Source organism: Strix uralensis, chromosome 11, assembly GCF_047716275.1.
Source record: "Strix uralensis isolate ZFMK-TIS-50842 chromosome 11, bStrUra1, whole genome shotgun sequence".
Taxonomy (NCBI): domain Eukaryota; kingdom Metazoa; phylum Chordata; class Aves; order Strigiformes; family Strigidae; genus Strix; species Strix uralensis.
In genome coordinates, this window is record NC_133982.1 from 11,839,758 (window position 1) to 12,985,439 (window position 1,145,682).

Here is a 1,145,682-nt window from a genome sequence, read left to right on the forward strand (position 1 = left end):
ATTCACCAATTCCTCCCACTCATGGGCTACCAAGACCTGACTGGTACATGCCTTTGTGGATGGCAGAAGATTTTAGACCAGATGTTGTCAACCAGCATAGGTTCATCTTCAGAGCAACAACAGTTTCACAACCCGTAGCATCTGGCTCACCAGGACTTCCTACTGACCAGAAGGTTGTAGGAGGTGTCCTTAATATATATCACACCCCCCAGAGTGTACCCACCACAACAAGGCTCACAGTTGACTTCTCCTGGAGAAGTGCAGTCATTATCAGCTAGAGGAGGGGTCTCCATGGGAGGGATTTACTCCAAAGAAGACACATCCTTCCTGATAATGTGTTCCAGTTTCCTTTTTCCTATTAACATCTGGGGTATATTTATAGGTAGCCAATTTAGCTCAGTGATTCCACATATGGTACCGCAGCATCGCCTTTTTCAAGCCTGAGCACTCGCTGTGTGCACTCAAAGAGTGCAGAGAAGTCCTTCTTCTGGAAAGCAGTGAGGAATAATCCCTAGCGCTTTATAAGGTTGAACAAGGAGTCGCTAACACGCGAAGAAACAACAGGAAAAAGGAATATAACTTTGAATAAAGTGGTGCAACAGCTCTGGAAAAAAACAAGCAAAAATTATCCAGTTTGTATAAGATATTCCGAAACCCAGTGTCAGTCCATCATGTTCTGTATTAAACCCAGATGTATATCATCTTCTCATCAAAGAGAAGTGGCTGTAGTTGTTACAGTTGGCCAGCTGGTTTTAAGCTCCCCTTTTCCCCGTAGTGTAATATATCCCGTGCTCGTTGGAGCTTACGTCCCATGGAATATCTTTGCAATTTGTAACCAGCACACAATACAGCTCAGCTGTAATTTCATAAATCACCCTGGAGCCTCTGTTTAATAATAAATCTTCTGATAGCTCTGGATTGCAAGGGACAAAGCAAAGGTCTGAAAGGGAATTTTTTTTTGCCTTTCGAAGAGAAAAAGAGATGCAAAGACATTTGCAAAATCCACAAGGGGTCAGTGTCTTGGCAGAAATCCTCCTTCAACATTCAGGAGCACAAGCGTGGTCTCAGCTCCAGGATGTTTTTAATACTCCAAGACAAGGGTAGGATTTGTGGGGGCAGGGGTTTGATATTGATGTTTCTCCCTCCCTCTCTTTTTAATGAAAAAAGCAACTCAAGCAGCAATCCTGCTTTGCTGTACTACTTTTCTGCTTGCTTCGGCACAAGCCACCTCTTGGGAGCGGGAGCACCCAGCCACAGCCCTGAAGAGGGATGCTGACCTTGGACCTGTGTTGCTCAACCAGGATGGAAGTTGGGCCAGGCAGGGAGGGGGCTCAGCACCACCAGCCTTCCCAGAAGAACTTCCCAGTGGTCAGAAACATCCTCCATGGTGGGAGAGTGATGCCATAAAGGGACAGCAGAATCACAGCCCCTTGGGTTCACCCAGTCCCTCAACACTGGTGCAACTCCATAGTGAGGCTCAGGGCTCTCAGGTGCTCTCATGATTCCCAGTTTGGTGGTGTCATCCCCACCACACCTGAGGACATCAGCCCAGCCTGGACATGAGTCAGGATGGAGCAACATGAGGCTGCACAGCAAAGTGGTAGTGGGTCAGCAACAACCCAAGTCTACCCAAACTGCAGCCTAAACCCACATCTGACCACAGGGCCTGGGGCTCAGCGAACCTGTGTACACACGATGCCTTCCAGCACCATAGAGCTTTAAGTAAATATCAGCCTCCAAGTCCTCCCCTCTCCTTGATCCACCTGAGGGGTAGGTTACCAACAACAGGTCTAGAAAAGGAGGGAACAGAACATTTCCCAGCTTATCTCAAAACAATAATCCCAGGGGTGTTTTTAAAACAAGGGAACATCTTGTTCAACATTGCTCCAGTATTTTTCATTCACAGCCATGTAAAAAAGCAGGCTGAGCTTTGAAAGTTCATCTGCTACATTTCCCTGTACCATTTTCCTGCCCACATGGAAGATTGCAGGATTGTTTTGCAGATGTTTTCTGTTGACTCAAGGACCACGGCTCCAAGAAGTGATGTCCGGAGGCTTTATGAGCCTTTACTTTGTTTCCCTTTCTCTGGTGCATTGTACTGAATCGGCTTAAACTGATTGAGGGGGGTTTCTTATGGGGGAGTGTAGTTTGGTGAGAGGGAGGATTGCCCAAGTCTTACTCAAGAAGCAGCTCTGACCTCCCACCCCTCCTCTCCACACCACCACTTGTCTTGAAGGAAACGTTTCACAACATCACATTGAAAAATTACCTCAGAGCTTTCTTTTACATTTAATAAACCAAAGTTTATGAATGTTAAGCTGATACCAAAAACTTCTGGAAATTTCATTTCGGCTTGCCTAGTTTCAGAAGTAAAAAGGTACAACCATCTTGGCCAGCTCCAAAATCATTGCGCAGCCCCTTGCTTGATGCCAGCTCATATATGTATATTTATGAGATGTTTACTGATGCAAGAATTCAAGGGCATGGCTATCAAGTTGGTTTTTTTTAAAGAAAAAATAAATACTGAGGTCAGTTCCTATCAGGGCACCACACACTTGAAGCCACCTCAGATGTTGAGAGGCTTCCTGCCCAAGTTACTGCACATGCACTGCAATTTAATAGGTTACTTATACCAACAGCATCACAAATCCTGCTTAAGTACTCCCTACTGAACCCAGCACAGGTTTGACCCAGGTGGGTGATGTGTCAGATTCCGGGGATTGATAAAACTGGGAAGCAGAGGAAGAAATAGGCCTCCCATCATTTTCCCATGGATGGAGAGCTGCACTTGTGCAGGGAAATTCTCCCTACAGAAACTGCTGGAGGTTTATGTGCAGGAGACTAGTGGGACCTTTGCACTTTGTGCCTTTAAAAGTCCTGTGGGTGAGTGCAGGGAGAGGGAGCCCATGTAAGGATGCAACACCTTGATCCCCAAACCCTGGTGCAGAGGAGGATGCTTTCAGGCCCCAAAGGGGCCAAGCACAGCTCCAACAGTGGCAGTGAGAGAAGGACCTGGGCATAAGGAGCATGCCCCAGCATAAAGTTGTGAAAAAGCTATTTCCAAAGCAAGGCTAGTAGGCACTGGCTGCCCATAACAGAAATATACTAATTTTATTAATTGGAGTCCACTAGAAGCGGAAACTCAATTTTGCTACCTGTTATCCTGCTTCTTGGGATTTGCAATAACTACATGCAAGACAAGAAACTAGAAGTGGAAACTAACTATGCACAGATCCCACAGATCTTTCTCCAAAGACACAAGGGAAGGAAACAGCAAAAGCAGAGAACACCAAAACAATCAGCTGAACTGAAAGAAAAGCCCAGGAGTTGCTTAAAATTGAGAGAATACTTTTTGACCAGAAAATTCTGATCTGATGGAACTGGAACAACTTGCAAGACTGCAGCCTTTCAGACTAAGCTGTAGGCGAAAACTGCAAAGCTGAGTATTCTTCAAACTAATCAGGTTCTGATTTAGTTTCTTGATTTTTAAAGCAGGAAGGACAGGCAAGAACTCTAGTACTACAGGAGAAAGGAGCTCTTGGTTCATAAGAGCATTCTGGGCATCCTTTCTCTGGAGAAGTAATTTAGTTGCTTCTTTGAGAATTCATCCTCCAGTTCACACGTGAAACCCTCCAGATCTAAGTTTGGTGGTGCTAACAGCTTGCTGATCCAACTAATTAGCTCATCTCCACATACATGTCAGAGCCTAGTAACAAGTTACACAGCAAGCTGAACACCAGCCAGACATCCTGCTTCTAACACCACTAACCCCAGAAGGTACAGGTGGATTTGTCTCCAGCTCTAACCCATACCTTCATCTTACATCAGCAGCTCACAGTGTTTGTCTCCAATCTAAAAAGAAGGAAAGTCTTGCCAATGAAGTAAGGCAATGTCTGAGGCAGCTGAACCCCTTCCTATTCCCCCTTGCCAAGCATCATAACCCATGGAGGCAGAGTCCAGATGTCAAAGCTGTGTTTTTCCAAGGAACTGGTTCCTTGGATTGTCCAAGAGGCTCCAACCAGGCACCCAAGCAGTCTGTCACTGGGACTACATGGACCCCCAAGGAAGCAGCAGAGTTTTCAGAAGTATTTTAGATCAGCAATGTCAAAGGTTCCTTCCACCCACTTTCTGGAGCAGAGCATAGGTCCTATAGCAGATTACTCTGCAAACACTCGACCAACTGGAGGAGTGGGAGGATTAGCCGTTATGAAATAGTAGAAGCAGTGACCAGAGGGGAATCTTGTGCAGTTCACTGCCTGCAGCAGAAGGACAACTCAGCAGGGACTTTCCTGGTGGGAGACATTTTGAGCAAAGGAGAACAGCCTTATTGACCATCTACATGGAACTGTTCCTTGAAAAGCTGCAAGTGAAGCAGCTAAAAGCCAGATGAGCACAGGGAAAGAAGCATGAGACATTTTAGAAAGAAAGGCATCATACCGCCAATATTAGAGCACTGAAGGCATTCCCACATGCTTAAATTGTTCCACTAGAACTGAGGAAAAACATCTGTAGGAGCAAAAAAGCTTTTTAAAGTCTCCCATACCAAGGGTTCAACTCCCAAAGAGTGTCACTTCACAGGGAGCCTCCTCCACTTCAGAGCAGTCAGGACTGGGAGAGCCCTGCAAGTGGCTGGGGGGAGTCTGGGCTTTATGGGGCAGCTTGAAGAGCATCAGGACATGGGTCACCAAAGGATTTCTAAACTTTTATATGCTTCAGTTTCCAGCTTTATCTATTTATGATACTTCAGAGATTTGAACTGGAGGAAAGCAAACTGAGATCAAGACAGAAAGACCACAGCAGTCCAAAGCAGGGGCTATTCCACTGAAACTGTTCAAAACAAAGCACCTTCAGAAACCAGTGTTACAGACTACTTCCCATTGACGTGACTGTTCACTTCCACCACCTTTGCTATGAGATTCGGGACTGAAATCCTGCTTGAAAGAGTGAACCCCAAACATGCGTTCATGGACCATGGTGCCTGGAGGAGTGGAGTAAGTAGAAGCTCTCGAGGCACCATGCTTTCTGTTTCTCCAAGCAGACACAGACAGGTCAAGATCTAAGAGTCTGGACACAAACCACACATGGTCTGAAGATGAGAGAAAGGAAGATTCTGTACTATTTGGATATTCAGCAGGAAACCTAGAAGTTTCTGCCAAAACCTCTAGTGTGTTTAAACTTTTTTCTTGGTCTTCCAAGGCCAAAGAACAGCTCTCCATAGGAAAGCAGACCCCTTCCCTATGAAAACTGTCCTTGTGTGAACCCAAAGAGTACACAAAGACCTCTGCAGAGGTGAGCAGAGAGAAAGGCCACTGCAAGGTCCCAGCTGCAGCAGTGCCAAACACATCATGTAAAGAGCTTCTCCTACAGATACAGCACCAAACCATCATATCCAGTAATTCACACAATTGGGAGTCTGAAGAAGTAACAATGGGTTAATTATTGACTCACCAAAGCTATTTTAAAACCACTGCTATGACATAGAAGAACTGCAGAAGCTGTTACAGCATCAGCTCCCCTAGACTGATGGACCCACTCAATCCCCACCACGCAATCTGGACCATCAGCTGGCTTACAAAGTCCTCAGAAGAAAGAAAAACATGCTGAATTCCCCAGCATTTGAATCACGTAAGCGTTTGCCAAGAATGGGCCTCCCTCGTTACAGTTTCATAATTCTTCAATCCTTTCAGACTAACTCAGACACCGTTTGGGTAATAATTAACCATTCCCAGCACTAAGCGCCTGCTCAGTTGAGCTCTGCATGTTCAAGCTTGGCATATGAGACCTTCAAAATTAACAGCATTGCAAAGTTTATTTCTGTTAATTACGCTATTTTGGAAGGAGAAGAGGAAGGAAAGCAATTTCCAGAGACTAGTGGGGGTTTCCTTCTCACCCTTCCCCCCCAGCACCCTTTGGGAGAAGGCACTTCATACTCATCATGTATCTTCCCCAGAAATGGGTTGTGGTTTCAATTCTGTGTCCCAAAAGTGAACGCAGTAGCATGTCAGATACCCCTGCTGCCACGGGAGGCAGCACAGCGCATGCTCCACACAAAGCCCTTCAGATGGTGGTGTTTAACCACAGTCAGGGTTTCACTTAGCTCCCCAGAGCAGTTTGTACCGCCTGCCTGTAAAGCCTCACATCCCAAATGTCATCCCACTGCACGGCACCATGACCCAACTCAGCCCAGTGCCGAGATAGACCTTAAAACATACAACCCAAGGTGGCAGATGATGGAAGGCATGAGTGTTGGATGAAAAACACAACCAGGAACAAGGTGCAGAATCTTCTCCACCCAAAACCCACAGCCAGGTTGCAAGTGATGCTTTGGGGACTCTTCCCTTTCTCTCCCACTTGGGTTTTCTCCCACTGCACATGGTCTTTCCTGTGATGCCAGGCTGGAGGGCATGCTCTGGGGACAGAGCCAGGCTGTGACCTCCTGCCACTGCATCTGAGTGACACAGCTACACAGCCCCCACTGACCTCCAACACTGTGGCCACATGGGCAGGGCATCAGAAGTGTTTTGTGGCCATTTGGTTCCTGCCCTACCATGGGTCCATGGTGCAGAGGCACTGGGGACTGAACAAATGCCAATGTCTCCTGCACCACTACCACATATTACACAGCAGCAGCAATGGGCAACCCCATCCTGGCCATACTGGGAAGCAGGCAACAGGTCAGAGATGCTTTCAATTTATTATTTGAAAAAAAAAAAATCAAAGACATTTCTGGGAGTCATTTATATGGACAGAATAACCCCATTTCCTCTTTCCCCTGTGTCACAAGTTGATGTCCACTCTCTACAGGAACTGTGGAGGACCCAGACAGTCCCATCACATATGCCACAGGGCCATTGACTTGTCACCCAACTCAAATTGGCAGCTGGAGGATGCTGAGGTTGCTTGCACCCCCAGGGCTGTCACACACCAGGCAGCTGGAAAGCACCAACATGCAGATGAGGAACCTCTGAGCAAACACTTGGCAGCAGTTGTAAAGCAACAGGGAAACCATTAGCTCTGAGGATCCTTTATTGGGACCACAGGCTGAGAGCAGGATGGGGAGATGCCACCAGCCCATGGGCCCTGGCAGCAGACAGTCTGGCATCCTTGACACCAATTCCCACTGCCAGTGCTAACCCCCTCCCGCAGATGCGATCATGCCAAACACAATCCCATAAACAGCATCCAGATGTGATTTGGGAGGCTAAATAATAGTTCTTGATCTTCTGACAATAGTGCCCAGAAGGATTTGGAAAACTGACAAAAAGCTTTGAAGTTTTATGTAACATGCTTAGGACTTTTACAGTGACAGCTCCATCATCCCTGTCCCACCCTGCCAAGGGGCTGAGCACCCTTCCCACACCCAGAGGTGCTGCTGTGTCAAGATACACAAGTCTAAAATTTGCAGAGGTCTTGTTCAGGAATCAGGAAGCTCGGATGCTGCTCTGCTGTTTATTTCCATCTTGGTGGTCTAGAAATCACACCAATGTTACCCAAGGACAACTGCACTTAGGACATTTCCTCTGTTTCCTGGTCCAGGCTGAAAATACTGTGGGAAAAATTATTCCCAGAAAAAAATTGGTAGCTCTATGCCTGGCCCGACAGCAAGCGGAAAGCAACAGGCAGGAAAAACAGCAGAGCAGCACTCCTCAAAACCAGAGGGTAGCTGGGGCTTATTTTTTAACAGAATTTCCACATGGAAGCAAGCCACCCTGTCTGTCCATCCCCACAATTTTTGAACCATTTATTTGAATTTAGCAGAACTTGTGTGAGGATGAGCAATTACAAAAGACATTTTGCAGGGTCTAGCATGCTGTCCCTGTGCAGGAAAATGCTGTAGCAAAAACACTTATTAAATAAGGAGCCTTCACAAACAGGATGCATTTTACACCCCTCTCCCAGAGCTCCCTCAAACACACACCAGGTTTCATCTCACTTCTCAGAGGTTCATTTTCAGCTTTGTCCCCCAAACCCCACATCCCCCCAAGCCGGGGCCGGAGGGCAGCTGTGAGAGTCACATTTCCCCAAGAAATTCCGGGAAAGGCACTCCTGCTTTTAATGAGGAGAAGTTTTTTTTTTTCTGCTGACTTCCATAGCCAAGCTAATAAAAATGGAAAGCAATAAGAAATTCCAGCAGAAGGGAGGTGTGGGGGAGGAGGAAAGGGAAGATACTGCTCATTTGAACCTATCCTAAATAGGAGAAGATAATTAGCCACACATATCCCAGAAAGAATAGCAACAGTATATGCAATTATTGGGAATGCACACTTTAAGAGCATTTGCCAAAAATGCCTGCTTTTATTAAAAAGGAATGGTTTCACAAAGGCCCAACTGTAAGAAAGGTTGTAATTTGCCCAAATAAAACTTAATTTGATCCATGAAATAGCTGTGGTTTATTGTGTAATATATGTGCTATGTATTTTAATTTAATAGAATCCAATATAATTGTAAGCCAGTCGAGTTTCAGAGCAATTTTGGGTTGTTCCCACAGTGTATATAGTACAGATGCTACTTTGTGCATCGCACCAGCACATACATAAATCAGGAATATAGAAAGGATTATCCACAAAGCAGCAAGCAATCCTTCATCATGCACCAAACGGAAAATAAGACCTTTGAGGAAAGCAAAAGAAGTTATTTACAGAAAATAACTCTGGATGCTGTATCTCAGGCTCCCGGTCCCAGTGCCGGGACAGGGACTGCCAAGACCAGCCCAGGGATGCCACCCAGCACCAAGTGATGCTGCAGACCCTGTTGCGATGCCACATCACCCCCAGGACACCTCCCTTCCTGGGCACTTTGCCAGATTCAGCAACCCAGTCCACCTCAAGTGAGAGGGAACAGAGATGAATCTTCATTTTTGCTTTCTAGGAAAGTGGTCCATGCTGGCCATCTGTCAGACTAGATCCACATTCACCCACAGGGCAGCTCCCAAACAGCTCGGACAAGGGACAGGAGGGACACAAAGGGGTGAAGGCACCAGCATCAATCTCACTCCCCAGCATAGCTCTGCAGTCACCCCACACCCAGTTTCTTGGGAAACTGAGCTTCGAAACCAACAAGCGCAAACAGGTAGCAGTAGATTCACCACCAGCCCCACTCAAATTCGACAGTTCAAACCCCCAAAACACAGCAGCAGTTTCACACAGCCCCATCCCTGCAGCTTGCTCCCTCCACAGGGCCATTTACCTGGATGAGACATTTGATTTTTGGTCATGGTGTTTGTCAGAAAAAGAACCCCACACCACTCTGGCTCCCAAGGCTCATTTCACACCCTCGGAGGCACCGGGAGAGCAGCAGCTCCAACCATGTGGCTGCTTCATCCTCTGACTCAGGACCATGCTAAAGCTCTTCCTCCACTTCAATCCCACCCGCTGGCTTGAAGACAGACACAGCTACAACACCGGAGCAGGCAGAAAGCCTGAGCCTATGGGTCCCACTGAAGTTTTGGGCAGTGCAAATACACATACAAGCACTTCAGCAACTCTGCTGCTCTTGTTAAAAACTTTAATTTGCATCCCAAAGAGCTGGAGATGTTCCATTACTTACAAAGACCACGAAGTTGAGAAGCATCACACCCCAAGACAGCCCTCCAGCTCCATCCTCTGTACCAGCAGTGATTTTTTTTTTATCTTTTTCCTCACTAGTCCACACATGCTGGGCAATATTCAGCTTTTAATTATGCTTTGAACAAGTCTCCTGCACTTTAACTACAGAGATAAAATCCTGAGAAAGAGGATTGTGGTCTAAAGACTAACAGACCCTTGTAGAACTGGGGGGAAAACCTGTGCCACAAGGGATCTTAGCTTCTCTTTAAGAAGAGCTGAATGTGGTTTCTTTTAAGATTAACTTCTTTTCCATTCTGGCTAGGAAAAGGTATTTCTCATAGTAGCAATGAGCATCAAGGACAGGGGTGACAACAGTCTTCTCAGAGGAGGAGCAGCAGCCTCTATGACCTACCAGCAGCTTATTGCACAGACAGTTTTAAAATGCAGTATTACTCAAATTAAGAGGATCTTGTCAAATAAACACACTCCACAGATCAAAGCCCATAAGGGGTCAGGTCCAATACTAGAAGAACTACTAATACAGGAGTTCCATGTGAGTAGACTTTGGGTCTATTTAGCACAGGGAAGCCAGAAACAGACTGTGCAGCCCTCAAGCTCCTGGTTGCACCTGTAACACCCTGAGAAACCAGCTGATGCCTATGTCAATGCTTTGGCACTCACAAATAAATGTGTCCAGCAAGTTTCGCTGCCTGAGTAACACCTTAGGACATCTCCATGTCCCACCACCTCCGCAGATGATCCATAAAGCAGCCAGCATGAGTCAGACTCATCTTAGGCTCTTCTGCAGGATCAAGATTTTACTCCTCCTTGACAAGGAAATTTGAGGGCTGTGGTGTGGGGAAGCTCCACCTGAGGAGTCGTCACTGCCTTGGAGAGGTGAGACTCACCAATTTAAGATCAGCTGAGGCACCAAAACCACACAACACCCCCATCCTACAACAAAGCCACAACCTCTCTCTACAAATAACTGATGAGTGGGAGCAAACTCCAAGGTCAGTACATTGCTGAAGCCCTTTAGTGTAGGTGGAAAGGAGGGGTTTGCTCCAGGATTTGCTGTCCCTAGGTCTCCTCTGACCATGCAGGGCTGGGGGTGCTACAGGGATCCTGCTATGCTACTGAGCAGTGGCACACCAGCTCCTCCAGCTCAGAGTTTGACCCCCTGGAGCAGCAGGATGGCTGTCCCAGCACTATTACAGGAAAAAAAAAACACTTCCCTGCTGCACTGCCCAGCACATCCCTCCAAAAAAAGTACTTGGTAGTAACGTAGCCACATGGCTGACCCAACCACCTTCTCAGGACAAAGCTATAGCAACTCCAGCTCTAAAGCAAGCACACAAAACCCTGCAGCACCCCAGGATCAGGACACCCACAGCAGCACCAGGAGCCCAGTCCCAGCACAGCTCAGGTGGAAACACGCCAGCACCCTCCAGCCAAGGGACTGCTTTCAGTTCTGCCCTTAAAATGGTGTAACCCCCCATAGACCTTAAAGGAACAAGAAGAGAGAACATGCCACTTACCTCAGGTGTTAGAGCACCATGCCTGTTCCAGACAGGAGAAGGAACCATGTTTAGAAGAGCCCAGAAGCTTCTGGCCATCTTGTTTTTATAAAGGTGGGGGCAGATGAGCAAACACCAGCAGCTGTGGCTGTGGGCACATGAGAGACTCATTGGGTTGTTAGCAAAACCTAACGATGCCCAGCTGCTCCTACAAGCCCTGGCAGGGAAATAATTGTTCTTTCCCCGATATGTCCCCTCCATGCACAGCCACCCCAAGGGCTGCTCCAAGTACTAACTTATAGCCACCAAACAGCCCTGAGGTTCAAACCTAGCATGGTGGATCACATGGGGAAGGTTTCAGCTGAGCTTTGTGAGGGTCCAGCATGAAGTTCGATAGCTTTGAAGTCCTAAAGCTTCTTTAAAGGGTCTTAAGTTTGAATGATTACAGTAAGGTATTTAAGGGGAGAAATGGGATAGAAAAGAGTACTTGATGTCTTATTTCATTGCCTCACCATAAAATCCTTTTTTATTCCCTTTAAAGCCTTGTTGTCAACTGAAATAAAACTCCAGATTTATTCCTGAGGAAGTGGATGAGTAATAATAAAAAAATTAAGCACAATCAGTGGATTGCACAAGAGAAAGCCCAAAGTTAACCCTCAAATTTCAACCCACAAGATTCTTGTCACTGATGCAAACCTGGAACGGAGCTGAAAGACCCCTGACCAGCCTGGCTGCACTGCAGATGCAAAGGGTTAAGTTAGGGAAAATCAACAGCACACCACAGCTTCCCTGGGCACTGGGACGAGGTCCTTGTAGTGGGTGGTATAAAAGCAAACAATAATGTCCATCCTTGGTGCTATTTTGTCCAAAATATGGAAGAAGCCAGTGGAAAATGGACAGCACTGCTGCATCTGTGTGTGCATGCAAGGAGGTGGACAGGGAGGAAGGCAGCAGCCAGCTCGGGATGTGAATGCAAAACCTTCTGGGTGGTGGTGGTGGGAAATGCCAGGAAAGAGGAGAAGAGAAAAGGGAACAGGGAGAAGCAACTCAATTTTTGGCTCGTTCTTCCCAGTTAAAACGAGAACAGTATTAACAAAAATCTCTTTAAAAAAACCCAAAACATAAAAATGGCCTCTTGACCGACTGCATGGAAGTGATACAGTGAGTGATGCAGGCGGTATGGCAGGACACACCAAATCTAAGCCAAAGGGGATTAAAAAAACCTGCAAAGCTCTTGAAAGCTGGCTTTAAACGATAGTGACATGTTTTGACACCGTTCCCTGACAACAATGGCTGTAACACAAACAAAAATTAATGATGTCAAGTATTAATACCGATGCTGCATAAACTCAACCAATGTGGTCCCAATTAAATATCAAGTATGGTTATAATTTGAAAAATGACTGCGGAAATGTCATTGCAACATTCCCTGCTCGTGTCTCTCCCCGACGTCCACCCCAGGTCTGCACATTTCCCTGGCAGGACGCAGTTCCCTTCCATAGTGGGATCTGGTCCCCACCTTCCCCATCCTCGCTTGTGGCTGCTGCAGAAACACCAAGTCCAGTTGCCAAAATGCCTGACCTTGACACGTGTCAGGAGGGTTTTTTAATAGTAAGTTTATGTCCTATTTTACTCTCTGAGTTTCGAGCCACTGAGGAGGTCTCATTGCATGTTTTTCTCTGCAAATATGAGGGCTACAAAAACATCCTCTGTAATACTGAAAGCTGAGGTGCTTCTGCAGTCACTGGACTCCAGAGGCCAGGACTTTATGAAAATCAAATGTACAGGGATTTGTAAGACAACTCTAAGTCTTGGCAACACTAGTCACTGGCAATAAATAACTCCACTAACCAAGCGAAGCCAGAAAACATCCAACCTGCCCTTATGCAAGCACATGGGTGCTACAGCGCTGACAGCAACAAAGCTCACGCCGAAGTCAGCAAAGTGCCTGATTTTATCCAGGATTTCCAGAGACTAAATCAGCCGAGACAAGCTCATTTGACCAGGACTTCTGGCCGCAACCGCTCCTCAGAGCAAACATATTCTTTCAAAAGATCTCCCAAACTTCTGTATCGGTTTATTGCCTGGATGACAGACTGGCAGATCTACAGGACAAACCTGCACACAACTCATCCGACTCACCTCTGCCTTATTTCAAGTTACTGGCGAGGTTCCCGAAATTCAGGCCATGCTACAGTGTCTCCAACTGAGGATCCACCCAACCCTAAGTTGTCCAAAACCACCATTTATTTCTCAACCATCAGATATCTCTGCGAGATACTGGACTCACAGACAACCCCTTTGCAAAGCTGATAATGCAAACTGGTCCTACTGGGCAGCTTTTAGGGCCACGATCCGTTCTGCTCTTCCCACCAGCACTGATTTGTACTGATAACCATTAATTTGCAGCAACGCGAACATGCACGCTCATCTTCACAATGTCCCCATCATGTTTTGTGTTATCAGAGAGATCCCAGAGCCCTGAGCAAGAACAGCTATGGGAGGTTTCCCCCTCACCTCCTCCGTTTGCTCCCTGGCTCTCAAAGTGTCCTCATTTACCCTCCTCTTGGAGACAACTGCAGCCTTCCAGCAACTAATTTATTGTTTTTCTAAGGGTCCTGGCTGAGATGGGAGACAGCAGTTGACCCTCTGGAAACTCCCCCCTGACTGCAGAGCACCTGAGCAGACACTGCTGTGGACTTCAATCGGGGGGGGAAAAAAAAAGACAATTAAACCCCCCCCCTATAATGCGAATACTTTATTATCAATGAGTGACTGGTATTAGCTTTTTGTCTGGGTATTAATAATATTTCAAAAAACCATACATCAAAATTAGGGTTTTCTCCTATTTTTGCTGTATAATTTTTCTTTTTAAAAAAAATCTGTATTGAAAGAATTATATAAGCCAAAGTGCATTTTCTGTTTTTTGTCCATATACACATTGCACCATACATAAATAATTACATTGTAAAAATGACTCCATAATTACAAGTATAATATATATTTTCATATAATATATAAAACTTTATATTAAATCTAGGTAGATGATATTTGGGATAGTCTGTGTCTTTTTTTTCTTTTTCCTTTCGTCAGAGGCCGACCGTTATCGATTGTTACTGAGTAAAATCTCCAGCCAACAAGGACACGACGTGATAAACTGTCTTGAATAACATGGTCCCCAGCCTTTGGCGAAGCTAATCCGCACGCTGTTCGGGTCGTAGGGCCCATCTGCGTAATCCAGATCGGCCGTGTGCTGCAAGAGGCAGGATTTCTCATAGTCAAACACCTTGATGGAATAGCCTGGCATCACCTTGCGCACTATCAAAGTCCTACAGTTGGGGATGTCCAGTGTTGGGGAGTTGACGAAAATGGGATGCTCGCTGCGGTTGTAAGCCCACACACCGTCCGGTTCTTTGCTAAGTAAAATCCCGTAACCGATTTTACTTCGAGTCCTTCTCACAGTCTCGCTCCTGTTTTCCAGGTTTAGCTGTCCGAGGCAGAAGCCGTTTCCTTGAGGTAGGTCATAAAAGATACTGACAGACTGTTCGTACACTGTGTAGAGGCGGCCGACGCGCGTCCGGTGCTCCCAATAGGCCACGTTGCACCAATGGCTCCTCTTCACGGCATCGGGCGACGTACTGGCATCTGTGGGGGAAAGCAGAGAAGAGTCAGGGTTTGCTGTGACTGCCTGGGAAAGGACAGGTATGGAGGATAAGCAAATGGCTCTTCCCATCCATTGGGTTTGCTCGCATGGAAACTGAACTTGTGTTCAACCCAAAACCTGTGTTCAACCCAAAGCCCATCTTCAATTATGTCAAATGCCACCAACAAAGAAAGCTCAAGCAAAGGCTGGTCACCCAACAGGCCACCCACCAGCTTCCATGGTGCTCAATGCCTCTTTCTCTCTCTAATTTAATGTTCAATCCTGTGTCCAGCAGCCAGAACCCTGGGTACTCAAGATATGTGCATCTCTACCACCAAGAGCCAGCACAGACAGTGTACCACTGCAACTCAGCCACCCCCGAGCTTGGAGGGTCCCAAGTTCCTCCAGCACCACTGCAGTGGTGTACCCCCATCTTCAAAGGGCAACTTGTGTTGAGCTGACACACAGGGGATGTCCATGAAGTGCTTGGATGACTGACCCGACAGTTATCTCTGCTCTGTAATATTCTTTGACAGCGATGCTGATGTTCCCATGGGGAACATGAAATCTGAGGAGGCATTTCGTGCCAAAGGGGAGTAGTTGCTACGAACTATACATGTCCTCCTACAAAGCCACTGGAACTCTCTCCAGAACAATGTCTCTTCTTTCTAGGAATTACATTCAAGGAAGATGGGAGGGACGCAGACTGCCAGAAAGCTGTTTAATTTATGATGCCTCCAGAAGGAAGATGGGAACTCTCAGCCCTAAAGGAGCCCTGAAGACAGAGAATTAACCTCTTGCTCAACATCATTCCTGCTCCTACCATACCAGTTAACAAGAAACCACCCTGGGATTTCAAGCAAGGAGCTCTGCTTCGAGTCAGCCCTACTCCATGCCTGGCATTAAGCTCCCTGACAATATATCACGCGCCTGCGGCCTGCTGACCCCTCTGCCTTCGTGCCATCATGTCCGATTAACTTGCACACGGGGTGATGCCATTATTTTGCTTCAGAGACCCTATTGACACACCGGATTTCAAGCGCAGCCCTACAGCCCTGTTTCTTTTCAGGCTCAAATTACCCCGGAGGGGAAGGGGCTCTCCTGGCTCTCCTCCCCATTAACGATCTTTGAATTAAGCGGCTTTGTTAGAGTTTAAGTTGAGTTGTAACTATACAAATTTAAGGGGAGGAAGATGGGGGAAAGGGGGGTAATTGGGCAAGTGGGGAGGCAGCGGACCAGTGGGATGCCCTTTGCTGTGGGCAATGCTCATCATCTTGCACCGACCCCTTCACCCGTCACAGGTCTAAACACCCCGAAAACGCCAGATTGGCCCCTTTTTCCCCAATCATCTGTTTAAATGATTTTTAGGACCCAGCATGGCCACCAACAGCTCCTTTTTTGGTTTGATGCACATTTTATCCAGAACTGGGAAGGAAACCCCGCAGCAATCAGACACTTCAACCCCACTGGGAAAAGCAACACCACCTCCCTGCATTTATGGCAATCCTCCATGGAGGAGCAAGCCAACAGCTTTGTGCCCCCTAATACTGGAGGTGATGAAGGCATGGGGAAAGCCCTGCTGAACACAACTGGGCGAGATGTGCCCCTTAAATTCAGAGTTAGAGGCTCTGCACAGCAGGAAAATGGGTGAAGACCCTTGGTCAGAGCAACAGCAGCATCCTGGAGCTCTGTGAGTCAAACTTGGGTTTCTTTGCCCCAATGAGCAGGTCCTGTCCCCCAGCCACAGGCCTTGTAGCAAGGTGGGACACTTCACCATGCCCCAGTGGCACCAATGGGTCTTTGTGTCTCCGTGCTTCTGAGCCATCCTCAGTGGAAACCACTCAGAGTCACTTTGTAATAAGCTCATCCTAATGTTGCACTCTGCTAATGACAAAAATCAGAAAAAACAAAGGGTTTTTCCCATTCTTACTGTATAGCCAATAACTGTATTTCCTTTGCCATCTGAAATGACCCTCCTGGATTGTCAGGAGTTAAATGAACAGCCCAACTTGCTCTGAAAGGGCAATGAATTCATCGGGAAGTGCATGACGGGTATGTTGTACCCAAGCACATCATTAAATACTGACAACTGGACTTGACTCTTCCTGAAGTATCTCATGATGCCCTGCAAAGCACCAGCCATGTGAATGTGAAGTTTTAGGGAAGGAAGAGAAGATTCAAATGTAATTCTGGGTTAGGAACACCCCCAGCTCCCTAGTGCCAATACGATGCACTAAGATCTCCACCAAGAACAGAAACTTTGATGAAATTTGTGATAAAAACTTTTGGAACCTCTCTGCAGTATTTCTGCAGTAGCTGCAAAAATGATGTTAACCAAGTTTATGGCATTAACACAGATCTGACCCAAACAATCGTATCTAATTGAACATTAGTGAAGCAAGACCATCCTTAGCTACATCTGTACAAACCCCTGAAATCAACAGCTTGGCATGGATGAAAACGTTTTGACCTTCTCTGATAACTTTCCTTGGTCTACCACCATGCAGATGGCCAGTGCACTCTGCTCTTTAAAATGCACTATGGCAAATAGTTCCAGATTTTCTTTTAAGAGGTGAAACAAGATGTAGTTCATAAATGACACAACACCTGCAGGTACATCTTCCACAGCATCCAGTTTCCACAGTGATCTTTCCTCTGGGACATCAGCAGCTCAGATGCCCCCAGTGCCTTTCCAAAACTCTTCTCAAGCACTAAATTTTGCTGTTGTCCCACTTGAGTGATGCTGGAGGGCTACAGACAAGCTCAGAGCTTTTCATCTGCCAGGCCCAGAAGCTGGTAGCAATTACTGAGCTCTGCATCTGTTTAACCTCCCAACCTCCACAAAGCCCCGCATGCCCATTAGGTAAGTTGGTTTTGTTATTACATTTTTTAGAAACTACCACTCAGCCCCCGAATTTCCCTTACAGACTAAGAATGAGACAACTTCAAAACTCAAGTTTCCTCATCAGCTGAATTAATTAGGGGAACAGTCAGCAATAAATATTTAAATAGGTGTTTCCCATGGTTTATTGCAAACTAACATACCTAGTGGGGGAAAGCAAAGCAGGGGAAAACCGGTGTCTGTTCTACAAGAACATCTCGCTGTAGGTGCCACCACCCCTGGTGCCATCTCTGCTTTCCAGGAACTGGCAAGTATTTTGGCAAAATCATAAATCTACACACATGCTGAAAACAGGGGAAGGTTTTTTTACACCTCCTGCTTTCACGCATCTGAAATGATAGCCTTACTAAAATCACTTCCACGCAATTTATGGCGTGAGCTTCAGTCCATCCGTACACGCACAGATCTCAGGGGGTGAATCTCTCCCTGTCAATGTGCTTCTCATCTCTGTCACCCCATGACAGCTCCTACCTGGCAGTGACAGCTCTGCCAGCTCAAAGCACTCCTGGAGACGTCCTGTGCTTCTTCAAATGGGCGAGGACTTGAGTTTTAGGTAATTGCACATCAAGCAGCTAAAAGCTTCCTTCCCACCCATTTTCCCTGGCTGGGGGTGAAGAAAGGCTTTAAAAAACATGCACCAGCTGCAAAAGCAACCTGCCCGTGGCCCGCAGGCAATTAAAACACCCCAAAAGGAGACAGTTAATAGGCTCATCTGAAAAGCCTCTGCCTCTGGAAAGCTTTTGGCAGGGTTCCTCTTCTCCCCCAGCCCCATCCATTGCTGCCCTTGCCGCCTGCCCCACTCTCCGTGCAGCGGTGGGTTCCTTTGCCTTCTTTTATCTCCCAGGGCACTCAACCAAATCCTGAAAAGATGAACTCATCTCGCAGCCCTGACATAAAGCAAGCACTTTAGCAAGCCCCTAATACAAGGGGGCCTGTGCTGTGTCTTATCCCCTGCCAAGTATTAGTTTCGCCTCCAGCTATTAGCCGCTACCACTCAGCAGACAGCAGGGGCGGCCGGCAGAAAGGCATGTCCTCTGCCTTTTAAATAAATATTCCATTTTTTCCTCCTCTTTTTCCACGCTGCCCTTTACGCACAGACAAGAAAATCAGCTTTTTTTTTTTTTTTTTTTTTTCCTTTCTGCTGGAACAGAGGCAGGCTTGTTAGCTTTCTTTTTGAAGAAAGAAAAATATTTTAGTCCTGCAGTGCCTCCCTCGATGGTATATGACGCATTTTTAACAACTATCATTGTAGGCAGCTACAACTTCTAACAGCTACATTTAGGCTGGCGTCAGGGCTATCTCTTCCATCAAAGCCACCTTTATCGATCAGATGGACGGGCTGAAACTCTGGCTCTTGTTTACTCGTTCCTCCGAGTCGCCGTTTCCTCCACTGCAGCAACGCCTCGCAGCAGACACATCCAAAAGGAAATTCAAACAATTTAAGATAAAAAAACAAGATAGGAAGCAAGACGGAGAATCAAAACCAGAACTTAATGGGAAAAGAGTCTTGCACGGCTCAGGCAAAAGGAATCTGGGTACAGGAATAAAAACCTCACAGCGCTAGCAGCACTGCTGCTTTCACTCCCTGCAGAGTGTGGAGGTAAAGAAAATAACTTGAAGTTTTAGATTATTTGTGATTTGACAGTGCTTTATGCCAGTAAAGTTCAAAGCAGTGCATTAAAAGAGAAAAGAAAGATGCTTTTTTCCAAAACAAAATGCTGCACAGTCCCACTGCTTGATGCTGCACTTAAAAGCAGGATGGAAAACATGGGCAGATCACAAAACACATGAAATATCTCAGATTCATGCTTTGGCTCTTCCAAAGCCACCAAACCTCTTCTCAGCAGGTCAAATGGCCCCCACAATACATGGCTGCAAGTAAGATCTTGCTGCCTAAGGAAACGGGGGTGGGAAGGGAAGTTTGCTGCAGTGCTTTGAGGAACATTCCCATTTTTGCACAGACTCCTGAGGAAACAGTCGCAAGTGGCACTGTGTTTCCAAACAGACCCCCCGTGAGCAATGAGTGATGCCAGCCCCCGCTTGCCCACCTAACCCGAAACCACGCTCACAGCTTTTCAAAACACATTTAAGAGGTGCCCACAGCGAAGATGATGCATGTTAAAAAAAAAAAAAAAAAAAATCACTGCACTCTCCAAATGTGACAGGGACTCCAATGCCCATCTGGGCACCTGAAGAAATGAAGTGGGATAGTTAAAACTGTCCCCACGACTCAGCCCACGGCCCATTTTCATGTCCCACCCTCCCATACTCCTGTGTCACAGGGCAGCCTAATGCTCCTCTGGCCACAGAGCTCAGTTACATCCCTTCTCAAAGGCCAGTGTCCTTCCATTCAGTTTTATTCCACTTTAGACTCTACGCTCAGTCTTTTTTCTCCCCTCTGCCCTAGCACAGACGCACGCTTCTACTACCCAACACACAGGAGCATGGAAGCAGGATGGTTACAGCCATACACAGGCCACTGTGAACAAGGTCCAGATAAAAAGCCCAGCACAAAGAACACGCAAATCTTTTAACAGTTCACCAGGGAGCCATTTCTTAAAATAATCCCCCATTAATACCCTTAGAAACAAACTCCAGTGTAAGGAAGGGGTTAAAACTTTCCACAGCAGAAATGGAATTTTTATGGCCCTGCAAAAAGAAAAAAATTAATTGTCAATCTTCCCCAGCAAAGCTCTCAACCATTTTCGTTAAGCCAATACACTTAAAATACCTCTGCCTTACAAGTTTCAGCTGGAATGCATCACTGCACCCCTCCAGGAGCCCCCACACTGCAACCAGCACCATGGCATCTACCTCCGGCACAAGACCCTGCCTGTTGGGGACCGGGAGAAGCTGAGCATTGTCCCCAGCATGGGGGTCCCCCATGCAGATGCCCTGGGGACACAGGGCCACAAACTGGCCACCATTTGTCTGTCCATCCTCATTGGGAGCAGTGGGGTGGGACTTTGAAGGCACCTTCCCACCCTTGGAGGAGCCGCAGGAGTTTGTGAGGCACATCTTGGCCAGCAGCTGCTCTGCCAGCCCATGGCAGTGCTCCAACGTTGGCTCAACCATATATATTTAAGGCAACATCCCAAGCCCACCAGCAAATGAATGCTGGATGCTGGGCAGGAGCTGGGCTGTCATCCTGCAGTGGCCCTGGGGGACACCAGAGGAGCGGAGGCAGCAGGAGGTTCTCCATGCTGTCCCTCGCAGTGAAAGTCAGGGGAAGTCCTGATGAGGACAAGGACAGTTTAGTCCCCTTTTCTAATCACTTCTTGGTTTCTCCAATGAAGCAAGAAGGTGCGTATTTCCAGCAGGACAACGGGCTCGTGCAAGGAGATGACAACTGGGTGCAAGCAGGAAGCTGGACAGCCCTAGGCTTCTTCCTGGACCTTTTCCTTAAGGCCCAGAATCAAGTGAGGATCCTTTAATGTCCCAGCTTTCACCACGATAAACTTGCTCCCTGATTCAGAGAGGCCCTGGAAAGCTGTCACCAGCTCCCCAGTCGATGACCAAGGTCAGCCATAGGGACAGGAGTCTAGACCTTCCCCATGCTGCAGAGCATCAAACTCTCTCCCAGACTTCTGTTTTGTTCTGCTGAGAGAGACCTAAAGATTGAGTCCAGCTCATACCTCAATTCTAAAACAAGAGTATGATTTCGTATTACGATTAATCTGGTGTCACCACTGTTGTGGCGGGGTCCCAACTCCTCCAACCCCAGCACGGCTCCTGGCACGCTCCTCACGTTGGATGTGGCTGTCGTGCAGCCATGGAGACCAGTTCAGATCCAGCAAAAACCAGCACCAAAGACAGCCCAAAAGAGCCCTTGCTCCCACCATACCCACCACGGAGGACGCATCTTCCTCCCCTTCCTCCTCCAGCCCTTACCTTGGAGCAGAGCTCTGGTGCTCTCCAGCCTCCTCTGCGAGATGATTTAATTTGTTAACCCACTAGATGATTAACTCAGAAGAACACTTGCGCTGGGTTAATTAATTAAATTAGTTCAAAAAAGGGTCTGACGAGCAACAGAGATGGTGGAAGAGGCGCGTGGAGAGGCCTGGGGGGGAAAGGGGGACATTTCCATGGCAGCCCAAGAAACAAAAGCAACACAGGGCAGGAGCCAATGCCAAGAATTAGGATGAAAACAATTTTCTCTGCATAAAAGAAAGCACTCTGCAAAATCATCAGCTCATGCTAATTTTTTCATATCCTTCAAAGAAAAACACATGCCATGTTTAGTTCTGCCCGGAAATTTGTAAGTCATCATCAGTTAGCTTATTTTCAAGCTAAATTCAAGAAGTTTGTTTCTAATGTACCTTCTCTGGCCATTAAATGCTCAGTCCAGAACATTATTTTAAGGTATTTTAGCAGGTTTTTTCTTCCAGCTCCCCTGCATGGTTTACAAAGGTCTTTTCAGCCAAGGGTGAAAAGTCCTAGAAAGTAAGAAAACTGGAAAAGCCCAACTCAGGTATTTTTCACTTGACATTTTTATGCATTACTTCTAAAGGCCAATGTTTTTAGAGATTTAGGTGATTTTTTTTTTTTTTTGAGTCAAACAGTCTCCATATAATCTCAGCTTCCCTTGCTCACAGCTTTCACAGGCACATTCATCGCTTTTAAGCTCCTGGGCTGTGCATGTAACCGCTTTATACCTAGCATGTAAAAGTTAACACAACAATGTAAATACATCTTCAAAAGGAGCCCAAAACGTAATCACCTACGTTGGCTGCCAATTATGAAAGCACCAGACCTGTCATCAACCAGAATTTGGCTGAGACTTCTCCACTGTTGGAAAACAGCCCTGGGTAAATTCAAGCCCAGCAAAATCCCAGGGTCGTGCTTGGCACCTCCGTGAGCCTCCGTAGCATCCCTACTGCCTGGCCGTGGGTGCCCCCACCAGCCAAAAAAATGGGGAGAGAAACGAACTGGAGAAAGATATGGGGGATAAGGGAGGGGGAAAGTCTCCACTAACTGATTTTCTGTCAAATTGGGAGGTTTACTGAAAATGGTCTGAGCATCATCTAGTTGGGCTTGGCTTTTTTCTCTGCCTCCCACTGCCAGCTGGGCAAGGCACCGACTACACTTGGAGGGGAGAAGGCTCATTTCCCCAAATGCCCTCTGCAGGGCATGACTGCGAGGGTGGGGGATGCTGGGACAAAAAAAATGGGGAAAAAAAATAATCCCATTTCTTCATTTTTAGGTTGAGAACTTGCACATTTTCAGCTCCTCCAACCAACTGTGTATGCAACCCCTTTTTTTTTTTTTTTCTCAGAGCCTGAAAAACGCTGAGAATCCGGGAGAAATCACCCCATAAATCACCCGATGGCAGATTTCCCTTTTAGCAGCCGCTGCAAGGTCCAACGCTCCCTTCCCTGTGCCGCTCCCGCCTGGCACCGTGCCAGCCCTCGCTATTAATTAATCCGGGGGCCGCCTCCTGCAATCCTGGCTACGCCAACCGCATCCGACTTGGGCTGGGCTGGTGGGCAGAAGTTAGGCCGGCCAAATCCCGCGGGACCTCCTGAGCTCTCCTCTGCCTTTCGAAGCCGTTTCGGCTTTGCAGAGCAATTTTTTAGGTGCTCTTAGAAATCCCGACCGATGCCCTCGGGGAGGGAAATAAATCTGCTCAGTGACCAGAGCTGAGGCAAATCGGAGCATCCCGCGGCGGAGCAGAGACTCTGGAAAATGGTATAAATAAATAATAATAGTTTTCACTCAGAGAAGTTTCGGCTGAGCGCTTCAAAGCATTTTAAAAGCAGAAACTAATTAGTAGGTCCCTCTGAAGAGAAACAGGAATAACACCACTTTCCGCCTCCATCATGCCTCTCGGGCAGAGCACGTTGGGTGCCAGACTCGGCTCCCGGCTGAGCCTGGGAATCACCGTACTGGAGGGTGATGGTCCAGAGGTGGGAGGCTCAGTGTGTAACTGAACCAAAGCCCTGCCCGGTTCACACCAGCATTAAATGAAGGGGTTTCTGCAGGAGTGGAGGGGACACTGAGGTGATGGAGCTGTTTGGGGAAGCCAGATGCTGAGCTGGTGAGGATGTCACCGAGGCAGCTGCAGAGGTGCCCCTGAAGATGCTCGAGCCTCCCCACTCACCGCTGAGAGAGTTGGAGCATCGCTGGTGGTAGCAGGACCACTAACCCAGCACAGGACACCTGACACTGACACCTCCTCTGGAGAAAAGCAGCGGATAAAAAAAAAGGCGGCCTTTTTTTTCCCTCCAGTTGTTAGATAAACCAAGGGCACCGAGCTCCTCCGAACAAAGGCAGCTGTCCTGCAAAGGGCACACAGCCAGGCAGCAAACCATCACCTACTCACACCACTCTCAGCACAGCCCCAGCCCCAAATTACAGCTCAGCTCCCTCTGGTAACAACCAAATTTGCCGTTTCCAGAAGGCAAATGCTCAGCAGTTCCCCTACACAAGGCCTCCTTCAGATGTCTTAGGCTGGTCGTGCAAAACCTGCTCCCCAAAACACCACCAAAGCTGGAAACTTTGGGCTGTAGAGCTTGCACAGGACATGGGAAACGAAGCAGGCTGTGACTGCAGCAGCTTTGCCGCGCCCTTCTATTTTTACTAACCAGAAAATGAGCGGAGATGCTTCCCTGGGAGGAAAATCAAAGCAATACCAAATAAAACGTCACCGTCGGATATATTTTGAGAGCCTGCAATTGCGCTCCAGCCGGAGCCGTTCCCTCTGGAGCGAGAGCGAAGCCAGCCTCGCCCCGCTATCACACCTCTGTCGGATTTGCGCCTGAGAACAAGCCGCGGGGTATTCAGAGCAGAGGCAGATGATGTGAGAAGCAGCGAGCAGGCTGAAAAAACCCAAGGCCACCCTGATTTCTCTGAAGCAAGGACGCCACGTAGCCACAAGCAGCATCCTCGAGAGAAGACCAAGGCACTGAAGGCAGATGTCTGTCGGCTCGATGCCAATACAACTGCAAGTATCAAGGACTGCGAAAGCTTTAGGGAACTATTGCCAACCTGGAAAACAAGCTGTGATGGAGGAGTGCTGGGCCGGGGAGGCTCCCCCGGGGGCCACAAGCAGGAGCCCATTGAATGTTTTTCTCCCCTATGGGCTGGGAATAAGCTGCTTTGCTCCTCCCTGGCCAGCTGGGTGCAGAGTCTGGCACTGGGCAGCCACGAGACCCCAGCCTGGGACCTCTGGGAGAAGAAAAATCTTGGGCTTTCATCCCAAATCCCTGCTGGTGCCCGGACTGGCCGTGAGTCCCCCATCCCAACCATCCTCTGACCCCCAAAAGGGCTCTGGCTGATGCCTCCCCTCGCCTGATAACTCTCCCCCAGCATCCTTAAAAAAGGTGCTTTTTTTTTTTTTCAGCAGGGTATCAGTGCCCTCACATATATGGGAAGCAGACAGGGGTTGAGAGTGAAATGGAAATTCAGGCTTTGTTCTCACTGGCCAAAGCCCAAGATCCTTCTCCTGATAAAGCTCTCCCCGAGACTCGCTGTCTGAGCAAGCGCCACAAGACAGGGAGCCACGGCTCCATGTCACGCCGCCTGCGGTTGCTTCAAGTCCTCACTCGTGGTGGATTTGCCAAAGTTTTACAGGGAATTAAAGGATTTTGGGTGCCAGCGTGGCCTTTGCAAGGAAACAATCCCTCTGGTGTGCAAGCCAATTTGGTCACGCTGAAACGATAAACCTGTATGGGGAAGTCTTAGGGCTTGTATCTGTTGGAGAGGAATTCAAAGCAATGGGGATGGAGTCCGTGAGCAGTCGTGGGGAGAGCCCAGAGGCAGAGGCAGGTCTCGGGTCCTGCGGTGCTGGAAAGGAGCACAGGGACGGCTCCTGCCCTCCTGCTCTCACACTCACGCACGTCTGCATGGCCGCAGCCGGGCCAGGAGGAACGTGCAGAGGGATGCGTCCATGCGTGCGCACCCACACACGCCAGATTTTCCAATAGCTAGTTCATGTATTTATGTGTAAACATTTTCTGGGTCTATTCCAGCCCTTACTCCAAGCAAGCAGCTCGCTCCACTGACAACCGCTCATGGCCAGCATCCATGGGCTCTTACTCCCACTTAAAGCAAAGACTAAACAATGACTTAAGCATCTCAGGATTTAAGCCCCATAGTTGGTCCCTCAAACTCACAGTCGAAGCAGTGAGGATGCTGCTCTGGCCGTTTCTCCTTTGCAGGAGGACCTACACCACCAGGAACACAGTGGATAATAACGCTTGCGCCATTTGGGTGCCATGGTGGATGCACCGGGAGGGGTCTTCCGGCCCTTTTTCTGTAAAAAAACACAAACTGGCAACCCAGAGGAGCGGATATGGTACAGTGCATGCATTTCTGCTAGCCTGGGAGAAGGTGAGCCCCAAGGGCCAAACATACATTTTCGTGTTTTTATATTCCCTGGAATGGCGCTGTGAACCTATTAAAGTGCGGATGAACAGCAAGAAAATTTGTGCAAGGGATAAGCAGGGGATGGGGGATGAAAACCGATGTATTTGCATGAAATCCACAGCATTCATAAACATCACTGCAACACGGCAAGGCAGCAATGTGTGGCCTCTGAAAGTCCCCGAAAGCACCTTCACAGTCATCTCCCAGATGACAAAATTCCTAACCCTGTATTTGCCCACGGAGAGTGGAGGTGACTCATGCTAATTACCCTCCTTGGCCAAGACAGACTTGTTTTCATTTTTAAAAACCACAGTTTCTTTTAAAAAAAAGGGGGGGGGGAATAGAAAAATACCAAAATACACACAGAACTCTGTGGGATACATCCTGTCCTGCCGCACTAATATGAATCCCAGACACCCCGACACTCCGGCTTCACTCGGGATGTACAAAGAGAAAGGGATTAATGAGTTATAGCAGGGACCCAGCCAGAGACACGGCAGAGACACTGCCAGCATTAGCTCTGGGTCTCCTGATTTCCAGTAACGCTCATTCTATATAACCCAGCTAAAATAATTTGTGGGTGTATGAGCAGAGCTCAAGCAGGGTCTTTGTTCAGATTAAAAACCCTCCCATCTTTCCTGGGCAAGCTCTCATCTTTCTCAGAGGGCAGCTGAAATTTAAAGCTAAAAATAACCTTTTCAGGACACCAACCTATGCCAGGTTCATGGTTGCAACTCCCCCACAAGACGATTCAGGGGGGGAATGCACAGACCGCAGTTATAAACTCTGTAAATTAAGTACACCAAAGTAAACGACCTTCCCATTGAGAGGAAAATGGGAAGGAGAGCAGGTCGGGCTCTTTGTAAATCAAGGACAGGGAGATTAACGGAGCATGTGAACGCTTAGTTATGGCTAATGAGTTCAAGACTGCACACCCATCAACACAGCCCAGCACTGAAAGAGAAATACCAAATTCTTCCCCTCCCCTCAAGAGAAATTGATTTTAAAAGATAAAGTGAGGCATACTGGGGGGAAATACGCCTGGTATTATACACGAAAAAGCAGCCTGTCAGCAACCTAAACCAGACCCATTTCTCTTCTCCATCCTCTCTCTATATATGTAATCTATATAAAGTATTCACATGGATGCAAAGAGCTACCCTGCACAAAACCTGAAGAATAACTGAGCGTAAAATCAGGGTCAGATATTTTGCAGAAATACAATCACAAAGCTCCAATGAGCAAGACAGTTCCCACTCTGGACAACTTTTGCTCATTATTGCAACATTTCTGACTATTTCCGATGGGGCTGCAGATGATGTGAAAGCCTCATCATTCAACCCCGGTATTTGCAAGGTACAAACAAACCAATGCTATCGACGTTATAAACTCTGTCAAGTTCCTGCACTAGAATCCTTAAATTGTTAAAAATAGGAAAGAAACTGCACAGTTCACATATTTTATAAAGCTGGGTTAAATCAACATCTGCAAAAAATATCCCTGTTAAACGAAATAGCAGGATTTCATTAAGTAAATTGCAAGTTGGCAAAAATTCTGAAAGAAAGGGAAAAAGCCACAGCCAGCCCTGTAATTTAAACCTTATTTTAACTGTGACAGCACGACTGCGAGAGGCTGCATTTCCAAATGAAAAAATAAAATAAATCTAAAAAAAAGTACCTGTTCTCCCGTTCTCCACCTCAGCACACCACAGTGTCTGCAGTCATTACGCTAACGAGCCTTTCCCAGGAAGATAAAGAGGGAGCAGGATCCACTCCTGGCCCCGCATCCTCTGTAATGGACCCACCAAACCTGCAAAATCCAGGATTTTGCACCACGGAAGCACCCGGATGCCCACACAGCAGTGGGCAGTGATGGGTGGCAGTGTCTGTGGAGCCCTGGGAGCCACGCGGGCTTGGGTACACCCCTGGGGGTCTGCAGCCCGTGGTTCCAAGCCAGCATCGAGCAAGCCCTTTGCCCAGAGGCCAAGCAGCCAAAAGCTGGGATGAGACGGCTGTGGGTCTGAGAAACAGCTCAGTCCAGGTGACACTTCATCACTTTATATTTTAAACACATCCTGCTCCCCTGCACAAGACCAGGAGCCAGCCCGAGGCCGGCATCTGGGGAAGGGCTGGTGGCACCTACCCCCATCCCACGTGGTCCTGCACGGGTGCTCATTGGGTCTGGGTGCTGCGGGGAAAGGGACAGGGACTGCCTGGCTGGGTGGGCTCCCGCTGCAGGAACACCCTGGAGGGCACCCATCCTCTGGAGTCACCTCCTCCACCCAGCACTGGGCACTTGGGGGCCAAGTATTAGCTCCAGAATTATAGTAATTACAATTTCCCACCCAAAAGCTCCACTGTCCCAGGGAAATCCCCTGGAAGCAGCACTCTGGGATCAGTAAAATCTCTCGTCCGGCACATACTGAATCTGTTTGCTTTGAAAATCATTGCAAAACCTCAAAACAAAACCTAAAAACAACCATTCCAATATGCAAAGTTGGAGCTGAAGAGGAGACCTTTAACAAAAAGACCAATTATTTGCTTACAACGTTTTGGCTTTGCTATTTTTCCTGGCACTTACGACACCGGAGTTATTTTGAAGGGCTGTTTGCTTCATGAGGAGCCGAGAAAACAGCGATCCTATTTCCTCTCTGATCTAAACATCCGTTTGCCGTGCGAGCGGGAGGAAAAAAAGACCAAAACAAAAAAAACCCCGTGCATCTCAGGAAGAGCAAAGAAAGGGGCAGTGGGTGCCAGGGGGAGGAGAGCAGGCAGGCACCCACCCCGCTGCTCCCCACTCAGCAAGTTTTTCCATTCCCAGTTTTTCCATTGCCATCCAAGGGGGCATCCATCCTTTGCCGGCCCTAAATGAAAGGGAATGGCTGTCCCGAGGGGTCTGGGCTGCTCTCCTCGAAGCAGACCAAGCAGAGGACCCCTGGCTGGACCCTCACATCTTCCTTAAGACATCCAGGAAGGCAAAGGCTGCCCAGCTCATCCTCACCAGCGGCTACAGGCTCCTACAGCGGGACTGAGCACCTCCCGAGGCTGCAAAACAGGCAGTTGCACAGCCTCGTGCTGGATGAAGCAAGAAATAAAAGCTGCACAGGCACCTTGCAGGCACGCTAGAGATACAGCATCGCTGGAGCCTTGCAAAATCGAATTTGGGAGCAAAAGAAAGGTGGTTGTCCTGGGGTCAGTGCAAGGCAAAGCAGTCAAAGCCCTGCCTGTTGCCAAAGCTCCCCCCAAGTCATGTCCAGCAGTGCGGCACGAGTCATCTCAGCACCCAGCAGCGAGTGGGATGCTGCAGGGGGCATGACTGGATAATCAGAGTAATTGCAAGGGGAGGGTGAAAGTGCTGGAGATGTTCATGCCGCCCCAAAACCCACCGTGCAACGACTGCCCGTGTTTTGGACACCGCACATGTCAGAAAGAGCATCCGTGTCAAACCAGCCATCTACGGACCATAACATCAGCACCACCTGAACCCCCAAACCTCGCGACAGGAGCCCCCCAAAGCTGCAAGTCAGTAATCAAACCCTGCACGGAGACGAGACCTCATGCGTGCGATTGCTGTGCCTTCAGCCAGGTGCCTCCTGCCAGGGCTCAGCAGCTGTGGCCATCGTGCCTCCCTCTTTGGGGACACAGACGTGTCACCCCCAGGACCTGTGCTGTCCTTGCCAGCATCTCCTCCCAGCCACATTTTCTACTCTTCGGTGAGCAAAGGGCCAGCTCACTGTCATGTTCCTAAATTTCCTGGCTTTTGAGGATACAAGCCAGGTCATTAACATTATTTATAGGTTCCTGTGTATGAGTTTCCATTTGTTTGTCTGCTTAAAAACAGTTAGGTGAAAAAAAGAAATTCCTGGAGGTCAGAGAGTTAAAAAAAACCCCATGTCCATGGTCTGATGGACCTAGAGGATCAGCAACTCCTTCAGAGACATAACTGTTTCCTTAAATGCTTGTTGTGTAAATATTTAAGCTACTTTATAAAATTTTTACAATGTACTTAGGAAGCATAAATCTCCCCATCAGAGCACGGCAGGCCATCGCAGCGGCGCACGCTTAGGCGGTTTTAAGAACACAAACAGGGACATTTCCAATGCTAATGCTGGACCCAAGGGGCCCTAAGGTCACAATCTTACGGAAATAATTACTAAGCTGATCCCCTTCATTCACCCCAAAACAGAGCATGGTTATGTGCAGCAACAAGATATTGCAATAAGTTTAACTCCAGTGTCACTGGTTTAAAAAAAATCTATTTTACTGCACAGTGGTCGGCATTATGAAGTCCTGAGATTTTTCTCTTTGAAATGCAGCACCAGATTTAATGTCATACAGTCAAAAATTATCCAAGTCCAAAACCATCCACTAATACACATCCATTTCAAGAATTAAATGATTTTTTTTTTTTTCAAATGCCATGTGGCAGGTTTGAAACAAAGCCTAACTTGTTACAGCTGACTTCTGCATCCCTCACTGGTACAGATGACTGCAACCAAACCAGCACCAACCATCCACCGCAGCCGCTCTCATGGGTGCTGTTCGGAGAGATGCACTTCCCAGAGGTGAATATTCCCTTGCATTAGAAAAAAAAGATGTTGTGCTGACTGACACATCTGTATTCAGGGTGGTTTCCATATGGAAAGCTGTGCAGCTTTATGAGATTTGCTTGGACATGGCGTTTCCCAGCTCAAATTCTTCAAATAAATGCAGATTTTCTTATCTAACGCAGGAAATAACATGTTTAGCAGATTTTCCCCAGAACAGCTTCTTTACTGTAATTTAGGTGTGTTTGAGGCAACAACAACAAATGGAAACAGGGAACTGGAACTTTATTCACTTTGCAAAGCTTTCTGTTGTATATGATGAAGTGCATAGAAAGTCCGGAAAAAACTTGGATGGGAGTTCAAACACCAATGTTTTGAAGATGAAAGTGTGCTCTTCGATTAAATGTTTAAATAAAGTTTTCTCATACTAAATCACTTAAATATTTTCACATTCCTCACATTTCTAGAAGCGCTGTTCACTTTTATTTATTGTCATAACCCAGTGCCCTCAGCAAGCAACCACAGCTATTTGAGGCAACCTGTTTTCTAAAGGGAAAGTTCCTGCAGGACAGTAAAAATTCATGATGAGCAGGGTAGCCTGACTCTTATTCTCCAACCCCCATTTATTCTCCAACCATCATTGTATCTTCCTCTTTTTCTTACAAATAAATTCTTCCACGCTGCACATGGGGACAGCCAGATTCTGTTCCAAATATTGACCAGAAACTTGAAGCAACTCAACTGACTTCACCGTGGTTGTATTTAGACAGCTGTAACTCAGAGCAGAAATTGGCCTGGGCGTTCAAATTGTCTTTTTCAGAAACGTTTGGGCCCTTCCAGTCTGCCGTCAGTGATGAAGTCAGCCTTACTCATCCAAACACAGAGTACGGCTCTGCCATCAGCACCATGAAACAGCTCCAACGAGCTTCAAATTCATGTGTGATTCCTTCTTTTAACGATGCAATCATCAGGTGGAGGGGTCTGGCCACAGGTATTTTGGACATTCCCTGCTTCCCAGCGATAGTCTCACCGAGGTCATTTTAATGCTTGCAGCCAACAGTGATGGCAAAGAAATCAGTGCCCTGCTGCCACCATGATGTGAGGTGCTGGGAAAGCTTTAAAGTGACTGTGGAGCCATGCTCAGACCATGCAGACCTGGGATGTCTCATTCACTGAGGTGTCCTTGAGTTTGTTGAGCAGGTACAACTCAAGCCCCATGATGCAACGAAGCTCTAACCTGCCCTCTCCCAGCCTGTGCTACAAAGCTTAAGGAAACGAGTAGCTACAGAGAGATCCAGAATAAATGGGCATAAACTTGCCATGAATCCATTTAGAGTAGAAACACTAGAAAGGTTTTTATCGCAGGACGATGCAGCAGTTGCAGAGGAATGGAAATCTGATTTTTTTTTTAAGACAGAGCTTGATAAAAACATAATGCAGTTTCCAAAGACAGAAGGCAAGTGGGCTAAGTCACCCAGGGTGTTGTTGCCAGCCCTTATGTTCTTACTTCCTTGTAAATCCATCATTAAAGAAAAAAAACAACCACGCAGACCCAAGGGGACATTAGTCTTCACGAGTCCCGCTCAACGCTCAGGGTACCCTGATGGTTTCATCCCCGCTGTACTCCATTGAACCTCTCCCCACGAGCTCGCAGGGCTGTTTAGTTAGCGCATCCCAGTATAAAACTCCGTATTTACTTTGGCACTATTCATTTAGAAGGCCCTAAAACCCAAATAAAGTCCATTCCCCTTTCTGTGTATTTCCAGCTATTGACACTGCTCATGACCAATTTGCAAAACCAAACAAACGCACGTTGTGTAATGGAGCTGGAAAAACAATCAGGAAGGGGCTGGAGATCTGCTCGCAGGTTCCTGCGGGGTATGCTGGAAGGGGCGGCAGCCCAGGAAAAGATTACAAGAAATTAAACTTTTACTTGATAACAACAGGCGCTATTTTCTGCCCATGACATCATGCTCCCAACTGCTATTAAACAATGGAGATAGTCCAGCGCTGGTTGAAGTCGCGGAGAACTTTGCTGTTCGTTTCCGTGGCCAGCGTGGTACATTTCCCTCTTTTAAAAATAGTTTATTTTCTTTCTTTCACATGCCTCGCAACCACCCAAATCCTCTCCGCTGCCTCGGCTGACTTGATAAATCACAGCATCCCGGGTCCACGTGAGCAAGACCAGACCTTCATGGCTGCACTCCCCCAGCAGCAAATGGTTAGAAATAAGCACATTTGGGGCACAACTCATCCGACTTCTAGACTTCTCCCTTACAGAGAAGATGAATTGTGCTCTAAAAGTGGCTTTTTTTCCCTGTTGACTGCAGTTAAATATCTAGAAGAACTGCTCAGACATGGACATTTGTATTACTGTAAGACTGTGAGGACTGGTACCCAGACAGCATCAAAATGACCCCAAAAACTATCAGTTCCTTAATTACATGTAAAAGCAACATCTCACTGAAGTAATTCATATCTTATGGGCAATGTGTCATCCTCATAGGTTACTCTGGATGTGAAAATAAGCTGGACATGGGACTGTGAATTTAAATGCATCAGAGGATCCTTCTACTGGCAGGCACAAAATTGATGTGTAATTGGTGGCATTTAGCTGCACCTGCTTAACTAAGGGATGCCCTCAGAATTCAGTGTCTTTCAGTATTGCTAAAAAACAAAGCACACCCCCATGCCTTGGAGAAGGTAAATGAGATATCCCAATGGTCTTTTACGGCTACAACCCGCATGCTCCAGCTTTGCAAAAATCAGAAGTGGTCAATATAAGATTAAATGAACTACTTAGAGGAACCAGGGGCTGAAAAAGCACGATGCTGTGGTGTGCAGGAGATGGTAAAGTTACAACTCATATTCATCCATCCCCTACCTCAGACTCCATTTTTAAACATAAGAGCTGCCACTAACTTCTCTTGCAGTTTGAAGGGTGATGGCCAAACCCATGCTGCTGCTGAACAGAGAGACCATCCCAGCCACGAAAGCGTCTCTGCATCAGCAGAAAAAGGGGTTCCTCTCGCGTGCAGTCTAAGAGGCAGAGCACCGATTCTTTTTTAGCCCTGTTGCTAAGAAAGACATCTACAAAAATAAGTCCTGCTTGCACTCTCCTTTAGGCACATCCTTGTTCCACTCCTCTTCACAGCACGGAGAGTGGTAGAGGATGGGGAGAGCGGTGTGCAGCCTCACGTGCCTTCCCCAGCGAGAGCCCGGCCTCGGCCAAACTCACCTGGTTTCAGGTTTCCTTACAAACCCCGAAACATAAATACGTTCCTAATTCTGCTGGTGAAGCTGAGCCAAGTTTCTGGCAGCATTGCGTTTGGGATTGAAACAAGGGGAAAAAAAAACCACAGTGGTTTTGACCCAAAACCAAGATCTCCCCCTCCAAACTTGGCAGTTCCCACTGCCTTTTATTTTGACTCAAAACTCAGGGCTCAAACACCCTCCTTCGGGAAGGGGTGGGATTTTCAGAGCCCTACGAGACACTCAGCTCCCCGCCTGATGCTGGACTTCTTGATGGAAGTGTGCTACAACAGCCAGCACTTCTCCAGTGCAAAGACAAGGCAATCGCAGCTTTTAATGCAGCAGAAACCCCAAAGGGAGTGGAGCCCGTACTGAAGCCCTCGCTGCAAATCCCATCCGTGCCCAGCGACAAGCGCTCCCAACGGCGGCAGTCGGAGGCTGCACACAAATATAGCTGCAGGCATCTTTCCGACTGCTGCAAAGGCAAGTTTAAAAGCAGGATGTTTGGCTGAGCAGCTCTTCCCTCAAATAAACACCCACAACCTTACTCAAAACAGAGAGGCACCACTCTGGGAGTACTTGAGTCGCCGTGTTTCCAAGAACCCAGTCCTGATTTTTCCCCTCCTCGCTCCAGGAATGTCACCGGGCTGGACGGTACCTCAGGAAGGGAGTGATGGCCAAAGCACTCCAAGGGGCACGCAGGCATCCCGGCACACACGGGCACGTGTTTTCTCATCACCCCTTTTGCAGAGAGCTGCTAGGTTGAGCTAGACAGAAAAATCATGTTTCTGAAGCTCTGAAACGTTGAATTGTCTGCTTCATCTTACCAGAGGAAAATAATTCAAGGTATTGGGGTGACCTGATACTTCAAGTCTGGGAGCGCATCTGTGTTTAATGCTCACTGTTGCCTCTGTAGCACCAATTCAAGTCAGTCTGGAGACCACAAACGTCTCCAGTCACGTACGACTCGGCACCACTCACAGCATCGCACCGAGGACATGCCATCCCATCCCTGTACGGTCAGTTAAGATGGGACAAAGATACAGCACTTTGGAAAACCATTTCTGCTGCCTGCATGTTACATCCTTACACAATATCTCAGCTTATTCACATGACATAAGCAATAAATGCAACTTTAAAAGGGAAATCAGTAATAAAAGCTCCAAGATAAGCCCATACTGTGTCCTTCAGGTGAATGCACCCACCGAGGCACTGGAGAAAGGCTCTTCCCCTCTGTTAGGGCAATAAACCACCACCACTCCCATCTGCGGCTCCATTTGCCATCCGCAGGGCTCGACCGAAGGGCGCTGCCTTGCGTGGCTGGCAGAGACCTCAGCCTAGGTGAGGAGCCCAAGCCAAGCTGTTAATCCCAATGTATGCTTTAGTACAACCCCCAGCTTTCTAGTTTGTGCTGCCTGCGCCATTCTGGAGCACTAAAGGATGGACCTGAGCGGAGAGGTATTAGTTGTTAATGCTTTGACCAATTTTGCCTGCAGTTAAATCCTCAATTTGTTTGCCTGCCTTGGAAGCATCCTCTGAATGCCCCAAACCTTCCTGGGTGTCTGAACAGGGTGGAAAACAGGGCTTGAAATCCCAGTAGAGGCTTCCCGTGCTCAACACGCCGCAAGTACTCAAACCAGGGATCTGCATCGAGGCAGCCTCACCCGCAGAAGAGCTTGAGAAACAAATAAGCACCATGTCTTAACAAACCTCTAATCAAAGCAAGCTTGTGCTGTGATGGCCAGAGGCGGCCGAGCCATGGCAGCGAGCCGGGAAGCCGTGCAGCACATCCTGCATCCCGGTCCTCCCTCCGCACCGCCCGCCCGGGGCACCCAGGCGATGCTCCGACGTGGGATGGCTCAGAAGCCAGCCCAAAACCCCAGGCGTAACAACACCATGTGTTTCAAAGAGGACAGGGCCAGGAGAAAAAGCATTTTGGAGACAGGGAGAAGCAGGGGCTGAGCACGCCCCGGCACCGCGCGGTGCCAGCTTCGCCCTCGCCCGGCCCCTCCGCGCAGCTTGCTCCTGCCTCCGAGGGGAAATTCGCTTTTCGAGCCAGCTGTTTCTCATTGTGTGCCTCTTGCAGCCTGCATGGGGGGAAGAGAGCCTGCAGGGAAGGGGAGAGGGAAAAGGAGGGGCAAGAGTATTGGGATTAAAATAATATTGTGTAGAAATCTCAATGAGAGGGAGAAAAGGGGGGACGAGGAGAAAAACAAACGTTTTCTGCAAGGCAGCAATAGAGACCGGTGGTGGTTCAAACCATGGCTGATCTGGGATTAGCTTCTGGCTCTCAGAAATGTTCTGGTGTTGGTTAGTTTGTCCTTATTTAAACCCTGATTGATCACCCTGCATACATCCAGCCAGGGCAGCCCCTTGCAGTCGGCGAGATAAGGCAGCCCAGAAGCATCACCAGGAACGAGGCCTCTGTGTTTAACATGGACAACACGCTTCGCTCACATAAACCTTCATCGGTTTTGTGTTGGGCTCTGAAGCAACTCCCTTCAGCAGCCAAGACTTTGGGAGGTGACAGCCATTCCATTAACAGACTTTTTTTTTTTTTTTATTGCTGCTGCTTATGTATTTTTAAACAAACAACATTTGCAGCACACATACGTCAGGCTGGATGGGAGAGGGCTTCCTGCCCCACCGTGAGCAAAACCTGTTTGGTGACAGATCTGATCTAAACAATATTAGACAGTTTCTCACATTTTTGCTTTCGAGATTAAATAACTTTTGGAAAAAATAGATTTCAAGCCAAGAAACGGGAAACTCTGCAATATCATTTTTACTGTTTACCTTTTTGTAAGTAATAGCTACGGTCCAAGCATCTCTTGCAGTTGGCTTCTGACTGCAAAGACCTCAGTTGAATTTTCTGGGACCAACCACCCCTAAATCTCCGAGCCATGCAGGTCACCCATGGGCTCCTTCTGTCTGCAGCCAAAGCAAGCAGGAATCAGGCAGGGAGGGAACCACGTTTAGGACTGTATCAATCACACAGACCAAACCCAAGGTGACTGCAACCACCCAAAGCCCTGGGAGGAGGCTTTGCAAATGCTGCAGCAAACTGGTGACCCCCTCCAAACTGCCCAGCACCCATCTCCTCAGCTCCAAACACCTTGCAGGCCGGGTGGCCAACTTGCCCCAGCTCTGCATGCCTGGTTTTGCATGCAAGCTTCATTTAGGATAATTAAAAAGACAGCTATACCCCCCCCCACATCTACATATATATACATATATGTAGATACCTGCTTGCCTCCATGCAACTAGTGCACAGGAATGCTCAAGTGCATCCTCACGTGTGCGTTACAGGATGGGGGGTGGACTGGACACCAGCACATGCGAGTCCCTGACGGAGCTCCGGTACTAGTTTCCTATCAGGAATGAGCCCCAGGCATCCAGTTTCCTCGATGGCTTCGAAAAGCTATGCTCAGCTTTTCCTTCCTGCAGGTTTTAACGAAGTCATTAGCTGACGCTTCCCTGTGAAGCAGCGGAGCTTCACGGACAGCAGAGCTCAACATATAAAATACCAAGTGCAAGCAGCCTTTGAAGCGAAGCCCTTCAAAGACAGACACATACCAAATCCACTGAGGTTTTTTACACAAACAAATTCAGCATGGCAAGAGCAAAACTAATTTGCAAAAATCTTTAATGTTAAAAGTCTCAAATGACCGACCCTTTCAAGCACAGCTGAACTCAATTCAGCCCTAAAGGTCCATACTGATGATTCAACATGGAAAAGACCATGGATATTTTAAAATATGTGGCTGTAATTACCTGGAAATAAAAAACTCCTCTAATTTTCCTGTTTCAGAGGCGAAGAAGCTGCCCAGGGCACTCCTATTCTAAAACCAGTGATGTGCGAGTGAGTTACTTTTTTTTAAAAAATATACTTTTGCTGACATTTCCCTTTCATTAAAATAGCTCAACAATGGGGGGAAGAGCAACTCACCACGCACATAGGATCTTTACCTTACTTTGTACTCACAAAGGAATTTCCTTGCCCTCCCCTGGGGTGGAAGTTTCCACAGTCACACGCGAGTGGCTTTAGCAGAGCATCCCATGGCATCCCAGAAACCGGTTTGCTCCCTTTTTCCAGGAGATGGCTGTAAATCTTTTGAGGGGTATAAATCAGCTGGGCTAAGAGAAGACAGATGTGCCGCGCTGCCAAGCGGGTGCGAACGGCCGCCCCCCTCCGCACTCACCCCGACGTCCTGTGCTGCGGCTGCCTGCAGACCCAGAGCCGTCCCCAACGCTTGGCACGGCTTCAGCCGGGACGTCTGCGCCGTGCCAGGGACGGACAGAGGCTCTCGCTGGGCAGCACAGACGCCAGCTTCCAGCACAGACCATCCCTCTGTGCAAGAGTTGAAATAAAGCCCAGCACCAACGGAAAAGTCGGATGGATTCCCACGCTGGGAACCTCCTGTGATACTTTAAAGACAGGTCAAGTCAGACAAGGGTTTGTTCTGGGGTCTGGTCTTCCAAATAAGCCATCACCTGGCTCACTGGGAAACAACTTTGGGCTTCAGTGGGGCCGGGATGTCCCCACCAAAGACACCGGCTTGGGAAGCAAAGCACACAGCATATCACCAGCTCACTGAGGGACATGAAGTGGCCTGACGGACTCCTCTTGCCCACCCCTCATCCCAGGATCATCTCATCCCCTGCAGACAAGAGCTCACACCACAGGAACGCTGATGGCTCTGACTGAACTAGGAGGATGGGGACCAAGGGACGGAGTAAGAGCCAGAGCAGTCGCACCCTGGGATGGGGACCCAGAATGGGAGCAGCCCTGTGGCTTGGTCCCCTCAGGGGCTGCCCAAACCTCTTCGTGTTGGGAGGCCACGGCTCCACGCTGGCAGGTACCAATGCACGATGGCCATCCCACCACAGGGATCTGATGGGCTCATTCACATCACGTTAATCAGTTGCCACTGATGGTTACAGCAGGTCAACGAGTTAGTTATTGCTGTAATTCAGACTGACCGACCTATCCACTTCTTTGCATGCAGCGTTTCCCTAAACTCCCCACAGGAAAACTGGACAAAAAGGGCAGAAAACATGACGCGAGCGGACATGTTTGAGGCATCAATGTCAAAGCCCCACGTAAGGCTTTTGCCAAGTGCTGTTGAGCTACTCAACACGAGGCACCCAACAGCATCCAACGCTCCCTGCAACACTCCTGCGTTGGCACGGCCACCCCAACCAGCTCTTCCCCATCCACTGGATCCAGCGAGCAGAGACTGGACGTGCCTGGAAGCAACACGCATCCAGTGTCCTCACCTGCACTCTGGAAACCCAGCAGAAGCCCACCTGAGATGAAGGAGAAAGCCCCCAACCAGGTTTTGCAAGCTCTGGAGCTAACTAGAGCTGTCACCCTTGCCCAGCTCAGGCCCCAACCATAAAACAAGCTCCACAATGGTGTTATTTATTTTTTTTAAGTCACAAATTATTTCCAGCAGCAGGAGGGTGGAAGGATGCAGCGTGCTGGACCCTGCTCGCCGGCACCCAGCCAGTCTCATAAATGGTTGGCAGTCAGCAGAGCAGCAAACCCATTTCTATTGAAATGAGCTTGTTACTACTAATTTTTACTGCCTTCCCGGTTGATTCATAAAGTTTTGTTGGGTTTTTTTGTTCGGTTGGGTTTTTTTGCAGATCTCAGAACGCAAGTCCTGAGACACTTGGGGAAAAATAAGCCCTGGCCTCCCCACGAAGGGCTGCTCCTGCACCCTGGCACAGACGTTTACGTCCCCCTCAAAACTACAGCATTTTGTTTTCAGAGCTTCATAAAATCTTATTAGAAAGAGTTCTCTAGTTTTGAAATGGGGAAAATCAAAACCTCATGGGTTCAGTTTTACCATTATCAGCCCCGTGGCAGAAACAGCTCAAGACTTCAATGGCAGCTGCAGACACACATTTTACAGGGACGGTTTGGGTCTGAGACATAAACTCCCCGTTTTCACATCTGCTCCCGCTCTCCACAGCTGGATGCACCAAGTTGTTGCACTGGACAAAACCAACCAGATCTAATCTTGGAGCCTGAGCTTTTTATAAGTACCAGCAAGTATTAGCTGTGAGACTCGGCACAGCTCTGCTCACTGATCTTAACATCTGCATGGATGTTGAGAAGAGCTCCTCTCTTCAGATGGGCAAGGACAGCCAAAGCGATACACCCTGCAAACACCAGAAGGGCCACAACAGTTTTAATCCATCAAAAACCCCAACACAGAGACTGTACAAGGCAACACACACGCATTAGGACACGAGCTGAGAGCACCACCAGCCAAGTCAAGCCCAGGAGGTGGGTGCTACCGGAACAAACCCATGCAGTGTTGCCTCCCCCAGACTCATTTATGCCTGTGTGATGTTTCAAAGTGCCTTTAACACTTTAGTATGGCACTTCCCATATGCTTTGCTTATTGCTCAGACTTAATTACTGTAAAGACCTTTCCCTACACATTTGTCTCCCTTTTCCAAGTGTTGGACCCTAAAGAAATCTCCAGCACTAAGCACAAGGCAAGGGGCTGCTCAATGTAATTCCACAGTTCCCTTTTTGCAAAAACTTGTGTTATGCCATGGCTTCTCTAGATCTTAAGATGAAAGGGAAAAAAACCCCACATATAGCTCATTTTCGCACAGAGCTCACTCAAAGAGCAACAGATATAAAAGCCACAGGAAGAGTTCAGGGCACAATGACTGTGTGTGCTCCAGAGCTCAGGGGGAAGACGGAACGGTGCTCCCAAAGGCATCGCTGGGGACCAGTGACACCAACGTCATTTATGAAGTGAGGGAAAGCAGAGTCAGGGGAGTCCCCTGCCACCACTGTCCGTGTGCAGGACAGGGCAGGCAGGGATGCTCCGAGATCCCACAACCTTTCCACGGGGGGAGACGAATCAACTGCCTCATTCTTCCAAGTGGACAAACTTGCATTTTGCCGGCACAGGATCTCACAAACGGACCGTTGTCTGAGCACAGCGCCAAGCGCTCGCCCCCAGAATAGGCCACGCTTTGTAACAGCCAGAAGGAAAAAAAAAAAAAAAAAGGAAATAAAGGAAAGAAAAGCGATGTTCTCTGAACAGCACATCCATCCCTGCGGGACCCTCCGGAGGCAGGTGGAATAAATCTAAAGACAACGCAGTGTTATCGTCACCCACCAACCACACACCCACGTGCTACACCTCCGTGCAGGCATCTACAGGGCTTTTTTGCACACCCTTCAGTCAATGCTTTTTTCTTCTTTACTAAATAGACAACAGCGGTTTGCATCACTATGTGTGAAAGCATAAAGCAGCTGGCATTTTTTTTAAAAGTCTTTAACATTCTTTGGCTACTCAAATGGAAAAATCTTAGCAAATGAGACCTTAATAAATGGAAAGAGCTGAAAAATAGCCTTTATGCTGGCACGTTTTGCTCCTGCTAATGGAATACGTAGATAAAACCGACACAGTTGTGTCTCAAACTCTTCCGCAGTGCTGCTGCGAGAAATAATTTCCAGTATCGCTGGTGTGGTCCTTGCATTGAGAGATGCCCCCGCAGCAGGATGAAGCCCCCAACTCCTCCTCCGGCCTCTAAAACACAGCCAACATGAGGAAAGGTCAGCCTGATCCTCCTCAGCCGCTAAAGAGCACTGAGGAGGAGGAACATCTCCAAAGCCACAAATCCCGAATGCAGGCGGAGGAAGGGGAGGGCAGCAACCAGCTCTTCAAAGCCCAGGCGGGGAGACGGCCAAGCTGCAGTGGGTCCAGCTGAGCGTCGGCATCCAGCTGGGAGAGCAAATGTGACATGAGGGCACTCGCACGAATTGCCACTTGGGAAGGGAAGGAGGGCTTTGGTCCAGGATTTGCTCTGGGAACCGCGCTTGGAGCAGGATGGGGAGGGCTGGGGGATGCTGCAGGGCAGGACCACGCGGGCTCCGCTGCAAGGGGCCCATCTGGAAAGGCCTCCTGCTCCCCCAGGAACAGAAAACTGCTGCAAATTGAAAAATAAATTCTCCACTGATCCCTCTGTCTTGCGTTGTTGGGAATTTTGACTTTTTGGCAGGTTTCGTACATGGGCTTTTATAACCTGAAATGCAAAATGCCGAGAAGCATCACAGCCCGTCTGTTCCCAGCCAAAGTTTGTATCCCCGTGGAGAGGTAGGAACAGGTTTTATTGTATGAAGGAATTCAGGTCTGGTCAGGGTTAAAATTCTTACACATTTTAAAAAAAAACAACCAAACAAAAAAAAGCAGTATGTTTGTTTACCACCAGCTAAACAAGGAGTGCAGATCGCAGCCAGACCTCTGCATTGCATTATTTCAGGGTGGCTGGCTGGGCTGGCCCGGCTGTGACGGGGCACGGCGGAGAGCAGCTGGCTGCATCCCGACGCAGGGCCACAACGCGCTGGAGCAACACGCTGTCACGGCACCATCACGCACCCTGGGCACCGTGCTGGATCAGTGCGGCCACTGCTCAGCCTCCCCGAGTGAGACACAACCCTGAACCCCAATACAGGCTTAACCCCAGCGCCTTGCGTACCCGCAACGGGGGGGCTGGAACAACCGCGCGGCACTGCTGGGGAAGCAAAGCCCAGCACAAGCTGCTTGCCTTGAAACGGCTGAAAAAAAAAAGGCTGATTAAGGAGATGCTTGGGCAGGAAGAGGGCTTTGGTTTTAATTGCAAGTATATCCTCTGATGCTGCTGGTATTTTCCCCACAACCAACGGCGGGGATGACGAACCAAAGCGATGCTTGGTTTCTCACCAAAGGAAAAGCACCCCCGGGAAGGGGGCAGCGGGGCAGCAACATGCTCCAGAGCTTCAACACTGGAGACCATTTAATCCGTGCTCCAGTCCCAGGAGCTGCAAAGGCCATTACAAGTCAGCATTTAGCAACTCTGGAACAGGTCAGCCAAGACAGGCATTTCCATGCAAAGTGTTTTTGTCCTTACAGAAAGAAGGAAAAAAAAAAAAAAAAAAACCAAAACAGGAATTCAACAGTTCTCAGCATCCGAAGCCTGGACCCCAGCGCTGGCAGTGCATTGCACAACTCATCAACATCCCCTCTCCGAGCCCTCAGCTCCCGTAGCAATGCTTTTTTCCAGGCTAAACACCCACTTTTTGGGGGAATCAACCAAGGGAAAGGTGTAAAACAAGAGGAAGAGTGAGCGCAGCCCGCTGCTGGAACAAGCACCATCCAAAGATGATGTCCTGTGAGCAAGGTGGGACCTCGACGAGCTGACTTCCCTCCTCATCCTCGATCGCCACCCAACACCTCAGTCCCCGCACAGGCTGGGGAGCAGAACGCTCCTCTCCTCCCTCCCGGAGCCCACGGCACGGCAGGACACACAGCAGCGCTCGGCGGGGCTGGGAATCACAGCAGCCACGTGCCTAATCCCCGCCGATCCCAAGCACTTTGGAAGGACAAAGAGCCGAGTCTCCCTTGCCAGTAAATTGAACCTGCGGTTCCAGGGGCTCGAGGCACTTCAAAGCCTGCAGCAGCCTGGCCAGCAGCAGTAAAGGGATGTACTTTTCGGCTGTTGAGCAGCAAAGTAAAATCCACACAAATAAGCAGTGTTCCAAAAAACCAGGTTTAACCATCAGCAGCTCTGAACGACGGGGGATGTTTTTCCTGAAGGTTTTTTTTTTTTTTTCCTTCCTCCTCCTTTCCAGTTTGTCTTGGGGTAATTTTTTTTTTTTTTTTCTATTTCTTACTAAAACACATCTCAAGCTCCCACACCACACAGCCTTTTTGGGTCTGAGCATCCTCCAGAGGTAAAATGCTGAGTTAGGTATTGGAGTCCAGGAAAGGAGGTGCCTTTGATGAATAGCAAATCTACAGACTTCAATCGTTTCGGTGAGCGCCACAGATTTAATAAGTTATTTCCGTGGAAAACCTTAGTAACTCAGTTATGAATCAAGCCTATAAACACCTCTCACTCATCAAAGTGCCACAAAAAAAATCTATTACTGTAACTGTGAATACAAGCCTCTCTCTACAGGTCCCTATAAGAAGCCAAAATTCCTCCTTCAAAACATTCACCATTTTCAAAGGTCATAAATACACTATGTCCAGTATTCAGCAAATCCGTTTAAAAAGCAAAACACAGGCACAGAGAAAAAGTAAAGTTCAAACAAAGACGTACCATCAGATACGCACTGTTTAAAACACACAACCGGACTTACATCAAAAGAACTTTTACTACCTAGAAAGCCATATCCAACTCCTAATAGAGTGCAAGAATGTAATGTTTTGGCTACAAAGATTAAACTAATTTACTTTTAAGTAACTTGCTTACTTCCTGATGTTTCTTTTTTAAAGTGTGATGCTTAGGTGCTTGGAGAAGTAAGGGACGTGATTATTCTGTGATTCAAGGCCAAACATCATAACTACTCAATGAACCACAGACAAAAACATATTTTATCTGGGTGTTGTACTTACTCCAGGAACTTCTAGGCTGAAAACATCCCAGCTAGCTGCAAGAAGCCATCCCAGTTCCAGGTAAGAGAAGGAGAAAAAGGGCAATTCTCCCTCCTTCTCTGCAGAAATGTACAGAGAAGTTCAGTGTATTGCCTACAAGGAAATGGTGCTGCCCAAATACTGCCCATGGTACATTCATTTGCATCATCCTGCCCAGCTCCTTCACAGCAAATTCTCCTTCAGAGCTGGGGAGCTGTGTGTACACGCACAAATGCGGAGCTATCATCTGCAAAGCAGCTTTAATCCCTGCATTAGGCACAGGGCCAAATATCGGTAAGACCAACCTTCCACCCCTTGTGCACCAAGCCGTCTGTGTCACTCCAGACAGATGATCCTAAGGCTCTAGCAGCTAGTTTTGCCTTTTTTTTTCCCTCCTTCTTCTGGACAGATCTGATCATCCACATTTTTCTAACTGCTGTCTGTATTGGAGGGTTGAAGCAGTAGTATCAGCCATCATGACAAGCAAAAAGATGTTCTTGTACGTGAAACAATGCAAGCAATGGAGATGGTGACGGGGGAGATTTCAGCTCAATTCACAGCTCTGCAACAGCAGACACATCTACCCTGGGAAAACCACTGACTCCCTGGCTCCTCGCCGGAAAAAACACATGGAGAGTTTACCACCGTTTCATCAGCTCAGATGAAGAACATCACCGGGGCTGTCTCCACTAAAGATGCTCCTCAGGGCAGGCAGGTCCCTGGGACCCAGCAGCCCCAGTTGAGCACAGGATACTGTGGGAGCTCCTCCCATCCTCCCTGCTCGGCACCATCAATGCGCTGCCCTCACAAAGCATTTCTACAGCTAATAACAACGGGACATTTCTTCATCTCCCAGCCCAAAAGATTCCTTCCCTCATGGAAGACAGTATTTTGGAGGCTGGGGATGATGCTCTCTCACTGCACAGGATGCAAAGCCTCCAAGCAACCTTTATTTCCCTCCTTGGGAGACCTTCAGCACAAATCATCTCTTTTCCCATCTTCAGCAAATTCCCCAGTGGTCCATCCCCCTTCACAAAACTAATTTCCCTTCCCCACGTTACTAACCAGGCTCAGCTCAGAATTAATTTCGAGACCAAAAGGCTTGCACTGTGAGCTCGTAACCCGTAGGACATTTTTTACGAACAGGTGTTGCTTGCTTTAGAAACCCTTCTACAGCTGCACGGCCACTGCCAAAATTTCATCCTCCTTCCGGAGGCCCGTGCGTTGCATGGATGGGGTCACTGGCACCTCTCTCCTGCTTCTCCAGACAGGACATTGGGCTCAGGTGGCAACACAAAGGTGTGTCGTCACCAAAGTGTGGTCATCCCCAAGCTCTACAAGAGTAAGCTCCTGAAGACTTCAACGTTACAGCTGTTGGGTTTGGTGGCCCAACATGAATTGCCCTCCAGGGTTTTAATGAAGAAACAGCTGCGTGCAGGGAACATCTTCCCCAGCCTTGATCTAAGGTGCTCTTTCTTCAATTGGTAAATAAGAGTGTATTTGCTCAGTCTCAATGCTCTGGGCAACATTTTTATGCATATTAACAATCCAAACAGAGCACTCTGCTGGGTTATGTTGCTCGTGGATGAAGCACTGCCATCAACAGGCTTTGGACACAATAAGGAGCCCACCCGGCTGCAGGATCAATGATTGCTTCTCTTCCCCTTCTGCTCCAGAGAAAAAAAAAGTGTGTGAGCTGCAGGAGCTGCCACCTGAGCCACCCACCATGGTAAACACAAACATAATGCAAAAAACCCTGCAGCCCTCCCATAAATCTACAGGCTCCGGTGGATTTATCACCAACCCGGAAAGACATTTGTTGTAGAAAAGAACAACACACCTGCACCCCTCTGACAGGGACAAGCTGAAAGCCTGGGGATGCCGTCTCTGAGAGCTTCCCCACCTTCCCTTTCAGGGATTAATTCTGTGATTCACCCTGTAGTTTGCAAAGCTGCCTTTGATGTCAACCCCAGGCAGTGCCAGAACCTGCACATGAACGAACCCAATGCAAAGGCAGGTTGTTGTTCTGAAGTTCTCCCAACCATCGGGAAGGATGCTGCTGCGCCGTCATGCTCTCCGATGGGGATTCCCACATTCATGGCCGTCCACGGCCACATGGGGAAAACCTTCACACCGAGCAAAGAATTCCTCTCTGAAGCACACTGGAAAATAGATGCACTTTATTTCCCGTTGGCAAACTAAAACTATGGAGGAAAAATGTTTAATATAAAAACATCTGACAAAGCACCTCCAGGATGTATTTTTTTGCATCAAAGAAGCAGCTCTTGGCAACAGGCTCACTCCTCAGACAAGAAATGTTTTTAGCCAAACCCTGATTGTTATAGACTGCACGGGGTAAGACATGCCAGCAAACTTAAAGTTAAATATGAAAGAAAAAGGAAACCAAAACCATTACTGGCCCAAATAAACATCTGTCTGTGATTAAACTGGATGCACAGATATGCTCTGCCTTTTTTTTTTTTTTTTTTTTAAAAATGGATTTATGTTTCTGCAATAGGATGGGGGAAGAAAGGACAAAAAGGCTCCACAGTGCTGCTGGGTCAGACTGACCCATCCTGCAGCCCCCAGCCCACGGTGCTGCCACCCTGACCCAGCACGCACACCCGGGGCCATGGTGGGAGCCCAGCACCAAGATGTGCCGAAGCCAGAGGCAATCATCAGGAAGTTGCAAACCCAACATTTCACCCCCAGAAGAAACTGCCGCCCTATTAATGAGAAATCTTTTTTTTTTTTTCTCTCTATTAACAGGTAATTTCACAATCTCTCCCCCAATGTGGAAAGGGCAATGTTTGCCCAGTTTCCACACATATCCGCCTTACATATTTAATAGGCTTTTTTTTTTCCTACTCCTAACACACAGGATCTTCATAAATTTCCTTGTTAGCATAAATCCTCGCAGCCTGTTATTTCTGGGGGGAGAGGAAGAGAGACGTTCACTTTCTCCATTCAGTGGGTTTTAAAATATGCTTCCTTAAGTTCATCCTAAATATTGCTGGAAGCAGAAAAAACCCTCCAGCTCTCACTTTGGAGCCGTGGCATCGCTTCAGCGGGGCTGAGTCATCAGTCGAGATGGACGGGCCTGCTCCCACCTTCCTCCTCCTTTCAGGGGTATGGGGACCCTGCTCCCCAAATCCAACACCCTCAGTCCCACCATTCCCCTGCAAGCAACTTCTCCACCTTCCCAGGCCTTGAAAAAAATCCAAAATAATTTAAATAAGCTCCAGCCCATTCAGTGTCTCTGTTTCACCTCTCTCTGTTGATTCACAATTATCCTCCACCAACTTTGGAGGGGGTAATACAGAATATATCACTGAGCAAAGCTCATTTTTACGTGGAGCCCATCATCTTCTAGACTTCAGCAGAGCTGCTCGGAGCAGACTCACACGTGCTCTTCCACTTTCAGGTACAGCTCCCCACAGCTCCGCAGCACGGAGAGGAATTAATCACTCCTCCAGCAAACCACCAACTCACAATTTTTTCTTTCGGATGCACATTCCCAGCTACAAATGGGTTCACCAGAACTGAAACTCTTGAAGAGCTTTAAGCACACTGGAGGCAAATTTTCAGGGTCTAAAAAAAAAAAAAACCCCAGTATTTTTTGAAAAATCTAAAGCAGCACCTTCCCTGGGCTCCTGCAAAGCCTCTTGCTTCTGGTGCAAACCCCACTGCTGTCCCCACTTTCCTCCTGCCCTTCTCCCGTTCCCAGCTCCCCCTTCTCTCCTGGTAGCACTCATTTCTCCTCTTCTCTCTTCTCGGATGCATCACCGAGCACCAAGCCACCCTCATTGATCCATTTCTCCTATTTGAATCCATCCAGCGCTGAGCATCCTCAAACGCTGAGCAGGACGGGGTGCAGGATGCGGTCCTCTGGCACGCTGCAGAACTAAAGGGAGGCGCGTTGGACATGGACACCCGCGCTCGGCAAGGAGGGAAAGGGCAAGGAGCCCTTTCCCTCCAGAAAACCCTGCCACACACAGGGCTCGAGCCTCGCGGGCAACATCGCTTCACAAAGGCATTTCCATATGAACAATGAAACTTTCCACACAAACACTGGTATGACTCCCGATTAAGTGAGGAGTAACGAGCAGGCATGTAGGGACACATGAGACAGGCTCTAGTGATGAGTGGCTCATTTTGAGGGAAAATAGCTATCAGAAGAGTCTGGCACTGCCTGCTGCAGGCATAGTCTTCATTAAGTAACTTCAATGGAGACACCCAGCCGGTGTGGGACCTCTGCACAGTGGCTGGGGACTTTGCTGTGAGGCAGCAGTGAGCTGCACCCATCACTATCTGTCTGTTCCTACAGCTAATTACTCATCCTCATTTATTATGGCTCCAAAAAAACCTGATGCCCCAACGTTTCTGCACTCTACAGAGGATGGACAAGCTGCTCCAGACCTGCAGCAGCCACGAGCCATGGTCAAGCCAGTGTCGAGACCTACAGGAGGCTCCCAAGCAACACCACCACGCTTTGCCCTCCTACCTGTGCTCAACCCTTCCTTTCCTCCATGGTCCTTAGGACCTCCAGACTTTAATGCCACTGCTAACGAGACCTCTAGTCACTACTCATAGGAATTTATGGGGCTTTTTTAGCCAGAAAGACCGACCGAGGCAGCGTGCTGTGCAACGGGAGCGCCAAGGAGTGGGGCTATTTCATGGTCTTTAAGAGAGGGTCCTTCCCTGGGAAGGGGAGATAGCCCTGTGGGATTTAAGGGAAGGCAGGGAATCCCAAAGCCCGTGGTCCACAGCATCTGCTCCAGCACGTCCCCACTGTACTGAACCAGTTCACGCAGCAGCAGCGCAGCCCTCTACAAGCCTGGCAAGTCTAACGGGTACAGCAGCTTCTTGGCATGTGGTAGAGGAGCCAAGTCTGAGGGGAGAAAAAAAAAAAATTACTACAAATGTTCCACCAATTATGAGTCACGGCGCTGAGCTTTTGTTTCTGCCTTGCTGGGTTTTGCCCTTTCCCTGGTATTTCCCCAGCTCCGGCCGGGAGAGCTGCAGGGACGCCAACACCAGCCAAGGCTCTGCCAGCACCTGGGGACGGGCACAACCCCAGCCAGGGGAACCACCTGGGCTCAAAATACAACTCCCGAACCAGTACGTTTTCTTCACCTCTGCTCCCCAGGAGTACATGGCTGCAGAAATAAATCTAATGGTGAAAAGATGGAGATGCTCTTCATCCTCCTGCAAGCCTGAATGTGACACCATTTGAGCTCAGAAGATGGAAACTTCAGTATCAAACACCTCCAAGTGCCTTTTCCCACCAACTCGGATCTTCCCAAGCCATTGTACCTCACTGAGAAATCAGGAGCATCCCCAACCTGAGGGAAATGCTGTGGCTGGACACTGATTCTTGGACAGACAGCTTCATTTCATGACCCAAACGCTCTGAACCTCCAGATGAAGAGGACTCTGGGGTATCATCCATCGATCCAGCTCCTAACACAGAAGGTCGCATCCGCACAACTATTCACCACTTGTGCTTCCAGTTAGCATTGACTGTTAGTCCAAATTTTATAGCGAGCCTGCTAGTTCATTGAAGACTTTTTCCTATTTTTAAGAGCGGTATTATAGCCATGAAAAGGTCTACTTCAAAAAGAGGGCATGATTTTTTTTAAGTTTATACATATGACACAGATGATCTTTTGACTTCATACTAAAACTTCCTGTTTAGAAGTCCATCAAGTAACAAATAACAGTAGAATAATGGTTCTCTTTGTTATCCAAAATTGAATTTTGTGGTTTTAGTAGGAAAAGCCTTTTTGATGATCAAAGCCGAAGCAATAAATAGTAGTGGCTTGATGCTAGATCCAAAATGTACTTATTTTTGGAACGGGAGTTAAACGCACATTGAGCTCCTTTGGTACACACAAGAAAAGGCGGGGAAGACCACGTGCTTTGTGTATCATTTACACAGCCCTACATTTCAAGCAGACCTATTAAATAAGTCGAAATGGAGAATAAACAAACTGAAATATGGCAGATAGACTAGAGTCTAAGTGGTCTTTTTTCCTTCTGCTTCCCCGTGATGACAAGTATGGGTTAACTTCAGTGAAGCTCTTATCCTCTTTCAGCAATCATGAGCACTGGGGAAAAATAAATCACACAGCCCCAGACTCTTATTAAAAGTTACACCATTGGAAACTACACAGGGGGAGAGGAGGTATCCGATTTCAGTACAATCTCGGTCACATGTTATCATTATATTGTTCAAGTAAAAGTTAAATTCTCTCTTCTATTCCAGAAAATCCACCAGATGTCCCATAAAGGACTCTGCTGTGAGAGAAGCTAAACCATTACATCCTTAGGAACCCCGGTTTTTAAACTCAGCTGCTATAATTAATGGCAATTATCAAGTTACAATAAAAGCCATGGGCATGGGGAGCTTTACGGACGTGTATCCAGCCCGAGGAATGTTTGTTAGGAATTGCGAGCGCATATTATAGCACAGCCCTGAACGATCCAACTCCTGGCTATCAATTGTTCCCCTGCTATGGACACTTGGCAGCACAACAAAAGCGAGGTGGGCCGGCACGCTGGATTCGGCACGCGGCAGCACCGCTGCAAAACCCACCACGGCAGGAGAACCTTAAAGAAGAAGGAGAAGAGAAAATCCTCGGAGGGAAACGCACCGCCATGCCGTGACACTGGGGTGCTGTGCTGTTTAAATGCTCTTTAAAGCGCTGAGCAGTCGGGATCGGTTTAAACATCCCAAAGGAGCCACCGGTCTCACCAAACCGGTCACGAACTCTTGCAGGCGGAGAACGAGAAGAGAAAAGCCGTGGCTAACGGACCAGTACCCCAAGGGCCCCCTCCACCACAGCATCCCCCAGAGAAAGCAGTAAACCCTGACCACGTGCTCAGCAATCCGGCAACTCAGCACCCAGGTGCCGCAAAGCCCACCCCAACCGCTGGAGGAGGCACAAGGGGCTTCACCGGGATGAAGGTTTGTCTGTCTTGATCTTAGCTCTCAGACCATTAACCAGGCCATTTCTTACAGAGAAATTAAACCTGGTCCTACAGAAGGTCCCTCCTCCCCTCCACACAGGCAGCCCCCAGCCTGGGATGGGCCACCAGAGGGGAAGGACGTGAAACGATCACCGCAGCCAGAGCCCAACGCCAAGCAAATGAAAGCCCCAACTCTCCGCCTGCTTGCAGGTAAAACCACCCCGGGCCTTAGAGAGCGCCATTAAATGAATGAAAGGTTGCAGGGGTGGGGCAGAGCAAAAACCAGGACCTAATTAAGCAAAGCTTTGTTCAGGAGCTTCAATGGCATCGTAGCTGGGAGCCCTGCTCATGAAAGCAGGGTTTGCACTTGGGGCCAGGACCCAACAGGTAACGCAAGCTGGACAGACTCAGCAAGAACTACCACAAAGCAGCATCGTTTGAAACGGCCTCGCTGCTCCTGCCATGAAAATGGTGACGGCGCACAGCCCCACCCCGCGCCAGCCCACGACCCCGGGGCTCAGGTGAGGTCTGGGTGGCTTCCACAGGGGCCACACGTCGCCCTGCGGCCACCTCCCAGACATCCCTGCTTGTCCCAGCACGCTCATTCCACAAACAGCATCTTATCACAACATGCGGAGCGCAGACGTCTCTGAACAATCAACTCAAATAGCTGCTCTTCTTTTCCTTCTTTTCAGACCGAGACTATAAACCAACAGCAGCACCCCAACCCCGTCTCCTGCTCTCCTGTCCCAGCCACAAGCTCCCGGGTGCATGCGGGAAGGCGCAAACATCTGCCAACCTGAGAAGTCTCCGGGCGTGACGTTGGGTGAGTTTGTAGCCTCTGTTTCAGTGTAAGACAATGTGGAATCTGATAGATCTGGGAAAAAAAAAAAAAAAAAAAAGGCACTTTTAGTCCTCCTGCGTTTGCAAGCGCTACATGAGCACCCGTGGCTCTTCAGCTTCCCATCATCTCCCCGAGACAAACTCTCTGACGGACCAGAAAGCACCGATTAACTTTGTACCTCTACCATGCAAATGCAAAGTTTGAATTGCTTCGACCACAAAAATAACTGCAGTTAAGTTGATCAAACAAGTAGGAACTTGGTGCTTACTGGATAAAGTTACATTAAGCCTCTAAACAACTCAGAGTTACTATACTTAATTATCACCATTAAAATTCTTGAAGCTGTTTATTCTTGCTTCCTTCCTTCCTTCCTCTTTGCTGAAGCGAAGGAAACTTTGTTTTAACAAGTTAAGAGTCTTTGTTATTCTCTCTTGCTTACACCCCTCTAATTAAGTGCTCAACTGTTTGCTCACAGATTAACTATTATTTTTCCAATCAAACAAGCCAGTGAAGCAAATTTCAATCCCTGGCTGTTGTTTTAATAAAGTCACGTGTCACTCACTATCATCTCTCCCTGCAGCACAAGCAGTTTCTAAAGGGAATTAACTTGGAAGGGGGAGTGCAGGGAGGAACAACTCCTTTTTTTTTTTGCCTCCACACCTAAAAAGAAAAAAACCCAAACCATGACCAGCGAATTTTTCTTTTCAGGATGCTGTGGTCACTGCCCTGTGCCAGACAGGCTGCAGCGATGAAGGAGCCGGTCCCTGCGGCAGGCATGCGCGCACGGGCTGTGTTGCAGGCAGGTCGCAGGCAGCTCCCAGGCCTGGCAGGGCAGGGACTCACCTTTGGCACGGGGCAGCTCCCGCCTTCCCGTGGGGCTGGGTGGGACAGGCAGGCACGCTGTCCCGCTCCTATTGCCCTGGCAAACCCAGCCCATCTCCTCCCTGTCCCTGCCCCATGGGCAGCGAGAGCGGCTCGCCTCCGTCATCATCCCCGCGGTAAATCAAGAGCCACTGACTATGGGACGAAGGCAGAAATCCCACGCTCCAGACGCAGCCACAGCACCGACCCCAGCAAGAAACCCAAGAAGGAGGTGGGATTCCTCCCTTCCCTCCCGTGTCTTTGCTTCCCATTTACTTAAGCGAGAAGCAGGCGCTGAGAAAGGACGGTCAGGATGCAGTGATGCCAATTCGAACCACCTCCAAGCCAGCGTGCACCATGGAGGACCAGGATCCAAGGCTGCTTTGTGCCGGGCTCTCCAGTGGCCTTTGCTTCATGCCCAGCCTACCCACCCAAGCCGCTTTCACTAGCCTTTTTTTTTTTTTTTTTAAAAGGCTTTTATAATTCATCAGGAAAAGTGAAACGCCATTCAGAAATTATACAGCGCCGAGTTTCAAAGACTTTATGTCTCATTTTAATAAGCAGAGGAAGAGTAATAGCTGGTTCCTCCGTGGCACAGCGCAGCCAGGGCTTTATGGAAATGGCACCCAGGAGCTCCCACTCCCCCTTCGCTCCGTCATCCCACAGATTACACATGCAGACAAAACATGACGTCTGGTAACCTTTCATTACGCCTTCATTAAAAATAGCGCTTCATATTATTTTGGAAAATATGCATGTGTCTACACGGTAATTTGGTATGATAAACTGACATCCATTTACTTCTTAAAACCTGTCAGCTGATGCTTGCTCAGAAATAATGAGCAGCCATAAAATCCCGACTTGTTGGCTTTTGCCTGATGTGCCACGTAGAACCGACACCAGGACTGCACCATGAAAGAGCTGCTGGGAGATCAAAAGAGAGAAAACACATACCCAGTGGCTTTTGCTCATCATTAGGAGACAGCCGAGAGTAGGGAGGTGGTGGAGACTCTGGAAAAACAAAACTTTATGTTAGTGCTGTGCTCGGTTTATCAATGAAACCCTCGTGCTTTCTCTTTCCAGGTAGGAACTCTTCCAAGGTTACAAACACCCAATGGAAGAAAACCCACTTGGATGCAACTTGAGACCGAGAGTTTTCCAAATCTTTGAAGAAAGGGGGTTCCACCTTGATCTTTCAAAATGAGTTTTACTACTGAAAATGCTGCAGTTCTCCCCTCCGTCCCCACCCCGCATCCCGGCCTGGGCACCCGTGACCCAAAGCACACAAGATGGCACATTGCTCCCAAAGAACAACGCTTTCATCTTCTGTATTGAAGACAACCATGGCTCAAACACATACACAGACTTCACAAAAGCTCCCCAAATACTCGTCACAATGATGGAAAAAGGGTGTCGGGTGACGAAAAGACACTCCTTTCTTGGCAGATGAAGCCTGACACCACAAGCCAGGCTGGCTTCAGCCAACAAGCCACCAAAGTAACTCTGGTCCATTCCAACAAGCATCCCATGATCCCAAGGCAGCACTCAGCCTCTCCTGCCCCGCTCCCACTGACCTCGATCCAGCAAAGCTCCCAAGCACACGCTCAGCTTTAAGCAGCTGCGCATCTGCAGTCATGCGCTTAAAGTTAAGCAAGTCCTTAAAAGCACTTTGCTGAATCAGGTCACCTAACTGGCTCTTGCTGTGCTTGTAAGAGTCAAGACCACGCGAATGGGTGAAGAAGGTCCTTCATCATCTTCTTGCATTGGTTAGAGGGGGTTTTTCTTTTGAATGATGGGAGTGATTTTCTTCTAGAATTGTAACTTTGCAAAAATTGAGGAGTGTGTAACCGTCTGGGCTCTATCATGGCACCGGGATTGAGCAGACACTGACTCTGGTGAGAAACTGTCCTGAAAAGTCAATGGCATCACACTGACCCCAGACTACCACAACAAGGGTGTCTCCTCAGTTCCCTCTCGAATCCAAAAGCAAGGCACTCAGCCCAGCAACTGCAGCTCAGCTTGGATCAGTTCATCGAGAACAACCTCAGCATCCCCCATGTGATGGCTCAGGGATGGCCCGCGGTCATCTACTGCTTCTAAGCAAAGGTTCCTCATCTCCCCCAACCAAGCAAGCTGCCCTGTGGCAAGATGCTCTTTGCACAGGGTGCTCAAAAGTCTCAAAATAAAAAAATAATGGTGCCAGTGTCCCAGTGGTGATGTAACCTGTGCCATGCACAGCGGGCTGGTCCCAGGCTAGAGCCTGACCTGCCGCCACAGGGGACTTGGGTGAAGGACCGAGGTGACTTCACACCCCTCAGCTATGTCAGCCCACAGTAAAGTGGGTGACAAACGGGAACACGGACAGTCTCTGCGAGGAGCCATGCAAACAGTTGTAGAAAAGGGCATCAAGGCCTTTCCCCGGCTCCCGCCGCCATCCCCAGCGCCCGGACGGGGCAGGTGGGGCCCTGGCACAACCACCCACTATCAAAATGATAAGGAGCCACTCGATAAAAGCTCTGCTCTCTCCTACTCCCCGCAGAGGGCTTGGAGCCATACACCGCTGGGAAAACAACTGCCGCTGCAGGAAAGCGAGTTGGAAACTTTGCCCGGTTCTAAAAGAAACGCACAGTTCCCACAAATGCACATTTACTCCAAGTGAAGCAAAAAAAGCTGCTTGCAGCCTCTAGCATTCTTCGGGGGAAGCACACCCAGCGGAGAAGTTTCTTTCAAAGAAGTGATGCAAAGCGAGGCAGGATCCCGGATTACAAAATACATTTTTTAAAAAAAAAAAGAAATCAAAGCTCTTGCCAAGAAAGGGACCGTCAGCAGGAGGTTGGTGTCCTCCAGGATCCCTCTGCCCACGGTAAAAATTAAGAAATCCCCGAGAAACGCTTGAGCTCCGGCTCCCCCCTCGCCGCTTCCACGCGGGTTCGGCGTTCCCCCGTGGGCAGGGCATCCCCCGCAGCCCCCCCCCCCTCGGGGCGCCCGGCGGGGCCCTGCGGCTTTAAGCCGGCGGCGGTAATTGCGCGGCTCCCCGGCCGCTCCGATAAACAGCGAGCCAGGCTGGCGCCAGCAGGATGCAAACTGCATATTATCGCCCCTTCTGCACCTAAATAGCAGGGGAACCTCCGCGGGAAGAGGGGGGCGGGGGGGAAGGAGGAAAAAAAAAAAAAAAAAGAGAGAAAAGGTTTTTTAAACATAACCGGGAACCGCTCTCGGCTGGGCGGGGAGTGGGGAGCCAGCCCGGGGGACCCCGGGCCAGACGCATCCCAGCCGGGCATCCCCACGGGTGTTCAAATTAGCCGAGGAAGGGGCCAGAAGCCCCGAATCCCCAAACCGGGAGGGGGGGAAGACCCCGACCCCCCCCCCACACCTCTCTCTCCGCTCCTCACCTGGCCCACAGAGGCGGCTGAAGTGGTAGGGATTGCAGCAGACGGTGGGTCCGTCGGCGACGCCGAAGCTCTGGCACTCGCAGAGGGGTTTCAGCTCGGCGGGGTGCTGCAGGTCGGGCCAGCGGAAGAGTTTGCCCAGGAGAAGGTGGGGGGGCGCCGCTTGACCCCCCAGGCGCAGCTCGGTGCGGGCTACCAGCACGCAGCCGCTGGGCATGCCCCCGCGGGACTCCACCGCCTCCAGCAAGCTGTCCAGCGAGCGCTCCTTCAGCCGCTTCAGCAGCGAGTAGGTGACGGCCTTCAGCTCCTGCTCCAGCAGCAGCAGCCGCGACCGCGCCTCCCGGCCCCGCCGCTCCGGGGAGCCGCCGTCGGTCGCGCCGTCGGGGCTGAGGGGGGAGGCGGTGGCGGCGGGCTGGGGGCCGCCCGGTTCCCGCTCCTTGAAGAGGCAGCAGGTCACCGTCCGGCCGTCGCTCTCCTGCCCCCGCCGCGGGCTCGTCCCCTCGGCGCCCTCCCGCCGCGGCGGGGCGCGGAGCCGGGCCCCGCGCCGCTCCGCCATGGGGTCCCCGCGGGGTTCCGCCTGGCCGGGCGCCCCGCCGCGCCGCTCCTCCGCCTCCCGCAGCAGGCTGCGCGCTACCGCGCGGATCTCCGCCGAAGGGTTTTTCTCCGGGATCTTGAAGCTACCGGTAGCTCCGAGGTCGTGGCCGCTCCTGGCGCTCCCATCTCCGCCGTCCCTGTCCGGAATGACGCGGCTCCTCCAAAGCCGCCGCACCAGCCCTGAGCGTTTGGACCTGAACATACGACACGCGGGCGGCCGGGGGTCGCGTCGCTCTCCGCCGCCACCCCCCCGCCGCCCCCTCCTCCTCCTCCTCCTCCTCCGCGGGGCTCCTCGCTCCGCCGCCGGCTTTATCTCATCTCAGGCTGCCCGGAGCACCCGGCTCGGCGGTTTCCCCGACGGCCCGCGGCAGGGCCGCACCATGGGGGAAGGCGGCGGGGAGGGAGCGCGGCGGGGGCATAGACGGCGCCGACGCCCGCGGCGGTGCGGGGCCGCTCCCGTGGCGGCGCTGGGGCTCGGGCGCGCCGCGCCGTGCCCTACATCGGCTGCCAACGCGGGGCCAGGCGGGGAGCGGCGGGGGAGCGCGACGGCACCGGGGAGAGCCCGGGGCAGCGCTCGGCTGCGCCCCTCGGCGGCTCCACCGTGGGAGGAGGAGGAGGAGGTGGGAGGAAAGAGGGGGGGAATGCCCCGGCGCGGGGGTGCCGCCCGGCGGGGAACTGGCGCTCGGAGGTATCGATTCCCTTCGGTCGAAAATAGTAGTTTAAAAAAAAAAAAAAATTAAAAGAAAAAATTTAAAAAATTTTAAAAATTAAAAAAATATCGAAAAAGCGAAAAACCAACAGCAGAACCCAGAGCGAAGGCCGGTGTCAGCACGTGAGTTGTACGTATCCCAGAGGCGCGGCCGCCGGTCCCGCGGTCGGGGGCGCAGCGCGGTTCCGCTCCGCTCCGCTCCGCGCCGGCGGGTCCCCGCGCTCCCCCGCGCGCGCGGCTGCCGGGGCCGCCGCCGCCTCCGCGCTCGCTCCCTGGCTCGCGCCCGCCCGCCCTCGCTGGCTTTTGTGTGGCCGGGGCGCGCGCGCAGGGCCCCTCGCGAGCGGCGGCGCGATTGGCTGCCGCCCATCATGTGCCAGTCTAGACACTTTGGCGGCTCCGCGCGGCACCGGGCGTTGCGCAAACACCGGCTCAAGTTTCCGAACTCTTAAAGGGACACGCGCCCCGCTGACAACACCCCCCCCCCTCCAGTCCGACAACAACAAAACGGAGCGACCCCCCAACCCTCCCGCCGCTCCGGGGAGGCGACTCCCCCACACCCCCACATCCCCCCACGCTTCCAGCCGGGGTGTAACGGGGGGACCCGCCCGGGGGAAAGTAGGTCATGGCGGCGCAGGGGTTAACGCCGCTCCACCCCCCCACCCCCCCCCCCCTCCCGCGCCGGAGCCGCCGCGGCGGGACACACCCCCGCGATGTATCAACTTGTCCGCCGTGGCAAAAGTTCAGGCCCGGCGCACGCCCATTGGCCCGCCGCCGCGTGACGCGCGGCGCCGCCACCGCTCATTGGTCCGGATGCAGCGACAGCACCGCCCCTTTCTCCCCCCCCTCCCTCCCCTCCCCTTGCCCCAGCGCGGCGTGTCCGTGAATGAAAGACATTCCGCGGGCGCCGCGGGCCGCGCCGGGTCCCTGCGCCCGCCGCCGCGGGGGCCCAGGGCGACGGCGGCGGGGGGGGGGGGGCGGGGCGGCGTGTCCCGGCCGCGGCCCCGCGGGGGAGGCGGGCGCCGGCAGCGGGGCGGGAGGGGGGGGAGCGGCGGCCCCGTGGGGTGCGGGGGGGAGCGGCGGCCCCGTGGGGGCGGCGCGGCGCCGCGTCCCGCCCCACGCAGCCGGCGGCGGAGGGAGGGTGCCGCCGGGGGAGCTGTGCGTGGGGATGGGACCCCCCCCCCCAAAACCAACCCTAAAATGGTGATTCTTGTGACCCCGCAGCGGGAGTTCAGGCGGCCCCACTGCCCCCCGCGGGGATTCCACGGGCACGTCAGCCTCTGACCGTGGCAGAAGCGGCTCCTGCAGCCGGTCCCGCTGCTCGGGGAGCTGGGGGAGGGCGCGGGGGCTCGGCGGCACCGGCACGGCGGGACGGAGCGGGGCCTTTCCCCTCGTCCGTGGGCAGCGGCCTCGTGGGAATCCGTGGGAACCTGCTGCTAAGAGCGGAAAGCAAAGGGGCTTCGGTTGGAGGATCAGCCTGAGAATCGACTGGGGAACTTTAGAGCAAAAATAAATCTTGGCTATTTATTTCCCAACAGTTCACTGGCTAGGAAAAAAAAACCAAAACAACCCAAAACCAAAGTATTTCAACCAACAAATTGTGGACAACCTGAATGTTGGTAGTTCTTCTCTTGGCATCTCCGAGTAGCTCTTGCTGTAACTGAAGGCTTTTGTCCACATTTCCCCAAACCTGCACGAATACACCTAAGAACATAATAATATAAATACACTCGGTTAACTTAGTACAATTTTTTTAATGGCAAACTTAATTTGCGTGCTTCACCTTAACGTAAGGGATTCCAAAATACTCTATTTAAAATCCATACGTGTGTACCACTGAGGTTTGCACCAACATAACTATAATTTGTCTTTTGACTTTGGGGTTACTTCTGCCCCTCCTGACCTGTAGGACCAGGGGTAAAGCTCCTTTTCCCTTGCCCTTTTTGGGTGAGTTTTTGGAAATGTGTGGTTTGCCTTGTGCAAAATGCAATGTAAAAGCTCATATAAAGGGACCTGCTGCCTCTGGGTCTCCTAACTGCTACAGGCAGGGGACTGATGGTCCCGTGCAGCACCGTCCTCCTCCGAACGCCTCCCTCCCTACGTAGAAACCAAACTGGGAGTAAAAACAGATGATGTTATTTGGGTACTGACTCACTCTGCGTGGAAATAACGTCCCGTGGTGGCTATGCTAAAACCCAGCGCTCTCACCGACCTGCAGAGCAGCGACATTTTACACCTCGATCACCCTTTAGAGCTATTTACAAAAGTCAGCCAAGGTCCCACTGCAGTCGGAAAATGCTCTTAGCCTTTTTTTTTCACATTAGGGAATAAAGACAAGTGAAAAGGTGTGGAAGGCCTGCAAAAAAGATTCAGCTTCAGACGTGGAAGCAGAAATTGGGATTTCCTGGATCTCGGACCCAGGCAGGATCCCTGCCCATCCCCAGGCTGCTCCAGAGAGGTTCCAGCGCTCGTTTAAAATCCGCATCCATCGGCCTGTCCTGCATGACCCCAAGATTTACCTCCCTAAATGTGGCTGATGCTTTTCTTTCCAATATCGTATTTATGTCACCCAAATTATGTCACAAATGTGCAATTACCAACATTTAAATATATATCAATCTTAAATATAGCACTGTTTAAACTAAGGACAGGTCATTATTTCAGCAAACAACGTATTACTGCTTATCCAACACTATATAATCATGGTGTGTGCAATATGGTGCGAAGAACAATGGGGCTTTCATGGGGCGCGGGGCGGCCGACCATCTCTGCGGGCACAGGTATGTGATGCAGAACTCCTGATTTCACCCAGAGTGCCATCCATTTCAGCTCCTGCAACAAGAGTACATTGTTCTGTGCTCTAACGTGGGCAAGAAAAACAGAGCACTCAATTGTACTTGCCATAATGCATGTATAATTTATAGTAATGCTGGTTATTAAAGGATTTCTAGTAATTAACAGCAATGTGCTCTTTCACTGCCTTTTTTTCCCCCTTTCTTTCTTTTTTTTTTGCCTGTCATAACAACAAACATTCCTGGGAGATGCTCTGGAACACATCCTATAGGTCTTGGCACAATAGCTGGAGAGAAGCTTTTGAAAACCTGCCAGTCTTATCTGACATGGATCTCCCAGGTACTATATAAAGCCAAATCCTCTTGGGCCCAGGAGGATGGTGGGTGGCCGGGAGGGCATCGGCACCAACCTCTTCCCAAAACCAAACTGCGGCCGGGGGAGAGGGGCCAGCGCGGCCGTTGTGACTGCGGTCAAAGGCATCATCAGAGCCCAAATCTGCAGGCACGGACCGCTGCGCTCTGGGTTTCACTAGCGAAAAATAATCCATCATTTTCTGCTTTTCTTTATCTCTAGTAGTTTATATGTTTCCAGTCAAAGAGAAGGATGCAGAGGTTAAAACACAAAATTAATAATTTCCATTTAAATAATGTTTTAACAGCACAATTTCTAGATTATTTTAATGCCTTGAAAATGGGGTTGAGATGGGTACCCCGTTGATCGATGCCGAGAGGCGGTGAAGGCTGGGGGACACACTGCACCCCCATTTCACCGCCCAGGAACGGGGGCACAAAGCGTATGAGCCCAGCCAGAGAAACCACGACAAAACTGCTGCGCCAGAGTGAGGGGCTCTGCCAAAAACTAAAATGCCTCATAAAATCAGGCTGGTTTTGCTGGAAGCTGATTTTGAAAGGAACCAGAGAAAAAAAGTTTTGACAGCATCAGAATGTCTCGTTTCCTTTGTTTTAATGACATTGCCGTGATTTTCCAGTTCAAACCGACTTTTCATTTTACTCTTGCAAATGTTATATTCTGTGCGGTAACACACTGTGATAGGACTTTGGACCATCTTCAAAATGGAAAAAGCTAAAATCAGAACAAGGCATTTTGATAAATTCAAAGTTAAAAAAATGTTTGAAGAATTTTCCTTTATGGAGAATTTCACAACCGCTGGACTCCATGCTCCCAGACCTCGGCAGCTTGAAACCTTTCGTGCAGACGATGTGATCTCACCCCACCACCTCAGCGTGTGCCCCGTCCCGGGCAGGCTGCAGCCACGGCAAAGCCCATCCCGGCTCCTCCGGGCTAGAGTTGTGGCCATCCTGTGCCACTGCTCCTGGGACACACGTCAGGGGAACACATGGGTTGTTTCACATCACCATAACGCCAAGTTAAGACCTGGGATTTGCTACCTTCACGTGTTTTCCAGTCAGCAATAAATGCAGTTTGCAGATGGCTCTAAGATAGCCCGAGGTCAGTGGTTTGCACAGACTGCTCTGAAATTGCACGTGTGCAAAAACAGGGTTTTGCTCAAGTGCGGTGGATTCGCCTGCGGGAAGCACAGTTCACGTCCCGCCGACCTCGTGCCCTGAAAGTGGGTTTGCAGGGCTTGCACACAGAGCCTGCGTGCACCTGGCAGCATCACCCCCACCTGCTCGAAGCCACCCTGATGTGTGTGACAACATGCCATGGCCACCGCTGGTGTGGCCAGCCAGGCTGCAGGGAGCAGAGCAGCCGCACGTCGTCACCCGGTGAAGCTGGGACATGGCTCACAACCCTCCTCCCTGCCAGGAGATGCCCAAGTCGAGGCATTTACATCCCAGCAGAGTGATACAGCCGGGAGGGTTTTGCACTGACAAAGTTTGCGCTGGCACCTTTCCTCCAAGTGGGATGAAATTTTCGCCGTCCGGTGATCCCATCCAAATCCCCAGGGGAGCCGGTGGCACCGCGGCGGGTGCTGCGTTTGCTGCCTCGGTCCCGCCTGTCCCGCGAGGCTCAGGGGGTGAAGCGGGGCCACAGCAGGCAAATTTCTTAGGGATGAGTTGAAATTAAACATCCTCCAAAATTGATAAGAATCACGAAGGGGCCAGGGGAAAAAAAAAGGACAAAATCCGATAGAAATTCGTCAAATACTGTGTTTCACCAGACCTGAAATTAATGTTAATGGGTTAATGGAAACTCCACAAGGCAAGAGCTGCTGAGTTTCCAGGCTTTTCAAGGCCCTTCCCACGAGTATCTGCTGTGGGTGGGGACAAGCTGACTCACAGTTTCCAGGGCTGTAGTAACATTTCAACACCCCAGCGCTCCAGCCTTGGGGACTGATGGCAAAGAGCACATTCCCAGCAGAGTGGTTGGGAAGTTTTTTGACAACATGTTTTCTTGTGTCAGAAAATGTGAGTTTGGCAAAACCAAATTTTTTTTTTTTTTTTTTTGGTAGCAAACTACCAGTTTCCACAAAGTGCTGCTTGGAAAGGTTGCCTGAGCTCAAGCTTGGATTTCTAGTCAAACCCACAGAGGTAAAATAATCTCCCAACAGGTCCTCCCCAGAGGGTGATGGAACCCATCCGTGGGGGTGCCCACCCCAGGAGAGGCCCCTTGCTTGGAGCAGGGACGTGGACTCTCGCATCCCAGAAGAAGACCCTGCTCTATGGGTGACTGCAGCCCCATTTCTTTAAATCTCTTCTTGGTGGAGCTGGGCCAATTTGTCTAAATAATTAAGCAGTTATTCAGGGTGAAAGAGTCCGACTTTAACATTGGAGATGAGAGCACCCATCTGAGATATGGGGTATGAGGTTCAGTTCCCTGGCTTGGGTCAGGACGAACAGGGATTGAACCACAAGTCAGGTCAGTGCCATGAGTACAGGGTTATCCCCTGTGCTTTCATTTTGTAGCAAAATAAACTCAAACCATCCCAGTCAAGTCCTGCTGCAATCCAAGGAAAGCACTGGTGTCTCAGGTTTTGTAGAACAGAAAGGCTGCCTTCATCCAAACCTAATGCCAGCCTCCACAGCAGAGAAAGGTGTTTTTTTCCCCTTAATAAAAGCTGTATTTCCATCTCCTTTGAGCTGCCCCTCTCCCGAAACACAGCCAGAGGGACCTTGTTTAGCCCCACTGCCTCATTTCACATTCAGCCAGAGATGACTATTCACACACTTTCTCCATTTGAAAAATACAGAATAACTAGAAATGTATCCTTGATATGAAATTTCATTACTATCTATTCCAGGCAGCACAAAGTGAAAAGAGAAATTTTGGGGAGTATTGCAGAAGGTGCATCTCGCTCCCAGGGAGAAGGTGGCTGGGCTGACCTTCGCAGCCCAAAGTTATTCGCTGCTAGTCTCAGCGGGGGCAAAGGATGCTGAAGCAGAAAGATCTGTGGGGTGCAGCTTCCCACGGGATCCCATCCATGGAGAAGAAACAGCAGCAAATACCGCAGCAATGAACACAGACCTCTTACAATTTCCAAACCATTTGCATCTGCCGTTTCCTCTAGGCTAAATTGCAACTTTTCCAATGGGAGAACAAGCCAAAGGACACCTTGGCTCTTGTGTCAGTCGTAGGGCACACGGTGAAACACAAAGCAGAAGAAGCATCTTCTCCTGTCATTCCCAATGGTGCTGAAATCCCAGCCGAGACGACCACTTCTCTTTGAGCAGCCTCAAGCAGACACCTTCAAAAAAATCCAGCGTAACCTCAGCAAAGCAGAGCTGTCTGTACATTGAGAAGGATGAAGAGCTCCACGAAGCGTGCCGTTACGGGGACGGCGATCGGCGAGTGCTGCTGCCTTCAGCCCATCCAGCTTTCTGCTGGCCGCCTGCACGTGGCTGTGTCTCACTCAGGCGCACAGCAGGTCCGACCGGGAAGGCACAAACCAGCCAGGGAAAACGGAGAAGCCGTTGGACTTGAACTGAACCCAAGCCAAACTTCTTCTGAGGTTCAGCAAATTTCATGTCAATAACTTTTATTCCTCCTCCTGCAGCCAATACGCTTCCTGAGCGCGGGCAGCCGCCATCTCCTGCGCGAGCCCGTCCTCTGGCCAGCTGGGCAGATTCTCAAATTGGGCAAGATCTGATTTATCAGCCAGTTCCTGCTGCCTAATCAAACCCAACCCTCAAACCTCCGGGGTTCCCCTGTACCACCTCCTTACGCTCTCCCTCTTGATCCCACGCAAGCACCGTTAATTTACCTGCACCGTATTTTTTCTTACAACACTCTGGGGAGGCAGAGGAATTGCTGTTAATGTCCCCTTGTATTCATCCGGAGGGCTTGTGGTGGGAAGGACCCTCAGAGACGCGACAGTGCCCAGCTCCCACGGAGTCCGGTGGGACGCAGAGATCTAATTACCTTTGCTGGTGTAGGGGAAAGTAATTTCCCCAAGGTAACAGGGAGTGTCTGTGCTGGAGAAGAAAACAGAGCTCATGTGAAAGTCTAAGACTGGAAAACCTCCACCTGAAGAGGACTGTGGTGGGACACAGGACCCGCCCTGGGTGTCCACCTGCAAGCAGCCACGTGCACTCACCAGCCAGGGAGCCCCTGCACAAAACCAGTCCTTTCTTTTCCGTTTTCCCCAGCTGAGTGCACTGGATTCAGACTGACAACTGCTGAGGGCTGCTGCTCGCTCAGGAGGTTGGTATCATCCAGGGGAACACCGCTCCCAGGTTTCAACGGGCTTGCTGCTCCAGTGCCCAGTACCTATGAGTTGGTTTTGTTGGGTGGATGCTCACTGAAACAGAGCTGATAGTTCCAGTTTGCCCCTGGTGTCAGCATCTAGGAGAGGCCAAATGGCTCATGGGGACAGAACTGTCCTCTGAGGAGGTTCCCCAGCTTTCATTTGCAGCTCTTCTGTCCAGGATGACCGAGGGTAGAAGTTCCTAAACTGCTGTATGCACCCAATGAGTGCTGTAGAGAAGATGGAGGCGGTTAGGCCACTGGTCCTCTGGACCTGGGTTTCTGAGGACTTCTTAGGGTTGGAAAGCAAAGCTACAGTTTCTCAAAGCAACAGAATCTTGTGGCCCTACCTCTGCTTTACAGATTCACTAGACAGCTGCAGGACGCGGATCTCCTGACCACCAGTGTGGCACAGGAGGGACCGACAGGCATCATTACTGCTCTGTGCTCTGGAACGAAGCTGGTGATGCGGAGGAAGATCTACCTGCCACCAAACCTTTCAGTGTCTTTCCCGATGCCACTGACAGCAATTTTCTGAGTCCTTCTGAAATGATGATCTCATAAAATGAGGCATGTAGGTGGAGAGGATGAAGACATGGACTCCTGAGCCTTAATCTAGTAATTTATCCAGGAGGACATCCTACCTTGTGGTCAGTTATGAGCAACCACTCTCTAGTGGATCCTGCAGCAGTGTGAGCACAGTGATCGTCTCCCAGGACCCACACGAGGAGGTACCAGTGCAAGACAGAGAAGTGGATGGGGAGGAGAAGTCACACTCAGCCAGTCCAGGATGATGCAGCCTCTGAGACTCTTGCAGCAGAGAGATGGATGTGCTGAGACCGGCCATCTGTCTGCATGGCAGCAGTTTGGGGATTTCTAGGCCCCCAGAAACTCGTAGCATCTACCTCAGCCTCATTCTTTACTTCCCTGGTTGCAGGCAGAACAGCAGGGCTAGCCATTAAACTCCTCCTGTCCTGGTCTGGCTGTAGGAGTCAAGTAATATCACATAAAACAGATGCTCTGTTCAAATAGGAAGGGAACAACCGCCCGCGTCCACCAGAGGATACATCTAAAAACCACACCACCCATAACAAACACATAGGAGTTTGTCCTTTTTATCAGCATTTATTCAGCAGCCTGTGGAGACAGTCTGCCTTTCTGGAGCCTTTTCCAGGCAGATAACACCCAGTTCTGAAACTGCCCTTTACTTTTTTTTTTGGCTTGGCTTTGGTGAATTGTCATTCTTGAGCTGGAAAGGGCCTAAACAGTCCAGCGCTGCAGGCTGCCACCATGCTGCTCTAGCAACAAACTGCGTAATATGCCAAGCCCAGTGTCTTTGAAAAAAAAAAAAAAGACATCTACCCCTATCCATATTTACCCATACAATTTGCAAACACAAAACTGGAAGTTCCCTAGGAGGGCAGGAATAAAAAAAGGATTATTCTATTTGGACCTGGTCCAGAGAGCAGAGGGAGTATACGTATATGTCAAAAATGGATTTTAATTGAGGTTTGTGGTGTCCAGTGGTGCTCTCCTAGAAGCAGGAGCTAAAAACACGGTGGGGCTGGACGAGAAGGAAGCATAGGTTGATGAAGACATCAAAGCAGATCTGAGAAAGGTCAGATATAAATGGCAACCTGTCCGTTTATGCAATAGTTTGCTCTTCTATTTACAATGGTATTTTCTGGGAAGAGCTGGTCAGAGCCAACTAGGGCAGGCTTGTAAAAAGATAATTTTTCTCCCTTAGAAAACACAAAGACAGACAGACTGGGCTGCTGGCTTTTCTCCCTTCCCAAGATCTGCTGCCCTGGGCAATTTGTTCTGTTGCAGCAGCTCTTTGCTGAAGTGACTGGCGTCTGGTCCGCTTCAGAGCAGACGCCAGTCACTCCAGTAAAGAGCTGCTTACCACATCTTTGGTAAATATTTTCTGCAGTGGTGCAGTAGCGTCTTAAAGAGCAGCACTGTTATTTCGTAGGCATCTCCAATAATAACTCAGAGAGAAGCAGCCACAAGACATTAGCAAAAGCTGCTGCCACTGACCAAAACTTTAGAGCAGCAGGAACAGAAGTGGGAAGAGAATAGAAATAGTGACTGAGTCATTGGCTGGAGAGGCTGAATGCAGCAAGGGAGAAAAAAAAAGGCAGGCTTCAAAAGCTGGTCCCAGGACACATCTGTGGGACCAGCACACACTGGTCAGATGCTTCCTCAAATTTCTTGCAACCTCAGTATGGGGATATGAAAATCATTATGGGAAAAAGAGAATATTGGCTTCTCTGTTTTGAGCCTGGACCAAAGGTAGCCAGAGGCAATCATTGCTAAAGTACCAGAACTACATCTTTTTTTGTGTGGAAACTCTATTTTGAGTATCTCTGCTGGCAGCTGGCTGCAGGATCTCCAGGGCTTGTCATGCAGAAGTATGTGAAAATAGAAAGCAGGATTAGGGAGGAAAGGAGCTGACCCTAAAGTCATTGGCACTGCTGGGTGTTACTGAGAGCAAATCATCCTTAAATATACACCAGGACACAGAAGTACACAGTTTGGCGCAGCAGTAGCACAGTTGCTTCTTAGACACCCAGCCCACGGACCAGGCTTTGCTGAGAAAGGAGATGGTGGTTGGAAGCCAGTCAGGTCTGCAGGGGATCTTCCCCGTCTCATTGCCACACCATGGAGTGAGAAAACCCCTCTCCGAGCAGGCACCCCGCAGGGTCGGTCCTACTGTACCTTAAACTGCTGAGAAGCCGTCTCTGCCCAGGAAACTGCTGGCTCCAACCTCTCAGGCTGCTGTGAGATGATCAGAAACAGCAGCTTCCACCCTAAGGGTCTGGGCAACCATCCCGGCCACCAGCACGGACGCGTGTGGGCACAGACCCGTGGGTTTGTGCCTGGAGAAAACAGCTCTGGAGGTGCAGGTCTCCTCTACAGACCCCTTATCACCCTTCTGGAGCCACGACTGGGGTTTTCCATAATTCACCATATATTTATGACACTAAACCCTTTCACTCGTAGTTTGGTGCCAACCGTCTCTAGCAGCCAAGCCCTCAGAGGGTGTAAACTGGCGTAGCTCCTATCACCTTCAGCGGACGGGTCCCAGCCAAAATCTGACCATTTATTTACCTTCTTACACGGGCGATTACCTGGGACCATGCCTGATTGCACAGCCTGACCCTGCACGCTGGCTCTTACCCACCCTACCCAAAGTCCAGCCCGCGCTAAATCTGGCACAGGGATGCAAAACTGTCCTGCTGTCTGGAAATGGCAGAAGGCGTCCATGGCCCGTCAGGCTATCCCGGGATAACCTGGGATGAGAACAAGAGGATGGAGCACTGGCTGGCGCAGATACAGGCTGAAAATATCTGACAGAAAACAAATTTTGTATAAAGTGAGTGGTTTTTAGCTCTCAGCCTCTTTTTATTCAGCTAGTGAGTGAATAATGATTAATTCACAGTGATCAGATGTGGTGAACCATGACCAAAAAAGCAATGAGAGCGAGACAAGGAGCGTGTGCGAGTGCGGAAGAGCTCGGCTGAGGGCTTGGGCACCAGATCTGTGTGAACTGAGTCCCAGCAATTCTTGTCCCACTTTTCAAGGGACTGGCTCTCTCTTCATTGAGCTTCATCCAGCGCTGTGGTAGGGGACAGCAGCTGGTCAACAACAGCTAAAGACAAGAGTCATGTGGGAGGAAAGACAATAAATTGTCTTGCATTCAAAAAATATAATTCCCAAAGCCATGTTAGGACATCATTTTTGCCTCAGCTGCATGACCTGCCAACACCTCCTGAAGCCACCTCCAACGGAGGGCTGCTGCCCACCCCTGCTCCCACGCCCCCTCGCTGTGACACCGGCCAGGGTTTGTGACAATGACCCACCGGATCGCCAGTGCCTCGCAGCGAGGACCAGCACGCTGCCGAACGCGGGCCCACGGTCCCCATGCTCTCGACGCAAACGTTAAATGCGCAGGACGAAAGAATGACATCAACCATCCCAACACAAGTTATTAATATCATCATTAGCCAAACAACAAACGTTTCTCTCAGAGTCATAAAGCAAGGGTGGCATTTTTATTAGCTGAGGTTTCCTCCTTTTTTTTTTTTTTCTCCTTTTTTATGGCCTTATCCACAAATGCTGAGAGCCAGAGGGAATTATTTGTTACTTACATTAAAGCAAGAAGCCATCAGACCACAGCACTACAACCACTCCCCATATCATTATTTTCTTCTTCTGGATTTATATGAACCTCATTATTAAACCTTAGCTAATGCAGACATCCTAACAATGCACCGAGTGCTAATAACTGCTAAGCAGCATTATTAATTATTGTAATTACAGCATTTAAAATATATTTTGATTATATTAAAGAGAATACTTTCCTACTTTTCCAACCAAAAAAATCCACAAATGTAGCTTATTAACACTAATTCTATTCTTATTGGTAAAACTATTGTTAGATTTCAAAGGCAGTTAGTCTGGGCCCTAAAAAAATATATCACGCTGGGATGGTGTGGCATGTTCTCAAACTCTGGTGTCGCTTAGCTGGGGTGGGGGCTGGAGGGAGCTTGGCAAAATGTGTTATCGGGGATTCCGATGAGGAATTCAGTCCTTGAAGTCTGACAGCACCCAGCGCTGGTGGCCTTGAGGAGAGGCATAAATACATACACCCCCCTTAGAGCTTCCATCTCCCCTTCCATCCCCCCGAAAGCTGCATTCCGTGTGTGCTGGCGGGCTCCGTACAGACTCAGGGGAACCAGGATCACTTGTCCGAGGGGTGTCAGGAGTGGTGGGAAGCACCTATAGGCTCACCTATGGCGAGTTATAGAGCTACTGCTCTGGGTACAATATAGGGCCACGATCCTGCGACAGGCACTCTTGTCGTTAACCCTTGCCTGTAACGTTCAGTGGAATTATTCATGCTGAACCCAGACGCACAAATGGCCATATAAACACACAGCTGCACTTTTAATTAAAGATACACAGCTGCACTTTTAATTAAAGATGCGCCGAGATAAAAAGCTTCAGAAAACAATTTTAAACAATTAAAAATAATATTAGAGGTGTTTGTCTGCCCAATCTGCATGTGTCCTGAGCAGCTCGGGGAGGTTTGCTGGATTTTTAGCATCAAGAGGACTGTTTGCAGCGATTCCCCTCCGCTCGGCTGGCAGGCTGAACACGCATCCAGACATTTCTTTGCTCCAAAGAGTTAAGATTTCTCTTGTCAGGCTGTTTTTGTTTCTATTCACATGTCAGTGCCTGTCATTTATTTAGTCAATGGGACATGTCCAAGGGATGGAGACAGACTGGGTTAGTCATTCTGACCGTGGGTCGCCAGTCACTGCAAACTGCCTGAGGTCATTTCCAAAAGCGCCACTAACAATGAGAGGGAAGCTGGGCCCGGGAGACCTGCAGGAAACGGCGCGGAGATTAAAGACAGAGATAGTCCTTTGCAAAAGTACACTGGAGGAATGTTCCCTATGTTCTGTCAACAGAGTTTCTTCCTCGCTCAAGACTGTCTATTTTAAGTCTGAGCTCGCACCAAAAATGGAAATCCTTGCTCAATGGCTATCAGCGGATCTTGGGTTTCTGGGGCTGCAGCAGCGCTACGGCCGAGGAAATGAACCCTCCAGCTCGGTCTTTGCTGCCGGAGCTGCTTGAAACAATTCCCTCTTGTGGCAGCTCTCCTCTGGGTTTGCTCCTTTGCCTGGTTAAAGCACGGGGTGTAAAACCTGGCTGAAGCCCACAGTACCAACCTACGAGCATCCTTCCCCCAGCGTATCCCCGGCACTGCCCTTGGCACGGCTGCCGGGGAGCGCAGGACTGGGGGTGGCACCTCAGCCCACGCAGGGCAGCAGAAAGCAGAGCTGGGCTGCAAGGGCCACAGCTCAGGCTCGATGGGCACTTCCAGGATGCTCTCCTGCTGTAAGGAAGGGAATGGAAAAGGAGCGCTGAAACGCAACCGTGAATATTTGCTGCAGCATCTTGGGCTGGAATCAAGCCCCGTGACTGCAGATTTGGGGGAATGGGAAATTCCTCTGGCAGCCATCTGGGCGTCAACACAGGGCTGAGATACAAGAGCAGTTTTAGATGCAGAGATGCACATTTTGCTTTTTAAGCAAAATAGTACAGGTCACTCTTACTTAACACATAAGGTACCTCTGCGTGTTTTGGAAAACATTAATAACAACCACATGACTGGTGTAAAACACTGATTTTCCATCCAGACACACTATTGTTTTCAGATAAATACATTCCATGGAGCTTTTTTGTATCTGAACTTTCTACATGTGGCTTCTGCGTCTCAGGCAGATGGGAATGGGGATTTGGCAACAATAGTGGTGGCCCAGGAGGAGCCACCAGAGCCCGCTGGCTCAGGAATTAGTGACAGGGGCTAAACCCTGCCCTCTGGTGTGGATGCAATTGCCAGTGATGCGGGACAGGGGCTGAAGTTAAGAGAGGGATGGGAAAAGAAGCTGCACAGTGGATTTGAGCTGCTTTGCAGAGATATGGAAAGCAGAAAATGCATTTCTTAGGATACAAACATCCATCACGGACACACACGAGAGTGTCCAAATTCCTCAGTGTTATATTTATGAAGCCATTTGGAGACATGATACAGGCCAGTTCCTGTAGATTTTTCCATGTGTTGTTAAAGATTCAAATTACAGAGTAATTTTCAGTCTTTGAAGACATTGGTCTTGGTATTGCAGAGCCCGGAGGCTGCTCCAGGCAGGGTCTGTCTGCGCAGCAGACGGGAGATAACGCAGAGCCACCACCAGCACCGAGCAAGCTCAGGAGTCAGTAACGGGCCAGGAATGACGGCGCGGAGGCACTGGGGGGGAATTCACTCTGCTTGTAGATAAGGAAAGCATCCTGCTTTAAGCACGGGGTAAACAGCTTTTAATACACAAACTAGTTATCTGGCGAGTCCCACAGGAGGAAGCGTATCTAGTGCGAGGCTCCGCAGGCACATCCGTGCTCCGCAGCAGAGCACGGTGCGAGGACGTGAGCTGGCCCCGGTGCCCAGGTGGTTTTGGGGATCCTGGCTGCTCATGGGTGCTCGCCGGGGCTGGGGCCAAGGCTCCGCCAACTTGCAAAAGGGAATTCAGATAGTTGGGTTTGTCTCCAGGAGGAGGACTGGGCTTCTGGTCCGTTGGTGGCCTCATGGGCCACTCAAGTTAGAAATCACAAAACTTGGGCAAAATCAGAAAGGTTTTAAGAAGAGACTTAAAAACTCTTTTTTCAGCACAAAACCGCCAACACCAATCGTTCTTTCCACTAACTACAGAGAACACCCTACCAAACTAAATTAAGGTGTTTTTTCATTGGTAAGGCCATGAAAACACTCACAAGCTGGAGAAGACAAGTCATTTCATCTCAGCATGATAACATTTGGGAGAAGTCATGAGATCACGGCTGCTCCCTGGTGCTCCCTGTGTAGCTGCAGGGTTCTCGCTGCAGAACCAAGGTCTGAAACCTCAACGAGCACCACTCCCGGGTGGCACTCGGGGGCTGTGGGCACAAGCTCGGCCCTTTGCCTTATCGCAGAGAGGCAACGGAGTCAGGAGAGGTGACGGATGGAGCAGGAAGAGCTGATCTCAAGTTCAGAGCCTGATTTACGGGTGAGGCCTCGGGCAAATCACTTACTGGCTTTGTGGTTTCATTTCCTCATCTCTAGAATCTCTTTCACGGGGGATGTGTGAGGGGGAATTAACTTTCAAACTTTGTTTTTAATAAATATTTAAAGATTCATCTTGTATTTTATGAATATTTCTGAATGATCTCTCTGCCCTTGCATAAGGGTCTTTCCCTGCCAGCTCTTGAATCTGAGCTCCTCTCCCTGGCGTGGGTGCGATGCCTCTGCTGCAGATTTGTGCTTTCATTGAGCAACAGTTAAGCTGCCTCAGTTAAATGTAAAGGCATGTGAAGAAGGTTTTCTACTGCCAGTTCTGCACCGCGCTGCGCTGGATGCCAGCAGGACACATCAAACAAAAGAGTTCCTCCGCATAAAATAAACCAAAGCAGCGCCCAGCACATGCTGCTGAGCTGTTAGCAAGCTCTGAGTGACCCCCAGTACTCCAAAATTCTTCATTTATGTGTGAAGCACCAGTAAAAACTCTTGTTTTCACCAGCCCAGTGTGATTTGGAAGTGAAAGTGCAGGCTTGAAGCTACTCTGTGCTGAGGCCAGTGGAAATTCGGTGCGGGTTTGACCCGAGGACTATGCACACTTTAGTCTCTGCCTGTTTATTGTTAAACTCATTAAAAACATCAGGCTTTTTGCCTCTTAAAAGTCTTTTCAAACTTCATAAAATATGTGAATGCTTAAGAAAGAATCTGTGTGCAACTGTATAAATAGTGACTAACAAGTAGGAATTTTGTGGTGTTCAAAGGGAGCAAAATAAGCTGACGAGCCTGTGGTATAACGAGTTAATTTGCCTTGCAGCCTACCTGGTGCCCAGCGCCAGCTCGCCCTCCCTCAGACATCGCTGGTGATGGGTCATGCACTCCTCCGCCCAGATGAGTGATTTTAAGTTAAAGATTCAAAATTAGCTCTCTCAGACATGCCCCAGCCCAAGGTTGGTCATTTCCTTATACATGGATGCTGAATTTCTATTAGAAGAAAATTCAAAGCATTTCAAAATGAAGCATTTGGACACTTTGAGTTGAAATCATCTCCATTTCTAAAGGACACTTCATTCTATTTTTAAAATGCTGTAAAGTTTTGAAAGCAAATCCAACCATGCATTCAACCAAACCAACATTTTTGTTCAAATCCTCATTTCCCAGAAAAATTGTAAACCATTTGTTTCAGTCAGAACTAGAACAAACCTTTTCCCCAATACCTTCCAACTGCCAATAATCCATTTTTATCCCAGATTTAATGTTGTTATAAAACTTCCTTACTGGAACTGCTGGAACTTGAAGTTGTCATTAAGTGGATACCTTGCACTGTCACTAAAATTCATGCCATTTTGTAATCCTGTTATTCCCCAAACTCATCTCAGGCTTCAGCGCCCCTGTCCAAGGGATGTTTACAGCTTATTCTTCCTTTGTAGGCAAAATTAACCCAAGAGCTAAAACTGATGAAAGGCACATTGCTGTCTGTCATAAGGGGCATATGTTGAAATATGGCAGTGAGAAAAGCCAGCAATGCTCAAACCGCTGCAAAACCCCAGCGGAACGAGGCACGTGAAGAATATTTTATATTTAGTTGGAGGAAGGGAAAGGCAGGAGCTGGATAATGTTGGGCTTTTCATGATGAAGAATGCTTCTAGGGAGAACTCCCTGCCATGGGAAATGCTCCACGCTTTATTTTTCTAATGAACAACTGTCCCCAGTGTTTCACAACGCCAGGTTGCTTACTGTGGAGAGCTGGAGCAAGCCTACTTTCTCTCTCCTTGTCCTTTTCAGCCCACGTAGCTTTATTAGCCAGGGTGGGAAGAAGACTTGGAAGTCAGAATCAAAAAAACACAACATCAGTTGCAAAAAGAAACTACATCTTCTTCCCAGGCTCTCCTGAGCTGAGAGGCTGCCTTTAATCTTCCCAGTCCCTGGAAGAACAGCTGTCTGTCTGCCTGGTCCTCAACTGTTGTCTTCACCTGGGTCTTCTGTATCTCCTCTGCTGTCCTGATGCACTTTCTCCCTGCGTCTGCAAGCACCCGGCCGCCAGCTCTGTGTAAGGTGAGGAACGAGCCCTGCTGACTGCAGAATCATTACAGAATCACAGAATCATTCAGGTTGGAAAAGACCCTTGGGATCATCGAGTCCAACCATCAGCCCTACTCTACAAGTTCTCCCCTACACCACATCCCCCAACATCTCATCTAAATGAACCTTAAAGACATCCAGGAATGGTGACTCCACCCCCTCCCTGGGCAGCCTATTCCACTGTCTGACCACTCTTTTTGTGAAAAATTTTCTCCTAATGTCCAGTCTGAACTTCCCCTGTTGCAGTGTAAAGCCATTCCCTCTTGTTCTATCGCTAATTACCTGTGAGAAGAGACCAGCACCAACCTCTCTACAATGTCCTTTCAGGTAGTTGTAGAGAGTGATGAGGTCTCCCCTCAGCCTTCTCCTCCTCAAACTAAACAGTCCCAGCTCCTTCAATCACTCCTCATAGGATTTATTCTCCACATCCTTCACCAGCTTCGTTGCCCTCCTCTGCACGTGCTCCAGCATCTCAATATCTCTCTCTTAGGATGGAAACCAGTGGCAGAAGGCTGAAAAAAAGAGTCAACTGGTTCCCAAATAGAGGAGCTTTAAACCTCAGGTTTAAGAGACATTTAAAAGCTGCACTGCGCTTTTGTAGATGGAGCAAGTCTCACCGCCCAGCATACACCTTGCCAACGATGATGGGAATCGCATTCACATATCCTGCTGCCTTCCAAGGGTATGAGCACTTGGATCCCATCAAATAACAGACTGTGCTGCTGCCTGTGAAGTTCCCCCCTTTGATTCTCTTGCTGAATGCTTAAGCCAGTGACTTGGCCAGGAACAGACTCATTTTCAAAAGAGGCACTCACATTTCGTTCCTGAATGCTCTCTCTATGTCCCTCCCGCCGCAGAGCGTCTCTGTGCTGGACCACCTCACGCTCCTCCCGCAATGGCTGCTCTGTCTTAGGTCTCCTCTGCTTCACGTGAGAAGGTGGAACAATGCTGCTTTCTGAGCGCCCCTCCAGAATGGAGGTACTGGACATTGTTTTATTTTCTTGTTTTGTTTTGCACGGAATAACTCCCCTCTATGGAGTCACTTTGGCTCCAGCAACAGACTATTAATAAACTTAACTGCTTTGGATAGTCCAAGCCAAATGCTGGCCTTAGAGGGGGAAAAAATAAATCTACAATTGCATAGAGCCTTTTCAACCCCAAGAGCCTTCCGAAGCACATGTAGTGATTATCCACCGCTGAAATGTAACCACCTCTGTGGTGGCACAGAAGAGCTGTTTAACACAACAGTCCAGTCTGCCCATCCTGGCGCTTGGTTGAATGGAGGTCTGTACGCACAGCAGATGCCTTCTCTAAGTTGGATGCTGTTTGGTAGCTTTCATCAACTTGTTTTTGGTCTACAAATAAATGGTCATATCAAAGGGGACAAGGGGTGGCCCTGTAGTTAAGGCACAGAGCAGGAAGTCAGGAGTCTCAGCAGGAGGTTGAGACAGTCCTTTGGTATCAACATTTTCTCTGGTGGCCCCATCAGGTTCTGCAGATCATAAGCTTTAAGTTTTAAAAAGGAAAAAAGTTCAGTTATTTGAGACTCTAAGGTCCAATTCAAGCAGCCAATGCGGATGAAAGCACAGTTGTACCCTGTGCTGCCCATTCACCTTTAAATCTTACTCCAGGCACAGGACCAGACTCTCAGGCTGAAGCCACTTCTGATATGACGAAGGGTGTCCAGCAGCAGGCAACACACAGGAAGAGGCTAAGAGCTACTTCAGTAGTGAGTGAGATGAAATTTAGACTGTATGAAGGCAAGTACAACATCCAACCTACAGGCAGGACCAGAGCTCCCAAGGAAACAGAAAAGGAAGAAGACTGTGTGCCAGATCTTGCTCCAAGTGATACCTGAAGCCAACAGAGTTGCTCTGGATCATGCTAGAGAAGCCAAAACCAGAATCTAGCAGCAATTTTGGAATGGGATGCATACAAAAATGACACACAGTTGTAAAACAGAAAAGGTTGAACACCAAGTACACGTGCTAAACAGAGGGGTTTAGTCCTTTTCCTTTTTAAAACTTACAAAATTAATAGACATCTTGCTGAAACAAGAAATGGTGCAAGCCAAGTGTTCAATTCCAAGCACTCACAAACCATAAAACAGCACCTTGCTCCCCTTCTCCCCCTCCCAAAACAGACCTGAGCCTAAAAATCAGTAATTTTTAAAACAATGCATCTTTCACTCAAAATCCCCGACTAGCTACAGGTTTCACTTTCTTCTAGTATCTCCACCATCAGGAAAGCATAGCAGCTTCATTTTGATATAATAACTGCCTCTCCTTGGCATTAACCCCCCCCCCAACCGACACTGTGGTAGGTCACCTCTATTCTCTTCCCTATTCTTAAATGAAATCATTGTTTGCCCACGGATTGGGGCTGGAACCTTCATCATGATCATTTGTACTTGCCCTTGGCCTTCAGAACACATTGTTCATGTACTTCAGCTGACAGACTGGGAAAGCGTTCCCCTTGCTCACCGCAGAGCAAGGCTTTGCCTCTTCCACCAGCTTCATGTGACTGATCTGTAGGAACTTGCTTTGGCACCATCAGATTAGTTGCTGTTAACATCACTTATCCTGTTGAAGTTTCTTCCCAGTGAGCAATGAAACATACCTAATCCAGGCAGATTAAAGAGAAACACGTTTCATCATCTATCCCTCAGCTTCAACCACTGCATTAGAAGGTGAAAGGCATTTGGTTTTATGAATTGCTCATAGCTCCATCAGACTGAAGCAACAGTCGACGTCTGCGATAGAGACACAGACTGACATATTTCAGGTATATGGGGATGTTTAGCTGTGAAAACGATTTTCACGGTGCTTTTCCTCAAACTGCTGCAGATGCTTTGTACCCTGTAACAGCACCCAGCGGTTGCTGCTTCCAGCACATGCTCTCCATGTCCTGATCGGCCACTGGGTCAGCCAGCCCCACCGCTGCCACTCCAGCCTCCTCCCAGGCCCTTCTCCCAGCTCAGTTTGGGAGACTGGGAGATAATATATATCCAGTATACAACACATCTCATGTCTGAACCTGGTCTTCTAAGAAACAAAAGCTTAGGTAGTCGTTCTCAGGGGATGTGTGCCTACGTGCACATGTTCCCCACAACCATGGCAGGGACTTTGAAAGTCATGGGTCAGTCACCATCTAATTTAGGCAGGCTCAGCTGTACCCCATGGGACGGGCTCAGTGAACATTACAGGCAGGAGGAGGACAGCTTCTGAGCGCTGCCTCTGGGCAAAGACCAAACTACGAGCTCAGAAGATGCAACACCAAAGAAGCCACTGGCAGGATGGAAATACTATGTCAGAAAAAGCTTGAAGTGGAGGCTGCACTTTCTTCGTTAGCAGAAATCCAATCACAAGGCAAAAATACGGAGGAAACCAGAGCTTCATTATTTCTGCGGCTCACAGAGCAAATTATTTCTATTGTCATAATAAACAAAAAAAGACTCTACCTCCAGAGGTGTGGGGGAGTACCATGGCTTTCTAAAACCTCTCTCTGGAAAAAGTGGTGACCACTGACCCTATGTAAAACATAACAGTCTCCCTCAAGCCTTGATCTCTCCCCGGTGTTTCCCATATCCCTTGTTTCGTCTGAGCCCTGGACCATGTGCTCTCGGAGCAAGGGCTCTCGTGTGCCTCCTGCAGCACTGCAGGTCCAGGAGGACCCTGCTAGGACCATGGTATAAATCATAAATAGTCTCAGTGAAGTCCCTGCTTTTCTGAGACATGGCTGGCCACAACAAGACAAGAACAGCGTCAGCAAAGACTGACTGCACCCTCCGGTACAAAACAGAGCCAGTGCTGCTCTGCTCTGTGATGATACAGCGTGAACCTATTTAGATTCAAACCAAGTTTTTCACTTGCCACCAAAATAAGCGTATTATGGAATTGCTATCCTCCCCAAACCACAGGGCTGTTTTAATGACCTTCCATTTAAGCATTAAGGAGTGAAATGTCTAATCCTGTTGAGTGTGTAAGAATGTGACTCATTCCTTTAGCGCTGTGAACTACCTCCTTTTTGGCAGCTGCTCCATATGGCAACTAGTGCAGTATTCAAAATGGCAGGGTTTGAATCTGCTAAATGAAAATGATAAATAAATTCTAACTGAAGGTAATACCTAATATAACATGTGTGTGTGCAATAATATTATTCTAGTTGCCAAGCAACTAACAGGAGGTACAGTCAAAGAAAGAGATAAAACCTCCTGAATACGGGTACGCACTTCATTTGCTTCCTAAGGGACCCTGCACATGCTGGGTTTATCAGATCTTGCCCACTGGTTAGCACCAAGATCTGCTCTGTCTGAATAAAAAGAAAAAGGTGATGAATGATTTACAGTAAATCAGGGCTGGATTCAAAACCCAAAGAAAGCCCTGAGAGTCCTGCCACTGGCAGCTCTGAGCTTTCCACCAGGCTTGAAATGGACAATGTGGTGGGAAAAAATGCAATGCTGCAGTCATCTCCCATGTGGATGGGTTCTGCTGCTGCAAATGGTGATGGCCTTGAAGTCAGCTCCTTAAACTCTTCCTGTGATATAAGCAGCAAGCAAAGAAGCAGAAACAACCCATGGCTGTGCACCTATGTATGTGTTTAACTGCATCTGTTGTTCATGTAACCACTTGTTTGTGCACATCTATGCACGTTGCAAGATGCTACGTGGGCAATTAATGGGGTGAGCTAGCCCCTAATGGATTTTCATAAGCAGAACCCAAACCACTGAGCCCTCTCTTGCAATTCTCCAAGCAACAGAGCTGCCGCCTTAGTCTTCCAATTGAAAAGGGATAATTGCATTATCAGACAGAGCTCTCGAGATCTCCCAGGAGATGTTCCGGAGCTAGCAGGATCAGGTCCTAAGCATGCATGATTCACTGAAATAAACAGTGGTCTGCGTGTTTAAACTTGGCTTTCAAATTTGCTCCCAGAAATGAATGGCCCACACTCCACTGCATCAGCACCGGACAGGATGTCCATAACCTACGGGTGGTTGTGCAGGCCCATGAGGCAGCTTGCTCTGGTAGGCACACGTCGCCCTGCTTCTTTCAGGTGTAAAACTGAAAGTTGAAATTCTAAAGTCGCTTCTAAAACCTGGCCTAACACATGCAGAAATACAGGCTTCCAGCAGGCATGCAAGAAGTACACTTTTACTTCTTTTTCCTTTCCGGGCACTCATTTAGCTCTTCTCCTCTAGCTGGAGGAGGTGATGCACCAGACTCAGCCAGCCATGCATCGGATGATGGTGGTAGTGCCATCCAATGATGCTGTTTCTTTTTTATATTAAGCAATGCATTGCACCCGAGTTGTACATTTTAAGAAACTGCTCAAACTTATCTCCAGCTTCACATAGCTTGTTAAATTGGCAAGCTCAAAGAAATCAGAAACAATCTTAACGTGAAATCTCACAGTTATCTTGCTGCAAAATTACTGGTGTACAGTTACTCCATGGAAAATACAATAAAAACAAGTACAAGACAGTTTTAAAAAGAGACAGAGGAAGAAAAGCACATAGCAAAAGAAGAACAAAACAAGCACCAAACAAATGTAGTGCAATGAGCCGAGGCATGTTAATTATCAAGTGCAATGTTTGCTGCAAATGTCACCCCTACTTTTTTTCCCCGTTTGCAGATCTGTTCAGTTCAACCGAGTTTCACACCTACGACTTGTAATGTCCGACCGTGTGGCTTGTCTGAACTTCCAGCCAGGAGGTTGGGCTGCAGCAGGACCTCCCAGCAGACCGCCGGGGAACCGCTCGCAGCCCTGCCCTGGGTGCCTGCAGCAAACAGCTGCCAGTAAAGGCCTGACTCCCGGATTTAAGGCTTTAAGGTTAAGGATTTTCAGTAGGAGGCTCTTCTGTGCCGACAGTTATGAATCTTCAAGGCTCTGTAGACGTTTATATCAGTCCTGGCCATCACTCAAATACTTGCAAACAATGACTAACATGAGCCCACACATAGCTCTGATCAAGCACACCACTGTGCTCGCCATCGCTCGCCAGCGGCCCGGCTGGCTGTGTCACACCACGTTTGGCCATGGGGATGGCTGCCTTCAGATCGAGAGAGGATTTGTACCCAAGGGAGGCATGCACATGCTTGCTTTAAACCTAAGTAACTCGTGTTCTAGCCCCAGGACTGGCTGCATGCGTTACCCCACTGCTTGGCACACACGTGGCCAGGTAGACAGCACGGAATCCACTCTGCCATGAAAACAGTGTTTGGGGCACCCAAGCTGAACACAACAGAGAAAACTTGGGTCAATGTACACACGCTCCAGTCACACCTCCAATGGCAGCTCTGACAGAGCGTATGAGTCACCGGGAAAAGATTAGAGGAAAGTTCCCTTCTGTTTTAATGAATGAATAAGCTCTAAGATTTTTCTAGGGTGCGGAAAAAGATAAGGCTTAAGGGGGAAATGCGATTGTCTGTGTAGCTTTCAGGTCTACGTGGTGCTTCCAGCACATTCCTAGAAACAGCTGGCATTTGTTGGTATAACATAGAGGTGCCTCCAAGTCATCTGCTGGACTGCCTAACTGGAACCAGTGTACCTGAGATCCTAATTGCAATACATCTCATTGAGGAGGGTTAACAGGTTTTATGAAGGTCTTCATATACTGCCTCAGTCCTAAGGGCCACATGCAAAAGCCTTTAGAAGGATTATTCACTGGAGCTGTCTGCATGCAGGGAAGCTAATGGCAGAAGAAGCTTTGCTGTGTGTCCCTAGATCTCTGGAAACCTGCAGAGAGAATTGTGGTACCAGGAGCATCTACCTCCACTTGCTCCATGCTCCAGGTAAAGGGCAGAGACAGGCTGTGACCCTTATTCCAGCTCCCAAGCAGTAGCAAAAACCAGAAGTGTCCACACAAGTTGAGATAGCTGATTTTACTGGCTTATGTCTCCAAAGACTTGGATATTATGTGGGTGGGAGGCCCATAGAAGAGCATCTGTTTGGGTCCGCACAATAGGTTTGTGGACCAAACCCTACCACGGCTACACAGAGTCTCGGGTAAGCAAGAAACTGCTCCACTCTGACCATATACTGGTACACAGAGTTCAGAGAACAAACTGGAGCAACATGAAACCTGGAGAGTTCACCACGTACGTGCTGAAGCCATCTTCACTGTGTCCAAGAGTGGCCTTTCACGGCCCAAACCATTAGTGACTGGAGGCTGCCGATCGGAACCCTGTCAAAGCTTTCTCGGTGCAACCCCATGGAGCCCAAGTGGGTCCTTTACAGCAGATCATTTTTTTCTATTTTTGCCTCTACTGTGAGCACGAGGTTTGAGGCGAGTTATCGTGCAGGGTGTGCTGTGGCCAGGCAGGCTCCCGCCGGCCGAGGAATGCAGGGCAGCTCAGAGCCTGGAGCGCCGGCACTGTCCAAGGGGATATGGTATGTCTTCTTCTGCCAGCACCGTATCTAGTCTTGTTCAAGAGAAGGTTAAAGCCCGGGCAGATAACTGTGAGCTGCGTGTGGCTGCGACAGGATCTCTTACACTGAACTTTTGGACTCCTTACAGTATGAAACTATATATTACCCCCTCACTGGCTCCGCAAGATGTCTGTGAAAGATGCAGCCAGGAATACTCAAGTTCACCCACTGGGGAAACATTGTGTTACGTGAAGATTGCAGCCTTCTCCCCTTATCTGCGAGGCAGTTGATGAAGGGCCTGGCGTCAGTCTGGCAACTCTGATGGCTCCCATTTAGCACCAGCAAGAGCTGCCTATCAGCAGAAAGCTGGGGCAGATAGCAGACGGGACTATCTAATCACATACCTTTTGCATTAGTGCTGCCATATATTCCTTCCATTTACAATCAGGAGACTGGACCGCACTGAATTTTCACAGGAATGAACTGTCAACAACCCCATCCTTCCCAAGGCCTAAAAATGGGTGCTTTATCACAGAGGCCAGTAGACTTCTTTTCTTAGACTTCCAGGCAATGGCCGGAGCAGACTTGGAGCCCCCACGAGCGAGACATTAAGGAGACCTTTTTGAGATAACAACAGTTCACTTGGCTCTCTCAAGAATGCCTTATGGCTGTTCCTTTTCAAAGCCGAAGTAAGGAAACTAGCTCAATTAGAGCATATCAAGAAACTTTGTGTCTCCTGGTTTGTTTACCTTTTATCAGTGCTCTTAATATGCTTTCCTGCTTTTCCAAGAGGAGTAGGAGGGCTATGCTTTGTAAGATCACACTAGAAAAATCAAATAAGAGGCAGCTTTTTAAAGTAACAAATCAGAGTTAATAACAGGACAGCAAACAACGGCTACCAGATTTCTGCTAGCTTGATGTTTCACTGTTTCTCGGTGCATTGGTTTCTCTGTGCGATTAAATTCCATTTTAATTTTGCAGAAGTATATAGTTTTGTTTAGCACACATTGCCAACCTATAATCTCTCAGGTCGTGTTTAAATAGCCTGTGTAACTATTATTTCTTTCTTAAGCCAAATGCCCATTAGGACTTGTCCTAAATAAAGAGCCTGGTAAAACATCTTCCGTAAGAATGGCATCTTAAAACATTTTGCAAAGCCAAGCCCTGAACTGACTCTGTAGCAGACTCAAGTTCATCAGCTCTCAGAGCCTACATTATGCCATTAATTGCAGGCATAATTAACGATGGCCAAATCCTAAAAAAAGTACCAAATTAGATTTCCCTTGAGACAAGCAGATGTATTTTGGATGACTGGATGAGGCCAAATCCTGCCTGCTGCTGAAGCCTAGAAGTCTGGTCACAGACCGAGAATCAGATTTGCAGCCTTCACATGACTTACCTCTCCAAGCTGGAATCAGGTGCTCAGATACCCCCGACTGGAGATCTGGACACACAATTGCCTTAAGTGCTTCTGAAAATAAAAGTTTTCCTTTGGAGGTCAGTTGGTTCATCCTACTTATATATAAGGCTTTTGTTCCTCCCGCACCCCTCTGCTGCAGGCGAGCTAGAAACCCTGCCAGTGTCCTGCACTGCCACACTGTTTCCCAATTCCTCTTGTGCTGAGAAGGGAAAATAATAACAGTAAAAGGAGACAAATCCTCCATAAAAATCTGATTTTAATCCAGTGAAAACCCTGGGTGAATGTTCAGAGGATTTTTTTATATTACAGTGACTTAGTTCATACCTGCTGCATCCCATCACCACACTGAGCTGTTCAAACCTTGATCTGTCATCTGTGCTCACCTCAATTGTACCTGAAACTTCCTTTATTGATTCACCTTTGGGACAGTTTAGGAGAACGGGAACACAAAGCCTGGCCAGTGAAGTCCAACTTTGAGCTAGCTCGATCTGTAACTCAGGGTGTTGGGCTATCAAACATCCAGTCTCACCCTGTCCCTCCAGAAAACTAATTTTATTCATTTCCCACTAGGAGATAAAATGCAGGTCTGCTCCCATTCCAGGGCCCTTTGGCTGGGACACAGATAGCTTTGGAAACAATCTTATCTATGCTCAAACCTGCTTTCAGAAATTATATCAGCCTGCAAAGCGCTGTCTTGGTACCACTAAGCCTCTTCAGAAGAAAAATGGGAGCTCAGCCCACAACCAGAGCTTTTCAAGGAGATTTGCTTTCCTCTTAACACCAGGTCTGAGCAGGTTGCCTCTGAGGGTTGGGTCCTGCACATGGTCACGGCGAGGTGATGCTGCACCCCCAGCACAGCCCTAGCCAGGTCAGTTTATCTCATCCCTGAAGGGATCCTGTTATCTGAGACAACTTCTCTGGGATCCCCTGTTTTACACATGCTTGACATTTTTGACGGTTCCTCTTAAAACCTAGGCGTAGTCTCAGCTGAAAAAAACCCAGGCTCATATCAATTGCTGAAAGCAGAAACGGTTCGGAAACTTGGGCAAGTTGAAACCTGGTCTTGAACGGCTCAGGGCTGGCTGAGACGTCCTCAGGTTCAAGCCCCCGTGCTCTGCAGGTTTCCTGAACGTGACCTCTTTCTCACGTCGGTGACACTTGGCTCACGTGGGTTTAGATTTCACAACCAAAGCTTTGGCACCACTCCTGCTATGGTGCCAGAACGTAACAAGCGATCACTAACTACTGACACATCTGCTGCCTGAGGACATTCAAACCCTGTCTGCGTAAAGCATTATAAACATTTTTGAGGAAAAAAAAAAAAGAGTTTGGCCTTGCATATCAGTAACAGCGCACCTCTCCTTTCCTCCATGCCAGTCAAACACCCCCCCCCCCCACCTCTGCAAAGGGGCTCCAGGCTCTGGCAGTGATGACTGCCAGCGGACGGTTGTACTTGGGTGACTGTCTCGCCTGGCAATGTGTAGGGCCAGGCTTGGTGTGAGCTGCTAAGTTGGGTTTTGGGGCCTGTCTTGGACTCCTGTCTCAGCAAACATCAGGATTTCCTCTCTCAGTATCAGAGGAGATGGAGTGATGGCTTGTCCCTAGCGTGTTCCAGGCTTATCCTAATCGTAAAGGAGTAGGAAATGCCATCACAGCACCAAGGAGATGCCTACAGGGTGAATAAGTGTGCTGTAAACGGAGAAGCAGAGCTGGAAGAGACTCCTTCAAACATCTCCCTTGCCCAATCTTGCACTGAGGGCTATTCACGGCACGGATGCTGCCACTCCAAGGCAACAATTTGTTCCTGATGGTTCCCAAACCTCCTGCACTGTGGAGCATCAGGACCCTCTTGCAGACCACCACACGCCCCGGCCAGCCCTGAAAGGAGAGTAGTGGGATGGAGAGGTGACTTTTACGGTTGGCAGCAGTTTGCAGATGAGCTGCAGGCTCCTTCCCATGGCCTCCGGGGTCACCATGGCTCTGCATGTTATGAGGATGTATTTCCACCGCCCTGCACTCTGCACACTGGTGTCTTTAAAGGCTGACACGTTGCAAAATAAGAATAAAATGTTTGCAGCATGCTATCAAACCTCAGTGGCTTCATTTATCCCCACAGGACTGGTGTAAATGGTCAAACAAGATAGCAGAGAGCCAGGCCCACCGCCTCTTGGCCTGAAGCCCGGAGAGCAACAATCAGTACGTTTTTCCATCAGCTCTATTTATGAGTTGTCTCTTCCCAGTGCTGGAACTACCTTTGTCCTTTGACAAAACGCCCATCTCCAAGTACTTCTGAGGTTAATCACTCTGGTGATGGCATTTTCTGGTGAGACACATAGTTGTTGCTGTCACCTCTGATGAGCTACAGGCTTGCTCCGACCCGCAGGAACACAGCAGAGCTGCGGTGCGGTGTCTCTGCCGGCTCAGTCCCCACACACCCCCAGCGGCTGTGGGATTGCAGCCCTAAATGCCCAATAATCCCTTAAAATCTGTGGGATTTCATCTGCCCGTTAAAGAAACAGCAGGTTTTTTTTTTTTAATTCTTTCATTTAATAACATGGATGAACTTGCCCACATCACCCACTTGTGCAGGCACTGATCTGAGACATTTAGAGAAGTTTTATTTTACTTTGACAGGTACCTCTTGCACACCCTCACTGTACATCCCCATGCTAGAAAAGGTGTCTCCTCACATGCTTATGTCCCAGAAAATAAAAAGGGCTGATTCACCCCCTGCATTACATGGAAGACTGTAGTTTCATTTACTTAATGGAACACATTTTTACAGGGCCTTCACCCCATCTCTGAAACTGCAGGCTGCTTTTTCTTGGCCATATTTTTCATGCACTTTGTTTCCTTATCACACCATATAATTTTCAGACAAATGAAAATCTGGGCTTTCACTTGCACAAACACTTGGACATAAAAACCTTGCCATTGCCAACTCTTACAAACGTATCCTCATAGTTGATGGTTTTTGTAAGGCCTTGGTCCTGGGAGACCTGTGAATATACCAGAATCTCGACTTTCATTTTTTTCAGAAGTCATTTTCTAGCCTTCACGGTTACAGAGAAAAGCATAAAACCCAGGAACCCCAATAATGCAAAAGGTAGAAGGCAGAGAAAAAGAACTCCCTTGTTATGATTTAAAAGACTATGCATTTGCTGGATTTTTAAGGGAATCTCGTGGGTTGGGGTTGGCAGAGGCTTGGGAACAGAGCCCAGGACCCTGCTCCAGCACCTCCTTTGGAAATAGGGTCCAGCACAACACCCACTCCCTGCTGGGGGTTCTAACCCTGGGAAGTACTTCACCACGGTCTCCAGACATCACCGTTTCCAGGCTGGTTTTCAACTTGTTACAAAAACTAAAGATGCATTGTATGTATTGGACTGCCTTTGCCAAGATAAATAAACTCATAGATGCCTTTTTTTCCAGGCATTCACAGTCAAATGAACGCAAATATTAACAATCGCTATGTTAGACCCAAACTTGTGTGAAATAATAAAAGAAGGTGACACTCTAACCCTGCATCTTAAATCATGTGTGTAATGCACTCCTGTCTATCTGCTGCTTTCCATCCAAAAGCACTGGTAATTAATAGATAAGTGATAAGACAGAAAGTAATAATTCCAGGAAGCAGAACAATTCATTTTTATGAAAGACTGCAGTACTGTTTGCTTTCCTTTGAGTGATCTGGTAGCAAAAAGTTCATTGCTGATGCTGGGGGGGGGGAGTGGATGGTGATGGCAATTAAAGATGGGTGGTCACTCTGTTGCAGACCTGTTGCAGCCCCCAGGAAGGGTGCAGGGTCCCTGTCTCTCCATCAGTGCAACTCCATTCATGTTGGACAGACAAGCATCGCACTGTGGGGGCCTCTATAATAATGGGCATATCCCTGGGACCTTCTAATTAAACGGTGTAGGACAAAAAAAGGCGGAGAGGAGATTTCACAGGGGTGTGCTGGAAGCTCATATTGAGGATCTGTATCTGGCTTTACACAAAGTTTGCAGAGCTTTACATCAAAGGCAAGGCAAAGCCATGAAGATGAGAGCATCAGGGTCTCAGTGCATACATCTTTCAGCCTCATATTTTCACACACAAACCCCACAGGTCCCTTTCTGCTGCCACACAATTTGATGGGAGCAGAATCTGCTTGCTCAACTCCTGGAGAGTAATTGTAGGCTAATAACATGTGCTGGCATGTGGGTTGGGACGTTAAGTATGTGTGTAGGTGCCTCTGGAAATATGTCACTTAGAAAACACCCCTTTAGCCCACAGAAGCACTGTTCAACAACAGGAATTCCTTCAGATCTGTATTAATTCAAACTCTAAAGCCACTTTTTGTAGCTATGCCAGGCAATAAACCAGCGATAAATGAAGGAATTTACACATCAGACATCTCAGATTCCTCTGCCTCCTTTCCCAAGAGCAGTATGAGGGGACAGTTAACGATGCTAGTTTATGATATAAATATTTTGACAGAATATATTTTGATACCATAAATTTTAACAGTTCTGCCTGGTTTTAAATTCTGTTTTTTCCCAACCAGAAATCTGTGTAAAGTAATAATATCTGAAGTGTTTCTTAAGGAGCATAACCTGTCCCTAGGAAAACATTCTCCTTCCCTTAAAATAATATCACTTCACCTGACAAAGAAACTCTAAATGTCTGCACGTGCAAAGCGTCCATGTCTCAAAGCTCTTTTATTCCATCTTTAGGTGAGGACTTGTGATCACTTGTGTGTAGAACCACTGGCTCACACAACGTTCCCAGCAGGCTCCCATGACTGCACCACCCCTGCAGCCCTGCTGTACCTGCCGCCGCAGCACCCTTCCAGAGCGGGGAGGTGCTGCTGGTCTTGCTTACACTTGGGAAAACAAAGCAAAAATAATTGACTTGCCCAAGGTCATGATGAAAGAGAAGTTTTAAGGAAATAGAGGAAGAAACTGAGCATCAGTGTCCCAGGAGTAAGACCTAGGGATGGGTTTATCCTACGCATGAACCCAGAAAGAGGAGTTAGGATGCTAACGCTGCTACATTTCTGATTCTTTAATGCAGGGCAGCCGTTCTGAACATACATCTTGGTTACTTCAAGTGACAGCATAACCTGTCGTGTTGAACCCACGGACCAAGGTTTGTTTGTTGTGTTGTCAATGACAAACTGCCCTTGGCTTCCATGGCAACCTCAGGGTGCCTAGACGAGAGGGCTCGGAGGATGTGAGAAATTACACAGCACTCAGTCTGGGAACGTGTCCCTGCCATAAAACTGGCACCTTCACCTGTCTGCTGGCTGGCTGGGGCCGCAGGAGGAGGTTGGCTTTGCCCGGCACTCGGGGAGAAAAGCACTCCCAGTTTAGCACAGAGAGAGGAGGGCAAGCTCTTCGCAGAGAGCCCCCAGTGTGACTGGGCGTACCTACAAATGAGCAAGCTTTCACCTGGCCCGCTAAAGCAACCATCACCCTGCATGTCCATTTGCAAGGCTCTTGGTCCCTCCTTGCACACCTTCTGAGCTCAGTTTCCGATAACTGAGAGGAACAGAGACCTTGAGACGTCAGGTTTCACAGCAGCTGCCCCGCAGCGTGGGACAAGCAGCAGATCCGTTTCCCCGAAGGGTGACCGGGAGCACACGGGTGGTGACCAGCACCTTCCGCTGCCTGTTTGCACTGGAGCGTGCAGGGGAGCGCCAGGGACTGAGATGGGTAGACCCCAGGAAATCATCCAGCACAGATAGAATTATTATAGGGAAGTATGCAAGGGACAGAGACTACAAATCCCAACAAAACCAAGGTTCGTTAGTGTCACTTCTTAATGAACAACTTGTTTAATTACACAGTTGAAAAGGAACCAGTTTAGAATAACTTTCCAATATGCTGCTTCGATGTCATTACAGCTAAATAGCTCTGTTATGGGATGAATTTCAAACACCCTACAACTGAAGTTTAGCTAGATTTTGGGTTATAGTGTGCTGGAACACTTTTCTCACAGTGGAGCTTAAATTCTCTGCAAACATACAATTAAATTTCTCAGATTGTGCTAAAAACTGCTACAGCTTAACCTTTTGCAACAATTTGTGATGGCCACATTTTTCTCTTTCCTAGAAAAAAAAAAATCTACAAACAGCAGGACCTATGTCAATCTTCAGACATGCCAGCTCAGGGCCAAGAACTAGATAGGCAGAAAAATGTTGCTGGGAGAAGGATCTGGCCGTATCTGCTTCCGAACTTTCCCATGCACAGAAATGAAATGTGGACCCCGGCACCTCAGTGTCTGGCTCCAGCTCTAAAGTGGTTTCCACTAGTTATAGAACATGCTGACAGCCTCTTCAGATAAGTAGGGCAAGGCAAGGGCATTCGGGTGCTTGGCAGCTGGAGACTCAGGCATCCTGCCTGCGTGGCTTCAGGAGCAGCTTTTGAATCCCAGTTCCAGTGTCTGTGAGCAATTCCTCCCCTGAAGGCACCTGACCCATAAACCCCTTTGGTAATTTAAAGCTTATTAAAATCTCCAACCGATAGCACAGGACACTTGGAAGCCCTCAAATCCATCCCTGTAAAAGTTAACAAGAATGGGAAGGCAGTCACTGTTGAACATGAACTGACTTCCACGTCTGCTCCCAGATTTCAAGCTGTCCATCCATCTTAGGTTTTTACCCTGTTGCCCATCACTGTGGTGCCCAAATTCCTTCCCCATATCAAATAGTTCACAATGCCCAAACCTTTAATGGCATTTATGGAATTTCTTTTCTTTTTCTCAAGGATAGAATTTCAACAGGATCTGGAGCTCTCACAGAGTGATTTTTTCAAATGAGTTCAAATAATTCCAATTAATTCATTTTAAATTTATTTAAAACACATTTAACTGTGCTCTTTTGGCAAGGTGGGGGAGGCAGAGATTTTCAGATAGCTCCGATTTGGAGACAGATGTAATTTTGTCTCTCTGAGAAGCTTGCACAACTGACCATTAGCAAAATTGTTGGTGGCGTCAGGATGGTTATACCTGCATTTTCAGGTCTCTCTTACACTATTACAGTACTTCCATTTCACAACTGATGTATCAGTTTTGAAAGTGTAGAAATTGCTTTATAGTACTATAAAGCTCTGCTTGAGACAACAGGTCTTTTTTACCAAGTGAACCCTCTTCCCCTTATTAAGATATTTGAGGGAAGCAGGCAGGTGCCTGGAATTGCTGTGACATTCCTGCCCCAAGATCCCCTGATGTCTGTGATGGTGTGATGTGACCAATGTTGGAGTGGCCAAGTGACACAATGACACTTTTCAGAGAGAAATAAGCAGGAAGGGATCTGGAGCCTTCAGCAACCCAAGGCTCTGGCAGAGCAATGACCACAAAAGGGGTTTTGCGTGTGAATTTGGGGCAGGGGCTGCTTTTTCAGATGGTTTCCCCATCTGCTTAGGACACGTTTGAGCCGTGTTGCTTAGCCAGACTGTCTCCTGAACAAACACTCCAGAAACATGTCCACAGAGCGGGGGGAGATCCGGCTGTCACAGGGTATTACTTCCATCCTTGTAATGTTGCTGAAACAGAAGTAGAGGCTCTTTCACACACACAAATTATGCTGTAGGGTAAACATAGCCTAGAGGAGCCCACTCGAATTTCAAAGCTACTCTGGGCAGTCCATCAGCCTCACACAGTATTTTGCACACACACACACACGCTTTTTTAATGACAACGAAAAGAAAGCTTCTGCCTAACAATAAAGCAGAGTGGTAAGCACTGATCTGCCTCTTCTCCAAGAAATCTCACTGTAATCAGCCAGGCAGCCTGAAACAGAGGCAGAAAACAGAGCATGGGGCGACGTCTTCCCCTACAAAAAATTTCCCTGACCCAGTGCCCTTCTAAGCAGACGAAGATGTTTGCTGACTGTCAGCATCGGCCCTGGCGTGTTCAGAGGCTCCAGGCAGCCCCAGACCTCTTCACTGACGCTAACCGCAGGCGGGCACCAAGGTTAGAAGGATGGCAAGTCCTTTGCCCCGGTCTCCGGCTCTTGTGAAAGAAAGTCAGGCCATAACCACGCCGAGCTGCTCAGCAGAGACTCTTGGAGGCTGCAATGTTAATTTGCCCTGGGTTTAAAAGTTACCCAGTATTCAGCTGCCTCTTACCCAGCTTCAGAAATATTATTGAAACCAGAGGACTAATATCTTCAGAAAGCTCAAATTAGTCTGAGACAGCTTGGTTTCCGGCAGATTGGGGATAATTGCTACTGGTTGATCGCCCAAACTTTTCTGCTCTGAATTCACTTTTCAGTTGCTTATTCATTTCCTCCAAACTATCTCCTGCTTACAACATGGCGGGTTTTGGACAGGGAAGGAGCAGGTCCTGAATTGCCAGAACCTCCCTTAGCTCGCAAACTCTGCATCTCCGCGTTATCCCAGACCAGGCGATGGAGGGGCTGGCGTGACAGAGCGTTTATTGCTGGAGCAACAGAGTAAACAGAATCCCACATCAATCAATGCTGTTTAAAAAGTTTATTACGTTTCACGGCTGCCATAATTGACAGCAGGGCCCTCAGGTTTGGAAGGCTTTTCTATTTTCTTTTACGTTGGTGTGTAAGGGCTTTGCACATTGTTAAGGAGGGTCTCCTCACAGTTCAATTTGCCCTCTGTTTGAGATGAAACTTCCCAAATTTCCCCAGTGTGAGACGAAGAGGTGTTAATGAGAGAAACGTAAAGGCATGAATCACAGCCAGCCCAGCAGTACAGTCTGCTCTTCGGCTGTGTAAAGAACGTAATGTTCGTGGGGAAGTGGTTGAACTGGTTTCTTTCTCTGAAAAAGGCCCTAAGAAGAGCTGGAAATGTTTTTGTAGAGCAAATGTCAACAATGCAGGACTCTCCCCCTCGTCTCTTTCAGCAGAGACCCAAAGCAAAGCCATGGAGAGGCATGTAAGGCATAATTCAAAGCAGGCTATTTAAATCTCAATTCAGAATTATGCTCGTATCAAGGAAACTTAATTATCTCTATTTTAACATCTTATCTCCAATATGATTTCTCCAAACAAACAGCAGTCTGGAAACAGCCAGTAGATAATCCACCCAATCTCTGGTATCTCAGTCAGGAAAGTCAGTGCCTGGGGCAGCGGAAAGAGGTGGGGGGGGAGCCAGGAGCCCCTGATTCCCAGAGGGACATGCTGGATGCTTGCCTTGGCGTGGGGCATCGTCTCCTGCCCAGCCCCAGGGCTGGCAGGGCTGGAGGCGGTGCTGGGTCCAGCCAGTGTGAAGGAGGGCTGGTTGCATGAGCACGGCCCTGCGCGAGGCCCTCCGCAAGCTTAGCAAGAGCCCCCGTCCCTGGGTTGCTGTGCGAAGCAGCGATCGCTGCAAGAAAAGAGGATCTGCAGTGCTCAGCATCAGACCCACCAGCACAGGATGCTGCTGCAAGCAGCCAGCTGAGCACAGCCACGGGCTAAAGATGCTCCTTGGTGTGTTACCGATATGATAACACACCTAAATTCATAAGGGGGTAATCACACGCGAGTAAGCACTAGTGAAAATGTGGAAGATTTGGGAAAAAACACTGTTTTTTCAGCATTCCTTTGAAGGTGAGCACTTTTTCTGGGTTTCAGGTTTCCCAACCAAGAGTTGGGCATCAAATTCCCATTCTAATAGCTCAGCAAGCCTAAAGACTGGATCCTGGGTCTGACATCTCTAGTCCTTCAGTAAAGATGGGCTCTTGGACACTCCTGTAAGGTCAACAAATTCTCTGAAAGGAGCCTAAAAGAAGTTTTCGGATTGATAAATTTCCTCAGTTCAAACTGTTCCCAACACAATATTTTTCACATGCTACATCCCAAACACAACCACCTTCCTACGAACACATGAGAAGTGCTGACCTAACTCTGGCTCCAAGGTCTGGTCCTACTACATCAGTAGCAAAACTCCTTGAGATGACGACAGTACTAATGACTAATTCTGATAATAATTAAATGTCAAGGAGAACTTTTAATCCAAAATGATACCATAAGCACTAGCTAACATTTTGCAGATAGACAGAACAAAGTGCGTGGAAGTTCACCCGTGTGTAACATTTCCTAGTTTCACACTTGCCAAAGAGATCCAGAATGGGATAGGCCTGTAGCTTGGATAAAAGATACAGTCCCTGGTACTATTTGGGAGGCAGCTCTTCCTCAAGTTAAAATTCTTTTTAAAGTCCAAATGTCAAGATTAAATGTTATGTCTAACCTGTGGCAAAGCTTTTGCTAATATGAACAGGGCTGAACTGTTCCTAATCCTGTCCCCAAAACCTTGTAACTGAGAGTGAACAAGTTCCACCAGAGGTAGAAGTGGCCCCTTGCTCTGTGCTTATTCAGCAAGATCCTCATCCAGATCCTCACCCAATATCCTTGTGTACCTACAGGATGATCTTCCACAAAATCTTCAGAAGGAATTTTCATGAATATAGGTCATCTCACACATACGTTTGTATTTATTTACTTGTTTTCTAGCTGGAAAATGCAAATCAAGAAACGGGAAATGACTTATTTTGACCTCGTCCCCAATGCTACACTTGTACGGAACTGGAATTTGGACCCACAATTTTTTTTTTTTAGATGGGACAGAGAGCAAGGGAATTCCTCTGAGACTTTCCCAAACCAACACGCTTCCTAAAAATAGCTGCGCAGATTGTTTTTCTGGCCTGAGGTGTATTGCATTTTAATGGTATTATAGCAAAGGCTGCATTTTTATGCGGCAACCTCTTAATCTTATGAAAGATCATTTCTCAAGAGCCACCACTCCCTGTCCCACTTTAAAGGTTCATTTTCTCGTTTGTTTGTTTTTGCAACCTCTGTCACTGTGTTCACCAAGCATGATAATGAATGCTTTACTGGAAAGGTGTGATGGCTTTCTGTGCAAGCCATCCTGATGCAGATATGGCAGGATTTCTCCTGAAAAGAGCTCACATTAATTGAATTTTGGAGTCATGAGACAAGAAACAAACCATTGACTGGCTCTGCATCTCAGCAGGCTGCTTCATCCACCAAAAAGTGTAATACTGAAACTCTGACAATCTCTTTGTAGAGGATTACAATGGCTGTGCTACATGCGCTGCACATTTACACTGTATCAAAAATTCATAAGAGTGATAGGTCGGCACGATGCTGGTGGTGCTGTCGCCCTCCAGGCACTGAGGGTACCACTAGATCATTGCACATTGCACGCATAGCCTTTCATATGATTTGCCAGATGTTTAACTTGTCGGTGACTAGGAGCTCTGTGGTACAGCAGAGATTTTTGCAAATCACATCTTGTTCTCAAGCCTTCAAGTAAGCAAACTCTGCTAAATGGACAACACGCATCCGAGCATTACAGCTTCAGCCTTCTGCACGAACACGTGGCTTTGGTTTGGTTTCAAGCACTAGATCATTTGCAGGAGTTGTCCCCCAGAGGATTCAAACACTTGTGCTGACTCTTGGTATAAGCACTGGAGCTATCCTGGAGCTGAGGACCACCCTGACGCCTAGCAGCTCTCATCCATCCTGCCCTGTAGGCAGCCCAACTTCAGTTCCAGTTCAGGCTGAAGCTGCCACCTTGTCACCTTGCAGAAGATCCAGGAGCCTGTTCAGGAAGCCCTGGGCTGACTTCACTGCTGGTGGCAAACGCCTGTGGCATCACCGCAAGGGCATATGAGACACAGGCAAAGTGCCTCCTCAAAGTTCTCTGTTACACCTTAGCATGAAGTTTTCTTCAGTGTAGGGACAAAAAAAATGTAGAATAACAGAGAGAGCATTAAAAGGTCTTGCTCTCTAATATTTATTTGTATATTTGTTTGCTGTGATACGCTTGAAAAGGAGAAATATACAGTAACCTATAAAGTGGGAGAAATACACAAACCACAAGCTTGCATTTTCTATTTTATGATGATGCATAACTCAGAAAGGGTATGCGAGTGAGTCCCAAGCCAAGATTCAGCCCACCTTACACAGACATTTCACAAGCCTATGAGTCTGGTCACCTTAGGCTTCCTCCACAGTAAGTGGAGAGCTGTATGCATCTCCAGTGGGCACTGCCTAAGACCTTAATTACTCCCTAAGATCTTAATTAATCCCTGGAGGTGTTCACCTGCATTCCTCCACTACAGAGGGAGCCAAGAGCAACTACACTTCTACTTCAGGCATCCCATGCAATGAAATGCCTAAATAAGTGTGGGATGAATCCACAGAAGTGCAGAACTGTGCAATGAATTTTGTTTATTGCCCAAGGTTGGACTCTTTCCCTGCAGCAAATGATCTTCTCGTTGTTGAACTTTCTGTGGCAATTCTCTCAGCAGAAGAGTAGCACACGACACTCCATGGCAGAGTGAGTAAAATCGTGCTCCTTCACAGCACCTCTCAGATTCACTTGGGTTTTGTCCCTCTGAAATAGTTTTGTTGTTCCAAAATAGCAGACTGAGTCTTTCCATCAGAGACATTAGGTGTACTGAGATGATACAGAGGGGGAAATTCAGACACAATTCCCTGGCACAGGGGCTGAGCTGCCACAGAATCAGTTAGAAACAGGGGGAAGGCAAACACTGAAAGATAAGTTTATTAAGTTTTCTGCAAACTCCATGTTCCAGTGCCTGTGGGTGCCAGAGCCTTCAGTGATGGGTGCAGGACACCAAGCACCATTCCCACCTTCCCTCACACCAATTCAGCCACACTCTCCCTTGTTACCAACCATTGCTGGCTCAGTCGGTCCCCAGCCTTGGCTGAGGTCAGCTCTTCACCTAATGAAACGTCCTCTGAACTTGATCTTTTGCTAGATTTATCCTGCAAGAAGATCATTGGGCTTCCTCTTCCATTCTGCGCATTCCAGTGAGGAATGGATGAGATCCAGCTGAGCGGTGAGCTCTCCTGAACCCGGCTGGAAACCCTTCCCAGCCCGGTGGCTCCTGGGGATGGGCAGATTGGGGCTTTTCAGCAGTGAAGGGCTCGGCTCTGTCGACGGTCCCAGGCGTTCCCTGTCCACATGAACCTTTTGGTGGGACTGCTGCGCCACGTGCACTGCTGTGCTTTGCTCTACCTGTGGGATGGCAGGTTGCCATGGTCAGAAGTTCTTCCTCACTGAACTGTTCATCACATCTCCAACAAAAATACCCTTCTTATGTGCTAAACCCAGCATCTCATTCCAAATGTAACAAATTAAAGTGTATGAAAGTTTGAAAATACCTTAAATGCTAGGATAAGCAGAACTATAAAAAGCTTAACGCCACAAATCAGGGACTATACTGGAACAGGAGACTTTAAGGGAACCTGAAAAATCTCAGATCGTCTGGGTGAGGGGATCATGATTCCTTTGGGATGTTAATCCCTGGCATTAATTCATGATCTGGGAACAAGCATGAGTAGGTTCTGGATTTCTGCTGTTGTCTAGGGGGCTGGGTTTGGTTTTTGCTGGGGGGGGTTGTTTCTCCAAGTTCTGTATTCCCAGAATGTATTTTAAAATAGTCCCTGCCGTGAAAACGTTCTTCAGGACTTCCAAAAAAGTTCATTACAGTGAATTCAGGGTGTTTGCTTCTTTGCTGCTCACCCAAAGTGCTTTTTTCTGGTGTGTTTGCTCAGAGCTGTTGCCAAAATGATCTGCACAGTGTGCCACTAAAAATGCAGACTTCTGAATTGTAAGCTGCAGTTTGCACAGTAATTTATGTTTGGGTGGAAAACACATTTTCCCATGCAGAGAGGGACAAAAGAACATCTTTACAAAATACTGAGTGTATTTGTGTGCGTGTGAGAGAGAGGCACAGAACTGCTTCCTTAGCATTCCTGCTGGTATTCATAGCACAGAGATCCAAACCACGGTAACTTGTCTTTTTGATGAACCTAGATTACTTCAGTCCTCAAGAAAGCAATATTGCTTCTACTTTGCCTCATTTGCAGACAGTTGATTTTTTGATTCTTTCACACTACATTGTAATTCTGTCATACTATTCCTGACAAACTAGCCCAAATTTGTCACAGGCATCATCAAAACTACATAAAAGGTGCCCCATTAGTGCCTCTGACAGCCAGGCATTTCTACAAAATCTCTGAGTACTAGAACTTTGTATCCATGGTTGGTCCTGCAGATTCTGAGTAACCCTCTAAATTCAATCTCTCTATACTAGAAAATACATTTACTGAATATTTTCTTTTTGAAACCTTATTCTATACAAAACAAAAATGATATTTAAAATGAGTCGTAAGCTGATTATTAAAAATTTAAAATTTGTCAACTAAGAAAATACTGCAAGTGCCTGTCCTTTCCCTCTGCACAATCTGTGCAGACACCACATGCAATAACATCGTTCCTGTGTGGGGCTACACTGAGTATCCGCAGTGCTGTAATCACAGTAGCTTCTCTAAAGTCCTTCTTTGTCTTCTGTGCTGAAAAACAGGCTAGAAACTCAGGTACCGGCTCTTTTCTGCCCAGTCTCTGCAGGCTGCAGTCCCTGAGCACTGATGGAGGGAGGACTCGGTATTCTGGTACACAGCTTTTGTGAGTTACTCTGGAGACACATGTGACACCAACCCAGAAGCCTCTGTCCTGCCCGTGTCTCTCACGTGCCTTCTACACAATGTTTGCATGGTCTCAGGGTTCTGCAAAGCTTTCAGCAGTGGACATTTTTGGATGTTTGGGCCCTTTACAGAGCTTCCCCTTTTCTGTGCAACAACTGGCACAAAGATCAGCTCTGAAAAGCATCAACTGTATAATACCTGCGTAGCACCAAGTCTCAATGCTGCCTGTGTTTCACTAGCAGCACGCTTGAAAGCACCTTCAAACCATTCAGTGCACTCAGCACCAACAAGAGTCACGCAGTGAGGTACCAGGAAGAAAGTTTCCTCCTAACTTAGAGTGAGTGTGTATCAGAAGAGCCTCCTGAGCACTTTGAAGCATGTTGGTCCATCCCCACATAAATGCACGGTCTGACGCACAACCCATCCCCGGGCCAAGCCTGCGTGAAGCACCAGGCGGCACCGCACCCGCCGTGTGACAAGTGTCTGTCGCATGAGGCACCAGAGAAAGGAACTTCTGCTTCTCCCTCCAGTTCTACATCTAGTATAAGATATCATTTGTGACACCAATTTGCTCTCAGTGTGTTTGCATTATGAGCTCCCTTTGCAAAGACGGACTACCAGGTAAAATTCAGTTAATGAGACAGAGAAATATTCAGCCGGTCTTGCAAGCAAGAGAGGTGAAACAAGGATTGCACAGGGAATACATGTTAGAAGGAGACAGAGGTACCAAATGCCTATGTCCTCAAATGCTTTCATTAGATATCATTTGGTGATTGGCACTGGGAACATAAAACTAGAACAATTGGGGAAGCAAAAAAGAAAGAAAAAAAACCCACAAAAAACCCAAAGGGAAAATCAGAAGTAGGAATTTTAAACAGGAAAAGCATGGCGTCAGGACGGGCGGAAGATAACAGAGTGCTCTGCTGAACACACAAACAAACAAAAAATAACAGAGACAAACTGGCAAAACATTCCTCTGGCTGACTTAACCACTGCTCTGTTACAGTCACAGGTCTCCAACCAACGCTGTCATTTTGTCACTGCTCCAGCATCCTTCCCTGCAGATAAACTGGAGTGGAAGGGATCTCTTTGCTGTTATAGGGGCTTGGTAACAAAAGAGCAGTGAGAGAGAAATGTCAAGAGCAAAATGAGTAATAATTCCCCTCTCATTAAATGAGGATAATACCTCTGACCTCTCTGTGAAGTACTTTAAAACTTATTAGTAAAAAGTTCTAGACAAGGAGTAGGGCATCTCACTGTTACTGCTGGCTGCGGCTGCTTCCACAGAGCAAGGTTTTCCCTTTAAAATCACATCCAAAATGGGATGCAAACAAACAAGCTGCCTGATTCCTCCCAGGCTCGGTGCTACAGGAAAGCAAAATGCCGCAGCTCTGCAGAGCAGCAGTGCTCCCTCCTCTCCCAGCCCTGCTGCACGGGCCAGAAAAGCCAAATCCCATGAAGGAGAAACGGCCACAGCCATGTCCCTCTCCTCCTGTTTCTTATGCCCTCCCAGCAGCTTCTCACACATGCACAGGCTTCTACTGCCTTTGCCGAGGAGGCTGTTGCAGCTATATCGCTGGTGCGGACTCAGCAGCAAGCGTGGGGTCCGTCTCCCCTAAGGCTTTTCCTGCCTGTTAAATGCTCCTTCTCCTCCAACCCGCGTGCGATGAATTCTCCCAGCGTGTTAAAGCAAGACCTCCCAGCTCTTCTCCCAGCACAGAGCAGCAATGGCACTCACAATCTTCTGGAGAACTGGCAGAATCCAAGAAAAGATCTAATGGCAATGACTGCTCATATAATTCAAGTTTGGGTTACTTTAAAAGACTAAAATCATCTAGAGACCTCAGCAAATCGCCCTGAAGATATGAATAGCAACCTTTAGATGCACAGCCCTACTGACAGCCATCAAGAAGAGATGAGGACAAAGTCCACGATCTCCTGGGGAATGTGGAGTTTATTCCAGTTACTCTAATTGTTCGCAACGCTATTTCCCAAATAGCACTGCATTCTCAGGAGATGAAGAGAGGATGGCTGTTTATACCACATGCGATAACTAAACAGTGCTGGAAAATTATCTTATCTTCCCATCAGGATTCAAATGCGGAGGGTTCCTTTGTAAAGCCTAAACGAGCCCCCTGGAAGTTTTCCCAAACATTGTTTTACACATTATTTTATCCACGGAAGTTAAAGGTCTCTCTTCAAAGAATGGGAAACGTATCACTTTTTCCTCCTCAGATCTCTGTGAGAAATCATCCCAAGTGGAGAAATCAGTGGAAAGCTGAGGTCCCTCTCTTATATACAAGGGGCTCAGAGAGTCGCTGTTAGTCGCTCACACTGACGGCAATTATAAGCTGTCAAACACAAGAACCCCATTCCCCATGCACGAGAGTGGCTGCGTGTGCCCGGCGAGATCCCGCACCAGCAGAGGAGGCTGCCACATCATGCGCCAGGACAGGGAGTGGTGGGTAACCTACTCCTGGTGTGGCAAAAGCTTGGCTTGTGGTCTCCTCAGAAACCTCTGCTCCCCAGTCCTCTGACAGCTGGCCACATTCTCCATTTCATCGGTTTGCCTTCCCTGCAAGACTGTTCCTCATATTAATTTGAGAAAAAAATAAGAATATACAGTAAGAACCATAAGGGGGAAACGAACTGAGACTTTAAAAAGGTGCTGGTTGATTATTAGGAATAAATATACATATACAGCACTTTAAAACACCAGCTCATCAAGTACTTTCAGTACCCTGTAATTTCCTTATCTCTGTAATGTAAGTAGGGAAAGAGGCCTGGAGAGATGCCATTCCCTGCTCACCACCATACAAAAAGCTGCCTGAGAATGGGGAACCAGTGTTTTTTGGGAGAACCCAACCTCTCTCCGACTGAACCATCACCAGGGAACATTATGGGTAAAACTGGCATTTTGACCCACATATGATAGCTCCTTAGGGCGCTCCTTTTATTTTTTAAGAAAAGGAGAACAATAACAGAAAAATTGCCACTACCACCAACTTCTCAGGGGACAAATATTCCAGAGTGGCAATAATTTATCTTCATGCATCCCACTGATTTTCCACAGACTGCCATCAAGTACCTTAGAAAACTTAGTCTTTCCTTGATGTCTCTCAGAAGGGCTGAGAAACGTGGGAAAAAAAAAAGAAAAGAAAAAGAATAACTATAATGACCAAGAAACAGGAAAAGCCATTATATACAGTAATAAAAAGACTGCTTCCCCCCCTGTTCAAAACATGATCATATTATCTTAGCAACCAGCACAGCAAAGCAGATTTTACCACAGGAATTGTATAACCATTCCTAAAGAAACGGGAAGGGGAAAGCATTTATTCCTTTCTATATTTTATGACGTGAGAGCTGATATGATTTGCTGAAGTCGAGGTTGCACATATACAGCCAGAGTGGGTTTCACACTCATTGTTTTTGCATTTTGCAGCCTATATGCTGCAGGGCGAGGTAGTTTCCTACTGCTGGTGTTTGAAGGGCCTGAAACCATAATAGTCTCTCTGTAACACTCCCAAATGTTGACATGTTTGGTGCCTGTTTTGTCAAGTAAACCTTTGCAATCTCCTTCAGAGTTGTCTAGGGTGCACTAAATTAGTTAGTTGTTCTTGCACTTCTACTCAGTACTTTCTGCCTGGCTTAATAAAAAGCCCTTCAGGAGAAATATATATACATTAAAAAAAAAAAGCCCACAGAAAAGTCTTTCTTGCTATATAAAGAGTGCACTCAGATCCAATACCTTGGAAATGCTCTGCGGCGCTCACATTCCATAACCTGCAGTGAGAAGGGTTAAATGAGATTTACAACCGTTCGGAGCAATTACGCAGCGCTGCAATTTAATGGTAATTCCAGAAAGAGCATCTCTGAACAAGACAGACATGTTGGGAGAGCCACTCACAGGAAGCTCTTCAGGCAAAACATTACATACACTGTTAATTAGGGTCATTGACTCCTCTGCTGAACGATCCTTATCAAGGCCAGCGAGGCAGAGTCAGCACTCTGCCACCCTGCTCAGAGGAAGAGAGGACCAGCGCGGGACGGCTTGCAGAGGGAGATCCAGCTGGGCTGGGCGATGCTGGATGGAGAACCAGGTCCCGTTTGAGTTAGTAAAACATCTTTTTCCCACTCGTTATTGCTGAAGGACCACGGGCACTGAGAAGATCTTTGACCAAAGCAGGCTTTGCTTGAACTGAGAACGCTGTTTGTTTGCTTTCTGCTCTACCTGGGCAGTGAAAACAGCTTTGCTTTCTGCCTGTCAAACTCCAGCAGACTGCCGAAATGCTTGAGTGACAAACGTGGCAGGAGGAGGTTTCAGTCTAAACAAGAACCCGTTTTCATTGCATTTTCACCCTTTTATTTCCCTGCAAGATTTCTATTCATGTAGGGGTTCATAAAACATCACCACACAGCTTAAATTTGAGGCCCACGGTACCTGCCTGTTCTCCTCTCAAGCAAGTCTAAGCCCTAATTGCTGGGACTGGCCTGCTGAATGCTTAGCATCTGAATAATGAATTACTTATCTTTGCTGTTGAGGCAGAAACGTATTAGGCATTACTAGCTCCAGCCTCAGATTCTTTGACTGGGTTCCAGCTGTAAACATTCAACAGGAAGAGGTTAATTTTTTGATTCAGTTAATATAAATACTGAAAGGTTCCTTACTTCACTGTCCCACATCACTGCAACATACATTCTGTAATTAGAAGCATATTTTTGTGATTTCAAGGTATATTTTGCCAAACCAACAAAAAGCATCAAACTCCAACATTTATGCCAAAAATACCCACTGTATAATTTATGCCAAATCAACAAAAGTCTTCTTTTGTCCTTCCCAAACCACACTAAAGAACAGTCTGTTAAGAAGTCCAAATGTTAAAGTTCAAAAAAAGCCCTCTATTATACAGCGTACAAGATAGGGAGAAATAACAAAACTGACTGATTCCAGCGCTGCCACTTATGCAAGATGGAAGTTAGCATCTCTGTCTCTCCCAGGAATGGTATCTCTCTTTAACTCTGTTTATTCCCCCTCCACCCCACGCACACTTCTCCCTCTTTTTTTCATTTTCCTAAAGCTTACTTAGCATCTGGAATGTGTAGGCAGCAATCCATGTGTTTGCAGTAAACTTTGAAAGCCGAGCCAATGAGGACCACATGGGCAGGTATCCTGGAAAGCTAACCTGGCTTTCAGGGACTGCTTGGGCAGTAGTGCAAGATGTACCCAAAAACTATTGGACATAGCTAAATTATGAACAACAACATGGAAGAAAAAAAAGAAAAAAAGAGAAAAGAATGAACGAAAAGGAGAGCATTTTGGTGGTAATTAAGCCTTTCCTTTCCCCGACTTGAAGAAAAATTTTAATTAGAAGTTCAAGCATTTGGTTTTAATTCAGTCCAATGCACAAATGGTTTATTTCCACACAGCATATTTTCATAGTCTACGAAACAGCCTGCAACTAGGAAGCCATTACAGCCAGTGATTACAGCTTTTACATGCACTTATTATACTTTTGGAAATAGTGGCAGAATGGATTCACTTACATTTCTCCCTGCACATTAGGGTGGATCCATGTGCAATTAATTAGACAGGCTTGGTACAGACAATTAACAAACATTTTTTTTAAACAGAGAAATTCAGTAGTCTTTACATATTCAGCATAGATATTAGAAAATGGCATTTTGCCAGGGCGCACAGCTCTGAATAGAATTTACTTTAGAACATCTGCTAAGTCTTTAACTAACTGCACCATGACTGAATATTGTTTGGATGAACGTTAGACAATAATGTTCAATCTGGCACCAGCAGAGACCGAATGATTCATTGCCATAGTAACCACTAATGCAAAGGGTCCCTTTAATAATAATTTGTTATTTATAGACACATCAAGGATGCTCCAATGCTACTTTAAACCAGCCAAAAATTGAATAGCCTTTTCCTTTCTGAATGCAAACCTTGTGTTTGCATGCTTGGTTTTCTGATGCATGCTAATTGCTGAAAGTCACTCTGGAGGCGCTGAACCCAAAGGTCTGGGCTTTCAGCAGACCATCAAAGCCCCCTGGTCCTCAGCAGCTTTGCCCAATCCCACTGCCCCCACGGCAAAGGGGAGAGTGCCAGCAAGGTGTTTGCCTGGCAGCGGGTGACGAGGGCTCTGAAACAGGAGGATGAGAGGCCCCACATGGTATAGTTCTTACTGAAGAATGTAGAAATTATATTATTTGGAGAATTTCTTAGGCCAAGTCAAGCAGGCAAAGAAGGCATGAGGAAGAGCTCTGTCTGTAATTGCATGATAGGGTTTTTTGCATGTAAGTATGAATAGAGATGAAACACTCTAGCAGGAACAACAAATTCAGCGCCATCAGCTGACATTTCTGGACCAAGTGAAAAATCACAGGGATTTTGGAAACGGTGGGGGTTTTATCGCTTACAAAGGGTCTTCAACCACCTGTGCAGAACAGGTTTACTTCCACTGATAGTTGTGCACTTGCAACCTCTCAGGACGGCGCTTTGTGAGCAATAGCACTGTGAGAGCCATGGTAGCTTCCAGGGTACAAAGAGCTGGGGCTTTCACACTACCAACCCTCTGGACTCAGCTGACCTGGCAAGGTGGATGAGCTGGCTGTCTCCAGAAGCCAGCATAAAAAGGCAACACTTGCATAGGTTCAGAGCTCCATAGAAGCCAGGACTGCTGTCCCACACAGAAGCAAGGGATGGGAGCCACACTCAGACACACAGTGAAATAGTTCATGAGACGGCATTTGGGGAGAGAGGTTTATCATCTTTCCAGCCATTTTCACAAAAATTTCTGATTCATTTCCTGCTGGCTACTGTCAGAAAGAGGGTACAGGACTAGCCGGGCCACATCCCAGATCCCGTCTGTGTTCCTAAATACTTAGCTTATCTCTCTGTGTCATGGAGCTGTGATTACATAGCTTGAGGGGCTAAAAATATTGCCAAAAGCTTTAAAAAGAGAGGCACAGTTTAATTTTTTTAACTGCACTAATAAATGGAAATGACTGGACAGATGGGTGTCAAAGTAGGGCCCATGTAGTTACAGCAGATCTGGATGAAGCCCCATTCCTGCCTGACATGGGTCCTTTTTGCCAGGGTGCCTTTCACCAGCATGTTGATGACCTGGCAGAGATGGTGGTGGGAGAAGCAGCAGAGCCATCAGAGCTTTCATGTAGGGGTTCATAAAACTTCTTTTGGCCTTCATTTATCAAAACTGGATTTTTTTAGGCCTGGCATGCATTGGCTTTGCTCGCAAGCATGGCTTTGGTCAGCAAATTTGATTGGAAAGCCAGAGTAAGAATTTGGGGGCATGTTTACATGGCTGCAAGCCCTTTGTACAGCCAAGTGGGAGGCAACTCCACGGGCTGCAAGAGTGAGTGAGCAGCTACGTGCCCCAGCGTCCGTCCCCGGGACGGATGGGCTGCGGGTGAGTGCCGTGCAGCTTGCCGAAAGCACAGACCCCCCCTGCCCCCGAGACAGCCTCCATCCGCAGGATCTTACTGTCAGTGATTTCAGTAGCAAGCTGGGAGGGTCAGGCACATTGCACTTGGCAGAGGAGGTGGGGAAAGAAGCCAGTGTGAGACCTCTGAGAGAGCTCAACGGTGCAGAGAGGCGAGCCAGGGATGTGCGCGGGGGCTGGCTAAAACACGTCTGCAAATGGCACGGAGCAAGGAAACCAGATGAGATCTCCGAGCTGTTCACCAAGCTGGCAGGGCAAGGAAAAGCAGGGGACTGCTGTTGTCCCTACCACAAAAACCACCATGAACCTAGGAGCTCATTCAGAGCTGAAACATGAATTTGAGCGCTAGCAGCACAAAACTGCTGAACTACACCAGGAGTGACCTTTCACGTTACCTCTAGTACTATTTAGACTGGCTGAGCTTCCCTGGCCTAGCAGCAATCACAGAGTCTCCATCTGCCCACTCCAAATTAGAGTTATAGCGTGTGCTGCCGATGCAGTCTCTTGGGTTTGTTTTTTTTCTTGCAATCTTGACTTCATCCCAGCAAGGGCTCCTGTCTCTAACTAGCCGCTGTCAAAACAACTCCAGCGGGGAGATAAGGGAAAGAAGACTTTGAAGAGGCTCCTTCCTGCAAGCTGCTTGCTATCTCCCCAAGACATTTGTCAGCATCCCCTAGGAAGGGCAGCAGACATGGGGAAGCCAGGAACCATTCCCCCTCTTAAGCCTCCAGTCACATCACAACACAGTATTTAAAATGGCTTGTGAATCCCAGATAAAAAGCAAGCGATTAGCGTCTAGAAGAAACCTCTGTTTTCTATCACCAGATGTGGCCGTTTCCCATTAGGACAGATATTCATTCATGGAAGGACAAATATTTCTGACCATTTTTCCCAGCTTTCTTGCTTCTCCGTTCTTCACAGCCACCTTTCTCCTGATTTAAATTAGGCTGTGGCTTTGGAGCATGCCCAAATCCACCCCCAAGAGAAAATAAGATTAGAAAAGGGATGTGATTCATTTGGTAGTTTCCCCTTTCTTACATCTTGCTTTGAGTGAAGCATCATCAGACAAAAGCTGGCAATTGGCGATAGCCTTCTTCTTCACGAGAGGACACGATCCAGGGCTGTTCTGCTTTCCGGTGCCAGGGTGGTGGGTCACTCGCCTGCCTCTGGCACAGCATGGCCCAGGCTTCCCTCCCCTCCCCATCCACCAGCCCAGCTGGGCTCTGCAGGCTAGCAGCTCCCTTCATCTGATAAGTGAATCATGCCCAAACTGAACCAGTTTCTGCCATCAGGGAGAAATTCTCCCTTTGGCTGGGTGAGGTGGGTCATTTCCATGGCTCTTGGCTGTTTGCAAGAAGCTTGTTTGGAGAATTAATCAATAGCTCCGAGCTTGTGGCATGGCTGGGCAGCGCTGCCCACGGAGCTCACCCCGTGCTGCTGCGCTTCTCCAACTGGCTGAGGGTTTGGGGTTTTTTTTAAAAACAGTAAACCACGTATTTGGAGTACCAATTTTCAAGTTTAAACCTGTGAAACAAGGGGATTTGGAAATATTTCCATCCCAGTTTTCTAGGTAGCTGATGAATAGCATGAGCCCACAAACCACGCTGAACGCAGCGCTCTTATTCACTCCTCGCCGTCCAATTATTTGATGGGCTTTGGGTGAAAAGCCTCCTTTTATACTTTCTCCAAGATGGGGATAACAACAGTGCTGTCAGGTCTTGTTCCCTCAGGAAACCCAGCATCTTCTCTGAGGACTCCCTGCTGAGAAGGTCCCCTTGGACCACCAAGCCTTCCCCACGGCCAGCAGCGACCACTGCTCCCAGCCCGTTCTGCACCCCCACGGGAAACCCAACACCCAGCATCATCCTCAAGCCCCCCAGCATTGAGTAAACCCCAAACATGTTTTCTCAGGGCCTCGCCGAGCAGAACCGTGCCACAGCCTTTGAGGTTGCCTGGATGGAAACTCAGCAGCTCGCTGCCCAAAGCGACCCCGGGGTGGATCACGGTGAGACGTGGCCGTCGCCGCCAACGGCAGCAGAGGCGGCGAACGGGAGACGCCAGGCGCGGGGAACAGGATGGAGGGGTCGCAGCACCTGAGCCCCAGCCCGGCTCCGCAGCCCTGTGCCGGAGCGACAGCATTTCCTGCAACGGCGCTTCTAAGGGAGCCGCTCAGCTGAAAGCCGGCAGAGCCGTTACTGTTTTCTTATTTTTAAAAAGGGAAAACAAAACACAGGAGTAAGAGCTATTAGAAAAAAATACTGAAGTCTGCAAAGAAAAAAAGGCTCCAGCACTAAGCGTCTTTCTTTTGCTGCAGCCCATTGTTAAGCGGAGGCCTGCTGTCCCTTTCCCATGCCAGCGAGAGATTTGCCTGGTGCCGGCCAGTTCTTTATCCCACTGCGCAATTAATACAGCTTCCCTCAGATAAACATGAGCTTGTTTAACTATGTCTCTTGATAGGTCCCAGTAAGGCTTGATAACATGGATGGTCGGATGTTGTCAGGATGAAGGAGTCAGACATGCTGGCAACAACCTTTTCCCTTTCAAAGCACACATGTTTAGAAAAGAAAGGGCTGCGCCTGTGCACGGCAAAGCACGACTGAAATCTCGCAGTAGCATCAAACAAGAGGCAGAGGCATAGTCTGGGAGCTGCACCGGGCCTGCTGCCTTGTCAGGAGCCAGGCTGGTCCTGGCACGGGCAGCACTGCCAGCTCCTGGAGCTTACAGATCATTCTTCAGGCCGTTCCCAAAACGGGATGTGTTAAAAAGCAGGAGTTAAAATGCTTGTACTACGATTTGTACTATTACTAACAGCAGTAGCAGAAGAATAAAAAATAGAAGTTTTTTTAAAATTTCTCTTCTGTTTTTAAACTCCCAGCATGCCTTTATGTCAGCTTTCCAAAGGTCTCTACCGATCACAAGCCCTAGTTTCTTAATTTAGTAACTTTTTAACTTTATCTTAAAGTCCCTTTGATTTGATTGTGCAAGAATCTCAGCACTTATTAAAAATAAACTAATTATCTTTGGCGAGACTTGGGATCAGGACAGCGACAGTGCCACAGTAGTGTTAAAACTCATATAGAAATGATCCCTTTATGAGCTGGGACTGCACCCACATTCCTGGCTGTTTGGGTGCCTGGCTTTCAGAATGCACCCTACCTCCCCCAAGAGACAGATCTGGGGACAGCGAAAGTCACCCCCACACAATGCTTGTCCCACTGCAAAAGGACGTCATGGAGGGACTTGGCCAGGATTTTCAATGGAAACTTCCAGGAAGATAAACAGGGATTTGAGGGCACCTCACTGATGCTGCTTTGGGGCCTCTCCATCCACCCACTTCAGGGGTCCTGTACTCCTCCCCTCATCCCTTCATGCTCCAGGCTGGGTTATCTCCACTGCCCTAAGGGCACCCCGCTCCAAACACTCACATCTTCCAGCTCCTCCTCTCCCCCACTGAAGACATCCCTTCCTTTCCCATCTCTCTCTTGGAAACTACCCTATTCTTTCCATACTCCCTCTTTCCTTCCTTCCTGCTTAGTTGCAGACGCTGTTCCCCTTCCCCAAAGTATCAGTCCTTTATCTGTGGGGCAGGATACGGGGGGAGCACAGCCTTCACGCTGCAGTGATAAATGCTCTCTTCCTCCCCACCCCGTCCCGTCCCGGACAGCCTCCCTCCCTTGCCCACCAACCTCTCACCTCTCCCAGTCGCACTGGGACATGCTTTGAAGAGGGCAGCACCCGTGTGGCAGCTCCCCATCTGCCCCAGGGTGCTCACCTGGGAGATGGCACCCATGGGTCACAGATGGGACCCATGGGGTCACCTTCCTGGCCTGGAGGTAGGCTAACCTGACCCTGCTCAGGAGGAGCCAACAGTTCAATTGAGGTATGCAGCATAATGTGAGTGAGCTGCAGGCAACCATCGAACAACAGCATAGCACGGAAAACTCCCAAACCACCACAGACCCCAATTACAGGGGTAGGGCTTGCTTCAAAGCTAGCCTTAGGCAAAACTGAGCAAGTTTATTAAAATAATAAACCCCCAGTGTCTCAAGTAGCAAAGTACAGGGCAGTGTGATCAGATAAAAGGTGAGAAGATCTGTCCAGTTACTAGGAATGTGTGCCAAGCCAAATGAAGTCTCAGAGCCCTCTTGCAAGCTTCCCTGTGAAAAGATCAGCCCATGGCACCAGGAATTAATCCTGTGATAGGTTTCTTTCTATTGTGGTCACAAATACACTGCTGGCACCTCTCCTCTCAGCCAGCAGTTTTGTTCTGTGTTATTTCAAAATCTCCATTTAATATCCAGATTAAACAGGTTCACACTTGCAGTTTGCAATAATATGGTCAGCAGCAAAAGTAATGAAATTCAGTACTTTCTGAATGAAAGCACCAAGTGACCTTTGTGGGAGGGTACTCAGTGATGGAGAAAACAATGACGGCATGGCACTGCTTTGCAGCCAGCAACAGATGACTGCATGGATTCTGGCTCAAGGTGATCACTTTCCATTTATTTAAAAGGATATTGATCCTTCAGAAGAAGTTAGGGGCAGATTCAGAGAGAGGAAATGGCATTAGAAGGAACAAGGAGGAAGGCAAAGGTGGCTTGCACCAGCTTGTCTTCAATTTTTTCCTTAGCTTTTCTCTGTGACAGGCCTCTAAGGTGCTATTGAGACAGATCAGGGCTGCACAAGCAGCAGCATGACATCCAGGGGACAGTGGGATCTCCGAGTGTCACCCCTTGAGGCAGGTTTTGGGTCAGCAGTGCAGTTCACCTCTACGTGAGTTCCCACTGAACACAAAACACGCTGCTAGAACCAGCCCTGCTGCTGCCAAATGCACCTTGCCCTTCTGTCTACAGCAGATTGGACCATAAATGTGTTACTCTGAAACTGTATCGATGCCTTCAAAAGGTAAGAGATGAGATCTGTGACCCAGAACTCCAGGAGTAAGGTCAGTTGTTGAACTGGTAATACCGTTTTTTGGGAAGAGCACAGCTGCAAGCCTGGGAAGGGCTGTGGAGCTGGGTGGTCTGGGTGACCCATGAGAGTCCTCATGGACACTGAGGGCTCTAGTCCACTTCTGCTCACACCAGACATACAAAGTCACAGCCTTTCTAGAGCAGAAAAGCTCTCCTCTTACAGCCCATCAGCTGGAGATGCCTCAGGTGGAGGCATCTGAGATCAGCATCCATGCTGAGGGATATTCAGAATCACATCCAACTTCATTTGCAGCTGTTTGTGCCATGCACATTGGTGCAGAATTCAGCATAAATTTTTTCTAGTGAGTTCTTGCACAATCCAATCACAGCAGTATCTGAACAGAGCCTTCTGCAACACTGCGTTAATAGAGTGGAGTATTACTTAAGAAAAGAGGAAATTATAGATTGACTATCGCTGGCTTTCCAAAATTACTAGCATGCACACAGTAATATTTGGCATTCCACAGTATTAGCCAACCAATCTGCCTTTGCCTGCCAGATGGCCTTGCGTTAGCCCGATCCTCACTTGACAGCTAGAGAGCAGAGGACCAGAGCACAAAGTGAAGAACCTGGATTAGAAAACAGAGGTGCCTGACTCCCAGCTCAACGCACCTTCATCCAGATTCCGCTGACATCTGAAACAATATGGAGACGTTCCTTTGATTCCCTTAAACTGTGAAGGATGACCTGAGACTCCCTTTTGTGATACAGGAAAAGAAAAGCAGAGTTGATCCAGGGCATGCAATGTCACAGGATTCATTTAAAAGCACCTGCCAAACCTCCAGCCTGGCTTCACCAGCTGTGCAGTGCTGCCCATCTGTAGGCATCAGTGTTATAAATATGACAGAGAAATTTTAAATCTTCCCATGCACCAGGGCACATTCGCTTCTCCCTACAAGAACTGTGCTGCAGTCATGCCTTTCCTTTCTGTTCCCCCTGTTTCATCCCAAAGAGCTACATATTTTTTAATAAGGCCCTACACTACCCCTTAAGAATCTTCACTTGGAGGACTGAAGCTGGGTCAACGGGGAGACTGGTAAGAGGCATCGTGCTCCTCTAACCAAACGTATTTACGAGGAAGTCATTACGAGGGAGGGGGGAAGAGGGGCTGGGGACGCTGAGAGAGTCCTTTCATTGATCAGATTATTTTTAGAAAACAAATTTCCCTTAATGGGTTTATGGTTTCAGTGAGAAGAGCAGCTGGTGCCAATGTTTACAACTCTGAGTCACGTCACAGAATCTCAAGGCAGTGGAAAGTCTTATGAGCCTTGGACAATTGTCCCACTGAGCAAAGTTTGCCGTGTTGTCTAGGCATGCTGCGTTGTCAAGCTTAGCTCTAAGGAACCAAACCTTCCAATAAACAACATCAGTCATTCACCCCTTGGGTGGACGCTAGCGACTATCCACTGGATGAGCTGGAGCTACACGCCTCTGTAAAACACTCCCGATCCCAGGCAAAGAGGACATGTGAAAGAGTGAAAGCAACATTTCAACAGCTGATGAGAAGGAAACTCATGTTTTTCTGACAATGTAAACTCCCTTTTCACATCACAGAGTTAATTTTTCACCTTGAGCATTCCATGATGTTTTCTGCAAACGCCTTTGTGTCTTCCAGCAACACTAAGCCCAAGATCTACCTGAGGCATGTAGCTATGGGCTCTGGGGACACAGCAGTCTCCATCTCGTCCCCTCTGAGGCAGGATAAGAGAGAGAGCAGGGATCTCCTGCAATGGTGTTTTACTTACAGAGTGCATTTCTGAAGCAAATCCCCCCATTCCTTCCCGTTGCCACATTTGGTTTGCCTCTCGGGGCAGGCTGCAGAAGGTGTGCTCCTAGTATGAACAGGTGCAAGTCCCAAATGCTACATCACCTGGGTAGGAGAAGAGGCTGTGAGGATCTGTCCTGCTGTTCTCTATTTTCCCCTTCATTCTCCTCTCCTCTTCTAATCGCAAGGAAGTCCGGGATGGAAAAAAAAATACATGGTTTTGCACATCAGAACCCCAGCCGGGTCTTGTCACCCAGCTCCAACGAAGCCTGGTTCTACCTCCACTGCCTGCTGGCGCCTACCTCCTCCCCTGCAGAGCACTGATGGAGCTTGGGACAGCTCAGCCCTGCCAGAATCAGGCTGACTCCCCAGGGCTGCAAACCCTTCAGCCTTGAAAGCACCACGGTCCCCCATGTGTCACACATGTCCCTATGTGTTTGGGGCTGCTGCTCCCCTCCATGCAAGCCCTCCCCCCTGACAAAGATCTGTTCCCAGAGAAGGTCTAACCACCCTGGAGAGGGGGGTCTTCAGCCTGCCTGCAGTCCCTTGAGCTTGCCTTGTGTGAGGCTGGGGGCTGGCACATCCCTGCCCTGCACAGGAGCAAGGGGAGACAGGTAGGGACAAGCCACATGGTGATCTAGTGGCTACGTCCCAGCCCACACCTCAGCCAAGCCCACAGTGCCCTGACCTGCTCCAGGTACCATTTCCATCAAGGATCAGGCCCCAAAAGCACAGGCGAGCCTGGTCCGGAGGAAATGAAGCACACTTTTGGCCCACTCTCACATTTGTTTTTCTCCCACTGAGTGTCTTTGTCCAGCTTTCCATCCACAAAGCAGCCAGTAATCAGAGTTCAAGCAGTAAAAATGGAAGAAGCAGTTCTAAAAAGCAGTAATAAAATCAGCCTTGCAAAGCTTTTGTTGGTTTTGATTTTTTTCAGCTCGTGGATTTGGCCAAACCTGCACGCAGCTTGTAGGGTGCTTGGCTCTGCTGGCCTTTTGCTTTAGAAACAGGGGTCAGATTTCTGCACGTCTTCTGAGGGCACCATTCCACGCGCTAACGTGGGATGGTCACACCCAGACAGCTTGAAGGATTAGGTCAACAGATACTCATTTTTTAATTGTTAAGAAAGTCAGCCCTCAGGGAGAAGCATTCCTAAAAGACCATTCAAGAAGTATGCAGGATTAACAGAAAAATCAAGAGGGACAACTTGAGAGAGGCCAGTCATTCCTAAAAAAATATATAAATCTTAAAATGAAAAGGAAGACAAAAAGGATGCTGGCCACTATGGAACATCTCCCTGAAATGGCACAGGGTAAGGCACTTTGAGTGGGGTTGTGCATTTTTGGGCAAGTTGAGGATCTGAGTCACTGCTTTCCAAATCCTTCTGCTCACCCTAGCCTATCAGGGCATGCAAAATCACTGAATGGACCCAAATGTCTTTATAATCAACATCTGGCTCCAATAAGCAGCCCGATGGTCATGCTTTAACAATGTTTGTTCCAAACTAAATCTTTAACTAAACATTTTCTGAAAAGGGGTTTTGATAGTGGAGTTGCAATAGCTAAGAGGCTGTTCATGTTTGTTTTTACTAGAGATCCCAATTCTCTGGGGTTTAACTCATCCTCACACATTCTTTTGGGGCTGAAACTTGGTGAAGCAGAAGAGATTTTTGCCATTATAACCAAATTTTATGTAAACATTACTCTGGTGATTTTAACCTGCAAACTCAAAACTGGCATAGCAACAGAGTAGATGCTTGTATTTGTCATATTTGGGTACACCCTCCTCTGTGTCCAGGATAGGCAGGACAAAGAAGACTACAGCAAGGAAGATTCAGGATAGATATTAGGACAATTATAAAAAGGATTATAAGGGTTAGGTAGAATTTCCATGGTGGGATGTTTGCAAGTCAGACCCATATCTGCCAGACAATGATTCTGCCCTGTGATGGGGATGGATGAGTGGACTTCCCAAGGCACCTTTTAGCCCACTTACCCCGTGATGCTGCCCTGAGGACAGTGGCAGAGCCACATCACCTGCATGCCAGCGATCACCCCTCACAAATCAGTTCGTGCTATCATCTGCAAAGGGCAATTACCAGCCCGCTGAAGATTACAGGCCTCTGCAGAAGAGACATTCAGTCTCCTCTGCTCGTATGGCTACAAGCCACAGTCAAGACCAGACTCGCCCATCATCCAGGTTGTAAACTCTCTGCACGAGGCCAAGTTCTCACTCAGTCTAGACGAATCAGGCAGAGCGGCGCGAAGCGTGCTGCGGCTCGGGCAAAGGCAGGCAGCCCCAGCTCCAGCCCGACTCAGCCAGGAGCGTGGCTGGAAAGCACGTGGGTCACAGGCTCAGCAGGCAGAAGCCTCCTCCTGACCCCCCTATGAGCTCAGAGGGTTGATGGCTGTCGCATGGGGTGTGATTTGCTCAATTCCCATCCCTCGGGAAAAGGGAAGCGTGCAGGTACACGCACCCCGCCAGCCTGGGAGCCAGGAACAGAGGGTTCTGCATCTCACCCCAATGGTGACTCAGCCGGTTCTGCGATCCTGTCCCACTGTTGCTATCTGTATCACAGGGACACAAATGCTTCCCTTGCTTCCTAAAGCACTGCCAAATATACTTAAAACATAAAAGAAGAACTAATTCTAAAGCAGTTGCTAAAAGTCCTGACTTCACCTGCATCTGCTGTCATGAAAACATTTTGAAAAAAAATCCCCAGTGTAGAGCAGTGTGTGGCAGGTCGGAGCCTGGCTGGCCTCCCTGCCTGTCCTGCTCCCTTCTCATCCTGCTTCAGGATGCTCAGGCTGGTGGCAGGTACCTTCTCCTCCTGGCACCGCTCCGGTTTAGCCACCATAGCTGGCCCAAGAGAGGAAGGGCCAGCAAATTGTGTTTACTTCCTAAACCTAGTAAAATAAAAAGTTATAAAAAATCCTCTTAGGATGCCCTAATACTCATTCGCCTTCCCACATTCCTGCTCATACCCTGTTCTTTCCAGCTACCAAATGCAACACCAAAGCTAAAACTGGGTTTAACACCTCCTGTTTTTTACACCTCAACCTCTCTACCAGGCATTCCGGGGTGAGATCCCGGGGACCCAGCCCAGACAGTTATCCACCGCCAGGTAATACTGCATGTGCCATACAGTCCTGCAAACCTTGATTTGCAAATGATTTTTTTTTTTTTAATTGTCCCTTTGCCATTCAAAAGACGCTTCCTGGCTTTGCTTGCAGAAAGGAAGGACACTTTGAAAAACGCAGATGTGGAGTCTGATTCCCATTTAGGACAGAGGGCCCCTTTACCCTGCTCCAGCACCGCATAAAGGCTTAAATGCAAATGGGAACCAGGCCCTTGGAGGTCTCACTTTGAACAGGTTATATTCTCACCACTTTAAACAAACTTTTAGGAGAGGGGGGCAACTGAGTTTTAACCAGTACAATATGGCAGGGGCTGATGTTTTAGGCCTGATCTTTTTCTTGTCCTGGGAGGACCAGCCTTTCCAACACCCTGGGCACTGCTGGAGAAGAGCTGAAGGGGAAGGGTCAGGCAGCCAACTGCAGCAAAACAGAAACCTTTTTTTATTGAATAACTATAAAGATACTGTATACGAACAAAAATGAAGCATGTTCCACAGAGGATTTTAAAGCTTCCAAAAATATTCCCTCAGCCCTTGCCAAAGGTAATACAGCCAGACTTTCCATGGAAAGCATCATTGTGCACGGTGGGGTTCAAGGAGGTCGCTCTGCTTGAAGTGCACAAACAGCCAGCGCCCTGTCCTGTCCCTCCTCTCCACACACACACTCTGCCACCGGGAACAAGTGGCCTTTTTTTTTAAAAAAAAAGAAAACAACTTTCTTCCCTCAAAGGTAGTATAGAATTCACCCTCACTGTGCAGCACTAGCGAGCTAGAGCTTATATTTGCAAGAAGCCCCCTTAAGAGGACTTTGACGGCTGTTTATAGAAAGCCCGGACATCAACAGGTTTGCTGAGGGGGTTCTGTATTTTTGGAGGCTTTTCTAAGCCCCACTTTCTTCCCCATCCCCAAAGCAATGGCTGTAACAGATCCTGCAGTAAGGAGGTGGGAAACTCACTGATGAGAGGTTACTGCTAACATATGCATTACTACATGCTTCTTGGAGGGCTGGAAAATAACCCTCTTTTCTAAAGTTGCTGCCTTCCACCTAATTATCCCCAAAGCTTTGACTTGTAAACACCTGACCTAATTCTTTCCATGGGCAGTTTTTAATAACAGAAATTCTTCAAAAGTGTCTTTATGATGCATCACACCGTGTTACCTTGTAAATAAGCTGTGCGCCAACCCAGCATTTTACAGTGCAACAAGAGAAAGACACTTAGTCACCGAATATTCAGCATTAGGGAGAGGCAATACAGTGAAGTTGGCAGAGCTCAGTCCTCTGCAGCTGAAAATCCACGTCTGAACCGCTGCAGAGGAAGAAAGGTCCTAAGACCTTGTCCTAAGAACAATACCGTGTGCATATATGTTTCGTTTCACTTTTGGATCACAAAGCTTTCTACAAATATATATCAATGAAGCTGCAGAACTTATTCAACACTTAGGTAGGTGGGGGATATGTAAATAGAATATAAATAGTGATGCCTGGGCTTCCTTTGCTCAGCACCGGCGGTACCCCGTGCTGGACACGGGGCACATTACAGCATGAAATCAGCCGTTCCGATGCACCTGTGGAGGCACCACAAACGTACACGTGGCAAAACCCGGGAGCCTCTCCACGGGATTAGCAGGTTTCCCTGCAGCAGCACTGTGTAGCCAAGGAAAGAGTTGGGAGAGGAACCCCGATCTCCCCACTTCCCCATCTCATACTCTATCCCGTGTCTTCTCTTGGCGCTCTGGATCAGAGCTGATTTTGCAAATCCTCCCTATTTGCATTTTGGATTTGTATATATTTGTATACAGCCGTGCCTAAACCTGAAGCTGTTTCGGCAGCGCACATACACCTAAATTAGTGAATACACCATATTTAGCAGCTGGGCTGAGCCTTGGTCCAGCAAAACCCAGAGTGACCCAGCGGAGAGGCAGAGCCCCAGGAAGACCAACAGGCAGGGAAGGGACGCTGGCAGCTGCCGGCCTTCAGCAAGAGAGATTCAACCTCCTGACTGGAGGGAGGGAGTTAAGAAGCAGGCCTGGAGAAAGAGTTGCCGAAAGCGTTGCAACACGATAGAAGCTCTGCAGGCCTTTGATCTCGGAGCTGTTCTTGAACTGTCACTTTAATGATGTGTCAAAGACTAAAAAGAGTTGAGATTAAGAATATTGGAGCCTGGGGAGAAGGAGAAGGCCATTTTAAGCCCTCTGGGTCTTCACTGGGTTTCTGGAAGCTTTTAGATCCTTACTGCGTACTGTGCACCAACATATATCTGAAAAGCAGGTCAAATTTTCGAAGTCCTGCACCACAGTTTGCCTTATAAAAAGCCTGCATGCTCCCTGCACGGGCAAATCCCTACCTGTTCCAAACGTGCACGTGCATGCTCTGCTCTAGCAAGTTTTTCACACAAAAGGCTAAAGTGAGTTGTTTTCCTGAGTTTCTCCGTGGGATCGTCTCCCCCTTTTAAAGTGTCCTGAAAGCAATGCCACGGCTGAGTGGTGGTGGCTGTAAAGCAGGCAGGTCTTCCTTAAAACAGCCTGAACTGCAGAAAATGCCGGCAGTTTTATCAGTCCGCGACTGGCAGGAGGACATTTGGGCTCTCTGCAACTGCATATATTTCATTAATATCCCAGCCAGCTTTAATGGCATTACCATCAGGTTAATCTACTTTAGATTAATGAACCTCAGTTTCAGCCAGGCAAGCTAATTAAGATGATTTTCTTTGAACTTGTTCTAATGAATGTATTAATATCATTCAGGGCTTCTTTTGGAGCTGCAAGCATGGCCATGTTATTCCTGAGAAGAGGCCAAACATTTTTTATTAGAGAATCATGTGCTGTGCAGAGTCTGAGACTGCCTTGCCTTTGTTTTCTCTGCGTTGCACCTTTACACTGTCTGCAGAGAAAGCAGCCCTTTGGTTTGCAGATTTTGCCACGGCTCCACAAGTCAGTAAGAGTTCAGGAGTGCTCTCACCACACTCAGAACTAGACCCGTAAAAAAAGTTAGGATCATTTACTATTGACTAGCTCTTGTTCTTAAAAAACATTTAAATTTATTTAACTGCTCCTCCACCTTCATTCCAAGGGAGAGAGATTCAAAGAGCAAAATGGCAAAGCCGTAACTTTGTGTGAACGATGCCCATGCTGGTATTACAATCAGAATAATTTTAGGGTTCCCTGTTTCCTGAATGCCACTCACACATCTGGCAGTACAATACACTTCAATGCAGAAGCTTCCACTACAGCACCTGGTGTAAAAGAATGGCACATTCCTTGGGAAAAACTACACCTAACTCCACTCACATGAAAACAGAGCATGAGGGTACGTGTCTGTAGGAAGGCTTAACCAGGAGATTGGCTTACCTCAGCCTAAGCCACCCTGCTGCTCTCCTCAAAGACACTTCAGCTACACTTATAATGTGCAAATTGACCTCTCCAGTACTTAGTCTGTGAAATTCATCCCGTAGGACAAGTACTATGGGAGTACTACAGGTACTGTAGGCACAAGGCAGGCAAAGAAAACTGTGGGGTTGCTGGTGGCAAAGCTGGGGTCGGGTCCCAGTGTGGTGTGGGGCTGGGAAGGCAGCAGAGATGGAAGAGCCTCCAGGGCAGGAGCTGCGCAGAGCTCTGAGGGGGAGAAGACAGGAAGGAGCCACATCTGAGGGGTCTATGGTGTAGATGGCTGGGCTGGGCTGGCAGGGATCCAGTCCCTGACCATCAAGAGCACAGCCCAAGTGCAATTGGCTTTCTAGAGTGCTAATGGGCCACAGAAACATGGTATGGTTGTTACAACTTTTCTAGGTAATTCTGTAGCAGCTTCCCATGGGGGTAAGACTGCAGGGCCAGGTTCAAGGTCAGAGTTCAAAGGAGGAAGAAATAACTTATAACTTGGCTTCGCTACAAGCTGCCTTGCACTGGGGTCTCTCTCGGACACCGCTATGGGAATCTTCCTGGGCTGTTGTTTTGAACAAACATAAAAAATGCATAGGGATAAACACTGTGGGTTTGCTCAGCCTCTCGCACTCTGCCTTCCTGACAGCCACTGTCGTACCCCACGTCCCTGGGGAAGCCACTAAAGAGACAGTCTTCTAAATGACACCTTTCTCCAGCCCCCAAAGACACCCAGCTTCGCCACGTTCAGCCTCCCGCCATCTCAGCCCAAAGCTTGGGAGCGGCTTCCAAACCCAAGTCCCTGGACGTGTACAACACGGGCAGCATAACACGGGGCTGGCTTAAATAAGCTCTTTAATGAATCGTTACTCAGATGAAATGAGAAAACCACAGGTCCCATCTCTCAGAGTCACAATCCCTCAACATAAATAAAACAAACAGCCTGGAAACAGTTCTATAAAAACATATTGCTACACAGGTATCATTCAAAAATGGGGAGTATGACTTTTTTTTTCCCCCTAAGTAACCAGCCTGCAATCAATGTGCCAGGCCAAGGTGGAGTTTATTTATAAATGCACATTTATGATGAATCATTGGAGGAAATGCATGCAGACTGGAGACAAAAGTCTGCAGTTGCTAAACCAAATAGGAAATGCTCTTTACATCTGCCTCTTCAGTTGGCATCCACTTCCCCTCAGAGTTTCTCTTCTGCTGGGTAGGCCTGTTTATTTTTGGGCTACTTTTGTTTGCAAAACCAAACAGAGCTTCTGATTTTTATATTTATCTATTTTCTTTCTTTGTAAACAGCACTTCTCACTTATTCAAGCCCCAAATTATTAACAGTGGAACTCGGATCACCTTCCTGCGTAGAGTTGTTTACTCTCTTTAGAGAAAGCAAATCAACAGAGTGGAAACTGGGTGGAAAAACAGCCTCATTAAAATGATATAAAAATAAGGACAATGGTGGAGCAACCCGCCAGCTATGGAAGAATTCCCGTCTATTTTCTATTGGATTTATTTTAAATATAACTGAATCGAAATGATTACATTGGTACAAATCACTAACTGCCTGCTACTTATATCTCAGCAATAAGTTTTCAAGTGATGGGACAGTCAGTGGCACTCCCATTCATTTTATCTTGTTTTTCCCCAAACTGGCCCTAAAAAGGCACATAACACTAAAAGGAACAAGCTGCTTATGTTTCCCCAATGGATTCCATGGACCTCCAAGGGGACACAACCAGCTCCATGGAGATTCACCCACCTCTGTGCAATAAAGAATCAGCAAAGTTGGAGGGAGGACCCACATCCCACTGATGCACCCTACACACCATATGCTGAACGTAGGGACCTCACCCATGTAACCCTACAAGTTTCAGACCTCTGTTACTGCAGTGAAATATTCACTCTGTTTGAATATGAGCTGATGTGAGATAAGAAACGAGCTCTTGTTCCTGAGCCTTGCTTTTCTCTGACAGCTGGTACTCCCTCTGTGTGTGTGCGTGCACATTAGCTATTTGATCACCACTACTTATTGCAGAATTTGTATGCAGAAAGCTGGCATGGTCTTTCCTTCATGAGACTTTAAAATCCTTCCAACCCCACTGGAGAGAGAATTCACACTGCCAATTTTTTTTCCAAGGGTTTTATAGAATGTGCTATGCGTGCAAAACGCAGTCTTTAACTGTTAGAAAAATACAGTAATTTGAAATGTAAGCAACAGAAATAGACACACACAAAAACAGAAACAAAGATGGATGATCTTATCCACTTCAGACTCACTGGAGGAAGCAGCACCCTGGTAACTATTATCAATGGTAAACACTACATCTAATTTATGCAGGATATAGCAGTGCCTCTTACTTCTGCTCATTTTTTATAGTAGGTTAAAAAATAACAATATTGATGTGGAAAGATGACGCAAGCAATAACTTCATGCCATCAGAACAATACCAGCAGTCAAGGCAAACCCGAGGAACGTGTCAGCGAAGTACAAAACTTCTCACTCTCTTTGGTTGGAGGGCAGAGGACTGCTGGAGTCTGTGGTTTGTAGGCACTGGAGGGGCAGTGCTCATACTTCTGCAATCTTGGTTTTGTGGAATGCTCTGCCTCCTCCTGACCTTCGGAGCATGGATCTGGCCAGCCTGAAACAGCACTTAAGCAGCTTGACTGCTGTCGGGAGCTATTTGGTCCTTCGTCCCCATTCACTGGCCCATAGAAGGCCGCTGGAGTCTTCCTGTTTATTTTACTGGCCTCAGGAGCAAGGCTTTACTTGGGGAGGCAACCTCGAGCAGTTTTAGGGACTTTACACTCTCAAAAGTAATCCCCAAGCTTTTTCTCTGCCTGTGTTTTTATAAAAAATCACCTACTCTAAGCAATAACAGTGCAAAAGCCCTGCACATCAGCTCTGCACCCATTTGAAGGGCAGCAGCAAATTCTCCTGCCAGGTCTGGCCCCAGGAATGGACCTTTGAACAGGGTCACATCTCCTGGTTGCCAGTACAGCTCACCGCGCCAGGGCTTCCAGAGGTACTCAAAAGCTTTCAAAACTGCAGAGGCATATGTTTGAATAACAGCCTGCTCCCAAAATTAAGAAGAGCTGTATTATCGCTCCTGCCAGAAATAACGTAAACTAATGTTACTCTAGGAATGGGGTCTGGGTGACCAGTTTCAGTGCCATTTTCAGGACATTGAGGGGAACTTGCTGTTCTTTAAAAGAAAATAATAAAATAGTTCAACTAATGAGAAACTGATAAGAAAATCATTGAAATGCCAAAAATTCTCTCACACACAAAACAAATACTAATTCTTGCAATACTATATATATTTATTGGTTAAAAGCACATACCAGCCTGTCTAAATCTGTGATCGGTGCCCAGTTTATAACACCTTTGTGGCTTTTAGTTTCTCACCCAGACACATCAAAGCAGGGGACAGTTAGCCAAGGAAAACTTCATTGTTAGTATTAACTCACTCCAAGAAAAAGATTTTTGGAAGTTTGAGAATTTTTCACTTCATGGCAATTGTTGATTAATGAACCTCAATAGGCTACAGCCTAAAAGAGGACTTTGTTAATAAAAAATGCTAAACAGTTCAGGCGGAGTAAGGAGATACTTTCTTTGAACCTAACTGATATAAAGGCGTATACAAAAAAAGAACTGTGAAGATGGATTTATTCAGTGTGATCTTGTTTGCTTTCCAGTTCCACCTCGGGCTATTTCTACTTGCAAAAAACAATTACTGAGGACAGGAGGAGAAATCAAAGAATCACAATATAGCTGGAAAGATTAGAGCACTTGGGAAATATTTAGCAACAATGATATTTAGGAAAGGAATAGCATTACCGCTCCGCCACCTCTCTTCTACCACCAGCACAACTATTGTATCACAGCAGGGGCCAAGGCAGTGACACCTTCTAGCAGGGATGGGAGCACCAGGATCCTAGGGGTCTCTTCCTGACCCTCTCGTGGTTTTGTTTGGAGAAGTCATCTAACATCTCTAAAGCTAAATGTGTTAGTCTTAAAACAGAGTTAATAAAAATGACTCATTACACTGGGATGATCCAAGCTTAATTCCTGTTTACACACTGTTTTAGGCTTCCCAGAAGAGAGGTACCATGTGGAAATGGATTTTTTTTTTCTATTAGCAGATGGTGCTGATGCCTGCACGACTTGTGCTTGAGCTAATCACCAACACCAGTGGAGATACGGTGAGGGACCTGCACACAGAAACCAAGCTCATGCTTGGAGGTAACATCAGTCACCACAACGGGGAGACTTCAGATTTTCTCTTACAGTTCCCAGGGTAGGGAGGAAGGTTTCAAAGGAGGGTTTTGGTCAGCTGTGAGGAAGCAGCATGGCCTAGCAGGCAGAGCATGAGGTCAGGGTGACCTCAGCTATGTACTTCCTCCGATCTAGAGCTCGCTTTCCTCACCCATTTATAAGTTTGTCGAGGCAATTGCTAACTGTTTGGGATATGGACTCAGAATCGGTGCAACACGCGGGCAGCTCTGGTTACACATCAGTTCCTCAGCACTCTGGAAGCCCACGTGAGGATGACCCCATCTTGGTCTGCTCCAGCCAGCTGAAGAGTGCGCAAAGATCTGGAGTGCCCACTGCCAGAAAAAACCCTGATGCTTTCCTTTGGGAGTCTTGAGAGCTAAGTCTTTGTATGTTATTTTGAGGTGCCTATCGCAGACAGGGGGAGCGGGAATGTAGCATTATGGTAACAGGCTGTATATTTAGGGAGTCTGCATTACAGTCAGAGGAAAGGGCTGTATTATGGAAATTATATGGGAAGAGATATGCTCAGGCAATGCTGGCTGTGCTCTGTAGTCTCCAATCTTGGTGTGAGGTTAGATGATGGGACGAGACTGCTGTTTACTGTGGAATGTCCTTTCAGTCTGTAAGTTTGTGAGAAAGAAACAAGAATTGTGTGCTTTTATTAAATTCAGTATTTGTACTCTGCCTCTGTGATAAGGAGCAGTCTATAAATCACTGAATAAAACAGCTGTAAATCATCATCCAAGCTATTAAAGCCTCTTGGGTCTTTAACAGATTTTCTACCCCACTAGTTCATAAGCACAATCCAAAATGTCACCCAGACACTTCTCCCCAAGGCCTTATTTTTCATTTTGGGCTGGAAGTCTGAATTCACAACAGATCCAAAGCAGCATTTATCCCAGATGGGTTTTCAAGCACCACAGCACTGCTGTGCTTGTGAACTTCCTTTATCATGCAGTCTCCAGCACACTAAATAACACGACACATGGGTAGACCTATTTCTCTCAAGCATGGAGCTCTGATTTCCATAGAGCACAGCTGTAACGGTGCAACAAGGCAAAAAAAAGGTTGAAACTCAAGATGCTGGCAGCACACTCCTCATCCAGAGCCAGTCCTCCTCCCCCTGAAAGCAGGGCAGATGCTTTCACAGGGCTCCTCCATCATAGGAAGAGAATTCCATGTCTGGAGATGAGAATAAACCTCAGCAGCAAGGGTTATCAGCTTCCCGAGGGGTGGGTTGAGACACGGAGAATGAGGAGATTGCAAAATGTTTGAGGACAACACTGTTTGGGTTCCCTGTTCTCAGGAGCCTGATGACAAATCATAGCTGGAAGGAGGAGTTCAGCAGCCAAGCTCAACAACCAAGACTGAAACACAACAGGCTCCCGTTCTAGCTGGAGTCCATCTTAGCTCCAGACTTCTATGGCCAGCAAACCCAAGTAACTACTTTTGACAAGTTTTTCCTTATTTTTTGACTGCTCACTTTCATACCCATGGAAAAAGATGGTATATATTGCAAGCTCACTGTGAATGGTCCTTTTTGCTTGCAGAAAAGTTGTTCCTCCAAACTTGGCTATACCAATTGAAGGGCCAGCTTGACATTCAGCTCATCACTGATAGGAAGTGTTTCCTAAACAATGAGACAATATACAGGACCTTAAGGCCTGTATTACAAGTATAATATTTCAGCTGACTTACATAGTGTCTTTGCATGAAATAAACAGCTATAACATCTCACATAGCAGATGTACCTTAATAAAGGTACTACTAGGTTCATCACTTTGGAACCTTCTACTCAAGCCAGAGAGAAACAAGAAGGGCCATCAAGACCAAAAAAATCCCAGAACACTCCAGGGACTTTATCATAAGCCCCAAAAGACAAATTTTCAGTGGTAGCTTTAGGATACCACGGATTCACAGCCTGTTAATATTGAAAAGAAACACTTTGGCACAGCAGTTAGTAAAGGTAACATTTAGAAAACAAAGCTTAAGTAAAACTCTGCTAATTCCAGTTAAGAAGAGCAAAGATTAAGAGCAAAGCTTAACTACATGCTGGCTTACATACTACTTCAGACTTTTCTGGATCAAACTGTGGAATCCCATAGGAATCCTTGTCATAAATCAGGAGAAGGAACAAAAAGGCTACCACCAACACAAACAAGATGTCATTTGATCTTGTTAGTATTGGAGCCCTGTGGCTGAAAATGACCTTGCCAAAATTTGTCTTAGGCCAAAGGCAGAGGGGCTTTTTAAGATTGTATTAACAACATTGGGAATTTTTAACCTTATATAGAAAACAGATTTGTATCAGCCTAACTTAAAGAGTGGTTTCCAAGCCGTAGATGTGCCCGTGCTCATTATAAAGCACTTAGACAGAAGAGATCCTTCCTGCACCACCTCATGGGAAGAGGGTACGTCCCAGCCCCTCTCCCTCAATGCACCCACCAAGCAGTTGACACTACTCAAACTAACACCAGTTAAATCTCCACAATTTCCTTGCAGCAACAAGGCTAGGCTGGTGCCATCAGTATCTCAAAAAGGTTATACATAAACCACCTGCTTTATTTTCATTTCCATTTTTCAGCATTTCCCTGGTAGTTTTCTGCCTACAGTTCTCCTCGAGTGTCTCTGTGAGGATCTCACCCAGTTCTATGTCTACCTCGTGGTCAAGACAGATCAATACTGGCACCACAGCGGGGTATTTCAAAGCCCTCGCCGGGGTAAGCGGTTCTGGACCCCAGCTCACTAGTACTTTCTCTTTCCTCTACTTCCGAATGACCGCATTGGTCCTTCTGAAGTCCCATTTCAACCACTATTTTTAACAGATGTTAATTCACCCCCAGTAAACCAGTGTAGATAAGGCAATTATAGGTATATAAATATTAGCAAACAGCTCCAAACTACACGTACTTTGCAAGTTGACGTGTACAAACTATGTTATCACTGTCAGGGGATTTTTTTCAGCAGGTTGACTAAGACAGGAAATAAGATACAGGTAGTTTCTATGATGGAGCCAACACTGCCAGGGTACACTCATGGTAGATCTCACCTTGCGGTAAGAAACGCAGAACCCTGACTGTGGTGGGGACTTGTTTGTTGTGTTAAATCTGTCAGTGCAGGAGCTGGCTGCCAATATGAGTTTGCACAGAGCACACCTGGGCCTTCATCTTGAATGCAGCTTCCGTGTTGCATCAGGTAATGTAAACAGAAACAACAATACTGTCCTCCCACTATTTCTTCTGTGAAATGGAAGTTTTTCCTTCAATACCACCTTTGTGCAATGAATGTGCAGCCAACTGGCAGTACCAGACTTTGTTTTTTCTTTCCTGGCCATGTACCAGTCGTGTTGGAGAACCCAACTTCAAAGGTAAAGCAGTGGGATAAAGGGCTGCCTCTGCCATGCCAAGAATGCTTTTCTTAGACAGGTTGAGAGGAGATGATAAGTTGGAAGAAAAAGAAGTATCTTTGGCAAACCTGATTCCAATGGTTTTACTGTCAAGATGTTAAATAAATTAAATAAATAGCAGGGGGACTGCATAACATCCCCAGCTGTCCTTCCCACAGAATGCAGATATGCTTTATCCTCCATGAACATCCAGTAATATCTGTGAAGATACCTATCCAAATCCATCCATGGCTTAACTTCATGGAATGAATGCCTTGACACTGAAACTAAATTCTCTTGTGCTTTAGCAGGGAACGGGAAGATTTGAGAGACAGAACCAGACCAGAGGGTGGCAATGGGACAAGGTTCATCTGAATGACCGTTTGCAGCCCCTCCGTACCTATTTCAGCTGCATAAAGCCTAGGGGCAGCTAAGAGTGTCCAATTCCTTCTTTTTCCAGCACGCAGCCTGCCTGCTGCCAATTCCAGGTGTTCAACAATAATGCAGCACTTACTTCCAACTAACACCTATAATTTGAGTCACTGGGACATTTCCTCTGGCATTTCAAAGCATATGGAAAGGAATGTGAAAACCTTTCATTAGCCACAGGCAGGCAGCCGCTGTCAGAATCACTCAGACATGCCCTAAAAGTTTTCCAAAAAACATATTGATGCCTCCCAGTTGCTGGGCACCAGGCAATACTGGAGACCATGAACATGAACAAAGCACTGATTTCTCCATACTAAATATTCAGAAACAACTGCAACCCTTCCTGCTCTCTGGAAGGGTTTTAAGGCTAGAACATCATGTTCAAATCACTAATCCTCACAAAGTATCACCCGTGCTGTCTTAGAAAGGGAGGAGGGATCCCTAGCCCCTGAGGAATGACAGCTCCTTTTCCCAGGGAGGGCACGTGGGGTCGGAGTTGCAGGAGTTTTCTATTCTGCTGCTCTGTCCCTGTCATCTGTGGAAAGACCTGCAGCCCCTCCTGCTCGCGTGACATTGTTACTCCACAGAGAGTTACGAGTATCTGTCCATGTTCCATGAGATGGATATAATTTGCCAGATTTTGTGTTTACTATGGAATTTCTACACAGCTTCAGGAATCCCTATATTTTATAAGAAAACAAAGTGGCATATAAAAACATTCTTAGTGGTGTTTTATTTATACAATTAATGGTCAACAGAATATAATGTACTTCTATGCACTCCACCTCCCTGCCCCAAAAACCAGTTTTGTTTGACAGACAGTTTTGTTCCACAGTCTCCAGGGGTACATTAACCTCTGCAAAGTCCATGCTTGACTTCAGAATTGGCATCATCACTCCTTCTCCAGCAAAGAAAAATCAAACGAGCTCAACACTGAGCTTCTCTTTCCCACTAGAAGGGATTCTTTCAGTCGCATCCCTTGGTACAGTCCTGCAACACTGTGGTAGTTTGAAGGCTGCCACTGCATTATGCCAAGTAGGAGGGCTGCTTCTCCAAAGGCCACCAGCGACTCCTGGGACTGAGAGGTGAACTGCTGCGCTTCACTCAGGGCACACACGATCTCCCTAGGTGGACCAGTAAGATAGTGATATTCTTTGCAGAGCAGCACAGAGGACAACGGCTTCCGTATGTACATTTTATCAGTCCTGTGCTGCTCAGGATCCACAGTTCTTCACATGGTGTGAATCTGTCATGGATCCGACTCTGTTGTGGATCCCAGCCTGGAAACCCCACACCAGAACTGCTTGCCTGAACTCAGGACACTGAATGTCCAGCCTGGAGGGCAATTTCAAGTCCTATGTTTATAAAGAGAGACCAAAATCTGTACGGGTTTCACAGCATGCCACTTGCACTCCTGGTTTGCTGCTTATTGTATGTTACATTATTAGGATGGCCATGGTCCTCTTCCTCCATAGAGCACCGCACTCTGATTCGGGGCCCGTTAATGGTGTCCAAAGTCAACAAGAGTTCAGAGTTAGAGAAGAACAAACATGAGAATCGCAAGAACCTAAAGAAGCAAGATACATGAGAACAAATCTGAAATGGCAACCGAGCTCACATCTGCACATGGCAACCGCCTCAGGATTTCCTGGACATTTTTTTCCTCACACATCTTAGCTAAACTGGTTTAAGAATGGATAAAACCAATATGAAGATGTCTACACTGAGGCTGTCTAGGAGTTTAATTAGATCAATTTGAAACTGATTTAGTTAAACCAGTGAATGTTTCGTAATGTGGACCAGACTTTGAATTTCAAGCACATCAAACCTCATTACATGTATGCTTTATTATAGCAGTGCTTCCCTCCATGCTCTCATGGCAGATTCCTGCCTCCTGAGGTTTGGGCTGGAATGCCAACAATTCATTTTAATGCAGTTCAGACATTTTAAAGCTTTGCTGAGCTATCCCCAAAATAACCACTGATAGTAGGTGGCAAGCACCCTGAAATGATTAGGGTCTTTCTTGTTCAGGAAAAAAAAAGATATTTGATGGAAAAAAAAAAAGCAAAACTGATGTGAACAGGATAAGCGTTAAGGGAGAAAAGGCATGTGTTGCAGTGAAAAATGGTTGAACTCAACGCCCCAACATTAGTTACATTTAAAAACATGTCTTTGCAGAATAACAGTCACTGGGCGTCTTATGTCGGGGTTTTAGTTAATTTAGTTGCATGCTGTTTGCTCGAGTGTTGGAGTCACGTTTCCCCTTTCTTGTTTCCATGTCCCCACTGCATTTTATTCCATTCCAGTTTTACTCCCTATCATGTTGTTGGGTTCATGCTGCCGAAACACCGAGCACCAGCTGGCATGCTCCTTGACATCTGTGTGGTGGTCTGCTTTTGATCCTCCCCGGTCCTGATTCAATGAAATGGCTTTTGCTAAATTCTTACAGACTATCGCAGGCTGACAGCAAGGAACTGCAGCATATGCTTAAACCTGAGGCCTGGGTTAATCCCAGGAATGGGACGGTGTCCGTGTACCGTGTTTTGCTGACTCAGCCTTTTGAAGCTATGCATTGATATAAGCAGCCCATGGTTTGTATCTTAGTGATTAATCAGTTCTATGAAATAACATTTAATTTCGAAGAAAACAAATTACCTCTCTCTCCATACAGTGAACAGCTCTAAAATTAAACAGGCACTGCCCCAAAGAGAGAAAGCAATCCAAAGAAGACCTCTCTTTCTCCATGGCTGCTTCAAAGTGGCACCTCTTTACCTTTTTAGGCAAAATATAGTTGCACTCAGTGAAAAATGAAAAACCTGAGGAAGAAAAGGATCTCATTCAGGAACTCCAATCCCTATCCATAGCACAATTTAAAGCAGAGCATCCCCCGTACTTGAGGTCACGACCAGTACTGAAGTCAGGAAGCAAGCCCACAGACATTATTGCAATAAAAGAAAAGCTTTTCTGCAATCAACCTCTCAAAAATGCCCTGTACATTTAAAATATTTCAAAACAGGCCATCAAACAGCATATTCCCGTAGGCTGCCACACTGCCAAGTCTTGCAGCTCCAGAGACACTCATGGACCCAGCACGCAGGGCTGGGAAACCACAAGCAGAGTTGTGCCATTTTCAACATTCGTGCTTTTGCCTTTCAAAACTCAGCGGCTTCAGAGATAGTTATGGTTACAAAAGTTCACCTGCTCTTGGTTAACATTTCAGAGGCCTTAAGTGATACGTTCCCAGGAGGTTTCTCAGACTACAGGATAATCACTCAGGATGTTCTCTCATTTCTAATACGTTAGGAGGTGTTTTTCCCTATTCTCATAAGGCACAACAAAAAAGAGAGCAATGTGGAGGGGAAATCTGCATCCCTTGCCAGCTATTCTCAACGCAGATTGAAAGAAATCGGAACAGGAAAGTTGTGTGGTAAGCACTTCTTATTTTTCTTAGATGGGCTTGAAATGAGACCTTAACCTCACTCTAGATCAACAAACACTGAAACTTTCAACCATTCAAATAACCTTTTTTCTGCTCTAGTTATCTGAGTTTCCTGTATTACAACATAAGACCTTAACTAAGTAGGAATAAATACAAATCTTGTGATCCTACAGGTTTTACCAACCTCACAGAGCTTCTATGAAATCCAATGCATTGCCATAATCCTGTTTGTATTTTTAAATAAATCCCTCTACAGCTTCCAATGATGTCACATCTGGAACTAAACCAGAAATAAAGTCAAGCAGAGGACTTCAGTCTTGCTGCCTAGCAGGGTCTTTTTGTGGGGTAGCCTGGGAATGGCAGGAACAGCAGGGACGATGTGGATATATTATCTCACTCCAGAAGGAACTAGATAGAGGGGAAAAATCCTTCTTGCTGGGGGTCTTTGCTGGGTCTGTGCCCAAACAGCACAGAAGTTAGTGGGGAAATTTCAGGAGAGGAGAAAGCAAGAACAGGAATAATTCACGTGGTGGAAAAGTAGCCGGAAAAGTCCAGCTGAAGAGCTACAGAAGATGCCACTGTGGCCTGGAAAGATGCTGGTGCTGCCCAAGGCAGCGTGGAGAAGCAGGGGGTGGAGGAGGGAGCTGGGCACCTCGGGGCGGGCTGCAGCTGGGAGCCAGTGGCTCCAGGGGAGACGGAGGAGGAAGCTGTTTGCTTTGGATTTTGTGCCTGTGTTTTTGCTGCAACGCCCCGGGAAGACATAGCAGGGAGTGAACTGACCAGTCTGGTGAACTTTTTATATTCCTTTTGGCCTTTTATTACCCTGAGAAGTGGAGGATTTTTTATTTTTAAACATAGCTGAAGGGCTAAATTAGCATTTTGGCAAGGGAAGCAAGCCTGTAAGGCAGCAAAAAGGGAAGCAACTGTTACCTGGAGCCAAAACTGAGTGGAAACTCAGGCAGAAATCCCACCAGTGTGGGAGTCCCATCGCTAGTGAAGAAAGCAAGGGGCCCAAGAGAAAAACCTGCGAAAGCCTCTGCCAGCATGCCCTGCTGATGAAGCACGGGCAGTGGGACTGCCCTTGCACACAGCGCTCTGACAACAAACCTCGCTTGGATGGGCTTCTCCTACACAGAGCAGCAGCTCTTGCCTCATGCGTCCATCACACAGCAAGCTGGTGGCCACCAAGCCCTCCCCATAGCGGGCTGAGGACTAAACCTGCAAACAGGGTGGTCCCAGGTATGTTCATGGAACAACTGGGCAGCACCTTACGTCTTTTGTGCATCCTGGTTGGAGCAACCCATGAAACACAAACCTGAGTGCCTGTTTTGGCAGGCAGGCAAGGAGAGTGGCACCACACAAAAGGAATTTGGTTGGGTAAATGGTCACAGCTCTCTCTTCCTCCATCTGCACGTGCCAGGAGGTAGCACTAAGGTCACTGCAACATTGTACAGCACCTATGTAAACAGACACACTCCCTCACACCCCTGGCATGGGTCATGCCTTGGCTTAACGTCTTCAAATCCCATCTGACACCGATTAGAGTTCATGTACACACACACTTCATAGCTCTTTTCCTGAGAGGTAGAGCTCATCCCAACCCACACCATGCCCAGCTTTCCAGGGTCCACAGTCAGGCAGGAGCATTAGCAGAGCATTTCCCTGGGTGGCAAGGTTGCTGGCAAATATCCTGCGCCCCGTTCCTGTGCTGCCACTCACCTCCCCACCGGCTGCATGGACACGTTGTGGTGCTTTGGGAGGCAGGATTATTTTGGAGGTATCTAAAAGCTGAAGGCGATTCACCGTCTGACCATCACGCTCACACACCTGTGGAGCACGTCCGGCTTCAGTCCTCAGCAACGCCTCCTTAACAGTCAAGTTGTTCAGCTCCGTAAAAATACCCTTTTTTATATATTGGTGTGAGACAATACTGATACCCAGTGGCTGATTAAGTTAATTACAGTTGAGTAAATATCCCCCTTGGACATCTCCAGGACTGCACCCCAAGGCCTGGCTCTCACTAACTCTGCAGCCTGTAAGCACGGGATATTCAGTTCCCACTCATTTTTGGCAATCTTCTAGCCAGAATTGCTGCTAGAAACTATTTTTGACTGAGAATCAAGTGCAAGTTATACCTACTTTACAGAGTCAAAACATTAGCTAAGGCAAAGGCTGAATACTTTAATCATTCCAGCATGTTATTTGCATTTGCTTTGGCTAACAAATGCCAAAGAGACATTACCAAAACCAAAGCTGAATCCTGCTGAGGTCATGTTATGCTTTTTTCACGGCAATGTGCTGCACCTGGATATCAGTTTTAAAATGCAAACAGGTATGTTTTATAAATTTGTAGCAGGAAAACCTATGATTTCAGAAGACTAGAAAAACTTGGCTTAGCGTGAATCGGGATTCAAGGCAGAATGCACTGCAGCCCTCTGTGAGAAAGTTGCGATTTATTTTTCCATCAATATTTTTCCTTCTCAAGTACATTTAATTTGAAAGAATTAATGAACAGCAGAAACAAATCCCTGTATACCACAAACATCAGGCAGCATACGGACCAAGCCTTCACAGGGTAAGCCAGCGGGTGAAGTTTGGAATTTATCAAAACATGATAGAATAAACTACTTAATTATGTTAGGGTGATTGCCAGCATGCAACAATCCTAAGAGCAAAGAACTTCTCAAATTGGCCTGAGGGTAGTGGCAGTTTAGCATTTGCAGTTTTAACCATACATTTCAGAAGTCTCCTGAACCTCATTAAGTATATGGTATTCCAACGGGCTGCCTGTTTTCCTGCCTATACTGATGAGCTTTGATGACTTGGGCCCAGAGCTGCCATTTCTGCTGCAATAGCTCTAAAGGGCCCTTGTGTCTTGACTGTCAGAGTTTAGCACAGTGTCTCTTCTGTCACAACCCGCCTTTCAGTATTAACAACAATCCCCAAAGTGCCCCAGAACACTGGCCCGAGCCCTAGGGCCACCAGTTGTCCTACTCCAACGAGATGTAGAGCCCAGACTGAAGCCAGGGCTCTGTGAAGAGCAACCTAACTGGGCAGGGAGTGCTCCAGGAGCCACCTGGTCCTGCAGGAACACCAGGAGATATTCTGGCTCCACCAAACACCACATTTCCACAGCATTCACCTCCTCAAAGGATGCAGCATGCATGCAGTTGTGCCTGGCTGTAGGTTACCAGGACTTGGTCTCTGCTGTCTTACTGTGCATTGTAGCTGGGTTCCAGATTTGTCCCTTTTCTTGCTCTTTCCTTGCTCAGCTGGTTTTGACCTGATCTGATGGTCTCTGACACAGGCAGACTCAGAAATGATGTGTTCTTGTTTTCACTGCCTGTTCGGATCGTAACCCCTTTTGTTAAGCGTTTAGAATGATCCCATGTTCTGCCCCTGAATCTGCCCATGAAACTTAACACCAAAGACTAAGGGTCTTACTTAATTACAGGAGGGGTTTTTTTTTTCCACCAGCATAAACTGGAGAAAGGTAATTTTCACAGCTGCATTATTTACCTCAGATTTACTCAGGCTACTTTTATAGCAGCGCTAGAGGTTAAATCCACTGTTATTTCCTACACAGCCTAACTTTACTACAGCCATGTAGTTTACTGACTGTAACTTTGTTACAGTGCATAGTATTCATTTAATCCAAGCAATAAAAAGATATACCAGCAGCACTGTATTCCAAAAGAGGAACTTAAATAAAACCAATAAATTTAAAAATTAAAAAAAAGAAGAAAAAGGAAAAAAAGAAAAGATTTTTTTTTTTAATCCAGTAATTCTGTTCCTAGAAGGAAAATCACATTTGCCTCGTTTCTCAAAAGCCAATCAGTAGAAAAATATTATGTAAACTACTAAAAATACCATCCTCCTGATTCGGGGCATTGGTCTAAGATTTATAACCATCCTGTTCAACTGAGATAAACTCTGACCAAGTGTTTAAAAAGAAGAGTTCAGCTGACTGCCCCATTGCCCCTAAAGCTGTGCATGCCCTTAAGGATTGTGCCAAACCCGATCGTACAACTCCACCAGACCCCAGCTGCGGAGACTGGCAAGCTTGTATCTGTACAGCCAGGTGATGCCATGGGAGACGAAGTCCCAGGGACATAGCGGCAGACCTGGCAGAGTCCTCACTTCCTCACAAGCCATCCCAGCCCATCATTAAATGGCTGGGCTGGGCAGTGCTCACAGTTTTCCCAGTGCCAAATTGGTCACAGACTTTCAAATGCTTGGAGAATGACCAAAAGGCTTTGCTCTCAGTCCAGCCAGGAGACTTGAGAAGCTATGAGCTTCACTTACAGTTGGGTGAAGCTTCTCCCACACCATGATGGGGGGCAATAAACCTCTGTCACGCACCAAGGCCAATGGTCCCCACCATGGGTACCACCTCCTGCAGCACCCTGCTCACCTTCTGCAGCCACCACCAAGGGGAAGGGAGACCTTTCTTGCCACCATCCGACCCCAGGGGTGTCTCCACTTGGGCTAACAGCACCCCATCCCTGCAGTCACAGGGGGCCAGGGGGAGGAAGACACCTCCAAAGAACCAACTGCTCCCTACTTCCACCCTCCCTCCCACTGCCAGAGCGACTCATCCACAGACATTTTCCCTTCCGATGTGGGAGAGGGTGTTCCCAGACTTGGCGGCATCCCTGCTTCGAGAATTTATCTGACATTTCGCTGGTAGAAAAGAAAGCAGATCCCTTTTGAAACTTGCATGTAGGAATGAGCTGCATGTCCCTCATGCCTCTTGGCGAACTATAGATAGTGGTTCACAGCGGGTAGGGTCAATATAAATAGATACAGAATATCTGTATAAAAAAGTACACATCGCTCTGGCCTGGCAAGGTTTCTAATAAGATCTCCCACAAACTGCGTCATAATGTCAAGAGGATTTTATTCCCTGTAATTGAACTGTGTTCTTGCCTGTGTTCTCTGTCCCGCCCTTCAGTGCTCTCTTCTCTGAAAATTCCTTTGTTCAGCCTAAAGAGACATTTCATTAAATAAGAAATAATTTCTGGGAGTGGTAATTATAGTCTTTTTCAGATGGATGATATGTGGCTGTTCTGTTTTCCTTTCTGTTAGCAAAACCAAATAGAATCCCAGTGTCTTTCATTAGGTGTCAGCTCCAGCCACCCTTGCCACTGCAAAACTCGAACAGGTCGGTTTTGATCAGGTTGAATTTGTTCTACCAAATGACTGAAGTTAAGTCGGAAGCAAAGATTTATGTGGCAATGCTCGTTGTGCACATGATGATCTACCCTGCCTCCCTGAGTTCTGCTATCCCTGGAAAGGGCTACTTTTTTGCACTGGTTCAAGTTGATCCTATTTCTATTTTCTTCACTGTGACCTCAGCACATGGGAAGAAAAAAGCACAACGCTCAGTGAGACGGGGGAGAAGAGCCAGAGCCCTGGTCCCCTACTGCACTGTCCCAGCCTGATGTCAGTGGAATGACGCCCCTATAAAGTGCAAGTAGCGCAAACCTGAATCTGCTCCAAGGTGTGCTCTGATCGTCTGTTTATTGCCCATTTGCCAAGACATTATAACCAGCTTTATATACGTGGGGGGGTGGTGGGTTGATGCCATAAGTCGCTGCCTTTTTAGTTAATGAGACACTTCATTAAGGTCTGTTTTTCATCTATGCTTCTTCTCCTGCTAGGTGCTTTACGGAGCCCCTCACTTTACAAATCAAAGCAATTAGCAGGGCTGCTAACAAAGCTTGCAAAAGTACGAAGCTCATAGACACCTCCGTACCCATGGATGCTCTCTGACACCGCATGCAAACTCCCACACCACGGGGAGCTTTCTGGCCAGCCTTTCCTAGATGTATCTGCTTCCCTGCTCTAAGGCCAAGAAATGCACTAGACACCTGCTTATTAAAGCTCGCAGATCCAAACACAGCAGCAGTATGACTTGGATCAGCTGAGCAGACGTGTCAAAGACAGAGCTGCTCCATTTCAGGCCTCTAAGGATTTTGTCCTTAGCCAAACTGTGCATTTCTTTACACAAGACGAGCCAGATGCCGGTGTGAAAATCCATGGCACGGCACAGCACTGTAACCAGAGGGTCTCTTCTCAAGTAGCATCAGGGCTTTCAAGAAGGTCCCACTGGTATCTCCCAATATCTGTGAGTGGGTGACATTCCCTCAGGAAGAGACGTGCTGCTCTCAGCCTGTGTTCCCACAGGAAGAGCTGTATCCGCTCTTTAGGACTGGCTTACCACAAACGTTGCTGGGAATCATGCCTGTCACTGATCTGACTCTTGCTCACCTCGGTGCATGCAGCAGTCAGTCACCTCGGTCACTGCGCCAGGGTTTCCTATTCAACCCGGTTGAATCCCCAGGCTCCCACTCTGTAATGACCAATCCCACTGACATTAACAGCAGCCTCAGAGATATTAAATTCCTCAAGTTCCATGAAAACAGACCGTCAGGTAAAGAAGACAGGGTTTCTTTGTTTCCCCTTGGAAGAAATGGAGGATGAGAGTGGGTTCACACCTCTTCCACCACTGGAGACTCCTGCAGGTGCTGCCCTGAGGACCCCAGAGCTCAGGGGTGCTCTGGGAATTACTTGTTATGAACCTCACCCCATCTCCACACAGCACATCCCTTAATCTGGAAGCCCTCCTAGAAGTCGGAAAGCTGAGATGTAAGTCCTTTTCCCCAGAAGATTTCCTGTGGGTGACCCGGGCAAGTCACTTATAATCATGTGAGATCTAAGAAGTGCAAAATATCTTCAACTCCCTTGAGTATAGGAGAAACCTAAGGGTTTCAGAATAAGTCTCCTTCATTTGGATTTTAGCCAAGCTTTTGGGTTTAATACCCTTACATTTGCAAAAAGCTGTTGGAGATCCTTAAAACCCTCCAGAGCTCACAAGCTCAGGTTTATGTTTCAGCTGGAAGCCGATCAACAACTAAAAAGAGTGAAATAGCCACTTTTGTGTGAATCTGAAGAACGGTATTTCCAACAAGCAACATGGAAGTGTCCTTAGGGCCACCTACAACCTACCTGCAACATGACATAAAACGACCCGAATGTGTTAGCAGTGAGGATGGGGAGACAAACTTTGCATGGCTCCTTACAGATTCACCTTCCCTAGACTTTTCCAATAAAACCCACATTCATGCTAACTGCACTGCTCTCATTACACCTAGGCAAATAAAATAGGAGTAAGCAGATATGCCCAGCTTGTTTAAACTCAACTACCAAATTCCAGCTGACAGCTTCCAAACCGTGTCTCTGAATTTGTTGGCATTTCAAAATGTTTTACAGAACCACGGTCCACTGGCAACAGAGAGCCTTGTTACAGAAACGCAGGGAGTCAGCGGAGAGTGAAGTAACCCAGCAGAAAGCTCTTTATAAAGGTGCCAGTTCATCAATATCCTTTTTGGGAAGAACACTTAGATTCAGCACAATTCAAATGTTTCCGAACAACTGTGCTTTCTGTCCAAATATATAGAAGCTGAAACAGGCTGAAAAGGAGCCTGAAGCCAAGTGAGCCCGGTCGGGTCTGAGCGCCTCGATGTGTGTTTCAGCTGCAAGTTACAAGGCACACAAGTGAGCTGCCCAGAATAGCACCGGCCCCAGCAAACCCTGACTGCTGGGCTAATGGTTTCTGGCTGCCCCATGCTGCAAGATAGCGAGGTAGGTTTGTTTTCTTTTGAATCAGGTTCTCTCGTTTCAGAACACGAAGGACTGTGAGGGCTGCACACTCACCTGGTGTAAATCACCACATGGCCTCGCAAAGGAGCTTTGCCAGCTTAAACCAAAAGAAAGGCTGGCCCACAGTAACTGAGCCCACCAGTATCTGGTCTGAACTGGTGGCGTGTTGCTGACTGATGTGTTGCCGGAGCAGCAGGGTTTCTGAAGTCAGACACAAATATATCATATATATCATCAAAAGCCTTGGAGCCTGGATGATGTATTAATGTAATAACATCTGAGAACACAGTAACTTTAATGATGGCAGACATCTGAAATGAAAAAAATACTCATGGAGTTAACTCAGGGAAAGTCCAGGAAAAACTGGAGCCACGTCTTTCACATTTCCCAACCATGCACAAGTTGGTGAAGTGACTGGAAAAAACTGGGAAGACAATTCATCTGCAGTCCTTGGAGGGAGGAGAAGAAGGAACATGCACTGAAGCAAGCAGCACTCTCCCCTTGCCCCTGGGTTGTGCCATGGGGACCTGTGACGTGTGCAGGTTTTACTAAAAGAAGAGGCATCTCTGAACCTCCTTACTTTCCTCCTCCCGCAGCCAAAGCCAGACAAACAGGTTTCCCCATCTTCAGCCCAGACAGCTATGGGCTGTGGTGTCAGGCAGTTTAATTCTTTCCTTCACACTCTTTCATCCCTGTCCCCTGTTTAAATCCTACAGCTGTTGACATGCCTCTAAAAGAAGCGGCATGACTACCCATGGAAAGGAGAGGACAGAGCTTTCTGGCTGTGGATTACCTCCTGTTACCTTCCATCTCTATTTTTTTAGAAACTGAAAATTCAGTGTCACTCTGCATCCATCTCAGCGAAGCACAGATGTAACAGGGGAGAAGGAAATGTACTGCTTAGCTGTTGAAAAGACTGACATGGAGTCAAACAGGAACACCCCTGAGCAGCACCGCACCATCCATCACACCCCCCTCCCTCCTCCTGCCCTCCTGTTTCAGTCTCCTCCAGTTGTCAGGAAACCCTGCACCAGTAACAAGCAGTACTTAAACTGTCTCAGCAAGTAAAGCCTAACTACTCAAGATTTCAGTATATTTATGCAATCCAGTCTGGCTCTGGGCCCATTCTAGCTTTATTTATCTAATGTCTGTGCTGTAGGCAATGAATTCATAGAGAAAGTATTATTAGAAGACAACACGCATAAAGGGGAGGAAAAGAGTAAATGAGAAGTCCAGCGGAGCAAGACTTTGCTGCACCCCCAGCTCTCCTCTCCTCCAGCCCTGAGCTGGAAGGGTCCTTGGGCAGGTTCCCCATCACAGCAAGGAGCACAGGGCTTTGTGCCTCCTGGGGACCCTTCCCAGCACAGCAGGAGGCACGCTGAGGATGAGGAGGAGTATGTGTAGAATGCAGCTTCAAGCTCTCAGAAGAGGGGACCCAGGCAGCTGCTTTCTTGGCCCTGGAGCACCTCCCGCCCTCTCACCTGGGGGTACAGATCTTCTCTGCCTAATAACAGCCTGCCCAGAGCCTCCTTCCCTTGCCCGCGCCGGGCAGCCGTGCAGACCAGCCGTGGTGTGGAGACACGAGCCGGGCACTCGGGATGTCCGGCAGCCCCGCAGTCCCTGCCGCTGCGGGGCTGCCCCCACCCGACCCCCACGGAGCCCCAGGGCAGGAAAGGAGCGCGGGACGTGAGGGACGGACCTGCTCACCACGCTGGGATGCAAGGCGGCTGCTGCGGGGCTGCGTGCCGAAAGCTAAGCTTTAATCGGTTGACACCGGCTCACAACACACGTTTTTCACTTTCTGTCATGTCTACTTGCAGTGAAAGCTCTTGAGGACAGGGAATCCCTCTACCATCACACCCCGGCACAGCCCTCCTGAACATACAAACATCATTTCTTTGTGCAGCCCTGCACAAAGCACAACCATGTCCAATAAAACACTGTCCTAAGCTGAAACTTCTGTTACCATACTACTACTTATAAAAGACAGCAGTATATTCCACTAATTGCCTCAACCCAATTAATTATGCAAGAAAATGAAAATTAATTCCATGAAACCAGTCTATGGAAATTATCCTGGAACCTTAAATCAGCATTTCCGCAACAATTAGAAGTTCCTCTAGGACCCTTTTAATGTGGGAAGGAGTCTTGAGTCACTGTTTTATGTCACATTGTCAGAAAAAAGCTGTTTCCTAGAAAGAAAACCACCTACAGTGACTTGATAGTTGAATGAAAGTATTTAAATTTCCAGCCAACATGCACCTACAAGGGAAATACTCACAAGTCATCACAACAATGGCTGTATTAAATCTGCCTGTACATGGGGCTATACAGACTCTTTGAAATAAGGGAGATAATAGATCAGAAAGACAGTGTGATCACAATAATTAAGGATGGAAAAGTCAAATCGTAATAACGCTGTGTATTCTGTTTTTCCCTGGTTATTCACTGTGGCTCAAAATCACATTTAAGCTCATGCTTTAATCACTAGAATCTGCCATGACTACAAATCTGAACAGATGGTATTTTCCTACCCCTAATTTTGATATCTAAATGGGGGAAGGGGCTGTTTGGTTTTGTCTATGGATAAATTTAATTCCTGAATTCTTTACCCAGTTCTTAAGCAAAGTAAGAAAAGGTCCAGCTAGAGCAAGGGGTAAAATTCTACCTAGAAGCATTCCTGACTAGACATTTTCTGATCAAAGCTATTTGCCACTGAGAACAAACTGTCGAAGAAAACTCCTTTTGTTACTCACTAACATCACCTCCAGACTACAAAACATCTAGTTCTCACATAAACCTAGATGGTTCATTTAAAAACAAGTTACCTCTAAACTTGTGCTACTTTAGGAGCAAAATATTCGCGCCTATGTATTACTGCAGAACGAGAATTTGAGTCATGCCTTTATACCTTACTACGCTTACTTTTTTCCCCCTTTTTCTTTCTGTAAGCTCTAGACAGGGGGAAAAGTGCAACGTAAGGAACTTGCATTGCTGGGGCCTTAGTAATATCCGTCAGTAAACCTGTAATTAGATAGGGAGTAGTATTAATCTTGTGCATTGCCTGAGGGACATTGCCAACATCCAGCAAAACCTCTATTGATGAGGAAGGATTCCAAGCATGCCTGTATGAAAAATGAAAGAGATGAAATATTTACTTACTTTACCCTTCCCTCAACCACTCATTCTCAATCAAGAAATACTCTAGACCCCAACGGACTACATCTACTAACATCAACCCCTTAACACAGAAGGCGACGCATGCTAAGCCTTCTAAGCCTCTTGGTTCTTCCTCAAATGCCTGTTATAACAGGTATTTCAAAGAAACCTCAGAGTGTGATATTTTCAGATGTACAACTTTTTAATTTAAAATGTGTTAATGGAATGAGAATAGTTAAAGCAAACAGAGATATTGGTCAGTTGTGATAATGGAAGTCATAGCCTTCTCATCCTAATACATGATTCATAACTCATATCTCATTCATCTGGCATCAAAGACATGATTTATAGATGCTCTTTTTCTGTACGCTCCACCCTTGTTTCCTGGATGAGAGGGAATAAACTATTTTATACAGAGGTATGAATTTTTTTCAAATGAGTCTGTATGGCTTATTACAGACAGCTGAAACACCCCCAAAAAAGAGTTTTCTTATTGAAAAGGCATTTAATAAAAATAAATGGCATTGCTTCTATTACACCTAACTTCCAACTTCATCACTTCCTATGACTATTTTTCTTTTTTTCTTGCCTTTTTTTTTGCAATCATCACCTTATTAGAATTATTTGATTGCTGAAAATAGAAAAAAAGAGGCCAATAGATGGAAATTGTCCACAATCCTTTCCATAGTTGTTCACTACTTTCAACAGAAAACATTAGTGAAATTTTTTTACAAATGTGGAGAGCAGAATAGAGACAACTTCACATTTTTTTTCTTTAAGGCTTGCTATTTTATTTCTCAGCCAGCTGCAGGTATCCTTGAGAAGAGCATACCCTGTCAACTACTATTTCCCTGGTTATCTTTTTTTTTAGAGTGAAGTAAAATTCTGGATTTTGACTTGAATGGGACAAGAACTTTACTCCACCTGTGTGAATTAACACTACCGAGGCTCAGTAATTATAAAATGTGACGAGTCTGACAGCATGAGCTACTAAAGGCAACAAGGCATCAGCTCCAGGGTCTTGCACATCACTGCTTGATCCAGGGAAGAATTGAAGACTTAACTTTAAGCTAGCAAGTAGTTTCATTGATATAAATGTGACTATACAAGATAATTAGCATTAATTATGCACCTAAGTGCTTTGCATATCAAGGCCAAACTGTTTTGCAGCTTGAAGGTTTGAGACCGCAGGCTCTGAGCCACCCATGCTTTTCAAAACTCCTTCCTTGCATGTGGCCAACAACACTGACAGTGGATTGTTCAGCCACATTAACATTATTCATTACTAATTTTCAAACACTAACAAGTGTGAATGCCATATCTGTTAGGACTCGGAGGAGAAATCCAACCTGCCTACTACATTTTCCCTGAGGGAATCCCACCCACTATGTCACAACCATCATTTTCAGTATTTAACTTCTCATTTAAAAAAAAAAAAAAAGTGGCTGCCCCAGAAATGAATGGAGCCCAATGTGTCCCCGTGTGTATCCACAGAACCACTAGGAAGTGAGCTCTACAGCTGAAGCACGTCTATGATTTCAGCACAGGACTTAGTGAAAGTTGAATCAAAATGGGCAGAATCTAAGATTCTGCAACAAATATTTTTCCTCTAAGGAAATGGCAGGTTCTGAAATCTATCCATTGTAGTAGTAAGGCAGGGAAGCTCATTAAAGCAGTTCTCAGGAGAGCAGCTGGATTAGTCAAGCCAGTAAAATGCAAACTACATTTGCCAGTCACTTTGCCAACACTATTATATTTTTAACCTAGGGCTTTACACTTTGGTGACCAAAGCCCTTTAACCGAAGCATTGCACCGCTACGCTATTGACTGAAACTGTTCTTCCCAACATGACCAAGCAGACTGGGAATGGATATATGTTATAATTATAGAATTTGATTTTATGCTGAGCCTGTGTGAAAGACCTCTGCTCTAAGAGGATGCAGAGCCAACAAGGAAATATCCAAGTACTTCCAAGAACAGGTATGGCTACAAGTGGGATTTCCTATCCATTCCTCACCATTTCAAATACACCCTCCAAGCCAGTCCGGGTGGTCTGCTGAGTGCTCAGCTGTGTGTTGCTATGGCAAAGCTGGCTTAAGCGATCCCTCGCTCTCCATAGCTCTTCCTCACACTCCCACTCTCCTCTTCTGCCACAGGAGGTAGGGGCTGCCTCAGCTGGGTGATTCAGCTATCCATGAGGCCTCACACTAACTGGGTCTGTGAAGCAACCTGGGTATATAAAACCAACCAAGCCATCCAAGCCTGCAAAACTCCAGAGTTAAAAAAATAGCCACGCGAACTGAGTCATTTTGCAGTTCCACACTAGGTAGGGTGCTTGTTTGGGTGCATGTTCAGATGTGGTTCCCCGGGTTTGCCACGCCACACCAGACACGGCCGAACAGCCCCTGTACCTGGCTCACTGCTACCGAGCTGCTGGGCTGCCCGCAGCAAGCAGCACCTGAACATCCCAACAGGCAACAGGGGGTTTTAAAGCAAAACACTCCCAGGCTCCTGAACCACACATGAAAAGGAGGAAAGTGTCCCCAGGAACAGGCTCACGCAGTCCTTTTACAGGCTCAGCATAAAATAAAGTACTTGCTGTGCCCACAAGTGCTGCTGTCGTCCTCCTGCCTTCCTTATGTTAACAGCAAGGGACATGCTTGAACCTGGTGGTGGGCTCCATCTACAAAGAAATTGCTCTCTAGACTTAGCAGAGAAGCTGGAGAGCAGGCAGTCACCCAGACAATAATAAAGAGTTTCCATGACCTTCTTCTGTTGGATGGTAAATCCCAGCAGCAAGTACACCTCAGTTTTAGTCCAGCAGGATATATTGAAGCTGAGACTAAGCAAACTTGTGAGGGTCTGTAAATGTTCTAGAGGATTTTGCCTGCAGAAGGAGGGTTAGCTTAGGTGTCCCTGCTAAATTCTGTGTATAAAGGTTTATTAGCAGTACAGCCAGACAGATCATTAGAATCAAACATTTGTGCTCAAAGGGTTCACTCTCTATAAATATCATCCAAAAAGCCTTTGGGCCCTATAAAATTCCATATGCTCTCCTACCATTAAAGTGCTGCATCTCCTTGGAGGCAGCATAACAAGGACTAAAAATTGATCTTACTACTTAAAGCCTTTGACAACCAACTGCTGTCCCAGACGGTTATTTGGGGAATCTCACATGAAAGTCATTCTTGCCCTTAGGGATGGAGGACACTGCTTTGAACAGTAACAATAATAGTATGGACCAATACAGTAGGGCATTTTTAATCATTGTTTAACCCTTGCCATCCTTCTGTGAGGCTCTACAGATGAGGGACTAGACACTACTAAATAACTGCTAAATCTCTGAGTGAGCAGCAGTTCTTTAGCAGCATACAACAATAAATACAGGCTTTCAGGTTAGGATGTGAGGCAGGATACAGCTTGGAACAGCAGAAGAAACTGTGCAACTCTGGGCATTGACATTTGGTGAGGGCACAGGGTTAGATTTAATACCTCTAATGACTGCAAGTACTTCTGGCATCATGGGGGTCCCCTCTACTTCTTCTCTGGAAAGGCAAGACAGTTCTCTGCTGTCCTTATGCACGTGCATCACCCTGTACGATTAGTCTAGGAGGGCCTGGAGCAGGAGCGTGGGTACTGGCAGGCTCCCCACAGGCAGCGCAGCCCCCTCAAAGCAGCCAACCTCTTCCCGCAGAGGTGTTGACCAAAAGGGAAGTCCTGTGGCCCAACTCCACAGAGCTCCTATCGTCCGGAAAGCACATGGTACAGCAAATATAAGTAGCCATCAACTCTGAGATTTTAGCAAGCACATTCATGATAAGCAGAACTAACAAAGGCTCATTTTCCACTTGTCTGACTCCCAATCTTTCTCCACCCCTTTTTCCCCATGTGAATCTCTGGTGTTAAATAAAAGGTGAGCTGCTTGGCCTCCTCCCTCAGCATGGTGCTAACAGGGGCTCTCCCATTCATTCTCCTGCCACCTGTTTTCCTCAGACTTGTAGGAACATATCCCTCTTTGAGATCTTCACCCTTTTGCTAAATCTGGTTGAAATTGGCCGGCGAATTCAAAAGCTATTAGACACACACATACACCCCCAGAGGCAGTGTGATCATACAAGACTCATTTCCTTAGGATATTAGGCAAAAATGCCTAGTTGAAAGCTTTTTGATGTTGGGTGCACCTTTCTCCATTTCCTGGTTCTGTGTGAAATGCCAGGGAGAACCAAAGACATCACAAGTAAAAGCCCATCCCCAGAAGACTGTTATTAGCCTTGTTTCTAGAGCAACTCTTGGATGTGTATCAAAACAGAACCTCCTCCCCCTCTGGGGTTTGCTCACCCTATGCAGATCTGTGGGTGGCATCTCTTGATGATCGTTCTCCACAGGTCCTGCAAGCAATACTGCCGACGCTGGGCTGCATATTTTTAGCTTGCTATTCCAGTCAGAATATTAATGCTATCGCTCATATCGCTCTCATTGACTCTTACTTGAGCCTAGTCATTAGGAGGAACATTCCACTGGTTTAGCAATAATGTTACTCCAGATAGACAATTCAATTTAGAAACAGCCACTCTCAGCCTTTGATATATCAGGGGCTTTAACTAATTCAGACAGTCTAAGTTATTAAAAGGAAATGATGGAAACTAAAACCATCTTTCTGAAGATTTAGTGTAATTTGTATAAACACTAGCAGGACTCTGTTGCTCTGGTCATTCTGTCACTAACTGCAGGTGAAATACAGCCACAGTGGCTTTGGCACATCAGGCAAGATGGAAAGAGAAAATCAAATGGACTAATTATCTGGATGGGCCTTATTCTGGAAATAAGCATAATGTGAATAGCAGTGCTGCTGCTGGTTCAGCACGACTCGTTTCGGAGTTATCATCCGTGCTAGAGGGGACTGGACGAGAACCGTTATTTCAGACAACTTCCACTTGTGGTCAAGCCCTCAGACAGACAGACTTTGATGAAGGCTTTGATTCCCGCTGTCAAGCATGTTTTCAGATATTTAGCTCTAAGGTAGCTAAACTCTAAATCTGTTCATAGCAGAATTATTTTAAGCCCTTAACCCCAGAGTCATGAACCAAACACCGATCCAAAAAACATATCCTCAACTCATTTCCCATTCAAACCCCTCCTTTTGGGAGATGCTGAACCATCTCAGTTCTCTTTCGTTTCAATGGGAGTTGAGGCTGCTCAGCAGAATACAGGATCAGACCTGTACAGTCGAAAACTGCTACAGTACCTGAAGAACCAGCTTTAAAATGAGGAGCAGAGAGCCTGGGTCTGAGCTGGGAGCTGAATCCATAGAGGGAGGCAGCAGATCCACGCTCCAGTTAATTACATTAAATAATACCTTCTAGTAGATACACAGATCGCTTTTTCTACCACTGCTGCCACCTCTGTGCCAATTATGCTAACTATCGGTTTCTTTTCAAAGGCGGAAGCAAAAAATAACATTCAGTTGGAACTGCAGGAAGAAACTTAAGTGGGCAGAGAGTAATTATCTGAGCTGGAATCCAACCAAGGGACTGGAGCAAAGAACCCCTACTCTGGCTGTGAAGGATCACGGGAGCATTAAAACCATGGTGGAGCGGGTCTCGAGATCTGCATGTTGTCTGATATGGCAGCACCTCTTTCAGTACAATATTTTCAGAACAGTCTTTGTTTTCCCATTCTCTGTCTTCCTGAAGAGACAGAATTGTCTTCTTCAGATAACCACACCACAAATGGAGAACTATTAAACCACAAAGATCTATTTTAAATTAACATTAGTGATCTAGCTTAAACCCACAAAACCAAGGAATGCTCCAAAGCTGCTCTCCCCACCATAACTCATTGCACATTACATGTGAGATAAGAATGCTGCACTTTTTATTTGGTAAATTTAAAAACCAGCTCTTGGGCGACCTCTCGGTATCTCTTGCAGCTGCAGCACAGACAGCAGAGGTGGGTGGATGCAACCACAAACCTGAAATTTCCCAGCTTTCATTTTTAATTCAGTTCCTTAAAGTTCTCGGAGGGAAGGGATGGGCTTTGGGGTTGGGTTTTTTTTTTCTTTTTTGGTTTCTCTGCCAATTTAAACTTCTTTTTATTATGTTCAGTGCTATGTTTAGGCCTCTCTCCAAAGACCGTCTCCCAAAAATTAAGAGACAATTTTATTACTACACAGAGGAACTTCAAAAAGGGATCTGATAGTGGGGGACTTTTCAACCTTGTTTAATGAGATCTAATGACTGGAACTTGCAACTAGACATATTCGACCTTAAATTAAGATGTAATCTTCTAGCTGTGAGGGTAATGACATACTGGAACAATTTCTCATGAAAGGTAGCCTCACTATTGCTCAGAAATGTTATACTGAAATCAGATATCATTCTAGAAAGCAGTATCTAATTTGAGTCTGGGTGAAGGTCTAGGGGCTGGAAGCAGACAGAAAGGAAAGGGGATGAGATCAAGCTGGATGTTTATCTGGGGTTTAGGGCTGGGAAAGTCTGTATCACCCTGTGTATCGCTGTCCTTCCCTGGCCCTGAGAAGACGATTGCCCACGTTGTTCTCAGTGCTCTGCAACCCCATCCCAAGCTCCTGCAGCTTCAGCAAGAAGCAGAAAGCAGCATTTCCTCCAATTTCTTCTCCCCTCAGGGAGAGGGGAGTCCTTCTGGGAACATCTGACCTGAGGGCCCCTTATTGACTTGTAGCTGAAATCTCTTTACACTCCTGAAGGCAGAAGTCCTTTTGTGCCTCTCCTTTAGCTGGCAGTGCATCTGCTTTGTGTTTGCAAGGAAAGTCACCATGGGTATTCCTGTCACTTTTCTTTCCCATCTCAGTCTTTCAGTGCATCCAAAACAAGTCATTGTTTGTGCCAAATGCCTTTCTAGAACTCCCTGTTCTCCATTGCAGGACCTCTATGGTTTGTTTTGTCCTAGACAGATGCTGCAGCTTTTGCTCTTCTGTTTTTTAAAGTAAGATTTGTCTCATACATGCTGCCCTCCTGGAAGAGATCAGGCTAAGTTTGCTTTGGATAAAACATTTCGGAGCAGAGTAAACTCCTCAGAAGCAGTGGTACTGCACGCATAGCCTGAAACCATCTCCACTGCTACAGAAATTAAGTATTTATGATTTATTTTTTAAACATTTCCCACTGGAAATTCACAAAGCATAGTTTTCTCTAGGTATTTCCATCTTTCCTCCCTTTACTCTGCTCCTTGGCTCATTTGGTTAGAAACAGCAGCAGTTTGGTTAAGGGCAAAACCACTGCCTGTGCTCTGAAAGGGAATGTCAGTGAGAGCTGGAGGTCCCTGCCAGACTATTTCATTTATCTGACCATGATTTCCCGTGGAATGAAAAGACTGAAAATCTTCTCAAGGTCACAAAGATCATAAGAAGCCTGGACTCTGCCATTCACACCCATCTAATCCTCAACGGAAGCAATTATCAGCCCTTCTCACCAGGGAGGCCACAGAGTGATCGACACATCCCACCCATACCCCATACCCAGACATGCAGTCCCGTTCACTCAAATCTGTGTATGCCCAGCAAGTCTGAGACCTTCCTGCAGCACCGTATTCGCTTCACACAGGTAGAAAAATGTGTATTTCCTGCACACGGTGTTAGGAGTATCCAACAAACATGGTAGACATCAGCTACACAGTTCATCTAGCTTGAGCCTGCTCCTAAGGGCTACAGAGAGATCAGCACCCTGGTGCTCAGGAAAGATACGGAGGTGAGTTTCCAGCACAGAATCATAGTCATTTAGGTTGGAAAAGACCTTTAAGATCATCGAGTCCAACCGTAAACCTCACACTGCCAAGTCCACCACTAAACCATGTCCCTAAGCTCCACATCTACACATCTTTCAAATACCTCCAGGGATGGTGACTCAATCACTTCCCTGGGCAGCCTGTCCCAGCGCCTGATAACCCTTTCGGTGAAGGAATTTTTCCTAATATCCAGTCTAAACCTCCCCTGGCGCTACTTAAGGCTGTCTCCTCTAGTCCTATCACTTGTCCTCACTCCAACCTCCTTTCAGGTAGTTGTAGAGAGCAATAAGGTCTCCCCTCAGCCTCCTCTTCCCCAGTTCCCTCAGTCACTCCTCGTAGGACTTGTTCTCTAGAGCCTTCACCAGCTTCATTGCTCTTCTTTGAACATGCTCCAGCACCTCAATGTCTTTCTTGTAGTGAGGGCCCAGTTCTTGAAAGACAGAGTGGCAACTTGTCATCACAGCTGATGAGATCTTAGGCTGATCTCCATTTACTTCTCTGCATGAGCCCAGAGGACAGGTCCTGGTCAATAAAACGGGAATCTTGCTCTTGAGATACCCAGGCCTGGAGTCAGGGATACCCAGAGGACTCTGAAGAGGGTGCTGACATAACAATACTAATTTTGAAGCAGGACCCAGTGTGTTGGCCAGTGAGAATGCTCAGAGAAGACAAAACTCTGCTCGCTGACTTCTCAGGGTCCAGGAGCACTGGTTGGTAAATAGTCAGCAGTTACCAGTGCAAGGTGTCTGGGAGAGAAGAGCTGTGCTCCACTCAAGCAGGGATGGAGCATCAGAAGATGTCTGCTCCTCCCCTGAGTACCTGCTGGAAGCACCAACGATGAGAGATTATGTCAGTGCAAAAGCATTCATCTTGCTCTATCTCCTCCGTATGCAAATATCAACCAGACGTGGAGAAAGGTGCTGCACAAGGTTGTCAGTAACTGCCTAATCTCAACCCCTGATAGCCAGGCAAGGGAACAGGGAGAAACAGCAAAAAACCTGCTAGAGGCAGAGGAGAACATATCGCATGCACCCGGAGGGCTCCATGTAGCCCCTGGGCAGCAGCGCTGGCCCATGTCACTGCCACCCAATGAGCACACACCACACGGCCACACAGGACCAGGAACGGTTCCAATTCACTAATCCACACACTAATGTATATATACATTAGTGCCAGGAAAGATTCAAAATAGGAGAGGGTAAAAATATCCCTGCTGATAGAAATGCGTTATTCTTTTTAAAACACACTTAGGAATCGCAGTTTTTGTATTATCTAGCAGGGAACATGCTTTCTTATGGAGGTAGTTGGTACCCCAGGGTACACACATGCCATGTGTTGGACTCATTTTAGCAGTTAGAGAAAAGAACTGCTGCATTAAACTACCTAAATGGCCTGGGCTCAGGTTACATGATCTCTCCAGGCTGCTTTCACATACACCCACCCTCCCCCAGACCCTGGCCTCTTGCTTTTCCCTCCTGAATGGAGACGCTGCTTCTCCCTCCCCACACCTCCAGCTCAATTTAGGACTCTGCACACCTTTCAAATATTTAAAATTCTAAATTAGAGTTTATTTTTTTTTTCTTTTTACCAGCTACAGCCATGCAAACTGAAGGATTTTGGGTGGGATTCCTATCAGCAGGACTTCTGTAGGGGCAGAGCTAAACCAAAGTGAGCACAAAAGGCAGGAAGGGATAAAAACCAAATGGGACAGTTTTAATCAACAGACGTAACATCTGAAAACATAGTAGCATAGGGAGAGAAACAGTACGTGCTTTTGTGCTTCAGAGGGTATCTGTAGAGAAAAGAGACCTCTATGGTTTGTTTTGTCCTAGACAGATGCTGCAGCTCTTGCTCTTCTGTTTAATAAAGTAAGATCTGTCTCATACACGCTGCTCTCCTGGAAGAGATCAGGGATGTCTGGACAACTGGCAGGAGAGCAATGCTGGTGATTCAGTACAGCTGGAAAATGGGTAATGGAGAGCAGGTGACTCCACCTGGGAAGACCTGGACCTCACCGCTCTGCCCCTTCCAAAATCCCTGCCCTTCAGAGGAGCCGCAGTACACCGGTGTGGACATCAGCCACCCTTCTGCAAATCCCCAGAATTCAGCCCAAACCGGCTGTGTCTGGGGTTTGGACCACCTCTTTCAGCCAATATGCAAAGTGAGGGAAAAAAACATAAGGTGGTGTTTTGTTTTTCCGATTTGTAACTATTAAATATATACAAAATATATAAAACACTTGGAATTCTCTGCAAAGGAAATTACCCTTACATGGATTTATGAAGTGTTTTAAATATGAAAGAATGCAAACCAGCAGCATAAAACCAACTAAGCGCATAAACAAGGAAAAAGAAGAAAAAAGTCTAGGGTGAATAATGAGAAGAGGAAACAGATTCAGGCCTGTCCATACGACAACAGCCCAGCAACATCATCTCTGCCTTGAGATCCAGCAGTTAGTCAGAACTCTTTCCATTGCCCCGTGCCACCCCCTAAACCTGGGATTTGTTTTACAAACAAGTATGAAGACAATCTCCAAAACATTTACATTTAAGTACCATTTCTACCAAAATAACAGAATCTGCTCCTATTCTGAATGGTCTGAATTTGATTTTGTCAAAATTTGTGGAGAAGAGTTAAAATAATTAGGTAAGTGTAGACAGTACCTGTCACAAAAACCTGAAAATAAATGTCTGAAACATTTAACTCAATCAGATCATTCCTGCAAAATTTTTTTATCCTGGTGCTGCTCAAACCAGTTCAGTTAGAGATGGCTTGGAGGTGCTCAGAGTGACACCTCTGTATCTGCAGGTGGAGGAGCATTGCTAGTGGCATTTTGCTGAGCCAGATCCACTGATTCCCATTATGCTGGTAGGTGACAAGCCCTTAATTATCACCACTTCTCACTTTCCTGGCTATTTTCACTGCTTTGCTGGATGTAGAAAGACTCATAAATTTTAATGAAGAAAAAAAAAAAAGAAGTAGGAAAGTGAGGAATGGTCAGGGAGGCTTCACAAATCACACAAAGCCCCCAGCATATGAGGGCATGTCATCGTTTCACAAACCGCCTGCAATCCAGTTTAGAGCTTCTGATATTGTGAGAAAGGAAAGGGCCAGTTCAGGATCCTTCCTTAAAGGAAGAAAAAAGAAGAGCTGGAAGCAGGCAGGAATGTCTTCCAGTAACACATGCTTTAGAAGGATCCGATAAATCTTGGCCTGGATTTATTTGAAAAGGAAAATTCACATAAAGACACTCCCTTGATCAACATAGCTTGAGTGGCTTATCTTTAAATCAAACCCAAAAGCTCCAAGGCACACATCTTTGAAATCTGAGCTTTAATGGCATTAAGAGACTCAGAGACCACCAGTTTCAGACTCAGATCCTGAAAAGCAGGACTTGAACCAAACTGGTTGATTGTATCCAGAACAGCATTTTTGTTTTCAGCTTGGGGGAGGCTGGAGAGCGAAGGGTCAAGTAGGACTGAGATTTATTTACTGGCACTGAAAAGTAAACATCAGGCATTATACTGATAACAACCTGGCCCTGACAAAGGCCATTGGCAAGGCACATTCTTGAGGAGGAAGAGTTTTAGTTGCTATATTTCTGCTTTGCTAAGGGGATAGACAGTAAAGCAATTACATTCTTGAGAAGTACAGACAAGGCTGGGAGAGAGCTGCCCTGTGGCAGTAGATGCCAGCAGAGCAGGGAAGGTGGGAGGGTGGACAACAGCTGCAGCCCAGCAGAGACAGGACCTGGGCTCAGGTCTTTGTCAGTCCATCTTTATTTCACTGCTTGATATAAACAGGACAACAACTCCACTCTCCAAAACCCACTAGAGAAAATTAATAACTCATTAGAGAGCTCAGTTAGCCTTGTCGCAGAGCTTCAGTGTGAAAGTTTTGTTCTCACCTGCATTTACACTGTTACACTCTTCTGTATTATCCATCCATCCCACCAGCATGGGTGGGAAAGAAGCTATTGCAGAAAGGTATTTCAAGGAAAATCCCTTCTGGGTAGGCTTTGAGCAAAGAACCAGGAAGGACTCTGCCAGGGAAAGAAAATATGATTGAAAATCCTTATGCTGGGAGGCTTGGGAAGAGCAGTACAGACCTCGGCAGTGGGTGCGTGTTTCTGGGGGCACAGCCCCATGGGAGGCAGCAGCAAGTGCTAGAAGCATACAAAAAAACTTGCCTCCATCGCATAACACAAGGCAGTCCCCAAAGCTTCATAATTTTATTAGACAGCTCCCTCTCCCTGCTCACCCGCTGTGTTTCCAGGCCTGAGCACAGAACTATCCCCACGCAGCTTTACTGCCGGGGAGCCACTGCAGCAGGCAGAGGTGTGCCCAGCCCCTGGCACTGGAGTGAGCTGCAGGAGGAAGAGGAAGGTGTCTCAGAGGTGCAGAACAGGGCTGCTTCTGACACCCTGCACTTCCCACCCTCTCCAGGAGCAGCTGGTGTTGGCGAAGTGAGGCCAGGCTCACACAGATGAGCCCTTCCTACCTCCCAGACCACAGGGCAAGCGCTCCTGACGCAGGAGGACGGCCGGGCATCACAACTTCTCTGAGGCTCTGCTGACTCACTCTTCCTCCTGCAGCTCCCCTCTGGGATCTGGGCAGGGAGGATCCCACAGAATCACAGAATCATCTAGGTTGGAAAGGACCTTGAAGATCATCTAGTCCAACCGTTAACCTAGCACTAACAGTTCCCAACTACACCATGTCCCTAAGCGCTATGTCAACCCGACTCTTAAACCCCTCCAGGGATGGGGACACCACCACTGCCCTGGGCAGCCCATTCCAATACCCAACAACCCCTTCTGGAAAGAAATACTTCCTAATATCTAGTCTAAGTAAAAAAATAATGAAATACTTCCTAATATCTATCCCCTCTGGGATCTGGGAATGCCACATCACATGGGTCCTGCTTGAGGAACATGCTGATGGGACCTTCTCTGCCTTGGAAGCAGCTGTGCTTGGGGCTTAATATTTGTGGCTGTACCTTCAAGCCACACATGTTGATAGATCTCTGCAACCTGTTAGCCAGGGTATTAAGGCATATCGGCATCCCAGGATGGGTGCAATGCACCATCATCTTCCTCATCCTACCATGGATAACCCAGAAGTGTCCCATTTGCATTTGATAGTTGGCCTTTTGTATTCTGTGAATTCATCCTCTCAGCAAAGACCTCCCGTCCTAGACTAAAATATAAGACGTGTCCTATGTTTGACACATTTCTAAATTAGCTCTGCCCACAGCAGACACCAGCCTGGAGACAATCTGGAGACAGGGAACAGCTTCACCTCTTTTAGATCACTGTAAAGCAGGATGGGAAGGAAAGCCCTAGTGTTAAAGAGGCTAAATGGGGCACTGAGCAGCTTGGAGGTACTCTCTTTATGCTGACATCGCTATTCAGGATTCAAAATGTTTTCCTAGCACAGTAACCATTTATAAGAATCAGGTATAAAGGACTCCTGTGGTCAGCAAGCTGCTTCTACAGCATCTTTACACTCCGGGTTTTATTTTTCCATTATATTTAATTTTGAATATTTATTAAATGCATTTAACACTTCTTAAAAGACATTTAATTTAAAGAATATATAATACTTATTAAAGGAGAGTCTCCTGTTACTAAGTGTACCAAAAGACAAAAGATTCAGTAGCTTTCTGAACACCCTTGCTCAGACACAAACATTCAGGACACAATGGATCTCATTTTCATCAGGAGCATTAGGAAGATACCGAAGAGCTGCACCAGAGCTGCCGGGAAGGATCCCAGCAGTAAGCAGGGTGAGCGGCCAAATGCACAGAATGGACAGCTGCAGAAAGCCCTCCTGCCTGAAAACTGAGTTTCTTGTTATAATGCACGTACTTTTCTCAGGTGCAGACGCAAATGGCCGGGGGGTAGGGGGCTGCAGCCTTAGTGCTTATGAATAAGGGCCCAGCTACAAGCAGAAGACTGAAAACTTACTATTTTCTGAAGTGTGCAGCTGTAGGGAAATTTCTTCTGTTCCCATCCCAGGCTGCTTCCCTTTACTTGTGGATTTAATTGTTTACATTAGAAGAACTTCTGAACAAAAATACTAAGATGTTTTAAATGCTTAATTCTCCTAAAACAAGGTGATGGCTCACTGAATGCTCTTTGTTGTCCCAATCTTTTTATCTGCTTCCTATTTCTTCATTTTAAGAACCTTAATGTATAGCATGGTTTGATAATTTTACGTCTCAAATTACTCTAAGAATAAGCACAATTTAATACTTTGTATATTATTTGCAGATTTTATTAACATTTGATGACAATGTGTCTTGGCTGGGAGCCCAGAACGCACAATGCACCTGTCAAAAATGAAGAGGCCTTTATACCCATCGCTTTCCATGGGACGTCTACATTAATCATCACAATTTGCTTTTTTTTTTTCACAAAGAAACCTAAATACTGGGTTTGGACTGAGTGCTATTAAAATTATTTATGGATGCCCTGATAGACCAAACTGCTGGACATCTGAGTGGACTTTATTGTAGTCTGTGAAATAGATTGGCCAGTGTCACTGGCACCTTAATGCAGTTTGACACCCTTTTAGGATGAAAATGGAGTAGAATTTAGCTTGACAGGGCAAAACGTCTGGGAAAAACAACAGAGTATTTGTGACAGTCACTTCTGCATGGAGTAGCAGCTCTCCTGGCTGCTGATCTCAGTGGTTGCGTTTTGTCTCAATTCCATCTTTATATGTTTGGAGTAGGGGGGTCTTAAGGTTCAAAAGAACCAGTTATTTGATAAAGTCCCTGACTACAAACCAGAAGTACAACCCAGTTTTCCCAGTGATAGCAATCTGGGCTACCACATAAGCAGATTCAGCTAACACTGATAGACTAGATATGGCAAAAAACATCTCAAAGAACTTTGTGCCAAAGCAGGTCTGTTCCCAAGTACTTGCCTAGCACAAGTGCTGGGGCTTCTACCGTTTTACTTGTGCAGGGCAATTCTGCAGAAGTCTAAACCTGAAGAAAAGCCATCACCAATGCGATAGTGCTACCACAAGTCCTAGACCGAGCCCGGAAAGTCAGGCAGAGGCATGGCCGGGATCTGCAGCACAGAGAGCCCATCCCGGCCAGTGTCTGCTAAGAAAAAAAAATATGTGCTGTCTCTCGTTGCCTACCATCTGAAAGACAGGTTGCTGTAGATGAAATATGGAAGTAGTGGTAACAAAAACCTATGATACTTCAACATTTTTTTGGCTATAGAGACCACACTGCAACATCCACTGATATGGAAACACCCCAAGGCACTTTTTTCCCCCCTGAGCTTCTCCAAGATAATAAAGACAGCGTTGACAGGTGACAGACCACAGTCTTCCATACTGAAAGATGAAGGAATAAAATAATGATGTCAATCCATGCTGCATCTCCTTCAGAGCAAAGAAGCTAAAGGAGCAAGAGCACTTGCACAAAAGGCCAACACAAAACAGGGAGTCTCTCTGTTTAAACACACAATTGCCCTTTATAACCGTGTGTTTTGACGTTTCTTTTTGAACATTTATGATCATTTTTTATTATTAAAAAACACAAAGCTCAGAGTTAGTCCTGTAAGCTGTCAACATAAAAGTAGCATTTCTATTTGCTTTAGTCAGCAGCATGTAGGAATTTAATGTATTATTAATGTTTTGTATTTTGATCCTAAAAAACCCAAGAAGCATCTGAGGTTATGGAAAGCTCAACCTCAGCTTCTCTCTTTAACAGATACCTGTGCTGGTAGAGTTCATGCTGCTGCCAGATCAGAATGGTGGATTTTTACCCTCACTTCACACGCCTGTACATAATACCAGAAAAGGGACAGGCTCTGGTAACAGAAAATCTCTGATCTGTCCTTCATTCACTTTCCTGTTCTGCCACAGAGGATCTGAACTTGCATGCATTCCCTGTAACACTGCTGTAGTAACAGGGAAGAGCGCTCCCTCCTTCCCCCTCCAAATCAGTAACTACCTCAAGCTTTCCCTGCTAATCTCCCCTTCTTTTAACATTTTATTTTATTTACACAAATTCCTCATGATTTTTTAAATCTTTCTGGACACTGTTGAACTACATTTTGTAAAAATGTTTAAGGAAACCTCAGCTCTGTTTATATATATACATATAACAAAATGCAGTAGGTAGCACAAAATAAACTTTCCCATAATCCTTATAAATCTGTCTAGTTTCAGAAAATTGTTCTGCGTGGGAGAATGGTGAGGTCACTCTAAAGTCCTAATTGCCAAACTCCTTTGGCAATCTCTCCCACCTTCTCCTTGTCCTCACCCCTCTGCTCCCCTTCCCCACTCCATCCTGTCATCATTCCTGTTGTTCCTTTATTCATTTTAATAGTAATTTCAGTGCACCTGGAAGGAAACACACATGATGGCAACTTGAAATAGCAATAACGAAGACCTGAAAGAAAAGCATGTGGCAAGTCTGAGCACTAAAAAAGCCCTGCTTGTAGCTCTGTGTGCATTTTGTCCTGAACTGAAGACCTTTTCTCATCTATTAGCACAACAGAGTTCAGATCATGATTTCCAGGAGCAGTGTGGTACTACAAAAAAAAAGAATATACAGCAACTCCTTCGTAGCAGGTTTCCACTCTTAAGCTTTTTCTAGAAGCTGGAAGAGCAGTGCTCAAGGCCTGCGTTCAGTAAATCCCACTGCATAAATAATACTGCTGAAAGCATAACCAAAGCTCTGTTGTGCTATCATGCTACAGAGCCAATAAACTAAAACAACACTCATGAAATCACTTAACCAAGAGGAGCTTTCCCAGTCTTGTTTCATTAAAAGAATGGCATTCAACTCTGATCCCAAAAAGCAGCAATCATGCTACAGTATTAATAAAATGAACTTCAGCAGACGCAGTTCCACAGAAAAACATGCACTGAGGTTCTCTTAAAAAAATTCCCCAGCTAGCAATGTAAGGAAAAATATGTGTAATGCCCTGATATAACTGACAAGAAAAACAGAGAAAAAGATTTATAGAGTAAATTCATTAAGCTTTCAACTCACATTCCATCGTTCTGGAGTCCAACTCAAATTACTGTATGAAAGCTCTTTCTCATGGAACTAGATGAAATTTAAGATTACTTTTAATTACAAAGGGTGTGGGAGAATGTTTTCATGGGAGACAAATACCTCTACACCTCTTACCAGTGTGGATTTAAGAGGTTCACAACAAACAGAAACTGATTTATGAGCATTGGGGCATCATTGTGTCAGGCTGCAGCATGGTCTGAGACTTAATTTCTTTACTTTTACTGCCACGTATATATCTTTTGCAAGTTCTAATTGGAAATTAAAATGGCAGAACTTTTATGGGAGGAAAGTTTATTACTACTAATGGTTTTCAAAACTAGGCTACAGAAAAATATTAAACGTGGTGATGATGTGTTCTTTTTAATTTAAATTTAGTTGTACTTTCAATAACTTTTTACATAAATCGTGGTACTGCCAAATTGTTTCTCTGGTTAATCAAATGCATCCTGTTTATTGAATAAATAGTGGTCTCAACCTTGCTTTTATTTGGGTATGAACAATTGTGTAAGAGCTATTAGCTCACACACAGGTTGCAACCCTTCTTTTTATCAAGATTGTCCAAGTTTGCCAAAAAGAAACTCTTTCTACTATTGTCTGTAACCCTGCCAAACTTTAACCATTTCTGCTGAAGCTTTCCCTGCTATGCACTGATTTTTTTTCCTAACCAAAGGGTTCAGTAACTTCAGAGGAAAAGGGTTAAAACAAAGGAATAAAAAACTCTAGAAACCTGTCATTAAAGACAGATAACACAATGCATGTGCCAAGGGGTCAGCTGTAGGTTAACTGTGACATTTCTGAACATCCAAGCACTTGACTTTGCAGAAAAATAACCATCTCCTCCTAAGGTAGCTCATGTTTGTATGGAACAAAAAATAAGTGTGTGCCTACCTGCTGAGCATTCATTTGCACACATTCACACCCAGCTGTAATTGATACAAAAATAAATGAAATCCACCAAAATGCAAACATATGACTTTTGCACACACAAGCACTGAGCGTCTTTCTTTGAGATGTGGATGCTCTGCATATGGAAGCAAGATAAAAAGAAGCCAGCTGAGGTTGATGAATTATCAGTTGATGTACAATTTAAACCTTAAACTATTTTCCTTTTTTGATGGCTTCTGCATAAAGGTGTAAAATATGATTGCACTCTACTCTGGGAGCCCTTAAATACCAAAGTGAACACAAGGAACCGAGGCCAGCACAGAAAGGGCACAGCAGTGCTGGTGAGACAGGTAGTTGGCCACCTCTGAAAGGCTGACTGCAGCTAGGGCTTGGAGGGTTATGAGAACAGGGTTTGGAGGGTTGTGAAAAGATCTCAAGATAAACATTTCATCTCAATTATTGCTTTTACAAATTCAACAGGCAGAAACAAAAGAGAACAAAATTCTTCAAGTCTGATTTGGGCTGCCCCAACCCTAACCTGGCCATAGTATACTAGTACTTATCTCTATGCCTCAAACATTATTTATCACTGGGTCTTGTAGTATCAAAACTAAACCCTGTAGACCACCTAACTTCTGTCTTCCATCCTATTTTCAACTTCTACAAAGGGGTGGAGCAGAGCTGTAGAAAACACCACAATGCAATTATAGGGTCATTAAATCAGGCATAAGTCAATGCTGGCACTGTGTCCTCCTCCATGACTGCTTGCTCTTGCTATCTGCCCTGTGCCAGCACCGTAGTTCTGTGGCTGAGTTGTGATCCAGATCAGGGAACTGATCCAACTGAAAAATAACTGAACCGATAAAATGGTAATGTCAGCACAAGAGAGAGGAACAGGGATGAATAGCAACAGCAGGCAGTGACTGGGAGGATGGAACCACCCTTTTCAGCAATACAGCAGACATATGCCAGATTAAAGTAAACATATAAATACAATTTAAGAGTTGTTAAATCACTCCAAGCTGTTGTAATGAGTTCCTTTAGAAACGTACACTCAGATTTGTTTTGCAGGTCCATCACATGAGTTCCTTAGTTTCGCTGCTGTGCCTCTAAAGGCACTCAGACAGATGAAAGACTTTGCTCGTTCAAAACATTTTGCAAAAGCTAATTATAACTTCTGTGTTGTCTTTCAAAAAAGAACTAACAAGATCACGTGCAGAGGCACAGGTTCTTCAGGTTAAGAGTAGTTTTACATCCCTACACTATCAGGGGACTGGATCGTGATTTCAAGAAAACACACTTCATGCTGTCATACTTCTAAAGGGAACATCCACTTGTTTATTGCAGGAATTTAAGGCAGGAACCCAGGTTCTGCCATTCATAGATATGGGATTCAGTAGCCACATCCTTGAATAAGATAAAGTAAGATGAATGAACATTAAGAAATTATTTATGCAAACCAAACTATTAAATTGAACTGATGTCCAGACGAACACCTGCAAGCACAGGGGACTGTCTGTTACTGTGCTTCCAAGCTAAATCTTTTCCTTGAACTGAGATGATGATGTTATTTTGTCCAGACAAGAACTAGATCTGCTTTAGTATTAACTGAAGCTTAGCTGGTGCCCCTTGTGAAGATGTGCTGTCTGTCAAGTTACAATTTTAGATTGGTTAATAGCATCTTTCAAGTGTCAGTACCTTCATTAAAATGCCAATTACACTTGCAAGGGGACCATGCAAGTTCACTAGTTACAATTCCCTTATTCTTTGATATTTCTGGAGACTGGATGAAGGCAAAGAAGAACTGGTTGCTAAAAGTTAAGCTCCTAGCTTGAAATAATTCTGCTTGAAAAATGGCTTGCTTGTGTCACTCTTCACTTGGAAGAGCTGTTGCAAAGTAATCCTTCTACTTACAAGCACCTAAATAGCAGTCAGCGTTGAGCCACCCGAACAGGAGAGAAGCAGCTGCTCCACTGATGAGTGAAGGACAGCCTCGTCCATTCAGCCTTGGGAAGATCAACGCTGTTGAATGCCCGAAGGGACTCATGGGACAGAAGGGTGCATGAGCAGTCATTTCACCACTCACCTGAGGGTATGACCCCCACACACCGTCAGCTTTCAGGTGTCGAGAGAATGGGAGAAAGTAAGAAACAACACACTGAGCCCGATGGCTGCTTCGGTCCCAGAGGGATGGGAAGGGTGGCACGTGGGTGCCGCAGGGCTGACACCTAAAGAACTGCAGGCTTGAGGAGGAAGCCCTGTTTGCACAGCCCAGCTGTGACTTCTTGCATCATGACATGGGAATTAAAAGTCTCACCTATTCAGACACCACCTAAGTTATAAATCCAGGCATTGGGCATGGAAGGAAGAAGCACTCCCGGCACGGTCACCATGTCAGAAATGATACTCTGCTTTAACCTTCCTAAGTGGGCTGGGCAGGGAAATGTTATACTGCATAATAGTCAGATCACTGTGCTAATGCTGTCACCTCTGAAGCTTCCTGGTGAAATCAAGAAGATGTGTCTTCATCACCGTCCCATCATGTTTTGACTGCGACACCCAACCTGAGCTGCAGGAGGAAGTTTGCACTTGGGGAAGGGCAGACTCCAACTAAGTTAACTCCATGAGTCAAGTCTATGGAGGTTGGTGGGGAACAGTGTTCACAGAGGAAGTTCACGGGGGATTTTTGTTGTTCTCGCACAGTATTTGTTATCTACAAATACTTACAATGTCTCCTGACACAGCACAGAGGCCACTACACTGATTGATAGATTGTAAGGTAAAAGGACTCTCGCATACACAAAAATTACAATTTCCTCAAGCAATTGGTAAATGCAGACCACAACTTCTAGCTCTGTAACTGCACAGGAGTTTCTTTCGAGTTGAACTTTAAGCAGTTTATTTGAACAGCAGAGAATTCTGTGAGAATATCTGTGTAAGACGTTTCAATGGTTACCTATCTTCAGGGATTAAGAAATGCAAAGTAAAATAAAAAGCACCGTACTGCTAGACTGCTAGTTTCTAGCCTCCAGATTGTTTCCTGTTCTTCCTAGTAAACAACGTGCCTAACATCCACCAAGTTGGGTGGGTCCCCCTCACACAATCTAAGAAATTAAATAGCCTCAACCTTCTTGATTCCTCACTCTCAGACAGGTTTTCCAGAACAAAAAATATTCTTAGACCTTATTTCTGAACTCACATCAGTTGAAACCAATATTTCAGCATGGTCTCTACGACATCAGTGGTGAAAACCTGATCTCCATATATCCACTCGTGTTCACACAAAAGTTGTATTAACTCCCCAAAATAACGGTGCAGATGGTAATTACTGACAAGGTTAGTTAATAACTTGGATTTGTTTGCTTAAATAGAGGCCCACTACATGTGACCTACATTATTTAATGAATCTGAGATTAAAATTTATCATCTTGTGGGACTGCTCAATTTTCATTATTATTTTATTAACCACTAACTTTTGCAGTTAACGCTACCAGATGCTACCAACATTTTTTCTGTATGACAAAACCAAGATCCTGAATAGAAGCAGGTAGGGAACAGCAGCAGTAAAAAAACCCTGCTTTTTTGAGACATTCTCCCAGAAATCCTTAGTACTGGATAATGTTTCTCCATTTTCCAGGACTTGTCTGAGAAATACCAGTTAACCAGATTTTACCCTATTTAGTAAATACCATCTTGATTTTATATAATTTAGATTTCATAAACAAAACTTTTCTTTATATGAAACCTTACACAGAAATCACATTTTGGTAAAATTACTTTCAACAAACTATTGAAAACCAGTATCAAATTTCTTTGACAATATCTACTTTCTTAAAAATCCTGTTGATCAATGCTAATTCTGCTTCTGTCCTATAACATTTACTGAGTATGTCACTTATAAGTTCATATGATTTTATACTGAATTAATATCCAGCTAAATAGGGCGCTGCTGCTGATCTCATCCTTTTACCCTTTGTAAATGCTGACCCAACATTTGCGTTACCTCCGGAGCGCCTGGGACCCACCCGATACTTGAAGATGATTTAATTGTCTATGTTGGCTCCAGCACCTCATCAGCTAACCTTGCAGAGCTTCCAGATATAAGTGCTGGAGCTGTAGCAGTTGCTGTTCAACATCTTGGGTGTAGGAATATACACTATTTCAGTACTCCTGCAACTTCTAAAAATACCATGTAACTTTTTTTTAAATATAGAAATGGCTAATTAGGGAATTCTTCTCTCTTTTCTGTGTTGCTATGGCCAGTTCTACTGCCTCCATCAACAAATTGTAATGATTTTCCTTATTTTCCTACATCAACAATCTTTATTTCATAAATCAGTCCCCTATTTTCCTTTTATTTTCATTCATATATATGTAAGCGTATGTTTTCATACATATATTCGTACAGTAGCTTTCATTTCCCTTTTATGCTGGGCTGGAGGAGGGGAAGGGGGTGTTGGGTTCACATTGCCAAAGTCCTCTTCCACAATTGCAGAACTGTGACTTTTACAGCATCTGCTGAAGTTTTCTTAAACCATTCCCAATTATCATTCACACTGTTTGGTTTAGGGTGTTTTTTTTCTTTTCAAACCACTTTGGTCATAATTGCTTTAATCTTTGGGAAAACAGCCCTTTTAAAGAATCAAGTATATCCATTATACAATTAATGACTCCCAGTGGCCTTCCCTAGCGTGAGATGCCTTGACAGAAGGGAAGTTGAGCAGATTTATTTGCAATGGCACTTCACAAGATCTTGTTTCAATTTCTTGGCCATACTGCTTTCTGGGACAAGTAGGTCATTGCATACAAACAGACAGCGCTGCCATCCAGCTTTCATTATCTCCCTCAATATAAAATAGGAATATGAAAAATTAAGTGAAACACTAAATTATTATTCATGTTTTTATAACGTTTTAACACTCCCATTACCGGCCTTTTTTTCTACGTCCTACAGATGTGATGAACAGGCAACAGTGAAAATAAATATTGTAACAGTGAAGGGTGGAAGAAAGGAAATAGGATTATTCCCATTTTACCAAAAGAGAATTGAGGCACTGAAAGATTAAACGACTTGCTCATAGTCACACAGGGAAATTGAAGAAGAATCTGGGATTGAACTCAGATCTCCCACAACACAGTCCAGTACTTTAACCACAAAACCATTCTTCATCCATAATTAATAGCTCCTGGCATGCACATACCATTAACTAGCCAGCGAAAGGGACACTTTTAGTCAAGACAATATTAACACTTAGTTGCAAAATGGTCACTGTACCGTCCGTTGGATCACAGAATTCAACAAATCTGTTTGATGAGATGATTAAGCAACTCAACCGTTAACTCAAGATTGATTCCTCTTATAAAAATGGCAATGATGTAAACTCGGTACAGAGGCTGATACTCTTATTTTCTGGAATAAACACATTCAATTCATATGCTGATTTACTTTAAAAAATGGAGCTCATTTAAAATGGGGTGAAGTTTTTGGCATTCTCAAGTCAATAGTTCATGTAATGTACCATACCAGAAGATCTTCGTGTTCCTGCCAAACTTGCAGCCAGCAAAGTCTTTTACTGGTGATAGTTTAACATTACAGCCTTGTGAGAAAGCAGGCATTTCCCATGATATATGGGTAATAATTTTCTTATTGGCAAGGTCATTGGAAAATTGCAAAATATTTTGCCTAAAACAGAGGGAGTTTCATCCTACTTTTTGCAGGAATGTGCAGGGGGGTGGGGAAAGACAGAAGGCAGTTCTGCTGTTTCCAGGGGATTTCTGTTAAAGGATAGGAAAAAAAGACTTTTTTGTTTGAAAGTACTAGTGTGTTGCTATCAAGCCTGCAATGTATTACAGTTCCTGATAGGTACCACAAACGTAACAGCCTGAACCACCCTTGCTTCAGCTTCTTGAGCTCATCCCTGAGGCACTGCACCCCACACCAGAACTCTGACTTTAACCTGAAACTCAGCAGGGGAAACAGGGAGACATTCCCTCTACCATCACCCCCACCTCCCAAAGCATGACCGAGGACCGATCCTGGGGGGCGGCCGCACTACCGAGAGCAATCGGTAACAGGTATACAGAGGTGGCTTAATGACAGGCTCTGTCCTGCGCCTACTGCATCTCCAGTCCCCATTTGGTGTGTTAAACCACGTAACTGAGATGCCTCTAATATAAGCCAGATGCCAAATGAGCCCCAAGAAAAAGCAGAGAGCAGCAGCGAAGTCTGACACAGAGGTATTCCAGAAAAAAACCTCTTCTTCCTAGCCAGCTCAAGGAACCACCACTTCTGCTTTCTGCCCCGGGAAGATTATCTTGGAATGAACCTGCTGAGACTTCTCACTAGCATTTGAGAAAAACTTCTTGCTGATGAAGAGCAAAAGTAGCAATGCCACACCATGGCATTTGGCCTCTGGCCAAACAGAAATTTGGACACTAGAGTGAAAATTTATTGCCAGGCTTTTGCTTTGAAGACTTCCTCTTTGCTCAGAAATAGGGGAGAGCCCTGGCATGTGCTTGGAGGAGCCCTGCACTTTGGGGACAAGGAGGCAGGAAGCCCTGTCTGAGCAACCCCTGAGAAAGTGCTGCATGAAGTGACGTGTTTCAGCAGTACTGTGGGTTTACCGTGGAGTTCACAACGCCGTATAAGTACTCAACATTTTCTCTTCTCTCAAATGAGGCTTACTTGGAGAGAGAGAGGGCTGCAAAGGAAAGCAGTAAATGTGGCCACATGTACGGGCCTGCGTGCCCTGCAAGAGATGTGTTCTCTTGCCCCCTGCCTCACATTCCCCCCCCACAGCACCTGGAGGTGAGTGCTCCTGGGGCAGAGCAGGAGCTGTTACTCACGCCTGGATTCTACACGCCCAAAGCAGCAGGTCAGTATGACTTGGATGCACCAACAATCTGCATCTTGTGCTCAGTCACTGCTCATGCTAAATTAGGTTTGGATTACTAAGTCTTCAAGAGTATCACCAAAACTGAATTAAGACTAATATCCATATTATGTCTGCCAAAGGTAATTCATCTAAGGTATAGCTATATCGCCTTTTTTGGTTTATGAACTCAGGCCGTGTAAAAAGAAACCTGATTATATTTGCAATATCATGAATTGGAGTCCCCAAAGCTCCTAGCAGCAGAGGTGGCTTCAAACTCCTCCAAAGCAGGGACCAGATCTAAATGCCAAAGTAGATGTGTAGAGATCTGGGGCCTGGTTCTGCCTGCCGTGGAAATGAATCTCAGCTCTGAACTGAGCCCCCAGATCCTTGTCTCATGGATCAGGTGTGCAGAGGCCAGGCCTGGCCCATGAGGGGAGACAGATGGTTCCCCAAAGTCTGAGTCTTTGGGGGGTGTCACTGCGTTTTCATTCTGAAGGTTCCTGAGTCCTCATCCTAGTTCAAAAAATCTGCAAAACTGGTAGATGATTGTTCAGTCCCCTTTGTGACAATGCAAAGCACCTATTAGTGGGCTGCTGGTATGACAAATTCCAGACACAGTAGCTACATCTGCATACCAGCACAGCCCTTTCATCCCCTGGGTGCTCAGAGACAGGTCTGTCGGAACCAGGGTGGGGAAAGACGTGACATGTACTGGAGTGATGCTCTGTCACAGCTATCATCTGTCATGACCCCAACTCAGTAGCAGACCTTAAAGCTGTCTGGCCGCAGTTTGAAATTGCATCTGGAATGGGGATGCTCATGGAGGGATCTTCCAGGAAAAACACATTAGACAACACTTTTTTAAAAAAACATACATGCAGGATTCATAGCTCAGTGCAAAGTTTGTAGCTATAACCCAAAATGCTCAGACGGTAAATCTTGTTGGTGCAGAACCAAGTCCTTGGCCTGGCTCAGCAGAATGTATTAGATTAGGTGGTGGCATGAGCTGCAGGTTTAGGATGAGTTTGTATAAATTTATCACTGGCTCCCAACTTGGTCAAATATTTCCCCCTTTTCCTCTCAAATCTGACTCTCCACAGAAATGCAGGTAATAAACGTCATCTGTTACAAATTACACAGCATGACTCCCACCCGAGTGCCTCAGAGCTGGCAGGACTGCAGTGCTCCGTCTCTATGGCTCGAGGCAGAAGTGTAGCTTATGTATCTCCAAATATTTGCCTGAAAACACTCTCTTTGGATCAGTTTTTCTGACATTTGCTTGAATAGTTTTCAAGAAACACCCACCCAGTGTTAGTTATTGTGCTATGCAGAGAAAGTCATGCAGGCTAACATTCCAGATTACGAACTCTCCAGCAATACATTCTCCTCTCGGAGGGCCGGATGCTGATTCTCAGTGAGGCTAGTATCAATTGTCAGCAAAACTCCACATCCTTGCAGGTTCGCAACAGCACCAATGAACTCAGAATCCAGATGCTTGCACTCATGTAATTCCCATTAACAGCAATGGGAACGGTGAGCACATGCATGCACACATATATGCTTTTCCCTTTTCAATCCTCCCCATATAGAAAGAAGAGCAAACACCTACTTTTTTTTTTTTTTTTTTATCTAAGACAGTCCAGTGACCCTTCCATTTTGAGAGCGCTTAGCACGCCCTTCAAAAACCTGCAAGGAAGGCAACAGAAAACTACCCCATTATCACTCAATGAAGAAAGATCCATCTTTCCCTTTCTTGCTGCGAGATCCAGTTCCAGTCTGGCCCTTCTCTTCCCTCAAGTTGAGTTTCTCTATGTTATACTTTCAATGCAAAGATGAAGAACTAAAGCAACTGCTTGAATCTGCTGTGCACAACCTTGGTTTACCCAGGAATGTATTTTGGGGGAAGCAAGAGGGATTACCTTGTTCTTATCTTGAAGCTGTCACTTTCTCTTGACATTAACATATCACTGCCCTGTCATCTCATACGCATGCAAGTCCACTGAACACAATTCACCTGGACAGATGCCAGTCCAATATTAATTCAGACTCCTTGTTAACTTCAGTATTTCACAAACCATGGTGTAAGAGCTAATGAGAAATCAGAATCTGGCGCCATGGCTGGAATGAAATCAAACCATGAAGCTCCTTCCCGACCTATTATAAAAATGACAGTGTGGAAAGTGAATTTAATGGTGCAGAGTGCTTAATTGTAATATCAGTAAAGGCTTTGATCTGGGTGACTCTTGACATCACAGAATGAGGAAACTCCCTTAATGAGTTGAAAAACCACACGAATGATTGGGGAAGGAAATTTGTTTTATGCGTATATATTAAAAAATGTTATTAAGTCTCAGGGAGAATTTTGGCAAGGGAGAGGATTGTTTGAAAAGGGATCTGTATCACCGAGGGAAACGGAGGTTAGCTTAAAAAAACCAAACAAGACATTGAGGACATTTTTAGTACAATGGAATTACAATGGCCTGGTACAACTTTGCTGAGGATTAAAATATGTGCATGTTCTTAGCAAGGCCTGTGTAAAGTGTGGGGTATCATTCTTTTAACCGAGAAGCAGCTGTGCCTCAGATGCACCCTGCTGCCCTCAGAGCTCCTTGTACCTCAGGGAGGGAGGATGAATATACACCTCCTTAGCCTGTTGGCTGATGCAAGGTAGATCTTTTTCCAAACCAGCTGACTCCACTTGTTGTGTATGGAAAAAAGAGACACGGCTCCACTTATTCTTCCAAGTGAAAGCATGGGAGTTCCCTCTGATAGAGGCTGGCCAAAAGACCCAGGCAGAGGCAGAGAGGAAGAAACTTTCACCCTAGGAATCAAACATCAGTCACCCTCCCATCCTCATTTCCCAGGCAGAGGTCTAAACAATTCAACTATGCACCTAGCAAGAGGCTGTACCTTCAGCTGGCAATGAGGAATAAGTGCGGTCTTACAAGTCCTGCCCCCCTTATACTGGATTGTCTGCGTGTCTACCTTAACGTCAGAGATGACATTTCACTGAGCCAGGTCTCTTGAAAGGGAGAATTTCCTGCACCTTAGGCTGCTGACAGCTGCCAGAGTTGATCTGGCAAGATTGTTTTCATACACTGATGTGAAAAACAGAACCTTCATTGACGCCAAGACGCAAGAGTGTGATATGTGGCTTAGGAGGAGAAAAGGAAAAAATACATATATTGGTACAACTACTAAAAAACAAGTCACGAGTGACTCGTGATTTGTCTACAATCTTTCAAGGAGCCAGTGAGGGAATCAGAATTCACACCTACCTGGTTTCTGCAGCAGTGCTCAGCCTGCTAGGTCTGAGCAAGCCTCCAAAGCTATCCACCTGGATGGAAAAAAAATGCAGCCTAGTTTTGAGGAATTAAAACTTACAGCTTCATCCTGTAGGGTATTGTCCTTGCTCAGCCTTGCAGGGAATCTCCTGAAAAACTCAACTTGGCCTGAGGTTAGGTGGAAATTTATGTGGCTGCAGCCCCCGCGTGCACCGGGAGAGCCCCTCTAAGGCAGGGCCCAGGAGCAGCATCACACAGAGGCACCTGGGCTGGATTTCAAAGGGGAAAAGGCCAGACTCTGGGTCACAGCCTTCAGTGGTTCCCCAGACCTACAGTCTCAAGAATTAACAATGCCATACCCACTGTGTGGGGATGCATGTCCTTCTCTTACAGACCCAATTTCTATCCTATGAATTAATTTCTAGAAGATTCTCTGAACCTAACAATCAATACAAACCATGACAATAGGAAATAGTGAAAAAATTTTCACCCAAAGCTCACACCAACTGTAAGCATTGAAGTTTTTTGGCTAGGAAAAGACTTTTTCTTGGGGACTGAATCTACCCAGAGTCAGGATGTGGTACAAGACAATTTCAAGTGCAAACTGGACTAGCTGAGATATCCTGTTTGTTCCTGGACCCAAATGCTTTGGTCCTTACAGAAAACTGTAGGAGAACAGCTATAAATCTGGATATTTTATCTGAGCTGAAAAATGGACACCTGTCAAGTAAAAAAAAAAAAAAAAAAAAAAAAATCAAAATTTAATTGTGTACCTTCAAAGTCACCTTCCAGGCATTGAATAAATTCCCATTAAATTCAATCTCTTTGGCACATAAAATTGGACTCAAACTGTAAACCTGACTAAATATTTGGCTCTCAGACTGACGGAAAATTTAGCACAAAACAGATAGAAATTTCACCCCCTCTATAAGCGCTTTCCAGCAAACACATTTAACTATACCTTGCATCGTGTCACTTCAATGGTCTGGTGATCATTTTTTTTGCCTTCCTTACAGAAGCAGTGTGGCAACCGCTGGGCTCGCTGCACGACAGGAACGGCCATCTCAGCTCTGTTTCCTGCTATCTCATGGGCAGGTCTGGTCAAGTGTCCACCTTTCTCCATGCTCCTATTTCCTTTCCCAGTCTTTTTAATTCTTTCTCTGTTTTAGACTGGAATTTCTTTGGGGACAGGCACCTACCAAGCCTGGGACCCCTTAGGTATAGCCATATGCAAACAACGTAAGATAAATGCCTCTCTTGCAAAGTACATTAAGTGCAGCGAATTTACTTTTCCCCAGCGGCTGCCCACTGATACAGGAAATCTAATCCTAAATCTCATTAGATTCTACAAACAATTCAGCCTCTTTCCCCAACAAAGTCACCATCCTGGACTGCTGAATGTTTATGTTTTATTTCTCAATTCCCTTTTTTCTCTCCATTCCCCCGCCCTTGTGATTTTCCTTTTGGTAAATATTTCTACATTGGAGAAGTCTAGCCAAAAGAGATTTAAAAAAAGAAAGTGAGCAGGAGAGAGAGTATCAATCATTTACCTTCAATTCCCCAGGGAAGAGGTGGGGAGAAAGAACAGCAAGGTAAAAAGTTAAAAACGGCAGAACCACAGCAGTGTTCTTTGAAGACCATCCAAATCTATTTCTTCCAATGTTGAGGCCCTTGCAACTAGTGCCAGGACTTGGAAGGAAAAAAAAAACCTAATTCACTTCCAAAAGTGAATTTTTCAGCATCAAGCCAAACTACTCAATGTTAATTTGGTTATTTGGCAAAAAATAACAATAATACTAGTACCTGAACTATTGCCATCTGCATCTAAAAAGATTCTGGCCAGCCCATTTCCCAGTCCAAGAATTACAGCAGATACCCCTGACTATTAAAAAAATAGTTTGTTATTTTAAATGTCTATCATATAACGAAGCATTGCATCGTGTTGGGAATGTACTGACATAGTATCTTATACACAAGCATGAGATGAGGTAAGAAAAAGCCATATATCTATTGTATAAACAATTCAGACGTCAAATATTGGCTCTCATTTCCTGTCATAAATGCACAGCTTTAATTAAACGTTCAGAAAAGTGCTGGTGAGATGCCTTATTTTCATTTGTTACCTACAACATGAAAATGTTACACCAAGTAAGAGTGTCGTGAGATGCCATGTGTGGGAATGCCTCGAATGCGCGGGAAGGGGAGACAGCTGCCTCCCAAATAAAAGCTACTGGCAGATCCCGGGGTGAGCAATGGGACAATCCCAACCAGACCATCCCAGCCTTCTCTCTAGAGAAAAGCACTGATACAAGGAGCTCGCAGAAACCATTTCAGCCAGAGCCATGGCAGGGTCGGGGAGAGGGTCGGGCAGCAGCCAGGGAAGGAGGGAGCGCAGCATGCAGTGCTAGGCTGAGCCGGCTTTCCCTGCAGCCAGGAAGGAGCCCTGGGGAGCTGCTGCTCTGAAGAAAGTGTTGGAGGGAGAAAGGAGGGGAAAATAAGGCAGAGGCCTCTACTCACTGCCCACAGACACCACAGGGATTTGCTCCAACCCCAACCCCAGTATCAGGCTAGGAGACAGTGTACAGCCAGCACTCATTCTGCACCTCGGTCATGTCCCTCGGTCACCCTTCCCATCTCGCAGAGAGCCAGATGGGCCAGACACAGGACCCAGACCCCCTGTCCAGGCTGGCCCGCCTGCTCAGCCAGGATGCTCTGCTCAGCAGCTTGTTATGCATGTGCTGTTCGGACACTCATGAGCAAGTTACACAGAGCTGACTCTTTAAGATAAAGCAGCAAGATTCTCTCCTTCCACTCCCAGAGAATGAGTGGAGTTGCCATTAATTATATTTTGGATGACTCCTGAAAATCATGCCTTCAAATAATTGGACAGGGGTTTAACTCAAAGCCTGATAAAAACCACACTGAAAGCCGAAGGAAGGGTGCTGCTGGAATGTTTATTTGTGCAGGGCTCTTTCTACAGAGAGTCAATCCTCTATTTAAAGCTTTCACTAATGGGCCAGGCAGGTTGGAAATTCTCCTCCTGATTTAAATGCTTTGGGCTGCACCATGGACCTTTACTCTTGGCACACAGCAGAGGTCACCCCTTTGAGATCTCAGAGAGGACCAGTATCTCACCAGGCTCTTTCCCTCTAGACCAGACCATTACTGTAAGATCATGATGCAGCCAGCTTGTAGCATGGGCTAGAAAATAAGGATAGGGATTGTGAAATAGATCACAAATTCTCCTAAATTCTCTTTTTTTCTCTTACAAATGCCATTCATACTCAGGAAATACTGGGGGATTAACCTATTCTCCAAAGAAGGGAAAAGCTTGCAATTAAGAGGAGCTCCCTGCGTACTTGCCCCTTATCTCAGCCCCTCCCACAGAAAGGCCAGGCAATCTCCATAAAGAATAACTTACAGAGCAGAAATCTGGCTTATATGGGCCTTGTGGACTTGCAGTGACATAGTTGTGAACCAGGAGCACCAACCAGTGCCTGGGGTCCAGACTAAAAAGCTTTGTCCAAACGACACCGAGGGTCAGGATTGGTATAAACACAATGGAATTTTTACTGATTAAGGCCTTTCCTCCCCACGCTGGATATAGGATTTCCTGTACTGAAGCATGTTTGAGTATATTATTTCTATGCCAGCAAAGGGAAAACACTCTCATTCACTGAGAAGAGAAAAACATATCTCATGGGGTGAGGAAAAGATACAAAGCAAAGAATCCTATCTAATAGCAAAGGAAGAATAAACAATCCAAACTTTGGTGACCTGCACTACTACAGACCACCCTCCTCCCCAAAGCTGCTTAAGAAGGAAAGGAAAACCCAGGCCCATAGCCATGAGAAAGGGGAAAAGGGGGGGAGAGAGTCTTAAGCATTTGCATTATTAAATCTGTACTTCAGGTTCTGAAGTACCTGGATAACCTCATGGGATTCTTCTGCCACAAAATCAGAGGAATTTGGAGGATGATCAGCAGGTTGACACAAACACACTGTGATCAGGGACGTGCCCTGAAGTGGACCTAGTAAGCATTTTGACAACTAAAGATTTGTGTGCACCAGTTCACACAGTTTAAATGCAACAGTGAAGCAGAACTTCAAACCACAAGGTACGTGGAGAAAGAGCAAAAATGGTCTTCACAAACATGCGGTCCAAGCTAACGATTAAATACAATAAATGGTTGACAAGCTCAGTCCACCACAGAACTGGGAGCATGACAGTGTTACTCGATCAGTAACACTGGGAGTACATTAAACCTCCCAAGTAAAGTTCTGCCTAGTAAAATTTCCCCTATTCAGGACACGTCCTGCCACTCGTGATATTCTGCAAGAGGATTGAAAGAATGAAAGCAGTTTATGGTGCTAAGATGATAAAACAGATCTCCAGGACATCTTTCAGCAGCGCAAGCAAAATAGTACTGCGACTGTTAGTGATCCCGGTGAAAATAAACAAACGGACCCCAGCAATCCTCAGATTGTACCAAGAGGCTCTGTGGGTGGTTTGCATAGCATTAAGGGTAACAAGGTTTCTTTTTCAAAGGAAGTTTTGCCATTTAAAAAGAAGTGAAAGAAATATGCATTACAAGAAGCAGTCATTCTAGGAGATACATGAACTCGGTACTGACTTTACAGAAAAAGTACCTCAGCTGCTCATCAATCACAATGATCACACGCTCTTGCTTGGTGCTATTACAGTTGAGGAAAATACAAACGCCTTCCAAAGGGGTTGCTCTACTCAAAGCTATTCACTCCTCAGGACATTCTCCAGCAGGCAAGTACTGAGCAGTGGTATAGTGTGGAGTGAGACAGAGCTGCGCCAAAGCGCATTTTATGAGCAATATCGCAGAAGTTGTTTGAATACAATGTTTCCAGGGAAGGCTGCAATAGGCATGGAGACCTCCAAGAACAAAGCACTACAAACAAGAAGCAAGAGGAAAAACAAACAAAGGGCTTAGACAGTTTTCAGAGGAAAGCATGAGTAACCCTTAAAAGGACTGCATCACTGCTGGCAAATCTGTAGTTGTGAAGAGACCAATAAGTCAATATTGTCTCAAGCCTAGGGGAATATGGAAAAAAATTAAACAATATAATACTGTCGTGCTAGCAGTCCATATGCAACACAAAACATTACTCCTTCACAGAAACCAGTAAGCTCTTGCTAAGGATCCTGGAGGAATGCAGCTTCCCAAGCGCAGAAATTGAACTCAAAAGGGAAAGTCACAAGAAGCTAAGTGTCACTTATTAATGTTTTTGGCCTGGCCCAGTGCAAATCAACTTCAGTAGATAGTTCAGCTGGTATATGTGGAATAGATCAATTCTGGGCATCCCTTACTTTTCATTTCCTTCTGAGGTTGGACTCAATGTCCTTTCTCAGTAAAAACTCCAGTGTAGAGACAGTTCTGCCTTTCACCATGCAGAATTACAAGTCCAGTTCCTCATCCTCTCCCACTGAAAGACAGTCTGGATGCTATCATCAGGGGAAATGATGCCTATTACCACTAAAGATAAATTTTAGTTTACACTCACCAATTTGATCTTTCAAATCCTTTCTAAATAAATGTCAGGTATAGTGACACTCTGGTAATTTGATCAAGTAGTTGGTGCCCAGAAGGAGATGTTTAAATGATCAAACCAGCAAATTTAAGAGTTCACAAAATCCCATCTGAATAAAAAAGTTAAGCAAAACACTGCCATGAAAACATTTCTGATTCCCATCCAGAAAAGCCTACCATTTATTATGAAGCCTTTAAAATTGACAATGAGGGATTTCTTCACTGTGGTCTCGCCCTTGCTTTCACCCTACAAAGTAATGCTGTATGGAGGCAGAGTAAACACTATGTGCTGTATTTTCCTAAATAAAGCAAAGGAAAAAAACAGATCAATGTCTATTCTGCTGCCAGCAGATATGGAGTCAATTAAAAAACTAAAATATACTATAACTTAACTCTTTGCACAGAGCTCCAAACATATCAATACTGTGAGCATAAAATTATTTCTATAGAAGCACTGAAACATCCTGGGTTGAAACACACTCTCAACTTTCAAATTTTGAAGGTGAGTTTGTTGTTCCAAAACCTGAAAGATCAGCAGGCAGCTCTCAGACAGACACTGTAAGTTTTCTGCCTGGTCAGTTCTGCCAAGGATATTCCCCACATTTATCTTTTCCCAGGCCATGTGCCAGGTATGGACACTCTGGAAGGCGCAAAAGAGGCTACAGCCTTTCTCATGGCTCCTCACCATGGCACCCACAACACTCTTGTCTTCAACTTTGGGAGCAGGGACACCAGACAGTGCACACCCCCCTGCCAGGCAGATGCAAGTGGCCCCTTTGTTTCTGGAAGAGGAAGGAGACTCCAGCTGTCTACCTGCCATGGAGTGGGTGTCTCTGCTTGACCACAACCCCACCTCCAGCCCGCGGCCCATGCAGATAACAGCTCTGCATCTCACAACCTGCAGTGTCCCACAAAGGGTAGCGCTAGCATGTGAGAAGGCTGCAGATTTACAGCTCCCCCACCGAGGCTAGAGCAGAGTCTAGTCTGCAAAATCCCTCCTAGTGATTTCGTACAGCACACACAGCCAGAGGAGCTCCTACCCTGCCACTGTCAACAGCCTTCAGCACCAACAATCTTCACTCACAGACACAAGACTGAAAATGAGTACACCTGAGAAGCTTTAAACAGCCATTAACCTTCATTTTTGAAGGGCAAGTTTTGTCTTCGTCTTGTTTTCTAGTTCCAGAGCTGCCTCAAAAACATTTACCTCATCTTTTCAGCCAGTACCAAACGAAAATCCTGTGACTGACTCCTAAGCATGGAAACATTCTTAAGGTGAATCCACTTCCAAAACTCAAAGCTGGAACTGAGCGGTGGCTCTCCCATGCCCCATGCACTGTGTGGTGCCTTCCATTATTGAAGTAATTCTGCAGACCTGGCTGGGAGAGCCGATGTTATGTATTTTTCTCTTAGGACAGGATTCCAGGTGCCACATCCCCACATGATGCCGTTACATGCTGCTGTAGCCAAGCAAAATTTTTGCTTGTAAATTTTGGCTCTTCCCTCCAACTTAGCCCTTACTTAGACAAACTCTCCTGACTTCACTTTTTTTAATTCCCATTAGCATCAGTGTTTTCCTGAATAATTTTTTTTTTAAATGGGCAAAGTCCGGGAGACTTTGTTAGAACAGCTGCACAACTAATGCCTTACAGCTCTATTTTCAAATTTTTTCAACAGTGTGGCACAATCTGAGAAGATCACATATATAAAAAGTAACCCTGGCATATTTTGCAGCATGAAGAAGGTAGCTAGAGTGTACAGCAAAGGTACTAGAAACTACCATTGCTGTGGAGGCCAGGCTGGTTGTAACTGTGACAGCAAGGATGGTCAGCAAAGAGGTGGACCATTCCCACAGCTGCTTTTCAGTCACTTCATCTGGGCATGTGCTTCAATAGTTTGGAGACAGATGGGATGTTATACTCTTAATTCCTCTCAGTAAATTCACCCCAGAAATGAACAGTGATGCTGCTAACAAAGGTAGTGCCCTGTTTGCATTGTAGGCACTCTTCTCCTCTGTCTTCAGGTTTACTTATTGGCTAGAAATAAAAACTCCTGCTAGTGGTATGCTGAGGTAGCCATGGTATTTCTCCAGCCCCATAAAATTTCTCCAGCTCCAACAGTGCAAAACTTGATTTTTATGGTAACTTTTGTTCACCTAGCATCTGGTAAACATTGGCCTCGAATCCCTGTGCTGCACTGGAAGCAGAGAGCAACCCCGCCACACAAGATCTAGAGCAGCCCAGTCACAAATGTACGAGGCACGGACTAAAGCAGTAAATACCTCTGAATCAGATGTGCCAACCCCCTCCAAGCCATCACATTTCTGAGCATACTGCATGAATCAGGTCCAGGTAAAAGCTATTTACTGCCTTCATTTGTTACTATGAGCAGGAAGCCAGAAGCTTCTTGAACAGCTGGATGAACTCACAGTGTTCAGGGTCTCAAGTGAAGAGTAGCTGGAGGGATGCACTTGTGCTCACTGACCCACAGTCCAAGCTGTACCCCAAGCTCCTACCTGAGCTGTACACAGAGTTTCTGTGAGCCCACTGCATCACAGATAAGCTCAGCCTGTATACTGTACTCTCCTTCCTCATTTCGTCTAAGTTTGGCAGAAAATTTCATGCACTTAAGAGGGTTTAAAATAAAAAAACAAAGAGGCTGGCCATTTCTCCCAGACATACATGTAGTGAGCACATTCCTCCCATGGGGCCTACCTACATGAGGGATGGCTGCCAGGCAAAACCAGGCCTGAAGAAAACCAGACTTTAACGTAATTTAACGGAGTAGCAGTTTTGCATTCCTTGAGAGTTAAATAATCAGTAGAAATAATCATAAATTGATCAAGCTGTAGCTTTCTTTTTTCTTTTTATGTCCATATATATCCACACATATCCACATGTGTGTATATATATATATGTATGTATGTATATAAACCTTTATGCTCCCCTTGCAGTGTTGTTTACAGAGTAACGAGCTGTGGAGCCGGGGGACAGCAGGACACCCCACAGCTGACTCAGCACCGCTGGTTGGACCACGTGCCGCGAGGGACAGGTTCAGTGAGGATCCAGCCTTTGAGACAGGCTGGGATTTCTACAAGGTGAAGGCTAGATGACCAGCCCATAAAAGAGCATTTTTAGTTCCTTCAAGTCAGAGAAATTTTAGCATTCACTTCCAAGCACTACCAGCTCTCGTTGCTGCTTTGTTTTCCTTACCTGTATTTTTGGTAAATACTGTGCTGTCATGAAACTCAGTCAACAGAGGACAAGAATCCATTTCAATTCCATTCAACATTTTCATACAACTACTAGATCAAACTTCTTCAAAGTACATCCAGGCACCCACTAAACACACTTCCGATTGTTTCAGTGAATGTTTTAATCAGCTCAGAATAGCTATAGATAGGCCTATCCCTACAGCCTACTACTAGCATTGCCTGACTTGTAAAATATTATTTCCAACTAATTATTATTTGATTATTTTCAACATTTGGGTTGTGATCTTCCAAGCAAGTGTCTGCTGCTAGCTGAATTGTTTACAGTAGTTTAAACCCAAATTGTCTCTGAAAAGGAGTACAGGAAAAAAATCCGATTTGTCCTGGTGTCAAAATGGTCACAACATTTCCTTTGAGAACACTCACACCTCCATTCTTCGTTACAGGAAACTGAAATTTGCCTGGGGATGAGATAGGCAGGTTTTTGTGGCAAGCTCACACTTTCTCCTGGTCCTCAATAAGCCTGCCCAAGTGTAGTTAGCAAAGTACATGTATCTGCATTGCAGAATGGCACTTTAATAGCTAAAATCTCCAATGACTTCTTTCTCCCAGACCATGCTCCATTTGCCAGTAGCTCTCACGAGTTGGAGCAACAAATGTGGACAGTCCTTCCAGTCCAAGGCTGGGGACCACAGACAGAAATTACCAGCCAGCCCAGGTTACAGTCAGTGCCTGGGCAGGTCACTGTACTCTCACTAACACCAGAGCCAGTGCTTGGGTAGTGTGGAAAAGGAGGAACCTGCCTGATGCAGATGCATACAGAAACTGAGAAAAGAGTATTTATTAAGGCTGCAAAGTCAAAATCAAGGAACTGAAAGAAATAAGGTTGCCTTTGCCTACTCAACCTCTGTTTGACCTCTCTGAGTGTGTACATTATGACACAGTCTAATTACAGGATAACATGCTATTTTTCCATAGGACCTGTTCATAGGATGGTCTGGCTCCAGGAGCCTAGTGAGGCAAACTGTTGTCCACAGAAGCTTTTTTGTTGAAGAAGTGGTAAAATGCACAGTGAACAAAACAATAAATTTCATGAAGACAGCGGCTGGTCTTAGCCTTGAACAGACGACTGGTCTAGAGTCTATCAAGGACCTGCCGTAGAGTTAAACACTGTATTGAAGTGTTTAATGACACAAATTCCAAAAATTCAGATTCTAGCTGTTTCAGACTAGGTACCCTGATTCATTTATTTTATTTTAAAAATATATTTATTCTACAAAACAATCATGACCTACCAACTCGCACCTTTAAATGACAGTAAGAAACCATCCCTTTCAATAGGAGACATCAGAAAAAACATTTTACTGAAGCATTCAGGTAAAAAACTGATGAAAATCACAAAAACACATGGAAAATTAATAATTTCATCTCCACATTAGAGTTTTCACAGCTTGCTGCAAGCACGACCTTGGCCATATGGAGAATAGAAAGGAAGAAACAATATACTGAATAGCTGCTAAGCAGTAACTAGTACTGCCAGTAATGGTTGGGGTGCAGAGTTTTGCTGTACCTTGTGCTGCAGTGATTGATCATGCAGCACAAAACAGTCCAGTAGCTACCACGGAACGACACCTCTGCCAGCCTCGCTGGCTTTAGGGATGTGACAGCTGAAGAGTTTGCCAGCAAATGTTGGGTGGGCATGCCTGAAAATTTTTCCCACTAAGGGTTAACGATATAAAATGAAATTGGGGGGTTTTCAGTTGTGAAGGCTAAGGCTTTCAAAGATTATCCCTTGGACCGGAACACCCAAATGTCCTCTGTAAATTTGAGCATCCTAATCGTGCAGAAAATACATGTCTCTTTAAATGGCAGTTCTTTTACATTTCATGTGGCTTACCTTAGCTGGATGCACACCCAAAGAGACAGGGCAGGAGGAGGCTACAGGGCTCCTTCAGCCCACCACCACCCTGACACACACAGCTGCTACAAGCTGCTTAGATACAGCCTTGTGGAGTTACAACCACTTAAAATGACAGCCCAAAAAGCAGCAACCTTGAGTGTGATTCATAGACCTGCTCCATGACAGCGAGCCATCTCCTGTCCCTCCCCGGTGCAGCGCAGCCCTGCTTCCAGGGACCCCTGTGCCATGTCGCCTCGCCTTGCTGCTTTCCCCCAGCTGTTAAGGCCTCCCCTCACGTGCATACCCCGAAGGGTTTCAGAAGGTGTAAATCTTGGTTTGGAGGGTTGTTTGTTTACTTGTTTTTAAATGGGAAACTGCCAAAATTCAGGAACTGTTTTCTGATTTTAACAGGTTATTTTCAACAGGGGAAAAGCAAATCCCCACAATACAAGTAATTGCCATTCAATCTATACACTGGGTTAGATTTCCCAGTCGGTTTCTCATCTTCCAGGGCTGAAAGGAAAGATTTCCTTTGGGACCTGCAAACGATCCCTCCATTATGCGAATGCAGTGCATGCACATTCATAGTATTACAACTCTGAGTTTACTTGAATGACTTTGGCATGGCTATCATGAATCTATATTAAGCTATTCCCCAATATTTATTGTCAACAGCACTGAGATTAGAAGATGCCTGCCTCCTGTTTCAAAACTTAATGGCCCATTGACCGCACTTCCTCTGAAGCACAAACTCTGTGTCCCACGACACTAAATCTGTGCCATGCTAATGAAAAGCCCTCTTTATTTCAGGCCAGTATCCAGAATGGAAATGATTTAGGTCACAGTCGCTGTGTATTTTAACTCACTAACTCACTATTTCTTTAGTAATTAGAGATGAGGTCCATGGCAATGCCAAGTAGTATGCTGACCTAAACATGCCTATCTATTCTGGATACTCTCCTGGAGATTTTTATTTAACACATTTCAAATTATAGCTGAGGTGGGAATGAAAAATTCTTCAGTACAAGTGAAGGACACAGATGAGTGCATTTTCCACTTTTTTTTGGTCCTTAACACAACAGTATTTTATTTCATGTTAAAGACACCCAGATGAGACGTGACAACAGTAACAAGCATGGATTTAAATGGGGTCCTGCTTAGCACTACAAAAGAAGAATGATTTCCCCTCACCTCTGCTGAGCAGAGCCCCTTGGGCTTGTTCTGCAGGGTGACTCGGGGAGCGTGACACACAGAGGTTGGCAATAGCTTTCCTCCAGTTTTTGTGTTTGTTATTTTTCTAACCTCTTCAATCTCACTTTGCTGAAGCAGAGGAAATGAGGTAAATTGGTCCTAACACAGGCCAGGAATTGCTGTCCTACTACCAATGCAGGGTTTAAAGGTACTGTGGGAGTGGAACAGTAAATCTCTGGAGCACAAATTTCTTGAGATAACACTAAATTTACCCAATATTTATTGCTAAGATACAAAGTGTTATGGCAACATGAAGGAAAACAAATTATAAGGTTTTCCTTTAAGGCATAAAGAACCACAAAACTCCACATACTGCTGCCTACATTTAAGCAAAGACTTGGTGATATTTCAATAACATAACTATGCACTCATGTGCTCTTTTCACTCTTCTGACAATGCTCATATGACATTAGACTTTGGTTTTCACTGCTCATCAAGCAGATATGTAAGCCTGCTATGTGGACTAGGATATTCTGTAGGTTTGCTTCAGATAGTTATTTGCTTTAGAGTTCCATCTTTATCTTAAAAAAGAACCACAGGAGCACCACACTGCACAGGCGGTATGACAGCAGGTGTAGTACAAAAGAGTTTGGAAGTGTAACTAGAACATTCTTCCACAAGTTAACCAGAAACCAGGACTAAACTCAATGTAACATGGCTACCTTCTCAAGCATCTTAAATATGAGGATGAGACTAATAACGCAAAGGCTAGCATTCCCAAAAGCATAACCTATTAGAACAGTTACTAATCACATATATGGGTATACATATACACACACAGAAACAATCCCACACTTCTTATACAATATTTTTCAACCCAAGACCAATGTTCTTCTGCTTGAATTGAAAGTATCACCCTGCTTCCACTATGGATGCATAAACCAATCCTTCCAGTCTTTGCCTCTATCCTATTTTTGATAAGGTGTTTCTACTGTGTATCTTAGGTTAAGTATTAACTTACATGAGAAACAGATGTTTCCCCTTTGCAAGGAAAAGCATCCTTTCAAAGGTCATTGGTGGGAGAGAAGGACTTCCACAATTAACAGAAGGCAGTGGCAGCTGCCACTGGCCCTTCTGCTTTTAAGATCTTTTTCACATGGCTTTAACTCTACTAACAGTTTTAAAGAAGCTGTTTCATCCCACTATCTGGTAAAAAGTATTTTCCATACTTCCACTGCATTGAGATTCATTCATTGGGCCATCCCTAAAACTGCAAAGACTATTTTGTTGAACAAATCCAATCCCTGTGTTCATTCCTAAACATAACTCAAAATATTTCAACAGTGCTTCCCCTCCTTTAGATGTTTTTAATATTGGTTAGGGAGATTTGCAGGATGTAAGCTTTATAGCCTGTGAAGTTTTCACATCTCCAGGTGGAATTGCTTAACAGTTACAAAAAAAAAACTTAAAAAAGAAAAAAAGGGAGAAGACTTGAACTTGCTGGTCCACAAAAGAGAAGTTAATAAAACACAAAGAATTGGGAAACAAGTACAATTTTCCTCACTGGTTAAACTTTGTGGAATTAATGATCTGAGTTTCAACGATACCTAAAGGCTATATTGTATTATTGAATATAAAGAATAAACAGTCTCTGTTCCCTTGCAGTGTTGCACTCTCTTCAGGAGTGTAATGAAGAACATTCATAAATAATAATGTATAACTATGCATATGTGCAAAGATAAACAGCACATACAGACTGCCAGGCAGAGCAGAGAATAGCTCAGACCAAAATTAGACATCAGCACCCACAGAATTAAGAGAATTTCATGTGGAATCCTTGATCTCAGCACATGAATAAATGAGGTACGGGGAAAAGGTAGCTCTAGACCACGATTCTCAACCTGGATCTGTTAGCTTCAGTGTGTGACTACAGGCAGGCAATAACATTCACATTCTTTACACCACCAGCTCTGGGAATACTGAAAGAGGAGACCAAGGACCTGCAAATGGAGAACTCTTACTCCTTTCTAACAGCCTGTTCCCCGTGATCTTATCTGATCTCACAGAAGGCCTCAGACCTGTTCCTGGAATACTTCATACATGCAAGGTGGCACAGTCCCTGTATCAAAAGGACTTAGATCAACCCCTGCTCTTGTTTAAAATTACCAGATTTTCTCCCAAAGCACAAGATCTTCCCAAGATTCACTGTCTCCTGCACATACCAGCTCTAATTGGCTGCGGGCCTGTGCTGAGAAGAGGGAAAAGCATCCCCAGCCTGGTGGATGTGGCCCATGCCTACCCTGCCAACACCCACTTTACCTCCCAGAGCGGAGGCAGAAGCACACCAGGGAAGGGCAGAACGATGCCAAACCACAGGGTGGGGCAAGGAGAATGTCTGCACGAATTCTGCCATGATAGATAGCATCAGTGACTAATAATTTCAGTATCACGCACATTTGGAATTATCAGCAAGTCACCCGTTGGGAGTGCACAAACAACACTGCACAGCATTGCGCTGACTTGGGCTGGTCCGGAGTCTTTTTTATGCTTTAAATAAACAGAATCAAAGTCCAAGAGTTAAAACTCTTTTTCAGCTCTTATAAACTGCCACTTTCTGAAATTACACAAGCAAACAATACTAAAATAAATAAAACCTAAAAGTGAACACTTTCTAAGAGCCCATACCATTGTTAATGTCAGTACCAGAGAGTGTTTGTCTTTTGTAAAGTTATATGAAGTCTTGGTTTGGCTGAACTCACATTGTCTGGTCATTTCTAGCTTCCCTAGTGAGAATATGAATGGTTTCTATTTAGAGGAGATTACAGGTAGCCATAAATTATCACCTAAGTGCGGGCTGCCTCGCTAGCCTGAACACCTTGCCAGCTCTTCACATCACTGGATGGCTGATGCTTTGGCAGTAAAATCTGCCAAGTCTTGGTCCACGTAAACTCAGTTTTTGACATGTGGTATGTTGATCATAGGGAACGATTAGAGAGACCTAGTTATGAAGAATGAAGCATTTTTTCCCCATCTATCATAGGTACTTTTCAGATGACTGCATTCCTGCATGACTACATCATCTTTTTTTTAAACAATCTTAGCTTCCTCACTGCCCTTCCCTAAAATATCAGCTATGACCAGGCAGCTCAGATTGTCCATATCATCAGCTGCTGGATATAGAACCATCAGCACAGGATATAGAACAAGCTTAATTATCACCTGCACATTATTGTTAATTGTGGAGCTTTGGCTTTCGGGCACAAAAAGATATTAATTACTACATTTAAGTTTCTGACTCAAACAAGTGAGTTGACATAAAATACTGCCATGAGTGGAGATGCACACAAAGGCCTTTTCCAAAGTATACATTCACTTAATGTTCTTGGTATAAAGCTACTTATATGTAATACATGTGATATACATTAATACACTAATCTGTGGCATATTAAGGAAAGTACTTTAAAGGCACAGTTTAATTAAGCTTCTTAACACTCCTTTGTGAGGATAAAATAATCATCCCTGTTTTTCAGGCAAGTGCTAAAAAGTTAATTAAATTACAAGAGCCAGACAGTGACTTAAAGGCATAGCCAGGAAGAGAGGTCAAAAGACTCAGTTCCGGTCCCAGATGATAGGAAACTCTCCTCAATGGATGTACCAGCTCAAGTCAAATTTCATCTGACTTCAGATGGTACTGCAAACCTCATATTTTGATGAAGAGATGACTTGAACTGTGAGAGATGTTGCTTTTCTACAGAAAGCATAAAATATTTTGGGTATTGCAAAATGGTAACAATGATAAAAGAATACTTTGTATTCCAAATCTCAAAAACTGAGGAAAAAAACACATTAAAATGATAAACACTACACAAAACTCCAAGACCCTGATAAAAGGCAATACCATAACTGATTTGTTTGGATTCTGAAGGGCTCTGCCCTTATTGTTTCCTTTATCAAGTCCAGAACAATCAGAAATAAATGAATGGTTATTACTGGATATGAAGATGCTGTTTGAAAGAAAAAGTGAGCTGGAGGGCAATCATTAAAATGATCCAGGTAGAAGGTCCACTGATTTACATAGAAATAATTTGTTATTATTGTATTAATGATATCATTTCTTTATCAAGTCACAATATAAACCAAGTCAAGTGTTTGGCAGGTGACTAAAGAAAAGCTGTTAACCAAGTTAATGTATACAGTTTCATTCTTCTAGAAGAAAGCTTATATATTCAGTTTATTGCACAATAGCTAGTTTGATTGGACTAATTAAGTCAATTATGTAAAAATATTCTTGCTTGCCAGGGTAGACAACCTGCTTGAGGAACAGTGGTACATACACACATACCTCTGCACCTCTATATCTCAACTCAGTCTCTCTCACTTTCACTTATCCTCAAGCAGTTTACGAGCAAGAAAATACTCTTGTTCTGAACAATCATCATTTCCCAGTTCTTGGGCCAGCATCTCCAATGTTGCTGCTCATCCAAACACTGGCCTGAGTTAATCTAATGGCAGATCCACCCAGGGACAAACAGACCTGCCACAGAGATAGGAGGAGTTCATTTCAAATGAGATTTTCAAGTTACATTGACTCAAAAATATTTTCAGGATCAGTAACTTTAAAAACTGAGGAAAAGTCCATCTGCTCTGTGTTTTCCAAAGGCAAGCACACACTGAAGCATAGCAACATATCTCAGCGTAAAGGCCCTCCACACAAAAATGATCCAGCAGCCAAATTCCTCCCTCTACCACACTATTAATAATAGTTATTATTACTTGAGCTCCCCTAGCTATCCTGGGTGGTTCTCAGAAAACAATGGTACAGTCTTTGCCTTGAAATGGTAATCTCCCGTGGAGACATGATACAACAGGCCAGAGGAGCAAAAATGAAAGAGGTGGGTGGGGACTGGGGAAGGCAGGACAACGGTCACAGTAATAGGATCACTCGTTATATCCTCTAACTATCTTGATGCTCCCATTAAGTGATTTAATTAATGACTTAGATATATTTCCAGGAAGGATTGAAAAGACTATAGAGAAGGAGGGTGTGGCAAAAATGTTTAGGAGCAATAACCGGGAAGGCAGACGGGTGAAAGTAAAACCAGTAGTTCACGAACACTGGAATTAAGGAAACTTGGATGGATTTTGCTTTATGACACAGCCTGTGGTCGAGACATTACAATGCCTCACTCACATGTGGATTCTCGGGTGTCTAGCAAGGTGTGCAACCATGTCATAGCCAAAACATTTATGGCGTCTCCCTCACCAGTGCAGCTTCTTTGTATGACAAAACTTGGAGAGAGTTAAATTCTCTTTGGTGAACAGCTTCAGCATTTAAGAGGAAGGGATACAGATACACAGACAAATAAGACCATGAAAAACAACTTTTCCCTGGGAAACCAGCTTCCAAACATGCAGACCATTACAGAACCCGTGTCATGAGTGCAAAGGGATGGTGCATCCTCCAGTCACCACCAGAGAGTAGCTGGGCAAGCTGCAAAGGTCTGGAGAAATAGGCCACCTGGATTTAGGGCCCTGAGGATACTCTCAGGGTATTTTCACAGAATCATCTAGATTGGAAAAGACCTTGAAGATCATCCAGTCCAACCATTAACCTCACACTGACCATTCTCAACTCCACCAGATCCCCCAGCGCTGGGTCAACCCGACTCATAAACCCCTCCAGGGATGGGGACTCCAGCCCTGCCCTGGGCAGCCCATTCCAATGACCAACAACCCCTTCTGGAAAGAAATACTTCCTAAGAGCCAGTCTAACCCTGCCCTGGCGCAGCTTGAGGCCATTCCCTCTTGTCCTGTCACTTGTTCCTTGGTTCAAGAGACTCATCCCCCCCTCTCTGCACCCTCCTTTCAGGGAGTTGTAGAGGGCAATGAGGTCTCCCCTCAGCCTCCTCTTCTCCAGACTAAACCCCCCCAGTTCCCTCAGCCACTCCTCATAAGACATGTGCTCCAGACCCTGCACCTTCATTTTGTCGCTTTCAGAGACAGCCTTGCAGCACTTCTACAAGAGACAGCAAATCTTGTAGCCTGACCTGATTTCCCATTGTCCCCGGTGTCGCTCAGCTCAAAATACCTTGCAAAAATGGAGCAGATAAAAATGAAAGCTTTCTGTTCCATATAAAGAGTCATCACGCCTTTGCCTTTAAGCTCTCAGGACAATTGAGGAAGACGGTAAGTTTTATTTAATGGAAAGTTAATGCGTCCTTGTTTTTCTTGAAAAGTTATTTTGATTTAGAAAGAAAATCTATCAAGCTTTCACTTGCAAAACCAAATTTTATCACAAACAAAAAATGACTGTGAAAAACCCTGTTTGGGCTGAAAAGGCACTTCTGGTAACTAATAAGGTTTGCCTGACTTGGTCTTTATTCGCTACCAGCACCTGCCGCCCATCATTGAAGAAAACCTCATGTCTCATGTGCCCCTACGACCAGGACTCCCCATGGAGACATGAGCAGGAAACAGAACTTGTGCACCACCACAGTGGTGTATAACGGAGCCATGTTAGCAAAACAGGAGGTTTCCGCTGTGGTGTGTTTGTCCTGGAGAAGCCGGGACACACACAACAGCTCTCGCCCCGTCGCTCAGACCCACGTTGCGCAGCACACTTCGGTGCCTTTCAGCAGGGAGACCTCACTGTGGTCACTGCTAGAGAGGCTGACCCACACAATAAATAAACGCAGAGCTCCAAATCCCTATGCCTGCCCCCACCCTGAACTCAGGCACTGCGCGTACACTATTTCACTGAATAAGTGATTTCAGGAACCAGGAAGCTTTTCTTCTGGCTCGGCCTGTCTGTTTGTTGGCCTTGTATACTCCCCAGGTGCAGAGGTGAGCATGAGGTAATCACACCTAGTGAATATGAGGTTTAGTCTATAGCAAAACAGCGGAATTTATGTAATTTTGGCACGCAGTGCTTTTCTTCTCTGTAAATTTAGCAGTGAGTAGCATGCTCAGCTCCAGAACAGCGTGTGCACTATATTACACGCGGATCCTCCTAACACAGCTCACTGCATTAGAGGCAGAGCCTCAGTCGGGGGAAAGGGGCTATGAACTTGGGCATCTGTCATCAAATACTCCTCCCATCCTCCTCAGCACCCTGGTACTCCCATGGGAGTTGGAATGCCTGGTTCACACTCAAAAAAGGGATTTGAACTGAAACAATGTTTGTTTGCTGCCAGAATCTAAACTCTGTGTTAGGGGTACATTTTTCAAACGATGCTAAAAGTACAGCATTTATTCTGGCTTTGAAGAGAGTTAGGAAAGGATGCTCAAGGATAGGAAGAATCATTTAAGCTATTAGCCACAGACTCAAGGGAGAAGAAGAGGGAGGGAAAGACCAATCTCTTCGTTTTTATATTTTTTAATTCTCCTGAGTGATTCAAAGCTTTTGAGGCAGCAGCTGAACGAACGCTGTATCTTCAGGCTAGGCACAGCTCATATACAAGTGACAATAGTCAAACGGCCAGAAAAATCCTCTGAGATGGAGAGAACTTCCTTTGGAATAGCATTTTTTTCAGGTCTCATTCACAGCCTACAAAAGTGAATGCTCAAGTCAGTACAGCTCTGCCTGCAAGGGGGCTGCTCTCACCCTGGTGTGTTTACTTAACTCCCACCACGGTTAAGGGACTCCCCTGCCTCACAACAAACCATAATCACCCTGAACTCTCTGCGTATGCAGGAGCTCTCTGACTGACCCGATGCATGTGACATTAACAGAGCACTTCACTCTGCAGATCAAAAGCACCCTCAAGTCCAGATCCCACAGCCCAGCTGAGACAATCTACAGCAGCCATCGAGCAGAAGCAGCACAGCTTTTACACTGGCTGTGGCAGAAGGAAACAAAACCACAGCAAGCACACAGACATTGAGAGGAAGACAATACGCAGAAAGAACTGCCATTTTTCCCTAGTCAGCACTCATGAGGCCGAAACTCCAACACCGTGGCCAGATTTGGGCCCTCCAGCATATGATATGGATATATTTGCACATCAACAAACTGGGAAGAGTCTAGTAGAGGGCCACTAAGATGGTTGGGGCTGACAAGAAGCTGAGGGCTTGTTCAGCCTGAGAAAGAGAAGGATGAGATGACACCATCTGCACTCTTCACCTGCCTGAGAGGTTGAGAGAGGTGATGAAACCAGACAGTTCTCAGAGGTGCTCAGCAAAAGGACAAGAGGCAACAGCATGACATGGGAAAGCCTGCCTGGACATATGGAAAAAGTTCCTTATGATGACAGTGACTCAGCGCTGGAACAGGGACCAGGGAGGTTATAAAATAATCTCCGACTTTGCCTTTTCAAAACTCAATTAGTAATACCCTGCACAACTTCATCTAGCTTGGAAGTTAGCTCTAAGCAGATGGTTCAACTCGAGGCCTACAGAGATCTTTTCCAAGCTCAATTTTTCTATGAGTTTATGATCACTGAGCCTTTCTGAGGTGTTACTAAGCACACGGCTGCACCTTGAGGCTGCTTTAATTTATGCTTTAATTTACTCCAGTGGAAAAAACGCCTCTGTCTCCTGACGAAACGCTTCCCTTTGCAACTTACGCTTGCATGCAGAAGACCGGATTTCTTCAAAGCTGGCCCCAAATCACAGACCTGCCAGAGAAGAAAATGACCCTGGATCTGATTTCTGTGTGAAACTCGCTCACATATGTTTCTCCATGGTCATTTCTTCACACTGCCATGCAGAAACAAGCAGAAGAGTCTAGTCTTTCTGAGGCCACAAAAAAAAAAAAAAAAAAAAAAAGGAGTAAAGCAGCTCCATCCACAACTAGCATTTTACACACTGACACAGATTTCTTTTTTTTTTTCCCCCCTACAGAATATATCCACATTGGTGGTTCCCAAGCAACAGTAACAGAAGGCTGCAGTCCTATTTAGAATTAAAATGCCATGCTAACAACTACAGCAAAAACTGCCATCTCTTCCATGCAAAGGGTTGAGGATTTGGGGGAGGGTTTTGCATGTTTGTTTGAGTTTTCAGGGTTTTTAAATTGCAAAATGCTTTTGTAGGTACAGCTCCTTTACTGAGTTTAAAGTTTGAATTCCATTTTGACTCCTAACTCCCTGCCTTAGAAATCAGCAGAGCCCTTTCAATGAATCAAAGGCTTGAACTTAAAGGAACAAAACATATTATTCTAAAGACAAACACATTTCACAGCTTATTAGTTATTCATCCTCGCACTCTCAGACAATGAGTTTTAAAAATTTTTCAAAGTCATTGAGCCAACTGTCCTGTCATTAGATTTTTAAAATGCATTAGGTTCCTCATTATGTGGCTACATGGTCCCCTGTGCTGTGGCACATGTACTGTATAAGAAGCTGTGAACTTCTGCATGCTAGTGTTTCTGGGTTCTTTATTTTGTTTTACCAATGAGAAACATTTTATATGAATACAAGGCTTTATTGTAAAAAAATTTATATTTCCCCAGTGTCTTTTTGTGTCAATAGAGGACTTTACTGGAAAGTAATGAGTTTGCACTAAGCAGGCAAAGACAAATAAATGAAATCTATGTGGATAACCAAGTGTGGTGTCTGTATATATTGTATCTCCAAGGACTTAAAAAGAAAAACAAAACAGCACAAGAAATCTGGTCCTTTTAGAAAATAAAAGCCATTTATGGAACATTTTTGCCACTTACATTTCCAGAAAAAAGTTAACCCCCAGCCCATATGCCCTAGGATTTTAATTAATCACTATATGCTCAATCATGTATATTGTGACCTAGCAAAAGCATATATGCTAAATACTTTTGCATTATAACATTTCATATTAATTTTTCTTAATACAGTATTTAGATTTTTGCCTCTCTTAGCACTTTCTAAATTTCTCCCCAACCTGTTCAGATGGGCACAAAGTCTTGCTGAAATACCTTGTGGCAGTCAGAAGAACAGTTCACAAAGACTGCAAGTACCAAAAGTATTTGAATAACCAGAGCTGTGTCACATGCCTAACCCTTTCCCAGCTGTATTTAGGACAAAAGATGTTTGGCTTGCAGTCTAGCTGATATAATTGACCTTCTCGAGAATATCCAAACAATATCCAGAATTTGCTAAATATTCAGAATATTTGCCATAGGATTGTCTCTGAGAACTGAGAATTTATGTACATTGCAAAAGCAGCAAGTCTGCACGTGTCTTCAGTTCCTTTCAGACACAGACTGCTGGACTAGACAGACCTCTGCTCCGACCCAGGACAGCTATTCACATGCTCTTTTGCTCACTTTATCTTCAAGTACTACAGTGTTACAATTTCTCCACAGCACCCTTCACTCATTCACCAGTTGTTTTGCTCCACTCCTGCTCCCTTCAAAATGTAGCCAAAAGAAGAGCTATTCTGGTGTAAGGTCAGCCAACAACTCAGAAAATTGAAGGGCACTGCCCATTTTGGAAGGCAAAGCTCCGGATTGCGAGGACAACCAGGGAACTGAGGGCAGGCTCCAGTTACTCTCTCTAGCAAAGGAAATCACAGATATCACCAAGAATGAATTTGTTCAGATAGAGAAGGAGAAACTGCTAGTCCCTGCAGCACTGGCAGCTCCTGCATGGGTGCAGGTCAGTGTGTGTCTGCCCCCTGGGGTGACCCTAACCTGGGCAGGGGGGGCAGCTCCCCACTCCACACCGGGCTGCGTGCGAGACCCCCTTCTCATCTGCCCTGTGGCAAAAGCCACGAAGGCCAATTTTTATTTTTTGCATCTCACTTTGAACTACCTCACAAACATTGGAGTAAGTTTGCTTATCACAGGCATTCCCAAAGAGATTATAAATACTCACTCTGCACCTTGCAGAGGGGAACAGGCTGGGAGCAGGTCTGGAGCTGCCACGGGCTCCTGATCTCAGTCTTTTGGTTGCTGCAGCTCTGGAATTCTCAAAGCCATTTAAGACATTCAGCTGGATATGTCCCACTGATTTCAATGGAAACAAAGGGTTAAACTTCTCCAAAAGTTTAAAAAAATCCCAGCATAGCGTAAGACTGGCTTCACCACCACTGTGCTGGAACTTGGCAACGATTTAAGAGGACACATCAACACTAAACAACAGTTTGGAACAGGAAGAGCAGATGAATATCTAATCCGATTGAAACTCCAGAGGAAATATCACGCAGGCTGACTGGAATGGGCCCAGGAGTCTCACGCTAACAGCTCTGGTCTTACGAAAAGTTCTCCTCTGCTCAGGGTCTCTCACTACCAGTCATCAATACCACACGTCAGCATCTGGAAGCAGCACTGCATTTTTAGTAGCCAGGACCTCAATCTTACAGCACAACTAAAAAGATCAGTCGTGTATCTTTTAAAATTAAAACCAGTCCATTAGTACACTTGGTCAGGGATGTTTGGGAGGAGATGGAGGTTCAAATTCATTTTTTGGTTTCTTTTATACAGAATGTATGAAAGAACAGTCTTCCAAAACATAAATGCTTCCTACTTCAGATACAAGCAGTGGGAGCATTGCCTTGTTGCTTCAAAAGGAAAAATAAATAATAAATATCTAAAGTCTTTCCTCCCAAAAGTTCCCAAAGCCTCCAAATTTCCTGGTTATCTAGGAAAAACCATGGACATGAATGCTGTTTCCTGACACACAAGCTATAAATTGCCTTGGACTTCTGTGCAAGGACATCCCAAGAACTGAAACACCAGAAAACTGGGAAGCCAGCCAAAACCTTAAAGAGCAGTTGATCACAGTTCCCACACCAAAGCTGTTACATATGAAGTCTGTGGTGTCTCGGCGTTCTTCCTGAAGGCTGTTCTCATGCAGATACAGTAGAATGTGAAGAAACCTGTCTCTCCTAGCCTGTGCCCATGGAAAAAAATGCTAATGCACTGAGCAGGGAGAAGCTCCCACATAGAAGAAACTGTGCCGGTGAATGGCTGCACACACACACTTCAGACGTTCGTCTTGGCAAAGTTACTGATGCAGGGAGTTGATACTTTTGGGGAAAGAAGTCGGCTTTTGAACTTCGCGTGATTCATTTCTTAGCATGGCTCCCTCCTAGATCTTTATGGGCAAATTTTAACAGTTCTGTCCTGACTTTTACTCCTACAAGCTGCAAGTTGCAGAGGCACTTCAGCCTGGCCTAAGCCCAAGTTGGTTGTGTTTTATTTATTTATTTTTCAATAGTCTGACTAGTTTTTAGCTGGATCAGTTTTCTGATCTAGGTCATTGTCCTGAAGACTAATGCTGGGGCAAGGGAGGCAGCAGGAACAAACATCTGGGGCTAGAAGAAAGCTGGATGGGATTTCCCTTTTGCTGACAGCAGACACTTATTTCAGGATGAAGTGACCATACAACAGCTTCCTCACTTGCTTTTGCGAACTCCTTCTCGACACACCGCCACAAACTGCTTATATTCCATTGCTTGTGGAACTATTCTAGTTTCACTGTACCAGAGAAATATCTCCCATGAAGCTTCAAAATAGCTTTTGAACACATCTGCCTGAGCAGAGGAGTTCCCCCAGCACCCAACACACAGACTGGCTATCAGACAACTCTGCAGTCTGAAGACCAGCTGGACTCTGTCCAGGTACTGATGTTCTTCTCGGTGCAATATGTGACCATTGAGTTTTCACGGAGGTACCAGTGGGAGAGAGGGAGCAGAATTATATTTTACAGCCTGGCCGTTTTACTGCTTTTCCAAAGCAATATGTCTTTTTAAGAAATAGAAGACTCCAAAAGAGAAACAGTCTAACATAGGAAATTTGGGGATTCAAAAGAAAGTAACTGTTAGTGTTCAGGTGTGCTTGGTTCTACAGCTTTTGTTTATTCACTTAAGACATAGAATATGCCTATATCCCCTTTTCCCAAATCCCCATTGGATCCCTCTGCTACATCAGCTCATGCCACACTTTCAAAAATCCCATTTAAGTCTCATAAATTGTTTTTCAGAACGAGAGAGGGAAGAAAGCCTTGGCAGCGCTCAGACACGGGTGCAGGCATGGTTGGGCGACGCTGCTGCTCGCTGATGGACGGCTCCCCCTCGTGCCTTTCCCACACAGACAATCCCTGCCCAGGAGGTGAGGCTGCCTTACACACACGCCGTGCGGGCACTGATATAGTCTTCAAAGCCTCTGATGTACACAGATGACATTTAACAAAGGACACTTAAATCCCAGCTCCTTATTAAAATGTATTTCATAGCTGAAATCATTATGAAGCATGGTTTTATCAAGGTGAGGGCTTGCATGGCAGTGTTTTTGTTTTACTGGACACACTAAATGCTTCCTCACGTGAAAGAACCAAAACAAGTGTCAAAATATTAATGGCCACTGTGTAAGGAAGCAGAAGTTTTTGTGCTGGAAGTTCTTGGGTAAGCACGGTTAGGTGATGCGATGAAGTATTAACTGTCAGTCCAGCTGGGCAGCCTTCTTCTGAGACAAATGCAATCACCTTTTGCTTATTTCTGCATCTTATTCTGTGTCTCAGCATCTAACCAATGGAAAACTTCCCTCAAGATTTCAGGGGTCCATGAATGCAGAAATAAATTAAATAAATCAAAGGGAATAGGTATATGTTTAATATAGATATCCCCTTAGTGGAGCTGTTTGTGCATAATGCTGCAACAATTGCATACTGAGATGACACATTGCAATTCTTTCCCCAGAAAATCCCTAAAAAAGTGGGTTTTTTTTAAAAACCCTGTTTTAAACCAGGGACCCATGCAGCCCTCTGAACAGAAAAAGTTGGCCCAAGGCACATTTGGATTATTCCAGAAATACCACCCACCCCAGCAGAACTTCACTAAGCTTAGCCAGGCACTTTCTGTTTAGATCCCACTCTCAAGGTTCAAAAAAAAGATCTGCACTTAATAAACCTTCTTTATAGTAAAGATTCAAACCCTGGGACTTCGCTTTCCTTCTCTACATGCATATATCCCTTTGACCCACAGAACAATTTTTATGCAGCTCAAGTGTCTTCAGCTGTAATAGAGCACACACTTTTCAATACTCTTAACAAAGCCAAAGCCATTTTTTGTGTAACTCATTTTCTTCTCAAGTCACAAATCCCACGTGGAAACACTGTGAATTGGACACATAATAATAAACAGCCACACAACAATTTGAATAAAAAACACACCTAAATATCTGCAAAACTGAAGCATCTAAAATGAAATGCAAAAAGTCCAGTCTCAGAAAGACCCTCCATCCCTAGATCCAGTTTTATTGCCAAAATCCGCTGCAGGCTTTGGAAAACAGTTGTCATAAGGGAAGAAATAAGGATATTGCAGCCTAATTCACTTTTTAAGCATTGTCATTGGTATTATTATATCAAGTTATGAAGAGGATTTAACTTCTCCCTAGGTCTCTATCAGCACTTATTCAAGTAATGACAAATCTGATTTGTTACAGGAAAGACTTGTGTGTATCTTAACCCCATAAGTATGCCTTAGGACTGAAGAACATCTACTACCAAGCTTACAGATCCCTTTATAAAAACTGAACACATTGCACATGGCTTTCTCGTTCCCACTGCATATAACCTATCTAACCTGAAATGGGCTCAGTGGGATTTGTGATGAAATCCTAACTGCTCCGAAGTGAGAGAGACTTCTGTCAGGGACTTCAGGGGAGCTGTATTTCACTTCTGGAATTTACTTTGTCTTTAGGTACACACACATGGCACTTACAATATGCTCACATACAATCTACCTAGCTAGCTCTCAACAGCAATGTTTTTAAAAGGTTTTGATGTCCTTAATTGGTATTTAATTACACATAGTTCACCCTTTATCCAGCATTTTTCATTTTACCCACTACTTTGGTAGATTTAGCAGAAGCAAACCAGTACAACTGATTTGGATATAACATTATGGCTTCCCTTATTCCAAATGATTTGGGAGTTTATTTGCCATTGCACACAGATGCCAGAAGGTACTGACTGCATCCTATATATCTTAACACAGTACTGTATCCACGGAAAATTCAAAGTTTAAGGAACACAGACTCATCCTCTGCACCAGTCACCAGCCCACAGCCTGCAAACACATGCAGCCCAGCAAAAGTGTCGTGGCTGCTGCCCACTCCTTTTCTGAGATCAGTCTGCTAGTTTGTCTTCTACATATGCTCAGACAACACAGGAGAGAGTCCCAGAGGAATCTCATACTGCCAAAATAGTCTGTACCCTTGATCACAAAAAGGTGCAACTGCAATTTAAAGAAAAGGCTTCTGCAGAGTTCTGGAGCAAACCCAGCTCATGTGATGCAAAGATCTAAAGACACGTGGGACTCCTCATGATGGTAACGACAGCAAGCGTGTTCACCCCCAGAACCTTTACAGGGACTTAAAAGTGAAACTAATAAGAAGGGCAAAATACCTTTCTCCATTGAATTTTCCAAGGGGATCTAACTTTTCTGCTTTTAACCCCACTTAAGTTGCTCAGCTGGTGCAGAAGTAAATTAGCTCCTTTGCTTTGGACATCAGCATCAAAGTGAGAATTTTACTTTCTGGACCAAGACAGATCAGTGTCACCAACCATGCTCAGTCCCAGAGTGTTCAGCGGAGTATATTTCCTCTTCCTGCACTCTTCAGTTGTACCTGTAGTTGATGTTTGTTCTCCCAGTGAGGTGGGGAATTTTCTCAGAAAAGAGACTTTTTCCATAGAAGGGAAAACACCAAGAGATAAAGCTCTGGTGGGTTTAAGCTGCCCAGCGGCATGAGCCTGCAAATATCTGAAAAAGACCTGCTACCAGTCTCCATCATTCTTTCTCTAGGCTGTTGCCACTTTCTTCCACAACACCTTGACACTTCTTCCTGTTCAGATGCAGTCTCAGCTCGTGTAGAGGGCAACCAGGTGGACACCTGGAGACACAGATGACTGCACAACCATCAACAATTCTTCTGGACAAAAACCGAATCTCACTAATTGTGTGGTACATAAAGTAGCCTAGAACTTACCCAGGGATTTTAGGCGATGCCTGAGTGTAAATGACAACACATGACAATAATGGCCATTAGCATATTTCCGAAGCGTGGAGTCTATATTCCCGTTTCCCTGAACTAGATGATGTTTTATGGACATGAGCCTGCAAAAGGGCCTTTTGCCATAACTATTCAATGTTTCTTCACTCTCGGTCAGATGGTGGGAGAATTTTTTTTTGGGTGCCTCTAATGTAAAATTGCCAAGAATAACTGTTGCCTCTCCTAAAATGGCAGCTGGAGCCCCGTGAAAACAGCCCCGGCGGGTTCCTTTCTGAAGTGACAGCAGGTCCTACTGACATCAAAGGGGATGTGAGGTTTTTAGTGAGGGCTGTTTGTTGATTTTTTCTCCAGTGAAGTGATATTACATGGCATTTCCAACCCTCAATCCTATTAAGTGACAGAACTACCTAATAGCACTCATTAAATAACATAACTTGGTGTCAGAAATTCACTGACAGGCTCGTGCAATTGAAGTGGTAGATTTATGCCCTAAAACAATATAGTTTTGGTGTTATTCTTACTGTTCTTTTAATAAATGTCATTTATTTTAACAAGTGAAAGCATAAGACACAGGACAGTTCATGAAAAGGTTATCACCAATCAGCACATAACTGAGTAGAAAAGCGGGTGCCTTAATTTTACATTTAGAGGGAAGAAAGCATTAAAAGCATTTTCATTGCTGTGCTGCTGAACCCCCTTCATTTCTTGGAGAACATTTCTTTGCTGACACCAACCTACACTGCAGTGTTGTCACAAAGCAATCATATGTTGCAACACTGTTCAGGAACGTTCCATCTTTCTGTCCAAGGAGATATCCAGAGCTATGTATAAATGAAAATACTCTTTACTTTTCCCCCCCCTTTTTTTTTTTAAGTTATCTATTGCTTATGGGCCCAAAGCAAACACAGGTAATAAAAACATTAAGGTCTTAAGTACCACCATCATCCCTTGCTCTCAGTCAGCTATTAACTGCACATGTTAAACCTTTAACCCAATGTATTTATCTTGCAGAGTGAATGACAGTTTGCCAGTGTTCACAGAAACAAGTTTATCAATGATTTCTTGCTTCTTTCTTTCTGTATCTCTCATTCTACTGGAGCCCAAAGTGCTTTTTACAAGTAATAACTGCAGCTTTCCTGAGGTGGAGATCTGGCAGTGGGTTACACAGAATGCAAAGAGAGCATGAGGTGTAAAAAAGGGAACAGCCAACTCTCTGCCTGAAATACACCTTACCTCTCAAATAGGCAAAGCTAGAATTCAGAAAATATACCATTATCAACAACATTACAGCTCAAAAATTATGCTGGGGATCTCTCAATTCATGTTTAATTTCTGAATTGTTATATACACACAAAAAGTATTAGAAACCAGAATTTCTGTGGAACATTTGTAAAAGTAAACTATTTCCTCCTTACAAGAGAAGTCTACTTCACAAGTTGCCAGTAAACTACCACATTCACAAGCAAAGCAGAAAACATGCTCTCTACATAGTGAGCAATTAAATTTTACTGGTAAGAGGCTACCTTCATGAGAGATCCCACTGGAATTAATTGAGTACTCATGTGAGCAACTGCTCACCAAAACGAAAAGTAATTCACTGGGCTAAAGATCTGTAACTTGTACACACAAATCCTCCCAAGATCTGCCCCTCCACACTGAAAATTCATGTTTTTCATTATTTCTCCACTTACCCTTTCTTACCACCCATGCAGCAAAAAATCTCTCTAGGTTATTCTATCATCTTACGTTATAAGAGTCAGTCCATCTCTGGAAATGCAGAAGGACATTATGGGGCTGTTTTCAGCCAGTACCAGCACTGATCAAATTTTCATCTTCTTGAGGCTGTGGGTAATTTTTCATTTTTAGCCACTGTAGGATGGTCAAGCCTATAGCCAATGGCTAGAAAAATCCTGTCTTGTATTCTTCCAGTCTCTTATATTCTTACAGATACAGAAAGAAGCAGTTTCATCACCAGCAAATGCAGAGGCAGACTGGATCACTTCAGTGGCAGTCCTAAAACACACTGCTTTCAGAGATTCCCACCCAGCCCTTGGCTGCCTTTTTGCTACAGTTTATCATTGATGCAATGTGTAAAAGACTTCACTGAAAACGAGATCAATTTCTCAGTTTAAAACAAGTAATCAAAAGAGAGCAGGGAGTTGTAGAGCATATAGTGATCTACTCTACACAACAGTCTCGCAAGTAATGGCAGTGAAACACCTGATGGTGCAGTTAAACTGGCCAGGCTGAACTAGCAGCCAGTTGCCACCTCAGCCTTGGTCTCATCCTCCCCTCCAGTGCTGCTGGCTCCTGCACTTGCCTGACCCTGCAGTGAATTGACTCAACTCACTACATCGGTTGAAAACTAGCCAGGAGGGAAGAAGTTAATCAGCTCATGGGGTCATACGAGCACCAGTGCTGATGACAAGGAGGGGGTAGCCTGAGGAAAGAGCAAATTACAATGTTCCCGGGGATGGAAACGAGTAGCCACAAACTTCTTAAACCAAGTTCACCGCTGAAACCGCAGAACGGCACCCTGCACGGCTGCTCGCTTCCTCGTGCCAGGTCGAGCCAATCTAGTGAAGTTCATGTTTTCTGTTGTCGTGATAACAAGGTCATATAGGGGTATATTCACATCAGGTTAAAACTGAATAATGAAATCAACAAGATGACCATGACCTCGCAAAGGACTGTCTCCATACATCCCTGCATGGGACCAGTAAGAGATATGAACTGCCATGGATATAACAAACCCATTTGGAGGTAAGTACAGTAACACACCTGAGCTGGTCTAACAGCTCAATGCTGCCAAAAGGGCTGTCCCACAACCTTCTCTCCCTTCTTCTCTTTTCCAGCACCACTCCCCATCACACAATCCTTCCCCCTCCTTTACGTTGGTTTCATCATTTACCAGACCTTCACTGAGCACACTCGACCTGCTAACTGCCCAGGAAATCCTCTTTTTTCTGCAGGTGTAGTGAGTTGAATCTGCTCAGACAGGAGTACAAGCGCCAGAACAGCACAAGGGAAGTGGTGGGGGTGTGCAGTCAGACACGAGGAGCAAAGCGAGGGGAACCTTCCAATTTCACGGGATCACAAAATAATTTAGGTGTAAAGGGACCTCTGGAGGTCATCAAGTCCAGTGACAGTGAATCACTGTCTTGGCTCTGTTAGATCACTGAAGCAAGCAGGCAAAGCAGGCTGCAGCCTTCTGGCTGTGTCATCAAAAACCCAACTCACAATTTTCCAGTGACATTTTAAATTTTTTAAACGAAACTTGAATATTATTGCAAAAATGTCTTTTTTTTGTACCCTAAAGGAATAAAATAAAATAGTCTTCCTGGAAATGACAATGAGCAGTTAAATCCCTGACTGTAACACTATAAGTAAAGGCAGAATGCTCTAAGGAATAACAAAACAATGCAGTGAATATTTGTGCAGCAGGAAGAGTTTGCAGATGTTTGTTTACCATACAGTTTGTTCCTACTTGACAGATTCCTAAAGAACCCATATAAAAAGCTCTGATTATTAATAGTGTCACATGGCATGAAATGGTATTTCTAACCTGTTTATAAATGGTTTCAAGGAAATTACAAATACATAAAAACAAAACCAAGTTTACAGTAAAAGGGCAGAGAGCTAAATTCGTTCTTCCAGTAAGCAATATGTTATATGAAACTGAGCTGAGTACATCTGCCATCATTTTACCTGGAAGAAATCAAAGTGGGGAGGGGAGGAAAGATTTTTAGTTTGCCAGTTTTTTGCAAAAGCAAAACAAAGGGAAAAAGCCCATATATTGTATTAACCTATTGTACATATGGATAAGTAGTTTCAGTAACACATACAATGATTTCACAATGTGCTTTGAAAAGATTCGTTAATGTTTTTGGAAATATGGGAAAGTAATTTATAACACCACATAAAAAAGTAATAGAGGGCCCAATCCTGTCACTACTAACTTAAACTGGGCAGAGTTGAGCTTTCAGGACTTTCTGACAGATTTAGAACATTTTTCAACAGCCTAGTTCAGATATTAGCAAACCCCAGCCTGGCTGGCTCCCACCACATCCCTACTTGCTAAATTACTCCCTCCCCCCCCCTTAGTATAATTTAAAACAAAAATATTTTTTATGTGTTGAGCATTTGCATATTTGGAGACAGTGCTTGCCTCTCCTCCATTCTGACAGCTCTGAGCACTGCTGGGCCATTAGCAGCCTGCAAGTCAAGAGATGCAGACCAGCCAGATACACCAAGTCAGAGCAGCCCACCCTCGACAGCATCCCCAAACCACCAGAGTTTTGGGAACTTCTGATTTTCTGCATAATACTGCCATGAAAACCAATGTCTCCTACACAATCAGAGGGCAATGCCTGAAATGCAAAGGGAGTTAAGTTTCCAGAGCCCTTTATGATCTGAAAGAAACATTTTCCCTTTGTTTACACAGTAAGAGGTGACAAGGAGGAACGTATGGACTGAGAGGTTGTGTTAGGGGACCGGCCGGTCTCCCCAACAGTAACATCTGAATATGGCACATTTTACAATGTGAGCCTGCATCAAAGAAAGAGCCTTCTCTTTCTCACCCCCTGTCAGCACTGGAGTTCAAAGTGGCTGCTGGAAATACAAAACCTCTGCATGTGGCACATGAGATTTCCATCATTATCCTGCAAACCTGTTGTGCTTTCACAAGATGCTGCTAATCAGACCAAAATTCTGATGCAATTTATTTTAAAAGGGAAAAAACCAGCCCCAAACAAACTAATAATAAGTTATTTATCATGCAATTCGCCCTGGCCAAGTCTGCATTACAGGACACATCCATTACTATCTTCTCTGGCTTCCACCTAGCACAAACCCAGCATGCTCAGATCCAAAAGCACCCTGTCATGCATTAGGTAGTTAAATGCAGCAAATACAAGGGCAATGATCTAGAGTTCTCATTTACCCTCTGCTTGTCTTGCAGCATTCATTTGTCCAGGAGAATTTCATCATTAAGCACCTAAAACCTTTTAGTTTCTGTCAACTGATGCTACTTGTGAAGCTGAAAACCTGAAGCTGTACAAACACAGTAGGACTCTGCCCACAACATGCCCTGAAACTCAGGAGTCCTTTAGGCTGCCTCCTTTAAAGCCAACTTTCCCTTCACCACCAATGTATTAAATTCTACAAGTCAGCCCAAATGAACCACAGACTCTAAAAGATCTGGTGGTTCCTTCCGATAACCTGAACCAGGAGGAATAGCCAGCGAGAGGCAGGGCACCGAGGTGTACCATAGCATCTCACCGTGCCCACTCCAGCCCTGACTCCCTCTTCTGTCTCTAGATACCAACACAGGACAAGGCTTCAGCCCTTCCTGGTGACGAAGCCCAGCACCTCTAGTTAAGCTTCAGTTGAGACAGTCGGAACACGTGCCCCATCCAGCTGTAGGACACAGATCGCAGCCTCTCCCACAGGGTTTTGAACCAGCTTTCTGGTTCATTACCTTTTGTTCCTCTACCATACGGCTGGGTTCAGATTTAATGCAGGGCTAGCTTCTAAGTTCAGCTCTATTGCGAATGCCTCTATCAGTGCCTGGCAGTTCTTCACATTTCCAAGACAGCTCATCAAGTTAATGCAGGCTGCTATGCCTCTTCCTCCCAGTTTGACATTACCCACAAACAGTAAAACTTTTCCTATTCAATTCTCTTGCTACTCTTGAAAGGCTGAAACAACATGGTAAAAAAGCTCCACCATAGTACAGTTGGACTTCAGTAGGAAAGTTTATTTCTTGTGCTTTTTATTACTTTGCTGCCATTTCCTAGCCATAAGATGGAAATGTTAAATTATAAAAAATACAATATTAATCAACCAATTGAGTTGCCAGTTCTAATTTTGGATAGAAAGATGGACAAAGAAATAATCAAAGACTTACCAAAAAAGCAGATGGCTGGAGAGCACTTCTGGCAGTCATGCTACTCGCACATGGGACCACTTGAGTTTAACAAATTGGACAACAGAGAGAGTACTGAAATGGAAATTGGGGCTCTACTCCATTCAAATTCTTCAAAATGTTTGTTTTGGATTTGTACCTCTGCTGCAATTTACAACTCTAGATTAGATATAGCAAGAGTAATATTCTTGACTAGAAGAAAAACAGAATGACTAAACCATTTGCCAAATCACACAGATTGTCTCCCTGTATACAAATAATACCAACATATAAACGGTTTCCCGAATAAAACCTAGTACTAAATGTGTCTTTTACTAACACAGCAATAAAGTTCTACCAGCAGTAAGAGCACAAGACACTTCCCTGACTCAAACTGCAAGACTTCTTCAAGCAAGGCCCATATCCGCATGTAAACACATGTAATCTATGTGAGCATAAAAAAGAAACTCACAGCGACTTGAGATTTCATGGTCATCTCTGTGCAGCAGAGAGACCTCCCATTGCAAGTGGGACTACATCCCAATGATCCTCGTTCTAAACACATGCCCTTCACTGCTAACGAGCTAAAAGGCAGTTGTCCCTAATCTTAGCCAGTTTTGGGAACATAAGGCATAGTGCAATACCTCCTATTTGACCATGGAGGGAGAATCTCTAAAACAACATTAGTAGTATCGATACAAAGGCACACAGGTAGTAGATGACACCAAAAAAGGAAGAAAAAAGACTCATTCCATCAGTCTTGCTGTAAGAAATCAGTTGCCTAAGCGTTTAACAGAAAAAACATGAAGGCCTTTGTCAGGGAGATGCCTGTTGCAGCTTCAGGTAAATGTGTTGCCAAATATGACGTCACCTACCACAACCAAAAATTAAGACGAAAGTTCTGCAGGTCTCAGGGACCAGTCACTCACCAGGGAACCGGTGGTTTTATATGCACGCCTTCCTGAAGAGTCCAAAAATAACATTTTTCCATAGAGCAGAAATTCCTGTAGCGTTCACGCTTTTCGTTTCAGTAATGTTGCAATCCAAAGTGCCAGCCCTCTATAATGAGGTAATCCGACAATGTAATTTGTAGTATTTTATTCTGTCAAAATTGATCTTAGTATTTCTATAGCAACTAGATCAAAACAAAAGATGGAGCAGACAGAATAAGTCTCTCCCTGCCACCACCCAGATTTTTATATAAATATATATGTATATATATATAAAGCATTACACATATATAAAGTTAATGTTCATGATTCATCATTAAACAATGCTAGAAAAACAGCACTGGAGAAATAGCAGCACAGTAGGATAACATTTTAAAAAAGAAATGCTAGCAAATGTGTAAACTGACATCAATAAAATATAAAAATTAGTAATTGTTCAGTTATCAAACACCTGGGAACAGAGTACATCTTTCCCATTGAATCCAGTCAGGACAAGGTACTGTCCATTTCTGGTTGGGATAAAGGAAGTGAATACTGGCTTGGCTGACATGAGGTGAAGAATAAAATATCTTCCCCCCCCCCCCCCCCCCCCAAGAAAAAAATCACACTTTAATCTCTACTGTTAACACGTTCATGTTTAAGAAAGCTTGACTTCCGTTCAGCTACCTAAGCTTAGTTTTGGAAGTGCTGTATGCAACAGTCTTGCAAATGTCTATCAGTTTATTTTAGTGCCCTTGTAGGAGCTGAGCTGAGCCCAGACGCAGTGATTACAACAGACCTAGGAAAACTCTGGATGTGGAACCCAATGCCATTTCCAATCAACTAACCTGATTAATAGCAACACCACCCAGCTCCTTCCTTTTGAAACAAAGATTGATCCCTTACAGTGATGGGATAAAAAGCTTGATTTTTTTTTAACATCAGAGTAGCTTCTGAATGTTTCCTAGGAGGTTTCCGTTAGATCCTGAACACAGATTGCCGAACACATGCTGTGTGCAGGTGCACACATACACCTGCAAGCTTCACATGAAAGCATGCAAATCCCAGAACAGCCACACGGTTCCTACCTTGGGCTTTACGGAGAGGATGAACCTTTCCTAAACTGTGACATGTAACTGCCTCCAGAAATCTGTGTAGTGTCCAAGAACAATTTTCTGACTACTGAGCAGTGTCACTTAGAGCCTCTAGTATAAAAACATGTGACAGTTTTAGACAGATCCCTAAAACAGTTGGGAGGGAATTTCAGAGGACAGCATGTCAGCAGGGAAGAGGATGATAAACTCACTTTTGTTGCACTGTATCACTGCAGGTCCCGTCGTGTTTTTGCTGCTGGCTGCCATCTATGGAGGTCAGCATGTACCTGCATCCCAAGCACGCTCTATCAGCCATGGTAGGGGACTGTGGCTGGAAGGCAGTTTGTCTTCTAGGCCAACTGCTACTGCTCGTTAAGAAAAAGAGAGAATGTTAAGTTAGAGAACTACTGGTCATTTAAAAGAAACACACACTCTCAAAAGCCAGGTATTTCTCTGATCCCAAGCTCTCCTGCTAGAAAACAGAATTTCCCCATCAGCCTAAGAAGGGGAGTATGATGGACAAAAAATTCGTGGTGAATACAGGAATAAAATTGTGTGCATGCATAATCTGAAGCATAGGAATGTTTGCACAGACTACTCACATTCCTAAAAATTAAACACACTCAAGTGTTTCACCCGAGTAAAGACCCTGACCCCACGAAGCACTCTTCTACTTGATGGCAACTCCCTTGAGCAATGACAGTGAAGAATTCAATACTGGCAGAGCCTGAACTATATATTCATACTGAATTCACAGATGCATCTGCAATAACATCTGTCCATACACGGTCTTGCAGTATTGGCATTTCAAAGCCTGTCTTACAACTGACACAGACCTTGGCATGTCTTCAGATGAATATACTTATAAAAATATATGCAACAAGCTGTTACCTTTTTTTAACTTCAAAAATCATTGATCTGCTGCTACAGCATGAGATGCAAAATGCTTATTTAGGCAAGACTGTTTAAGAAGTATAAAAATAAATGAAACTGCGGATTTCTTCCTAATTATCACCAGTTTCTGACTGTCAGAGAAGATGTACCTCTTCCATGTAAAACCCCTCATTACCCCTTCCTTCCAATAAAGGCAATCAACATTGAACTTAAAAGTTCCCGTCTGCATCCAGTTTATAGGCTTTACCATCCTGCCCTTTGAAATGGAGTCTTGTATAAGGCACATCAGAAAAACTGGAGGAAATTGGAGATAAAAAAGATTTAAAAATAAAAACAGTATTTATGTCTCCCAAATGGGAAGTTTGGAGCAGCAAGGGCAGGAAACGGACTGGTATTTAAGCTGATTACCCAAGCAAAGTCCTCTGCCTTTTCAGCAGTGCCATGGTCCCTCAGTAAAACCATTTAAATTAATTGGAGTTTGGGGCAGGGGGAGGAGGGGAAGATGTCAAATTTTATCTGGAGTGTTAGTGATGGCTGGCTGGAGAGGGGCTTTCAGGCCTGTTAATTGGGCCTGTTTGCTCCAACGCCACAAACACTTTGACATGAAATGTTCTAATAACCCCGCAGCGCAGGTGGCCGCCAGTGTCAGCCGGCTCCTGACAGCCCGGCCAGGCCTGTCTCTTCCACTCAGGCCCCGCTCGGCTGAGCAGGCGGCTTTGGGCCCGGCGGTCATTAACCCAAATGTTCTCGGTGTGTAGCTTAGCAACCCATTAAGTAGCCGGGATCTTTAACATTTGTACCAGAAATTCACACAAATAAAAGTCTTTTGGGCCACGCTGGCCTTATAGACATGGATCTTATTATGCTTTTTACCTAATTATCAACTTAGCTTTTTCTTTATGCATCTGAAAAAGGACAGACGGCAGTTAAAGGCAAGCTCTGCTGAGCACAACCGAAGCACGATTTCCTTGGGCAACACTTCTATAGGTGTTTGCATACATATAAAAATTACATCTTCTCATTCACACTTGCACATAACTGACTAGACAAATAATATTATCATAGTGGGAAGAGCCAGAATTAGAAAGGAAATACTGCAACATTGAGATTTAATCTGGTGAGCATTAGATCATGATTCACTTTGACATAAAAGCTCAAGAGCACATTTAGCTGGGGCGAAATGCATTACAATGTTTTAAACAAGAAGGAAATAAGTCTAATGTTTCATGGGCTGCATTATTTGCTGTTGAAATCCTAATAATTGCCTATGCTCTACACTTACATTGTAGCTAATGAATTGGTTTTAAATTTCAGAAACCTTCAAGAACAAATTGGAAGATCCTACTTGCTTCTGACTCTCCAACAGTGTAGTTTTTTAGTAGAAAAGAACAGAAAAACAACCAAAAAAAGCAGGTTTCAAACACCATACTCCATTTATCTTCACTATATTTCTCAACAATATTTTTAATTTTAAAATTTTAAAATAAGCATCTTTTTTGACAACATTTTTTAAAACATGCAAATACTCAGACACTGCAAGCAGGACTGGTACCTCTGTTTTTCAATATCCACAGTTAAATATCTACAGGCAAATACAGAGCAATGCTTCTCAAAGGTTAGCACCTGCTCAAGTCTCAGGAAGTTTTGCTTTATCAAATAAAACTGAATCAATGCTTCGTATGAAACAGTGGCTGACTCAACACAAGCTTTGCAAGTGGCTTAACCCAATCTTCTGCTTTCTTTTCACCCACACCCACAAGATCCTATTGCTTCCCTCGCACCACCTCCTGCTTTTTTGGTGGCCACAGGAAAAAATGAATCCCTGCAGACTCTTCCCTGCTCATTCTCCGTCACATCAGCTGACAAAGCTGTGGATCATTTCAGATGGTAGTGCAGTCCTGCCCTGGCTTAATACAAACCTGAAATGGCAGGCTCCAGATATACATTTTTCATGGTACATAACCAGGCCCAGTTGCGTTTTCCAACCATGCCTCTCCATCAACAGTCCCCAGTGCTCCCCCAAGACAGAATATACTCCATTTCACCTCTGCGATTCGAAGGAGGAAGTTAGAAATGTCTTTACAGCTGAGATGTGAGCCACAATGTGTGAAACCAGGTCCATCAAGCTGGACTGACTTTCTACTAATATGTCTGTGCCTTCCCCACTCCGAGGCATACCACTACAACTCCCATGTCTGGGTTTCCAGCGTCATTTGGGTTTTGACTTACAACCTGTGTTCATCTAAACACATTTTCTTCATGCAGCAACTGGAATGAACACATCTAGAAAGAAACCAGATCACATAAAACAAGCTGCTAACTCTTTCTCACATGTGCAAATACTATGCCAATTCCCAGAAGCTGCTGTGATTGTATGAGTATGGTTCTCTTATGAACCCAACCACGTGCTGCAGGGCTCTGTAAGTATCTGCAATTTCAGGGCAGATAAATGTTATGTAAACTCAAATTTTGCAACTTTATTATTGTGTATTATTTCATGCCAAGTCACTCTTTACATAGAAAGCAAACATCATTGAATTTATTTCAAAAAAAGAAAAATAAAGTTTACAGTTCTGCTTGGCCTAAAGTTTGTTTATAAACACAGGAGCAGACTGGCCTTATTACAATGGGAATGACAGAAAAAAAAAATCCTGTCTTCAAGCTGAATATGAGCCAACAGTATGCTCTCAGCAAGTAAGGCAAAGTACATAGTGGGCTTCATCTGAAGCGTGGCCCTGGCCTGTTTGGTCTGATGAAGAGATGGTGATCATGTAGCAGGCTCTCTAATAGTAGTCTACAAGGAAGTAGCCTACCCTGATTTCCCTTAGTTGAAGGGAAATTATAGTCACAACAGAGCCAAAAGTCTCATTTGAGATAGATGATAGAATAAGGTGCAATACCAAAAACTGTGTCTTGGAAGGTTCAGATAGGAAAAACTTTTTCAGAAGAAAGGTGGCACAGCCTTAGAACAGGTCACCAGAGAGGCAGAGGATCTCAGGTCTTGGTGATGCTTCATGCTAAACATACCTTTAGACACATTGGCATTTTTGGTGATAAGTATCCTGTTAAGAAATTGTTGACAAGGTACTGGAGGAGCCATGGATGTTTGGCACTTAACCAGTCTGTAAAATTCTCAAAAGCACCTGTCCATCTTTTTTAAATACCCAAATGCCTTTACAAGTGTTGTTATAAACTGCCTAATAACGACGGCTCCATGCTCCGCATCCCCAGAATACCGGACCATTTTGGGGTTTCATTCACGTGCACTCTATTCCGGTGGACTATTCCCTATGAATACAGACTTAGGAGTAAGAGTGCAGGATCTGGCCACATAACTTGCATCACAAGAGCAAACTCCACATATTTGAAAAGATTATCAGTCAGCTACAGTTCTTTCCACTGTAGAAACAGCTACTCAGTTAAGATAAACAAAGAAATTCCCATGCACTGAAAAGGAAAACCTATTAACTGATTAAACATGTGAATCAGTTGATAAACTGGTTATCAAAGTTCTGAAAACATTTTTAACAATGACCCTTCCTGCCATTTTTAACAATGACCCATAAAAGCTAGAATAATTCAGCATTTTACAGGAAACCAGCTGGATAGAAAACAGAACATATTTCTGATCTAAGAAGCTGCAGCTCTGCCATATGAGCTGACAAATTTAGACACTAATTATCAGTAAAGTAGTGATAAACACTTTAAATACCAATTAAAAGCTTTGGACAACATTTTTCAAAGGTTTCTAACTCTTTTCAGCACACAGAAAAAAATCACCAGTCTTATCCCATCTGATGTGTACTTGTAATTCATTCCTAGTCTCAGGCTTTTCAAATAACTATAAAAATATTTATTAATAAAAAGCCAAACAAACTCCTTAATTTTCAGGACAAGTTAAAGATCTGGAAGCAGAATAGGAATGCAAATACCCGTGGTTTTCTTACAACAGATCATGCAAATTCCATCTCAGAAATATTTGCAGGCATGCAAAAGCAAAATGCAGCATATACTAATAACTAGACTTCACTTCATGGAGAATCTGATTTTATTCCTTAATTCAGTTCAAAAAAAGGTAAGTTGAAAAAACTGTTAGACATGGCCCGTGTTATAGACAAAAGTTCCTTTTAGACAACTCCAGATCCATAGAAGCAATTTTTTGATCAGAAGAGTATTTCAGGGTCCTGGTTAACCAACAACATTACAGTTGCTCACATGCAAAGCATGGACAGAACCTGCTGTATTTAAAGAAAATGCCAGTCATGAACTTCAGGTGGAGATTTACATTTTCCCAGAATTCAGAGATATGCAGATCTAAGGCTCTTTTCAGACCATTCCACGCAAATGCTTGACATCTATTCCCCTTCCCCATAACCTTTGTATTAGCCATGTAAAACAGCTGTTAACCAAAATATACCCAAATCCCAAATCCTACTTCTGCATGGCTTCATGAGTTTCTTTTTCGTTTCATTATCAGAAAGTCAGTCTAGCTAAAAAGCAACATCACAAGTCAGAGAAATCCCAGAATATAAGTTATTTCCACCAGGGTCTTGTACACTGTTCTAATAGTTAGCCAAGATTTTGACATAAAACTTTTCCATCAACTAAGGACTTTTTAAGAAGTCGTAGAAAAAGATTCAACCTTTCTACCAATTACTGCAGAGCATTGGAAGTAAGTTAAAACAGTCAGTATTTAAACATTTGGCTTTACAATGATCTTAAAACAATCCAGTCTTTGTAAAAAAAACCCTCTCTCAGCCTTCTCATAAGCTGAAATAATAAGGCATACAGAATTAAAAGCCAGAGTTAAAAGCCGGTATTCTATTTTCAGTCCAGAAACACAACATTTAAAAGTAATCAAACAAGGCATTTGTTAACAGAGGAACATAAATAAAAAGAAAATGACCAGAGGTTTTTAATTTTGAAAAGTCTGCTACCATTTCTGGGAACATCATATCTCAAAAGCATGGCTTGCTCATGATACAGAAAGACCGTATTTATTTGGCTACAGCCCTGATCTCAGTAAGTATTGATGCCTGTGCTTTTGGAAGAGGAAGAAAACAAGAAGTTCAGAGAGATATTTTTGAAAGTTTTAAATGTATTCCAAGGCTGTGATGGATTTGGAATACAGCTGAGACCCATGCAGACCCTGGATTTGGAAGGAGATGATGCACTCAGCACCTCTTTGTAAAGAGCTCTTCGGTTCACCAAATCTAAAAAGAGATGAATACACAAAGGATTTGATACTTTCAGTTCTGTAATTTGCAAAAGATGTAGAAACTGCCCAGTTCATATACTTAAGGTCATGTTGCACTTTTTTGGTCTACTGAAACAAAGCACTAGTAGAACAGTATGTTCTCCCCACCATCTTCCTCCCACTGCCCCCCTCTCCACAGCGTGAAGCTCCTGGCGGGAGCCACTGCCTTACAGAGGGTTTTAACTGTGTGTGAACAGAAATTCAGAAAAAGTTTCTTTATAATTCCTGACTTAAACAGTTCCTTCTTCTCTGCCTATGAGCTGGACTCTGTATGTATTTTCCATAAAGCAGAAATGCTATTGACATTACAATAATCTAAAATATGCCTTGAAGCTAGATTAAGCATAAAAATTTACAGTCAGTTTTGCAACCTTTCATTCCTCCTGCTTATCCCATGCTTTTGAGCAGCCACTCTGAAATCAGCACATCCATTTTGTAAAACCAAGCCCTGTATTTTTGCAGAAATTGCTTGATTTCAAATGTTTCAGTTACCAGGTGCTCAGCTTGAATACCCTGAAGAATTTTAAAATTTTCACATGGTATGAAGATAGAACTTTCAAGTCACCTTTTTCCAGACAACCCAGAACCAAGTTGCCCACAGTGATCTCCAAACATTTCCAGTGCCTGTTAACAGAAACTTGGTTACCTATAAATACATTTACAGCTATAGCTTCTTTATACATCCCAGTTGTATCAGGATTCAATTAAATGGTTTTCCTATTCTACTTAGATATTTTTTCAGTTATATGTAACATACACGCTTTGTTCTTCTTCTAGGGATGAAATCTGAGTAGAGCTGTAAATGCATAAAAAAAGCGATGTCGAGATTCATGATACAGTTCAAGAGCAGAATAGTGCTGCAGGTAATTGATAACATATACATAATATCTATGCTTCGATATGGATATAGCTGCAGCCACAGAACAGGGACACGTAGTAGGTAGCAAATATACCTTACATTTTAAGAAGCCTGTGTGTATACAATGAGTTGCTACATCTAGCGTGGATTGATCCCTCTAATAGTTGCCTTGTCTTGTGAGTGAAAAAGTCGCTGGGATGGAGAAATGTCTTGGCAGGACCTGTTGATGTGACTCATTGATTGAGCCCCACTAGGGCCTGCTGAGCAGCAGCAGCAGGACCCCACGGTGAAGACACATGGCGTGGGGCTGCAGATCTGCCTGTGAGGCATCACTGTGCGCTAATCATGCGTGCTAGAGATCGAGGGGTAAAACTGAAGAGGACAAAGAGAGGGATGGGAAAAAATAAATTTAAGTGAAAAGCTAAGCACTTTGATTTTTCAAACTAAAATAAAAGGGGAAGCTTTCAAAATAATTCAGAGATAAAAATCCCCTTTGCAACATGTGATGACTTTTTGTAATGATGGCATCATTTTCAAAAACAGGTTTCAAGATTTGCAGATGAAGGCAAAAGTATTAGACAAATAACACGCAGGTCTAGTCCTTGCTATAGTTCAGGCCAGATCAAAGACAGTGGGTCTGGCGTGCCAGACTTTCCTGCAGATGCTCTTTGCTACTGGGAATTCTTGACAACTCCTGTGCACCAGGGAAGGGTGTTTTATTGCTCACACACAGAGCCTGACTCATCATTTGCAGCTTGATGCTGCATCAGGCATCCCTTTGACTGTCAACAAGGCCGCAGACAGTTTGTTCTCGAAATGGCAAGTGAAGTGCGCATTCCCGTGGAGCGCTTAGATGCGTGGTCACATTGCCATGTCCTAACGAGTGAGCTGAGCAGATGCTTAAGTTGGTGGCTATGGAGAGGACAGAGTAAAAGATGGGCATATGCTTTAAGTCCCACTGGGTTCAGTCCACTTCATGCCTTTCCTAAGTGGGTGGTTTAATGGAAGGGATGGTCTTTGGGCAGGGGTCATTCCTTTGCTACCAGACAGACAGCATCTTTCCCATCCCTGACATGGGTTCTCCCTCCTCTCACAGAACTACAAGTATGTCCCATTTATTTCCAGCTCTAGAGGAGAGTGCGATGGAAGCAGGCTGGACAGTCAGGCTGGAAGAGGATGCAAAATCAAAATGAAGTGTTTCATGATACAAAGTGTTACTGCAAATCCTCAGCTAGAACTAGCAAATTACAAAAGTAACAACAAAAAGTGACTGAGAAATCTTCAGATTAATGCAGTACTGGCCAGCTAGGAACTGTGCTTCATGGAAGGAATGACAGTCAAGTCTTCCTCAGCCCTCCCAAAGAGAGCACTGAACTCTCAATGATACCTTTAGCCTTTACCTAGTCATACGTGTTCACTGTCTTGAACACTTATGACAATTTACGTCAGCTGAGGATCTGTCAACTGTATTTAGAGCTCAGCACATGGCTGCTGCCCTCAGTGAATCTGCAGCTCAAAGGGGAATGCGCGTCCCAGCAAGTTTACATGAGCCAGGATAAAGGCCTGTAGGTGACCACAAGCCTGTGGGCCAGGCCATGATGCAGACAGATCCGCCCTGGCTGGCTCAGACCTACAGCCCAGGAGCAGTGCTGGGAGACCAACAGATTTTTCTTATTAATTGGTCATTCTGCATTAAAAAAGCGTAGTAAGCTCAGACAAAAGTAGTATTTTTAATTCATGGTAAAGTAAAACTTGAAGGAAAAAAGCAGTCTTCATTATACTGGTTTTGGTTTGAGTCTTTCTGAAGCATTTAATTTTGGTTTTGAAATGATATAAAAAATTCAAAACAAATTGCTACCACAAATTGCAGTTTCATTTTAGAAATTTCACAATAAAATATTTCGACTCTTTGCACTCTTGAGGCAATTTTTAAGATTTAATAATTCAATGAAATTGCCATAGACTGACAAAACAAAGCAACTGTGTCAAATATGCAGTTTCCCTAAAAGAGCTTAGGGGGGGAAGAAAAAAAAAAAAAAAAGAGTTAACAATGACCCCATTCTGTCTAAGAATGCCTTTATTTAAAAATAAACCATGTGTTAAAAAAAAAGAAAGAAAAAAAATCACTGTCTGTAACATTATAGTTTTCAAAGGTTGTGCAGCCAGGAATTACAGATAAGCCCTCTTAAGACCATAAAGAAAAATCTTTTGATAGTGTTCAGCATATTGAACTGGCTTCTCCTAGTATTTGCAGTAATAAAGCTGTCAAGCAACACAGAAAAGGAGAGCTAAGCATTTCAAGACTCAGACACATGAACTTCTATTAACCTACATTAACATGTAATTGTTGCTGTGAGCACACTGTTCTCAGTGTCAAGTGCTTGTAAAGGACACAAGGAAAATCTTTCCATGTGAGACAGGACAGGGTAACTGCAGTACTGTCCTACGAATTTCTGAAACATACAGTCTTCCTGGCAAGCACTAGATTGATATGTATGAGTTATTCCTGGAAACTTCCCATATGGTTAGGAAATTTCAGAATGGAAAGATATGTTATTTCACTTTAATAACTTCCATGTTTTACATCACACCAAGTAGTTTCTAGTTTGCTGAAGTCTGAGGGCTGAATGAATAATTTCAGTATGATCATCTATGACTGCTTCCAGTCACTAAACAGCCTGCAGTCTCAGAAAGGCAGCAGGGGGTTGGTGATCATTCGCTTCAAAGCTTTGAAGCGCCCTGGCCAAATCAAAGAGGTAATATGGCGGGAGGAGATTCAGGATACAACTGGAACATTTTCATCTTACATTCACTCAGTCTGGCTGTGTCTGAGGTGATGGGAACACAACTGTAATCTTTCTGGACACAAACTCAAGCTATGAAGCCCCACAGCATGGACAGTGTTTTGGACCTGGCTGCAAAGCCCACACAAAGCCCGTACCACATCACCTGGAATCAGCAGCTCAGAAGTCTCTGCACCACTCCCTCAGGCACTGCAAAGATGCACCTTCTAAGATGCAACAGAAGTGAGGTTGAGAGGAGGTACGCAAGGCTCTCTGTAAATAAATCAGAAGGGCAAACAGCAGGAAGAAGGGCCATCTCATCTGAAGGAAAACATTTGCACAACAAGCAGTGGATATAAGCCAGCCATTAATAAATTTCTGCTTGAAATTAGAAAAAGGTGGAGGAAGATTCTGGCACAGCTTTCCAACAGGATGGGAGAAACACAAACCACACAAAAATGTTACTGTGTTTTAAAATGGTTGTTTATAAATTCACGGAGAAGATGAGAGGACATAGTGACCTGTGACTGCAGGGATTGGACTTTCTCAGTTCTTACTCCAGATTTGTGCTCCATGTTCCGCCAAATACCCTTCCTTTCCATCCAGGGCGATGTTCTGGCATTTGTTTCATGCTCATAAACTGCAAGGGTATCATTAAAAAGGTGATGGTGGAGTATTCTCAGAGAGCAAGGTATGACTGCATAGAGAGTTGGGTGTGTTTACATGGGGCTGATCGTTTTTCTGTTATGGATGTTGCTGATGCAGGTGAAGAGGTTACTGTCTCTTAGGCTGCTTGTCAAGTCCTCTGCCCACCTTCCAGACCTTACCAGACAGATTTACAAGCAAAGCTCTACATGTAATGGTGCCCTAACTGCAAGTCACAGTGACAAAGGTTAAGAAGCGCTCCAAGCTTAGCAGTTTCCCCTCAACTGAGCCAGGATGAGATTACAGATGCCCCGACACCAGTGGATCAAAGGGATGGTGCAATCCCGCAAAGCATGGCAGCTCTGAGAAGGGAGGTGTGATAACCCTCACCCAGTGCAGGGGCTGCCAGAACAGGGGCAGCTTACTGGGATAACAGACTAGTGACTAACATCGCTGCGCTGCCCTACCAAAATATTTTCTGGAATTGCTTCTGTGAGTCCTGCTGTGCTTCCTTGGAGAGATTGCTCCTGGACAGGTAGCTCTGGTTAAATTTCCACTCACTGAAAGGCCAACATATCAGCATATACTGTAGAGCAAGGAATTACAAAGTTGCCTCTCAAGGTTTCATAAAAGCACAGTAAAAGTTTAAGGTGCATTTACTCCTTTGGGTTTCATTCCACCCATTGTAATCTGCCTCCCTCACCTTTCACCATCTTGCTTTAACAAATATAGCCTGAGGGGGATTTCAGAGCCTGTATCCTCACCTCAGGTTAAAGTGGTTGCTGATGACAGACAGAGCTAAGCACGAACATTCAGAACCTGAGCTCTCAGACAAGAAGCACGTAGCTAAACTGTGCCAAATTACTTTCAGAAAAGCCCTGACTGAAAGGGATCTTCATTGTAAAATGCTGAAAGACACAGACACGGAAACCCCCAAAACCACGGAATTGCACAGGCAAAAGGCAGGAAACAGCCTGGGGTTTCTGACTCTCACGGAACTGCTCATTTTCAGCTGATGACCACAGTGGTTTAATGCCTTCCAGAGCAAATACCCTTCACACAGGATCCACACACAATCCAACCCAAAGGCCAGCCTAATTTCCTCTGTAGCTAGATGGGCTGTAGAGTCCTTTAGCTGGAGGAAGCTTAGGTCTGCTGAAATTTATGCAAGCAGAGAAAATGTCCCTTTCCACGTAGTTGCATCAAATCACTTTTGCTCCCTTATTTTTTCTCCTGTTTAAACACAGCTGTCACTCAAAGATTCAGTCATCAGACTTGTAACTGTGGTTGTCTAATGATCTTCCACTTCCTGCACTGCTTCAGTACCATCCTCATCATGGGAGACTTTTGCTGGAGATGCTTAGGGGATGAGGCTAATGAAAAAAGAAATAGAACACCTACATATTCCCAATTCAGCTATTTCTGTGGCATCCCCCAACAGTGGAGATGCCTAGAGACCGTATTAGGACTGCTTGTGCACAACCTACTTAAATCCATCTGATGAAAATTCACCAGAAGGTGACATGTAAAGCTACAGGTTTAGTACACAGGAGCTTTCCTGATCAGCACAAGCTTCTTCCACTTCTCAGAATACAACAACAGAAAAAGGGAAGGATTAAACACTGTTAATGCATGCCATTCTCTTCACTTTCCTGGCACTGACGCCCTTTCATGTGGTAGTTTGTTTTCCTACAACACGATTTCAGAAATGCATCTCTCCAAACATCTGGAAAACATCCACTTGCTCTGCCCACCATAGCAGGAACCAGAGAAAATTAGATTGTCTGTGTACTCCACCAGGGCCACGTTTGTGGATTACCTCTGCTCTCGTCTAAAGGCTGGCTTCAGAGCTCATTTTGTGGTTACCTGAAATCCTGCCATTGCCTCAAGAGAGCTTTTCACAACACAACTCCTGATGTGTTGAAGGCTTTGGTGCCTCTGTCCCTGACAGCCATACCTCCTTTTAACCCTTCCCAGTTGCCATAGATCACCCTGGGATGAAAGAACTCACGATATACACTACCACATGTTTAAATCTGGAAACAAAGAACAAGCAGCAGCTCACCTCTGCTGACTGAACACTAATTCTCATGCAGAACAAGCTCTTTTCTTAGCCCTGGATCAAAGAACATTTACATACTGGGCAGAAAGGGGAGCAAGGAAGGCCTAGGGTTCTCCTAAAGGCACTGGCAAGCAAAGGGCTGTAGCATCTTCCTGCTGTTGCAGTATCCACAGCACCACCAAACATTTTGTAAGAGATTCACACTCCTACCTCTGTGTCAAGTGCAGATCTAAGTGCCTTTTCCACACTGATTCCAGCATCCCTGTTGACTGAGAGCCCCAGGAAGCTCATTGCCTACGCACACAGGATGTGGACCATCTTGAGAGATGTACATCCAAATGATTTTTATCTTCATTCCCAAGACATATTTCAGCCTGAGTGACCTACTTCTTCCAATCTTATTGAGAGAAAGGACAGGACAGCAATCCACACAGTGACAGCCAGAATTCACCATCTAACAGTTCTCTTTCGTAATGCAAGAGCTATAACAACCGACAGTAACTAAGATTTAGGATACGATGGCATTCGCTAACCATTTCATTGAATCGAATGTATATGAGCAGCAAAAGGAAACATCAACAAATTCCAGATGCAGAATGTAATTATGTTTGGATGGCAGAATGTTTCATATTGTTTTCTATAGGAAAAAAAAAAGTCATCATTAAAGCAGTGGAATTTCAGTAAACTATGTTTTGGGTTACAGCCCAGAATAGTTACACTTGGCAGTTCAGAGGCATGGGTAAAATATTCCAAGGTTCATAAATCCTTGACTTTAATTTGTAGATATAGGTTACAGCTTTAGTATCACTGCAAGGGGGTAAATCATGCTCCCACCTAAACAGTTGCCAAAGGGCTCTGTACCAAGCTTTTCAGCTCTATTGGGCAGCTTTTAGGAAAACCATACATCAATGTCTTTCAGGTTCCCATGCCACTCAGATACTATATACTCATAGCAGAAGGCTTCCTTGGCTGGAACAGGCTCTGCAGCACCTATTTTTAACTCACACACTTAGATGGTGGTGACCCATGAAGGAAAAGATACTTGGATGTGGACTGGACATGAACAAAGTGATTCCTCTCCCACATCAGGTTACATCAACTATCTCAATTCTCAGGCTCAGTATGTGGAGGCAGTTTGGAAGTGTTAGGAATTAATTTATAAAACAAAAAACCCAGCAGCAGTCAGCGGCCTATAAAGAATTTCATTTAATTTGCATTCTCTGGAACAAGTTAAAGTGTTCCAGCAGCACGTGCCTGTGAAAAAACAGCTAATAATGTCTGGGAAAAGTTACTTGACTAGATCTCATTAGATATTAGACACCTCATCTGCATGCTTCTTTCAGAGCTTGGCTTCTTTGCTGTGTTAAATTAAGGGTTCAAGACACTGGTACACAGACTTATTGGTAAGATGCTGGTTTGTACAACACAGACCTTACAATTAAGATCTGTCAACACGGGCAATGTATCATGCCACGACAGGATAGTAACACTGTAGGATGAAGCACGAGCCTATCTCGAGAGACTGTACTCTACAGATAGCACTCAATTTGTTCCATTTTGTTAAAATCCTTTACTACAACAAAGCCTTGACACAGCTAAGAGAAAATTAATTTAGAGGTTATAACTTAAACTAGTGAACAATCAAAAGCTAAGAACCATGGGCCACAGTCTGAAAGTTTAAGTACATGCTTAAGAAACACCTGAAGAAATTTCAGTGAAGTCAGTGCGACTTCTGAAGTGTTTAAAAGTAGATCCTCGATCTAAGAAATTACAGAGTCAGTACTGGGAGAGCCAGGAAGTTGCTTGTAACAGCGTGAAGTGCGAGTTTAGGAAAAAAAAATTCATTTCTCTTCCTGCGAGGCCTCAGTCACTGCTTGGTTGATTTCAGTTCACTTTTGTACTAGTGCATAATCATGCCATTCATATTCCCTCTTGGAAGTCTTTCCTGGAATCAATTCTTTGGAAATTATGTGATTTTCCCAGCATCAGACCCTATTCTGAAGTCTTGTGCTCTGCATGTGAACCCTGTTTCCCCCAAAGGTACACCAGGATTTGGTATCTACAATTCTTCCCATTTTCACAGGGTGACAAGAAGAGCAATCCTTCATCCTAAAATGCAGACTTTGGTTTTCAAACAGTTATAACAAGGTTATAAGAAAGGCTTTATTTAAAGAGAAAAAAAAAAGACAAAACCACCAAACTAAACAGCAGTCTACTTAACTTGTGTGTCCTACCACACCTTTATAGTAGACTAGGCAGTATTGGTTTCTTCAAAACATTCAAATTGACACCAGTGCTAACCTAGCTCTCTCAAACAGTTCCAAATTTCTGGAGAAAGGGAGTCCCTTATAATCTAGCCAGAGCTCCTTTGTTCTTTGAATTCCTGCTCACCCACACCAGCTCTAGCAATGCAGTCTGAGGTTGAGCCAGACTCCTCCAAGCCACCAGTCCTAACGCTGACCCATAAGAGCACCAGACATTTGGGTGGTTCACCCTGAGACATTGTTTCCTTGCTGCTTGTTTTTACTGACAGCCTCCTATTAAACTAAAGCAACAAGTCCACACAGTAAACATCCAATAACCGGGTCACCATCTAACATTCAGAAATTAGAGAGCAGCTCCACTTCCACTACTGAGCCAAACCCCAAAATGAAGTGCTGGCCCAGATTAAAAATTCTCCCAGAGAGGGAGAAAAGTGTGGCCTGTGTATTATGGTCTCCCAGTGCCTCCATCTCGTGGGGTTTGCAGGCTTGTACCGAGCTGTGCCAAACAGACAGTAAATCTTTACTGGAGACAACCATGCTTCTCTAGAGAAATCTCCTCTCTTGAAAACAGTGCTAGATAAAACACAGTTGTACTCCATCACAGCCTATCATGCCAAATGTATCTTCTCCAATAAATGTTCCAAACGAAGTTGAAAAATAAGTAAAGACATTTCCAATAAAGCCAGATTTATATATAATAGATATTAGACTGCAGATGTCAGAGGAATGTAAAACGCTTTTCTAATGGAAAAATTCAAGGAAAAAGCCAGACCTTTAACATGTAAAGAATGCAAATATCCTGCAAACTCTGCAGAAGCATGGCCTATGAGTAAGTGTACAAATCAAATGATTGGGTTTGCAGAAGGCTGTATATAAACCCAAGTGCCATTTGTACTTTCATGTTACTGACACCCTCAGTGACTATAAGGTCTCACTATTTGGGTTCTCATTAGACCCAGATCCTCAAACACATTCAAATCTGCGAGGCATGGGACTCATTATGATGATACATAGTACCTCTGGTCATAAACGCAGCCACTGCAAATGTGCTTTACAAAATGACAGTTCTGGCTACAAAGCCTGTGTTTGGAACAGGAAAGAGAGATGGATATAAACAGGCAGGACAACGCAAGGAAATGCTTCCAACTCAGAAAGATGGGCAATATTGGCGACCCAACTTTATTAACCCAAGCCAACCAAACCCACAACTCAGCAGAAGGCTGAGCTGGGTCCCTCAAAGCCATCAGTTCTAAGATTACCCTATAGCAACCATCCATTGTGTAGGTGGCTCACCTTCAGACATCATGAAGATACTCAACCACCGTGAACAGCCAAGGATAAATTGTACGCAGCACGACAAGGGAGTTCTAAGTGACTGTGCCTGCAAATCCAGGCAGTCATTGCACAAGCAAAGGTCAAAAGCAGGAGACAAAGTATTGTATTGGGAAAGGTCTATGCATCTTGGTTCACATCCGGCCTGTAACAATTTCTTTTTTGTATCTTATTTACATCTTTACCCGAATAGAAACACTGTAAATGAGGTGAAGATGGTAAACAAGAATTTCAGCTTTAAGCTTTGATTTAGATGATCTGTTTTCTGATAGTGCTTACATGAATTGTGCTGTTCGGTTATTCCTGGAATAACAGTAGGCAGAGTTTATAAACAGGTAACCTACAACAATGTTTCTTAAGCTCCCCCCCCACCCCCCAGATTAATAAAGTGAAGGATCACCTAAATTTAAAACAATATATTTAAAACATTAAGAATCATTTCCTGGAGTGTTGCCTAGTTTGTTTGAAACTTTAACAAAAAAAACCCAAACACAACAAAAAAACCCACAGAAGTTTAAACTGTGAATGTTTGTTTATTGCTTTTATGTTTCAATTGTACTTATTTCTGTGCTTGTACAAGTGGAAGCACATAACTTTATTTTTGCAACAGCCCTTTCAAAAAAGGAAGTCACTGTGCTCCTAATTGTGTATGTTTTTCAACTAAGGACCACAAGATATGAGAAAGTGGACCACAAAATGATAACAAAGATTAATTTTAAAGGTTTTTTTTTATATACACTAATGAGTAACTTGCAGCCATGTTTAGATATGACTACTTATGAGAAGCACATGATGCCCATTCCAATTTTTTTTTTTTTAGTTTTGGACTTCTCTAAATTCTTAAATTCCCTAGTCTAAATGTCTGGAGACTTTAAAGTCACCCTCCCACAGCTTCCCCAGGGATATTTCCTAATGTGCTGAGAATTAAAAGATAAGCGTTCCTTGATGGTGTTCACACTGTTGGCTGCATTGTTTTCCCCCAATTTTCAAAGAAATATATACGATAATGAAAATGCGACTCTCTTAGTGAGAACACTTGTTCCCATTGATATAGATGGCAAAACAAGGAAGGAAAAAAAACCAAACCACAGCGCTCTAAAACTTTGTTCACATTGCAGTTGTAAGTATTATGATTTTCAAAGTATGTACAGTTTACTACCTAAAATGGAACCCCTCAAAATTAAAGTGAGTTTCTGCCATACCTTCACCTAATACTGAAATTATATTTTTAAAGGTTTTTCTTTAAGATTCAAACGTAACAGATGCAAAGCTACAACTACAGAATAAGGATAAAGGTACATCGTACAGTGATGACAGGAGCAGAGCACCAGGGATTGTCTCCCTTGTGATTCCTTCAGCAGATGTTTCTTCCCTGGCATGGAGGACTTTGTGCTAAGCCCCATGAAGATACTCCTTCCTTTTAAAAGCGTGCCTTCGATACGCAGCTGTGGTTGGGCCACCTATATCATGAGATTGACCCCTGACCCTGCACTGCCTGCTATACTACAGGCTTCCTTTCTCTAGGGACAGGCAGGGGAGGGTAGTATTTCGCGGCTGCCATTCCAAAGCAAAAGCTAGAAATCCAAGAGTCTTTACTTAATAAATAAAATTCCAGCACTATTCACAGCAGTGATGTCTCAGTTTACACGGAGAGTTGACAGAGTTTTCTTCTAGCTAAGGGGCTCAAGTGAGTTACGGTGATGAAGGAAGACCCAAGAATGTTGATTAATAGATATTGTAATCTACAAAAAGGAGGACCAAAACTCCCAGCCATTCCAGCCGTCAGGAAAAGCAAGACGGCAGGGCTAAAGCGGCAACCAGAGACGCAGCAACGTGCAGTATCAGTAACGATCTGCCCAGATCAAGTAACGCTTTGTTCTTTGCAAATCCAGGAACAAGTCATGTTAGAAAAATTCTAAATATCAGCACTTCCAACTGCATGGAGACAAGGCCGCAAGGACACTGCACCTACTCTAGGGCATGTGACGGATTTGAGGTTCTGACCAGAAGCACAGTCGGAAATACCTTATTGCTCCATAAGTTTTTTTCTTGAACCCGTTTGCAGAAGCACTAGTTAGGCTTCTCATTTTTTTGGTTCTACAGTTTCAGGGCTAAACTATCAAAAAAAAAAAAAAAATCTGCCTGCTAATGATCTGGCACTCTGCAAGTCCATACAGCACATTTTACTTCCAAACCTGCATATCTCGGTTCCTACAGAAAAAGGGAACCTCTTTTCCGCAGCCAGCAAATCACCACTCTGCTGGCTGCCAAGGAGCTGCTGGAGCCCTTCAGACATGTGGGAAAAGCCTTACGTGGTTCAGCTGGGGAGGCCGGGAGCTGCGATCACAGGAGGTTTGAGAAAGCGTTGGATGAACAACCATCAAGAGTGATGTTGGTGTAGGTGATCGAGGAAACGGACTGCAAGATCTTCTGAGAAGCTTCCCAACCCTCTCTTCCAATTCAATGAGTATTTTCACATTAACAGCTATATTAATTTGATTCTTACTCCTACCTAATTTTACAGTAAAAATTACATATCCAGCATCCTCAATTTCACTGATTACCGACAGCCTTGCTATTACACCATCTATAAAACAGATATCTTTCAGTTTACACTCCCAGTGAAGAAAGAAAGTGGACGCACATCTAACCTTAACAGAAATTACCTGTCAGCCGCAGATATCCCAGCAGAGCATCTAGTTCATGGTTATTACAGATCACTCTCCAGAAACTCAAGACGATTATGAGGAGCAGTTTTTACAAATTTCAGACAAACGGCTAGTTCTGGCACGATGACAATGCAATAAACACACATTTCAAAGCCACTTTCGTCAGGTTCCTCTGTTGTTCACTGGACAGTTGCCAGAAAGAATAAAAACGTTACCCAGGGGTGAGCTCTCTGAAGGCATTAGGTGCTGGAGCTGAACTTCTGCGCTGATGGATCTTACAGAATTTCAATTACAAGGATGCCAGTAATTCTGAATTTGATATTAGATTTATGGAAAACAAGGTGATACTTTTTTTATTTTATTAGACAAAGCAAAACACAATCAGTGCTCCAGTACTGTGACTGGAAATTTCTCAAAAGGAAAAAAAAGAAACCAGAACAAAAACCAAAACCCACACTCATGGGGAAGCTAGTAACCATCAGTCATCTGTTAAATGAAACCTGTTCTTTCTTTCAGATTAGCTACTGTCTAGTGGTACATAATTAATATTGATTTGAAAGGCAGTCTGCCCAAGGGATCCAGAACAAGTGACTGTAGTACATGCTGACAAATGAAATATCATAATGGCCAGTTCACAGCATGAATATCTATCAGTAGGAGGGTTTTTTCCCCCCCTCAGACTTCCAAAAGGCTAAATTCTCATTTGACCAGATTTCAAACACTGGAAAATGGAAATGATATTTGAGGAAACTGCAAAGTACTGTTCTATTTTTTTCAAATACTTTAATCAGTTTTTCATGTCAAGCCCAGACTGCATGTCTCAGTGAAGGAATTCCTCGGTGAAAGTCAATGGACTAAACGATGGCATTAAAACCTGCATTCCTGTGTGGTTTTTGTGTGCATGTTCCGTTAGCCAGAGACCTCCCAATGTAATTAGGGGAAGGAGGGTTAGAGGTCAGTGCTGTAACCTAGGACTTTAGTAACCTGAATTTCATTTCTTGCCCTGCCCCAAATTTTCTATAAGACACAGGGCAAGCCTCCAGCTTTTTGTGGCTTACTTTCATACCTGTGAAATGGGGATAACAGGATCACCTCACTAAGACATGGAAAGGAAAAAAACTGAAGAGCTTAGGAAAATTAGGCCTCTAACAGAAGAGTGACTGACCAAAGGGTTAGAAGACCCTGACTTTCTGCAGACAGTGTTGTCTGACACACTTGCTTTCAAAATCCAGTGGAGGGACCAAACTTCAAAATACTGAGTGCTTTTAACTAGCATTTTGCTTCATAAAAACAAACAGTAACTCCCTTGGAGGAAAAAAGGTTTATCAATTCCCCCAGTCAAGCTTCCTCCCTCAGAGCCACACATACCGTCCATTCAGCACTTGGCTCGTCAGAGGGAGAGGACCCTGGTGAGAGGAAGGAGGGAGCCCTTCTTGCTGCCTTCTCTCCCTCCTTCCCTCTCCCAACTGGAGAGTTCAGGGAAAGGGTAGGAACACACTTGGGTTGAGAACAACCTAAAGTGATAATTAAAAGGATAAGCCAAAAATTGTATGCACAAGTAAACCAGCTGCTGTATAAGAGACCTATTTACACCTTGCATTGAGCTTTCTTTCATCTCTCAAATGACTGGTGGGAGAAGCATTATCGAGCTAGGCAGACTTCTTACCCTGGAAGCTTTGCCACACTGGAATATCAACTCCTGAAATGTAGTTACTCTGAGAATGCAAAAGAGACTACTAAAGCAGACAGTAACGTTATATAATTTAGTAGAAGCTGTGTTCAGGACCAGGACAGGAGCTGGAAAGATTTCCTATGTTTCCATAAAACATCCCATTTCCCTCTGTACAATCCTATCTCAGGAAACAAACAAAACAAAACCTATTAATTCTAGATTCTAAGACTAAAGAAGGAAACGACAAGTTATATTAAGAAAAACAGGGTGGCACTTTGGAAAGAAAAAAAAAAATGTCCCAAATTACTAGAAGCAGACAGATACATGCGTCCCCTTTGGCACTGAAGCAAAACTGAAACAATTCTGTAACTATTTCTTTTTCTTCAGTTTACTCTTAAACAAAAATACTGAATGATAGATTTGTCTGAATTAAAAAAAAGTTAGGATTAATCCCAGAAATTATTAACATATTTCAATAAGATTATTTAATCTCCTTAAACTGTTTGTTTTCAAGTCCAAAACAGTTTAAAGCTTACTATGTAAATACTGGGCTTTTGAGCATCCTGCTGAAATCAACAGAACAGAAAGTCTAAGGCATCATTAAAAATAACACATTGTTTGCATTTTTCATAAAGACATCAAGAGTATTTCATCTCTCTGAAACACAATCTCCCCCAGGGAATTATGGATGAGCAAAAACAGAACAAGTGGAAGTTAAATAATTTTTTTTAAATGCCAAGAAGCCAATGGGTTAAGCTCTCAATTTATCTTTGTTTCTCCAAAGATACAACACCATTTCAGAGACATTAAGAGTGAGACCACACCTGTGTTTCTTTAGCGGTGGCCTGCTGAAAATATTTGTCAGGCATTGTGTCAGAATCCAGAGCACATTCTTTCACTTTATGATTAACCTTTAAAGAGATTACGTTGGGAAAACGCTCAAAGTGACATTCATACTAAATTAACTGCATTCATACTGGAAAGGGTTTACCCTTGAAGTTGGCGGTGTTTTTCAAACAAAGCCTAAGTCAGCCCTAGAGTATGTGTCCATAGGAAACAGAATACTCAACCAAATGCTGAAAACAAGCCAGGAACGTTTTGATATTTAGACAGGAGTAAATTCAATACTCCATAGGAAAAAAAAAAAAAAAAAAAAAAAAAGACAGATGAGAGAAACTGACCCTTCTTCTAGTAAGATCTGGTCATAGGGATGAGCAAATCGGCTTCGATAAGTAAAACCTGACCAGAACCTGGACTCGCATTGCAAACAGATCCCTTCATCCCCTCATCCCACAAATACCCCAAACATCTATAAAAAGTTCTGCCACCTCTGCCGGGCTTGGCATCGCTCCAAACCGTTCCTCCTGACAGGGTTTGCTCCCTGGATCCATGTCAGCTGGTGCAACTCCAGCGTTGTTTCATTGAGAGTTTATCTCGGAGACTAAAGCAAAAGTCAGAGGCTGCCTGAATCTGGGCACTTGGCCAAATCTCCAAAGACAAAGAACTTTGTCCAGCACAACGCTAATAAATGATTACACCCTCCCTTCACAAAACATTAATTCACTTGACTTGGGGCATAGGATTCCTTTTTAAAGTATACAGTAGGGGTTTAAAGAAAAAAACATGCTCATTTGCAAAGCAACTGCAAAAAGACCTGATCAAACATATTTTCTCACTATTACGGTGAAAAGACTACCTCACCCCACATCAGAGTGATTAGTACCATAAATGAAGTGGTAGGAATGACACAAAAGTAAATGTAATCTGCGTGTTTTGGAAGAAGTGTGTCAGTGGCACAACACAAAGGCTCTGCTGCGCTGCCCGCTGCTCCGCAGGCGTATGGCCACTTATGGTGGCAACCAGGAGAAGAGTGATCCCTGAACACCCAGTTTTTCCTATTCTGTTTAAGCACTGGTTGTGGACTGCTGTCCTGTCTCCACACTCTGACTTAGACCTTTGCCCAAGCAGCATCGGTCTTTTTTTTTTTCTTAAATCCTTGATGCAAAATAATGCAGAATGCTTCTAGAATAGCCAAGTCTGCATCTGCACTCGTCTAGAGGGGAGGATGGCAAAGCTGCTGAGTGACAGTGCTGTACACTAGCAGCCATTTGGAGTGCAAAACCTCAGAAACTAAACAGCCCTAAAACCTTGGGAGAACATTTCATGTTCTTGAGCACCATCTGCTGGTACCTCGGCCACTGACACACGCAGAGCCACCTCCACCTGCACTTCAGGGCCCAGCGCCTGAGGCTCCTCCGAGAGGAGGACAAGGGCTACCTTCTCCCCCCCAACTGCTGAACCATACATATCTCTTAACAGCAATCAGGTAGCGTTTTATAACTGAGAACAGCAAACTGATGAAGCCAGATCTTTCCCTCAGGGCTAGGATCCGTAACAAGCTAACTCTAGGTGTATCCATAACAGCATTTTAGTTCAGATTAGAAGTGTGATTTTGTGAAGTGAACCTACCGGTCATCCCCACGGGCTGTGCCTCAGCGGGGCGGCCCTGAGCACAGTCCCACCTCACCCATCCCTCTGCCCCTCTCCTCTGTGCTCACAGGTTTTCCCAGAGCGCTGGGGGAAGCTGCCTGGGATGCCCACTCCAGGAGCTGCTCTCTCCCATACTGCCAGAGGAGCAGGAGGAGGAGGCAGAGCACCACTGCCTTAAGCACATTACCTTTCCCAAACAGCACAAGCACGGCCCTGCAGCCTGCAGGAGGACTTTCGAAGCCTCACCTCCCCCTCCTACCTCCTGAGCAGCCTGCTGTTTGTGCTCACACATGCCCCCAGACCAGCCCAATAACACAAGTGCCTGTAACACTGCACAGTTTTGCCTCTGCGATCACAACCTATTTCCTTTCTTCTTCTCAGTCTTCTCCACCAACCCAGGCGAAGGGAGGGAGAGAAAGCAGGAGTTAACCCATTGTTCACCTCTGGCCACATAGTGCTTTTATCCCTTGCTTCAGAGATGCCTGTTTCAGAGTCTGAGGCTGGAGAGGAAGTACCCTGTACGTCAAGTGCAGTTAAGAGTTTTAACAGGTAGCATGCTCCTGTCCAGTTCCCTGCACTCAGTTACACCAAGTTTTCTTGTATTTGATGTTGTCTTCAGTTTCAGGAGAACCTCAGCACTTACTTTACAAAAAAGAAAAGAAAAATCCGGTTCTCAAAGTTACAAAGGAAAACTTAAAAGCGTGGCTAGGATGCCACAAATTAAAACTGACAAAACCCAAGATTATTTTTCCTTTTTAAGTTTTTGTTATTCTTAAAACAGTACTACAATGTCAGGGAGTTTGACTTGGTTTTTCAGGGCTGGTGTTGTTGATAACAGTGCTTCTGCATTATTCAACACCACTCTGAATCCAGCTTCATTTTTATTTGAAATTTATTTCATCAGCTAAAAGTCCATAATTTGAGAATGAATATTTAGCAGTCCAATCTCACACAGAAGACGGATGATGCCCCTCCCAAGAACAAGGACATTCCCAAAAAGTCCTGGGAAAGGACTTTAGGTCTTTCAAGACAACCTGCTTATAGGTTGTATGATTTCACCTCCATCCCAGTGTATAATTTATGTTGCTTCTTGATGAAAGGCACGAAGAGGACAAGGAAAATTATAAAGTTTACTACAATAAATTTTAAATATTATTTTGATACAAGTTTTTTTGTTAAAGGTATTTCTTGTGTGACTCAGAATGATTCCCTGTCTTAAGTCGTTAAGATAAAGACCTGTGATCACAAATTAACAGTTGTCAACTAGTTACCATATAGGTTTCACATTTCTGTAATAAAGACAATGTTCAGTTTAAAGGTGAGAACACTGTGAAATCATATAACAGGGCTTTTCTTGAATGCTCTAGCCTCTACAGAGTCCCAGTTCCTCTTAATGTGCTTCCGTTTTCTATCCTGCTCTACAGCAGTTTACTTCTGCCCTTGGAATGCAGCGAGCTGGCAGCTACTGTTAATGCATTCGTCAGGAGTCTGTAAACTCCAGATGGGAGCACAGGATTAATCCATGTATGTGGTTCCTAAAGCATCTGATATTCACAAACATCTGGGATTTTTGCAGTGTCCCACAATGCAGACCTTTCCTACCACGCAACGATAAAACTCAGCTTTCTCAGGTAGAAGAAAAATAGCAGGGCCACTACATCTCTCTCAGTCTCGCTCTTGGGTTTTGGGGAGTTGTGGTTTTTTGTTAATTAGAAAGACTTTGTATCAAGTAAATATTTGGATCTTACAGAAATTCTTTCTTTGTTGAGTGACTTCTCAATGCATGGACTTTCTGTGGTTGTTTCTGTCAACATCAAGGATTTCTGTTTTTTCTTTTTTTAATAAATTCAAAAAATCCTTGAAAAATACTAAGACAAAGGCATGACTCACATTCAGAATTTCCTGTTGAATTTTTTTTTTAAATGACCAGGATGTCATCGGACAGCTTGTCCTAAAATAGACCAATTACAATAATTTTTAAAAGACCAGGGATGTAGAAGGTTTAAAGCAGCAATTCTGCTTTATGAGCCCCTTTTGCCAGCAGTGCTGTGAGTGGAGGCCCTGGGGCAATCACTGGGACTTTTGCAGGTACAAGATTCTCAGAAATGGGCTTTAAAGAGCCAATTCTTGCTGAAGACTGACAAAGCTGTTTGTGTAAACCAAGAGTCAACAGAAACACAAAACCAAAGCCATCTCCAAAATCAGAAATGCACTTCCAGGTTTGTCCTCGTGTGAGATTGCGAGGTATCTGGGCAGCCTGACTGGGGAGGGTGACAGGAATTCCAGGGACTGATAAGCTCTTCTCTTCCCCTGGAACAGGCATGCTGGGGATGGTGAGAAATGCCCAGTCCTGATCACATCCTGCACCAGGTCAGAGATACACTCAGAGATACAGCTCTGCCACCCAACGTCACCTCCCAGTCACTGTTAGCAGTATAAACTATTTTCTCATCTGGGCTGCCAGTGGCAGAGATGAAGATAAATGGGAAGGAAGCACACTAGCAAAATATTAAAATATAGCAGAAAGGAAGTGGTTTGGGATGGCACTTGGAAGTGCCCCAAGCTCATATGCCTGACAGCGGGTTTCTCTAAAGCTCTACAGAGATAGGAAGTTAAGGCAATTATGCTCCTTACAGGCACATTAACTGGAGAAGTGAATTTTCATTTTTCCTCAAGCTCTCACATTCATCCAGAGCACTTCTCCCTTTGAAAAACGTTCTATTTTTTCACTAGACATGGGGGATTTCTGCTGACTAGAAAGTCTGAATTTGAATGCCATACAGTCCATAAATCCACCTTGATAATGTTGATGATCTGTTAGTTATTTCATCAGCATGATGCAACTACAAAGGGGGTGAGGCCATGTTAAACTCCATAAAACTTTTAGAATCCTGTGCAGGAGGGGTGGTGAAGAGAGAAGGAGGGAACGAATCAGCTTGAGGAAAGTATTGAGGAAAATAACACAAATGACATTAGGAAACTCAGTTTTGGTCAGGCTGACAAGGTTAGCAGGTGGGCAATGCTTTCACATGCCTTTCAGATGCACACAGCTATTTTGCAACAACAGAGGAAAGCATTGATACAAAATTACAAAAGGTTGAACAGCGTGAGAGCCTGTTCCTTGATCCATTTTGAAATGCTTGTTAATCCCAGAGCATGAATCACAGAACCAGCTGAACACAGGATGCTTGCTAGTATAAAGACAGGAGCAGACTCTCACTTTGCACCGCTATAGATCTGAAAGCAACAACAAAACAGGGTGGGAAGTGGTAAAGCTGTGACTTGGGAGCACAGTCTGTATGAGTCATTCCCCGAAAAGAGATCTTTAAAAGTCTCACAGCTGAAAAACAGCCAGCCAAGAGACTCTTCAGCAATGTAGTATACAAGGAACAAAAATCTGCTATGTAGTTACATATGGCACTACATCTGCAAATATTTTACATTTTCAAATGTTTAGAGAATTATAGAAATACTAACTCCTGCAGCCTCCCTGTAAATGTTCTGAACACATTTTATAGAAGTAGAGGCAGAAAAGTAGCTTGCTCCAAAACCAGACAGGCAGTAGCAGTTTTGAAGAGATCCAGAGCTAAAAAATATTGCAGAAGATTAAAGAATGCTCATTTCATGGCACATGTAGATTTACTTCAACAGCATTCACCATGCTTTTTGACCCAGGTCAGCAGGTTTCCATTCAAGTCATTATTTTGTTCAATAGAGAGAAGCTGAAGTCTCAAATACTCGCATTTTTTGCATCTCTGCTGACAGCTTTTACCATGTAATGCACATTTCACAAAATGTGCATGCTTTTAAAACTTCAGCTTGTGGAATCGAAGCTCCACTTTCATTCTTATGGTTTGGGGACTATTATTTTTGTTTCATTCAAATTCTATCACATATTTGTGGAAAAGAGATTGGTGATACCACCACCACCTTTACACCAGCTATGATAAAGCAAATAGAAGTGGTTTTAGATACTCATTATTTCTGCGTACATCTCACGATATTAACAAATTTTGACAATGAATGTTATGTTGACAAACCAAGGACTACCTGGAAGATTGATAATGAAACATCCAAAGCAGAGTCCTTTCAAAAATCCTGATTTAACTCTTCCTACTTATAAAGTTAGCCATTCAGGAACCAGAATCACCATCATGCAGTTAAGTTGCCCAATCAAGTACTGCACATACCAAATGATGAAAGAAATAGGAAGCAAAAAGTTTAAGAACATCTTATGGGCTCTAATCTGTTCTCAGGAAATTATTCCTGCATAATATATGTGAGTGAACCAACAAAAATTAAATTATGTTAAAAAATAATCTATAAAGAGAAGAAAAATTCAGTAAATTAGTAACTGCAGGCTCTGGTCAGGAGTTCCTGGCTCCCATTCCCCAGCTCTGTCTTCTAAACCACATTGGTTTCTGCCACACAAACTCCAGATGGAAAAGGCTCGGTTTGGGTCTCCTGGTTAAACAAAAGAGCATGCAGGGCTGCAGCCTAGGGACTGTAAACATTCTGGTTTGGGTTTTTGGCATCTGTAGTATACAGCGCTCTCATACATGTGCTTATGCATGTGCACACACACCCATTAATAAATATGGACTGTTACCTTGAGGGAATAGCCAAAAAACTCTGAAGTGGTGACCTACTATTATTGCAACCATATTGTCTTGAAGCTGTAATGAACCTTTCCTCCCTCATCCCTTTCACTTTCCTCATGCACTTTGAGCACAGATGGCCAAACCCAGGCTCGGTATTAGGAACTCCGACTCTTCTGAGCTGCATATCGATGTAAACGAATGCTCGGTTTGGTCCGCAGTACTGTGTATGTTTGTAAAGAACACAGGAACTGATACAATACATCTGCTCCCACTGCTTCCACAACACTATTTCTTTCATCTGTTTGAGTTTTGGCTTCTCTGAGAGGAAGTAATTGGCTGTTAATTATGGGGGCTGAGAACTGGTCACATCACAGAACTGTGTTTGCAAGCATGATTCATGACAGCATCATTTCTCAGCAGCTGTCAGCAGTAAAGGCTCAGCACTTACAAGAAACTATTATAATATTATACCAGCAAAGGATGAAGACAAATGCTGTGCACAGCTGAGAAAGCAGCAAACAAAATATTTTTTTAAAACCTTTATTCGATAGAGAATCAACTTGAAACATGCTGTTTCTCAGGAGAGATAAACAACAATCCTGCCAGCATGGCTTCCCAGACTGTGAAACTGAAATCCAAACTCTTCAGATGTCCTCCCCAGAGCTGGATGAAAAATGAAAGACCTTTTCTCATTAATAGCTGGAAATTTTAAACTCGTTCTTAATACTCCCTAGACTGTCTCTGTTCCCGTGTCTTTCTTGTCTTATGCTTAAATTGTTTGCTCCTTCGGGAAGACATTTTGATTTGTTATCTTCATATAGGCCCTAGGAGATCTGGCCAAAATCCAGTAGTACACTATTTAAAACCAGGAAAACAGTCAACCTGCATCAGATTGGAAGTCCATATAGAACAGCATCCTGTCTCCAGTGACTCCCAGTAGCAAATGCTTTGGGGGAGAAAATGCAAACATCAGAGCATGTGTGGACTGAACTTCTTCCTGACTATATTTTCCCTACTTCCTGCAGCGCCCAGCTTAGTAAGAAACAAAGAATAAGAAATAAAAATTGACATTATGGCACAGGTACATAACAGAGAGATCTAAATACCATTTAGTGTCTCAGTCCCTAATGTTTGTGCTGCCACACTGTCGTGGTTGCTTCAGGGGTAGCTTTAGCAAGCAAGGGAAAGTTTGTCCTGTAAAGTGCTAACTCATCGTTGCAGATACCATCACCCGAGGTAGCTTAAGCTCTGTTGCCAGACACTGGCAGAGACAGCTGATGGGTTGTACCTGTCCCATTTTACAACCTTGTGTAGTAACAAACTGAAATCAGTGGCAGTTCAGGTTAAAATATTGGGCTGTAAACTGGGGCAATTAAGGAGCACCTTCCACGGCTGTCCCTGCTAGTGTCCCCATCAGCCACCTCAGCTAAATCTGCCCAGACACGTCAGGACACTTTAAACAAAGTCTGTTCTTAGAAGAATTTTCTCCCTAGGAACCAATCGTTAGTGGACTGGTCATTGGAAGAGAGGGCTGCATGCAAATAGTTTGTCATAACCTCAGTTCAAAATTGGGTTTCCATGGCATAAGTAAAAATGAGAAGCACTACACTAGTTCTAGACAGCTCTTTTCTCCTCAGTGGCAACCACTAAATCTCCTACTGTTTGCCAGTGACCACCATAAGGAAGAAGATGGTCTAATGGACAGTACCTCTGCCCCAATTTAGTCATCAGTGATTGAGAAAAACAAGGTGACCCAAAGACAACACACCCAGAAGAACGCAGTCTTTTATAAGAAATGAAAATACATTTATATGGGCTTCAAACTTTTTGGTGTGGTTTTACATACGCAGTTCCCTCCAGGATAATTGATGCTGGGGAAAAGTCTGGTTTGCAGTAGGCAGGAAAAATTAAGGCATTCAAAGCAGCTTCATGTTGTTTGTGGGCTAAACCAAAATACCAAGACTTGTATGTAAAACACAAATGAGAAGAAAGGAAAAACAGTGTTACAAAAATCCCAGCAATGGGACTTAAAGAGAGTTGATAGATAACAACATCTCTAACCTACCCCCTCAAAACTGAGCCTGAGCCTTCTTTCCAGTAACTTCCTTAGACTTCGGAGAAGGAACTGAGCAAAATATTTGTTTATCAATACCCAGGAAACTTTCAATTCAGAACTACTTATTCCAGGAAAATGGGAGCTTTAGGAGCTTGAAGATTATGATATATTGCCCTCAATAGTCTGATTTTCACATCATGGAGAAGAGCAAGACGTTTTCTTATTTTCTTGAAAACTGGCTCTCCCTGGTATTAGAAACAAAATACTACAGTTTTATTGACAAAGAAGTAACTGCCAGGGAGAATAAATCCTTTATCCAAGAACAAGAAAGGGAATCTTGATCTCTCAAGGTCAGTGCCTTAACCCCAGGACTATTCTTTCACTCAAAGTCACATATCAAAGTCCATTCTCTACTGAATCCACCATAAAGCCTCTCAGATCCTCTGCACTTTGAACATCTGAATTGAAGCTTTACTAGAGTCTGGGTTGTACTGGATGAACGATAAGAAGTTACTAACACAACTACTGTTGTAGTGCTTGACCAGTACAGCATGCCGTTCTCACAAATGACAACATTGCCTGCCGTGACTAGCAGTAAATTGCTACTTTTCAGTGGCCACTGTTATTTTTCTGAATACAAATGATAATATCTTTCAAGGCTATACAGGGGCAGACCTGTGGTGTCACAATACCATGTAATGGATGTATGGACAACACATATGAACATGTTTAGGTCTGTAGTTTAGATTTTGTCTCTTTCCTTCCTTGGTGGGCATGGGCTGGAAAACCTGGAGGTGCGGTGCTTTCAGCTCCAAGAATCACAGCTTATGATGTAACACCATCTGACTACACTTAATTGTATGGTGACCAGTTCTTGATTCATAAGTCTTTGTGCAACTTTTCAGGTTGAGTAACTATCATCTCCAAAACCAGTCCCAGTTCCTCAGCACTGAGAGTCACATCCTTGCATCTGGCCAAGACACTCTCAGCACAGACACTGAGAGCAAAAGAAAAGGCACCTCAGAAACCCCATGTCTTCATACCTGTTCAGAACTCTCAATCCCAACATAAATTAGTGCTGGCTCTGTTGCCAATGTTACTAGAAGCTATTCAAAGAAAAACAGTAGATAAGTCCTGAACCTGGAAGCTTGGAGGGCACCAGCCTCTGTTTCTGCAAATCTTGCACAGAAGACATATACTTCTGATGATAGGTAAGACCTATCAAGTTGAGAATTTAGTCTATAATAAGTGTGTCACAGACTATATTGCAGAAGCACCACAAGAGTTAAAGATGGTTTTAACTTACTGATCAAAAGTTGATCTTCTGAAGTGTTTCAAAATCCACATTCTTATTCAGGTTGTCTTCATAATTGCTGGACCTTCCAGGCATTCAGAATAGGGTGAGCTACCCAAAATTTAAGTCACCCACACAAGGGTTTCCAAGATACATCTGTCCTGCAGAAGCTCCCTGATAAAAGCTCATCAGCATTTTTAATATTTTCAGGTGGTACCTATACACTACTAACTGACAATTCTGCCCAGATTGGCATCACCTGCAAGGATGTGATTGCCAGCCTATTAGCTCATTGGTGAAACTGTGCTTAAAAATGTGCTCAGCAAAAGAGTTGAGTGAAGTTGCCCAGCCAAGAAAATAGAGCTGCATATAGCTGCTGCCTCTGGTTCATCTACTGCTGAAGATCTTCTCACAAGGTCCCTCCAAAACACTGAGCTAGGTGGTGGGGCTTTGGTTCCAAGACCATAAGCAGAGGCATTCAACTTCATGTGTCTGAAATCACATGGCCAACAATCTGCTTGAGAACAGCCCCATCTTACATAATACGTAGTACTGCACAAAATCCAAGGCCAGTCATCGGTGCCAGGACATTTATTCTTAGCCCGTGTGAAGTGTGGAAACATGCACCAGCCACTAGCACTCCCCTAACATGGCAAGAGTGTGCCGCACCAGGGGATGTGATGCAACAGACAAAAGAGCTTATTCTTCAAGTTGCTTCCTAGATTTTCTCGTTGGAAAGTGGCCCTGGTTGGAAAACCCCTAGCCCCGCCTTCGCTGGCCTTTGCCACCTCCAGGCAGAAGCACAAATGTGTAAAGCATAATGTGTCACCCACAAATGTTGGCTGTATTAACTCTTCCCTGTTTAACGTGATTTCCGTCAGGAGGGTGCCCTCGGTGTCCTAGAAAGGCTTGGAGGCACTGCCTGTCCACCCAATCTCCATTTTTAATGAACTTTTGGGGCAATGAGTAGTAATGTTGAAGAGCTAGCTAAAAACCAAACATCTCAGCTGGATAATCCTTAACCAATTCATAATAAAACGGTATCTTTTGCAGAACGCAGAGGAAATGTGGACAGTTCCTTTCTGCACAGATTTATTGGAAAGGTTTTAATAAACACAGATGTTGGGAACGGATGGCTACTGTGTAATCATGTGTAGAAAAAGCCAAAGGACAAAATATCCCTTAATGAAGGCCTACATACCATGTAATATTCCAAAACAAGTGAGGAAGAAATATGGTCAGTGTTACAAACAGACAAGTCACAAGAATCCAGATGCCAAGATTTTATTTTTTTTAAATGTTCTTTCTTCTCCCACCCCTCATTTATAAGCTAAAGAAAAGCCCTGAAGAGGCGTTTCTCTGAGTACCTATAAGACAGCTGAAGAGTCCAAGAGACCTTCACAACATTTAAGTCAGTTTTGTAGAGAATTATATCTAAACAATGACATTCAGAGATGAGAAGATTTTCACTATTTCTGATATCCTTGTTTTATATTGACTGGTCTTGCAAGGACTGCTCACACATTTTAATGTCAACAGGGCCACAGATGTTTATATGAAGAGCTTTTACTAGATTTTACTCTTTGTTCTGTTTTGGTTTTTAGAGGTATAAAAAACCATTTAAAATCTCCGTGAAAATATTTAAGAGGCAATGAACCCATTATTGGCCTGTGCAATTCCCAGTAACAACACTGTGATTCTGCACAACTGTGTTCACTTTTTCCAAAGAAGAGAAGAGAAAAAAAAATGGACACTGAAGGAAAGAAAATGTCCGAATTCCTGGCTTTTAACAGTTTTCAGTACAAAAATACAAACTTCAATTTTTTCTGAACTGACTATATAATATGCTGGCAGAATATCAGAATAGCATTTTTACTGAATTTCCCCCTCGCCCTCCCTCTTTTTTTTTTTTTCCCCCCTTCATTTGGGACTTTCATCCACTAATCACAACTAAATAATCCCCATGGAGAAAAAGTTATTTTTGCAAGTCCAATATCCTTGTTATGCCAGTGAACTTTGCCGAAGAATCCAAAACTCGGGCAACTTAAGAATATATTTATAATATTCAACAAAATAATAAATTCAGCACATGACACAGGAAATAATAATCAGATGATCTCAGCCCCAGAAGTATTTCACTGCTGTGGAAATGCCAGGTTGGAGAGTTCATGTGGAAAAGGAAAAGCCTTGTAACTTCTCCAAACATCAGTCATCACTTCCAGATACCTCTAAATACAGCCATTCATTTCACACTGCAGGATATTGTATTGAAAAGCAAGGCAGGGCCAACACAGCACCTTCTACCACTAAATATGCACTGCACAAACCTTAGCTAAGTGTGTTTTTCCTATTTGGAATAGGCCTCTTTCATTTCCAAAAAAGAGGTTCGTGCTTCTCACAGAGCAAAATATTTATAGCCACATGCAAAAAAATATAAAAGAGCTTGAAAAGGCAAACCCAGAGGTATTCCAAGATAGCTCCGTGTCAAATATAGAATGACTCATCTACCTCTTTCAATGAAAATGTTCATCCTGGATAGATCAAAGGCACTAAGCACACCAAGCCCTTTTTGCTAAACCTGGCAAGAAAGTAAAAAGGTTTTCAATCAGCAGTCACTTAGTGGGAGGTCTGTGAACAAACGAAAGCTATAAGACGCTGGCATATGAAAGGGACCATCCCCTACAATGCACAATAGGGACAATGTATATAATCTAAGCATAGTTTGCAAGGAATAGAAAGTCTAGATGACTGGTTTTGTGCAGCTATACCAGATGCCATATGGATCTGATATTAGCAGTTATGCATTATTTTTGCTAGAGACTTTCAAAGATCTTCCACACTGCCCATCACTCACATGCTTTCACAGACACAGCTTTGAAGGCTGGGACAAACACAGCCCATCGCCTTATTGCATATTTACTTTTGAGTCTCACACAAGTCTCTGCACGGCTTCCTACCAGCCTGCAATCGGTCTGAATATCTCTTGCAGTAAATGAGTCTCTGCAAACCGTTATATTCTTGTTGGGTCATATTTTACCGCTTGGGCTTCCACTTCTCCCATCACCCCTACAAAGGTTAGGCTGTAGGGGAAAGGAAAGAAGAAACCACAAAACACAGGAAAGTAAAATGCCAAAGTCTGATTTAAAATAGCCCTGACCTGCTGCAGTGGCTGCTTGCAGCAGAACACAAGGCCAAAGAGCATCTCGCACAGTGGCAGTTTGTGCTCCGCAGCAGCTGCAGCCCCTCGCCCCAGCAGCCTGCGGGTCACCCACAAGGCAGCGACTGCGCGGGATAACGTGTCTCCAACCACAGCCCCGTCTAACGCAAGGACCTTTTCTCCAAAGGAAGATCGGAGAGACTCCGCCGCTTGCCTCGTTCCTCTGAGCTGCCTGTGATCCCATTAAAACTTTTCCATTTCTGGAGATAAACCTCTGGGCCTCACCGAAACCATCTTTGCTCTAGCTGCAACGGGGTTAGCATTCATGCTGCCCATTTCTACACCTCAGGGGGTCCTTTACGGTGACTCTGTTACCTTAAAGCGACCAGTTGATGGGAGCAGGAAGGGTCAGGTCAGGAGAACCAGCTCACAAAGCTCGTTAATCACTAATTCCATCAGCCTGCGCTGACTGTTTATGCTGTTTGACTGCTATCATTCAGGCTAGGCTAGCTCAACGGGGGCACAGACAGGTTATCTCTGCAAAGAAGATGGAGCTATCGGACCTTCAGAAAGCAATGTGCAGAAGCTCTCCACAGTCGCCAGAGAAGCTGCAATTGTGTCTGGCACTTCAGAGCAACTGATAAATTAATTAACCCTACACTAGTAGTTCAGTTCAAAGGCAATAAAGCCACTGTGAAAGATGAACACAACTGCCCAGACCACATGCTTGAGTGTAGATGCTGAACCTCTCCAAGCAGCACTGCGTGGGCTTGGGCAAACCCTACTTCCTCAGGACTAATTCATAGACTGTGAGCTCTTTGAGGAAGGCAGGACGCGAGCGGGCCCTCCTGCGATGATTAAATAAGAATGAACATCTCTGGGCAGAGTATATTTCATCCCCAAAGGTTTAGCACTTCTGTGTAGTAAAGCCAACATCTCATATTCCTCTCACTGAATGCTTTACCTCACTGTTTGTGGGAAATGGAGAAAACAGCATCCTGTAAAGCTTCCTTAACTCCTTCCCAATTTTCTTTGTCCTCCCGCTTTACTAGCTGTTGTTTACCACTTTCAGCAGCAGAGACAGCAGGCCAGGAGACCTATTTACATCCTACAGTGTGGCTAATCCATGGCCAACAAACAGCCAGAGGGACCAGTAATACACAGGCTGGCCAAATCATTCCCAGTGAAGAAAGTGCTGCCAGACCACACTGCACAGCCTCCAACTCACTCCACATGGTGATGCTATGAATACAAGTAATGGGGATGACGCAGACTCATATTAACACCAGCCTGACCAAAGCATGGTTTCACTCCAACTGCCTAGTTACTTTCTGTATACACACATCATCCGGGCCGGGATGCTCAAACCCCACTAGCGCAGCACTGCAGATGAACAGAAAGTTTTTAGGAGCTTTGCACTTCATCATGAGAACATTACAGTGAGAAAAGCTGAGTTGCAAGTTTCTTGGGTTCAGGGTTTTTTTGCTAAATTCTTGTAACCCTTTTTAAATATTAACTGTGCAGAATTGACGACTACTACAGAAGAGAATATCCCAACGCTAATATACTTCTTAGTCATAAAGAATTCATGCATTTTACCCTGTTTTGAAACTCATTAACCATGCTTCTGGAAGCTATTTTTCCACAACCCTTACACTTCACCACTAACAAACAGTTTGAAAATTTCTCTGGGTAACAGTTGCCTGCAAAGCACTTAAAATTTATAAACTTCTCATACAGTTTCTGACATTTATCATTGCTAAAGTAAATGGAAGCAATGGAATCGACTATGCATCATGAGTAATATAATGCAATATTAAAGGACACCCAGTGGAGTACTTTAGAGGCTAAGGAATCTAAATCATACAGGCAGTGCTGGGAAACCATATAGGAAAATGTGTGGCACCATTTGTTGGTTGACTGTAGCTGTCACTGCTCAGTGTTATGTGAGAGCTAAGCTGCACTGCTGATGCGCAGGGTTACATAACTGACAGCAGTGATTTACTATTTATGTGAATTAGTGGAGAAAGGAAGTGTGGAAAGAATTCCTAATGAGTTATCACAAGCGTTTCCACACCGCCCGCCACAGCCTAAGCTAAACAAAAACTTACAGCAAAACAGGGAGATGGGCTGAGCAGAGGCTAAATCTTGCTACCACTGCTGGGGTTCATAGGCGGGCAGCCTGGAGCATCCCAGCTCTTTTGGGGGTGTCCATCTAAACTGCTTAACAGAGGACAGAGAACAGGTACGATGCCAAGTAGCACCAAGGAGATCTGAAGAAGATTCCCACCTTCATCTCTTCTAACTTCTTTTTTGTTAACCTCCACTGTCCTGGTACGGGTAGAAGATGCACAGGCATTGAGTAGATGCACCAAGTAGCAAAAAGAACTATTTTGAACGCACATTTATGAACACTACAACAGCCACTGTGATCTCTGCATGTCACTAGGCAGCAATCCTGGCATGACTTTGGCAGGTGTGTGGCTTCCACAGGTCCTGAAAAATATGGAGGCCTCCTTCTTTGTAGCTACAGATTTTGTTTGGACAGAATTTGAAAGCTCTAGCCAATTCAGGGACTTCCAAAAACCCAAGAGCCTGGCTACAGCAACTACTCTGCATAAATGACCACTGACATTCACAGATCAACTCTGCAGCATGTGCATAGAGGTCTGATGCAGATCAGTTTTACAGCACATGCCCAGGGGATGATGGGCTAGATACTCTGTGCCAATGGTACACACAAGGCAGATTTCCATCTGGGAAGGCCCAGACAAAGGAGAAACAAATATAGTCGATATGGAAATTTTGTACATACCTTCCTCCCCACTCACATGCACTGTATCCCAGGAAAATACATAGATTTTTTGAGTGATAATAATCAGTACTAGGACTACACTTTGGAATTATTGTCTTTTGCCCTCTTTCTGGGTTTTTATTTTATTTTTTAATCTTGTCTGCATTCCTTTTCTTTCCATCTTTTTGCTTCTTCCTTCAGTCCCACTGAAGGTACACAGGGTCATGATGTAAGAATTAAGTCACCCTTCCCATTCCTCTATTCCTCCTCCAATAATCTGCAAATTCTATTAGCTGAAGCTATGTGGGACACTGGGATGGATTGGGGCAGACAGAGAGGCGCAGACAGAAATATAGCCTGGTAGTGTCTGGTAGCCTGGCACTCACTGGCTGCTTGGTGCAGAGCTGTGCTGTTACTGTGGAAGAGTTTTATCAGAAGGATCAGTACAAACCCTAATCATATTACAGAAATTGCAAGATGAAAATGAAAGTTTAAATTACTTGAGTGTTTATCTTCATTTGTATATATTTGGCTGCTAACAAGACGGATGCATACACAATACCACCCCCAGCCGAATTATGAGTGAATTTATGAAAGATGAAGCAATATGAACTGAAGAACAGCCAGATGAGACCTCCGAGTCCTGTAAGCAGAATTAGAGGAGGCATTTTTGGGGGCCATGGCAGCACATTTAACTCCACTGCTGAAACTCAGCACCCCTTCATTTGTGCTGATGCAACAGTCTGTGGGACCACATTGTAAACCAGACTTCTGGCAAGGAGTGGGAGGATGGTCAAGAAAAAATATTTTTGGAGGACTCTCTACATGGCATCATGGGATCTTGGGTTCTAGACCTGCTGTAGAAAAGCTGTGTAACTGACCCGTGAAATATCAGTCAAGTAAAAGTCTCAAAATACTATTTAATTCATGTTTGTGTCTTTAATATCAAAATACACACTATTTTTCTGGTATGATGGTCAAACAGTTATATGGCTCTTCTGGGATAATTATATGGGATTATATTGCTCTTCTGGGATAATTATGTGCTATTATTAGCAAATGAGCAGCTTCTGAAATCATGAAATTGATTTTCAGAGTGCTCTGTTTTCAGGTTTTTTAATAAGAAGCTTCTCACCACCACAATTACAGAATAAAAGTTTGGAAGAAAATAGGTAAAAACAGTCTAATGGCTCAAAACCACGAGGCAAACAACCAATTTTGAAAGTATCCGTATCTGCTTTAAGCTTATGGTCTGTAAGAAAATCTCATGACTTTGGAGAGCATTTCTGACTTTTGAAAGCTAGCACTTGGATATGTAATGTTGCTCTTCACAGCCATTTGCTTAAAATCTTTGCAGAGAAGATCTGTGACTGACACAGAGAGCAAACAAGGAAGCAAGATTCACATACAGCATGACTGCCTCATTTTCTATGTTTTTATGGCATAAGCACATTTATATGTAAAACCAGCAATGCTGTATTAGTCAACCAATAACACGGATCTCACAGTGCAGCCAGTAAGCACACCTGCCCCAAGAAACACAGAGATTCAGCTTGGCTGGCATTATTATTTACACTCAAGACTGCATGGAATCTTGGCATCTAATTATAGCTGTGCCTAGCTGGGACGGGTGGCTCAAACATCAAGTTTCCAGGCAGGATGAATGTGCCAACAGGACATCATCCCTTTCAGACAATTTTCAGGTCAGTCTCCCACCTATCCAGTCTGATGCTACCAAGAGTAAACCTGAGATGAGTGCATGTTGCACCCTCGCCAATATCCCCAGTTCAGCCTGGCAGGAAGGAGAGACCAGAAGATCATCGGTTTCCCATTCCCAGCTCTACCTGACAAGCTATCTGGTCACTTCATCTCCACCTCCAGATTCAACAAAGCACCACTGCATCGTCCTCCCGCTAGCCAGAGGGAGGCAAAAGGAAAATCCTTATGGAGTCCTTGGACACTAAGGACTTAATTATGGAAAAGGACTTCGGATCTTTTGCTTTCTACTAAAAGTCAGAGATCTGTAATCAGCTGACATCTTCGTAGGGACTGTGACAACAATTCTTTCACCAAGCCACTCATGCTGCCACTTCCTCTCTGGCAATGATCATGTCACATGCAACACATTTGGCACATAGAATCACAGGAGAAGGCAAGGGACCACACTGGGACATCTGTTGTGAAAGGGACAACTAACCTTTACAACTGCCGAGGAACGTGTTTTCTGATCGGGCTGGTCTGAACACAGATCTCACGTCAACCAGAACTAGAGGTCATGGAGAGGGAGAGGCACTGATGTGTGGTGCTGGATGCAGCATAGTGAGAGGCAGGAATTAGATGTGCCTCACATCAATGTAAGGTTTTTCACATACACATGTATTCATACTTGCACACACAAAAACACACCCACCCACCCTGTCCTATACGGTGAGCTCATGGAATGGTAAATTAGACCCTGAGCTTCTTGAAGATGTTTTGAGAAAGCATTAAAAGGAGGCTGTGTTCTGAAAGTGTAATGTAAAGGTCCAGTCTCTATTGCTCTAATTTCCAAAACACCAAGCCCCTGCAAGACACACACACTTTAAAAAACAAAACACCATAAAAAGATCAAAGATCCCTCTGGGAATACATTCTCTGCACTCTTCAAAGCCAAATGTCCCCTCACTTGCCCCCTTGTAAACTGATTCATTTCGGTAGGAAGAATCTGCTCACAAAATCAGCAAATTCACGCAGTGAAATTAAGTATTTGTACATGTTAACTCAGGGACCGCAAGCAAAACCAAGAGAACCCTCTGTATTTTTCTCTGCTCAATAGAAACAACAGGATTTATATTAATTCTAATTTTCAAGCTGCAATTGGTATTTAATCTGTTACCAGGCAGTTTTTTCTTGAGTCATTTTGCACATGGATGAGATGCAACCCCCTTTCCCTGAATTAAAGAGTAAATGAGTGCACCATCTGGCCAGCCCCTTGTCTGATTCAGCCCCAGCGCCTGCGGTGGTATTCCAAAATGTGAGGAATGCTCACCCAGTAGACTCAGTTCACATCCTCCCTCCTATTGACTAAAGCTGCTCTGTCCCCTTCTGGGCCGCTTTATATAAGAATTTGGTGGGAAGACGAGGTCTCTGAAATCTTAACCATCTTCAAATGTGCGTGTGTGTGGTCTGAACAGGCAGCTTATGCAATGAGAAATGGGAAGCCACTAAAATGATTCTGCTTCTAAATATTTTGACCTTTATTGACATTTATAAGTAGCAGGCAGCTTAATTACCAATTAAAGGAAGTTATTAGCTACAAAAGCAGCCTGTTCTTTTTTTCCTTTATGGCTCCTTTCCCAAACCAGTGCTGTTAGATGAGATTTCTGTGGCAGGACAAGGCAAAGGAGCCCAGGAGACCCAGGCTACTTTACAGCTAACCTATACAGAAATCCTTACAGAAGTCAAAGAACTTTCATAAAGTGGATACTCCAGAGACAGCCCATTCAGAACAACAGACTCTCCATTTCTGTTGGTGTTAAAGCCTTGTATTATAGCACTGTCACATTTTTCTACATGGAATAGTTTGGTGGGCATTATTGCTGGCTGGTTTTCTTTCAAGCACACCTATAAACAAGGCCTACCCAAATTGGTTTTGTTTTGGTTTTTTCCACAATATGCATTTAGGGGCTGAGAATATACAAGACTTGGCAACTAATCTGGATACATACTGTTAAAACAACTGGAAGTTCTACCCCAGAGATGGATGAATTCCTACAGCAAACAAAGCACCTCCTTTAAAATCACCTAGACCCCAATTCTGCCCACAGGATTGCACGGGCTGGTAGCTCTACACATATTTATGGTCCCACTAGAGCGTTAGGATTGTTTTAATTAGAAAGTATTTATTAGAATGAGCAATGCTTTCCCATAATTTTAGAGTATCTTTCTTTCAATAAAAACAAACTAGGACAACAGTATACCAAAACTGCAGTATGAGCAGAGCTCTGATACCTGATAGATATATATGTACGTATGATTTTTTAAACCAAACTAGAGCTAATATGAATTAAAAATAGCCTCATGAAAGAACTACCCAACTCTGTACATCCATATTATTTTCAGTTCTGTAACACATATTAATGTTGTTTTAAGAGTCTTTATATACGAAGGGAGAAGCAATGTGGGTAAAACATGAAAACCCAAAGAAAGGTACTTAAAACATTATTTCGTCACTGGGTGCATAATCCCGAGGTATAACTTCCCCAGTAGGTAGGAGGCTGCATGATCCAGACAGCATTTCAGAGTACGTCAAACCCAAGACACCATGGAAGTTTCAGCATTCTCCCAGGCATAGTAATTTAGCTTTTCATCAACTCTCCTCCTGCTTATATCAAAAGAAGTCCCATGATACCTTCCACCAACCTCAGCTTCTGATTTTCTGACAAACTTCTGGACTCTCAAGCAAGACATTTAATGCTATTTTTTTTCTTCTCTGATTTTTTTCCCCAGATTCTCCTGGCTTTTTTTGCTCTGTATTCTTTACACCTTCTTTACTGAGTTGGTAATTCACCCTCGGTTTCAGAGGAAAAAAAAATTTACTTGCAACCTATTTGAAATTAAGAGTTTGATTCTGCAATCATAAAGTCAAAGGCAACAAGGGCGTTCTGTTCAATGGGAATAGAACAGACCCAGAGTTCCTGGACAGTGTGTTTTTAATCAGGGAGCCTTCACATTTAAACGGAAATCATTTGCATCATATTAGTATTCATTGTCCACCTACACAGGATGGGAAATTTGCTGAACAAAAAGGTTAAGTGTGCTGATGCCAAGAGGGCTTGCCCATTGCAGAGCCGGTCTCAGCAATGAAAGCGTCTCAGCTGTACCTGTTCCAGGAAATTACATCAAAAAACCCCTGCATTCATGGCTCAGGGGAGTCAGACCTGTTTCTTACAGTATATAAAAGGTCAGCTGAGATGGCTGTGTGTATTATTTCATCCCAGGAACAGTTCAAGTGTACCAAAAACAAAAATAAAGCTTAAGTGAAAGAAGGCAACAGAAGGGAAGCTGCTGCAGCCCATCTGACACGGTTTACTCAAATATGTCACTTCAGATCAACAGAGAAATGTCCTTCTGCAAAGTGTTTATCAAGGGACCCTTGACTGGAAAAATGATACAAGAGTTCTTTGTGCCTGTTGCAAAAAAGCATATGTGGTCTTTACCATGCAAGACAGTTCTTCCCAGCCTGTGGTTCACAGAATCAGCTGGAGCCTGGGGCTACTTCTGAAGAACCTGTGAAACATGACTGAGACAGAAAAGCCTGTTGTCAGAAAGCTACAATTTGCTACAGAGATGTAGTCCTCTCCACTGGAAAGTTTTAGGCACCTGCCATTCAGAAAAAGACTGCCAGTCACTTGTTTAGGTGTTTTATACAAGATGACTTTTTTCTTCCTATAACATTTGATCTGATATTAGATACTACCTCTGGTGATAAAAGACTCAGACCTCTAATTTTCCTTTCAAGAGGCTTCCCAGAGCTCCTGAGTCCTTACCCACTGTCTTCTACTAGCTTCATTTATACTCACTGAATCATTTTTCTCCTCATCTTTCAATTTAGAGCAGAACCTGAAAGCACAAAACTCATTTGTTTCCAAACCTTTTTTTATTTTGGATGGATCTCTGATGATTAACAGCACCCTCCTATCCTAGCATGTAAATCTGCTAAGCATGGCCAGTAAAACTGGGAGCTTACAGAATGGTAAAGGTTATAAGGGACCTCTGGAGATTGTCTAGTTACTGCCCTGTTGTCCTGAAGAACTTACTAAAGACAGTGAGCTCTCCCATATATGTATGCTGCCTGTGACCTCTGAAAAATGTGCTATAAAAACTAATCTGAGGCATAAAGGAGGGGTAAAAGGGGTGGGTGCATTTTAAGTGAATTTAGTCTGAGTCCTCATAATTAATTGCTGGATGGCTCAGGAAAGCTGGCAGAACACAACAGGTATGGAAATACCTTTCCTGCTTCTTGGCAGAAGCAGCTTCTGTCAGCTCAGGTACATACAGCTCAGCACATGTCAGGTAGGTAACAAAATGTTGTAAGCACTAGAAAGTAGCTTGCCATTGGGACAGAAATTAATATGGATTAAACTGAACAGGGCAGAAAAAAAAACATACGGTGCTTCAAAACAAAAAGCTACAAGGCATGTTGGTGTAGGCAGACTCGCTGTCTGCTCAGATTTAAAGTAGCTCTTTCCTGTGCTCTCCAGTGTGTAAGAGCAGCGAACTCCTCCCAGTCCTTTCAGTCCTGAATACAGAAATAATACAGATTCATCCACCTCTTTGGGGAAAGACTCAAGAAATTAGTTTTCAAGGTGGAAAACACCTTATAGTGGATCATTTCACTGACATGTTGTGGTTGTTCAGGACCACTGAATGTCACACCCTAAAAAGCCTGTGCATCTTTTAGGAAAATGCCTCAAACCTGATCCTTCTTTGCCTTTGGCAGCTATTCTGGCAGCTTCTTCCTAACCAGCTATTACCAGAGGGCTAGAATGGGATCTTACATCCTGTGTGAATGTCTAGTTATCAAATGTCGGAGGAGAAGTTTTATTCAAAGATACTTTTCTAAAGATTAATAGCAAGTAAAGCTTGTGCAAATATCAGCCAACATAGCTGCTGATGTGCAGGCTCCAAAGACTCAGAAAAGCAAACCAAATCCAAGCTTGCAACAGTGAACAGGTATCAGTAGGAATGAAATATTTGCCTGAATTTTGATGACCTTGAACAATTCAATAAATCACATCACTCCACGTACACAGCTTGATAGGAGTCGGACAGCTGCACTGCCCTTGAGAACTGGGCAGTGGGTTCTGGGAGGAAGGAAATAGCTGCCACATGCAGTAAATAAAAAGAAGTTTAAAAAAAAAAATTAAAAAAAATACACACACAGTTTGCTGCAGAATCATTCCATTCAGCCTGGCTAAAAACATAGGCAGCTACAAACCGATCATTCATCTCCAACATAAACACAGATTTGGTTAGACTAGCAGTAACATAGGTTGAGATTTTTAGTAGATGACATAAATAAATGTATTTTTATATTTCCTGACCACATTAAGCTTGAAATCAGAGTTCTAAAATGTGAGCCACACACTGTAAGACTTCTAATAGCCAATAAATTCAGATAGTCACAGTGAAGCAATGTTTTCTCCTTAAAGGTACGTTTTGCTGCAGTGTATATAAATACAAGGGGACTTGTTTTTTTATGGATTTGAAATTATATGTAGCTGAACATGATCATTCAAAAAAGGTTAAAGTTCTCTTAGGAGGACAGCAAGATGGAAACCACTTCAGAAGGCACAATCCCAGATTCCAAATATTATTTCTACATGGAAAGACATTAGTAAGGATATAGGGGAAGGTTGGAGAAAATTACTTTCTCCCCAGAAGGTACAATCCAGGAGAGGAGAGCTAAAACATACCGGCTCAAGAACATCAATGTATTCCTCTGTTCCTATCCCACCTCTGCTACACTAAGAAGGCACAAAACAAGTTCTTATCCTGCCCAGTGCATCCACTTCCCATTTGTAAAGCAGGGATTATAGTGCTAGAATTCCTTTAGGTGGTGTTAAAGGAATGAATGATCTTAGAGAATTACCAGTAATACTTAAGAGCTAAAATACTTAGATGCTAAACGTAATTTTTAATCTCTAGTCCTTACAGCACTTTAAAGTGGGGATCGGCATTATCACCATGATACCCCACTCTGGGAAACTGAATACAACAGATACAATGAATTTTTCAGCTTCTCAGAATGGGTCAGTAGCAACATCAGGGGTGATCTTCAGGTGGTAGTTGGCCATACAACACTGAAAAGGTATCTAAGATCCATAAAGGCTGATGACCAGGCTGATGCCCAGCAGTCACAGAACTTAATGAGAGAACCTGGAGGATCACAAGGCAGAATTTCAGCATGGCGTTGCTCACTAGGCAAGCTCTGGCCAAAGGACTACAGCGCACTGCGTGGACTTTGAAGGCAAGCCCTTCGATACGGAACAAAGTTTAGGTTTTGGACCTACGACTTTCTGCGGGTCTCTTACAAAGAGACATGTTCCCAGTGGGGGAGCAATAAAGAGAGTCAGTGTGTACTGGCTCTACTGCCCGTTATTGACTGGATGTTGTTGGAATAACCAAGATGAAAATATCTGAGCGCTGATGTCACTTCGATACAATTGCTTTGGAGGCTATTCAGTTTTCCTTGGGGCGCCTATTCATTTTAGGAGACTTGCTGATCTTTGTCTGATGACTGGAGTTTTATGACCAGAAAGAAATGAAGATGGCAGCTAAGAGCCTCACTTCACAATGAGTAAAACAATCCTTCTAAGGGAGAATTTTGTCATTCCTAGCTCAGTTTAAAAACCAGCAGTTGAGACTAAGTAAATGGAATGTACTAGCAGAATAAATTTTAAAACACCAAGTACTTTCAAGTGGAATTCAGCTGCATGATGACAAATAAAACAATAATAACAACCTCTCCACCCACCTATGTTAAGGTCGAAAAGTCAAGTATTCAAGAGCTGGAAACACTAGAATTAAGGTTGCCTTGTGTAGTCCTAATTCACTTCTCCTGTGCGATACAATTAAAAGCTATTTTTCCCCATTTAGCGGGCAGGATGAACAGAGCTATTCAGTATTTCTTTTTTTACCTTTTTGAGTCAATGTGTGGCCTTGATTTTATTTATAGCATGCAGTTTAAACTCTTCACTGAAAACAGGATTATTCATATCCTTGTGGGTTTTAATATAACACTTATCACAGAAATATTTGCTTCAAAAACATAACGAATGTCTCATGACAAAACCCCTGCCAATGAGGTAGGATGGTAGTGCGGTCCCTTCAGCCCAAATGCTTAATCAGAATCAGAGGTCCCACAAGATTGTTTTGATTCAGATGAGATCATCTGAATATAATATAGTGTATAATAAATTCTTGTTTTTAGCAAACCAGTGGTAACAAAACCCCATTTCACTAAGAGAGAGCTCCAAAACTTCCACTGCTGTGAGTTCTGAGCTTGAGAAACCATCTGTCTCCTTTCAGGACCATCCATAGAATTTCAAACTTTGTTTTTTGTAGTTTAAAGCACCTCCTTCTAAGACCACTGGGCAAATAACAAGCAAGGCCTAGTCCGGAGTCAAGTAGTGTAGCAGAGTAAGGCTAGAATGAAATTATTCCTAGCTTGCTTGATTTTGGAAGATTCTCACCAAAATTTGCAATTTAAAAGAAGAAAAAATTACCCCCTACCTCTGTTTGCATGCCCTTATTTAGAAGTGTACATGCATGTGATTATGTATATACACTTAAAACCAAAAAAGCAGTTATATCTGATGGGAAAAAAACTGAAACAACTTTATGTTTGTAGGATTTTTGTTGGAACACAACAGTGCTAATGTTCTTTTTCAGCAGTTAATCAACCATCAGCAGAGCTCTAAATAAACTTTAAATCAGGGACTACATAATTGTTCTTCTCACAAACAAGACAATTTATATCCACCCTTTTGATTTGGATCTAAGTTGCAAACCAAGCAACTCTTCTTTTGAGACATTGTCTCTGTAGAAAAAAATGTTACCTCAAGTTCTTCCACCAGTCTGATACCCATTTGAGAAATACAATTTTCAAGTTTATGCAAGCCTGCAATCCCACCTGCGCAACCTCTCAGAGAAATGAATTTATGATTCCCTATGTCATACTGCTTGTTTTACATTAGTCTTAGAGAAAAATGCTTATGGCAGAAATATTTTTTAAAAAATTACTTACTGTTGTGACAGCCATCAGGATCTCTTTATATTCTTCTGGTCCATATTGCTTGTCTCAAACTGTTCCTCAATGATACTCTCTTCAGAGGAGAGGATCTGACAGCTGAAAGAAAAATGCACAATTCTTACAGTTTATATCCACGAGACTGGAAATTTGGCATGTCTGGAGGCTTTAACGTTGTTATTATTATTATTACAAATGTATTTTGGAATCTGTATTTTTGGCATAACTGGTTAGAATCCTTATAAAAAATGTAGCTCTCAGTGACTGTAACTAAGATTCTTTTTTGGTCTGATGTAGTAAAAGGAAAGTTAACAAACATGATCTCAAGTATCCCTTGGCAGCATCTTTAAAAATAGTACCATTATTATCCTAGGATGCAGCTACCTGAAACACTGGCACTGCTACAACCTGTGTTGGATCAAGACAGTTAGTTAGAAAAACCAAAAAATCATCCCTAACTGGATCTACTACTGTCCAGCCTATCTTCTGCTCCAGATTTACTACAATGTGCTTAATTCACAGTGTAAGTTACCCCACTGTAACACCTCACAGTTTAAGGCAAGACCTCTAATTTATGCAGACAGAAGTTGATGCTACTGTCTGGATCTTAAGTCCATCCTCAATCCATTATTCTTTAGCAGTATTAGTATTACAGCTCAATACAAATCAGTTGTAATAGCACCAGGGATCTTCCATTGCAGACATGGACTTCACTTAATTAACTAAGTGTTGTATAAACACAGCAGGGGAAAAAAATGATCCCTCCCTCAAAGACATTGATGCAATTATTTTGTTTTTCTAGCATGGGGATCACAAAGCATTTTGCAGTTAAGTCTTTCAGGAAGGAAGACTGTATTTTCAGTCCTGTTTTACAGATGGGGAAACGTGAGGAGGAATGAGTTCAGTAGCAAGACACAATGACTTACGCTTTCTGAAAGTGGACATACTCCAAGTGCTGAACTGAAACTCACTGATTTTCCATTTTTGCAGAAATTAGCATTGAGGCTCAGAATCCACAGAAACTCACAAGCCTGATACCAGTATTTATCCTGGTTTAGAAGCACCCACTTCCTCAGCCTGAATGAGAGACTACCCACTACCCATCTGATGCTCTCAGTTGAGCTCACTGAATTGCTCTCAGTGCAGAAATGCCTGTCCAAGGAATGCATGCAGGCTCACTAATACACTGGGAAACAAAAGTCAGTGTTGCTTCTCTACATGCCTTAGGAAGCTCTGGCGATGTATATGATCAGTGGAGACTGTTACAAGATACAAATTATAATGATCTTACTGCCAACATCTGGTCAAGTTTAAGATGAGAATCTTATAAGACTTCTAGTTAAACCTCCTCATGCTTTTCTGAGCTTGGATGCCACCTCAGCTCAGGGTTGGGTTGGTTTTTTTAATAATAAACACATTCTCTGATTCATAGCAATGTTTCAATGTATTATTTCTATTATTCCCCTTTTCACTGTCTAAAATTGAAAAAAAGCTCCTGAAATGTAACCCTTCACAAAGTGACAAAGGCTCTCAGAACATCATCTAGGCCATGCTGTAATTAGATAGACTTTCCACCTACTTGGTCAGCTTTGGATCAGTCCCCAAAACAATAAGGGGTGTGTGATACAGCAGAGCATTGGGGCAGATATTTCACTTTAAGAATTCATTAAATCTCCATTGGCGTCCCTTGGTATTCTACTAGAGTAGAAGTTGCTAATGAGTACTAGTAAGGCCTCATCTCTGAAATTTATCCCTGGAAAGGCAAAAGTAAAAGCCATTGCTTTTTTTTTTTTTTTTTTGGCTGGTTTGTTTTTTTTAATAAATAAGCTACAAGAAGTACCAGGCCATGCCACCAAACAACCGTCACTGTAAGAGATCACCCCAGCTGTACAAGAATTGAGATTATCCTAGTTCATCTTCCACTTTCCCCATTAAGTTTAAAAGTTTACCTAGGAAATAAGGAGCCTGGCAGTTTAGAAACCAGTTCTCTCAGGCTGTGCTCATGTGAGGAGAATCTTCCTTTCCCTCGCAGACCTGACACCCCAGTCCCATTGACAGCTATCCCAAGGCTGCAGAGTACCTTTTGCATTCCTGTGCTGCTCTTCTCCACATGTACTGGCCAGGCAGAAAGAGGCAGATCGCCACTGAACTAGTATTAGTTCATCCATAAATAACAGATTTCCAACTCACTGGCACCCTTTTTCACTAGCTTTTTTCCAAGTGGTCTGCAGAGTGGGTGGTGATCACCACTGCAACCATTTCAGAGGTGAAAGGGCCGAGGAAGCAAGTCCGGGGTCAGCCTGGGCTGCCCTCGCTCTCCCCCAGCTCCTCCAGCGCTGTGCAATGCTGCCTCTTGGTGGAGCACAGCTAAATGCTCTGCAGGGTTCTCGACTCTCCTCTCCAGCCTAAATATCTAGACCTGAACAGAAGCAAAAATAGTCTCAGTGTCTTTCGTTATTAAGGTGCTTTATCTGTCCACTCCCTTACAATTTGTGTCTGCCTGCTGCATGACAAAAGGACTAATGTCATACCTTCCAGGGTAGTATTAAAAATAAAATGCCCAAGGGGTGTGTTTTAAAACTGGTAGTTAAATTGGACAGCCAGAAGCAGTGAATTTGAATGTTTCATAAGCTAAGTTGAATATCCACAGAAAGAACAATTGTATGATTTTAGTAATGAGCTAATTCAACTAATTCAATAATGAACTAATTCAACCCCTTCCAAAACAATTCATGAACTCTTACTCATTATCAACTTACAGTGCTTGGGGACCTTCTTTAATTATCACTATTCCTAGTTGTTATATGTACTTATGTTATGGGTGCAGTATAAAGATGGACATGGAAAAAAAATACAGCTTCTTCTTTTTGTTCATACTCACAGTGATGGGAAAACCTCCAAAAGCATTCTCGATGTTTTGTAGTTGTCAAGACACTTCATTTTCTCTCATTCCCAAGCTTCAGAAGCTTCCTCTTTGTGATTGCAAACAGATGATGGTGGAGCATGCAATTAGGCTAATACAAGTAAATTCCAATCAGTGGTAGCCTGCAGCAGCTTCTCAGTGTTCACATCAAATGGAGGCCAACTCTTAGCATGAAGCTGTCAGCAGGAAAAGATAAATTAAAATTGATTTTTAGAAGCAAACTTCTGTGACCTTCTTCATTACACCCAGGAGTATCTATAACATCTGTCATTTATTATATACCATGGTTGGGATTTTCAGCCATCCACTGAGCTTGGGCATTCAAAATCCAATATGCACCTTTGACCATATCAGTGCAAAGTCTCATGAGTTTTGACCATTCGGGAGAACAGCATTCCACAAGAGGGGGAAGTGTCTGCACCTCTCTACATGCACCAAGAAACATTATTAAGAATATACAATTTTGGAGCTTATTTGAAAACGACACCTTTAAAGTTTGAGCTTTTAGTACAACTGGAATAGATTCTGCAGATTTACCCTATCCTTGCCAATCTTTACAATCTTTCTTTGCAAAACAGAGATGGCAGATTCTCAGTTTTAGTTTTTCCAGAAATTACACAGTAAAACCAGTGGTTACTGATAACAGCTATTCAGTGCACTCAACAGGCATAAAATGTGATAGCACTAGCTTTCATAATAGTGTAGGAACTGCTAAATAAATATGGTATAAGTTTCAGAGTTACCTATCTTGATCTCATCTCAGGGATCACAGTTCAAACACAAGATCTTCCAGACTTCTGAAGGTTTTCTTAAGATGGAGACTGTCTCCAGAAGCTGCCCACAGCTACAAGAAGATTGCTATCCTCCCTATGGGCGGCCAGCAGAGGTACCTCTGTCAAACTGGACACCAAACAGTTGCATGGTAGAATTCTGCTAACGGTGCACTGCAGCCCAGCTGCCCCAGAGGGGTGTCGAGCCTCCTGGTAGTCCAAGGGAAGGCAGGCTTGTCAGCCGACCACGGTAGTTGGTGGCATAAAGAGCTGGGGAAAAGGCATATTAACCAGAGTTAATTGGGTAAAGGGCAGAGCTGTGCAAACATGACCACATCACTCTGGCTAAAAGCATTTATGTAAGAAAAAAACCCTGCTCTAAGCATGGAAAAGTTGGCAATCTTTATTCTAAAGTTACTGGGCAACCCTGGTGTATATATGCAAGTTCAAAACCAGGCTTTTTAGAGCAGAATGAGTCTTCAGTGTTCTTAATCTCTTTTTATAGGCAATAAAACACATCTCCCACATTTCCAAACACTCCTTTCTGCCTTTAGAATGCACTCAGTCATAAGAAACAGTTCTGAACATCTTCTCTATTAACAACTATATTCTCCCAACTGCTTTAAGTTAAAGTAACATGATTCATTGTAAAGCAAAGCATCCTCATCTCAATTGCTTCCAATTCTCTATTTTTCTCTGAAAAGCAAGTCCAGGCCATTAGTACAGTTGAGCGTTAGACAAAAAGTTTCCAAAAACAGCTAACATAATGCAACGAAAGTAATTTTGTAACAGAGAAAAATACAAGTGCAGTTATACAAGTGTTCCTGTTCCAAGAACAATTGTAAGTGGGTTTTGTTTTGATTTTGAAAAATCTCCAATATCTCAGGGTAGTTGCAGTAGACCACACACTGGAAAAATTACGTGTTTTTCTGGTCACCATATAATAAGAAAGGATTTTTCTCTCTGAGACAGAAAAGGCCTATTCAAGGTTGGAAAGGGAGTGCAACTCGGAAGAATGAAGAATCAGGAAGCTGGGGAGATAGGTTATAATTGTATGAGGATGATTTGGTCTAGTTGTCTGAACAGCTGCCAGAGAATTAGAAAGACAGCTTCCACTTTTTCTCAGGCCTAGGCAAAACGTAAGGGCTAAAAGCAAAAAACCAAATAAATATCAGTTTTATGGTATCTACTAGTAGGGGTGACTCCATCTCTGGTTGTCTATCTGGAGATAAGAGGTTTTGCAACACGAAGTATAGCATAGATAGAAAATAAAGTGGGAGGGTAAGTACCAGTTTGCTTAAGATAGTGGGTTTTGCTTCAAAGTTTTTGTGATATGGTCACGTAGTATTCCACAGCAAGACAATACATAAATATCTACATCATTTATGGATGAAGATCTACTCCAGGCTGTAGACAAGTGAACAGCAAATAAACCATAAATTGAGAATCAGTCATGACTTTCCCCTGACTTCACAACCCACTGTAGTAAGCCAGTTGCATAACCTACTTTCCAGGTTATTTTACTGCAGTCATTGGGCAATTTTGGATGGCCTCCACTGAGTACATTTTTTTTAACATTCTTTTTACCAATAAAACAAAATAAAAGATTTTATAGCCTTGATGTGTTTCTGGCACATTTTAAAAATTGCTGCTAATAAAACTTTTCCAAGATGAAACAAGAGGAAAAAATGACCAAGCTGTAGCAATGTAAATATCTCATGACTTTTTTTTTTTTTTTTTTTTGTAAAGTGGGCCTTTTATGCAGGAAATTGGGAAACAACATCACAGAAAAAGTTTGTGTTAACAGAAGAAAACCCATGTAAGCACAACTTACAGAGTGGAACAGTATCAGGTTTCTAGCAGCCCATGGTAAACGTAGTTTGAAAGAATCATGTTTTCATGCACACCAAGGGCTTGCTCCTTCTGACCACTGAAGTCAGTGACGATTCCCCAAATGACTTTGGTGATGCATGAGCTAGTCCCTGAAGCAGCCTGGCTTGTATGTACGGCGCTGGGCAGCGAGCCAAAAGATCCAAGTTTAGTTCCTAGCTTGATACAAACACCCTGGGTGATTTCTGTCCAATCTCCCTGGGCCTCAGCTTCTCATCCATAAAGAGGGGTGATCTGTCTTTGTCTGCTTCCACTGGCAGCTCTCTCAACAGTCATAGTCTCCCCCCTGGCATGTCAAAGCCTTTGTTTTTGGTGTATTTTTTAGGTGCAACTGTGATTTAACAAGCAATGACTAATGCACACCCTTAATCATCACAACTCATACAGCACTGCAGTCACTCTTGTACACTGCCCTACCCAGTTCTGCAGGAGACAGAGCAGGCCAAATGGATAGCGAGTACTTAATACGTGCCTTAAGCACCAAACTCATCTGCAGTAGGCCGACCTATGTATACAATACTGCCCTTTACGTGTATTATAAATCACAAAGTGTATAAGCTGGTTGATTTTGAAGGATCACCTCCTACATGCTTGAATGTGGTCCCTCCTGATGAGCACAAAGTCAAGCAAGCATACCAAGAGACTCGCATGGAGGAACAAGGAGCTCCTGACAATATTCCCTCTATAGTTTCAATGCACCTTCTCACTTCTGAGATCGCAGTCAGTATATGAACTATGGTTTTACTTATTTCAGACTACCAGGCAACATTTTTAATGTTAATGCTTTTTCATAGAAATTGACCACGAGAGGGCACCAGTACTGCTTTAAAAAAAAAAAAAAAAAAATTAAAAAATACAAAACCAAGTAGCTGAATAAATAAATGGGAATTTGCTTACAAACTGTATCACTTCAAAGGCACAGGATAGCAGGTTCCACGGTCATGAGTCACCCACCCACAGAAAGCCTAAATGTCAGGTAGCTATGTGGGTGCACTGCAGCAGGGAGAAAATCACCCAGCTACCTGGAGCCTACACAGCTGGTGCTTTTTCTGCTCCCCTAAAAGACTCTCTTTGCTTACACGCACCCTTTCCTTAGGGTGGATGGGTGAAAGGTTCACGCATCTTTTTGTAGCAGTGTTGTCCAGAGCCTCCCTCTGCAGCATCTCTGTCCTACCTCTGGCCTCCCACACAGGAGCCGTAATTATCTTCACTGCTGTTCCTGGGAGGGTCATCAGAGAAGGGCTTTTCCTTCCTGAAAGCCAGGTGAGCAGCAATGTCTGAAACCACAAGGTTTCAGCCCAGCAAGCCCTAGCAATGGGTTTGCTCGTTTCACAGTCTTTTTGATGCAGACTGTCTGTGAGGGCGGACTAAACGATAACTCACAGAACTAAAAGAATGAACAGCTATAGCTCAAACTAAACAGCTGACCTCCAAGACTGGGAGAGGTTTTTCCACAAAGACATCACCATAATGAATTCTTCTAGAAACAAGAGAAAAGAAAGAGCATATTATTTTTTAGGACTGTATCCTGAATATCCGATTCAAAATTATACCACGTAAAAACAAAACCCTTGACCTCACAAAATCTCCCAGTGAGATCTCCCTGCCAAAAACCATCTAGGATACAGACATTTGCACCAAGAGAAAAATGTCTACAAATACCCTATTCAAGAGCAAGCGCAATTATGTATGAATGTACAGATCACTCGCAAAGCTAATTTTGCTTACAAAGGAAAATACCTCATTGCTAAAAGATTCGTATGGTTAAGCTAAACCTTTTCCTGCTGCATTGATTGTGAATACAAAAGGATTGTTCTTTTTTGTTTTGGCTGTACGTGAACAAAATGCTGTTTTCCACTAGACGTTTCTCCCGAGTTTTTGTGACAGTTGGATTAATTCTGTGCAATTATTCCGTGAAAGTAAATTTATTCTGAATGCCCTGGTAAATTTCTGACAGTTCAGAGGAATCTCCCAGTTGGGACACATCTATCGCAGAGAACACCAGGTAAGCCAGAAATGGGGGAAAATTAAAATAACTCGATTTATAATTGGGTAGAAGGTAACATAGCTGCTAGAGAACAAGAGAGTCAAAAAGGTGTTTTACAGTACCAGCCTTACAGTCTAAACTTGATGAATCTTTTTGCACTATTCAAATAGCTGTGTATTCTACTGTATTTGTAAAGGTGTGTGCCAGAAAAACAGAGCAATGAAGAGTTCCAAAAAGCATGTATTCATTTGAAAATTGACTGATAGAATATTCCACAATGACCTGTGCATAAAAAAAAAGACTGTTTTCTTCAATACAGGGTGTTGTAAAATCATGTTTGTCTGACAATGTGTTTCTTGTGCTTGAGCAATAATAGAGTTATCAGGCCAAAGAGTTAAAAAATACACTGATTTTGACTCAGCTGTTTCTCCTAGCTCCAAATGAGTTACCCACAATACGAATCCAGTAGTTACAAATGTCTAAAACCATAATAAATATCCTACAATGTTATTAAAGCTACACTCTAGCTTTGGAACAGAAATCTCAGCACCCCTGCAAAAGCATACAGTCCTATTCCCATAGGGTTAATGCCTCAGCTACAGAAACCAATGATATCTCTATCTCGTAGAATACATTTTTGTTCTTCTTGCTTCTTTTCACATGACAGTCAGTCATTGCTAACAAGAATATGAAGGGTAATACTAAATTTAAACTAACTTATTGACTAGGCTGAAGAGCTAATTTGACTGTCAATGTCTAACTTAAAATCACATGTATTTGCAACCTTTTATATTCAAAATAAAAATACTTATAGACTATTTAGACCCTGTGATTTTTTAAACGGTTGTATTTTGCTCTTTTTTTTTTCCCTTGCAATCTAAATGTTCACATTAGAAATGCAGAGGTGAGGATTCTTTTAAACCAAGGCCTTTGATGTTGAAGTAGATGCATTTTCCCAAACCAGCTGTGCAGTTCCTGTGTTAATTAGGAGATATGGAATGCTCTTTAATAAGCGCAGAAGAACACGAGACGAGGTCTCTGAGGTCATACATTTATCATATGTACTGAAAAGCAGTTCCTTCACCTTTTGGTTTTAGCCAAACTTGTTTTTCCATTTTGGTCAGGAACCAATCTGCAAGCAACACAGGTATTACAAGGCTGTTTGGATCTGGCATCACAGATCAGTGCAGGCTTGACCTATACTCCAGGGAAATCAATGCAAAGATTCCCACCAGGCTTTGGCACAGGTCCTAAATTTTTACATGCGGGAGACAGATGCTACAAAATCACAGTAAAAAGGAAGTCAGAAATAAACTGTTGCTCAGTTCTGTGTGGCCAGTCTCTCCCATTACTGACATCTCCTGATAGAGAAGGTGAGGGAGCACACAGCGGGCTTCCCATGGCTCACCCCATTCTGAAGGTGGTTTTTCCACCCTCATTCTGTCACATGCCCCAGGGCTGTGCAAGAGGAGCTGCTGAGAAGAGATGCTGTGTAAAATGCAGTTCCCTTCTTGCGTGTTGCAGAAAAACTGCAGCAAGGCTGGTTTCGTACAGGCAGGCAAGGACGTGGTATTTTCATTTACCTGCTCTTGGGACCCCTGAGGCTGTTAAATGCTCTCACATAAGCAGTCCGATTGACTGGCTTATTGTTCATGTCCCATCCTGTAATCCCAGTCTGCTTTTCAAAGCTCCAGCTGTAGTTAGTTTTTATACAATGCTCCAACACAAAATATGATTATTTTAAATATTTGTTCTACTCTTCCTCACTTTCTAACCCCATCTTCAAATTCACCAACAAAGGCTCAGGAATGTAAAACAGATCCTTTGTGAATTGTATAAATTTGGGGAAAACAGTGCTGTTCTACAAAGCCCTTCTGAAACTAAAATGATTAAAATTGGTCATCTCACCAATAGCTTAACCTGATTTAGCAGTTAAAAATATAGCGCATATATGATAGCACTTGAAATTGATGCTGGAACTGGATAAAACGGACATCATCAAGATAGAAGCTGCAATTATTAAAACTGCAACAATTGCAAGTATTAATTTTCCTTTTCAACTTCCACAAGGTTTGTTTCCATTACATATTTAGGTGGCAAGATGCTAGCAGCATAACCACTTTATTTCTTGCTCCCACTCACAATCACTGTTTGCAGGGTTCCGGTCACTGACACTGGTGGGACAGTTTGAAATCCAGAACAAAATAGTGACCAACAAACAGAGTTTTAGAATACAATAGAGATAAGTAAAATCATGGAAAATATGCAGCAAGCACTTCTAATAGTTATAATTTTGCACTTCATTCTCTCATTTTCATTACCCTGCCAGAAGCTTAACTGCATCTTCCACTTAGCCCAAGCATTGCTTTTAGCCTTCAGTGAAAATCATACCCATTCAGCAGAAAAAATAAGCTTTTCCTTTTTGATCACCCTAAGCCTATTTTGTAGAGCGGCAATACTTGACAATGCTCTTCTATTTTATCAGGTGGGAACTTGCAGAGAACACTTTGCAGCGATGAAATTAACAGCAATGAAGACTTACATTTTCAGAATATGGTATATGCTTGTGCCAATAATACGGCTGAATACAGCTGAGGATTTCCAGTGGACAAAGAATAATCCAGGCTCTTTCTATTATGGCACTTTTCCAGCTGGTACTTTTGAACTACAGTTGATTGTGGGTTTTATAATGCTTTAGATCTACTTGTGTATTTGCACAAGAAAGCTACCAAAAGGTTTTACTGCCATTTTCCAGGGAAAGGGCAGAAAAAAAATTGAGGCTCTTGCAGAATGCATACTTAATATCACCTTCTGCACCTAGCCCTGGAAATATACTTAAAACAGTAAACACAGAGTAAATGTTAATAGATTCGTATTACATATCCAGATCTCCCTTTCCTGTCTGCAACTGAAGATGCACAGTATAACAAATCACACCTGAAAACTCTTCTCCTTTTCCATAAATTATCTACAGCTAATGAAGAATTATAACCTAAAAATAGCCTTAGTTATGCACCTAACTTAAGAAATGAACGTGAAGAAAATAATTGTGTTGGGTTTGTTTCAAGCTGTTTACTATTATCTAATTCACTTTCAGTACTGCTTTATGAAACCTTGTCCTTTCTTTAATGTGTATTTATACACATACATATATATAAGATGTATAAATACAATGTGTATTTATACACATACATTTCATTCAACCAGAATCAAAACAAAAAGATTTTTTTTCATGCTCAAGTTTTAAGTGACTTATGAAATGGATTAATCACATCCTTTTGTATAATACTAGGAAAATAATCCAGAATCTTTCCATATATTTTACATAATAAGCTAAACTTGTAATCGCCAAAAAAACCATAAAAACTAGCAGGCAAAAATGAGGTGGGAACCTAATTTTTTCTTACAGTAAGATATTTCTGCCATTCTATCAATGCACTACCTCATCACTGTAAAATAATAGTAACAAGGTTTAATATACGACAGAATTAGATTCCTTTTTCAGTACATCAGAACAAGATACCTTTAGTCTGTACCACATCTTCAGACAGTCCCTTTTCATGCACTGATAAAAGTTTCACGTAGAAAACATTGGCCTCTTGCTCAGTAGACATGCAATGATGCACATCTCACACCAAGCCATGCAACTGTGAAGGTCTATCAATTAGTTTCTCATATGAAAACTTAGTACAAAGACCAGTTTTGCAGGAAATGTTTAAATCTTAACTCACTTCTTTTTTACCTTCAGGTTTTTTATGGGGTGTTGGAAGTTCTGCGTACCAGACTGAAGGGGCCTGGGACAAGGATGGGAAAGGACCAAGTATCTGGGATGCTTTTACTCACAAGAAAGGGAAAGTGTTTAGAAACGAAACAGGAGATTCAGCATGTGACGGCTACTACAAAGTTAAGGTATTGTTAAAGAGGAACTATCCCTCTAGAAACATTCTGGAGCCATTTCATGATACTGATTTCCCATTTTAAAATAAAAGCAAAGACAAAATGCTTTGGTTGCTCTATAGGCTCATTTAACTTAGGAAGTCAAAGGATGATATTTCAATTAGTTCAGTAAAATTTTCTTTCCTAATAATCTCATAGAATCAATAATATTACAGTATTTCCCAAACATGTCTCAGTTTTTCAGGATTTTCTTGTCCACAGAAATATTCTAAATTTTGTGGGAAATCCAAATGCTTATTTAGAACAATGAACACAGTTGAGCTTTGAATAAAATTAGCATCTTTTTTTGTGTGTTTGAGCAGCTTTAAAGATTTTCTATGTATATTTAAGAATAATAAAACCATCGCATGCTTTAAAATTCAGTCTGAATGTTTTCCATTTTTGTGAATGGATAACAAATAAATAAACAATGCAGCTTTATTAGCAATATGTTTCCAAGCTTAAAACTATCAAAAACAATTTTCGAATTACTGTCCTGGAGGAAAGACAGATACACAAGGCAAGAGAGTCCAAATGACTGTGATAAATCAATATTACATAATTAGAATTCCAACTAATCTGATAAAAGTTATATTCTGTTAAGTTTTTTCACATACAAGAAATCCAAAGGAGAACCAGAGGTCTCAGCAAGAACTAAGAGGAATGATGCCTTACTATCCTAAAATCGGAAAATGCAGGAGAGATTTCATTTGATCTCTCAAACAAGTAAAAGCTTGAAAGAACAGCTTAATAAAAACCCCCAGTGAGGTTGGAACTCTGAGACTCACTGGGCTGTTGCATCAGAAGAGATTGACACGATGATCACTGGACCTATTTTTCAGGGAGAATTCAGGCATAAACAACAGCATTTCAACACTTATTCACTACTGTGGGCTTGTATTTTGAAATACTTTCTGAAACTTGCCTATATGTGTTATGTGGTCCTTTTTACATAAAAGCACTCTTTATTGGCTTTGATCATCAGAATTCTCTTTGCATTGGCTGATATACCATCAATTTCTAATTTCATTTAATATCAAAGATGTATGATTCCTTAGAAAAATAACATGTATTTACACTGAATTTATCTTCTGTGCTAACTCCAGTATGAGATGGTAAATGAAAGCCTGCCTAATCATGTTTTTGTGCCTAAGCTGAAATATTTGAGGTCAGGATTTACAGGTTTATATTATTTTTTAGAACATGCACATTACAAATTCTGACATAACTATAATTGTGTTGCAGAATACCTCAACTCATTTTTCTGTCCTCTATTTGAGAGTGAAAACATTCAGTTTTCGTAGCTGTTCATACAAAACATTACAGGACTTCTTTGGAGAGTCAAGAAAAAAAATGTTTAAAAAGAAAGTATACAAGTAGAAAGAGCCATCATCTCAAAGAAAATACAGAAAATAACTGATGGAATCCTCTTTTGTGCAACTCTTCTATAGATTTCTGCATTCAGTACTATTTAAGACAGATGAGTAACTGAAGAGTTATTCTGCTAGGACTTGAGATACGTTAATTGGATTTTCTTTTCACAGGATGACATTCAGTTACTGAAGGAGATGAAAGTTAATCACTACCTATTCTCTATCTCATGGCCTCGGATTATGCCCACTGGCATCAAAAGTAAGCATAACAATTTCACCATATTCTTACCAGCATTTGTAGGCAAGTAATTTTAATCGTGAGCATACCATAGTTTTTTAACAATACTGTTAAACAGATTTCTGTTTCTTTGTCTGCAGACAGAGTTTAACCATTACACATGTATTACAGTACACCCATCACTGTAACGTAAAATTCCTTAGTTAAAATTTTTAGATCGCTATTCTTCCAGGTATTTGAAAAACAATCCAGGTAATTTCTTGTTTGTGCGTTTCATCAGCAGAGCAATTGAATGAGAAGGGAATACAGTTCTACAATGATACAATTAATAGTCTTCTGGAAAACAATATTATCCCTATCGTGAGCCTCTACCACTGGGATCTCCCACAGGTTAGACAATATTTAGATTAGTGAAATGTCTAATATAAATGCTTCTGATAGAAAACATATTTCCAAGTTTAAGGACTGAGTGTACTTTAGTAACATTTTTAAAGATGTCTGCATGCTTTTAAGTGTGCTTATAATTATTTTCTATTCATTTTCATTTTAGATACATTGTAGTTATATACTTTGAAGTTTTGAAAAATTTCCTTCTGAGCTACTGAAATATAAATGGAAGTCTTTGTTAATAGGCAGCTGAACTTTAAATAACATTATTGATTCTTGAAATTCTTATTTATTAAGGTTCTCCAAGAAAAGTATGGTGGCTGGCAAAATATAAGCATGATAAATTATTTTAATGATTATGCAAATCTGTGTTTTGAGAAGTTTGGCGATCGTGTGAAACACTGGATTACTTTTAGTAATCCCTGGGTAAGTTATCAATGCTTCCCTTCCAATCATTCCCATTACACAGTTCTGTTCCCAAAATTCTGTCAAAGTGACACTACAGGAAAGTAGGTCAAAAATTGGAGAGGGAAAGGGAGGGACTTATGCCATTAATCACTGTGCCCAAAAATCTCAGTGGCCAGATTCTGTACAAGGGCAGAGTTTTAAGACATGAAATTCCAGTGGTTTGGAAAAATTATCAGCTGGAGAGGAGAGAGGCACAGAAAGGAGAGAGGCAGTTATAACTTGCTCTTCACGCGTTTCATCAGGGAAGAGCAAGCTGGGGAGTCAGTCCACTAACACTAGTCACCAACATGTGGCTTCCAACAAGCCACAGCATATTATCAACCAAGCAGTGGGGTAGTAGATGGGAGCCAAGGGGAGGGGAAGGAAAAAGGGGACTGTAGAGGACAGAGAGATTGAGAGAAAGACAGACCGTGCAGAGGAGCACAGGATCTAAGTCCATAGGATGGCAGCAAATCCATTAGCTCTGCTGTTCAGAGCGTAACTAACTCTGTATTTGTAGGCAGTTGCTGAAAAGGGTTACGAAACAGGAGAACATGCACCAGGACTGAAGCTCGGTGGATGTGGAGCATACCAAGCAGCACACCACATAATTAAAGTAAAACTAAAATCGTTCTTTAAATTACGTGTGAATTAAGAATTTTTAGCAGACTGTTTTGATTCGGCTCTTTAAACAGAAATATAGCTTTGGAATGATGTAATTTCCAACTCGCACAACAAAACTATCACCTGACTTTAAACTACCAATGCATACTCAGGTGTAGCATGAGATGGGAGGTGCCTGGTGTGACACTTTGCTACAACAACCTAAATTTTTCCTTGTAACTTAAGTGTCTCTCTGAAACATACTGTAAAACTGGCTGAATAAGAAAATATCCAGGTTACTCCAGAAACAAGGAGTAAAATCCTGACCTGTTGAAATGAACTTGAATTTTCAGTAAGCCTAGCTCTTGTAAAAATAAACTTTTGCTTGCCTGAATAAATTCGGCAAAAGACATGCAAAGCCTGGAGCTGCTAGACAGAACACTATACTGAATGCTATGTATTACCTTCATGGGGACCTCCTGGAATCTAGGGAAGGAATCTTGCATAAATGCTTTTTTGACAACTTATATGAAATGAAAGCTTCCACAATATACATAAAAGAAATTATGTGGTATTTTCACCCACCTTAGTGCAAAAACTGCTCTTGTTCTTCACTAGCTTTCTATACTGACTATGGCATAACAGATTAAAACGTGCATGATTTTTTTTTAACTTACAGACTCATGCGAAGGTATGGCACTCTTACAATAACACATGGCGCAGTGAGCAGCAAGGTAATAAGGAGTCATTCTGTAATTATGCTTCTATTTATATTAAGGGCTTAAAAGATTATGCATAAACTGCAGAATTGTCCCTTTGTGTTTTAAGGTATGGTTGGAATTTCCCTGACTAGTGGCTGGGGTGAACCTGTTGATCCACATAGCCAAACAGATAGAGACGCTGCTGAAAGATATATACAGTTTCATTTGGGATGGTTTGCAAATCCAATTTACAAAGGAGACTATCCAGAAGTTATGAAGAATTATGTAGGTAAGCTCCAGTAACCGACTATAACATGAATAAATGATGCACTCATAGCATATTACAACAGAATAGCCCCTGTCCAGCGTGTGGTTTAGTCAGGTATGAGGAAACTGGTGAGACAACGCAAAGCAACAAATGGCCCGTGGGCTAGACAGCTCCTGTGCAGTCTGAGGACATGCTAGAACTAAAAATTTGAGCTGCTGTTGAGCCCAACAGTTGCACCTCTCAGTGCTCCCAACTGGAAAGGAAGCAACTACCTCACTTTTCAGTCATAGTCCATTTTTAGTGGCCTAAGACAGGGACTTGTTAAATATTTTGCTGGATTTTCCACCTGAGGACAAAGAACCAGCAGTTTTTCATCACTAGAGCTTGCGTTTCTACACGGTTCCACTAGCTTTGTTTCACAGAATGAAGAACATATGTGACATACCCAGCAGCAAAGCACTTCTATTCTTGTCATGTTATGTTTCCAAGCGTTTGGTTGACAGGTATCATGCTCTTTGGCAAAAAAGCCAAAACACTAATTCACTGTCTTCTCCATGTATTGTATCCAGCCTACTTCTCCAAACTAAAAGCATGAAAATTTACTTCATGTTAAAAAAGCAATCAAAGTAAACTGCCCTCTGCACTAAGTTCAGGAAAACCATATTTATTGTTGGTGAGGTAAAGAAAACAAATTTCTGCGCTCCTCAGGTGTTTCCTGTAATTATTTTGATAGGTAGGAAGAGTGCCCAGCAGGGCCTGGGGAAATCAAGATTACCAACCTTCTCAGTGCAAGAGAAAACCTATATTAAAGGCACATCGGATTTCCTGGGAATAGGTCATTTTACTACTCGTTATGTTCTACAAAAGAGCTTTTCCTTTCTACGAGCATCAAGTTACCACACTGACCATGAGCTGGCTGAGCTGGTGGACCCAAAATGGCCAGCTCCAGGACCCAAATGGTTATACTCTGTGCCTTGGGGATTCAGAAGATTGCTCAACTTCATTAAGGTGATTACAGAATAAATCTTTAAAAGAAAGTGAACAAAATGCCTGGTTACATGCAGAAGCTGCACTTAAACTATTGTAGATTTTCAACAGTTTCACCTATATATTTGTCTTGTCATAATGGGAAGTTTCTTTGCCAAAAAACCACCTTAATTTCAATTCAGAAAACTATAGAATTCAGTAATTTTAAAATAAAAACCATAGTTAACTTAAATTCCTAGTTATACATTTTCCTTACTAAATGTAATTAAGTAAATCTAGAAAATTGCTTTTAATGCATTTTACTAAGAATCTCATGTTGTGTCAAAATAAGATGATTTTGTTTCTATGAACTGGTCTAAACAAATCTTTGTTTGCAGACACAGTATGGGAACCCTCTCATTTATGTGACAGAGAATGGAGTTTCTGAAAGGGTACAGTGTACTCAGCTGTGTGATGAATGGCGGATAGAATATCTGAAAGGATATATTAATGAAATACTGAAAGGTAACTTTAAAAACATCTTTTTAGTGCATGAGCTTTTTGAGCGTTTTCACCTTCTGATTATTTTTTACTCTTGTAATTTAAAGCATAGAGGAATAAATATTCACAGATCAAAATGGACAGCAAACTAGACTAATAAATTTTCACAAAAATGACAACCTAGCCAAATGTACTGATGCTAATAAATACAATAACCAACATGAGATTTAATACTGTAATAATCAGTTTCCATTTTTAGAAAGGAGAAATTGCACCTAATTACCACTCTTCTAAAGCTCTAGTACCTCTAAGCTAAAGATAACATTTTCAAAGAATCTAAGTTACTTCATACTTTGTCGTTTTTCTGCCCTTCTCCCCCTCTCCCAATATCTTTCTGGTATTAAAAAAAACAGCTACAGAACCATATTTTAAGGATGACAAACATAGGCAACAAGCTTAACAGAATAATTTACCTTCTGTTTACAGCTCTAAATGATGGTGTTAATGTCAAAGGTTATACTGCCTGGTCACTGCTGGATAAATTTGAATGGAACAAAGGCTTCTCCGAAAGATTTGGATTTTATCATGTTGATTTTAAAAACAAGAACAAACCACGATACCCAAAGGCATCCGTTGACTATTACAAAAAGATTATCACTGCAAATGGATTCCCAAATCAAAGAGAGGTGATGTCAGTTGCTAATTTTATTCTTTTCTCTTTTTCCTTTGATATATGGGCAAATATCCCATTGAATTTCATGGAAAAACTTGCATGAATACGGCACATGGAATGACATTTTGGCTCTGTAAATTAGGAATGTGTTAAATACACAGGCCTTCAGAGACAGAGAAAGTGGAAACAGCCTCAATTACTGTTTCTAAAGCATTTACCAAACTCTAATTGGACTTTCTGATGTAATCAAAAATGCTGAATCATAAGTTACCAGTGCTCAATCAGATTTCTAGGCAGAAAATTACACATACGTGCTACCTTATTGGAAAATAATATGGAATATAGTAATGTTTTTAAAAATTTTATTAAACAACTATAAGAAATATATTGCAATAAGACCACAAAGAAACTTTCAGAAAATCATGTAGTGGCAGAATAAAATAGTTTCAAGCCAACTGTAGTGGACAAACATTCAGGGACAGAGAAGAAGCTGCAGTGAGTGAGAGAGAATATTACAGTCTAACAGAACTGCTACATGTCAACTTCCTCAGGTGGAAAATTGGTATCAGAGGTCCATGGACACTTGCTCTACTGCACACCAACTCCTTGCTGCAGGTAATTATGTGTCTTCTGTTTTGTTTTATAAAAGCATATTATGTAACTTTCAGATTTTAAATTTCTCTGTGAATACTACTATTAGCAGGTCCTAAAAGGTATTTTCTCCCTGAAAGCACAATGGCTTTCAAATACAACAAGCATCTAAAGAAAAATGTCTTTCTTTACCTTCTCCAACTAAAATCACTGCAGCTAAACGGATCAGCTTTGGATGTTAATGGAATACGCAAACTGAAAGAATTACTATTTAAAATTAAGGCTAGGGATGACAGGATTCTCCTTAAAGTAATAAAAAGTGCTAAATGCTCTTTCAAACATAAAACAGACCCAGACAAATTAAGACAACCACGCAGACAGAAAATATCTAAAACGTTTGACTTCTACATACAATGAAACTATTAAAAAAATGGGCTAAGCACTAGCCTAAGGTAGTGTTAAGCCATGTTTCTGCTCTTTCATACTCCTGGTAACAAAGCTAACAACCGCACAACTTAGAGCAGCTGCTCAAGAACATGTAAATACTTTGCCTGCAATTTCCACAGTGCCAGGCTAATCCAGCTCACTTAAGACCTTCCCAATGTAATTCAGGATCTTTCATAATTCCTGAACTAGGAGAATACTCTACCGCAGCGCATTTCTGAAACTTCTAAGAAAGATGAAATAAGTATTATAAAGTCTCATAAGAAGGATGAAATTAATTCCACGTGGTAGAAAATGTCAAAGCAGTCATCCTAAGTTTATCCTACTTAGCCTCAACTGCTGAGTGATATGTCCTAGGTGAATTAACTGTGTTTACTGAACTCTTTGAGGCTTATCTGTAGAGCAAAATTCTACAAAATAAAACCCATTTCATTTCTCAAAGAGCTGCAAAACAATCATAAAAAGGCTAAAGTGCTTCCCAAGGATTTCTCTTTGACAATTTTCTACCCTTCCTTTGATGGGGGAGAATAAAAATCAAAGGAACAGCAGAGTACTGCTAATGCACTGAAGCTAATTCATAGTAAGTACAATTTTTGCAGCCCTTTGCGCACTGACATAGCTTCAAAAATTTACCTTAGAAAGAAAAAAGAGAGGGAAAACTGTCATGGATTTGCTCCAGCTTTTGCAGACTTATGAAATTTTTTTGTTTGTTTTGGTTGCCGTTTATGACAATGCCAACAGTTAATAATTTTAGCCATAAATGTTCAAAAAATTCTTAATCTACATAAACTCTAAGTTAACAATTAGTATACTCCAGAAGATGACATTTCTTACGTATTACTCATTTCTCAAATTTTTAGATTCCCTGATTACTCACATGGAAATGGTGACAGAGATTGCTCTTCCTACAGTTTTCACACTCTGCATACTCATCAGCATTGTCCTACTAATATTCTACCTTCGAAATCATAGTTAAAATTGCATGCTTACACACATCTTCACTTTGCATAATAAATAAAATGCAACTGGTTTATTATATTGGTTAAAGTTTACCACAGATGCCTCTTTTTATACCACTGTAAAGATACAGAAATATTACTTTACCTGTCCACCTAGCACTTTTACAGTTTTTTTTATTCAGTTCCCAAAACATAATTTAATTTTTTTTAACAACACCCAAAGTACATTTTCTTTCTGCATTACTTTCTACTAATTTTAAGGAGCAGATTTTATGTTTCTTATTATTTTGAAAACTACTACACATTTTGTTCACCAGAACAACAGTTAGCTAAGATTAAAGTGATTCCAATCTTGCCAGTATAAATTTCAAGTGATTGAAAGCTGTTTTCAAATTCTGATTTCAGTCTGTTCTCAGTAAGACTTTTACTTAGCATGAAACTGCTAGTTGAAGAGAGACAGACACATAATTTTAGAATAGAAAAGCATTTAAATATTCAAAGAACACTGCTTAAATTTTAACTTATTATTCATGTCTAAAAGTTAGGATAATATACACCTTACTATTTAGGTGTGGAGAAGAATTATTTGAAGTGATTAATCAAAAATGACAACTGCTGAGTCAGATTTAAACCAAGGACTCTTATCGCTCTAGTTTTTTTACAGGGAACTAGGTTTACCTCATAAGACTTTATAATATATTACACACAGAAATGTGTATTATAGGTAATGCAAGCACTTCCAGAACATAATATTCCACCTCAGATTCACTTCTAGAGCAGGTAGGTACAAGTTAAGTACATGACTATAAAACATTTGTTCCAGAATATGATGAGCTGCCTATATTGTCCTTCTATTTACTCCTCTATAGCAAAGCAACAAACAACCTTCCTATTTAGCTCGCACTGTATTTTCAACACTGCATGTGCCTACACTGAATGTGCACTATCAGTACATAAATCCAAAAATGGGCCTTGTTCTTACCTTCTCTTCAAAGGCTAACTATTAAACTGAGAGTTATTAAGATGCAATATTAGGAAAGGGATAAGAAATAAGATTCACTGAGGAGAAACCAGAAATTACAGAAATTTATAGTTTTTAAAAAGCATAAATACTGGGGTTTTCCTTATTTTTACTTGTCAAAAGCTGATAGTTTCTTTTATGCAAAATGTTTGTCTCAAGTCTTTTAATCAGCATATACTACATCATGTAATTATCTAGAATTACACTACCAAAACATTACATACACTATCTAATCAACATAAGAACGTATGCAACTGTCATCCCAACATATTTAAATTACTATCCTCAGCCAATTATACTGAACATTTTTTTCAGAAAATTATACAAAAGTACACAAGACAACACTGTTAAAATAATTCACTTTGCATTGAGGGAAAAAAATGAATTTGAAGAGGAGAGAGAAGTGTATCCAAGAATACTCCAAAATATAAATACAGGGACAAAGAAAATCAAACTGTCAGAAGTTCACAATGCTCTGGATGAACAACTTTCCAAATATATCTGGATGATGAAATGTCACTTGACACCATGAAAACATGACAATATTGCTTGTTTTGCTGGGTTAAGATAATTCACACTTTGAACAGTGTCTGATTGCATTCTTAATGAATAAAAATAAAATTTAAAACCCCAAAGTGCAGAACTTTATTGAATGTTTGTAAATATATGAACAAAAAATATCTCCTATATTTTCAAAATAATTACACTGTACATTCATAATTGCACATTTATAAACAAACTAGAGGCCTACAGATGAATTATGGCTATGTATGTCACACTTTAAGCATACTAAAGCAAATAACTCTGTAAGATGTATTGTTCTTCAAATCAGAGTGTTTCTAAATATACTGTTGGGACACAGACAATACTGAACTTTCCCTTTTACTGTACCTTTCAAGTGCCTGCCTGTAGAGTAACCTGCATTTATGTGAAATGCACCTGACTGCACTGAGCCATTGTAATAAAATACATTCTTTCTTCATTGCTTCCATTAACTGTAGAATCGGAAAAGAGACCTGCAGAGACAAAAGAAAAAGATGTGATTAGCCACTACCCTTACAAAGAGAAACTGCAGATAAATTGTTCATGTAGCACCTTCAGGAAGGGGTTTCAAAACTTCAGTTTTACTGAAAGGAGCACTTCATGACAAAAATTGAGAATGACAGGAAAGCTTTACCAAAGCATTACCCTGTATCAAACCTCACCCCAAAAAGGCAAATTATTTCTGTACCAATCTATATGCTTAATTCTTCCCCATTCTCATGCTTTTTCACTTGTTCTACATTTGATTGCAGCAAGGCATGTCTTCCCTCCTTAGCACCTGCTTGCTTCTCTGACTAGAGACCAGCATTCAGTAACAGGTAAATTTCTCTTCAAACCCATTCTCAGATACACCAGCAAAGATTTTAGAAGTTGTAAGATACTGTGGAGAATACTTAATCATGTCATATTTGGAATTATTCTGTCTTTTTAATTCTAAAAACATAACTCAAAGATGAGAAGGCAGAAAGTCACCACTTTCTGAAAATCTTTTATATTCTACCAATACTATCTCACCCTTTTATTAAAAGGCAAAACATCGTTTCACATTTGCTGAAAAGTAAGAAGTTCAGACCCACTGAACCCAGTATAAAAACTGAATTTGTTTGAAGTGTGTACTTTCATTATTTCATTTCACCATAAATATTCCTTACCTGTATTGTTTGATGTCATATGCTCAACCGGAGGATTAGTACTAACTTGCCATGTTGTTTTAGCCTCCTTCTGTCCATGCGCACTACTTATGTCCACCTTCCATATTTCTGGGTGATCGCTGAGAGAATAATCAAAAAATGTCAAAATTCAGTCAGGTATTCAGTCACATCTGAATTTTAATGCTGCAAACATTGAAGTTGCTCTTACTTTTGATAGAACTTCTTGACAAGAGCTGGTCTGATCGGCAGTTGAAACACATGCTTCTCATTTAGAGGGTTTTCCTTATAATACTTCATGCAGATTCTACAATAGATATCAACTAGTTACTAACTTTCTTTGAAGAAATGCTTGTGCAACACTGCATAAACCTTGTGCAAGATTAACTATACTCTCAGATTCATTATTTCCTTTGTTTTCAGTTTTAGTCACAAAGCAAAATTTAGCAGGAGGATTCAACTGCTACTTCTGCAGTCTCATTATCATCAACATTAAGGAGGGATGCTTTTTTTTTTTTTTAAGAGTTTCTTTACAACTGTCAAAGAATCTATTTGTTATTGTCATTGAAAGAGCAAGAAGTAAAAGTGAAATAATTACTGTGTCAAAGGGAAGAGGTTCTCATGCTTAAACTGAAGTAAGACTGTACAGCTGACCATTATTTCCAGCATATGGTGGAGCTTTTGAACACGATGGACTTGTTCTTGTAGATCTACTGATGTGGAAATGAAGTAATCCTGGAACAGCAAACAGTTTCTGCTCCTAACTGGACACTCAGTTTCTACAGACACACAACACTATACCTCACTGTACTAATTTTCCTCCTTCTTTTTGAGAAACCAAAATTTTAAGAATGGCCCAGAAGAGTCAGAACAAAGTTCCATGTTATCAAAGTATCAACATAGGTACACTGTCCTATATCAGATACCTAGGAAATAATATATAAATAAGGAAACAACATAAAGACATTTCTGCAGCATATTGTTCCATTCTCATGATTTGCAATTCAGTTCCTCAATTTATAAGAATGATACAACTTGCATCCCACCATCAGCTAAGTGTGCTCTACTTTATAGTGCTTTCAGAGTTAAAAAAAAAAAAAAAAAAAAGGGCATCTCACCAAGTAGGTTAATGTTGCAAGTTCCTGGCCTGTAAAATTAACAAGAGGAAAAAAAATAAATTACAATTTACTATACAATGTCAGATGAAATATAAGCAACATTCAGGTAATCAAACAGGGAATTCTGCTAAAAAAAAGCCCAAGGTCCCTAGGACTGAGATGTTATTTACTGACGTGATTACTCAATTCAAAACACGAAAAAACCCAGCCTGTAAAGTGGCATGTCAGAGGCAGTATTTTATTTACCACCAAGGCTGCACAACGAAGAAACCTATCACATACTTTGAGACAACCACTCATCTTGGGACATAAAGATTTACAAATAGTGAAAATAAAACAGCAAATGAAACAAAGAATGAAAACGGGATGACGAAGCAAAAAAGAAATGAAGAAATTAAGAGATGAAGTGAATGAAGTTAGTAACAACAGTAAAACACAAACCCCTCTCACAGATTTAGAAAAAAATAAAGCTATAATACTGAAAACAAAGCCACAATGTTTTCAAGAAAAATTGTACTTTACAAAAATCTTTCCACCCTATTTTTTTGTTTCCAGTATAATATATTTATAAAACAATAATCAAAAACATCTTTCTAAATACTACAGACTGTACAAACACAGCTACTGCATAAAAATACATATAAACACCCTTGCCCGATTTCCTTTTAACCCACGTAGACCATAAAGGAAAAGACAGAAAAAGCATGAGGCTCTTATTTTTTCACCTACAGCAAACAGATAAGAAAACAAAACTGCTCATAGTTATTTAAATCTGGTATTTATTTTACCTGAGGTTCACTCTAAAGGTTTCTTCAAATAGAAAAAGAAATACACGATTATGCAAGCTATAGTTATTTTGAAACAAATTAATTTTTTAACTTTTGAAACCATATACAACTGAAAAGTACAATTACTAAGGAAGGTGGAAACAGCACTTCAGCAGATGGGAGCAGAAGTGAGATCAAGGTTACCAAAAACTTAATTATTTCCTGTATGGAATACCTTTTCTCTTGAATTTCTAGTGATGTTAACAGATATCAGGCTTACCGATGAAAAAACTGACATAATCCTTCTTCATCTTATCCAGACCAATCTCTAAGAGCATTTGAATCGGAGTGATGCCACCGAGGGAAATGACCTCTATCTTGCCATGATAAGACTGTTGAATCAATTTACTTAGCAAACTGCTACTCCCTTGATGAATCTAAAAGTTAGAAAAGTTTTCTTGTGATGTAACTGCGTATAAAACATCATAAACATTGTTTAGAAGTACAACACCAAGGAAATAGAGGCAAACTGTGACATGTGAAAGTAATTTTAAAACAACACAACACGGAAATGAAGGGCAGTTAAGTGACAAGAACTATACTTCAAACAACTCAAAATTTTAACATTTATTGTGAAATACAAATACATACCCATGGCTGTATCTCACCACGTTCCAGGGATTTTATGATCAGTGTGAAACACTCTATCAACTCCTGATAGGAACTGACACCTTAAGAAACAAAGATGCAATATTTTATTTATCAATCCAGCTCTCTCTGTAGCTGTTAATAACAATAGGCCAACGGATACTTGCAAGAATCTTTTAAAGAATGACAGCTGAAGTGACAGATTATACTGGGTTTTGTTAAGTTGGTCATATCGTGACTTTAAAAAGAGTTACTCTAAAGAAACAATGATCAAAAGAGGCTACTGAACTGCATATGCCTGTTAAGAGAACAGCACATGGCAGAAGCATTTTGTCATAGAACACATTTTGGCTACATTCTCTCTATATACATTGAAGTTCAATACATTTTATAAATTTAACTGAACAGCATCTATCTAGAATATGAACTTTACCCAACTAACTGCTTCCTAAACAAGGAACAAGCCTCCAGACATTGTGCAGCAGATACAGCCCTTAAGCAGGACACACTGCAGTCATCACAGTGGACTTTAGCTACCTAGTTTCGATTCAAACACAACAGCGGTTGCACTAACAGGAATGAAAAGGATTTAGAAGTTGAGTAACTCTATCCCTCAAAGAGAAAGGAGTTGTTATAATTTCTGGAACAGCTTAACAGAAGTTAGTTAGTAATCTGAAAAATAGTACTAAATAAATAAAAATGTATTTTACTGAAGGACTGTGAGTGGTATTACAAGACTGATAAAGTTTGTGTGCAGTTTTCAGTTTTAGACCAGATGAGTACTACTGATTGTTTAGTACCTTTTATAATCAAATAAAATGAAATATAATATCTCCTGCTAGATGCTGGTCTACCTTTATATGTTGTAAGAAAGTACATCATCTCACATACCTAAAATTAGCTCTTTCAGAAAAAGCCTATTGGTAAAAATTTTCTGAAGAGCTGATCAGTCCTTAAAACTCAGAGAAATTTATATTTATTTCACTGAAAAAGCAATACAGTATAATAGATACAGAGAACAGAAGAATTAAAGGAAAACAGATGGGGCAAAAAACCACAATACACTTACTTTTCATTTTGCACCATAATTGTTCAGCAAAGTCCAGGTCTCCTCGCTCACTGAAGATTGATTTTATTGAACTGTCCACTGCAGCTGTGTCACATTTGATTTTCTGAAAGAGTTTGTTTGTCTTAAGTAAAAAAAGGATGCCTAAGATTCAAAGACCTTATGAATTCAAATTTTCTCCAGAGATCAATACTGGATTCATCACTAATTTTTCTCCTTTTTCAGGGAAACTACCACACAGAAACTACTAGTGCATAGTAGCTTGGAAGCATATTTTTATTTAAAAGTGAGACTAATTCTCTTCAGAATTATCACACTGGATAACTGCTAGCTTTGGACCAGGAACTGAAGCCTACTATCAGAAAGACTTGATCACAGCCAAGTAAAGCTCAACCAGACTGTCCAGTAAAAACCAACTGCTTAGGCTCAGGATGATCCTTTTCACCTTACAAGGGCTCAATGCATAGAGCATTAGTAAATAGCAAGAATACAGTCCAGCAAGCACTAAATTGGAACGTGACCTATGCTACACTGAACTCACAGATGATTAAATAGCTGTATGTGTACCTAGCAGTGCCCTGGGAGGGCAGAATTAATACATACATAGATTCTCAAAACAGAGAACTGTTTTCCTGTTATCCTGATCCTGAATATTTCTGGTTTGGCTGATACAGAAATCATTATATTTTTAGCTTATCAACTATACACAACTTGCTTCTCAACAGGAAAAAGACCCAAACCTTTCTTTGTAGATTGAAAGGGGAAAAAAGCATGAAGACATTTTTATAATTTCAATTTGTCCATTGTTTCAGAATATCATAAACCTCTAAATAGGCAGATATATAACTGATACCATTAAATGGGCCCAAAGCCATTAAATTAGGCAACAAAAGCAAATTAATGATAGAATGCAATGGCACAAAGGTCAGAGATTGCAGTTGATATACTACAGTTCAGTTTGCAAGCCTCTGGTAGTGAAAAAGGAAGGGAAAGAAGCAAATCAAAATAGCTCCATACCACCAAGTTATATAAAAAATATGTATAATGGACACTGGTAGACCATTTAGAATAAAAAAACAGGGAAGTTTTCTGAAGGTAAAAATTACAGTGGACTATCTATTAGAGGATAGCTATGGAATTCCTAATTCTGCCTGTAAGGCTGCCTTCCATTATTTTTACACAGCAGAAACAGAAAGCAAGAGATCTATTTTTTTTTTTTTTTTACATCTTTAGACCTGTGTATTTACAGATATACATAAATAACATATGCAGAATATGTAATAGATGTAGTCAAAGTTTGAAATAACTAGTTATAAGGGAAACAAGATGACAAGGCAATTGGTAGGAAATTACATGTACCTCCGTTTCATTGTTGTTTCCAGATATACAATATCCATCCAGCTTCCTCTTTAAATCTAGGAGAGGAAAAAAATAAATTTCACGACTATGAAAAAAAAAATATAATCAAACCAATTGTATAAATCCCTGGGCACATCATAATTAACAAATACACCGACTGGATGGCTAATAGACAAAATTTATCCATTTTTAAATTGTTTTTACTGGGTAAGGATATAGTCTCAAAAATAATTTATTCATATTTTTTAATAAAAGATATACATTTCCCCCATATACCTTTACTACATTCTATTATCTAAGTATTAACCTGTTAAGTTCCAGTGGGGAAGCAGTAAGGGGTAGTAGGTGGTCTAATAAGTGTCTCTGGTTTTCTTCCACCTGCATTTGTCAGAGAGTTTTTGTTTGTTTTTATCTTTTGTCCAAGTTTTATCTACTTACTAAAAAAAAATTTACAGTTGCATTTGCAAATCTCTTGGTGCATTCCTACATCTGATTCTCTTTTTAGACTTGTTTTCTAGTATCTTAAACTTCTGACAAGAGACTTATTGTTCACAACAGTTTTCAGAAGGAATCAGTAATTTTGGATGCTTCATTTTAAGAGGTCATCACTGTACTGTTTTTCACCACCAAAGGAACAATTAGCACGTTCAGAAGTTCCTGTGTACATCAGATAACTGGAAAGTCGCATCCAGAACTCTCTCAGTTGTTTTTTAAACATTGTGCGTCATTTTGTAAAGAAACAATTGTTACTTTTATCCAAGATATTAGGACAAAGGAAGATGACAAAGGTGTACTGACTAATTTATTTAACTACTTTGTACAGGTGGTTATAGCAGAGAAATCAACATCTCTAATACTTTTAAAATTGTATGTGGAATTTCCTTTTATTTCTGTGAAATGTGATGTTCCTCTGTCCCCATCTAACAAGCAGCAATTACCCATCAGAAACTCCCGGACCAGTTCAACAGCTGATTCAGACTCTAATGGCTCAGGCCACTCAGTCACACCTGTCTTCAAACCTTCGGCCAAAGCCTAAACACAGCATGAAAATCAAAACAACACAAGTCAGTTCTTGTTTGAGGTTCTGCACGTGTCATACTTCAAAATGCAGTAAGCTTCCCCAAGAATCATACATCTCTCTATACAGCTAACCATGAATTTGGAAACTTCTTGAATTTCCTGGTTTTGGTGTTGATGGGTTGTCATCTTTATATTCAAGATTCCTAAAACTGAGCTCAAAGTTTACTCTAAAATAAAAGCTTAAAGTTATCTTTGAAACATCTGATGAAGTTTTAAATGAAGTAAGTTATTAACACATAAAATCACCATTCCATGTAAATCTGAAATCGGAATTTCTCACTTATACTTACAAGGAGAAACTGCAGTTCTCTATATAGCTGATATACAGGACTTCTGGGGTCCCCAGACTCCAGTGCAATATTCTGAAAGTTCCAGAAGTTTACGTCAGTTTCAAACTTTAGAAATCAAGTGTCCTGAAATTTTCAGTAGTGAAATGCATATCAGCATCATTTATAATTTAGATTATGAACACATTGTGCTGCTTATTTAAAGACTAACAAACACAAAACGTCAAGAGTCAAGCTTATTTTCTACCCTTTACACTACTCATGATGTAAGCCATGGAAAGAGTTTGGGTTTGTTTGCTTTTTCCTTCCTGACTTACCAGCGTGGCAGCTGAAATTAGTGGGGGTGTCTCCAGAAACTTATCGACAGTATTCCATGTAATATCGACAGATATATTGCTTTCAGATTCTACGATTGTGTCCTCTATTGCAGCAGCTCTAATAAGTTCATACTGAGCAAATCCTTTTGTCATCACCTAGAATGAACAGATTTTAAAAAAACACAACAAAACCACCACAACAGTGATTATTTTGCATGCATACAAAACAATTTTAAAAGCATTTCACACACACACAAAAAAAGGGCTAATATCAGACAAAAGCATTATAACATAGGGAGCTCAAATGTTACTTCAAAAGTGACTATTATACTACAGAATCACACTGGGGCGAGTTTCTAAATAGAATCTATAAAGCTTCCCAAAACCAGTATCATAAATCCAAAACCAGAGTTTTTAAACTTAGATTGGAGACACAACAGACCGTAAAAACCTACAATAGATGAATGATGTTTCTTTTTATGTGCCATTTTGAGCTCTTCCAGGTTTGCAAAATGGGTTTTATCAGCTGTAGGACCTAGGAAAGGAAGAAAAGTAAGAATCAAAAAAAACATTTAACACAAATCAAATTTGGTACTTAAAATTAACTCTCAAATATTCCATTCGGTCAAGTACGACTCATGTTGTCCTTTAGAAAGCAGACATTCTTCTTGCATTTGTCCTACTGATAAGAAGAGCTGGCGCTGATAACTAATAATTAGTTAGTTGATATTGATAATTATTGATAATAAGAGTCAGTGCTTGTATAAGCAGTTGAATGGTAACGATTTAAATTTGCCAAGTTATGGTACCTGAGTGAAGGTAGGCCTGCACAGATACTCTTGAGTTAAGTATATTAAAAAGCCATTTCCCCCACATAGCATGGGTTAAAATATCTTTTCTCTCTTTTTTTTCTTTTGTTTTTTAAGAAGAGGAATATAGGGCTGTACCAAGCCAACATCACACAAAGGACAAATATAGCATTGCTACATCAATATTCCCACATTTTTAAGCCTTCCTCATTTAATTTTATGTGTAACATTAGAACCTTACCATCACATGTAACCATATAGAAATTGATCCCTGTGATTTTGTTGCCAGCTTTGAGAGGCTCAGCTCCAAGCCAACAAGTATGTTCAGGATCAGAACCGTCACACCTTATCCAGAGGGGAGGAAGCACAACCAGTTCACTTATCTTCAGGTGGGTCATGTTTGGATTTTGTACCATTGTATATAAGGAAATCAACTGCCTAGAAATGTGAACAGGAAAAAAATTAAGATGTCAGCAAGTACAGCTAAACCGATGCCTTACATAAAACTTAACTCCTATCTACCATGCTTCGTTAGCAGACATCAAATCATTTTACAAAAAGAATGCAGTATTATAATCCTCTTTTTACAGGTAGAACAATGAAGTCACAAAAGAAGAAGACATCATAACTGAGAATGTACTTAATGTAATATTTTAATTTAGACTAAAGGTTCTAAAATTGTAATTGAAACTTACATTTTAAACATGTTAAAAGGGTAAGTTAGTTTAGCAAACTAGTCACCATGCTTTGATACCATGCCTTGGTATTTTAAAAACGGCCAAAGAGCCAGATTAGATATTTTATTTTTTAACAGAAGCCTTACAAAAACAAGCACTGAAATCTTAGTAAGCTTTCTTTGCTCACCTACACCAGTCCCGTTAACCTAATGGGACAGCTCACAAGTGCTTTTCCAGTACCTCAGGTACTTTGTTAGGAACTCTTTTAGCCAGGGGAGACCATTTCGCAGGATGAAAAATGGTCATATCTCCCCACTAAACTAATGAGTAATTTAATTTGAGGGATTGAAAATAATACAGGTTCTGAATATTAAGAAGAGAGACAAAAGTTGCAAAAGAAAGCTATATCAAACGGGGAGGCCGACCTTTGACACTTACTTTGCTCTGCTTACAGAAAGAGCCACTGGTCCAGAACTCTCCTTTGGTAAAAGCTCAGAGCCATAAACAGCATCATCCATTTTTGATTCTTCCATTGGGTCACTTTCTTCATTGTGTCTCTAAGAGAAATGCACAGTTAAGTCAAAAAGTGCAAGGTATGTCAAAATACTTGATAGGAATGCAAAAGTCTAGATTATATTTTTTAAAAAAGCAACTCTCATACACACTTACTGCTTTCTGCAAAATATATACACTGCTTCCATTCCAAAATCTTTCAATGGGACTTTTGCAACCACCACCAATCAAACAGATCTCTACATCAGTCTGAAAAAAAAAAAGTTAAAATTTTTTAATACTCTATATATAAATGCTGTGTTTCAGAAGTTTTTTATACCAGAAATTGCAAAATTAACTAATTCCACAAACTGTTTTCCAACCCTATTGCAACCATTCATGAATCTAAGGCTTTCTTTCTTCAGGAGAACAGTTAACAGCATGACATAGGTGGAGTCAAATCAACTGTGAAAATGCAACAACTTTCAACTAACCAACACAGAAAATTTAATCTCCAACAGGTTGATTCTATAAGAAACTAAAGTTTAGTTCAATGAACAAAACTTCAGATAATCTGAGATATGAGGGATCATTATTGTCAAGTAGCAATTGCAGTCACCAAATATCCCTGAGATGGAGAACACTCATTTAAAGTAACATTAAATATCAATTGATCACTTCTCTGGATGTCTCATGAGAGCTGTAAACAGTTTGGAGATATTAAATAACTCAAGCCTGTTCTCAAGAATAAAGGAACGGACATCAATCTTTACTTAGGCTTTTCCACACACACAGAGAAGTACTGCTTGATTCTTCACATCTAATCTGCTCTTCACTTTACAATATATTTAAATAATCATCTGATTTTATTTTCAAACTGTTATCAAACTTATTATAAAGCCCAAGATTAATACAATAAAATAACATTAGATTTTCCAGCCAAAAGCTGTTCCAAAGCTGTTCCAAAAGCTATTAGAAGCAATTGCTATTTTAATACAGATATCCCATTCCCCATAAAAACACTTAGATAAAAAGCATGCCATCAGAAGCTGCAAGTTTGAAGCATGAAAATACGACTGAGGGCAGCTGCTGTGGCAGCTCCTTTCTCTCCTCACAGCAGCCACACACGCTATCACCCACCTTCTGCACTCTACACAACCCCCAACCCACAACACTCTCACGCCCACAACCATTACAACCATTTTAAGCAAGCTAACAGGGGCAAAAAATCAGGTGGCGCGCAGGAATGAGCAGGGAGGCGAAGGCTGGTGCTGGCCCCGGGAGGGCGGCACTCTGGTACCCGCGTCTCCCTCTCCGTCCTGAGGTAGCGGCAGATCCAAAGAGTTATTACTGAGGTAAATTTTGCCTTTTACATGATATCCGCACGCATATTTCAGCTGTCGATCAATGGCTGCGCGTTTTAAACATGCCGACTCAAGTTACATGACTATACTTTCACATCTATATTTACCTCAAAGAGATACGGACGTTCAGGGATGCTTTCCCTTCCTTCTTCGTATATTCTGAAAGAAAAGGAAACGTTAAGGTATATAAAGTTTTATTCCTCTGCATTCCTCGTTAAACAGCAAGTTTAACTGCATAAACAAAAACACCACAGGTCTACAGCCAGACCCTCAGCAGCCTCCCCACAAGCTGGAGCCCCACCCGGCACCCCCTCCCCGGCCGAGCCGCCCCTCTCAGCAGAGCGGCCCCTCAAGGCAGCCGCCGCCCCGCGCCCGCGGAGGGCCGAGCCCCACCGGAGGAGGCGGCCGTACAGCCCCGCCGCCGCCTGCCACCGCCGCTCCGCGGCCATCGCCGCCCGCCCAACCGAACCGCGCGCCTCGCCCGCCCCCCGGCACTACATCCGGGGTGCTGTGCCAAACGGAGGCCAAAAAATTATTTTTTCCCTCACAGGAGTGGGTCTTATTTATATTTATTCTCGACGCACGCCTTCTGTGGAAAAAAAAAAAAAGAAAAACTTTAAAAAATGTTATAATTTCTGTGACTGGATGAGTCGTCACACTGAATCCCTCCGCCAGAAAAGAGTCCCCCGGTTCGGGAGGCGACCGAGAGCGACAGAAGCGCCCGGAGAGAGAGGGGCTCGGCACCGCGCGTGGCGGCGCTGGCGAAGGGGCTCGGGCCGAGGCTGGGGCCAGGACCCGAGGCTGGGGCCAGGACCCGAGGGGCCGGCGCGGCAGAAGGCGGCGGGCAGGGCGCGGAAGGACATCGCTCATAGTGAAGGGGCATGAACGCGTCCTTCCTTTTCCGGTCGGGGCTGCGGCGGGGACGGGCGGGAGCACGAGAGGCTCCGCCGCCGCCACCATGGTGAGGCGCGGCCGCGGGAGCGCGGGGCACCAGGGGGCCGGGGGCTGTCGGTGATCGGGAGTGGGTAGTTGTGTTTAGGCAGGTGGGAGCCAGGCTCGGCGGACAGAGCCGTGCCGCGGACAGCCCGAGGACTGGAGGCGTGGGACGGGCGGCCGGCCGCCATTTTGCGGCCGTCAGCGCTCGGCCTGCCGCGTGGAGCCCGTGTGGGGAGGCCAGGCCGGCGGGCCGGAGAGGGGCAGGGGCGGGCCGCAGAGGGGGTCGCGGCCGAGAGCTTGGCTTGGTTCGGCAGAAATCACCCTTCGCTCGGGCGGTGTGGGAGAGGGGGCCCGCATCACCTTCTGGCAGGGCTTTTTATTTTTCTCACATATTTCTCTAAAGTAAAACAAAGCCACACGGAAGCTTTTAAGCCCAGGTAGAGTCAAAAGAACGGTTTCTGTAAAACTCTTTCTAAAAAAAAAAAAGATAATTCCGAAATGGGCTTTAAGAGGCCTTGGTCTGGAACCAGGTTGCAAATGCAAAACTTCTGTTACTAATACAATTCAGATTGTGTTCTGGATCCTTCACCCTCATCAAGGTTGTTGCTTGCTTGTGTTCGGGTCTCTGCACTGACTCCAGGGGTCAGTGCCTTGCGGTAACCAGCGTTAGATACACAGGTAGTACTTCCACTGCTATTAGCTGGTTGGTTTTGAGTTTTGCAGTATTTTTAATACTTATAAAATGAATTGTGGATGGGAAAGGGAAGGAAGATGCTTTGCTTGTGCTGTTGCCATGAGTTATTAATAATGTTAATGTTAAATTTTTTTTTTTTTGCAAAGGGTGCTGTTCAGACTGGCAAGCTATTACTGGACATCTTCTCAGCTTTTTGAAAGGAAGCTGGTGCTTGTTAGCAGTTGAATTTCTCACCTCACAAATTTTGAGGCACCAGGGCTTGTTCAGAGGGCCCAGACTTTACAAAGAATTCACTTTAACACTGTTTGATTGCTTGTAGTTATTGTGAGTCTCTTGCATTTGAGAAGTTGGTTATAGGATTTCAGCTGTTAAACATAATCTAAATAACAAGCTTTTGGTTAATTGAATAAACACAGGTGGGTTTTGTATCAGGTTTTTTAATAGTCGATGAGAAGAAATTTAGAAGGTGGTACTAAAGAGCCCAGAGATTCAATTCTTAGATTAATTTTGCCCAAATGACTTGGAAATCTAGCGAATTTCAAACCTCAGGTATAGTTTCCTGAATACGGATTGTGCTGTGGAGCATTGTTTTAGGTGAAAATTATTGCTGTGATGATGTAATTTGCGTCTTATCCAGTGTTCAGTGACAGTTGCCTGCTGTCAGTGTGCTGGCACTGATGAACTGAAGACCCCTTCATTCTGAGCAATATTTGATGAATTTGAATGCTGGCAATCTATTTTACTTGTGCTTAAGAGTTTTTCCTTTTTCAGGCTTGTGCTCGACCGTTAATATCCGTCTACTCCGAGAAGGGGGAAGCTTCAGGCAAAAATGTCACTTTGCCTGCTGTGTTCAAGGCTCCCATTCGCCCTGACGTTGTGAACTTCGTTCACACCAACCTGCGCAAGAACAACAGGCAGCCCTACGCTGTCAGCGAACTTGCAGGTACACAAAATGGACAGAAATGCTTGGATTAGGCTTTGACTTCAGTGTAGGTGGGCTAAAATCAAAATAAATTTAGAATTGGAATGAGAGAAGCGCTCTTCAGTGGGATTCTGTGTAGAAGGCAAGGCAACTGTTCTGGTTATTAATTAACAATTTGACTTTAAATTGTATGCAATACACCTTTTTTTATTATTCTGAAGAACAGCAAGGTGTGGTGTAAAAGTTTTGGAGTAGTTTGGGGTCTTATCTGAAATGCATCTTACTGAAAGTGTGGTGCCTAGGTCCTTGAGTGCAATCCATGTTTTTTGCAAGAAAAAGAGAAAATGTCTGAAAGCCTATCAGGCACAAAACTGGGATAAAAAATGCACTTTATATTCCCTGCTCCATGTTGACCACATGAGACTTACCTGAGCCATTTGCTAGGAAGAAACTTATGCAAATGGGCATTTCTTAGAGTTGCTTCGGAAGTTTGTAGGTGCAAGTAGCTTCTGCTTCCCAAGAAATCTGTGCTAGGAACATGCATTTTAAAGTATATTTCTGATGGTGTTTCACATAAATTTTTAACCTGCTAGGAAGAGCAGTGCCAAGTCAGACCTCCAAATTGAGGATCGAGCTTAGAAATGAGCATGTTCATGTACTCGATTCTCACCTAAGCAGATCTTTTAATATGGTAAGAGTTAATTAGGATTTGTTTTACTGAAATGATGAGATTCCACTTCGTTGGTCCGTGTTTCTGAAACACATGATAACAGTGGAAGTTCTGATTGGCGGTCTTGAATTCAGCATATCTACGACCATGAGGAAATTGCAGTGTTGTCACTATCTGATTTTAAATCTTTCTGTTCCAGGTCATCAGACCAGTGCTGAATCTTGGGGTACTGGGAGAGCTGTCGCTCGTATTCCTCGAGTACGAGGCGGTGGAACTCACCGCTCTGGCCAGGGTGCCTTTGGAAATGTATCCTTTCACAGCTGCCGCTTGCATCAGGTGCACTGAACTCACCGAGTAGAAAGATTACTTTTAAGTATTTAAATGTGAAATGGAAACTTCTTGAGGTAATGGCTACTACAGGGTTCTGGACCACCAGGTTTGAGAAATTTGTGATGTGATTAGAAGCTCCTGTATGCGCATTCAGCCTTGCTTTAATGAACAGCAGCTATCGTGACTCTCATGACGTGTACCGTCTTGCTGTGATGTCGTAATTTGCGTCTTACTCTGTGCTCAGTGACAGTTGCCTGCTGTCAGCGTACTGGTACAGATGGCTGACGAACAGTTAACGCTGAGCAAGGATTAAAGAGTCACAACTAGAAAAAAGAAGCTTCAGAAAGGTTGTTCTTAACTGTAGATGCGTAGATGTGTCGTGGAGGCCGCATGTTTGCCCCAACCAAGACCTGGCGCCGCTGGCACCGTAGAGTGAACACAACACAGAAGCGTTACGCCATCTGTTCTGCCCTGGCAGCGTCGGCTCTCCCGGCGCTGGTCATGTCTAAAGGTGGGAATTGTGTCTCTGGAAACATTTGCCTGCGGCTTTACATTGCCTGAGCAGTGTCAGTTACTGTGTGATTTCTCAAAATCTTTCTCATGAATAACTAAATTCTCTTTTAAAGAGTTTAAGAGGCAGTCAGTTTTTCAGTGGGGGGGGGTATTTTTGTTACATACCACTCGTGAAGGTACTTCGCAGTTACACGGTGTTGGAAGTTTGGAGATGCTGAGGTGCTTCTGTGTTCGTTGCTGACACAAATCTTCATGGAAACTGGTTGAATTTTGAATCGCATGGTGGTTCAGTTTGATTTCTGTTCTTGGAAACCAGAGATTTGCTTAACATTCCCTCAGGTACAGAAAGTACTGTCTGAGGCAGACACGTAAGACTCCACTGGAACGTCACTCCTGTAGTGACTATGTCTGTGTATTAGATCATGAATTTAATTTCCACTGTTTTTGATGTTGTATCACTTCTGAACACACGAGGCAATACACTGAGAAACGCATACAGCTAAGCTCAGTGAGTAACTTCGTCTTGTGAAATCCTCGCTAGGCCACCGCATTGAGGAGATCCCAGAACTTCCTCTGGTTGTTGAGGACAAAGTTGAGAGTTACAAGAAGACCAAGGAAGCTGTTCTCCTCCTTAAGAAGCTTAAAGCTTGGAACGACATCAAAAAGGTGAGTTGATGAGGTCTGTTCTCAAGCGCAAAACCCAGGTGATTCAACTCTACCATTGTTAACAGTGGGAATTCCAAGTAGTTCTGTTTTGATTTGATGCTGCTAGAAATCCCTCAGTGACAAAACTACAAGAAACTGTAAAAAAGAGTTTAGGCAAAGTAAACTTCTTATTACACTGCTTTACTCTGTATTTAGTTGTCTTCAATTTGGTATTGCTTAACATTTAATACATCTTTTACTCTTAAGAATGATGAACTTCTCACTGGTCCGTGTTTCAGATCAGCAGTGATGATTGTGAAGTTCTGACTAAAGCAGTTTTATTGTGTCTTACTAGTGGGATTTGGACTATTTTGAATACCCACAAGTCTCACTTTTCTATAGGTTTATGCCTCCCAGCGTATGCGGGCCGGAAAGGGTAAAATGAGGAATCGCCGTCGCATCCAGCGCAGGGGACCCTGCATCATCTACAACGAGGACAACGGTATCATTAGAGCTTTCCGGAATATTCCAGGTAACTTCAACCTGGGATGTGATTACGCTTTTGTTGGGAGACTGCCCGGAATGATGAGATTCCACTTCGTTGGTCCGTGTTTCTGAAACACATGATTTTGTGGAAGTTCTGACTTGGTGGAGTAGCTAATACATTCTTCCTAAGAATCTGTTTTGGTGATGTGGAAGATGGTTTATGACATGTTAGAGCTGTTGCCAACCCTAAACTGCATTTGGAGCAGTTAATGAGGCTGTTTATTGCTGAAAAAAAGCTGATTATTTTTAAAGATTCGATAGATTTTCATACATAGGTGTGTGGTATAGAAGCCAATAAGCCCGTGTCTGTGTACTTTCTCAGCTGTTTATTTCATAGTTGTGCATTCTTTGATTTTAATGACAAACGAAAGGGATGGCTTTGTCTGGTTTTCCACAGGAATTACTCTTCTGGATGTGAACAAGCTGAACCTGCTGCGACTTGCTCCTGGAGGCCACGTTGGGCGTTTCTGCATTTGGACAGAAAGCGCCTTCCGCAAGCTGGATGATCTGTACGGCACCTGGCGCAAAGCTGCTACACTGAAGAGCGACTACAAGTGAGCACAGCCCACACCGGAGGGGCTGGGGAAACAGCCTGTGGGCCTCAGGCTCTTCCCTTTGGAGCAGGAAAATGAATATTAGCACTTTTCCCAAAATGCCTGATTTTCATTGAACTAGCTGTGTTTTTTATCACCTGACTTACGCCGTGACCGTTTGTTTCGCAGCCTGCCGATGCACAAGATGACCAACACGGACATTGGGAGAATCATGAGAAGCCAGGAAATCCAGAAGGCGCTGCGTCCTCCCAAGTAATCACTTTTATCTAACGTCTGTGAAGTGCGGGCTAAATTACCAAGCGGGAGGGAAATGTCTGTGCTGGGGTGTCGGATGGGGCCGGGATTCCTTCACCTCTTGGGTGTAACTACAAGGAATTGGGGTTCCCTGCGTTTCAGGGAAAATTCAGCAGCACTTCAATTGTGAAATGAGGTCATGCTATTCCTGTTCTCTTCAGGAAGAAGATTCGCCGTAGAGTCCTGAAGAAGAATCCTCTGAAGAATCTGAGAATCATGATCAAGTTGAACCCATATGCCAAAACGATGCGCCGCAACACCATCCTGCGCCACGCACAAAACGTGAGCGAGCAGGGGAGCTGCTGATGGTCAAAACTACTTTTAGTACTTCAGATTATACGCTGATGATCTTTTTGTCTTTTTCTTTTTTTTTAGCATAAACTTAAGGAAGAGAAGAAAGCCAAGGCCAAGGCCAAGCTCGCGGCCAAGGTCCCGGCTGAGCCCAGGGCAGAGACTGCAGCCAAGACGGCTGCGAAGGCCAAGGCTGAGGCGTGAGCCCTGCGCTGTGCTCCATCCCTCCAACTGCAGCAAGCTGTACCGCCGCTCTACAGCCAATAAATTGGGTTGGAACACAAATGCTGTCGTCTGTTTTCTGAGGCGGTTGTGCATTTTTAAGCGGGTTTTAAAAGGGCAACTCTTAAAGTAAAAAATAAGGGAGGGTCTTCGCAGCCTTTGAAAGCCGGTTGGAGCTGGGAATTTATCCTTTTCCGCTGTAAAAGGGCCGTGACGCAACGCGGCCGCGCGGTGGCAGCCGCCGCCCGGTGTCGCGCAAATGGCGGCGGCGTGACGTCGCGCGGGGGCGGGGCTGCGGGCGGTCCGCCGGCGCTGCAGGGGGCGCTGGCGCTCCCGTCCCCTTCCTGGCGCTTCCCGCTGGCGGCGGGCGGCGCGCGCGGCGCAGGGAGGATGCTGAGCCGGCTGCAGGAGCTGCGCAAGGAGGAGGAGACGCTGCTGCGGGTGAAGGCGGCGCTGCACGACCAGCTCACCCGCCTCAGGGTCAGCCGCGGGCAGCGGGGCCGCCTCAGGGAGCGGGGCTCTCGGCGGGAGGCGGGTGCTGCCGGGACGGAGCAGCCGGAGGCAGCGGCAGGGCCGGGCCTCCCCCGCTCTTCTCTTCTATTTTCCTGGTTTTTAACGCGTGTGACGCTCGGGAGTTGCGAAGGGGCGGCGGGCCGCTGCCTGGCCGCGGCTCTGGGGGCTCTGAGGGCTCGTTGGCAGCGGCCTCCGCGCCGGTAACCCCCGCCCTGTCCTCGGCAGCCGGCTCCCAAAATAAGCGCTAAGCTAAACGCTGCCTTTCGCTGGTGAGCACGCTGGGGACCTCTGTGTCCAGCTGTCTACTCAAACGGAAGAGCGGTGAAACAGGTTTTGAAAAGCTTTGCCGTTACTGCTGCTGATTAATTTTAACACTAAATAGTCTGAGAAGGAATGACCACATGGCTCCTGTGTTCCCTCGCTTGCAGGTGGAAGAGCTGGCGCTGCAGTCTATGATCAGGGCCAGAGAGCCGAGCGCGACAGACTCGTCCTCCAGTGCGGCAGAGGAGATGCACAGAGTAAGGACGAGGGACTGGCCTCTCCCTGTGATGGGTGGGACAGGAGCTGTGTTGGTGTGAGTGGCTGGGGGTGTTCGTGGGGGTGGTTTTCATTTCCAGTTCTTGGTGTTGACCTTGTTCGTGCTGCTCGTGAACTGAAAAGCTCAGCTGTAACATCTGCCCGGCATGTTGCTGGTTTATGTTTCAAGGGTTTCACCTTTCCCCATCCCTGAAAGCAGCGTGTTGCTTCCAGGGAGGATGGGAAATAAAAACCTGCTTTGTATTAGTGGACCTTCGGTTTGCTGTTTATTCAATGTGTCTGATCCTCTTGAGGATGCCAGGCTGGTTTACCCGACTGATCGTGGGGGTTGGAGGTACAGAGACCACCTGAACTTTTTACTAAATACATGGTCAGCTGGAAGGAGGTGAAACTTCTGTGGAGAGCTGGTGCTCGGCACCGCGATGGGCTCTTGCAGCCAACAGTTCTGGCACTGAGATGTCTAAAAGAGGCTGTGACTGCACAGCGTTAGTGGTGATTTGGGCAGCATTCAGAATCGCAGCTGGTTTTAATAATAAATGTGATATAAACTCTTACTGTGACAGGCTCTTGGGCAGATGGACAATGAGGCTGCTATCAATCAAACTGAATTGCACCTAAGCCTTCAAGGTCGTGAAGAGGAGGAGGAGGAAGAAGAGGAGGAGGAAGAAGAGGAGGAATCCGATTCTTGAGAGAAAAAAGAGATGGTTTTTAATACAGACTCAGGAATTTCTTCATTCATATAAAATTCACCAACCGATTTTCATTTTGTCCTGTATATGGATATGAACTATATGACTCTTAAGGCTCTTGGAGTCTAGGGAGGTTACGCTTGAACATGAGTGTCACAAACTTGGCACATCTTGACTTAAGATGTTAAAAAAATGAAAATTTGCTGCACAAATATGTAGCATAATCCGTTCCACATTTACAACCTAGTGTAGCTTACTACATCTTTATATGTGGACGGGAGAAGTCAGTAATCAAGTCAGACTAATTTAACATGCACTCTAAAAGCAATAATTCACCTCTTCTGATCTCCTGATGCTGAAAAATAAAACCAGGCTGTGGAGGCTGGTTGCTGAACCAATGATTATATTATAACTTCATTTGCTTACACTGAGAATTTATGACAGGTGGTGGGAAAAGATGAGTCCAGGACTGTCTGCAGGCTTTCAGCTGTGGGGTGCTGGGGGCCACACAGGTGACTTGTGCTCCCTGTGAGTGTGACAGGTAGAATGCAGGTGTCTGTGCCCTGGGAGATGCAGGTGCTGCACTGTTGCCCAAATTCTGAGTGTGGTAACGAGGTGGCTGCTCCTTGTACCTCCTGATGCTCGTCCTAAGTACTGTTGGTCTGACTAATGGCAAAGGGTTTTCTACTTCTTGTGTTTTCAGAGTCGCAGCCAGTCAGCCTTTTATTTGTCCACAAATTGTACGGTAACAATTGGTCCCTGTTACTTGTCAGAAGGAACTGATTTTTTAAATTAGTGTTATTTTCTTTTTTTCTCACAGTAACTTTGTAAGTCATTGCAAGGTCACCTTCTTTCAAGCGATCTTTGAGGAGCAGTAGGAGGAGTTTAACAAGTTATAAAATGGAAAGCGATGCAAAGGCAAGTCTCCTCCACAGTTTCTGTGCTGGTACAGTAACAGGCTTGTGCTGCTCTTACCAACAGACAATATGTTCTTTCTCCTCATGGAGCGCAGACACCATGTGATGCAGCTGGTTATTTTATCAATTCTTAAAGACTTGTTTTAAAGCGCAGAAACCCAAACTCTGTTAAGCTGATGAAAAGCAAACAATAAAAGTAATATTTGAACTCAGCCACTTTGTCAACTGTCTTACTAGGAAAATAAGTCGGTTATAGCCAGGGTGGTTCAGCATCTAATGGTGCTGCTGCTGGCTCTGGTGTCACTCAGACAAAATAGAATAAACACCCTTCTGAAGTTTGCTTTTAAGAGCAGGTGGGGAACGTGACAAAGTGTCCCATGTCCTGGCTGTGGTCAGAACATATGATGCAACCTGCCACTGGTTGAGATCATTTATTTAGCTTTTAATTTGGTTTACAGCAATAGAAACAATGTTGGAATGTAAATGTAGCTTCAGCCTGTACTAAAAGCTAACTGGCTTTTGAAAATGAAGGGCCTGAGAACATGAGTGCAGAAGGTTCAGCAAAGCTTTCACCAAGACTGACTGATTATAAAACCCCAAAAAGTCAGAGCCAAAAATGTTACAGCTTGGAGCATCAAGTAATTCTTTGACAGTATGTGTGTGAGGAGCTGGTCTGTAAGAAGCACAGTAGCCAGCCTCTCCTTCCTTCACGTTTCATCTCCAAAGGGTAATTTCAACTGTTGAAAAATGTTATTTGTCCCCAGCAGGGTCCAGAGGAGTTTTTGTGGATATAAATCCTGCTGTCGTTTGTGAATGAGGCCCTTGCTTGGTTTTGGGTTAAAATAGACCAGTTCTATTGCATGTTGCAATAAAAGACTTTTCCTGGTGTCCTGCTACATACAACTGTGCTCGCAGTGGTCAATTGATTGCTGTCTGTGGAGCAAACAAAATGGGAGTTAAATTTCTAAAAACTTGCCGTTCACATGCTGTGCATTTCTTTTACCAGATACTAAAAGGTACTATTGTAGTTTTTCTGTGTTTAGTGTCTATAATTCACACATAAAGCTCAGGACAGGTTTCAAACGCTACATGGCCTTGTCCCTACTACTGCCAGTCACAGCCAGGTGAGGCCGAGCTGAAGGCCTGGACATGTCTGTGAGTCACTTCCGCCTGTTGGGGGGCTGAGGGCTGTTCTATCCCCCTCTGACACTCGATGCTGGCAGCTGAGGGGAAGTTCATGTCTAGAATTGTTTGGATTCCTTTTAGGAAAGAACTTCAGCCATTTCCTTGTCTGAAACACCCTTTCAAGGAGCTGAATGTTTACAGTGCTGCTCAGCATGGCTCTAAGAGAGCAATACTGCACTGAGGACATGTAGCTGTACCCCCCCCCTCCCTGTTCTGCTGTACAGTAACAAGCTTGCACAGTAGCTGGCAGAAGCTGAACTTCTGAAGAAAAATAACCTGAGGAAGTGAGTTAAGGACAGAGGGAGGGAAGCAGGTCTGCCCTTGGAGAGGGGAAAAGGTGATGCCCTTCCTGCACTCTGTGCCACACTGCAGGTTTGCCCAAGGAAGCGCCTGTCACCCCCCACCCAGGGGTTCCAGGACTGACCGAGCGTCAGACACAGCACAAGTTGTGTGAGCGCTACACCCACAAAAAGCCCTGCACTCTGCCTTCCCTGAGGTGGGCCACAGAAACCCCCTATACAGCCTGAACCAACTCCAGCTTGTTTCACACATTGTCATTTTACACCTGCAATCCTGTACCTCTTGGAACTCAGGATGCTGCAGGGTTGTGGAAAAATATACATAAAAAGGGTGTGTAATGCAGCAATGACTTCAGATTAGGGCTTTGGTTAAGTTTTTGAGTTTTTAAAAAAAGCTTCAGGAAGTTACTTGATAATATATTTATTAAGAGAATCCATTGCTAAACATCTGAGAATAAAACAATAGAGGATCTTCATACACTTTAGACACTAAACACAGTTGTCATGAATCTTTAGGTCAAAAGAAAGCAAATTGCTTGGATCTTTGTCTTGATTCTGTAGGACACTTTGAAGAGCTAACTTTTAAAAATCAATTAGAAAGACATACGTCACTAAATCCAAGTATGATGATATGTTTTAAAAATAAATATAGAAATATGAACAAGTCTACAATTAGAATATTGCCCTGTACATTCCAAAAATGCAGAGCTCTTGCCTTCTTTACCTGGAAAGAGAGATCTCTAATCAACAGCAAAATCGGAACCATTAGGCCTAACTTTCAGATACAGTTTGGCAGCAGCAAAAGCATGCTCAACAGATACAGTTTTGGAGCATCCCTAACCCTTTCTGCGTGGGAGATTAGGTAAGCATGATTGAAGTACCAACGATTTACAAAGAATCTTGATAAAGTTCAAACAAGCTGGGGGTAAACACCCCCAGTGATATTTTCATTAAGAAAGAATATCCATAATCACTTAAAATCAGCAAGCACTGTAACTTAAACATCTTACATTTTGGTCAGTGAACGAATGTAATCCAATACAATACCAATTAGTTTATGACAAAATTTAAAACCATTTGGCACATGCTATAAAGACATTCTTCCTTAAGAGGTGAAATACATGTTTGAACAGGTACAAGCTGAGGAAATAGGACCAAAATAGCATTGCTGTTAACAGATGTACAGTACAGGATTTGCTCTTCCACCTTCAGACTCCAGCAGCATGCGTGGGTGTACTCGGTTGGTTAAGGCCTATGGTTGAACAAAGCCACCCCGCAAAATCCACCTCCTCCGCTTCAGATCTCTTAATGAAAGCATGAATCTGAGCAGAGGAGAAGAATATTATTATTCAAGCACTCAATCTGTTAAATAGTAATTTCAAATAACATGAAATACAGTAAATCCAGTTCACTTGCAGTATTCAAGCTAGCCGTAAAATTTGGCAAACCACGGGAAGTGACCAGGAGAGCTTTTCTGCAGGATTATGGAAATAACCAGCATATGAAATGTCCACCCTGCGATGTAATCCAGAGGAATACTGCCTCCACAGTGCCTGTTGCAGAGCACTTACACCACAGTATGCGATAAGGATGTGACTCAGCCACTTGAGATGATACTCTGGAAAATGTCTGCCTGCACACAGAAAGGGGTTTTGTAATAGAAAGAGCCTGATTGCATTTTGCACCCTTATTGTCCAGCAGGATCAGGGCAGGGAAAACTTGATTTTCTGCAGCAGAACTTAAGTCCTAGCATTACACTTAAGGCCATGAAAAGATCCACTGAAACTGGTAAGATCATTTCATGCAGAAAAAAATGCAAGATTTGTTTGTGTCTGGTAGTTCTACAGATTTTGCAAGACAAAGCTGACAAAGAAAAATAGAGGCAAATGTTGTGTTTCACAACAGATGATAAAAATGTATTTAAGTGATATATGTTATTAACTGTAAGGTATGTGGAATTTTGTCCTCTCATCCTCGCAAAAGTAATGATCTATATACTCTATTATTGACTAACAAACCCAAGAAAGAGAAAATGCTTTTGACATTAATTTAATTAGGTCATATGCTCAGTGTAATTATCAAATGGCAGACTCTGACAACCACCAGTTTTGGTCTCCTTGACAGTCCCTGTTCTAGGAGTGTGTGAAGCCTGCAGCCCCTTGATCTCGGGATCAGAAAAGCAGCCCCTCCTCCAACTGTCTGAGCTGTTTTCCTCAAGGGCCACAAACTACACTCCAGGCCATATGCTCTGATCCTCATCTCGGGTCAGCTGAGGAATCCAACCTGCATGGAGGAGTGCTCCTAGTTCAAGTTAAGAACTTTCACTTACCATCAGCTGCTTCAAATCAGCTCTCTCAGCAGGATTTTTAATTAAACTAGGAAAACAGAAAGTGTTACACAAGTTACACACTATTATCTTTTAAAATGAAGATCAAGTTATATCATGTTGGTGTACTGCTTTGGTCTGAAGAAGCCACCACTCTAGACAAAAGCATTAGGGAATGTAGTGCCTCTCAAACACAGATCAAGGTCTGTAAGCAATTCCCCTCTGTAGGTGTCACAGGTACAGTTTTAGGTATGAAATCCTGAGCTGTCTGATACTGTTCAGTGGGGGCAGGAGTGAATGTCTATAACCAGGCTGGAGAGATCAAGTTCCCATTTAAACAAAAACTCAACAATATGAACTGCTTTATCCCTCAAGTTTCTTTTACCCAAGTCTTTTCAAGCTCAGTATCAAGTACAGCTATTGCATTACTGTTCTTCCTTTTGGAAACAGTAGATACATATATGTAGCTTTTAATAAGCTTTCTGAACTGTGATGAACTGCCTCCCTTAGCACTGAATATATTGGTTCAGTGCTGGTATCACTGAAGCACAACTGGAAAAGTAAATAAACAGGAGAATGACTACTGTGATAAAAGATATTAGTTCAGTGAAGCACCGGGAAAGAAAAAACATCTGGAGCCTCCAAGACTTCTGCATCATATGGAACAGTCACTGCGGAATGCTGTGAGGGCTGCCCTTAAAAGTAAAGATCCTCCTTTAGAAGTGTGCTGCGTGCTGTCCATGAGTACTGTGGTGTCTTCAGTGCTGAGAAAGTACTGATCTAAGTTGCACACAGAAGCAGAAATCGTTCCCCTTTCCCATCTCTCAGCTTTGGGGTTCTCTTTGGACACATATGCTGTCAAGCTGGTGCCCGTAAAATGAGCTTTAGGCACATTAACAGTCAGAGAAAGAGGATTCTGCTAATTGAAATTACATTTGCCATGGCCTACAAGTAGGGACTCTGATTGTCAAGTTACTGACACAGTAAGACAGCAGGGCTCATCTCAGATGTGCCCCTTTGCAGCTTAGCCATAGCAAAAATACTCACCATTTGTTAACAAAATCTTGAAATTCAGAACCAAAAACACCATTGGGCAGTTTTGGAGGTGGCTAAATAAATAAATAAATAAAAATCAGCAGTCATTCAGCGTAACTAATGCATGACAATGCACAACCCACCCAGAGATCTACCAGTTTTATGTCCTGTATCTGGGTAAAGCTGTAAAGCCCTAGCACTACCCAGGCCTTTTTTCAAAGCTCAGCTCTGAACTAAATGTCAGACAGCCTTCAGGTTCCATGCACGTGAATAAAGGATGTGCCGTCATATGATTTATAAGAGTAGACACTGAGTTTATCACCAACTCATTTTGGTTCTTACTCTCACAGCTGCTGGATTTTAGGAATTTCAGTAATAAATCAGACAAGAGACAGTTTCTATGGTGTGGGATGGTTTTTGTGGTTTTGGTTGGGTTCTTTTTTTTCCCCCCTATACACACACCTGAATGTGGTTAACACAGCCTTGAGCTGTCATTAAAGAAGGCTCAGAGCAGCTGGCAGTAATTAGCACAGTGTTATTCTCCCTCACTACTAATCTCCACTTTGGGGAAGGAAAGATGCCCTGCACATCATTAGTTCCACAATCCTTTTGATCTAAATATTCTGTCCCAGGAAATGAGTTTGTTCAGGTTCTGAATTCAAAAAGAATTCTAATAAAGAAAGATGAGGTACTATATACACCTGCATATTATTGTCTTGTTCTCCATGACATTTGCTGCAAGATCAGAGTTAAGTTTTGATTCTTACACCATGGGTCCTTCAAGCACTTACACTTGGGATACTTGGGACATAGAGAGCTGAGACATGGCCTGCATTCAGTTACTCACTGGTGCACAGACTTTGCTGGATGTAGCAGCTCATGCTGGAGACTGCTTGTGCTAGAGCAGAGGTGGCAGAAGATAATCTTCCCAAATGCTCAACCACTGCAGCTTTTCAGCTTAAACTAACCTTTTTTGTAATTCATTCACCTAGAACAATTCTGTTATCCAGCTGTTACAAATGACAGCTAACATGAGCATGCTCTTTTTTTTTTTTTTTTTGGAAGGACACAAGCAGCAGAGTCACACGAGTTTCACTATCACTTGTGAAAATACTGGAAACAGACAATCAATTCTAAAATACCAATCTCTATTAACAAGCCTTGCAGCTTAGCTATTTGAAAGATACAATAATATACTGTTCGTAAGACTAAAACAAATTGAATTTAAAAAACAGTTTTGTATATGCTTGATCATACTATTTGCTAATAATTGTCCTAACAGGTTGCATGATCCAGGCTGGAAAACGCTACTTAAATGGAGCAGAGAAATGAACTAAAATTTTCCTGAGAATAATTTAAAGTCAAGCCAACACACATAACAAGAATGTGTTTCTCATACTGCAACAATAAAAGATCAGAAGACCTGGCTTATCCTAACGCTAACCCCATCCCCCCTCAAATTCTGGAATGCTGAAAAAAATTTACAATTGTATTAGTACAAGTGCAAAGAGTTGATTACCTCATTGACGATGTAATCAAGAAGTTCAAAGATTGCCATTGGAGGTCTGCTGTCTGGTCCATAGGCTAAGAAGAAATTGTAGAAGTTTAAAAATTACAGTGCTACTCTTCCTCCGTGGTAAGGGTGTTTGAAGAAGCTAAGTCATACGTTTTATTCTTACACGGCATCCAGTAGATTTACAGGAAATAAAAGTGGAGCAGCAGGGTAATGCTTTCATGCAAGGAAACATTGTTTTCAGGTCTGATCCAAACCATTCACTTCACTGGGAACTGTCCTACTGTACTTAGTCAGCACTGCATCTTAGAGATAACAACACACTGGGATCTTAATGGTGCTCATGAACAGCTCAGTCGTTAACAAAAGGGTCTCTGGCCCTTGATTCTCAGATACCTCCTCACAGCAAGACTGAGCCAGGTGCCCAATACAATCCTGATTTTTTTCACGCCACACTATGCAGACCAATAGCAGGTAAAGAAGAGCTTTAAGCTGCCAGAGAAGGGTATTAGAAAAGAATTTAAGAGATTGTTGTAACTTACAGCTCACTGGTCGTCCAGGTGTTCTTTGCCTGGGCGAGGTCTCTGTGACTGGAGAATCTCCCTCCACCGGGCAGCCAAACATTAATTCAAGTTCCTTTGAGTCAGGAGGAGGAATCGGGTATCTGCCAATAGCCATTTCTACCAGCGACAACCCCATACTCCAGATATCTGATTGCACTGAATAATGAGTTCCCTGTAGTCTTTCCGGCTACAAAAAAAAAAAAGGAAGGAGAGACAGTATTGTAACAAGAAAGAAAAAAAATTGCATTCTGCAATAGCCTGGATAAAATGAAGGATGAAACCCCAACTTATTAGTATGACATGTTCCAGTGAGTGATTTATTGATCTTTCTCTTTGAATATCTTATCTGGAGTTCCACAAACATTGCATACCACCACTACAAATAACTTAAAATGATGCTATTATACTGCTGTTTATTTTTTTAAGCAAAATATCTAAATGTTGCAACTATTAATGATGGCGGGATAATTAAAGAGCAAGAAGGCAAAACTAGTATGGGCAACTAAAGATTCACCTGGTTTCCCCGAGAAGCTGTTCTTGGTTTTCTGCTTTGGGAAGAAGAGGGAAGGTAATTTTATTGATTCTATATGGGTCCAAAAGTGACCTGGTGCTCTAGCAATAATCTTGTGGTTTGTGACACTTCTCAGCTGATACAATTCTGACAGGTCCCTACATCAGAAATGCATTTATGCAAGGACTATTATATACATGCATACTGCAGTTTTAGATCCATACTCAAATAATTTCTAAATAAATTGTTGAGCTCTATAATCCATTGAAATGATAACAAAACATAACACACAAATTGAATGATAAAGTATTATGCAGGTTACAGACTTTTCCTGGCAGTATAATGACTGAAAAATATATACAAGGTAGGAAGACAGACACATGTTCTGCCAGTTTAACCACTCACACATATGGCCTGACAAACAAAAACACAATAGGCTTAAATTTTTCCTCAGGAAAAAACAAACTGGAAAGGTATAAACACAAAATCTGGGTAGATTATATATATATGCACATGCTAATGTAAGTATTACAAAAACGTTTGCAGGTGAGACAGACTCAGCTAAAAATATATTTTGTATTGTCTTTAGGAGACTCAAACACTGGGAAGATATTTAGGTACAGAACTTTTTGATCAGTTGAATCATGATTGAAACCGTATCTGGATAGTCCAGTCACATTGCTCCAAAGATCCCCAGTTTTGATCAGTGTATCCATCTTCTGTTTCTGCCTAAAGAACTAAAACATAAGATCAGTCCTTAACTAACTCCTTTTGCTTAGTTTTTGCACTTGCTTTATCAACTATGCTGAGTGCTGCATGTGGTTTCTACAATTTTAATACATCCATCTACATCACCCTTAGATCCATATTTACTAAGATTTCTCAAAGAAAACATTCACTCAGCTTTTCTGTTCTCTTCTTAAAGTCAAGCTCATTTTACCAGAATGGTGCAGATTCTTGCCTGACTGTATGCATATTCTGGAAAAATATGTATGTAATTTGAAACTTATAGAATGTAAGAATGCAGTACTACTGTAAGTCTCCTCCCTCTGTGATAATGGGTGATAGTTTTGTAACATTAGTGTTGTAACATTTACTGAGATTATATTTCAGTTTTCTCCAGTGTCCCACCTCAGCTAATTCCAAAGCCATCTGGATAAACTACACAATTGCTGGACAATGGATAAAGATGCCTAAAAACAAAGATACACAAAAGATTTTCATAAAATCTAAGTGCAAAGGAGTGAGTGGATGAGAAAGAGCAGGAAACAACACACACAGTACTAGTTATACAAAACTAATTAACTTGAACATGTTTTCTAGACTTTAAACATTGTTGATTGTACACACCTTCATATGGTAGCACAGGATGTTGTTTGGCATGTAACAATTCTATAGCTGTTATTTGATAAAGTATGCTAAGGGAGATACTGCAAGAAAAGGTACTTCAGACACTATTAAAGAGAATAAATAAAATCACCATCATGGCTTGGTCTGTGAAATATGAAGATAAAGAGCAAAGCTAAATCTCAGTCTGCAATAAATTGAAGAAAACTGAAGGTAGACAGTACTTTGCTCTCATTCCTTCTATTAGAAGAAAAAGGGAAAGCCAGTAGTATGTGAAGGGCCCACAAGAGATGGAGCTGTGAATTTTTTTTGCTAATTAGCAACAGCCCCTAGATGTATGTGAGAACATAAGCCACAGTTTTATTTCAAGCACGTTACCTATATTAAATGACAAAAAAGAGAATACTCTCTTTGATGTTGAAATGCAGGTCCCATGCTGAGCAGAATCAGCATTATTATGCTTTTTTCCTTCAAGTTTAAGCCCACACAGTTTCAATCCTACAGCACAATCTCGGAACACTCTGGTTGTATGAGTTAATTGGTTGTATGCTGAACAAGGTGAGTACATAAGAGACCTGTTATTTCCATTAACTGTGACTTTCACATAATGCAAAGAGTTCATCTGAAGAGCAAGTTTCAAAGTATTCCTCATATACAGGAATACAGAACACCCTGTAAATAGTCTCAGATTAGTTGCCCTGGCCTTGCCCACACTAGCCACTCCCATGCTTTCTCGTGTTGCTGCAGCCGTGTTGGGTTCCCAGAACAGTCACAACAGGATCACTAGTGAGGCAGCAGTTTTCCTACCTAAGTGACCACAGCAAAACGCTAGAGTGGAAAGAGAACCACACTTCATCAGGAAAGCAGACTATGAATACTGGGCTTTTTTGGAGACATGTATACAAAACTCAAGTGCATTAACCGATTGGATTCTGCAGCGTAGACACAACTGCATCTCTTTCATAGTGTTATAAAATATTCCAAGTTGCTTGCTTTTCTTGCAACAGTTCTTTCCCCACACACACAATCTGATACTAGAATATTCCTGGAATGCAGGAAGCACTGAACTGTGAACAGCAGTAGTAACAGCAATAGCTGGTTTCTTGTTTGATTACTGGGATTGTGATAACTCTACCATAACGTACAGTAAACTCAAAGCTATAAAATCCGTACTTACAGACATGTAGGAGCGTGTGCCAACAAACGAGTTTGCCATAGAATCTATCAGTTGTCCACTGACACCAAAATCACAAAGCTTGATTTCACCTCTAGAGTTTACCAAAATGTTAGATGGTTTAACATCTGGAAAAAAATGAATGGATGATTTATAAATATAATAGATAAAATGGGAAATTTGACAGTGAAAGTAACATGAAAGGTGAGAATTACCATGTGTCTCCCTTTACTTCCCTTCTAACTATGACACAATTCTATCCCTTCTCTGGGAGTGCTCAGAGAAGAGATTTGGTTCCCTACCCAGGCTCATTTCACAGGCTCTCTATTTAAATACAGATAACCAAAATTTTTTAAATTACAATGCAAAGAGGCTGTTAGTTTCAAGTTTTGATTTCACCTGGTTTCTTGCCCTTCAAATATTAAGTTTGGGCATCTACATCTTCCTTGCAATGATCAAACATTTGAAATAAATCTGAAAGCGTATGTCAGCATAAATCCTCTTTAATGATGTTCTTTTGCCTAGAAATAATCAGTATTTATCTTACAAAGGTCAATGAACCATGGCAGCCACACTATCATCCCTAACTTTAGTCTTCATATGTACATAAGCATAAATCACCCTACAGCAAAACAGTTCTTGGAGTGTGTGCTTGCTGTGTTGGGTTTTCATTGGATTTTTTTGGGGGGGTGGTCTTGTTTTTGTTTGGTTGTTGGTGGTTTTGTTGGGTTTTTTTAAAGCCTATTGTATTATTGAAATTCTGCTTTTCAAATACTTTGAGAGTGTTTACCTGTGGTAGCACCCCCTCATAATTTTGAATTCATCACTTTTTTCTAAATGGAAATTTAATAAGGGTCACTGGTAGCTAAGCAACTAATAACAGCTATTTATGAATGCAAAGGTACAGAGAACAATTGTTCTGTATTTCTTTTACAGCTGTAAGAAGGTTTTTTTATTATATCTTGCTGCTTAGCTGGTCATTACCAATGCCTTATCGAGATAAGTAATCAACAGCTCACATTTGTAAAGTAATGCTACAGAAAAAAGGGTACTATAAATTGCTTTTGAAGAAAGAGATCAGCTCAATGTATCAGAACTTCACTTTAGACTCTGCTGTTCAAAAGCAGATCCAGAAGTCTATAGTCTGTAGCGCATTTGCTTTTCACTTTTAAACACAAATGTATTCCAGGTAGCTTTCATTTCAGTGACTCGGGAGCTGATCTTAGTTTGTGACATCAACAGGATGTCACTAGAAAGATGATACTAATGTGACTCCTCATCACTGGAAAAACATCTCCATGCAGAAGGTTATGCCTCACTGAACAAGACCCATGGAGATTGGAAATGAAGACAAAACTTCATCTTAGCTGTTTCTCCCCCCAGTCTCCTTTTAAAGAGCAAAACGAAACTTCAATAAAGTTACATGCTTTTGGAAATTGTGGCTACATTTTCTGGGTCCTTACATCGCCTCTCTAGGTAACTGAAGCTGTCCAGGGACACTGAAAACAGTGTTTTGTGATGATCTGCGTACACACAAGTTCTCCCAGGTTCAACTACAGGACAGCGAGCCTACAGCTTGTCCACTTTGCTGGGAGCGAGCATCAGCCCGTAGAAAACCCACACAGTGACCCAACACAAACTACTCCCTGGTCTTAGCATAGAGGAAGTTGTGCCTGTGTATGTCTTTCTTCTACCACAAAGAAAATCATAGCTGCTTTTTCCAGGTACAGTCCTTCTCCTTATGGAAGAATACGGGTGTGTATTTTGTGGCTACTTTCCTAGGGATGTGGAATTAAAAGTAGTAACTGGCTTATAAACATTGCTGTCCTCAATAGATTTTCCTCCTGTAAGAGTGGCAGAGGTACTGGGCAGTTTGTGGAGCTTTTTACCAGACAGGAAACAGAATGTTACATACTAGTTAACTCTGAGCAGGGCTTCAGTAAAGAGATTTTAGAGGCCTTCTGGACCGACAGCTGAACCTTCTCAAGTTCTGTCTCCTTTGTGCAAGTTTTGACTGCTTGTAGAGACCTCACCACAAGTACACTTCACAATGAAAAGGAAGAATCCAGTCTAGGAGCTTGACCTATCAGTTTAAAATTCCAGCAGGAAGAAAAAAAGAAAACAAGCAGATGGTGCAGTGAAGCAGACAGCAGAGATTAGAGATTCCCAGCTACACAGGAATCTGCACCTAAAGTTCTGTGTAAAAAGCAAGGTAGAAAAAACAACGTTTGCAAAGTATGCTGGAAGCACTGCAGAGCCTGAACAAGTTATGGATATGGCCTCTAGATTTGTACTGCTTATCTACGCACATCTAGTTCAATTCAGAACACAGACATAAATCCTCGCTTATCTCTACAGCTCATGAATACTTCATGTTCATAATTAAATGGCAAAAAATAACACCAGCATTCCACTGTCAGTGAACCAAATGACATCTTTATAAGTATCTTACATGCTCTAGAATCCACCTGGTCTTTTAAAGATTTAACTTTCACCTTCGGTGTTTTTCTAGCTGATAATCCCACACTGTACCTTTCTTACAACAGCACAGCACATCATGAGTCCTCACTGGAGTTTATATAAAAGCTTGCCTTTTTGAGCATTTTCATTTTCCTTGCAAGGTGCCCAGTGTGATCCAAGTGTGGTGTTTGGAAGGCTGCTGTCTTTCCACCCCTCTACATGTAGCACATTATGCTATTTTAACTCCAGAGTGTCTGAGCACTTAAACAGTTTCTCTGGAAACCAGAGATTTGTATTGCCAAATGAAACAGGAATGCCAAGGCATCCTTCAAAATTATGCTGTAACTTGCAAGAAACGGACAAATCTAGAAAGGAAGACCAAGTGTGCTACATAAGTGAAGTATTTAAGTTTTAAAGAAAATGAAAGGATGTTTCACGTATCACCCCCGACAACCCAGAAACAGAGCCATGCAATTCTAGAGAAGTCCTTAGCCAGTGCAGGGGGATCGATATGTGACACTGAAAAGGCAGCTAGTTAATACAAAGAAGTTTCCAGGATTTACAGGATGTCTTGCAATCTCTGTAAGAAGTATGCCTCCTCTGCCTGAGCCCTGCTCTCAACCACAGGCACAAACTTAGTTCATTCTGAAAAAAAGGTGGCCCTGGACATTATGACAACGCCATCAGGCAAGAATTTCTTTTATACCAAAGTTACTAAGTAGCACAACACTTGAGAACATATTTGTCTTCCAGCACATTATTGGTATCTTCCAATCGATTTCAGTTTCCCAAGGCAGGATCTCCCGAGAAGACCGCAGGATCTAACACACTAGAACAGACGACTGACAGCATCCCTGCTGTGTGGTACCTCCTACCCTGGAGCTGCCAGCTGCAACTGGAGTTCAGAAATCTTACAAAGCACTTTCTATACAAAAGGAGACTTTCCAGAGAGAATTTATTCCAGACTGTGCTCAAAACCAACTAAAATTATGTTCTGATTAAACTTACAGGATTTTTATTCACCCAGAGACAAAACACAGCAAGAAAAAAGTTTGTCTCTTAAGAACCTGCAGCAACATACTTCGTAATTAGTTACATTCCTTTCCTTGTCATTTAGTGCCTTCTGGTATTAACCACAAAGGTAAACAGGACTGTAGAAGTAGCATTTTCTGTCACATCCCCTGTTAGAAATATAGTTATTTAACAGACTAGGAGATACCATGAAAACATCTACCATAGTCACACTCCTTGCTCCTTCCTTTTCTGTGCCTTCATATCCCACCAGTTTGTCTTTCAGAAGTTTTGAAGAGACATGAGAGAAATTGCAGAGAGGACCAAAACAAAGCACAGCATTCCAGATGAGCTAACAGTCTATAAAAAGACTGTATTTTCCATTCCTTCCTTAATAAGCCCTACTGACTTCTTCCTTGAGCTGTCTATAATGACAAGTGAATACTTTTCTTCAGAGGTCACACTTAGTCCAGGATACATCTGTATGTGGAAGCCGTTTAAGCTGAACCTCATGGTGAGCAGCTACCATATTCTGTTTGGCGTTTTGCAGTCCTTTATGACTGTCCTTACTTCTTGATCAATCCAAGAAAATATGTTGCTGACAAGTTTTGCTGATTATTTTTTATTCTTGTCTTTCAGAACAGCCTTATTACTTTACTAAGAGCAGTCTCTTGCATTCAGAATGCTGCTTGCTAGCTTATGCTGATCATTACAGAAAAATTGTTAACATCTTATAGAATCCTTACCCTGGAAGACACTCCTGGGAATTTTTTCCCTATAGTGATGTTTTAAGTCCTGTGTTTTACTGCCCCACAATAATGTCTTATTTTGTAGCATTACATTGCATAAAAAAATAAATCCCCAACCAAGAATACTGAAAATGGTGCATTTGTTTGCTGGGTAGGCAATACAGCTCTTTTGACGTGAATTTACACTCGCATCAGGTATAATGGAATTTATTACTTTACCATATCAAGTGTCATTTTTGTTTAATGGAACATGCAAGAGATTAATGAAAGACGTGAATTTTAAAAAGCTTCACGAAGTAGCATCCTTAACCCAGGGCCATATGACTCCAAGAGTTCTTAACAAATAAGAAATTCAAAAAGTCTAAGAAAATAAAATTATAATGTAAGAAGGTTTGTTTGGGTTTTTTTACTACAAAAAGGCCAAGTATCTAATACGTCAAACAGCAGAGAAGTCACTACATTTACAATGGTATTCCTGTGTTCTGAAGCCATGTTTAACATTCAGACATGCATTATCTAAGCATGTTCTGACAACACTAAACCCTACTGACACCATTTCAGTCCACATACTTTTCATGGATTACAGTTTTTCCACTTGCCAGTCTCTCCTTAATCACCGAGTACCACACAACAGTACAACCAGTATACAACTCAGGATTAATCCACCTCCAGAAGAGAACTTCACACTGCAGTCTCGCTCAGAAATCTGACATGCAGGAAGCTGAACCAGGGCCCTCCTCAACAAAGACGAGCTGTAACAGCTCAGTCTAGTGTACCAGCTTACACGTGAGGTCCAACTTACATACGCCATCTACAAATAATGCACAAAGGGCAACCTGTAACAGACTGGTGGACAGTATCAAAGACAGAAGTCAGGAAATTTGGCTCCATATGTCAAGAGATAAGCAGGTTTAGCTCCGTATGTCAAGAGATGGAAACACCGTTCTGACTGGTTTTCCTTTTAGCTGCTACCACTAGCCATGATCAACTTCCAAAACGCCATTTTAGCTCCCGCTTTATCAGACATCACACATTTCAGTGACAGCTTCTGCAAGAAGTGTACAAGGTCATGTATTCCTGATGATGTCAGAGCACAGCGCATGAAAACTGAGCTGAAAAAATAAAAATCACAATTTGTACATGGAATTTTACACTGCGGGGCACATTCAGTCCAATAACATCGGAAGCAATGGAGAAGAACTTTTGTTGGTTCATGCACTTAAATGTAATCTCTGATGTAGCTAGTACCGTGAGGTTAAGCTGCACTTAAACAAGATCAGGAGGGCTTTATTTTGGATTTATGATTTACAGAGTGTAAAACTAAAAAAAAAAAAAAATTAATTTCTGTCTCAGAAGCCAGCCTCAAAAAACCCCCAACAACCGACATGGTAAGAAACCACTGCTGTGGTTGAATTGAGAACTATGAGATACAACAGTAACTCTTCCAGTATGCCCTGAAATAAGATGAACCCTTTCCCAGGAGTCTCCCTTATGCTCTGAACAGAGACAAATGACTTTGCAACTACCATTAGAAATCTCTACAGAGTCTACCTCCAGCCTCCTTTCTTCAAGGGAGAGCTGTATTTGATTGTTAAAAAAAGGCAAACCAGACACGTGTAATAAACACAGTAAGACTGTGTTTATTGTGTAAGGTGATCCTACAACAGATTGTATAAACCAGGATTGCTAATTACTCTTTTTGGTCTGGCCAACAAATGTAAACTCAGACACATATTAGTGTCTGATGAAGATATTTTTATAATCTGAAGATTGATCTCATATGGTACAAAACTCACCGAACAGTTGGCATGCTTTATACATACTGCATGATCACTGCAATGAATAGTGCCATTCAAACAAAACCATGATATGCTTCATCTCCAGTCTTCAATTTACACTCATGTCAGGAATAATGGAATTTATTAATTTACCATATCAAGTGTCATGATTGTTTAATGTAAGAGGCAACAGATTAATGAAAGAGCTGGATTTTAAGAAGGGCAACTATAAGCTGAAAACATGGCAATGCATCTGTTTTACAGTAAATTAACTGAAGATCCCAGGAGTGCAGAAGCAACACACTCATTTTATATAGCTTCACCATGTTTTTAAAATCTTTTCAGTCTAAAAAAGATGCAAGTTAGCATGATAGATGTCTATAAATAGCATGTAAATGTAAGACAGCTAGTAGAAATAGTGACTTTCTTTTAAAAGTTTTAGTGGCAATAATGAGTGTTGAACTGTCAAATTAATTTTAGGTCAGAGGTTTTAATTGTGAATCTCTCCAAAGATTTTGTTGTCACACTCAGTAGATCTGTTACTATCAAAAGACTAGCACTTGCAATGAAGAAATAGATACAGTGGGACAATGATTTTTAATACAGTTCTCTTCATAGAGTTAATTATGCCATTATAAAACCCCATAGATACCTTAATTGTCTTCTGCTTCTCTCTCACTCTTAACTGAGTGCAGGAATGGAATCTACATGACGTGCTTACCTCCAGACATGTTGCCTCATTTCAAGTGCTGATGTTTCTGAGAAAGATCCTGTCCACAACTGTACTAGACAGGGTGTATCTTCTGTGCAGCTACACTAGGCAATGGCTACCTTGGCCCAAGTGCCACTGTTGCAGGTAGAAATGTTTGAGAGCTTCCTCAGTGCATAGTACTGCCCGAGACTGCACCCTCCACTTCTGTGCCTGTCTGTTTCCCTAGAAGTTTATCACTTGTGTTGAAAAAAGTGTTCTCCTGCTCCCAGAAAATGCAGGAAGATGTATGTGGTATTTAAGGGAAATAAAGATTGAATCACTCTGATCTTTCAACATATTTCTATCTTTACTGCAAAGGGAGTACTTATAGTCTCAAGTTAGATTCCCAGCTGTAGCACATACTCCCAACTGGCCAAGTCACTCCGGCAGCAAGCAATTTCAAACAGCCAGAAATCCTGCATGCACATATAATACAAGCATACCAGGTTTAAGCATGGATTATAAATCCAGATAAACTGCAGTAAAATAGAAGAATTTGAAGATACACAATAGTCAGAGATTTCAATTAAAATAAAGTTTGCCTTACACTACCCAAGAAAACCCCTCTGAGCCAAAGTCATATGGAACCATAAAGAACCAATCAGAAAAAGCACTTTATGGATATTCAAGAAAAGTTACAGTGTAAAATTTTATCTCACCTCTGTGCATTATTTTATGCTTTTCTCTCAGATATGTGAGTCCTTTTATTACCTAAAGACAAATGAAAGAAAACATTTTAATTTATGAAGCAGAAGAGATAATTGCATGCTTTGTCTGTACAAGAATTCCAACTGAATGCAACATAACAGAAATCCCAAAAGGTAATCACTGCAAATCAATATTTTGTTTAATTTGTACTTCCAGCTCAGACTAGAAAAACAGAGTCAACCAACCCCTTACTGGAAATTTTGCACACAGAGCTTATTGCACAATAGATACAAAAAGGTAACATTTGAAATTTTTTAATGAAGTGTTAATTTTGTTCTCATCCAGAAGCATCAGCTGAGACAAAAGCAGAAAATCAAAGCAAACACAATAGAACGTTACTCATTTCAGTGCCCTGAGCTACCAAATAATGACATGTACAACAAATGCTTTTTAAAAGAAGCAACCAGATTAAAAATCTGTTAATATTTCTCTCCCACATCCTTCAGTCCTGAAGTGGCAGCTTCCTGGATCTGGCATTACCACACCAAGAAACAAACATACCCACTTCCAGCCTCCAAGAGCGATGAACACACTTACCGCAATGCTAACTTTGCCCAGAATCTGCTCTGGAATTCTTCCAGCCTTTTTCAGTACTTGATCCAAGGAGCCGCCATCCTAAAAATAATAAATATTTGAATAGTCAAGACTTAATCAAATCACTCTAAAACATTTAAAACAGGACTGTAGTCTGAAGACTAAATCTGGTGAGAACAAAAGTATTCCTTTTCATGTTTGATTTAACATTGTTATGGTGCATACCTAAAAAAAAAATAAAAATTCCCCAGTAGGAATTAGTCACTTTTATGTTTATTTTAAACAAACATTTGGCCAGTAACAACATCCACTCAAATAAACACTTCACACAATGATCTTCCATACTAGCATTTCCATGGTTTGGAACTTGTTAAGGGAGTACTCTCCACAAAAACTGTCAACCAAGTATTAGGAATTTTACAGATTTCTCTAACTTTCAGTCCAATGCAATAACATCTGTTTTTTTCTTGTCACAGCCATCCCATGATACTCCCTCCCCTTCCAAAGACAGAATATGAAGGACTGAAGCAGCATAGAAGATTTTATGATCCTGATTACAGAGATGAAAATTCATCACACCGGAAAAGACAAGAGTTCTCTTCCTGAATATAATGTGTGTTAGGGGCACTCCGTGATCGTAATTAAACCCAGATCCCTCTTCCCCTCATCTCCCTAGTGAGATCCTACTCAGAGAAAGTTGGTCTCTCTTAGTTCTGCGTATCTGTGGTGACTCTGTCAGCTTTCAAGGACGGAGGGTTGATTCGGCACAGATCTCAAAGAACCAAAATAGGAAGAAGTGTTTTTAAAGTTCTGTGGTAAGTAACTGTCTTGACAATCTTATTAGCTTAAATAATTTGAATGCATGCACCCCCAAAGTCAAATATATTCCACTGTTGCTAAGAGCTTTTGAGAAGGAAAACTGTAAAAAAAGCTATTTATTTTTAGCAACTGATTCAGCAATAGGCCTGTGCATAAGTTCTAGATTCTCTAGAACAGAGAATATACAATCAAAGAAGAAATTAGAAAGTTATTTCTCAAATTAAAAACCAATATCCTGTTGTCCATATCAGCATTTGATATCTCCCAGTACTCAAGACAAAAATCCAACTAGAGAAAATAATTGCCTTCTGCCTTAACCTACCCTTTGGAAGTTTTCATCACCATTTACACATGTAAAGAGAAAAACTAGAATGCAAAGTTTTATTATTTGAGGACTAAAAATCTAAAACTCTTATGAGAAGTATGTAAGTATTTATTTTATCACATATTTTTGTAAAAAAACACACCCACATATATCACACTCAATTAAAAATACACCAACAGAAAAAAAAAGTCTATATAAATCTCTTGTATAACCAGTCTGCATTTCTGGACAGCTGTCTCTGCTGAGATACTGGTATATTAACAAAGATTTCATACAGAAAAACCACCTTTTATTTTTTTTTCTCCCTCCAAGTGGACTAGCTCCAATCCTGGAAGAGACTGAATATAATTCAATTGCCTGCTGTTGGCTGCAGCCTTCACTGTCTTTCAGGAGCAGACTCCAATCCTTTTGCCTGTTAAATACCTGCTGCTAAGCAAGGTTATGCACCAATTTTGAATTTATGTACCTAAAAATATAAACACTCAAATCTTCAAGTTCCATGCCTTTTCCACCTCCAACTTTTTGTTCGTATTCATACTTATGTTTTGTACCTCACCACTAAAAATAAGAATTTTGACTGGCAGTAATTGAAAGATATGTACAAGAAAGACAATGGAGAGTCTCATTTAATCTTTTATCCAAAAACTTCCACCTAATGATCCACATTAAGCCAACAGCTTAATAGCTTAATTAAGACTACAATTTTAATAATCTACATTCTCTTTCTATTTCATATCTCACTGATCAATTGTTCTATGTGTAAAATCTTGTATCCAGTCTGACTTAGACCAGATTCAGCACTCAAAGACCAGATTTCATACTGCCTTCTCTTAAACTGAAGAGTTGTCTACTGTCAGATATATCATTCATTCCCTGCTTAGGAACTTGCAAACCCTGATCGCTCCTGTTAATTTCTTCTTTGACAAATAAATTGTGATTCTTCAGGCCTTTTATTTCTACATGTAATTATATACCACCACCATTTGTCTTTTGGCATGCATTAACATACATGCTCTTTTAGCAATTGCAGATGTGCACATTTGTGACATCTAGTAATTTATTCTGAAACAATGTCCAGACAGTCATTTTTAACTTCTATTTTCCTATTTTTCATTATTCTTTTCAATTCTGAGAAACTAACTTCTTTATAATTTCCAATAGCCATTTGTATTTTGGGGTATGCACACCTTCTCTTTGGCTAGCACATGCTTAAAAACTGGATCATGATCACTCGTTCCTAGGCAACCATCGATTTCTTCTAAAAATTTCCGTAAGACCAGAGAAGCATTAAAACAATCACATGTACTTTCCAGAAAAAATAAGGTTTCTCTCCAAAGAGAGTTTTCTCAGGGGAAAAAATAAAAAGGTCTTCAGATTTATTGTATTTCGTATTGTTAAAAATATCCTCTACCAAGCGAGGTAAAAAATTTGACTGACCTTTAATTACAGAAAATTTACTTTTAGTGTTTAGTTCCATATGGTTAGAGAAAGGCAAACAGATGTCGAGAAGAACGTGTACTTTTCTATTAAAATGAAACACAGTTAAAAATATTTTTTGCATTAAAAAATTTGTATAAGATTCTTCTGGACTTGGTTCACTTCCTGCGCACTACTCTTTATGTTTGCATTTTCTGTAAAATTTGAGAAAAGGAGACAAAATATGGATTTGTGTAAATAAGACTAAATCAGATTCTCATTATCATAGCTACTAAGGACTAACAGCTGTAGTATCAGAGTGATCTGGACCATTCTGCATAAAAATAAAACTAAATCCAAATCAGACCAAGTGTCTCAGTAGCAGAATTGGGTAAATATTTTTAAATAAAACAAAACAAAAAGGACCACAGATGAAGAAGCAGTAACTGGGAGGCTACATTTGTACAGCTTCGACTTCTACAGAAGAGCAGATACTGCAGAAGAAAATAAAACAGATCATATCAATCCCAACCTCAGAGTTGCACAGTAAATCCAAAACACGGTATTTGGTTCTCTATTCATGCAGAAAGGTCTATTTTGTTAAGTCCTGTTGACATTCAGGTTTTGCGTTAGTGGTCTCTTAACTTCAAGCTAAGACATATTTATATGTACTTACCATATGTTCCATGCAAATGCTGATTTCTCCATCACTGTAAAAAGCTCCATAAAAGCCCACTATGTATGGAGAGTTGCACTCGTGAAGAACTTGCAGCTCACGGATGATCTGGTTTCGAATAGCCGGCTTGATCTCTAGATGAATTAACTGTAAAATAACCCACTCTTATTATTTTCTTAGTGGCAGAGGGCCATTCAGAAGGACCAGGCTGTTCACAGAGGGTTTCAATACCTAGCTGGACAAGGCCACGAACAGCCTGCTCTGATCTTGTATCTGACTGCTGTGAGCAGGAGGTTGGACTACGTGACCTCCTGAGGCCCCTTCCAACCACAATTATTCTGTGACTTAACTGGAAAATAATCCATCTTTATTTTCTTAGTGGAAAAGGGAAAGGAAAACACTACAATAGAGCACGAGAAAGTTGAAACATCAGCACCCATGAAAGATACTAGATTTAGAGAAAAAAAAAAGTGAAGCAGAAGTTATCCCTAAAATAAACTGTATTATATAAACCAACAGATGTTCTTCATGTTACCCAAGCATTCTGCCTCCATGTCATCTCTAAGCAAGACAACCTCCAAATCCCTTTAACAATTTGCTGCTAAAAATGGCCAAAAAATTCCTATTTTGGTTAGGTGTTAATGCGTGACAGCTATTAAGGCATAATCTATTAAAACCACTGACAATGTCAGCGACACATAGGACTAACTATTTTAATTTAACCATAAGTCAGTAGCAACATTTCATGGGATTACAAAAAAAATTACAAGGAAGTCCAGACAGTTATGCAGCAAGTTTACCAACGGGACATTTTTTGAAGAGGATACATTTTCATCTTTGAAAGCTACAGGAGTAATAGCAATATTCCAAATGACTTTATTTTTTCCTTCAAAATTCAACCAAAAGAAACTTTCAACCAACATCTATTACAAAACAGAAGAGATTGTATAGTTTCCCAACTCAAAAGGACAACAAAAAAATAGCATTTTATCAAGAATTCAAATTCTGATTATGACAGGAAAGTAAAATAAATTACTAAAACTCCTAAAACATTCCATTTCAATAAAACTATTTGAGATACTCATTATGGCATAAGAGATTCAAGACAAGTTACTTATGCTGCAGAAGGTGGGATTTCCATCTCCTCACAAAATACTTATCCATCAAACTTTGTTCCAGCACATTTTCTTCACTTATCTGTTTTTTATGCATAGTTCAGAAACTGAAGCTCTTTATGTTGAAGAAAAGCCATGAACAAATGTCTAAAGGAAATGTGTCAAAGACACACTGACTCAGAAGCAGCTGCTGAAAAATATCTGCACAGGTGTTTGTAAAGCATTAGTAGAAGAAATGAGCTGAGCCTTAAATTAAAAACTCCCCAAACTGAATCTAAATGTAAGGGGGAGACTACATAAAATACTTTGTTCCACTAGACTGTTCATCCCATACAAAAGAAGTGTATTTCTTTTGTGTCAGGGAAGATTAAGAGATATTATGGAAATCAGATTTTAGTCAATAAAGGAAAGAAAAATTGCAGTTCAGAAAACATCTCAGTTGCATCAAATATTAATGAATTGTGGCAAAATTTCCTGTTAAACCCACAGGAGGTGGAAAAAAAAAAATCAAGTTGATTTAGTTCAAGGAAACCTCAGTGATTTGTGTATTTTGTAATTCTCACACCTCAGAAGTGGGCATTTTCCTTTGCTGCTCTCCAAACTGTCAGTGTACTGAGCACGGTTATGCACAGGCACGTTTTCCTTTAGTTTTGCTGAAGATGACAGTGTACTCTTCTTAAAAAAAAAAAATACCTGAAGTCTTTCGACTTCTAAATTTAAAAGAATGGAAGTTTTCAGCATAGTGTAATAATGGGATCTGGGATTTGAGTGTGACCTGTGTTTTATCCTTCCCAAAGGCTACGTTATGTTTCCCACGAGCTGCAGCAGCTGCCTGCTGTCTCACCCACTGCAGTGCCACGGCACATGTCCTGACACACCGCCTCGTAACAAGTGCCACCTGCGCAAGGAACCTCGCTCCTGGAAGGAAGAGACAGGAGGTACCCAAACAGAAATAATCAGGCAGTATCACAGATGCATTTCCCTTACTGTATTTGGTTCCCAGGGATATTGAAAGTGAAAGCTCCACACATAAACAAAATGAGGATTAAAACATCAAGCTATTTCAGTTTAAAATCTCAGTTCGCTTACAAACTAGGTCACAACTGCTATCGGTTGTAAAGCATAAAGCTGAATCACTGAAAAATACTCTCACCAGAAGGACAAGTACCTTTTTGCACAGAAGCCACCTGCACCTCATGATGCAACTATAGAACAGGAGATGTCACTGTACTCCAACGCATTCCCTCAGTCTCAGTTTTTTGAGTTCTCACTTTTTCCAGTATCATCCAGAGGCCCTTTTCGGGTCTGCAGCTGTGAAGGAAGATCTTAGGACTGGTGATATCTTTTCCATTCCTCTAAACTTACGGCCCAGAATACAGGATATTGTCACTTTTACCTAATTTATACCTTTCAGTAATTTCTTTTAGGCCTTCTACTCATGAGTCTTCCACATTTTCTTTGAAAGATATATACCCAGATAAAAAGATTGTATTTATCAAAATGGGGAAGGGGAAGAAAAGAATAAAGGGGGAATGAATGCCTATCCTTTCATTACTAACACACAGGACACGATTTCTGAAAAACTGGGAAGTTTAGGATAAAAAGTAGGAAGGGTTGCACTTGCTTGAAACACATCAATTTCTCTGAAAGTTGGCATTAAATAGTCTTTATTCTCATGTGTCAACCCCACTTATTTCTCTGAATAAAGTCACTGTATTTCAGAGACAACGTCCTTAATAAAAGTCATCCCTAAGTTCCTATTTTTGAGGCACTCACCTTTCTTGCCATTATGAGACCAGAAGGCTTGTGAGATACTTTGAAGACCACACCACCATTTCCTGCTCCCAGCTCACTGATCTTCTCAAAGTCATCATCCTTCAGCTCTCCAACTTTTTGTTTCTGGGTAAGGAAAGCTTCAAGGCGCTTTCGTTGCTGTTCATCCAACTCTAGTTCTTCCAGCTTCTTCTGAAGTGCTTCCAAATTTGTTCTGTACAACAGAGAAAGAACAGCTCAATTATTAAGCTGTTTGAGCTTACCCAGCAGTGTTGCAAGAGGAAGAGCAATAGAGCTTTGAGGTCAGCAATTAAATCCACTACATTTTTGCACCTATATACATTATCTACTTATTACTGGAACTCTAAGTAAACAGTATTTGATTCCAGATAAAACAATGAGAAGCACCAACAGATGATACCCTGTTTCCCCATCTCTGAGGTTCTGTCCGAATTCATGCATGTTAAGTTTCCCTCCCTACAGGAGTGGCTTAATGACTCAGAATTTATGATCAGAGATCTCATGAATCACACCACATCACGCTAGTTTTAGTTTTGTGTTTTCAAGGATTGTGTTGCAATTTCCTACAGAGTTTGTCTAAATGTTTTATCTACTGATTTTTACATAACTATATAACTAACAATCCATTCAGAAGCTTCTCATTTAGGTATCAGTAAAAAGTTATCAAGCACAGGGAAACAAACACGGCCACTGGAAACACAGAAGTTTGTTTTTTATTTTTAACTTTAACTGGGGAAAAGAAACAGCCCAAAGGTCTTAAGATTACTTTTTCTTTTTTTTAAGGGTACATCTACTAGAAACCTAGGTTTAACATCATTAAGCAACACAAAATAGAAATAAAAAAAATTTTAAACAGTAGTTAAATTTGGGACTACACACAGAAGTTCAGTTTCCCAGGAAGATTTTTTTTTTAATAACTTTTCATTAGATCCTATGTAAACACTTCATTCCAATAATATGACAGCTTAAAAGCTCATTTAAAACTTCCCACATCCAGCTGCAACAGTAAGTTGCTGCAAGAGTAAATTTTTAACAGCAAGTATCTGTTTTGCTTAGCCAAATTTAATGCAATGTTCCAGAGAATACAGTGTTGCTAGGATGAAAAACTTGAGGAACAGAATCTGCTGCTTCAGAGCCTAAACCACTTCCCATTAAACAAAAAAATAAATTTCACCAATAATCAAGAAACCTATTTCTATTCATCACTTCATAACATGCTGTACAAAGAGACATTCTCTGAATGCTCTATAAGGTGCTGGTCAGTTGAGAAGATACAGGGTCAATTCTCCAAGAAGCAACAACAAATAAGCCCCAGACTCAACAGAAAGACAGATTGTAGGATGAAACCCTGAACTCATTCTATTAGAGAGCCTGCTTCCAGGCAGGATAACAATCTTGGTTTGACTGTATGTAAAGTTTAACTGAGGCAAATGAAAATAATATAAATATTCACAGCTCCTCCTTACTACACCGAATCACTCTGAAAGTTTAGGCAATGACGCACTCCATTTATCAGTTTAAATATGTTCGACAGGATGCCATTGCTAAACTAACTTGGGAAGTGATAATGCTTAGAAGAGCTAAACAGAGGAAATAGAATGAGACCTTTGAAGGAAAGGGGAGTTCTGTTTAGTCTGTTATTTTGACATTTTGTCCCAGCATAAGATTAACAGACAACACTATAAAAAAGATTCACAAAACACTCACCCTGGACAAAACTACTTTGGCAACACTGCTCAAAACCAGAACAGTCTTGCATAGTAAATTTTGATGTACTTATTCTATGGTGGTTATACTACCATAACTGTCTCTATCTTAATATAAAAATAATTTCATTGTGGAGCAGATACTTCATTTTCAGGCTATCCTACAAAAAGAAACATGCTCTTACTTCTGTCCTCGTACCATGATTTATACCAGTATAATCGTACTAGAATATAATCACATAACAGATACCCTAGAGTATCCACATTGAGAAATTTCCCTGTGTAGATAAGCATGGCTTATAGGAACACTCAAGTTAATCTGACTTACAGACTCTGTTTTGAAGATGAACCATTAGGAAAGAGACACATTTTTTAAATGCAAAACAGAAAACAGATTAATCACTGGATTATTTTTTCCCCCCTCAGATGTGCCCAGTAAAGCAAACAAATCCCAGCCTGAAGTCAAAGTAATGTGTGCCTTTTCCAGAACACAGCTGAACTAGCTCTTCTTATGCTAAGATTGCAAGATAAAAATTGGAGCAAAGTTAAGCACCCTTACTTCCCTACAATAAACTCTGGAACAATGAATGCTGAACACAAACTCTGTATTTTACCCTAGAAGTTTACTACTGTGAGAAGACATAACTCGTGTTTTTCAAAGATGATACACAGACAAACCCTGCCAGTACAGCACTCCAACACTCTCCCCAGGTCAGGCTGCCTGCGGTCAGTGAGGAGGTGAAGTGCTCTGGGTGGGACTCCTGAGGCCAGGAACGTGCTGCTGCCTTGCTCAGGTCCTTCGCCCTTGGAGCGGGCTTGAACAACAGCAAGCCTTCTACACACACTTGACAAGATACATAAAATCAGTATATTTTTAATTAGGCAGTATGTTAAGCGTTGCTATTTTTAGGAAGTACAGATTATTTTTTTATTCTGTAAAACCCTACACAACTAGCAGACATTGAGAACAGACATCCCTGGTATTTTTGGGGCTACTTATCAAGATAGGGTTCTTCAAATATTTCTCTATATTAGAAGCAGAGCAACGTTATAGTTCATGTTCAGTCATTAAAAATAAACTTTTTACTTGCTTTTACCCTGTGCTTGTATCAAAATCCTGACTGCCCAGAAAGTATGGCCTACAAAACATATGAAATTAATGAGGCAGTTTTACTGGATGTGACTTTTGTGGAGACAGATCTATTATTCTGCATGACTGCTTAGAAGTCAGGACCACATAGACAAGAGCTCAGCACCCACTACTTGGATCTCTCAAAAGAAACCAAGGCCATTTAGTGTATACAACAAAATGTAAAGGAACATCCAAATAAATTTACCAGCAATAGTTTTGTTGAATTAAGTTAAACATCTCTGAAATACAAATATATCAAGCTCCTAAACATAACATTTTAAATGCCCCGTTGATATATAGGGCCAGTTTTTCAGAGCACTGCAGCAAGCAAGACCTTTAGCGCTCTCTGAGGTCTGTATATAGACTTAATGCCACAAAGGAACCAAACTCTCCCCCCAAAATCTGACCTTAACAGGAAATTTCAGTTTCTTTTGAAAAATCTGGTCCAGTAAGCTGCAGCAACAAGCGATCTTTATCTTTATTTATAAGTTTTAAGAAGGAACTTGCTGTCATTTTAGGGATTACTGAAGAAGGTAGGGCTGCTCATTTGGAAAAATAAAGACACAGAAACAGGACGCAACAAGGCTTCTCTTGGCTCCATTTGAAGAAAACAACTATTCAGTTTTTCTCTCAAGCAGAAGGGGTTTTCTGGGTTTGGAGACAACACTGAGATACTTGAGCGCATGACTTGGAGCAGACAAAATGCTAGTGTGGTGAAACAAAACACTCGGTCATGCTGATGCTTTTGTAACAAAAAAATCTGCTAGGATAGCATTTATCACATCTATGTCAGTATAATATACGTCTCTATAAAGCTTTTTTACATTGCTCATTTCAATCTCAAGCTTGGCATTCACTTAAATACAGGTATTTCCTTGCTTGAAAGTACAAATTATTGTTGGGGTCCTTGTTCAAACACTTGTCAGAAGGTTCCAAAGGCTCTCACAGATGGAAAAATCATTGGTCCCATGAATCTCAGCACATCAGGTTTCTCTATCTAGAATGTGGCCATCAGCCAAATCACCAGAATGTTCTAACTTCTAATGGCAAAACCTTCATTACTTGCAGTGATGTGCAAGGCAATGAGAGCAATGAAGTTCTCTATCTCACTCAAATTTCTCAGGAGCAATCCTCTAAAGTAAATTAATCTGAAGACTTTTTGTGAAAGATATTAATCCAATAAATGCATTGTCAGAGTTACTATTCAGAATGTAACTGTAAGTAACATCTCCAGTTAGTTCTATGATAATTGAATGACAGACGTCAGGACAGAATTGATTTTTTTCATTCTGGTCCTTTGCTGGAAGCACTAAATATTAATCAAATGGAAATAGATACATTTTTTAAAGAGTATTTGTATCATCAAAATTGGTGGTGATAATCTACTCTCAGTATTTCTATGATGGCAGTACTTGGGTAGTTTCAGTTTTGAACTCAAACTACTGTAAGAATACTATCCCCTGGCCAGTAACTATGACTGTTAATCTGGACTCTCACTATATAAAAGCATCACAGCCAAGTTGCAGTGCAAAGCACATACAGAAACAGCTGGATAAGTACATCATTGCATATGAAGTTTTACAAATGAAACTAAACCAACACATAAAAAATACAGAAGAGGGAATACTTAAGTCAGTTGTTCATCACTAGAACACCATGAAAATGTTAAGGAAGTTTTGGTGGCTAAAAGTAGCAGCACGCTAGTGTGCTCACGTCTGCCTCCAGAAGGAGCACTAGTAGTTACTTAATCTTACATAAAACTTTTATTCAGAGACAAAGATTCCTATTAAAATTCATCACCATTACCTGCTGCAGTCTTGGAGTTGTTTTTTCACTGTCAAAGTGCTATGCCTTTGCCAGAGTTCCATCAAAGCAGGAAATCATCAGATCACCTCAGTGCTTCACTGTTCCAAGCACTACTCTAAAGCAACGGGTTATCATTGAATTTATTGCTATCAGTTTTAAAGCCAAGCACATACTAAACATACTGCACTAGGGAAAGAATCCAGCTTTCGTAATGTGATCATCTGAATGAAGCCACAGGGAGGTCAGTGCTGTTTCCTCCATGTGTTCAAGAAACAGTGTAATTTCACAGAACACCATCAATGAATATATTCTTAGTCAGCTAGCAGGAATGTGTAACCATTCTGTATAGCTAGCAGACAATACCACTGTAGAAAGTGTAGGGTCTTAACCGCTGGACTTCAGATACAATTATTGTAAGATCTCTCTCTTCCAGACTAAATGGAAAGTTTAAAGAAATACAGACTCAGGGCAAGCTTTTGGGGGAGTTGTTTGCTTGTTTTTCCCCCTCCAAGTGCAGCACCAGGTACCAGGTGCTCTAGAAGGGGAATTATCTCCACCCACACTTGATCAGGTAGGATCCTTCCTATTAAGTCAGCACTACTTCTTCCTTTTTGTACTCAAGGAAGCATGCTGACAGTGCAATGTCCTCCTAGTCACACGGCACTTCTGTAACCTCAAAAGTTTGAAAAGAATGCAAAACCAAACTCCTACCAAATACACACAAACACACCCCACTTCCCCACCAAACAACAACCCTCTGATGCGTGCAGAGAAACTTCACCTCTATTACTGTCAATTTACACTTTGCAAAATCCCCACTTTGGAGGCCAAAAGACAACTGCATTCTGACATCCTGGGGGAACCCCCATCCATCCCTTCTGCAGCCAGTTTGTGGAATGTCACACAGGTGAGGAAGGTTTTCTGAGGAGAATCACAGCATGGGATACTGGGAGCTTTTCAGACTCAGTGTCACCTCACCTGCATGGAAGCTCATCTCAGACCTTCAGAACTGTCTCACCTATAGCAGTATCTCGCCTCCGGACAATGGCCAAAAGCAGATGCTTAGAAGAAAGAATACTAGGTGGCAACAACAACAAAAGAAAGTGCACAGCCACGCCTCTGGTTAATGCTGGACTACACATTCTGTTCTCTGCCTCCCAGAGATGCACACGGTCTTATCCAGAAGATACATCACAATACCATCACTGCACCAGGTTATCAGCTCACTTTTTGAGCCTATCATACCGTTTCCTTAAGGTTTGTTTGTAGATTTTTTCGGACTTTCTTTTTAAACATCAAGACCCCCATAATTTATAACCACTGTGAACATGTGCATATGACACACATGTGGACACTGTAGTATACGTGAGTGAGTTAGGGGATACTGAGCAAACCTGTACTTCCTACGCGCAGGTTGAGCACGAAGGAGTAACAGATTCTGGGGTGCTCTCACCCTATACACAAAGATGGGCAGAAGGCAAGAAGAGACTTCTCAGTTCATGCTTTTGGGGCAGCCACACCAGCACTGAAGAAAGCACTCCCGGAAGAGATGCATGAACATTTTAGAGCATACTTGCTCTCTTTGAATCAGTAAAGAGAAGAGAAATGCTGCCTTTAGTCTGCTAGTATAATGTCATAACAGAAAATAAATCCTTATTCTTAATTGATATTAATAATACTCCAGATCCCTGAGAATTTTTTAAAATTCATGTTAGTGGTAAGTTAATCAATACTCAATGTAGCCTAAAGGCTACATTAAAGCTGTACTCAACACTGAAGCTTACTTTAGAGAGAGAAGAAAAAAAATATGTGGTAGAAGAAAAAAGTCTGACAGAGTCTTTAAACGGTAATTTGTCAAATAGTTGTTCAAAGTTATTACTATCAGTTTTGCAAGCTGAACAATTAGTGTGAGTGAAAGCATAAAGAAGTACATTCACTTTCAGATCTACTGTCACATGAGGATACAGGCTTGGGGGCTGTTTTCCAGAACACTGACAGTAATGCTTTCCCCAAGCCTACACAACTGTCAATTTACAGAAGAAAGTAGGCAGTTCACTACATAATTTCCATGAACAACCTCAATCAGGGAGCTGAAATAAAGCATTAGGAACATGAAGACATTCTGCGGTTTTGAAAAGACAGACTACTATTTTGTTTGACTGTGCCAAACCCGGGCAATAAGACAAATTCTTATTTAACTTCTCCTTTAACAAGGAACAGTTCACAGAACAACATGGAAGATAAAAGTAATTAGACTAGTCCCCTAGCTTACTGCACAGGTGTCTCTGTGTCTGGGCTAACTCCAGCACAGCCTCATAAAACTTGCAGTTAAAGCAACAACTCAAAAAGATCCAAACATGCTATAAGTGCAAAAGAGTCTTGCTTTGGAAAAATACACTATTTCTCAATTCCTGCTTATTTTCAGTTCTTGAAACGTGTTAGAGGTCCTTCATAAACTACCCTTACCTTTAAGTGGGATATATCCTTGCCCAATACATCTGCTCATTTCTAGCATGAATTTTAACATCTGAAAATACCATTCCACTTTCACAATGCAACAAATATGGCAGGGCATATTTTGAGGTTTAATATTGCCAGAAAAAAGTTACCCAGTAAGAATAAGAGGCAATTTCATTAAAATGTATTTCTTAGTAAAAGGTATGTAAAACAAAACTATTAGAAAAGTATTGTTCTGTCCAAACAAAGTATCCCACTAGAGTAATTCAATGTAGAAATTATCTTTTATCTAAAGCTGAAAGGAATGTATTTTAAAGGCAGGTATTTTAGAGAAAAAAATACACAATACAATTTCAAGTCTCCTGTGGAGTCTCCAACCAAATGGGACAGCTTACCTTCAAAAACTCCTTATAGGCTGAGCTGTTGGGTATGAATCTTTGCTTTAAGCTTCCTCCCTCTTTTGCTTTAGCCTAACCACTATCCCATTAAACATTCCAGACTATTTTTTCTTAAATAAGGCAAAGCATGCCAAATAACATGTTTGGATTGAAGATGGAGCGCACCAAAGAGTAAAGCCACAGATGCGAGCAGTGGCACAAATGGACAGATAGCCAATTCATGCCCTGGGTGCCTCTTCCTACCAGATTTTTTTGCAGCTGTTCCCAGCCACCACTTGGAGTTCAAGCCCTTTATCCTGGGTGGCAGCAGTCGCTGCCAGCAAGGCTTAGACACCCCTTTCACATGTTTAGCTCTGTGGCTAAACAATGCAACTGGTGGTTTGGGTTGTTTTTCTCTGTTAAAAGGCTTCCTCAGGACTTGCTGTAGCATTGAATTCAAAGTTTGCCACAAATAAACTTTGCCTTCTCAAACTAAGAAATTCAAGAGCCAAATCTCCAGAACTAGGAATCCAAGTTCTCGATCTCCCTTTCATAAATATCTGCACACCTATCACTGATTTTTTCCAGCCAGCATGTTGTGGTTTAGGCCCAGCTGGCAACAAAGCACCACACAGTCACTCACTCACTCCTCCCCCCTCAGGGGGATGGGGAGGAGAATCACAAAATAAAAATGTAAAACTTGTGAGTTGAGATAAGAACAGTTTCCTAACTAATATATAACAATAATAATATATAATAATAATAGTAGTAATGAAAAAGCATATAAGAGAAATAAAACTGAAGGAAAAAAACAAACAAAAAACTCAAGTGATGCACAACACAATTGCTCACCACCCGCTGACCGATGCCCAGCCAGGCCCTGAGCAGCAATCCCCCGCTCCCAGCCAACCCCCCCCAGTTTCTATACTGAACACTACGTTCTATGGTGTGGAAAAGCCCTTTGGCTAGTTCAGGTCAACTCTCCTGGCCACCCTCCCTCCCAGCATCTTGGGTACCTGCTCGCTGGCAGAGCATGGGAAACTGAAAAATCCTTAACTTAGGATAAGCGCTACTTAGCAACAACTAAAACATCGGTGTGTTATCAGCATTATTCTCACACTAAATCCAGAACACACTGTACCAGCTTCTAAAAGAAAATTAACTCTATCCTGGCTGAAACCATGACACAGCACTAGGCACAACCAGAACAAAACAACCGTAAGGCAATTAACACTCCCTTATGGAGAAAAAAAAAAGATTTATTTACTGGGTATTTAAAACACAACAGAGGATAAACAGAAGTCACAGAAATATGATCATCAGCTAACACATGTATTTACACAAGTCCTGCTTTTCCACTGTCTTACATCTCTGAACTATGAGTTAAATTTAATGATAAAAACAAGGGATAATTGTGTGCAACAGTAATGGTAACAGTACCTTCACGACTCCCTTATGTGGTAGATACACAGCCTTTGAGAGACACTACAATAATAAAAAAGATGAAGTTACAGTATCAATTTACAAGGCCCACAAAAAAAAACAGGATTAGAATTGAAACACCTTCTGTGCAAGAGCTGAGCAAGGAGCACAGAAGCACAAACTTCATCAAAAGCTGCAGTTAACACATCAGGGACTGGGAAAGAAAATTGCCAGAAAGTGCAGATGAAAACATACAAAAAAATCCCACAACTGGGATTCAGATAAAGTTGTGGATGGAAGGTTTAAATCCCTGCCCATATTTCAAATGGATGGATTGCATAACACAGAACATTTGCCAGTATAGCCACTTACTGTAAGAAAATAGTAATTTTTACTTAATATATGTATAGACTGTACCAATACATATAGAAATATTCATGTATAAATGCACACACATATCTATATCCAGACAGAATATTTCTTCCCAAAAAAATGCATTCTGCAATTGCTTTATTTGCTACATTAAATCTGCTGACTCATCTTCCCACCACATCCGAAAAAAGTTCTAGAAAAGTACAGAACAATACTGAGTTGTAAAAAACACTGAAAGAAAGAATTGCCAGGAAGTTTCAATGGCCTGCTTTAAGAACCTGTAAGTAGATTTTTAAGACGATACTGGTTCATCCAAAGAATCACACTGGTGGAATATCTCTGTCCTAGTTCTCAGGCTGTTAAAGTAAAATAATCTGCTTCCATTCTTACTCCTTTTGCATGTGTCACCCAGTCAGGGACACCACTTTACACCTTCTCCTGCTGGATCCTGTGTGGCAACTGAATCCAAGTGAAAGACCAATTCCCCAGCTGTCAGCAGGCAGAGGTTAGGCTGGAATTCACTCTCCTCTTGTTCAGACAAGACTCAGGATGACAACGGCTTTTCAACAGATGTTTGCAAAGAGATACTGAGCAGTGAATTAGTCTTTCCCAGTTGTTCAATTCCTGTGGGCACTAACTGGCAGAAAGCCTGGCACATTCATTCCAAAGTATAATCAAGATTTTGTCTAAGTAATACTGAACATATATCAAATCAGAAATAGTCTGATTGCTAATTTCTAGCAACACATAAGTAAGTCTTCAGAAAAAAATTCCATTGCTTCCTTTTGAAAAAAAAAAAAAATGTTAAAGTCTTTGGAAGAAAGAACCTGCTCCCCAAAAATTCAACAAGCTAGAAACTCACGTTGCCAACTAAATTGCTTCCTCAAAGAGACATTTTTGTGTTTTGGCAGTGGAATCTGTACACTTTATAAAGCCCAGTCAATTCCCAGAGCAATGATGGGAAAACAAATGCAGCTGTAAAAATGATAACACAGGCAAGAAGGGGCGGGGGGAACCTTTTTTACTGGAAAATTTAGAACTTAATAATTTAAAGGGAACATCTAGGTTTACCATACATAAAAGAAAATTCCTTCCTCAGAAGGTTTCTCCTGTATACCTTGAAATATTAGCCAGTATCCACTCAAATAACTGGCTAATGTATTTCCTGTCTCATGTAAATTCCCCACAATTTTCATGCTTTTTTTTTAGCTAGTGCTAAAGCAAAGACCCTTTGCCCAGATTAACAACAGTAGCACTGTTATGCCAGATAAATAATTCAACTACATATTGGGTTTACGTAGTCCCTTTCAATCCTTCTTTTTTAAAGCCTTCTTCGGCTACTAGATAACACTGGGAAGTCTCAGAGGTAATCTGTTCCTCTTGAGGCAGAGACCTGAAACTATTCAATTAAAAGATGTGCTACTCAGAAATTGTAATTACTGAATTTCAACATCTCTCAATAGTATCTCTCAGGCTCTGAGAATACTGTCACCTAATCCTGCAAAAGTCTGAACAAATGCAAGGTCCTGCCCATGGGTCGGGGCAATCCCCAGCACAAATCCAGGCTGGGCGAGGAGTGGATGGAGAGCAGCCTCAAGGAGAAGGACCTGGGGGTGTTGGTGGATGGAAAACTGACTGCGAGCCAGCAACATGCACTCACAGCCCAGAAAGCCAACCGTGTGCTGGGCTGCATCCAGATCGGTGTGGGCAGCAGGGTGAGGGGGGGGATTCTCCCCCTCTACTCCACTCTTGGGAGACCCCCCTGCAGTGCTGGGTCCAGCTCTGGGGGCCCCAACATCAGAAGGACACGGACGTGCTCGAGCAGGGCCAGAGGAGGCCACGAAGATGCTCAGGGGGCTGGAGCACCTCCCCTGTGAGGACAGGCTGAGAGAGTTGGGGGGGTTCAGCTGGAGAAGAGAATGCTCTGGGAAGACCTTAGAGCAGCCTCCCAGCACTTAAAGGGGCTACAGGAAAGGGGGGGAAGGACTCTTTATCTGGGGTGTAGGGATAGGACGAGGAGTAACTGTTTTAAACTGACAGAGGACAGATTTAGATTAGATGTAAGGAAGAAATTCTTCCCTGTGAGGGTGGTGAGGCCCTGGCACAGGTTGCCCAGAGAAGCTGAGGCTGCTCCCTCCCTGGAAGGGTTCAAGGCCAGGTTGGACGGGGCTTTGGGCAACCTGGGCTAGTGGAAGGTGCCCCTGCCCCCGGCAGGGGTGTGGAACTCGATGATCTTTAAGGTCCCTTCCAACTCAAACCATTCTAGGATTCCTGCCAAAGGAGGTGGCTCTGCCTCATTCTGCCCCTAGCCCTTCATTCCTAAATTACCAATTCAAACAACAGATCCATTTAAAAATTAACTAAGAAATACTGCAATTTTTCAGCTGGATTATTTCCCTGATTAAGTTCACTGTGTGGCTACATCAATGCTGCTGCGAGCACAAGAGGACAGCCCTCTGAAAATTAATCTGGGCTTCTTTGGTGGATAAATTCTCAGATCAGCATGTACATCTACCTTGCTGTAAGAGTTGCTACAAGAAAAGAAGCATCAGGAAGGCAAGGGCACAGCAAGGAGAGGAGACGACTTCTTTAGAAGGAGCAGGATCTTGCACATGCTTAATCATGAAATCACACCTTCATAACTACCTGCAGAATTGGTGTTGTAAAGGACAGAAAAGGAAAAGTGGCTGGATTCATATTTACAGCCCGCACTTTCCTTACCTTTCATCTCACTGGAAAGCAACATTTAATTTCACACCCACTTTTTATTTAACTCTCCTAAAATGATTTAGGCTTTTTGAAAAAAGACATCATAATAACTAAACTATGCCTCCATTACTGTTGTTATTCTTAAATATAAGTGCAAGTACCTAATAAGACTTGGTATTTACTGCCACCACAGTGTTAAGTGTCTTAAAATCTTTCCTACATCCATAATAGTAAACTAAAAGCTGCCTAGCAAGTAAGAACAGCACAGGTCAATTTGCCACTTGCATTTATTTCTGTACTAATTGTGTGCACTTACTTAGTTTTAAATTTTTTCAGCACATGCATCCAGAAATAACATAAGAAGTCAGCAAGGTGATGCAAGCTCTTACTTCCCACTATTTTATTATAGCAGATCATGTGGGTCTATTAGCTTCAGTATTATAAAAATGCTATTTCTAATTCCATGAAGGACTATGCTAAGCTCATGCACATTTAAATAGAATGCTACGAGTATGTTTTAATCTAAATTTGGAAGATTTTATGAATAACAAAAAGCTCAGTTTTCCTGGAATTAACTAGCATTTACGATTGCCTAAAATGCATTCTCTCATACCACATGTATTTGTAAGCTTGGTTAAACCTTCATTAGTAGGGGATTAAAAAAAAGTTGTTTTTTTTTCTTAAAAATATTTACAAGCTTGCAGTAATTCCACATACATACCCAATGCAACTGCACTCGGCTAGATCAGTCATAAAATTGCAGGACCTAACCTTCCAGAACACTTCACACAGGCACAAAGCACCCCTGAAGTCAATGGGATTCCATAGAAGGGCTGCCCCTCCTCAGAGACTTTGTGGTTTTAAAAATAAATTAAAAAATCCCCCAATACAATCTTACAATTTTCATGTTTTTCAGTATCTTTCTCAAGGGAACTTCACTTTGGGCTTTGTAGGAGTAGAAAGGCAGATTATCTCCCATCATCTGCAGTGGAGTTTGGCTTTTTTGGTCTTTAAGTTTGCACTGAAAAGCATGAAAATTGTAAGACGCATAGTAAGTAAGCAACTACTTATTTTGCAAATTGTAATATAAATTGAACTTCATACCACTTCTGCATAATTGCCAAATTGTTCTTTGACTATCAAATACAGGTAGCTGTACCCAGAGGTCATGACAGCTATTCAGAGGCTTCCTTAAATGAAGTTTAAACAGAATAAACAACAACGAAAAGCTGACAAGTTAATACAGTGGTTCTTAACCTATGACTAGAATTTGCCAGACAACCATTTCTATGAAACTACTCTTTGGCTTGAACAGTTCTAAGGCACAGACATACTACAATTAAAACTTTTTTTCCAAAAAAGAAAAAACCCAGAACTGTTCATCATGGGCATAAGGATCACCACTAACAAGAGCATTATGCCTGATGACCTGCTTCCACTCACAGTTAGCTTCAGACTTTCTTTCAGGCCATGCCCTTAAAAAAAAAATTAAATGCAGTTCCTAAGGTGGTAAAGGCCTACAGACAGTATCTTAAGTTCCTCCGAGACCTAGTTCTTTACAGCCTATTAAAGGAAGACGCAAATTCCATTGTCTGCTTTTTTGTTTACAGTTTTATCTAATTAAGCACAAAACAGAAGCATTCTTTCATACTGTCCTTAGTCCTCCTCGCCAAGAAAATAATATTACTCTGCTCATTCTAGCTCATATTATACCTTGCTATGTCATGTCTGAGATTTGTTTGGCCCCATCTTTCCAGAGCAGAGATCACAGTTTAGGCTTGATTTGGGAGATACCAGTTGTTGCTAAAACACATACACAGTTTTTGTATTTTGGAATTCTTTAAACAGATGGCAAAAAAGAAAGACGTTTTAATCCCAACCACCTTTTCAATGTGAATGCTTACACAACACAAAATAAAGTCAGTGGCACTGAAAAAAATTATTTTCATTTTTATGTTTAATCAAAGTCCCAGGCACTTCTGGAAGGTTAAAGATATAATACCAGAAGAAGTTAATACAGAGAAGTTGTCTTTAATTACTCAGCCAAGGTAAAAAGTAAGGCTTTAGAGCAGTTGGTTTGTAGACATATCCAAATGTAACTGATGTACAGGAAAAGCAATCAGAAAGTGTCTCTTCTCTAATTAGAAGTTTTAAGAATGTGTATTAATGTCTGTCACTGCTTAACTGAATCAGTAATGTCTTCTGTAACAGCCAAATGAACTAAAAAAAATAATTATAATGCTCAGTTGGTGGCTCATTGGATTGTTGTGATCCATGACAAAGTATGTTGTATTGACTATTTATTTCACTTTTTCAAGTAAGCACTTTTAAAACAGGCTGTGAATAGTCTACATTATATGCCATGACATTCTATCTCATTATACATAATTTAGGATCTCAAGGCACAGGTTTAGTAATTTTTTTTCTGTATGTACACTTCTAGATATAACCATTTTAACTAATAAATTTTAATGCACTTTCCTGAGATCTGTGGAACACTTCAAAACTCATTATGCAGCCTAACTTATAGACAATAGGTTCTGATGAAAAAAAAGTATGATTTTTTAAAAAAATGTATTACAAGACTGTAACTACAGAACTCCTGCATTTTGTTCTCAGTCAAAAGCACTTTAACTTAGTCATGTTTAGATATTTGTTCTGAATTTAAAAAGAATTATCAAGCATCTATTTGGATCTCATTAAATATCAATTTTAAGAAGCCAAAGCAGTTGAAAATCAGTAAGAATTTGACATGTCCATAATGTTTTCATAGCACCAGCTGCGCAGGTATTCAGTGATGAGCCATTAAAAGACTTAACGTGTCAAAGAAAGCAGAAACCGAAGTTGGGGAACAATAAGGTACCCTAATTCTGTTCTGCTGTGTGAGAGAACAGTTAGGTAGTAGTTTCATGTTGTGTTTTCACCAAGGGGGGAAAAAAAAAACCCACACAAAACACACACCTCAATATAAAACCCTATTTGAGACGAGACAGTGAAACTTCTGTTTCAGCATGGTTTGTACATACCATCATCATACACGCCCTTATCTGGCAGCAAGCTAAAAACCTAGCTGTACCTGGCATTTTAAATCAAATTTAACTCTCTCATTATAAATGATCCTTCCTTCTGCTTACTTTTTTTGTAAAGATACAATTAAAGAATGACATGAATTAACTTTCTTTTCCTGTGAACAAAAAACTTATTGTAATACAGAAGGTGGCATTATCTTGAAACCTACCCTCCTGCTTCTTTGCAGAGCATCTACATCACGTTCTGGGTCTAGTTTGGATTTAGAGAAACAAAGAAATTGGGTAACAACTGTCACATATTCAAAGAGAGTCAGAAGTTTGAAAGGAACTGAAAGTGGAGATTCTGTTCTTGTTTCTTTTGGCCATTAAGACAGTAAACTGTCCTAGCACGTTCATCCAAAAGAGAAGCACTCCTTTTATTAATCTTCTTTTAGGTTTATTCAGTTTATTTCCCCGTTTTCTCTGCAAAATCTCTGCAGAGGTATAACTGTGGAGCTCCAAAAGTACCAGAATCAAATTAAACCTGCAGCTGGCCAATGTCATCTCCGTATTATTCTCATGATCTGAAGCAATGCATAGCTCAGGAACAGCAGCACAGGTTCAGTTCTCTCTGTGCAACTGCTTCTCAGCAGGAAGTGTCAAAAACAGAAGTGATGCTCACAGCATAGGAAAATCTCTTATTAAGTTGTCTCTATCGTCCAGCAGGATAGCTAGGGATTTGGAAGGCCCTAGAAGAACCATAACATCCTGTACAAATAATTAATTGCTACAAATAACAAAAACTGTTGTCAGAGAAAAACAATGTCAAATTTTCATTAAAATATTCAGTATACATGTATTTAAACTGCAAGTACCCTAACTCTCCTTTATATAACCTTGCCAGGGAAAAGAAAAAAAAAAAAAAAGAAAGGTGTCATGCAAGCGAGAACCCGGCCTCGTGTGCATACTTCTTAAAGCCCTACACCTCATGCTACAGATTTTTCTTACTCTAGTCAATGAGTTCCCATCACCAAATAAGGATGAAGATAGAGGACAAGACAGGAATGGAAAGCAGGACATCCTGAATCATCCAGCCCCTTCTTTCACTTCCTCCCTTTCCCCTTCCTTTCTGCCAGGAAGCCAAAGTATCATATGTACTCATTCCTAAAAGTATTAAGCTTCAATATTTTAAAACTAGCAAGAGATTCTGGGGGTCAAATACCCATCAGAATATGTTACAGAACCTTCCACCTCTGACAGATAGAAAGTTTCTGAATTCCAATGTACAACCACAGATGGCCAATACATATCCATTTGATTTTGTGCCACCATTGCCTTTGGGCCTAAATAACTTCCTTCCTTCTGGATATTCAGGTCCTTCATGCATTTACAGACATCAGTCATATCACCTCGCTCTGCATCTTCATTTTACTTAGCTAAGTAATTTGAGCTTTTTTCATTCTTTGTCTGGAGAGGTTCTCTTCTCCGAAAAAGAACAGGGAAGCATCCAAGATCATTTGCAAAATGACAGGTTTGTATATGGTGGAAGCAAATGAGTAACTGGAGACTCACATAGCCAAAATTCCATTATACCAGGAACACAGCTTTAGAAAGTGTTAATATGGTAATCCACAGATGCACAGCATACTTGAAACGCTTGACAATGTACACAGGCCAACAAACACCTCTACTGTTGATTTCAAGCAGTAACCAAAGGGGAAAAAAGCGCAGAGCAGGAGAGGAAAAAATAGAAACAATCTTACAGATGAAGAAAAAAAAACCAAAACCATTTTCAATTTAATTCCAAAAACATTTCCAAAATCTGATGCAACTATTATTTGCTGTTTAAAATCTTTCACAATGAGGATTTAATATTAGCAGGATGAGGGGTATTTCCACAATTAATTAATTCTGGCTGTTTACAGAACAACAGGTTGCTGGATCTACTTTCACTAAGCTACTTCTTTTAAAAACACTTGATACATCTCCAAGCCTGGCAAAATCTGGGTATAAGGTCTTATGTACGACAAAGAGCAGAAGTTTAGGAAACAAATCAACATACAAAACAGAAAATAAAGCAAGATAGTTCATCAGCGTAAACAAGACTGAACATTCCCATGAGTCTCCAAAGGTTCCAAACAAGTAAATGAGTATCAGATATGTAAAAACAATTTAAAATTAATGACATTTCTCGAGTGAAGAAATACAATAGTTAATATATTGCGTGTTTGGTGATTAACTTCAGGTATTAAGTAAGTAATAGGCATATCAGATTTATTCTATAAAACAAGACTAATATGCAACGGGGATCCCTGAAGACTAAATCACTGTATCCCCAACTACCTTGAAGAAAAATCAACTGGAAAGTGCTATGCAGACAAATACAATATTTTCCCCCTATCAATCCAGAACAAAAACTGCATAATATCCAGATCATAATGCTTAGATACAATCAGTAACTCCTGCCAAAGAATAGTTTTTAAACAGCTCATCTCTCAGTTAATCATCAAAAGAGTTTGCTAGAAATGTCACTGCTAGAGCTACTAGATGCTGATTTTTTTTTCTTTTGAGATGTGGTTAAATGAGATCTGAGCCTGTCTGAAAACGTGGCAACAATGATACATGTGGAGCCCAAGACTTGTACCTCTCACTGCAATTCTGTCTCAGATGCCCTCTGTCACAGCTGTACATAAGCATATCAGAGCTCAGTTTACATATCCAAGAGGGGACTGAGCTGACCATACAGGGACAGGAATCTGTTCTTCCAAGATGTGTCTTTGTTTCGAGGCTCAGTTAAGAGTTAGCCCATCACCTTAATCTAAAAATTAATTGATGAACACAGACCTGTTAACCTCAAAGAAAAACCTTTTATAACACTTCATTACTTTAGAGTGCTGGCACTTTATCTGCGTAACTGAAGCCACCATGCTCACCCAGACCCATAAACCTCAACAGAGGCTTTGTAAACAACATGTACCAATCTACTGTTCAGTCTTTTTCCCCCCCTGCAAGTGTACCTACCCCATGATTTGCTTAGACCTACCTTCCACACATTTATAGTGTAATATTTGTATTACACACAGGAAAGCTCAGAAGCATTTTCTTCAAACATGCTCACTGACACATCAAGCATAACATGCTAATTAGTGAAAAACAGATTTACTGAAACTAGTGTTAGTTTGGTTTAAAGCCAAGGACAAGGGGAGAAACAGAACACCTTTTTACACATCCGTGATTTTCAGTATCATTTCTCCCACACACATTTATGAAATACACTAACAGAAATGTAGGATTTGGCACTTAGTAGATAATTATATAAGCTAAGAATTCAGTGGATACCATTATGGACTACGAGAAGAGAGTTATGCAAGTTTTCCTCTATTTTTTTCCCCAGCTTATTTACCTTGCATATCTGACAGAAGTTTGCTTATTGCCAAAGACACCACCCACTTATTCCGTTGAGGAGACTCTCGGCAGCTACCAGGAAGGGGGCACGCACCCCCAGGAATCAATAATTTTGATTTTTCTGGAAACCAGGCCGTGCCGGTTTAAAGCAAGACGGCTTAAGGAGAAACTAACCCAGCAGCGCTGGTGCCACTTCACCGCCTCGGACCCGCGCTCTTCCCGGGGGCGCAGCGGCGGGGGCCGGTCCCAGGCGGCCACCCCAGCGCTCCGGGCAGGCTCCAGCCGGGGAGGCCGCGCCCCTCACCTCAGGGACGCGGGACGGCGGCCGCCGCAGAGCGCGGGCAGCCCCGCCAGAGCCCCGGCCCCCCCCGCAACCGCCTTCACTCACTCTGCAGAGCTGGTCCCGTTGACGGCGGAGCCATCCGGAGCGGGGTTGAGCTGAATTGGCCCGGGCTTCTTCTTCGGCATTTTCGCCCCCAGACGGCGCAGAGCGTATCGGACGGAGAAGCCCCCGCCCCACTTCGGCCAGGTTCGAGGGACTTCCTGCGGCGGAGCAAAGTTGAGGGCTCCCCTCACCGCCGGTACCCCCGCGGGCTGCAGGCAGCCTCCTCAGCAGGCAAGTGCCTGTGCTAGTGCCGCCTCCAGACCCCGGCCGCGCCTCCGCCGCCCCTCCCGCCCGCCCAGCGCCGACCTCCCCCGCCGGAGCAGCACCGAGCTCCCTCCCGGCAGCTCCCGACGGGGAAAAACTGCCCGGGCTCAAAATGTGCCCTTCGTCGGGACTGCGCCTGCGCGTACCGTCCCGGCCTGCCCGGTGCGCAGACACGCTGGGTAGGCGCATGCGCACTAGAGGGGAGCGAAGCCCCGCTGAAGCCCTGCCCTGACCGCGCTCTGCCCGCAGCTCTCGGGCTCGCACGTCGCGGGGGACTCGCTCCCCTCCGGTTACCGGTACCGTACCACTCTGCCCCACTTCATACGGTTTATGACTTTAGCGTAAAACTTTTTGGGCTGGGGCTTTTGTTTAGGTTTCGTTGATTTTTTGAGAATTCTCATAGCGACTAATTAAAAATAGCTGCTTCCAACGAGCGACGTCGTTTTCTCCGCAGAGAAACCCCGTTGTTAAAACGATGTTTTATGGAGCAGTTTATTTATCTCCCTCGTATGCAAACATTAATGTACCCCGATGTGGTAGCTACTGTATTTATAATTAAAACATAAGCCTCAGCTGGGGTACTAACGGCTGCTAAATTTTTCCCAAAGTAAATGCCTGAATTAAAAATGGAAACTGAGGATTGCAGTTACAAAACTGTGAATTATAAATAGTAAAATGAGTATGAAAATGAAAAGCACTGCTGTAGCTACTAGGAATGGCCAGATTTGGTCACATATATTCCACCCATTAATGTGATGATGGTTTTACGTGTGTACATTTTTGTGAAGTTCTATGATTTTCTGTCTCTATAGATTTTTGCAATTACATTTAGTGAACCTAAAAACCAAGAAAACTTTATTTGCCAGGAGCTCTCTATCATGTTATGGCATACAAAAGCAAGACTGTATAGCTGACGAAGTATGATTTACAAAATAAATTAAAACATCAGTGTTGTATGTGGGGATTGTACTTTATGAACCCACTGCTTCTCTGACAGTTTAAGGTTAGATATAGAAGTCCTGAACATGCAAGTGCTGAACTATTAGAGAGCAAGGCCGTGATCTCACGCCACGGAAAGAACAGTGTCTGTTTTAGATGGGTAATTCTGGAGAGAAGAACACCATCACAAATACGTGGTTAACGTTTTGGAGAACAAAAGCCACATTACTGCTGAAAAAAGCTTCCGCATGGGATTTAAACTGAGCACTGCTTTAACATCCACTTTCTTCCACACATCTATAAACTGATTTTTTAGAAAACAAGTCTGCCACATAATACTGTGGCATGAACCACACCATTAAGAGCAGTGGAAGCAGTGGGAGCCCACTGGGGAAGCGGTGGCGAACAGGTGAGATGCCAATGTCCTGCAACAGCTCCGCTGGACGCGGGCGGGTGTGCCCTGGGCAGCTGAAACAGTGCTGATCCGTCAGCCTGAAACGTGTACAGCCTGTGACAAACCCTTTGTAAGCACGCCCAAACAGCCTTGCTCCAGTCCAACGGTGGTCTCTTCCAGGGTAGGCAAAATTGCTTTAAGAGTAATAGATATCCTTTTTCTTCAGTCAGTAGCAGCTGTTCCTCCATAGAAATTCTCTTTCCAAGAAGGGGAATTTAAATTTAAAGATTCCTGTTATTTAGTTGTAGATCTTGGGAGGGAAATGGAATATTAGAGTACCACCAATGGTCCTGTTTGGATCAACAAAGCCAGGTGGGATATTACACATTGCAGTGTAACAATGACATTTATAGGCTAATCATACAATAAGATTCAGGAGATAAAAGGAGTTACATGTATCTGTCTTTTGTGAACAGAGTGACATTACAATCCTGCCTCTGCTGCTGAGATGTGTAAACAAGTTTGGTAAGTTTGTGCTTCTTCGGAAGATTAATTTCTCATGGTCTGAATCCAGCTGAAGTAAGATGAAAACTCTTTAAAGGCCTGTAACCTGAGAAGTTACGCATTAAGCAGATTTCTTCTGCTTTCTGATACAGATGAGAATTTCTTACCACTACTATAGTAAGGTTTTGTACTGTACAGTGCTCTAATCTGTCGACAAATGTGACACATCTAGACGAAAAGACTCTACAGTTACTCGTAAATTTGCTTGAGTGGTAAATGAAATCTCTCACAGACATGTGTGAGCCAAGAACAGAAGCAGCACCCAATGACTTTGTTGCTAAGGTGGTGGTTAATGGCTTGGTACTGGGTAGAAGAGTGAAAAATCAGTTTCTTTGGCAGTTCCAGTGCTGACCACTATAACATATTATATTTCTGTGCTTTATTTCTTTTGCCTGAGAGCAGAAAAAGATCAATGCCTAGAAATGCCTTTCTTCCTTGCCAGGCAGCTGCTCCAGTGGTTGCTTCAGAACTGCGTTTGTGTCTCTGGGTGAGGAGTGGGAACTGTTCACACGCTCCTGCTGCTTTCAGAGCCCGTAACAAACGCTACGCGTGTGGTTTCAGCGCAAAGGCGGTGACCTCCATCTTATGCAGGAGTTGTCAGTCACATGCTCTTTAGCACTCACTCCATAAAACATTTTTTCTGCTGAGATTCCCTAACTTTTGAAGTGATAGGGTCTTTTTCATATACAATGCAGACATAAGAATCCTCACTCAAATTAGTAACTTCTTGACAACTGTGGACAGGTTTTAGACTCCAATGAGGTGGTTCAGCCACAAATTAAAATAGAAGAAATCTGTATTTATATGGTTGAGAATTTTTAATTATGTGTTATTTTGGTTTTTTCCACAGGATTAAGATGCTATAGCAAAATTGAATGACTAGCATTTACAGTAAGTCATGAAGTATCAATCTATGCTAAAACCAGATTTTTTTTTCTGAAGACGACATTGAGTTGTGGCTGAGGTTGTTTTTCTCTTTATACAACTCTGTGTGGGGAAACTTAAGGACTCCTTTGTCTGAAACACTGAACTCCTTTGCAGAGAAGATGTGAATGTTAGACAGGTATTGAAGGCACAATTACTATATATGCCTCGTATAATTGCAGTTGCACTATGCCATAATTGCCCACGAGTTATGCAACTATGGTTATTCTACTATGTTGCAAAGTATGGCCTCTTTTTCTCTGAAAAGATTATTGCAAAGAAGTTTTTATTTTAAATATTTGGACTGAACAAAGAAGAATTTTAATTGTGAATTGTGAATTTTCATATAGAGTTTGAATTATTTTTGTCCTTGTAACATTCTTTAGTCTTCTCCATCAGAAAAAAAGCCTACACAAACAGATGAACAACTGGACACATCTACGGAAAGCAGAGGTTTTGCTACAAAGAATGTTTGAAACACAGCAATAAAGAAGTGTGGATCACATTGACTGACTCAGCTGACAGTAACAGTGCAGAGTAAATTCCATAACAAAACTTGTCTTGTAAATACTTTGTATAAAGAACTGCTCTGAATTTAATGTTTTAATTTTTTGTGGTTTGCAAAAGTAAAATAATAATTTTACTCAAAGTAGTCATTAATACTTTTATAGAAACTGACATTATGAATGAACTTCCCTATACATTATCTGAAAATGCCATATCGTTCCTAACATCTGATTAATTTCTAAAGTAGAAAAGATTAAATTATTCTTTTCACAGCTTTGCAGTTCAAAGACATACTCCCTTCATCCAATCCCAGCTATTAAGAGACAGCTCCCTCCTCTGGAGCACTTCATTCTTGCACTGCAAACATAGTACTGTGGAATTTTTGAAAAATTACTGAATTCACTCAGCTCTTTTAAAGTCCTTTTGGCCTATAGTACAAACCCAAAGATATTCTGAATTGACTGAATATAGACATAAAGTCACGGGCATATGGACTGATGCCACCGCAGGAATCATTTTCATTTCTGCCCCCGCTGAGTTCCTCAGGCACTATCGTACCCCTGGAACCTCAGAGGTACCTGAAAGCTCAGTGGCCTCTGGGATTTGCTGGAAGCCTCATAAGACACCTTATTTGTTTTGTTGTTGTTGTTTTTTTAAAATGGTGGTCACACTGATGGGTGTACTGAACGACCAGTTTTATGTGATGAGCACATTTAAAATGTTTCAAGATTGTTGTAGGTTGGTTTAAACTTCTGTAAAACAAAGAGGTTTAACTTCAGTGCATTTGCAACTAAAAATAAGCATCTTTCCCCAGCCAAAACAAAACATGTGGTTTGGGAATTTGAATATTCTCTGTGGAAGGAGCTGCATTTTGCTTTACAAACAGGTGTTTCTGAAGGTGGATCACAGAGGAAAAGATGAAGAAAAAATAGAAGACAGTGTAATTTCTATGAAAGACTGAGCAGGGAGACTTTTTGATTTATTGATTCCACCACTGCTTGGAATAATAGTTCTAAAATATGTCTCTCTAAATAGAAATGGAACAAAGAAGCTCGTCTTCGTTATCACTTTTTTTCCATCATGGAAACCTGAATTTTGTCTAGTTTCTTGCATGAAAAGGAAAAAGTGATTATTATATAGATTAATTGCATCACTAAATTAATCTAACTTCTAAAACTCGATTGCCACATAAAGCTGCATATTTTACTGCCAAAACATATGCATGAAAACTTTTATTTGTAAGATTTAATACTTCTTAATCTATTTAGTGGTTAACAAAGCAATTTAAGGAAATACTTAAGTCTCAGAAGCAATGGAATTTAAGAAGCTGGATTCAAATTTGATTTAAATTGTCCAACAGGATCAAAAATTATTAGAAAGGGGCTGACAGAGAGACTGACTTTCAAACAGCCAGAGATCACAAGCTGTCTTGCACATCTTGTTTTCCTCAGGAAGCAGAAATTGGAAAGATCACTATGGATCAGAACACAATCTTAAATGTTTAGTAATATACTAAAAGCTTAGAAATTAATGTTTAAGATGACTGTATAATATGAAGTTTAGATTAGATTAGCAAGGTGTAAATCACAAATAGCTGAAGTTTGCTGAAGATGTGATCTTCCACTAACACAGCTACAATGGTACCAGTTTTGCCCAGGGTTTATTGCAGGAACAGGTTTGCCAACATAATACTTAGAGGGTTTCTGCAGGACATGTACTACTACCATAGGAGTAAAACCCTTCAAATGTAGAAGTAGCCAATTATCCATTTTACAGATTTTATTTGCCATATATTATGTGTAACATAAAACAGGAAATGAGACTGAAATATAAAATAAGGTGCTAATTTTCTGCAGTTTTTCTAACAAAATTACACTATTCAGTACAGAAACAAGTAATATTTCCATTTCACCTAAACTAGAAACCAGAAGTGTTTTCTAGCATAGAGGCAAGCTATGGGGTTTTTTTCCTGACTTATTATTTTATCAGCATGTGGCTGGTTATTCATTTCCTGAGGAAAAAACAATAATCAATGCCTGCCAGCTTATGCTTTTCATTTAATTAGGAACATAGGACTGCAAAGAACCACCTAGGTCATCAAGTCCAGTCTCTAATTAAACACTCTTCAAAAAATATTGATTAATCCAAGTTGCATAAATACGGTTGCTTTTGTAACACTGTACTCCTCTGCAGAGACTGTAAGTGATCTTTTGCTTTAACCTTTGTATAGTATTTTTTATACCTTTCCAGAACTTTTTTTCATATCTGTTAAGACAAAACACCACAGGACAGAGGTCTGCTTCTGCAGACTGACCTGGGTATATGGAGACCATCCAGCCACGTACATTAATACTACCTTCTCCCTGCCTTTGCTCCTGGAGAACCCTACTATGCTATTTCTTTTCACTTAACAGTTGGTATTGCAGAAAATATGCAGGGACTTAAGGGAATTTTAAAATCTTGAGCCTCTAATAATGTCGACTGACATTAGCTAAGTATTTAAAACCCAATTACTTCACATATAAAAAACACCCACATTAAATATTAAAACATTCACATGAAAAGATGTCTCACACTGTTATGAATCAGATATGTAGGCTACACCTGAAAGAGAATTTATTTCTTCATAAAGATTTTTGAATATAAAGAGTGACTATTATTTTCAATGTAAAGAGCTCATCATATAGAAATCTGATTTTCAGTAACTTTATATGACAAATCTTTACAGTGTTTTGAGCTGGAAATTAGCAGCACTTGATCTATAATTATTAGTACATCTTTGTGTTTATTTTCGTACTTCATGTGCCTTGGTCAGTTGAAGAAATCGGCCATATCTACGAAGATAAATGGATTCAATGCTAACAAATCCATTAATGTGTTTTCCCTCTACTTAATGTATTCTTGACTATAAAAGATGCTGCTGCATTTGGAAATACACATTTTAAACATTGTTAAAATAATTTTGACTAAAGGATAATACAGTTAACTGGAAAGTAACTGCAATTGATTTTGTCATATTAGAAGGAATGCATTAAAGAAATAAAGGAAAATCAGTGCCTTTAATGTATTAATATTTGTCATGAATTTCTCACATTTTGCTTAAATGAAGAGCCTATAATTTAAGTCAGATACACTTCTATAGACCGATCTGAAAAATATGGAAACAGAATTTTTCAGATGCAACAGCACTGGAGATGATAGCCTGGAGCCTCTCTTCTGTTTCTGCAGCCTGCAGTACAAGTCCTTAAATGGCATTTTAAACACACAGCTGCCAAATGTCAGAGAGCTTGGTGTATTTATTACAGCCTGGCCAATTGCAAACTGTTTAGTTTTAAATTACCAGAAGGCTCTAGCTGGCACTTGTATGGAGAAAAAGCTTGGGATCACTACCTGTCCTGGAAGTCCTTTCCTCAGAGGTAGGGAAGTGAGAAAGGGCTCCATGTACACTATTTTCAATACTGTTCCTGGAACTGATTCACCGTGGGGCCTAGCAACCTTAAATGCTTCGAATAAAACTCATCCGCAGTAACTTCTGCCGGAAGAGGTGACACTAAAGCTCACCCGAAGACCAACGCAGGAAACCACCGCCCCAGCTCTGGAAACGCCTCAGCGCTACAGCCCCGCCCCTCGCCCATGGGGTTTTGGCGCCAAAACCGCCGCCACGGAGCTGTCGCGCATGCGCACTGGCCCGCTGCCGGCTGACCGCTCTCCTTAGCTGGCCCTCTCGGGAGCTCGCGAGATTTGCGGTTCTCGCGATATTTCCGCGGCGCGCTGCCAACCCGCCGCCGCAGCCGCTGCCCGGGACAGGAACCGGAGGTAGCCCGGGGAGGTGTGGGGCGGCTCGGGGTGCGCGGGAGGCGGCGCGGAGCTGTCTCCCCTCGGAACGTGGGTGAGGAGCCCTCTTTGTCCCGCTTCTCGCCGGTGGGAGGGGGAGAGCCCCCGCCCCAGTGTCCGCGCGCCTCGGGGCTGCTGTGGCGGTGCGAGGGGAGTGGGGCCTGTGTGGCGCCCGGCGGGTTGGAGCTCTGAGGTCTGGCCCTGGAGACTCTGGCGAGCTCCTCCGCTGCCCTCTTTCGACTCCCTCAGTCTCCGTGGGAGTCTCGCAGCCCGGAGGGAGCTCGCTCACCTCCGAAGGTCAGTGTAGACGGAGCTGCTTCGGGTGTCCTCTCGTTACTAAAGCCGTATGAGACACAGCTTGTTCCTTAAAAAAGAGCTGTTCCTTGAAGCCTCGGGAATGCGGCCGTGGTGAGGCCGGGTCATCCTGAACTCGGTTGGGCGGGTGTGCTAAAGTCTCTGGAATTAGCTTCCCTTAAGGAGCCGGAAAAGGGGAATCCTCCTCCAGACTGCGTTTCTAAGTGGGTAAGCTGTAAATCAGGGAAATTATCAACCTGTTCCCCGTAGTCTTTGGTTATCAAGGATGTGAGTGGCAAACGGCTGTCTTCGTAAACGGCTTTGGTTAGAAATCCCATTTCTTTTGTTCTATTCCTGTGACCCGTAGCTGCTAGTCCCAGGTAACTTGGATGAGTTGAAACATGACACGCCCTTATTTTATTCGGCCTAGTGAGGCTGGATTGTGTCGTCTGCATGTATGGTATATGCTACTTAATTTGTATTTTCTCTGGTTGGCAAATATTTTCGAAAAAAAGCTGTAGACATACTGTATATTAATTGATGTTTATGTGGTTCTGTGGCAGCCTTGTCTTCTCTCTGCTTCTCTTTATGTGCTTTTGGTATTTCCTGCAGGAAGGGAAGAAAGCTGATCTGTGGCAATGACAGATCCTTCAGAGAACAACTTGTTTGACCTTCCTGATTATGAGAATACAGAAGATGAAACGTTCCCACCTCTTCCACCTCCTGCCTCTCCAGGAAGAGATGATGTTGAATGGGCTCAAGCTAATGGAGGTGAACACCTATGTCTCCTAAAGATCCTGATTTGCAGGCTAGACAATGAAATGCTGTAAAATCAATATTATTGCTGTTGTACTTTACTACCTTGAGTTTACTCCATAAAAATAGTGTGAATCTTGTGAAGATAAGAAAGCACTTCATAAATTTAAATTGTTATTGATTCTGTGCTTCTAAGCTTGTGGGAAAAGTTTATTTTTGTAGATTCTATGAAAATATGTACACAAATGAATCTTTATAAATAAATTCAAGCTCTCTGACAAAGTGTTAGTGAAGATAATTATACAGTGCTGATCTATAGTTACCCTTTATGACTTGGATTTCAGAAGAGATAAGAGTGGTGAGTGTAGTATTCCAGAGAGATGTTGGTAGATTTTGTACAGCATATGACCTAGGAAAAATCCAAGACACTTCAGGACAGTAAAACTTAATTATTTGTATCTGAAAAGATCTTACTATATACTAAAAGAAAGTATAAAGATTTTTTATTTTGACTATTGTTTGTTTCTACTCATATTTGCTTGCAGTGTTAAACATATGTTTTCCTTGATCCCTGCTTTGTATTTTCACTAGAAAATAGGATTTTGGATAGATTTAATTCCTTGATATGTGAAGAGAAGGAACTTCTGAATTCCTGTTGTTCAAAGTAACAAAAAGTAAATCAAGAAATCAGTATGATAATTTATTACTAGCTCTGAGATGAGATGGACAGTGCTGCCTTGTCTGTTGCAGTCAAATAATATATACTGGCCCGAATCAAAAAGTGTATGGACTTTGGTTCTTAAAAGCCACATTGTTTGTGGTCACACATCGCCTCCTTGTTTTTTGATCGTGGTGATGGTGGTCTTTCAGATCTATTAGTGGAAATATTGGGACACACCTATCAAATTATGTTTATTGACAATTTCAGTTTCTTAACTTTTAGAAGCAGCATACATTTCTCAGCAGAAATACAATATAAAAGTCCTAAATTAAGAATTTTCTCTTCCAAGGAACCTACTTTGCTAGAAGAGTTGATTCCTCAGTATATTTGAAGAGATGGATTTATTTCCAATCTGTCTTGTGGGAGAAGCAAGGTGAAATATGCAGGCATTTGTTTGGAGTGCTATACCTGCAATGGAATACTTGTGACGCTGCCTTTTTAATAGGGTAGAAAGTTTAATAAATTTGCATGATGCAATTCTAGGTGATGTCAGTTGCAGTATATGCTTAAAGTATGTTATTTTCTTTATTAGAACCAGATGGAAACCAGCAGTCACAAACAAAGGATTCTGCTGTAGCTACAAGGAAGTCAGTTAAAAGACCAATGCCTAAACTAGATGCCCAGAGGTAATTTTTTACAGATTATTTCATTCTGTGGTGAATTTGGTATATTACTGTGGGAGAATGATGACAGTGATCCCTGCTTGGTCATAGTCAAGCCAAAGATCAAGAGTTCTGGAGATGAAAGTGCCTGTTGCATGCTGAATTCCTTTTTATTCCTTGCCTACCTATATATTGCTATTACTTGTCTAACTTTCTTGAAGTGTCCTTGGGACTTAGTACATGACTAATATTTTGTTAAAAGATATTTATACACAGGACTTTTCCAGCTGGATCTTCTTTATTTTGCTTCAGACATAGTACTATAGATTTCTTTATTTAATTAAAGTCTACTTCAAAATAAAACCTCAGTATAATGGTGACTGTAAGGTAATATCTGAAGTACACTTAAGTACAAACTGGATAAACTCTGTATAAAGGTAAAGGATTTTAATATTTTCTTTGCTGTTACCACTAAAACTGGTGTAAGTTCTTTATAAGTGATGAAAAGAATCTGAGCTTTCAGTTTCTTCCATTTTAAATACCTTGATGAAGTTAGTCGGTGATGCCACAGGTGAATGCTCTGGTCACACATCTAACTAGTTTTACTTGGCCAGTATAGACACTAGAACTGACCATATGATTTTCTTTCAGTGTAATCAAAAGCAAAAAGCTACTTGAACTTGGAATACATGTATGGTAAATTAGAAAAAAAAAAAAGTCTTGGGTCTTGCAGCAGTCTACCTATTTTGTGCTTTTTCTTAATGACTTCTAATTCTGTACATGTCTCAAATTCTGTAGCTTTGGGCTATTTACAGGAAAGTGAGGGGTTTTTGTTCGTGTGCTGGGAGTTTTTGGGGGGTTTTCTGTTTGTGGGTTTTTTTGTTGTTTTTGTCAATTAGAAGAAGAAAGCATGGGTTTCAAGTAAGTTCTCCCATTTCCTGTTACCAGGTTAATTTCAGAAAGAGGACTTCCGGCCCTAAGACACATGTTTGACAATGTAAAGTTCAAGGGTAAAGGGCATGAGGTATGACATGGTGAGCTTTTGTTTTGTTTCCTGGGAGGTCAATCTAGATTTGATAGACTGCCACCCATCTGATATGGGGAGAATTGATATTACACTCTGGTTAGCTAGCTTTCTAGCAGTATTTGAATGTACCATGATGGAGTTTGTAGTTGCAAATTTAAAAAAAACAAAAACCAAAAAACCATGAATATTTTGGCAAAATCCATGTTTTGATCTTAAAACTTTTTCTCTGCTCCAGAACTAGAATATCACATCTGTGTCTCTTTTTGTGTTGTCTGTAGAAAGAGGTTTATTGAAATTGGAGCAGACGAATATGACTGCCCACTATGTCTGGAATGCCTTTACCATCTCATTTCATGTTCGGTTTCCTCCGTTAAAGTATTCTGGCTGTTGTGACACTTCTATCCCAAAGTTTTTAATATTGAAAAAAGTGTGACATACCACTTAAGCAAAGAGAAAGCAGTATTTTCTCTACAAACTGGCTGATTGTCTTGGATATGCTTAAACATACAAAGCTTATTTTTCCTTAAATGTCGTTAGACTATTGGCACACTTGCAGGGACCCCTGTGCGTCTCTGGTTTACAGAGAACATTCATGGTATAAATTTTTTCTTTACAACTGGAGGCACAAAGAAACTAGGTAATACTGCCAATCTGAGCAAAAATCTTTACTAGATAAAGTTATTTAGATGTACATTTTTCTCTGTGTTCTAAACATCAAAATAAATGCCAGCTGTGCCTCTATGGATTTTTTTTCAGTCTGGGTTCAAACCTAGGTTTGTTTAAGGGCAACTTCTCAGAAGCCTATTGGGTGTTCACAGTATATGCAGGCTCTCTTCCTGAACTCAGATTGCTATTCTCATAGCTTGAAATTGCACTTACAGACCTGGTTGTGGGAGGAAAGGTTACCCATGCATTCATATTACTTAAATTTTCAAAAGACTTCCAAGCTGCAGATGCTTAACGTTTCCAGAAATGTTACTGTCCCGTTTCTCTCTGCACTCTACTGACTTAGTCAACTTTTACTAGCTGGCTGTCATCTTTTATGCTCTAGGCAGAGGACCTGAAGACACTCATACAACATATGGAACACTGGGCTCATAGACTATTTCCAAAATTGCAGTTTGAGGATTTTATTGACCGAGTCGAGTCTTTGGGAAGCAAAAAGGAAGTTCAGGTACGTATTGCTCTTGTCAGTTTCTCTTCATGCGGTACTGAATAGTGTAAGATAGGTTTAGGAGAGCAATTATGTAACAAAAGAAGACTTAAGTTGTGCATACTGCTAAGGAGTATATTGTTTAAATTAATTTCTCTCTTTTTAAAAATAGATTTTTCCAGTATTTAAGTTTACATTTGAATTAGTACTTCAGAGAATTGGCTTTGACTTTTACAGGACAACTTTAACCAAAGTAATTTGCTCGAGTGCTGGAACTGGTTGGGTTTTGGGGTTTTGTTTGTTTTTTAATATTTGAACCTGCAAAAGAAGACTTATGAAGAATGCTGCTTCATCTGACTAGGTGGTAGATGAAGAACTAGGAAAACAAACCACAGCATTAAAAGTTGTGGGTCAGACATGTAGTGAAAGAAGTATTATTTCACACTAATGAAGTGTAAAGAGAAATAGGGAGTAGTATTAAAAACATAGCAATGTTGCAGAAAAGATTTTGTTACAGATGAAATATCAGTATGTTAATCTCTCATTTGCAGACCTGCCTAAAGCGGATTAGACTTGATCTTCCTATTTTACATGAAGACTTCGCAAGTAATGAAGGTATGCTCGTTATGCTGTTTGTTCAGTAGTTCAGTCCTCAAAACTACTTTATTTCACATCGTACTGACCAGAAATTAATGATCATGATAGGTTTTTCTAATGTAGAAGAAATTGTTGAGTGGTTCTCTAGTTTAAAACCAAGCTTCAGTGAGACTTATGATTACAAAACTGAATTGGTACTCAGACTAAAATGTTACATACAGATACATATATATATATATAAAAAAATAAAAAGGGCATGGTATACTGAAGGTATATGGAAAATGGGTATTATTACCAGCAGTTAGAAATATTCTTCAAAAAAAACCCCAAAACTACAATTATTAAGTGAAAAATACTGGCTTGTATTGTACTCTTAGGAGTGTGCGGTCTGAAGAGCTCTTGGATCTTATTAATGCAGAAATCAAAGACTCATTATAGTGTTTATACTCCAGGCTGTTACAGTGCAGTCAGTGTGTCCCCGACAAGGAAAGCACTTACTGATCCTTGTGGGCACTGTTATGTCTGTCTGTCAGTCTTGTCGTATAGCTACTGTTGAGTATTTCTTCTTCCAATATTAAAATCCAGCTACTTAAGAAGTGGATAATTCAAGGGTCTCTTCCAATCAGATGATGTTTTTAGACTAGAAATAAACAACTTTTTCATAAAAAGAGGAGCAGAGTTTAACTGGTAGTTTGAAAGAAACTTTATTAGCAGAAGAATTTCATAGTCGTTCTTAAGGTCCTTTGCAGGTGTTCACATTTTCACTGTAAGTCTCTCTTGAAACAATTATCTACTCATTGTCCAGTTTGTCTTCAGGTGAACCTTAGCCTGTGCTTGGGAAAGGTGTTCTGATGGCTGAGTTAACCCACAGTAAAACCTTGCCTCACCTGTGGGGATGACCTTTGGGCAGTTAATGACATGTGGCTGTCTTCACTCTTGGCTGCATTTGCTAGAAACGGAATGCAACCGTAAGCAGCCACAAAGAGTAAAGCAAATGGTTCCTGCCGACAGTGTCTGTAGAGTTATCAGATTTTTCTGTGCGATGGTTCCATACATTTGAATTTAAATGCGCTGCTGATCTGTTCGCGAACTGCGTTAGGGAGTGTACTGCTACAGCTGGTCAGTCTTCAGTTGAAAAACTTGAGTAGGTATCTTAGTTGATAAATAAAAACTCCAGCTCTAGAGTATTGTATTAAAACCCAAAACCTTGTTGTCAGCTAACTTTTCTATTCACAGGCTTAAGGTGGTGCAGAGGCACAAGGGTACTTGGCCTTAGGCACTCTTGAAAGAGTGCTCTGCTGCTCTGTTGGTGGGTGAACTTTGTCTAACGGAGTTGGACTGCCTCTATTTTGCATGTTTTAATGTTGGCAAATGAGTAAATATTCTGTAATAGCACACTGAATTCAAAACTGATTATCCAGTGTCTGAACCTCTGTTTGATTCCTGTAACTAGTCCTGCCACTTCCCAAAGGCCAGTGTCCTGTTAGTAGGAGTGGGAAGACAATTACCTGGCTTTCAGTAAGGATTGCCTGACTTTCCGGTCTCTTTAACCTTCAAGCACAGCTCATGATTGCTAACTTAGTACACAGAGCTCTGCCTCTCTAAGTCAGGCATTTATTATTGTTGTGTGTTTGGGATCTCTGACAAGCATTTGTTGTATACTGTGAGTATCAGGTATGTGGGCCTAGGCAGAAAATTACCCATTAAAATTAAATTACAGAATGATCTTCAGCTGTCAATACAACTTTAAAATGTAGAATATGGAAATGCTTTTAAAATGTTCTTGACAGGTATTCAGCAGTAGATCTCTGGGCTGAACATGTTGACTTCTGCCCTTCCTCCCCCTCCCACCCCCTCATTTTTAAGTAGATGGAGGGGAAAGTAACGGACTGGATACAGCCACTGAAGATGTACGTTCCTGCTCTGGAAAGGCAGAAGAACTCAATTCTCTGTCTGCTACAACTGCTACAACTCTCACAGAAGAGCAACAACAGCGAATCAAGAAGAACAGGCAGTTGGCCTTGGAACGCAGGCAAGCAAAGATGCAGTGGAACAGCCAGTCACAACACAACGGTAATTAACCCTCTAACTTAAGCATTAATGTCAGTAACTTAAGGTCAGTAGCCTGAGAGGCTTATACAGCTGAGGCACTTTAAAGGAAATAGTAGTGATTGCTTTTCTGGTAGGTAGCAAAAGGTGTAACTCTCAAATTTAAACTGTGTTCCTGTAGTTAGACTCCTCCAAAGCTAAGTCAGAACTCCTCTCCCTGGTTGTCATGCCAAGTTGTGATAGCTTTGTCTTTGAAAAGAAACTCAACTTGCTGGTCATTTCTGGAGTTGGTTTTCCTGCAGGCTGTGACTCTGGTGATAGAAACTGCAGTTAAACAAGCAACAACAGTGTGTTCTCATGGCAGAAAATTGTTTTTGGTTTGTTTTCATCAGAACTCTCTGCTAGTTACTCGGAAGAGGAGTTTAATACTGCAGTTGCTCAGGATCCCGCTGACATTATCAAAGACACTCAAGTTACCGCAACAAGGGTTGGTGTTCCAGAAGCTGAAGATGGAGATACAGAATTGGAACGTGCCAGTGAAAACCTGTAACCGTTGCCCATACTTGGAAAGACTTTCTTTACTGAAAGAACCCACTACTTTAAGTACTATCTTGCTATATTGCAGTGTTGCTGGCTCTGCACTCTGACTCCAGAAGCTTCATGGAAGTCTTCCCAGTGACCTGCGTAGAGTTGGACAGAACTCTTCTCTTGAAACTGCAGATGAGCAACTCCCTCCACTGGAAAACAGAACTAAGTTCTCCATCTGCATTTGAGACATCTTTTCCATCTTCCCCAACATTCTTTAGGAAATGTTAATGAGTTTCTCAACCTACTTTGAATTTTGTTTACAATTGATGTCAAACTCAGTTAACTGGGATATTGACAGGTGAAGTTTCTATTAAAGTTGTGTTGTTTGGGTTTTTTAAATAGAGGGTATATATAACAGTGGGTAATGCTATGTCTGAACAGGCATCCTGGATTTTTTTTTTAACTTATCAAGTACCTCTTTTTCTTATAAAATTGAAGCTATTAAAATTTCAGAAGTCTGCTTTTCAGTTTTTTCTGTTAGAACTACAGGCCCTCTAACCCCCCCATCCCTTGTGCTAGTCAGACATCTCTTTGCAGACAAGTACATCCCCTTAGAGGAACATGCTTTGGCTTTGACCAAATTAGTTCCCTTCCTTTAGCTGATTCTGTTCTGGCTTGAGGTTCTGCTTCATCCTCTTCTCACACTCTTGCTTCTCCTTGCACAATTGCTTTTCCCTTCTATGGAATGAAGAAGAATCACTTAAATGGTGAAGCCCTGAGCCCGCCCTCTCCAGTAGCACAGGGTAGACTGTTGTGCATCACAAACTGGATTTCTAGAAGCAGAATGAAGAGCAGCACTTACAGCAGATGAAATAAGTTGATGTCAGCAGGTGTTATTTTATGCCAGATGTAGCATTAGGGACATGGTGTAGTTGGGAACTGTCAGTGCTAGGTTAATGGTTGGACTAGATGATCTTCAAGGTCCTTTCCAACCCAGATGATTCTGTGATTCTATGTGCAGCTGGGAGATTTCAGCAAAATTCTGTACTCTGGATTAGTGTGAAGGAGGTTACTTTTTTTATATCCTTGTAACTCTGAGTTAAACTCTCTAAACTATAGCAGAAGATAGCCAGCAGCTGTAGGAAGTACTTAACTTCTAAGAATTTAATTTATGGACAACATGGGAAAGTGGCATTTTTAATGCTGGTTGAAAGAATTCACCACACTGTTTAGTCTGGAAGATGAGATTTATCATGTATAAAATCTTTTTAAAACTCATACATGTTCATAATCAGATAAAAATTCTTATTTAAAATAGACATTTGGTTTCATATTAAAAGTACTCTTGAATATTTAAATAGGCTGCTTTTTTAAAAAAACCCCAACTTAATCATATCATGTGGATAGGAGCAGAACATCAACAAGCAGATGTTACTAGGTTATAGTTCAAGTTCTAATGTCAGCTGAAACATCTAACAGGGCCAAATCCCTGATCTCCTCCAGCAGCTGGTACAAGCTGGCTCCCTTAGTCTGGCAGTACTCCTGGTAGTCTTCAGCAACAGCTTCAACTCTTGCTTTTTCTTGGGCATGCTGGGCTGCTTCTGCAGACTGACTGACTTCTTTTACTAAGTCAGATTTTACTATGTGAAGATTCTTCTGGGAAACCTCTGTGTCTGAAGTCTGGTACGGTGCATTCCTGATTATTTCAAGCTTGATGGTGTCCGCGTGGCAGCGGGAAGTCTGCACAAGTATTTTCACCTTAAAAGCAATACAAAAACTACTTTATTTCTCATGGTGCTATTTCATCTTACTTCCTTCAGATTAAATACTCACTGTAATATGATCGAAAAGGCTTAATGTAACTGATTCTCCAGTTGTTGTAGTGGAAGTAATTTTATTCTGAAAGCGATGAAGCGATCCAGGCTTCCACTCACAGCTCCTGCCATCTTGACAAGAGAGAATTAAGCCTTCTTTGTTCTTCATATATGCAGCACCTTTGATTCCGTATCTACAAAAAAAAAGCAGATGAGCAGACAGAAGGTGTTCTAACACTTTTCACCCTTATCAGTTTTCTTAATTTTGAAAATAACAGAAGGCTAGCTAGGATTATATAAAAGCACCATAAAGGGGAAAACACTAGCTTGATAATCCTCCTTCAGGGACAGGGATGTGCATTGTCAAAGAGACCCCCAGAGTACACAAACAGTGTGAAGACAGTGACACAAATGTTCTGAAAGCAGGGAAGTGAAAGCAAAATAGAGTCAGTGATCCATTATTTTACATGTTGTGTGGAGCCTGGAATGGCTGGATGATAGAAGACAAGCAAGTTATTACAGGTTACTCCAGACAGCACAGTGAGGAAATCGTTCTCCATTAAAAAAAGTTACGTAAAGACCAGCAGTGTACTGGGTTCTCTGGGAGGAAGCCTGGCGTGGCTGGGTAGGTTCTGGCTCTCCAGCCATGCAACCAAGCCAAGCCATCTGGAATGCTGGAGACAGCCGGCCTACATTGAGCTGGTTTAGATCCAAGCTCGGTCTGGGGCCAGGATGAAGCAGCCTCAGGCTGTATTCATGTAATGGTTTGCTTTACCTAACAGCCCTGTAGAACATCTTTTAGGTTTTGTTTCTTTCTTTTTTTTAAAGGAGAGTTCTTATGCCTACATTTCTCATACCTGTTAGCTTGGCAGGTAGAGTGTTGCTACCAGCAATGCACAAACACAGAGATCGTTAACTAATCCAGAACAGCCAGAGCCAGTAATGGGAGGGAAGGCAGCTCTCTTCCCCCACCTCAAAGCACTGGCCAGGTCTTATGGAAGGCATTGCTCTCCAGTTCTATGCTGACTACTACCTTAAGTCACTCAAAAGTGAATTTATACCATAAGCAGAACACATCTAGTATACTTTAAAATACAGAATCAAAAGCTCAGAAATCAAAATGTAATGTTAGCTTCACAGAAAGAGTTGCTTTCTACTAGCATAAATCAGGTTGAGCTTAGATACAGGCACTCACAAGAGCCAAACTACCATAAACACCATGTAAACATTTCTTCTACACTTCCCTGCTGCCTGTGAGGAGCAGCTATTCAAAAGGTGCTCCCTGCCTGCATAAACTAGTCTGTAGTGAAGGAAAAGAGCACCAAGGAACACAGGGCTTTGTGATTTGGAAAATCGCTTTCTATTTTTTTTAAAAAAAGTGTGGGGGGAATATTCCAGTTATTGTTCTGCCCTAGCAACTACTTGGCCAAAAAATGTCCTTTTAATGTTCTGAAATACATATTGTGCAGCGTAGCCTTACCATTTACTCACAGGAACTCCTTTGCAGAGGCAATGCACAGAAAAGCACTGCTCATGATTTACAATAAAAATCTAAAATGCAGTCATCAGTCAACACCAGGCCACACTAGACACTTCCTTTCTCAAGCAGTCTATGACACTTAAGTCATATTTTTAAGCTCAGTCCAAGCTTTAATCAACTCACCTTGGTACAAAAACAAGCACGCCGTTGGTTCGAATTGAGTAAATAACACCATCTGCTATGCAGCGCTCATCAGTTTCTGGGGTTTTGTCTTTGAAGTACATGCACTGGAAGAGTTCAGTGGACTGTTTCTGAGCACGCTGGGCTGCCTGCAAGCATCCCCCACAAAAACAGAAGACAAAACCACCTAAATAAATATTTCAATGAGCTTGTTTGTCTTTTATTTCCATAGTTTCTTTTTCCCATTACTTACTCCGATACTCATCCCCTAGAAAAATTACATCTAAAAGGAAATTCTACATATAGTACAGGTGAAGGGTGAAGTGACTTTTACTGATATTTAAGTAAAAAAAACCTCAAAGCATTATAAATAAAAATGAGTGATACTATGTTGACGAAGTACCCAAAAGCCACAGTCAGGACTGGCATCCCATGCCGCCAGGCAGCGTACAAACACATGGAGACGCACACAACGACCACCTTACCCGGTTTCTGTTATTGATGTGCCTGCACAATTCCTGAAGATCCTTATTACTGAATACATTATCCTTAACATCTCCTTTAGTTTCATTCAGAGTTGCTGCCGTCAAAAGTCTGTGGACAACAATATCAGCATATCTTCTAATTGGAGAAGTGAAATGGGTGTACTTCTCTAAGGCAAGTCCTACAAATAAAAAAGGAAGTGGTGTTAAGCAAACAAAGCAGTCAACCGCCTCCCACCCAACAGTTCAGAAATAGTAATAGGAATAGCATAAAAAAAAATAAAGTGACCAGATACCGTAATGATGAAACTCTTCCTCAGGACAAGAGCCAGTTGAGAAGTACAGTGCGTTAGACATGGCGTGAGTGGCCATAGATCGCAACAGTTTATTTACAACTGGATCCAGTGGGTCATTTGCTTTATCCAGAGACTCAGCCAGTGCTTTGTTAGACCTGTCAAATGAGTGTTAATTCTGAAGAAAATTATGCTATCCCTGATCATAATAGCTTATAGTTAAAAGTAGCATAGAAAAGCACATGAAAATTAATAGTTATTGATAGAAAAATATGAATGATGAGCAGGATAATATTAAAACTTTCACCACAGTTTAGTAACAGCTCTGGTCTAGAAAAATGTTTAGAAAAAAGACAATTTTCACCAACAGGCCTGTCTGTTGCAACCTGGAGAATCAAGGAGGACTGGGCAAAACCCCATTCTATGCTGTGCAAAACAGACAGTGAGCTGGTCCAAATTCTGTTCTGTAAGGAGAGCACAGAAGGGACAAGGTGACATCCAAGTAAAAGGAGGCACTACTGATGCCCTTCACACTCTGTGCTATCCAGGAATGAGGCCTCCCCATGTGATGAAGCTCACAGCCTTCTCATATTATCTTGACAAAATAATTCTGAATTTGAGTCATTTAAAATGACTGTATCACATAGAATTAACTTGATTTAAACGAGTACTTTCTTTCACTACTCTTACAGGAAATATGGTGCAAACAAGATTATTACAGAGCTTAACCACTGACTGAACAAATCCTTCTTGGATATGTCTAAAATTATTCAGATACCAGCATTTTCAGTGCAGCCAGCAGAACGCAGGCAGCATCTCCTGCTTAGAACATCATCTCCTGCTCACAGAAAGGTTATGGTAAAATCTTTTTTAAGAATTGCTATGCAGTGTCTATTAACATTGATATTCAGAACCGTAATGGTTTTTAATGTAACATAGCCAAATAGTTAATTGCTTAACTTTAAAGATAGTAAGGTAAGTAATAAAAGATACCGTGTGTCTATTGAGAAACCTTTGGCACTGGCACATTCTCGAAGTTCAGTAAAAAATTCCTGTCGTGGTGGAGGGTGTTGACGCAACAAAGCTTGATGAGGAAAATTTTCTGAAATTTTTTTTGCCACCCAGTGGTTGGCAAGAATCATGCATTCCGCTACAGTCTCGTGCACCTCCAGTGGCTGCTTGGGGATGAGGTCATGGATATTACGTTGATCGTCCAGTTGCACTCGGATTTCTACCCCTTCTAGTTCCAGAGCACCACAGCTGTCCCGCTTAGCTCTAACGTGTCGTGCTATATCGGTGAGTTTTGATATTGCCCAAACCAGTTCAGCCAACTTCTTCTGTCTAGTTTTTTCATCCAAGTCTTTCAGTTCCAGGATATCACCAACACCGCTTGTGTCTCCATCTAACAAGCCCTGTGCTGCTTCGTAAACTAGCTTGTATGCAGAGCGAATGATGGTTTTGTTGTAGCAGACTCTCAGCATTTCATACGATTCTTTTTCTAGTTCCCACAAGACACTTACAGCATACCTTAAAGATAAGATCACAATTCTATAAATATGTCTCGTTGACTTAAGCTATCATTTCAAGCACATCCAACTGTTACAAATTTACAAGTTTTATTCTGTTTTTTTTCACTGGAAGCATCTTTTTCTTCATGAAACAAACCAGTACTCAACAATGCCACTAATTAACACACTTGCCTTTCAGTCTCATGTAACAAAACTTAATACATGAGGACCACCACTGTCAGCAGTATTTTCAATCACCTGTTGAGGCAGAGCACCCCCAAGATATAAGGACACATCTATTTTAAAGCACAACTACACTGCAATAGTTATTTCTTTTTATTTTATTAGCCAGATGTATCCACAATGAACACATCTGCACCCTGCATATCCTCATGCCAGCCAGCCAGCTAACCCTGTAAATTGTAATAAAATGGGGTAACAGCATGTTTGAGGAATAGGACAATGGTAAAACACATGACCATTCACGTGGGCACACACAGTCCAGACCAAAACCCATGGGAAAAAACAAGTGAAGAGCAAAGAAGCCTTCATCTTTAGGTTGCTGTTTAAATACAGAGCAAATTGCTAAGGGTATGGGTGAACATTATTGGAGGATAATACTGTATTTCAGCTTTTGTGACTCCCTAGTACTTGGCTTACAAATAGTAACAAATAATTCAAAGAGCAAGTGCATAAGCAGTTACTATGGAATAGGTAACGTAAGGTAACATTTCCAAGCACCAAGTGTTCACAATCGGGGAGGGGTGGGGGGTGGGGGGGAAATCACAATTTATTTTCCCAGTCAACTCAGTTTATCATATGGTGACGTGACTGCTAAGGCCAGCCTAAAAGCAGCACTGGGCATCTGTAACTGGGGCAGAGCGGGGTAAGAATCGCCCTCAGTCTCCCTTTCTTAGCAGCAGTACTGAGTTATGCCCCATAAAACTGATCAGGGAATTAAGAGTTCAACATTTAACATTCAGTGTTAACTCCCACTGAAAAAAAAAGTCTACATGAGAAATCATTCATGGTACTCTCTGGAAACCTCAACAGGGCTAAACCTTGCTTCTGCATCAGAATTATTCTGTTAGTACTTTATTTCATCCAGGAAAAGATTCAACAATGACAAAACATAAATATTACAAGAGCTGTTCTAATGGGGTAATGTGCCAACAACCAATGTTTTCAGGAATGCAGTCTTGTTTAAAGAAAAAGTCCAACCTCAGTCTTCTCAGAGATTTCATATTACGGTTTGAATCTTGCATGGATTACATCTGTGTTCAGCTGGACTGTCCTGCTCAAACAAAATGCTTCAGCACACGTGCAATTTTGGCAGGGTAAAGTATTACAAAGCATTCACCCTACCTAACTATGGTAGCACCAAAAGGTATTTTTTAATGTACACTATTCTTTCTGTTGAGGATTTAGTAAACAATGCAAAAACATCCAACCAACTGATAAACACAGAGACCGGCAGCAATGATTAAATTACTTGTAAAAATCTCTTTTCTCAGAAACACTACAAAATCTTACCTATCAACTCCACTGAGAAGAGAGCATATGTCAGCACTCAAGACAGAGGGCAGCATGTCATAACGACGATCTGCTAAATAGTAAGTTGTTGCCCTGAGGAATAAAATACATTTACTGTTCTCACAAGGACTCATTGGTGTAGTTCTCCCAAGCCATTTGTGGTATTAGCATAGCTTCAGCAAAACAAGACACAGAGTATGATTTTAAAAGGTTATTTGTACAGAGCCCACACATGTGCAATACTAAAGTCAAACTATTTAAATAACTATTTGTATAGTACAAGCCTAATTTTGCCTTCCTCGGTATCCTCATCTGCCATTAAGGCCAGAACTAGGGCTGTACAAAATAGGCTCAACTATGAAGAGGTCATTTAATGGCTATACCAAACATCTCTGCTGGCTATACAGTTTACATATCTTTGCACCTACAGAGATTGCATTTGATAAAGTGATTCAGCAGTTTAAGTTCAAAACAGTGGCAACAAAAGAATAGAATATTTGGCATATTAAAACACAAGACTGAGTATTAAAACATAAGCCTGCCAAATACCTCTGGAATTAAACTCATAGAAGACTTAGTTCCATTTTGTGGGTGTTCTGTGTGAAGATTCATCCTCCTTAGAGTGCAAACAAGTGGTTCGTAAATACTTCAAATCACAAACATTATAAAGCAAACAGTAGTGATTAGGAAAAGATAAACCATAACTTTGTGGAAAAGAGCAAATTTGTAGTGAAAGGGTGAAGCAGTAGGTCAGAAAGCAGTTTCTTCCCCAGCAGGCATATTTTATCCACATAAAAGCAGAATACCATTAGTTATACATTAGTTTTAATAAGCTGTTTCCATGACATGAAAGAAGAAAGAATGTTTCCTTCCTCCCAATGTTTCTTTAAGGTAGCATCACAAACTGCTAAGCTCTATAAATTTTTTAATTTTTAGAAAATAATTTACCTTGCTCTAGCCTCAACATCAGTGTAAGAATTTGCTGCCACAAAATGGGTTACATCTGCAATGTGGACACCTAACTCTAGATTCCCATTAGGCAGAGTTCTAACAGAGAGCGCGTCATCCACATCCTCACAGCCTTTTGGGTCAATGCTGAATATCAAGTGTGTATCTCTCAAGTCGAGGCGGTTTTTTTCCTCCTCTGGATTCACTTTCCATGGATTCTTTGAAGAACTTACAGGCATTTCACTCATCTGTACAAAAACATTATTGACGAACATACGTTTTTATCTTTTCTACAAAAAGAAGCTAACAAATTAGATTTAATTAGCTTTTCCTTTTCTACACCATTATTTGTTTTGTGTACTTTTTCATCCTAGACAAATTCTTCTTTCCTTGCATTTTCCAAGTCAGTCTATTACATTTACTTTATGGAAAGTATGAAACAGAATTGAAAAGAATGCTACGCATATTATTAACAACTGATATTATTGTGATATTGCAGGTCTGGCGAAAATAACCACTGCATATTGGGTTTTTTACATTCTTTTTCTTTCAATTAATTGTGGGTATAACCAAAATAGTTATCTATGAGAGCAGGTTCCTCTCCTGGTTGAAGATAAAAGGATTTAAGACAACGATTTCAGTAGGACCAAGCCTTTAGGATCAGTACCACAAACACACATTAAAGACAGCAGTATCTCAAAACTCTACCTCAAATTAGAATTAAGAGTTTGTAATCTTCTCCTCATAACGAACAGATTATCGTAAAATCACTCTTGACTTGAAAATTTGTAGTATCTATAGAACCACTGATCCAAAAGTAATTCCAGAAAAATAATCTATAAATAGTTTTCAGCTTTCAAAAACCTGTTGGCAACTAAGACATTCAGCAGTAACAGGGTCCCCCTCTGAGAAACAAGGCCCTGGCAATCAACAGAAAAGAAGGTATCTAATCACAAAGACTAACCTGGATTTCTGAGAAAGGGGCAACACAAATGCTGTTCTCCACCAGAATAGCTGCAATTTCCCCCTCAAGGTCTCCAATTCTTCCTAGAACTCTCACAAAGTGCCCATTTGGATATACAGAAGTTGACTCCCAAGAATCAATACGCACAACAACTCTGTAATCCTGCAAGACAATTCTGTTAGAACAGCAATCTGCTCCTGACAAGCAATCAATATAAATACTCCTTCAGGAGCCAACAACGCTATCTGAAGAGACTGGCAACTCTAAAAACTTTATAGAAAGGAAAAAGAAACCCACAGTGAGAAGCATACAAACAAATACTGAAAATTACATTTCTTTCCTGATCAAAGACCCACTTGGGGTCATTATATGGAGAATCTCTATCTTGAAGTACAAAAAATAAAAGCAAAACCAAGATGTACACAAATATTCTTATACCAGAAAAGACACAATTGGAATTTACTTCTTGCCTGTGAAGTAACACAGGCAAGGACCTAACAGGCAATGTACCTAACATTAAAAGGTAAAAGCAGCTAGGAATGAACTGTGTTTCTTCTTTCTACAGCAATGGCACACTAATCATCATAATTCATTATCAATTTGTTGAAAAGCTCTCCTTACTGCTTTCATCAAAGTTATATATAGTCATAGATCCAATAAAGCCACAAGGGCTATTGTATGCCTAATTTCTCAGAAAAACACAAAGCACGTAGTATATAAATGCTCAGGGTACCTGGACTGTGGCCCAAATTCAGAACTCAAATAAGCTTTATTACCTGAAGCTGACACGGTTTTGACAGCAATTGAACACATTCCTTCAAGGCAGAAACTGAACTATTCTCACAGACTTAACTCTATTAATAGTTTTACCCAGTTTTTGCCAATGAAAACATCATTAGATCATATAACACCTGCACAATTTTGTAGAAACACAGAACAGAGAAACACTTCTGCCAAATTACCTGTAATGCTTCAGCTTGCTGGGTACTGATCCGGATTTTGGGAATTCGGTAGTCCCAAGGTGTAACAAGGATTTTCTGAGCATTTCTGCCCTGGGACTGGCTCTCTTCTTTAGAGGGGAAAGTGACCACATAATCCCTCCAGTTCTTTTGCATGATTCCAACAACTTTACCTTTTAATAAGGAACATTGTTGGCGGTACATTAAAGAGTTAAACAGGAACATGAAAGCAGTATGTGGGAGGTATAGAAGATTCATTGCTTTGTAATATGAACTAATGTGTCCACAAATCTGTATTACAATTGCTAACAACATATGGTACGCAGACAACAATACAAGTTTGTTACAAATTATCGTTGGCGCAGCCAGATTTTAATGAGCTTTTATTTATGTGGAGACTAACTTACTGTATAGATTCCAACTGATACAGTACATAAATTATTCAGAGAGATTCCCACTACTACTGAAATGTGGCCAATGCTAGTAAAAAATACAAAAAATTTTTAATAGCAAAGATGAAAATCAAACAGCATTTTCCTGCAGGAGGAGAATTAACTTCCTGTAACTTTTAACTCTGACCTCAGCAAATTTTTAAGATGTAGCTATACCTGCAGAGTAATATTTTCAAATAAGTCTGTAAGTTTCCATAGTACACAGGCATGTCACATTGTAATGGGAGCTGGATCCTTCTTCACCTAACAAAAATTTTTTCATCTTGAACATTATTTGTCATCAAGGAATGAGAAAGATGCAGTTATCTTTCTGTATAACCAACAGTGATAGTGGAGGACTTGAGTGGGCACTCTAGTAAATTGGTCTGTATTAGAATGGCAGTTTTGTCTCTTGTAGAGCTGTGAAGAGTGACAGCATGTGTTTGGGTAGCAAACTCAAAATTTTAGGAAGATAACTATGATAATTCAGCTATTTTTGAGAATTAAAGAAAAAAAAAGGGGGGGTTTCACATATAAAATCTAGTGGCCTCCTTGTTGGGATATGTTGGAACGCTTTAATTTGGGATAATCACTTCAAACTTACTGTAGTACAAAACCTGACAATTGCAGAAACGGAGGGAAGGGACTATATGACGAGGAGTACAACGCAGCTTGGACCAAGAAGGTGAGGTAATCTTAACAAAACTTTGTATCACACTATTTTACCTGTGAGCATCGGGTCACCAGTGGTGTCTGCAGGTGCTTTATCCTCAGCCTCGTTTTCACAAAGGGCCACTGTCCTTCCTTTCCATTCATGCAAAGGTAGTAACTCAACAGCTACCACATCACCATGGATTGCACGATTTCGAGCTCTGGCTCCATAAATAAGGATGTCACTTTGAAGTTCTAAATTTAAAATAAAAAGAAATAGAACTATAAACTGCTAAAAAATTCAAATCCCTCCACTCTTGGCAGCATTTTCTGCTGAAATAACAGAAAATGACATTTGCGATAGGATTTCTTCCAAAAAGGACTACTGGCAAGTAATTAATATTACAAGAAAAGTAAAAGCTTTTCCTCTTTTTTAAAGGAGATATTAAGTAATTCTGTAAGTGAACGCTTGGATAAAAAGCAGCATAGACTAGGATGAGTTCATTGTTCTTAGGCAGCAGCTTTAAAACACACAACACAGTTAAGTTGTGGAAACAGCTGCCACAGGATTCTGGGCAGGGTCCAGAAAAAAACAGCTTTTTAAAAAACGATGAGTATATTGAACAGTGGTTTGACTACAAGGTCTGTCACAGGAACATTTGAAAGTACTTACTAGTGAAAGCTGGGACCACATATCTGCACAAGGATAGTGGGCTCTTCCTTCAAATGTATTTATGACTAACTCATACCAGAAAGTCAATACTGGTGTACCAATCTGATCCAAAAGGCATTTTTCCTATTGTGTTCACAATGATCAGCTTCCTAATCCTGCCAACATCTAGGCAAACACTTATTTCAGTCAAATAAGTGGTCATCTGAAGTTAGAGCAAAGCACAGGGATAACAATTTCCATCAGTATTCAACTTCAGAAAAGGTCTAGGGAAACCTAGTAGGACAAGAGTCCAAAATGTGGCCAAAGGTGCTAAGGACGAGGAAAGAGGATGCGAAGGGTATTGCTTTCTCATGGAGCCCACCCTCTGGCTTAATCTTCCACCTCCCTTCTAGCCTGGGAAAATAACCCAAGCATCGGAGTATCTTAGCTCTCAGCTTGTTTAATAACTGAACAGCTACATGGCTTCATGTAAAAAGTGCAGACAGTGTCAAAAAGGCATGGAGTAAGTCCTCTCGTCTTTTCACCTGTTTCTTTGCTGCCAAATCCCTGAAGTCGAACAAAAGCTTCCAGTTGTGCTCTGTGCTTATTGACATTCAGTGTACCCTAAAAGAAAATAACAAACCGATAAACAGAGTGAAACAGTCACACCTCTAAATAGCCAACTTTAAAGTATAAAATTTTTGGGTTTACAATTATTTTTAGATAAACTGGAAGTTTTTATTGATATGTAGGTTATATTGAACACAACAGTTCTCTCTGTAGGGGGAGAACATACAATGCAGAACTTGTAAGTACTCACTTCTGGAAAAGAATGGTAAGTTCTTTTAAATGCTTAATTTAATTGTAAGATGGTAAAGGTCCTTTTATTCAAAGCACAGGCAGTGTAAGGTTACTTTTGCTGCCTGCCTTAGTATGGAATCTGGGGTTATTCCTACAAGAAAGAAAAACCTGTCTTTCTGTTCATATTCTGTGCTCCCCTCGCTGCTGAAATTGTCAAGAAAGGAACAAATTACTACCTCTAATTCTTTAAATTATTTATAAGAGAAGGACACTTGTCCACCAACAATCCATATTAAGGCCCTGAACAGCCATAAAACTGTAAATTAATTTCACTGACTGAGGGATCTCTGTGCAAATGAAGTAAGAAATGCTGCCCTTGTGCAGCATTATTTATATTTAAGAATGAGATCCAGCTGCTTCATATCACACCTAGTTTCTCAACTTAGAGATATATCACGTATCAACCTGAAGAAAAATCCATAGCAAATTTAAGATCCTGAATAAGAAATTCTCATTTTAAGTTCTCCAAGAGAAAAAAAAAAACCCACGTGTTCACAAGATGAAGTAGGGGAAATATTTTGAGACTCCTGATCCCTTCCATCCTCTTACTCTTGCTTTTCTGTCTTCTTTCCCTCTTCCCACTATACCAATATTTCTTTATCTGATCAGTCTAATTCAGGCAACTAAAGGGACAAAGCACAAGACTGCATTGTTCTGTGTATGCTCTCCATATAGCGGATTACCTGTACATATCTTCCAGATTTGATCCCAGCCTCCAATATTTCCACAGGTAAGTGCTCAGGATATTCTTTTCCATTGTTTTCTTGGCTTTCGCTCTCCCGTTCACGCCGAGCTTGAAGTATAGAGTCAAAGAGTTCATGGGCAGCCTTTAAGTCAGGCCAAAAGTTATCCAAGTAATTCTGTATGTACATATATAAACAAACATGAAAGTGTTTAGAGGTCTTTGTTCTTTTAATAATGCATTTGGAAAGCCCATAATGGACAAGAGCTGTCTCGTCTGCTATAGTCAAATAGCAGTTCCAAGCAGTAATGATGTGTCTGCTCTAAACACCACAGATTTGTTCTGGATTCAACCCAACTCATCTGCTAAATACAACAAAGGACACATGACTGTTAAGATAGGATCCTAGACTAGAGATTCATAAATGTTTCCTACCAATATACCCCATCCAGGATACGTACTTCTTGTAAAGTGCCATAGCAGAAAAAACAAACTGGCAACCCACTATTATTTTTACATTTTTTATATGATTTTTTTATGCTCCATTTGGGCCACTTTCCATTTCCAGCAATTAAAAAACCAAAGCATCATCATTTTTATGTAACTTTAAGGTAAATCTGGACCTGTTTTTACTCATCATCCTTTCACAGCTAAACATAAACACCCCATCCACATATCCAGCTGAATACAAGCAGTATCAGAGACCAACAACTAAATGAAGAATGCATTATCTTCTCATGCCTTGCTGTATCCTAAGTAGTCAAGGCTAAAGGAAACTGGCAGAATAAAGCTGATGGATATTTAGGCTACAGCTGTTTACAGACTGCTTGCACTACAGATTCAGCTGGCTGAGCTAACCGATCATTGTTCATCAATGCCAAATTCTTTAAAAACAAGGAAAACAATGAAAAGCGCTCCCTAAGAAAGATGACCTCTATCTTTAGAGCTGTTTTTCTTTTCAGTTCTCTGGTTTGCTCACTGCCACCACTTTTTTATGACATTCCCATGACTGACATCTTTGCTTTCTTTGATAAATGAAGACATGAGTTAGCATCATAGTTTTCTTAAACTCTGAAATGATTTGCACTATACACTGGGCTTTAATGTACTTGCTTCATCATTTTGATGCAGCATAAAGGAAACCTTCTATTTTTCTGGCATGTTACCTTGAAGGAAATCACAAACACTCCTTCTGTTTCATTTCCGTACTGCCTGATAGCATCTTCATCTTCTGTTACCATAACAACTGGCATCTGACCCAAGCAGTGATTATAATACCAGACTGCTGCATTGTAAATACTCCTGGAAAAGCAAAGTTTGAAATAAGATTTCTGGCATATCTTATTTGCTACTTGCAAGACATTTACAGGCTTTGTATAAACGAGATTTCAGTTTAACACACATACTTTTGAGATATATACACCCAGCTACATAAAAATTGTTACAGAGATAAGGTTTATGTGCCATATATAAGCACCAAGAGAACAGACGAAAATAAAACGTTTCCTTGCCAGTACATCCACTTGTGCCCTAGCTGCAACATAACATATTGTTCCTCTGAGTGAAAGTTTGTAAAAAGCGAGTTGGAACTGCCAAGACTCCAGTGCTATGGTGTTTGCAGGCTATCAGACGCTAAATCTAACAGTCCAATAAGGTGTGCTCATCTATTTATTATGCTAAAGCATCCTTTAAAATGGCTGTGTAACTTTAAAATGATCCAGGGTTTTTTTAGTATTAGTGCATTTAATTAAGTACATTTTTGTTTATTTTCCTAAGAAAACAACATTGACACTTTCTTAATCACAAAAGGACAACCTAGACTTTCAGTTATTGCGAACTGTTCTGGAGCTCAGCAGAGCAAGAGTATGAACTCTTAAGTATCCAATGCATGCTAATATGCCTAAATACAATGTCACGATGTTGTCCGGTGTAGTACTATGTAAGTTAAAACAAACCTGGTCTGCCATTTCTCCATGGATTCTCCCTTCTCTCTTGGCAAATAAGAATGCTGGTGGAATTCATTAGCAAACACAATACAGTCATGACGGGCATCCTTCACTAGATTTCGTAACTTCTTGTACTGTCTGGAATAAGAAAAAGATAAATATAGTCTTGTGCTTTCTTTTGATAATGCTATTTTAACTCCAGATGAAAATATTGATAAAAAAAATCAAGGAAAAGTACTGTCACGCACAAAGAAACGCATTCATTAAATTACACCTTTGATGATAAAACCTAAAACATCTGTAAACAAGCTTTTCTAGTTTCCATTATGAATGCTTCTGATTTTTAAACATATTTGTTTTCCAGTGAACCCCACAAAACATCATGAGTGTTCAGGAACCTACTTTGTCACTTCTGGGACAAGAGCTATTTCCTCAAAGCTGTTTGTGCTTTAGAAATATAGGAAGACCTTAACAGCAAATTGCATTCTTATATGTTATGGCAATACACAGGTTAATGTCTGGTAAGGTAAATACCATATAATAGTATTAATTGCTCCCCAAAGACAAGTGCTCAGTCTTTAATACAGCAAACCAAAACCATGTCCATAATCTAGTTGTGGCTCATGATACATCGTTACTGCAAAGTCTCCTTAATTCTTTTCATAAACCATCTGATTAGTTAATAATGCTACAGTTTAATATCACTCCTAGTGAAAACTATGACAGGCACTGATGTCCATGGATCACAAAGGTTCACAGTTCTTTCCCTTCTGTAAAATTACATTAAGACACCTGAAAGACCTAAAACCAAATTAAGCACAGTATATTTGCTGACTTTAGGTTACTGTGCTTAAATATACATTCTACAAAGTTATATTTTTACTTCAATCTAAATGAAAAAAAGTTATTATAGGGTAAGTACCTGCGTCCTTTTTGATGTTGCACAGCTTGACATGCTGTTTGCATGAATATAATACCTTTTAGCTCCGGAAACTCGAGAATCTCAAGGTAATCTTGAACAACCTTGCAGTCAGGAACAACATAATGCGTAACATCATCCGGTAACAATTTGCCATCTAAAATATAATTCAGAGTTTAAAGGTTTAAACTTTCAGTTGCAATACTGGTTACTAAAAAACACTTTCAGATGTCAGGAAATTAGAATTGTGTATCCTCAAAGGTGTACGCATCTCTTTTACCGATGAACAAAATTATGACTACTATGGTACAATTCTGTGGTACAATATCTAAAATCTGTGACAGAAACCTTTCACATCCACTGATGCCAAAGTTTAGCGCAAATTCTATCCAAATGAGTGAAAAAGATCCACTTTCATTACGAAAAGGATGTAACTTAAAGAATGCAGGTAACAGTCCTTTCTTCTCTACTTCCATATGAAAAAAGAGACTATACATCTGCCACAGAAAATCTTTCATGGAATCAAAATACCATAAAATACTACAACCAAACCATCACAGATGACATCTTAAAATGTACCTCAAAATTAATGAGTTTAATTGCTTTAGATATTTCAAAGATTACCCAATATACTTTTGGGTGGGGGGATCTCCATTTATTTTCTGTCAATGCCTATATATCCCTTATGATATTATAAACACTGAACTGCTGAACTTACCATAGTGCAGGCAAATTATATATAATAAAAGTATATAGATCTTAACAAGTCATTTTCATGCATTTCTTAGAAGCTGACACAGGACAATGTATTAACTGTGATCACTAGAAGTGTGAATGCAGTAAGCACAATTTTGCATACAGTTAACATGGCTACATCTCACACTGAAGTCATATAATGGATGATGGCAGAATGCATACAAGAAAGCTAATATTTATTAATAATTCAGAAGAGCATTAAAAGTGAAATGTCACTTGAAGATTTATGTAATCTGCCCATATTAAGCTATCCTTGCCTAACCTATACATCTAGATCAGAATAACTTCTGAGTAGGCACAGCACACCGTTACAAGTATCTGCAGATGTGATTTATGCAGGCAGTCTCTCACCGTGCATGAAATAAGTTTGCTCAGCACACTGTGTACAGTCAGGAATGAAAACAAATGTTCACCTCACCTCTCAGTTACCTAGAGTAATTACAGAGGGACATATTCTGATGCTCATCTACACAACTTACATTTAAGTCTAGAAGAGGGGAAGTTTAGCATGGCAGGAGAGGTAAGACTTTTTTCTGGTGTGTGCCTGTAGCTTAAAGAATTCATAACCAAATGCAGTATGTTAGGGAGCAGTAACTCACTAGTCCTGACGTCCTAGATATCAATAATACACTACACTATTTTCCGCCTTCAATTGCAACAGGCACCTAAACCAAAAGTGACAGCATCTATGTCAATCACAGTTAAAAAGAAAAAAAGTTAAAATTCCCAACCTTTTCTCTTAGGCAAGCAAATAATTTGGTCGATTTAAATAGGTTGGATATTATGTTAGTTATTTGCCAGTCAGTTTCCTGCACCAAATTAATTGTGCCATTTAACAACATCAAAAAAAGCCTTAAATATCAACCAAAGGTCACATGATGATCTATGATGCAGATCATAGCACCACAGTATGTAAAAACAACAACAAATCTAGATATCACAGAGGCTGGCACTCTTCCCGCGTCTGAAGTGGCCAGATATAACACTGGCAGTAACATTTAATTACTTAACAGAAATAACTGCTGATGCAGAATTACAATCGCTTCAAGATAACGGCTTGGCCCCATTGTAAGCATACTTAACAGGTACGTATAGAATTTAATTCACGCTATAAATCACCACCTACAGAAATTAACGCATTTTTAAAAGCTCTTTTAAAAAAACGGGAAGCGTGAAACTTGGATTATCCTTTAGCCTTTTATCACTGACTGTAAACTGTTCACAGTTAAACCCTGTAACAATCAACTTCTCTTTTTCTCTTAACACCTCGTGTATTTCTGAAGGATTTTCTCTGAAGGAGTGCTTTTGCTATATCCTTGATTTGGTACCGTTTGTTTTTTCAAAGACTTTATATGCTGTTGTTCTGCGCCGTCCGTACCCGGCTCGGACGGCAGAGGACAGGGGCCGGGTCGAGCCCCCGGGGCGGCCCACACCGGCCCCCTCCTCCTCCCCGGCTCTCTCCCGGCCTCACTTCGCTTCTATTCACCGCTCGCTGCCCTCCGCACCCGCACCCGGTCCCGCCGGTTCCGTTCAGGCCTCCCCGCCCCGGCGCCGCCGCCTGTCCAAGGCCGCAGGGATCACCCTTTCCACGCAGCTTCGGCCTACGTGAGCTGAAGCCCAACGGCCCCCCGGGGACAGGCTGCCCCCCGCTCTGGCCGGGCCCCCGGGGCTGGCGGGCCGGATCCCCCCCTGGCTCTTCCCTCAGGAGCTCCGACCCTCAGCCTCCCGCCGTCAGCCCCCTCACCGCGAGGACAGGCGGCCCGGCACAGGGCGCTGCGGCACGGCACGTCGGGGCGGAGGTAGTGCTCCCGCACGACGCGCACCGAGCGGCCCTGCTGCCCCCGCAGCTGCAGCACTTTCTCCGTGCGGAGCATTGGGACGGCGGGAGCCGGCGGCCCCCTCAACCGGGCCCGCGGCTCCCAGGGCGCCTGCGCCTGGCGCGGGGGGCGGTGCAACCGTACGAGGCAGGGCCTGGGTGAAGGGGCGGGAAGGGAGCGGGGGGGCAGCTGAGGGACAGGCGGGAGCGAGCTGAGGAAACGGGTCACAGCTGAGGGGCAGGCGGGAGCGAGCTGAGGGAACTGGGGCGGCAGCTGAGGGACAGGCGGGAGCGAGCTGAGGGAACTGGGGCGGGAACGAGCTGGGGGAAGCAGGGCCACAGCTGAGGTGCAGGTGGGAGCGAGCTGAGGGAACCGGGGCGGCAGCTGAGGGGCAGGCGGGAACGAGTTGAGGGAACTGGGTTGGGAACGAGCTGAGGGGACAGGCGGGAGCGAGGTGAGGGAACCGGGGCCACAGCTGAGGGGGCAGGCGGGAGCGAGGTGAGGGAACCGGGGCCACAGCTGAGGGGGCAGGCGGGAGCGAGCTGAGGGGCAGGCGGGAACGAGCTGAGGGAAGCGGGGCCACAGCTGAGGGGACAGGCGGGAACGAGCTGAGGGAACTGGGGCGGGAACGAGCTGGGGGAAGCAGGGCCACAGCTGAGGTGCAGGTGGGAACGAGCTGAGGGAACCGGGGTCACAGCTGAGGGGGCAGGCGGGAACGAGCTGAGGGAAGCGGGGCCACAGCTGAGGGGATAGGCGGGAGCGAGCTGAGAGAACTGGGGCCACAGCTGAGGAGCAGGTGGAAGCGAGCTGAGGGAACCGGGGTGGCAGCTGAGGGGATAGGCGGGAGCGAGCTGAGGTGCAGGCGGGAACGAGCTGAGGGAAGCGGAGCCACAGCTGAGGGGGCAGGCGGGAGCGAGCTGAGGGAAGCGGAGCCACAGCTGAGGGGGCAGGCGGGAGCGAGCTGAGGGAAGCGGAGCCACAGCTGAGGGGCAGGCGGGAACGAGCTGAGGGAACCGGGGTCACAGCTGAGGGGCAGGCGGGAGCGAGCTGAGGGAAGCGGGGCCACAGCTGAGGGGGCAGGCGGGAGCGAGCTGAGGGGCAGGCGGGAACGAGCTGAGGGAAGCGGGGCCACAGCTGAGGGGACAGGCGGGAGCGAGCTGAGAGAACTGGGGCCACAGCTGAGGAGCAGGTGGAAGCGAGCTGAGGGAACCGGTGCGGCAGCTGAGGGGACAGACAGGAGCGAGCTGAGGGAAGCAGGACGGCAGCTGAGGGGCAGGCGGGAGCGAGCTGAGGGGACCGGTGCAGCAGCTGAGGGACGGGTGGGAACGAGCTGAGGTGAGAGTCTGAGGGAACCAGGGCGGCAGCTGAGAGGAGACACTGAGGAGCCGGGGCCAGGTGAGGGATGAGGGGGAAGTGAGCCATTGGCAGGTGCTGAGCCCTGGGAGAGCCCTCGTTTGTGTGGCTGGGTGAGCAGAGTGAACAGATTCTCTTTCAGTGAGGAAAAAAACCCAAGAGATTTGGGGCCCAGTGAAGAGAATGCTGGAAAAGTGGGTGGGATGTCCATGGAAGGCAAACGAGAAGAACCTGTTAAACTCTATTAGGCTGCAGTGGCGTGAGGATGGGGTGGCTGTGGTGAAGATACATGCGGGGTTTTTATGTTTGTTTTTAGGTTTCTTACTACAAGGGCAGTGATGTGGTTTTTTGGTGTTGGAGGCACTTGGAGGATTGAAAAGGGTCCAAGGAAGAACAAGGACAGAACAAGACTGTCTTGCTGTACCTAAGCTGTAGTCTCACATAAATGCATATGTGTGACCCTCCATGGTCTTTCACAGCATCTTCCACAAGAAATTCCAGGTCTGTTCCTCAGATGGTTTGGTTTTGTGTAATCACTTGCCAACACTCAGGGAGCTGAGGTGGGGAACGGGGCTAGGGTGTGTGAGGAGTGCAGGCAATCCCTAATGTCAACTAATTTTACAGTAGGCACCAATACTGTTCTTCACATTTATGGAGAGGAAGGTAAAAGCACTAAGAGATTAAGTCTAGATCAAGATCAAACAGAAAAGCAGTGGAAGGTCATGGGTGCAATGCACTCTTTCTGGATCTGAGTCAGTGCTCTGTAAATAAGGCTGTAATGCTGTAAGTATGGCATTCTGGAGATGATTATTTTGACTATTAGAAAAGCATTCATACTTTCTCAATTTTAATTAATTGCCTACATCATAACCTCACTTAAAGGTAAATACATGGTACAAGCTATCTAGTATTTGTCCTTATGAGGAAAAAGGACTGGGAAGGAGCCAAGGCAGTATGTCACTGTATGTTCCTGTTTATTCTACTTCTTATTTTTCACATGTTTGATAAAACGTGTATCTCCAATGACTAATACTTCTAAGTAACCAATGGGTGCCAGTAAATGGAAGTACCATCTGTAAGAAACTGATTTGCAGAAGCCAAGTTCTCAAACATATTGAGGAGGAGGAGGTGTTATAACTTAGTGAGAGACAACCAAAGTGTAGACTTGGTTTTGGTAGTCGGGATGATTTTAGACATATTATGTAAGCAGGATGTGAGAGGAAAGGGGAAATGGAGACCGAAATGATGGAGCTCTTGTTCAGTAGGAACAAAGATGAAATAACCATTTGTGATAGAAGGGGGAAGAAAAACAGAACATTTGGGAGAAAAGATATTTAATTTAGTTTGTAATGTGGTGAATGCTGATTGCTGACACAGTGAAGAACACAGACCAGTGTGCTTACTCAGTGTCATTTAGTGACTGCAATAAAATGAAGGTTAATTAAATAAAAGTGACTGAGATCACTGCTCTCATTTGTTCACTGTTTCGCAGAGAAAAATGTAAGACCTTTGAGCCAAGTTCATGCATTGCTGATACTGTTGAGTAACTGCATGCTTGTTTCTAATATCCTAGTCAGAAAATTTTAAAATTCTGTTTCCCTTCCTGCTTGCCTTCCTCTTTTGGAGAGCAGCCTCATGTGTAAAAGTCAAAGGCTGAGTCACTAAAGCCAAAGAGAACTGGTTACACTTTATCTAACAATTGAGTTTGTCCCAGTGAGATAAGAGACAAACTTCCGTGCTCATCTGGTAATTGTCTTTATACGTGGCAAGAAGGTTGTGCAGGGAGAGCCAAAACTAATAGGATAACAAGAGCATCTTTAATTGTTCTAAAAGCTGCAAAAATGTGTCTAAGTGTCAGCATGAGAAGATCTCATTAAATGTTGAAGAATGAAGGTGGAGTGCAGCACAGCTGCAGAGTGATGGGACATACATTTCTTCATGCAGTTTTCCTTCATTAAGTGCTTGAGAAACAAACCATGGTAGAACAGAAAGAAAGCAGAACAAATACTCTTTTCATAGAGTATTCCTTACTTCATACAGTGCTCCCTTGGATAACACCAGTGAGTGCTAGGGAAGCTTTTATTTTAAATGAGGGAGAGAAGTCTCTTTAAAGTTCAATTACATGTTTGCTCTTGCCTATGTTGGGAAGTGTGAGCCTCTCAGGAGGTCTCCCTGCTTGGAAAAACACGTCAGGAGATTAGTACAGAATTTCAATATAGTGCCTTGTGATAGGAATTTCTCAATATTTTGGCAAAGAAATGTTTCAGGTCATTGGAGAATACCAGCTTTTGGCTCCAGTTACCCAAGCTTGAAGCCTGAGTCATCTGACAAATGCCTGAAAACAGTATGACCTAAGAGACTCATTTTGATTGCAGAAGTAAAAGTTTATTATATAGGCTATTAGGGATCTATATTTGGAAATGGAATGTGCACAAGGCAAAAGCAGGTATACAAATATAGGTGTGATATATTGTTGACCACTTAATGTTCACCTGCTTACCAGTATTTGTCAGTGGCACCAACATCTTTCGATACACCTCACTCCTGCCCTGGCAAAGCAGCTACTGGGTTTCCTTCTTGCAAAGGGATTCTTGGGTTTGTAAAGCCTGCTGTTCTACCCTCCTCCCTGCCTCCTGCTGTGAGGTGGGCTGCATAGCTAAATTGGGCTTCATTAGCCAAGTTTAAGATGGTGACAGAAAAATAAATAGGAATGTATAGAGCAAATTATATTCTAGTTGGCTACTGTGCTTATAAACAGCTCTGCAGCAGACAGCCCAAAGATGGGGTTATGTGAGCTATGAGGTGTAATACAGGCTGTTTGAAGAAAAAAAGGTGGAGTAACACAAACAAGGGACAGAGTATTAGAGTCTGGGATCTGCACAGTCATGGAATAAATAGAAATCATATCTCTCCATTTGAAAAAGGCCCTTTTTTTTTTTCTTCAAGAACTCCATCACTGAGGTAAAGGATGCAAGATTTGATTATCTTATAGCATATCTTTGAAGTTGGTTCTTCCATTCTTAAAGCAATTTTGAGGAAACTGGCAATTCAGCATCTGCTTCTAACTCATACAAAACTGAGTAAGTGCTGCCTTTTCTCTTGGAGATTCCTTCTCCTGGATTGCTGGCTCAGTAAATGTCAAATATTACAAAAATAGTACCCACATCCAGAACGGTCTCAGGATTACTATGCCATTCCTTGCACTCATGAACAAGTACAATGCACAGTTCTTGCCCAGTTGTGCACTGGGTGCCAATTCTTAGTGTCTTTTAGAGATTTAATCTCCTCCTTACTATGCAGCAGAGATAAGCAGTGGATAAGGGAAGCTGCCTGTATTTTCTGAGCAAAAGAACATAAGATCAGTGGCAATGGCTCCATTACATGTAGCTGCATTTCTGAAGCAGTATTCTTTGCCTTTATTTGTGAGGCAACATATAAAAACTCCCTCCATTTGTTAACAGGAGTGATGAAATATGTGGTGATGTCATAGCTGAAGGTCTGGGAATTTTATTCCATTAGGTCAGAACAGTTAGCTTCTCCATGAAGCTCAGTTTAACTGATGTAGCACATGCTTTTATATTATTCAGTTTATCAGCAATATTCCCTGTTGGAAATCTCTTTCTACTTAAAGGAGCTACACCAAGATTAATTATGTTTATTGCTGGAAAAAATTGACTTCGTTTCTAGCCTGAATTTGCTAACTTGTTTTTTGCCTCATGATATATTTGTAAAACTAGAAAGCTCTCTCCCATCAAATTTCTTTTTATCTTCTGCTTTTATGCTGTCATCTAATGACCTCTTTTGCTCTTTCTTTGATAACTTAAACAGCTAGAACTCTTCATTTTTCATATTTTGCAACTCTTTAATATTTTTGTTTATTATTTCTGAAGAAAATGCCATTGCTTAAAATCTTCATTGCATTGTCTGTATGAGAATTGAAAACTGCACTGTGGCCTGAAACAGATACTATGTAAAAATCTTCCTATTTGTGATTCTCCCGTATATACATCTTAGAATTAGACTTTTTTTTTTTTTCTTTTTCAAATTAGCATTGTGCTGAGAGCTCAGGTTCTGTTATTCATCTATCACTATTTTCAAATATTCTTGAGTCAGTACTTCCTAGACAGGATCCCTGCTATGTAAGCATGGCTTACATCCTTTGTTGCTTGGAGTTTAAACTTTAACATAATTTATGTCTATATACATTGTTTGCAGGGACTCAGTTTATGAAGTGATCTAGATCAGTGTTCTGTTCTCTGCCTGGGGTGCCAGTCACAAAAATATGCAAAAGAAATCTCTGCAATGACCCTAGTAGGGAATTGAAAAGAACATTTAATTGTAAGACTTACTAATTAAATATTCCTTAGTCAATTTAATACATGCCATGCTGATTTGCAGCTTTCAAGAAAGCTGTGTATATGCTGACAAACAGCTAGTTTTCAGAAAGCTTTACGTTCCTAGCAGAATTCTGATTATAGTGGCAATATTGGTTTTACTCAACAAAACTATAGTCTTATCAAAGAAAGATATCAAGTTATTTTAACAAGGTCTATTTTCTGTAATCCTGTGTGAGCTGGCATTAATTATATCACCCTCCTTTAATTATTTTTGTCGAATCCCATAGTAATTAAACTTTCTGTTATTTTCCTTGGTATTGCACTTTGACTGACAGGCCTATAATTACCTCGATCACCCCATTTATGCTTTTAAATTGTTTTAAAAACATATCCTTTAAAAAGCCACGCTAATGTCCTTTTCGCGAAAATAAAATGATTTTGTATTCGGGCATTGTTAGGCTTTCGATTTTTCTGTCTGGCTTTCAGTCAATCATAAACCATCTTACTACTTTTAAGTTTGCGATACCGGTTATCACCACTGGGAGGCACTATTTAATTGAGTTTAGCTTGAAATGGTAACTTTTGCTTCCGTTACTGTGTCTAATAGGCTAAAATTCAACCTTTCAGCTTCTGTGAACAAACTGCTCTGAGTTGCTTAAAACATAACTAGACAAATTTATTCTCAAAATGAACTAGAAACTGATGCTGTTCTGTAATACAAGAAAAAAAAGTCTTGCAGATCTCTTCAAGCATGTCAGGAATGTGAAACTACATGATGTTTACAATTATTGGAAGCATAAAAGCAATTTATTTATCACAATACCTGATTTTTACTATAGTATGTATTTGATTTTCTTCCCACCACACTTTTCCTCCTTGGATGCAGTTCAAAAGTTTACTACATCACTGAATTGCAAAGTCATATACTATTTTGTTTCACTTATTTTCTGTACCTTTATTTATTCCAGGGTTTTTACTATATTTATTGGTGAGAGATCGCAAATATTATTTAAAGGAAAAGAGCGTTTATACTAACATCATTAGAATGTTAAGCTTTAGTTGATTAAGGAGCTTTAGGTTATTTATAGATGATAATAATTTGGTGGATTCCAGTATTTCTGCTTTCATAAAACATGTTTATATTCATTACGCTACAAATTACGGAAACAGTTTAGATAGATCAAAGGAGGAGTTCACCATATCGATCTTTTTGTCATCCCAATGTGTTTGATTTGGTTGGAGCCTTTACATTGAAATGACGCTGTGGTGCCTCAGCCTCTGGAGCAGCTCCTGTATGGTTCAAAGGATAATCACCATGAGAGATGAAAAGACCAAACAGGTCACATTTTCCACCCACTACCAAATTGGGATTGCTCCCTATAGTGTATCTAGCTGAAATCTGGGGTCAGTGCACACAATATAATGCTCTAAGGTTATTTATTTATATGCCACAGTAAATAGAAAACAGAATTACAAGGGTGACTTTTTTTACCCCTGCCTTCAAAATCACGAGGAGAAGTTTCTGGGTGAAACTGATCAATTTCCTCTTAGGCTCCTATCATAAGAAATTAAATGGGGTTGACCTGTGGGGAACTCTGCTGTTATGATTTGCTCTACAGATGAGATACATCTTTGAGCTCTCAAGGAAAACCTCTTGTATATTGAAACTAAAGGAAAATATATTATACTGTATTTCTGGTCTGCAGCTGTGCATCTTAGGTGCTTTATATTTTTCTCACTAAAAGGCTATGAGTAAAGATTTTATACCCACAACTGCTCTATCCTCTGGCAAATAATCTGGCAAATCATATTGCCTATCAGGGCTGGTTAAATAACGGTTTACTCTTTTAAAAAAAAATTGTTTACAAAGTAAAAAATACAAAATTTCAAAATACATACTTTTGTCATAACTACAGTCAAGAACTAAGTTTTATCCAGCAAATAATTTGGTATACCTAATTGTATATAGTAATACTTTAACTTATGCTGCCCAGTTCTGTATATAATGATATTATTTGTGTTTCCTTCCTGTAAGTGTGAGAAAACTGACCAACACTGAATATTTTCAATTTAGTGTAAAAGTCATAAAATGACATATGTGCTGGTAACCATTGATTGTGCAATTTGAGGTTTTCATTTGGCAAATGCTCAAGCTTAAAATGTGTTTTTCATTATTATTCCCCTTATTAAAGCTCATTTGCTATTCATGGAAAGTGAGCACAAAAGGGATGCAAACAGTCAAAAGAAATCCATTTAAAAATTCAAATGAATATCCAAGGGAAATGGATTGCAGTATTTGCCCAACTCTGCTGGGTATACTCTGCTGCTGAATGTCTTATTAATGGGTGCCTTTGTCATTGTCCTTAAGGCTTTCATCATAAATGTTTTGTTATGACTTCATATTGCAGTCATTATGCAAAATTTGTTCTTGATATTGCTAAAATGATTCTGTTAGAGTGACGCTAGGTGAGAGTGTGTTCACCATGGCTGCTGCTTTTTCAAATCAGTTAAAAACTATTTTGTTGTGATGCTAACTACTGAGTTTAAATGTGGTGGAGTTGAAGAAACTCAGGACATGTCTCTCGCTGAAAGCTGAGACATTACTTCCAATGGCCTTGCTCATACTAGCCTCAGGGCCTCCAGTTACGCCTCTGTAACCACCTATCTAGAAAAAATACATAGTGGTGGGAAGAATCTGGATCATCAACTGTGAGAACAAAAAGCAGTCACTGCTGCTTATTTTCTACTTACACTGCTGAGCTCCTGATGCTGAGTTGCACCTTTTTTCTTTACTTGCTTTCATGGGAGCAGGATAAGTATTTAAGGTACTTTTCTCTCCACTGCTTTCATCCACAAGGTCTAATTCAAGTAAAAGTGAGACGATCAGTAACTGTCCTCTAAGTCCCAAGCATTTGACACAACTGCCAAAGTGTTACTTGTTAACACATCACAAAATGGTATGACATCTCCTCTGACCACATTTGAATCATGGTTAGCAATGGGATGGGGTAGTAACTGTGGCTAAGGTGTCAGATTCTGCAGCTTAATGCACACCAGTGTTGTCTTCGCCTCGTCGCCTGCCCCTCTGTGTGTTGAACCATGGGAGAGTTGAGGGTAGGAGGGACCTCAGGAGGTCTCTAGACCCTCCTCATGGAGCAGGTTGACTAGGACCATGTCCACTTGGGTTTTGAATATTTCCAAGGGTGGAGACTCCACAACCTCTCTTAGAAACCTCTTCATGCCCGACCACCGTCACAATAAACCAGGGGTTTTTCTTTAAGCGGAATTTCCTGGTTTTCAGTTTCACTGCTTTTCATCCTGTCATTGTGCACCACTGAGAAGAGTCTGGGTCTGTCTTCTTTACTCCCTCTGATGGGACATACACACACTGATAAAATCCCCCTTGAGCTTTCTCTGCTCAAGACTAAACAGTCCTAGCTACTCTATTATACCTTAAGCTACCTCCTAGAACTTTCTTGAGGAATGGACTTAAAATGAAATTGAGAAAACACGTTTTTTGGGTTTTGTTCTCCTGGATGGCAGTTAGGAATTATTTTAATTACAGAGAGATATAAACATAGAAAGAAAAATTATCTCAAGCCCAATGGTAAAGAACAATATAAATAGTTGATCTTTTTTCTTTTTTTTAAATAAAGCAAGTTGCAATAGCCTTCACATGTGAGCCTACAGTAGTACTCTGCTTACTGTAATTTCTGAATGAAGAAAAAGTGTTAAAAATATGGGCTATAAGCTTTGTACTGTAGTTAAATAGTGCAACATTTATGTGTTATAATTCCCTATTATGTTGGAGAGTTAAAGTTATGTGAGCAACTGCGTGGTTTCTAGGGGTAGATAAGTGAAAAAGAATTTGCTGCATCATTCAGCCTGAGGTTTTGGAGATGCATTTACTCATGCAAGCAGAGATCAAAGGCTAGTGCTTTTCAGAAAGGTCATGCTTCTTACCCAAATTTATAACTACTTGAACTAAAGCAAAGAAGATCAAATTATTTGCCTGGGGTCACATGCCAACTGAGTGGCTCAGCCAGGATTTGAGCCAAAGATCCATTCTCTCGGTTCGTCACCCTTGACTGTAAATAGTAGATTTCATTCTGGTTTATGAAGATATTAGGCAGGTAGCATAATGTTTTTATAAATTTCTGAAAGAGAGTGAGCTGCCGTTATAATGAGGAAACAGTCTAATGGGCTAATAAAAAAGTAAAAAAACCAAACACACCAAGGTACAAAAAATATTGTCAGGGGAAGAAATTAAACCTTGTATGGGTAGTTAAATAGTCTGGACCAGGATCCAGGGTTTCTCTGGGGAGCCCAGTGTGAGTTGCACAATCAGTCAGTCTGTCACCTCTTGCTGTCTCCATGGTCTCCAAAGGGAAAGTCCACCGTGGACATTGTAAGATACATCACTTAACTTTGACACTTCAGGTAGATAGCTGAAGTTAAGGTGGTAGGGTGACCTAGCTGCTTTCTAGAGAACAAGGAGAAAGACTGTTGTGCTTAGAAATGGGTGACATGAGCACTCTTTCAGGGACAGCACTGCCCACTGTAGTGATCTTCCTGCTCAGAGTTCAGTCCAGACATGACAATGTAAAGAGAGTGGCAAAGACATTGCATGTCCTCCCTTTGCGGGTCACAGAAAGTGGCTGCTATGCATGGTCCAGACAGAATTATTTGAGCTTGTGCTCTCCTGGCATAAAGAGTCTGCTATAGGTTGCCTAAGATATTATAAATGTAGCTCAGTAATAAGACAGCATTTCAACACATCCTCTTCAGAAAACGTTGTGTTTAGCTCTAGAAATGGAGTGACTTTATGTGGCAGCTGATATGATGTGGAACTTTCTGGGGACATGAAGGACATGAGAATGCCCATCAAATGCCAAAATGCTCATCTAATCTAGTAAAAGACTGCCTTATTTTTTTAATGTTTTTCATATTGATGCTTATTTTAGATATTTTTCGCACTCTTTCTCTAGTCCTGATTCCACATTCCAGTATGTAGTGTGTGCTATTGAGGAAGTGCAAAGCACCAGTGTGAGGAGGTGTCCCACATGTTGGACTAGTGAGTGCAGCTGCAGGTAAGAGAAAGTTTTTCTGCTGGTGCAAACTGGGGGCAAAAGAGCAGACCCAATTCTGTGGCAGAACAGCTCTGTATTTAGAGTCAGGTGACATGAATACTCTTTCAGATATGACAGCCTCTACCTTTAGAAGCATATAAGATGGAGGCACAATTTTGGATTATTTCAACCTAATATTTTTGCTTAAAATTGAGTTCAGCATGTTATCTTTTAGCTTATCTCACCACCCCTCCTTTTTTTTTTTTTTTTTTTTTTTTTTTCTTCTGGTATGTCCCGTCCCTTCAGTTTCATTTTTGGAATTTAATATCTCCTGTTGATGATTTCTGTTCCTTATCTTCCCTTGATCCATTTCTGCTTCTCTGTTAGATTCTGTCCCCTTGAGCCTCCAACTAATGTCTCCCCATATGTCAGATTAAAAAAAAAAAAATTACAAGATGCTAGGCTGTGAAAAGAACTAGAGAATGTTTATGTGGTTGCAGCAGGCTGACCATTAAAATGACTTTATTTCTACAGCATTTCAGATGTTGGGCTTGACAGTTTCATTTCCGAAACTATTTATACTCACAAAAGTCCATAACAGCATTTCCATTATTTTCTTATATGGGGTTTTTTGGCCTATATTTTATCAAGTTAGCTTCTTCTATTCAAGCCTGATTTCAGACAATAGGAATACAAAGTGGAAAAATCCTATCTAAGAAGGACTGTAGCTTTTTATCTATTAAAGCATCTTCCTGTGTCCCAACACATTTTTACCTCAGTCTACTTTTCAGTTTCTCCTGTTTATTTGATCCAGTGGTATGACATGCAGGGGAGACTTAGATGTAAGTTCCACCTGAAGAGTTTGCGTGCTCATAGCTAAGGAACCTTACTAAAGCTGCCTCACTTGTTATTCACCAAAGTCCTCTTGCTGTTCCAGACAGTCCTCTCGGAACATGCCATATTAAAGCAAAGGCTAACTATAATGGTTGCTTCACACTGAAAACATAATCAGAGTAGTTATTGTACTAAACTAGTACCAGTGGACATCACAATAAGCTAGGTTGAAGAAGAATGATCGATTTTAATATCTTGCTTTTCTAAATATAATGTTGTCCAAGCATTTATATATGCAATGTTCCAGTTTTCTTCTACTTCATTAAAAGGAAAAAAAAACCAAACAACACCAGAATTTGTGATTTTGAAAAGGAAACTACAACTAGCATGAAATATTCTTGAACAACATCATTGTATTAAATTCTGGCACGGTTTGCATAAAGAGATTGTGGAATATCATTCATTGGAAATTTGTAAGAACAAGTTAAATAAATGTCTGTTAGGAGCAGTCTAGGTGTAACTTGCTCCTTGCCACAGTAATCAAACCTGTGATTCCCAGGCTTTCTAGTCTAGCAAACCATTGTTAGTTCTGAGGACTTCTCTACAGACCACCAGACCCCCTTAGTGTCAGTGGCTGTTGTAAAACACAATAAAGACAACGCTCGCTATGATTTCATAAATTACAGTTTGGAAACCACTAGACATAATGATGGCTTTGGTTCCCTCCAGCTTTATACTTCTGTGGCTCTGTACTGTTGCCATAATTCCAGGGCAATGGTAGAATAAGTTTGTGATGATATATGATAATAACAACTGTCTGAGCTACAGCCTTTACTACAATCTCATTTGCTTGCCTCAGAGAGACTGCTTGCCCAGGAAGGTCAGCAGGTTGTTTGCTTCCTGTTGAGCTAATTGGCAGGGTGACAACCACTGCCTGCCAAGCAAATGCATTTGTTTAATCTCTGCTGGTTGTGGATAAAAACTGCCAACAGACAAAAGAGGCCTTTTTTAAAGAGCTAATTTAGAGCTGACTGAAGATGGGTTCTCCCCTTAAACCCCAAAGTATCAGTATTAGCTGCTGTAGATGTGTACAAATAAAAAACATCCAAACTCAGTTCGGATCCCTTTTACCTGACAGTGCAGCAGTGCGAGAGGGGAACTATCGATCACAGTATAACATGAAAAGTTTACCAGAACCAGGTAGATTTGATGTCCATTGTTATGTACTTAAAGCTGATGCCAATTGTAAGTGCAAGATTGAATGAAATACAGGAGAGGTGAGGAGCTTCCTGAATTGATTTAAGATGCGTGAAGCCAGTGGACAGTACCTTTCCACTTCTGTTTGAAGGACATAGGTGAGGCCTGAGGGAGTCAGCACAAAGATTCTTGTTAATGTTCATGGGCTTTTGATCAAGTCCTAAAGACGGAGTCAAGACTTAAGATGTTTTGACTTTGAAACAAAGGCTCTGGTGCAATTACATAATTTCTATTATTCTCATTTAAACTGATGTGTGTTATTCATCATGCTGATCAGAACATGCTTTACATCACTGTACTATTTCTGGTTTGATGATTGTGATAAACTTAGTAACCTTTTTCAGCCTGTGAAGTTGTACACTTCCTTCAGATCCTTCATTTAGCTTGCAAAAGTGCTTTTTAAGCTTTAAAGGACAAAATTTATGTTTGTTTTCACCAATTAGAGATTACTGGGGGCTAATGATATTCCAAAAATATAGGGATACATTTTGTATTGTTTCATCTTTGCCTCTTTCAGAGATTTCCATACTCTCCATTTGTATGTGATGTGCCTGTTGTTGCCACCTCCCTATAACAGAGGGCTATCTGTTTGGTATCCTTAGGATTTGCAGGTTTTAATTAGAATGGATTTATGTTGATTAGAGTTGATGGGATTGAAATGCCATGTAGTTATTAATTTCCTAGTTTTAATTTTGCTATTTAGTCATACGCTACCAAAAATATCTTAGAAATACATTTTTTTTCCTTGTAAAGTGGCAAAACAGAGAAATAAATGCATTGCGGCATGCTGTCATTTTGCAAATAAACTTCTGGCAGATCCTGACTTTTTAAATTCTGTGAATGCCTATTGAGCTGGATGAAAATGAAAAGAAATATTTGCAGCCATGTTTTCTTATATTTTCTTTGAAAACTGAGATAAAACTTGTGGGAATTTCTGTTAGGATTTACTTGTTTTCTTTTTACAATTAAAATGTCAGTGAATATAATTCCTTGAAATTCCCAAATTTGAAAATATCCATTATAATTTTATCTGTAGCATATGCAGTACAGATCTAGAGTCTGTATAGAACTTATTACTAATCAGCACGTGAAATGCTATTTCCATTTCTGCAGGCAGGAAAGTGAGGCATAAAATAATCTGTGGTCCAGTCCAATAGTCATTGCAATCAATCTAAAGGTGTATCGTTAGATCTCACTGTAACAGGATAAGGTCTTTTGCAGAATGGACTGGCTTTGTAGGCTGCTCATCTCTGCAATGATGAATTCAAGCAGTAACAAAAAATCCCAAAGCAGAGAAAAATTCAGATAATCTTCTTTCCTGAAGTCCCATGCTGAGCCCATTGAAGATGAAGATGGTAGACCACGGCACTGAGATACACAAGTCCAAGTGACAGAGTTTTGGACTAGGAATCGGGATTCCCAGCTTTTATTCCCTGCTTTGTTATTGCCACTGTAGGCAGTTGGTTTTCTTCTACTTTGCCTTCACTCTTGCTTGCTTTTTTTTTTTTTTGAGATTGTGTATTGCTGTGAATATATGGGAATCAAATGAAGTCCTGGTTTTGATTACGAACTCTGGGTGCTACCTTTATGCAAATAAATTATGATGGCTAAAGATAAATATGGCGGCCATAGAAAAGGGGTACAGTTAAGAGAATGTTTATATTCAGTATTCATATTCAACTAGTTCCTAAAACTTCAGGGTAAAAAATCAGGCAGAAGTCTATCAGAAAGATAAATTCACAGCGTCTTTCAGCTTATCTCTTCTTTCTGTAATAAAACCCATTCCTCACCGAATACAAGACCAGTGAACTCAAAATTTCTTTTGATAGAAACATAGCAGAGCAATGGATGTTCCACAGTGTGTCCAAATAATGCCAATTGCTGTAACAGTACATTTCATACAGATTTAAGTTCTGTCCTTAATATTATGTCTATCTGGAGACAGCTATTTGAAGAAAACCAGCTAAGCTTGATGATAAATTTGCCCCAGAATATTTAGAAGTACTTGTAAATAAGGTATAAATGAAGATATCATATGGACCTGTTTCAGAATGCCGTGAATTTCTATCTCATTCATTCTTCATTTTAACTTTATTATCTAGCTTGCTATCACTTGGAATTCTGGTCATCTGTCTCCAGGGGGGAATTTCCTAAGGAAGAGCAGTCTCTTAGGTTCCTGTATGAAGGAGCAGAACTTTGGGGGACCTCACCACATGGTGTAGGCAGATGAAGTGAACCAGCATTCTTCTTTAGTTGCTGATTCTATGCCCCTTCTTTGGTCTGTTCTTGCTCATGGCTGTTCCAGCCTTGGAGTTTCAGTGAAGGAGAAATTCTAGTGCTTAATACCACTACATTTCTTCACATAAGACCTTTTGCAGTATTATTGCTTTACATCAGTGCTAATTTGGTCCAACCAGGTTTCCAATTTGGGCCAACCTCAGTTTAAGGAAATGTAGAGTCTTTAAATAATGGCTCTCTGAATGATTGGACAAACTCAAGAGATTGGTAGTAGTCTATGCAGCTTTTAACTCAATTACAAATACAGCTGATAATGTTCAACCTGTAGCTGCCTGTTTGGTGGTGTAAAGTTGGGAATTGGTTAAATTCCTCCCATACCCTTGATTCTGCCTCAGCCAGTACTAAGAGGAATTCCCTGGAGACGTGCAGCAACCTGACAGATAAATTGTTTTTTAACTCTCAAAAACAGAAGGTGAAGGTGTGGTTGGAAGCAATTGGTTTCTTGCTTCAGTTGCAGTATGTGTTTTCTTGATAGAAAAAAATGTAGTCTTTGAGGCTACCCACGTAGGAATTTTCACTACAAAGATAACAGTTGCTGTTGACCTATATGACATTGCTATTAATTATGCATTATATATGCTGCTTTTCATATTTCTTTTTCATTGTGAGGGGCCTCTTCACTTCTCAATTCATATGCATAACTCTCATTAACTTTAATAAGAATTTAGGTGTTGTAGAGTGATTGGTCAGTCTATTTTGATACCCTTCTCCAATACTTACCAGTATCATGTGCTTCAGATAAGGGCAGAATGTCATTCTTGTCACCAGCATGTACTTGGGGATTCTGATATGTTTCATGTAGAATTACACACTGAAACTGCTTTTCAGTGCTCCAGATTGCAAACCATTTATGCTATGAAGCTTGGAGACTGTAATATACCCAAGCTATTTTAACTGCTTAGGCTATTCTGATTCATCAAAGTAGTTGATCTTTTTATACAACAAAGCTGTCACAGCTATCCTGCAGCAGGGAATTCCACTCGTAAATTTTGTGAAAGACTGGTCTTTTATCCATTTTCCTTTATAATAAAAGGAGTGATAGCTGTGTACAACTGACTTTCTTTTGCTATTTTTGTTAGTAGATCAAATTTCTCCCTGAAGTAATCGTCTACAGTTCAGTAGAATTAATGCTATTTCTTCCATTTGCAACACTGCATAATTATTTTCTTCAGCCTTACCCAATCCTTTTTTTTATTTTTAAATTTATGTCATATTAAGCAAAAAATAATTTCATGCCCCGGTCCAGTGCAGATGCCTTGATTAAGAAAAATAGCAGTTACTAAGAATGATGGTCATACACACATGATTAAGAGCAGAATTTGAGCTCATACAGGAGAAGATTTGCACAAAAGCCCTAGTCACTGGCCAGTGCTTAAGTAATTTTCAGTGCCCTTTAGATTGTGTATAGGGAACAGACTTAAAAGCTGTGTTAATGAAAAAAACAATTGACACGATTGAATCGGGCCCTATATGCTTAGTGTCTATTTGCATTAGATGAACAGCTTCTGTATACTCTTGTTAGTGTTATGCAGGATTAATGTTTTCTGATTATTTTTTTCATTACCTGTTCATTAAGAGTACTGGGACAATTTGAGTAAACCTTTGTATTTGGGAAAATAGGTTCATAATATGGAAAAAGGTTGTCTCTGGAGTGGCTCAAATTCTGAAGGATATCTAAGCTTTTTTGCTCTTTGGATTGAGGTATTGTACTTCTCCAAGCTCGGTAGTTTAGTCAACAATTCTGACATAAAGTGAAATGCAAGTCCTATGAATGCAGGAGTTGGCTTTCTAAATGAGAGTAGATTCTTGCAGTCATTATTTGGATAGATCAGGGAAGTCAAACAAAACATATGCCGAACTGGCTCTAGTTAAGACTGTATTTTCTACACTGCCTACAACTAATATGTTTGTATTTGATTTGGACGCTGTATTGGTAGAAGGGAGTCATGCATAAATGAGGCCAACGCTGTTATTCAGTATTATTAATGATGTTGTCTACTCCTAGTTTCTCAAAAACTAGAAAACTAATAAATTTTACATATTGGAAAAAAAATCACAGATAAATCAAACAAATACATAAATTCTTTAAAGTATTTAATATGTGTTAAGAGGACAGAATGATGAATTCAATATTGAAAACCAATATCAAGTTTACAATTATGTACCATTTATCATCACTGATTGCACAGACAGCATATTATTGCAGGGAACCGAATGATGCATAAACTAAAGCCCTGATTGGTTTTATAAAAAACAAGTTAAAATTCATGTTATGTCTGAAAAGCTTTGTTTTTCTTTTTCAAGCATTATTTTAAATAACAATTTGTTTGTTCAGACACAAATTATGCATATTTAATTTCTTGAGCTTTAATATTAAATGTGTAATAATTTTAGAGTGTTGAAAACTGATGCTTTTACAAACAGTAACACGATTAGTATGCTGTTATTTTCTGAGGCCCAATTCCCCCTTTAAGAAGTAAGAACATACGGAAAATGAAAAAGTAGATAGGAACTAGTTTTGAATTGGACATGTAGAAGCAAGCAAATAAAAGCAGTAAAAATGCTCTTGAAAGGTGATTTGACTCTGAAGGGAAAGGATGTACAAGTGTCCGTTTCTTACTCAGCAGAACTTCTCCCAGGGTAAAATTCTGCCTCCCCCAAAAGCCAGTGGCAAAGCTCCCAGTGCCTTCAGTGTTTTCAGATTTCTATTGTCTGTACTGAAGGACATACCTGCTTACTTTTATGAAAGAGCTGCACTTCTTTAAACTCCTGTCACCCCAGCTGAGCTCTGGGAGAGGGAAATGAATTCTCTGGCTCACACTATATCAGCAGAATTATTAAGCAGTTTTCTGTTGCAGAGTCACTCTTGTAATGCACTGTTGCTTTTTTTTTTTTTTTTTCCCAAATTCTTTTCTCATTTTCATGTTGGTGCTCAGGTTGCATGGGGATAACCAAAGATATCATTTCACCAAACTGAGGCTGAGCACCCATAACTGAGAGTTATTTTGTCCTTCAGAATTTCAACAACTCATTCTGATTTATGAAAGAATCTAGCTAAGCTTGAAGATTCAGCTTGAGTTTACAGAGTTATAACTCTAGGCTAGACTCACTGAGTCAACAATAATAAGAAAAAAGCCAAACCATCTTTTTACATCTTTATTTGTAAATTGCGCATTTTAAAAACAGAACCACTGAACTAGAATCAATGTGATCCAATCTAATGCTGTTTATACTGAAAGTCTTTTTAGAGAGGGGTTGCACTTCAATAGACACCAATAATAAATGAATATTATAGTAGTCACCCTCAAATGTAAAACACATCCATAGACAGATTCATTGACATTTGCTAACGTTTACTGCCCTTCAAGGAGACAACCATGTCGCAGAGCATACCAGAACTATACTTTCCAAATGAAATTACTGAGCTGGATGGGATTTTTACATGAGAAAGAAGAGCACGTCTGAATGCTTTGTCTCAAACATCTGTAAACAGTCATACAAGAGTGTAATATCTTGGGGGTTTTTTTGATGTCCAGGGCAGCCATAGTTTGACAGGACACTTCTTTGGAAAGTTTTAAAGAGAATGCCAAAAGACAAAAAAAAAGGTAAAAAAAAATTGTAGCAACAAGCTGGCCTAATTTATTTTAAGCAGACTTGTTTTTTCTCCATACATTTCAGACCTTTTAAAAAGAAAAATCAGGTAGGCTAAATAGTTCCCCAACTGGAAACTGGTGATAAAACTAAGTCCGACACACTGCCATCAGTATAGAGCAACTGGTGTTTTTAATATTCTTATACAAACAACCAAACCTAATTATCTTTATTTATTCAATAAATCTAGTTCAAATTTTATCTATTAAATTTTATTAAATATTGAAAATAATTTAATAAATAAACATGATTGCTAATTTATTATTGATATTCATTATTAGGATGTTTGTAAAAATAATTAAAAACAGGTCGGGAAAGATGGGGATGAATTCACCTCAGGCACCAGTAGTGGTTGCCTTAACCATAGCTAATGAAGAAAAATAGTCCTGTGGAGCTAGCGAGAGAGCAGAGAGCTGGGTTTGCAAAAAAGAGGTGGGGAAGCCAGCAGTCACTCCCGCACACATGTATTCTCCACTGCCCCGTTCTCCTGGTTTAGGTGGCTGGTGCAACATCTTGGGAAGGCTGCAAACCAGGACAACACTCAGAGGGAAGGTTGGGAACCTGGAGGCACGAAAGCTGTGGCGGGAGTGAAGATTTTTGGGAGGCTGGGAGATTGCAGGGAGTCCCTTACGGAAACGGTGTACCAATTCTGGCCCAAACTATCTTTATCCATTTTGAAACTCTGCCATCACCTGCGGTCATGTACTGGCACGTTACCAAGAAACACACAGTGCAGGACAAAGGATTTTGGCAGCCTCATATGTACATAAAATATTGTACAATGTGGGGATTCATCATGTGGCTACAATGACAAAAAAGTTCTATTGGTCATTTTGGTACATTGTCAAAAAGGGACTTGGTCTTATGTTTCTTACATACTGAAATGATGAAAAGGCAGGAACTCAGCCAACATTATTATTCTAATTACAAAATAATAAGTAATAGTATATAACACAAATAGAGCATTTCATCTTGGAAAGACTGTGCAAGTGTAAGATTGCTGCTTAAGAGCTAAGTTAGTGCAGCTGTTCAAATCACCTGTCATAAGCATTTTGGTCTAATTATTTTTATCATTATACATTTGTAACTTCTGGTACATCTTTTAGGAAGAAAATTACAACCATGGGGTGCAATTCGTTCCCTGTCTGATACCTCTGCGCACCCAGTGGCACTGAGCCACCCTAAAAAGCAGCAGTGGTGCAGTCGATCTGACAGTACAAGGGCAGATGCTCTGGACGGTAGAGGATGCTAGAGAAGAGGTAAATTTTCCATTTTCCATCGTGCTTTTCTCTATTAACATCCCCTCGGTCTTGCCTGGTATCAGCTCTAGCCAGCTCCTCTCCATCCAGGGGCTGCTTTAAGCAGCGCTCCGTGTGTTTCCCTGTCTGCATGCCCCTACAACTGCGTGCGTCCCTGTCGTTGCAAACCGAGGCACCTTGAAATGGGTCCAGAAGTTTGCATGATCTCCCGCTAAGCAAATCCGTGGAGTTTGGTATGTCTCTGCTCTGGAGATCCCCTTCTTTCAGCTGCAGGAGGCAGGCAGCCTTGGTTTTCTCCTATCTCCTACCCTCAGCTGAGCCGCCAAGTGTTTCTGGCTCAGCTATAGAGTTTGCTTCCTCATTCCCACATGCACTGTTCGGGCGGCAACCTTGGGATGCCGGGGTGTCGGTCAGATTCTTTGTCCTTTTAGTCTATTTAAGGTATCTTAATTGGATCGGGTGGAGAAAAAAACAACCCAAAACACATACACAAACCCCAAGGCTTCAGGACTAGATCCCCCTTCCCCCCAACAACAAATGGTTAAATAAATAACGACATGCCAAACCAACCATCACTAAACGAATAAGCCAAAAATCAGCCTCAGCGCCGCAGGAAATGTGAAAGTTTCTGCGCTCTGAAGCTGGCCCCGTGGTACCGCGCGTAAAGGTAAGAATCCCGGGGGAGGGGAGCGGACAGCGGCCCCAGCCCGGTGCCTGCGGGAGCCGGGGCCGCACCAGAGCGCCCAGCCCTGCATCCCGGAGCGCCAGTCTGAGAGATGCTGCTGTGACTTGGTTCTGCGCTGGGAAATGAACGGCTCCGAGCCCCCACCCCCGTCTCCTCCCTCCCTCCTCCTCCTCCTCTTCCTCCTCCTTCTTCCCCCTCCCCCGGGTCCTGCGGGGAGGCGGGTTTAAGGTGGGTCGTGTGGCCGCGGTAACTTTCCTAACAGAGCCAAAGAGGCGCCCGGAGTCCCCCGCAGCAGCAGCATCGCCTCCCCGTTCTGGGCAGCGGCACCACCGCGGTGCACCCGTGCGAGCGGCCCCGGCTCGGCCGTTGCAGCCCGGGCTGCCGCTCGCCGCCTCCCGCCGCCGCCTCTCCCAGCGTCGTCTCCCGCCGCCGCAGCCCCACGGATCCGGCCCCGACGGCGGGGCTCCGGCCCCGGGTCCCGCCGAGGTAGGTGCCAGTCGGGACAGGGGCTGGGCGCCGCGGGGGACGCGGTGCCGGAGCCCCTGTGTCTGCAGCGGCGCCTCCCCCCCCCCACCCCCCACCCCCGGCCCCGTTTGTTCCTGGCACTGCTGCTGCTGCGGGGCAAGGAGCTTCCTCTGCACCCTCCGGCTGCAAGGGAGGAAGCCCCCTTCCCTGCTCCTCCTGGAACTGCCCGGGCACCCAGGGCGAGCCGGGAGGAGGCAGTCTCTCTCCAGCCTCCCGTTTCTGTCCCTTCCCTCGATCTTTTCGTGGGTTCTCGTCGGTGATTTTGGAAGTGCTGATGTAGGAGATACGTGCGTGGGTGAGATCTTACGGCTTTATTAGGACTCTCCCCTACCAGCGCTTCTCTCAGAAGCCGCCCCCCCACCGCGTGGTTTACTGGGGTGTTGTGTCGGCACGAACTTTCTTCTGGTTGCAGGAGGCAGGTTTGGTCCCCGCGTGTCCCCATCCTCGGGCTGCTGCTGTGCGCGGGCGAGGGGACTCGCGGCTCGGGTCATAGCTGCTTCCCTTGCCTGCACTGAACAGGGTCCTCGGGGTAGGGAGACGCGTGAGGGAGAAGTTGTAGGATGCGGTGTGTAAGTGACGCCTGTTCCTTGAGGTTGGGAAGCTGGTAGAATCTCACTCGCGCTGACGCTACTCGCTGCTGCCAAACATTCCCTCCTTTTGCCTAGGAAGGACTCTGGTCACCCTGCCAGATGGCTTGTAAGAGAGGGAAGTTTGGGTAGCGTCAGGACATCAGCTCCCAAACGCAATGCTCAGCTGAGATCCTCAGGTGACAGCACAGAGTTCTGATGCTTGTGTTGATTAATATTCATCTGCAAGCACTGGGCATCTGGTTGGCCCAGAGAGGTGGGCAGAGGATCGGTGTTTTGTGAAACCAAGGCAGCCATCTCTCAAAGTATCACAGGGGTTGGAGGTTTAAATAACCCCCGTGATCACTAGATACTGTGAAAGCTGGGGTTATCCCCTGCCCTCCCCCCCCCCCCCCCCCCCCCCAGCAGGAGGAAAGTCCAGAGTTAACTAAAAAGAAGTCTACAGTTCACATCTTTATGATCTCTGGTTCAGAACATATATATGTAACATATGAATTATGAATTAACTAGAATGTAGCAGCCTGTCTACCTTCCTCATCCTGTCAAAGGGGGGAGACCCCCACCCCCCAGTCATGCTCAGTCCTGTATTTTGGTAATGGAAATCTCAAGTCAGGTGATTGGATGTTGCATCTCTTGATTTCACATTATGGGGTTAATTAATTCTGTGAAGATTTCTTCTGGGATATCCAAGCCTCAGTCCAAATCCTTCCTGTTCTGTTAGACTCCTCTTAGAGTACAGCCAGAGCTTTTCTGTCTCCCTCTCCGTTTGGACCTTCCTTACGTGTCCACTTTGTTGTTAAATCCCACAAGTTTTCCTTAATGTCTGATGGATGGATTCTTTTAGGTGTATTGCCTTGCTTCTAGTAGTGCTAGGTAAAGCTGAGTAAACCAACTGAACAGTCTCATCATAGGATTTGATTTTATGTCATCTTTTACAGACTGAGGATCTGGTCTTGCAAAAGCTTGTGAGCAAGTTTACGTGCATGGGACCTGGTCTGGAGTCTGTTAAAGTTGGTGTGGGGCACCTGAATTGGCTTTGCATGAGGACAATACTAAGAAGCACGTGTGTTTAAGGATAATGATATATGTTTGCAAAATTAGTTTCAATGCAAGTGCACAAATTCTTATTTGTCAGTAACAACCTCTGGAGGCTTCTTCAATGTTCAAACTGTTGAACTTAGTTTTCCTTCTGTTTCTTGTTAATATCTGAGTAAATTTGTTACAGAATTAGAGAAGTTTTATGGTGAAAATGTTTAACGTATGAAAGGTTGAAAATGGTCACGTGGTCACTATATGTTTTTCAAAATAAAATGTCAATGTTGTCTTTCTTTCCAGTCACCCAGTCATCTACTTTATAAAATTTCATAATTTTAGTTAAAAAAAAATTAAAAATCGACTGAGGTAAAATACACAATATTAGGAATGCATTATGTTGCTCCTGTTTTTGCTTCTTGAAAAAGGACTAATTTGATCTCTTGTTTTTACAATTAGAAATACATTAATAGTCAGAAGTATCAAATAGAAGCCCGTGTTCTTTTAATAAGTTGCATGTCTGTAAGCATTTTTACTATGAATGGGGCATTCAGCCATTTTTATTTGAATAATCCATCGTGTTTTAAATGCTAGGCAGCAGAATTAATATTTAAGCAAATGCATACAGCAAAACTATAAATCTCTGAAAACAGTTAATTATATCGGAACTGTGAGCGTACCTTCAAGTACAGCCTGTATAAACTATTTCTCTGTAGCTTGATCACAATTCTTGCAAACCTTTTATCCTTGTCTGTGAAATAATTTCTAATTCTGTGCTCCTGCAAAGCATGTGCTTGGTTATTGTTTTCAAAACCATGTGGTTTGAGCTACTATTTAAATACAACATTTATGATACTACTTTGGTTGTTCAGCTTAAAAAGAGAAGTGCTGCATACCATTGCATACTAAAAAGCTTCTATATAATTACTACTTTTCACAGTACTGCTGTGCAAATCTCTGGGGCGGGAATTTAAGTGGAGACTTTATACAGTTCACAATTACTTTATATAAAAGCTATAAGCTCTTTTTCTTGAAACATGGGGGCTGCAGGCATTGGAGAGGGTGGAAGTATGGTGCCTGAAGTGGTTTCTACGTTTTAATTCTTGCAACATGTATGCTCGCCCTTGGCCTTCATGGACTTTCAGGTGCATAGAGAGTGTGTGGTGCATTCCCACAAACTATCCATCTGTACCACTGTGGGTTTGAATTACCTATTTACACACTTTGTTCTTATTGTCATTTTATGCAAATAAGTCCATTCTGGTTGTGTCTTGCAGAGGAGGGCTGACAGGCATGGGGTTACTTACACGGCCCCTCTCTCCCTTGCATATCTGTGTGGAAAGGAAACTGTGATGATGCACAGTTCAAATTCAAAGCCAAAGTCACTGGGAATTTCTCCACTGATGGTGATGGACCATGCTGTAGTGAAGGTAGGGTGCAGGTCTCGCAGTCATCTTAAGTTCTCCAGGGTATCCTACCAGGTCTCTAGTTGCTGTTCCACCAGCATTCTGTGTTCCCATGAGACACACATCATATCTGGTGCCCGATGCAGATATCTTGGTTTTCCTCGTCTGTCTCAAATAGCGCTTGGCATCCCTGTTAAGGTAACTGCGTCCTGCCCTGGCTGTCTCACATATTACCAGAAGTGACTAATATGTAAGACCTGGGATCAAGGAAATAGTTACAATTGTGAATAGTTACATTGTGAATAAACGAGTTACCCCTAGAAAGGGTTGTTCAGATGTTAATGGAAAAGATGAAAAAAATTCACCCTCATTGTTCTGTACTGTGCAGGCTGACCATGCTGCAGTAGCGATTGGTACTTTGCTTTGCACAAACCTGATTGAAACCTCAGTGAGGAAGTTCTGTATGTTAAGGAGAGTGAGATGAAAAAGCTTGTAGAAAATTAAAAGAGCCTACTCTTAAAGGTGGTAAATCCCAGATAGAATCAGTTTTAAAGATTGGCGGATGAATTTAGCCGTATGATACTTGTATGTGATTCCTGGGAGTGATGTACAATTGGTGTATGCATATAGAGAGGAGGAATTTTGTTTAGAGTTTAAAATTGCGAGCCTTACCTTAGGAATTAATGACTACGTACCAAATTCATGAAGAGACAATATTCCATGCCCTTGTGAAGATCAGACTCAGTAGCTGTAAAACAGTGAGCTGCAGCCCAGAGCATCTAAGGTATTCATTCAGTCAGGATGTCCAAAGACAAGTCCAGAATTCTCTCAGATAAAGTGTGTTTACAAACACTTACATATGAACAGTAGTGCTAAGCCCTCCGTGCAGTTTCTCCTGTCTGGCTGCTGCTCTAAAGGGAAAGTATTGAAATTTGTATGACAGCTTCTTTTTGAGAGAGGGAGAGAGACACAAGATGAAGGTCACCACTTCGCCTGCTCACAGAAATGCAGCAGGAAAGAAGAGCACATCCAACTTGGACCAGATTGCAAACAAGATCAGAACTGGTAGGCCTAACTTCTTCCTTTGCAGTAAGAACTGGCACTGAGAATTTCTCCTAGTAACAGCCTGACTATAAAGGCTAATGAATGAATAGCATGAGGCTGAAATCAGATTCACTGCTAGAGATATGCTCTGCCTGGAAGAGGAGTAAGACACTGCAGCTGAGTGAAAATAGTTCTGTGCTCTAACTTCATATACTTCATTTTCTAGGTTTTTCAACCTGAAAAGTTGAAAAGTCATTCTGCAAAGTATTATAAATGGTTAAAAAGGCACCAGAGAACTATCAGAGTATGACAGCTTAAAGGTTAGACAGGTGTGAAATTTGTAAACAAATATTTTTTTTTTTTTTTTTTTTTTTCTGATTTAACTAGTAGATATGAGTGGAAACGGGTCCAGGTTCTTTTAAGTTGAGATATGCAGCTGAAGTTTTATTTAACCTTTTTTCTTTGGTTCCTTGTTAAGATCTAGACTTCTGCTAACCTCCTGTTTTTATCACAAGTCTTATGGTCCATAATTTTTTGCAAGGTTTATGGAGTGTTGTGAACACATGAGAATCTGCTTTCTCTGGAACAAGGAAGGTAGGAAAAAGCTACAGAGAAACTATGAGGTGGAGTATTGGAATTCACAGTTGCCTCCTTAAGGGGCCAAAACAGGAAGGTTACCGAAAAGCTTCAAAGCTCTTTAGTTAAAGGCTGTAACCTGTTTCTGTAGAGTGCATGGCTAGATAAGGTGTTTTGGGAGCATATTCTACTTTTCCCATAAGATTTGAATCTTTAATACTCACACCTGGTTTTGAGACAAATACTTGAATAGTAAAAACTGCCATTTGATGCAGCCATTTTAAGAGCCTTTAAAAGTTTTTAGAGGGTTTGGTACAAATATTTCTCCTTTTTTTTTGCCAGCGTAAAACATGAAAGTACACTGATATAAAGCCAGTGTAAGCATGAGGAGAATCAAGTTCTTTATCATGCTTTTAAAATCTACCAAGTGAGGGAAGCATGGATGATTTGTAAGTAGTCGACTGGCATATGGTACCATTATGATAACATCATGTTCACAGCACTTTCCAGATTGATATACAACCTTTCTAAAATAAGCTCGGTAGAAAAAGAAAAAAAAAGTAAAGTCATTTAGCAGCCAACATGCTTTTGGTAGCAGCATAGGACACTGGTAGGTGACTTCACTTTGTCAAATGAGTTGTGCATCATAGTCTAGTACCTACTTGACAGGCAGTCACTCCAGAAAACTGCCGTTGCACTTTGTACACTGGGGTCTGATTCGTGCTTTCTTAATTCACAATGAAATGCTGCATTCATTTTCATTCCATGCAGTCTTGGCGAAGTCATGGGGGTTAGCACAAGGTATAGAATTTGTTTCTCAGGAGGAAGTCCAGTATTAAGCCCTTTGTTAGCAGTATAAGGAGAAAGGCTGGGGTTATCTGGGGATGGAGACTGAATTATACTCTAGTTCTGGATGGAAATATCCAGACTGAGATTGAAACTGTCTCATTGACATGCTGTGTCATTTATGGTTCTCAAGGAACAGTAAAATCATAAATATTCTTAGAAGCAGGAGCCTTGACAAGACAAACTATGGCAATGTTTCACTATTTAAAGGGGTTTTATCTACTTGCCACAGCTAGCTTAATTCTATTAAAGTATTAAAACAATGATACTTTATATGTCATTATTATAGCATAAATTATACTTTTGTTTGCCTTCATTTAAATGTGAAAGCTGTAAATATCACTTTAAAGAAGTGCTGGCTGATTAATTTGAAATCGTATTAACTTCTCTGTGTTAAAATGGATAAGGCAAATCAAAACCATTAAAGTTAAACACCTACCATTTCTCAAACTTAGTAAAAATGTCCAATGTAGCAATGTCCTTCATCCCTTCTCCTCTTCCAATTTCCTTTTTTCTGCATATTTCAGGTAGGCATTTTATCAACCAAACAGGGCCAATCAGTTATTTTATAGATACAATTCAAGCATCAGAAAATTTACTTCTCAGTGTTATTATGCATTGCCTTCTACAAAACAGTGTGACTAGTCATGCACTGAAACGCTAGGGAAGAAGCGTTTTATACCAGTGTTTATTTGCGAAGGGATTAGGCATTTGGAGGCTTGTTTTTGCAGATGGTATCACCTTTAGGATGATTTGCCTTCTGGATATGATGCCTACCCCTCTCCTCCAAGGTACTCCTTGGTAGTCTGCTAGTCTTCAAGATGGACTAGCAGACCAGACCAGACCAGCCATCTAACTTCTGGATTACTCAGATCTGGTGAGATGAATCCCACCCTTTCATAATAATGACTAGTTTCCATTTTACTTGTAAAGAAAGGTAAAAAGACTAAAAACTTTATTGTAAATGAATGAATGAACAAATTTGAAAATTATCATTTGTAACTCTGAGCTTTAGTTTAGAGATGATGGATTTTGATAGCTGTAGTGTTAAAGCAGGACAGAGCTATGTGTGTATCTTTTATAGAGTGATGCTTTTGCTGGTTTACTGTAAGCTTTCCCAGAATTAGGATTTTTGGATGCAGCCCTAACCGTCACCAGATAATATTACAACAGGAAATACCACTGTACGTAGTTATGTAGAATTTTGTTTTGAGGAGCAACGTACGGTAACTACAGTCACTGAGTAGAACTACTAACAATCACTTCTGGTGCCATTATAGCTGTCATTAATTATGTATTACATGTTGGAAAGGAAAGACATCAGTAGCCTATAGGATGTATTTGCATAGTAATTGAGGATTGATTAGATACAGTCTCTGCAGTGAGTGCTACTGGGAATAAATCACAGAAATTACAACAGTGGTAAATTATATTTACAATATATTAATTTATAGTAAATAATGATGGTCAAATATACAGAAAGATTTTTATGTTGCAAATTGAAGGAGACTCATTTGCATGGTGCTGCCTGTTGCAGGAGAGGATCCATCCATTTGTTACCTAACACTGGATTAGAAACTCTTCAGGGCAGAAGTTGTGATTTATGTAAACTGAGGTCTGTCGAATGACAAAATACCATCTGCTGTTTGTGGTCAGAAGATAGCGAAGTATCAGTTAACAAACAAATGAATAGAGTGGGTGCTCTTAACAGTTGAAGCAGCTGCTACATCCATTCCAACCCACAGGAACTTTGAAAAGTTTAATTTTTCTTAATCTTTCTTTTTGATTTATATTGTACCCCTTTAGTTGATACAGATGTAAGTGAAATTTATTTCTCAAAATAATGTGCCATGGGATTGTTTATGGAGAATTCGAGTGCAGCCTGGAAACTGAGCTTGCTCTGATCTGTAAAATGCAAAAAACGTGGGAACTAAATTAAGGGGCAAACAATGTTGAACAAGGAAGGCAATGGAAAATAGCTTGGCAGGCATAGGTGTGTGGGTAGGAATGATACAGAAAATCACTTCTATACCGAAAAGAGCAAGAAAAAGAAACACAGTTAGGAGAATAAACAAGAGGGGACAAAGAGATGACTAAATAAAATTCAGCAACAGATAAAAGGCTCACCCAGAAATCAGTGTGTTAAATGAGAATGGTAAAGTGAAGAGTCAGGTCTGAGTATGGTGTGCAAAATCCTTTTGCTTGACAGAAAGAGAGAGACAAAGAGAAATAGTTAGCAGGATGCTGTTGCGCTGATTACTGTCCAGCATTTAAAGTTGATGGTTTCCAGATAATCTAGGCATCCTCCTATATCTTTTTTAGCAGATTTTTTTTTCTCTGCTCTCTTTTTTTCCTGCAGGTCTTTCTTTCATCTTATCCTCCCTAGCATTCTTTTAGGCTTTGTTTAAGGATTAAGTTTTCCACTTGAAGGGCAACTTGATAGAACATTAATCAGAGGACAATTTTAGGGTCTGTGTTCTCTGAGTAGTAGAGAGCTAAGTTTAGGTTGTTTCTTCTGTATGCAGGCATTCAAAAACACAGGAGACCTGCTTAAAATAATGTGCACTGGAAGCAGAACATAGACTCATAGTTGCGCAAGTATTCTAGAATGAAATAGCCTCTGACTTTCATACACAACATATCAGCGTGCAAACTACTGAAGATAAAGGTAAATATGTATTTTGAGCTTGCAAAAGTGCTGCTGTGGTGTACATTTTAGTAATATAGCACACTGTATTTACCTGAAGGATACATAAATGTTGTTGGCATCTGATTGTTCTGTCCTGCTGAACTGTGCTTGAAGCAGCACCCAGAAAGGGGAAGGACTGGTGTCTCAGTGCTACTCTGCCAATTCATGATGGAACATGGCCTCGGTTTGGCCATTGTTGTGAACTTAGCAGACCCTGCTGCCTGTGTGCTCCCACTCCCCTGTGGACCCTCACCACCTGCCTGCTGTTCTCCAAGTTTGTCCGTGTCTGGCTTCAGCAGTGCAATCCCCAGCTGCCTTTCAGTTGTGGCTTTCCAGGGTTTTTAGTCTGGTTTTTTTTGGTTGTTTTTTTTTGTTGGTTTTTTTTTTTTTTTAGGATCTGATAGTCAGCAGACACCTCATTGGTATTTGGAATAATGAGAATTTGGGAGTTTACTGGTGACAACACCAAAGAGAATAAAGTAGAGGGAGTGAAAGGAATTCAGTTTAATTCTGGAAGAGGAAATAGTACAAAAGGACATAAAAACTCTGAAAGGACAATGTTTGGTATGTAGATGTATCTTTAGGCACTTACACATTTCAAAAAGCTAGGAATGTAATCATACAGTACAAGGATGTAATCTTAAAAAACTCCAAGGATGTGGAGTCTCCATCCTTGGAGCCTGGACACTGTCCTGGGCATGTGGCTCAAGGTGGCCTTGCTTGAGTAGGGGGCTTGAACTGGGAGACCTCCAGAGGTCCCTTCCAGCCTCACCCATTCTGTGATTCTGTGAAATTGGGATGAATTAGATGCTTAACAGTTGTCACTGAAAAGTAAGCAAACCTGCCCAGTATTCACTCATGGATGCTGAATTCACTAGAAGACATTACTAGAGTTCTTGTTAATGCTTCTGGGTTGTTTTGGGGCTTTTTTTTTGCCATTGCCAACAGAGAGCATTGTACATTTGTTAGCACTGGATTTACTTCAGTGAACCCATTTAGTAACATTGACTCTCTTTCCGCAAAGGTTACTTATTTCATTTAAAAGTGGCTCTTTTCCATATTTTGGGGTGCTTGCATGCCACTTGTTTATTACATTGCATGGGAAAAATAAAAGGTAACATAAAGTCTTAACTCTTTCATTAGAGTTCTGGAGAAGAAATTGTGTAAGTCAGTATGCGTAAAAATATCACTGCTAGGAGGCTATGTTGTAAATTACAAGCTCGACTCCGTGTGTGTGAGGGTTAGTACATCTGCTCTCATGAATCATTCTGGTTAGCAGTGTGGAGAATGCAGTCTTAAAACGTGATGTCACTTCAGGTAAATTCTTAAGCCACAGGGAGAAAGATCTTCTTATAAGCAGATATGATCCCCATTTAGACCATCTGATCCACTCAATGAGCAAGCAGTGCTTGAGTGTTTGCGTTTCATACTGAAACCCCAGCTGCTAGTCAGACTCTTTCTTTCTTTCCAGCTAACATCTTGGACATCTGTGTATGAATTAAAAGAAGGCTTGTGTTGCATGTTGCCTGTCATACAAAAAAAGCCCCCAACTTTGACACAAATAAGTATTTTCTTGCATTAGCGTAATAGCTTGTTATTCATTATGTAGAAATTCATAATGGACAAAGAATTCTTCTCATCTAGCTAAAACTAATTATTCAAAGGCATCAGATACCAGGCTGTTTGGAAATAGGATAAGGTGGTCTTCATGCCATTTTCCTTCGTACTGTAATATTCCTTTTTTTTTGGTTGTACACAGGAGTTAAATCTGTACAGTGTATGCCAAAAATGTCATGTAGCCTCTGTGTTGCTCACTGGTGTATTGTAACATACATTCATAACTTTGCTTTGTGAAGGGCATCACTTTTTACTGTTTTCAGCTTCTGTCAGAGCTGAGTTTCAAACCTGAACTCAAACTAAGTCCACAATGATGGAAAGTGCTAGCAGTCGGGATACTCAGCTGCACTGAAGTCTTGCTGTTCTCTTGAAGATAAGACTTTCATCAGAGATATGTAGGACAGTAAGTTTTTTAGGACAAACAGTTTCTTTGGATGTCTTTACATAATATATAGGTCTTCATTCTGCTTGAGACCTTTGAGCACTTTAGTGAATTTGATATTAAGTAATAAATGTTATGGTTACTGTTGTTTATTGGATAAATCTACTGCCAGAAAAAGAGATGTGTTATAGAATCAGTAAAGGTGAAGCCTGTTCTTGGCTTTGTCAAAGACTGCCTTTAATATCAGTGCCTTATATTTTCTGGGAATACTAATGCTCCTGATATTTTTTAAATCTTAACATATTTGTAGAGTGCTCCAAGATCCTGTGCAAAGTTCTTGTGAGTACTGTATGCCTCCCTAGGTGAATTAGTCTTACATTAGCTATAGACCAGTCTACCCTGCTCGTTTCTCTTAATTTTATGGAGGTGGCTGCTGACAGTTGCTACTAAGTCTAAAGCCAATTAGTTCTGTTCCAGTTTGTTGCTATATTTTGTGCAATTGGATGATAATAGTTTCATTCCAGAAGATCAGAATATATATCAGTTTTCTCATCTACCTGAACTCTGCTTGAAAATAGAGCTGGATATTTAAGCAAACCTTTATTGTCTGATAAAATCGTATTGGACTTTCCTTCTTCTAATTTCTAATCAAGCAGAAGCCTTTTTACAAAGAAAAAAAAATGTTGGGAGGAGGAGAAACACTGCTTCAAGGAACTATTTAATGTTAGGTCATCTGCGGCAGCATTGATTCTACTCAAAGTTCTGCAAAAGATGGACACAAACACAAAATAATTTTAATTACTTAAAATATTGCTTGCTCTGATAGAATTGTTTTCTTCAGATGGGACAGGATCTAGTTTTGAACAAGTGTTTGAAGTCAGCTATCCAGGTGTCTGCTTCTTCAACTTTTGTAACACTCGTGTGGGTAATTAACAGCCTAACCCAAACCCAACTGAAGTCGGTGGGTGTGTTTTAAAGGACTCAGTTTAGTCCTAAAAAAGAGGCACTACATTTGTAAATGGTACTCATAGTGTTATTCAGATATATTAAGTAAGATTCTGTGGCCTGATTTAAAAAAAAACCCCAAAACAGAGCAAAACCAAACAACCTGTTTTAAAAAGCAGCATATAATGAATCCCCTAGATGCATTTCTAAATATGTAAATTCTGTTAAAATCACATTTAGATCTATGTTCCCTTAGTCAACCACTTCCTCACGATATGTGCTCTGCTAATCAATATCCAAACAGAAAGAAATTGAACTTGCAAATGATGAGGCACTCCTTGGGTTTCTCCACTTACTCCCTAAAGCTTCCTGTCAGATACAGTAGACAAATCTTCACATCTAAATAATTCATCTGCAAATGGTGGGAACAAGAGGAGGAAAAAAAAAAGCAAAAGTTGTTCCATGCTAAAATACAATAATGCATTAAAATTAATCAATTTCCTCCTGCTGGGGAACAATCATTTAGAAAACATTTTAATTACCAAAACTGAATAATGGGATCAGTATTTTTGAGAAGGTTGGATTCGCCCTACTGAGCACTGGAGAATCCTCTTCACAGGAGCCCATAAAAACATTGCTGTTTTCACGTTGCTACTTTCAATCATAATACTTCTGGGGAGAAAACTGATTTTTTCACAGCAGCTTTTAAGGAAAATGTCGAGTGGACAGCAGGCCTGTGTTAACTCTTCTGTGCCCAGAGCACAGTTTTGCATGCACTCTAGTATTTCTTTTTCTTTTTTTCTTTCAGATGAGAATTTATTGTGCATTACTTAACACCTATCTGAAGTCAAATTTTCAAGCCAAAGTGTTTGGCTGCAACAACAGACAATGTTGTAATGCAATGTTGTAAAAATAGCATTCTTGTGTCCATATTCAGCCTAGCAATGAATAGAAACTTGCAGAAATAAGACAGCCCGATCCATTGTATTGGCTAGAAGTGGAGAATGTCCATGGCTATTGCATTAGGCATAATGATTTTGACTTTCAGAATTTGCCATGGAAAGGCCTCTCTTTCCCTTTTTGATGCATAAGGGTCTTGGTCTCCAGCTCTGGTTTCATGGGCATTTGTCAGAGATCTGAATGTTAATCAGAGACATGACTCACTAATTGTAGAACATATGGTGACCCCCAAGGAATAGCCACTACCTGTCCATCTGGGAAAGTTGTAGGAGACTGTAATAAAAAAATGTGTTCGTAACAGAAGTTTCTTTGCATGTATGGGATATATTTTAGTACAAAACAGTTTATGTCACTTATATTTTTTTTCTCCTATTAAACTGTGGAAGCTTTGCTTTTTCATAAACATGGCACGGCAGGCACATAGTCATGTTTACTAATTAAGTTTCTGGTGGGTGATGGATAACCCTCATGCAAAGATGTGGCTGATACTGTTTAATATCTGAATCCTAACTGCAAACACCTCTCATAAGTCCTGCAACCGAACTGATGTAAAGGATCCCTTTAAGAATACATTTCACAGTGCTGACAGAAAATTTTGTATAGCATATGTTTTTACTGAGGCCAAGTGAGAAATGGTATTAGAGTATGTATTAGTCATGGGAGGGAAGCCATTGTTTTGCAAGGATGTATTGTATCTTCTTTCGCAACACTGGACATTGGTCAGCAAAATACTGAAATGGCTACCTGGGTGCCTGCAGAAGATTTAGTCACATTAAACTTTAAAGATAAGCATACACTTAACTTTGCCGACGCTGTCCTGCATGAATTTCAGGAAAATTTACATTGACTGGGGTCTTCAGTGTGTGCTTAGAGTAAGCTTGTATCTCAATACTTTGCTGAATCAGGATATTAAGTTTGCAAAGAAAATTAAAATAGATTCACTGAGAATGATGTAAATCTTTATGTTCACAGTAGGGCACACAAGCAAAACTGAATATCCTAGTAATAAAAGTACCTTGTAACTTGTGGAATGAAGAAAGTTCCCAAAATGGTTATTACATGCCCTATTTTCTGTTTTGGATTATTGAAATAGAATTACTGAGAATTAAGTTGTATAAAAGGCATTTTCTTTTTTATTTTCATAATTATTCTGTCACCCACATAAAACTTTTTTCTGTCTTGAAATAGTCTTGGTTGGTACTGAAAATTGCTGTAAGATAAGTAAAACCAGTCTAATTGAGATTCATAAATCCACTTTTTAACAAGTACAATTAGGAATAGTTATTAGAGACCAGCTGGAAAGCATTAGGGATAAAAATTTACCATAGGAGGTTTTTTATGTGTTTGAAACATTGTTTGATACCAAAACCTAAATTAGATCACCAGAGAAATGAACCTGCTATTTAAAATCTAATTTGTACACAGAAAGTTAATTCTGAATATTCCTATTGATAAAAATTTTATTATTAGGTCTTGTTATACTGCCTGTTTTTAATGGAAGTCTGACTTTTACAATGCTTTTCCTATAATTAAAATATGAGAAGTAGCAACTTGATTATATCAAATGCATTTGTGTCCAGTGGCTGTGTAATAAACTTTGGTGCTAGTCAATTCTATTCTCTATTATGATTTTTGAAAGTAGAGAAGTTTATTGGGCCTAATTCCAACCCAATTAAATTCAAAGGAATTGTTCAGTTAGTGCATTTTGGATTAACATTTTAGGAACCTAAGCACAGATTTTCAAACATATTAGCACACAACTGGACACCTGGGGAGATAGGAAAGAAGTAATTCACTGAGACTATCTCCCACTAAGGAACTCTATACCAGAATGTAACAACGTAGCAATGGCTGTGTTGGGTCAGACGGAAAATTCTTCTAGTCCAGTGTTGTCGCCAGCTGTAGCACCTAGCGGTGGCAAGCCTGAGCAATGTGTCCCTGAATATTCTCCTAGTTTAGTTTTCCTGGGCTCTTTCTACAGTTGGTGGCAGAGAACGAGAGGCTGCTTCGGGGACTGAATTGGGATGGAAGTCTGGCTTTGATACTGTGTGTAATCCTGCAGACCAGCCTTTTTGAACTGGAGTTTGCCTTTGTATTGCCTTGTTACTAGCATGACTTTCACAACCACTTCAGTGTCTAAAACACAAGGTTTTCAATTTCTGTTTTTTTTTTTAAAAAAAAGCTTTTGAGAAAATGTATTTATTAATATTTTATTTATATTTTTTATTATTGTACCAAGGAAGCCATTCTAACAAATAATTTGTAGTTGAGCTTTCACGTTATTCCTGTTGCCATTCAGGTTTGGTTTTTTTTGGAAGTCTGTTGCAACAAAGAGAGAATGCTTTTAACATAATTGAACTGAGTGTCTTAAAACAGCATCTCATCAGTCAACTTTGAATTTTTTTCTTCTTATTTGTGGTTAATTGTATTTCCCTCCTGGAAAATTGGACAAATCAATGTAAATGAAAGAAGTTTATTATTATTTTTTTGGGATAAATTGGTAAACACTGTTAGCCATAATAAGCCATCTGTGAACAATACAAATCAAGGATGTAAAGTCACTGCAGTCAAATGTTTTACACCATTGATAAATCTGACACATTTATTACTCATCTAATTAAATTGTGCACACAGAGCAGGCAGGAACCTAAGAATGTATGCAGATGTCAAATGGGTATTTAGTACACTTCTGATTAAGATCAGCTAGTTTACATCACACTGTGTTGATTTATGATCAAACAAAACATGTTCAATAGAAAAGAAAATGATTGAGCCAAATATTGTTCTGTGTAAGGCTGAGTAAAGTCAGTGGTTTTACTGGGATTGTATGGGTGAAAATAGCAGGAAAAGAGGTCAGGAGTGGTCAGGTGTTGTTCTGCAGCACTTGTTTGGCTAGCAGACAGCACTTGTTTGGCTAGCAGATGCTTGCACTCGAGCGAACTGGCCCACAGGCAAGTGAGGCCGTATCCGTGGGATACCCTAGAGCAATTCCCCAGGGAGTCAGTAGACTGGGTCAGCCCTTGCTTGACAGAATGGAATGGCGTGTGGTATTGGTATGGTCAGGTTAGAGTGCCCCAGTACTTGGGAGACTAGAGATCAGTAAGACCCCAGGGAAGCTGGTGAGGAAGGCCAAACTGTACATGAATCATGTGACGCTTTATGTTTAAATAATCTTTGTAACAACATGCCTATGGAGGTAGACAGTAGAACTTTTTCAGTTTCCATCTTATTTGCACAAAACCCGATCCCCACTGCCTCTTTTGTTCATCTGCTTTTCACGTACCTGCAACAACAATCAGTTACTTAGCGGGTAGGAATTAGGCTTTCTTGTTTTTGTCAGTTCACTTCTACAGCCTTTTTCATTGTGAATTATAAGCAAAGGGAAAGAGCATCTCTGTCTCCTCTTTGAAGAGCACAAGGCAATTGGTTCCAGTGTCGCTCCCCTCTGGATTGCAGCAAAGGGAGGGAAAGTTGGGTATTCTTTAGCTGGCTTTTGTCTATCTGCAGGTGTAGATCAGGTAAAGCCTTAGGCTGAGTGACATACAATTCATGAGGAAGAAGAGTGCAGGACAGCAAAGAACTTGTTTATCAATTTTTTTTCCGCTCAACTTTATGAATTGGGTTACCACCTAGGAAAGTGGTTTTATTTGTTATATAATCAAACTGGTTTCTACTCAGACCAGAGCCATTTATTTGAGGCAATTAATTACCATTTGTTACTCCTTCCAAATTTACTTTTTAAAGAATTGCATTGCCAGGGGCATTCTATTTTTGGCAAGACTAACATCGTGCCAAGGTTGGGGTACACACATCCATATATGTCAAATCCTTGCAGTAGCCTACATGATTCCTGGTGGAATCCTGTGAAGGCGATTAGCGCAAGGATAAATACCACGGAAAACCTGTGCTTGCCAATGATGGAAAACATAGATGCAAGACTTTGCTCATCCAGCTTATAGCTGGCTGGAACTCCAGAAACTGGAATTGTGAATGTAGAGATTTTCCAATTCCCAGGCCTTAATTTTCTGTGATTTATGGCACTGACTGAGTCAGAAGAGAGTTTTAGAGACCTGCAGCTGAGACTGTTGAGGGCTTGTAACACGATAACTGGCATTTGGAATTCTACCCCAAACCAACCAACAGTCAGTGGCATACAAAGGCATTTGCTGCTCTCGGTCCACTCCGTGTATAAACGGGCAGATACAAGATGCTTTAGAAGGATCTTTTAGCTCTGCATCAGTCAGAGCAATAGGCCAGAAAATAGAATGTGTACGATTTAGATGACTGTGATCAGTGTTTAAGAAGAATAATGACAGATTTCAGAACATTTGGAGAGAAAAGCAATTGTTTCTGGTGACTGTGTTTTGTTTACTACATCCAGGACTATTAGGGAATCTAGTAGGATTTCAGGCCTTTTGGTTACTTTGAGCTGTGACTTCTTGAGAGTGTACGGGTCTGTGTGGTTTACTGGACTCTATCTATAATAATAGTCTTCCTTTCTGGCCTTGTGGCCACTGAAAAACAGATTGTTGATAAGAAGTTGATAATACTTTAGTTTATACTAGTATGTTCTTTAAGAGCTAAAAAGCTGATGTAATTCAACAGAGACACCATTAACTTTAGCAAATTTAAACCACTACTGTAAGAGAGCATGAAACTCATCCTGTGATTTGATTTTGCTGCTGTATTCTCAGTCTGGTTAGGAGATAACTCGATAACATTTTCCAGTCAGCTTGAAATTAAATGTAAAATCTTTGGTCAACTGAATAACTTCTAACTTTCAAAAAGCAAGAAATATTCTCCCCTGAATGTCCTGTGCCTGGAGGAAATTTTGTGCATCATACAAGGGCCATGTTTTGGGCCACTGGTAAAAGAACGTATATGATTTTGTGTCAGAAATACACTATTTTTAATCTGAAACTCTGAGAGTATCTGTCTTAATTCACTTCCTCACAGAAGCTTGCAAAGCGTTTTAAGTGTTTGTAATTTTTTGCTTGGATTTTAGTCTCCTTTTTATATGAATTCCTAGTCTATTACTGGAAGTTTGTCAAAAGAAGTTGTACATATTCCTATATCGTGTCTCCAGGTCCTCCTCGTCCCAGTGCTATGGCACCCTGTGTCTCACACACCCTGTGCCCCGCCCCAGACATTACAGTGTTTTTCACATGATGTAAATCATATGTGCTCATCTAGATTTTATCCTGGTCTACTTACTTTGAGAATTTTTATTGCTTCACTGACTTGCAGTGATGCACAGGAAGTTAACATTTTGGGCAAAAAGTAAGGAAGGCTTCACTGAAATGAAGACGTGTTAAATGTGTTTTACCATTTTTGAGAAGACAGAAGCTTACCTTCCTGTTGTTTTCTAGTAATATGACTCCGGCTTTAAGGAAGTCCTGCTCTGTATATCTGACAGCAGGTTTTGTAACTAAGTAGTGGCACACATAATTGTATGTACCTTGTTTCCCCACTTTTTACCTGTCAGGCTTTGTCAGTCTCTTTCTTGACTTGGGAATGACTTTCTTCTCAAATTTCTCCTTGCTGTTTGAACCCACTTTCAGCAACATTTCAATAATGTTGTGAGACCAGTATTTTAATTTGGTTTGCATTATGTGAATGTCAGGCACTTTTACTATGTAGCCATTTAAATGATGAGATTAGAGCCCCCCCTCAATGCTAGTACCCTTGTTCTTTCGCTTGAACGATTGAAATGCCTGTAAACCAGTACTAGGGTGAAGGAAACAAAGGCAGGCATTAATACATCTGCTGTATTTATGAACTGGTTAGAACTGTGGTTTATTGACCATTCAAATTGCTTTTGGTGTAAGATTTCAGGTGGAAACATTTCATTACTGAAGATCTTGCTCTTCTTTGGAGTTAATTTTTTTTTTTTTTTCCTGACACTGCTTTCATTTTATTATAAACTTTATCTGAATAATCAAATTCAGCCCAGTATAAGACATAAGGTCTCTTCTTGCTGTGGCTAAGTTTACATGCATAATTCCTTTTAATGCATCAGTACATCAAGAAGAAAATATATCACTTGATGCTCTCAAAACCTCAACTTGAATATTAAAAAATACATTCCTGGAGCAGGTGTACATGTATGTAACCCTTGTCAGAACATGGAAAAGCATATTTTTGAGCAATTTAAAATATATTAGTCAAACCATATTTAACTTGTGTACTTGCTGGCTTCATTAACCCTTGTGTTTTTAGGAAACAACTGACAAGATGAGCACATAAGATTTACATCATTTATATCTTCTTTTGAAAACGAGGACATACTTTGTAGGCATAATTCACAGTGACCAATCATCTTTGACCAATTGTCTGAAACCTTGGAATACTTTAAATGATGCTGTCCTGGTCATCAGTAAGAACAATTTCATACTGAAATCCTCCGTTATGTGAGAGAGATCTTTAGGAAGATTACACTCATGTATAGTTCTTCATGTAATTAGAAGGACTGTTCTCAGGTCTGTGAGCATGGGAGTTTAGGGAGTAAATAGGAGATAAGTACACACACATATATAAAAGCTCTGTGTGTGCATGTGTGTGTGTATATATATTTATACATATAAATGTGAATATTCAATAAATTTTATTTCCTGGGATTTTGATTCCATAGGCATTTCTTTCATGTGGTTAAAGAAAGGCCATTTTTTTTCTATATTGCTGACAAAAGTGTTCATAGTAGGGATATATTTAGATAGGTATATCAGGTGGTACAGCATACATGACAGCAATTGGAATATCATCAGCTTCTTTTATGTCTTAGGGTCAGTATTCAGTTTATTAAAAAGTTAATGGGAGTTGTAGGATTAATGTAAATTCATGTCTTTCTCTAAGCACACAGCAGAATTAAAAAAACCCAAACTACACCAATACCTAAAAGTACCTATCTAAATAAAGTTATAACCACTACATGAGACCTTACAATAAAATTTGTAAATACCAAACCATTTTCAGAAGATGTAGAAAAAGGACACTGAAATTGGAGATAGGAAAAGGGAATGAAAATAGTATAGAACATATATATTATTAATTAGTATGGGAAGCTTTATGGAGGGCATAATAATCTAGAAAACAAAAATGACATTGGTTTTAGATGTGGTTAAGCTGCCTGATACAGAATATTTGTAGATTTTCTACTTCATACTGCTTACTAATTATGGAAATAGGATGTATATTCTATGTCAACTCCTTGTGTGTATTACAGGTAAGGATCACGCCATTTATTTGAGGAGAACATGTCTTGAGTACGGGCAGAAAAAAATTAATGAAGACTATCACAGGGAAGCTAATCATAGTTGCAGAGAAAGCTATAAATTAATTACTTGAGCTGGTTCTGATCATACAATAAAAGGAATCACTAGAGGGGATAATTGCAGCAGCTCATTCCAGTCAAAACTGCGTTCATATATATTCCTCATACTGACCTCTAAGTTTGTGACTTAGACATGAGATTGTGAATGGCAATAATACCTTCCAGATAGAAGATGTTTGTGATGTTTGCTCTTTAAAGATACTAGCTGAGTGTAATACTTTTTTTTTTTTAACACCAAAGAAAATAATTAACATCACTCATAGATACAAATCAGTTTATGCAAGTACATTTGCACCTTATTTTGTATTTCACTTGTAAACCACATGCTCGTTTGCTCTGAGCTCTAAATGGATTGAATAAGACAAAGTTTGGGCAAGTGGTTTATTTATTTATTTATTTTAAACTTTTGTGTCTAGCATTTGGAAATCATAACATGTTCTACATACACAAAGTTATACCGGAATATGCATATCAAATACAGACATGGGTTGTGAAACTTGCGAAATCAGGTGCAAACCCAGTAATTGAAATGGTTAGTGCTGGGATATGGTAGGAATATACTAGGTTTTGAAGACCTTTTTAACATCTGTGTCAGGAATTGGTGACCTTTGCAGTGTGCTTTTCTCAAGCATCAGAGTCTTGTTACAAAGGTAAATTTGCCCATGACAGCTTTGATAAAAAATTTTGTATCAAAGTGAGAATATTTCTGAAATTTATATCAGAGCTGTGCAGTGATCTTGAAAATGTTTATTTTGTTACCAACAGCTACTTCTTTGAAGTTGCTACTTGCATTATGTTAATATCTAAAACATTCTTGAACACCACACCTAGTAAGGTTTTGCGGAGAGAGCCCTCAAGCATTTATATGAAGAATGTCGTACCCAGTGTTGTACAGCCATAGGTCAGAATAACACTTTATGGAGCATTTTATATTCAGCTGATGGGCTTACATTATTCTGAATGAGGGAAAGGTGCCTCCTCTGATGGTAATCACTGTAAAATGTTTGGTACTTACTAAGAAGGCCGAGTGGGCACTGCCTGGTTAAGTCAGATCTTTGCTTCTCCTGCTCTTGATGGAATGTCATTCAATATCAGATCTTTATTCAGTTCACTGCACAACAAAGACTGCACTATGTTGTTTCAAAGCATCTTTTTTTCCTGGGGCAAACGTACCACATTCTGTAGAATTGGCAAAAGTTCCTGTTTTGTCCACCTCTCTAGCTAGCAGGCGTTACTCATCCTACCCTCTGCTGGTTTCCAGTCTGTCAAAGATATACCATTGTTCTATTTATTTTTACACTAGAAGCCACCTCAAAATGCCTTTGAGAACAAAAGAATAGCCAAAGCAGTGTGGATATGGTGTAGCAGGCTGGACGTGATATGAATCTCTGAGACTGGGATGAGGCTTCAGATAGGATGTCCCATGAGGGTTTTTTATCTTGAAACAAGTATAGAAGAAATGGGTTTACGGAATCTTCATTTACATTGAGGCAAAACTTGCATTGAGGTAGCAGCTCAGAGAAAGGAGTGTAACTGAGAGAAATCAGAGAGGAAAGTGAGTTGGTGATTTTTTTGTTTTATCTCCTTCAGCAGATGTTCTCAGTCTTATTCTCCACTCCAAAATGGGAAATACTGAGTCACTCCCAGATTAGTCCATACAGATTCTAAGGAGGGTCCAGGCTGGGTGACTAAAACAGGAGTATGAACCCTGAACGAGGGGACTCTCCTGGGGTGGATTTTTGGCAATAGTTTGCAATTTGTAGGTCTATAGGAAATCACTTGAATATCTGTTTATTTAGACCCAGAAATCCCATTGATTTCAATGGGAAAAGAGTGTTGTAAGTTAAGTGAACTCCTGAACTGAACTCTGATGGATACAGCATCTAACTTTAGAGAGACCTTTGCAAGCTGAGCCATCTGAAATGCATGTAGAAATCCCAAGGCCACAGAGAACATTTGCAAAAGATGTAGCTTTAAAATCACAATATCTCAATCTTAACCGAATGATGGCAACTGCATCATCAAGCTGCTACCTGAAGTTTGTTTATCCTTTGTTTCACACACGATATCCAAAAAACAGGTACTCAGGATCTGATCTACCCTTGGTTTGACTGAGTACGATATGATAAAAAGCAGCTTTCTGCAAAATCTCTCTATCTCTTTATGTTGAAAGGACATTAATTTATGACTTCGCATTCCTCTTATTTCAACATTTCCCTGCTTTGTGTCTTGTACGCTGGAAGGAACTGGAGAGCTCCACTACATTGCTCCATACTCCCAGCCTTGAGGTATAAACTCTCCAGACCTCTCTAGCAGTGAACACTGGAGCCCCTGCTGAGAAAGGGAACAGGTTCTGACTGAGAGAGTTCTTGGACATTAAAGAAATTAATACTGAAATTATGCACCAAATACTGAGCTAAGTGATAAATAGACCAAAACCTTCCTATTCCATGCCTGATAACAGTTTTAACGATCAGAATATAATGGAAACTCTGCGATATGTTTATTAATATCTTTCCCATAATTAATTCTCTTTAAAATATTACTTCTTCCTTTTTTCAGGACTGCTCTTTGTGGATGACCTTGTCTTTCTCCTTTTCAACTTTGCCCATACACGTCACTTCTAACTTTCCGCTGTATAGCTATAAATCCTCAGCACTACTTGCAGACAAGAACAGATGATTCAGTACTATCTAGTGCATTAATGTACAACCAAGCAGAACTTAAAAGACAAAGGAAGCCTTGTTGATTGTGTCATCCAAAGGCATGAGGCAGGAAGTTGAGAGACAATACTGGGCATTTACTTCACAAATGAACAACTTTTGATCTTGAAAATCTTTATATGTTTGCTTTCATGGAATTCTTACTGGACTTTTCTGGCCGTCACGCTCAGTATCCAGTACATCTTTTTTATATATTCCCTGTTTAGAAAGCTTAGAAAGCCTTCATGGAAGATTTGGAAGAACTTTGGTGAATCCTGTACACCATGAATTTGCTACTTTTTCAGCTAGTGTTTTAAGCTGAAGTTAGGGAGAATGTATGTTCTTCTTTTATGTGGTTTATGGTGTCACCTTCAAACCATCTCTAACTAGGCAGTGGAAAAAGATCAAAAAGTTTGCCAGGTACAGAACTTTTTTCTCACCCAATTTATTTTTGCATTTATTGATGATGATTTATGCTGTAAAATGTCCTCATTTGCACCTTGGAATACTGCTCTCCCTTCTCAAGCTCTTCATTAAAAGAAAAATCTCTAAGAGAAGTTTTCAAATTTATAAGTGGAGGAAAGCCTGAGACTTGTGTGGGGAATATCATTGGCTCAAGTTCATGCAGTAAAATCAGCATCAAGTGACAAATAGGACCACTTGGATTCCCTAGAATCAGTTCAGGTCACTAGTTTATTAAAATATTGCTTTAAAAAATAAGCATGATATTTTTTTCCTTCAGTTCTTTGCACAATGATAGTTTATGTTTTATTGGGAACATCCAGCTGCAATGAAAGCATCTGCTTTTATTGTATGTTCCTGGCATAAAAATATGTTGTCAAAGCTATATTGATCTAACTGCACAAGCTAGTTTAACAATACAGTGTAATTTAATTCCTTTTGATAGTTTGGTCTTTCTTGACTTGCTATACTATCTTCAGAGAATCAGTCTTTGTGCCTGAGCCTGATTAGTGTTGTAATTCTTATATTCGCATATGCATTTTATAATTTAAAGTTCAGATACCTGTTAGAGAAACTGTACAAAATCTTTACATTCCCACTCCTTCCTACAGATTGGACAGAACCTTAACATCTTTTACATCCTTACTTAAAATCGTTACTTACTTTCCACGTCCTTCCAACCAACTGCCGCCTGTCACTAGCCAGGCTGGTAGCCAGCCGTGCGTGCGTGAGTAGTTTCACAGTATTATCAGGGGTCAAACATTTGTCTTTATTGCAGCACAGGACAATGACCATGGTGGTGGTGCTTATTACTGTTGTATCTCACAGTGAGGCACTGAGTCCTACCCAGAATGACTTGCAATGTCAATAGTTAGCAATGACAGCTTCAGGAAACATGGGGATTTCGGGCTGCGTATTTGAAGTGATAGAGTTCATGCCAGAGCGGTGTATCTGCAAAGCAACTTTGCAGTCCATTCGTTAAACTTTGTTTGGCTTTTTTCTCGTACTCATGTCCATGTAACAGATGGTTGCTGTTTCCTTTTTAAGAGAGCAGACTTAGTTAAAAAAAAGCAAGCTAAGATCAATGCATAGTTTTAGGTGTAACAACATCCTGGCCTAAATGGTATTTTTGTCCCCTGACACAGCACTCGCTTCCTTTATTTCATTTCCTCTGAATATTATATCATAACAAATGTGATGCTTCTTGCAGCGTGCTTTAATGTGGAAATCCCAGTGTTAAGGATCAATGAAGTTAATTAGTAGTGATTAATGAGAGAACGTTAATTGCTAGACTAGCCATTAGAATTGCAAGCAGTCACAAAGCTGTCAGAGGCATAACTGTTCAGCCTGCAAAGTCAATTTGGATTGTTTGTTGCAGTGTATGCAGTTTGGTTAGTTTTATCATAATACTAATTAAATACCTTGAATAGAAACTATTAATGAAGGATGTAAGTTATACATCACCATATCTGCAAAAATATCTCAATGTATCTTTTCAGTTTGCTGCGTTAACACTATGATTGTCCCACTCTGTTAATGGCGGGTCAGTCTGGATGCAGCACAGTTGACTTCATTAGAATTATTTGAATTTACCACAGTGTGACTGAAATAAAAAACCTGCCAGTTGTGATTTATTTGCTGACTTGCTATGCCTCAGATTCTTCCTACTGTTCACTGAGTAACTCTACGTAGTAAACATTCTATGTGTGAAAGTGATTTATTTTTTCCCAAGTACCATGAAGTAATGAGGCAGATCTGTGCACTTATTTGTATACGTGGGTAGATGAGCAACTGCTATTTATTTTTTCATTATCATTTTGTGTATCTACATAACTTTGGTGATGTACTGGGCTTCTTTCAAACAGTGTGACTGTAGCAAAGTTTGATAATGTTGCAGAGCTTTAAAATGCAACCCTTCCCTTTCATTATGTCATGAAAGAAGAAAAATGCACAATTCCAAAGAAAACCCTTTTCTTTTTGCATGACATAACCCCTTTCGTATTTGAAAGTGTAGTGCCAGAAGTTGAATTGCTTGCTATTTAATCTTTACTAGAAGCAGCACAATTTAGCCTTTGGCTCTCTTTAGGAGGGTAGGAATTGGAGAACAGAAACAAACAAAAATACATGAATGTCTTTCTAGTACAGATAGCTATTAATGGACTCCAACTCAGGCCAAGCTTTTACTCAATAGCACAGCAGTTTTTTATATACCAACAGAGGGCTTTTGGTCTTTGTGGCATTACTCTTTCCTGCTTTTAAACAAAAAAGAAATAAAGCTTGTGTTCAGTTGATGAAATGTAAACTGACTTTCTTTAAAAGGAAAACTCTTGCCCTCACAGTGGGTTGCGCAGTTAAGCTTTCCAAACTGAGTAGAGGTTACCAAATTTTATTTTAAGAATCTGAAAAATTATCAAATATTCTGAAGATTCTGTTTAATACTTTTTTTTCCCTTGTATCTATAGTTAAAACTCTTGCCTGATATTTTTCAGCCAATATATTTTGAGTAGAAGGACATATTTATACTCTGTAAATGAAACCTTACGATGTCAGCAATTGGGATGGGTGGCCTGATGACTCAGATCTAGAATTAAGTATTTGTTTGTGAAGAGCCTAGCTCAATGCCATCGAGTCACAGCTGGAGCATGTAAATACTAATGCAAAAATTATAACTTACTCTTGTGGCCTAAATTATTTGGCAAAGTATCTGAAAATTAAGAAATCAACATGCTTCAATAATTTGCTGTTTTTAAAAATCTTTCTAGCTAATGCATGTGTCAAAACTCCCACCTCACAGGAGAAGAGCTGTCCTTCCCACAGTCTGGATAAGCAGTAAAATCCCTTGCCAGGTTTTCCCGTCAGGCTGAAAAAATAAGAGAAGATTATGAGCTGAGATTTCAGAGATCTCTCATCAGCTTCCCTTTCCTTTTTTAAAAAAGATAATAAAGGAGAAAGTTAAATATAAAATACATTCACGTAGTACTAAGACCAAAGAAAATAAGGATCGGGAAATAAAAAAGTTAAAATACTTTGTGTACTTGCACAATGAAGTGTCATGCTATCAGACTGATCGTTTGAAATATGTATTTCCTTGAAACAGAAAATTTGCAAATAAGAATATTTCTCTTGCAAGAGGACATATTGAAAGTGTCGTAAAAAATCTTTTCTTCGTCATGGCTTGTTGCAAAGATAAACACTTCCTATTTTTCAGGCTTCTAAGTTTTGAAGTAGAGGCTTTGAAAATGCCAGTATTAACACTTCCCTAAATACCTGTGATACTTTCTAATACAGGTAGTACTCTCCTAAATCACTTGGAGACTTCTGAAAGTAATACAAAAGATATTAAAAAAAGGGCATTATTTTTAGAAACATTGCTTTGCTTTGTTTAAAAAGAAATAAAATAGAGGCTTATCTGAAAATCTTAAATTAAAAACTTAGCAAATAGGACATTGTATTTACAGAAGTTCCATCTACCTGGAAAATTGAAACATGAGAATGATCTTTCTGTTCCAGTTTTTAGATCAGACCAGCCATTCTGATATTTGGATCAACCAGCTTCTACTGCCAAATAGCTTTTAAACATCTAGTTTTTCCCTTAAATTTCACATAATCTCTAAATGTGTTGATTTTTAAGTTCTGATTTTTTTCGGTTGCCAAGTAAAATATTCCTGAAATGTTTGTTAGCTCAAAGCTGCTGCTTTTCTTTTCTTTTTTTTTCCTTTTTTTTTTTTTTTTAAATTCCTACCCCTACATTAATCTCAAAGATTTTTCTCTGTTCTGGAAATTACATAAACTCTTAGGCTGGTTTCATGTCAGTGGTTCATTCAAAGGTTGCAGTGGGACTAGCATGCTCATATGAGCATAGAGGTGTAAGCCAAGCGTTGCTGTGTCTACATGCCAAGGTCAGCTGCGCTTGGTTCGTGGGCAGAAGGTGAGTACAGGCTTAGTTTTTGCGTATGGAGTTTTCTCCTTTCAGCTGTGAGCTGTGACATCTCTCTGGCTGGTGAAGGATGGCAGTTTTGCTTTTGTGAACCTCCTGTTTCTATCTGGCCTGAGTAGCAAGAGTTTTAAGGATTTCCTCAACTGGGATCTTTTTCTTAGCACTTTACTCTTTAACATGGCTTGTACAGGAAAAATTGCAATAATTTATAAGTGTTTAGCGCTTTCTGACTGTTAAAAATCTAAGTAAGTTAATTCTCACTTCAAGTATCCTCAGCCAGAAAATTGTGCTTAAAATTGCGGTTCAGAGTGATTTGGAAAATACAAACATCAGCAGTGTTCAGGTGAAGGCCATGATTCCCTATAATAGCCAGGTAGTTCTAATTCCTGCTCAGAGAATTGGAAAGAACTTCACACACAACTGGAAGTAAAGTAACTGAGCTAAGCCTGGAAAATGCACTAGACACATTGGTCCACAAATCAGTCCTGCTAGCTAAGGGTAATGGAAAGAGATACTGAAGGACATCTCTGAAGGGATCAGAAAGTGATTTAGTTGGGGGACAAACTTAACAGTACATCTAGAGTAGCAGCCTTAATTACTAATATTGTTTCTCTTAACTATTTAATGCCTAGAACACATCATAGATCCTCATCTAGGCAAAAAGGAAGGAATGGAAAAAAGATTAATGATATTCTTTGTGGATGCTGCTTTGTATACAGATATTGATATAGCCAGTAGAGATGGAAAGATCACCAAAAGGTCATCTCATCCATCCTTCTGACTGGATGTAAATAAGCCATTTATGATGGATGTTACAGAGTCACAGAATAGTTGAGGTTGAAAGGGTCCTCATGAGATCATCTAGTTCAACCCCCTCCCAGGGTTGCTCATCTGGAGCAGGTTGCTCGGGAGCTTGTCTAGTTGGGTTTTGATGGAGACTTCATGCTGGGATGCCGAGAGAGTGTCAAAAGCCTTACTAAAGTTGGGATAAACACCAGCCATTGTTCTCCTCTCATCCAGTAAGCCAGTCATCTATCTCATCATGGAATGCTATCAGGTTGATTAAGCATGATTTCCCCTTCATAAATCCATGCTGACTACTCCAAATCACCTTCTTGTTCTTCATATGTTTGGAAGTAGTTTCCAGGATTATTTGTTCCATCACCTTTCCAGGGAGATGTTGTGTACTTTGTTCATGGTTGCCTGTGACTTCCCTGTGTGCAGATGCCCTGGATATTCATGAAGAATGGGACAAAGTACCTCTCCCTTACACGCCAAATAGGCCAGTCAGCATGACTGAGATTGCAAATCCCCTTCCAATCTCTTGTAATTTTCTAGTATGGATTGTGACAAACTATTGCCTGGTTAAGGCAAGGTGGCAAAAAAGGAAGTACTACTCTCTGATGGGTGATCTGGTCTTTGCATTACTCCTATCAAAGTGTACTTGTATTTTCCTTTTAAACTTGGCTGGAGACAAAAAACTGTAACTATTTGCTGGTTCCTCCCACATTATGAGTCTAAAAGACTGTAAAAAAAATTGGTCTGGAGGAATTGTTTTTAATACGTGTGTATTTTAATAAGAGAATTTAATGTCAAGTTGCAGTGCTGAGCACACATGGCACATGAAGCAACATCAGTGCCGGAAGGGAAGAATCCTTCACAAACATATTCTGCATTGAATGACATGGGGAATGTTCTTTGCCGATGGGTGTGTCCATCCTCCAGGCATTGCAAGTGAGTGACTTTTGATCCTTGGTGCATTAGACCTTGTCTGAACCTGTTCTATAAGTATTATAACAAATTAATTTAAGTAGACATTTTTAAACCAATCAATTTTGATGTAATTATCATGTTGGTGTTCATTACTCAGCAGACAGAACAATGAATCCCAAACAGCTTTTGTTTTATTTAAATCAAATGCCAATATCTTAAAATAGATTCTCTGGGCAGCAAAAAGATTATCTCTGTGGTTTATTTCTGCATGAGAATTATCTTGGGGCAAGCTTGCTTCAGTTCTTTCCAGGTTGTAAATGCACCCTACTCAATAGTGGCTGTGACAGCAAGGAGGGAGCCAGGGGGACCCTGCTAGAGCACTGGCCAGATATAAGAAGTGACATGAACTTCTCCCTCTTCCTCCTGAAGACAAAATCTATCTTCTTTGGTTCTTGAGACCCAGGTCTCTTGCTAATACTACCATAAGCTTGTTTTGAGGAGGATGATCACTATAGTAGCCACACATGCACTGCATTAAAGGACCAAGAAAAATGTATGGATTCAATTAAAACACCTCTATGTCTTGTGTCTAGGAACACAGTATGAAAAGTTAAATTGCCAACTTTAGGGTTTGGAGCAAATCTTTGTTTTGGACGTACTTTGGGTTTAGGCTTGTAGTAAAATTAGCATGTGAACTGCCACACAGATCTCACGGAACAGAGACTGCAAATTTGTGACCTAACTTTGGACTCTGGCTCATGAAGAATTACTTGGAGCACATCTCTGCAGTGGCTGAAATGCAGATTTACTGCAGCTCCTGTCTGCATCTTGTCCTGCAAAATGAATCCATCAGTGGGGCCTTATTTCCTCTGCAATTCTTTGACCTTTTCCTATACATGGAGGGAATGTGAAATTTCTGTTATAGCATCGACCACTGGAGAGAACAGCATCCTTATTTTTGTCTGGAATGTCTTAGGCAGAAAGACATGCATGTGTGCTCCATGTCTTAAGAGGAACAGCCTTAATGTACAGGTAGTGTGTTGCCTTTTGCATATTGCTTTCCCTTATGTATAAAAACTGCCTTGAAGACTTGACTAGTAGCCAGTTGGAATCAATGGGCAAATTTTCATTGATTTCAATGGGTTTTGGATAAAATCCCTAATATCTAGTGTTTTTCACCTCTAAGCATTGGAAACATGGGATGGTGCTGTGGAGAGGGCTTTCCAGTCCAATACCACAGTAAAAAAAAAAGTTACCCTTTGATTAAATCTTGAAATGGGCATTATTAGTCTAATGTCTCCTCAATCGTTAATCCTCAACTGTCTTCTCAGCAATTTACTGTTAGTTCTGCTGTGTGTGTGACCGTTCTGTCTAATGGCAGTTAGCCAAACTTGTTAAGAAAAAGTTTCAGATTGTAAGTTACTCGGCAGTGAATTCTGCTGACACAAGTAGACAGTGTGAAAACATGTGAAAGACTAGGCTTTAGGTTGTTTTTTTCTCCTAAGACTGCAGAAGAAAACTACAATAGGATTTCCTAGTGCTCTGAGCTAAACTGGGTACTGTGGGTCCTGTGCTGATTGAGCTGCTGGCTAGAGTTCTTCCATCTGTCCCACTGGAAGCCTACCTAAAAGGAATGAAAGAAGCTATGAAGGAAAAAGGAAAGAAAATCAACCAAAGAGTAATAAAAAGAAATTAGTGAAATCTGACATGAAATTTTTTTTCAAATCCCATGTAAAAGTCTATTCAATGATTTTTTATTAGGCATCTAATTAATAGTTTTATTTAGAAGATTAGCAAGTTGCAGTAGAGCTAGATTTTGAATAATTTAGGTTTAAAATATGATAGTTTATTTTGCTGGTCAGTAAAGGCAATGAAAAGAAAGCAGGCAACATGATTAGAATGGTAATTTTCCTGAGCCAAGTTACATGTTCCCCACACTCAGGATGGTTGAGTAGGGTACAGTCAGAGACCTAATTCCACTAATAAACTGTCAGCGGAGCTCGTGCTGTGCAGGCTATTCAGGCATGCTGATGCCTTGATAAAGACCTCAGATAAGAGAACAGAATGAAGTAAGGAAGGATTAATTTCAGATTGTGACATTTTATTGGGGAAATAAAATTTATATTTTTACAGAAGAAAGTTATGTTCTTTTTGGTTTGTGTTTTTTTTCCCCAGATTTATGCTGAGCAAAGAGCATACGGTTGCATGGGTTAATGATGACCACAGCTTTATTCTTTCACTGGGTTGCACCTGAGACATGTGCTGTGTGATATCCCAGGACATTAAATTTTTTTCATGTGGTACCCTTACTATCCCTTCTTCATAGCAAACAGTTGTAAACAAGTCTCACTTTTCACAGTGGGCCATGTCCTATGAACTTTCCAGAACAGTGGTCTTGAATCTGGCATTTGTTGAGGTTCAGTTTGGACAAACAGCTTAAGAACAAAGTTGTCAGTACAGCTTCCATCAGCTGATTAATGTTTTCCACTTATTTCAGGCCTTGGAGAGACTTTCTTTCTAAATGTAGTTAAAGTAGTTGAGCACATTACTTCTCTTATCTCAAAGACACTGTCTTCATTGGGCAGAACTGGATGAAATAATACTCTTTAGCGTTAACTTAGTATTAACTCTACAGAAAGTTGGACAGCTTAGCTGGTGCTTTTAGGCAGCTTTAGTTTTGCAGTCAAGCAAGTAAAGACACTTACTGGTTCCATATGTCTACCTGTATTTCAGCAATTAGACAGCGATTGGCAGTTAAGGAAGTCACAAAAACAACCCGTGCTGAGTGAAATTCTGCCTCTTTTTTTCACAGTGTGAAATCATTTTTCTAGAATGTGTCATTCCCACTGTGGAGACTCTGGTGAGGAGTCTTTCCACACCATGCTATATTAAGTGTTTGAATGTTCTTATACAGTTAGCTTAAAGCATATGCTAGACTGTCTTCAGCGATGGATAATACAAAATGGCTAAAAAGAGTCTTTTTCTTTAAGGCAGCTCCGAATTAGTAAGATTTTGTTTTGCCAACTGACTTAATGTTCAACTAGCATTTTTACAAAAATCACGCCACTTGCTTTAAGTGCCTGTTACCTGTCATGTCAAGTACCTCCTGGCCATTTATTTTCGACCTTTTCTTAGTAAAATGCACTTCCTTCACAGTTTGCTTAGTATTCTGCTTTTTCCTGTACAGTACTTCTCTGAATTACATGACATATTCCTTGAGGTAAAAAAGATGTCTGTCCATATAGATTTGAAAGGAGACAAGGTTGCACCCTAAACCTATAGAAGCTAAACAACATTATTATTAAATTACAGTGTCTCTGCCATGGAAATATAGATTTATGATAACACAACATTAAGTCTTCTGTAAAGTAACCCATTTAAATAGCTCACTTGTCTTGAACAATACTTATTGAAAGATTAGGCCCTTGGTTCATACATCATCTTTAATGTATTCTTATCTAAACTCTGCCATACTCTGAGAGATCAGGACATGGAGAATTTGAATTCAAGGTGCTCCCTAAACAAGGTTTGTAGGTATACCTGGGAATCATCACCGGCCTGTGTACCTGATTACACATGTGTTGTGTCAAGAGCTTTATAATAGTAGCAGAAGAGCAGAACTGGTATGCACGTGCATTTGTGCCAAAGAAAGAAAAGGACTATGCTCATCTTGACAAGAGTATGTGAGCATTATTTTGGATAGACAGTATAATCTTGGGCAGAACTGAAGTAGAAGGGTGCTGCTGTACTTTATATGGATGGCCAAAAAAGTAACTGAGAAGTTCCCAAAAAAATAGAAAAAATATTCTTAATATTCAGGAGTCTGAAGAAACAAAGAAATATTTTGAGCAGATTTCAGAGGACAGGAGCTCTCCTAAAAAATATTAAAAATGTATGATTGAAAACTAGAATGTCAGATAACTAATCTGTTTACAGCAGGGTAGGAGCAAAGTCTTACAATGAAAACTAATGAGTCTGCGCTTACTGACAGTCCACGTAGTGTTTTGGAAAGCAAGTTCTACAGGACTGAGGGACCAGTGCTGTAATGCTTGATGGAGCAGAACAGTCCTGACACTCTGAAGGTACATAGCGGAGATATGCATATACAAGAAAGGCTGATTCAGGTTCCTGGTTCATCCTTTGAAGGGCTACTGCCCTTTTTTCAGGACTATTTTAAAACACAGATTTTGCAAAGAGTGGTGAACAGAGTGACAAAATCGCACCACCAGGTAATCATTTATGGATCAGATAATGATTTTTCTCTTGTGCCATAATGACATTTCTCTACTCAAGGGAGCCCAGACACTTTTGTCAAATATTGCTGATACACCCAGTATGTCTGCCAATGTTGCCTTATTTATACGCAAGTGAAGGAGCTGGGTAAGAATTGTCTTCATTCAAAATAACTTGCGTGAAAGTTCCTTGGCACCTTTGCTGTCAGCAAAAATTATTTGAGCAGCAATGTACATTATGAAAGGAAGCAAATTAATATCTGCATTTTACTATTGTCAGGAGTTTCATGTTACAGACAGACAGTATTAAAAATCTATTTTTACATAATGATATTTTTAAGTACCAATTTTTCTATTTGTTTCTTTGGAAAGTGTTGTACAGCATTTGAAGCTGCTGCATGACTTAAGTGCTCAGATCCCAGAGGTTTTACAATTAAGGGAATCCTAACAGCTAAAATTTCATTTTGTAACGTTACAGTTTTGATAATGATTTACAATGAAGTTTTAATCTTATCAACCACTAAAAAAGAATGCACCTTTTTATCCCAGAATGTTCTATATCTATATGCTACAGTTACAAAGTATGGCAAAGTTTGCTTATTTAGCTGTGAGCGTATATTTCCTTGCTGTATCTTAGAGTGCAATAATAAATGTAATTAAATTTTCGTCACTCAGTCAGACAAGCTTAACTAGAGCTTCATGCAACATGCTCTAGAATTTAGTTTTCCCGATAAACTCAGTGTGTCACTGATGTCCAGAGAAGATCAATAGAATGGAAATTGCTTGCAGTTTCCCCTAAAGTGCTGCAATGTTTTATTGCTCTCACATTTTCACTCTATAGCCTTTTCTCTGCCAGAGAGGGCACATGTCCATGCCAAGCACACAGAGTACAAGGAAACCGGAAGATAATATATACACATCACGCACAGTCCATGTTCCTTTTCCTTTCTGTGTTTTCCATCCCACTCTGGTAAAGTACTGAGCTTCTTTATCTCCCCAGGGAGCAAGAATTTCTCTAAGGGTGTTCAGTGTCTGGAAGGTTTGGACCTTAAGTTTACAGGTATTGTTTAACCAATATTATTGAACCAGCAAAGTGGGTTTGAGTGTGTACATTCACATGTGCACATCTTCAAGAGGCTGTAATACCATCCCGATCCCTGCAATATATGACTGTAGCCTCGTGACTGCATACTGACACCTGCAGGGAACAAAGGGGTGTCCAGACATCTCCTTGTGCTGGTTGCTGGGAGAAGGTAGGTATAGAATTCAAGCATGTGAGAAATGGCCTTACACTGTTGGACTGGGGATATGATTTGTTGACTTGTCTGCTGGATTCAGAGTTTCTTTAAGCTGGAACTTAGGGCCAAGAAGCCCAAGAAGGAAGCATGAAATGTGTCAGAATATTTGTGTGTATTTCTCACCTAGTAAGGATGCCAAGCTCACCCTGAAGCCAGTCTTTGGCACAAGCTTAACTAGTTGAATTCAGCAGAAGCAGCTAGCAGAAGGTTGTGCTACTGCAGAACGTACAGCAGACACTGCAGAGGAGTGGGTTGTAGTGGGCAGCAGCTAGCCACTTTTGGAGTGTAGTCTCTTTTTGGTGTGATATTACTTGATTTCACATTAATGGGAGTTACTTGTATGCATCAAACACAGCCTAGACTTTACAAATTAGTTTGCTGTATCTCCAGCTTTCCCTCCCCCAGGTTATATTCCATATGCTGTGCAGTATTTTGTTTGATTTGTACCCACACAAACTCAGTGAAGCAGTCTCTGCAACGCTTAGGCCAACAGTGGTATGTTCATTTGCGGCTTGGTTTCTAGTCTAAAGCAAGTGGATCATATTTTCAATGTTGAGTCTCTCAGTATGTACACAGGATGCTAATGATTTAACATGAGGCAAGCTAAATGCAGTTTGAGTTGAGACAGGACTTACTATTTGACAGTTTTTCTCCACTGAAAGCTGCCCAGATGTGTACCTATTACTGTAGCAGTTACTGTTATTTTAACAGGGAAGCCTTCCACTACTGCTATCTAGTATTTAGGCTAAATTAATTTGAAGTTAGTCTAAGTCATTGCCAAGATTTGAGTTCACTGGAGTTTTTCCTAAACAGAGTGAAAATTAAGAAAAACATACAGAAGTTCTTTTTTTCCTGAGGCCTGTATTTACCATTCATTTTGCCTTTGCTGTAGTTGAGAACCAAGCTCTTTCACCTACCAGCTGCAGTGACTTACTCAATGAGCAGATTCCTGAGCCTTCATCTATTCTTTATTTTCAATCTGACATTTAGATATTTCTCATTTGATACTGATAGACTTTGACTTCTCCTTCTAGGTAATGGAAATTGAATTGGGGGCATTATATAGGTATACACCCTTCTGTTCCTTCCAAATTGGGACCATCTCTCCTGTAGTATAGAGAATAGACTCAGGGCAGTGTAAGGAATGAGAGTGCCCCCTGGAACCTCTCCCTAGCGTGGGTCTTCACTGTGGTGATTTCCAGTCCTTATCTTGATTCATTGTGGAATAGCAGCACAGAGGAAAACTGCAATTCCTATGGCATATTGTGGGTCAAATTTATTTGGTACTTTCCAGAGACCAGGCTACATTTTTATGTTCTGTATTTCTCCCACTTCTTGTGATACTTATTCTTCAGCTTTTAAAAACTACGTTGGGAAATAAATTTGGTGTGCCCTATGTCCTGGTTGTAACAAGTTACATGGCCAGCTGCTAGGCCGGAATTTGAGAACCACCTGACAGAACATCCTTCCAGTGATGTGGAGTTAGCCTTACCAAAAAAACATTTTAAATATTAGAAAGAGATGGAAGTAGAGGATAAGAGACTGCCAACCAGCACTGTTTGCATTCTTTATGCTGACCAGTTTAAGAAAGCAGTGTTTACATTTTTTGTTCAAGAAGGAGGAAAAAATTTAATGAAATACTATGCGCACACCGTCTCTCACTTTTTCTCAGTGTCTTGGAAAGAGTATGAAAAATGCATAAGTTGGACAATGATGTTTGACAGATTATCTCTTGTATCCCTTTGGAATGAAAAGATTTTGCAGTAGGGCTTTCTGACGTGTTATTTAGCTGAGTAGACAGACCTTGAGTCCTTTGGTTTCACACTTTGCAGGCTCTTTGAGTACAATTGAAGTACATGCTGTAGCAATGTCGTTCTCATATACATGGGAAAAAGCATTATCAGATAATTAGACTGTGTCATGGAGATGTAATAAAAATCCTTAGGAAATTAATTAATGCACATGTACAATAGCTACTTTAAACCACAACACTTTAGCCATTTAAAATTAGGTTCTTTTTAAATAGCAAAAGCAATTAGTCTGCTCTGACTGATTGCTTGCCAATTTTTTTAATGTAAGACTTTTTTGATTTATGGGAGTAAAAAAATTAAGAAGGGGAAGGGTAAAATTCCATCGTGGCTGTTCTTAGCAAGAAAAGTGTCAAGCTCAATAGCTGTTATTTTTATGCTGCAGTTATCTCTTGCTTCCTACAGTCCTGAGGTAAAGCTTTGAAACTTTTTATGCATTATCTTCACAAGTATTAGCTTACTGGCGCAATAATGTTTACTAATATCTGCTATGTTCAGATAGAAGAGTTGGATGGTATTTTTTATGTTAAATCTCTTCCTCCTAAAGGAAAGATTATTCAAACTGAAAAATCCATGTTCTTTTTGGTGGCGTCTTAGCTTTTGAAATAAAAACTCTCCTCTTAAGTCCCCAGTACCATAACTTTTATTTTAACAAAAATAAGCCAGAATATCAGCTGTGAAAGCAAAGCGGGAAATGCAGCGTATCACTGAAACAGTCATGACCTTCAGAACTGAAATAGAATTTCTGCTTTTGGGCTGGATTCAGTGTAGCTGTCATGCCACATGCCTGACTCAAAATGGGTTCATTGGTTCTACTAAAGAGCTTGTACTTTGGCATGTATTTTAGTATCTAATTGAATCACAGCTCATGTTTGCAGTCAGGCAGTCTTTACAATGTTTTTTGTAGCTACAAATAAATATGAAAATTTCCTGGATCAGTTCCTGTCTCTCCAAAGGTAGGTGTTGTATTGAGATGTTGAGGAGCTGAAGAACACTGTGGTCACGTATCATGCAGAATTTTAGGCAAGTAAAGAGTAATGAATGCATCATAACTTTGATGATGGTGACGACCAGCTTAGATGTGGCTCATCCCCTTGCAAATGTACTCCTGTCCTGTGACAGCTAGTGCAGACCATGATGATCTGTGTGCCTCTCTCTCTGTGGGCGTTCTGCTTGCCTGGGTTTCTTCAGTAGAGGACACATTTACATGGCTTCCCACCTTTCTGCCTGCACTACCCAGAGCAAGATTAGGACTCCACATCCCTTTTCTTTGGTAGAAAGGGTCAAATTATTGAGTAAGTGACACGGAAGAGGAATTGTTGTGCATATTAAACAGAGAATGATTGCTGACAGCATGCGTTATGTAAAAGAGGAACGCTCACAAAATGAAATACAAACCTTGTCAGGATTTGGCTGTTACCTGTAACATACATTACAGGATTTACAGGTATTACGTTGTCTTCTAGGGACTACCCAACTTAAATTTTCTTACGGTTCTCTTAACTTACTAGTGGTCTTTCTGTTTCAGCTACATGTTGAACTTTTTCTTGTCATATCAAGCTTGTCTCCTATCACTGGTGTGGGTTAAGAGAGGATTATTCCAGAAAAAATATTTATCTTTCTTCAAGAAGAACATGGTCAACCTTGTGAAGTTTGTGGTTTTCTTTCAGACTCAAGGTTTTCTCACTGCTTGTAAAAAAACCCCCTGAGCTCCTCTGTCATGGTATATGACAGGCTGAACTGCTAAGATGAATGATAGTTGTGTTCTGCTCAGTTTTACTGGATTTACCACGTACATGTATTAAGCAAAAAAAATGTATTTTTCAAGTTTATTATCTTGGAGTGTTAATAGAACTTCTTTCACATTAGTCTGTATTCAAGAGGCAGACAGAGGTGCATGTCTCGCTGTAGGCAGTGCAGCTGGTATGTTTATAGCTATGGGTAGAGTTTGACCACAAATTATTTGGAAAACCAGGAATTATTTTATTAAGACAAGGAAGTATCTAATCTTTCGTTCAGTTCTCTGTAATTTATACACTCTTTGAGAACTGTGTTTTAAGTTAGTTATTAATACTTTCTGTGTCAACACTGTGCTCAGCAGTGAACAAGCTAAAAGCGCAAGGCTTGCCTCACTCTGCTGTGATTTCCACTGCTTTCATGTGGAGGTGAACGTGAAGTCCTTGTGCGTTGCAGGATGGGTGTACAGGAGCCTTTGCAGACAGGTAGATGATACAGGTGACAGAGCACTGAGAAAATACTATATTCCAGGAAAACAAAAAATGTGTCTAGTTTTCTGGGAGGTTAATGAACTAAAGAGGCTGACTGTGTAAGGTAGGGAGCAGAACAGCAGAGCCAGGGCTAGGGAAAGCAAAATGGGAAATGACAGAAAACAAGAGGAGAGATGTAGGTAGAAGCTGTTATGTTAGGAGAAGGTGGGAAGAAACAGGTTATCTGAGTAGCCTCATCTATGTTCTGTCAGAGAAACTTGAGATTTGCATCACTGTATAGCATTATTACTGTGACCTTATAGATCTTAGTGTTACCCATCTGTTATTGGTGAAGTCTCCTGTGTGTCACTTTGGTAATAGAGGGGCTTATTCAGCAGGAGTACTTGTCTTGAAATCAATGGCTCAGACTTGAGATTGTAAATTAAGCAGCTTTTGACTAGAGCTTAAGATTTTGTACTGCATAAGTGAGAATTCAGATAATAGCCATTCTATGAATAATATAAAAGCCAGGCACCAACAGACAAGCTGGGATAGAGATAAATGGCAGTGGTCATTTTACTTATCACTCAATGACATTCAAAAGATATTTGATTACAGTGCCAGTCAGATGGTATGTTACTTGAAGACTTTTACTTGGACATTAACATTAGTAGTTCAGTATGAAAAAAGAATATAAATAATTGTGCATTCAATATGTGTGGTTGAGGTAAAACTTAAGGAAGCTGCTGACATATGCCATGGATTTTGACAGAAAATTTGCAGGTTCAAAGTCTTGGAAAGTGTTAAGTACTCAGATTGTCTCAGTTCCATGAATCTTCCCAGGAACTCAGTATGTTGCAAAACAACTGTAAACAGCTTTTGGAAACCTTCAAGCCATCAGTTGGGGTATGTTTGAATTGTATTTTTTAAAATAGTATTTAGTGATGACAAAAATTAAAAGACTGTACACTAATCAGTAATTTAAATGAAATATTTCACCTGCTGTAGTTCTGATATGGCCCGGTGGGGAACATCTCACATAATCAAGGTATCTGTTGCTTTTATATGGTCTCAAAGAACATCTCTTTTGTGTACTGGGCTTTTCACAATTATCCTTAGTCTTTGGTTTTGCCATTAAATTCAAGTAGTGATCACCACAGGATGCTGGAAATGTGCATAGCTCTTTGGAAGCAGCAGAAAATAGCTGTCTGTTTACTAAGCTGTGCTACACCTGTAATCCACCTTGGAACATGGCGTGATACTCTGCAGTAACTGTCAATACATGCCAAAATGTTCCTGAAACTCTTGGGCTTAAACTGTAAGGCTCTGTGATACGCAGAGGGTAAACAGCTCCAGTGCTCTGTCTACCAGAATATTCTTTCCTAAGTCTCCTCTTCCAAGAGACAACTTCACATCATAACAAAATGAGGGTGGATTGTCTGGCTGATGCCACTGTCCTACTGTTTTTACTGGGCAAAGGAGATCTCTTCCTTCCCAGTCTTCCTCTTACCTGTTCTCAAAAGGCAGCTTTGCTTTTATACTGGGTAGCTTTTAGTCCCATGATATCAGCTATCATTTTTCAATGCATATGAACAGGCCCCTTTCATTCAGGGTGTCTGAGACAGACAGAAGTAGCTTGGAACAAATACATCCATTTGCCCAAAAGTACATTACAGCTGGAGGATGTAAAGGGAAGAGAAGAGGGAAGGTTTAACATCATGTTGCTAAGTCTTCAGCTTGTTACAGCGGATTGAGAATTGAATGGCGAAAGAGGAAAATGCTGTTTCCTGGAACACAAGGTTAAAACATGAGCAAAAATGTTGCAGACTAACCCAGTGACTAAAGCACTCAGCTTGAATGGAAGGGATCAAGAGTCAAAACCCTGATTCAGATCTGTGGCTTGTACCTGTTTTTCTCCCATCCTAAATAAGAGCCTAGATCTTTGGCCTATAAAAGCAGTCTTCCTCTTGATCTCAGATGATGGGTAATTATGGATATACAAAGTGTAGCAGCTTCATATTTTTATTTTTTCCTCTCTATAGTGTCCAGATATTATTTAAACCTTCAAAAATGATTTTGGAAAGAAGAAAACCTGCCTGTTTTCCCCTCATACAATAGAAACAGATAAGTTAGAGGCTTCATTTAGGTGGAAAAGGTCCCTTGTTTTAGGAATTGTCAGGTTCTGAGCTTTCAAGGCATACTGCCAAAACTACCTTTTCTGCAGGCATCTGGTAGGTCAATGAACTGGTTTATAAGGAGTTATCATATAGTGATTACTTAGATGGCTTGTGGTAATGTTATAACAGCAGTTCAATTAATATGATAAGATCTTAATTGGTTGCGTAGAATATTGTCTTTTAATCTATGCAAAGTGCCAAGGGTATAACAGAGGTGCATATAAATCTGACTAAAACCAGAGTGCCTGTGCCTCTAACTTGCTTAGCCCCAGCATTTAGACCACTGGAGATTGAATAGTCTTGTTAGGACACTCATTTTTCCCTGGTGACTGATACTATCGTTGGTGAAAATTCTGTCTATAAAAGGGGTATAGAAAGGTCCTGTCTTCAAAACAGAGGCTCTAGCTCCTACTCAGAGAAATTAGATGCTTAATCAGCAAAGGAGTATGTTTGGCAGTTATCAAAGGCCAAAACAGTGACCTTTGGGCCTGAAAACATACATTTCATGAATTTCAGCTAAAAAGTTGGGCTTTGCAGGTAGAAGCTATAACAATTCTGCATTACTGAGCTTGATTTGTGACTTCTGGATGTTTTCAAGTTTAGGTATGGACCTCTGTATAGCAAATATAAGTCAAATGATGGGGGCTTGTTTTATCTTAATTACCTTTCACCAGCCTATTAGAAGTGTCTTCAGCCTCCAGGAACTCCTAGACCAGTTTCAAATGTGAGAACTGAGCGCAGAGAAAGGCATGCTATAGAAACTGAAAAGGGAACTTCCTAGCCCAGTTGTATACAGATCTACCCGAGTGGTACGCACAGGTGAGGTGCAGATTAATTAGGTTTTAACTAACCATGCACGTACCCAATTTGCATGGGTAATTACAGCATTGCTGGAAGCCATCCATGCTCTGTTTTTGCACACAGTCCCTAAATCTACATTTGAAAATGAGCCCTTTGGGTTAGTTTAGAGGGCAGGGAGACCTTTGGGGAGAGTTGTTGTATTTTGGTGGGAAATGTTGTGCTTAAATGGAGATCTCGCTTTCATGGGAAATAATTAAACATACTAAAGTGCAGAATATAGGCCTAAAGAAAAATATGGTACATGTTAATCCAGGAAGCCTCTTCTTCCACTTATTTTGTGAGAAATTGTATAAATGCAGAAGAAAGCTGAGTGGTAGAAAACAAAACAGTAAACCAGAGAGGCAAAATACCTGTATAGCTCAAGTGGTGATCAGCCACATCTGGAATATTTTACTTACCTAAAGTTTTAAGGTACATTCATGTGAATTTTGTGGAGTGGCCAATTTTGGTTGTTAAAGTACACAATCAGTTCCCAAGCACTGCACTACATCACACAAATGTTTAGGCCTTGGAACACACAACAAACAGATCAATTGGTGGCAAGTCAAGCTGGTGCTGTTTTAAAAATCCCCAAATAGCTGACACAAACTCTTAGCGATGCTGTAGCTCTGCCCTACATTGACAAATAAACCTATGGCTGAAATGCCTGTGTCTCCATGCACATGCTGCTCGTTTCTCCCTTTTCAAATATTAGTTGTGTCATTTATGTGTAATTGCCATGGTACTTCTTGCTCCAGGTTTATGCCTGGAGCTTTTCTTTGCTACTACATGTTGTCTTGGTCTTAAAATTGTAAAGGAGCTGTGGTAGAAGACTTTCTGAAGAATCTGAAAGGTACTAACTTTTTTGGATCAGTTTTGACAGTTTTACACAGGGGAAGTGTATGGAGAAAATACAAAGAGGTGGCAATGGTTAAGGTGAACAACTGGGGCACAGATGATGTGGAGGAGATAGTAACCCACAGGGGAAAAAAAAAAGGCAATAACTGCTTGATTAGAGCCCTCGAGGCAAGAACAACCTTACTTTGATGAGAGAAGGGTACCGGTGCAAAGATTCAAAGGTTTTGACATGGTTTAATAATTCAGAGTTTCTTGACTATGAAAGTAAAACGGTTCTTCCGTGAGAGCCAGAATCCAGCCTGTCATTAATGAAATTAGTTCCATAGTTCCAGTGCAGTCTGGAGGGGACATGATATATCCAGCAGCCAGCTGGGCTATCACAGCCCTTCTCAGTAATTCTCCTTTGCAAAAAACTAATGCTCAGTGGATGCAGATGTTCTACTACTCTTCCTCTTCAGTGTGTTCAGGTTGTTCATTTCCCACGTTGCATGTGGCCTAAGAATAAACAGGAGACTGCAGTTTTCAGAGAGCAAGCGAGCGTTTACTTAATCGTCTTGAGCACATGTTCCCTCAGCTAGAGAAACATTCTGTCTTTATTCTGCTTTTCCACCTCTGCCTTTTTATTAGGAAAGAGGACCACTGCATCTTTAATGCACTACTTTACAACCTTTTATGTAGAAAGATTAACAAAAAAGAACCACACTTAATTTAAGATGACAACTTAGGTTTGCCTCTGGATTCTTTTTTGGCAGACGTTCTCTTAGTAAATTACATTTGACAACCTGAAATAAATTCAAACCAGGATTTATGCCTGCATTTGCTCACAGGGCTGTGGTTCATCAGACTGTGTGGTTAAAATGCTATGAAAAGTAACAACTAATTTAAAAATTTATTTTTAGACAACCTACACAGGCTACTGATGCTAAAACTTTGTTTAAGAAGAATCAGTTTTCTGGACATGTGGAGGTAATTTTTCAGTTGATAATAGAATTAGTTATAGATGTTTGTGCAAGAAAAAAGAAAACAGCATTACAAAATAAGAAATGAGTCATAATGATACATTTTCGGTTGCAACTTAACACAAAAAAGGTTTTAAAAACATAACCAAGGACATGGCATCTTTGAAAATTTTCCCAAAGGAGAAGTCAATGTTAGTCGAGATTGCCAGAATTTACTTTAGCTATTACTATGGATGAATAATTATGCTCAATTCAGCCAGTGATATGGGTTCACAGCAGGTTAATTGGTAATAATGGGTTTCATTCCAAACAGTGAGGAATGATATTTCAACAAAAAAAAGTGCTCTCACTGAGAGCTGAAGATGTCCTTGCCTTCAGTGCTTCCTATTCACAGTAACACATATAGGAGACCAGTGTTCTTGTTTCTGTGGCATTGAGTTGCCCTCAGTTGTTCATGGCTATTGAAAGAGCTGAAGAAGCATCTAAACTGTGCAGCCTGGTTCTGCTTTTTTTTGTTTCTTTTCCTCTCCCCTGACTAAAATTCCTTGGGACTGGACAAAGGAGAACAGAGTGATCTTGTTAAAATCACTGATGCAGATAGACCTTTATCTCTGTTACGTAGGTGTAAACACAGAGTTAGCTATTTGAGGTAAGACATGCTGATATTAACTGGACAAAGAAGAATTTTCTGTGCTTGTACCTACTGCATAGCACAAGAGTTCTCCATCCCTCCCTCAGACTTGTGCACTACACCATATAAATACTAACAAAGCAGGAGTAAGTCTCTTGATTGTGATCTGGCTGAAAACAGGATCTGAGCCTCTCAATTCAGAATCTTCTCTCACTTCAGCATCTTCCCCTAAGGTATAGGTATCATTTGTCATGTACAGCATCCTGGAATGAGGAGTATTGGTGTGTAAGACTAGAGAAGATATGAGTGCAATTCATCCTGGGTAAGCCTACTCACCTGGGTTATACCCTAAGTCATCTCTCTAAGTGTTGTATCAAATTCTTTCATCCTTCAGCTTCTGTGAACCTGTATGATTTCCTGTCTCAGCATTCAAGTCCTTGTTTTCCTCTTGCTACCTAGATTGTAATTTCTGCATTTGAGGATCCTAGTGACTCTTGTCAGAAGCTCTCCAGGTGGCAGTGAGTACTTCTCTATTTAAAAAAGAAAAAGAAAACAACTACAAAAATTTAGTCCATTCATTAGTTTTGTTCAAAAAGAGGAAGAAACCAAACCTCTGTATGCATGTTCAGAAGCAGCTAAATCTAGTTCCTTTGGATTTGTATGCAAGTCATTCCATACAAAGAGAAGTTGGAAATACTTTAATAGGACACTTCCAGGCTTGAAATATTTGGGTTCTTATTTTATCTTCTGCCCTAACTGGATTTTTATGAAGTTCCCCAAAGAGGAACACGCTTTTACAGTGTTTGGATTTTTCCTCTTTACTTTTGATGAGTCAAATGCACCACACCATGCCTTGGTGTGTGTTATAGCAGTAGCACATGGTGAGTGTATGTACATGAGCACTGAATTGTGCCTGTGAATGTTTTCCCTCTTAGCCTCCTGAAGCTTGGAATCAACAGGACTGTTTGCCAGTGCTCTGACACAGGTGCCATAAATCCTGTGCTCCTGACTGAGTAGCCCAGCTGTAACGAGTCAGGCTTCCCTCTTCATTCAACTCTATTCCTCAGACTTTTCTTCCAAAATATTCAGCGTATTTCCTAGAACCAATATCTGCTGCAAAGTATGAGAAGACAGATGTAGATGTCAAAATTCATTATGTTTAGACATAATAAGAGAATGTAGCAATATTTTAATGGATTTTTTTTTTTACTGGAAAAGTAATAGCTATTAGCCTCTGTTCGTGCATACCTATGGAGTACCTGATGCTGTGGATAATCAGCTCAGCTGGGATTCTGCGTGTCCTTCCAGATATGCTTTAGATGGTAGGGAAACATTATCCCATTGGACTTTCAATGGACAGTGTGGGCTGCTTCTCTGCTGAGTTTTCTCATGTTTTGTCTTGATGACTGTGCTTTTATATAAACTTCCCATACATTTTGTAGATCTTCTTGTCGAAGTTTCCACTAGTATTCCGTTTCAGTATTCTCTTTCTTAATCTTTTTTTATTTCTTCTTAATCTAATCCTGTGTGATCCTTCTCCTTCCTTGCTGTTTATATCTTCAAGCAGAAAGAGGTTTTTGTTAGCTGTTTTGAGGAAGGCTGGAGCCTGTACTAAAAGACAGTCATCCCATCTTATGTTGACACAGACAACCCTGGAATACTGACCGGCACTTGTCTGTTCCACTCCCCAAAGATCTGGGCTACCAACTGCTTCACCTACTGTTAATTGCTACCACCTGGAATCTCACCTTGGACTTCTAAAACCTTATGTGGTGTTTTGTCTAAAAGATTGTCTCAGATACAAATTGCGGGTAATTATCTACATCCATCATTCTTCACTGTGCTTCACTAAACCAGCAATGGTTCTGCACTGGTGTCTTGACTTCTCTGTTTCACTTCCCTTTCTGCCCATTGGTGTCATTAAGGATGTTTTGTTTCCAAGGTCTGCAAAGGGCAGGTAGGATGAAGTCTCAGGTATTGGAATACCAGCATATTAGAACAACACCACTGCGTCCCCCCAAGAATAATAAAACATACAGCATATGTCTTGGGTAAAATAACCTTTTGCTTCAGGCTTTATGACTCCTGGGAGCTATATTTTACCCTGAGGAAATATTTTACTGCTTTTGTTCCCAGAGTCTGCCACTAGAGTGATATATATATAATATGCTCTCCATGCAAAAAATGAGGTGACCTATACATCATACATTCAGATTCAAGAAGCCGATTCTGATTTCACTAACCAGGAAGGAAGTCTCCTCCAGTCAGTGAGGTTATTCCAGTCTGAAGCTGGTGAAAGTAATGTATTAAACTATGAGATTTTTCTGTGACTACAGCCGTAGAGCTTTTCCAAGTGCAGTTCTTGCAATGTAAGTCACTTGGATTCAGATCCTTAGCTTAACTGAATCAGTGTCATTCTACTGAAGTTCTGAAACAACCCAAGAAATCTGCTCACACCCTTAGGCAAGTAGAAAGGATATCATGTGATGCTCTGGTCTAACACCTTTAAAAGTCAAATTAAAATCACAGAGTACTTTGCATTTGAATGAATTTTGAATAACACAATTTATTTAAAAAATGATTTAAATTTATTTCTCAAAGTTTTGAAATGCTGCTATAGCAGCTGAGTTTTACAGATGTGACAAATGCTTTAAAGTAGCAGAATTCTCTTTTAAACTATGCTGAAGAGCTAGAAATTGTTCACCTTAGAAATGGATAGTAAATTTATATAATAAATGATGAGCAGTCTGGAGTATGTGGATCCAAACACTCAGATTAGTTTGTCTCATAACTCTAATGAAATTTAAGCTACACAGGAATGAAAAGGAAAGATGTAAACCAGCACTTTCACAAAGGTGGAAGGTTCAGCACCTGAGTTGGGGCAACCTCCAGTATCAATCCAGGCTGGGTGAGGAGTGGATTGAGAGCAGCCTCAAAGAGAAGGACCTGGGGGTGTTGGTGGATGGAAAACTGACTGTGAGCCAGCAACATGTGCTCACAGCCCAGAAAGCCAACCGTGTGCTGGACTGCAGCAAGACAGAAGTGGCCAGCAGGTCAAGGGGGGGGATTCTCTCCCTCTGCTCCGCTCTCGTGAGACCCCCCTGCAGTGCTGGGTCCAGCTCTGGGGTCATCAACATCAGAAGGACACGGACCTGCTCGAGCAGGGCCAGAGGAGGCCACGAAGATGCTCGGGGGGCTGGAGCACCTCCCCTGTGAGGCTGAGAGAGTTGGGGGGGGTTCAGCTGGAGAAGAGAAGGCTCCAGGGAGACCTTAGAGCAGCCTCCCAGCACTTAAAGGGGCTACAGGAAAGGTGGGGAGGGACTCATCATCAGGGGTGTAGGGATAGGACAAGGGATAACAGTTTTAAACTGACAGAGGGGAGATTTAGATTAGATGTAAGAAGAAATTCTCCACTGTGAGGGTGGCGAGACACTGGCACAGGTTGCCCAGAGAAGCTGTGGCAGCCCCCTCCCTGGAAGGGTTCAAGGCCAGGTGGAACAGGGGTTTGAGCAACCTGTTGAAGATGTCCCCAGTCCTTGCAGGGGCACTGAACTAGATGATCTTTAAAGGTCCCTTCCAACCCAAACCATTCTATAATTCTATGAATATCTCAGAGGTCAAGCATTTGGCATAATTCAAATGAAAAATCAGGCATTCATCTAAATGATAAGAAACATCCACTTTTTGGTGGTCAAGGATCTCTTGCTTGCTTCTTTTACATGTTAAATAGTAAGGAAGCTGAACTACTTGGACTGCTGTTTTGACTAAATGTAACATTTTTAAATCTCCTTGTATTCCTATAATTTCAGCTTCACAGGTACTCTGAAACAGCAATGATAGTGACAATATAGTGAGTTTTATCAGCTTAAGAAAAGCTCTGATTCTCCTGAATTTCTGTATCGGGATATGGATTCTTGCAACCATAAGCAGAATCTTAATTATTTATATATTGATTATATATATTATATGTATGCTTTATATATATGTAAATATTTCTGACTCACACTCTAGGAGATTTATTGGTGTAAAATCAACTTGTTGATTTTTATTACGCTTTAGGTGGTGGGAATGGTTTTGATTGATATCCTACAATGATAGTAATAATATTGTTTGTATATTTTTGAGTGTAACTCAGCTAAATGAGGATACAGGTCTGCAATGGCAACATACTAATTTTGTAGTGCAAACATCTATTTTTTGTTCATGCAACTTCTATGTTCCTCTTTAATTTATTGAGCTGATCGTTGTACTAGTGTGCAGGAGTGGACAGAAGCAGCTACAGAATTATCATCCATCACAATTTATAAAAACTTTTTAGTAGTGTGTGGGTTGTCTCATGGTTACAATAAGGGTATAATTCACTTGCTGTTTTCTGCTGCTGAGGAAATGGAGCCTTTCTCTGAAACCAGCAGGAAGTGTGCTTTAGTTACATGTGCTGTTACCTCCTGATCCTCATATCCCCTCACTGTAAGAACACAGCACAGCCTGATCTCAGAAGGGAAGCATAAACAGTCTTTCCTTACCATTAAAGCATATGTCTCTGAAACATTTCTTAACCAAATAGGTCAGAATAGAAAAGACGCAATTCAAGTCAGTGCCTTTCCATTATGATGATCATGGAAACACTCCTCCGTCAGTGAGGTTCTTTGTCATCTTCCAAGTAAATAAATGGTCCAGTTGAACAATTCCACTGATGTCAATCAGAAGGAACTGGTTATATGTTTATGTGTATATATTATACATGTATACATGTATATAATGTTCATATAGTGCCATATGAACAATGAGTGTAAGTTGGAAGACCCAGACCTATAACTGAATTTCAGTGTCTGCCACTGATTCCAAGTAGAAGTTGTTGAAGTAGAACTGTAAGGAAAGTAAAAAACAAACTAGAACATGGAACTACTTTACTGGTGCAAGTGTTTTTGATGGACAATCAGGTGTATCCTATACTATTCTGGCAAAAATCAATACTTAAGTTCTTTCGGTGTTGTTTGAAAAATTGTACAGTGACTTATATAGCAACTAGTTCAGCAAACAACTTTGAAGGTGTGTGAGTATACGTGTGGTGGTGATTTAAAGCTGTGAGTTCATTTTTTTTAAAAGTTAGTGGACAGAAAGTGATCTGTAAATTAGATTATAAAAACGCACAGGATTTGTAGTTTGTTTACTGCAGAACTCTCATTGGTGTTGATTTACAAGTCACCAACCTTCCTAAATTCTTGTGGTCTCTGTATCAGCCATTCATATGGAGTAGACACTTGAGCTAGCAACATGAACAGATACTTTTGTGATATGATACTGTTAATCAGAAAACAGTTTTGGCTTTTTAGAAAAACAAAGTCCCCTGTGGTGTCAGTTTGGGTAGCAGCTGCAGGGGGGTATAAACCATAAGGTGAAGCATTTGGAAAAGTGCTGCTGGATCTCTCAATCCTCAGACATGATTCCAAGGAGCTTAATTTTAAGAGAGTAGATGTTCAATAGTGTTTAAAACCAATGCCAGAGTTTTTATACATATTGTAAAATAATAAATACTAACTTATGTTGAAATATCTGATCAAATCATTAGTAATTACTTTCATTTGTCTTCTTGGTACTGGTTAAGCAAATGCACATGAAAAATCACATTGTTTCCATATGAAACAAGTAGGAGCTGAATACTTGTTGGAAATAAAAAAATGGTGGTTTTAAGAACCACTGACCTGTAAAAATTAAATTTAAACTATATTATACTGCATTTTTCACATTCAAGACATGAAAATCATATGTAGTACACTTTCAGCATCTGGCAGTGATTTGTGGCATAAAACCTTATAGACATTTTCATCTATGTAGCGTTAGGCCATATCCCTTTATTTGAAAAAATCAGTTTTAGGTAAACCAATAATCACTTTGTTAAACATGGTGTACAATGCTCTTGCACAGGAATCTTCCTTTTATCTGAAGGTCTTAGAACTTGATACCTCTTCCCATTAAAAAAGTAAACAAAACTTTAACCTTCCTTCAGAAATTCATCAGAAAGGTCAGCACTCTGTTCCCTCCAATTTCCCAGGCTCAGCCAGGAGCTGATTAAAGCTGCCAGCCACAACTTGTCAGTTTTGTCAGAGACAACTATATAAACTCTTTGTTATTCACTTTGCTGTATATTATAAATATGTTTATCTTCTTCTGTCAGGCACTGGCTGGACAGGTACTAGAGGAGCAGTGAAGCTGTAACATTAAACGGTCTAACAATGTCATTACTTAGTAACTCACACCAAAACCATGGGCAGAATATTCAGGAACTTTCTCTAGTTCTTCCTCTTACAGGTGACTGGAGTGCTTGGAGGAAAAATGTTTGTTATTCTAGGAGGTTTCCAGCAAGTGTATGTCTGTGTAAAATCAGAATATATGACTGTGGCTGTTCATTTTTTTGTATCTTTCAGGCAATGTTTTAGGGCTGGTTTTGATATCCAATGTGTTTGATAAGAAAATACAACAAACTTGGATGCTAAAGAGCATTTTAGGACTATGTAGATTACATTTGGATTTGAAGAAAGAGTAGAATATCATGATCAGAAGCTCAGCATAGCTTTGGACAGAACCAGTGTTGCTGGGCATAACAGGAGCAAGCGGAAGTGTAAATCCCATGGAGTAGAATAATGCACTGGGGAGGAAATGTAAAAGCAAATTGAGCAGGTTGATGGCAGTAGTGTTTATGGCCCAGAAGACAAGAAAAAGATACAAAGACTTCTTAGATTTATGAACTGTGTCATAAAATTTATGCTATCCAGACCACCATGTAGGAGCATTATTTTGCAAAGATGCCCAGTGATCTTCAGTCTAAAGAGATAGAGAAATATGCAAAGGTAGTTGGAGAGAGTCTAGTCCAGCTTCTATGACAATAAGCCCAAGGTAGGAGATGCTTCCGGGCTGTGTTTGCACAGTCTGCTTATAGTAGAGTGGTCAAAATTGTGCATCACGAAAGAACTGAAATCAGCAGAGAGGGAGCCTGCAGCTGCAGTCTCTGGGTTCGTGCACTGTTCTGTCTGTCTGTATTTGGGATCCAGGCGTTAGCTGAAGCTGACTCTCTTCCCACCTTTTTGTTGCCGATGTGGCTTGGCAGGCATCTCTTACTGAATGCAGAGATCCCATTTTGCAACTAGAGGTTTAGGCATAATGCTGTTAATCCCCACTTTTTCCCACTCAAGTAGAACCTGTGTATAAAACCAGACTGTTAGATTTAATCTAACTAGAACTGTTAAACTGTTGAATGTCTTCACTGAAGCAAGGAATGTCACATGCTGGCATTCAGTTCAACAGAACAAAGTTCTGGAAACATGGTCGGTTTTTCTTTGAGTTTGGTGTAAGAGTCTCGTGACTTGCAGATATATAGGGATACAGATAAAGCAAAAACCTGTCATATGATATGACCTGCAAAATGCAACAGCATCATGAAAATGAAAATGTTTCTATATTTGAAAATAATGGTTGTAAACAGAATGGTTTTACAAGAGAGAGCCTATAGTTGTATAAGGTTTATAGCCTGGAAGGACACTGATCAGTGAGAAGCAGGTAGGCAGAAAGCAATGAATTAACTATTTTGTCAGAGAGGTGTCAGGCAGCTCGTGCAGAAATGAGTGAGTCCTGCTCTGTGGGTTCTATGGGGGTACACACATCTGGGTGTGCCACGCTGAAACCAGAAGTCGGAGTAGGGATGCAATCAAAGATGAAAGATGGCTGATTGTATTAAGGAATGAGTACAGGTAATTGATAACATTTTCTTAATCAGAAGATGTCAATACATGAAGCTATTTTTTTGTCAGAGCAGGCCTACTGTTTTTGACAAGGGTGAATTTCTGGTCAAAAGGAGAAAGGCTGTTCATCTCAATTGCCAACATTTGGAAAGGAACTGACTCAGTTTCAAATGCCTGTTCTTGATTCAGGTCAAGGGTTTGAACTTCTGCCTCTCTAAATGAGTTTAGGGGATATTATATATACTATTATAACATATGTGTGGCAAAGGCATTCACTCTTACTTCTGCTCTAAAAGGTCTGAATTCTTTTCAAAGTAGAATGGGAAATTTTTGAAATCTTGAGAACTTTCTCAGGGAAGTGAAATTACGTATTGCCTTTCTCTAATACTGACGAGTTTCAAAATGTGTCATTGATGTGACCTGGAACAGATAAAAGACTAAAGGGCAGAGAGTATGACCTGGGGTGAGCAGGTACGGAGGAAGTGTCAGGGGGTCATTTTTAGAAATCTTCCGTCCATTAATTTTCTGTTCCTGCTTTGAAATCTAATGCATTGTAGATGTGTGTCACTTGTTTTTCTTTTATTTTTCAAGGGTCATGAACAAACAGCACCATTTTAGGATTTTCATGAGTGTTTCTGCCAAATTCTCCTACTTTTAGACTTGAATATTATTTCAATCTGCAATAAGTTGAAATCAGTGTTGATATACGGTACTTCCTCAGAGGCTTTATTGTATTCTGCTTTCATAGTTGGAAGAGTGTCTTTTAGTTATGCTTAGCATCACAAGCAACATAAATTTAATGGTTTTAACAAATTCCCTCCTGGACTTTTTCATCACCGAAACTGATGTTTACAAGTTTGAAAATGATGTTCTGTGTAAGACAATCTGTTAGGAGAAGTGGGAATCAGGATGAAGAAAGGCAAACAGAGGATTTCTTCCAGGTCATGTCTGAGTGATAGTGTTAATGTGTACATGCTTGTAGAAGACTTTAGTTGCTAGTTGTGATCAATACTTGACATATTTTTCCCATGATTAAATTAAAGCTGGGAAAGTGAGATTTCCCTTAGGAGAAAACAAGTGGCAAAAGAGTTCATTGATGATCTGCATCTAATCCAAATAAGTGCTACAATTACCTCTGCTCTCATTCATGTATTTGTCTGTTTCTTCCTGCTGGCCTGGTGACTTTTGGCTCACCACCCACATCAGAAAGAGAAATAGTTCATATATGTGGACTTGCTATCTTCAGTACTCTACAGGATTCCTTATTGGTAAGGTAAAAGAAAGCAAGTTAATGTTACCAGTCTTATGGCTATATTTCTTCTGCATAATATTTTTCAAACAAATCTATAGACACTAAGCGTCCTTAAGATTCTGTGCCAGAATCCACATGCTGCAAGGTCATGGAGTAAGCATGTTTTCCATATCAGTAATGAGGATGACAAGGCACTGTGTTCCAACCAGCACAGCTGTGGGAAGCTTTAGGCTTCTGTAAAAAGAAATACTTTTTTTTCTTAGAGATTGGCTTGGCAGTTGGTGCTTCCTTTGCCTTGTGTCCCCTGGTATTTTGCTAGGGGCTGGGGTTTCACCCTTTTGTCCGTGCTCCTTGTGGGATGTGGATCTTCACTACACGCCTGGGCTTTGTAGTTAGGTGTCAGCTGCTCGCTGCCTGCTTTTCCTCCTGCGTGTCCATCCGTAACTGGGCACTGAGGAGTTGGTGGTGCAAATGACATATTCACTTGGCTCTTTAAGGACAGTTTCATGAAAATGAAAACAGTTATGAATCAAAATAGCTTGAAGAAAGCTGCTAGGTAGAAAAGTGTGACTGGAACCATTTAAAGAGTATTTTCCAGAAAATTATAGCTGAGCTTTATCTTCCCCACAACAGTAGTTTGATTAGATTCTGAAAGAGCCTTTTCAGAGTTGCAGTGCGAGCATCAGTCCTCACGGTAGGTCAGCCAGAACTTACCTGCTTCTGTGAGCCAGCTGTAGCTTTATTTCTTTGTTTCTAGGAATAGAACTCAGCAATCACTCTTCCATTAATGATTTCTACATCCTGAGTCTCTTTCCCTGTGGCTTTTTGAAGGATTAACCATTGGAAATAAATTATTCTTTTACACCTCACAATTTGTTTTTAATTTCTTTTAGACCATGGAAATAATTAAAATGTTTTGAATCTAGAAAAATAGTATATGAAGTTGTCTGGTTTTTTTAATTTAAAAATAAAACTTTCTTTGTATACTGCTATTAAAATATGAAAAACCTTTAAAAATGCCTGACAAGTAAAGATGCTTAACCAGTTGTTCCTGTGAAAAGTAGAAGACATAAGAATGTCGTAATTTCTTCTACATTCCTGAGATAGCTGGTAAGAGACTATAAGATTATATTCATATGCAAAGCTGAAAATTATGGTACCATTAAATTAAAATTAATAACGCAATCTTTATGACATTAAGTCAGAGTCAGTCTAATGTTATACTGTCTGTGAAGCCTGCAGTTATTTACAACCCAGATGTTTACAGAAAATGAACCAACCTTTTATTTTTTTTTTTTTTTTTTCTTTTTTAAGGAGCTACTGTTTCCTCATTAAGTCTCCACCTCGGTGGTGTTATGTTTGGCTCTTTCAGGCAAACATTGTTTATGACACATCTCAGAAGGATGTTGATTCAGAGTAGAACAGATAGAAACTGGGAATAGTTTAGTTGCAAAAATAAACAATAGTTCAGGTGTTAAACTACCGATGTGGAAAATTGCTCTGACAGTTATGATGTTGTTCTATCTTTTACTAAGACTTAAGCTATCATTTACTCCAAATGCATCAACTGATGCCTTGTTTCCTAGCACATGCTAGCCTGTACTGCACTGCTTGTGTTTGCGTCGCGGATGTTCCATGCAGTGCATGTATGCATGTACCGAAAGAACATGTTACAAACTGGACCGAAGAACTTTTTCTGTAAAAAAATTTACACAGACTGTTTATCATGCAGGAGTTGTTCTCTGTTGTTTATACTAGTACCACTTATGCTGAAGCAAACCACAAATAATAAAATAGAGGAGGAGATTTATCAAGCTTCCTTTCACTTCTATATATTCAATTAAGAGCATCTAGCTAATTCTTCATGAAGAAATGCATACTCTTTAGCTTATAATGAATATGAATGCAGAACCAGAGATTCTATTTCTGTGTTCTAGATGTAAAGTTTTGGTGATAAAAGGCAACTTGATGTGATTAAGAAGAATTTGGTAACTTGAATGTTTGAATCTAGAATCCTTCTTTCAGATTTGGTCTATTGTAATTTAAATTATACGCTAAATGACTGTATGCGACCTTGTAGACTGTACTAAGGTTTTGCTCATTTATTATATTATGGGATTTTCATCTGGGAAAGCTACGAGGTATCAGAGTCCTTGACTGTTCCTTGCTTGCTAGAATGGTACTCCATATTTAATCAAGGAGACTAATGAGCTTCTCAGTACTAAGGTGAACTGAATCGTAATACGGGAAGAATGGGATGATGTTGTGGACTGGAGTAACAGCAAGAAATTTAATAAAACAAATGCAAAGATGTACAGTCAGGGACTAACAATGTGAATTTTTGCTATAAGGTAGAGGTTCATCATTTGGATGTGACAGGAGAAGAGAGATCTGGTTATAGTCATGGGTTATAGGATGTCTGTGAGCTGCCAATATGAAGTGCAATGCAGTTCAAGGACTAATCAGTACGGTATTTTTGTGCAGTTAGAAGCATGCCAGAACCATTGTACAAGGTAGTGGTGAGACTCCATTTAAAACATTATGTATTGCTGCTGTCCACCTTATTAGAAAAAAATAAAAATAAAATTAAACTTGAACAAACGTAGGGAAGTCCACTATGGTAATTAAGTCAGGGAGAAATCTATCACATGCTAACACAGATTAAGGAAGCTGCCCTTTATTCCTCAGTTTCTGTTGGCACTCTTTTTTTTTTTAATTTTTCTTTTTTTTTATTTTTCTTTTTTTTTTAATGTACAGCATCCTAAAGTGCATTTCGAAGTGGATATTGGGGGTCATTTAAAAACATTAATTGCTTTAGAACAGTCACTTTGGAAAAACTTGCTGTTGATAGTGCCAAAAATAGTGATAAAATAATCGTCTGCTCATGCAACAATGGTACAGCTGAAATTGAGAAAGAGTTTTACATGGCTCACAGCACTTGTGGTTCTACTAGCAGTAGCACCTTCTTTCCTTTTCTCATTTATATGATTTTCCTATAATCTATCATGGTTATTAATTGAAATAAAGGACCAAACTTAAACACATAACTTCTCCTGTGCACTGCTCATATAGTTGAATTTGACATGCTGAAGAGTGGTGATGGGAGGGGTCATGAGTGAACAGAAAAATAAAGTTTGGCAGAAAGAAATGGAAACCGCTCTCATGTGAAAACTTGTTTATTCATGAACATCATAAAGCCCATAATATTTTGAGCCCACTCACAGTGCCAAAAATGGCAGCATGAGGAGAAGTGTGCCCAAGAACAAGCATCAGATGTGAGGCTATATGATGTCATAGAATCATTATGTCACTCAATGCCAATTGATTTCTAGGACTGATTGCAAGCAATCATTAATCACTTTGTATTGAACAGCATGCCAGCTCCATCACATCTGGGGCAAGCATAAGTGGCACCTATTTAGCCAACATCCTGCTCTCAGCAATTTCACATTTTGTCTTTCAAACTAGACCAAACTGCTAGAGATGCAGCAAGATTAATATTTTACCCTCTATATGTCTCTTATTTTTCCTAGGAATTTAGATAGATGAAAACCTTAGCTTACTTGCAAGCTCAATGTTCCCTGCTTGTACTGACAATAGTGTGCTACTGAACAATGAGGCATGTCCTAGGTGGAATTCATAGAGCTGCTGTAAGAATATTTATGATTTCTGAATATTATTATGCTACTCTGTACATTTATTAGAGATAAAAATGAGATAATATAAGGAGTGTTCCTTTTTTACACATCTGTATGGGAAAAAAGTTGTTGCAGATGAGGTGTATACTCAGATTCTGGTATTAGAATAGTCTCACCAAACCCAGGGGTTCATTTACTATATGGAGCTAATCTTAGCAAGAGCATTAGGAGATATATTATCAAAGCCAAAATGTCTCGGGAAATTGGAGCTAATTGACATGACATATTAACTACAGAAGCTGCCCTATGGTGTTAATACAATGCATTTATTCTACCCTTCCTTTCTAGTTTAGAAACAGACATATTAAACCTGATACAATGTTTCTGGTGAATCCCATGGTATTTTCTAATAATGAAAAATTGCCTTTCGCCTTTCTCCATGTGCCTGACAATCATGAAAGTTACTTAGACATGTTACATCAAATTGGAATATTTTTAAATAGAAATGTTCCTCGATAGCTGGAGTCTTGGACAGTCAAAGTGATTGGTAGCAAAATGTTGCATTCCTATGAGGTTATGAAATGCTTTTGCCTTCTGTAATCGTTCTTCACTAAGGATTGTAGTCATTCTTTTGAAATCCCTGCTTAATCTCCGCAGGTTCCATTATTTATTTTGTCAGTAACTTCAGTCGTGATGGTTTGCTGTCAATCATCCATTGTCAAAGGATAAGTGAATTTCATAAAATATTCTGTTGGTGCTGTCCCACAGCTGAGGAAGAATTTACCTGCAGACTTTGGTATTATAAATGAGATAGAACTCATTAATGAACTGGGTCATCTGTTGTACACACACCAGCTGAAGAAAGTGTTTCTGGAAGGCAGAAGAAAGTGTAGCTAAAGGTGACTTGTAATCCTAATGTCTTCTTAGAGTATGCTAAACAATAGTCATTGATATAGATTACAGTTATTACATACTTCATTTTTTATGGTACATAATTAGATAATTCTCCAAAGAACTTTTTATCACATGTCTTTTCATTAATTAACATTAAATGTCATTAGCAGTCAGCTTAGCGTGATCAAAGACAGATACGCTGTAGCAAGATTCTGAGAAATAACATACCATTTACTAATTATATTATTGATTTTATGGTCTGAAGAATCCTAATTATATGTGATACAAAGTGGACCTAGCTGAGCCTGCTGGGGGTACTTTGAACATGAATAGTTTCTGGCAGTTCTGAGCATCTCACTTGCATAAATCACTTCTGGGCCTGATTGTGCATCTGTTTTCAAAGGTGATGTTTTAATGGACTTTGAAATCTGGAAAAGTGCATTCTGTGTGGCTCCACATGAAAGAGGAAAGAGATTTGGGATTTTAACTCCTGATTTTAATCATTCTGAAAAGATTTTAGATCTGTAGGCGGATACTTTTGAACAGTGGAAGTAATATGGCATAGTTGATTTTAATTAGTAGGCCAGCCTAATACTGAATTTCCCATAGCTCCCTATGACTTTTTTTTTTTAAGATGAGTTTTTAGTACTTTCTTCAAAGTTAATGGTAGATTCAGACTTTCAAAATTTTAATTTCATGTGAAGGTAAAAACTAAAAAAACCCCAAACAAGTCACGAGGTGAATATTTGATTAGAACAAATGCAGATCTGAGAAACAGGAACAACCTCAGATGTGTCTTATTTAAGTATAGCGCTTTCATAGAAAAATGAAAAGGAATTTAGATCAATGACATAATTATGAAATGTTACTCTTACCCTTAATTGCTTATACTTAAGAACATGAAAAGCCTAGTTTTTAAAGTACGTGTCTGTGTATGTAATTAACCTATTCAGTTGCATGAAATTTCAATTTACTCTCAATTCATGATAATAAGGTGATACCTTACTAGTAAATATTTGTTTAAATTGCGAAGTGTGAACATCTTTTAGAGCTAAACAGGTACCTGTACTTTCAGATGGCCTTATTGTGCCTGTTTTCATTGAGATGTTATAAGGTTTGAAGGGGATATTTTGACCAAATCCTTCTGAGGAGGAACTTAAAGACAGATAAAATACGCGGTCAGAGTCAGTACTTTTTTTAAAAAAAAGTGTGTGAAAATAACAGAATTGTTTACTATAATTTTTTAAAATCAACTTCCAATTTTCAGATTTCAGTGCCTTCTGACTGTTTTGGTTCCCACCTACTCATTCCCACTCCCACCTGATGGTTGACTTGCTAGTTAGCAAATCAAAGAATTGAAATAGTCTGAAAAATAAATTACTAGGCTGGTGGGTGGGCTCCAAGTTTAAACAAATAAACCAAGCAAAACACATCATATCCCCAAACTTCGTTTGTACCTGTTGTCTACTTTGGCATATAGGATGAGGGGTTTTTATTCCTCGGTAGATGAGACTGGACAGCATAAGTTATGAAAAATAACTAACATCCAGTTCACCATTACACTGTGCATTTACACATACTTTTCTTCTATGCATGACAGTCAGAAGGGGGATGTTGGGATGAAGGACTTGTTCCATTTTACCAGGGGTAAGACTGAGGCGAGGACAGCTCAGAGTGTACATGTGGCCCTTGGTTGACAAGGTTGGTACACAATACTGCTTTATTCTATTCTACTCTGTTTCTTTAGCGCTCTCATCACTGTAATACCTCAGAGCTGAACTCTTGGTTCCTGCTCTTGTGCTTGGGTTGCAAGACTAGCATTCTTTCCCTCATTTGTGAGAGAGACTCTTTTTGAAACAAGTAGTGAAGTAAGAATACCTTAAGATAGAACAAGCTAAATAATTTCCAAGGTGCAGAGCATAAGGCCAAAAGTCTAGACACACGTTCTGTTTTGACTTGCAACCCACTCTCCTAGAGGGGTTCAGAACAGGGCAGCAATCACAAGCCTGGAAGCATGAGTGTTGCAGGGAAATTCAAGCTCTGTGTTCCATCTTTATGTGGAAGAAAGCCAGTACACACTATAACTTCTTGTCTGCTTGGTAGAAAATCCAAAGGATATTGCAAGGTACATTATCAACACAGTCCTCAAGAATCAGTGACAGGAGCAATTCTGGAGTTATTCAAATAGTCCAGGATATAAAACAGTAATTGATGATTTATTCAAATATTTTTGTGCTGTATTTATCTATTTATCCTTGTGGCTGTCTGTTATTTAATTGGACAGTGATTACTCTGTCTCAGGGAGCTGGCTCATACATATCTGTTAAACATCTTCAAACTTTGTATGTCACAGGTATAACAGTAGTAAATCATGTAAAATGTTGGTTTCAGAAGAGATAAGCTATAGTTTTGACTTCTCCATATCTGAAGAAAAGAATGGCGTGAAAGGATACAATGATGTGTGTGATGAAAGACAGGAGGAAGATGGAAAGGTGGTTAAGAAAGAAGAGTAATGTGCAGGCTAGTAAGATTCTAATGAGTGACAAGCAGAGAGTTTACAATCACCAGTCTTGCTTCCACTGTTCCTAAACTTAAACATTTTCATGCACAGAGAAAACTTGTTTCTTCTGTGGTAAAGGATGGATCACCAAATTACAAGATCTTGACCCTTTACCCTGCAACACATGGCATACCTGGAGTGCCAGCAGATACTAAAACGTGTAGCTAAGAGCCTAGAGACTGCACAGGTTCCCTTGGAGACAGACTTAGTTAAGTTGCAGCTTAAACAAATAGAGATGCAGTTGCCTGAAGTGAGTTTTGTGAAGGGGAAGTGGAAAGTGGCTGTTGATCTTGGGAAGAAGTCCCCATACAATTTTAGATGGGGTTATTCAGAGGGGGTTTCAACAGCAGTGTGTAAGATAACAAGACCTACAAGATGGTGAAGTCAGAAAAATGGCTGAAGAGGGAAATAGGACTTGCAGCATGTACCTAAAGAACGGGGGCAGATGGAAGGAGGTGAACAGTCTGTGGGGAGCTTCATTAGTACTGTGCTCTGGAAGGAAGACCAAGATTAGCTCATGCTTACAAATACAAGTTTGTTGCTAACCAATACAAGTCTCAATGTTTACGCTTTCTTTACTGTGCTGAAGATTGTCTCTGATAGGAGAGGAGAGGAAAGCGGGGAACCCACTTGTTTCCTGCCAGCCATTACCTTGTGTGCCTATTTTGTGGAGAGGAGGACTTTTGTGATGTTTGGTTTTGTTTAGCAGGATAGAGGTAAGTGATATTTGCTCAGATAATCTCAACACAGAGTAAGATGCGTTAAACTTACATTACACTAATTTAAAAAATGTATAAGCAACTTTTCAGTTCCAGTTTTTTATGCCTCTGCAGAAGGCTTAACAAAGTACTCGTAGGGAACTGTTCTCCTTGACCCTCTGAGTGCTGCGGATCTGAGAGCAAGCTATGGAGAGGGGGCTCAGTAAGAGGATTTAGCAGATGGTACATACATGATGTTGATGAGGGAAGAATACAGAGAGAAAACTGTACTTGTCTTAACTTGTGGGAAAAAAACTTAATTAGTACATCTGTAAAATGATGCAAGTTAAGCCCTAAAATTACCCCATAAATTCTCTCTTTTATAATTTTTGTTAACCTTTTTTCTCGAAGTAGTTAAATAAGATTTCAGTGCCAAATTTAGGAGGAGGGGGAAGAAGAAGCCAAGGTAGCTGCATGCACCAGTTATTCAAATCTGGTTTTGTCCATAGTGATTTTTCTAGCTACTGTTTTTCTGCCAGAAAGAAAATACTAGCTCTAACCTGAGTAGCTCCAATACCATCTGTATCTGATGACTGAGCTGATAGATCCAGATTCTCTCAGGATACAAACTGGCACAGTGAGCTCAGTGGAGTTCAGCCATTTACACCAGTAGAGGCTTTGGCCCTTGCATCTTCTTTGCCTTCGTTCTACCTAAGATACTTGCCTGCAGCCCCTCAGTTCTTTGTGGGTTTGCTCTTTGTGATGTATTTTTGAATGTTCCTCTCTGAGCTTTATGACAGATAATTTGCACAGTGCCCTGTTACTGTAAGCCAGGTGCTTTCATCCTTAATGAACAATTTCCTGGAAAAAAAAAAAAAAACCAAAACAATAGATAAAGTAGGTCATGGAGACAGCAGAGTCAAGAGCTTTGCATAGTGATGTAAAATTAAATAAGGCTGGGGTCATGTTCTCATTTATCTCTCCAGTTATTGCTCTAACAATGTCTGTGATGGTTCCTGGAAAGGTGAGGATATTTGGATATTTTGGGAGACTGTTTGGATCTGCTGGGAATTTTGGCCACACTCTTCTCTTCTCTCTGCTCTGCACAGAGGAGAAAACAGGCACAGAAGTGTAAGACTTCGATGTTGTGAAAGAACATTTGCAGATGCTGCTATTGCCCATCTCAACCTGCTGAGACCCAGCTTAGTGAAGGTGCAGTTGGGTAGCTGAATGAAGGCTATTCATGGTGCCTGTCTTCGGGTCTTGAAGGTCTACAGTCGATGGGTGGTCAAGAGATGCAAGTTTAAGTCTAGATTGCAAAGACATTTTGCTTCTTGAAGTGACCTATATTCCTGAGCCCCGCAGCCAGCCCTGTTGGCACAGCACTCTTGTCTGGTTCACAGCTGGGTTCACAGGGACATCAAGTCATGGAAGGGGTTTTGGTATCTGTCTCAGTCTTGCTTGACATGAGGTCAGGCCTTTGCTAGGGCATAATCCTGACCTCACAGTTTAATATGCATCTTGAGCTCCCTTTAGAAGGATTTTGGGAGACTAGCTTTAGGCACTTCAAGTAGGTGCCTTCTTACCAGCACCACATGTGACCAGCTGGTGGAGGTTATAAAGCAATAATTCTGCAGCACGTCCCCTCATAGCAGTGACCACCAGCGATCATCTTCACACACCGTAACCTTCTCTGTGGCATCAGATTTCTGTCCTAGAGAAGGGCAGATCTGTTCAGCCTGTTTTCCATGTTGGATGCCTAAACCTAAGAGCTTATAGCCATTTCTAGGCACCTCAGTAACCAGCCTGATTCTCAGATAGACAGACATTTGTGCGTGCTCTGAAAATCAGATAAATTACGTGGAATTCTAACTTCAGGCTTTTAGCTTTGACATGATTGAACCAAATACCATTCCTCCAGTATTGATAGTGTTCCAGATATGCCCTGTAAGAAGCACAGGAAAGTACAAAGGATTATTGCAGCTTCTGAGGAAACCTCTCATATTTCAAGTAAAATTGGCAGTTTTTAAGTGGCTACTCTAATTCCTAAGCCATTAGAAATCTAAAAATTGATTTAACATTTATCTTCTATTTAGCAGACAGTCATAGAAAAAGTTATATTCTGTATGGGTCAGTCAATGTTTTTAATAGCTATGAAGTTAAAAAATTTTTGATTAAGACTTCAAGAGGCTGAAAGGGAAATTGAATGCAGGAAGAGAACATCTGAGCGCTGTTGTAGCAGAGAATGCCAGGGAGGATAAAGCACTGGAAAACCCAGAGGAGAACAGATGAAGATATATGCTATTGGACCAGTGGGGTTAGTAAAGGTACAGATGCAGAGGAAGCAAACATTATTTCCTTACTGTCTTATGAAGAAACTGAAGATAAAATGCTTTGCCCTTCCTGCAGCATTTTTTGTAAATACATGTTTAGTTTCAGTGTTCATTTTATTCCAATGTTTGGTTTCATTTTATTTGGATTACTACCTTGAAAGTTCAAGGCATTCACCAAGTTAAAAGCCAAATTGGAAAAACTGAATCTGGATTCTCAGTGCAGCTCCAAGGCTTGCAAATCAGCCTTCTCCCATAAATACTGCACTGTTTCTGGAAAAGAAGAGATGGGTCTTTAAATGAAATATGAGATGTAGCATTGGGATGTGATAGTATTGCTGTAGATCAACAGCCATCAATCTGTGTTACTTAATTTGTCCCTGGCTCAGCTGTTCACTGTACTTGGGACTTTTTTGCTGTTTGTTTCATTTTATTTTCCTCTGAGATAAATGAAGGCAACAAAGAAGGGGCCAATTGTTCTTGACAAGCAGAAGTAATTTTTAAAAATATAACTGTAAAGGATATTCTACATTTTCAAACAGTGCTTTTGTTTCTGACTTTCACAGCACTTTCATAGAATCATACTTAATTTATTTCACTGCATGTATATTGAACGTCCTTATACTTCATTGCTTGTTACTCCCATTTTCAGATCAACTTCATGTGCACTCTTTAAATGCTGTAAAATAATTCTGTTGGAATAAATGGTTGGGGAGGTTTAGCTAAATACTTAGAAACATATTATTCGTCATCTGGGCATGCCTGTAACACTTAGGTTGCTTTATTTATCCTGGGTGTTCTGGGGATATAAGGTCTTTGTTGCTCTAAGTGTCTAAGGAAGCATATGTTGTAATTGTTTGACATCTTGAACATGGATTAGGTGGGTGGCTATATGTAAGCAAGCTAACTTGAGTTCTCAGGAGATCAGCTTTTGATGTGTGTCAGCTTACTTTCTCTTCTGAAGTAATATATGTGAAGGAATATCTGAAATATGCATGGGACAGTGAATATAAATATACTGTTAAATCAGTAGAGAATGCAACTCCCACACAGTTTCAACAGCTTTAAAATTCCACTATGGAAGAAGACTGGGATCAGCAGGGGGGACACTATGGCACTGGCTGGCTTCCTCTGCCATCCCCGTACGGCAGCGGTCAGACGGTGGGACATGGGTGGGACGGTTAAGCAGGCAAATACATAAAGTAGCTCTTTCTGACTTTCCTTGTTTATCATGTTTTAATTGAGAGGGTTCAGAGATGACTGCCCCGGGAAGATTTCTTAGCTTGCAGGAGGTTGTCTTCTATTGAAATACTGCAAGGTACCTGGAGTTTGCCTTCGAAGCCTGCCAATGCCGACTTGCTCTTGGCAGAAAGTGCTGGTGGAATGTCAGCCATCTCCCTGTCCGAACTGGCAGGGCTTGGAAGATCAGTTCAGGGCGTAGGCACTACAAGGAACGTTAACGTTTCAGTGGACTTGTGTTTGGATTAATAACTTAGAGGGCCAAATGTTCAAAGGGCTGGCTTCCAATTTTACACTGGTAGTTGAGTACAAGTACAAAATTATGGGCAGAAAATCACAGATAATTTTTTTCCAAGCTGACCTTTCTGAAAAGGAGCCAGCAATTATCTGTATTTGGGCACTGTTTCAGCAATGTTTTTAGGTGTTGTTAATGTAATATTTTCATTATATTTCTGCTGGACTATTGATTAACTATTCGATAATTTAAGAAAAAGAAATGTAGTGTTGTAATGTTGGATTAGTACTTGCACTTTGCACAAGCGTGCATGGATATTGAATTTGTGCAAGTACTGATAAAATAAGTGTCTGTATTTATTTGTGTGTTGATGTTGATCTCATAGAGTGGATGGATAATGACAAATGTGTTTATACATTGTTGCTGCAATATCTAAAATCACTTTTCAGTTTGTAATATGCTCGTTCTTAAAGCACCTGGCAGCTTGGTCAGTCCTCTTCCCTTGTTTCCTATGGAAGATAGTGAGACTTTAAGAACTTGTATGTCCTAAATTTCACCCAAAGTTTCAAAGCCTGGTGTTGTATGGTGGTTAGGTGCCTTTGAAGGCTCAGAGCTAGCCTACAGAAAATACTAAATGCAGAACTTGGGTGGAATTTCAGCCACCTCAGTCTAGCCCTGACACGTTGCTAACCCAGTGTCACACCTTAAGTCTTTGACAGTGTGATTCAAACTCAGGTCCTCTGAAACCTAGATTCATATATCAGCCTTTGTCTTGATAAACATATCTCATTAGCCATAACTAAACTAATTGCCTAGATTGCTTGCCTAGTGGCCTGTCTCTGTGGTATTTTGACCTAGTTTTCCTCTGAGAGCACTGAAAGAACAATCGTGAGCTTCCAAAAATAGCATTTGATAGATTGAGAAGAGCTTACTTCATTATTTATTCCTGCTTTGCTCTAGCCAAGCTCCCAATGACTCCAGTGGAAGTCAGCTTATAAGAGTGCTTAGTGCTGAATCAGATCTTCAGACTTCATATGATATCCATGAAACTGTAACAATGTTCACTGTAGCAATTGCAACTCACACTGATATATATTAATCTAGAAATTTAAAGCAACTTAAGAGATTTGGGCATTTGGTTCCCATTAAAGTCAGCCCCCACCCAGTTTTGGAAAACTGAGCAACTCTGGTTCAAAGAATATAAGGGAGAGTCATGAGGGCACTCTAGCAGTTAGGACCCCAGTGCATTTATCCAGTCTTTTAAAGAAAGCCTCTAAAACAACATTTTGGGAAATGGAATTAGTTCCTTTATTTGTACTGAACAGCACCTATTTCACTGAATGATGTAGCAGAGGTGGCTGCTGCTGAGACTTAGCAAACAGGACTCAGGATGCAGCTCTTCATACTGTTCCTTAATGACATCCCCATAAACTATGAAAATCTCTAAATTTCGCTTTTATTCTTTTACCATAGAATTGTTAAATTTGTTTCATTCCCAACATTCACTGTAACTTCAGCAATGAACTTTGGTTGAGGATCAGAGGAGCATGGTTAACTTTCATAGAGAGCACAGAATACTTTTATACTGAAAAGTTAATGTTCCTGCTTATGTTTATTGGCATTACCCTTATGGCTAGAAGGACAAAGTTGGAGCAGGCTTGTCCCCTTTGTATGAACTCAAGTGTAAGGTAAGAAAGATCCTAGTTTTGTACATCTTGTTGCTCTGTTACTAGCTTGTGCCACTGCTGGGATTGGCCTCTTTGAGGAACAGAGCTGTACAAACTGGTCCTGTGCCGTGAGCCCGTGGGCCTTCACAAGATACTGCAAAGGAAACCTGCTGAAAGTCAAATGCAGTTGTACTGGCCTGGCCAGCTCTGTTTCTCCCCTTGTCTGTGTCACCTCCAGGTGACAGGAGACATGTCTGGAAATGGTATCAGGGACATTTGTGAATAGTAGTGACTTCTGCTCCAGGTACTTCCAGCTATTGAACTGCTCTGACATCACAGGCAGAGATGCACACAAACCTGAGAGAGAGCAGTGCTTAAGGAGAATGTGGAAAAGCTGAATATACTGACAGCATGGGGTTTGTAGCACAGATTATAGACCAGTTGTTTTGCCCTGCATGTAAGGGATAATAATTTGCTCTCAGTACAATGACTTCTAGGAGCTTAAATAGACTCTGTTAACTGAAATACCATGTTTTGTTAACAGAGGCAGCTTCTTGTCTACTATCTTCCTGCATTAATCGTGCAAGATGTCAGTAGAGGGAACCCAGCAACTCACTGCATAGTCTGGTGTTTCTGCTAGTTCTTCTATCACTTGAATTTCTCTGTGGTCAGATGATAGGAATCATGTTGTCATTGCTTTTGTATTCTGTACCTGATCCTTTGTGGAAGTGTTTATTTGTTTAAAACAGCTTTAAATTTTCATTAAAAACAAACAAACCCACAACCTGTCATTGACAATATTTGTGTTGGTCATGGCAACAATTTTGAGAGGTGACTATGAGTTTGAGTGGCTTAGTTCACTGCCCAGATTAAAACAACCTGTTTCTTAGCATGCATTCTGAGCTCTGCATATTATTCAGCCCTTTCATGGTATCTCAAGTTATTAATCATAAATGGAGGCATCCAAAAAATCCTGATCAGTTTTGAAACTCATGGCCTCATTTAGCTTTCATAACAGCTTGTTTCTAACAAAATCTGATGTAGAGCCAAATGAAGTGTGTGTTTAAATGATCCCTTGCCTAAACTATCATGAAAATTTCAGATGGGATGAGAAGGAGGAATGCCACAGAGGGCAGCTTGTTGGAAGCTTGCTACTACTTAGAGACTAAAATAGTGTAATCAGCAAACACTCAGTCACTTTAATGCTTCTTCAGTGAAATCCAACTTTTTGTTTTTTGGCTTAACTATTCTCTTGCATTTTCCTCAATTGCTTACACACAAATACTAGAATACATTTTAATTTTCATGTACCTAGATTTTCCTATTTGGTAGAAACTATAATTAAGAACAGAATTAGGGAACCTCTTGATAAATATAATACATTTATGAATAATCACCATGGCATTGTAAAGCCTTCATAAATTGCTAAAGCTCTTTGAAGTAAACATGTGGATCAAAAAAATCCATTTGGATTTCTAGAAGACTTTTGGAACGTCTTTCATCAAACTTCCTGAAAGTAACTGAACTTTTTTGTTGGGATATTACAGAAGAAAAAGTCTACATGTAAACAAAATGTTGTCTATGTGATAGGAAACAAAGTCTGAGAATCAATGATTGATTTCCAACAGAGGAGCAAGGAGGTGTCAAATGAAATTGAGGAGGCAGACAGAAAAACAAACAAGTATTTCATACAGTAAATGGCTAAGATGTGAGGCCATCGCAGGATGTTGTTGACACTAAATTTAGGGGCTTGACATTTGCATTTTAACAGATCAAAAATGATTAGACAAATTATTGAAATAGAATCCATCAAATGCTGTTAAACACAAAGATACCACTCATGGCTGAGGAAGTCCCAAAGTTGCAAATTGCTGGAAGCCAGAAGGGTTTAAAAGGGCTGTGTTACTACCAGCTATCTTCTCGCACTCTTCCCTAGACACTTGCTATTGGCTGAAAGCAGGATAGTGGTCTGTGGTCTGATAGAGCACAATTATCTTATGATAAGTAATTTTTTAGAATGGTTTATCTCATTTCTGTCTTAATTTGTTTCCACTCCCCCAAACACACTTTCTCTGACCCAATGTTTTCTGTTTTTCTAATGGGTTGCTCACAGGGCCAAGCAACTTCTGAAGAGGTTTCTTCTGCTATCCTGTTAATGTGCTGTGTGTCTTCATGTGCTGATGGTCTGTAAAAACAGGATCCATTAGGAATTTTTAGCACTTTGAGGTAAGACTTTTTAACATGGCTTTTTGTTAAATGCATTGCACAGAAATTTGGGGGAAAAATTCAGGTGAGGTTAATAGACTGCATATACATTTAGACATCTAAAGGAATGGTCTTCAAAAGTATATACGGATTTAAGAATATTGCATGCTAGCGAAAAACACTTCTGTAAATGTTTTCCTAATTACAGCTGGACACCAAATCAGTGTTTGGCTTTTTTTTTTTTTTTTTTTTTTTTGCCTGGTTTAGAACTCATTTCATCGCAAATTGAGAGAAAGGAAGTCAGTTTAGAACTTTGTTACATACTGGAAATTCTGTTTGAATTTCTTGTCAAAGTTGCATTATGAAAAATTTTGTGACAGAAATGTCAAAATGAAATGTTTCACTACTTCTGCCCCTGAACAGGAAATTCTTTAATGGTCATTTTTAGTTAAATTTTCTAGTCTGTCAGCCAAGGAAGCAAAGGAGAAGTTTAATCTGTGGTTTTGGTTTTGTTTTTCTTTTTTTCTCCCAGCCACCTAAACTATGCACTAGTCCTCTTTCACAGGAATATTGCCAAAACCAGGTCCTCAACACTCAGAAAAATCTTTAGAGGACACTTGCTTCACCCAGCAAGGATTCTTTGGGTCTTATTTTCTTTACATGTAGGTCCTAACCTTATGGGGTGCTGTTGTCCTCAGCTTGTGTTGTACAAACTGCAAGAGAGTAACAAACCTCCTTTTGTCCACGCTCCCAGGTACTTAATCCGATATAAAATACCAGCTGCCTCTTCTGGTCTCTTTGCAAACCCCAGCACAGTTTCCCCACAGTTTTTGTAAAGTGAATCCACAGATAAATAAATCAGTGACTTGCCACGTACTAGTTTTTCTATAGCTAAGATTTGGAGCTTAACAGTGAAAGTGTGTTTCCTTTCTTTTGTGATGGAGCCAATGACCAGTAGGTGAAAAGGTGAAATACTGAGATTTGTTCAAAAAGGAGCAAGGTACATGAAAATGGCTTAAAGGAGTAACACATACCTAACTTAATCAGTTATAATTAACAGAGAGTGAGACACTTGTGAAAAATTACAAGATTGTATTTGGTACTGAAAGACCTTCTTTCTTGCCAAATTGTCCCTAAATTGGTTTCTTTCACTCCTGAAAAGAAAAATCAGGCCTGGAGAGACAAAAAGTTAGAGTCCATTTAGGGACTGCACAGAGGACCTATGTGTCATTTATTTTCTTGTTAAGCTCAAAAGGCTGCCTATCCTCGGGAGAGTGGCAGTGGCAGACACTGGAAATGTTTCTGTAATTTGGCTATATCTTTAATGAAGTTTCAGGCATTGTCCCCCTGAAAGGCTGATGCTGCCTCCTTGGAGAATATGTTCCAAACATTAAACGGAATGCAGGAATGTAGTGTGTATTATGGGGAGTGATAAAAGCTGAAAAAAAAAAATCTGTATTGGATGTCATTACTGGATTCTTTTTTGATGTTGGTTTTTAATATATGTGCTCCTATTTTTAGAGTTTTATTCTGAATCTTGTAATAGCAACCATTCCGTTTTGGTATGAGGTCTTTTCTATTAACAGTGATCAAAGTGAAATATTTCATTTCAGTTAGAAAAAGAGACACTTGAGACGAATGAGGTTCTGCTGTGTTTGGAGAGTTGGATGTTTCCGATATACGATCTGACTTACAAAGTTAGAAAATTAATTGCACAAAGCGGTTCATTTATAAACATAATAAAATTGCATTAGCATTAAAAGTTTAGAAAACAACTTTAAACCTCTTTCAAATACATTGTAAACAAATACTATGTGTGCTATTAAGGCTTATAAATAATTCTTTGGTGTTTGGTTTAAAAACTAAACTGATACATTGTTTTCTTAAGAATAAATTGAGAACTCTGCGAACTACAGAATTCAAATATGGTGTGAAAAGGCTTGCTCTCTTTAGGTAGAAGTCAGGCTGTCTTTCTGCCTCTAATTAATTTAGGGATAAACCCAGGCTGCTGATGTTCTCAAGAAGTTAGCAAACTGAGCACAGAACTATGTGTTGATTTTAAAAACCCCTCTCTTAAGGATTGTATTTCCTTAAGCAGTTTTGCCTTGCTCTTGCTTTGACCGTTTCCGTTAGAAACGGTCAAAGCAAGAGAAGCAGGCTTTCCTCTAGTCTTGTTTGTTCAGTCTTGCCATGCATCAAAGGTGTAGAGAATGAAGAAAAGGGGGTAAATTGCACCCTATAAATACAGTGCTCAGAAAAACTTGTCCTCTGTACTTTGGTATTATTCAAATGGTAGCTAGTATAATACATTAAAGGCATCTTTTGAAGATATTTTTGTTAGAGGGGTTAAAGGGTTGTCTGTCATTTTGTTGAGCCTCATACTTGGATAGTTCACATCTATTGGTACCTGTGGTGTTAAAACAAAGTTCAATTCTACTCTCAAACAAGCTCTGAGGTTTTGAACATTACGTTTGTTGAATTTGCATCCCATGAGCACTTGCAGGTCAGCCGTTCAAGACACTTTTCCTCCATGGAGAAGTAGTGTCTAGGACAAGTGTAGCAAATGTCTTTTCAATAAACAGAACTCTCTCTCACGTCCTTGTCTTGTCAGCCCTCTTAATTTCCAGAGTAAGCTTTTGCATTGTTGCCATGGGACTTTGAAACAGCCTGCAGGTAGAGAATGGTCACTGGTAGACTTAAATCCATTTCATGAGGAACATTAACATTAAATCATGTTAATTAACATTAATATGACTTACATGGCTTAAGACCTATCTTTGGGTTTAGCAGAGCTCTAGGAATAATTTAAAAGATGAGCTATTACTCCCACTGGGATCTTCACTTCGAATCCACTAAAGGCAATGGGTGTCCTTGAACTAGCTAAGGCAGCTTTGAATCAGGAGGTAATTTCAGATCAGCTTTCCTGGCTATCTCTCTTCTCTTCATTCTGCTTTGTGATGACTTCTTTATGCTGGGCTATATATCAGTGCCATGCAGAGCAAACCCCTTAACATCCCTTTTGCTGTTCTGGACCATGAGGCAATGAGCCATGTGTTTTTTAGATGATCATATGAAGATTCAATCTATTTTTAGGGCAATCTTGTTGCCAGGAATAATTTATGGGACTTTTGATTTGAATGGTGGATTATGTGATGATATAAATGCCTAAAATGGATATTTAAAAATATGTTTTACTGACAATGTTTAACAGATTAACACCTCTGATGCAGTTACATTTAAAAGCAGCCTCAGATTTCCTATCTATTTTGTATTTTTGACTGATCTCACTGGGGGCCTCTAGGCAAACACCACAACTTTGATTTCAAAGCCACAAATGAGCAATAAGTAGGTATAAGTCAGTACATATTTAATAGATGAACTGTAAGATGGTGAAGAGACCACACCTAATGAATTTTATGTAATCTATTTCCAATTTCAGTGCAAATATTTTTATTTCATGTTTAGTGTTCTGCATAATGTGACCCAGTACGTTGACCTCTGTCATTCTAAATGGTGATTCCCCATCTAGGAGTTGAAAAGTGAATTGATTTTCTTTCAGTCATATAATAAGCATATGTCTCAGATCTAGCCTACTATATTGACAGATGTAAAACCCATTTAAGTAAATCAAAGGGGGTATTTGGGTTTTCTTCCGTTTACCTATAGGTTGATGGAAGAATAGATTATTTTAGTACCTCAGTTATGTATTCTGTCGGTACAGACAGACAGCTGTAAAAATAATCAGTATCAGAAATGTTCTTTGGAAGAATCACTGGGGCTGTCAATATCTTGGGTAGCTTAATCATCAATCATCTTGGGTAGCTTAATCATCAAGCTCAATCATTTAGTAGGTTTAAACATATAGATTCCTTTTAGAATGCACTTGCACTTTTAAAAAATTTAGTGTTTAGTTGATTGCTTTTTCAAGTATTTCAGTTTGTAAATAACTCCACAGTATTTGGATTTGCACAAAAGCAAGGATTAAAAGGCCTAGAAGGATGTTTTCTTCAAAATTGTCTTTAATGGCTGTACTTTCTTTTCTTTATCTAGATACAACAATGGTGGCGCATATGCTGTTCAGGTGGATTCTAAAAGGGCTTATTCTGTCTTTTCTGCTCAAAAATACTCTGTCCCTAAACCCAGATGATCCAAATGTTTGTAGTCATTGGGAAAGGTAACGTATAACATTCTGATTTTTTTTTTTTACTCGATGTTTCAGATTTTTACATTTAAAAGGCAAAATAAGAACTGTAATTTGCTAAATACCACCCTGCCTCACAAAAGGACATGGATTTGCATGACAGAAATAGTGCTTCTGAGTGCCTTTGAGGATTTGGATCATCCCAAAGAATTGGTTCCAAAGCTAGAGCTGTAGACCCTGTACCCCTGTGTTACCTGTCTGCTCAGCTCCTCCATAGTTTCAGCTAGAGGACTGCACAGACACATTTTCGTTTATCATGGAGAGATTTAGAGAAACGGTGGCCTTGTTCTGTCTTGCTTTTTTCTGGTTGTATTGAGCAAGGCTATTAGAAATTTCAACTAATTTTAAGCCCTTTCTGCTGCAACATGCAGGCTTCTTCTGTATGTCCTGAACTTTGTGGCTGTATCTGCCAAATTTGTGTCAGCATCAAAGAATATCTGCACTGAGAATTAAAGGCCCTGATAATTCTTGTTCTCTCTGTTGTTACAGTGTCCTGGTCTTAAAAGTGGATCTGCGCAAGGCAGTTCTTAGGAGTACAGAGAAATCCTTCCGCTTTGATAGGGTTCGCACTCATGCAGGGTCTGTTTGCAGAGGCTAAAGTTCCTGTACTCATAAGTTTAACTTGCTAAATTTCCAGTTCCGATCTGTGGTTTAGTTCCACACAAATATGAATTACTGTACACTTTAACAAAATAAACCCCTTAACAAGAACAAAAATGGAATCATACTTTAGTTGTACTGTGTTTTGATTTTAGAAGCCTTAATTAGAGAATTAACTGTTTGTAGGTAATGCAACTGCAAAGCAAAGACTATACAGGAATAAAATTTTGCAGTCTGCGTTGTGAGGTGAAGTGCATTCAGAGCACAGGAATAAAATATTGATTTTGTCTGAAGAAAGTCAGCAACCTAGAGACCCAATCAAGGAGAAACAAAAATTAAATACCAAAATTGATTGGTTGTGCTGACCAAGATGACTTTGTTACTTAGATGTTAATAAATCAAAGGGAAAAGATTGTTAGGGCAATTGCTGGGTAACAAACAGGATCATAAAATAATAATCAAGATCTGTGAGTGTTACTGTTTTACTTGAATAATGAGCAATGTAAATATTTTACATTTTGGCATTAGTAGGAGTAAAAACATTATTGTCAAACCCAGCAAACTGTGGTAGAGGGCAAAAGCAACATCTAGTAGAATCTTGGCTTGTCTGGAAAGGGCATGACAAGCAGGGCAGTAATAGTCCAATCTTCGATTTCAAGCCAATCAGACCCTCCAAGCAAACATTTTGGTATTACCTTACGGGTGCAATCTCACAGGGCTTAATCACATCAGCAGCCCCACTGATGAGAAGGAAATCAACAATCAATATAATGAATGACTTGAAGGATCTAATTCCTGGGTCTTGACCCTGCCTAGAATGATTTCAGTATCATTCTCCAAAGATATTGTAGATCTGATAAAGTAGGGCTTGTTTCCAGATCAGAACCTGAGATTACGAGTTTCTTAGGCAGTGCACACACTTACTCTAGGGCCATACAGTGTTCAAAAATGGCTGACACTAACAAATCAATGAGATTAGTGTTCCTATATCATGTGAGAGGTCCGGACACTTTCAGTATAACCATAGTAATTCATACAGTACCTGTTGCATGAGTAAGTAGTGTTTTGGGAAGGAGATTGCTGAATTCTTAGTATTGTTGGAGCTCTGTGATTTCTAATCAATTTGCCCCATTTTTGTTTATATCCCTTCATTTGTACAAAGGGAGGTCCTATTCTAACTGTATGTCAGTGATCCAAATCTACATACCAGTTAATGCATGTTACAATTTTCAGATAGTTCAGAGGTTATTTCTGCTACAACTTAAAAGGATTAAATTTGTGCAGCAGAAAAATAAACACTCTTCAGCCTTTTACAAATGATCTATTTGATTGGTGCACCCAATATTTGAAGTAATGATGCTACTTCATCATAAAATGATAAAATGTGAGCATCCCATCATGCTGGCAAAATGCAGCAGTGCTAAGTTAATATGAGCTCTTATTAGCATTGTGGAGTACAAGCAAGAATGAACAGTCCTAGGCAGGAAGGCAACTGAGATATTTTAAAAACATAGTGCTTTCCTCTCCTTTAAAATTTGCATTATCAAATTAACTAAATGCCCTTTTCACCTTCTAAACTACCATGAATTTTAGTAACATTTGTTTCTTTTCCAGAAGGAAATGGTTTATTACTTAGACTGAAATCTCTATGGCTATTTCAGTTATGGAGCCCAAGTTAGATGCGTTTCCAAAAATTTCAGGAAGAGCTGTGCTTGAAGGAAGCCTTTTTCTGGTTTTTTTGATAATGCCCAAAGTTTCTAAGATTATTGATTTAATTATTTTTCATGCTGGAGTTAGATGACTAGCCTATACAGGGAACTGAAGCTTTTCATGTTACAACAAACAGCTTTTCACTTTCTTTCTCTGTCTACTCCTAGCTATGCTGTGACAGTACAGGAATCTTACGCTCATCCTTTTGATCAGATCTATTATACAAGATGTACTGACATACTGAACTGGTTCAAGTGCACTAGACATAGGTAAGAGCTAATCCCGAGAAATTTTAGTTTTATTTTGTCTTTTTATCTCCTCGTGTACCTTCTATTTGTCCAAATTTCTGTGATACTCCAGATATGTACAGAAAGATGTGTTCTAGTACAATAGCCAGAGTGTTTAGCATTCTAGGGCACTGATTAAATAAAGTAGAGAGGTTTTTGTATGAAGTTTGAGTGAGATCAATGGTAGTCAGTGTCTTATGGGGCCATTCAGGAGTATGTATCCTTGGCATTCACCCTGCCATGTGAGGGGAAGTGTTTATTACATGACCAAACATGACCAACTTTCTTTAACAAGTGATCAGTGCATGTCCGGGTCTACAGTATGAAATCCCTGCAGCTCCTAAATCTTGAAGAATCAGGCACTTGAGGGTTAGTGATAATTATAAATGGATCCATATTTGGACTACTGCACCCAAATCTGTATTGAAAGTCAGGTAAAATGAGGATGGGTCCATTTCTAGCACTGAATGAAAGCTGATACCAAAGAGTTAATTTTTCCCAGGGTGCAAGATATCATTGTTATAGTCATTCTGATTCCAAGTAGAAAAGTATCCTAACAGACATCCACTAATATTTGCAATCTTTCAAGGGAGTTTTAGCAACCTGATTGGTACCTTAACTTTCCTGCATTCAGTAGCACAGAGGTTGTTCAGCACCGCCCCAGCCTGACTGGGGGTTTTGCTTTTTAGCTTCTGTGTTACAATGTATGGAATTGAACAGAGATGCAGAGCTTCCCGCACTATTGTATAGATTGGAATGCAGCAGAACAAATTCACTCAATTTATCTAACATGAGGGACAATAGATTTTGTTCAATTTGGGTAATTTCAAATAAACTAACATGAACAAAGCTGTTTTGAAGTGTTCACTGTTAAATATTCCTTTTCTAATGTGCTATCATTGCTAATGCTATGAATAAGGCTAGAAAAGCTACAGAATGCTTAACACCTTTTAATTTCTGTGGACTACATATTGTGGTGGGGAAAACATGCTTTAAATCTGAACTGGGCCTATAAAGTCATTTTGCAAGGCATTAGTGCCTCGGAAGGGTTAACAAGTAGGAAGAAATCACTTGGGGTTAACTTCATATTTTGTGTATTGAGAGTAGTTTCCATTGGGGTAATTTCTTGTGTAGCGTGCTGACACAGTGGTCTCCGTAGAAGATTCTGTTCATTCCATTGATGATAGCTGACCATGCTGATATGCACAAATGAATCATTTATTCTTGAAGAAGCTCCTTGCCCTTGCTTTGGGACTGGGGAAATGTTTTAATTCCGAGGAAGGGCTACGGTGATTGACTGTCATGAGTACTGTGTTTATAATATAAGTTATATTTCAAGTTTCAAAACAAGTATTGATTTTTTTTTTTATTGTGGCTTTTAATATCAAAAGCTTTCATGCATTTTAAAATAATTATTGAATGCTATCCTTACTATAATTTAACACAAATATAATTCCAACAGTAGGCATTGATTTTCAATATTGTCAAATGGCTTTCTGTCTTGCAATTTAGAATAAGTTATAAAACAGCATATCGAAGAGGACTAAGAACTATGTATCGGCGAAGATCTCAGTGCTGCCCTGGATATTATGAAAGTGGAGACTACTGTATACGTATGTACAGAGCTTTGATTCGGATGTGACAATTAAAAGTAATTTTTGGAGGAGCTGTAGACAAATTAAAGATGTGTTGCAGTAGTAATATAAAGGGCTGATTTTCAGAGCTGCTCAGAACCTTCAGGTCCCACTGATTTCAGAATTGCAGATACAGCATATTTCAGGTCACTTCAGGTATATGCATTTCAAGCACCGAAGTAAAATTTTGCTGAAATCATTGGGGAGGGAGTTAATCAAGTTCCTGAGTGCTTTCTTGAATCAGACCTTACTTTGGGGAGTTATTTATCCAAGTATTCACTAATGTTAAAAAATTTGGGGAGCTGAGAACACTCTTAGGAACAAACTATTATGTAGTTTAAGAAGCAGTGTAAAGTTTCTGCCTCTTAACTTTGAAAGTTCTTACTTCAGGTAAGAACAGTTAAAATCTCTTTGTGTTTTACATGATTCCTGTCAATAATTTTGCTCTTTTTCAAGCTCCACAAATGTCAGAAGAACTTTATCCTAATTGCACTGTATAAGAAAATAAAAAGCTCTGGAGTGTGTTAGGTCAGTCTGAGGGGGACAAAGAGTGAAATGGATCTTTCAGCAACACCTAAGAGCTTTGTTAATTAAGAAGGTCCTGTGCATTAATGTCACGCATTTTCAGTATTGCAGCTTTCTAAGTATTCTGAGACAGAACGCTTTTGCTACACTTTGCTCAAAAGGAGAGTGGAGCTGGGGATCTGTTGTCTATGTCTTGTTAGGATACGATTACGACACAAGAAAAACATGAGGAGATTTTGATCAGCATCAGAATCCAAATTTTATTGACAGGTTTAGAATGCCATAGAATAATTTAAATGTGAAAATGATACAATTATCCAGCTAACTTTAAATATCTTGACATAGTGCTTTAAAGCTATTACTATCTAGTTCTGTTGGTGTTTTTATCTGAGTACCTATATTGTACTTACATTGTAATATATGAGCACCTCAAAACCATGAACGGACCCTAATCTCATTTTAAATGACCTTTATGCCAAACAATTACTTTAAAGGGGCTTTGGACTGTGAACATTTACCAGCCCTTTGAGATAAGGCATTAGAATTAGCCTTATTTTACAGAGAGAGTAATGATTTGATCTTCTGAAGTGTGAAATGCTGTTACTCAAGTCCTAAAAAACATCTAATGTTACTTACTGTCTTTGCTAAAATACTTCCTATGTTAAGTATGTGCTTACCTTTTAAATTTCTCCAGTGTCAGTATAATTTCAGCAGTTGTTCCACATACTTTTATTACCAACTTGAATTTTGTGACTCAAGTTCCTGTCTGGCACAGCACATATTTATTTTCACTTTTCTCTCTGCAATCTATTGATTTTTTTATTTTTTAGTTGTCATACTGGTTGCAACAACAGGAGATCTCTGCAACTTTCTGATTCTTTGAGGATATTAACAATTTATTTTAAAGTGGGTTTTTTTTAGTATTAATACTCAAGAATTCTGCTTCTGCCAGGCAAATTTTGTCTTTATATTATGGAAAAAGAACAGCATACACCAGAGTTTTGCTAATGCAGAACAGACAGCAGGTATCTGGTCAGACCAGGAGTTTAATGTTTGACACAGTGCAGATAGTACTTACATTCTCTCTGTTGATTACATGTGCAGGAGTCAGATTCTTATATTTCATTATCTGCATGGTCATAATCGCAAAGTGTGTGCCTCAGGGACATTTTCTATCTATCCTCCATCCTGGGAGATCTGAGCAGCAAGTGCAACTGAGAGGGAAATGATGTAAAGAAAGAGCTTCTCTATCATGATTGATTCTAGAGACTTGGTCTTATTGTTTTGATACCACAGGTAGCCACATAGAACAAAAAACCCCAGCCCACAACCCAAACAAAAAACCTCATCGAAACTCTCTGACCCTGCAACCAATAGTTTGAAGGCACAACAATATTTAGCTAATGTGATGCTTTTCATGTCCTCTCTTTCGTTTCTAACACATCACGCCCTGGTCCCATTAGTTTTGTTCAGTTTTTCCACAATGCGTTCTGTGCCAACAAGCAAATTCTCCCATTCATTGTTCTTCATAGTTAGCAGTGAATCCCATTTTAATTCCTGGTGGCACCTCCCTGATTTTGCCTCTTTCCTTACCTTCCCTTGCCCATTTCTTTTTTTTCTTTAAACTGGTATTTTCTGCTGTTTCCTAACAAGATAGTCTCGTACTCATCACACATTCCTCCAGACACGTTCGGTGCCTGCTCCTTTAATGGCAGCTGCTACAAGAGAGAGGTCAAGAGACACCATCCAAATCATTCCACTTGCTTGTGCTGTGGGTGGCATGGTTTGGGGATGAGTGTGCCTCCGCTAAGCCCCACTGACATGAAGGGAAGGAAGCTCCAGCCCTGCAGAGCTTCTCCCCACTCAGCCAGCCCTTTAAAATCTATTCCATTAGCAATCATGGAAGCCACTACAACATGGGGAGGAGAGAATATGTCCCGCAGTGAGTCTGATGATCAAAAGAAAGTTTGATTAAAAAACAGTGTGTAGATTAAAGGCTAATTGGTTCTCCTTTCATTAATAGCAGTCTTTATTTCTTGCAAAAGTTAAATAGCTTTGTAATTAACAGTGACATGTTTAGACTAGAGAAAGCTGAGTTTAAATCTCTATTAATGACTGTTTCTTAGCTTTTAAAGCAGGACTGAAGGCTTTCAGCTACTGTTTTGATCTTTTCCCTTCTCATTTACTAATTTTTAAAGGAATGTCAGATATATTTTTTTATCTTTGTCCTCCTGTTGGGACTTACTAAATGGATTAGGTCTAATAAAATCTACCCTCAGTTCTAAATAATCAGGTTGACCCAGAGCTTTTTGCTCTGCCAGTCTTTTCTCTGGTGTCTTCACCTTTTTGAGATCTGTATATGCTACTGCTCCATAAAATGTGGAATTCAGGCACAAGGTCAAATAATTTAAATTGTTATACATCTGACCAGCCCATTAGTACTTCAGTTAAACAGTTTTGGGGTATGAAATTGTCCTTGTGCCTAAAAGGACTTGAATATTTTTGGGTTGTAATTGTATTCAAAAAATACCACCTGAAAAATGCTGCAAATGCACAACTGCATTTTTTTTTTTTTCCCACTGATGTCTTAGAAATGGTTGCTACCATTCTGGTAGTTTTGCAAAACTATTCCCCTTCTCTGAATGTTCTTATACATGACATAGCTTTTCACTGAGCTGTCCCTGAGAACAAACAGCATAGGCTGGGTAGTAAATCAGAGCAACTATGATTTACTATACTTTGTATGCTAAGGTAAGCTTTTGGCAAAGCAAATGCATGAACTGCAGAAAATATCTTTTTAAACAACCACAGGGTTCAACTGCCCTTCAAGGTTTTTGTAAGGATGTTTTAAAATTATATTGCTTAGATTAGTATCTGTGGTAGATAAAGCATCTCTCAATACTTTGCTGCTCAAAAAAGGAGAAAGAAAAGGAATATTACATGGCGCTCTCATGATTTTTTTTACCCTTTGAGTAGATGGTAATTGAATACTTCCCTTTAAGAATATGTCAGGTGGAAAGATCCCCAGTATACTAAGTGGATACATATTTTTGTCTGAGAGACCAATGCTTTGTTCAGCCTGTCCATTTTAATCTTATTCTTGCACAACAGATTTATATAAAAAAGACATTTCTTCTAGGTAACAAAGGGTCAGAGACCCAAGCATGAGAGAAAAGGAAGATGGGACTGCAAGCAGCATCTTATATCTGACACTTTGGCAGAAAAGAACAACCATGAAACACAAAGTTGGGAATTCACCTTTTCTTCATAGATTGACATATTTTAGTTTTTAACAGTTTTGTTTTTCACTCCTATACCTTACACTCTTTTTCTAATGTATAAATCTATGCAGTGTGACAGGATGTAATAATGACAGGATTAGTGATTTAACAATCTTATTTGCTGCCATTTATTTGTCATTCAAACCTGCCAAAATTCAGTAGAGTTATAGATTGACCATTTCATGGTTATTTCATTTCTTGGCCAAGATATTACTGATCTCAGATTGTTTCTCTATATTCAGCTTTCCACATTATAATTGCCAGAACCATCATCAGGGCTCCTTGACTTTGACAAATCTTTTTATAGAGAAATTCTTGCTCATGTTGGTTGAATCTCAATTTGTTACCTAGAGTGGTAGATCATTCAGGTGAGAGGTTAGGGACATTATTATATTTGCATGTAGTTATTTACCCATTTTTTCAGTTAGCCTGTGTCTGACACCTTTAATGAATTTCAAAAACAAATGAGGAATGTTCTTTTAATAGCTGACTTGGTGAAATTATGCAAATTCAGGACCTGATTCTTTTCAGGATTTTAAATAATGTTTCATAAAGTCTGTAATTCCAGTAGACATGCCAACTTCATAGCATGATGTATGCTTTTATATTGTAGCAATATGAACATTCATACCTCAGGATTGCACTCAAATTTACAAGGCTGCATGTTTAGTGTAGTTTTTCTAATCTTTGAAAAGGCTGCCTTATTGGAGCCATATGGCTGGATTGTTAAACATCTGTACCATAGGAATAACAATTCCAAAGCTTCCTGCCATCTGGATGAATTACAATACTTGCAATTCAATGCATATGTTACGACAACACATTGACACCACAGTAGAGTGTACTTATGATGAAAAGAAAAATAATAGCTTATGTGATCAGTGCAAAAGTTGTACACTCTTAGAAAATGTTGAATCAGCAGCTTAAACTTCCTGAATATTCATAATGTTTGTTCATATGTCAGATTTGTTGATTATTTTCACTTTATAAAGCAGTAGCTCATTAACATTTTAGAAGAAATGTTGTCCCCCCCTCCTCACCTCAATTTTAAATTCCTCATGGTGAGCATTCCTGTAACTTGAAAATATATTGTTTGAAAACTGCTGGACTTAGGAAATATATTTTTCTTATCTTTATAGACACACATTAAAGCTGGTGCTAGTGCTTTCTGTAAGAGCCTTACTGTTACATTATTCAAGTACGGCATTCTGTGCATCAATAATGCAACATAAATTAAGGGAAATGATATAGCAGTACATAGATACTTTGTATCAGGGGACATTCTTTTTCTCTCTCTGATTTGGGATGTATGAGTGTGAGGAAATGGTGTGGAAGGCCATTCTGCATATAGCATTATTAATTATAGAGTTGAAATGACGGTAGGAGACGCTTTGAAATTTCCCCTTTTATATGCATTTGAGATGACTTCATACATCTTTTTCCAGTGAAGAATATGGGGAAAATAATTTGGGTCCTGTGTTCTCATCTAAGGGGAAACTTGCCCAGGAATTAAGAAAATCTGCTTCTAATAGTAGTAGTTATAGTCATAGTAGCAGCAACATTCTTACCACTGTGTGGTGACTGGGAGGAATCCCTGCTTTCTATTGAATGAGCAGGTGGATTGATAAGAAAGCAACAGAAGGAGCTTGCAACAGAATTGGTTATCTGCATTCAACTTCTGCTAGCATACTGCAGAATGTAACCGAGGAGCCATATACCATGTCTGATACACCATTTTACAGAACACAGTGGGGCAGGCCACGGCTCTGCAAGCAGTAGAGACCTTTGCTTGTTCATTCTGAGCATCCTGAGAGGCAGGTGTGTGTGGACAGGAAGAGGGACACCAGCCTTATAAGTAGGTCAGTTCACTTTGTGGCATAGATGAAGACACTGGGTTACTATTTAGCCTAAAGGTAATGGAGAGACCTCTTTGAGGGGAAGGTGAAAAAATCAATTCTTATCTCCCATCCATCATTTTATATTTGCAGTCAGCTTCAGGATGCTGATGGGTTTGCAAAGATACTGATGAGGAGTAGTAATGAAATAAGGGAAGGACTTCTGGAAGAAATGCAGTAGAAGGAGGAGAAACAAAATGTTCATACAAAGGAATGGAAATAGCATGAAGTCGTAAAGGAGGGAATGCTGAAGCTATATAATGTCTCAAGGGGCTTAATAAATATCAGAGGAAAAATTATGCAGGCATTATAGATAGAAAAAGATTTAGACTGTTGGTAGTGTAGCAGTAAAAAAGCTTTTCTGGCTGCTTTAGGTGATCTTAGTTGGATCAGTATATGCTTCTTTCCCACAAAAGAATACTGGGAATGTCAACACAGAAGGAGGCACTGGATCCAGAGCTACTCATAGTATTCATGCTAGTGGCCTGGAAGTTTCAGCAGGATCAGAAAAAAGACACAAGAATCATAAATGTGAGTTCATTGCTGAATTTGAAGAACAAGCCACGCAAAGGTTAGTCCATTAATTTGCTCACTTTTAGCAAAGACAGGTTGGTCCCCAGCTGCTGTAAATCAGCACAGATCCACCATGTGTGAATGGACATCTTCAGCTACTTCATCCTCACTTCCACATCTTCTTTATGTCTCGATTCCCTTTCAAAATCCCCTTCCTCATTCTCCTGCTTAATACACTTGTTAACTCTACTTTATACTGATCTTTTGTGTGGAGGGCACTAGTGCTAAACCACAGTAGCTTTATGGCTCAGTCCTTCCTATCTTGCTGGTATCTATTCACTTGCATAGACTTACAAAACCAAGATCCTGTCCATCCCGTATATGAGTGAACGGCTCTTGAGGACGTATACATACAGGACATTTGCCATTTATCGAATGAGAAGGGCACAGATCTCCAGAAGATTTTTCTCTCCAAAAGAGTTTGAAGTTCATTAGTAGACCAGATGTGTGGTGAGCTGGGTTAACTTATTGAAATCAATAGGGTCAGAAAGAAGATGGATGTGTGTAATTAAACACATTTAAAACTGAAGTTATTTTCTTGACCACTCCTTTACATCCTTCTCCCATTTAATAGATTTATTTGCCTTGTGCTCTGAAGAATTTTAAAGCCTAGTAGAAAAGGGGGGAAAGATAGAGAGGAAAAGAAGTTACCTAAATCTAGATGGCCTTTAAAAAGAGCTTCTGATATACATTCAAAATCTGAGATAGCATCATTTTCCACTTCTTTTCTATTGTAGCTTCCTCTGGCTGTGACCTTCCCCTGACCAGTTCCAGAGTCTTTGTCACACATTAACCTTAGATGTCTGGGAAGCCATCAGTCAGATGTGGGGCATTGTTCTAAAGCAGATTCCTTGTTGACTGAAAAAAATGCTAGTGCAACCTATGCCAGGTGTAAGCATCAGTCACCCCTCTTCCTCATTTCTAGGCATCTTATAAGATTGAAACTGTAAAATAAAAATGAATCGCTACCACTACACGAATGTCTGAAGTGCATGCGCTAGAATGATAGCATAGCACAGCGTTGGGGGTTAACCCCAGTACCGGCTCGCTCACTGACCCACACAGCCACTCTCACCCACTTCCCCCAGTGGGACAGGGGAAGAGGAAAGGTAGAGTAAAATAAATAAAACTTGTGGATCAAGATTAAAAATAGTGTTTAATAAGCAAAAGAGAAGTGGAAGAGAAGAGAAACAAAACAAGTGATGTAATCAGTCACTCACCACCTCCCATGGGTAGATTGATACCAGCCAGTTACTGAGCAAAAGATGGCTAATCTCCTGGAAGTCCTTCCTCTCCTTTTTTTTTTTGCTGAGCATGATGTTATAATCCATGAAATATCTCTTTGGTTAGTTTGGGTTACCTGCCTGGTTGTGTCCCCTCCCAACTTCTTGCACACCCCCAATCTATTCACTGGGAGTGGGGGTGCAGCAGTGTGAGAGGCAGAGAAAGCTTTGATGCCATGCAGCCACTGTTCAGCAATAGCTAAAGTGTGAGCATTATCAGCCTTGTTTTGGTCACAAATCTAAACCACAGCACCATCCAAGATGCTATGCAGAAAACTAACTCCATCCCAGCCAGACCCAGTACATACAGCTGTACTGTAGTTAATAAAACATACTCATCACTATGATCCTCATGAAATCTCCTTATAGTTTTTTTTCGGTCTTTCCACCTCTCAGTTTCAGTAGTGACAGGGGACTACTTTGAAAACTGGTGTGAACCACTCTTTATAAATATTTTTCACTCACTTCAGAACCTTGGGAAGGATGAGCCAGTGTGGCAGTTGTCCGGGCTGGCTGAGGTTTGTGGGCCTTGCTCCTGCCACCCTCTGGTCTCTCAGCCATTTATAGCAGCAGCCGTGGATGCTCTAAATATGTCAACCTGTGCAAACGCCTCCTCCTGCCTGGCTACCTGGGTGCATTTACTTACAGTTCAGCTATTCCCCATCTCCTCTATCACAGGACTGAGACTGGGTGGAAGCACTTGGCAGATTGAATTTGGCCCAAAAGCTGCATGTTAGGCTTAAGTATACTGCTTTCAGGATCCTCCTGTGCATAAGGTACATTTCTTTTATATGAACTTTTGGATTGTGTGTCTGTAATCATTAGTGCCTCTTAAAAATACCGATGACGTTCACACTATGAGCCTGCCGTATGGAATACCATTCCCAACTAGTTGTGTTTATTGATGATGTTTTCTCAAATGCTGGGTAGTGCCTGGGAGTGGGTTTACTGGGTGGGAATTTAAAGAGGTTTTAGTTCCCTTTGTTCCCAGTTAGCTTTGTCTTGTGTGGCACATATTCCATGTCTCATGGTAGGATAAAGATATATTATTCCGTGGGTTTCCAATTGCTTTTCCAACTACATCCATTTCTGATGAATATGTGATAGCCTATAAAAATAGGCCAGCTACTCTGCAGCTTAATGCAAACAGATAGTACTCTGTTATGAAACAAGTCCTAAAAATTTGTAGAAAGTGATCACATACATTGAAATAAAAAGTACTTACAACTCTGAAGAATAAATCATTTAGACCAAAGTGTAAAAATGTTAAGATGCCAAATTGTGCAGAAGGTCACTGTGGGACTTTGGAAAAGAAGTAACTTCTTCCTAGTGAAACCATACTTTTGCATCAGGAGCCTGGCTTTCTAAGGTGTTGAATGCTACAGTTTCCATCAGCTTGGCTGAGAACTGTGGATATACACCATTTCTAAGTAGTGTTAACACCTCAACAATAATAAACATTAGCTGTTGCTGCTGAAGTAACCACAGATCTGCAGGCTGGGTCCTGCTTTCATATGGATGTAGTAATTCTTTCTGTAGCTTTATATAGCAAAGCACCTTCCTGAGACATTTGCATGAGTTTCAGTGAAATGAGTGATAGTGAAGCAAAACTGCATGAATTCTTCTTGGGGAAAAAGAAAAAAAGAGTGTGATAGGGCAAAAGGAGTGAACTAAAGGTGCCCAAAGTGCACATAGATGGCAATTTTAGGTTTGCAATAGAGTCAATCGGCAAATCAGTGTTCATTTTTGGTTCCCTAATTGTTCTCAGTGAAAGAAGATGATGTCAGCTGATAGCTTGAAAAGCATCTGTTAACACTTCATACTCTTGTACAGTGTAAGAGTATTAATCAGATATCAAAAAGGCTAATTAGAGACAGAGCTCTTCTAACCAGCCATGGATACTTCCTCTAGAACCAGGTACTCTTCGACTGTTTACACAGACATTCTCTTTTTTTCTGTTACAGGATTATGGCATTCCACTTCATATTTGTGTATTTTTGCACATGCTTTTCACTTTAATAAAGGTTTTTTTAAGGCTCCCCAGGGAAGTTTTTCATGAAACTTCAGTCCATTGTGGATGTGATCACAAAACATTTTTGAATAATTTCTCTTAAGCTAAGTATTTCTGACGTAGGTATTCACTTTTGCAAACCACACTTTCTCTGATGCAGTAAGTCAAGAGATATTTTCAATCTATTTAATTCCAAAGCTTTCCTTCTTTTTATCAAGATTTCTCTTTTCTGAATAGTAAGATTTACTTTTTATTACTGTCATGCCCAGAAATCCATGTGCAAAACCACTAAAAGATAGCCTTACTTGAAAAAGCTTACAACTTAAGCATGTAAATTAAGTCAAATAAAGAGATTTTTTTTGATTAAAAATAAGAAACCTTGTACGAAACATAATATAAGAATACTTGTAAAGAAATTAAACCTGGTATTCAGTATATCAAGAAACAAAAGGAGGCTTTGGGTTATAGCAGTGTAGTGCATACACAAGCTCTGCTGAAGCAAGTCACTGGTACGTATCTTAAGATCTGATATCTCTACATCTGCATTCACAGCTTTCATGTTTTAGGAAAATCTACAGTTTAAATAAAAGTCCTTTAGAAAGCATTATTTAAAAGCATCCAAATTTATCTTTTCTTTCACCAAATACTGTGTAGTAGTTTTGTTTATGAAAATGCTATGTAACATTTAGATTATAGTAAAGGGTAGACATCTTCAATAGCTTCTGATAATGTAGGTAAAAGCTTTTATTTCCAGCTCCCATCTTCTATTTTCAGGCAACAGTGTGAATCACAGGAATCAGAAAGTACATTTTACTGTTTCTCATCAGTAGAAAGTTTCTCTAGACACTTAGACATTACTAAGAAATTCAACTTGATCCTAAATCAGCTGACCTTCTGCAATCTAGAGTTGGTTACAGAAAGTTTAAACTAGTGGCTTGAGATGAGAATCAGCCCCATAATTATATAATAATTTGTTTCCTGGGGTCTTTTTTGCCGTTCTTTTCAGTAAGTTGCTCTGAAACACATTGCTATGGTTCCTTTTGAAATGTCAGAAAAGTATCTGCATTTAAATATTCCATCCCCAGTAACGTTAGTGTAGCTTATACATTAACATGATCTTCAAACAGACTATATTTCTATCCTTGATTTCATCAGGGTGACCTTCATTTGCAGTGTGTGGCTTGATCTGAAATGAAATCTGAAATGCGTTGGCCCTCTAGGGCCCATGCCATCTAATACTCTGGCCTCATTGACGAGTTTGCCTTTAGAAATGTGTCCATATTCATCCTATTTTGGTGAGAAACAAAGAAAAGGTTTTTGTTAGATTGGCTTGATGAAATTTGGAATAAGAATGAAGAAAGATTTTTGTTTGAAAAATCAATAGTTTACTCAGTGTGCTACAGGACTAAAATTTATCTAGGAGAGTTGGTGTAATTTAGTTTTATTAGGTGTTGCATTGCTCAGCAAAGATAGCCAGAAGTATCATGCAGTCCAGATGTCTTCATCCATCTACTTTTGATCTTTTAGGAACAACATTTTTGATGCATCCATCCTCACTCTTACACACAGCACATACTCTCTGCCTATGAAAATCAATCAGCAGTGGAGCCGTGTCATTTACTGACAGAAAATAGAATTTTCTTGGCATGAGACCCACAATTCAGGGCAAGTCAGTAATCAGAGAACTACGGACATGTAGCAATGCTACCAGATCCAAAAATAAGTATTTCACAGGAACAGTAATATGATGGAATTTGTACACAAAGAAATTAACTTAATGCCCTGAGTGGGCAGCTGTGCTGTAATTTTGAGGTGATTTCCAGAGAACAAGGCAGGATGGCTTGGCAATTTTACTAGACTCTTTAGGCCAAAGTCCTGCCCCTGTGTTTCTTGCTGTCTGCTGTAGCACCTCTGAGAATCTTGCCCTTGTTATAAATGTGTTTTGTTTTTTTTTTTTTTTTAATAATAGCTCATTTTCTTTGGCATTCTATATTCTTCCTCTATCCCTGCTTAAATCAAACAGCTACCTAGCTGGTGTTGGAACCCGTAAATTCTTGGTCTATTTGAGTGATACAGTCATAGTAAGAAAGCAGGGGTAGTTGTGATATGAGGTGAGGCAGTAGTAATATACTAGTGAAATTTTTATAGTGAGGCTCACTCAGCTAGGAATGCCATCCCCAAACTGATGAGCTTCATACAGTTCCGCCAGCTGTGATACAGGTACTTACTTGTTCATCTGTAATTTTGTTATCACCTTCCTTAGCTGTAGGGCACTGTATGTTCCTCCAGTCTTTTTATGATGGAAATGTTTATTTATTTCTGACTTACCACTTTTAGGTAATTTCTAACTTTGTATCTCACAACTGGCAGCTCGCTTTCCATTCCAACACAACTCCTAGGAGAGACCAGACTGTGGACAAAAATACCCATATCTGTGAGTGGAGGACAGTTAGAATGTTCAGCAGAATGTTGAGTGTAGTTTGCCATCACAGGTAGTTTGGTAGATCAGGTTATGCTTGCTCTTCTTCTGGTAGGTTTGGCAGCTTCTCCATGTGTTGGCAGGAAAGCTGAATGGACCAGGGATCTTAGTTAGGTACAAGCTTCTCCTCTATTCCCCAGCCTGTTGAGAATTTCATTCCCTCAGGCAACAGAAAAAATTCTCCTAAGGTTAAGAACAGAATGACTGGGGAATACTTCCACTGGTTTTCGCACAGAATTACTTCTTCCCTCTTCTGTCCTTAAAAAACCTGGAGCCTCCTGCTGGCAGATACTATCTGACTGCATTTAGTTTTGGTGGAGTGAGGTCTGCTAGATCATATCCAGAGAAAATGAAAGACTGTGTAAGAGTAGATGTTAATATTTCTACATTACATAGAAAAAGATAGTAACACTCTTTCTAAAGGTGCAATATAAAGCACAATTTGCAGACAAATTGTCATTAAGTTTGCTGGTTGGATGAATCAGATTCCAGTAGAAAATTAACCAGTGAAAATGTATTTTCTACAAATTGCTGGAAAGAGTTGGTAAATTTACCAAAATGGAAGGAGTAGACAGAGGGCACAGGAGGCGAAAAGCTTTCTTGGGTCGTAGATTCTGCTCTGCTGATTCAGGATCTCTTTTAACCTCATTAACAGTTTGAACTAGTGATAATGATTGTTTTGAACCCTGCAGTGAGGCAATGGGAAATCGTTTACCAGAAAAAGTTAAATGCTGAAATTACCCCACAGAATAATATTGTATTAGAACATTGATCAGCAGAATTGATCTCAGCCTTAGTCTTTCCTCTCAACGTGGTAGAATGCAATGATTATTTCTAGTTGAAGCGATGGCAGAAAATGCATAAAATCAGTTGCAAGCCTTAAACGATCAACAATTAACAATGTTTAGCTGATCTCCAGAGAGTTCTCTATGGGCTCAAATTCACTTTCTGTGATGGCAGTGCGAAAGACTGAGCCTTAGAAATAGTAAGTGATTTGGGAGCATGACTTACCTTAGTGTGGTCAGGGTTTCACCAGAAGGTGGAATTTCTCTCTCCACCCCCCAGAGCAAGCGCAGGTGCTTGTATCTCATGATCCCCATGGAGCACTGGGGGTGAGCAGGAGACATCCCTGTGTGGACTGTCATATCTGACCTTGGTCTGAGGTCTTCCCTTTATATGTGACATTAGTCATGAATCTGTTGAAATCAGGCTTCAGACAGATGCTTTGACTTCACTGCAGAATTTGCCTAGTTCTTAAACTTAACTCCCTCATGCCTTTGCACACATTCCTCTTGACAGAGCTTGGTTGTGACTTTATCTACAGACTAACAGATTAGTTGCTTTCACCCGAGCTTGTAACCTGTCCACTTTGCAGGGCAGATGCACTTCAGTGCTCAGAGTCCTGCAGTGCCTTCCCACCATTCCCTTTTTGTGCTCTGAAGTACTGCAAAGCTCTTCTGTTATTCGCACAGCCAAAGATAAAGAGCGGTTCAGCTTACTGACCCCAGTTCTGCTCTTCTGACATTTGCTGCTACAAGGAGGCTGCTTTTCAGCTCTTGTTCAGACATTATTAAATGGTAAGTACTATCTCCTATTCCCTCTCTACCAGAGTAGATGAAGCCAATGGGGCATCAAAATGACACAAAGAGTCTGTTAAATGTGTGACTCCCATCGACCTCTCCTTTTGCAGGGCCCTAACCTTCTCCTCTATTACTGGCACTGGCACTATTTTATGGTCACTGATGCGATGCCATTCCCATCTCAGGGATGTGCTGCTCCAGCTCAACTATTCCTCAGAACCGACCAGACCGCAAAAAAGTGCTCCACTAGTCTTGCTTTTCTCAGGGCACATAGAAAAAGTGACAGTCTCTTCTCTACCTTGACCTTCCCCCGGTAGAGTTTACTTCCGTAACCCCTCCCTAGAGTAAGGCCTACTGCACGTAGTAGACTGCAGCATGGACTAAACTAGATTCTCATCAGTGCCAGATCCTCCAGGAATCAGTAAACTGTGAGCATTCCTCCTGTGAGGGACCTGAGACTCTGAAACACTGAGGTCTGGCTGGAATTATTCCAGGACCTGTAAACTAGCCCATGTCACCTGCCTGGGACACTCAGCCATGACAAGAATGTGGGAGGCCCCATGTTCACCTTCTCATTAGTCATCAGAGCCCCAGATTGCCATTTATCTGGTAATAGAAATCTGAGCTGAAACTATTGTAGATTTTATGCTTATTAACAAATCTTTGCCTCCTAGCAGATTCATATAGGGATTTACTGATCTTTTGTCAATGATGACACTGATATCTGCCAGATTCTGCTCCTGGGAAAAGACAATATCCTCAAAACGTATCTCCTTGATTCTTTTACTTCAGACATTCACAAGTCATCTCTGGCATAGTCTACTCCCTAAGCTTTGGCAGGGTCTCAAGACAGGATAACACAACCTAGCTGCTATTTTGAACAGATCAATACCTCACTAAGGCAATGGTCAGAGACTCCCCATGTCCCAGATGACAAGAAAGACCATTGATTCTGTTCTGATTGCATAGATGTGTAGTCTTTAATTCCAAATCTGCCAAAAAATTTAATGGAATTGCACCTACAGGAAAAAGAGTTGATCTCGTGACCCATTGCTGTTATATGATCTGCATCAGTCTCATCTTTCCTTTGCTCACATTAATCTCCTTGGTTTTGTATTTTTTTATTAGTACTTTCATTGGATACCAAAAGGGAGATGAAAAAAAAAGGGCTGCCGTACACTGAAACAATAAATTGCTCAAAGCCTGAGCAGGCTTTGAGATGTCTTCATATCTTCATCTAATAAAGTTGCTAAACCCTGCGTTAAAGTGCTATCCAAGGTGATAAATTAATGGATGTATTCTGAGTGATGACCACAGAAATAGACATTAAGCAATGTGAAGAACTATTCTCCCACTTCATTGAAACAATTATCCAGGAAACCATCTAATCAGCATGATTCCTGATGGAAAGTCAGTGATTTAGAGAGGGAATCTTCCGTTCCACAAATAAGCAATAATCTAACAATGAGGAAGACCTTCCTAGATGCATTAGCTGTAGTCATCTTTCTTCTACTATCAAACCTCCCTTTTCTGAGCACTTTCTAAGAGAATCTAGCCAAAAGCTGACTACAGGCTTATCTAATGAAGCTAATATCGTAGACTCAGCACAACCTGGATTCAGGCCAGTACATTAAGATGGAAACACCAGAGTGGCCCTGAGTGAATAGATTCCTAATGGATTAGGGGCAAGCATCTTTTTCATCTTTTTTCATCTTCTTTGACCTCTCTGCATTATCTGAAACCACTGGCCATGAAATAACTGCTATATCACCTGACAAAATTATTCTTTCCCCTAAAAGTGGCACAAGGCACTGGAGGAATGTGCTAAAATGGTCTGAATTGTTCCAGGGACACATATTAAATAGTGAAGGAAAACAACACTTTTCCTATTAAATTTCTGCTTTGTGTAGTCCAACAACTATCAAGCATGGGGCAAACTTGGTTAGATGACCTGCAGTTAAAATACCAGCAACATAATAGAAAAGATACAGGTCTACATTTGGTTCATGGCAAAGAAACAAAATTGGTCAGAGTTTGGGTGAGATCAGTGTATAGTGAAGAAAAACTGGCAGAGACCGCCTAAGGTAGGGCAGAGAAAAGAAAAGTATTTTGAAAAACTTGCAGTCATGGGGCAACGTGTGCAGTCACAACAGACCAGTTCATTCTGTGCACTTCTAGGAGAGTGCCTGGATTTCTCATCATGTCTTTGCTCTCATATAGTAGCATCTGTATCTTTATTTAGCAATGTTTTCCATTATTATATTGTATCTGCATTTATTTATGCTTTCCGTCACCTCCTGGCTGTGCTACAGTCCCTGGGCAGAAAGCCCGCAGAGCCCAGGAAACTCTCTAGCTTGTACAGAACACTCCGGCACATCTCTCCAGCAGCATGCGCTGCTGTGAAGGAGTACAGTTCGTGAAGCCTGTTTTCTGCTTTCTACGCTGGGTTCCATTAGACTTTGTAATTGTACTGTTCTTTGTTTTGAAGCTATTTTGCTTGTCTGGAACAACAAAGTCCCACCAGCTGAAGTGGGAGGGAGATGGAATTTGCTGGGTCAGTGGCTGTGAACTCCTCCAGGTTCAGAGGACCACTGCAAATGTTACCACCTTTCGTCACAAACATAAGACATGTTTTTTTGACTCTGCCTGTTGTGAAATAAATACACATATTTTTGGACAAACTAACAAAACTTTCCCAAGCTAAATCACTCTGTACTTATTCCCCTAGAACGAAACTTCTCTAAATGCACTTCCACCTCTAGGAAAGAGGTAAGAGGGTAATTGTGACAGGTGTTAGTTACCTTGCTTAATGGAGTACAAGAAGTCAGTGGGTTGATAATGTAGTGATGAGCAGGGTATAACAGTGTATAAACCACACGGTGCAGCAGGGTTAAACCATAACAGAGGAATACAGCACCAAGGCAGACAGAGTAGCTCTCCATCCCTGGACAGGGGCTGCTTTTGTCTGGGATAAACTAGTGCCACTCAGTGGAAGTAACTCTGCAATGAATGTATTCTCCAGGCAGAAGAGTCTGCTCCACTTAGCAGAGTACTCCTCAGTAACAACATCCTGGCTATTTCATACCTTTGTAGATAGGAGACACAGACAACCCATTTAATATATCTAAATTCAAATTCAGGACAACAATTGAAAAATAAGTGCTAGTGTTAAAGAAATCTATGCAGTCATTTCAGGCGTGAAGAGAGTTTAATCTTTAGGTCTATTTCCCTGAGGATTGACCTTATATGTTAAAAAAAGCACTGCTTGTAATTATAAAGTAAGTGATAAGCATCAAATGAATTGTTACAGAACCCTTTTGTTGACTTTATTCTGTGATAAGGAGCAGTTGCTGTGTAACCTTGAATATGGCCAAATAACTCATGCTAAACGCATTGCTACAAAGATGGCATTTTGGCAGGGCTTTGATGTAGGTCATTTTATTACCAGGCTGAATCAAACTACAAACTGATCTCAAACTCATGCTGAGAATGCTAATAATAAACTGATCAATGAGGTGCTGGATTGTTCAGGAGAATTGGTCAAGGGAAAATGCAGACATAAAAAGTCTGGAATTCCAAAGGTTGAACTTGGGCTGTTATTCTGGGAGGAATTATATTCCTTGCATTAGTACAAGTTTTCTTTACTCCAGGGGCCTTTAGCTGAGTGTTGAACAGGACAGTGTCAGAAAGTATATACTTATCTTTATTTTTCTTGACCTTTATGTGCAAGTAATTTTTATAGTTCCATTAACCAGTAAGATCATTTGCAAACCACTGTACAAAGTATATTATGAAGAATGCCTTGGGGACCATTGTATCCTATTATGTTGAATGTTAATAGAATGAAAAATTAATTTAAACTCTAAAGATTAGAGCAAGGCAAGACTTCTCTTTTATAAGGGAAATTCAAAATTTTATTTGCCATGGTAAAATTTTAGAGTTGTACCCTAATATGACCTTTATACAGACCTTTATAGACCTGATTCGAATCAGACAGTGCAGCAGTCTGATTATTTGCCTCCTTGAATAAAATGGCTTATATCAAAGGTTCCCCTTTTAAAAAAGAGGGATTTCTGTGACCCCCACATATGTGATTACTCCTGTGTAATTTCACAGCTGTAAATGACTATATGCTAGTGAGCTCATTGTTGCTTGTTTAGCAAGTTAATAAACCAGAGATGAGAGAACCCACAGTTCCAAGGAGTGACTTTACCTTACTTGACTCTTTAAATACTTATTAAATGTTGTCATCTTCAGGTATATGGGACTTCAAAACACCTAAAACTAAAGATGCAGTTCTCTATAGTACTTGTTTGTATTTTGCATATCCCTGATTGCTTTAGAATGAGAAATACTCTCCCGAGTCTTGCTTGTAAGTCTCACATAGCACTCTTCCCAAGGGACTGGAGCACTGCTATGAAAGTCAGCACTTCTGTCCACAGACAAGTGATTAAGTAAACTTTATTATCTTAATTAGTCATTATTATTTTGTATTTATATTATCATAGTTAAGGTGTGATATGTTTGTGTGGCTAAATCAACTAAATTTAGACCAGTAATGAGCAGGAGTTTTGTTATTTGGAAGAACAAAGAAACAGCCCACCATCGGCCTTCTTGCTCACAAATTATGCCTTGACCTGAGAACCTGGCCTAACTAAAAGGATAAAAAAGTTGTGTGTTTTACATGTAAGAGTGATTTATTATTGTAAATGTCCATATAAGGAACAAAAAAGTCTCAGTTTCTATTTCCATAATTTCTATAAAACTAATGTGTAAGAGTTACGTCAATGAGAATCGTATTCTTAGATAAAGTTATACAGGGCAGAATTTTCAAAGTATCCCTATCCCACCAGATTGTATATCTTTTAGTACACTGTACTTTTAGTAACAAATTATAAGTTTGTGGCTGCTCTGTATGTGGACTTCTTGTCATAGATGCTAACCAGCCATTTTTCAATGATTGCATGAAGGCATGTATTTCTTTATTGGAAAATCCTGTTTTTCTCATACCCTGTATTGAACTTCATCTCACAGCTGTAGACTAGGATGCCTCACTGTCTTCAGAAACCCTAACTCAAGTAAAATAAATGCACAAAAGATTAGGACAATTAGTGACTAGAGAATTAGCTATCAATATTTCATGCACCCTGCAATACTGTCTAAACACAAGATATGAAATAAGAATAAATTGCACTTTTGACGTGCAGTGAACCTAGAAAGGAAATGACTAATCTAGAAAGATCTTGCAGTTGTTATAACGAGGCAACATTCTAATCACTGGTCACGTGTGATCTGATGAATAAAGATCAGGAAGATTTGTCCCATGTGATTATTCAAAGTTCACTTGTGATTTGAAGTTGGATTTAAATATATTGTGAATAGCTTAGTAGGTTTGTCCTGCAGTGACCCAAACACAGAATGGACAGCAAAATGTTTCCACCAACTTTGATGCAAGCCTGAGTGCAGATTCAAGATGTGATCCAGTCTGGGAGTCCAAACAGGAGGTCAAATACAGCAGGAATCATTCAAATGTACGAGGCTTTGGTGGAAAACGTTTGACCCATGAGCTACCTGGGAACTGAAAGGGTGTTTCATATGGAGGCCCAGTGCAACTTTAAGAAGGTTCACTGGCTGATTTAAAATGAATTGGGTAGTTCAGCCTGGTTTTCAGTACAGCAACACAAAGCTACTTCCCAAATCAGCTTTGCCAGCCTTGTTTTAGACAGAAATGAATTAATTTTTGTCTTGGAATAAGTCTTTTGTATTCCAGCTTCAGCCAGTTCTTGGTTAAGTAAGAACAATACCCACATTTCCCATCTGATATAAAACCACAGTATATACAAGCATAGATTATATATGATATATATCATATATATGATATATATGTATATATATTTCAATATAGTGATCTCATTGCCACTACACCATATTCATTAATAACTCATACATGTTAGTCTAGATAGAAATTATATGTTCCAACTTAACCATCCAATTTGAATCACTGAGACACTGAGTTTTTGGCAATGTCCTAAGTGGTAAAATGGAAATAAGGTAGTAAGCAGTAAAGTTCAGCCTTCAAAGTAGTTATTTAGTATTGTCTAAGTTTTTTTGCATGTGATGGGCATACTGGCATACGTTGGAAAGTAAGCCAGACACCAAAGCAGCACAGGGGAAGAAAAGTCTTAAAACCATGAGCGCTTCATACTCGAGGGGAAGAAAAGGAGATTCTCCCATGTATATCTCTAGTCACCTGGCAAGTGAGACAGTAAAACCAACCAGTTTTTCATAGTTTGGACTTTGAGGATGTTGAACTTTCAATAATCCAGCAGTGGACAAATAAGATATAGAACACTAGTTATGGAAAACTTGATGACCTTGAAAAGACAAGGCTGAACTTACAGCTACTGCATCATGTAGTAACATTATTTCTTTTCCTTGAGCTATTTTTTACAAATCTATTTTGTATCTTAATATACTTTCAAAACTGAGCTCCATTTTATCTTTATGAACAGTAGCAACTTGAGTGCAATAGAAGCAGCTGGTCTTCCATAATATAATAATAATAAGTGTCAGTTTGGTAAAAATTTTATTATGAAGCAAAACTGCTAACCGAAGTAATTTCTGGTGTTAGAGTTTTTCATTACAAAGAGCTGAAGTGACAAATGAGTTTATTGCTGTCAAGAGACCTACATTTTATTTTGGTCACTTCCTATTAATTAAATCTTGCAAGTAATTCTTTTTTGTGTGTTTGCTTTGTTTAATATCTTTAAACAAAATAGTGCTCTCTAAGGCATACTTTACTGTATGTTTACCAACCACTTAATATGTTTACAATGCTGTGTATTGTTTCTTCTTAACAGCACTCTGCACAGAGGAGTGTGTGCATGGAAGATGTGTTTCTCCTGACACTTGTCACTGTGAACCAGGATGGGGAGGTACTGATTGCTCTAGTGGTGAGTACAGATTACAAAAATGTGATAGAGATATATGCTGCTGTTAAAAAAAAAAAAGGCCTTAAAGCAGTGGCCTTAGAACTCGGATACTTTAAGTGGGAAAATGAAGGTTGTCTGTTGGTTGTTTTGCAACAATTACTATGTGATAATACCCTTTCCTACGATAATGACTCACCTTTTTTGCTTGTTCTTAGAAAGAAGTGTTAAATGCAGTGAAGCAAACTCTTAATGCTTTCGGTCCTGTTATTAGGATACCAATATAGATAATATAGCTCTATTGTGAATTTTTTTCTCTCTTAAATCTTTAATACAACATATTCTTCATTAAATACTTTGTGGAGTATTTGGAGTCATTTGGACTCTCTCCAGAAAGAATCCTTGTCCTGTTGAAGCCAGTGGGAGTTTTGCCATTGACTTTTCATGCAGCCCAGTTTCTACCTTCTGACTTGAAATCCACACCTTAAATTATCCATGCTGCAGAAGTTAGGGAAATGGTAGAGGTGGTAGTTCTGCACCTTTTGCTAGGAAATTAATTCACACTTGGGGCTTTCAGTTCTTTCAGCTGGGGAAGCTGTGTATGTCAGACTCTCTTAATTGGTAATGAAAAGTTGAAGTCTATGTGATTAGTTCACGCTGGAATGAAACAGCTAGTGTTCTTTCCAGTACAAACATCAGGGATATTATGTAACACAGGCCCAATACGTTACTGACAATGGAAATAAGCTTGTTAAATTATAAGTCTATTTGTGCATCAGGCAAGTAAATAAAGCTGCATCGAGAAAGATGCTGTGAGTCATTTACTGAATGAACGTTTCATTTTGCTTTTACATCCTCCCTTTCCCCCACATTGATTGGGATCCTAAGAAAGAGGCATCATTACCAGGCAAAAAGATAACAGACAAGGGATCTATAAAGGCAGGCATTAGAAGGAAACAGGAGTTAAATGTGACTGGGGATGAACACCTCCAGAGGCTGAAGTAATGGGGCAGGCTCTTCTCTGGTCAAGTTACTGGTGTTTTGTCTGCAGCTTTGCTGATGTCTCCTCGGTTACAGCAGAAAAGGCAAGAGGGAGAGAGCAGGGTGAAAGGACAGAAAGAAAGGCAATGCTTTGGGGCTTGAAGCAACCTTTTGGGATGCAGACAAGGGAAAAATTGGGCAGCGTAACATACTGAATATCTATTACAATATTTTTAAAAAGAAAAATAGTACCTTCAATTGTAAAATATTGTGTAGAATCTCAGGAATTCATTTTATCCTTTGTTATTTTTAGTAATAGAAATGTTTAACCTAACAGCCAGTGAGTATTTATACAGTGCATGTGCACTTAGAGAAGTTAAAATAATAACAAAAAAAATACTTTGACACCATGGACACGCATATATGGATGTATACATTAATACACACATGCACACACAGAGTAACGAGCACTCTGTCCTTTGTAAAACTGAAGAGGAAAGGATGTCAAAGTACAGAATGGTCTCGTGGACTGAAACTACCCAGTGACTCTTATTAAATTGCACTAATCTTGCAAGTGAAGATAAAAAGAAAAAGAAGGTTTTTCCTATATTGAATATTTAGCTTTTTAAAGTAATTAGGAATATTAAAGCACTGACAATGATTGAGATAGAAACATTATTCATAACTTTTATTTCCGCACTGGGCAGCAATCCAGTATATTTCATTTATGAGGTTTCAGCGGTAGAAAGAGAAGCGTTAGCCAATTCCTAAATTAAATATGCCCTGTTAACTTTTATAAATGATAGCCCAGGATTAGCTTCAAAATTTAAACATTCATTTTATTAATATAATTAGTGTGTTTGCTGGACTATAGTGCCCACTGTCTTTCATTCCATTTGTTATACACTGGGCAACTTGCATTCTCGTCCTAAGGTCTGATCTGACAAGCACTGTCCAATGTAATGCTTGTAAGTGTGACTGATCTCATAGAAATTGGCTTTTACTGCAGCTGAGAGAGCGGCTCACCTTTATGCTTGACACTAGAAATTTGGATGGCTGGCCTCTTTATTGTTAGGTGACTTTATTTAAATTAAAAGGTATAGAACAGATATCAGCTGAATACAGTACATTGTTGTTCTGAGTATTTCCAAGAGAGAAGCTGGGAGCCTTTGCCTAACCGAGGTTAACCAGGTTTTTCAGATACATAAATGATCCACATATTGAGTCATGTCTTACTGTTATCCAGTAATAATGTGGAAAACATTTTTCACTTCTACTGGAATAATGTATCACCTGTGCCTGCCTTCTTCCTATTACTTCATTAACATTTGGCTAGCTACCATGAAGGTTAGATGTTTGCAATGGCAAATATGGTCTGTGGATGTTCCTGAATGGCTGGCCCTGCAGGGTTGTGCTCTGGACAAACCCAAGCTGTCGGCTCTACGCGTGCCACCCCGCGCCCTGTGGGGCCATACGACTTTCCTGTACAGTCCTCAGTATCAGTGGTTTTATTAAGTTACAGGCATATTGCTTTTAATGTTGGCTGTTTGAAACTATTTTACTGGGGAAGGGATTGCTAGCCAAAACACTCCCTTTAAATTTAGAAGATCTCCTAGGAGCTGTAATTGTTTCCTGAATGATCTCTCCTGAAAACAATGTTGAGAAGTGGAGCCTACCTGACACTGGGGGTCATCTGTTGTCGGTTACTTGGAAAAGATCTAGGGGCACTCACTCTTTTTGAGATAGTATTTCAACACCCTGCAGACAAGACCATTATAACTTTCTAAAAGTAATATATAACTTTCATTTGATTTGACGGGTGAAATTCAACCATAAGCAGAGCTCCAGCACAAGGTCCAAGTGTCACTTCAAACCCCAAATTTTTCGTTTTTGGTGCGCCGCAAAGACTACCTGTGCCAGGAGAGAGTATGAATGACACTGAGCACGGATTTCCTATGGGGAGGCAAGCTTTTGGTGTTAAATGCAGTTTCCCAGTGTTACCATTCTCCCTTGGCTAGAATATACTCAGTTAAATGTTTTGAATAGTTACAGCTACAGCCTGTAGTCATCCAAACAATTTAATCATCTTTCTCAGACTTTGTTTCATGCTTTCCTAAAACTCAGCCTGTAAGACTACAATCACAAAACTTGCTATTCGGTGCAGCTATCCATTGACTGATCATGGTACATGTTAGAGTTCATCTGTTGTCAAGGTTAAAATAACTTCAGATGAATTGCTAAACAATTATAAAAAAACCCTGTGCCATATTCAGCTCTGCATGCCTCTATACCTGTGTTTTACTGCATGCTGTTGTACATCTGTCGATGCCCACAGGCTTAGCCTTGATTTCATGCTATAAAGCTGCAATATATTAAGGCTTGATTACCATAACAATAAAAAGAGAAGTAATGAGGTATTAACAAAAGAAGCTCTTGAATAAAATGTTTTCAAGGTTTTAATGATGCTAAAAATTAAAAGGAAAAGTCTTTTAAAAAAAACCCATACCTTTTCCCTTCCCTTTTAACTTGTTTTATTAAAATCATGCCCATTTTGTCCATGCAATCTGCACTGTTGTTTTTTTTTAAATACAAAGGAAAATTGCAAATGCTCTGTGTGAACTTACCTGCTCACCTGTCCAATTATTTCAAAGCAATTAACTTCAAACAGTATGATATACTGGCTTGAAATTCTGGTAGGAATATAATTGACTGTTGGTGGTTACCTGGCCTCTTCTGGGTCTTGATAATAGCCATCTGTATTTGCAGGCCGTTAGGCCCCAATCCAGCAAAGCACTTAAGCATATCCTGATCTTGACACATGAGTAAGACTTTTAATCTGCTTTAAATTAAGCAGGTGTTTAAGAATGTTGCTGAGTCAGTTTTGAAGAAACAGGTTAAAAGATGTCAGTGAAATCTAAACAAGCCTCTCATTGAATTCATGAGGCCTGTAAGGAATAAGGTGGTATTTCTTTCAAAATGCTAAAACTCATCAGGCAATATCATTAAAGACCATTTTGACTCTCATGAGCATTTTTCACTGTGGGGAAGATCACAGAAATCTTTCTGGTTAATTCTAGGGGATTCACAAAACTCTGGACAACAGGTGGGAAAAAGAACGTTCAGAGCAAGACCCCTGAATTAAAAGCAAGAACCTTCCAAAACTGAGTGTGCCAGTTTGAGAAATTTCAAAGTAAACAAACACAGAGTCTGTAATGAAAAAATAAAGTGGTTTTCAAACTGTTTATTTTGCTATTAGCTTCAGGAGAAAATATAGTACTTTCCCAAAGTGTAACTAAAGAGATGTTGGCATAATAATGCCAAACCATCTTTCTTCATGCTATGTCACCTGGGGAGAGAGATTATAATATTGCTGTCTGGCATAGGCTGATCAGTAATGTACACATATGGATAACATAGTTTTCTTTGGAAAGGATGTTTTGTACTAACGGTCATTAAGAGCAAGGACCTATTTCATCTTTATCGCTTGTCAAAAATAGCCAAGGTCATAACAACAGGCAAGTATAACATCACAGCAAGATCCCATTTAAGGGTATAGCCCTAGAGCAGCTGGAGTGCTTCAGTTCTGAGACTTATGATGAATGAGAACTGCAGATACTTTGCTGAATCTGAAGGGAGGTTGCTTGACAAGCTATGGAAAGCAACAGTAGAAGTCTCAGGAGAAAAATGGAGTATTTTAAAGTGAGTCTGTGGTGTTTTTCAGGCTTGATTTTCGTTTCCATGTCCTCAAAATGCTTTGAACTATTTCTGAAGAAGAGATAAAGTTCAAAGGAAAGATTCCTGGTTTGTGAATACAGGCTCAAACAAAATTCAGCCTAATGTCAGGGACTGATCTGCTGGAATCATTAGTTAATTTTTTGTCCTGAGGTTTTTAGGATAGGATTGACAGGGAAACCACCAAAGAGGTGCAAAGGTGCAAGACCTCAGCTGTTCTAAATTGTTAGTGGGCCACTACTGTCCCTGAGGAACATCTGTCCATGTTTCTTGTATGGGAATTTGTCTGTGCCATGGGTTTGTATCTCAGTGACTCTTATATCCAAGTGCCAAATGAGGTGACAGAGCCGGGTACAGCTTCTGTTTCCACCAAAGCCCATGTATTTCATTTGATTTCATTTGTCACTCCAGTTGTTGAGTTTAGATGCAGTTTCTAAAGATCTGTTTAAAGTTGTGAAACTTCATCTGGGATCCAGGCTTAATTATTGCTTTAGCTGAACCAGAATTTCATATTCATAGCATGTGGACTTTAAAGTTTTCATACACTTTTCATTGAAGTCAAGCTGAAATGCAGCTTAATTTTGATGTGATTTGCAGACTTGGTGACAACTACATCATGCAAGGAGATGCAAATGTAAAAAACAAGCTCCAATGAGAAGCTCATACAAGGATCTTTCCGTAGCAGTTACAGAGTAGAGTTGATTTCTGTCTCTTCCAGTTCTAACAATTTGCTCTTCCTTAAACTTAAAAAATTTGCCAACTCCCTTCAACCACTGCTGAACTGATGTAATCAGGTAAACAGCTTGTGTTTAATTTTTGCCTCTGCTGGATGTTGGGCCCACGCACTTGGGCTCGTGTACCTAGGTTGCATGTGTTAAGCAGTCTCTGTAGCAGCATATCTTCATGGGCCCAGCCTACACAGGACAGCCTGTAACCAGGGAATAAAAATGTAAACACAAGCTGCTGTTACGTGCGGTTAGTAGCACAGCAGCATGTCTTGTATATATTTTTACACAGACGATTTGGCTGCATTAAACTGGGCTAATCCATCATTTTTCATTCGGTGGGAATATTTTGTCTCTTGCTGAAGCTGTTAATATCTACTCAATTGTTTGTGGCGGTTTCTCCTCACTCTGTTAGAGATATGATAGTATCCTCTAAACTTCCATGAGTTAACTGCTTTGGAGGTGCTGCAAGCTTATGGAAAAGTGTGACAGTCCTTGGCTTTTCCCACAGTAACCAGGGCTGAGGAAAGGGCAACAGTTGATTCTGGAGAAGGAGAAGTTGATCCAAGATTTACTTTGGGAAGAAATTGCTTTCTATACTTCTTCTATGTGATTCATTGATAAGTAATAGAGCAGTTGCCAGTTGTCCTAAGTCTTGTACTAAAGTGAGCGAAAAATAGAAATTAAGCGCCCTCTGTTCTTTTACTTTTCACCTTCATATTCATCTTCCCTGTCAGAGTATGGGAAAGGACTTCTTTCCTTAAATCAGCTACTCACGTCTAAAGCCAAGGTAGTGACAGATCGTTTCCCCCCAGCAGTCCCAGCCCTCCTTTCAGACTGCCTCTTCTGAATGATTTTGAAGAGTCAATTGAGCTGGCCTGGCTCTGTCTGCTCCAGTCCCTGGAGTTCTATCTTCCAGTGTGTGCTGTTGCTCTTAAGGCTTGATCTAGCAATGTACTTCATGCATATGAATAGTCCTCTTAAAGTCAGTAATGAACAACCTATGTTATTTAAGTTAGATAAATGCTTAAGTCATTATCTGAATGGGAACTTGAGAGATGAGGGGGGAAAAATCAGGCTGATGAGGATCTCATTTAGGGACCAGGAGTTACTGAGTAACATCCAGGCTGAGCAACAGCAGGTGGTTCTTTCAGTGAACTAAAACCATTGTCAGCTTTACCACACTATCAAGAAAGAGGCTTGAGCCTGATGCCAGGCCTCCTGCAGAGCGGAGCACGACACACAGGTCAGTGATCTGAACATATTCCTTGGTTCTAGGCAGAGATGATGTTTTGACCTACCACACAGGTGAGTACCAGAAGATAGAGATGTGATAAGAACATAATTTGGTTATGCAGTGTAACAGGCATCCAGTTGTCTAAGAAAGATTTTTTTTAAAATGTAAAATATTATCAGAATAAGTCTGCACAATTATATATAATTACTACAATATTACCACAATCATCTCCTTTGTTGAAGCATCCAGTTCTTTCCATGCTTGGCTGCTTTGGATTGAGGTAAACCCATAATAAGTTATGTACTGGAGTGAATATTCATATAAAATTCAGGTGATCTGTTAAAGCCATGAACTTCCCATTTGTACCCAGTAGTAGGTGATGAGGCTTTTGCCACTAAGAGCTTGTCTTCTAAATTGGCCTGATGTGGCAACATCATTGTGGAGTCTTTTCTCTTTCTCTTGATGTAGCCTTTGTATGTACATAGACTTTCTCTCTACATTACTGTCAAGAAAGTGACTGTGTGGATCCAGACTGGGGCTGCTGGGATTTATGTGGTTGGCTGCAGTGGTCAGCAGACATGTCTGTATTGATCTGATCCTCAAGTGCTTAGCTGGGGATAAAAGACATACAGAAAGGGGTCTTTCCTAATCTAGATAAATAAAATATTGAAAATTTTATGTGTTATATAATTAATAACCAACAATTGTGTAATTATCATTTTTATATATTTAGACATATACATTGCTTTAAGGCACACAGCTGACAAACGGGAGATGAGAGGACAGGTATAAGACCTAATGGCTATCTGGGCATATCACCTCCCATTTACCCACTCTCCAGCCCCTGGTGAGCTATATATGAGCAGTATGGAAATTCTGTGTTCATGTAACCAAATTGTATATGCTGGGTACATCTGGAAAATCAGTCTACTGGCTCTCTGAATCCAACACTAAATTCATGCTGAAAACCAATAAGGGAAGCTGCGGGCAAACTTTGTTGTATAAAACCTCACTTATTGCCTGTCATTAGGGCAGTATGTCAGGGACTGATGCTTCAGAGAGTGTGAAAAGACATTTAGATTTCAAAGAAAAGAAATGGGTGTGAGCCTATGGGAGCAAGCAGGGTTATACATGGAGGTTCTGTACCAAAGCAAGACAGGCGTGTTGATGAGGTGTTTGTAACGGAGCGCACAGCGTAGCCTGCTCTCCCAAAGCAGAGCCCCACTGAACTTTGAGCACACCTGCCACATCCGAAAGTGAACTTTATAATGTAGCTGTTCTCTTATCTGGGGAATGGCTTGATGGTTGACTAAAACTTTACACTTTAAGGATAATTTTCAGTAAATGAAACCATGGTTACTAGTACTGAATGGGCGAAATGCACTCCCGTGCAGGTTGTGTGTGGTTATGCAAGGGGGAATTTGGCTCATGTACATCTCTTCTTGGCTGCCGAACTGGTGAGAGCAGAGGAGACTTCAGAGAAGGGCACTGGATGTGTGACGAGTTGTTAGTTTTATTAAATTGACTGAGGTTTTTCTCATGTTAGACAGGGTAATAGCTATAAAAGAAAGAACCTACTGCAATATCCTTTTTAATGAACTGAATTGCTAATGTTAAATTTCATTGCTGGAGCATCTTACAATAATGTGGCTTTAAGTGTGCACTACACAAATGAACAGACTTTAGATCAGTTTCAAAGTACTGTTGATATAATTTTATGGTCTGGTCACTAAAGACCTTGTCACTTGGAGAAAAGAGCAGAATTCCCTCTTCCAAAGTGTAGGCAAAAATCTCAGATGTGGACACCCACTCAAAAGTATTCCTGGGGTTTTTGCTTGCTAACAAACAGAAAAAAAGGTATAGTGGTCTTTGGGAAAGCTTCTAAACCATTTTTAGAAGTGGTTTAGAAGCTTTCCCTATTTCAAGGTTTTAGAATCTTCTAAACCTTGAAATACCTCACCATACCTAACCACTCTGTGTTAGGTATGGTGAGGTATTTCAAGGAATGCTTGAAGAGGGCAGAGCTCAGCTCACTGTCCAACACTAATGTATCAGAAAATCCCCTGCGAGCTATTTCAGGCACCTGAACCTGGAGAAGCCTCCAGCCTGCTTTGACTTTTGCTGGGTTATGAGTAATTGTCTCCAAAGACGTGTGCTATGACTGGGAAAGGCTCTACCGCCCCATTCAGTGCTCTTAGGATTTTTCAAAAGATGGTGTTCTTCCTAGTTACAATACTATTTTACAGGCAGTCTTTAAAGGTTGAATTCAAAAAAATGAAAGGTTTCATTCAGAAGTGAGACTTGAAATTTACCTCGGGCCCCCAGCAGGTAAAATTTGCTAGAAAGTAGCAGTCATTCATCACCTAGTGTTAGACACAAGCCATCTTGTGTACTGATTACCCGAGAGCTGAGGCAGAGTCAGTAAATTCATTCAAACAGCATCACTGAGTACGCCTAAGCATGGGAGGAAAGGTTGCAGGGAGAAAGCATGTAGATACGCAGCTTTCCCTGTTAGTGATTTTTCCTTTGTTTAGCTGTAAATTCCAGCATCCACATGCAAAGATACTAAAATACTTTATTTCAGAAAATAACAGCTGGGTGTGTCTTAACTATACTTTGGCTGCTGTACTGAACAGCTTTCTGAAAATGAAAGCCCCTATCATTTGTGTCCCCTCCCTTCCTACGCCTGCTCACTGACCTGCCTGGTGTTTAATGTAAGCAGTATCTTTGCTAAAGGAAAGTGTTACATGCTAAAATTTTTTCTCAGACTTCACCCTGATTTTGTGTGATCTTAGATAAGCCTCCACAAGGTGGGGAGTCCTTATTTCTTTTTGAATTCTGTGGGAGTTGAGTATATTCATCATGTGGATTAACTGGGACCGTATCAGAGCTGAAAAAGGATGGCAGACTGCAGTGGTGTGGGTAAGAGCTCAGCCATCAATTAATATCTTTGCTAAAGATGAGTGAGGCTATAATGTGCAGCTGACCTTGGTGTCTTGGGTGGGTTGCATGTAAAATATAGCCTGGAGGCAGCTTTACTAACTTTAGAGTTGTGATGATCAGATCTGCAGAACACTATGCAGAAGTGATGCAACATGACAGTTTAAAATGAGAGAATGATAATGCCAATTTGCTCCATTGCCTAATGGCTATATGACAGTATATCGAATCATTCTGTTATTTATTGTTTTAAAAGTTATCTCCATGTCAATAAAATATTTGTGCATGAATAAGAGCCCTCTTCTAGAGCAAAAGCTAGAGATAAATGTGCCATTGTAGAGGTAAAACTTAGGTAAAAATTTTCTTTGGTGTTTCCTTTTACCATAGCCTTACAATCATTTGCATTTCTAGTAGCTTCTCAGTGCCCAGAATAGGCCATGATAACCTTAAATCACTATGTGTAACATGGGAAAGTTTCAGGGAGATTTCTTCTTTGTTTTATCCAGTGTTTGTGCTATTGCAAGTATGATAGCATACTTTTGAAGTGAAATATTTTCAGAAGTTTCTATGAGAAATCCTGTTCTCCTAAATTACGCTCACGAAAATCCCTCCTAGACCCCTGAAATGATACCCTGATACTTATTTGTAGTCCTTATAAAACACTGAAAAGGAGTTTGCCACAGGAGCAGGTACCTTGTGTCCCCAGTGAAATGAATGTTTGTTGACAGCTTGTCTGCCTCGGTGATGTGGAGAGAAATAACGAAACAGCAGAGGACTTAACAAGTGCATATCTGACTGTAAATCCAGGGTTTGGCAGAACAGAGTCTTCACACCACTGCTCACAGGTGAGCATTTTGCTCTCACTGCTAATCTAGCTTTGGCAGAGAATGCAGAGGGCCCATAGTTATCTGTAAGGTAAAGCATATAAAATGAGGAAATGTGTTGTGACCAAAGGAAATAAATGAGCAGGTGGTGTGCTAGCATCATACCTGACACTCCAGAGGAGATTGTTGTAGCATAACCACCAATTACAAACATACAGTTATGAACAGAGGCCAGATCCAAGAAGAGCAGGCAGAAGGTGATATGCATGGAAACATGGGATAAAAAAGCAGTGCAAAATAAAGATTGAGGCATGACAGAGAAGGAATTTGGGTAAAAAAATGGAAAAATAAGCAAGGCAAGAGGACAGCCAAAAGCAGCTGGGATAGGAAAGGAGCTCAGTGGGCAGATAACTGGACTTGAGACAGTAAATAGCTGAACTCAGATATTTTGCGAAATGAACACTATGCTGCATGTGAGGCCCCAAGTATTTCAGACTTGTGAGTGGGCAGTTACTGGATAATTCTACCAGGTAGAAATTACAGATTTTCTCAAAATAAGACAGTGAAGTAGAAGGAGAGGGGATAGAAGGGTGGTGCCACAGCCAGGTCAATGAGGGTGAAGATAGTGAATTTGAGAGAACAAAAGGAACAGCAATGATAAAGGGAAGGCAAACTTCAAACCAGGAATTGCCTCAAATGGGAGAAGCCGAGATATTGAAAGAATGTCTTTTTATCATGCAAACAATTTAGTAAAGCGAGAAAGAATCTGATGCTTGCAAAGCAGTGGTGATAACCTGACAGAAGAAGGATTTAGAGATGAATTGCTCTGCTTAAAGTGGCATTTGTCTTTTTTTGGTGCCAGCAAAGAAACCTGTTTATGTGTTTATGAAGGGATGTAAACATCTATTCTATAGTAGTCATCGGCACTATAGCTTCAATAAACACTGTTTAATGTTTAAACACGATGTATTGAAGTGGGATGCTGGAAGTTATAGTGCATTCAACTGCCAAAACTGCCTTTTCTTGGCCTGGAAGGGTAGTACAAGCAAAGAAAGTGCAATTTTTAATAGTTGGGTTTTATTTTGTTACTGACAAAAATGTTAGGTGAAATACCAGAAATTTTGCACATTAAGGAAAATTTCTACAGTCAAAAGTTCACTCGTATTGCTGTACTAATGATAGTACTTTACACCTTCAGTCTTAACCCTTCCTTATACCATTTGATTGCCTTGAATGTGTGGTCTATAACAAGCACATCCTCCAGTCATTTCTTTACAGCTCAAAAAGACTTGATTCAGTGCAGAGAAACTGCAGGATTTTATTTATTAAACATGCCTGTGTTAACCCAGCAGAGTATCTGAAAGTTTGGGAGTGAAAATGAGAGTTCAAAAGACTTGAATGTTGTTCAAGAAAGCACAGAGAAGACCATTTGTCGGGGAAGCTGGGAAGAGACCCAAGTGTCACAGATACGGGTGTCGCTCTCTTTGTAATGGCAAGAACTCATGAAATATGATCAGTGACCTAAAAGATGAGTAGAATCAGATAATAATGCATGTTGAGTTTCTGGGCTTTGGAGTAAAATAAAGAGAGACCTACTGCCACACGTAGACTTATGCTTAAAGAACTATAGCGACTTCACGAAGAAAGGTGAAAAAGGGAGAGCATGTGAGAAAGGTTCCCATCCCTAACTACTTTGCAATAGTAAGTTTTAACCACTTTCATAGCTTTAGTGTGTGTTGTGCAAGAAGGATTTAGGCCCCATTAGGAACAACAGTAAATGCCAGATAGAAATGATGTGTGTATTATTACTGAGAGTATTTTATATACAAGAAGATCTTTGTGGGCATCAACCAGAAAGGAGATAAAACACTCATTCTTTGATCCTGGAGGGTGGTCATTCAACAAAAAAGTCTCTGCACTTCATCATTTTCAATAGCTTTTCTGCCTATCATACAGTGCCTATTCATGTAAGGGCCAGAGACTGCTAGGCTATATAAGCCCTGTCCAGAATGCTTAAAGGTATGTGCGTCAAATGCAGGGTAGATTAGGTGAAATTAGTCTGCAAAATTCAAATTTTAACAGAAATGGCTAAAACATGAAACAACAGACATTTGTGGTAGGAATAGAGGTAAAGGTTTCCTACCCTTCCTACTCTCTGCTTAAATCTCACCTTTATGAACCCTTTCTGTAGACTTGCAGTGTTCTAATTATGTAGCAGTGTTACTAAATCATGAAAACTGATTGCAGGAGAGTTTTTAACCAAGGACCAAAGTCTGATACCCTGTCTCACTTAGATTGCAGTGATAGTTTCCTAAACAGATACCAAAGGCTAGAAATGAACTAGAAGGAGGTGGGTTTGCAGAAAGACATGAGGATTCACAAGGAAGGTCCATTTTTCCATAGAGATTGCAAGGTTTGCTGCTGGGGTGGGAAGTAGGGAGACGTGACTGTAAGCTTGATGAATCCCTGGGAATCCAGAATAACCTTCATCATGTACTTTAGCCTGTCTGTTAGTGCTTCCCAATTACATAGTATCTAGTTCAGTTGGGATACCAGTGAGAAAATACATGCATTTCTGCAAATATTATTTCCATCTTCTAGGATAAATTCCAGACACTGGAATTTCCCAGATTCTAGTTTGGGGATACTGGTAGAATAACTGGTAACTTTTCCTTCCTGTCCTGTATCTCATTAAAGATGATATATCTTGGAATATGAGTTTCGGGACAGAGCCCGGTGAATTTGTTTTCAACATCAGGTGAAGAATTACTTTTGTTAGAGCTTATTCAGAAGTGTACTGGGAAGAGGGCCTTGTTATTTAGCCTGTTCATGGAATCTGATGGCAGCAGCCCAGTTCAGGGTTTTTTAGGGACCATCACTCTGTAAGATCAGTCTCACCATCTTTCATCCCTGGCCACTGGGCTCCTGGCCTCTTCGAAGTGCTTAGATTCACAGCTTACTGAGATCATTGAAATACAAGAAGTTACATTTAAGCATTAAAAACCTCTCTTTTACTGTAAGGGTGATTTAATACTGGAACACGTTGCTCAGAGAGATTGTGGAGTCTGACCTTGGAGATATTCAAAATTTAGCTGGACAGAGTCTTTGGCAACCTGTTCTAGCTTACCTTGCTTTGAGCAGGAGGTTTGCACTAGATCAGCTCCAGGGGCCCTTTCCACATCAACTATTCTACAATTCTATGATTCTATGAATTATTTTATTCCTGTAACTTTAGTGATCTCTGAATCAGAGCAAGGGGCTTACTGAATTGCTAGATAGGATAGAAAACAGAATATATAAGCAGCAGGTCAGAGTATTCTGAAAGCCCATGGGAATCTTCTGCATATGAGACTAGAACTTTGTTATGGTGAGCCTATCCAAAGAATTATGTGGTGATTCTCATTCTGAAATCCTGAAATGCCATGGAAATTCTCTTGACAGGATGGGGTCTGGGTAAATTCAGCAGTACTAGAATTCCTTACTCATATTCAAGAATTTAGGTTCTGTTCCCAACCCTGTTTCTGCACTGCTGCATCATTCTGGGTTTATCCCTTTCCCTCTTCATATTTCATCTACTGTTTTATCAAATGGTGAGCCTAACCTCGTTTGTGTGGGATATGAGTTTTTAGGCGAAACCTGCTACAGAAGAAATAGGTGTTCTCATTAAATTAGTAAGATCAAATGTTGTGTGTTCCGTAGTGAATGTATGTGTTCTATCTGGCAGAAAGAAATGATGTTAATTAATTACTTTGACATGCAGTCATGATGTTGCAGTCTGTATTATAGATGTCCAGATGTTGGGTTGTTCTTCCAGGATGTAACATGTTTGAATGTATTAGGAGGTGCATTTTTTCTTTGTGTATGACTATGACAAATTGAGGCACAGCCAAGCTGCTAACTTGCTTGAAGGCATCTTTCATGCTTCATCCATTATATGAGTGATAGATGGTATTAAACCACTTCTTCTTTGTGAGGAAAAACACATTGTGGATAATGGAAAGGAAATCATCAACGCTAATATTTATCCCAACTTTGTTTTGTATCTGCAAGATCAATGTTTTTTTAAATTTGCTTTTCATTCTCTTTTGCATCATTTGCTTTGTTGTTGTAAAGGACATGTTGCATCTTGGGAGAGCACTGGATCACATTTTGATCACAGTTTTATTAATGCAGAACTACACAAGTGGAATTATTTTGTATTCATATAAATGACAACAGAAACTCAGCCACTGTCAGATGGTTAAACTCAATACCATTTCTGAGTTGTTTATAGTAGGCACATCTACTCTCATCAGAAATTTCTTCTAGTCTGATTACAGAAGGAGACTTAGGTAATCTTCATGTGTGCCTATCATGTCTTCTGCACTGACCAATTCACCCAGATCTGACAGGTTGGTAGAGAGTTCAAAATTATCAACTTCCTGCAAGTTTTGTGAAAAGTATTGTCTGGACAGAGCAGGGAGACACACATTTGTTCCGTAGTGAAGGGAAAGTGTATAGATCAAGCTCAAAATTATTTCTTCTGTTTGATTTGTCAGATTACCATTCAGCATGCATATCCAGGCCAGCCAAGCAGCACACGATATTCAGAAACAAGAACAGGTTTTTTGTTGTCTTTTACCCTTTGGGGGTTAAATGGCATAGGAAGGGTCTATTAATACTGAGCAGGGGTGGCAAGGGAGAGACATGGAGAGGAGGAACTACAAATATTGCAAAGATGTATGAAATTATAGGGAATTCCATGGATTGGGCTGGTGTTGTGATAACGGGAGAGCAGGGAAACAGAACACCCACATATCTGTAGGAAAACATTATGTAAACTCAAATTTAAATCTCAATTCTGATTCTCAGGATCTTTGCAAATGCTGTTTCATTTACATTTTTGAAATCCCAGTAATGTCACTAGGTGGCCAGCGAACTGCCAAGTGAGAAAGTTGCTTCCCTTGAAGTTATATGGTTTATTTTAATCCTTTGGTTTTTAATGGCCATTTTCTTTTTCCTTTTGCTCAGTTAAGGTGAAATAAGCAGGCAGAGTCAAGATGAGGACCATCAGGTCAAATTAGAGAGATTTACACTTTTCAAATTTCCATAGTTTCCTTTACAGTGGAGACACTTTCAGGAAGATAGATGGATCCAAGTACCTTCTGTTCTTAGTTCTGAATTAGTTCTCAGCTACTTAGGACAGTTTTAATAAATATCTGGTTCATGAACATTTAAATGTGCTGACTTTTCCAATGGCATTACACATTTAACTGCTATTCTATCATTGAATCACTTTTGTCTTTGACTTGGTAATTTTTGAGGACAACTGTTAGAATTCAGTACTGACTAATTCTTTCATTTAATTCATTCTTAAGTAACATTGTAGTTCTCTCAGTGTTTTCAGTAGGAATCAAAAAATTTTCTAAATTATTCTGTACCCTGCTGGATTCCCTATGCAAGTCCTGCAGGCTTCAAAATACTGAAACAGAAATTATTTTAAGTACTTAAAAAAAATGGCCAGTAAAGAAAATATTGTCTTCTCTTGGTATCAGCTTATGGAACAGTTCTTCCTTCCTTTTAAATTTTTCACAAGAAAACTCCTCAATTGTTTTGTTACATTACTTGCCAGTGATACCAAGATCATTGACTCTCTCTTGGTACATAAACCAGCCTACTATTCAGACAGTACTACAGAAATTTCTTACACTGGATGTTTATATTTTTATCAGACTTATTCAGGAGTAAACAGGGCTCTCAGTGGAAACAGGAATTTTGGACTTTCCAAACTGTTTTTCCACTTAACATGTTTTTCTCAAGTTGAAGAGTAGAGGAGAAAAATTACTGATTTTTAATATTAATTACTTTTTCTTAGAAAAGTCATAAAAATGAATTGTTTCTAATTCAATAACAAGGCTGCCTTTTGAGAAGACACTCCCTCCAGTTGTCTTTTAACCAGACTGAAGCAGGATGACTTCACTCTTAATTTGCAGTTAAAGGCTGCCACACAGTGCTCTGTTGCAGATAAAAGTCCAAATTCTACCTTTCCTGTAAGTGTTTCACACTTAAAAAAAAATGGGGGTAGCAGTATAGCATGTTAAAGTAAAATAAAAATGACAAAGGTCTATGTCAGAGCAGGGTACCAGTCTTGATCAAGAGGGTGTTCATCTTGATCAAGGGAATGTTCTGGCTCTGTCAGTACCATTTTCCATGATGCTTCCTGAGCTTGCACAACACAGAATTTCCACATTTCTTTACTGAAATTGAATACTTTAATAAAATAAACTCTTAATAAAAAAAACTTAATAAAAAAACTTTAATAAAATAAGCAATGATCAGCACAGGTACATGAGTCATGCATCTTGTATATGAAATTGAGAGTTTCGTAATATTCAAGAAAGGCAAGTTAAAATTATAGTAAATTAGGTTAAAAATCCTATTTTTCTTTATCACTGAGAGTTTCTTCTTACACTTCCATTACAGTGGGATTCAGGAGGGACACATGTTTTGAAGTTTTCTATTTGGGATATGGCACCTTTGTGAAAAAATTACTTTGTCGATGGGAGTCTGTACAGTGAGCATTTGCAGTGACGCTCAGCCCTCTGTGAGGAGAATTGTGAGGTTCCTCTACCACTTACATTTCATCGAAGATCTCAGAATGGGGCTCAGATCCAACTCTTAACCATCCTAAATGAGATTTCAGTAGTTAATTGATCTGGTGTGAGCTCTCTGCATGGAAACTAAACTTTGCTTTCTCTGTACACTGTGCATGGGAAACATGCTCATTACCATCCAGCAACTCCATGTCCGGTTAGCTTATATTTACTTCTCTCTCAGTGTCTTCATCTAGAGCCATATATTTTCCTGGTTTCAATAAAGAAATGGAAATTATATGTCAAACTAGCTTATGATATTTCAGAAGAGACAGACTTGAAAAACAGAAATATGACCAGAAGAAATGTTTAAAATTTTATCGTGGCCCAGTCCTCAGATATCTAGTAGCTGATTCTATCTGTGCAGTGGCTGTGTGTAATTGCATTTTAAGTAAGTGAACAGACCAGCCTCAGTTGCAGGATTGTTTGTTTTACTGTAATTAGGTAAATTAATCAGTACATTAACTTCCTAATGCAGAGCACAGTTCTGAAATGAATTGCAGATATTCGCTATTTTGATAAGATTTAAAGAACAAAAACATCCACAGCAGGTCAGCGTTACAAGGCTACTAGAGCTCTGTAAATGTGTAAAAGCTTTAAAACTCCAGGAAAAAATGTATAGTACAGAGAAAGCTACACTTGCGTTATTTTTTGGTTTTAAGAGAAAAAAACAGTTATTCCACTTTCCTCTAAATATGTAAACATCGATGCATAACTAACCTTGGCCTAACCTATAGGTAATGAAATTATATTTCAAAACCGTGAAGAAAAGGGCTTCCTCCCTGTTCTTTTTCTGCTTGCAGTGTTCCCACTGACATCACCCATATGATCCCAGAAATTTATCTTCCATGCAGTTGGGATTGTTTCATGTTCTGTGTAAAAGGGGCAAGTTGTGTAGCACCTGGGTGATGGTGCTGCCAGACTTTTCAAGGTCCAAAGTCTCTCTTACCAGAACACTTTACACGCAGCCCCCTGTTGTTAACAAAGGGACATCTGACAGTTAATGGTAAATATAGAATGTCACATTAAATGTGACTTTCTGGTTTTTCCTGACTCATCCACCCTTTCATGTCTGGCTTTCAACACAGTGATTCTCTGGACACATTAAACATGAATCAGTTTCTTTGTTTTAGTAGTTGAGTGTGGTCCTGTATCTCATTAAAGAAACTAACTCACAGTGAACAATGTCACATTACTAAAACTTTTTTATCTCTCAAATAAATACAGGCCAGAAAGCAGGCTAAGTTTTTTTCTTACTGGGAAGGGAGCTGAGATTTGTATTGAGGCATGGATGGCATCACCAGTTCCTGAAATACCCTGGTCATGAGGTGCTACTCCCACAGCAGGCTGAAGTTAAGAGATGCTCCTTTTTGCTGGAGCCAGGCTCTGACTGCCTTTTGTCCCCATGGTTTCTTTCTGTCTCTTATTGTCTCCCTTCCATCTCATCTTTCTCTTGCGTTCTGCTTTTATCCATTCTTTTTCTTTACTTCTCTCCCTTATTGCCCTTAATACCACCTAACTCCTGGGTAGGAAGAGAGTCAGATACCCTTGCTCTCACCACCAGCCTGCCTTACAGGCAGTTGGAGGCCACAGGCTTGTTTGTGTAGAGAGGCCTCCTGAGCTCGCAGCTCCGCACAGTGAGCTGCCTTCCTGATTGCACTATCCACCGGGCAGGGAGTGAAGTGGGTTTCAAGGAGCTGCCCACTGTTTTACCCACAGTAAGATGTTACAACAGAACAACGAAATGGCTGTCAAGCAGAGCAGTGGCAAGATTTTAGTACCTTGATTTCTCTGTTATTCCCTGTCTTCCCTAGATTGCTCTGGTGCTCCTTAGGTAGCCTGGCTAAGAGTCTGCAACACCATTTTGTATCATGGAAAGGTTCCTTTAGTGTATTTCAAAACGACAGTCTGCCTTTTCAGGCTATGCATCCAAATAACAACTATTCAGCGTGGTTACTTTCTTAGCTGAGTCACTATTTAAGTGGAAAGTGCCAAGTGTGCCACCAGTGTCACATTGTGCTCTCCCTGTCACATAATAGTAGAAAACAGACAGGCAATCAGAAGCACTTATTTAATGTAATCTGTGTTACGTGAACACAACGTTTGCAAAGGATGCCAGGCTGACACCCCAGGGGACTTGAGCAATGTATTTCTATATTTGATCTTTAAGTGGGAGGAGGAAAGGGGGGGGGGGGGGGAAGAGACAAATGAAAAGGTTTATGAGGCATTTCCTAAAATTTAGGAAATAAGAGTCTATAAAACACAAGAGGATTTGAATTCACTTTAGGTCTAGTAATGGGCAGAGGAATGTTTCTGCAAAATCTGTCACCATCATAGACACCATCTGAGCCTACTTTCAGATAGCTTTTCTGTACAGGTGTCCCTGCTCCAAAAGCCTAATTAGAATGAACAGAGTCTCCATTTCTTTAGAAATTGAACCCAAACCAATCTCAGATGCTGGCAGGTTTTAAGAACAGGTGGGGATGATTAGTTTTCTGACTCTGACCATATACTGCACTGAGTCTCCTGGCACATGGCACCTACCTAGTGTCTTTTGTTTGCTTATGATCATTAAAAAGTAATTAGTGAAATTAAGGAGTTCTTTTGACTGTAACGTACTGTCTATTTGAAAACAAGATCGATTTTGCTGAAGAGTCTCAGTTCAGTTCCTGGTGAAGCAGTTTATATTGCATGTCAAGAGATCAAAATATGCACGGACAGGTCTCTCTGCCACATGTAGAGTAAGTTTATGCCTTGGGGAAGAAGAGCCTGTAGCTTCTGCAACCTACTTTGTATAGCACTGAAGGGTGTGGAGGGTCTGCTACCTGCTGCCGTTTCAGGACACAAACACTTGATAAATCACAACCACTCTCAAGCAGCTCTGACTGTTTCTTCAGCTGAGTGAGGGGTTCCATCACTGCAACACAGAGAGCAACCAGCGTCTTCTTTATGTAGGTGGGGAAGCATCCTGTATAATAACAGCAACATCTGTTGATATAATACCCTTCCTACCAGCCCAAAAGATCCTAAACAGACAGTGGACTCAGGCTGAAATTTCTAGAAGCTACTTAAATTGCCATTACAAAGCTGTGTGTGATGTTTTGACTATTCCCACTACCTTTACTTTAATCTTTAAGTCAAATGCTAACCGCAATGTGCATTCACTCTGGTAGAAATTACTATCAAGACCCCCAACACCTAGCCAAAGTGAGATCATTAGGTGTGGCTTGAGAGAAGGTGAATATGCAAATATTCTTTCTAGTTGCAGGGAGTTGAATTATTTGTATCCAACATAATTTTTTAATGCACTCTTTTGTTCAGCAATTAATATTTAATGGTCTCAAATAAAACTGTCAAACAATATGGTCTTTGTAATGCAGATTTAAAATATCTACCAATCCTTCATACTCTAATACAACATTGGAATGGCTAATGTGAGTGGTGATTTGATTATATTAGTACAGAGATGATCTTTAGTAATCCTCTTTATTTTATTTCACTTAGGGTTTGTGTGTGTATGCGTGCAAGAGAAATGCAAGAAAATGTGAGTGCATGGGGACATTAATGATTTTCAGGTGTCCATTCAGTGGCTTTTCTCTTACATCTATTTGTAGGCTGCCTGGAAATTTATCTCGACTTAATTCTCTAGTTATAAGCAATTTGCAACTTGAGCAATAATCTTCATAACCTTTGCTACAGTCGTGTCCTTGATGTAATAGGGAAGGTAACACATTAGTAGTCACATGGTGAGCTCTGGCTGTACCTGAGATTTAATGATATTTAACTCTGGACCTAATTTCAGTTTACAAGCGATTACATGCTGTCCCCTGGGACATTGCTGCAAAGAATTTCCAAATAAGTTGCAAAATAGTGACGAATTAACTTGTAGTCTTGTCAAAATCAATTATCTTACATGACAGCTCAACTACACTTTTCTATTTGCTGCACTGCAGCATGCTAAACATCAGCCAAAGCGTAAACATAAAGTCCTTGTATGTCAAACTCTGTAGTAGATTGATCTTGTATTTCATGTGCATGCAAATCTTCCGTAGGCTTAATGGAAATGTTTTACTTACATTCACAAAAAGAGAATATTATTTCCTGCTATGTTTATAAACTATGGCACTATGCAATCATATAAATTTGACATAATTTGATCAAAACATTCTTGTGGATGTTGTCCTCAGTTGATCAAAGTTAAAAACCTCCTTTCAGATTGATGTTGCTAAGTTAGTGCCAGGCAAGACCCTCAATAGGGTGCACACTGGCTGCGAAGGAGCGACCGTACGCTGGTTGGGTGCATGAAATGATGCCTCCCTCCCCAGGCGAGGTGGAGCTGCCTTCACAGTGATGGTGTGACTGATTTGAGTCTGGTCATATAACATGGGAAATAAGCACAGGGTCTTTAGGAACACTGTCAACAACCAGATGCAGCCAGCCCCCTCTCCGCACCTGAGGGGGATTTTAGAGAGGAAAAGGAGAACTGGAAGGACCCAGTCAGTCAAATCACTTTTCTGTATTGAGGAATTTAAAGTTAAATTTCCCAGCCTGGAAAACCCAGTCTGATTTAGCTGCACCCATGAATCTGATCGGTTCCTTCTGTTTATGAGAAACTCACTCTGCACAGAGCTGTTGTTTGAAGTCCCAAACACTTAGGAAGGCAAGACTCCTTCAGTTCTTAGTTGGTTTGTAGTTTTAAAGGTGTCATCACATGCTGTGTGCAAAGAGACATTATCTGTGAAAGCATAGGCTCCTGTACAAAATTCTGTAATTATATGATTATAAAAATGCACAGAGCCACTTTATTGTACTTTATATATAAAAGACAGTTAAGCTGACAGGGTAGCATTATGCTGTAGGGTTATGATCGGCTTAAGAGAAATAAAAGATAGTAAAGATACATCAACATCTGTTTAGGTCAAAATCACTGCGGGAAAGGCTGCTAAAAGTTTTGGGTGGTGTAGTGCTAGAAATCTGTTTTGCAGGTTTAGCACTTGACTTGGCTCTATGTAGAGGCCTGTCAAATGTTACTACAGAGAGAAATACGTCTAGGACTTGTATCGTTTCCAAGCTTTAATTTCTCTGATATATTTTGGAGAACAAGTGTTACTGAAATAGTAGATATTCCTGCCAACAGATTACTGAACCAGGAAAATACTATTTCAGATGTAGTATTGGTAGATAATGAAGATGGAATAAATGACCCAGTCATAGAAAATAACGTCAGGCTGAATAATGACTGTTTGGTTCATTTAAATCCAAGGGAAGTAAAAAGAAAAAAAATCACATATCTATAAAGCAAACATTCAAACCTAAGGAAATTCATTTGGAATGTCTTTTGGCCTGGCACACTCAGGATATTTCATATGATAGATGCCCTGAAGTCCAGGTTCTAAAAAAACTGTCAGGAATCAGCAACTTACGCTTAAGAGGCAGAAACTTGTAGCTGGAGACCCTAGAGCCAATTTCATATTAGTTATCAAAGGAAAAGATAGTAGAAATAAGTAGAGACCTGTAAGGAATAGAAAAATGAACTGCACAGCAGACAAAACTATGTCTTAGAAGTCAAATTATGTTCTGGATAAAGTCAAGCTGAGTTATGCCTAGCACGGGCTATTAAAAAAATAGCAGCTTTTTTACCTACAAAAAGAGAAAAAAAAAAAAAAAAAAGGATGGGAGAGTTCTGCTTTAGTGGAAATGGAGTAAGATGTTGGTGTCACCAAAACTAGACAGATCATTTCTCCAGTTTTCTGCAAGAATGACAAATGTGGGGTCAAAAAGAAGATGAGTAAAGGGGAAAGAAATAACCACAACTGAGGTAGGAGCAAGATTTGAAGACAGTGGTATGCTCATGTAAGAGAAGCCAGATAATCTACCAGCCATGTTCTGAAACAATGGCGTATGAAATCTGACCTGATAGCGAGGATTTGATAATAAATCTTGCCAAGGTGAAAGGGGTACTTGTCAGAGTCTGATACGTGCTGACCAGGTTCTTGCAGATACTGCCCACGTGGGAGTTTAATGCCTAATACAAAGTTTACTTATTTGAAGTTACATGGCATTTTGATTTAGCAGAGCGCTACAGCAATGCACGTAAATTACAGTACAAGTACAAATTACACTTAGCGGAGTGTAGCAATTGCAGTATACAGCTGAATCACAATACAAACATGAATTTAATTACTGGTCTCTGTAAGTGTGTTCACCACCATGACGCCCTGCATCCCCAGTTGCTGGAAAGGAGTATGTGGGTTGAAACCAGCTCGAGCCCATTGATCTCTTCAAAGTTATCTTCTCCATTGTTCATTTTCTATATTCCATGTTGAGTTGAGCCAGGTATACGCTCCCCACGCTGGTCTGGCTAACTCAGGAAGACATACATTTGCATTCTTTTGATTAACTCGGGGAAAAGCAGTTACACAGGTGGTTGAGCCATTCAGCTGATACAGCCGGTTGATGTAGAACAAAGGCTACCCTCCGATTCCCTTTCTGTTGAGAGGAGTTCAGCTTCCTTTGTAATCGCTGTGGTCAGTCACTCACTCATTCATCCCTGAGCCTCAAGGACATGTAGCCTTTGCCTCTCTCTGCAGAGTCTTCTTCCATTGTAGCAGTTCATTGATTGGTCACAGTATCATGTACTTGAAGAAAATCAAACATAGTTGCTACATTTAAGAGGGTAGAAAAATAGCGCACATAGCTAGAGGCCTGTTTTTCCAATTTCAGTAATATAAATATTATAGAATACGTTTTGAAGGAAATGAGAGACTCAGATGCTTAGAAGTAAACAAAAAATGAAAAATACGACATATATTTATCTAAGGTAGATAGTACTAAAGGAAGCTGATAGCTTTCTTCGATAAAATAACCAATTTTGCAGGCAAAAGAAACAGTGGAAAACGCTTTGTAAACATAAACAAGTGGAGGCAAATTGCTGGCTGATGCATTCAGTGTAAATGTTGCCTTGCCATGAATTCTGTAGCTCGTGGTAAGTTAAGAAAAAAAATATGTTCAGTTTATTTATATGAAAATACCAGCATGAACCACAGAACACGTACTAGGAAGCCAGCCACATCGTGTGTGCAGTATCGGAGCTGCCTCCTACTTGACAAATACAATTTGAGATATATGGTCAAGGTGGGGTTTCATCATTCCACCACATGCACTGTATGCCGGATGAGGAACCCTTGTTCCTCAGTATGTGGGACTGGCACTCAAGTGAACCTTGGCCCCCACGTCCAGGGTTCAGTCATCCATCCTGGATGCTCTTGTACTGACTGCTCTCTAGCTAATGAACTGCACGTGTCTTCTAGGAAAATACATGGGAAGGGCAAAGGTGGTGATGCTGGGGAATATGTGTATATAACTGCAGAAAGCAGAACAGAGCCTTTAGTCTTCCTAAGAGGATGTTGCAGAAATTTGAAATGTGCCACTGGCAAAGAATTTCTGAAAGAACATTTGTTTTCTGATGAAAGCCCCTATTTAGGACTTCACAGTTACTTTTAAACTATTAACTCAGCCACAGAGTTGACCTCTATGGGCAGTTTGAGAGTCTGCAGTTCACAGTGCAGGATGTCCCATTATGAAACCTCTTCCCATGAATGTAAAGATTGTTGTCGTACTGGGTGCATCCAATTCCTCATCTTGTTGACAGTTCCCCAATTCTCTTGATAAGCATCGCTGTCAGTCGACATTTCAGCTTAAAATACTCTCCTGTTGACCCCTGCATGTTAGACAAAGCAGTTAGTTTCTAGCTGGTGTAGGTAAAGAACACTCTTTTATTAGAAGTAGAAATGTATTCTTTTTAATTGAATTTGGCTTTTAACCTTATAAAACAATTCATTATCATTTATACTTTGTAGCAGTGTATCAGGACTGACTCATGACAACGATTTAGATATCTGGACTGGAGTCACCCCACAGAAGTTTCTGGGTGCTCTAATCCTGATGTGGGTGCCTGAATAGAAGAAGCAGCTCCTCTGAAAACCTTGTTCTAGGAATCTGTAAGGATCCTGGGACCCTGAAAGGTGACATGATACACCCCTAGTCACCAAACTGGAGCCTGGAATGGAAACTCTACTGGAATGGAACCTCTGCCTTCAGAGTTCATGTCTGACTTCTTCACTCCTCTGGTTTTCAGGCACTTTTCATCATTAACAGTTGGTATTTTTGCCTTGGAGAGAGTCTGAACATTTCATCCATAGAGTTCCATTATGCTAACTCCCTTTTTAACTCTTATTTAATAAGAAGGAGGAAGGGGATTAGTTAACATACTGAATTAAATAAAAAGTGAATTTCTAGTCCTGGAAGGCAATGGGAGTTTTGGAATTGACTTCAGTGGGGATAGGATTTTATGCACAATATTCATTTCCTTTTTCAGGAATACTCATGTCTGCTCTAATGTAAATAAATATTACCATGGAAAGTTATCCAACTGCAATTACTTTTTGCATTACATCCTAAATATCTACTTGTACATGACATTTACTAAAGAAAAACACTTGCAAATTACATGTTTGATTAACATTACATCTTTCACAGTTTAAAAAGGGTATGGTAATTGAAAGCTGCATTACTTAGAAACCATGAACTTTATTTGAGCTCTTCTCTATAACTGCAAATCTTCCCTTTTTTATTGAATATTTCACTCTGGATTTATGAACATTTATAATAGGTGGAAGGAAAGTCCTCTTAAAGCAAACATCCCAGAACATGAAGGTAATAAATATTTCCTGCTTTGTCACTCAACAAGCAAAGGTGCTCATGAAAGGAAAAGTGGGTAGAATGATGGTTCAGGTTTTGCACCTCTGGTACCTTGCACAACTGACCCTAGTTCTGTAGACCTCTACAGAGGGCCCACCTGCACCACTGATAAAAGTTACCAGTGGTACTCACTAGCATGTTGTGAGTGGACGTTTTTGCACCTGCCAAGTGCAAAACCAGACGCTGTCGCTGAAAATAGACACGCTTGAAAAGAGGTAATAATTAAATTCTATCTTTGCAAGACTTATTCACTAGTAGAACAATATCCTGTGATATTATTCTTGTGAAATGGCACTTGAAATATTGTTCTTTCGACTCTGGTGTCCAGATCCCACACGGGTGCAGTTCCAATGACTTCAGCAATGTCTTAGTTGATCCCCTCTCGGGATCAGTGTTGGTTTCTCTAGGTGCTGTTAGGTGAACTCCTCTATGTGGAGCTGAAAGGAGATGCCTTGTTACATGCACTACATTTTGAATTAGAAACAAGCTCCTTAGTTTTGGGAGTGAATGTACTGGGAATACAACACTGTTCCTGTGGGAATTTATTTGTGCTGTCTTCCAATTTCTGTATCAAAACTAAGCTCAACGTTCGGCTTGGTGGGAACTGCAGGTCCTCAGCCTGTTGGGAAGCGAGGCGACTGATTTTTCTGTTTGGGGGGACAGGGTTAGCATGAAAATGAATATGAAGAACACTGGCTCTAAACCTAAATAAATCTCACCTGTGGTCTTTTGTTGCCTTCTTATGATGCATGTATGACATAAATTCTCAAAATCTATTTTTATGTTATTGCCAGCAGCCTAGAAGTCGAGTAAATAAGAATTATGGCAACCATAATGACATCGCTTACGAGGAAATAAAAGAAAAGACAAACATGTCCATACAGTACTTATAAATCTATTATAAACTGCGGTCTATGCTTTGCTACAACATTCTTAATTTAATCTCCACTGCAGTGTACAGTTGATACAGTAAAGAAAATTTACTGTGCATTAAAGTTGTGAACCTATTAACTTGTTTAAATATTGAAATCAATTTTTGTATGGGTGTATATATATATAAACCTCCAAAAGCTTTTGAATATGTGATGGTCTTGTAGGGCTGAGATTTGTAAAGTCAGTTGGCTGTTAATTTGAAATTGTTATTCATCTATAATTGCAGCCGGTTGTTTAGAAATGTTCTTTCACAGCAGGCGATGCAAAGGCTGCGTTCCAACATCGGTTACATATTGCACCTTGGGACTGATGTTGAAGAAACAATTACTGCACTGATGTGCACCTGATGGCAATAACAATTGCATGCCTTGCTCAAGGCATGGTGTGGTTCTAAAATTAGAGTCATGCATTGGGTGGCTGTAGCCCAAGTTATTTGCTTATGAGTTAAATGTCCTGTCATTGTATAATTTCACTTCATGGACTAGTTTGTAATGTGAGGTGCAGCCCCTCGTCAGGGATTCAACCTATCTAATCCAGTTAGCTGCTCTGGGAAGCGTAATTCTTTGCCAGCTCTCTCAGTGGTAGAAGTGAACAGCGCTTTGATGACCCTGGTATGTCCCTTTTTAGTAGTTTACTTTGAGCTGGGCTGTGCCTCCTCCCTGCAGCTCATTTGTGAGGCTTTGGGGCTTTGCCTTCTAGTGTTCCTTCTGGCATATGGCACTGTTGTGGGATGTTACTCTAGAAAAGATCTGAGCAGAAGACAAAACAGAATGGGAACAGAGGAGTTCTGTGAGAACTCCTTTAAAACATGAACGCACAGTTAAGTCCTGTGGAAGTTTTCCCTCTCAAACAGGGGTTTATGTTTTTTTAACCCCTCAGGCCACCCAAACCACATCAATTTTACCTTCTCATCTCATTATTTAGAGGTTTGCCACACAGCTCCCAGTGGCATTCCTAGAAATGTCATGACTTTTTTCCTTTCCTTGGGGCTTGGCCTTGTGCAGCATGCTCATTTTCAGTAAGCTCTGCTGATTAATAACTGTATTTCTATCCATTTTATTTCTCAAATGGCCTTTGCACTCACTGGAGCAGCCAGGTCACCAAGCAGTAGAATGAAAACTGGAACAACACACAGTCAAAGCACTCTGTTGAAAAATAAATAAATAAATATCATACACCCTTTTTATGGAAAGCATTAAATAAACTGAATCTAAGAAAGATACTGCACTTGCACTATTCAGGCCTTTGAAGTACAGTTGTATAATGTATTATTTATTGTACATCTGCCACTACTGCAATATCAGCTAATAGGGGAAAGATGTTTTAGATGTTACTTAAGAATGTAAAAGAACATGTCTTAGTGAGTCAGAGCCTGTAGGAAGGGCTTTTTCTGCTGCTACTTCTGTGGCTGCAGGTAACAGAGCTCCTTCCTCTTCCTGCTGAATAATGATGGAATACATTGCAGTCCTGTCCACTGAAGGGAGACTATGTAGCTTAGCAGCTGATCTGATTTTCACTAGGTGAGTTAACAGCTGTAAGAAAGAGTATCCAGGAGAACACCTCCCTCATCAGCATGGCCTCACAGTGCCCCAGGCCAGTGCATCCCTGGGAAAGGCCAGCTGTGCTTCCCCTTGCAAACTGCTTTGAGGAACTGGCTAGGTGGCCAGCTCTGGGGCCCAGATTCCCAGCAGCCAGTTCCAACCATGGACATGGTGTGGGACCAGTGGCAGTTTGTTTACTACATTGTGCTTCAGCATCCTCACTCAAATGATGGAGACAAAAAAACTTCATATAAGATTTAATACTAAAGCACCCCAGGTTTCCTCAAAAGAAAGTCTCAATATGAAGGGAAAGAAATACTGTATCGTTTCAACACACTGCTCAGCTGAAACCGTTTTAAATATCTGTAAAAAATGTTTACTTAAAAGTTGCATAAGCTCTCACTTACTACTGTACATGAATTAGGGAGGGTTCTGTTTCAATGTTACTGTAATTCTCATATTTGCCACTGACAGCCTATCTACATTATATAAATCATCTCTAGAGCACCTAATTTAGTACTATTACAGTCCAGATGAAATATTTATGTAATTTCCCTTCTTTTGATATAAACTTCAGATACAGAGAGAAAATTGACTGTAAAAATGACATTGTAGGACTCTATATTTATCTTCTCTCAGTGATTTCCATAGCAAATTTACTCCATTTACCAGTTGAAGGCTTTTTTTCCTGTTGCCTGATTGTAAGCATGGCAAACTGAGCATGAAATTGTAACATCATGGTGTGTTTCTCCAAATCACACTTGTCACACTTGTAATCTCAGTAGAGGCAAAAGACAGATTTGGTGTCTGGGCTGCACTTGTAGCAGCGATCCCTCTGTAATTATAGAAAGGCCATTTTATTAAATGATACCACACCTCTGCTATTCCTAGTCTGCAGACAAAGAGGGACATGTTGATATTCATATTTACAGAAGTGTTTTGCAGCCCCAGTCAGGAACTGGCACTTTGTTGTGATAGGTATTGTATTATCAGGAGACAAAATTTAAAACCTTTGCCTCCAACTGATTAGTCCCATATGCATCCTTTGATGCTTAAAAAGAAGGTTCTTTTCCTCAGGGCAGTAATAAAATCATCCTTTTCTGTCTCATTGTCTATCTGCAGCCTGAGAACTGCAGTATTTTTGGATATTCTACCAGTCTGCCAAAGGCTGTTGAAATTGGCCAGAGGGTAAAAACAAGTTCCTAGTGAGGATGGCAGACAGGCAAGCAGGCATGCACAGACACACAGTGACAATATAAATCTTATTTCAAGAAGAAAACAAAAAAGATCTTTTACATCAGAGAGCTTGCATTAGTAGTGCTTTCAATTCAGCATCTTTTCAGCTCAGATTCTTGTCTGAATGCCCAATAACTTTGGTAAGACACGGTAGAACTTGTTAGAACTGGTTTGTATAATGTTGCAGAAGATAAATCAGGACTCTGATCTCAGGCAGAGTTAGGAAAACCTCAGCAAATCCACTGAAACCACTAGGCAAGTGGTCATGGCAAATGGACACCTAGCAAAGTGGATATATGTGTGGAGCAAGAACATGGAGCAAGAGATCTGATGGATCTGGAGTTGTGTAGTGTAGATACATTTAAATATCACATAGATTTCATGAGGTTCAGAGTATGTGCTCAAGATGAGATTAGGCAGCATATGGTCTTGATATCTGTGACTGTCAACACATCCCTTCTCCCTTCATCCATAGAAAACTGTCTTCAGGAGGTAACCTGCTGGTGGAAAAAATCACTTATTTATTGGCAGCCTACTCCAAAAGCCAAACTTATAAAGCAAGAGTAACATATTAGAAAGTATTGAAGATCCAAGATTAATTTCAGTTAAATATCCTCGTGAAACTGTTTTAATAAAGGGATATATTTAAAGGGAATAGCATACCCATTTTGGATAAAAACTAGTGCATTTCTGTGGCTTTGTTTTGTCCACAGAGTCACAGGTGACATTCAGTGAGAATCTAATGTATAACCTTTGAAATACTCCATCCACTATATTGTCTTACTGCCAAAAGAAATTCAGTGTTCAGTTTTTCCTAGCACTGGAAATGGGGGAGAGAGTTTCTGACTAACATCCATTTTTGATGTGCGACAAAAATGCCATATGGAGTCAAATTGGTGATCACTGCTACTTCAAATAGAGTGTTATTTCTTATTTGTGACATCTTAAAAAAAATCACTTAAAACTTGTCTTCTAGTGTTGGGCACTCATATGTTCTTGGCCAAGTCCTTGATGAAAACAGGGAACGATCTGTAGAAGTCAGTTTTACACAGGGATTTTTCTCCATTTTATTTCAAAGGGTCTATTATTAATAAATTGTAAAGAATATTCTTTTAATCTACTGATGTACCTTCTAATTAACATGAATTCATTTCCTGTGATGATCATGGTAATACAAAGCATGCCTCTGTAAATTCTGGGTTGTGCAGCTAGACCTAAAATTGCAGTGTTCCTGTGCCTCGCTGCTGCAAAAGGCATGGTGTGTTCATAACTCCAATTTATGGATGGCAATTAGCTTTCTAAAACTACCAACCTTTCAACCTCCTTTCTCTTCTCACTGGGGATAATATTGACATTTAGAATCTGCAGACAAATGCTGCAGTAAGAAAGTGAATGTTTTTTTAATGGAGACTTCTGCCATATCTGTGAGAGTGTAAATGTATGTACACAATTTGCATGCATTTCAATATATATATCCTGATGAATTTCATTGGACCATTTTATTCAGGGGGAAAATAGCTGATGTAGTCACCATAATTGAATGAATATTATTTTAAATATTCTAATGTGGGAGAAAATAATTCTCTGTGGAAGGCCAAAATGAGCTTGTGTACCTGTGAAATCACATTTCAGTCCTCAAAATAGACCCGAAGTAATACATAGACCTTTTGTTTGCTTCTGGCACAGAGATAAGGCCCACAAAAAGCTTGATGACAGTTATGTATCTAGTATAGTGGTAAGCCTGTCACCGACTGGGATCGTCTCCTTGTTCCCTTTTGTTCTCTTTGTTTTTAGCCATCTGTTGCCTCCTGACTTAGACACGAAGTATGTATGTCTGCACTACAGTCCGTTGGTGTGAAGTACCGGGTATACACATATACTCAGAAAATTTCTTGGTTGATGTGCAGGCATTTTAGTATAAGCTGCATGAACCCACACAGGACTCTGGCTAAATATGAGGTTCAAGAGTGCTATTGATGTCTAAAGTTTGGGAACTAACTTGCATACATTAGGGCAGGTTGTCTTCACACCTCTGCATCACAGCCTCGGCTCCTCAGATAGTCACTTCTTTGTGGCAGAGACTGCATTTCAGCTCTGTGTGTATCATGCTTAGCCCAGTGACACAGGAGAACACAACTAATGAGAAGATTAATTTCCTCTGTCAACCTGTCCCCCATCTTACTTACCGTTTCCTTTATTAGTGACTGTGGGAACAATCAGGACACTCAGCATTTCACAATCTGAGCAAAGGCTTATCTACCCCAAGCTGAATCCTTAGGGAGTTGCTTCCCTCCCATATTCTGTTACAAACCCAGCTTTACCTTTAACTGTGTCTTCTCCTTCAGTAGCTTTTTTTTTTTTTTTTTCCTTAGGGTAAAGAATACAGAGGAGTTTTAAAAAATAGCATAGAATCGTGTTCCATCCCAGTGAATCACAGTAGATACACCTTCTTGTCTGTACATGTGCTTAGTTTCTCATTATGGTCTTAGGTTGAAGACTTATAGCAAAAACTATCCAGCCTCTTCCAAAATTGACATATTATATATTGGGTTGTCAGCATTAGGCAGCTGTTGAACCAAAAGCCAGACTATCAAAAGATACCATCAGTGGACATTCCTTGTTCTCCAGCTCACTGTTTTAATAGCAAATCAACTTCAGGAACAGAAAAATGTTTTTTGCTTTAAACAACTAGTTTTGATATTTACCAGTTGGTCTTATCAGTTTTTCTAAGAGCAACAGGAAATAATTCAAACCCGAGTTTTAAATGCTTTGAAAGTGACTGGTTTGCAAACTGATGATCTTCTAACTCCACTGAAATTAAAACAGAAAACAGATTGAAGAATGTCGTTAGGCAGGGACCCACATTTTGATTTTCTCTATGATGGTTTGTTAACCCTGGCTTGTTTAATATTGTCAAGTGACTGTGAGCACTAGAATTACTCATGGTATATCCATAATATAATATTTTTATATATTCGTAGGATTAAAAGAAAATTGTTCTTTCTTTTCCTTTTCTTTGTGGATATGAGGCAGGATATTTATTATTCAGTGAAGCTTGATTTTCAGAGAACTCAAGTCATTTAAGAATGTGGCAGAACTGGTACTAGCAGAAGCAGCGAGGCAGCAGGTATTCCTAGAACGCTGTAGCTGGAATAACCCAAGAATAGCAGCTTTTGGCACTGAGACTCCCGCTATTTGTACCATGGCACGAATGACTCTTTGAGGCAAATAAGGGTGTGATGGAAGTAGGAACCAAGATAAAATGTGCATTATTATCCATCCTTTACCAAAGGCAAATTTTACAAAAGTGACAAATGCAATTTATTTCCATGAAACCTTCAAGTTGCCTAGAATGCAGGGAAACAACGTGATCCACCTGGATTTTTTTACTTGTCTCAAACCTGAAAGAAAATCTCTAGTCCACAAATGATCAAGATTAGTATTTGCTTTGCTTTCATGAAAGGTTACCTGTAGAGTGTCTCACATTCATTGTGAAATTTATTTCCTGATGAATCCAATTTACATTAATGTGGGCTCATTAAAAGATAATTATTGTGCTGAGAAGAGGACCACAGCATACATCAATAGAACATCTGTAATTGTTTTAGTCGTATGATAAAGAGATAATTCGGAGTTCAGCTTTTCATAATGCCACTCTTATAAATGTCAAAACTGGATTCTTCTTTTAACAGCCATGGCAAAACTTAATTACTGTGATAATTATTATCAAGAAGCAGATGCCTAGCCAGCTCACCTTCTCTCCATTAGCATACTATAGAAATCGTTAAAGTTTTAACAATTACGATTTTGAAAGAGACTGCTAGGGTCATAAATGTTGAAATACCTGGATCAGCTAAGTTCTGCTCAGAAGAAAATAGCACTTTTAAAGTCAGCATTTAGAAGACACTATTAAACAGTGGTCCAGTTGCAAAACTGTTCCATACATAGATAAAATTTGAATAGATGTAACAAAGATACTAATAGAAAATTTGGTTTTATCTGGTGAATTTTTCTCCATGTTTGGAAGTACATACTAGAGTTTTGGTTCTGTTAGCTGGCTCGTCCTCTGCTTGACATTATATAACAATAATTAATGGATACTTGCATTTATATAGCTATGTACCTTCATGTTCTAAGTATTTCATAGCATTAACTAATTAATCATCACAACAGCTGCATAAACTAGGAAGATACACTGTACAATAGGGTTCATGTTCTTTAGCCCTGGCATTCCAGAGTAACAGCTCAATAATTTCTTCTTGGTGTATGCAAACAGATGCTTGATAACATGGAGGAAAGAATAAAGCAAATGAAACAGTCAGGAAGAAGCAGAAGGGCAGATGAAGGATCCAGTCCAGAGCTGGAAATCAGTGGCAACTTCTGTGTGTGAGGTGGTGTGGGGTCTCCATGTGTTCTACTGGTAGAACAGTTAATGCTCTTATCTGTCATGAAGTATGTAATAGTCAGCCAACAGAAAATACACAAATAGGTAGTGCCATATGGACCACATTTTTGGAATAGTGAAGTTCATTATTTTTTGTGGGCTTTTTCTGTATCTCTCTCTATACCAGCTTACTGCAGGGTTTCTGTTGACTTCCAGGGGCACTGGTCTGGTCAGAGCTGGAGAGGGTGAACACTGGTTTGCTTATGTTGCTGCTTGTGCTGCTACACCTGTCCCAAAGCCAATCTGTAGACTTAAACATGTGCTTATGCCTGTAGATATTTAGGATGACAAGAGTCTGTACTTCCACAATCAAGGCTTCTCCTTGGGTTTTAAAGCTTGAATTCATAAACTGATAGTGCAGTCTGTAGTGATGTAAAATTGCATGGAATCACCGAGAGTGAACAAAACCTCCAACCTACTACAATTTTCATAGCTGGAAATGGAACTGAAGGGACAAATAGACCTTATATAGCATCAGTGTGCATCAGTGTCGGCAGCAACTCTGGCATGCCATGTGCATCTCCCTAGTGATCATTGAGTAAGATTCTTTTCTCTGCCTCACTGGAAAACTTTTACAGAAAAAAACCATTTACTGACCCTTTTGAGAGTCAGAAAACCAAAACAGTCAAGAGTAAATTCATAAACACACTTACTAGAGGGACTCTAAATGTCCAGCAGAAACAGAGGACTAAAAAAGAAGAGCAGAAATTCAGCACCGTTTGATGCAAAGAATATACTTTAAATTCTCATTCCTAAGAAGGCTTCCTTTCTAGTTTGTACTTATAGAAGACATTTATAATTGTAATAAACTTTTCAGTCTGAAACTTTTCTCATCTGTTTAAAGAACATCCTCACTAGGAACTGAGTCACTCATTTAGCTTTGGTAGCTGCTGCAATCTACCGCTTTGATTAAAAAGTCTAATTTAAAATTAAAAATATATTTTTTAAATCATTCTTTCAGCTATATAAATGTTGAGATTCTTTGTAAAGTGGAATACAGTTACTTTGTGAAGTAACACAGTTCCCAGTGTGTCTCAGATAACATCAGGCTCTCAGATATTCCAACTATGCAGTGAATTTCATTTAATAATGATGTTTGGTACATTAGCACCTTTCATCTCAAAATACTGACGAAATACAAAAACAATACTTAAATCTCAGAGAGGGCATTCTGATGGGCAGACCAAGGCATGAAATGTGGGACATTATTCATGTTTCACAGTAGGTCAGCCACTTCTCTTTAAATGCTAGGTTCTCAGATCATTTCCCGTACAATAGGCACGAAGCCAGTTTTAACATTGTATTTTTATGATACTGCAAAGCGAAAACCACCTCCCACTGCTTCTTACATTTCACAAAGGTGGGAATATGACTGTGATAAGGCTCCAATTCTGAAGTTCATCCATATTTAGAAAAGCATTTAGCACATCCTAGGCCAAGTTTACATATGCATATGCATGTGATTAAGGCAAAGCAAATGCTGTAAGACTGCACTGAATTAGCATGAAGGAACATCTAGTCCTACGACATGGTCTAAAAGACTACAACAGGGTGAGTTTGGCACGAAACTCAATCCTCTGGCTGCCCCAGCTGAGTGCTTTCACACTTCAATGCTGTTCTGCCCCACAGCTTTTACGTGCCACATGCTTTTCAGAAAAAGTGTGTCTCCCAAAGATATTCCAAAGACACGCAGTATCATTTTACTAGAATTACTACAGAGACCAAAGTTGTCATGAATCCACCAGTGCAGATCGCTGAGATAGTAATGAAGCCTGCCTAAAATAGTTTGCAATTGCTTTCCAATGGTTTCTACATAATATTTTATATCTTAAGCCATCCCATGATTAGGAGAAAGTTCTGTATATCACAGTGAAAAGCTGAGGTTCTTGAGTTCCCTCCTATATTTTTAAAGGATATCACTACCAGATATATGGTAAATATACCTGTATGTGGAAAGTTAGATGGAAATAGATACAGAGTATACCTGCCGCTGAAATAATGAATAAAGCTGCTTTCAGATGAAGAACACACATCTGAAATACCCCATTGCATAGCGTTTTTTTCTAAAGTTAAACCTAGACAGAGTCTCTCCTAGGAAAAGGGGAAATTGATTTGCTTACTGAATTGCTCACAAGAAAAGCTGATGTTGAAAGTTAAAGTAATTACAAAGAACGGAAAACAATTGGGTCCAAATCACAATTTTTTTAAAATCACTGTTCCTCCACTCAGTGCCTTTGACTTTTGCAGTAATGTAGGTGTCTATTCCCCTGTCAGAGTGAGGATATGGTATGCATAAAGACATGATCACTGCGTTGAGCATACATTGTAATGTCTGAAAAACAGATCTATAATTTCTTTCTTCTCTCTCTTGCTTGGTTTACCAAGCTGTCCCTGGGGTGCTCATTGTTAAACATATTCATAACATTGGTTCAACTTAAACAGAAATGAAAGATACAGAGAAAAATCCTACTTTGGGTTACAGCTGAGCAACACCAGTAAAATTAGCTGGTGGCTCAGGTCCTCACTCAGTGTAAATTAGCACTTTCAACCCCAGATGGAGTTTTGTCAATTTATACCAGCTTGTTTTGTTTGCAGCATTGCGAGTGACAGCTGAGTTTGGCTTGTCCTGCTAGAACAAATAGGAAAAGGAGAGAACAAAATATACTTTGCCAGCACTTTCCAGATGATGTTTCTTTGTGATAGAAGTGTTTGTACTTTAATAAGTGCCTTTTCCACACAGTCCAGCTACTTTTGCTTGAGCCTACAGAGAAGTGATACAAGCAGATCCTCAGTGGGTGTCAATTGATGTAGCCTCAGCAGTGACAATGGACAACTTTTTAAAGCATGAACCTATAGCTATTCGCCTGTAGCTCTTCACCTGCAGAAAATAGCATTGTTTACTGTGAGGTCAGGCTGGCAGAACAGCCATGAAAAGCACCTAAATTATGCAGTGATCTGATAGAGACTGAAATTTTCCCACTGAGGAAGACCCTTTAAAGATTACCATGCAGAGCCGGTTCAGGTTTGTTGCTGTCTTCTTTCTTTGTGTTAGAAAATAATATGCGTACTCTACAAATCTGTGACTTCTTTATAAAATCTGAGTTTTACGCTTTTGAATCTATACCATATGAAATATCAATCTGTCCACTTTTTTCTCTCTGAATACAACAATTATCAAGCTAATCACAGTGACTGATAGAAAACCAGATCCACTTGAATTGAGATGGGCTAGCCGAAAAACTCTTTTGATTGAAAAAGAGTTAAAAGCGATGTCATCTTGTCACCTTTCACTGTGACAGTGGCCCCCGCTCTCCCTTCATTTTCCTTGCATCTTAACACCAACTGCTACTCTGCCAGTACCCAGCGAGAATCTGAAGGCTGGAGCAGGGCAGCTTGGGCAGACAGTTAATCCATCTTTCCTCAGCTGCAGCACATCAGGGGGGTCAGCAAGCACCCAGTTTGCTGATTTGGAACGTGCTGCTTAGGAGTCTCCGCCTGAGAGAGACTCTGCAGACCTTTAATAAGCAAACAGCAACATCAGTGCTATTTTTCAAAAAGATCTAACCTTCTGTTGTCCTCATCATTGATTTGTGATCAGAAAAAAAAAAGAAGAGTAGAATTTGATAGGTGACCTCTGACATGAAAGAATACAGCGGTTACACAGCCAGAAAAAGAAGAGGGAAAAAAAGAAAGGCTTTAGAAAAGTTTTAAATACCTGTGATACATCATATACATATATATGACTGATAAAGTATAAGAAACCATATGTTTCTTATTCCAATTGTCCTCTGCACCCCTTCTCTCAGAAGAAAGGATAGTAATGAAGTTTTATTACACATAAAATTAGCTTTGGTAAGTGCTACCATTAACTAGATAATAAAGAGTTGCCTGAATGTTGCAAAAGAATTGTTTTTTTAAATGTCAGTTAATTGCTGAATAGCTCCAGCTCCTATCCAGCTACTTTATCTTTGCAACAATGAAGACTTCAGCAACTGAGTGAAAGATTTTATGCCTCTCTTTGTTCCCTGCAAGGAAATGCAAAAGACAGAGCCTCTTACACACTGGAGCAACTTTTGATATTAGAGCATCCAGTCTGTCCCTGGCCCCTTTAGTGTCCCTAGGACAGACTGACAGAGCAACTAACCACACTCCTTGGGATGTTCCCCAGGACTCTGCCAGGCCCTGGCTCAGCCCTGCTGTCACCTGGACTTCCCAGAAGGAATGTTGCCACAAAAATTATCACAAACATGCTTTGAAGCATAACTGAACGTCAAAAGGGGTCTTCCTCAGATTCATGGGGAAAACGCTCTAAACCCCGAGTGTTTAAACACATTTCAGTTAACATGTACTTCTCTGAAATCAGAGATGAACCATTAACGAACAAGCAGACAAGGGGTAAGTGGGACAAGGGGGCAGGTGGAGATGAGGGGAAGATTCACACCAACAGGAGCAAAGCTTGCATTTTGAATCCTCTTTATTACTCCTTCGAACCTGACCCCACGATACCGCCTGAAAAGCAGCTGGTCAGAACATTAAACCAACAGATTGTAACTTTTCATTACCATTGTGCTATTTGTGTGAAAACTGAGTCTGTGGTGGTGTTGGGGACAGTCTGCGCTGGGCTGGCATCCCATTCCTGCAGGTCCCAGAGACCTGACTCCGCTTAGCTGTGGCTGGCTCCAGCTCTGTGGTCGCTTTTTTGTCTGTTCTCCTTGCTCACAGTGTCTACTTATTTAAACCTAGTTCAACAAAGCTTTTAAACACGTGCTTAAAATTAATCGCATGCTTTGCTGAATAGAAATGGTTTTAAGCACGTTTAAATTTAAGCATATGGGTAAGTGTCTGGCTGGAATAAGTGCTGTCATTATGAGCAAATTTGAAAAGCCTATCAATTGTGTGCGTAATGCCTGAGAGTCCCCATGCAGAGCACTCTTTTATTTGGGAGCAAAGGATCCTAGGGGCCTAGACAGTAGGCTTTCTGGCTTTATTCACAGCCTAAATCATCATCAGTAATAGAGAATTGTATCACTGTGTCTTACATGTTCATTTATCCTTAAAGAGTTCTGTTTAGTTTATTGTATAGATTAGTATGAAGCAAGTTTTGCTCTGCTTTTGTACAATGGCGCTGTCTTAGCATGCGAGCTCTCCGTGTACTGTATAGAAAAACCACAACTTTCCATCAAATCCTGTCACCTTTATCCTGTTCTTGAATGAAATGCCTGTTGACTCAGATGTCAAGATTAGTTCCTGTTTTATTAAAAAGTGATAGGAACATATATCAAATAGGTTGAATTTTCTCCAGCAAAAATGCCACCTCTAGACTGTGGCTAGACTCTGCATGAAGTTTTAATAGGAAGCTCAGGGAATTAATTAGGTATGTAAAAATTGTCAACAGTAATGTGAACTCATGTCCATCACCAAAAAGGTAGCCTATGGTTGAGGAAAACATATTGCCTGGGGACACATCCAACATTGATTTTTTTATGTGAGATCCCATTGGCTTCAGTGGGAATTCATTTGTGGAATGGTAGTGGAATATGGCACCCCGGTCACTGTTGCTTAAGAGACTTTAGCTGCCCTACAAGACAAGGTGGATGGTCTGAAGGTTTTACGTGACGTGGTTCTGAGATCAATGCGTAAGTGATGTGGAAAAGCCAGGTATGAATTAAGTGGGTCATCTGAAGTGCATGCAAATAAACCGTTCACCCTATACTGCCAAATTGTCTATTTTAGATAGATTTGCAGAAAAAATGTTTTACATAAGTTTTGCAGAGTTTAAATTCATATTCTTGAGACAATTTTCCATATCCTGGCGCATGTAAATGTAAATTTTATTTAGGTATGCTGGCGGTCCCTCTGAATAGAGATCAGAGGAATCTTAAATGTCTTAAAGCAAATCAAACTCTCCAGATATTGTTGTGCTTTTGAATATGCAAAATATCATGACTGTAAGGTCTTTTAGCCAAGTCTCTGAGCTGATATGTGGTTTAGGTCATTGACAATCCAAGAGTTTCTCTTCCCACAGTGCAGAAAGTTCACAGTTCTCCTTGTCCATGTATATAGAAACCCTGCAGCTGTTCAAAGGATAATTTTCCCTCTGGGTATAGTTTTGAGGAGATGGATGCAGGACAAAGGTAGTTTTGTGAGATGACCTCAGAAATGGCAGCAGCTGTAGACTCAAAAGTTTGGTTCTGTACTGGGGAGGTGGATTAGTGGGCAGGCTGCCACTGCGGTGGATGGAGTTGGGTTTAATTTTTTTTTAATTTATGGTATGGATTTGCATTTCTTCTCTTTCTCAGAGTATGTGTGTGTGCTAGATACATAGTTAGAGGTGCTGGTCTTGATGTTGTTAAAATAAGAATTAAAAATATTTCATTGCAAATGATTATTTATTACCTATAAATAAAAATATAGACAATATACTCCTCCCTGGGAACAAGTTTGATACTGTGATGAAACAGTATTCGTGAATAAAGCAAGATTCTATTACGATACTCTAGTAGTGAAAGGAGAATTCTGTGGGTTCATTGCTTCTTTGTTAAATGCTAAACCCAATAAAGGGATTTGGAAGATGCCTGGGAGGGATAACTAGGAGAGAGTGGAAAAAAAAAAGGGAGAAGGAGAGCATGGTAGAGTGGTATAGCACACAGAGGCAATTCCCTCTGGTTTATATTCTGATCGCACATCGGTGTTACTCTGGAGTAACTCCTTGAAGCTAATGGTTTATAGACAAACCAAAATTGGTCTGGAGGGAAAAGACAGTATTACAAATCTGTGAAAGTGAAAGAGGAATTTGACCTCATCTAGAGACATTAACAAAGAATAACTGGGGGTGGAATTATCAAAATTCTTAGATTGCACTTTGAAAATTGATGTATCTATCTGTTACACATGATCACAGTACAAGTACACATAAACAAACCAGATTTAACCTAAGTTAAAATACTGTTAGTACGGCAGGTGAAATGCAAGAAACTCTCTGCACGTTGCTCCTTGAGTGGCCTGGCAGTCAATGTTGAGTTTGGTGATGCCCTGTGTGTATTGCCAGCAATGCCAGAATTACCTAATTTTAGACCAGCATAGATACATCTAATGAGTTGCAGCACAAACATTTTAGACAATTAAAGCCAGTGATCCTTCAGCTTTTAAGCTTTCTATCACTTCTGAAAATGAGATTTTTGTTCCTGATATGAAGAGCTTTCAAAGATTTTCTTCTGCAACTAGTTTTTATCACAGAAATGAAGCAATTTCAGGCAATTTCAGTTTCCCTGGGTTATAGGGATCTTCCCTTCAACTGCTGTAGCCATTTTAAAAAACCCACTGTATTGGGTTTGCATGGCAAGGTTTTGGTAGCGGGGGGGCTGCAGGAGTGGCTTCTGTGAGAAGCTGTAGAACCTTCCCCCATGTCCGATGGAACCGATGGCCACTGACTAGGAGACAGACCCGCCGCTGGCCAAGGCTGAGCCCATCAGTGACAGTGGTAGCGCCTCTGGGATAACGTATTTAAGAAGGGGGGAAAAAACTGTGCAACTGCAGCTGGAGAAGAGAGGAGTGAGAATATGTGAGAGAAACAACCCTGCAGACACCAAGGTCAGTGGAGAAGGAGGGGAGGAGGAGTTGCTCCAGGCGCTTGAGCAGATTCCCCGGCAGCCCGTGGTGCAGCCCATGGTGAGGCAGCTGTGCCCTGCACCCATGGAGGCCCACGGGGAAGCACATACCCACCTGCAGCCCATGGGAGACCTCACACCAGAGCAGGTGGGTGCCTGAAGGAGGCTGTGACCCCATGGGAAGCCTGTGCTGAAGCAGGGTCCTGGCAGGACCTGTGGCCCCGTGGAGAGAGGAGCCCACGCTGGAACGGGTTTGCTGGCAGATGTGACCCCGCGGGGGACCCACACTGGAGCAGCCTGTTCCTGAGGGGCTACACCCCATGGGAGGAACCCACGCTGGAGCAGTTTGTGAAGAGCTCCAGCCTGTGGGAAGGACTCATGTTGGAGATGTTCATGGAGGACTGTCTCCCGTGGGAGGGACCCATGCTGGAGCAGGGGAAGAGCGTGAGTAGTCCTCCCCCTGAGGAGGAAGGAGAGGTAGAGGCAAGGGGTGATGAACTGAACACAATCTCCATTTCCTGTGCCCCTGTGCCAGTGGGGGAGAGGACATAGAGAAAATCAGGAGTAAAGCTGATCCCAGGAAGAAAGGAGGGGTGAGGGGAAGGTGTTCTTTAAGATTTGGCTTTATTTCCCATTAAGCTAGTTTCCCCAAGTCGAGTCTGTTTTCCACATGATGGTAATTGGTGAGTAATGTCTCCTTGTCCTTACCTCGACCCAGAAGCCTTTCGTTATATTTTCTCTCCCCTGCCCAGCTGAAGAGGGGAGCGATAGAGTGGCTTTGGGGGGCACTTGGCCTCCAGCCTGGGTCAACTCACCACCGTCACTTTTAAGGCAGCACATTTGAATTCACTCTTTGCTGAGCTATCTTCGTAGCGTAGTCTCCAGAATGATTGGTGATTTCAGGATGTTGTTTTCTAAAGAAATTGGAAACACTTGGAAATGAACTCCTAAAATACTACCAGGAACATTTTTAACTCTTTTGAAAAGTGTTTAGAAGTATCAGCTATTTGAGGAGGTGAACACTGTGCATATTAAAATGATGTCTTTTCAAAGCTCTGAAGCTGTTGCTAAAATGTTACAATAAAGAAGTCATTCCATCCAGAACACATTATCAGTTAATGCAAACACAGGATTTTTAAAAAGCTATTACATCCTTTGGTGCTCAGAGCAAGGAAACAATAAAGTGAATACAATCTCATCAGCTCACACTTGTGACCTCGTGTGGAGCGCTGGTACTTCACAGGACTCGCTGTAAAGCTACCAATAACCTACTGTATGACTCAGTGTTTTCTGTTCAGACACAAGCCTCTGGAAACCAGCGTCAGCTCAGGACTTCAGTGGGACCGTGACTCTAATTAGGGGGCAGAAGGCAGGAAGAGCTCCAGAAGTTTTAAATGGGGTCAAGAAAACCTTTTGATCAACTAATAAAGGCATCTTAGGTGCAAGTCATGAATGTTAAAAGCCCATTTCAAAGCAGCACTGGAATAGAATAAGCAACACTTCAAGCATCTGAGATCAAATAAGCAATTGTTTTGTAGAAATTCTTGATCAAAGTGACAGTAGTTACCTGACTGGTGAATCAACAGACTGTGAGAAGGTGAAATAAGAATACAAAATTCAGATATATCTCAACTTAAAGCATGATACTGTATAGACATGGGTAGCTGCACTGTGCAGTAGCTGAGGATACGTCCCTACCTTCAGCACTATAGGAAACAACATAAGTATTTTCCTACTTGAGTTCCAGATGCAGGGAGAAAAAAGGATGTTACCAAGGGGAAAATGCAATATGCTGACCATCTGGTGAGGCACTTGCAGGCAGGGTGTGATCTCAGCTACAGGAATGGATCACCCACATCTTTCTTACCCAGGCTGCCAAGCAGCAGTTGAGATGCAGAAAAGATTTGGCTATTAAGAGGTACAATGAAATATCATCATACTTGAGGGAATTAACATAACTAAGTGCAGGCTTCAGCTTCTTGACTTTTTTTATGTTTTGCACTTGGATTATGTAACATAATGTAGAAATAAATAATGTAGTATTACATTTGACCATATGTTTAACATTAGCATGAGTGATGTCACAGACTGATTATCATGAACAAGTGACCTATGATTTAAAAAACATTATTTCAGAAATGTACAAGTTTAACCCTGGTTTAAGTAAAAAGTATTATCAACAGTTTAAATTATGGAATTATTATACTGGGAAATTATTAGGATATATGAAATACATCTCTAGTTTAGTAACAGGGTCCTTAAGAACTTCTTGGATGCTTTATTTTTTGATTTCTTAGCTTTGCTTTTCTGATTTGCCACTTACAACATGCCTAGACTTTTAAGTTTGCAGTTAATGCCTTCTCTGCCTGTCAATATACTGGCAAATCTGCAAGTAACTCTACGTCTTCCAATCCAGTGAGCGGTGTTGCCCCTACTGATGAAAGAGTTATCTGTAACAAATTCATTAGCATTAAACATTGGCACTTTTATCCATGCCACATTTGATTAGGCCTGGTTTTGTCACCTTTTTGATCTGTACTACGTACAGCATGGGGCTTTTTCTGTGGCTGACCAATGCTGATATCTCTGACTTCCGTTTCTGAGTTTACAGAAGGTGACTAATCAAAATGTTTTGAATCTCATGCAGACATATATAAAGTGGCATACTGTCATCTTGTACGTTTCCTTGCTTGCTCCTCATGAGTCACCCTTTGAAAGTCTGTTTTAGGAGACCTGCTCGAGATACTCAGGCATGGTACAGCAACTGTCAAGCAGGTCCATGATGACAACGCTGGTCCAAGGGCAGGCCAGGGCATCAGACCAGGGGTCAACAGGCAGAGGCCTGGCTGGGACAGAGCCGGAGACAAACACATCTACAGCATAGCTCAGGCAGGGACTGAGGGTCTCTGGGGCTGAAGGGCTGAGCTAAAATGGAGCCTCTGGCTCCCTGGGCAGGGACAGTGGGTGGCGGTCCCAGGTGTGGCTGGGCAGGGCCATCAAGGCCCATCAGCGCACCCAGGACCTGACAGCATAGTCCACTATAGAGAGCAGTACTGGAATGGTATGTGCCATAGGATTCTCTCCACTCATGCGCTTCCACGTAGTCCAGGAACAGCTTCTGAAGCCACTTTCAGCTGTGATAACCTCAGAGGGTTTGGTGTCTCATGTCAGGTATATATCATTGTTTCAATTTGACCAGAACTTTACTTTTGGTTACCAAATGTAACTTCTTTCCAAGCTAGCGTCTTAACCATCCCATGCCAGCATTCTTTGGTAACCTTCCTCAGAGTGATGGGTCAAATTGGGAACACATCGTGAATGCCAAATTCTCTACTTTGACTGTGCGATGCAGGGGTTACATTAGTGTTCAGCCCTTTATATTTTGAAAGTTGTGTAGCAAACTAATGTTCAGATACTATCACTCCTTGTTTCTCTTCTTAGAACCCGGCACAGCAGACACATTTGTGATACATTATTAAATATATCCACCAGGTAGTCAGGTTGAACAGTGTTCATCCTAAAGGCTCAAAAAATAGTACATTGTAAATGCAGTTTCTACTTATTATGCAAGTCTTCTTCTGCAAGCAGAAGTGAAGAGTGGGAGAGGTGGAGATACAATCCCATGTGTTGATGGAGTCATTACTTCAGGAATTCATTTATGTTTTCAAAAAAACTTTATGCAGATTTGTCCAGGTCATTTAGATGTCTGCCCCTCAACTGTACAAATGATCAGGATTATGAAACCCCACTGAGTTCTCATCTTCTGAATTCTTTTTATCTTGTTTTCACTTTGGACTGCATCGTACTGAAATTTAGTGGGAATATGTTATATCCCTAACTGCAAAGTTATCATGATGCATTTAACATGGCCTGCATATCAATTACATTCCTATAATCAAGAATACATGGGTTAATGAGTCTGGAACAGCGCATATAAAGAAATGAAGAATTTAGTTAGATTTTATAACCACAGGCTTATAGTCAGTGAGAAATAAAAATGCATGCAGACTTGGTTTTTCTTCTCTTTCCTTCCTTGGGCAGCTGCCCAAATGTTGCATCTCTGAGTTATAAGAGGGAGTTCGATTTGGCTCCTGTACAGATTCCACATTCACTGAGCTGCTTTCTTCATTTAGTTAACGGTCTTTCTGAGCAACACTGGGTTGCATTCATCTTTATTATGCAGTAATGGGAATCACTGCATGGGAAGCCTTGATCTTGAGTTTTGCATAAAACTGCAGCTTGCAGATGCTCTAATCCTACAAGATATTAGTACAATAAACTTGTAATTGATATATATGTATAAGTCTTCCACATGGCCTACCCGAAAGCCAAGAGTTATGAAATTTAATAAACTGCCTGTGTCCTTGGAGCTGTGATCTCCCTTCATTTAGGAGAACAAAATGTCCATCACTGCTCCTGACAATTATTAGAATAATTGTTAATGTACTATGAGAAGTAATTCAACATCAGGGCAATTTCTGAGACACAGTAGGCAAATTTAAAACATTTTATTATGCTAATATTACAGTTACAAGTGATATTTTAAAGCAATGTACCATGATAATGTCAATGCAGTGCTAAGACAAGTAGTTCTTTTTAATGCTGTTCACAGAAAAGCTGATATCCACATAGATGTAGAAAAGCTTCTGAAAGACTGGTTTAATAAAATTGAAAAGCAAAATCAGTTTGATACAGTATAGTTGTGAAGAAAAAATGCTGGGTGAATTTCTAGTAGTGTATGTAAATGCCTGGTATGAAGAAGTGTTGAGTAACATATTGCAGTCAATACATGCCATTGGCTACATAACGGTGTGCAGTATAATTTATGTCTTTTTCTTTCTAAGAGAAATAGAAACTCTGTAAACATATGCAAAAATATTTAACTATTACCTCCAAGGCACTATTTCACCACATTTCTAGAATAATAAGACTAGCCAATCACATATATAATAAAGGAATGTTGTTTTTCCTTAGCAGTATGCAAGGGAAGTACCAACTTTGTAGAGATGTATATTTGATGAACCACAGCAATGGTGATTTGATTGATTTAACTATCAAGGAGGTTATAATAATCATAAACCAATTCAAAATATCATTAAGTAGCAGAGCATTTGAAATAATACAAATGAGACACTGATTCATGGTCGTGTTTAGATTTACTTTTATGTGTTATGGTGGTCCTTAAATATTTAGAGCTAGTTTACACATAATTATGGACACTTATGTAGTACTGTTTTCTAAGAGAGATTCTTGATCATAACCAGTTTGAAACCAAGCAGAAAACAAAAAGAGTATCTTATCTCCATAAGGAGTTAGAAAAATGCAGAAGTTTAAAGGAGAGCTCAGCATGGGATAAGAATGGAAGCTGCCTCCCAGCCCTTATTATGGAATGGCTGTCATAACACACCATATTGGGCAATTAGTTACCTCAAATTTGGTTTGGAAGGCTTTGGAAAGGAAATCGTTCAGCAACATTTTTCTTTGTTATGCTTTTTTATGCTTCTTCACCTATGGATGTCTTTAATTATGCATATTCATGCCTTAATGCAATTATGCCGTTTGTTGTAGACAAATATTAGTCATATTTGTGAATGTTGTGTATGCCTAGGGTAAGTGCTGACTTTTGATACACTTGTGTGTGAGACTACGTGGAATTAACAATGCAATTTATAAATGCATTCATTCGATTAGTGAAACTTCTGAGTTTTCATTGCAGTGTCTCATAAAGTCCATATGTCTTTGCATAGGAACACGGATGTTTTTGAGGACCATTAGCATAAATAAAGACTTTGTAATGATAGCTTCTCCATTCTCTCCTTCCTTCTGATCCTGTGCACATCCTTTACATCCAATGGGGAAAACTGATCTCTTGCAGAGAATTTCGAAGCAACAGATGAGGGTTGGGAGGCTCCTCTTCCCCTTCGGAACACCGCCAGAGACCAGTGGCCATAATGTGGGTATTGGATGTTTCATTCAGATTTTCTACAGTTCCTCTTTTTTTGCTGCAACAAAGGATTTTGTTTAACTAGGACACACATTAATGATCAGATACTTTTATTCTTTCTTGCCAGAGCCCAAAGTCTTTTCTCCTATCCATGATATTCTTTGCCTGTTTCTGCTTGATAATCAGTGTAGGCAGTTTTATTAGTTATGGTACCTAATTTAACATCAAAAGAATCAGACCACCTCTCTGGTGTGTGAATGACTGGAAGACCTGATTCAGGGAAGACATAAGGCATGTTAAGTGTTTCATAGGAATCAGGTTTTCTGTCTGCCAGCATTGCTGACTTAAATGCAGGGAGAGCTAAGAGAGGCCATGGTGGGTACAAAAGCAGCAGTAAAGACTTTTTTGTGCCAGATCCCAAAAGTGTGCCTGTGAAAATATTTCCTAAGGCAGCTCTCCATCACTGCTGGTATTAAACCTTTTAAGTCAATGTGTAATCTGGTAAATTTTATTCATCCAGATAGATGCATTTGAATAAGAACTCACCCTGCGAGTAAAGACTGGCCAGTAGAAAGACAACATTCCTTATTTGTCTTCCTCTGTTATTGTAACCATATTACAGAGGATAATGAAGTGCAGGTTACAGCAATTAGTTGGTGGCAGCACAAATGATAAGCACAGCACTATTACTTTCATATACTGTGGTGTGCAATGCAGCCTATTGATTTAACGGCAGCTTTTCTTTTTTCTCTTTTACTCTCTACTAAAAAACAACACTGAGATTTATGTGAGCAGTACTGTTTTGGAATACAGATCAGGCTGGAGAAATGCTGGTGTGAATCTTCAGATGCTCACTATTTAAAAAAGACCAGCCTAGGTTAATTCATAAAGTGCTTTACAAAATAGGATAAATGCCGTGTGTTCCACAGTAGGGCTCCTTGGCTTTATTCCTCACACCTGACTGCCTATTAATCTGCCTTTTAACTGTGCCTGCATGTAGCCACACATGGTTGGAGCCACCAGCAATGTATCTCTCTCCAGGCCTCTCCGAACTGGGTCACCCTTCTGCTATTGGTTAGTGTTAAATTATTCCCTTTGAGATAACCAAGACACTCCATGGTGCTATCTATTGTCATGTTCTGGCACTGAGATTTTATAACAGATTATGGGCAATCTGTCATTTCAGGCTGTTCAAGGATATATGAAAAATTAGACACATGTTGCTCTCTCACACTGAGAAATTTGAACGAAGACAACAAAACCCATATTTTTCCCCATTTATTATTCCATTATTATTGCCTATTAAAATATGGTAAATAAAGCATGAAGTGCACCTTGAATAAAGAACTCTAATGATGTATGGCATTTGTCATTATCAAAATGTTCATTTGGATTTCAATGGAGAATTATTTCAGCTGTCTTGAGTCGGCTTTGATATGCAGCAGCTTCTACAGACCACTTGGAGGCTAAAGCCCCATCCTGAAAGTGGCCTTTGGTTACATGTAAGAACACGGTTGTTACTTCAGGGTTGAGGCCAAATGACTATGGGATGACAATGCATTCAGATGAGTTTGTAATTAACGTCTCCTCACACAATTTTAAACATTTGCTTCCTCTTTTGGAATTGGAAGAAGCAATTCCAACAATACAATTCAGAAGAATTGATATCATGGGGATTTTAAGTTCAGTTTAAATCATAGCCTTTGTATACAACCAGGCCACTAACATTGTAGGAGTACTTGTATAGACTTCAAGAAGTTTTGAATTTTATCCAGGTGAATATGTCATATCTGAGTGCACATTTACACCTGAATATTTTGGTTCTGACTAAACAGTATACATTCAATGTGTATTAATAAGGTGTATGTATACTTTATATTTCATCTCTGTTTTACATATTTTATACATATATATGTAATACACTTTTTTATAGCCTGTATATTTATGTGTCTTTATATATGCATGTACGTGCCTGTGTGCATATAGATTTGTGTTTGTTGTACTCATGGCTGTCCATCTTTAGTTATCTATGGTTATGAAAGTATATGTACGTGTAGATAGATGGATAGATAGATACTATCTTCCTACTTACACATTTCCCCTTTGAGGCATTTTCAAGATCAGAAGCCATTGGTGCCATTCAGGAGCTGCTTTTGCTTTTGCTTTTGCTCTTCCTTCTCTTTCTCTTTTGAAAAGACTTTTAATCTCGCTTAATGTCTGGGCCTCTTTTCACAGATATGAATGTGCAAGCTGCCCTCTGGCTCACAATCCATGGTTCCAGGCGTTGTCTGGACCTCCTTTTCTCCAGTGCAATCACAGAGTTTTCAGTCTGGCATAGTACTTCTTTCTTGGCCAAGCCCCCCCCTCCAAATGCTATCACCCTCATTCTTCTTTTCCTTTTGCCTCTTCTTGACAATGATGGCTGTCCCCTCCGTAAAATCAGTTTTGGTCTCCTTCCCTTCTCCACTTACACATAATCTCATTTGTGTATGTGTTTGCCTACACATAATCTCATTTCAAGAAACAAATTCAACTAGTCTGTCTGTCCGGACAGCTCACATCATTTGTGTTTCAGAACAGAAGTATCTGCATCCTCCTCTCCTCTCTCTCTGTGCCCTGTTTACTACCTCCACTGTGAATTCTGAGGGACACCACCATCATTCTGTTTGTCACCCAAGCACACATGGTTTTCTTTGCATTGGTCTCCTATACGTTCACATCCAGGCTATGCCAAAGGTTTTTAAGATTTTTTCTGCAGAAAATCTCCCAGATGTATATCCCTTCCCCTTTAATGCTGAATTATGTAATTTAGTGAATTGCAGGGTCAGAATTTAGCAGGGTATGGCTTTTATTGTGCTTGTCTCTGATAAATAGACATCATCTGCCAGTGAACATGTTTAATATTTTCACCTAATATTGTATGTTAAAAAGAGAATTGTGTTGGAAATTTAATTCTGAAAAACAAGCAGTAAGATGATAAATGCTGTGAAAAACAACTCCAGTCACTGCAGTGCTTAATGTTTTCTAGTCTTGATTTTATATCAATTTCCAATTACCACTACAAAGACAGAACACCAATGTTGATATAATTAAAAGACATATAAGCAAATTGAGAATTGAATACATATTTCAGACCTTAGAATAAACAATCCTAATAACCTTTTTACACCATTAAGGAAACCTATTTTTATGTTCTAAAAAAAGGCATACTGGCACTGGCTGAACAAGGACTAGCAAGTTGTTGTTTTGCATGGGGGCAGAGTTGGTGGAGAGAGTGATTATTCTGGGACAAGTAATCCCTACCAGCCCTGTATCTGGTTTAGATTATTTCTCTTGCTGTATGTTGGCCAGTACAGTCACTGGATGAAGCCTCAACTCTTGGTTAAAACCAGAAAGCAACAGCATAAATGCTGCACTCCCATGCCCTCTGGCAAGTTGTAGAAGTAATGATCCAAGCGGATTTAGGAGTTTTACTGCGGCAGGGAGGCAGCAGGGGTCAAATCTGCACCAGAAGACCTATAACTGAGTCTGTAATTCTTATATGGGCAAAACTGCAGGGATTTCTGCCTGATTAAGGATTGCATGATTGAGGCCAGTGACATTAGCAGGCACAACATCCACTCTGTATCTCAAAATGGTGACCTAACATGAAAGAAAAAGCCATGTAATAACAAAATCCCAACACTTTCTTGCTGGTAAAAGTGGCTATATGCTTTCCACACACATGCCAAGTCTGTAAATGGAATTTATTTCTCATTTTTCTTCTGCTATCAACTTTCCTGTTGTATTTAATGCATGTCTTTTGCCTGTATGGGCTCTGAACTTCACCAGTATTGTTTTGAGGCTGCATGATCAATAAATGTCAGCTTCTGAAGTGCTTTGCCAGTTTAGGTATCAGAAATGAAAACATAAGCTTCAGCTCTCTTTTACTGGTCATGACAAATTGATTCTTTTCGGTCTACCTTGCATTTCTATCACTTCATCCGTCTGAAGAGAAGTGGATTTCTCACTGTTACCTGCTGTTAGGCCAACCTGAATTCCAGAATCTTTTCAAAGGTTTGTTGTTAAATTTGTCTTGTGGTCATGTGCACAGTAAAATGGGAACTGGTGGGATTCTGAATGTGCAAGGACTGGGAAGGCGAGGTTGGGATCTGCATTAGCTTGCTTTAACTGTTCACAGCACCAAGCTGAATTGCACATTTCCTTGGGCTAGTACCTTTATTAGTGTTCAGCCTTTGAGCAGGCAGTTTGCAAATCTGAATCCAACAGTTCGCTTATATTTTGAAATCTTTTGTGTTCTGGCAATTAAAAATAGTAAAACAAAGACCGTACATGCACAATGAACATGCACTTGTAATTACAATTTGTACATGAATATTCATGGTTATGCAATTAGGTGAGGCATTATATGCTTAAATGGCCACTTGGGCACTTTATGGCCAAAGAAAAAAGTAACCATTCATATGAACAGGTGCATATATGTTTACTTTAAAAAGGAATAACAAAGAATTGTTGGATCCTCAGTGCAACGATTCGCTTCCCCAGAAAACAAGAGGGCCAACCTGTGATGAAAGAAGGATTTTTATCCTTGCTGCAAGAAAGCTTAGCAGGATTGTTTTCCCATTACTGTTCTGAGCATCAGCACAAGTTCAGGAATGGATTGATCTGAAGGTATGCTTGTAGTTCCCTAAAATATACCCACAGTTTACTCTATTTTACAGCCAGCTTTTGCTGAGACACAGAAGTGCAGCACGCACTGCAACTTGGTTTAGCTTTTTTCTCCAAAAGTCTGTTAACAAACACTTTCATTGTTCTTAAGGGCTTGTGACACATATGAAATGTAGCACTTGCATTTTTTCAGAGTTAATGAATTGAGCATGCATTGCTGTCTACTGAAATCTGTCTCTGAGATTTCCAATTAATTTTTGCTTAATTTCTGTGTTCTGGAAGTTTTAAAACTGTCAGCAAAGATGTTTTACCAGTCTTCGCAGTATGACAGTAATCTGAACCCTAGTTTCATTAAAGGGTGGAAAGGGATGCCAGTTACATTCCTTTTCCTCAGATCCCATAGGAGGAACTATGAGTGAGCAAAAGCTGCTGCTGCAAGGAAAAAAGAGCACGTAAAATACGTATCCACAGAAAAAAAATAAAAAGAGAATTAGTTATCTATACAGAACATATACAACACAATTAAATCAGGTTCCATTAAAATTAAAATAAACAGCGTGAATTAATGAATGCATTTTGTGATGAACACTTGGGTCCCATTGCGCAAGCAGACTTTACAAGAGGCATTTTAGAGAAGTCACTTTGTGGGGCAGAAGCTGTCGTCAACTGTATGTTTGTACTACATATAGGGGCAATGACAGGAGACAGATCTCTACTCTGGCATCTGGATGTATCCCAGCCCTTCTGCTTCCCTGCTGGGTGATGTTTGTCGAGTCTTGTGTCCTTTCATTGTCTCGGTCTCCCCATTTGCAGAACGGGGATTATTTTTATAATCTCTGAAAGAATTTTGTAGTCTACTCAGGAGTAGCAATATTTAGGAACAAAGCATTATGTTAACAATAATGCGTGATTTGCATGCCACTTCATTCCCCAGTATGGACTTAAACAAAATTTATGTGATATACTGGCTTGTGCTGGATCTCTGCACAGGAGTGAATCTTATCCAAGATCAATATAGTCATTCCCCAGTCCTGTGGTTTTTATGAGTTCCACAACATGAAGAAATCAGGTCCTTCCACAACAAAAGCACTATGCCTCCGCCATAATTGTCAAACTTGGGAATTGGATAAATACTATATTCTGCTTTTTCCAGTGTTTTCCACTGCTTCTGTAACTGTTAATGAAATTACAGCCTTGCTAATAACAATATGACATCCTGGCCATGTAAAAGGTATGTGTGAATTGTCAGCAAATACAAGTTTGAGTGAAAAATGTGCAGGCCTTCACCTGTTGTTATCCTTCTGACTTCAATAACGTTATACAGTGTTTTCATAAAAGCACAGGAAGTGGTATTTTTCAAGTTATCATTTTGATTTTCCATAAAATACATCAATGGCACTCATTTACAAAAATTGTCATGATGTTCTTTCTATGGGGAATTGGATTTTTTGGGGAAAAAAGCACTTTTGGCAGAAAAATATTGTTAAAAGAAGTAAATTGAGTTTTGCAGTCAGAAATTGTAATTTTTTCAATAAAAAGTAGCATTTTCAATGGAAAAGAGGAAAATAATTTCTGTAGTGCAGGTTTGTTGAAGTTTCCAGCTGCATGTGGCTGCAGGTTAAAGACAGCCTGCAAAACCACCCCGGGTGCCTGCCTGCTCTGCAGCCCTTGCGTGAACCTGCTTTTGTGTGAAACAGCTTCTTCACACCTGACCTGGAGCCAGTTAGGGCCAATGCAAGGCTGTCGCTGGCAGGCCCTAAGTGTGCCCAGTGTATATGTGTAACGAAGCTGTTGGAAGAGTTCGGTTACAAATGCTCCCTTTCCCTTCTTTTACCCTCCTGTGTCCCCTTCTTCCCTCTCTTTGTTTCGTCTCCTCCCTTTTTCTCCCCGTTCCGTGTCAGGAAGGGCCACCTCTGAAGGGCCGGGGGAGCACAGCACCGCACCGGCAGAGACTAGTGGGAACAGCAACTACAACAGTGAGTGGCTTCCAACAAATTCAATGGCTAATGTAGGGTGCCTTGGGTGGTGGGATCTGAGGGTGCTGGTTCCAGCCTTTCCCTGTGCATGGTTTCTCTCTTGAATGGCACATGATCCTTTGGACCCCAAACCTGAGGGATGCTGTGCCAGAAACTCAAGGGAATTGAATAGTTTCATACAGCGTTTCAGACTTCCCAGGATTTTGTCATTTGTTAACTGGGTTAACTTTTTTAACCCATCCCAAACCTCTGTTTTAGGCAACTGGATGGATGCAATTTATAGTGCTATATCTTTTAATGCCGCACTGTGTGCTGCAGTCCTGTCTGGTGCTCAGGCTGTGCTATCTGACACCTCCAAAACACCACACTGGACGCCTGAGATGCATTGCCTTCTGCTTTTCTCTAGCATGGTGTTCCTGAGGTAGAAGAGATGTCCTGACCTCTTCTGACCACTGAAGACCTTGTAGAACTTTATGTCAAGCCAGCACTTGGTCACTATGTCCTGGCCAAATTTCAACTTGGGTAATCACTCAGGACCCAGAGTTGAAAGTTATTCCTCATTTTCTTCTCACTCCTTATTTACGCAAAAGCCAAATAACACCATTTACATTTCCTTGGGCATATCTCAGCTTCAGTTATAAAAAGCAGTTACATTTCCTAAGGTTTGGTTTGCTGTTTTGATCTACAAGTTAGATAGCTGTGACTCACTGTTAAAAATCTCTGTGTTGTTCATGTTTTAGGTTAAATAATACTTTGGCATTGTATTTTGCCCCTTGTAATAAATAACACACACTGTATAAGTGAAAAATGTTATAGTACATTATTTTCAGCAACCATGGCCTCCCCAGCTGCTTTGTGCTGAGGTGGATTAGAAGTTGCTTTGAATCACCCTGTGGCCGGTTGAGCTGGTGATTGTTTTACATCCCTTCCCATTCCATTTTGATGACTGTCAGGAAGGAGCAGTGCACCTCTGTACTGATGGGTTATTGAAGTGTATCATTACCATTCTGAGGACCAAATCAGCTGGTATCATCTGTCTGTGGTAGAACTGCACCCACTTATACCCAAAACAAATTTGATCTCACACTAGAATTTCTTCTTAGTGCAGTCTGTGAAGATAGTACCTCTAATGTATCGGTATTTTCTCCTTTAATATATTTTGTCATATGTGTGGGTATATTTACAAAGCATGTGTAGTTAAATGTCATTGAAAAATATAATTAAAAATCAATTAAGAGACCATTCTAAAAATAAAAGGTTGTAAAAATGGAATTTACAATAATAACCAGGCTAAGCATTTGACATTTACATGTCTGTACCAAATAGTGATTCCCTTGTTAGCTGTGCTTGAGTGACAAGGTGCTCTCTTATCTCCTGGATATAAATTCCAATATTCTTGTTATTGCTGGGACAAATAAATACCTGCATAAAGACTTCTTGCACTGCCAACTAACATCAGCTGATTAAATTCAGACAATTATTTTTTTGTTCTTATCTGGGCCCAATGCCAAAAATAGCCAATCGTATGAAGGGCCAGATTTTGCACTCAGCTTATGCTCCATTAATACATAGGAAATACCGGTCTACCGAGACAAGTCTAAGCATGGAGAAACATTTTTAAATGTTTTCATTTCCTATATGAAACCCGAACATATTTAGAAACAAGCATGGAAGAGACATTCGGCCTATAACACGATATGATGGTGAATGCAATTGCTGTGACTAGACCTCTCTGAGGTCTAATGACACAGATGCATGAGGTGTGCTTGGTCCCTATGAGATACAAAAGTCCCCATGACACATTTTGGCTTCCACAGAAATACAGCCAGAGAGAGAACTGGCAATGTCTCCATGAAATCCCTTAGGATGTGCGTATGTACATGTATAACTTACACCTGTATGGTCTGGATCTATAGCCGTGCTTACAGGAACAGGCTTTTAAATGGTAGGTAATTCAAGAACTGTCTTGCTGTGGCACTGTCACCAAGCATCTCAGATTTATATCCAGACTTTAAGTCTTTTTACTTGTTAATATTCGTAGTCTGCTTCCCCTTTGTCTTTCATCTTCATCACAAACAGTTGGCAAGTGTTTGTGGGGGTCTTTCTGAGGTTCTTGGAAAAGAAGTGGGGATTAAATGTCTAAAAAGCATTTTAAAAATCATAAACCCATAGAAAATAGTAGGACCAGTGATAATGTCCATCTGTGATGATTCCATGGTTGAAGGGAACGGGGCAGGATTACTCCTTGAAAGCTCCCAGCCTGTGCCTGTGTCCGTGCCAGTTCTCTTCCTGGGCAATAGCGAGGCGAGGTGGGCCGTGCCTCCCAAGCAGGTTAGCTTGCCACCTGCTTTGGCGTCAGTCTGGGAGAGCAGGGAGATTCTGCTGGCAAGCGGTGTGCCTCTTCCTGGGGGAGATGGAAGGTTGGTGGTACTTCCTACAATGGGCCATTTCTCTCAGGTTATGCGTTAATGTGAATGTGTGAAATATCACACGTCCTTCTGTTTGATTCCTTGCTGGTTGGGTTTTCCCCTTGTATCTGGCTTTGGTCTCCACAATTTAGCTGTCAATTCCTCAATACATACAAAGACCAAAAAGAATCAAAGCCCTCTTCAAAATGTGACATTCCAGCCTTTTAGAATTTGGGCCATACCAAGAGCCTGTTTCCCCTGTTTATGAGTAACCAGAGGCTTTGCACGTGCTCCTCTGTGGTCTCATCGGTTTAAGATCCAGAAATCAGCCCCTTTCTTTTAACATTACTTGCTTCTGTGTCACTTAAGATCATCGTTAAAATCATACTATAATATTCAATCTGTGTTTTTCCTATTTTTTAATCTATAGATATGCTTGAAGTAGCATACTTACACATGTTTTCTGAGTGTGGGTTACTTCAAGTATTTTGTTCCTTTTTAAAAGTTTATTCTCTCTTTTTTTTCATCCCATGTTCAGACAAGTTACATAGGTCATTGTGACATTCTTGTGACACTGCAAGCAGGAAGCATGCTGTTGTAGTCCTCACTATACATCTCTCTCTGAACCATGTGATATGTGCTCAGACTTGGATGGAAGATGGTTTTTTTGTGTTTGCATATGAACATCTGCTTCAAAATCCCAAGCCAAAAAAGACAAGAAGCAAATTAAACTATTTGTTCTTCTTTCTCTCTTTAATATCAAAGTCAGTTCTTACATGCTATCTAAGCTTCCACTTTTGATCAGGAGATATTAAAAATGGATCTAAACAACTGACATCTTAATCATATTCCTTTGTGAAAACAGGATAAGAGTGAGTGAGCTGGAGAAAAAAGCAATAGCTACTTTGCTGCTAATGCACACATCAGTAGCCTGTGCTATTAATTCTCTGCCCTGCCCTTAGAGCAGAGAGGTCTCCCTGTCCCTCCCGACAAGCCCTGCTGCAGAGCAAGAGGCCTGTGTAACATTGTGCAGCTTAAAATCAATCTCTGCCTGCATTGAAGCAGCATGTGAACAATTCCCCATTGCTCTTTGATTTGTGCTTGAGACCTGGAAAAGGGGGAGTTTTGAGGATGACTCAGATATTCCTTCTTCCCCCTGGGCTTTCTTGATATGCCAGCCCAGCAAGTAACTCACTATTCTGGGGATGCCTCTATTGCAAGTTGTCAGTCGTTTTCCTCCAGGGTGTTCTCTAATTTTAGAAAATGTCTTTAATAAAAAACAAACAAAAACTTACATGTTTTCACAATCCTGAGCAGATTTTGGACAAGACGTTGTTAACTCCCGGAGGAAAAACTATAAATTGTGGTACTAGTTGGATTCAATCAATGAAAAATTAAAAGATAGTAATTAAAATGAGGTTTAGTTTTTCACAAGAAATTGATCATCCTATACAAACCTGATATAATTCTTGGATGAGATCACAGATTTAGTTGCTAGTTTAATTAGAGTAGCTGTGCAAATATAATAAATTTTTGTAACATATTTGGTTCAGTTCTGAAAGATATTCTGATTAAAAAATTAACTCTATACAATTGTCAATAACATGCATTAAAAATTGAATACAAGCTAAATGACAGATCTCAGAAAGCAGCTGTCAATGTGGAACAATCATCAAATGTATTTTTGGTGGGCTTCTGGTATTAGACTCACTCCTATCAATATTTATGTTAATGATCTAGAAGTAAATACAAAGTCGCTGCAGATAAAATTTGCGAATGACAGAAAAACTGGCAGAGTGGTGCGTATTGATGAGGACACAGCATTTATACAGAGTGATCTAAACCATCTGACAAATTATTTTAACATTTCTAGTGGAAGGATGAAATTTATCTCCATATTATCTGCAAGGGGTTGTGCTTCTTTTTGAGGCAACCTAGACCCTGAGAACTGGAAGATCTGCATATAAGGCAGGAGATGACAGTTAGCGTTTGCCAAACAAAGGGAGCCAAGGAAACAGTAGGTATGATGTTGGACCAGGTGATTTTCTGACCCTGAGGTTAACTGGCACAGCCTTGGTCATGTCTGTACAGCTCAAATCTAGCATCGTCTTGGATAAACTGGCTGCATCCAGCCTGCGCACTGGGATTAGTCCTTGGGCTCTGCGAACCCCTGCATGGCACCTAGGCATGGTTTGAAGAAACACTGTTTCATGCTGGCCTAACAGTGTGATATCAGTCAAGTATTCTGGGCAGTCACATGCTAATATTGGCCCCATACCCTGGTTGGTTTACCGATAGAGTTATAACTAATGAGGCAGAGTAGTCAGTGTGAGGGATGATGAGAGCAGCATTCAGCACACCTGCTGCCTCCCTGCTGCCAAGTTTCTCATCTGCTGCAGCAGAGAATTTCTAAGGAAAGAAGTGATGAAGAACAAATGTGATACCTTTTCTGCTGATGAGGTATCTCTCAGAGGCAAGAGGGCAGCATGAGAGGAGACACAAATGACCCCAGAAGTGCAGAAGGGAGTCCAGCATGGTTTCCAGAAAAAAATCAGCACCTCATTTCCATGCATCTGAATTCAGTTCAGTGTTTTGGTTTTAACAGACAGCCAGCTTAGGTCAGTGAAGAGATTTTAATTTATTTAGTGAGGTTTACATTGGGCTTTGCAGCCCTGTGCATTTGCATGCCACAAACCATTCTCTTTCCTTGCAGCTTAAGGGCGTTAAGGAATGGAGTCCGTCATCCTTAAGGGAGACACAGAACTATGAGGACTCTTTTATACTTCTTCTCCTTGTACTAGCTCAAGCTTCAAGGATAAATTAAGAGCTGCTCTTCCTCGTGCTTTCAAGTTGGCCATCTATCACTGATACTAAAAACTCTTGGAACAGAAATATTGCAATGGTTTGGGGAAGATCTCACCATGCCTTTAAAGGGGTGTGAGGTTTAGTGGGCAGCTATATAAATGGCTTTGGTTTATGGACTTTACACACTATAAAAATTCAACTTGCTACCCACAGTCTTTAATTAAAGTGCACTGTACTATTAAGGGGGATGTTGGAGTTTTGTCCATGCCAGACAGAAATCACCCGGCGTAAATCTTATTTAGGACACAGTTTTGGGGCAAAAATCTCTGTATTTGGATGTCCTATTCCAAAACCATCTGTTTGCAATAAAGTGACAAAGAGACAGCTCAAGTCTCACAACTCACGCCTTTTCAGAATAGTGCAGATCTGTGAGTCTTTGAGCTCCCACAGGAGTTAAATAATGATTTTTATAATCATTCGTAAAGCCATTCCCTTGGTTGTGTAATAGCTAGTCAGGAGTGAGCCAGCCACACATCTCTTACAGCACAAACTTCCTAAGTGAGAAATGAAGGACGTTCACATATCTTCTCATGAATCATACACCGATTTTTGATTCCAGAGTCATATCACTGCCAGAGGATCATGACAGCAGTCCAGGCCTCCTCTTTCTTAGGACTTTGTGGGCACCTATTGAATTCACTATGAATTTTCCACTCTGTTTAGGGTTTGGCTCTGTGTGCCAAGAAATCAGTAGTTCTTTGTCTCTCCTTTTACTGAGGGAGCCTAAAGCAAAATTCCCCTGTATACTGAGGATTTAAATAGCTAAACACAGTAAAGAAACCTTTATCAGTGAGACATCTGACATTCACCTCCTCTATATGTACTCTGCAGGTCATATCATAACCTCTGTGAACCCAGAAACCAACCCACCAGACAGCTTCATCCTTACATCCCTTACACCCCACCGTTGCCTTTTTGTTCTGGATTGCAGTGGCTCCAGTCAGAGTCTCTCCTTCCTCTAATTGGCAGATATTAAGCTGTCATCTAGAAAAACAGTAGTTACAGGGGAAATCAGTATCTTTGAGTCACAGAAACTCATCCAAATCTTTCCAGGCTTGTTAAACTCACTCCACTTCCAGTTTTCATGAGCTGCTGTGTAACACCTCACTAACACTGTACAAACATCCCAGCAACATGGGAAGAAGAACCTCCTTCAGACCAGGAAAGCCCCCTGAGGCTAGGTAGACAGAAGGACCTGCTTAGCTTCTGAGCTACAGCAAGGCTGCAGAGGCTGCAGTTCCACCTTGGCATGTAATATTGTAAGATTTATTTTGAGATCTTATCAGCAATTCACTGTGGGCTGCTCTCTGCTGAGTGCAATTCATCCATCAATCTACTTCTATGGTCACATTTCAACGTGCACTGAGGTGACAGTTCAGTTGTACTGATGATCAGCCTCACATATGCATTCCCCCCTTGGTCTGATTCTTCTTCTCTTATGATGATTTAATTGATTGAGCACACTGGCTTCTAGTCAAGAAGCTCTTCTCATCTTAACTCTCACTTAAAAAAAATCACTGCTCAACATCTCTGTAATTAGAGTTAGTTGCTAAACCCTGTATCCAGGTGATTACTGCTATATAAGAGGGACATATCTTGAACTGATCAGATCAGGGATTTAAGAAAAATGCCCTTGATCCATCTTTCACAATTTGCTAATGTCTTCTACTTTGGGTATTTTTCCTCTTTTTTGGTGGCTAAATAAAGCCAGATTAGGAAGGTCCATGTAGAATTAGGACAGTTAGGGGGTTTTTTATTCATGTCCCTGCTATTGTTTGGGAAAGCTCAATATGATTCATTAATATTGCATCTACAGTGAAAAGGGACTCAAAAGCCAAAGAGTTCAATTATATTCTGAAGTCTGCAATGCGATACAAAAATGTGCAGTGCAAGGAATTCCTGTCGTGGTTTAAGACCAACTACTCCCATTGCCTAGTCAACAGCACTGTTCTCTCCTTTATTCCACGGTGCAGTTGTTTCATAATACAAACTGAAACGAAATGACATGATTTAAGGGTTTCATTCTGTTTCTCATACTTGATTCAGGTGCACTGAGAGGGTCAATAAACAAAAGAAATCTTTGGGACTGATGTCCCTGATAGTCTGACCCATCCCATGCACTGTGTTGACCCTGCTTCCATGGAGGTGTATATTAAGCGTACATGTTGAAAAGCTCTCACTGCATAAATTGAACTGCAGATGGTGAAATGGGGGAAAATAAGCTAAGTTTCCTTTTCTGCTTTTGCATTTGCTTGGTCCAATAGTGACATGCAGGATGTGGTAATCTGCATCCAGAATGGCAGAGAGTTATGACCTACCCACTTCCAAACCTGCCTCTTCCCCTTCATTATCCCCTGCTTCCCTAGGAGGGAGTGAGAACTTGCGACTGATTGCAATAAAAGGGGGATCATGCTTTATATGCAGAGTAGGCTACTGAGTTTCCTGATGCAATGTGATCTGGTTGCTAGAAATTATGATACATATGAATTGAATTATTTTTTTCATTTTTCTTTGTAGGAGACACCAAAGTAAAATTTGATTTTGCTGGATTTATGGTTTGATCAATCGCCCTATTAAGACTAATGATTCCACTCTCTGACCTTGTAGGGCACCAGCTATGAAATTTGATATGATGGTCCAAATATTTTTACAATACAACTCTTAGCTAGTGTATGACAGTCTATTGACTGAAATACTGTCAATGCACAAATGAGATTATAACCACAGAAGGTCTTGATTGCTTTGGTCTTTTATTCAATACACTCCTCTGTTACAAGCAACTTCTTGGCATTTTTTTCGAGATAGCCTGGACATTTCTTTTCTGACAAATGATGCATTAGTTGATTGTATAGACAGACTCTTTTCTGCAGTTTGTTCTATCTTTAGAAGACTTATCTATAATAGGACTATTGTATTTGGTGTCTCTGCACTGTTCGAACCTTGTACACTGTAATAGCCTCTTTGAGCCTTATTGGCTGTTCAGTTTTCCGGAAAGTCTGATATAGCTGTGATGGAGAGAACCGGTGCATTTTCACATTCTGGTGGGGCATTGTTCCATAGCTGGAGAAGAAGAGAAGGAAGGCTTTAGTGCTCAACTTTCATTTCATTTAAATGAGCAGAATTGCTTTACTTCCCCCATAGGTATAACAATTATTAAGAATTTATATTGCTGTTCATTCTGTATAATAATGAACAGAAACTGATTTTGCACTCTTAACCTTTGCTGTTAGGTAGAAATAAAGAAGCAGCAGCAGTGACTACTGTGAGACCCCATATATCTACGCCATCATACTTACTGCCACTTTTTATATTGGGGAGACAATGAGTTTATGCTGTGTCATGCTTGTGCTTTCCACTGCAAAAAATAACAAGCTAATGCAATTTTTACTTTCTTTTGTATGTTTCCAAAATAGATCTATTTATCACTTAAATAAATCCACCCAGCATTCCTCATGTATTCTGATTTTTCAGTTAAATATTGTTTGTATTTAAATATAAATATTGCCCAAAATGTACCATTAATATTTTGCCTACTGAAGTGCAGTTCTGTATCTTATTAAAATTTAAACAGCCATTATGTACATGAAAGATTTTTTTGTTGTAGTTTGCAAGGTGGTATAACAATAATTACCAGAGTGCATCAATCATTTTTCATTGCCTCATTTATATCACGGGGATAAGTAGCTCCAATTAAAATCCCATTTTACATAAATAGATATGGTTTGTATCAAACCACAGTCTGTTTCCACTTCTGAAATGCTGGCCATAGGAAATCTTTCTCATTATTCAAAGTGTATGATGTGTACTGCTTATCTTTTTGTGCTTAAAAAGACATAACTCTGCAGGCAGGCATGCCTTACTGCAGGTTTGGCAGGGAACAAATAACTGTTACTGTAATTATCTATCAATTTTACTGTTCCAAATATTTTAGCCAAAAAGCTAACTAATATAATTGCATGTTTATTACTGACACATTATAGTTTGAGTAAGCAGAAACAGCAAATGTTTAATATGAATTAACAGCTATAGGAAAAACTGTGGTTTTTCCGTTGCTAGTGATTTCACCTCTACCACAGCCGCTTTTCTGCTAAATCTGCTTGCATTGTCAACTGTTGTGAAAAACCAAATACGGGGAAACTTGGTAAATTATTTTTCACTGGACTATGATTAGCTCTGCAACAAAACAAGCAAATTAAAAGTCATACTTTGCTTTCACACCTCTCTCCTCCCTACACCTCAGGTAAAAGAATACTCTGCCCTGCGTTCCCTGCAGTGAACTGGTGACATGCCTCTGCCGTCCCATTGCATTCAGGCAGTAGCAGCCACATTGTTTTTTCTTTTCCATTTTGTAATGGTGTTTGGCCCAACCTTCAGATCCCATTGCATGTTTTCATACAAGCCTGGGAGCAACTTGGCTGCAGAGGTTTAGTTCAAACCCACCTCAGTTACAGTCGGTGTCCTCACACATGCACGTTCTGTGCTGCTGGTGAGAAGTTGCTGTTTTCCTCAGGATTCCATACTTTTGGTTTCTTTGCTACAAATAGGTAGTTAAGTGAGGCAATCATAGGTGAGAACTCTTAGCTGCTCCACACCATAAACTAGGGCCACTCATTCCATTGCAGAGGCTTGATGTACCACACCTTTGGACTCTGCCACGTTTCAGTAAAGCAGAGGGCCCTGTGGAGGTGTGCCAGGCACAGCGGAGGGCCACTGGCTGCAAAAAACCTTTGTATGCCTTCAAAGTTGGAGCATTTTAATTGCAAATGGTTAAAAATTCTCTGTGCCACTACAGGTGGCTTTTTGTATCATTTCTGCAGAATTTGGAGCTTGATGAGCATAGAATTGGAAGAATTCTCAATGACTCCAGCAAAGGGGCTAAGCAGTAGCTTGGGCCACACTACGCCTTCTCTGTAAAATCCCTTTTCTTTCTCACCCCTAGTGCCCTACTTCTGGAGTCAGAAATGGGGTGCTGATGGGGACAGTCACACGGTGACATTAGAGGGAGTATTGGCTCTATGTGAGCAAGTGTCCACCCTGCTGCCCCTGTGAGCACCTTCATAGATGAGCTGTTGAAAAAAAAAATAAGGAAAAATGCTCAAAAATGTACTGAAGTGCTTATCGCAGATATTTAAGCATATGCTGAAAATTAAATAGATGTTTGGGGGCTGTCCACAGTGAGGACAAATTAGGAACTTAAAGCAAATGATTTAGCTCAGTTTTACAAAGGCTTTTCTAACAGCTCTCTTACAGCTTTTTTCTTCAAATCAGTGTCTACCAGCTTTATTTCCCTGCTGCTATGGCTATGACTAACCCCCTTATTTGTGTCATAACTTAATCACCAGATTCCTTCTCTGAAGTGCTGAAGTAGTAGATAATGTCTGTGTTTTTATTTGTAAGGTCAGGAGCACCAATTCATAGCTTAGAGATCATCAGCACAGTGAGCTGACAACACAGTCCAGCTTCTGTTTTCTTACAGTCGCGCAACAGAAAATCAATGGTGTCAGGAACATTGGGATAATTCTACTGTTACAATCAATACATGCTGATTAAACTAGTTGTGTCTGTTGGGTAAATTTGCTGCATCATAATTAGAATTATTAATTAAAAATAGGAAATCAATTGACACAAATTAAGCAAAAAAGAAATTTGCTTTATTTCTTTGACACTCTCTCCAGAGGCCTCAATAACTGTGACAACATGGATGTGACCGAGTAGCATTTGTCAGTTTTTTAATGCTGTCCTGAGTTTTAAAAATTGACTTCTAAAATCCAGCTAATGCAAGAGCTAATGCAGCTCCCAGGAAATCAGTCATTAGATGTTGTATGTGCAAGAGGCAGTTATTTGTTTTATTACAGTTAGTCATTATTCCCTGCCTATCCAAGAGTAAAAAGCAAGAGTCCTGTGTGTGTCACCAGGGCAAGGAAGCGGCTGCGGAATGAAAGCCTTGGGGTGCAAGATGTAGCCCATCCCCTTATCACATTGTTTTCTGTTTTCAGTTAACAAGGATAAACAAATTGATCATTTCTGTGGTAGTTGTAATGGTCTACTCATTGCTGGCTACTTCTTATAATATGCTGGTGACCTTCATTATTTTCAGGGACATATTATATGGGACACTAAAGCAGGGAGTCCTTGGTAATGCTATTTGCAAGGACATCAGGAATGTACGTCTTCTTTCTTTTCAGCTGTTCATTTTTCTCTGTTATTTCTGGATTTTATGCAGTTTTTTTATTTTCTTTCTTTTAACCTATTTCTCTCTTTCTTCTTTCCTTACATACATTTTCTTCTTCTTTCCTCCTGGTCTTTTATTTTCTCTGTCTAATACTTTCCATCCCATGTTTTTTGCCTCCTGTTCTGCTTGCACACATTCAGTAGAGGAGAGCAGCATCAAAGTGCAGGAATTCTTTGGGTCTGCATACTCCTGCGGTTTGCTCAACCTACAGCCAAATATTTTCTCTGAGCTTTCACGTCTATGAAAGATCTGAGGACAAAAAGGATGACTGGTTAGGGCAAATGTGTGGCTGATAACTGGTGGTGCTATATAACATAATGTACTTTTACTAATCATTGGTAGTAAACTAGTTTCCTGATTATATCAAACTCATGTGACGACTTGATTGCTAAAAAGGGTTGGTCACTTCTAAGATAAAATCTTGTCTGTGGAAAACCTTATAGGTAGACAAATGTGTAATAAAGCGATCCAAGGCAATTACCCCGTAAATCGTCCTTAGCCAGTCTGTGCATACAAATGTAAACCTTGTGTCTGCTTATTTTTGGGATATCGCAGGCATTTATTTTTGTTTTTTATAGATGCTGACTTATGAATGGCAGACTTTTAGGACCAGCTATACAAGACGAATGGCTTTGAGCTTTTCTCAAATATGTGTACACACCAGTGAGATTTAAGAACAGAGTGTGCAAGTATTCCCCTGAGTAAGGCTTTGCTACTGTTTTCTGCCATCAGGCTCTCCGGTAGTTGCTAATGTCACAGCATACTTTCCAAGTGTTGCACAATGGCTTTTCATTATCCCACTGTGAATTGTAATGGCCATTATTTCTGTAAGTTATTATATTTTTAATCTCGTTATTTTTCTCAGGAATACCTTTCCCTACGTTAGCGTTCAGTAAGTAGTTGATAACCTGGGAAATCCATCTCAGTAAAAAATAATTCCTCCAATTTTCACGAAATGTGAGATCAAAACCTAATAAAAATCTTAACTGCTCCACTATGTCTAACTTAAAATATTTAGGGGGAAAAAAGCCCTCAGCTATTTGATTATGATTGCTGTAAATTAAATTTGGCTAAGGTCCTTTGTAGAACAGGAAGTATTTTCTTCTTTAACGGGGTGGTGAAATGCTGATAGGAAAACAGTACCAAGCATTCCTTGGTTCTGAAGTTAAAATTAACCATTCTGTAGATTTAACTGCCGTATTATTTAGATCGTTGCTAGTTATCAAAGTATCACTGACAGATGTGCTAGTGAAAAAGTTTAACATGGTCGAATTCATATAGTTTTTCTAGACCTAAAACTGGTTTTTAAGGTGTTTTACAATAACAGTATTTCATTGAAGTATATTTCCAAGACCAGTCAAAAGTAACAGCAAATAAAAATGTCTTTGGTTTAAATGCCAAGACAGATTGAGTGGTTTGCACTAGAATCAGGAAAAGCAGAGTTGTTAAAAGCCCTAATTCCAAAGACTTACGGTTGTATCTCAGGCAGGCTGAGCAAGCTGCCAGTTTTGACCTCACTGACAATTGAGAACATATGGATAGCGTGGAGGATCTTTCAGATATATTTGAGCACAACTGTTGAGTGCCTTAAAATTAAGCTGTAAAACCTTGGCATCGATAAAGAATTTTACAGCACTAGTGTAAATAGTGTAAAATAAGGTGGATGTTACTCAAGCAGTCAGAACCTGTGAGGAGGAATGCTGGCAGCTACGCTCAGGGTGAGCTGTGCTCCGAATGGGACGTAATAAAGATCTCCCACAAGGAAAATGTTACAATAATTGAGACTTGAGAAAACAAGGACTTAGATCGACAGTTTCAAATCTTTTTTACTAAGATTCAACCTGGCAATATTTTGTGGGTGGCAGCTAGACAGTCTGTTGCCAAAACAAATCTGAAGATAAACTGGGTTATAAGGCTACATTTGGAAAACAAGCGGTGTCTTTTGCTTTCATTTCAGTGGGCTGTGGAGCAGGATTTTAATTAGCGTATCTGCTTTATAAGTCTTTGTTGTAATATTTGTTATGTGTATAGAACGGCTGTCAGCATCGTAGCCCTACTCCACGACTGTGTCCTGTTGCCATAAGTGAGATGTAAACAGTCATCACAGTGGATCGCCTGTAATTGGAGGGCGGGCAGAAATCAATTGCAGGGTTATCTTTCTAGGTGTAGCTATGATAAGCTACAATTACTATTTTTTCAGAGGCTTGGAAGATGGAATTAGTTAGCTTATGTATAAAATGTGCTTGTCGTTGCTTGGCAGTCAAGTGGTGTTTTGATTTTTAATGAAATTCAGAGTATTTGCATTATGAGATTATAATTGTTTTAAGAGTCTACAGGTCTAAGAGTTAGCCTGAAGTCTCTTGACTGGAGCAGGCAAAAGTAACACCTTGAAATCTGTGTTCATCTCTGACATGCTTATGAAACTTGAAAAGAATAGTGTTATCACCTGTTAATTGTTGATTGTAGAGCCCTGTATTTAAAAAATGTACAGAAACTGATACCAAACTTTCAAAAAGGGAATCCTTTTCCAGACTGCTATTAAAAAGTTGGCTTTAGCTCTTTTACACAAGTCCTCTTGCAATTTCTAGGAGCAAGAGCAAAGAACAGGACATTGGTTTCAACGACCGTGAACTTTGGTGGCCAGAGCCACCACTGCAGTGAATTAAGAGATTTTGTTACGCAGTTGCTAAAAATGTGTTCCTGTGTTGCTTTCAACTCTGCTTAGCTGCTGTATTGCCAGCTGCCAGAGTCTTTCCGTGATTGACTGACCTGTTGGGTTAAAGAATTGGAAAGTTGTGAGATACAGTCTGGAAGAAGCTGATTGAATTGCCATGTTTACTGCAGTTCCTCAACAACTTCCTTGCTTTGCTAGCAAATTTAAAATGTTAAAAATGCAGATTTTTAAAATTATGTGCACCTGCATTCTCAAGTCTCAGTGGGAAGTCACCTTCTTAATCTTTTAAGTGCACAGCCCCAGTAATTTCTACTACCTTAATACTGATCCCCCAATTTAATTTTCTGTGTGCCTTTCAAGAGTTGAGGATAATTCTTGAGCTCATAATGTTGCTTTCAAGTCTTCCTTCTTTCAGATCTGCCTAGGAATGAGTGAAATGAGTCAACAGTAGAGGTTTTTTTAAGCTTGCTTCAAGATTTACACCAGCTCCCTGACAGAAAATGTTAGAATTCTTCTGGTTTGACAGAAATTAAGGATGTGCCAAATAGAGGAGTCTGCATATATGCAAGTTACAGAACAATAAAGCATTTAAACTTTGCTAGCTACAAGGTCTCTGTAAGGACAAGCCCTTCTGGTACAATATGAACTTAATTCTTGTTACATTTAACAATTTTAATTAACAAATATTTGAAGAAGCTCCAACAGTCTCTATATGCATAGCTTTATTGCTTTTTGAATCCCTTGCCTTGCAAAAATTCCAGTTTTGTGACCCTGGCAATCAACAGGGAAGCAAAACATACCAGGTCCCAGTGCAGTCTGTGGAAAATCTTGCAGCAAATATTGTGTAACTTATCTTGGGTTTCATTTTGTTAGAGCCCAAGATCAACACAGGTCTGTAAAAACCAATGTCAGTGATAATGGTGATGGACGAAAACACAGGGAAACAAACTGTGGCTGGAGAATCCTGCGTTCCCTTAAAGAGAACGATAGAGCTGGGACCTGTAAAATGAGGAGAGAGAATCATATCAAGTGGAGCCTTTTTATGGAATTGCTATATATCATTTGTGAAAGACTTTAAGATTTTCTTCAATTTCTCTTCTGTGGTTTTCTGGTGCAAGCCGGTGGGCTTCACACAGCTGGGAACGCCTTGGATCACAAGGCCCTTTTCTCTGTGCATCCAGCCTCTGCCTGGTTTTGACTCTAGAAGCTCGAGGGATGGCAGTTAGAGAAAATGAAGAAGTGATTACTGTTTTAGCCATCTTTAATTAGATTCTCATTATGCTGAATAAGCATTTATTAAGGTTGCATCCACTTTGCAATCAGAGGGGTGATTGAAGCAGACAGCCCTGTTAGTCCTACCCAGCCTTTCCAATTACCACTAGCAGTGAAGCCGAGGGTAGCGAGGGCTTTTACCGGCGAAGCTGCCAACACAGGTGTGTAGGTGATTTGTACCTAGCCCATGTTAAAGCAGCATTGCTGGAGCTTTGCTGCTCTCCTTGCCTGACAGAGCTGGACTACAGACAGCTTGACAGGCCTGTGCGTGCCGCAGGCACGTTGCCGAATGCCGTGTAGTGTGGCCTGAGCGTCACCGAGTGCCACTCGCCGAGCTAGAAGTGGCTGAAATGATGTTGATCCGGAGGTAGTGGATGTGCAGGGCTGGGTACCTTCCACGGGATGCTCAAGTCCTGCACCAAGCCGTCGGTCTGCATATCAGTGATGGTGTTTGTACCAAGTTTACACTTTTAAAACACTATTATTGATGAGACACAGAAAAACACTTCACAAATTAATCTCTATATACATAAAAGAATAATTTTTCATATGTTTAACTCAGCGCAGAATTATAACTGTAGAAGAAATATACTATAAAGTATTTATAGCATAAATTTAGACTTTAGAACTTGGAGCTGTTCTATCTCAGTGCTACCATTTACCTTCTGGGTAGCTTTGTAGTTTAATGTAATTTGACTTTCTTAGTTTCCCTTCTATGAAAATGTGATAAAATGTATTTTCTTGCTCATAAATGGACCATGAGAATTAGTCAGCGTTTGTATGGGACTTTGGTGATGGAGGCAATTCTATTAAATGTGCAAAAAACCTGCACATTTTGATCTTATTTCACAATTTAGAACCCAAATTGTTGCATATTGTTATTTTTTTATTATACCAGCATACTTTGAATTTTATTTAGTAATGTACTCTGAATAATTAATTATTCAACTAATAATTATCCATTCCAAATAAAACAACTTGATTACTAAGCCTGATGAGGAAAATCCAGTCAGGAAGGAACCCTTTCAAAAACAACAACATTCTGCAGATATCCTTAAATATTTAAAGGGTGAGCTATATTTAGTAAATTCTTCCAAAGGGGGAGGGGGAGCCGAGCGGATGCTAATTTCCTGTGTCATCAGTTTTGTGTATGTGTGTCAGCAGCATTCCTAAATCACCATCTACTACACAATCATCATCTACACAAGCGTCAGGCGGTGTTCAACATTTCCCTGGGTGGTTCCTGTTTATCAGCAAGGAAAACGGTCTACTTTGGGGTCATGTCATTTTCTTCTCATCGATTATTTAATATTTGGTGTGTGCATGCTGTGTTTGCTCTGCTCAGCTCTTCAGTAGTAAGCAGAGAACCTTGCTTAGCAAAAGAAACATAAAAGTTGTGGCATCAATGCCGTTTTCCAGATGGCACTAACCTACCCCACCATGGCCAGCCCCTACCAAAGACCATTATAGTCAATAGAAAAAAATTCCCTGACTGTAAGGGGCTCTGGATTGAGTCCAAGATGCTTGTGATGGGCACTGTCCAGCATGGTCTGTGGACAATTTTGACGATGGTCTTATCTGAAAACCTTTCTTTTTCCCTGTGGCTTTTTAAAATACAGCTCTGCTGCCACTAGGAAAAAGTAGAGATCTGAACCTTATAGGAAATCTGGCATTTAAAATCCTTAATGCACAGATGCTGCATTCTCTTCCAGCAAAATCCCATTCGCTTCCCTGCTGCCATCCAGCCAGGAAGTCACGTATGTCTGTTTTGCTTTTTACTTTTCAGTGACAGTTGTCACTAAAAAAGAGAGAAATTAAATTAATCCAGAGAGAAAGCTGTTTCACAAAGGCAGTTTCTCGGACTGCTGAAAGTGAGACTGAACCTCCAAGAACTGACACAGCAGAGCTGGGAACTCGAGCTGCTGTGTACATTTTCCTGGTTTCGATGAAGCTGACCCACTGATAATGCTGGAGGCACTAACACGTTGTTTGTAAACAATGATGAAAAAACATGTGGAGTGATTTACTGTTTTCTGCCTGCCTGACATTTGATTGCTTAATGCAGTAATCCACAATGGGTGAAACTGTTCCGAAAGCGCTGGCTTCCATATGGTTGTGATTTTGTCAAAACATTTCAGTTCAGCAAACCCATAACTGATTGTGAGGATGAACAGTTTTGATCATCCTGTTTTTCAAAATGTAAAACAGTTTAAGAATTGTCTGTTTTTAACATCATAACAAAAAGTTTCATTTCCCAGTTTAGAGCAACTTCTGGTTTAGAAATTGGCATTAATGTATGCTTCTGCGAACAACATTTGAACATGTTCGGAAGTCAAAATAAAATATCAAGGTTTAGACATCCAATCTCAATAATTTATGAGACAAGACTTTATCTTCCTGCCTAGCTCTCCAGAATGAAACCAAAGCCCTACCAATATGCAGAGGAAGCCATAGGGAGGCAGGCAGTGGCGGTTTCTTTATTTTCTGCTCAGCACTTGGGGCTTGTGCATTTTGTTGCTGGCTGTGATGTGAGTATAAACTGCTGGATCAGGTTACGAGACCTGTGGCTGCTTTGCTCTCTCAGCATTAGCATCCTAAAGAGGTGGTGCAGAAGAGCTGCAGCAGTGTTGCAGTCTAAGGAGCCGCTTTAGGGACACTGGGATTTTACTGCATAAAACTCTTGGTGCTGGGGTGCGTGTCCTCTGCCATCCACTACCCACTCAGAGCCATCCACGCTTTGACTCCTGGTATTTAAGCTATGCAGTATTTGTCTACCTCTCTGATTATCTCTTTATTAACAGAACATCCCACATCTCAGTGCCTGAGTGCAGTGAAAAGAGGGCATAATATTCTAGTATTTCAGTGTTTTCACTTTTGTTTTCCCAATAGTTTCAGACTTGCTATTTTCTGTTGGTAAATATAAGAAGGGTTTTGCAGAGACTGTGCTGAGTCTCACAATGTGGTTTTGATGAGTGAACATTATAGTTTTTACTGGGTTACACAGGGCAAGACTTTTTAAAAAAAAATGTTTCTTTTTATGTGCCTGAAAGGGACATTACTATTAATGGTTTGTAAGAGAAAGACAGCAGTGTATTTAAGATATCTTGAAGACATTAGGTAACATTAAAGAGCCATGTGAAGATTCAAGTACGCCTAGAAGAAAAGAGAAGAGCAAGTAGCTTGTGCAGATACCTGCACATAGGTTTTTGTAAGCCTTTGAACTGTTCTAGATATAAAAGACACCCCTATTTCAAAGGCCACCAGGCTTTCTGCTGCTCTAATTCTCTCCTGAAGTCCTTAGGTAACAGAATTCACATGAGAGAGGGTAAGATTTTTCCTAGATTCAGTTACTGGGGCAGAACATCCTTTAAGCTGATATTATTTGGCTGAAAAGCAGTGCATAGGCAGTAGACATTAGGATGGGACTGTGGCAAAGGGGAAGAAGTGGTTCTTTTTACTCTACAGCTACACTGTTGGAAATAAAAGCAAGTCCCACAGTCCACAGTATTTACTTTGGATTTCAATATCAATGCAATAAAATAAATTGCTTATTGACCACCTTAAAAATGACTGATGAGTCAGTACTGTGAGTTATGTTATGCATGAGGGATGTGCTTATATGTCCCCTTGAAGGTGAATCTTTATGGTATAATTTGAAGCTGGCCAGCTAGCTGTAGCATTTCTTCCATATGTTTATCTTGATAGTACCATTTTATCCACTGATCGGCCAATCTTTCTGCTCATGTCAATTTGCATGCTGACCTACGCAGTCGAAGGTGAAGGGACACAAACATCCCTGCGTGTGAATGAGAATGAGAAGGACCATGCTCTCTAACGCTTGCTATTTTAGTGACAAGAAGCTTTTCTTCTTTAAGCACTGCTTTAACTGCAAATAAAGGTATATTGCATACCTGGCAACACATCAGCAGGGTGACCTTCCGATGCTCAGTTTATGTGCTGTGAAAAATAAAGAGCTGAGCACATCTCCCTGAGAGCTTTGCCAAACCGGGTTGATCCCACTCGATCCTCTGCAGTTAACACCACTCCGCAGTCACAGGAGGAGGGAAGGTGACTTCAGTGCTTGGATGGGATTACTTTCAGCATGGGAGATTCCTCAGGTGATGAACAATGCTCACTGCAGGGAGCTTGATGCGGGTGCAACCGAAGGGCATCCAGCACAGCTAGCCTACTGCAGTTGCTGGACCGGCCTATGGATCTGCTCTAAACTCTGTCAGTCAGCTGCCATTAACGACCCAAGGGGAAGAGGGTTTGCTTCTGCTCCCACAACTGTCTTGCTAAGCACTCAGCTGAAGACCATACACTATTTAGAATAGCAAGTAGCTGTAGGTAGATACTTGCAAGTAGCTTTTTATAAGCCTTTGAACTGTTTCACACCAGGCACAGATGTTGTGTTAATAGATCTTAATCTCCAGTAACAAAGGCCCCTCTCTATTTCTGTAGTTTTCTTTGAATCTCCTTAGAGTGATGCTGCTGCTGCCACTCCTGGGCCTCTCTGGTGGCCCCTCCAACACTTGAAGGTTGATGGTGCTTGATCTCTTCGTCCATACCTGTCCTGCAGTGTTTTAGGCATTTCCAAATGTGTTTCTACCCCTTCTTGCAGGCAAAACTGATAGTACTTCTGTGCAGAGGTATTACAGGAAAATTTTATTATATAGTCAATGAAAACATCTAAAGTCCATTAGAGATGTTGAGAGAGGGAGAGAATGTTTTACCCAGTTGGAAGACAGAATTTGGAAGTAAGTTACTTGCAGATCTTATTATTACAATCCTGTCCTAGACAATAATAATGAAGTATTGATGGAAGTTTTGCCAGAGCAAAGACTGCTGGGTTTCTTACAGAGGAAAGATAGTATCTTCATTTAGTTTTATTAGACTCTTGATACTCTGCCCATGTATTTTTTAATTCACCACAGTAAAATTCTAATTAAAGAACAGACTTTGCCTCCCATTAATATGACACTAAAAAAACATTTTAAAGAATGCAGCATCTTCTCTAAAAAAATTATAATGAGAAGACAAGCCACCAGTGTTGTATAGAATGTTGTCGCTCCCTTATGAAGCGTTTCATGATTTTAAAATCCTTGCAACATCTAGAGTGTCAGTAGAGTTAAAGGCTCATTAAACTGAGCAGTAATTTCTACAAAAAGAAATAGGAAATATTCTCAGATTTTTTTTGTGTTCTAATTTTCACTTCTTTTGAAGCCTCTGTCAAAATAGCTCATGATGGAAATTCGGAAAACACAACACTTTGATATCTGTCAGGAGTAGAAGTTGTTTCTCCCATTTTGCTGCTTCCAAAATATATTGAGTTCATTATGGGATTTGACAAGGCTGACATCCAAACACTCAACTTTTCTTTGACTTAGAGTGATTTTGTTTTCATTTATCCAAAATAAAAATGTACAACTAGGTAACTGTTCTAAGCATTCTACAGAATGCTGTAGGAATGTTCTTTAAACAAGGATTACTTTGGAAAGAAAATGTTTCCTCAGAGGATACTAAATAAACTGCAGGGTCTCTAAAGTGCTGTGACTGAATTAGGTACCACATGTTGGAGAGTCAGTGACTAATGAGATCATCATCTGAGATTAAATCATGACCTAAATCAGCCACATGTTTCTTATCTGATTCAGACAATGAACTTCAGAGAGAATCAGTACAAACTTTCCTGAAGCATGAAAAGCTGTTCTCCTGTCTCTAAGGAAAAAAAAAACCCAAACTCAGAATTAGATTAATTTCCTCCTGTGAGCAATAATCTATCAATTTGGGGAAAAATCAGCTGATGTTCCCTTCCCATCTTTTCCTTTCTATCTGATGAAGACTGATCTATAAACCTGGAAAATGAGATTGACTGCAAGTTCTGTCAGCCTCAGATTAACCTCAGGTTTTTGCCACTTGGGTGGATAGTTTCACAAATGCATATTTACATATGCAAAATAGATTCTGCGGGCAGTCTTAGAGACATAAACATTGAGACTGGCATTTTCTTCATTATAGTTGCATATGCTGTGACTGAAAGTCTGGCACTGGAGATAAAAATGCTAGTGCATACACCATTGCACAGAAACCCATGTTTAGGAACCTTAAGGCTGCAAAGCTACAAGCTCAGAAGACAGAAGATGCCAGGGCATGTAAAAGGTAGCCTGTGCTCACATAATTAAAGAAAATATCATAATTCATAGGCTCAAGTACTGAATTACTGCTGCACTTCCAACCTTTAATCTGACTTTTTCTTATTTTTGTGACAGCAACTTCATAAGTCAAATGCCTTATTTATGTGTGATAAGGTTTGTTTGTTTTTCCTTAAAAAGCAAATGGAGAATATGAAAAATCCCTTCAAGAACGTCATCAAGCTGATATACAGACGGTTCATCAGCATGGACCGGAACAAACCTCTGGCATGTGGGTAATGGACTAAGAATAGAAGGCTGTCACCCTCTCCGTGGGCCACATACTGCATGGAGATTAAACAGGCAGTGGCCCATGGCTGCTACTAGGAACAATTGTAAGAGAAGTCCTGCTAAGCCCCTGAAGCTTTTAATTGCAGATTGCTTTTAATACAGATGAAATCTTTGAGGAATGTAGGTAATGAATTATCCAGAGGTGGCACTGAGTGTCTGCAAATTGCATTTTTTATAGTTTGATCAGGTACAGGTGGATTTTCACTGGGGACACATGAGCACGCCCCTGGGTGTGGGACAGTGCTCTGCCAGATTTCAGGCTATTGCTCTGTATGTGGAAGGTGTCCCAGCTGTCAGTGACAAGGATATAAAAATGTACTTTAACAAGCAAAAACTACTGCTTTAGCGTACTGATTTAAGCCAAAATCCCCTTTCCTCTATTCCTCAAACCAATAGACTGAGTGAGCCTGAAGCTGAAACTGCAGATGGTAAATTCTACATAACAGAGAAGTTGTCAGGGACTGGACAAAGCATCTTGCAGTGGAAAATGAACAATGCTACCAACTACCTGCCTGTGACAGAGTTCAGATAATCTAAATTATATTTGGAGCAGGATTATTTATTAAAATCTATTGTTAACTTCATTGTCCCCCAGGAAAATATTTATTTACAGAAATCCAACCTATTTGTTGCTTTGACAGACAGGACCTCTCTCATTTGTAAGACCTGAGCAAGACATGTTGTTGCATGGTAGATTATCAGTATCTTGATACGGTTATGAAGAAGCAAATCAGCTGCAGTTTGAGCAGTGTGGCCTAATCTGTCTGTACCCACCAGTGTGTCTGCTGTACAGATGAGGTTTCCTCATTCTGAAATCACAGAATTAGAATGTTGGCCTCTAAGCATTGATAAGAATATTTTTGAAGGGAATTTCTGAAGAACTGGGTTATTTTGAGGACAGCCATCATCCATAAACATGTGTTAGAAATTCTGAGGGTAATCAGTCTAATAAGATAAACAAGTTTTTTGGTTTAGAATGGAGCAGATCAGTGAGTGATTTTTCAATATATGGGCTCATGCCTTTAGAAGTGTATTGGTATACCTGCAGCGCCAGCACGTGAGGGACTCGGCGCTGCACAAAGCCAAACACAGAGTGGTGTCAACTGTCATTGTAAGGGGATTCCCTCTTCACAGACCTTGTTTCAGACTTATTGCAGCCTTGGCTTATGTTTCCAAAGGTGTTGAACTGTGCCAAAATGAATCATGTTTGTACAGTGAGTAGACATCAGCTCAATACAGGGACTATAATTTTCCTATTGGGCTAAATGCAGGGAATAAAAAGTTAATTGATTATTTTAATTTTTTATTCACTACATCCAGGCAGTTTTAGCTTTTGCTGTTTCGTTACCTGCTTTGCATTAGCTGGGCCAACCATTTAAAACCCAGTCAGATTCCAAAACCGAATTAGACCAAAAAAACCCCACCCAGAGTTCGGGCTGCATTTCACCTTAATTAGTATTCATATAGTCCTTCTACAGCAGTACAGTTATATTGTGGGGACAATATAGCCCTAATTTCAAAATAAATTATAAAATAATCTAGCTCAAACTACGTCCTCCTAGATTTAGTAAGCCAATTTTATTTTGTTTGCATTTTTTAAAGGCTAGTAACTCATTTAAACATTTCAAACTGAATTTGGAAATATTCCAGAATATTGATTACTGACCATGAGCTACATTCTTGCTTTAACAAATTCGCAGAAAGTTCCTTTAAAGTGTGGATTAATCGAAGATCACCTCAGCCAAATATGGTCCTGAGTCCTTAGGCTGAGAAAAGCAACCACTTGATTTTCTTCAGCTGTGCCTCTGCAGAATGTTGATGAGCGTCCTACTGACTTTGCACACCTAGAAGACAGGGCTGGTCACCAGCTGTGAAAAAAGACACATGCAGGCTTATGCTAACGAGAACAAAATAAACATAGACCTTAAGACCACAGATTTTGGTGCTGCTGTGATAGAAGATGCTGTTTTCATATTAACAGTGTATCCTTGCAGTGATGGAAAAGCACTGGAAGAGCACTTTTGACTCTCTCGTGTCAGGATAAGTCACTTGATGAATGTCATCCCTTCCTTGGGAGTCCTTTTATTTATCTGCTAAATTTTCAAACTTCTGTATTTGCTCCATTGGTGTCTGACTTGTGCTGCTGCACTAAGTACTGGGTAGCTCTGTTGACCCAGAACACAGCAATTCACTAATCATTCCTAGAGGGGAAAACAGCCATTTGGGAGTGAAGCAGCACTTCCAGTGTGTCCTTGTTGTGTATTTAACAGGACAGAATTGGTAACAGGATGTCATGCACGACTATAGTGGCGTATATGCAGAGCCTGCTGTAATTAGCCCTCACTTCAACAAGCTACTGAGGCTTTGAGGTGGGGCTAGAGATGCAGAGAGGAAGAAAACACTTTTGCTGTGTTGAACAAGCTTTCCACGAAGGGATTTATCTTTCACCTGTCGTACTACCGTATGCAGACAACTGTAATTATGCTTAGGCACCCAGCATCATCCTTTACAGAGTTATATTCATTTTTATTGGTGGCAATTAATCTCTAGTCATATTTTTGAAGGAGAAAAAGTAAGTAAGTTAGCACGTTTGCCAGGGAATGTTAGCACGTGACCTGAAATATGGCAGCTCCCTTTAATGTAGCATCTCCCAAGAGAGCGCTGGCTATTTCAGACTCATCTCTCATGGTATCGACATCCACACATGCAGTCTAAAGGGAGCATTTGTACCTCCCTGGCATCACCACTCTCAGGTTGCTTTTCTTATTGATGGTATAGTTAAAGTCTCTGTATCATTTTGACGTTTTTAATGGCATATGCATTTACAGTGTAGCTCTTGTGTAAGCTTTAATCAGCTTTCTGTTCACATGTTGTTGCTGTTATTATTTATCTCTATTATGGTAACACATAGAGGCGATCAACAAGAGTAGGATTAGACTGTGCTAGGCTTGGGTTGTATTTTAAAATGGCCTCTCTGTGCCCACATAAGTGGTGCTAACAATCCTGAAGTGCAACGGGCTTCCATGGCTCTGAGGCTGCTTTGCCTGTATCTCAGAAACTGGAATTGCTATCACACACCAGCTAGGATTTGCCACACTGATGTTTATAGAAAAAATATGTCTTGGTTGCTTAAGTCTTTGGTTTCTTCTGCTTTTTTAATTTTCTAGCAGGAACTACCAGACCCCCATCCCATAGCTAGTTATCCACTGGAGTAGTCTCACACATGAGTGGTCCCTATTGAGCTCAGTGGAATTACTTGTATGAGTAAGTACTTGGATTTAGCTTATCAACTCTGTATCTGCCTACCTTTGTAAAGGTACAGAAGTTACCCAGTGCAGATCCGAGTTATCACAATCTATCACAGAATATCCCAGTGAAATCATATAGGTAAAGAATTTACTTGCCACTCGACAGACTGTCTCTGCAATATGGGACTTAAAAGGGAGAAGAAGCCAACAGGAATTGATAAACTTTGAGCAACAAAGATCTTATTTTCATGTGAGATTACTGCAGTGTAAAATCAGGTGAGGATGATACTTCATTATCACAAATTTTACACTAACACGTTGCCAATGAATTTCACTCAATTCCCTTTGCCATTAATCAACAGTGGATGAATTGATACTGCATGAAATGGCTCTGCTAGTTGTGACATATATAGGACTTGAACTGATAGCTAGAAGTAGAAAATCTTTGCCATCTGAGGTAAAGACTTAAACCTAGGAGAGGCCAACATGTCATCGTGTGTCTATGCTCCCATCTTTAGAGAAACAACAGGATGTTCACCTCAGTTATACACACATACTATGACTCCAGTTTCAAACCATTTGGAGAACAGTAGTCAAAACCTGCTGGTAGTTTTAGGAACATAAAAAGAAGCCTAACAAGTGCAGAGGCTGTATCAGGTGCTGTAGATGAGAGATGGTACAAGCCCCATCTTTTTGTAATTCTGTTTTTCCTGTGTCTTCCATGAGCATTCAGATGTACTTTAATCCTCATTTTTATGTCTTCTCCATAATAAATCCCCATGAAATTCACATTCTTAGTAGCTATCTGGTATGCCAAGCTGTTTTATTTCTTAGATAATTAAAACATTTTGGCTAGCTAATTTGGGCTAAACATACTGAATCTTGCAATGTGTGCTCACTGATGCCTTGTACTTAGAAGCCTTTGGAAAAATCTGTGTAGCTGCCAGCTGGTTTTCTGGTCACTGCAGGCTTCTTTTATTATCCAGATTTGGTTTTTTATGATTTTACAACCAATTAGAGGAATTTCTGCTCTTTACTTCAGCATTTTGCTCTTCCCTTTGGCTAGATTGTGAAGTGAAATTTGATACAGGGAAAAAGCAAGCATGTGACCAAATATCAATAGTAAGTGTTCAAATAAGATTGACGTACGTAAAGGAGTTGTGTTTGGGGCAGACACTGTAAATGTGAAACAAGATGCTTGAACTGATGATGGGAAATGGTTTTCCCATTCTATAAAATGTTTGCTTTCTCCTTCACTTTCTTGCAAAGTGGAAAACACAAACTGAGCAGACAAATCTGATGATTGGGGCGCTCGCCTGAGACAGGGAAGACCAACGATACAAACCACATCTTCTAATGAATATTATTTATTCATATTAAGCAAATTAATTGCAGCTGGAATTATATGAGCCCAGAGCAACCCATAGTCCGGCAGTGGGGTGTGGTAAGGTAGGAATCAAGTCTCCGAAGCAGGCAGGGTTAAGTTTGATTCCTGCATTCTACTTTCCCATGCAAAGGGCTATTGGCTATGCTTGCGTCGTTCAGATTTGTACCCGTTGTGGAGGTGCAGAACGGCATCCCTTGATGTTCAAGTTCTGTGGAAAACAAATCAGTGTTTCTGGAATGGAAATTGCTGGGAAACTCCATCAGCTCCATCAGTTTTGCTCCCTGTCCCAGAAGGCTTACAGAGTCTTTGTGAGTGTCTATGGGAAATAAAGATGGATCATCTCTTTCCACAGATTCTCAGTAATAATTTAAGACTTATAAAGAGTAAGATTTTGTTTGCTCGGCTCCCAGCGGTGTTAGTGAGGAACTATCATCCCTGTTTACAGCTGTGGGAAAAATGAGGCAAAGCAATAAAGTATCTTATGTGAGGCACAAGCAGGAGTATGCACAGGGGTACATTGCATGCACTGCTTTCTGCAGGACATTAAACCATCTCTCTGCACATGCGCCCTGTAAGACCCTGCAGAGCCTTTTGGAGAGCCTGGAATTGTCTTCTCATGGGTTTATTTTGGCCTTTAACACTGTTGCTCAAGAAACACAAGTTTGTAAACTGGTAATCAGCAGTGCAAACTGAGTAAAGTCTCTCTTCTTTTACTGCTGAATATCCTCAGACTGACCAATGAGTATCCTGCTTCTCAAGAAGAAGGACAAAAATACTGCCAAAATTCACTGATAGGTATAGTCATCCAGTGTGGGTTTATAGCCATGTACCATAGAAGGAGAGAGCTATGAAATTTCTAGGACAAGAGCATCAGGCTTAAGTGGGCTTTACATTTACCTTGCTAAGTCTGAAAACAGAGGTCCAGGCCTGAGAAGCAGCGAGTGTCACCTGGGGATTAGTTTACATGTTTGCAAATAAAAGAGTTTGTGAAGACAGCTCTGTTGCTGGGATTACACACTCATTTCCTGCATGGCAGTGGATTTCACACTAGCAGAAGAGTTGTTGATATAATTGAAACCAGTTCTCTGAGCACAGGCAACTGTACTTGGAAAATGATCTGTAACTGCGTCTTTACCAGGGATTTTGCCAGCAACTCTATTCTGAATAGAATGATGAATTTCTTCACCCTTGACATAGCTATATTGAAAGGCTGCAAAGCGGAGGGTAGGACTACTGAAGAAATCCTTGCTTTTCTGCAGGCCGTTTACTAGGGAAACCTTAACCTCTGGGTGTTTGCTTTGAGCTGTCTGTTTAATATGCATACATCTTAAACGGCTGTTTTGCAGGTGCTGATTGCTGTTTCTATAGCAAATCAGGATCAAGCTGTTTCTGTAATGCTGACTTCCCTCTCTCATCCTGCATATGGTCTGCAAACAGGGAGAAGGGATCAGGCAGGATTGCCATGTGAAGGGTTCTCACTGTGCTTTAATGTGTTCTGTAGGGAACCTCCCCTCCCTGTCAATGGCCATAGGGTTTGGGGCCCTTCTGTATTGCTAGGACATGCTGTTACCAGCACAGAAGTTACCTGACATACACACTCCATACCTTCATCCTTAAACTTGGTCAAGCCTCATGAAATCCCATCTCCAGTGATATTTTCTTCCCTGCCATCTCTTTACTCCAGAAAAAAACAAATAAACAAACAAAGCAGCCCCCAGCACCAAAGAAGAAAACCTTCTTTAGATTATCGTATTTGTTATCTTACGGGAACAGTTCAGAGAAACAATATTTGATGACATTATTAAATCTACAGGATTTGCTTGGCAATACTACCTGCCATTAGCTACACTGCAGTCAGGATGTGATCCTCTGCATCTAATTCCACTATAAATTCATTCCTTCCAGCTATCTAAGAGCACTAAGAAACAGGATATTAAAAGATTTAGGTCCTGATCCAATAAGGGTGTTAAACAAGTCCTCAAATTTAGGTATAATGCTAGTGCTGTTGTCTCCTTGCATGCTAAAGTACATTGCTTGATCAGGGGGGTAGTTTCAGAAAGTCTGAGGGCCCTTTAGAAAGTTGGTGCTATTAACAGTGCCTCTGCCTGCTTGCCAACTGAAACATAAGAGGCTGGGATGAGCTGCTTGCGAGGCACTTTCCTAATCATCTCGGTAAATGACTGTATGTTTTCCAGGTTGCGATAGCGATCACTGGGGACCCCACTGCAGCAACCGCTGCCAGTGTCAGAATGAGGCGCTCTGCAACCCCATCACGGGTGCCTGTGTCTGTGCAGATGGCTTCCGAGGATGGCGCTGCGAAGAGCTCTGTGACCCTGGGAGCTACGGCAAGGGCTGCCAGTTTAAATGCCAATGTCACAACGGAGCTACCTGCGACCATAAAACGGGAGAATGTCACTGTGCTCCCGGATACACGGGGGTATTGTAAGTTCAATGATAGGTGTAATTTACTCCGCATCATATAATAGCCTTGCTTTGACCGCTTTTAATGCAATGAGTAATTGGCAAACTTTACACAATCCATGCGTTATACACTTTCCTTTGTAGAAGTAGGTAACAGAATTTCAGAGAGACTAAATAAAGGAAATCTCTTTTTTTTGCTGCTAATTATACCTGTCTGCATAATAAAATAAAATTTAGTGCTAAAGTGAACTTAAAAATCCATTACAGTTTCCAGCTTGTACAACAACTGTACCTGTTCCTAATTTCAGTGTGTGAATACAATCCAAATTACAGCTGAGTTTTTATAAGCAATTGGACATTCTACTCATTAGCAGTCCAGTGCAATATCAAATGGGACTTACCATCCCCAATTTATTTGACTTTCAATCTAACTGAGGAAGCATTACTGTTAACTATATCAGCTTACTATCTAGGGGGTAAATTTTAAGCATAGTGAGCAGGGATTTAGCGGTGTGACTCCTATTAACTTTAACGAGAATCATGTAGCTAAATCCCCATCCACCACACTGAAAGTTTACCAGTAGGATTCACAAAATCTGCATATTAATTTTAGGACAGCAAGCAATAGTTTCTTGTTTAAAATAGCCCACAGTGTAACATCAGTTCTCATTAGAGGTCTTTCAGTAGTTTCAGAAGTAATTATGTTTTTCAAAATTATTTAAGGGGAAAAGAGAATTTAGTCACTGAATTTGGTTAGAGATCTATTACAGGTGACTTAATACTTTTGCAGTCTAATATTATTTGTTGAACTGCATGAAGGGGAAGGTAAAAAATAAAGACAATATTAACCCTCATAAATAAGTGATATGCCTTTTGAATATTTTATTTAGTACCTAATTGCCTTATAGACTTGTGACCTCAGTCCTGGAAGCACTCGCTGCTAAAGACTCTGCTTACTATTCAGAGTGGTCCCATTGACATTAGTATGTCAGGTCTCAGCAGTAAGTACTTGCAGGGCCATCCCCTGAAATGTTGTATGAACATCCTCATCAGAGGATAGTCAGTTAGGGGAAGAACCTACTGTAGTTTCAGAACCTGGGATTAGAGAAGGAAGCGATGCTGAAAAGCATCGATGTGCAAATGTGGGAGACGCTGGTTTTTGCAGGGACTAGCCTTACTTCAGCCCCCCATGAATACTGAGAGAGATCCTACGAGCTTAAATAGCCTTTAAATGATGCTTACTTCTTGCCAGTTCATTATACACTGCAAATGTTAACATTTAGTAGTGACTGGAGACATTTCAAGCATTTTAATCCCATCCTTTCATTGTATTTGCAGTTTCTTTTATTGACATGTCACATAATTCCCACTGAGGGCTTCATCCTGCAACTCTAACTTTCCTGGGCTGTTTTAAAGGATATGAGTTGTCCTGCTGAGATGGGTGGAATTTGGTACATGCATAAAGGTTACACACATGCATTAGCCTTACAGAACTGGATCCATGGCACATAAATAACCCCAGCAGAAATAAAAGAAATCTTCGCTAATTGGTAATGCCAGCTGAGGCTTACTGAGGTTTTATAATTTGCATACGGAATCCCATGATGACCTGTGTTGTGAATTTTCCTCATTTGCTGTTTCCTGTAAGTTCTTTTAAATGATCTCTTTCTTTTCTTGTTTCTTTTCTCTCCACGAAGTTGTGAAGAGCGCTGTCCCCCAGGCAGTCACGGAGCTCAGTGTGAATTGCGCTGTCCTTGCCAGAATGGGGGAGTCTGCCACCACATCACTGGAGAGTGCTCCTGTCCTCCTGGATGGACGGTGTGTAGTTTGTTCATACTCATCCCACATTTAGGGGTTGAAATAGAAAGTTAATTGTTCACTGTCTCAGCAGATGCCTTCCCTTTGTGTTTGTGATGCGTATCTGCTATTTCTTGTCATGAGTCTCTAACAATTCTGAAACTGGGCCTGCCTTTGTTATGTGTGCACAGCACTTACACAGACAAGCCACCAGGCTATGACTGGTAGCTACAATCATAGAGTTAAACAAACAACAGTAAACCAAGCAGTAACTACTCATTACACTTCTGTGTGGGAGAAGAGACAAAAAATTGTCTCTGAATTACAGTTCCTTGGAATATTCCCTGCACCCATAGACGGGACAGAAAGCTCAAAGCTCAGCTCAACATTGTCAAAAGCACTGTCCTGTTTTCCCCTTCAGGAGACAGAGAGATGGAGAATCCAGGGGGAATTCAATGGCTCAGGCAGTTGTTAAAGCAGGACTATACATAGGACACAGACCAGTTCAGTGTCCTGTCCTTACCCAGGCATAATTCCCATTGATTGCAATAGATTTGTTTGCATCAGGGGTTGTACTTTCATCCTTTGTGTCAAGGATGCAAGGCCAAACATTTTAAAAGTCCCCAACTTTATCAATAATGTAATAATTAACTCTCCTGGGGTTTGCCAAGTCTCACAGCCCTACATACTATTTAGCTGTACTAAATATCCTGGCATTTTTCCTGTATCTGACAATTAGTCTCTTGGCAGTCTTACTGGATTTTAATGCATACAAGTACTGTGACTGTTTATTTTAATACATGGAAGACCCTGAAGATCATCGTACAACTCCGGCTTCTGAAGTGGACCTTATACTTGTTGAAACATTTAAGGGCTGAGAGAGATGTTTGTGTTCCTTTAGATTAATATAGCAAATGCTGCCTCCATTTGATCACACAGCTGCTGTTAGTTAGGAAGAACCAACCATGAGATTCTGGTGGCTGTCAGGCAGCAACATGGGAGAACATTGCTGCCCCTAATTTTTGGTGGAAGCTGTGTATGGAAAATCTCTCTCTAACTGGTGAGTTAGAATCTCTCTAACTTGGCCAGTTATGGCAAAGGTGGTGATGATGTTATTCATTTTCAAATGACAAAACAGGCAAAACTTTTCAGAAACTTAAGTAAGAATATGGCACCTTACCCTCAACTGACATTCAGTGGAGACAAAGAAAAGTTTATTTCTTAAAGAGTACTGGAGCTAAAGCATAAAGAAAGCAATTCAAATATTTTTGAGGGCCTATCAGTCCATTCTGACACTACCCCTAAGAAGTAATCAATAAAGTGATTAACATAAAAATACTATTTTTAGGGTGTTTTTTTCACCTCCCCTTATCTTCTGCATGCCAGTTTTTCTGAGGATCTGACTTGGTTTGCCATAGACTTCCTTCCCTGTATTTTGTCAGGAGTTTTCTTTCGCAAAGTTAAGAAATTACTGAAGAGATATAAGAATATCAGAACAGAGCAGGAAGTTTTTAGAGGTCATTTAGGATGCAGCATAGACCTTAAAGAAGAACCACAGCACTGGGGCAGCACAGCAGCTGTGGTCGTGTATTCTGGCCCACTTCTGCCCTGTTCCTTACAGCTTGGAGTTTCTTCTCTGCATTTTTAGTGGCCCAGAGAGACTTTCCTGAAAACTGTGTTGTTGGCTGCTCAGTCCCCAGAGAAACACTAGAGTTAACAATTGATGTTTGAAACAAGTATAACTGAAAATTGAAGAGAGAGATCAAGTATTCTGGGGAAAGAAACTGAAATTATAAGTAAAAGCACTCAGCTTGTAAATGTTGAGAATTTAAGTATAAAGGGTCTCTCCAGGGTTTGAATGAAAAGCTGGTAATTCAGTACACAGAGAGAGAAAAAAAATTTTTTTCATGCTATATTTTTAACTCTTGGTGGTTGGAATGGTTTGGGAAGTGAGACATGAGTGGGCTGTAAACGAGCAAGTGAGATGGGATTGCTAGACAGTATTCATTTTATTTCACACCATGGATAGTCTTTCTTTGACATCAGGAATTTTACTTGCTGATTTTGAGGCTTGAGACTGCACATAATCTATTGAATATACCATCATGTTGGAAGGAGAGAATTCTCTCTGGATTTATACAAGTGCAAATCCACTTGGATTTTATTTCTGCTGGATGAGCTGAGACTTTTATCCTTTCCTAGGGTAGGCTTATTAACAGCAGCTCAGCTCCCTTAGGAGCTTGGTTGCCTGTGGGATATGCAAGGGGAGGCATTAAGTTGAATGGGAGGAAATTCTAGGGTTCTTACGTTCTTCCTTGGATCTGCCATCTTCAAAGCCTGGTTCTTTTACTACTTATAATATTTCTTTCCTCCTGCTTCCTCCCACCCAGTGCAGACTCTCCCAGCAGCACAACAAATTATACAAACTGTGTCCTGTGAGATTTTACTGTCCCATGGGTTTTTCACCAAGATGTTGGCTAACAGCATATATTGTTGAACTAGTCAACAAAATGTGTCTTCCGGCATACTACAATGTTGGGCTTTTTCCACTTCTGTGTCTTTGTCTTTGTGGCTGTGGGAGTTAGTGGGTGGCTGCTTTAGGGCCTCATTAACAATTTACTGGTTTAATTCTATACATCTTTCTCATTTGCAACATTAAATTCTCCAAGCACTCTCAGTAAGTAGGGAAAGAAGTTGAATTTAGCATTCACAATGCTTCTCAGAAGCACTTTTGAAGGACTAGATCTCTGTGCTCAGAAAAGCAGCAATCTTCCCTTACGTGACAGAACATTTGTCACTGGCAACACACCCTGTCTGCTCCCAGATCCCATTCTCCAGGCTCTGCATCATGGTGCCATGTTAATACAACGCATTCTGCTAATCACTTTTTTCTTCATTGCCTCTGGGTTTTAGGAAGCAACTATAATTATTATTTTTGTCTTTTTCTTTCTGTTGTGGATTTTAAACACGGGAGTGTGTAAGAAAATGGAGAAGAAAAAAATCTTTTCTCTACTACAAAATGGTAATAATATATCAAACAATGTCAAAAGCAAAAGCTGATGAGATCAGGGCCTTAAAAAAGGTGCTGATGGGGTGAACTTTACTCATTAGATGTATAAGCAGCAGGAAATGTTGGTCTGACATTTGATCCTCCAGAGAGGGATGTTTTGGAGTCCCTTAGTACATATTAATGCAAAAAGTATGCCTAAAGATTCTCTTGGCTCCGGGGGGATGCATCACAGAGTATTGCTTTCTCATCATTTGTTGATAGAAATCCTGTTCCTTTTGAGACGTGAAGAGAGAAAGTATTTATTATCAAGATAAATGGATACTTACATTTTCAGATATATAGTGTTGTGTATTACTCAAGTCCAGAGACACCAGTTTTTTAACACTGTAATCTGAAAGTTCTTGAACTGAGGCCAACCTGTCTATTTTACAGCCAAGAAGCCACCTATCACTGGTTGGGAAAGGCTTGAAGTATCTCTTTTATGATTACATTGAAGAGCAGCCTCTCCACTTTGGGGTTGTTGATATTGCTGAACTTCCCAAACTGTTGAGCAAAAACCCCGAGGAGTGAAAGCAGCCATTATGTTCCTGTTTTATGTTTCGTATAAGTTGTGTCTTAATATGTGCCTTGTTTAAAACTCAGAACCCCTGGGGCTTGGTTAGGGAAATAAGACTTCTGGGAGATTAAAACAAAATAATAATAGGGACAGAAAAACACTGTTTCTATCAAACACTGTGCACTGTGCATGGCACTGGCAGCAGAACCACTTGCTACAGTTGCCAAACATTTTCCATTATGGGACCCCATCTTCAGATCACAGCACTGCCAGACTTGTTTTGGCTGAAGTTAGTCAGCTGGATGCCAGCCTCAGATTTTATGTTTGCTCACATAAAAAAACATTCATACAACTTCTAAGAAAGTCTATGGAAATCCTTGTAAGGCCTTGATACTTGGCAGGGGACATTATGTGATACTTGGGGGAAAACTACCTGAGTTTGGCAGGTAAATTCTCCAAAGACACAACCCATGGTAAACATTCTCTGCCTTGGGGCTGAGGAGCTGGAACAAGTCTTGCCCAGCAATTGCTCTTCCTTATGAGCAGTGTCAGAGTGCACAACCAAGAATGACAGTCTGTCTTTTCTTCACTTTCGTTCGGAGATGGTTAAGCAGGGAGGGGAAGGAGGAAACAACTCAGAAATGGGGATTTGGGTCTGGATGAAGGAGAGGACTAAAAGGGAGTCTGCAATAAGGATTTGGGGTAGTCTGGAATAAGTAGGCAGGAAAGCAGGGGGCTGGGAGCATAAAATGGGAGAAGGAGGTAGCCACCAAAACGCGGAATTGAGACAGGTCAGGGACTGATATATGGCTCCAAGGTTGGCGATAAGGGGCTGGGAGGATGTTGGATGATGCATCCAGCCAGTGTTCAGGGATTAGGCAGATATTCCACTGCAAACTCATGTCTTCTGGCCAAAAAGCTGCTGCGCTGCTGATGTGGAGAGTCAGATTGCTTCTGTTGTCACTGGTGGCTTTCGACAAATATCCCAACCTCTTGTTCCCATCCTGCCTCCTGCACGGCCTGGACAAAGCACTGGCAGATGCCATTCTGTACTGCTTGAAGAGATGAGTGTGGGGGCTTGATGAGAGTAGGGGCAATGGAGTAGGTAGGATCTGAAGAGTGGTAAAGGACTTCTCCAGAAGTTGTATTTTGGTTGTCTTCATGGTTGGATGAAGGGGGGCTGTCTGAACCGGGGAGATCATCATAGACTGTCACAACTAGCAGAACTTCATCTTCCCAGTGCAGCCTTTCCAACAATCCCCTTCTTCCCAAATGTTCACTTTGTGACACCCAGGGTAGGTCCAACAACTTTTCTGACTCTCTATTTCACAAAAAAACCCACCAGCACATAGGCAGCTTTGTAGCCTTCTCTGGTTGCCTTTAACCGCTCCCAAGCCTTCCTGCGTCTATTCAAGGAGCAGTGAATATGCTGCCACCCCAGCTGCAATTTATGGGGGAGATCCAAAGAAGAGAATTATCAGTGACTGTACAGTGGCGAGAAAAATCCTTTCTGAAGATAGGGTAGACAGGCATTTACTCTGTTAGCAGAATTTTGAGACTGTCTTTAGTCCATCTTAAACAGAAAAAATACTGCCACTACACTTAGATCTAGTTTTAGCAAGAAGGACAATAAAAATCCAAGCTGCATATAGAAATTTATTGCATTATGAATGTTGACTGAAATACTGCTCTTTCTGCAACCTTGCCAGGGGCTGGTGTGTGCACAGCCATGTCCTCCTGGAACGTTTGGAATTAACTGCAGCCAGGACTGTCCATGCCACAACGGAGGACACTGTGATCCCGTGACAGGAAAATGCATCTGTTCAGCTGGCTATATAGGAGACAGGTAAAAATCGAAACCCCAAAGCCTTTAGTTTTAACCATGGATTGGCAATATTTATAGCCTTTCTAGGACAATCTTACTCTCTGAAAAATGGTGTTATGTTTCTATTGCTCCAGTTACGTTCATCCTTCTGAAACAGTTCAAGCATTATAAATGTGGCAATGTTATTACTTTTTATTGGCAATGCTCTCCATTTACAGGTTTTTTTTAATACAACTTTTAAAATTTAATGGATTAAATTTAATTTAGATATTTACAGTGATAAATTTAATAGGGAGCATTACATGTTTACAAGATATGTAAATGAACTATATTTATACAAATTAATATCCTCAAGAGTAAGCAATGCAGCAACGTTTCCTTCAGCCCCTCTGTGCTGCTGCAGCACTTATCCATCTCAGACACCAACAAAAAGCGATAAATCCTCAAAATTTATAAACAAGAGCCTTCACCCATAAATCGATCAGAGAAGATGATAATATTGTTTTACAAAGGTGTCATGGATTCAGCAAAATGACTACACAGCAAAGTCAAGGTGGGATTGTAACGCACTCTGGCTTAGCCCTCCAGCTAATCCTGCCAGCAGGGCTAACAAAGGTGGGGAAGCTGCAGCTAAACAAGCTTTCATACGCAGTTTTCACTAGGGCTTGGACTGTGTCACTAGGTCCAGAGACCGTGGGCACAGCTCCCTAGTGTATGCCATACTAAAGCCCTTTCTCCTACATCTTACCTTTTTTTATTAGCTAGAACAAGCCAGAATCAGTATACAGACATATGCTACAATAATACTTTTATGCAGCAAAGCTCTCTGGAATTTCTCATTTCTTGCTTCATTGTCTAATCAGCAGGTCTTTATAGCACACAAACAGACCAACCTTCAGCACTGTGCTGGGGTTCAGAAAGCTGTGCTCATTCCCATTAAATATGGAAGTTTCCATTTTATCAACAGTGGTAATTGGAGGGGTCTCTGGAGATTATATCAGGATTTGCATGTGGTTGAATATGGTGGAAATACTAATTATTTCAAATGAATTTAGTGGAGAAGACATCAGCATGTCTCATTTCCCCCATCCTCCATCTGGAGACAGTGATTTCAGCCATAGGGTACCATATAATTATTGTTGCTAACCAAAGCTTTCTCTTTCTCTCCTTTTGGAGACAATTTCACTAAAGAAAGCAACTGTGCAGCCTGGACACTTATACTGGTGACCACACTTCAATCCCAACCTGTCCGCGGAGTGGCCGTGCTCCGGAAGGCTGACAGAGTCCCTCTGTCTCTAGGTCTCCTCGTTTGGTTGTTGCAGACTTAGATTGATTTCTGGCTGTAGGTGAATCAACAGTGTCAGAGCTGTCGGGAGCTCCCCACCAGCAGCCTGAAGCTGAGCCAGCTCCTTTGCTCAGCTGCCAACACAGCCCCCAGCCGCGAGGGAGACATGCAGCAGAAGAGCTGGCTCTGCCACAGGCATGTGACACACGGAAAGAACAGTAATGGAGTTGCCGAACAGCAGCACTTACACACTCCAGCAGTAACAGTAGAGAAAGGACCGTTGGGGTTGAGGAAAGGAGATGGCGAGTAGAAAGCAGAAGACCTAGTTCTGCCTGCTGTCAAAATCAGAGGGTTTTGCTGCTGATTGTCCTCAGAGAGGGGCTGGAGAGGGCAGATCGGGGAGAGACTGAGCAGAGGAGGCACTATGGGACAGACCTCACAGGAGTTCCCAAGGATTGTCCTTGAGCAAAGGGAGTGGGGGCTCTTCAGATCTGTACTTGGAAAAAAAGTGGGAGAGATTTGGACTCCAAAGAGAGCTGTTGCTTGAGAAGACAGAAGCAGGGAGGAGAAAATAAGGCATGATCGGTTGGAAGAGATGGAAAAGAAGCCAAGGGAAGTCACACTGTGGACCTGCACCCGAGCAAACCTCCTAGGAATGGCTCACCTGGCCCATCCTGGGGCAGGGAAGTGAAAGACAGACACTGAAGGGAGGGGCAGAAGAGCAGAAATGCAGGTGTGTGGAAGGATGAATGAAAACAGGAGAAAGTTAGGTAAAGTGGCAGTTCGGAAAGATTTTCTAGCAGCAGGGAAAAACTGTATTAGCCTGGAAATTCCCACCTTTCAAACAGGTACTCAGAAGGTTAAAACATGTTTATCTATCAGCCTTTAATCAGCCTTCAATAAGGGAAGTGAAACCTTAGGCCCATTATATTTGATTGGAGTTCTGCCTCTCACTTGGGCTAGGACAGCACATGGCTGGTAATGGTTTGCTCTGGACAGGCACATGTACCTTTGCCTTGCTGTTAACTGCAGGTAGCTAATGGTAGATTGCCCATTGATTTCAGTGAGGGCAGGAGCAGGCACAAGGTCTTTAAAAAGTCTAAATTGCTTTCCTTAGTTATGTGTTCATACAGCGTGGACAATGGAACAGATCAGTCAGCACCATTTTAGCTTGTTTTACTTTCTGGATCACATGTAACTGTTGCAGTGTTGCAGTATAGTTGCAAGTGTGGCAGGAGAATGCTGCTGCACAACAGTGTTTTCTTTAAAATTTTATAAGGCACTAAAAAAATTTCTTAATAATAACAGATATTGTGAATAACAATAAAAATATAAACACACTTTATCTGCTATCATCTTTTTTAATTGTCAGTAAGTATTATGTAATACTACAGTTCATCGTCTTGTGCAGAAGATAATAACAGATAAATATCTGTGGAGGTGAAATGGTTGTAAAGGTCTATGTAAATGTAATTGCCACACTTTGTTCCCTACCTGTTTTCCATGAAGTAACACTACACTAAGTATCTAGAAAATTGGCAAGCACTATTAATAACTTCAGGAAGCTTTGTGCTCTGCTAAAATGACTGGATATGTCATGTAAATGTATGTTTTGCAAGCTGGAAAGGAATAATAGCAGAAGCACAGTTAGAAGCTGAGGATAGGGTGTCTAAGAATTCAGTGGCTGACAGGAAAAGCGAACATACTGGTTTAGCTTTGTTTTCCATATTGCCATTAAATCTAAAGATTGAATCTTAAAAGAATAAATACCACATTTGTTATAACAATATGAGCAGACTTACTCTCTTGTTGCTGTATTTGTACCTGTGTCTTTTATCAACAGAATGGCAATCTCCAGGTTAGTGTATTTCGGGTGCCTTTCAATATTTGTCTGTGCTACATAAATGTGATCACTGTTTCAAAACAAACAAACAGAAAAGCCTAAAAAACTTTACAGCATTATTCCATGAAAAAAATTTATCTGGAAAAAATGTGTATGTTCTAAGTTCATCTGTTAAGCAGGCTGTCTTATGTTTAATATTTTGTGAAATTGCTTCCATTAATTCTACAGGTGACAGCCGTATTATCCTATCCCAACCCAAATAATTATAGTACATATTAAAGTTCAGTGGATATTATAATACGAATCTCCCCAGATAGGCAGAAAGCAATGTAAATTAAACAAGAAACATAACTAGGGCTTAGCAGCTCATTTTGTAATTTAATTGAACAATGTATCTGGTTGTTAATGGTGCTATGGACACATTAGATTGATATGTTGCGAAGGAAAGATGTTTAAGTAGAAAGCTAATTCCTGCTGTGATTATTCCTATGTTCCAGAGGAGTCATTATTAGTATTCTTTGTATAAAATTCATTAGCGGTAGCTGCTTGATCTCCAAATAAATAAGTTGGTTAAATTGTTAGTAGAAAAAGGCTAATTATGTAAATGGATTAGGTCGTCAATATTTCATTTCCAGATGCTTTTCTCCCTGCTAGGTAATGCTTCATCTTCTATAAATATAGAATGATATAGTGCACTATTGACTAAGTATTCATCTCGTTGAGTACAGTGCTCTCCTGCTAACTAGTAGAGCTGTACACAGCAATGGAGACATAAGACATCTTAATATGTTCTTCATTGCATTTCATTTGCTTTAAGTGTTTCAGTCCTAATGTTAACCATTCTTTGCTTGTTATTTCCCTGAGAGTAGCAGGGCTAACAGCCAGTACAGCTGGCGATTCTCTGGGCTCTTTCCCTTCCTGTTTGTCACAGGCTACTCTCTCTTTGGGTCTTGTATGAACTCCTGAACTTGGATTGTGTAACTAGCAACGGTGTTGATGCTTGCTGCAATTAAATCACCAGCTAGGCCTTTTGCTTTGTTCATTTATTTTTACTAAAACGTGATAATCTGAAGTGGCAAAAGTAATGCTCTTCTTATATACTGACTGGGTTCACTGCAGTTTTGCCTGGCTTGCATCACACATTAATCTTTTATTACTGATCATTATATTAACTCTCACCTGCCAGCTGTGAAATGACCTGCCGAAAGACATTTAACAATTGCCTCTACCCACTGAGTTTACAGTATACACTTTAATCAATGCTCAGGATTAAATTAATGCTGATAGGCAATTTCCAATATCTGGCATCCATGTGATAAGGGAATTGGGCTTTTCTGGGCTTCTTTTTCTTTTTTTATTAACTGAAAAGGCATATCTGTATTTCACGGTGGATCATGTAAACTGTAGTACTGACTCACTGCAGAATTTTGAAACCACTGAATTATGTCAAGCACAGAATCAGTTGCTTTCTTTAGGATCTTAGTTGAGCTTTTCAAAGTAAGAAATATTATGAACACTTAAACTGGTTGTGTAGGACAATGAAACAGAATTTTTGGCAGATTTCATAATGTATCCAGTAGGGAAATATTTTAAACAGTGCATGGAAGGTGCAATTTAAAACAATCTGTGTATAGTGTTTGCAGGTTCCATTTTTATGTGTATCAAATATTAAAAATGTTGGCAATTTTGGAGAAGATACTACACTAAGGAGCATGAAAGTGATTTGTCTTGAGATTTTATACTATTGAGCATCCCTGGAGTAAGAGATGAAAAGCAAATTTGAGCTTTAGTTACTCAGAAGTACACACAAAAGACAAAGGGCTGTATTTTCTCCTAGTTGGTATAAAGCTGGTGCAATGACAGCGTAAAGGGAAAGTAAAACTCTGTGTTTCTGGAGAACACTTTACTCAATATTGCTTAATAGACCACGTTCCCTTTCAATCCTCATTATCACTAAGAGGACCATATGCTTTTAAAGAAGGTGCACAATCCTTCTGTAATAAAGGGAAAGCAAACAGATGAGGGTTTTTTTATAAAGTATCTTATTCTGTATCAGTTTCTTATGGTTGATGGGTGGAATTGTCAAGGTTCAGGAAACAAGAATGCACTTTGTTAACTACAGTAATATGAACTAATGCGAATTTTGCAGGATATAATTGGACAGAGATTAATGCACTTTCAATTAACAGCAATTTACATGCCCTAAATATCACATCTGACTCAATGATACCATCAGTTCACAGTATATTACTTAAATAAATGATCAATGATTTTATACTTAATCCATTAACAAAAACATTCCCATGTAAAACTCATAAGCAGACTAGACTATAGGATGGTCACACTCGAAGAGTTGAGGTCAACAGCTCGATGTCCAAGTGGAGAGCAGTGATGAGTGATATTTGTCAGGGGTCGGGGTTGGGACCAGCACTGTTTAACATCTTTGTTGGCAACACGGACAGTGGGATCAAGTGTACCGTCAGCAAGTTCCCCATCAACACTGAGGTGTGCGGTGCAGCTGAGATGCTGGAGGGAAGGGATCCATCCAGAGGGACCTGGACAGGCTGGAGAGGGGGGACGTGCAAACCTCACGAAGGTCGACAAGGCCAAGTACAAGGTCCCGCCCATGGGTCAGGGCAATCCCCAGCACAAATCCAGGCTGGGCGAGGAGTGGCTGGAGAGCAGCCCTGCAAAGAAGGACTTGGGGGTGTTGGTGGATGGAAAACTGACTGTGAGCCAGCAACATGCACTCACAGCCCAGAAAGCCAACTGTGTGCTGGGCTACAGCAAGAGCAGTGTGGCTAGCAGGGCGAGGGAGGGGATTCTCCCCCTCTGCTCTGCTCTCATGAGACCCCCCTGCAGTGCTGGGTCCAGCTCTGGGGGCACCAACATCAGAAGGACATGGACCTGCTCGAGTAGAGCCAGAGGAGGCCACGAAGATGCTCGGGGGGCTGGAGCACCTCCCCTGTGAGGACAGGCTGAGAGAGTTGGGGGGGTTCAGCTGGAGAAGAGAAGGCTCCAGGGAGACCTTAGAGCATCCTCCCAGGACTTAAAGGGGCTACAGGAAAGGTGGGGAGGGACTCTTGATCAGGGGTGTCGGGATAGGATGAGGGGTAATGGTTTTAAATTGACAGAGTTCAGATCTAGATGAGATCTAAGGAAGAAATTCTTCCCTGTGAAGGTGGTGAGACACTGGCACAGGTTGCCCAGAGAAGCTGTGGCTGCCCCCTCCCTGGAAGGGTTCAAGGCCAGGTTGGAAGGGGCTTTGAGCAACCTGGGCTAGTGGAAGGTGCCATGAAACTGTGATGATCTTTGAGGTCCCTTCCAGCCCAAACCATTCTATGATTCTATGATTCTAGTATTTGATTGGATCCTGTCTCACGTATTTCATTGCAGGTGTCAGGAAGAGTGTCCTATTGGGACTTACGGCTTTCAGTGCACGCAAAGGTGTGACTGCCAAAATGGTGCAACGTGTTACCATGTAAATGGAGCGTGTATGTGTGACCCTGGATTTAAAGGGATTTATTGCCAAGAAAGAATGTGTCCAGAAGGGTTTTATGGCCTCAAATGCAACAAGAGATGTCCTTGCAATATTACCAACACTCTCAGGTAGGTACATCATATTACATACATGTGCAGGGGCTGGTCAAATAAAAACATTGGGAAAAAAGTCAATTAACTACACCTACTCCCTTTTTCTCTGTAGCTTTAATTGAGAACACAGACAGTTCCTCTGGATTGCAACCTTTGATTTAAATGAACCTCAGGTTTGGAACCAGAAGCCTCAGTCCAGCCAGCTACTAAGCATGTATCTGTTAACTATTTAAACAGTTCTGCTAAAATCCGCAACAATCTGACATATGGCCTTATCCTGTAACTGCAGTCTTTCAGGCATAAGAACTATCAAATGATGACCATATGTATGTATAATAACCCACTGAAGCTTAAAAAATATAGATATATTTACTCAAATCCATCATTTTGGCTCTTTTTATGATGGGTTTTCTTGTTAAATCTATAGACAGCAAGGGGACTTTCAAAATGAAACCTAATTTGCTTCAGTTTATGTCTCGTGGCAAATTACCTTGTTGAAAACACTTGAGGCAGATGTATAAATAGACTGAAATCAATATCCCCAAGTCAGTCTATGGAACTCTAATGGAGCTGACATTGTCAAAATAGACATCTTTTCTCTTCTCTTCTCATGTGTGCCTATTTTTACTCTTCATTCAGTATGTGCATGTGTGAAATATTCAAGAAAATAAATATTAGGGAAGGATACCTAAAATGGAATAAGCCTCACATAAAAGGTCAGGTTTCAATGTTTTATTTCCTTTTGCATTTTTTAGGATCTGATTCTTGAGGTTCTTGTTACTAAGAATCAGATCCACAAACAGACTTGAGCACCTAACATGGGATAGGTTGAATTTATTCTCTTTGCAGGCTTGAACAAGTTTTCCAAACCCTAAAAAAAGGAAGAATTGAAGAATCTTCCCTGTTATCCTATTTGTTACCTTTTGTAACTCCTTGCTTTATTTGCTGACTGCCAGAATTGCTATTTAGAAGTTCCTCACTCCCTCACACACAGTAAAGGGAGCCTGGAGAGCAAAAACACCCTGTCCTGTTCTGATGGACTAGAGTGCCCACATTTCCTTACCATGCCTGCAAGATGCTGAGCCCTTCAGTTCCCACTTGATTTCCTCCTTTTTCTGCCCATTACTATTAAGCATTCCTAGCCAATTCAGGATTGTGTAGGCTTCAGAGGGAGGTGGGGATAATTGATGCCCAAGCAAATATGCCCTTGATACGGACATTCTTCAATTTTAAACCAGACAGGTAGGGACCTGACTGTCTTGCTGATGATGACAATCCTACCTTGCAATCTTGCAGCCTGCTAAAATATAAACACTCTCCTCAATTATGTATGCAAGCAATACCACCTAATTTGTGTGCGTGTGCACACACACACACACACACACACACAAACACTTCAGGCAAATCTGTTTGTGTGCTTGAGATAGACTCTATTTGTCTCAGTCTTGGAAATAAACAGGTGATCTTTCTTGTGAATTCAAGTTCAACTGTGAGTGGTGAGGCTTTGCTTAACTGAAAGTCAGAGCTCACAATGGATTATTTAAAAGCCTTGTAGGTCTGATGATACGAGTCCTCTACAGAAAGATAGCTCTAGCTCTGTCGGGTTTGGCAGCAAGGATCCGAAGAGTTCAACACCTCAAAGGTAGTTCTGTACAACAGGGTTCTATCACTTCTGATTATTTTGTATATCATAAAATCATTGCAAAAAATAATATATCTAAGACACAAGCTGAGCATTATACACAAAAGGTTAATGTTGTGTTGTACTGAGGGTAGGGGATGTCTCAAGAACGATTGCAGAGTGAGCTAAGGTATAAATTCCTGCACGTCACACTACTCTGCAGTACCTGCCAGTGTGCACAACTTCAACTGCAGTAAATACAAGGTAAACTGCTCCTCAGTGAAAGCTGTTCTTCATGTGTACTGGAGGGTGAGAACATGCTCTTGGACAGCAGCTGACACAGTGTGTCTTCACCCCCTCTCCTCGCCTGTGGAAACCCATTTGTGTGCACATTTCCCCATAAAGGTGTAAATAGAGTGGAAGGACTGCAGGCCACGGGCAAGGCTGAGCCTGGCTGCTGTTTCTCAGCTAAGTGCTCAATTCATTAAGAGTCTTTTAAGTGGGGAAAGATGGTGGGTTTGAGGGTGCAGGAGTTCTCCCTGGGTTACTCAAAGAACTACCTGGGAGGTGCTCTGGAGTTTTGCCAGAAGATCCTTCCTGAAAGAACAGACTAGCACCATCCAGCTGTGAAGAAAGATGAGGTCTCAAGTTTGAGAGAGCTCAGAAAGGTGGAGGATTGAATCCTCCCACAGTTCTTTTCTGGACATGTGGTCATTCTTACACACCGTGTACCTGACCTGTGCCTGGTTGCTGTCTGACAGATACATTTTATACCTTCCCTCCCATCACTGCTCCGTCAGCTTCGCTTGCAGCATCCTCTGCTCAGATGGTATCTCTGTTTCTTTAATAAATGAATCTAGTCTCTCCATTGATAAAATCTCCCTTTTTCCTACATCTTATCACTGCTGTTATGGAACAAAGAGATATCAGCAAGCTGTAGATCTGTAAATGTTCTTTCATTCATCCATGGTATTTCAGCTTTCCACTTTTCAATGAGCTCCTCAGAGCACTGTCGATTTCTGAGCCCAGGAGTGTCAGAGTTGATGGAAAATGACCTTCTCCAAAGGCACTCCATATTCGGAACAAATCTTTTTACTGATTTTTTAACCAGTCCTGTACAGCATACTTCTCTTCCCACCCACCTCCTCCCATTCCTCCTCTCAATTTTTATCATTACTGGAACTGTGGTCTTCCAAAGTGATTCATTTACTGACAGCCATCTATTTTCCCCAGAAGCAGTTTAAACTGTTCGCTACTTGTTGCAATAGCTAAGTGTGTAGGATAACTATAGAAACACTTGAAAGAAGGTGAGGGACGCTTCTGTCAGTGGTTTTGACTCATTTGATCTCATTATTGGAGAGCTGGCTGGAATGGAAAGCTCTGGGAGCTTTGAGGAGCAAGTTGGGGAGGAACATTAAGAAATACATAATCAGCTTTTCTATCTTTGTAGATCTATCTATTTTAATGTCTGAATAAACCAGTGTGATCATCTAGTCTAACCTCCTAACGGCTGAAGAACATCATCCAATAATTTCTGCATCAAAGCACGCTGAAAGGCACTTTGTACAGGACTTTTGAACAACCCCAGAATTAGGTAATTTAGAATGCACTGGTGGCTTGGACTGTCCTTCCACAGGGAAGGATACACCTGTAAAAAATTCCCCTATGTGAAAAGCCCATGTTGAGACAGCCTACAATAGTCAGAAAGGCATAATCCTAGCTTGCTCTTCTGAAAAGCAGAAAGGGAAATGAATAGCTGGAATAGTCTCAGCCACCCACCCCTCTTGAACACCAGTGTGGAGCCATATGCCTTTAGTAATGTCTTGCCCGGGTCAGAGACATGAGAGGGGAAGGAAAACACAGTGACCTCTTAAGCCTTGACAGTTTCCTGCTGTGACAAAGTCAAATGAAATGGATAGATCTCCAGACACTCTAATTATTGCCTCAATGCTGAAAAGTTTGGAAGGACCAAACCCCATGGACCTTTCATAAAGTTTTGCCTCGACCAAAGTCAATAATGTGCTTGAATGAGGCTGGATTTGAAGACGTACTGGACTGAAGTAGTGGCCCTACAGTCTCATTGTGGCAACTTCTTTAAAAGCAGGAGGGCATTTTACTAAGGGAGGCTGAATGTAGTATGGACACCAAAAGACAGAAAATACTGTTAAATAAAGATTAGGGCTGTTGTTAATTAAGATGAGATGACTGGTGCTAGTGTATAAACATAAAGTCAGGAAATTCACTGGGAATAAGTTGTTTCGACTGAAAGATGTGTAGAGAACAAATTCAGAATTTGGAACAGACTGTGCTGTCTAAAGTATTTATTTTCCCAATTTGCCTTGTTACCTGGTTTCCTCAGATTTCCTCAAAATTAGATGCTTAAAAAATTTAAAGGTCAAAAATCACTTTCTGTTTTTTCAGTTCAGCTAGTAAATTTAAAAAAAATAAATCTTTTATTGCTGTAAATGTGACTTGAAAGCCAGGGACTGTACAATAGCTTCCAAACTGCAGCAAGAGCCATGGAACAATTTCCTTCGGATGCCGTGTTGTGCGCTGTGGACAGCTTCCAGTTTCCACCTCTACTTGGCCTAGAGCCAGAGGAACACTTGGCTGCTTGCATTCACTCTAGGTTTTCTACACTATTCTTTCCTGTTATGCAAGAGATTTGAAGAAATAAAAGTTGTTAAGATTCAATGCAAAATACTAATGAATAACACTGCCAAACACTTTCAATAGTGTAAGGTTCCCTTCCTGCTCACAGCAAGTGATTGGAAAGCAGATGTTAGTGGGTTTGCCTTCTGGGATCCTTTTGGAGGCCTCACATTCTTTTACCCATCCATTCAGTGATCCTTCTCTAGAGGAATTGTGTTTCTTAATTTCAGTTTATCGATGGCATAGAGAAGTACCTTACATATGCTGTAACCTGTGCTGGCAAAATGTTACATGGACTCATGATCTTGGAAGGTACATTCAGAACAAGAAGGCAGGAATTATACAAGTAATTCACATTGCTAGATGTATTTCCTGTTCTTTGCCTTAACACCTTTGCCATTAAGTGCCTCAAACTTTTCACTACCATGCATTTAGTTCACTGGACAGTCCGGATGCAGAGATGGTTGGATGGATGATAGGCGAATTTCCTAGCTATTATTATATGTCTAGGTACATAGTTTGAACAGAATGAGATTTTACAGAATGCCAGTATGAGAGAAGCATTCTTAACTCACACATACATGCATACATATGCTATTTCTACATCATGAGCTGCAATATATTTAGTACATAACTCTGATGATTTTAATTACTGGAATAGTTCATACATACCAGAATAGAAAAAACAATTAATAATGAAATCTTAGTACTATTTAGTGATAACAGCTGCAGATCTTAAAAGGGTTTCCAAAGGAAGAAAGGCATCATTTTACAAATGGGAAAAATGAAGGCAGAAAGAGTAAGTTACATCGCCAAGATTCACTGGCAGGATTGGGAAGAGAACAGCTGTCTTCTGGATTTTGGTTAAGCATCTAAATCTCAGCCATCTTCAAATTAACACTGCATCAGGGCACCTTAATTATCAAACAAGTGGTTTTGGTTCAGGACATTGTGTTCTCTGTATCTGAGACGAGTCTGTGTCCCCTGGCCAGACACAGCCTGCAACCTCATTTCAGACCTAGCTACATAGGTTTGGGGTCCTTTTGCTTGTTACACTACCGTAACACTATGGTGTGTGTTAATGTCTGGCTTGACAAAAGCTTTGGAAAGATTTATTTTGCTACTGTCAAGGAGAAGTTTCCCTTCCCCTGCTGTACAGTTTATTCACCAACTATTGCTACCTACCCAGAACTATGGGTACCATAACTCTGGAATTTAATGCAGAGGATTTTTCCTAATCTCACAATGCCAGCACTTGGTACGGCAGCAAAAGATAACTATTTCAAAGCACTGGAAGACTGCAAGCACTTGACCTAGGAGAAAAACAAAACTCTGATATGCTCAGGCTGATAACAAAACTGTTCTTGCTTCAACAAGAAGATTATATGGATGCAGGGACCCAAACATCTGCATTGGACTTTTCCTAGCTCAGACCCTCACGAAAGAGTGGACAAGGCTTTAGTGGGGCAGAGTATGGTCTCAACCTTCTACTGGACCTCATTTTGGAGTCCAAGGCCCCTGTCTCCTGCAAACTCTTCTGCAAAGCCTGTTTGGGTTTTTGCTTCTTTTTTAGGATTATTTTGAGTCCCTAATACCTAGCTTGCATCCCATGCAAAAAAGCTGTCCATTTTGATGAAGGAGGCAATCCTGGAGTTGAAATTCTTACTGAGTATAGTATTTTCAATTGAATTGTCATAGACTGATTCAAACTGCCATGATCATATATTACCTTTGAAAGATTTAATTTAGCCAACAGATGCAGTTCTCATGGAACCGTATGATACGTGCAGTAGTAGTAAAAACAGAGAAACAAAAAATCCACTTTAAAATATTTCTTTAATGTTTAGCTTTCTGCTCCTATTAGGTAATGATTAATAGACACAGAGGGGGAAAAAAATGAGCTTTTATTATTTTCATCTGAATGTTAAGAGGTGCTTTGTGAACAACTATAATTTCAGGCACTGCTTTGTCAGAAGAATTTCATGGATGGTAGTTTGTTAAGCTGATGAATTGTTTTAATTAGTCAGTAAAACACTATTTATGATGAAACATATGACACTCACAAAATTTGATCATTCTTAGTCACAACAGTATATGACTAACCTCTCCTACCAGTAATTTCCAGAAACATACTAGGAAATTACATTTTATGAGGTTACCTTGAAAATTAACATATACGATATTAATTTTATAGGTGTAAAGAAACCCATTCAGTCATATCTGCAATATTAAACTATAGCAATAAATAATGGTAAAGGAAAATAAACCGTTTCTATGAGGCAAAAAAACAGGAGACAGGTCCATAGAGAGATGCCACCTTGCAGAACTCTATTCTTTCTTGTTCTGAGAATAATAAAGAAAATCAGATTTGTAGCAATATTATTTCTCATCTTCCTCAGTGAGAGCTAGACAGTGCTATTTTGGTATAGTCTTGTGGTGCAGAGGCCCCCAGAGCACACTGAGCTCTCAGGTGAAGCCTTACACTCGCAGCTGGCCTCACAACAGGGGATCTTTTTCCAAAGATCAGATTCCCTCTCCATGGCCTACTCTCTCTTTCGACCACTTCACCTCCCAAAACCAGACATTCCCCTGTGCTCTCCCTTCCCATCCCCCAGAAACCTCCATGGCTTCAAACCAGGACTTAACACATCTCCAGCCTTCCCCTCCTTTCCTAGCCCCCAGCCACAGCCTCAGTGTGGCTTTCCTGCTGTGGGAAGTTAGTACCCTAAGAAAACCTGGAGATGCTCTTTCTGTTCCTCGAAGAGAAAACGGTGGATAAAGACAAACTGTTTCATAGCAGGAGGAACAAAGGAGTAAGTCTTCTCACTACTACATGTAGAAGGACCAGGCATTGTCCGATCTTTGGGCTTGATTCTCCTTTCTACTTTTCTCTCTGTGTGCTCTCACAACAGTGTGGAATTGCCTGAATAGAAATGAAAGCCAGAGGATTAATGTTGGGCAGCAGTGCTGATTACTCAGCATAAAGGAACTTGACTCATTTTGCTGCACAGCTGAGATTTAGTCCCAGGGCTCCTTTTGACTCCTGCCCCAAATAAATCCCAAGGTTTCAGGTAGTGATCAGTTCTGCTTGCTATGGCTGAATATTCCCTGCAAAACTCTTTTTCCAAGGAGGTTTTTCCCTTCCAAAGCTCTTTCCTTTCTACCTTTCCCTGCTGAAAGGTTCTGCTGAGGTGGCACTCACTTTTAGAATACTAATTAGAATAGAATAGAATAGAATAGAATAGAATAGAATAGAATAGAATAGAATAGAATAGAATAGAATAGAATAGAATAGAATAGAATAGAATAGAATAGAATAGAATAGAATAGAATAGAATAGAATAGAATATTGGGCCACAGGACTCAGGTTTATCTTCACAGCTCTCTTGACTGCATTCCTTCATCCACTGGAATTTCTCCTAACCCTGAACATCTTTATGTGACTGTATTACAGCCAACTAGTATGGCACATATATGTCATTAAATGGTATGGATTAATCGCGTTGTGGTTAATGTCAGTAATCCAAGTCCCATTGATTTGAGAATGGAAAAGTATAAACTTCAAAGGTGCAATATTAGCAGTGCTGTGGCACTTCCCAGATGTTTGGAAGTGGTGTGCCAGGCTGGTGCTTAGCACCATATTCCCTATTCACTCCCTAAGTTTTATGGCTGCTTATGTTCACCATCCTTAACAGTTTTCAGGTTTGTGCTGTTCTTAGTGAGACTCTTGCTGGCACTGCATGTAAAACGTCCTACTGCTGGTTACAGACTGTATTTTTCTTTCATGTCCACATCTCATTAATGTCTGTCTGTCTTCATTAGTTGCCATCCGTTGTCTGGAGAATGTAGCTGCAAAGCTGGCTGGGCTGGACTCTACTGCAATGAAACCTGTCCCCCTGGATACTACGGCGAAGGCTGCCAGCTGATGTGCCCTTGCCAGAACGGGGCAGATTGCGACAGCATCACAGGGAAGTGTACATGTGCGCCGGGATATATGGTAAGTGAGAGCTGGGAGTAAGGGGACATTTCATAAGGTGCCTGCAAAAAATTAAAGAGGATTTTAATCTGATTTCAAGTAACATTTGTGTAAAAAGTGGCCAAATGCAGGTAATTTTTCCCCATTCTATTATAAGTCCACATAATTCTCCTTTGAGCAGTGTTAACTTACTACTTCTGGTTATTTACTTAATATCAGTATTGTAAGTTTATTACTGTTATAAGGATAAAGAAATGGTTTCCCATCATATATTCTAAGTCAAGACATAACAAAAAAGATGTCAGTTTATTGTCTGCCTGGAAGAGCAGAAAAAGAAATCTCATGGCCTTTCAGCATTTTCCTTGTCAGTCACACTGTGATTTTAATAGATGAAGATCTTTTAAGATGTTACAAATGATAGAGCAATTTATGTCTTTTCTGAGCATATACAGCAGGTGCCTTTTACCTGAGCATCAGAAAGAGCTTCAGACGTTCTGAGGTAAACAAGCATTACGTTTTATAGATGAGATATAAAATGGCTGAAGAAATCAGCCAAGATGAAACAACACAAATTCAGAATTAACGATTGCCAGGTTGCAGTAGAAAGTACTAGGACATGGATCCAGGTGTCCAGTCCTGCTACAGCTGGGCATAATGGAACTCTTGCTAGTAAGTTCCCTGATTATCCATATATGAAGCACCTCTTTACTTCAGGAACACACCATGGAAGAGGCTATGTTTAAGAAACAATACTTCCTAAAAAAAAAATATTATTTTTAAGAGAGAATTCCACAACTTCATTAGCAATTTTCTGTCTGTAATTTGTATCCTTAATTTTACATGATCTGTCCCCACAGGCCTATCTATATGTTTTCTGTATTATTATAGTAATTATTAGTTATAATTACTAAGTTTACTAGAAATTGAGCTTCAGATCAAAGACATTCCCAATGTTTCTAGAACTTCCACTGACATTTAGCAGCCAACTAAAATGTGCAGCCTTCTGAATGAGTAACCCTCTATTGTGTTAAGTTACAACTTCAAAATGAAGTGAATAAATATCTTCAGATACTAAGGAACATGAGGTGTGATCTTTGACCATGTTGTAGCTCTTCTGATTTGCATTTATGAGACATGGTAGACATCATACCAGGTAGCTTTAGAAACAGTGGGAGTGGAATGGCATGTTGGATCTGGACAGCAGAGGAGCCATGTCCTACCATCAGCACCTACTGCAGTGTTTAGGATTTTCTAGAAAAAAACATGTGGTATTCTGCAGGGTCATATGCTGCTGTCATCTGCAGGGAAAGGCTGCACAGCTGTGTGACAAGGTCCGTAGTGTGGGAGTCCTGGATGAGATGAGTGGGATGCTAAAGCCTTTTTAACCTCCCTCCCTTTTAAATCCACACCTGAGCTTGTAATCACCAACTGCCATCTCCAGAACTGTAAAATTGGAGTTATGGCTTAAAGACACTTTTGTTCTCTGCTTTATGTCAACAGCTGAACCTGAAAGTTGGAGCTTCCATGTAATTTCCAGGGGTTCTCTCAATGCTAAGTATAAACAGAATTATTTAGGTGAGGGGTAGGACTGTCAAAAGCATTTGCACAAGACACTAGTACTTAGAAATGTAAAAAAAAAGAAGAGGGCTTTGAGGTTCATTTCCCCACTCACACTAACAGAAAACAAGAATTTGTCTTCTCTATACAGTGGTGAAACACAGGTATTTATATAAAGTGGAGGAAAGAATGAAGGCAGCAGCATGTCAGTAACAAATGCAAAATAAAAAGATAGCAAGATCCTCTTTCCTATCAGGAATGCTGTTCAAGTTTGCAGCACAAAAATATTTTGGGACCCTTTACTGTACACATTTTTTTAAAAAGCATAGTTTGTCCAATATATATTGCTCCAAGACAGTATTATTGCAGGCATGAAGCCTGGGAAGTTCCTATTGCATTGCTTCAAAATAATATTTAATCTCATAATAAAGAGCTTTCTTGCATTGACATTTAAACAGCTTGGTTATTGAGGATAGCTCTATAATCACTGAAGCATATTTAGGCATTAGTATCATTGCTCTCTCATAATATACTATAATCTCTGACAATTAGTCCATGAGGGGAAGTAAAGCCTTGAAATTGCTAATTTATTGCCTCTGAAGCATATTTGTCATTCGTATGCATGCCAGATGACTTGAGATGCAACGGTTCTTTCAAATGCTAGAGAACACAGGCCGTAAAGAAAACTTGACAGGAACCTTTACTTCCTACCCCGGGCCGGCGGCGTCCTGCCGAGCTGCTCCGGCTGTACGCTCCATCGGCTGGGCAGGGAGAAGGGGTCAGCACTGCTTCACCACGCAACCTGCAGGTCCTGTGAAAGATGCTGTGGGGCCAGAATCCTCTCAAGGCTTGAAGTGGCTTATCTCAATGACACACTCAAGACCAGACTTTGCCTTCAAATATGCCTGCCTGCCTCTTGCTGAGGCAGCAGGGAGCTTTGCCTGCAGGTAGGATTTTGCCCTTGAATTAGCCTAGCCTGCAAGTGAGTGGCTCGACTGTTCGTGAACGCAGGATGCCACTTTTGGCAGCGGTGACAATAGTGATGCTAATACAGAACTGGGCAGAGCTAATTATTCAGAAAAGCCATAAATGAATCCCTCTTGCTTTTTCTAGCATGAGGCTTGGCTGATGCAGCTACAGGGTCAGGAATTTTGCCATATGATTGGAAAGAATGGAAGTGGGAGCAACATCTTACATTTTACAGAAGCGTTTCATCTACACACGATCTTATATAGCTGAGCAGGCTGAGGGGTTTTTAAGTAAGCGGGGAAGGAAGAGAATAAGATGGGACATGGGATAACAGCAAAATTGAACAGCAAAGGCAGAGAGGTTGAACCCATAGACTTTTGGGTTACTGGATGCCTAGAAAACATAGTGACCAAGAAATGACAGTCTTTGCCTGACAAAGCACTCCTCCAACCCACTTCTCTTGCACAGATGGCTTGTTTTTTAACTGTGCCCTGCCTCGGCTTTGTCAGGGCAGCTGGGCTGGGTTTCAGAATGAATCATCTGCAATCGCAGCCAAAACAGGGACATTTTGTTGGGATGCAGAACAAGCCATTAAAAACACAAAGCATCTGGTCACCTTTATTAAATGTATTAAGTGGAAAGGCAGCCATCCCATAGGTTGACATGTACGTGAGCAGAACACTTAATTTTTTGAAGTTAAGCAGACTCAAGTTTTAAAATAAAAATGTACCTTGTAGCTTAGAAAATAATACAATGTTTATTAGCTGTGACATTTCCAAGAATTCAAATACCAAAGCTAAATATTGGTGAGCTTGCAGTTTTGGATAGAATTTCAAAACGTTTTATATCTTCTTTTTTTGATTACTATTTTGCCTTAGACTCAATGACCAGATTCACGCATACCCAGCTCTAAAAACGAATTACACTGTCTGAAAGATGTTACTGGTACTGGTACAGGTTATTTGTGTGAGGCCCTGATATGGCTGTGTTCACACTAGGGGATTGCACTGTTTTAACTGTATGGGTGTCTAAACCACAGTGCAGACACTATGTGTAGATTTGACTCAAGAGGTAGCTGAGAAATCTGAATGATCCACAATTACACCCAAAACAGCCCAGTTCTTGGAGGCAGCATCCAGGACAATAAAAATAGGATAATAGGAGTAGAGGAGACACCACAAAATCTTCTTCCCCAAGATCACAGAGCATTTCTAGAGCTACTCCCGATGTGCTCCAGTAGTTGAGTCCACACTGCAGGGCTGTTGGAAACCCTGTGCTTACTGCATCTCGCTTGTGAAGGGAGGATAAAGTTTGTATCAGTTTAACTCAGATGATTGCAGGGAATCAGCATGCCAGCAGGGCACTTCCCTAAAACTGGTATTTTTAACATATTTGAGGATTGCCTCTTAGTACTCGTGTGATGAATTGCCAGTGATGCTTTTCTGAAGAATGTTTTGAAAAGCCATTTTACTGCCATCTCATTTGTGGCAAGAAGGAATCTGATAAACACACACGGGGAGTACACAAAGATTAGCGTTAAAAAGTATACGGGGAGATTCTTGACTGGTAGAAATTGGATCCTTACTCCCACATGCAAATAGTCGCTCCTTGCAATAAATTACTTGGATGCAATTATGGGGGTGGTGAGAGGGGTTATACTGACTTGTACCTCCCCCTCCTTCCAAAATCTGCTTTAAGATGCTCTCTTGCAAGCCCACTGAAGTCAGTTGTGCAGAAGGGATGTAAAAGAAATCAGGATTTGCCCTGTCCTCTCTTCTTTTGTTTTTGGTTCATTGAATTTTATTCCTGTAATTCAATAAATGTGGTGAAGAAGGCCAGAGGATATGAATTAAATATGACAGGAGACCACAGGAATCCTGACCTTCTGTCTCACAAGGAAATCTTGAAACCAACCCCCTGCACGTACCTATCAGCGTTCTAGCTACTGAAATCATTATAAATGCTATTGAAATACAACTAAGTTCACCTTCTGCATTGCACAGCTAATTGCAACTTTCCTGAAAACAGTGGCTATCTAGAGACCTCATCCTGTGATATGCCTTTGTTTCTTTATGGATGCTTTGTTTTCTTCCTTTGAAAAATGGGTTTAACTTCAAATGCTTTCATTCTGTCCATTGTGGCAAGGAGATATGTAGTTAAAGCATTTCGCAGCCCAAGACACTGTGAGAAAACTTTAACACTTATCTATGAAATGTGCGGTCAGCTTTTACTTCGGTGGGCACTTAGGTCTATATTTCACATCTGGATGACAGAACTTATATTACTTTAAAGAGTTCATCTATTTATGCTCCAATTTTTTGAAGAACTGTCTGCTTTTATTGAACCCTGCATGCTGGCAAGCAAAGCTAGCACTTCATCACCAAAATGAAAGAATCCATTTTGACATTTTTCTATTCCTTGGCTATATTGGTAGATCCCATACACGCCAATCATAATACAGGAAAGTATGGAAACTATAGCAGTGGTGACCTCTTACTAGATTTTTCAGCTTTAGGAATGTCACTTGGATTCCCTAAGACTTTCCAAGATATATCCCAGTACTGTGCATCTCTAGCCTTTTACATCATCTGTTGACGTTGCATCAAAATTGCATTTTAAAAGCATAATAAAATAGTGCCTTTCAAATATATCCTTATGTAAGTGCTTATGTATATATATCTCCAGCTGAGCTCAGTGGGAACCTGTGCACTTAAGGACTGAAACACAGGCTTAATCTGGATCTATAAATCCATAATTTTGTCTAGTATGCCAGAGTTTCTCAACATAATGCTTTCTCTACCACAGGGGTACGAATTGCTTCCATGGTTTACATGTACATGCTTGCACATCAGAGTAAAAGTCAGCCCCTGTAACACACAATAAACAATAGCTTGAGCACTTAGTAAAAATAGATGTATATTATAGTGCTATAAACCTATTCAAATGCATAGCAAATGTATAGCAAACTTTGTAATGGATAATCTCTCAGTCAGTACCAACACCCCCACACACAGTCTCAGGCCAGTCTCAGTCTGCCCCATGGCTACTTAATGAGTAAAATGACCAATTTACCCTTCCATAGAAATGAGAGGTACCGTAATTTTGTGTTACCTATAGAGGTTATAAGGAACTTACAGGTCCAGTCCGTTGAGTATTCCAGCCATGACTGGCTTCCTTCTGGTGCAGACAGTATCTCTTGTTCCCTGAAGAAAACACACAGGACAGAAGAAACAATCTTTCCCTCTATATTAAAAAAAAAGTTAAAGCCTGCTCTCCTGTCCTACACCTTTAAAATTCTCTCTGTTGTCTAAAAGAAAAAAAAAAAATAAACAGAAAGGAGCACCTTATCTTATCTTCAATTGAATTTTCCTGAAGGACCAAAATCCCAGGTAGATCTGGAGGAATTTGAAGAATCATTGCCTGTAGGTGTTTTCTAAACTCTCAAGGTTGATAATCACAAATTTGTCAGAATATTCCCTCTCCTCTACATATTTGCTTTCATCTTTATTCTAAATGTACCATTCACCACTTCAGAAGGGAGCAGGAAAAAATGAATGAGACTTCTTTGTCTTATAAGCCCCTGGTTCAGTAGTAAAGTTATTTTATAAATTCCACAAAATTCTTAATATAAAAAATGAACCTAAGGTTGGAGATAGTGGATCTGTTTTGGGGGCTTTAACTCATTTAAATGATCCATTTCTCTTTGAGATAATTCCAAAAGTACTTCAGTGGAAGCTCATCTCAGAGCAACAGGGCACCTCATCAAAAGGTTTAAAAAGAAAAGACGAGGGGAAAAAATCTTCAATAGAGCCTGTGTCCTTTTATCCTTGATTTACCGAGCATATCGGTTACCCCCCTTTGTTAAGAGCTCTTTTCATTTATAGGTATAAAATAAATTCAACCATTTTATCAAGATGTTCTTGTTACCAACCACCAGTATAAATTTTACTTGCTGTAGGTGGGGAAAAGGTTTTCTGGCACAGCAGTTGTCCAATTAACTGGAGTATTACAGGCAGCAGAAATAGTTTGCCCATTCTCATTTCATGAATTACCTAGATGCACAAGGAAGATGCATTTTCTTCTCATTGGTTTCCTATTTGTATTCATAATCCAATGTCTCAAACCATTGTGAACATCTAGCAGTAGTGGCAATGGGTATGCAAAAAGGCATCCGTACTGTGCAGGTGGGTTTGAGCGTAGGCTGCAGCTGGCAGTGAGTGAATTATTAATTAATAGTAAAAGTAAGCCTAAAAGAGCCTTGTTTTCTACAGATTTCTATCCTTAGTCCCCTGGCCTTTCCTACCCCACTGCAGTAACACTGTCTCTCTGTCAAGTCTCCTATGACACCTTAGCTAGCAAAGGACACTCAGATGGGCTCATAGGTCTCAAATTCACTTAATCCCCTCCCTGCACAACCAGGTTTAAAGTACCATGCAACACACTCCCTAAAAAGGAAAGGATTTTGCCTGAACAGAGACTGAATATTAAGTGTGGAAGAAATTGATTCCCATGCTCCCAGCCTTTGAACTCTTTCCTATTTATTAGTTTTCCCTTTGTTTCTCCTCAATTATTCAGAATTTCTTAGTAGTCTTCATTTTAAGATATTTTGGGATGTCCCTCTGTAGCCATGACTAATTCCTCAGCTACCCTTGAAGTATAGAGGCATAGAAAACGGAAAGGCAAAACCAACCCAGGAGGACTATTGCTGGTGATCCAAGAAGCAGCACAAGAAGGAAAGTCCCTCCTTGGATACAAAGAGAATAGTGGGATGCAGTTGAAGAGACAGCAAAAAGACCTGGCGGTTTCAAAGTATTCTGAGCAGTTTTGAGAAGTTCATTTTGTCAAAGTCAGCAAGAAGGAAATGCAGTCTCTTTGATAACAGATATCGATGTGAGGTCTGGGGGTAAAGTGAAAGACAGGGATATGGGAAATTCAACTAAAATAACTTTAAAAAGATGGAAGAGATAACTGTGCCCTGGGAAACCATGATGAGAAAAGTTAAAAATGATATTCACTTGGTTCTTGAAAAGTGAATAAAGATGAAAATGTTAGTAATCGGGTCCTCTATACTAACTATGGCTGCATCCTAGATCCCCCTTCCTGGTTCTGGTCTCTGAGGAATGGACTGTCCTTTCAACTTGCATTTTCTTGGTGTCTTCTAGATGGAGATAAGTCTGAAAACTCCTCTGATAATTTTTTTTAAGCTTACAAATTGCTTCACAAGTGGATGTGGAACAAGAAGCGGATCTCAAGCAGGCAACAAAAAACACTCTGTTCCGTACAGCCTAATTAAGAGTGAGCTGGAAAATTGTTCTTGAAATGAAAGAACTGACACTTTCTAGTTGTACAGAAGTTTTTACAGAAGTTTTTTACAGAAGGTCTTAGTTTATTAACATAAATCAAAACATCTCATGCCCAATGTTTTGGTACATTCCTTACATAAATAGAGTTGGTCAGGGATCATTTGTACCTATCAGCATTTTTTGCATATTCATAGACCCAAAGAAAACTACCTCTGAATTGCATCTTTTCATTGATGACCTCTGAATTTTCTTACCCACTTCTCTATGCGTACAAAAGTACATATTTATGTGCGTAAAATAGCTGTACTTTTATTTTTTTGTAGGCCATTGGGACTAATAACAGACTATAAAGTTTTGCATCCCAAGGCTACTAGGTCTGATCCAGGCCAGGTCAGTACAGATTGAAAATTATCTTCTCTTGGCTGTGCAGTGGCCTGCATGAAATTACTTTGGTCTCAGTCCAGCTCCCTGTGGATCAGTATGTACATCACAAAACCCGTTTCTATCAGCAACGACTGGCAAATTTGCTGGCATTTTACCATTTTACCTTCACAAACCATTGCTTCAGGTCAAGCTTGGTGGTGTGGCTGTGTGATCCATTTCAAAGTCCCCGTAGGACTCTTTCTGGGGACAAACAGCACAGGCACTCAGAGCTTTTGGAACAGCACCCTTCACAAGCATTGCAAGCCACCCAGATTGTACAGCAGCTTTCTTAAATGGCGGGTGCCTTTCTGAAAAGTCAATCCATTTCTGAGGTAGCCCTGCCACAGGTAGACTAGGAAACAATGAACATCACCTCAGTGCAAAGAAAATGGATACAGGCTAAAACCAGTATTTCAATAACAACTCACAAATGGATTCTTTTGGCTCTGCTGTATTACAGGAGAAGATATCCTACATTCAGATCCCACTGGGGAGGATCATTATGGGGAGGCCACCTATGTATTCCCAGGCTTTCAGACTAAGCCGGTTCTCTACTGGTTTTTGTATCAATGAACAAGGTGCCTGCTGCCTATTAGGCTTGTTGGTGTCCTCCCCCGGGTGCTCCTCTTGACCAATTAGACGTTTCTGTTGGAGCACCGGCAGCCACAGTGTTTAGGAGCCTGTGTTTTCCTAAACCCTGACAGTGTTCATGGCAGTGCCTGGCGGCATGAGCCATAATGAAGGGTCTTCTCTCACTTCAGGGCAATTGTTGTATGCTTTTGAGCAGGTGAACTATTGTACCAGAGTATTTAACAAGGTCACTAGGTGCACAAGACACAGTGGGTCTCCCTCAGTTGTGGAAACTATCCCTTTCTTTGAATTCAATGAAATTTTTCAGATCCTTTTTCAAACAACTTCTATTTCATTTTGTTCGTTCGCTCTCTTATCAATGTACAAGCTCCAGAAATTGTCTGTGACAGCTCAAATTCTACTTTGTCAGCCCAAGTTTACCTGAACACAACTGCTAACTTCGGTAGGATTGTCCCAGATATATAAGAGTGGAGTTTGTCTCAGGCACTGCCTCTACTAATGAGAACTTACTCAGTTACACACAGTGTCTGTAATTTGATAAGAACTGTGAGCAAATCCCAGGCCTCCTCCTCTTTCTTCTTATATTTACTTTTACTTCTGGGCTCTGCTGCAGTTTTATTTACCTGAATAACTCCAAAGTTTTCCTAAGTGGGTCCAAAGGAACCAACTTCTTATAGAAAGCCTGAATGCCTCTGCCTTTGTTGCTATTTGACATATTTCCTGTATTTTATCCTTAATTGGCGATGTGGCTATGTCAAATTGCATTTCCATTCCTGTAGCCTCATTCAGAATCAGTGGAACTCAATATTCTGTTCGGACTGAGTTATTTGATCTGAATTTTGCAGAGGAATAAACTGCTTACCAATAGCAGTGTCTCTTTTCATCTATTAAGCTTCTAAATGTATATATCTTTATCCACACTATCTGTGGGTCTATGCATAAAAGTGTTGGTAGCTGACTCTCCCGGTAGTTCAAATTGCAGACTGACTTCATTAAAACCACCTAAGTATAGGATTTAAGTCACAGGTTAGTTTTACATTTTATTTTCTGTCTAACTGTACTGTCAAAGGAAAAGACTTTATCCTTTACAATCAGACATGTATAAATGGAAAATCCTGGTGTGTTTTCTTATGCCAAAGAGCAACTGAAATTTTAACAGATCTTGGACTTTCTTGCTTTAGGTTTTTGGTTTTAGCAAAATCTGTGAAAGTTTGAAGGGGGTGTCTGTTTATCTGCCTGTGTATGATTGCGAGGTTATTTACCAGCTTTTCAGAAAGTACATCACAAACCCCCTTAGCTTAAAGTTGACATTGAATGATATTAATTTCATCCTGTAAAATATCTTTTCTTTTTTAGATGCTTTCTTTTTTTCCCTTTGATCCTTTCACATGTGCTCATGCAGCTCAGAACCAAGGTCAACCACAGGTGTTAGCATCATCAGCCCCATACCTGCATATTTTCCATCCACATTGCTGCTTCTGTGGCTTCAGTGCTCTTAGCAAGAGACCAGCTGAGGATACCTGCTGTGTACAGCTCATTTAACTCCTCCTGGACTCAGTCCATCTAGGCTGCGTGAACAAGAGGTCAGGCGTGCACCGAGGTACTGGACTTGTTTGGCAGCTTCTGCTACAGAAAGATGCAGGTCTCAGCTAGTGACCACACTGGTGAGTGCAGACAGTGTGCATGGTAGGGAAGTTTAGATTTAAATCTGTGCTTGGACATTATCCTTAACTGTATAGCTGTAGAATAATTCTAAAAGAAAGTTTGCAAATAATGCAAAACTATTTGGATTGTCAAATATAAAGCCAGTAACAAATTTGAGGAAAAGTTTTATGTTACTGAATGACTGGGTAGGTTGAAATTCAGTGTTTAAAAATGCAGAGTAATAGACAACGGGAAAATAACATTAAGTAAATGCACAAAAGGAGTTCTAATTTAATTCCTACCATTCAGGGAAAGAGATCAGGCAATCACAGGGGATAGTTTTCTGAAAAACTTAAATGAGTGCTCAGCACCAGTCAAAAAACAAATGATAGAAAAGATAGAATAGTTAGAATGATCAGGAAAAGAACAAAACAGGATGGAGAAACCATTTTTGTGGTATTGTGTAAATCCATAATATATCTAAATCTGAAATTGCTGCGTACAGTTTGGCTGATTCTTGCTTACAAAGGATATAATGGAAGTAGCGAATGGTGACAAAGATCATCTTTTATATGGAATAGCTTCTATACAAAGAGTGACTTGATAAGCTAGAACTCAGCTCAGAAAACAGATGGCTGAGGAGGAATACGATAGAGATCCATGGAACTGTGGATGGTGCATAGAACATGAACAAGGAATGGTTATTTACTATTTCTAATAACACAGGAACAAGGGGCAACCAATTAAATGATTGCACAGCAGGTTTAAAGGCAAAGATAGTGCTTTTCAGAGAATGCGTAATTAAATTGTGAAATGGCTCCATAAAATGAGAATAAGAGAGTGGGATGATTTTGCTTAGAAAAGGGGTCACCGAGGGTAGATATGTGAGAGGTCTCTTACACCATGGGGGAAGGGGAAGAAGGAATGCATGCTTGCTGTTTTTCACAGTATAAGAAGTTTCCCAATTAAAAATCAGGCAGTGGATTTGAAGCAAACAAATAAAGATAATTTTTCTCCTTTGTATTTATAATTAAACTGTGGATCTTCTTGCCAGAGGACGTCATAGAGGCTGAAAGTATAAATGATACCTTTTATTTCCTGGTTTTGCTAATGTCCTTTTTGCAGAACTGTTCAGACTTGTCAGCCAGAGCCCAAATTTATTATTGCAAAAAAGTCAGGAGGCCATAACTGGTCTACAAGTTAGATCTTGGACTGGGCCACTCAGGCTATGTGGACAGAGCAGAAACCACCTCTAATTTTCAGTCAAAGATACTCCCATAAAATAGCTGGTGCAGAATTGTCATAGCCAGCTCTGAATTCTCACTCTGAAGTACACTGCACTGCACTGAAATGCTTCTCCATATTTCCAAATGGCTTCAGTTTCTGTTAGCCACTGATCTATTCTGCCCAAATCTGGGAAAGAAAATGATGGAACTGCAGATAGTGTGTTAAAATCTTTCCTTTACCATAGTGATAACTCCAATTCAGATGCCTCCGTATTAAAAAACAGAAGAAAACAGCTTTTTTTGTCTTTACGAGTAGTATTCAAGGACTGCTATTTAGTATTTTGCCATACTTGGCTAGCTTCCGTCCCACAGTTTGGACACAAGTGCCAAAAAGAGCACATGTACCAAGTATATACTTCTCAGACATGTAAGTACTTTTTATTAAGTTGAAATAATGCACATTATGCCTGAGCCATTTTACATTTTGGTACATTTAATTGTGATATGGCCATGTTTTTTGGAGCATTTTAGAATAGCAGCTGATCAAAGTTGGTTATAGTAACAGCAATGAGCCCCACAGATGTTTGACTCTTTATAGCTTCCCCAGAGTTAAATTTAAAATATTCTGAGAGCCTACTCCCTGCCTCACCTGAATAAATCTGAAGTGGCTCTGTTCCAGATTTAAATTGCTTTAACTAAACAGAAGACTTGGTTACCCAGCTGGCTCCATAATGTGTATTAGTAATCCTCCTGGTACAGACATGATTGACCTGCCTTGATAATATATCTTCCCATTAACTAAATCTAAACCCATGTATTATAGATGTTTTCATTTCCACCTGAAATATCTGCTCCATAAACAATCTCCCCAGCTCCACTGTGAACAGAATTAAGAGTTTGTTTTCATATCTTGCCCTTATGTAGCCAACTGCTGGAGCTGGCTGGGCTCTGCACACCCATCCAAGTTAGCTGAACACTGACCTCCATCATGTTTTTTGAACTGTGCATGGCGATGTTGCTTGTACTCCATTACAGGCTGCCTGTGGGAGGCTGTCCTCTCAGGTATGATGCACCATCTCACCAGATGAAATGTCCTGAGGAAATGATGTAGGAGTTGTTTTACCCAGTCTAAATCCAATCTCCTATTTTTGGAGAGGTCTCTCCTGGATAAATGTGTTTTGTGATATTTTATTAGGTAAAAAGTGCTGACTGTATAAAAAAATCTTGTTCAGAGGTTGATGATCATCTTTTTTACTCTCCACACTACTTTCCTTGTGAATACATTTAATTATATGATGCTGTATTCATTGCCTCGCTGACACTAAAGTGCTCTGCAGTTAAGGCCTAAATACTAAACCAGGCTGATATTCAAGCGTTGTAAAGTTAGTCTAGATTTAGATTTTTTTGCCAGCAACAGTACTACACTGATTTATGGGAAGCAGGGGGGAGGGTGCTATCTCTTGCCTTCTCTCTTTATTGAATTCTCTTTCTTTTTTTTAATGCCCATATTTAGGTGGCTTGAACAGTAGGAATGGATTTTTTAATTGCAGATAACTGACTGATATTGGACATATATTTGGTGCAAACTAGAAAAATATTCCCTGGTGGTGAGGGGGATTATAATGCTCATTGACAGAAATCCAACTCAGGTTTGCTGAGTTTTAATATGCAAAATTCATTTTTTTAAATGAAAGTTTTACTGGTATTTGTTTTCACTTGATTTCATGGAGGCAAAAAACCCTCACAAAGCTAGAATTTGCTGCCTTTATTCGTATAGAGTATTGCTGCACTTCATCATCATTTTTATTGTGCCAAAGCATTGTTCTTTTTGGATGTAAGAAGCATGTTGGAGCTAAGATGCTGAAGGACAGGAGAGTGGTGAGATTCTGTGCACCCTCTACTTCAGAAGATGAGACCTGTCTTGCAGACACAGTGTCTCTTAGTTTGCCGGTGTGGGTTTACTGTACGTGGATGATGTGGTGCACACACATGGAAAAAACCTTTTCTGTGCCTGGAATGAGGGCACCACCAGCGCAGTCAGCACAGCTCGCCGCCGTTACCCCTTTCCCATGAGTTAGTGGAACATATTCAGAGATGAGACCTTAGGGCCCAAGCCCTGGATTCCCAGTCTGAAGGAATCCTGAGCCAGTGTGCAATGCCTGACTCCTTAGATGCACAGATCCTTGCATCCTGCATGGTAAATGCCTTGGAGTTTGGATTTACTGTGATGAAAACCATGAGCTCTGTGCAGTTAATTCCAGCTCTACATATGCATACATGGCGTCCAGGCTGAAAGGCTGCACAAGTTCTTCAATCTTGATATGTATGAATTATTCTCCAGGAAGCCAAATCCTAATCAAAGGCTTTTCTAAGCTGTGGCCAAAGGCTTCCCGGATGCGTGGTCAACGTGATGGGGAAGGTCCCTTCTGGGAAGATGGATGGATAATTGTTGCTCTGAAGTCCCTACTGCCCTGGGACCATAGAATGAGTCCTCCTGGTTTTGCAATAAAAATGACCCAAATATCCTGTTAATGTATCTCAGATCAATTGTGAGGCTGTGTGATGGGAAACAGAAAAACCCAGATGGGGGAGTGAGAGGCTCTAGGGGCCCAACAGGCCAGAAACAAGAATTGGGCCCAGGTTCTCCTGTGGCCTGAGGGTGTAACAGGTGTTACACCAGTAATAGCCTGTAGGAGGCCACAGCAAATACATTTGGGTTTATAAAACAGGAATCCACAAAGTTCAGCCAGGTTTTGTAAAAACAATTTGGAAAATAACAAACCACAGTTACTTTGTGGTAACTTCTACTCCCCCCACAGTCAGTGGTCCCAGCTTTGTTTTTGCTTAACAAAGGCTTTGGCTATAACCAGCCAAATGAAATTAAATAGTATTTAATAAAGTACTGTAAGTACTTAAAAGTACATTATTTATAATAATTTTACTTAATACTCTCTTTATATATTTTATTTATAATCATTTTACTTACTACTCTCTTTATAACAAAGTTTCCATTTTGTTTGTATGCATCTTTTGCTGAATACTTTTGATCAAACACCAAATTTAAAAATTATTATCAGGCTGACTAATTTTGAACTTGGCATTTACTGTGAAATTTACTGCATGAATTAGCATATTAGCACAAATTTAGAGGTGAAATAAAATGCTGACATCCATTTGTAAATGTTTGTAAATCGTTGTTGGTTTATAGGAAGCAAAGCGGTAAGTTCTTCCCACTCCCAAAAGTAGCTGTGCTTGGTCCTTATGGCATGTCCAAGTTTTACAGTATGCTCAGAGGACTGTGATGCCACTGAGGTGCAGATGGCTGTTGGAAGTGCTTTATGATTTAATGAAAGACTTCAGCATTCAGGACTGCCAATGGTTGTTCTTTGGATGAGTCATGAGCTGTAAAGTCACTTTTTAAATATAAGAAAGCTCTTTCCCATCCTTTCCACCTTACCCCATCTTCTCCCATGAAAAGGGCAAAGGGAAAAGGAGACTGAATAAGGTCATCAGTGGTTTCATTGTGCCATTTTAGATGTATATCAAACTCTAGCACAGCTACATCATACAATGTTACAAAGTGGGTAAAGGAGCATTTGTCAGTTCTTAGTGACTACCTGCAAACTGAACACTTGGCTTGTACGGGGCACAAGATCCTTCCCCAACCTTTTTTCTGCATCTTATCATTAGCACCAATAATAGCATCTGCAGGGAGTAATTAGTAGCACCCAGAGGGGAAAGGAATTCTGCCAGAGGACATCATTATGGCTGGAAAAGTAAAGATGCTGTATAGTAAGGTCATGAATAAATTGTTTGAGTCTAGGGTGGAGGAGAAGACCAGAAAAAGTACAAAGTTTCCTACTGCTGCTAATAATGCTTATGAAGAGCATATTAATATTTCCACTGGAACACCATTAGGGAAATTAGTTTGTTCTGACAGTTTGTGTTGCTGGATACCATATGTTTACCTTGAGGGAATGTTTGTGGAGAACCACTTCGGGTTAATTGTAAATGTCACAATCAAATAAGTAAATATACAGAACTGTATCTGTGATCTGCATCAGTGCACAGACACTGTGTACCAGCACACTGATGTGCCATGTAATATGTGTACATATAAATATATACTTTTATGTACTAAATCCATACCAGTCAGCTTATCTGGACACACAGACATCAGGTATAAACAGCACCTGCGTTTTGTCTTTCTGATCTGTTTATCATGACGTACAAGTGGCACTGCACCATGCCCTTCTCTCTATTTAATGCCTGCACTGTGAGCTCCGAGAACCGCACACTGAGCTTCCCTGGTGCTGCTGACAGGTGTTGCACCTCTAATTCATCTGGCACAAAACAGGCGAGGAGGGCGAGAGGGAGGAAATCAGATACCGTGTTCAAAATCTTGGATTAGTTGGAGTCATTACAGATTACCAAAGGTTCAAATATGTTACGTTTCAGTGTTGTCAGTCCCCACTAATAATCTGCAGAGCAGTTGAGGATTTTCAGGACCTTGACAGATTAAGCCTTAAGGACACTCAAACAAACCTGTCACATAGGTCTTTATCATGCAAACTTGAGGCCAAGCTCAATAACAGCCCTGTTAGTCTTCTGCATTGCAGAGGCCTTGAAAAATTGATTTTCTGTTTTGCCACTGACTTCAGTGGAACCAGGCTTTAGCCCTCCAAGGCAAATTTATTCCTGTAGATTGTAGCTACTTCTGAAATTCTTAATTTCACATCCTCAGATAGTCAAACCTTGAGACAGACTAGCTATGGGTGCAGACTTTGCCAGGTGGTGTTGACCATTGCTGGGTTATTAACTCCCCTTATGGTCTGGGATACCCTTTTTTTTCCTTTGAAAATGCATTTCACAGATTTAAAGGCCTGATCCAAAATGTACAGGAATAGATAGAAATCTTTGTATTGAACACTGGAAGAGGATTTTAAAGGGAGTTGGTCATTGTTTACAGCAGGAATGTATTTTTAACAGAAACAAGAAGGCTAATCTGTTAGCGCAACATTAATCCGGGGAAAACACTTTCTGAAGTGTCCAGAGCTTGTTAACACAGCTAACACCTAAGGCAGCAGTGTGTCTTTAAGCTCTGCTAATATTGTACAATAATAATTTTTGTGGAAGAAAATCTTCTCCTCTCCCTGAACAGAAGCAAGACATATTATTGACTGCCATCCGGAAAGATGTATGCTCTGGACCTCATGAGTCTATTAATATTTGATGCTGATGGATGTGAGCTGGCAGCCTGAGTTATTAATGGAGTTTGGTTCCTTGGACCTAACCCTCAATACTTAGGGGAGAATCAACAATAACAAGAACTGTATGCCCAGACCTCTCATGGTACTAGGAAGGTCTGTCATTTAGTTTCAGCAACAATTAGTTAGTATTGCTGAAGTACTTAAAGGTATAGAAGGTCATACAGGTGGTGTTATTTGCATTACTGCTGCCATTCATTTTGATTTAAAGCTGGCTTTTTAGGGTCCCGGGGATCACAGATCCCCCACCTGTATCTTTGCTATGTTGGGATACTCCCATCAGATTTCGATTTCAAACAAAAAAAGGCTCACTCACGTTAGCTTCTGAGCAGCTGTGTGGGGATGTGGGACACCCTGTCCTTGGTTGTACGGAGGTGCTTCCTCTCAGATTGGGGCCGGGGAAGCTGCGATGCAAAGGAGAGGGCAGGAACGTGCTCCTTCGCACTCAGAGCGGGACATTTATGGGAGCTGGGCCTGATCCCACATCACGTAATGAGAGTTTTTGCATTAATTATGTTAGAGTCAGATTTGACCCCTGGAATTAGGAAATAATACATTGAATAGATTTCAGGGTTATATTTTGATAAACTGGCCCTTCTAAGTGAAAATGTTGAAGAAAATGAAGCACTTTTGAAAGTTTGTGATGTCCATATGAATCATTCTGACTTGGAAAACAGAGATGTAAAATACCAAGTTATTTATAGCTAGATTTCTTAATATAGCTTTAACATTTTCAGGGGTATATGTTTGATTGAATTAGCTACTCCTTCCTATCCTGTACACCACAATCTAGGCATTTCACTACTCTCATTAACCTCCTGATCTTAATAGAAGAAAGAATAATCAACATAAGGAGCACAGCTGTTGATTAATTTTACTAAATAGGATAGAAATATAAAGTACCATATTGCAAGAGTGAAGATTCAATACACAACATTTGAAATCAGTTTAATAGAATATGTAACTCATTAACAACTGGATAGACATATTCTGTGGCATTATTCATTTGGGCAGGTGGTGAGAGGGAGGTGGAATTTACATCTCTTTAACAGTACCTGAATGCATTTAATTTCATAGGTCATTCTCCAAAATCAAGTTCAAAATGTTAATAACAGAGTGTGCATTTATAATTAATAAAATCTTAGAGCCAGTGCTATAGTTCAAGTGCATTTTCCTCTTATGTAATTAAGAAGTTAAGTGTATTTGGCAGTTGTCACTCAGAGAGCTATGAAGGTCTCACTTGTCAAACCTGGGGATAGAAATCTCATTAAGCCAGTTATTTTTTCAGTTAAGTTTTGTTTGCAGAGTAAGTGCGTATGAGGTGGACAGCCAGAATGACCAACCTCTGTTAGTCCATAAAGTATAGTATATTAAAGTAAATGCCAAAACTCAAAGGCGTGTTGAATAAAGATGAAACAGCCTGATGTTTAGCTTGTATAGCTTGGGATACCCAAAGTGTCTGTGTCTGAATGCTCTCCACGCAGAGTAAGTCCACAGAAAACTGGTGAATCCGCACCAGCCTGTTGTGCCCGTGGCCAGGGAGAACTTACCGCATAACACGGGCTGATCTGCGGCCACGGGGAGGCAGCTGAGGAGCTGGAAACCCACCTTCTGCTTCCACCCGTGGCCCAGATGCTGTTTTAGTTAATCCGGTTCCCAAGGCGATATTTTAGCTCCACATCACTCTGTTCTACTTTCCTTTTCAGAGGAATTTTCTTTTACTTCTAGATCACTAGTTCAAATCCAGATAAGGTCAGTTGTCATAGAAATTATTAGCAGTACCAGCAGTTCTGTGTTGTACATGAAATGAGTTGGGAGTTTCATTCACACAAGATACGGCTTTCTAAGTGGCACTAATTGGCTGTCTAATTGTCACACGCAGGAGAAAGGCAGAGGATTGATTAGGCGTGGAGACTGAATGTCCCTCTGCCATCCCGCTCGGCTCTGGGTTCCTGTAGCTCATTCTGTAGGCATGCTGGCAGGGTAATGAGGGGCAGCGTGCTTTGGATTTTCTGGCTGTCAAGACAGCACCTTTTACTGCCAGGCCTTTTCAGAGGAACTTGTTTTACTCCACCAAGGTCAAAGATAGCATCTTTTACAAACACTGCTTTCACTCAAAAAATCAGAGACTTGGATTTACTTCTGAGCAGTACATATTTTAACCGTTTCTTTTACTTCCCCCTAAAACAAAGTTTTTAGTATAAAATAGGATGAGTCATACTGGTGCTAGGCAGAACTGCTACAGCAAGCATATGGGGGTTTATGGTGCTCAGAAATCTGTTCATATTTCCTTTTACTGTCTCAGTGTCTGATGCTGTGATATACAGGCTCCTGGAGGTACTTGCCATGGCATAGGGAAGCTGACATTTTGTGCATTTATCTCCTGATAAATGGATCCTCCTATCAAACAGTGAAGCCTCTCACCTGCAAAAATACATTTTGACCAATCTCTTTTCCCCTGAGCTATGGTATAGGTCACATTGTGCAATGTAGTTACTATTTAACTTAGAAATAGGATAGCTTTCTCTGACATAGAACTAAATTATTAAAGTTTGACTCACTGAAGTAAATTTAGGAGCTAATTTGTGATGTGAAAATCAGGACATGGAGGAAAGGGACCAAAAATACTTTGTATATGCTAACTTATGCAGACCCAACTGTGGGACTCAGTAAGTAGGTTTAAAGGAATTGTGCTCACATTTTAATTCCCTTGTTGTATCAGATGAACAATATTAGCAAGAACTGTGTCTGTCCTTTCAGCCACACAAGCTAATCAGTGCATACAGTGTACTGTAATTTACTGTTGAAATATTCTATATTTCTGTAACATAGAAGTATTTACTCTCCTTTCCCTCGCTTTCCCCACACCTAGAGCAGAAACGGGACAGACACTGTTTCTGTGTTCTGCTCTGTGTGCCTCCTCTCTCTGACATACACATCACTCCTTGTTCAGTATTCTTCCTAAAGTCACACAATCTCATGCAAACTAATTGAAAACAAATGCAGGTACCAGCTACACATCAAAAAGGTCTAATGCACCTGCCATGTAGTTTTCCTGTCTGCCAGTCTGTGGAAGATGAGCATGTATGAGATCCTTTAGCTTTTCAACAACCCTATTCTTAGAATATATTTTTCCAAGAAATGCAGAGCAATCTTTGCACAGTTTCAGACTGTATATTTTGTGATTAGTGTTTCGTAAGTGATGTTTTGCTTAATGATCTAACATCTGTTCTAGGAAGTTTGTTTTTGTAACTTCCCCACCTCCTGCTGAATGAATGCCAGAAACTTGTCCCTTTCCTCCAAGTCAATCAAAGCACTAATTGCATCATAAACATGGGAAGCAGCGGTGACTGCTCAAGTGCTGAAGACTCAGCAATCAACTCATAACACTCTGTTCACTGTTTCGAAAGAGAAAGACTCCCTGTGCAGAGATGGGAATTTCCTGAAATTCAGATTTCTTTAGCTGACTCTGACTTTTTTTGGTTTGCAGGGAGATGACTGCACCATTACCTGCATGGCAGGAACCTACGGAACCAATTGCTCATCAGTTTGTAATTGTAAAAATGATGGTGCATGTTCCCCTGTGGATGGCCTGTGTTATTGCAAAGAAGGTAAACAAAATTTAACAATTGTCTGCAATTTGGCATCAATGCTTCTCCCCTTTTGAAGTGGCACAGCTGTGCAGTCAGTAAGTCCACTATTTTCTTGTGCCTGTCAGTGATTCAACAGTCTGCCCAAGTATCAAAACTCAACAGGGGCTTGACTGTATGTGCTGTCTCTGCCCTGAACAGGGGCCAGACTTAACTGCTCTGCTGCAAGAACAGGCCACAGAATTAAGTGTGCTAGCAGAGCCACAGCTCCTCTCCAGAGGAAATGCAAAACAATCCCCAGACTGCTGGGTTTTTTCTCTATCACTTTGCTGCCCTGTTTCTCCAAGACTCCCCTCCATGCCTAGAGTGCCACAGCTGGGCAAGGGAGCAGAGGTAGCCTCCTGCCTGTCTTTTCTTTAGCCCATTGCACTGGGCTGTGCCTGGCCATGGGTATCCTCACCAGACCTGACCCTGACCTGCAGAGCGCCTGCCTGTCTTCACCCTCGACTAATTCCTGTAGATTTTCCTGGTGATGCAGGCTCCTAGCCAATCCTGGCTGCCAACCCTACGCTTGGGGACCGTGGGGTGGGTCCTGACTATCTGCCCTTCTGTCATCTCAGCTCCCTGCCCTCCCTGTACCCTGGCACTGTGACACCCCAGCCATGTGCAGGTATCCTCTGTCTCCTGAGCCGGCATGGGGGTTGCAGGATGTGGCTGTCTTTTTTCTGGGGAAACAAGAAGTCTTGCCTGCTCCAGAGTCTCTCTGCAAGACTAACTTATTTTCTTCCCACACATATGTCCATAATTCCCTTCTGTGCTTGGTAGTGAGCATAACCCATGTATCCAGTAATCACTTGGGAAATCTTGTACTGCTTCATAGCACAGTGTCTCTTATGTTCTCCGTGTAGCTGTGCCTTCCCCCAGAATACCAACATGAGCTATGCCTGTATGGCATACATAAGCCCTAAAACAGAAGTGAGGCAAATAACAATAAAATCTGGCATTTCAAACATGAATTAATGGATCACTGTAGAACCCCATTTAATGAGGGTGTATAAACCATGAGTTACTGCTCAACTCCATTACATACAGCTGCAGTGTAATGAAAGCCATTGTGTGGCTGGTAGTTAAGATTTGAGCCTTAATGGTTAGAAATGATGGCCTTGGTCTTTTTTTAGGTGTAATAGCTTCTTTATATTAAAGAGCATTCTCAAAAAAAAAAAAAAAAAAAAAAGAGCTAAGAAACAGGCAGTATTAAATGACAAGTTTCTTGCATTCTCGCTGATCAGCAGGTCTCCAGCCTGCCAGACAGTACTGTGCTTTCTCTTGATGCCCAAGCAGTTCCCAGGGAGTCATCAGACACCTAAATCTGGTAAACAGCCAACACAGTGATACCTATATCGCCCTTCCATACCTATAGATGCTGGGAGATGAAGTTGGGAGGTCGTAATTAAAGGGTCAGTCTTTGACACCAAGATAGTCTTAATTTACACCAAGATCAGAAGGAAACTGGTCCTAGAATTGAAGAGCTGCAGTTTGCAAGCTGCCATTCTTGCTGTCTCTACCTCGCTTTTTTTCATGAAAACATCCCAAATGCTATTTCTCTCATATGTTTCTTTAGGGTGGCAAGGAGTGGATTGTTCTGTTCCATGTTCAAGTGGAAGTTGGGGTCTTAACTGTAACCAGACATGTTATTGCACAAATGGAGCAGCCTGCAGACCAGCTGATGGCTTTTGTCTCTGCTCACCTGGATGGCAAGGGGACTACTGTGACCAGCCCTGTCCTGTAAGTACATCCCATCCTGGGATGGTCTTGCATCTCCTTTAAAACCGTAGTCCACATAGCTTCTAAATGTATAGTAGGTCAGTATCTCATTTTGTCTATAGATATCCAAAGGAAATCATGTGTCAATAACAGATTGGGGTTCTAGCAGTCAAGCAGATATATTATACATTGCATTATATTTTACCAGAGCTGTTGCTGTCTTATCTGCATTTTCCTGAACATCATTTTTTAAAGTGATTCCTTATTTGTTTCTATATAGAAGTGTTAGGCACTGTGTTGTTTCTATCTTCTCTGTATGTTAATTTAAAAAATGCAACTCAGCATTAAGAGGGACGACATGATAGATGATTTTGCACATTTTAGAACAAAAAACTGATTACTGAGAGACTTTTTTCTTTATATTTTTGGAAGGATGGAACATATGGTCTTAATTGCAGTGAACGCTGTGACTGTAGCCATGCAGATGGGTGTGATCCTGTCACCGGTTACTGCTGCTGTCTTGCGGGCTGGACAGGTAAAATTAGCAATTACCTTTGTAAACCTTGGGGTTTTGATGTTTTGGGAGCTTTTTGGTGTTTTGGTGGGTCGTTCTGCTTTGCTATTGCATCAGTTATAGCACTGGACTTGTGACTGCAAACTTTTAAATAATAGATTGAGACAGGATCAGCTGAACTTACCCATATTTAAATCACTTGTGATGGTGACAATAACTGACATTCATTAAATTTGTATTCAGATTAGTTGAAGATGGCTCCAATCCTGGAGCCAGATGTTAGCCTTCCCTCAGGAGGGATGCAGATCATCTGGAAATCCTGCAGAGTTTTTCTCCTTGAATAGCCCTTTCCACGGAGGTGCAGTTGAGGGTAGAGTGAATCCTGGTACCATCATACCTGGGGCTGCAGACAGGTGTTTTCTGAATGCTAAGAGTCATTACAGCTGCTCCATCATACAGAACCCAGTTTTGTCGCAAAACAGCGTCTTTGCACTTTTCCCGTTTTCCCATGCTTCTTGTCACACAGAAGGGTAGTTAGGGAGAACAGATTAATTCTGGTTTGACAAAGAGTTATCGTGATTCCACAGAAGCAGAGAGGAATATTCAAGTGAAGTCAGAGAGTCCAGGCTGGAGATCTCAGTACAATCAGACCTGCACTTGACTCCATATTGATATGTCTCCTTGCCAGCTTTTGACAGCTAACATAACAGCAGCGGGGGGCAAGTTATTGACCCAACCAGTATTTCACACTTAGCTGCCTAAAATGCTGGTTAATCTCCCTCAGACCTCTGTAGAGGCCCTGGAGGGAAATAAACTTATATTCTTGCCCATAACTGCAGAACCACCAGTGGCACTGACAATCAAAATGTCTTTATATTAACAGCAATTCATTTGGAAAATGTAATTGTTCTTTACACAAGTACAAGCTGGAAGAACGTATGGAGCAAGGCAGGCTGATCAGGCAGCCAACATATGGAATACTGTCACCTTAAGCCTTCATTTATGCCTTAAACCAATGCATGCCTTCTCTTTCTGATGGAGAGAACATCACCCCAGCAGCTCAGCTCCTAGAAGCATGAAGCAAAAGCAATGAAATTATACCTAGAACGTACAATGGAAAAAATTTTTTAAGAATTAAATAAAATGCAAAAATAGGAAGTTCTACATGCTCTACTTTTCAAAGATACTGGGCATGTATCCCTGAAAAAGGCATTCTTCCCACAAGAAAATCCACTTTATAAGCTCTTTAATAGCCAGTCCTCCAGCTTGTATTCTTCACTCAGTGGACTGCATTCATCTTTCTTTGAGCCTCTTTACCATCAATATATCTATCTATCAGGCTTTAAAACTCTACTGTGCATTATTGATGATCATCAGAGAAACACTTGAGAGGCTTTCCTGTAGTCATTGTGAGTTTCTTCAAGGGAGAAAATGGTTTTTAAAAGTACAGTAAATTAAAGAGATATATTTATGCGCACTTACTCTAAATGTTTATTACACATCTTTCTGGATGTAGCATTCCAGAGGAAACTGTAGAAAATGTATTTTGCAGACAAAGCAGGCTAAAGGTGTGGCTATTTCTCAAAGGCATTTCCAAAAAATGCCATGCTTACTCCCAAGCACATCTGTCAATGGACATCAAAGGCAGGTACAAATTACTCCAAGTAAAGGTAAGAATGATGTCTGTGATATCCTTTTTTTTTTTTTTTTTAATTTCCATATTGGGCAAGATAAATGTGTATTAACTTGCAGGGGACTAACTGCAAACTAAGCACTTTATCCTTCAGTGTGCCTCTGCAGTTCTAGAACTCCCTTCTTCAGGATCGTATTTCAGGGAGGAAAATATTACATTAGTATTTGAGACCAGGTTGGAGTTGAGATGTTGACAGGGCCATGTAAGGTGTGCACTGGAAATGTTGATAGACAGAGCCATTTGTCAGTTCTGCTTCCAATGTTTTTTCCACTTGGCTTAACACCAGACACAAGGATAAATTCTGCTCATACTAGTTTGAAAGTATGTAATTTAAGAAACTCTTCAGCTAGATAATTATATTTTCATATTAAGGAGTTGTGGCATCGGTGAAAGATTAATCTTATCTGTAGCTGTTGTGAACAGGCCCATAATGTGTATTGCAGTGCATTTTATAAATATGATGTGATAAATAATTCAGGCTTAATTTTTTGCTTTCTGAATTTGGTACTAATTAGGCATGGCCTGAAAAAGATCAGAAAAGTTCAGGATCGTGGAATATCTGAAGGTTTTCCTGCCCACTCATACCAGACAGAAAATTCACATGGCTTTCTGAACCTAATAGCCACAAAACTTCATCTGAAACAGCATATTCTGTATGTTCGTTCCACATGTGGGACTCCCTCTTGATGTCAGTGTTTTATGTAAAGATCAAGGGGAAGATTGAACCCATTTTCTTTAAAGTGGATTTCAAGATGTTACTGATATAAACCTTCAGAGACTGATAGATGGTAGGAGCATGGAGGAAGACTGGGAAGAGAAGAAAAAAGACATGTAAAGAGTAGCTTACAATGTAAGTTAATAGCAGTCTACCATCCTTTTATTATGTTATGACTGCCACCCATCAAGACTATTATTCAGGACAACGTCCTTCGTGTGTACCAGCTGAGGGAAGGTAATTTTCAGGAACTGAGGGTACCTGGCAGATGGGAAGATGATGAAGAGATTCCCACATATCAACCAGGAGATCACAAAGCTGTGCAAACCAGCTGTATGCATAAATAAGCACACTGGCAACAAGCTGCTTAGAGACGTGCATATACAGTTTCCATTAAGTTCAGTGGGGAATTGCATGTGTGCAGCCAAAGGCAGAAGTTAGATCAGATCTAAAGATGATTGCGCCCTGTTGTTATTGCTGAAAATTACCCAACCAGGTACACAGGCACATTGTATCACAAATGCCTTTGTAGATAGCATGGCAAGCATAACATCTGTACATAAAAGACCAAAACCACATTGGCAAAAAGCTCTCATGTGATACAAGCAGAGTGAAACTTGTTCAAATGTGGGCCAAAATCGAATCTGTGACCTGCTGACTCAACGCAGAGCTGAATTTTCCTCCACATGAAGGAAATGTCAGATGCAATAACAATAAGGGCTCAGCCTTGCACCGAAGGGAGTTCTCCAGCTTGTACCAGTACTGCATACGCCTAACCTCACGTATATAAATAGTACCCCTGAAATCAAAAGAAGACGTGTTCATATCTATTGCTAGGTTAAAAAGTGTAGCCCCCAGCAGGATCAAATCCTGACTGATTATACTGATTGTTTTCTAAAGATTAATAAGGGTCTCTCTTACTCCAGATCTGCCACGCGTTTTAGATACACAGCGCTTCTGTGCTTGCAGCTCTGTGTGTTTGTGCGCACACAGATACCTTAAAGCTCCCGACACACTAGTCATCTGTGGAAGAGGTGTTACTTTGTATACATTCAAGTTAAAATGAAAATGCTTGAAAATGGAGTGCTTTGGTGCTAATTACATTTGGTTAATTAGGGATCTTCCACACACTGAATCCGCAGAAAGAGTGGAAGTGCAGAAAAGCTGCGTGGTGGAGCATTTCCTGAAAGTCCTTTGCAAGCAAACAGGTCCTAGAGAAGCAGGCATCAGTCTCATCTTGCCCAGATGCAACCTCCTCTCCTGGATGCTCGGTGACAGTGATAAGGTCATAAATTTCAATTAGTGTCCTCTTAATAAATTACCCAAAACTGGACAGAGAGGAACTCGCTGCCCTGGCAGCCTTGCTGGGTGGGTCAGAAGCTAGGAAGGACGTGGGGAGGAAGCGTTCCTCGGTTAGGTGTAATGCAGCGTGGCTCTGGAAGTTATGGCTCCAGCTAAGCCAAGTGGGTTTTGCAAGCAGAACTGCAAATCCCATCAGCTTGGTCCTCTCTTCAAGGTGGCTGCTGGCAGCGTATTTCATACCAGGAATGGCTTCCTCACCCACACCAAGTGGTTATTACTGCAGAGCCTTTAGTTGGTTCACTCAGTACAACCCTCAGTAATTAAATTGGTCATAGCTGCTGGCCTGTCCTCTAATTTCTGGAGGTGCTCCCTTTGTGCTTGGCCTGAGCCAGGTTAGCAGGACTCTGGGAAGCCATTGCTCATCCTGTCTCTAAGACCCAAGTCTGTCCATTTTCACAGTCAGACATCCCGCTCGCAAACAGATTACAGAAAGGAGAGCCACAGGCCTGGCTGATCTTCACAGCAAGCTCATTTCCTCCCTGTAACGAGTCAATGTGCTTCAAGTTAATTGTGGCAGTGTGTATTTTGTTAACCTTTCAGATATTACAGTGGTATTAAATAGGAAGCAATCTGCAGGGGGATCTATTCCATTCCTGTAAATGTTAAGGTCAGTTAAAATCCTGTTTATCTGAATTCATTTAATCTGAAATGCTGTCTTATCTGAATCTTGGTTCTGTCTGTCTTTTTTTTGTATCACGCTCTGTTTTTTGTAGAACACTGCAGTTCTGATGTTATCTCAATTATCCACTGAACTAGTTTACTCAATAGCTTGTCTGAATATCCAAAGACAAAGTTTATTCAGTAGATTTTAACATACCAAAAACGTGTGGGAAGGACAGGATGGTACTATAGATGTGAGATGGAAAATATAGAAGTGTGCATCCCATAGTTAATTATAAAAGAACTCCTCATAGATTTTCCTTAATTAATCAGGTTGGCAAATAAAGGTATGAAAATGACACATGCTGGTAAGGAAGAAACATCTTGTTAGTATGTTGGTACTTTTCACCTTCAGGCTTCGCTCATGTCTCATATGAGCAGCCTCCCTCTTTGCCATTACATATGGGAAATCAAAATATATATTTCACTGTCCTTTACAACCTCAATAACTTTCATATGTTGCCAGTAACATAAACCCTAATTGTCTCTTATCACATCCAGAAATATTGTACAGTAGTTGTGGTAGTCTCGAGTTGTAGGGATTTCCACGTGTGATTGTATAAGCAAGTTAATGGGGTCAGGAAACGTCAGCTGGTCACAGATAAGGTGAGCTTTGAGGAATGAGACTTCGCGTTTGTGAGAATTTGCAGGCTGCGAGTGACATCTGCACTGTCACTCAAACACAGAAACATGTTTCTTCCCTCCTGTGGACACATTAATTCAGTAAAACTGATAAGTCTGTTACTCAAGGGAAGGCCTTTTTGAATTTTAAAGAAACAGTGACCGCTTTGACGGTGAGCTCTAAGGTATTTTTAACTTCACTTTTTCTGAGTTCTTTGCAAAAATCTTTCAAGAAAAAAGCACCTAACTCTCTATTTAGCTTCCCATCAAATGCATTTTGTTTGTATTATTATGACTTTTCCTCCATTGCAGCACTATCCAGTTTATAATCTTAGGGCCAGATCCTGTCCTCAGCTGTACTAGGTTGAAGCCAAAATAATTCTGTTCTCATTAATAGATCAACTCCAAGTGCCTACCGATGTAGTTGGTAGCTGACTTTTCCACACAGCCTTAAAACCAGAAAAAATCTAGGACTTGTTTTATGCACCTACAGGTTTTTAGCTGAAGAGATCCACAGTATTTTAGAATTCCTAATGTTGTAGGTTGGCTTTTTTTCATATCAGACTGTTTCGTACTCTCATGGTTTCTAATACAAAGCCTAAAATATCAGAATGGAGCAATAGTAAGTTCCTATTAAACATGCATTTTCTAGATGTCTAACCCCATTATCTAAACCATATTTTGCACTTATCACTTTTGGCAGTCTTATCCCAGATTTTTAAATTACTAATTTATTTCTGTGATTATTCTGTATCCTTACATTAGCTTTAAACAGACAGAAAATCTAGACATTTTTAGAGTCAGTCTAAAATGGTGCATTTTACCCTCTCTTCTGGCCTCTGCCTTTCAAATGTGAAAATCTTTTCCATATGAAAAGGTATGCTTACTCTCCGGATTCGACAAGTGCTCTTTAGTCTATGAATGTAACATAAGCTTATTAGAAATTAGCTTTAATTTTTCATTGACTTAATTTCAAGTGAGTTGATAAGATTTTAATGTCAGGCTGTGCTTAAAAATTCTCTCTTTGACAGGAACCTTTAAGTATGGTTCCTGCTGATATAGGGCTAATTTTAAAAAATATGAATTATGAAGTTATATCAAAGACTTCATTGATATCCTGACATTAATTATGTCTGTGCATTCCTTGGCAGATATCTAGGGGGCTCCAGATTCTCATCTAAGTGAGGTTTAGTTGTGTTTGTCCTGCGCCAGATTTAGTATATATTTCACCTTTCATGAAATCAATTGGATTTTTGCCACTCATTCAGTGGGTGTTGGATCAGACCCTTAGACTATAATTAGCATCTGCAGTAAGCCTACTGCTAAACTTAAGCATGCATGCACATGATTGCAGTATTAGTCTTACAAACACAGAAGAGGTACAAGTTCATTTATCTTTGTATTTATTTGGGTGTTTATTTTCACTTATTAAAGGACAGCTTTTAAATTTATGTGAAAAGATACAGCTTGGATGGCATCCTGGATTATGCTAATTTAATTGGTTCTAAAATAATGAAACTTGATGCTAGAGATATTCAACCATTTTCCATTTTAATATGGAGGCATTCTATATATAAGCTTGGCTGTGTGTACAATACGTTCACCTATAAATAAATGTGGGCGAGAAGCGGTGAAAAATTATTTGTGAACATTTCAGCAGACTAAATACTGGATGCTGGCATGCTGTGTGTGAAAGGAAAAAAAAAAAGGAAAGATCATTCAATAAACAGCCAGCAAGCTAAAATGTTGTATATATGTTATTGGTGAAAGTGTTTGCAGTGCCAAATGTTGTAAACATCTTCCTTCCCATTCTACATGAAGGAGGAAAGGTTGAATTTCAGTCAATATTAATAAACACGAAAGGCTTGCACACATTCAGTTGTACAACAGCTCTTGCTAAGCTGTGTTCTTAGCTCATGGCTTAGCTTGGGGGCTTGAACGTTTAAAAGTCAGGAAAGCAATATACATTTTTTCCCACTTACAAGTTCCTCCCTTACCTGCTGATGGTCTGCTTGGATCTTTCCCAGGTTTCTCTTTCTTCCTGGCCTGAAACCATGTCCAGAGTTTGAGAAGTAGTAGAAAGGAAGCGTCCTAAAGGTGAAGGAGGACTGCATAGGACTTGACTCCTTTTAGTACCGTTTTCTTCAAGATCTGCTCTTTCTGCTAGTGGCAACTTTTCTTCCTGCAATAATGCACCCTGGAGAATATCCTGTAGCAAAGGGAACCAGATGATCCTTAATTTTAGCAAACATTTTGACTTACTCAATTTCTTGTGAGGTAGGTCTCTTGCCTCAAAAGCTTTTATTGCATAAATTCCCAGAGTTGGCTGATTCATATCTGGAGTTTTCTCTAGATAATTAAAAATAGGGGTACGATTAGTGCTCCACAGAGGTGCATTAGGCTGTAAGTATATTACTTTCGGAAAAACACTTACATTAATGGGTGTATAAATCGCCCATGCAATGATGAGAGAAGAGACAATTTAGAATTTTTCATTTGCTGCAGGAAAAGGCTTATTCTTGATTATTTAGGACCAGATCATGGAGCTTTCATTTAGACTGATGGGCTGTTACACACAGGAGTTGCCCCTCTGAAGCCCACCAGTGAACAATGCTTAGCAAGGTGGGTAAGGGCTCCACCACATCAATTTGAAAAAAAAATCACAGTTGGAAAAGCGTTTGGAGAACACCACAAAAGTTCATAGATAATGTGAATGTGGCTGCTGTTATCTCTGTTGAATAGTTTCACTATATAAAAACAAAAATAGCTTATTTGCAGACTGGATGAGCAGCCATCAATTCTTAATGATTCCATTTAATTTTATGAGAGATCCCTTTATGTTTTTTCTTCTATCTGCTGCCCTCCCCAAGCAGATTTTCTCGTTCTTCAGCATCCTTAAATGCTGAGCTGTCATGAATTGTGCTGTGGTGTTTCTGACTGGATCTGAGTCAAATACTTTGGGGTTTGCCTCAGGTAGGAATAAATATGAAGATGCAAAAAGTGAGAGAAAAGCATCAAGTATTCTTTATGAACTCTCGTTCATACGCTGTCATAACACCTTCTGAGCAGCTGATCCAGAGCTGATCGGAGAGTTCTTTCTTAGGTTCTTATTCAATCTCTTTTACATTTTATAGACTGATGTAGCAAAATATTCACTACTTAGGAAAGCATGTTGATCTAATCTCAAATACAAAGTTGATTTAAATAGAATTTATAGGGAAAACATAAGTGTAACATCAGTAAGAGTACTGGGGAAACAGAAGAAATAGAAGAGAATAAGGTTAAAGAAAACATGAACGTATGATTATAGAAATCATTATTGGAAATAAATGTAGGAATTAGGAGGCCAAGGTAAGACCTCCAGGTGACCTCAGTGGACTCTGGCTCTGACCCTGGCATGACAGCCACTTGCCTAGGAACCCCTCCAGGGCTGACGGTTTGGCAGGAGATGTGCTACAGCTGCCGAAGGCATCACTGCAGATGGGACAGTCCTGCGTGATGGAGACCGAGGGATGGTATCGCATGAAGGACCGGTCCATTCTAGAGGTCACATTCAGTGATACATTCCCATACCTCTTTTCACTATGATTAAGCTCTTGCTGGCCCACTTTCTGCAATTACTTATCTCAAATAGCCTTGCAGCTATAACTATTAGGTTATTTTCTGCTATTAAAGCAGTATTGCTACTGTTGTGGTTTTACCACTATGTACTGTGTCAACATGTAGACAAACCACCATTAAGAGTTAGTAGTGCCAGGGACAAAAGCTACCAGGCGTTCCAGATCAAAGCCAAGCATGACTCACCAAACTTGAGGCCTCCGCTGTATTGCCTGCATAAATCCAATGCCTATTTATGCATAAAAAGCAGTTCTTTCCAGAGCTATTCAAATGCCAGAAATAAGAGATTATTATGACTTCATGTCATGTTGAAAGACAGGTGGAGGAGAGCACAATGTTTGTGTTGGATTCAAATGTCTGCTGAAATCATTCCTGTCATTGCTAATTGATGTTGCATCTGTCTTTAGATTGTGACTATTAAAAAAAAAGCTGAAGATCTTATTCAGAGAAATAATTACAGTTGTACACTGGTAGATATAAAATTAAAGTACATGGGGGGAAGGGAGCTACATCCTATAATTTATCAAATTCCTATGTCTCTGAAAAATAATTAGATGCTGGGCAGCATGCAGGCCCTGCTGCAGAAGCTACTGTCAAGGGGATAGCAGTGGTCAAAAATAGGCCTCTGGTTCTCATTTATTCCATCCAGTTTTGCTCTTCTATTGTGTTTGGAGTATTAGTTCCCAACTATCTAGGGACAAGGCAGAGAAACAATGGCAGGTTTTATGAAGAGCTAGAGTTGTAATCCCCAAGCATGAGTGCAATTGCACAAGTAAGCTGGAGAGGGGAAAAAAGGGAATTCTACTTGTGGCTGGCTTTCAGGAATTTCATCCTCCAAAGTCCTTCAGTGTGATATAGTTACAGGCAGTACTAAATCTGCATTACTTTGACAAACTTTCATTGAAGCCATTGAAGATTATTAATGGAAGCAGTATATGAGTAGCTCTTCAACAGATGCCTTACATCCCAGTTGTATAGCTTGGGTTTGGTTTTTTTCCTTTTTCTTTTTCTTGCTCCTTTTCATGTTGGTTGAGTGGCTGTTAGCTGAATCCGTCACAGCTTGATTTGTAAATTTTAATACAAAGAACTGACTTCATCTGGTAAAAATTTACGCTGTTCCATGTAAGCCAGACACAAGCATATATAATATTGAGTCACCAGACACACACTTCTTTAGCCACTATGGAGCAGAACTGGACTACAATATATGATGTATATAATAACCATAAAACATACATGACTTGATGAGTTTCTGTCAGCCAGTGCTCTTGTCAGGCACACACATCCTCCTCTACCCCTGCTGCTTTCCTTTATCAAGATACCATCTTAGCTCTGCATTGGAAGATCCCTGCACCACCCAACTGCTTCACCCTTGAGAAGTCTGTGCTTGATATACACCAGATATTCCCAATGTCCCAGACAGCAGTTGTTTTCCCACTTTGTAGTAAACTATCCTGGAAGGGCCCTTAAGGAGAAAGAGCTTGGAACAGCTCTCCCATGTAGCTGTCCATTAAAAGAGTGCAGTCAAGACTGCTCCAGTGGGGTAAGTTCATTCCAGATGGTGTTTTTCACAGCATACACAACAGCAATTCAGGCGCTGTTTTTCCTACCCACTGTGTGTGCAAAGGAAGAGGGTGTGGGGAAGGGGGAGAGAAGCCACTCCTGGGTCAGCTAAATTTCAGGTAAGAGCAGTCCAAAGGACAGCAGTGGAAATCCTACTGGAGAGCAGGCAGTGTTTGCAGAAATCCAGCACCCCGAATCCACACAGGACACGGAGGTTTCGTGGCTGCTGTTTCACAGGCTGAATTAAAAGCCACGGCAGATTCTTCTCTTACCTTGGCTCTGGCTTACTGCATGAGGGTGCAAATGTCCTTTGACCACATATAGTGGATAACTATAATTTTATGTAAGTTATGTGAATTTCATTTACAATTCACCCCCAGAACATTGTTTAAGAAGGTCTTGGAAGTGTAATTTCATAGTAGTATCTGCAATTGTGAACCACAGCCTCAGGCAGCAAGATAATTTCCTGGTATCTAGGCAATAGAGTTTATGTATAGAACTGCTTGCTGCAGCTTCAAGGACTTCTCTGATAGTTGTCTTTCTAATTTCTACATCCTGCTTGTGAAACAAGGAATTTGTTCACAAATTAGGAATCTGTAGTTGTAATATGAGATAATACAGAGATGTGCCAACTTCAGCGTTTTTTATATTTCTGGAAATTGAAAACTAATTGCTTATCAGAAATGTTCATCAGCAAGTTTCTAAGTAAATATTAAAGTTTTAACACTAAAGAAGCTTGCTGCTTCACTCCGATTGTAAAGTAGCTGGGAGGGATGGACTCTCCCTTCATATGCTGTTGAGTTAGGGAATTGTAAAATTAAGGTGCTTTTTTTAGCCCAATTCCGTAAGACATGCATGTCCAGATGCAATTTTAACTTCTCATTTACATTTGCAACTCAATATATGTAGGAGCCTCCAAAAATGAAGTCTTCCATGAGAATTAACTTAGAGTAGTATAAAGTAATAAAAATTGATTGCAGCACCTTCTCGGTTGTTTTCTGAAAATTTATAAATAAATAACTGCTGTAATGGGTATCAGTGTCTTCTAGAAGGTTTCCTCTTCCCCCCTTTACATTTCATCACAACAATTGGCTTCACAATGACTCATTGCCTTCGTTAGGAGCGGGAAGACATCCCTCATTATTCATTACTAAAGGAAGGACTTCGCTGCTGCAAAGAACAGCCATGGCATTCTAATTCAGCTACCTTTCAAGAGAAAGGAGTCAATGTCATTCTTCCCCAAACTTTGCCAAAAGAGACAAGAAATAATGCTGTTTAATTGTCTCCATTTATAAATAGTCCATTCACAATGGGAGAATTGTATTTTTAATACTGCAATCAGGAGGAAAAGATACACATTATTCTACATTTGTGTCTGAATTTAATTTCTGGGAGCTCATGCTGAGACTCTCAAAACTATCAATGATCATATATATGTGTGTATAAATACGAAATACATTTATTTATTTACAATTTATTGTATGACTTTTTAATTACAGAGTACTGCAGATGTATTACATAATTGCACACACAAAGCATTCACCGTTTAAGTAATCCAAGGATATATTTGATTTCAAAGGAAGTAGGAAAGACTGTACTAAAATAATTGTTTTTCTTGATTATTCCTTGTCTTTTTTTCCATTCCTTTTTTCCAGATTTATTTACTTAGATATTAAGGGATTGAGCTTGTATTATGTTTTTACTGTATTTTAATGTGTGTTTTATTAAGCTCTACAGCATGGACCATGCCTCTTTATAAATAAAGCTATGATCATGTATTACTAGAAACCCCATTTCAAACTGTACTTTTGCCAGACTTGGTTAAGATTTTCTAGGAAGGGACATTATAATTGTGTGATTAATCTTCAGAAAAAGGAAATTTTGGCTCTGCAGTATTTCTTACTGTATTAAATTCAGAGATTTATAAAACCAACTTGAAACTGCACTGTAAGTGTGTTTATAATGACTTTTAGCTGATTTAATAATCCTCAAAGTTTGGTGACTGTACAGATCACAGCTTCACAAATACAGTCCATTACCTGTGGCATCCAGATGAAGTTATCAGAGGTGGAGGAAATTACTTGGGATTGTATTTCTCCTTAGCAATGCACTAATCCGACCTCTGGCTGAGGCTGGGGCTCTCGGAGCCCTTGTCTGCCTTTATCCCATTATGCAGTGGGGACATGTGCATGGATGATAAAGAACATCTTCATGTTGAAAGTCTAGCTAGGGCACGTGTATACCATCAAATCTTGGTGGTGCAGTTGTAAGGCACCTGGTGTGGTAACGTTGTTAGGAAAATTTTCAAGCCAGTCTGTGATTCATTTTTGCTGTTGTTATCAGTACCTACAGTGTGCTACGGCTAATGCCACTCCCTGCAGCTGGCAGTGCTTGATGTCGCTCTTAGTTCATGATCCTGCAAACTTTTTTCAACCCAAGGAGCCCTTGATCATGCAAGTAGCTCTGCTAATTGCAGGTATTGGTACTGTCTTAGCCAAGCAGAGTAAGAGCCTCTCGGACAAGTAATGGTGTGCAGGATCAAATCCTTAAATTACATTTATATGTGGCAAGCCATGGCACAAGGTTGTTTTTAAAAGTCACCATTTAAAACAAAACCAGTTGAAACAATGCCAGAAGCCTCACATTAAGCTTTCTGGCTGTGTGCTTCTTTCTGTGTTTCCAAGCTTTGCTTTTAATAATAATAAATATCAAACGACAACCCTGAAAATCACTGGGATCTGGATTGGCAGGTCTCAGTCTCCATTTAACATGCAAAAGATCAGCCTGTGCCTGCATATGGCTTCTTGCTAGATCAGAACTCGGTTCATTAATACCGAACTCGGAGAGCTCTGGGTGGATGTGGGGTATGTGCATAATAACCCAGAGCACAGCACTTTAAGCCAGGAAGTGAACAACACACAGCATAGAACGAATTTACATATGTTCAAGAATCCAAATACTGGACAGGTTTTTGCAGAACCCTGATTTTTCTTTTTTTTGGTCTTTCAGTTCACCACAGTTAAGTAATCAGGCTTCAATCAACTGCATCTTTCCAGACCAGTTATTTGAGATATTTTGTGACTTCAAAGCAATTCCTGACCTTCATCTCTCAGATGACATGCAGAGTTTCTTTAATGGTGCTAAGGACTGAACAGGAGCCCAGTAACACCTACAGAATTCACCTCTTTGGCATTTTCCTAATTTTCACTTTATTAAGCAGATAAAAGCATAGCTATTTCCTTTCCAGGCTCTCTTGTTTGCTTTGTGATGTACTGTGAGGTATCAGTCCAGCCAAACATTTCTTTGATCAACAAGCAGAGTAAGCTGTGTGAAACCTAACGTGTGCCTTTGCATCTTTAGGAATCCACTGTGACAATATATGCACCCAGGGCCGCTGGGGACCAAACTGCTCCATCTCCTGTAACTGTGAGAATGGGGGATCCTGCTCCCCAGAGGATGGCACCTGTGACTGTGCACCAGGATACAGAGGACCCTTGTGCCAGAGAAGTAAGAGATTTTCCATAGATGTGGTGGCAGAAGCAAAGCAGGTAGAAATGCCCATTTATGACACCAGACAGACAGAGCCACAGGTTTCTGAGCTGCTCTAGCTCATGACTTCCTAAGGGCAAAGGCTAGCCTAAAAAATGCTTCTTGATCAAGAAGTCAAGACTCTACTGCATTGAGTCATGCCTTGTGTTTCTTCTTCTGGCCTTCCACAGCACCTGGAGGTCACAGGTGACCTGAGAGAAAGAGCAACACCTTTACATACCAAACGTGGCAGGATCTGGGCAAAACCAGATTTACAGTTAAGTCATGGTGAGCTATAGGTTATCTACTAAACAGAGTCAGCTACGACCCATCTCATAATGACAAGTGGATGAGCACTGGCTATCAAAATAACAAGACAGTGTTTTCTCATATGCCAGAAGAAGAAACACAGCAGCTTGAAATAGCTCCTGTCTGATGTTCTGCTGCTACATATTAAAATGTGCCGAGCAGATAAAAATCCTCACATTTACTTTATCTGGGAAGCTGCATTTGCCCCTTAGGGACCCTTACTCACTGATGCAAACTACACGCAACCATCTTACTGTGTAAACAAGACACGGATTTGTTTTTCTTTCCTTCAACAGCTCTTGTTCTTCCTGTAAGACATTCTGCATGCCCAGTTCATATATCCCCTTTGATTTCACCAGTTATACTTGACACTAGAACACACTCATCTCTAAAAATAATTTGTAGCTGACAATTTTTATTTAAAGCCATTATAACGATGACCTCTAGCACTGCGGTAGTTAATGGCCTATAAGCATTTCCATTATAAACCCCAATTTCCAGGTGCTTCAGCATATCTATATAGCTGTAAAACCTCTCTCCAAGGCTAAAACGCGGTGCTCAGAGCTTCAGGGAATTGGGGAAGAAATTGTTTTACAGATTTGAAACCCTAAGAGTGCAAAACTTCCAGAAGTTAATAGTTTCTGACCTTTCTGAGATGAAAAAAAAAACAGCTTCATTTTATCAGCTGATGGCATGTAGGCTACAAGAGGCAGACCATGTCCCCAGTTTGCAACTCCAGTAATCAGGCTGCTCCCTGAGGACGTTTGCTAAGGACTTAATGGGGAGAAATTTTCCTCCCCACTGGGGTGAAAACAGAGGGGTCCTGTGGATGCTTCTGCTATTGCCTCGTGTTGCTCAAAGGCCTCTCTGTGAATATACAGCCAGGGAATTCAGCTCGCTTCCACCTCTTCTGCGGGATTCAGGCTCAAGACTACCTTGTGTAGAGGACCCCTCTGTAGGTGAAGGTAGCTTTAGCTTGCTAAGTTTACTCTCAGAAAAATTCCCATTTTTCTCTTGGAAATTCATTGAGAAACAGAATTTAGCCTGCAAAGAGCAGTACTGAAGATGACACTTAGCCATCTTCTTCTGTCTGTGTAATCAGGATTACGAGACACTGGGATAGTTTACTGCTCTTAGGCCTGCAGAAATGTCTCCCGGAATGATCCAGGCTCTTTTATAACTAGTGCATCATCAACAAACCTGTCAGCTAAGTTCCAGCAGTAGTGTGAGAACCTGACACCCTCTGTGAACATACGGACCAAGAGAAAAATTCTCATTCGATGAAAAAATAGAACAGACATGATATAGTAACCAGTAAGCCAGAACTATATAACACAGAATCACAGGAGTAACAATAAAAACATATAAAGTAATTTTTACAGTTACTTACTGCAATTTAACATTTCTTTGTGCTTATCTATTGCAGTGAATGTTTGGACAGTGGGTGGTATTTCATTCTACATGTGCTTAGAAATGACAATGAGTGTTTGTAAGAGATACTGAACCATAATCTTGGCACTATACCTTATGTACAAATTCTATAATAATTTCAATCCAGGTTTTAAGCAAATTAAGCACACGGTTCATGACAAGTTTACTCAGCTATCTGGTGTGATTACAGATGCAAATTAGGTGATTTTGTATGCTGTTACCATAACTGCCATTTTTAGATCCTGTTCATCACTGATGGATGCTGCTCCTGCAATGGCATGTATAAACTGACTGTCTCAATTGAACACAAGTATTGCACCTAATATGTCTAGAAATCAGCTTTTGACATAGTTGTTTAGATGTAAAATGTTGAGAGTTCCCTAATACACCTTCTCTGATTTCTTAGCTTAAGTTCCAAAGGAAATGGCATTCTGAGTTTCTGTTGTTCATACATGTGTGTGAGTGTTTCTCTTCTTACCTATCTTAAAACCTTTGGAATATGTGTTATTAACCATATCTGCCAGTAGGCTATGAGGTCTTGAACATCTTAAACTCCCATGTTTTGTAAGAGTTTAGCTGGAGCAGGCTAGAGAGAGACTCCAGTTATGTCTTGAAAGAGAGAGGCTGCTGAGAAAGCTCTGCTGTATTATTGTATAGCCAAGGACTACGTGAGATAGGATGGCGTGAATGTTCGAACCACAGGAGCAGTTTTACTCAGAGCTCGCACTTTATTAGACATGGAATAATCCAACAGGCTTCATAATTTCAGCTGTTCACATAATTGTGGTTTTATAAATTAAGAAATTTGGGGTTGGGATTAAGACAAAGAATTCTCAAGCTCTCAGCAATGAGAAATCTCCTGAAAACCTTTGACAGCTTATTTTGTTTGGTCCTCAGTTTGTCCCCCTGGCTTTTACGGACACCACTGCAGCCAGCCATGCCCTCAGTGTGTGCACAGCAGCGGGCCTTGTCACCACGTGTCGGGACACTGCGATTGCTTGCCTGGATTCTCTGGCGCTCTCTGCAACCAAGGTACTGAGCCCAAGACTTCCAAATACCACCTCCTTTCCTAAGCTTCTGTGTCTGTGACTTTGCATTGAGACCTATCACAAGGTTCCTGCCTTTTTTCCTTGTTTCAGCAGTTTAGATCACAAGCAATTCTTTACTTCAGAGGGAAAATGCAAATAGGTACTTAGTCACCCTTTTGTAAATATGATGTGCTCCTGCTTTCATAAATAAAACAGGTCTGCTGCTCTGTATTGAAATGAATATGGAATGAGACACCTGCTGTAAATATATCAGCCAGCCAATGGTTTCATTTTCCTTTCTGCTAAGCCTATCAAATCCTAAATGTCGAAGGCACCTTCATGCACTCTTTTTCAGCAGGAAGGTAGATAGCAGTTAAGGTAAAGGCCAGCTCAGGTACACAAGCCCAAACACCCAGTTAATGCATGGAACCTTATTTACACTGTCTGGGACCTGACTGGGAATAGCTAAAATCATGCACACCAAACACAAGTGGAAGAAACAGAAAAATTTGCAATGAGGCAAGGTGAGTTAATTTTCACAGGTGAAGAGTAGCTTCAACTCCCCCTAACATCCATCACCTTTCTGTACCTTTGAAAGTTAGTCCACTTTTAACCACAGGTTTCATTTACAGTTTTAGGCTAAAAATGCTTGCAGAATCATTACAGTATCCTGCAGAGTCTCAGTTACTGCATACTACTGTGGGTATCTTCTACATACAGATTTAAAAGAGATTATTCACAATGGGTACTGCCCTTGTGAAGTCACCACCCCTGTAAAAATTGAACTGACGCTTTTTAATGACCTGTTTTTCAGTAAGTTAGAAATTGCAGACAGCCCTTACGCAAAATCATTAAACATAGATTAAGTATAACCATGTTTCCTTTTTCCTGTGCTGTATAGTCAACTAAACATTATACCAATTAATTTATTAAAATGAGCATATTTCAGTGAATTTGTCCATTTTATGTGAAAAGTTAGCCAGATTTCAAAGCGTAAGCAGGGCTAATTATCCTCTTAAGAAAACTATTTTATTTTTGCTCAGATGTTCAGCACTTCTGGTTTTACTTTGAAATGTTGATCTATCCAGCAAATTAATTTTAAAATATTCATGTCCTAATTAAAATCAATTTGTGTTGCAGTTTGTCATAATGAGTTAGCATGTAACTTTATTTTGTAGAAAGAAAAATGCTAATTAATGTTTTGCATTAGAAAAACGTGAAACGAAGATTTCGCTTTTGAATTTTCATCTCCTTGTGCCGTCTCTGTTCTGGCAGCGGGAACATTCTTCCATCAGCAGCATGTGCATGCAAGGAGCTGCGTAACCTCCAAAATTGCACAGGTTGACATGGTTGTGCTAAGGATTCTGAGCAGCAAGCAACTAAGAGCTGTTTTATCAATATCTTTCACAATCATGTAGCAAGATGGATTGATAATAACTTGTTATTGCTGCTAGAACACACCTGACATCCCACAGGGCCTTTTGGAGTCCCACTTCAGAGTTTTTATAGCTAATTAACATCACTATCTGCATTGTGCAATCAGATTGCTCCTGAAGAAAGCAGTATTAGTCTGTTCTTTACAGCTTTGTTTAAAAATGGAGACATTTGAAAAAGTGCTTGTATTTGGATCTCACATCTTTGCAAGAGAGTCTCTGTGTCAATCCACAACCAGGTTTACTTAAATTAATGAGAACAACCATTTTGGCAGGGTTGGTTTTATAATCCTTCTGTGTTGACATTCTGGAGGGCATCATACTATTTCACTGAGATGAGAGGTGCTCACACAGTAGGAACCCCTCTGCTAGCTCTTACTATGTGGAACTGAAGCATTTCATTTATAAAGTATGACCTGTTGCCTTTGTCAGCAGCAGTGTTTGGATCACAAATCTTTCCCTGATTCATTAGTATTCCATGTTGCAGTGCAAATCAACTCATATTTTAATAAGTCTTTTGAGAACTATTTTTCGCACATATAAAAAATCCAGCTTTCATTTAAGTGATGTTATCTATCTCCATCTTAAAGATGCAATAAAAATACTGCATTGAAATGCTCTATACAGAGCATTGGAACTGAATAATGGTGTAACAGGTATGAGAACCTAGGCTGACAGATCATTTTAGTTTTTCCTCTTTCTGTGATATGAGAGCTTTTCTTTCCTTCTCTCTCTTTGTGTCATCGTATTGTTCTTTTTATTGTGTCTGTATACTGTGTTTAGTTTTATCTCTTTTCAGTTAGAGAACTATTCTGTTTAGCACATAATTTGAAAGCCAAAACCAACTTTATCCACTCCTACAGATAAGTCCACAGTGTATAGAAATGCATGCAGAAAACAATAGTATGCACATTCTTAGGCTTCTGCTATAGTAAGAGTGGAGGATGACATATTGTATAAAAGCAAATGAATTGCAGCTCAGGATTTCAATCTGTGGCTGATTCATAGTCAGGATAGATTGAGGTCACCTGCAGAGACTACATATGAGAAAGCGAGAGTGGCTGAAGTGGTAAAACAGTTGCATAATTCAGGGAAGTGCCTTAATCACTTTTTTGACATCACTATTATTTACCAGGATACAAGTCCAGTTCCATTTGTTACATTCTTTGCGAAGATGGACCGTATGTTTTATCTTGTTTTGAAAATACATCTGTTTTTGTCAGGGAACACAGCCAATAAGAGCACAGAAATTAAACATTTCATTCATTACTGAGCAGAGCTTTCCATCAACTTTAACGTTAAAGATTTCCAATAATTTAGTGGGAGGTTGAAGATCTACGTGTCTATTAGTTTTATGTCACTGTGTTTAAGCTGTTACAAGATGACTCTGAAAAAAATTTAGAGTTTCTTTGCTTCCAACTTCAGGAGTAAGCTAGGTAGACAAACAGGAATAAACAGTGAATTTGTTAGGATGCAGCACACCTGTTTAACAGCTCTCAGTCAAACATATATATAATCCTTGGAAACCACATTCGCAACTGTCACGATTTAACCCTAGCTGGCAACTAAGCTGCTCGCTCACTTCCCCCCGGTGGGATGGGGGAGAGAATTGGAAGGGTAAAAGTGAGAAAACTCGTGGGTTGAGATAAAGACAGTTTAATAAGTAAAGCAAAAGCTGCGTATGCAAACAAACCAAAACAAGGAACTCATTCACCACTCCCCATCAACAGGCAGGTGCTCGGCCATCTTCAGGACAGCAGGGCTCCACGACACGGAACATCGACTGGGGAAGACAAACGTCATCGCTCTGAACATCCGCCCCCTTCCTCCTTCTTCCCCCAGCTCTATCTGCTGAGCATGACACCATATGGTCTGGGATATCCCTGGGGTCAGTTGGGGTCAGCTGTCCTGGCCGTGTCCCCCCCGAACTCCTTGTGCACCCCCAGCCACTCACTGGTGGGGTGGGGTGAGACGCAGAGAAAGCCTTGGCTCTGTGTAACACTGCTCAGCAGTAACAAAAACATCCCTGTGGCATCAACACTGTTCCCATCACAAATCCAAACCATAGCTGCATACTAGCTACTGTGAAGAAAATTAACTCTGTCCCAGCCAAACCAGCACAGCGACCTAATTGTACACTTACTACAGCAAGGGCTACTGGAAAGGAATAGGTGGATACATGCCAAAAGACAAACAGGATATTTCAGCAAATGGGTATGTGCTTTATTTTGTGGGAGCAGTCTTCTGCCAGACTTACATGGTAAAAATACTTACGGAAGTGGCAGTCTTGCTCCTGGTTTACTCTCCACTTGCATGATTTGAATCTGTGAGATTCTGGGAGCCTGCATGCCAGATGACCTTCAGCAAAGCCTAGTGTACTTAAGAGCAAAGGCACCTTCCTCTTGCACTGCTGTTTGATCCAGAAGGATACCCCAGCGTACCCAATATTGCAGCACCACATGGTGCATGATGCATTTTGTGGTGCTAGTGGGATAGCAGGGGAAAGAACTACAGCTCTTTCAGCCTCTTCTTGCAAGTATCTCTGCCATCAGCCATTTCATGGGCACTGGTCGCCCAGTACAATACCCATGGCTAGTACGTCAGGGCAGCCAGGTGGTAAGGTTTGTGGCTTTTGGTCCATTATCACTGTCACTATCAGTTGTACAATACAAGGGTGTTAGGTTCTAGTGACAGATCTGAAAGTAAGAGTCCCTTTTGCTCTTCATCTTCTTGAGACTTCATCACTAGGCTGGTATTTAGCGTAAAATGTTCATTTCCTACTTTTGTTGTTCTTATTGCTGAGGTTGTAATCCTCTGAGCCAGCGCAGAACCCTATTTCAGTGTTTGCACCAAGGGACCCCCTTGGCCAAGTCCCCAGATCCATCTCTTCCAGCCACTTACATGCATTTGCCACCACTCTTTGAACTCTCCTCAACTTTAATGTTCTCTTCCTCTCCCAATAAGTCCTTTCTCTATTCTGTCTCTCCTCTTTTCATCCTTTCATAATGCCCTTCAATAATTGTAATCTTCTAACTATATTAGATTCATTTTCCAGCAGAAAAATGGATTTTGAGACAACTTTTTTCCTGTTGTTTTTATGCCTGGGATGTAAGCAAAGAAACTGAACTTGAATACTTTCTGCCTTTTCCTTCTTTCCAGAAGAATTTTGCCCATTTGGCTTCAGCAAAGAAAAATGTTGTAATTACTTTTATCTCTAATTGCTAAATGTTAAGTCCTGTGACTTCCTTATATTCATTATGAAGACCCTTCAGTAAACTGCCTTATATTTTCACAGTCTGTCCCAGTGGAAAATACGGGAAGAACTGTGCCGAGGTCTGTCAGTGCACCGAGAATGGGACGTGCAATCCTATTGATGGATCGTGTCAGTGTTTTCCAGGCTGGATAGGGACAGACTGCTCTCAGAGTAAGCAAAGTGTTATTCTTCCACCTCTGCTTTAAAATAACATATTTTCCTGTTTAGTGTTTTCCGAAAGTTAAAGACAGATTCTGGGGAAGTCCCTGAAGTATCACAGCAGCCAGTGCCTTACTCTCTTTATAGCTTGTTTCTTTTAATTATTCTAAGTTAGCTTTGGCTTGAATTAGTTTCTGCATTTGGAATTTGCGGAAGCCGTTACTAGCTTCTATTACAGGAAAGGGAGGTCACAAACTCTTATCAAAAAAGAAAGCTCCATGCTCCCTTTTAATTTCTAGCTGGATTCCCTTTTATTTATTTTTTGAAATAATTTTCTTTCAGCTATTGCATTAGAAATTATTAACCAGTAAAAGTTTTCATGTAGCAAGCCCCCAGAACTGAGAAATTAGGCAGCTGAAATATTTCTATTAAATGTAATTTAATTGTAAAAGTCAATGTGGGCTTGGAGGGATGAAGGATTTCTTCTTGAAAATTGCCCAGGTAGAAGATTGGCATTTGCTGATCCCAAAGTGTCATTTCCTGAGAGCATCCCTTAATTGAAGATAGATCACAGAGGGAAGCAATATCCTATCATTCAGAAATGTTACTTCATATTCAGGATACAACTAGCATATTAGACAGCATTCCAGAGTAAAATATATTAAACTTCAAGTGATAAAGTAGGAATCGGATAAAAACAGACGGCTGTAATTTTGCTTTTATTGTGTGTCTTCCACAGGCAGAATATTGCTGTCACTCAGAAATAGTAAAAAAAAAAAAAAAAAAAAATAGACAGAAGGCTCCACAGATTCCTCATTATATTTAGCCATGTAATTGGGAAATGACTGTTAGTTTCTGTTAACCTTGAAAAAAGATGCTTTTTCTTTCAGATAGAGGCAGGCCAGTTCAGCAGCAACAGTTTCCAGTTTAGCAGGCAGAAGGACCTGGCGATAGCTACTTTGTATTTTGGATGAACAAAGTGGGAACCTGACTGTTTTCTCAGTTACCTCTTGTAAAGAAAGTGTAAATCTCCCAACGTGAACCTGGCCTCACACCAGGCTCCTGTCGGCACCTGGCCTCACATACCTGAGTCCGGTACTGAGCTATTTTGGTCAGACCTCCCTCCGCACCAGTTAACCTGGAATGACCGAGAGACTGAGCTACAAAGGAGATAATTTTAGCTCCAACTCCAGAGCCAGTTCTGGAGATGCCATCAGACCCTGCAGCTCTGGCTTACAAAGGCATTGTAAAAGTATTTCTGGTTGCTTATAGCACAAATACTTTAGGCCAAATCCCGTTCAGCTTTACATTGTGTGAGTTCAGTGACCTTTTGTTTGATTTACGTCATGGCAGGGTTTTTTTGCTATTTATTCTGGCTTTAGAGATGTCTGTCATATGCCAGAAACTTGCATTTATCATCAGAATTGGAGCCAATGGCATACATGGAAATAGGCACGATTTCTGTACTTTCAGGTTTCCTGGGAACCATGCCTTATTAATTCGTGCCTTTAATAGGAAGCAATGGAAAATGCTTTTTAAAGCAAAAATATAGTTGTTATATTGAAGGGTTATCATCATTTTGGATCTTTTAGTCTGGCACTAATAACTGTAACTTACTGCATTCATTTTTGGAGGGAGGCTTAAAATAACTTCTGAAAATGTATTAATATTGTACCTGTTGAAATATATAATAGACCTGGAGATTTTAATTTAATATTAGCCCCATCAACAAAAGAAATCTGATTTTGTGGATGGGAACTCATACTGTAAGAAGTTTTCTTTACATTTTTACGTAATTTGAGTAGCACTCTATGCTTCAAATGAGTGTGGTAATTTTAGTAGTTGATTGCATAAAAAAGTAAACCATGAATAGCTGTGCTTTATTATGCAAGAATTCCAGAATATCAAAAAGAAAATTAAATTACCTCCATATCTTAAAACCCTGTCTAAATTGTCTTCACAGATAATGCCAGTAAGGCAGGGAGAGTGGCTAGAGCACTTAGAGTAATGTAGTGTCGAGCATCGCCGTTTCAGTGGTTCTCAGTGCACATATACAGCAAAGACCTGATCCTGCCACCTGACCTACACGGGGAAGAAAGCCCTTGGGCCAGGGCTTGGCAGCGTGGAGGAGGTTGCAGGCTGGCACCCAGGTTTGCAGAGCAGTCGTTGGCTTGGAAGAACCGGTCATTGTCAGGGAGTTGCTGCAGCGATGCCAAGCTCTGCAATGCGAAGTTGTGCCTTTGCTGGTGTCTCACAGGTTTTCCCTTTATTGTTGCTCCTCCGCAGCCCTAACGCAGTATCATTGCTTTTTTTGTCAGCTGACAAATCTCTTTTATTTTCATAGCTTGTCCCACTGGTTTTTGGGGCCCTGATTGCTTTCATTCATGCAACTGCCACAACGGAGCAATGTGCAGCCCTTACGATGGAGAATGTAGATGTACTCAAGGTTGGACGGGGCTCTACTGCACTCAGCGTAAGCCTTTCAGAGACACTGTTGTGCCAGGGAATCTGTCAAAGTATGTGCTGCTACCTCGTGTCTCTTCCAAGTATTGCAGTCTTCCCTGTTAAACCACCTGCTTCTTACTTGTGATAACTTCACACCACCCTGAAGAAAAGAGTCCTGAAGCTTTTCAAGGTTTTTTATGCCTTTGGCATTTGATAAAGGATGGATCGATCATTTAGTTTATTGATTCATTGTCAGAATTTGCACAGTCTATGTCCCTGCTTGTTAAAGCTCCAGTATATGTGGTCTGATTTAGGAAAATGTTTGAGATTTCTCATCCTACTAGTACTACATTATCAGCACTGTACAAAAGAGATCAAATTCTAGTGAGCATTTTAAGAAGGCTCTTTCACTTGCAAGTAATGGATTGATCTCTGGCCGTTTAGAGAATTTCTGTTTAGCCATCTTTTTTTACTTCTTGAAAATGTAGTTTGTATAGATGGGTCAAGTTTTCGTTCTTCTGAAACACTTAAGAGGCAATTCTGATATGAGAAATGCTACCTCAAGAAAATTGGCTGTCGTAGTATCTCTGCATTTAGATGATCAAATGAATGTTATTAAATATACAGAGGCTGAAAATCCATAGATTTATAGACCTACATATTTTGTGCTGATAACACATCTGAGTTTGTGCTTCAGCCTATTTCTTAGTCTTTCCTTATTCTGATTCCTGAAAGGTTGCCCAGCTGCTTTTTATGGAAAAAACTGTGCCAATGTTTGTCAGTGTCAGAATGGAGCGGACTGTGACCACATCACAGGCCAGTGCACGTGCAGGACTGGATTTACAGGCAAACAATGTGAGCAAAGTAAGTAGCAACATGACTTCATTTTTCTATTTCTCCAGCGGGGGTGTATTTCAGAATTCTTTGCACAAACAGGCTCTTAAATAAGGTGTTGATGTCAGCAAGACAGTAACCCCAGGCACCTTATATAACCCACAGGGAGAAGAAGACGTCTCTGGAATCTGGACAGTCTGTTTAAACATAAAGAAATATAGTGAATCCTCTGCAAACTAGGCATTTCCATTCCCAGCCTGAAGTTAGATGAGATAAAAAGCAAGTCACTGTGCTCAGGGCTGACTGGATATAGCCTGCCCGAACAACTTGTACCTAATTAACAGAAAAACACAGGCTGCATCATGCCTTGCTAATGCTGTTGCAAGCAGCAACCTCAGGTTTCCCTGGGCACGAAGGAAAACAGAAGGGTTAAAAGCAAGAAGTCCTTCCTGCACTCTGCCTTCCAAGGAATATTGGGGCTTTCTTGCAGAAGTTGTTATGTTATAGATGTGGACTAAATATGATTCATCTTTACAATGAAAACAGATTAAGGAAAAAAGGTTGCTTGCCATTTTTGGAAGGATCTGTGTTTAACTTGAGTAGTGACTAAGTGTTTAACAGTGAACTTCAATTACCTTGCAAGGGTCCTGGCATATCTTACTGTAATCGTTGTCAATGTCTTGCTGGCATATTTAGCACACTGTGCCAAATGGGTTCTTTTAAGAATAAAGAATTAGGGTAGTGGGAACTGTATGTGCTGTAGTTGAATAATTACTTGTTTGTCCAGTAGAGTAAATCAAAAGAAAATTCTCACACACTTACTTGGATTCTAAATGCAGGGTGAAATCCATCTCACCTTAGCAAGACATTAATTCCACAGGGTTTTGTTCCTTTTTTTGGCAGTAAGGTAATACAGTTACATTCCTGCTAGATTTGCAAGTGAAAGCTTCTTAACTGTATCTGACTACATGGATCTTTATGAAAGTATTTGTACATATAACTAAATTAATTGACATCTTTGCTTTTTGCACATACTTGCATTCAGCAAGGCATGTATCTCAGGACCAAATTTGCATGCTAATGTGGGGAGTACATATGGCACGGCTGTAACTCTGTAAGTGGCCAACTTACTGTGGATTTGTGTACACCCTTACTGCAACCATAAATGAAATAGGAAACTAAAAAGTTGCATAGCAGAACTGCATCATAGCAGATTTTATACAAGAAGCTATGCTTAGAATTTGACCTCTGTACGAAGCCTGAAGCTTTCTTTTCTATCCAAATTACAAATGTATTTATTTATTTGTTTTTCTACTGTTTAGTATAAAAGTATTTCTTCATTAAGACTCCTTCCTTCTCAAAATCCTGTTGAATGGGCAGTCACATCTCATTGCAGATGAAATGCCTAAATGCAGACATCATTTCTGTGGTACAGTCCAAAAATTTAGGCCTTATTCATTTTAATCAGGCTACAGGTTAATAGCAGAATGAGCATTAATTGTAATAATTTTATTTTTCCCTGTTTGGGGACCTGCAGATGAAAGAAAGAGATACAACTATAATACACACTGCAAATCATTACACAGATGCTGGCTACTGTTTATGACTTAGTATTAAATTCTGACTACTAGAAGTTACTTAGAGACTGACATTGGGAAGGTATTGTCATACTATGCAAAACATTTGCAGTGACACACAAGAAGTCAGATCTTAAAACAAACTATATATATTCTAAAGAGTCATAGCAAATGTGCATGCATTCAACAATGCATCTTCTCCATAGAAATAAGTAGGATGTGACAGAAGTTGTTTCTTTCAATTTATTGTTGAATGGTGCCTCAAGAAGTATAGTAAGCTGCCTACAGATGTATTGTAATAGCCCATCATGGTAATTGTGTGAATAAATTTCTTAGCTGGACATTCAATCGTTTTGTCTTTAATAGAAACACAAAGGCAAGATAGAAATTCCTCTGTATTAGGAATCCTAATACAGAAGCAGAGCAAATCAAACCATTCAGATGCTCAATTCTGTAATTCCACCTACATCTTCTAGCACTAGTAGGGATAAGTATGAAAGCACGCGGGATTTGTTTGGTAGAAGTCTATTATGTTCATATAAAGGAACATTAAAACTTTTCTTTGTAACTACCCCCATGAAAAGAAAATATGTGGGATTGGTGGATATGTTCTTCAAGATGTTGTCTACGGCTTCTGAGCTCACACCTTCTTAAATTCTATACACTTGTAATATATATCAAGCCTTTTAAAGTCTGTATGTATTATTGTTTCAGTCTTGTGAAGTCTTGTATGACTTTTCCAAATAGTTACAGCTTAATAAGTAATACCCCAAATTGTACATGCGATACATATATCTCCTGCTTTAAAATAATAATAATCTAACACTAGGGTGTTATCCTAAAGACACTGAAACTAGGGAGACTTTTCTACTGAATTTTCCATGGCAAGTGTTTCACCCATTCCCAAAAAAAGTAGACTTCTTTCCAATCTTTTTCTTTGTCTTCCCAGAGTGCTCACCGGGAACATTTGGTTATGGTTGCAAACAACTATGTGAATGCATGAATAATGCTACATGTGACCATGTCACAGGTACTTGCTACTGCAGTCCAGGCTTCAAAGGAATCCGATGTGATCAAGGTACAGTGAAATTCTACCTGTAAAATATCTGTCTGTCTCTCTTTTTCTTTCCCTCTCTCCCCCTCTGATGAGGTACTTGTTTTAAAAAAGTAGTATTTCAGAAATGAAATGCATGATTAAATTTACAGTGTGTTATGAATTACTTTTAACAGCGGCTCTTATGATGGAAGAATTAAACCCCTATACTAAAATTAGCCCTGCTCTTGGATCAGAGAGGCACTCAGTGGGAGCAATCATTGGAATTATTATTCTCCTTCTAATTATTATGGTCTTGCTGGCACTGTTTGTGTGGTATCGACGGAAACAGAAGGAGAAGGGCCATGACATGCCAAGTGTATCTTATACTCCAGCCATGAGGATGACTAATACAGATTACTCACTTTCTGGTAAGGGTCTTTTTATGTTAATCAAATATAGACTCATATTCCTGTATGTTGGGGAAATATAAGCTTCTGTGATGTATAACGTGTTACTGAGCCTCAAAAATAATGACACTTCTGTTCTTCACCTGAATACCATGATCTTTTAATACTTAACAGGGACAGGGAAGCAAATATAACCTAAAAATGATTTAAGCTGCTTTATGTTTGAAAGTTTATTTAACACGATACAGGATATACCTAGGCAAGAAATATTCTGCATGGAATACATCAACTCCATTTTTTTTAAATCAGCTGCGTTCTATAGCAGTGCAGAGTTTTCCCTTTGTGAAACCTTCAGGAGACTTTTTTTGCTTCAGGAATGGGATTGACTGGGTCAATCGTAAGGTTTTATTTTTGTCTATGTTGCAGTTTGTGATTTGAGGCGTCCTGTTCACTGTCACTTTCTTCTGTGTGCAGACCAATCCCTGTTGTCAAGACAGCTGGTGTGAATTTTCTTCACAGGAGCTGATGAAAGCAGGCGAGAGGAAGAGGAAGGCTCTTTAAGATCCAAAAAAAAAGTCATTCTGAGATCACATTTCTTGCTTCTTTCTATTTTCTGCTACTGCTGTGGAGGACAGCTTTTGTTGACAGATTGGCTAAACTTTGGAGGATGTGATCTCCTTTTTGAAGCCGTCATATCTATGGCCAGTATCAGATAGGATGCCAGACAGGAGATGGCTTTACTTCCTTCTTGTTTCCTCCAAGCTATCTCTAGTGGGGATCGTCTTGGGGTTTGCTGCCCTCTGACTGCACTTCGCTTCTTTATTTCCCTTTACATGGCTGACACTGTAAGTCCAAGTAAATACAAGCCGCTGCAACACGCAGAGGTTGGCCTGGCACCTCTGCTTTCCCAGTTCTGCGTTGACTTTTTCTTTCTGCTTTCTAGTCTGAATGCACAAGGCCCAGCCACTTGTTGCTGGCTCTTGACCTGGCTTCTGTGCCATCTCGGGGTGGAATGGCTGGAAGCTTCTGGACTTCCCTGCCCAGGATACACCTGGAAGGAGCCTCTCCCACCAAGCCAACAATATTACTGCCTGGCTACAGCTGGGGCTTAACCAAGGAGCTTTTCTCATGGCACCATGACTCCAGCCCTCATGTCAGGGGCATGGTATCCTGCGATGGCATATCACACATCAGGGGCTGTCTGCTGAACACCACTGACTAGACTCATATTTAGACCACTCAAGCCTATACTAGAGCATTACTTCTTCTGATAGCTACAAGATGGGGGGGGGGGGGGGGGGAAATCAGCCTTGGACCTCCTCCCATTGCCTCTTATTTTTGAATTTTAGCTTTGCAGGCTCTTGCTTAAGGTGCCCATTTGGGTAAGAAATGTATGAAACTGTTGCCAGAGAGGGCTCATCTGATCCTTGGCTAGTTGCCAGCACAATTTGGCCTGAAATTTGTCATTTCAACATCATTTGAAGAGCCAGACCATGAACATGCAAAAGACAACTGTGGCACATCTCAGCAGCAGCGAGGCTCCGAGTTCCAAGAGAGCAGATCACAGTCGCTGGCATGGAAAAACATTCTGAACTTTTCAGCAATCCATTTCTTTCATATTGGCACTTTATCCATTCATTTACAAAGCTTGCTACACCTAATTTATTTGTGTGCTTTTCTACTTAATGTATGTGTAACCCAGCGTGCTTAAGAGACACAACTTACAGATTTCGAAGTAAGGGGAGGAATATTGCTGAGGTTGGGAGTTCCTGACTGGAGTGATTGAGCTTCTCCTTTCAGACAAGGAAACAAAATTCTCTCAGTTGTTTTTCCTCCATATTTTGCCATGACTGGAGACTTTCCAATCGACCTGATGGTATCCCAGTCTGAAACTCTGCAAGAATTCCAGAAAAAGGCTAATGCTGAGAAAGGATACTCTCATCCTTCAAAGTTATCATAGATAGATGACTTTCCTGCTCAGCCACAGAGAGGAAGCCATTATGCTCAAAGACGTTGGTAGCCCAGGACTGTCCTTGCAGGTTATGTCTTTGTAGGCATTGCATCTCCCTTTGCGGTGTTCTTCACATTCATTTCAGACACAGCCACCTATCCCAGAGCTCCTGATGCCACATGATACTTAAGGAGTTGAGGAAAAAAAATATTTGGGGGATGCCTGAATTCCTGGATTCATCATAAATATCTGAGGGATCACATCCTTCAGCTGCATTGAATGTGGGATCTCTTCTGGTCCTTTGGAAATGACAATGAATTTAATTCTTGCCCTTGTGGCATTGCTGCTCTGTGTCAGCTCAGTTTGTAAAAAACCTGAAGTACCAGGTCCTTGCAACCCCGAACAGCATCAGGTCAGTGGTGGTGTATGGGTTCTCTGGAAAGAAATTGGATAATGGTTCCTTCCTGTTCATCTCAGTCAGCGATGGGGATGCAGAGACTGGGCCTTTTCTTTCTTCTTTCTTTCTTTGTGCAGTCCTTGTAGCAATATAAATTTTATCATTCAGGAAGCTGCAGCTGAGTGGGGTCAGCCATCTCTTTCTGGAGGTCACAAGAACAATTTTCTTCCTGCCTCCCCCTTGAAAAACTCTACTATCTGAGCTTGCAGAGGAAGACTAAGAAGTTAGAAATCACACTGCTTCATCTTCATCTCAAAATTGTCTGCACATATCAGCATTGTTTCAAGTTTTGGTTTTTGTTTTAGAAGGGCATTTACAAATTCTAGACAAGGGCTTCTGAAAGCTCCCTGCCAAATTCTGACTGTCCTCAAGTACGTTCTCCTACTGAAACTTTCTACCCATCAGTAACCTTTTCAACTTTGGCCTTCCCAATGCTGTTTTCAGCCTTTCACTTCCATAGAGCAGAAAGACAGCAAAAGGTGGTGACGTGCATCTTTCCCAGCAGAAAGTGGGGAGCTGGATACTGAGGCAAGATCACAGATAAGAAGTAGAGACTCATGACATGGCTGGATGGCAAGAACATGTGTGTATATGAGTGCACGTGTGCCTTTGCGCTGCAGAGGCTGCTGAAGGACAGTAGCAGTGTTACATAGAGGTAACAGGGATTTCAACCTTCCCCTGGAGGTTTGTGTGTGGATTAAGGGCAACAAACAGACAAACCCACCAGACTTCAGCAGGAATTCGGCTGAACAATGACTGCGATATCCAGCCCTGTATGGGTCATAACATTATGGCTAACCTGAATCACCAGTGTTGTTATTTTGTTTGTTTCCTCCTGTTAGGGTACACTTGTTGTTATTTTCTGAATAGAGTCACATATGCAGATTCCTAGCTCCTGGAGGCAGTAATTTCTTCCAGCACATTCATTTATTTCTGGAGGATATTTTTGGTCTTTACGTCTTCAGCTGATAATCCATGCATATGTGTGAGGGAGATTATAAGGAAGGGGAACCCCCTGGGCAGCCCTTAGACTCTTCTGCATTTGTGGATGAAGGATGTGGCAGCAAAATACACACTCTGCCCAGCAGCCAGTGGGAAAGAAAACCTCCCATGCTGGGAGAGCTTAATGACAGCACATGGATTTGAGAGCAGACTTTCCCAAATAAGCCTGAAATCAAAATAGTGCTCCCCAGCATGAGAATGGTACATTGCATCCAACAAAAGATTTTAAAGTGCAGGTTAATTCAAGGAGATGGGGACAGAAGGGAAAACTATGCGGCTGGAGAGCAGCAGAGATTTCAGGACTTTTACAAAGATGTGGTTATGGGCTAGAAGTGGTGCTTGAGGTCTGAAACTTTCTGCTATGAGTGACTCCTATGCTGAGAGCCAAACCTAAGCAATGCTTGATACAAACAGAGCATCATGAATCCTGCAGCCTAGACAAGGTGTTTACAGAAGTGATCTGCAGATGATGTGTAGTAGGAGGTGGCTGAGTGAACCCTCCTGCTTGGAGTCTTCAGCCCCCCCAGTGACACTCTGTATGGGTGGAGAAGATCCACACAAAAAGAAGAAAACAGTTCCATTTTGCAGCTTGAGATATCTGGGTTTGTGTTTACTGCAGAGTGCTTACTTATTCCCTTTTTTCATGGTTGGCCTTGTGCCCAGTTTCCACACTACACTATCCTGCTGCCGCTGCAGGATGGGGCCAATGCTCTGTGCCTCAGCCCTGGCTCAGGGCAGAAGCTCAGTCTTTCAAGTGATAGAGGTTCTGGCCTTCATCCAGACCTCATGGGTCTTCCACTGGAGCACAGCCTCAGGCTTGAGGGGCGCACGGCAGGACTCTGCCGTCATGGATCCCTTCACAGCACTGATCTCCCCATATTAACATTAACATAACCTTTGGGGTTTCTTGTTTTGTTTTAATTTAAATCATTCCCTCTCTTTTAGGCATTAGTCCTTGCTTACTGTTCACAGCAGTATAAAATTCCCATCTTTGGGAAGAAAGGGTTTTTGTGGGTTTTTTTGGGTTATTTTTTGTAACTGGGATAGCATTAGATTTGAATTTGATGTATTTCCAGCCAGCAGTTATAAGAGCTTCATGAATAAATGTGTAGAAAATGGACTGTGCTATCAAGGTAAATCAGCCTGGGTAGGTACTTAACTATCGACCAAATGGAACTGTGTAGAAGGAGTAATTCTGAGTATATGGTGCTGCATGCAATGAAGGAAGAAAAGATTTTTGGTGATGCAGACTTGTGTACGAGCTCAGGATCATTAATTCAATGCTGTGCTAATAGTAGGGCAGTCTGGTAGACTTTTCCTTCAGCTCATTTCGGGTGCACAAAACAAGCTAGGGCCAGATAAGCTGGGTGTGAACTTGTAATGTGTCAGCTGGCTCACAATAACCGTCGGTATGTGCCCTCTTATCTTGCAGCAAGGCAGTGGACTGTGCCTCTTTTCCTTTGAGCTGGTCCTTCTTGCCTGCAGCTGAGCGAGGGCATGACAGATAAGGGAAGGGGGAAGGCAGAGCTGAGAGCTGGTGTGACTCAGCCATCAACACTCACCTACAAAGCAGAAAGACATGGTTTCAAGTGTCTATATTTAACTGGGACCGCAGGTTGTGAGGAGGGTGGATGAGCTCTGCTCCCCTGGTGAGCCGCCAATCCCTCATTAGCAGGTTCAAGGCTGTATGTGAGCAGCTGTGTTTGTGATGGGCATATACTGAGCACAGTGTTTGGGTTCCAGCCCCGGTTCTCATTTGCAGACCCCAAGAGGTATCTGTTTCTTGTTAATTCTATTGCAAATATCACAGAGTTATAGTTAGGGCAGATGGCAAAATCCTGGCAGCCTGGCTGCTGTGCTGGGCAGTGGCTAGCTGAAAGAAGTTAAATGCAAAGACTTTAGTTGGGGAATCACATCCTGATCTGAGATACTTTGTTAGCAACAACCTCGGAAAATAGCTAGAACTAAAAGGCTCTGCACTTACTACAAAATAGAGCTGACCTCAAAAATTGCTCTGCATGTTTCAGCAGAAAATAAATGCTCGGTCAGATATGCATGTGCGTGTGCCGTTTCTCCTCTCAGCTGCGTGCCACAGCACTTATGTAATAGACACCCTGCAGATAAAACCACTTATCTGAAACAGGATATTTTGCAGTAAATTAAGCTAAATCTTGATCTCCACAAGATGTCAGCAAAGCAAAGTGCATGTTCGCAGGAACGCAGAGGGCAAGGAGAGGCGATGGTGACTGGGTACCCCCCTCCTGCAGACAGTGCCAGCCGGTCGGAGTCCTTCCTCACCCATCTGCTGCCAACCTTCATTACAGATCTCTGGTGATGGGCGCGAACAGCCACCCCAGCACTTCATTACCCTTTCCCTGTGAAGATGTTTCCTATAACCTTTCTGCCTACAATTTAAGCCCATGGTTTATTAAAACCCATTCGTTTACTTCTTACAGGGCTTGGCTGTTTGAATGATGCTGCTTCAGTTTAAATTTTTCAGCCTTTCTTCTGATGGTACTTTGAAATATTTATCAATTTGTTATTAAGCTGGAACTAGATTGGGATTGATGTTTTCATTAGAACCGCCAGTATAAATATGATGCCTTTCTTGGTAAATTATTTTGTTTGGTAAGTGTTCCTAAGTTGAAGTGAGGAAACAGTTAAAATGTCTCTAAGCATAACAATGTAACTGCCCAAGTTTGCCTTTCAGTGCTGCAGCTTTCTTTTTTTCTAAGCCTTTGCACAAAAAGCTGTGTAGAATGTTTTAGACTCCCTCATATGGTTATAGCACTTTGGTTTCTAACATTAACTACCTTTTTCGTAACAAAAAAGTTTTCATTAATTGTTTCATAACTGCAAGGGTTATTTTCATCGGTAGCTTTTACATGTGTTTAAGGAAGAAACTGTGTTGCAGACCATGCTTTTCCTGAGTTTTGCGTTTCTTCCCTCACCTGCAAAGCAGCTGGACTGTCAGGAATTACTTTTTTAAGATCTTCAAAAAGATACACTGTATTAATTAAATATTTGCTTTTTAATCTTATATTTAATGCTAATAGTCAAGAGCTTCACACCATCATAATACAGGATAGATTTCGTCTGCAGATGTTTTATAACATTCAGTACTCTAACAAAGTTTTCTAAACTACATTGTCTCTAGCATGTTTTCAGTTTCTTAAGAATCGTTATGGCTTCCAAAGTATTTTGTGATGACTTGTTTTCTTCCCAGACGTATCTCAAGGTAGCGGCAGTGTACATTGTTTTTCCAATCCAAGCTACCACACTCTCTCATGTGGTGTGACTTCACGCTTCTTTACCAGTAATCTGGATGGAAACAGCTCCAGTAAGGTAGATATTATCCCACCCTACTGTAGCAATGTTCTTATCAGTTCAAGGAAATCAACCAAAGCAATGCCTGTTGGATCCTGCTGTCTGCCAGCATTATTTAACAATCCAGCGTAGCAGTTCCTGACATCATAGCTCTAACAGACACAAAAAGATCTGCTTTTCCCTCTGTGTATCTTCATAATCTCTGTGCATGGGGACTGGAGCTCCAGCACATGCCTGTCTGGGTCAATAAGACTTAGTGTCTTAGCAACTATAAGGTATGTTTGCTTCTCAGAAAAGAAAAATAACGAGGTAATTGTAATTACCATTAATATAACAAATCAATGAAGCATTAAGACAGTAATCTACCTTTGCTATGTCATTGTTTCCCAGATCAGTAGACACACAAATTTCCCGCTGACACAGGCAAGAGGGTAGATGCAAGAAGGTATCTAGGGTGCTGCTGAGCACTGTTCTTGTCCGGGGGCATTCTGAGAGCAGGGCTGTTACTTAGGGCTCTCCAGCAGAGCTATTCAGACTGTATTGCTCCAACATCCAGGAGTACCTTACTTATCACATGTCACTGTTGCTTGCCCAGGACCATTCATGGACAACACTATTACTCAATTCACCACTTTAGCTATAGATTTAGATACGGTACATTGTAAGACAGCTCTTCCTTTAGAGCCTTAATAAGCCAAGGTGGGGCAAAGGGTATGGAGCAGAGGAAAACAGAAATGCAATTGATATCATCAAGGTTGTCAGCTTTAAAAATGATGGTACTTGCAGGCTGCATCCCCTTAATCCAAATGTAGCTCTGCTAACTGGAAAGCCATGAGAACAAGATTAATGCAAAAAAGACACTATTGTATGAGACAGGGCATGCAAAAATATGTCTACGTGTGCTCCTGTAAGTCATTTCTTGGTTATTAAAAGAAAATCTCATTAAAATGTAATAAAAGGGCTGGCTCCAGAGATTTCTCAGAGGAAAGTTTAGACAGATGTGTAAATATGTTTTCCAGTGTAGACGGTCCCCTTGCATCATGCATTTTTGCTCCCCAAATTGAAAATGCAAACGCTCATAATGTCAAATTTAGGATGAACACCGTGAGTGTGGGTCTGGACCACTAATCCTGTTGCCGTAATTTAAATGAATTCAGAAAAGGTCAAAGCAAGCACCTATCCTGGTTTCCCAGCCTGCAGTGCCATCTTGTCACCAAGCTACTTCAAATATTAAGCTGCCAAAAAGGTTTAAAACCCAAGTGATGCATTTGGACTAGCCTGGAAGCTGCTCACTTTATTCTAGTACTATCAGTAGTCAGTCAGCAGTTGCCCTGATATTCCAAAAAGAAAAAACAATGGATCTGGTATTTTCAGGGCACTTATCAAAATATATGTCCTGATATTTCCTTTAGATCTCCCACCATCTTACTTATTCATGAGACTGCTTTGCAGTGCTGGATAGCTGAGGATGGCCAAAAATATGCTGCTTCTGTCTATGCAGTTCTCCGGCCAAGTAAGACAAAAGAGCATATAAAGCCCCTAATGGCTGCCTTAACGAGTTTCATTTCCAAATCGGTTTGTCTGGTGCCATTCCCACTTTCTGCAGGGAAATGTGCACAAGTTGTACTTGGAGGATTCATTTCTTTATAGTGCCAGCTGGGGTCACAAAGGAACCAGCACAGATGCAAAATGAAAAAAATGGCAGAGGAATCTCTGAAATGCTGAGCCAGAGCCCTGCATGTATTATCCTCCCTGTGCTCAAAGGAGATCATGCCTTGAGGCGATGGACTGGAGCCATTCCTCTGTCACTTCTTTCAGAGAGACAGCTTGGGCAAAGGTACAAAGACAGGGCAAGGGGGAGATGCAGCCCTGCTCCAGTTTGAGAAGGCTTGCTCTCTCGTGTGCTCCCCCTGCCCCTCTTGTCCTCTCTTTCTGTGTCTTATTTTACCTTTTCTCTCCTCTTCCTCTGGTGTTCTCTCCACTCTATTATCTTTTTTGGTTTTTTCTCATGTCCGTTTTCCTGTTCTTGTTTCCCACCCAACTATACACATATTATTTCTATTTTCCTTCCTGCTGTCTCTGCTTTCCTCTCCCAGGCCTGTACCGGCTCAGCAAGGGTCCGTCTGGCTGCAGCTGTCCTGCGCTGTTGGCTGCGTTTCCTGACCCTGCTGCTATCAGTGTACACGGTGGGCATTTCCCTAGGGAAGCAAGGGGGGCAAGGATGCCTGACAGCAGAAGCTAAAAGGTCCAGTATTGCATCAAGGACCGTGGTTTGAGAGACAGATCTGTCCTCACAGGAAGGGAGCAGTGCCAAGCCTTCCCGCATCTCTTCTGGGACCAGGAGGAAGGTATTTCACCTCCTCACTTCCCCTCTGCCAGACAGACATTTGGCCACTGCTCAGGACCCTACGTGTGTCCTGTAGGTAAAAACTTTGAAGTTGCTGAGCGACAAGTACCAGTGGAGGCCTTAAAATCCTCCTGGTGTGTATAGGACTGGTTAGATGTGCTAGTGGAGCACTCAGACTGGAACACATGCAGGCAAAAGCAAGTGGGAGGGTAAGGGGGAGTGTATGAGAAGAGACTAAAAAAAGGCTTGGCTTCTTTTATCTAGCAAAATGAATGCTGAGAGGGAGTATGATTGCCATCTATAAATACGATGAGGTAAACACTAGGAGGGAGAAGAGCTATTTAAGTTAGATGACAGAGATGGCACAAGAACAAATGAGGATGAACTGGCCATGAATGCATCGAAGCTGGAAATTAAATTTCTAACATCAGATCAGTGAGATTTTGGAATAGCTTCCCAGTAAGACTAATGGGACAAAGAAATCTGATTACTGTTAAAATGGAGCTTGATCAGCTATCCAAGTGTTCATGTGCCTGGGCGTTTGCAGTAAAAGGTGGCTGGACTCAGGGACTGAGTGATCAAAGCCCTTCCAGTCCTGTATCCCTAAACCCTGCTCCAGCTGCCAGCAGGAGTTTGGAGGGCTGAGCTTTGTTTCTGTGCAAGGTCCAGGAGGATGGCTCTGCATCTCGGGTGTTAAGGAGGAGGCAGAGGCTCCTGCATCTCAGTCCAAGTTTGTAACTACCAGCACCTTGCTACCAGTAAATGCCCTTCCCATGCGAGTGAGCTTGCAGAGTCGGTGTGGGTGAAATGCTGGCCCCACTGAAAGCAGTAGACATTTTACTACCAGTTTAAGTGAAGCCAAAATTTGACCTTTGCTTATTAGCTCCTACAAGTAGGTTTGGCCTTTATTCTTATGACATGTGCAGAAGCAAATAATAACGATGCTGCAAGTTATCAAGAAGTATCACACATGAACTCAAGTGAAATTGTGCCACAGAATTACTGCAATAAAATTTTCCAAAGCAGATAAGAAGAGATACATGCTTACCTCCATACCCGTGTCTTCCCATCAGAGCTCTCATTGCTTGAGTTAAAGACCACAGGGAGTTCAGTGGGCTCATTCACAGAACCACTCTCAGTGCTTCAATGCCAGCTCTGTATCTGAGTTTTTGAATTGTGCGTGAATGTTGGAATATATCTCACTTTTACAAAAGGCTGCAAAAGTTTCTGAAGAATAGTCTGTATAAAGCATGAGACAGCTGCACTGGTGTGTCACAAGCAAATGGAGGATTCTCACCTTGTGCTTTTGCAGAGCTCTGAATTCCACCCTCACTCCCTACCAAAGGAGAACAGCATCGCAGCTAGAGTCCAGGTGTTGCTGGCTTCTACAGACATCATAAAAATCAATTGCTATTAGATGTCCTGAATTTTTAAAGCCAGCAGATTCACATCTATTAAAGGAAGTTCTAAATCCTACCAAAGACTTCACATAAAATTAGAAACTGCAAAACAGAGGTCACTGGAAATGGTCTGACTGGATGTCACCCAGCTAATAAAAAGGAATTCAACCACAGAAAACATCATTAATGTACCTTTGACTAAAACTTGCCCAAGAAAAAGGAAGACTGCAAATACAGAATCGCTGCAGAGTGTTCAGGATGGCCATCTAAAACTGAGAAACACGGACTTGGACCATGGAAACCTGAAGTCAATAGTCAGGGAAGTTAATGGCAAAACTCTTTATCAACTGCTCTCCTGGAGGTAAACGTATGATGGAGTTCCTGCCAGCACTTCTTTGCCTAATCACCATGGACTTCTTTAAAAAACTGAGAGCACTGACAAATGGCATGTTGGTGATCAGCTTGCCACTGTGATCTATCCAGCTATTTCAGACAGGCAGATAATGACTTTGCCTCACTCATGCTAGTACCCCGTTGATCTTAAAGGAAAAGTTGCCAGACATGAGGTAGTTTTAACCAAATTGCTAACATTACAAGGTAGTATTTTTAGTGGATAAATTTACTATGAAGTATTTTTTCCTCCAGAAAAGCAATTTTGCTTCACACTAAAAATTGAAGTATCTTCTATCTTAAAAAAAAAAAAAAGTTAACAAATTATAGTGTTAAGAAATGATAGTAGCACAGAGACAGCTATAATCACATTTCTTCATAATTACTGCATTCTGAAAATCTTAGAAATGTCCCCAAATCATTTCATTAAAAAAAAATCAATTCTAGCCCATAGCTCTTCATGCCAAATTTTAGGTTTGTGAACTGATTTATAAATCCTGCAAAAACACGGCTTTTAATAGAAAGCCCAAGACTTTAATAAATGTGATCCAAGTGGTGCAGCTGGATTGAAAATCAGCATTCATGTTATTGCTGCAAGTTTTGAAATGAAGAAGAAAGCCATGGACTCCTCTGATGAAAACTGACAGTGCCGTTAGAGGGGCTGTGTTCATTTCCACGGGCCAAGCGTAGGGCCAGGAACGTTCTCTATGACCACATCACAAACCCATCTGCTTTTCATCACCTTGGCCTTGCTTGTTTGCTCTGACTGCCCCATCCTTCCGTACCGTGTATCCGCTGTCAGTGTTTATGTTCCCGGTTTTGGGGGAGTACAAGGAACTGCTGAATAATAAAGAAATGACTCCTGCATTGTCAACTGGGAGACGCCAGATGCACAGCCCATGCCAGGAGCAAGGATGTGCAGTCACAGCCACTTCTCTGGGGCAACGAGTGCTCTAGAAATATTGCAGGCAAGCAGCTTTATCAACTTTCTCTCTGCTCTGGGCATGTCCTTGAGAAGAGTGGCTGGTGCAAAGGTGCCTAATGAGCTGATGACACATGTTACCTTAGTGGGAATATATAGAGACAGAAAATGAGAAGGAACAGGATGAGGCACTAGATATAGCTATCACTGTGCTGCTGGTGCTGTCTGATGTGAGATTCATGGACTGTGGGGCCACAAGGGACCATTGTGATCATCTGGCTTCACTTCCCGCACAGCTCAGGGCACAGAACCGCCCTGAATTAATGCCTCTTTCAAGGTCAGTGCTGGTGGCTCAGCAGCAGGGTCCCTTTCAGCCAGAGCCTGGATTTCAGATGGATTTGAAATGGGCTTCTTTCAGTGTGCTGGCATTAATCTATATCTGTCTGTGTGTGTGCCTGTGTGTAAACTTTTATATATATATATATATATATGTGTACACATCTATGTGTGTGTGTGGTCAGTGTATTTGCACTATTGCATGTCCTAAATCTTTCTTCCAGGTTGGAGTTTGGCCCATTTGGAGCACAGTTACATGCTTTGCAAATGATGAAACCTATTTGTGTAAAAGCTTCAGCTGAATAGCTCTAAAAGTACTGTGCAGTTGCTTGTAGAGAGACCCAACATTTTGTGTGTATGTGTGTGCATGCACAGCCTTTTCTACCTGTGCTCTCTGCTGTGTCTCTGTGCAGTGCTCGCACCGTGGTTTCTCCCGTGTCAGTCTAAGCCAGGGCAGATTACATTTGGTGTAGAAACATATCAGACCACTTTCTGCATCCTGAATCAATGGAATTCAATCAGCAGGATTCAGTCAATGAGGGCAAGGTTTTGCCTCTGGTTGTTACAAACCTTCACCCAAATGAAACCCAGTTTCTGCGATCAGATAAAAGCTTCTAAATGTCAATGTGCATTTTTTAATATATAGTGTAGTTGTCCTAAATGTGGTAGTCCTGGTAGAGAGGAGTAGTTGCAGGTGCTTTCCTTAGAGATAAGGGAGAGGCTGCAGAGCTCTGCAGCTTTATCCTCAGTGACCCAGCTTGGGGGAAGCTTGCGGAAGAACGTCTGGCTGGCTGGGAGGATCCTGCTGGTCCCCATAGAGGAACTTTTGCCAGAGATTTCCTGACCCTAAGCCCCATCAGTGTGGTCCCTATTTAGACCGAGGGGCAGAGGAGCTGCATGGCTGCCCAGCCCCATGCCCTCCTCCCCTCTTTGTGGCCAGCATTTCTCCTTCCTGCTGTATTTCTTCACCTCCCATGACATGGTTACTCCTTGCAGGTCGTGGTGTGCTCCACCACTTTGCTTGGTGACTGCCCTGTCCCTGAGATTCTGTCTGTATTACATGGCACAGAGCACCGTCCCCAACTGCTACACAGGACAGCCCTTTTATCCCATCCCATCTGGCTGTTTCCTTTAAGGAAATCTCTCCAAAACAGGTTTTGGCCCATCATGTTTCTTTGTCCAGCACCCTGCCCAGTGCACCTCACCCTTTGCAGGGCTCCTGGGCTGATAGCACAACGTAAAGATATTTGTGACCACACACACAGGGGACACATGGGACTACCTGACCTAAGAGCACAGGGCCACGTCCCCCTTCCCTCAGGTGACACTTGCACTGTCAGGTATTTCCAGGAGTGTCGGGGGACTCTGGGCTTCCTGCAAAGCCATCCTCAATGTCCAGGGACAGTGGGTGCTCTGCAGGCACAGGGATAATGTGGGGCTGCTGCACCCTGAAGTGGGGTGGCTGTGGCCCTGAGGGCTGTTAAATAGGACTGTGAAGGTGGGTGACAATACCTTTGGGGTCTGGCTGTAGGTGCTGGGTACCAGCTGGGATTTTATATCCCAATGGACTTGAACACATCAGTGAGCTTTTTTGTTCCATGTCTTAAAACCCATTATGAAAGCTAAGCAAAAATTAATGACAGATCAGGAAAAAAGAAATGTTGTGGCAATTTTGAATACTTTGTTTCAATTTTAACCTCTTTTATTGTTAAGCATTTCCTTGTAAATATAGTAAAATAGCAGAGCTGAACCCTCTGAAACAGAGGCAGGAGGCTTTCCAGTTTGGGAGCAGACACAGAAGAGCAACGATGGCTTCATAACTAATTTTCCGGAAATGGGATTGGGATTTGCTCTTGAACTGACACTTCCTCAGGACCAGCTGTACTTTCAGCAGGTGTGGCTTTCAAGGGAAAAATGTCCAGGTGGAAAATTCAGCAGCTTTAGCAACTACAGTGATTCACAGCTCCTCCTTGCTGGGACTCACCTGATCACCATACGCTTTGTAGAGCCACTTTTGCTGTGGTGGAGCTGTGCACCCCCAAAGCAGCAGCCCCTCTCCTTTCACTGAGTGCCATAAGAGATGCTCCAGCGAGCTCACTCCAGGCCCCCCAAACCCCCATCCCTCAGACAGACGCTGTGCTTGCCTCTCGGTGTTGTACTTAGGCATTACCTAGCTCAAGTGAGGCTTCGACAAACGGCAGAAAAATCAAGAGCATATTGACAGATGTGCTTAATACAATATCAGCCTTCTCCAGCCGCGCTGGCACAGGTGCCCTGGGACACAGGGGGTCCCAGCTGTCATGCTGCAAGAGGTGTTTTTCCAACAGTAGCATCTGGATGGAAGCCCTGGACTCCTCTCTGCTTTTGCTGGCAGATCTGCACGGGGTTTTATGCTTCGTTATTGCCAACGTTTTTTTCCTTGAATTGAGAGAAATCTTGTAGCCATTACATCTCTCCTAACTAAATACACAGATGCATTAGCAAATCCCCTTTGTTCTGAGCAGCTCCTATCTGCATGTTATGTAGGTGGTTTTGATCCATCCATCTTCATTAGTTATTTTGAAACTGCCAGCATGCCACTCCATGTACACAGGCATTCGAGTCGTGATTACTGGTTACCGAAGGAAATCCTCTATTTTCCAGCATGCTTGTGTTCATTGCTTGCTGAAGTGACTTTCCTTTGTGATTTTCCCTAATGCTAGTGAACAACTGTCAAATTCATACAGATAAAGAACTCAAATGGTGAGACCAAGGTAATAGTCATCTCCCATTTTTATTCATGACATCATTGGGCTGAAGTCTTGGGTGGGAACTGTCTGTTTATTACAGCATTAACCCATTATCATACTTTTTGAACAGCTCAGTAACAAAATCCTTGACAGAGAAACTGCAGACTGGAGACCCTACAGCTATCTGAGTGAACTAGGTCAGTAATTTTTAAACAATTTAATCACTTTAGTAGACTTTAGAGCAATTCCAAATCCAAATCAGCCTTTCATAAAGGCATTAACAATAATGAAGGATATCAGTGCTGTCTTTATCTCACAATCAGAATTGCCAGTAGTGAAAGATGAAGAATTAAAATTGTTTCCTTTACCACAAACCACGGATTGGGAAAGCAGAGCCGATATTCATTCTGGTCTCCCTTCCTCGGTAGCTCAGTTTGAATCACTATCATCTACTCTATACATTTTTTTCAAGGACTAACTTAGAACATTAAAAATTCAAATTTGGGATTTTTTTTTTCTTTCATGCTTCATAAAGTTTAGCACTAAATACTGGCATCTTGATAAAACTGTGGAGCCTCTGGCAGGAGCTGGAGCGTGCGATACACCCTGTTATCTCCCAGTTAATCATACAGTGGCCATTTTTCAGGCAATTTCAAACAACCAGCCAGTGCAAACAAGCCAAGAGTGAAGTCTAATTGCCATTTCTGAGTTTATTCTCCCTGGCTTCAGTTTTAACAGGGTTTTTAGCAGCTCTCATCTCAAAATCTATCCAGATTTAGTGCTTTGGATGCAATTTGTTTTCCTATCTGAGCACTTGGAGTTTAGCTTGTCAGTGACAGAAAGCATTTTCCCTTTCCTTTATTGGGATTACTAATATCTTACTGAAAGTGGTATTATGGGATTTTTAAGGTCAACTATCTCACGGCTCACATGGCAAAGGAATTAACACAGGGCACTACCAGGCATCACATCTTGTCACTGCTCTTTTGGTCACACACCATGCCTTGCTCCAAAGAACAAGTCTTCCCTGCATCAGGAAAATCACAAACCTGTCAAGCTTTAATGCAAAACCTTTTCCATCATTATCAACATTAATGTTTTCTTCTGTATAATAAACTGCAGAACTGCTTTTGTGCTTATCTGTACGTAACATGGAGAGTTGGGGGTAGTGAGGATTTCCAAATGCTCCTCAAATCAAGTCAATTTTCCTTTTACCATTTTACTGCTTTGCTCACTAGCTTTATTTGTTTTTATCTTGCGGTGTCCTAAACTCCCTGTATGCCACATTTGTCCTGCATTCATGCATTTTATTTTACCAGCAGAAGCAATGCTAAATGCCTTTGCAGTAAGAATGATGTAGAAGTGATAAATACTTCAGCTAAGTGGTCTCCAGCGAAACAGTCACTATTCTTTCCATGGCATTTTACGTGCCAGATACTTTTTTCCTTGTTTCTTTCAAAATGTCTTTTTCACACTAATTGATATAAAAGAGATATATTTTTCTTCCCTTTCAGTACCAAAATTAATGCTTGCTTATGCTAACTTTCGTAATGATAAATTCTTGCTCAGTTCAAAGCCATTTTTACATGAGCCTGTAAAATGTTTTCATTTCATGGTGTGGCTTTTGTGCAATAAAAACTGCTGATTTCACTCACATGGGAAAATTTCAGAAGAAAGTGAAAAACTTCAATTTTGAATTGTAAACTTAAAATAAAAGTGAAGCCTAATAAGGTCACAGAGGGGATCTTGACCTTTAAACTGCATCATGCATGAAAGTACTGAAGAGTTAAAGAGGTGTACCACCTCATCCCACTATTAGCCTTAGTTTTTATGACACAGATGCTCCAGCTCATGTGTTGGAATAGCAGCCAAGTGTTGTGCATGGCTGGATTCAGTTAAAAATAGAGAAAATAGCAGTGGACAACTCCTCTATTGTGACCCCATGAAATATTATAGAGAGCAGATGTGTAAGTGAGCTGGAAGCAGGGAAGATTGGAAATGGAAGAGAAATTCGGAATGGATGGAAAACCCTCAATTCTTCTGATCACCTCCCTGGTTCTTCCACCAGCAACTCCTCCGACAGAGGCACTGGTCCCGAAGGACAGGCTCTTTGGACCAGCCGCATGAGAAAGAGTATCAGGCTCACAAAAATATCTGTAGGCTTGTTAGAAATTGCAAGTGTCATAAATATGAATTATAGTTGGGGGAAAGGAAGTAGTAAGAATATCCATGTGAAAATTAACTCGGGCACTCATCTTCTAAAACCTGCAATCATAAGGAGTTTTCTTAATTCTTTTTTTTTTTTTTTTTGACCTATGAAATGCACTTCTGATCAAATACTGTGCTCAAAGTTGGATGCTGTCCAGATCTGTCCCAGGCTGACACATTTTATATCTTGAACTGCAGCATACCGTCACTTTTCAGGGTCATGGCTGTGCTCAAACCGGCTGTAAGCATTCAGGGACTCTTCTGATGGGGAAACCCTTGCTTCTCGCTACCACACTGGATCAAGGCTTAGACTCCCCTTTGATCTCACAGCTCAGGGAGAGCAGGAGAAGCAGCTACTCCCAAGAAGATGCTGCCTTACTCAGGAGCAGCGGTTGGCAGCTCAGGAGAAGTCAGGAGACTGTTTCTAGCAGGAGCAGAGCACTACTGCTCAGCTGACTGGTGGTATCATGCCCTTTTCTGTGTGCTTGGCAACACAGCTCTTCACTTCCAAGCAACGTATCTCTACATCTGTGTCTAAAAGAGGATAACAGAATGCTTTCTGGAAATACCATGTACTTTCTATTTGCTCATAAAGGCAATCCCACAGGTAACAGGTTTGAGTGCTTTAATTAACCCCTCTTTGCTCTCCTCGCTCTTGTAGGCTGCACTTTTACAGCTTTGGAAAACACCTTTTGATTGCTCATGGTTTGCATCATTGATCTTTGCTCAGCTAGGAGTCATTCCTCAGACATTTTATTTGGAAAGGGAAAGAAAGACAGATGTTCTCTGAAGGAGCAGAGAAAGGGCTGTCCATACCGAGGGGGCTCAAGGCCAGAGGAACAGCCCATTTCAGAGTCCACCATGGTCATTATTTCAGATGATCGTCCTACACACTGCCACAGCAGCACAGATCAAGGAGATAGAGCAAACGTGGCAAGAAAACATGAGAGTGAATCCGCCTGACCCAACACCAGCTTCTCGTCAGAGCATGTGTCAGATGGCCAGAGGCTGTTTGCTGTACGTGATGCCAAGAAAAACTAGTCTTAACCTAGGCCACGATGTAACACTTATCTAAGTCAATGCATGTGTTCCCTCTGATATCAATAGGGCTCTCTTTGAACCTAACAGGAAGAAATTGTGTAGAAAAAGTCTTACATATGTGTATGCATGTCTATGCATATATCCTACGTATATATAAAAGTGTACATATGTATAAACCACTGTATATACACATACAGTGGATCTCACCAGACTGCAGGTATTATTTTGCCTGTTTTGTAGGACTAAAGTTGCCAGGTTTGTGTTCTTTCCAACTGGGAAATGCAAGGGGCAGAACACAGCCTGTATTTTTACTGCTGGCACATTTGCTTGTGAGCTTCAAATATCAGGCTTTGTCAGAGAGATAATCATATCTGTTAAATGGACTTGGAGTCTAATGACGACCACATTTGCACAAGTAATTCTCATGGGCGTGTGCTTTAGATCAGAGTTTGGGGACTCTGTGGTGCCAAGAAGAGATGCTTTGTCACCTTCGCTGTGTGTCACTACCTGTTCAACGCAGCCTAGTCCTACCAGTTTCAAGGAATGGCTTGTCTTTGCATTTTCTATTTGCTCTCTCTTGTTGCAGAACCGGAATTGTTTGCCCTGTGACTAATCTCTCTTGCTCTAGTCCAGTCTGCATTAAGCAAGTGCAGAGTCCAGCTTCCAGCTGCTATTCCAAGCAAGTCAAAAGCCCTAAACCACCTACTGAGTGCAGAAAAGGTTGTTATGATCATTGGCTTGAGTGCTGGACACAGTGGGCTGCAGACAAAAATGGTTTTATCTGTGATGCTTTTTTTAACAGTAGTCCTCAGTGCAGAGATTAAAGTGTGATTTGCAGCACATTTTGAATGACTCAAAGCTGCATTTATTCCGAGGACCAAAGCCACAAAGTTTTATTCAGGGCTGACTTTGCATTTTTCTCAAAGCCAAGAGGTGAGGAAAAATATTTCCAGTCGAGGCTGATTCCACCCCAGCAACTATTTAGCTTCAAACTTAAACCTAGGCTTTCCTGAAGTGCCAGATTCCTGGACTGTTTATGCTTTTCCACATTAACTACTTCTTCAGTTTAAAAAATAATGTATCCATCATTCACCTCCTGAGGAATGCAATGAATACACAAAAATGGGTCATAAAACCCACAGGATTATAACAGACATAAAAGAAGACTAAAGGTAGAAAGGCAGAATTACAGAGAATAGGTTGGGAAGGGATTTCAGGGATCGTGTAGCCCTCCCAAGGCAGCACCAGCCCTACCTGTACCTTTCCTAGCAGGTGTACCCCACCTTTTCTTAGCCATTTTCCCATGAGAAGGATTCTCAGTTTTCTACAGCCACACTGGACTAAGTGACAACTAAGCTGAAGTGTGGCAATGTGCTATTTTGCAGCTTGGTGTGGGCAAGGACTGCCTGTTACCTGGCTGAGAACCAGAAGTCAGGGTCACTCAGACAAACCCTGTGTTAATACGGCAGCCTGCCCTCGGGAAGGCTCTCACAGCAAGTTTAGGCTTATTCAGAGCAGGCACAGTGATCTGGTGCTGCTGCAGAAACCCTTCCAGACGTGCCTGACATTTCCAATAGAACTGGCAGGAGCTCACACGGAGCTGAGCTAACGAGATGTGCTCAGAAGGTGGAGTCCTTCCCCTCTGAGCCACCAAAAGAGCTGGTTGATATCACTGCATCCTCACAGCAGCCCCAAGGCTCCAGCCTTCATTCTGATCTGGTGAGGGTGCTCAGAACAGATGCAACATTCTTGTACAAAGATGGGCTGTGCAGCGAGCACAGCTGACTGTTCCCTGGGTAACCTCTGTTTCGATAAGTCACTTACTCTTCATGGTCCTTATTTTAACCAGCTCATTAATCCCCAACAGTTACGAGGATACTGTCCTACAGGATCACTCCTGTGTTTTTTGCTGCTTGCTTTGTCTCTAACTCCAGCATGGCTGGTCAATATTTTAAAGTTACTGGGGAGGACTGGAAGGATGGATCATGGTCCTGAGCAAAGTTATTCATCCCAGTCTTCCAAAGCCAGAGGTTCCTTTTCTGTTGCTGTTGCACTACATGAGCAATGCTGCTCCCCATGGCTCAGCCTGGATCTCTTTTACTTCCCTGCCACTGCTCTTTCCTCATGGCTATGGCCCCCTCCACTCCATAACCCCAGTTGGGTGCTCACCAGCTTCTTACATGCCAGGCTTGCTCTGTGTGGTGTGAGCTGCTTCTTGCTAGAGGCACGCTGTGTCTTCTGTGAAGCTGGCCGAAACACCACTGGGGCGCTCCTGGAGGCTTACTTAGCCCTGGCAGGAGGATGACCTCTGGGAGCACCGCTGCTGGGAAAGAGAGCCCAGGCTTGTGGATGTGAGCCAAGGGGTGAATTAGCTCCATCCTCTTCACTCAGGACCCTGCCCAAGCAGAATACAGGAGAGAAATAAAGCACACGGCTAATGCTGTTATGTGAAAGAGCTTCCCCACTATGCCCAAAGCACCCAGTCAGCCTTTCCCTCTGCATCTTTCAGGGGGTGAGTCTGGGAACTGGCTCAGAAGGAGTGGTGGAAAACAAAGCAGAAGGTGCTCAAATGGTTTGGGGGGGTCACTCTTGGCCAGAAGGGAAAGAGCCCCATCATAGAGAGCCAGTTGTGTACCACCAGCCCTCTTCCTGTGCTCAGGGATGGGCACTCTGAGAATCGGAGCAAAGGGGTTTGGTTTTGATGTGCCAGTAACACATTTATTGTCTAATTTAGTGATTTTTCTTATTTAGCAAAAAACCAAAGCTGTCGTGAAAAAAGGACTGATATGGCACTGCCAGTGGTGGTGACTGCTTTTTCTGTAGAGACCAGAGGACATGCAAGGACAAATAGCTGGGACCTCTGGGACACATTGTTTGCTCTTTTACCAGCATAATGTAGTTACTTGATTGGGAATCCCATAAGCCACAAAGACATTCCTATCTCAGTAACCAAATTTGTATTGATTTTCCTAGTCAATAAGAAATATCAGATTCTATAGTTAAAAAGATTTAAAGGTTTACATCAGATTTTCCTTTTGATTGATATCTAGGATAATTTGCAGTAGTGAAAATGGAAAAAGTTCCCATCCCCTTCTTTCGCTGCTTCTGTAAGGAACAGCAAGTTCTTGCAGCATTGCATAAGGCAGAAGTCTTTGCTGTCAGCTCTCTGCTCTCAGTTGCTGCATTTTCAGACCGCTGTAGTCACTTAGGGACTATTGGCACATCAGTTATTGAACTGTGCAAATTTATAAGCAAAATCATATTAGGTAATGTAGAAAGATTGTACACATTCTAGAATTTAAGATTGTGAATTAAGTAACATACTATCCACAAATGAAAGCAAGCCTAAAATTAGTCACAGAGTGATGTAAAGTAACCTGCGGACTCAGATTTGAAAGGATATGTTTTAGGCTTCCTTTACCAAGCCAACCCAGTATTTCAGTAATGAACGTATCAGCAGATGATTTTTTTTTCTGTTCTGATGAATAGCTGTTCTTGGTAACGAGCAGTACCCTGCTTCAGGAAAGCCCTCCCTGGAAAGGAAGCTCTTAAGCATATGCATAATTTTAGGCATGCACAGAATCCCCACTGAAGCTTAGCGCATGCTTACAGCTGAGGATGTGCTTAAGAGCCTCCCTAAATGAGGACCTTGATGTACAATTTAGAGGAAAGAATATATGCTGCTCAGTAGTCAAAGCAATCCAATTTACATAAATATTTATTTGTTTTCCATTATATATCATTTTTATGCAGGTGCTTGTGGGATGGATAGACGTCAGAACACATACATAATGGAAAAAAGCTTCAAAGGTATGGTATCCAGTGCCTGCAGCCACCCTGGCAAAGAGTTTGAGGAGGGTGTCGTAGAAGAGGTGAGATAGGAGACCCGAGCACCCGGGAGAGTGGCCATGCAGAGACAGAAAGGGACAGAGCAATTACCTACAAAATATGCCTGCGTGGCTCAGCTGGCAGCACTCCTGACTCCGAGCCAGATGTCTGGGGTCCATGAATTATGGATGCAAGTCTTTACAAGGCCATAGGCTCAGCAAAGCAGCATAAAGACAAAAAGGGAGGGCTTTGCTGCAGGGGCAGGAGGTGCAGGTGGAGCTGTCTGGCCAGGGGAAGCTCTTTTAGGACCTATTAGCCATCCTACAGGGGCTTTCTGGTGGCAGTTGCTGACGATAGACTGGTGCGTATGCCTGCTAAGTTGTGGCTCCCTAAGGCTCTTGGCCATCCTGAGCTTAAAAAAAGCCACTGGAAAACAAGCTGACCCTGCTATGTGGCCTTTGCTGAAAGAGATTTATAGCAGAGCTTGAGAAAAGACCTCACTCAGTACATTAACCAGTCATGCTGGCATGAAGCAATTAATGGGCATTGACTTCGGGGCAGTTCTAAAAAGGGATCATAGATGAGTCATGAGCACAAGGCCCAATGATTTTAGATTTCAGTTGTCCTCCAGGTTTACATTCAAGATATTCCAGTTAGGTACGGACTACAAGACCACTTGGCACAGTGGTCCCCACAAGCTCCTGACTGACTGGGCCGGGGTTTGGCACACTGGGCCTGTGCTCCAGAAGACGGAGCAAGGAGTCTGTCTCACTGGGAATAGGCAGGTTGCAGGGTGAGGTCCTTGAGCTGAATTCAAGGCTGTTGTGTCTGTACACACCAGCTGGGAATGTCCCTCCATCAGCCGAGGAGGTGAATACTGCACAGCCTCTTTCTGTAATGTCCTTGAGCTGGTAGTGGCTGAGTAATGGGGAAAATGGTACCTTCACACAGAGCTGGTTTCAGGACACCCACTGGTCTGCCATGGCCGAGGTGCTACAGAGCAAGACCTTTATCTGAACTAACAAGGAATATTGAAAGCTAGTCCACATAAAAAGCAATGACTAGATTATAACCAGCCCTAGAGAACACTAATCACTTTGTAGCTGCTGCTTACAAAATAAAGTGACATAATATTTGCTAAAACGTCACCTTATCAAACAGAATCACCAAAGGAAACCAATAGTCCATGACCAAGTCTTTCCTGATAAAGCTGAATTTAAAATATTAAAAGGGTTACATATGTATATTTGACTCAATCCGCTGGTTTCAGCTACTTCAATGATTCTCTTTTTCAGAAAAAGAATCTTATTGTAGTATAGCTAGTTGTTCTCTTTACATGGAACTATTAATTTCAAGATTAAACTAAATTACTGTGTTTACAAAGTTAAAAAGCTGCTTTGAACACACTAAGTAGAAACTCCCATCCATAGACACAGTCACACAGAGCGTGGGAAACCAGTGTGAACAAGAGAAAAAGAATTACAGTAACAGCAAACTGTGAAGTGTATTTTCTGCTGCTACATATTTTGTTTATTGTTTAGGATCTGAGCCATTTTCTTTACATGTTTCTCTCCTTATGAATTGAAAAATCAGGCCCAGAAGCCATGTCAGGAACGTTGATGTGTTCCCTTGTGGTGGCTCAGCTGCTGCAGACGGGCATGGCTGGCGCTGGCAAGGGCAGGGTGCTGGGGACATGGGGACACACCTGACTTCCCAGGGATTTTCGGTAGCTTCCTTGCAGGTAGTTAACAGCTGAGATGTCTCAGAAGCATCTGCCTTTGGATGGCTAAGGCTCTCTGACAGCCCGCTCTGAAGGTCAGTTGCCGGGCTCAGGCAGTGCTGGGGCTCTGGCAGCAGCGTGGGTGCTCTCATCCCAGATGAGTCTCCCAGCAGAAGGAGCCGGGTGATGTGCCCGATGCTCAGTGCGCAGCTCTCCTCGCCCTGCCAGGTCTTGCGTTGGCCCTGACTAGCCAAATTCATCTGAAAGATGGAGAGAGGGCATCTGCTAGGCTGGATCATTCAGATAAAAGAAACTCCCAGTCCCAAGCAATTGGATTCTGTCAGCAAAAAGACTTGGCAGGCGGGTGCTTTGTTTTTATATACTTTTACGCAGTTTAAAGATGATGTCTTTTCCCATCAGTGTGTGCCAGGTCTAACTGGAGAAAGCTTGCACTGCACAGGATGCACTGCAGGGAGGGGGCATGGGGGGCCCCTGAGGTTGAGTTCAGGCTGTGATGGACCTGGTCCACCCCCTGCTTCCCCCAGTTCTCCTCTGAGGAGACCAGAGCCCGCAGTTCTGCAGCCCCTGCTCCGCGCTGGCCTGGCTGGAGGCTGTCCCCAGCACACGGCAGCCGGGAGAGGGGTGTCCCTTTTGTGATCTGTCACTAGAAATGCAGTGGCCGTGCTGCTAGTGGAGGCCCAGGGGGTTAAGCACGGCCGGTTTGTGTTTGCCAGGTCACCCACAGACCAGCCCGGCTCACACCGCAGCGTTGGTGAAGCAGCAGGAGTCTGTCGGGGCAGCAAGGGGCTGGAGGCCAGGGTGCCAGCATGGAGCCCCGTGGCACGTGGTGACAGTGGTTGAACTGTCACAAGGTTTTTAGAGCAGTTTCTTTCCTGTGCGTGGTGTTCAGTGATACCAGTTCCAAGCTTTTCCTTGCAGCTGAGTCCTTTTCTATTTCTTAGGGTTTTTTTTTTTTAAATGAATGCTGATGCACGGGTGGAATAATGTGACCTCAGGCACTAACATTTTAAGGAAAAACCCCTATGCTTTGCACAATAGCCAGCAAAATCCCAGCAGTTAGAAACACTAATGCACTTACCTCAGGGAAGTGGGCCTTGGTGCAGTGTGGTTCATCTGTTTGTTGTGCAGGAATGTGTCCCCACAACTGTGTCACCCTGAAAAGCAGCAATGAGCCATCACTATGCTACTGTCCTGCAGCAGCGAAGGTTAGCCAGGTTAATAAAGCAGCCAGAAAGGCACGCTACACTGAACGTCATCCATAAATGTGATTAAATAGTAGGAGAGCGTGTTTTACCTGTGTACATCATATTTCATTAGCACTTCAATCGTGGCAGTAGGCACCAAGGCTGTCATTTGTATGCCAGAGGCTATTCAGGGCAAAAGAGAGGAACCCGGTCTGTGGGAGGGACAAGTACATTTCCAGTCCCTGGTAATAAAAATAAAACCTTCAAAGGTCTGGTGATTGGTATCCAGGCAACACACAAGACAGGGACTTCAAAATTAGAGCATATTCCCCATACTTCTCTAGTGTGTCCAGCTGATCAAGCGCTTACAGCGAGTGCCAGCGCTGCTGGTGGCAGTGCCATGGGTCGGGCTGGTCTCTGCACCTCCCCGAGAGCCCGTGGGCCTGGGGAGGATGATGAGGCAGCCTCGCCAGAGCTCACACATGGCCTGCAGGGTGAATGGTCTGAGAATTTCTAAATACATTTGTTCTGGGTGAAATTTAAGTCAGGAAATGAAATTTGACAATCGATGCCAGACTTTTTAATTATCCCCAAATTACCTCAATAATGAAGTAACTCAGATGCTTCTACATCTTTTAGAGTTAAATTCTCCACGATCTTGTGCATAATATGTCTTGTGGGCTAATGACTCCCTGGTGTATAGCACGTTACCAAACATACACTGGTGCTCCATAAATTATACTGTATCCAGAGCGAAGGGGCTAATCCCCAGCTAGACACAGAGTTCCCATTTACGTCAGCGGGAATCGGCTCTTAGGCGCGCTGTTTCTCAATTTCTTCTGGGAAAAGGCAATTCTTGGGAAAGGCCAAATGAGTCTGGGCAGCCCAAGTGGTATTTCACTGGTATTTGCTGACAGGTTCCTGGGACAGGAAGGGCTGGTGCTGCGGCTACAGCCTGAGGGACACCTGCCTGGGGGGTAGTGTCAGCCCTGGCAGCAGTACAGGTGAATTTTAGCTTAGGAAGATAAAAGTAGCTGAGCTGGATGTAATAAAACATATGATGTGCTGGGATTTTTGCCTATGCCAGCTCGCTCTGATGTGCCCACTTCCATAAACAAACCAGCACTGACCCATGCAGCTATTCACCTGCCTGCTACAGCACCGCAGGAGCGGGACTGCTCACTCTCTCCCCTTTTCACAGTACCAGCCAGCAGTCTTTTATAATCTACATTTTATGAATCTAAACCCAGCTCTGGTTTGATTTGTTCCCTCCCAGCCATGGTACTGACAGGGAGTGCTTTGTAGCGGACTCTCAGGGTGCTGGCAGCCTCACGCTCACACATGGAGCTCACTTTGCCCGCTCGGCCTCACACGGTCTGAGAGCCACAGGCACCTGCTCACGCTGACGCCTTCTGCGAGCTCCTGCCTTCCTCCCCGTGAGCAGCACGGCTTGAGGCAGAGAAGCAAGTTTGCCACTGTCTTCCTGTCCTCTCACCTCAAAATTTAGAGCTGGCTTATGGAAGGCTGCCCAGGCTCTCCTAACGAGCACTACGTACTCCTCGTAGCCAGCGGAAGCTGTAACTTGCTGGCAGGTAGAGCTGAGCCTTTTTTTGGCTAAGGAGGAAATAAAAGCCTCAGGGCCGAGTCTCTCCCCCTCATCGGGGTTATGTCCCTGAAGTGGTGAGTGCTCCTGCAGTGCCTGGAGCTTTCAGTTTCTTGCCCACATGAGACAGTTCACCCATGTACAACCTGCCCAGGGACTGGAGAAAACACCAGTCCACACAGCACAGGTATTTTAGCCTAAAGATTTTAATTTTATTATAGACTTTGTTAGTCTTTGTCTGTTGTCTCCTCACCTTTAAACAGTAACGGAACCTAGACTGCGTGGCACCTTAATTTAAGTCATATTCATAGCAAAAGCTAATAACGCTGAGCTGGCTCATGTGCGCAACCCTTTGGTCTTGCTCATTAGAGGGACAGGACGGGACAGATTTTCACCGACCTGCCTGTACCAGGATGGGGTTGGTGAAGCTCGAGGGCCAAACCCTGCTGCCAGCAGCTGGGGAATATTTGCATTCCTTTGGTTCCCATCTCCTGTGATGTACCAAAACAGCCATGTTTTACTTTGAAGCAAAGGCATTGTTAATCTCACCCAGGCTGAAGTCAGACAAATTTCTTAATTTTATCACTAAACATTGCACTGGTGCCAGGACCTCTGCTAGCCCTCACGTCCCTGATGGTCCCAGCATGGTCCAGCTGCTTTGCTTTGCAGTGGAGCTTCCTACCAAGCTGGTTTCATTCACCCTGAGAGCTGAGAACTCTCCAGATTTGCTCGTATCACTAAACTGGAGCACAGAAATGCAACAGCTTGCTGCAGGCCGCGGGGCACAACCTGATACCTTGCTCGGGCCGCCGGTGGCTCAGGGCTATCCCCAGCTGAGCCAAGATGAAGGGCACCAGGCCCGGGGGCTGACGGACACACAGACACACACAGACACACAGACACAACCCCAGAGCTGACGGAGGGAGTATCGCACCACAGAGCGAGGCGAACCTGAGGAGTGAGTTAGCAGGATGGGGCGGCTAGGCACAGAGACGAGGTTTGTAAAGGAGAAGCGATATCTTGTTGTCTGTCTATTTTTTAACCTGAATTTCTCTTTTTGTCTCCCATACTAGATAGCGGGGGCAGCTGGGATTGCAGCTATTTTGCAAGTCCCGCTATTTCACCGGGAGTATTTCATATATACCAGGATCTGCCTTTGTACTGTAACCCAGCACAAGAAAATGCCTCATCTTTCATTGCATCGCTCTAATACTAAATTAATGGCACTGCCCAGCAGGATGCACACAGCAGCAATGGCACGTTCTTGAATGTCAATGTTAAGACCTATTTATTCTCTATTGTTTTTTTTTTTATTTTTAAAGCAAGACTGGCACTGTACCTTGCAGCACGCTGGCCTATCCCAGCCAGGGTCACGGACAGGGGAGACCGGTGGTTACAACTCGCACACCAACCTTGTTCTCCCCATGTAGCGCCTCCTCCGTCACCATCTCCTGTTTTCTCCAGCCTAGGGGAGAGGAGCAGTAGATGTCTAGAGCGACAGGGGGCAAAAAAAAAAGGCCAAGCAAAAGCGAGGCTCAGATGGAGACTTGCCCCCCCCCCCCGTGGAAACCCAAGCGTTCCCTGCTAGCAGGAGCAGCCTCCTCCCAGTCTTAATGGCAGTGGGAAGATGAAGAAGTCGGTTTCTCCTGGAGCTGAATAGCCCCAGAAACCGGAGCTCTCAGGGGACACACGTGCATGTGCTGCAATGATGCAGTTCTAACCCTGCTGGAAATGTTTTGCATTCAAACATACGGCATTTGATGTTGGCCAGAGCCCCCGGGACACTTAACCCTGTAGCTGGCCCAGCAGAAGGTCCTGCTTGCAGAGCCGCCTCGCCACGGCCGCATGCGTGGGTCTGTGGGGCAGGCGAAGTGGGATTAAAACGTAGCTCCTTAGGAATCAGGGGGAGGGAGGGAAAGGATTGCCACCTCCAATTAAATATTGCAGTAAATGACAACTAGAACCTTTTACAGGAGAACCTTCGGTATCGAGCAGGTTTTTATTTCTTTCCTGCTAGTGAGTTGTGGATGCAATGGTCTGGACACACCCAGAGCACAAGTGTCGGGTGTCTGTGCTGGATGCTTCAAGGATCTTCCTTACCCCCCTGCCCCCTTGTCCCCCCCACCCTTCCTGCAGAGGTTCAGCTGTAATTAACCTAAGCAAGCTAACAACTCTAACACGCACACTCCACTCTTGTTTTGCAGATTATATGAAAGAATCTGTGTGCAGCTCCAGCACTTGTTCTCTGAACAGCAGCGAAAACCCATACGCCACCATTAAAGACCCCCCCATTTTAACATGCAAACACTCCGAGAGCAGCTACGTGGAAATGAAATCGCCTGGTCACAGGGAGTCCCCATATTCAGAAATGCCAACTTCATCGACAGCCAATAAAAACATCTACGAAGTTGGTAAGCGGGGCGGGAGGCAGAAGGTCTGTTCCAACTGTTGGTGTTTTTATTGTAGGTGCTGATTTTTTTTTTCCCTTTCCCGACACAAGTAGCACACGGGCTTGTCCTTGCTGCCAGATTTGGAAAGTGCAGCAGCGTTGCTCTTTTGAAGACATTATCTGCAGGGCTGTGGGAACTACCTGCCCTTGGATCTGTTTGGTGGTTTTCTCCCTGCTCTGCCCCACGCGCTGCCCGTAAAGCTGCGAGGGGAAGAGATGGTTTTGGAAGCTGATGTTCTGTGCTTGTGACAAAATACAACTAGTTTTGGGAGCGCTGCTAGTTACCATAACCCAGTTTTCTTTGCTTCCCCAGAGCCCACCGTCAGCGTGGTCCAAGACGCCCGCGGTCGGAGTGCCAGTTACCTCCAAAATCCATACGACCTGCCTAGGAACAGTCACATTCCTAGTCACTACGACCTCCTCCCCGTAAGGCACAGCCCGACGCACGGGCCATCTTGGGACAAGCAGTCTTAAAGGGATGAACTTCCCTGGTGCACTGTGCTGCAAACACGAACTTTGAGGAAGCAAAAGAGAAGACAATCCTTTTCTGCGCTGCAGGATGCTGACGGGACTTCAGACTGTCTTACGCAAGGACCTAACGTAACACAACATCAGCTTGGGCCAACTGCTGCTGCATGATGTTATTTATAAAGACATTTTTATATGGGTAACAGGAACTAACGAGAACCTCCTCCACGCGCGACTGGAGTACGTCACCCCAGGAAGGCATCTACATGCTCCAGGCAAAACTCTCCGTGGTGTGTATTCTAACCCTGGCTTTGCTGTAAAATAAAACACAAATGCTAAGTAGAAGGACTTATAGATGTACATTTCTACCAACTGCATCAAGAAACCTTTTACTGTTAGGAACAAGGTGACTAGGAATACGCTGGAATGTATTTTACATCTTTGTCATGGAAATGGACATTTTTCTGAACGAAAGCAGGGAAACTTGTCATTTCACTGTCTGGAAACCTCATTCACTGCCCTCACCACGTGCAACCTGTGCAGATCGTGCTTGGTAATTAGCACTGAGATGTTCATCTTTATATTCAGTACCAGGATATTTGAGTTGAGGAATATTAACACAGACACATTCTGTGCAGCTTTTAAAAGGTAAAATCTTGGCAAATGTCCACTGATCTTTGCTAAGGACTTGAGTTTCAACAATGAGTCTCACACCCAGCTTACCACACTTTTAACAAGCTATAAAGTACTTTGATTGGCACAGATAGGCTTTAATTTTCCTTATACAGCTTCTATTTTGTTAGATAAAACCACCGGATTTGTCAAGCAGTGTAAACTGATGCAGCTTCATTTACTTCCCTGGGACACTGCAGGTTTGCACACACTAACCCTGGTTTGGTTTCCTTTCCTAAAGCTGACACGTCGGCTTCTCTCGACCATCTTTACAAACCATCCCATCATGATTCACTTAACAGCATGCCATTTATGACACCCTTTAATTTGATATGCATTACCATGTAGTGCAACTTTATCCGTTGATGATTCTACCTGAAATGTCATTAAATTGAGCTGAAACTGGGTTTTCTTTTTCAGCAGCTGTTTGTGAAGTAATTATCAAGGGGTTGGCCCACGGTAAAGTTTTGGACTAAGCCACCATGATTTTTATTTTTTTTTTGTAGTCTTTATTGACCTAGAAAGTAGAATACTTGCCGTTAAGCAGTTCCTTGTAGATTTTGAGCATGAAATAGTATTGATTCTAAGTATGTAATTTTATTAGGCAAACGTGGAAGTAGCAAGTTGATTGCCTCTTAAATATAAAAAAAAAAAAAATTCTGTGGCACATTCGCCATTCTGATGGAAGTAGAAGAGAACAAAACCAGCACCAATCAGTTGCTCAAAGCATGATCGCTCACCTAACCTGCTGGTCTAGGGGACTGGGAAGAGGAGCCTTCCAGTTCGGGGGCAGCGGCTTGATCCCAGCTCTGGATCACTCAGGACACCCCTGTGGGGCCCAGCCCTCACCCCAGGGACCGAGCCCCTGGCATGGCGGTGCGGAGCTGCGGCAGCCCGGCGGCAGCAGGCCCATGTTGGGGCGTGGGGAGCCCCGGCGAGGCGCTGCTGGAGGAGCCGGGAGCCCGGCCGGCAGTTGGCTCCGAACCCCTCTGCGCAAAGCCAGACGGGCGAGGGGAGCCCTGAGGGCCCCCAGGCTTCCAGAGCAGCAGATCTTCACGTTGCAGGATAATGCATCAGTAGTTACACGAATGCTGCATGTGTGCATGGGGGCAATGACTGATCAGCAATAGGAATTTTATTTTCCAGGAAAGCCTTATTTGAGATGTAAGTAGACAATTATTTTGTAGGGCCAGTAGGAATATATTTTATGTACGTTAATAGAAAGACTTACCTCAAAAATATGAAGAGAAAGGCAGCTCCATAAGGCACACTCTTGTTAGAGACCCACCTTGACACCTAGCACAAGCAGTCTCAGCTGCCGCCCCGACCGATGTTTGTGTGTGTTGCTGTAAAGTTTGCGATGAGACTCCAGAGAGCAGAGATGTGCTCAGTGTTTTTTTTTTTTTTTTTCAAAGCTGGATTTTCAAACCAAATCCAATGGATGCATAGAGCTTAACAGGAAAAACAAACAAACAAAAAAAACCCAACAAAAAAAAAAGTACCTTCTTGTATATTAGCATTACCTTAGGAAATAGGCACCAAAATGGCAATACTTTTTTAAGGCAAGACAGATTTGTAATATATTTGTTCACTGTGCGAAGGTATTCTACCTTGTACAAAATAAATTGAATTTCTCTCAGTGTGTATTTCTCAAACGTACTCATTCACAGACTAAAACTTCCAGCCCATGTTCAGGTCCGAGTTCGCCAGGCGATGGGGCTGGCCACGAAGGAGTTGTCCCCCTTCAACGACAAAACCCCACAGGCACCAGGTTTACAAGCCAGAAGTTGCAGAATTTCTCAGAAAACACAATGCTGTAATTCAGACTGTAATTTGGAGTTCATTTCAAGTAAGGCCTCGCTTTAAACCAAAACCTAACTGGCTCTGTGTGCACCTTTCTCACAGCTCCTCAGCAGTTTAACCTCAGCGGGTCTGAGCAAGCCCCCCCGTGATGCACAACCCCCCCCAGACGAGTTCCTGCACACCTACAGAGAGCAATGGGGGGTGAGCATCGACATCAGGGTCTCTCTGATTTTCAGGGGGTGCTGTGGCAGCACTCTGTGCCAGGAGCAGGCAGCTGTGCCATGGGGCAGGCACTGGAGGAGCCAGCCTAATGCAGTTGCCCTCCTGCAGCCAGCAGTGAGAGACGGGACACGCAGCAGCTGCCTCGGTGGGTCTGACAGCACTCCCCAGGAGCCTCATCAATAAATCGCCAGCACAGATTGGCAGCAGAAACACCTTCAGAATTAATGACCCCCAGGCAACACAGCGGACTGCTACAGACTGAAGCTCCTTCAATATTTGTGCTTCGTATTTCTAAAAATCTTGTTAACTAGAGCCCAGCATGTAATCTTCTTATTTGACAAGCCACGCTCAATAAGCTATTTAAGGCTGGAAATTCATCAGGTTTGAACTGATGGAATAAGTAATTCTAGCTTAATAAAAATGTCTCTAAATCAGAACAATCCCATGTCCTTTCTGCTTAAGAGTCAGAACCTCAACTCCCATCAAACAAGAACCACCGATGCTCGCTGAACAGCTTCCTAGTTGGTAAGGTTGGGACTTTCAAATATGTAAATGACAGCAAAAGCTTTTGGCAAGCAAAGCCAATCTTGCACTATTATACAGAGTTCCCAGAAACTCAAGAGCTCATTTCAGGGCCCCAGAGCAGTCTCTGTTATAATCAGTTGTCTCCTATTAGCAGAGAAAAGACACTTCAGCACAGAAGTAATGCCAATTATGGAAAAGAATGATTAATCAGCCGCTGAACGGGAACAATACCCCATTGGGTCAGTGTTCAGATGGAACAGTGTTTTGCATTGTCTCTCCCAAAGCACTTTGTGAAGTACCTTCTTGTCCCAGGAGTGTCACCCAGCCAGATCCGCTGGCCCAGCACCACCAGGCTTAGCCAGGAAAAAGCAGCACAAAACCACAAACCCCAGACAAAGGCTTTACCAGGTCAGAAGTTACCTCTCCGTACACCCACCATTTGATTTTGCTTTAGAAGGCGATAGCTTAGGAAGGCTTTGCGAACTCTTGCATGAAAATTTTACGTTCCGCGTCACAGCAGTTCCCAAATACAAAATCAGGTTTTGCACGGCCTAAGGCCTGTTTATGATTAAAGTTCTGGTGGGGAAATAAAAAATTGGAGTTCGTTCTTTTTCTGACAGCACCCGCAGCCATTTCACAGCTGCCCAGGACCCAAACACAGCACCGCTTGCTGCAAGGCGAAAGAAGAAGCACGTGCACACATGCAAATTCTGCATGGGGTGGGGACGGCCCCGGCCTCCAACAGCGATTTATGTGCACTCCCACAGGCTTCGCTTGGGTGCGTTTGCTGCAGAAGGAAGCGTCTTGTGTAAAACCGTACGAAATCCAAACCTGACGTGACAGCTGAATGGAGCTGCCTGCTTACACGAGGCAGAAAAGGAAGTGAAGTGAAACTCATCCTGCATTTCCAGCTGACAAATTTAGAACTTGGCTGTCCCAGTAATTTGCTTAATTCCAAATATGTTCCAGTCTGGCCAGAGAAAGTGCTGTGAGAGCAGCTCCTAGAGCAAGGGCCCAGCCTTACACCTCATCCTGACTCTCCTGCAGTGCTAAAAGGCCCTAAATTGCCTTTGTCCTCAGAGCCACCAGCGCTGCCCCCTGTGCTCTGCCCTGAGCCTGCCAGGAACACAGCCCAGGACACCAAAAGGATCAAAAAGCTGAAATCATTTGCTGTAGAAGGCAGTAGTTTGATGTCTCACTGGATTTTCTTACTGGTGGCAACGTGGGGAAAAAAAAAAAAAAAAAAAAAAACACAAAATAACAAACAGGTTTGTAAAAGCTATTCAGAGGTTTGACTAGAGTGAACCCACAGACTTTTCAGAGCATAAAAGCTTCCTGAAGCTGCCAAACTGTCATTGGCCATGACCTGCAGCAGCCCCAGAAAGCTGCAGGCTGCTCTGAGTGAAGGCAGCAACTGTGTTACATGACCCTTTCAGTTCCTTTTCTGGGGGTACTTCCACTTCAGCGTCTTCTCACAGCCTGTTCCAAGAAGCTTTCTAGCTGCCAGTAAGTAAAAACACTCAGGTCAAACCCCCATTCTCCCAAAAAGTGCACCCAACACCATAGTGAGTCGTCCCCTGTAATTCTTTATTAGAATCATGAATGAATATATTTTAAATCAATCTAAAAAAATAATGAATCAAGGTACAGTACATGCATAAAATACAAAGTAATTTACAAACAGATCAAAATAGCATCTTCAGAACTAATACTAGGAGGAGAAATGGATTAAAAAAAACAAGTGACCGACTACAGCAATGCCTTCCGTGTGCCTTACACATCATGAGCACCGCAAGACAGAAAGGTTGGGTACGAAACGCAGCTGGTAGTGCCTGCCCAGATTTGGATGTTCCAAGCGGGTCATATCAGAGTTTGAGAAACGTCCCCTGCAATCAATTCCGTCCCTGTAATTGTATAAATAACTGCAGGCATTTATACAACGAATAGTTCTTTTAAATACTGTGGAAATTCAGTGCCTATAGCCCCCAAATCTCAGTATTAATGAGGTGTTTGGGAACAGCACAGACGGGGCGAGACGCAGCGAGTGCAGGGACAGAAGGCACAGTTCACGTATCCCTGAACAAGCGAGTCGAACAGATGATTTGTACGGAGCGACAGGCCACCAAAGGAAGGCATCCAGCAGGAAAACTACTCCAGATGTTTTTGTTAAAGAACATCCACCAAACCACTGGAATAATTTAAAAATACTGGATGAAATGGAACTGCAAACTAAGACCAGGTTGTGGAAGTCGTTGATTCATCAACTGAAGCATTTGAATATATTAATATACGTGGCATGTATTAATAAATGTGATATATAATACGTGACAACACCCTTCAAGTCTGTGTACCATGAAAGAAAACAGGCATCCTCAAATCCTGATACCACCAGCACTGCGGAGGCCAAGTCTAAGGCAGCACAAAACCACGCTGCAGGTTCCAGTGTCAGAGTGACCCTTCACCAGTTATGCAGCTCGTGCTTTTGCTTTCTTCGTAAGAGGCCCCTCACCCGGGGTCCCACCAGCGTCCCCCCGGCTGCTCCGTCTCACATCACAACCTCCTCTGCAGCAGGTGCCAAACCACAAAAGCACATTCACAGGTAGCAAGAACCCTGCTGCTTGCTCACAAGAAATTCTCTTTTCTCCCCCATAATATTCTATAAAAAAATCCTTAACTTGACAATCTGAAGATGTAGCCAAAAACATTTAACTTACATTAAAATTGCACTTCAGAGCAACGGGCATTTCATCAAGCTTTAGATGCAGTATACACCACCTTAAGACAAGGAAAGATTATCCTGCCCAGAGATATTTTCCTAGTTAACCTGACAGTAATTGTTTTGCGAGGAGCAGAATAACATCTTCAAGTGCTCACTGAAGGCATCTGTGCTCTGACTAGCAGGTATCCTGTTGGAAAGAGATCAGCTCAGATCCAAACAATTTACTGAACCCAAACCGACAAGTTGGTGTTGGGAAAATACTGCAGCCACATAGAAGCAATAGATTTATAAACACTGAAATCAAAGTGGTTAAGACATGGAGAAATTCAGAAGGAATAAGCAGTGACTAAACACAAGAAAGTAACCACAAGAATTACAAATATATTTAAATCTTGGACCTGGGGAATATACACAGCCTTTTAGGAAAGAGTGAACAATTCTATATATTCTGACAGCACTGCATCTTTGGTTTGTTTTCAGTGGTTGGAGGGACATGAATGGGAACCACGTTGTTGCTTGGAGACATATCGTTTTCACGTCTGTCGGACATTTGCTTCTGGGAAACAATACGATAGATCTCTGGAAGGTGAGAAAGAGCTAGTCATTATGTGTACACCAGCAAAACACCATCAGGAAGTTAAACCTGGGGAAAACCAGGCATAAAGGTATACAAAGATCTCCCATTGTTTTGGAACTATATAGGTAATCCACGGAAGCTTTCACAAGAAGTTCAGCTGTGAGGCTTTCTGTATTCAGAAAAACATTTTTGCAAAAGAAATTAGTTTAACCACTGTTTTACTTCCCTTGAGATAAGAGTTATAAATGGACAGAACTCACAAGATTTTTTTGCTAGGAATCAGAAGCTATGTGTCCCATCAATTCCTTCTGATGGTTCTTCAGGCTCTGAGGACAGTGGTCACATGTTTACTGATGTATCCACAGACAACAGCAGGATTAAAAAGAACCACCCAAAATGTCTCTCCCTGATAGGACTGTGAGGGCAGTTTCTTCTCTCTCAGCATGCCTATCACGTACAATACCTTGCCTATCGTCCAAGTAGTTTTAAATCTTCAGAAAAGGTTGACTGGGGCCCAAAAGTGGAGACTCAGCCCCTTAAGCAGCACACAAATCCCTTTACAAAAATGGCTGTTAGCGTAGCTAAACTTCAAAATTATGAAGAAGAAATGTGGACTCCACATGAAGAAACCCCAGCATAAATCAGAGAGCACGGGTTAAACTCCTGTGCCTTCCCCAGGACGCTGCCAGGAGGGGAATGCTCCACACCTGCACTGGGAGCCTTCCCAGCTTCCTGGGATTTGTTAGTGGCCGATGGCACATGCTGTACAAACTCAGAGTAGCTACAAAAGCACTTCAGCTGCACAGAAGAAAAGAGTATGGCACTTGTAGCACTTCACCCCCCCTAAAGGAAATAAAGGATACCAAAAATAGAATATGGGGAACTCACTTGCAAATTTGAGTTTTAAAAACCATTGAAGGTTTGGTGGGTTTGGTTGTTTTTTTTTTTTTGAATGAGATTGCTAAACAGTTTAACAAAAAAAGTTTGAAAGTGTTTCAGATTCAGCAAAAAGCCGACTGAAATGACAACATCACATCTTCTACTTTGCACGAAAAGCGTGCTGGCAACAAATACCCCAGCGCTGCCAAGCAGCAGAGCCCCAGAGAGAAGGGAGGGGATGCCCACAGCTGATTTGCATGCTCCAGCTCACTGCCCTGCCCTGAGGTTTCAGCTAAGCCCAGGCTGAAGGAGAGGAGGGTGTCTGCACCTCACTCCTCCCACAGAGCAGAGCGGGGAAGAGCACAGCTCACAAACTGGCCAAAGAAAGCAAAGGCCCAAGTTCTTCTGGAGGGCTGAAGTCTCTTATCAGCTGGATAATGACTGTCCAAACACACACCCCGCCTGACCCCGAACCGTCTGTTCTACCAGAAATCTGTCATTAGTGAGTAGCTTTTGTTCAGAATTTTAACAAGCTGCTGCTTAGTGCACTTCCTGACATCATTTCAGTGCTGGAAATTAAGTAACCTTGCGCAGAGAGGTTCCCCTCTGCTGCCAAGGGCTGATCATGCAGCTCCACGCCTGCTTTTATGACAATGGGAAGAGCGAACATCGAGGAGCTACAAGGGATCCCTGACAAACAAGGCTTGAAAACCTTGATGCAACAAGCCTGCACTGATTTAAGCTGCCAACACAAACAGAGTGCAAGTGTTCCCCAGGAAGAGGAAGAGCAGAGCTGCATGCATTCGTGGGACTGCTGGCAAAATAAAAATCTCTCATGTAGATACAGTGCTGTGTCTATGGACTGTGCAAGGAACGTTAACCTTTGCAAGTGGCACTTTGAAAGAATCTACCTCCAAATTGATAGCTCAGACAGGGAGAAACTGCTCAGAAAAATGGATTTTACGTACACATTCAGTTACAGATCAAGTCACTGAGGCAACCAAACAAGCTGCACACATAAAAGGATTTTCTGATTTCACCCCTTCGAGTTCGCTCTTCTTTTCAGACTTACACATAAACAACTTCACAAGTGAAGTGAATCCCATGAAATCAGATCTCTAAAGCCACCTGCAACCCCATGTGGGAATTTTCAGATAAAGATCAGCTTCACCATGTGGCAGGCACTCCACAATGCTCAAGCAATGCTCAGCGGAGTGCCTGTGTGCGCAGGTGAGGGAGCATGGCTGGAAGAGATCTGCTCTGTGTTCCTCAGGACAAGTTTTCTGCTCCACTACCCTGCCCCAGCTCAGGGTGGACAGCCAGTTTACCTCCAAGAGCAGAACACTGCCTGTTCCCATTCAACAGGAGAAGTTGCCATCTCTGAAACTCTTCAGTAGCACCTTCTGCAGCAGCAATTCTCAATTTTCCAGAGAACTTCCTGAACAAGTTCATACACGTCACCAACACAAGCTGTCACACACTTCCTCCACCCCTGTAAGCAAGGACTTGCAGCAGGGTGCCCTCTGTATAACATCTTACAGCAAAGATCCTCACTTAACAGCCCTGAAGCCTTAAAGGCAATCTTAAGAGCATTGACTTCTATGCTGAGAAAGGGTCTATCCCTTCTGACTCTGGGAACATACTTCCACAGCCTCCCCAGCAGTCCTGCAACGACATTTAGCAGCTGTGCTGCTTGAATCAACTTGCCACAGCCCCAAGTTTGTGGCTCACTGTTGCTTGTCCCTCCTCCGCAGTGCAAACCTTTGTGCAGCCACAGCGTACTGCCCCAGATGAAAGCCGAAATGGGTAAAACCTGCCTTTCGCAGGATCAGCTGCAAACTCCCTCAGCACACGCAGCTGTGCTGGCCTGAAAGGGGAGGTGGGAACAGCTTAAACCTGCTCTCGCTGGGGCAAAATGCCCAGCAGCAAAGCCTACGCTGAAACTGGTCGGCACAGAGAAATGCCAAGCTGATGAAGACACGCTTTTTAATGAAGATACTACACTCTGTGCTCTGCTCAGTAACTGAATGAGACCTTATTAAGAGCACATTCAGCAGAATGCATCCCTGCATAATCAGTAACTGTGCAAGACAGGCCTTGTGCTGTAAGAGGGCTGGGAAAAAGTGACACTGCTGGCTAGGAGGAGCTTGTCCAGTCCTCGACTGCTCAGTCTGCACTAGCATTTCATTCATTTTCAGGTGTATGGAGCTAACAAGAGAGGAAATCCCTAGATTTTTTGATGTTAATGCTCTGTGATGTTGTTTCCTTGGAGATGGGATTCCTTAAGAGATGAAACGGCAGCAGAATGCAGTACAGAAACAGAGACAGCACAGAGCCAGGCAGGGAACGGAGGCAGACTCCAGTTTACTTTAAGGATGCTTTATCCTGCTGTGAATGCTCACAGTGGCTAGGATTATAATACCAGTCTCTCCTACTTGCCAGATGATACAAAGCAGCTTTGTGTGCACAACAATCAGCCCTTGAAGTCTAGACATCTTGCAAGGGAAGAATTTGGACAGGGACCATTACTTTAAGCCACAGAAGGAAAAGGTCCCCAAAATCTCATCTGGAATCCACAGCAGGACAGGAAGCCCACTAGATATAAGATAAACCTCCCTCTAGAAGTCCTCTGTAATACAGGGAGAGGAAAGAAAAGTTTTCTCCCCCTTCTTCCACCTGTAACAACAGCAGATCACATAGTCACTTAGGCTGTACTATAATAGATTCATATTTCCCATGCCCAAAGCCATCTATTCAAAGTGGCTTAATCTGAGAATCGAGGTGTGGATGAGCCTAACACAGACCCTGCTTCACTTCAAGGGAAGTAGTCTTCAAGTTTCCAGCACAGGCCCAGCCAGAGCAGCTTCATTGGGGCTGGAGAAGAAAGGAATCTTGCTACAGACTTTAGTCATGACACCCTGTTCAGGAGAGCTCCAAGCAGCTGTCTGAAAGGCATCGGGAGCAGCTGGGATGTCTCTGCAGGGCAGCTCCCAGCACTACAGATCCCAGCAGAGCTGGAGGAGCAGCACCCTGCCCTTTCTGTCAGCCACCTCCACTCACAGCCTGTGGCAAAGCCTCTTGGCTTTACCAACTTCCTTCTTCAAAGGACAGTGAGCGTTCCACCCACAGGCACTGCGCTTGGAGGCAGCCTTGCCAAATAGAGACTATCCATGATTCTGCAGGGTCACTCTGAAAACCACATTCCTCAGATGACTGCTCCCTTCTTTCCTTCAAAGCAAATCATTAACAGAAAAAGCCAGCTGTGAAGTGTTATCGAGAAGTTTATTGGCAGAACATTCGTCCTTAGCATGCCAGTCACAGCCAAGATGGAGCCAACCTGCTGCTAATGCATTATTTACTTCATCTTTATCTCCCTGAAACAGGAGCTCCTGTCTGGAGCGAGCCACATGCCCACTAATCAGCAGAAGTGTTCCTTCCACCACAGCTGAACCAACCCCGCCTGAACGAGGATCCTGTCCGCATACCCAAGAGCTCTTTACCCAAAATACTGTCACAGCAGCGTGCAGGGAACATTGACGTTTGTGGAAAAGCAACAGCCTCAACAATCTGCCAGAGTCCACCGAGGGCAAGTTTTAATCACTTGTTCTCCCATTACAGACTGCTCTACCTTATAGAAAAATTAAAGCAAAGGAAAAAAAAAAAATCAAACCTCCACGAATTAGAATCCAAAATAACTTCTGGAATAAAAGGTACTGTTGGAAGCATGTGAGGAGAGATAAAGAAACAGCCTAGCCTGTGCCCAAGAGGTGAACTGCTTCCCCATGGCAACGGCAGCGTATCGTCTGAGCTCACAGCTCTGTGGAAGTAAGGCAGCAGCCCAGGGCACGCAAGAAACTTTCCACCCCTTCAGCCATCACTATTAGAGAACAGAACGGTCCAACAGGAGACAGGAGAAATTAGGTGACCAGTTTATATGGACTATGACAGCCCAACAGCCACCCTGGGAGGGGATAAACAACGTCTGATATATTTCCAGTTCTGTTTTATTAGTGCTGGTGCTGAACAAGTATAGAGGTTAATTAACCTTCATCTGAGAGTCCCAATTCCCTCTGAAAACTGACAGAGCAAGCAACAAGGCTTTGTTCTACGTTACACACAGCACGTTTGGCCAGAATCTGACCTCAAAGTTCAGTCTAGGTACTCCCGAGAGGGGCTACCAAGGACACATGCATAAAGGAAGAAGTGTCAGGTTTTAGCAGTTACAAGTGAACAATAAAAATGTTTTTCTCCTGAAAAAAATCCATGTTTAAGTTCATCAGTATTTTCGACAGGACTGCCTTTAGGAATAAAACAGGAAAGCCAGCAGGCATCCCAGATACCATCGCATTCAGCCACTCCTTAGCCATCCACCCTCTGATGGTATTAGTAGTTAGTCATGTAGGGAGTAAATGTATAAGCTAACGTAACTTCTCTTTTTTTAATTTGTGCAATGTTGAATTACAACCAAATGACTACACTGAAGTTAAAAGGGAACCACATGGTTCGGCTAAAGAGGAAACAAACTCAAGCTCTGGAGCCAGCACTGTATGAAGCAGCGAGATGACAAGCATCCCTATGCGCTGTTTATTCATCTAACATGGCCACACTTACTTTTTTGCTAATATATGGAGAGGAGCACTACTGCTTAGGAACCCACTGTAAAAAACACAATAGAACCAGAACCTATCAGAAGCCTCGTACAACTAAGGACAAGACAAGAAACAGATGACACAGGCAGGTAATACTCCAGCAGCCTAACAACTCTCCACTGCGAGGGTGTCCATGAAGCATTTCAAACAACTCAAGAAATGCTACAGAATTTATACTTTTATTACAATAAATAACTTCCTAGCTGCCTCCTCATCTGCATGTTTCAGTATGGCTAACAAGTCCTTTTTGGTGTCTTTTTAAAAGAATGTCTACATTAGCTGACAAAGAGGGAAAAAAAATTCAAAACTAACTAGGTGCCAATGTCACAGTGATGAGATCTGATTAACAGAGACACACAGTTTAGAAGTGGGGCTGCTGCTCATACCAAGCACATCACGTAGCCTGGCACATGCTACACTGGGAAGGAGGGAGTTTAAATTTGCAACTGGGAAACATGTTGGAGGCACTCAGAGAAAACAGAGAGACTGCCTGGCACACCTAGAACAGAGTCATACCAAACCAGAGGAGTGTCTCAGATGTTTTGAAGACCCAGACTAGACATTTAGAGAGACATTTGTCAAAGCTTGGAGTGACAAAAGCTCAAAAACCACACACACCACTGTTGTCCCACTGTGCCCCGACTACAGCTGACGGAGTACACAGCAGTAGAAGTCCCATGACAGTGATTTTCACACTAATTTGTGAATTCCTACCCTATCCTTTATAAGCCACGGTTAAGTTAAGGTCCCCCACATAGTTGTAGTTGAACGTCTCAGAGTCTTAACAAGTTTTGCCTATCTAAAAAAGGATTTAAAGAAAAAGGAAGTACTTTATAAAGCATAAAAAACCGCAGCACTCCCTGCCATCACATGTTACAGAGGCCAAAAGTCCAGCCAGACTATGAAATGCAATGACAGTGACTACCCTGCTGCTCATGAGTCACTGCGTCTCAGACTACCAGTAGCAGTATTGCTCAAAGGAAGGATCTCGACTCTTTCATCCCTTTTCCCTTGGCAACTGCTATGGTCACCATTAAGAATGGAAACAAACTAGACTGACTTCTCCCCTGATAAACAACGGCTGTTTTAACTTGATGCTTGCATGAGACAATTCTCTCCTGTGGGCACTCCCTATACCATACACAAATGGGAAACTGAAATGTAAACCAGGCTGGCTAGAAACCTGGGGCAGATCAAAGTGAACAAGGATTCATTCCCGAGTTCAAGGCTGGCCTTTCAACTATGACACTCCGAAACTGGACTCCAAATCTTATGGCTCTGAAGAATGATTAAATAACAAAATGTTAAATAATTTATAGGCAAAGAAATGCTTATTTGCCACATATCGGAGCAGCCTTCTGCCCTTCCCCCTTGAAACACAAAGCACTAGATGACTCACCTGTCAGAATAGTCTGGAAAGCTGCTTCCACATTTGTAGAATCTAAAGCAGACGTCTCAATAAATGACAAACCATTCTTCTCTGTGTGGACAGAAATACTATAATTAGAGGGGTACATCACATATCTCCTTCCCATCCAGAAGAACTTCTGTACCAGATTATATTTGTATTTTCCCTGATGAGACACACGCGTATCAAGAAAAAGTGTAAGAAGTTGTGGGGTTTTCCCCCCTTACATGATCTGAAAGCACCACCACCCAACACCAATGTTAGGATTTACACTCATCCCCAAGCACAGGGAGCAGTCCAGTGAGCATCTGAGAGAGAAGCAATGCACAGGCAAGAGAATAAACCTGGTTTAAAATCTTCAAGTGCCTCTCGCTGATTTTTGAAACCACATCAGCATGCCTGTTCTACAAGGCTTCCTTTCTGACTGAATTAAAAAACAGCAAACACCACTACGTGACACTGCAGAACATCACCAGCAGCACTCCTTTTTACCCCTACCAGCAGACTACTGTATCTAAGACCAGGTAGGGAGATCCCCAGACAGTTAGCATTAGGAAGTTATTTTGAGTTCACCTACCTGCAAAAGCTCTGGCCTCATCTGTAGGGACTGCTCTCAGGTGGCGCAAGTCACTCTTGTTTCCCACAAGCATGATTACAATATTGCTGTCAGCATGGTCTCTCAGCTCTTTCAACCATCGCTCTACATTCTCATAAGTAAGGTGCTTAGCAATGTCGTACACCAATAATGCCCCTACAGCTCCACGATAGTACCTGTGGGTGAAGAGACATGTTAGAAAACCAGCAAGAAACAGCATGATTAGAAGTGACAGGTTACTGTGCAATAATGGGAAATAGTTTTTACTAAGACAGCTATTCAAAAAAACACACAGAAGCAGGCTATGTGGGACTTGAAACAGTGAAGACCAGGGTTATGTCCCAGGCTCACCAGAGCAGCCAGGATGGCTCAGAGTCTGGGGGGTAAGCCAAACCCCACGTTTGTGGGGAGAATCCTGTATCCCAAAAATGAAGCTCTGGAATCTGTGGGGAGCTACTGTCACCTTCAACCTCTGATCCACTCCTGAAAGTTCTCCCCCACTCATCACTGTGGGTGCAGTACAGGCACAGCCCACAGTGATAGAGAGACTTTAGAATGACTCACTGGGTTGGAAAAATGTCAACCTGATCAACTCTTCACAAAAGACCACAGCTGGTCTCCTTTCAGATCAGAGAGACACACAGTAATGCATTCAAAAAGAAACAGGCTGTGTTCTCCCACCCCACAATTACCTCCAGCTTTACTTAAATCCAGCTTTTGCTATGGCTGGTTTTTTTCAATTAAATAAGCACGCAAAGTGAGCAGCCTTTCCTTGCTGCTACAGGAGGGTTTTCTGGTCTTAGGTTACCACTGATAAAACCTCCATGAACACTGATATTACTTTATCAATCGCTTGGATTGAAATGAGTCTCTCAAAGCTCTTGCATTCTACGCTTGAAATGCCTCCAGCTACATATCACGGGAGCACTGAGAAGTAAATCAGTATGTGCAGGGACACACTACATCAAGTTTCAGGGCTGAATAATATTTAAGCTTCCTTCCACCATAGGTTGTGGATATTACACAATAAAATACAGACACCCCCTGTTCACAGTTTCTGAGGAATTGGAAGGGCCCAAAATTACCCTCCTCAGCAAAAGCTTCTCTTCAGCCATAGAAGCTATCACTTACGCTGATGTTATAGCTCGGTATCGCTCCTGCCCTGCTGTGTCCCATATCTGAGCCTTTATTGTCTTCCCATCTACTTGAATGCTTCTTGTTGCAAACTCTACTCCAATGGTGCTTTTGCTTTCCAAGTTAAACTCATTGCGAGTGAATCGAGACAGGAGGTTACTCTTGCCTACTCCAGAGTCTCCAATAAGTACAACTGCAAGACAACAATGACATGAGAATCAGATTCCAGATATAGATAATACATTGACATTCAGCTGCAATAAACATTTATTTTCTGGAACGGTGCATGAAGAAAAAGAATGGCAAAACCACCACGCTCATCATGGGTCTAGCGTCCAAGCCTTGATATTTCTAGAGAACCAGAGCTGCCACATTCACCAGCAGTTCGAACAGTTGTTCGAATCAACTTTTGTTACATTTTAGTCTCCTTTGCCCAACACAGAAAAACATTTCTCCTCCAGGAAGAATATACATGACTCTCACCACAAAAGTTGGGGACCATTTGGATTTCACATCTTTGTAACAACACTAGAACTAAAAAAACAAAACAAAAACCCCACACCACGCAACTGAAATCTGTTTTGCTGAAGAAGTCCAAAACACAGGGCAAGCAGCAGACTCTGCCTTCATTTTATACTCTTTGTACCTTTGCAGAAGAGAGGTTTCCATTTGTGAATGGAAAAAAAAAGAACCAAACCCAGAAAACCACAAGACCACCAACACCCCGACGGGCAGTTTAGCTGAGCCACAGCCTCCGCAGTCCCTCACTGCTGCTGTGACTCCTGACCACTTTAAGCCAGAGCTTGAAACTGCTCTAAAATGCTGCTGGGGTATCGCTGGGCCTCAGAATTAGAACCACCATCCACCCTCCCTTCCCCAGCTCAGCTTGACTCATCACAGCACCAGTGCCAAGCAAACTAATTGGAAGGATTTGGCTATGCTTGACAAGAGATTGTTAGGAGGTTTAAAGTCCAGTTCCTACAGGAAGAAAAGCATCACGAGGATTCACTGCAATATCCTGTAATGCTGAGTTAAAAGGTGCAAGTTTAAGCGTAACTAAAAACTCACTGCCAAGATGCAGGCCACTGGATGAAACACATTCACAGCCCTGAGTCACACCAACTGGAGCCTCTCAGTATGATCTTATGCCCTTAACGAATATAAGATACCAAACTGGTAACAGAAGGAAATGAAAGAAAAAGAGGACAAGTAAGATCCTTGACAAGAAAGGCTGATCACTTTTAAGTTCAGCAGTGAATCAAGCCCAGTCCAAGCAAAAGAGCACATGCTCAGGTGACAAAAAAAAACCCCACCACTGCGGCTATACTTGTTTTTAAAAAAGAAAAAAAAACAGAAATACTTGCTCAGTAACATACATCATTTAACACTTAAGACGCTGCAACACAGTGTTGAAGATTCTCTATGGTACAAGAGAGGAATGAGTGCACCAAACACACTTCAATCACATGAGAAAACCCCCCACTGAGTCTTAGTCCAGCAGTGCAAATACTCCCATCTGCTGCTCCACCACACAGCAGACCTCTGAACACCATCTTCTATTTAAATCATGCAAAACAATTCTGGCAAATGGGATTTTCTCTGACTGCAAGGGCAGAGCAGCACCTTTTAAACACCCTACATAAAATGAAAATTGCAGCAAATGCTAGCTTCAAACATGGCCTCGTGGAGAACACTTCATCAAAATAAACATCTTTCCAGCTTCCTCTGCCAGCTGACACAGCACGCAGCCAGCCAAGCTACCCAAGTTGCATAAAGCACAGAGTGGCTCTGTTAACTACCTCTGTTTATGAAGATCACAAGTGCAGGTAGGTGGCAAGCACATATGCTAATGCAAACAGGATTCTGCTTTCCTACGTGACAGGTCAGCACTGTTCAGTGTCAGCTGCCCTGACACAGCTGAACAGCTCTGCTGGCACGGAAGATGCTGAACTGTAATAAACTTTGTGCAGGGGACAGTGCATCTAATTGCACCATCACCACCCTGCAAACTGCCATAGCTTTCCTCTTTCATTGGCAAATAAGTTCTTCAATACTATTTTGGCAGGTTGAGGCCACAGTTTTAGATGACATCATATTTGTATTCACTGGAACGTTACAAACAACAAGTTCCTAGGAGGCAAAAGCTGTCAGCTCCCTTCGCACACCTCAGTCCTGCTATCACCCAGCATTAGCTTTGGCAGCAGCTAAAGACATTTCTACACAAGAAAAGCAGTCTACAGATTTCCTTTTCCCAACAGGATGCATCATATACCTATTCAGCATTCCCCCCAAACTTATTTTTGTTGTTCAGTGTGTATTTCAAAGCACAGCTTTAAGTCATTTAACAATAGACAGATCACTTTAATTCCTCTGCCAGGTTTTTTTCCTCACCTTGTCTGAATCCCATGCTGCTTATGTTCCAAATGGTTTCCAGCACCAGATTAATATGTCCCAATTAAAAGGGGAAATATTCCTCCTTGAAGTCAACTATTTCCTCTACTTAATTGGGCCATTGCAGCTCTTCTTGAACACGAATACAAGAACAGCTTGCAAAGTCAGCAGGCACCTAAGACTCCTTACACTTTCTGCACTTCTGCCAGTCTGAGCAAGTATCACTCTCTGAATACAATCAGGAATGGAAACAGCTTTAACAGCCACTCAAGACTGTATTATTCATTTTAAGTTTGCTTTCTTTATCAAACCACTTCGTTTTGATATTTTATACTACACAGTGTTCCCATGGATTATATTCTTAGCATAGAAATACAGTAGGAATGACCATGGATGGCTGACTCCCATTCTAACTATCCCAGACAAACAGTTTCTGGGAGGGAAATGACATTATCTAGTTCCATGTTAAAGCTAATTGTTCCTGCACACACATTTTTATTAGCCTTTTCTTGCAGAAACTCACTCCTAATGGTTAGAAATTGCATTCTAATTTTCAGAAGAAATTAGCGGTCAGCTGATGGTGGTGTTCATGTGCCAGCATTGTCCATTAGCTTATTAGTTTCTCCTCCCGGTGGTGTTTACACTGGGGTATTTTGAGAAAGCAACCGCATCTGCTCTCGCTTTGTTCTACTGGCTAAATAAACCAACTTCTCAAATGTTTCCTTATAAACAGACTCTCCATTTCCCCAAACATCTTTCCTACAAGTTTCTGAATTTCTTTTCCACACAGTGAGAACTGCACACATCATTCTAAGCAGGACCTCCCTGTGATGTATACAGGGATTTTAATATTTCCACCTCTACTAGGCATACCTGGAGCTGCTATTACCTTTTCCTGACCATATCACCTTGATGGCTCAGTCTGCCTGTGATTAGACCCAATTGTTCTAGCTTTAAGTTGGCAAACTTTTACTTTGCCAAGCTCCTATGGGTGCCCAGGCATAAAACCTCACATCCTGAATCCCACCTCATTTGGAGGACTGCAGTCCTCATCAGCACGCAGCCCTTCCAGCGCTGCACTCTGACTTTGCCCTGTACCACCCAACTTGCATCATCGGCAAATTCCTTTACGACATCAGCACTCAGAGGAGGGAGGTCTAGGGGAAACATTTAAGCAAGTTCAGCCACAAGACCTATTCTTGAAAACCTCCATCAATAACCCTCTTTGGACCTGCACTCCCTTACTGGAGCAGGACCTTAGAAAGCTTCGCAATCAAGGGAGATTTGTATTGGCACGTCCTGAAAGTCATGAAAGTGATCGCCCTGCCCCAAGTGACTACTACTAGGCAGGTCAGTCTTACTGGTTCAGTGATGTGCCGGTTCAATACTTGCAACCACGTGCTTTAAATCAACGCATTTGACTGTCTACAGCATCAACCACCCCAAAGGTTTGAGACAAGCATTTGGTGGAGAGGGAAAAAAAAAAGAAAAAAAAAACAAGAAAAAAAGAGTATGAAGTTCACTACCATATAAATTTCATTCTGTAATTCCAGTTTTATTTCTGTAGAACACCAAAATAAGAATTCAATTTCCTAAGTTGCATGAAAAGCAATTTAGAGAACTACGTCAAGAAAGGATTATTAATTTTTTACCAACATTCCAGCTCACTCACCCAATTTTACTCCTGTTAAACTTCTAACTTAGTTGAAATTTTCAGAGAATACTTTAATTATCTCATGCAATATGTTATTGACAACCTAATCAGGTTGAAAATAGAAAATCCATCATCACTAGCTTGTATTGTCTATGGTAAAAGTTATTACCCAAGTCACATATTACACAATTTAAAACAAATACACCAGCACTAGGGAATTACAATGTCTAAAACCACTCAGTCTCTGCATTGAGCTCTGCTATTAAGAGGCATATCAATAAAGAGCCTGGACACGTCTTCATGACCCCCAGAAAAACCTGCTGATGAACACCTCTTCCTGCCCACTTCAGCTAGAGTTTAAAGGAAACGTGAACAAGATAACCCACCTGATTCTACACCTTGTAGGTAGCTGGTGATAAACCCAACACGATCATGTCTTACATTAATCTCCCTCCGCACTGGTGCCCCCCTGTTTTATTCACCCATTTTCTGTCACAAGGAGAACTGGTGTCTCAAAGGCACTGTGGGGTAGGGGTTGTTCGTTACCTGTACATATGATATGTAATGCAGAGCTGGGCCTCCAAACGCCTCTAGTAAAATAGCTAAGCCAGCACATTTATTATACACAAAAGTGCCTCCACATCCAAAGCAGCAAAAGCAAAGGGCTTGCTATCATTGTAAAAACCAATAGGTGCCATGCAACCACTTTTCTCTATTAATTTCTCTAAACGAAATGCACAAGAAAAAAATGTGTTTTCTAAAACCCAGACCAACAAGTTTGTTCAGTTTCAGAGCATTTCCTCAAGATCAAAGGGAAGCTGGAGAAACGAACATGATGCAAAGTAGAAAGCAGATATAATTAGGAAAAACTCCAGTTTCAGCTAAAATGAATGTCACTGCAAGCCAGGTCCACGTTCAGAAACAAGAAGTCTGACCCCAAATCCAGAGTTCCACATGGTCAAGGGGCAGACGTAATCCTCTCGAGCTTTGTCCATAGAAAACACAGAAGCCATCTTCTACAAGTGAGGGTTACTTTGATAACTACTCATCTACTGCAAATACATTAATCAAAAGAGTAAAAAGTTCCTGCATTTAAGACAGGCTTAATTTATTAAGTAATAAAGAAGTATCCTTATATCACCATTATATTTTCCTCCCATGAAAATTAGAGCAAGATTTCTACAAACTGGACTTCGTAATTCTTGCATTTCCTCAAGTGCAGTGCTAGGAACAGTAGGCACTGCTCTCAGCAAAAACCAAGGAGTGTGGAAGAATACAAAGATGTGTAGCTGGACAAGAGGAACTTAACAGAAGTTGTCTTTTTACAAGCTAGGCTTAGTCTTTAGCATATGCTCAAGTGTTGCAACAGAGTCAGGAGAGGGGTATTTTGTAACAGGTACTGTGATTTTATTGCATGGCAGCATAGGTGGGCTCAGCTTACACCCACCAGCAGTCAGGCAGATTCTGACATACAGCTGCTATCAGTGGCTGACAGGACAGAACCAGACGTCTCATGTAAACAGACGTGTGGCAGTTTAACTCAAGAGTAGTAAAAGACAGCTAGACTAAAGAATATTACCCAATTATTTTAAACCAAGTCAGCCTCTGAACTCAGTCCCACCAACCTACCATGTCCCTTCAAGTTCATAAACCCAGAACTGTCCTAATGGATTAAGTGTCCTTACAGACCAACACCCAGTCTGACTGTCAAGAACTGATGTCTGAGAAACTTTATGTGTAACAGAACAGGCTAATCTTTGCCCCAGCAAGCCCTGGCATCTTCAAACAAACAATACCTTCAGACTTGCCATTGTAACCATCACACTGAAACACCCCAACAGACATTTTCCTTCCTCTATAAATCTGTGCAGTCTTTCGAACCCATTTATAGTATTTATGGCAATGCATCACTCCAAAACTTGCATATACATCTGTGAGACTTTATGTCCTTTTGTTTTCGCCCGATGCTCAATAAAAGAAGCATTACAGATATCCCTTATCCATCAAATTATGACAAACAGCAGATACTTCCCCTACTTGCCCTTATCACTCACTGTTTTGATTTTGATAAAGTTGCACATCGCTTCAGTATAAGGATATGAATCCATTAGGTTTCTCTTCCGATTATTTTGCTGCCCTTCATCTTTTTAATTCTACAATATCCCTTTCAAAATGGGTATTCCTGTCCTGCCTACATTTCCCCTCAAGCCCCAAGATGCTTATGTCTCAGGTTCAAACATCGGCTTAATGTTCCCCGCAAAAACTCTCTTCCAAGAGTTTTTACTTATCTCTTGCCTCTGCGACCAGTGCCTGGTAATGAGACATTCATTTCAGAGATCTACTCACAATAATTTCAAGATCATTCCAGAGTGATGACAGCTTGTTCAGAACTACCATCACCCCTGGGAAGTTACAAAAGTTTCCACAATTCCTATTACTCTGCATTTGTTATGTTATTTCAGCTGCCACATTAATCCCAGTCATGTGACACTGCATAAACCTCCCATAGTCTACTTTAGCTTTGCAGAATCTGAATTGCTCATCTTCACAACACCATTTTCACAGCATTCCCTGCACTCCCAACAGTTTCTATACACAAGACTAAACAGAAAAAGCTTTAGGAGGGGCAATCAGTTAAACTAGCTTTGAACTTTTCTATAAAACCAGATCCCAACTTTATTATTTCCCAATTACATAAGGAAGCAGATCTAATAAAAGATAGGACCTCTCCCAACAAACTCTGCGTCACTGATATTCCCAGGCCTTTGCAGCTAAAACATTAATTATAAGCATACTGACAGAATTGTATGAACAAGTAAAAGTAATGCAATGGTTTTGATAACTTGTACACAGAAGTACCTACAATAAGATTGCTTGATGCGATTAAACTAGTGGTCAGCAAGGCCCTTGCCAACGCTGCAAGCTGACAAAACAGGCCCTTCTTGGCGCTTCCTGATTTGATTTTAATAGCAATATAGGTGACTAATTTATAGTTAGAAATAATGCCACTTTCTACATAGGATAAAAAGGGGCAACAAAAAAAAAAGCAATTCCTCAAAGGTATTACAGGAGCTTCAGAGTACAGAAAACACACTGATGTTTTCCTCAGTTTCTTGATGACAAGCACTGAGTCTCTCACCATTACAATGTAACAAGCAATACTCTAAATCCTAACTTCAAATTTACAATACCGTATCACAATAAACAACCCCTTTTTACAATACTTTGCTTGCTTTTGCAGTAGGATGAAAAAAATTGGCTAGTCAACTTCAAAACGTCAGCATTTCCGTACGTGTTTCACAGCATGCTGTATGAACTCTTAGAGCAGGCTGGTATTTACTCTGTGGGGAGTGAAAACTGAGTAGTTAACTACAACCTGCAGCATTTTAACCCAACTTGCTGTGTAGGGCTGACTGGAGGGGTACGTGTCCTGGAAAACAAGGTATTCCTGTCCTTCCCTGCTGGGTGCCGCATGAGGTGCCAGGACAGGAGACGAGAGCCCTGGGTGTGAAACAGCAGTTACCTTCCCCCCTCGCAAAATGCTCAGCATACAGAAGGCAGCAAATAGTACTACTTTATTAAATTAGCTGCATCATCTACCAACGCTGAGCATGTAACTCATTTACTTTATAGTCCTATTTAATAGCTAGAAAAGGAAGTAGTCTTTATCAACCTTGGTCATCCTCTCTAATGATTTTTGTTTGCCATCCCAGCAGGCTGGCCGTCACCTCAGCCTGTTCACGGAGCAGAAGGCTTGGACAAGACACAGCCACGCCAAATCACCGCTACAAAAACCTGTCCAAATCTGACATTTTGGGGCAAGGGCGCGACCAGGCCCCCGCCGCGCTCCGGGTCAGGCACACCCTCACGCCCAGCACACCCTGGGCGATCGAGCTCCAGAAACACCCGAGCAAGGGCTTGGCGATGCCCGCGGAAGCGCAGCCTCCGCCTCCCACCGGTAAGGCCGACACGGGGCTGGCCGGAGGCCTCCCCCCGCCCCCGCCCCGCAGCTCTCCATGGCGGCCTGCCCGGGCGGCCACGTTAGGGCAGCGGCAACCGGGACCCGCCTGGGGGGCTCGGGGCCTTCTCCCCGCCCGCCGGGCCGCAGGCCCTTCCCCAGGGCTGCGAGGGAAGCGGCGACGGGGCGGGAACTGGCTGAGGCGGCGGGGAACCACACACCCCCCCCACCCCGGGTCGCGCCATTAAGAGGCCGCTCCCCACCCCCCGCCAAGGCCGGGACCCCCTGCGGAAGGTGACCCCACCGGTTGCCATGGTTACCTTTGAAGAGATAGTCGTATTCGTCGTCGCGGGTGCCCATGGTGGGGTGCACCGAGGCGCGGCGTTGGCCAAGGACCGGGAGCGGGAGCCGGACCCCTCCCTGCAGCCGCCGCAGCGCTTCCGCCCCCCGCGCTCCGCCCCCCGGACAGGTGCTTCCGGGGCAGCGCCGACAACTGCTTCCGGGGCAGCACCGCCGCCCCGCCCCACCCCGGCCTTAAAGGGACGGCGCCCCGCGGAGCGGGACGGGCTGTGTGTCCGGCCCACGGAGCCCGCACGGGCACCCCCGTACCCCGCCTCTCCCCCCCGCCGGCGGTCACGGTTGTGGGGACGGGCTGCGGCGGGAGCGCGGGGAGGGAGGGGCGGGGAAGGGACTAGGGCTGGCGGGGAGGGGGTGTTGATAGAGCGGTTCCATGGTGTAATGGTTAGCACTCTGGACTCTGAATCCAGCGATCCGAGTTCAAATCTCGGTGGAACCTGATTGTTTTCTTTTCTCTCCTCTTTTTTCCCGACCTCATCTGCCCAAATTACGGCCAAACACTCTCCTCGCTCCCCGGGCTCCTTCACACACAGCGGTGTGACAGCCACACCTCACCTCTTCTCCTGGCTGGCGCCCACCAGCCCTATCCCCAGCCACGGTGTGGGTCCCCTTCTTCTGCCTCCACGAGCAGGGGGATGGCTTCCACCCCAGAGCTGCCCACAACCACCCTGGAGTTCGGGGTGGGTTGGCGGGAAGCCCCCCAGGAATCACAGATGCATCCTGTGAGCTGGGCTGAGAGGGCCGTGCAAAGCCACTGGAGCTCAGCATCAAGAGGTGCCAAGGAGCTCTTCCACCTCGTGAGGTGCAAAGAGGCCGCGAGCGCAGGTCCCTTCCCCACCACCATGCCACTGCCCGCCCCGCTTCTCCCTTCCCAAAAGGCTGTCCCCTTTGTCTGTCCCTGTGCCATGGGAGACACCGGCTCTGTCATCGGCTTCCCTTGGTGCAGGCTTGAGACCTAAATAGAAGAGGATAAAAATAGCACTTCTGTCCAGATAATTAAACCAAAGCCCTTAAAGCTGCTCTTTTTCCACCAGCTTGTCGTTAGCAGCAGCAGTACGATCACCATCTCTGCAGTCAGTGACTGTGTTATCGTTCCTGTACATGGAAAGTAACCCCCAGGCATCAGCAGCAACACTGTGCATCAGTTACTGTCTGCTAGAAAGATAACGAACCATAACGTAATCCCTTGCGTTTAAAAATAAATAGTTCGCACTGCCTCAGAGCTTCTGAGCACGGAAAACAAAGCACTAATAACAAAGACACATGACGTGTCACACTGCAGGGGTACGGCGCTGCCAGTGGAGGCTCTCCAGGAGCACACGGGTGAGGTCGGAGGGGTCTGGGCTCACCCCATGTCCTGCCGCCAGCCTCTGGTGTGCCCTGGCAGATCGTGCACCTCCAGCTTCTTGCAAACCTGCCGAGCATTTGGAGCTTCGCATCCCCAAGAGCCTGTTCCACGTGTCCCATGGGAATAATGGCACATGCCAGTTCTGGAAGGGCATTGCAACACCAGACCTCGCAGGAGCAGAAAGCACTCAGGTAGTGTAGCAGCCAGGTCTGTAGACGTCTGCATTGTCTTGGGATTCATCCTTTTTATCTCCAGGTGAACCCAGAACACCCAAAATCTTGAGTCTAAAAATGCTTGTCCTGCACCTGCCACACTTCTCAATCCTAGTGCATTGAGTAGTGCATTAAAATTGATAATGGATACTTGTATGTGTAGTGTCTGGGGCATATTTTAACTCTGTAGTTAAGGTTTCTATCTCACATCCTGTTTGCAGTTCTCCATTGAACTTTGCTGTTAAAAACCTATTAATTTTCACCTGATGTTTCTCAGGCCTGGTTTCATTCTTCAGAGCTGCTATTAGTTCTAAAAAAATAAAAATAACACAGATGAAGTATTTTTAGCTATTCTCCTGTAAAAGCTGTTCTCCTTTTTCTGTTTTGTGTTTTGTTTGTGAGCCTAGAAACACCCTTGATCTACATTTTTCATATGCATAAGCATTACTTCCTCTTGCACCAAATTGCAGATGTTCCTCATCTGGAACTGGCTCGTCCTATGTAAGACTTTGGGGCACAAAGTGAGGATAACGTCTTTCCTGGCTGAGCTAAAAAGCATTGCTGTACTACTACCACTTGTTGAAATTAAGACATTACAGAGCAGAGGCATTTTTACCAGTCATGCATTGTAACATGAAAATTTCTGCAGATTGCCATGTATATGAGCAGCAGCAGGGGTTATTTCTAGCTAAGCCTGTTTAAATGCATTTGATCGTTTATAATCAGGTTCTTCATGGTGAAAACTGAAACAGCAGAAAGAACTTTGCATCTAAACAAGAATCAACAGAGAGAAGGGCAAGAGGATGGCATTGGACTAGCAGGGAGCTCCAGAAATTAAAGTCTTATATTCTGTTCAGACCTGGGTTAATTTTGTTCCTGTTCAGGCAAGCACCAGATGAGAATACACAAACCCTCAGGAAATGTTGCTGTCAGCACGGACTGTTTTTGGCTGCTCTGCTCTTTCTCTGTGTCCCCTCCCGGAGCATGCTGCTGTAGTTACGGGATGGGCTGGGACACCTCCCATGCGTATGAAACATGGCCAAAAAGCAGAGGTCAGGCCTGAAATAACAGAGGATTGCGTGCTCTTCAACTGACAGCTTTTAATGTGAGAACAGTCATTCAGCACTGGCATTTCTGCTGCATTAATTGCCATTAGTGTCATCCTTGCGGGAACACTAAATTCATTGCAAACCTTGAATTAGCGCTCTCTTGTAATTCTTCAGTTTGTACTTAGACACAACCATTTGCGGAGGCAGCACGTTCCAAGCAATTGGAGCAGAGACAAGGAATGATACTCAGCTGGCCCTTGGATGTTCAATTTAGCGAAGAAAAGAAGCAGAGGTCACACTCATAACTGTGTATTTATGGTTCTGTTCTGGAAATTCATACAGCAGCTGCCAAAAAGGCCCCAGCTTTTGCCTCGGCAGCACCATTAATGTGCAGATGTGTGTTAGAGCTATCATCTCCGAGCTGCTCAGCCCCAGGCTCTATGCATCATGCTCTCCCTGCACCTGATTCTCACTTTATTTTCCCACTTTCTTCCTGACACTGACTTCTGAGAACCTGAGAGAAATCCTGGCCTAATAAATGGGAACATTTGCCACCATCTTTGATGGCTGTAGCATTCCCACAACAAGGTCAAGGTCTCTTTGCAGAACGCACCAGTGGTATTTGACATGGATATAGAAGAATGTGAAACAGGGATGGCCAGTATTTGCTGCTGGTCCCAGCTTTTTTGGCTCTGAAATCCCTGCTCACACTTTGCAAAGCCCATCACTTTGCAAAGCTCAGGGAAAGATTTGAAATTGGAAATCGCAATAATTCAAAATTGTCCTTGAATAGCTGTTGACCCAAATTCCTGTTTCCCAGATGAAAAGGAGCCACTGGCTTCCTCAGGGCAGAATGCAGGAAGGACAAAAGTAAAGCCCCAGAACCTACTCTGTTTTATCAGAGCAGAAATATTTCCTAAGGGGGAAACCAAATCAATACTTTGCAATTTTCTGACAATACATGAATCATTGCAATTATTCAGAGATAATTCGAGTTTTCCAATCCAGCTGCTAAATTAGAGAAAAGCATACTCTTTGCACTCACTACCCCCAGTTTGGCATGTCAGTCAGAAAAATACCCCTTCAAGTATAAAATCCATCCACTGAAATTAAAAAAAACACAAACAACTCTCTTTTTAAAAACCTTGGACCAAATTAAAGTGTTTATGATGTACAAGGAGTTCTATTTTTCAGGTAATTCCATGCCAGAGGTAGGAGTAATGAAAATGCATGGAGTTAATAGGAATTTTTCTGTTGATAACCCACTTGAATTCCAGCATCTGCTACATTGTTTTCTAATTCTAAAGCTCTAAGAAGAAAAGACTATATAAGAAGAAATGAACCCAAACAAAATTCTTTTCTGTATCAGTCTTTTCTTTCCTAACCCTAGAGTTGGAACAAAAAAGGACCTGGATCTGAACAGGGACCTATCCAAAATCAAATCTCATCCTGGTTTTGTTGTTCTCTAGGGATCTCTGCGGCACTGGAGAAAGAGTGGAAAGGGAGTGGCTGTTGAAAAATTAACCATCTTCTGGAGACATTTTTTCACTAGGACAATATAATGGTAAGCAGAAAGGAAGGAGAGTTTTCAGTATGCTTTGGGAACGGGAATTGAATGCAACAGACTCGATGACTTGGTGTTTCTTGTGATGACTGTCAAAATGAAGTCATCAGTTTCCTGCATCCATTTTGGACTCCACACACATCTCCTTGTCTGTGTCTGCTGCCTCCAGAGACATATGAGCAAGATAATACTGGCAGTTCCAGGATAATTGCTGGCCAAGATATAATTTGAGACATGGCTCAAAATCTTCTTCCTCTTACTACACCCTGCCACAGGGTTTTATTTCCTATCTAGGGTCAAAATCTGCTTGATGTTGGTGTTGCTACCAGACAACTACAATGTCAACGACAGCAGTGCAAGCATTATCACACATCCCATCATCTTCTAATTTGGATTCAAAAGATCAGCCCTGGGGAATGAAGAAGGCAGTTTGATTTCTGTGGCCAATTCATTCACTGCTGAAAAAAACCAACAGAGCTGGCTGGCTGTGCTCAGCATGGCGATGCTTGTTGTGAAGCTGTACAATTATCCGGGGAGCCAGGCTGAGTCTATAAAACTTTGCTCATTAAGATCATTAGAGACCTGTCAAATGGAACAACTGGGATGGCTTTGATCTGGCAGAATACCCTTTCTCCTGTTCCCAGACCTTGGGAACTATCCAGTTCCCCATAATTTTTTTTTTTTTTTAAGTAATTCAAACAATACTCATTGGTTTTTTTATAGGGTGCAATAACTTCTTCAGGCAAACTGGAAGCTGTAACAGCTATAACAAGATTAATTTATTAAATAGAAACCCTGATATTTCAATGATTCCTCTATAAATATGTTCATAGTTTTGCCAAGAAAGTGACAAAATGTTGCTCATAATCCCAAAGATATTCCCTATAAATCCACTAGGTGTCCTACTGTTTTCAAGCAATTAGGCTCAAGGGTTTTTTTAGGTTTTTTCCCTAGTTTTGCCAGTGAGGAATTAGTCTGAGTCTTTAGTGGAATTAGGTCTGGGTTTGCGGGTTGAAGAAACATGTACGTATGGTTTGTGCGACACAGCAGGGCATCTGGCTCACAGTGGCAGCTCTTTTGGCAAATGCCACTAATGTTTCCCACAGAGACCAACTCAAGGTTAGAGGCTGGAAGAGAAAAAGGAAAAGAATCTGCCTTTCTCTCTTGGGAATGCTAAACAAGATCCATCAGAGCCAAATCCTCTTCTCAGTCAACCTTGGGCATCTATTTATAGGACTGCTGAAGTGAGCCCAGTGCTGACCTCAAAGGTGGTGGCAACACACGTTAACCTTCATCAGAGCCGCTCTGCACAGGCTGCAGTTTTGACATTCCTGGTCACTGTTCCAGTCCCTGACGGGCGTCCTGCTGCTTGCCAGCGCTCGTGCCTGTCTGCAAAGGCCAGCACAGCACTCGCTCACGAGGTGTCCTGTCACTCCAAACACAGAGGGCATGTCAAATACATTCTAAGAAAAGCAGGCTGAAAAATAGCCAAAGGATAATTTTCTCAACCCAGAAAATAGTTGGGGCGGAGCGTGGCCATTGGAAAGGGCCAGCTGCTTGGCTGCTCCTTCATTGCACAACCCAGAGCACACACACTGTATCAAGTTGTGCTATTTGGGACATTCCTCAACCGCCTTGGGATCTGTTACTTGCACTGAGTCCCAGCATGGCAGTCTAGAATTCTCTGAAACACTCACCTCCTAAAAAGTATCTTTCATTATTCCAGTGTCTTACAGTGTTCAGAAATGACTATTTGCAATATATCAGCAAGGGACAACTACAGGGTGTTTTAATGGTCTTGTCACTGAAGCACAACTCCCATTCTGTATAAACCCTATACCCTGACCCTCCAAGGAGCAGTGATTGTTGCATTTGCAAACACCCCTCCCATTCACTCTAGTTTCACAGGGGTCCCACAACTTGAATTTAACCCAGATCTATGTGAGGCAAATGAGGAGAAAACCAGGTTTGTTTTCTATTTAAAAAATGCCAGAGGCAAAGATGCTCTCAAACAATGAGGTTATCTCATTTTTCAGTAGGTGCTTCTGGTCAGAAATACTGCCCACAGCTATTGGCTGTGAAAATAGGCACCAGGCAAGGTATCAGCACCAGTTTAATCACAAGCTGCAAGGGGAAATCAGAGGGGGAACAAGAGCCTCCTGTCCTTGGCCCACCAGGATTCCTTGCCATCAGGCACTGCGCATCACGGGAAGTGCCTAGCATCTGTCCTGTGCCATGTGTTACTGCACTGCCTCTATTTCTTGCGATTTGTGTTGAAGGTATGACAGTCGTTTTCCTGACAACCTGCAAGAAGAAAAGATACTCCAATCTTCTGACTGTATGTATATATAGATACCTGCTGTAGTACCATCCATATGCAGTATGCACCATATGCTAACTGTGAAGGAGTTTAACCTGGTCCAGCGCATGTGTTTGCTGTTATACATAACAAATACCTCAAGCCTTGCCATGATTCAGTGCATTATGCATGGGAGCCATCTGGTCCCGTAGCTGAAGAAGCAAACTGAAAATTTGATAAAAGCATAAACAGTCACAATGAGAGAGACTGAAAAGATGTGTTGATATTCCAAGCAGGAGTCTCCTTCCGTGAGGGCTAATCTCATCACCCATTGCCTCTTGCCTGCTCCTTTCTCTGGAAAGCTGTTGCCAGACAGGTTGCACTCTTAGCTCTGTGAGTACGCACACCTTTGGGATGCTAAAAACACATTTCCTGCGCTTGAGCAAACGTTCTGGGGCAAGATTTTTCTCGGTAGCCAGCTGTGCAGTGAGCAAGATGTGCAAGATGTTTGGAGCGCAGCATATTTTATGGAGCTTGGATTGATCAAGAATTCTGACTGGTTTAAAATGCACTCTCGATTATGATTAGTCATTAATATTGTCTCACTACTGTGCAGAATTACAGTTTATGGCTTAGAAGACTAAAAGGAGGTCCATCTCAGCTTCCCTAGGTGTTCTTAGCCCTGGAGTGGAGATGTATTTTGGAGAGACTGGAGCACCAGAGAAGCAACAAGGAGTTTGGTGCAGTGAATGGGGTAGAGTTTGGAATGTCTTGGATTTGGCCAAGAGTTTGTGTATAACTTGGCCAGAATACTGTGTTACTAAAACTGGCTTTTTTAGATTTTGGAGCCAGACTAGGTTTCCCCCATTCTGACCCTGTTTTTTGATATTTGGAGGTCACAGGGAGAGAAGGCAGACAGGAGATGGCTATTTTAGTACATCTCTGCAGGGAATGCACACGCTTCAGACAGGTACACATTTGTTTCCTTTGACACTGAATTAATGGGAATTGATGTATTGATTCTGCAACTCTTCTAAAGATTGCTTCAAGTTTTGGCCTGTTTCCAAACTGGTTAGATGCAATGTGCACACAGTTCAAGACAGACATTTAATTATTCTAATATGAATACAGTTTTAAAAATTCAGTTCCCTGTGAAATCCAGAAGATAATAATAGCATTATCATCATGCAAATAATGTAGCCTTTCCTGCTTTATATAGTCTGTTTTCATGCCCAGCTACTCCTTCTGGCTTAATAGAACCAAGCCCCTCCAAAATCACAGAATTATTAAGATATTTGCCCCTAGTGAAAATTCATTCAGTATTTTTCATCTTGTTCTTACCTGTTTGAGAGTACACTCTTCAGAGCAAATGCAATCTGCTGTTCTGTGTTTGTGGAGAATATTCAGGATTATGGTGGGGCTCTACCAGAATGAATATGTTACTGCCACCACTATTATTATTGTTGTTGTTGTTGTTGTTGTTATCATTATTGTTGTTGTTATTAAACAATAATAACCTGTCAGTCATTTGCCAGTCTCAAGGGTTAAATCTACTGTCTTTGTGGATATTCCCATATTTAACTAACTAAATACTGGCAAAGTATCCACCTCATATACTGTATTTGTAGACTGTCAGAACATTTCTGTGCCAGGGAAATTCCTGGTCCCAAAAAGAGAAAGCATCTTGTATTAGGGATGGAGTAAGAGTCTTGTATTTTCTCGCTTTGATCAGCGTGTCTCTGCTTTTATGATCTCACTAGGAAAGTTACTTGATGTTTCTTTATTTTGAGTGTCAGCATGGCTCCTGCAAATGTTTGAAGTCATCTTTGTATTTCATTTATTTTCTGGCAAAACAGCATCCATCTGCAGTTTAAGAATAGAACGTATAAAAAACTGCATACGACTTCAAAGCACAGAATGTAGAATTTCTGGGCAAAATTCTCTTCTCAGTTACACTTACATAACTCTGGAGTAGCGTCTTCATCTTTCTCATTGCTACTCTGAAACCCATTTTCATTTCATTGTGTCAGATCCAAAGGATCTACCATATATGGCTAAATCCGATTTCATCACAACTGTTGTAATTTCCTAGGCAAACTTACAATCTCAGAGGAAGTACCTAAAGATGCATTTACAGTACATGGGCCTCAATACTCTAAGAAATATGCTGCTGGCAGTTCTCTGTTAGTAGTTTTCCATGCAAATATGTAGGTGGAGAACTGCTGAACTATCTGGAGCAGAGATTTTCTCCACATACACAAGCAGAGAATCTGCACTGCATGGCTGAGCTCCTTTTTAAAACATCCTGTTCAACAGCTCTTTCTTTAAACAAATAAATAGTTTGCTCTAAATGGTTTGATACTTATTTTGTACAACTCTGTTCCTTGGCCCTCCATGCTATAGAAATGCTGTTATGCTACAAGAAGACAGATTGCCTGGACTGGAAGCCCCAGCCCCGATTCAGGGAAGCACATGGTTTCCTTACAAAGATTATGATGATTATAATTACTATTCAGTATATGGTGCAATTGTTTTTGGTGTTTAAAACAGAACAAAACAAAACAAAACAAAGCAGTTTTGGAAAGGAAAACAGAACATTAGAAAAAAATAATAGTAAAATGGGAAGTGGTTGACCTTCAGGAGATAACTCCCATCTGCAGTGACTGCTATCCAGCATTTCTAGTGATCAGAAAAGGGAAAGAAAAAAATCCCATTAAATATCCCAACACTTCTTTGGAAAATAATGCACCTCCTTTTCTGTAGGTATAACATTTTTACATCTCCTGTTCAACAGCTGCTAGTGTCAAAGGCCAAGCAAGCAGTCCATGGAATGCAGAGCCTGAACTTTTTCAGCGGCCGCTGAAGGCAAAACCATCTAAAGCTGTAGCAGATGTTCATTTGCTTCCTGTCTGCTTATCAGCCCTGCAAAGACACTTCGTTTTTGAACTTGTTATGCCAAGTGTAACTATGGAGATCTAATACAAGCTGCGCAATAGTGATACGGTGAATAGTTCTTTACGTATTTGGTTATGAATGATCAAGCAAAACATTATGGTTTCTAAGAACTCCCTCAAATTTTTCCATATGTGCATTAGTCATTCCCCTTGCATGACAAGAAAATGACAGTGTACAAAGTAATTTAAGAAATGCTACATTACTGTGGCTCTATAATGTTTAATTTAAATACCATTAATGAATTGTCACTCACTGGACCTTCCATAGGATCCCTTCCAGTTTGACCTGCCCTTTCGATTGGGACTGTTGTGAGAGAGGAGTCGATGCAATGCATTTATGTTACAGCAACTGAACAACAGATATATGCTGTGCTTGATGTTAGTTGCAGGCTTTAGGTTAAAAAAAATTAAATGAGCATCTGCTGGATTACATTTCTATGGTGAAATTCTTCACTGACTTCAGTTCACATCCCTTTGTATAGTGGGCAGAGCGAAGATGTTAGTTTGGCCTCAGTGTGTTCACATTTTATATGTTGTTTCTAGTACACTGTGAAACAAGGAGTGGTATATCCCAACCAACTATATTCCTCCAAAACCTTGAATACGCCACAGAAGAGGGTTCTTAACTGTCACTTTAAAAATCAGTTACACTAGATATTTTGTTGTTACACCTCAGCAGTTTTAATTCCTGTTTGTATTCATTATGAGCTCCTGTAAATTATAACTTTAATATGAATGACTATATGCAAGTGTTAAAACAGTGTTCAATCTATTTTAGGGCTTTGAGCTCGTTTAATGAGACTGATTTTTACACTGATGCATTTAAATTGATATACATTCCCAATACAGGCAAGACCCAGGGCAGTTAAGTTTATTGCTTAATAGACAGGAGTTCTTTTTCCTCCATGAAATAGAAGAAATAAAGGAATTTATGTAAATCCTGGCACAGATGGTTTTGCGTTAAACAGAAAAGGATGGGTTTGGGATGGTTTCTCTGCCTGTGTTGAAACTGGAAACCAAAAGTGACAGCTTTGGCCTGTCACTGGTAGACATGGTTATAACCATGGGAAACAGAAGGTTTCAGAGCAACAGTGGCTCTGCTGGTGTTCACATTTCATATAACTCTATCAAGGAAAAAGAGCACCAGGTAACCATTATTGCCACTTCTAAAATGTTGATTGCATTGTAAATCTGTGTTGACCTGCAAAATGCAAATAGCGGGCACAGCGCTTCCTTGAGTAATCCTTCTACAGGTGATAATCTGTTGTACTACAACATCAAGGCCCATGTCCTTGAAGGAAATGAAGCACTTTGGGATGATTGGTTCCAGGGGAAGTAGGTATGGATATGCTTTTGAGAAAATGAGCTTCCATATAGAAGCTGTAGACCTAAATTTCAGTCACTTCCTTTGCCCAAAGGCAAGCAACGACAAGGCAATGCATGAAGCAAAAGAGAAAAGTTGTTGAAAATGAAGATATGAGGGACTCTATGCAAAGGACAGATTTGCAGGCAAAAGATGCATTTGGTGAATGCAGTGATGGAAATTGCCTGAAGCATCTGGAAAAACACCACAAGTATGAAGGTGAAACAGGATGAGGGGAAAAAAGTAGACCCAGGGATTAAACTTGTGTGAGTTGGGAATGTGGAGGAGGTGAACACAATCCTTTGGGTGAGTTCCTGGAAGGGATGCAGTAAATATATTACAAAAGCAACACATTGGTACTATGACTGGGTAAGGGATTTTTCAGCTGAAGTATTTGAAAGTAAAGCTCAGTATTTAGACTTAGACTGTAAGGAGCAGCCCAGTAGGAAGCAGGATGGATGAGATGGCTTAACAGGGCTTCATTGTAGTCAAATTAATTCAGTTTAAATAATTAATTCTCTTTTAAATTGACTGTACTCTGCACACTTGACATTTTGGAAAAGCTGCCATTGCCTGGCCTTCTGGTAAATGCTTTTGCATCTGTTTTCCATTGTTTCCTTCTTGAAAAAAATCCTTGTCACTAACAGGAACCATCAGCAGCATGGAACAAATTGACTTGCCAAAGACATTTCCTCCAATCTCATTATTTATACTGGAAGTATTCTTTTTGGTATTGAGTCAGACTGTGATTTTTAAAAATCACCATATATTAAGACGGTTTTGTACTGTCATGAGTCAAATTCAAACTTGGTTACGTGAATTACTTGCATTTCATCAACATTTGGTCCTACTTTTTTCAAAGAGGTGATCAAGCAGTTTAATTAATCCACAGTTCTCTCTGCCTACCTCATTATATAGAGCTCCTTACTGTTGCAGCAGAGGGCCTCCCCCAGGTATGAATCAGATCAACTATATCAGTTAGCACATCAATTTTGAGACTTAAGTGGATGAGATTGAGCAGATCCATAGCATTATTTGGGGCAGCCTGGCTTAAACAAATAGGTTCTGTATTTTACTCTCAAGGTGCTTTGGTTTATATTCACTCTCATCACCTTTGTCAGCTCCAGGTTGTGTAGCTCCAGTTGCTAAGTGTTCATCTCCTCTAAACTGCCATGGTGAGGTGGCAGTGTTACTATGGCAAAGGAATACAAACATAAGCTTGAGTTCTAACTGCATGAGGGGTCTGTTGAGGTTAGGAGCTCCTTCAGGTAAGCTGGACCAAACCTTCAGAGAGCTCAGAAAAGGGTAGAAGCTTGATCTGACCTATATCCACGGTGACTCACCAGTGAGATTTAATGTTGTTACTTTGTTTTGCCTCTGTTTCTCAGCAGTTCCTCACATTTTAAACAAGGACACTCTTACCTAACCGAATCGATAGATGAGTATAATTAGGACCTGATATAATAAGGCCAGTATTTGTAATAATATGAGGGAACATTCCAAAGCAGTTACAGAAGAAAAGAATTTCAGATAATTAGGAGAGGAGTTGGGCAGTGATACAGATTTTAAAAGTACCCAAGATACAATAACAGATACTAAAAATATCTATAATGAGATGAAATCCCCATGACTCAGTACTTGAGACAACCTCCTTTCTCTAGGAATTAGTAAGAAAATCATCCAAACAGGGTAGGTTGTGGTGTATCATCTTACTCTGGTGGGCTTACACTTACACTTCAAAGAAGTATCTTACGCTGAAGAAGGATAGACACAGGTCTGACTTAACAGGGCAATTGCAATATTTTTTTGAGTATGTTCTGTAGCTGTTGCTTTTTTAAAATTGGTTGTTTTGTTTCTACCTAGAAAAAATTCTAATAATAAATGGTCTGGATCTTGAATAGCAAAAGCACTGACAGCAGGGCCTGAGATGCATTCTTTTAGTCAACAAGGACATATTTTTAAATACCAGTGACTCTCTAGCTAATAGTCAAGGAGTGACAAATCTAGCTTGCAAATAGAAAGGTGGAAGTGCCATTTCTTTCTTCTTTTTCTTTTCTGCATAATGTGTTTTCTGACTAGATGCAAAATTTTGAAAGTACTGGAAGTACTGGAAGTATTTTCAGAGAAAGAAGTATTATTTTGAAAAGTATTTGAAATGCTGTAGAGTTTTGGAAAAGCAGAAAAGCTGTGTTATGAGAACATCAGCTATAATCTGGGTCAGATTTTCAGTGCAGATGTGTCAGATGCAATTTCTTGGAAACCCTCCATGACAGTTAGTGAGAAGAGTGACCCAATGTTTTCTCACCGTACAAAATAACTGTTCTGTTCAGTGATGTCATGGGGATGAAGCACTGCTTGTATTTCCAAAGCGGTGTCCTGTTTAAGCTTGTTCGAGAGCAGAGATTTTTCTCTCAGAACAGTTTCAAACAGGGAGTCTAGCAAATCTCTTTGGTACATCTTGACTGATCTCAATCTGGCTTGTCAGTTTTCTGAATTTTAATGATCTGGGTTTATTTCCAGATAATGACTATTTATGAAAATTAGATGCCTTATAAATAAAGATGGAAATTATTCTATAATATTAATTACAGGCTTTATGGTTCAAATACTTAATATATTAAAGGCAAATGGTGATGTCGATTGTTTATTAGGTTTATTAGGTTCTTTGGTGGTTTGTTTTATTTTAACCTGATTTACATATGTTGGACAGCGTTTCCTGAACTTTTAAAGCAAGCTGTGTTATGTGCCTGGATAGACCAAAGGATATTGAAGGACAATAAAATTCAAAATGCAGCATACAGCGGTAGTAGTAAATGGAAAAACATATTTCAGAGTGTTTCTGTCTAAGAATCGAATAAATTAGTTTTACTTGGAGAGTCTCAGCTTGTGTTGTTAGCCATTTACTCAAAAATGACGTAGTTTTAAATTAATTATAATCCTTTGCACTTCTATAGCTGCTTCTCTTGAGAATCTCAAAAGTGTTCTACAAACATTAATTAAGCTTAATAGTACTCCTGAGAAGTGGTTAACTGATAGATATACTTCACTTAACCCATCATGATATAAGTGATCTCTACAACAAAATACAAAAACTTTAAACAGCAGGACTACACAAGAGTTTAGAGCCTAAAATAAGTATCTTAGCCAGACAAAACTGTGGGGAACATTTAGATACAGGGAATGCAATTACTTGGCCTAGGCATTGAAGATAAATAAAAGTGCAAATAATAAGGCACTGAGATCTCTAGTGAAGGAAAGTGGTTTATATCTGATGTGAGAGAAGATACCCACAGCACCACAGTATCACATGGTGTGACTCTGGATGATGAATTGGACTGATTCAGAGAAAAGACTGCTATTTGCAGAAATCACCTCCAGATGGGCCAGAGAGCCTGAGTCCAAATCGAACCTTTAAGGCTGATGCATGAACAGCAGTGATAGCAGTTAGGTCCTTACTCCCACCCCTGAGGGTACAGGAGTTGCTGAAAATAGCAACAAAACAGCAGTATCAGTGTGTACACTTACAGCCTGAGACTGCTATTTTTGCTGGTGAATCTGCATGCATAATTTCCTTCCTGATATTACTCCACAAAGAGAAGCTTTTGTTATCTTGCCTCACTGATGAGAGCAATACTTAAGACGGGTTAGCGCTGGAACAGGCAACAGGTTGTTTTTGGTAGATGCATTAGGACTTGGATCATCCTCAAGCCACTCTTCTGCTTTCCCGTTCTCAAAAAATCTGCTGCAAATATTTATTTCGGTGCTTCCAGTGTCTACAGGAAGAGCCATTCCAGAAATATGCTCCAGCTGTACACATTTATTTGCCTACTAACAACAGGAGAAGAGGTATGGCATCACTTGTTTGATACCCCTACACGCAGCAACACAGCAAAGCACAGTGTTAACTGTTTTCTCCCCGATTAATACCAATAGCCATCCACTAGGTCTCTTATCATTCAGTATTTGATAGTTGCTGCAATGCCTTGTGAATAGTTTTAGCATTTGTTGAGGGAAACTTTATGATGCACAGCCTAAATTCTCAGATGCACACTCTGAAATCCTGAGGAAGCAAATCAGCACTGAAAAGTGAAATGATAATGAGTTTGCATCAGATTTTTATTTATAGAAATGACTTGAAAACATTTGGGTCTCCTCTTTGCATACATTTTCTTTCCTTTTTGTTTCCCAGCATTTCTGTACTTTTGGGACTACAAACTCTCACATAAACATTGGCAATAAATCCTTGCTGAGAAAGACTACCTGCTGGAGAAAAATCTGCTCATTTTATCCAAGTGGAATGCCTACACTCTGCAATTAGACTTTATCCTTACTCATATACAATAACATCCTTTATTTGCATTTTGTGAATTGTAATTCATGACATACATGACACTGACACCTAATGAACCCCCCTGCAGTGCTTCTTCTGAGTTCAGTGGCCTTTGGATCAGGACCTGTGCTCATTTCATCTCCCCATATTTTTAGCTGCTTCAGTAAGTTGTTTATCTAGAGAAGGGTCTGAAACCTTTTTTTTTTTTTTTTTTTTCACACATGCATGCTATTCTATTGCCTCTTTTATAATTTATAATCAGTAGTTTCCCTGGAGTGCAAAAAGCTTTTCAGAAATACTATACTTGCAGCAGTAAGAGGAAGGGTAACTGCACTGTTGTACTGCTGCCTCATAATATTTAAATACTTTATTATTTCATAATCTGTCCTAGAAGCTTTCCAAGCAGAGACAGTCTCTTTATGTCAAAAGGGATAAGTTCCAGATTTTCAAATATGCATATATCAAAAACCCTATGAAGACGTTGCATCATTTTCAGTGTGATTCCAGCTTGCCAAAGGCTCCATTTCATCGCATAACCTTCCGGATGTAGATCCATTACTGCACCGTAAAGTGGGTTACTGGACAGGGTAAGGCAATTCATCCTCTGAAATGCAGAGTGTTGTTTTGCCAGTTACATGGTTTATAATTATCCATTATCATTATCTTTACAGTTATTTTTACCAAGGTTACAGATATGTCATGTCTCTGAAAGATGTTCTGCTGGGTTCTTTAGGAGCCTCATTCTTCCCCCCTGTAGACAGAAATGAGCAGCGCACATAGCACAGCCAACAGAGTTCAAAAGGAATAAAACTGGTAAGAAAGTGAACAGATCAAGCCCCAAACTGCATACTTCAGAAACTGAAATAGTTTTGCCTATGGAAGCCAGTCTCTGCAAGGAACTACTGTGAATAGTAATAGCTGCTTTTTTTTTTTTTTTTTTTTTTTTTGAGCACTGCTGAAGCCTTATGAATTATTAGTCAAATCTCACAATTCTAGGACAAAGTCAGTTAAAACCATGCCCTGGGACAGGCTTCTCCATTCCATTCCTGGCTCTGTCACTGACCATCTGCCACTTGTCCTCTGCCTTGCTTGAGTTTACCCATGTGTAAAATGCACTTAAAATAAGCTAAACCATACTTTGAAAATTACTTCAGTGCCACAAGCTAGAAATTTGGGGCTGCAACATGGAAAAAAATGGTTCTGTGGTTGCCAGTCCATAGAAACCCTGCACGTCTCCCTGGATGCACTCCTGAGGAGGCTAAATCTGGCTGACAGTGCTCCACCCTGTGCTTGAGAGGTAGCAGAATACCACATTAAGCATGCTTGATGCCTGCCCACCTGCAGTACATGCAGTTGCTAACTTGTTTAATTAACTTACTATGCACAACAAGAATCTGATCCAACACTAACTGGAATAGGAAGACTTCTATGGCTTAATGATCTTGGGGTCGGTCTCCACATGTGTGCAGAGACCACTGCCTAGAGATCCCTGAAGCCCCCACGAAGGGAAAGGCTTTGTTTGACTGACACATAGACACGTCTCTGCGCAATGAGCCTGCAGGAGCTGGGCACACAGCAGATCTGTCTCTGCCTGTACAGTAACACTATTCACCGATGCTGCTCTTTATTCAGAAATAAATACAGCACCATAGTCATTATTTTTCACAGACCCTTTCACACGTAGCTTTAGACAAGCCTTAATGTGGAAAATGGATGACAAGCTATGCAGGAAAGCTTTGCGGCTAGATGTAAGTTAGGAACGGTGACTTGATAAAGGTGGTGACAAGCTAATAATGAAATGGAACATTGCAATTAAATGTGCTGGTGGGGAAGAAAGTGTGCCACAGCCAAGAGAGAGAGTGAGCAGCAGGTAGGTCAGGGAGAGAAAGCAGAAGAGGCTTGATGGAATAGGGTGGGAAGGGGGGGGAGATGTAAGAACAGGAAAGACAGGACAGAGATAAGCACTGTGTTAGCTGTGATGGTAGGACTGGGCAGAAACTATTTTGTTTGGTGTTTGTATCAGGCCTTGCATGGTGAGATCCACGTCCCTGACTGCAATTTGTTGACATTGACACAATATGTAATTAAATGCAGATAAGTCCTAGAAGGACAGAAAAGGTGGAGGGAAATAAACAGGTCAGGCTATAAACTAACAGCAAATCAAAGACGTCTACACCAAGTTTTACCTATGACATGAGCTGAAAAGTATGAAAACTGCCACAGAATGTTTAAGAATTACATTTCTGTAAAATTTAAGTTTCCATTAGAAATAGTCAAGAGTATGTTAATGGTTATGAACCTAAACTCTGAGACATGAACTAGTCATACATCAATGCAGTGATTTTGCCTCAGTGTACACGCAGCTGAAACAATACTCTTAGAAGTAGGAACAGACCCATTAATCTTGAATGTTAACGCTGAAGCCTAAAAATTATGCCTACATGAAAAACGAGCAAGGGCAGAGAGCACAGTTTGAATATCAAAAATTACTAACACAAGCCAGAAGATGGACTTCATTATTACTATTTATTTGAAAAACATTTCCAGGATTAAAGTATACCAGAAATTGTCAAAGGATTTAGAAAAATTTCTACAAACACACTACATAATTTAAGGGCTCGCTGAAGAATGCAGACCAGTTTGCTGCAAAAAATAATGAGGTTCTGGGTTCTTGATCTCTCACCCCACTGTATATTGTTGAGAGAGACAACGACTTTACGGATGTGGCTAGAAATGCATTTTATGTAGAAATACAAGGAATGGGCTATGTTGTTCTCGTAGTCCCTGCCTGGGATAGGGGGTTGACACATTCTTTACTCAGTATGCTGTCTGTTGAGAAAAAAAAAAAGAGACAGACTAAGCTCACAAATATCAAACCTGGCAGCGCAAAGCTGTGTCTGCATGTGCAGGCTTGCACACGGGTGCTTCTGCCTGGGTAGAGACTGGCTTGTGTCAGGTGCTCTGTTTCCTACATGGGGGGTAGGAGCAGTATTTCTCCTATAAACAGTCATATTAATAAAAGCATGTGGGGGAAAAAAGTCTTCTTTTGTATTTTTTGCTTTTATATTCTCCTATTCGATCAGATTTTTCAGAGGGATGGGATAAACCAATACAGGAGGTTTGAACTTATTAAGCATTTACAGTCCAAATTCAGAACTTCATGCGAATTTTCTGTCTTTGTAACAAGCCACATCTAAACCCTCGAGCCAAACGTCCAGAACTGAGGGAAGCTTGAATTCAAAGCCAAAATTGTATGGTTGGAGCCTATCCCTAAACATCACTTCAAAAATAGCACACTGGTATAAAATTTTGAAACCCAGGATTGCAGTACAAAAGGTGCCAAAAAAGTAGTATTTCTGTGTGTCGGTGCAAGCAGGAGGACTCATTTTGTTGTGCTCAGCAACATCTTGACACGCCGCACTAATCTTAGCCGCACGCTCTTAAAAGATTATTTTTGTCTCGGGGTTCTTTTCTAGTCTTTGATGCAACAACCCGGTGCGGGTTACATCAAGCCTGTAGAAAATCCCCCGTTTTCTCTTCCCTGTTTGTTTTCCAGACAGCCGGCACCTCCTCCGGGTCCTGCCGACGCGCGCCGCAGGTGAGCGAAGAACTGGCGTATTTGGGCCGGAGATTAATTTCCGTTTAAATTAAAGGTGCTGCCGGCGGGCGGGAGACGCTGCAGGGGGGAGTGGGGAGAACAGAGTCGAAGCCGTGGTCTGCGCGCGGTATTTCGGGCTGTGCTGAGGGGCTTTGATTGAGGGCGTCCCGCTCCCCCCCTCACGGCCCAGAACCGCCGGCGCCTCGCTGAGGGGGGAAGGAGGGAGGCGGGGGCCGCCGGGCCGAGGCCCCTCGCCGCCGGGCCCGCCCTGTCAGCGGGAGCCCTCAGAGGCGAGGCGGCCGCGCACGGCCGTTGGGCACGGCGGTGGTGGCGGGCCCGCCTCAGGCGCGGCGGGGCACCACCACCGCCGCCGCCTCCCGCCGCGGAGCAGCAGGACCCGGGCGGGCGGGCGGGCGCCCTCCCCAGCCGCGATCACGAGTCGGCGCCCGCCTTCCCCCCTCCCCACCCCCGTGACGGCCAAGATGGCGGCGCGAAGAGGCGGTGCGGAGGGGAGGGGGGATCCCGCCTGAGACGCCCACACGGCGGGGAGGCGGCGAAGGCGAGTCGGGCTCCGCTAGGATGAGATAAGGGCGCGGGGACCCAGGGCGCTTTCCCCCCCCCTCCCCTTCCCCTACCCCCCTTCACCCTCCCGTTCCTCGGCGCCGGGGGCAGGAGGCGCCGGCGGCCGTTCCCTCTGCCCCGGGGAGCGCGGCCCCCGCCGGAGGTGAGGGCTGCGGGGCGGCGAGGGAGCACGTCGGGCTGTCACCGCGGTGCGGCGCCGGGAGGGGGGCGAAGGGGTTTCTCCGAGGAGATATCGCGGGTCGGGCGCTATCGCGAGCCTGGGCCGGCGGGGAAGGGGCGTCCGCGGGGCCGGCGGCGCTGGGCTGTCAGTGCCGGGCGGGGGGGGGCGGTGAGGGAGGCCGGGCGCCGGCGAGCGAGGGGCTGAGGGGAGCGCAGCGGCGGCGGTAACTTTCCGCTGGGCCGCGGCGGGAGGGGGAAAACTTTCTCCTTTTCCCCGTCGGGCCGACGGTTCCCGCCAGCTCCCCCCCGCCCCGCGCCGCGGCGGTGGCCGGGCCGGAGGAGCGCAGCCCCGGGGCCGCGGAGGCCGGCGCTCCTGAGGGCGGAGAGCTGCCGGGGCTGAGCTCTGCCTGCTGACCTGCCATGTTACAAAGGCAGGGCAGGGGCGTGCTGGCGGGCTCGGAGAGCTGCTCGGGGAGAAACCGGCCGAGGTGTGTGTGCCCCAAATACATGTGCGGTTTTTCCATGCAGCCTGCGCTGCGTCAGCTGGAATTGCACAGGTAGTGTTCAGCCTTGTGCGCCTGTGTTTTTATTGCGACTTCCCCCCGGGCTCCCGCAGCCTGGGTTACCGCATACCTGGATTAACGCGATGGTAAAAATTAGCCCTGACGTTTTTATCATTGTTCCGTCATGATGTCTGCGTGTGGCGTAAGTTACTGGCCAGGGGATGATAATATTTGATAACTTCCTAGCGATGGTTGTTATTCTGGAGTCATTCCAAACGGGCTGCATTCAAAAATGTGCCGCCTCTGAGAATGTTGATTTGCTAAAAATGAGGTCTTGACTTGGCGCTTAGTTCTGAAGTTTAATTTTTTTGAATTAACTGAGTGAAAGCGTGGTGTTCTGGACCGCTTTTTACTTCATTTCGCAATTTTTTCTGGAACTGTTGCTCAACTAGAGGTTTCCGCAAAGAGTGTTACATTACAGTACATAATCTTTCACTTTCTGAATGATTAAACACAAATATTTAATCTTGGCAAGTATCTGTGGTGGTTTAGGAAAACTAATTGAGTTAGTCTAGCCAAGGAAGGTCGGGGGGGAGTAAATGGATTATTTCTGGTTTGTGTGTCTAGCATAAAAGTCTTACTTTGTAAGAGTCTCCCGTTTCTCTCTTAAAAAAAAACCCCAACATATATTTAGAGTATTGATGAAACTCTATCTTTTAGAGTATTGAGGAGTCTGTAAACTCATTTAAAGTGAACATTAAAGTGGAACTGTGTCTCTGATAAATGAAGCTAAGTTTTCTAGGGGTAATTGTGACTTGGCATTGAAATTGTTTAATTATAAAAAATAGAGCATTAGAGTTTTTGTGGTTAGCTTTTGGGGAAGGGGAAAATTGCATGGAGCCTTAAAGACAGAACAGAAAAGCTTAAGCTTCTCTATAGCCTTAAGAGCTTGTGTGATGTACGTGTTTCACTTATTCTAGAAACATTAGGGTCCAGCTGGAGGAGGTACTTCCCTCAAGTTTATGAGCAGCTTTTGCTCCTTTGGAACAGGCTTTACCCAAAGGCCTCTTCTAAACAGTGAATTTGCTAGAGAGTAGCACGAAAGATAAGATCTGTTTCTGCAAGCAGTAAACCAAATGGCACTAGGACCTTTTTTTATAAAATACAGGCTTACTTAGAAATGTTTTTCCAGTATTAAGGATGCTCATACACATGAGTTTTCATACTTTTTATAGCAGTGTGGTTGCAGGTCCACATTTCTGGTGAACAGCTTGTTCTATATGCTTTAATTGGATATAACACCGATATGGTGCTTAATGGAATTTCTATATGCGTTAATGGCAATATTGGCACTTTAGTAGTTACATAGCCAGAGTTAATTATTAGTTAGTAAAAGCATAAATACTAGCATAAATATTGACATAGCCTGGTATATACTATAGGGCTCAGGTGAGTGTAGTTGATTCAGGTCAGGCATTAGGAACAATGTAAATAGCCTGGTCCTATTTAAGATAGGTGCTTGAAAGGGAAAGTAGCAAGTAGTGCCGGTGCTCTAACAAGAATGAGGTTGTCTCAGGAAGGTGCCTAACTAATACTGCTGTTCTGTGTCACTCTTACAAAGGAGTTGTGGGCACCACTGTTGAGAAGCCAGTCTGGCAATTTTTAATCTACTGGATTTTGCATTGAAGGGTTTACTAATTTCTAGGTAAATTCCTGCTGTAGCATATGATAGCTAGAGAAAACTCCGTCTTGTGACTCTTCAATAGAGGAAGACGATATCTAGATCAAGCTGAATAATGATAATGGGATTTGTTAATCTTGAGGTTTTAAAACTGGAAAAAGAAATTTGCAACATCACTTACATATTCAATATCCCTTTTTGATTTCCATCATACTTCCTAGCAACTGAATTGGAGTTAGTTTTGCAAGTCATAGTAGGTTGAAATGCTTTTTATAACAGTGACTGTAGAAACAGTTGCACTCGTGGCCAAACACCAGAAATGACTTGTAGGAAATGTTCTCTCCACTCATTGTCCTTTACTCAACTTTGACCTTAGTTTTTAAATACAGTGTCAGCATGACCAAACAATTGGAGGCTAAAATGTTGCACAACTTATATTAGATTGGGGGAAAAAAAAAGTGGATGTAACCTTGTTCAAACATAATGTTTGAGGTATTGGTGATTTCCAGGTATCTTGCTATCTGACAGAGGGTTCCAGTAGCTCAGGTTCTGATACATCTGTAGCTGTGGATTTAAGGTATTTGTTCTGAAGTTTCCTGGAAAGAACTATAATACTTCTTAAAAGGAAGGTGAAAGGACCGAAGAAAAACACCAAAATAATTTCTGTTTAAATGCCTTTAGAAAACATGAAGCAATTTATGTGGATTGGTGTATTTCCAGTATGATTCTCTTGTTTGTTAAAGTTTTTAAATTGGGCTTCTCTGTGATGTATTGAAATTTCAATTTTTTTTTATGCTGACTCTCAAAAAAACCCCCACCCAAACAAAAAAACCCCAGCCTGTTCCCCCCTTCACAATCTCCCCCCCCAACCCCTGTAAAGATTTAGCATCTTTGAAGAAAGTTTAGGTTGAACTTGCACAAAAAGCAAGGGTAGAGGTGTGGTTTAGAGGGCTGAGCTGTAATTGTCCTTCATCCTTCTGCCATAGCCTCCCTGGGTGGTCTTAGGCAAGGGCACAGAAAAGGCCTTGCATCTCTTCCCTTCTATATGAATTCTGTATATAAATAATATTTGCTACTGTGAGCAAAATCATGACAGAAATTTTATGCCATACTAAAAGTGGCAAATCCTTGCAAATCCTCTGCAAGCTGAAGCCAGTTATGCCTTGCTTTAATTGAGGATAGCTAACAGGTAGGAGATGAATATGTATAAACAGTGAATGCATCAGCACTGTTCAACTATTTAAAATAAGCTATTTGTAACAGTGGTACTGACCAAGTAATTACTTAAAGTGAACGAGGTTCTTTGCTATATTGCATAATAAGCCTTGGATATTTTTTGCTATCCTTCAGATCAGGCACAAGACTAAGCCTGAACTGGAAGCTTCGTCTATGACTGATCTGGAAATATTCTGCTGATGTATGTGTGCTTATAAGGTGCCCCCACAGACTATAGAGTCAAAATTAAAATGTACAGTGAAAGCTATGTGATGCTGAAAGATTTGATCTGTAGCAGTCATTTTAGTAGCAGTCTGTGATGCAGAACTAGTCATTGGTAGTTCCCTAAAGAGCTCAGAAACAGTACCAGGAGGAAATTGTGGAGGAGAAGTGGAAATGAAAGTGTTGGCCCTACTCTTTTAAATGGCGTATTTTTACCTTTTCAAAATGTACCTTCATGTATTAGATGCAAGGCTACTGTAGAGGCTGAAATAGAGTGAAATTGAAGTGAGCAATAAGAGGGGTATGAAAAAAGCAGGAATGATGGTATGAAAATAGGATGTGAAGAGTAAGGGGCAGTCTTGGAAGTAAATTAGACAATTATATTCTCACTATTTAATTTTTACTGTAAAATTTGATTTTTTAAAAAGAATTGTTAGTACTAATTAATCAAATTATTTCAATTTAGTCATCTGAAATAAGATTGGACAAGCAGTGTGTTGTGTAAGTTGTGTGTACATATATGCAAATGAAAAAGTCCCAAGAGGAAACCCCCACTTTTTTTGTGTGCAAGCATTACGCAAAGAAAGAAAAGGGCGTTGTGGGCTGGACTCTTGGTTTTGTCTTGAGCTTCACAAGAAACTTGTGGGCTTAAGGAATTATTCTCAACCAAGATCAGGATCTGGTCCACCTCTGGTAGCTTCCATATGTCAGCAAGTTTGTCTGTTTGATATTTTCACTATAAAATAACAGTGAAAGCAGCAATGCTGTCCAGATCCTGCAAGTGCAAAAGTAATCAGGCTCAGCACAGGGCTGTCCATTAAATCCCAGTACAGGAGCCGTGTTCCTACAAACTGTACAACTTTGTAGTCCCCTTGTATGCTGAACTCCTATTCAGGACAGCGAGATGTCATTAGGTAGAGCACCGGGGGCAAACCCTTCTGTGAGTGCTTTTGTCATAATATTTAGCGCATAAGGTGACTCTCCCTGACCCAGTACCCTCCAGCCTTTCTTTTAAGGATGTGGTTATTTAATAATTTTGGCCCAGAAGATGGGGAAGGGGTTTTAAGATATGTCTGTTCTACATTACAGAGAGGTATTTTGAGCTGGCTTTGGAATCCTGCAGCAGTAGATACCTTAGCACATCACCACACTTCAGCTAACACTGTGATTATCGGGGGGATACCCTAATGTTGCTTTATATTGCTTTGCTGGCTAACCCAGCTAGGAAACTGCCACAGCAATAGTGTTAGTTGACAGATGTATTTGCAGCTGAACTGGTAGCAGTACATCCACACTTAACTTTCTGTGGGGTAGATGATGAACATTTTGCTAACTGGATGTGGAGATTTACTAGATGAGGAAGGTATTAGTCAGTGTTATCTCTACATTAAACCTTTCCAGTGTGGTGTAGATCATCTGCAAACAGCAGTTACAGCCCTGCAGTTGCAGTCTATGCATGTCATCCCCTCAGTGTCTAATTTGCAGCACGTCTGGGTCCAGTTTTCTTACATTACAGGACATTTTTGCTGTCTAGAGAAAAAAAGAATGTCAAATGTTTTAAGTCACAATTAAAGTGTATTTTTAAATGTAGCAAAAAATGCTAGAAACAATTCCCACCTCTCTGTACCTCCACTACACCATTAATTCAAAATTTTAATTTGGGTAAAGAATAGCTTCAGAACTAAACTGAGGTTAGCGTGTGTGTCCAAACGTGGCTGGGTGAAAGCAGGCCACTTCTGTCACTCTTGGTTGATGCCCTTCGACATTTTCAGTGACAGATTTTGGGTTTGAAGCTCGATACTGGAAGATACGCTGCTTTCATTTGCCTTTATCTACTGTGCCAAGGAAAACAGAATGTTCTGTTTGGGGGACTTCTCCTTTTAAAAAGTCATCATATAATAAGTAGTTGTACAAAAAACCATGGACTAGCTGCCCTCCTGAACTGTGTTTTGGCTGAAGTAATATTTACATTTTATAGTGCTTACCTTGGCTTCCCTCCTCCTCACGTGCTATAAATTGTTTTCTGCGTCCCTCCCTACAATCACAGCTGTACTTCAGAAATTGTTTCCAATCTTTGGGTGTGCTTTTTGGCCATAAACATTGTAATCTACAAAGAAGAGTGTAAGTTTTAAAACCAGCCTTGTTAAGATTTGTCTCTGTCATGAATCTTGTTGAATCTCACGAATCTCACTTTTTTTGAATTTTTGTAGTCAGGGTTGAATGTTGTGGGATTTTGCTGTGGCACAACTGCAACAAACACTGAAGCAGCCTGTGCCTTGTTAGGCCCTCTCAGTAAATGGTTTGATTTTATTGAGACTAAAAAGAGCAATGAAGAACAAACAAATGGAAAACTTGGTGAGTGATGGTGGAAGGTATAGAAGATGTAGAAAATGCCTGATGCATTCACCCTCTGGGTGAAGGCTGTTCCTTCCTGTCTTCTCTCTGCCAGTTATTCTGCTTCCTCCTCTAAGCTTTGATACTCTAGATGGCTAGTTCCTGCTCGCTGACTGCAGCAATCTCACTGAATCTAGATTAGCCTCTGAATTTAAGCCTAATTTTTCTTTCTTCCTAGGCATTGCTGAACAAATCTGCTTGTCCCTTAGTTCTTGGCCCGCATTCCTATTTTCTGCTCCCAAGCTCATGGTCTTGTGTTCTGTCCCTGCACTCTTATCCAGCACTTTTCTGTTTCCCGGGCACCTCTTAGAGATCCTTTGTTGCCAAGTTTTCTCTCTTGACTATCTCCTCAGCTGTTTGGATCAGAGTATGTTAACCGTGAGTTGGTACAGATGATTGTGAATGGGCCTGCAAAGCAACTGGTAGCAATTCCAGTCCGGTGATGTAGGAGCAGAACAATGTTGAGGTTTTTGTTGTTTTGGTTTTTTATATGCCAATATGTTTCTTAGCACTAGTACTACTATTGATGCAACACCAGAGGGAGCTTAGTGGAGGCTAGTGGCTTCTTGTTGATTGTTGTCTAACATTGAGTGCAGATATATTCAGTAGGGTCTAAAAAGTAATGGAATTGATCACTTTAGCCCTGTTAGTACTTTCTGTTGTTGTCATTTGTTTAACTGTAGTAGTCAGAAATGTGAAGACAGGCAAGTACAGGCAATGTCCTACAAAAAATAAAAATGGTGTAAGTTCCAGTTGTATTGGGGTAATGTTGTAGGTCCTTGCACCTTGTTTCTTGAACAAGTAGATCCTTTATTTCATAGATGGAGGACAACAAACTAGTTGTAAATATGTTCTACAAGCTGCAAGTACTAAGAAACAGAGCTGCAAGTACACTGGCAGAAGTTATCGCTGTATTCCTTGTGATGCTTAAAAGTATACTTCTCTCTTTCTTTAACTCTCCTCGTTGGCTTTCCAGATAGTTGACTAGGAAAGATGTTTTTTGAAGTGTCCATGGGGAAATTATTCATGTGTTAATGCTGCTTATTTCTTAGACTTTTTGCAGCTGTGCTTGAGATCTGCAGGTGATCCCTAAAATTATAATTTCTGACACTTCTGGAAACTTTGTATTACAGATCAGGTCATTAGACAAAAATGTGTGGCGCTACTGCTGCGTGCTCTCTTACTTTGTAGTCTGGTGTCAAAATGTTTAAAGACAGTTACTGCTGACTAACTGATTTTAACTGGTAGTATTTGGTAGTGCTGTATGGATTAGAAAGACTTGCACCGGGTGCTGGGTTCGCTCTCCAGTCTGTCACCTCCCCACTCCTTGCTGTAGGAGTAACGAACTAATGGTGCTGATAACTCAGATCATGCAGAATCAGTCTTGTACTTTGGAGTTATGAACAGAGCCTTGACCTTTGTGCTCCCAAAAATGTAATTCTGATAATCTAGTGTAGGGGTTTTCCCCGTAATTTTTCCACTTTGGGAATGGAAGCAAATCTTTCATGGTTTGCATAAACCCTCCTGAGTTGTGTTTCTTCCCAGCCTTGCTTATGTTATGCTTGTGTTTATGCTTTTCTGAAGTCTTCTCACAGTAATCTCATTTAGACAAAGTTAATTTTTTTACTACAGCCTTAGTAATGCTAATGAGTCATTCGGGGAGACTGAAGTCTGAGAGTGTCTGCAGTGAGGTATTCTCCTCAGTCCCATGGTGGAAAGCTGTTGCTTCAAAGTGCTTAACTGTAGCACAGGCTGCCTGGCTTGCGCATGTCTCTGTGTAAAACACAAGCTCAAGCTGTCTGTGGTCATACCAATGTTTAAAAGTGGTCATACTACTATTTGCAAGCTAAGTATACCATGGCTGAAGAAAAACAGTGAATTGTGACAGTAAATGGCAAGGAGATTTTAACTGCAAGAATGGAGAATGGGAGTAAGGTGGTTAGGTGGAAGAGTACATACATGTGTATTGCTAATTGTGGAGTGAGAAGGACCTGTTTAAATGTCAGAATCTTGCAGAGGAACAATGTTTTAAAGCAGACTTTGAAAGGTTACTGAGCTAAAAGAGCTGGCTAACACCTTCTATGAATAGATTTGGAAGGTATTTATTATCAGAAGATAGCGAAAGAGTTGAAATAATTTGAAGTGGCTGGCTCAACTATTCTTTGATTTTGTTTCTTTAAAGCATTAAATGTATTACATTGTTTACATTCTTAAAATATAGATGCAGCATAGAACTTGATATTTTGTTTAAGTTTAAAATTTGGTTTCATATACTTTAACAGCTGGGACATGTAACCCTGTCTTAGCAAGTGAGTTCTACAACAATTCTCAAAGTTCATTTAATGTGACTGGTGCAGTGGAGTGTGAAGTAAGTTTCAACAAATATGTACATTGTTTAACTTTTGTTTTTACTGTTTCTATAGGGAATGAAACTTTAACAAGAAGTCTATGTTAAAGCCTGCCTAACAGCAACAGAGGCAAAGTGTAGAAGCAATGCCCTGATGAAAAGGTAAGGAACACATTGAAAGAGTTTTCAAAAGGCTTATGTTCTGACTTGAGAGAATTCCTGTGATATTTGAGGTGCTTGTGCTTTGTTCCCAGGACTGTTTACTTGCTATGAAGAAAATACTGGAGAGAAAAAAGGCATTTCTGTCACTTTTGCCAGGCAACTTCGGAAGTGCAGGGATGGGGTGAAGGTTTTTCCCTGGGTAACTGCAGTTATTCACATGTTCTCTAGACTGTTGAGCTGTCATGTGATTTGTGCAGTGTCATGGCTGAGAAATGGTTCTGAGTAGCCATAGCAGGACTGACTGATCCAGTTAACTTCATTTTGCTCTTGCATGACTAGCTGCCACGTTTCTGTTTGTTGGCAGCATACTTCACCAGGATAATGCTGCAGTACACATATGAGACTGAAATGCTAGGGGCTCTTAGAATTTTACTGGCAATATTAAAAAATTGGCCACTGATTTGTCTGTCTATTTGTCTACTATTTATGTGCCCTCAAAGGAAGGAAGTTCTTGGAATGTGATTATATGATGAATGCTTTAAAAAAAAAAAAGTCACCATTTTTAATAAAGCTTTGCACTGTTTTACAAAAAGTGTGTTGCAGAGCCCTGCACTGGTTTCCAGACTACACTAGGAGACATTTGTTTCTTGCTTACAAACAATGTCTCTTTGGAGTCAGGCTAACAAAGTAAAGTGCCACCTGCTTTAGACAGTTAATGGACCTAAAAAGGAGCTCAAATTAATAAGCAATTCAATATTCTCAAAGGAAAATGCAGGAAGGAATGGGAATGAAGACAAGGAAGATCAAAAGATTACAAGGCAGTTATTGTATATGTGTCTGCCAGAGGTGGGCTGCTGAAACTGTTCTAATGGAGTTGCATGGTCCTTACTGCTATCTTCTGCAGGTCAGGTATCTCTTGAATGTGCAAAAAACGTAATAAGTAAACCCTTTTTGCTATCTGGGAAAGCTGGCTCCTGGAAAGAAACTGGCATTGCTAGAGCAGTTCTTCTGGTCTGCAGCCCGCTTACAAGTTACCTCTACAAAAGTCTGTGGGTAGGAGCAGGTTGTATGGATTATATCACTATTTTTTTCCTTGGAAATTGTGTAGTGCATCTATAGTAAACTCTCTACTTCATGAAGCATTATGCCTGTTGCTGCTGCACAGGTGAAATATACAGCACGTCTGCATTAGTACTCATCATGTGGTAAGGAAAAAGCTGATGTGTACTTTCCTTTTATAGTATTTGAATAGAAAATGTGATCAATTCAAAAAGTTTGGACACCTGAAAATATGTGAGCTGGTATAAAATCAAGCCTTTCAATTTTTGTTTGTTTTCTCTATGGGAGTTATGTATAGCTTATAGCAAATAGAAGAAACTTTGTTGGAAGCAAAATAAGTTAGCGGATGTGCTGCTCTTTCTGAATCCCAGTCCCACCAGTATTTTATATATCACAAAGGAGTCGGCCACATGGAACTCCTGTAACCCTGTTGATCATCTTTCCTGTAATAGCAGACTGTTTGGCACTTTGCAGCAGACTGGTTCTCTTCTAACACTAGCAGTAGATCTATAGTGTTAGATCACAGAGCTAATTTTTCATATTAATCTCTCTTGCACAGTTGCTAAAATGCCAGCAGCTATGAATTACAACAGCGGTGACAGAGAAAATTATTAGTATTTCCTAAATGTTTATGAAGAAATATGATATTAAAAATTAAATTGAATAAACAATGAGACTGAGTTTCCCTTTGTCTTTCAGCGTAGTGATCAAGCTAATAGTCTGTGGATCTGTGGCAGGATTATCTGATTGTTTCCCCTGTTCCCATATTTTTAGAAATGGCTAAAAAGCTCTCTTTTTTTTTTTCCCCACATTCATATAGTCATGATCTGTAAAGTCTGTACGTGTTTTTCATATGTTCTTAAGTCAGTTTGCTATTTTCAAGGATATTTTTTCTTACTGATGTTTATGGTGTTTAATTTATAGTGGTATTAATTATATGCAGTCTATTAAAAATTATTGTCATGAGATGGCTCAAAGACCATGTATTGCACTTGTTTCCAGGGACTTGTATAAGAGGTTATGCTTATGATCCCATGGCATTGTCTTCAAAGCGCAGCGTTTCATCCCCAGATGACTAAGGTGTAGAGAAGCTATAGTAGCTGCTTACTGTTGTTGAATTTCATCTGGGATCTGCTGCTTCAAGCAACTCCCTTGTGCAGTGTGACTTTGTTTCTGTCGTGGTTTTGTTTTCTTTCCTGGAAGTTGACTTGCAGTACTGTGTGATGTATATAATTATGACATGCTTTTGGAATGCCTTCGTGGTAAGAGTTTCTACAGAAACTATTCAGATTTATCAGTTTATGTGAAATTGCTTTTCAGTGAATGATTACTTGTCACTGAATTAACTCACATTATATACTTTCTTTCTGAGGTCTGTTAACATAAAGTTAGCATAAATCCGCTCTCACAGTAAACAATGTTGAAAATTGAATGTCACAGTAGCTCTAGTCAAGTTTAAGTTGGCTTGAATAAAATATCACTGAATTGTTTTGATATCTTCTGCATTTTACCCATTTTTAGCTGCAAGCCTTTGTATCAGAAGGCAAAGAGCTGAAGGGATGATGCATCATCAGCTAGGCCTTTTTTTCTCCCTTCTGTAAAAGCTGCATTAAATTATAAAAGTCTTGCTGACTTGTGTATTACTTGCTATAACCTTAGGAAGCAAATTTATATGATAGCAGGTGTTTGTATGTAGGGGATTCTAATTTTAACTGGCTCTAAAAGAAGAGAGCTTGTCCCAGTTTTTCTTGAAAGTGCTTTTGGGAATAAATGAATCTTTGAATTTAAGACTTTGGTATAAACTTAATATGAAATAATTAATACTGAGGCTTAAATTGTGAGATAGGTATGATTCTTCGATATAATGCGTATCTATATCTTTCTGTTTATTTGTAATGCTGTCTTGGCTAATTAAACTGGAATAGTGTGCTGCTAATACACTGAAGTTATAAGGCTTACTTGCAATTTTAAGTCATAATTTGTATAATTTTTGATTACTAAAATACTGTTTTCTTTTCAACTTGAAAGGCATTGTGAAACACTCCAGAAATTGGTGTAGTTTTGTAAAATAATGCTGAGAAAAGGAACAAAAAAATTAATATTTTTTGTAACTCAGAATCTTTAAGGCAAAGTTCGGTTTTGTAACGTTTCTGATACTTTGTACTGAGCCTGTGGTTACTTTTCCTGTGGGTATTTTTCACACACAACCGTGCAAGACTTAGCCAGCTCTCAGTCTACCTTCTGTCTTCTCAGGTCTTTTAATGGAAGACTTTTTCACCAGAGCTCATGATAGCATAAGCATTGAGTTTAAATTGCTTGATTGGTAGCTTTTACTTAGCCAGCCTTTTCTTCCCTCAGCAGTTCTTGAGGGATATTTGGGCATTTATATTTTTATATATACATAAATAGATAGATATAACCCCCTCTATCTTCTGAGCAGTATTTGACCATAGCTCTTCTCCAATCTATGTTATGAAGTATTTCTTGATGCATTTTCAAATGATACTTTGTAAAAGCAGCTGCTTAGTCTAATTTTTATTTTTTTTTAATTTAGAAGCAAATGTTTGCCCAGTGTATTGTACCTTAAAAAACACTCTTACAGCTTATCTGTTGGTTTAGTTGTTGAGTTTGGTGTGTTCTGGTTGATAAAGACAGAAAGTTTTCATGATAGTTAACATGTAGTATACCATAGTTAAGTTTTACAGAGAATTGATAATGTTACAAAATATTTAGAACTTCAGTCACATTAGCTAAAAGATGTTAGTGTTTCATCTTATGTTAGAATTTAGAGATGCTTTATGAAACTTCTTTATCTCTCCATGCATTTGTTGCTAGCCTGTTCTGGATTTGCTGAAGCCAGATGTACAGTGAAATAATAGGCAACATATGCAGTGGTTGAATTTGTGTGTCTTGGGATATATCACTCAAGGAGAAGTTTGAGTTTGTAGTTATTACTCTCATATACTGCTAATTGAGTAACATATTCCAGATGTTTTTGAAATAACTGAATTTAGGTTAAATTAAGCTTAGTTTTGTAACTGCATTCTCTCTTCTAAGAAAACAAGCTGAGAAGTTATTTACAAACTGTTACACTGCTATATATTGATGATTGCTGCCCAGTAATCATGTGTTCTAAAGTGTTCCATATTGCTTGTTAACCATATAGAAAGAAATAAAGGTAGGATAGTTTGGGGGTTTTTCTTGACGTTATATTGAATAATGTAAATAAAACTGTTGTTCATTTCCGTGTGACTTTAGAACCTAGTCAAGTCAATAACTCCAGCAAAATACAAACCAACCTATAAAATAAGAGCAGGAAGATGGAATTACCTTTCTTGCACTGGTAGATGAGGTTGATAGTGGTGATCAGGCACAGACTGATGTTATTCTTGAGCAGGGACTGGTGCTAGAAATCTTAGTTCAGCTTGGAACAATTTGATTAAATGCACAGTATCAACTGAAGACATAATTTCCCTAATTACCAGCGAGAGATGCCAACATTTATTCTGTTTAACAAAGGTTTTTTGGTAAAATCCAAGAATCATGATGGTATGAAGTTTGATAAGGCTTAATACTTGCTACCTAGAGCAGAAAATAAAGGGAGATAAAGCAACTGGAATAAAGGTGCCATGAAAACTGAAGTCTTGTACCAACCATTCAAACAATTTTAAATTCTGTTTGTTGAGTTTCTGAATGTTAGCAAGCTTTTGAAACTCCTGTGTTGTAACAGTTCTCTTGCAATAAAAATTTTACACCCCAACAAAATTAATTCAACAAAAGGGAGTCTTAATAGCTTGTCTGGTTTAAAAAGTCTGGAACTTGATGACAGTAAACTTCCTGAAGCTACTTTAGCGAGAGTCGAGCATATATGGGTGACTTAGATGAACGTTTTTAGCCCATTTCTCAATGTTACATGAAACAGTGGAAAGTATTTCCTTTATTTGCAAAATCAAGCTATTAAATAAGACATGGGGCTTAAGTGACTTGCAGAGGTATTCAGGAGTCTCTGACAAAGGGGAAACCAAATCTCCTGATATGTAGTGCACTGCATTGTTTCCAAGGTCATCTTTTCATCCTACAGATATTACTTTGTCCTGTGCTGAAGTCAATTGACAACATTGGTAGCAAACATTGCAAAAAAACACTATACAGAAAGAATTAATCTGTAAAGAATTTCTTAACCAATATATTCCCTGAAGAAAGTAATTTCCCCAAACAGTTTGGCTGGAACAGCAGGACTGTATTCCTTTTCATTATGAAAAACTTCATGTGGTCTTGAATGTTTTTGTTTCACAATGGTCTGTAGTCCATTGAAGTTGACTTGTTTTAAATGTTTTGTATAAAAGCTGGTATATTGCTTGCTATGGATGGGTTGGCATATCAAGGATCTGAGCTCCAAAACACTATAAAAATAAAATAAACTTTTAGCCTGCAAAATTACTTCAAGAAGATCTGGCCTTGGTATCTGATGCAAAATCCCATAGGGTGAGATGGCTGCAAATATTATAGTTGTATCTTTAGAATAATCAGGACAGCCTTTGCATGTACATTTAATATTCAGGATGCAAATTAATTGTAGATCATGCCTTAGAAGATCCATTGTCATGGTGAACAGAGTGCAGTAATAGACTATATGCAAAATACTTGAGAACTAATTTTTGGCTCAGCCATGAGCTTTTAGTGAACTATTTGAGAAACTTTGCACAGTATTTTTGCTGTTACTGTTTCTGTTGGTTCAGCTGCTCTAGTGTGTAAGTTAACAAAAAGAGGCTGCCTGGATTTTCCATTCCAAGATTTAACAATTAACTTGCATGATTGTGGCTCAGAATTTCAAATTGGAAAGATTATGATTGCAAATGAAAAATGTTACATGATCTGATGATGGATTCTCTATTTCTTTTGTATTCTTCTATTATGTTTTCTTTTATATTATTGCAAATTTTCTGTTTTTAAAAATAAGCGTACTTTTATTATTTCTGATATCTTACAATTGCCTTTAAAAAAACTGATACATATTTTTTTCTTACCAGTTATAACGTCTTGTAATGGAAGATGGAAGACAAAGGGGCTCGTGTTGCTGACTACTTTGTTGTCGCAGGATTAACAGATATTTCAAAACCACTAGAGGAGGAAATCCACTTCAACGATGCTTGCCATAAAATCGCTAAACCAAAAGAACCTATTACAGATGTAACAGTACTTAATAAATCTCTGGGGGAGGAAGTTCCTCAGGGATATAAATGCATAGATGTTACTCCCTCAGGACTGTCTGCGGATCTCAATAATAACAGTCTTGTAGGACCGCAGATATACCTTTGTTATCGCCGAGGAAGGGATAAGCCCCCACTTACTGATTTGGGGTGAGTGTTTTTTCTGTCCCAGTAGGTGATTTTTGGCAGTTTATTTGACTAATGAGCAAATAAAGTAGGTTTACTGAAATACAATACTTATATAAGGCAAAACTCTAAACAGGAAGATATTTGTTGACTTGAGCATACTGTAACCTAGTATGGTAGGAAAAATGTGTTCTGAGTGGGTTTTAATGACAACTGTAATCCTTTGCATTTAGAGTTTTCAAAACCATTTATAATTTTTAATGTATATATTTGGGTTGAGATAAGATGCTTAACCTATTTAATACAGATTGAGAAGAGGTGAGTTGTATGGCATTCTTAGGATCAGGCAATGAATCTTTAATAGAGTTGAAAATAACGCTATTTTGCAGTAAACAAAATGCTTAAAAGCAATTATACATGAGGAAAACTAGTATAGCTTCATCATGAAGCTTTTCTATTAGAATGCAATTTGATAGAACGTGACCTGAACTTGTCAGTAAAAATGTTCTGATCAGAGATGAGGCAAGAGCCACTGTTGAATTAGTACTATTCAATTATCATTCTTAATATAGTATTAGTATTCAGAGTGTTTTTAAAAAAATGTGCCTTCTGACTTTTGTTCATCCCATTTCAACTAGGGTTTTATATGATGGGAAAGAAAGAGTAAAGCAAGGTTGTGAAATAATTCAAACTACTCCATATGGTCGGCCTGCTAATATTAGTGGCAGTGCCTCATCACAAAGAGTGTACATCACTTACCGAAGAGCATCCGAAAACATGACACAAAATACGTTGGCTGTTACGGATATATGTATAATCATACCAAGCAAAGGAGAAACCCCTCCACATACATTCTGCAAGGTTGACAAGAATCTTAATAATAGTATGGTAAGATTCAAAAATCTGGATTTTGAACACTTGCTATTCAGTGCTGTAATGTTTGTGGAGTATTTGTGATAGTTCTCAGAGTACCTGGTGAAAAATTTTGATAAGCGCTCTTCAAAGATAAATCGAATCTTGGAAGAGTTGGAGGATTCCTACTTGGAACAAAGTCTTTTTGGAAGTCTTGGAGCAAATAGTCTTTTTAGTGCTGACTTGAAAATGCTGACTTCAGCATGTTCAGATTAGTCCTTAAGAAGCTGTTGTGTCATCTTGTGTATAATTGGAGGTTTTACAGACGTGGCTGTTTCTGATACTGATTTTACTGTTGTGATGGGAGTTCTGTATCGCACAACCAGCTTCTGTTTTGTTTTTAAACTCTTCCATTACCTACAGTGCTATTTTATAAATGTCATTTTGTCTCAGTAGTTTCACAAACTTTTTCTCTGAAGAAATTTGCGTGTGAACGATGTTGGATGCTGTTGACTGTGTGCAGGTTTAATTGCTCAGTAGGGTTCCAGAGCTAGACCTGCTAAAATCCACAGGTGTCACAGCACTCTGTTTTGCAGAACTTCATGTTTAGGTCTCTCCTGATTGAATCTGCAGCCCTATATGCTGGCTTTTATAGGGTCCTCAATAGTCAGCATGCTGATGAGGATGCTGACCACATATGCAAGTAGTATCATGCAAAAAAGATCATGGAAGTTGATCTGTACTTGTTTTTAAATAAATGCCTGTAGACATTGGCGGATGGATTTTTCAGTTCTACCCGTCCCTGTATTGACTGGGTTATGCAAGTGCTGTCTTATGGAAATTGTTATATCTTTCTCCCATCCATAAAAGCTTTGTGTGCCCTTAAAGGGTGCTGGTCTTTTCCATTCTGTGGCTTTTCATGTTCTTTATTTACATGTCCAGAAATTGAGAATTTCAAGAATACTTAAAAAACATTAACAATGCCAGAAAGGAAATTGTTGTTTAAAAGCTGCAAAAACTATGACGTTATGCCGCAGTGTTTCAGACTATGAAATCACAGATGGAATAAGCAATCAGGCTTAAAGATTAGCATGATTTAAAATAAAAAATAAAAATGCAGGCCCAAAAGAAAATTGTTAAGTATTAAAGTAATACACAAATGTAGTTAGTAACAGAAACATTGCACTGTGTGTATAGATACATAAACACATGCCTGTATGAATGTATATCTGTCTATATACACATTTAAGCCAGAAGTTTAACAAAATGGAGAAAGGCTGAATTATTTATATGGATGACAATGGTACTTGAAATTCTGCAGTTGTGTTAACAAATGTTGTAGAGAAGAATTTATAAATGTCATGCTTCAGCCTATAAACCAGTTCTGTTTCAGAGGTCAGGCTGATTGCCTGCCATGGATTGGTTAGCTCAGAGCTAACACAGTACTTTTCTTTCAGTTAAATGTTTGTCGCCATTGTCAGAAAGGATAGTGTAGCAGGCCCCAAATTCCTGTATCTTAATGCTCTATATTTTTGTGTGTAGATATGGTTCTTTGTAAACAAGGAAGAGGAGGTTTTCCTCCACTGTTTTCTGTTACGCCGTTTTGTTATACTTCATCATCTAATCCAATAATTTTTGTTTTACAGTGGGGCTCAGCAGTATATTTATGTTACAAAAAATCTGTGGCAAAAACCAACACCATATCATATAAAGCTGGTATGTAACTACTATTTAACTTGTTTATCTTCAACTCAGGTTGTACAGGCTGGTTTGTAATGGAATACGTTTTTTATTGAAGAATTATTTGACAAAGACACTGTCTTGGCATTATCCAAAAAGGAATCTTTCCCCAAAGAATTCTTTTTAAATAATGTCCTAAAACAAGCCTTAGTTATATATCATGATAATTTTGCTTTAAAATTTGCTTCTAATTGGAAGCTTAGTTGTGTTTGGATAGGTTTCTACGAACCTGTCTCCCACCTCTGTTTTTGTTGCTGATAGGTCTCTTAAGCATGTGTATATAAATAAATGTAAATGCAGAAGAAAATACCACTAAAATTGTTTGATGCATTTTCATGATCACTTTCTTTAAGAAATGTTTTGAAGAATACTGCAGACTTCCACACTGCTCTGAACATCAGTGGCATTGATTGTGTATCATCTTTATTTATTTAAGACAGAATTAGATTTGCTATGGCTCTGATGAAATGTGTTAGGTTTTCTTTTTTTTTTTTTTAAACCCCAATTTTGTCTGAGTGCAAGTGATGAGCATGGTTCAGACTTAAGCTTTAATTCACTTACATCCCTTTGAGATGCTGCTCTCTGTAAACAACAGTAGTTAAGACTAACTAAAAGGTGGACAATAAATTTGTAAACGAATAAAAATTTTAGAAGGCCCCAAGTCTGGTAGTAGCTTGTGCAAAATTTTGCTTCTTGGTGGGGAGGAGTGCATGTGGGGGAAGCCCTCTGCCCTTCTTGATTACCAGTTTTTATTGTCTATTAATATTTCACTGTATATTAGAAAAGAATGTGTAGCGATTGTGTTCTCTAACACGGAGAAATCTTAAATCCCTTCACGCAATATTCATTCTCAGTTTGGAGTCCCCTGGGCTGGCAATAAGAAAGGATAGATTGCTAAAGCTGTATGATATAATTGAAGACCTGTGTGTTAAGAGCCTCTGCTTCAGAACTTCATGTTTTACAGCTGTGCTTAAGTCTAAACACATTAGTCTGATAGTACATTAGCTGACTCCTCAGCTGAGGTGGATCAGCATAGTTAATTGGTTCGATTCTACTGATATTAAAAAAAATAATACCTAACATATCAAATTTTTCAGGAAACTTGTTGGAAAGAGTTAATTGTTTTCATAATTGAGAACATCAGTCTTATTTCTCAATTATTCAGGTTACCTTTTTTAACTAAATTTTAAATCTTATAGTAGTGATGAAAGTGAACTATTATAATAATAGCTGAGATGCACATAACCTGCAAACAGAAAAAGATAAATTAATTATGAATAGTTCCTAGAATAGTAAGTAGGACTTTAGTCCAATGTTTTAGTCAGATGATTTCTCCTTAGGCCCTGGAAGCATGCTGCCCCTTTCCAGCTATTCACTGTTCAGAAACAGCTTTCCTTTACATTATTTACAGCTTTCCTTTACTGACCTCCTGAAGTTAGTGTACGCTCATATATGATTTTTCTGTGCATCTTTTTATGGAATGAGCTATTACAAATATGTTTCTGCTACTCCTTACATAACTACCACTTTACAAATTGCCTTTATAGGTTTAATATGCAGATATCCCGAAGAGGATTATGAGTCATTCCCCTTACCAGAATCTGTGCCTCTTTTTTGTCTGCCTATGGGTGCAACAATTGAATGTTGGCCATCTAATAGTAAATACCCTCTCCCAGTTTTTTCTACATTTGTACTAACTGGAGCTTCTGCAGAAAAGGTATTTTGAAAGCTTAAAAAAAAAAAAAATCATTGTTAATAGTTTAAGTTAAATTTGATTGTTGATCTGTTCAGGGTGATGATAATGCAAATTTTCATAGACAAACCTGAATCTATTCATTTGGGCTTAATTCAAAGACTACTTTAGAGAGTGACTTGCATTTATTTCACTACTGGACTGTTGATCATATAAACATGTACTCCTTTGCTTTCCAGTCATGTTACCCTTTGAAACTAGAGAGCTATAAAAATTCTGACTGCATATACATGCAAGTATACTATTTTTATTGCAAGCATGGAAACAACCTTGCATGTGTATACTTGTTCTAAAAAGTAAATTGGATGTCAGAGGAATACTGCTTTGAGTTGCTTATAAAGGATTCCTAAAATAGCTTTAAAGGCAATTGTAGGAGCAGTTGACTGTAGTTGTATTCTGTATAATCATTATTTTTCTCTCACTTAAATAGTTTCATGAATTACTCTCTCTCATATGACGTTAAGTGTTTTAAATAAATAATAGACAAGTCTAGATTTTCACAGCCATAAAAATATTCTGGAATAGATTGCTTCAAAAGATGATACATTAATGTAACTTTTCAAGCAGTAACATAGAGTTGATTTTTCCTTGCATGTTTAGGGTTTCTTAGATTGCTTTGAAGATTGAAGCAGATTTATTGACTTCAAATCAACTGTGTTGTTTGCAGGTATATGGTGCTGCTATTCAGTTTTATGAACTGTATCCTGAAGAGAATCTCACAGAGAAACAAAAAGCTCAACTGGGATTAGCAGCTGCTGTTGAGGGAAAGTCAGACACATGCAGAACAGTTCAAACAAATAAATGCATCTGTCTGCTCTCTCACTGGCCTTTCTTTGATGCTTTCAAGAAGTTTCTTACCTTTCTGTATCGTTACTCCATTTCTGGTCCACATGTCCTACCCATTGAGAAGTAAGTAATTTCAAAAACTCATAGCAGTAATTTAAGTTGATGAGAGCTCTTTTTTTTACTTCTAAGCTTCCTATAATATCCTTTTGACTGTAGTCATCAAACATTAAATATAATGGTTACACTAGATTAAGCATTTTTCTCCAATGATTAAATGTATCTTTACCTATTTCCTGAAAAAGCCTAGGTTTTTATTTGTGGTTTAAGTGCATGCAAAGGTATCTCTGAAAGCCTTTTTTAATTAGCTTTTCACCCTTTAGCAGAGTGATTAGGAGGAGCAAGATTATAAATCCTTTCTCAATGTTGCATACATTAAGTTTTGCATTTTTTCAAATGCCTATTTGTTGTGTAGTGAGAGATAATAAAGTAGATTGAATTTTTTGTGCTAGTAATCCTTCTCTGTTTGTGATAAATAAACTTAATTTCCTTCTTATGTAAAGGATTTCACATTTTAAAATGCAGAGGGAATCCTTACATCCCAAAAGTGGCTGATATCTGTAATTGATGCGTAATACCATTTAACATTTCTAGGCTAATGTAACTTTTTAATGCATCAGGTTTCGAATGCACTATTTGCTTTTTTTATTGTATTACCATCAGTCTTTTTTTCTGACTAAACTTCAGTATTAACTTTTGTGACACTGACTTTGTAGATTGAGCATTTTTTGTGATTGTTTATCCACTTCATTATTCCACTTTGTATCTACTATACTTGTTTTAAAATGCTAATAGTGTATACTTCCAATAATGAAAAGATTTTTATGTGGTTTTTTTTAAGCCGGGAACTATTTTTGGTTTTGGGTTTCAGGAATTAATAAAATGAGAAGTAAATACAATAAATGTTTTATTAATTTTGATTTTACAGATTTATTTGCTTATTCTGATTTCTCTGATTTGTAAACTGGTCAATTTACTGTGGATAATTTAAATATAGCCACACTGTACTTGAATGAAGTTAATATAGAATCTAGCCTAGTTTCTTCAGTTATTTTAATGATGATGAAGGTTGTCTGTGCCATACATATGTATTTGAACATTTTCAGTCAGCCCTGCTTCTGCAGGCAGCAGGTCTTTCCCTTGATGTTTGCTGTATGTTCCGTATTTCTGCCACCATCTTCATACACTGGTAATAAAGACAAAACCCCAGATCTGTCATCAGCCTGATTCCTTTCCCGTTCTCATTTGCCATGCGGCTGCACAGACACTGATGCTGACACAAGGGAGGTCAGCTGAGGAGTGGTGAAGAGGAGGCACAAGACTGCTTCTGGTTAATGCCAGTTATTGATTATAGGACTGCAACAAAAAGTTAAGCATAGCAGAAGTATACAAAATTAAAAACACAGTAAAAATGGGGCTTTTTGAATACATCTGGTAGCGTAATGTGCAGCTACATTGAAATAGATGTTCGAAAAATGTAGTTTTGAATCAAACACGTAAAATGAGTCTTCTATATAAATCAGTGTTTATTTGTGGGTTTGTCTGAATTTCTTCAAAATTTGGTTCGTTGTCTGTGTCATAATAATGGTAAGAGTTGCTGAAATCAGTCAAGTATGTGCTGTAGCATGCAGTTTATGGTGGATTACCTGTTTCTTTCTGAGTTTCTACTGATTGCATGTAGTTTCTTTTCATGTGAAGTGTGTATTATGTAGAACTCCTACACTTTTAGAATGTTTGTATGTTTAATCAATTCATAAAACTGAGAACTTATTTAAATATTAAAAACATTTTTCTGTATTTGTAGTATATGGAAAAACTTTAACACTTTTTTCATCAGAAACCGTACATAACATTTTGTATTTGGAAGTGAAGAAAATGGATGTGAAGAAAATAGATGAACTTAATGACTCTCCTTGATAATCAGATGTGAATTTTTTTTTTGCAAATCACCAGTGCTAGTCTCTGAGGTATAGTGCTATTTCCAGCCAGTCTCAGAAGCATGATTGTAAAATGGTATTGTGATACCCAAACATCAATACTTCTACTTTACAAATATTTTTTTTAAAAAAAAAAAAGCTCCATGTAATTTTTCAGTCTCACAAACCAAGCTTGTAGTCTGAAAGATAATCTAGCCTGCCATTTTGGTTGTCACTAGTAGAAAAATAGGTTTTGAAGGTCAAAATATCCCTGTAGGGTTTGGGTGCTGGGTTTTTTTTGCTCTCTATCTTCTGAATAAGTATGTGCCATTTTTATATAATTTCTCTTACTGGCAATAATTTTGTCTTCAGGTAAGGCAATTTAAGCTTATTTCTACTAAATCAGTATTTTTCTCTTCCTCTAGACACATTTCCCATTTCATGCATAAAGTTCCTTTTCCATCCCCTCAGAGGCCAAGAATTCTAGTTCAGGTAAGTGTAAATTTCTTCTTAATAGCTATGTCTTAAGTGAAGACAAAATAGCTGTTGAATAGTTTAGTAAATGGAAAATGTAATTTTTATGTTCAAATTATTTTTTGTGTAGGATTCTTTTCCTAAATTCATACACTTAATTTATACAGATTTCTCACTGTTCTGTTTCCAGTTTAGTTAAGGACTTTAATGAGATATTATAAGAAACTGTTTAGTGAGCTTAGAACTTTTTTTTTCAGAGTAAATGAAAATTAATGAAAAACTACTCAAAATCAGCATCTGGTTTGACTTTTGCAATAGCTTTTGAACTGTTTTCTTCTTGCTACTGTATGAAGGTTGAGTGTAAAGTAAATAAAATTAAAACCAGATGTGAAGCATATATTCACGATTACCCATTTTCCCGAAGGGCTTTTTGCTGTCCTCTACATAATGGATAGCTCTTACTGAAAACTGCAGGAGCCACACACGTTCAACAGAGGCACTCTCTATCAAATATGACCCTTATTCTAGCCTACCTACAAGACCTACCATATTTTACTGTGTGTGAGTGAAATGGTATAATTGCTAGAATTAGGTTACCTATTATTTGAAATTTCACCGATGTCACTGTTGGTAGGAGAGAGGAAATCCCTATCTCAAAGACTTCTTAAGTGAAGCGTTATTAAATCTTCATATTTTTTTTTTCTCCTAAGAGGCAAAACCGGCAGAGACATGTTAAAATTTTATTGCTGAGAAAAGTCAGCTCTATTCTGCTTGTAGTTGTTATACCAATCCTGTGGTTTTGAACAAATTGTTACAAAATGATGTTACTCTCTGTTACGCTTGTATGAAATAAAATATGGAAAGCCCTGTGCAGTTTTCAGTCTTAATGTAGTAGCCCTTATGCTGGTGAAGTCTTTCAGAGTAAATGCAATCTTGGGTTATGTCTTTACAGAATGTATTCAATATAGAGTACTTGGATATCTAAAGAAGTGACATTTATTACTGTTTCTGAAAAGGGGTTGAAGAACACTTATACTGAAACTGTATCTGATGCTTCTGTCACTTTTATTATGATTTTAAAGTTCAAGTCAAAACCCAGTGTTTTTACATCTTGGGACTTTTTTGTATTCACATTCAATGAAATATTTGTGCTAGGGAACACTAAACACACATTTACAGAGAACTATAAGTGAGTTTAGAGAAAAGCATTTAAGTGTTCTAGTCTGAATTTTTAGGGAACTCTGTCAAAGTACAGATGGAGAACATGCTGCTTTTGAAGTAGGCAGTGGTAGCTGAGGTCTGTGAGCAAGTACTTCCTTCCAGCTGCTTTCAGGGACTTTTGAGTTGTTTGATACTGCACTGAATAAAATCACAGGTGATTGTATCTAAGATGCTTTCCCAAAAATAGTGTGGGAAGTGTCTGTATTCTTGAAAATTACAAGCTTTTAGGATTCCATTTCATTGAAGAAATAGTAATTTCTCTCTGAAGCTTGTTAATGTAAAAAACATGGTAGTCTTTTGCTAAATAATTAGTATAGCAAATCCTTCTGAATATGTGTTGCTGTAGAATGCCTTGTAAATGCCTATATGCTTTCTGAAAATGAGACCTGATATATTTTAATAACTACATGTATGCCAGTCTGGATGTGTAACCAATTTTTAGATCCTTCTTGGTGTCTGTTACAAGTGAGAGACAACATGACATGTGTCTGACTTAAGTTTCAAAGAATTTATAGCCATTAGTGAAATACTCAGGAATGTTCCCGAGTGCTATTGTTGATAGGTTGTTTCTGATCTGAAGTTTGCTAGACTCTGTTCTCCATGTCCGACATCCCCTTATGACACAGATGTTCCTGTTCTAATGATGTTTTCACAACCTGCAGACTTCAGGAGTGTGTTGAGTAATATATTTCTCCCTCTGAAGAATGGCAGCAGTAAGTGCCCCTTCTGCTGAAAGGAGACATGCACTTTGAATAGATGCTTGATTTTGTTTATCTACTTTTGCTGAAACACAAAAGTCATGGGATATTAGACTGATGCTTCCTTTCTGAGGGTAGTTTATGAAGGTTACCTCAGGCTGAAAAATAGGGGTCTCTGAGTTCTTTCATCGAACAAGGTAATGGTGGTGGTTGTCACAGGGTGACTTACTTGAAGACAAATGTAGCATGTAGAGTGGTGTGGCCATCCTCATTTGTCACTGAAGCTAAATGTAACATCAGCCTTCAAAAGCTCTGTGATGTACAATATGCAAGGAAGCAGAATTGCAGAGACTCTTGTTGATGTCGTACATTTTGTGTGTCTGTCCAGGAGCAGTGTTAGGTGACTTAGTGCTTCAGCATTTGTATTTTTAATTCATCTGATCTTCTGACTGCAGTGGGGTCTAAGGTGAAACATACTCAGATAGGAAATTTTACTAAAAGTGGTTGGAACTCGCACCTTAGTTGTACAAGTTGCTGTGACTTACTGAATTACTACTGCAACTGGTATGTGTGGTTTTGTATGATAGATAGAAAATGTGTGAGCACTTAGCAGGGAGGATTAAGCAAACTGGTATCTTGTTACCTTGGATTACTATGGCTGAAAACATCAGCTGACCTTTGATAAATTGATTGTATATCTGTATTCTTGTACTCATTTGAGTACTATTCATGCTGAATATATGAATGATTTCTCTTGATGTCATATCACTGTAAGAAAGAAATGTGAATTAATAAGATCTTTGTCTTGCATCTTCAACTAATGCAAATTTTAAAGATTCTATCAAAGCTGAGCTGAGCCGTTTCTACCAGCTAAAAGCCTAATTCCCATATCTTCTGAAGAAAGTATTACTTTATATTATGACCTGCCATGTTTCCCTTTCATGGATTTTTGTCCATCTATTTGCCCCTAAATCCAAAAAGAATCTCCCCCCAGCCCTTGAAAGCTGTGTTTGAACTATGGATCTTCACTTCCCTTAAAATACAGAAGGTTTAATTTTTCAGCAGTTAATATATTCAATTTTTGCAGTATTAGCTAGTTTAAATTCCTCTTTATGAATATGCAATGTATTCAATTCTGACTAAGAAAGGAAGAGTGTGCTTTGCCTGGTTTTTACTAAAAGATACCAATGCACAGTGCTGCACGCCACTTCTTAACAGTGCTGCACAACTGGGATATAGATGGTTTGGCTTAGTTTAAATTTTGTTTTTAGATGTTCTTTGCTATAGTTGTGTAATTTCTAATAAATATTTCCAAAGTTCAGAATAAAAAGAATGTATTTTAAAATCTTCCAGCTATCTCCACATGATAACCTGATTCTTAGCCAACCTGTGTCATCACCCCTTCCACTGAGGCAAGTAGCAGTATTTTCTGTTTAATTGTGAAACATATTCTGACTTACATTGTGGAAAAGATTTGGTACTTTGTGTTGTAATTGTGCAAGTTAATTACCTAGTCTGGTGCCTTTTGGAGCTAGTGTATCTGAAGTTTATTTATGTGATTAGACCTGACAATGAACAATATCTGTGTTTTCAAATAATTTTAGTGGTTCTTGAAGCAGAATACAGACTGTTAGATCCCCTTTTTAGGAGTTGGTACCTGGCTTCCAAGGTAGCGCAGCTTTTGTATCGCAAGGTAACTGAAGGAGTTCTGTAACTGTCTTAAATGTCATGTCTCTGTGCAGGAGACTGATTAAAGCAATGTATGTTTTCTGCTTGTAAATTGCATCTCAAAAAGAAAAATCGTCATGCATGTGTCCTGAAAATAGTCTAGACTGATTGAAGAGTCTCAAGGAATCATGGTTACTATTGGAAAGTAACCATTCTTCACTAAACAGTGAAGTTACCAAGTAATCTGCCTTGCAATCTCTTTAAAAGAAAGATTTGCAGATTTAAGTTTGTAAAATCCTACTTTAATGCCTTGTTTTCCATTCTGTTATTGAACATTTCTTTTTTTTTTTTTATGGTCCCTTGTAACTCACCAGTGTGTTTATATTCTGTAACAGTGGAGGCAAGTTTTCTACACTACTTCAGAATTTAGGACCTGAAAATGCAGTAACTCTACTTGTATTTGCTGTGACGGAACATAAAATTCTCATCCATTCATTGCGACCTTCTGTCCTTACTAGTGTGACAGAGGCATTGGTCTCTGTAAGTAACATTCTTTTAATCATACACATGTAAGTGGAGAAAAGAATGGTTTTTAGATAAAATCTAAAATTAGCAGTAGAGCTTTTAGGCCTAAAGGTTACTTAAGAATAAAAATAAAGATCATTAGAGAGAAAAGTTTATGTTGCTAATGATATCCCACAAAGACAGAAGAGAAGAGTAACTGTTGTTGGTTCTTTGTGTGTAAATATTGTAAATAAGCATGTTGTTTGGTCATCACGATGCACTAAATATGAGTTCCTGATTTTCTCAAATAGCACTGCCTTCTCTCTTGCAGAAGAATTTTAAATGCATGTTATTTTTCTGCCTGTCTTCACTAAGCATTGAAGAGGCTTTTTCCTACAAATTAAACACATTGAATTTTAGAGAAATGAGTGCATTTTTTATTTAATAATCTGCATCTAGATTTTCAGTAGTAATTATCTGCCATGTTAAATAATTTTGAAGTGGCAGTTAGTGAAGTGTGGTTTATACTTGCATAGACTATACTATTATACATGTTTAACCTATGTTTTTGTCTCTCTAAGATGATATTTCCCTTCCACTGGCCTTGCCCATATATTCCTCTCTGTCCCTTGGCACTGGCAGATGTGTTAAGTGCACCGTGCCCATTCATAGTGGGAATTGATTCAAGATACTTTGATCTCTATGACCCTCCACCAGACGTTAGCTGTGTTGACCTAGATACCAATACAATTTCTCAGTAAGTATTTATTAACAACTTTTTTTCCCATGTTTTTTTGCTTCCTGTTTTCAAAGGCAAAAACTGGCTTTTTGGCAAAACTTTGGGGAGTTTTGTTTGTTTTAAACCTCTGAACTTCCTAATACATCTTCTTGAAATGAGCATGCCAGAAATTTTATCTCGTGTTCAGCACAGCAGAGTGGAGGTGCAATCCTCATGGAACATTATTGCCTTTTATTCTATTACATTAAAATCTTATTGCACACGCTGGCACATTTCCTGGATTAACCATATTGTGTCTCACTTCATTGTCCCTGGAGGAGAATAGTCATTTTCGTTTTTCATGATCAGCTTCCGTGGTGTTGAAGAAATTCTAGTACCTTCACAGGGGCATCTGCTTGAAAATTATAACAATTAAGTCATACTCCATATCAGTATGAAGTATAGGAACTTCATGTTGAGAATTAGAGATGTGAACTTTCATGGATGAGAGAGTCTTCATTAAGACTTAGGATCATGCCATCATTAACAAACTGAAATAACAGTATTATAGTATTTCTCCTTCCAAACTCTACAGTGTACTACACTTTTCTGTCATACTATCTAGTATCTGAAATACTAGTAAGGGACAACTGTGCACTGTTAAAATCACTGGGAAACAATCCATGTTATGATATTCAAACCAAAAAATTATTTCCTTGTGATGATGTGGTACAAAAATAGACAAGAGGGTAAGGCTTCTAATTCAAGATTCTAAAACACACAAAATTAAACAAAACTGTATTTCAGAACTAAACTTTTATTTCAGTATAGTGTTTAATATACTCAGTATATACTTCGTGTAACTTCTCAAAGTCTTTGGTCATCATCCTCCTGTTGGTATCATCCTCCTGTTGGTACCAGTTTTTCAGCATTACTGTGCCTAACAAACTTTTTTCTTCCTAAATTTTCTTATTTGTGAGTTTATTTTGCTTCAGTAGCTGTGTGTGGATTTAGAGAAGGTTTCATATAAGTATTTGTAAATAGAAGGTTTTGTTAAGCATTTTATGCTGATAGCAAGTTGTACAGCAATTCTGCTCTGAAGTTTTTAGAAGCTAGTTCAAATTAGGCTGCAATAACTTCGGGTTTGGGTTTGTTACTTTTTGGTTAACAGGGACATGTTTGTGCTTTTCTTTTGGTATTTGTCTAATTAGCTACATATTAATGGAAAATAATTTATTTCCAGTTATTTCTGTTTTCATTCTACAGTTAGCTGTTTTTCTATGCATTTTCTTAGAACAGATTAATTCAGTTTCATCGTATGGAAAAAAGTGTCAAAACAAATGTTTACAGTTTTTGCAACTTTGAACGATTGGTTCTTGAGGTTTGCTGGTGCCCTCTGTTGACAAAGAACGTTGTAACTTTTTTTCATCATGATAATATAGTTAAATCCAAATCTATATGCATTAAACACAAAGTAGTTATCAAATTGATTTCAGGTTACTATGAGCGTTCTGGTCATTATCTCCATCCTAGTTTAAGTAATTACAGCTCAGAACACAGCATGTGTGGTGGCTGCTTGTGCAATGGTAGGTGCTTAATACTATTAATCCATCTTTCCTGAGTTCTAAGTGGATTCATTTCAGTGCTAAAGACTGGCTGCATAGTCATCATCCTGAAATATGGGGCATTGGTTTGGATGTCTGTGATCAAATCTCCACATAGTAAATCAAGTTTGACTTTGGTTTGGTTTCAGTCCTTCTCAGTTCTGTTTTAATGGAGCAAATTGTTCAATACACTTCACTGTTCTCCCATTTCTCTGGTGGGATAGAAAAAATTCTTTGAATACAGTGCTATACACACACATATTCCAGCGTATACTCATACTTTTTTTTTTCCCCTTCCAGAACTGGAGATAAGAAAGCTATTGCATGGAAGATCTTACCAAAGAAACCGTGTAAAAATCTGATGAACACTTTAAGTAATTTATATCAGCAACTGGCAGAATGTGAGTGGGAAAGTTCATAGTAAGATTTACACTGGATATAGTGTGCCATATTAACAGATAAATATAGCTAATTAAATATGTTCTTGAGTCACCCGTTAACACTAAACATGATGTTTTTGTACGGAGCAGGAAAATCTGTGCTTTTAAGTCCAGAGATTAGAACCCATGTAGGGGCTTCTAGGGTGGAGGAGACTTTTATATATATATATATATGTATAAAGGAGGTGCTTGATCTTACCCTTGTACCAAAAAAAGTGCAGAGCTTTTATGAGAAGGAAATAGTAAAGCAAAGAGTAGGCCAGGACCTAATAAAGACCGTTGTTTTGTCTTCAAAGCCTGCTCAAGTCTTGACAATTGAGATAACTTTGACACTCAAGCTGACAGTACTTTATCTTAAAATTTTAAGATGGAAATAACAAATGTTTTATAAACATTGGGGTTTAAAATGTATAGCACAATTACAGGACGCTTCTAAGAAAAAGTTGGTTGTTGATAGAATCTTCAAATACTGCAGAGCAAGGTATATTGAACCTTGATGTGAGAAAGCAGGCATATGAATAGGGATGATGTTTAGTGAAATTCTTTAAAATAAAACATTTGGAAATATAAATGTAGTCCAGGCCAGCTGATGTGCTTGGGTGTCATAGCTAATAGGGTTTGTGAAGGGGGAAGGAAGTCCATCAGCACTCTGACATTACCTGTCTGCTTAGAAAATGTTTTCCATAGACATTGGAGGGAGCCTTAAGGAGCAGTAACACAATTGTAAAATCAAGTTGCTGTGGCAGAGACAGCAAGTGGTTAAGACTTAAATCAGAGTATGAAAAGGATGGGATTGATCAACACTGCATGTTTGAGAAATACATACCTGGAAAGCATATTGCATGAGATCTTTGTAATTTAGGGCGCTTTTTTAAAGGCTGTTTACACCTTCTTGGCTATTGAGGTCACTAGAATTTAATCGTGTCCCAGTTAAAATGTATAGAAGGTAAACTTGAAGTGTGTATGCTGCACAAGAAAATGTGTGTAGGTGATAAAAATTGTCTGTTGCTTCAAAATTTTGATGTGTATTACTGTGAGGATTTCTTTAGAAAAATTCTTAAACCTTATGTTCTCTATACTCTATAAAAATAGTGGTGCTGATCTTTAAACAATTTACTCTATAATAGGCATTTAACATGGTATCAATATGAGGTTGACTATAATTATATTATGTGGAAGGACAGTAATGAAACCATCCTTTCACTTGAGACATCATTAGCATATTACCATACTTTGTGTGTGTAGCAGTGAAGTCTTAGCTAGAGTTCTGATGGCTTTAAAATGTTGATACAAGTATCTACTTTAAGAATAGGGATTTTGCTAGATCTTTTTTAAAAAAATGCTTGCTTTCTCTCTGTACCAGTGTTTTGCATTGTGTTGTGTTTTGATGGCTTCACTTTGTATCTGAGTGGTATTTTTCTGAGTGTATAGATACTTAATATGTATCTTCCACTTTTTGGGAATACTTTGAAATGAAAGGCACTGTAAAAAAAAAAAAGTAACACACATCCCATCTATGTATTTGTCCCTAAAATATGCTTCTTTAATCAGCTCTTGTATAAAATTTGACATGTTTTTATAAACAGCTTGCTTTGAGGGTTTTTTTTAAGCTCTGTCCATACTGGTTCTCTCTGTTGCTGTAGTAACTAATGTGCTGAAGAAGTAAATGTGTCTTGCTTTTGGCATTATCCAGAGATACATGAGTTGTATAAGGTCAAGCTGAATCCATTGTCGCATGCCATGATTGAGTTTAATCGCATATATTTTAATCTGTTCCAAATTTAATGGAGCTCAGTAATCAGTGAATCTAGTAGGATAAAGAGAATTTTTTTATCAATATTGAAAAAAAAAAAAAGAAAAGATCTGAAACGTTATAATATTGTTTTTGTTCACAGTGCAACAGCGACCAAGAGAAGATGCATTAATGGAATTAGCAATGAATGACTATGATTTTAATTCTGGGAAGAAATTGCATCTGTTAGATTTGGAGATCCAGGAAGCATTCCTGTGTTTCATGGCCTCAATACTTAAAGGTTACAGGTCTTATCTCAGGCCAATAACAGAGGCACCCTCTGAAACAGCCACAGATGCAAGTTCTCTCTTTGAGCTACAAGGTGAAGAGTCATAAACTTGTTTTATGTATATTAATTTTTTATTTTCGATTCTCTCTTATTTAAAGAATAAAAATAGTTGCAGTGTTAGTGTTGTGAATGATGTTAGAAATGTAAGTGTAGAAGAAATTGCATAGTAGTGGGAAAGATTACAGAAGGGTTATTGCTCGGTAGTAGAATGTATGCTGACTTTTTGGTGAGGGCTTTTTGTTTTAGGCATTCTTACATGCTTCTAATTTCATTTCATAGGTTTCCTCAAAAGTCGAGATCGTTCACATCAGAAGTTCTACACACTGATGACCAAAACTCAAATGTTTATTCGCTTCATTGAAGAGTGTTCTTTTGTTAGTGATAAGGATGCAAGCCTTGCATTTTTTGATGACTGCGTAGATAAAGTAAGCATGTCTTCATAAGAATATAGGTTTTTTTAACTTCTGTTGTTATTTACATTATCTGATATAGTACAAGAAGAATATATTTGAAGTGCAAGTTTATTTCTCTTTTTTCTTCTACTTCCTTTTTTCTAGCCACTGGAGCCTTCCATTTTCCTTTTTTGTTGGGCTTTGTTTCATTTTCTGCTTCAAATTCTTCAAAGTGTAAATATAATATTGTAAGAACAAATTAGAAGTGCTAATTTTCACATGTATGCAAGCTTAGTAGGAAGTGTAATATTCTGACTGTAAAGTAGCAACTTTGAGCTTCTTCATCAGAAAATTATATTCCTTAGATAAGACTACAAGCATTTTTATATCTTGTGTAATACTTCATGCACCCATTTAGGAATGGGGTTGATGAGCAGCACACTAATAGATATAAGGCAGTCTGAGTATTTTTTTAATCATTATAAATAGAAGGTTCTTTGACCTTTTTTTAAACAATGTGCTTAAAAACAATTCTTTCTAATAGTAATTCTCTAGTTACTATTAGAGAATTTTTAGAAAGCTTGTACTGAAAGTAAATAATTAAAATGAATCTCTGTCAATTCTCCTTTCATTCATACTGCTGTCACTTGCTTTCCCCAATTCCCCAAAACCAGCTTGCTGATGTAACTATTTTAAATATAGTGCTTATGTTGATACTCTTCTCTTGGATAAGAATATTTTGCAATGACGTTGTTATCAAATATTGATGGATGTGAAATGTATAGGTTTCTTAAAGCCAGCAAGATTTATTATGTTGTGTCATGTATAAGCTGCAAAGGTAGGTTGACATTTTGTGGGGGTTCTGTTTACTGTTGTGTTTGTGTTGCAGTAAAGGAACACCTTGCTATCTGCTGCTATGCTAATTCTCCCCTTTGTAATGAGAAGGAAGGGCAATTGTTAAGGTTATGTGACAAGGAGAGTGAAAGTGCAATGTGATCACAATAGGTGTTTTTCTTGAAACAAGCTTAGAACTTCTGCTGGACTGGAGCTCACCAAGTGTTGGATTTCCCAGTTCAAAGTGGATTTCCCTTTTAGTCTTTTGTAGAAGTATCACTCAGATTTCTAAAAAATCCTAAGGTACTTATAAGAGAGGTCCACATTAGTATAGTGTTGAGCACTGTGAAGACCTAGTTTTCTAAACAGTATATTTTACGTATATTAGCTTCTGAAAACTCCCTGTATTTCCAAAGAGGATCTACAGAACTGTTTTGAGGCTGCTTGAATTTTTTTCACTTTAGTTTTTGTTTTCAGAAGAACTGAAGTGAAACCCACAATCTTATATCCCTCTTTGCTTCTATTGTAACATGAAAGAAATTTTTATTAATATTATAAGAAATTACACATGTACTTGTCATCTTCATGGCTACCTGTAATACTGTTCTGGGACGCTGTTTCAGTAATGCACAATTGTCTAGGATTGCCTGTAAAGTAGGTCACCTGCTGTTTGTTCCACAGGAATTAATACTGAAGACTATGAAAACTGCTATTTATAGTTTCTATTTATGGCTATTTCTGCTATGAAAGTGCAGAAGAGCTGAAAGGAGTTGTTTTGAAAACAAATCTGAAAGCAGTTAAGTTTGAGAGAAATATAAAAGCATGGTCTAATGGTATTTAATGCTCTATGGCTTTTGCTAGTCTCAATATTTTATTAGTAGTAGTTCTCAAAAGTGTGCTTCTCAGTTCTACAGCATGAGTTGCAGGTATGCGTGGGTTGTAAATGGATTTAATTACAAACATTTCTGTAATGTTCACTCAGTTATCCTATAGTTCAGTTAAAAAGCCTTTAACATGTAGTGCTTGCTTTGTTCTATGCCAGTTAGTGTTTAAAAATGGAATATACATACCCCAGTGTCTAAACACTGTTGAGCAGTACTTAGTTTCCATCGTGTTGCAGGTTAGTTCTCTGACTAATGTTAAATAGGATTTTTATTCAGAATGCAATGACTATGTAAGTGTCAAATTCTATCTGTTATATTTCATTTTATAGAATGGTTTATGAGGGCACTGAAGTTGATGCCCTAGCTAACGTTATCTTGTCTGGGAATTCAAACAATTCTTCTGAAAAAGTAATACTTAGGTTGCTGATGCTACTGTGAGACTGCACATAATCTGTGGAACTGTTGGAGCTTTCACCTTTTCTAAAAGGTTAAGTAACCACTTGTACAGCTGAAGCAGAGACTCATCTGTTCTAGTAGTGATAGTTATTTTGCTAGTTGAGGCTGTGGGCAGCTTCTTTCCACTATAAGAAAATGCTCGTGACTGTGCCATGAGAATAAATTTTATGGAAAACATTTATACTTCTCTGATCTATTTCTGTCAGTGAGGATTTCATTCAGTTTTGTTAATGGGACAACTACTTCTATGCCAGTGATAATTGTGGGGAAACTGAGGCATGGGAATTGCTATGCATTTAAGATTTGTCATGGCTTTAGAATTGCTTGTGAAACTAGGTTTTCACTGACATGAGGGAGTGTGTTCCCATGTAGGATTTCTTTGAATGATGATATATCTGCCTCATCTTCTCTTTCCTGCTTCTCTTTCTTGATTTCTCTTATTTCTGATAGTATGCTTAACAGTAACATACAAAGTCAAAATATTGAAGTATACCAAGGAATGCTATACGAACTAGAGCTTTAGCCAAGATGCTCTACTTTGACCAGATAGATACGAGATTTGAATGATTCCACTAAAGTGAATATTTATTTATGTATTAATGTCTTTCACTAGGTGAACCAGTACCTGAAAAGGTATGTGTGAAAGAGTGATGTCATGGGTTGAAAGATGATACAACACTTTCTTATGGTTAGTTATAAGCCACTGGGTTGAGACAATTTTTATGTACTGTGAAATTAGTTATCTATAAAATATAATCTAAGACCTGCCTCAAATAATTTATAAGAATAGTTTAAACTGAAGAGTAATCTATTCTACATGTTATTTTATCCTAGGCAGCAGCAGCAGAGATTGTAATTGATTACTCATTTTGTCTACTGAAAGATATAGTGTAATTGTCTCTCATGTTTTCATTTTTCCAGGAATTCAAAAATTATCTCAATTCAATATTTAAGCCAGTGGCTTTATTGTATTTCACTGGTGAAACTTGTAACTGTGGGGTTTTTACATCCTTAGAAGTATTTAAATTACCAAGTAAGGTTTCGTTTATTCCTACTTTTCAAGAGCCATATGTTCTTGCTACTTGGCTGGTTCGATTTGCTAATACTTTCCATCTGTCTCATGCAGTAAAATGTGTAATTAAGAACACCTCTTTGTATGTTTATCAAATTTTAAATATTCAAGAATTCTACTGAAACTATTTGATGTATTTCCACCTCACTGGAGGGAGAGAACTGTGGAATATACTTCTTTTTGTTCATTAATTCTCTGTTGCTAAACTCTTAAGGCATGAAGAACATGCATTCTTGGGTTCCACAGGTTGTTTATTCATTTCTTTGAAATAATGTACCATTTGGCTGTAATTTGTTTGCCATTTAAACCATTTCAATAACGGCTATAAATGTAAACTGTGACAGTATTTGAGCTGAACACTGGGGCTATCCATATGTGAATAAAAAGCATGGTCTGTGCACTACAAAGTAAATAGTTTTTGATAGTGTCAACTCTTTGAGATGGAGACGTGTCTCATGCCACAAGCAGAAGCAGCGCTTATGAGGTATTGGAGGATACACGATTGGTGACAGAAAATCAGAGACAAAACAATACAAATACAAGTACAAATGTCAAGTAAAGGCTCTTGGGTGGAATGTAATCCATGTTATATTTGCTCTGTTCCTAGTGGTTTCTGTAATGTGAGCAGTAGCAGTAGGAAGCTTGTAAGTTAAAGGCGTGTCTGTTCTTTTTCTCAAAGGGAAACAGTTCATAGTTTCCCAAAACCTTGTTTGGGGTGGCCAAGTTTTGCTTTGGTTCTTTAGTTTTGTCTCCAGCAATGGAATAGAATTCTTTCAGTGAAATTGTTGGACAGTTTTCTCCCACTTGATCCTGCAGTTTGATGCCTTGAAATTTGCCTGGAGCCTTGGAATATGTCTGTGCTGCTGTCTTTAAATTAGGGGCATTAATTTGGGGAGTGCAAATCTATCCTCCTCTCTGCAACAGTCAGGCTAGCAAAATAAAGATTTATGGTCAAATTGCCAGCTACAAAGCTCAAAACAAAACAGGTGCAGCTGTAATTTATGCTTAATTATAGTATTATTACAAGTTGCCTTTGTTATCCATGAACTGCATTTCTATCCTAGCTATGAGAGGACAGGACCACGCAGTATGTGCTTTGTCTTCACACATACAACTGTTGAGTTATCTGAAAGAGAAAAAAATCATGAAGCTACCCTTCACCTTTCAATTACTGTTTTCTTAGAGAAAATAAAAAGTTACTTCCGTCCCCCTTTAATTTAGTGAGGTCAGACATTTTTATTCCATTATCTCTTTCAATGCATATTTATTTCTGCAATGTCTGCAAACTGTCATGACCTTAATGACTATGTAAGTGACTGAAATTACTAGATAGCATTGCTTGTAGATTCTGTTTATCTCAGACAATTGGATTAAGTTTGTTATTGTTTTCAGTGGTTAAAATAGAGGAAAAAAATAGGTCTTATTTTCATGTTTAAAAATAAATTTCAACTTACTGCTGCAGTTGGAAACATGGTTCCAGAAATGGTTGTATCCAGAAAGATTAACCTCTTTGTATAACTACTTGTAATATTTACCTGAAAACAGTCAATTCAGAGTATATTATTAAACAATTATTGTTGTGTTGGGGTAAAGTTTACAAAAAGGATGCAACACTTATTATTCTCATAATTTTGCAAGTCATCCTTACTTTTAAGATGCAGTCCTTTGCCAATACAGACTTTGTCCTGCTTGACCTTATAGCTGTAACAACAGAAAATACAATAACACTAGTAACTACTTTTTCTTTTAACATAACTTCTCCAGGTAGACATGGACAAAACTGGGGAAACACGACTTATAGAGCTGGATGAGTCATACAAAAGCGAGCATACAGTTTTTATAACACCACCTGAGATCCCTCATCTGCCAAATGGCGAAGAGCACCCTCTACAATACAGGTAACCTGAGGACACAGCAAGATGCTAGCACAAATCCTAACAGCTGCCCTTGTAGAGTTTAGTTTCTAGGTTCTTGTGATAGCCACGAAGTACAGACTTTTCTGTAAAATCTGTACAGATTGTCCCTTTATGTTGCTCAAGTAAAAATGTGTGTGTAAAATGCCTACTGTGCCAGCTCTTTTCAAGTTTTAATGATTTTGAGTGTGTGTACACACAGAAGCAATAATACTTAATAAAGCTGGCTGCATGTTCACATTACGTTGTGCTAGCTGTTGACACTTTTTAAGGTTAAAATTGAAATTAATGGACCCAGTCTGTTGGCCTGCTGCTACTGCTGATAACGATACAAGCTGCAGATGCTCTTTGGAAAGAGAGAGTATTTCAAAGAATCACTGAAAACTGGTGTTACTAATTTAGTAATTATGTCAAATGAGTCTGTCTATTGGTTTCCTTATTACTTCTGAGAAACATCTTAAAATCTAATTTAATCTTTTAGATAGTTTGATATTGTTCATATTGATTTTTATAAACATCTGTCATGTGAAGCTCAGTAGGGACTAAGCCACACAGATTATTTTTTTTATTAACTAGAATCAATACTAATGCATTTGACACATTAATTAAAGAAAATGCTATGAAAGCAAATATATTTATCAATTTAAGTTGCTTACATAGAAATAGCAGGTTAAGAGACTGTTTGTGCAGGGTTATGAAATCATGGAGATGGATTAGTAAACCACTTTGTCAACGGTGTCTTTAAAGGTTTACTTTTGTGTTTTCTATTTCCTGTGTAACTTCTAGTGCAACCGTGCAATTGATTTCATTTGCTATTATGCGATGTGTTTGCTTTAGAACTGCCTTACAGAAGCGAAATGACGCATTTCTTTTACAGCTACAATGGATTTCCAGTACTAAGACTGGATTTGTTTGAGCGCCCTGAAGGATTTCTCACAGCACCAAATAACAAACTGTCCTCAAAAGCCAGTAGTCCCAACAGCCCATCGCCAATGTTCAGAAGAACTAAACAGGTACTTGCAGGTATTCTTGTGGCATGAGGCGCTTTGGAAAGTGAGAGCTTGCTGCCTTTGTCTTGAGTTTGGCCATAAAGACTGACTGGCAGTGGCTGCAGCCTAACTAACGGTTCTTCACTGCTACAGTGACTGCAGGGTAGCCATGCTAATTGTTCTTTGGATGTTTACCTGTGCTTCTTGCCTACACTGTATTGCACAGGGCCCCTGTACACAGACTGTCATTTGCTCTGCTGTCCCTATACCTTCCACATTCTTCACGCTGTTCTCCCTGAGCATTAACTGTTGGGCTTCCACATCCACTTTTTCATTGCTTTTCGCTGTCCAGGGCTTTAAGAGGGGCTCTGACTTTGAAACGTTTCTTACAAAAAATGCAGTCCAAAACCAATAGACATAAATTTAAAGAAATGCAAGTTTCTAGGAGGGGAATATTGCACAGAAATTGTTTTTGGCATCATTCTGCTTTCATTTTCTTTTTCCACTTTATTATGTTCATATTAATGTTGCTGTTTCTGTCGGTATAATGATACATGTTCAGTTTTTAACATACAGGCTTGTGTAATGTGTATGTAAATATACACAAATAATCTTTATGATTCTTTACAGGAAATCAAATCTGCACATAAAATTGCTAAGAAGTACTCATCCATACCGCAGATGTGGTCCAGATGTTTGTTGCGTCACTGCTATGGTCTTTGGTTTATCTGCCTTCCTGCGTATGTGAAAGTGTGCCATTCAAAAGTCAGGGCTCTGAGAACTGCATATGACGTTCTACAAAAAATGCATACCAAAAAAATAGATCCACCTGATGAGGTAAAATAAGTCAACCCCAGAATTCCAGAAATACCCCATGGGTTTTATTGAATGAAGTACGTGTTTGGCTATAGAAGCACAATACTAACTTGTGTATTTTCAGGTATGCTACCGAGTACTCATGCAGCTATGTGGACAGTATGGTCAGCCTGTGCTAGCAGTGAGAGTGCTTTTTGAAATGCAGAAAGCTGGTGTTGACCCTAATGCCATTACTTATGGCTACTACAATAAGGTAAGTATTTTTGAAAGAGGAAGGGAAAAAAAAAAAAGGCAATTCTATCCAGACAAATAGAAGCAAGCAAAATAAGGGAGCAGTTCAGATGTAATTCTGTCATTTCTAGTAACTGGAAGAAATACAAGACAGAATAATTGTGTTGTCTTTGTTTTTGTAGGTTTAGAAGTCTACTTTAGAACTGTCAGTGTAACCCAATTTATTTAAGTTAATGATTTCACACCTGACTGTTTCTTAAGATTACTTTATTTGACTTTGATATTTCCAAAATAGGCCGTTTTGGAAAGTACCTGGCCTTCAAGCAATCGAGGTGGCTACTTCCTATGGATGAAAATACGAAACGTTGTTTTAGGAATAGCACAGTTTAAAAAAGCATTGAAAAAGTTACCAGCAAGCACCTCACATACAGCCATTCCTGGTAGAGTATTCACATCCTTTTCTTTATTTTCATGCTGATAGAAAGCTTTTGAAATAATTTTCTTGTTGTGAATTTGATGATAAAACCATTTTAGAGGAAAAAAAAATAAGTTCTTGCATGATTTTTAAAAAACAGCTTTTTTTGTATTTGAATCCAAAATAGTCTGCTCTTTATTTATTGTATCAGCTCTTCATGGAGACAAAATATGAACCTGAGATCTAGGTGATAATTATCCTACATGCAATAGCCAGTCTCATAACTGGCAGAAACTTCTGTCCAGCCTTACCTTTTTTGTTCTGCCCTCTTTTTTGACCTGAGTTAAGAGGCAACTAGAACTAGTCCTTGAGTTTGTAGTACTGTTTGCAGGTTCTGCGTACCAACTGAAATTAACATACTTATTTTTATCTAGAATGTAAGTACAATATTTGAGGCTGTAAACTTTGGTTTTCTTTCCAGTAAAGATTTACATGATATTCAAATGGCCATATTATCATGCTAGAGATTACCTGTAGTTTGTAATTTTTGTAGGTACTACTTCCCACAGTATTTGTAACTTAGTAAGGTAAGATAGTACATTTTAAAGTACCAGCAATATAGTTAGTTTAGTTGTAGCTGACCTTGGAAGACCTTTACAATATACATGCATAAATGTATGAAGGTTATTTGAATCCTCTTTCAAGGTCCCTTCCAACCAGGGCTATTCTGTGATTCCAAATATGTACAAATAAGTCTTTGCCCTGACAAACAGAATAGATATGATGGCCTTATGGCTAAAGTGTTTCTTCTAGACTCGGGAGACTACAGTCCTACTTCTGGCTCTGTCACTAGTCTTCTAGATGACCTTGAACGAATTTATTTTATCTCTGCCTGTTCTTCATGAAGCTGACCTTCCTGATTAATGATTTTTTTTTTAAACCTATCTGTGCAAAGCACTGTATAAGAGCTTAGCAGTGTTGATCTCAACTCAGACCATGTAAACTAAGGAAGTGTAATTAGTTCTTTACTAAGTAACTGTCATTTATATAATTAATGGGATTTGCTTTTGACATCATCTGATTTTTTTCGATATTTCTTTGCGTGAAAGCACATAGCTAGAATGCCTGCTGACTCTTCAGGCAATCTAAAAACTTCTTCATAAATTCCAGAATATTTTCTTATCTTTATAATAGCAACAAGGTCTTTACCCTCTCTGTAGAGATTCAGTGCAGCCTCTTTAGGGAAAAGAGGGAAAGAAGCTGACTTTCAGCTGTGTTGTAGCCTCTTGATCCTGGACAGGTGCTTACTGTTATCTCCTAGACTGCAGGAGAGTAAAACCCCTAAAGATGCTGTGGGGCTGCTGGAGACTCCAGGTTGGCCTGGACAAAGGACACAGAATGAGTGTGACTTGAAGTGCTCACTTAACATTTATAATGAACAGAAACTTATTCTGCTTTGTTAATTTGCTTTATCTTGGTGCTAATGCTTTGTAACAACCTGGAGGACGAACAACCATATTAGTGTTAAGTTCTTTAAATCACTCAATGAGACTATATTAGTTACACTTGAGTCAGTGTTTTGTCTTAAGAATGACCAGATATTGGCTTGAACATTTGCAGGGGTGTTTTTGGGTGGCGTTGATTATTTTTATTTTAATCATATTTTGCAAACAAACTCATGGTTGCTGCTGCATTGTTTCAATTTTTTTTACTTTCTAGAATAAAACCATGAGAATTACATGCATTAACTCTGAGAAACATACTACGCTAAAATGAAACCATGTTTAGATGCCTCTTAGAGTTCTTGAAAAGATGAGACAATTTGATCAAATAAACCAGGCAACAGAATCAAAGACAAGCAGTGCTTTAGTACAGTATTTAAAAAGAAATGTTGCAACTTACCCCTTTAATTTCATCCTGTAGAGCATCGCTTCAATGTTTATACTGTAAAAGTAAGCCAATCATTTTTCTCACTTTTTTTGTGGTAAAATGTTCACTGTTAATTGGAATGTACTTGATAAGAGGCCTTTGAATTGCTGTGGATATTCAATTTATTCTGTCTAACAATGTCACGCTATTAAATACCATAATTGTCTGTCTTCTGTCATTGTCCTGTTATGATAGGGGGAGTTTCAGACTTTGGCAATAACACATCATTCAAAGAAGCCAGGCAAGGGAAAACTTCTCTTCAAGATATACAAGAACAAAAAGAGGACAAGAGAGAGAGTGACTCCAGTTCTTGTATGTATCTTGTGAATACAGATATCTAGTTCATTGTGGATAAATAGCTTTTGCTGAAATCCCTAAGTGGGACAGCTCAATTTTTTACAGTGAATGTATGTGATAATGGCAGTTTACACTCATGCCTTAAGTTCTTTCCTCTAAATGTAATTTTCTGGATGTCTAATGGTTTAACTTTCAAAATTACAGTTCTTTTTTCCCTCCTCTGTTTCAAATAAGTGATAATGGTAATATAAAGGCTTAATGATAATTACAGCTTAATGTTTTTGTCTTTTAAAAAAATTAAATTGCTTTATAGGTATAATCTACAAGAAAGCCTTTTCTACCAGTCTGTTTTCTTTATAAATCCCACAAGAAGGAAACAGCTGAATTTTTGCAGGTCTGTGAAAGGTCTAAATTACTCAGCTCCCTGGAATTCTCAAAATTTAGGAGATGGATCAGAAATGAGAAGGGCTTTGGATTTGCTGTGGACCTTTTTTTTTTTTCTTCAGGTTTTACATCTGCTGTTCATGATTCCCTTAACTGCAGTTGAGCAGCATAGACTTAATGCAAGCGTAGAGCAGATCAGATTGTGTAGTAAAAATGTATAAGTACTATAGATTCCCATATACATTCATTGAAAATAGTCTTCATAATAAATGTTCTCCTAATAATATGATTATTCAAATTTTTCAGTGTGTTTTCCCCCAATATTTGAGTTAACTGTCCCCTTGTCAAGTGGAAATCATGTAAAAGTGTGAGAAAATATGGAACCAGAAAAGTTACTTCAGTGTTTTCTTTTCACCACAGTCTTCCTTCTAGCATAAGTATTTTTTTCTTCAGTTTGCTTGAAAATTTGTGTAAATGTTACCCACAGTCATAAGAACATACCTGTAAGATGGCAGGCAGGCTATTTAGGTTTAATGAAACTTTTGAGAACACAGAAAATGTGAATTCTGCCTAAAGCTTCTATTATTTTTAGCCATAATTAAGGCAAGTTTGTGGCTCTCTGTAGTAATATTCTATGCTGAAAATGTTTTGCACTTTTGATTACAACTTGAGAATATTAAGTTGCTTGCATTCCTTTAGAGAAGTAATTGTCTATTTTGGGTAGCCACCTGACAACAGAATTTGTCTTTCATATCAAAGACATAAATATAAATACTACAACACTTGCTTCATTTCTCTTGTGTAGTCATGGTCGTGGGGTAATGAGATCTATACGAAGACAGACTTATTGGCCCTGAGCTCTTGCAAAGGCAGGAGAAAATACTCCTACACCTATCTTTTGCAAGTGAACAAAGGCAGTCTTAGTCTCTGCAACCACCACAAGTTTTGGTATGCAAGTACTGGTTACTTGGACTTCGTGTACAGAAGCTTATGGAACTTCTAGTTATAAAAGTAATGCTGGGAATTAAATATCCATAGTTCACTTGTTCCAGCTTGAAAGCCTCTGCCCAAGTAGATATCAGCCTATGTGTCATGAGATATGTACAACATGCTGTCACTTAATTCTACATAAAGCATCTAATATTGGTAATGGAAACTTGAGACCTAAATTAAGTTGCTTTGATTCTAAAGAACTCTGTCCTCTTCTATCTACAGTGTCCGAAGTGGAGAGTGCAAAAGGGAGTGGTGATTGCCTACCTAAACTAAATTATCAGACCTCAAGTAACGAAAAAGCCGCTTCTAGCATAGTGCGGCTCAATGGTACCATTGACAATACTGTAGCAGAAGCTAGCACGGGTGAGTGGATGAAAAAATAGATTTTGATTCTTGTGTAGTTTTATATATATATTTATATATATATATACACACACACATGCCATTTCTAACAAGAGCTTTAAGTATTGTGCCTGAGTTCTGTTGTCCGTAAAACATCCAGTATTTTATTGGTGTAATGGCAGTGGCTGATTTGTGGGAGCAAGTTTAGGTTAGAGTCTGCATATGCTGTGTCAGGGAGATGCATCTGAATATTGTGCATTTCCAGATTTTTTTTCTTGTTTGTTTTGTTTTGCTGTAGTTAACATCTGCTTACAAAATCCCAGGTCTTGTTTTTTTCTTATAACCTCCAGCAACTAATAAATTCTTTCAGGATAGACAAGAGGCTTCTATGCAGTACAATTAAAAGAAACTTTCAGGCATTTTCACAAGTCTTTAGTAATGTCAAATCTGGTTATTATATTACTGTCAGCTGTGCCTGAAATACTGTAATATCATACTTTCAAGTCTGCATCTTTAAGCTCTGGCAAATATTGCCAGAGAAATCTCTCAAACTCCTTTTGTGGGCTCCATTTCTAATTCATCAGGTTAGAAAGTGTTGCTTTTTTTTACCTTTTCCTAGATACCTTTGCTGTCCCTAGCTTTCAAACCTCTGAATAATGGAGTATGTCTCCAAAAGAGGAAACTAAATACATCTGAGACTTTTCTTGATGGTGTCTCTCAAAGTACTTGGGTTGTATGATTTGGCTCCCTTTTAAATGTTTTATTGTCTGACCCTTCTTAAAAATTATGATAATGGTCAACTCAACTTTTCAACCACTAGCATAGTGAACTCCATCTCTGTGTTGTAAACTGTTCGAAAGATGAGACAAACTTGCATTCTTTAGTAATTTTGTTTAGTTTTCTTGCATAGCAAGAAATAAAGCACCTTGTTTCATCTGTTTTTCAGAGAGTTCTGTAGGATTGCTGTTTACATCATCTTTTGAGGATGCCAGTGAAGCAGAAGTTATAAAAAGTAAATCCTTAAGAAAAAGACATAAAAGCGCAGTAGAACCTGACTTAAGGGAGATACCATGGGAAAGCAGGAACCGTAACCTGAGTGGAGATGGCTTAGTGGGACTCATGATAAATAGAATAAATCGAGAAGCAAACCCTGGAGAAATTGTTGAAAAACTAGGAGCTGATGCCAAAATCCTATCTAGTGCATTACAGAAAAGCATAAGGCCAAAAACTCTTAATATCAGAACTTCCTCTTTAGGATCTAAGAGAGAAAGCCTGGAGAAAGAATCTAGTGATGAAGACGCAGCTTTTGATTGCAGTTTTACGGATAAAACAGAGTCTCCTGTTATCTTTGATCTGGAAGACTTGGATGCAGAACCTGAAACATCTACAGCAGTGAAATCCTCCAGTGAAAAATCTAGAAAGCTGCAAAGAAAGAGCAGCTTTCCAGTAAAGCTGGTTGAAAAGACAGATGTTGAAACTGGATTTGATCCACTGTCTCTGCTGGTTGCCGAGACAGAACAACAGAAAGAGGATGAGGAGGAGGATGATGATAGAAGTGTTTCTACTCCATCTGCAAGACGAGATTTAGCTGAAGAAATAGTCATGTACATGAACAATATGAGCAGCCCTTTGTCAAGTCGTGCCCCAAGTATCGAGTTGCAAAAACCCTGTGATGACAGAAATGCTAATAAAAAGAGCCCAACAGTAATCCAACCTTGTAGGAGGTCCAGCCTTCCCCCAAACTCCCCAAGGCCATCCAATCTTACCAAATCCAAGAGTTATCATGCAAAATATGAAGAAAGGCCAAGAGACAGGCTTTGGTCCTCCCCAGCTTATTCCCCAAACAGTCCAGCAAAGGAACAGTCCCAGGATGCAGCTAGTGCATTAACACTTGTGTCTTCACCGTCATTCAACTTGGATACGCTGTTAACACCTAAGTTTGATGTTCTAAAAAGCAGCATGTTTTCTGCTGGAAAAGGGGTTGCAGAGAAAGCTAGCAAATGGTACTCAAAATTTACAATGTACGCTGCATCCTCAAAGGTAAATTTTCATAATTTTTTTCGCCCCCCAGAAAACCTAAGTTGCTATAAATTAAGGGAAAAGCTGTGTAAAGGTTTAATTGCTGACTCCTATGTGATGAATCCCCATTTGAATGACATGCGTCATGGTAGACTATGTGCATTAAGTTGTTTTACCCATACTTGAATTGCCAGGATCCTAATTTTATTGTCCTGAATAAAATAAAATTTTGGTCTAGTATGGGTTTGGAGTATATTTAATAGGAAAACATAAGTATACTATGGTGTGTTGACAGGGCAGAGAAGACTGCTCTGCCTTCCCTTATATACCTAAAGAAAAAATACTTAAATAAACAATAATGTTTTTAAGTCTTTACTGCTTTTATGAAAAAATCTCGTATTGATTACCAAAGTAATTTAAGGCTAATTTTGGGCTGAGGTCATTTGGTTAGAATGTTCTTTGCTGTTACCAACTCAAACCAAAACTCATTTTGTTCTCAGTCCTTGGGAATGAAAATAGATGCTGTTTGCTGTTGCTGTATTGCCCTAATGTGCTTAAAACCAACCTGAGACTAATTAACTAAAGTGATAATGATGCCTTGCCTACCCTAATGTATCCTATGGCTGCTGATAACTTTTATAGCAATGGTGGGAAAGAGTTATAGGATTAAAATGCTTAAGTTTTCATTTAAATATTTTTATTAGAAGAACCTTTAAAAAAGAATCCTCATGTAGCTATTTAACCCTGAGTGAAACTTGCCTTCTTTCACATCGGTTCTGAGCTGAAGGGTTTTCCAAGGAGGGGGAGTTCACACCTTGAATTTACTGAGACAAAGGCAGCTACCTTCTATTTTCAGAAATATTTTTGCTTTCCTTTCCTTTTCTCAGTGGAATTTGTTTTCTTCTCTCAGGATCAAAATTCAGACCGAGCCAGTGTTTCATCTCTTGGAGCTCTGGACTCAGAATCTACTTCTCTAACTGATGAAGATGTCTGCAATGATTTTGAAAGTGCTTCTCCTCAGGAGACTACCACATCAGAAATTAAGGGAATTGGCCTCAGCAGGACAAGCCTAGAAAGCTCAGCTTCCCACGATGGCTCATCAAAACAATTTGACCAGTGTGGTAAGAGACTGCTTTTGCCCTGCATTCATTGATCTGAACTAAAATATTCCAGTTTTAGAAGTTGTTCTTTCATAATTCTCAGTTTGGGATCATTCTAGTCATTAGACCTTTTTGTGGAGAAGGTTAATTTTTCTTTTCCTACCTCAAACCTATTACTCATATAGATATGTCCCTACCTATGGACATTTTTATTGTAGAACCTTGTTTTGGGTGTTCTTTCTTGTGGAATAACTTGCACAGTAACATCCTGACCCTGAATAAGTTTCTGGGTGCTACAGCTATGCAAATAGGAGACCCTTTGGGTCTTTCAGTATTCATGTAATTATCTTATTTAAGTTGTACAGTTCCAGAAAACATCTATAAAAACTTTCAAATGGTAACTTTATTAATCAGATTTTCTTTTTTTTTAAAGTAGTAAAAATCCTTTTTGGAAAATTATAATAATTTTCTATAAGCCTAATGTTGAGGCTGACTATCAGACTTTTTTGTTGTTTTTTTTTCTTTTCCCCTAATCTGCACTGGATACTTGGTAGTGACTGTTGTATCAATTTCTGTACTACTGTCACTACGGACTACAGTGTGTTAAGCAGAATCAGGATGAAAGGAAGATCTGTCTACTTAGGGCCCTCCACTTGGCACCTAGAAGAGCATGCCCAGATTTGGCTCCCCAGTTGGTATGATGTGGAGGCTGCCGTCACAGCCGGGGAACTGGAGCATCCTGAGGCTGAGGGGAGCCTGGCTCGTTCAGTGCGGCAAAGAGAAGGGTCAGCGATATCTGCGGTTACAAGCAGCACCTCTAATCCTTCCCTAGTTTTTGTCCAGACAGAAAGTGTGGATATGAATTACTTAATCTGTAAAATTTGTTTCCAAGCTACCAACTGTTGTACAAGGAGAAAACTGAACATATGGAAATTCTATGTTGGTAGATTTTATTTTTGCCGTTGTTGGTGCTGGGCAGATGGCAGCCTCACACTCCAGCTTCACATTTCTTTCTGTCTGATTTGTTGCATCTTCTGCAGTGTTGTTTGACCAGAAAAACAGTTTACCAAAAATGCATATTCTGAATAACTAATACTTCGGGTTTCTTCTGTTAATAGGTTCTCTTTCAAAGTTCCCTCTACCTGATAAATCAGAGTTGATATCTTCTTGCAGTACAAGTAGTACCAGTGTGTTTCAGAACTACGCTATGGAGGTACAGGATAATTTATTGATTTTAACTGATACGTGAAAAGCATATGTCTTTAAATATAAATGCTATCTGAATCTCTGTTAAAGCTCAAAGCTTAAAACTAATCCTCTGAAAGATAGATAAATATTTCTGTGACAGAGTAGGTTTAATTTCAAATCCTGCTCTAGAAATGTCTTTATTGAAGGCACATCTTTTGGTCCTTAAAGCTGCAGTTCTCAAGAGTTTGAGAACTGGATGCCACTGAATTCAGGCATCTAAATCCCTTGTGCAGCTAAATTTGTGCAGCTAAATTTGTTTAAAGTGAAAATACCAAGTCTTAAATAGCACTATATATTTAAAAATACAGAATAGATAATTAGCTATTTCTTGTTGTGGCTTGTAGTAAGATTATTTTGCTTTTCATTATTACGGCTTTGCTCCTTTTTCTTTTTTTCTTTTTATTTTTTTGATGTTTCAGTGGATTTGGATTAATGACTGGTTATTTTCATCTCTTTTTTTCCCCCCTCATTTTTATTATACTGGCAGTCACTACAGAAGAGTGTTTAAATTCTAAGAATAATTCATGTAACTACATAAATATTCCTGTACTATTGTTTGCAAACAGATTTCAAATTACATGTTATTGTTAATAAAAATATTGAATAACTAGCTGGTTTTACTCTGGGAAGCCATAAAAGGACCACCTAACCCACTTAACTGAAGTATATTTATTTCACAAGCATAGTTCCACATCCATCTACTTGCTACAGTAGAACAGAGACCTACATTTAGTAAGTTTTTCAGACAATGCTCATTCCAGTCATTTACCATATCAGCTGTCTGCTAATGCAGTTTGGATTTAAGATTTAATAGCTGTTCTGAAATACATAAATTTAACCCCAAATGTTCCAGCCTAAAGCCCTGGAACAGAAATGTGCCTGAACTTGCATGCAGGTGGTGAGTAGTATTCATCTAAGGGCAAAGATTTTGGCTGTTTTACAGCTTTGTAAAAGAAGAGTTGTTTTGAGAATGTGTTACAAGGGAGTTCTGTTATCTGCTGTCTGCAGGTCCTCATCTCAAGCTGTTCACGGTGTCGAACTTGTGACTGTTTGGTTCATGATGAAGAAATCATGGCAGGTTGGACAGCAGATGATTCAAATCTCAATACCACGTGTCCATTCTGTGGCAATTTATTTCTGCCTTTTTTAAGCATAGAAATCAGAGATCTTCGGCGACCTGGACGGTAATAATATTATTAGAATTTTCCTCTGTTTTGAATGCTCATAATTGTGAAGTGTTTATTTGGGTTTTTTAGATAATATTAAGCTTTTTGCATTCCCTGCAGCTATTTTCTGAAGTCCAGCCCTTCTACAGAAAACATGCAGTTCCCATCACTTTTTTCAAATCAGAGTGGAAAGTCCTGTAACGCTGCAGCTACTGTTGGCCTCGCTACATCTCTAATGTCTGTTCAAGAGGATATAAATTCAAATAGGTAAACCTGCATTTTCTGCAGAGACATTACTCAGGTTCTCTGGGGATATGCATGTATTCCTTATCAACAGAAATAAGTTTAATAAGATACTCTCTGAAGAGGAGAAATTGATTTGAGAGAGGATCTCCTTGCTGCCTCTCCCTTACCTCTGAGTTGGCCATGTCGTGCTTTTTCAGCATGGTGTTTACCATTTCATCCCCAGTATAAAAATTCATGTAGGCATCTGTAATTCTGCAGAGTTTATGAACTCTTTATGGGATGTTTGTGTTCATTAACAGTGCAAGGGGAAATAAAACTTGCACTGTAACATGAGTGTGGTGGCTGACAGGGTAGAACTTGAGGTGTCAGGTTGACTATTTCCAATTTATTTCTGTCTTGTATACTTGTTTGAGCACTCAGAGTAAAACAAAAAGCTGAGATTCTTAACCTTTTTTTTTTCTTCCTCCCCCCACCCTAGCAAATCTAAGCAGCATGAGAATATTTGTGCCAGAGGTATCCAGATCCCCTCAGGAAGAAGACAAAATACCTCTGGGTCAGAATGCACAAGTCACCCTGTGGCAAGGAGCATCAGTACTTTTGGTCCACTGGAAGAAGATGAGAAGGAAAACCAGAAGATCAGCCATATCATTCCTACTGGTAGCCTGCCTGCTACTTTGCAAGGACCAACAGTGTGTAGTTTTTCTACCTTAAATGTAGTTGTTTTTTTTTTTTTAAAGTGTGTGATAGATTAATGTGAATCAGCATTAATTAGAACAGAATTAACCATCTCAATTACAAGAAATATTAGGTTTTATTACTTAATATTAGTTGTAGCTTTTAGGTGTTGGTGTGTCTCATATGGACCAAAAGCATTCATAAGACTTTTTAAAGATAATTACATTCCAACTAATGGCATTTTTTCTTTTTTACCACAGGATTCTTTGGGCCTAGAATGGCGCTTACCTAGTCCTGATCCTATAACAGTTCCTTATCTCAGTCCGTTAGTGGTATGGAAGGAGCTTGAGAGCTTACTTGAAAACGAAGGGGATCATGCAATAACAGTGGCGGACTTTGTAGATCATCATCCTATTGTGTTCTGGAATTTGGTGTGGTATTTCAGACGCTTGGACCTGCCCAGCAACTTACCAGGATTAATACTTTCTTCTGAGCACTGTAATAAAAACTCCAAGGTATGGAATCAGATAGAGAATATTGATATACAAGAAATGCTTGTTTTCCCATATAGGAAATCATTAGATAATTCAGTAACTCCTAGAAATATGTTTTACAATATGCTGGGCCCAGGTCTGAATTGGTAAAGAATGTGTCAACTGAAGGAAAATATGTGTAACTCCAGAACTTGGGCTCAGCAGTACTTGTGTGGGGTAGGTGTTTAGCTCTTAACTAGTCACACTGTAATTTGTGAAAAGTTACAAAGAAAAGTTTCTAGCTGGTTTTATCGCAGTTTGACTAGTTAAGCAGTAGAAGGAGGGGGAAGTTATGATTTTTAGGACTGTAGGAAGATATGCAAAATACTCATTTGCTATGTCACTGATATCCTGTTCAGATTTAGCTTTCTCTGGTTTAACAGCAGTTTTAATATTAAAGCTTTTTACCATGAGGCCTATAGATGTGAAGATATATTTTAAATACAGAAGTCCTCTGTCATGACTTTGTAATAAAATATCTTTATGCATTCCCCTGTTCAGATTCCACGAAACTGTATGTCAGAGGACAGTAAATATGTTCTTATTCAGATGCTGTGGGACAATATGAAATTGCATCAGGATCCAAGGCAGCCTCTGTATATTTTGTGGAATGCTCAGAGTAAGCTTTGTTTCTTGGGTTTTTTGGTGTTTTTTTAAAGAACAATTTTCACTTTATGCAACTGAAGAATGTGTTTTGGAAAAAGATGTCTTTGTGAATAGTTCACACAAGATACATAACTGATTTTTGATCATACTACTTTTTGTCTTGCAGGTCAAAATCGCACTCTTTTGTTTGAGAGTGAGTGTTAAGTTTGGTGTTGCTATTCTAGTTTGTGTGACTTCTTTTGGGAGGGAGGGAGGGTGCTTGTATATTGAGCAGTAAACTGCTTGAGCAAATTTATTTTTCCAGCATATCTGTTTCAAATCATTGACCAGTATCTCCAGTGGCTTTTTCTTCATTGGGAAGGGAGGAATCAGAGGGAATGTTTCAGTGATACACTGAACTTACATTGACAGTTCATCCATTCAGCTTTTTTTCTTACTTTTAGAATTTGCTTACTAAGAATTTTGTTGCCATTGTTGGATCATATGCCTGAAAATAGCTCATGACCCATTACAGCTGTTGAGTTTTCTCTTATGTGCTTTTTGTGTTTCCTTATGTTGATATTATTTTAACTTGATGTTTATTCTTCTTTGTTCATTACATATATGTCAATGTTTTCATAGTTTGTGTAGACTCCCACCTTTTTTTAATAACTTTCTACTTGTTACACAAAGAATGTATTTATTCTCACAGCATTTCTAATGTTTTTCAGCCCAGAAGTACCCGATGGTCCATTTATTGCAAAAAGATGATGACTCTTTTAACCAGGAGCTCTTGAGAAGTATGGTGAAAAGCATTAAGATGAATGATGTGTACGGACCAATGAGTCAAATATTGGAGAGACTGAACAAATGGCCACATATTAAGAGACAGCGGTAAGAATACAAACATGCCTAACTGGAGCAAGGTTGGGCAACAATAAGGCTATTGTAATATGAGTTATAATTTCATAGTGTGTTTTTTAAAGAAAAAAGCACTGTTCTTCAGCAGTCTTCCCAAATGTATCACTCAGTCTGTTAAATATTTTTCCTTTTTGTGATAACTTTCACAAATTTAGTTTCTTCAATTTTTTTTCTAAAATATGTTCACTTTTTCCTCTCCCTCTCCTCTTTACAGCCACCTCTTTTACTTCTTAACTCTGGGACATCAAGTAGGGACTGTGTATACACATGTATGTTTGCTATTAAATGTTGTTTATATACTAGTGGCTTTTTTAAATAAAAAACCCTATACTGTTCCTAGGGTGCATGGGTGGATTTTTTTGTTTGTTTTTAAGCTTCTAGTAGAGAACAGAAGGGGAGCTAAGAAGAGAGGTTAAGTCTTGTATTTAGGAAGGTTTTTTAGCAGTGGAATTAGTGAAAACCATTTCCTATGAATTTGTATTTCTTGCCTGGATTTACTGATTTCTATTTATAACAAAATATATAGCAGGCTTTTCAACACCTAAGGCATTGACAAGGTGTTCATTTGCTTTTATGCCTGCCTTTTCAAGATAACGTAGAAATGCAGAAGAACAAGCTCCTTGCCTGTTTGTCAAATTTGGTGGAATTTGGTTGAGTTCCTTAAGTGTGTGCTTCACTCTGCATGCACTGGAGGTATGTGCTGGAAGCTGCATCAAAGACCTACCACGAGTGATGACTCTGTGTGGGAAGTCCAGGTTCTCCAGAGGTCACAAACTTCGACATTTTGGAGGTGGCAATCAGGAATTGTGTTCAAAATTCCACTTTTAAAAAATAAATTATCTTTAAATGCTTCAATCTATTTTTAATACAGATTGTTTTGTGGTGTGTTATTGCAGTATATAAATTGACATTTCTTTTTACAATTTCAGGAGCCTTTACAGAGAAATACTGTTTCTTTCACTTGTTGCCCTAGGAAGAGATAACATTGATATAGGTAAGTTTTATAAATTCTTCAAATAAGCATAGATGATGAATATGCAAACTAGTTTTTCAGCTTCCAAAAAAACCCCCATCTGTAGATTAGATGTGTGCCATTTTGTGGTAAGTGCTGAATAAAAAGGACTTTACAGTTACTTTCTGCTGATAAGAGTACTAGCTGTCACTGTATTTGGGTTGTGGTTTTGAGCACCATCTATAGAAGCTGTTTTTCTATTTCTACAGATGCTTTTGACAGAGAGTACAAAATGGCCTATGATCGTCTCACAGCTAATCAAGTGAAGAATACTCATAATTGTGATAGACCACCAAGTACTGGAGTGATGGAATGCAGAAAGATTTTTGGAGAACCATATCTTTAAATATACCTAGATAAAGAGGTGATATCTATGATGTGTACCTGTGTAAAATAACCACTTCAGTCACAAGGAACATCTCAGTCTTCAGTGTTCAAGAACGTATGTACGAATGTACTATGGCAGAAGGCCTTGGAAAAATTAGGCCTATCTACAGTTGTAGAAATGGACAGAGTGAAAAATGGGCCAAATATTTTTTCCCTGTCCCTTGTCCTTTCTGCAAATCAATGTGTGGAAAGGCAGATTCTAAACAAAATCAGTTCTTTAACTTGGGACAACATATTACGGTTCCCTTCTTAAAAAAAAATTAAATAACAGGTGGACAGAAACAATGCACTGAAACTAATGTGAGCGAAGTAAATTCTTCAAAATCTATTGTTTACATAGAATATTCATGATGTTATGAAGAGCATACAAAGTTGTATTATACATATTTTAAATTGTTTATAGTAAGTTGATATTTTTTTAATTTTTTTAAATTACTGGAGTGAATTTTAAATGGACTTGCTGCATAAGCAATACAGTGCTTATTTTTTTTGCAGTACACTGCTATTTATAGTAACTCGTCCAGTTACTTTTTGAAGAGTGATTTGTTTTTAAAGCAGAATAGAAAATGTTAACCTTCACTTAGACAGTACTCTAGATACAGGATTTCTCTCATGCACACATGGAAAACATGCTACCACAGCAATCAGAAGGGGAAGGTATGGTAAACTTCTGTAAAACTCTACTAATGAACACACTGATGTCTCTGTAAAACGCTTCTGTAGAAATCTCCTTCTCTTCCTCTCCTGCTCTCTTCACCCCCCACTCCCCAGTAAAGAGAAAGTGTATTGAAGAGTCCTACAGATTATGTCACAGAATTAGTCCATCTCAGCTGTTGGCATTTGTTAATGTGACCTCATTACAGATGTAATACAAAGCAAATGATGGCCTGCGAAGAATTCTTCATAAACATGCAGTGTTCAGAGTCTTGGTGGATGTGTTTGAAACACACTAAATATGACACGTACATAATGCTAATCCAAAGCTTTTAACTAAAGTACATACAGCAAACTTGCTACAGGGAATATATAGGGAATGTAACTTATTGGGGCATATTGTGCATAGCTAAATGTACTTGGAATGTTTGGTCTCTATTTCACAGGCAAAACAACTTTTTTTTTCTCTGTGAAGAAAAACTATGTCAGTCCTTGTGGGTGGAGTCATGGCTTTTGACTCGTGTTTTCTTGTTCTAGAGATTTAAAAAAAATGTTCTGTGCTCTCAGTCACATAGCAACTCCTCACCAGAAGGTAGGCTACAGAGAAAATAACAGAAGTCTTGTATGGAGGTGGGAAAACAGACATTGAATTGTATAAAACACCCTAAACAAATCAAACCATGCTTTAACAAATAGCTTTATTTTAAGTAATCTTACTGGTTTTCCAATTCTAATTTCTTTTAGTTGTTGCTGTTGTAATACTTCTAAATATTCAGCTGTTACATTAGACCTTATATTTCAGTCTGCCTACCAGCAGGTATTTTTAAAAATCTCTTTAGTTTGCAAGTGTAATAATACAGCAATATTTAGTTAGACAGAAAGGAGATAAACTTTAAAGCTCACATTTACTTTATTAAATGAAATAGTCAGCCTCTTAGAGGCTTAAATGAGAAGTAATGCTGCTATGAAGCTCTATGTAAGCTCCTCCCAGACCTCTGTAAAGTAGTAAGAAGATGCTGCCCTAAAGAGAAAGGATTTAAAATTTATAGAGCTGCAGGTATATGCTGGTGATAATGGCAAGATGCAGTCTTGTTGGATACAGCTTTCATTGGGTAATACCTCTTCTCTAATTTGCTGCTAATCATGTAGCTGACCTTTTTGAAAGTATCCCCCCACCCTGAGGTGGAGCTAGCAATGCTACACTTACCAACATTTGTCACATTTAATTTATTTTAACAATTTGTGATGCTCTCTTGTACTGCCAGGTTTGTAAAGTAGTCCTCATGCATGAAATACAGCTGCCTTTTTCACCCAGGTACAAGGTAAGCGGTGTATCAGCATAGGGTGGATACACACCCCCTTCATTCTTCTGAGCTATGGTGAAAACACCAGGTTATTTTTTTTCAACATGCTCATTGTAAGTACCAATTAGTGTGCATGTATGCTCTGCTCTGTGCAGTAGGTACACTGTATTTACCAGCTAAACGTTGCAAACAGTAGTTGCTGTGTGTTTAAACCCATGTCTGTGCTGTGTATACGGTAGCATTCCTAGCTCTTTGCAGTTCTGTTCCCTGTGGCATTTACCACTTGGGGCAGCCACTGTTTTATAAGACCTTCAAGCCATGAAGGAGAGCAAGTGCTTTTTCCAGAGCTGCCACGGTGTGTTAAGAGTACTGAGCTATGAAGCAAGCTTCACGCTTCCTGTTTTAGTCTGGCGGAAGCAACTGAGCCTGGTCTCTAACCACCTCTTACTAGGACGTGACACTGCAACTGCGTGTGCGGGCACAGGAATAGATGCAACACTTGTATACGTGGCCCACGTTCTCCATTCTAGTCCCAGCTCCCTTGTAAGTGCTTCCAACTGTCCTCAGACTTAGAAAGCCAACAAGTTTGCCACTTCATTCAAATATCAACAGTCCTGCCAGTATTCTCAGAAGAGTATATACTGTACCATGAGAAGGATTGTGTGCGCATCCTTCAGACAAATAATCTTACTGTGTTCTTGCATCCTCAGAGTGGCACTCCTGAAGCATTGCTGATGTTCATTTGGGTGTGCTTTTAAATTACTATATCATGTAGTAGTTCATCAGGTGAAATCATCATACTTAATAATTGGTTTATAAAGTCTGTTGCAAGTCAGTCCACTGTAGAAATATTATAATAAAATATAGTTGGAATAGTGATATACTTTAAGTGGGAAATTTTCCTCATTCAAGTCATAATGTTCAAAATGTAGGTCCTGAGGTGGATAATTTCTAAGCATCATACAATTCAGTGTTGAAACAGTTTTCAGATCTCACTGTCCTTTATTAGAAAAGCAATTTGAGTATATTTTCCAATATCGCAAAGATGGATAAATAAAGTATTTGAGACATATTTTCAATTTAAAATTTTGTATGAACTGAATTTTCTCCTTTTGTGTACTAAATAATGCTTATGTCAAAAACCTTAAACAAAGGTTTTACATTTGCAGTGCAATATATATTTTGCTTTACTTATGGTTCCACTGGAATAATTATTGGAGATGAAATACTGAAATGTGAATAGAAATTGTGCTGTTTCTATGACACTGCTAACTGTGTCCCATTTTGAGAAGGTTTGCTGTTGGTACAGTTGCAGCCTGATGAATTAGACTTCCACTGGCAAATTAAATGATTTGTACCCCAAGAAAGGGAAAATTCCTGCATGTAAAATATTTGTATAACAAATGGGAGATGCAAATAGTAATAATAGAGGTATTTCTGGATATGATCTCACTGGGATTGAAAAAATGGTACTTTGTTAGTCTGCAAGCAGCACTTTTTAAATGAATGGTTGTAGATTTGTAAATATGTAATGTTTAAATTTTATTTACCAAAAACCAGTATGTTGGATGTTTGCTTTGGTTTGTAGTTCCTTTAAAATATGCAAAGTCAGTGTTCACAATGTTAAGGTTTTTTTTTTCTGTCTCATCCAAAAAGTTTTACAGTGAGTCAATAAAAAGCTTAAAATCTTTCTGGTTATTTTCAATAACGTTTTATTAGACGGATTAGAATGACAGAAATGTCTGCAACTCTTAACTACATTGTTTGCTCACATGAGGCATTGTTAACAATAAACCTTTCAGGTTTGTTGATAGTTGATGTCAGTGGCATTTTTTTCATAGTGGCTCTGTAGAAGACAGTGCTAACAAGAATTAGTGCTGGATACAATAATCTGTAAATTTCAGACATTAGTGTCAGGATAAAAACAAAACTCAAGCTGTTCAACTTTTTGTTGTAGTGTTTCTGATTCCTGGTCTTATTTTTTATTAGTGGTGCTGTGCTATTCTAACCCCAGATCCGTTTAGCCTTGTTACAGTAACATGTCAATCCATATGACATCACACTTGTATGGTGGCACTTACCATAAATTTTAGGGATTGTATTGCAAGATCAGGTACAGATTTAAAAGGAGTCATATGGATGGCTTTCAGGGTTGCTCTGTAACTCTCAAATCCTGTGTTTTTCTGCATGCAGGAATAACTCTTACTGCTTTGCATTTTCCTCGAAAACCTTAGTATTACATTTCCCAGTCTTCTTGCTTCCCAGGGCCAGCAAAAAGCATTTTTTTGGAAGCACAGCCCATGTTTGTGTACACTTTCCTGGAGGTACATGTGGAGCACCAGTTACGGATGCTTTGTTGTGGCATTTACTGAGAGGATGAAACTACCTCTGCATAGGGAGGTCGTGGCAAACTAGCTGCAGCACAGACCTCGGGAACCGCTGTACTCATTGCTTACGTGCGATGTGAGGGAGGTCGCTTCTGAGGTACAGAGTGGGTGTCGCACAATGATTTTAAGCAGAGTAGTTCTGTAAAGGCAAGCCGTAGAGGTCTGACCCTGCTGGAGTTCATTGATTTCAGTGGGTTTGAGCAGTTTACTAAGTAATTTAGAGTGTGTTCCAGAAAATATTTCTATAAGGAGTAAATATTCTGTGCTGAAAATCAGCTCCATTAACTTGAGGGGATCAGCCAAACTGAAAACTTCACGCATCTATATCGTATCAGCCTTTCCATGAATGCCTAAACATGTGGTTTGATATTGGTCACATCGTTATCTGATCTTTTCTGATCCTAAAGGAAAATAGTAGAGACTGACATACCACATGAGGTTTGTTTTTTTAGTATGTTAAAGATATTTTATTCTCAGTAAGTTTGTTATAGTTCTGGTTGTTTTTTTCAGTAGAACAATTGCTACCTTAAACCCCTTTTGATTTTGATACATGCTTATATACCTCATGAGGTGTCCAGATGTCATACAGTTACTGGGCAGGATATTATCTTGTCTTCTAACATCACACTGATGACCAAAAACACAAAGTAAAGAGCAAACATAGTGAACCCCAGTATTTTGTTCATTTTCCATTTACATACAGCGATTGAGATAATCACAAATAGGAGCATGAGAAAAAGGAGAACAATTGCACAAAACAGACCATTGCTGCTGACTGCAACTGGGCTGAGTCCGTTGAAGACAGAAAAAAGGAACCAAGGAACTGGCAAACTGCAAGTAAATGAAAAGTAATTGAAATAAATGTTTTAAGGCAGTTCATTTTCTGCATCATAACGAAGCAATTTTTCCAAACTGTTACTGAAAAAACCACATGATTGCAATCAGTATAACTTGGCATAAATCTGAAATTGATGTTGTTCGTGTCAAATTGCATTGGATAATACTTGCACTATCACTATGCAATCTCAGAATCTAAAAGGGTTTTTAAGATAATACCTATGAATTAAGTGTCTTGACATGCTATAATGAAGAACTCCTGATGCTTTATTGATGAAAGATAGACACTGATCCTGAGCCTTGATTGCATGGGATCTGACTGTCTCTAACTAGATAAGTATCCTGTCTGTAAATCTTTGATGTTAGCCAAAGGTTTTTTTGCATTTTTGTCTTGAAAAATCAGTAATTCTCTGTTGATTCAGACTTAGGTGAAGATGATGAACTAAGTTATAAAAATCTGTCTTTCCTGGCTGGGTTAAGTTTAAAAAAAAAAAAAAGTGACTGGTTGCCCAGCTGCCCTTCATTTAATTACAGCTAAAATGAAATTAATTAAGACCATTTTTGGAATAAAACCAGCTAGCTTTGTATTCCAGAAGAAAGGCATCTATTAGCATTGAACTAATACTCACCCAACAGTGATATCAAAGATATTGCTGCCTACGGAACTGGAGACAGCCATGTCACCTAAGCCTTTCCGTGCCACGATGACACTGGTGATGAGGTCAGGGATTGATGTTCCTGCTGCCAGTATGGTTAACCCCATAATTTCCTCTGATATCCCAATTGTTTCACCGACCTAACGAACACAGAGTTGGGTAGGGCTGTTAGTTTTGGAACGTGCAATTTAATTGCTCTATGCAGTCTTTTGTGCCATTTGAGTTAAAATAATCTAAATCCCCTTAAATGTGGTACTATTTTTTTGCTTTATAGGACAAAAAGTTAAATTTCATAGTGTCTGTTGATCTTGGATTTGCTTTGTAGCGTAGAGCGTCTGATTGGAGTGTTGCCAAGACTAAGCAAGGTCAAGCCAGTTACAGTGCAACTCTTCTGTCCTACATTCACCTCTTCTGGCTGTCTCCTACCTTCCCCTCTCCAGATTTAACATCAGCTCTGTATGGTCCAAGAGCTTTGGGAAATGACAGGCTTTGGATTTATGGCATGATCAACTAGACTGTGAATGTGCAATATATCACTAAATACAAGATGCAAGTAGTATTTCCCAGAATACCAGGTGAACATTAAGGCAATGGGAGTTGAGATCATTTAGCAGCTTCCAGAATCAGAACCTGCATTTTCCTAGAATTTTAATTAGGTAAGGGATAATTATGTTCTGCACAGAAGCATTCATCAATGGAAAGGCAGTATTAAGATAAATCTTGATGGCACTTTTCCTGTCACTGATGCACAAATTCCCTTGGAAGCTCTCAAAAAAGAATGAGTCTTTGTCAAATTGAAAAGAATGAAATTGAAAATTCTCTTTCGGGTTCTAACAAAACAAAGCTTCTACTGTTTTGATGGATGACCGCAGCTGTAATTCATCAGATAAAATGCCATAGTGACCCTGTTCCCTCCCTCTCCACCTATTCTGAAATGGTCCTGTTTGCAGAGAAAATAAACGCCTCACCTGGTGAGCCCACCACACCATGAGGTAAGAGAACACAGCAATCCACATGATGGATCCAAAAAATGTGATCACGAAGAACTTTTTGGAGTTCTGTTAAAATCAAGTTTGAAAAGAAAAACAGGGAGAAGTTTCAGGAATGTTAACAATCCCTAATGAAAATTATTCACCTGTAACACTTTGCTGCAATCAATTGCTTTAACATGGACCCTAGTCTCTCTAATTGTATTTAGTTTTGTTCAGCTTGATTAGATGACCGGTGGCTGCTTGTCTTTTGTGGTTTATTAAATTAAGTCTCTGGAACTATGCTCTGCTGCAGCTGGGGCTCCTGTCCCACTCCCTGCAGCATTAACAGCACTTCAAGTATGCAAAGACTCTAGACATGGAAAAATAGAACTGGGGACTCTTGCTGAGAGGAAATCTATAGTTCAGTTAATGAATCCAGTAGCAGAAGGAAGATAGATTCTTACCGGGTTTCTAACATCAGGCATAGTGCTCCAGAGAGGGAAGACAATGGGAAAGAGGAAAAGGTAAATTGCTTGTTTTTTCCTAGATTCAGGCCATTCAAGAGATAATGGCTCATCATTTTCATCATCATCATCATCATCATCTGTGCTGTCATCATCACTGTCTTCCTCACTGTCAGAGCTGCTATCTTCTGAGGCATCGTTGTCTGAAGGGGGCTGTAGATCAGAAAAAAGAGAAAAAGCCAATCTGTTTTCACACTAACAAGGAGCTGCACAGCATTTATTCACCATGGCCTTGCCTTGGCAGAGGTCACATTTGTAACATGGCTGAGGGCAGCCACAGACTCCATCTTGCTATTGTGGGACAAAATCCAGATATACCCTATCTCAGTGCCTGTGTATTATGTTAACTAATTTGTATCGGTTAACTAGAGCCAACCTTTAGACAGTGTTTTGACACAAACGAAACAATTTACTGTCTGTTCTTGAAAACCTTTCCTCATCAGAATAACTAAATTACAGCAGTAGAAAGGAGGAATTTGGGAAACAAAACAGAAACATGTACTGATGAACACAGGACAGGCAGGTACTCATATCTTCCCTCATGTTGGAGTACCCCTCTGACCACAGAAGAGTCATTTGAGGAGAAAATACTTCACAGTATCAGTTGTTGTCATATTTTGGATCTGATTTGTGTTTGTAAGCTGAGATGTTTCAGCTAACAACTTGATATAACTCATCACTACACACAAAGTCTATTTATAGTTGCCAGTTACAGGAAATGGGTTGGGTCCTATGCCAAAAGCTCTAGAGAGGGAAGAAGGAAAGTACATGTGAAGTTTAGTCTGACCTGCGCGCTTATTGCCTGTGGTACTTATTTCAATACCTTTTCATCTTGCGGCGCATCTGCCTTCTGTTTGTCTTTGCTGGGTTCAGAGTCACTGGCAGGAGTTACCTGAACGGTGCTTGGTGTCGTCTTTTCCTCTTCTCCTAGAAGTGGTAAGAAGGAATAGTGGTTTGAGTCATTTTAGCAGCCGGTGGTCACCTTCCCCTTGATCAGCAGGGAGCTTTGAGCATCTTACAAAAGTGTGTGGCATTTCATGTTAAACCCAGTCTGACTACTTAGGTTTTGTCTTTGTCCTCGCTGTCTGCTGTGGATTGTGATTAGTATAAACTGGGCAGAATCTGGCCCACCTGGCAAAGAATGATACCTTGGCACTCCTATGACCTTCTGTCTGAAACTGCTGGAAGAGGCACCTGCGTAACAACAAGGAAATGCTAATTATCCGATCTCCAACTGATGAGTGTTTCTTGGTTTCATTCTGGATTCTTAAAGTCATTAAAAGCCAGAAAGGATGTAAAGCTTTCCTTCCCCTTTTTTTTTTCTAGTAGAGCATGGCATTCTCCAGGGAACTGATATTCTTTAAAGCTTCTGAGAAATGACTGTTATGTGCTGCCAGACTTTAATCCCTGATCACTTGGTAGGTATTCAAATGCAAATAGGAAAGTGCTGACACATACAAGGAAGTAACTGCAATGTCACAGAATCATCTGGATTGGAAAAGACCTTGAAGATCATCTAGTCCCACCATTAACCTCACACTGAAGTCCTCTGTGCTGTTCCTGTGTTAACCTGCCTAGCCCAGAGGAATGCAGAAACCTCTGTACAGAATGGTGTGTAGAAATACGGGTAACACAGAGCAGGGGGGAGAGGGAGTGCCTGGCGCTCCCCTCAGGCCCAGCAAGGGCCCTTTTCTGACTGCTGCAGTTGAGGTTAAGGGATCCCCTCCACATTGTCAAGCCTGTCAAGTCAGTAGGATCATGTTATCCCATGAATTGCACCTGGATGGGGTGTTACAGGGTATCTAATCCTGAACTGGGTCAGCCAATCCAGTACAGTGCCTCACAGATGCATGAGGGAGAAAGTCTAGAGGGGAGATTTTCAGAAATGTATATTTTCAGTGAGTGCCATTTGAGATTTCTGAAACCAGGCCTGAAGAGAGTTCACCTGGGATACTTTCAGCCCTGAGTGGGAGACAGAACAATAATGCTTTTGAAATGTCCACAGCTCTATGGACCAACATTTGTGGAACATGTCATGGCATGAAAATTCACAGTTCAGTGAAGTCAGCATGGTGTTGATAACTCACACTGAGAATTTCCTTGCTTCTTACACAGTATTTTTCTCAAGTTTGGTTTCATTCACGTAGGTGAGGCCCAGGGCTGTGAGGTACTCAGGCGACTGCTGTACTGCAGCAGGGTGCTTGTGGAGGTGGGACCTTCCACACAAAGGTTTGCTTGTTTTTCAAAATTTCCAGCCTCGCTGACAGCATAGACCCGTGTTGTAGCACAGGCCAGCTGCTGCCTCTGGATCAGCTCAGAAAGCCTGTGTATCAGCGGTGTTGTAGAAAAGACAAAAACTATTAAAAGGGAGCATGCACAGACCTTTAGAATTGATATAGACAAACTCAGCATGGCTTTTCTCTCTGGAGGAATCTTTTGTGCTCTTCTGCAAGTGTGCCAAATTTCCAAGCTAAAATGAAGGTACTTTGTTTCAACAACCATCTCCCTTGCAGGGTCTGCCAAAGATCAGCAGCATAGCAGCACCCAACTGCTGTCTGTAAAGGCCTGACTTCCCCTCTTCCACCCTTCTGGTGGCAATTTACACTGCATCCTTGTAGCATTTTCTGTGTGGTTGCTCTTGCTAACCACTCCTGTGGGGATGGCTTTTATTGCCCACTGGTAGCGTAGATTGATTAATTTCTGCTGCATTATTATAGCAGCCTTCTGTGACCAGTGATATCAGAAAAGCTGTGTTAGACCATAGTGTTTCTTTGCCAGCTCTTGGGTGTTGGGTGCTGGGAAGGTGAGGGATTGCAGTGCAAAACAAGGCAGACAGCACTGACTCTTCTTGCACTCACCTTCTGGTTTTGCTCCTTGTCCAGTCGGAGTCTCTACTTTGGCCTTGGCTATGTTGCTCAGGATGTCAACCCTGTCTTTAAATTTTGCTGTGGATGAGAAGGATGCATTCAGCAGCAGCTCTCAGCTATGCAAAGCCTCCCTTTGCCTGCCTCCCCCCAACACACGCACACTCTCTTGCCCCTTTCCTCTTGCATGGGCTGCAGATAACACTGACTTGTCAGCTGTCCTTCTGGCTGTGGCTCTGGGTTTTGGCTGCTGCTCATTGATCATAGCTGTTATATTTAAATGCTTAGTACTATGGCAATTACGCCAACAATCTGACATGTAACCAATACTTTAATATTTAGAAAATAATCAAGAGGGAAGAGAAATCCTTTCCAGGTCAGTAATTTGGAGATATCTGAACTTCATAGGAAGCAAATGCACAAAGAACCGAGGAGTTGTTTCAATGCAATATTATTTTGCTCCCAAAGGACTGTTGATATTTTTCAGGCAAGCTAAAAATGACACCTTCCTTCTGCCGTGTGACTGTTGAAGAGGCTTTACTGTGCTGCTTGCAGCCTGGTGACCCGATGGCAAGGGAAAATAAAAACCTTTTATGTTCCAGTTATCTGGAAAACGATTGATTTCTCTAAGTATACACAAGTGTCTACTCTACTGGAGTTGATCTCAATTCCTGGTTCAACAAGGCCCAGGCTACCCAAGAGATCACCTTCACCAGTGCAGTGTCCAGTACTGTATTTCTGGGGCTGCTGAGGGCTTCTTCCACTGTAAACCAGGCTCTGCTCAGCTGAGCTGCTTTATTATTGTTTTACAGTGAACTGTGAAACTGTGTGTGTGTGTCTCCATAGTTAGGTGCTGTGCTCAAATATCTTAATTCCTGCTCCCGTTGAAAGTGAGCAAGTCATCGGCTCAAAGAAAAGCCTCATTTTCCTCTAATCTATGTCCTCGGTTGAGCTGCCTACCCAACGACTAAGCTGAGGGTCACAGGGCTTGCACATGGACAGTAGCCACAAAAAACTGGCCATGCTACGTTTGGCTTGTGTGCAGGGCTGTAAATTAATTCCTTCTGAAAGTTTTATTACACTGATTTAATCTACTATACTGTTGACTATGCAACCAGAACATGCTGTTGTCATCTGCCTCAAGGACAGGGCGCTGCCATTTTATTCATCACCATGATATTGAGTTAATAGAAATTGCAGGTCCGAGGCCCTGAGCCATGCAGGCGGATCTACCGTTCTGAGCTGAACCTTGTGAAAATCAGTAGACTCTGGTATATGTCCAAAAACTGGGACATGCTCAGACGCTAAAGGCCTCCGGGGATGAGTCCTGTCCTGGTGAGATTCCTGTTATTGTCTGACAGAAACATTTTTCCCCAACTGGGATTTTCACTGAGCACTGGAATGGCTGGACAGAGATGAAAGGATGAGCTCTTCTCCTCTGAGAGGCTGGCTGGGACTAAAGAGCCTGACCCTTCCCTGCTCCTTGTCAATCCTGAAGCCTACCAGAGGGGCTGTGAAGCACTTTGCTTCCTTTCCCCCCTGCCCCAGCTGAAGCTAAGTACAAGGATACCCGTCGGTGCAGGGCAACGAAGAGGTGTCCTTTTGCTTCCAGTGTCTTCTAACCAGTGGGCAATGCATCTTTCTGTTCAGCTTTTCCCAGAAGCTGTTGCAAAAGCTTCTGTCAGCAGGGTCAGGGCGGTCAGGCTCAGCCTGAAAGAGATTATATAAATTCAAGCCCCTGGCTTCCTGCCCTCACCTAGGCTGCAGGCTGTGAGTGCTGACCCGAGGAGAGCCTGTGAGCATCTCTCTGTCAGGATAAACAGATTAGGTCCAGACTACTATCCAGTTCTCATGAGATCAGCCTCATTTAAAAAGGTGTTAATTCCTCTGACACACACTTCATGCAGGACGGACTGAGATTGGAGGAAGAGCTGGATCTAAGCTGGCCAGATCTGCAGGTCAGCATGGGGGGGAAGGATGTCTGTCCGCTCAGTCCTTGCTAGCACTGGGGATTAGCTGAGCCAGGCAGCGTGCTGGCTGTTTCAGCAGCACTGCAGGCTCCATCCTCACTCAGGACTGCAGTCCCCTGGGGCACTCAGTGCTGGTGACTCCGTGCCCTGGTTGGAGAGCCTGTCACAAAGGACGTGTCTGTGTTCAGCAGCCCCGAGATGCTCTTCAGGAAGATTCCTATCCTTTGGATTGACAGCATCCAGGCTGGACTTAAGGTGGCAGCTGAGCTTCTATCTTGAGTTTGGCTCGTATGTTTAATTAATTCTTTGGCTCTAATATTTAATCTAACAGGACTAACTTACAACATGAACAGCAGGAAGGATTTTTTTCTTTAAAATTTGGCATAAACCTGGAGGATTTGAAGATTCTGCTGTCTAAAAGTGGAAGGGAAAAAAATCTCATGATTCCTTTTGCTTCTTTGTATCATGATTCTCTTAAAACAAGTGACTGAATTCTGATGAAGCAAGGAGAAAGTGTAGCTGCCTTCAGTCGTCTTAGCTCAACTCTAGCCTGCAACACTGCCTGCTGCTCTGTTCTGGTCTAATTTCTAAAATCATTAGCTTGTCAACTGGGGCATACAACCTTGCTCCTGGAGTCTTTTTCTTCATTCAAAAGTAAAAGCAGGCTTCTGTCTTCTTCCCTGTATGACTAGAGTTTAAAGAATAATCCAATGGTAAAACTGGGGGTTCAGAAAAGAGAGGGTTCCTCAGTCTTTCCAAAATCCTTGCTTCCTTTAATTCCCCAACAGTTCCCTCTGGTGTCTAACTCGGATATCTTTAAAAGATCTCATGCTCTTCTTCTACACACTTTCAGAGAAAGTGGAGAAAAGACCAAAGTTGCTAGAAATTCCTCATTTTAAAAGAACAAAGCACTTTCAAAAATAAAAGCTTCTATCAAAAGTATAATTCAGGATGCAATGTAAATGTTAGAACTTCTGAAGTGAAACACCCAGTCTCCTGTAGACAGGGAAAAAGACTTAAGTAATGATCCCTTCCTAATACAAAAAGAAAAAACCAAACATTCCGAACTTAATTCACTGTTCAAATGAGAAATTTTGTTTCACACAAGGGGTGTTGCATTAGGAACAGTGAAACAAAGTTTGTATTTCAGACTTCTACCATATTTCTAAGACCTCCTCTCGAAGTTGGTTTTGGAGGCCTAGTACTGGCAGTTTTTCCATATTTTGGACCCTTGCTGCCCTGGAACCACTTCTGTGCTGCCCAAATAAAATGCAACTGCAGAAAAAAAAAAAGAAAAAAAAAAAAAGGAAATCTTACAGAGATCCTAATTTCAGTAGGTTAAGTTAGGAACTGCTGAGCAATAGTTGGCAACCTTTTTCTTTTGTAGTATTCTTTACCACAGCCTCTAAGTTCTGATGCTACAGGCATTGGCAAGAAGGAACAAGGACCTCTGAAGAAAGATAAATTGGATCTTCTTTTATATTGCAACCTAATTACAGAAATGTGCCTGGTACAGACGGTGCTGCACACACTGCAAAGGGAGGGGTTTTGTTGGTGCTCAGTGGGCACTAGGCACCCAGCTGTCCTGAGGGTACCACAGGGCTGCAGTGCCATTAACACAAGGCTGAGCTTGCAGTCCTGATATGCCTTGGAGGGCTCAAATCCTTTTCTGGAGTCATTCTGGGGAAGTCACTTCCATCTTTTTGGCCAAGGTCCTCAAGGCACTTAGGTTTCTCAGTCTATTCATAAATGATTCCCTTTCTCCAGACTCCCTTTCTTTAGGTATGAATTTATCAGGGTAAGGAGTGACTCCTACAAGATACACAGGACCTGGGACAGTTGTCCTTGATTTTGAGTGCTGTGCTGTTGTAATACCAGTAACTTTATCATTATCTTCTCTAAGGAGCTGTCTCCTGTTCTAGCAGTGTTGAGTGGAAGAGGCATGTACCTGGAGCAGAGGTTTTGCCCTTAACTCAGTGTCATTATTCTAGTAAAGGGTCTAAGAAATAACCTTTTGGAGAGACTGTAGCCCATCCTCGCATGGTCCCTGTTGTATTAGACTTGCTTAAGTACATATGGTCACACTCCCATCTAGTGGCTGCCGCATACAGAGACTAACTCAAAGTCTGCCTAGCTGAAATGAGAGGGGAAGTTGTCTTTCAGAGAAGATCCAACTGTCCCACTAGTCCTGTTTATTCAATATCCACAAACCGTTTTAATAACAGCCTCTCTAGCAAGACCAGTGGCTTACAACAGCAGTGTATTCTGGGCTGAACTGGCTGGGGCAGCACTGGAGCACTCTTCTTGGCCTGGGCTGGCAACCTCAGGCCCCCACAGCTCCTGCTGAGGTCCCAGGGCTTCACCAGGGCACCAGTCTGCACCAGAAAGTGAAGTGTGTGTTGGCCTGGGCTGGGAAGATGCTGCACAAAGATATTTAGAGGTGCAGGAAGGATGAGGAGGTGCTGGAGGGGCTCTGAGGGGAAGCAGTCCCTCTGGTCTGGCACTTTCCGATCCTAAAGACAATGGCAAGTCCTCTTGTAAGGTTTTGGATCTATCCTTGTGCTGTTGATAGCACCTTTTGGGGGGACAGGAGGCAAGGGCAGTAGAGCAAACCTAGATGAGTCTGGCTCTTGTTAGGTGACTGTAACATGATGGATGTCTTCACTAAAATCTGTCAAAGTGGACACTTATCTGTCTTGCTGTCCTTATCAAACCTCCTTTGTTCCCTTGGTCAGTTTGTGCAGCTGGGATTTTTATCTGGAGAGTCCTTTTTGTAACCTCTGTGATAGACACGAAAGGTGTTGATCTGCTTAGCTTCAATCTCTCTTCGAATGGACAACAGATAATCTCTTTAGAACAAGTAGGGCAGTGGAGGGGTGAAGTGTGTGCTGAGCTGGGAAAGAAAATCTAAAAAGATGTATTTTTTGAACATGCTTCACCATTTCTGTGAAAATGAACCTCCACACTCTGTATTAAAGTTGATACAAAGCAGCACATTAAAATCCTGTGTACAAAGACACTGGGTCTGGCTGGAGATGTGGTGTCCCTGAACCCTGGGCAGTTTAAAAGAAGGTGTCTCTTAGTCCTGAGCCGATCAGCCCTTGGCATGGGGAGTTGGCCCACTGCCTGCAAAGTGTTGTGGGTACAGCTGACCATGGCAGTGATGATACCGCAGTGTTGCAGGTGGACTTTTAGAGGAGCTCAGTGTTGATCTAAATCAAGTACAGATTGGCTTAACCATCACAACTGGAACACAGTGTGTGTTTTAGATCTCAGCTGGGATTTTAACCACTGTCAAAATGACAGTTCTTCAAGGGTTTTAACTTCTTTTTCTTCTTCTTTAGGTTTATGCCTTTGTGAGGGGCTGTGTGCACAGCTGGGGAGGTGTACAGGTAATGAGCTCTCCCTGTGTTCATCTTCCCATTATAAATGGGGCTGATATAGGTTGAGCAGCTCTTTCTCAAAAATGTAGTCAGCACTGAATGCTGCTGGTTCAAAGCCTGGGTGAGGTCTGAGCTAAGAGGAGGGAGGAAGGTGTGACATGCTATGAGATGGAGGAAGCCTGTAACTCACATTTGCTGCCCCTGCTGTCAGAGAGACAGCAGAAGATGGGGGACTGCAGTGACCACTACTGTTTGCAGTGGCTCTACCTGCCCTCATCCCCCCTCAAGCAGCAGCTGCCACCGCAGCAGTAACCAGCTTGGTGCAGGCAGAGTAGATATGGCAGGGCCAAAATGTGACGAGTTTGTCCTTGCCAGCCATGCAATCGGAAGGGATATGTCCCACTGCTGCGGAGCTCCCCCCACCTAACATTATCTGTGATACTCAGAGCTGCATTTCATGAGTCGCCGATCCCCAACACCCCAGATTCCCAGTTAAACTGCTCTGTGCTCAGGGCTGCAAACCCAAGTCTCTCAGGCGAGGAGCATTCACTCACCGTCTGCCAGGGGGTCCAGGGTGTGGATCATGAGTTGGAAGATGGTGCTGCGCATTTGGGAGTTGTGCAGGGAGGCTGAGCTGCTGCCTCGCTGTAAGGCAGATGCAGGCTATGGAAAGGTACAATGCAGCAGTCAATAGCAGTTTCCTCCTCAAAACATCTCCACCGCTGGTTCGCCTCTGCCCTGGGGATGCATTTATGTGGAGGCTGATCTCCCCAACCCGAGGAGCAGCCTCAGCATGGATTTTAAACAGCCTCTGCATTCAAGTTCACAGGATGGCCATGAGGACCGACCGTTCACAGCAAGAGACATGCTCTTGAGAGAGCAGGCCAGCCTGCCCTTAGATAAATGCAATGGGCTCGCACAGACTCAGCATCAATACAATGTTATTATAAATTCTAATAATCAAAGCATGCAGTGCTTTTAGTCATAAACTTGTTAATAACTGTGTAGATTTATGTGCTGCTATAAGGCAAGGTCACATCAGGTGTCCTGACTTAAAACTCGAAAGCTCTGGTGCTCTGTTCATATAGTCAACACCGGAGTCCTAATGAGCTTTTGACGGAACATTAATTACTAGAGGTCGGTTAAGTGCACAGAGGAACTAGCAGCATCCATATGAGGAAGCTAACATCTGTTACGTTACGTACGTATGCAGCCACTACATCAGCTAGGCCTCTCCGTGCAACGGGGAAGACAAAGGGTCAGCAGTTTAACCAGTAGCAGAGGCATGAGCTCTCCAGTGATTGCTGTGGGGAAGGACAGACCCTACCAACCTCTGCTTTGGGAGCCCAGGAGGAAAATTGGCCATGAAACCAGGTAAGAAAAGTCATGCTCTGAATTTCTCTATGCCTGTTTAAAGCATAGAAAGAATAGCACTCTGCTAGTCAAATCCACTTGAGAAGCCTGAGCTGTCTCTTAATTTTTATAAAAATTCCTTTGAGGACACAACTCAGCCAGGTGTCCTCTTAAGTAAGCTGTGGATATTGTGTCAAGCATGTCTGGTTCTTTGCACAGAGTAGACTTTGGTCCAGGTTTCTCGACACAGAAGTTGACGCTTTTATTCACACCCTGACACGGGGAGAGGTTCAAAATGCAATGACTTCAGATCCCCCTAAAGTTGCTTAGACCTACCTGCAGCTTCCTCACATCTGCTGGCTTCTTTGCTCCATCATCTGCAACTGTCTCACTGCTTTTCTGCAAGCAAGCAAGAACAAAAACAACTGAACACCACTACTGCTTCACCTGCTTTTTCAGGATCTAATGACAGCTCTTCAGGCTACTGTCTGTGAGAAAGTGGGACAGCTGTCATCTGTAGATGACTATGCGTGGATGATACTGAAAGAGCCGAAGACACGTGCTCTCCTGAAAACCATGTGGCCTCCAAGAGAAACAGGATTCCACCTACAGCTCCTCAGCGAGGATGCGGGTACCTGGAGGTGGACTCAAATGGCTGCTACCATCTGATTCCTGGGGATATAGGCAGCCCCAGACTTCATGCCCAAACATCTGTATCCTTACTCATTTTCCAGCGGAGGCAGACTGAAGGTGCAAAGGGGTATTTTTTTCCAGTGATCAGCATTATTTTCCAAATAGGTAATTTATTTTTCCCAAGGGTTAGGTCCAGCAGCTCCCTGTCATGCTACTGTACGCTAATGAGAGTTCTCTGTAAACTTAAAGTGCAGGTTTTTTTCCTTCAGTCTGAAGGGTTGGATTCAATTCGTAATGACTGGTGATGTCCACAGTGACGTATGTGTATAGCTGCAGTGTCCTGCACATGCATCACACTGGAATGTAACACATGAGCTTTCAGGACTCCCAGCCACAAACACTGGCTGAAAGACAGACCAGGAGGAGGAAAGAAAAGCACTTTCTCAATTCTGCACCACTTCATCTATCCTCAACCCTCTTCCTTTCTTTCCTTAAATTATGTGGAGTGCTGAGATCAGAAAGGGCAAGGCATTCTTGAGTGCCAGTGACACACATCTGACCAGTAAAGCATGCCAATGCCAGAGGACAATTTGAAATCTAGTGGTCTCTGCTCAACAGTTGGCAGTAGCACAGGTCAAGAGGACAAAGAGGCAGCAGGAGAGTTGGGGAGGGACAGAGGAGGAAGAAGTGGGCAGGCACACTCAGGAAGACAAAGCCCCAAGTGTTCTAGAGACCATGGCCAGATCTGCTAGTCTGAAAGGGTAACTGGCACTGGGGACACCTTCAGATACTGTCTTTGTGTAAGCAGTCAACTCTTCCTTCAAAAGACAATGAGTGAAGGGCCCTGGTCTCAAATCTGGCACAGGTAGTTACACAAAACTCCCCGTCTGAGCACCAGCAGCTTACAGAATCATCTCTGAGTGCACGCAGCCGTGGCCAGTGCATGGAAATGGATTTGGACATTTCAATCTTGTTGCCAAATGCTGACTGGGAGAGGTAACAATGGTTGCCAGAGGCTGCCAGATCCTCTTCTGTGATGCAGATTGGGTAACAAGCGATACCACCAGCGTGATACCACCAGCGTCCCAGCAACACACGTACCTTTAGAAAGGGAAAAGAGAATTTCCTCCAACATCTCTCATCTGCAACCAGACAGAGCCTCTTAGCAGAAGCCTTTTTCCCCCTGTTTAACAGAATTGTCCGATCTTGTTCCCAGACTAAGAATGTGTTCCTGAAAGTGTTTTGGGTTTTTTTTTTTAAACTCCTTTACAATAACTGAGTAAGCAAAATCCCACACAAGTCTTTGAAAGTAGATAAGCAACCACAACTGGTAACTTTAGTAATTGCAACAGTAGAACTCCCTTTTAGTGGTGTTCTGTAATTTCTTAGAACCTCTACTATCTAGATTGCATTTCCCTCATTTTATAACCATAATTATTGACCAGTACCTGTATTCTGAGGTTTTGTTTGAATATGCACTTTGTGAAGGAGATGCAGTTTTTCTTTGTGGTTTATGCTAGAATGAATTATTTCCAACTTGCCCTCTGAACAATAAGGACACCAACCTTCTGTATATCCTCTGCTGATGCTGCCTGCACAGCATTTAGCCTCTTGTTCATCTCCTGCTTCACCCATTGTTCTAGGTACACGTTCTGTTTCATAGTGAATACATATGTGGCATAGGCAGTCAGTAAAAGGAGGCTTTCCCACCAATCAATGACGCTGTCTAGGAAAAACAGGATGAGCATCAGTAAGTCTACAATGTAGAATGAGATGTCTCTAAATAAGGGCCACCATGTCAGGTGGAGTATCTCCCTTGAGAAGAGGGCACAGGTGCCAATGACAAAGAGGATATTAAACACTGCTGAGCCCACAATGGTACCGATGCCCACATTGCTGTGCGAGATGAAGACACCTATGAGGGAGGTGAAGAGTTCTGGTGCTGATCCACCTGCTGCCATGAAGGTGGCTCCAGCCACATCTTCAGAGATCTGCAACTTCTCTGTGATCACTCCCAAAGCAGGGACAAAATACTCATCACACACTATGGCCAAGGCCACAAATACATATATCATGCCAAAGATGTGAAGTACAACCCACCCTTGCCTGCGTTCTTCCACACTGAATAGGTCCTGGGGATATTCTCCTTTAGACTCATATGGTGGCTTTCCACCTGGGTAGCTTTCACTGACATTTTCTTGCTGTGGTGTTGTATCCACTGATGTAGTGATGGGCACAGTTGGCTCAGGATCCACATACACACAGTGCCTTATTTTGGGTGTTGCTGTGACATTGCTTGTTACAGCAGTCTGGTTGCTGGGGAGGTCCCTGGAGGTCACTTTGACAGGGTCTGTGGGTTGGGGTGCTGTGTGTGGTGCTGGAAGGGCAGAGGGGCTGAACTGGAGCTGATAAAGAGAGAGGGCCAACACTATGGCAAGCAAGAAAAGGATTCGGTTCCGTTGTAGCCGCCTTCTCCGTGGTAAATGCATTTCCTAAAGGTTCAAAAATCCAAGCCGTGTCCAGAAGCCACTGAAGACTTCTCTTGATCAGTAATTTACACTTATATCCACCATTGGAGATTCTCGTTGATCTTAAGCATCAGTAGTGAAACTGCATGACACAAAGTGTAGAATCCTGCAAAAGAAAATCTGGTGTAAAAAATAAAGTACTGCAACTTTCCAGCATTCGGGTAACATTACTTCAATGACTGCTTTTCTATTTTTCAATAAAAAGAAGTAGACTTATATGAGTACAGGCAGATCTAGATTCAGGTTTCAGTCTTTTTCTTTTATGACTGTAGGGTATGTTGATTAATATTCAAAGGTTTGGCTTAATAGAGAGGAGCTGCCAAAACAGTCCAATCTGAGCTGAATTCTGATTCCACCTTATGCCCATATCCAGGAGTTATTACGGCTTGTGTTTTCACTTGAGTCCAGCTGTTATTCTGTAATATTAATTACTGGGTCAGTGTTCTGCAGGAGGAAAGGACATGGCTCTGTCAAGAAACCTACTTTAAACTGCTGGAAAAGGTGACGCTCTGAAGACAAGATCATGCTGTTAAAACCTCCCTCCTCACAGACCAGTTATTCACCCAAGCAACCTCATCAGGAAGATGAAAACTGCTTGACAGTTCCCAGCTATGCTGCTCCATGGTTCTCCAGCCTTGCACTCCCACAGAACACACACCAAGCAATGGTGAGCTTTTTTCTTTCAGTTTGAGAAGAGCATGAGGAAGACTTGGTTCTAGTAAAACTGAGGGTGCTGAGCATTCATTTGTTTCTATGACTACATCTTTTCAAGCCTTTCTGCAGAAATCAGAACTGGCAAAGTGGAATTGTAATCATACCTTTTATTAGGGGATAATTAGCATATCTTGCATAATTATTTGAACAGCTTTTAGGAAGGGAGAGAAATTGTAAATGCCAGAGTGACAGAGCCCGCAGCTGTGACAGTATGGAGAGAGTAGAGTGATTTGAGGCTGGACAAAATTTACCCTTCAGTACTGCTTGAATGTTTTACCTTAGAATATCACTCCTTATGGATTCTTTTTTCCCCAGAGTGGGAATGTTACATTATTTTTGAGCTGGATGTGATCACAGTTTTGTAAGCCATTCTCAGATAAGCTCTTCATGCAAGTTCGCACACACTTACCCTCTTGCATAACACCCAGTGAAGTAATCAGCCTAAATTTCTTGCAAGACAGGCATTATTATCTTCTTTTAAATAGTTGGGAGGATCACTAGGGCCAACAGTAATAGAGGGTCATGGGAGTACCTAGATAAATAGATGATATAAGCTTTGCTTTTCATATGTAAGAATAACATAAACATGTATATGGCAGAACTGCATAATATGTATAACAAAATGCACATTATTAGAAAATAACCCTTCCTAACAAAGATAAGAGAGTAAAAAGAATGACACAGAGAGAACAGAAGATGTATGCACGCGCTCCTATTCAAACACTGGGTTTACTTCTGTCCAAAATGACCTACTTGAAAGATCTTTAGCAAGCAGAAACATATCCAAATCTAGGATCAATTGTAAGAGCTCGCCAGCCTTTCACAATACCTGACCATCAGCCTCTTTGTTTCTCTAGTCTTGTAAGTTTAGCAGTTCTCTTACAGGTCAAATCCTGATCAACTCCTTTCTCCCTGGTTGGACTGTCTCAGTCATAAGAGATCTGTTTCTAATCAAATGAACCTCCACAGCTTACCTTCCAAAGATGCTGTCCAAAAGAAAGAGGAGTACCGAGGGTTGAGCGGAGTGCTGGAAGCTTCTTTGATACTTAACAGCCAGATGGGAGATGCTGTTGCAGAGAGAGGCAGATGAAAATGATCCCATTTTCACGATGCCTCTGCTAGCAGAGTTCTAATACAAGAGAGGGTCAGGTGTGAAGGACATATTACTGGAGGAATAGCCAATCCAGTTTAATACCTGCAGTCCCTAAGAAGATTAAATAGCATTGTGTAGATTTGGGTCTATCTCTGAAGACAATATCTTTCTCTGCTACTCCAGGTTATTCTCAGTATGAGGACAGGCGATTATCTCCATTGCAAACTACCAGATGAAAGCACCAACTGTGAGACATGTATCATTCTCACAGCAGCTACAGAAGAGAGCAGCGGGGGTAAATCACACCGCTCCTCTGCATGGAGCAGTGGTCACTTAAACAAGGCAACTTGCACGTAGCTTCATTTTGAGGCATCTTGTACAGCTGACAGGCCCAGAGAAGCAGCTCTGCTGGCCTCTGCCATGAGTCTACTTTGCAATGCCAGAGGGAGGTTTAAAACTCACTGCCTCCTGGAAAAATCGCTCAGCTCCCACACCATGACCACCAAGGCAGAGGGACGCCGCAGGGCCCCGTGCGCAGGCAGTCCCTCGTTGGCAGAGCAACCCCAGGATGGTGTTTCAGTAACTCTTCTGTACCAAGCGGCGCTGACACGGTGCAGCTCCACAAAGGAAGAAATAACATTTCTGCCCAAAGATTTAATGGTCATAACAATCCAATCAGCAGATTTCTCACGGGGAAATTAGAAAATAATTATTTGATAATTTTAAAGCAAACGGTTGTCTGGATGGACAGTTTTGCAACAGAGTTTATTGAATCCCCCATCCTCACGCCCACATTCACAGAACGGGGAGAAGAGGTCCCTTAGCCGCTCCGGGTGCTTATTCAGAAACTCTTCTCTAAGCATAGCAGTCCTTTTTTATCGTGGCAGTACGTTACCACAATACTGGCATCTAACTCAACCGCTTTCCCTAACGCATGCAGCATTACAGACTCCTCTTGCTTTTACCGATGAAAATACCGTTTTTCTCACTGCCCGCCGCGGGGAGCCCTTGCGCGGGAAGGGCTGAGGGCTGTGGGGAGCGGCCCCTTCCCGCCTCGGCAGCGGTGTTCCGGGGGGACGGTTTCTGCGACGGACCCATGGCGGCACGGCGGGCCGGGGGTGGGCGCCACCATTTCCCTTCCCCCTCTCACCCCCCGAAACACCCCGAGCTGTCCCCGGGGGAGGGCTCCGGGGAGAAGCCCCGTTGAGGGGGAAGGTTCGGGAGGGAGGGCTGGCTCCCTGCCGGGGGCCCCCGGGCCTCTCCGCGGCCCTCGGAGTGCCACTGCTGCTCCCTTTCCCCCATCGAGGCTCAGCCCTGGCCGCGCTCGCCGTTTCCAGGCCTTTACAGCCGGTTGGATATCCTGTGTGTGGTGCGGGAGCAGACCTGTTGACTTAGTCTGTGCTAAATCCCGCGTTTTGGGGGGCAAAGGGGTAATTGTTGCTTCCCGCACCGCGCAGTGGGGCCAGAGGACGAGACGAATCACTCCATAACTGCAGCTTCAGTAATCATGTGTGCCATTTTCTTCCCCCTCCATGCAGGGGATCACTGTTCTCCGCGGCGGTAGCAGAGAGGAGCAGCTCATCATGCCGACGGTGGTGGTGATGGACGTGTCGCTCTCCATGACACGGCCGGTGTCGGTGGAGGGCTCCGAGGAGTACCAGCGGAAACACCTGGCAGTCCACGGCCTGACCATGCTGTTTGAACACATGGCGACCAACTACAAGCTGGAGTTCACGGCCTTGGTGGTGTTTTCATCGCTCTGGGAGCTGATGGTGCCCTTTACGAGAGATTACAACACGCTCCAGGTAAGGTGCATGAAGCAGCTTACAAAAGCAGTAAGCTGCCAACGTTAAAAGAAATACAAAACCCCCACGTGTGTTTCCAAATCATGTTGAAATTGTGTGATTTCTTGTCATTCTGTGCACAACGTCTTGAATTGAGTGTTTTATTCTTGTATTGGGTTTGCGTGGCAAGGTTTTGGTAGCGGGGGGGCTGCAGGAGTGGCTTCTGTGAGAAGCTGCTAGAAGCTTCCCCCGTGTCCAATGGAACCGATGCCAACTGGCTCTGAGACAGACCTCCTGCTGGCCAAGGCTGAGCCCATCAGTGGTGGTGGTAGCACCTCTGTGATAAAACATTTAACACGGGGGGAAAAAAAAAATTGTGAGGGCAATTGTAGCCAGAGAGAGGAGTGACAATATGTGAAACACCCAGGTCGGTGAAGAAGGAGGGGAGTAAGAGTTGCTCCAGGCGCTGGAGCAGATTCCCCTGCAGCCCATGGTGCAGCCCATGGTGAGGCAGCTGTGCTCTGCACCTGTGAAGGCCCACGGGGGAGCAGATACCCACCTGCAGCCCATGGGAGACCTCACACCAGAGCAGGTGGGTGCCTGAAGGAGGCTGTGACCCCGTGGGAAGCCCGTGCTGGAGCAGGCTCCTGGCAGGAGCTGTGGCCCTGTGGAGAGAGGAGCCCACGCTGGAAGGGGTTTGCTGGCAGAAGTTGTGACCCTGCAGGGGACCCATGCTGGAGCAGCCTGTTCCTGAGGGGCTGCACCCCATGGGAGGAACCCACACTGCAGCAGTTCATGAAGAACTGCAGCCCGTGGGAAGGACTCATGTTGGAGAAGTTCATGGAGCACCGTCTCCCGTGGGAGAGACCCACACTGGAGCAGGGGAAGAGTGTGAGGAGTCCTCCCCCTGAGGAGGAAGGAGAGGCAGAGACAACGGGTGATGAACTGAACACAACCCCTGTTCCCCATCCCTTTGCTCCGCTGGGTGGGAGGAGATAGAGAAAATCAGGAGTAAAGTTGATCCCAGGAAGAAGGGAGGGACAGGGTGAAGGTGTCTTTTAAGATGTGGTTTTATTTCTCATTATACTAATTTCTCCATGTTGTGTCTGTTTTGCACATGATGGTAATTGGTGAGTGATCTCTCCTTGTCCTTATCTCGACCCAGGAGCCTTTTGTTGTATTTTCTCTCCCCTGCCTGACTGAGGAGGGGAGTGGTAGAGCGGATTGGGGGGCACCTGGCCTCCAGCCCGGGTCAACCCAGCAAGTCATTTTTAAGGCAGCACACTTGAATTCACTGTTTGCCAAGCTACCTTTGTAGTGTAGTTTCCAGAATGATTAGTGATTTCAGGATATTGTTTTCGAAAGAAATGGGAAACACTTGGAAATGAACTCCTAAAACGCTACCAGGAACATTTTTAACTCTTTTGAAAAGTGTTTAGAAATATCAGCTATTTGAGGAGGTGAACCCAACCAAGATCAACCCACCACAATCCTTATTTTAAGGATAGGTGAGATCAATGCATTTGGAACACTTTGCTACCTTGCAAATCGTGCCTTTGCAGGTAACCACTGGAGTGTGACTAATTAAGTTAAAAGTGGGGCTGGAGGAAAGGGCTGTCTGATGAAGCTCTTAAAGTGGTTCTGTGATGTTCATGTTTTTGTCTGTAGTTGTTGATTTGCTCTTGATAAACAATGCAGCAGAAAGGACCATTTAGAAAGGTTTTGAGTTAAGTGATTTGGTAGAGAGAAGAGAAGATCCTTTTAAGAGTGTAGCGGTTGAAGCAGGTTGAGAATGAGAATAAGTGATTTTAGGCCTCACAGATGTGACAGGAAGTTGGAAGAAAATGGAAAGGAGAAAGTCCAAGAGGGAAATTTCACATGAATGCAGTAAGTCACTGAAAGTCTCTGAATCCAGTAAAAATTGTACATATGTATCTGGTTATCATATGTAATATTAGGACAAAATGACATGTCGCTGTCACAGGGCACCATGGTTTAGGTTTGTCCATTGTGGAACATAGAGATTTTAAAAGATATTCTGGTATGTTTGCAGTTTAGCAGATGAATGCCAGTGCATTCTCTTTGATTTATTTTCTCCTCCCTGGGAGTTCATCTGAGGAATTTCTGAAAGCCAAGAATCCAGCCAAGCTCCTCTAGCATGTTTTACAGCTACACCCTTCTTATGATGCTGTGTTAAGTGTGAAGTTTTCACTTTAAGGAGAAAAGCTGGTTTATGGTTATGGAAACAGGATGCGGATATGAGTTTTGGATTCTGTTACGCTCTCTGCCAAAGATTTTTTCTGAGACAAGCTCCTTGCGGTCTACTTTCTGAATCCCTAAGAAGTTAAAGTTGCTCTGATGCCTGAGAGGATTTTCTAAGCTAAATCTTTCATGTTAGACATTGCTTCAGATTTTGACTTTACTGTTTCTTTGAGACATGCAAAGGATTTTTTTCTCTTAAAGAGCTGTGTTTGTAATATTATAGTTCCTTCAAAGTCAGCTGTCATTGTTGTCTTGTGATATCATTCATTATTTCTTCTATATTTCTTTCTTTTTTTTTTAACTTTGCAGGTCATATATAAGAACATAGCACTTTGCATTGTGCGACAGTACGGCTGTGTTACAATGCAAAGCAAACATACTGACTTACCACAGAACCGTGAATAACTTTTCAGTGTTTCCTGGTGGTGATACTTCACCCAGCAACGACAGTGGTGTTTGTCTTTACAGGAAGCCCTAAGTAACATGGATGATTATGACAAAACCTGTTTAGAGTCAGCGCTGCTGGGGGTTTGCAATATTGTCCAGCAGGAATGGGGTGCAGCAATTCCTTGCCAGGTATGACTGATTTCGCTATTCTTAGGATCTAGCATATACTTAGTACTCCCTGTAAGTTGCTGATGGAAATGTAAATGTAATTTGAAAACTTTGAATACTCTCAGGCATGCTGGTGCTACAGGAAGACAAAGAATTAGTATTTTGGATATATCTGGAATATGAGCAGAAGGTGGTCTTTATTAAAATATTCTGCAGCAAAAAACTAGACTGCTTCCTGTCCAATGTGTTTTTGTAGTGGAGCAGGTTACAAGATCTGGCCCAAGAGTACTGTTTTGCAGGCTTGGCATTTGATCTGCATGCAATCTGCTGTCCCAGGAGCCTCGGTCAGTTTGGAAACGGTGTAGTCACACATACAGTAACCTTTCTCCTCCAGTACCTGATGGTTTCCAGGGCTTGTAACAGTTCCAGGTGTCAAGCAACAGCATGGGACTACTGCTGAGTGTGTTTTGATCAGTTGTCTTTCCCTAACAAGTCATTTGGCAGGCATCTGCTCACACACTCCATTCAGCCCTTGCAGCTCTCAGCCTTACGAGTTTGCTGCCTCTTATGGCAAAGTCTGCTTTTAGCCCCTGGTTTTCTGAGGCACTTAAGAGCCTGTTGGTCTTTGGGTTAGGATTTAAGTTCAGTAATTTTGCAGCTCAGTGAGCTAGGAAGATGTCGCAAGCAATATTCCTTAAGGAGGAAAAGGATAGATGTTTATTGGTTAGGCAATGCTTCATAATCTAACAAGGATAAGATGTAAAAACCAAGCATAATGTAGACCTCAACAATTTGGTCTCTTGTTTGTGTCATGGCTCATTTTACTGGACCTTCAGGTGACGACATGATGAAAGGCAGTCAGGAGTGTACTGTGCAGGATCTTGTAGTAGTGGAAAATGTTACTGGCGAGCAACGGTACAGATGGTAACTGAAGAGACTGTAAAAGAGAGAGTTTGAGGATGAAGAGAGAATACAAATCTGATGTAGCATTGAGTTTCGATTGGATTTGATTTTCCTTACCTCTCAGCCAAAAATAATGCCTGCTGTTGCTGTGCAGTGTGAAAAGAAGAGCTATTTTATTACTCTGGATATGACTGGGTCTCAACTGAGTGTAAATAGTTACATTATTCGACATAACCTATTAGTGCAGTTTCCACAAGGAGTGACTTTGGACATGCAACTGAATGGAAAAATGCATATTTTTGCTTTAATAGTTCTGCTGCAAAATGTGAACATACTGCAGCTGTATTTGTTTGCAAAGAGTTAGGGTAATTAATACTACCTACTGTATGGCTTCTGTGGCTTGTAGTGGATGTTGGGTTGCCCTCTAGATTCTGTAGAAGAAATGAGCTCTATCTTCCATCTGAAAATAAACCTAAAGTTCTTGAGTCCATCAGCAGCAGGGTGCTTTTTGGGCTGTACAGTCACTGTGCTTCTAGTATACACTTAAAATGGTCATGTTTATGCCCAGCATGGTGTGTTGGTGGCTATGAAATTTAAATTTCAGTGCAATTGCCTAATTACAATGACATGTATATTTGCCATGCACATAGTTTAAATCACAATGGTTAAATCTGCAGTTTCTCATTTATGTGCCTGTTTCTGGAAATTTTACTTGCAATTCCTTCCACAGCTCAGGAATGGAAATTCCCAGGTGAGCAGGGATTTTCAGTATAGACGTGCATGCCGCTAGCAAGACTACTGAAATGTTGGTGTATAGTTGCCCTCTGCAGATAGAAACATGTCTTGTCTTGAAAATGCTGATCTATCCTCTTCCATTCAAGGTTGTTCTTGTCACTGATGGCTGCTTGGGGATCGGCAGAGGCTCCCTACGGCACTCTCTAGCTACTCACAACCAGCGAAGTGAAAGCAACCGCTTTCCACTGCCTTTCCCGTTCCCATCCAAGTTGTATGTCATGTGCATGGCAAATCTCGAAGAGGTGATGTCTTTAACACGTACCTTCTTCTTTGTTGCATTGGATAATTATTGGTCTTCTCTGAACTAATGATCAGGTCAGCACAAAACATACTTTGATGTTCTTGTGCTTAGTTTTAAAGTTGAGTTGACATTCCAGTGCTTAGTGTTAGTTCTTTGGTGAAATCTAACCATAGTATCTTTTTCAAAGTTTATTATTGCACTGTTATTATCTGTTGCATTATTATCAGAATCTTTATAAATCATATCAGTTTCTCCCTGAGGAATATTATGCAATCTTTATTTCCCTGTTTATATTATTGCTTTTATTGCATTAATTACATTGAGTGCCTTTGGGGGCTTTTCTTAATCTACAGTTAAATTCTTGAATAAATTACTTCTATTGCGAAGATGCTCAGCACTTTAAACAGTAATAGCTGTATGTAGAAATGTGAGTGAGCAAAATTTTGAAGTCTCCAAGCCAGTGTTCAAACCAGCTTCCCCTAGTTTTGAAGGAAAGGTGACTGTTTTCTTTCTCTTCAGGTACCTTTGAAAAATCTCAATACCAACTTTAACAATCTTCACAGTAGTTAGAATTCTGTTGAATAAAAAATGTTTAAAAAGAAGCCTATATAGACTAAAGCTCCTTGGGTCAGGTTTTAGTCATAGCATTGCTTTTGACTTGACACCTGTGTTCTTCTGTCAATCACAGAAGGATTTTCTACTTAGGCATGCTTCAAGGTCTCTATCAAGGATGATCCTCTTGATTAAGCTGATGGATTGAAGCATTGTTTACACTTCAGAATAACTAGGAAAATATTTAAAATAATTCTTCTATTACTGACAAGTTTAGGTGCTTTCACAAGCATTCTCTAAGAACTTCTCAGGAGTAATTATATCTGCCTTCCCTCCTAAAAATTATGTTATTTTGAAGGGGCTGGAGACTGAACATTGCCAATAAAATGTTATACTAGTTAAGGCATTCCTGTGCTCTTGAAGACTAAGAGCTTCTGGGATTTTTGTTTGCCTGAATCTGCTTTAGAAGCAGAACCTAGCATGATAAAGCAATGTCTTGGGAGTTGGACTCGATGGTCCTTATGGGTCCCTTCCAACTCAAGATATTCTATGATTATTTGTTACTGTGCCAAATGCTGCATCTGATCTAATATAAATGCAACATAAGGAGTACATTTCCTGGGAGACCAAGAATGGTGATTATTCAGAAAGGAGTGAGATAACAAAAAATCATGTTAGCATCCAATTGGATGCTTTTTGCTGTGTTGTGTGTATTTTCTGAAAACATACTGGTTAATAAAAAGAGAACAAAAAGAAAACAAAAACATTTCACTTTATTTTTTTACAGCTTCAAAGCACAGATTCCTTAGACTGCCTGGAACGGCTCATAGATTTAAACAATGGGGAAGGGCAGATTTTCACCATTGATGGACCTCTTTGCCTGAAGAATGTCCAGTCAATGTTTGGGTTAGTAGATAATACGCCTTTGTGAAGGTTTCCAGTTAGTATCTGTAAAGGAAAAGAAATATAATAAGAAATCTGATGATATGAGGTGTTCTAATTTTCATTTAGTTTATGATCTTGTTAACTGTATTTTCATCTTGACCTTCACTGGTTAAGGTCGATATTTATTTTAATTATTATGTAACCAAATCATAGTATCTGTTTATGATTGACAGAGAGAAGATACTAATTTCCACAATTACTATTAGTTTGCCATCAGTGTGATAATATGCTGCTTTGTTTCATAATTTAGCAACACTAGAAATATTGAACTAACTGTAGTTATAAAAAAAGTTTGGGAGCTAAGTAGTGTTCTTTAGACAAACTGTTTTCATGTGATATGTATTATGTTTTTCTTAATAACTGATCATGTTCTAGAAAGCTAATAGACCTGGCTTATACACCATTCCATGCTGTTCTCAAGTGCGGCCACTTAACATCTGATGTGCAAGTATTTCCCAGACCAGAACCTTTCATTATAGATGAGGAAATAGACCCCATCCCTAAAGCAATTAATACAGGTAACTCTCAAATCTTTGACTGCTTTTTTACTTAAATCCATTTGATTTCTACCTTTTCACTACCACCTCTTATCCTATATGTTTCACCCACTTTCTCTCTGCAAGGATCAATCACTGACTGTGTAATTTTTTGGTATATGTGGTACCAGGGGACAAGAACATCATCCTGTTTCAGCCATGTGCACCTGGTAATAGGGTTGGAGTAGGGAAGAGGGACTTTCAAAGCTCAGGGTGACAATTTCTATGTGCAAAGACTGTGGAAGACAGCCACAGGCTGCTTTCCATGAATACCCTCATAAGCTTCATGGAGAGTGGGAGAGGTGTGTTTGAGAAGGGGCTGCATTTTGTGTTAGAGTTGCCTTTATCAGAAGGACTCTGTATTATCAGGTGAGACAAACTAGCATCTTTCTGGAAGTTTCTTCAAGAAATCCACTAGGAGTGAAGTCGAGAAGAATTGGTGAGGCAGCAGAAGTAAAGGTTGAGATTTATGAAAACCCTGTCTTTATAGTTTGTCTGTCATTCTGGCACTTCTTACCAATAGTAAGTTATTTTTAAAAACAACTGTGCGAAGTAAACCTTTCTCAGCCCTCCCGTTAGTGGGGACAGCAGGTAGGCTGTAGATAGCCCATGCCTGTGACTTATGAATGGCTAGGTACACTTCTTGGAGAGAATACACTGAACTTCACTGCTTTGCTTTAAGAATTAAGTTTGAACTATAGCATCAAAATTGCTCTCAGCTCCTCAGTAGTGCACTCAGCCACTAGAAACTCACGTCTTTTTTGTGAGTTTCTAGCTCTACTGGCAATTTAATTTCCTGAATCTGTCCTGTAGACTTCTTTTTTTTTCTCTGTTCATCAACAAAATGTGCACAGCTTGCATGTGAATAAGGACACAATAGTGGTAAAATTTTCCAAGGAAGTGAACTGCAACCCATAAATTACTGCCACCAAGATTGCCTTGATTTGTTTGGGTTTTTTTAAATCTGCAAGAGAAAAAACATTTCTCACTTGGGGTGTGATCGCTTCTTATTTAGCTGCATACTGTTTAAATAGGAATGAGTGCGTCTGTACCAAAATAGCAAAAGCAAAGAAAAAGAGCATGCAGTGTCTCTTGATGAGGGAGGCTTTGTGTTGCATTTGGTCTTAGAGTTCCTTCTGTCATTCCAAAGATGGGAATTTGGCATGAAGGAAATTTTGTTCTGTGTGCATTAAAATGCACCGTCTGGTGTGCTCAGCACCTGAATTCCTCCATGGCTTTAATCAAGTGTTTGTTGTTCAGCTATGAGAAAAATCAATCAAATTGCCTTTGGGCCAGGTCCGTGGCTTGGGCTGTCAAGGAGAAGACTGTGCTCCCCAGTTCTGGCTGCTGTGCAGGTTGAAAACGTGTTGAATTTCTAATTGTGCCATACACATATGGATGTGTGTCCACAGCTAAAGCACATCAACGTGTGTCAGCATGGAGCACATGTGTCACCATGCTTCATGTAGAGAAGAGTTTGCAAAGCAGGTACTCCCTACATCCCTGCCAGTGTAGAGCTGGTCAAAGGCTAATCCTAAACCACATCCAAAACTTTCACATGGCTGAGAGACACAAAGCCGATACGGTATTTCTTGCAGCCAAGAAGTGGGGAGGAAATCAGACAAGGCTGAGCATGAAGGACATGGCTGCCTCAGTCTTTTACCAGCAAATGCCCACAACTCTGTATGAGATGGAGCTGCATTTAAACTTCCAGTGGGCATGTAAAACTCAAGAACCACAACTTAGTCTTCCCAGTCCTGAGAACATGCCCCACTGGGGCTAACCCTGCTAGAGTTGATGGAAATCCCTGCAGGTTCTGTGATGCCAGTGTGAAGCTAGTAGATGTGGTTTAGTCCTTTGTTTTTTGCACTGTACACAATCCATTGCCATCTTATAATTTCAGAAGGAAAGCAAACAATGTGCACAATTTTGTATTTGTCTAGCAGTAGAGTTCGTGGACAGCAGTATGTGTGTGATGAAAGTTATGTTTTCATCTTAGAGTGTCGTAATATTATGTAGGAATATTTGTATCTTAACACCTAGACACCCAGTCAGGGTTGGGGCTCTGTTGTGCTACTTCTAGTCACTGCTTCAGAAAACTTAGTGGTGTAAGAAATGGTAATGTTAAATTGACTCTGAATACATTTCAGCTATTTCCAAATCTGACTTAAACCTGTTGTCTCCCCACAGATCTAGAAATTGTTGGCTTTGTAGATATAGCTGACATTTCTAGCCCTCCTGTCTTGTCCAGACACTTGGTTCTGCCCATTGCACTTAACAGAGGTGAGCAAGTTTTGTGTCTTTTAGCAAAAACTGCTTTAAGCTTCCCTTGTAACATCTGTAGTGGTTTAGACTGGAAGCACAGGTTTTATGCTTTATTAAAATGCCAGATGTCTCTAAAGACGTGTTTGTGTGGTTACATTAAAATTAAAACCTTGAACACAAGCTCCTTCTTTTTTTGAATACTGTGTTCTTTAGAAAGTTAATAGAGGGAACAGTGTCCCTATAGCATCATTATTAACAAAACAGGCTAAACTTAAAGCTAAAAATAGTTACGGGCCATGAAATATGTGATGAAAGATTAATATTTAATGCCTGCATCTAATTGGTTCTTGGAATGATTTGTTGTTGTGAAAAATCTGGTCTTAATCACAACTAGATTGCTCAGTTGTACTTCAGCATTAATTGCTGCTCATTGGGGCTGAGTATATATGTATCTATACAAATGACTGGTGTAGGCTTCACGGATGGTTAAGCATATCACTGACTCGCAGCTACCTGAGTGCTTGTGATAAGGACTTCCCCTTTTCTTTTATCATGGCCTTGGAGTGGAGCAAAAAGAAAGTGAGATTTCTTTTGGTAAAGAAGAATGAAAGCTCTAGATATGCTTTCATCTCTGTCTTAACACTCTTATCCTGCTAGGCCTTTCACCTTAGAAGATACTAACAGTTAAGTCACAGCTGTATTCCAGCTGCTAAAACATAGTAAGTTTCTCATAATGACCGCAAATTGCATAGGAGAGGAGGACTTGAAATTCAGGATGCTTTTGGTTCAGAAGCAGACATGTATTTGTTGCCAGACTCTTGCTGCCGTTTCGTTACACTTCTAGTTTCTTCAAAGCTGAGGTTTTATTTGCAGTTTTTTGGTAACTGTTTTGTGAGTAGGATGCAGTGGAATATTTATATGGCATTATAGTGCCATTTGCCCAAACAGTTCATTTAGCAGCTGTTTGTTCTACAAAAGTATTAATTAACTCTTCCATGTCAGAAGAACACAGGGTGGTGTCATGGAAATGGAACTAGTGTGATTGAATTTATTCTTATGTTCTCTTGGTTTGCTTTTATTCTTCCCCAGAAGGTGATGAGGTGGGACCTGGGATCACAGATGACACCGAAGATGAGAATTCAGCTAATCAGATTGCTGGGAAAATCCCCAACTTCTGTGTTTTATTACATGGCAGCCTGAAAGTGGAAGGCATGGTGGCTGTTGTCCAGTTGGGGTATGGAGCTGGATGTCTGCCTGAAAAATCTCTTACTTTGCTCATTTATGCTTTATTTATAAATTATGCTTATTTATATCTGTATTCTGTAGAGAACTCTGCACTGCTAGACAAAGCTGTGGATTTTTAGCTGTGGATATGTTTCTGCTAGTATAAATAGCAAATAGTGGGCCTCTACACAGTGGGAGGGAGGCAAATTCTAGGCAAAGAGGGGTGGAAGATTTTCAGCCTTTGGGATTTGCTCTTTTCGATAGGCCAGAGTGGTATGGCATGCTCTATTCACAAGCTGATAGCAAGAAGAAGTCAAATCTCATGATGTCGCTCTTTGAACCTGGTCCTGAGCCCCTTCCATGGCTCGGAAAGATGGCGCAGCTTGGACCCATTTCAGGTACTGCTCACGCTGATTTGAATAACTCTTACATATTCAGTGTTGCGTGAATGACCTTGCCAAGTCTTAGTTGTTAAGTCTGTTTATTGTCTTTTTTCTCCCAGATGCGAAAGAAAATCCTTACGGAGAGGATGACAATAAGAGCCCTTTCCCCTTGCAACCCAAGAACAAGCGCAGTTACGCACAGAATGTTACCGTATGGATTAAACCAAGTGGCCTCCAGGTAATGACACAGGTTTTAGACTTGATGCTTCGCTTTGATCAGCAGTAGCCATCTTGCCAGCAAAGAGGAGTCTGTGTGTGTCTTGTCCATTTAATGTAATTGCTTTATTGCTTTTCTTTCATTTTTATAAACGCTGCCTCTTTAAAATGTCATGATTAAAATGCAATCAGAAAGCATAGCTTGTTTAATGAAAGCTGTGTCTCCAGCGTAGCATCTGCCCTAGTTTATTGGATTTAGTATAATTACCGTTTATGTTTCAGCCTTTGTGAGCTGCAGTATCGTCAATGGTCAGCATAATTTATCAATAAATAGTTGAAGATTTTTTTCTGCAACTTCCCCAGCAGTTGCTAAGATTTTTTTTTTTTTCAAATTTTCTTTTCTGCAGACAGATGTACAGAAGATCTTGAGAAATGCAAGGAAACTCCCTGAAAAAACTCAAACCTTCTACAAAGTGAGTAACATTTTAGGCTGGCCTGAGTTTGATCCATAGTGATAGTGGTGCATTTGACAGAGGGGCACATACTGTCTGTGTCTGGTATGTTCTGTGCAGGCTTGTAGGGCTCTGCAAAAACACACATAGTGCTGGCTCTATTTTACAGCTGAGTTAAGGTGAGACGGGGGCGTCTGGTTTCGCTGCCACCGTGTTCTCTGGCAGGGTGGCATAGACATGTCATGTTTACAGGTGCCCCTCGTGATCCCTGCTACTTCCACAGTGAACTTCTTTGCAGATTTTATGCTGTTGTCCAGGCAGAAATAAACTGGAGAGGAATAGGAACACAGATGTCATTCTGAGTCTGAAAATGTCTCCTACATTTTTAATACAACTGAAGCAGAGAAATACAAAATTCCAGGCACATTTGGCCACATCATAATAATCCATAATCTAGACTGTAGCTGGAGGTAATTGTTCCTCCTGTAAGCTTACTGCTGAAGCAGTCTGTTATTGTAGCCCCAGAGACTTCAAGAATGAATACCCTGCCTAAATGCACATAAGCACTTGTCAGTTTATAGTGAAGAAAAATCAATATATATACATTTTGCTGGACACTGTGGTTAAAGGCAGCAGTCTGTGAAGCCTCAGTTGGAGGCCACCCCCAGCTGGGACACGGACAAAACAGGCAGGTACAATAGCTGAATGCACAAAAGGGAAAAGGGAGAAGTGGAGGTTTATAGGAAGGGATCAAGGGAAAACCAACTGTTTGGTTGTGCCACTATCATCTTCAGCCCTGAAGCATTTTTTATCTCATGAGCAGCCGGGCAGTTTCCAGCAGCTGTACCGATCACTCAGGTTATTTTCCTCTAAGTGAATAAGCCTGCCTTTAAAAAAAGAAGAAAACCATATGTAAAGGCTTACAGTCGCTTTAAAAAGGGTTTTCCTTCTTTGCAGGAACTTAATCGTTTGCGAAAGGCAGCTCTGGCCTTTGGCTTTTTGGACCTCTTGAAAGGCGTGGCAGACATGCTGGAGCGGGAGTGCACTCTGCTTCCTGACACGGCTCATCCTGATGCAGCGTTTCAGCTCACACATGCTGCTCAGCAGCTTAAAGTGGCAAGTACTGGAGCATCAGAATACGCTGCCTATGATCATAACATTGCTCCACTGCAGACAGACTTTTCCAGTAGCACCACTGAAAGAATGTGAGTCTCCATTTTGGGAACTTCTGTAGATTAAGACTCAAGTGGTTCAGATTTTCTTTTCCTGTTTACTTCTAGGGCCTGTTTTAATTATTGTTTGGAGAGCTCCCTATCAAAACGGGGTCCCTTACCTGCATCAGTGCTCTCTAAATAAATGTAGCTAGCTTGTGGTGGCTTTAGTCAGACCTGGAAACTGTGGAAAGTGTCCCAAAGTCAACTACTGTGTTGGATGAAGGGTGGGAGTTAGTGTGAGGAGAGAGAAAATGCCATTGTAGGCAGCAGACTGCTCATGGCTTTTGGCCTCCCCAAATGCAGTTACTACATAACTGAACTTACTGGTAAAGGTATCCTAAAAGGCAGCTACTATACTTTATACACTAATTTGATTAGTCCAAAGAAAACGTGTGAGAATCACTGTGCCAGATCAGATACACAGCTAATTTCAGGGTGTTGTCACTAATTTTATGCCCAACTTGAAAACCAGTCTGTACTGCCATAATGAGTTATCACTTGCATTGCAGTGCTTATGCTTGTGAGAGTAACTTAATCTTGTGAGACAAGTTTTTTATTTGTGTAATATTAATAAAGAGTAATTCTTCATGAAATTTTAAATTGGATCTGTTCTATTTACATAGCAACTAGTCTGTGTGGCCTAAAACATTGACCTGGCCAAGGCTCGGCTCTCAGCTGTTTATCACAAGAGTTAAATAATAAATTATACAACTTCTCACATTCAGGGAAAGAACAAACAACTGAACTAAAGCAAAATTTGGTTGTAAATCTTTATTAATATAAACACATTCTTTCTGAAGGACTAAAATTCAGTAGTGTAAGATCCATGACAGCTTTCACTAGGTACCACAGTTTCACTGAGAAATACAATGTATGAATACATATGGATTTCAAAACAGAAGTTTAAATGCCCAGTGGAGAAATTAAAGTATGAAAGTGATCCTTGCTGTTCCATTACTCAGCTAATTCAATCCTTTGACATACTTCAAACATAGATACAGTGTGGGCTAAGTGAAATATTAAGTGTGTAAATAACGCTCTCCTGAGTGAAGCTGCACTCTGCTCTGAGCAGGAGTCTCAAGTATCCCTAAAGAAAAGTTGTATTATGCCTCTTGGTGAGAGAACACAATTTGTGAAATGCAGCGTGGAGCTTATACCAGTTCTTTGTTAAAATCTCATATTTCCTTTTCTTTATGGTAACAATCACTGGGTCCATATCACAAGCAGTAAGCTGTTTGTTATCTTTAATATAGAAAATAATTTTCTGGATGATTCATATTGTCTTACAGTAGAAAAAGGTGATAATAATAACATGGCACTAAGCTGATCTCCACTTCAGTGCCAGTTCTGGATTGCTGGCGTTGCTTTGCATTGCCCTGGGGGCGATGGCAGTTGTGAAGCAACCTGTTTGTAACCACAATACGGTTTAGAGCAAACTTTTTGTACATTTTCCAAACTGGATTAAGGAGGCCAGAGGGATCTGGAATTAACTACAGGAGGCTAGGTGTGAAGAAGGGTGTGTTGAATTTAAGCCAACTGAAGCAAAGGTTTCCAGGTGAGAGAGTAGATGACCTAGAACGTGGAGAGGAGGTTCTCTTTTTCTGTTGTTGCTGCTGTTGTTTAAAGCAAGCACAGAGGACAGGGTCCCTTCAAACCTTGCATGGGATGGCCCTTACTGAGATGTGATACATGCTATCAAAATGATACACCATTTATTTGACTCACTACTACATCCCACCAGGGGCCAGCCAACAAAGCATATACACCAAATTCTCAGCTGCACCCCTAAGTTTAAGTAGAAAAGCAATCTTTACTGCCTTTCTGAAGGCTCTAAATACAGGAGCTACAGCCCTGCCAGGAATGATTGGAGGAGCCCAAGTCTCCCATGACAGTTCCACATTTTCCCTTTGCATGGGTGGGATGGAGTTCTGCTGGGGTTTATTCACAGGCTAGGACAAAGCTGGTACCTATGTTTCCTTGTTCTGTTCTGTTTCAGTGCTTGCATTAATGATCAGGAAGGTGTTTCTGACCGTGTCACAGAGTGGCAGCTTCCTTTCCCTAATGACTCGATAAGGATGTGTTGCTGCAGGAATTCTAAGATCCACATAGCGCTCCTATTCTGTTAAAGCTAAACTAGAAACAGACTAAAGTTGGTAGCATTTAAATCGACTCTAGCAACTTCCAGTTTGAATTCTGCAGCATCAGTACGCTGCAGAAGAAAAGGGGGTATGTGCTGAGCAAGTTGACCTCAACCGTTAATAAACATCCAACCACTGTTCACAGTGGTCTCAGACTGCACCCTAGGAACAGCACGGGCCAGCTAATAATATATCCCCACATCAGAAGCCCTATCTGCATGCAATATTGAAAGAGCAAATATCCAATTAAAAGATAAACACTATTTCTATTTAGTGCTGCTCCACTGTTTATAAGCATATTATATGCAGATAATAGGATTTCTTTCTAATATGGTAGTTGACAGGATACACGTTTAAATGTTACTGTTCAGTGGTAAATGCCATGCATACATGATTGAAAGGGAACAAAATACAGGATATGGGAGGGTTACCTGAATTCACTATGAAATCATGAAGTCTAGCGTGATCATTTAATTTTACAAAATTCTTTACAGTGGGTAAAACCGTAAGAATTAGAGGCTTATCTTGTCATTGAGATAAGTTAGATAAGAAAGCATTGCAGTCCTCCTTTACTTCATCTTTCTCTTCTTTGGTCCAAGGTGCTGTTTCCTTTGCTTGTACAGATGACGGAAGTTTACAAATACCCCTGAAAAAGAATGAAATGTTTAGGTAGGACATCACTGTGTCTTTTTAACCCTAGATGGCTGTACCAAATTTAAAAACACAAGAACAACAAACAAACAAACCAACGACCACAGGAAAAGGTGATGGTTTAACAGAGTGTATAGCATTGAAAGCTAATGCAAGTTTTTTCTTGCTGGGTGAGGCAGGAGTTGCTGCACAGGCTGTTTGGTACCCGGCTGCTCAGGATGTTGGTTTGTCACTTTTAAAAAGTTCCAACACCGGCTGTGCAGAACCATTTAAGGATGAAACAGGTATTTCAGAGTGAAACTTCACTAAAGGTATTCTTTAAGCAATGCCTGTGAACGGGAGAAATCTAGTGAAAGTTCAATTTAAAATTCTAGGTTAGATTCTACAGAGCTGTGGATACCCGACATACTGGCTGTGCATACTGTGAAATTAGCTTATGTTTAAAAATGTAACACCAGAAACCAAGTATGTATCAAGCACCATTCTTTCTTTAAATATGCTGCTATTTAAAGAGCTTTCTATATTGGTTCCTGGAAAAACATGACTTCATGTTGCATTAGTGATTATAATGCTGTTTAGTTAAACATTGCCTTAATTTGAAATTCCGTTCAGATTTCCACTAAATCATTGCAAAGCTCAAAAACCATGTAAAAGGTGAAACTAAGTATACTGAGGTTATAAATACATGTAAAAATTATTCTTTTAAGATAAGTGATCAGTAGATAATGCTGCTAACTTGTTACCAAGGTCTCACTCTTGGGGGGCCAACCAGTGCTTAGTGTAGGTGTGTTCCCCTCCATCTCTGACAAAGTTACATAAACAAGCAACAAGGATAATGCTTAACCTCAAGCAATTTTGTGTTGCCACTATTCCCAAGATGCAGGAATTTAATTTTCTTCGAAAAACATACTTATTCAGAGGAAACCGGCCTTTTTATATCAATAGTGAGAAACATAATTAAGTATCTTACCTAAAAACAAGGCTATAAGGTATATTTGAAGCAAAAATGAAAACTGGATTGTGACGTTCAGTGGATTTGGCAATCCCAGACTAAATTTCCCTGTTTCACTGAAGATTGGAATGGATTGAACGACACAGACGGCTGAAAGCAGAAGGCCACCATCATTATCAAACACAGATAAAATATCCAGTTGCCCAGCCCACACCAACTTTTTCAGGATATTCCCTTCTTATTTGCTAGCTCTGAATTTTAAACGTGCGGCATGACAGAAAGCAGCTAGCAGAGGCAGTAGAGCAGGTCAGCTATGAAAGTCTATGAACTTGCCTGGTGAGACACTGTTCTCAGACACAGCTGTAGCCTGCAGGGCCTATGCCAGCAGTATTTACCATGCAGAAATACCCACAGCAATGGATCAGTCATAGTCTTTCCTGTGCTTGGAGGTGGGCAATGCCCAAGCCTACTCTTGGCTCACAGAAACAGGTTCCGACAGGTACAACACATTTCTTACAGCTAGAAGCTGAGTGGTGATAAGCTTCTTAAATAAATAATAAATAAAAATAATCCAGACCTGTTAAGACAGAAGACTACACCACAAACCCCCCCACTCTAGAGGGGTACAGCAAGAAGACTAGCTGCCTCCTTCTTCCACAGAGCAATCACTCTCCAAGCAGAAATGGAGCAGAGCCCTGTCTGGCAAGTGCCGTGCCTATCTCAGAACAGGCTATGCTGCTTTCAGAGGAAGAATCAGCCCCTGCCTGTCCTGTGCAGTGATTTACAAGATAACATCAAGATCTGTGAGCTGGTGTGAACCCAGGCTAGGCTGCCCAAGTCGAGCCCAGCAGACAAAAGCAAATACTCTGCTTTGGATCAGCAGAGGGAAATGAGCGTTATTGTGGACTGCGGCCACACTTGGTCACTTTGTTTGGGTAACCTTTTGTTGCCTTTACTTTCCTCTCCAGTGCCCAAAAGGAAGACTTCTTTTCACGTCAAATTAAAAAAAAAAAAAAAAAGATTCAGTAAGAAAGACAAAAATGCTTACATTTGGTTCAGCTCAAAGCAAATGTCCATTTATCTGTTGTTCTATCATTTTTAAGTCCAGCAGCCAAAAAAATTATTTGCCCAGCCTTGAATTCATTATTTATTAAAATGTCTTTTTTGGACATACCTTCTGCCAAGCCTCCTAAGGGGTAGAGAGGGATCCAGGTAGTGTATCGGAGCCAGGTTAGTGGTTTCCATTCAATGCCGATGCATGAAAGCATGTAATATGGATACCTAAAGCCAATTCAGTGTGAGAAGAAACAGACGCTGTTTAAAATGGCAGCTGCTACTAGAATTAGTCTTGCATATATATATGCTGTATAGTCAACATAATTCCCAAATGACACAAGAATATTCAAAAACTTGTTCCTATGGATCATGATGAATGCACCCTTGTTTGACAGTTTACAGAACTAATGCTATTATTCTGACCATATAGATGAATGTAACTGTCTGGCTCGCCTAATAAACCTTTCAAAATACTTTTGAGAGAAACAGAGCATAGTGCAGCTCACTTAACAAGGGCAATTCAAAGCAACAGAACTCTCCAGGAGAAAAGCAACAGGTTCCCTAGGTTCAGGGCAGTATTATTTTCAGACTCGCCTTGTCCCAGCTTTTGGATGGAGCCACCTAGGAAGGCTGTGATAGTCCATGTCTAAAGGAGATTTTACCCTCTGGGGCCAATGCACTAGTGCCACTTTTCCAAAAGGTACAAAGATCAAAATCCTCTTTAAAGAGTTCTGGGGAACCACCACATTGTTCTGTACACAGCTGCTAGAAGAAAAATCCCACAAACCTGAACAGCTCAGTGATACTCCAGAAATAAAATATGAAGAACACCACAGGTTTGCTCTGCATTTCCTCTACGCTTCCGATGACAACAAACAAAATAAAGTTTCTTCCAAATACCTGTTTAAGGAAAAACAAATTAAGGAACAGTCACATGCTTCACCAAAAGAAAGAGCAAGTCCTTGCTGCTGAAAACACGCAGCGTATCTACTCTTCATGCCTGAAACATACGCTGAGCACATAACTAACTCAGCAGCTGAGCTGTGACCTGCTGCTTATGAGCACGCATTTTGCTCTGTATTTAGGTGCAACCCAAGGGACCTAATCTTAAATCATCAATCATCATTTTTATGCACAACCACCACCACAAGGATAAAAAGGGCACTGGCACCAAATCAAAATCATGTACTTTTCATCAGCCGCTTCTTGCTTTTGGTGTCCTGAAGTATCTTACCTAGGTGATGGGCGAAGACAGCCTGCCACAGCTAAGACTGGGAAGCAGAGATTCCTGCCTCTTGAATAATATATTCTCTAGTCCAGTACCAGTGAGGCTGTACCACTTAGTTTAGGAGAGTCTCAACGCTTGTGTAAAATAGAGGTTTACTTTAAGCACGGGAGAAGCAAGAAGAATCTTAAAATATTACCTGCACTACAGCAGGTATCAGCGGTGATCTGACTAATCCTATTAGTGAATTCATGATCTCCATTAATGCCAGGGTCTGACAGAAATACATCATGTCAGCAATAGTGTGAAATGTATCATAGAAGGAATCTGTAAGACAGGAAACCATTTTAGAGAACAAATGAATTTCCTTGTTCAGGAAGCTGGTGCAGCAGCATAGCTTTTGATAACAGGATTCTAGTTGTATTTGAAAAAAACATTATGCATAATTATGTAACTTCTTTATAGGCCTTATCTTGAAGTCACAGCAGTTAGGCCAGAAACACTGCTCAAGTGCTCTTTTCATAAACAGAAGGATCAAGAGCTATTTTGGTAATTACTTTACAAAAAAAGCAATAGCGCTGTACCTCAGCAGAATGAATCGTTCTTGCTTCAAAAACAAAATATTCTGCCCGTCTCATTTTCAAAAATACTAACATTGCAGTGAGTGAGACATTTTGCTCCAACTGATTTCGTTAGAAGTAATCTTGGCAGAATACAAGTATCATTCATCAGAATATGCAGTTGTGATTTACAAGAGGACAATGTTTTCCTATCCTTGACACTGATGGCTTTTGAGAGGCTTTTGTTGTGCACTTCAGTAATGCGTTTATGGTTTTGTTTCCTAAATAGGTCTTTCTTTAGATTTCACTATTTAGAAAGTACTAAAAAAGCAAAACAAAACCCCCAGTGTAAATAAAATAGTGCTTGTTACTTGCCTTTTCCCAGGATGAACAGTCGTACTGTCATGTTCACAAAAATCCAAGAGAATCCCAAAAACTGTACAAGATTATACATGATTAAGTATCCCTTCTTCAGGTGTTTGAAAGCTAAAATCAATAATAAACACATCAGGTGAGCAGAGTACAATGGTAACACCTCTGCAAAGAGTACAGCTGCAAACCAGGCTTTATGAGAATAAAGCTTACAAGGGAAGCTATTGATTGTGATAAAAGGGTTGCTGCATGCACTGTGGGTTCTGTCTGCTTTTACCATCATCTGCTAGAACTCAATTCTCCCTAGTCAGATTTTTAAAATTCCTTGGAAACTGCAGTCCATTTTTAGTAAAAGTCTGAATGGCTCACGATACAAAGATCCCCCCCTCCAAGATGCACCAAGCCAGTCAAAATTGCTCCGTAAGAGTTGAGATTTCGCATATAGGAGTGACAGAAGCTTTCTAAACCCCATCTTACACACTAAAGAGGTAAGGTTACTTACGGTCTTTTGGGACTCTGGATTCTATTTTCATTTTGTTAATCTTTTCTTCTTCCTTAGGATGAAGGATAAGGTTTTAAAGACTGTTACTGTAATTAGCAAGTGACTTGTTAACTATACTACTGCAAAGCTAGCGGGTTTAAAACTCAGCTAAGCAGGCAGTTGCTAGAGGGTTTAAATTTTCACCTGCATAAACCAGCACATTCATCATCCAGAAATTATGGTGCAGTGAAAGCCAGAGGGTGTTAACTAGTTATCCTGCCTTCACTATGTATTTTATTCTAGTAATTAGATGCTTTTGCCAAAAAAGCCTGCTGTTTTCTGTGTTAATTCTCAGTTATTACTGTTTCTTAGAGCTGTTCCTTAAAACATTTCATGACCCACCAGTGACCCGAAGGGAACTGAGAACATCCAGCCCAGGCTCTCTGCCTGCCCTTCACCATTGCTTTCTGGCTCCCGGCATTGCAGCGGCCCTTTCTCCTCTCAGCTAAGCTCAGTGGCTGTGGAGGGGAACAGGGCAGCATTTGTTGTAAAACAGATTTGCAGAAATGTGGTCTGTTCAAGTCTTTTCCAAGACAGCCTTGTGCTTCCCTGCTGCAGAAAGCTGCTTGAGCTTAGCAGATGGTGGGAACATGCCATCAGGGCCAGCCCAGTGGCTCAGGAAAGCCTCAGAAATCCCCACTTTCCAGACAAGTAATGTCTGGGACTGGTGTCTCTGGGCTCCATATGGCACATCAACATGATCTTCAAGTGGATTGGGACACAGGGCTGCAAAGGCACAGGGCAAAGGGTGCAAGCCTTCAGCTGCAGACCCTGGCCAGTGCTGAGGTAACTGCTGCTCTTTCAAACCATAAATGTGCCTGTTTCTGAACTCCTCTTACAATTTGAACTGTTTAACCAATTCTACGTGGGATCTGTGTGAAACAGCAGTAACAACCAGCATGCCAAACAACTCCAGGTAAATGAAGAACACAAGTTCACGTGCAAGGAAACAGCCACCCTGGCTGTATAGCTGGCGGCACAAGCCACATGTGTCCACAGGACTGACCTTCTCCTTCAGTTCCATTTCAGCATCCGATTCATCTAACCAGCGGTCGAAGTCAGGAGCTAGGAAGAGCGGGCGCTTCTCTTGCTTGGTGAGTCTCTCCCACCAGTTACTCTCTTTTTTCTGCACAGTGATGTTCAGTTGCCTTTGAGTCACCCTGCATATAGGCTGAGGGCAGGCACAGGAGCATACATCAGCAAAAGTCCTAAGAAACAAGCTCTGAGCCTGAATTGAGACCCAGGCTCTCCCTGTCAAGGAGGCAAACATGACATGGACTGCTGCAGCACAACCATCTCTCTGCCACCCAAGGCATGGAAGCAAAGGGCAGCCCAGTTGAAGATGGCAACTGTGATGGCTGTAGACCTTGACAAGCAGCTTGAAAGCCTGCCCATACCACACAGGAACATTGCATCCCACCACAAAGAGCCAGCACAGACCCTGGTGCCAGCCTTCCTAGGCAGAACCCATGATCCTGGCTTTAGACCTTGCGTTTAGTACTGTGAGCCACCCACTTCCTCTAGCCAGTGGTAAAAATAACACTGCTATCAGGTCCCTGTCCAAAATAGGGGACTTCTGCGAGGAAGAGCTAAGAGCCTTAGGAAACACCTGGAGACAACAGTGAGCTGATGGACCTGGTCATTGCCACCCCACAAGGCCTCTCCACCACAGCCACACTCTGCATACTGGCAGCCCACAATCCCTCCATCCTTACAGCCCAAAGCACTGTCACCTTGAGGGCTCACCCTTACTGCCACCATTGCGCCCACGCCAGGGTGCTCTGCGTGGGACTGCCTCTCAAACCAGCTGAAACCAATGCAGAAGAGCCATGAGCTGCGTTCTTAATTGAGCACGTCACAGCAGCACTGCTGTCACGGCTGCCTGGATGCTGGTAGGACATCTGAAGGCTGCAGCTGTAAGTTACAGCTACTCACGCCTGGTTCTTGACTGTCAGAGGCTCCACCTCTCGCTGGTGGCCAGCCTGGCACCAGCAAGAGGTACTCATGGTACACATCAAAGCTAAAGGAGAAATCCCTGGACTGCAACACTTCCTGGTCCCGACTACCTGTGGTTACACACATTTCAGAGTCTGTTCTCCTCCAGTCCCTCCAGAGTGACTCAGAGTGACTAGACTTTTGGAAGGAGGCTGCTCTGCAGAGGCAAGGGCTTGCCTTCCAGGCCTGGCACCCAGCACAGCCCGTGTCTGCCAGCACAGAGGACAAGCACGGGTGGTGGCAGGCACCTCTCCCTACACTGTGAAATAGGCAGCTGCTGCTTTACAATCCGGATGACAAACTGGTGACCAGATCCTGGAACCAAGAGATGTTCATTGTCTGCCACTCAATACCTGGTAGGAGCCACACAAGAAACTTGCCTGCTGACTGACCCAAGAAATTCACCCTCTGGCAGTCTCCTCCCTGTTGAAGCAGCAGAGGTGAACGGGGGCTCGCAGTCTGACTGCAGCTATCCCAACAGGCAGCCAGGAATAAGCAGCACAAATCCTGCTCTGGGAGCAGAGCCCAGAGTTTTCCTGTGCCTCTAACAGCTTTGAGAGGTAAAGACAGACTTTACGGCCACTGGTGTGTAACACGGAGGGGCTGCTCTTCCAGCTGAGCTCTCTCCTAGCAGACTACAACAGGAATTAAGAAAAGCTTTTTGCAACAGGAGCCACAACGTATCTATACTGGCAACCTAAGAAATCTGTACAAACCAGAAGCAGGAATTCTCATGACTTTGTTTTGTCAGGCTGCAAAAGAAGCCATGAAACATCACACTGACACTTTGCAGCACAGTGGTCCCTTGCTCTCCAGTCAAGGTTGCATCAGACAACACATTGCCAGATTCTCCCATTATTTTGCTGCTTTAAATCCTTAAAAAAATTTACAATTACTGTTTATCAACTGATACATGTAAGGTATCAAGCTGACCCATATGCAATGAGGTGATTTGCATTAAGGCAGGATGAGGGCTGAGCACTGGGACAGAAGACTGCCACAGATGGCTTTTGGTTTGTAGCAGTTACAGAGTCACCAGGAAAATCTAAACAGCATATTATGGACTTTGCATGCAGCCATTTTCCCTTCAAGTTTTTCAAAAATTACTTTTTTTTTTTTTAAAGAGTTGGAAAAGTAAAAATACCTACTTTAGGCTCAACCGGTTCTAGGAACTCGATCTGAAACTCGTAGATGTTGTCCCCTTTGGCACCATGACCCTGAGCTAAAAGACAAGAATTAATAGTCAGTGTGAAGGTCCTAGCCAGTTCCGCACACCCCACTTGCAAAGGACGCTTTATACATAGAAATCTTCAGCGGTTATTTACAGTGCTTCCCCCTGCCTTGCTGGGAGGCAAGAGGAAACCACACAGTAACAGGGAAGAACCCAAACATTGCTCAGAGGTGCAGCTGCTGGAGTCAGCAGCTAAAGCTGCTGCAACTCTGTACAGGGCTGGAAAAGGGTCCTCACTTGCAGGAAGGCAGCGTGTGAGATTCCCAAAAGAGGGGCTCAGAAGGCTGCTCATGCCTAACTGGAATCCAACTGAAAATCCCCCTTTGGGGAATCCAGGCTCTGCACCGACAAGCAAGTGCCCAGGGAGACCCGTCTCTGGTGGGTCCGCAGGAGCGTGATGTGGGGAGTCTCCTTCCAACGGCAGGAGGGTGCGTTCATCTCTCAGTTCCTGCATTCGCGGGTCTTGTCTCCGGAAGGGCTCCAAAAACCTGCACACCAAGTTTCATTTCCACCCTTCCATGCCGTAAACTGATCCTGAAGTGAACACGATGTGTGACAACACCCTATCAAATGGCCCTGGCTGTGGCTCACCGGGGAGGCAGCATTTCCTAGACAATGCATCTTAAAGAAAACCACCAAATAAATAAGAAAACCCAAATAAAACCAGCTACAGCATATCCTAAGTGCTACCTGGAGAAGCCAACCAGTACAAGCTCCACGGTGCTGCCAACGTGCAGCTGTCCGGCTGAAACAAAACCATCTTTTAGGAAGAGATCTGCTTTACCTTTCAAATCGAGCGCTAGTTCCCGATGCAGAGGTTTGATAACAGTTGCAAACAAGGTCTTTGTGAAACGAAAAATTGCTGTGAGTTATCTCGGGGGTTCAGTTGAGACAGGACAGCAGAGAGATATGGAAATTTCACTGATATTTAAATATGGGGAAAGGGTTTTTTTTATTATTATTAGATAAGATACAACCTGCTATCATTACTGGCGCTGGAATACAAGGGTTTGTAGATGGGTGCGTGTCATGGCGTATCCATACATGCCCGGCGCCCAGCACGGAGCTTGGCCCCTTCCACCAAGGGTAGCGACGGGGACCTGGCACCCCGCGGCGGGGGACACCCCGGTCTCTCCCCCCCCGGCACCCCATGGCTGGGGGACACCCTGGTCTCTCCCCCGCGGCGGGGGGCACCCAGGTCTCTCCCCGCCAGGCTCAGCGAGCAGCCGTGGCTTTGGAGGAGCCCCCCCGCGCAGGCCGGAGCCCCCACCTTTGAAGCGCAGCACGTTGTCGGTGATGGCGATGTCCGGGTTCTGCAGCGGGGGGAGAAGCAGCGTTAGGCGGCAGGTCACGCACCCGGGACACGCGGGGTCTCGCTATGTCCCCCCACCCCGTATCCGTGTCCCCCCCCCCCCCCCGGTACCTGCACGTCACTCAGCTCCACGCGCAGGTAGAGCTCACGGTGCCGCTGCGCCCAGTGCACGTGCGGCCGCAGGCTGGGGCCCGCCATGGCGCGCGCCGCCGCGCTCCCCGCCAGGCGGCACCGGAGGGGAGGGGGTGTGGGGGGGGGGTGTGGGGGGGGTGTGGGAGGGGCGTTCCCGGCGCCTGCGCACAGCGCCCACCGCGGGAGCGGGCCCTTTCTACTGCGCCTGCGCACGGCGCGGAAGGGGCGGGGGCGGTAATGGCGGCCGCCGCGGCAGGGCTGGAGGTCCTTCGCTCCCCGGGGTGCTGTGGGCTCCGCTGCCTCCCGGAGCTCTTCTTGTGGCGTCGTCCGGTGCACCCCCCCCCCCACTCTCCACTTCGGTCCCTCGGGGCTTTGTGTGTCCCCGCCGGTCCGTGTGTGGCCTCCCCCGTGCCCTCATGTCAGGGTGCCAGGTCTAGAGGTGTTGGCCGTGATGGCAGTGACCTGGGTGAGGGAGCGCGTCGGGTATTTTAACTGAACTGTGACGCCTTTCGGGCACTGTTGGCTTTCAGCCCCCTTTAGCAGCTCTTTCGTTGGCTTTCAGCCCCCTTTGGCAGCTTTATACCATGTGGGACGTCAAATCAGTCAAGTGTGTCCCACCATCACTCGAACCCACAGGGAGTGTGTCCAGGTGGCCAAGAAGGCCAATGGCATCCTGGCTTGTATCAGCAATAGCGTGGCCAGCAGGGACAGGGAAGGGATCTTGCCCCTGTACTCGGCACTGGTGAGGCCGCACCTTGATTACTGTGTCCAGTTTTGGGCTCCTCACTACAAAAAGGACATTGAATGACTCGAGTGTGTCCAGAGAAGGGCAACGAAGCTGGTGCAGGGTCTGGAGCACAGGTCTGATGGGGAGCGGCTGAGGGAACTGGGGGGGTTTAGTCTGGAGAAGAGGAGGCTGAGGGGAGACCTCATCGCCCTCTACAACTCCCTGAAAGGAGGGTGCAGAGAGGGGGGATGAGTCTCTTGAACCAAGGAACAAGCGATAGGACAAGAGGGAATGGCCTCAAGCTGCGCCAGGGCAGGGTTAGACTGGCTCTTAGGAAGTATTTCTTTCCAGAAGGGGGTGTTGGAATGGGCTGCCCAGGGCAGGGCTGGAGTCCCCATCCCTGGAGGGGTTTAAGAGTCGTGTTGACCCAGCGCTGGGGGATCTGGTGGAGTTGAGAACGGTCAGTGTGAGGTTAATGGTTGGACTGGATGATCTTCAAGGGCTTTTCCAACCCAGATGATTCTGTGATTCTGGAGTTTGCCTTGGTGTTGACCCCCATTCTCCTCCCACCGTGCCACAGGCCTTCACCGAGGGGCGGCCTCCTGCAAGGGCACAGGGAGCTTCTCAAGCCGCTTTAGCCATAGCCAAGGGAGGCTGATAAAAATCTAGAAAATGCCGTGCCTTCTGTGGCCTGCCCCGTGACCACACGCCCCAACCTTTTTAAAGTCTTACATTGTAATTATTATGTACTCCAAGACCTTGCTGCTAATAAAGCTAAAAAAGGGCAGTGTTGATTTTGGTGCTGCTTTTAAAAAGGCCACCCCTCGCTCCCTCAGCAGCTCACACAAGGACACCTCGCCCATGGCCTTCCACGTTGCGCTGGCAAGTTCATCCTTCCATCCCAGCTTGGGGCGACCTCTCCCAGCTTCAGGGCGCTTTCTTGTGCTCCCACAGTACATTTTCTGGGCAAATCTCCACGTAGGTAAGAGACACCAGCTCTGTGTCTCAGCCTGCTTCTGAGGGAAGGATTTCCAACTTCTGCCAGCCCCTGGGGCTGCAAAGCTGCTGCAGAGGTGTGTGAGCTGTAGCAATAGTTGCTGGGGTGCTTATTTTGGAAAGAAAACCCCATATACCCTTTAGGGGCCAACAAAAGCCCTGGGCCAGTGCGTGGGAGATGGAAAAACAGCCACCAGGTCTGTGTGTGACCCGGGGCTTCTCTTGCATATGTGTTTAGGAGGGGGCACCTGCCACCTGCAGCAACATTATTTTTTCAGGTTTATAGGGGATCAAAAAGGCTTTGGTCTCCAAAAAGCACCTTTGCTTTGCAAAGGGAAATTCAAATGTATAGAAACGTTTGTCTGGGGGCTCACTACACTGGAGCCTCTGGGTGCCCTGGGCTGAACACACGTTATTAGCAGCTGGGAATTTTTTTTATATTTTTGCTGTGGGAAGCGTGTCGGTGTGGAAGTGCTAGCTTTTTTTGGGGAAAAAAAGCCGATTTTTGAAGGAGGCATGGGGGTTTGCATGACCTGACCTCCGTGCAGGGGTTGGGGGGTGGGGTGTCCCGGATCCCTGTTCACGGGGCGAGTGTTGCGCGTCCCGCCCCCACGCTCCGCCCAGCCCGGTCCTCCCGGCCGGCAGGCGGCGCCCTCGGCCGCACCCCGCGATGCCCGGCGCAGCTGGCGCCACTTCCTCCCCTCCTGCAGGGGGCGCTGCCCGGCCTGGCGGGACCCCGCGGCCCCTCCCGGAAGCGGAAGCGGCCCGGCGGGGCGGCTCGGCTGCATCGCCGCCGCGGAGCGCCGTGAGTACCGGGGTGGGTGAGGACCCTCGTGGGGACCGGGGTTCCCGGGGGAGGTGGCTTCCCTCCGTCCTGGGAGGAGCTGCTGGTACTCCGTGGGGTTGGGAGGAGGAGGGGGTCTGCCCCGGGGCGACCTGGCTTTCCGCCCCCGGCCAGGCCTGCTCGCCGCCCTCGGCGGTGGAGGGGCCCCTCCCGGGATCTGCCCGCTTCCTCCGACCTCGGCGGCAGGGGCAAGGCCCGTGGCCGTTATCACGCTCGGGCCCGACCTGCCCCTCCGGCGCAACCTGCGGATACGAGGCGTCCTACGGTGTTGTAGTGCCGGAGAGTCCCCTGAGCTGGTATGAAGAACGGGGCGGTCTCTCTTTGTTGGCTGCAGGAAGGTGGAAATAAAATGCTTCACGTGGCAGAAGGTGTCTGCGGTAGAGGTCCCGCAGTGATCTCCTGGGAGGCAGATCCTCGCGTTACCCTGGACTAACATCACCTCACCGGGTGGCGGTTCTCACTCTTGTTTGCTTGTTAAAGTCTACTGCTCTTCGGTTTTTCTCTCTTTTCTTGGAGGGAAGGGTGAGAAGTAGGTCGGGTTAAGACATACCAGCATCTGGGTGTAGGTGGGGAAAGGAGATTTTTTGTTGTTGGAATTCTGCAAATTAGATGAGAGTTTTCTGATTTAGGTTTGAAGTCTCATTCTCAGTTTCTAACGCGGTCTGAGCAGAGCACTGTTCTGTGTAGGTGTTTGTCTTCCAGTTTTACAGGGCTGTTTAACTTGTGTCATGGTTTTGGTTGTAAATAACTCAGACGAAAGAAAGACCTGTGTTAGTTGTGTTTGTATTGTCAAAAGTGGAACCAAACTTTTAGTCCAGACTTGCTCTGCTTTCCTTCTTATCAGTTTGTGTTAAAATGGATTTGGTCCAAGGTGTAGGTTGTCTTGTTTTTTGCTCATCTGTGATGAGGTATCTCAGCTGCTGTGTAGAGCAGCAGGAGAGCCAGACCATCAGGGAGCTTTGCCTCGGGTAGCTCTGCTACCCAAGCCTGTGCCGTGAGTTTCTGTGGTCCCTTAGTGCCTGTTTGCTCAATGAGAATGCTTTATTTAGTCCGTGTTGGTGTTTTTGTCAGGCTCAGGCCACCAAGCTGGGCCCTAGCAGTGTGCAGAACAGTTGTGCAGTCTTTCTATTCTATGTATAGAAAAAACTCTCCTTTTGAGGATTGTCAATCCTTACACCTTGGGCCCTTTGGCAATGAACTTTGTGGCGGGAGTTTATAGCTTGGATCCTTTTGAAGCTGCCCTCAGACCTGGGATTTACAGTGGAAGGACTTGGTTTCATCTTACCAGACATCTGGACTGTTAATTCCAGCTCAGATATACTTTGTAAAGCACAACTGACTGCAGGAAGAGATTTCTGCTGAATTAACAACCTGTTCCGGAGGATAAGACTTATGCTGCAGATAAATTTATTTGGGAAATGCTTTTTTTCACTGTGTCTCCTTTCCTCTGGTATTGCCTCACACTCCTGGAAGAGTCTTATCCATACGGTATTTGTAATTATCCCTGAGATGATATAATAGTGGTGATCATTGCTAGACTCTTTCAAGCCTTGTTTGAAAGGAGATGCAAACAAACCCAAGAAATTACAGGAGAATAACAGGAATAAGGGCGTGCAGTTGCCTAGGCCCATTGTGTATGGCCTGGTGGTTCCAAATAAACTACTGATGTTGTTTGTTCTAAGCAGCTGGTTGTCCCAGATCTGGCTACGGTCCTAATCATCCCCTGTTCTGATATCAGTGTAATGAGGTGATATTTGTGCAGTTCACAGGGAGGAAGAGGCAGGTAGGAGCTTAACGGGGAAGAATTTATCCACTTCATGAACTGAAATGAGTAGTTGGCATGTGGGGGCGTGGAAAAGGCAGACAATAAATCTGTGTGGCTCTATGAAGTTCTTAGTCCCATTCTGAAAGGCTGAGTGATGGCAGTTTTCCACAGCAGAAATCTCCTTCCTAATCCTCTTCATTCTGCTGTGTTTTTTTTTTTTCCTTGCATGAAATGGTGGTTTTCTTATAGTGTTTTTGCTGTGGTGTGTTTGGGGAGCCTGAAGTGAATGTTTGCAGGGCTTCTGGAAGGCAGTGCTGAACCTCTGCTATTCTGTTTTTCCAGAAACATGCAACATGGCAGCAGCCATGGAAACTGAACAGCCGGGCCTTGAAATCTTTGAAACTGCGGGCCGTGAGGAGCAGGTCCAGAGAGAGGAGCAGCCAAAACTGGAACCTTTCTATGTAGAGAGACATTCCTGGAGCCAGCTTCGGAAACTACTCACAGATACACGGAAGTATCATGGGTACATGATGGCAAAAGCCCCTCATGACTTCACATTTGTGAAGAAAAATGACCCTGAAGGACCTCATTCCGATAGGATCTACTATCTGGGTAAGCTTGCTATAACAGCCTGTGTCTTGACTAAGCAGTCACTGCACAGGCTGTTTGGATTTGACTGTTCTTGAGAGCTGGGTGTTTGTGGCAGTTAAATCATAGTGGATTTCAGGGCAGATTGGCTGGTCAGATGTCACAATTGTGATCGTAATGTCTCGTTAAAACTTGCGATGTAATCTCCCCCAGAAATGGTGTGGTTGGAGGTGACCCCTTAGGCCTGCTGGAGCTGGAACAGAACTGTGAAGTGTCCTTTGGGGCGTGTTCCCTAGGTGGGAGGGCAGGTTAAGTCTGTTCAGTCTGTTTTCTCTCACTCCAAGTACACTGTCCCCTCTCTAAAAGCTGTGTCAGTTTGATCTCCTTTCTCTTAATTTCAACTAGTGGGTAGAACCTTTTCCTCCTTCAAAGTTTCCTTCCAAAACAGAGATTATAAATGTAATTTTGAAAGTCCTTTGTGCCTTAGCTACAGTAGTAGGTTTTCCAGGGATTCTGGAGGGAATAAGTGGCAGTGTAGAGCAGGGACAGTATTTTTGTTCTTGATAATGAAGAACTTAACGTAATTTATTGTTCTTGGCCTCAGTGACTCACTTCTGCATTATTTCACTAATCAGTGTTCACTTTATATCTGCATTTCTAAATTGCAGCTGTGCTTGAAGTGCTTTGGCACTGTAAATGATGCTGTGAGCAACCTTCTGGGTGGTTTTTTGGAGCAGACCTTGTGGTAGAGGAAGACTTTTGTCAAATGCTGAACATAAGTCCATGAAAAACTGCATTAGGGTGAGAAGCAATGGCTGGAGCAAAGGCCTAGGAGCCGGAACCATGTTCCAGCCCTACTGCTTGCTGCTTAGGCTAGTTGCTTAAGCTCCGATTTGTGATTCTCAGAGGCTTTGCATGTGCTGTGCTGTGACATAGTCAGAAAGATCTGTCTCTTTTTCCTCTTTTAAAGGATGGGGGTCATAATCCTTGAATAATGCTGAGCTGAAGCACGATGAGGGTGAATTAAGGCTGACCCCAGCTGGGATGAGCTCTGGTTTCCTATGTGCCACTTCCTGAGCTATAGGTCAGACTTGAGTTCTCCAGGGCACATCTGGCTCCCTCTGGGCTGATTCCTACATGCCTGAGCTTTCAGAAATCTGAACAGCAGTCAGGGAAAGGAGCAGGAAAGGGATGTTCAAGCCTTCATAAAGACGCATTATCTTTGAAACACAAGCTGCATCATGCTGTATTCTAGCCAGGGGAATTAGCAGAAAGGCCTTCCTTGATTTTTAAAAGCTTATAAAATAAAAGGGGCCTCAGCCTTCAAGAACACAGATATGCTTCAGGCAGCGTGGGGTAAGCCTGGGTGTAGTTCCTTGTTCTCTGCTTTCTCCGTGACTTGCATTTCTGTGAAGCAGAATTCCCAGACCGAGGCTGCAGTGCAGAGACCGTCAGTACTTTCTCTGGTAGGAAGGGCCTGTGAAACTGTTCCTGGGCATCCTTTGAGAGTGTTTGGATTATTAACAGAAAGCTAATATACTTTTTTCTTTTGTCCCCTCCTCACTTTCACAATAGCAATGTCTGGGGAGAACAGGGAGAACACGCTCTTCTACTCTGAGATTCCCAAAACCATAAACAAAGCTGCCGTCTTGTTGCTTTCCTGGAAGCCTCTTTTGGATCTTTTTCCGGTGGGTCCTGATTTTTTTCTTTCTGCTTGGCAGCGTAGCAAGTACGTGGGCTTTGGGGTTCCACCTATAAGCCATCGTTAAAATTTGGAGATTATCGTCTTAAAGATTTTAAGATTCTCCTTGTACTTGGTTACCTCTGCAGCCATCTCAAAACCAAGCACAGCTTTCTCATCAGTGTTTGGAGTTACAGCCTTTGTGCGTCATAAAAACTGTGTGTGCTGGATGATTCCTCCTTTGCCGGCAGAGATTGCAAGTACTAATTTGCATCAGATTCTCTGCTGTGAGATCCTGGGGATTGCTGAAGGAGCCTGTAGTCTCCAATAATCACTGTCTTGCAGGGGGAAGTGAGAGTGCCCCTGAGGATCAGTGAGTGGCTCTGTGACTCACGCAGGAGCAGAGGATCCCTTTCCCACTCACTGGGACCCTTCTCACCTCCGTGCATAGCAAGCCCACACCAGTGCCACCCCATGCACTGTGACAGGTTGGAGGAGGGGGGACAAATGCCATGTGGAATTAGGTGTGTGTTTTCCCGTATTATTTCCTGAGGCTGTCAGCCAGACATAAAATTCATGCTGTGCTCTCCTCCCACCAGACCAGTCACCGTGTATCTTTGTGAAAGTTAGCAAAGACTCTCCTGCTTGTTCTAGAAATAACAGACCTTCAGTCTCATCTTTCTTATATCAGTGAGTAATGGAAATAACACTGGCCTTGCTATGGGAGAAGTGGCTGTCAGGTTTACAGTTGTGTAGGATCTGATCGTGGCCTGCACTTGCAAGTGCTGATGGCAGAGGCACAAGCAGGAGCGGGCTTCTAGCCGCCAGCAGGATTCTGGGGGAGGAGGGTGTCTGCACAGCCATCTGCTCCTGGAAGCTTGGCATGCAGACGCTCTGACAGTATAGTAAGAGATGCAGAGCAGAGGTGTTGATTGTGCTTCTCTGCCCATATTCAGGCCATCCTGGACTATGGGATGTACTCTCGTGAAGAGGAGTTGCTACGGGAGAGGAAGCGAATTGGCACCATTGGGATTGCCTCTTACGATTACCACCGAGAAAGTGGCACCTTTCTGTTTCAGGCTGGGAGTGGAATTTATCACGTAAAAGATGGAGGCCCTCACGGATTCACTGTGAGTTTACTCACCTCTCTTGTTCTCTGCAGTACTGCTTTCCTCTGGCTAGAAGCTCCTTTGGCTTAGAGTGAAAGCAGAGCGTGATCATCAGTCACTGCTGCACGAGCATGGCAAGTAGCCTCGATAACCCTTGAAACATGGAGAAGGCATGCATTTCCATGGCTGTAGAAACTCAGGTGGAGAATTATGAGAAATGGTAGAAACTGCAGCAGCAAGGCAGAACACCAGATTTTGTTGATTTTTCACAAGTAGCAATGCCAGTAAAAAGCAACACAAAGGCTGTGATGCTCTGTGCTCTTTCATGTAGTGAGAAGTCACGTCAGAGGGAGCTTTTGTTCCCAAGCTGTGGTTTAGAGGTCACTGTTCAGCAGTCACTGCTGTGTGTGTTACAAGATTTGGCTGTGTAACTTGCAGAACAAGCAACCTTTACTCTGCTGGTGCTGAAGCTGGAGTTCAAAGCTAAAATAATTTCTTATTATTATAACAAATGCCTAATGTCTGTCAAACTCTGTTGTAAGGGGGAATTTACTGTACCTTGAATTGCTTTTGGAGGACAAGATTCTATGTTCTGCCAGGCCTTTTTTAGGGTGCTGTTTTTAAGTGTGCCAGGCTTCTCTAGGCAAGCTGCCGTCTGATTTGTGGCTAATCCTCAGCACTGGTGAAAGAGACCCTGGTGGGGTCTGTGCAACCATGGTAGAAGCACAACTTTCCCTGTAAAATATCTGCACAGTATTTTTCTGTGTTTAAAATTGATTCTTCTGTTGTAAACCTCTGTATTTGAAGTCAGTGTCCATGATATTGTGGTCTTAGAGACCTTCTGATGATCCAGGTTAGCTTCTGTAAGTGTCCATGTGTTATCATTGCTTACTGTGCTTTTTCTTTTCTTTCAAACAGCAACAGCCTTTAAGACCCATTCTGGTAGAGACCAGTTGTCCAAATATCCGGATGGATCCCAAGCTTTGTCCAGCTGATCCAAATTGGATTGCATTTATCCATAGCAATGACATCTGGATATCTAATATAGAAACCAGAGAAGAAAGAAGGCTAACATTTGTGCACAATGGTAATGCATCCTGAATTAAAATCTCTGCACCTCCTCTGCACTTGTTCTTGCTAGACTGAATTAAGCAATGGCACTAGGGGTTCTTCTGAAATCTGGGGGAATGGCCACTGTTTATTCCACCTTGTTTGTCACGTTCTACATGTTTCCTCTGGTGCAGATATTGTGGGATGATTCTATTCCCTGCACTGTGGAATCTGGCAGAGTGAGTTATTTGTTGAATACATACGGAAGGGCTCTTCTGAAACACAGTGCATTCCTTTTTACTGGAACAGCCTGTTTTGTGTGGAAGAGCTGTGGGTGGAATAGAGCTGGAGGAAAGTTTCTGTCAGTGAAATCAGGCTGCAGGGCCTTTTAGAAACAATATAGGCAGTTTCTGAATAGCACTGTGGCTTCTGCTGGCCCCTCATGCTCAGGAACTTAGGTCCTCACTTCTTACCCTCTCCAACTCTGTTTTAGACACGTATCCTGGAGGAAAGAAAATAGGAAACTGTGGAAAAAACACTTTTTAAAAATCTACTGCATTTTGTATTTAAAATCATACTTTGTATTTAAATTATATAATTTAAATTTTAGTTGAACTAAAATTTCTGACACTTTATAATAATTCTTTAGCTTATTTAAATGTTAAATATTAAAATATTATGTAAGTACATTAAAAATAAACTGTAGCAATGACTCCTTCTCAGATGATAATTATTTATGGAGCGCTGCTAAGTTACCTCCAGGGTAACAGGAAAAATATTGAAGCCCTATGGATATGTCATGTTGAGATGTTATGTAAGTCTGTTACTTTGGTACAGTGAATGAAATATTGATGCTTTCGTTTTTCTGAATGTTGATATTGTCAGTTTCAGTTGTTCAGGAGGGTTTGTCTTGTCCTTTTTTTTTCTTTGATTTGCTTAAAAGTTGTGGTTCCAATTCACTGAGCTCAGGTAGAGAGAACATTTTCTTTCTTCGACTAGTACATAGAAAATTGAGAGACTAATCAGGTAGGAGTAAGAAGGGAGGATTGCTTTCCTTTCCTAAAAGAAGCTGCCATGTCAGAGAGGATTAGATCCTCCCTAAATAAATCAACAGAGCAGAGTGGAAGCAGAAGAGAAATCTGCTGAGAAGTCAGATTTATTATTGTGTAATTGTTCTTGGGGGGTGAACTTGGGCCGTGTTTGGGATAATGCAGAACTGGTTTGATTCTGCAATAAATCATGAACTAATTCTTTTGTGTCTTTTTTTAGAACTGGCCAATGTTGAGGAGGATCCAAAATCTGCTGGCGTGGCTACTTTTGTGCTGCAGGAGGAGTTTGACAGATACACTGGCTACTGGTGGAGCCCAAAGGCACAGCCAAGTAGGTGTGATGGATCCGGTGTGTCTGACGGACACAAGTAGGGGCTCCACTGCTGTGCTGTCCAGTGCAGTTATTTTTTTCTGCTACTTGTCTTTATGCAAGATAGGAACTTTATATTCGTAGCTCCTTTTAAACTATCCGCAGCGGTGGGCTTGTTACAGTTGCCTTGTGAGCACATGTTACTGGGGGAAGAGACTTTCTTTCTCACAACAGTGGTAGGAGTTGTAAGAGTCTCAGAACGTTTTGCTTAATGAAATATGAATCACAGACTTTGTTGGATTTTTCTTCATCCTTTCAACCTGCTTGTGCTCCTGGGAGAATATTGATGCCTGCAATAACTGATAATGAGTATTGATGCCTGCAATAACTGATAATGAGAGCTGTTCTGACCAGCAAATGTTAATTCATTTACAGCACTGAATGGGGGTAAAGTTCTTCAAATTCTTTATGAAGAAAATGATGAGTCAGAGGTGGAGATTATTCATGTCACATCACCCATGCTGGAGACAAGAAGAACGGATTCCTTCCGGTACCCCAAAACTGGTGAGACCCTGATGCCTTACATCTCTGTTTCCGGGAGACATATTTTATTCCATGTGCCTGACAGCAGTGACTCTCCTAACCTAGAGCAGGGGGTTGTTGGAGAGGTGTTGAGTAGTTTTTGAATTGGGGCCCAGGTGCTGGAAGTGTGTTTGGGGAAACTGCTGCTGTGAAGGTTAGATTAGTCACTGGTGACTGTACTGATATCCCAGCCATGCGGTTACTAAGAGCTCTGAGTTGGGTCTCTCAGGAGTTGGCGGAAACTCTATCTGATTGTCACTATTTTGGAGCTGTTGTCTCAGATCCTGGCAGATCTGAGCTGTCGAGGAGTTGATTCTCATTACAGCCCTGTGTCTCTGAGGGAAAAGCTGCAGATTTATGGCCTTTTGCTTTTTCAGGAGGGTTTCTGTTTAGCTGCTGGCAGTGCCCTGGTAGTTCAAGTTCTGAAGGACTCTGGTTTTCATGATTGCTCTTGGACTTTGAACAACAAACTCAGCATGCTTACAGCCTGCCAGGAAAACCCCCTGTTGTCATATTTTCAAACAGTAAATGATCTGGAGGCTTCAGCAGTAGAGAGGGGTGAGGGCAGGCTTGAAGCATACTGAGTGGAGTGCCATTGGAAGCCAGGGAAGTGGGACTTATGCAGACCTGCTGGGACTGATTCACTGGCATGTGTCAGGTGTATGGGGCAAATTTGAACAGTCTGACCCTCATTCTTCTGAGATTTCCCTTCTGTTTCAGGAGAACATGTTGCTCACAGTTAACTAAGTGGCTCACTCACTTTCCTCACTCCTGAAATCTTCATTTTTTGGAGAAATGTCTTCTGTTTTGCTGACCTTTCCAAGTTGCAGAATTCATTTCAGATCTTGCAGATCTCCTGATCCACTGGGAAAAATTTTCTGCTTATGATCCTGATTTACTACTTGTTTTAAGGAGGAAGAAAGGTTCAGTGTTAGCCTGGGAAGCAAAAGATGACTCCTTGTGTTTTTTTGTCACTTGTGTACCCCAGATTTCTGAGAGTATTTTGTCATAATTCTGTTCAGTGCTAAGTTTCAGCAGCTTAGGTAAATGAGCCAACCAAAGCCCAAATCCCTTTAAAAAAAAGATCTAGGCTTTAATCTCTGGGCCTCAGTTTCCAGTCTGAGCTGCAGGGACAGTAGCCCTTTTCAGTGGGTTGTTATGAGGGCAGAGCTTGAGGTAGTGGAGAAAATTCTTCACAGGTTGAAGATAAGTACTTAAATAGGCCAGCACTGGGGCCCCAGGCAAGTCATCTCACCTCAGTGCATCGTTTTTTGTGTATAAACCGGGTTGATGAAGTGGGAGTACTTCACAGCAGCATTGAGAATATTCAGAGTACCTGGAATTTGCCACATGTGGCTTTTTGTGGTTCAGCCGCCAGCAGCTTTATTCTTTATAGTCCACCTTTGCTGTGGAGCAGGCCCCAACATTTAGCACTGCGGGGGCTGTACAGCAGGATGAGTTGCTGGCTTTGTGTGAAGAGTTAACTTTAGATTTTCAATATTCAACACAAATATGTAGCTTTATTACTTTAACTGCACTAGTTACGGCAATAAGCTTTTAAGTGTGAGTTGCTCTAATTTTCAAGGATGCTTTTTTAGCATTGGATTGCTTTCTGTGTACCACCTTGAGAATAACAGCCAGACAGTAAACCAAAGCTTGCTTTGCTATCCTGACACTCCTGAGCGTTTACCTCCAACTAGCATGTGCTGCCTTTGACGGTGGGAGAGAAGACTGGCTGTGACATAGCATGCTTCTTGATCAGATCTGTTTGCAGGATTAAATCCACTGAGTCTGCCTCATGTTTGCAGTCTCTTTTTTCCCTGCCTGGTTCTTTGCTGTCTCTTGCATGTGCAAGTAGGCTATTTGATCAAAGAGCATTCTGCTGTTTGCCTTTTCCAGTTCTGTATGAATAACACCACAATAATCCACAGTTCAAGTCTGCCCTCTGTGCCTGACTGCTAACATCTGTTTTTATAGGTACAGCAAATCCAAAGGTCACTTTCAAGATATCTGAAGTGACAATCAATGTGGAAGGCAGAGTAAGTTCTATGTTCTGCTTGTTTTTCCAAATAAACATAATTTCTGTGATTCTTTTTTGGTAAAATTCATTTTCCAGTTCAGTACAAATGAACTTCCTTGGTTTTGATAGCTTAATGGCCTCTCTGGAGGCAGTGCACTTGGCTCATTCCTACGCAGATACTTGGTGTCTGTGTGTGCAGCAGTATTTCTCAAGGCTGTGCTTTCCTTCCCTACCACTGGTTTATGAACTCAGCTGCAGAGCAGGGTATTTTAGGTGTGGATGGTTAGACCTTCTTATGTGACAGATCTCTTGATTGGCTGGATATATTGGGAAAATTTGATTGCAAAGACAATGTATCACCTTACAAAAGCGTGAACATGTGGAAAGAGATGAACTTTACTTTCGCCCGGGGATTTTTTTAACAGATGCAGAAATTTCCATAGCCCAGTCCAAGATCTTCAAACAGTTGGGAAGTTAATCTTACCAAACAGATACAGTAACAGCCATACATTATTGGGATTCTCTGTACTCTTGGGCTACTTCAGCCATCAGCAGTCACCTGCTGGGATAGCGATGCTGACGTCAGCCAGCAAAGGCAGGGAAAGCCGTCCTGACCCTTGGGGTACCGCTGTGACTTGTCCCCAGTCCTAGCAGGGACAGACTGCAGCATTGCATATCATGGATTAGAACCACGTTGATGACTGGATGTCATGCAGAATGTTCAGCATCTACCAATTAAAACACCTTACAAAATAGCTCGGTACAAATCACCTCCCCTTTATATGGGGAGACTGAGTGTTCAAGTGACTTGTCTGAGATAAACGATCCAGATTTCTCAAGCCCTGGCTGTGCTGGCAGTGCACAGCTCGCCTACTATGCTGGTTTCTGGCTACAGATGGGGTTGAATCCCCTGTGTTGCAAAGGCTGAACAATCTAAATTACATGAGCTGCGCAGAAGAAGTCTTCTGTGTCCAGACTCTCATCGTGCATGAAAACTGGTTGTGGGGGTTCATCTCAGTGTCACTGAATTGCTGCTTTGTCAACAGATTGCAGATGTTGTGGATAAAGAGCTAGTTCAGCCGTTCGAGATCCTCTTTGAAGGAGTAGAGTACATTGCTAGAGCTGGGTGGACGCCAGAAGGAAAATAGTGCGTATGTTAATCCTGTCTCTGCTTAGAGGGTTTGGGGCATTACAGTTAGAAGCAGAATGTAGTGGTCTCTGTCTTCTTCAAGCTTAAGCCTGCTTTCATTTTTACATTGCTACAAACTTGTTTGTGCAAAGGGGACAATTTTTCCAAAACCAAAACCGAGTTCTTGTCTATTTCTCTGGTACCTGGCCCTATTGCTTTGGTATTGGGCACTCGCAGCCTTTGATGTATGTGTCCTCTCAGCATCCCTGTGAGAGAGAGTGCAGTGCTATTGTCCCCATTTTACAGATGGGGAACTGAAGCCCAGAGAGGCTAAGTGACTTGCCATGGTCACACAGGAAGTCTGTGGCTGAGGAGAGAAATGAGCCCAGGTCCCCCAGGCCCTAGGCTAGCGCCCTAACCACTGGACCATCCTTGCTGACCAGACTTACTGATCAGAAAACCTGCTGTAAGTGCTACTTACATTTGCATGTCATTTTTAACCCTGTAGATGATGTAGTACGGTGTTTCTAACTCACCAGAAGCTTCTCCAGAATTGCACTTCAGTTCTTGAATCTAAAGATGGCTTTCACCTTTTTAATATTTTTTTTCACCCCCTCAAATGTGGAAGAAGTGCAGGGACACATTTGCTACATTATCTTGCTTTTTGCAGGATTATTGTTAGAGCTACATGCAAAGCCATCAGAAGTATGGCAGGGTCTACTGCCAATCCATTTAGGTGCCAGTATTATTCTCTGCCAGGTATAGGTTTAAAACATGAGTATTTTCACAAGTATCCTGAAATTCCAATTGAAGTTTTTCTGCTTCATTATTCCCTCTGATTTTTCTCTTCTTTCTCCCCTAAAGCACAATTCAAATCTGGGAGAATAGAATTAATTAAACTTTTGAACCTGCAGTGCTTATGCAATATTGAAATGAAGTGAAATAGGTTCTTGTGTTATGGAAGAGATTTGTTTATGTGGGTGAAATTTTACAGGTGGCTTTGTGCTTAATCTGAAATTGAACGTTCTTGACTCCCTCAAAATGCCTAGTGCTAATGAGCGTTGAGGTTTTCAGGCCTGTCTAATGCTCATGGTTGCATGTTATTTTCTCTAATATCTGTCTCCTCAACAGCATCTGGTCCATCTTACTGGATCGCTCCCAAACTCGGCTTCAGATAGTCTTGATCCCTCCTGCATTATTCATCCCCACAGAAGATGATGCAATGGAAAGACAGAAACTTATCGATGCTGTACCAGATTCTGTTACACCTTTCATTATTTATGAAGAAACAACAGACATCTGGATAAATGTAAGAATTTGAATTTCGACCTTCTCTGACAGTTTGTTGTTGAAGACCCTGTTTGTAGCACTTGAGTGACATTGGTGTTACTTTCCTGCCTGGGAGAATGTTCCCATTGTGCAAGTTCTGCGTGTATTCTATGCTTCTTGCTGTAAAAAACAGTATGTAGAGAACAGAGAGATTTGGGATGTGAAAGCAAAGCTGCTTTGCTTGAGGCTGCTTGTGGTCAGACAGAGCTAGGAGCAGAGCCCAGGCCTCTGGCACCCCAGGGCAGCCCCTTGCCCACAGTGTTACCCGCTGACATGCTCTGACTTCTTGGTGCCAGTTGTTCACCACTAGCAGTGCCAGCAGATGAAGTATTTGTCAGACAACAAGGGTGTATCTAGATGATGGGTGAACAAGTCCCAGGAGTCTGTTAGCAGTCACTAAAACCCCTCCTTAACTACATATGGTCTGGTGAAATAGATTTGTGTGTAACGTTCTCAGAAGTGTGCCCTAGGGCCTGTGCTGTGAGACCGGACACCGGTGTGCTAGGCTAATGCTGTAAAAATGATTGCTGTTCACACTTCTGCAGATAAAGATTGATGTCTCTACAATGACATCCCCTTGGAGGTGTGCCAGGGTGCAGGAAGGCCTGGGCACATCAATCACTGACAGGTAGTTGGGTCTCGCAGCAGACATCATTTGCACAAAGCCTTCCAGTGAATGGTCCCTATACAGCAAGTGCTCTCTCTGATACCACGTTTTCTCCTTATTAGTAGTGTGCATGGTTTCAGGATGGTGTGAGCTGTCTTTTCTTCATTATTTTTACTGGCTGGAGTGGTTTTTGACTGACAGCTCACACCATGCCGATAAATGCCCCTGCGTCCCTCAAAAGATTGTCCCTTGAAGCAAGAGTTGGCATCTTCATGAGTGGGAAGATCATGTCAGCTCATCTTTCTTGAAATAACCCTTCACTTGTGGGCTTCTAGACAGCACTGGACAGAGGAGGCCACTGAACTCTGGCTTGCTGGGTGGCTCTTGTACGCTGTCTGCAGAGCTGGACCAGCCTCTGTATCTAAGCTAGAAAGGCAGGTACAGAGAAACTTAATCAGTTTGTTGGCCAGAATTTATGACTAGCAAAAAGCCTGGAGCTGTGTAGCGCATGTGGAGCTGTCTGTAGACACCCCATGGCTCATGAGCATAACTGGCTCTCCCAGTAAGGGACAGTGCTGCACCCTGCTAGTGTGAACTGTTGTCTGTGTCGAGCAGTGAGAGGAACTTATGTGCAGCTTCAATGCCAAACTCCTGCTAATAACAATAATCCACTGCTTTGTCTCCACAGATCCATGATATCTTCTATGTTTTCCCTCAAACCCATGAAGATGAGATAGAGTTCATTTTTGCCTCTGAGTGTAAAACAGGATTCCGGCACCTATACAAAGTCATCTCAGTTTTGAAGGAGAGCAAGTATAAACGGTCGTGTGGAGGCCTCCCTGCTCCAAGTAAGTGAAATTATTCTTTTGCTTTTATTGGGCATTTGCTGCCAACTAGTGAGGAAACAAATGTCCTTCCAGGTGGCAGGAATTATTGTCTTATTGGAAACTCCTGCTGTTGTCCAGGAGAGCACTTCACTGCACAGTCATTCCTCTTGAAATTTTACAGGGGTGATTCTGTATTCAGCATGCCTTAGTTTTAACCCTGATTCTTCCTCATGGGCTAGAGGGAAAAGTTTCAAAAAATGAAGTGGAAGACAAGCTCCCGATGATACTGTGAAATGCACTTAGTTGTTTTTTCCTTGTCAATGTTGGAACTGTTTCTGCGCTGACTTTGCCAGAGGTTAATCATTATAGCAATAACACGGCTAGCTCTGATGTGCAGGGTCCAGTGTATCTAATAGGTGCACAGTGGTTCAGGATTTGATTTTGCAAGTAAAATCAACATAGTCCCTGTCAGCTTTTAAAAGCAGATTGGTAGCAGAGAGGCTGACAAAGAGCAAAACCTGTGATATGAGAACTATTCAGAGAATTCCTCTCTGCTCTTAAAAACAATCATGGTACTGCTGTATAGATGGAGATGTTAGTAGGAGAAAATTACTGGCAGCTGTTGCAAATGGAAATGCAGGAAGAGTCATTTCAAGCAAAAATATTCAAGGACCGCGTGCTTCCGAGCTGCAGTCGAAGTTTGGTCTTGCTCAGATGCATGATATAGCTGTGTGCAGAGTTCCCAGAATGTTTTTTTCCTCTGCATGTATTCTTTAATTTACAGTTTCATGCTGGGATAGTTAATTTACTTGGTGTGTATTGAAGGCACTTACCGAGCTCTGCATGCACAAAAAATACACCTAATTTTACTAGAGGTCGTAGTTTCATGCAACTGTCGGGTTTTTTTTCTCCAGATAGCATTATATCCTGGGTTGATTAGATTTCTCTGAATGCATCTGACTTCTTTTCTCGCTAAATCTCCCTCATTCTAAGGGAAATGAAACCATCTTATAAAAACAGAGTTGTTCCCCACCCTGTTGCAAAATTCCCCATGTTTTGACATCTGAGATTCCCTTTGCACACCCATTTTTCAGTATAAAACCTCTATTTCTGTGCAAGTGACAAATGCTAACAAAAAAAAAAAGCAGGCAAGGTGTCCAGGCCTCAGGTTGAATCCTGTGAATCCTTTAACATATATTTCACAGAATGTTAAATAGTACTAGCCCTAACATTTGTCTGGGAAGCTGGCAGAGGCGTGGGTCTTCTGCAAAGGCAGGTTGCTCTTGGGTTTAGTTTATTAAAAAAGCTTGGGAGGAAGAGGTATTATTGTGACCATGTGTTTTGTAAAATCTCTTTTATGTTGGTTATTTGCAGGTGACTTCAAGTGCCCCATCAAAGAGGAGATAGCGATTACCAGTGGAGAATGGGAAGTGCTTGGCAGACATGGATCCAATGTAAGTCTCTGCTCTTGCTGCGTGGATATCCTGCAAAGATACCGTGTGGGATTTTTGGTCTACAGTGTGCTTTCATTCTTCAGTACCTCTGATTACGCTGTTCTGGACCAGAGGTTGTGATTTTGGCAGTGGGAAAGCAACACAGGTGACATTAGTCTGCTTTCTTTTCCTGCACATTCCTGTGTGGATCCTTGTCAACCAGGAGTCTTCCCCACTAAGTGCAAGGCTTAAAGAGGAGGAGAAGGGAGCAAAAATACTGTGAGACAGCAGTGAGGAAACTCCACGTGTTCCATGAGCAGCAGGTTGTCATGATGGTGTCCAGCTGCTGCTGTCCTGGAATCAAGAGATAGGAAGGATCGGCATAAATTAGCCCTGTCTCTTTTTAGCCAGGGAGACTGGGAAGAGTGAAGGACCTGCATGAGAGAGCTGAGCAACAAGGTGTGAAGTGCAAATTATAACTGACAGAGTTGTGGACAGTAAGAACAGTCATTTGGCTTATTCCTTGTAGACTGTTGGGCTATAACTCAACTTTATGGAAGTGAGACAGGGGCAAACTTGGAGGTGGTAGAACTGGGTATTGTTTTAGCAAGAAACAGTATTGAGGGATGTGTTGTTTTGGTTTTGACAGATCTATGTCGATGAAGCCAAAAAACTGGTGTACTTTCAAGGCACAAAAGACTCGCCTTTAGAGCATCACTTGTACGTTGTTAACTACGAGAATCCTGGAGAAGTAAAGCGGCTGACGGAACATGGTTACTCTCACGCCTGCTGTGTCAGCCAGGTACCTGTCTGCCTGTGAGGCCCTGTGTAGGCAGGGCTGGCTGGGTGTGCTGTGGCTTATCACCAGTCTTGTCCTTCATCAGTCAGCAGACAAGGCTGTATTTGAATATAACAAGCAGATTTTTACATTGTGTTGTGTGCTCCTGCATGTTGTACAGTGAGTGCATAAACCCACCCTGGAAACCAGATTTGATCTCCCAGTTCAGTTGCTCTTCAGCTTGCTTCAGGCTAAAAGAGCCAGAATGAATTTTTTGGAACTGTTTGAGCCTGGCTCTTTTCACCTGAAGTGGGCTATGGAACAATCGCCAGAGGAGATGAACTGGTGGCAGTGTTGGGCAGGGTTCTGGGCATCTGGGGCAGTAACCTGTTCAGCTGGGAATGCTTTACCCAGAAGAGAATGTGTGACAAGGTCTGCATACCATATTTGGTTTTGCAGGTGTATTTTTGGCTTTGGAGTGTTAATATCTGAGTCTTGCTAAGGACTGTAACTTCTCAGAGTCTATCTGCTGTTATCAAAAGTGCTCAGACTTCCTGGTTTAATTTGGTCCATAAGCATCTTCTGAAAGGTCTAAATGCAGAAAGAAATGGTCACTTGTGCTTGTGCCTCTGCACTGAGGAGTTCAAGGTAATGTTCCGTTTTTCTGTAGGATTGTGACATGTTCATCAGCAAGTACAGTAATCAGAAGAACCCACACTGTGTGTCACTTTACCGGCTGACAGGACCTGAAGATGATGCAGCTCACAGGACAAAAGAATTCTGGGCTACCATTTTAGATTCAGCAGGTAAAGGACAACCAGGATCACAGAGATACCCCAGAATATGCTTGAGATTTGCTGTTGTGGGTGACTAGACTTGTCTCTGAAACTCATGCTTGTGTGAGTTCTTGGAAGTACAGGAGTGACATTTTCAGCTCAGCGACAAATGGGTATAAACTGCCTATGAAGGAATTTAGAGTGGAAATTACCAAGTTTCTACCGCCAGAGCCAGTAGAAGATGCAGACAGCCAGTTTCAGTGTTAGGGGAGGGGTTTAAGTGCGCTCATTTACTCTCTGCTATGTGCCTGCTAACGAGCATATATAATGCTTCTGGCAGGGGGCACCCACTTCTTAAATAGTTGTGTGCTTCTGCCTACTCATGTCTTTGAGACAGCTCTTGGGCTTTTAGTTTTCTGTTGTGTTTCTGTTCCCTAAGGTATGCTCCATATCCTGTGCTTTCCTTGTATTAGTGTCCTGAGTCCTAAGTGAGCTTCGGAAGGGACTGGATACCTGTAATGGCTGTGTCAGGGGAGAAGAGTTACTGTTGCTCACAGGAGAGCAGAGATGGGAACGTGATAGGAGAAAGCTCGCCTAGGGCTAGTGCATTCCCCATCTCTGCCTGGTCCCAGCCACATCCACTGGAAGGCGTGGGAGATCTCCACTGGGATTGCAGTGAGACTGGTGATGGGGCAGGATCAAAGCAGAGCTGCGTTATTCATCCATTCCCTTTTAAACCAGGCTCTCTGTTCCCTTCCGTGGCAGGCCCTCTTCCTGATTACATTCCCCCAGAAGTGTTCTCCTTCGAGAGCTCCTCAGGGTTTACACTTTATGGGATGATGTACAAACCTCACAATGTGCAACCTGGAAAGAAGTACCCCACTGTGCTCTTCATCTATGGAGGGCCTCAGGTGAGTGTGGTGTGTAGGTGAGCAGAGGGGTGGGCTGCTCTCCTGGATGAACAGTTCCTGCTTGGTGCCGAGGAGAGCATGCAGCGTTTTGCCTGTTTGACGGGTAGCTGCTTGGCTGAAGGTGCTGTAAGCGGTCATGATTTCCAGGTCATAGGTCAAGGCACTGCCACTTGTCTGAGAGCAGGTGTGGAGTAACAGAGCTGGAACTGGGAGAAAGGGGAGTGCAGATAGAACAGGGGACAGTGACTATCTCCTCCTCCGCAGGGGCTCCTGCTCTTTGTTTACATTTCCCCCATGTGTCTGTGAGGGGAGCTCTCTGTTAGCACTGACCGTGTGTGCTGAGGAGAGCTTGCTCCCCAGTTGTCCTTCTCCCAGCCCCTTAGCCCTTCTTTGGTTCCCCCAACTCTACTGTGCCCTGCTATGGGCCAAGGCAGCTGAAGTGAGACTTGAAGAGAAAGATTTTCTCCTGAGAAAGAACAGAGTGGAGAGCGGAGCTGCAGGCTCAGGTTTGCATTGTGCAGTCAGCAGCCGCCCCGCTTGCGCTGTGCCCATTGGTGCTGCAGTGGAGCTCAGTTCAGAATGGCTTGTTCCTGGGGGAAGAGAGTTTATTTGACAGCAGACCACCAGCAGGGAGAGGGAATCCTGCAGGGAGGGAGGGATCTTGAAAACTTTATATTATTAAAGTGTATAAACCATTTAAAGGAAGGTAAATACAAATAAAATCTGAAATTGGATTAAGTGGTGACATCTGGATTCCATTGCGTATGTGGTTGCGTCACTGCTGCTCTTCTATTCCAGGTACAGCTAGTGAACAATCGGTTTAAAGGAATCAAGTATTTCCGTTTGAACACTTTGGCCTCTTTAGGCTACGTCGTTGTTGTCATTGACAACAGGGGGTCCTGCCACCGAGGGCTGAAGTTTGAAGGAGCCTTTAAATACAAAATGGTAAGTGGAGCTCTGAGTCTGGCTCTTCGTTTTCAGCCAGAGACAGATTTGAGTCCCAGTATTATCTAAGCTGAAGCACTGATCTGGCACAGATGCCCAGCATTGCCTGTGTGATGCTGCCTAGGTTTGGGGAGGGGAACTGCGCATAGCAGGGAGGAAAGATGCTCCGTGTGGGAAGGACATATAATGTCAGGGTTTGAGGTTGTGAACCAACTCCAGCTTGGCAGGCATAATGCAAGGTGGTTCCTAAGGGGGTTTCTGACTCCCACCAGAAATGCTGTGCTGCTCACATGAAGCAGAATGGTTTCATTCACAGCAGGCATTGCTATTTAGGGCAGTTCCTGGGTCAGGCTGGAGAGGGTGCGTGTGTTTGGCCATGTGTACAGGCAGAGAGGGCCTGTGCCAGGTTCTGCTGGCTTTGCAGCGTAGCTCTGTGCGGTGGGAATGGCGTTTTCATGCACAGAGCTAGAATGCAGCCTTACTTTTGTAACAGCAAAAACACTGAAGAATCTTAGTCCCCAGGCAAGGAGACAAATGAAGAAAAGGATAGTTAAAAGGTGGGTTAGGATGTATTTATTGTCTTATGGGGGAAAGGTGTCATCTTTGTGTAACGTGCCTAGCACAGTGGAGTGCTGGTTGGGTGCTGCACAAACAGAAGCAGCAAGGGTCTGAAGGTGGTTACCTTTGGAAATCCTGAGAATGTAATCATTGTCTGGAACTGACAAAATTTACCTTTTTCTCTCCTCTCCCAGGGACAAATAGAAATTGATGACCAGGTGGAAGGGCTGCAGTATTTAGCATCCCAGTATGACTTCATCGATCTGGATCGTGTTGGCATTCACGGCTGGTCCTATGGAGGCTACCTCTCTCTTATGGCTTTAATGCAGAGGTCAGATATTTTCAGGGTATGTTCATATGTTGAGTACTTATTCTAGTGGTACAGACAGAATTTCTCCCTTAATTGTGTAACCTCCCATGGGTGTTCACAGCACCAAAGACTTTTTTGTTTGCTCTAGACAAGGGAGGACACAGTCCTCTGGCTGTTTCCTTCAAGACTCTTCTATTTGGGTGACTTTGGAGACAAGTTGCTTTTCTAACAAACTTTTCTTCCGTGGTATTTCTAATTAGGCTTCCAGGCTTTGGTTATATTTTTGGTACTTTGCAGACAACAGATCTGAAAATCTATTCACTCTTTAAGGCTAGTGCCTGCTAACAAGCCACATTACCTTTTAAAGCCAGCAATCAATGGGTATTCCAATAGCAGTTTTATTGTGTGATCTTGGGTTGTATCCTTGGTTCTCTCCACTTGTGTTTCTGTGTGAAGTGTGGGGATGAGATGCTCTAAGCCTGATGTCATAGGCTCCGAGAAGTGTCTGGGACTGGTGTTTGCATTGAGTCCGTACTGGTACAGGTGTGGGACTCAGCTTTTCAGAGGCAGTGATACCAGTACAGCCCCAATAATTAATACTAACAGAGATGCCTCAAATCAGAAAATTGCATTTGTGCAATTAAGTGCCGCACTTTCTTGCCTCTCCACACAGATTTGCAGCTTTTCTTTCCAGGAGTGTGTGGTGTTCTTATTTGAGTATAACCACCCCAAAGAGCGTGGTGTGACTGCACCATCACTGTGCTTGCTTCCCCTAGCTCCAAGTTATGGTTTGATTATGAGCCAAATATTATCTTAACCTGATGTGAAGGTGTGGTGTTGTCCATGAGGCTTCCTGCATTAAAGTGAGCAGGGTGCTTTTGGGCAGAACATGCTTGCCATCCAAGAAGCCTGGCATGTAAGAGGAGTGTGGGACTGTTTAGGTAGGCCAGGTTTACTGGAATATCTGAGAGTCTGTTCGTGTGAGCTGGGGTGAGGAGGAACAACTGTTCACCCCATTCAGCTGAGCACAGAAGGATATTCCCTCTCTGGAAGTGTGTGAGAGAGCTTTAAACTGTTGGACTGTGGAACTTGCAATCACTTAACTGTGCTGGTATAGCTATACCAATCTCAGGTCACCTGTGCTGAGGTACCTTATATAGTCTCAGCTGTTGCCAGCTTTGTGTCAGCTGAGCTCTTTGTGGTGTCAACCAAGGAAGGGAAATGATCCTGCTGAAAAACGACACCTCCTTCTCTTCCCCCTCCCCTCTTTCCTGCTCTGAGAGAATACTTTCTTTGCAGACTGATCTATTCCCAGATCAAATTGCCTATGCTGCTTCATAGCAGTGTGTTCTGAAGCAGCCAGGAGGGCAACCTGGGGATGGGGAGAGGTACTGAAAAGAGGCTCTTGTGATTTTGTGACTTTAGACCACTATAGTAAATGGCCAGACTGCTGTTGGGCAAGTCTCAAAGGTAGAGATGTGTGGTAAGAGCTGGATACTGCTCTTGGGGATGTGTTTTGTTCTTTGTGGCTGCTCTTGCTTTGTCTAAGCCCAACCTGAATATTCCTGGGAGGTTTAATAATTACTTGTCTTAAGTCCTTAAGGATTGTTATATTTTTACTTTTAAAAATACATGCCTTGCAAAAGGCTTTTTGGTGGTGGGCTATTTTTTTCTCACTGGTCTTTTTTTCACGAGCCTCTGCAAGCTGGTGGTAGCTATGAAAGGTAGTTTGCTGAGTCCTAGAGAGCTCTCGACCCCAGTTTCTATTAGACATTCAGATGAACAAAGGTTTTTGCAACCCAGAAGCAGAGCACTCTGCATTTTGGACAAAATCCCCTTCCGTCAGCAGGCTTTGTAGGTGGTATGTTCAGTGTTGCTTCTAGTTTGTCTGTAGGATCTTCCTAGTTTTCAGCAGCTGCCTTGTTTTCAGCACGCAAAGGTTGTAGCTGAACTGTGCTGATATGTATGAACTGTGGGAGGGAGAGTGAGGATTGATTTTCTTTTTCCACTGCAGGCTGTGGATTGTAAACCTACCAGTGTGTTTTGAGCAGTTATAGCGGCAGTGGGATAGAGCTGTGGGAGGGAGGGACATCCCCAGATCAGTGGTCAGGTGGTGCCGTTCCCCTCCTGATGCTGAGAGCCCTGTTGAACTTGCAGGTTGCCATTGCCGGAGCACCCGTCACGCTGTGGATTTTCTATGACACTGGTTACACGGAGCGTTACATGGGCCACCCGGATCACAACGAGCAGGGCTATTACCTAGGATCGGTGGCCATGCAAGCCGAGAAGTTTCCTTCTGAGTAAGTTTGGTTCTGGCTCTTGCCTTCTACTCTTCCTACCAGGAAAGTTCAAGCCCCATGGGCACATTTTTATCTCCTTCTTGGCAATTGAATCCTGGAATCACAAATGCTAGTATTAAATAATAATTTTTAAAAAAAGACAAAAATCCAACACTAATAAACTTAATAGACTTGAATGAACATTTGCATAATTACAGGCCATTCCGTGTAATCCCTTTTATCCTAGCCATAATTAAAGACTATCTTTTATGTCTAAAGAAATGACAAACATATCTCCAATTATATGATAAGCACTTTAGAGCCACATTAAGCTAGATAAAAGTTAGTTGATCGGAATGCTTTCTGCATGCTCTAAGGCTGTATCAGTACAGAGTTGACTGCAGAGCAGGCTGAGACCATGGGCTTTCTTGCCAAAGAGCTGAAAATCAGCAGTGATTCTGAGTAAGTGTTAAGCTGTTGTATTGTCCAAGCTAGGAAATACTTCTGAGAATAAAGAAGATAAACAGATGAAATGTCTGACTGTGATGTGCATATGCAGGAAGGACTTTTAGAGGAGGAAGGAATAGGTTTGGGAGACACGTCCATCCAGAGCAATTCACAATAGTGAAATTGCTGCCTTCAATGCAAATATTTTTTTTTTGTTAAGTGTTTTCAAGGGACACTTGTGGACTGTGAAATGACTGGTGGGTTTTGGGATGCTGTCTAGAAATGTTTGTCTCTTGCTTTTCTCAGACCAAACCGTTTGCTGCTGCTACATGGATTCTTGGATGAGAATGTTCACTTTGCACACACTAGTATTTTGCTCAGCTTTTTAGTGAGAGCTGGGAAACCGTATGATTTACAGGTAAGGCTGGGACCAGCATATAAAGGTAATGTGTCTGTCTTTGACTCAGGAGTCCAAAATCGGAACTTGTACCATGGATGTGCTGGGCAGCTTGGAATTCCAGGATAAAACTGTAGTATTTGAGCCTAACGCTTTTTTTAAATGAAGATTTTATGAGTTTAAAAAAAATTAAAAATAGGCAAATGAGCAGTTAAGAGTGGTTAAGGCTGCTCCTGAGGAGATCTGCAGTTTGGAGGCAGTAGAGCAGCATTTGTGCAGTGTGGAACAGGTTTATGCATTTAATCAAACCCTGTTGGTTCTGTGCAGATGTAGCCCAGGTATCCCACACTGTGCTGCAGAACTGGGAACACACTGATTTACGTGATGGCTCTGGGCAGGATCTGCCTCTCCAGCCAGGCCTATCGCCTCCAGCGCAGCGCTAGCTGGGTCAGAGGGTGCCGTGGTTGTCTGGGTTCAGGCAGTGGAGGGTGATGGGGTGTATTAGCTCAGGGGCTGAGTTAATGCAGGGAGACTACATGAATGTTTTGGGGGACCGGTTTAAATGCTGGTGCCTGCAACTCTTGTGGATACTTATGACTTTATATTTCAGATCTACCCTCAGGAGAGACACAGTATAAGGGTACCTGAGTCGGGAGAGCACTATGAACTCCATCTACTGTATTACCTGCAAGAGAACCTGGGCTCTCGGATTGCTGCCCTGAAGGCAATGTAACTGACCTCTGCAGAACTCTGCTCCACTGGCTGCTTTACCGACCGAGATGTAGGAAACTAGAGAAAACAGGATGGAACATTGCATTTTGGTGCCTGCCACATGTACACACATGTACACACACACACACACACGGAGACACTTTTTTAAAAGTAAATTTGGTGCCATACAGGAAATTAAAGTACAGTGACCTAATAACTTTAAAGCTTAATATGTAAATAAAGTCACACGTCTGTGGTATAATGCAGTACCATGGGTGTTCTCTTGGGGGAGGAGCTGAAACTGAGAATAATATACTTCTACAGCACCAGATCTTCACTTTTTAAAAGCATTATGACATAATTGATGTATTTTTACAGTGTGTTCCTTGGTATCTTATTACATAATAGTGGATGATTTACTCACTACATGGAAAGAGTTTACCTGAATGGTTACAACTTGTATTACATTTGAAATGCTATCATCTAGCCTTTTGGCTTCATGAAAGGGATGTGTCTTGCTCCTTAGAAGCTGGTCACAAGTTAGACACATCACCTATCTAGGTGTTAATTGTTTTTTAAGAAAGACAACTTTTAAGCTGCCTCCTAAAGAATTTAAATTTTGAGTTCAGTTTAGTTGATGCTAGGTTCTTTTTGATGATTTCTTCTCTCCCCAGGATAAATCATACTCTTTTTTTTCTCTTTTTTCTTTTTTTTTTTTTTTTTGTTTAGCAGCTTGAGATCCTATCCTGATTGTACTTGATTTCAGTGGGGAAGTGAAATAATACTTTACTGTGATATGGGCATAGCAGTCTTTTATTCTGAGATGCAAACAAACTTAAGTCAAAGAGCTGAAACTCTGTGAATTTTAAAACAAGCTTAAAAGTGCAGCCCACTTCTCATTGATGTTTTTCCCTGGTGTTCATTCTGGAGCTGGTTTTGCAATACTGTTTGCTTACCATCACATCAGCATGATACAGGTATATGCATCCTGTTAAGATTTTAAAATTCAATACTCTGATTCAAAGGTCTACAGAGGATTTGGTGAGGAGAGACCTTACGAACACTATGTGTGAGGCAATATGAACTGTTTCATTGAATTTCCTGCTTTATTTGAGGGACTGTTTCCCAGGCTCGTACTCTGTTCAGTTCTCCATTCCTGGGTCCTTTGTAGCACTGCTGTGTAGCATGATTATGATGCTGTATTTGAGAAACCCCCTTCTGTATAGCTTAAGGTAACCCTGCTAAGCCTAAAGGATATGCAATCCCAGTTGTGTTTTTGCTAGTGAGGTTTTAACTAAGCAGCAGGCTTGGCTAAAAAGCATCATAAGTGTGTGAAGTCACTTTTAACTTGCAGCAGGTCGTTTAGGATAGAAATCCATAGCAAAATGATTCTCTTTAATCCAGGAAATTCTCCCCTTGGGGCTTGCCTCTGAGACTGCTGTAAGTTTTAATGGTTTTCTTAGAAACCTAAGAACTTCCTTTTCTTTCTGTTTTGGTGCTAGAGAGAAGCAGAGCATGATTTTCTTTTAATCTTCTAAAAATCTGGAATCACTCTCAGTGTTTACGCTCTTAGTACTCCACATGTTGTAACCTTGTATTTTCCTTGCTTTTGTACTGTTCAGCTTGATCCTGAAACTCCGGGATTTAACACAATCTGCCTGTATTGTATCAAACCGCATCGTTTTTCACTTAGGCTGCTGGACATATGCACCAAAGCTATCGGAGCTGGTGCAGTTACACGGTTGTAAAATGTGTGTGTGAGAACGGGCTCTGTTTTTTGGGTTACACAAAGGATAGCTGAAGCCAACAGGCATGCAGTAAATGCAGATTTCCTCCGAGATGGGAATGTTTGGTTTGGACTTTTTTTTTTTGTTTTTTGCTTTTCAGATCACAGTGGTTATAAATGGATCAGTTAAAATACCATTAGCAGGTCAATAACAGGCTTACAGTTTTTATTTTGGGAAGGGCATGGCAGGGAAGGAGCCCTGCTCCTGTAATGTCTTCACTTAGTAGTTAATTGTGACTGAAGCAAACGCAGCATCCCTATGGAGTGTGCTATAGTCAGCATTGAGACGGATACGTCTGCTGATGCATTTGAACAGAAAAACACAACAGTGAGTAGAGACAAGTATAAGCTGTTACTATGGAATTCCATTGTGTTCCTTATGTGTTTATGCTGTATTATATATACATATATCTATATCTGTTCATATATACATATATGTATAAAATTACACGTGGATAGTATCACCTTTTCCAAGGTTGTTTATATTTTGTTCAATATTAAATTAACTTGCTTTTTGGGGTGGTTTTGTTCTTTTTCTAGAGGTGATGACCCTTGAATGTAAATGTATATGATTTTTAAGACTAAATTGATCCTTTTGTTTAAAAAACAGAACAAAAATGGCCTTCATCAAACAGTGCTTTTTTGGGAACTGAAAAACTAAATGTTATGCAAGTAAACCAGGCTAGGTTTTGATTTAGCACAGGGTATGATTGTAAGTGCTGACATATAACTTTTTAATAATGCATCCTTCCATTGTTTTAAATATATATATCGAAAAGCTATTAAAGTACAACGTACTGTAAGTACTCTATTTTGCAACATAATTTATGTATTTCTTTCTTCCCTACAAATATTTTTTTCTTTTTACAGTAGTTAAGCACTTTAAGACCCCATGCTCTCTTATCCTGTGGAAGTGCTGGGAGGATTTACCACCAGAGTTTTGTAGTTCTTGCAGAAAATGCCTGCTTGTAGGTGAAGGTGTGAGAGATGCCTTATATGAGGTCTGATTCAGCCCTACGTAGTCAACAACTAAATTCCCGGTGACATGGGAAGAAGGGCAAGTTGAGACTGCAGAGGTAGGAAGGTGTTAGTGCTGAGGGTGGTTGCAGCAGTGGGTGGGGGGGGAGGGGGGAGTAGTAGTCCTGCACCTCATATGGCCACATGACCAGAGCTGGCACTGAGAGCGGTGGCTTTGCCCTGCTCAGCGCCGCCGGAGTCACCTGCGCCAGGACGAGGTCGTACCTTGCAGTCCAGGAGGTGGTATTGTCACTCAAGAAGAGATTTCCAGCCTGTTTGATACTTGGGATTATACTTTGTCACTTCCTGCATGTTAAAAAATGTCTTGGTTAATGTGAGTTTCAGCAGAACTAGTGAGATCCTGGGGGAGCATGTGCAGGGGAGGTTGTCTGAGGAGCAAAAACGTGTGAGGAGGAGCCATCCCTGTGGCTCCCAAACCAGACGTGAGTGTGTCCCTGCCTTCAGCAGAGGTCTGCTCTGTGCCCAGCAGGACACCTGCTCTGAGCAGGAGCAGGATTGAGCCGTCATTGCATGGTGGAAATCAGTTGCACAGGTATCTTTGAGATGAATGTTTTAATTTTGTATGTTTTAAAAAAAAAGTATGAAATATGGGGATCTGAGCGATGAGATACTGAAGCTGTTGAGTGCTGATGCCAGCAGTTTCTTCTCATTTGCGGCAGTCGGAATTGGTTGTGTTTGTTTCTGGTGGAGGCACGTTCTTTCATCCCATTTTAACAGAGCTTCCAGTAATTCCTCTTGAGTGTGCAATGCACAAAGCTGTTGGGTTTCACCCTTTGCGTTGGAGTTGCACCCTCTACCCTGCTTTGTTTTCAATTATATATTTTTATTCAGAACAAAGTAGAATTAGTATCTACTCAGAACTGCTTAATTTTTATAAACTCAATGAAATGAGTTCAAAGCACCAAGTAAAGCTTTGAAAATCAACTAACTTCATTATATTAGAATGGAAAATGCATTCCCTACTTACTAGTGGGATTTGGGAATAAGCTATGGAAACACTGTCTGAGCAGGGTGGTGTAGTAATGCTTCAGCCCTGGAGCGCTGTACGTCTGAGCCTGTGTGGCAAATTACGGAGAATTCACGAACTCTGAGCCTGGGGGTCCCCAACCCTTATTCCCTGCCAGGAAAAGTGGGTTGTGTTTCTGCTGTGTGTGTCCGTGTGTAAGGCAGGCTGTTTTGCTGCTGGCGTGACGCTCAACTTTTGACAAGGCAATAATAGAGTATAAATAAATAATCAGCCAGATTAGGACACTGCCTTGAATTGCCTGTTTACTTGAGTACCAGAACCCTGTAAAGACTTTTTGTATCCCCCTCACGGTTCTAAGGGCCGCTCCTTTGGAAGGGGAAGAGAGATCTTCATGCAGTTTTTACTTGGATGTTCTGCACAGTAGAAGTTCAGGTGTTTAATTTTAGAACATGAAGTGCCTGCTGTTTGCGTTAACAAAATTGCATGTCTCACTCCAGTGGGTTTATTGGTCTCCCCCCCCCCCCACCTTTCTAGCTACATGGCTTTTAATCATGTAAAGTGGAGACATTAGTTTTGCTGCGTTTTATTACAAAACCTTTGTTGCAATAAAGATGCTGCTGAATAAATTGAATTAAATGGGTTTTTTTCCCCCTATTTTCAACTGTCTCTCTTCTTGATTTAGTAGAATTTGTGTGTAATTAAATCTCTTCCCTCATTGCGCTGTGGAAAGCAGCAATGATGGAAAATGTGCGTGTGCGTTTTATATCCATGTTGGGTGTTTAGCAAAAGCAGCTGTGATTTTTTTCTTGTCCCTTGTGGTTAGGTAGATTGATACAAACGGGAAGATCAAGCATTTTGGCATAACCACGTTCCCTTGGCAGCCACCAGCCGGAGCTGTCGCACCAGATACGGCACATCCGCAGCTTCGCTGGCACCCCAGATGCTTAGTGCTGCCCCAAAAGGGCTGGGGGGGCACTCGGGGCACTCACGAGTCACGTTTTTACTCGCACGTTCCTGGTTTTTCACCCCCAGTAAAGCACCCTCTGTTTTGGTGGCTTTCAGAAATCCACAGGTAACCAACCGTGTGTTGATAGGCTGCACTGTGTCTCCCTCAGGGGTTTGTGTAGGCCCTACCATAAAATGGCAAAGCTTCTTCAGGAGCCTTTGTGCAACACAAGTTGGGACATGAGTGTCCCACCAGCAACTGGCTGTGGGCTTTTGGGCTGTGGCTGGTGGTGGGACCTGCTGGTGCCTTTGAGGTGGGTGTGCAGGGGTGTCTTCATCACCAAAGAGCAGGGAGGGAGGTTTCTCCATGGAGGATTTTATTATGGAAAAGTGTTTCTGTCCTCTTCCAGGTGCCCTAAGGCCTTGCTGTGTCCTGCAGTTTGGGGTGGGATGAGCAGGGGGAGCTACACCCACTCTTCAGCCACCCCTTCCATGGTCATTGGAGACAGAGGAATCAAGGTGAGCTTTCAGCAGTATCATTTAATACAAATTCTGGCAGTTCTTCCTGCTAGTTAGAAACACCCATGGGTCTTAATCCTGGAAATGTGAATATTGTAAACTCATTTTCCATCTGTGCTATCCTGCTGGCTTATAAAATGTTCCTGCTCTGCCAGAGCGGAGAGCCTGGCCCAAGCTGGCACAGCCCTCTTGGGCTGGGCTGGAGATGGGATGAGCCTGGAGCTGGGTGGGAGGGAGCAGCTCTCCCGTGGAGGGGATGGCTCCTGCTCCAGCGCTGCAGGCAGGGACATGTACCTCAGGTTGGGCTTGACAAATTAGCAGCTCGCTGCATTTCCTCGTCGCGCTGACAAACGAGCGTTTGTGCCGTCCCTCTAATTCTAAATGACTTTGGAAAACAAGCCGTGGTCTTTTAAGTGACTGTTTATCAACCTGTGTTCACAGCACAGGAGGAAACCAATTCCATGAGTGATTAGGCTGTCCCCCTCTCTGCCCGTTTCTTAAGCTCTGGAGACTGGCACAGGCTTTGCATCAGGCCAGGCACCTGAAGCCATCTGCTACGGCCGAGTATCCTCATTTGGGCAGTAATTATTTTCTAATTATCATTCTGCCAAGCACAGGAGGCTGAGCCCCATGTTGGATGCTCTGTGTGGGCACTGCTGGATCCACACGGAGGGATCCAGCAGAGGAAGGAGCTGGGGCAAACAGAGAGGCAGAGGCCAGTGAGCTGGGGAGAGGTGACCCAGCTGGGAGGGACAAGCTGATCCTGACCACTGTGATTTTTCCTACCTCAACATGGTGGTTGTCTCCTGTTGCCATCCCTGCAAATCGCATTAATCTCGCCTGAAAACACAATTTCCTTTTTAATAGCTTCTCAGCTGTCATTCCCTGCCTGAGTATTTGGGCCACCCGCGCCAGTGGGATCTGGGTTTGGGTGCTGTGCTGCAGGGACTCACCCCTTCTCCTTGCCCTCCCCATCGCTTCTCTCCAGAGACGTGAGGGATGTGAAAGTGAGCATTCCCAGAGTCCAAAACACCCCAACTAAGAGAAGCACGAGCTGCAGCACCCAGCGCCCTTCGCAATGTGTGGTACCAAAACACACGGTGCTTGTTTTTGGGGTGAGTTTAACCACTCTCAGGGTATTTCAGCAGGTGGGTTGAAGGGCTCCTGCTGAGCTTTGTGTCTCCTGTCTCTGTAGCCACCCCTTGCACAGGAACAAACACCCCTTAAAACCCTCACGCTTTGATTTTTGAAAACACAGGAAAGGTCCCAGTTAAACCAAAAAGCAGCCATGGTCTTCGGGAAAGGTGTGTGGCTTAGTGCGCTTCAAATTAATTTTGCATCAGGGACGTGAAAGCCATGGTCATGCCCCATCCTGCACCAAGGGAGCCACCTGAGTGCCCTCCTCACAGTGTTTTCAAGCCTGCAGGAAGATGTTCGGCATTGGTGGGAGCTCTTCAGTGTTTGAAAAAGGAGGTCAGTGGGAAAAGAGCAAAAATCCATTTGGATGTATGAGCCCAGGAAGTTTTAAGTTAAATTCCAGACTTCTCTGGCTGTGAGCTCTGATTGTCCTGCCTTTGTCACCCTAAATACAGACACAAATAACATCAGTGCCCTGGTGCTTTGGTGTGGGACTTGCTGTGGGGCTGTGCGGGGCAGGGGGGTCCAGCTGGGCATGAGGGGTGCTCGTCCCCACTTCATGTGCCTGCAGCTCTAATGTCACACTGGCATCGTTGATGGGAGGTGTCCTCATGCTCTAGGTAAAAAGACCCATCCTAGTTTTCATGGGCATCATTTTCAGGGCGCTTCGTTCACCCGCAGCCCCCAAAGTGCCGCGAAGGGCCCACATGTGTGTGCAGAGGGTGTAGAAGAGCTTGTCCTGGCACATGGTCGCACTCTGGCTACAGCAGCAACAGCCCTGCTGTGAACACTGGGCTCTAGGATGCCAGCAGAGCCCTTGCTTCATTTCTTTTCCTTTGGAATTCCAGGAATCTTTTAAAATTTTTCCTGTTTCTTGGAAGAGGGAAATCTGTTTCCCATTACCCTGGCTGGGTCAGCACCTGGGGGGGCTGTCAGGGTGCAGAATCCTGCCCTTCCCTGTGCACCTCCATCCACCGACGTCGATGGTGGCTGCAGGCAGGGGAGTGGCAGGGCCCCTGCTCTGACCCGGACCCAGTCATGGCCATGGCATCGCAAGTTGCCCTTCCGCCACGAGTGCTCTGCCGACTCGTTGGGCTTTTCAGCACCAGTTTCTCCCCACCCCTGGTGAGGTGTCAGCCATGGCACCTTACGAGGCTGCTCCCTCGCCTGTTTGAGATGAACAAGCGTGTGGTTCCCATGGAGACTCGTCCCTCCCGCCGCATCGGTGCAGCCGGAGCCCAAGCGCTTCACAGCCTTTTCAGGCTGCAACAAAACATGTTTTCCACCACATTTTAAAAGAGGGTTTTCTTTGCAGTTTGGTGATCTGGTGGGCATGTGTGCTTTCTGTTGCTCACTGCTGGAAGGAGCTAGAAAATACCCCAGGAGTCAGGGAAAGCGCTCGTCTCTGCTCTGCACCATGCTGGCCTGGGGTGCAGTGGGGCTTTCCCCACGCTGCTCTTGACCTTCACGTGGCTGCGGCACAGCAGCAACCCTGAAATCCCATACCAGCAGCTGTGGTTGTGCTGCTGTCGTGGCTGGTCCACGAAGCGATGCTCAAAATTGGTCCTTGGTGCAAGAGGGCACCAAGAAGTGCAGGTTGAATCCTCCTGTGTAAGAGCACAAAAAGTCCTGGTTTGGGGTTCGTGATGTGAAGATATTTGCTCTGGAAAAACTGCTCCCCAGCCCCAGGTGACTTCTTTCAGCATTATGCCACACATGGTCCAGCCCAAGGCCTGTTCCTACAGGGGGTTCACAGTTTCCAATCCTTAGTGCTTGTACCCGTGGAGGGTTCTGAGACCCAAGAGAAAGGAGTGAAGATTTAGCAGAGTCTTCAGGGCTGAAGTCATGGTTTATTTTTAATGTTTGGGGTCATAATGCTGATCTGGGACAGGGTAAGGGGAAAATCTTTCCTGGAAGAATTTATAGCTTGGGCAAAATAAACCTTCTCTTCAACTTACGGGATTGATCTCAGCTACTGTTTGCAGTTTCGTTATTAAAGGGCTGTGTTTCCCTCCCTGCCGTCTTTTCTCAAGATGATCATCCTCCAGGCTGCCCCTGCCAACAGACCCATGAAGAACTGGTGCCATTTAACTCAGGCTCCCTGGAACAGGCATGAGCCATCACACGTTGGCCCTGTGAGCTTTCCCCACTCACTCCCTACGCAGCACCCCCAGGCTGGCCCCAGCTGGGCCGTGCATTTCCCAGGGAATTCCCAATTTCTGGATTTCTTCTCTTAAAAGCAAACCGCAACAGACTGCTCCAGCAGGAAAAATCGTGATGAGAGGAAAACTTGAGATGTTGCACTTTAAATTAAGCCTTTTACAGTGGTGTTTGACAGTGTTTTAGTTGAAAATTTAAAGCTTGTTTGAAATGGAGAGTCAAACTTGCAGGAATGGAGCAGAAACAGAGCGGTTTGAGCCTCTGGAAGCTTTCTCCAGGTGGTCTTCCAGGCAAAATATTGTCTAAATAGACATGTCATACAACTTGAGCTGGGTTACAGTTTTAACTCCCACACGCAGACTCGGTGTCTTCTGCTGTGGGGCAGCCAGCTCTCCTGGCGACTGCCTCCATGCAGCTCCATCCCCGGAGATGCCGGCTCAGGTCCCTGCACGCCACAGCAGCACCGGGTCAGCCTACCCGAGAAGGAGGGCATGGAGCTGCTGGACGAGCTCTGAGCCACAGCACCATCCTCCTGGTGCTTCCTACCAGCACGACGCCACTCCTGGCCATTGCTGATGTTTCTGGTGTTTCTCATTTTCCCAGGGTTTCTCATATTTGGAGGTGGCTTTCTCGAAGGGTCATGTTTCTCCAGGCGAAGGTATCAGGGAAGCTTTCGGAAAGGCAGGATAGCAGTGCCGCGCCTCGGCTCGGTGCTGTGTGTCTGCAGCAGGATGGGCAGCATCCACGTGCCGTGCCAGGGCTCTCGTCCCACAGGAGCCTCATGCATGTGATCCTTTCCACCCCAAGCAAACCCCACAACCCTCCAGGGACAAATCCTACTCCGTGCGAGGTGCTGCTGAAGCTGGTCTGCACGTTCGGGGTCTAGTAGGAGATGGGGGGCTCCGAGCTGCCTGATGAATCCTCAGTGAGGGAAAGAGGCCCAAAAAACCCCCTTGAACCAGCGTTTTGTGTCAGACTTGGCTCTCATCACTCTGCTCAGCAGCGTCCGTGTTTTCATCAAGGGCCGTGTCCATGAGAAGCCCTTCCAGGAGCTGCAAGGAGCCATTAATTAACTTCAAGCTGTTTTTTGCTGAAAAGGTAACTTAAAAACCAAACAAAAGCTTGCAGAAATTTGAGAGATGAGGAAGGTGCCCAGCTGGGGCAGGTTGCGAACCTCTGGCCCGAGAGGGAGACTTCATGCAGCAAAGAGCAGCTGCAGCTTGGGATTTAAAAGGCAGACTTTGCAGAGCATCATCTTAAGCCCCCTCTCCCTGTGGGGAGGGAATTTAGGTTATTTGGGGGCAGTTTGGCAGTGGCAGGGCTCAGCTGAGGGGCTGTGGCTGGCTGTGAGCGAGATGTCGGAGAGGTCACCCTGTAGCCCTTAATGCCACCGTGTTGTCGGTGGCAGGGGGTGAGGTGATTTCCAGGGCGGGTGTTGAGCCCAAGGAACTTTCTCCCACTTTGTGGCTGGGTGTGTATGTTGTGAAGTGGGTGTTTGGCAGCACCTGCTTTCAGCCTGTTTGGGTTTTTTTTTATTCACAGCTTCTTTTCCCATCAACAAAGCTCTGAGCACCACAGAGCTCGTCTAATAAGGAAAACCAACAGCGAGCAAACAATGACCAAAAAGTGTTGAGTTAGAACGTGTGGGAGGAAGGGGTGGTGGTGTGGGGCCGGAGCAGCATCCCACTTGCTTGGCACTTGGTGCCATGCTGCTTTGCATTCTGTGTCAGGTCTTTGCACCAGAAAAAAAGCCCTTTTGCTTTTCTAACAAGGACGGTTTTGACAGTTCACTTGCATCGTGTTGCCCTCTTCCCTTTTCCTTTTCTATTCTACTTTAAATTTTGTTAGAAATAGATGAGTAAATACTGTGTACATTTGTGTGGGAGAAGTGGTGGCTTGTGGTTTTATGATTTTCCCCCCAGCTGTGATTCACTGCTTTTTACATTTTTTAATCTATTCCCCCGCACCCCCCTCCTGCTTCTCCCATTCTCCTGTGCAGCCCAGCAGCTGTCGTTATCAGTGAAATGACTTGACATTATTTTGCCGTACTTTGTTTCTATTCATTGATTTGTTGAATGAAAACTATTTATCTGGGACTGACACGCGAGATTGGAGCCTTTCAAGAAGAGGCAACTCTGCAGTATAATTTTGCTCCAAAATGAGCAGAGCGAGAGCTCCGGTTAAAACAGCCCAGCTCAAATCCCTGGCCCTGTGATCATGCAGAAGCAGCAGCTGTAAAATCTGCAGAGGTGTTTTATAGGAAAAGCACCTTTCCTTTCCCCACCTGGCCCCCCCCAGGCAGCCCTGCTTGGTTCTTGCCAGAGACAAATCTGGGGTTTTTCTCCGGGTGGGGATGCCAGGAGGTGTGGAGAGGCAGGTGCTGAGCAGTGCGTATCTGGGTGCAGACAAGCTGTTCCCCTCTACCTGGTGAGCGCTGGAGCAGCGTCTGGGTGTGCTCCTTGACCTGCTGTCTTCATCCCCTGTGAGCACATCCCCACTTCAGTATAGGGCATCCAGCAAAAATGACCCTCTGGATCCCTCCTGGGACCCAAGAAGCCTGGAGAGAGGGTTGCACATCTCAAAAAATAGGTGCCTGCCTCGTCCCCTGTGAGACACGACGGGCAGCTGCAGCGTGCACGTCCCCGCCAGGCTGGTTGCTGGGGTTTGTGCATTAATATTGAGGATAACGCTGGATGTTGAAGTTGCATCATCCATGAGGTTGCAGCGTCCGCAGTCAAGGCTGCCTCAGGTCTCAGGGTGTTGATGCTCATCCCTGGGAGGACCGGTGGGGTAAGAGGTGCTTTGCATTGCCCCGCAGATAGAAGTAGGGCTGGAAAATACATCTGGGTTTTACATTGTTCATGCTCAAGTCTCCAGGTTTGGCCACTATGATTTTAGCTTAAAAAAAACCCCAAACCTGGCCACGGTCACCTAAAATGACAGAAGCTGGTTCCCTGCCAGCACTGCTCAGAAAAATCCCACATCTTTTGCTTCATCAATACCAGCCTCACAGCTTGAAGGACAGGTTTTGCCTGGGGAATACACTCTTGTGTGAGGGATTCAGGATCCCTTTTTCCCACAGAGCCCTGGGTCCTTTCTTCCTGGCACAATCAGCCCTCTTGCCGCTTTTCTTGCCTTTTCTTCCACGGCTTTCCCACATTCTGTTCACACCTTCATGAATATTCAGAGGCCATTGGCCATATGAAGCTATTGAGAGCTCTTGTTAACACTCCTCCTAATGACATGCACCTTCAATAGAAAACAAAAACACAGATAAGAGCTTGTTAGCCGAGACCCTTGTTCCCCACCTAACAAGGTTTCCATTGACTCGGACACTTGTGGTGACACATTGCTTGCTCTCACTGTTGCCTCTTTTGATTTGCGACTGGCTTTTACGGGGTTTTTTCTTTTTTTTTTTTTCCCCTCTTTTTTTTCCCTTTTTTTTTTTTTTTATTGTGCAGTTTTAAGCTAATTAAGAAAAAGGTCAGGTCTCCCCGAACAATGAGTTATGGTGCTACAATGAGCCCAGGGAGCGACGCAGCCCCAAATCGGTGGGCGCTGGGCTCTCCCGCCGCACGCCGCAGCGCGTGGGAAAGTTGTGCCACGAGTGGCATCGCTCTGCCCGCGCCAAGCAGAAAGAGCCGTAGTTGGGTCAAGAGGTGATTAAAACCAACTAGAGGCTCTGAAAAGGGGCTGAGACCACCTGCCACAGTTCCTAAGGGCTCCACGGGTCCCAGCTTGGCTGGACATCCCCAGCAGCCCAAAGCACCATCCCCAGGGCCACGCTATGGGGTCACTCTTCCAAAAGACGCCCGGCCTCCTGCGCGAGCGCTGCCACGCTCCTGAGATGCTCCCCCTGATGTTGCTCCTGATTTATGGCTGTATACAGAAAGCAGAGCCTCATAGCCATGTCCCCAACAGCACTGACTGCCATGGGGCTTTTCCCCAGGACAGAAATCCCATCTGGCCTCGGTGACTTTTTTTCCAATCCTCCAGTTGTTCTTTGCCTTCCTCCAGCCGTCACCATTATCTGCCAGGCTTTCATTAGGCTGGGCCCACCCATTCGATACCGCGAGATGCCTCGCTTGTTGTTGTTGGGTTTTTTGGCCACACCTCATTATTTCTGCTATTATTAGGCTCTCGCAGTGTTGTTTGTCATCTTGTCAAGGCCCCTGAGTTTCTATGGATACTGCTCCCCTAAGTGGCCACACTATCAATTAAGACAGCTTCGTGTCTGAACTCTTCCAGAGGACTTTGCGAAGATCTGGAGATAATTTCCCTGCAATGCTCTGTTCGTTACCGAGCTGCCTTTTCAGTAACGAGCGCTGGGTCAGAGCTCAGGGTATTCGGGTTTTCTAAGTGTTACCAGTCTCAAAGGCAGGATCACCTGCTTGGCAAATTTGATAGAGGGTGATAATAATGAACCACCAGATAATGTATTTATATATTTATGTATTTATATATTTATATATGGTGGGCTCTAATATATAAGCAATAATGAGAAAACTGTCATAGTGATGGAAGTAAAAGGCACCAGTAAAAGAACCTGCCATGGAATAAAAGGACATTTGCTTTATTGTGCTCTTTTGGGACTCTGTGGGAGGAGGAAAAGCCTCTTTTTTTCCTTCTTAATGCCCAGCTTGAGGACAGACACACATGCAAAGCCAAGAGGATGCTGAGTATTTCTTCTGAAAATGAGATTGCTTGACAGTTTCCAAATAGAGCAATTAAAACTTGTTTTCCTTATGGAAAGCAGCATAAGCGAGCAAAATGAAAGGTGTGTAGTTCTTAGTAGGAAAAGCAGGCAGAGGAAGATCACGCTGGGTTTATTGGGACTTTACTGGGAACAGCCTGAGCACAAGGAGTGGCTTCGCCCATTGCCCAGGAGTTTCGATGTTTCTTGCACACCCAATGTTTCCACAGATAAATTTTCTTCACCTACTGAATTTCTTTTGCAGCTGATTTCGTGTCTAACAGCGCTCCGAGAGCCGGCATTGTCCCCATGCCTGCACCATCTGGTTTTTGCCCTCCCTGCATGGGCAAGCGGGACGGGGACATGTTGCTGGAGGGATGTGAACTGCTGCCCAGAGAGCACCCTGTCCCGCTCCCCAGCTCTCAGACAACCACTTAATTTTTCCATGCCCTTCTACAACTGTAAAATGTAGTTATTTAATGATTTCTCAGAAATATCAGGAGGTTTACAGCCTTTGGCTGGACAGTGAGCCCAAGCACTGTTTGCATTTACTCTCCCCTGAGGATTAGTATCTGGGGGCAGGAGACAGCAGAGAAAAAGGTTTTGATTTGGATTTGAGTTTTGGTTGATGATTAAAATTCTTTATATGCTCTAAACCAGTTTATCTATCCCTAGGTGGATGTGTGCTGCCAGCAGTGCTATAATATCCATCGAGGGCCGCCCAGAGGTACAAGGAATAAACTCATACGTTATTAGCTAATACAGGAAAGTGATTCGATACGGGTCTCAGAAGCTGGAGTAGATAAATAGGATGATAAATGTTGGCATTAGCAGACGTGACTGACTCCTCTGTCTCTGTGATTTGGTAGTGCCCAGTAATTAAATAGTTGGAGTCTAATGTATTTTAAACTAGAGCCGCAGCCTGTAAATCACGGAGATTATGCTCTTCCCCGCTGTGCGCTCTCTGGGTCGGGAGGAATTTCCACTCCCGTGCCGCAGCTGTCTGCGGGCTTGGGCTGGGTATTGCATCAGTCGGCACTGGGAAAGGCAGCACCAGCCCCGCTGCTGGTCCTGGGCTAAAAACCTATTCCTGGAGCCTTTCCCTTCCAGCAGGGATCGTCTCCAGCCCCAGCAGGGTCCCAGCCCTGTGTCTTTTCCATCTTGGGTTGTCTCATCTGTTCTGTCTGGAGCAGCTTCATGCCCACACGTGTGTGCAAATGCACCCGAGATCACTGCAGACCCTGAAAACCAGGGAGCAAAACATGCCGGGGGGGCAATTTTCTCCCAAAACCCATGCTGTGTCGCTGTGAGAGCATCGGCCCCTTGGACTGTTTTTGCTTTCAGACATGATTTTCATTATTATTGTTTTCAGTGATCCCAATTTCACCCTTGTATTTACGCTGACGTTTACTTTTCTTTGCAGCCAGACTACGACCTTGTACTAAATTAAAATCTTTTGTCTTCTTTTTAATACAGATTGTCCAAGAAGGAAACCCAACTCTTTTCAATGCAGCTTGAAGCTGCACTGAAGTAAAAGTTACTTTTTATCTTTATATAAAACTAGTTTTCATTTCTCATCCTTTTATTGGCCAGACCCAATTCTTCTGCTGGAGGTTGGTTGTGTTACGCGGAGTTTCTCCATTAACATTTAGCAAAGGACAGATTTAAACATTTCCGTGCCATTTGGCCATTTTACACCTTTTAACACTGTTCCTGGATTAGCTCAGGCTTTTATTCGAAAATTTCCGATATAACTGGCCATACATTCAGCAGACATCACTTTACAAGAAACCTTCTATAATGACCCTGCCCACACGTAGAAATGCTGCCTGGAACCACAGCTGTGATAAATCCTATCCCCACTCTTCCTGGATATAATTATTTTTAATAAAATCTATTTGTACCGCAAATTCTTTCCTCTTCCAGCTCATGCATTTTTAAATAAAACAAGTAATTCTGCAGTATTGTTACAAAGTATGGTCGCTGAGGTCTGCCTGCTGTTCTGCACACAGCAGCCACGAGAAACTTTCCTCCAACGGGAAGGATAAAGATGATTTCTCCTGTTTTAGTTAAAATAAATGTTTCTTCTGCTCTTATCATCATTAGAAGCTGGTGATCCTCAACCCATGGCCTGAAGCAACAAATAATATTGCTCGCAGCAAGATTAGCAGCAGATTAACAACAGGTGAGCAGGAATTATTGGAGAGGAGTTTGTGTTTTGGAAAGTGTAAGGTATAACCCTCCCCGCTGGGCTTCGCAGGGAGTTTGCTCATCTGTAAATCATTCCCAATGCGCTGTTGCTATTTTGCCTTCCAGCTTATTTTTAGCCTGCCTGTTCCAGGTACCACTGTGATACACGACCTGCGCAGACCCGAGGGACCTCACCCTGCGACCGGTCGTGCGTCGGCTGCCCTTGGCCAGCAGGAAGTTGAAGGACGTGGGGACCTTCAGACTTGCCCAGCTCTGTGGTGGGCTGCGGTAGAGCTAAGGATCAACCCTCTTTCCCAAGTCCCATGGCAGCCCCCTGCTTTCCACGCCGTCTAGCTGCTCTGTGCCCCGTCCTTGGACTGGAGGCTGCTCCGGGGCCATGTGGGTGGGATACACCGCAGGTTGCCCACAGACCAAAGGGATAAAAGTTTTACAAGCTGTCGCTGCAGGTTTGAATGCAGGAAGATGTGAGCTTGTCGCTTCCTTCCGAAGACACGCTGTTGGGCCAGAGAGGCTGTTTTGGACTGAGCAGGGAGCCACTCAAAAAAGACATTGGTAAGTGGTGGTACAGAGCTGGCAGAGCTGTCAAACAGTAGTTGCACAAAGAAACCATGGGGAAGTTTTTCCCATGATGAAACATCTCTGGAAGGAATGAATTCCCAGCCCTGGATGACCTACAGTCCTGAGCTTTGAAGAGGAATGAAAATGCTCAAATCCTGTCCCCCTTGGATCTGGAAGTTTAGGTTTCCTCCTGTCTGGTCCCCTCCTAACCAGGGTCCCCCCTCCTCCAGCTAACGGTGCCTTTGGTTACTAAATGCTTTTCTTTTTTAGCATAAATATAAATTACTCAAATGAGAGCGGTATGTGGAAAGCAGTAGAAGCCACCTGATCTGATGCAAAAGGGATCAGGATGTTTTAGCCAAATGAGCTGGTAAATGGAAAATGCAGCTGGACATAGACAAATGCAAAATGATAATTGGGGGCAGTGAACGGAAAGAGGGTGTATAATAGCGGGGGCACATAGGATGTGTAACAGCCAGAGGGGGGGCAGGGGTTACTGCAAAAAATCTTCGGAGTGATCCAGCTAACGCTAGGTGAAATGGAATAAAGTACCCCCAGACCCTGATGTACATCAGCAAAGGTGGGGTGGAGTTTGCAGAGGGTTCCTGTGTAAGCAGCCAGCCCACGGCTTTGCAGCAGGAATTGTAAATGTGGCCGTGGGCAATAAACAGCTCCTTACAGCACCTTTGCTCTGGTACCTCTTTTAAAATAGTGAAAATGTGTCATTTCTCCAAGCGTGTTACAAACGTGCTGAGTTAATTCATTGGCTTTTGTGTGCATGGAGTGGCGAAGAGGAAAGCAAAGGGGTTCAGATTTGCCTGCAGCCATCTTTTATGGTCCAATCAGCCAATTTTCTGTGTAACTAATAAATCACAGCGACAGACACACAGGATGGCGTTCTCTTTATGTAATTATTCCATAAATTGCCCCATTTTCTCCCCCCAGAAAGTCCTCCTAGTTCCTTCCCTTTTCTTTGCTGGAGAAGGTTGTTATCCTGAACACAATAAGACAAGCGCGTTTGAAGAACTTATTTTGTAAGCAAAGGGTAAAGAGATGGAGCCTGCTCCTTTCTCCACCGTGTGTCTCTCACGCAGCTGTTTGCTCCAAGGGGGGATTTGCAAAGCAAGGGAAACAATCTTACAGCTCGGGAAATCGAGCGTGAACTCCAGGACTGAAGCGAAAGCATCTTGCTGAAAAGCCAGTCAACATAGAGCCGAGCTGCCAAGGGCAATGATGGGGAGAGCAGCCGGCGAGCTGGGGGGACGGGTAACGGCATGGGCGAGCCTGGCTCTCCACTTTCAACTCTGTATTTTGTTTCACCTGTGTCTGCTGTACTCTCTGTAATTACTTTCACTGTGGCATTTCACTTCTCTGCAGAAAAACACTCTTTTTTATTTTTTTCCCACCATAACTTTTGAAATCCCACACTGCGATGACTTTTGCATCTTTAAGTTGTCCCTGTGCAAGCGACATTTTAGGGCACTCTGGCTTTCCAGCTGCTGCAGATGGCACCGTCACAGCCCTACAAAGTCACCTTGCCAAGCTGCACAGCTTCCACAGCAGCCCAGCTCCTTCCTGCAAATGGCGTGCTCCGCCGCAGATTTGCTTCTGAGACGCTTTTAATTCTCTTCTTATTCCTTTTCCATTCCCATCCCCTGGTAACTACTGTTTCAGACTGCTTAACAGTAAGCACACAGACCAGGGCAGGGTCTGCCTGCAAGAAGCCAGATAAACTATTCTCCTGTGGGCGCTTGCTGTTATAAAACCCACACAATTTGTGTACAGCAAGGCTTTGGGGATCTCTTGGCTTGGCTAATGTTTTGATAACTGAGCTTGTGTTCTTTCTCCCTCGCCCTGCCCTGTAGAAGATACTTTTTAAAAATACAGCAAGTGGGAAGGGAAAAAAAAAAGACCTTTTCCCAACAAGGATATAAAACTTTCATCGAATTGGCCATGTCACTAGAGACCCAAAGCTAATAAGTTGATCTTACATCTGTATAATAAACTCATTTATTAGGTTTTTATTTTAAGAGTTGGTGGTATTAATTAGATTGATATGGCCCATAAATCACTTGATTTGGCTGAGCCCTCAGATACTTGTAATTTAAATTAATACAAGTGCAGCTTAATTAATCTGATTAAATCCTGGGACAAGCAATGTACTGTTTGCAGCATCCAGGAGTACATTACAGGGAAAAGGAGTATTTTAAGGTAACACAGGTTCTTCATCGGAGGGTCAGCTTGGCTCAGCTGGTGAATGAAGGTACAAGAGTGGAGCTGCGGAAGATGCAACCCAAAGACCAGTGCAACGTGCAAGGTGAGAAGCTAGATGTGCGAAGCCAGACATCTTTCAAATATCATGAAGACTGGCCACTTTCTGGGGCCCTGTGCAAAGGGCAGGCGTGGTACAGCCACTCTCTGGCTCTGCCCGGAGACCTGGCAGCCAGGCAAAGCTCATCACAGTATCAGGGCCAGGCAAGGAGCTGATCTTCACAAACTCACAGCAACCACTCTGGTTTTGGGGAGTCCTGATCTTCTTTCATCATTTGGCACCAATAAATTAATTCCCCAGAGGTTGAGTTTAAGCCATTAGAGAGCATAAGCCACGGCCTGATCTCCTTTGTGGTCGCTATCTTGATATTTTTCTCCCTTCAGTGCTGCTGAGAGGAGATAACGTTTCTTTCCAGGAGTGAATAATCATTAATCGGTTCTTCCTTGCCCAAGGGACTAAATCCCCACCAGACTCGAGCTGTCTCATTCCTCAGGGTTGGCAACGAGCAGACCAGAGCAGGCAGATGCGGAGGTGCCCCAGCCAAGACATACCTGCTCCTCAAGTCCCTTCCCATTAGGACTATTTCTCCTCTGGTGATGTTTCGGGATACTGGATGGTGGTAGTGAGGATTTTATTGTGGCTTGCCTGAACACACCCTCCTGTGGGATACAGCGTGCTCTCGCAGGGGTGCACCCATCTGCTTCCTGGCGTTACTAAACCTTTGCCTCTGATAACACCAGATACTCAATCGGTGTTTCCATGTATTTTTTTTCCAGAATGCTCTGGGCTGACAGCTCTCAAGATTGATGTTCCCTGTCTGTACAGCCCAGAGAGCTGCCGGGCAGCCTTCTCCCTACACTCCTGCTAATCTGCCCTAATCCCGAGTTTAAGTGAGCTCCCCAATGGATAGGAGTGGAATTCAGGCCCCGTGGTCTGCCCCAGCCATGCTTTCTCTGTTCCCCACAAGCGATCTATGTGGGATGGTGGCACAAGTCTGATATTTACACCAGTTCCCCAGAAGCTGGATGAAAACCCCTTCCAAGGAGGCCATGGCACATTTAGCAGCAAAGCACCAGCCCAGGGCTTGTGCAGCTGCAGGTTGTTTCCGTTAGAGTACGGACACCATAAAATATATTTGCTTTAAAAGCAGGAGATAATGCTATTATAGCAGTTGGATTAATCTAATATTCTCCTTCATCTTCAAAAGAGAATTGCCTAAATAGCCAGAGAGAGACACATTTTACGAGTCCTTCTTAAGGGCTATCAATCAAACTTTCCAAGAAAGGCACTGATGCCCTTTTTGCTCATGAGAGGGAAATCAGATTCCCCATGGTTTGCTTTCAGCCTGCCGTAGCCTTGCAGTGTAATAGCTGCATCGCAAATGGTCTGGACATCTTTTTCTTCTCCTGGTCCAGAGAAAAAACCCACACGGAGGAAACCTGTAAGAGAGGGAAAACAGCCCAATTAGAGGCAATGATCTCTTAGCTCTCTGCCCTCTCTCCCTCCTGGATGAAGCAGATGTAAAACAATAGCTTTATTTGTGAAAATTTTAATTGGGTAGTTCAAAGGAAGCAGCGGAGGCTCTTTTGATCTCTTGGTGTGTTTGAATGCCACGTTGCAACGGTGCCTGCTGGCCACGGCGGTGACCTCTTGTGTTAATTAGTGTTTATCTGAAATCGAATTAGCTCACAATTGGGAGAAAGCAGAGTGAAAATCAGAGGATAATCATAGATTTGTGTGATTCTCAATTAGAGGTAAAAGCAGGTCTTTGGCTGCAGAAGTTGACATTAAAATAACTCTGAGAACATTACATTTTTGCTTTGTTTTTCTAATACTCTTCGTCAGGATGGTACTATTTCTCTTACTAATACCCCATGCTGCCTTCATCTTTGCTGAGTCTGCTGGTCCGCGATGCTCATTGGAACTTAAACCATAAACCAACACCGAACAATGATGCATTATTTATAGCAGACCGAATGCTGTAAGGTTGACAATAGTGCAAAGCTTCTCTTTCTTGTGGTCAGTAATCCATAAATAAATACATCATCTATTTAGGTTTGCAGAACTGTCTGATGGATGGGAATAGTCTGCGTTATACAACGAGGGCACTGAGGACGCTGCGAAAGCCAGTGCCTGCTTTTGGTGCAAACTGGTCATTTCTGAGTAACAGTATTAAAACTATTTATGTAGACAGGGGGGTGTGAGAGCTGGCCAGTCACCTTCCTGGTGCTCACCTGTGGGGCTCTCCGGAAGGTAAAGGGCAATGGGAATTCTCAATGCAGGAATAAAAATGCATAAAAGCATCAGGTTCTTTGTCTCTGTGTGAAATATTAGCAAAGGACAGAATTTTACAGCTAAAACTATCTCAAAAGGCAGGTATGAGGTCCCAGTTTCTGAGTAGAGAATAGCCAGAGACATAGAAGTCAAACATCTGTCCACCATGAACATCTGCAGACCTTCAGTGTGTTGGACTGGAATGAAATCCCGTCCTCAGATCAGCTCCAGATCCCAAAGATTCCAAAGTGCAGGAATGGTTTTATTCCAACTTTGCTTTCTGCTCCTGAGCTAGCTTCAACTGACACCAAGCTAAAAGATGGACCCCGCTGCTTGCACATGCAGTGTGCTCATCAGCGTGGAGTGAGGCACTTGGAAAACAACCTGGTGGCATTTACGCCGTGTCCTTGGGAGTACACTGCTATATTTTCTGGGGTTAGCCACAAGAGGGTGGCATGATGATGTGCACCAGGCAGTCTCCCTGCTTCGGCTGTTTAGCTTCTAGCATGGCATTTTATAGCCAGCTCTGTAGATCTAATAAAACTTCGGAACAGATCCTTGTTTTTGGCACATGAACACATTTCCCACTACAAAGGAGCCTGACGGGTGTTTCTGATGGCAGCCCCAGCTGTGTAGTGTTCCTTGATGTTACACGTGTTCTTTATGCCTAAAACCAGCCTTAGTTAGTAGGTACCGTAGCAGCATATAAAATTTAGACTATTTAGGGATCAAAACTTTTATTGGTACTCGGTAACTGCTGTAGGGAGAAGTCCACAGATGTTGTTTATGAGCAAATACTATTTTTCATAGTCATGCATGTTTACAAGACAGTGATGTTCTTATGCAACTGCTTTATAACACATTGGGATGTTTCTAGTGGGTCTTTATTTGATTATAGCTGACGGTGAACAAGCTGGTTAACAAATACGCACAAAAAAGACTCATGTGACAGACTAACTGAAATGAAACAGATTCATTTCATCTAAGATCTACGCAGCCTGGATTGTCTCAGCATGTTTTTCTAAATCAGAACGTCAGTAACCCACCCCAAGTCACTCGTCTCGAATACTGAATCGGCCAATGTGTCCCTGTGTAAGGCAAGTTGGCATTTGATTTTGCAAAGCCTCACTTGGGAGACAAGTCCCAGTAAGAGCAAGGAGCAGGGTACAGGGGATGCCCAGGTAGCCATACAAATCGAAGAGACAAAAAAAAACCCCACTCCAAGTTTTATGTGCAAAGATTTATAAATACTAGAATTTTTTAATGTTACTTTAATGTGATAGCTTTCCCCGTGTAGACAGTCAGGTGATGTTGATACTCAGAATACACCTTAGCCTCACGGTTGTTTCGTAGCCTGGCACTTGTCTGAATCAAAACTCCCTCATCCTGGATCTGCGCAGGTTTCTGCAGGGTGTGAGAGTCTCCGCTCACGCATGGCTCTGGCTGTAGGGCCAGGGCCCTTGTTTGCAGAAATCCCTTTTGCCGTGAACATACTTTAAATACAAGCTTCCAAATCTCATTACTTGCTGCCTTTTCCTCTTCCATTCGTTTTTCTCCTAACAATGCACCTGCCAATATCTGCCCCTGAGCCCCATTTTAAGTAGCATTTTCCATAATTAATGTCACACTCTTGCTCCCTATCTATCTTTGGCAACTGCCGACCGCCTGCAGCAGGACCAGAGGAAGAGGGAAAGCCCTCCCTGGGTATAACAATAACACAACACCCATTCCTGGAAGAATGATGAGATAGGCTGTGTAATAAATATTTATAAGAGCAAGCGTAATGAAATGAATGTGTAGTATACTGAGGCTCCCTTAGGGTTTGGTCATCACAGGTTTTTTTCCTCTTTTCTTTCTTCTCTGTTATACAGAATTGTCCTGATGTCCCTGGGTTGTCGAGCAAATTGCTTATTGTGTTGCTCACTTACACAATGCATGTTATTATGTGCAACCAGCTGCTCCTGTTTGGCATTGCTCGCACATACAGAACAGGAGGCTACCGTCACTTTTCTCATCTGGAAGTCAACGTTCCCTCTAGCGCCAAAGTTGCTGCCAGACCAGAAGAAGTCTGGCAACGAAGCGAGTCCTGGTGGTAAAGGTCCCTGAGAGACTCCTTTTCTGGGAAGACCGAGGTTGCAGTTTTGTGAGGAGTTTGAGCTGATCCAGCTTTGTGCTGCCACTGAAAGCCTCCTCGTGCCTCTGCCTGTAGATTCCCATTGCTTTCCTTGTGCTGGCACTAACTCTTGGGTGATTGCACAAGGAGCTTAGCAGGGGACTGATTTTGTTGTTATTGTTGTTGCCAATTAAGTTTTCAGCACCATCCTTTCCTCTGTCCAGCTCCGAGCTCATTCAAGCACTAATGCTGAACCCCCACCCACAGGAGGCAGCCAGAAAACATTTTCAGCGATAGGATTCAGACTGAACCCAGACCTGCAACAATACTGTGCTGCCCATTTAATAAAAACACACAATGTGCTGTGAATCTTCTTGTTCCTCATTGCTTTCTCTCTGAAATGGCTTTTCCATGTTCTCTGGGTTTCTTTTATTTTAGGCAGTCTTTTCTGGGAGCAGGTGTTGTTCTTTACCTGCATTTGTTTAGTATCTTGCACAAATGGATCCTGGTAGTCTGAATCCTACAGCTGCCAGCGGGAAGTGGACAGGGGCTGCTTTAGCATGTGTTTGGATTGAGAGCCTGGAGAAATCCTGGTTCAGATAACTCTGTAACACGTGCTGCTGTGCTTCGAGGCCTCTTGCATCTACATCAACCTTCCAAAAGTGTGGATCCCCCCTTGGCTACAGGCTGGCGGCACGGGAAAAGCTCCTGCTGAGCTAGATAAATTTATAGCAGCTTTTGCTGGATTTCCCTAATGAGCTCTTCATTGCTGGGATCTTACACAAACCAAGAGATGTGTACAATATACTGTCCATATACCTGACCCGCCAAAGATTTTTTTTTGGAGCACAGAAATTATATCTCCGGAAGGAGGAACAAAAGCTGAACTACAAACACCTGCCACTTGCTGCTGCTACTCTTTGCCATTCACACTTTCTCAGCTCAAAGTATCAGAGGTTTGCAGCTATTGAAAGGTAGAAAGAAACTCTTTGCTGACAGGGACAGGAACATTGGGGAGTCTGCAGCACATAAATGGGGGCTTTTTCTTGCCATAAGTATTGGGGCAGAAATGCCATTATCTGGAGGAGGAATGTCCCTTCTGTTGGCACGTCTGCTGTTACTTTGTTCTTTATGGACTTACAGACAGGGAGTTACCTGACGCTTCCCGATTCTACAAAGTGGCTCCTTCTCCAGGCTCTCCTTCCTCTGTAAATGCTGCAAGAAGTCATTTCACGCAGCGCAGGGTGTCCCCGCGGCGGCTGAGCCTGCGTGGGAGGTGTGACACCAGGAACACATCCCTGCAGCCGCAGGACGGGCTCCTGCGAAGGCACGTGTCAGCCAGCGCTGGCTGCAGCTGTGAAGGAGTCGCCTCGCGGAAACCTTGTCGTGAACTCAGTCGGTCTGTGCCGATGTGGGTGAGAGGGGTGGGCGGTGGGGACTTGGTGTTACTCTCGCAGAGTACACGTGTTGTCAGTGAGAAACGAACTGGTGCTCCGGGTCACGTTACAGGCACTTTCACAGTTCAGGGGCTGTTTGCTAAGTTGTTTATTTTTCTTTTCCCCAGGGACAGATGTTCAAGAAACATATCTGTTGCAAGCTTGGGTTTGTCAAAATACTGGTTTAATTCCTGTTTCCAGTGTCATGCAGGAAGACAGAGAGGTGCTGCAGAGGAATCGAGTAACACTGTAATGTCAGGTAGGGAGCAAAGACTAGAATTAGACCTGGGTCTCTTGATTCTAGGTAGTGCCTGCTTCTAACCCTGACCTGTTAGCAGGGAGCTGGGTCAATGCCTTAACATAGGCAGGTGCCATTAACCAGAGCATGCAGTATTTTACTGACCACAGGCAGTTTTCCTTATTTATATTTTGCCTGACTTTTAGGTAAAGGTTTCCTTGCTTAAAGGGAGGAAGAAATGTCTTGGATTTGAGCAAAAAAGGGCAGGGGCGTGTCTGAAAGAAACCACTGCAGACACAATGAGGAGACATTCCTCTACAGCCTCGTTAAAGCAATTTGACAGCCCCTTTAAAACCACCCCATGCAGGAAGGAGCAGGTGGGAAAGGCTCAGAGAAAAAGGAGGGTTTGTAGAGGTTGTTAATCTTTAGCTCCACACTGGAGTAGTGCAGAAGGGAGTGTGGCTGTTGCCATCCCCTTTTCTTTCCACAGGGAGGTAAGTATACGGAGGGCGCAGGAATAGAGTTGGTGGATTTGTTGTGGCCTTATTACTCCCTCCTTTGCAGTGAGTGCCCCCCCAAACAGGAGGGGCCCAATGCTGGGCAAAGCTTCCCTGCACGTCTGAGTCCAGAGCAGGGGGCTGCTGGCTCCCAGGGCTTGTCTGTGCCGAGAGTGCCAAGTACTAACGTACAGTTGCATAACTCATACACACGGGAAACCTGCTTCCCACCACGCAGCCTTTCTGGTTTCATTTAAGTTTTTATAGTTCATTATACAAGCTAAGAAATAGGAGGGTCTGGATTAAAAAGGTTTCTTTTTTCATATTCTGCGTAGCTGGAGCCCTCTCTGCATTCCACACCGTTGTGATAAAACATCCCGGTGCGCTGGGCAGCCTCTTCTCCTTTCGGAGGCCAAAGCGGACCCCCTCCTACCCGCTCCGGATGCGGTTGCCTTCTGCTCAGTGCCGAAAGAAGGGCTTGGTGTCATTTGCCCTTAGGACTAAACCTGCACCTGCGGCTTTATGTGCAGTCGTGCAGCGTGACTTTGTGTCTGGGACCCAGCCAAGCTGGGGAGGCAGCGGCCTCGGTCTCCATCTTTCAGCGCCCTTCAGCTCCCCGCCTCATTTCCACTGCTTGGCTTGGCTGGCGGATGGGTCCTGCCCCTCTCCGCAGCGACGGGGTGCGGACAGCCTGCTTTATTTTTCAAGACAGCTGAGAAGCATAGGCTAGACTTTTGATGCCTGAAAAGCCCAATGAACGATGTACAGCTGAGGGAGTTGTGCTTCAAAATGAGCCCCCGTGGGACTGCAAACGGATGGCGAGATGGTCACCGGTGTCTGGTTGCCTCCGTAGCCCGGCGGGGCTGTGCGGGGTGGCTGTCTCACCTCCTCCCCACAGACACAGGCCTGCACGGGCCAGGAGAAGGGCCTGCGGGAGGGCAGCCATCACCCCTCGGGTGGCCACCAGCCCTGGGCTGGCTGTTGCCGTGCGAGCTGCTGGGTGCCTTGTGCCTGTCTGTCAGCGGGAAGCGGGGGGCGGCCAAGGGTGGTCGTGGCTGAGGGCTCCCGCAGCCCTGACGGGACAGAGGGGCTGGCAGAGGTGTCCGCCCCGCCGAGCATCGTGAGGGGGAAGATGGCTGGCAGCAGCGCGGGGTCCCCCATGCTCACCTGAGGTAAAAAGGAAAAAAAAAAAAGAAAAACAAAACTAAAGAGAAAGGTAAAAAAAAAAAAATTAATAAAAAAAGCACATAAAATGTTTATAACCCCCCGTCTGCCGGTCTGGGGAGCCGGCGGCTCGGCGGAGGAGCCCCGCACCTGCCGCGGCAGCCCGGCCCCGCTCCCTCCCCTCAGGAAACGGGGCCGCTCCCCCCGCCGCGGGCTGGCAGCAACCTGTTGGTCCCGGCGCTGTCGAGGAGGGCGGGAGGAGCCCCCCTCGCCTCGGCGGCGAACCCGCTGACAAAGGCGGAGCAGCGGCAGGCCAGGGCCGCCCCCGGCAGCGGGGCCCGGCGGCGCCGGCGGGCAGCGCGGGGCTGGGGCGCTCGCACAAGATGGCGGTGGGGCGGCGGGAGAGCGCGCTCCCCTCGTAGATGCGGCCGCGGCGGCCCCTGCTCCCGGCGCCCGGCGGGGCTTACATGGCGCTGGAGGACCTGCTTTGTCTCTGCTTCTCCGCCCTCGCCGTCCTGGCCGTGCAAGGTGGGTGAGGAAGGAAGGAGGGGAAGGGGGGTGTGTTGGTGCCCACGGGCGGCCGCGGTCGCGCGTGGGGCTGCGACACCACTCGCCTTCGCACCGCACCCCGCTCGGCCATGGGCAGCCGCCGGCTCCCCGTGGGGATGCGCTCCTCGGCCGGGACCCTCTCCCCCGCAGTTTCTCGCCCCTTCCGTAGTACCCTTTAGTGGCTATTCCCCCCTAGTCGCCCTCTCCCCCCTTTCAGTAGCCGCCCTTCCCCTTCCCCGTGGCCATTTTTTCACCTCCCCCCTCTCCATCTCCATCCCCTTCTCTCTCCCGGCTGCTTTTCGTTCCCCTGAGCCGGGCAATGACCACACTCGTGGCCTCAACTCACGTCTGGACGGTGCCTCCTTTGGGGTCACCCTTTGGGGGTGACACAGGGCGTCCCCCACAGCGACCGGGCTGGGGCAAGGAGCGGGCCAGCAGCAGTGACCCCCGGGCCTCTGCCTTGCTAGCGGCAAGTTTTCTCTGAAGGGACGGCTGCTGTGCCAGGCTGGCTGGTGGCTGAAGCACTTGTCCGGCGTGGGGCTGGCCTGGAGCAGGCCCAGGTGTCCGGCAGGGTCATGGTGGGGACTCACGCCTCCCCTCGCCCCGCTCCCGCCAGCGCAGGACACCCGGGTGGGCAGATGTCCCTCCCGTTGGTCAAGGAAGCAACCCAGGAATAGCCGCGTTCCTCGTGCCCATGTGTTTTGCAACGGTTACGCAAACGGCTCCGTGCGTGGGTACACGTACGCCTGTCGCACTGGCCGGCTTTCTGCCTTTGCTGTCGAAGTTTACGTCGAGGGTCGTTGGAGCTGCGGACCTTGGGGTGCGTGAGTCATTCCCTGTGTGTCCACAGACCCGCAAAAGCTTTTGTCTGCATCCCTGAGGAGGGATTGGAAAGGTGTAGGCTGGCAGAGCTGCACTGAAAAATGTGAGCCATGTGTGTGCCCTGGAGTTCTTCTCATTTAAAAGAGCCTCCTAAGCTGGGGATTGCGGTGGAGGAGCCATCCCTATGTCATTGTACATTTTTATTCCTTTTGATGATGCATTCAGGTTTGGCAGAACATAGTAACAGCACAGAGGATGTTTAGTCTTTATGGCTTTGAAAATAGCCTTTTGGGGGAGAATACAGTGTGGGGGGACAGCTGCAGTGTTTTCTTTTCTTTCTGCAGAACATTCTGAGCTCCTGTAAGGCGTAGGTTATCATTTGATATAGGTGTAGCGTTACAGTGGCCGTGTGTAGAAATGAGTAACGGTTCATGTAAATGGCCCATTGTCATCAGTGCTTGTGGGTTTTTCTAGATAGATGGCAGTCGGTGACCCCACCATCAGACGAACGGAAAAGCTGGGGTGGGTGGGAGCTGCGTCTCCTGCCTGTTTGAGCAAACAGCAAAGTGGATCCTCAAGCTTGTAACGGAGAACACTGATTTTTAAAAAAAAAAAAAAAAAAAAAAGGAAAAAAGGGGGGTGGTGGAGTGGATGTTGTTTTCAAACCCGCTTCAACACAAAACTTCAAATGCTTTGCAGGAGTTTGCAGTTGTGGCTTCTCTGCTTTTTTTGCAAGCAATTAAGCAACTAGTGAAAATTGTTCCTGTTTGTTTTCTCTCAATGGGCCACGTACTGTATAGCGAGGTAGTGAGCATGTCCATGCAGTCTGTGGACATGCCACTTGGTACATGCGGATGTGCTTTCCAACAGGTGGGTTTCATTCTGTAAAGAAAAACATGGACTTGTTTCAATCTGAAATTAATTTGGCAGAGGGTTGAAATGGTTTTGGGAAAGTTTGCATTTGATCCCAAAGCCCGCGTGTTTTGATCCAAAGTTCAAGCCTCTCTGGGTATGAAATACTTAGGAGAGAAGTAGACTGGAAAACGTCCCCCCCTCTGTGGACTTGATGGAAGCTGTGCCAGTTTACGCTAGCTGGCGATGTGATCCAGTGTTTTGAAAGCCTTCTGCCTGTCCTACTTTGAGACTTGTTTTCCCTGCAGTAGCAGGAAAGGGTTTAAGAAAAAAAAAAAACAACAAACCAGCCCCTCTTCAGTTGACTCTGGCAAGGGGGTTGTGCTGGTTGCTTTCCTTGGGGCTCTCTACAGGGGACGTGTTGGTGGGAAGTGGGCTGAGCTTTCCGTCCGAGGGATCAGCTGAAATCCATCTGGGTTTATGTCATTTGGATTTGTGGTCGAGCCCTCTTGCTATACAACAGATTTCCTTTTTCAACATCACCTAACTTTAGTTCTGATTTATTTCATCCTTCCTGTCGCATTCGTCTTGGCGGTGTAACCCGGCAGCCTGCTGCGTGCAGTTAGTGCCTTAGCCTGGGGAAGTCAGTGTTGCCATTGTTCGGGGATCGCGCAGCGCTGCTGCCGCGGTCACTGCGCTTCGCAGGACATCGTCACCTGCATGCAGATCCACTTGCCCTGTTGACTGTGGTGTGGCAGTGTCGCCTGTCCGTGGGCTGGGTTGCAAGGGGACAGGATGAGCGGTCCAGAGAAGGGGTGTTTCTTACAGTCCCCACCGACAGTGCCAAACACTCGTGCTCACCACGTTAGCGTGGTTTTGCCTGTATCGTGTTTCCAGGGGCAGGTTTCTCGTGCGGGAGCTGGCTGCTGTTGTGCTGTGGCTGTCATGACGGTCGGTCTCCAAGCCCTGACGGCAGAGGCTGCTCGAAAGTGGGGAATTTTCTGCTGGCATTTCTCTGTTTCTCTTCTGGTGTGTGAAGCTGAAGGAGAAAGCTCTCAGGCTTGGTTCTGGTTTTGTTTTCCCTACCTTTTTCCTTCTTTTTTTTTTTTGTGCCCTGTCTTTTCACTACCTTGAAGTCCAAAATGAAGCAGAACCTGTAATTTCGTGATGTCTCCCCCCTCTTCTGCAGCAGACTTTCTGCTGGCAGCTGGAGCAAGTTTGATCTGCTGCAGGGGGCCCCACGCGGGGTGGGCGTATCGCTGATGGTACGCGAGCCACTTCAGAGTGGCGCAAGTAATAATTTAAAAAGAAAATGTTTGGCAATCTGCCTTTCCCTGGGGAAGAAGGGAGATGAGTCTCCCTGTGTGCATGTTTGCAGCCTGGTTTGGAGCTGGAGGCAGCTTCTGTGGTACGGCACAGGTCTCTCTGCATCAGGGGCATCAGAACGACCTGCATTTGGGAGCTGCTGGGGTGGGCTGGGTGTTGCTGTGACATGCGGAACATCTCTCTTGAGTGTCCGCTGTGATCCTGGGCCAGTTGTTTCATCTGCTGTGGTATCCTCAGGGCCCATCTTTAGACAAAAGTAGAGATGCTGAACGTTTTTCTGTCGAAGGTGTTGAGAGGATAAAATCCATCAATAAGTATTCAGCATGCATATGATCTTCATCACTATATTATATAACTATCCCGAGGGCAGGGTGCTGCGTTTCCCATGTTGGCTCACAAATTCGTGACTCCTGATACCGTATTGCTGGGTGTTTTGAACTCTGTTTCCCTCGGAGCTGCCTTCCCAAAGGCTGGCTGTTCTCCCAGGGAATCCAGGGGCTTGTGAACCACTTTGGGCATTTACAGTGTAAGAGATGCAGCTTGCACGATTTACATGCTCCTCTCCTGTTTAAATGGCTGCCTGGCCATTAAGCCTAGTCATGGTTATATAATTAAAATGGGAATTAATATTTAATCTGATTGTAATTTGTTGCTGGAATCCATCCCAAATTGTGTCTCTGCTTGAGGTGAGTGGGTACCAGAGGGAAAACTGAGGCCAGTGGGGGTTTTCTCCTTGGACACTAAGAATTATAGGCCTGCCTTGGGTGATGGCAGAAACCCTAACCTTTACAAACCCGGAGCGATCGTAGTCATTTTGTTATCTGTAGGAAGCAAATGTTTGCTTTATAGTCAGCTGTAATACTAGAGGGGATATGGTAAATCCTTGTTATCAGTATTTGCCAAGTGCATGTTGGGCCAAAATCAACTCTGGTGCAATTTTGTTACTTTCTGGAGAAGAACTGGACCAGCTTGTCTACAGTATTTTTAGCCTGGTTTTCCAAGAGAGAGACTTACCTAGTCATGCTGTCTGGTTGTCTGTCCATCTCCCTTTCCTTTTCCAAATAATTCTTGGACTTGCTGGTCAATCATAGGTAGTGTGGATACGGAGAATTCAGGGGTTTTGAAAATAAGTGATCAGGTAGAGGAGAGAGATGCAGTTTCTGCATGGACTGAAGCAGAAGCACTGGAAGACCCAACTGCAGGAGGAACCTGAAGTGCCTCAGCTGCAGGAAGAGCTTTGAACAGAGCTTGCAACTTGTTCAGGTAGGACAGGGTAATCCAGTCACAAGACAAAGAAATCAGGCTCTCAAGTCCTTGTATCCACTTATTTTATTTTTCAAGTCTTTTATGCTTTAAAACATGCTGTTGTTTTATGGTTATGCCACCATTCACATCACAGGGCTTGGTAGCTGTTTTGCTTTCCTCTCTTCTTTGGAAAGCGTTTTCCAAACACAGGACATGGAGCTGCTGTGACATTGGCTCTTTCTGTTGTCTTTGTATTGGTCACTTGCTGTCTCTGCCTCAGTTTCCCTGTTTGTTCCAGCTGGGCAGAAGATGCTGTTGCACACTGTAAGCATATGAAGAACACCATCACTCTAAGCACCCTTCTTGCATTTATTAAAATCCTGTGAGTAAGTGACCTCTAAGTGCTGCTTAGGCTATTCTGACTTAATGGCTTCTTGGTGAGAGTATCCACGGTTGTTAAAACTGAATCTACCATCTTCATAGAAAGCAGAGTTGAGCTGTGTTTTCATGAGCTCTTCTAGAGATGCTAAACCCCCCACCAGATGTGGGGGAAGGACCGAAGAGCTTCTTCTAGTTTGTCTAACTTTCACTGGTATGCTGAAGTCATCCTTGAAACACCATTGAATTTTCCTAATTCTGATGAGTAACAGAGCCATGTAGGGAGGGGAAGAGCTGGTCAGTGTTTACTTCCAGGAAGGTAAATACCTACTAGAGTTGGAGCTGCTGAGAAGAGAAATTCCCTGGGAGAACAGGGAAGCACTTGTCATCAGCCTTGTTTGAGCATAGCTAACACTTTCCTGTTTGCAGGTGTCAAGACTGGTGAGTGTGTAGGTCGTGGTGCTTCTCCCTTGGATGTGTTTTTGTTCATGTCACTGGTGCCTTTCGGTGCCTCTGAGTCAGATCTGCTTCTGCTCTTAATCCATGGGATCCTGCTGTTGTGATACAGGCCTGCTGTATCTGAGAAGTCCAGCAGATGCAGTGTGTTATCTCTGTGGGTAATAAACATACTTTGTGGTGGTTATGATAAGCAATTACTGTATTCCACTGAAATATTCATATCAGATGTTCTGAAAATATTTTAAAATCTATATCTGCATTTTAAACACAGTTGCCTGTTACTGCCTTATTAAATTCAGCTGAGCTATTGAATAAACTGGTTTATTCTATGCTTTCTTGTTTTTTAATGTTTTAATTTTTTTTCAAGATCTCTTGTGGATTTCTTGAGGACAGGTGGTTCATATTAAAGGTGCATTAATGAAATGTTAGCGTCCCCAGAGGTTGCTCTCAGCCCAAATTGATGGGAGAACTAAAACCTAATGTGTGAAGCTATTGGATTTGTGCTCAGTCTCAGTCAGCCCTTTCCCTTATTCTGACTGACTTTCCTGCTGCCATTTCCTGCTTGGGTCTTTGAACCACATTCCCTTTGGAGTTGGGATGGCCTAGCACCTTGTTAAATGTAAGAATTTGGGAAATTTAAACAGTTAAAACAGAACTGCAGAGGAAGGTGCTGGGACGGCAGAATTTGGAGCAGAGGTGAAGCAAACCTGAGCTGCAGAAGCGATGCCAGGCTGGCAGTGGGTTGGGGGGAATGTGATAAGGTCCTGCTTTATGTTTCACTGTGTGCTGGGAAATGTGCATCCTCAATAGTTTCTAAATTGACTGTCGATAGATGATCAAGTTAATTGGTGTGACCAAAAAGGTCATTACTTAATGGGATGGATTTCCTGTACTGTGTTGTGTGAATACACCAAGGGTTTTGGCAAAACCTGGCTGTTTATGCATGGAGGGCTATGATAAATCTTCTTTTTCAAAAGCATCAGCAGTGCTTTTAGGTTTTAAAATTACATGAAGTTTTGCACTTGATGCAAAACTGTCCTCTCTGTGCCTCTTGGCTGGCGAGTTGGATCTGATTGCAGAATGGGTGCATGTATTTTCCAGACAAAAGTGGAATTGTGCCTGATATGAAAACTAGTCAAGTGTTTACTGATTTGTTATTACTGTGACTGAAAAGGCTTTTATGTTCCTTTGGAAATCTTTGTCCCCTTCTTGTCTCTTTTTTTGGAGATCGTCTAGTGGAAAACTCCAGTGTGCTCCTTGTAGTGCTAATGGGATGTGCTGTTACCTTTCTGGAAATACCATTGTTGCTTTAAAGGGATGACATGTATAGTCCTTCTCTTAATCATGTTGAACCAGAGGGACCAGGCGAGTTGCAGCCCATTTCTATGCCCTACCAGTCCCACTCGCCTGTTTGACTGCTGGCAAAGCCTTGAGAGAGCTCGTTCGTGACTAAAAAAGACAAGGGTCAGGGAGGGCAGAGAATTAGCACATGTTCAGGCTGATGTTTAGGGCGTTTAGCCCATGGTGTTGGGATGGGAGATAAGGCTTGTGTATGAGATGCTGGGACTTGTTTGAGGTTATCTTCAGCAGTGGGGTAAGAAGTGTAGCATGGGGTGGAGGATCTGGGGTTGCTGGCTTGACTCCATTATTTCCTGCTTGATAGGGGTTTTCCTCTGCCGTAAAGGCTCAAGTAGCCCTGATGTTAGAGAATTCAGGTTGTCATAGGAGGGCGATCATGTCCTCCACAAGTTTGTGTGTGCTTGTGAAGGCACTGCGTGTTGTTGTATAGCAAAGCATCTTGGCAAAATACACAGAGAAGATAAAAGGGGAAAAAAGAAAACCAGCATCTGATCCAGTACGAGCTCCTTTGCTGAGTTGGCAAAAATTGTTTAGATCCTCCTTCCCAAGAATGATTTTGTAAACATAATACTGCCTATTAGCCATGTAAATTACTGTCATTGGTGGCAATTGTGATGGAAAGATAAGTGTCTTGAAACTCTGGTTTGATTTACCCCTCCTGCCCCCCCCCCCCCCCTCCCCCCTCCCGCTTGCTAACCAGTTGTTTATGTCAGCGTTGATTGCGGCTTTTGTCAGAGAAATCAAAATATTGATCAAAACTATTTAGTTCTGTTTTTCCTAGGTCACAGTAAATGCAACTTTTCTCTCTTTTCCTTTGTACTCTTTTCTCTGTACTGAAAACAAAGCAAACCTTTCCTGGAGGAGATGAGCCGTACGTTCCTGAAGTCAAATGTCATCCACTTGAAGAGGGTCCTTAGGAGCAGACTTCATATCTGGAGGCTTTCCTCAAGAGTCTGTCAGTTGAAAATCTGGCTAGCAGCATTACCTCAAGTACTATTGTGAGGTTTTCTTTACGTGCAAGTGGGGAGAGAAGGAAGTTTCTCCCAGCTGCTGGCAGAGAATAGCTTCCCATTTACTTAAGGCTTGTGGCTGCTGCCAGGATTTTCTATTTAGCAGCTGAGGGAGTTAAGTGTGGGGTGAAAGGCTTCAGTAACACTTCAGCATCCGGGCAGGAGGCTGAGCTGTCAAATAATTCTTCTCACTCTTTGTTTTTTATACCGGTCAAGGCACTTGGATAGTTTTGTAGGTTTAAGGTTAGCGAGGTTGTGCCACTTTTCTGTGTACTGTGGGAAGCTGAGGAAATTTCTTGTTTCAAGTTTAATGGTTGTACTTGGACAAGAGCATCTCTTCAAGAACAACACCCATTCTGACTTAAAAATGTTTTGTGGGTGCTTGTCCATCACAGCCCCTCGGTAAGCTGGTTTGATATCCTCGCTCAGTAATGTGACCCTTCATTCAGTCTGAATTTACCTAGCTGTGGTTTATAGGTGTATACAAAGACAGGCACTGGTATGAAAAGCCTCCCTCTGAGTATGTGTACACTGATCAAATTTCCTGGTAACCTGCTGTTTGCTAAACTGAATACATGCAGGTCCTTGAGTCTTTCACCTGTTTTCCATCCCTTAATCTAAGCCCTCCGTAGCTAACAGTAGTGTGTGTAAAAGTCCAGATTTTCTCAGCAGTTAGGTGTTTGCTCAGCAGAGGAAAGTTCTAAGCTACTTTGATTCAGAGCCTGACTTTTTGGATCTGGACCCGGTGAGTCCCTGGGGGCACCTGTTTCCCTGCAGCTCAGTGCAGAGCTGCTGTTCAGCTCGGACTGCCGGTGCTTGATGTGGCTTTCCGGATGTGATGGGATTGGAGCCAAGAAGAGGGAAAACTAAAGAAACCTTCAGCTCTGAGAGTGCCTCTTTAGTGAGCAGCCGAGCTGTTGCTGAGGCAGATTTCAGGTGTTGCAGCAGGATGCTCACACGCAGGAAAGCAGAGGAAGAATCGGGATGGGGCACGTATGTGCAGCTTCCGTATAGCTTTTGAAGAGAAAGGCTGTTGTCTGAGCTGGAATCACACGATGTAGTTACACTTGCATAGAAAAATACTGTCTTAGTCTTACCGCAGCTTTCACCAAATAACATCTCAGCCATGTCCTCCATCAGCACAAGCACAGGTGGAGCGTATGGAGCTTTGCCCTCTCCCACTCGTAAAGATGCCTCTGCCCATTTCCATGTCACCTACACAATGCAGTTTTTATATTCTTGTGCAGATGTCTCCAGCCTCTGCCCTGCGGTGTCCATGAAGGAGCAGTGAGCCTTCAGAAGCAGGAAGCCAACAGTAGGACTTTTTTGGGAGGGAGACATTTGGTTCCCTGCTGCATAACACACTTAAGAGTGGCTTCAGGCAACCCTTTGTCTGCATCATAGTTTTTAATTTGTAAAATGAGGTATTAAAATTCCTGTCTGAGAGGCTGAGCATGAATACTTTCAGGGTGTAGGTGTCCAAATGCTGCAGGGCAGTGTGCTGCAGGTGTGTGTTTTGGATGTAGAGGCCTGTTGAGATGGGGAATAGGTGCTGTAGAAAATGCATCTGTTTGTGTGGCCGTGCAGTTGTGGTAGTACCTACCTGTCTGTGGTGCATCAACACTGGATGTGTGTGGGTGCAGTGTGAATATGGAGATGTGTATGTGGTATGTGCAGGCCTGTAAATGAAAATTCCTGATTACTTGTTTATGTATTTTAAAGTTTGTGGGTTTAAAAAAGTACTGCCCTCATAGGGAATATTTTCTTCTCACCAGAAACTTGTTAGACTGGAAATTTCACAGTACTAATTTTTATGGCATTTCCTAAGCTGAACTAATTGGGTATTTTGGAAGGGGGAAGACAAGGGTGTGGATGTGTGTTTTTATGTAGATTTCATTAAAAATGTGACTTGGATTATCCCACAAGCTATCTGAGCGATGTGAAGGTCTCTGCTGGAAAATGCAAGTGATTATAGGCTGGTGACTAACAAATAATCCTTGGCTAATATGGGGTGGGCTCAATTAATGTTAATCCCTGCTCAGCAGTAGTAAAAGTTGGATAAAGTCAAGGAGCTTTTGCAAGGCTGTTACTGACCTGAATGTGAGAATGATCACACAGCATGCCCTAAAATGAAACTAGTTCTTTGGAAGATGCATCATTCTCATAATTTCCTTCTTACACTAGAGGAGGAGCTATTCAAAATGGCCCAAAATTGCCTGGTTATGAAGATGAGGATTTCTCTTGTGCTGATGTTATGTGCTGAGGCACACAGGACCTCATTAAAAGAGAAGCAGCAGTAATTAGTCTAGATTAATGGAAATAAATCTGGTTTTAGTAATAAATGAGGTTGTGTTCCTTGGTCCAGAGCAGCCACCGTCTGTAGTGTTCATCTAGCAGTCTGATGCACAGAGGCAAAACCTCTCCTGACTGGAGAAAAATGGGTGATTTGAGCATTTTTGCTGAAATGTCAGTATAAGTCCAGGTGTTTTTAGATGTGTTTTGGTGAAACAAGTAGAAGCCCAGAGACAGCAGGGAGAAGCATAATATCCGAGCCTGGACCCCATTGATACAGGAGGGCCCCAGAGTGGTGTGATGGTCCTCACAGGCGTTCTGCTGCTCAGATACTGGAGCATTGAGAGCATGTCCTTCACCATTTGGAAGCAGACCCAGTCCTTTTACTGCTTTGTCCTCAAACTGTCAGGTTTCAGCTGGCTGTAGCTTTGGAAAAAGGAAAGATTTATGTGCTCTGAAGAGAAACTTGCACTGACAGTGGGTAAATGCACTGTAGATCTTGGAAAGTTAAACAGCCAAGTAGGTGTGAGGGATTTTGGAATATAGGCTATGAAATAAATTTTCATCCTGTTGTTATGATAGAAGTAAGTTTAAATTTGGAAATGGGAGGGCAAATTCCCACCCATTCTGACTCTCAGTCCTAACCATCTTCAAAAATGATACTGTTCCTTGTTCTCCTCCACCTTCAAGTGCATCCTAGTAGCCATGGATATGGGCATTGTCTTGCTATTTCTCCTGACACAGTCTGATCCCTGAGCTGTAAGAGCTTACTTTGCATTTTCAATGATAACTGAGTTTCCAGATCACAATCAGATACTGTCTTTTAAAACAGGGCTAGGTGAGAAATTATGCCAGGAGGATACAAAGTCCTGAGATGGTCAAGCCCTTGGTAAGATCATTGCATTGTCTAGCTGTGGGCACTCCTTTGACTTAACAGTTTAGCATCTCCTGTTTTATTATTTTCAATGTCTCTTTCTCAAACCTACCCTCTTATCTGCTATTGTCCAAGCAAGGCTGGTTGGCTAGCTGTATTGATAATGTACCTTTGTGGGTTAAGTGATAACAAAAAGGAGCAGAGCATAGCTAGATAAAGCCAGGGGTAGTCCACACCCTTGGAGGGAGCTGGTGTCAGATGCTGCAGCCTGTAGCCAGGCAGTGAAGCACAGATGGGTTTTGTGACTTCCTGGAGGCCGGGCGGTGGATGGTGGCAAAGCTGCGCCTGGACAGAGTCTGGTGCTTTGTCTGGACTGCCCATGCTGTCTGTTTTCTGCAGAATTAACTCCTGGCCTAAGCCCCCCTCACCTTTCTCTTGTGTTGCGTGGGTGGTGTGTGAACTCTGTGGACCTTGTGTCCTCCGAGAGAAGTGCAACCTCTCTTGGGGTGATGCAGGTTTGCAGTGACAGTCGTTTGCAGTGAGCTATTAAAACATACTTTCCCGTTAGTTTTCTGTGTTGCTGTTCTGAATTGTCTGCTCTTCCCCTGTGTGCTGGCTCATTGTTTCTCATTAATTCATGGTTTGTGCAATTATCTGGGAAATGCAAGAGAGTTGGCAGGAGTTTGATGAGCCTGACTTTTCTTCTCGGGGGTAGGTGACTTTGTAACAATATGGCATGGGAGAGTTGGTTTGTGTCATCTTGGGGTGACAAGTTGCACACCCAGGCCTTGCTGCTGGGGCTCTGTGGGACAGGTTGGCTGTTTTGAAGAGAGCGGGAAAGCACAAGGGGCAGAGAGAGGGGCTGTATGTGCAGATTTCTTGGGGACCTCGTAGGACTGAAGCCAGAGCCATTCTGGCGTTTTATATCTGCTCTATATTATGGCGCTTTACATCTGTCGTGGAGAGGGACACTGCAGACTTGAACCACAGCCTATGAAGAAAAGGTGCAAACAAGGGAGGCTTTTTGCTTAACTTTAAAAAACAGAAACATACAATAAATAGTTCTAAATACATGCCAGGGGATTTTGTTAGTTGTGAAAGCTTTCAGCTCAGTCTGAGGAGTGCATGTGTTTTGGGATGCATGTCAGAGCAGTGTCACCCCTGCAAAAGGGTTCTTTGCCCTTTTTCTTTGCAGACAGCATTTCAGGTAAGAACAGAAATGTGCTCTGGTCCCTTTTTGTGAGGAGAAGCCAGCACACAGCAAGATAAAAGGGCTGTCACTGACTAAAACATCACAGTTTCTCTGCTTGTAGCTTATGTTCTACTGGCAAATGTGTCATACCACTGGTTTCCCCATATGAATGATCCTCTTTTTTAAGAACTGTAGTTGTAGGTGGACTTCCCAGCTGCTAGCACAGACCTCTTGATGGAAGCTGGACTAAGCTGTTTGATGAATGGTTTCACAGTTAGAGTTCAGGCTGTTGGTGGAGAAGGGGCTTTACCTGCCCTTCTCCTTCCTTTTTTTATTTTCAGGTGAACTGCAGAATCTCATTACGAACAGCAGTGCAGGGCTTTGAAAATTTCTGGCCTAATTATCTTATTTGTGCTGTGAGTAGCAGTGAAATCCATGTGCTGTCAGGGAGACTTAGCTGTTGTGCCAGCTGTACAGGGGTAGGAGAAAAAGGCCTCATGAAAGGGCTTGTTTCTGACGGCGCATGCTGACTTGGGCTGTGTGTGTGTTCCCCAGCTGTACAGGTGCTCTAGGATTTCCTGCAAGACCTGGATGGGGTGAATGAGGTGGAAGTGAAAAGCTGCCGTGTTCTGGACTCCATCCGTGGCTGTGCAAATGCCTTTTTTGGGTAACACTCATGAAGGTCCAGCTTGCAAGGTTGAGTTCTTTCTTCATCAGGACTGTGAAAGCAGATTATTGATATATAGAATCTGCCATTTGACTTAACATCATCTGCTGTCCCTGGGGATGGTTCAGGCCTGTTTTCTGTGCATGTGACTTCCTAATGGCTTCCTCAGCAGAAAGTTTTAGATTCCTTCACATAATTACCAACAGTCTTATGTGTGGAGGGTTTTGTCAAACTGGATTTTCCCCTCTTTTCTGTTCAGCTCTTCTAAGAGAAGAGAGATGCAGAGCAAGACTGTAACCTTGAGAAAGGCAGCGGCAGAAGGAGCTGTGTTGGGGGCAGTGGTCCATGGAGCACATCCATGGTGGCTTGCAAACTCTCTTAGCTTAGCCAGAGGCCATTTCTGGAAGTAATAAACAACTGGACAGGGCACAGCTGATGGGTTGTGAGAAGAGATGGCCGAAGATAGGAAGGGAAGAGGTGGTGTTTGCTGAGGCTGCATGAAGCAGTTTCACAAACTAACTTAAGGAGCAAAACCAGGATGGACATTCCCAAAAGTACACAGCTGTAGCCCTCTTTTTGGGAGCTGAGGCAGGATCCTGGAGCTCACTTCGGATGTAGATGTGTCTCTTCTGTGTCAAGGCTTGCCAGAGGGAGGTGGCAGCGGGGACTGAGCTGTGTCTTGCCTGGGGCTTTCCCTCTGACTTGAGTAGAAGATGCTGGGTGCTTCACCTCTGTCTTCTGAGAACACGGGTGCCTAGCCGATGCTGTGGAGTTGCATCCCATTATCCCTCTCTCTACGGAGGTGCTGTTTGGTTGTTGCGTACTTTCGCGTGCTATGATGTATAATTACAAAGGTTGTGGGTCAAACGTAGCAAGTTCAGTGGCGTGTGTGCAAGGACTGTGATAGAGCCATGTATTTGCATGTCATTTCCGAGATGCTGACAGAGACATATCTCTGTATTTATGCTTGGATACAAGGAATCTTCTGTTTGAGTGAAACGGGTCAAAATATTATTAACTGTAGCTAGTCCCATCCTGACACTTTAGTGAAGTGTTGCCGCACCTCTTGTGTAGGCAAGGAGCTTCTGAGGCAGATATGGTTTAAGGAACACTAAACTGCAGGTAGGAAGAAGGCAAAGAAAAAGAGTGCAGGAATATTTGATGCCTTGATCATCAGTTGAAGGCAGAGGGATGAGAAAGATCTTTGATGATTAAGATCTTTGATCTTTAAGATGATGAAAAATTCAGAAACAGTAGAACGTACACCATCCTGGCACAGTTCCTTGGGTCTTCTTTGGGTCAGTTTCTCTGTGCTGCCCTTTTCTTACGGCAACAGCCATGACCACAGTCAAAAACCATCGAGGGTAATAGCTTGTTTTTCAGATGCTACAGGTGACTGGTCCTGAGCAGCCTGTAATAGCTGTTTTCTCTAGCCTTCTATCTTTGCTGTTGTATGTGTTGAGAGTCATCTTTCAAGTTTAGGCGCAGTTGTGGCTGGGTGGAAGGCAATCCATTGGGTCCTGTGGTGGCAAGCTGACCTGGCACAAAAGCTTGGCAAAATTCTGGTTCCCCCTTCCATGGCTTGAGGGGTCTGAGTGAACCCTCCCAGTTCCACTTTGTAGGTGAAGCCAACCAGTCTACAAGGCTATTGCTTACTCCTAATAATGCTCCCTGTGGCTTGCAAAGCCAGAACACTGATCTGAGTAAAATGAGTGTGCAAAGTCAAGTAGTCCTTGCACATCTTGAATATTTCTTTCCCTTTCTATGATTCCAGATAGCATCTGGGAGAAAGTTGGTTTGGAAAACAGAGCTGTTAGGAATGTTTGTTGAGACACAAGGCAAAATGAAAGTGGAAAACATAATGTTTGCTCCCCTCAGCCTCCCACCTTCTTTTTGTTTAAAATGTCCACATGCCATTTACTTTCAATAAACAAAAGATGTTTCTTATAAGCTGGTGTTTACTAGTAGGGAAATGTGATTTATTAGAGAACAGAAATCCCTGCTTGTGCATGTGTTTTCAAACTGAAGCAAGAGTTCATAATTTTATAGACCTTTCAAGAATAGATTTCCTAAAGCAAACAGTGAGGAACTGTTAAATTATAGCCATGTAAAACAACAGTGTAATAGTGTGATTGCTCAGTACTAATGGCTTTATTATTCAGTACCAAATAGGAGTGGTTTGGGCTGGTGGGAGATAACATGCCTTTCCTGAGATAGCTTTGGAACTGATTCAGAGGAAAAGCCAATTTTAGATTGTTGGGCAACTTCTTTTCCTCGTAATGAGGGAGATAAGGACTGTATGGGTGTTCTGTTGCTCCAGCTTTCTTCCAGGATCATGCAGGAGTAGCAGCTTCCAGAAACGCAATGTAGTTTCTCTCTACAGTCTGAGAGACAATGAAGTCTCACACTGCCCATCCAAGTTCGACAGGGTCTCAGCTTCTCCAACGTTTGCTTGGGACATCTTTGTGACCTGTATGCCCTTTAGAGGGAATAGGAGAGCAATGCAGCTCCCCCTCTAGAGTCATGGGTGGTGGAGGCTGTGTCGATGCCTCTCCTCAGCCCTGTCTGAGCTCATGAGCCCTGCAGGACTTCCAAGCAGTTGGAGTGGAGTGTTCAAGCCAGGGGTTTTGGGCTGAGCTGCTGCAGGGGCTGCTGAATTCTTCAAATCCCTGTGCATGAGCAGAAGTGACCTTGGAGTGCCTGGCACTGGCATCTCTGGATCCCGTTAAGACCCAGGTTTGTACCCCATCTGCCCTTTTCTTTCCAGAGCTGCTTACATCAAGATTAAGCAAGTTGAGGTGCCAGATGCCTGATCTTGCCTCTGTCTTCCATGTGTCGTCGTCTGTCACCTCCAGGTGATGGTGGCTCAGTGTTGTGCTGACCTGGGTGTGAACAAAGCTCTGAAAACAGCGGCTGCTTGAGGAGGGTCTGTGCTCCCTTGTGCAGCTCTGCCAGCTGGTACCTACTTGGCTGTGCTGGGCAGTTTGTCACTGCAGGTAGTGAGAGGCACAAGAGTATGGGTGGTCTCAGCTGAGCTCCTGCTTCCTCTGATCTTGCAGTTAGCATGTGTCTGAGGATGCCTGCCTGGAGCCTGGGTGGGATCTCCAACAGATGCACGCACGGTGCCCTGGCCCTCCTCCAGCTCAGAGTCATTGCAGTGACCTTTGCTGAGACGTGTGTTGAAAGGGACCGATCTCCTGTGTTTCTTGGTTTCTGTCTCCTGGTTCTAAACTTTTACATGATATGTTGGGCTCATTTCTGGCTGCCCTACACATATGCATGCTGAAAACCTTGTACCAGCTTTGTTGGGCTATTAGAAGAAATTGTCTTTGCAAAGAGAGCTGTGGCTTGTAATGAAATAGCTTTACAGTGACATCGTTTCAGTGCTGCAGTATGTCTGTACTGGCTTTCAGGTTATTTCCAGGCTAAAAATATGGCCCATTAAGACTTCTGGAAGAGGATGTAACCGTATTTTAAAGATACTTTATTCCTTATGTGTTATTGCTAAGTGATTTAACTGATACTGCATTTGGAGACCTACTTTGTAAGATCACTTTGTCTGAAGAAGTTGTTGAGAGAAGAATCAAGTGTATGTGCGTGTTTCTGATGGTGAAGACATGGTGCTGCCTTGGAGGGCTCGGGAGCTGCACTGGTGTCTGGCAGTGACTGATCGGGGCCGCTGGACCAGCTATTTCCATTTCTGATCTTCCCTGCCCCCAGATGACAAGAGATTCAGAATTGCATGGAAAAGATTAGCATTAGGAGTTTTACCACCTACTTCATTTGAAACTGGATGCGCTTGAGATGTCTTGAACAAATGGACAGTGGCCTTTCTTCTCCCTGGGGACAGCTTTTACATGGATGGGAAGCTACAGATGGGGCCCAAGGCAGAAACGCAAACAGGCAGGGCTGTGATACGAAGCATTTGGCAGCATCGCAGGCTTAAAAGCTCCTTCCCCACGGCTGCTTGATCCTGCTTTCTCGGTTGTGCTGACACAGCTGGTTGTGGGCTGCACTGTGAACTGTGCGAGTGGAGCTTTGGCCTCAAAACTGTGGGATTAGGGTCTGTGCTGTTGGCACTGTGAAGCTGGCCGAGCCCAGTCCATCCCAGTGCTGCTTGTAAGAAGCCCTCAGAGGTGTACTTGCTTCAAAAAGACTGCTGTGATTACAGCTTTGCAGAGAAGCGCAGTAGTGAGTGCAAACAGCTAATTAGTTTTTATAACCCTCTTTTGTTTGCTTTTGAAGACTGGAGTCCCTTGCTTGCTTGCCTGGCTCCCCTTCGGTATTGTGACAATGTCGGTGTGAAGCTCAGGTTACGTGGGGAGAGTTCAGACAGGTTTGGTTTCAGCACGGGTCTTGTCCCTGAGCTGTTCCAGCACTTTCCTGACAGGAGGCAATCTCTGTCAGAACAGGTTTGGCCCCAAGACCATGAGCAAAACAGTTCTGAGGGACAGATCTCCCACAGTAATGAGTTCAGTGGTGGGTTGACTGTTTTTTGTAGATGAAAAGGTCAGATCTGTTGCCTGGGTTATGTAGAAAGGTTTTGTTCTGGAACAGCCTGCTCCTGATGAGCTCCCATCTCTACTGAGCTGCCAGGCACTGGTCTAAACGGTATTTTTCCGACATTTTCCTCATTGTTGAGTGTTGGAGAGTTTACTTTTTAGGTGAGTAAGTTCATTTAGGGCTGGGAATTTTTGAGTTCAGATCAGCAGCTTGGACAAATTTAAAACGCCCCTGGTGTTGAGGCTGCTCTACTTGGAGTTTGGTTTTAATCGCAAGTTTTAACAAATTGAGTCTATTGAAAACATTCTCAGTGAAACACCCTCTTTTTTTTTTTTTTCCCCAGAAGCTGTTAGCTGTCTTCAAGAAACAATATTTTAATTGAAGCCATGATGAAAGCAGAGCGGCAGTGGTTGTTGTAAAGCTTAATTTATTAAACAGCCTTGTTTTTAATGCAAAAAAATCTGTAAAGAAAAAAAAGCTATGCGCTTTAAAACTGTCAAAATAAAACCTACAACTTTGAAGTCTTAAAATACTTTGGGAAATGCTGAATGTTTTTGACTGGTTATATGGAACAGCTGAACTGACTTAACTGGAACAAAATTAGAGGAACAAAGAGGTTTTGTTTCCAGAGTGTATTCTTTGCCCTTTGACAGTGCTGTCTGGCTCACGCTTGGAGTTAGATACCCAGAGCAGGTCACTGCCAGCTTCCCTCCTTTGGTTAGAGTTTCCACATAACTGACCCACTGGAACAACAGTAATATGCTTATAAAAGAGCAAAAATTACAGGAAGATTCAGGGGCAAGAGCAGAACTTGAACCTCCTGTAGCTGTTGTGTTTATGAAGGAGTCTGAGTCTCATACTGATGGTTCCTCTTCCCTGGTACCACGTGCTAGTGCCGAGTTTGAGGATACTACAGGCTAGCAGGGCTTTTTCTGGCTGGTGATTGATGCTGCGTCCTACACAGTTGGACCTTCTTAACATGGTCTCAAAGTAAAAGACTTGCTTTCCTTGGAAGATGCTTGGAAAGTCTCCCAGTGCACACTTCCCATTAACACAGCAGCTTTCATCAGTGAAACGGTGAGATGGCTTTTATGCACATGGGGTATCCTTAGCATGGTAGCTGCTCTGGGAGGTTCTCATATGCCCTGTTCCTCTGTAGCCATCAGTCAGGGCTATTTGCATGAAAACAGGCTCTCTGTAAAGTCTGTCTGCTGTTGGGGAAGGATAGACAGCAGGAGGAGATGAGCAGCTGAGAAACTGAGCTCATGTTTCCATGCAAATACCCTATAAAGAACAAAAGAGGGCAAGAAGCATGCTCAGAAGTGGGATCTGCAAGCAGAAAGGCTCCGGAGTTGTTTTCCATGAAGCAGCATCAGGTCCATGTGAATGTAATTTTTACACTGTTGTGCGCTGTGGGTCTCACGGGTGAGTCACAGATGCTGCTTTTGTCTTGAACTTCTCTAGGGCTAAATCCTCCCCTCTGTTGGTGGGAATTCTGCTGCTGTTTACTACCTTAGAATTAGGGCTTTTGGGGTCTGCTGCTGAAATGATGCAAGTTAATCTGTTCTTCGCAATTCCCAACTTGTAGAGGAGGTAGGATGCAAAATAACACAAAAGTTGCCTTGTTTGCCCTTGTGGTATACCCACTGTGGCTGGCTCTGAGGATCCTGGGACATATTTCACTGTCTTTAGGACTGCCCTGTGATTTCTTTCCCAGTGCATAGGAGAGAGCTGATTTTTCTTTCCTTGGCACCTGAGTGTGGTGGGAAGGTGTCAGAGGATGGTAAGCCCTGCGTCCCAGCTGCGACCGCTGACAAAACAGTGTTGTGAACAGCAGCCTCACTGGAGTCGCCTTGAGCTTGCAGCACTGCCAAGCTTGAAGGTCTTTGAGAGGAGGTGGGACTGGAGATAGGGATGGCCTTGCAGTGTACCTGAATTGATGTGACAATAGCAAAAAGCTCTTGGGGACTGACTGGCATTCAGGGCAGCAGACAGCTGGGGTGGGTTGAGACTTGGCTGCTCAGAGCTGCCTGTCCCTGCGATAGAGGGTACCACCTTGATGATACAGGTAGCAGGAACAAATATAAATGCCTGTCTCCCTTCTCCATCACTACCCCAAGCAAGGCACAAGCCTCTGTTCATCAGCATTCACATCCTTTTGACCTACAGGTATTGAGTTAGTTGCAAGCCAGTGCACTGCTTGAGCAGATGCACGCTGAATTTAGTAGCTTGCATAGAAATAAGTGTCAGCAAGATGTCAGAGAGGTTAGGCTCATTACTAGATCTCATTAATTCTGTGGAATACTCTGTAGAGAATATATTAATATTCTTATTCTGTTGACATATATTAACATATATAATAGTTGTATAATTGTTACTAATAATTATAATAATAATAAGCTTCTCACAGACAGTAGTCAAAACGGATATTCAGAAGTCCCCGTAGGTACTCTTAAATCACAGCTGATGCACAGGAAGGTGCTGGTGTGTGTACAATGTGGTGAGAAGTGCCAGTTTTCTGCCTGCTTCTGCTTGGGAGTAGCATGGGCCTGGAGGCCAGATTTCACAGGTACAGCTCAATGTGTTTATCTGTGCTAGTTGGTTGGGTTAGGCAGTTTGGGTCGGGAAGCTCCTGTGCTTTTAGCTGGAAATTACCGTTCCCTACCCTGGCAGTTGTTGCTGTTCAGCGGAAGCACAGTAATTTGAGGCGTGCACGCTCGTATGCTATTGCAGTGGTGCAAAAGTAAAAGGATATTGCTTAAGTCACCTTCAGCCTAAAGCATCAGTTTGGAGAAGCCCATTCTGCTTTGCCTTGCAGAAAGATGACTGTCAGTGATAGTCTTCTCTGAGGGTGTCCTTTCTTAAAGCACTCTTAACTCCAGGCTTTTCAGATCACTGCCCTAGATGAGATAAAGCTCTTGGTTGTGCGTGTTATGTTTGCCTGTGTAGTTGCTACTCTACTAGGACAAATCTTGCCATTAGTTATAACAGAAAACCAGAGGGTGCCCTGATTTTTGGGTCATTAAAAGAACTTTAAGACACATGGAGTTTGAAAGGTTCTGGATTAAAATGTGTTCTCCTATTTGCTAACAATGACATGGAGACCCACAGCAATTGCGATACAAGGCTTGGCTCAAAGGGTACAGCTGCTCTTGGTTTATTGGAAAATAATACCCTGTGGCATATCTGAAAGTGAGATACAGGCTGACAAACCAGCATGATTATGGCAAAGAAGTAATATTGAGGGTTGTCCAAAGAAAGATTAACTTTTCAAGCCAGCTTTTACTGATGCAAATTGTCAACCACTGTGTTGCAATAAAGAGTAGAAATAAATAAATATGAAATGCTGACTCGTAAAGGGGAGTCATCTAAAGTGCTTTGTGTTGCAAGATTTCATGAAAATGGTTTTGAAATGTTCTGCTGCATTTACCTTAGAGAGGCCAGTTCTGCCAGCTGGCAGGTGCTCTCGCAGTGCATCATCCTGGAGATGTTCGGGCTGGAGTGTGTGCGTTAGAACATCCCGTCCATCTCTCAGGGGTCAAAACAGGATTGTTCCCAGTAGTGCGGTTTTTTTCAAACCCAAATAAATTTAAGAAAGGCTTTGTCCAGTGCAGGTGTAAAAGTGTCCAGCTTGGTTTTCAGTCTCTTTTTTTCTGGGCAGCAGTTCCAAATCACTGCCTTCCCTGGCAGGGGGGTGGCTTTCTAAAATATATTTCAGAGTTCCTGGTCTGTAGGATCAATGCAAGTTGCATTCAGTGAACATCTCTTTTGTTAAGTTCATATTATACAATATAAAGGACATTTTTCTTCCTTCCTAGAGTGACACCATTGCTCTGTGTTATAGTTACCTTGCATCTGGTGCCCAGTGTTACAGCTGCTGTTTCCTTTATGAATTGCTTTTTCTGCTGCCTCCATTGTTACCCTTACCTGGTTTGGGGTTTTGTGAGTTTTTTTGTGGTGTGGTGTGTTTTGGGGTTTTTTGTAATTGCATTAAAGTTGCGTGCTCTTTACAGCAAGCATCTTGGGCTTGATTTTTATTTTGTGTTTGTGAAGCATCCAGTACAGTTTTGCCTTGATCTTCAGCAAGACCACCCCAAGCAAAATACTGCAGCCTGCAGTCCTTATGCTGCTAAAGCTTAGAGGTTCTGTTTTCCCTGGTTTTTGCCAAGACCCTACTGGGCCAGGTCCAGAAGGTGAATTCAGATACCACCCAGCTTCTCCGGAACTTTGTTTCCAGCTTCAATCCTTGCATCCTCTCCCCTTAGTCTAATTAAAACCCGCTGTAACAAATGCTGTGAAGCCAGCTGCCGTGCTTTGGCAGGTAACAAACACAGGGCAGTGAAACCTCCAGCTAATCCATCCATGCTATGAAGTCATAAGAATCTTGTTAATTTTTAAAAAGCCCTTGATGCCCACTAATCCAAATCAATTTTCATTTCTTTCATAAAGTCGTGCTTCCATTTAGGCTTCAGCTAAGAATTACAGCTAATTTGTTCGATTTTATAACAGTATAATTGAAAAAGTGATTTTAATGTCCTGGCAACCATATTCCCTTTCTTTGGTTGTTAATGAAAGAATCCATTAAAGTTAAATGATTTGGGCACAGATTCAAGTTGAATCGCCTGAATATTCTAGGGGAGTGTTTCTGACCATCTGCTGCTCTGTCATTGGTGTTTGTGTTGTAAATGGGACCGAGAGAAGGACTTCACAGGTCTTGTTCAAACCATTAAGCGTAAAATATCATTTTAATTTTCTGATCTCAGTGTAAATAGTGGAAATTCTCAGGAGAGTTGGGACTGTTCTGGTCTGCGGTATCCTGCGCTCATAAATATCGCTGCTGAGCTGTGCTTCCACATCCTTTTCAGGGGATCTTATGGCTACTTGTATTGATTACAGGACATCATTCAGCAGGGTGTTGTAAGCTCCTTTTAATGACAGGCAAGACAACTGGAAGCAGAGCCTGTGAAGGGGAAGGTACACGTGATGGAGAAGTGTTTCTCCCACTGCCTCAAGTCACACTCGTTTCCGTCTGGTTGCAAATGGAGCAGTGAGTCCTAGTGCAGGGTTGGTGAGCGTGAACAGAGACAACTAATAAATTAGAGCAGCTGCTGTCATTGCCTTCCTTCTTTGCATATTGCCGTGGTGGGTGCGTTAGGGCTGCTGGGCCAAGCTGACGCTTGGAAGCACAGACCTTGTATACTCAGGCGAGGGCAGAGTCAAAGGGCTCACGTCCTCCTTTCCCTGCAACATGCTCTTCCTTTTGCTGCCAAGCTTTCTTGTTGTCCTTGGTGACCCATGACATGGTTGACCTGCTGTGAAGCAAAATGGACAATGAACTGGGCCATGAAATCCACTGGGGCTGGCTCTGGCTCTCACTGGATTTGAGCCTGTGCCTTGGAGGTGGATGAGTCTTTGGAGCCTCCATTACAGCTGGAAGCATGTCCATCTCGTTAAGGATAGCTCAAGCAGCCATCCCCGCATTGCGACCTCAGGCTGCTTATCACAGGGTTAATATTTACCCACTCAGCCAGGGTGGCTCTCCATCCCCGTTTCAACAGCCTTGCAATGTGAAAAAAATAAAACAAAATTCCAGGTGGTGCCTGCCTTCGGAAATTACAAAGCATAGCCCAAGTTTCTGTAGGCCTTTAAAATGAGGGAGAGCAGGATATGCTCTGTCAGTTTGATCCAGAGCTTTACACTGCATTTTGTGTATAAAAGTTTCGAGTTGCAAAGGCTAAAGAATTGTCTGGTAGAGAGGATGGGATTTATTTGCTGGGAAGTTTGGCTGCTAGTTTCAGACCTGTGGTGGGGACACTGTATCATTCCTCTGTGCATTGACTTTTCCCAAGGTTTGAAATTGGGTATGATGCTTATTTTATTTTCTTTTTCTGTAGGGTGGTGAGAAGTTGACAGATGAAATATTCACTGTTGGAGCTGAATATTTATCAATTTAATGTGTTTATATTTGTATCTTTGGAATACACAAAGCCACTAAGGGCGGGGAAAAGAACTACAAAATATACTTTAACTGTAGCCCACAGGTGAAGGATCTTTGTGTATTTTATTTGGTAATACTAGTTTCTGGTTAAGTGACTGTTCTCAAGAGGCATGATGCTGAAGCTTGTATCATATTGCACACTTTTAGCTTTCTCATGCATGTAGAGATGAAAGTATATCCTAAAAATATGCTGAACTTAAATAGTTCAAGTGCAAAAATAGGTAACGTTGTAACAGGAGATCGTTTCAGACTCCCGTGTTGTTTGCAGATCAAACGCAATACGATGCATGAAATAAAATCAAGAACTTCTGCATCTAACAAAAGCAAAATGACTGGGTTTCCTTTCCAACATTAGTGAAAAGTGCAGGAAGTAGTTATGTGCTTGAATGTTGTCCGTGAAATCATGTAAATCTAAGTCAGTCATTTTAGCATGATGTGGTCCTTTAAAATGGCAAATACCAGGCTTATTCAGCTTGGACTGCTGCTCAGCAGCAAAATTATAGTCACCGCAGCAAATGGGCCTTCTAATGTTAACACCAGCAGATAACAAAAATAGCATTTAATAACTTTCATTAGCGTTAGTGTTTCTAGGGCTTTGGGGCTTTGCTCTTTCAAATCATTTACATAATTTGCAGGTACAAGCTGCTATGCCAGACTGTCCATCTGATTCTCTCTCTGATCAGAGCATATTAATGCACTTGTCCGATGGTCTGTTACCAATAATTACCTTGGATTGCATTAGGAGCATTTCCAACATTGCAGCTGGTCTGTATTTTTCACTAAGTGTATTTCAGGGCCCAATTACAGGACTCTGATGTGTTATTGTTCCAGCACACTTGTTCAAGCTTGTAATTTTAATATGCCTCTACACTGTAAATTTATGAATGCAAACCCAAGGCTCTGTCCTGAGTTCCCCATGCATCCCACGCTTGCAGCAGCTCCTGCAGAGATTGTCTCAGCGGTTCCTCATCAGTTTTTTAAGAAGGGAAAGATGACAGCTAGGAGGTGGAGGCTTCCTCAGAGATGTTTATAGAGCAAAGCCTGAAGTTCAGTGTGCTGTGTGCTTGGTGTGGAGCAGGTGGGAAAGTGACAGAAACAGCTCAGCCCTCCCTGGATTGGGGAGTGTGGAGGATTGTGAAGAGGTTTTCAGCGATTTTTAGTGTTGAAGTCACTTTGGCACTTCAAATAAGCATCCTTTGATGCAAGGGAGGCTAGTGCTGATATTACTGTTACGCAGGGACAGCTTTCCCTGTTCTGCTCTGTAGTGCGAGACACCCTGGGGAGAAGACCTGAAAAAGGCTGAGTTTAACAAGTCTGGATTTTGGCCTGCTCTGTACTTCAGCTGCTGTTTCAGAAGCCTTTCTGGGGTCAGAGAAGAGAAAATACAAAGGCTTAACCTTCGTGAACGAGTCAAGCACTTCAGTGTTATGATTGCCATTGACAATTCAGCACGATGAATAAATTATTACTGCTGTTGATTTGCTTCATCTTTCTGAACCATTTGTTTGCAGGGGATACATCAGAATAACACACATCTCAATGAAACTGAAATCAATCTTGAGAGCTGGTTTTGTGTTTATTCCTATCTGCTAGGCATCATCTGTAGATACAGATAAGATGTTTGGGCAAACCTGATGCTTCTACAGAAATATGAGAGCATTTATCATAGAATCTTAAATGGTTTGGGTTGGAAGGGACCTCAAAGATCATCCAGTCCCACCCTCCTGCCATCGGCAGGGACACCTTCCATTAACTCGGGTTGCTCAAAGCCCTGTCCAACCTGGCCTTGAACCCTTTCAGGGAGGAGGCAGCCACAGCTTCTCTGGGCAACCTGTGCCAGTGTCTCACCACCCTCACAGGGAAGAATTTCTTTCTTATATCTAATCTAAATCTGCCCTTTTTCAGTTTAAAACTGTTACCCCTCATCCTATCCCTACCCCCCTGATGACGAGTCCCTCCCCACCTTTCCTGTAGCCCCTTTAAGTCCTGGGAGGCCTCTCTAAGGTCTCCCCAGGGCCTTCTCTTCTCCAGCTGAACCCCCCCAACTCTCTCAGCCTGTCCTCACAGGGGAGGTGCTCCAGCCCCTCGAGCATCTTCATGGCCTTCTCTGTCCCCACTTGAGCAGGTCTGTGTCCTTCTGATGTTGGTGCCCCCAGAGCTGGACCCAGTAGGGGGGTCTCACGAGAGCAGAGCAGAGGGGGAGAATCCCCTCCCTTGACCTGCTGGCCACACTGCTCTTGCTGCATCCCAGCACACGGTTGGCTTTCTGGGCTGAGAGCGCATGTTGCTGGCTCGCAGTCAGTTTTCCATCCACCAACACCCCCAAGTCCTTCTCTGCAGGGCTGATCTCCATCCACTCCTCGCCCAGCCTGGATTTGTGCTGGGGATTGCCCTGACCCATGGGCGGGACCTTGCCCTTGGCCTTGTGGAACTTCATGAGGTTTGCATGGGCCCCTCTGGCCTGTCCAGGTCCCTCTGGATGGATCCCTTCCCTCCAGTGTGTTGGCCGCACCACACAGCTCGGTGTTGATGGGGAACTTGCTGAGAGTGCACTCGATCCCACTGTCCGTGATGCCAACAAAGATGTTAAACAGTGCTGGTCCCAACCCCGACCCCTGGCAAATGTCACTCATCACTGCTCTCCGCTTGGACATCGAGCTGTTGACCTCAACTCTTTGAGTGTGACCATCCAGACAATTTCTTATCCACCAAGTGGTCCATCTGTCAAATCCATGTCTCTCCAGTTTAAGACAAGGATTGAGTCCTTCCTAGAAATCAGTTGATACTTTACTGAGTTGCAGTCTCCAGGATTACATGAGCCGTGGATTGGTGGCTCCGATGGTCTTGGGTGTCTGAAATGAGCAACTGCAGTTGGCTTCAGCATTAGGAGCATCAGAAGTGTCTTTAAAAATACTTAGACAGGGACCTTTTCAGCTGTTTTATTTCCTTGATGCCTGGTATGTTATATTTATACACAAAGATACTCATTTAACCAGGGCTTTGGCAGCCTTTGCTTTTATCTAAGTGAGTCTAGTCATTAACCTATCTACCTTAATTATAGCTTTTGATAATATCATACTTTTCAGTTATGGCTATAAACTGCGATGCGGCATTGCATGTGTTTTAGATAATGTTTTTTTCATGCCGTCCCTTCTGCTCTCTTGTTTTTAACTGGGGGTTTGAACAGAACAAAGGCAAGAGGCTCTTGCCCAGCATCGTTCTTCAGGGAGAGTTGCATTTGGAGCATGCTACAACAAATTGATAAATTATGATTAATTTAACTTTTCAGTGGAAGGGCTTTGTATACATGTGAAAATATAATAACGGACCACTATGAAGTGAATGGGTTGGATCGATGTTCCAAAGCCACGAAGCCTCGTAAAGATTTGTTAGATGCAAAGATCTTTATAATGAAGTGAAGTAGAGCTGTAGGAAGAGGGTATTTTTGTGCATAATCCCTCCACTGGTCTTGTTGCAGTAACTGGGCTCCCTTTTGACCTTTCTAGGGATGCCCAGCTCACCTGCTTGGACAGATGCAGTTGATAGGGCTCAAGTGTGTTTGGTCCTACGTGACACTTTGCTCAGAAGGGTGTTTGGACCATGACCCTCCTAAAACTTTAGAGCAATGCCTGTAATCCTGAGAGCATATTACAAAGTATTCCTGTCTAAAATGCAGTTCTAGAGCTGCCTATAGCAGTTGAGACTGGCCTAGGCTGTGGGATGGCCAAGCCTGTGCTCAGCAGCCAGCTCCAGGGCATTTCCGCTGGCCTGGGCATGGACAGAGCTGAGCTTGCTCTGCCAGTGCTCATCCTGGGTCCTGATGTGCACTGGGACATGAGGGGCACTACCGTGCTCCTGAGCCCAAGCTGGAGAGTGACCATGACACCTCACACTCCTCCCCTGTGGCTGGGTCTGTGAGGGGATCACTCCTGACATAGCCTCATACCTTACCCCTTGACATGGGGACCCTGTGACAGTCTCTGAGTGCAGTCTCTTGCTGCACGCTGTGGCAGTCTGGCACCCAGCTGCTCATGAAAGGCTGGGAGCTGCTTAGTGACAGGGGATGATCTGAGAGTCCCTTGCTGCCAGCTGGATAAATATTCCTGCAGCAGTGGGAGACGCTGCATTATTAAACAGACCATCTAGCTTGCTTATATGCAGAATTAGGATAAGGCCTGCTTCCCACTGGCGAGTGCTGCTCAGTACTGGAACCGCTCTGCTATGTGGGGATATCAAGTATTAATAAAATGGTCTTTCCAGCAGCCCTGGAGATAGTTTTAGGAGCCTTCTGTTCCAGAGAGGCTAAATGGAGGCTGAAAGTTCCAGTAACATGTGGTAACTGAGAAGGGAATGTAGGGCTCTTGACCCCTCCATCTCACAGGCCTCATTATGATTGAGTGGAAAAATGTTTTCTGTTTTATTGTGCCATGGGGAGGCTCAAGACCTGATGCACAAGGAGATTTAGGTGCCCAGCTCCTCTTTCAGCCTCCCATTCTGTAGAGATCATGGGAGTTGGATGCTCCAACCCCAGAGCTCCTCCGGTTCTGCCTTCAGTGCTGATGTTGCTGAGCGCCCAGAATGCAGACTTCATCAGAGACCTCTGTCCAGATTTCTTTCTGGGTCACTACTTGCCAAGTGCAGTTGCTCTAAAAACAGGCTGAGACCAAGCTATTGACTTTTAATTGTCAATGCATAAAGTTTCCAAGAAGAAAGAGGGCTTTGTGTTGCTTTAATGGGGACACACTGAAGTATAGTCGCTCTTTGAATGAGACAATGAGAACGTAAAGATTTTCTACAGCTCTGAGAGTGTCTGAAGATCATCAGCAGAAGGTTACATTGAGCAGAACAATGGCACAGTAGTTGGCTTGCTGAGAGGTAGGAAAACCCTTTGGAAGTAGTAACTCCACTTTTCTTCAGTGCGGTTCGCTCCTGATTAAATGAGATTAATTGTGCTGTTGAGTTCCACGAGTTCAGCATCCAAAATAAATACATAAATTAAGACAGGCGACAGTGCAGAGGCCCAACTGCAGTTTGAATTCCTGCCACCTCCTGTGGGATGTGGAGGGGAGAGAGGAGCCCTTTCCTCTTACCGTCTGATATCCCGCAGAACACACACGACGACCAAGCACTCTGATCACCTCGCCTGAGCTGCTTTCCTTGCTCCCGGGAAGGTTTTCTTTGGCTGGAGCTCTGCAAGGTGCACAAGCCAGTTCCAAAGTGCCAGATGTGTGTGGAATAGGAAACGCGCTGGCCAGGCTCCAGGCTGTGGGACCTGCAGCACAACAGCGGCTCCCCAGGAAAATCTCCGGCTGCCAAGAACTAGAAGTGATGTCAGCTCTGGAAGTGTGTCAGATTAGAAACCCTTGTACTTTGCTCTCTGTGAAGTATTAATCTCCCAAGGCCTGTGCTGTAATGGGTCCTGTCTGGCTCGGTGCAACTTTATTTGTTTTGGGCTGGAAGTGTTTGAGGGTTTTCGTGTGAAGGCGCTGGAAGCTGTCAGTGGTTTAGTTGCTTTGGGTTGGGTCCTGTCCTTGAGTTGATCCTGGGGCCTCATTCGGCTGTGCTAAAGATGGGCCTCCCCTGCCTTGAAGTGAAGGTCTAAGCCTTGTAATTGCTGGGCTGGGCGTTTGTAGGAATGGGCTGGGGTTTGTAGGAATGATTGTGCCTTGGGATCTTGTATGCACCTAAATCTCTTTGATTTTCCCCAGCTGAATCAGTTTGTTGAAGAGAAGATAGTGCATCTCCCCCAAATACGGCCTTTCCATCTGCCTTTGGAACAGCCCCTTTGGGTGGTGGCTTGGTTGTGGCGGTGATGGGGAGCTGTTGGGGATGTCCTCACACTAGCCAGAGAAGAGCCTGAGCTGTGCTGTGTAACTGGGATGGGTTTATCTGCTGAGTTTATGGCAGGGCTGCATTTGGAGCTGAGACATACACTGACTGTCTGAACCAGCATGACAGCGCTGTGTGTCCTTGTTGTGATGTGCCATTTGGGAGCTTGCTCATGGACCTTTCTCAGGGATTGTGGATCAGCTGATCCCAGCTGTGTTAGGTGCTGTACAAAAAAAAAAAAAAAAAAAAAAAGCATAGATACACCAGTGCACAGAAATGCATCCCTTTTATGCCTGTATGTTTTGTTTTTAAAGTAATTACCAAAACACAACTGATCCTCCTCTGAACAAAGCCATTTTGTCTCATGTTGAACAGTAACCTTTTATTTGCTTGTGCTGTGTAACAGAGCTCAAGGACATGTTTACTGCTGATAGCCAAAATTTCACCAGAACAAGCATCTCCCTTGTCTAGGTCTTTCCTTCTTGTTTTAAGTGGTTACATCCCAGGGAAGGGAAATAACACTATGTACAAGGAGACAAGTGGGGTTTTGTGCTGTTCTCAGCCATGGAGTGCAAGCTCCCAGCAGATCTATGGGCTTGGAGTATTGTGTGTCTTGGATGTGGAAACACTGCTCTGAGGGTCTTGCCTCTGACCAAGTAATTGCATTGTCAGGAATCTGTCAAACCTCACTGTGTTGCTAGCTCACACTTCACTTGGTTATTTATAGTTTTGAAATTACAGAACCAAGAGAATTCATTCTTTTTTCCCCTTTGCTCTGTGGTAAGTTGGGTTATTCCTGCCTCCATTCGATGTCAGGAAGAGGAAATAATAGGAGTGAGATTTGGCTGTACATTGAGATGTGTGATTTGGGAAGGGAGACGTTGGCTGGTTTAACGTGGATTTTCAGATGCCTGCTTTGGATCTGGAATCAAGCATGCTCCTGGCAGGGCTGTGCTCCCATGGAGGGGAGAGGACAGCTTTGTGCCTTGAAGATTTTACAACCTTTGTTCATTGAAAACGCCCTGTTTTTTATACCACTCAACAGGAGACTTTTTAATTTACTTCACTGGGCCTGGACACCGGAGGTGGATGGCTGGCTGATGGAAGTGAGGAAATAAATGAGAGAAAAAGAACATTTTTCTCCTGGGCTGTTTTTGTGCGTAATGTTGCCTAGGGGTTAGCAACACGGGAGAGAGTAAAAAACCCCTGCAGAGCCTGGGTCAGAAAATACAGTTTTCGTGGGAACAAAATGCTTTTTACTTGCTGCATCAAAGACTCTCCATTCTGGGGCATGTTCTACGTTTGAATACATCTGCATTCCCCCAGAACTCTGTGTATGTGAATGCATGTGTATGTGGTATATATCTACGTGTAAGTGTGTATTTGCACATAGGTTTATAATGTCAAAGCTGCTACTGTCTGCCTTGGAATAGCTTAGCAGTTTGCTGGGTTTAATGGAGTTTAAAATGAACCTGGCTGGTTACCTGGGACTGGTTGGGCACAGACTGCGCTGTTCCTCTCTCCTTGCAACTGACCACTCTGCTTTTGGCCCCTTTTCCCCCAGAGAAGTGTTTTGAGATGTTCTCGGTTGTATTGGGTTGTCTCTGGGTAGTTGGTAGACAGGCGGTTTTGTGTGCTGTGATGTAAAAGCCTGCTTTGAATGTGTATGTGATGTTGCCCACCATAGGGCAGTGCTGTACGGGGTTCGCTGGCCTCAATTTAGAGATCCATGAACTGAAAACTTACAGTTCTGCCAGGCTTTGAAGCTTGAAACTGCATGCAGGAGGAGCCAAAGGCAAAAAGCTCTCAGGCTCCAAAGCACAGGTTTGTAGCTGAAACATCTGCCTTGAACTGATGTGTGAAAAGACCTTCTAGCTTCTGGCTCGGAAGCCCATTTCTGTGTTATGTCACTGTCAGTTGGAGTGGCTGTATTTGCTGTTTGAGGCAGGTGGTTGTTCTGGGTAGTCTTCACTACATTCATTACTGCATTACGTCCGGCAGGTAAGAGGGTGACGGTGAGCAGGAGGCCGCGCGAACGCGTGGCTGTGTGTTTAAACAGGGTCGTATCCATTTCTGTCACTATACAGTGAAGAATGGAGGTTGGAAATAGTCAGCAGCTTCTGTAAGCACTTAACATTCCTGATTTCATTTGTCTTTGATCTTGCTTGGAGTAATTTTACTCTCTTCTGATCCCTTCCCTTGAAGGGGCTTTTATCTCATTGTCAGGTTTGCTAATTTAGTGCGGTGTTTTGAACCAGACCTCCTCCTACGTTTTCCAGAGCTTGGAAGGTATTTTTTCCTTAAGCAGGGAGTGTTTATACAGTTTTTTGAACATCTTAGGACAGGAGTTGTAGTGGAGCTTTTTGCAAGTCCAGGTCCTGGGCCCTGCTGCTCCAACCTCCGTATGTGCAAATGGTCTGTCCCCAAGAACTTGCAGTATTTTGGGGCCAAAAGGGCAGGAAGGAAACCGAATGATTCGGGACAGGTCAGAGCAGCCTGATGTCAGTTGGGGGCTTCATTTGCCCAGCTGGAAGCCTTCCCGGGCTGTGTTAAGTGACAGACAGCGATGGGTTATCACATATGTTTGACCTTGTCATGGTCTCCTGCCAGGTGCTCAGCTGAGCCCTGAGGGTTGTGAGTACATCTGGCTTTTTATGTGGCTTCTTGCTCTAGAAACATTTTTGGTGCTCCTGGTATAAAGGGCAGTGGTTTGAGTATGGTCATGAGCTCCCATCGTCACGTGGAGCCTGCATTGCTTGTTGGTGCAGTAGAACCTTGCAAGTAGAAACATACTGATACCCTGGAGGTTGGTTGCTTGTAAATGGTTTCTGCTGTTACTGGGTGGATTATGTGGTTGGAATAGTTTGGCAGGAAAGGAGTGACTATTGCTCTTTAAAGATATTGTGCAATCGTGTGTTTATTGGTGTGAAAGCATGAAGGAAGGCAGCCCCCTCCTGTCAATAGCCCTCAAGATGGTGTTGTCATCACCAGCTCAGCAAGTGCACCAAATAGCGATGATAGAGCAGACCGCTCTGCTGGTGGAGGATCCTTTGCTCCCGGTGTTAGTGCATTCCCTGGCAAGCATGCTCCTGGGCTTCTGGGAGGTCCAGGCTTCAAATGTATTTCCCTCTAATGGTTGTTTCTCCTCTCTTGGTATAGCAGAGAGAGACCTGAACCGGGCTGTTGGGTTTGGTGTGGGTGAGCTCTGCACCCACAGAGTTTTGCAACTGGCCCTTTTTTCTCTAACATATCAACCAGAAGCTTGGATCCAGGTAGCTTGTGACTTTGGGGAAAAGAGCTAGGTGATATTTAGGGATAAAGAAACATCATGACATATTTTTAAAAAGCAAATACTTCTGCTGCTGTGATACAGGTATAGAGCTGTCTGTTCTTACTCGGCTGCAAGCAGGTTGAGTTGATTTTTAAGAGATTGAAGTTTAAGAAGCTGATAATTGCTTCTTACTGACCTGTGCTGGTGTGGGAAGCTGCTCTGCAGATCTCTGCTCTATTCCTGGCTGTCTGAGCCAGCCAGCTGTCCCCTCGCTCTTCACCTTTTGAAGAGGAGGAGTATTTTCAGCAAAATGCCATTTTAATTGCTGTCTGAAGAAAATAGAAAATAGGACAGATAAAGGGGCTGTTTCCCCAAGGGATGAACAGGCCTGCCTGGCATGGAACAGGAGCCCATGGAGGATATGGAGGCAGGAGGAGAGCCTGTGTGTGTGTGGTGGCAGAGGGCATGTGGGATGCCCAGCTTGCAGAGCCAGCTGATTCCACATGGCCGTGCCCACCCAGCCCTGCAGCGTTAGGATAGGATTGGTGTTAAAGGAGCGTAAGAGTAGGCACAGGCAGCATTAGTGCTCACAATGCTCGTGCTGCACAAGAGCTGTCTGAGATGCGTCTGTGTCGCTGCTGGCAGCGACGTGTAAAGGAAGAATCAAGGGGAAAGATGCAAAGAGAAAGCTAGAGCCATTGGGTAAGGGGACTGACTTGTGACCTGAGTTAATTCCTTGTCCTCTCAGTCTACGTGTGCTTCTAAAGACAACAAATTTAAGGAAAGGCAAAGGATTAAGAATTTAGCCAACAAAGTTTCAACGTCTTTTGAAATAAGCTCTGCATCACATGCCTCAGCCCTTGCCTTAGCAGCCCTACCTCCCTGGAGGTGGTATATACACACAGGCTGACTAAGCCCCGTGTGACACACTGCCAGGAGCAGCTGCAACAGGGAGATCCTTTCAGAGCAGCGTCTGGGTCGCTGCTCCTCTGTGCATGGGGGTTCTCACAGCAGTGACAGCATTGCAGCTTCTGGTGTGCCTCCTGTCCTTAGCTCAGCTGAGTTTTCCCCAGACTCAGACTGTTAACCCTCACCTGTGTTTGACCATGTCACCTTCTGCGCATTTATTTGGTGGTAACTTGCTCTGTGCTTAATTTTCCCCCGTTTCATACAGTTTTTTTGTACCGGCTGTCTTGGATGGAAGGCTTCCAGTGGCAGTGTCTTTCCAGAGCATTTGGGGCAGCCTTTCAGCTTCATGTTCCCCTACTTCCAGCCTCCTGTAGAGCCAGTGAGTGAGTTTTGTAGCTTGCTGTGATCCTCAAAGGACTAATCTTCCCTAGGAGACACGAACAGGCAGAATTGCCCTTACAGGAGGACATTTGGTGACAGTCCCTGCCTAGTGGCATTCCTCAGCTTGCTCCCTGACCTGAGGGGGCTGGGCAGAAAGGAACCTGCTAGGGCTGTGCTGGCTGACAAATCCAGAAATTACGTTGCAGTGTGTGCATGTTGGGAGCTCGATGACGTCTGCTGCTTCTCGCTGTGCCTTCTTCCTGCAGACTGTGAGTTAGCAGCACAGTGGAAGCATCCGTGTGGGAAAACCCTACATCCAGAGAATTGCAGGCTGCTCCGTGATGGTGGTAGCTGCCTGGCTGTGGTGCAGGCTGTGTAACATGGTGTGAAATGGGCATCTCTGCATCCTGCTCGGGCTTGGCTTTGGGGGCTGGGAGATTGTCCCGTGGACATCCTGGTGAAGATGACAGTGTTTGGGGCAGAGTCTATTCTGTCCCATAATAATAGCAATCAACAGGCATCAGGCAGGTGGGATTCTCGTGTAGCTTCCTGTCACTGAAGGGACATAGTTGGCCAACATCAAGTTCTCGGTGGTCATTCTGCAAACTGACAATGATGACAAACCTGACAAGTTCCCATCCCCGCAGGCTTGGGTGGGCACCAAATCAGCCCCCCATGTGGGCAGGGTTAGGCCCTTCCTCTCAGGGGCACCTGCAGTTTCCGGCACACGCCTTGAAATAATTCCATCTCTCCATGTGTAATTTTGCGTGTCATTGCCCCTAATTGCATGCTTAACACACACTCTTTTAAAATGCAGCCCTTTTATCAGCAGTAGGTAGTAGCAGGTTTAATAGGGTGTTTGAATTCCTATAAAATTAATCTGTAGCCTTCTGCGATAGGAGACGGGCAGGGAGCCATGTGGTTCATATCCAGTGTTGATAAACTTGTTATAGAGGCAGGAAACATTTCTGATTGGAGCAGTGACAAAATAATTTGGAGTGGAGCCATAAAAAGAGTGGATGGTGATGGTTTGAGCACAGCAGAGATTGAAATTGCTGGTGTGTGGAAGCAGCGCTGCCAGCTAACATTGACTTAGTGTCTCTGGAGAACTCTAACAGCAAATGCATTTTATTAATGGCAATATTCTTTCAGGAAATGCTGAGCCTTGTTTCGGAGGTGGAGCTCTCCTACGAGTCCGTGGGTTTGGAAATCGGCCAGACCAAGACCTGTTCAGCTTAGCTTGCTGCTGGTCAGTACTGTGGCCTCCGGCTGTAGGAGGCAGGTTGCCTAAGGGCATGTTCTGTGTACTGTCTGCTTGCAGCTGGAATATCTTTTTCTAGTGCAGCAGATGCATCCATCCATTCTCATTCTGGATTCACCTATGTGGGATAAAAGGCTCAGAGACAGCAGGTCACATTTTTAGCCCTTTTTTTGTTGACTTTTCTTTGAAATGTGTTTCCCAGTACATGAACTGGTGGGAGACACTGTCTTTCTGGATTTCCAGCTGGGCTTGAGCTCTTGCCGCCAGTTCCCCCTGAGGGGGAACTGCTCCAACCAAGCTGTAACTATTGGCATTGGTGTACCAAGGTGGGCTTGAATACCTTTGCTTGCACTTAGTTGTCTTCTGGGGGTTGATCAGCCTCGGAGGAGGCTCTGGTGTGCAGGTGAGGGGGAGCCCTTGCTTGTCATGGGCTGCCGTGGCAGGTTGGGGCACTTGCTGCATCTTCTGTGCTTGCTCTTGCTTTTGTCGTCACTTCACCTTCTTCCAGTTCTTCTCTGATTGAATCCAGCATGGAAAAACCAAGTGCGGACAGAATGGGTGGCTGCTGGGCACAGTGCGGGGCGGCAGAAATGGTGCAGGTTGTACAGCCCTAGGAATGTGTGATGGAGGGTGCTGTGCGCAAGTGTCATGGGTCACCTAACAGGGCTAAATTTCACTTGTTATCTCCAGCCACACTCATGGAGAACCGTACTTCCTTTGCTGTGTAAAACTGGGATGTGATTAACCAAGGAAAGCAACTCCCACTGCAACGCTGTCTTTTCTTTGCAGGGAGGCTGTTGGAAGGGGATTCACTGGAGCTGAGCTGTAGTGCTGGTCCTGCAAAGGTGATACTGGAGCCAAACCAAGTTGTGATTTTGGACTGTAACCTGTCCCCTGTTGAGCAGGTGATCAATATCACGTGGAAGAAGAATGGTTTTCCATTAGTGGAGCAGGAACATCTCCACGTGCTTCCGAATGGATCGCTCTTCATCTCATCCCAGGCCGTGGCAAAGGACAGTAAATATCCCGAGAGGGCTGATGCTGAGGGTAATTACTCCTGCGTGTCTCACAGCTCCCTAGGGGCTCTCACCAGTCAAACGGCTGCAGTCAGATTTTCAAGTAAGTGTTGCGGGTTTTTTGTTGATTTTCTTTTTTCCCCTCCTGGTGTTTATACAGACCATCTGCCTCCCAGAGAGTTTGAGATAAAGTGTCTATGAAGTGAAATTCTATTAATGATGTGTAGGTGGGATTTGGGATAGTCCCCATACAAGCAATGGTGTCTTTCTGTTATCCCACTGTTAACATCCTATGTAACTCTCCCAGGTAAGTGCCATCAGCCATGAATTAAAAACAGGACCCTCCTCACTCTCCAGAAGACAGTGCTTGTTTTTGCAGAGAGCTCGACTCTTCGCAGCCCTGAGTGCAGCACCCTCTGCATGGGGAGGTGGCTGTGGGGGTCTGGCTATGACAGCTCTGGCTCTCCTCGCCAAGCCTATGATGGGCTTGTTGCTCCAGTGACATAGATAAGGAGCACTGCCCTAAATCTGTGAGTGCTGGCTGAAGCTAAGGGGCCGGGTGATGGGGAAGGGGTTGGGAGGAAGCCCCCATTGCCTTTCCTCTGCAGGAGTCACCCCTGGACGGTGTGTGCAGGAATGCACCTGCATTACTTGCATGGGGACAGCTGGAAGGACTGGCTGTGTTTGGGACGGGGACGCTTGCATTGGTGTGCTGTGTGCTCCCAGCTCGACTGTGCTGAGCTCTTTCTTCCGTCCACATCCCAGAGGTGGCAGTGGGTGCCCTGCAACTCTGTCCAGATCAGGATCTGCCCTGAGTGAAGAGTGTGGGTACACTGATGAAGAGAGTTAATCACTGAGAGACAGTCAGGTGGACGTGGGTGGTCACTTGAGGGGCAAAAAGCACTGGAAACAAGCCAGGCTCTACTCAGGTGGTCCAAGTTCCCCTTTGTCCCTGCTCTCAGTAGCTGGCTTAGAGCTTAACAGGCTTCTAAGGGCACCTACTGCTCTCCCCATTTGGAATGTCTGGTGACTTTGATGGCTTTAGTGTGTCTCAGTATGGCCTTATGAAAATGATAAAGACTGTGAACATAGCTGGGAACTGATGCACCAAGGGAGGCCTTGGGGTCTTTCATCTTCTGCGCTGTGAGGTCCTGATGGACAGGATGTTGGATGTCTCCCCTTCTGATGGCTTTTATTTGTGAAAGCTTAGGTCTGCCTTTAGCGCAGTGAGTGGCAGAAGAGCAGGAGCTTAATCTTCGGTAAAACAACTTATCTGATTGACTGCAGTGAGCAGGAGTGTTGAGGCTCTCTGTGTGCCTGGTGGAGCCAAGGGAGGTACCAGGATCCCAGTGGGGACAGATGCACTGAATTTCAATTCCCAAACATGCTCTCTTAAAGCACAGTGCTGTTGATTTCAGGTCTGGGAGGAAAGCAGGTAAGCCAAAATGGTTTTACAATGCTTCAGTGCCAGTAAGCATGTCCCAGTATGGAAGGATGTGTCCATCACCCTGCTTTTCAGCTGCATTATGCAGCAGGAGAGAGCAGTGTGCTCAGGGCTTCTGGATAAGGAAATCTTTGTGCATCAGTGTGGTCTGAAATACCTATAATGAGATCCTTCACTCCCACAGAGACCAAACTAGACTGTGACATTGGATTTGTGCTCCCAGGCAGCCTTCTACCATTATCTCTTTCTGTGTCTGACAAATCTTGCCATGGCTAGACAAGACCCAGAGCTCCTGGCCTCGTGGCTGCCTCTCTTCTCTCTGATGCAGGTTACTGGGCTGTTCTTGTTCTTGACTTTCTAATGGTGCATTTGAGTGGTGTTGGCAGTGTCAAAACTGCAGAAGGGGGAGTTTGAACTAAAATGGGCAGGCAGGGTAGGGTAACCTCTTCTGACACCTTTTTGCTAATCTGAGGGTTCCCCTCCTGTAGTCCTAGTTCTTCGTGCTGGGCCTGAAGAGCTGTGAGCAATGCAGATGAGGAGCTGATCAAATACTTTCCAGCCTGTTCTGCTGTTCTGGTCTTGTAAGGACTTGGAAAAGCTCTTCTGCAAGGAACTGAGACCAAGTTCAACTGGAGAGCTGCAGGGAGGAGGTCAGAGCCCTGAGTAGAGAGAATGGCAGTGCTGGGTATGTGCTCTAGATCTAACACACTGGATTTGGCTCTGCACATCTGCTCAGCTGCCTCCAGGTCACCGTTGGTCTCTTCTGGGTTCCCTGGTGAACAGACAGCACAGTTTGGGGAGGAACATAGAGGGGACTTGAGGAGTTTGATGCCGAGCAAGGCGTGTTGAGACCAGGGCAGAGCCAAGCAGCTGTAGCTCTCTCAGTAGCTGGTGAATGCAGTAGGTGCCACTGGGTTTGCTGAGATGTTCCCAACAGGAGAATTTACCCCATCTCAGCATGGTGTAAATCTCTGAACTCCAGGGGAAACTCCAGTCAGTGAAGAGCAGTGTGGAGGCTGGGATGGACGGTTGTCTATGTGACACATAGTCTGTGGCTCCACTGGGTGTGGGGAACTGTCTTGTGAGGTGAGTAGCTCTTTATAATAAAAGAGATGAAAGAAAGGGCTCTTCAGGCTGTTTTTTGTTTTGATCTCTGAGACACTCCAAGATCTGAACCACTGAATTGTTGGGCAGCATTCAAGAATAAAATTCCTTTGTATTCAGGAATGGCTCCTGGAGCTATATTAAATGTGTGAATGCCAATAAATGATTCCTTGACCTACCAAACAGATGAGGTTAGAAAATAATGCAAATACAGTAACACTCCTCTCTAGTACAGTGACTTCTGTAGGTGTTGATGGATGCAGCTGCACAGCACACCGTCAGGGCTGAGGTGCTTTCGCACTTGCTCAGAGCTGTGGTAAGTGAGGATGCAGAGTGGATGTCCTAACTCCCACTGTACACTGGGATGTATTTATCTCTGGTACCCCAGGCAGGGCGGTCCAGGTTTGACTGAGCACGTGTTTCACTCTGTGAGCACTGTGCTGTAGAAACCAGCACTCCTGATGGCAGGTGAAGCTTTTGCCAGATCAGGGGAATACCTTTGACCTTTGCAACATGTCCTCCTTTTCTGCTCAGAAAATGTTTAGCAGCAGCACCCACAGATTACTGGTCACCCATCCCTCCTGCTCCCTCTTTTCAGTGATTTGTAGTGCCAGATAAATAGCTGGTTCCAGTATTTCTTTGGGGTTAAGGGACTTGTGAGGGCTGTGAAGATGGAGTCAGGGATCCTACACACAGATATCATCTGGGGAGTTGGGAGACCTGGAGTAGAAAAGGTGTTATTAATCCAGGAGGATTTATTCAGCTGCTCTTGCCCCAATCCCAGCCACCCTCAATTAGGATATATTCCTTTTTAGGGGTGACTTGTGTTGAAATTCGCACGGTGTCTCTTGCCTGATGGCAATGGTTTGTGCCTTGACAAAATGTATGGATGTGGGTTTATTGTTTGGTGTCTCACAAGTGAGAACAGTGGAGACATCTCAAAACCAGGAGAGTGACTTAAATTGCCCTTCCGTGCCCCTGGATTTTTCCAGAGCAGCATACATAGGTGACGTGTCTCTCCATCCCATTCTGGGTTTCTCCCAGAAACAGGGAATTTCAGGTCAACTCTCTCCTTGAGTGTACTCAGGTCTCCTTTTATTATCATCTGCACAGGGAAAGTGCTGCTTCTGTGGCATGCACATGCACCTGACATAACATATTCATTTCTGAATGGAGAACAGCGAGGGAATTGATTAATGAAATGCATCTCTCGCTTCGATTTGTTTTGTGGGTTGGGCAGAAGCACTTGCTACATTAGCATTCAGCTGGTGCAAATGAGGATCGTAAAGGCCTTTTTTTTTTCCCCCCTGCTGCTGAATACAGTAGTGTATCCAAGGCTGGAGTTACTCTTTGTGCTGATTGCCCTGGGCACTGCCGATCAGTACAGGCCAGTAGACAAAAACCTGTTCAGCAGGTGGGATATGTTATCCCTGCAATCAGCCTGTGCTTCTGACCCGCAGTGTGTTTCCTTCCCCAGACTGGGGATCCATCCGTGGTCGGCCATCCACACCTCGTGTCAGTGGTGGCCGTGGCAGACGAGGAGGAGCGAGTCTGTGACTGCTTTTGGTGTGAGCGTGCCTGTTAAGTGAACAGCTGCTCAGGCTGATGAATTAGGTTTGTGGGTTTCTCCGAGCCCTGCACGCTCCCACGTGGAAATACCAGGGGTGTTATTTTAGTTGTGGGAAGGTATAGCTTTCTAACTGTTAATAACTACATTTGTGAAGATTTGTTAAAGCTGTTAATTTAGCTTAAACATTTTGTGTGAGGGAGGTTCTAGAAAATTACAGTAATTGTGACTGTCAGATGAAGATGTTTGCTGTGCCTGGAGGGAATGGGCCTGTGTTGCATTGTGTGGCTGCTGGCAGCAAGCACAGGAGAGGTTTGGTGTGTTACTGCACCTGGAGGGACAGGCCACAGCAGGAATCAATGCACACAGGCTCTCGTGATCCGCTCTCCACACAGAGAACATCTCTTCTCTGCAACACACAGCGTGTCTGGGATTTGAGGAAAGGCAGACTGGGATTTACTCTTATTTTAAGGATTTATTTTATGGATTTTATGCTATTTATTGTGTAGATTAGGTGCATAGGTGAGTGAACGCTGGTGACTGTAGGCAGAGCCAGGCTGGGCAGGAAATCCTTTGGCAGATGAAACGCTCTGGACCATCCGCAGATGTGACTTTCAGATACTGTTTCAAGTAGGTGGAGAACTGGTGTCTGTGAAGAGGCAGGAGCAAGCCCTGTACGGATTAGCTGGGCAGCACAGGTCCTGTGCTGCCATATGGCCATGCAGCCAGTTCTGGCTCTGCCTCCACCGCGCTGTGGGGCCGTGGCAAATCGCTCCCATGGCTTTCTGTGCGTGTTTCCCTTCCACCCCCCCGGCCTGTTCAGAGGTGAGCTGTTCAGAGACAGGTCGTCTGGGCGGTGTACGTGATCTCAGTGGGGGCCAAAGTTGCCCCCATCTTAGAAATACCTACTAATAATTGTAAAAGATACAAAGGGGATGAGCACACGGAGAGTCTGGGGGCAAAGCGCTGTGGGAGAGAGCTGCAAGTCCGTTTCAGAAGGCCGAATTCCTTGCATAGACTGCATTTTCTGCCTGGGGTGTAGTGTTGCTGGCTGGCAGTCTTTCCAAGCTCACAGCCTCCTGCACGGATCAGGCTGCTGGGAGAGGGGGAGGGTGCTGTGTTTCCCCATACTGCAGTCACCCCTGGGCTTGGGGCTAAAAGTCTTGGCACACACGGTTTGGCTCCAGCTGGGTTTAACATGTCAGTGGGGAGGGAGCTGCGTGCTCCATTCCTGAAGGCACAGAGCCTGGTGCTTTGGCACATTGCTGAGGGCAATTTGCTGTAATGCTCTTCACCTTCTCACCTGCAGTGGGTAATTTTTACTGAGTGGCCTATTAAGGTGTTCAGGTAATCAGTGCAATAGAGCTGGGAGGTGTTTTGTGGCACGGGATGGCTTTGCAAGCTAAACCCTAGCTGAGGAGTTGAAAATAATGTCGAGTATGTATCTGTTGTCTTTGTTTCCTTTTTCCCCTCAAGCATCTTCTTTCCCTTCCTCCATACGTGAAAACCTCTCACTTGCAGCACTTCTGCAGTAGTCCCTTCCATCACAACGTCTTTCTGGCAGGAGAGCAGCCCCTCCTAAGGATCCCCGTGGCCCTAGGGTGAGCAGTGTGTTGGAGCCTGTCTTGTGCTCGCTGTGACCCGCACGCACTTCTGTGCAGTGCATCAGAGTAGCAGGACCTGCTTTCCAGTCCTCTCCTTCCACAGCCTGCTTGCCTTGCGCTGGCCGATTCTTTTCTTTCCTCCCAGCGCCAGCTGTTTGCAGCATGGCTCTGAGCCTAGATTGGGTCATGCTGTAGGTGCTGGACATGTTCTGTCTCCCCTGTTCCACCCTGGTACCCCTTGGGATGAGAGAGGAGGAACACAGCGTGCTGTGGTCTTGGCCTCAAGTTGATGCAGAGGATGCCTGGAGCAGCAATGAGCCGGCCAGCAAGTCTGTGTCTGCCTGAGCCTTGCCAGTACTGAGATCCAGGGTTCTTGTTCAGTCCTGCATCAGAGATACCTTTTCACTGTTCTTATCTTGTTTTGGTGTTGCTTTCTGTGCACGAAAGATCCCTGTTCATGTGCCCTATCCTCTCCTTCACTGGGGAGGCTACAGGTTGCTTCTCTCAGAGCTTGCAGAGGTGATTTTTTTCAGCCTGTCCTCACTGATCCCCACTCTCCCTATCCTGATCCTGTCAAAGGAATATGACAGAGCTGCTCAGCCTCTGAATCCCACCCCAAGAGTTATCATGAGAAGTCACCAACAGACAAAACACAGTTTGCTCTGCATTGCCAGGGTTGAACATCCGGCACCCGCTGAGCTCTTGGGCTTTGTGGGCTCTGCTGGGGAGCTGTGACTCTGCTTGGGAAGCCTGGCTGTTCCTGCGTGCCGCTCGGAGCGAGAGGGACGCTACGCTCCCTAATCAGGGTCACTGTTTAGTCACGCTCCTCCACATCCTAATGAGAAATCTGTCACGGGTGCATTTCTTGGCTCTTTGCTTTTGAAGAGCCGTTCCAGAGCCGAGCACAGCAGGCAGATGGGGCTGGATGGAGGTGAAGGGCAGGATCCGGTTCTCAGCAGGGAATTTCAAGCTTGCAGACACAGGTCTGGCAGGTGATGGGGAGGAATAGCCAGCGGCCCCTTGCTTTGGGACAGGTTATTGTCTAGGTAACCCCGGGGAGCCCAGGAGGCACTGTCACCTTTTGTACACCTTTGCACTTCATGCCAGAATGTGCAGAGTTAAGCCTGGCTCGCTAAGCATCCTTCATCTCTCACCAAACTGTACAAAATATACGTGCCTGTAGCCGTGAGGGAGAGCTAAGAGAGCGGGGAGCTGCCTGCTGGGATTTACGGAGCTTTTTCACATCTGTTGGTGACAGTGGTGTTGCTGATCATGCACACCATGTTCCATTTAGGTTCCCTGGTCTCTGAAGACTGGTCCAAAGCTGCTGTAAACTTTGAGACTTCATCATATCAGTTTAGATGATGCCACTTAATAATGAACAGAAGAGAAACAGGTTACCTGACATGAAGCAGAGGAAACAGAAATGCTTACAGAGTTCATCTTTTTAAAAGGATTCCTGCCTCCCATTGTGACCTTTCCGGGTACATGACCCTTTGGAGCCTGCCAAAGTATTCTCATTTACACTTGTAGGATGAAAACAGAATAACGAGAAAGAGCATTAAGGATATCTGCTGCCAGGGGAAGGTTGTTTTGATGGTGCCATCCGGAATGTGCACTGGCATTTGATGGGTTTTCTTTCAAACTCCTCGGTTCAGCAGGTTTTATTAACGTGAGCTTAAAAGATCTTGTAATCCGTAGAAATTACTCTGCAGTGTATATTTGAAAATACTAAAGCAGTTGGCTGAATTGGGGCCTTGCATATTAATGTCTTTCTCAATTTTTTCCAGGAAAACATTTTTCATTGCCATTTGTATTGAAATGAAAAACTAGACTTGGCGGACAGCTGGTGGGAGAATTAAGTCTGTAGCTGCTGCGGAGAGCAATGAGTTGCTTTAAACATGTGATAACTATTTAAATTAAAGAAAAACACTAATGACAGCTGAGAATATGCCGAGGTTAAAATGGGTCATGTAAAAGCATTTAATTTTCAAAACTGTACATACTTTCTCAAGCTAACACTGCATTAAAGTGTGTATGTGTGTGCATGTATGTTTGTGTGTGCATGATGCAAATAAAACTTCAGTTTTGGAGTCCTATAAAATCCAAAGCAATGATGGATGATCTTGGGAAGCGGTGGTGGGACAAGCACGTAATTGTATTGGAGGACCAGAAGGTAAGTTGGGGTCCTTATAAGCACAGCGCTGTGCTTGGCCCAGCAGTCAAGCCTGTTTTCTGGCTGAAATTTATGTTTATTGTGCCATGTTCAGGATTTCTGGTACTTGTGTTACAGCATTGCTGGATGCATTTGTACTGCAGGGTGGGTTTAACAGCAAAGACAGTTTAACAGAGACTTATTGAAAGCAGAAGCCAGTTCTTCTGGTGGAGAAGAATACAAGCTTTCTGTCCCTATCAAGGAGCCTGCATGCATATTCAAAACTCCACCGTGTGACTGAGATGCCTTTGGGTTATACTGTTGATAGGACAGATGATGACAGTTCCAGGGGGAGGATTTCTGCTCCACTGAAGTCAGTAGGGTTTTGCTGTGTGCGTGGAAGGGGAGGGAGATGAGGCAGCTGTGTATGGACGATGGGAAGGATGTAGTCCAAGAGCAATCTCAAACGTTACTGCTTTGTCTCTGAAGCAAGTTCAGCCTCTCTAGTATAGAAAGAAGCATATAGACAGGGGTGAGCCCTGGAAGGCAAACAAGTGTCCTGGCATGTCTGAAATCCATCCTCCTTCTCTTAGCCAGGTGGCTGTGTCTCTCCCCTTGGCTGCATCCCATCTGCTTGAGTAGGGTGAAGTTGGTTTTTGCAGGCAAAGCTATTCACTGTGGAGAAGGAGGATCATAACCCTTATGGTCTCTTCCCCTAGTCTCCAGCATTGGCAGCCTGTGGGCAGTTGTTCTGTGTAAGTAACTTGACATCTGGCTTTGTTTGTCCTCTTGCCTTAATTTCCTGTGGCTGCGGGAATGCTCCAAGGTAAGGGGGAACTCTCATCTCTCAGGGTTGTGGCATTTCCCCTCGTCTTTTTCTCATTCTACATGTCCTTCCCAAATGGAGCAAGTGAACAGACAAGGAAGCAATTTAGAGAGGTAACTGCTGAATCCAGCTAATTACCTGTCTTCTCGCACACTGTTGCCTTAAAGGAGAAAATGACGCAAGAAGCAAATTTCCACATTGAAACCTTTCAGTTACTGTTGTCAGGACTGCTGAGGGTCTGTAGGGCATGGGAAAGTAAGGAATTAATTTCAGACTATCTTTAGGAGAGAAAAGCCTTCCTCTTAACTCATACATTGTAACAGGTTTGCGTTTCTCAGCAGAAACACATGAGTTATTAACTTTCCTTCCCTTCTTCTTTCCCCAGCATTATCACGCTTTTTCCAACAGCCGGAGTCGCAGACAGTGGAAGAAAATGGCATGGCCCGGTTTGAGTGTCGGATCGAAGGACTGCCCTCCCCTGTCATCACCTGGGAGAAGGACAATGAAGCTGTTCCAGCAGAACCCAGGTGACTCCCTGATTGCTTTCCTGGGTCAGCTTGAGAAAAAGCAAAACAAAACCTGACCATTTATGATGTGGAAATCCTTCATAAAAAGGTAGTATGAAGAGAGAGATGATAGACCAGGTTTGGACCTGATAATTAAGTGACATAAGAGGAGGTGTTCAAGGGGCCCATGCAAACAGGTCCTTAAAACACCTAAATAAAATTAACTTTCCCCCAAATGTCCAACCCACCAAAAAAACCCACCACAAAAACAAACAACCAAAACCAAAACAAAACCCAACCGAGCCCTTTTTTATTACTGATCTCTTGTTCTGGAACCTTTGCTGTGATGGATCAAGTGTTCACTGTATAAAAGACGGTTTCAAGGAAATGAAATTGGCTGATAAACAAAGTAATTGAGACTCGAGCCTCAGTTCTCCAGTGGCCTGGAAGGTCTGTATGCAAAGATGCACAATTTCAGCACAGTTTACATCAGCCATTTACTCCCCATCCAGAGCACTGGAGGGAAACAGAAGAGCATGTGGAAGGGCAGACAGCAGCATAAAAGTGAATAGAGAAACTTGAAACTGTGCCAGTTCTTAAGGCACAGAACCTGCGCCCTGCAAAGGCCTGTGTGTGTATGGAACAGGGTGCAGCAGGCTGTGGCGTGGACTGCCTTTGGCTCGTCCTCTTGTGTGAAGTTAAGTGAGGTAGATATCTTTGGGGAATTAGGGCCTGGCGTGAGGAATGTTTCTCCAGCTGACTGTGGGGGTACAGCACTGGGGGTATGGGGCGTACCCAGCTGAACTCCATGATGTGGCTCTTCTTTCATTTTGGTTGTGGGTTTTTTAGAGGTGGTCGTTTTCTTCCCTGTTTTTCCGCACAGATTTGTCTCAGGGTTAATGATTTTTCTAGAGCACTGTGTGTGCTCAGTAACCTGGGACGTCTTTCCATCTCTTTTATTCCCATGGTTAGAGGTTGTCTAGTAAAAGACCCTGATTTTTCTTTTTTGGGGGGAAAGATAAAAGTCCTGCAGCATGATAGCTTTTCCTTAATGAAAGTCAGTTACAAGCATGAGAAAAGGATAAACCATTAGTTGGCTGTTAGTTGGTCTGCAGATGTCCCTCCTGGAGGGAAGCAGTGACTGCATTGTCCTTTAGTTCTTAAAAACTCATTTTCTGTTCTGCAGAAGGAGCTGTTTCCCTCCCAGGGAAGTTAAGCCAAGAGGCAGGAGGAGAGGAAGGAAAGAGGGGTGGGGTAAGGTTTAGGAATAATTTTGCAGCAATGACTGTTTCTGTAAGAATAACGGCTTACATCCTTGAGTCTGAAGTGTGGCATCTAAAGGTTTATAGGAGGCTGTTGCTTTTTAATGAGAAGAAAATTAATTAATAAAAAGAGAAAGAAAAAACAAAAAGGAAGGGATTGCAGCGGAAAGTGTGCCATAGATAGGGCAATAGCTTTTTAATGAGACAGCTCGATGGATGTTGTGAAATTACTTGCTCGGAGATTGCTTTCAACACGGGCAGCCTGAAAATTGTTTTTCTTGTAAAAGCCAGAGCATAATCTCCGGCTGCAGATCTCACTTTTTAAATCATGTTTTAGCTAATATGCTTTTTCGGAAGGATTTGCTTTTTTGTTGTTGTCTGGTGGTTGTTGTTGGATTTAATATAACCGGCTTTCGAAGGAATTAAAGTGAATTCCAGGAAACATTGGCTGCCAACCAGACCTCTCTGTTACCCATACCGCCATCATGCCTAAGCACCAGATCTCAGGCCAGCCTGATTACTGTGGGCTCCCTCCTGCGCACACTTCTCATGAGCCTGTGAAAATGCAATCATTTGGATAGGTAGGCGTCAGGATGAGGATTTCATATTCCAGAATAGTGTGGTTAGGTGTATGTACAAAATCACGCTCTGGGGCTGTAGATGCAACCTTTGAGATAACGCCACTACATCAATACTTATAATTTCTTTTAAGAGGGATAGAATAATCATGGGAAACTGATACTGCTTTTCTTTTTTCTTTTTTTTTTTTGGTGTTGATCTTCCCCTTGGGCACTCTCTTTGGCCTTTGCCCTTGAGTACAGGTCCTAGCATGGTGTCACCTCAAAGGTGCTGATGGCTGAGCTTAAAAATACTTAGACAACCCAAAGGGTAGTGAAGTGCTTATTGATGTTTACAGAATATCTTTCCTGCCCTGCTGAAGTTCAGGACAAAATCTAATTTTCATACGTGAGTAAGGCACAGAAGTATTTTGCAATTCTGGCTCTGAAGTGCTTTTACAAAATATGGTCTTAAATCTGCAGCAGCTGCTGAGAGGTGGCTTGCAGAATTTCACTAGACTGCAGTTGCTTTGGGGTGTGTGCTACATCTCTTGGCATAGTCTCTTCTCTGTTTTAGGTGCTGGCCGGATTTAACACCAGGCTCTAAAGTGCTGTTTATTTTCTCTAGAGCCAAGATGAGTACTTGCTAGGAACTGGAGGTCTTCGGAGGTCTGCACATAAACACATACCCTACAGATCACATGGTCTGCAATCACAGTATCTTTTTCCCCATTTTGGCTAAGTGAGGATTTTATCTGTGTGGAGAGTTTATTTCTGTCATGTGTCAGGAGTGCCTTCACATGGCTTATTAATATGTTCATGGACAGGGCTCTTGAGCTGCGAGCAAAAGGGTTTGCTTGGAAACTTTGAGTCTGCAGTGATTTCTAACTTGTGCTGAGGACCAGTGCTTTAGTCTTATGTTGTGTACCTTCAGAAGGCTGTGAGGGAGGGTGTGCCAGCAGTTTACTGGGGAGAATGTAAGAAAGGGAATTGGACTGTTAATGCTGGAATATTCTCTGCTATACACACAGCACAGTGCACTGGGCTGTAGGGTTGTGGGGTTTGGACACAAGGCAGTGGTGCTTGATTTCCGTTCTTGAGCACCACTCTGGTAATCATCACCCTGGTAATGGTCTGCACTCTCGTGTGGAGTCTGCTCAGGGAGGAGCAGAGAGGGGAACAGCAACATTTTTGTGCCCCGTTGCTCTTGCAGCTTGCTGCCTTCTGCACCCATGGTAGTTAGGCCCTTCTCTGAGTGTGCTGCCCTTTAACCAGCAACCTGCTGCAAGTGGGGGGCTTGCCTTTTGCCCCCGTTCAAGGCAGTCTCATGAGATCCTGGCACTGTACCAGTCAACAGCAAAACTCCTGAGACTGCTGGGCTTCCAGCATTTCTGTTTCTACCAGGGCCTTTGTCTGTCCATGCTTTGGTTTTTGTTTTCTGCTTAATCTCTAGTGAAGGTGAGCAGACAAAAAGATCTGCCCTTTGTGTGGAAGGAAAGCTAGTGCTAGCCGACTGCTCTGAATCATTGGGAAAACTTAGCTTCCTTGCAGAGAGCCTGGGGATGGAGCAGAATGCCCTCGCAGGCAGCCTGGAGGCTTCTAGTCCTGAGCTGCTGGGAGCCTGAAGAGCTGGAGGCTTTGTGAGCAGCTGAGAGCTAGAGGCTTTGTGAGCAACTGGGAGAAACTGTGGATAGAGAAATCCTGCCTCTCTTCTCTCCTTGCTTCCCGGGGAGAGCCATGCAGATCTCTCTACTGCTGGCCTCGCCGAAGGGACCATCTTGAGCTACGTGTTGAGTCTCCCCACTCACTCCCCCTTGTCTCCAGCTCCTGCTGTCTTTAGAAACACAGTGGCTTGTTTTCTGCCCTCAAGAGAAGCCAAGTGAGTTGGCTGAGTGCGACCGTGGACACGGTCCTGAGCAACCTGGTCTAGCTGACCCTGCTCTGAGAGGGGAAAGACCATAGACAATTTTCCGAGGTCCTTCCCAGCCTCAGTGAATCTGTGATTCATAATTGGAGTGTCTTTTTGTGGCTGGGAGATGCCTTGCCTGGTGTTTGAAATATGTTGATATTAATTACAGACTCAAATAGCAGATGCACGACAAAAATAAATATTATCGCAGTGGGAGGCTTTCCCTCCACAGAGCTGAGAGGATGCAAATATTTGTCTCCGTTCTCCTGCATCCTCATGAGGCATCTTGATGAGGGCTTTCAGGGTACCACCTCCTCTGAGGTTTCTGGAGCTCGATCCTTGGAAAAGTGTCTTTCTCAAGAGTGGCAGCATGACTGTAGGGATGTGGGGCAGTTGGCCTTGTGTACATGGGAAGCTTCAGCAAGTCTGTGTCCAGGAATCAGGCTGTAGGACTGTGCCAGTAGAGACAGTATGGTCACTGGAGGAGCTCTATTTGCTCTTCTGTTTCTTCATCAGCTGTGAAGAGAACAAGAAGTGATGAGCTCACATTGCAGCAACTGAGGTTCAGGATAGATGCTAGACTCGCAGCAGGGATATTTGTCTCTGGAACAGACTGCTTAGGGCAGGGGAGGTATTTCCATTACTGGAGACTTAGAATAAATGTTTGCAGGAGTAGGTGTGCTGTTGGTGACCGTGGCTTGAACACAGCATGGGTGATCTCTTAAGGTCCTCCTGATTCCATGACCCTCATTCATGGCACTCCAGCTGTCTCTGCATCTGGAGGACCACAGTTTTACTTACTGGGTTTACTTATTGGGATCTTTGTGGATGGAAGGACTGGCATTCATGGTTATAACTTGTCTTTCTGCTGTTCCTGTGGAATAGCTGCTATCCCTCCCCTCAGCAATTGCCTTTGAATGTGTCCTCTTCATAATGAAGACTGATAACCCAGAGCTGCTTGTCAAAGCTCGGCAGCTCTGTTTATAGAGGCTTGCAATTAAAAATGGATCTCATATATAATTAAAAAGGATCACGTAGGCTTTGTGCCTTGCATTCAAGAATAAAGAGGCTGCCATCTAGGAATCCAGGCAGAAAATGGAGATACTGACAGCCAGCTCCTACTTTTATGCTAATTGCTAATCATCTGCTTTGTTCAGTATAATGCAGCAAGGATTGTGTTCATGGTATGAGCCACGTAGCCATTTCACTCCCTGGAAGTGCTGCCCAGTAGCACCTCATGGGCAAACGGGGGGATTCTGAATGCCCGGCTGTAAGTTTGTCAGTTTGTGAAAGCCAGAAACTCTTGGAAGAACAAAAGCAATGAGCACAACCCAGGAATGGTGGAGCTTTGGGCAGCTGTGTCCTGGCTGCTTTGGACTGTGAAGGTGTAGCTGTGTATCAGTTGGTCCCTTCATGTCCTTGCAATGTGTTTTTTTGATGTCTACCAAACCTTTGTGAAAAGCAAGTGGTGAAACTGAATGTAGTGTGTGTGAAGGCACTTTTACACTTGGAGATGTCTACAAATCTGCATGTAGCAATGTGTATGTGTGTATGTAGTTGTTTTATACTATACACTTGGCTTGTAGCAGCAAAACCTTGTTGGCCTGGTCTCCCAAAAGCAAGATCCTATGTTGTGAAAACTCCAGTGCCACAGATAGGTCTGTACCTGCTGCTTTTTAAGAACCACCAGTTGGGCAGCTCAAAGATTTGTCTGTCTCACTCTGCTGTGATTACCAGGGTCTGTACGTGGTACATCTACAGGTGAAAAAGAAGGGATAAAAGGGTTTTGAATTGATGAATAGCTCGGGCAAGGCATAGCGTGACTCACACTCTTCCTTTTGGTCACTCAGGTTTATAACTCTTCCAAATGGTGTCCTCCAAATCGTGGATGTGCGGGAGAGTGATGCTGGAGCTTACCACTGCGTGGCAACCAACGCCGCCCGCAAACGCTACAGCAATGATGCAGTCCTCAGTGTCCTGAAAGGTAAGGTGCAGACAGGAGTGCGTGGGGCTAGGCATGTGTCTGCCAGATAGCCAAAATATATGAGCTGAAATATCAGTGGCAATCTCTCCTGCTGGTGTTGCTCTGCACATGGCAGGCTTTGATAAAACTTGCAGAGAAGTCATTTTATTAAAGATTTCTCTTTACTCTGAGGGGATAAGCAGGCTGGGTTGGGAGGTATTGCCTCCTGGGAGTCACAGCTGGCTGCTCTGGCCAGCCCCAGGACTAGGCAGCCAACAAGAATAATGGGGTTGTTTCTCTCTGTGCCAAGGGATTTGTTTTTGTTTTTTTTTTTTTAGGTGGATTTTAACAGCCCTAGACTCCTTTTTGCTCTGGGGCTCTTAGAAGGGGTCAGGTACCCTGCTTGCACCTTGGGGAAGTGCAGGTTATTGCAATCTTATCTCCAGTGGCCTTGGGTGGCAAGACAAGTAAAGGCTGGCACGGACAGAGGAAGGTGCTTGTCCAAGCTGGCTGGAGTAGTTGGCAGGGCTGTGTATAGCCTGGGTTGCCTAGCAGGGTCCAGAGGAGGTCTGGCACATTGACATCTGACTTGTGTTCTGTGTCTGTGTTGCTGGCTCTTTGCTGAGCTGTTGGGTAGGCTCCAGAGATGGTTTTGTGGTATTTGGAAACAGCCTCAGCTGGGATTTCTTCTGGTGACACAGACCGTTGGAGCAAGGCTTTGGATGTGAGGGATCCTTCACCTCCCACTCTGGGCCTCAGTCTCTTGGTGCATTTTTCTTTGTAAACCAAGAGCACAGTGGGCAAGTCTGGACATGAGAACGTAGCTGAGAGCGTAAGTGCAGTGCAGGGGGGGTCCCCTGACTCCAACATCCTTCCCAGCATGCCTGGCTGCCTCCCCAGCGTTGTATAATCCCCATCCTGCAAGTGGACAAACTCACAAGGGCTGGGAGCCGGGCTGAGCTGTCCCTTCTCTGGGGACAGTGCCCCCCTGCCACGTCTGTCTCCTCTTCGTGCTGACCCCAGTATATTTTGTAGTCAGCTTTAACCTTGAAAGCTCTGAAATCCTTCCCAGCCCCTTTTGTCTTTGTTTAGGATTGCATTGCTTGGCATTCTGCTACCAATGTATTTTCACAGAGATGGCTTTGCTGTTCATCCATCAGCAGGGAGTGTAATTAACTGTGGGGCCTGAGAATGCACCTCTGATCAATGGATTGTGTCGTGGAGGTAATCTGTGTGGAATCTGCAGAGAATTTGTGAGCAGTTGAATGCTCTGTATCTAATTGCCAGCCCCTGCCAGATTCTCCATGCACTTAATGAAGCACAGAGGCGAGGGGAGTGCTTGCTATGGGCAGTTCCACCCTCCAGAGACAGCTCCCGTGTTGGATCTGTTTCGCTATTGATAAGTAATATTGATCAAGTTACAAAGGTGAATATGCTGTCCTTGGCATCATAACTCGTTCTGCATAATTGTATCTTGTAACTCTGCAATGTTTGATCTGCTTTGCGAATGGAGGCAATGGAAGAGGTTAAATGGGAAGCGTTCCTTCTGGCGCACCAGCCGGCCGGAGCAGATTTCTGCCTGGAGTTCTCACCCAAATCTCGCTTCTGCAGCACCACACCACCCGCTGGCTGCAAAAACAAATATGCGAGGTTGAGTTTTTCACCAGATTGAGCTGATAGTGATGAAAAACATGCCTGTTAAATCTCTGGGGTTTTTTATAATTGGGGAGAAGTATATCTGAGACAGATGGGAAACTGCAGTGACCTGTGCAGGCTGCAAACTCCTCCACGAGTGACAGGCATGGTATTGATCCTTTTTTGTTTCAGCACTTCACCATCAGAGGCACATTTTTGGATGCCTGGACTGGCTTGAGGAGTCTTTTCCTCCCTGTTCAGAAACAGCTGATAGTAGTTGGAGTGAACTGGTCAGGCAGAAATCCTTTGCCAGTTGTAAAAAATAAAACCAAACTAAACCAAAACAAACAAAAAATTCCAGGGGAAAAAAAAACAGCCAAAAGAACAATAGCCTGAAATACAGCTACTTAGTGTTGCTTGAGTTGCTTATTTGGAAATTTCAGGGACCAAACTCTGGCATATCTGCAGGCAGGAGCAACTGAACTACTTTTTCTCTCCTTGCTGATGGCTAGTGAGTCATTTGTGCTGAGGTAAGATGGGAGTCCAGTCTTTCAGTCCTGCTGCACCGCCAAGGCTCCTGGAAAAGCTTTGTGCAGTGGGACTTAGTGTCTCCTTAGCAGCTGAGCCTGCAGGTTTGCTGCCCCACTGACAGCACTGGGCAGCGCTGTGTGATGATGACCGAGTCTGCGTGCTCGTGACAGATTTTGGGGCCGTGCTGGTTATAATGCAAACACTTCCACTTGCACTGGGTTACCAGCCCTCAGGCCTGGGAACATCTCGTGCTCATGCCTCTGCCCCTGACAGCACTGGATTTGAACTGGCTGTGCGTAGCAAAAGAATCCGTTTCCCTGTAGCTCTTCTGCCCAGTTGTCCTTTTCCTCCCCCCTCTCCCCCTTGTTCCTGATATGATGGCTGGGAATTGTTCCATCTCCCTTATTAAAGACCTTTTCCCAGTAGAGGCAGCAATTAGCACGACCCCCTTCTCTCATATTTGCATGGCCTAAAAACCCCAAAAGTGTCATTTCCCTTGACGGTGTGACTTCCCCATCACGTGAGGAAGGCTGTATTGTGTGTCGGTGGCTAAACACACGCTGGCCTTGCATAGGCAGGGCAGAGAGCGGTGGTGCACGGTGGGGCTGTAAGCACTGCAGATGTTTCAGCTGTGCAGACTTCATGGTGCAAATTTCCAGACGTTCCCTGGGGAAGCGGTGTTTTGAGCTGGAAGGGAGGAGAGCAGACGGGAGAGCGGGATACAGTCACGCAGCCCTGAAACAGGGCCTGCTGTCGAAATAGGGATAACTTGGATTTTCCCCTTGGATCTCCACCGCTCCCCGGTGGACGGAGCGCCAAACACATCTGGCAGCTCCATCCCTTCACGCCTCACCTGGACAGATGATGAATGAACACTGCAGCCCTGCTGTGCTCTGTGCCAAAAAGGGCATTAGGAGCTGGCTGCAGGATGCTTTTCCCAGGCGCTTCGTCTGTGCGTTCTGCCTTTGCCTGGGGTCAGTTCTTGGCGGGGTTGTGTCTTGTTTCTTGTAGCTCCTTTTTCTGGAGGCCTACTCTGAACTCATATATAAAGAGTTAGTTCCCTGTGAGTCCTGGTCATGTTCCCAGGTCCTTGACATACGCAAGTAGGTGTTGTCATGCTTCATAAAGCGGCTCTCAAAGAGTAGCAGAAAGGCTTGGGGAACACAGCATTGTGTGGTCTCAGAAGGTCATTTTGCCTGTCACTTCACTTTTCCCCTCCGTGTCATGCACATGCTTGCTCTTCGTGTGTTTTCTTGGGGATAGGAGCTACTCTTTCTGTGTGTTTGCCTCACGACTGATACAGAGTCACAGAGTCATCTGGGTTGGAAAAGCCCTTGAAGATCATCCAGTCCAACCATTAACCTCACACTGACTGTTCTCAACTCCACCAGATCCCTCAGCGCTGGGTCAACCCGACTCTTAAACCCCTCCAGGGATGGGGACTCCAGCCCTGCCCTGGGCAGCCCATTTCAATGCCCAACAACCCCTTCTGCAAAGAAATACTTCCTAAGAGCCAGTCTAACCCTGCCCTGGCGCAGCTTGAGGCCATTCCCTCTTGTCCTGTTGCTTGTTACTCCATTAAAAGAGACTCATCCCCACCTCTCTGCAACCTCCTTTCAGGTCTCCCCTCAGCCTCCTCTTCTCCAGACTAAACACCCCCAGTTCTCTCAGCTGCTCCCCATCAGACCTGTGCTCCAGACCCTGCACCAGCTTCGTTGCCCTTCTCTGGACACACTCAAGTAATTCAATGTCCTTTTTGTAGTGAGGGACCCAAAACTGGACACAGTAATTGAGGTGTGGCCTCACCAGTGCTGAGTACAGGGGTAAGATCCCTTCCCTGTCCCTGCTGGCCATGTTATTGCTGATACAGTGTGGTTTGCATCCCCAGTGCTGCACAAATAGCCATCAGAGGCTGTGCTTCTGCTAGCACAGTACATTTTTGCAAGGACTTCATCCATTCTGTTTTTAAATGACACAAGGAGTGTCGCTCCCCCTAACTCCCATTGCATCTTCCCCACTGAGTGGATACTGGGATCTCTCTTCTCCATAGCTAACCCAAATTTTACTGTCCTGCAAAGTGGAGAGTAGGACATTGATTTGTGTTCTTCCTCCTCAGATTTGTCTTCACTACTCTTTAATGGGAGGTATCTTTTTAATTCTTGGAGACACTTTCAGTGTTGGGAGTCTTGAAAAAAAATCTCCTTCCTCCTTGGTTTTTAATCCCTTTGAGTATGTGTAAGCAGTGTGGTGTCCCCTAAGTGACCTAAAGAAAGTTAAAGATCTTAGCAATTTTAGAATATAATAAAGTTTTGACTGAGCTGGGAGAAATACAAGAGATTAAAACAAGACCATCCATTTTGAGATCCTGACCCTACAGCTGCTTCCTGTAGATTTCAGTGTTTGTATCTTTTCACATTTACAGGATGGGCATTGCAGAAGAGTGAACAAAGCGTGGTGCTGGGAGCGAGGACTCTTGGGTTCTTCTTTGCCTCTCTGTTGTTGAGCCACAGAGGAGAGTCAGTTCCTTACCACTTCAATTTCTGCCCCTGTAAATAGGGATAATGTCAGAGGCTTGGAGTTGCCCTCTTAGAAGTGATGGGTCAGTCTGGAGAGTGATTCTGGGCATTTGGTGCTGGAGATCTGTCTGTCAGGTGAGCGGGACATTGAGGTGCCTTGCAGAGGAAGATGCAGATACGTACCTGATTGTGGGTGTGGGGTTTTTCTTGTGTCCTCTGCACCCTGTTCCTGATCCGTGCATGCAGAGTAGCTGTGATTGCTGTGAGATGTATATGGGTAAAACCTTTGCCTCAGACCAGGCTGGCAAGAATCAGAACGTGCAACAGCCTTTCCCCAACCCTAACAAAACATCTGTGCTGTGATGTTTGGGCAGTGGTCTCACGGGCATGCTCAACATGATCTTCTGCCTGTGCTGCAATAAATGCAGGAATGGGGAGGACAGATCAGGGCGATGGGCGTACGTACAGCAGGGCTGAGGTCTGGGCTGAGCATGCCACTGAAGAGCCTGCCAGCAGATGAGCACGTCCCCCGTGAGTCAGGATTTAGTACTGTGTTATTAGAGATGACACTGCGAGATTGCCGTTGGCAGAACATCATTTACGTTGACAGTTGTAGCAGCTTGCTGCAGCAGTGTCCCAGGAAATGTATTTTTCAGCCAAATATTTGTATGAAATATGATAACAGGGACAGAGCTTGGAGGCAGCTGAAACACCTTCACGTTTTTTGTTCTTTTGGTATTCCTATTGCAGTGGCTTGCAGGTACCAAGGGAGAGCCTGGCTCAGGCTGCTGGGACCTGGGTAGTTCCTGCTCCAGAGGGCTGTAGGAGAATGCAGCTATTGAATGGGATGAGCTTTGGGGATGGAGGGGAAGGTGGTGATGAAGTGAGCAGCACTCGCAGTTGGCCACCACCTCGCAGAAACAGACATGCTGTTACCACAAGTGGATTTTCAGTCCCTGCATGTGCGAAAGACGTGCTGGATGCTGGGTTGGCGCTCCGCCTGGGCCCTGACAACATGTGCTGTGCTCCCCTTGCAGCTTTGAACACGGGTACCGTGCAATCTGGGGACGAGAAAGTTGGGATTCAGGTCAGTGCTGCTCTGGGCTGACCTCCCTGACCGCAGCCGGGCATTGATCCCAGTGTGTGTGCTGCCGTTGATGGCAAAGGGCAGCGTTTGCAGAGTGGGGTGATGGTCCCGCCTGGTCGGGGTGGTCGTCCTCCAGCAGGAACCCACGTGGCAGGGGCAGCAGGGCCCTGTGGTGGTGTCGGGGAGAGCTTCCACAGCTGTGTGTGTGACAGAAGGCTGCTAAAAGCTGTGCTTCTAGGAGGCAAGAAGGTCATGGAAATGCACCGAGAAAGAAAACACAGGGTGGGATAAGGCAGCTGTATCTTTACTGTGAGTTGTTGATTTAACCAGCAAGTGATGCTTCACCTCTGGAGAAGGGGACGTCCCACTTCCTGCCCACAACTGCTGTGTCCCCATTACTTGTGCCTCTTCTGCTGGGCACAGACCTCTGTCACTCTTCCCTCTCTTCTTTTAGCATCCTGTTTTTCTTTGCCCTCTGCTCTCTTGCTTTACTGACAGTTAAGCAGGGAACTGCTCACCACTTCACATCCCAAAAGCTCAGCCACGAGGACTCTGTTTATGTGTGTTTCAAAGCTCCAGCTTCCTGGGCAGCAGGTATCTGAAGCTGTTTGCATAATGCATCTGCTGCGTTGTGAAAATGCTCTTGATCATCCACTGTGGCAGTGGATGCTAAGCAAACCACTGTAAGTGCGGCTCCAGAGAATGACAAGATCAAGGAGGAGATACACAGCATTTCCAGCTTAATAAATAATAGGTCATTAAAGCTAGAAGTGACCTTCTGCTTAACATGAGCTGTAAACTTCCACTCCATCTCCCTTTTACTGAGCCTAGCAATGCTAGTGATTTCAAGCATGCATGGAACAGGATTGAGACCACAGATTTTGGGTGAAACTTGTGAAGGGCTGGTGCAGACATGCGTCAGGCACCCACCCAAACACACAGCTCCCTCCTTGGCTGGAGTTCGTACGGGGCCAGCATGCATCACACCGCTCGCATCGCTGAGGGAAAGCTTCTCGTAGCTCAAGTGTCAGCAGCCGGTTCCCAGGAGCCGGAGGGGGAGTTTCGGCTCAGCTGTCTGTGAAGTTTGGTGGGGCTATGATATGCCACGCTCCTGACAGCTCTAGCAGCCTGCGGTGACAGAGGGTTTGATACAAAATTCAGAGCCCTCACCTCCCATTAAGCAGAACAGCTAAGCCCAGGATTGGCACCGAAGTGAGTGGCAACAGAGGTGTCAAGGGTAATAGAGCAGAACAAGGGATATATGGCTGGGAGTAGGTGAGCTGTTTCCAGATCCTGAGGGGAAATTGGTCTCTCCCACACACAACAGTGGCTGTGCGTGATGTTTGGAGCTGTCAGATATGGCCAGGCTTGTGTGTTAGAGGCAGCTCTGCCTCCAATTCCTGAAGACCAGGAATGGTGGGATTCAGGGATGGTTTGCAGTCCTCCAGTGTTCTTCACATGCATCTCTTATGAGTTCAGATCTGCTGCGCTTTTGAGGCTTCCTGAAATGAGAGCTGGTGTTTGGTAAGGCTTGGACTGAAGTGGGATTTAAGCAGTTGGCTCCGTTCAGTCCTCCTCTGAGAGTCTTTCATGGTGGTGTAACCCTGTGGTGCATCAGCACATCTGCACTACAGGGATCACACCCGGCCTCTCCCGGAGGGTACTGAACAGGCTGTGCCTGCATGGTGAGCCTGGAAGGGAGCTAAGAATAGAGATCATAATTAGGTCAGCAGCTTGCAGTGGGCTCCAGGACAAGAAGGTTGATATGGTTGGGTTCCTGGTGGCACTTCTTAATTATTAATCATCTGTGTTACAGCAGAGCCTCAGTAGCTCTCTGAAGTCGAGGGCTAGTGGTGCATTGTGGCACTTACAGCATCCTAACAGCTGCAGTGAAGATGTTGCAAGTGTCCAGAGGCATAGCAAAGCTCACGGTCACGATGCTTTAGACACGGGACAGACATATGGAGGAGGCTTGTCCCTGTCTCAAAGACCCACCAGTATCTACAGGCCTAGTGGTGCTAAGGAACAAGAATGGGGTGAATTGGCCCAAATCATGGGGGAGGCTGAATCAGGAGCTGAGCTGTGCTGCTCCAAGCTCTCGCTTGGATATCTCGGATGCCAGGGATCTCACAGGACACAGTTGGGAGTTTGCCTTCAGTAAGTGAGAGATGTTCTTGCCCAGCTCTATTTCCAGTGCAGCCAAAGGGCAATGCCACATGGGTTGTGAATGAGAGTGAGAAGCAGGAAAAGAGAAGGAGGATGGGATAAGGAGGGGCAGGTGGTGTTTCCAAATACCGTGTCTTCAGGCACAGCCTTAGACAGATCGGGGCTCTCTGCGACACTCAGCAAGAGTCCAGCCGAAGGGCTTTGACAGAATCTGTGAATATCACTAATGATCTTTCTCCATGGAAAGCCAGCTTTCCTTCCAGACTTTTCCTAGAAAAACAGATTTTCATTGTCCTGAGTTAATGCAGATGCATCCATCTGCCTTTAGTTCTCCCTTCCAAGTTGGCAGTCTCCGTTTGCTGCCAGACTGTGTTACTGTAGGCTCCCAGCATGTTGTGTGTTTGAAGCGTAGCTTGTAGGAAGCATTCTGCATACTGGCATCAGGGACACCACACTATGAGGTGGCTTCCCATCACGTTTCTCTTTTCAAAGCCGTGCATGACAGTAATGTGAGTGGCCATCTCTGGCAGACGGAATGGGGCAGAACACAAGCCCTGGTCACAAAGAAAGCAGGTTGTGTCCTTCTGCACAGCCCAGGGCCTCCAGCCTGTTCCCTCTCTGCTGTTGCTAGATGTACGTGAATTGCAAATAGATCTGAGGTTGCAAATAAATCTGAATTGCAAATCAATCTGATGAAATAGGTGTCAGCCCCTGGGAAACATCAGCCTCTGAGCACAAGAAGGAAGTTATTGGAGTGAAATGGCTCCAGTCACAGACACAAGGTGAGGTGACTGAATAAGGAGGAGTTTCGGGCCATGTGACCTGTGAGCCAGAAGGGTCTTCTATTGACTGTGTCTCTGTCTCGTTTCTGTGCAAGAGGTAACAGAATATCTTTACCTGCCTTACAGCTTTTTTCTTGGAGATCTCTCTTGCATCACCCTGGAAGGTGATGTGCTGGCCTCTGAAATGACAAAGAGAGCTGGTGTAATGATGTTTAAAGGAGTGTTCCCACTGAATCCCAGAGGCTGGCAAGCTTAGGGGCCATTTGGTGTTTTACTGACTTGGGGGTGTGTGTCTATATTTAAATCTCTGATACTGTGGCTTTTCTTAAGGGTCTTCTGATACTTTCTGGCTATTACTTTCGCACCTTCATTTCTGTGAATTAGCTACGTTACGAACTCTGAGCCGATGGAGTCATGGAGATGCTGAGACATGTGCCCACAGCAACGCAGTTAGTGGCAGAGACCAGTGGAGACTCTTTCTCTTGAACTGCTGGACCAGAGCCTGGCCCTGCTGGGGAGCTGGGACATCGTTCTGGCTGGTCAGGGCTGAGGCACTGTGCTGGAGCTGTATGAAGGATTGATGCCTGCAGCAGCCAGACAGGTTGAAGGACTGGAGCAGCACAGGTCGCATCAAGGATGGGGTCTGGTCACGCCCTTGTGCTGTTGAGAACAGCGTGTTGCAGTAGCATCGGTGTTGTCAGCTGTGGGATGTGCCTGGTGTAGTGTGGTGGTTCCTGTTGCAGTAATAACTTTGCAAAGCATCCTCTTGCAGTCCTTGTCTTTCCTGTCTGTGCTCCCGGGAGCTGCTGGGGAATGGCTGGGTCTTGCAGTGCTTTAAGGGCTCAGCTTGAGTAACGTAAGCTGCCTGGGTCTTAGAGTAGGGCAGGGAGACTGCTCTGCCATTCTCCAAACTGCTGCAGACACTGAGGTACCTCTGCTCCCTTCTTCACTTCTTTTTGTTGACCTTCCATCTGATCTAGAGGCTTAATTCCTACTGTACACTGAGCGACTTTCTTTTAAGCAGTTTGTTTGCACTAAGGTCTGTGAAAATGAGAATGGTGAAAGGCTTATTCAATTAATAGTTATTATCTAAAATTGTGACATTATCAGTGATGCTCCAACACGGTCCTTCTGGTAGGTCTGTGTCCACTGTGCCCTAAGCTTGGGTTTCCTATTGCTCCTCATTCTGGCTCATGGTCTGCTTCTTCTGCCTCCCAGAAGCTCTCTGTGATGTATCTGCAGGCTTTTAAGGATTCAGATGCATGGCCCGAGGTCTCCAACCCTTTGACTGATTTTGGGCCTGTGGCAGAAAGCCAGAAGAGCCCTAATTCTCCTAAGAAGCAGCAGCTCTCTGTGCAGTGGGGCTACAGGGCTGCATGACCGTGGCTGTCAGCATGGCACCTCCTGTTTATTTTGCCTAGCTCCCGCTCGGAGCGGTACAAATGTAGGCACTTCCAAGTGCTTGCTGGGGAAGCGAGCAGGAATTCATCGTGCAGTCTGGCTGGCTCCCGTCCCTTTTGGCGTGATGAAGAGCAGTTTCAAATGCATGTACGCAAACAGAGAGCCAATGTTGACAGCTTTACAGGAAGTGGAGTGGTGGGCAAAGCACACTCCAACTGCTTTGCAGCAGAGCTAAACCGTACCCTGGACATGTAAAACTCTGCACCCTGAAGGATCAAGGGTTTGGGGGTGGGGGAAGAGCCCCCTAAAAATCCAAGGCAATTCCTGGAAACCTGCCACTACTCAGCTTCTTTCTGGGCTTCTGGTTACACATAGTTCAGGGTGTCAACTTGTGGCTGAGGTAATACATTAAAGGATTTAATTTTCGAGTTGAAATCTGTCAGCTGTATAAAGAAGTCGAGGGGAATGAAAGAGGACTGCCTGATGGCTGCTCTGCCTGTCTGGACTGGGATCTGTGTGCTCCCCAGGCTTCCAGCCACAGGCCACAGAGCTGGGGAAAATGTTTAACAGGCTATTTCTCAAGCCAAGTGAAAAGCAGTTCCTAGAACAACTCCTTCTGCTACACTTGGTGTGTAACATGCTCCATGGAGAGACACCAGAAGCTGTGGCAGGTGCCAGTCTGAGGAGCGTGTCCAGGTAGTGAATGAACACTGCTCATCCAAACTCATTAATATCTCGTGCTCTCTCTTTTTTTTTTTTTTAAATCATAGAAGTGTATTTAATCTATTAAATTCTCCATTTCGCATGTATGTATATGCAGACATTAAAGGAGCAGGTTTTGTGCCTGCTATTAGAACTGCAGGTTGCACCATGTATTTTGGGATCTGTTTGCTGACTACTTTGTCGGGGATTTTGTGATAGTAGTTTGAGATACAAGTACTGTATGTGGAGGTCTCTTAGTAGCGCTAAGAAAGTGGTTGAACATCTGTGTTTTAATCATTTATGTATGTTTCTTTGTATGCTGCTTTAAAGATGACAAATGCTGCGTAGCTGCTCTGCTGCAGCACTAACTTAGTAGGAAGAGACTCTGTCCCCATTCCAAAAGGTGGAGATAAATTCTTCCTTGTTCAGCTTTTCATTTAAATGTTTGCATTGGCAAATGCATAACTGGTTACAAAATATTTTGAGGATGTGAGGTAAAAAGACAGTACAAAACTGACTTACTGAGCTCATTTATATTACTGGGCAGAAATACCCCGTTACACCAATACAGCATCACTTGTGCAATAAAAGCCGGGTTCCTTTTCAGCCTCCCTTCCAGGATGACTTGTGCGCTGACCCAGGCACACTGCAGCTGCCCGAAGAGGGAAAGAAAGGAGCATTTCTAATGACAGAGGCTGTGGGCATTGGTGCTGCCAGATGCACTGGGACAGCTTTCGCCATCCCAGTACCCAAGCATTGTCAGTGCTGGAGTTTCTGCTGAGGCACACACCTAAAAGCTCCTGCAAGGCTTGTGAACCAAAGCCTGATCTTCTGCAGAGGAGGAGTTTTCTGTGCTGAGAACCATCAGAGCAGTACCAAATGTTTAGTGAATTGAGTCCATAATCTTGAAACGAAAAATCATCCCTCCCCAGCTTCAATGATGGAGGAAAATAGAACTTGGATTCAAACTGCAACGTGGACTAGTATAGCAAAGGTGGAAGAAAAACCCAAAAAAGCAAACGGTAATTTTCAGAAAGGATGCGTGGTTGTGAGAGCTGTGTCTGGGGAGAAGAGGAGACAGCGTTTGACTTGTGATACTGTGGGGAGGCCTGAATTGTCGTGTGTCGGAAGGGCAGCGTTCAGCATCTCCAGCCACTTCTGAAAAATCACTGTGCTGTTCCTCTCTTGCCTGCTTTGCTTTGCTTTCTTGTTTGCAAAGCTGTGCAGTGCCGTGTTCAGATGAGAACAGTTATAAAGAAGAAATGCTTCTTGCTAAGCATGTTCAGCTTTGTGATCTGACATTGTTTATATTGCCCCAAAGCAGATATGTCACAGTGTTAGGATACAGTTAGGCAAGTGTCCTGCCTAGAGATTTTTACATGCTAGATACCTCCTGTCCCGGGTCTAGTCCAGAAGTAGAAATAAATTGTAGATAAATTTCAAGGACAGTGTAAAGGAAGGAGGGAGGCAGATGTGGAGAGTATTTTTTCTCCTCCGTGGTTGCTGTTACCTTTCTTCCTGAACAGTCCAGGAGGTCTGTGAGTTGCCTGAGAAAGGGGAGAGTGCTAGGGAGTGGGAGTAGGAAATGCTATGCAAACACAGCGCCTGCATTTTTGAAGGTGTGTGCTTTGCAATGGGTAATTTGCTCCTTTATTGTCTGCAGGATAACAGCAGTGACAGCATTGACTTTCTCTAATGAACAGCTGCTCAGTGCTAGAATCTATTCCCGGAGGAGGCTCGCAGGGATGAATAAGGTTTCATGCTCCTCCTCCGGAGAGGGTGAGAAAGTTCGCAGAACAGAAGATTGTTGCTTGATTGCTGGATATCTCCAAATCTTGAACTGCTGACAGCTGAGAGCTGAATGTGTCACCATGCAAGTCATGTTTAACCTTCCAGCACTTTCGCCGAGGCAGGGTGTTTATGAAGTCAGGAGAGAGGTGTTAGTTCCTGTCCAAGAAGTCATCCTCTTGTCATTGCAAACAACCATCACAAATTGGCTGAACAAAAAACATTTTCTTTCTGTTGCACTGCCTGAATTCTTCACTGATACTTTGCACTAACAAGAGCAGGGAGGGTGGAGAGGATAGTTGATGCATTGCATGGGTGCATTAGAGGCAAACCCAAGTTGTAAACTCTTGGAGTTCGAAATCACTGACATATGTTGTAACTCAAGCTGTAACTTCAAATAATCATTTTGAGCTTTGTCCCAAGCAGCTCCCCATGGTGCCTCCCTTCACATCCCTGCTCACAGTTCCCCTTCACTTTGAAACGATAGATTGGGTCGTTAGAGGTTAGGCAGCCTGTGTGCTGAGATCTGTCTGGCAGGCTCGCTTGCTGCTCAAGGTTCCCTGTGCTCCTCTCCCCACCTCCTTTTGGTTTTATACTACACTTGATCATAAGCGATGTGTTATATTTCCTCGGTGCCTGCCCACTACCTGGCCCTGGAACCCAGCTCCAGACACTGAGAAATGCCCGTGAGGGCAATGGCACAGAGAAGCGGAGCACCCAAATTTGGCCTGACTCCCATCTCGTGATAGGGAAGTGGAAAAATGCATAACTTGAGAAGTCTGCTGTAGTGAGTCATTCATATACAATAAAACCTGGGGGAATATTTTGAAATATTTCTGCAGATTATCAGTAAGTTTTGTCTCTTGCTGTGTGATGGCACCCTTGCCATCTCCTTGTGCAAACACAAGCATGTGCATGGGTGGACGAACTGTGCAGGAAAAGAGCCTTCTTCTCTGACTCTTTCAGTGCCCAGAGCATTTCTCTCAGTCCTAGTGCACTACTACGAGTCATTCCAGAGCTGCGTTTGGCACCCTACAGGCGTTTTTTTCAGTAAAAGAGGGTAAAATCAATCCATCTGATTTAGAAGGGCAGACAGTCCACAAAGGCCATCAGTGACAGTGAGTGTTGATACGAATCCATGGGTTGTGCCTTGGGCTATGCAAAGCTTTTGCCTAGAGCAGCTTTGCTACTCGGAGAAACAAAACAAAGCTGGGGGCAAGGGGGGAATCTCAAAGATGAAATTTTAAATAGCAGCACTGTGAAAGCTTTTAGTACCACAGAAAGGACAGCATGGCGCAGGTGCATTCAGTGACCTGTTTTGTTCAGGCAGTGAAAGATGTCTTGGGAACTGCAGCTCTTTTTTCCTCTGGTTCTAACAATATTCCCTCTTGACCTGAAATTATCTTAATGGCAGTGGAGACAAAAAACTCACGTTGGTTTTACTCTTTGATGTTCGTTGGAATCCCCTGTGTGGGGGTTTTCCTGGTTAGCTTAGTGCTGTTCTTGGAAACTCTTCAAACCAAATGAAACCCAGTTCGTAGCAGTTAACCTGTGATCCACCCTGTCCAACCAGCCTATTGAGATAACAAGTGAAAAATGTACTCTAAAGGGGGCTCAATTTAAAGAGGAGCTTGACTTGTAGACTTGCTCTGACAGACCCACAGTGAAATACAAAGCTGGAGAAGAAATGCGTTTGTGTGTGCAAGCAGTATATGGGGCATTCATCCATGCACACACCCAGGAATGTACTGGGAAAGCAAGCAGAACTGTTTGTTTTTGTAATATAATTTCAATAATAATCAGTGGCAAACAGATGTGGGGTCTGGGCTAATATGTTTTCCCAATAGTTTTTCAAGGCTGAAACCAGAGTTTTGGCCAAGGGAGAAGAAAGCAGAAATAGGTGTCTGAGCTACAGATCCCTATGGCTGTTACTGCTCTTGGTTGTCAGAGAGACCTTGAGTCTGACTGTGAGGAAGCCCTGATACCACTCTCTTTCTACCTTCTGCAGAGTAAGTATGGAGCTGAGCAGTAGCCAGTTGTCAGCCCTTTGGGTCACCAGGCCTGGTTTCTGCTGGCTGGTTACCCGGCCTTCAGCGAGCTCCTTGCTCTTTCCCTTCCAGAGCACCCAGGGTGCGGGACGGGCAGCACCAGAGGGAAGGGCAGCAGGCGGTGCTGCTGCGGGACTGTTCCGGGTGAGTGTGGTGAAGTGCTTCGCTGCTCCTTCCCCAGCCAGGAGAAATGCAAGGAAAGGTGAACCTTTAGGCTGTGCTTTTACAGCAGCGGCTCTGCTAAACCAGGAGATTGCAGAGCTGGGCTCCTGGGGCTCTTTCAGAGTGAGGGTTTGTGCAGCTTGTAAAATCCCTCTCCTACTGACTGGCAGCACTACAAGACAGCTGTCTAGGGACCAAGTGACATGGGACAAGCGCCTTCACATGAATTTTCTATAACCTGTAAGGTGCTTTTGCCAGCCAGCACCTGGGACCATGCACCTGAATGCAGGAGACGAATGTTTAAATCAGGTTTGAGGAGCTTTTTCTCTTCCTCTGCCCTGAGCTTGGTAGAGAAAGCTACTTGGAAATCTGGCACAGAGTGTATTGCCATCTGGCTGGTGTTATTTTTTGCTCTAAATTTATTTTTTCCCCCAGCACTGCAGAAAAGGGCAGCTTTATGCTCACAGACGTGTTTCAGCCATGTTCTGCCCAGCAGGTACAGCAGCAGCCGGTGGTGCTGGATAAAGCAGCTCACTCCTGTGGTAGGCTGGAAGTCTGTCCCCATATACTCCTGCTCCAAGGGCCTGGAGTGTAGGCACTGCTGCCCTGTTCATTTTCATCAAAAGCTGCCATGGCCCAAAAATGGGTAAAGGGTCTCCAGGGTGGGCAGATGAGGCCTGCTGAGGCCTGTGCAGGGTGAGCCGGCCCTGAGCCTGGGGTCTGCGGAGGTGTGCGACTGTGTCCAGCCATGGTGCCAGCCCCTCAGCAGAGAGCAACTCCTCCCCTGGCTCCTTTGCACCTCTTTCCCTGGCTCACTCTTAAAACCAACCTCATTACAACTCGTTGGGTTCTCTAGTGTCTTCCCAGCACTGTGGCCTTCCCTGTAATGGCTGCTGTAAAAGCCTTTTCCTTTGCTTCTGATGCTTTCTTATGTGTTTCCGTTCAAATCCTGGCTGGAAAGCTCCTCCTTGTTCTTTATCCAATGTTGCCTCAACTCTCTCTGCTGTATAGGGTAGAGAAAGGGTAGAGGCCTCGCATTAACAATGTGCTGAGCATCCTCACCCGTCCGGCTGGGTCTCACTGGAGTCCCTGTGCTCAGTTGTTTTGCAGGACTAATGATTACTCATGGATTTTAGTGCTTTGCTGAACTCGAGCTGGAGTTAAAAGAAAGCTGCTGTTCCAGAGTCTTGGGTTTTTCTGATCCTTCAGCTTACATGCCCATTGTGGAAGCTTTTGTGCCTGTTTTTACATTAAGCCCATTTTCTGTCTCAGTAGTTCTTGAGCCCAGCCTTGGTGCCTCAGTTAAGAGTGTCCAGGACTTTGATCTGTTTCTCAATGAGGCCTCTGAATCTATCGTCTGATGTGATTTCTTCCTGTCCCTGTTCTGTCCCCCAAGTTTTCCTGCTGCAGCTGGACGTGATGGCTGTTAGGCTGAAAGCATCTGTAGCCATGGACAATGTGATCAGCTAATGTACATGAATGTAGCAAAGCCCTGGCCAGCCCACACCGTGCTGGAAGCACAAAAGGAGATTGTACGCTCCAGGCTCTCTGTGTACTCTACTTGTTCTGCAGGAGGGAGGGTGGCTGGCTTAGCTTTTCCTTCGTGCCCGGTGGCAGCTCTTACTGCTGGTGTTTGCCCAGGGCTGGGGTTGCAGTTTAGTGTGGTCCAGCCTTGCCCCAGGTTGGGGACCATGGGCGCTCCTCGGTCTCTGCTTCCATCTGCTGGACAAGCTCTGGCTCCTGCTCTCTCCCATTTTCCCTTGGTGCCGCAGGGATTTTACTAGCTCCTTTTAAACTGTGCTCACATAATACTACAGATGGAAATCCCTTTCACTCGTGTAGAGGCTGCAAGAAAATTTCAGTGTTGAACCAACTCTCTTTGGCAAGACTTCTGCACCAGAGCAAATGGCAGTGAGCCTGGGGATGGGCAGAGTGCAGCGCATTCGGTGCAGCAGTGTGTAGCCTCCTGCCACTGCAGGCAGGCCTATGTGCTGAGGCCAAAGCTTCTCTGGTTTATATTCACAAGAAAGTCAAGTACGAAAGAGTGTTGCTTGGATGCCACACGAATGGCCAGTGTGAGTCAGGCCAGAGGTCCAGCCATTGTGGTGCCATCTCCAAAAGTGACCACAGAAGATGCTAGAGGAAAGCATGTAAAAAAGGCAGGGAGGATGTGGTGTTTTCCTTGGATATCTCCCTCAGCATCTGGTAGTCAGGGATGTGGGAACATCTTGGGCTGGGGACTGCAGTGAGACCTTTGTATTTACCAGTTCCAGTAAATGTGTCCTTCATGAGCTTGTCTGAACCTCTTGGTTTTGAACGCTGCAGCATCTTGAGACAGCGAGTTTAACTGTGTGCTGTGCAAAAAGCTCCTGCTTTTCTTTGTTTGAGACGTGCTGCCACCAACTTTCTCTGTTGGGTCATGGGAGCACCTGGAGCAGGCCTAAGAATTTCTTGTGCTACATGACTCCTCTGCAGCTATTTCTCCTTTCATGAGAACAACAACAAAAGCGTCTGTCAGAGTTAGACATATTTGGGAGAGCTGGAAGAACAGGGTTGCTACTGTCAAGGGTCATGAACAGTCTGGTTTGCTCAAGAGTGCTCCGGTTGTTTTTATCTGACAACAGAAATTTGGCCACTGGAAAGGCATTTCCTTAACCTTCCCTTTAACCTCTGCTCAGCAGTGGGCAGACACAGGCAGAAGGTTCATTTCAAGCAAAAAAAATCCCCATCCCGTTCTCAAGACATTGTGCAATGAAGCCTGTAGATCTTCCTGTAAGCACTGCTTTGATTTACATGTTGGCTGTTTGTCTGTGCACGTAGAAGCTAATAACTTTATCTCCTCCAGATGTGTAATGACTGATTTAGTCTTTGTGCCATCAGGTGAAGGCCTGGACACAGAGGCTTGACCTCTCTTTATTGCACTTTACAGTACAGTGTCTGGATGTTAGAATTTCTTTAACCAAGTTACTAGATTCTTTCTGAGCTGTTACAATGCCTTGGCAAAGGGTGTGTGGTGTTGCTGTTGCTCTGTTTGAGGATAGCGGTGTCTTGTTTTATCTAATTTGCAAACATCCATTTAGCAACAGTCCATGAAGGTGCTAGGTTGAAACTTTATTTATTTTCCATGTGAAAATCCCCATATTAATTTTCACTAGGGTCAGGATGATTAGAGTAAATCTGCAGGGCACCCCTTAGTTAATTTCTTTAGCAAAAATATTGTAGTCATGTAAAAGCAAGACCTGCTTTTCTCCTCCAACTGGGCATGAGCTTTTACCACACATGAGACTACGTGGGGAAGCACGGCCGAGATGTCTGGGCTCTATGTTCTGTGTTTTTCTAGGGACTTTACAATTTGGAAGGACAAGACTTTTCTTTTTATTTTTGACATTAGGTTCCCAGCCAGCAGGAGGAGATGTCACCATCATTGCCGCGCCAGAGAACACCACGGTGGTGGCTGGGGAGAGTGTGGTGATGGAGTGCATGGCAGCTGCTGATCCCACCCCCTTCGTCTCCTGGATACGACAGGGTGAGCATGAGGGACAGAATTCAGCTTTTGTTGTCAAGAGGAACCTGTGGATACTTTATTTTAAAAATCTATTAAAAAGCAGAAAAATCTGTGGGACAGGAAGGGTGCTTGTTACATCAGCTCCTAATGGCTCAGGTGGTGTCACAGTGTAGGGTGTCCTTGACAAACTAGAATTACTAATTAAATCTAGAAAGATACAAAGCATGCAGTTCACTTTATAGTTGTTTGACCTGTGAAATATATGAAGTTCTAGTGCCTGGATGCCTTTTGATCTAAATTAGTCATCCTCATTGTATGAGCTTGAGCAGTGAAGGTCACAGAGGTGGGGTCTGGTCTATGCCACTCCTCCAGGGACTCAGAGGTTAGTGGGGGTTCTGTGGAATCTGCCATTGCATTGGAGAAAAAAACTTGGATTATCTTGCAGGATTATAAAACACGGTAAGATCTGTTAATGATTGGAGTGGCTGGGCATGTTGCTGGGAGGTTTTTATTCAAAAATCTTAGTGTGGTCAGATTGGCAATGGAAGGATCAAGAAGATGCTTAGGTCTCATCAAAGGTGTACAAATGAGCCATACGTTACCCAGGGCTGATAGCCTAAGTCATGAGCAGGATGCTAGTGTCACTTCACAGAGTGTCACATCCAGAGTTTAAGAGGCTCTGACTGAAGATGTTCCCAGCTCAGGAGTCGATTCTCCCCCAGAAAGGGCTCTCAGTCATTTTCATAAATCCGGGTCATGATTTAAGACTCTCTCCCCTGTAACCATTTATTGTGGTTGGTCTTCAGCCCAGACTTGTCCACAGGCAGTGATTTTAGTGTATATAAATATTTCCTCTTCCCCACAAGAAAGGAGCAAAAAAAATCTCAGAGGATACAACTTTGGAAATCAAATCAGCAAGGATTAAATGTTCTGGCAGAAATGTTTCTGGTTTATCCCGTGCACTTCACAATTGCAAATACTCAGCTTTCCCATGCTAGATCATTTATTCATTGCTTTACTGAGAGCTACTGGTACCTGTAGTAGAGTGGATATTACTAGAGTTAATTATCACTATGAAAGTTTTTTGGATGGGGGGAAGAGGAGGGGGAAGGGAGGAAAGGCTGGTGAAACAGTTCCTTGCATGCTTTATTTTAGTGTTTGCTTGGTCCCCCTCTGCTTCCCAGTGTGGACTCTTCAATTAGAAAAGATGGATTAACAGCACTAGCAATTCTGTGTTATACAAGCATGTTTCTTTCCAAGACTTTGTTAAGGAGCAGGCTTGGTTACTGGACGATTAGTCATGTAGGTAACACCAAGGATTGTAACTCCAGGTTGCCAGTTTGGCTCTTGCCAGCCTTGGTGGTGTCAGCTAATTGCTACCATCTGGAGTCAGATTTTCAAGCCTCTCTAGTGCAAATGGGGTGCACAGATTTTCTCCTCCTCTGAGCATGCAGCCACTGAACTGTGAGGCCATCTGAAGACCCCCAGGATGGGTGGAGGGGGCAGAGGATCTGATCTCAGCTGCATTCCCTGCTGATGGTGCTAAGTAGGTGCAGCTGCTCACAGTGGAGGTGGGCAGCTTGCTTCTGTCTGGAGATACAGACTCAGCTGAATCTGTGGGAGGTAAAGGCAGGCTAGTGCTGAGTTTTTGCTGTCTGAAAGACATCTGTGCTTCTGCAGGTGGAGAGGGACAAGGTCTGGTGTTGCACAGGTACTGCACAAATTGGCTGGCTCTCCCAATCTGCGAACGTGTGCCAGAGCTGGCCATGGGTTCCTGACCTCCCGTCCAAGCCTTTCCTTGGCCAGACTGTGCTTGGTCCATACTCTGTCCCCGGCTCTTGGCTTTGTTCCCCCACACTCATTCAGAGGTACCAACGCCATGGTCCCTGTGTTTCTCACATCAGAGCAGTGCTGAGAATAAGCAGTACGCAGCACCAGCCTTCTGCCTTGTCCATGACATGCTGAGGAGCCTGAGGCTATTTGATGGTGTAGGATGGCTCAGCTTCTGACCTGGGAGCTGGAGCCACACTTTCCTCCCTCCCTACTCAGCAGGGCTGAGCATCTAGCCAGGAGAATGGAGCGAGGGCAGCTCACAGCCCATGTCTTTGACCCAAGCACTGGAGCCCCAGGGAGAACCAGGTGTCTTCCTGATACCTTACAGATCAGGATCCAGGCTGGGGGCAAAGAATGAATTGGGAAGCTCAGTAAATTTGGGTTCGTGTCCGGGACCCAGAGGAGGGAAGAGCCCCTGAGCTGTTAGTGATTCAGTGCTCTTGCTGACATTTGCGTTAACGAGTGAGAGGAGGAGGCGTGTGTGTTCGTGCATGGGGGTCAGCAGGCAGATCCAGCAGTTTTCCCAAAATGTGTGTTAGCATAGCTTTCCCTTGAACATGCTATTCCTAGGGGGTCTCATTGCAGGCACACCCTAGGCATCAGAGACTATTTTGATACAAAACAGAACTTTCTTGGTTATTACAGGCTAAACTAAACCTTGGGCCAATGTTGGCTTGGGCTGGCTGATGCTCAGTCAAGCACTGAGTGTCCCAGTAGGAATCCTCCTCTGGTCTGGGGTTTGGGATGTGAGGGTCTCTCCACTCCCCAGCTGTGATCCTGGCTCTAGTAGATGCGTTGTTTACAAGCCCTCATAAAGGGCAGCTTGGGGCTCCCTCCCACATTTGTACACGTTTCTCCCTGCAGATGGAAAGCCCGTTTCCACAGATGTGATTGTGCTGGGCCGGACAAATCTCCTCATTCCTTCCAGCCAGCCCCATCACTCAGGGGTGTATGTCTGCCGTGCTAACAAACCCCAGACCAGGCAGTTCGTTACAGCCGCAGCTGAGCTCCGGGTCCTTGGTGAGTAGAGTGGGATAAATTCTCCAGGTAGCTGTAGATTACCTGGACCAACATCCAGGAGCTCCCCAAGAAGTTGCATTTGTGGCCTGTGTTGGGTAAGAAGGAAGCCAGGTTAGAGCCAGGAGGCCCTGGGTTGGGATGGGTCTTGGTGGGAGAGTCACCTCGTTAATTTGGGGTTTAGTTCCTTGTATGTACTGAACCATTTTATGCCTTATTCTTGTTCTCCAGGGTTCCCCCATGGAAATCTGTATCACCAATTAACTTTCAGTATCGTGGAAGCCAGCAGGGAGAACAGCCTAGGATCAGGGAATGCAGCACATGATTGATACAGAATTTATTTTTCCTTTTGGACAGAGTCTAAATTAAGCCTCTAGAGTCTGCCTGGCAAATCCTATCTTGTAAGCAAAGCTGCTACTGAATTAAACATAGCACTGAGTGGGGAGGAGAAGGGATTTGCTTTGCTATCTTTTCCTCCTCCTTCCTGCGTTAACTTGTCCTCTCTCCTCCCAGCTACACCCAGCATCTCCCAGGCTCCTGAAACCATCTCTCGCACCCGAGCCAGCACGGCCCGGTTTGTCTGCAAGGCAGAGGGCGAGCCAGCCCCAACCATTCACTGGCTGAAAAACGGCGAGGCCATCCTCTCCAACGGGCGGGTGAAGGTGCAGAGCAGTGGGAGCCTCGTGATCAATCAGATCGGCTTGGAGGATGCTGGTTACTATCAGTGCGTGGCTGAGAACAGCCTGGGCATGGCTTGTGCCACTGCCAAGCTCTCGGTGATCGTGCGGGAGGGTTTGCCCAGCGCTCCCAAGAAGGTGTCAGCTGTGTCCCTCTCCAGCACCACAGTCCTTGTGTCCTGGGAGCGGCCAGAGTACAACAGCGAACAGATCATCGGCTTCTCATTACATTACCAGCGTGCTGTGGGTAGGTGTTATCTCCGGTGCAACACAGCTGTGTGGCAGGTACCAGACACAAGGCACAGGTTGACTGTTTTTCCCAGTTAGTGACAAGTGTGAGGCAATTCTGGTTAGTTTAAGCCCTTTCCATTGCAGGTAAAGGAATTTTCTGGAGTCAGCCTCAGCCCATGACAGTGCCTGTGGATTAGCTGACATAACTAACTCATGGACCAGCAGTAGTGTGTCCACGTAGCTGAGTTGTCTTGATTCTAGTGGGACCAGGCACTTCTGGAAATTTATTTCTGTTCTTTACTTTTTCCTCCAACTCATTGATTTTTATATGCAAAGGATGTGATTATTAATGGAAATACTAAACAGCTACATTGTGTACAGGGGTAATCACTAAATTATTCACGTCGAGAATCTGAAATGAAGCACTCTGATCTCTTGGGGTCTGTCTTCCCAAACAGCCAGCAAGCCGATACTCTTGCTGAACTGTTGCCAGAGCTCCTCTGAAAATTAAGCTGGTAACTGCAGCTGCCTGAGTATGGATTAAGGAGCTTGAGTCAAAATGGAGATGTTAACATTGAGGCATTGAATGTTTCTGCCCAAAGAATTCATGTAAGAGATGGGTTTTGTGCAGGTGCTGGGGAAATTGGAGAAAGACATAGTGATTTTTAAGGTGGGTTTACGGACCTTGTGAATTAAGTGATTTTTCGAGGAGTGTCTTGGCAGTTCGCTGACCTGCTGATCAGTGTTTCCTTGGCTCTAGGGACAGACAATGTGGAATACCAGTTTGCTGTCAATAACGATACCACTGAGCTGCAAGTCAAGGACCTAGAACCCAATACCAACTATGTCTTCTATGTGGTCGCATATTCTCAGCTCGGAGCCAGCCGGACATCCTCTTCCATCATTGTTCAGACCCTGGAGGACGGTGCGTTGAATTAGATGGGTACTGGTGCCTAAAAAGTGTTATTGGCCTGTTTCATGGTGAGCACTGAATATGCTATGGAGAATAGTATCAGCTCCTAGAAACCTAAACCTGCTTGCTGCTCCTACAGCTTCTTGTCGGAAGCCCTTTTAAAAAGCAAACCAACTAACCAACCAAAACCAAAGCACCCTGGTCTGATCGTCAGCTTGGGTGATGAAGAGCATGAAAACAACCTCACTGACACTGGGGCCTGTGAGAATCCTGTGGGAACTGCACCTCTGGGCTTTCACCTGGCTAACGTGATATTGCTCCAAACCCTACTCTGGGCCAGACTTGATTTCAACTCTGAAGACAGACATCTATTGCAGTTTGTAGGGGTGGGAGCAGCCTTGAGGTTGGATCCCTTAAGAGCCAGTAGTTTGTGTTGATTTTACCATTTATCATGTAGCGTTTTGCGAGCAGTAAAGGCAGAGTGCCAGAAGGACAGCTGCCCAACGGGGGAGGACATGTGCAGCTTTCAACAGACTGCAGGACAGAGGCAAGAAGCGATGGTTTTGGCAGACCTTGTGCAAGCTCCCGCTATGCTGCAGGGTGCATGACGTGCTTTTAATACTCCTGACATAGCGAACTGCGTGGTCTCACGTGTATGTGTCTGAAGCCTGAAGAGCTGAGTTGAAAGCGTGAAAGCTGCCTGCAGCACAGAGCTGTGATTCTCAAGGGAATGAGGATTCCCAGACTGAAGTCTGGATCTGTGAGCTGTTTCCTTTAGTGTGTCCTTCATGCTCCACAGTACAGCGTAGGCTGATGAGCTACTCTGTGCTAACCTGCCCGGTTTGCAGTGGACACAGGGTCCCTAGGGAGCAGTGTGGCGTGGCCAGCAGGCTCTGATCAGCCTGGTGACACTGAGCAGCCCATAATCTCCCTCCCCAGACACCCCACTGATGCTCTGAGCTGGTGAAGAGCTGTGGGATATTGGTTCCTCCCCGGGACAGACAGCATGTCACCGGTGGCTGTGGCAGGGCCAAGACCAGGTCATGGCCTCCAGCCAACTCAGAGCTGGCAGAGATGTGTTGAGGTCTTGCTCCCATCTTTACTGACTTCTTCTTGTTGCTTCTGCCCAGTTCCTAGTGCTGCCCCTCAGCTGTCCCTGTCAAGCATGACTCCTGGTGACATCCGTGTGACATGGCTGCCTCCTCCTCCAGAGCTGAGTAACGGCAAGATAACGAAGTACAAGATTGACTACTGCACCCTCAAGGAAGGTGAGGGCAACACCATTTGGGGGCGCTTTTGTCTTCTACTCCAGCAGCGTTAACAGCATGTCATGTCGAGGGCAGGAGGTGCAAGGCCGAAAACGGGGGGACCCCTTTTTACCCGAGGAGGGAGAACAGCCTTCTCTTAGCCTGGCTCTGCTGTTGATGATCACAGCAGTGCAGCACTGTGCTACTTCACACTACTTTGAGGTGCCTTTTTCTGTGATTGTGGAGGAGCCAGTGTCCCCGGGAGAATGGCCTGATGCTTGTGTGTTTGTGCTGCCCCATGAATGTCTGTATGAGCAACCCTTTGGTGCCATCGGTGTTTTAGGGGAAGAGGTTTATGCTGGTTGGGGAAGAAGGGTAAATGCATTTGATTCCTTTAAAATGGAGCCTAATAAAAGTGATCCTTCTGGGGAAAAAAAAAAAGGCACGTATCCTGGCCAGACTGTGTTGCTCTGTTGTTGAGTTTGATCCGGTTTTATTTATATTGTCAGACAGTCTGAGAAGCCATCAGCGGGGATGGTAACGTTTACCTATGCTGGATGTGGCTGTTCCAATTCCATGTGTGCTTGCTTTGCAAATCCTTCTGGGTATTTGTTCTTAAAACCATCAAAGCTCTGCAGCTTCTCACTTCCCAGGGTCATGATTCTTGCGAAGAGAAGGACAGGGAATGTGATGAAGTGCTGGACATGTTCCCATGTGTTTGATCTGGATTAGTAGTCTGCGCTGTGACTCCTGGCTCTTGTTTCTTTGCCCTGAGCCTGCATGTGGCTCTGTGGCATCATAAAACCTTGGAAACATTTGCAGTCCAGGGATCACACTCAGCAATATGCTGTTACATAGCAGGGACAACGCTCCCAGCTGAGCTTACGCCATGTGAAGCTGAAAAGCAAGACCTCTGCATTCACCAAACAGGCAATCTGAATCTTTAGCAAGACCAATTAGTTGTTACAGTGAAAATCCCAGGCCATTCACAGCATAAATTTCCTGTTATCTCCCTTACGAACTTGGGTGGGCTGAAGAGGGAGCGATAAAACCTCAGTCTCGTGTGGGTGAAGGTGTGAATTTTGCAGAAAGCACGGCTGCTGGACAGTTCTGGTTCAAATTAAGGTGAGGATTTAAACACAGCAGTGAGAAGCACTGGAACATACCATCATGTTCTGCCATCACGTCAGCAGCAGCAAGGTTTCTGACAGCTCCCTGCAGGCAGGCTCAGTGGTGCTGAAGGCAACCTGCAGTGCTGAATGTGATAAAGGGGGCTGTCAGTCCCGGTATCAGTTCTGCCCAGTGTTTAGTTCTAGTTTTTCATGGTGGTGTGAGGTTGCCCTGGGCAAAGCCAAGCCAGCCCAGGGCATGCAGACCAGCAGGGGGTAGCCAGGCTTTGTGGCTGCTCAGCTCTATTTCCCTTTGACTGGGAAACCCATGTTTTCAATGGTGTCACCTTGGTTTCAGCAGATCAGGTTACCTCCATTGAAGTGGGTGGAAATGAGACACAAATCACTCTCTACTCGCTCCATCCCAACAAAGTGTACAAAGTTCGCATTGCGGCCAGCACCAGCGTGGGCTACGGGGCCCCTTCTGAGTGGACCCAGCATCGGACTCCTGACAGAGACAACCAGACGCATGGTAGGAGGCTGGGTAATGCCTGGGATTCGGGGCAGGGTGTGCAGGACACTGGGGAACTTGAGGCATAATCAGAGGTACTTGCTTTCATTAGGGAATTGTAACCGTTGGTTTTGGTTAAATCAAAGTACCCACCTTTATCTTTCTGTTCAGCAGCCTCTCTATATCTTGCTGCTTGCCTGGGTAGTGGGTCTTTTCTCCCTCCATGTGCAGCTGTGAAAATTCTTAGAGAAAGAAACAAAAACCCTGAACTCCCATGTTATGACATTTGGGAGTGAATAGACAATTCTGCCAGACAGAGCTGAGCCCAAGCCAGACTCTGGCAGTGGTTGAAGACTCAGAATATATTGAATATATCTCAGAATATGTTGAGAAACTCCCATAGTGACCTTGTGACATTGTTTTTATCTATATCACCCAGCTGGTAAAGTCAACAGTAGAGCATAACTGTACCATTCTCCACTGTCAGACGGTGGAGACATCCCACTCACGGGACAGCCTTTCCTCACACCCCTCCCTCACTACCCAGTACGGGGAGAATTCAGTAGAGCAGGGAAATGGAGACAAGTGGCTGAACATTTTTCTCTTGTCTTGTTCTTCTAGTTCCATTTGCCCCGACAGAATTAAAAGTCCGAGCGAAGATGGAGTCTCTCCTGATAACGTGGCAGCCCCCAGCCAACCATGCCCAGATATCTGGGTACAAGCTCTACTACCGAGAAGTGGGCCCAGAGGAGTCCAGCGATGAAAATCCTTTGGATGGTGCTGAAGATGAAAGCTGGGACGTAGGACCCATAAAACTAAAGAAGAAAGTGAAGCAGTACGAGCTGACTCGACTAGGTTAGCTGTTTACATCTTCTTAGCAGTTGGTGTGGAAACCCAGGGTCTGTCTCCTACACTTTGTAGCAGTCCCGGGTGCTTCCAAGAGGCTCAGTTACCTGCTTGGCTGCAGATATACAGGACCAGGGCCCTGTGAGCTTTTTTAAGAGCACCCAAAATAATTTCTGGAGTGGGGCTCTTGGGGTTTGTTCTAAGCAGAGTTTAAAACAGAAATTTCTGATGCCAGTGTAGCAGGGATTGTATTTTTTAACCAGGGGCTACTAATATACTTAGAATACGCTAATAAGTGGATCTGAATCAATTAGTGTTTTTTATTGTGTCACTATAAAGAGTGCCTAGATGAAAATCTCCAGTCAGGACAATGATCTCTCCTTCCCTGTGTATTTCTAAGAAACTCCATAATTGCATGCTATTTGAAATCTCTCTGTATTAAAATGCAGAGATGAGTTAATTCACAGCATTCTAATTTGGGGTCAGTGTTCTCCTCCACCTCCCACTAAGGGAAAAGGGATAGAAGAGTTGAGTGTCCCTGGCTGGAGAACAAGTCTGCACCACAGTCAGATCTGCCTCCCTGGCTAACTGCGCTTGGCGTTTCCCATAAGGAGTTACGTTTCTAACATCTGATCGTACCAATTAGTTGATTTGCCCATTGATACAGGATGGAGAGAAAGAAGAGAGTCATGGCAGATGCATCCTTGAAACAGGATTCTGATTCTTAGAGTTCTTCCATCCCCTGCTTCATTGCTGTTACTGCCCAGTGAGCTGAGACTGCAGGGCGAGTGTTTCTTGTGCTGGTTCATCGTGCACGTCTGGCATGTATATTATACATGGTGTAAAAACCAGGCTGCAGCACCTGGAAAGACAGTTTGTGTCATCACGAAGTAGGTTTCCAGCTATGTTGCAGCCATCCTGCCACTGAGAGGGTGTTAACAGTTATGAGTTTCTCTGAAGAATTTAGGTCTGTAATTATTGCACTGAGGAAACCACATGTGAACATCATCATGCGCAGCTCTAACCACTGGCAAGTCAGTTAGCGGAGGGACCCGGGAGTGGGCTGAATTGGTTCCAAATGCTCTGGCATGATGATGCTGAGAAGGCTGCTTGTTCTTCTGTAATTACTTCCTTAAATTTGGGCATCCGTCAAGCCCTAATGGTTTCCTTATGATTTGGCGGTCGTGTATCGGCTATCCTTGTGTCAGGAAGAGAGGCTCGGGTTTCTTCCAGCCGTGGATGTTCTCTTTTTTCCCCCTTGCACTGTTGAATGACGTGCTCTTGCATGCATACAGTAAAGGACAGGGTCAGGAATCTGGCTGTGCTGAGGAAGGCAGGGGGTCTGGACATGAAACAAGGAGGAGGCGTGGTTGGGATTTAGAAGGGTTTAGTTTTATGGAGGGGAGCTACCCTGTGCAGGTACTTACATCTGCATTAGGGGTCTTGTAGGCAGAGTGGGTAGCAGTCTCAGGAGAGGTTGTCAGCCCTAACGTGACCTGTGCTGCTGCACACTGGCTGATGGGGAATCAGCTGGGAGGATTTCCCAGCTCATGGATGTCTGCCTGGGAAGCACAGCAGTCGAAATCTCTCCTAAGATCCCTCTGTAAAAACAAGCAAGCAAGAGGCCTAACACTGTCTCTTGGGACCATCTCTTGATGTCAGGGTGAGGGAGCTGCATGTGGTGAGTGGTGCTGTCTGGTGGGAGAGTGAGATTTACCCAGGCTGGCCCATGGGAGGTGGGCTGTTGAAGAGGTGTCACGGCTGAAACTACAGATTGGTGGAGAGAGAGGATAGGATGGGGTGGGATAGGATGGGATGGGGTGGGATGGGATAGGATGAGATGGGATGGAATGGGAGGGGATGGGATGGGATGGGATAAGAGTTAGGGTGGGATAAGAGTTAGAATGGAGTTGGAATGGAATGGAGTTGGAATGGAGCCAGAATAGAATGAAGCTAGAATAGAATATTCTTTGTTTATATGGAATAGAATATTTCAGTTGGAAGGGACCTACAATGACCATCTAGTCCAACTGCCTGACCACTTCAGGGCTGACCAAAAGCTAAAGCAAATTCTTAAGGGCCTTGTCCAAATGCCTCTTAAATGCTGACAGGCTTGGGGCATTGACCGTCTCTCTAGGAAGCCTGTTCCAGTGTTTGAAATGGTGTCAGGAAGTCCCAGGGCTAGGCACAGACAAGGCTGTAGCTCAGACGTGGTTGCATACCATGTCAGTTCAAAGAAGGTCCAATTTCCCCGTTGGAGGCTACGTACTGCTGCAACATGGTCACTAAACACCCTTCGGCTCCACATCTCTGCAGTGCCACTGGAGCCAGCGCTCTGCCCCTTGGCTTGGTTTGGGCTGCGGCCTGAGAGAAAAAACTCTTCTTCCACTGCTTGTTCCTGATAGCTCAAGTTTGATTTCCTGATTTTCCTTGTTTTTTTCCAGGAGCTCAGCAGGGCAAGAGGGGAAGCACTTTCTGGGGAGACAGCTCCTTTTAAGGCGTGCCTCAGACAGAGGTGGATGGATGTGCAGAAAGCAGCTTTGGACAGAGCTTCTTGAGCATGGTTACTCTTTTGTGTGATAGCACAACTATTACACCAGCAAAGAGCCCTGCCTGCATTTCCTTTCCCTAGTTTCCTGTAACTTTAGGCTGGCAGTAAGGTTCCTTGTGCTGGTCCAGTGCAAGATTCTTGTTTTCTCTTGCACTGGCTGGTCCTGCTACTGAAATGGCGCCAGCTTTGTCCACCACCACTTCTCTGTCCTAAAGACTTCCTCATCTTTTGCCTTACCCCAACATCTGGCTTCTTGATTTTGCCTTTGGTAATGACACAGCTCTCTCCATTTAAGCTGTCTGAAATAAGAGAAGACTTTTCTCCCGTGTTCATGCTAACCTCTGGAGCAAGCCATGTCTCCTTAGAGTGTTATCGCTAATAACACACCTTGTATCTTGTCTGAGAGGTATGTGCTGAAATCCTGTGAGAGAGGTGAGCAGCTGTTCAAAGGCACGTAAGAAATACAGCAATTTCATGAGCCCACAAAATCAAAAGGAAGCTGTCCTGTATCACCAGGAGGGCTTTTCCCTGAGAAAGTCTCATTGATTTCCATCTATGTTCTAGCAGTTAGTCTCTGTAATGGTGTGCAACTACCAGGGCCATAATTTACATGAAAAATAAATTGTAAGGATCTGATCCTGCTTTCCACGTTCCCATGAAGGAAGAGTGCATTCCTCTGGGAGTGACTCCCTGGAGATCAGGGTATTTTCCCACTTACAGGAAAGTATGGCATATGGCATCTGCCCAACATGAACACCTTGGAAAAATGAATGAAACAACATATTTAGCATATTGAATATATTATGCAGTCATCCAGATTAGTGATTTGAAATGATCTGGACTAGATTATTCTGCTTATATTTAATGTATGGTGGAATGCAGTGAAATACATCTGTTTTCATGCTGCCTACTAGCTTCTTGACAGCTTGATAGAGCTTTATGTCTACATGTTCTAAGAGCTTAAACATCTGGGCCTGTGTATAAAAATTGAAGCCAAGCCTCTCACTGAGAAATCCAAAATACACCTATTTTCAGAATGTGAATCGCTTGATCTTGTAGTGGAGCTCCCCTGGCTTCACGTGTAAGTGGCTGCTGTATTGATCCTACCCAGGGATGAAGATGGAGGACTTGTCCTTTCCTTCACTTCATTCTCCAACAGGAGCTGCCCACAGCTGCAGCACATCTGTGAGCTCTTCCTCATCGTTTTGGATCGCATCATGCGTGATGAGCTCGCGTCCCAGTGAAGCCCAGCCAAATGCTCAGGCAGGAGATGGAGTGTGCGTGCTGGCAAGAGACGGGCTGGGGGGTTCTTTGTTCCTCCAAGCCTCTGGTCCCGGCCGTTTGGCAGTTGAGTGCCCTTTGGTCTCATCCCCCTTGTGTGGTTTTGAAATGTTTTCCTGTGGCCGGAGAGTGTGGAAATGCAGATCAGGCTTCCTTGGAGGCAGACAGAACTGTTTGCTTTTGGGATTCTTTTGGGGAGAAAAATGTGGCTGAACTGTTTTTATATTCTGAGCGCGAACATGTGTTGTGGAGCAGAGAAAGCCTTCAGTAATTGGTACCATTAGCCTCTGGGAGCGTAATCAGTGCAGTAATAATAAAATTGGCATCAATAAGAAAGGTTTTATTCTGCTTACGTTGTCTGGCAAAGAGAGCAGTGATCTATCAGGGCAGGGAATGAACAAGCACGTCCCAAATTAACAAAATTCATCAATGTGCTGCAGCCAAGGCAACCAAAGACAGTCTGGACTGCTCTCGCTGAGCTTCTGAATGGGCTGACTGCTTAAGGGAGAAGCTGACGAGTGTTATTTGAGAACTTCGTATCTCCCAAGTTGTTTCCTTGATTAGACATCTCCATTAAAAAAGCCTTAGATGTTACTTAGCACAGCAGAGGAGTATTTCAGCTGATGAAAGGCTGGAGGAAAGAGGGAAGTGAATTTTGGATGAAGGCAGCACCACTTGGAGACAGAGCGCCCTGTCCTGCAGCTCTGTCGGGTCCAAGCGTGAGGTTCCCCATAGAGTGCACGGCTGTCTGATGGGAAGAGTGTGTGATGAGGACCCTCAGGTTTCCAGTGTGGGTTTTGTACGCGCTGTTGCTTTTCAAATTGCAAGTCAAGAAACTCTGCTGTGGAGGCAAAATAGTCACCATAGAACAAAAGCTGCCAGTGACTTAAGAGGGCACATGAGGACTTGCTGGAAGGATTATCTACACAGCAGTGAATAAATCAGAAAGGATTTTGGAAATGGGAAGTGCATTGTGAAGAGGAGAGGGTGTCCTCGCTCAGGAATAAACAGTGCAGTGCATCTACTTCCATGGGGGAGGAAGAGGAGTCACCATGCATAGGTGTCTTCAGTAGTTTGTAAGGGAGAAAAATCAGGAGATCCTGAGATGATGTGCTGCAGGCCGTGACACTGGTTAACACAATGGCTGGGATGAGTCCATTTGCTGCTGATAATTTCTGTAAAAAGTGAGGGGAGAACTAGAGAGTAGTTGTGATCATACGTGCAGCAGTTGTGAGACAGTATTTGAGTGTGGAAAGCCTGTAAGTGGATGGGGGACTCCCTGCTGTATTTTTGGGAATTACAACTCTGTTCAAGCTGCTTTCTCGGATGGTGAGATCAAAGAAAACATGTCTAACTGGGGAGGGTTGGTAACAAAAATAACCCCAGACAAACCCTGATTGATTTTTCCAGCTCCTGGGAAACTCTATGAGGTGAAGCTGGTGGCATTCAATAAACACGAAGATGGTTATGCAGCGGTTTGGAAGGGCAAAACAGAAAAGGCCCCTGCAACAGCAGTAGGTGAGAAATGCCCTTCATTTTTGTGTCTCTTCTGCTTGGCATGTGGCTTCGAAGGAAGGGTAGAGGTAAAATTACAGAAGGTGAACTTGAAGAAGGACAATACAAAAATTGGGAAAGTCACGATGTAAGGAAACTCCCTTTGGCAGTCATTGCAAATTGCATTGGGAAGGAGAGAAAGGAGCAAAATATCCCCCTTCTTATTAGGGTTGTTCTTACACTGGGTGTGGGTGGCCTTCACCCTGTCCTCTCTGGCCCCGTTGGTGGCTCAGGGATGGTCTTGGAAATGCCAAATAACCTGGGTTTTATCTCTTACAAAGATTCAAGAATGTGAATTAGCAGCATGCCAGGCTTTTTGCTGTGTTATAAAGAAAGTAAAAGCTCTGAAGACCTAGGCTCCTTTCTCAGCTCTGCTGGTCTGGTGTGGGGTGGTGAACAGTCTGGGCTGCTCCTTACCCTGGCGTGGGCCTGGCAGCTGGGTAGCTCTGAAGCTGGCCTCCTGTGCTCCACACCACCACCTTGGTGCATGGATCCTCACTGTGATCTTTTCTACACGTGAGGAAAAGCGTGGCCCACTGCATGCACAGAGGGGCTAAGCCAGGCATCTAGGCTTACACTGGAGGCCAGCATATCAGTGCTGGCTTCACAACCTAGACCTGTTTTATTCCATGTTTTCTGTGTCCACGATTGTTGTCCCTTGCCTTACTGTCATGTACATCTCCACATCTCTTTTTGTCTTGCACCATAGATCCCCCTGTGCAGAAGGGTCCTCCGCTGCCTCCAGTCCAAGTCTATGCAGAGTCCAACAGCTCAACTTCCATATGGCTCAGGTGGAAGAAACCTGACTTCACAACTGTCAAAATTGTCAACTACACTGTGCGCTTCAGCCCCTGGGGCCTGAAAAATGCCTCTCTTGTTACATACTACACAAGGTAAAGAGGGATGCTAAGGGTTCATCTGCCATGTATTGCTCATGTCGGGAATAAACACAGGGCAGGAGGAACTTGCAGGGAAGCTCCAGTACTGAGCAAAATCCTGGGTGTTTCACATGCTAGAAAAGTCTGCCTTGGTCACAGATACATTGAGAACTGCTGAAATGTGGCACTGGCGCTTGTCTATGACTTGAATACCAAGGGATCATTTACTGGCTGGTGTCTGCATCTTTTCTGCTCTGGTTGGACCTTTACATGCTTGTTTCCCTGTTAATAACACAGCCAGGTGCAGTTATGGCCAGTCTCAAGGCATTCATGATTTGTGAGATGGTCCTCACAAGTTTGGTTTAAAAATTGCTAGAGTTTAAGCGATTATAATAATTTGGGGATGCATTTTAAATCTGGATTCTTGTGGAGGTTTTCAGCCTATAACCAGGTTGTGTTTTCAAGCTTTCCTCTGCAAGTACATCAGAAATGATCCTGGAGGCTGAGAACCTACTTTGTATCTGAGAGCTGAGTGCTCTTGCATTCACATGACTGCAGGAGGTGAAGCTTTAGGTGAAAAATCAAATACTGTAGGAGTTAGGATAATCTCTTACAGTGCTCCTGGTAAGGTACAAAAGCGGCAGCGGGTGGGAGAATTATCTAGTGTTCACAGCCTTGGGAATGTGTCCTCTTTCGGCAGCTCGGATGAAGACATTCTCATTAGTGGGTTGAAGCCCTACACCAGGTATGAGTTTGCTGTGCAGTCCAATGGTGTTGGCATCGATGGGCCCTTCGGCAGCGTGGTGGAACGGTTCACCCTTCCTGACCGTGAGTATTTATGGGAATTGAATGCTGATTTCTCCTGGCTTTCCCTGAAACTCTGTCAAATCCCTCCTATCGTACCCCTGAGAGATGTGATCTCAGGTCGCCTGCAAGCTCTGGTGTCCCTGAGTGCATAAAAGGCTGAGAACTGCTAAACATCCTGGTGGCTTTCCCAAACCCATTGAAGGAGTGCTGCTTTGTAAACAGAGACAAGCATGTAAAGAGAATTAGGGCAACAGTTGTTGTTACTGGGGGATTACCTCTGGGTTCAGAGAAACCCTACTCGTCGGGGAGAGCTCTGGTATTCAGCTTCACAGCACAGCAGTGATGGGCTTTGGAGGTGCTGTGTGTCATGCCCCTAGCTGGGTCTAGCTGCAGCTCAAGAAGGGCTTTGGGGAAGATGGAGAAGAAAGCAACAAGGAGCAGGGGTGTGCTAGGAATGTTCTTTCAAATATGACCAACATTGCACTGTCTCAAACCGAGTTGCATGGTTTCATCAGCACTGTCACGCTTCCCTTGGCTGGCTGGCCACGATGTGCAAGTCCTGCCCTGTACTGGGCTCAGCAGCCTCCTCTCTGCACGCTCCACAGCTTGGTTCGAGGAGATGTCCGGCCACCGAGGTCACTCAGCATTTTATGCTTGCAAACATGATTGTGGCAGCACTGATAAGGATTCAGAGAAGGCAGAGAGCAGTTGTCATGCCCTGCGGGTTGAATGCTCTCCTCCTCTTTTCTGCTCTTCACTCTGGGTCTTTACTTATCTCTGCCAGGTCCCTCGACTCCTCCATCTGACCTGCGGCTGCACCCGCTCAACCCTTACGCTGTCCAGGTGCACTGGTGCCCCCCCATCGAGCCCAACGGCATCATTGTGGAGTACCTCATCTTGTACAACGCCAACAACACGCAGCCAGATGACATGTGGACCTTGCTGACGCGAGAAGGTGAGCCTCCTTGAGGTACTCTTAACACCCCACTGAGTTCTCCTCCTGCCTTCTTCTCTGCCTACGGAGCCCTGGTTGGTCAGTCCTGCTGCTCTGATTTTTGCCTCCCTTTGAGCACATACAAATAAACATTCGAGAGCTCATTCTGCCAGCTTTCTTGGAGCATATGCTGGTCTTATAGGAGAGTCCAGGGACACGACTACTGAGAGAGATGCAGTAATACATGTCTAGGGCTGCAGTACCCATTGTCATCCAGCAAACATCCCGCAGACACAGGCTGGCAGATAATAATTCCTAGGAGAATGTATACTAGCAACACCACACACAGTCTGTATCATCAGCTCTTTAAGCAGCAAGTTCATTAATCCTGAAGAGGTGTATGAATTACTTCTTAGAGCTTCTTAGACACAAAATCTGTCGCTTCTGATGGTCCAACAGAATTCCACTGCTGCTTTGCTGCAGCCTCTGAATACTTTTGAAACTGCACATTTTAAACCTCTTTTGACTTGCTTTTGATCAGGAAATATCTTCAGCACTGAAGTGCATGGCCTGGAAAGTGATACCAGATACTTCTTCAAGATGGGAGCAAAGACGGTGGTGGGATCTGGTCCCTATTCAAACGTTAAGGATGTGCACACCCTCCGGGAGAAGTTGTCTGGTACGAATTTCCCCTTTGTCTCAGTGCAGGAAGCGAGTTGCGTTGCTGAAGACTGCGATTTGTCAGCAGCAGCATTTCTGTTTGCCAAGCAATTGCCTGATGGCACCACACAGGGTGTGAGATATGATGGTGTGTAGAGGATCATGGCAGAGTCCTCAGCTGTGCAGCTCCACAGGCCTTGGGCAGCCCCAGAACCCATCCCAGAGCTGAACTTTATCCCTCTTCCCCATCCCAGCTCCTGTGAAAGGGCACATGCCACCTGCAACTTGCTGCCTTTCTGTTAGGCCTGTGTAGCTTGAAATTAATGAATGTGCATAGATGTCAGTTTGCTTTAAGCTGCTCTAAATTGTCACTGCTAAGTAATCTTCTTCCTTTATGTGTATAGAGGCATCACCTATTGGTTTTAGTGAAGCTGGTGCTTCTCTGAACATAAAGCACTTTGTACCTTCTTCCTGCTAGCAGCTGAAATGATGTACCTGTCCTTCCCCTACTAGATGTTCTGGATATCCACTCTGTCACGGGAATCATTGTGGGAGTCTGCCTGGGGTTGCTCTGCATTCTCTTCTGCATGTGTGCCAGCTTCCGCAACAGCAAGCAGAGGTAGGTGTCCCCTTGCCCTTGCAGGAGGTGGAGGCGGCTGACGTGGAAGGAGGCAAAATACACTCTGAGCTGCTCCTGCATGTTCAGCTGGGGTGTTTAGGGCATGGTGTATGACACCAGTTAATACAAAGACTGAGTCTTGAGATTGCTAGCGGGCTAAGGAACATACTTAGTGTAGTCTTTCCACTTTTGTCAGTAGTTTCTCTTTAATTTGCATTGTTAGACTAATAGTTCTTTTTCAGAGAAAGAAAAAAACTGAGAAAGGGGAAAAAACACTATTTGCTAGATTATTACCTGCATCTGTTAGTGTGGGCAGTATTTTGCTTCTGTGGTTGGACAGCTCTAAGGATGTTTGGAAGGGGTTTGTTCACTTCCAGTTGGGAAAAAGATGAAAGACTTCCCGGTGAGTGATGGGCTGGTTTAAGGAGGACTAGCCTCAACCCAAAGTCCCTTGCTATTCCGGGGGTCTGAATCCAGCCACAAGCGTTTGGAAAGACCATGACTGGAAAGCAGCTTAGTTGTGAGGGCAGCTCTCAGGACTAGGAACAAGCAATTTCTGAAGTCTCGTCCTAATGTGGCCACCAAACTTCTCTGTCGCATTGCAACTGTTCTCTGTAAAGCAGAGATGACAGGAGAGACACAGCTCCCCATGGGCACTTGCTCTGGTGCTGGGACTCATGTTGTCTGCTGCCCTTGTGATTCACTGGTGAGGGGAGGGCTTTGCATCCAGCACCATGCTTTGTATGAGCTTTAGGAGTAGTGAAGGTGGTGGAGATGTATCTGCAGCGAAAGGTGTTACAGTAGGATGTGGATAGAGGATCCCCTTCCTCGGGAACGTCAGGGAAGGGACTTGGGCCTGGTCATTTCCACAGGGACAGGCTGAGTGGCCCGGAGGGGATCGCTTTGTCAGTCTGTGGCTGTTTGGGACAGAGGAAAGTGAGGCTCATGAGAGATGTCAACTCGTGCTTGTTTTCCCTCAGGGAGGCCCTGCCAGGCCTGGATTCCCAGGCAGCTGGCAACCACACTTACTACCACCGGAGCAGGCAAGGGGTGGCAGCTCCCAGTGCCACCTTGGACTCACATGAGCTGGAGTCCCTCATGTCCCCACTCCCCGAGGATGCACCCGTGCCCCTGGGGGACATCACGGAACTGACGGAAGTGCACAGCCTCATCCACACGAGCCTCCCTGAGGACGTCGTCCACGGGAAGAAGAAGGTAAGGACCCATGCACATGGTGACTGGGCTCCCACCCTAGGCAAGAGCCTTTGTTTGCTGTGTCTGTGAGCAACGACTTGTAAAAACAGGTCCTGAAAGAAACAGACCTGCGAGAAACAAAGACTGAGAAAAACAACCTGAGAAAGAGATAAAGGATGGTGGGGGGAGTGGAGACACTCTGAGCTAAGGAATGTCTCAAACACTCGCAAGAAATGTAACTATAGTCATGGGGTGGATAGTGTGGAGGTCGAAGCTGATAAGGCTGCCCCAGTAACACAGGGTGCAGCTGGAGGGGGGAGCCCTGTGGAGACAGGACGGTTCTGTTCTGGTGCACCTGGTCAGACTTCAGGGGCCATCTGTCCAGTGAATGATCTTTGCTTCATTATCCACAAAATGCATATTAAAGTTAACATCCCTGAATATGCTAACAAAGACTAGTAAGATCATTGCTAATTACATCATCCCATGAAACACCTTACCGCTCCCCATACGTGAGATATGTAGGTATGTGGGTCGACCTAGGGGATGGACCCAAGGAAATTGTGTATGAATCAAGGCAGGGGCAAGGGAGGGGGCGCCCAGAGACTGAAGTGGAGCAAAGAAGACAGATGCCTCCTTGAACCCTCTCTGACGGGATCAACGCAGGAACCCAGACCAGTGATGTCCATTTCTCTATTCTCTCCATCTCCCTCCTTTCCTTTTTCCCATTTTCCTTCACTACCATTAAGTAATGCAAGGCATGCTGTGTTGTTTGCCACAACTTGTTATATACTTAGCCAATTATCGTGTATCCAGTTAGTACATAGTAGGAAGTTAATAAATGTCTGGACTTTGAGACTTGTCTCACCGTTGTCCACTCTGTTGGGGATTTACGAATCTGAGTCACTTGTCTCCCTCATCTGAGCGGGACGTGAGAGTGTCACTGCTGGGAAGCCAGGATCTGATCCTGTCCTGGCTCTGCAAGGTGCTGGTAATCTTGGCTGTCAGATGGAAGTTTGGGATCCCCGTGCCATCTACCAGCCCTTTCCATCCCCTGGCACGGTGACCCCTCATCCCCAAGAAGCAGCTACCAAACTGCTGCAGGAAGCTGCACTCTTCCTGTTGCTGTGGCATATAGATGGTGTGAGGAAGTGTGATGTCTAGAACAGATGCTCTGCCTTCCAGGATATTCTTTTGCTTAGAGTAAAAGGAACTTTGTCCATAAATAGTGTGTTCACTGGAATACCCTTGAAGATATACAAGAGGTGAAATTGTGTTTTATTTTGAACATTTTTTGAAGTAGTCTTTTCCTGTCCTGCTTGGTTTGCCTGACATTGCATTGTCTTTCATTCCTCCCTGCCCATTTCCTCTCTGAAGCTTGCCTGAAACATTTCATTCCATTAGGGAACCTTTAATTGGCCTAATTTAGTTAATCTGTTTATGTCTCTCTTTGTAGCCCAGGGAGAGCATGTAAAGTAATTAGGAGGTTCAGTAAAACAAATGCATTGTGAGCGCATGGGATTTCACGTTTGCATTAACGATGTGCTGGTGTGTCACTGGAGGGAAGGTGACTTCAGGTACCGGGCTAACCGCGAGACCCATCCTTGCTGTTAGTGGCAGCGCAGGGGTGGAAACGCAACGTCTTCCCCTGGTTTTAACAGTCCTGTGAGCTGAAGCCGTGCTCTTGGCCTTCCCCAAGCGCCGTGGGAGATCAGTGCTCAGCTGAAGGAGAGGCAGCTTGTGGCTGAGCCGCATCTATGGATTTCGGTGGAATGTGGCTGCCTGGCTGGACCCAAGCCGAAGAGTGTGAGGAATTTCCTACAGCTCTTTCTGTTAAATAAGGAACAAATGTTTTCAGTGATGGTGACTTGCCCTGAGAACAGGTCGGGGTAGGGGGAAGCTCCCTCCCTTGGGAGGCCTCTTCTGGGGGCAACATATCCAGATCTCTCTTCCAAAGCAGCGATCCTGTCTGCAAAGCTTTACACTAAGATTTTCCTGTGTGCAGAGCAGGGGTGGGAGAGGACAGTGCTAATGCCTGGCCGCTCAGAGCTGAGCCTGAGATTTTGGAGCCCCCAGCATCTGTCGCAGAGGCTGGCAGTGCCCAAGCAGTGGAGTTACGTTCAGAGATCAGAGCTCTGGGGAGGGGGCGATTCTGGCTGTAGTGTCTCTGCCCCCATAATTGGATGAGGAAGGGCCACCAAGGGTTAAATTCACCGAGGAGTTTTGCCAGCAAAATAAAGAGCTTGTTTTTTTGGTGGATGTGGATAGGGAAGCAAGGGTCGCTGAGGACCAGCTGCACAAAGCCACCCGGAGAGTGGTGCTGTCACCCATTCTGACTGGTGAGGATGACCTGAAGGTGAAGGAGAACTCGAGTGGTGGCCAGGAGCAACAGGCTGTTGTTGCTGGGAGTGGGCACTGGAGGGAGATGTGTTCCCACGCAGGAAGCCCCACTCCCTCCGCTGCCCAGTTCCTGCTGGAATTGCCACCTTGAGCCAGCCCTGAGCACCGCCGCATCCTCCCCATTCTCTGACGTGTATATTCAAGGGTGAAAAGACTCAGGCCAAAAACATCTTCATGCTGCAGTTGCCAGTAGGCCCCATGTCCAGATGGCAATGTGATTTCACCTGGCTGGGTGGCAGGGAGTTGGGCAGGTCTCACGGGCACGGCCGGACCAGCACACACATGCCTGGTCCCCACTACAGATGTAAATCAGAGCAAGGTGCAGCTAGAGGTGTGTCCATCTCCCTGCTTGTAGACAAAATGCTACAAGTCAAGGCCCGAGAGTGGGTTGTAGGTTCCCTGGGTTGTCTTGTACACTGCAAAGAGCTTCTTACAGCAGCCATGTCAGCTAGGCTGCCAAAACCCCCCGGACCCTGCTTGAGTGCAGCCAGAAGCTCTGTACCCTAGAATGACCAGCTGCCTTTGTTGCCTTCTCTTTTATTCTTTCATGCTGTGTGTGGTTGAGGCTGTGAAAACCCATGTCAAGGAATGTGGTAGAGCCACAGGAAAGAGAAAATCCTTGTGGAAGAAAATTCCTGGTCCAGTCTGGCAGGTGGAAGCTCCCCAAGGTACTCTAGGTCATGTACTATCACTCAGTCTTAGTCAATAAAGAAAGGGACTGAGAAATGCCTTGAGGATTCCTTTTATCTAACAGCATATCATGGCACCAGGGTGTTGGCAGGGACAGACTCTTAGTCCGATGCTCCTGTTGGGCAGGTTTGTGTAGCTGTGATGCCAGGGAACTGGCAGCTTCAGGCCTGTGTGGCCTCCAGTTGCCTGCTTGCCTCTCTGTCCTCAAGAAACCTGCTTTGTGTTGAGTGGGTGGCACTTGCCGTTGGCAGGGGCAGTGGCAGCTGCTCCCGTGCTCGCAGGCTTTTCACATGCTGGCTCGTTACTTAGCATTTCATGGGTTACTCTTCATTGGTTTTAATTCTTGTGGCAGCCCAAGCTCTAAGGAGATTGGAGGTTCTGTGTTGTTAGGAGGTGTACAAATACAAAGAAGGGACTGTCCTCATGCCATTAGCAGTCGGAAGTCAGTAAATGTCACTTTGTAGGATCTGGAGAACAGTGAGACCAAGGGCAGGAAGACTTCAAGGACGCTGAGATTTAACTGACTCCTGCAAAGAATCACAGGCAAGTGTTTTGAGAAGTCCCCAGTTGTTTTCAAGATCACCAGTTCCTTCAGACATAGGGCCGTGATTCCTCCTGAGCTGTTACAAGGAATGCTGGGGGTGCAGGAAGGAGGAAGAGGGGACAGTCTCTGCTGCTGACAGTCCGCAGAGCCGCCTGGCCACCCTGCCCCTGTTTGCAGGACAGCAAGGTGCTGCTGCAGCCGAGCTGCCGGCACGGGGCCCCTCTGTGTGGCCAGCAGCTCCGTTAGGCAGGAGGATGCTCGGCCATTTAGCGGTGCCTTTTCCCTCCTTTGTGTGTGTTTCCCAGTGGTCACACGCAAGGATTTGTAAATACACTGGCAAGTGATTTTCCTCTCTTACTCTCTTCCCCTTTCAAGTGACCCCCAGACTGATGCCCCCAGTAGCCCACGTTATAAATGACAGCACAGTGCACGGGCTGTGGTGATGCAGCTCTGTTTCCCCTGACAGATGGACTGAGGATGATAAAATGGCTCAGCTCCAGACATCTCTGTCACTGCTGCTTTTGGGCCAAGCGATTTAGGGGGTGGGGGAGAATGTTAAAAAGCATCTGCTTTCCATGGAAGACTTCAGCTTTTCATTGAATGAAGCCAAACCCAAGTGTTTTGGCTTGGAAATGTTTGCCGTTGTGCTTCTTGTGAGCCGGAACCTCCCTTGCTTGCTGCCCTGCTCCCTCCCCGTGGGCCTCCTCCCTGCAGGGACTGCGTTTCCCGTGAAACATCCCCGTGGCTCGGAAAGTAAAAGCTGAAATGCATTAGGGAACTTGAATCTACCCGGGTTGTTTGTCATTTTCGTGTTGAAATTTTTCTGCATGGAAAAAGTATCTCAGTGTTTTCTGAAAAGTCTTAGATGAGAGCTGCGCTCCCGTTGGCAGCTAGCAGAAATTCTCCTTTACCTTGTGGGGGGAGAGGTCTGTGTTGTGTTGCATCTTGTTTAGAGGTGCAGCTGTATGTTTGCATGACGTGGAGCTTTCCCACTCCCACCAGCTGCTGTGGTGCCAGTCAACAATGAGTCCTTTCCCTCTTCTATGACACCCTTAAAAGCTGGGCCCATCTGAAATGTCCCAAGCCTTGTTTCACACAAGATTTCAAGCTAGTTTAAATAACCATCCTCATAAAACAGGGAAGGTTTCAAGATCAACATTTCCTACGTGTTCATTCTAAGCTCGCATATTTGCATGAAATCATTACTTGTCACTGAAAAGGTAACATGAGCTAGGCACGTTTTTACCAGTCAGAGTTTCTGTGAAAAGGCTAAAATGAAAAGGCTTGTTTGCTTTGATAAGGATTTAGCTGTAATGGAAACACCTTTTATTGGGAGATGTTTTTATTAGTTTTCATTCTTGTGTTTGCAGTGAACTGACAAAGGGATTTTTCCCTCTTTAAATTAGTATTAGACTGACACTCCTCGCCTTCGTTATTCTATTGTAAAAACCAAGAGAACATTTCCTTCCTTCAGCCGTTCACTAGCCCCCCTTGACTAGAAAGAAATAGTATCATTTATAAGCACCAAAAGATACTGCTTAAAAAAGCAGAGAAGCTTTCAGGCATACAAGACCTTCAGGCCTGTGATGAAAACAGACCTAGAGTTAATTGCTGCTGCCCAACCTTAGAGACTGAGCCTCAAGAGGGATTTTTTTTTTTTTTTTTTCTCTCAAACATAACGTGCTTGAACAACATGTGGGATATAGGCCATGTTGTGTGGTTGATGGGTTTTTCTGTTTGTTGAAAGTTGCAAACTGGTACAAAACAAGTTTGTTCTTCATTGCAGCCAATTTCAGCCAGAGCTGAACAGGCTGTTCCCAGAGTCATCAAAACCTATGTAAACATGGCAGATTGACATTTCCGCTAACAGATGGTCCATTGGGGATTGCAGTAGAGCTGCCTGTTTCTTTCCACGTTTTTTGGTATTCACAAGATGCCTGCAAGAAGGTTTTCAAGTTTGCTCTCTGTGTGTGTATGCATATGATGCTCAGATCTTTCTGATGGCAAATATGCGTGTAAGCATCTATAATAGGACACACATTTGTGTGCATGTGTGCATATTTGTGTAGGTTCAACGTTGAAATTTCCAGGCAGTATTTGCTCAGTAACGTATGTTCCTTGGAAAAGGCACAGAAGCCATCAGTCAGCGATGTAGCTGCAGAAAGCCTTTCAGATGACAGCAGAAGCAAATTGAACGCGTTCCTTGAGTACTCACGTCTAGTGATATTACTTATTGTGAGCTGTGTGTGATCGCTTGTTTGATTTCTTGCTATTAATGTGTAGTTTAATGATTGTCCACTTAGAAAGGGAGCAATTAGGGAATGCTCTTGGCTCAGAATATATTGTTGAGAATTGCAGAAAGAGGAATGGCAGACACTGCCTCCAGCATTCACTTCTAAATTAACGAACACTTGATATCCACAGCGCTGGGTTTGGACGTCACTGTTCTACAGGGTGCTGTCATATAAACGAGGCCCTTTACTACTTGTTTTCTTAAGGTTTGATCCTGAGGCAGCAGCAAAGCTCCTAGGACTTGGGGTTGGTGCTGGGATGTAATGCTGCTCTGCCTCCTGCAAGGTGTGGAGCCCTGTTGGTACTTGAGTCGGGGGGGGACAAAAAGCACTCAGGAAAGGCTCGGGCAGCCCTTCAGTGCCTACATGAGCACTTTAACGTGCCTTCTGTCAGCCCCAACAGCACAAGGTAGCATTTACTTCTTGCTAAATAGCTGACTTAGGAATGCCTGGCTCACATACAACATCTGGTCATGTATTTCTACCTAATTTCCAGCCAGATGGACCGAGGCACAGGGAGGTCAAATGACTCACACAAGGTCAGGCTGATGTCAGAAATCTCCTTGCCATCTCGGCCGGACTTGTGCTACATTGACGGTGGTTGGAATAGATCTGGCCTGTGTAAGTGGCGGCCACATATGCAGAGCTGAAACCTGGGTTTCTCCTGCCTGACAGTGAGCAATTGGCAGTTAGTGGGTTTGAATAGATGTGCCATATATCTTCACCCCACACAGCAGTCATGCTCACACCACCACTGTTCTGTATGCACATGCACACATGCGCAAGTGTCAGGTCAGGATTTTCTCATCGCTTCAGCCTTGCAACGGCCTCTCACTTCTGTCCAGGCAACATGTAACATCTGTGGAGCCAGCACAGAGATAACTGGCTCACGTCTTCCATAAATCTGAGCATGCATGTGTGTATATATATATGTGTGTGTGAGTCAGTCCCAAGGCTGAGCTCAGGTATATGCAGGACAGCCCAATAAAATCAGAACCTGGAAAGAAAATACTTTTCTGCCTGTGAACTAATAGTCTGAGCTGTTAAATAACTTCAGCTCTTAAAGGCACACATTTCCCATACACAGAGGTGTGCATTCAACAGTTTATTGCGAGGGGAAGCTGAGAGAACCCAGAACAAATTGCGTTCAGCCCATATAATTTAATTAGATCTACAAACAAGGTAACACTGGTTGCCCAGGGGATTTAAAGCTGAGCTAAGAATTGCTTGGTGGTCTGTTGCAAAAAAAAAAATATTAAAAAAAAATAAGGCCCCCAATTTTGTGCCTCTGTGTTGATGGGGAATGGCAGAGTGTTTACCCAAGCCCTAGCTTAGAGCAGGAAATCTGTCTGCACCACAGGGCAAGCAGCTTAGCGTTGTCTGCAGCTCTTACATGTGCCAGTGCACACAGGTGAGGGTCCTCCATGCTGCAGAGCATCTCTTGTGCCAAAGCAAATGCCATAATCATTCTGCTCCAGATTTCCACTGTCCCTGTTCCTTCCCAGTTTTGCAGTGCTCTGGGTTGTTTGCAGCTTTGCAGGGAGTTGATTTCAGTGGACCTTTAAATGATGTTTTGTGCCATCATATACCTGTTGGCCTCAAAATTTGAGAATCGGTGGAAAGCGTCTTACGCGACCAGTTGTGAACTGTCTGGCAACTTTTATCCACTTGCTCTGCATCAGACCACGTAACAGCAATAAAGCCTGCTCTAAAGCAGTGACTCTGTGAGTCCGTTGCAGCAAGCATTTTTGTTTTTGATGCCATCAGAAGTGTTTTCCACATTTAATTTGTGTCTTCCAACACCATGGTATTTTTCCCAAGTTGCACTTTCCTTTTTCAAGCTGCTTCTCATTTCAGGTTTAGGAGGATAAGAATCTGTATCTGTGATAATTGGATCTTTTCTCCTCCCCCTTTTCTTCTGCAGTCTTCATGGAATAAATCAGCCAACCAGCCCTGGACAAACAGCCTAGCCAGATACGGGGACACTATCACAAAAGAGCCTCTCTCTGCTGTGAACGGATCGCTGAAGCTCCCTTCCAGCGCAGGACAGAAGCTTTTGTTACAAGCTCTGGTTTACGATGCCGTGATGGTGGGTGTCTTTATTGACTTGTGTATTTTGATGTGATTTTTTTCCACTTATGCTCTCCATCTCCTTTTCGCAGCACTGGAGAAAATGTTTTCTTCTCTGAGCTAGCTTTAGTTGGCTGATCATGGGCTTTATTTTTTTCCCTGGGTATAGGAGTGTATGCCAGCGAGACTGATGGGATTTGAGTAAAAGCTGTTTGTTTTTCCCAAACGTCACTCAAAGCCTCAGCTCTCCCCCGATCTTCTGTCTCGACTCCAGCCAGCCCTGGAGGGCCTGTGCTGTAGCCTTGTTCTTTCAGTGATGGCCCAGGGGGGTCTGACAGCTTGGTTGTCTGCAGGGTTGTGGCAGTCCCGGTTCCTGAGGACCTGGAGCCAGGCACCAGCAGTTTGCTTTGAGTCTTTGCTGGGGCCATGCAGCAAGCAGCCGAATGAGTTAGGAGCTGCAGTGCTCACCACAGTCATTAAGATCTACAGTGTGTTCGCCCAAAGGAGGGTGGCATTTTTGCCTGTAAAGGGAGTCAAAGATCAAGGGATGATGTAAACTCCTTCTCCAGATAGGGTAGAGCAATTTCCACTACACTTGTCATCTTTATGTGGGTGCACAGACTGGGAGGAAATCCTGTTTCTGGTATTGCATCATTGGAATAAATATGCATTCCCGTGTTTGGGAGAGGTTGTACAAGGATCGTGATGTCTGTGCCACAGTCTGAGCAAAGCAAGCTGACACCTGCTCTGTACCAGAAGATTTCTTTGGTTATTGTTTTAAAAAGTTCACTCTCCACCCCCAGCAAATACTTCTAAGTAACCTACCTGTTTTTCCTTCCTAGATAGTAGTGTGAAAATCAATTAAACACAGGATGTAATTAACATTGTGGATGGAGTTAAGACAATGTTTTACAACCCAATTACAGGGCACCGTTTACAGCACAGCTTACCCATCAGAGTTTGTCAACAAAAGGAGAAAAGTGTTAAAATATGTAAATGATGCACAAAGTTGGCTTTAACAGAAAGCGCAAATTATACGTGGGATATCACTTCCATACTTTGAATTGTCTTCTTGCTACTAAATCACATTCAGCCCAGAATCGGAGCACTGATTGCCTAGACAACTCTTTGTGAGCTTCCAGAATAATTTGTCTGTTAAATTATTGAATGATAATCAGGCAGAATGACCTGCTTGTTAGCCAGATTTTTGGAGCCTGAACTCTGCTTAAACACTGCGGAGGAGAACTGATTGTTTTCTTTCTGAACTCAAGTGCTTGAATTTACATCAACTTTTGCAAGCTGTGACCAGGGCTCTAACAAACAAACACTTTGTGATATGTAGCCAAAATTAAACCAGGGAAGGGAGCCCTGGTATCTAGTTGTGGGTCTGTAGCATGAGCTGTCTCGGAAGCCAGTTTCCTAGAGCACTGCCCACTCGCCCTCTAGAAATCTGGCCCTTAATAAGGAAACAGACAGGTGAGTTGGGGAAATTGTGGTCTTTGAGGCTTGGAGGAATGGTTGCTCCAGCCTGCCAAGAAACTGTGGGCAAATCACTTCACTCTCTTGGGACTTACTTTCCCAAACGTAAAATACGAATAATGATCCTGAGGTGATTTGAGATGCTTCCTAAGACTTCAGCTCTGAGAAACATATCAAGATAATGCTTAATAGAGGCGTGTGTACACTCCATTGCACTCTGTGGGATTAAAAAGAAATACATTTCTGTGCTCACTTGGGTCACAGCCTCAATTATCTGAATTTCATTTACCTTCTTTTTTTTTTTTTTAATTTTCCCTGTTTGATAACAGAATGAAGCAAAGAAAAGCCACCCACCAGCCAACCTCCACCAGGTGGAAGCAGAGGTGATTGTCCATTCTGATTTTTCAGCCTCCGATAGAGACTACGACTCCCAGCTGCACACCCTGGAGAGTGAAGAGACAGAAACCGAGGACCAGGAGCCTGAGGACCTCCCCTCGGGAGAGCTGGCTCTTCCCAGCTCGCCCAGCACTCAGCAGGACTCTAGCCAAGTGCTGGTGGACTGCATGGGCAATTCTGAGGCTCAGGCCCCGGACAAGCTGTTACGTACCGACAGAAAGACTACCAAAACAGAGGCCGTTTGCATCCGTGGGCTCACCAACGGCTTCCACAGGCACGGGGAAAGTCTGGATTCGGTGGAGAGCGGAGATTCAGACTCCATCCAGGAAGGCAGCGGGGATGTGCAGCCAGTCAAGTGCCAATCTCTTTCCCCGGCCCTGGAGGAGGCCCCCCTCTGTAGTAACTCCGGTTTAACCAGTTCATCCTCAGCATCTGAGAGCATGGCATGTGTCCACAATCATTAAAGAGTGAACTAATCTGATTTTGATCATGGGAGAGCTAGAAGTGCTATAAGGGCCTGTCCCTGTGAGGTGCTGCACACCCTCAACTCAGCCCAGCAGGAGGTAAGGCGGCACAGCAGCTCACCAGAACAGGATTCAGACCTGTCAGCTGTACATATTGCCTTCAAGAAATCAGTAGGTAGATTGGTAAGGGCCCATCTTGTTCCCGCTGCAGCTGATGAGTAACTCGGTGTTTGTGGGAGCGGGATTGAGCCATCTGCCAAAGTCTGACGTGAAACCATGGCTAGAACTGAGCCTTCTGTGTTAGACTGGGGTTGTCACTTCGCTGTAGTCCTTGAGGCGACTGACAAGACGTCTTCTAGTGCTGGGAAGAGGCAGGGTACACTGAGCGATTCTTCTCAACTGTCTCTTCACCAGGGAGCGCCTTGGCATTACCTACTGCCTCGCCGCATCGGGATGGATTTTGTCAGAGGAGTCCCACAATGGGGTGGAAACCAACACAAACAAATTCAGTGAGCTGTAACCACCAGCCTTTTCTGCCCTCCCGTGGTTAAAAGGATGATAAGGCTCTCTTTGTACGCTACCGCAGTATCTAGGACTAGCAGGCTGATGTAGTGGCCTTTTATTACACACTCTACGAGTGCCTCTTAACAACTTGTACTATATAGAACCTTCTTCAGTGTCTGGGTCATTTCACCAACCTGGACTTTGTTTTATGTAGGTTCTTGTACCTAATATTTTAGGTACACATCTGTCCTTTTAATGTACAACATGTATTTTTATTTCCTTGGAACATCTTTATATTATTTAATTTTATAAAGTGGAGTAGTGTGTGGTATAGAGTAGCATTTTTACTACTTCTCTCTTTCTTTATTTTTTCCTCCCTAACAACACAACTACCTCATGTCTGTTGGAGAAAAAAAAGCAGTAGATCTACTCTTTTGTTATAGTCCATTATAGGTTTTAACTTATTCTTATACTGCCTTTTTCTAAAGAATATGTTTGCACTGGTTGTTGACTCTTTTTTAATGCATAGTGCTGCAGACCTGTTGTCTCTCTTGCTTTGTTTTGAAGTGTTGCTGTAGGACACCTTCCCTACAGCGGGAGAGTCGGGTTGTGTTTCTCTCTAGGACTGTGTTTTGCAGTAGCTGGCCAAAGGAGACTGCTCCATCTTTCCTGAACAAGCTTATACTAGTGAAGAGAAAAAAGAACCAACAATTGCAAAAGTAACTTGTCATCTTGGGGAAAAAAGAATCAACAATTGCAAAAGTAACTTGTGATCCTGGGGACATCTATTTCTTTTTTTTTTTTTGTGCCCAAGTGGAGGCATCTCAGATGATTTTGATTTCCAGAGAGCAGCTCTCAGCCTTCTGTAAGCAGTGGACTTGCTGAAGGCTTTGGATGAACAAGTGAAATTTTCCAGTGACTTCTGAGAGTCCTGGCCAAAGTGCTTTTGGTTTTGGTTGTTGGGTTTGGGTTTTTTTTTTAAGAGCAGAGCAACACCAGAGCTTGAAAATTAAAACAAAATCTTTGGTCTCATACCAGTCGGTCTGGTTTGAAAGTCATCCAGTGACTCTTCCTTGCAGACGCTGTTTCTTACTGCTGACACGTCTCTCAGCCCGGCCTCCTGGTGTGGGGTGAACTTTTCTCTACCTTTTCTTGAGCCTGTCTCTGCCCTGTTCCAGGCTTGCAGAATTTGACTGCGAATGCTACAGCTTGGACCAGCTCCACGGGGGCAACAAGGATCGGTGACTCTATTCATTGGGTGTTTGGTAAATGTTCTGCCTTCCTGGAGGATTCAGAGATCTGGCCATTTGTTTGTTTAAAAAATGAGGGGAAAGATGCCCATTTCCCTCTTTTGTTACTGAAATTCCCCCAAAGCTATATGGGGAGCTGTGTGCTGACTTGAGATCCTGTAAAAAACCTTCTTGTGGTGCAATCTGGACTGAGATATCACTGCTAGCAGCAAGGAGAACCTCGCTCCACCAGCACCCTATCCCCGCTTTGGTTGTGAAGAGCCCTGTTGCAGCGTGCCCTGTGTTTGGAGCTGAGCTGGACCAGCCCGTGTCCTTGCAATCCTTCATCAAACCCTGTTAGCTCCAGCTCTTCAGCAGAGGAGTACTTCCAGGCCTCCATGTACCCTGTTGGGAAGGATATTGGAGCTTCTACTTCTCCCCTTCCTACAGGGTCTCCTCCCAGCATGACATGCTGTTCTGGTAAACAGCTGTATTTCCAGTCCTTGCACTTGCTCTGTTGCTCCGGCTGGTGCTTGGTGTCTTGAGGAGTCTCAGAAATGCTGTTCCATGCTCTGAAACGCCATGACTCTGAAAGGCTGTGTCTCAGAGACTGGAAACCAGTGCTAGTGAGCAGGCTGGGCAGCAGTTAGTGTGTGCGCTACCAGAGCAAGAGGCTAGAAAGGCAAGAAACTGTAACTGGGCAGAGGAAGTGTGTAAATAACCTCAGAACTCACTCACAAGACTTTGAAACTAATGACCTAGCAGGGTTACAGGTAAGGCAGTGAAGTGTTATTGTGGGCAATAAGGGCAATTCACAGTTATATGGGAGCGGATGCGATTGCAGAGGTACAAACCCTGCAGCCGGGGAGTATCGGGTGTTAGCTGCAGAGGGTGGGGGGAGACTTCTGCAGCTGGACCCTCCATTCGCCGTTAGTTTTATGGAAGAGTCCTCACCCTTCCCCAGCGACAGAACAGACCCTGTACAAGCCACATTGTCGCTTCTGAGTGACCAAAAAGCTCACTCCAGAGCTGGTGACTTCTCACACCAACCCCTGATGTCTTCTTTCACCTCCAAAACCAAGTCATCTGCCTGCAAGCATGCTGAAGGAGCGCTTCTGCTGAGCGGGCAGCGCCAGCAGGACTTTGGCCAGCAACGGGTATGACCAGGGCAGCGGAGTTCTCCTGGATCCCTGTTGTGACACTGTGCCTGGGGCAGGTGATGTGCCAGCCTTGAGCTTTCCATCAGGGGCCTGTGGGTTGGAGGCTCAGTCCAGCAGCTGATTCAGGAGTGTGCCACAGTTTTGGGGGCATTCCCGTGTACGTGCACCCTCTACTTTGTCTGGACTGACTTCAGCAGTCATATAGCCATGGGGTGAGTGTTGCTGCTCTGCCCAAAAGCTGTCCCTGCCTGTCACTGAAGCCAGCACAAGCTGGTGCGGTGTGGCACTGTTCACCTGGATCACCTTGGGCCAATCACAAAACCACCGAGTTAGTTACGTGCTCCGAAAGCTTTGGAGGAGATACGGCAGAGCGCAAACAATTCTGCTTATGCAGCACAAAAATACTTTGTCTCCTCACGCTGAGGCTTATTCTGATCTCGTTACGTCCCACTGAGTTGTACCAGCGTGTGAAACTGGCAGCGTTTGGATGTCCAAGTACGGTGGTGCCGTGGACTGGCATGGCAGACCTCAGCTACAGAAATCGAGGCTGTTCCCTCAGAGCCAAGAGATCAGTGCTGACCAGCAGCAGTGAAGCTGTTCTCGCTACGAACGCGTGTGCACGCAGAGTGCTGGGTGTCCTTGTCCAACTCGACTGTAGCCCAGGTCCCTCCTGTCCTGAACGCACGTGGGACCTTTCTAGTCTCGGCTAGAAATGAATGGAAGAAGACAGATAATACAAATTTTATGTGTGAAGCTGAAACAACCAGTGCATATATTTTTTTATCATGAAATAAGTAGCTTTCTTGCAGATTTCTCACAGACACACAAACTGTTGATACCTTTAATTACCCATCATACTTAATCTATATTCCTACACATCAGGCTTCTTTCTCCCTTTTCTTCCTTTCAGTAACACTAAAGATTATTGCTGTTCAACATTTTGCTGGTGTATATTGTTTTACATTGTTAAAATGTCAGGTTTGTCTCACTGGCATAATTTTGTAGTATTAATGTTACTGTTTGGCTACACAACTGTATATTCCCCATGCTGCTGCAAGAGTTGCAATTCTCATCCTTTCATTTTTAATTCCTTGTTACATGAAACACATGACTTGGATAAAAATCTCTTTCAACTTTTTGTTGATTTTATTTCTTACTTAACAGACAGCAAAGTTCTGGTTTAAATAGTTCAAATGAGATAATTTATAATCTAGGGTTTGAGAATTTTTTGCATTATTAGCTAACAATCCTGAGATCAGCCCATGAAATACGCTGTGTAAGAAAACAACCATTTTAATAGAGCACTTACATAGTTTTGATCTCCTTAGAAATAGTTATTTTGAAGGGATCATCGTGTCTTTTCTAATCAATACTTTTGTTAGAAAAGGAGTGTTCAGTCCGGCAGAAATCTACCATCTAGTTCTGTTATTGTATTCCCTTGCTTGTATTGGAATTTCATTTAATTTTCTACACAGTGCATAAGAATGTGTAACCAGAACTTGATGTCGTTTGAAGATTGTGTCTGTGTTTGGTTCCATGCTGTACTTAATTATAACTTTCTTTCTTCAGAGACTGTTCTTACTCCACAAATACTCTTTAGTGTTAAAGTGTAAGAAGACATTGTCCTTATATTCCTTAACTAATGGGTTATTAATAAAATATTTTAAAAAAAGAGTGGGATTTGTCTCACGATTCAGTCTGTTACAGCTCTTACTCCGAGAGAAAGATGTCGTGGAAGGCGGATTCTGCTGCTGTGCTTGGAGTGGCTGGACCCCGGGGAATTCTCTGTTAGATGCTGGGCCATGCCCTGCCCCTCAAAACACAGAGAGGATGGCCGGAGAGCGCTCTGTCTGCGTGAATTTGCCAAAGTTGGGCCTGCAAGGTGGCAGCCTGGTTAGAGCTGCGCCTTGCCGCGCAGGGACGGCCTTCATGTGCGTTTCCCAGCAGCTCAAATCCGGCCTCGTGCTTCTCTGGGTAACTCGCGTCTGGAAGGATCCGAACAAGACGCTGCAGCTGGCAGCCCCGGGCGGCGTGGTGGAGCTCCTTCCACGGTGAGGGGTAGCTCGCTGGTGGGAGCCGGAGGCAGGAGCCACACTCGTGCCAGTGCAGTGCCTGAGCTCACAACCATGGAGGTTGGGAAGGTGGGATGATGGTGGGTGCCTGGTTCCTTAGGGATTCTTCTGGGATTTCAGGTGCGGGCAGAGTTTGGGTTCATGAGCCATTTCTTGATGCCTGCTCATTTCTCAGTTTTGAACTGATTCCTATAAGAAAAAATACTTGTCCGGTTTCATGCTTCCTCTTGCTGGGGATGTTTTTAGTGTGAAAAATAAGCAGAAGCATCTAGCAAACGAACGGTGAAGCTTCTCTTCGATGGCGCGCTGGGCTGAATGCTCAGTGGCTCGCATCCAGCGAGATTGGTGAGAGGATATCTGGCAGTGCCCGAGGACACACGATTAACCTCCCATGCATCTCCCTTTCCTCCTAGGATGCGTTCCCTACTTGAGTAGATAGCTTCCATTATTACTTTATGCTGCCAAGACTACAGAGCCATAAAATCTCATTTTATCTGCATTACAGAGGTAATAAATCTGCACTTAGTGTAGTGTTCTCTGATAGTGGTTAAAGGGAACTCTGTCAGAGTATGTAACTTTGATGGGTTTTTCTCCTGATGACAGGTAACCCCACAAATGAAGCAAGGAAGGACCTTGGGGGGGTGGGGTGGGGTGGGTGACTGCAAATCCCACTTCCAGCAAGCAGTTTGCAGCATGAGGTGCTGGTGGGAGGCTGTTGAGAGGGGACACAGTGGGGTGGCACGGGTGAGCAGACAGACAGACGGACACAGCAGTTAGAGGGGAGCCAGGACCATGGAGAAGCGAAGATAAGAGCGAGGTGTTTGTTTGCATTTCTTTCTCTTCCCAGCCTTTATCGCTGCTGTGATGCAGCTGGCAGTATTACCACAGCGGGCTTGGAGCTGGTGGGGTCTGAGGTAACTCAGTAAGTTACAAGTGCCTGGTGCAGTGCATTGCCCAGCTCGACCCTCCGGGAAATGTGAGGTGACGGGCTGCGTGATGCAGCGAAGCGGCGAGGGATGCTCCACAGATGCTCAGCAGTGGAAACTGCATCTCGTGGGGACTCCTCCAGCCTCCTCCCCTCCAGCAGAGCACTGGAGCAGCAGTTACGGCAACACTCAGACCTCTGTGATTTGTGTGGCAGGTACAGTTGTGTGGGTTTCATTGTTCGTGCTGGCTCCTCACACTCATTTCCACTGATGGCAAAACTGCAGGATCAGTGGCACAATTGTTTTCAATTAACGTAGAGAACACGCAGCTCCTCCTCAGCCAGGTAGCTAAGTGCCAGGAGGCATCCTCTTGGTGTGGTGACAAGCGCTGGCCCCTGCCACCACGACAACTATGTCCTTACACAGTCAAAAGCGGACGGAAAATGGTTTCTGCTGGGGAAAGTAGCTTCCAGGAGCACGCCCCAGGGCTGTCCCAGCGTGGCTGGGACGGCTCTCAGTTCAGTGCCTCGAGGTGGGTGCCACAATTTTGGCTGCCCTCCCTATTGCTCACTGCTAAAACCCTGCATGTATGTACGTGAGTGTAAAGCTCCCCGGCTGTTAGCAGACAGGGAAACCACAATTACACATAGAATAATAAATGGAGTGAATTCAGACAAGTTAATCTCCCGCTTCATCCACTGAAACTACTAATGGTGTCTTGGGGACCTCAGTCTGCAGTTAATTGGTGTAAATCAGGAGCACTATCGGAGCTGATGGAAATTCGCTGTGCAAGGGGTGAGGGGTGAGCAACACCCTCTGAGGACAGCTCTCATGGAGGATAACCTTGTGGAGAGGGTGGACAGATGGACAGACAGACCCTGAGTCCCTCTGGGAGGGAGGACGGAGGGATGGACCCCACAACCGCTCTGCAGGGAAGGGGTCTGGAGCCTCGGTTCAGGCTGGGCATTGCTGCTCCTGTAACCCTGCTGCTTTTCAAAAGGCTCCAATTTCTGCTCGCAGTGTGATAAGCAAATTCCTGCCTCCAGTACAAAGCAACTTTTTTAAGCCCTCATGGTTACAGAGGAGCACAGAAAAACAGGAGTGCTCTGGATTCCTGCTCTCAGGGCCTCTAAGAGCCCCAAACCTGCCTTTTTCTTTAAAAATTTCATAGCTTTTCACGTGAGTCCCGTTGTTTGGCAGGACCACCAGCACTTGTGATTTTTGAATGTGACACCAGCGATGTCACCAGTGTCATTTGCAAGATGCAAGGCTGAACTCGGTGATGCCCTAAACATGTAGCTATGTCCCCTGGCACCTGGGTCTTGCCATGGCTCATGGCACCAAAAGCACCCAAAATCTGTGGTTCCCGGGGGAAACAAGCCCTGTAAAACACATGGCACTTCATTTTCTTTGGAATGATTAATTCCCACAAGCCATCCCTGGTGCCGACGGCGCCCGGGAGCTGCCACGAGCCCGTGATGGCTGCGAGCGTTACAGAAATGCTGGCAGGGCCCCGCGGCAGGAGCCAGGGAGATGGCTGGGGAACAGGAACAGGGTTGGTGCCAAAAGGTCAGGGACAGCACAGAAATTCAGATGTTACTGAGAGGCTGATGGAGCCAGAGCAAATTCTTCCCCGGCTGAAAGCAACCTCGTACAGCTCAGCCCTCCGCTAAATGAGGGAAGCTTTAATGTGGAGCAGATGTAGTGACGTCTTCTTTCCTCGTTAGCTGGCTCCAACATGCTCAGGGTGCACCATCCCGGGGAGTCACGCATTGCTCATCTTTAGAAAAGGTTTTTCACCAGGTTTCTGGGCACGGTTACAGGGTTTGGTAATCTGGTTCGTCAAGCTCTGTGTTTATTCTGAAAAAATAAATTAGTTAGAATCCACTGTTTTGTTTTTTTCAGTTGTTTTTTTTCCCCAAACTCCACAAAAGACTTGGAGCTGTCATTGCAGAGATGACTTTTGCCGCTGCTGGTGGTGTGTTTGCAGAGAATGTGGGCCAAGGGACCAGGAAGGATCAGCTGGAGGCAGCAAAATACTGTGTGGGTGCTGGGACTGAGAGCCACGCAGGGACGCGTTATCCTCATTTCTTGCCAGGAGGGCAGACAAATTATCTTGATTGCTGTGACAGGATTTAGGAGCAGACTCATCCCTTACTGGGTCCTTCCTCACTGGGGCCTCTTCAAGGGTGAGCTGGTTGGTCCAACAGCTCTGTGACTGACCCAGGCAAGCCACCTTCTGATAGCATTTAAAATAAGGAGCACTGAGGTGGGGGACAAGCCCAAGCTCTTCTTCATTCCTGTCCCCATAATCCCCTCACGGCCATCACTCTGCGATCCCGCAGCCCTGCTTCCTGAGAACACCAGTCACCTCCAGGCATTGTTTTGTTTTGAAGAACCCCAAAGTGAGATGCTTGGTGGGACCAGTTGGAAGTTGTGCTGCCTCATCAGTGTTTTCCCTTATTTTAATGCCAGATTTTTGAGTCCCATCCCTAAGGGCAGGCAAGAGGCAGCTCCCCAACCTGGGGCACAGCCACATGGGCTTGGGGATGGGACCCTGCCTTTGCCCGCTGTGGCAGACCCCGACACCAATGCTGAAACCAGTTTGCTCTGAGCAGTGAAGGGCAGGACAGAGGCACTGAGGCAAGGAAACTTCTTCCCATATCACCACCACAAGCTCGGGAAGGAAGGCCGGGTGCTGGCTGCCATCCCGTGAGCATGGTGGGGCCAGCCAGGGCCTGGCAGTCCAGGCTGGACCCCTGGAGGGGTTTCCCGCTCTGGGGGACTGTGGGGCCGCGCCTGAGAGAGGCCATGACAGGGCATTGGGGAGGGGAGACGCGTGAGGTGGCCCCAGTGAGGGGAGACCAGTGAAGTGGAACTGGCAAGGGGAGATCCGTGCTGGGAGACCCGAGAGGGGCTCTGATGAGAGGACTCTGTTGAGGGGAGACCTGTGAGGGGGGCTCTGGTCAGGGAAGCCCCATGAGGGGAGACTGGTGAGGTGGCCCCAGTGAGGGGAGCCCTGTGAGCAGGCACGGATGAGGGGGAGCCCATTGATGTAGCCCTGCTGAGGGGAGCCCTGTGGAGGGAACTGGTGAGGGGCCTCTGATGAGCGAGCTCTATTGAGGGGAGACCTGTGAGGCTGCCCGGGAGAGGGGAGACCTGTGAGGGGTCTCTGGTCAGGGGAGACCTGTAAGGGGAGACCAGTGTGGTGACTCCAGTGAGGGGAGTCCTGTGAAGTGGAACTGGTGAGGGGAGATCCGTGCTGGGAGACCCGAGAGGGGCCTCTGATGAGAGGGCTCCATTGAGGGGAGACCTGCGAGGCTGCCCCAGAGAGGGGAGACCTGTGAGGGGAGCTCTGGTCACGGGAGACCCATGAGGGGAGACCGCTGAGGGGAGACCAGTGTGGTGGCCCCAGTGAGGGGAGCCCTGTGAAGGCAGCCCCCTGGAGTCGGCGAGGGGAGATCCCTGCTGGGAGACCCGTGAGGGGCCTCTGACGAGCGGGCTCCGTTGAGGGGAGACCCGTGAAGTGGGCTCTGCTGACACGGCTCCGCTGAGGGTCCCCGCGGTTCCCGGGCGTGGCGAGCGCCGAGTGTCCCCTCACGCGGGCCGCCCGCGGGGACCCACAGCCCGGCCGGACCCTGCGCGGCGCGGCCGGCGCCCCGGCGGATGCGCAAGATGGCGCAAGGCGCTGCCCACCCGCCCCCGCCCGCCGGCGGCCCCGCTCCCTCAGCGCCGCCCCCCCGCCCGCCCGGCGCGGCGGCGTGCTCGCGCGGAGGGGAGTAGCGCTGAAATCCGCTTTTTGCCGTTTTTTTTTTTTTTTTCCCCTTTCCTTTTTCCCCCCCCCCTCTCCTTTCCCCCTCCCCCCCCCTCCCCCTCCCCTTCTCGCAACTGGGGGGTGGTTCTCGCCTGGCCTCCCTCCTTCCCTCCCTCCTGCGCGGGCTGCTCCCTCCCCGTGGGGCGCAGGGAGGCGAGCCCGCCCGCCCGGGATGCCATGGCTCCGCCGGGCTCCGCGCTGCCCGCCTGCCTGCTGGGGCTGCTGCTGCTCGGCTGCCGCGGAGGTAAGAGCCGGGCCGGGCTTGGGGAGCGGGCGGGGGGACGGACCTGCCGCCGCCGCGCCCGGCACCGGGGCTGCTCCCCGCCGCCCTCGCCCCTCGGTCGGTCGGTCGGTGCCGTCCGCGGTCCCTCCCGCACTTCGCGTCCCTTCATCACCCCCGTGGTGGCTGGTCCCCCACGTCCCTCCCCAGCCCGGCGGCGGGTCCCGGTCCCCCTTGCTGGTCCTCAGCCGGTCCCAACCCTGCACGCCTCCCTGGTCGCTCCCAGCCCGTCCCCGTGGCATCGGGCCGCCGTGGAGGCTGAACGGGGCCGAACAGCTCCGGGGGCTGGAGGGACCGAGCGCGGCCCCGGCACGCGTGTGTTGCGGCGTGGAGCTGTTCCACCGCCGTGTTAGCATCCCTCGGCGGGAGCGGGGGGCTCGTCCCACCGGGAAGGCACGTTGGGGTCGTGGCTTTTGGCTGCAGCCTTCTCTATCATCCCATCCAACACCTGAATCTGCAAACAGCCCTTAAGTGTTTCCCCAAAGCTGTGTTTTTAGGTGGAAACCCCACTTGGCGCGGAGGGGCTCCGGGGAGGCTCTTGCCCCCACGGCCAGCGTTGGGGAGCGATGGGGTGGCTGCCGTGGCAGTGGCGTGATTGGGCACCCGCGCTCGGGGACCAGACCCGAAGTCGTCACGGGCGGTGTGAGCGGGAGATGGTGCCCGAGCAAACGAGTCGCGTTGGTCAGCAAAGGTGGTAGCTACGGAAGAGATGTTGGGCTGCAAGTTGCAGGGATGACGACGAGCTACTTTAAACCTACAAGTATTGTGCTCTCCTGTAATGCCTGGCTTGGTTCAGACAGCCGCAACTGGTAACACCACCCACCGGACCAGGGCCGAACTACAAAAACATCAAAGGGATTTTTCCCTGGACCTACTGTGCACATGCCCTGCTGATAAATTGCAATATTTTCCTTCTACTGGTGATGCTGCTTAAGCACGGGTCTAATCTGAGAAAGGTGCTGTTCTGCAGTGAAATACTCGTGTGCATCCTGTCCCCTCTTTGCTTAGCAGCCTTAAAGAAAAGTAGGAATTGTTTAAAAAATGTGCAAGCAGCCCAGCATAGAGGGAGAAAAGCGCGTGTTAGATTAATCGGAGATTACTGCCGTGGTGTTTAGGAAACGAGGCTGTGGGCTATTCCCATAATAAATCTCGCCACGTGGTTCATAGCAGCCACAGCGAGGAGAACCCAGTGTAACTCGCGGAAAATACAAGTTATCCGTGAAGTGAATGTAATGAAGCAGGTCTCGTTATTCTGTTTGGATTCCTGGGTACGCAGCAGTGCAAGAAGATGGTTGAAAAAGTACTTAATTTGTGGGGGAGGAAAAGAAAAGTGAATTTTTCAAATCAAAGCTTTAGGAAGTTGAGTTTGTGTCTAGTTTATTTCCTGCTGCTGTCCAAATTGCCCTGCGTGTTTGTTTATGCTGCGAGTTGGCTCCTGACTTCCAGTCAGTGGCTCCTGACTTCGGGGTGTGTTTTGCTGGCCCCGCTAAAGAGTGCTTTGCCACACTTTAAAAGTTTTTCTGTTCTGAGGAGGTTTTTTTCCCCGTTTGCTGGATTTATATGCTCTAAACACAGTTAACGGCGAGGTAACGTGCCTCTGTGCTCTGCTGAATTCAGTAAACCCCCCCGTGTCGGTGTCAGTCAGCGCCGGAGCAGAAAGCCTCGCCGCAGGGACGGATGCTGTGTCGGGAGCGGTGCCGCGCTGCGCGGGACGGGATGCTCTGTTCCCACCCCTGCAGTTTTCAAACTCCCCAAAATGCTGGCCTGGTCACTGTGAACCAGGCGTTGCGAGCTGCTGGTCAGCGTGCTGGAGTGGGCTCAGCAGCGAGACAGTATTTTCTTTCTTTTTTTTTTTTTTTTTTTTTTTTTTTAATTTCCTGGAGCTCTTTGTTCTGGGTGGTGGACAGCTTTTGTCTGTTATTGCTGAGCCCGGCATTCAAAGACAGGCATAGGATACGAGAGGCTCCCCGGCTCTGCTCAGTAACAGCCTTGGAATTAAACATCATCATTTATATTTAAGTAGGCTTAACTTCTAAATTATTGAAGTATAAGCTTTCACTAATTCCTACTCTGTGTGGCTTTGTTGGTTTTTTTACACGCAAAAAAAGGATTGCTTTCTCCTAAATTGGTGTAATACCCTGTCTTTTTTCTTAATATATATAGAGGGTATCAGGTATAATTTCCCCGGTAACACTCAGAGACACTATACGAAATTCAAACCCACGTCGGGGCTTTGTCTCTCTCTCGGGAGGGGGGGCGGTTCAACAGGAGAATCTCAGGACGTGGTTTTCCCGCGTGGTGGACACAGCAGGCGGCCCGTGAATTGAGGTGGTCGTCTCACAACCATATACTTTTGCGCCATGTCTGGGACCTGTGCTGGGTGCGAAGCTCACGCAGGGGTGCGAGCATGCAGCCCCCCATGCTGGTGGGACTCAGACGTCTGCTGGGGCCATCGGGGTGCCGGAACGAAACTTCTCATTGGAAGTAGATAAAAAGCAGTTGAGAGAGAGGGGAGCAGAGCGGGTCGGTCCCTTCCTGATCTGCCCTGCCACCCCCCGCACAGGGAGTTAGAAATCCTAAACTACTCTAATTGCACTACTTCTTATTATCTGTCAGGCTCTGGACCTTGCACAGCACAAGCTCCCGCACTTGTTTAGGAGCTGGCAGAGGGTCCCAGGGAGAGGAGCTGGGCAGAGGGCCCCAGATTTAAGGTTACGGCCCCATTCCCTGCTCCCCTCCTTTCTGCTCAGCCCCAGTTTTCACCCACATACCCTGGTGCAGTCAGCCTGGTGTGGAGCAGCTCAGCAGCAGTAGTGCCTGACGGAGAGCTGCAAAGCTGCTCTCATTTTATGCGTGCAAATGAGAAAGCCTGTCTCTTTTTTTCTGTCTGAACTTTTCTTTCTCCGAAGTCCTTGTTTCTGGAGAGTCCCATGTCGCAGTGAGTGAAGTGCCAAGCAGTGCCTGCATGGTGATCCCAGCTCCTTGCTTCTCAAACCCTTGGGACACTGCTCCCCTGCACCTCCCTGTCCCCACTGCCTTGAAACATCTTTCTCCGCCGTGCTGGGATGGCTGGACCCGGCTCGCTCGCCTTGCCTCAGCGTTAGGATCCAGTGCTGGCTCCAGCGGGAGCAGGATAGGGCCCCGACGCGGGGCTGCGGCATGGGGAGCAGCGTGTAGTGGAGCTTGTGCAAAGCTGCTGCCGGCACCCGGCTTTTCCTCCCGAAGCAGCAAGCTGATCCAGCACGCGTTTGAGCAGACCATGCGCTTAGTTTTTCAGCCTGCAACAGATCTGGGACGGAAGATGCTTTTCTCTGTGCCCCCTTTCCCCCGCTATATTTCATTCTTTGCACTCCTGGGCTTCTGGATATTGTCCTTTTATTTGATCTAACAAAACAATGCAGGAGCCTCCCCTTGCAGATTAAGAATTCCTGTTTAAATCAACCAAATAACATTGGGCAGGAACAGGAATAGTCCATTCAACATTACTTTGAAATCACAAACTTATTTGAACTTTACTGGAGCTTTTAGTTTTACAGAGTTTAGAAACTAATAAATTATGTAGCAGGGCTCATGAAAATCTACCCGAGTCCGTTTATCCAAAAGAATATGCAACATTTTGGTTTTGCAAGAAAATAAAAATAATTGTTTACACATGTTCAGGAGTCATTGGCAAGCATATAAAACTGATGGTTAAGGAGGCAAACATGTCAATAATTGCACTTTAAGAGAAGAGAGAGGCAAATAGGTGAGCGTACTGAGAAAAGCACAGAGCACACTGATCTGGCCTTGCTATTATATCAGATGTCACTGTTGTATCGCACCCTCCACTTGAGAGGAGCCCAGTCACTTAACAGCCCAGACCCGCTCCTGTGTTGGTAATTTAAAACCAGAGTTTCTGAGCAGAGTCAAGGATTTGCTGGCTTTTTTTTTTTTTTTTTTTTTTGTTCTTGCGCGTGTGATTGTGTTGATGAAGCTAACAGCAAGTCAGGAGGATGCGGGTTGTGGCGGGTGATTCTGCAGAGCTGTGAAGATGCTTTTGCAAAAGGATCTTTGCTGCTGAAACCTGAGAGTACGTGAAAAGGGAGAGAAGTGCTAGTGTTTCGCTGAAACAGCTCTGGTTTTGGAGCAAGCAGCGATCAGTGCGATGCTTGGCTCCTTGAGAGGAGCAAGGCAATGCTTTCCTCCATCCTCAATTTCAGAGTGGCAGGGGAGGAGGTGATATGGCAGAGGGCATGGCAAGGAGGAGAGTGCTGTTTGCTTTGAATCCCCTGGATGTGATGAAGAATTTCAGAGGTTTTCATGTGCACAGAAACTTCTCTTCCTCCAGAAGGACCTTGCCTTTCCTTTCCTTGCACGCCACCCAGCTGAAAGCCAGGGGCTGGGCAACGGGGGATGTGCTGGCTGGTGGGTTTTGGCACTGTGATGCTGAGGAGCCTGTGGGTCTCTCAGCAGCCTTGTGCCCTCGCTCTCCTCCCAGCTGACATGTCTCTGATCCACGGGCACCATCACCCACTGCGTGGCCACTCCATTCCCTGCGAGGTCTGTGCAAGGCACCGGCCACAGGGACAGCCACCTCCCTGCTGCTTTCTTGCAGGGTTGGGAGCTGAAACCATCTCTTCCCTGTCCTGTGTTAGAGCATCCTTGGGGGCTGAAGCCTGGAGGGGCCCTGGCTCTGGGCACAGCGTTTCCCGCGTCCTCTCGTGCGCAATTGTTTCGTGTTCCGTATTTGTATCACTGATGCCCTCTGCGGTGAGACTGTGATCTGGTCAGGGCTGCGAAACACGTGGGGAATGCAAATAACAACACATCCTACGCTTGGCTTGCTGCCGTGCTCTCTGGATGCCTCACTGTGGATAGAGCTACTGTGGACAATTAACTCAGAAAAGGTCTTTGCCCTTTCCAGCTATACTAACAGGTTTCACCCTGCTTTCTTCAGAGATAGGGGAGCCTGTGAGGACTCGGAGCTCTTCGTGGAAAGGGTCTTTGTGCTGTGAATGCTTCCAGCTCCCACGCTGTGTTTAACAAGCGACCTCATGGGATTTGCCCAGTCTGGTCTCGAATATCTGAAAATTATTTGGGGCCACTTCTCTGGGTCTCTGGTCTGTGTTTGTCTTCCTCGGCTAAAATCTGTCTTCCCGCTGAGGGCAGCGATGCTGGGCATGTCTCTGAGCTCTGCATCAGGTGTCTGAGAGGTCGTGTTATCCTCGACAGAGACCTCCTGCAATCACTTAATGAGTGGATGTGGTTTATGCGCCTTGATGGAAAAATCACTTTATATAACCTCCCATCCGAAAGGAAAGGGAATAAAAAAATCTGAGCTAGTAAACTTTTACCGGCAAGATGTTGGGCCTGTTATAGCCTATTCTCCTCTTCTTTAAATATAAATTTTTCTGGATGCCCTAAAGAGCCAATTTGCACTTTACTGCAGTGTAGTGCTTTTCTCCTTAGGGTCTGGGTCAGCCTCAAGGAGGTTTAAGGGGGCACCAACTGGATTTTTAGGCTGCCAGTTTCATCAGCCTGAAACCTGTTACAATGTGCTGGAGAACATCTTTCAGGTCCAGATATCTCTTCCTTCCATATCCTCCCATTTGCAGAAGGGTTTTGAAAAAAACCACACCACTGAAAAAAACAGGAGCCACTTTTTGTAGGACTGTCCCAACCTGCACCCAGGTTTTTGGTCCTAATACCCACCTGACTATAAAAACCTCTGGTCCTGGGCTCATGGGACTCCAGGGGCTTTATTGAAGCAGGACCAGAGTGGCTGTCGGTGGTGGTAAGGCTCACTGGTGGGTTGCTGCTGATTTATGCTGTGTTATGCTGGAAACAAACACAGTAAACCATGAGAGGATGAATTTCTGCTCATGAGGGGCAGTTTGCAGGTGGATGTCATGCTGGTTGGTATGATGAGAGAGGAGCTGGGGCTGCCTCAGTCTCCCTGCCAGTGCTCCTGAGGATCCTGTGCCGGGAAGAGCAGGGTGGACGTGACTGCTCCTGTGGTATCTCACCTTGCCACAAGCTCAGACTGGGCTCTTGGTGGGTCATTTCATCTCACTGTGATTAATGTTCCCTGTCTAGAACGGGAGTAATGATATGGGCATCATCTGTCCGGACCGCGTGCTGCTGGGGCAGGGATGGCCCTGCTGGCTGTGGGTCTGGACAGGGTCCAGGAGGATGAGCTGTGATGTTACCGAGGTCCTTTGCGATGGATGTCACTGCTAATTAGAGTGGTGAGATTAGCTGCTGTATTTTTCGGAAGCACAGGAAGGAAAGCCAAAATCATGTTTCCCAAATGGAAAAGAGCAATGCTAGGGTATGAGCAAGTTCTTTTGAAGCTTTGAACATGAATCACAGTGTCAAGTAAAAAATAATTAAACTTTTTTTTTTTAAATGTACTTCAAAGTGTCTTTTAAGCTTCCCATTAATTCGAAGTTCTTTCTCTCAGCACTAAATAAATCTCTTGGTTCAAAAGCACAAGTGCTAATTGGTTTCTCTGAGCATGCCTGTCTTCTTGATCAATAGGGGAAGTAGTTTTTGTTAAATATTTGCACATATAGTCACATATTGTATTGCTTAGGGAGATGGTAAATGTTTCTCAAAAGGAGACTTGTAGAATGAGGATTCCAATAATTTTCTTATGGCCTTTATGTCAGAGCTAATAACACTTTTTCCCTCCATCCTTTTTCAGAAAGCAAAGCTATTTTCCCTCGTGCGCTCCCCGGCGCAGCCTGCTGGTGTTGAGACAAGCAGTCTGTTCAGCTGCCTGCGTAACACCCCTGCCTCTAACTACAAACTCAAGCTGCCGTGAGCCGCCTTTTACAGTTTCTGCCTTGAGCAGAGAGAGGCTGTGACTCACGCTGCCTCGCAGTCGGTTTAGGGAGGTAGCCGGGACATTGTGTGGGATGAGCTGTGTTTGGATACGCAGCCAGCTGTTGGAGAGGGATGGGGCTTTCAGACACCCCAAGTGAATGTGCACAGCCTTGGCGATTTCCTCTCTGTCTCTCTCAATTAATTGCACTTTTACCATTTCCATGTGCCTTCAGAGTGTCATTTACTTCCAACTTTGCAGCATCATTTCTGTGCCTCACTGCTAACTACAGTTATTTATGCTAACGGAGCTGGATCCTTCTCTTCCCCTGTTACCTCCTTGCTTTGTATGTGCTCTCCTTCCAGCTGTCTGAGCTGACCTCTGGAGAAAATGCCAGGAACTTTCTTGTCCTGCCGTGGAGATTCCTCTGTGAGTGTCCCTATCCCTTTGTCTCTCATCCTGAGCGTCCCAGGGAGGCAGGGCTCTGCGTTCAGAGTCCACCTTTGAGACCTGGAGCCCCACAGTGCCAGTCTTGGAAGGCCAAATCCCAACATCCCTGTTTGAAGCCTGATCCTTGAAAACCACTTTTAATGCAAATAATCCCATGGTTACAGCCAAATAGATAAAGGGGGGCCCTTTATAAGGGGACAAAGAAGGTGTAAGGCACCCAGTTGCTACCATGCCTTGCATGTAGTTCTCTCTAGAGTGGCTCTGCATCAGCCACATGGATCTTAGGTTGGGCTTTTTGTGGACTAGTTTCTCATACCAATTCTTGATGGTGCGCATCCCAGGGCCCGTCACTTTTTGACAAAAACTCTGAGGAACATGATACCTTGTAGAAGAGAGAGAGGTGTCCTTCCCACTAAGCTCACTCTGTGCCCCCAAATGAGGCCATGAGATTGAGGGCTGTAGGGAAGGGAGCTGACTTCATGGTGACCTTTGGCTGGAGAAGAGCCCATGGCCGCTTCCTCAGAGCTTTCTGCGTGCTGGCGACCTGCTGGGGTGGGGTACCATGGTGGTGCAGAAACACACTGAGGTCAGCTTGCCAGCTTGGTTGTTGCCAACAGTGCCACCCATTTGCAAGACTTGGACGTTGACCCCTGGAAAGACAGAGCCTGTAGTTTTTGCAGAGTGGGATACTGAGGCCCTTGAGGACCAAAGCTCAGCTTTTTAAGGCAATTCCAGATCTATCTCTTTAATGATGCAGATAGGCAGCTTTAGGATGTGCCCATGGTGCCAGGGAAAGGCATAGGGGCTTTTGAAGAGCAGCAGATGCCTCTCTGCATCTTTCAGCATCTAAGTATCTCAGGAGAAGAGAGACTTTTGTCTGAGTTTGCATGGAAAGCCGGTGTCAGGGTGAAAGATGGAGCTTGGCTTCTCCCAAATCCCCAAATGGGGTGGGCTTGCTTCTCCCCATACGTCTGGTTAGTTAGTCACCTGGTCCTGAAGGCCCAGAAAAGTGTCAGCGGGATTTCTTCAAGGTCAGAAAAGCATCTCATGATAAAAGCACCCATTGAGGAGGAGTTTGTTTGGGCTTTTTTCTGGACACTGTGAGGTATCTGCGTGTTACAAACCAGTTGCACACTGGTGTCGCACCTTGAGGCACAGTCCCGCTCTCCTGGATCCCAGGACCAGCCAGTGTCCGTCCCCGCCCCGGCTGAGGGTGTCTGAGGGCACTGGTCCTAATAACGAGTGTCATCACTTCTGCTGCTCGTGCAGCCTTGAGTTAGGATGTGGACCGAATGTTTATGGAGGTAAACATGATTATCTCCAATCACAGGCCTTAATGATGGTTATTAGAATGACAGCTATTGTGGGAAGGACATGTAATTATGTTGATTCTTCCTTTTATTGTACATATAATAATAAGCTGTTTTATCTAATAGTACAGGGGAGCTGGGGGAAGATGAGGCATTTATTTCATCAGGGTTTTTTTCTGATTGCCTGTTAGGCTAAATCCTGAAATCTTGTTCAATCTTTCTGGAGTCAGAAGTCCCCCTCGGTTCAGGGGGGGTCTTTATCGTATCTAACTGCCAGGAGTGCCCATGCAGAGAATGGGACCCCAGCATGGTAGGTGCTGTTGAGACTCTGGCCACTTTGCAGAAGAATGCAGAGCATTCATCTAATTCCTTAATTTTCACAAAAAAAAGTAATTGATGGGTTTGTGCTGGCTGTAGTCTAACTTGCTGAGAGGACCCCAGGGCTATCTCATAAAAAAGAAGTCACAGTGAGCGATAGATCACTGAGATGGCTGGAGCTAGCCTGACATTTTAAGACTTAATGGGTTAATAAAGTGTGTGTTTTAGGTGTCTGTCACTAAGTAGAGTTTGTCCATTCCCTGCACACACTCATACCTTGACGGCAGTACCTTTGACCTGCTGTGCACTACCCCTGCCTTCTTTGTCTGCTCCGTCCATCTGCCTCGGCTCAGGTTGCACTCAATGTTTATCCCCCGTAATCCAATTTAAGTTGCAGTAGAAAGCAATGGGGATTTACAGAAAAAAAGAAAAATCTCACTGGTTTGCAGAGCAGAAAAGACAGACCTTTTTTTTTCTTCTTTAGGATAGCTGCCTCTTCTCATGTCTTTTATTTTACCATGCATCAACAATCTGCCCTCCACTCCGTTTTTGAGCCTAATGCAGTAGGATCTTGTCCTTGGTGGCGGTCTGTATTAGGGACGGGCATTACAAAAACTGTGCTGTGGCTGGTGTTTGCCAAGAGAAATTGCCCGTGTGCGTCCCAGTTCTGTGAGCAGCTATGGAGTCAGTCCCCCTGCGCCCATGAAAGAGGGGAGAAACTGTGTTGCAGGTTTGAGCAGCTGGAAACCTCCACCCATCGATGGGCTGTTGCACAAGAACTGTTAGAAAGGCTTTCCCCATATTCAGATCAAATGGTAGTTTTCTTAGTCTGTTGGAATTTCTTCTCCATTGCTCTTCTTTAAAAACAAAACCAAAAAAAATCACCTCCATTCCTGTATTTAAACCCTTCAGATATTTATTTGACTCCTGTTTCTTGGTCGCTTTTTGTCTTTCATGTCAGCTTGTATTTTGGGCTAATCTTTAAACAATAGCTCTATTACTGTAGTCTTCTGTAGCATCTAATCATGACTGTATGGCAAATTATACCCTAAAAAGGTGTGCTGGACCAAGTGAAGCATAATATGCCAAAGATGTAGTGTTTAAACGTTCTGTTGGCAAAAGAAGTAAATTAGGATGTATCTGTATGATGGGAAGTGAGGGTTTGCCTATTGTTGGTACAAATTATGCAATAACTTATCTCTCATGGACGTCGTTTAGTGTAATTGCTTTGCAAGACACCTTTTGTGTCGCTGAGCCAGAACATTGTGCATTTGTATTTTGGTGCTTAACTTGCTCTTCATTAAGGACTGAATAGCACCATCCTTTTGCCTGTTACAGCGTGAGAGAGACCAAAGCGACAGAAGGGCACGGTGTTAAGTGCGAGAGGCAAACATCCTCCCGCTCTGCCAAGGGGGAGAATTGTCACAAAGATGCTGGCTGTGTGGGACTGTCTGGGGCACAGCACAGCCCCCTCCCCACCTGGTTATGTGGGGGAGAGGAGTGGATTTCTTGAACTGGTGTAAACTTCTGCTTCTGGGGTGGGAATGGCTGATGCCCCATGCTGTGCAAGTTTTTGTTGCCTATTGCTGCACCCCTGCAAAGGGAGGTGGAGAGGCAATCTGCAGGGGGGTATGAGTTGGAGCTGGGGTTTGGCAAGCCACTGCCTGTCCCCTTCACTGGAGTCTCCGAAGGCAGCCTTGAAGGTCTCTGCCTGTGGTTGTGCCTTTGGAAATTCTGCCCCAAGATTTTGAGAGCAAAGCCCTGGGGGGCAAAGCATGCCCAAGGGTTTCACGTTTCTCTGAAACACTTGCACCCTGTAGTCATCTTGTAGCCCACGCTATCCCAAATGTTTTCATCATCCTGTTAGCTGCTATAGCAGTTGGCTCTTGCTGCTTCTTGTGGACACACCGCTGACTCTGCCCTTCTCTCTTCATTTTAGATTTTGGCCACTCCTCCGAGCTGGCGTTCGTTGTGGAGCCTAGCGATGACATAGCTGTGCAGGAGCAACCCTTGATCCTCTACTGCCAGGTGGAGGGCATCCAGCCCATCACCATCACGTGGCGGAAGAATGGTGTGATGATCGTGGACAGCGAGAATGCCTTTATGTTGGCCAACGGGTCACTCTACGTCTCCCGCTTCCAGAGGGTCCGGGGAGATGGGTCCTCGGATGAAGGCGAGTACGATTGTATGGCACAAAACCACTATGGGCTGGTGGTGAGCCGGAAGGCGAAGATTCAGGCAGCGAGTAAGTACGGGCAATCCTGCAAGGGGCACTGGCTTTGCTGGGAAGCAGGAGGACAGCGTGGTGGGTGCTGGGTGTTGAGGGAGGGAGGATTAAAGAGGGGGAAGAGAAAAAAGAACCTGGAGCTGGTGTGGGGATCTAATCTGTGTAGATGTCTAGGTGTGAAAGAAGAGCTAATCGGCCTTCTCAGGGAGAAAACTAAAAGCCACCTTCTAGCAGTAAATTCCCTGTCTCGGAGGGGTAAGTTATGTTAAAGTCATGTGGTGAAGTAGTCTGTGGTTCGTGTATCTCCTGTGGTGGGTTTGGAAGCCTCTTTGCTGTGCAGCACGGCTGGGCTCTGCTTGGCAGGCAGCACTTTCCAAACCATAGGCAAAGACCTCTGAAGGTCATGGTTTCTTTCATTTTGTTATTTAAGGCAGGCAGTGTGGAGGCAGCAAGGTCTTATTTACTACCTGGCATGGCAGTGCCTTTGGGGGCAAGGCTAACAACACCAGACAGATTGTCTGGTGGGGGAGCTGGGAGGAGGAGAGAGATGAAAATGTCAGCGAGGGAATGAAATTTAAAGGTGGGGGAGGAAGAATTACAGGGCAGGCTGTGACTCCAGCCCTGCACAGTACCCGCCTTAGCCAGTTGCATCGCCAGAGCAGTGGGTCCTGTTGGGTCTCCTGCCATGGCTGCTGGGTTCCCCCTTGCTGGCTCTCGTTGCTGGTTTGTTTGTCCCAGGACTGACGGCAGAGCTGAGGTGTTGTGGTGGTTTCTGTCCCTGTTGTGTGGCTGGCTTTGCCCACAGGCTCTGTGGGCTCTGGGGGTGCAGCTGCTGATCCTTTTTGCATTCAACCAGAAGTCGCTGCTGGGTGTCATTTATATATGGGTGTGAGGACAGGTGTCTGGTAGGGCCCTGAGACCTGGCCTAATGCTGGTTTGTTAAATAAGTTCTACTGAAGGGTTCTCCAACTTGTCTGGGAAACAGCTACCGTTGTTCTTTCTGTGCAAGCCACTTACTACTGCTTCTGTTGCGTTTGCAAATTGCACTGTGATTTTTTTGGTGCAAAGCAGGAAAAGTCTCTGGTAAAGTCTGGGGCTGTGATCCTCTGGCTGCGCTCCCCAAACTGGGGGGGCCTTTCGGAGCGCTGCCGCCCGCTCCCCGCAGCGCCGGGGCCGGCTGGCAGCCCACCAAGGGAACACTCCAGCCCTTGTGTATAACAATTCCCGAGTGCATGAAGTGGCCATCTGCAAACCTAGCTTTTCAGTAGTGTAAGAAGTGACATTGTCCAGGAGCCAAGGGCTTTGGGTCCATGCCAGATTAGCAGCTGGATCTCAAACTTGTCAGTCTTGTGGTGCTAAACCTTGGAGCACTTTTGGTGAACGGCTCTGGCATTTATGAGCTGGGAGCTGGCTGACGCACAATGTCAAACTCCTCGGACCTGTAAACAGGAGACATGAGAGCTGAAGGAATTACCTTTGGGATAGTGGATTGTCAATAAACACTGTTATCTCAGCTCCTGCATCAATATGTATGTGATGTGCTGTGTGTTCCTGAATAGCATTTCCTTTTGTAGCCATAGTTTCACGTGAATCAAAATGAAAAAGGGATTGTGTTGAAAATGCTCTGGACTCTATTCTGGCTTCAGGCTTGGTTTCTTGCCAGCTCTGAGAAGAGATCTGGGAGAAGCCAGCACAAAACAGGGGGCACCTGGCCTCGATGCCACAGGTGCCTGTGGATAATGGGAATAAACTGGGATGTTGTGGGCAAATGTAACCTGCTGCTGAGGGCGAGCTCGCCTGCTGTGCCTGAACTGCAGGAGCATGGACTTGCACTTAGGACTCAGCTTAAACGTAGGTGAAATCTCCTACGAATGAATCACCGTTGTACCTTCGAGCCCCCATGTCTCAGGGTGGTTACACACAAGGAATAGTGATTCTCCTTGCCCCAAGTCCCGTTAAGCAAATCAAACAAAGGAGGAGGGTAATTATCCCCATTTTAGAGATGACAGGAGCATTGCATCGAAGAAATGGGTGCTTGCTGCCTGGAAGGAAAAAAAAAAAAAAACAAAAAACCGAAGCACTAAGCAGACCTTTGCAGAGCAGAGTAAATACTGCCGGTGGGTAAAACCTCATCCCAGTGCTGATCTCTTCTTCCCTCTGAGCCTGACATCTGAACACAAAAGCAAAGGAGAAATAAAAACCTTTCACAAACAAAAATCTTGAAAGTTGATCAAGGCCATGCTACTGAGGAATAAAAGGGATCTGACAGACCGGAGCCCCTCGAGAGCTCTCCTGCACTTTTTGCTGTCTTCAAAGGCAGGCTGTTAGTCTCATATCACCGTTACAGACCCTGGCTTTGTATTATTGCTTGGAATATAATCTTCTTCGCTCGGAGGAATGTACATATTTGCATTCAGGAAATGTGGGCTGGATATCATATTTTTATGTTTCAAATTTACTTCAACACTTGGCACCGAGTAAAATTTAACTGGAAGAATATGCTGCTCTCAGCCGCTGCGCGTGCGGCCCCGATGCGCTTGAGGTGCATGCAGTTTCCCCACGGAGCAGGCACTTCTTAAAACCTTCCTCCTAAGAACTGACTCATTAAATTTATTTAACTAAGATTCAGGAGAATTTCTGTATGTCGTCATTATTAACCGAAGATACCCAGCAGAGGGAAATGGACCTTGGCTGGTTTGTGGATTGGCAGATCAGGTGCTAAACACATTGATAATATTTTTGTAGTGTAACCTTCTTTTGAACAAGTACAAGTGAGCAAGAAGCCTACACGTGGCTGAGTTGAGCATAGGCCCTCGGCATTTCCACCCTCTGCCTAACATGCCGGTTGGAATTTTTTCGGTTGCTGTTTCTGTGTCTGTTCAAACTCTGGTGTGGTAGTTTAAAAGGTTGTGGAATGCAACATGTTTTTATAATCTGATCAGGTTATTGAATACAGATCTTTTCTTTCTCCTAATGACAGTTTCATAATTTCGCATGACTCTGAGCTGTCTTAATTAAAATCAGTTTTGTAGGCAGAGTGTTCTCTGGAGGCACTGCTTGGCTGTGTGTTTGCGGGTCTCTTTGAGGAGCTGTATTTCCCTTGTGCATGCCAGAAGCTGATGCACGCCTTTGCTCTCTGTGGATGAAGATACCCTCTGAGCAGTAACAGCTAGAGTCTGCTCTTTCGGAAGGTGAGCTCCCCGAAATGCAGCCGCCTTTCTTCTCATCACCACCCTTTGCTTAACTTGGCCTTACTTGATTCTGATCATGTTGTCTCAAGGCATTTCCAGCCCTTTTTGCTGATGCTGTAATTTGATGGAGCTGGCTCCACATCATCATAAATCACAGCCCGGCCGGTGGAGTAAGACCCATTGATTATATCACTCAATAACAAGCAGTTACCACTAATTGGAAATCACCATCAAACTGGGTATCGGATCAGGCTCTGCACGCGTCCAGCCTGAGAGTAGCAATTTTCCGTGTTTGATCTGGTGCTATAAAAAAAAAGAAAGAGGGAAAGTCAGTCAGTTGTGCAACTTAGAGCCAAAGAGGTTTCTTGAAGTTTGGTGGAATGGACCTGCCTAGTATCTGAAGTACTGGGGGACGTGAGAATAGCTCTGGAGAGATCTGAACTTGTAAAGACTCTTTCGTCATTGTGTCTTGCTGCAGGGGGACTCTTTGGTAGCCAAGCATAGCAGCACACATCCCCGTGCCCTTCTCTGCTCCCTTACCCCCTTCCCTTCTGCGTCCTGCCCCAAATCCCGCTCCTTCATCCCACTGTGCCTGGCCATCCATGGCACTTACCCCGCTGGCAGAAGGGCAGGATTGAGAGCCAGGCAAGGCAGATGTTACATCTCTTCTCTGCATTGATCCCTGCAGACAGCAGCAGCAGCTCCTCTCCCCTAGCCTGCGACCAAGCACACTCTCCCCGCAAACGTGCTGGCCGCTGCGACCTCCAGGCCAAGGGTCTCAAGGTCATCTGCGAAATATAAAAAGGGGGAAGGTCTGGTGCATACACATGCTTGCAGTTTGGTTTCCCTGCCAAGCTGTGTGACTGAGGGAGAAGGTTGTGAATTGTGGATTTTTTAAAGCAGCAAAGGTCTTCCCATCATTTCAGCTTCTCTGCACAGAATATATTCAGGGTTTAACCTGCAGCCCCCTTTCCAGGCTCTGGGGTGGTGGGAAGAGCTGCTGAGCCCAAATAATGGCAGCATTTATAAGAGTGTAGAGACAAGAAGGAAGTCTAAAAGGATTAGGGAGAGACAAAGGGGGTTGATTATTTTATGGGTCACGATACAAGGCATTAGAGTGAGATCACAAAGGGATGTAATTACAAAAGAAGGCCATACTGGGGGGATCAAACCAGGATTAGAGTGGGAAATGTTTTTACACAGTTTTGTTCCACTCATTATGAAGTTAGCATTTTAAATTAAGGTTTAAATAAGGTGGCACCAAAGTTGTCACCAAGGTATTTCCTGGGCAATGCCACTGTTTGGATGCAGATTGTGAGTCTCGGCTCAAAACATCAAGGCAGACCTTAAGCATGTGGGTTTGCTGTTGGTTTTTCTTGTGTGTGTATAGTATCCGTATTGTCAGCAGAGCCCTACCTATAGCTTGTGCTTAGATCAAGTGAACCCGTTTCCACAGTTGGAAGCAGGATACTTTTGTGATGACACGGTTTAGTGGTGCGAAACACGTGCTGGAGGTAAAGGGATGCTTTGAAAGCAGGTGCCCTGGTGTCGGTTTGCGGCTCTGGAAACATTGGTTGTGTTAATCCCAGGAACTTTTGGCTAATGGTCGCTTGCGTTTTATTGCAGTTTAGCCCCTGGTGTTGCACGCCAAGTTTCCTTTATCTACAAACAAGATTTTTATTTTTTTTTTCAGTTGTGGCTCTGCTTGCATTTAATGCCCTTTCTTCTCAAATGCTGAGTAGAAGGGCTTAGTACTGATGCAGTGATGTTTCTTTGTTGTCTGTGCTTTGAATGCTTATGGTTCTGGGTAAGCCCAAAGCAAGTTCTGGGCTTGTAGCAGTGGGTCTCAGAGGGGAAAAATACACATGAGGAATTACTGAAAAAAAAGGAAAGAAAAAGAAATTAAGTAAAGCCAAAAGACTGTGGGAGGTTTCCAGGGGATGGGTATGATGGGTGAGTGGGTTATTTCCCTCCATCAGCTCTTTTGGCTGCCTCTAGGACATGCTGGCTCATGTGATGCTGCCTCCCACATCTGTACTGCAGTATTTGGCCCTGTGTGTGCTGCAAAACAAATGCACAAATATAGGAGTCACAGGGGGAAGATCAGAGAGATTTGACTGGGAATTTTACTAGATTTGTGGGATTAAAAGACTTTGTCACTTACCACCCACTGCATTTCGGTGTCTGCATGTAACAGCCAGGATTTATCCTGAGAGTTGAGCACATTATAAGACCATATTTCTTTTGGCTGCTCATTTCTTAGCAGTGTGATAGTTATTTAAATATCATCTTGCACTTCTTCGCGAGGCTTCCAACGTGGATGCGCCAACCTTAGCTCCGGCAATGTTATCTCTCATATAGGGGGTTTGCACTGCAGGCAGTAATGTCACTTAGTCATTTATAGAAAGCTCAGGGGAAATATATCAGAAGAATTTCATTAATGGTAGCACTGTTGAGTTATTTGTCTCAATTAACTCTTGGAGCACAGCTGAGGAAGTTCTGACATCTCTGTAGACCGCACCTGCAGCATGAGGCTGCTCCTGAGTTTGCCGTCTGCTTTTTTAACACGGGATGATGCTCTGCCAGTACCTGCGTGAGCAACTCTGTGGAGATGACATGGTGGTGTGACACTGCCTGTCCCTCTGCCTGCTGCTTTGCTCCAGCCTCTCCTTGAAGCGTGGGACCACCCTCCTCCGTTATTTTATTCAGGAGGGCAGGTCTCTGCTACCTTAGTCTTCTGCTTGCAGTCATCACCCCGGGATATTTTTGGTGCTGTCACCTAGACCAGCTCTTTATCTACTTAGGCTCATCTCATCTTAAGGATTTGTAATGCTACTAGTTACATGGTCGTTTTTCCAGTGGGCTGGTGAGATGACGTGATGGTTATATATGGCTTTCACTCTTATTCTGCACCCCAAGGGTCCCAGCTGGCCTTGGTGTGGCCAGCAACATCCATGCACCAGCTGTGCCTCAGTTTCCCCTCTCTGAACCCAGGGTGGGTTTACTGTCAGTGTCATTGTTTGCACACCCCTGTGAGCACCTTGAGGGGGGTAAGCTGCTATTTTCTGTTTACTGGGGACCCGTATTATCTGGGTATGGTGTTTCATCTGCGCCCTCGCTTCCCTGCAAGCCTGCCAAGAAGCGAAGGGTGTGCAGTGCCGGGGGAAGGCTGGTGTCCAGGTGAGAGGGGGGCTGCTTTGCTGCCACTGTTCATTGGCAAGGCTGTGAGTAGGAATTGATTTTCAGGGGCATTTGACCAGAGCAATCAATGCTCTTGATCTAGCGGGTAACCAGCGAGTTAAAGGAAAACATCGCTGCATTTGCCTCGAAGCTCTGGTCATGGCTGTAACCCACAGTTACTGAAAACAGCAAAATATGTAAATAAATAAAAGGGCATGGAAGCTGTAGAGAAAAGTACCTGATTTTGTCAGGGCTGTGTCTTGTGTGCTGATCCCTGCCCACAGCAGCCTGCCCGCTATGAGATCAGGATTTGGAGACCCTGCTTTGAGTGTCTGGGCCTTTGGGTGCAGCAGTGATATGAGCAAGGGCAGACTTCACAAATCCTCTCTTAGGGCTGAGTCCTTGCACGGGGGCCAAAGCTGTTTTCCCAGGGCTGGTGGGATGAGACCTGGGAGAGCCGTTGGCTGGAGCTCCCTGACACGGAGGGATGCTGGATCCCCGCTCCATGCACCGCCTCTTCCACTCCGGTTTTGGCTCTACCCGCTGTTGCAGCCCTGTTGCTGGGAAGGGAGTCTGCTCCCACTCCTCCTAGGCACAGCATATGGTTTTCAGAGAGGTTCTTGCTTTAAACCCAATTTTACAGTTGGGTTGACTGAGGCAAAAGGAGGTCAAACGATTCGCCTGAGGTCACTCAATAAGTGGCTCAGATTAAATCTCAACCCACGACGCTGCCCGTTCCCAGCGCTGGCTGTGCCGGCCGGACCAGATGGCCTTCTGAATGCGGCGTCAAGATCTTCAGCTTTTTCTCTCCCTCATTGTTCTCCATTGTGGGCTTCTGAATGCAGGACCTTGAAAGTGAGAGTCATTTGGATTTGCTGAGTCCAAGTTATTCTGTTTAATGACATGGATTTGCAGGAGAGGGTTTAGACACACTGCTTTGCTGCGGAGGTTTGAATTTTGCAGAGGTTTACCTCTTTGCTTTGGTTTTGTGATGTTAAAACTCTCTCTGCCCCCTCCAACTAAAACTGGTCCCTACCCTTTCAGCTGCCCCGCTGCTGTCTCACCAGCTGAGCAGGGCTGCCCTGGCTTTGTACCTGTGCAGGTTTGTCCATAGGGCTCTCAGGCCCCTGGGATAATTCCCCGGGTGATTTTGCTGCAGCTTTCGCACCGCTCTGGTTTGTCTGTGCAGTTTGTGCCTTCCCCATAAGCTTGGTCCTGGGCTCACACAAGGGCATTGGCGTAGGGTGCTGCTGATGGACCGTGTCGTGTGTTTGGCTCTGGGAACCTGCAGGCTCCCGTGTTAGCTCTGGAAGCGCAGACGGGGATGCTGACATCTCCCTCCTGATCTGGTGTGGTGTCCCATGCATCGCTCCTGACAGGAGTAGGGGCAGTTAAAGCAGTGCACTGGATATCACAAGACGAGCTCCATCCCCACTCTCTAAACTAAGGAGCTGCCTGGAAAAGCACGGCTCTGTAACCTCTTTTGGAAAGCAGGTGGGCAAATCTTCGGGACTTGCCGAGCAGAGACCATCTGCCCAGGGAGCAGCAATGCTAGGGTAGCTGTTCCTGCCCACATGCACCTACCTACCTGAGGTCCTCGGGGTGGTGGGGAGCTCTCCTGCACCCACGAATCTCTCTGCATCCAGGCTCCCGCGAGAGGGCCCGCACTCGGGACCAGTGCCGCTCACATGCCTCAGTAAGTTGGCAACTCTTGAGCATGCCTTGATTAATGGTGTTTTTTTGTCAGTCCTAAGAGGCCCCCATTATGTGCCTTTGATGCTGCATTTTGCACTTACCACTGTCACTGAGCTCAATGACTAATTTTCACAGGTCATGGGAGAGGGACAATGGATCAGGCCACATTTGGAAGAAACAAATGAAATTTTGCTGCAACTGAGAGCACTAATTAAGAGTGAGGATCAATTTGGGTGTACAAAAGAGATAGTTTTAGGCTGCTGGTGTGTAAATGAGTGGCAGTGTTGCGGTAGCAGAAAAGGCTCAGTGTGTGCATACTTCAGCTGCAGCATTGTACTCCGCTGCATTTGATCGATCCTTCTGTGCTTATTCATCGAGGAAAAACCAAGTGTTTTTCTGTGTGCTGTGCCCAGGAAGGGTAGGGACAGCAAACCTACTGGATCAAGTCATGGTTGATCCTGTGAGATGTTTTGGGCCAGGAGCAGGAACTTGTGTTTCTTCAGTCGCCTTGCTCATCTTGGAGCATGGCACTGCAAATTGCCTGGTAGCTTTTGAGTGCAGTGCATTGCGTTCCCTGCCCAGCTTTGTGGGCAAGATGATGCCCATCCTCATCTCAAGCCATAGCTCGTCCTGCCAGGGATTGCACTGCTTTGCTGAGACTGCAGAGGAAAAACGCTGATTTGGAAGATGTGTCAAAGAGGGAAGGGGGACAGTGAACCATCCTCAAGGAGGATGTCATGAATGCAGCAGGAGGGGCAAGGAAAAGCCAAGGATGTGCAAACTGAGTTCATGGCTTCACTGAGCATTGAAGAAACATGATTCAGGTTCACCTAAGTCTTCACATACAACAAAACATCAGAGCTAATGTGTATTTGGGATGAGCTGGTTGCAAATATCCAGGTTCCCAGGCTGTGCTGGTTCAGAATCAGTTTGGAGATCATTTTGGTGAAATCATGCCTATTTTTGGTTGGATTTGCCTTGGGCAGAAAGGTAGGAGCATCGACTGGAGCATCCTTTTGCCAAGAGAGTTCTCCAGGGCCTGTGGGGTTCCCATGAAGCAAAGGCTAAATGGCTTTGAATCCAAACAGATTAATGGTACTGAGCAAACCTCCAAAACGATCAGGTGGAAGCGGCAGTTCTGTTTTCCCGTGTTCCTTGGTGTGGTTTGCCCATTACCATTTTTCTTTCCCTGCAGCTCAGTGTCTTCCCCAGAGGGCAGTGGGACATTCAGCCTGAGTCCAGGGGATTGCTCTTGTCCTGAGCTCTGTGTGGTGACACTGCCCTGAATGGCCAGGCAATGCGGCTGCATCCCTTTGGTCCCCAGCATGGCGGCTTCGTCCGAGGTGAGGGTGCTTGCTCAGGGCACTTTGTTTGCTTGGAGTAGCATCCATGTCCAGCTTACCATGGTTTCCCATGGCAATGCGTAAAGGGGTGGGAGGGAAAGTCCTGACTGCATCTTTCATTAGTGATCCTAATGCTGGGGGGGAGAGGAGAGGCAGGGCCCCAAGGGGGTCAGCTTGAACTCTCAAAAAAAAGGGAGGGGAGAGAGAAGACAATGTCTTTGAATGCTGGACTGGCCATTTGAAAGATGACAATAAAAACAATCTTTTTTTTTTTTTAATGGTAGCTAAAGAGAAAACAGCTACCTTGTCCCCTGGGACTTTTAATGGTAGCCAAAACCAGCTTCCTTGTCCCCTGGGACACCCCTGGGTGCTCTAGATCTTTGCAAGGGCTCAGGCTCTGCAGGCACCCAGCACCTCTAAATGACAGGGGCTAGTCAACATCCAAAATACAGAGCCTGAGCGTAAGTCTTAAGGATCCAGACTTGACTGTTTTGGCTGAAGCAGGGTGGTGGTTGATGCCCTGGGAAGCCTGGCTCTGCTACTGCCATCCCATGTGACCTTGGGCAATTCTCCCGATGCCCTTGTATCTCCAGGAATCAGGGACAGAGGCACTGGTGCTCCCCAGCCTCTCCCAGCCCCTTTGGGTTTGGGGGCCCGTTGCCCACAGACTGACTGTGCTGAGCTGGTGCCACGGAGCCCTGACCCCTCTTGAAGCTGTCAGAGCCGGTTATCAGCACCGGCAGCTCGTTCCCACCGCAGCGGGTCTGAGGAGGCTGGTTCCCTCCAGGCGCACTGCTCGCGCTGATTGCTCTGCAGCTAATTTGGGGTTGAGGAGTTGGGGCGCTGCAGGGACCTTACGTCGCTGCCGGTCGTCGATTTTCACGAGGCTCGTGGGTCTGGCTTTTCTGAGACCTTTGAGCTTCTACCCAACCATCTGGGAACCAGCCACAGGGTTCAGAAGTTTTTAGGAGAAGACAGAGGTCCTTGCATCGTATGTTCATATGCAAAAGCCTCTTAAACAACGAGTTTTAAAAGTCAACGTGGGTGTAGGTACACAGGAGGTGTTTGTGTTTCTGCGCTGGGGAACATGTACAAGCCTTTCTGTTTTAAAGCATAGTTTGCATACGTTTGAAGCACCTCTGTGATTCATGGTGCCGCGTCCCGCAGGGGAAACGGGATTTGTTCTTGTACAGCTCCCTGCCCAAGGGGAGCTTGCTTAATTTTTCTTTTGCTAACTAGGTTCCCTCAAGAATGAGAGATTACCTGATCTTCCAAAAGCATTTCCAATGTGCGGAGAAGTCTGGATGACTCACAACTTTTAATTAGCTCTCCTGACCGAGGCAAGGATCCCTCCCTTCCTCCCTCCCTCCCTTACAGAGAGGTGGTGATTAGAATTACAATGAAGATAATCCAAACTGTATGTGTAGGGTTTTCTGTAAGCGGAGAACAAAGCAGGACATCCATCTGGTGAGTGTGAGCCCATAATACCTTTCTGCTCATTTCTCCAGTGCAACAGGAGCTGCTTGGGACGGAAGCAGGCTCATTATTTTGGAAAGGCTTGCTGACACGCAGAGCAGGGCTGGCTTGTAATCTCTGAGGCACTGAAACCGCTGCTCAGGAAGGAGCATTGCTTTTATTTTTAAGTCTACCTTTGTATTTCTCCTTGTTAAAATCTGCAGCGATGAGGAATACCAACCTCTTCTGAGCCTGCCATTAATTAGTGTATGAATGAGAGATGCCCTTAGTTTTAGCAAGGCTAATCAAAGCTGTAAGGGAGTTTTAAAAGGCACTACCCGGCAGCCGAGCTAAGCCTGTCCTGCGACAAACATCCCAGCAGCAGTGAGGAAATGCATTAGCTGGAGACAACCTCCTTTTTGAATGATGCTATTTCCCCTCACCTAAAATTTCCTTCTCTGTATTGGACAGAGCTCTTGCCTCAAAACTTTGACAACCCCTTATGTCCTGTCTTTGCATTGGGAGGCTCACCTTGTGCCGTGGGGTCTGCTTTCCCAAGCTGTGCCCGGCAGCAGGCAGGGAAGAGGCAGAGTTTGCAGCAGAGAAATGTGATGTTGGGATGTTGGGCCCTCGGCCATGGTGCTACTTGTGCTTTACAGTCAGCTGGATTTTGCCAGGCTGCTCCAGCCCGGCAAGAGGATGGGCGCATTGTGGCGGGGCCACCTTGGTGAGAAAGAAACAACAAAAAGCCGTTGTGGAGGAGCAGCCGGCGCTTCGTGCTGCCGCTCGCCGCCATGCCGGTAGCGCAACGCATGCTTCGACTCCTGCCATGGCAACAAGTTCATCCTTAGGCCAGTACAACGGTTGGCTGCAACGTGGCAAGGCAGCCAGGAGCCGCCCCAGCCTTGCGGCATCCCCAGAAGGACCCAGGAAGGCAGGAGGCATGGGAACAGGTTTCGTGCCTGCAAGATGCTCTGCCAGCTTCAAAATTCAGGCTGCTGGTTTCCTACCCAAAAAGGACAGGCAAGGCACTGGGCGATCCTTTTGGGATCCAGAGCTGGGCAGCACCGGTGTGCAGAGTTGTGATAGTTCTTGCCCTCCAGCACAAAGAGCTCAGGAAGGAAGATGGAGAGCCCAGATCCAAGGAAATGTTGGTCAAACACAAGGAATCCATTCCTCTTGTTAGTGCTTCAGGCATTAAAAAAATCCTCCCTGCATATCAGAGCTAAGTGCAGCATTTGGTTTGAAGGAAATGTCTCTTCAAGCCGGGATCCCGGGTGCCGAACTTGCCACTGGCACCTCCTGGCAACCTTGCACGAGCCAGGCGTGCTGGTGGGGTGCAACTGGTGCAGCTCAAAGGGAAAATATGATCAGCTGTTGAATGGCAGAGATTTGAGATGTCACGCCAAGGCTTCGCATTCTGATTTTTGCGATGCATGCTGTGAAATTCATAGGTGGAATATTTCTGGGGAGCTGATTTGCTTCCTGTACAAAAAGGGGGAAAAAAGTGGAAAATAAATAATGTGCTATATTGACAGCTTTCAGCATTAAAAACCTGATTTGCGCTGTCTTTCCCCTCCTAAAATTGTAACACTTGTTCTGAATTCTTGATATTAAAAAATAGCAAATTATTAGTTCCTTTAGGTCGTCTATTGACTTTTAGCTGTTATGATACACTTAAATCATGTTTCTAGTATTTGTGATTCGTGGAGGAAAAAAAAAAAAGCTTGACAACATCTCGCTTTTAACATAACAAGAGCTAAGGTTGACAGAACTGCGAAATGCTGAAAGTTGGGGCTTCACGGCATTGCCAGACATCACAAGGTCCTTGATGACATGATGAGAGCTGGGAAAGCTGAATAAACTGATGAGCTTTTTCCATTTTGGTCCCTTGTCATGTAAATAGGCTCCAATCTGCATGTCAGATCCCTTGGGTAAGGGAGTGTAATAACATTAAAAATAAGGCAGCAAAAACCTCAAGGTGTGTGTGTGTGTGTTAGCAATCTTTAAACAGGCAAAAAATATGCTTGAAGGAGTTTGGATCAGGTGAGAGGGCTCCTCGTTACTGCTCTGCTTCTAATGCAAAAAGGTAACTGCCGTGCCTTTAAAGAAAGTACTTTAATGCTACATAAATATAATTGCTTCGATGAAATGTCTTTAGCCTCCTGAGGGAAGTTGTAGTCTGGTAAGCTTTTAGATATGAATGGACGACTCTGTAATTGCTATTGTTTCTGAGACACATTAGGAAGGCCTAATGCTGATCACTTCTGGCATGTTGTGGAAGCAGCGTAATGGCAGTCCCACGCAGCGTGCAGGGGAGAGGGTATTAGTATGCATTTTGCAGGATGAAAAACTGACATACGCTTCAGGACTGGAAGTTTTTTTCCTAATTAGATTGTGGGCTTGTGAATTGTATTTGATTTTTTTTTTTTCCCTTTTCCTGCTGGTATGCGGAGTGTAGGTATCTAATTCTTTGCAATTTAGGCTTTGGATAATGAGCTTGAAGGCAACATCTCTGAGGAGTGTGGGATTGATGGGTTAGTACATCAGCTCTGGTTAATGCAATCTCCTGACTCTGACAGGGTCCAAACTAGCTGGTTCAGAGAAAAGGGCAAGACATAGGTATTGAGAAGAGGTTGTTTTTTTTTTTTTAATTATTTTTAATACTGATTAGTAAAACATGGGATGTTCTGATACATGGGATGTACTTCCATCTCTGGGTTGGGAGCAGCTATATTTAAAAATCAGAATCTGGACGTAAAGATCATTCCTAAAAGATACCTTGGGTTGTCTCCTGGTTTTGGAGACTGTAAGCATCCTGTTTTCCAGCTTTTCTTCATGGCACAGGGGCCAGAAAGGCTAGCAAAGTGCTCTGGCACAGTAAGCAACTAGGTGGGAGTTGCAGGACCTTACGCCATCCTAGTAATTCTGGCTTTGGTGGCATTTTCCTGGCAGCAAGTGAAACCCAGGTCCCAAGAGGCAGCAGCATGGCCAAGACTGGTGCATCCTTTGGGGTATTGATGTAATTCTCGTGCTATCAGTCAGACATGGGGTTATTCCTCATTTTCTGCTGGGCAGTGTTTTTTAAGTGCTTCTCAGTGCTGTTGGACTGCAGTTGTGTTCCCTGCCAGAGATAGGGGCCTGTTTGCAAAACCAGGGAGGTTTCCAGGCCTGGCTGGAAGAACTAAGGCCAGCGCTAGGGCCGGGTATGGCAGGCAGCTGAGATCTCCCATCGCACTGGTACTCACTCATTACAGATTAAACCCTGCACGTGGCTGGATGGTCTGTAGGGGTTAGTCCGTCTCCTGTGCCTTATTGGAAGTGGCATTACTTGGAAGCTTTGCCATCATTTGCTTTGCTTTTCTATTAATGTGCCTTATTTCCATGGCTCTCCTCCCAGAGGTAGCATTCCTCAGACTAAGTGTTAAATTGCTCAGACTAATAATCCCTGATTTCAGAGACTGGCTTGCTGATTCCCGGGGTGGGAGCCTGGCAAAGCAAAAGCCATGGGATTGCCTATTTTATCTCTTGCCTCCGTGTGCTGATCTGGACCTTGTCCATACCGTTGGGTACATGCACAGCCTGGCTGCTGGATGTTTCTTCCTTCCATCAGCAGCTCATATACTTTGTCATTGGTGCTCAGAGCTGCAAATCTCTTTTTTTCCTAGCTCTGTTAGCACTGACTTCTGTTTAGGAGTGGTATCAGTTTGTGGTTATTTTGTTGCTTGATCCTGCAAGAATATCTATCAGGTAGCAGCCAAAAAGGAGATTTATTTCTGCCTTTGGGTTGTGTGGGTGTCTCTAAAATGCTGCTGTCTCTCACCATCCCGTGTGCAGCTCCAGCTTGTTTTCCAAAGTTGGTCCCAAAATATTTGGGAGCTGCTGGGCCTGGAGAGAGCCTGGAAAAAGCTCTTCTGGGGACAAAACAGAAGAGATGGCATTAGCTCCTTTATCATTGCCCTGTCCTTGTGTAGGGACTGATGTAAATGTAGTCCTCATCTCCGCTGCACCATTAGCATCCTATTATAAAATGAAAAGTAATAACTTACTGATGCTTTCCCTTGAATGTTTAGCCTCAAGTGGTAAATCTCGGTCTTACTTGGAATTTATTTTCATGCTGGAGATTTTTACTGCCTTCGGAAACTTCACTTAGAAGAGCGAGATTTTATGGCTCTAAACTGAATGGTTTTAAAGACTGGGTTTTTTTATCCCATGGGCTTTTTTTTTTTTTAAGGAATATGAGAGGGGTCATGTAATCCTTGACATACAATAGATTGTTCCAGATTAATAACACGCTATTTTTCACCATGAACACAGTCCTGGCCTGCTGTAATTTACTCTCCATCCTGACATGCTGTTAATTAGGATGAACGCTTATGTGAAAACTCCGCATATGGCTGGTGCCAGCTTTCATAATAAGTTGCCCCAAAAGCGTGAGGAATGAGGGGTAGTGAGTCAATGAAAATCCTGTCATAAATTGACTTTTTGTGTCCTGGGAGTGCTTGGCTGAAAGCCAATGACAATAAGAGTCCGGCGTGCCAGAATTCACAGGCAAATAACACTTTTCCACTGCAGCATCCTTACGAGACACCCTCCCAGCAGCCGTCCGTCCTTCCTTCCTGCCACTCATTCCCTTGTGTCCAAGGAGGCTGTTGAGGGGGGGGGAAATGTCTCAGTGTTGTGACGGGGTGCAATGAAAACATGAGTGACAGAGTGACATTTTGACAGCTTGACTTCAGGTTCCTACTGCAAATGTAAATAAGTTCATTTGAATCCAATTTATACAACCAGGAGTTTTTAATGGGAAATAAATGGAGGATTGCTTAAAGGTGACTTTTGGGGATTTTATTTTTTTAATCTGGGATTTTTGTGGGGTTTTTTTATGGGTTCAGCTGCAAATTTCCATGACATTGTGGAGGTCGAAGTAGTCTCTGTCCCAGTTGTGTGTTTTTCCATCAAATTGCTTTGCTTTCTCCCAGTTTAATGCTAATCCCCATCTGAGTGGAGAGACCACCAGCAATGTAGTTCATTAAATGCACCTATTGAGCAGCTGATAAAATTGAACCACAATCCCATCCTCCTCAAATCAAGGACTCTTAAACAGCCAATAGTCCATTTTATCTTTTTCCTAAGGGGTCTAATCTATTGCTCTTTCTCACTTGGAGACTTGCTGTATTTTCACTGGAGAAAAGTTGCTGAATGTCTTGTCAGGTGGGAACAAGAATGGTTGAATTGTGCCTCGAAGTGTGATTCATTTACACGATCTTGGCACCTTGGGAATTTCTTATTCCTTGTTAGTGCTCCTTGTAGTAACTCCTGCCTGAGATTTGGGTGAGTAGTGCTGGAAGATGCAAACTCTGTTTTGCATTCCCATTGGAGGAGCAATACAGCTGCGGTTTGGTAAAAGGTGGCATGAGATGACCCCCTGCACGACAGCATGTGGATCCACCTGGGATGCAGAGCTCTTGTCCTTCTGGGGTCTGATTGCAGCGCTGCTCTCGTACCTTCCTTCCAGGGTCTTTTTCCTGCTGGCTTTCTCAAAGAGATACTTTTGCCTCTTCTTAGATTCCTTGGAGAAGCTGGGTAGCTCCTGCAATATTTCAGGTAAAGCACGTAGACCAAAAAGACCATGGGGTTGAGATGGACCATGGCGAGATATGACAGAAGCGCAGGAAACTGAAGCTCACCTGAGGCTGGACCCTTATCCCGATGTCTGGCACAGCAGAGCAGGATGTGATGCCTGCTGACCTGCACAAATGTGGGTCCGAGTGGGCAAACAGACTGGGCTCAGCACTGGTTCCCAAAGGTACCTGTGTACTGAGGAGGGTTTAAATATTTTCCTTGGTGCTGCAAAATGTTAGGGAGGCACAATGGGTGCAAACAGAGCTTAAAGCAGACTGGCTTTTCATGTAGTTGAGTCTCTGGACTGAGCTAGCTCAGATTTCCTCTGGTTTCCTTCTAGCAGAGAATCTGGAGAAGGACCAGGGGATCTCGTGGTGTGTTAAATCCAGCTTGTCCTTGTGGGCCTGAAAAGAGACTGGAACTTTCCGCTAGTTGTATACACATCATTTACTGTTTGGGTCCTGCAGGTTGTGTCAGACTTGCCTTGTAGCTGCTGGTCCTCAAATGAGTGGCTTAACCCTGGGTATTTAAAAAATTTTGAAAACAGATACAGGGTTTTGTGTTTTTTTTTCTTTTTTTTTCCTCCTGAAACCTTTCAGTGCTCCTTGAGTCGGAAGTTTTTCAGTCCATGGCAAGAAAGTCTCAAGCAGTAACAAAGAAAGCGCTCTGTAGTGCAGCCAATTTAGCTCATTCACCACCCAGCCTCTCTCCAGCTAATGGGAGTTTATGCACCTCTATTAGTGTATGGGGTTTTTGATTGTACAGTTCTCCATTCCTGGGTCTGTATCTGCAGTGGATGAGTTATCTTGGCTAAGAGTTAGAAAATCTTTAAGCCTAACCACAGATACAGAGATCACACAGACCTCGTAGCTGTAGGTGTTTGACTTGGGCATCTGGCTGCCTTGAGACGTGGAGGTGAGAGATGGGCTCCTAGCAAAGCCCTAGTTTCACACCTGGAGTTTTGTCCCTCCAGGGACTTCAGAAGTGTGCGTCGCTGCAGGTCGATGGAGGATGTCACCCAGGATTTCTAAGAGGTAGCAGATTGCTTACTCCTTACACGGAGATCTGTGAACACCCATGATGGATGTTAATGAAGCATCTGCTTCCTTCTCAGTTTTAAGTGAAAGGGTGGCAAGGTAAAGTGACAGTCAAACCTCATTTATCTTAATGAGAAAGGTCAGGAGTTTAATGGAGTTTTGCTTAGTGAGGGTGTTTCAGCCTACCCTGGGTTTGTTTGGGAGATATTTTGGGTCTGTGGGGCTTTTTAGCTCAGGTGGTGTGGCTACTTGGGATTTAATGCTGACGTCCTCTGAAATCTTTCCTAGGGAAGGCAGTTTTAGAAGAAATCCAGGAGACTTTCTAGTATGTCTGCTGTGACTTGGTAAATGATTTGGATAATGATATAGTGAATTTTACAGACAACTTTTCCCTGGCTAGCATGGTGCATGGGTCTGTGTTGCATACATCTGAGATGTGTGCTCTGCTACACAACGGTCACTTTGAAGCTCTTTCCTATAACAGTTTAGACATTTAGCCAACGTACTTAGCAGATACCAGCAAAAAAATGGGATTGTTTTTACATTCCAGACTCTCACCTTGTACTTACCACTTCTGAGGTTTGTTTGACACGATACTGACATATTTACAGTGTAGCCTTACTGTATATAGATGGAATAATCAGCCAGTCACTCAGGGCTGCATCAACTAGGCAGAAGTAAAGCTCTTTTTACTAGTTCACGTGCAGCACCATGCTGTGTGCATAACCTCATTTCTCAAGCCTTTTTCCTAGGTATTGAAAATAGAGCCGAGCAACACCTACCCCTTAATGGGACAGACCTCCAGCTGGTGTATATCAGCGCAGCTCCAGCTGAGAACAGTCCTCTATCTACAAAGGGCCTTTCCAAGATTAGCGAGGGAATTCGTGCAGGGCTGACGAAGCAGGTGAATGCTATCACTGTCATTTTTGAGGGGACACGAAGGAATAGGAGGGGTAGGATGATGCTGAAACAGTCCAGAGCTCTGTCGCAGAGCTGATGTGGAGTGTGAAAGCGTTCAGTCTCTTGTTGGGGCTGTGTGCCCTGCCCAGGGAGGAATTCAGACCTGCTCTGCTGGAGTCATTCGTGCTTGTTCAAAGCCAACATCAAAGGGTCCCATTCTAATTCAATGCTTTTTAACACACAAATTGTGGTAAGATCATTAATTACTGCACTTAACCAACTTCAGTGATTAAATGCTCTGTGCTTGTGAGTGTCAAGCGCTGGTGAAATTCTGGTGCTGTAACTGAAGGGCAGAGATTTTGCCCACTGTTGAGGTTGGATGGTGCTGCAGGCAGGCAAGAACCACCTGCTCTCCAACGAGGCACATCTATGCTGGGGTATAAAATCTATGTGGCCCAGAATATTTTCATGTCACGCTTGATGGCTTGCAAGCGCTCCCTGCTCCTGCCTTGCTGCCCAGGTAAGTAGGCAGAATCATGCCTTTTGGAAGAGGAAAGCAGCAGTGTGAATATTTCATGCTGTGGGAGCGTGGAGCTCCCACGGCATGAAGGAGGTGGTGGAGTTCCCATCCCTGGAGGTGTTTAAGAGTAGGGTCAACATAGCGCTTAGAGATACGGTATAGTTGGGGACTGTCAGTGCTAGGTTAACGGTTGGACTAGATGATCTTCAAGGTCCTTTCCAACCTAGATGACTTTGTGATTCTGTGAGACAAATGTCTCTGAGGTCTCCTGCAGATAAACCTTGGTTGGCTTCTTGATTTCTGAGGTGTTCAGCAGCTCTGTGTTAGTTTTCTCCACCGAGCACAATGTGGCGGGGCTGGCATAAGAACCATTCCCTGGGGAGGTCCCCCTCCACCTTGGGAGATGTTGGCTTGAGGCAGAGATGTCTTGGCCTGAGCTCTTCCCAAGCTGAGGAATTCTTCAGGCAGCTTGTAGCTCTTTTTGCAGAACATGGCCAGTGGGCAGCTAGAGAACCAGGTGGTTATTTTCCATCCAGCCAGGTTTTGTCACCTACCGCTACCCATGGGGAGAGAATTATTTTCCCCTTCCTCCAGAGTATGACAACTCATTGTTCCCAGCACCTGAGGCATGCAAAATCCATCCTGGAAGAAGGGTCCAAGGGTAACCATGGCTGATTAGTGAGCCCTGAGCAAAATACGGGCCAAAAATCTCACGCACATTACTGTGCAGGGAGAGAAAGCGGACCCCAGGGAGAGAAACCCTGAAGAGGGTGCCGCTCCTGGCCTGGACCTCAGCAGCTGCAACAGTCTTGCTCCTGTGGGCTGCGACCACCCCATGGGGCTGCGGTGTTTGTCCCCAGAGAGAGCCTGTGTTTGGCAGGGCTCTGCAAGAGATGGTGTTCAGAGGCTTGAATTGGACCTGGGATAATCATGCTCTCTGGCTTGTTTTGCGTTCAGCACGGTGGGAGGGACATGTCCCTTGCTGGACTAATGAGACTAGGTGTATGTGACATTTTTATGACTCCTTCCCAAGCTATTTCCTCCAAGTTTTTAGTGTTAAATTGAATTCCTTCCCCCACCCCCTGGTGTTGTTGGCAAAGCCATCCGCAGACAGAAGAGTGATGCAGAGATAGCACTCCTGGGGGTGGATCTATCTTGACTTTATGGTTCTTACATCTTTCCTTTAGGGTTTCTCTGACTTTTTGCCAGGCATAGATGCATCTGTCTGGGTATCTCCCATGGCCCAGCATTAAGGGCTGGCCAGCCCAGCGTGTTGTGGGTGCTGCTCACCCCACAACCCTCCCAAAGCTTTGTTGCAAGAGGTGTTTTGGAGCAGATGTCCCAAACGAGCATTTCCCAAGTTCTCACCCCACTACAGATATTCTCAAGAGAAACATGCTTCAGTTTTATAATGTAGATGAGCCTCTCTCTCTCTTTTTTTTTTTTTCTTTTCCCTTCCAGTTTCCAGCCCCAGAAGTAGGCGTTGAATTCTAAAGCTTGAGGGAAGCAACTGCACAAAAGCCTATTACAATCCAGTCACATTGTGCAAGGTGGGGATTTGCAATTTTAAGCAGAGGGAGAGGGAATCTTCATGATAATTACATATAATACCTAAAGTACCTATAAATACAGATGTATATTTATATAAAGCCTCTCCCAGCACACGAGTTCCCTGTCTGGCCAGGGTTGCCAGACCACCCTGTCCTGCACAAACAAATGAGTTAGAAAGTCCGAAATTCCATCCCTGCCTTTCGGGGCTTGTCTGGGGAATTCCTGAGTAATGGAGGTTGAATTGGGTCACAAGGGCAGCGGGGAATAAATCTTCAAAGGTTAGCTCTGGCATGAAGTCTCCTTTTTTAGGCATGTCAGGGATTCTTTTGTTTTGCTTTGTTTTCCAAAGCCCCCCCCGGCCGGGGAACAATACCTCGCTGGGGCCAAGCCTGGCCGGGCACAGCCCCGCAGCATTGTCCGGGGGGCCAGGGAGGGAGCTGAGGGGAGAAATGACATCTTAAAGAATGGTGCTTCTTCTTATGGACACTTAGTAGATCAGTGTGCATTCAATTAACCCTATAAACCGTGCAAGGTCCAGGGAAAGAGCCTTTCAGGCATTATGGATTGAAAGTATTAAGGGGGGTGGGGAGAGGGCTATTGGTGACTCCTGTTTAAATAAAGCCCGTTAGGCAGGAACAGTGTGGTGGGGGTGGAAAAAGGGGATTTTTTTCTTTCTTTTTTTTTTTTTTAAAATTAAATTCAAGCACAGTGTCATGTGCTCATCTGGATTTTCTTCAGATAAAGTTAGGAAATCATTGCACAGCTCAGGCTGGGTGTCTTGGTTAGATGTTCGGTCCAATTGTCTTTGAGTCTGCTGGCTTGGGAGCAAAGGGATCCTGTAGACAGTCTTGGGTGGAAAAAACTTTTTACATGAATATTTTCTTCCCCCTGAATTGTGTCTAAGGCCTTGGTTGTAGTAGCCTGTAGGACATCCCTGACCTTCCTGAACGCATCTTTGATGGTCACCTAAGTACGAAGACATCTCAGTGCTTCTGTGAAGGACCAAAACATCTTGATTTTTTCCGGTTTTGTGTCTGACATCTTGCAGGGATGCTACAAGACACTGCTGTGTTTTGAAAATACAGTATTTATTCCTATTAATATGTGGAAGACAGTCAAATTTTGAAACTTTTGTGTGCTGGCAACTGTACCCCAGCCATTCACCCCAAAGTCCCAGTGCCAGTTGGGGCTAAGTAGCCCCTCCAGGACAAGAGCAATATTGTGAGAAAAGAGATGGAAACAGCCAAATTTCTTTCACTGCATATGGCTAATATTCACCTGGAGAAATCCAACCCATTTGTAGATATTAAACTAGACACAGTAATAAGTTCAGTATGTATTTCAATTTACTTTGCTGCAGATAGATTTAATTTACCAACTGCAGAGTTTTAGATGGAACTGCCTGTATTCCTGCCATTTTATGCTACGTTCTGAATATATTATATGTAAAGTTGTAAATTAATAGGCCTGTTTCTGATTTGTTGCACATATGACATGGATGTGCAACTAAATTAACAATGAAGTCTTGGTGTTGCAGAGTTTAATTATATTTGCAGATGAATTAGCATCTAATTCCTCTATCCCTTCCTTATTGTGAAGCACCCTGGAAATGTTTTTTCCCTAAAGACACTGGTATTTTGTATCATTTTGAGAGATCTGTGAGATCTGCTGTGTTTCCAGCTTATCTTGGAGCTGCTGTTTGAATTCACTGTGCAACCGCTCTACATACAGCGATGTCTATCGATTATTGAGTGATAAGTGGCATTTCTGGTGCTACTGCTTTCTGGATGTGGTATCACCAAGAGTCCTGTAGTGCTAGAAAAGCAATGCATGTCTCTGGGACCTTACAGCCCAGGTTGGTTCCTGGCGGGTTGCTGTGGTCATGAAGAGCTGGAGGACTTCATGTGGGCTGCAGATGCAGGTTCATAACATGTTGGAGGTGGCTAAAGCAGAGAAATGGCCTTGGGAAAGAAGGAAACGAAATAGCTGGGAGTTGTGCGAGTGGTTTGAGCTGACAGTTCTTCAGTGGGAGGATCCTACAGCCTGAGTAAAATGTTGGTGATGGTGCAAAGTGACATTTTTCCTGTGATGGTTTTTCTTGGAAAGCATCCCTAATCAGGACAGCATGTAGCTGTGGGCTGAAGTCCCTTTAAAACCAGGCTGAGCCTGTTACCTGGCTGTTCTTAGGTGGGATGTTTCCTGAATTGGGCTGGGATCAGGCAGCACCAGCTGTGTTAATTCACTCTTATGAGCTAACTCCTAATTGCTGAAGGCACCATATTAGCAAGCCAGGAACATGGACCTTAGGAGCTGCTCTGCTGATAGTTGGTAACGTAAAATGCAGTCTGATTTTGATCAAAACACGGTAAAGCAACAGCAAAATGAAAGCAGCTGTGGTTTTGCCTGCTAGTAAAGTTTGATGGTGCCTAGCTTGGTGCCAGGTTAGGAGGGCATCCTCCCTTTCTCCCTCTGCCTTGTATTGGTTTCCTAAGGAAATAGCATCTTTGTAGCTATTTTATCTTAGGAAGCCTCCAGAGCTCAGTGATAACAGCTTTGTGCCCTGTGCTCCTGAAGATCTGCAAAACTGTTGGGCTTCCTGGAGGAAAAGAGGTGATGATGCTGGGGCTCAAAGTCCTGCCCCAAGTTATTCCCTAAAATGCCACATTCCTTCAGAGAACGGGTACAGACAGGCCTGGAAACTCATCGAGAAGATGTGACTGCAGAGAGTGGCATCTGTGTGGGTCCCTGCCAGTACCCTGGGGTCATGGTGTGCCAGGGTCTCCCTCCCTCCCGCTTCTCCATGTTTGCAGAGGACCTCCATAGTGTCAAGACTTTGTTAACATGACCTGTTACTGAAAAAATAAAACCAGCAGCTCTTTTCTCTGGTATCCTCATAGGCTCCAGTCCAGCCTCCTTGGAGGAACATGCACAGCTTGGCTTTCCAGAGGGCTGTAGTATCCGTCTCCTTGGGGTTTCCAGGAGCATTAGCTTTTCTAGTATCTGGGCCTCGAAGTCAACACTTGGTGACTTTACTCTCAGCTGTACATTGTGTAGGTGCTTTGCTGCTCCGCTGGATTGAGGACTCTTTGCACAACACCTTTGAAAGCTGCCTCCATCCTTGGTGTGTTAGTAGCATTTGTTGACTTTTTTGAGCAGCAGGGATGAGATAACGGTGTCCTGCTTTATTAGGTCTTTTAAAAATTATTCTGACAAAACTAATGGTTTGCTTTCTTTTCTCACTGCGTTGCGCCAATTAGCCTTTTACATAGCACTGCGCTCTTCCTTTAATTTAAAAGTAGCTTCTAAGTCAATTGCACTGCAGATCCCATCCTAGGAATAAATACTTCTTCTTTCCTGAGCAAATACAGGAAGAGTCAGCAAATATGAAGCATCTATTTTTCCTATTGTCACAAAACTGTGGTGTTCCTGAGATTGATTTGTGCTTGCTTGAGGGTGTGCTTTAACAGGAGCACATTTGGGATATAAAGCAGGAAAGGTCTCAACAGCTTTTAATTGGAGTTGTTGCTTTTGATGGGGCTGCACTAATTTCCAGTGGCTTCAAAGCTGGTGGGGAGCGAGGAAGGCTGGTGAAATCCTGGCTCCATCCACAGGCAGGTTTGCTGTTGCCTCAGAGAGATGTGGTGTGAAGCTACGGCACTTTGGGAAAAACAAGAATTAAATCCAAATGACACCGATCCATGCACCGGGGCTGTGTGTATGAACTGGAATCTAAATTCGTGTCTGTCACTGCCTAAGAAAGAAATCTGGGCCATGATGAGAGTTTGTAAGGGGAAACCGAGCTATTCCCCCCAGAGCTGCTTTCCTAAGCCATGCCTGGTTGCCAGTAGCTTCCTGTCTGTTGTTAGTTTTTCTTTTCGAATACAATTTAGTTTCTGCAGGCCAGTGGCTTTTAATGATTTCCTTTGAGTCCATGCATCCTCTGGAGCAGCCCTCTTCTCCCTTGACATTTGATGTGGGAATGTGTACATCAGTATTGTTACTTAAACAATACCCTTCAGGCACCGATGCTGGGCCCTCAGATAAATCACAGATTAAAATGAAGCAGAACTGCTTGATAAAAAGTCTACAGTGTTCTGGCATGCAGGGAACAAACTGCACAGAGTCCAGGTAATGGGAAATTGTCTGTGTTATCTGAAGACCCATGTAATTAATGAACAAGAAACCTGTTTACTCTGAAAATAAATGGCAGAGTTACTATAATGCCTTTCTGCTTTGAATGCTGAATGAGTATCTCTGGAGGAATAAAAGCCCTAGCAGCTCAAAGTCACATCTCAACCAGAAAGGCGGTTTGGAGACGGCGCTGAGAATCAGAGCTGGTTTGCTTTTATGAAGAATATGAAACCAGCCTTCCTTCTAATAAACACCTCATTTATTTTCTCTTGGCTCCTAAGCGATCTAGTTTGCAAATCATGGTGCGGACGGAACAATTAGCGGATTCGATTCAGTGCACATGCCATTGCCAAGCAGGAAACAAGCACGCCGGGCATGAATAGCATCAATCTTATTTTCAGGCATGTGCAAGTATCTGGCACTTCAGAGAGCTTTGCAAACAGGCTGTACTTCTGTTTTTCCCCTTGCTTTCCGTCCTGATCACAGTGCTGTTGTATTCAAGTGTATTACACCAGGCTTCCGGGTTTCCCGTTAGAGCTGCTGGAGTGCTGATGGCTTGGCAGGCTTTTTTACTATGCTCAGTATTTCATCCCAGCTATTTTCCACACGTGGAAAAATGCTCCCATGCAGGAATCAGCATTGCAGCAGCCGCTGGGAGAGGGAGAGCTGTCCCTTTAACCATGCAGAGCATGTGGCTGTTTTTAGTTAGAGCTCTTTTAGCAAGTTGTCTCAGCACATCAGGGCCCCACTTTCATCATGCCTGGCTTTTTTTTTTTCCTTCTCTTTGAGTCCTAGAAGTCAGAGGCCACAGGGGGGGTGACAGAAAGCAGTGACCTCTGCATAAGCAGGGGGACCAGATGGCCACTCCTCTTCCTCTGAGCCTTTCTCCTCTGGCCCCAGGGCACAGATCTGTGACCTTCACTTTAACTGAATGCCCAGACTGTGTGACTGGGGCTTTGACATGCTCTTTAATAGGCATACATTATCCCTCCGTTGCTAAAAGCCCAGAAAACTGGGTTCATTTAGATGGAATTTAAGTAAAACTGTTTGGATTGGTCTTGCTATCCCCTAGCTGCCTCCTGCTAAATTGTTGATCTTAGTGCTAATGAAGGGAAATGCACTCACAGACCGGCTTGGAAGCATTTTATTTTCAAAGCTTTGCAAACCCCAGTGTTTTCTGACAGATGAAGCGTGCGCTAACGGTGTGAGCCCACTTATGTGCCCACCCACAGCACAAGCGACGCTCTGGTACTTGGACCACGTCAAGCCCTTGCCCTCTGCCGCTGGACTGGGCTCAGTTTTGCTCTAAGGTCTGTCTCTCCCAGTTAAAGAAAACTTCTGATGTTAAACAGTGGCAGAACTTGGGCTTGTAGCCTCTCGCAGAGTTTGGAGGTACAAGGGGGAGATGTAATCACTAATACTTCTATAATTCTCAGTTCCAACCATAGGGATTGGTCTGATTTCCAAGTGTGAGCCAAGCTAGAGCATTGCCATATGGTAGCACCCTGCGGTACCGAGCACAGGATCAGTAAGAATGGGCAAAAACACCCCTGAGGAGGAGGGCTAGCATTAGACCAACTGAAAATGGAGAAAATACTTCATTCTCTGTGAATTAGAAGTGACTGTGTTTTTCTCCAGTACCCCAGTAACTGAGAAGTTCATCTGATATGTCTGTCTGGTCCTGTAGCTGTTATTAGAGGAGGCCAGACTCTCGTTAAAGCAATTTGTGTAATGGTAGCTGTGCTCTTCAGGAATGTCCTCAGGAGAGACTGGAAATACACTCTTTTCCAGCAGAATGGAAATGTGGAGGTGTGTTTTTCTGCTAATGATCGGCAAACATCTCTGCCGATCAGACACGGATGGCCTCCAACCTCTGCCAGGCAAGCGGATGCTGAGGAGGGGCTTTATTAATGCCTACCATTTCCGAAGGGTTAAGCACATGAAAGTTATTCAAGGAATTTCCTTTCCAGGGCAGACTTAGGGAGGTAGGTATAAGCAAAGGTCTATTCAGTCCTGCTGAAAGTGATGGATGCAATTCTCTTTGAAGTTCCTGGGAGCTGCACTTCCTTGCTGAGTAGCTGAATTGAATCCAGAGATCTTCAACTGTGAATCCGTAGCCACAAAACACGGTTTTGTGACATCTGCCGTGGTTCACCAGCTACTGAAGGTGGGAAGGGGAGAGCAAAAAAACCAGGAATGCTGGTGCGGATGATACCAGAGGTTTTGACTGCTTGCAGCTCATGTTCCTGTTTTCAATTAAATTAGAAAGTATTTGTGGATGAAGTGACCCATTAGTTGGGTAATAACACTACCTTATCACGCCTGCTTATCAGTATTAGTTATGCACTATAAAACCGATACCAAAGCCCTTGGGGGAATCAATTAAATTGAAGTGGGCAGCTTTGTGTATGTGTGCGATGGAGCTGTCGTGAGATGCGTGGCACATTTGTGCACCAAACTGTTGCCGGTTTGGGGCAGACGGTATTTCTAAGCTTGCACACCAGCCCTGCCTGTAAGCTGTCAGCATCACACATCTTTGTTGCCTCTGCCAATTCCTCACTGGAACAGAAGAAACAGGCCATAAATTTGCTGATTATGTGCATTTAGGCAGACTAGCTCCCTTAATGGCCTTTACGATGGTTGCAGCCGCCAGTGATGGAGTTTTTGCATCCCCAGCTTCTAATAGTAGACGGTTGCTTGTTCATGCTGTGCACCCCGTTAAATAAATCTGAGCCAATGGTAACTGATTGCCGATATTAAACTGCAGAGGGAGAGAGTAAAAATATTTTCTCTGTCTGCTTGGAAAGCTTGGGAAGGCTTTGTTCAAGTTTTGTGTTGTTTTTTTTAAAGAGGAGATAGGAGACAGGTTAAGAAATAGTCTCATGTGTCTTCACCAGTGTTTGAGCCTAGAAGCAGGTAAGGGGAACCTGATTTAATGGCATATCAAATAGAGAGCTAGCTCTCATCTGATCTACCTCTTTGAAACACTGCTGAGGAGCGATCAGTGTCCTGTCTGCTTGCATCAATAATTAGACCTTATAAAGTATTTAGACTCTGGTGGCACAGGGAGCTGTGGTGGCCAATCACCTGGAAGGGGCTTGATTTCCAGATAAAAACTCCCAATGTAGTGATTGAATCTGCTAATGTTACAGCTGGCAAAAAAGAAGCCAGAGAAAAGCAGCCTTTTCCTGAGCCTTTCAGGGCCACAGTGCAAGGAAAAACGTGGTGGTTTACAACGTCCAGGGGCTGCGAAATGGCCGGTTTCCTCTTGGCCAGGCAGCGAGGAGTGGCCAGAGGGGAGAGTCGAAGCATGGGGCGACGCGGGGCTCCTTGCTGCGGCCCCTTCGACCCCCCTGCCAGCCCCCCACTGAAAGCAGTGTCGCCGTAGCTGGCTGGGGCTCAGCTCCGAGCATCCTCTCTCCGCTTTGAACCTGAGGAGCCGTCACACTTTAAGGTCAGGCAAGGGGCCCCTGTTAGCGGGCAGGGGGAGGCGGAGGGAGCAGGATGTCATTTTGTCATTAGCCGAGCTTCAAAGGCAGGCAGGCATCGGGGAGGGGGGAGAAGAGCTGTGGGGTCACAGGGGGCTGTGAGCCCCTTGCCCAGCCTCTCTGCAGGCCAGCTCACCTGGTGCACAGCTGCTCTGGGAGGAAGGAGCCCAGGGAAAGCAGAGGGATGGAGGAAGCAGTGTGGCAAAAGCCACATTGCCGATGCCTTTTACCCTGTAGCCTGCCAAATTCTGTGTGGAGGTTGTGGGCTGGGGGCACAACCTTCAGTGGTGCCAGGATGATGATGTGAAGCACTGCCTGTGCGTTGGAGCAGCTGTTAAAAGTGTAGCCCCCTTGGAGCAGTGCTGCCTAAAATGATTTAGTGGGGTCCTGCACATCTCTTGGAGACTCTGGAGCATGATTTTGGCTTGCCTGGGAGTGCTCATGCTGGAGGCTGGTCACAAGGCTCCATGCCCTTGTGTTCATACATCCTGCTCTGGAGAGCCTTAAGCTTTCCTGAATCAGATGCAACCCCCAAAAATCAAGAGAGTGGGTTAAAAATGACAAGATAGGCAAAGGAGGAAAAAAATCCCCCTCATTTTGGGGATCTGTGACTTTGTGCTCTGGGCCTTGAGGATGCTTTGGGGTCCCCTGTCAAGGCTTTTTTCTGCAGCTGCTGGGGATGGGCTTGTTTATTCCACTCCAAGCCGAGATCCTCTTGCAGATCCCCGCAAGCGGGGTTGGGGAGGAACGCCAGCCGCTGTGAGGCTGGAGATCAAAGCACATGTGTTGGCAATACTGGGAGGCTTTTGGGATCGGATGCTCTTTGACCTGCCCCTATGAAAGCTGAGGGTCCCGATGCACGGCGGAGGAGCTGGGCGATGAGATGGGGGCAGCAGCCCCAGGAGCAGCGGGGCAGCGTGTGGAGCAGCCTTTCTGTGTAACCTAGCCAGAGCCAGCAGAAACATGGCACAGCTCTGCTTCCCAAGCTCCTTTCATCCTACAGCCTCATCAGGCTTGTGTGCTGGTAATTAGGATGTTTGCTGTCACTTCTATGGGCACGACAATGCATATTCATCAAATATGTAAATTAACACATTAAGCTATTTGCATAAATCTTCCGGATCAGAGAGGATGATGGAGATGAATTGCTGCGAGAGCAGCTCTGTAAACGATTCTCTGATACGCAAGTCACACTAGGGTCCTGCATGCTCTCCATGGGTGCTCCGGTGATGCAGAGCAGGAACTCGTTTGGGTTAATTAGTGCAAGAAGTCCAGGCATCATTACCTCTGGAGCAGGATTACAGCTGCATTTACACAGACAGCTCTCAGGTGGCCTTTCCTCCTGGGGGAGGATGGGTTGGAGGGGTGGGCAGGCAGGTGGAGAGTTATCCATGGAAAAAGCAAAGCTGCCCATGCGCTAAATGTGCTGGAGGTCTCCAGTGAACAGTAATGCACAAAAGTGTGCTTGGGCTTGCTCTGAGCGGTGGGCTTCCCAACAAGCCCCCGGCACAGCTGCCACCTCCAACACATCTGGTATTACCAAAAGGAAAATACATAAGACCTGTAACCCTTGCCTGCAGTAGCTTAACAATACCTCTGAGTATTGCTTCAAATACATATAATAAGTCTGAACTAATAAAGTAACGAGTTTATGAGCTTTTTAAAGATTTTACTAGATAAATGGAGGGCCTAATAACATGATTCGATTTCTTAATATAAACAACGTATTTGCAGGGGCCTCTTAAAATATTCCTAACTTTAACTGCAGAAAATGAAGCCTATGATTTATATTTCTGGCTGCTGGAAGCTCTGGCTTTCATTATCTATATATGCTGCAAATCCAATTATGTAATATCATTGAGATAAGACATGTAATGTTTCACATCTAATTGTTCTAACATGCAAATTCTTTCCGAAGCTGGCGTACGTTAGGATGAAAGGAAGGCAGGGGCTCTGTTTGATGGGTGGATGCGAGTGGAATCAGGCACTCTGCAGGCAGTTGGTTGTGTCGACCTGTTTCTGGCTGGGTGTGGTGTGCTGCGAGGTCTCTGAGAAGCTCTCTGGGAATCACAAGGTGATGCTAAGCAGGATGCTGGGTTTTGGGTGAATGAAGTGTAAGTTAAATGCTGTGTATGGCTACAGAGTATTTCACTGATCCAAGCATTGCAACTAATTTTTTTCCCTTCGAGACCCTTACCATGGGGCTTGATAATCCCAGTACATCGGTGTGAATGAGACAGCTTGAGTCTACAGCCTCCTTCCCCTCCCTAGCAAATGGCTGTGAAACCAGTTTGCATGCTGAATGTACCCCCAGCAGGCAGACTGTGCCTTGACTGGCTGGCAGTCCAGAGCACCTCTTGATTCACTGTATTGGATCCAAATTTCACACTCATTTTCTAGGTGGTTTTCATCAACAGGTAGGACAGAGACCACAGACCTGAGGAAGTTCTGGTACATTTTGTTAAATGGCAGCTTACATGCTTTACCCCTTCTTTCTGGCCTTAGGTATATCATCGCTGTCTTTGAACATCTTTGAACACATGTGTGTTCATCCAAGACTGTAGTCTTACTTTTTGAGTTAGTTGTGTCCTTGTCCCTTCCCATGATGGGGTTCCATCAGGCCTGCACACCGAGGTTTCACAGCCAGGGCAGGTGAGAAGTAGGCAGGGCTGGAAGACACTCACATCTCCCCTGGTTCATCTTGAGAATGCAACCAAGGAGCAAATCCTGACATGAGAAGATGATCTTGTAAATGGATGTCACCTGGGAGACCCCAGTCTTCATCCCTGGGACCAGCACAGACACTTGTATTAACACTTGCCCACATTAAGCAGAAGGGCTGGTAGCAGCATGCTGTAAATTAGGGGTCTTATGCAGTCTGCTGACCTTTGGTTTGTGCTTGAGGGGTGCTTGGTTTCTCTGACAGGAAGTGGAGAGGGGATGCATATGGGTTGGTGGCTTTTGATGGCCTTGCTTGTTGACCACAGCACAAGGACACATGGAGATGTGTCAAAAAAAATAGCTTTTTGGGTAAGATTTCTATTGCCCTTGGTAGAGCTGGCTGGGGGAATTTGAAAGAATTAATTTAAGCAAAATGTTGGGGGTTTTTTGGCCCGACCCACTTGCATGCATGAACTTGTCCTACACATTGGATGGGAAGTGCAGGCAGAGCTTGCTTCCTCCTTATCAACTTCTCAGCCTTTGCTCTTCCTTTTGGCCATGCACACCATCCCTGCCAGGTTTCAGTGCTGCTGTGGTGGTGGTGCCACCATCCAGCCAGAGGTTCTGGTCCCGATATTTGGCTCTTTCAAGGAAGTCTCCCACTAGCTATCTTACAGCTACTGGGCATTGTGCTCTGGACGTGAATAGGTCCCATTCAACCTTGTTTTATTCATCATCAACAAAGCATGAAATTACAGTAGAAATGCTAATAGATTTCCTAACAACTTAGTATCTACTTGGGTGAAACAGTTATTTGTTGACTAATTAGTAAGTTAATTGTTTTATACTTTATTGAGGTCAGGTTGCTATTTTAATGTCGAGGGAAGTGGTGTATGCTCTTTTAAATAAGACTCTGCTTTAGTGAGTGGTTATTGTCATCAGCTGGGATAAAGAAATATAGGGAAAGGGTAATGGTATCTCCAAAAGGAGCTTTTCCCCAGCTGTTTGCCATGTGCCAAGCCACGATCTGAGCAAACTTGTGGTCCAGGCCAAGTGCAAAATGCACGGGTGTCACATGTGTACCCTGCAAATGGCTTGGACCTTTCAGCAGGGGAGGTGTGCCCAGTTGGACCAGTGATTACTGGTATTTGCTTTTGGAGGTCTTAGCAATGTTCAGGCACGTGTGGCCTAAAGCAGCACTGGGTGAAATGCCTGTTAGGGGTCTTTGTGCTGACCTCTGCAAACCGTTCAGAAGCAGGGAGGAAAGGGCTGGTGCTGCTCAGAGCCATACTGGAGTTCTCTGTGGAGGATGGGTCTCCCAAGAAATGCTGAGGACCTTTGGAAACCTGACCATCAATCATGGCGTGGGCACCTCTTTTTATTTTGCTCCATTTTCCTGCCTGCTCTCCATTTTGGAGCCAGAGAGATGAGCTGTCCCTGGGAGCTGGGACAAATCCTGCTGGGGTGCTCAGTCTTCTTTGAGATCATTAATGGGGCAGGCTTCTCAGCTTCCAGAGCTGCTTGCAAGCTTCGGGCACACTAATTAAAACCATTCCTGACATAAAAAAAGCATTTTGCAGAAAGAAAGGAAAGACCTCTCCTTCCTGGAGTTTATGATTGAATGTATGAGTAACCTGGCCTTGGGTTTCTGGGGCATGAAGTCTTTTCCCTGTCTTGATTTATGTATTTAAAAAAAAAAAAAAATTACCCTCCTCCTCGGTAGCTTTCTTCCCCTTTTCTTCCCCCTTCTGACCCTGTACTTGTGGCCAGGAGAGTTTTCCTGGATTTAGAAACAGTTTTAAAAGATATCCATGTGTGGATGGAGGCAATAGCGGACCGTCGGTGAAGGCTCCTCCAGGATAGTTAAGCCATATTCCTTTGGATATTTTTTTCTCTCTCCCATGTTCTTCCTCTTCATCCTTCTAATTTAGGGCTTTGTGGTAATTATCTGCCTTGGCCAACCCTGTCCTTTCTCAGTTAGCACAGCCCCAGAGCTGCAATGGGAGTCAGTGGGTTCGTGCCTCTTCTTGCTCGTCCTGCTGAACTTGTCTCCCACGTGGGGAGGGATCATTTATAAAGTATCACTCTGTGTTGGGCAGCATCCCAGGGGCGACCAAGAAATATTATTGCTTGCAGGCAGTCTGTTTTGTCCTGATTCTTCCTCCTTCCATCTGGAAATATAGCATGGAATTTACTGATACCTGTTGGGTTTATTTGTTGCCTTGATGATCCTATGCTTTTTAGAAAAATTGCTGGTATCTTCTGCCTCAAGTTATCTATAGCCTGCTCTGTAGTCTCAACAGTTTTGCCCATGCACCTATACCAGTTTGGCAATCTGGGAAATGCAGAGGTATGGGTCAAAAGAGCTCTGTCCCTGCTGTCACACAGTCTGTCCAGTAACCAGAGCAGTTTGTCCTGGCAGCAGCACCAGCATGGCAGTGCAGCTGCGGGCTGCCCTGAGACCTGCGGTTGTACAGGGGGATGTGCAGGTAGATCTGTCCATCCCACAGCCATATTTGTCTGGCTCTTGATTCTTCCCCTAATGTAAAATCCAACTGAAAATGACAGGTGGCTGAAAATGCCAGGAAATACACGCTGGTACCAGACCATTGGAAAAAAAAAAAAAAATCAAACAAAATAGGACTCAAACCAGCCAACAACCCCCCTTTTAGTTGCTTTATTTTTTTAGTTCCCTTTATTTTTTTTCCTGGAGTGGCCAGATAGCTTTTAAATCTTGGCAGCGGGACTTTTGCTGTGCTGTGTCCAATAAAGCCTTCTGCATGCATTGACTGGCAAGAACAATCCCTGGGCAGCCCATGAAGGGGACTGTTTTTGCAGCCTGCATCCAAGTGTGACTCCGATGTTTCATGCCACCACCTGAGCTAGGACAGGCTGTGAATACAGATCACACCACTCCTTTCCCTGCTTATCCCAGACTTCTGATTAGGAAAAGGGCCCTTGCTCAGGGGCTGTCAGGGAAGGGGGTTATAAGAGTTTTATTAGTGAAGCAGAAGGATGTTTCCAAGCCTTCTTGTTCCTTGGGAAATAAGAGGAGAAAAGACAGATAATGTTTTGCCTCTTCATTAGATTGGGAAATCACCTATAAAACAGAAGTGTATTTGAAACCTAGCCCCCGTGTCTCTCATTAATGCAAAGTCAGCAGCGTCCAGCCAGTCAGATGGAGGGTTTGCATGATGGGGGGCTTCGAAGGGGTCCTGTTATAGCAGGACAGGCCCTGGAGAGCTCCGAAGGAGCCAGATGTGAGGCGAGAAGACCAGAGCCACCAGCCCGGGCAGTCTGGCACTCAGCCCCTTGCAGTTCCTTGCAGCAATGCAGCCAAGTGCTAATATTCAACTGTGACAATTCACAGGCTGGAAAAACTCAGCCTTGGGGGAAACTACCTGCCTGGTGGGTAGATGAGAGCTTGTGCATGCTCAGGGGTTGTTGGTAGGACACTGAGGGATAGCAGTGAACCGTAAAACGTCCTTAAAAGTAGCAAGTCCAAGTAAAGCCATGCGGCTTAAAATGTTTTATCATGTCGTACGCCAGGGCTATTAGTCCCCTTCTGTGCTTCTGTCAGGCAGTGTGGCAACCAGCAGTGAAGTTTTATCAGATATTAAAACCTGCTTTTGAAATTTCTCCTAAAGTGGAATGCTAAATCAACCTCTTCACAGTGTTGGTTTTTTTTTTTCTTCTTGTACTGTTTCCTGCCTGGCAGCTTCACCTTTACTTCCATTTCTCTCTCTCATTTTCCATCAGCTCTATCTGTAACCATTTTGTGTTTTATTGAGCATGAATGAATGGTGATGCCTTTTAGATGAGTGATATTTTCATCTGAGGATGCTTGTTTAATATAAAGCTCTGCTCAGCTGTTATCCCAATGGTGCTTTGTGTTTACCAACATATTATTTCAACTAGCTTGAATTTGGAGGCAAATTAATTGTGTGGAGAGGTTTTTCTCCCATTCTCCTACCCCACCAAAAATTCTGCTTCTCTTCTGATGGGACGTTACGGACCTGAAACACGATTCGGAGACGGCGTGAGCTGTATAAGAGCTACAGCGTTGCTCCTGGGGCTGAGTGTAACCTACGCTTACCATATGCTACCACCCTCCCCTTCAGGTAAAATGGGGGTGTTTCTGCCTCCCTGCAAATGATAGCAGCTCTGCAGAACAGAGACCATAATCACTCAGGCTGCTGCTGTGTGGGTCTCTGTGCATTTGGGAATAAAATTTTCCATCTGTGGGACTAGGTTATGAATCCAAAGTCATTAGAAAGGGTCTGGGTTTACCCTCGGTGCTGTAAGCTGGAGCTCAGCTGTCAGTGACAGTGATAGATCGCCAAATACCTGCTTGTTGCAAAGCATCGCTGCCACCCCGAGAGGTTCCCTGGACTGTGCAACAGCAGCTGCACCTAGGGATGCTGAAATGTGCCTCAGTTGTTAAAAGGTTTGGTTTTTGCGTGGCCCAAGGTTTATCACAGCGATACTCTGGAGGTCCTGCTGGTTGAGTTCACCCTGGGGAAGTATATGACTGGTTTTTGGCACTAGTAATAAGCAGGCTGCTGCTTACAGCCATGGCAAAGGCATGCAAAAAGCCAGCGAGGGCATCATTTGCCTCTGTCATGCTGGGGAGCAACGCAGTGTGTGAGGGACCAGCTGCGGGTAGGCAGTGCTGGTCACTGCGTGGCACAGGCTGTAGTGAAACCACAGTGGCAAGAGCCGTCTGGTGTGCTGGGCTTGAGTCTGGTGTGCTGGGCTTGAGCGATGCTCCGTTGATCCTCCTAGGCTCTTTGCCTGTGTCTGAATTAACCCCGCTGCCTCTGATCCCTGGCTTGGGCCACTGTGGAGCTGGGTTCCCATCAGTTCTCTGAAGCTGGTGATGAAGGGGAGAAGAAAAACCTTTCCTGAAGGTTGACTTTTCTGTTTGTGCCCAGATGGAGGGGGCAGATCTTTTTGCTCCAGTCAGAGCCGAGTCCCTTCAGAGAGCTCAGACCTGCATCTTACACCACAGAAACAGCATTAGGTACCGATCAGCATACCCAGATGTCCCCAGGGTAGCACCCTGGGAGCTTTTGGAGGCACGGGTCTCTGCATTGGCCCCAAAGCCCACTGCTGTGTTAGGAGCAGGGGAGGAGGTGGGATCTCGTGTCCACCACGGGCTGGAGACGGGCTCTCCAATACGCATTTCCATTCCTTGGGAGCGCTGTGCATCCTTAATTCCTTGTAGCTTGTTCTCTTCTCACTCCTAATGCAACAGCTGGCAAGGAAAGGCGCTGAACCTGGATATCGTGTCCTTGACAAGGTGCTCAGCCAACCCTTTGCTTCACCAGGACAGCAGGCTCTCATGCCCTTATTCTGTACCGTAGCACTTAGGGAAATCAGATATTCATGGCAGTAAATGTTCCTGTGGGGTGATTAGTCATCTGGGATCCACCCTGCTAAAATCAGTGGGGTTGCTCTTGGGGAGAGGTACTGCTATTGAACCTGGCCCCGAGCGTTCATATCAACATCTTCATCCCCTTCCCTGCTTATACCCCATGCACAGTAATTTCCTAGCTGATCTGCTCCAGTACGGTATTACAGGAACATTAGTTAACAAGGCTGGTTTTGAGAGCGACGTATTGGGCAGGCGGTGTTCATCTGGGCTGTCCCCGCTGCTGCAGAATTTGCATCTGGCCGGTGTTGTGCATCTCGCAGCTGAGCTGCGAGCGGTTGGTGAAAAGGGCTGCGCTTCCAGTTCCCCTTGCCAACAATTCGTCTTGCAAATGAGCAAGGGCAGCTCGCACCCACCCCGGCCCCACTTAAGACGATGGCTGGGCTGTAACTCTGGGCTGACGTGGGGTTGGTTCGTGGCACGCCGTGACCGGCTCTTGCCGCTCTCTTTGCCGCCGGTCACCAGCCAAATTTCTCGCGAGCAGACCACGCATCTGCATTAATTTAGATAGCTTAATGTGGGGAGCTCGTCAGCTTGATTTCCCCTGTGGCTCTGGGAGTCAGCTGGGGCGCTGGGGCCTCCCATTAGTGGTCCAGCCCAGTGCCAGATGGCGGGTGATGGCTTGCGGAGGCTCCGGAGCTGACGTGCCCCATTGTGCGAGACACAAAAGCAAGCCGGGCTGGATTTTCTTTCTTTCCCCTGCTTCTGCTTTTATTTTCCTTCGGCGCTGTCACTCTCACAGCTAATTCCTGGAGCTCTCTTTATTTATTTATTTTGTTTCATGGTGGGGAGGGCTGTGAAGTTCCTGGTGATGTTTTCCATGAGGATGCTCCTGCCTTTTCCCGTGCGAGTATCTTATGGACTTTGCTATTTCCCGACCTTTATTCCCCACCTGAATGTGCATGTGGGGTGTGCAGCCCCGTGGGTGTGCACCCCCACACAGAATCTCCTCTTGGACAATTTGGTCGCATAAACAAGTTATTAGGGTACCACAGTGGGTCTCCTGGGGGATCATTATGGGCCACAATGTTTATAGATTTAATCACCGTCCTGGATATTTCAGGTGTCCCAGCAGTTTTTCAGGTCTTTAAGTCTGTGCTACAACTGCACGTTTGTTACTGAGTTTTCATCTCTTTTATTAATACCAGAGAGGTGCCTGTTTTGGGGGGCAAGTGTTTTCTTCTGATGAAGATGCATATTTCAGGAGAGAGAGGACTGATTTCCCCAGGCTTGGTGCAGGAGGGGCTGAGCATCCCTGCAGAGGCCCCCTGAAGATCAGGCTTGCAGGGCTTTGGCTCTGATTTCCCCAGTGTGCTGCAAACACCGGGGCAAAGCTCAAGTTCAGAGCTCAAAGTCAGGAAAAATGCCCGCCCTGCAACCCCACCATTCAGGCGCAGCATTTAACCTCTGCCTGCTCTCTAAAACCTACAATACTTTTGCAATGCTGCTGTTCCTTGACATTTAGCATCGCTCCAGCCCAGGCAGGTTTCCGCACTTGTGTGCGCATCCCAAACCCTTATCAAACTTTAATTAAAATGAAATTTTGTGACGATGGGGGAGTTAGTTGACTAAATGTTGTTAACCCTGACAATGCATGAGCAGTGATGGGGACGGAGGAGTCCCAGCTGTGCAGGGTGAGATCACCCTCTCCCATGGGTGCACCCAGCCAGCAAAGCCAGGGAGCCTTTGCAAAAGGGCCGTGACTGCATCCCTCTTCTGCTTGTAGCTGGGCAGTTGCAGGTTTGTATGGCTCTCCCATCACTGAGAGCCTTTGAAGGCAAATATTGGTATTTAAATTTGGATTGCGTGGCTGCTTGAGTGTTCAGCCATTCTTCTAGCTCTTCGTTCAGCAGGAGCTGCAGTGCTGAGCCCTTCTCCAGGCTGGGCATTGGGTGCTGAGTACCTTTTTAGGATCTCCTCTTGTCTTTTGTCCAGGACACTGAATTTTGCTGCTGGGGTGATTTGGCAGCATGGGTGGGGAGTGATGGGGGGCATAGGGGCTTGGTGCATTTGCAGAGGGCTTAGCTGGTGGTAGCCATGAGCCCACAGGATAATCTGTGTCTCCTAGGCAGGGACCACTGCTCAGGGAGTCTGACAGCCCATCCCAACCCGCCCGAGCAGGATGCACAAATGCATGACGAAGAACGAACATTTGGGTAAAATATTTGCAGATTCCACAGTAGGAAATTAACGCAGGCTCTTCCCACCTCTTCTCCTCCCAGCAAATCGATCAAGCCTCTCCTTGTGAGCTGATAGTTATCCCGTCCGGGAGAACCCCTCGGGAATTACGCTCATCAAAGGCTTCTCGAGCATCACTGCCCTCGCCTCGTGTTACCCAGGGCTTCTTGTCGTATCCTGTTCCCATAAAAAGTAACAAAGATCTTTGGGAAGAGAGGAGAGACACCACCTGAGGTTACCGGTGTTTGTCTAATCTATGGTGAAAAAGCAAAAAAATATAAATATCTGATATATATATCTGATTGCTGTAGCAAAGTGTTCAAAGCTGAAATTTTGTTTTGCTTGATTGCTTGTTTTAAAAATTCCCCATAGAAAGAACTTGGTTCCTTTTCCTCGTGAGTAACAGATATATTTGCAAAATACTGTATTTGGTCGTGACACAGTATGGAGATTGGGCGATGGCTGATCACCTATACGTCACTCTCCTGTAGGCACGGTGAGATTATCTTTCTACCATACAGAAACCTGCTGTTGTAAACCATCTTATATACAGAAAACACACCCAGTGAGTGCAGCCCTACACGGTGTGGCTGTACATACAATAAATGGCAGAGCCGTGTGGCGGCCTCACAGTAAATCAGTGCATCTCCTCTTTCTGTTGGTTTTCTTCCTTGACATGATATTCTGGGATGTTCTGGTGCTGCTGGGGATTTCACAGGCGGTGTTGTCCCACTGTTCACCGCTGCTGGGCTCATGCCGGAAAGAATGCACTGAGCCAGGAGCGGCACAGCAGGGTGGTAGGAGCATTGCCTCTCTTCTCCTGCCATGTCTTTTCAACAAGTCCTCAAAGGTAATGAGTTTAATTTGATAAACTGGGCCCAGGGTGAGGTGTCACAGTGAGTTTGGGAGATAAACATCCCCGCTTCTTATCAACAAAAAGCCAGTCCTCCCTGGAGAGCTGTGTTTTCTGGAATGCATCCATGCTCCTCGGGTTTGGTGATGGTCTGGTGATAGCAAGGAAGATTAAGATGGTGAGATTTGTGGTTTGTAACTCTGCCAAGGCTTCCTTCCTCTGTGTGACCATCCTCCACATCCTTCTTACTTATAACAGTTCTCCTGTGTCCTCACTTGTCCGTCTTCATGCTTTGGGATGGTGATGTGTCTGCCGGTTGTATTTAGGGTGCTGTGGGGCACGTGGGGAGGAGAGAGGACTTGCTGCGGGTGCAGAGGTGCTTTTGGATGGAGTGGCTGCTTCATGTGGACCCGGTATGAAATGTAAGCTCTCACCTTGTTGTGGGAATGGGTGTCTGGAGGCACCCTGGCTCACAGAATCCAGCCCATGTAACCACCCGTGCTGTGTCATACATGTACATATGTGTGTGTGTGTACACAAACTACAGCGTATACGCTGACAAGCAATGCTGGGGTACAACCCCAAGTACAACCATCCGAGCAGAGGTGCAGGAAAGGAGTTAACACTCGCTGGCTCATGCACAGAAATACAATCCCTGTCTCCTCCGAACTCGCAGAGAGAAATCGGTGAAAACATCAAACCACACGTCCTGTACAGTGGAGCTGATACGCCGGAGCTATGAACTTCCTCTTTGAGGTGGTAATACTTTGGCTAGCAGCCAGGAGCGGCAGCCGCGAACGGAAAGGGGGACTTCCAGAGATAAGCTATTTTCAGCCAACGGGGCTTCTCACCACGAAATAAATAGAAAAAGGACGAGCTCTACGTCTGCGGTCATGTGTCCTGCTTTCGTGGATTTGGCCTATTTTCTGAAGAATGGTTGTAATTCAGCTTGAATTTCCCCTGGATCACTGCCAGCAAAATAGGAAGCTGTTGCTATTGCCAAGGAGTGAACAGGAATTTATATATGTAACTCAGCCACAGGGATGAGATGACAGCTAACGGCTTAGCCGCTGCTAGGAGGAAAAGCAGACCTTGGAGGAAGCTGGATTTTCTCAGTATCATGGCAGTTCAGTCCTATCTACATCTTTGATATTATCACCTTCAATCTGGACCTGGCAACATCATAACGCAATATCTGTGCTCACCACCAAGGAATGGGAGCAGAGGAGCACTCAGCATTTTTTAATCACCTACATTTGAATGAAATTCAGAGTTAAAATGGACAGAAAGGAGCTTTAGGGCAATCCTTTGTAATGCTGACTCTGTACCCAACTTACTCTGCATGTGCACTCAGGTCCTTTGGTCTCTCCTCTCTCCTCTCCATGTGCACAGGGGATGCTGAGTATTTCCCTTGCAATGGTGTCTGACGGCTGCTCTGTGTCAAGCAATGGAAATCCAGCCTTTCCTGATTGTTCTTCTATTTGAATAACTTCTTTAGTCAACGTGTGCACTGTTTCCATTTCTATTTCATTCCTTAATAAAGAAGGGGGCAGTTCATCATGCTCAGCAGAGTATGGACGTGGTGAAAGACATACTGTTCTGAAAGATTTAAAGTTAATTTCCATCGGACAGAGAGACCGTTGTTGGGGTTACTCCCTCTTGAAGGCAGGGCAGCTGCCTTTCTCCTGTGCTGTAGCTGCCTGGGGTCTACAGGGAGCCTTTACCTTATGTCTTGGTGCAGCTCTTCCCCCTGACTGGACCCCATGCTACTGGGAGGTTTGAAAGTAAGTGAAGTTTTGGAGGCTGAGAGATACAGCTGGGACTCAAACCTTCCGTCCAGCCCGGGCTGTGTAACGGACATGGCAGAGAGGTGTGTCTAGGTACCACAGATTCCATCGTGTCTGACTGCCTGGTCCTTAACAAAAGCCTGAGTCTCTCTTCGTGCTGTGCTTGGGTTTTTACTGAGTGCTAAGAGATGTTGTGCTGTATGCATTGCAACTCCTTGGACCACTACATTTGATAAAGTGATGCAGAGCATCATCTTGGAGGCAGTCCCACCTCCTCCAGGCACTCATCGAGCCACTGCCCAAGGGAATATCTCTCTCTGTACAGTGGGCACCACGGTACACAGGCAGAATGGGCTGAGGCTCAATTTTCTATGGACTTGGTCATCCCAGCAGTGCAGGAGTAGCATGATGGCCGTGGCTCGGCAGCACCGAGCACTGGCTGAGCTCCCTTGCCCAGGCAAAACTCCCACCATGGCAGGGCTGGCCCTGCTGCAGCAGAAGGGGAAACGAAGAGTGAATTACCAACACTAGTGCTGTTTGCTGTCGGCCCGATAAAAATGGCACCTTGCCCAAGTCTTCTATAAATCACAGGTTCCATTCGGAAAGGAGTTTTCTGTGGTAATTAATGAGCCAGTATAAAGACATTAAATGGAGAATGTGTGGTGATAGAAAGGCTTGTCATTCACTGAGCCATCTTCCCCCATGTGAATAACCACGAGGGAACAAAGGCCAAACTCCTTATAGACTGAAGTGCACTATCTCTGATAGCTGGGAATGAAGTAATTCTCTGAAAATAACAAAGGCACAGTGAAATACATTAGTAAACTAATTACAAGAGAGCTGGTAAAAACAGATGCTGAAAATTTAAAGCTATTATTGGAATGATTGCTAGCAGAAAAATGGGGGCTGACAACAAAAAATTAAAAAATGCATCTCATTTAAAATTCATTAGCCTGTAAATCAGGACAGCTCCCTGTCTGAAAGCGAAGCTGATGGCATTTCTGTGGGCAGTCATGATGAAAAGCTTCCTTTCCCTCACCTTTCTGGATTCCACCGTTGCCTCCGGAGATGCTGAAATGAAGCGTGTGCTTGTTGGCGAGCACAAAAAAACAGGGATGGTTGCTGGCTTTGCAGACCGGGAGGTCTGAGCAGGGAAGTTTCTACCTCAAGGTGCTGCAAGGGCTGTGGCGGGGCAGGATAACGCCTTGTGCTCGGATGGCTCATTGCCTCTCCAAGCTGATAAAAAGCTGGATTGCTCGTCCACACTCGATATCAGAAGGAGTTGGCTGCAAACAAAGTGATCCAGGGCCAAAAACGGCTGCGCAGTAGCTTCCTCTTGTACCATCTCCATCAATATTTGGGAGAGGGATGGAAAACATTGTCATTGTGCAACAAATCAAAATGGTAACTATGTAATTTGTCTTAATTATGTGTGTCGGAGTAGGAAAAACACGAGGAGCTCCGGATGGGAATCTGGCAGGAGAGACCTGCCTGCTGGCAGCGTGCTGTGCGCTTTGCTTTGCCCTTGCTGAGCCAACCTCTCACGGACGTTTGCAGGACAGCTTGCCCATCATTTTTTCGTTATTTTTGGGGTCTGCAGGGATACCTGAGTAGGATAAAATCATAGGTATTTTGCAAAGAGCAAATGTGTGCTTCAGAGGAAAGCCTGGGAGGCGGTGAGGTCCTGAAGAAGCTGTTGCCTGAAGCGGGGTGAGCTGTGGGTGCAACAGGAAGGATCATCTTCTTGTGATGCTGGAGGGGAACCCTGCTTTGGAGTTGGGGAGCCTTGTGTGATGGTGGGGTTTCTTAAAAAGTCACCCCACAGAAACACAAGAGCCCTTCGTAGTGACACATACCACTGGGCAGGTGTCACAGCAGCCAGTGTTGCCCGGCCAGCTTCACCCTTGGTGCCGGAGCACTGTAGTGATGACAGATAACCTCCTCCTGCACTGCAACATCGCTAGTCCCATATGCAGTCCGCCCAAGCAAATTAAGAGTTGTTTATGACATTTAATACTCCCCCTTCCCTCCAGCAGCAGGGCGGCAGGACTACAGGTTTGGCTTCACAAATGGTCGCCTCAGGATACACTAAACGCTGTCATGAGCCAGAGAGCAATTTCATCTTGAAAAATTACTGCAATAGCGCTCCCTGATAAAGGTCTCTCCCAGCTATGCCTCCCTCTTCGCCAGAAACTTCTTCTCTCCTTGAAACCAATTTGAGAGCGCTAAAGGCGCTGTTTGTTAGTCGATTCCCTTGCAAAACAAGAGGGTGCTGGAAGACGAATAACCACCTTATGCCGCTTTGCATAGCAGGTAATGGGATGGGATGCTGCCGTGTGCTCTGAACGTGGAGGAAAGTGAGAAATTTGGTCCGTGGGATTGCCACGATGCATCTTTCAAAGTGATTTATAAGGAGCAGCATTGCCTCATGCGTAGAGTGTGCCATTGGTACTCAAGGGATGATGCTAGATTTGGGTTGTGACCATGGGTGTCACTTTGTGTCCCCTGTGTCTGTCTCTGTAAAATGACCAATATGTTTATAAGAAAGGTTTGAGGATGCTCAGACAGCCCTGGGTGCTTGCTGGGCTTCAGAGAGGGCATTTGTGCATCACCAGGACTCACTGCTCCTTTTTCCAGGCCCGGATGATTTCTGGCTGCAGGGTCCTGGGTCTGAGCAGGCAGCATTTGGGCAGTGCTGCTGCATGAGGGAGAGCGTGGTGAAGGCCGGCTGCTTTCGGGGTTTTAATCTGACACACGCAGCTCCCCTGGTGCTTTCTATCCTCCCAAGTCAAGACAGCAAGAATGGTGGGGTGTTGGATGCTGGGGATGCTCCCTGGCATGCTTTACTGGGACAGTGTGGGCACAATCTCTCTCCAGAGGGATAGCACTTTGTGAGCTTTATGGAAATTATAAGACACTTCAGTATAAAACAGCCCTTGGGGTGTATGGCCCCTGTTTATTTCCATGCATGGTGCAGAGTCTGCATTTATCCAGACAAAAATCTTTCCCACTCACGGGAGAGTACCTCTGCATCAACAGCTGATGGTGGTGTAGTTATTTTTCCAATAAGCGAGCTATAATCAATACCATAAATATATAAATGTTCTTTAGGACTATGAGACAAGCTTGGAGGAGCATGTGATTGTGCCGGTGAGGCTGGGTGTCCTGGTGATGGGGAGCGCATTCAGGGCAGCCTCAGGAAGGGGAGTGGAGCCACAGCACAGGCATTGGAAGGTTTTCCAGGTGCTACGATAAAGTTCCTGTAGGGACCTTTGCAGGGACAACCCATCCTCCTCCCAGCCCTAGTCCTTTGTTCAAGCAGGGTAGGTAGAGCAACCAGGAGCCCCTGAGTATGTTCCCTCCGACCCCTGGTCTGCGTGCAGTGGAGATGTGTTCATTACTTCCACAGGATATTTATCATCTCTACACAGAACCCCTGTAGGGCTCTGTGCTTTTTTCCACTTGCTTCTCAAAGCACCAAAACAAACAGTAAATCATGGGTTGGTAGCATCCATCGGCACTGCTCATTGCGGTGTGGCGGGGAGGTGACCTAAGCTGGATTTGTCTTGCAGTCATTTTGCATGTTATGCAAAAAATTGAGAAACCATAGTCCCAGATCAAGCAGCAATTTACCTCCTGGTGGACTTGAGTCATGAAGCGGCAGATATTTTTTTTCCCCTCTTCTTGTAAAATATCTGTTGCATGTTCCCTCCCATGGGCAGCTGCTGTGTCCCACTGCGAGGCATTAGCTCGGTTATCTCCCTTTCATACCAATCCCAGGGGCTTAGGGCAGGAAAAAAAAGAAACAGGCCAGGTGGAGACTTTGTTCCTCAACCAGAGAAGTCCATCTGATGGGGTGTCTTCTCAACCTTGTTTAAATTATTTCACTCAGCTTTGAATGAGCGTGACAACAACAGAGACACGAGGATGCAAACTGCAGAGAGGGTGGGGAGCCTGGACCATCCTCCATCCCTCCTCTGAGCAGTCCTATCAGCACCGGCCAAACAACAGTGAAAGCAAAAGAGGAATAAACATTTGTCTGCAAATATTGCAAATAAAAAGTGTGCAGGACTGACCCTCTTTCCCTCTACATCTGTCCAGCACAAAGTGAGATGGGGCTTCCTCCCTCTCTCATCTCACCACGTATTTTGGTTCCTCTTAAATGAGCTACATTCCTCCAAAATGTCTTCCTTGCTTCAAACTCTCATGAGTCTTGCAGCGCCTTTTCTTTTGAGATCTGAGACCTGGCATGGACAATAGAGATTTGGGATTTTCACCCCTATGATTAGTGGGCAGGGGCAGAGGGGATTTTCATCTGTGCTGGGAGAAGTACGGCTGCTCTTTAATATTTCCCTCCCTTTCCAAAGCTGAGAGAAAGGCGATTTTCCTTCCCTTTAGATGTGAGTGAAGGCCCCCGCTCCTGCTACTCCTGGAGAATTAAATAGATAAATGGGCGGCGCTGTTGTTCACGCTTCACTATGCACAAAGCAACTTGCATTCAAAATTGGGCTCATGGCAGTTCAGCAACAACCTCGCACAATAGCATCATTAGACACGCAGGGCCGGCTCGCAGGCACGGAGGCTGCTCTGCAGCTGGAGTAGCCACCGGGCTGTTGTGATCTGGGCTTTTTTTATCTTTATAAAAATGCATCTTTGAAAAAAATAGTGAAAGAAGATACGGTGTCTTTTTCTTAAAGACTTGGGAAAGCGTCCCTGTTTGAAAGCAGGGGGAAGAGAGGAGAGGATGGGATTTGTGGTGTCTATACACCCCCCATGTTTTGTACTGGTTCTTTCTTGCAGGGAAATCCTCCATTTCCAGAGTATGGAGGGGAGCAAATACGAGACCTGTATCTGCTAAGCCTTCAGCTGACGTCCTCCTTGAAAATATTCCTCAGCAGGTTGCTAACTTAATGATGAGGTCTCCTAAGGCAGGCAGGAATGGAAGAGGATTCCATCCCTCTGCTGGCTTTGGGGCAGGGAAGGCATTTGGGAAGGAGTTGTGGTGCCAAGGAGGATGGGTGCTTAATAAATATCACAGATACCAAGGGTTGGTTCTGCTGGAGCTGTCAGGCTGATTTGAGAGTGGTTTAGGTCTGGGTTTAATTGGCATGATGGTTGTTTTAAAAATGACCCTGACTTCTGCTGACCCAAGGGGAAATTCAATTTTGTTGGAAAATTCAGTATGAAAATCAGCAGCCCTTGCCAGCATCAGGATGGAGCCACTCTTGGAAGGGGTTGGCTTTGCTCATGGCTTGTTCTCTCACACTGGGCAAAGCATTTGCCTCCCAGACTTCACCTTCAACAGTTGTAATGGAGCTAATGGATCTTGCGCTCCTTGGCAGGGCTGTCTGGGAGCCCAGATACTGGAGGCATGTCCCCATTAAACTCTCGTTCCTTGTACTGTGTCAACTTTGAGGCATTTTAACCATGTGCCTGCATTGGAAAGAGGTCTGAATTTAACAGGTTGGTGGCAGAAATGTGGTGAAAGAGTCTTCGCTTGTGGGCTATCATTTGTGGACTGCATGGCGTCAGTGGTGATGAGGATGCTCAGCTCCTCCCCAGCATTCTGTTGTGTCAGAGCCAACCTGGGTATCTGTTTCGCCATAAGTCATTTAAAAGCAAAAAGCAATGTGAGTGCAGAACTAGCTGGACTTCCGACGTACTCTCCTAACACCGTGCTTGGCGCTGAACCTTTCAAGTCTTCTTCCTCCCCTTGTGCCTGCAGTTGATAATAATGTTTGCGTTTTAATGATTCTAACAGGCCTGGGATTTGCTTTAACATACCAAGTTAATGTTTTCTTTTTCTATATAAAATCTAGGTCAATCTCCGGCTTAGCACTAATGCTGTACTGAGCAAAAAAGGATTGGCCACTAATGGTTTCAATTTAGTTTTTCATGAAGTAAAGAAAATTTCACTCGATACCTATTTTCATTTTTATTCCGCTGGCCTTTCCACGGGGCCTGTTAGGATGGAGAGAGTGTTTGTGCTTTGATTAAGGGAGAACCAGCAGATTCGTTTGCCAGAATGAATCCTCTGTGAATATGGATGAGGATGAGAGTTGCTGCTCTCCTGCACTGTGCCTGCAGGACATGCCTTTGGGGACTGCATCTGAGTGAGGGTTAGGTGGGGGGAGATCCCAAGCATGGGGTTCTCTTTAGGGAAGAACCTCACCTGTGATGCAACCTCATCCTAGTTGAGGTCCTCCATGATACAACATGGGGGAAGGAGAGATGAAGAGGAACTCTGCCTTATGTCAGTGTGGCTGTAGACAACTCAATCTGAATTTAGCCTTGGCCAACACCTTTGGGAGGAGGTTCACCCGTGCCTGCAGTGTGGGAGGGCTGCTAGGACCATTCCCCATCTGCTATGAGCCCATTTTGATTTGTCTTTCCCTGCCCTGTGCTGGTCTGTGTGTACCATGGTCAAAATCCAGGTGTGATGGTAGCAGAAGCACTGAGACACCATGGCTTGGAGCATCAATATGGAGCAACGAGTGTGCATGTGATTTAGGTTGATTTTATGGCTCCATGACTACCCTACACTCACTCTGTGTGTCAACAGACTGTGTTACACATGGAGATGGCAGAGAGAAGTGGAATGGCAACAGGGTGCCACTCACCCCCTCTCACGACAGTAAAAGGGGCCTGAGGCAGCTCCAGTCCCTCCATTGGCACGTGGATGCTGCATTGCTGGATGACAGAGACCACAGGCAGATGGATTAGAGGGTGACTCCCCTCTTAGGAGCTCGTGGGTGAATATTGTGATTGCACGTATTTATTTTTAAAATTATTATGGCCATTAGCATAGAAATGAGATGCAGCTCCCTGGCTGCTGGCCAACCCACCCGGGCTGGTGTGCAGCTCTTCTCCGTGGTGGCTGAAACAATAGCACCCGGCTGATAACGGAGGTCCTGGCGTTGGCTGCTGAAAAACAAGTGACAAATAGGAGCACGCGCTCCACTGTATGAGTTTGTTACAGGCAGTTGGGACTTACATAAAAATCCCACGTGGGTCAGCAGAGATTTAGCCCCTCCAAACGATGCCCTGTAAAGCAGCTGTGCTCCTATCACTCTCCTCTCCATACACCCAGTGATTTATTTCCAGGCTGAAAACAGCATCCCAGGTAATCACTTGCGTTCAAGTTTTGTTGCTGTTTTACAGGAGATGCTACAAAAGCTTTTGTCTCTGTAACTGTAAATAAACTCGTAAACCTGTTTTAAAAATAGCATTTTGTAGCTAGGTGCATGAATTTTTAATGCATCTTCTGCGAACCAGCTGGTCTTGGCAAGGGTCACAGTGTTTCCTAGGCATTTAACATAAAACTGTGCTTCAAAGCCACATTATAGGGTTGTTGAAGAGTAATATTTTACTTAACATCCTCATAACTGAATTATTTATAACTTCCCATGTTTTATTCATGATAAATATTAATACTAGTGTCTTTAAGAGTAGAGGTTATTGCTGCAGTTTTACCTATAAGAGGTGATATTATTGAAATAAAGGAACAGCAATGAATTCTGTAGCCAGCAGAGCGAAGTCTGTGCCAGGGCTGTTCTCATTCACACCTCCCTCTTCTTATCAACCCTGTCAGCCACCGAAAAACCTCAGCACTGAGCATCTGTACATTTGAAAGGAATTTTCCTGCAGGCATCTGAATCTGCTTTTTTTCTTTTTTTTTTTTTCTTTATTAACAAGCTTTGTGTTATTCTCATTATTTCTTGGATTCATTTATTGGTGAGAGTTCATAAGCTTTGATTGCAAGATGCTCGTCGTGGTCTGGACCTCCAAATGGCAGCCTTGAAATATTCTGCGGGCTCCCTTGAGCTCTCCTGCCACAGGCACCCCTGGACCCCCCCATTTTTTGAAGCATCCCTTGCCACCTTGGAAGGGCAATTACCTGGTGTGGGTGACCCCCCAGCAGCCTTTGGGCTCCTTCCCACATGGCTGAGTGCTGTGGCCCACGAACAGGCTCATTTCAAGGCTAAATCTGTGTGAATCGGGTAAATTCCTATTCCACCCTTACGCTCCGTTCCTTACCAGAGAGGGTATTTGCCTTAATTTTCATCTTGGGAAAGGGAAATACAAAGTTGCATGATCTTTTGCCTTGTGCTAGTGTGTTCCCATCTGGCTGGAGCACTTCACAGCCACCTCCTGGTCCTGCTCCCATCGGTGCATCCCAATTTGGGGCTGGCTGCCCATCCCACCCTCACGGCTGCAAAGCCTTCCCAACCCTACGGCTTTGCTCCATGTTACTCTGTCAGCTTAACAAGTCTGCAGTCAGCAGGTTGAGAGTGGTGGTTGCGGGAGCAGTGCGGGTTAATGCAACACATATTTAATGTATGATTGCTAATGGCCATCTCCCATCTGCCTGGGCCCAACTGGAGTTTGCAGATGAATGATTAAGCTGCCCTGACACATATGCAGCTTGTCCCTTACCAGAGGTACATTCGTTACACTTGACGCATGTAAAAGGGAACAAGGCTTTCTTGCTGGGGAGAAGGATATTATTGGGCTGGGGTGGCAGAGCAAGGGGCTCTCTTGGAGTTTATTTTGTATGATAATGTGAGAGATCTTCCTGCAGATGCAGCACTATAAATGAATCATGAGCTAAATAACCACTGGGATGTTTATTAGCTTCGAATATGTTTATTGCAGAGTCAACAGGCAGCACCTTCCACTTAATTAATAGTAATAATTACTGTATTATTTATGTAGCTCTAACAGCATGCCAGCGTCTTTCCGCACAATGGTTACAGCTGTGGCTGTGCTGAAACTGGCTGGTCTGTATTCATCCTGCGTGGGCACGCTGAGGTTCATCATTTGCTGTCGGGTGGTTCCAACACCAAAAGCCTTGGTTTGCTGAGCTGCAGAGCTCTTGGCAGTTGCTCTTTCTATCGGCTGAAGCCTGTTGCTCTGCAGTGTGGGGATGTGACTGTTCCTTCTGTGGTGCTGGAAGGCAGAGTATGCAGTGAACTGGAGCACCTGCCAAACAGAGATAGAAATCAAGGGCTGTAAGTTTTACTAGGGTATCTGGGAGCTTTTTTGGTCTAGGTATTTAAACAAAATGAGTATAGGAGTCAAGCTACATATCAAAATGATATTTACAACAGATAAGATATTGGCAGCAACAGAAAGGATAGACATCTCTTTTCTGATGTGAGCTTGGGTCCAGAGCGTGCTGAAGCTGTTGAGAATGACCTCCAATAGGTGCCAGTGCAGTGTCTGTGTATCTCACTGCCCCCGTAGACCTTGCCGTGGAGCATGTGGGTCATGGAGCACCATCTCCTGTTCTGGTTGAGTCAGTCAGTTCAATGTGCAGAGGCAGATGTAGAGCAAGAACTTACCACTAGTCTTGTTTCTCCATGCAGGAGATCAGGCTGCAAACCAGCCTTCTGTTCTTGTGTTACAATCCTATTTGCCAGCTCTGGAAAACAGGGGTGTTTCTAGGCCATGTGAAGTTGTTGACAGTGTATCTCTCTTCACATGTGAATATTTTTGTCTCTCTTTTTGTCTTCCAGCGATGTCTGACTTCCACATCCACCCTCAGAATGCAGTGGTGGAGGAAGGTGGTGTAGCAAGATTCCAGTGCCAGATCCACGGCTTGCCTGAGCCGGTCATCCTCTGGCACAAGAATCGCATGCCGGTCAACACAGACAACGAAAGGTAGGATCTGTCCAAGCCATGTACTGCTGTCCTTTCTCCAGGGCGAAAAAGGTGGCCAGGCTTGCTACTGCTCTCACAGTTGTGCTAGGATGCAACTAACCTGGGCTGAGGGTCTTGGCCAGCATTTCTGCCATGAAAGATTCTTTCAGTTAGTGTTGTGGGTTGTCTGGGCTCCTTTTGGCCAAACACTGTGAAGAAATTCTGCATCTCCCAAGAGAGCTAGATAAACCCCCTCTAGCTGATTTTGGAAGGAGCAAGGGCTTGCACTGACCTTCCCTGAGAGTATCAGCCCTCCTCCAGGTTGACATTCCAGCATGAAGAGCCCACTCAGAAATCCTAGCAGAGCCAGGGTAGCTTTGGCATCCATCATCCCTCCATGGCCCCATTTTGTGCAACTGTTTCTGAGTCATATCCATGACTTAGGGTCTTTCATGTGGGTCCTGAACACTTTCAAGCGCTGAATTACACTATGGCCACTAGACTTTCCTTCCCAGGTAGACTCCCTTGTGTGTGGCAGCAGGGAAGCTCTGCAGAGAGCATTTTGCAGTGCTCTGGAACCACCATTTCCCATGGAACCCTCCTAAAGAGACACCCCAGCTGCCCCCCTTCTCCAGCCTAGACCTGGGACGGCACGTCCTCGCTTCCTGTGTTTGACAGGCTGCTCCCTTTGTGTCGGAAACGTCCCTCATCACGGTTTGATCCTCGGAGCAGCGGTGGGGCCCGATGGAGGACAGGTGGCAGGAAACGCGTGCTCCATGCCAGCAGCCTCCGGCAGTCCCAGCTGTGGCTCGGGAGCTGCATAACCGATGGTGGGAGACAATCAGTCTCACCTCGAATCACAAATTGACATCTGTGTGTTGGGAATAGGAGAAACCAGGAAGCTGTAAATATTTTCCTGAAAGCCCCTATGCTTACAAATGTCAGTTCTGCAGCAGAACGTGGTTGGGTTCTTTGGAGGCAGGAGAAAACACAAAGGCTGGAACAATGCCTGACCTTTTCAGCGTTACAGTGAACTTACAGTAGAAGGACCCAAGAGGCCCAACCGTGCTGTGGAAAACTGCAACTGTCAGGTTTTGTTTCTTCTTGTGTTTTTCATCTGAGCTTTTTTTAGCCCAGCACAAGGTTGATTCGTTAAACTTGATCTCCTCTGAAGGCTCCTTACTGATACAAGTGCTAAACTGGGGATGTGGTAGAGCAGGGTGACTGGTCCAAGGTGGTATCAGCAGAAACAAGGGGTGCAGAACTGGGCCTGACGCCTTGTGTGCATCCTGAAGAGATGTTGCAGGACAGGAGAAGTTCCCTTGAAGTCCCTCGTGCATTATTACCCCTTTCCAGTTGAGCCCAGGGTCACAGGTGTGAAGATGGTTAGACATGTGACAGGGATTTAAGTGTGACCAGGACTGAGAAGCTCCAAGACTGAGGAGCTCCAAGATTTTTCTCCAATCCAGAGAGCCCCAAGCTATGCTCATCCCCACTGCTTCTCCACTGGCTCAGGGAACTTGCCCAAGCCCTTGAGAAGGTGGGCTAGGAGCAGTTTCCTTACATTCAGTGACCTGATTTTGAACAGATTTGGCTTTTTGTAGGAGCAAAGTTACTGGGGAGAGTTTTTATTGTCAGCTCCATAGATTAATCTCTGACACCAACAGGCCTGGGTGATGAGGTTTGCTTCTCTAACTGAATTGGATTTCTGCATTAATCACGCTTTGTGCATTTCTGCGTATAAAGTGTATATAAATTTGTATGCTGAGTCTTGCACTTGGAGGCTTTGAAGGCAGAATAATAGCTTTGGAATTGAATCTTCTAATGCTGTGGGCAGATTGTTAACAAAAATGAAGGCTTCTTGTGGTATAATTCATCCAAAACAATGGACATTTTAAAGTCCCAGAGAGATTGCAATCAACTTCAGGACATGTAAAACTGATTGCTGTCACGCTGCCACTGACACTGAGCTGCGCGTTTGGAACCCAGCACAGGGAGCAGCTTATAGGCACTTAACCATATGCTGATATCGAAAAAGCTATACTTCATCTTCCAGACGGAAATGGATTATTAACTCATCACAGTGTAATGACTTACTACCAGCCAATTTAAACACATGGTTGCCAAGCAACCTGTAATGTATGTATACAAATATGTGTGTATGCATGCATGATTTAAATGTACCTATGATTTAAATACATAAAATATTTATTGATATTTATGTATGCCCACTCAATATCTACTTTAAACATGCCTCTCCACTCATTTGAGGTTTTAAGGTCATGTGGATTTGAGTCCTGGACCTGGAGCTGGGAGCATGGAGCACACACTTCCCCTGATGCTTGCTGTGGTCACTGTGCTTCAGCTGATGAGTGATAACTCCCACCTCAGCTGTGTTCACATGCAACTGCACTGCCAAAGCTTTTCCACAGGTTAAATAGGAAGTACCTACTTTGTAGCATTCCAGCAAAAGTCATCCTTTCTCCAGGATGCATCAGAAGATAAAGAAAGGGAACATGCCCTGCTGTAAAAAAAGACCAGAGGCTCAAGTATCCGGAAAAAATAAAGAACTGATGCAGTGACAAGTGTGGGCTCAGCCTGCCGGGGGCTGCGTCACTCGGGTGGTGTTGGCACCTCTGCACTGGGATGTGGGGAGCTGGCCTGTCTCACCTGCACGGCTCTGCAGGCTGCTTTCACATCACGTCCGGATTTGCAAGTTTTTGTTTCTGCTTTTCTCTTCCCACAGGTACACACTGCTTCCCAAGGGAGTCCTGCAGATTACAGGACTGAGAGCAGAAGACAGTGGGATTTTTCACTGTGTTGCTAGCAATATTGCTAATGTGAAATTCAGCCGGGAGGCCAGACTCACCGTGTCAGGTTAGTACCAGTAAACACTGTCCTGACTGTCTTTCCGTTGTCTTCTTCCCACTGCTGTTCTGGACCCGGACAGTTTAAGAAATCTTCAGGCTAAGAGCACTGAAAGCATTCCTTTGTCCAGCCATAACACCTTCCTTGTTCTGGATTGTTATTAGTTCCTGCCAGATCAGTCCATTTGATAGCAGATAAATCTGTCTCTTTGCCTGTAAATTAGTGCCAGTTTCGGGGTAGAGGGAGGACGGTGAGAAAATGAGTTACAGCAGCTCTACATTAAATAAATTCTTTTGGAAATGTGGAAGATTCATCATTTCCTTATGAGATCTGCTCACTCTGGAAGTAATTGCAGCACACAGGGTGCTCAATTATTTATCTAATGGGGGAATTATATTCTGTAGGCTGTCAGCATTGCCTTGCGACTGAAGCAGGCTAACCTTTCTTTGGAAGACAAGAAGGAGAAGCCCTGAGCACCCCAGGCTGAATTTTGACTTGGTTCTCCATCCACATTTGATATCAGTGACTGAAACAGGTTTTCATCTCTGAAAGCTTTGGCTAAAGAAATAACAGTGCCTTATGGTCTCCTCTCCAAAAAAAAAAAAGGCCAAAATCACATACTTGCTGTTTGGTTTCGTGCTGCCAGAGGTAGGATGTGATTAAGCGATAAGGACAAACCAAAGCAACCCACATCCCCGCTTTGCATGTGCACAGGTTTGGCCTGTTTGTGGAAGCACACAAAATGGCATGTGAAAGTGATGCCCTTGGGCACAGCGAAGGAAAGATTAGGGTGCAAATACACTACCATGCTCCCATAGCTGAGCTGCCCTCCACTGACCTGCCCATTGCCCATCCTCCATTAGCTGTCCATGAGGGACCCAAGCTGATCTCTTGGAGGCCTCTTCGAACAATAACTAATCAGCCAATTTCTAAACCTGAGGTTAGATTGTCACCTTCTAGTTAGGCTTTCTTCATTTGTCAGTCTTTTTAAATCAAAACACTTTTAGCTTCAGAAGTCTGGCTTGATGTTTCAGTAGCTGCTCCTACTATGAAGGAAGTGGAAAGTGTTAAGTCAAGTCATACAACCCAGCCCGATCAAGCAGCCAGGAGTGAATGACACCTTCGTGCCCTCTTCTCAGAAGTGCCTTTGATATGCTCAACCTCCTTGTATGAAAACAGGACAACTTGCTTCTCCTGGACTTCAGAGAACATAAGAGTGCCAGAGAAGTAGTCACCTGCAAATTGTGGCTATGTCCTGCTGGTAGGGTGGCCTCTGAGATACAGGACTCCATGCAGGTCAGAACCCCCCTGGGATGCAGGGTACCCACTATGGTCCCCTGTGACAGCAGTGGGGATGCATCTGTGGCTCTCCGGGGCGGGAACCATCCCAGATTCCCTATGGGAATGGAGATTGCAGCTTTGGAGATAAGAGGCAAGGGAAGTCTGCACAGGGCTGGTTGGGTGTGTGTTTCTCCGTGAGCTTTTTTATTTGCAGCAAAGAGTCTGCCCCCCATGAGTTGTGATCCTTCTGTCCATCAGATACACATAACTGCTGGTACCCGGTGGCTGGAGGCTTGCCAGCGTATGCTCGTATCTCACAGCCTGCCTTCAGCCTCCGGAACAGCTGCCTGGCCAGTGGTTCTGGAGTAGGAGACTTAATGCCTGTACCGAATGTCAGATTAGCCTCTGTTGACTGTAAAAAAGCAGCACGTGTGAAATGGGGTGAAGCTGAGAAAAGAGTGATGCTGTATATATCAACTCTGATGGGGAAAGAAAGCAGGTTAACTGGTTCTGAAAGACCTGGGAGCTTTTGGTGCCTGTTACTTATCTGTTTTCTTGATCTGTGTGAACAGTAGCTACGTGGAAGTTTAAAAGAGCAGTAAATTATCAATGTGGTGAAGTTCGTTGTGTCAGTTTACCAGTCTGAGTTATTATTTCTCGCAGGGCAGAAAGTGCTACTTGTTCTCATCTGACCATCCCTCATTTCAGATGGATATTTTCCAGGTTTCCTGTCTGTGAAATGTTTGTGGTTTTTCTCTTCCTTAAAGCAGTCAAATGATGAATACAGGCACCGTGTGTAAGTGTCTGTTGAAGGGCTTGGACCATGCTTCAGTGACTACTTGTCAGCAGAGCTGCCATAATGGGACGTTTGCATGCTCTCAAGCCCATGGATTGGGTTAAGCCTCAGTGGAAAAGGTTTATGCTCTGTGGTGTTTGCTAAGAGCACACAAATATCTGTTAGACCAGGGCAGCAGGTATGTGCTAGCTTTGGCACACCGGCAGAGGCTATGGTGTGCTGCAGAGGTAGCACAGGGATGTTGCTTCGCTGGTGTGGGTGTTATGTCAGTAAATACTGAAATAATGTGAGTGCTGTTGTGCACGTCATTAGGCGTGATGGGGTAAGCAGTAATCTTGCAAATCTCTCCATCACCTCTGTCTCGCATAGAGGGGTAAAGGGAATGGTGCTCTCTGCTCTTCATGGTGGCAGGAGGGCTCCCTCTTTTCTTAGCAGGGCAGCAATTTCAGCCATTGCTTCATCCACAGAGAAGCACCAGGTCTGCCTCACTGGGGTTTCCAAACCGAGCCCTGGCTGGGGATGGAGGAGGGAGGGGATGGATGTGGGCTCTGGGAGCCCCTTCCCTGCAGGGCACTGCCACAGCCTGTCTGGAAAGGAGGAGGATGGCTGCCTGTGGGGGATGAAGGAGCCTGCTCACAGCACTTTCCTTCCTCTTGCCGGCAGCGGTGGTGGGGCTGCCGGCAGCAAGCGGCACGGATATGTCTTCCAGCCCTAGTGATTGATTATTTTCAAGTGCCTGCTTAGCGGAGATGCTCCCGAGGGGCTGCCTGCCTCTCAGCCCTGACACCTTTTCAGTGCGAGCTGCGGCTCTCTCTGCTGCTGTCCTTTTGATCAAGATCTAACAGCCTGTGCTGGCGACGCTCCCGTCCCTGCTAGAGTGCCTGTCACTCCTGGCGGTAGCGGGGACCTCCCCGTCCTCGCTGCGATTGCTACTGGCAGAGTCCCTGGGGACCACATGCATCATTAGAGCCTTTTTCCCTTTCAGAATAAATCCCCGCCGTGTTGCCCTGAACCCTGTTGTGCTCCAGCAGCACTCGCCTGCCACAAGTCCCTCATTTTGTCACTCCTTCCTTCCTGACCCTGCATCAAAGAGCTTTTCTGATTGGAGAAGGAAACCTCCTCCCCGATGGTCAGGCACGGTCAGCCCCTTTGCGTGGTGCTGGCGTCTGACTGCCGCGTCCCTGCTGGGTCACTGGCCCTTCTGGCCCTGGAGCTGGCACTGCCGCGGGTGTTGGGCTCGGCATCGAGGAGGCAGCAGAGCCCTAAGGGACCATTACGTGGCCTTTGCAGGAGAAAGTGAGCAGTAGTGGAAATGCTACTTCCAGGGCTGGGCAGAGGTTGGCCAAACTCAGGGAGCTGAGCCCACACCTGAAAACCTGAATGCATATTTAGGACTCAGAGTATAAATCAGAGCGTAATTTTTTTTCTTTATAGTTTATTGTCAAAATAGAGTGTTTTGTAAATTCTGCTTTGGTCTCAGCTCCCGTTTACTGATATTGTTGGGTGACCTTGGAAAATTCATTTCATTTCTCTATGTTTTGAAATATTGAAATCACTATATAATACGATGATAATACCATATTATTCTAAGCGTGAACATTTAGTATTGTGATTTAGAACAATAAATCTACATGGTTTTTAAAGGCACTCCGAGGTACTGAGGGGGAAGGTATTGTTTTTCAGATCTCTTGGGGTTAACCAGCTGGTCATATGAATTTATTGTGCATTCCGATTCTCATCAAAAAATCTGCATTTTATGGCTTGCAGTGAAATGTGTTCAGTGAGAAAGTCAGCTCTTAACTCACACTGACATGGTGATTTTTCTTGGATTTTGCCCATTTAGACATAACCTCTGAGCTGCTTTATCGCTCCCTGTTTAGCCCCTGTAGGAACGATTAACAAATGAGCTGCTCTGATCTGTGCTTGCCCTTGGACTGCTGCAAAATCCCCCTGCTAACGTCCTGACTTCAGCCCCCGAACTGCTGTGAAAGGGTAACGTTAAAAAGTGCAGGAAGAAAAGAAATGTTATTCTTGGAGAAAAGCCCTTGCAGATAGTTTTTGGTGGATCGCTTCTCTTTAACAAGCTTTTTGAACACTGGAAAGTCCATGTACAGGAGTCGGTGTGGGATGGTCCCTACAGCAAAGCCCAGCCCGTGGCAGAGCTCAGCTCCCCAGCCCTCCTTGTGCCTCTCTCCTGCTCAGGAGGAGACAACCAGCTCAAGTATTTCCGCAGGTGTACAAACCATTTTTGCCAGCAGCAGCTGTCAGATTGTTGAAATTCCTTTAACACTGCTTGACCTCAGCATTTCTGGAGTATAACCCAACTCTCGTTGGAAATGGGGAGAAGACTAATGCAGAGATTATCAGTGTTCCTGTCTACTTATGGAGAACTGAGAGTATCTCCTTCTTTTCCCCTTCTCCTGCTCCCAACAAATGGGACTGAGGAGCCTTTGGCCCAGGATAAGGCCCTTCTTGGGGACTCAGGAGATGCAGGTTCAGCTGTAGTATACCTGACACAGGATGATGTTTTTGTCCCGCAGTCTCCTCCTGTCTGGTGAAATGTGGGTTTTTCTGCTTGTCTTGTGCCTGTCTTGTTTCTGTAGTCCTTGGTCCAGGGTTTTATTTTATTACGGGTCTGTGCATCATCTTTGCACGATGGGTTTAATTCTTGGTTGCTACCACTTGGTGCTACTGTAGTGCAAATAAATGATTAGCGATTGCATCCTGAGCAATGATTGTATCACAATTATATTGGAGCAATGGGATGCATCCCCTCCCTGCACCCAAGGCCAGGATAGGGGTGCTGTAAGAGGCAGGGAAATGACCACTCTGTGGGCTGCAGGTGACAGAGGAGATTCCTTGAGTTTCCTCTCAAAAAGACCCTCAGCAGGAGTCAGGGACTGGCACCTCCATCACTCTCTGTGTCCCAGGACAGGGCTTTTGGAGCAAATGACGCCAGCAGCAAGTGAGGATGCTTGCAGAGAGGCAGATTTAGGCATTGTGGACTGCATGGATTACTTTATGGCTTGAGATGCTGAAAGATAAAGCAGCTCCTTCAGTTATTTGCATTCCCGTCTGCGTGAGCTGTCCTGCAGCTTGTGTCCTTCTTATATATCATGTTTTTACTGCACATCTGCTCTCCACAGCACACAGCGTGGTTCCTTCTTTGTGCTGCCCATATCTGGGTTTTAACAGGGCTGCTTGTGGCTGGGTCAGTTGGCTGGAGGGGTTTTCCCCAGGAATATCAGCTCACACTTAAAAAACGTTCAGACAACGTGACTCATGCAAACATTGTGCTCCTTTTGTTTCATGGACATCCCAAATATATTGAGGATTACACCAGTCACATCATTTGTACTTAGAGGATGCATGAAGCCCTTGTTGTTTCCATTAAACAAGAGAGAATCAGATGCCTTTTAATGATGATGCTGTCCTTGCAGGCTCCCACTCCACCGTTTACAAGGACCCCATGATTCTCGTTGGTCCGGAGAACCTCACGCTGACGGTGCACCAGACCGCTGTGCTGGAGTGCATCGCAACGGGCAATCCCCGGCCCATTGTCTCCTGGAGCCGCCTAGGTAAGCCCCGGGAGTGACCGGGATTTCCTTCTCCTCCTCCTCCTCCTCTCCATTGCCATCATGTGGAAAATAGGTAGGTGCCACTGACTATTTTATGCAACAAGTGATTCACCCTTTCCCTTCCCAGTGAAGTTAATTGTAGGCTTGAAGTGCTTTTCATCCTCATGTCTACACTTTGTTTTTTCTTTCTGACAAGATCCTGTTTTTACCTGTTAGAGAAGTGGGTTGGTTAAACCTGTAGATGTTTCATGAAAGGTGATAATTTTATCTTTCCTCAAGTGACAGCATCTTCTTCAGCTGAATCAAAAACATCACCACTGTTGGCCCAGAGAAGCAAAATCATACACAAACACATCTTTCACATAAAACAGACTTGAAAGAAACTTGCTGGCTGTTCAGTGAGTTTTTAAAAAAAATTGAGGGGAGAGAGTGTTTTAAGTAGTGTGTCTGAAGCTCTGAAAAACAAATGCTTGCTGCTGGAGTCCGTGATATTTTTTTTTAATCAGCATGGAAACCAGAGGCAGTGTCTGATGGCATCATACAAGTGAGGAAGAGCCAAGTGCCATGCTTCTCCCAGTCTGAAATCAAGGGTTATTTTAGGCTCTAACTTTGTGGTAGTAGCTCAGAAACTATTTTGGTCAGAGCGACACTTCCATTGCCCTACAGAAATCTGTGTTGAGCAAAGAGCTGATGGCTTTTGTTTTATCCTCCAGAGCTTGTAACTCCGTGTCTGTGCACTGTGAGGTTGGGTTCAGTTAGTATTTCCCAAGCCCTTGCGGTCTGCGAGGTCATGTCATTTTTGGGATGCTAATCTCTCCAAGTCCCCCCGGGTGGCTGTGAAGCACAAACAGGGGTAATCCTGTCTCATCTGTGCTGGATGTGGGACTTCACCCCCATGGCTCTCCAAGGGTCAGGGTCCAGCTCATGGGAAGGGTGACTTCCCACTCCAGAGCCATCTGCCAGGACACGTATCCAGCATCAATTGCACAATTTCTCCATGTTTGCCCTCCTGCTTCCATCCTCTGGTGGCTTGTAAAATCAGCTTGTCTCTGCCACTAACTGTTTTTTTTTTCTCCAGAGCCATAACCATTAGATTGATGATGTTTTAAAAATTCCCCAGATAGGCTGTATCACTGTTTTGGTTCTCTTGGACACAAGGCAGCTCTATGTTAGCGCTCAACTATAATAAACTACTTTATAATTGCCTTAATTATAAGTGCTTATTACCTTCTTCAAAACACTTGTCTCTATAGAGCAGTGCAATAATGAAGATGTAATAGCTTTGTGCAGTGTTTGTCTGGATGGCCTGAGCTCAGCATTGCCTTCCACCAAAAATATCCTCTCCATGCTGCTTTGCAGCACGGCAGCAGAATTGGAGCTACTGAATGGGAAAGAGATCCCGTTATTTTCCCTCCCCTTCAGCACGAATGTTTCCTGTCCAAAGCATCACAAGATCTTGTTTAGTATTACACCAATCTCGACAGCGATGTGGTGTACAGACTCTCTGATGAGTTGGTGGGTTTGTCATCTCTTTGTAGCCATTTCAGAAGTGCTTTCATGTCTCCGTGTCTGTGTGATCAGGAGGAGGGAGAGAGGTTTGCACTGGACAGGGAGGTCCTCCGAGCTTCTGTCATCTGTACATGCAGCTTCCTCCTGTGAAGGTCTTCTTCCTGAAATTCCTCCTACGGAGCTGGTTCAGCTTAAATAACCAGTTAATTTACTTAACTTAGGAAAAAAAATGCTTTTAATCCACTCCCAGAAATAAAAAAAATCCATGGCCACAAAGTCTTAGACAGATGCGGCTGATTTATCAATAGGCCTGACTTAATTTAAACAACAGAAGTCAATTATGTGTGAACATTTCTCTTGTCTGGTCAAAATAAAGAAGAGTCGTGGCATCGCCATTGTGCTGGGCCTTTGCACAGGGCACGCTGCCGTTTTGGAGTGTCTCTCTGAACCCTTTTGCTCACAGTTTTGATGTTGTGGCATTTCTTCTATCAGAAAGGAGCAAAAGAACAATTTTGCTTTACAGCTTTCTGGTACAGGGGAACACAAGCCATAAACAACATCTGCACTTTTTGCTTTGGCTTTGCTAAAACCTGGCTGGTTTTCAGTGGGAAAGGCAGCTATATTTTGCTTGAAGGAAATAATTCAAATTCTGGGCCAGTTTTTGAGTGTCACACAATCAATTTTGAATTTAATTTCCTTGGGAATATGTTGTAGCCCCTGACCACAAACAGAATTCCTGTGTCTCACCCTACATGAAATGTCAACATTCATTAGAGAGCAGGCTCTGAGAGAAATGTAAAATCATTAAGGGTTTGTTCAGGGAAGATAGGGTTTTTCCTTTCAGAGCTACGCACTTCAGGCTTGGACCTGTATGTGTGCACAAATGAATATCCTGGGCACTTACTGCAAAGCCTTTTGAATGAATGACGATTTTAATGTATCCTTACCCTTTAACTGACAGGCCACTGAGCTGGCCTCCATAAAAGGTACCAAGGCAGAATAATAAACTATTTAGAGAGATATAGAAAAGTGAGGCGAGAAAGAAAAGACAGTGATTATCTGATAGCGTTATACAGAAGTTGTCAGAAAGGGTCGCACAATGGGAAGGAAATTACTAAAGAGGGAGCCATTCAAGAAGTAAACTATACAACAATTGTAGGAGCCAATTAATTGGTAACTTATTGGACACAGAAGCTTGCAATAGATGGCTGACTGGTTGACAGGAGCACCGTTCCTGTAAGTGTTTAGAAATAATAGAGTAAATTTCACCACTTCACATACTGAATAGTCAACTGTTGCAATGTACTCTAAATATGCTAATCCACAGTGCCCAGTGTCCGCTGGAGCAGGAGACCCATGTGTCTAAAAAGTGGAAGGCTACTATGGCACAATACAAAGAATTCACAAAAGACCTAAATGATCAACATTAGAAAGTTGTTACTTTCTTTCTAGTTGCTACTTATAAAAGAAAGGCGTTCGTGTTGTTGCATATTCATATCGCCTGGCACGTTTTAACGGGTCTCCGTAATTGGTGCTGGTGTGCCAATCACTTGCTTTGCAGGCGGAGAATGGTCTCCAGAAAGCATCACATACACCTTGGAAAAATAAATAATGCGGCTTCAAAACCGCAGGCGTCTTTCATCCAGACTTCACCCTAATGGGGAACCTGGAAGCCTCTACTTATCCACAGCTGGAGCATCTTTTGGGACCTTGTCCCCTTTGGAGAATGGTCTCCTTTATTCATTGGTTGTCCATCTGCTCTTCACAACCAACTGAACCTCCACCTTCTGCCCTCATCAATCGAAGATCAACAAGAGAGAATCTATCAGACATTTCCACCCTGACTGGCTTGTTTTCAGCCCTCAGATCTTCTGTGTTTGACTTCATAAAAAGAAGTAGAAAGTCATGTTAAATGAGCACCGTTTTCAAGCCTGCGTGGGTCCTGAGAGTTTTGGGAACTGAGCAACAGTGTTAGCTTTTGCAGTCTTTCAGATCTCCTCCATGGAGACATGACTTGGTGATGGCAAGGGATGCCAGGAAGGTGGGTTTTCAGGGTTTGGATCCCTTGATCCAAAGCCGCTCTTTAGGGCTCTGTGTAAGGGAAACAGGGTTAAAATAGATAACAACCATTGCAAAGCAGGTGTGAGACATCAGTCCCTCTGCACAGCACTTCTGCAAAGTGCTGAGCTTTCGGGATGCAAGGAATTTCTTGTGTAAATACTCTATTATTTATATCTGTTGTCGGTGTTACTAAGTTGGACTTGGTGTTAGCTGAAGACCTTTGAACTGATCACAGGATGGCTCAGCTTGGGTGAGACACAGTAGAGTAAGGAGGATAGAGCAGGCTAGGAAAGGAGAGATAATTCTCCAGAAGTCCTTTTCAGCGCTCTTTGGAAAGGAGAAGTTGAATAAGAGGCATATGGAATGCTCTGGCACTGTGAACTTTGCTGGCTGTTAGAGGTGGCCACACTCTGAATCAAATGGCAGATCCCCTGAGGTTTCTGAGCTTGGAGAGCTTTGTTCTTCAGGGAAATAAAAGATGCTTGGTTGACAGGAGACATTTCTTCAGACCACCACACCTCTAATTAATATCTGGAGCTAGAGAGATAACTGAGGATGTATCGATGCTGATATTTGGACTGTGTGGAGTACCTGCTGCAGGCTGGGTCTTTGCATGCTTAAATTATGTAGCATGTTATAAATAATACAGTAAAACTACTGACATTCAAGTCACATTTCTGTGGTATTTCTTAAGGCGATGATGTGATGAACCATCCAGGTATGGCCACTTCACATCTTTCACTGGTCCCGTTCCTCCCTTGAGAGAGAGATTTGATTTTTACACCTATTGTAAATATGGACTTCCAAGAGGTCTAATTTAAAAGATGAAATCAAGTTCAATTTTAATTTAATTCAGACCTTTTTACACTTCAGTTCAAATGATGTTTGAAAGGAATGGTTCCTTCCTATCGCTCATTAAATGTGGGACAGGTCATGTTTTACTGTCCTTTTTATGACTGGGCCATTTACTGCTGCAGTGGCTTGGCCAGCTATGTGATCGTTTAATCATTTAATGACATTGTTTTTCTCTCTCTAAAAGACCTGAGCATTTTTCTTTGCAATGCAAATAATGAAGTGGTCTGGCATTGCCTGCCTAATGAAGCAAGGAAACCTTTAAGTTTAAAAATTTCCTGAAAAACAATATATAAAGAGCATGGCAGGAGATATGTTTGTGAGGTGCTTTGTAGCTTTCAGTCCATGTTTTGCTGGTGTTTCCTAGCAGGATGCTGCTGTTAATCTGAAATGGGATTCCTCACTTCTGTGGTCCAGGCTTGTGAGCTGATGAACGTGCGCTGCTCTCACTAATGCTGCCAGAGACACTTGCTCTCCATCCCATCGCATCTCTTGCCGTGGGGATCCAAGCACTTGCTGGGCAGCAGGTTGCACAGTGGCATTTCTGGGTTGATGGTTAATTTGTCCCTCTCCTTGAGTGCTGCTTTCCCTTCATGTTTTCCCAAGCTATTCCAGAACCTCTTGGTTATGAATGGCCCAAATCCTCATAATACTCTTTATTATGCAAAGCATGATATTACAGCTAAAGCATACGATTGCAAGATAACTTTTAACTAGCCCTGCATGTGTTGAAGCATGAAGCCTGCTCGAGGTCAGGCATAAGCCAGGTCTCGGTCAAGGGCCGTGTTGTTGTACGTCAGAGGCTGTGAAGGAAATCCTTGGGGATAATGGGGTGACTGCAGCAGCCCCGTGGCAACTTGTGTTTCCCTCTGTGTCTTCCATCAAGGTTTCCCATTGCTGGATTACACCAGATGCAGCCACTGAAGTGGTTGTGTGCCATGAATATTGGTAACCAGCCTGAGTCTGAGGTCCTTCAGCACCAAATGTCCCTGGAAACTGTTCTGCCCACTGGATGATGATAAATTTTAAAACAGGTTGAACAGCCACTGCCTAGCATCTCTCAGAAGGTGGTCCACAGGGGTGAAAACCAGCTAGAGCATCTCAGATCTTTCCCCATGACCCATTGCTTCCTACAGAGCAGTTCTGGTTTTATTTGGCTTCTTCCATTTTCTTAGCAAGATTATGGCACAGACCAACAGAGCTCCCAGGAGGGATTTTTCAGATTAATTTTTCCTTTTACTAGCCATAACTCTGAAGCATAAGACACAGGCTCTTCTGGTGTCATGGAGTGCAGTTTTATGGAGTGATCATGGGATGGTCACGTGAGGAGATCACCAGGGCTGGTTCTTGCTTCTCCCATTTTTGTAGGTTCTTTAACTTTCTCCATGAGCAAAGGCAAGAGAGGAACTGGATTCCCATCTCCCATCTGATGAAAGTGTGCTCTCTTTAACTGCTCCTCCAGTAAAACTACTCCCTTGCCTTGTCCCTCTGCTCAGACACCCTGACACATGCTAGGACTGATTTAGAGCTGCCTTTGTCAGACAGTGTCTTAAAACACAAACCAATGAAACAATAAAAAGCAATAGCCTGATACTAATGAAACACATTGTAATTAGAGCTGGCTGGGAATTTTCCAGTGAAAACAGGCTTTGTTGGAAAAAGGTGAATTCCCTCATACTGAACTATTTCACATTAAGCGCTTCAATTTTTAAGACCTTGTGCTGGAGCCCAGGGATGGTTTTTTGGAAGCATCGCTGCTCTCCTGCCAGCCTGCTTCAGACCCAGCACTCAGGATGGACGCAGCCCTTTCCAGTTGCCCTTCCAAGCTAGAGCAGCTGAGCAGACCTAACCACCAGCTTAGAGTTTGGCTCCTTGGCCCTGAGCTATTGTGTGTTGAAGAGCTAAGAGTCAAAAATCCAGTGTTTGCATAGTTTCTGAAGCCACAAAAATCCGTCAAGGGTAATTAGGCAAAAAAGCATAACTTCTGGCTCAGAAAATCCTCAAGTCATAAAATGCTGGCAGCTGGGAGAGTGCGTTGGGGAAGCGCTGCTGTAGGTTGGCTGATCTTCTCCTTCCTGGAGCATCTCTGCTTGGGGCAGGCTGTTGAGCTGATTGGATCCCTGGTCAGTCTAATGTAAGAAGCTGATAGGATTTAACTTGGTTTAACCATTCTGTTGGACAGTGTTCTGGGTGCTTCATCTTAATCTGAACGTGTGGCTGAAAGCTTTCACGTTTCCTGTGATGGTACCTTGGTTTTCGAAGCAGCACAAAGTCTGGTTTTGGGCAGACACTTGAGGATCCTGGTTTTCTGCAGAAGGCAGTTCTGCTAAGAGCATCAGCTAAAACCCACTGACTTTACTTGGCAAATCCCAGTAACAGAGCATGGCACCACTCCCTAAGTACTTAGATTGGATCTCACTGAGGACTGTGCCCTGGAGAACCTCACTCAGAGGTCCAGCATGTGACTCTTACCCTTTTCCCCTTCTTTCAGATGGCCGCCCGATTGGTGTGGAGGGGATCCAGGTCCTGGGGACAGGAAATCTCATGATCTCGGACCTCACCGTACAACATTCTGGCATCTACGTGTGCGCCGCGAACAAACCCGGCACTCGGGTGCGAAGGACCGCGCAGGGCAGGCTCGTTGTACAAGGTGAGGAAACCTGGGGCTCAGGGAGCGGTGATGCCCACTTCGCTGTGCCCTCTGCACAGGACTTACATGTCGCCTGGGCACTGTGATGGGTTGGGATGGACAGATGCTGACTTTGCTTCTCTGATGGTATCAGACAAAGGACTTCTTTGCTAGACATGGGGTTTTCCAGGTGGGTGTAAGTCTCTGTGTCCCACACAGATGCATAGCAACCAGGTATCGTTCAACTGAGACCTCAGATGTACAGGTTGCAGTGGTTTCCCACCCCATCACAGGCACTTATTTGGCTTAACAGCCACCAGTTGTTACTTGCTATCATACTTGTACATCTCAACAGAAAGCCAGGGCTGAATTAATCAGCCAAATTAATTTCTCACCCCTGCATGGCCCTTACTGATATGGGGACATGGGCACTATTCTCATCTTGAACCCCTCTGCATGATAGATATCACTCCTGCAGTGATATCCAGGAGTGGGTATCACAGAGTATTACTCTCCAACTGAAATGGCACCAGTGTCTAAAATAATTTCCAAAAAGTCAGTGAGATTGATTTCTTTAGCAATTGACACTGTGTCTGAGCCCCTTGCCACGTCGTGAATAAAGCACCCTTTATTGGGGTTGTGATGCAGGTTGCTCCCATTCCCCGCAGCAACTGTCCTGAAATGCCACTTGTAAAGGGTGATTCAGCCCACAGTAGAGATCAGCACTCAAGAAACCAAACAAATCCCCTCCACATGCTTCATGCAACCAGTCTCTAGGCTGAGGGAAGCCAGGCAAGTATTTCAGAAGGCAAACCCAGCTGGCAGCGTGCTCTGAATGGCAGTAATCCGCCCCTGATTAAAGGCACTCACCTCCTCTTCAAGCTAGTCCACTTAAAGCATCTCGCGCTCTCATCAGTTCACTCATTAACTATTGACTGATGATATCCTGAATCTAAAATTATACACCTCCTGCCGGAGCGAGCTAATTGAACCTTTCATGCTGGTGATGGGGAAAGTGCCCTGCTCCAGCCCTGATGCTCACCTGACAGGTCCCGGGAGTCGCTGGCGGTGATCCGGCACCGCGCTGCTTGTGCAGCAGCCGTGATCCCTGGGTGCTGGCATCCCTGTTCCCCTTTGCCTTGGGAGCAGCGAGGAGCGATGTAGAAAGGGTGCTTGTACAGGGCTGCTCGTGCCTCCTGAGTCCCAGCTGCTGATCAGACATGAGAGGCGGTGTAAACTCGACGTTTCTTTTGCTGTTGGGTTTCTGGGTAAGCAATGCAAGGGGGTAGGCACATCTATGAGTCCCTTTATTAAGAAACACCAACCCAGGCATTAAGAACAACCTCACTGTACTGATACAAACCCTTTAGAGCTGCTGCAGGCCAGCTCTGCACGTGGTGCATGTAGTAGAGGTCTACTAAACCCAACTGCCAAGCTGATGTCCAGGAGGCAGGCAGGCGGAACCAAAAGAAATTACTTGGAAAATCTGAGAAGTTGTAAAAATACAGCTATTGACTACTGTTGACTGCTCCTGTTAGCAATTGGATGAGGGGGGGAAAGGTAGCACAACTTCTCATTGCTACAGATCGTCAGTTTTCAGTCTCTTTGGAGATTTGAACATCAACTCCTGAGCAGCTGGTCTAGTGCTGGAGTTCATCTGGGGTAGAATTACTGTGGATTTTCACCTGGGGAACCAGGATGAGAATTTGTCCCTAAAATGGTAATCGCAGGGCCATTGGAGCCCAGCCTCACTGTGCAAGGGGGATGCTCCTGCATTCAGCATTAGCAGAGAAGTTGGCAGTGGTATGGAGAAGCGTGGCCAGTGCGTCCTTGGTGTGGCCCGTAGACATGAGCTGCAGCGTCCAGGACCCCAACCTGTGTTGCCAATCCATAAAGTGCTTCATGTCTTTCGGGGGGCTGTCATTCTCTAGGGATGCTAATGGCAGACCCTGGCCAGGCAGTTGGGCTCATCCCAGGTTTGCTCACCCTCCCTCTGGAAACAGCTTTTCCTTCCTCTGAATCTCATTTTGCCTGAATTTTCCAGCTGAGAGGTACAAATGATTGCTGTTCAGGTTTCTCTGGGAAGAAAACAGCGATAATGACTGACATGGGAGACTGTGGGTTTTATCTTTGTCAAGATGTCAGTGATGCAAATTACATCCGTAAAGAGAATAAAAGCAAAGAGCGGACTATCAAAAGCCTGGTTGGAGAGGAAGTTAGTACAGGGCTAGGACAATACAGCGTCCTCAAAGCACGCCAGGCCAGGTACTTGCTGCATTTATGCAGGGACCCTTGAAGTGCCTGGAGGCACAAATTAACTTGGCCCTCGTCTTTTGAAGGAGGCACGTTTTATAGGTGGGAAACTGGGGGAGAAATGCGATGTTTCCTGTTGTAAGGCAAGGAGTTAGCGGGAGGCTGGGACTGAGACCCCATCCTCCCTCCTGCTGCCAGCGGTGGTCCTCGTCCCCATCACAGCAGCCGTGTGGGCAGAGGTGTCCTGGTGCAGGGCTCTGCTCTTGCTCTGGCAGTAATGTCCTTTCCCATTGCAGGCTCTCCTTCAGATCATCTAACGCCGTCTTATTATCTTCCTGGGAATTCCTCCTCCCTTCAGAGGAGAAGGCGTCAATCCCCCGCTCCCTCCCTCCCTGCCCTCCCCTGGCCATTTAGGCTCCTTTGATCTCTTTTGTAAGGTTCTCACACAAGAAAGTTTCCATTTTCTCTTCAGATCCTGGCGCAGCCATTTGAATATTGCTTTGTGCTGGGCTGCGAATGAAAGTCTCACGGGGGGAGTTGTCGAAGGGCCGAATGCATCGCCGACTGAAACGGAGGGTATGCGTGCGTGTGGTGCAAGGGAAGAGCAGGCTTCGGTGGCAAGGAAAGAAAAATATATCAAAGCGCTCTCTCTCTACCTCCTGTGCAATCTTTTGTGCTTTATTATGTGTTTGGTGTCATAACAAACTGATGGGCTGTGAATGGCCAGATGGTCACTAGTGTTCTCCACTCCACGCTTCATTTCCTCCTGAAAGCTATGCAGAAAAATGAGATCCCATCTCATAAATGAATGCCCATCTTAAGGACATGTTTTTGAAGGCTCTGCTGACAATGACTGCCTTGTTCGCTTTGCTTTCTGCTGGCAGAACCGGGCAGCGCTCCTTGGTCCAGCAGATCCGGCCGCCACTGCATTTCCTGATGTTTCTTCCATCGTTCTTGCTGGCTGGCATTGCAAGCCTTGGCTGCGGGGTTGAATTCAGCAGCAGATGTATTGCAGTTGCTGTGTTTTAGGCTTGGCTCTGTGGTACTTGGTTTGTCCTCGAGTTTGGTTTGTCCTCGAGTTTAGCCCTAAATTCATGCTGCAAAACCAGCTTCAGTACATGCTGCATGGCTCAACGTGCCCCATGGAGCAGTCCTCTTCCTGCCCATGTTTTCCTTCTCAAGAAAAGCCACCACGCAGGGACAGGTGGGCACTTGGATCTCATCCGTTGGGATGCTGGAGTGAGCTGGGGTGCCTGAGCCCTCTGGAGCAACCTCCCAGGAGCATGCCAGTAGGTGATGTGGGAGCATGTCCCACTGCTGCAGAGCTCCAGCCTGCACCTTGCCCGGACCAGAATTTCATGATACCCACTGATGGCTGATGTACAGCCCCCATGACAACCTCTCTGTCAGGGCTGTTTCCCAGAGGACACAGTCACAGGTCCCATTTTTGGCCCTAGCAGTCCCACCAGCTCTACAACTTCACTATTTAAGTTACTCACGTAAGCATCTGGGCATCCTCTGTAGTCAATGGAAAGAAGCCATGTGGACAGCAGCTTTGTCTTAAATCTCCTGTCATCTGATGCTGTGCTTGACTGACTTCCCTGTAGACCCATCTTCTTCTTTCGACCCTTATTGTAGGTTCTGGTAGCCTAATTTATGAGGTTTTGTTGTTTCCATGTTATTCTTCCTTCTCTTCACCCCAGCCTCCCTCCCTCACCCTGCCACTGGCTACTTGAGAATTAATGATGGCTTCGTACTGAGGTGCACAGGGCAGAGATTCGTCTGGCACGGGTGCATCAGCTCTAAGTGCTCCCTGATCCTTAGGACAGCCCTTCTCAGTGAGCTGTTGGGTGCTGCAACGAGCACCGTGCCACAAACTCACGGTAGGGACAGCAAAGCTCCCTGTTATCTTGGGGGGGGTGGGACTGGTGGCAGGTCACTGCTGAGATGAGATGTCCCTAAAGAGATGGAGCCTGTCGAGGCCTCCCATCACAACCCGCTGTTAAAGTGCATCTTCATGCTATCACAGTTTGTTGAACACAGTAAAAGCTATTGAAGCACTTCATTAATGATTCTGGGGGTGGTATTAAGCATTATTGCTTTTTGATACCAATGTCAAGTCTTTAAATATTCATTAAAACTTCATGATCCCCTCCCTCCCATTAAGTCCTGAATAATGAGCGCTCTAGATTCTTCATACTTCACAAGCCAGGGCTGGGTCCTGCGCACTCCTCCTTGCCAGTTTCAAATCCTGTGCTTTTAACAGTGATCTTCATTAATATTTTTGTTATCTTCATGGAGGGCTGAGAAGCGCTTCCTCTCACCGCCAGCAATGGCTTTCTGGCATGTAGCGTGGAAGGGGGAGAGGCATTCAGACCACTGCACCTCTGTGCAGGGTGAGATGAGCACTGACAAGATGCTCTATTAATTATGAATGACGAGGGGGGTGGAGAGCTTGGCTGAAGGCAGGGCTTGGCTGAAGGCAGGGCTTTGCTTCTACTCCTTTCCCACTAACCCAGGGCTGGAGGTGGCAAACTCTGTTCCTGTTGAAATCATTTGAAAGGGCAGGAAGAGGACCTGGGAGTTGGAGAGCAGATGTTCTTCTGTCCAGGAAAGGAGCCATTCGCCCTGAGGCCATATGCCAGCAGCTGCCTCAGGGCACCCTGCCTGGGGTTGCCAGTATGAACAGCGGGGCAGGTCCAGGGTAGCAGAGGGGCATCTCCTTGCAGCAGTGTCTGTCCCCATGTTAAGACCCTGGTGGCACCCGGACCGCGTCCTTTCTCTGATGCTGTTGGAAGCTGGTGATGGGGACAAGGAGCCTTTTAACTCCATGAGTTTCTGCTGTGACCTGGGCCCTTCTGCCACTACAGCTCCACACTGCCTCTCCTTCTGCACCAAAAGGAGTAGGGACAGAGCAATGCTGGAGAAAGCCAGGAGGAGCAGGAACAGCAGAAGCGCATCCCATGTCTTGCAGTGAGGGATGGCATTGCGCAGGGACAGCTCAAGCACAGCGGAGGTGGAAGCTGTTTGAAGGAGTGGCCACCTGCTCCCCAGAGAGTTTAAGCAAGTTAAACAGGGGCCAGGGTTTTGATCTGGTTGTGTTTAGCGAGACAGCAAAGAGGAGGGACGGCAGAGGGGAGCAGGGACCCGAGGAACCCGAGGGGCCGCGGTCCTGAATAGCATCGCTGGCGCCGAGCCAGCGGCCGCAGCTGCACGTTTGTTACCCCCGAGTCACACGCGACACCGCTCCAATTACTCCCTCTTGACACGGGCTAATAAGGGAGGATAAGGAGAGCCGCCGATTCCAGAAGGGTTACGCCGGATGCTTCTTTCCATATTTAAACTTTGGTTCTGCTGTAACAAATGGTGGGTTTGAGATTTAGTGAAGTGGGGGTGGAGGAGGCAGAGGCAGAGAGCCAAGCGGCAGGATCTTTAATGAAGCTGCAGCAAGGAGCTGGAAGATGGCTGTGCCCTTCCTTGGCATCATGGCTTTGCACCTGCGAGTACTGCGGGTGCAACTCGTAAGCTCAGATGAAAGCAGGGAGGTGCACAGCCACTTGCAAAATAATTGCTCCTGCAAAACCCCGCCAGCACAAAGCGGGGGGCGGGAGGTTAAGGAAGTCTTGAAAATCAAGTCTCTAAATGCTCTCACTGTATGCCACAAAGGGACCATTCACTGCAGTGAAGAGGGGTTTTTCCCACTGCTTATCCATGCTTCCAACTTTTATTGAACCCATCCTGAATTTTATTTCCATTTATAAGTCTAGAAGGGGGGAAAAATGTAGGGGGGGGGTGTGGAAATGTAGGAGAAAAAAGAAGGACAAGGGATCGATTGGCACCTGGGGAAGTTTAGCAGGAGGTTCTGGAAATATGTGTCCATTAGGTTGCTGAGATCAGGTTCATTAGTAGACCCGAGCGCCAGCAGAAGTGGCCTGACAATAAACTCTGCCGGCGGACACCCCCTACTGCTAACATAAGTCAGACCTGCCGTGCTCCACTTCCCTTTGATTATTAAAAATGGAAGAGGGGGCTCCTCGAGGTAGATGGGCTCTTCAGTGAGTTTCTGTATCTTTCTGCTTGCAGGACTTAGAATGTTCATGACTTTGCTCTTACAGACCTGCACCTTGCACTGCGCTTTGGCCTTTTTTTTGCAGCAGTAGTGATGCTCTTCCCTTGCACGCACGCAGCTGGAAAAGAGCTTTATCACACCATGCTCCCGCAGCAAACCCAGAGGGGGTTTTTGGCCATGGACTATGGGGCTCGGCTCTTGCATAGCTGCTCCCGCCGGCAACCTGGCCACCCCTCAGCACATTTTGCTGGATCAGTTTGCTCCCTTTTCCCATCCCAGCATCTCTGCTGGTGGCAAAGCCCACCAACACCATGCTTAGAAAATGCCAGAGAGTGGCCCTGAACATGCTTCCCTGGATAATCTTGCTTTTGTTGGAAAAATTTAACATCAGCCATCCATTACGTGACGCTAGTCGGTAAATCCATTACAGGCCCGTGCCTCTTATCTGTTTGTCTTCATTGTGGCTGCTGCCAGTTCCACCTGATTTTAGGTTTCAGCAGCAACGTGGAGTATATTTATCACTTTGCCATTTGAAGCATAACTGCCTGAATAAACTCACCTATTTGACAGTGTCTTTCAGGCCCTGCTTTCTGTAGGCTGATACACTGGTTTATTCTGATAAATGATTTTAAATCTATTTTGAGCTGCTGGAAGGAGGAAATCATTTTCTGTTTAAAAATGTTATTGTTAAAGGTGAAAACATTTGGTTACGAGGTGAGCAGCAGTTACAGGGATGGTGGAGACTTCTGCCAGGCTTGTCAGGAGCCCATGGGTCCCGGGCTGCAGATCTGGGGTAAAAACAGCTCCCCAGTCTATTGCTACCAGGATAGTCTGCAGTAAATCTGATATTTACTGGGGGAAGAACAACCTGCTAGATTGCTGTATGCACATCCATACATTTCTTTCCATTTGTAAGCAGTTTGCTAATGCCGTATGAGTCCTTTGGGTGAAGCCACGAGACATTGCTCTAGCTCCGCCATTGATGAAACAGCAGATCTTCCCGACCTCAAATACTATAATTGCCGCTTGTAGTTGCAGCCTTCCTTCCTCACCGCTCTTCGTACTGTCAGTATGTGCTGATTTTTGAAAGCCTCCATAGCAGAGGGCTCGTTTCTGCCAGCACGATGGCCCTGCGTGGTGCCACGTGGCTACGAAGGGTTACGTACAATACACTTTCCATTTTATGTCTGTGCAAACAACCAGAGGCCACTGACCTTCCAGCCTGCTCCCCTAGCAGGCAGGATGCATTTAAATAACCTTTGTCAGATATGGATTATTTTGCAGCACTGGGGTTGCTTTCAGTGGGAGACTGGGGAGAGGTGAGCGGGCTTAGACCCTGTTGCTGTTTGCCTGAATGATGTAGGACCCACCTGGGCTCTCCATACAGCCCTGAGCTGACCTTCAGGTGCCTTCTATGAAGCTGTGAGTGCCAGGATGGGTAACTAAATTGTAGCACTGCACTGATTACAGACACACCATCCAAACTGTGGTTATCTGCTGCCTATGTTGGGTTGGCCAAGTATCCCACATTTCCAGGCAGACAGGGCTTATTGAAGCCCAAGCTACAAGGTTGCTCTTTGTACCAAGAGAAAGTGGGATCATCATGACTTTTCTCACCCTCTTTCTCCTTTCTCCTTGCAGCCCCTGCAGAGTTTGTGCAGCATCCCCAGTCCATTTCCAGGCCTGTGGGGACTACTGCCATCTTCACGTGCGTAGCCCAGGGGGAACCCCCGCCCCAGATCACTTGGCTGAGGAACGGGCAGATCCTGGAGACCAGCGACCACATTAAGCTGAAGAATAACAACAGGTAAGTCCTCGTGCGCTGGCCTCTGGCACTGCAGCGTGGGATGGAGAGCAGTGTGGGACACACAGCTGGGTTGTGCCGTTCCTCGGCGTCAATCTGCACAGATGGAGGACTGACATCACCTGATGGTCCAGAAGTAGCTGTCCCTGCAGGTGTCATTCTTGGGCAAAGAGCAAGTTGGCTCACACAGGCTTCAACTTTTGCCCAAACAGCAGATCTGAGGCAGGTGTGTGCAGTAGCTCATTTTGGACCAGTTGGTGAAGGCTGGCAGAGAGCAGTGGGGTCTGTAGCGCATCCTGGTGAGCCGTGCAAGCCCTGTTTTGGCATAGCCCCATTGCGCTGGGCAGTGGCTAATGTGCTCGAGGCCGAGAGGGGCATGAGTGATCTAGAGAGATTCCAGCCCTGCTGCTTGAGCACCTTGAAAAGGGAGTGCTTTAGAGCTGGCTCGGCTTCGGCAGGCGAGGTGGGTTGCTGTCATGCATCCCTCAGACTGATGCAATGCTCCCTCACCCTGCTTTTGAGTCTGAATTAAAAGCTGTTATTTTGAACTGTCTGGCCTCCGGTGGAAAGGGAAGTGGGAGAGATGTTGGCTTTTTGCATTAGCAAAGAGCTAATGTGAAGGTGGTAATGTTTAGAAGCAGGTCTGTGGATTTAACTTGGGCTCTAGTCCTGCTAGGTGCACTTTGTAAGCTTACATTTCAGCGCTTTGTGCTTTATTGTACCAAGACATCAGCGTTAGACTTTGACTAATGATACAGGAACCCAGAAAAAGTTTGTCTTCAGTCCTGATCATCATCTGGGTATTTCTGGAAGGACTGAATGTTGTCCCTGGAGTTGGCAGGGACCACACTCACTCTGCAGTGGAGGAACCATACTTTAACCCCTGAACATTGACCTGCCTGCGTGTGCAAATGCAAATACATTTGAAATAATATTTGCATGGAAGCTGATTTTCACTAAACTTCAGCCTTTTATCTCACCGGGGAAGAGCGTTTTCTTTGAGTACTAAATAACTGCATTTTCATGTGAGAAGATAATATGGTGGGATGCACTTAGTGTGAAAATTACAAGTTGACAACATAGTTTCTATGGAAATAGCATGGAACAGTATACTGAAAAATAATAGTGCCTGTGTTGTAAACCTAAATTATTGGTAGAGATTTGTACTCTATGGTGTCATATAGCTGCTATCTGTATTAACAAATGCATCTCATGAATGCAACTCCCCAACCTTGCTGGAGAGTCCGGACCTTCAGTTTAGACTGTTGGGAAGTGCTGTGTGGGCACCATGGCTTTTTCCTCAAGAGAGAACAATGATTTTATTTTTCTAAGTTTCTCTATAATATGTGTTTTTGTTTTGAGGTTTGAGGCTTTTTTAAAGCTTTGTTATATGAAGGAGGGAAGGATGTGAGTTGCAAGGAGGATAAGGTATGAGTTGTAATAAAATATTCCCAATCAGTGGAGGTTTTCTCCGAAATGGAAGCTTTTAGAGCTTCAGGGAACTTCGTGTGTGCACAGACATAATGCCCCTCAATCCAGGCTTGCGATCTTCTAGTTCACTGCATGGGTTTCTGAGGCATGTCTGCCCTTACAATATGAACAGAGCAGAAAAAGAGAAGGGAAATTAGTGCATCCCCTTTTATTGACCAGAAAGTGGAGTCAGAAGTGACCAAAGACCTTACAAGTGGTTGTTAAATCCATGACAAAACCCACACTGAATCCAGCTCTGCATCTCACCCAGGTGTCTTGCCTGTGAAATCATTCCTCTTCACTGTTTGAGGAAAGTAAAAGTAGGGTCTTTGGTCATGGTCATGTCTCCTGGCTAGGTCCCTGTGCCTGGAGCTGCACTACACGTGCGTGTGAACTGCGACTTGGTGAACATCGAGGTAATTGCTTTCTTATGGGAATCATTTAATGCAATTTAGTGTCAGTCTTTTCCACTGCGAGCTAAATTGATCAGATTACATTGCATCTGGCACAGGCTGGGGGAGCTCAGCCAGTTACTGGGGCTCAGCTGACACATGGCATCTTCTCAAGCTATAGTAACGCGATTGTAAAGCTGAGCCCTAAGGCCATTGTACTTGACGATGTTGAACTTTTGGCTTCTTTAGCACTAGTCTTGGTCTACTCTGACGCCCAACTTCAGGCAAGTGGCCATGCCTGGTGGTTTCCAAAGCTGTCAGTCTGAAAAATGCCCTCGCTGGTACAGCGGGGCTGGGTGCTCCGTGAATTGGAGGAAACAGATCAATGGCTGGGTTTTTTTCTGAGCTTTTTCAAGTTGTCCTTTGTTTCATTCTCATGGGCATGACTAAGTGCTGTAACCCACTTAGTTCCAGGCAGAATCAGTTTGTGATTATGCCTTGGATTTATCAGTCTATTGCACTTGGAAAATATTTGTCCGTGTAAAGATGGATCTCGAATCTACTAGTAATGAAGCTACTAAACTGCACTATGAGCTTTTTAATTAGATTACATGGTTTCCTAGAAAATTCATTTGGATTAAAACTCTGCTTAATATGGCAATAAAGGTCTGAATGCCCCCAAAGGGATTTTTAGAAAAAAAGAGTGAATCATCCCAAATCATATCATGTGCTAATTGATTGCAAAATGTAGCGTTATGAGCAACTTTGTTCGAAAGACACAAACACAGCTAGAAGTGAGGTCCAGACCTGCAGAACATGGTGTGTTCAAGGTGCTGCTCTGCTCCTGCAAGCTTGAGGCATTGCTCCTGCGGGCAGTAGCCTGTCTGCACAAACTCAGAGCTGATGGGAAGATCTGTCCATCAAACTGTTGCTTCACAAAGTTGTGAAGGGTCCTTTGACATCTACGTCACCCTACGCTGTCTCTTGTGTGCATAACTGCAAACCCAAGGAGAGCAAACCCTCAAAGTCAGGGGACTTCAGAACCCCATTGTTGTTGAGATGGGACAGCAGCTTCAGGACTAGATTCACTGCAGATTGGATGTGGCTACTGGTACGACATCAAAGGATCACTTGCCAAGCACTTCCAGCCTTTCAGCACAGTAAAATAAGTCTCACAGGCTGTGTCCGATAAACACCTCTTCCCTCGTGGTCCCTTAGATGTGAATTCTCATCACCTGATGTGTTGACGGTTTCTGGGCACATTAGCATTAAAGATCAGCCTTCTGCTGTGCCCTCTCCAGAGGTGGTTGTTATGTTTTGAAAATGCCAGCTGTGTGGGAACAAAATATCCAATCGATGATTAGCAAAAATCAAAAGCAGTTCTGGGATAGCGGATAATTGTTAATGAAAAATGCATGAAGGCTCAGGCATAGGGAATTGTGGGGTTTTCCATTAAAAGCTGTGAATAAAAATCACTGAAGGAGCTGACGATGGGGCTGCCTTGCCATGCAGTCCCTGGGCTGGGGATGGAGCTGATAGCTGTCAGGGTGATGCTTTCGGGTGGAGAAGCTGATGGAGCCTTTTTGACTTTGGTGGAGCCATTCCCGTGTCCAGCAGCTTCAGGGTCTGTCCTTTTCTGTTGATCAAAGATGCCGTTTGCCCTTATTGTTCCTGGGGTGATTTGGATCAATCATAATCTAAATACCTGAGAGGTGTCATGGGCATTTCCAGCAAAATTCCCACCTGGCATCACCAGCCCAGCCCGAAAGCAGGCGTATTGCTGCAGGAGGAAGGGGTGGTTAGTGGCCAATTTAATTGTGGGCTTGTGTAAAATCATGCTTTCTAGGTTATTACTTCAAAATTTACAAGGAAGCATGAAATAGTACCCGAATTACTGCTCTGAAAGGTTTATTGCCTTTCATTCTTTGACCCAATCAGGTTCAGGGGATAATTTTCAGCCTAGAAGTATATCACACTATGGGGTTTATATTGCCGTAATAGCAAGGAACAAAGGCCAACATCTTCAGAGAAGGCAGGCTCTAAATATTGATTTTCCAAGAAGATTTTATTTACAAAATGGTAATTAAGGGACTTCATTTGTTCCACCGGAAAAAGGCTTCGTTAGAACTTGGGCTCAGGTGGCATTTGGTCTTCTCAGTGACCTTCGCTTATGAACTGTCTCCTTTTTAAATTCTTCTTCACTCGTTTGCGCTTGTTTTAGTGCTCTGAAAATGACTCGCTTCAAGGGCCGTGAATGTTCAAGGTTCGTCAGGGAAAATATTCCTCTGTAAATAAACTTTAGGACAACTTTGCTTTTCTTGCACTTGTCATGCTGCTTAATCCTAGCACAGATACAGAGGGCGACCCTCAAGCACAAACACCCAAGCACATGGGACCAGACAGCCCTTTTGGTACCAAACCCAGAGAAACTAGAGCCTGTCCTTCACAAGATGGCTTTTTTCTATAAAACCCTGGTTAGCTGAGTGCGGAGAGATGCAGATGGGTTTGTACATCCCTTCGTGGTGCACACACCCCACAAACTCTTGAATTTGTAGGGATTTGGACACATTAAGGGAGGACAGGCAAGCCTGCAGGTTGTTTATGCAATGAGTTTGAAAAACGTTGGTTATTATGGGAAGGGTACCATATAGCAAATCATATTTCAGTTCCCAGAAGCATGACAAATAAGTACATGGAAGACTGAGATGTGAACCAGCTGCTCCTGATTTAAGAATAATTTATGGGTTTGACTTTGTTTGGAAGACACGTGGAAATGGCCTTCACAAGGAAGGTCTCCACACGAGCGCCCAAAGCCCCACTAAGCCCTTTCTCTGCACCGAGCAGGGATCCTGTGCTGGGATCACACAGCCGTATCCCACAAAAGGGATCTACAGCAGCCCTGGAGCAGCCAACAGCAACGGGCATCAGTCTCTCCTTCTCATGTGGCCGCAATTATTTTGCTACCAAGTTGCCCGTGTAATTTTTCTCTGTCTGCTGCTCCTCTGAGCTGCTGAAGTGCATCACCGATTCAGGGTTTTCAGTGTTTCTTCAAACTGTTGCATACAGCAAAGTAAGTCTGCAGAGAATGGTCCTTACACAGGAGCCTTTGAAGCAGGACTGAGCCCATCGTGGGGCAGCCCAAAATCAGCCTCCCCTGGATTAGGCTGGGTCTTTTTCCTCTCCAACACGCATGCCCCTTGCTGGGAAAAAGGGTTGGGGGACTTTCCATTTAGCAGCAGATAGCTCTCCCAGCTGTCTGCATTAGCAGTCCTACCAACATAGGCATCTGCCCTCCCTTCCAGTAGCTTTTCCTGAGATGTTTTCTGCTTCCCTGTGGTCCTGCAGATGTAAAGACTTTTCTGCTCCCTCCCTGGGACAGGGTTCCGTTAAGTCTGTGTTTGCAATCTCTGGCTCGTGAAAACAGATTGAGTGGCAGCCAACGCATTTACCAGATAACCAGCAAGTCTTGTAAGAAGGAGCAGCCAGCTCTGGCTGTGGTCTCCTGCCTGTGCCAGGGTACACTTCCCAGCTCTGCAGGGATGGGAGGACACAGCTCCACCGTTCCCAGCTGGGAAGGCTCAGACCACCTCTGATGTGGACTAGAGCTGAACCAAGGGACCCAGAGTCTCCAAGGCTAGAGACTTGGTGTCTGGTTAGATTGTGGACCTGAGCCCGGCCACTGCTTGTCCCACCTTGGTGCCTGAGCCCTGGTGAGTTCCCAAAGGGGCTCACCGCATGTGTCGTGTCAAGACAGCGCAAACCCAGGTGTCATGAAGCCAGCAAAGAAGAGTCAGCATTTCAAGATGAAACGATGCCACTGCTGTGCCTCCTGTAGCAAATGTGATGCCATTTTACAGCATCCCATTTGCAGAAAGCACACTGTACAGCCAAATCCCCTTTCTGCCAGACCTTGTCCTCTCCCAGGGGTGTGAGGAGCAGCATCTCCAACCAACTTTGCAGGATGAGAGTCTGCTGGCCCTTTCATCTGGCACTGATGTGGAGTGTGTGCTGGTTCCCCACGGCACCGTGCGCCCCACTGGGACCAGCAGCATCCTTCCAGAAACTGCACTAGGACGAGTCTGTGACCTCAGAATCAGGCTGGGATCCTGGCCAGCGGGCTGCAGTACCTGCTAAATATAAACCAGTTTGTATGGAAAGGATTCCTTCTCCTGCATAACACAACCCAGTTTCACCCTGCATGATATTTAATTTCTGGAGGTTTAAGAACACGCTTATAGAGGGCTGGGGACGATATGCAGTGTCCCTCTGGGCTGCTGAGCGTCACATTCTCAGCCTGTTACGAGGCAACCTTCAAAAACTGCCAACAATCGGCACCAGAGGGGAAAAAGCTCCTTCCCAGCATGGCACCGGCCAGCAGCCCAGGAGTGGTTCACTCGGTGCAGCACGGCACAACACGACCCACGACAAATGGAAGCAGAGCAGGGCACGGGGATAGGGCATCTGAATGAGGCGCTGGTGGCTTTCTGTAGCTGCTGGCACTTAAAATGCTCTCCCCACTAGCCACAGCCTGCTCTCTGCATTAATTTCATCACACTCCCTCTTTTGTGCGCCTGTGTGCGCACGCATGCTGATATCCTTCCAGATGGGCCCCTCTTCTTCTTTGTACTGCTGAATCGATGAAGAGGCTTCCTTCAGTTCTCAGACTTTTTCAGAGGAGCCTTTGGAAAGCCGATCTCCGGTCACTGGCCCGGACCCCTGACCCGAGCCAGATCAGTCATCCTGATTGCCTATGAACTGGGAAGACAGCTTGGGAATACCGCAGCTTTCGAGCAGCGGAGGCCTCTCATTTCAGCTCAGCCGGGTGTGAATCTGCAGCGGCTCCTCTCCCCACTTCCATCAATGCCTGTCAGGGCATTGTGCGGAGATGTGATGGAGCCCTCGGCTCGCTGAGCGGCTTTGGTGACCAGCAGAAAGCCTTCTGGCATCTCGCCTCGTTTGACGTGCTCGCGGCGCTGCCAGTCTGGCACTCGCGGGAAAGTTTTCCAACAGCAGATGTCCCAAAGTGACAGATTTTTTTCCTGTTGACAGGGAGAAATAAAAGGACACTGCATATTTCAGATGGCTGACGGGCAGAGACGCTCTGTGCCTCCTTGCACGGCAACTACATATTTTCCTTTTGTTTGAGCTTTTTAAAAAAAATAAAAAAGACAAAAAGCAGCAAAACCTGGGAAAGCTGCTGGACCAAATGCTGACCCTGCTGCGTCGCATCCTCCGCATCCCAGGGGCTGATGCGGTGGGCGAAGGCAGGAAGAATTTGTCAACAGTTAAGATGAAAATGGACGCACAGCAGAAGTATCAGCTGGGATGATGCTGGGGTTCATGTAACTCACTGCCAGCTCCTGCCCTCCTCATCGCAGCTACCAGTGTGCTTCAGAGCTCACGCCGGGGCTTGCAGGGAGCTTGGCAGCCTCCTTCAGAGGTCTGCCTGTGGGTGTTAGAGGGACCAACATAGAGAGAGAGAAAACCCTGATTCTCATGAAGCTGGTGTTTAGATATTGGGCATTTTGCTCTCCAACTTCTCCACACTCGGTTTCTGCTCCTTAGCCAGGTTTATAGGCATAGCCAAAAATCCTGTTGTTTTATTGACCCCGTTGCCCGAGCATCGTTCCAGGTAACGTGGGCTCTAGGTAATGGATGGCCAAGGCTCTTATTGCACGGTACATCCAAACACAGCCTTGTAAATCTCAATGAAAATTAACTTTTCAAAGCCTAAAGCAAGTTTCCAGCTACCTGCCATGTCCACTTTGTGGAAATTTATTTTGTTTATTTCTTCTGCTTTGACTGTGTGTGACAGTGTTACTGACCACCCTGGCACCTCTGCAGAGCGGCAGCTGGGATGTCCAAGGCTCTGCCCAGCTCTGGGTCCCAGTGGCCAAGCGCTGTCCTGTTCCAGGATCACTGGCAATCCAGCACATCATCTGTGTCACCCAAGAGGAGCTTTGCTCACCCTGCAGTCCTCTCAGAAGAGATGTCTTTGGCTCCAGCATCATGCTGTTGCCATCAGGCTCCTTGTACCCTTGCACTTCTTTCCAAGCAAGCTCCCCTCTTCCCTCCTCTGCATCTTTTCCTCTCTCTGTGTAAAGCAAATAAATACACTTGGAGACAGCAAAGCCTAAATACTCCTCATTGTTCCTGGGCTGCTTTATGCTTGGGAAGCTTAATCCTGCTCTTGACTAGTGTGCCAGCCCGGCCTGGCTGCTCCTGGGTGCCCAGATGCACAGCGACCACCTGGAAATAATCCCTGCATTGACAGGGCAGAAGGAAGCGCTGCTGCTCCTTCCACACATCTGCTTTGTGCAGAGCTGCAAGTACAGCTTTCGGACGGTGTAATCCTGCCTTCTGCCATCTGTCCTCACAGGAATCAGCTCTTGTTGACACAGTTGAGCCACACATCGTGTCCTTCCTCCCTGTGCCCCCCTCCCAGCTCTGCCTTTCTCCTTCCATTTAATCAGATACGTTGAGCCCATGGCTATGAGAGGAGCTTAGGGCTGATTCTCTAAAATCACCATATCAGCTGAAACCATCACATTTGATATTCCATTTACAATGTTTCCAAGGAAACAAAGGCACAGGACATAAATAGATGACTGTTAAACATTTGCTCACTCACCATGGCCCCAATAATTTGCAAGGCAGAAATATGAATGTTAAATCAACAGCAATAATAAATTTTAATATAGGAAGACCAATATTTTGCTGCAATTAGAAGAAGCATTTGTTCTGACATACAGGCAGGCAGTGGCAAGTTATTTATCATTTTCACTTTCAATGTACAATTTTTCATTTACATAAAAGGCAGCTTTGATTATGACCCACAAAAAGGCATGAAGTACCCCTCACATCAGCAGGGGTGCTTGGGATTTACTCATGTGCAGTCAAGTCCCAAGTCCACCTGGAATTCACCGCAGGAGAAAAAAATAATTTATTTCTCCCTAGAAGCAAGCAAGGGATGTGGATTTGGTTAGTTTTGGGTCATTTTTTACAGGAAAATAGCAACCAGAAAGCTCATGCAAGCCAACATGATGCTGAAGCTTGGAGGCATCATGGTCTCCCAAGCATTCATGCCAAGCCAGAGCAAACCACAGTTCACAAAAATACAGATGCAGAAATAGGGATTAATCCAGAGTGGTGCACATCTGAGTGATGCTCTAAAATGGAAGGGGAGGCAGTGGTGAGGGGTGTTTTATTCACACAAATTGAATCGCGTTGTTCCAGGCTTGATTTCTGAGGACGGGAGCAAGTCCTGGAGAGAGCAGAGCTTTCATTGATGGATCCCTGTTTGTGAACAAATGTTATTAAGAAAAGATAGAGCTAATGTGTTGCACAATTATTTCTGAGTCAGTATTTGCTGGTGTTGTTTTAAAGATACTGGACAGTGCAAGCCTTGGGCTGGCCCTGAACTTGCTCCAGTTGTACACAGCCATTGCTGGAGGGTCATGCAGCTCAGAAAGGACCTTCAGTTCAGGTGTCCATGTGTACGAGGACTCTGGTTGTCCCTGTGCCCACCAAGCCACTAAACATCCCTCCCAGAGGTGGCGCAGAGATGGGTACCGTGCTCAGGAATTTTGGGAAGCTGGTACATCACTGGCTTTCCCCCCCTCATTTAGGGTGTTTTCCATCAGGGTAGCCAGTGCCTGTCTTTATCTTGGAGGCTGAAAGTGGCACCTAAGCCCGGTATGGAGGTCCGTAAGAGCACGCTGGAGGAACTGTCCTGGTTGCTGCGATGGGAGGGCAAGCTTTGATGTGCCAGCATCAAAAAGATGCTCAGAGGTTTTGCAGACAAAACCTGCAACTCGTTCATAAGCTTTGGTTTTTGGCTTGTGGTGATCATGTTTCTGAAAATGCAGAAGCAGGAGCTGAGGCTGTAACCCTGCTGGATGAGTCAGCTAATCCCAATGTTACCCTAAGACTGCTCTAATGTGCTATAATACAATTAGAGCATCACCAGAGGGCTTTCTGGCTGCGCTTGATTGTACTTGGCTTAGCGACTATGTGCAGTGTCTGGATGGGTCTCACTGGTGTGTACTGGAACTAAGACAGTTAAAGCTGGTTTGGGTGTACAGGTGCACTTGCCACGGAGCTATCTCTGCAGTGTGGCTGGGATCTTCCTGAATTCAGGGCTTCAGATCCTGCTGTTTCTTGTCCCACCCTGTGTCCCCATCTGGCTGTACTTGAACCACAGTCTCTACAAGTTGAGACAGAGATAATCTGCTCAGTCATGGGATCTGAGAAATGATGCGTCCACCTCCTGGGCTTTTCCTTCCCCAAAAGACTCTTAGACTGGATATTAGGAAGCATTTCTTTACAGAACGGGTTGTTAGGTGTTGGAATGGGCTGCCCAGCGAAGTGGTGGGGTCCCCATCCCTGGACGTATTTAAGAGTCGGGTTGACCCAGCGCTGAGGGATCTGGTGGAGTTGTGAACTGTCAATGTTAGGTTAAGGGTTGGACTGGATGATCTTCAAGGTCTTTTCCAACCTAGATGATTCTGTGATTCTGTGAAAGCACCAGCCCACAGCTTTCTGGAAGCTTTCTGTGGAAATAGAGGCATGTGGGATGCCCTGCCATCAGGGCCAGCACAGGGGGGTGCCATGGCATGGGAGGGGAGGGACATCCACTGCAGAGCACCCAGTGAGCTGCTTGTCCCCATCGTGTCCCCACGCAGCACTCTCTCCATCTACGGCATCAACCAGGCGGATGAAGCCATCTACCAGTGCATCGCCGAGAACAGCGCCGGCTCCACGCAAGCCAGCGCTCGCCTGACGGTCCTGTGGGCAGACGGGCTGCCCGGTCCTCCGCAGAGCGTGAAGGCTGAGACGGTCTCTGCAACCACCATCCAAGTGTCTTGGAAAGAGCCTCTGCAGAACACCACGGAGATCATCGGCTACGTGCTGCACATTCGGAAAGCTGCAGGTACGGTGCTCTACCCACTGCCCAGAGCATCCTCAGCCTTCCCATAATTTACCAACGTGGCCCACAAGGTAAACCAGGTCTGTGCTGCAGTAGACAGTGCTGCTACCCACATCATCTCCATGTTTCTGAAAGACAGAGACGAGGCAGTAACACTGATGTAAATACCAAAAGGGTGGGGAGGGTGAAACTGTGTGGTCAGGTCGTGCTGCCTGCTTAGGGCTCTAGCAAAGCACACAGAAATGTCAGCAGAAGATGATGTGGGCAGCTATGTATCCACCTTAGGGATCAAAATTACCACTTGCAACATCTGTTTAGGCTCCTTGTCAGAGAGGTTGTGGCTGCCCCCTCCCTGGAAGGGTTCAAGGCCAGGTTGGACGGGGCTTTGAGAAACCTGGGCTAGTGGAAGGTGCCCCTGCCCGTGGCAGGGGGTTGGAACTAGATGATCTTTAAGGTCCCTTCCAATCGGAACCATTCTGTGATACTTACCTCTTGCAAAGCCTAACGCTGCTCTGTTCTCTCTTTCTTTGCCCTTCAGATCCTGTAGAGAGGGAGTATCAGGAGGCTGTCAGCAAAAGCACCTTCCAGCGGCTAGTGACTGATTTAGAGCCCTCGACCAGCTATAGCTTTTATATAAAGGCTTACACCTCCCGGGGTGCCAGCAAAGCCTCAGAAGTCACAGTGGTGAGCACGCTGGGAGAAGGTAAGGAACGCTTTGCGCTTGGACCATCAGATGCTGAAACCCGCTGTGCGTAGCAGCAGCGCCAGTCACCCCGATACCCACTCCGGAGCGCTTTGGCACAGCCTGTGGTGTTGATGCTCCTTGTTCCCGCTCCTCCTCATACTCTGGGATATTGTGTAAAATTCACTTGTATCGTTACACGGGGGTCTACTGATTGCCTTAAACACAGCATTGCCTCACACAGCTGATGTTGTAGCAGAGGGTGAGTGCAAGTCTGGCTGGTCTCATGCATTGCAGCTGCTCTGGGCTTTTCCTAAACTGCTTGCTAAATTCAGATTTCCTGCTCAAACAGCATCTCAGGATCCTCCAGCAGCTCTGGTACTCACAGCTCTTACTTGATATGTGCCACACTTCTTAAAATTTGATTTTTTTCTGCTCTACCCTGGAGCAATCACACTAGAGCTGAGCTGTCCTGACCTACAAATCCCTGGCTTGGCCCAGCCTTCTGTTTCAGTGGGAAGTTAGAGCAATCTCCAAGGCTTTTTTTCTGACTTGGCCTCCCAGATGTGGCCACCACTTAACTTCCCCAGTAAGAACGTGGGTGCTCTAATGCAGGACCCTTGCACACAGACACCAGACAGAAGCCCCAGCCCCAGTGCGATCTGTCAGCTGGCATTTTAGGAACATTTTCCAAGAGACTCATGTACCTCTCCAGCACCTCTGTATCTCACATACTGACACTAATTTCTTAGGAACATTGCATCGTTCTCATGAACACTCAGTAATTATGAATTTGCAGCAGAGAGGGCCTTGAGTGTGAGTACGTTATTTACGATCAAATGAAAGAGTGTGTTGACTTCCAGATAGGAGATCCAGTTCTCATTCCATTTTCAGCCCTTGCCGATGTTTACTACAGCATTTAAGCAACAACGCCAATAAATCCTCACCCTGCAAGTTGTTACCCTGCAAGTTTATTTTCCTTGGTACTCTGCAGGGAATCAGTCACCCTTGGAGTTTGTTTTTCCTTCCAATTTAGACACAGAAGGATGGACTAAGGCAAAACTTGAAACTCCTTGACCCAGTGCTCTGAGTTCAGCTACTGGAGCTAGAAGCCAGCCATGCTTCATAGAGCTTGGTGTCTCTGCAGAAGTCTGGGTCAAGCTAAAGAGGATTTTTTGTCATTATTACCTTCAATCACAACAGAAATAGTTAGGTATCCAGTAATGGGATCATAAATTTCCTGGCTCTCTGAAGTTTCAAGGCATCACTGTCCTGCTCTGCTATCCTTTAAAAAAAGCTTGTCCTATGTAACAAAGCTTCAGCAATTAACTCCATGTTCAGGATGGACAAGCTGGCTTGGTTAAGATCACTCAACCCCAGTTTGCGTTTGCCTCGTAGGAAGATAAAAAGAGATTTAAAAGCCCCAGTTCTGGCTTGATTTGTTTGCTTTGCTTCACTCGGGTGCCTGTTGCCTTTTGCTCACAGAGGAGAGAGCGGGTCAGAGAGCCGGGATCCAGTGGCTTTTGTCACCAAATTAAGGTTTCACTGTCGATTTGCCTCTTCTCACAGCCAAGCCATTTCACCCCATGCCTTCCTGAGGTGCCCCAGAGAGCTGTGACTCCCCTGGGCTCAGGGAGCCCCTGGATCTGTGCTAACAGCCTCGGAAAGGGACGGGATTTCCCCGACACGCCGTGTCTCGGTGTTGTCATCCTGGCTCAGCATGACGTGCGTGAGATGCACACAGAGACGTGCCCAAAGCCCCGTGGTGGCAGGGCCCTCTGTGTCACCATGCTGCAGTGTCCTGCCTTGTGTGGAAGGGACGTGGTGGGTGAATCTGGCAGCCAGGAACAGCTCGGCAGAGCCGGGGCAGCGCTTGTTGGGAGTGGCCAGCAGAGATGTTGCCAGCTGGAGACTGGTCTGAATGACTGTGTTATACTGGTGTTGTCTGGAGTAGGAATATGGTGAAGGTACTGAGGAGCAGGGCTGCTTTCACCTTGGAGAGGTCAGCTTTCAGGGCTAGGAATACACTGAGAGTGTGCTTGGCTGAAGCCTCCAATGCTTTCTAGAAGCACGATGCTCCTTCCTTTGTGCCAGTGATAGTTTTGGATGGAAAGTAGAAGGGGAGACGCTCTAGAGGAAGTACCCAAGTGAACCTTGTCCTCCATAAACCTCTCTCACTAGGGAGGTCTTCTTATCTCCTCCCTGTCGTTCTCCTTTACACCATTTCACAAATGCCATGGTATTTTAAATCTCAAACTCTCTCCACTTCATTAAGCAGCACACACTCCTTGTTCTTGTCTTTTAATGCTTTTTAGGGTTTTCTCCAGGACTTTTTGACATTTTTCTAGGATGAAGACTGTTCCTTTAGTCATCTTCGGCTAAAGACGCCTTCAAGAAGAAAGTTGAAATGACCTGGGGAAAATTCCAAACAGCACGGAAGAGGAAAACAAGTATCCCAGCCCTTAGCATGAGGGAGATGCCTCACTTATAGTAGATCCATATTATGTCTTACATATACTTCTGTGAAGCACCTATACACTAGTGTGTGTACATATATTTATACACACACAGAGATATACTCCATCTGTATACACTTATTTGTGTAATAACATTATAAACAGCACATGCATTCTGCGAGTGCATACATATAATCAATATTATACATATATATACTCAAAGTTTGAATAAATACTATATATTCCATACTTTGAAGGAGAGATATTCTTGTGGTTTTTATTAAATGTAAGGCTCTGCAACCATAAAATAAAGCCAACTCTTCGCAAATCAGGATGGCCCACATCAGTGTTTCTTTGTCCATGGGATAATGCGATTTCCCTTTCTCTGGCGTTTTCACACGTGATTTGGAAAATGATGCTGTAAGCAAGGGTCCAACTTCTCAGAGGGGGGATCCAGACAATTCCTAATTTTGCCCTAGAGGGAATTGGGAGAATTAGGAAAAAAGAGTATTTAATTGTATTGCAGAAAAACGCAGCCTTGGGAAGAATGGTACATTCTGGTATAAATAGAATTTACTCTGTGTTTTGTGCCCAAAAAATGCTAAGCACAACCTTCCCCTCAGTGAAATGCACATCAGAATGAATTCTAGCAAGAAGATGGACTTCGACCCATTTTTTTCCCACTGGCAGCACTAAGGCAGGATGGGATCTCATTAACCTGACCCAGGACAGCTGGTCTCTGAGTCTTTCCTCCTGAATCCACATGGAGATGCTCACCCATCAGCAGGGACTTGTTCCTCCCGCCATGCGTATTTGGAGGGCATCAGGCAAAGCCGCTGCACCCTGAAGGAGGACATCACTTTGAGAAGAGACAGCGTTGCCCAGACCCTCCTGCTCACCAGGAGAGATGTCTTTCCTTCCCCTAAATCTCCTCGTGGGAAAGCTTGAGCTCTCAGTGCCTGGGAAAAGGCAAACCGTTGTGCTGTGCGGTTTTGCTTTTACTATTAAATTGAGGAAATGCCCTTTTTAGCTCTCGTCAGTCTTCGATTGACACGGCCACATTTCATCCGCTTTTCACCATCACTCACTAAGTGGCTGTGCTGAACTCTCTGCCAAAGGCCGGGTTTGTGCTGCTCATCCTTTAGAGACCCTTTGGGGAAAAACAAGACAAAAAGCAGCATCGGTTTAATGCAAGCCCAGCAATCCTTATATTTGGGAACTTCTGAGCTTGTAATCATGTGGGATTGGAAAAATAGCTTTGCCTCAAAGCCTGGAGGCTGCTGGAAAGGCAGAGCTGTTGTTCTGCTGGATAATTTTGCTGCAGGGTATAGCTGAGCTCGATGCCTGGTACAGCAGTGCCCAAAAACCCTTCTCCCTCTTGCTGCCGGAGCAGAGCCTCCAGCACCTGGTGCTTTGCACCTTCTGAATGGTGCCAAAGGCTGGGGAACCGATGGGAGCATTTGGCCTGGGGGTGTTTTGTGGAAATGAGGTGAAAAAAAAAAAAATCATCAGTGAAATGGCCTGCTGAGACACATCTCTGCCTTGGTGTGATCAGTGTATGAGAAAGGGAGGGAGAGGGGAAGGAAGAGGCTTGGGGGAAATGTGGTCCTGTGTGCCCCAGCACTGCACAGGGCTCCGGCACAGGGTTTGGTGCAGAACCAGCTTTGGAAAACCCAGATATCTGCATCACAAGAAAATTGGCTTTGGTTTGCAAATCTTTGCCTCTCAGCCCAGGCTGATGGGGCAAGATGGGGCTGGGCAGCTGTTTGGGAGACCTGGGGAGGGAATGGCCGTGACTCCCCCCCCCTGCTGCAGCACACCCCGAGAACGAGGGCAGGGTTTTGGGGCATTGACTGGAGCAAAAGGGATCCTGGTGGACTTTGAATCAGGCCTCGGTGACACCGGGCAGCAGCAGGGACATCTTCCCAGCTAAACCCCCGTGCGCCCCTAAGGCCAGGTAAGTGCCTGCCTACTAAAACAAGCCAGCCACAGCTCTGCAGGGATCTCAGGCTGCTCGGGTGTTTGTTAATGAAGATGCCCTGGTTCTCTCCTAAGTCCCCAGCACAGAATCACAAACCTCCCTCCTAAAGCCAAGGGGGAGGGCAAGCTTCTGCACACCCTGCAAGCCAGTGCAGGTACCTAGCACGCTTTTAAGATGGATGTCTCCAGCTCCATCCCTTCTGGTTCCTTTCTCCCTGGGGGATTAATCACTCTGAAAGGTCCTCGCTACCCTCAGGGCGAGAGCAAAAAAAATGGAATTTGGGAATGCATTGCCGAAGTTGCTGCATTCCTGCCCTGACCCGACAGGGCTGAGCATCAGCTTGCAACCAGAGTGTAAAAGTAGCCTCTTTGCTTGCTGAACTGAGCAGAGGAAACCCTTGGAAACTTCTACAGCTCCCTGAAGAAGTTTAAAGCTGTTAAACCAGGATCTGATCTGATCTGATTTTTCTCAGTCATCTCATCTAGCACATTCTTTGGTGCAGTGACCGCAGGGAAAGTCTGATGGGGAATTTCTCATCACGCAGACTAAAAAAAGCACATGCAACCCACTGTCTTTCTCTCTCTGTTTCAGTCCCAGCCATGCCATCCCTCTTTATTAAAGTCATTAACAGCACTGCCATCCAGGCCACGTGGGAGCCCTCCATCAAACTGGGCCAGCACGAAGGCTTCAAGCTGTATTACCGCAAGGTCCACCTCTCCCAGTACACAGGGCCAGTGCTACTGCCCAGCAACGTAACAGCGTACAACATTACCCACCTGGGTGAGTATGGTGACGCCTTGAGCCGCGTCCCCTCCTGACCCTGGGAGAGCCTGTCGTGATGGGAGAGCTGGGATGTGTTGCACAGCCATGAAACGGGAGATGCTGCAACCCTCCCCCAGGTTTTTGGGGTGCTTGCCTGGTAACAAGGACTTGTTTGCAGCATCTTGTGGGTATTTGGTACGATGTGCATTTCCTAAATAAGTATCACTGAGGGAGATAATGCTAATGATGAAACCTGAAATGCCCTTCTTGTGTCTCCTTCAAAACAGATGCGTCAGTGGTATATGAAGTCAAGCTCCTCGCCTATAACCAGCACGGGGATGGAAATTCCACTGTCCGCTTCGTGTCCTTGAGGGAAACCGTGGAGAGGACAGGTGAGACAGGACCTCAGTCTCGGTGCTGGTTTGTGAAAACTGCTTTGCAGGAGGGTGGCAAGGCGAGACACATCCCCCAGACACCCGTGGCTCTATGCCCCATCTCACCTTCAGCCACTTAATTATTTTCAGCATCACAAATAACAATGAAGCAAAACTCTGTGAGGCTGGGACCACCTGGTGCTGGTAGGGGTGGATTCTCTGCCCCATGGCTTGCACTATCCCCACTGGCTGATGACTTTTTTACTAAGAGGGAGAAGACAAACTAAATGTTCCTCTAATTGACAGTTTTGTCCCCTAAGCTCAAACCAGAGGTGAGGCCATGAACATGAACAAACCCCCACGCATAAGCTAAGAGCTGCCATCCTTGGGTGAGATGTGGTGCACCAAGTGTCTCCACTTTCCTGGATGTTTTGACCTTCACTGGTGCTAGGAAGGAAGGGCACATGGCTTTGGAAAGGAGAAGGGCTGCAGAGCATTAACACTGCATTATGTGGCAGAAAAGGGGAAATCTCTAGAGGGAATCTCTAACTGATCACACCTTTCATATTCATCTATGTGTAAAAAACATCCTGCTGGTCTTAAAAGCCTTTTAAGCCTTCTGGTGGGAATATCTTCAGAAGATAGTATTACTCCTCTGTCTGTGTTGGAGTAAATACTAATCTCGTCGGCATCTGCCTACTTGGTGCTTTCCACCAGACATCAGCCCACTCTGGTGTGGTGGCTGCCTCTCACCTCCCACCTCAGACACAAGATTTTGCAAAAATTAACGTCAGAGCTCTCTTTGTTCATTAACTGTGTCTAGTAACAGCAGCCTGGGTAATGGTGCTGGCTCTCTATGGACCTTCTAGTCCTATGCTTGCTGTGATGGCCTTCCTAGGGCACCAGGAGCAGGGGAGCTGCTTTGGCTGGCAGTGACCCCCCACCCCCCCCCCCCCCAGCCCCCCACCCTGCTCTCCTTTTCCCCATACACAGCTCCCAGCACCACCCAGGCTCCAACTATTGCTCTGAGCTCCTCAAAAGCTGGAGGAGCAATAGGAAAATGGCACCACTGACCCCCCCGCTCCTCCCTTCTTCTGGCAGTGCTGAACCCCCCTTGTGACTGCATGAAGGATGAGCAGAACAATAAAACCTCCACGACCGGCATCATCATTGGGATCCACATCGGCGTCACGTGCATCATATTCTGCGTCCTTTTCCTCATGTTTGGGTACAGAGGAAGGTAGGGGTTGCTCACGCCGCTGCTCACGAGGGGCGATGGTCCCTAATGCCGTGTGGGTATCCCCACGGGGGTCTTGCACCCCCAGGATGGTGATGGGCTGTTGCATATCTCAGGACATGCATCCTGTGGTGGGTGATTGCACAGCCCGGCTCCCATGAACGCGGGGTGCTGCCTGACTCCCTCCCAGGCACGCAGACCCAGCGAGCTTCTCCAAATACACCCCATCAGCTCCGGTCCCCATCGAGGGACCTGGTACTTCCCGGGAGCATCACTCTACCTGCTCTGGCAAGCCCTGACCCTCCCTGTAAAGCAAAAGCCCTTTCATGGTGAGGGGAAAAGACATGACTTTATAGGAGGGATTTAAGGAGTGAAGGCACGTAGCACAAGGATAAGGCAGAATCAGGCATAGGGGAAGGAAGGGAGGTGAGACACTGGGTTTGCTCACCCTCAAGCTCCATCTCTTTATTTTTCAGGCTGCTGATGTGCAAAAATGTGCAGGAGCAGCTGTCAACCCCGCAGATCCCCAGGAGCCAGCGGAGCACCACGGGCCTTGTCCTGAACGGGGCCGCTCGCAGGGACAGGGATGACCGGGACTTGAATGGAAAGCAGCTGGATATGAATGAGCTGGAGAGATTATTCCCAGCATCCCCGTCCCAGGAGCAGCAGGATAAGGGAATAACGGTAAGTCCAGCGGGATGGGAGCACGCCTGGGAAATGCAGATGCAGCTCTGTGTCTAAGAACATCATCGGTGACGTGCCACCGTCATCGTAATGTCCTCTTCTCTCTCTCCAGTCGGCTCACAGCCCGCCGGCCACCCACGATGACACCCAGATATCCACACTCCCTCTGGACGAGTTCAGCATCATTGAGGAGCAGCCAGACCCCCTCCCGAAAAGCCCCCGCGGTGGCAGCCCTGCTGCTCTGGCTCCTGACCAGGGGCCCGCCAATGAAGGATAAAACTGCCAAGACTCGAACCCTCTTGTAGGAGTTACCAGAAACCAAACCCGCGGCTGGTGATGTCTTTATGACGAGTCGTCAATCTCAGGTCAATTGAAGATTTCTACGGTCTGATTGTTATTTTTTTGTTTTGCTTTATTTTTATATATATATATAAATATATATATATGTATACAGCCTTTTGGAAACTCTGTGAAGTTTATCTTACTGACCTCTCTCGGGCATCTCGGTGTGTTTCTTCCGACGACAGCTTTATTGAGACTGGTCACGATGGATTTTCCCTGCAGCTGCTAAGTAAAAGACTCCTTGGCAGAGTTTGGCAAATTCTCCCATCTCTGGCAGACTGGGGATATGGTGGAGCCTCCTTCTCTTGACGTCCCAGACTTTTTCCTGATCAGCAGCTTTAGGACTACTTTTTGGATCTATTTTTTATTTCCAGAAGACTGGATTTGGAGAAATCCTTCTAACTTGACTCCAAATATCGAGGCCCGGGAAGGCTGTCTCTCCATGGATTTGATGATTTTGTACACTTTTCTCTATTTCTCAGGATACTTTTTTTGCTGATTGACTCTAAATAATATGAAAAAAAGAAAAAAAAAAAAAGTGTGTGTGTCAAAGGATGCCTGCCTGAGGGCTACTGAAAGACTTGGACAGACAACCCGAGTGAACTCAGAACCTACCTCAACCGGAATGAATGTCTTCTGGGAAGCAGAAATACCTGCGTCTTCCTTCGTGTTCAAAAAACAAGTAGCGTAGCACTTGGTCAGTACAAGCTTGGTCCTACCTCAGCAGTCACGCTCTGTACCTGCCGCTTCGGTGGGTTTGTTGTCGCCGTTCCCATGTAAAGCACTTCCAAACCTTTGAAAGCAATGTTCTACCTCAAGCGTGATAGAAACTCGTGTGTGCGTGTGTGTGTGTGTGTGTGTCCGTCCTCTCCCCCAATTCCTGCCTCTCCCACCCAGCCCCATGCGAAGCCAGATGCTTCACTAGTGTTATGAGCTTTACTTTTAGGCACGTAGCGGGGCTCCAGTGTGATTTTTTTTGTGTGGTGGAGATTTGTATCATGGTTTTTTACTTTAAAGATTGTTGGGGCTGTCACAGGCATGCCGCTCGATGCCCCATGGATTGCCGGTATCGGCGCTCCCGCAGGGCTGATTTGGGCACTGGTGGTGGCTGCCTTGGTCCATCCCGGGTGGATTTGGGATGGAGTGGGATGTGCAGGGTGCTCAGATGCCAGCGCTGGGGCCAGAGCACCCTCCTGCCCCGTGTGCCGCTCCCCAAGGCTGATTCCCAGCAGGATGATTTATGGCATGTGCCAGCACGAGCAGCATCACACACCCCCAGGAGGTGGGAACCTGGATGTCACTGTCTTGTCCCTTCAAAGCACACCCTGCCATCAGGAGCACCTACAAGGGCACCCAGATACAGCACTTCCCAAACCCCTTGAGATGCTACTGAGCTGCTCCCAGCTCCTCCAGCCTATTTCCAGCTAGCAGGAGATCACACAAAGGATGAGCTGAGCCAAAAAGGGCTCATTTCCCTGGGAGGGATGAGGCGAGGAGGGCTCCTGGGTGGTGATGCAGAGCGGGACCCTACACCAGAGGATGCTGGGGGCTGCCCCTTCCCCATGCCCAGGGTGGGCAGAGGAGCTCCCGACACCAAAGAGAGGGTTTGTGCGTGACCCCCCCCTCCAGGGACCAACCACCACAACCTGCCACCATGGTTTCTGGGTTGTCCTGGTGTGGTGCAGCCTTGTGAGCCAGTGTGTGACTGGCATTGGCCATGGGGTGAGATGGGGACATGCACAGGGGACAGGGACATTGGCCAGACAGTGCTGGAGAGTTGGTTAAAACCAGGCGAATGTGAAGGTCTGAAATCTTTGTATAGGTGGTAGTAAATCAAACGTCGCTGTGTTTGCAAGGACAGGTGAAAGGAATCAGGAAAGGAAATGAGTTTAAGTTTAAAAAAAAGTAATAATTGTATTTTTTTAAATGGTAGCAGTGGGAGAGTCCCTTGTGTCAGAAACGTCCCCCATCACCTTCCCATTTGGCAATGGGATGCTACCAATAACTGTGTAAATAATACAATATACAGGACAATAAGGCAAACATCTCTTCCCCTGTGCTGTGTCCTGGGGCTGGGCTGGGCTAGCTGTGAGCCGGACTCTGTCCTTCCAGATCAAATCATCCAGCTTGGTCCAAGCAGGTGGAACGACACTGACCTTGAGAGCAAGATGCTCTTGAGGCTCCGTGTTCATAGCCCTCTCCCATTAAAATTAATTCTCCTGTAGCCATCTTGCAGGGCAGAAAAAATGTGAAAAATTAAACTTATGTATTAAACCCCGACATAGCCTCTCCACACCCCACTAAAGAGGCTAAATGGGCCGTCAGACTGATTCCTGCTCACACCTACCATGGGGGGATGCACTCTCCTGCGCAATGCCAGACCTGGGGACGGCCTGGGAAGGGACCATGGGGGGACGGCACTGGTGGCACCATGCAAGACCGGTAGCACAGCCCAGCCCATCGTGGGAGCTGGAGGAATCCAGGGCTTGGAAAGGGCAGGAGGGAGGAGGAGATGCCAAACAGATCGAGTTATAACCTCATATCAAAGAAATCCCAATATCCTCCTGCCATCCTGCTCCAGCCCAGCTTTTCTTTTTATTGTTTTTTTGTGTGTGTAACGCCGACGTTCACATTGAATAAGTACTGTTGCCAAAGTGAACACAGAATTTAGACTAGCTTTCAGCTCAGACTTCCTGGAGCTGTGAACATGCTATTAATTTAATATCATATTATTGTGATATTGTAATAGTAACAAGTATTTGTCACTACTTCCTTTTATTAAAGGGAAATGCTGTGCCATTTGACTAGTTGAAATATGATAGTATGTCAAGAATAGAGCTTTTTCTTTTTTTTTTAATTATGCAGAAATGTGATGGCTTAAACCAGTGCAGATTATGTGTTGGTTTGAGACAGCTGAAGATGGATGTAAATCTTTAAAGACTATTTTTTAGATGTTTAGCTTTTCCTCTTTTTTGGGGTTTCTTTTCTGCTCTTGTCAATCCGTACCATTGGAATCTAATGTAGATGGTTGCGGCAGGTCAGCCCCTGAAGGGATGAGGCTCAAGTCTGGAAATCCAGCAGGAGGACACGGTCTTCCCTGAATTACCCAAGCCTCCCAAGTCCACAAAACTGGGCAAAAACCCCTCGAAACGTTCTGGCTTTGTGCTGTGGAGTACCTCTAGATGCCACTTAGCTGGAGAAGCGACATGTAACAGCCCCTCTTGCCATTCATCAATGCCTGAGCTGGGCTGGAGGCAAAGTTGTGCCAATTGAAAACTTGGGAAAACATCACCTGGAGTATGTCTGGCCTTTCATCTGTAAAGCAAGAAGGAAAAAAGAACGAAAAAAAATAGCTTGTGTTTGGTTTCAGTGTGGGGCACAGCTTCAAGTCTGTCCTTGGTTCATCCAAACTGCTGCCTCATGTTTGAGGGAAACCACTGGATTTTTATTCTGTGCTTGGGGCGCGGTTGTACTTGGGTAGACATGTTGTACTTGGGTAGACTTGTCGTACTTGGACAGATGTAGGACCGCAGGTCCCCTCGTGCTGCCGGTGATTTGGATGCGGTTTTACAGGTGTCAAAAACGCTCCTCCCACGTTTTCCAGGATCATGTATCTGTTTTCATGGAATCAGAAGCTTTTTCAAAGGAATCACCTTCAGGCTTGGGCCAGGCTGTTGGTTGAACAGAAGCATTTCTGCTCTGGAAGCGTGTTCCCCGCTGGCAGCCACCATGGCAGCGTCCCAGGAGGGATGATCCCTCCTGAGCCTTGAGGCAAAGCTCTGCAGCATCCACGGTGCAAACCCACCAGCCACCAAACCCACCACCCAGGGCCAGAAATGGGAGATGGTGTGTGGCCGTGGGGCTGTGCCATAGCAAAGGGGTCCAGGCATTGTTCTGTGTACCCGGACCAGAGGGCCGAACCAGCCGGACTGTCCCAGTGGTTGTCACTGGTGCCTTTGCACCCGTCCTTGCCTGCCTGCCAGGGATCAGCTAACAGCAGGTGTTCCCTTCGCCCTGATAATTCATTTATAGGCTTAAAACATTTAAGCAACAGCTTGCCAGATTTCTTATTTCTTTTTTTTTGTCCCCCTTTTCTTGATGGGAGGAATCAGTTTTATCTAGAGGTGAAACCGCTGGATTATGAGCAGGTGTTGGATCTGGCGTAAGCCACTGGCAACCGCCCACATTTGGGGTAGGAATCTCATCCTCTAGTACTTTTCCAAGCCAATAATTCCACTAATTCAACTTGCTGTCTTTTCTGGGCAGATTCAAAAAACCCTCTTGCTTTTCTGGCTGTGGTGAGATGAAATTACAGCAAGGAATAAATTATCCAAAACCTGATTTACTTTTTTTTTTTTTTGGTAACCCATAATGGGCACAACTTATTCTTGGAGCTCTCAAGTTTACCAGAGATGGCTGCTACCTCAGGGATAGTATCCACATTGTCTTTAGTTGAACAGGGAATAGTTTTATGCTGTGACAGGGTATTTTCACGCTGTTGGATTCAGGTATTTATTTGTCTACCGTATCTTTCTTCTTCCTTGTTTTGTAAAGATGCTGATATATTTAAGTGCTGGACCAGTTTGGGAATTTTAAAACTTCCACCCAAAATTATACCAAGGGACTGTACATTTTAAGTTGGCAATAAAGGAGGAGAGAAGCTACGAAGCATTGTTGCTTCTGGATGGTGAAGGGAAGGTTTTTGCTGCCCGCGGGGGTGTTCCTCCAAGATAACCATCCCAGGGCATTTCAGGGGGGATCGGTGCAGTGTCTGAGCCCTCTCTGAGCTGACTGACAGCACTTCAGTCTGGGAAGATCAGTTAAAAAAAAGGAAATTAAAAGCTTATGAAAACAAACGGCAGTGGAGGTGGGGGAGCTACTTACTTAGTTACTTCATCTGTGCAAACAGTATTTGGAAATCTATCCCTCCCCGTGCTGCACCAGGGAGGGCAGATTAAAGATCCTATCTAGCAACTTGATGCTTGCTCATTTATTTCCCTCACCCGCCAAATTAAAAAAGGGAAAGGAAAGGGACAGAGCTTGGGCTGGAGCTGCGGGCAGGGAGATGGTTACATGTGAAGCACCAACATCCCCAGCCGAAAGCGCTGCTGGTGCAGGCCCTCGGCACCAAAACCCACCGTAACGCTGGAAATCAGTGAAACGGCTCTGGGTTTCCTCTGGGAGCAGAGTCTGAGCTTCAGCGTCGAGTAACAAGAAGGGACGGGGCCGGTGCAAAGCCCAGCGAGTTTGGGAAAAGCCTGATTTCATGGGGCTTTGGATCAGGGTCTTACTTACAAAGCAAAGAGGGATTTTTACTTTGATCGTATTTCCATCATTTAAACTCGCAATATCTTTACATTTGTAATAGTAATAATAAAAACGATGCTAAACCTTTGTCCCAGTCCTCTTCGGGAATCAACCGTTAGGAGTAATATTAAAAACCCAAATTGCAAAGCACTTTTCTACTGTTTATTTTCTACCTTTCTTACTTTGAACTGTCTTGATATTTGAAATCCCACTGATCCTACGATTGTTAGCTCTGTATAAAAAAAAATAAAACCCAGTTTTTTTGTAGTTTGCTCTGTTTAGATTTTAGCCTGTGGCTACTTGTACAAGAAAAATAAAGCTAGAATAAATGAGCTCGAGTGGTTCAGCCTGAGTGGTGCTTTCTTTGTGCTGCAGCACGTGCACAGCTGCAGCGTGGGGATCGTGCAGGGCAGCTCGGGGTAGATCTGGTGAATTTGGCTCCTCTCAAAGAGCAGCTTTCAAAATGCAGTTTTTAAGGGCTGAGTGTTTTTTATTTTGCTGCTTTGCTCTTAAACCTCAGGCAAAGCCATCAGCAGAGGTGGGCTGGAGTGTTGGGGGCTGCTGGTGGCTTTTTGGCAGCTGGGGAGGTGGTTGAGACGAGGAGCTCCAGCATCACGGTGTGACACCTCGTGCTTGGAAGGTGCAAATTAATTTCCAATTAATCTTGGCTCTTGCTCAGCTATTGCTGCCATCTGCTTTTCCCACTGCCTTGGGCACTAACGGGAGATCGCTTTACCTGGTGGCTCTTTGCAGAAACCCCGGATTAAAGCCATGCTCTGGCCTTTTCCAGCCCAGCTGCAAACTGGTCTGCAATGGCTGAGGTGGGATGGGCATCCCCGGGCACGGGCAGTGCCGAGCCATGGGCACACCACCAACCGGGACGGCACAAACCTCAACGTCTGGGGCAGAGTGGTTAAACCCAACATTCCCATCTCCATGAGGCGCCGATCAGCCAGGTATAAAGCCCAAAGCCTGATGCCACAGCGGCATCCATGGGACCAATGGAAAAGGTGTATCCTTGCCCCAAAATGGGGGCTGTGAACCATGGGTCATCCTCTCACAACCATCCCACGTGCTGCAGTGCTGCACGGAGAAAGGAGGGTGTTGCTGCTATCTCAGTGCTGGGTTCGTTTTCTTTATTCCACTTGAAGAGATGGCTGGTACAGGGCTAACAGTGATTTTTTTGGGGCTCATTTGATCCCAGTGGGCACAGAGACACAGTCCTGCAGGGGCTGAAAGAGCCCGGCCACCACACACCAGCCAGAAATCCAACCTAGTTACAATATCCTGTACTTTTGGACTGTTTCAGCCCCATTTTCAGGCACTACCTGTGCAAAGGCAGGGAAGGGAGCTGGAGACAGTGCCCCTCCATGCAGCTGAGCTGCAGGACCTGGACCTCGAGCATCAATTCACCACCAGAATGGAAACATTGCAACACCTTTGGCCTTCTCCAGGTCCTTTAGCTTTTTTCTTGCTTCATTTGCACCATCTACAGACAGAAAGTCCATCCCAGGACAAGGGCGGCTGCTGCCACCAGCTACTTCAGAAGTGACACGAGCTGCAGATGAGCCCTTCTTTCACCAAGCAATGAGTTTATCAGGTCTCTACTTGCATCGCCAAACTCCGGGTGCGCTCGTGGCGATGGGCTTTTAATGAGAGCCAGCAGGTACCCTGCAATAAAACCTAAACACCCAACGCTCCAGCAAACCACGTGTCCCAAAGGATGCTGGAAGCTGATGCAGTTGATGCTTCGAGCATCTTAACGGCAACAAGAAACAGTTTCAGTCCCCTCTAAAAGCTCACCTAAGCACGCAGAAGATTTTGATGCTGGGTGGAGGATGCAGAGGCAATTAGCTGCTGCTGAAAGTAATTAACTGCCTTGCAAGTGAGGACTTGTGCATGGGACTCCTCCGGAGGACCCAGCATCTCCCTGGTGTTAGTGGCAAAGCAAAGCCCATCCCAGCAGCCCTGGGACAGGTTGCTTTGGGAAAACACCATTTATTGATGAGTTGGCTGCAGGAACAGCACCGTCCTCTCCTCCTGCTGCTGCTCTCGATGCCAAAGGACAGTCAAAGCAAAGGGCTGCGGGGAATAAATGAATGAGTCCGAGCCCAGCAGCACGTTCTAAAGAAGGTTTCAATAAGCAGGTGAGTGAAGAGTCGCTTCAAACAACTCCCCAAAGCTCTCGAAACTGCCAAATTGCAGCACAGATTGTCTAAATATACACTTCATAACAAATACAAGCATAAAAACTGATTTTATTTCCCAGTGGCAAGACAGGAGGTGAAAAAAAGATCAGAGCTAGCTCACTCGGGGGATTTTTGTGTAAGTTCAGTGGAATACAGTGCTTCAGACAGCAGCTGCAGAGTCAAGGTATTGTATAAAGCTCGTGGCTTTCATTAAAAAAGGACTTTCCGTGCCTTCATGGCAATAAAAAAAAAAGGCTTGACAATATTAATCTAAAGTCTTAGAAACTAAGGAAATAAAAAACCCAAGCAATGCGTTTAAATCGCTTTGTTTTTCGGCTGTTGGAAATATTAGTAGCCTCAAAAAGCCCTACCTGAGTGTTCAAAACCCATCTTTAATAAAAGAAACCCCGTTTTGACTGCACACATTCAAATTTCCACAGAAAACATCTCATATCAACTCTTCAGCTCCAGAAATACTTAAAAAAAAAAAAAAAGAGTTGGGTATTTTTGGCTCCAAATGCTGGGTTCCTGCCTTGGGTATTGCTGGAGAAGATGTTCCTGCTAATGTCCTAGTTATAACCCTGCCAACACAGGGAGGATTTATAACATCCCATAAAGCCCTAACTATCCGAAAGGTCATTTTAGTGCTAATACCACTCGGGCATCACCGTTTCATTTGCTGACACTTTTATGAAGCCACGCTTAATTCCAGCACGGCTGCTGTAAAAACTTTACAGGGATGGTCTCTGCCTCAAAAAATAATCTTTAAAAATCAAGAGCTGCGACATCTTCATCAGCAGGTGCAGGCGGCCCTGAAAGGCTGCGCTTGCTCTTAGTGTGGGGTCCCCCAAAAAAACAGGGGCTGGGCACCCCAATCCGCTGCAGACCTGATCCAGGATGGGGGGTTAATCCTCAAATCTGGGTCTCCAGCCCCATTATTCATAGCTCCATCAGAGCCCACCAGCGCTCGCTGCCTTGGCTAAATTAAAAGTCTCCTAATTTCATACAAAACTATCAAACCCTCGTCTTGCCCAGAAAGCCATTTCCTTACCGCTAAAATAGCTAAATTAGTCTTGCTCGGCGTCGTAAAGGAGCTTGTCTTGTTTATTGAGCGATAAATATAAAGGTACAGTAACTAAATTCATCAGTCCCTAAACACAGCCGCTGGGAACGGCCATTTCCACCATCCAATCTACGACTGCATGAATATTTCAGAGTCCTCTTTCCCTTGGGTGCTCGCCTTATCTCTGGAGCCTGGATATTATTTTCTGCTTTTCAGCTTTTTGGATGTATTGGAGGAAATGTCATTATTTGGACCTGGGTGGATTACAGTTGACTTTCCTAAGCCAATTTATATTGGCAAGCTGCTGTTTTTAAAAACCCCTATAAATCACTCCTATGAATTTTAATAATATAATGTGGTTTCAAACATGCTCCTTTAATACGTGACACACTATTACAGCCAGCAATAGCTCCTCGGGTCGCGAACTCCGTTTTACCATCACCTTCGGCGAGCGCCGCAGGGAGACGAGCGACGCCTCGGCCCGAATTATGGAAATACCCAAATAGCTCGTCGCGGGGATTGCGATTTAACGGCGTGCCAAGAGCGCACCTCTGCTCACGCCACCCCGCCGCATTTGATGTTATCTGCCTGCCCAAAGCATGAAAGGGAGAATTAAATCCTGCATGAAACCCTCATGTAGGGGCTTACCCAGAGTGTTTGAAGCGCTGGAGGAAAGGAATGGGGGTGCTGGGATTAGGACCCGGTCCCCTCACCTGCACTGAGCACTTGCAAACTCATCACAGCTGCCTACCTGTCAGAAAAGGGTGTCCCTTGCAGGTGGGTCTGAAAGCACCGGTGTGGCTCCCCACCGAGGGTCCCCTCCAGCCCGCTCCGCCTGCCCACCTCATCCTCCTGCAGGCCCCACGGGCACTCTCCTGCCCCCACAGCACCCTGTGGGCCCAAACACTCCTCGAGACACCCCCTACCCTTCTGCAGGGTGTCAGGTACCGGTCACGACACGGTCACCGCCAGCAATAATACGTTTGAAGCCGCTTAATTAATTTCTTTATCTGAAACTTTGTTTGGAAGATCAGGAATTTCCTCCCTCCCTGCCAAGACCCCTTTCCCAAGGCAGAGGTAGGATCCAGCACTGGGGGTGAGACCTTACAAGGTGCTGGTGCAGAAATCACTGAGAGTAGGACTATTTTCTGATATTTCCCTTAATAAAGATAAAAGATGCATGTTGAGTGTAACCCCAAGCTGGGATTCACGGCTCTACATGGTCCAGAAATACCCCCACGCCAGGTGATGAGGCCAGACCTCCTAATCACCCATTGACTTGTTCTGATGAGCCCTATCCTCATCCTGTGCAAATTACATTAATTTTCTTCCCATCACTGTTGCAACGACTTCACCATGTCTGCTGGCTATCAAGGGGTGCCAATGCCGTGGGGAGTGGTCTCCTGGTCAGAAGAAAAAGGGCTAAGAGGGATGGGGAGTAAAAGTCAGGGCAGAAAGGACACCTTGGGAGACCATCTTCAAGGAACCAGGTCATGGATCATCTCCTGTGGTTCCTCTGGAGGAGCTGATGATGGTTTGATGCCCCAGTGGTGGCACCAGTGATGTCCCCACTGGAGGGGTGACTTTGCTTGTCCACATTGCCTGGTTTCAGTTGCACAGGACCAAATTATAAGAATATAATATGCACATGTGCAAGAAAGAGGATCCTTAAGGGGTTGACTAATTGCAGACATGGGAAAAAATTAATGATCCAGACTTTGCTTTTTGGCTTCTGAAGGCAGTGAGGGCTCCCCAGCACGGGATGCAGCAGGATGGGGGAAAAGGGGTGAAGGCACCTCCCTGGACCGTGCTACTGCTTGCTCGGCTGCGGTCAGCATCACCAAGCCTCAAAGCAATCGCCGGTTTAATGTTCTCGGGAGAAAAAAAAATTAAAATCCAGTTTGTGCAGGGAGTGTACAAGCTTTTCAAAGGCTTTAGCTGTGATGATTTACCCTGAAATGTTGTCACGTTCATCATTAATCTATTTTTTCCCTTTTCTGTAACTTAACCTGCGACAAGTCGACATTGTAAGTGCTTGATTTTCCAAGAATAAATTACAGTTTCATAAATGGTATTTTGCTTCGCTGCTCAATTTGCAAGTGAAATGATGCCAATTGCTTTGTTCACAGGATTTTATCCAGCACGACCAGTACCATCCTCGAGATTATTTTTTTTTTAACCCTCAAGTTATTTTTGTATCCTATATAACAAGAATACATGGAAAAGTACATGACAGCCCGTATGTTTTTGCACTACTGACTAACCATGAGATACAAGGGCACACGTGCCTATAAAACCCCACGTATGTCAATCTAGAAACGAGGTAAGTCACACACAGAGTGATCCAGTTCCCAAAGAGAAAATAACCCTTTAGATTAAAAATATTTACAGCTGCCACTCTCTGGTCTAGAGAGTGCCCCGAGTGACTTTTTACATGTGTGATTTATGATTTGGGTTTGGGAAAGCCACTCCCCCAGCTTCTCCCAGGGACCCGCACGTTGCCCCATGGACCCTCTGACCACCCCATGGACCAGCACAGCCCCAATGGGGTCTCCAGCATAGGGGGTCCCTCAGCCCCATTGAAAATATTACAGTTTTCACAGCAGTTTAATCTTCTTTTTTTTTTTTCACTATCATTACAAAATGATGAGAAAAAGTCAAAAAGCATCTTCCCAGCTATTTACATTTTTCAAATGCAGAGGGGTCCTCCCAGCTGGGGACGCCGGGCTCTGCCCAGGGACAGCCAGGCCACCGAGGACACACTGGACATGGGGCCATGCAGGTCGGGACGTGCCACCATTAAACCTGGTAAATCCTTTCATCAGAGGAAGGAAAAGAGGAAAAAAGTACCTGCATGTGACATGTTGAATATGACAAGATTTGGTTAACAGCCTCTAGCTTCTCCCAGGACTTTTCTAACCTGCACTTTTTGGGGAGACCTTGAAAGAAATGACCTCTTTGGGGAATGTTTTGGATGTTGCTCGCTGTCCTCTTTTGGTGTAAGATAAAAAGTGAATGAAAATGCTTATATTTGGAATGGAAACCTTGTATTTGAGGTGCTTGTGCTTTCCAATACATCAGGATGACTTCATGAAGAGCCTGGAGCTTCCTCTCCACCCTTTAACCCGAGCCAGCCCACCAGAGGTGGCCAGTGATAAACCTTTTAACCTAAAACACCGAGCTCCGAATCTGCATGACTCAAGCACTGCAGGTTATGTGGGCAGGTAGGGGCAATATTTACATTTCCAACAGAAAAACTGAGGCACAGAGAAAATGTTTGTCTTCCCTTATGGCTTCAGGTATGAAAATGCATTCACATACCTACTCTGCTTCCCCCCGCAGTTCCCTCACCCTCGTTGATAAGACACCAGGAAAGGTTTTTGCTTTTCCCTCAGAAAATGGATGTTTCAAGAGAGTCCCAGACCCTTGGGGGCTTTGGTCTTCTTCCGGCACGGAACAAGGACAAATTTTTGTCCCAACAGCCCATCACAAAGCAGAAGTGTCATCTTTTGGCCAACTCCAAGAGGCGATGCTGAAATCCCAGAGAAATGAAACATTTGCAGCCCGACAAAGTGCAAATTGGAAGAAAGGAAAAAGCAGGTTTGTGCAATGCCAGCGCGAGTCCATCCTGCCCACCTTTGTGCATCTTAGTGGGCAGAGACCAATTTTATCACACATCAGAGAACCCACGTTGAAGTCTTTGACCCCAGACCTTGGGGACACCCAGCATCCCTGCTAAGGGCATCACTACTGACGTGCAACAAGGAACACAAGATTAAAATTTAAATTTAAAATACATGAGGGGGCTGCGCTCTGCAGGTACCAGGAGGATGGGTCCCTCCCGATGCTGTTTTGCCACGCACAGGGCTGCTGGCCATGAGCTACAGGCTGCTACTGGCCATACAGCCGGCTGCTAATGGCTTTAAGCAGCTGCTAATTGATCCGTGTAGTCACTGTAATTACGGATGTGGATACGGTGGTAAAACACTGGCAGAGCATTAACTACTGCGGGAGGAGAAATCCAAATCACAGGTTAATTGATCTTCGGGCAGGGGCCCTGAAAGCCCCACGCAGCCTCATCCCCCATCGCTGAGGATTTTCCATCACAAGTTGAGGTTTTCTGTGGGAATGTGCCGATTTCAGGAACATTTGATGGAAGAAAGGGTGGCTGTTCTGCAATTTTTATCTATTTCTTTGCAGTTTGCCTTCAAACCCAGGCTGAGCCATCGCACGGCTCCCTGACTTTGCCCATGCTGCACTGGACCGCCACGGCAGCCCCTAAAGAAGTGCCCAACAGAAAGCGCTGCGTATCATTGTAATTAATTAGCCTTAATGACAACCTCTGGCAGCACCAGTGTCTACAGTCAAATGTTGCAGGGTGTTGTATGAGCCACCACGAAGAGCTTCATCGTGCGTGCAACAGGGATCCCCGCCGCAAAATGACAACTCATTTAATTATCCTAATTAAAACACACATTGGTAGGTACTTCTCATGGTGAGGGGCTGCATGGGGCCGAGGGGGAGCAGGCTCAGCCCCAGCTCCTGCCTGCGGCCACGGGCTCCCAGCAAGAGCCGGAGGATGGAGAGGGGAAAAGAAGGGGAAGGAGAGGGAGTTTGGTTCGGGGACAGTGCTGGGAAGTGACAAGGTGTCGGAAGATGACACTGTTTTGCAATAACCTCCTAACCTTCGTTAATCCTGCTGTCACAGCATGGATATGTTGCATTAATTAAAATGAATGGTACATGACAGAGCAGGGAGGAGAGGTGCAATAATTCCATTATTTTTCCATGCTAGCACCTCCCCGGGCTTCATCTGTGACGAGTGGGGCAGGGGATGTCGGGGATAGGGGTGCCAGCACCCATCCTGCTGGGACCAGGGGGCTCTGAGCAGCTGAAGGTTCCCCAACCTGCTGCCTCCCATCAGGGACCTGGTGCCAAAAGCCAGAAGGATGCTCAGAGCTCCGTGGCTGATGATCCCTCTGGACCCCACGTCGCTGCTACAGCAAAGCCTCTGCGGCCACGAGGGCCCACGTGCCACATCCATGCAGGGACACGCCGAGGGCAAAGGGGGGATCATGGGGCCGGGAAAAGCATCCAGCAGAGACAAACCCTTCTCTCCCACAATTAGCAGCCGCGTGCGACAGACAGGCACCAACCGATGGCAAAGCAAGGGTTTTGCTAAAATGCCTCATCTGCAGAGGCTGTTCCTCCCCCCTCCCACACCTCTCCCTGCCTCCGTCCAACAGCATTCCCAAAAGACTAAACACCTTTGGTTTCCATGGCAGCCTGATTTTCAATGAGCATCCTTCAAGTCCTAACCGGAAAGAAAGTGTTTCATTAATGCATACAGGACACACTGGCATCTCCCCGGCGTGACAGTATCCTTCTCCTCAAAACTAGCACCTTCTGCCCATGTTTTTTTTATTTTAGCAGATTGATGGGAGCCAGCAGCCTTCACTCCCACTGGAGCTGTAGGAAGGGGCTGGCCGGGTGCTGCCGCTCGCTTCCAGGGATGGAGTTTGTTTGCAGTCAGGAGAGGCAATTGGGCTGCTTTTTCTTGGAGGAGATTAAATAAATAAAGTGCTGTTGAGCATCAGGAGGCATGTGGAGGCTTCCCTCTGGAGCAGTTGCCTCCTCTCCAGTCCTTCGGGCAGGGAACAATGACCCCTCCCCAGCTGTCCCTTCCTGAGCTGTCCTGGGTACAAATCACCTTGGTTGTTTTTGCTTGTTACCATCCAGACTCTGCTTTTCATCTCCCTTCTAACACAAGCCCAGTGGTTTGCACATCTGTGGTTTTCCGTGTCTTTTGGATTTAACCCCATTTAGTGGCTCTGCCGGGCAGAAGGTGCCCAGAGATGGGAAAGGGAAAACTCATGAACCCACAGATTTGAAGCATGGCACTTCAGTCCTGCGGGATTTCATCAGAAAGGGCCCATCTAAGAGCCAAAGGCTGTTCCCCACCAGCTCGGGGGTGTCCCAGGGCAGGGCAAAACGTTATGTGTTTGCTCTGTGATGTCCAAATAAAGTAACCATTAAGCAGAAGCAGGGAAATTTTTTTGCAGAAGATGCCTGGGGGAGGATGCGGAGGACATGCTGCTGCAGAGCAACCCAGTGCTTCGCTAGCCTCGGACCCTTCAAAGATTTTTTTTAAAAGACTCCAGGTCATGGTGCAGCCTTGGCCCTGGCTTTTCCCAGCCCAGGGGATAATTGCCATCCAGCCGTGACGTACCCTTTCGCTGACCCCACCGAGGTCCCAGCCACCCTCCAGGATTTGGCAAGGACAGATATATGGCTGGAACCCAGGGGGCTCCTAAAAGCAGGTCACGCTGAAACAATAAAGCTTTGTCGGAGGCAAAGAGGGAACGAAGCCGCGGTCAGCTCCAAACGCTGCTGCGGGATTTACTGCCCGCAGATGGGCCAGCGGTTGCAGATGATGCACCAAGCATCGCCCCAGGGCAGCCCAGGGAATGGGGAGCTGGGAAAGTCTCCCCACAGCCAGGACACTTGGTTTGGTTTTCTGTTTGCAGCAACATCTTTAGCTGCAGCAGAGGCTCCTCCCTGGAGAGCAGGATTTGGGAGGTCTCAGGTGGCGAAGGAACGGGTCCAACACTTGGTTGAGGTTCCCTGCCTGGACTTGCTCCCCCTCCCACTGGGATGCCTAAATCTGGGGCTATCAGAGTTGAGCTGAGCCCCAGAGCAGGGTTTGAGCCCCAGGGAGGTTTGCTCTCCCTCACCACATCCCCCAGCCATGGGCTGAGCCCGGCCGTGTATATCCAAGTGTCTCAGAGGGACCTGGACCTCAGTCCTCCATCACTGAAAGGCAAGAGGGACGCTGCCGTGCCAGAAGCACATATTTATCAGACATATTTATCCCAGAGGTTAGGAAGGAGTCACAGGGACATGATAAAGAGCTTGTCCATGCACCAAGGGGTGGGTCAAAAAATATCAAAGGTAAATGCAGATGAAGATGCTTCATAGGGTACATTTGAGATAAAGATATTATTTTTTAGAAGATCACCTAATGCAAGTTAGAGTATAATGACTGTCTGCCTTAGCGGCTCCTTCTCCACTTTTCTGCTTTTGAGAGGATACACAATTCTTCATTAAGACTCAGAAGCTTCAAGAACTAAAAATACCTCCAACACATTTTCACTTGCCCAGTGCCAATAATGCCATCTGCACTGCGTGTGGCTTTTTAATAGAGAAAAGCATATTTTCCTAATCCTTCTGCAAAACCAGTGCAGTTTTCACAGCCGAATTTCAGACCAGCCTTGCTCCACCAGCCCAGACACATTTCTATGGCACAGGGTAGCCCAAGAGTGCTTACAGCAAAGCCTCTGGCCCTTGCACAAGGCAGCTCTCCGCCAGGATAGAAAAAACATTAGAGCTCCCAAGAGCAGAAACACATTGGAAGCCGGTAACATCATTAAATGAATATTCATAAATTATTTTGCTACATAAACAATATTAATATCACACCTTCCACCTTCAAAAGCCCATCACAGGCATGGATTCATTAAGACCCCAGACTTCCAGAAAAGACCACTTGCAGACTTTCGGTTACATTTAAACTTGGTGACTTTATTAAACACTAGCAATATATTTATTTTAATAGAGTACAAAGCCTGGATTTGGCCACCCTAAAACACCACTCGGAGCGCCGAATCTCCGAATAACCCGATCAAACAAAGCTAATGTGTGCAATATATCTTGGGTGAGTAATATACAGCCACATTTCCTGCTCCATTTACCCAGTTTTAACTACACCTGACCTACTCTTATCCTAATAGAAAACGGCTGCTCTTCTCATTGCCCCGTCCTCCACACATGTTTTTCTGATAATGGCCAAACCTAAATCACTTCCCTTTCTCCTAAATGCTGGGCACCAGCTGTCTTGTGACATTTAACTACAACAAGTCCTTCTGCAAGACCTCCAGGTTAGTTCCTGGGGCTCTGGACCTCTGTTCCTGTGTCCTGTCTCCATCCTGCATCCAGGCATCAGATCTAAGGCATTCAGCTCAGTGCCGGGTCTGGCACTTGGGTCACAACAACCCCACGCAATGCTACAGGCTTGGGGAAGAGTGGCTGGAAAGCCGCCCTGTGGAAAAGGACCTGGGTGTGTTGGTCAACAGCCGGCTGAATATGAGCCAGCAGTGTGCCCAGGTGGCCAAGAAGGCCAAGAGCATCCTGGCTTGTATCCGAAATAGCGTGGCCAGTGATCGTCCCCCTGTACTTGGTACTGGTGAGGCTGCAGCTCAAATACTGGGTTCAGTTTTGGGCCCCTCACCTCAAGAAAGACATTGAAGTGCTGGAGTGCATCCAAAGAAGAGTAGCAAGGCTGGTGAAGGGTCCAGAGCACAAGTCCTGCAAGGAGGGAACTGGGGTTGTTTAGCCTGGAGAGAAGGAGGCTGAGGGGAGACGTTATGCCCTCTACAACTACCTGAAAGGAGGTTGGAGCAAGGTGGCTGTTGGTCTCTTCTTCCAAGTAACAAGCGATAGGACAAGAGGAAATGGCCTCAAGTAGTGCCAGGGAAGGTTTAGACTGGATATTAGGAAAAATTCCTTCACCGAAAGGGTTATCAGGCACTGGGACAGGCTGCCCAGGGAAGTGGTAGAGTCACCATCCCTGGAGGTATTTGAAAGATGTGTAGATGTGGTGCTTAGGGACATGGTTTAGTGGTGGACTTGGCAGTGCAAGGTTAACGGTTGGACTCGATGATCTTAAAGTTCTTTTCCAACCTAAACGATTCTGATTCTTTGAGTCCAGCCCTGTGGGATTTCCCTGTTCAGCCTCACCCAGAAGGTACATGGAAGAAAACCTTGGAAATGCCCCAATTCTTGCTGCTGCTGGCTTTGCAAGCCACATCTCGCTGCATCAGCCAGGCTGATGCTTGGGAGCATGCACGATGCTTCAGTTCGCGCCGGGGTGAGAGGTTCCCCCAAACCTGTGAGCATTACCTCGCAGAGCAGGTTCAGTTTTGGCAGGGAAAAAATCAGGGAAAAAATCAGGGAAAAAATCTGCTTCCAACAGTGTTTTCCCCTCCCCTGGAGTTTAGCTTGTAGTGATCCATCGAGGTAGATTTAAAGCTTCCTGAGCAGCATGCTTAAATGGCCAATTTGACCAGAAAATATGTTTGATTCACAAGCACTGGCTGCGTTTCTCCAGCACTGAGAAATCACAGCTATATTTCATTATTGTTACTAATTTCTATAAAGTATTATGGGGAGGTGATGGCACAGGCAGAAAGAAATATATACCATTTGCAGTGTATTGACCCTGAAGAAAATTTCCCAAGCTTGCTTAGGGGTGCAGAAATTGGTGCTTGGTGCAAATAAATGAGCAAAAGCATTTTCTGAACGAATTAGCGCATGGCACAAGCAAATTGCAGCAATTGTCTCTCTCCTTTCTAAGTGCTGAATTGCCTCTATAATTCCCCATCATTTAGCTGCATAAATCTTGCACAAATAAACCGGCAATTTGCATATGCACAGAAAAGAAATTATAGAAACACGAGGAAAGAAGTTATATTTTTCGTGCTCGAGCTGGAAATAAATATGCATTGCTTATTGCCTAAGCTGTGTTTGGCCCAGCTTGGAAATAAAAATTTAGGAAACCCTTTAATTTTCAATAATAAATACATATCAGAGGATGAAAAAAATAATTTGTGGCATATGCAAGCCCATTGTTTCTGAGCTGTTGCATCCCAAGTGCGATGGCTGCGGCGGCAGAGCTGCGTGTGCGTGCGGAGGCTGCAGCGTTACGGGTGATGCTGGTGCCCTTCGTGACTGTGGCCAAGGGATGCAGCTCACCAGTGGGGAAGCACAGCCCCACAGTTGATGGGAAGAGCGATGCTGTGGAGTGCAGATTCCTCCAGTGTGGTTTGATCCAGCCCTTACGGAAATAAATGGGGAGGTTTTGGGGGAAGCAAATGCCTCATGAAGGCAACAGCACATTATGAATCTTCTCGATCCTTGGTCCAGAAAATGCTTACTCGTTGCAATTTCTACGGAGGACTCTGAGGTCTTCACTACTACAGAAAGCCCTGAGACAAGCCCAGAAGTAATTAAATTATATCTTGAAATTATTGAGTCATAATGCACCAGCTGACCTTAGACCCCACGGGTGGAAGAAGGCACCAGTGGGCAGCAGGCGGTGGGAGTGACTCTCATAGTCCGACTGTTCGTCATGGTGATGGAGGCTTCCCAGAGGAGCAAAATAGCTGGTTCCGATTAACTCCCTGTGTGACTGATCTCATTCTGGAATAAGAGGGTGTTATTCCAAAACACCATAATCCTCTTCCAAATGACTTAATCACATTTGGAATAATGTGCTTTTCTTCCAAAACGTTCATATAGGGAAAAAATCGGGGGTGAAAATAATCAATCAGAAACAGCCCTTTGGAATCACATCTCATGCAGAAGAGCTCTCAGTGGGAACATGTGATACTGTGCTGGTTTACAAAGATTTAATAAATCACTATTTGCAGTAATTCCTGCAGGCTGGGAGAGTAGCGTGACCAAGAGGCACGTGGCATCTCCTCCTTCCTCCTTTTGTCTCCAAACCTATGGAGTTCCAAAGCGATCCCACTATGGATATTTTTTAGCACTGGTGCTTCAAGCACCCACCCGTGTCCCTCGTGGTTCCTATGGACCACATCATGTGGCACCTCTCCATGCCACGTGGCTGAAGTGTCACTGCAAACCTGCTGCTCAGGGATGTGTCAGGCCAAATTGGAAAGCTAAAAGAAGGTGACATTTTAGCCTTGGAGGTGAAACGAATTATGCTTCTCTAAAGTAAAAGATCTTTGGAGAGTGGGAGAGAGAGGGAAAATTCAATTTGAACCAGTAAATCTTTACCCAAGCCACTCATTAGCAGTTTCAGTTGGTCTAGTAACACTAATGCTGCTTGCAGAATAAACGTCCCTGGTTTGGAAATCTATCTGGTTTGGAAGGGCACTGCTGGAGCGATGTTCATTGCCCTGCTCAGATGTTGTGGTAACAGGTTGGGCCTGAGCTGCAGGGGCTATGCTGCAGACAAAAGGGCCATCTAAGCTCCATGGCACTGGTGGGAAACTGGAGAAAGACTTTATGTCATCAAGGGGTCCTCCTGTGTCATCTGCTGCACCAGGCCCTCTTGGTTTCACTGCCATGGACAAAAGCAGTGTTTTATTTAACCTTCCCGCTCCTCAAAATCCAACTGCCAAATGTGGAGGTGACATCTGGGAAGACCCAGACTGTGTCCCCAGGAGAAGGTGCCACCAACACCCACTGGCTCCCATCCTACAGCCCATCTCTCACTCTCCTTTGCATCTCCCACACCGCCGGGGCAGGAAGAGCCTCACATCAGGGAGGAGGAACAAACAGCAACCCGGGATGAAAGCAAGAGCTCTCACATCTTTCATCCATTAACTAATCATTCCTCCTGCATGACACATGTGCCGATTCATCATACGTGATCAATACCTTTCTTGAGGCCCCAGGATGATGAACGTCTCTGCTGATATTCAAAAGACCTTGAGAGAGCAGGGGCAGCTCCCCCAGGCACAGGTCGAAGAGCTGAGACTTAAGTGCTATGTAAGATGATACATGGTCCCAGGATCTCCCAAGATCTCTCTCCAAAAGGCACAGAGAAATATTTTTGGCTAGAAAGCTTCTCCAACAGCATGAGGGAAGATTTTAGATCATTCAGAGGCTGGAAGCTGATGCTGGACTAAGAGGACCTGGATTTTGCATGCCAGGCTGGAGCAAAAGGCTGTGATACCTGCCTGCAAAATGACAACGTGGTTTCCCATCCCATGCTCTTGTTCTGGGCTTGGGGTCTTCTCACAGCATCCCTTTGGGTGCAGTTAGAGATGGAGTCAGAGACTCTGATCTCCATTCTTGTGTGTTTGTGTAGACCACGAGCCCCATGTGCTCCTGCGTGGCTCCTCTCTCAATCCCTTGCTTAATCCCATGATCAGCCTAGGGTCATATAATGAGTCTGTGGTAGGGTAAGGACCAACTCTCAGCCTCTCCAAATTACCACGCTAACGTTCATCTCACCAGCCCAGCAGGACCCAGGGGCTGCTCTCCTCCTGCATGAGGAATTTCTGTCTTCAGCCACAGCTCTCTCCTTTGCCTGTCTCCAGCAATGTCAGCAGGAAAATAAACTCCAGCCTCCCCCATATGCAATGCAAACAAGGCTCAGCACTGCGAGCTGCCCGTGGACTACAATGCATAGGGTTTACTTTTCTCAGAAGCGGGGAAAAAAGGATAACTAAAGCAGCATCCCCACCTTCAGACTCCAGAGAAAGTAAAATCCAACCCTTTAAGACAGCTGTTTGTCCTGCAAAGCTCCACGTTTTGCCCCAAAAATTGTAATTAAAAAGATGTTGAGAACCAGGAAAGCTCCTACAGTAGATGTTTCCATGATTTAGGTTAAAAATAATTGCTGTCCAGACTTATCTGCCTGACGTAAGTAATTAGATAACAGAGTACTTATAAGCTGTCATTTCCTATGAGCATATTTTAACATGGCCTTTATAATTTGACCTTTATATCTGCAGCAGCTTCATCCGCTCCCTGTGATGGATTTATTTTTGAAGATCGGACACATGCTTGCCAGTCCTCAGGCGACGATGCTGCACAGGAGACATGTTACAGACCCAGCGGTTTCTGCAGTGGAGAGATCCTTCACCCAGCAACTCGTGGCTCCACTGGTGGCAGATGTGCTAGACCCAGACCCTGCTGCAGATCCACCAAAATTGATCTGCAGGGTTAAATTTATTGTTTTCACCGAGGGAAATTACTGAGGGGCACTAGAAAAGGTTGGGAAGTGTAGAACTGGTGGGACTTGGCAACAGCGCTGGAAGGGAACAGGCCTTATCATATATTCACACTTTCCTCCCCAAAACTGGAGAAGCCTGAAGATCCCTTCTTGTACATCCCAAGGAGCTGGAGATGTGCTTCTCGACTCGTGGGGGAAGCACCTCCCTGCCTCCCAATGCCCAGAGGAGGCTAAAAGCAAAACACCGTGAAGGAAAAGGACCCAAGAGATTTAGATCACCATCACTATTTTCAGACATGAAAACAGCTACAGGGAGACACTGATGCCCAGGCACAACAAACCCTACAGATGCACAACAGGGACTGGAGTCCTTCACGGCTGAACAGCTCTGAGTAAATAAAAAAACCCAAAAAACTAAGACAACATAGACTAATTTATTTCCTTTTTTATGAATCCCAGACTTGGGTAGGCACCCTCTTCCCGTTGACATCCCTTGAGATGCAATTTGACTTTGCTGGAGTTGTCAGATTTCTAAAATAAGAGATTTCATTTTTACACCTCACTCAATATTTTTTATCAAATCTTCCTTTCTTATAAAAAACATTTTCAAACTCCCCCCACAACTGATGGATTTGTTTTTCTTTTATTGTCACAACTTCCTTAATGATATAAAACCCCTAAATTTGAAGAGTGAGCAGGGATTGCTAAAAAGATAGTTTGTATTTATTGCAGTGGTGTCTGGGAGACTGCTGCTAAGACAATATTTCTTTGCATCTTAAAAATCTATATGTCAGCCAAAAGGCATGATCCTGCTATGGGAAACCAGCCAACACATTGCCGTTTTCAGATTTGATACTCAAAAATAAATTCTCTATTTTAAGAGGCACAAAAAGGTTAAAACAAGCCCCATATGATTAAAAAGCAAACCACAGGAGAAACCTGGGCTAAAACCCAGACTGTCACCATGCAAAGGGCTCCAAGGCTTTCACATCCAAGGAGGTGTAGTAATGCAAAATATCATTATTAATAATAAATTCCTGATGGAAGCAGGGTACAAAATTGTGCCTCAAGGAAATGTGGATCCTAAAAAACTTTTCTCGTTCCCTGGATCCTGACCTCCACTGTGTATTATTAAACTTCCTCTCTGCAAGGCTCCTCTTTAATCCCAGGCATAGGAAGACCTGAGTATCTTCAAAGACAGTTTTTATCTGAGTTAGGGATGTTTATCGATTTTATTTATTCATGGGAAGTCAGCAGCACTGCATTACCACATTTTTCTATGAGGAAAAAAAAGGCAACATATTGTCAACTCGAGAGCAAGAAGGCCACCAAGCACCCATCGATGCAGTGATCTTTTTTCCTTGCAAACCAAGAAGTCAAGCAAAGATGATGATGTTTGCACTTGCAGTTTTTGATGGCTGAAGATGCTGCACCCAGGTATGTGACAGGCACCAAGGAGCCTTGTCCCGGCCATGCTCAGCATCTCTGCATGGCCTCAGCTAAATGAGTTTGGCATCAGGCTCCTCTGATAGGAGTCAGAGCACCAGCTCGACTCCCACCAAGGTTCACCTCCTAGTTTGGCCACTGTGATGCTTTTCACGGGGTTTGCTGTGGCAGCCCTGGGTCCCTCTTTTGCTCTGTATGCAACAAGGCAAGGGTAAGGATTTCACTGCTTCTGTTTGGGTGGATGGTGCTGCGGTGTGTGGTTGGGACGACTGCCCTGGGTGCATGGAGCTGGGAGGAAAAGAGAGGAGAGGGGGCATGGACTGAGCTATCCATGTCACGAGCTGTGGAGGGCTCAGCATTGGCCAGGTTACTGGTTCTCATATTTTCTCAGCCATAATAAGCAGCAAATATTCCCTCTACAGCCCCTTTGCCAAAGCAGAGGTTCCCAGGGTGGTTTAAAGGGCCTGAAACATTAGGCCTTACAGTGGCTTTAATATTTGCAGAGCCATTACGCATCTCCAAGGATGGAAATCTCTATTTTATGAAACCTGAAAGCTTTAGAGATCTCTGTCCCTCTCTTCACGCAGATAAAGTCAGAGACTGGGGTCAGAATTATTTTGGGAGAAGGACACATAGACTAAGAGGTCGTCTTCTTTTGGGGACCAGGCTGAAAATCCTAGAATCTGTCAGTCAGGTACTCTTCCTGCTGAGATTCCCCAAATTACAAAGCAGAACAATAAAGCTGAACCTCACCTCTGGCTGGCAATGGTGGGAGCTCTCCTGCCCAGCTCCTCTAGCACTCCACAGCTTTGGGGTATGTGGAAAACCCAACGGGGCAATTCATCCCTCGACGCAGATTGAAGAGATGCTCTAACACCCACTCAGCCAGCCTTTCCACCAAGTGCTGCCTTCCCACCACAGCTCGAGCAAGCCCCCAGTATATTTGTCTGCTGGTACCTCGAGGTGGATTCAATGAGCTGAGAAGGACCATCGGTCCCATATAAAAGCCAGGGCTGTGTTAGATCTTCAATTGCTTTCAGAAGTGGTACAGATGGAAACAGCTGTTGCAAAACAGAGCTGTTGCCCATCAGGTAGACAACACTAAGGCTCTCTTCTGAGTTTGGCAGGAGTTTGTTTCATCTGTGAGTTTGTCTCTTTTCAGGGGAGGCAGAATAGCTCTTAATAGGATTTTAGGACGGGTTTATCTATCAAGGACAAAATCCCAGTATCATGGAGAGATTATCCCATGTTCTCTGAAGGAGAGATCACAAGATTATCCCGAAACAAGGCTTGTTTATGTTGAGCTAATGACAGATAATTGGTACCCCCCCTTTGCCTATCTGGGTGACCCAGTGAGCGCTCCGAAGGTAGAAAAGCAGCAGCATTTCCAAAGGGAAGGAATCCAAGGTCTGACATGGACTCGATCTGAAAGAAAAACTTCTGGAAAGGATCAGGGCAAGGCCATGAATTTATGAAGTAGTTGTTTGGCTGACTCTAATTTTTAAAGCATTATTATCCTTTTAGCGAGGCTGTCGGGTAGATGGAAGCCAGAGCTGGCGTGATGAAGAGCAGCTGAATAGTGATTTGCAGCAATTCCTGCCTTCCACACTTTTTTTTTGAAGAGCGGTGAGCCAAATTGCTTGTAAACAGCTTACCACAGCCCAAAATGCTGTGAAAATGGGAGTTTCTGGAGTTGTGAGGAATAAAAAGAGAGAATGAAAAGGGAAGAGAAACACCCATGGCAAATCCTGAGATCCACCAGCATTTGAAAGGCCAAAGCCAGACAGAAGGTGACGGGAACATTTGGTTCAAATCCTTGGAGATTCCTTCCAGACTGACCTAAACGGGGCAAACCAAAGAGCCATTTCTGCGGATTTAAATGCACTCCGTGTGCCCTTGCAGCAAATCCTCGCCTCACTCACAACGCATTTCTCCTGCGTTGCGTACATGCCCTGGCACTACCCAAAAGCAGCTCAGTCGGATGCTGCATCTCCGTAACCTTCCAGACACTCAGATGCCACCTTCCAAGTAATGCAATCAAAACAATCCAGCTAAAAGCATTTTGTCTGGCCTAGACTGACATGAATTGTTTCTAATAAAACTAAAGCTCTGTGGGACAACTAATGGGTGCTTATTAGTACAGGCAATGGACTATTCAATCAACCATATAGGGAAACTAATGGGGATTGATGGCCAAAATACAAGATGAGGACTTACCTCTTTAAATAAATAGCTGATGGGCTGGTGATTGGATTAATCTTAGGTTTCTATGGGGAAAGTTTATACCTAGCTAATAAAGAGAAAAACAAAACGTGTGGAAAATAGCATCACTGGGTCCCTGGAGGTTTTAATGTTATTGCTTTTGCAGCCGTGGTAGCAGATGGGTTTCCGGAGACACCCATCTTTCCAAACAGGGCTGATTTGGGAGAGGGTTAGCAGGTGCTGTAATCCAGATGATGCAAAATTTCACAGAGCAGCTGGAAAACCTCTCCCAGCTTTTTTAGGCCTCTGACCATTTTTTTCATCTTCACTTGCAACGGTCCCAGGAGTCACTACCACAACCTTTGCATGGGAAGCACGAGCAGCAGGGGTGGGAGATGCGCTGGCACGCAGCGTGCCGCGAGGGCAGCCTGGGGAAGGCAAGCTGTAACCTTGCTTCATTTCAGAAGTCAAAGCCTGATGTGTGCAGTCTGGAAGAGGGGCAATACCCCCTGTCCAGGCAGCACTTTTAATTTGCTTTCTGTGCTGCTGTAGTTTGCACCAGACTTCAGAGTTTGGCTGATTCTCTTCAACTCAGACATTCCACATCTAACCTGGAAAGCCCCTGAGCACAATGGAGAATGCAGAGCACACTAGGAACACCCTGCATGCCTCTCTTCTGCCGTATTCTTCTCTGAGCATCACTCTCACCTTCTGCTGGGGAGAAGGTTCAGGTCAGGATGAACCTCTGCACTCACTCAGTATTATCCTTTTTTTTTTTAACCACCTTGCAGACAATCCTACCCATCCCCGCTTCATGTCCTCCCTTCAGCAGAGGTTTCTCAAGATTCTTCCAAAACCCAAGATTTTTCTACCTTTGCCCTCAAGCTGATGGAGGAATTGAGTGATTTGAAGAACTGAAGGAAGAGAACATGAACCTCTGGAGCTTGCAAGTCACTCTTCCCTGCAGCAAACCATTCCTTGATCTCCACCCTCCCATTTCCTTCCCTTTGAAAGGCCTCTGACGGGATCACAGATGGCAATTCCTATGTGACAGATCCTAATGTAATTATTGACGACAGAGCAGATGTCCAGGGAGGCACATTGCTCCTTTTAATCCAAAATTCATCAAGACCCTCACCTTTGTAGTTTAGGGTGAGTGTAAAGGTATCTTCATGGGAAGGTGGGGGGGGGGGCACATTTTTTTTCTCTTGCCTCATTTTTCCTTTTCCTTTGGGAGGGGTAAGCTTCGCACAGTATGGCTGGGAGTGACTAAACCTGACACCAAAGGGATCCCGTTCTGAATAGCAAAGTCATTAAAATGCTACAAAAAATCTCTCTTGAAGTTTGCAAGGACATGGAAAGGGATATGTTCTATGTTGTAGGGTATGTGTGAACCTCAAGCCATTATAGCTTGCTGTCCCTGCTCCTTGTTGCATCTGAGGTACCCAATTCCTAGTCAAGAGAAAGAAATAATTCCTATTTTGGGTTACAGAGCAATCCTGACTCCCAATATATCAATTTGTCTCCCAGTACTTGACAATACCTGACTGCTCTCAGTTGGGTGTAAATCAGATCGAATAGTCACTTGCAGGCACTGAGTACACCAGCACAAAACTGCTCAGAGAGAGACTCAATCTACACAATCACTCAGCATGTTTTTTCTTCTTTAAATCAGACAAATCCTGTTGTTGTTGTTGTGAAAGAGCAGACTACTGACCTGGCTCATCTTGTCTTTGCCTGTCAGTTAAATACAGCATATTTTTGCTCCTACTATAGGGCACAGCAGTTGGATAAAAAAGAAACTACACGGGATGAGCCGTAAGTGGGAGATGCACTGCAGACCACATCTAGTTAGCACCAGGTAAAAAAACACAGGTGACTTGTTTCCACTAATATTTTAAAGTGAGAGCTCTCATGCTCGTTATCTCTCTTGGAGATGGGGAAAAAATCCCAACAGCCTTTGTGGCAGCGAAAACAAAGCTTTGCTTGCTGGGAGATGTCCTATATGGCATAATGTATGCTGGGAGCAATCCTGTTGTTTTATGGGCCCGGTTAGTGTGAAGTGCAAAACAAGCTTGGGGCTGAAGCTGCATTATTCATGGGGGAGCTTAAATATTTCAGTGTGAGGCTGAGGTGGGGAACAACATAACAACAGCGCATTGTTCTCTTTTTTCCCCTAAAATCATTGTTTGTGTTTAAGAAGGCAGGAGGGGAATATTCTTTTCCTTTAAACACAATGCCATGCACTGACACATCCCAGAGAAAAGCTGGATAGCAGTGGGACAAACGAGGGAGATGGAATTGCCCCGTCGCCTCCCGGCTCCCAAGGAAGTATCAGTCCTGTCTTTAGAAGAGGAACAGCTCAGTGCCTGGCATTTATTTTTGGAGATGATTCATCAGTTCTGCTGTGCTCAAAGAGGACACATCAGCAGGTGGGTGTACAGACAAAGAAAGTTTCTCACAGTTTTTCCCCTCCGAAGCAGCAGACTTATTTCCATGCCACTCTGATAACTCTCCTGGGTACAACTTGATCGGAGGCGATGACCGGTTCGCAGCAGGGCGGCGGGAAGCCGCGTTATAACGCCAAGTTGCAATATTTGGTGCAGTGTGGTCAGAGCAGCGAAGGGAAGAGGCAGGTGAGCAGGCAGAGCTGCCTGCCCCAGCCCTGTCCGCCCCGTCTCCCTGTGCAGATGCGCTGCTGCCATCAGCCGGCAAATGGAAACCAGCACAGGGCACGATCCCCTCCTGGTACGAGGAGAATCACAAAATCAGAGAGCCACAGCAGGCACACCACACCCCACTTAACTAAGGCCAAACTCTCCTTTTGCTGTTTTCACTCCGAAGAGGCATCATTCGGTGCAAAAAAAAGAGCAACGCAGCAGATGGGATGCTCAGACGCAGGGGAAGGCTGGATGTCTCCAAGCAAAACTTGTCTTTAAGTGCTGCTTTATCCTCTCCAATGCCACGGAGCTGAGAATTGCAGAAGTTTAAGGGTGGAGCGAGGGTGTGGACAGGCCTCTCTGGGTCCTGGGTTGGGTATTTTGGAGCTCAGCAGAAGTGGGGTTGCTGGAGCAGCTCCCTACATACTCTTCATGCAGTGCTCAAGTTGCACCAGAGCTACACACCCCATTCAATTCAGAGAACAAACAGTCCTGAGAAGCAAGAAGGTTCATCCATCATCATCAGTTCATGGATCTTTATTTTAGATTATTTTTTTTACGTCATTCACATTCTAATTTCCAGTTCCCCTCCTCTGCTACCTCCTGCCAAGGACCCCCAGGACCCTGCTGCCCCCAGGAGCTGGTGGCACCGAGCTGCTCCTCGCACAGGCTCATGCCACGTGAAATTGTGTCTATGCCTCAGTTCCCTGACCTCCAGTTGGGCAGATTGCTGCTGATCTCACAGCTCATTGCCTGCCCTCACCTCTAAAGCAAAAGGTTTCGTAGCCTTCCTGCAATACACATCTGTCATATGCTGGTTTGAATCATGAAAAAAATGTAGAAAAGAGGATGACAGGTGTTTAAAAGGGAAGCAAAAACTAATCGTAAAAATTCTATGGGCAGCGGCTTATTGTTTCCCAAGCTAGAGCGCAGTCACTTTTAGGCAGTGGTGCGTGACCAGCTCCATCTCCACATCCCACCCGTGCCCAAGGGGGGCTCTGGGCACACGCAGGCAGGAGGTGCAGAAGGGAGGATTGGGGGCTTGAGCCCCCCCCACCTGCTGTGCCACCCCACTGCCCAGCGTGGGCTGAGCTGACGGCCCTCCCTGTGCTGACCGGCCAGCAAAAGTGCACACCTCCCACCACTGACTGCCTTGAGACCTTCAGCTCCAAATACAGGCAGTCTGGACTGCTCTTTTGGGCTCAAAACCCCATTTTTAAGGTGTGCAGTCCCCTAGCAGACAGCCTGGCTCTTGCTATTTATCCCTACAGCTCTAGTCTGGCATTGAGAGTCTCGTGCAGAGTGAGGTTTGGCCAAGCTTCAGATAACCAGTCAGACCTTTCTCACTTCTGTTTCCCTTCCTGCAAAACACCCGACAAAGATAAATCTTGGCAGCTATCTCTTGTATGAGACAAACCAGAACCAGCTCCCCAGATCTGACACAGCTGAAGCGCAACAAAATCCCCATTTCTGCTCTTTTTAGAACCGTCAGAAAGAAACTCAAGTGACTTCCCCAACAGTGAGAAGCCCTGAACTTTTCAGTTCTCATGTTTAATTTCTGTTTCTCTCCCATGTTCCTTCTCAGTTCAGATCAAGGTTCGTAGCCAGAAATTCATATTTCATAGCCAGAAAACCTTATGATAGTCCACTGTGCTTGCCATAAACTCAGTCTATTTGTGACCCGTTACATGCGCTGTGCCTCCTACGTGGAGTCATTTGCACGCAGCCACTTCCAAAACAAAGCCACACAACTTTTCCTTTGGATTCAGCGCTCAGGGAGACATAGGGCCTCAAATATTTCTGAGATAACAGCCCTTTCTGATTTGTGTCAGGGTCATGGAAAAAAAATACTTTAAATAAATACCCTGGGTTGTATGTAACATGCGGTTTGGGGCATTGGGCAGTGTCACGCTGGGAGGACACCTGGACCTGCAAAGCTGCATTTCCCATATGGGCACCTGCGGCATCCAGTGTCTCCTGGGCACAGATAAGTCCTTATCACGGCTCTCTGCCTCTGCTGCAGCAGGAGCAGGGCACGGAACAGCATTTATGGTTGCCAAGAGTAGGCTGGAGGGCTAAGTTGGGCAAGTTTCAAAGGCACTTTGTGTCATCAGGCACTGCAAGTTGGTTTTATCAGATGAGGGAATCTGGCCCATAACAAGGACTGTCACCTCGTGCCGTAGTGTGGCAATACTAAAGAGCAACGTATGGAGTGATGTATGGAGCAACAGGCACAGCTCGTGTTGCCTTTTGAGAAGCTGGAGGAGAATACAGCGATGGCAGCACAGGGCTGGGCATGACCCACACATGTCCCACGCCAGAGCACTCGGCTTCCTCCAGCAAGACCGTTCCCAAGGGCCAAATCCTGCTGCTGCCCCCGTGCTGCCCTGGGGATGCCCACACAGGCTGGCTAGGTACAGGATCACATCACTTATCTCCTCAGGAACGCTGCAAAGCTCTCGTTTGGGAACAGGGGAGGAAGCAGTAGGTGCCTCCTTTGCCGCGGGGGTTTGGTGGTGGTGAGGGTGGCTCTGCCGGGGCTCACCGCACAGGTGTGGAGCAGACGGTGGCGGTGCTGCCGTCCCCAGCTCCTGCCAAAGCTGACCCGGAGGCTCGCTCCTGACCGGGCTCAGACTGGAGCCCGTGACCCAGAGGTGAACTGCTCTATATCCCATATCCAGTCTCCCACTGAGTTTATTTTCTAGTGTGGCAGATCAAAGACTGCTGTAAGGAGCAAATCTATCAAAGGCTCAGCACCCTAAGATAGATCCAGCTCGCTTTTATGTTTACTTTTAACAAGCATACTCCTTCCTATTGTTTAGCAATTGCTTTAAAATGGATTATCCATTTTCCGTTATCAGATTTCCCTATTAATGGGAAAAATCAGGCAATCATAAATCTCAAAATGTGCTACTATCTGCACGCTGCATGTATCACATTAGGGAAAAAACAATCTGGGGAGCAAAGCTATTACTGAGTGACCATGTCTCGGCTCAGCAGCTGGTTTTAATTTCAGCAGCAGATCCCCTCTGCTTCCCAGCAATGGCACCAGCCCTGCTCTCCCCACCGCTTCTCTGTAAGCGCTGCAAAACTCCAGCGTCGGTCCCGCACATCACACGCTACAGCAATTCAAATGGGGAGAACCTGTGCATCTGAGACAACGAATGCCAGCTCATTACTGCCTCTTCCTTGCCCTTCCATACGCTGTAAGCCCAGCTCTCTTCACACGCTGCTTTTTTAGTCAAAACTGTATTCGCTTTAGCAGAGTTGTTCCTGAATTTCACCCAACTAACTGGAAAGTTATTCTATGACTGCCTGATCATAGACATAAGCCATCAGACATGCCTGGAAAATTGCCATCTAGTAGGAATTAACTGACAGCACTTTGTATCCTCTGACGTGTTTGGAAAAAGTGAAAACTTCCTTTATTTCCCCTACATAGCAACCTGCACAAAGCTGAACATGGACTCAAATGACTGCTGGACATTCCACCTTTCCAGCTTGCTATCTTCCTTACTGCACAAAAAGCAAAAGAATAAGCACATATGGGCCAAAAGATAAGGGTCAGTCTCATGGTTAAAGCAGCAAACTGGCTTTCAGGAAATTCGAGGTGAGATCCTGTCCCTCTCCCCCTGAAAGCATGGGAATCAACTGTAGCCTTGAGGACTAAGTTGAGTTTTGCTACAGATTATGAGTGGCTTTTGGTAAATTGCTTAACCAACCTCATTTGCCACTCCCCATGCTAGCTGGGACACTCATGCCCATTTTGCCGGGTTGTTGCATGAATTATCTGGTATTTGGGAAGCTCTTAAATCCACGTAACTCGCATGCAACAATTAAATGTGGCCCTGCTTTTAGATTAGAACCACAATAATTGAAAGCTGAGCACATTTTGTTTTGATCTTCTTATGACTACATGAATTCACTCAGACAAATGACAGAGAAATATGATTCATCACATTCATACGACTATTTCCAAAATAGTTCTTACTTTTATCTGAGCAATTGGGAAAATGTTAAAGGCATGTTACTCAGCTGACTTAAGAAAGTTGCTTTATTCCACATTTCTGTTTCCAATAAATATCTCAGGACAAAAACATCCCCCGCAGCATATATGTGCAAAGGACAAAAAGGCGTTAAATCCGAAGGGGGGGCAGGGGGAAGAGATAAATAGTTTACTTCTATTATCTTTACCATATGTTCTATTCCAACTGGATACACATAAACAGCATGTAATCTTCAAGCTCAGCTTTAGACTCTTTGAAGTGACCTGACCATACTACTGATTTATTTCAAACTAACCTTTCTCTTTGAACCCTAGGTCAAGGTTAATTCTATAATAAAACATACCTTATACAGCTGGCTTTTCCAGTGGTGCTAGCAAGTAACGAACCCCTCAGTCATAAGCATTTGTTTCACTGAGTGTAGTATTGTATTTCTGTTTTCCCTTCCCTGTATTAATTTCCTTCACAGACCCTAGTTAAGGGGAAAAAAAATCTCTTTTCCGGTCCATGAGATCAATTTTAAATACACTGGAATTAAATGAAGACATTTAAGCCACATTTCTCTGCTGAAATGCATCCACCAACACCAGAAACTATTTTTATTACAGTCTATGTTAAATAATCAGATCTTCAATTTCATAAGAAGCCGTACAGCTACGTTATTCAAACTCCTCCACCGGCAATATGACCCTTTCAGAACCTTTTGCAAAACCATCTTTGCACTGAATTGTAGCAAACCACCAAGGCTAGCTTTTCTATCTAGAAAAATAAAATTGGAAAAGGGAAATACATTTGAAGGGCACTTCTCCAAAAAAAAAAAAAAAAAGATAACTCCTTGCAAGTGCCCCCAGCCAGTCTCGCGTGCCTGTAGGTATCGAAGCCCTCCAAGCAGGGGCAGCAAAGTGCACGAGCTACCTCGGCGGTGTGGGATGCAGTCGTTAAGAGATGCTGAGGTGCGTGCCATATTGTTCAAAGGCTGCTCATCCGGTTGTTTTTAAGAGGACTGGAAAGATGCTTTTCAATCTCAGCCTCCAGCCCACGGCACATACTTGCAGCACTTAATTAAAAAGCAGCAACGCGCAAGCTAAACCGGCAGCTGTTCTGCATTTCTTCTGACTCCAAAGCCTTGCCGACATGGTGCGGGTTAGAGCTGTCAGGAGAGAGATGAGATGAGATGAGATGAGATGAGATGAGATCTTCTGAGTTTGGGGCTTCCGTGAGGCACAGGTGGAAGACCGTATCTGCTGTGGCTAACCCCAGGGTGGAATTGTGCTTCCCCTCCAAATGAACTTTATCCTGGCTTATCCTCACACATTTTGCAGGTTTGAGTCTACAGCGAGTTGATGTTCAGCATCACCAGCACACAAAGTGCATCTCCCTTAAAACTAGCACCAAAAGCTTTCAGTACTTCATCTTTCGCTTAGGTGCCGCTTTGTAAAACAGGGTTTTAGCCTGGTGTTAGATGAGTTTGACCAGACAGCACTCTCAGTCAGCATCGATACAGCAAACTTGTTATCTCATCAATATCTGTCATGGCCTAACACAGCTGAGCTCGCCGTAATGGGAGCACCGTCCATTTGAAATCCCAAAGGCAGGCATCAGTTTTGGATCAATGCTCTCAGAATCTCCATTAACTATTATGATGCCAGTGATGCTTTAAGTCTATTTTGGGTTAATTTCTTCATGCCAGGACAAGTCAACAAAAGGCCTTCACTTGTCTGAGAGACTCTTAAGAGTTACAGAGTGGCAGCACGGTGAGCCCAGCATCTCCAGAACTGACGTGGTGCCAAGGAAACCCTTTTCTCTCCAGCTCTCCCACCCCATTTCACCACACTGTCCTCTTCTAGCTTCTCCTCAGGGACAATTGCCTGTCCCCACTCCTTAACGGCAAGCCAGGACACCACGCTTCCCGCAGCAGAGCCCCAGCTGGCAGTGCCGAACGGGTACTGCCCTACTCTGCCCCCAGCTCACAGCTCTGCGCATGCGGCCAGATAAAAGCTACAACATGCTGCCCATCACAGAAAAGTCTTGAACGGAGACCAACACATCTTTTGCTACATGAAGTGCCTCTGCCTGTCCCAGGGATATCAGGAGCAGTGCTCTTCCTCCCTCCTCTACCACACTAACTGCTATTTTAAATGAGGGCACTGGAGTTACACCAATTCCAGAGCTCAAAATAGCAATGTAAACTTCCCCCCAAATGCGTTGAAAGCGACATCTCTACCATTTTCTAACATTGTTCTTTAACAGGCTCCGAAAACTATTACATCTAATGATTTATTAGTGAATGAAATCAGCCAATTAGACAGCCAACGACCGATTTTCAAAGGGATCGCACAGAACAATTTAATATAATGCAAGGTAATAAACATGTCCTGAGCTGAATCACTGAATGATGTCGCCAACAGCCTGTCAGAGATATCAGATATTTACAGCAGAATAAGGCACCACATCAGTTAAAGTAAAATACATCCTCTCAAGGATATAGAAATATGGAAAGGAATCTTTCTGACTGCATTTCAAGTTAACTCCTGAGAAAAAGCTTTGTGTGGTGCTAGACCTCTTCTTAAAAGTCACCCATCCATGCTGCTGGTGTGAGGGAGACCCTCTGGGCCAAGCGCAGCATGGCTGCTACCCAGTCTGAGAAAGCCCACAGCACAAAATACGGCTGGGAATTGGAAATCCTCTTGCTGTGACACTCAGACAAACCTCTATCGATCTGAGCAGTTCCACAAAGAGCAGACAAAATCTAGCTTTCAAGGTTTCATTCAAAACCTGCACAATAATAACCCTTTACCAATATGTCAAGAAGGAAAAAAAATAGCATGGATCTCACAGGCTGGATAATGTTTTAAAGATAAAAACATGTATAGATATCTAGTAAATTGGGTAACCTAAACCAAAGGTACCTTTAAAATCGTTTTGTCTACATGTTGCCATTAAATATGTCAGGCCCAAGCAAGTATTTGTGCTGTCCTAGAATTGATGGCTTCATATTGCAGGCTTGTTCATGCAGCTGTTATTGAAAGATGCATTTTTGATAAAACTGTAAAAAGCAAGTAAACAAACCTACAACTCAATTCGATTTATGTCCGTCATTGTGAAATCATTTTCAATTTAATATAACTGTGCAGACTCTGTGATCTATCTGGTTCTATTCCAAATTACAAAACCTCCTTGTACTCCCAAGCCATTCAAGTGGGTGAGTAAGAACATGAACTCTGCACTTGGGAATGAAGTTCACATTTTGTTTGCTTTGATACCAGTTTGCCCTCAGTATTTAATACAGCTGGTGTTCCTGTTCACTATGAGTAAGGCTGCAAATTGCAGCTCCAGCAATCTCTGGAGATCCAGTTGCAAGATGAGAGCCCAGTAACAGGTATCCACAAGCAACCTTAACATTTTTCCAAGCATCTGCAATAGTCTGTATGTGTGGTACCTGTATCAGTTACTCCATGGATATATGCAATATCCCTCCTGAATGAAGAAACCAAGAAGGGTGTATGAAGACATCTAATAATGGCTACACATTTCCAGAATTGGTCAGTCTGAGTAACTTGCACTCAGGACACCAACAGAGTTTGGGTTGAGGAGACCTCCACCCTGCCGATGGTGATTCCTAATAGATCTTGGAACTGGAGAGATGCTCCGAGCACTAACACTGTGCCAGTATTTCAGAGAGGAAGATTGAGCCCCAATCTCAGGCAACATAGTGAATGCAACCTGGTGAAACCACCGGTAATCAGTTAAATTAAAACGCAAATTCCTCTCCCTTAATTCTGCAATGCCAGCCTGTGGAAAATGACTCAAACCTGGATTCGTTCTTTGAGACAACAAGCTTCAATAATAAAGGGAACTGCTAAGTAGTAACGGCATCTACGTGCTTTTGACTTACTATCACAAAAGTCTGTTAATATTGGACCTACATAAAACCAAATTTTACACAAAAATGGATGACCGTTCCGGCAAATCAGCATTGCTGTTTCACATGAATGCAATGCCCAAGCTCGGAGTTTGCAGCCGAGGACGAGGGCCTGGGACCCCCCCCAACGTCGTGCAGGGACGGGGCACAAGCCGTCTTGACAGGACCATGGTGCAACTCACATCCCAGCACGCTGCCACCATCCCCACCTTGGTACTGTTGTGGGTATGGAGCTGGGTTGCCCCTCCACGTCCTCCCTGCCCCACGGGCCACAGGACTGTCCCAGCCTCTACCTGAGGGGAAGGCGCCATTTCCCCCCTGTACCCCTCTCCTGGTCTCTACCTGACGGAAGGCGCCATTTCCCCCCCTCTGCCCTGTACCCTCTCCCATTCTCTACCCGAGGGGCCCGCGCCATTCCCCCAGGCCTCCCCCCTCCCCGAGGAAGGGGCCCAGCCGCGGCCCTTGCGGCCCCAGCAGCCCGGCCGTGAGCGCCGGCGAGCGCCGGACCGAAGCGAAGCGGGGCGGGCACAGGCGGCCGCCCGGCGGCGGCGGGGCGGAGCGGCGGGGCCAGGCCGCGGTCCCGGCGGCGAAGCGGAAGGGACGCCGCCGCCCGGGCGGGAGCTGTCGCCTTCTCGGAGCGGCCGCCGCTCGGCAGCCCCCGCCGGGCATGCCACCGCCCGGGCCCGGCCCCGGCGAGGCGGCCTCCCGCGTCAGGGAGGCGGCGGGGAGGGACCCGCTGGCCGCCGACCTGCGGTGCAGCCTCTTCGCCGCCGCGCTGCAGAGCTACAAGCGGGACTCGGCGCTGAGGCCCTTCCCGGGCCGCTACGCCGGCGGCGACGCCAAGGACTTCGAGGGGCTGGTGAGTGGCGGTGCCCCCGGCCCGGGGGGGTGCAGCCGAGCCGGGAGTGCGGTGTTCTGCCTTTGGAGCGAGAAAACAGCCCTGTGAAAGGGCTCGATAGGTGGGGGAGCCCAGGCCGAGCGTGCCGGGGCTATTCTGGGGGAGAGGCAGGCGAGGTTGCCCTCGGAGGTAAGGACAGCGGTGCCTCACAGTTACTAATAAAGCAGAATTATTTATCTGGTCAGGGAATCCAGGTTTTAAAGTACATTTGGGATCCTGACCAATAAACCCACACATGGAAACTTCCACATCCAGTGTTGGGCTATGAAGTGTGGGAAGAGCTTGCCCTGTGTGAAATTCAAATTAATTTTGAACAGTTTGTGTTCTACATGGCCTGAACACCCACTGCATCTATCCCACTGCAGATACTGCACTGTAAGACCTTGTTTTCCTTCAGGAGTTTGATTATTCTTGTATGTACCTTACAGATATTGTTGGTAAATATAAATATTTTATAACTTGTTTGGTATTTGCCTTTAGTGACAAACTTTCCCACAAACTGGTTACAAATGTTTATATCTCAGAACAGAAACTGTTTTTTCGTTTACAACCTATTAGGGTGAAATAGTGTTTTGTTTTCACTAGAGGTCTCTGTTTAATCATAATGGAAAGAAGGAGCTTGTACTAAATGCCTGTCTTGTTAGCTTGCAGATACCCATGCCCTACCAGGCCTGAAAGAACTTCTGGAGACTGTTACAAACACAGAGAAAAGGACCTGGGATTTGTTTAGTTGGATTTTATCATCTAAGGTCTTCACGATACAAAGTACTAAGAAACAGGAGGTGAGTTTTGAATTCTGAAAATCTTGATTAGAATTTTTAAGGCAAACTTGGACTTCAGAGAGTATTTCCTCCTGCCAGAAGTTAGTTGGTTATTGTGAGAGCTTGACAGTTCAACGTGAATGCATTTTTTTCTGTATACAGAGAGGGTTGGTTGTTCTGGTTTTTAAATAAAATTTTCAGGAACACTGGTTGGCAGAAAGTTATCACTATCAGTAGTTGATGATGGGCAGCAATTGTAGTTGGTTACTCCCATTAACATAGCACGTACCTGCATGTTCTAGACCAAAATAGTCCTGACGCAGGTGTCACGGACCAAAGTCCTGCTTCTTGCTGAGAAAGACAACTTTGTACTTCTGCCTACTGCCCCAAAAATGGAAAGGTTGAGAGCCACTTCTGTAACAGGGATCAAAATAGTTGTAGAGATTAGCAGCAAGATGAAAACAACTTCTGTTTTCCAGTTTTTTTCATCTTCCAAGATCAGCTGATGAATATATCGTCTTAGTAGCCAAAGTAGAATTGTGATACTGTCCTTACATCATCAGTTAATTCATAATCACAATTCAGGGCTTTTTTTCTGGAAAGAAGAATTAGGATTTAGCTTTGATAGCAAGAAACTGTCAGAATTTTTACTGTCCACTTCTACTGAATTGTGGCAGTGTTGAATTCTAATGCAGAAAGCATAATCAAAATGCATAAAACAGTATGAAAGACTAAGGGACAGTAAGCAAAATTTCTAGTTTGTAATCTAACCCCATAAACCAACACTTATATTCCCTCCTGTTTTTAAGTATGAGAAGATCCAGGAGCTCACAGGGATGTCTGGGGCTGTGGTTCCTGCTCCAGACTACCTCTTTGAAATCGTGTATTGCGATCAAATGAATACCAAGTTTGCTGAGACCAAGGGAGAGCGGGACCTCATCTACGCTTTCCATGGCAGCCGCCTCGAGAACTTCCATTCCATACTGCACAACGGCCTGCACTGCCATTTGAACAGGGTGAGGCTCCTGGTACTGGCACCATCTTCTGTTGATCATTTGCAGCTAGTGACACTTTTTAAAAATAGGCCCAAATTCCTTGAGGGATACAAAATGTGCTGATGATCTTACACTGCTGTTTTCACTTCAGTGTAGGCCTTTGTGGATGGTTGTGTTGGAGTTTCTAGTGCAGCCTGAGGGTAAAAACTGGAAGTGGCATGAAACCCTTTTCTCCAGTGTGATGAATTACAGCTATCCTTCGCTTCTTTGTGAGGAAGTGTAATGCCTCTGAAAATACTGGCCTGTCTGACAGCCTGCAGCTGAAAAGTGCCTGTGCACAGAGGAGGAGGATAGTGACCCAGGCAACATAGAGATTCTCTTTTTCTGCCTGGCCTCAAGTTTAGATCAAGTAAGTTTTAGGTGCTACTTTCAAATGGAGCCTTCTTTAAATGGCTTGGTTAAGGGAGACATCCTGTAGGATTCACAGCTCTTCTGATTTCAATGGAAAGGCAGTTGGAACTCCTGGCTTTTTGTGTCATCTGTAAAGCTGCTCTGACACAGCAGCTGCTTAACCTTCCAGTCAACCTGGACTATGTTTTTTCCCCAGGTTCTTTATGAGTAATGGCTTATCAGGTACAGTGGACTTACTGGATTAATAATTTTAGCCAGTGTGGCAAATTCTCTGATTCAAAGTTATTAAAACAGTTATATTTGAAGAAATTCACAATTAAAAACTACTTCCCTCTTTTCTAGTAAAGCATGGATTTAAATGCGAGTTAAAGCCTTGCCTTGTTTGTGGAGGTTGAATTATTTGAATGATGGCAGTCTCAATAAATCAGTGAAATGCCTCTAACAGCAGTGCAGTCATGTTGATATAAAATACTTATGCTGGCAGGCTGAATCCAAATCCGGGAAAGCATGAATCTGTCCACACCAAGGGCTGTGCCAAGCAGCTAATTTGAGGGATGGGAGAGGGCAGCTGCCCCACCCCGAGGAAGTTGTGCCAGGACAAAAACAGTGCATGGACCAGGCCCAATACGGGTCAGAAAAGCCTTTCTAACTTACCTTCAGAAACAGAACTGCCAGGTTGAAAGTAAAGAACACTTGTATGTCGTTTATAGTTTGCACTGCAGGATTTTAGGATATATTTCCATTCCATTTCAGACGTCCCTGTTTGGTGAAGGTACCTATCTCACCAGTGACCTGAGCCTGGCTCTCCTTTACAGCCCTCATGGTCTCGGTTGGCAGCGAAGCGCGTTGGGCTCTATCCTTAGCTGCGTAGCTGTTTGTGAGATCATTGACCACCCAGATGTAAAGTGTCAGGTGAAGAAGAAAGGTGAGTCTGTTGCAGTAATAACTACTGTTCATCTCTTAGTGCTTCTCATATTTCAGCCTTGTGCATATACGATCTTGTATAAAAGTGCAGTATATGGAGTGTTGATACCCTTCAGCAGAACCTGGCTCCTTTTCTGATTGACCCCTCAACAAATGCACAACAGCCTCGTTGTCTGTGAAGCTTCTCTTAGAATAGTATATTTAAGGGGTAGAAAATATTTTGGTGGCATCATTTGTTTTTCCTAGTTTCAGTAGTATGATAAAAATCATGTTCCATTATGCCCGATGTTTTCACCTGCGTTGGTGGAACAGAAGCATCACAAACGTATCGCTAATGAGCTTTATTAGATGTCTGGGAAGCCTCTGCTCAGGCTGTCCTCCTTTGACTGCTTCTTGTTTGCAGGGCTCAATCAGTCCTTCAATGTTGTTTTTCTTTTCTTGTTAATATTAGCAGCTCCTCAAGCACTGTGTGGGAGACCCACCTCCTTATCAACCTGATCTGGGCCTTAATGCCATCCATACCAAGGATGACTAGGAGTGCTATAGCCTCAAGCAAACTTTTCAGTCTATTCTTGGATGCTAAGGGATTCAGGGGAATACCAAGACTAGGTCTTTGGTTTTCTCATCCCCACTCTGGTAGAGGGGGAGGTTTGGGGGGGGGGGTTTGGTTGTTTGCTTTTTTACAATTACTTGAAGCTGTGCATTTTTTTTTCTTTTTTATTCCCCCCAAAACTTCTTTTTTTTTCCTCTTCCCATTCAGATTCAGAAGAAATAGACAGAAAAAGAGCAAGAGTGAAAAACAGCGAAGGGGGTGACGTACCACAGAAATACTTCGTTGTCACAAACAATCAGCTTTTACGAGTTAAATACTTGCTAGTATATTCACAAAAACAGCATAGGAGGTAAGAGTTCAGCTATCTAGAGTGATGAGCATGCTGTAACAGGCAGATAAACACATCACATTTTTGACAAACAACAGAAAATGACAGGAAAGAGATGCTGCACTGCCAGAATTGTTTTTAGCCTGGTTCCTGTGAAAATAAGGCTTACACCATGGTGTTGCCTCTGTCTCACTCTTTTACACTGCCAGGCTCAGCTAAATTTGCTTTTTCGCTATGCCTGTAAGCACTTAGTATCTTTGAGAGCTCTAATAATCTGTTTGCAGCCGGAAACAAAGAGTGAAGCACTGATGAGTGCAGCTCTTAAAACTAGGACAGTTTTACCTCTGCCTTTATCTGTCCTAAGTGGCAGCATTCACCCGGCTGATCAATGTGTGTGTACAGGCCAGGCAGTCACAGCTCCAAACCACAGAGAAGGGTGTGAACACAGGGGGAAAGGACAGGATTGTGCATGGAGACTTCAGGAAAAGGGATGGGGAATCGGGCTTTGTTAGTTACAGGGATGGTGGAACAACTTTCTGCTTTTACTCCATTAGCTTAACCATTTAAAATAACCTAAGATACTCTTTGCTGAGGTATTTGTGCGTCTCTGACGGAACTCATGCACTTTTCCCTTTTCAGGCCTTCTAGTCAATCTTCCTGGTTTTACACCCACCGTTTCGCTGTCATGATGATGCTGTACCTACTGCTGCTAATAGTGATAGGGGCCAGCAACTCGCCAACCTTCATCTACTACTGGCACAGAATGTTTGACTCTGAGAGATGAATTGCCCGAGATGATAAACTGTTATTTTCACCATGTGCCTTAATAAGAGCCAATCTGCAATGCACTGCATCTGTTCCAGAGCTCTGGAAATAAAGGTGCCTGGAGCTTTCCAGTTCTGTCACCAATATATTATCCTCATGGCATCTTTCCATTTATTCTTATTTCTGTTCCTGTGATTCATGAGGATGCCCAGTACAGCTGAAAAGGGTCACAGTGGTGCAGCTTAGCGTGAACCAATTATTAAGGGTCCATGGGAAAAAAGTTATTTAAAGTTAATAAAAAACTAAGTGTGGAAACACTCAGGTCGTACTACTTTCTGTCAAACTGAGGTATGTTTGCACAAGTTGGAAAGGAGGATTTTTCTGAATGTCAGGCAAAGTGACCTGTAGGGAGTCTTAACAGTTTCTTTTCAGAAACTAAATTCAGTGATGTTTAGCATGTATCAGCACAGATGGGATCACTTTTAAAACTAACTTTGGCCAGGAATTTTTATATTTGAGCATAACGATTGTAAGAAAACAACAAGAAATAAAGACCACAATGGAAGAAATTAAATGGTTTCTAGTACTTTTTTCCCCCCCTATAAATCATCTACAAGATTTGTGCTCTCAGCCATGATCTGTCTTGTCCTTGGTTAACATGCAGATCAGACAGACTCAGGCCCTGCAGCATCAGTACTGAATAAGGATTATTCCTATCAAACTGCCTTTCCTGCACCGAGAAGAGGGAAGGTGAAGGATTCCGCTTATGCTGCCACCAGACAGGCTTTTTGGGGTGGGGCTGCCTGGGTTTTGGTTCAATATTTTTGCCTGTATTGAACTGTTCTCAGCCTCCCTTTATGAACAAATGGACTAACTAGCAGTAACATCCCAACTATTTCCTGAAACACTTGTAAGAAATAGAGTAAAAAGGCAGCAGAAACAGTAGGGTTGTATTTTACGTCTGTGAACACTTGTAGTACAGTTAACTTCACGTAGACTTGACTTAGGCCTCCACGTGCCAACCTGTGTACAATATGGTATGTTTGTAAGACAGACTGTCCACACTAAGTTCTCACGCAGAGGTCGAGGTTTTCTCTGTTCAGAATCATGGCAGTTAACGCTGTTTGCAAAGTGCTTTGGTTTAACACTGGTGTGTAAAACCTCAGCATATCAGACTAATCTTTTCTAATCTTGAAGAAGGGCATTTTGGGGGTTTGTTTGGAAACACACGTATAGGTATGAGTAAGTTAGTTGTGCAACATAAACAGGGCGGCACTCTCCCCCTCCTGCCCAAGTCCTTTGCATTTGCTGTTGTTACAAAGCAACCTACAACTACCTGAAACTGAAAAAGGAGCAAAGGACTGTCCTCTGATTAGTGTCTGGGTATGGAGTAAACTCGATGAAGAGCCCAGGAATTTAGGCAAAGAAAAGTTAGATATGTGCCACAGTCCCAGCTTGCAGTCTAGCTTTTAGTAGTAGACTTGATAAACGCAGATTTTCATTGCACAGTGAACCCTAACCACACAAAAAAAACCCCTCATCACATATTTCCAGCAAATGAGTCTATGATTACTACCTTACTCATTAAATATTTCAAAGAAAATCTCTTCTTTCTCTGATGTTGTTCTGGTACCTAATTGCCAGAAATAATGACCTGGTAATCAGGTTTTCTAACTCAAGGCTGAGAACGAGTTCATTTACAGCAACCCCTCTTCTTGGTGGATGGAGCTAGAAGCATTTATTCCAGTTAATTTTGCTGCCAGAACAAATTTATTTATTCACCATACAGCTTGCAAAACAAGAATATTATAATCCAATTCCCCATTGCCTTTTACAGTCCGTTAATAATGCTCACTGTTAAAGCACATTGCATTGCCTCAGCCCAAGAAATGTACGTGCTAATTATAGCATTGATTTGCAATTAAAATATACATAAACTAACAATTTATTGCACAGTGGATTCAACTACTTTGTAGTAGTTTACTCCTTGATATTCCAATGCAGAAACTTGAGGTTTGAGACTTGCACGGGGTTTCTGGGAATATTTGCCCAATTTTGGTCCACCTCAGCATGTCGTATATAATGTTGGGCCATGAATCTGTCAGTTTAGGATAGGTCACATGCCAGCCAGAAAACCTAGAGGTGTTTGATGCTATCTAAAGGGTATCGTGTTGTTAAAAGGGTCGTACGTCTGCAAACGAAAGACTTTTCAGAGCAGATGGGCTATTGGGGGCCCGTTGGAAAAGGGGGTTCGGCAGCAGTTGTGGGATGGTTGCACTGCAGAGAAAGGCCCAAACCTGGGAGTCCGCAAAAGGAACAGATGGGGACGAACGCAGCAGAGTTTCTTTGCATAGCAAGGTTTCTGAAGAGTAAGCAAAAGGAATGAGCATGTAGCAGCCATTCAGCACTATCTCCTAATGTCTGTCTGGGCTTTTATTTGGCTTTAAATTGTTCAGCTGAGCTCTTCCCAAGCGTGGTGCAACAGCATGGGTGCAGGGTGCTAGTTCCCAGGCTGATCTGCTGCACCAGCTGCTCCGGGTTATATCCCCAGAGAGAAAAGGATTGCAGGGGCTCTCTCAAGGCAGACTCGCACAGTCCAGCACTGCAATTAAACCAGCAGGTATCAAAGGAAAAAAGCGTCCTTTTCTGCTTTGAATCATTTGAATAGACCCAGAAGAAACAGGTGGCTGCAGGTAGGGGCTGAGTCCTGATGAACATGTCTCAAGTGCCCCTCAGAGGGCTTGCAGCCCCATCCCTCACGCTCCCAGACCCTCAGAGATGCTGGGCACAGCCTCCGCCATGCTTCAGCTCCACATCTGTGGGGCAGGGTAACGCTCTCCTCAAAGGCAATGGGAAAATACATTTAAGGTGCTCAGATTCTACCTTAGCAGGCTGGCGAAATACTTAATATCCTACTCCCACGCTTGTTTTCTGTGCTCCCTGCTGATTTCAGCATGTGTTTCCCAACGTGGCGAGATGCAGTCAGCTGAATTAATGCGAGTATTGTGCTGAGTAACTAACAATATTATGAATTAACCCAAGGTTCGCATTAACCTCTTAAGCCACTTGCGTCGCTCTTTGAACATGCACAGTACTATAAAAATGCTAATGGGAAATGAATCAGAATTTCCTCCCAAACAAAGGACCGCTGAGTCTGAATCGGGCAGCCCAGGGTGAGGTCGAGAAGTTGTAAAATATAAAGCTATCTGTGCTTATTAATATGTTCGTTACATTACTGCAGTGAATATTAAGGAACTGTTACCAAGTCAGACAAATCTGATCCTGCTGTGACTGCAAGGAAAAGCGTGGCAGGTGGTGTTTCATGGAGGGAATGGGCAGGTTTTGGGGAAGTGGGAGAATTTTCCTCCCATAAAGGGAAATAGATAATATATTTATATATAAGTGGTTTTATATAAAATATACATATATGGAGAGATCTCAGAAGCCAGCTGAGGAGGAAGGCAGATGCTGCAGGAGACCAGGGGTCTGAGACAATGTGGGGAGAGAGGGAACCATTGCAGAAAGCAGGACCACCCCCGGGGTGAGGAGGAGCAAGGCTCTGGGTTTCACACTCCTGATGAGCAATGCTAAAATCTTTTGCTCTCTAAAGTATGAAGGGATTTAAGAAATGCAGAATCAGAACTGTGGCAATATTCAAACCAGGCCTGGGCTTCAGTCCACCTCTGGCAAGACCCAGACCCAGGTCAATCCCCAGCCCCCCCGGGGAGGTGCTGCCCACCTGCTTGCTCCCCCTTCCTGCCTACGTTGGGCACACAGCTTGGCAGCACACTCTTTTGGTGACATTTTCCTTCTATCGTGAAAGCTGTCACTTTGGGCACCTTGCCCACACTCTGGGCTTCCCAAAATGTCAGCCTTGAGCACCAGCAATGGGAAGGAAGGTATCAAGAGGCAGGCAGAAGGAGCAGCACTGGAGTGCCGGCAAGCATCCCGAGGGATGTGCCATGCTTCCCCCAAGGACCAAGGTACATACCAGCACCAACGTCCCAATTTTCCTACTCTTCACCTAAAGCCAAACCTACTTCTGCCCTCTGACTATACCCATGGGGTGTAGAGGTGGTGGGTCCCTCCCACAAGGGAAAAGATGCTTCTTGCTCCTCAGAGAAGGTCTCCAAGCTCTCCTGCTGCCATGGAGGAGGGAACAAGTGGCCTTAAGTGCGTGAGCAATGCCAGACCTGTTCTCTCCCACTCAGCAGAAAGCAGATGAAGACTGTTTTCAGGAGATTAAAGACACTTTCCTGCTTATATGAGGCTTGCCAGAAAACCAACACACCTTCAAGCTCTGCCTCCCATTAGCGATCATCAGTAATATAAACAGAGAGACCAAATGAGTTTCCGATGAATAAATTAGCTTCCCCTACTGCAAGTCATTCCCATCACCTTACAAGAAACTCTCTTTTGCACTAGTCAAGCCAAGCCAGCCTAGCAGCAGCAAGCCCTGCTCCCGTTAGCGTTGTGTAATTAACCTTGAGCAGAATGAGCCCAGGAAAGCCAAATGGCAATTACGCATCTCATTGGAGTTTGGATGCTTCCTAAAGGGCTCATGCTAATTCCTACCAGTCAGTCTGGGCTCCTACAGCTCTAATTGAATTTTTTTCTCCTTGGGCAGCATATTTAGCATAAATTATAGTTTGCATGGGGAAAGGCAAGTACCCACACCCATCCACAGCTTGGCATCACCCTGAGCACTGTAGCTTCCTGTATTCTCACTTCCCAGCCTCAGCCAACCTGCAAACACCACTTGCCACCTCTCCAGTTCTAGTAATCTGTTAGCTGGGGCACTGGGAGACCCCAGTATAGATCCTTTCTGACCGACAGGGATCCAGCCCCTCTCGGACAAAACCCCCTTGGTGCCTAAAGATTTGCTTTTTGGGGGGAGACATTTCCCAGCTTCCCTACACATAGAACCACAGCAAGTCAAGAGTGGTTTTAAAACAAAGCTTTTTCATCCTGATAAAGTCCAGGTGCTCATTCAAAATTGCAGTCACCACAGAAATGCCCAGGGAACTGCCTCCTGCCAAGTCCAGAGCTCCTGAGCTACCCAAAGATTTCACAAAACCAGAAAAATAAATCCACCTGTCTCAAAACTAAATGTCTCTTCAAAAGCAAAAATGCATTTAATAACAATCAGCAGAGAATGAACAAAGAAATAATCCACTATTTCTAATCACATGGAAAGGAACAACACAATTGAATAAACCCATCTCTTCAACCTACACTCAGAGAAGAGACCTCCACCTTCATAAACAACTTCTGGCACATTGGTGAAAAGCAAAAAATCCATTTTACTCACCACAGCTCAGCTGATTCCTCCAACAGCCTCCCTTGCTCTCGTAGTGCAGCTAAAGACTATCAGCCCCCACCTGACACCAATAGATGTTGATTGGCCCCTCTGTCCACAGGTGCCTCCCATCACCTTCCTCATTGTGCTACCCCAGGCATCACCTGTGGAGTGGCTGCACCCAGCCTTCTCAGGGCAGAGGTGAGGTGCTGGTGTTGGGTCAAGTCATTAAGGTAAAGATATATGTGTATAAATGAAATAGGGGAAAACAGAGAGGAGAAAATGTGGGGTTTGCTCCCATCAGCCTGTGCTGGCTGCTGGGGACAGCCCAGTATGTGGTCTGAGACCTGCCAGCTCATGCCCTGGAGAAGGGTTGGGGATAAAGACAGACAAGAGGGGCTGGGATATGTCACCCTCTGGTTACCCCAAATACTGTCTCTCCTGGTCAGCTCTGTGTCTCAGAGAGCTGCTACGTAAGGATGTGTTCCTACCACCCCTGCATGCCAGAACAAGGCAGCAGGGACTGTTTTCCCTTTTGACTGTGTTCAGAAGGAGAAGAAATCCAATCCCATCCCATTGTGGTTCTTCATGCACCTCTTGCCCAAGCACCTCCATCCTCATAGCACCTTCTCCCTCCCCACCATGGAGTCCCCCCCAAGGGGACTAATGCCTCTGCATTAGTCACTCCCCAAAGATTTACATCCTTCCCAGGGCTTCACACACAGCTGTGGGATAACCAGGTGGGCTCTGAGCCAAGAGAACCAAAATTTCCAGAGACCCTTTCCTACAGTGGGTGGAGAAAATGGAGTAAAAGCCTGTGATCGCACCTCCGCAGCCTTTCAGGGTGACACCACATAGCGCTGTGCATCTGTGCAGCTCCATACTTCAGTGCAAAGGGCACTTATAGATTGGCCACCCTGAGAGACATGGCCCTGGACCATGGAGAAGCCATCATGTCTCCTCCCAGGGATTGATGCTGGAAGTGTGGTCGATGCTTGATCTCAGCATCAGGGCTAGAGTGTGCGTAGGGTACAAAAAGGATGTGTTTCTAATTGCCAGGGGGCTGCTAGAATATAGAAAAATGACCCCCAAATGTTTTTCACCCTGAGTACAGGCAGGAGTCACATTTCCAGTTTCTGGCCAGAGACCCTCACCCACCAAAGCTGGGTCACAAACCTCCTTATGAAAGTCTCCAGAATGATCCTATGGGACAGAGCAGCCCCCAAAGCTGTGCCTCCCATCTCCTTGTGGGTATGTCTCTTCAGCAGACTGTGTTGACAGTTGTCCCATTGGAGCCCCCTGATGCCACCCCACCATTTACAGCATCATCCTTGATGTTCTTCTCCGAGACTGAGATGGGTTTGTGTCTCTCGTGCCTGGTAATGGCTGTTTCAATGCCCCTGAGACACAACTGCACGTCCTCCCGAAAGGAGGGGGTGTACAGTCCATAAATGACAGGGTCGGTGCAGGTGTGCAGCAAGCCAAAGAGAAAGAAGCTGTGGTTGACATACTCCGGCATCTTCTGGATCATGGCTGGCTGGAACCAGTACCACAAGCCCAGGAGGTAGTATGGGGTCCAGCAGATGATGAAGGTGGCTACAATCACTATGGTCATCTTAAGAGTCTTCATACGTGCCTTGGAGATGTGGTCATTTTGATTTCTTATCAAACCTGCCAGGGAGAGTCAAAAGGATAGCTAGAAATGGGAGAAAACCAAAACATAACCATCTATGACTGTGCTTCTGCCAGAGAAGGGATACCACCAGGCCATGGTCTGGTCCATGGCCCACAGGAAGCAGAACACAGCAAGAAGGTGGGTCAAGAAGTCTGTGTCAAACCCCTCAGGTTACTCTTCAAAGGGTGTTGGCAGAGATCCAACAACGCTCCAAGCTGGAGCAGGGTCAATCATGGAGTCATGGTAGACACTAAAGGGCTATAACCTGCTTACCTTTGTTGATCTTTAGCTGCTTACTGATCTCCCAAATGATCCGGATGTAGCAAACGATCATGACGCTCAGGGGGGTGATGTAGAGGGTGGTGAAGGTGAACATGTTGTAGACGGTTTCCTCCCAGTGCGCTCGGAAGCTCCCATGAGTAACACACTGGGTGAAGTTCCCTCCTGGGATTGTGTGCAGGTGGAAGAGGAAAAGCTGAAATGGAGAACAGAATAGCAAGTCAGAGAGGCTTTGGAACAAGGCTCCACATCCTGGAGATGATCCTGGCTGTGCATGGAGACTACCTCCCTGCTGCTGTTGGACTGGGAGAGGCTCTCTGGGCACCTAACTCATGGCTATGGCCAGGATGGGTGGGATCTGACACCTGTGAAATCCCATTTTCTGGCCATACCACATGTTATTTTGGTCAGGAACTGCTCAGGTTTGTCCTGGTCTGCTCCAAGATGCTTTGCAGTGGTCCAGCGATGCATTTTTAGGAGAAGATAACCATGTGCATTAGGAATAAAAGATAGTGGACACAATTTTTTCCCAGTCCTTAGCATAACACCCTGATGGTGTTGCAATGACTGGGTGCTATAAGGAAGGTGCTGAGCACCCAGCGCAGCAACCACACTGCTTCGCTCAGCAAAGCCAAGCCAGTGGTGGTGGAGCCCATGGATTGGGATGGACCTTGGGGGGCTGCGGTCATGGAGAAGCCCTTCTCCAAAACCACCCCAGCCAGGGCAAATCCCATGGGGAGGGCACCGAGCCCTACCTGGGGCAAAGCCAGAAGCACGCTGCCAGCCCAGGCAGCACGGAGCAGCAGCCCATTGCGGCGGCGAGCGCGGGAGAAGGGGTGGAGGACGGCCGCGTGCCGGTCCAGGCTGATGACCACCAGCACCAAGGCAGCTGCGTACATGGCGAAGAGCTTAAGGAAGTTGAGGAGTTTGCAGGAGAGGTCCCCGCCATACCACTGCACCGTCACGTTCCACGCCGCGTCCAGGGGCATCACCGCCACTGTCACCAGCAGGTCGGCCAGCACCAGGCTGAGGATCAGCGGCCGCACGTGGGATTTCCTCCTTTTCCTCAGCAGGCTGCCGAGCACCACCGTGTTGCTGCCCGCCGCCAGCAAGAAGAAGATGGCCGTGATGATCACACGGACCCTCGCCGCTTGCGTGAACCGAGGCTCGACCCAGTGCTCAGGGCAGCCAGAGGCTGAGACGTTGGTGCGCCCCTCCATGGCAGGGTGGCAGGGAGATGTGGGGAGCTGCTCGTCACTCATCCCCTGCCAAAATGCAAGCGGCAAAGTGAACCCCCTCTTAGGGACTATGTCATGTGCTGCAGCTTCAATATAAGGAGAAATGGGGAGATGGTGGGATCTGCACTGGAGGCACCAGCAGCAACCTGCCGGTCCCAGCCTGTCCCTGCCTGTCCCCTTCATGTTGCCTGTTTTGCCGAGGCACTGCACCTCCCGGTCGTGGTGATACTGCCCAGCTGCCCTCTTTGGCTAACCCCTGCCGTAGCTATAGTGATTGCTCTCACAGACATATATTTTTAGCTCTTTATGAGGCAGTTGAGCAGCTGGGAAGCAGGAGCAGTGGCCAGGACAAGCTGCTGCCCACCAGCACCCAGCCGGGAATGGGTCACACCAGAGCTGGCTGAGCCTGTGCTGGGGCAGCTGTGCTCGGTTCAAGGACTCATCCTTCCAAAGGGGCTTTGCAAGCAGGGATCAGTGTTTTAGAAACCCCACAGCACTTTCCATTAGTGTGTTAAACCTTAATGGTCCACATCCATCTCCAGCACCAGACCTGGGGCTGTGAGTGGGAGCAACTGGAGGAGGCCAGGAGGGGAGAAGGGGGATCCCACACTTTCTGGGGACTGACAGTGGCTCTCGGGAGAGGATCATGGTAGCATTTAGGAGCCTGGACATTCCCAGAACCTGAGCAGCACCAGCTCAACACCTCTGTCCCTTTGCCTTCTGGAGGTGAAACAGGAGGAGGAGGTAAAGGTAGAAACACACCCACATGGGGGGTGGCTCAGGGGTGATGAGCAGCGTGGGGGTCCTCCATGGCTTGATTTAATTGCCCTTTTTGCCTCAGCACAGCCAGCTTGGGGACAACTTATGTTTCAAGGGCAAATACTTCCAACTCTCAGGGACATGAGCTGTTAACAGTCCCAGCTGCAGGTAAGGTATGTCTCTTTCAAGCACCTTCTGGTTTGCTGGTACCAAAATAAAGCCTTCCCCACCTTTGCACAAATAACACAAGCAGCAGAGATCAAATCCATCTTCCCAGCCCTGCGGGATGGAGATGCTGACACCTTGCAACAAACCACCCTCCTCCAGCTCCACCACCTGCGCCCTGAGCCCCTAAGTGAGCCCCTTTGCTGCCTTCACCCCCCTCCCTCCCCAAAGACCAACCCAACAAGCAAGCAGTGAAAAGAAAAAACAGTTTTAAAGTACCAAGCTGCTTGCTGTCTGTCTGGAAGAAACAAGGGGAAACCCATGTCCAGGTCTGGATTTGTCCCAGCTGATGGGGAATGTACCTGACATACGCGTGCCCTGACGCTGAGAAGATGCTCCTTGGCTTTCCCCACGGGTCTCCCACTGCTGCGGTGTCGAGTCAGGATTCTCCAGCGTGTCTTTGCATCACATCCCTGCAACAAACCCCTCGCAGCAGCAAAATTTCCCTTTGCTGGCGGCCGAGCCGGGAGCTATTGCTGTTTTTAGCCCAGGCGTACACAGGCATCTGGAGATGGCAACGCTGATGCAAACATCCCCTGCACTGGCGAAGGAGGAGAGAGGTGCGCGGAGGTGGGCACCCACGGGCAGCCCAGTGCAGGCAGCTGCCGGTGTTTCACCCCCAGGCAGGGGCCGGCACCCCTGTCGTTGTGGGCTTAATGAACTGCCCGATTTCAGGCTTAATGAGCAGGCAGCGGGGATGATGACAAAGCTGCTGTATTGCAAGAAATGGCCAAAATTCAAGCTGTTGTGGCCAAATGTGGCCCCATCAGGGATAAGTGCCAACAGTCCCTGCATCGGATTTCTATAAATACAGGAAAATGAGTTAATTATCCCTGGAGTTAGTGATGAACGTCCCGTTGCTCAGACAACCAGGAGACTCGCAGCACACAAAGACACGCACACACCCCAGCGATGCTCCTGGACCACACAGGTCCGTGGGAGCATCACGGATGAACACAGGTATGTGCCTGGACTGGAATTGCTGTAAGGAGGGAATTAATAAGGAGAAACTTGGATCATTTTACCATTTTAATAATACACTTTTTTCTGCACTCTATCAGTTCCCACCTTGTTCTTTTTGTATTTCTTTCAGCATAACACAGTGAGAGCTCAATGTGCGGTGTGAAACCCTGGGAGGGTCAAAGAGCTCACAAGAGCTTAAAAAATACGATGTGCAATGCAGGGAGGGAAACTGAGGATATCCTGCTCCTTTGGCCAGCAAAAGAGCTGTGGGGATGACAGAGGGCCAGCCTCAAGCCCCTCCGAGGCCAGTGCCAGCACACATGCTCCCAGGGGCATCGCGGGGACTTTAATTACATGCAAGCAGACCTTCACATTTCCCGGTCTATTAAATTAAGAAGTACACAGTGTACAGGAGGACCGCAGCTGAGCTGGTCCCAGGCTGGCAGCGGCAGCTCTGCATTGTTCCCTGAGAGACTGAGGTTTGTTTTCTGGGATAGGAGGGTTTCTGTTGTTAAACCTATTTCCACTTATTTTGGGGGGGAAATGACCGAGCTCCAGGAGATGGCTGCCCTGTCTTTGAGGCTGCTCTGCTTGCAGGAGTGTTCCTGGGCACAAGAAAAAAGGATTTTTTTTCCCCTTTGTGGGTTTAAGCATCAAATTGTGTGGCAGAGAAACCGGCTCCTGAGACTCAAGAGATGCTGCAGCTGCTGGACCACATCAGCCCTTGAGGAATCAGAGTCCCCTAAACCCTCCATTGCACCTATTTCACCTCTGAAAGGGACCAGGCTGGAAACTCTGCACAGAGCCACAGAAGGCAATTTATGCGCTCAAAGTGCTTTATATCTGAGGGGAAAGAGAAAAGCAGACCCACCCCTGGCACTGCCAGCCCTCCACCCAAAATGCGGTCTCACAAGCTGAGAGGGAAGGGACACTGTCCTGCCAAGACTCAGTTTCAAGGCTGCTTAACAGCTGGCATCAACGACGTCCCTCCGGAGGGGGCTACCAGTCACTCTGGTTCTGCCTGAATCCAGCTGAAACCCCAAAGCCACCATGGGCAGAGCAGGAGGGCAGGCACCCAGCAAGCACCAGCCACCCCTGCCATGCCAGAGGGGACCCTCCCCACCACCTCCTTACCTGGCCAGAGCATCACCTGCCAGCACCACAGGAATGAGACAGGTCACTGGGGGAAAAAAAAGCACAGAAACCACAAAGTTGGGTGGAAGCCCATTTATTACAGCAGCCGTCTCCTTCTTGCATGAGTCTCCTGGTTAGAGATGAGATTAATGCGGCCCCACATGCTCATCCTTATTTTTCCTTTCATTTAGCTCTTTGCACCTGCACTAAAAGCAATTAAATAGCAAGTCAGGAATGTATTCCCTGTTTGTCCTCCTTCCCGGCTGGCTGCCTTTTTGTCTAGAAATGTCCTCTCCATCCCCGACCCTATGATGCAAGAGAGGGACAGGATTTTTCTTGGGAACTGTAAGCCTTGCTCATGCCACAACAAAGCCTTTGGTCCCTGTTCAGAGAGGATTTTTTTAGCATGCCATCACGCAGAAATGTCCTGGGCATGCATTAGCAATAAGTCTTCTTTTAAGGGTGGGGTCCCTTATTAAAATTACTATTTTTCTCCAGCATTTGCACAGTAACCCCCTTGTGTTTTCTCTTTTTTTTTTTTTGCTCATCTCAAAGGTCAGCTTGGATGTTGTCTGCTCAGCAGCCTTCAGCTGAATCTCTGAACGCTGGTTTAACAATCAGAGGTTTTTGGTCCCCAGGATTAGGAAACAGTGCTGGCAGGCAGGGCTTGTTTCCATACACTCCGGCTCAGCTCTTTCCGAAATCCTCTCCTTTTGGGATGCTGCCCCAGAACATCCCTGGAGCTGCAGCCCAGCGCTGGGTCACAAGGAGTCAGAGCATCTCCAGGCATCCCCAAATAGGACTTTTCTCCCCAAATCCATACAGATCATCCTAGGATGCTGGAGAAAACAGAAACCCAAAAGCCACAACAGGTAGCACAGCCCCAGTGGCAATTTTTGCGTGAGCAGACCTTAAACAAAAATGCAAGTCTGTGTTTCTCCATCAGACATCCCATGTAAATTGGGATCTCATGCAGGGAAAGCGGCATGGGATATAATTTCCGTTAACCTGGTGCAAATGAAGGGCAGGGAACCTGCTGCCATTTATCCTAATAAATCACCACCAGGGTCTTGGCTTCACAAAAGAGAGAAAAACTTGTATTTTCACCTCTGAGAGAAGCTCCTGCTGCTGGGCGTTACGGGGGATAATGATTGCTCTTTTTCAAGCAGAGCCATCCTACGCAGCACCCATCACCTGCACCCTCACCCCCAGCACCCTCATCCCAGGCAGGTGCTTCTGCCTGGCTGGCATCCAAAAATTCCCCTTTGCTCAGAAAAACCTCATGATTTTAGAGTTTTTAATGCTGATTTTTTTTCCCTCCAATTCTTCTTCTCCTTCAAACCTTGAATTGTCTCAGGAGCAGCTCATCCAAGGAAATTTTTGTCTCATACTGGACTCGAAACAGAAAGTCTAGTCAGGGACATCTGACATGCAGTGTTTTTGTGAGTAAATACCAGCATCCATGAAGTCATTTCCCGGGGTTAGAAATGAGCTCACCTCTGGAACAGCTTCTCTTCTTACCCAAAGTTCACAAGTCAAGTGGTTGTGAAGCTCCCAGTTTTCATCCTTATTAAAAAACAGCATCGGGGCTGTGTGCAGCATGGTGCCACCTCCAGCTGTACGCTACGGATGGGTCTGTAGCAGGGCATTACCCTAAATTCCCTGAAATCTTTGCAGCAAAAGGCAGAGCACCAAAGCTCAGCGGTCACTGGGGATAAACCACCATCTCATTCTGCCTGCTCACCCAGCCCTGGCCGCTCTGCCGAGCCTGCCAAGAGGGACAATAATTGCTGTCCCTCGTGGGGATAATCTGGGTCATTCTGGCCCCCTCCTAAAAGTCCTTCTTTAAAGCAGAGGGAGGGATCTCCTCTTCCCACCAGGCTCAATATCTTGGTAAACTGTGTCTTTGGACCATTTCTTGGTGAAATAATGTGCTGTTTCTGCTTCAGCTTCGTATATCAAAACCTCGCTGGATATCTCACCAGTAAAAGCCCTTCTCCGGGGGGGTATCATGCCATCAGACAGCAGTGGCAAGAAAAACATGCTCTCGATACTCAAACCCACTGCAATTCCCCTCTTTTAATACCCTGGCTGGTGGTCCTGGTGTTGCTGAACCCAGCACATCATGCTGAACATCCAAGTCACAGAGCTGGCCAGGATGGTGTAAAGGATGAGGACTCCACTTGCAGGAGAGGCCAGATGTCCTGAGCATCATTTCCAAAGGTTCCCCAAATTTATATCTTCCCACACGGAGCAGCAACTCTCAGGGTCTTTCTTCCATCTTTCACCAGGACATCTCAATGAGAGCAAATTCCCCCTTCCCCATCTCTAAGCTAGACAAGAGAGGAGTTAATTTATCACCCTAGACCAAACTCTGAGGTCAAGCTCCAGAAAACGTGGTGAGCTTTGGTGCCGAGCCCTGTCCGCCCACTGCCAAGAGATAAAACCTGGGTGTGTGCGTGCATCGCCACTCCACCCACAATTCATCTTTCCCACAGCAGCTTCACTTCCTTGCCCAGGCTGGAAACCCCAGCTGGCGGGATTTATTTGGGAAGTCTCACCCAGCACCCCAGTCCTGTGATGCTCCTGGCCCCAATAAACCAGGAAAATCACCCATGGGGTCAATGGACAGGCCATGGATCCCCTTCAGCTCCGGCACACACTGACCCAGCCAGGGCTTTCGCTGCCCTAACTGGGTATTTTTCTTGAGCTGGAAGAAATTATGAAATCCCAATGTTTTCATTGTGACTAACCCATGGAAGTGAACAATTTTGCCCTTGTTTTTGGATGGGTTTTAGTTGCTCTTCTTGTCTTTGCCTTTCATGCCCTCTTTTATCCTCTGCTTTTTTTCACTCCCTGTGGGACCTGCACATCGAGTTGCTCCAAACATCAAATATTCTCCTCTCTCCACACTCCCAAATTGGATTGTGTGTCCCAAGGCCATATTTCAGTGCTCCCTTTGGATGCTCTTTCCCAAACATGGGCCAGACTCAAGGGCTGGTTTCCTTCATTTCACTGTGGTAGAGATGCGATGTGGGGAGAACTGAAAGCCCCGTGGGACCCTCAGCAGCATTACCTGGGGCTTGCAGGAGCAAGAAGCAGCGAAAACCTCCCCAGAACCTCTTTGCCCTGCACTTCATATCTCCAAGCAGTTTTCAAGCCTTAAAAACACCATTGGGTGAGCTTTATGCAGGGACATGACTGCTTTTAGGGAAGGATCAGCAGCTTGGTAGGGAGAGATGCCATTATTGCTGAATTAATTGAGATGATAGGATATAATTTCTGCTCCCCTGCCCTGTTTTTATCCTCCTGCAAGAAACCTGCTCTGAGCCGAGCCCTGGGACTGTGGGACTCCGGTGTCCCTCAGGATGAGCACCAGTGCTGACATCTCCCTCAGGCTGGATTTGGCCTCCCAGGGAGGCATTTCTGGGAGGCAGCGCTCAATCCAATGCAGGGAGTGTTGTGCTGAGTTTCTCTTGGGAAGGGCTTACCTCCCGTGCTGCCTTCTCAACCTGTTCCTGGCAGTTTTCATCTCAGCCAGTCCAAGCTGTTCACACCGGGTGTCTGCCAGCCCTCCCCTTGGCCAGTGCTTGACGCCCACCAAACCTCTGCCTGCACCGTCGGCAAACCCACGTTTACCCTCTGGCAAAAGCTGATACAGCCATGACTACCCCAGGCAGAGACCAGCCTTTCCGAGCATGCCCTTGGCATGATGCATGAGGTTGTGAGATATTTTATGGCTCCAGTCGCCCCCACGACCACATGAGCTCCGGGAAGGGGAGGGTTTTCCATGTCCTCTTTTGCCAGCGCGGATGCTGGCAAACTCTTTCAGAGTTGAAACTCAGAGGCAGATCAGCCCCCATTACCCCAGCCCAGGCTCAGCTCCATGTTGCTCAGTGCAATAATTAATCTGAAATAAATTCATGCATGGTTCAACAAGGAGTATCTGCCACCTGCCCAGCTCCATCCCTTGCATGTTTTCTGTCCATCCCAAGTAGATGCTCATCCACACACTAAAAAGCAGTTTTTAACCTGATGCTCTGCTTTCATTGCCATCACCATTGCCTCTGGTCTGGCTTACATGGCCTACAACTCTCCTACATGCTGCTGGTTGGATCCTTGCAGAGCAGGAGGGACACAAACCATGGTGTGCTGGAAGACCCAAACCCTGCCCTGCATGCTCACGGGTCATGCAGGATTTTCCTGGTTTTTAGGAAAAGCTGGCTGGTGTAAATCAGCTGCAAACCTGCCTACCTCCACCTGGTTTATAGCAAGAAAATCAGGGAGGAAAAGTCACAGATAAGGCCAGGGATGGCCATGCCATGGGTGGGAGGATGCCCTCTCCACCAGCACAGGTGCAGAGCCTGGAGTGCATCCAAGCCCAAAGCTAATGCCCGTAAATGAGAGCAATAAATTAAGGATGTCTTCAGGAGCAATTAATTGCCCAAAGCAACATGTGCTTCGACACAGGATGGTCTTTGTCCACCAAATCCTGTGCAGAGCTAAAGCAAACAGCCAGCAGGCTGTGGGTTGGAGTTCTGCTCCTGCTCTTCCTCTGCGGTTTAAATGTCCCCATTGAGGCGCTGCCCGGGCTCGGACCTGGCCATGTTCCCATGTGCCCATCCTCATCCTGCAGTTGCGTTTCCATCATCAATCCAATGTTGTGCAATAACTCAGGCCCTACCACTAGCTGGCATCTGCTGGCAGGATGCTCCTGGCAAATACTGGTGTCATACCAGCACATGGTACCATGATGCTGCCCTGCGAGTGTCCCTGAGGGGTTAATGGGTTAATGCTCCAGGTGTGGCATGGGGAGCTGGCTGGGATGTGCATTACTCATGGAGGGCTTGAAAATAATGGCCTTCTCCATCTCACAGAATTTCTAAATGAGCCAGAATACTTCTCTTAATTTCCCCAGCTCAGCAATGTAATTAAAAGGGGATTTACTGCTGAGACACTTCTGGCACTCTCATAGCATCTCCCGTCTCTGCTTTTCCAAGCTGTGATGGGAAAGGAGAGATGGCAGGGATGGACACAGCGTCCAGGAGGGAAACCCCAGCGGGACCTTTCGGTGGTCCGGGATATCCCAGTGACCAGTGAACCCCCTCTCCAGGTGACATGGGTCTGGCTGTGGGTCTGGATGTGTGCAGCAGGGATGCAGGTAACAGTTCCTGGGCACTCAGATAACAGCCATGCCCTGCAAAAGCACCAGGAAAAGCCCTTTTCCTTGACAGATGTGATCACAGAGCAGGGGACACCCCCAGTTTTACATCCCGGGGGGGTCGGTCATGTTGTGCTGGTGCCTGCAGACATCTGGGGGCTCATCCTGTGGCCAGACCCATGAACAGTGCAACTGCAGCCACTTGCTTTCCCCAGCTCCTGGCTCTTTCATTGCTCCAGAAAAAGCCTTCCCGACGTTGAGCTAAAATCAGTCTTTTACTGGCTCCTGGCTTTCATGTCATCCCCCCTCTGCGGCGCTTTTTGCATCTGTTTCATAAATGATGTACACAGAGCTGAGCACTGCTCAGCCACAGTCGAGGCTTTAGCTCCTAAGTAAATCCTGCCAGGGGGGAAAAGTCCTCTCGCTCCTTTTCTCCCAGCCACAGCCTGTAAATCCTCGTCTGCACAATAAAAACAAAGTCCAGTAGTTCATTTTTTGGGCTCTTTTCCAAAGCTTTTAGGCAGCTGGAGTGTGATTTTGTGCTGATGAAGCGGTGGAGGAGGGCTTAAGTGAAACAATATTGCAGTGGCTGTGAGGTTTGCTGATGGTTCAGAGCTCAGAGTGAACCCCCGGGACCCACCACATCTCCAAGTTCTCCTACAAACCATGGAAATCTCCAGTCCAGCTCCTGGGATAGCAAAACAGGATTTAAAAAACAACATTAGCCACCCCTGGAGCATGGCTGGAGAAGTGCTGGGAGCCAAGTGCTTAACGAAATCCCAGCTCCCAGCTCACCCTCCTAAACCACGCAAACTTCCCCAAAGTGTTTGGGATGGAACAAAGTCATCAATCAGTTATTTTAACTCCCAGCTCCGTAAACAGGAGCGAGCCCAGAAACACGCAGCAGGGGAAAATAATCGTCAGCTCCCTTCAGTGGAGCGAAGAAGGTGCAGGGAGGGAGGACAGGGGCAGCTGGCGGGGAGCTGAGGACAGCCTCAGCCTCAAAGGGCATTTCATGGACCCCATAGGGTATTTCATGGACCCTATAGGCCATTTCATGGGGCCCACAGAGCATTTCACAGACTCCACAGCCTGTAAATCCCATGCGCAGCCCTGAGAGAAGCCCCACCATCCCTGCCGCCCTCCCGGCATGGCTTTTGGTGACGGTCACTCTGCCGATGTCATATTGGAAAGGGTGGGAGGCACAAATAGCCAGGATGAGCATCACTAACCTGTTTTCCTCTGGATTTATTAGAGGCACACAAGAAGAACAATGGAGACAACCACGAAGGAGTGTGGAGAGGGAGGTGGTGTTGCACCATCTTATTATTATCTTATGCTGCCCCATCCTTGGCACTGGTCAGGGGAAGCATTAAGCATGGCAGCATTCACATAAATACCTTATGGCTTTGTAATTACACATTGTTGATGAAACCATGGAAAAATCCCATGAAAGGCAGTCAGGGCCCCTGGGGTTAACCCAGGAGGGGAATGTGTCCGTGAAGCTGCAGCTCTGCTGCACTGATGGTTTGGTTGGGAAACACCAGCCTTGGACAGCTGAACCCAGAGCCAGAAAGATGATGTGGGATGCATCCTTCCCCGCCAGCCAAGGGTGCTACAGCCCTGCAGAGTGGCTGCCCTGGGCACAGGGCAGCACCCGCTTGTCCCCTCCAGCCCACGGGTCGGGACATCGTCCACCTTGGGCTGATAGAAAGCAACCGAGCACCTCCTGGAGCAGCAGTGCAGCTGGTGGTGCTCAGCTTTGGAAACATCTGGGGCTCTGTTCATGCTGTTCCATCCAACATCAGCCACACACCGGAGCTGCAGCGAGGGATAGCCAAGCCAAAAGAGATTGCGCAACCAGACTTTTCTAGAGACTTGGTTTTTGCATGAACTCACATGTCCCGGACCTGCTCCTGAAGCCACACACGTGTCTCCTGTGCTTGTCTTGCAGGAGCCATGCTGGAGAGGAGACACCCATGCTACGGAGGAGACACCTATGCTAAGGAGGCTGCAAAATCCCCTGCAGAAATGCCTGCAGCTGCGCTGGGCTAGAGCTATCACCTGGTTTCCATAAAATAAAGAATAATATTTTTTTCCTTTTACAGAAGAGCGTGTTTCCTTACCTCGCAGTGCAACCCATGGAAACCGATGCCAGCGTGTGCCAAGCAGCCAGCAGGGCCGGAGCTGCCCACCGTGGCACCGGTGCTGTGCTGGGGATGGGGCAGATGCAGCAGCAGGTAGGTGCCATCCGGGGAAGATGAAATCCTTGCTCTCAGTCTCAGCACCTTTCCCACATCTTGTCCTCATCATAGCAGGGAAATGCAGCTGAGCTCTGTGTTTATCTCACAGGTCTGGGGCCTCAGGCTCATCGGATACTCCTTGCCCACCAGATAAACATTCTTCCATTTTTTGGCACATCTGAGCTGTTTTTTCCTTTGTAAACATAAACAGGAGCTGGTGCAGGCCACCACCAATTATTTTTTATGTGACATCTTGATCTATGTTCCTCTTTCACCACTCCCTCTGGCAGCAAGGCTGGCAAAGATTACTAAGAGGCAGCCCAGGACACTGCCGGCACATCCCTCACGCCGCTGGCTGCCCTGACACCCATCCCCAGCCTTCAGGGATGGCTCCTGTCATGTAAAGCACATGTTTTCACACCAAACTCCTGCAGCAAACCAGCAGAACGGCCCCACAGTGCCCAGGGCTGTGCACATGGGTGGTACTCGCTTGCACGTGGCCCCATACTTTGTGCAATATTCAGAAGCCCTGAGTCAGGACCAGCTGCCATCAGTTACACGGGAAAAATGTGGCTGCAGAGGGAGGAAGAATGTGGTGGGGTCGAAGCCAGCCTGGGGGGTTCTTGTTAGGAGCCATTGCTAGATTTCCCCATGGCTCAAGTGGGATGCAGTCACATTTATTTGCAAGGATAGGCCTGCCTCTGCAGCTCTTTGCTACCCTGTGTCCAAACCAATCCACCTGGCTTTGTCCCACATCCCCGCAGCACACTCATTTGACCCCTGCCAGAACCAGTGCAGGGGCAGAGGCAAGCAGGCAGCATGGGCAACACAGGCAGCATGAGGGACAGCACCCAGCCAAGCTCTGCCCCATGCCTGTGGGATATGGGAACCCCACGGATGATGCTGAGTGGGTACCGTCTTTGTCCCAGACTGTGTGAGAGACAAAAAAGCATCCCTGAAACTCATTGCACAGCGTGTCTGTATGCTGTATCTCCATCTTCAAGGCTCAGCAGCATCTGTTTTGGATCCGGACCCAGGGTGAACCTCTAACAGTGATGGTGCTGTGCCGGGATGAGGTGCCCACACCAGAACGTGGTACCCACACCATGCCCTGCCCCGCCGCCGGCAGCACCCTGCCACGCCATGGCATTGCCACCAGCCCCGACGGCTGCTGTTTCGCCGAGGGTTTGTGTTTACCATCACCTTGCTAAGGGATTATTCAGCCTGCGGTTTCCTCACTCATCTGATCTGTTTTTGCTCAGCGGCCGGTGGCTCGCTGCCATCCCCTAAGCTACACGCCGGGCTATATAAGCGACCTCGCTGCCTCAGCTGCGGGGAGGCTCGTGCACAGCCCGGATCAGCGGCGGTGCAGGGGAGGTTTCGGTAAGTTGCAACTCTCTCTCTTCTTCCCAACCGGCTCTAAATCTCTTTAACCTGCAGCTAACAAGCTCTCGCTTCGCCCCCGGACCGCAGCTCAGCTGGCAGCTCTGTGGTGAGAGGACGAGACTCTCCTTAATTGGGGTTTTTATGGGTTTTGTAGGTAAGAGGAAAAAAACCAAACCAACCCTGCTAAGTTTTTCTCCTTTGTCACAGCTAGCGGTTATATAATTTTCCGCTGTTATTAAGGCAGCATAATTAAGAGTGGCTGTGATTGAGGGCGAGGTGGAAATTAATTGATGGGCAGATAAAGGCGCAGAGGCTGCAGGCTGGAAAACATCAGTGAGGACGTGGTTCTGTGTCCCACTTCTCTGCTCCTCGTCCCATCTCGTGGGTTTGGGGCAGGGTTATGGGGACGGCAGGAGCAGGGGGCTCGGAGAGGGGGATGGTATTTTGCTCACGCAGGGCTGTTTGATCTCCCACGGCTCCATCCCCCGCGCAGTGGCTCCCCCAGCCAGAGAGGGGATGTGGGTGATGCCACCAGGATCTGGCTGCTTGATCCCCTCCCTTTCCCAGCATCATGTGTCCCAGGGACAGAGGGACATATACTGTCCCAAACCCAGCGCCAAACAAGTCCCAACCAGCTCCCAGAATAGCCACCGAGTGGGAAACAGGCTTTCAGCCTGGATTAATTTTTCCTGGTTATTGTTTGGCTGCAAGTTCACGACCCCCCCGCAAGCCCACAAAACACCGCTCATGTGTTGCTTGTTATTTTTGCTTGACTGGGATTTGCTGAGCCATAATCAAAGTATTTCCTAGTCCCACATGCCCTGGTCTCAGAGGGGATGGTTAATACCACTTACAAATAACGGTGTTCTCAGCTGCTCTTTATGAGCCTCATTTTGTAGGTAAACTGAGGCATCGAAAGGCTGAGGCAATATTTTCCACCCCAAGTTCATTAATTTTGGGTGCATAAAATA

General features: G+C 43.5%; 19 protein-coding genes, 2 long non-coding RNA genes and 7 other non-coding genes across 75 annotated transcripts; 20 read left to right on the forward strand and 8 right to left on the reverse strand.

The window, feature by feature from the left end:
• Positions 1-13,805: 13,805 nt before the first annotated feature.
• Positions 13,806-57,851, reverse strand: SMAD6 (SMAD family member 6). Its single transcript, XM_074879921.1, has 4 exons — positions 56,275-57,851; positions 53,837-53,893; positions 51,977-52,054; positions 13,806-14,707 (listed from the first exon to the last, which is right to left on the reverse strand). Exons 1-4 carry the CDS (start codon positions 57,065-57,067, stop codon positions 14,166-14,168), a joined length of 1,470 nt encoding a protein of 489 aa, XP_074736022.1. The 5' UTR covers positions 57,068-57,851; the 3' UTR covers positions 13,806-14,165.
• TIPIN (TIMELESS interacting protein) lies at positions 39,427-351,439 on the forward strand. Of its 6 annotated transcripts, none has more exons than XM_074879927.1 (8): positions 39,427-39,438; positions 344,099-344,257; positions 345,496-345,589; positions 346,514-346,589; positions 347,644-347,766; positions 348,297-348,360; positions 350,209-350,415; positions 350,784-351,439. In XM_074879927.1, exons 2-8 carry the CDS (start codon positions 344,125-344,127, stop codon positions 350,939-350,941), a joined length of 855 nt encoding a protein of 284 aa, XP_074736028.1. In that variant the 5' UTR covers positions 39,427-39,438; positions 344,099-344,124; the 3' UTR covers positions 350,942-351,439. The 6 variants fall into 6 exon arrangements, with proteins under 6 accessions (XP_074736028.1, XP_074736025.1, XP_074736026.1 ...); XM_074879924.1 differs by lacking the exon at positions 39,427-39,438 and adding an exon at positions 343,128-343,174; XM_074879925.1 differs by lacking the exon at positions 39,427-39,438 and adding an exon at positions 343,170-343,247.
• Positions 265,113-270,946, forward strand: LCTL (lactase like). 3 transcript variants are annotated; one of them, XM_074881032.1, is made up of 9 exons: positions 265,113-265,202; positions 265,744-265,839; positions 266,506-266,560; positions 266,655-266,816; positions 267,529-267,803; positions 268,160-268,286; positions 268,749-268,948; positions 269,487-269,550; positions 270,831-270,946. In XM_074881032.1, exons 1-9 carry the CDS (start codon positions 265,113-265,115, stop codon positions 270,944-270,946), a joined length of 1,185 nt encoding a protein of 394 aa, XP_074737133.1. The 3 variants fall into 3 exon arrangements, with proteins under 3 accessions (XP_074737133.1, XP_074737134.1, XP_074737135.1); XM_074881033.1 differs by lacking the exons at positions 268,749-268,948; positions 269,487-269,550; XM_074881034.1 differs by lacking the exons at positions 265,744-265,839; positions 268,749-268,948; positions 269,487-269,550.
• ZWILCH (zwilch kinetochore protein) lies at positions 269,284-284,239 on the reverse strand. Of its 2 annotated transcripts, none has more exons than XM_074881030.1 (18): positions 284,174-284,239; positions 283,733-283,784; positions 282,439-282,531; positions 282,208-282,326; positions 281,334-281,530; positions 280,739-280,818; positions 280,284-280,439; positions 279,970-280,041; positions 279,538-279,631; positions 278,600-278,655; positions 277,244-277,346; positions 276,178-276,257; positions 275,807-275,963; positions 274,760-274,788; positions 274,240-274,376; positions 273,853-273,948; positions 273,645-273,763; positions 269,284-272,966 (listed from the first exon to the last, which is right to left on the reverse strand). In XM_074881030.1, exons 4-18 carry the CDS (start codon positions 282,300-282,302, stop codon positions 272,875-272,877), a joined length of 1,563 nt encoding a protein of 520 aa, XP_074737131.1. In that variant the 5' UTR covers positions 282,303-282,326; positions 282,439-282,531; positions 283,733-283,784; positions 284,174-284,239; the 3' UTR covers positions 269,284-272,874. The 2 variants fall into 2 exon arrangements, with proteins under 2 accessions (XP_074737131.1, XP_074737130.1); XM_074881029.1 differs by lacking the exon at positions 284,174-284,239 and adding an exon at positions 284,019-284,136.
• On the forward strand, positions 284,256-290,305 carry RPL4 (ribosomal protein L4). Its single transcript, XM_074881031.1, is given in 11 exon segments — positions 284,256-284,534; positions 284,536-284,586; positions 286,027-286,198; positions 287,047-287,153; positions 287,550-287,688; positions 288,232-288,356; positions 288,738-288,867; positions 289,279-289,435; positions 289,604-289,687; positions 289,891-290,011; positions 290,105-290,305. Coding segments are annotated over 11 exon segments (1,470 nt in total). The 5' UTR covers positions 284,256-284,270; the 3' UTR covers positions 290,225-290,305.
• LOC141948522 (small nucleolar RNA SNORD16) lies at positions 285,861-285,961 on the forward strand. The gene has a single exon (XR_012630497.1). It is a non-coding gene; the product is annotated as a small nucleolar RNA SNORD16 (small nucleolar RNA).
• Positions 286,895-286,966, forward strand: LOC141948526 (small nucleolar RNA SNORD18). Its single transcript, XR_012630501.1, has one exon. It is a non-coding gene; the product is annotated as a small nucleolar RNA SNORD18 (small nucleolar RNA).
• On the forward strand, positions 287,383-287,482 carry LOC141948521 (small nucleolar RNA SNORD16). The gene has a single exon (XR_012630496.1). It is a non-coding gene; the product is annotated as a small nucleolar RNA SNORD16 (small nucleolar RNA).
• On the forward strand, positions 288,599-288,666 carry LOC141948528 (small nucleolar RNA SNORD18). The gene has a single exon (XR_012630503.1). It is a non-coding gene; the product is annotated as a small nucleolar RNA SNORD18 (small nucleolar RNA).
• Positions 288,913-288,983, forward strand: LOC141948527 (small nucleolar RNA SNORD18). The gene has a single exon (XR_012630502.1). It is a non-coding gene; the product is annotated as a small nucleolar RNA SNORD18 (small nucleolar RNA).
• Positions 290,575-293,110, forward strand: SNAPC5 (small nuclear RNA activating complex polypeptide 5). The gene is made up of 3 exons (XM_074881036.1): positions 290,575-290,722; positions 291,184-291,273; positions 291,856-293,110. The coding sequence occupies exons 1-3, from the start codon at positions 290,633-290,635 to the stop codon at positions 291,979-291,981; spliced, it is 306 nt and encodes a 101-aa protein (XP_074737137.1). The 5' UTR covers positions 290,575-290,632; the 3' UTR covers positions 291,982-293,110.
• On the reverse strand, positions 294,788-336,081 carry MAP2K1 (mitogen-activated protein kinase kinase 1). Its single transcript, XM_074880191.1, has 11 exons — positions 335,770-336,081; positions 316,970-317,180; positions 314,079-314,225; positions 310,846-310,923; positions 310,260-310,311; positions 302,855-302,979; positions 299,799-300,006; positions 299,263-299,327; positions 297,756-297,817; positions 296,712-296,757; positions 294,788-295,704 (listed from the first exon to the last, which is right to left on the reverse strand). The coding sequence occupies exons 1-11, from the start codon at positions 335,847-335,849 to the stop codon at positions 295,591-295,593; spliced, it is 1,188 nt and encodes a 395-aa protein (XP_074736292.1). The 5' UTR covers positions 335,850-336,081; the 3' UTR covers positions 294,788-295,590.
• Positions 336,236-339,494, forward strand: LOC141948251 (uncharacterized). Its single transcript, XR_012630403.1, has 4 exons — positions 336,236-336,326; positions 337,840-337,888; positions 338,778-338,818; positions 339,238-339,494. It is a non-coding gene; the product is annotated as an uncharacterized LOC141948251 (long non-coding RNA).
• Positions 349,263-349,399, forward strand: LOC141948524 (small Cajal body-specific RNA 14). Its single transcript, XR_012630499.1, has one exon.
• Positions 351,440-352,147: 708 nt separating the features above from the next.
• DIS3L (DIS3 like exosome 3'-5' exoribonuclease) lies at positions 352,148-369,905 on the reverse strand. 2 transcript variants are annotated; one of them, XM_074879919.1, is made up of 17 exons: positions 369,723-369,905; positions 367,226-367,379; positions 366,313-366,441; positions 365,524-365,659; positions 364,359-364,535; positions 363,360-363,438; positions 362,238-362,417; positions 361,084-361,253; positions 360,122-360,283; positions 359,158-359,405; positions 358,210-358,302; positions 356,162-356,695; positions 355,172-355,326; positions 354,879-355,057; positions 354,397-354,542; positions 352,753-352,927; positions 352,148-352,677 (listed from the first exon to the last, which is right to left on the reverse strand). In XM_074879919.1, exons 1-17 carry the CDS (start codon positions 369,850-369,852, stop codon positions 352,366-352,368), a joined length of 3,159 nt encoding a protein of 1,052 aa, XP_074736020.1. In that variant the 5' UTR covers positions 369,853-369,905; the 3' UTR covers positions 352,148-352,365. The 2 variants fall into 2 exon arrangements, with proteins under 2 accessions (XP_074736020.1, XP_074736021.1); XM_074879920.1 differs by lacking the exon at positions 369,723-369,905 and adding an exon at positions 369,357-369,448.
• MEGF11 (multiple EGF like domains 11) lies at positions 368,785-675,286 on the forward strand. 9 transcript variants are annotated; one of them, XM_074879910.1, is made up of 26 exons: positions 368,785-369,063; positions 371,465-371,649; positions 458,664-458,776; positions 462,806-462,929; positions 465,434-465,535; positions 467,066-467,166; positions 487,675-487,767; positions 541,849-541,923; positions 570,687-570,933; positions 572,610-572,730; positions 577,985-578,121; positions 584,625-584,837; positions 592,918-593,092; positions 613,542-613,662; positions 615,263-615,426; positions 615,838-615,940; positions 629,512-629,658; positions 632,317-632,451; positions 637,176-637,304; positions 639,637-639,765; positions 640,473-640,601; positions 643,098-643,226; positions 643,379-643,612; positions 665,455-665,511; positions 672,262-672,468; positions 672,820-675,286. In XM_074879910.1, exons 4-26 carry the CDS (start codon positions 462,814-462,816, stop codon positions 672,978-672,980), a joined length of 3,225 nt encoding a protein of 1,074 aa, XP_074736011.1. In that variant the 5' UTR covers positions 368,785-369,063; positions 371,465-371,649; positions 458,664-458,776; positions 462,806-462,813; the 3' UTR covers positions 672,981-675,286. The 9 variants fall into 9 exon arrangements, 8 of the variants coding, with proteins under 8 accessions (XP_074736011.1, XP_074736019.1, XP_074736010.1 ...); XM_074879918.1 differs by lacking the exons at positions 368,785-369,063; positions 371,465-371,649; positions 541,849-541,923 and adding exons at positions 390,832-391,024; positions 650,228-650,346; positions 658,583-658,649; XR_012630339.1 differs by lacking the exons at positions 368,785-369,063; positions 371,465-371,649; positions 672,820-675,286 and adding exons at positions 390,832-391,024; positions 671,135-671,313 and having other exon boundaries at positions 665,455-665,516; positions 672,262-672,383.
• Positions 658,643-696,621, reverse strand: RAB11A (RAB11A, member RAS oncogene family). Of its 7 annotated transcripts, XR_012630340.1 has the most exons (8): positions 696,481-696,621; positions 688,155-688,350; positions 687,006-687,199; positions 686,420-686,500; positions 671,470-671,522; positions 668,349-668,424; positions 667,235-667,509; positions 658,643-664,096 (listed from the first exon to the last, which is right to left on the reverse strand). XR_012630340.1 is itself a non-coding variant. In XM_074879930.1 (7 exons), exons 1-6 carry the CDS (start codon positions 696,518-696,520, stop codon positions 668,380-668,382), a joined length of 609 nt encoding a protein of 202 aa, XP_074736031.1. In that variant the 5' UTR covers positions 696,521-696,621; the 3' UTR covers positions 667,168-667,509; positions 668,349-668,379. The 7 variants fall into 7 exon arrangements, 6 of the variants coding, with proteins under 6 accessions (XP_074736035.1, XP_074736034.1, XP_074736033.1 ...); XM_074879930.1 differs by lacking the exon at positions 658,643-664,096 and having other exon boundaries at positions 667,168-667,509; XM_074879931.1 differs by lacking the exons at positions 658,643-664,096; positions 667,235-667,509 and having other exon boundaries at positions 668,368-668,424; positions 671,397-671,522.
• A 263-nt stretch (positions 696,622-696,884) lies between these two features.
• Positions 696,885-696,956, forward strand: TRNAQ-CUG (transfer RNA glutamine (anticodon CUG)). The gene has a single exon. It is a non-coding gene; the product is annotated as a tRNA-Gln (tRNA).
• A 726-nt stretch (positions 696,957-697,682) lies between these two features.
• On the forward strand, positions 697,683-710,188 carry LOC141948281 (uncharacterized). Its single transcript, XR_012630427.1, has 2 exons — positions 697,683-698,056; positions 700,596-710,188. It is a non-coding gene; the product is annotated as an uncharacterized LOC141948281 (long non-coding RNA).
• A 751-nt stretch (positions 710,189-710,939) lies between these two features.
• DENND4A (DENN domain containing 4A) lies at positions 710,940-772,893 on the forward strand. 10 transcript variants are annotated; one of them, XM_074881040.1, is made up of 33 exons: positions 710,940-711,152; positions 724,414-724,499; positions 730,589-730,918; positions 731,533-731,782; positions 733,393-733,462; positions 735,034-735,203; positions 735,907-736,148; positions 738,424-738,490; positions 741,745-741,803; positions 742,434-742,599; positions 743,145-743,320; positions 745,186-745,286; positions 747,221-747,439; positions 747,686-747,831; positions 752,809-752,942; positions 753,835-753,970; positions 754,577-754,783; positions 754,887-755,015; positions 755,289-755,433; positions 757,533-757,649; positions 759,234-759,374; positions 760,300-761,393; positions 762,283-762,493; positions 763,591-763,685; positions 764,729-764,904; positions 765,007-765,153; positions 765,611-765,821; positions 766,068-766,322; positions 766,842-766,959; positions 767,113-767,139; positions 767,657-767,819; positions 768,776-768,840; positions 769,068-772,893. In XM_074881040.1, exons 3-33 carry the CDS (start codon positions 730,611-730,613, stop codon positions 769,202-769,204), a joined length of 5,682 nt encoding a protein of 1,893 aa, XP_074737141.1. In that variant the 5' UTR covers positions 710,940-711,152; positions 724,414-724,499; positions 730,589-730,610; the 3' UTR covers positions 769,205-772,893. The 10 variants fall into 10 exon arrangements, 9 of the variants coding, with proteins under 9 accessions (XP_074737141.1, XP_074737140.1, XP_074737139.1 ...); XM_074881039.1 differs by lacking the exon at positions 710,940-711,152 and adding an exon at positions 714,005-715,234; XM_074881038.1 differs by lacking the exon at positions 710,940-711,152 and adding an exon at positions 715,246-715,793.
• SLC24A1 (solute carrier family 24 member 1) lies at positions 772,892-791,208 on the reverse strand. The gene is made up of 10 exons (XM_074881047.1): positions 790,998-791,208; positions 788,347-789,415; positions 786,485-786,547; positions 785,350-785,458; positions 779,437-779,523; positions 777,402-777,505; positions 776,519-776,731; positions 776,052-776,141; positions 775,057-775,223; positions 772,892-774,421 (listed from the first exon to the last, which is right to left on the reverse strand). Exons 2-10 carry the CDS (start codon positions 789,268-789,270, stop codon positions 774,172-774,174), a joined length of 2,007 nt encoding a protein of 668 aa, XP_074737148.1. The 5' UTR covers positions 789,271-789,415; positions 790,998-791,208; the 3' UTR covers positions 772,892-774,171.
• Positions 791,209-792,190: 982 nt separating this feature from the next.
• INTS14 (integrator complex subunit 14) lies at positions 792,191-806,043 on the forward strand. 2 transcript variants are annotated; one of them, XM_074881049.1, is made up of 12 exons: positions 792,191-792,234; positions 792,655-792,921; positions 795,631-795,738; positions 797,502-797,657; positions 798,996-799,114; positions 799,529-799,671; positions 801,880-801,972; positions 803,044-803,188; positions 803,443-803,576; positions 803,681-803,799; positions 804,185-804,250; positions 805,187-806,043. In XM_074881049.1, exons 2-12 carry the CDS (start codon positions 792,700-792,702, stop codon positions 805,436-805,438), a joined length of 1,557 nt encoding a protein of 518 aa, XP_074737150.1. In that variant the 5' UTR covers positions 792,191-792,234; positions 792,655-792,699; the 3' UTR covers positions 805,439-806,043. The 2 variants fall into 2 exon arrangements, with proteins under 2 accessions (XP_074737150.1, XP_074737149.1); XM_074881048.1 differs by lacking the exon at positions 792,191-792,234 and adding an exon at positions 792,248-792,546.
• Positions 806,044-806,199: 156 nt separating this feature from the next.
• On the reverse strand, positions 806,200-817,718 carry HACD3 (3-hydroxyacyl-CoA dehydratase 3). 4 transcript variants are annotated; one of them, XM_074881052.1, is made up of 11 exons: positions 817,588-817,718; positions 817,435-817,477; positions 816,082-816,155; positions 813,945-814,109; positions 812,900-812,951; positions 812,401-812,511; positions 811,665-811,792; positions 811,028-811,140; positions 810,359-810,465; positions 809,203-809,334; positions 806,200-808,227 (listed from the first exon to the last, which is right to left on the reverse strand). In XM_074881052.1, exons 1-11 carry the CDS (start codon positions 817,672-817,674, stop codon positions 808,151-808,153), a joined length of 1,089 nt encoding a protein of 362 aa, XP_074737153.1. In that variant the 5' UTR covers positions 817,675-817,718; the 3' UTR covers positions 806,200-808,150. The 4 variants fall into 4 exon arrangements, with proteins under 4 accessions (XP_074737153.1, XP_074737152.1, XP_074737155.1 ...); XM_074881051.1 differs by having other exon boundaries at positions 817,142-817,477; positions 817,588-817,689; XM_074881054.1 differs by lacking the exon at positions 817,435-817,477 and having other exon boundaries at positions 817,588-817,708.
• A 2,366-nt stretch (positions 817,719-820,084) lies between these two features.
• Positions 820,085-846,363, forward strand: DPP8 (dipeptidyl peptidase 8). 10 transcript variants are annotated; one of them, XR_012630364.1, is made up of 21 exons: positions 820,102-820,136; positions 822,283-822,552; positions 824,104-824,216; positions 825,166-825,339; positions 826,237-826,405; positions 827,638-827,748; positions 828,163-828,291; positions 830,287-830,348; positions 831,376-831,476; positions 832,590-832,767; positions 834,083-834,242; positions 835,596-835,675; positions 836,304-836,456; positions 837,103-837,238; positions 837,974-838,119; positions 838,918-839,064; positions 839,817-839,969; positions 842,090-842,232; positions 842,965-843,076; positions 843,666-844,743; positions 845,654-846,363. XR_012630364.1 is itself a non-coding variant. In XM_074880138.1 (20 exons), the coding sequence occupies exons 2-20, from the start codon at positions 822,294-822,296 to the stop codon at positions 843,786-843,788; spliced, it is 2,649 nt and encodes an 882-aa protein (XP_074736239.1). In that variant the 5' UTR covers positions 820,085-820,148; positions 822,283-822,293; the 3' UTR covers positions 843,789-846,363. The 10 variants fall into 10 exon arrangements, 8 of the variants coding, with proteins under 8 accessions (XP_074736239.1, XP_074736238.1, XP_074736246.1 ...); XM_074880138.1 differs by having other exon boundaries at positions 820,085-820,148; positions 843,666-846,363; XR_012630365.1 differs by lacking the exon at positions 845,654-846,363 and having other exon boundaries at positions 839,817-839,953; positions 843,666-843,693.
• Positions 846,364-867,836: 21,473 nt separating this feature from the next.
• IGDCC4 (immunoglobulin superfamily DCC subclass member 4) lies at positions 867,837-972,950 on the forward strand. Of its 2 annotated transcripts, XM_074880545.1 has the most exons (21): positions 868,144-868,179; positions 868,805-870,302; positions 905,741-906,070; positions 915,053-915,194; positions 920,752-920,885; positions 939,074-939,208; positions 941,885-942,040; positions 942,551-942,961; positions 943,706-943,870; positions 944,989-945,126; positions 946,573-946,746; positions 947,347-947,580; positions 952,814-952,921; positions 953,667-953,850; positions 954,536-954,663; positions 955,427-955,597; positions 956,118-956,255; positions 956,750-956,855; positions 957,836-958,070; positions 965,899-966,063; positions 967,853-972,950. In XM_074880545.1, the coding sequence occupies exons 2-21, from the start codon at positions 870,197-870,199 to the stop codon at positions 968,381-968,383; spliced, it is 3,891 nt and encodes a 1,296-aa protein (XP_074736646.1). In that variant the 5' UTR covers positions 868,144-868,179; positions 868,805-870,196; the 3' UTR covers positions 968,384-972,950. The 2 variants fall into 2 exon arrangements, with proteins under 2 accessions (XP_074736647.1, XP_074736646.1); XM_074880546.1 differs by having other exon boundaries at positions 867,837-870,302; positions 946,576-946,746.
• A 5,245-nt stretch (positions 972,951-978,195) lies between these two features.
• IGDCC3 (immunoglobulin superfamily DCC subclass member 3) lies at positions 978,196-1,083,141 on the forward strand. The gene is made up of 14 exons (XM_074880362.1): positions 978,196-978,332; positions 989,191-989,496; positions 1,040,023-1,040,167; positions 1,042,893-1,043,023; positions 1,048,532-1,048,669; positions 1,055,583-1,055,741; positions 1,063,684-1,063,849; positions 1,074,393-1,074,640; positions 1,075,176-1,075,340; positions 1,080,348-1,080,536; positions 1,080,806-1,080,910; positions 1,081,994-1,082,132; positions 1,082,606-1,082,813; positions 1,082,926-1,083,141. Exons 1-14 carry the CDS (start codon positions 978,266-978,268, stop codon positions 1,083,088-1,083,090), a joined length of 2,331 nt encoding a protein of 776 aa, XP_074736463.1. The 5' UTR covers positions 978,196-978,265; the 3' UTR covers positions 1,083,091-1,083,141.
• Positions 1,083,142-1,119,293: 36,152 nt separating this feature from the next.
• PARP16 (poly(ADP-ribose) polymerase family member 16) lies at positions 1,119,294-1,124,923 on the forward strand. Of its 2 annotated transcripts, XM_074880716.1 has the most exons (6): positions 1,119,294-1,119,573; positions 1,120,257-1,120,394; positions 1,121,183-1,121,389; positions 1,122,533-1,122,704; positions 1,123,464-1,123,605; positions 1,124,224-1,124,923. In XM_074880716.1, exons 1-6 carry the CDS (start codon positions 1,119,382-1,119,384, stop codon positions 1,124,366-1,124,368), a joined length of 996 nt encoding a protein of 331 aa, XP_074736817.1. In that variant the 5' UTR covers positions 1,119,294-1,119,381; the 3' UTR covers positions 1,124,369-1,124,923. The 2 variants fall into 2 exon arrangements, with proteins under 2 accessions (XP_074736817.1, XP_074736818.1); XM_074880717.1 differs by lacking the exon at positions 1,121,183-1,121,389.
• A 5,986-nt stretch (positions 1,124,924-1,130,909) lies between these two features.
• On the reverse strand, positions 1,130,910-1,134,402 carry LOC141948295 (gonadotropin-releasing hormone II receptor-like). Its single transcript, XM_074880552.1, has 4 exons — positions 1,134,127-1,134,402; positions 1,132,358-1,132,867; positions 1,131,597-1,131,798; positions 1,130,910-1,131,319 (listed from the first exon to the last, which is right to left on the reverse strand). Exons 2-4 carry the CDS (start codon positions 1,132,862-1,132,864, stop codon positions 1,130,910-1,130,912), a joined length of 1,119 nt encoding a protein of 372 aa, XP_074736653.1. The 5' UTR covers positions 1,132,865-1,132,867; positions 1,134,127-1,134,402.
• Between the last annotated feature and the right edge of the window lie 11,280 nt (positions 1,134,403-1,145,682).

Excerpts from the sequence above, each read along its gene's own strand:
- SMAD6 (XM_074879921.1), bottom strand. The coding sequence starts at position 57,067 with ATGTTCAGGTCCAAACGCTCAGGGCTGGTGCGGCGGCTTTGGAGGAGC. Across the intron at positions 53,894-56,274 it reads CAGCCGCCTCTGTGGGCCAG|AGTCTCCACCACCTCCCTAC; the intron begins GTGAGGAGCGGA and ends TTGTTTTTCCAG. Across the intron at positions 52,055-53,836 it reads TGATGAGCAAAAGCCACTGG|ATCTATCAGATTCCACATTG; the intron begins GTATGTGTTTTC and ends TTTTTTTCCCAG.
- LCTL (XM_074881032.1), top strand. The coding sequence starts at position 265,113 with ATGATAAATTATTTTAATGATTATGCAAATCTGTGTTTTGAGAAGTTT. Across the intron at positions 266,817-267,528 it reads AGTTATGAAGAATTATGTAG|GTAGGAAGAGTGCCCAGCAG; the intron begins GTAAGCTCCAGT and ends TTATTTTGATAG. Across the intron at positions 268,949-269,486 it reads GATTCCCAAATCAAAGAGAG|GTGGAAAATTGGTATCAGAG; the intron begins GTGATGTCAGTT and ends CAACTTCCTCAG.
- ZWILCH (XM_074881029.1), bottom strand. The coding sequence starts at position 284,074 with ATGGCCGCGGAGCGGCGGTGGCAGGCGGCGGCGGGGCTGTACGGCCGC. Across the intron at positions 281,531-282,207 it reads CTTTCTGTAAGCAGAGCAAA|GCAGTTGATTTCCTTATATA; the intron begins GTAAGTGTCAAA and ends TCACATTTCTAG. Across the intron at positions 272,967-273,644 it reads TATGACATCAAACAATACAG|GTCTCTTTTCCGATTCTACA; the intron begins GTAAGGAATATT and ends TTGTCTCTGCAG.
- SNAPC5 (XM_074881036.1), top strand. The coding sequence starts at position 290,633 with ATGCTGAGCCGGCTGCAGGAGCTGCGCAAGGAGGAGGAGACGCTGCTG. Across the intron at positions 290,723-291,183 it reads ACCAGCTCACCCGCCTCAGG|GTGGAAGAGCTGGCGCTGCA; the intron begins GTCAGCCGCGGG and ends CCTCGCTTGCAG. Across the intron at positions 291,274-291,855 it reads CGGCAGAGGAGATGCACAGA|GCTCTTGGGCAGATGGACAA; the intron begins GTAAGGACGAGG and ends TTACTGTGACAG.
- MAP2K1 (XM_074880191.1), bottom strand. The coding sequence starts at position 335,849 with ATGCCGAAGAAGAAGCCCGGGCCAATTCAGCTCAACCCCGCTCCGGAT. Across the intron at positions 310,924-314,078 it reads GCATTTGCATGGAACATATG|GATGGCGGCTCCTTGGATCA; the intron begins GTAAGTACATAT and ends TATTATTTTTAG. Across the intron at positions 300,007-302,854 it reads GCACACGCTCCTACATGTCT|CCGGAAAGACTACAGGGAAC; the intron begins GTAAGTACGGAT and ends TTTTTTTTGTAG.
- TIPIN (XM_074879927.1), top strand. The coding sequence starts at position 344,125 with ATGACAGATCCTTCAGAGAACAACTTGTTTGACCTTCCTGATTATGAG. Across the intron at positions 344,258-345,495 it reads ATGGGCTCAAGCTAATGGAG|AACCAGATGGAAACCAGCAG; the intron begins GTGAACACCTAT and ends TTTCTTTATTAG. Across the intron at positions 345,590-346,513 it reads CCTAAACTAGATGCCCAGAG|GTTAATTTCAGAAAGAGGAC; the intron begins GTAATTTTTTAC and ends TCCTGTTACCAG.
- DIS3L (XM_074879919.1), bottom strand. The coding sequence starts at position 369,852 with ATGCTCCGCACGGAGAAAGTGCTGCAGCTGCGGGGGCAGCAGGGCCGC. Across the intron at positions 359,406-360,121 it reads CCCCTTTCTCAGAAATCCAG|ATGAGTGAAATGCCTGTAAG; the intron begins GTTAGTCTTTGT and ends GTTTTTGTACAG. Across the intron at positions 354,543-354,878 it reads ACATCAATAACAGAAACCGG|GCAGCCCAGCGTGCTCAGAA; the intron begins GTAAGGTGGTCG and ends GGATGCTTGCAG.
- MEGF11 (XM_074879918.1), top strand. The coding sequence starts at position 462,814 with ATGGTGGCGCATATGCTGTTCAGGTGGATTCTAAAAGGGCTTATTCTG. Across the intron at positions 462,930-465,433 it reads GTTTGTAGTCATTGGGAAAG|CTATGCTGTGACAGTACAGG; the intron begins GTAACGTATAAC and ends GTCTACTCCTAG. Across the intron at positions 615,427-615,837 it reads ACTGTGACCAGCCCTGTCCT|GATGGAACATATGGTCTTAA; the intron begins GTAAGTACATCC and ends TATTTTTGGAAG.
- RAB11A (XM_074879929.1), bottom strand. The coding sequence starts at position 696,520 with ATGGGCACCCGCGACGACGAATACGACTATCTCTTCAAAG. Across the intron at positions 686,501-687,005 it reads TGAGGCCAGAGCTTTTGCAG|AGAAGAATGGTTTGTCATTT; the intron begins GTAGGTGAACTC and ends CTGTCCACACAG. Across the intron at positions 679,495-686,419 it reads TTTCCAGACTATTCTGACAG|AGATCTATCGTATTGTTTCC; the intron begins GTGAGTCATCTA and ends CTCACCTTCCAG.
- DENND4A (XM_074881040.1), top strand. The coding sequence starts at position 730,611 with ATGGAAGACAAAGGGGCTCGTGTTGCTGACTACTTTGTTGTCGCAGGA. Across the intron at positions 742,600-743,144 it reads TGACAGAGGCATTGGTCTCT|ATGATATTTCCCTTCCACTG; the intron begins GTAAGTAACATT and ends TGTCTCTCTAAG. Across the intron at positions 755,434-757,532 it reads CTCACATACAGCCATTCCTG|GGGGAGTTTCAGACTTTGGC; the intron begins GTAGAGTATTCA and ends CTGTTATGATAG.
- SLC24A1 (XM_074881047.1), bottom strand. The coding sequence starts at position 789,270 with ATGCATTTACCACGGAGAAGGCGGCTACAACGGAACCGAATCCTTTTC. Across the intron at positions 786,548-788,346 it reads CAGCAGAGGATATACAGAAG|AAAAGCAGTGAGACAGTTGC; the intron begins GTTGGTGTCCTT and ends GCTTGCTTGCAG. Across the intron at positions 777,506-779,436 it reads ACAAGGAGCAAAACCAGAAG|GAGAAGAGGAAAAGACGACA; the intron begins GTGAGTGCAAGA and ends TACCACTTCTAG.
- INTS14 (XM_074881049.1), top strand. The coding sequence starts at position 792,700 with ATGCCGACGGTGGTGGTGATGGACGTGTCGCTCTCCATGACACGGCCG. Across the intron at positions 797,658-798,995 it reads GCATGGCAAATCTCGAAGAG|CTTCAAAGCACAGATTCCTT; the intron begins GTGATGTCTTTA and ends ATTTTTTTACAG. Across the intron at positions 799,115-799,528 it reads AATGTCCAGTCAATGTTTGG|AAAGCTAATAGACCTGGCTT; the intron begins GTTAGTAGATAA and ends ATCATGTTCTAG.
- HACD3 (XM_074881051.1), bottom strand. The coding sequence starts at position 817,316 with ATGGGGTGCCGGGGGGGGAGAGACCGGGGTGTCCCCCGCCGCGGGGTG. Across the intron at positions 812,952-813,944 it reads AAATGGAACTGAAGGAGAAG|GAAGAAGAAAAGATTAACAA; the intron begins GTCAGTCCTGTG and ends CTTCATCCTAAG. Across the intron at positions 811,141-811,664 it reads TGATACCTGCTGTAGTGCAG|GTATTTGGAAGAAACTTTAT; the intron begins GTAATATTTTAA and ends TTCCTTAAACAG.
- DPP8 (XM_074880138.1), top strand. The coding sequence starts at position 822,294 with ATGGCAGCAGCCATGGAAACTGAACAGCCGGGCCTTGAAATCTTTGAA. Across the intron at positions 837,239-837,973 it reads TACCATTTTAGATTCAGCAG|GCCCTCTTCCTGATTACATT; the intron begins GTAAAGGACAAC and ends CTTCCGTGGCAG. Across the intron at positions 838,120-838,917 it reads TCATCTATGGAGGGCCTCAG|GTACAGCTAGTGAACAATCG; the intron begins GTGAGTGTGGTG and ends CTTCTATTCCAG.
- IGDCC4 (XM_074880545.1), top strand. The coding sequence starts at position 870,197 with ATGCGGCCGCGGCGGCCCCTGCTCCCGGCGCCCGGCGGGGCTTACATG. Across the intron at positions 943,871-944,988 it reads TGTTCAGACCCTGGAGGACG|TTCCTAGTGCTGCCCCTCAG; the intron begins GTGCGTTGAATT and ends GCTTCTGCCCAG. Across the intron at positions 956,856-957,835 it reads TTCCGCAACAGCAAGCAGAG|GGAGGCCCTGCCAGGCCTGG; the intron begins GTAGGTGTCCCC and ends GTTTTCCCTCAG.
- IGDCC3 (XM_074880362.1), top strand. The coding sequence starts at position 978,266 with ATGGCTCCGCCGGGCTCCGCGCTGCCCGCCTGCCTGCTGGGGCTGCTG. Across the intron at positions 1,048,670-1,055,582 it reads TGTCTCCTGGAGCCGCCTAG|ATGGCCGCCCGATTGGTGTG; the intron begins GTAAGCCCCGGG and ends CCCTTCTTTCAG. Across the intron at positions 1,080,537-1,080,805 it reads GTACAACATTACCCACCTGG|ATGCGTCAGTGGTATATGAA; the intron begins GTGAGTATGGTG and ends CCTTCAAAACAG.
- PARP16 (XM_074880716.1), top strand. The coding sequence starts at position 1,119,382 with ATGCCACCGCCCGGGCCCGGCCCCGGCGAGGCGGCCTCCCGCGTCAGG. Across the intron at positions 1,121,390-1,122,532 it reads TGCACTGCCATTTGAACAGG|ACGTCCCTGTTTGGTGAAGG; the intron begins GTGAGGCTCCTG and ends ATTCCATTTCAG. Across the intron at positions 1,123,606-1,124,223 it reads TCACAAAAACAGCATAGGAG|GCCTTCTAGTCAATCTTCCT; the intron begins GTAAGAGTTCAG and ends TTCCCTTTTCAG.
- LOC141948295 (XM_074880552.1), bottom strand. The coding sequence starts at position 1,132,864 with ATGAGTGACGAGCAGCTCCCCACATCTCCCTGCCACCCTGCCATGGAG. Across the intron at positions 1,131,799-1,132,357 it reads TGCTTCTGGCTTTGCCCCAG|CTTTTCCTCTTCCACCTGCA; the intron begins GTAGGGCTCGGT and ends TCTCCATTTCAG. Across the intron at positions 1,131,320-1,131,596 it reads GCAGCTAAAGATCAACAAAG|GTTTGATAAGAAATCAAAAT; the intron begins GTAAGCAGGTTA and ends TCTCCCTGGCAG.